Source organism: Mesoplodon densirostris, chromosome 2, assembly GCF_025265405.1.
Source record: "Mesoplodon densirostris isolate mMesDen1 chromosome 2, mMesDen1 primary haplotype, whole genome shotgun sequence".
Taxonomy (NCBI): Eukaryota; Metazoa; Chordata; class Mammalia; order Artiodactyla; family Ziphiidae; genus Mesoplodon; species Mesoplodon densirostris.
In genome coordinates, this window is record NC_082662.1 from 63,358,943 (window position 1) to 64,512,375 (window position 1,153,433).

The window sequence follows — 1,153,433 nt, forward strand, 5'->3', positions numbered from 1 at the left end:
ACTGGGGACAGACACCAAAAACAACGGGAACTACGAACCTGCAGCCTGCAAAAAGGAGACCCCAAACACAGTAACATAAGCAAAATGAGAAGACAGAAAAACACACAGCAGGAGAAGGAGCAAGATAAAAACCCACCAGACCTAACAAATGAAGAGGTAATAGGCAGTCTACCTGAAAAAGAATTCAGAATAATGATGGTAAAGATGATCCAAAATCTTGGAAATAGAATACACAAAATGCAAGAAACAGTTAACAAGGACCTAGAAGAACTAAAGACGAATCAAGCATCGATTAAAAACACAATAAATGAAATAAAAAATACTCTAGATGGGATCAATAGCAGAATAACTGAGGCAGAAGAACGGATAAGTGAGGTGGAAGATAAAATAGTGGAAATAACTGCTGCACAGCAAAATAAAGAAAAAAGAATGAAAAGAACAGAGGACAGTCTCAGAGACCTCTGGGACAACATTAAACGCACCAACATTCGAATTATAGGGGTTCCAGAAGAAGAAGAGAAAAAGAAAGGGACTGAGAAAATATTTGAAGAGATTATAGTTGAAAACTTCCCTAATATGGGAAAGGAAATAGTTAATCAAGTCCAGGAGGCACAGAGAGTCCCATACAGAATAAATCCAAGGAGAAATACACCAAGACACATATTAATCAAACTGTCAAAAATTAAACACAAAGAAATCATATTAAAAGCAGCAAGGCAAAAACAACAAATAACACACAAGGGAATCCCCATCAGGATAACAGCTGATCTCTCAGCAGAAACTCTACAAGCCAGAAGGGAGTGGCAGGACATAATTAAAGTGATGAAGGAGAAAAACCTGCAACCAAGATTACTCTACCCAGCAAGGATCTCATTCAGATTTGATGGAGAAATTAAAACGTTTACAGACAAGCAAAAGCTGAGAGAGTTCAGCACCACCAAACCAGCTTTACAACAAATGCTAAAGGAACTTCTCTAGGCAAGAAACACAACAGAAGGAAAAGAACTACAATAACGAACCCAAAACAATTAAGAAAATGGGAATAGGAACATACATATCAATAATTACCTTAAATGTAAATGGACTAAATGCTCCCACCAAAAGACACAGACTGGCTGAATGGATACAAAAACAAGACCCATATATATGCTGTCTACAAGAGACCCACTTCAGACCTAGAGACACATACAGACTGAAGGTAAGGGGATGGAAAAAGATATTCCATGCAAATGGAAATCAAAAGAAAGCTGGAGTAGCAATTCTCATATCAGACAAAATAGACTTTAAAATAAAGACTACTAGAAGAGACAAAGAAGGACACTACATAATGATCAAGGGATCAATCCAAGAAGAAGATATAACAATTGTAAATATTTATGCACCAAACATAGGAACACCTCAATACATAAGGGAAATATTAACAGCCATAAAAGGAGAAATCGACAGTAACACAATCATAGTAGGGTACTTTAACACCCCACTTTCACCAATGGACAGGTCATCCAAAATGAAAATAAATGAGGAAACACAAGCTTTAAATGATACATTAAACAAGATGGACTTAATTGATATTTATAGGACATTCCATCCAAAAACAACAGAATACACATTTTTCTCAAGTGCTCATGGAACATTCTCCAGGATAGATCATATCTAGGGTCACAAATCAAGCCTTGGTAAATTTAAGAAAATTGAAATTGTATCAAGTATCTTTTCCGACCACAATGCTATGAGACTAGATATCAATTACAGGAAAAGAGCTGTAAAACATACAAACACATGGAGGCTAAACAATACACTACTTAATAACGAAGTGATCACTGAAGAAATCAAAGAGGAAATTAAAAAATACCTAGAAACAAATGACAATGGAGACACGACGACCCAAAACCTATGGGACGCAGCAAAAGCAGTTCTAAGAGGGAAGTTTATGGCAATACAATCCCACCTTAAGAAACAGGAAATATCTCGAATAAACAACCTAACCTTGCACCTAAAGCAATTAGAGAAAGAAGAACAAAAACATCCCAAAGTTAGCAGAAGGAAAGAAATCATAAAAATCAGATCAGAAATAAATGAAAAAGAAATGAAGGAAACGATAGCAAAGATCAATAAAAGTAAAAGCTGGTTCTTTGAGAAGATAAACAAAATTGATAAACCATTAGCCAGACTCATCAAGAAAAAAAGGGAGAAGACTCAAATCAATAGAATTAGAAATGGAAAAGGAGAAGTAACAACTGACACTGCAGAAATACAAAAGATCATGAGAGATTACTATAAGCAACTCTATGCCAATAAAATGGACAACCTGGAAGAAATGGACAAATTCTTAGAAATGCACAACCTGCCAAGACTGAATCAGGAAGAAATAGAAAATATGAACAGACCAATCACAAGCACTGAAATTGAAACTGTGATAAAAAATCTTCCGACAAACAAAAGCCCAGGACCAGATGGCTTCACAGGCGAATTCTATCAAGCATTTAGAGAAGAGCTAACACCTATCCTTCTGAAACTCTTCCACAATATAGCAGAGGGAGGAACACTCCCAAACTCATTCTATGAGGCCACCATCACCTTGATACCAAAACCAGACAAGGATGTCACAAAGAAAGAAAACTACAGGCCATTATCACTGATGAACATAGATGCAAAAATCCTCAACAAAATACTAGCAAACAGAATCCAACAGCACATTAAAAGGATCATACACCATGACCAAGTGGGGTTTATTCCAGGAATGCAAGGATTCTTCAATATACGCAAATCAATCAATGTGATACACCATATTAACAAACTGAAGGAGAAAAACCATATGATCATCTCAATAGATGCAGAGAAAGCTTTTGACAAAATTCAACACCCATTTATGATAAAAACCCTGCAGAAAGTAGGCATAGAGGGAACTTTCCTCAACATAATAAAGGCCATATATGACAAACCCACAGCCAGCATCGTCCTCAATGGTGAAAAACTGAAACCATTTCCACTAAGATCAGGAACAAGACAAGGTTGCCCACTCTCACCACTCTTATTCAACCTAGTTTTGGTAGTTTTAGCCACAGCAATCAGAGAAGAAAAGGAAATAAAAGGAATCCAAATGGGAAAAGAAGAAGTAAAGCTGTCACTGTTTGCAGATGACATGATACTATACATAGAGAATCCTAAAGATGCTACCATAAAACTACTAGAGCTAATCAATGAATTTGGTAAAGTTGCAGGATACAAAATTAATGCACAGAAATCTCCGGCATTCCTATATACTAATGATGAAAAATCTGAAAGTGAAATCAAGGAAACACTCCCATTTACCATTGCAACAAAAAGAATAAAATATCTAGGAATAAACCTACCTAAGGAGACAAAAGACCTGTATGCAGAAAATTATAAGACACTGATGAAAGAAATTAAAGATGATACAAATAGATGGAGAGATGTACCATGTTCTTGGATTGGAAGAATCAACATTGTGAAAATGACTCTACTACCCAAAGCAATCTACAGATTCAATGCAATCCCTATCAAACTACCACTGGCATTTTTCACAGAACTAGAACAAAAAATTTCACAATTTGTATGGAAACACAAAAGACCCCGAATAGCCAAAGCAATCTTGAGAACGAAAAACGGAGCTGGAGGAATCAGGCTCCCTGACTTCAGACTATACTACAAAGCTACAGTAATCAAGACAGTATGGTACTGGCAGAAAAACAGAAAGATAGATCAATGGAACAGGATAGAAAGCCCAGAGATAAACCCACGGACATATGGTCACCTTATCTTTGATAAAGGAGGCAGGAATGTACAGTGGAGAAAGGACAGTCTCTTCAATAAGTGGTTCTGGGAAAACTGGACAGGGACATGTAAAAGTATGAGATTAGATCACTCCCTAACACCATACACAAAAATAAGCTCAAAATGGATTAAAGACCTAAATGTAAGGCCAGACACTATCAAACTCCTAGAGGAAAACATAGGCAGAACACTCTATGACATAAATCACAGCAAGATCCTTTTTGACGCACCTCCTAGAGAAATGGAAATAAAGACAAAAATAAACACATGGGACCTAATGAAACTTCAAAGCTTTTGCACAGCAAAGGAAACCATAAACAAGACGAAAAGACAACCCTCAGAATGGGAGAAAATATTTGCAAATGAAGCAACTGACAAAGGATTAATCTCCAAAATTTATAAGCAGCTCATGCAGCTCAATAGCAAAAAAACAAACAACCCAATCCAAAAATGGGCAGAAGACCTAAATAGACATTTCTCCACAGAAGATATACAGACTGCCAACAAACACATGAAAGGATGCTCAACATATTTACTCATTAGAGAAATGCAAATCAAAACTACAATGAGATATCATCTCACACCAGTCAGAATGGCCATCATCAAAAAATCTAGAAACAATAAATGCTGGAGAGGGTGTGGAAAAAAGGGAACACTCTTGCACTGCTGGTGGGAATGTGAATTGGTACAGCCACTATGGAGAACGGTATGGAGGTTCCTTAAAAAACTACAAATAGAACTACCATATGACCCAGCAATCCCACTACTGGGCATATACCCTGAGAAAACCATATTTCAAAAAGAGACATGTACCAAAATGTTCATAGCAGCCCTATTTACAATAGCCCGGAGATGGAAACAACCTAAGTGTCCATCATCGGATGAATGGATAAAGAAGATGTGGCACATATATACAATGGTATATTACTCAGCCATAAAAAGAAGTGAAATTGAGCTATTTGTAATGAGGTGGATGGACCTAGAGTCTGTCATACAGAGTGAAGTAAGTCAGAAAGAGAAAGACAAATACTGTATGCTGACACATATATATGGAATTTAAGAAAAAAATGTCATCAAGAACTTAGGGGTAAGACAGGAATAAAGACACAGACCTACTAGAGCATGGACTTGAGGATATGGGGAGGGGGAAGGGTAAGCTGTGACAAAGTGAAAGAGTGGCATGGACATATATACACTACCAAACGTAAGATAGATAGCTAGTGGGAAGCAGCCGCATAGCACAGGGAGATCAGCTCGGTTCTTTGTGACCGCCTGGAGGGGTGGGATAGGGAGGGTGGGAGGGAGAAGCAAAAGGGAGGGGATATGGGAACATATGTATATGTATAACTGATTAAATTTGTAAAATAAAAAAAATAAATAAATAAAAAAAAAATAAATAAAAAAAAAAAAAAATGAGGACTATAGCCCAGGAAACAGCATCTCAGATACCTCTGAGGTACTGACTCCAAAGAGGTAGGGGAGAGGTCAGTGTTACATATGATATTCGTGAAGGGGGCATACATGCAGTCAAGCGCACATGTTGCCAGAGACTTGCTGCTAGTCACAAGGAGCAGATGACACCATCAATGATTTTAGTGCTTTTCTAGATATGAGGAGATGCAAGAATTTGGGCTCATAAAATCTTCTCCTGAAAATATTTAACTCTCTGAAGCTCTGTTCTGCCAGATTTTCCCAGAGCACAGAGTGCCTCATTCCCAATATCCACCCTGAACTCCTTTCAGGGGGTGTTGAAAGTCCACTAACCACTGCAGTGGTTAGTGACTTAATCCTTATAGAGGCAGATGGCAAGTGCCAATTTTTAGCTGGCAGTTCCTTCCTTCATTTAATTTTTGGTCCGATTGCACTTAATATTTTATTTAAGCTTATCAATGCATTTAGGCTAATTTAAGATATTTGGTTGTTTACAGTGGAATCATCAGTCACTATGTTTAGTTTACTTTTCATTTTCGTATGCATTATTATTATTTGCTGTTCTCATAAACAACAAGAAGACGTTCTAAATGAATTAGGTTTTTAAAACCCTGGCTTTGTTAATTTGGGCTTTCTTTTTGTTTAGAAGCTATTTCTTAGGAGGGAAAATATATGGTTCTAAGTGTTTGGGAAAATGATTCTTACAAAATGCACACGTGGTAATTGGTTTTGTTATTTTGTATTTATCTTTAAATTTATTTATTTATTTATTTATTTATTTAGGCTGCGTCAGGTCTTAGTTGCGGCGCGCGGGATCTTGTAGTTGTGGCATGCGGACTTCTTAGTTGCGGCACGAGAACTCTTAGTCACAGCATGCGAACTCTTAGTTGTGGCATACATGCAAGATCTAGTTCCCCGACCAGGGATTGAACCCAGGCCTTCTGCATTGGGAGCACAGAGTCCTATCCACTGGGCCACAAGGGACATCTCTGATTTTATTATTTTTTAAAATCCACTTTAACAGTTGATTTTAGACATACTCTCCTGGATTTTATTAAAAAGTGACAATTGTTTTTTAAAAATGAAGTCCTCTTCACCTGCATTATTTCTTATTTACAGAATTGTTTTTGTTTGATATGTAAGTGGATAACAGGATTTTTTCTTCTTATCACAGAGTGATGCAGTAAAATGGAAATTTAATCTCATAGACTATGTGCATGTAAAAAGATATCTCATGTATGGAGGCTATTATGTTGAGAAAAAGCAATAAATATGCCACCTCCCTCTCACATTTATGTCTTTTGTAATGCCCTCACACAATGATTCTGGGCTTGGTCATATCAAAGTTTTGGTCAATGAGACATTTGCCAAAGTGATGCAAGCAGAGATTTGATGTGTACATGTACTTCCACATTGAGGCTTACCCTCTCAGAATTCTCCCTCTTGGAACTCAGGAGCCATTTTATAAGTTAGTCCTAGCTCTCCTGCTAGAGAGAGGTCTTGTGGAGAGCCCCTGGAGGATGCAACATCACATGAAGAGCTGACAACAATGAGAATAACTGAGTTGACTGAAGCAGTCAACTCCAAGGACGAATTAAATAATAAGAGAAACATTCTTGGACCTTCCAGCCCAGTCTGTGTAGTTGAACACAACCTCAGAGTGACCCCAGTGGACCCATATGGAGCAGAAAAAGAGCCTAGTCAACTTTAGAAATATGAAAGTAATACATCCCTGTTGTTTTAAGCCACTAAGTTTTGAAATGGTTTATTATTCCAGCAACAATAGATAAGAAACAACATGTAAGATGTTAATTCAGACCTGGATACTGGGAAATTTTGCTTTCTCATGTAAAAGTATTACACTAAAAGTCAAAATCAATATGCATTTCCTTCATTCTATATTATGGTCTTCATTTCCAAAGTACTTTGAAATCTTTACTAAAGTACAAATATGAGACATTTTTCATGCCATCACTCTTTCACCAAAATATCTTATTTGGAATGAAATCCTTTGGCAGAACTCAAATAATTCTATTATTATTTTGATCTATCTTAAGTGAAATGTTATGCAAATGTTTGCTTTAACTGCTAAGAGCTGCTGTTACAGGATTTATAGTCTATATTGATTAATAATTCCAGGCAGTGTTTCATGCCTCTTAATGAAATTTTGACCTTATTTGCTCTTAAAAATCTTTCTGCTCTCAAAAGCTGTAATTCTGTTGAATGGTTTCTCAAATGCTTGGGGAGTCATACTGGGTAATATTTCTTATACTTCACAGTGTGCGACATTATATTGTATGTGTGTTTTACTATTGAGTGATTTTATTTTGTAGTCTTGCTAGTACCATCATATAATTAAATTGTAAACTCATGTGGTGTAAAGGTCAGACATATTAAATGTACAAAAGCAAATGCTATGTGTATTTAAGGTTCTACTCTTTGCACACTGAAATCAGTATAAGGAATGAAAAAATCATGTATGTTGCAATTGAAATTTCTAGTCTTTGAAATAAGGTTTTGCAGCATCCTGTTGTAAAAAATCTTACAGAAATTCTTCTAAACTATGCCTCCATTTTCTTGGAATACTCAACACACATTTGACAACACACATTCCTGTTAGATATTTGCAACATAGTTATGAATAAGTCTGATCAGTCTAGTTCTTGGCTGCTTTTTTTCTTAACAATTTCTCCTGTAAATACATCTTGACTTTTGCTTTGTGTTTACTTTCACAGTAGAAATATACTACAACTTTCTTTCTGATGACCAGAAATTTGGAAGATTATACCTGACCTATTCTTTGTATTTTAGTTTTTTATTAAGTGGACATGATAATTTTAGAATTATTTCTTAAAGTGTTTCTTTAACCTTCAAGGGAACACGTTTGCATATACTAACTATATTTATTCCATTTTACCCTTTGCTATGGAGATTCAAGAGAAATCAAGGCTTATTCCATCTTGGGTAGTACTATTGATATTATTTGATAGACCACCAGGATATTAATATAAATAATTCTTAGTAAAAAAATGTTTCAGTTATTCTTTGAGAACATTCTGAATTGTATTTAAATAGGGCAGGTGCTAATATGATAAGATAATTAAATCATTCATATATTACCTTTCAACCATATAGAAAAGCATTTAGAGGTTATTTACCCATTTATTTAGAATGTGAGAATTACCTTAGATATGTATCTTAAAGCTTCATTTCTTCACCTGATAATTGATTCTATTATTGATAAATAATTCTACCATAGGTCTTTCTAACTGATGAGTCCATGAAGAGGCTTCCTGATGTTAAATTACATGTATATATCCATATGTGTATTCATTTGTGAAGAATGTCCAAAGCTTTTATCAGATTCTCAGAGCTTCATAATTGCAAAAATGTTATGAACTTGATTATCCCTCTCAGGCTTTCCAACCTAGATGTGGGTACTTTCTCTGATGAAGAAATGTGATTCTTTAAATTCTCAGAGTAAGCTTAAATATATTTCTGTATTGTTTTATTTCACCATTCCTAGTTTTAGCCCTTAGTGTCAATGAGAAAAAATCAAATTATAACATTCTAGTCCTTCAAATAATTGAAAATAACTATTTTGATTATTCTCATTTTAGAGAATTTTAGTTTTTGTAATTTGTAAATGATAAAAACAGAGTTGCACAAAGTTGTTCATAATATTTCTTTATGTATTTCAAACTAGACTACAAAGTTCTGGTAATCAAAGCCGTATGACATTGGCACAAAAACAGACACATAGATCAATGGAACAGAATAGAGAGCTCAGAAATGAACCCATACTTATATGGTCTATGACATCTGTGACAAAGGAAGCAAGCATATACAATGGGAAAAAGATAGCCCCTTCAATAAATGGTGTTGGGAAAACTGGACAGCTATGTGTAAAAGAAACAAACCAGTCTACTTTCTCACACCATATGCAAAAATAAACTCAAAATGGATTAAAAACTTAAATGTAAGACCTGAAACCATAAGAATCCTACAAGAAAACATAGGCTGTACGCCCTTTGACATCGGTCTTAGCAATATTTATCAGGATATGTGTCCTCAGGCAAAGAAAGCAAAAGCAAAAATAAACAAATGGGGCTACATCAAACTAAAAAGGTTTTGCACAGCAAAGGAAGCTATCAAAAAATGAAAAGGCCACCTACTGAATGGGGGAAGGTGTTTGCAAACAATATATTTGATAAGGGGTTAATATTCAAAATGTACAAAGAACTCAGACAGCTCAATATGAAAAAAACCCAAACACCCTGATTAAAAAATGGGTAGAGGACTTGAATAGGCATTTTTCCAAAGAAGACATACACTGGCCAACAGACACATGAAAAGATGCTCAATATTACTAATTATCAGGGAAATGCAAATGAAAACCACAATGACATATCACCTCACACCTGTCAGGATGGCTATTATCAAAAATATAACAAGTGTTAGCTAGGATGTGGCGAAAAGGGAATCCTGGTGCACTGTTGGTGGGAATGTAAATTAGTGCAGCCACCATGTAAAACAGTATGGAGATTCCTCAAAAATTAAAAATAGAACTACCATATGGTCCAGCGATTCTTCTGGGTATTTTTCCAAAGGAAACAAAAACACTAATTTGAAAAGATACACACACTCCTATCTTCATAGCAGCATTATTTATAATAGCCAAGATATGAAAGCAATCTAAGTGTCCATTGGTAGATGACTAGATAAAGAAGACATGTTATTTACATATGTATACACATGTATGTATATATATACACATACATATACATACAGTGAAATATTACTCAGCCATAAAATATGAAATCTTGATATTTGGGACAACATGGATGGACATAAAGGGTATTATGCTAAATGAAGTAAGTCAGACAGAGAAGGACCAGTACTGTTGACTTCATTTATATGTGGAATCTACAAAACAAAACAAAAGAACAGACAACAAAAGAAAAGCAGATTCATAGATGCAAACAACAAACAAGTGGTTGCCAGAAGGAAGGGGGTAAAGGGATGAGTGAAATAGGTGAGGGAGATTACCCAATTAAAAAATAAATAGGTCGCAAGATGAAATGTACAGCATGGGGAATATAGTAAATAATACTGTTATAACTTTGTATGGTGACAGATGATAACTGGACTTATCATGGTGATCATTTTGTAATGTGTAGAAATATTGAATCATGTTGTATACCTGGAACTAAATAGTGTTGTGGGTCAATTATACTTCAATTTTTAAAAATTTCTTTATTTTTTTTATGTTTGTAAGATTTGTAGTGATGGTCTTTCTTTGTTTTAGTTGGTTACTTATGCCTTTTATTTCTCTAATTATTTTCATTAAGGTTTTATCAATTTTATTAGACTTTTCAACAAATCAACATTTTCCTTTATTGATCTTTTCTATTTTCTATTAATATTCTATTCTATTAATTTCTGATATCTTTAATATTTTATTTTTCTATTATCTTTGTGCTTAATTTGCTCTTATTTTTAAACTTTTTGAGCTAGACTTAGATCATTGATTGATATTTTCATCTTTTAAAAATGAATTTTAAGACTACAAATTTTCCTGTAAGAATAGTTTAAGCTACATACTACATCACAAGGGCAGGAGGGAAGTGGCCAGCACTGAGGCAATGGGGGTCACAAGTTTGATTGAACAACTCTGAGCATGTTCTTCAGGGGAAAGGAAAAATATGATCAGCAGCTTGGAGCAGAGGACCCCGTGCAGAAACAGCACTTTTATTATTTGCTCTTAAGACTTTGTTGTGATCCATCCAAATGTATTTTTATCTTTTATGGAAAATTTTATGATGTAATATGTAATATATACAAAAAGGGATTTAAATATGCATATACTCACCTTCCACTTTAAAAACATAAAACATTACCAACCAGTGTTTCTCTCCCTCCTGCCCTCTCACCCTAGGTAACCACTATAACCTGAGCTTCAGAGTTATCACTGCCCGTAATTTTCATACATTTTTACATGTGTTTGTACCCCTAAATAAAATATGTATAATTTTCACATGCTTTCAACCTTCACATAAATAGCAGCATAATATATGTATTCTACAATTTGCCTTTTTTCACCCCACATTTTGATTGTGAAATTGATCCATAATGAGTGATGCTTTATATTAGTCAGTTTCAGCACTGTGTAATATTCCATTATTTGGATACACCAAAATTTCCATTTCTAGTCTCCTGTTGCTGGACAGTTAGCTGGTTTACAATTTTTGCTTTACCAAAAGTTGCTGCTGTGAACAACCTTAGACATATCTCTTAGTATACATTTCAGCACATTTCTCTAGGGTTTATGCTGGAGTGGAATTACAAGCTCAAAGAGTGTGTACAACTTCAACTGTAATTCTACAAAGTGATTGTACTAATTTATATTCCCACAAGCATCAATAAATATATTTTTTACAGTTAAACAAAACAAAACAAAACACATAGATTCAACCCAATGTTGTATTTTATACAAACACACACACACACACACAAGATGACTGAAACAATGCCATTATCTTGAGTGATAGGATAATGAGTAATATATATATTTCTGCTTTTCCAAATTTTGTATAATAAATATATACAACTTGCATAATCAGTAAAAATGTATTAAAATAAGTGATATTCTGTTTGTTTTCAATTTCTTTCACTGCTATATAGAGTAATTTGCTCAAGTTATTTAAGAATTTGGTGTAGTTTGCAAATTTTGAACATATTTCATCATCTTAGTGAGTCCACAAGTACCATTTACTTGATGAAAATGAGTAACATTCAGGTAAAGAGGTTGGGACATGTGATTAGAAAATTATGTGAACATGTATGTAATATGAGATGTTATTTTTTGTTAACCCACTCTTTTTCAGGTAGTTTATGAATCCACTGGATAACCTAGAATATATCAATATCTATAACAATAGAGGGATAATTATTATTCCAAACAAGTATGCATTCCTTTTTATGTAGTCCTTTCTGTATTTCTCACTATATACAGTTATTTCATTAAAAAATTATTTTGGAATTAAATATTTTATTAAATTCTAATGCTTATTTCTCAAGTAAGATCTAAAATTAACAGTGTTAACCCCCTCAACTGGTAGAGATGAGTATTTAATTGAATTCAAGAACACATATTATAATTTTGATTTCACAAAATCAATCAGGACTCTTCTCTGTCTTGTTCTTAGTTGCACTCCAGTGCCTGAAATAGCATCAATCACATAGTAAGTATTCAGTCAATATTTGTGAAATTAACATATTAGTGAAAATCATTGTCTACAATGAACCAGGTACTGAACATACAAAGTGGAACAAGTCAGGGCCCAAGCCTTCAGGAACTTAGACTCTGGGGGAGAATAAAACCAGAATAAATAATTAAACAACTTAAAATATGGTCCAAACTTCCATGAAAACAGAGTGTTAAAAAAAGTTTTAAAATTATGTATATAAGGCAATAATTATAAGCATTACATTTTTAATCATTTATAAAAATTGAAAAATTTTAGTGTACTGAAATGTTATTTAATTAAACTTGAAAGTTCCTTTTACTATTGCTTTATTATCAGTACATTTTATTGAATTATAACATTATTACTATTGTAATTAAGTATATTAAATTATTGATCTGGATTAAACAGAATTTTTGGATAAATTGGGGGGGATAAGTTCATATACACATAAAAGCATGAAAGAAAATGTTACCCAGGGGCTAAAGCTCTGAGAGTTAAAATAAAGAATACTTTAGGACATCCAAATATATATTTATAAGTCTTGAAACTTCAATGGCATAAAATGATTTTTTTGTTCTTCCACATTTCTTTGTGGAAAATGACTTTTACCTTTTAAGTGAAGAAGCCACTAATGGTAAAAGAAATTGTCTCAAGTATTGTGCAGATGATAGACGTGTGTGTGTACATGTAGGAAACTATTTGGCTTTCTGTGTTGAACTACACAGGGCAAAGAGGTTATTTTTCTTTTAAATTCCATTCTCTCTTTTTCTATAAGAAAGCTGTTTCTGTCATTGCATAATCACTGAACATCTTACAAAAATAGATGAAGAGTGAAGTCAGCTAAGACAGAGTTTTCCCCACCAAAGTTCTCTATAGCTTGACAGGAAGAAGCAGATAGAGGCCTCATTCTCTTGTCTACAAACAATATAGACACAGTTGGCACAAAATAATAAAGTCGGTATCTCTGAAAAACACGTATATTATTTTAAGAGAACTTAATTTTAAGAGCACTCTTGAATACACACTTTTGTGTTAATTTATATATAGAATATCAAAATTAGCATACCTGTCAGCACCACAAATTTATAGTTAAGCATGTTTAAGAATTTGCTGACTAACAATATTAAATGCCTCGAAACATCTTAATGTTAAATATTTGAAAAACATTACCTTCTATCAACTCTTGAGTAACTGTAAGCTTTTCATCTCAATAAAACTTTTTTTTTTTTTTTGGCTGTACGCGGGCCTCTCACTGTTGTGGCCTCTCCCGTCGCGGAGCACAGGCTCTGGACGCGCAGGCTCAGCGGCCATGGCTCACGGGCCCAGCCGCTCCGCGGCATGTGGGATCTTCCCAGACTGGGGCACGAACCTGTGTCCCCTGCATCGGCAGGCGGACTCTCAACCACTGCGCCACCAGGGAAGCCCTCATCTCAATAAAACTTTAAGGAATTTCTTTAATTTACTCATATCAGCCAATAGAAAATTAGCAGCATATCAGGTTTCTGACCTTCTCTTTCATTTGCTGCTGTTTACTGGTTGCAGGAATTTGACCGATGCCAGAGAGGAAAATTATGTTCTTTGGCTAAGAGCTCTATTCAACAAGTGTAATGTACTGCTGATATTTACAAAGATACTATAAAAATCTCTATACACAGCTCCTTACACAGCCCTGTTAGTCATGCAAATGAAATAGAAGCCAAATACATTAAACTTTGAAATAATAAACAGAATAAAAGCATTGAAAGTAAAAAAAAAAAGCTACATAGTACAAGCTTTGATATTACATATTTTTATTACTATCAGTTATCATACTGTGTGCTTCAGTATAAATGAAGTTCAAAAACAGGCATGAGTAATTGGTGTTATAGAAGTCAGAATGATTGCTTACCTTTGGGATGGATGGCATGGTAGAGGTGGAGAGTGATCTGTGTGGCACTCCTGGGGTTCTGGTACCTTCTATTTCTTGATCTGACTCATCGTTCTATGGGCATATACACTTTGTAACAATTTCTTGAGCTGCGTGCTTATGATTTGCTTATTTTAAAAAATCTCTGTATTCATAAAAATGTTTTTTTAATATTAAAAATAAAATAAATACCATAAATAAAAATTTCATGTTGATAAGAATTTAAAATGCAGTTTGAAAATATCATTAACTTTCATTACAGAAGGAGCTGCTGTGTAAATACACAATTTTAAAAGAGTTAAATTCAACACAAATAAAAATTAAAGTTCCCCAATTTCAATAAATATCTAATTAAAAAGATCAAAACAAATTCAACTTTTACTTTCCGTTAATGCTTATACATGTAGTTTAGTTATTTTTCCACTCAAAGGATATATCAATTTTTCCATTTACAATGGTTTCATGTAGTTAATATCCAGATTAAGAAATACTAGAGGGCTTCCCTGGTGGCGCAGTGGTTGAGAGTCCGCCTGCCGATGCTGGGGATACGGGTTCGTGCCCTGGTCCGGGAAGATCCCACATGCCGCGGAGCGACTGGGCCCGTGAGACGTGGACGCTGAGCCTGCGCGTCCGGAGCCTGTTGCTCGGCAACAGGAGAGGCCACAACAGTGAGAGGCCCGTGTACCACAAAAAAAAAAAAAAAAAAATACTAGAAAGTTAAGTAATTAAGTTTTAAGTAAAGCAAAATTGATAATTAAATATCCTTGAAATTGTCATGATTGTAATTATTCTGGCATTATTCAGATTATTAGTAAAAAAGAGATTGTTAGTTACAGAAGTATATCAATACCACATTATCATTGGTCCACTGCATTTTTCCTCTTAGAGTTAGGGCTTAGAAATACATGGTTGTACTTGATCTTTCAAGTTGTCATGTTTCATTGAATATATGATTTAATGGACGATTTTATGCACAAAGTCTAATAAAAGAGGTTTTGTTTGTTTTGTAAATGACAGAAGATCATTTTAACATGTTTCCTGACATATTTTCTCCACTATTAATTATAATCTCCAGCTTTTATTTATGCTCTCCACTTCTTCCCCCAACAATGTTCTACTTATCTTCTAGCCTTTTCCCTGAAGTCTCACTTCTTCAGGTAAACCCCACCTCTATGCTACAGATTACATCAATCTGCCATGTGTACACTTCCCTAGCAACCTTCACCCTCACTTTATAATATGCATCTCACCTCTCTTTATTCATTCAGTGTGAACTCTCTTCCTAGACTTTAAACTTCCCAAGGACCAAGACCATCGCTGTGCTGTGCACCAATGCATATTTCAGTGTCTAGTAGAGTGTGTGGCTCATAGTAAATTTCAATAAAATTTTTGTCGAATGGACAGATTAAATGTGGATGTTCTGAATAAAATAGGATTATCATGGATACTTTGTTTTCTGATTCTTGAAAGTCTGTCAAATTTTGGTTCTTCTGGAGAATCTGAGAGAATTCAGAATAGACGTTAATGTTTTTTGTTTTGTTTTGTTTTTTCATATTGAAGAGGCTTGATGCAGCTGCCTCAGAGTTCAACACTTTTGGACACATGAGAATACACAAGTGTTCTTACCACCTTTTTAATTCCTCTACGATATTCATAGTTGGGGGAAAAAAATCTACCTTCTACAGCCTTGACCCATAGGGGGCTAGGAGAGGAAAGGAAAAAGGAAAAGAAAACCGACAGCAAAGATATTTGTTCATGTTGAGAGGAAAATCTCAGGGAGAGAGTCTCAAGCCCTTCCATGGAGCCCAACATCTCCCTCCTATAAGATTAAGGTCATTATTTGATTGGAGATATTTGGAACCTTACTTAACACACTCATCCCCTCTACACAATTTTCTTTTGAGCTGCAAATGTAAATTCAATAGCTTGTTTACAATACGAGCAAGGGGGATGCAGACAGATGCTAAACATTATTCAGAAAATTCAAACCTATATTATTTAAAAACTGTATGAAACCAATATTAGGATAGTATATACACTCATTATTCTTGTCATTCTAAGAAATGTGAAACTAGAATTATTCTTGTTTTGATGTATCTTCTTGGACATCAGTGTCCCCTAATTAGGATTACTAATGGAAATATATTTATGAACTGTGAATTAGATGGCTTGGAACCAAGGCTTTTTATTTTTCAGTGTAGCATGCTTTATGTCAAAATCCAACACCAGTTTTAACATTTAATGATAAGAATATTCTACAAAATACTTTATTTTTCTAAATAGTCATTTACTAAATGATTATTTAAAATGATATTTATAGGATTATTTGTGGGTGATAGGTAATACAAGGAGGTATTTTAGAGTTAACCCACAAATAATTTATATTAACAAGACCTTTATTTTATGCAATAATGAAGGAAAATTTTGACAGAGATGTTACAAAAGAGAAGTTATAAAATTGTAATATGTTTGATCTTAGAATAGACATAGTACTTACTTTTGAATATTGATTTCCATTATAATCTTTCAAAAAAATAATTGCTATAGACTGTATCTCAGGAAATATCTGAATGATCACCAGTATATGAACAAAATTTACAGAAAATTAAATTTTAAAAATATTTACCTAGAAATGTTGGAAGTGAAGAGACATAATCTGCAAAAACTTGATTTATATGTTTTGACATTGTAAGTCTTTCTCATTAAATGCCTTTGCTTTTGTTATTGATTTTTTGTTTTGCTTTTATAGATAGATATTTTAAATGTCTCTTGTATCTAAGCTGGGTGTACAGAGAGCACAGGAATGTCTTTTCCACTCTAGGTCAGCATTCTAAGTATATGTCAGGAACGGGAAGGAAAAGATGAAAATATCAACTGAAGATTGTATAGGATGTGCTCCAAGAGTTGACGGAAAATCTTGTCATATAAGGGCTATATTTCCTATAAAATTGAAATTGAGACCTGTACATAGATATAATTATTTCAAAATTCTTTATCCAATGCTTTATAATTTAGCACCTGATTGGAAAAGAGTTATATCCAGTTCCTGTATTATTGAAATAATAAGTATTTATGAAACACAAACTCTTACCTTTTGTATTTTATTTTTTTATGGAATTTTGTGGAACAGATATTTTCATTCTGTATCTGGCTAAGTACAAAGAGCTTTGTTATATTATGAACACTAATTTTTATAGAAAGAAAAAATTACTTTGATAATTTGCCGTGATAATGCAGTATAATAGGACATGCCAAATTTGACTTCAGAAAGGGTATATTTAGAGAAGTATAAAAATATTGAGTATGGGACTTCCCTGGTGGCACAGTAGTTAAGAATCCGCCTACCAATGCAGGGGACACGGGTTCAAGCCCTGGTCCAGGAAGATCCCACATGCCGGGGAGCAACTAGGCCCATGTGCCACAACTACTAAGCCTGCACTCTAGAGCCCGTGAGCCACAACTACTGAGCCCACGTGCCACAACTACTGAAGCCCATGCGTCAAGAGCCCATACTCTGCAACAGGAGAGGCCCACGCATCACAACGAAGAGAGTAGCCCCCGCTCGCCACAACTAGAGAAAGCCCGTGTGCAGCAAAGACCCAACACAGGCAAAAATAAATAAATGAATAAATGTATTTTAAAAAAGTGAGTATAATGACGTCCATCTTCTGATAATAGTCTTTATTTCAACCATCTAACATCAACAGAATGCTACCCTAGAACTAGAATATTTCCTGTATGAGAAGACAGTACCATTCACAATTACCAAAGTGTGGCTTTCTCATTTTCAAAATGCATGCTCTTAAGCTTAAAGACTTTCAACATCTTTTATTCTTCTTGTGAATCTGGAAGACAGCTTTACCTTTACCTTTAAGCAAATTTCTGAATAATGCCAGAAAATGTTACTTTATGTACTTGCCATTACTTGACTCTAAATTTTTATTTACATACCAAAAATTGTATCCAAAACTGCTTTAGAAGCTATAGTTTAAAATGAAATAAAAAAACCCCAACATGGTGAAATATTATTTTCATGAGCCATTCAGAAAATTAGCTTTTAAATAGAATAAGCCTCCACATACTCATCACGCAGCTCTAATAATTTTGCCAATTTTTGTTTTATTCCCTCACTTTCTTTTTAAACTGAAATATTTTAAAGAAAATCTTAAAAGACATTACTTTACCGGTAAATAGTTCAATATGCATCTTAAATTGATAAGGAATTTTAATTTTTAACATAGCTCTCTTTCAATTTTCATGCTTTACACAATTAAAGAATAATTATTTTCCCAATGTTTAGAAGCTGAAAAAATATCAAATCTTCTGATAAAAAATTGTAAGAATAGTACAGTGAACACCTGCATGTCCTCCTTTCACTAAGATTTAGCAGTTGTTAAAATGTGGCCATATTTGTTTGTTTGTTTTTTTTTTTACATCTTTATTGGAGTATAATTGCTTTACAATGGTGTGTTAGTTTCTGCTTTATAACAAAGTGAATCAGTTATACATATACATATGTTCCCATACCTCTTCCTTCTTGTGTCTCCCTCCCTCCCACCCTCCCTATCCCACCCCTCTAGGTGGTCACAAAGCACTGAGCTGATCTCCCTGTGCTATGTGGCTGCTTCCCACTAGCTATCTATTTTACGTTTGGTAGTGTATATATGTCCATGCCATCTTTTTCTCTCTTGCTCAAGAGTGCTTGCACACTCTCTCTCACTTGCTTACTTTATCTTTTGAAAACATTTGAGAATTAGTTGCAGAAATCACAATACTTCATCTCTGAATAATTCAGCATGTATCTCCTAAGAACCAGGTATTTTCCCACACAACCACAATGCAATGGCCACAAGCAGAAAAGTTAACATTAATATAATACAGTTGGCTAATATAAAGTTTATACTCAGTATCTCTCAATTGTATAAAAACTCTCCATTATAGCTGTTTATTTTATTGTCAATCTAAGAGCCAATCAAGGCTCATACTTTGCACTTAGCCTCCTTTAATCTAGAACATTTCCCAAGTCTGCTTCCCACCCATACCCCCCCCCCCTTTTTTGTCTTTCTTGATCCAGAAGTTTTAAAATAGTTCAGGCCAACTGTTTTGCAAAATGGCCCTCAATTTGCATTTGTCCAAGTGTTGCCCCATGGTTAGATTTCAGTTAGTATCTAATTTTTTCAGCAGAAATATTACATGGATGCAACACATCAAGAGACACATGATGTAAATTTGTTCCACTATTGATGATGTTACATTTGCTCATTTGGTTAAGGTTGTGTCCAGCAGATTTCTCTACTGCAATTAATAAGCAATATGTGGAGTGAAACTTCAAGAATTTGTGAATATCCTGTTCCTCAACAAATTTTCACTCAATAATAGCTATCATTTATTATATTATTTTATACCCAATCTTTATTCAAAACTTCTCATTTGCCCATAAATTGTTGAGTTGTTTTGTTTGAATCATTATGCAGATAAGATTTACATATTTTAATTCATTTTTATGTCTCTTAAATTTCTTTTATTCTCTAACAACCCCACTTCCCACTTTCCTCACACTTACTCTCTTTTCATGTCCTTCACTGCTTTGCTAGATAAATTGGGTCAGTTGCACTGTAAAGTGATCATTTCCTTGTGTTATATTCAACTTGATCTTCTGTTTCCCATATAAACTGATAAACTGTAAACTGGTATTGAGGTCTAGTGACTTGATTAAATTCCATTTCATATTTTTAAAGGCATGTATTTCATAAGTGATGTTAACAACTTTCTATGTATGTTTTCAAGGAAGAATCTTAATTGGTTTTATTTTGCAGTGGTCTGGCCAAAAACAACACAATTCTATCCAGTGACTATGGGTTCACAGCTTGTGTAGAAAATGTCATCACTTTTAGGCTTAATTCACTGTGTAAGGAATGGGACAAGTTTTTAAATCAACATTTTCTTACTCATAAGCATCTTACCAGAGCCTATGACCATAAAATAAAGAGGAACTGACAGAAAATGCAACTATGTTTGCAAGTTCAAGATCAAAAATTGGACATTCTGAGCAACAACTACTTTTGGCCTATAAAACTCATATTTCTTCTGTCCTCATGACACCCAAAAGAGGGAGAGGACCCTAAGAGCAGGACAAGAGGAATTTTTCAGTTGAACAGCTGTTTAACAACTAAAGTACTACTTTTATGTACATCGATATAATACAATGGTTTTTTAATAGAATCATAAATTTTCAGGACTAAGGAGACAAATGCTATTGGCCCCCTAGCTTTGGCCTGAATATCTCCAATGAAAGCATGCACATTTCTTTCTGAAAAAGACATTTCTATTGTCAAATAGTTCTAGTTCAAATGATACAATTTGTTCTTATGTTTTCTTCAAACCTGTCTCCCTCTAAACTCCACACTGAGGTTCTACTTACACTTTCTGTGACAATCTGTAAATGATTGAAAAGCATTGAAAAGCCATAGCTCCTCCTATCTTTTTGATCACATATAACCAGAGACTCACCCAGGGACATGTCATGACACAAACTCACACCACTATAGTGGCCAGGCTATTGGCATGGATGTGTGCAGTTGGCTAGGCAAGAAGAATTCATCCCTTATCTAAGAAGTGTAGGCAGCAGATCTCCTGCTTTCGTCAGTTGTCACCAAAGGGAAAATATGAGCCTTGTGCTGCCAGATCTTTTAATTTTCAAGAAAAAATAGAAATCTGGTTTGTATGAGAAATCTCTTGCTTTGTAAATATTAGCACGTATTCTAAACTTCAAAGCACTGTGTAATTCAGCACTGTGCAAGCCAAATAAAACACATTTGAATGGTTCGATTCTGCTTGTCAACTACCCGTTGTGAATTCTGTTTTAATCTTTCTAAAGCTGACAGACATCCAGGCTCCTGGGCATCTTCCTTTGGAGGAGGTACTATAATTCAGCTTCATGGAGTTGAAACCAGTCATGTTATGGTGCAAAGATCATAAGACTGCCTCTTCTACTAATTCAGCCTAGATATTAGTCTCTCTCTTTTTCAAATCATTGTCTCATTTCAGTGTGGTCTACTAGATATCCAGATCTTTTTCACATAACCTGCTGTTATGCCATGTAGTGTGTCTGCAATTGATTTTCTTCACATTAGTCTAACACTGTATCTGTTTTAAAATTTACCTAGTAAAGCAATTATACTCCAATAAAGATGTTAAAAAAATAAGAATAAAGAAAATTGAACAATTTAAAAAATAAATAAATAAAATTTACCTGTTCTTCGTTATTCTTAAACTTTTGCATGGCAGTTCCATGTCTTTTTCTGTAACTAAATATGTTTAACTTTGAAGAAATAAAAGTTTGTAATGTAATAGTTAAAATCTAAACTATTTAATTTTTCTGTATGTAACAAGGAAAAAAGGTTGGGTGGATCACAACAATATGACAAAGATAATTGTTACATAGACATATCATTGGGAAGAAGCAGTGCTTTTCTTTTTTTTTTTTAAAGGACAATGATTTTTATTATTATTATTATATTATTATTATTATTTTTTGGCTGCGTTGGGTCTTCATTGATGCACACGGGCTTTCTCTAGTTGTGGCGAGCGGGAGCTTCTCTTTGTTGCGGGGAATGGGCTTCTCATTGTGGTGGCTTCTCTTGTTGCGGAGCACGGGCTCCATAGTTGTGGTGCACGAGCTTAATTGCTCCACAGCATATGGGATCTTCCCAGACCAGGGATCGAACCCATGGCCCCTGCATTGGCAGGCGGATTCTTAACTACTGTGGCACCAGGGAAGCCTGCTTTTTTTCTAAGCTCTGTAAGGAAGTGAAATAAATATTTATGTAAGATAGAAAGATGTTGTTTAATTTTATATTTGTCAGGATAGGCTGAATCTCAGTCTGATTATTTGATATAAGCTACTGTAATATCTGTTAAAAAATCACTCTGTTAATGGCAAGAAATGTGCAAATGTTACTTTTTTTTTTTTTACAAATGATGGAATACTACTATAATAGTTGTTATTATCTCATTAGCTAAGATGTCAAGCAGTTTTTGTTTTGCATTTAAAAAATCTGTTTCTAATTTAAGATCACTATCCCCTGGATGCTGGTGGAAATTCTGAAAAGTGAGTCCTTTTATTTTCTATATGGTAACACTTTGTTTAAGATCTTAAATACAATTTTTATTTTAAGATGGAATTAAAGAAAAATAATATACATTTAAAGATCAAAGCATGGTTGACATCAACACTAATTTCTAATAGATTTTTCAGTACTAATTTCTAATTTCAGTACTAATTTCTAATAGATTTTTCATTACTCTTAAGTAACAAGTATATTGAAAAGAAGAAAGAAAAAAGAAGGTAGAGTCTTAACGTTTCTATATCATGTTGCAAAGTTCAGTTTTATTTCAGATTTTTATTGCTACATATTTGGTCAGATATATTATTGCACGTTTAAAAAAGTAAAATTATAATATTATTTCATATTCTTCCTCTTCTCCCATCTACTCTTAAAGTTCATTAATGTTTGATATTGGAACTTTGGAGGTTGAAAATCTGATTATCTGGAATAATGAAATGCCTGATAATGAAACTGGAAGATTGAACTTCTATTTAAGCTCTGAAATTTAAAATTTCCTTCCATTTGTTGATATATTCCCTACATATCTAGAAACAAGAATGAAAGGAAAAGTACATTTCTCAGAAAGCAACGTAATCATCAGCTCTAACAACATTCACTCAAAAAGAAAAAGTCACATAAAAGTTGACTTCTATTTTACTTTTATCTTTCTAAGCATTCTACATTCTTCATGAAAATAATACCATGATTATGAAGGCATTTTTATGCAGATCTAAATTTTATGTCAAGTTTATAAAAGAAGACTGTGGGCTTAAAATTATGTATATAATGTTATAATTGATGTGGTATTTATTCATATGTTAGGGTTTTTTTTTTGAGTGCTAACGGAAAGGTGCTCTCCAAAGTGCACTTTGCTAGCATACAACCAGAATGGGGTCTGCGTGTGTGCAGACGTGAAGCATATATTACCTTCCCACACAGCATTTACTGTCAGTATTTTCACCCAAATATGTTCATGTACCTTATTGATAGTTAAAAGTGAAGCCGTTAAAAGCATAATGAGGCCAAATGCCAACTCCAAAGTACCAAGAATATAAGACTTTTTTTTCTTTTTTTTAAATTGAAATATAGTTGATTTACAATATTGTGTTAGTTTCAGGTGTACAGCAAAGTGATTAAGTTATATTTATATATTTTTTCAGATGATTTTCCATTATAGGCTATTACAAGATATTGAATATAGTTCCCTGTGTAGTACAGTAAATCATTGTTGCTTATCTATTTTATGTACAGTAGTTTGTATCTGTTAATCCCATACTCCTAATTTATCAGTCACCCCCTCCTTTTCTCATTTGGTAACCATAAGATTGTTTTCTATGTCTGCGAGTCTGTTTCTGTTTTCTATATAGATTCTTTTGTATTATTTTTTAGATTCCACATATAAGTGATATCATATAATATTTGTCTTTGTCTGACTTACTTCACTTAGTATGATATTCTCTAGGTCCATCCATGTTTGCTGCAAATGACAATATTTCATTCTTTTTATGGCTGAGTAATATTCCATTGTATATATATATATATACCACATTTTCTTAAACCAGTTGTCTGTTGATGGGCACTTGTGTTGTTTCCATGTCTTGGCTATTGTAATGTTGTAATTGTAATTTCTAAAGATCAATTTTAAGACAAATATTATTCAACGGTTTCATTTATAATTAAAAACATAGTGAGTAGATTGTCTACTGCTCAAATCAATCAAATAAAAATTTCCTGAAGAATAGTTTAATGGCTTCCTGGCGGGGGAGGGGTGATGCAAAAAGCAGAGTATATTGGCCATGCCAACACATTGGGCTGTGTTATTATAAAATAACTAAAAAGTTCAAAATGTTTCCATTTGCTTTTAATCAGCAGTGTTTGTGCAAATTGATATATTCTTGTATGTTTCCAAGCATAATGACCCAGAACTTACGAAGCTCTGAAATTTTGGGCACTGGCTGAGGTTGCCTCTAGAGAGAGGAGAAACAAATAAATGATAGGGCTTCCACCAAGTTCTCCAGTTCAGTGTTACTACTGTGTGGTCTATGGACCAGTCCACAATAAGGTAGGACAGAAGTTAAGTGTGGGCGTTTAGAAGGTTTTACAGCACATTGACATTTCTGCTATTTCTAAGCATATAATCAGTGGGTTCACTTGTTAAATCTAATCATAAATTGAACTTTTCTGTGTATCTTACTTCCTACTTTCACTTAATTTTTGTAATTTATTTTTATTGCATTTCACAAAGTAGTGGTGTACAATGGATTAAAAATTAAAACAAGCAAAACAAAATATTCTTCACCACAGACAATTTGACAAGCATTGATCTAACCACCTGGGCCTTGAGTAGTTTGTTACCCTCTATTTAGAATCCACCCTGGAAGTGTCAGGGTTGTCCTTCTCTGAACTACTGGATGCCTGGCTTCACAAATGCCAGCACTATGTAAAAATGCTAGTTATTAACTTTAAATTCATGGTTTCTTCCCAGTTTAATTAAGGTGGATTAATTTAGGGATGATGATGGAAATTGCCAAGTGGAATTTGGAACAAAATTGATACAAGTTCAATCTGGTCACCATCACTTGTTACTTAGGCTCAGTTTTCTTATCTTTGTAATGTTAATATTATCCCTTGCAGGGTTGATGTGAGGATCAAGGGAAGAAAGTCATGCAGAGTACCTGACACAGAGTAGGCGTTCACCAAGAGTATATAGGATGACATTTTACCTTCCTTTCTCCTCTGAATGCAACATATAAAGCTTAAGATTTTTTTTAAATGAATGACTGAAACTGCATCAAATAATCCTGATGAACAATTTTTACAAATGCATGTTTATTTCTTTATAACATCTTTTGGGGGAAGTCCTGTAGTTTCTTGCTTTTATAAAACTTTTTATGAGTGCAGACTGCTCTGAATATACAACCAAAGGAAAGATATAAATCTGTTAGTTTTTTTTTTTTTTTCTCTACCTGCTGAGCCCTATAAGAAAGCTGTGACAATGGACAAGGGGATAATATCATAAGCCATTATTATTATCTCTATCAATGAAATGATTTATAATGATCACAGGGCAAGCTGTGTGCTAATAATGAGGTCATTCTGTACAATTTGTAAAAGCCACATATGGTGATAAACCACTTCCTACTGTTTTATGTCTATTTATAACTCAATCATCTGGTGTTACTGTTAAGGGTGTTGTTTTGAGATTGAACAGTAACTGAGCTGTAAAAATCTGTAAAAATGCTTTTAGCTTATTCTGTTACATCTCTCTCTTCAACTCAGTGCCCTGACTCTCTGATTTGAACAAATAGTTTGTGTTTGGTTTATAGATTAAGTATAGTATTTCTTTTAATTTTCTACTTGTATGTAGAAAAGTTTTTTATATCTGGTGCCATTAGTGACATGATTGCATTGTTAGATCCAGTTAAGGAATAAATTAGGCTCATTTGAGAAGAACATTTTTTATCTGCTGCTAAGATACGATTTCTGAAATTATCATTACGGTGGGTAATGACCACAAAAGTGTTAATACCCTCAGCAATGTACCACACTTACTTCCTCAATGACTCATTGGGAATCTAGGTAGCCATATTTGCAGCTTCTTTTCCTTGCATTCCTTTTAGTTTGGGCACTATAATATACACTAGTTTTCCTTTAATCTACTGAGTGTGTGTGTGTGTGCACGCATGTGTGCATGTGTGTTATGTAATTAAGTTGCATACTTCTTAACAGCATTTAATGATAGTGATTTTGAGAGTTAGAGAATTGATTTTATTTTTTTAATTTGCCTTTGTTTATAGGTATTTGATATCCTACCAGATTATATGGCTCTGAAGCAAAACAATTAACAGTACTGTGTTTGAATGGCTTAGGAATGCACTGGATAAATATTTCTTCAAAGAACACTGGCAGGGCCTCCCTGGTGGCGCAAGTGGTTAAGAGTCCGCCTGCCGATGCAGGGGATACGGGTTCGTGCCCCGGTCTGGGAGGATCCCATATGCCGCGGAGCGGCTGGGCCCGTGAGCCATGGCCGCTGGGCCTGCGCGTCCGGAGCCTGTGCTCCGCAACGGAAGAGGCCACAACAGTGAGAGGCCCACATACCGCAAAAAGAAAAAAAAAAAAAAAAAAAAAAAGAACACTGGCAGACTGAAAATGAATCAAACCAATCATTGGTGTCCTACATTTAGAGGACTGTTAGGAAATTACTCGTGTTGTAATACATTGTGTTGCTTTGGCTTTCATGCTAGTTGATTTGAGAGATTTAAACCAACTTTGTTATAAAAGGACACATCATTGAAGATACTACTCTATAATCAGACAAGTGCCTTAGTGGGACATTATGGTATTAATAATACCAGCTAAATAATGACAAAATTACTATTTTTTAAAATAGAATACATCTAATACTTATGCACTGTGGGAGTGTTTAATATATTAAGTAAATGAGATCACTCTCAAAGTTTATGTAGGATCCCCCAAGAAATAAGGGTGTTTAACAAGGGACAATGTCAATGACCTGCATCCATTATTAAAATGAATAAATATACAAATTAGTTTAATTTGGTAAGGTATTTTAAAAATATAAGTTATTTATTTAAGCCATGTCCTGCCACAAGCAAAGGAATGGTCATAATTTGATAAAAATAAAGGACACTTAAGGTCCTGTACACTTTTCTGGTTCAATGTGCAGAGTAATGGTCCAAACCAGTGCTATATATAGCCTGCGGTGCCTTGGTCATAGTACAATTTGCTTTAGTCATCTTCATAGCCAGTTCGAAGCTAATTCACATGAGGGTTATGGAATAGAAAGAATACCATCTCCCCAGGGAAAGGGCTCGGGCTTGATGTGGAGATGGGAGTAGGCAGTGAGCTTGGATCTCTCATGCTCTACTTGGTGCTGCTTTGTTTAGCATTCTCACTCCCACCAGGGGAAGCTTGACCAAGTAGGGGAGAACCTCCCACCTACAAGCTGAGCCCACCTCATCCTGGACCAATCAACATAGACTGGCTCAGTGGTGGCTGGGACCAAGCTAGTCCAGAAACTCAGGCCTGCTGCTGCCATTTTTGACCTGGACGGTCATATCACTGCTTAAGGCATTTTTTAAATTAATAAATGTTATTTTTCAGAGTAGTTTTAGATTCACAGCAAAACTGATCAGAAAGTACAGAGAGTTGCTATAAACCCCATCTTCCCCGACCCCCTACAACTGCTCTTATTATTGACATTTTGCACCACAGTGGTACATTTATTACAGTAAATGAACCGACATTGACACATCATTATCAGCCAATGTCCATAGGTTACAGTCAGGTTCACTTTTTGTGTTGGACATTCTATGGACTTGGACAAATATATAATGACATTTATCCACCATGTAGTATCATATAGGATAGTTTCACTGCCTTAAAGATTCTCTGTGCTCTGACAATTCGTCTGTCCCTCTCCCCTAACCCTTGGTAACAACTGATCCTCTTACTGTCTTTATAGAGTTGCCTTTTCCAGAATGTCATATAGTTGGAATCATAGTATGTAGCCTTTTCAGCTTAGCTTCTTTCACTTAGTAATATGCATTTAAGTTTCCTCCATATCTTTTCATGGTATGATAGCTTATTACTTTTCAATGATGAATAATATTCCACCGTTTGGATGTACCACAGTTTATTTATCCATTCACCTACTGAGGAACATCTTGGTTGCTTCCAAGTTTTGGCAATGATGAATAAAGTTGCTATAACATCTATGTGCAGGGTTTTATATGAACATAAGTTTTCAATTCCTTTGAGTAAACACCAAGGAGCACAGTGCTGTATGGTATGTTAAAAATATGTTTAATTTTGTATGAAACTTCCAAATAGTCTTCCAAAGTGGGTGAGTGAGAGTTTCTGTTTTTCCACATTCTTGCCAGTATTTGGTGTTGTCAGTGTTTTGGATTTTGGCCATTCTAAAAGTCACGTAGAGGTATCTCATTGTTTTAATGCTTAAGGCAGTTTTAAAGGTTATTAATCTTTGCAAAATTTAAGGCTCCTGTAAGAGAATGAGTATCTGCCAAAAGATTCCCATATCTAGAAAAGAAAGTTTTTTTATTACTGTAAGATTTAATTATTTTAAAAGAAATTGCTCTAACTATAGAGTGGTTGGAAAAATTACTAGAAGAAAAGGAGATTGAAAATTCTCAAGACATTATTATCAACCTAACTCCTTTCCAAATGTTCCATTCTAGAAAAAAAAAAGGCACTTTTGGGTTTCATTTATCTGGTTGTAACCATTTGTTATCTAAATGTATTTTCCAGAAAACGCAACATAGACAACAACTATTCAGAGAGTAAACCCATAGAAGATTAAGACTAAAGTTTATGGCAGTATTTCTAGTATATATGAGATGCTTGTTATTTTTTTCTTAAGATGATTGAAACCTTATTGAAATTATAACTTAGCAATGGAAATTCACAAGTGCATTTTTCATAGAACTAGAACAAAAACTTTTTAAATTTGTAGGGAAACACAGAAGACCCCAAATGGCCAAAGCAATCTTGTGAAAGAAAAATGGAGCTGGAGAAATCAGGTTCCCTGACTTCAGAATATACTACAAAGCTACAGTAATCAAAACACTATGGTACTGGCACAAAAACAGAAATATAGATCAATGGAACAGGCTAGGCAGTCCAGAAACAGACCCATGCACTATGGTCAATTAATCTAAGACATAGGAGGCAAGAACATACAATGGTGAAAAGACAGTCTCCTCAAAAAATGGTGCTGGGAAAACTAGACAGCTACATGTTAAAAGAATGAAATTAGAACATTCTCTAACACCATACACAAAAATAAACTCAAAATGGATTAAAGACCTAAATTTAAGACCGGATGCTATAAAACTCCTAGGGGAAATCATTGGCAGAACACTCTTTGACATAAATTGCAATAATATCTTTTTAGATCCATCTCCTAGAGTAATGGAAATAAAAGCAAAAATAAACAAATGGAACCTAATTAAACTTAAACCCTTTTGCACAGCAAAGGAAACCATAAACAAAATGAAAAGACAACCTACAGAATGGGAGAAAATATTGGCAAACAATGCAACCGACAAGGGATTAGTCTGCAAAATACATAAACAGCTTATACAGCTCAATATCAAAAAAATCAAACAACCCAATCAAAAAATGGGCAGAAGATCACAAATGTAATGAGCTAACTGGACTACTTATGAATATGGCATGCATGAAAGTTACTATATAATTTCCATAGGTCTTATTTCAAAAGCACTACACCTGAAGACCCAACTATGCAACTTGTACTAACATTGTCATTTTATACCTCATATTCTTATTAAACAAACAAACTTACCATGTGGAATCAAAATATCATTACTGTTTTAAGGTACCTGATATAAATTGAAATTCAGTTCAGGAATAAAAGAATAAGAAAGCTTATTAATTAGGCAACACATAATTATTAATTGGCAAGTCCTTTGGCCAGAAGCAAAATAAGGAAACTAGCATTTTGGACTTATTTTTTCATTTGAGGAAAAGGTTCGTATTGGGTAAACAAAATGCAATTACATTTTATAGCTACAGAATTATTTTAACAGGACCATTAATTGTCCTCATGATATAACAAGTAAAGTTTACTGCTAGCAACAGTTTATTTTATAATCATCACATGGGAGCATTTTTCTTAAACTCTAATTTTAATAGATATTGGTTTAGTTTATCAGAATTCCCCATTATTGTATTTTTAGGTAAAGCATTAAGTTATTACTCAAACACAATGGTATCTGAGTTCCTATGTATTACAGACTGAGTGAGCAGACAGAAACAAAATTATATCTCATTCTAGTGAAAATGACAGGAACATTTTTTCTCTAATAGCATCCTGCAGGAGGACCAAACTGATTTGCACTTTGCTCTCTATTTGTATAGTTAATTAATCCAAAAGAAGCCTTTATTAACTTGAACTTCTAAAGCCTGTTTAATTTTAATTTTTTCAAGCCCCCTCTTAAGATTGCATATTATTTAGCAGACAAAAGCAAAAGAAGTTGAGGTAGGAACCTAAAATATAATTAATAAGGACATGAATTAACATATTCCCTACTACGAAAACCCATAGTTCCACAGTTTCTCTCTCTCTCTCCTCTTCTCTTTCTCTTTCTTCTCTTTATATGTAGGTATATAAGCAGGAAGACGGCAGAAAGGGAATGAGACTGGATGTTGTATTAGTTTCCTATTGTGGATGTAATCAAATTACCACAGTTATAATCGCATAAAACAATGCAAATTTGTTTTTTTACAGTTCTGGGTGTCAAAAGTCCAAAATAGGTCTCACTGGGCTAAAATCAAGGTATTGGCAGGGCTGCCTTCCTTTCTGGTGGCTCTAGGGGAAAAGCCATTTTCTTGACTTTTTAAAAAGCACTAAAATGAGACTACAAAAAGGAATGAACCACTTGAATGATATTTTAATGCAACATCTTGCCTTAAAATTATACTTTTACCAAAAGTCATGATTAGACAAGAGTTTATGAGATTAAGAGGTTGGACATTTGTACCATAGTTTCAAATTTAGAATCTTTTTAGATTTGATCCCTCAATAGAAGCTTAAAATACAAGTTATCCCATCTCAAGTTATTAATACTAGAACAGAAACTCAATGACCCTACTAAATCATATTCTTCCTGCAACCTGAAATCTTGTGAAAGTTCCTTGTTGCTTGTATTCTCTGTAGATGTTGACCTGAAAAGTCACACATAATGAGAGCATTGCTGAAGTAGTAACCCTATCATTTTTATAAAGTTTCAGCCATAGTTTCCTGATATCAGCAATAGATTCAACAGATAGAACAAGTGACTTTCCTAAAATCCTATGACCTCAATAGAGTGTGAAAGTAATGAATGCATTCCTCAAGAGAAATGGTGTGATAGAAGCAGCAGATATTTACAATTTGTCTGATAACTCTCAATAATAGGAAGTCCACAAATTCAATACCTAAATGAAATTAATTGTTGTCTGTCAAATATGGTATTAATAAATATAAGGAATTATGTGTAAGTGACAATTCTTACATAGATTTGACACAGATGGTTCATGTTCTGATATTTTAGCAAAGCATATCAGTCACTATGTCCTAGAATTTTTAAGATTTGTAAACATGTCATTTTAAAAATAAAATGCAGAATGGTAGTATAGAGTGATGGTTATAAGAACTGACTCTGGAATCAGATCACCTTGTTTTAAACGTAGTTCAACCCATCACTCATGGATAAGTTATTTCACCTGTTTGTGCCTCAGATTCTCCTTCTGCAAAATGGGCAAAATAATAGTCCTTAATATGCCACAGGGTTACTGTGTGGAATATATGAGAATTAAGTGTGCAATATGTAGCAAATAATCTGCACTTGATAAATGTCCCAAAATATTAACTACTATTACTCTATATAAGTTGAACTCATTGTAGATGTTTTCATCTAGAGTTATATGATAATCAAATTCATGCTCGAAAAAAATCATACATTTTTATTGCAGTTAAAAAATGATAGTAGATTTGTATGTCCTTGTTAAGCCAACATCGACTTTTAGACTTAAAGCTTCAAGAAAAAAATAGTCATGATTTTGTTAATTGGAAATCTTATGTAAAAATACTCAAAGAAGTCAGAAAACAGACATAAGATGTTCTAAAATTTTATTAACAAAATATGTGCATTATAAACTTTGAAATTTTCATTTTATTAAACTTTGACTTTAATGTAGAATTTAACTTCATTTTTTATGGAAAAAAACTGTAAAAAGATATTTGCTTATATAAATTGACTTTAAGTAGTACTGTCAGTATATTCCTCCTGATGCCAGGTATAAATGTTTTTAACACCTAACACTGCATTCAAGTAGGAAGTAAGGTTCACTGAGACTAGCTTCTAGTGTGAAAACTTTTTCAAGTGCATGTCCTTTGCCACTTCATCACACTAGGAAGTCAATGAAAGGGCAACATTTGTTGGTAGGGATTAGAAACCAATATCTGGGCACTTCAGCAGAATGTACTGACCATTTGATGTGGGGGAGATGGTCATTTTAGTGTGAATTATTCTTAGCTATTATCCAGGTAACTCAGGAATAAATTACCTGGATATTATTTTTGTGCCTTACACATCCTTTCCATGTCTTTTGTTAGGCTATAAATCTCACTCTCTCATTTACTGTGAATATTGATTTTCTTTTATTGTTTTGTCAGTTTATGTTTTTATCAGTTTTTTCTTCATAATATGATAATTCTATGAAGGCAAGTATGATTAATTCCATTGTTGTTAATAATGATCTTCTTAAAACATAGAGTAAATTAGCAGTCAGAAGAGGATAAAGTCATAGAACTAATGGTATGTAGTTTGTACTGGAGCTCTGGTTTTTAGTCCTCTTGGTATATGATGACCTTGAATTTTACTGGGTTCCTCAGACATGATATGTAGCAATGTTGTTTCAATGAAGCCTGTTGTTTCAATGAAGCCTGTTGTTTCAATGAAGGAAAAAAATAAAAGAATGTGGAAGTGAAGCTATGACAGAATTTTCTTTTTTTAACAGTAAACCACTTTACAGAGAGTTGTACTTGTCTGAACACCAGAGAAGAAGGGTAAATTATGGAGTTATCATGATACTTCATGGGGTTGCCCATGAGTTTTTACTATATGTTCCAAGACCACATAGCATGCTTTTCCTTAAAGCATGACTATTATTTCTTGTCTTCATGGGGTACAAAGTGTTAATTTTATCTGCTACGGTATATTTTAACCTTTGAGCTGGAAGGAGAAAATATGTTCTTTGAATTGTGCATCCTCCTGATGCAATTGTGGCTGTCAACCTAAAGTTTATGTTGTCACTTTTGGTCATTTTGAGTGACAAATGAAAACCTTTCTATGGAAAATTCAGGAGTGCTTTGAGTCTAACCAGCAAATGTGTTTGCAGAATACTGAGATTGGAAGAAATATCTTGTACATTATGTTGATTATTGTAAAAATCTAAGTTGTATTAATTATGCAGTCTTGAGATGAAAATACTCTTGATGTGTGAGACTTCCAAAATGGCTTGCTTTCTGTTACTTATCTGTTATGTATTTAGTACTCCAGTTTTTAACTCATGAAAAAAAATTTTAGGCAAAATTTTGGTTTCCTTTTAACTTACCATGTTAAAATTTACCTTATCTATAATGATCTTTTCAGATATTAAACAGGACTGCTTGACCTGTGTCAGAACATGGTATTTCATAAATAATATTCTATCAACATAAAAATAAAGGCTGGCTCAGTTTATGTTTCATTTCTCCTTGTTCTTCTGAATATCCCTTCAGCTCATCTCAGACAAACCTAATTATTATCTGTGGTATGCAGTATTCTCAAACTGTGGGTCCTTTCTTTAGCTGCTGAATACTTTCATTTATTTACTCAGTTATGCTTTCAAGTGTACACTATATGAGTCAGATAACAAATAGCACTTATTTTCAATAATGCTAATTTACTGATATTTATAGATAAATTTTTTAATGCATTTCTGCTGTAAAGCTGGGTATCTTGCATGCTTTGTTGGTTTTTTGTTTGGATACATTTTCACCATAGCTAGGGTGACCATATAATTTATTGTCCATAACAGAACACTTTGAGGTTGAAAGGGGAACCAATTAATAATTAGGTCAGGCCAATAGATGCAAAGTGAGCCTGTCCTGGGAAAACTATGTTGTCCCATGGACCAAATCTTGTTCCATGGACCAAATCCAGGCCGCCACCTGTTTTTGAACAGCCCACAGATTAAGAATGATTTTTACATTTTTTAATGGTTAGAAAAAATCAAGAGAATAATATCTTATGAAGTGAAATTATACAGAGTAATTTGTGTACATAAATAAAGTTTTATTGAAACAGGGTCACATCCAATAATTTATCTATGGTCTATGGCTGCTTTCATGCTACAATGGCAGAGTTGAATAGTTGCAACACACTGTATTGCCTAGAATATTTACTGTTTGATTCTTCAGAGAAAAAGTATACTGACCCTTGATGTAGAGTAATACTAATCATAGCCCAATTTAGACCATTTGTTTCAATAGGACAGAATCCTTATTTTCTTATAGTGCCCATGAAATGGTATATCTACAAATAATACTTATATGTATTATTATCTGTATTATAATACTGATGTTGATGATGATGTTTCTGGTGATGTTTTTATCTACTCTGTAGTTTCCTATTGACTAGAGACTCTTCTAGGTCACATTTTTGGCTCCATCATAGTCTTCCAGGAGATCTTTTAGTCCTTCAACTATATACTTTTGCATGTAGTTATTCAAGTTGTTACTTTTGATAGGAAGTAAATATAGTTTTTTCTTCAAGAACCAAATTGCTGCCATTTTCCGTGACATAAAATTATTAGGTGACTTTCAAACAGTTTGGGGTTTTTGTCTGAATGCTTTTAAAAGTGTGGGGGTAGAGCAGTGTTTTAAAGTAACCTCATTCTGTCTCTTTAGTATTGAATCAAATGAGTTACAGGAATTCTACCTTATTGTCCAGTGGGCCAGATAAATTTTTCCCTTAAAGTGAGTCATTTATTTGTTGGCTAACTAACAAGCTATATGCTCTAATAGAAGTTGGTACAATTGGCCCATTTGCAACATTACTGTCTATTAAGTTTACCTGAACGGTGTGGTTATTGACTCTTCACCATGTTTCAGATTAGATTGGATCTGCCAGTAGGTACATGTAGAATATTTTAAAGAACAATTTAAAAATCATGTAGATCTAGAAATTAAATTAATTATAAGTTAAATTACCAGCACAGTAACAACAGATATATTGTCCTTGTACCTTTTATTTATGGATTAAATATCCAAATGTTGACTTTTATGAGATATGGAACAATTAGCAAATGGCAGCCAGTGTGAGCTTGAAGCCTGTTAGGAATGAGGTCTGAATTAATATTCTCCTGGCACCAAAAATGTGCCATTCATACCTTTTCATTTGTAACACTAATTGCATATAATAATTCTAGGTTTTAGTTTTAAAAAAGAACCCCTCATATATAGGGTACTGTAGAACTATTCAGTTCATATGTCAACCCTAATTAAAACTTATCTCAGAATTCATTAAAATCTGGCTCAACTGTTTAATATCTCTTGCAGCAGTGTACCTTTAGATGAAATACACTGCACCTTCAATTTTTTCCCTTTTCAGTTTTTGTTGTCTAATTAATAGAAACCATTAATTTGAAGGGATGAATTAAAAATGGAATGAATAGTATAGGCTTTGTGTAATTCTCTAAAGGTTTTATATGCCATAATCATGGTGAAAAAAATGCTTATTACAGATGTCCTGAGCTGACAGACTGTATATTTAGAATCATTAAGTCTGTGGTAACTAGTGAAAATAAAATGTATAATGAGGATAAAATTAAATGGATGATAGAATTCAAGCTTTAATGAGTCAACAACAACAAAAAATCCTGTCTCCAGTTCCTAAGTCCATGCTAGTCAAAGGAAATAAAACTCTTTGCTTATTTTTTACATTTGGCAAGAAAAATTACTGAATTAAGTTGCTTTAAAATTTTACCCAATTTGTAATGTGGTGATGGAAATTTGTTGAAGAAGTGGTTCTAGTAGACATTATAAATATATATGTTAAAGAATAGTGAGTCTTTTGCTATTCAGAGAAAAATAGAGAGAAAATATGATTTGCTGAGTAACTGAGAAAGAAAATATATGCTTTTCATGAGGGCAGAAGCATGAGAAGTACTGTGTCTTCACATCAGTACCAAAGTGGTTTTCCTTGCATTCCAGAAGAAAACTTTGAGAAGACATCCACAGACAAAAGCCTCACTCATATGGATGTCTATAGTAATATATTGGGTGTCTTATACAAAAATCATTTATTTCTCACAGTTCTGGAGACTGAAAAGTTTCATATCAAGGTGCTGACATATTTGGTATCTGGTGAGAGCTGCTTCCTGGTTCATAGACAGTAGATTTCCTGCTATTTCCTCACTTGTCAGAAGGAGCAAGAGAGTTCTCTGTGGTCTCTTTTGTAGGGCACTTATCTCCTTTATGAGGGTTACACTCCCGTGATCTAATCACCTCTCAAAGGCCTCACATCATACCATCATATTGAGGATTACGATTTCAACATATGAATTTTGGGGAGACACACACTTTCAGTCCATAACAGGGCATTAATAACCTTGAAGCTGAATCACAATGAGACTAATACCTTAGCTTTGCACAGGTTATCTATCAGAGATTAAAACTAATAATGAAGGAGTTAAAATGATAGAGGTGAAAACTAGAGGTAATTGTTTGTTATTCTTTTAAAGAGACATAGACAAATTTTACCATTTGTTGATTTGTTCTGAAAACCTCCATCAAGGAATTTTAGAGATATTTAGGCTGGTCATACTTTACTTCCTTCTCCTGGTTCTACCTTTAGCCATAAGGAATGAACTACTTGTATGTGGAGTCTCCCAGTAAGCTCACATTTTTATTCCTGTCATGAATTATCCCTTCAGTTGAACTACTACTAGAAGCTGGAATCTGAGTGCTTTAGTGGAAAACCTATCTTGGAAATTAATGCAGTGGATAACAACACCCTGAAGACTCTGTTCTCACTCTAAGATTGCTCCTGGGATTTCTGCATGAAAAAAAAAATTCCACACACTAGTCATTCATACATAAATTAGAAAGATAATTTGACTCGATGCTTTGGTACTTTCACCAAAGAATAATTCATATTGTCATAGCAAACATGTTTCTTCTAATGCTTAAACATTTCATTAAGGACACATAGTTGATCACAGTGATATTAGGATTTATTGGTTGATTTCTTAAAAAATCATAAGAATGCATTGATATCCTCTTCCACTCCCCTGAGTCTTGAACACTTCCCAAGATTGATATGGGTATATAACAATGAAAACTGCCTTTCACGAGCTAAGAGTGTAGTGGGGAAGACAGACAAGAAGCGTGTTCAAAGCACATGATTCTAAAACCAAGCCAAAGAAAGATAAGGCAGAATGAGTCTTTTATTTCTTCAAAACTATGCTATTTGTGTCCCTTTTTTCAGTTTTTGAAATCAAGCTATCCTTATTAGAGCAAGAGTTCCCAGAAAATGAAATCCTCATGAGCATTATATATTTCACACAATTCTAAGACTTTCTTGTCATCATTGTCTTTTATATCATGAAATCTTAAGACAAAACAAAACAAATCTGCTCTCCAAATTGTAACAATCCTTTAAACTGAATAGTTATTGCTGAAATTGGCTGGCTGCTTACCAGACTGGTTTTCCTTTCTGTTAAGTCCTCAACTGGACATCATTTCTAAGCCTTTCCTGAAGTTGGGTAAGGCCTCATGACTGATGTCTGGCTCACTGGCCCATGGATTGTGAATGGAAATGAAATATCCTACTTCCAGGCCTGGATCAAGAAATCAAAGAAAATGAAGAAAGTATAGAAATTTGGGAGTAGAAAAGGATGGGAAAATGGCTGCCATTACACTTCTAAAAATAGGAAATAAAATTGAAATAGCTTTGGAGGGTCCAGTGGCCTACGTCAAGTATCAGATTAAGGATGTGGCCTTCTAACTAAAGTAGGAATCAGACTTCCAAATTCTCTACAGCCCCAAAGGAAGGCCTGATCTCTCATGCCAACTTCAGGTGTGGTGATGAGGATCAAGGAAGAAGTTTTCAAAGGATGGAGGAAGGGACCAGGGAGAAAAATGGGTAAAGGAGATGTTCCCAGAAATTAAACTCAGAGCCTAATCAGAAATTTGCGCCTCCTCGTGTGTAGGGGCCCTTTAAACGGTCAGCTCTGCAGGGCTTCATAAATCCTTGCCACGGCCCTTTTTCCCTTTCTGAATGGAAGATTTTATGGTGGTTACTTTATTTTTTAAACTACCTTCGTAAAGTACGTATGTGTAGAGGATGGAAATATGTTGTTTTATGTTCATAAAAGCCACATTTGAACTTAATGGAGAGTTTTTGTATCACTAGACGATACTAAACTTAACGCTGAATGCAATGACTGGATAGGACTTTAGGAGAGTGGAAGAATTAGTGCTGTATGTGGCAGCAAAAGGAAAAATGGATATTTAGTGACTAAAAAAGAAGACTGCAGCAGAGACTGGCTAAATTTTTAAAAAAATCTATTTCTTCTTTGTCTTTGGTACACATTTTCCAGACTTTCTTGTCATAGGTTGGAGCTGGAAGTCTGAGTGCTGGCTGACAGAATGTAGATATGAGTTATGCCATGCCTAAGCCTGGCCCATAAAAACTTCCTGCATGCTCCTCTACTCTTTCTCTTCCTTTTCCTGGCAGTTGGATATTGAATGCTTGAGTTGACTGGAAGCCATGTTTTGAAGATGGCAGAGGCTTCATCAGCCTGGTCCTTGAATACCTCCATGAAGGAAAGTACCCCTCACCTCAACCGTTCAGCTCTGTATTTGGCTTTGGCATAAATGAAAAATAAACTTAAATTGAGATAAGCCACAGAGATCTCAACTTTTATCTGTTATATAAGTTAGGGCATGTAAAAAAAATTCCACTCAAAATAGATAGTTTTTAAAAATCCCACTGAAAATAGTAATTTTGAAGATTAAGAAATCTAGCATAGCTTATTACTGATTTTAATTGAGATTGTTTAAAATTGTAAAATTTTGGATGATCATCTCAACAACTAAACAACTATTTTGTTTTCAATAACATTGCTGTAATTGTCATGGAAAGTCAATAGAGTTAATTTTTTATATTCCAATGGAAATATTTTGTATGAATTTCTGAAAGGAAATAGAACATGAGATGGCAAAAATCACAATATTACACACAAGGTTGACTATATATATTTAGCAAATCCTTCAGTGGAGTGAATAATCCCAATTAGAAACATCAAAACAAATAAAATGAGTCTTTGGCCAGGGTTAAAACTGGGTAAGCTTTTAGGGAAAGTAGAAGAAAAACTGGGAAACACATTCTTTCATGGAAAGAATGACAACATTTGTTAAAGTTCAGCTTCAGAACTGTCACCACCTCAAATTTCAGCTGGAATTCTGGCCTGGGAAGAAATCAGTGTAGACTTTGGGACAGGGATTCATGCCTTGATGTATTCTCCCTTCCTTCTTCCAGTTGAAAGAGTCTCTGATTTGGCAAGGAATATAAATATTCACACTTCTTTTTTAGTAACTTCCTCAGAGCACAGAGGAATAAATACTCAGTACTGATACTGATTTCTATAATCCTGAATCCCTACATTGTATAGCACATATTTATTTAATAAACATTTATTGGGCATCTATTATTTGTCAGGCACTGCTTCTAAATATTAGAGATATAGTAGTGAACAGAACATACAAAAGTCTCTGCCATAATAAAGCATACTCTGATGGGAAAGACAGAGAATAAAAAAGATAAATGGTTAAACTACATAGTTTTAGTTAAAGTGCTAAAGAGAAAAATAAAACAAAGAAGAGGGATACAAATAATTGGGATGGAAATTACAATCTTAGAAAGAGTAAGATTTCACTGAAAAGGTGAAGTTGAGGAAAGACCTAAAGGAAGGTATGGATCTATCCGTGTTGATCTGCAAGGAAGTTCATTCCAGGTGGAAGGAAGAGCAAGTGTGAATACCTGAAGTGGGAGCATGCTTGGCATGTGTGAGAAACAGTATGCAGGTAAGTGAGACTGGAGTCAAATGAATATGGGGAAGAGTTATAGGGAATTATAGAGAATTATAGAATTATAATTATAGAGAATTATAGAGACATAGAGAAAATGAGATATTGGATCACGTAGGACTTTGTGATTCATAGCAAAAATTTTGGTTGAACTCAGTGACATGGAGAAATATGAGAGGGTTTTTAGCAGATCTGACAGGATTGCTATGACTCCAATGTTGAAATAGAGTGTAGAAGCCTAGACTAGAATCGGTGACCAGTTAGAAGGTTATTATGAAAATCCAGGCAAGAGATGATGTGGCTCAGACCAGGGCAGTGAAGGTAATGAGAAGTCATCATGTTCTAGAAGTATTTTGAAACTAGAGTTGACAGGACTTAATGATGGACCCAATGTGGAGTCTGAGAGAAAAATGAGTCAAAGATGACTCAAAATTTTAGGGCTTGAACAACTGAACGGATGGTATTCCATTTCCTGAGATGGGGATGACAGCAGGAGGAGCTAGTTTAGAGGGAAATATGTGGAGATCAGATTTAACATCTTTCAGTGTGGGATGTTTTCTTGACATTACAAGTGGAGTTACTGAGAGTGTGGGTGGGTACATCAGCCTTGAGTTTGGTGCTGACTTTTCAGCTAGAGATACAGATATGGAGCAGCATATAGAGGCCACTTAAAGCTGAGAGATTGAATAATATTTCTTAGGGATTGAGTATAGCAGGAAAAGAGAAGCAAGGGAATGCACTCTCACATTTAGGTATTTGGAAGAAAAGGAGGAATCGTCAAAAGAATCTGAAAGGGAAATGGCAGAAAGGAGAAAAATATGCAAATGTGGTTTTATGGAAGCCAAGTATTGAAAATACTTTTTAAGAAGGAGAAAGCAATCCGTTAACCAAGTCAAGTAAGACAAGGACTGAGAAATTACATTTGGATTTAGCAACGTGGAGGTCATTTATGACAGAGTTTTACCTAAGTGTGGGAACAGAAACCTGACTACAGTGAATTCAACAGGGATGGGAAGGAAAAGATAGTTGGAGGCAGTGAGTATCAACTTTGCATTTGATGTATGTAAGTGATAATGTTTTGGCTATAAATTAAAAAGAGTTTTACTGTTTTGACATGAGGACTTAAGCTCATATTTATCAAAATTTTACTTCAGTTTACAGTCAGCACAAAACTGTCATATTGCAAGATCAAACTTCAGTGTCTCCTTTTCTGTGAAGTCTTTTCTGCCTCCCTCATACAGCTAATTGCTCTGTCTCCTGTGCTCCCCAAACACTTCATAAATACATTTGCAGTGTTTGTGTTTAATGCTGTATTGCAAAATTTGTGTTCTAATCATTTATGTATCCGTCTCTCCCATTACATTTTGATGCCTCATCCTTGTATAACAACTCAGTGTTTTGGTAAAAGTATGCACTCAATAAATGTGTGGTGAATAAATGAATATCACATTTTAAGTCAGTCTAAATGATGTAGGGCAATGCAAAAAGGAAATTTATTGAGTATTAAGGATTACAGTTGGATACAGGGTCCTTATTGACTTTTCCAAAGATTTAAAGCCCATTACTTTAGGAAAATAATGGCACCTATTTCTCTGAATGTAGCCACTCATTGTCCCTTTTATTATGAAATAAAGGACCTATAAAATAATTAGCCATGAATGTGCCATTCAACGAATTATTATGCTTTTATTTTTTTTTGTTTTTTTCAGATTAATAATTTTTTGACTCTTTCTCATTATAACATCATTCAAATTATTAATTTAGGAACTTCATAGATAACAGAATTTAGGTAAAGTATTTTCTCTAGGACAGAAATCTGGAATTCAGTTCACAGAGTTTTTGAAAATCTCCATATCATCAGAGCTTATCAGTGCTTAAACTAACATTACTATGATTTCAATTTAAAAGAGAGACAGTTGATCTGATTTGGAATACTGGGCTGTTCTGTGAAGCTACTTTCCCAAGGGTGATTAGTTTCAATATTAATTTTTAATATGACCTTTTTACAACCTGCTTACACACATGATCCTGTTTGATGCATTGAATTAAGAATACAAGAAAATGCCTATTAAACTAAAATATTAAGGGTGGGGAGGATGGAGAGATTGGGAGTTTGGGGTTGACATGTACACACTGCTATATTTAAAATAGGTAACCAACAAGGACCTACTGTACAGCACAGGGAACTCTTGTTCAATACTCTGTAATAACCTAAATGGAAAAAGAATTTGAAAAAGAATAGGTATATGTGTATGTTTAACTGAATCACTTTGCTGTATATCTGAAACTAACACAACATTGTTAATCAACTCCAATATAATATAAATTTTTTTAAAAAACTAAAATGTTAAATGTGACATAAAATATTTTATACTTGTCTACATTTAAAACAAATAATTGACATGGAAACCAGACTACTCCTAAGAAAACCCTTACTTGAACTATGCACTGAAAGAAGTATATAGATTCAGGATAATATGCTAACTCTACTCTAAATATTAGACAGATATTTTGAGTGAGGGAGACTTTTTGTTTGGTTTGATTGTTGTTTTTAAAAAGGAAACTTTAAGCAAAGAAATGGCTTTCAAATTTTTCCCCTACTAGGAAACATTCATGTTGAGAGAAGTTGTATCTATCTATGTATCTATGTATCTATCAATCTATCTAAATATATCTCCCCAAATTGAACTTTTAGTACTTATGAAATATTAACTTTAGAATTTGTATCAACTCCACTATACTTTTCAAGACTACATCAAATAAAATATAAAATTCTGATAAATTGTTCAATATATTTATTTCAAGGAGCAGCCAAAGAACTTTGTGTAGAAAACCCTAACTATGCAGGCATAATTAAACCATTTTCTCAGATAATAGTTAAAATGGAGAATATCCACTAAATTAAGTTGACAGCAAATGTATAATGGCTTTCCATGTACAACTTTTTACACTCACCTGCTTAGAGGCACGTGCAATGGGAAATTTTCATATTTTGACTAGATAGAATCTGAACACCCTATCACTTTGGAAATAGCTCCTATGAATGGATCTTAGTGAAAGAAAGAGCCCCACCTCCTGCTTCTAAAACTCAAGTGAGGTAGACTTTTCCTGCATCTGACAGCTTAGTTCTTGAATGTAGAAACGTAGGCTTGGTCAACTGCTCAGGACTTTGGATCTTAGGGAAGTAAAGCAGATATGGGAACAGTTAGATATTACTCAGGGTAGCAGTAGTAGAGCTGAGATTCCAATGGAGATGACAGATGTCCATGAAGGTGGTATCCTTACCTGTAGCATGACCTTAGCTGTGTACTTGGCTGCCTATTGGCTGCACTTTTGGTTGCATTTCCTGTCTTGATGTCATCCTGTTCTCCAGATTTTCCATCATTCTGAGAGCTAACCAAGATTCTTCCAATGAATTCCTTTTCTGCTCAAATTAGCCAGTTTGTTTCTGTTGTTTGCAACCAAGACTGATAGACTATGACATGTGAATATACTGGTATCACAGATTTATAAAACATTGAGACCCCTTAAAGTAAAGTTTTACTTTATTTACTTTTGAAAAATATTTTTCAGTTTTTCTGAAAGCCTGAAATTAAGAGTTAAATTCTCAGGACTTAAGAGATTTTTTTCAAACATCACTAAAACTTCCTGACAGTTATAGAAGATCTGACTCTTTATTTTACGTGCCTATTTATAAAGTGGTAAACTATTCAAATTCAGCTTTTATTTTCTTACTAAGAAATTTCTTAGGAGAATTCACTATTAACTGTCCAAGTCACAGAGCAATAGATGTTTTATCACTTTCATTATAATATGTGATGAAATATTGTCATATTTTCTTGAGAAAACAGTATGATATGCTAACTCAAATATAATTTAAGATGAAGAGTAATTAAACTTTTAAAGAAACAAGAGGAATGACAACTTGGAAAATATAGAATAGCAACCTTTATTCACCTCACTGTATTTACTGATTATAAATGTGGAAACTGAAGTCATATTGTGAAGAAAAGACATTGTTGTTCATTATATAATAGATCTGGGCAGCAGTAAGTACACACACCAACACACACACACAGGAAGTCTTTCTTTGGCAACATTTTCCTATTATTTTTTGGAACAGAAAATACATTAATTTCTCTCTCTGTCTCTCTCTCTCTCTCTGTCTCTCTCCCCCTCCCTCCTCCTTTTCTCCTCCCTCCCTCCCTCCCTCTCCTCCTCCCCTTTTCCCTCTTTTTTCCCTTCTCCTTCTTTCTCTTTTCAGATTTAAGGTGAGGTTGGCTTCCTAGAGAAAGGATTAGAGAAACAGAGAACTTTTGCTCCAGTTTAGTGACTGTCTTCTAAACATCCAGATTAACTCTATGAGATAATTCCTTTTAAAATTCTCTTTGAAAGTTACAAATCACACTTTCCTGTAGGATAAGTGCATGAAAGGATGGAGGTCATGTGAACATTTTGAGTTATCTGACAAAAGTTAAGGTAAATGTCTTTTTATTCTAAACTAAGTTTATTTTTAACATATCCAAAATCAACAGATGACAGATTCTTCTTGAAATGATACTAGCCTGAGGATGTACCCAAACATAAAAATGAAGCTCATTGTATAATTTCTTGTGTTACTTTGTAAAAGATATTCATTCCTCCTATATTAAACTATGAAAGTTTTGTTAATATATTGTTACAACTGAATTATGAGAGAATAGAAATTTCTGGACACACATACTAGTTGTCTATCTATAAATTGGAAATATACATTTCCAGCAAAAAAAAAAATTCCAAATTAAAAAAAAAAACAATCTTTCTCCTTGTCAAATAATTTAAAATTATTAGACAGTAAGACTTTCAAAAGCATAAACTAGTTACATATCTATCAACGGGAAAAATGTATTTCCAGAAATAAATTTTATTCCAAAAAAATCTGTTTTTCTCCACATCAGCATTTAAAGCAGGTGCCATCTTCTGAATAATTAAATCACAATATGTTACTTATGTGAAAATCTTAGCAAATGAAACAAACAGAAACTGCTGGCTGCACTGTTGTCATGTCTTCTTTCTTTTTTTGAATTCTCCAGAACACCACATGGCTGGCTTGGAAGCTTATTTTCCAGATCACTGATAGCAATGTGATTTTGTGTTTGTATGTGTGAGTATGTGCTTTGTTTTGAAAGACATCAGCTTGAAGCAGTTTCAAATCTCTGGCAACAATTTCTTAAGGAGTATGTCATAAATGAGCTGTTGACCACATTTTTGCCAGGTCACTTGTCAAATGTGCTGTAGGGAGATATCAAGTTTCAGGGCAACCACAACCCACATTTATGAAACTACTTAGAAAACTATGTAAGAGTTCTGTGGATTCTATTAGGTGCTTTAGAATATCCAAGAAAACTGTGTTTTTTTATTAGCATATTATAGTCTCCAAAGAATATTGTATAAGTTCTTTTTCTAAAATAAGGTCCTCAAATTTTCTCAGGAAATTCCATGCTCTTGGAGTATTTGCTTAAGCACAATTCAAACCTGCAGGAGGTAGAAGTCTGCTGCATTTAGTGTAAAGTTAACTTTTTTGAATGCAAAAAGGTCAAAATTAATGAAGAAACTAGCAAATTCAAAGTTCCACTGAGGAACATCCCAATGAATTTAGCAATTCACTTGAAATGAAGGAGGAAAACCATCCTCTTTAACATTTTGAAGGTTTGAAAGCCTAATGAACCATGCTACCTCCTGTAGTTTTACCAAACCAAAATTTGCAAGGACTGGGCTCATTAGCATTAAGTGGAAGCAGACCATTCAGCTCAGCAGTAGTCTTACAATGTTTTCACCATTACCGTTGATTTTGGTTGAAGAGATATTGCCATCTCAACTGCTACTTCATTTTCCTTATTGCTGTTCATATAAAATTCCTGTTATCCCCTGAATTGAATGCCCCTCCCTCCAAATGACAAAAAACCTTTTCTTTTAACAAGTGTCCAAAATATATTCATTTTTCAACAAGGTAGATTCTTTTTTTTTTTTTTTTTTTTTTTTGCGTTACGCGGGCCTCTCACTGTTGTGGCCTCTCCAGTTGCGGAGCACAGGCTCCGGACGCGCAGGCTCAGCGGCCATGGCTCACGGGCGTAGCCGCTCTGCGGCATGTGGGATCCTCCCGGACCAGAGCACGAACCCGTGTCGCCTGCATCGCGAGGTGGGCTCTCAACCACTATGCCACCAGGGAAGCCCCAAGGTAGATTCTTGAAGCAAGGTCATCCTTGTTATGTTTTGTTTATTTCTCCTTCTATATGTTCCAAACTATTGGGTAATGGTTTGTGGATTAAGGAAGAAAATGAGTAACTAGAATATAGAGAATGTAGAATATTAGATATATAGATAACTAGGGTTTTTTTTTTTTCTGAGTCATTGCAAGAGGTATTATCGAACCTTAAAATATTGGCAATTCATTAAATTCAACTGCTTTTAAGATTTTTGCATCTCATCATTTTAGGGGAAATTTTGGATTGCAATGAAAAACCCATGCATTATTTAGCACACACCCATCCAGGTTACCTGGTTCTGATTCTATGGGGACTCCACCTTTCATTGGATTTGAACTATTTTACAAGTTGTAGATAAATGATAGCAAGGCAAAGTATTTCTTGTTAGTCAACACATAAATAAATTCTGTTGGTTAAAGTTTCAATTGAATTCTTTATTCTGGAAGAAGCCAGTTTTACCTCTATTAGCATATTAATTTCAATATTCTTGATCTATAAATGTGCCTGTTCTTTGGATTATCCTTTTATCTGGTTGTAACATCTTAGTCCTTCATTAATGAATTAATGTGTTCATTTTACATGTGTGTGAAAATTATACTTTTCATTTTTTTCAAACTAGAGTGATATTCACAGGATTCACGTTATATTTCTATTTTGACAACAAAATACAAATGTATTCCTTAGGTTGTATATAGTTTAATTTCTAAAATTAGAATCTTTCTCTTGTTCTACTGCCCCAGCACAAACAGATGTGCATATAATTAGTATTTTGATATAAATTGGCTCAAACAACATTGCTCAAGATTAAAATCAGTATTCTATTGTGAATTTTAAAAAAATGTGTATATATTCTGCTCTCCATTTCCCTAAGAATTCTGTTGATTGCAGATGCCTAGGAAATAGTCTTAGTGGATTATTCAAAACTTAGCAGGTTTTTGCAAAATGCTATATTAAAAAATACATGTGATTTTGACAAGATCCTCCATTTGGTGTGATGGGCCTAATATTATCAAGGGCTGTGTGTCCAAAGGCAGTTGCATCCCAAAAGTTTTAGATGAGATGTATAATGTGATTTGTCTTTAAACCACATACTCTCTGGAGGCATTGGAAAATAAAAGGATGGCATTAAAGGAAAAAAAATTATCTACATATAAACAGTTACTTATATATAAATATAAATGTACATATAGTTGTTCGTGAAGCTAGTAATGTGATCACATCCTTTTTCTATTTCTAAGAAGGCTCATGGAAACTGAAACAAATTGGGAGTATTTTTGCATTGCACATTTGGCTCAAATCTGCCACTTAGTGGAAGTATAATCTTTAGCAAGTGACTTAAAATTTCTGAATATCATGTTCATCATCAATGAGACAATAGTAACATTTTAAAGTACATTTAAAGTCATAGTAGTAATGTCTGCTGAAGTACTTTGCCATCGTAAAATTCAAGGAAGAGATAGCTGTGACCCTTCAGGAGTAATTCTAACTGCCACATCTGTCTCTGAGGTGGAGCACGTTTCTTAGATTGAAGACCTTAGGGGAGTCATGGTAGTCTTAAGAGGACTGTGGGAGGAGCTTTTAGGGAGACGACTGAAAACTATTCCTTCTTTCTTCTTCTCCAGGAAGATTGGAAAGTATTTATTTGATTCATTTGCCAATTTTTTCTTTTTCTACTAAACATGTCAATTCCTAAATATTTTCAGTAAGTTTGGGATTATGAATGTGAGGGTATATGCTTCTTCAAAAGTTCGGGGGAGTACACTGACACTCTGGTGTTTGGATCAAATTACATTATCTTGAATGAATTATTCTTGGAAAATTTTCTCTTAAAATTCTTAAATTTCTGCCTGCCAGGCAAAAGCAAGTAATTATTTTCCAAATACCTAGATGTCATTTTGAAGTATCTCTATTTTGACCTATTATGTTCAGAGAGACAATAGCTCTGCTTCATATACTAGCTTTCAGGGTCTGAGACTTGATGCTTCTGTTTCCATGTGATTATTTGCAGAATAGAATTTACAAAGGGAGAAATAATGAGCCAGTGGGAAAAATCAGATGTTTATTAGTGTGTGTTTTCATTTTTTGAGGGGGTAGGGATTCGATAGATATGGTTTTCCCAGAATATCAATGATACTCATATTTCAAAATAGCCTGTTATACCAAGTACAGATAGTCTATTGTCTTGTTTATCTACCATATTGTTGCCTTTTATTTGGTTGATGAGCATAAATGGACAGATTTTGAAAAGATGGCTTAAATCATTCATTTGGGGTGGCTCTCATTTGCATATTATAACCATCACAAAAAATGGGCTTTCAGCCAAATCACATTTTGTTTGGAAAGCAAGGTGTTTTTTTACTGAAATTGTATCTGAATGCCTTGAAGTGGAGTATATACTCCCTGTTTTATACCCAGCTGTCTTATGAAATTGTACTATCTGCCTGGATGTTTAGCCTGAAAAACCAACAGGATTTCATCATCAGTCTCTGTTACTAACTTTGATGCATTTCAGCAGGTAAAAATTCTAAATAATTGATAATAAAATCTTTCCAGAAAATTTCTTCTTTAGGCTAGATGTAGTTCAGCTTGTTAGACTGAACTTTGGGAATCAGCAATAGAGAGAAAGGCTACAAAATGGATCCTTTTAAAACTGTTGCATCTAACATTTTCACCTGGTATTGCATTGGAGTATCTGAAAGATGTGAATGTGGTACAGTGGATGCAGCAGAAAATGAAGAAGGGAATAGCAGAAATATGTTTACTATTTCTTCATTTTTCCCTTAAACTAATAGAGTTTTCAAATGAGTCAAATACATATTTTAATTGATAAACTGACTTTATATTCACCTATTGGAAACAGTACAACATATTTTTACATCAGATTATGAAATACGGATGTTTTACTAAAAGACAGGAAGAGCTTGTTCCAGTCTTTAAAGTAAATACATATTCAAAGGATCTTAAGGCATACCATTTATTCATATTCATATCTATTGAAATACTGTACATCCACATACTTCAATAAATAGTTAAAAACCTGACCTCTTTTTAAATCATTTCTGAGTTTCAAAAAACAATTTTTATTGAAAAGATTAAATAGATAACTTTTGGCTGTGTCACAAAGCTAAGCACAATGGATAAATTAACAATTATTCAGTAAATTTGATCAATATAGATAATAGGCTTTGATAAATTTCTCAGAGTTTTCTGAGTTCACACACTGGGGTATATATATATATATATATATATATATATATATATATATATATATATATTCCTGAATTATCTGGTAATTTTCTCAGTTCTCCAGTCTACTTTCTAGATATAGCTTAAATGTTATGATGATGCATTAATTTTTCAGTAAAGTCTAAACTCCCCCAAAGTGGCTTTAAGTTTGACATTCTCTCTTTCAAATCTTTTAGTGTCACCCCATAACACAATACTGTAATTTGGGCAGTACTTTTTGTTATATAATTCCTGCATAATAGGAACTTAATGGTGTAACAGGACTTATGTTTCAAATGGGATCATTGTAAAACATAATTACACCAGTTGCAGTTAAAAGAATGTAAATGTATTAAGTCGGCTACCCTAATATTCTGGTCCCTCCCTCCCTCCCTTCCTTTCTTCCTTCTTTCTTGTTTTTTGCTTCTCCCCTTACCTCTTTCCCTTTTCAGTCTTTTTCTTTTCTTTCTACTCTCCTTTCTCAACTGCTCTTTATTTTTCTTGTTTTGTTCTGTGAAAAAAATTCAGGGGCAACAAAAAGAGTCCCACAAATGAAACCAGTGGAAATATAATGCTGAAATGAATAGCTAGAAAAATTGTTATAGATCAAAAGATAAATCAGTTTCATAAAACTGCTATTTTGAAATTGCAACAATCTTGTACAATCAGGACTGATAAAATGGAGTAATCAGACGTTTCATATGTCCATAAATGTAAAATCATCTACTTGAACATTATATGCAATACATTCACACAAAAAAGCAAATACTATAGCCTTATTTGAACAATATTGAACTCATAAATACTCATGATTTCACTCTGTCCAGGGGCCTAACAACTAGGAATGCTGCTTGATACAGAAAAACATAGTGAATACCTCCTCTATTTAAAAAGTCACTCAAGAAATTCTCTTCTAACATAAAGGCAAATACATATAGCTACTGAGCTATGACTGTACTTCTGTCACATCCTATGGGAAAAACACCAGACTCCACAAATTCGGAATCATGACAACACTTTCAACTAATTATTTGGTTCATCCATAGTTTATACCTCAATTTACCTCACATTTACCCTACAAACCTTACAAAGAGGAGGTATTTTTAACTCTAGGAAAGCGATCACTGTATAATATGCATTCTTGATCTGTTTCTTTCTCCCAAACAATGGTACTGATGGTTAACACTTTTGTGGTAGCACCACTATTTCTAGTAAGTAGATTATTATGGAGTGTGCCACTTTAAAGCTGCAATACACACAAAAAATATTTTGTAGTTTACTCCAATTGCACAAAGAATAGTTTTAAAATGCAAATCAATAATAATCAAAGTTAAAATGCCACATGTGTTTAAGAAAAACTCTTATATCAGTCAAAATAATGTAATAAATTATTACAGTGGGTAAATTTAATAGCATTATGCCACATTATTGCCATTTTGTGGAAATATTGTACATTTATGCCTCCTCATTTAGGATTCACATTTCTAATTAAAACAGATTTATGGTGTACTTTGGGACTAAATTTTACTTACATTTTACTTATATACATTTCTTTCAGGACAAAATACTAGATATCTTAAATGTATACAACCCCTGTGAAATATCTTGTTTCTAACTATATTAGTAGGTGTTTTGTAGTTATTATGACTCGCAAAAGGGAACTATTTGCAGAAATTTCTCTAGGTATAGTGAAATTGGTAACTTTATTAAACCTGTAAAATGGCTTTCAAGGCTATGGTCTTTCTTTAGTAAAGAGTAACACCAACAAACTATTCTTGTAATATAATACTTCTTAGAGTAACAGAATTTTCTTTCAAAAATGTAGTTTTCATACTTTATGATAGAAATAACTTAATATCCATGATAAGTTAATAATTAGTAGATTTTAAGATATTCTTCATCACCGGTGGCTGGTCTCCATTTGAATACATCTTACATATATCATATAAGAAGAAATAAAGCATGGAAATTCTTTTTTTCTTTCTGGCCTTGTTTGTTTGAGCTGACTGGCTATAGAGAAAGATTTAACTGCAGAATTTGTTATTTCAGGGATTGATCTGCTGCATACCAGCATGGAATATTTGTTATAATATATTTTGGAGCTTTCTAAATACAATATGCATACCAAACTATCAACTAAGTGATGTTTTCAGATGGAAAATAGGCAAAATACACCTATCTACAGGAACACTATATCTAGCATACCAACTTACCTGCCACAGAACCAAAAATTTTGAGTGCTTACCAACTCATGTAATATTAGGTAATTGGACTTTGTGTCCTTTCTGACAAACCATCTTAAAAATTTTGGCCTGGAACAGTGAAAGGAAAAGATGCTGTATTGCTAGGCAATCCTTTGGATGGACTGTACTATCATTTTAAAGGGAATTATATCCCAGAGTAGATTTAACATTTAGCTACAACTAAAGAAATCATATGGTAGATTTACCTGTACTATGTTAGTTAAATTGTTTTTCATCACAAAACTGAGTCATCGTGGGGCAAAATTCTCAAAATGCTACTGGTAATGAGGGAAGAGATTTTTACAGCTTGATAACTCCTTTGTTCTTTAGAGACAGGATATAGTTTAACTTTATCATTGTGGTTTACTTTTGCTTTCAAATTGTAGAATTTGGCAAAAACACTTTTATTAGTTGGAGATGAAGAGAAAATTATTATTTCATGAAGGCACACCCATGCTGAACTTACAGGAAAGAGAAGCAGAGCTGCACAGCCAGTTATATTACAAGGCTCATTCCTGAAACCTGAATATCATGCGAGCAGAAAAATCTAGATATGTTATATTTTGAAGAAATGATCTGAAGGCAGTATTATTTGCTTTTTTATCAAAAAAGAAAAAAATGCATCTTTGTAAATGTGGATTGACTCTTATTGAAACAGGGAAATGAATGCTTGTATTGCAGCCTTAAAGAATCACATATTCACTGCAATATTCGTTTTTTTGTAAACTACAGCCTGCAACCTAGCAGACCATGACTGAATGCTTTTGAAAAGTTGTAGATTACAAACATGAAATCACAATTAATATCCTCTAAAAGTAATTTCAGAGCTTTCACATTTTAAAAAAAGGACAATGTGTACTGCTTCACAAGGTAATGTAGCTAATCAAAAAAAGAGTAGAATTAAAGTATTTACATAATGAGCAATTCTACAGAAGGCGATCATCCCCATGTAAGCACTGCTGATTATATCCCACGCTGCTTTTAACAAACTGTACCAGATTGGATCCAGCCATCAGCACTTTCAGAGAATCCTTAAAAGCCTTTTATGGGTCTTTAAATTTATTGTAGAATGGCATTCTTCAGGTAGAATATGCTGGTGAAAGAGGACAGTGTCAACACAAGGTACCAGCAGGAGAAAAGAACGTCAGCGCTCCCGGTAATTCCATACTGGGCTGTACTTGGAGCTGGAAAGAAATGGAAAAGAATAAATCAAAATCTAATTTGTGTCTTTCAAGATCTTAACAATAATCAAAAGGCAGCCGGGTGTACTGGGGAGAACACTGGCATTGGAGTCAGACAGACTTAGGTTCACATCTGGTTCTGCTGTATGACAGTGTGTGGCCTATTCGACTAACCTCTCTGAGCTTCATTTTTCTCAAGGGCAAAATAGAAATAATATAATCCACCTGGCAGGGCTGTGGTGAGAATTGGAGATGAAGCACATGTAGCACATTGCACTGGGCTGGACGCACACTAAGTATTCAACAAATATCAGCTAACATTATTATTCCTCTTACATTTATTGTAAATATTTGCATTAGTGGACAATATTCATTTAGTATATATTTTAAATTTTTATTGAGATATAATTGACTTGTAACATTGTTTTAGTCTAAGGTGTACAACAGTGTTGATTTGATACATTTATATATTGCAATGTGATTACTACCATAACGGTAGCTAATACCTCTATCATGTCACATAATTATCATTTCTTTTCTGGGTGGGAACAATTAAGATCTAGTCTTTTAGCAACTTTGAAGGTTATAATACAGTATTGTTGTCTATAAACGCTATGCTGTGCATTAGCTTTCTAGAACTTATTTATCTACTGATTGTTAGTTTGTACACTTAAACAACAATCTCCCTAGTTTCCCCAGCTCCCAGCCTGTGTTAACCACTATTCTACTCTCTGTTTTTACAAGTTCTACTTTTTTTAGATTCCACATTTAAGTAATATCATACATATATACATGCATATATTTTTGGATTTTTTTTATTGGCCAAATACTATACAAAATGCTGGAAAAGCAAAGACTTTCTCTTCTAATATCTTTTCCAATCCTAGGAACATTAGAATTGCATGTGCAAACTGCAGTGACACAGAAAACTGTGTATTTAAATCTGCCTGGGTAAGGGAAGGATGTTTTAACAGAGAGTCTTACCAAAGGGGACCATCATTTGGGTAGGGAAAACAATATATTCAAAGGCATGAGGAAAGGAGAGAGCACGGCATGTATTCTAGGATCTAAAAGTAGGTTAGTCTTGCTGGACTGTGAAGTTTGAGGCCTGGAGTGGAGAGAATTTAAATGGAACTGTAGGCAGATAGAATGACCTTGACTGTAATGAAAAAATGTTTAGCTTTTTAGACTGAAGGATATTTTGAAGAATTTGGAGCTGTTGAATTGTATGATTACATTCATACATTGGAAAGGTCACAGTTTTATACATAGAGAAGCTCCTGTGGGTACTTGGCTAACAGTCACGTTGAATTTTCACTGAGAGGTTTCACCTAGAGATTCACCAAGCTTGGGATACTGTGGGAGTCTACTGAATGGATTCCACTTCATTTCACAGAGGACAGTTGCCTCTTTGAATGTGAATTATATTGTGTTACAGAAACTGTCACAGGCATGCTCAGCTTTGCTTGAGACTGATTCTCATTTACCATAAGAATAAGAATAGTAATAATAAAAAACTCCACCAACATACTTTTAACTACCTCTTCTTAATGAAACTTGGATATCATGTGCTGTTTCCTACTAGGAAATGAATAATGCAATTAAAAAAATACTGTTTCACCCCCAAATTCATAAATCCAGAAGCTGTTTTAGTCACACTAAGTTTGAATTACCAACAGCTAGTTTTTAATGGAACTTTCACCAATGACTATATTTTCATGTTACAAGAAGAATAAATTGTGTTGTTTATAACTCTAAGAAACTAAAGGAGATGAAAGATGCATTGGCCCCTGCCAGTGGGGAGTTTTCTTGACAGTACAATTGTTGATTCTATGTGAGTGAGATTCAAGGGCTGAGACTACTACTACTCTTTAGTAAACATGGAGCAAAATCAACTATTTTATGTTTTTATTTTCATCACAAATGAGTTTTAAACAAGGAGAAGATGATGAAGAAAATAAGTCTATTGTTGAACAGATAGCTTTTCAAGTTTTGATATGTAAGAAGTCTAATGTAAAACCACAAAACTCCTTAAATTATTTTCTCTTGTTCAAGACTTAAACGATGTTTTTTTTTTTTAATATAAACAAATATTTAATTGGTCTGTTACCTTCTCAGTGACAGCTATTTCAGAGTTATTTTTGCTGTATTTTTAAGAATCTTGAGTGCAATAAAACTGAGATAATAATACAGGACTAATAATAAGCAAAGCACATAAAATGATTTCATAAATAAGAAATAGATCTTAAAAGCCAAGCACACAAAGCAAAGATAACATTTTTATATCATGACAAATTAAACAGTACATTAAGTGGATAGAGTATAAAAGACTCTCAAAACTCCTTACTCATCCTTTAAAATGCATTTTTGGGGCAATATTTCCTAAATCCCCTCTCTTTCTCCAACAAGCTGAGCAGATTACCCTATTGTGTCATTAGGTCACAATATATATTCCTTTTTATACAACTATCATACTGCATTGCAAATATTTGTGTACATATCTATTTCTCTCACCAGACTGTAAATTCTCCTAGGTCATGTTTTATTTATCTTAGTGTTTCCAGACACAATGTCTGGCAAGTTCTGGTACACAGTGGATATTCAAGAAATATCTGTTGAATGAACAATTCAATTAAATAAATAAATAGGTCAGAGTTAAAAGGAGTATGTCTCTCCTACAAAACAGAATCTCTTCTGAAGCAAGCCACTTGTCTATAAGCTAGAGAATCTACCATATGCTTTCTTTCATTCATTCAACAAATATTTATTAAACTAGTACCAAGGACTGTACTAAGTACTGGAAATACAATATATAATAAGGTGGGCATGATCCTTTTGTTACTCAATTTCATATATCTCCATATATATTCCTTTTTATCATATACCTTAAATGCCATCTTTTTCTCCAATGTACCTTTGTCTTCAACTCAGGCTCCTATTGTTTTAGACATGACAAATCTATATCATGTTTAAAAATTAAATATTACTTTGTAATTAACAGTATATATTTTTTTCATAGATGTCTCAAATGGATGTATTTTTTAGTTGTTTGTGAATGAAATACTTCCATTAGTCCTAAAATAAAGTAGGAGCCTTTTGCAGCACTGTTACTTGCAATTATTGAATATTATCGAAAATGTACTGTGAAGTAGCTATTGACAATTAGTAGGCCCCAAAATAAAGAGCAAAGTTAGTTAAGGGAATGTGAGGTCAGATATCTAATGTCAAGTCATATATCATGTATCATCTTTAAGTATACATCGAGCATCGTTTTTTGGTCCCGGGAATTGAACACAAGCAAAGATAAATAAAACTCAATCTCCTCTCAGGAAAGTTTCATTCTAGTTGGAGATATAAATAAAAAGGCAAATATTGAACATTAGGATTTATATAATTACTATAAGGATAATGAATGAACATGGAAGGGCTCCCCAAGGACTCATAGCAGGTAAGTAGTCCAGGCAGCAGACAGAGTAACAATTATTTTTTACAAAATGCAGTGATATACACATGTTAGTACATATATATATCTCACTTTAAAAAACTACAGCATAGTAGCCCATTGACTTAGGTATCATTATTATGTAATGTTTATCTCATTGACTGATATTTATTATGTGTTTTGGGAGGACTTGTAAACTGAGTGATTTAGGGTACAAGGCTAATGGTACTAAAGTTAGGGGTCTTAGTACTATTTGGGCCACTTAGATTTGCTTGGCATGTTAAATCCCAATCAGCTATTTAATAAATTATAGAAAATGTTAAGAAATTAAAGAAAATAACTGTTAGCTATTAGAAATTAGCTTTAAGACTCAATTCAAATATCATCTTTAAAAAGTGAAATGTCTTTATAAAACCATATGACAAATTAATTTGGCATTATATTTAATATCATATTTACATATCTATCTTTCCCCATTAGACCAAGAGTGTCTTCAAGACAAGATTTATTATATGTATATTTTATCACTAGTACAGAACACAGTTTAGCACTTAGTAAGTGTTCAATTAAGTATTTGTTGAATGATGATAAAGTTCACATCCATTTCCAATATTATCACCATAAACACATAAGGGGACACAATATCTTGACTTCTTTTTTCAGAAGAATACTTTCATGACCCATATTTTATTCTTTCTTCTCTCTCTACTTTTAGACTCATTCTTACCTTCTAAGACCTGTACAGAGTCAGAATACCTTCCTTCAGCATTACAGCAGGACCAGGAAGAAAGATCATGAGGCAGATTATAGGGGAAGAGCATGTATCAAACTTTGTAGCATCATCCTCTTGCAGCAAAAGACAGGGAGTGTAGAGGAACCTGGGCCCCCATATATGGTCCTGAATTTGGAGACATCCAGCTATGTCTCTGGGATGGTCAGATCTGTTGTATGTTCCCTGCCATGTTTTTAGTTGCCTATGAATATCATACTGCTACTCATTCTAAGTAGTATTAGAAGGGAAAGGGCATGTGATCACAGGTGTAGTTGGGCTATAGTGAGGGTTTGGTTTCCTTCTGAGTGATATGAGAAGCCAGAAGACAGTTTCATGCAGAGGAGGCTAGCTGACATTTTAAAATATACTCTTGACTACTCTGGACAGTAGATTGTACTAGTGTAGGCAAGAGTAGAAGCCTACATTAGCCCCAACCTTCAGGGGTTTCAATTGCCTGTGGAGGGAAGCCAAAGTTGTGTGGCTCAGCATTCAGGGACATCTATTATCTGGTTCTAGTCAACTTATCCAGACTCATACACACTGTTAACTCCAGTCACATGAGCCATTTTCTAAACACATAGAGTGTTTTCATTATTCCCTGTCATTTGCACATGCTATTTCCTTAAGCCTAAAAGACGTTACTTCCTATTCTCCTTCTCCACCTATCAAAGTCCTATTCCTCCTTAAAGATCTAAAATACCACCTCCTCCATAAGGCCCCCCCAATCTCTCTAATAAGAATTGTTAGTCTCCTGCTTATACCCGATTTCATAAATATATCCTTTTTTACTTATAATAAATTATATATATGTATAATATATATGTAGAAAGATATTTATATCTTTCTCTTCCACTGGACTATAAGCATGTTGAAATTATGGAACATTCCTCCTTGTCATATGTGCATTTGTATCTTATATCAAATGTGTTTAACAGATGTATTTTGAATTGAATGTGGGAAAATATTCCTAAATATGATTTGTGTAATCCATGACCACTTTGATAAAATACCCTATTTCAACAGTTGTTCCTATGACTTCTTACTCTTAAGGCAAAGTGTGGAAGGAGGAAACTTCTGTTTCTTTCTTATTACCTATTTAATTGTCTTTGGTTTCGAGGAAAAGAATGAAGAAAGGAGAAGAATGGGAGAAGAATTTAAATTGAGAAAGAAAGGAGAAAGAAAAGGGAAGGGAAAGGAGGAAGAAAACAAAAGGGTGAAGATTTAAAACTAAGAGAGAGAGAATGAGAACACCCAGCCCTTGAGCAATGTGTTAGATGCTTTCAAGTTTGCCATTTTATTTAAGAAAAAGAAAGAGAAAGAAGGAATGAAATGGGGTATGTCAGGGAGGTTACTTTGGTGTGGTTTACAGATCAGAATTTAAAACAAAGACCAGAAAAGGCTGGTTGTTATTCTTCCCACTTTCCTAGTAAAGCTAAAGGCACTCTAGTTTTAAAATATGATGTGCATAATACATGGATGGCAGATCAAGATTTGGTTCAAAGTCCATCTCCACGTCTTTCTAAATAGACTAACCTAGGCACGTTTCTTAGCTGTGCTTAGTTCAGCATCCTCATCTGCAAATGAGGGTTGGTAGTATCTCAAAAGTGATCATGAAGATTAAATGTGCTGATACATTTAAAGTACCCAGTACAATATTTAACACAAGATAAACACTCCCTCAAGTATTATCTAAATGCTATTCATTTGCTCATTTATTTAACAAATTTAGTGTGTTTTATGTGGGAGGCATTCTCTGAATCACTGAGCCAAATAGAAATGCCTCCTGTCCCCATAGAGCTTTCTCTTTAGCTTGAGATGTTTTCCATGGAACAAGCCTATTTTACTTCATTCTTGATCTATACTTGGATAAATCAATGTTTCTTTGGTCTTACAAAGCTGTCCTCCATTTTATCTTACAAAAATATTTATTATCTTCATTACCTTGGCTTCTTTCAGAGGACTTTAATTTAATGCCAATTACTGCTAGATAACTGGCCAGTTTCTTCTGGTTTGCAGGCTCCTTGAAAGCAGGGAGTATGACCTCTTCCGTTTCTTATTTTCCTCTATCTCTTCCCAAGAGGAACAGTATGGTGCATGGCCTTGGGTGTGGTTTCAGGGCTGATCTAATGCCAAGTTTGGTTTCAGAGGGGCTCTAAGGCATGAAGCAGAAGTGTGTGGGCTATGTGGGGTCCAGGCCTTTGGGATTTCTCCCCGTTGCCAACAGGAAGATCCAATCTGGGCTTTAATACATATCTTACATCTTGTCTAATTATGATTATCACTTCCAATTACTTACAGCTGCTGCATATTATTTTCAGTCTTGGCAGTTTTCCCTTGTATTGCTCCAGTTTTTATTTTTAGGCAAAAGCAAATGTAACTGTGAAATATTTAGTTTGGTATAATACCAATTACTTGCCTAGGCAATTTCCTTAAATTACTGAAGCTTTAACTAAACTAGCTTTGAGTCATATTTTTAAGATTCTTGTTGCAATCTTAGGTAGTTATTTAGCTACATTAACTTTGCTTCCATAAGAAAAACCTGTCCTCAACTTACATTTTACTAAGGAAGCTTATACCTTAATGGGAAGTGAACTATTTACACCTAAATTAGATTTCAAATAAAAGAAAGTGATTAACGTGAATTCAAAATAGAGTGTATATTAGTCTACTGAGAAATTATGCACCATGGATTCAATCCAAAACACAGTGCAACTCTGTTTCATTACATACTGTGGGAGGAGCTTGCTTGAAAGATAGTTTAATCCTCTGTTTAGCAACGTCCACCCCTTAACACCATCAGCTGGTGTCAGGGATAACACATCAGAGGCTCAGATCACACCCAGATTTTTTGCATCATTTAATTCTGCCTAAATACTGGGTGGAGATTAGGGGAGGAGAGGAACACCAGGATGGGATATGCTTTACAACTCCATGTACAACTTTTGATTATGGTGTCTGGATGAATCATGCAAGCCTTAGCACAAGCAACATCATCTTATTGTTCCTTTCTGTGCTATTTCTTGTGCAATAAAATGGTCCACACCCTAAGATGGGATGTACTGCATTAAAGACACAGCACAAACCATGTCTTCTCAGGAACCATCCCACACCTATGGAACAGTGATTTCTGGGGGGAGGGTTTTGTTTGTGTCATTACTGCATGTTCCTATACTATAGACCCGCCAAGATCTTCTTCCTCCCCTAGGCTTGGAATTGAGGAATGCCTGAGTAGCATAGCTGCCATGTGGTAGGGCTACCAATGTATAGATTTTCAGTTGTTTTTACTCAATACACCTTTATTGTGCCATACACTGTTTCCTGAAATACAGAGAAATAAACATAGTATAGTCCACTTTTCAAGCAGCTCTCAGTCCTTCAGAGTAAGGCTTAATTTGTGAGCCTCTACCACAGCTAACTCCACTCATATTTAGGGAAAGACTTGGATAGCTGGCTTCGAATTCCTGCCAGTCAGTCTTCTTTTTTATCTTCTTTAGAAGGAATCAGGCTAAGAAGTACACATTTGTGCACTTTTTGCAAATTAGAGGCCTAAGTTTATAGAAAATCTGTATTTAGATACTTATCCTAACATTTTAGATTTTCACCTTTTCATTTGGTCAGAAACTGAATGCCGATCTTCAGAAAGTTATGACATTTTTTACAAACTGATCCTTCACAAGCATAAAAATGTACAATAATTTTCACAAAAAGTACCTCCATTTTATGTTATAAACAATGAGCAGAATGGTTACAGAAATCACACCATTCCTTTCTCTTTCTGACTCATGGAATTTCCCTGCCAGCTTGTTCTTAGTAACTACTAAGGTATTTCTCTGGCAAACTACCATCCTTGAATCCTTTTCTACTTGCTAAATAGCCATTTTGCCAAAGTTCACAGTATACAATCCTATTTACTCAGCATAAACTACATTAGGAATTTTAAACATATGTTTGCCTCTATTATTACCTATATTCAGAAATCTGCCTATTTGTAGATAAATACTTTTTTCTGCAAATAACCAGATGAAACTCTCCAAGACTATTACCTCTAATCTGAGTGAAAGAGAATAAGTAAACAATCACCCAAATGGAGAGAAATTCTGCTGCCTTTTTTTCTGTCCTTCATAATCATTGAAAAAAAATTTCAGTCTGTATTATTCATCAGTATCTTCTAAATGTGTTAGATATTTTTATTTTTTGCAAGTCAGAAGTGATGTACGTGAATCTATAGTAGCTCTGTTTTGAAGTGTGTTGGCAACAGAGGTTATTTTGTATAACCCAAAATGGTTCTTTGAACTTGGGCAAAGTCCAGTTTTTCATTCCAGGTTGGTTTGCAAATGGGTTCTTTATAAGTGTCATTACATATTTTGTGTGTATGTGTGTGTATATGTGTTTTAAAAGCTGCCTTTGTTGTGTGAAATATATACACAAACATATAATACAAATTGCCTTGACTATATAGATTTTAGTTTGGCCCTTTAAGGCATCATCTAGCTGAAGAAAGAAGGTTTTACAGAAATAAAAATAGAAACCCAGCTGTGTTCTTAAGGTCACTAATAGTCACTGCCATTAGCTGTATCATCACTGTGACATTGCTAGTGTGGTAAAAATGGGTGAAATTGCAAACTGGTAAACATTTTTGCAAGTTGAAGGAGTTTGTAAGATTATATGTGTGTGGCTATGTGGGTGTGAAATTATTTAAGTTTTTATATAAGTGTTTAAACTTGAAGCTTTAATGATCAAATTATCTTGTTTACTAAATTTTATTCTTTTTATCTTTTGCGTTAGGAAGGTTACCCCAAACCAGCTTCTTTTCTATTATTCTGTAACATTGTTCTCTCAGCATTAAGGATAAAGAATTTCATAGGGTTAGATTATTTTTTTCCATTTTTTGGAATATTCCATTTACCTTCCAATTTTTTTCTTAGCTTTTCAAATGCAATAAAGACCAGTGATTACCTGGCTCTGTAGTTCTGATTTACTTAAACTGTTCCACTTGTTATGTTCCAGATTCATTCTCAGTTATTCTCAATGATTCTCTAATCATTGCCATTATATTCTGGCTATTTAAAACACCTTAATAAAATACAGATGCCTTTGTATGGAATTCAAAACCCTCTTTAAACTTTCCCAAAGTTACCTTTCCAGTCCTATTGCTGGCTGCTCTCTGACACAGCAGGCACACTAGGCAGGAAGGCTCTCCATTCTCAGGGCACACCCAGGCCTTTGCTGTATTTGCAGATTTGCTCACACTCTGCCTTCATCTGGGATGGGCTTCTGCATCACTACATGTTGGAATAGTACCCATCTTTCAATGCTCATCTCAGATGCAACCTGCTCACAAAGTTAGAACCTGTCAGAACTCTAAGGAATACTGGGGATCATTTAGTGCAAACCTTCACTTTGTAGATGAGGAGATGAGGCTGGTAGAGATTGAATGATGTGCTTAAGTCAGAGGCAAAAGTAAGACTAGAACTCAAGTATGCTGAATCTCTATGCTTCTACTCCTATGTGGTATTATTGAATTACTGAATTACCACCTAACTCTAGTTGGAATTCATCTGCCAGTTTCTCTTTTGTCCCATAGCCATTTACTTTTACTTATACTTTATCACTCTGGTGTTCATCTCCTTCAATAGAGTCTAAGTTTCTTGAAAACAATGGTAATATTTAATTTACTTCTGTATCACTCACAGGATTTAATCAAGTGATTGGCACTGTCAAAATATTTATTATAGAGAACTATAAATGAATTATTTTAACTTCTGCAGTTTAACGAGGTTTTACTATAAATCTCAAGAAAAAGAAAGGAGCACTAGGGAAGGTAATATCATCAATCAATAATTCAGGATTTGGAAATATTGACTACCATTGCAAAGGAAGGTCGGTTCTAGTTTAGAGAAAAGAAGAAACTTGTATTCTTTGATGTCTTTGAAGACATCGTACCATAAACATACAGAGTTAAACACACACACACACACACACACACACACACACACACACACACCCTCCAAGAGAACTGTTAAAGAATCCCTCTTGTCTGTGATTTCTACTTGAATTTGTTAGTTATGGATGGAGACTATATTTATAACAATCAAGCACACCATGTACTAGCTTAGCCCCTCTGTGCCTCAGTTTTCTCCAGCTGAACAAAGGGGATAAAAGTATCTTCCTCATAGTGTTGTTGTGATAGGTAAATGAACCAACTAGGTAAAGTGCTGAATACAGTGCTAATTTAAGTGTTCATTAAATGGTAGCTTTTAAGATACATTAGTATTTATACAAGACATACCAATGGAAGCCCCTACCTTGGTCCAAGAAGAAATATCCAAGTTGTTGGAATAAAGTCTTGTGTGCCTCAAAGTCCTATACATTTGAAACAGTAACAACCACACCAACAATATGCTCCATTTAAAGCACAGCTCTAAAGGTACAGATCAGAAAATTCACTCATTAAACAAATAATACTTGATTACCTATTAATACTTATTGAGCACTTCTATGCCCATTGTACTGTTCTGTGTGCTGGGGTACAGTCTTCGTATATTGGTATAATTCCTCACAGTCCTCTAAGTAGATCACAATACTCTGAACAAACTCTACCCTTTACTCCCCTGGGCTGCAATCCTTGTTTCTTCTACTTGGCACCACCCTCTTCCACTTCCTCCCAATTTTCCAGCCTCTGTATGAAATAATTTTCATTCTCCTTAAGAACCTAGTTCCAAGGTTACCTCTGTGATAACTTCCTTGACCCTTTAACCACTACTTCTTCCTCCCTTGAGACTCCTTTGCATTTCAAACTCCTCTCTCCTGACCTTGCTCACAGACTTGCCACCTCACCTAGACTGGGTTCCTAAAGGGCAAGGATCGTGTTTTGTTCATCTTTCTTTGCTTCTCTTTTTCTCTTCCCCAGAGGCTAACACAGTGACTGCTCCTAATAAGGGCTTCATAAATAACTGTTCTTTTTATCTTCATGAGATAAATTCACAAAGTATGTTTCACTCACCTTTTTTGTCTTGCCTTACATCGTCTCATTACCTTTTTGTTTTAGCTGGTGCTATGACCACCAGCTGTGTGCAGGGCAAACGATTCTGAGACATGTTCCACCTGGCTCCTCAGAGGATCCCCAGTGGGATGGAGCCCAATGACCCACAGCAGGGACCAGCTCAGTAACACATTCTTGGACTGGCTTTCCCTCCTTCCCTGTTTAACTTCTTCCAATCTCCCACCACTCTTTCTTGAAATTCCTTTCCACAGTAATCACTTATAAGTAAGCTGCTCATTTTGGCAGGACCCAGACAAAGATAACACTCTTCTATGAAGAAGAGAAGAGTAGCAGGTTATTAATACTGTGCAATTTCACATTCCCCCACAGAGCATGGTGCTTTGCACATAATAGGTGTGCAATAAATTAATTTTGGATAAATAAGTCAATTGAAAGTCCACAATTATCCTGTCTCTTTGCTTCCAGTTTTCTTGGCTCATGGTAATTCAGTTGCATCACTTTTTTGAGGTTGGCATTAATTATCTTATTAGGCACATACCCTTAATAATGAAAAACGGGCCTTAAAATCTTAATTAAATCTGATATTTTTTTCCTCATAGATTTTATCCCAGGATTTTGTCCACTGTTTTATGCTATCATCATTTTGGTTTCTGTTACAACAACAACATTGCCTAATGAAAGTTTTGTCTCCTATTGTATTTCTTAAATATTTTAAAGCACTCATGGTCCTTATATTTTTATTATGATTTCAGCTATAAAATACTCCTCTCCCTACAACATCAAAATGCTCTTTTCTTGAGCCTCCAGCTTGCCTTACATTTTCTACCTAAAGTGATCCAACTTCTAAAATGGGAAAATGGTATATACAACTGCTATGAAAGGAACCTGGGGACATGCACACAAAAATCACATGATAGGGAATTCTAGTTCAAAGGACAGTCCAGCAAAGGATGAAGAGAAAAAAGATGACTGCATTTGCATAGTGATTCTAGCAATGAACATATTCTGCAATCTGGATTCATGTTTATTTTAAAGTATGATTAGTAATTTTCTTTATGGAAAATAAAGACAATATGCTGCTTATAACTTTTCTGGACTCTAATCAAGATATTTAAAAAAGAAGTGTGGGAATTTTTTCAACTATTACATCAGAACACCTCACCTCTACCTCACTTTTATAGATATTGCAAATTTGGCCACTTACGTTACTGTTTGAAAGAGTTTTTGACTGAAACTTAAATAAGTCTTCCTGGGACTACATTGACAAGTTAGTCTATCAGCTGATAAGTTTATACCCACAGTTCCTTTGATCACAAAACACTAGGAGAAGCCTTGTCATTTCTTAAGACAAGACTTTACTTTATTGAGATTCCTCTACTTTAGCAGTATTTTCAATTATCCTTAACCTAAATATATGCACTTGAACCTCAAACTGGAAAATTAATCTTAGATAAGTCAGAAAATGAATAACTTAGGAATAACTGACTTTTATAACAGTAATCACATTATTTATTCAACAAATGCCTACTGAGCACCTTCTTTGTGACAATCATTGTGCTCAAGGTTGAATACACAAGGATAAACAGGACCTAATCTGGGCTTTGAGGAACTTACAGTCAAGTAGAAACAAAACATTCTACTCTAGAAGAAAAGGGATGATTTTCACCAAATCAAATATTATTAGAATTCTAGGGTTAAAGGAACTTTGAGACTCTATTAGCCTTTGTCAAACTATAATCAAATCAGAAATCTAGTTAGAGAAAGACATTTTAGGGTTATGCCATTTTAAAGCCAGAAGAATCTGAGGCATAGAGAGGAAAGAGCTACATAGAGAATTAATGCAAGTCTCTAGACTTTGAGTTTGGTGTCCTTTCCAGAACACTGCACTGCCCACATTAATTTATTTAGTATCTTGTTTCAGGTTTTTATAGCTCTCACTTGCTTATTAATATTGAATGTATCAAATACAACCTTAAAATGTTTCTAAATAGAAAGTGATAAAAATAATTTTATAGTCTAGTAAACTATACAACAGTGACACACCACTTTAGTCATGTCAATCAGTAAGATACAGAATGAGTTTTTTCTATATACACTCTAACCGTGATACAATTATTTTGAAATATCAAATGTTTGAAATAATTTCTAAGATCTGTAGTCAATGTGTGTTTTATTTGCATCTCTCATTATGTGTTCAACTTGGACTTTTTTCTTCCATCCAGCATATGAACCACATAATATTTCTTTTCTTTATTCTTTTGCCTTGAATTAACACATTTTATTGGCAAAAACGAATCACTTGACCACACATAACTTCAAAGTGGGTGGAGAAGTGCAATCCTCCCAAGCTCTCAGAAGAAGGATAATCAAAATATTTGTTTGATAGTCCTAATGATTACAACAATGCACCCTTATGGTCAGCAAATATTTGGTTCACTCTTCTTGTCACATGCAAATCATTCTTGCTCTTCCTGTGAGCAGTTATTAGTCAAAAGAGATAGTTGCTCCATGCATCTTCTTCCCCCCCGCCCCGGTTTTATTGAGAAATAATTGATGTACATCACTGTATATGTTTAAGGTGTACAGCATGATGGTTTGATTTACATATATTGTAAAATTATTATCACGATAAATTCAGCTAATATCCATCTTCTCATATAGATACAATTAAAAGAAAAGCAGGAAGAAAAGAATAAAAACCCTTCTCCTTGTAAGGAGAATTCTTAGGATTGCCTCTTTCAGCAACTTTCACATATATCACACAGCAGTGTTAGCTATAGTCATCATGTTGTACATTACATACCTAGTACTTATTTATCTTATAACTAACCACCTTTCTCCAGTTCCTCTTCTACCCACCCTCTGCCTCTGATAACCATAAGAGTCTGATCTCTTTTTCTATGAGTTTAGTTTTTTTCTTTCATTTTATTTCCTTTTCTTTTCTTCTTCTTCTTTTTTTTTTTTGTAGATTCCATATATAAGTGAGATCATACAGTATTTGTCTTCCTCTGACTTATTTCACTTAGCATAACACTTTCCAGGTCCATCTATGTTGTCACAAATGACAAGATTTACTCGGTTTTAAAGTTTGAATAAGTTCCATTGTATGTATATATACCACAACTTCTTTATTTGTTCCTCCATTGATGGACACTTAGGTTGTTTCCATGTCTTGGCTATTGTAAATGATGCTGCTGTGAACATGGGGATGTAGATATCTTTCTGAGTTAGTGTTCTCATTATCTTTGAATATATTCTCAGAAGTGGAATTGGTGGGTCATAAGGTCATTTTTTTTTAATATTTTGAGGATCCTCCAAAGTATTTTCCATAGTGACTGTACCAATTTACAATCCCACTAACAGTGTACAAGGGTTCCCTTTTCACCACATCCATGCCAGCATTTATCTCTTATCTTTTTGATGATGGTCTAACAGGTGTAAGGTGATTATCACTGTGGTTTAAAATTGCATTTCCCTAATGACTGGTGATGTTGAGCATCTTTTTCATGTATCTTTTGGCCTTTCAAATATCTTCTTTGGAGAAGTGTCTATTCAGGTCCTTTGTCCATTTTTAAAGTGGGTTACATATTTATTTATAACTTTTAAACTAGAGTTGTGAGGTATGTACCACTCTTACCATATTGCAGAATCTAACTATGACTATATATTTACCATTACCAGTGAGATTTATGCTACCTTTTTGTGTTTTTATGGTGTTAATTAACATTCTTTTACTTCCACTCAGGGAACTCCCTTTAACATTTCTTGTAAAGCAAGTCCAGGGGTAATAAACTCCCTCACTTTTGTTTGTTTGGAAAAGTCTCTATCCCTCCTTCATTTCTGAAGGACAGCTTCACCAGGTATAGAATTCTTGGTTGACAGTTATTTTCTTTCAATATTTTGAATATGTCATCCCATTATCTCCTGGTCTGAAAGGTTTCTGTTGAGATATCTGCCAATAATCTTATGGAGATTCCCTTGTATATAATTTCTCTCTTTTCTCTTACTGCTCTTAAAAGTCTTTCATTGTCTTTGACTTATGAAAATTTAATTATAATATATCTCAGTGTAGCTCTATTTGGCTTCAATCTATTTGGGATCTTTTGGGCCTCACTGATCTGGAGAGCCTGATGGATCTGGGTCCATTTCTCTTTCCAGATTTTGGAAGTTTTCAGCCATTATTGCTTTACACTTTCTGTCCCTTTTTCAATTTCCCATAATGTGAATATTGTTTCTTTTCATTGTGTCTCATAATTCCTGTAGGCTTCCTTCACTATTTTTTTTTATTCTTTTTTCTTTCTGCTCTTTTGGTTAATTTCCAATGTCCTGTCCTCCATTGCTGATTCTTTCCTGTGCATGGTTGTGTCTACTTTTGAAACTCTCTATTGAATTCTTCAGTTCAGCTATTGTATTTTTCAACTCTAAGATACCTGTTTTTGTTTGTTTGTTTTGATGGCTGCTATTTCCTTGTCAAACTTCTCATTTTGTTCCTGTATTGTTTTCCTAATTTTGTTTTGTTTTCTGTCTGTGTTTTCTTATAGTTCACTAAACTTCCTTAAGAGGATTATTCTGAATTCTTTGACAGTTCATAGATCTCCATTTACCTAGGGTAAGTTATTGGAGCTTTATTAGCTTCCTTTGGTGTTGTCATACTTACCAGATTTTCCATGATCCTTGATTCCTTACATTAGTATCTGTGCATTTGAGTAACGGGGTTACTCTTCATACTTTACAGGTTTGCTTTGGCAGAGACAGTTTTTCACCAGTCAGCTCCGTTTGGGTTTATGGGTGTGTTTGCTGGTAAATGTCTTTGAGCAGGTGGGTTCTGCTATTTGGGTCTATTTTGGGTGAGACACCCTTTGAGCTTTGAGGATTGGGATTGGGGAGAATGCCACTGGCTGAGAACAAATGGATAGGACTGCTGGTTTGATCTCCTACCCAAGAGAGGCTATAGGATGGGCTCTGAAGTTGCCTGAATTCTCTGGTCAAGCTTACTAGATGGTCAGGACTGGATACTGTATTTAGTAATAGATGGGATGAATTAGCTTTCCTGTCCTGGCCTATACAACTTGTTGTTTGGGGGCCTGAATCAGGCCTGAGTATGCACTGAATTCCCTGGGCAGATAAGACCACCTGTTTTGCTCTACACATAGGGGAAGCCATGGGCTGTGCTCTCTGTTCAAGTGCCACTGTGCATAAGACTACTGGATGGGCTCTGCAGCTTTCTGTATGCTCTGTTTAGTTTCCCTGGTAAGGCAGGTTAAAAGCTGTCTTCAGTGATGAGCAGGGTTATAAATTAGATGTCCTGCCCAGGCTCAGCAGGAAAAGCAGTTCTAAAAACCTGTAAGCTCTTTGTTGTCTTAGCTCAAACTGACCCACACCCCAAGTTCCCCGGCTGGACAGGGCCACTGGCTTTGCTCTGCAAACTATAGGCTCTGCCTGCCATTCTCTTGGCTTGAACACTGCTGTTCCACACAGCTTTCAGGTGTTTTCATCAACCCTTCTGGTCAGACACGGCCGAAGACACAGTGAGTGGGGCTATGGCTAGATTATGTCTTGATTCATCAGATTCTCAAAGGTACACATAAAATCAGAAAATTATTTAGAACATCTCTGCATAAAATGCAAGGTTTTGGTTTTTTTCTTCAAGTGAAGGACAAGCTTCAGTTTCTTATTCGTGCTTGCGGTCAGGACATGAAAACTTGAAAAATGGAGATGGGGTTAAAGGAACCATAGATTATTAGAGAGCAAAGCTTAATTTAAAGACAATTAATGTGTTCGTTTGGTTTTATTGCAATAACATTTCTCCACCTTCCTAGTATACCGATAGCTAAGAGTAATTGCTAAAGAAATCAGAAAGCCACTTAAAAAATACGTGTTCTAATATACATTTTCCACTTCACACTAAATTTAATTATGATCACAATTAATAAGAAAATTTAACATCATCCTGGTGGTCAAAATGATTTCTAAATTTCCATGTAAGTTTATGTGTAGGATTTAAGGAAAGCAACCATAATGTAATTTCCTTTCCTGTGTATACTTAGAAACATGTCTTATTATAATAAGGTTTAGGCTACATAATTGCACTTGGGTGTACTTTTATTAATCTTAAAATAAGAAAAGACAGATGATTATTTTCTCCTTTCACCAAAAGGGAAAAGATATTAAATGTTAATATCTCATTGTTACACTTTTTTTCCCTGAAGATAAAGGGAAATAAAAAGAATGCAATAAGCACTGTGCATGTTCCTAGTAATCGTACCAGAATCTCCTCCTATATTAAACTATTCTTGTCTATCCTATTTAAACTATTCTTCTGATATTCTTCGCATATGACCAAGATGATCCTTTGCTAAGTTTAAGCATTATGGCAGATACCAGCTTAGGAAGAGTAATAGAGCAGCTTTTTCCCACATGTGTGAATCAGAAGCAAGAAACTCACCAATAATATAAATAGAGTTTTTCATTAAGCAGCATGTCTGTTTATTACAGAGCAACAATAATAAATTTTTTGGATTTCAATTTAACATTGAAAACAAATCCCAATTCCCCCATCTCTTTGATGCAGCTGGCTACACTGTGCATAATGTCTGGTATACAATGGCAGTGTCTATTGTTACAGAACTGGCTTATTTGTGCATTGAAAGCTTCATCCAAATCTGTATGGTGCAGAATGTTCAATGAAATACACAGATTGACTAGTTCAATATTTCTCAATTTGTCATAGTGGTTTTTATGTGAGTGTTTTCCTTATTTATGACAACCATAATGCCATTTTTATTTCATAGGGAACAAGGTGACAAGTCCTGTGAAATCTCACGGTCTAGTGCGAAAGGCAGGGCCCTAGGTCAAGCTCAAAGTCACTTTTAGGACCATGAAAACCACCTCAGACTAGATCTGGGCTTAGCAGCTATAGAAAAATAACCCATGGAAAGCCTTATTTTATTGTTTGCCGACAATGAAATGAAATATAATAAGGACATATTATAAAAAGGATTTTGTAAGTGAAAGGGAGTGATTGAGAAGATGCCAGGTGAGTGTTGGAAAAGATACTGAAACTTAAACAATGTTGGGGGGAAGGAGTCATTCATCCAGGGAGACCCCACGATTGAAAACATCAGCAGAAGCACAAACATACTCAGTTTGAAGCCCTGCAAATACATGTCTTCACATTGGACATTTTGAGTCATTTTCTATTCCTAGGTATGTTTACTAAATTACATGAATCTAGTACTTCCAATTATCCTTTGAATATCCATCCTAAAAGACATTTTACACCATTGAATTGCATTTGGTTTTGTTTTTAAGTTACAGAAAAGAAATCTTGAATCAGTAAATATGGTTTGATCTCCAGGTCACTGAATCATGAAAGAAATAGATTCAAAAAGCTATTTTAAAATAAGGGAAAATGATAAAACCCTGGAAGAAAAAGTTGAACCTCACTATTTCTTAGGTGCTAATTAGAGACATGCTTAATTTCATGTTGTTCGTTTGAAGATATTACCTCTTCATCACTTCACTGGTAGGTAGAGATCATTGGTCCTTTTCCAGCTGGTTACACATGATTCTGGGAAAACTAGATTCTTCTACTTGACATAGATAACTTACTATTTTAATTCTTGAGGTGACGTATTTCCAGTGTTAAATACAGACCAGAATAACAATTGCATTATAATTATCAAACATTTGAACAAGGCAAGTAAAGGACTGCCCAGAGTACTCTTTCTTTTTTTTCTTTTTTCTTTGCGTTACGCTGGCCTCTCACTATTGTGGCCTCTCCCGTTGCGGAGCACAGGCTCCGGACGTGCAGGCTCAGCGGCCATGGCTCACGGGCCCAGCCGCTCCGCGGCATGTGGGATCTTCCCGGACTGGGGCACGAACCCGCGTCCCCTGCATCGTCAGGCGGACTCTCAACCACTGCGCCACCAGGGAAGCCCTCTTTCTTTTTTAAAAAAACATTTTTTCACTTCATTTTGTTCTGTGATTACATAACTATTACCCCTCCTTTTCTTTTGCAAAGTAAATTGCTTTTAGAAAATTTTTAGTATAAATAATTAAGACCTTCAACAAAATACTGTGAAGTACTGTGAACCTCAATTTTCTGTCTGTAGGATGGGGTTATTAATACCCATGGGTCATTATGAGTGTTAGAGGAGAGAACTACTTGTCGTGTATAAATCAGTTTATAAAGGCAATTTTGTTCCAAGGCATAATTCTCAGATTCTGATAATTGGATCTTTAAAGAAAAAAAAAAATCCCTCTTAAATTGGTTGTCATTTGTTAAACAAAGAATGGTATGTCTTCAGGTGACCAGTCACCTCAATCATGGCTGTAAGGTGAACTGTAATGGCCCCAAACTAATTTATTCAGGTAAAATAAAACTCCACTCACTTGGAGGCTCAGTTTTATCTATTAGTAATTGGCTTGGTAAGATATCTGACTTCTAAAAGTGTCTTTTATCATTCATTCATGCAGGCATTTATGGATCCATATAAGAAATATTTATTTAGTATCCACATGGCACAGAATTGGCTGGGTGTCACAAGTACCCCCCTTCCCCATCTCCCAAGATTTCTATTCCCTGGTTGATCAAGCAACACTAATCTTGGTACTACTGTGAAAGGATTTTGCAGATGTAATTAAAGTCTCAAGTTAGTTGGCCTTAAAATATGGAGATGGTCTGGGTGGGCCTAACCTAGTCTCATGAGTCCCATTAAAAATAGGAACTTTCTGCACTGGTGGCGGAAGAGGAATTCAGAGACTAAAACCTTGAGGGGGATTTGACTTGATGTTGCTGGCTTGAGGATGGAGGGGCCCACGCGTTTAGAAATACAAGTGATCTTTAGAAGCAGAGAGTAGCCTTTGTCCAACCGTCAACAAGGAAATGAGACCTCAGTCCCATAATCACAAGGAACTGGATCCTGACAACAACCTGAATAAACCTGAAAGTGAATTCTTCCCTGGAGCCTTATAGACACCTTGATTTCAGCCTGGTGAGATCATACATAGAGAACCCAGTTGAGCCATGTTGCACTTCAGGAGTACAGAACAGAACTGTGAGCTAATAAATTTGTGTTGCTTTTTTTAAAACCACTATGTTCATGGAAATTGTTTCATAGCAACAGGAAAAGAAAGCAATCATTGATCTCCTTTCATACTGTGACACATCACATAAACTACTGAAAACAATGCAAGGGTTCAAGAGGCAAAAGATAGAAATGGAAAACCAAAAGACATGTCAAGGTGAAATGACTGAGCGTTAAATAAGCAGCACATATAATAAGTGCTCTTAGTTCCAAAAAGGTGTTTCACAGTGGGCTGGACTGTTTTGAGTTCTTCTTGGAGTAGGGGGGGCACAAAAATCATGGGAAGGTTTGGCAGGGCAGAATTTCTCTTATAGTTTCAAATAAATCTCTCTTTCATCCTATTTGTCTATCTTTAATTCAAGTTTTTGTTTAGATGACTTTCTATAATCCTGTGCTATGTCTGTTCTCCATGTTTCTTACACAGCTCTCCTCACCTTTGCACACAATAAAAACAAAGCCTCCAATCAGAGACTCCAGGGGTCAGTACTATTGTTCCATTGAGTTGAAAGGAAATAATCCTAAACCACTTATAAATCCAAGATTACTCCAATTCCATGCAGAGCCCTGAATGAGATAATATGTGCATATATGTAATCTCTATCCAGAGTACAAGAAAGCTTGACCAGGAGCCTGGCGTGTACTCCCCTACACTTTTTAAATATAAAATGCCTTAATCTGAACACTTATCAATGAATAACTAATCCTAGTAAGCACATCACCATGCTCATTTTCTAACTCCTTTGTGGTCAAATAATGAATACAGATGATACAGAAAATAGGCACCATGGCAAATTTGGACAAATAGAATTTAGAGGCAGTGACAGAAAGCTTAGTCAATCATAATGGGCACAAAACAAAAAATAAAAATCAGGACAAAAACCATAAAACATTCCCCAGAGGCTCAGAGGCTCATGATTTCATAAGAGAGTCTGCCTCTAGAATCCTTTGGCTTAGTGTGACCTCCTCCTTTTCGAGCAATCACACTCTTACAGCTAAAATATGTTTGGACTATAACACTCACTATTTACAGTAGCTATTGATGCTGCTAGAATACATACATACATACATAAATCAATAAATCAGTAAATAAATATGTAGAAGATAAAGAGTAAAGCTCTGGGTTCATCTTACTTCCCCAAGGTTGCAATCTAATTGTGTTTCCAATGGGGAAATAGGCACACACACAGTCTCATAAAAAACATTTTTTTAACATACAAAAAGTAAAGCCAATGTACATTTTTTCTTGTACCATCTCTCTATTTAAACTGCTATTTTCTACTTATGCATGAATAGAAGAATGGATGGAATGAACAAAGCATGGATTTTTGTTATTCCTGTCATGTAAAGTTACAGCAAATAAATTGCACAGAGGAAAGAATAAATGTAGAAATAACCTAAACCTTTTTATGTAGATGAAGTGAAAAAGTGGCCTCCTTTAGAATTGCTTCTTTAGATTATAATAGCAATTTATGTTAAAAGTCACTATGACAAATCAGCCCATAATTTATTTTAAGAAGTCAAACTAGCAAGATCAAGTGTACTGGAGGTGGTATTTCCTCTTATCATATTAAAACAGTCTTCCCAAATGTAAAAGATAATCTCAACTGCTGTGTTCTGTAAGCAAGCAGAAAATTATGTAAATCTGATTTCCTTACTATGCATTTGCTATCTCTTTAAAGCTTACTAAATCATATCCAGATTTGTAAACACAAAAGCACTGGATCCAGGATACATTTGCTTTTCAAACACTCAGAATGAAAAAAGGTATTTTGCAAGGTGTAATTGAAAAATTCCTATGTGTTTTCAAAAGCTAACAAATCAACGGTTGTGTGAGATTAAAAAAAAAAATACAAAACATCACCTCTTAACTTGTTATGGGCTTAATTGCTTCCTCATAATGGACTGTGACAATGTGATTGCAATAAGAATAACACCTGCCTTGAAAATCACATATCAAAGAGATGCCAGTGAGGAGCAGGAAACCCACACAGCAGCCATGTTGAAGTTCTTCATCTACCCCTTAGTTTGCTCCACTTCTTACCCATCTCCTTTAAGCCTATTTAGACTCATTGCCTGAATAACTGGTGTTTATTCTGTTAGCTCACTTAAAAATGTCTGCACCTGTATGAGACAGGACTTCTAAGTCTGAGACTTCTAAGACATAGAGGCACATGCAAGTAGTTGGGTATTTATCTGAGCCCAAACTCAGAGATTGTCTTCCTTACAGACACAGAAGCCCCCTGCATGGTCAATCTGCTCTCCTGTGTGAGAGAAGACAAAGCCTGTGAGCCAGATTGCACAAACATCTCGAGTCAATAACCATGCCAAAAGGGTGGAGTATCCTCATTCTTCCTTTGATATGAAGAAGAAAATTCTTTGATATTAAGGTTAATTGGTTAAGTTCATTTCTATTATGGATTTGCATTTGTTTGCATTAACGTAGCTTAATCTTTATATATATATATATACATCTAATGCTATGTATTCTTTCACCAATAATTTATTTTGTATTTCGAGCAAGAAAGGAAATCCTTTACTTTTTCTATGAAGAGTTGAGCAAGGACAAGATATCTATAGGTTAAAAGATATTTAACTTACTACTAGCTATGTTTCAGTTATAGAAATGTATAGTATTTCATGCACCTTTTAAAAATGAGAATAATAAAAACATACTCTGTTTCCAGTTCCTGGCATACAGGAGATAGTTAAATGTTTGTTAAGCAAATGAGTAAGCAATAAATTCAGTAAGCAAACAAACATAAATTTTGGTTCTGTGTTAATGAATCGTGTCAACTGTAATAAGTTAATACTCCATTCTAACTCTAATATCCTAGAATTTTAGGTGATAGATTGATTCAATGACATAAAGAGAGTAAAGAGTGTTCTGCACTTAGATATGGTATGAGCCATACAAAGAGAATGCCAACAAAGACAGTAGGAGAAATAATAATGAGAGATGTGCTTAAAGGAAATTATGCAGCCATACATAACACATAGAGAAACTGACAACACCTCCCCGCCCCACCCCCAAACCCCTCATACGTACCAACGATTCAGAGACACACATAGACACTTACTGAAAGGGCAAAGGGAGACTGAGAAATATTATTATGGGTAGAGAGGAAGACAGCCCCAGCATTTGTTTATAGGATAATGCTCCAAAAAAATTGCAAGTTCCCTCTTGTATCTTCACAGCTGAAGATATGAATAGCAACATCAGCATTTGGTGCTTGCCCTTCTGGCTAGATGACATTAAGCTAGGTGCATGTTTAGCCTGTGGGCTGAAGGTTTTCACACCTGCTGTAAAGGCAGTCTGTGTTCAGTCCCATCGTAAATAGCACACATGCAGTAACAGTGTTCAAACCAAAGCTTCACAAAAATAAGACTTACCTTTATCCATAAAACTGCTGTAATGGTAAGGCACTGAGTACAAGCTCTAATAATTTCAAATGCTGAGGACATATCAGTGCACTGCCAGTGAAATACACAGCTAAAGAGAAGGAATAATTTGCATATTTGGGTATCTCTGGGACAGAGCAAAATAATAAGTAGACCTACTGTGTTTAAATATTGTTCTGAAAACTTTACATATATAAAAGTATTTAATCCTCACAACAGTCTATATTACTGTCCCCATTTTATATATAGGGAAGACTGATACACATAAGCATTGGAAATCTGTTTTAACCCAGTCTGTGTGACTTTAAGATCTTTGCTCTTCACCATTTTACTATGCTGCCCCTCAAAGATATAAGCACAAAATATAAAGGTTAAAACAATTTAGAATAAGATCTGCCATTAAAAACAAACAAACAAAACAACCTTTGGGACTTCCGGGTAAGATGGCGGAAGAGTAAGACGCGGAGATCACCTTCCTCCCCACAGATACACCAGAAATACAGCTACACGTGGAACAACTCCTACAGAACACCTACTGAACGCTGGCAGAAGACCCCAGACCTCCCAAAAGGCAAGAAACTCCCCGCATACCTGGGTAGGGCAAAGCGGAGAGATTCCCGCACAGAGGAGCGGTACCGAGCGGCACTCACCAGCCCGAGAGGCTTGTCTGCTCCCCCGCTGGGGCGGGCGGCGCTGGAGCTGAGGCTCGGGCTTCGGTCAGAGCGCAGCGAGAGGACTGGGGCTGGCGGCGAGAACTCAGCCTGAAGGGGGCTAATGTGCCACAGCTAGCCGGGAGGGAGTCCGGGAAAACTCTGGAGCTGCTGAAGAGGCAGGAGACTTTTTCTTCCCTCTTGGTTTCCTGGTGCGCGAGGAGAGGGGATTAAGAGCGCCGCGTAAAGGAGCTCCAGAGACGGGCGCGAGTCGCGGCTGAAAGCGCGGAGCCCAGAGACGGGCGTGGGACGCTGGGGCTGCTGCTGCCGCCGCCAAGAGGCCTGTGTGCGAGCGCAGGTCACTGTCCACACCGCCCTTCCGGGAGCCTGTGCAGCCTGCCACTGCCGGGGTCCCGGGATCCAGGGGCGGCTTCCCTGAGAGAACGCACGGCGCGCCTCGGGCTGGTGCAACGTCACGCCGACCTCTGCCGCTGCAGGCTCGCCCCGCACTCCATGCCCCTCCCTCCCGCCTGGCCTGAGTGAGCCAGAGCCCCCGAAGAGGCTGCTCCTTTAACCCTGTCCTGTCTGAGCGAAGAACAGACGCCCTCCGGCGACCTACACGCAGAGGCGGGGCCCAATCCAAAGCTGAGACCCAGGAGCTGTGAGAACAAAGAAGAGAAAGGGAAACCTCTCCCAGCAGCCTCAGAAGCAGCGGATTAAAGCTCCACAATCAACTTGATGTACCCTGCATCTGTGGAATACGTGAATAGACAACAATTCATCCCAAATTGAGGAGCCAGGAGTCAGTGCTGTGCCTCTGAGGTGGGAGAGCCAACTTCAGGACACTGGTCCACAAGAGACCTCCCAGCTCCACATAATATCAAACGGCGAAAATCTTCCAGAGATCTCCATCTCAACACCAGCACCCAGCTTCACTCAACGACCAGCAAGCTACAGTGCTGGACACCCTATGCCAAACAACTAGCAAGACAGGAACACAACGCCACCCATTAGCAGAGAGGTGGCCTAAAATCATAAAAAGTCCGCAGACACCCCAAAACACACCACCAGACGTGGACCTGCCCACCAGAAAGACAAGATCCAGCCTCATCCACCAGAACACAGGCAGTAGTCCCCTCCACCAAGAAGCCTACACAACCCACTAAACCAACCTTAGCCACTGGGGACAGACACCAAAAACAACAGGAACTACGAACCTGCAGCCTGCAAAAAGGAGACCCCAAACACAGTAACATAAGCAAAATGAGAAGACAGAAAAACACACAGCAGGAGAAGGAGCAAGATAAAAACCCACCAGACCTAACAAATGAAGAGGTAATAGGCAGTCTACCTGAAAAAGAATTCAGAATAATGATGGTAAAGATGATCCAAAATCTTGGAAATAGAATAGACAAAATGCAAGAAACAGTTAACAAGGACCTAGAAGAACTAAAGATGAATCAAGCATTGATTAAAAACACAATAAATGAAATAAAAAATACTCTAGATGGGATCAATAGCAGAATAACTGAGGCAGAAGAACGGATAAGTGAGGTGGAAGATAAAATAGTGGAAATAACTGCTGCAGAGCAAAATAAAGAAAAAAGAATGAAAAGAACAGAGGACAGTCTCAGAGACCTCTGGGACAACATTAAACGCACCAACATTCGAATTATAGGGGTTCCAGAAGAAGAAGAGAAAAAGAAAGGGACTGAGAAAATATTTGAAGAGATTATAGTTGAAAACTTCCCTAATATGGGAAAGGAAATAGTTAATCAAGTCCAGGAGGCACAGAGAGTCCCATACAGAATAAATCCAAGGAGAAATACACCAAGACACATATTAATCAAACTGTCAAAAATTAAACACAAAGAAATCATATTAAAAGCAGCAAGGCAAAAACAACAAATAACACACAAGGGAATCCCCATCAGGATAACAGCTGATCTCTCAGCAGAAACTCTACAAGCCAGAAGGGAGTGGCAGGACATAATTAAAGTGATGAAGGAGAAAAACCTGCAACCAAGATTACTCTACCCAGCAAGGATCTCATTCAGATTTGATGGAGAAATTAAAACGTTTACAGACAAGCAAAAGCTGAGAGAGTTCAGCACCACCAAACCAGCTTTACAACAAATGCTAAAGGAACTTCTCTAGGCAAGAAACACAACAGAAGGAAAAGAACTACAATAACGAACCCAAAACAATTAAGAAAATGGGAATAGGAACATACATATCAATAATTACCTTAAATGTAAATGGACTAAATGCTCCCACCAAAAGACACAGACTGGCTGAATGGATACAAAAACAAGACCCATATATATGCTGTCTACAAGAGACCCACTTCAGACCTAGAGACACATACAGACTGAAAGTAAGGGGATGGAAAAAGATATTCCATGCAAATGGAAACCAAAAGAAAGCTGGAGTAGCAATTCTCATATCAGACAAAATAGACTTTAAAATAAAGACTACTAGAAGAGACAAAGAAGGACACTACATAATGATCAAGGGATCGATCCAAAAGAAGATACAACAATTGTAAATATTTATGCACCAAACATAGGAACACCTCAATACATAAGGGAAATATTAAGAGCCATAAAAGGAGAAATCGACAGTAACACAATCATAGTAGGGGACTTTAACACCCCACTTTCACCAATGGACAGGTCATCCAAAATGAAAATAAATAAGGAAATACAAGCTTTAAATGATACATTAAACAAGATGGACTTAATTGATATTTATAGGACATTCCATCCAAAAACAACAGAATACACATTTTTCTCAAGTGCTCATGGAACATTCTCCAGGATAGATCATATCTAGGGTCACAAATCAAGCCTTGGTAAATTTAAGAAAATTGAAATTGTATCAAGTATCTTTTCCGACCACAATGCTATGAGACTAGATATCAATTACAGGAAAAGAGCTGTAAAACATACAAACACATGGAGGCTAAACAATACACTACTTAATAACGAAGTGATCACTGAAGAAATCAAAGAGGAAATTAAAAAATACCTAGAAACAAATGACAATGGAGACACGACGACCCAAAACCTATGGGATGCAGCAAAAGCAGTTCTAAGAGGGAAGTTTATGGCAATATAATCCCACCTTAAGAAACAGGAAACATCTCGAATAAACAACCTAACCTTGCACCTAAAGCAATTAGAGAAAGAAGAACAAAAACATCCCAAAGTTAGCAGAAGGAAAGAAATCATAAAAATCAGATCAGAAATAAATGAAAAAGAAATGAAGGAAACGATAGCAAAGATCAATAAAAGTAAAAGCTGGTTCTTTGAGAAGATAAATAAAATTGATAAACCATTAGCCAGACTCATCAAGAAAAAAAGGGAGAAGACTCAAATCAATAGAATTAGAAATGAAAAAGGAGAAGTAACAACTGACACTGCAGAAATACAAAAGATCATGAGAGATTACTATAAGCAACTCTATGCCAATAAAATGGACAACCTGGAAGAAATGGACAAATTCTTAGAAATGCACAACCTGCCAAGACTGAATCAGGAAGAAATAGAAAATATGAACAGACCAATCACAAGCACTGAAATTGAAACTGTGATAAAAAATCTTCCGACAAACAAAAGCCCAGGACCAGATGGCTTCACAGGCGAATTCTATCAAGCATTTAGAGAAGAGCTAACACCTATCCTTCTGAAACTCTTCCAAAATATAGCAGAGGGAGGAACACTCCCAAACTCATTCTATGAGGCCACCATCACCTTGATACCAAAACCAGACAAGGATGTCACAAAGAAAGAAAACTACAGGCCAATATCACTGATGAACATAGATGCAAAAATGCTCAACAAAATACTAGCAAACAGAATCCAACAGCACATTAAAAGGATCATACACCATGATCAAGTGGGGTTTATTCCAGGAATGCAAGGATTCTTCAATATACGCAAATCAATCAACGTGATACACCATATTAACAAACTGAAGGAGAAAAACCATATGATCATCTCAATAGATGCAGAGAAAGCTTTTGACAAAATTCAACATCCATTTATGATAAAAACCCTGCAGAAAGTAGGCATAGAGGGAACTTTCCTCAACATAATAAAGGCCATATATGACAAACCCACAGCCAGCATCGTCCTCAATGGTGAAAAACTGAAACCATTTCCACTAAGATCAGGAACAAGACAAGGTTGCCCACTCTCACCACTCTTATTCAACCTAGTTTTGGTAGTTTTAGCCACAGCAATCAGAGAAGAAAAGGAAATAAAAGGAATCCAAATGGGAAAAGAAGAAGTAAAGCTGTCACTGTTTGCAGATGACATGATACTATACATAGAGAATCCTAAAGATGCTACCAGAAAACTACTAGAGCTAATCAATGAATTTGGTAAAGTTGCAGGATACAAAATTAATGCACAGAAATCTCTGGCATTCCTATATACTAATGATGAAAAATCTGAAAGTGAAATCAAGGAAACACTCCCATTTACCATTGCAACAAAAAGAATAAAATATCTAGGAATAAACCTACCTAAGGAGACAAAAGACCTGTATGCAGAAAATTATAAGACACTGATGAAAGAAATTAAAGATGATACAAATAGATGGAGAGATGTACCATGTTCTTGGATTGGAAGAATCAACATTGTGAAAATGACTCTACTACCCAAAGCAATCTACAGATTCAATGCAATCCCTATCAAACTACCACTGGCATTTTTCACAGAACTAGAACAAAAAATTTCACAATTTGTATGGAAACACAAAAGACCCCGAATAGCCAAAGCAATCTTGAGAACGAAAAATGGAGCTGGAGGAATCAGGCTCCCTGACTTCAGACTATACTACAAAGCTACAGTAATCAAGACAGTATGGTACTGGCAGAAAAACAGAAAGATAGATCAATGGAACAGGATAGAAAGCCCAGAGATAAACCCACGGACATATGGTCACCTTATCTTTGATAAAGGAGGCAGGAATGTACAGTGGAGAAAGGACAGTCTCTTCAATAAGTGGTGCTGGGAAAACTGGACAGGGACATGTAAAAGTATGAGATTAGATCACTCCCTAACACCATACACAAAAATAAGCTCAAAATGGATTAAAGACCTAAATGTAAGGCCAGACACTATCAAACTCTTAGAGGAAAACATAGGCAGAACACTCTATGACATAAATCACAGCAAGATCTTTTTTGACCCACCTCCTAGAGAAATGGAAATAAAGACAAAAATAAACACATGGGACCTAATGAAACTTCAAAGCTTTTGCACAGCAAAGGAAACCATAAACAAGACCAAAAGACAACCCTCAGAATGGGAGAAAATATTTGCAAATGAAGCAACTGACAAAGGATTAACCTCCAAAATTTATAAGCAGCTCATGCAGCTCAATAGCAAAAAAACAAACAACCCAATCCAAAAATGGGCAGAAGACCTAAATAGACATTTCTCCACAGAAGATATACAAACTGCCAACAAACACATGAAAGGATGCTCAACATCTTTACTCATTAGAGAAATGCAAATCAAAACTACAATGAGATATCATCTCACACCAGTCAGAATGGACATCATCAAAAAATCTAGAAACAATAAATGCTGGAGAGGGTGTGGAAAAAAGGGAACACTCTTGCACTGCTGGTGGGAATGTGAATTGGTACAGCCACTATGGAGAACGGTATGGAGGTTCCTTAAAAAACTACAAATAGAACTACCATATGACCCAGCAATCCCACTACTGGGCATATACCCTGAGAAAACCATATTTCAAAAAGAGACATGTACCAAAATGTTCATAGCAGCCCTATTTACAATAGCCCGGAGATGGAAACAACCTAAGTGTCCATCATCAGATGAATGGATAAAGAAGATATGGCACATATATACAATGGAATATTACTCAGCCATAAAAAGAAATGAAATTGAGCTATTTGTAATGAGGTGGATGGACCTAGAGTGTGTCATACAGAGTGAAGTAAGTCAGAAAGAGAAAGACAAATACTGTATGCTGACACATATATATGGAATTTAAGAAAAAAAATGTCATGAAGAACATAGGGGTAAGACAGGAATAAAGACACAGACCTACTAGAGCATGGACTTGAGGATGTGGAGAGGGGGAAGGGTAAGCTGTGACAAAGTGAAAGAGTGGCATGGACATATATACACTACCAAACGTAAGATAGATAGCTAGTGGGAAGCAGCCGCATAGCACAGGGAGATCAGCTTGGTTCTTTGTGACCGCCTGGAGGGGTGGGATAGGGAGGGTGGGAGGGAGACGCAAAAGGGAGGGGATATGGGAACATATGTATATGTATAACTGATTAAATTTGTAAAATAAAATAAAAAAAGATCTAAAAAAAAAAAAAAAAACAACCTTTGGAGTTTCTCTAAGAAAGAAAAGGATACTTTAAGAATCGTTATCACCTACAGGTAATAAAGCCTTTTTAAAACTTCTCTTTTACAAACCATTATGAAGTAAGGAGAAACCTTGGCATGATCAACATATAACTTTTTGGTTCTATTATTCAGAGGTAACATCTGGGTAATTTTAGAATTTTTTTCATAAACCACTTTGACTAGAACTGCTGATACTGGCAAACATAGCCATGTTATTGTCAATGAACTTAGATTCAGTGAACAATCTATTTCTGAAGAAGGAAAAAACTACCACCTAATATTTAAATAAATTATTTTACAAGTCAGGAATATACATCACTATGTACCATAGCAGTTTTTATTATTTTAAAGGTAAAATTAAGACCAAAAAAAGGGCTAAAAGACATGTAAAGTCTAACTTGCATTTCATTTTTAATTCAAATGCTCGGTGGATTGCACAATGAAATCCTTATCAGTGAAAGATGGGCTGAGTAAAATTTCTTCTTGTTAGTAGCTTGAGCCAAATCACCTAGAGCCCACGGCCTCTGAGGCAATCTGTCTAGAAAGCCATCCATCAGAGACTTTCTCCATCTGTTAGGTCCCCTGTACAGTGCATACCATTTTGCTCTTGCCCTGAGAGCTCTCTAGCCATTCCTAGACCCATCCATACCCCATTATCCTGCAGTCAGACAAACGACAGCAATTATAACATCTTGGTAGGGATTACATACTATGGCATGGTTGAGAAGGCCCTTCCATTTTAAAAAAAACACTGTTTTGTAGCACTTAAAATTTTCCAAAAATATTCTTCACATGGAAACTTTGTGTTTTCTTTCAGCTCAAAGTGAATCTGTAAGAGAAATATTTAAGAGACCTGTTTTGTTTTAAAGTGAAAAGATCCTTGTGGGTTACCCTTACTTATTTATGAAGGATTCACTGGGAGGGTAATTTACACTTATTATTCAACAAAGTGTGTTGTGGTCTATAAGGTTCAAGGCCCTTTGCCAGCCTCAGTCTTGGTCTCTCTTCTCGGAATACTAATTTCCTGGAAGGACAGGTAAAGCAAAGGCACAAGTAAATGTTACAGAAGTGCCAAGTCCCACCTCTCCTAAGACTGCAGGGCCACCATTCATGACCAGTACTGCAGTATCAAAAGGAGACAATGTCCTTCTGTTCCACTTGGGCAACTCATTTCTGAACAATGAAATTGTTCTAACAGTCTTTGGCCACTGTGGCTTCTGATTCCTGTTTGAAGACACTTTTCCTCTCTGCTTTGACTCTTTGGTCTCATTTGGATCTCAGCTCCTTTCCTAACTTGGCTCCTTCTCTTGGGTTTGCCCTAATGTATACTTCTTCTGCAGCTCTCTGCTCTTTTATTTTGGGGCTCAACTGGGTGACTGGGAGATGTATTGTGCCTTTTTTCTTGTTTTTATTTAAAATGAAATTTCATGTTTTAGATTCTTTCCAATGGAATTGAAATTTCTTATACTTAAAGTAGTCATACCATATTTTCACTCTAAAACTTTTAGATTATCCATATGTGCCAAAGTTTACAGCACAGAGTTGCTTATAAAACATCCAAATTTTAGCTTGATAATACAGAAAGCATATAATTCACACATTTCAACTAAATTTTCATAAGTGGTGTGTCATAGCTTTTTACAGCTGTGTCTTCATATAAGAATAAAAATAGGATCAATTATTTTTTTGTAATCAGGCAATAGGTACATATTCCCTGGCATTGTTTAGATGTACTCGAAACCCCCCCAAACTGATTTTAAAGCAAATAAAAATGTGTCTGAAAATATGATGCAGCTATAAATCATGAATCCAGTTTATATAATGTTAAAATACACAAAAATACAGTTTGAATAAAGTAAAAAATGGTTGTAAGCTTCCAATTTTTCTAGTGAAACATGAACTAATGGAAGAAGAGGAGATGAAAAATGACTATCCAAGATCCTACTACAGAACGCTGGTGATCAAGCCTCCTCATTGCTTCCAATATTTCATCCACTGACTATAAAATGCCAGCTCTAAAACCAGGTTTGTAGTTAGCTTGTCTGATTAGAAAACTCTCTTTTAAATCTTTCAAAGTTTTCTTCAAGTTGAAATCAAATCAAGCATTCTTTTTACCTAAATGGACTCATATTATAACATATCAGAAATAATTTTAGAGCTAAAGGCTAATTTGTAGCCCTAAAAACAGTTAATCATTTTGAATTGTACTCAAAAAAAATAATAAAACAGCCTATATAAATTCCAAACTTCTATTTTGGAGGTATTTTATCGAAGGGAAGAGGATCGATATTCCTTCTCTTTCATTCATTCACTCATTTGTCCAATTAATAACTCATTCATTCATTCATTCATCCATTCATTCAACATTTATTAAATACCTACTATTACTCCAGTACTACTTAAGCACTAGGGATCCAGCAGTAAACAAACAAGTTTCTTGCTAACAGGGAACTTACATATGGACAGGGAAAGGGAGAACAGTCAAATTTCAAGTGGTGGTGATGAGTGTTAAGAATAGGATAAGGTAATAGAAAGTGAATGGGAGGGAAGGGTGCTATTTTTTGTATGATCAGGAATTTGGAGATTTTTGACTAGAAATTTGAATAAAGTAACAACATGAGCCATAAAAAGATTTGAGGGAAAACTGTATTAAACAGAGGGACCCATTAGCACTAATGCCCTAAGGCAGGAGCATGCTTGGTATGTTTAAAAAACAGCAATAAATCAGAATGGCTGGAGTATAATAGGAGAGGCCAGTGAGAGAGCGTTTGTAAGAGATAAGGGTATAGAACTGGGGACAATATTATACAGACCACAGTGGGAACTTTGAATTTTATTTTTAGTGAGACAGGAAGCTATTGGACGGTTTTGAGCAGAGGAGGACAAGTTTTAAATATATCACTCAGGCTGTTTGTGGTAGAGAGTAGATTAAGATGAGGAAATGTGGGAAGTAGGCAGATGAATTAGGAGTCCATAGCAATAGTCCAAGTGAGACATGTTTTAGCAGTTGCTTTTAAAAAATCTTCGAAGTGGACACCAATCACTGTGCTTCACATTGCCTTAAAACTTCCCTGTGTAATAAAGAAGTATGACTCCTGAAGCCCAGTGTGCATCTGAGACAGAGAGATTGTCTTTCTCTGCAAGCTTAAAGGTTTGTTATTACTGGTAATAAGCATGGCAGGTATCTATATTCCAAAACAACTTCATAAGCAGATGGAAATAATTGAAAATATATTTTAGTAAAAAAAATATTTTTTAGTGAAATATATTTTTAAAAAATTGAAGTCATATTGAGGTTGTTGAATCAGTAATGAGACAATAAATTAGAAATAAGTGCTGTTTCAATGGCTGGTCAAAGTGTATTTATATATATTCTGAACTATATGTTCATTAATAAAGCTTTAAACACAAACTGTAATAGCAGTCCTACAAACATTGTAGGTATATGATGTTGTAAATATATGGCTTGGAGAAACAAAATAATTTTTTAAGAATATGAAATCTATTTACTTGTATAAAGTTAATCAGTAAAAATAATGATAAAATCCTAACATTTCATTTCCATGAAATGCTTAGAGTAGGCAAATATAGAGAGACAGAAAGATGAGTGATTGCTTAGGGCCGAGAGGGATGGGAGGTATGTATGGGGAGGATAGCTAGAGGCTACAGGATTTCTCTTTCATGAGTGCTAAAAGTGTTCTAAAATTGATTGTGGTGATGGGTGCACAGCTCTGTGAATACATATACAGTTGATCCTTGTCCAACACGGGTTTGAATTGCACGAGTCCACTATACACAGATTTTTTTCAGTCAGTACTGTAGCACTACATGATATGCAGTTGGTTGAATCTGTGGATGTGGAACCAGGGATTCAAAGGGCCAACTATAAAGTTATATACGAATTCTCAGTTGGGCAGGGGGTTGGCCACCCTAAATCCTGCATTGTTCAAGGGCCAACTGTATTAAAAACAATAAAATGGTACACTTTCAATAGGTTAATTGTATGGTGTGAATTATATCTTAATAAAGTTGTTACCCAAAAGATAGTGATAAAACTGATGGATGAAGTCTCCCCTATATAAAACAATGGTCACATAATTCACATTTTACATAATTCATGTTAATTGTGAAAAACTAACATATCAGTGAGCCAAGAAATTAGTGATTCTGTGCTAAGTTTCTTGAGAATGTTTACAAACTTTCTGTGCACTTTGCATTTGTAAATGGGTATGTTCATCTATGTATTTTATATTATCTCTGGGAAAATTGGGGAGAAGCGGAGGTCAGATTGAACATGAATTCTTTGGAAAGAAAAAAGTATCACTAATCATTAGTTGACTATCATCTATAGTTAATTAAATGCCCCAAGAAAATTAAGTGTCTGAGTTTGTGTTTGTCTTAGATATGTCTAGAAGAGTTATTTGAAGTATCCTTAGGGCTCATGGTAAAGTTCTGGCAAAGAGTGCTCTCCAAGACAGGCATTGAGAAAGAATGACTTTCTTTAAGTTAAGAAAGGCGATCTATAATGAACACATACTTTCTGAAGCAACACTGCCTTTCAGAGGCTTCTTAAGAATTCTCATTATTAGTAATAAACTTTTATCTGGAGATACTTTCCCACAGGGGCTGCATGCTCTGATGGACATGGTTCTTATATCTACTTCTATTACCAATAGCTGTCAATCCATGGTTCAAACCAGCTACCTACCAAATTACAGTATTTGTTGAGAGTTTTAATAGTAATAAGATCCATCCATGTAGGTTGTCTGGATAGATTTGAGGATGCACAAATATTATTTATGAGCCCTTAGTCAAAGACTGCTGAGCTTGGTGGTGTACAAATGACAAAATAACAGGTGTTCTGATATCTGGGGTTATGCTTACATTTTGCACCAAGAATTAATGGATCTTATGCAGAGGTACTTAGAACTGCTTCTTATGAAAAGTACATCTGTACTTACATCCAGACTCCTAGAATATTTCCCTATCATGAAGCATTTCTATCAGATTAAAATGATACTTCAAATGTGATGAATCCTAGCACTTTTTTTCTTTGTGGTGCTGAAAAACTACCCTGCATAATAAACTCTCTAAACAAACATAATTCCTTTCTCATCCCACTGATATGAAGGATAAGAACTACTTTCAGGGAAATAAATTAAAGGTTTGTTGTTGTTGTTTTGTTTTGTTTTAGGTTGAAAGAGTACCCAGGCACAATAGTATTTTGTACTGGTTTGGAGCACCAGACAAAAAAAAAAAAAAAAAAAAAAAAAAAAAAAAAAAAAACGGCCCTGGATTAGGTCTGTGATGAACTGGTCTCAATCCAAGCTCATAATTCAATGAGGTTGTCAGTGAAGACTAGACATCTCCTACAGACTGTCACAAGTGGAATGGGGCCAGGCACTCTTGAGAGGGCACCTAGTCCCACTGGATGCTATTATGGCTGGAACCTGAATATCCTGATGTGGAAGATGGGCACGTGTCCCTGGCCAGTGATGATGCAGTGGAAACCTGGCCTGTTCTTGGTACGTGCACAGGAAGAGCAGGCTGTAGAGGCAGGAACACATGTGGACAGGTGCTTACTTACGTGTCTGCCTAAAGGATGTTTCTTTTTGTCCTGCCCTGATCAGCAAATAGCTAACTGTTCACTATCCTTAGCCTCAAATTCACACTAAAATTAAAGTTCCCCTACAGACTTTTCTGAGTGAACAAATCCCCAAATTCCATTTTCCAAAATCTCTACTCCTGATTTCATTTTCTGTCACTGTTTTTATTCTTCTCCAAACTACTTTAATTTTTTTAAAATTTTTCTTTATTTTTATTTTTTAACATCTTTATTGGAGTATAATTGCTTTATAATGGTGTATTAGTTTATGCTTTATAACAAAGTGAATCAGCTATACATATACACAAACTACTTCAATTAATGATGTCTTTAAAGCACTATATAGGGCTGTAATCGATTCTGAGAAGGGCTCTGTGTTTTAGAAGATGAACTCATTTTATGGAAGCAAAAATTGACAAAGGTGAGTGGGAAAAGTAACTCTGGAGGAAGGAGCAAAAGTGTAAAGTATGACTACAATTTATTGGTTGAGTTTCTAGGCCTTGAATGGAATTTCACCATGTTACCTTTTCTCTCAATAAATTTTAAAATATACTGAAATACTTCCACCTAACATTGATGCCATATGTTTCCCTTACCATGCTTTATTAAAGGTCCTAAACAGGATGCTGGCTGAGAGATTCTTATTTTTTCTTGTATAGTCTTCCTTAGCACGTCTCTTCATTTCTTAGGAAAATTAGTGCTTCCTACATTGTTTTATTATTAGTATCCATTTCTGTTCCCTGGTTTGTAAGCTTATTGAGAATAGGTGTCATGTGTCATCTACCACTGTTTCACTTACAATACCTATCATCATGTCATGTCCCAGTAGGTACTAATTTTTTTTTTTTTTTGTAGTACGAGGGCCTCTCACTGTTGTGACCTCTCCCATTGCGGAGCACAGGCTCCGGACGCGCAGGCTCAGCAGCCATGGCTCACGGGCCTAGCCGCTCCGTGGCATGTGGGATCTTCCTGGACTGGGGCACGAACCCGTGTCCTCTGCATCGGCAGGCGGACTCTCAACCACTGTGCCACCAGGGAAGCCCTATACTAAATATTTTTGAGTGACTAAAATAAGTGCCAAAATATATTGCACATTATTCTACAAGTAAATTAGTACATTTTGTTAGTTAATAAACACAACTGATGATTTATTATTAAGTGAGAAATACTGAATTATCAGTAAATTCTCAGGAGCATTACTTGTCCAGGTGTAATTCTGCATTAATTGTTAACAAACAGAATGTGTGATAAAGCAGTAGTTGCTATTTGATGATATGATTTTATTTTGGTTAGAGATCTATCTCCAAAATATAATTTCTATTTATTTTCATCACATAAAAGTATAGCTGGTCTCTGATATATGAAAAAAAAACTACAATAATTTACATGTTGAGGTCACTTCTCATTACTTTTTTAAAATGAAGTCGTTAGAAGACTCATGGATAAAGATTTCATTCAGAAAAGGATACTAATAAATCCTTTAGATTATTGCCATTTCAGTGTGGTTTGGGTACCAATAGTAATCAACATGACCTGGAGTTTGCTATAAAGGTAGATCAGGCCTCACCCCAGACTACTGGATCAGAATGTGCATTTTAACAAGATTCCTGGGTGATTCAAAAGCACATTAAAGTTTGAGAGGCACTACCTTAGGTCTTTATTTTTGTCATTGGAATTAGAAATTTCATATTTGTAGACCTGAAAGAATCAAATCTTGTTGTGTCTGAATTTGATTGGCCCTATAACCTCAATCAGCTTAGCTGATGCAGGTGAGCGGCTTAGTAAGGTTTTGAATATTAATACTTCCATATGATCAGAATCATGGAAACATATTGGTCAGCTATATTTTGAAATGGGATAAAGCAGTCAGTTAAAAGGTAGCATTTATAGGGTGCTCGCTGTGTGCAGAAATTTAGGTGAGGGTCTACAGGTGATCACAAATGAGTATGTTTCTTGGAAGACATGCTTCCAAGTAACTACAGTTGAATATAGGACACATAGGTCCAAAATCATTATCATACAAGTGAGGCCAGAATATACTTTTCCAAGGCAAAATGTATGGTCCTGTCTGGGACTGTGGCCAACCACATGACCATTGTGCTGTGTGATTAACAATTACTCAGAAGTAAAGTGAGGATATCAACTATTTTGAAATTAGTGTGGCAGAGTACAGAAAAGAGTCAGGAATCAGAAGAACACAAAATCATATAAATTTGCACATATCCTGGTGTGGTAGATTGTATTTTTAGCCCCAGTGCTTTAGTCCTCTCTGTATCTGTGCCCTTTGCCATGTAATTTTCAGGGCCTCCTACTGTGGGTAGCATGTACTTCCCTGCCTCATGACTTTGGTTCAGCTATGAGACTTGCTTTAGTCAGTGACATGAGATAGAAATGACAATGTGTCAGTTCTGACCCTCGGCATCAAAAGAACTTAGTGAACTATGATGAGCACAAGTGCATGAACTGAGGCTGGGGAGATGAGCAGAGGTCAGAGCATTAGTAATAGAATTGGATTTTACTTTTAGTGATCATGGGTTTTTAAGGATTCCCATTCTGCTAGTAGCATAGCTGTCTGAATGCATGTTATCATCTATATTAGATTTTTAGCTCCTTGAAGATGGGAATCTATATTATCTACCATTGAATACTTCCATGGAAGCCCATGGTGGGTATTTGGTAAATATGCCAAGAGGTAACTGAAATGGTTACATGTGTTAATATGCTATCAAGAACATAAATATGGACAAGCATTTACAAAAAAAAGAAAGTCCAATCAGAGGGGCAAAACCCTGCAAAATTACAAAAGACTATTTTATCCTGCCCATATCTTTTGTACTTTCTGATCCTCGAAGATGGGAATCTAAATTACCCAACAATGAATATTCTCCATAATTAGCACAATGTTGATATTTGGTAAATACGTCAGATGGTAACCAAAATGGGTACATGTAATTTATAAGTCAATGTTTTTTAAAATTGCTGATTATTACATCCTATAAAAGAAACTGAGGGGCTTCCCTGGTGGTGCAGTGGTTGAGAGTCCGCCTGCCGATGCAGGGGACCCGGGTTCGTGTCCCGGACTGGGAAGATCCCACATGCCGTGGAGCAACTAGGCCCGTGAGCCATGGCTGCTGAGCCTGCACGTCCGGAGCCTGTGCTCCACAATGGGAGAGGCCACAACAGTGAGAGGCCCGTGTACCGCAAAAAAAAAAAAAAAAAAAGAAAAAAGAAACTGAATCATTAAAAGTATAGGTGTTCATTTACCATGTTAGAAAACATATTTCCATGACTTACCTTGAAAAAAACCCACTTCTACATAGATGCATTAGCAAATAGTAATTCCACTAGTTACATGAACATCCCAATATGAAGCATTTGAAAATACTTTAAATGTTTAAAATAACTTTTTTAAAAAACTGGATATTATATGCTTCTTTTTTTATCTTCTATAAACAACACAGAAAATATTTGCTGTTATTAAGTAATTAGACCTTATAACCTCACATGGCACTATCCTAGCAACCTTTTAAAATTGCAGTGGCAGTAAGCCAGGGTAATGGAAATTAGTCATGGTTAGAAAAGCTTAAGCCAAAAAGGTGAGACATTCGGAGACAACACCAGGAATCCCTCTACTGGTCATTGTTTTGGTAGAAGGTTATGGCTGACTCCCACCTTTTGTCAGAAGCAGTTGAGGGTTACTGTGAACAGTCATCTTCCTACATGTTAAAGAGTCTGAGGTCTCAGGAAAAATCCTATGTTCCTTTTCTCCCTCTGTTCAGGACCCTACTGCATTCAGGTTAATCCGTGATCTCTACACTCTAAGGCTCAGCCCTCAGTGGAAGATGGGTGGAAAGAGGGCAGAACTGATGACTCCCACCACTGAGTGGATATTTGTTTTCCTTGAACTTCCTGGTGGATCTAGGGGCAGGTGGATCTAGGCTGCCAATTTTACCTACTTGTGTCCTTTCTTTTCAGCTATATAAATTCTTAGTTATTTATTTATTCATCCAATATTTACTGGAGGTTTATTTACCCTTGAAATTCCTTTGTGAGCCTCTTCTCTACCAGGAAGCCTGCAATGACCACTCTAGATCCCAATGATCCATTCCTCCCCACAACTGTTCCAGCCTTTATTTCCTATATTAATTATTTGACACTTAAAAAAGCATTGCCTTTGAATGCATTCTGTTTTAAGTTAATATTAACACCTTTCATGAGATCTACTTTTATTAATTATATATTACCTCCCCAATTAAAATGTTGCTGAGGGGCAGAGACCGTTTCTCATCTATCTTTGTGTGCCCACAGCACTTAGTGCAAAATAGTCATCAAAGCATTTTTGTTGATCAACTGCACGAATGAATGAATGACTGGCTTTGTGAGGATCATTCATTAATTCTTTCATTAAATTATATAGTGCTTGTTCTTGTGAAGCTCATATTATAATTGGAAAAAGCAAACATCCTTGTATTTCTATCACTTGGCAATATTTCATCTAATTCAAACAGTTTTTTTAATAATTTGTGAGAAACATACATTAGCTTACTTTTTTTCTAAAGGAATTAGTAACATTCATTTGATGTTTACAGTTTATAGAAGATGGTAATCTAAGGCCAACAGTTGATTAACTGATGTAGAGTGTTTCTAGATTTTTCATTTGCACCTTCAACTGTGTCAGAGGATAAAAATGAGTAGTTAATTTCAATTTCTGTTGTAAAGAATTGTTGTTGTACAATACACAACTTCATAACAAACTAATCACTGAAGAAATCAAAGAGGAAATAAAAAACACCTAGAAACAAATGACAATGGAGACACAATGACCCAAAACCTATGGGATGCAGCAAAAGCAGTTCTAAGAGGGAACTTTATAGAAATACAATCCTACCGTAAGAAACAGGAAACTTCTCAAATAAAAAACCTAATCTTGCACCTAAAGCAATTAGAGAAAGAAGAACAAAAAAACCCCAAAGTTAGCAGAAGGAAAGAAATCATAAAGATCAGATCAGAAATAAATGAAAAAGGAATGAGGGAAACAACAGCAAAGATCAATAAAACTAAAAGCTGGTTCTTTGAGAAGATAAATAAAATTGATAAACCATTAGCCAGACTCATCAAGAAAAAAAGGGAGAAGACTTAAATCAATAGAATTAGAAATGAAAAAGGAGAAGTAACAACTGACACTGCAGAAATACAAAGGATCATGAGAGATTACTACAAGCAACTCTATGCCAATAAAATAGACAACCTGGAAGAAATGGACAAATTCTTAGAAATGCACAACCTGCCGAGACTGAACCAGGAAGAAATTGAAAATAGGAACAGACCAATTATAAGCACTGAAATTGAAACTGTGATTAAATATCTTCCAACAAACAAAAGCCCAGGACCAAATAGCTTCACAAGAGAATTCTATCAAACATTTAGAGAAAAGCTAACACCTATCTTTCTCAAACTCTTCCAAAATATAGCAGAGGAAGGAACACTCCCAAATTCATTCTACGAAGCCAGCATCACCCTGATACCAAAAGCAGACAAAGATGTCACAAAGAAAGAAAACTACAGGCCAATATCACTGATGAACATAGATGCAAAAATGCTCAACAAAATACTAGCAAACAGAATCCACCAACACATTAAAAGGATCATACACCATGATCAAGTGGGGTTTATTCCAGGAATGCAAGGATTCTTCAATATACGCAAATCAATCAATGTGATACACCATATTAACAAACTGAAGGAGAAAAACCATATGATCATCTCAATAGATGCAGAGACAGCTTTCAACAAAATTCAACACCCATTTATGATAAAAACCCTGCAGAAAGTAGGCATAGAGGGAACTTTCCTCAACATAATAAAGGCCATATATGACAAACCCACAGCCAACATCGTCATCCATGGTGAAAAACTGAAACAATTTCCACTAAGATCAGGAAGAAGGCAAGGTTGCCCACTCTCACCACTCTTATTCAACATAGTTTTGGAAGTTTAAACCACAGCAATCAGAGAAGAAAAAGAAATAAAATGAATCCAATTTGGAAAAGAAGAAGTAAAGCTGTCACTGGTTGCAGATGACATGATACTATACATAGAGAATCCTAAAGATGCTACCAGAAAACTACTAGAGCTAATCAAAGAATTTGGTAAAGTAGCAGGATACAAAATTAATGCACAGAAATCTCTGGCATTCTTATACACTGATGATGAAAAATCTGAAACTGAAATTAAGAAAACACTCCCATTTACCATTGCAACAAAAAGAATAAAATATCTAGGAATAAACCTACCTACGGAGACAAAAGACCTGTATGCAGAAAATTATAAGACACTGATGAAAGAAATTAAAGATGATACAAATAGATGGAGAGATGTACCATGTTCTTGGATTGGAAGAATCAACATTGTGAAAATGACTCTAATACCCAAAGTAATCTAAAGATTCAATGTAATCCCTATCAAACCACCACTGGCATTTTTCACAGAACTAGAACAAAAAATGTCACAATTTGTATGGAAACACAAAAGACCCCGAATAGCGAAAGCAATATTGAGAACGAAAAATGGAGCTGGAGGAATCAGGCTCCCTGACTTTAGACTTTACTACAAAGCTGCAGTAATCAAGACAGTATGGTACTGGCACAAAAACAGAAAGATAGATCAATGGAACAGGATAGAAAGCCCAGAGATAAACCCACGCACATATGGTCACCTTATCTTTGATAAAGGAGGCCAGAATATACAGTTGAGAAAAGACAGCCTCTTCAATAAGTGGTGCTGGGAAAACTGGCACATGTAAAAGTATGAAATTAGAACACTCCCTAACACCATACACAAAAATAAGATCAAAATGGATTAAAGACCTAAATGTAAGGCCAGACAGTATAAAAGTCTTAGAGGAAAACATAGGCAGAACGCTCTATGACATAAATCACAGCAAGATCTCTTTTGACCCACTTCCTAGAGAAATGGAAATAAAAAATAAACAAATGAGACCTAATGAAAGTTCAAAGCTTTTGCACAACAAAGGAAACCATAAACAAGACCAAAAGACAACCCTCAGAATGGGAGAAATTATTTGCAAATGAAGCAACTGACAAAGGATTAATCTCCAAAATTTACAAGCAGCTCATGCAGCTCAATAACAGAAAAACAAACAACCCAATCCAAAAATGGGCAGAAGACCTAAATAGGCATTTCTCCAAAGAAGATATACAGACTGCCAACAAACACATGAAAGAATGCTCAACATCATTAATCATTAGAGAAATGCAAATCAAACTACAATGAGCTATCATCTCACACCGGTCAGAATGGCCATCATCAAAAAATCTACAAACAATAAATGCTGGAGAGGGTGTGGAGAAAAGGGAACCCTCTTGCACTGCTGGTGGGGATGTAAATTGATACAGCCACTATGGAGAACAGTATGGAAGTTCCTTAAAATACTACAAATAGAACTACCATATGACCCAGCAATCCCACTACTGGGCATATCCCCTGAGAAAACCATAATTCAAAAAGAGTCATGTACCAATATGTTCATTGCAGCTCTATTTACAATAGCCAAGACATGGAAGCAACCTAAGTGTCCATCAACAGATGAATGGATAAAGAAGATGTGGCACATTTATAGAATGGAATATTACTCAGCCATAAAAAGAAATGAAATTGAGTTATTTGTAGTGAGGTGGATGGACCTACAGTCTGTCATACAGAGTGAAGTACGTCAGAAAGAGAAACACAAATACCATATGCTAACACATATATATGGAATCTAAGGGAAAAAAAAAAAGGTCATGAAGTACCTAGGGGTAAGACGGGAATAAAGACACAGTCCTACTAGAGCATGGACTTGAGTATATGGGGAGGGGGAAGGGTAAGCTGTGACAAAGTGAGAGAGTGGCATGGACATATATACACTACCAAACATAAAATAGATAGCTAGTGGGAAGCAGCCACATAGGACAGGGAGATCAGCTCAGTGGTTTGTGACCACCTAGATGGGTGGGATAGGGAGAGTGGAGGGAGGGAGGGAGATGCAAGAGGGAAGAGATATGGGAACATATGTATATGTATAAGTGATTCACTTTGTTATAAAGCAGAAACACCATTGTAAAGCAATTATACTCCAATAAAGATGTTAAAAAAAGAATTGTTGTTTTAAAGTTGATAGATGAGAAGCCTAGCCCTATTGATTTATGGGACTCTTGAACATCACCTGTGAACTTCATTTATGCATTTGATTCTTGAATCAATAAGTATCAGTAACTTGAGAATTGTGTACTATATTTACAGATTCTCACCAGCAGTTTTGGAATACCATCTTACTCTTTCTCTTGTATCGTTACTATGTTGAATTATAGGAACCCCAGCTCCCAAAATCTAAAGTTTTGAACTTTTTACATGTTTTCAGGATATGGAGATTGCTGTAATCAGAGAATGTGAGGACAAATTCCCTATCATTTCCAGCCTTAGTTTTCAAAGATTCTGCTATACAATTTATTTAATAGTTGCAACTACTCAACTTTGCCACTAGAACACAAATGCATTCATAGACAATATGAAAATCATTGGGCATGCCTATGTTCCACTAAAACGTTATTTCCTAGCACTGAAATTTTAACTTATGTAACTTTCAAGTGTCATGGGACTTTTGATTTTTAAAAACCATTAAAAAATCTAAAAACCATTTTTGGCTCAAGGGGCATGCAAAAACAGGCCATGGGTAGCCTGGCTGCCTGTTTATTCCTTTACACGTTGTCTGTAGCTACTTTTGTGCTGCTACTGCAGCAGAATTAAGTCCTTGTAAGAGAGACCATAAGAACCACAAGCCAAAACTATTCACTATCTGGCCCTCCAAAGAAAGTTTGCCAATTCCTCATTTAGACAGCCATATATTTCCATCAAAAAGCAGTGAGCATTCAAATGATATGCTGTACATATACAACAAATAAAGTACAATATAAAACACAGTTTTTGCCCAAAAGGCAGCAAACATCCTAACACAATAATATTTATTCACTCAAATAATATGTTTTGAGCAGCTACTACATGCTGAACACTATTCTAAGCATCAGAGATACTACAACCCAGGTAGGTAAATGGCGGAATCTCTGCCTTCATGGAATTTACATTTTTGGATGAGAACCACATAACACATAAACATGTACACATACAATGCATAAATGTAATGTACAGTCAAAAATGATTTTCACAAACACTTCTGGCTTCTGAGAAAATTTGGAAATGATAGAAGGAGTACCAGCAATCCCCTTTTAGGGTTATCCAGGCTCGATGCTACCAGCCTGCCCATTTAAACTCTAATTGGGATTAATGACTTATCATGAGGACGAGCTTAAACCTTGTCTTCTCAGAAACACAATAAATCAAGGAGAAAATACAAACTTAAGTTTAAGACACAGCCTTAAGGCAATTTTTTTAAACTGGCTTAAGCTATCAAAACTGTCTTAAAGCAAAGATTGTAGATTATGGGATGATATGATTAGAGAAATTTGGAATTCTTTATGGAACCCTAGAAATAAAATTCTCTAAATATTGTTGCACCTGAAGTTAGTTGAGGATTTATGTCCTGAGAGGAGAAGGTTGATGTACTATAAAAAACTGAGTTAGAAATGATGACTGGACATAAGGTAAGTGATCTGCTTGTAGTCTGACACACTGACTCCTGAGTGCTCTGACTCTAGAAAAGTTCTCAAAGCAGGAAACTTCAATCTAAACTGAGGAGATATGAGAGGAATTCAATTTATGATACTGGGAAAAGAAGACCTAGGAAATTTATATGGCTTTAAATAAAAATAGAAAACCCCAATATGCTTATTCTTATGTTTCAGCAAGTAGTTGACTTCTTGATGGGAACCTGTGTGAGAGAAGTCCAATGGGCAAGTCCAACGTTGCAGTCATGGTTATGTGACCTACTGGACATTCCCAAGGACATTTAGCAAAAGCTTTATCTGATGTGATTCTGTGGTGCAAAATCTGACACTGAATTTCCTAGCTTTCTGTTATAAGAATTGAAAAGGAATTAAAAAAGGAAAAGAGACTATATCGTATCTTTATTTTCAAATAGTCCGTCATATTTTTACATTACTCATTAGATTACCCTTTGTAAAGAATTGTCAAAATAGCACTAAAATAAACACTACTGTTGTTTTAAAATAGTTAAGACAACTCAGAATATAAAGTTTGAATCATGTTACTATAAAGAGTTATAAGTATAGACGACTTCATGTGGCCTTTAACGCATCTATGACCACATTAGAAGATATTTTTCTCTTTACTAGAAGCCATGCTGAATCATTTGAGATGAACTCATTGGAAATCATTTTACAGAAAACTGTGAGGAAGAGGAAACAGGAGGCATTTCGAATCAGTTGCGTATCAAATGGATTTCTATTTAGTTTGTTCTGAGACAGCCATCCCAGGAAAACGGAGCTGGGGAGGTTTTGTGTTGTTTTAGAAGGAAAAAGCTATATTTTCTTAACTGTCATCAAATAGTGAACTGTTTCACAGAATCAGGAGACAAGCCTCTACAATGTGCTCATTATTTTGCGAAAGTAAAATGAATTATTTTTGACAAAATTGACTTTTAAGAATTGCAAACAATATTATTGAGAAGGGGAAGTAATTCAAAACTGACATGTTTTACATGGATTATGTCGCTATGACCAATTTAAGTGACTACAAATTTAGTTGTAGTTGGCATACTTAGATTTTAATTAAAGATGACAATATTAGGCTGTTGTATGTTCATAATAGAATCTAGTTACTCGTATTCCTTTATGCTCTTAATGTAAACTTATAATTGAAATAGATCAGAAATGTGCATAAATTGTAACTACATAGCATGATAAGTTTTCACAAAGGAAATATAGCCATACAACAGCATCCAGATCAAGAAGCACTCCCAAAGCCACCCTTTTCCCCTTCTAGTAACTAAGCAAATTCCTAAGAGTAATCACTATGTTGACTTCTAACTGTGGCAATGTTTTAACTTTAAATAAATGGAATCAAACAATATATACTCTTTTGTGTCTGACATTTTAATTCAATATTATGTTTGTAACATTCATTCATGATGTTGTGTGTAGCTGTAGTTCATTCATTCTCATTGCTGTATAAGATTCCATTGTATAAATATATCACAACTTGTTTATCTATTCTTCTGATGGACATTTGTGTTGTTTCTAGATTTGGGCTATTATGAATAATACAACTCTGCACATTCTTGTATATAAGTTTTGGTGAACATAAGTCTTCATTTCTGTACATATCCCTAGAAGTGGAATTGCTAGGTCATAGGGTAGGAATATGTTCAGCTTGGTTGATATTGTCTAACAGTTTTCCCAAATGGCTGTGCCAAATTACATTCTCATCCAAGTGTCTGAAAATGCAATTTGATCCTAGCCAACCATTGTACTTTTTTGTCTTTTTCATTTTTGCCATTTTGTTGGGTCTGGAGAGGTTTCAAATTGTGATTTTAATATGCATTTGCCTGATGACTAATGCCATGGAGTGTCTTTTCATACATTTATTGACTATATGGATATGCTCTTTTGTGCCTATTCACATTTTTTTACCCATTTTCCTATCGCATGATCTGCCTTAATCTTATTGTTTATAGGAATTTTTGATATGTTCAAGATACAAGTCCTTTCTTGGATATGTGTATTACAAATGCATTCTACAAAACTGTAGTTTGCCTTTTTACTTTTTCTGATTGTCTTGTGTCATATTATTGAATAGAGACATTGTCACTTTTTAACGTTATCTTCAGTTATTATTTTTCTTTTACTCCCTCACTACAGTAAAACACACTGTCTGAGTTTTATGAAGTCTTATGAAGCCCCAAATAAGAAGATGTGTTTAATCAACATCCTCAAACTTGGTCTATATTCCAAAATTCCATTTAGGAATTTTGTCCCAAAGGTATGGCTTAGAAAAGCAAGCTGTATAATATGTGTTTACCTTTTTAATCATCAAATTCATTTCATCCTAGTGTTTTACTTTGAAATTAATTCATACTAAAGTTAATATTTAAAATAGGATCTTTTTCTATTTTAAATATAAAGAAATGCTCAAAAGACTTGAAGATCGTTGAAAATAAAAATTATGACATTTTATTGGCTTTCTGACTATGGATGTCTCATACTCAGTATTTCTATGCCAGTATTTCTATGCCAAAACTTCTTCATCTACTATATGTGACATGACTCCTTGGAGCCTGTTATATTTTGCATTGTCCTCCTGACTAATATCCCTGTAGTGCCTGCTCCACCTCTATGGAATCTACCCTCTTCCCTGTTATCAGAAATATCTTTATAAATGTACATTGACATAAAACACTTCTCGGGTCAAAACATTGGGATAAAATTCAAGCCCCTTGGTCCAGCACATGAGACTGTAAATAATATGGTTGCCTCTTCTCCAGTCACTTGACTTTATTTGCAGTTCCTTGAAGAGTCAGGAGGTAGCACCCTTCTGCACTTAGAATGACTTTATCCCCATTTTTTCTGCCTACCAGACTTTGACTCCTTTAAATCTCAGTTCCTATACATCTGAAAAGCCTTCCCTGACCTTCCTAAACACAGTGAATTCCACTATCTGTGCTCCTCAAATATTCTCACATAACCCATATTTATCTCCCTGCTTATACATTTTTCTCTCTAAGAAACTATGACACTTCAGGCAGAGACAAATATCTTATTCATTTTTGTGTTCACAATGCCTAGAATGGGCCTAACAAAGTATCCTGTATAGGTTTATTGAGCAAGTAAATGAATTTACCATTCTTTCCTGTAAGGTTTTTTTTCTTTCCAAAATACTTCAAGAATATCAATAAAATTTTATCACAGAAATTATATCTCCCACGATAAGTAATAATTAAAAGATAAAGAATAAAGGTATATATTTGCTATGGGGACTGGAAGAAGAAACTCCTGAATAAACTTGCAGTTTTTGATACTTTCACAAGGCTGAACGATAACCCTATGGTAAAGAACAAAATGACCCAAGAGGAGAACAGTATAAACAACTTTTTCGTTTTGTCCACTTAGCCAAGAGAAGCCTTGTTTATGGGTTGTCAAAAGGTTATTTAGAGGGCCTCCCTGGTGGCGCAGTGGTTGAGAGTCCGCCTGCCGATGCAGGGGATACGGGTTCGTGCCCCGGTCTGGGAGGATCCCATATGCCGCGGAGCGGCTGGGCCCGTGAGCCATGGCCGCTGGGCCTGCGCATCCGGAGCCTGTGCTCCGCAACGGGAGAGGTCACAACAGTGAGAGGCCCGCATACAGCAAAAAGAAAAAAAAAAAAAAAAAAAAAAAGGTTATTTAGAAATTTTTGTATTTAGTGCCTTTGGTCAGTGTTGAAAGACAAGTGCTAGAAGGATAAAAGTGAGGCTTAACAGAGCTTAGAAGAAAGAGATGGCTTGCAGTGCCTGCTGAGAAAAAAAAATAAAAAGCCATTATTCCTTGTGCCCTGTCAGATAAGGGAAGTTCTTGGTAAGAAGTGGCTGAGAGAGATTAGAGAAGATGGTGTAACATTCCAGAAGCAGAAAACTCTGAAAGCAGGTGGTAGGGCAAAGTCTCCCAATGGATGCAGGGCAGGCTTACAACAAATACAGTCTGACAAAAACACAAAGAAGGTTATGGTGCTCCCCAACTTAGATGTTATTTATACAATTGGCTCCAACTGTACCGTAGTAAACATTCTGTTACATCATGAAGAGCTTTCTGGAATCTTTTTTTTTTTTTTTTTTTTTTTTGAGAATTTATTTATTTATTTTTTGAATTTAATTTAATTTTTTTACACAGCAGGTTCTTATTAGTTAACTATTTTATACATATTAGTGTATATATGTCAATCCCAATCTCCCAGTTCATCCCATCACCACCGCACCCGCTTGCCCCCCTTAGAATCTTTGATTACAGTGACAACTGCACAATACAAGGGCGTAGGATAAAAATCTCTTCTCATTATTTTCTCCATTAAAGAGGCTTATAATATGGTTTGATGGTATGTCTTTGTCAAATTTATTTGAGTTGTGTAAGATTAATGTTAGATTGTCACAGAGATAGTCTGAAAGTATAATGCTCTCCTACTTAGTCTGTGTATGATTCACATGCAGGTGTCATGTTATAATCCATACACCCAGGCGATATAGCTGTTAGATACTTCATACAGTCAGCAGCTCTTCTCAACTCTACAAACTCTAACCTGACACAGCGGAATTCATATTCACTATTGCAGTATCAAGGCTGGGAGAGGTATGAGAAAGAGTTAATGCAAAAATTCAGTTGTCCATGTGGACATTTTATTGTTTCACAATATAAGCTAACCTGATTAGGAGTTGCTAACGTCAATTAGTTTGACACTATTTACATTGACTAAAACTATATTCAGTGGTACTACATTTAAAGTTTTAAACAATCATTATTATGGAAAAATAAAACAAAACTGCATTCAAGGCTGTTATTTGGATAGAAAGGTCACCTGACTGATGTTCAAATCTGAGCGTCGAAACCACATCTGAATCTCTTTAACTTGGAAAAATACATGTTTTTTTGTTTGTTTTTAATAACATCTTTATTGGAGTATAATTGCTTTACAATGTTGTGTTAGTTTCTGCTGTATAACAAAGTGAATCAGCTATACGTATACATATATCCCCATATCCCCTCCCTCTTGTGTCTTCCTCCCACCCTCCCTATCCCACCCCTCTAGATGGTCACAAAGCACTGAGCTGATCTCCCTATGCTATGCAGCTGCTTCCCACTAGCTATCTATTTTACATTTGGTAGTGTATATATGTCCATGCCACTCTCTCACTTCGTCCCAGCTTACCCTTCCCCCTCCCTGTGTCCTCAAGTCCATTCTAGACACCTGCGTCTTTATTCCTGTCCTGCCCCTAGGTTCTTCAGAATAATTTTTTTTTTTAGATTCCATATATATGTGTTAGCATACGGCATTTGTTTTTCTCTGACTTACTTCACACTGTATGACAGACTCTGCGTCCATCCACCTCACTACAAATAACTCAGTTTCGTTTCCGTTTATGGCTAATATTCCATTGTATATATGTGCCACATCTTCTTTATCCATTCATCTGTTGATGGGCACTTAGGTTGCTTCCATGTCCTGGCTATTGTAAATAGAGCTGCAATGAACACTGTGGTACATGACTCTTTTTTTTTTTTTTTTGTGGTACGTGGGTCTTTCACTCTTGTGGCCTCTCCCATTGCGGAGCACAGGCTCCGGACGTGCAGGCTCAGCGGCCATGGCTCACGGGCCCAGCCACTCTGCGTCATGTGGGATCTTCCCGGACCGAGGCACGAACATGTGTCCCCTGCATCGGCAGGCGGACTCTCAACCACTGCGCCACCAGGGAAGCCCACATGACTCTTTTTGAATTTTGTTTTTTTTCAGGGTATATGCCCAGTAGTGGGATTGCTGGGTCGTATGGTATTTCTAAAAAATACATGTTTTAAAAGAAAGTGTGTGGCTTCTTCACAGTCTTTGATGTGTTTTAAATCTAACCTCCAGTGTATTGGACTTCAGAGAAAAGTCCAATTCTTATCTTCTTTTCACCAGACCAGGAATTAACCTTTCATTTCTTAGTCAATTACACCAGTTGGGCACTTAGAAGATGCCCCTTCAACCCCAAGTACTTCAGAGCTCCCTCAGGTAAGTTAGATCTGCTTCTTCAAGATAGGACCTTTCATAGCAGAAGTTCTTAAATTGTTCTAGGACTGTTTTAACAAAAATCTGAGTTTCTTTTCTTTAGCCAAGTCTACAGGGGAAAAAATGATCCCTGGAGAGAACCAGCAGATCCAAGAGGTGCCCAGTATGTACCACAGATTTCACAGTAGGTGAAATTCTATAGCCTGACTACTACTCATTCTATAGCCTGACTACTTACTGATCTTGAGGCCAATACTATGCATATAGAATAGCCAGAGTTCTGTTGTTGTCCTTGAGGAGACTGTGTGAAAACTATGCTAATAGGTTTATAAAAGCAAATATATAAAGTTCCTTTGAAAAGGGATATTTTAAATCTGATTATGCCCATTAAAAATATTCAACAATCTCGGGCTTCCCTGGTGGCGCAGTGGTTGGGAATCTGCCTGCCAATGCAGGGGACATAGGTTTGAGCCCTGGTCTGGGAAGTTCCCACGTGCCGCGGAGCAACTAAGCCCATGAGCCATGGCCACTGAGCCTGTGCGTCCGGAGCCTGTGCTCCACAATAGGAGTGGCTGCAACAGTGAGAGGCCCACACACTGCTATGAAGAGTGTCCCCCGCTTGCCACAACTAGAGAAAGCCCTCGCACAGAAATGAAGACCCAACACAGCAAAAATAAATAAATAATTTTAAAAAAATTCAACAATCTTATTCTATATTCTAGCACTTAATCTTGAAAAAAAATGAGTCCCAAGTGTGATTTTATTTTTGAACATGTAATCTTCACTAGACTGTGAATTCTTTCAGGGCAGGGTCCATATCTTACATACATTTACACCCACATCCTATCCCCCAGCATCAGTAGGGGCTCAAAATTATCAGCTGAATTGGATGAATAAATTGCATTCAAACATCATAAGGGAGTCTTCCATGATACACTGAAAATAGTTGTAATTTTACTATGGGAAAAAATACTAGTTCTAATGCCTGACAAATTGTGCCAATTTATAGACCAACCCAATACACACACACACATTCACACACATAGACTCACGATTAGCATGAACCTTTTTTTTTTTGTCCTTTTAAGTATCTGTTTGGATGGCTAATACACCGTTAGATTTTCCTAGTGCAGAGATGCAAAGATAATCCTTAATGATGTCACTACACATGAAACTCTACAAAATGTAGTTTTTCTTTTTTTTACTTTAACAAGATTTTTGGTTAAAGTAGCCATCTACATTGCTACAAGATTTGAAAATAATTTGTCTTATAACTAAACTGTTGAAGTTTCTCATTTAATGGTCCAGATACAGCAGGGGTTTCCACGGGGGCACGATCAAAAAATTGTCCCTAGACATACTCAGAGTAGGAGAAAATACTTCGTGAAGACATGATTCATTGGGGAAAACATGGACTAGAATAGGCATTAAATCCATGCCCCTGTCTCAAAGTTAAATAGGGTTCATACTGTCCTTTCAGTAGTGATTCTGAATCCCATTTTGACTGACACACCCCCATGCCGTTTTCCTGGCCATCAGATCACATTAAGCCTGCCTGCCATTTATCAAATTATGAAGTTTCAGAGAAATGAAGGTAGTTATCAATGAGAAAAATTGGCATCCAATCATTTAAAACAACTAAGAAAAGTGCATAAAAGGTAATTGCAGGGAATATACAACAGATAATAGTGCTAGCTCCAACAGTGTCACTTGTACTAACAACCTTTATAAAAATACCTATAGTAGATTTATTTCACTAGCATAAACACTGAAGAGTCCTTTGACTTCCAGGAAGATGAAATAATACGTAAGTCATGAATACATAAGTTTTATTTCTATAACCAAAAATATTTCACCACTTCAAGAAGCATTTATGAGACAGATTACTGGAATAGTACAGAATTAAATTTGGTTTTATATGGCATCTTTCATACATCAATTATCTCAATAGCTTTTTGACAGTACAGAAATTCAGTGACAATTGGAAGCTGAAGAAGCTGGTATACATTTAAGGGCAGATGATACAGGCTTGGATTCAGAGAGGTGCTTTACGGATTCAGGGAACAGGATATTCTCCTACTCATCGTTTACAAGTTCTGTGTCATCTTTATGTTTTACCTGAGCTGCAATCAAGGACATGCAGTGGGGCTTTAGTGCAATAGCTCTCTTAATCATACAGTAAACTGTCCCTGAGTTGTGGGGACAGGTTGCATCTAATGCAATATTAGATAGCTTTGGTTATAAGATTTGAATTCCTCAAATCTCTGGCCCTGTAACGAGTAAGTCATGATAGTTGGCATAGAATATTCAGTGTAAAATGCCATTCAATATCCAGGATATAAATAAACTTACATTTAATTTCATGGGAAGACAGTAGTGACTAGACCAAGTTTTTATGCCAAGATGGTCAAGAAACAGAAAAATTTGAGACAAATTGACTTTTCATGTGGTGGAATTACAACTTTTACCAGGCTGGAGAAAGATCTGAAATAACACCAGCAGCTTTTTCAATAATACATGGGGAAAAGTAATATAAACAAGTGCTATTGCACTTCATGATATTTTGTGCAGCAGAACTGTTTGTAACTGGAAAGTATTGTTCACGTCAGAGAGAAATTCCCAGGGAAATGAAGAGCTAATAAGTATCAGCATGAAATCTGGAATGGTTCTGAGCAGATTGTTCACTGATGGGGAGAATTACTAAATGGGAAAAGCCCTACACTCAGCAGTGGAAAGGTTAGAAATCAGAATTGTACACAAAAGAAATAACCTCTGCACTTTCCCTTTACTCTAAAATAAGCCTCAATTATGCTGCAAATGTTAGTTTCACATTTATCCACAAAAACTGGTTACTTTCACATTTATCCACAAAGACTGCCCCACTATTTTACTTTTTTTTCTTCTCTTAAGCCTTAATTCATGAGCTTGCTTTCTTATTTTTGAACTTAAATCTTATTCCATAGACTTGATTTCTCCATTTCTCAAGAACATTTATAGTCTTAAATTATTCTTGACCACTCTTAAGCAACTCTTTCTCCATCAGTATCAAATGACAGTTTAAATTACACATAATTTTCACTAACTTTAAGCATTCCTGTGCATTTTTGTGTTTAAGAAATTCTTACTAAAGAGGATTTCCTGCTTTCCTTTTCTTTAGAGCTTATGATGCTACGGCTATTGTCATTAATTCTGGATCGAACTTTTTTTTTCTATTTGATCCAACTTCTAGTCCCATTATTTTATGGGAAGTCTTTGACATCTATAATATCTTCCACATAGATAATTTCAAGGCATTATTTCTACTCTCTGACATTTTCTCATCTTCTGACATTCAATCACATCCCTTCTTTGAAACATTTTTAATTTTTTTTTTGACATGGGTCCTTTACCATTTACCCAAATATCCAGCTTTCCCTGTGAAGTTTCTTTTATTTACCTTCCACTCCTACAATATGGATCCTAAAACTCTGAGTTGGGTAGAAATTACTCAAGAGGAGCATGGGAAGAAAAGAGCATTAACATTTGTGACCAGAAGACCTAGCTTCAGGTTTTGGCTCTGCCACTTACAGTGTAAGCTTGGATAAATCACTCTTCTCTATTGTCTTGTCTAGAAAATGAAGGTATTCATACCATCTGCCCTTCCTATACCACAGAGTGAAGTGGGGGATCAAATGTGGTAACAAATGCAAAGAGGCTTTGTAAATTAGTGCAGTGGACACTGGATGTGTCATCTTGCTCAGAATCCTTTTTTAAGACACCGTCCCTTCCCTTTTGAAACTTGTGGTTTGGGTGGGGATGGCTCTAGCCTCCTTCAGCCCTACCCTGGGGAGAGGCATGCTTCCAGGTTTGGCCAATCAGATCTATGTCAATTGCTTTAGAGATAGGCACAGCTTCAAGTGAGGCAGTAAGACTGTCTGCCAGAAACTTAAATATCAAATAATAGTTGGGAGTGATTTATTAAGTGAACCCAATGATGGCATTCTGAAGAAGCTATCCATTATTTTCTATGATGTAGATTCCCAGAACTGATTTCCATCCTATTGCAAAGACAAGTTTTTCAATATTTCTGACAAGTCTAAGAGGAACCCAGTATTCAACCCAAAGAATCAACAGTGCTGAGGTTGAGAAACCTTGCCCTAGAGCCTAGTATATAGTGCTTGATACATAATACATTCATTCTTTCACTCCTGACTCTCTCAGTATTAATTAAACAACTGAATGACTGAATCAATGAATGTAGGTGATCAGACAGAAATATAATGTAATTGACAGCTTTTTCAAGTTCATGCAGTTAGCTTTTAGCAAAGATGGTACGTGAGTTAAGATCTTCTATCAGGCTGGTGCTTTTATTTACACTTTTGTGGTTACCTTTTCACATCTCTAAATTACAGTTCCTAACTTATAATTCATCACTGTCAAATCATACATTTATTTTCTTATCTTCTTTCCATTTTCTGTGGCTCATAAGCCCAAAGACATCAAACCCCAGGTTACAGTATATGTATGCTTCTCTGATAGATAATGAAGTATTTTGTGTTGCTCCACGGAAATTCCAGTTGGTTCAAAATTTCAAAATACAGATTTTCCTCGGCTTACAATGGGATTATGTCCTGGTAAACCCATCATAATCTGAAAACATTATAAATTGAAAATGCATCCAATACACCTAAACTACAGAGAACATCATAGCTTAGCCTAACCTATTTTAAACATGCTCAGAACACTTACATTAGTCTACAGTTGGGCAGAATCATCTAACACAAAGCCCATTTTGTAGTGAAATGTTGAATATCTCACGTAGTTTGTTGAATACAGTACCAAAAGTGAAAAACAGAATGGTTGTATGGCTACAGAATGGTTGTAAGTGTATTGGTGGTTTACCTTTGTGATTGTGTGGCTGACTGGGAGCTGTGGCTTTTGGTGCTGCTGCCCAACATCATGAGAGTGTGTGTACCCAGGAAAAAATCATAATTCAAAATTTGAAGTATGGTTTCTACTGAGTGTGTATCCCTTTTGCACCATTGTAAAGTCAAAAAAAATTAAATCCAACCATTGTATAAATTGAGAATTGAATGTATGGAAAAAGTTCCCTTAGTTATAACAACCACTTTTTCAACAAAGACATGTACCTTTGTAATTCTCAGAAGATGGATTAAAAAATAATCATGTAGGGCTTCCCTGGTTGCACAGTGGTTGAGAGTCCCCCTGCTGATGCAGGGGACACGGGTTCGTGCCCCGGTCCGGGAAGATCCCACATGCTGTGGAGCGGCTGGGCCCGTGAACCATGGCCATGGGTGAGCCTGCGCGTCCGGAGCCTGTGCTCCGCAACGGGAGAGACCACAACAGTGAGAGGCCCGCGTACCGCAAAAAATAAATAAATAAATAAATAATCATGTAAAGCAATATCACGAAAATTCAAAACTGGAGTCAAATTAGAAGACTTCTAAGATCTCTTTAAGGTTTAGAAATATAGTTAAATACTTGCTCAAGTACACATAGAAAGATATATCTTGAGCGATTCTAAGAAAAGCACTGAAAAATCTGAGCCCAAAAGGGAATCATGGCTAGGTTTCAGTAAGGGTAATTTTAGTAGAGTGGAGGTTTGACTGCCGGGTCCCTCTTTGTTCAGAGTGCAAGTAGAGAGCGTGTTGTCCAATGTAATGAGGCACACACAGATCTGCTCAGATGATGATGGCCTTGACTATTTTGGAAGGTGGTAAATGTGTCTTAATCATTTATTCTTCCCCACAATGGCTGGCTCATGGCAAGTCTTCCTTACATATTTGTAGGATGGTTCCTAGGCCACTATTGCACAAAACTGGAAAGTTGAAAGGAATGAGACTTATCTATACAGAGGTAAAAATGGTGGTGACATGATCACTGGTGCTGCTTATAGTTGTGTGTCAATATAAGAAATCTGTGGGATTTTGAGAGTTTCCTTTGCCTCTGAAACTCTTCTGTTCTGGGAAGCTCCTCTTATCTAGGTAAACCAGGATCTTTGGTCACTCTATCTTGCTTCCCTGATTGGTTTCTATTGGAAGCACTAATACCTTCCTCTGGTTTCTAAGAGTTCATGCACCTTTTACTTCCTTCTATCTCTCTTCATTTAGTCACTAGGTCCTGGGATTCTTCATTCGCAAGGCCTCACGTCTACCTTTTCCCCTCCTTCCACTCTCTTGATCCAATTCCTCCGCCCTTCTCCTCACTACCTGGTTGCCAGAACAATATTTATAATATACCACTACATCACATCACTCCTTTGCTTAAGGGCTTTCAGTGATGCTTCACTGCCCAAAAGATAAAGCTAAGAACCAAAGAACAGGAGCAGCCTCAGATTTCAATTTCCAATATTTGGTCTCAGTTTTTTCTGATGTGAACTTTGCCACAGAAATAGGTCCACTCATGACCCCCAAATCCATTTTTAATATTTTCAGTTATTCATCACGTGATTATAGTCTTATAAGCTCCAGAAACTAGGGAAAAGAGGAAACAAGAGAGACAGGAACTCTGTCCTTACATAGATTGTTGTCTAGCAGGTTTTTCTTATTGCAGACTTAGTGAGGGAATTTGCATTTTATACATGCATACTTGGACCTGACTTTATATATATTGTTTCCTTTAGTTCTCATAAAAACTATGTGAAATAGGACCTCTTATTATTTTTCCTATTTAACAAGAAAGGTAACTAAGGCTTAAAGAAGCTACATCGCTACCAAAAACCACACATCACACACATACATATGTGTTTTATCTTAGATCTCTGCCTGCACGCTCATGTCTTTTTCCTTGTACCAAATCACTACTCTGAGGAGCTCATTTATTCAATCCTAAATGACGTGAGACTCTTGGCAAATCCGATTGGTCCATTAAGGTGCAGCTTAAGATCTGGCTGCTCTATAATGTCTTCCCTTAGAGTCATATGGTCTCTAAACTCCCATAAACTCTTATTATCTGTACCAGTCCTTTGTCATTAGATTAAACATTGTCTTGCTTTAACCTCTTATGTATTTGTGTCTCCCAAACCCAGACAGATTATGGGCTCTTGAAGACTGGGATTGAGTTGTTTATTTTACAATGGCCTCTGTAATATCCACCGTGGTAGTGCTCATATGTCATAGCAGGTTTTTATTAAATATATATATATATATATATATATATATATATATATATATATATATATATTTTGATGATATGCGGGCCTCTCACTGTTATGGCCTCTCCCATTGTGGAGCACAGGCTCTGGGCGCACAGGCTCAGCGGCCACGGCTCATGGGCCCAGCCGCTCCGCGGCATGTGGAATCTTCCTGGACCGGGGCACAAACCCGTGTCCCCTGCATCGGCAGGCGGACTCTCAACCACTGCGCCACCAGGGAAGCCCTAAATATATATTTTTGATTGTCAAATTGCATTGTTCTGTTCCACATAATTTCACTGAGATTGTCACTTTGCTGCCCAATTTTGATAAGGTTTTAACCATACCAGTAAGCTGTAAGTATCTTGGAAGTTGGGACTATATTAACTTTTGTGAGCCCAGTGGCCTATCACGGGGTCTGGCACACCTGACACACAATACACAATCCTTAAATGGATGAATGACTGAATTAGTGGCTCTGACTTCCCCATGGTAACACGGGATACATTTTCTAGGTCCTTCTCCAAATGTTAATCAAATATGACTTTGACATGGACTTATATTGGATCCAGGACGTCATCATTTTTTACCTAAATTACTTTAACTTTTTCTTTAAAGGTTCTCATGCCTCAGTATCTCCCAGTTTCCATCAGTCTCATATGTCTCTGACAAAATTATCTCCCCTCTGCCTCTTTGATCATGTCATCTCATTTCTCAAAGCTCTTCCCTGACACACAAAACAAAACCAAGTTACGTACTGCAAGCTTCAAGTTCTTTATCAGTCCTGGCTATTTTTTTCTTGTCTTGTTTATCTCTTTTCATTGCTTTAAGCATCTTCTTTCTTTAAGTAAAAATTAAATTCACCCCCTTCCATCTTTTAGTTGATATTTGGATACTATTCCAACTTGGGGACACCTTTTCTTCGAATTACAGCCATTCTTAATTTTAAAAGATCAGCTCTGAGATTTTCTCTTCCATGAAGTCTTTTCTGACCCTCCTCTAAGAAAAAAGAAAAAGAAGTCCCTCTTTAGATAACAAGTTAATTTCTCAAATGGTTCACTGAGATTAGAGTGATCACATACCTCAGTTTTCTTTTTTACTCTAATATAAAGCTGCACGATGAAATTTTATAGCTCTAATTATGTCACTTTCCCACTCCATATCCTTCAAAACCTTTCTGCTGCCCATCAGATTGGGCTGGCATTTAAAGCCCCTGATGGGCTAGTCCTAATTTACTCTATATCGTACCTGCCATGCCACTATCCTGGCACAGCTTTCTTACCTCTGTTTCTTTGCTCTTAATAAATCCTTCTCCCAGGAATTCTCCCCTTGCTCCATGTCTGCATGTCCGAATCCTGCCAATCCGACAACATACAGGCTAAATGCCAACCCTTCAATGGGGCTTACCCTAACTACCTCCAGCTAGAACCCCTACCTGAGCACTCAGACTGATTCCTTTGCACAATTTATCACATTCTGTATTATATATGAATTACTTATGCATGTGTCTTTCCCTACATGCTCCCATGCCTAGTATTTCCATACTGTTCTCTTCATGTAATAAGTTCCTCATCCTTTGGATATTTTAATCATCACTTGCTCAGAATCCTAAGAATAATCTGAACAGGACAAATATCAGTATTATTGTCATTCATAGCACTGTGTACTTGTTCATGGCACTTGTCACAGTTACAATTTACTTTCATTTGTATGATTATTTCATTAATGTCTGTTTCTCCCTCTAGACCGTAAAAGCAAGTCACCATGTCTCTTTTGCCCCGTCAATGTATATATTTCAAACTAGGCACAGTATTTTGATTGTAGCAGTTATTTAATTAACATTAGTTGAATAAATGAATGAGTGATACATCTTTTATTTCAGGCTGAGGATGATGTTTCCTAGAAAGAATAATATATTAAAGTGATTTGTCAATTGAGCAATACCAACAATATTTTGGAGTTGTGCAGTGTCATTGAATGGACCAAGCACAAGCTCTGGAGCTAGACTGCTTTTAAATGCTATTTGTGTGACCATGGGCTGCAAGGCCCAGGCTAAGGTAAGCCCAGGGTTAGAGCACAGAATTTATGTAGGTTCTTACTCACAGCTCAGAGAGTAAATACCACCCTAAATTTTGCTTCCTAGGTGCCTTATTTCCTTTAGCCCAGTCTCCTAGCCCTGAGGGGCAATTTCCTTAGCCTCTGTCAGCCCTGGTTTTCTCAATTATAAAATGAAGATTAAAAAAAATGCATCTAGCCTATAAGGTTGTTTTGAATATTATATGAGATGGTAAGATAGTGTACCTGGTGTATAGGGCTTCTCAATAGATACTAGCTTTATTACCCATTGATGCCAAGCCTTTAGTAGACTTGAGGCAAAGGGCTTAGGGTAGGTTTAGATGGCATGACAAAGTAGGGAAAATGTTGAAGTTATCTGGAGGAAGAAGTCAGAAAGCACTTTAGAGAGTTGGAAGAAATATATAGACACCAGGCATAAGAGAAAGAGGGGTAGAAAAATGCCAGAAACAGATTCATTTGCTTGCTGTGCAATTTGCCTAGGCCTGAACAATTTATACTAACAGTAAAAACAAGTATTGGTGTTTTGGTTTTTAGCTTAATGCCAGTTGTATAATTTTTCAAAACTTATCCCACATCATTGCCATATAATTTTTTATCTTTTTGAGGCTGACTGGTATCTGAACCTTGAGTAAACCTATTTTGCCTTTCTCATGGATGATGAAATTTCCACTCAGGCCTCATTTGTCTTTATGATAGAAAAACTGCTGCTTTATTTTCAATCAATTGGTGTTTACCCAATGTTATCTATTTACAATATAAAGGATAAAACATCTTAATATAGGGCTTCCCTGGTGGCGCAGTGGTTGAGAGTCCGCCTGCCAATGCAGCGGACACAGGTTCGTGCCCCGGTCTGGGAGGATCCCACATGCTGCGGAGTGGCTGGGCTCGTGAGCCATGGCCGCTGACCCTGCGCGTGCGGAGCCTGTGCTCCACAACGGGAGAGGCCACAACAGTGAGAGGCCTGTGTACATTGCTGTTCCAAGTCTTCGGCTAAATTAACAAAAATATCATACATTTTTTTTGCCAAACTATCATGTCACAAAGTTTTCTTTTTTCCGCAAAATCATATGTTAGCCTAATGCATACTTTTTAAAAGTAAGGGAGAGCACTTCTAAATGACTGTCCTTAAGATTTGCATAATTAGCTAAGCTAAATTAACATCCTAAACTTGGTCATGACTACCAAATTTGAAGGTCTTCCATTTTTGTTGAAGAAGTTTGAATTAATTATTCCCTTATAAAACTTGAATGCATAATCAGTTTCTAATTTGAATAAGCAAACTGGCCCACAAAATTTTGCAAATTACTCTAATAAGTTCTCTTGGCATTTCCCACAGAATGCTGAACAAATGTTGACAGAGGGACACACTGTTTGCTTATGTCTAATCTTCCTATCTGACTTATATAAATGTCACAAATGAATCCCAGACACATAGCCAATGTCAAATATCCATAAGATGGCTCAGGAAAGAGGCAATCTACATTTAGGACTGATTAGAGAAGATGGATTTTTAGCTTGAAAGAAACAGATTATTGGAGTACAGAGGGTGGGAGAGCATAAAAGTGCGAAGGGAGCTTTGAAGGAGGGTATGGATTCAGAAAGACATAAAGATACTGTGGAGAAAGTAGAGCCCATGCCATTTTCTCTCTAATGCCCTGTGATAGGCATTGTTATAAAGGCTATATGTAACTTTTCTCATTTAATCTTCATAGGCCCCTTAGCCTGAGAGAAATGGGATCTTAAAGAGGTCAAATAACAGCCTCAGTTGCCACAGTGGCAGAACAAATGGCAGAATGGGATTTGAACCCTTATTTGTCTCATTCCTGACTTTATGATTTTAAGCACCAAATCATACAGAAACTATTAACCTGCATCTTTTTTAACCCTGGTGTTGTAAAACAGTTGGCCTTATTAGAGTAGTAGATAACTGCATATAAAACCTTTAAATAAAATCCACTTATAAGTAAAATCAATGATGTAAGCTAATGTACTGGGGTAGGGGGGGATACTTAGAAGTATTAGACTGAAACCCATTAACTGTTTCTTAGGTAAGAATGGCCTAAATTTGTTGTTAGGAATTCCTTTTATCCTTCTTTCAGGATAGGACAACCCTTTTAAGATCAAGTAAAGATTTAATAGCTGGTATTTGGGATATTCAACAGACCCTTCAGAAGAAGAGGCTTTCATGAAGTGTAAGTGTGACAGTTAGAGAGCAATGGAGATGCACAGAGGAAAATCAAGCACTAATCGGTGCTCTTAAGATAGTTCCCTTTTGTAGTGCAATGCAGGCCTTAGAAAACAGGGCCTTGCCCAGCAGGATGACTCCCTACCTGTCTGGTGACTGGGAACATCAGACCAATCATAGAAGAAACTTCAAATGATTTTCTGTGGGAGTGTAGTGAGAGAGGCTTTTGTATCAAAAGCCAGAGATTACACTCGAATTACAGTTAGAGGAGACATTCAGCCATGATGCAAACAATAACCCAACAATTCTTTCATCAGAGAATTTGAGGAGCATTTTTCATCTTTTGGGTGCAGCTTATTTAAAAACAATCAATTAATTGATCAACAAAAGTTTTGGTACACAATTTCATTTATCATTGTGAGTCTCAAAAAGAATAGTTCATTCATGATGGCAAAATTGAGAAGATTTACAAAGATATGTGTACATGTATCTGTTGTGTGTATGCACACATATGTGTGTGTGTTTACAGTAACATTAGATAAAATGTAAGTAGTATATGAGGAAATCTGAGGGGGAAGCCATGTTAAGAAAATAAGGTGAAGCTGGGTGTATGCATGCTGTGAGGATTTGTGTAGTTCATTCATCCTTTTACTTAATACATAGTTATTGAGTGCCTCTTATGTACCTGACAGTCTTCTAGTCACTGGGAAATTTGCAGTGAACAAAGAAGATAAAAATTTCTGCCCTCATGTAAATTACAGTGCAGGTTGGATGAGAGTTGGAAGGACGGATAAACATGATACCTCTGCAAATTATACACATTGTACATAAAAAGATGACAAAAGCCATGGAACAAAATTAAGCAGTGAAAAGGAGACTGGGAAATGCTGGGAGAGGGGCATACAATTTTAAACAGAGTTCTATTTTAGTGTTTAGGGAGATATACTATATCCTGTTCATCTCCTTCCAGGAACATGATAGGACTGCACTTCCCCACCCTGTTGAATTTTGACTGATCATGTCACCCACTTTGTCCAATAAAATGTGAACAGAAATTGTGCACCATATTTGAACAAAAATCTTTTTAAAAAGTTCATGATTCTCCAGGTTTTCTTCCTCCTACTCTGTCAATCACTGACTAGTTGGTACAGGTTCCTGAGTCCAGGGGTAAGAAGACAGGAAGCAGTGCCCTCTGTTAATGCTGATGGTCATGCTATGTGAGCAAGAAACAAACAGACAGACTTGATGGTTATTTGTTATGGCACTATTCCTACCCATGTGAGAAGCATAGGTGGTCAGAGTCCATTTTAAATAGTTGCTAGAACCAGGCTGCCAAGTTGTTTCTCAGGCTACCAGCAGGCAATGTTAAGGGAGGGTAGGAGGGAGATGCAAGAGGGAGAGGATATGGGGATATATGTATACATATAGCTGATTCACTTTGTTATACAGCAGAAACTAACACACCACTGTAAAGCAATTATACTCCAATAAAGACGTTAAAAAAAATAAAGATGGGGTTTAGCAGGGGTCCATAAACTACAGACTAAATCTGATCTGCCACCTGTTTTGTAGGACCTTTGAGTTAAGAGTAATTTTGACATATTAAGTAGTTTAAAAAAATCAAAAGATACATCCTATTGTGTGAACCATAAAAATTATATAGAATTTGAATTTTAGTGCGGATAAATAAAATTTTATTGGAATGTAGCCACACCCTTTTAATGTATTGTTTATGGCTGCTTTCCTGCTACAACAGCAGAGTTGAGTAGTTGTGATAGGGTTGAGTAGTTGAGTTGAGATTGAAAATCCTAAACATTACTGGGCCCTTTACAGAAAGTATTTGCCACGCCCTGTTTTAGAGCAGTCACATGGCTCACATTATTGCTCAGAAAATGTAGACTAATTGTTCCTGGGCATGAGACCTCTAATGTATGAAACTTTTTCTAAAGATTCTCTTATGGAAGAATTTGGGAAACAGAGTTAACAAATTCACTAGGAGAGTTTCTTATCTACACCTCTTATTGTGGCAAAGTAAACTCATAGTTCATTAAAAACAATTCTACATTGGGATGAAACGATGTAACTACATATTTTGTACAGGTTCTGTGCTAGACTCTTGCCTTAACCCTGAAGGAATTTATAATCTAATTAGAGAGAAAAGACCCAAAAGAATACTGAAGATAAATAGATGGAGGTACACTGGACGAATTGTAAAGCCAGGAATCCAAGGGAGAATTGATCACTCAGAAGTGGGGCATGTCTTTATGGAGAAGGTCAGAGTTAGACGCATTTCCTTCCTGGGCTGCTGTTGTTTTTAAACCCCGGTTGGATTTCGAGACATCTGCAAAGGCTCTATGTAGTTAATAAAAGTAGATCAGAGTCAAGTTTTCATCCCCTATAAACAGCTTGCTTATCTAGTCTCTGCATTAAAGAAATAAAACAAAACAAAACAAAATAAAACAGAATCTCAGGTCAAATTTGACCCAGTATTGTATCATCAACTCAGGTTGCAAAACTACCATATATTACTATTACTAGGCTATATATGACTAGTACCACATATTATTCTGATTGTGTTTAAGTATGCCTCACAATGATTCAGAAGTATGGCAAATCTGTTGGATTAGGAAAGATTGTAATGGCTTTTTGTTGTCACTGGCAACATGGTAAGTTTAAAAGGGGAAGCAAAATAAACTAAAAATAAAGATAACTAAAGAGCATGCACCAAAGGAAAGGATTAAGAAAAAGATAAGGAGCAATGAATGATACCTAATCAAATTATAGCTTTATCCTCATTAGTTCCATCCTATTTTGATTTAACTTTGTCAAGTTAACTAAACCAAAATATTTTTTAAAATCTGCCAGAAATGGAAAATGAAAAATAGAGGTTTTATTACAGAGTACAATAGCGTCCTAAGGATGCAGTTGTGTCGCAGCCTCAAGTCCATATGTAGACGTATAGAAATAAAAGAACTTTCTCGGCCTTCCCTGGTGATACAGTGGTTAAGAATCCACCTGCCAATGCAGGGGGCACGGGTTTGATCCCTGGTCCGGAAAGATCCCACATGCCGTGGAGCAACTAAGCCCATGTGCCTCAACTACTGAGCCTACACTCTAGAGCGTGCATGCTGCAACAAAAGAAGCCACTGCAATGAGAACCCCATGCACCACAACGAAGAGCAGCCCCTGCTCGCCACAACTAGAGAACACCTGCGTGCAGCAATGAAGACCCAACGCAACCAAAAATAAATAAATTAATTTTAAAAAAAGAGCTTTCTACACAGTAGAGTGCAGAAAATGAAGAGCACCTGTAAACCGATTAATCTGGGAAAATACGCTTATCATAATTAAATAAAAACATGCTGGCTCAATCTTGTGTATACTGTTAACTAGACAGAGCAATTCACACTGCCAACTGCAGGGTCTTGGTGTTGAGGAAAGTCTACACGATGGAGTCTAATATAATAACAAACCAAAACCTGGTCTCTAATGGTTGAAACACCAACAAAGGCAGAGGTATACCGTTCTGCAGGGGAGAATGGAGCTTGGTCATTTATTCACTCTTAAGAAAATCCATGTCAGTTATCATCAGATGACAATTAGGGATTCAAGACAAAGCACTTCAGATCCTTCTTGCATTTGGAAAGGACCATTTTGAGACAGTTTGTATGCCATTTCAGGCTTTAGAATTTTTACCATTTATTTCATTAAAGATCTTAAATTCCTGCATCTCTTGCAATGTTACTGTAAATGTTGTACATATAATGAAAAAAAAGAGCTAAAAATTAAAGTTTTGATGAGAAGAATAGCAATAAAAACAATAAAGTATTTATTGATTTTTACTCTGTGCTAGTCACTGCAATAGATACTGAAGAAATAGCAATGGATAGGACAGTCTCTGACTTCATGGGACTTCCTGGTTGGCTACTAACACCATCTGAAAGTTATCTACCTAATTATTTCTGAGCAGAATGCAGCAGAAAACTGGTCCCCTGTCTTTCTGCTCAACATTGAAGCAGTTAGGATCTTGGTACTGTATCTACCCCTAGTCTTCTACAACTCATTCTAACAACAAGTACACATGCTGATTTACAGAAAAGGAGAGATAATCTTTTTGACAACAGTGATGGTACTAGGGTTACAACTTTTTTAAAACTTGATATTCATAAAGCCATTGAGTTATATACAGGACTCAGCTGTGTAGACTGCTCATACTCATTTCATTTCTAGTTTCTTCAAGTCCAGCTTTCTGACTCTGTGGGAATTGGGGAGGGAAAGCTGCATCAGTGGATAAGTAAACTGGGGTCATACAATAAAGAGAATATGTGCTTAATGGAGACACATTGGAGGCCTCTGATCAGATTAATGGCATGATTACAGCTGTACTTTAGGCCAATTAAACGAGCACAGGGAACAGAATGGATTGGAGTAGAAAGAGAGGAATATAAGGAAATTATTCTTAGTTCAAGTGACAAATAATAGGTCCTTGAGTAAAAGTGTATATATAAAGGATATTAAGAAAATAACTATTATCATGACCCACTTTTATCAAATTGATGTTAGAGATGAGCATTTTATGTGTTGTCTAATGGTTAACAGTAAAATCTCTGGAGATGGACAGACCCATGTTCTACTCCCACCTCCTCCATTTCCTAGCTGTGTGACCACTTAAATTCTTTGAATCCCAACCTCTTCATGGTAAAATGATGATAATAATATGTAAGTAACAGGGGCACTGAACAGAAACATGATGATTTGCGTGAAACAGTTAATGGTGCCTGGCATATCGTATAAAGGCCTTAGTGAAAGAAGTAGAAGTTGTAGGAATAGTACTACTAAAATGCTTATCCCTGCATGTAATCAATGTTCAGGACTTAAAGCATATATTTACTGTTTTCAGTTCATTCATTCAACAGATATTTCTTGACCACTGACTTTCTGCCAGGTCTCCCCCACTCTGGGCCCTAGGGATGCATTTAGTTAACAAAACAGCTCCAAATTCCTTTCTCTCGGAGCTTACATTCCAGTGGGAGCAGATAGATTATAAAACATAAGTAGTACACATAATTAAATTATACATAGAATATGATATGTGTACTATGAAAAATATAGAGCATGATAAGTGACATGGCGAGTTCTGGAAAGTGTAGCCAGTCTACATGCTTGGTCAGAGGTGACCTCAGTGAGACGGTGATAATTAAAGAAAGATCTGAAGGGAAAGCGGGAGAGTCATGTGACATCTGGGGGGAGAATGTTGCAAGCAGAGGGAATATAAGCTTGTCTGGTGTGTAACAAGGACGGCAAGGAAGCCAATGTACATGGAGCAGAGCAAGCAAAGGGAATGGGGTGAGAGAGCAGCTATGGAGATAACCATGTGGTAGGAACACACAGCAGCCCAGGGAACACGTTTCCACCAATGCTTACTGAGGCTGGAGGAGACGAGAGTCTAAATCCAGTCTGTGGAGTAAAGATTCAGACAACCTGTCACCCAAGATTGTCCAGCCTGCAGAGTAAACTGTGGGTTGCCCTTGAGCCAGCTCTTGCACAAACCTGAAAACCTCTTTCTTATAACTTTAACAGATTTTTGTTTTATAGGTCATAGCCAGATTTAGTCCTTGTCCATTGCCAACATTTATGTGGTAATGCTACAAAACATGTATTCATACAATATTACTTATAAAATTAATAAATAAAAGGAAAATAAGGTAAAATTGACCTATGTCTTCTCAGGTCATACATTTTGGCACAAAGCTTGAGACTGGATTGTTTCATTAGGTTAGTCAGTCAGTTAAATTTAGAACTAAAATTATATGAATGAATCCTGAGGCTGTGTTGGCATTTAAGAGAAGTATACCTGAGGTCTGTTAGTTTGCTAAAGTATGCATCATGGTGTAAAAATGGAAAACAAGGTATAAATGAATGCCCAGAGCATAATCTGCATTGCACTTGTTATTTGTCATTTGTGCTTATATTTTAGAGTCAAATTTCAATAATGCTTCGGTAATAGTATGCTAAAGGACTGCTTCATTTTTCACTGTCATATTTTAGAAAGTAAGAGGTTTTTAATATGAAAGGAAATTTTAACTAGTGAACTAATTATTTTAATTTGATAGAATTTTTCTCATTTTCAATTTTGACAATTATTTATGACGACTATAGATAATTAGGGGTTGTATATTTTTCAGAATACTGTAAACAGCATTATAGACATTAGCTGAACCATTAATTTCAACAGAGTATGAAACACTTTCTACTTTTGACCTTTTATAAAATATTTCCTTGAAAAAAATTGCTTGTCATAATTATAGTTATCTGTCCAATTGATATCTGCCATTGTAAACAAGCTCTCGACTTACATATAGCATATTTAAATCTAAGTATTTGGTAACCATTGATAATTGTCCTCATAAATCAAACTTCACTGGCTTTGTATATTTGAAATGGAGTCATATAGCACATTGTAAATAATAAATTGTCATTACCTTTCAGTGAAAATCCTGTGCTTTTAGGCATATTTAATTATCACTCCTCTTAGCATATCTAAGGGTGAAAGACTCAAGTTTCTTGTTCCACAGACAAGAAAACAAAATAGAGTCCATATATACATATATAACATTAATAACTTAAGATTATCCAGCAGTATCATTTGCCTTTTTCTTTATAATCAAATTAAATGATTTGGGGGAAGAAAATAGTATGTGTGTGTGTGTGTGTGTGTGTGTGTATATATATATATATATATATATATATATATATATGATGATTATTTTGATGTTTCATTGATTATTTCTATTTATTATGTTAGCTTAGACTATGGACTATGTCTAACCCTTATTATTAATGCATTTCCTTATCCATAGATAAGTCTTACACATCTGATGAATCCATTAATGTTAAAAGTCTTACTATCAAAATTAAGCAAACACATTCCCTAAGACCTTCCTTATCAACCTTGGAATGGAACAAATGAGCAAAAAGCTGAGTTGAATTGATAAAAGGTATACCAAGTCATTAACTACTAATGATGGAGCTTGTAAAGTACAGCATCTCTGGAGAAAGGAATTGACTTGACTTATATGCATCATATTTTTATCTGCATTTCAATACTGCTTAAATATGTACTTCATTAAGGGGCACAACTGAAATAGAAGGGCACCTGCTAAGTCAGAGCCATAAAACAGATCTACAGCCTGCTGGCATGTGAAATTTCTCTAATTTATATTTTTTATGAAACTACCCTCACACTATGTGGTTGGCAGCAAAAATAATAAAGCATGTTACTTAAGCAATTTTACATTTACTGTATTAGTAAGTAAATGCAATAGCCACCCTTATTCTCAAACAATAAAAACTATCCAGCCTTTTCATAAAAGATGATTCCAATTTCCATTGGCCTGTATATGAAATAAAAAACCATAACTCATCAAAATTTTAGCTATTTTCTCTTAAGATAGAAGAGCATTTTGCTTGAACATTGAATGTGATATTAAATATTCATGAAATGAATACAGTTTAAATACTAAGTAAAGCTCAAATTCTTTTCAACTAGATTGAAATTCTTTTTGAGCCAGGTAAAAACTTCCACTAGCCTGAAGAGCTGTTCAAAAACACCATAAAGAGATTATATAATATGTTCAAGGTGTTATAGTTATTTGGGATTGATTTTTCTGAAAAGCCTGTTCCTCCTCTGAAATTGATTCATGATAACAGCCTCCATTTGGGTCAAACGGTATTTAACCACTTGTAAATTTTAATTAAATGATTTGTCACTTTGAACACATAGTTTGTCATGTTGCAACTAAACGATGTGTCTTTATCAGAAAATGACTCAGGGGGAAGACATTCATCTAATTTGTCACTTGGATACCCATTAAGATAATTTGGTTGTTGCATAGGGATAAAGTTGAAGATTTGTAAAATAGACTGCATCATTTTTAGTAAGCAGGATCACATTGTAAGCTATTAAAAAAACATAATTTCCTCTGTAATTAAATTCTAATAAGTACTTTATTTCTGGTCATTTTTCATCAGCCAATGTTTAACTTTCTGAGAAGAGAAAATCCTCCAGTTTAATCTAGTATCCACAGGAAAATATGGGCTGCACATGAAAAGCAATAAGCTGAATTAGAATTATCTGGGGAGAAAAGCACTTTCATCAGAAGCATTTACATCACTGTAGACCCAGCTGAGACCTTGTCTAAAGCTTGGATAATATGATCAGAGACAGCCTGGGACAGAGTGAAAGGGACAACTGAGGAATTATTGAGGAAATAGCAGAGGTCTTGAAACATTTTGCTAAAGAGGGCTATATCTGGTAGAAAGGAAAGTATTAAAATATATTAATTTAGTGTCCAAAAGTTATTAAAAAGTTAGTGTGTGTATATTTGAGTGCTCAAGTTGAGCAGGCTAGAGTCACTAATCACTGCATATTACAGTGCCCTTGGTCCTTTTCTGCACTGATACAGTGATGACTATATGTTGTTAATATTACCAAATGAGGAACAGATGTGTCAGTCAAAATTACAAAGTATGTTCATACATAAATTTATTTTGAAACTGAAAAGTCCAGTCTTTTTAGACCTTGTAAGATTCTCAGAAATTCCTGAAGGGCATGACAATATCACACGCTTGTATGAAATAAAGGGAAATGGACCTTACCTGGAATATCTTTTTCCAACTAAAGTCTAAGTTCCTTGAAGTCAAAGACCAAGCAAGCATTAGATGTCAATATTCCCTGTCAGGATCTATATGCTCACAGTGTATCAAAATCATCTGGGAGCTTTTAAAAAATTATGATGCCTAGATCCTATGAATGCATTTTCCATAAATGCAGTTTCATTTGTTCTGGAGTATGGGCCAAAGCATTGGTATTTTTATATTCTAATTTGTAGCCAGGGTTAAGAAGCACTGGGCTGATATAGGCAGTGCTGAAGTAATATGTAATGAATGGGACTATCCTCATAAAATATGTGAGAAATGGGCTTCCCTGGTGGCTCAGTGGTTGAGAGTCAGCCTGCCGATGCAGAGGATACGGGTTCGTGCCCCGGTCCGGGAAGATCCCACATGCCGCGGAGTGGCTGGGCCCATGAGCCATGGCCGCTGAGCCTGCACGTCCGGAGCCTGTGCTCCGCAATGGAAGAGGCCACAGCAGTGAGAGGCCCGGGTACCACACACAAAAAACATAAATAAAAAGATGTGAGAAAGGTCTGTTTCTGTTAGTAGAATTAGTGATCTCATAGTCATGCAGATTTAAAATTTAACACTATCTTGAATTTCTCTCTCTTCCTAACATCCTTTAATCTTCCCTCATCCCACTACTACCAACCTACCCAACTGTTTATTCTTCTTCTTTGATATCTTTTTTTCTCCCTCTTCATTTTATTTCAAATATTCAGGAACATTTACTAATTGCTATTGCAAAATAATTTCTCAGCTGATGCTATTCCCTGATACCAAAATCCTCCCTCAGGTTAGTTTTCACTAGAACTTTTGTGGGAAACTTATAATATAGTTAAACAATTAGGATTAGATGATCTCTATGTTTGCTTTGACTTCTTTGACTTTAAGATCTATCCTTGAGTCTGTACCACCAGTGACATAAGGAGTGAAAGATAGAAGGAGCATTGGCTATAAGAATGGAATGACTTTGGTTAATGATAATAAGTATGTCTATGACAAAAATTACCTAACAACTTACTATTTTTTTCCTAATTTAAAGATATTTACAAACTTGAGCTTTCACTTTACCTTCTCCCACTGTTTGCTGGCAAGTCTGCCTAAATATAGCCTTAGTGAAATATCAGTATACAAACTTTTTGATTCTTCATCCTCAAGGATCCCGATTGTGGTGTGAACGATGGAATCCAACTGACCAAGTGAGATGTGTGCCTCATAAAGATGTATTGATTCTTTCTTAGTATTTCAGGATTTTTTCAGAACTTGAAAATTGAAAGCAACTGGATTTATCTGCAGCTCTATTACCTCCCTAGCTGTAGAACCTAGTTGAAAGATCTGTAGACGTCAGATCTTGGTCTCTATTTATTTAGAAAGTGTAGGGCATTGGAAACCTTTCCTTATACTGTATGGAAGTTGGTGGTAGAAAATGGCAATTTTTGTTCCACTCTGATTCTTGGAAAAAGAGTAAATTTATATTTTCTAAGTGAGAATTCAGACCCAGGGGTCACTTAAACATCCATTCAAAAAAAGAAGAAATTATAAAACAAAAAAAAAGGTAGAAATGAAATAAAAGTATAAATATGGAAAATATTTTAAAGTTCTGAAAGTGAAGAATTAAAACAAAGACTAAAGATGTGGTGATCTTTACTTTGGGACAGTGGGAACAGAGAAAATGTGAGCCAGAAGAGAAATTCATAGCCAGAGTGATAAACTGATTTGAAAATGTCTGTGTTCGTGAATATTTGTGTAGTTAAGAAAAACAGAAGGTAGATTGAAGGGCTCCAACAATTGTCTGAAATGAATTTCTGCAGAAGAAAACAGAGAACAATAGGAAAGCAATACTTGATAAAAAAAGATGAGATTTTTCCAGAATTAAATAAACATATGAGTACTAAGGCTGAAAGTACTCGTTAAGCACCAGTTAAGATAAATGAAATTAAATACATGCTCAGACACAGTATAACATTATAATGAACCTGCAAAGGACACTAATAAGGAGACTATCTTAAAAGCTAACAGAAATAGAAGACAGATTACCTACAAAGGAGCAACAATTAGACTGACAGCAAATTTCTCATTAGCAGCTAGTGGACGTCAGGAGATTATGAACGACAGCTTCAAAGAACTGAGGGTAAAAACAAAATTAAACACAAAAAACCTGTCAACCCAGAATTAGACATCCCATAAAACAACTGGGAGGAAAAGGGTTAACACCAATCTGCAACTCACTCATGCTCTACTGGAAACCTGGTTGAGAGTGGAAGGTTGGGAGTGAATGACCTTCAACTTCCTTCCTTCCTTATGAACATGCTAATACCTTGAATAGACCTCTTTGCAGGATGATAATGATGTTTACTACAGATAGGGAGTCTTTATTTAGAGAATGCTTTTTGTAGGATGATCTTGGTATAACTAGCTTGCTTATTTTAAATGAACCTGGGTTTTATGGATTTATGGGGCATAGCTTGCTAGAGAATGGGAGTAGTCATCTAAGCATTCTCTCTATCTCTGTAATTATCAGAGTATAAAACAAAGAGCTCCAAATCCCTCAAGGCTTCTTTTGAGAACAATTTAGCATATATGCTCATCACTATTCTATTTATCTGAAATGAAAACACATCCTAAAGTAGGGAAAGGGACGTTTTTGGAAGCTGAATAAGTTGGTTTTGAGTTCTTGCAGGAAATGAATGTTTTGCCTGAGCCTACTGCTTGCCCATATCCTTTGAATCATTAATAAAGTATGGTGCTGGGTAAGATCTATAATGTGCACGAATGTTCTTTGACAATTCAACCCTTGGGTTAACACAGCTATCATTCAAAAATCCTGAACAAATTTTCAAGCATACCTAAGGTAAGAAAGCTTGCCACCCACAGACTCACACCGATAGAACAAAAAAAATGTACTTTAATGAAAAGACAAGTTAACTGAGAGGGACAGATGATGTGAAAGAAACAATGGTGAACACAGAAAGTGGTATATTTTAGCAAAGTTAATTAACTGTTGAAAAAGAAAACATAATAAAACTAGTATGTGTCCAGCATGTGTGTGTGTGTGTGTTTGTGTGATTAAATAGCAAAATAAAAATTGAAAACAGCACTAAGAAGACAGTGTGTGTATGCTGGGATGAGAGATGAGGCTGTTCAGTGACAAAGTAAACCATACTGTTTCTTGTCTTGCTTGGGAAAAGATTATTGAATAAATTTGAGCAAATTAGAAAAATCTGTAGTTAACTCAGCATATTACAATGTAAGAGAAACCACTAAAAGAATGGAAATGGAAATACAAATGTATAACTTTCAACTCAACAGAGAAAAAATGTAAGAAAAGAAACAGAGTCGGGTAAGGAGAAAGAAAGAACATGTAAAATTTAGAAACACAATTTCCCGAAATATATTTTTTTATGGGTGCATAAAAATACGGTTGGTAAAAATACATCCCAAACTCAGGATCGGGGGAGTACAGGAGAATAGGACAAAGGGAACTTCAACTCTACCACAAAAAGAGATCTGAAGCAAATAATAGTAAACGTTAGCTTTTGTTAAGCCTGATTGGTGTGCACATGGATTTTATATTAATCCCTACTTTTCTGGATAATTGAATGAAAGTATTACTTTCCAACAATGGCTATTAAGTATTTCATAAATGTGATTTGAAACCCATGGAGTAGATAGGCCATTCTTCAAAGTAGTTACAAGTAAGTTTGAAAAATATTCTGAGTTTATGTTATCAAACAAAGCTTTTCCAAATAGAAAGGAAATACAGAGAATTGGTTATATCAATCAGATTTTTGTGACAATAATAGAATATACTTGACATATTTGTATGCTAACAATGTGTAATTTTGTGTAATTTTTGGGGGGTATGTAATAAATGTTCTGAATGATATTTCCCCATGTACACTATTGCTCAAAATTATAGAAGTTAAAACAATGACAACAAAAGCTAGCATTATTCTAGCATGTCTGAGTATAATTTTAAAATTTAGAAGTAGCATAAGAGATTTCATATTTATTTGCTTAAGCAGGAGTAAAACATTCTTAACAACATCTTATTTTAAAAATATTATTATTCTTAATTGGGTTTGAAAAATAAATCCTGGCCTAAATTTTAAAACACAAGATGTTATCACCAAGCTCAATTAACCATTTACATTCTCCCTTCCTTTCTGATAAAAATTTGACATTATCTAATTTATTCAGTTTATATTCTAATAATTTAGTGTTACATTTTATTCCCATACTGTTTTTCTCTAGAGACTATAATATCTTCAATTATTCTTTATTTCATTCATGTTCACTTGTTCAAGTATTTAGGCTTTAATTTATGAGACTTCATTTAAAGTCTCATAGTAATATTCATCTGGTGTTTATAAAACCTGATTTCTCCTTTGAGAGTTTTGCCTGGAGGTTGTAGTAAGATGGATCTTCTATTTTTTTCCAGGCCTCTTTAAAATATATTTTTCTTTAAAGAATATTTAAACATCTTTGATATGTCATGTTTTATATAATCTCTTATAAAATTTTTCTTATATCAACCTGGTCTACCTAGAGAAAATATAAATTACTTGATTTGTTTATAATTGAATGGCAGGAAAAAAAAAAGAAAGACCATACTGATCTTTAATAGCTTTAATAGGTTGTGGAGTCCACCCTTGATTCATATCTCTCTTTTCTAGCATTGAACTATCATTTATGACAAGACAAATCAAAATGTAAAAATTATATATAATCACTCATATTTTATTAGGTGTGTGGCTAAGGAATTTAACCCAGTGACAGATCTGACCTTTGCTCCTGGCTTCTGAGAAGAACCTCTAAGTCCTTGGAATGCCATGCTTGATAAGAAGGTCTTTGTTTGTCTGGGGGTCTTGTGTCAGCCAGATAGTAACAAAGTGGCATGAAGGCTTTGAACCACATCAACAATGTGACTTAGGGCAGAAGCTTTCGTTCACAAGGTATCAGCTCCATCTTCTGAAGGGCTGGAAACCGAGATCCATCATGTGGGCAGTCACTTGTGTCTACATGATGGAGTCCTATAAAAGGCTTTGGCCACCAAGGTCTGGGTGAGTTTCCCTGGTTGGCAATACACAGTGCATGTTGTCACATATCAACACCAGGAAAGTAACTTGGTCTTGACTCTATGAGGGGAGGACAATAGAAGCTCCATGTTCGGAACTTTTCTTGGACTCTGCCCCATGTTCTTCCCTTGGCTGATTTTCCTGTGTATCTGTTAGCTGTAATGAACAGTAATCATGAGTACAACAGCTTTCAGTGAGTTTTGTGAGTCCTTCTGGTGAATTATTAAAATTAAGGGTTGAATCCACTGAACTAGTAATAGGTAAAATATTAATGCATGTTCTTGCATGTAATTATAAGTTTATTTCTTTCACCATAGTATGTCAATAATGAGCAAGTATTGTTAAGTATCAGCTTGATATGTACACTGAGAAGACTGTCTTCTATGAATCAGTTTTAACACTAACAAAGGCTATTGGTGAGCATTCCTTATATTAATAAATTGCTTAATCTGTGCAGTTTTAAAGTGTTTTTTTTTTTTAAAGCCTGCCTTGCTTAGTATTGATAATACGAGGTAACTGGCAGATATTTCAAAGATTGCTGTTGTGTGTGTTTTAGCAGCAAATTTTGTTGACTTTCACTGGAAACCAATCTTTAGGACAGAAAATTTGGCAGATGCTTTTGTTCAGCAGTTTTCTTGACAACCGTAAATGGAAAGCTATTTTTGCCTTTCACAGGGATTGGTCAAAGGCTGAGGTTTGCTTTTGGTGACATTATGTTAATTGTCTCCCTTGAGGCTGCCAGAATGCTGAAGGCAAGTTAACGTTTCCTGACTCTTGTCTCCTCTGAGGCCACACTTCTTGCCTTTTAACAGTACTGTTTATGCCTGCAGCATGGCTGTCTGCCACCCTCCCTGCTTTGCTGGGATTTCCTCTTTCACCTTTTACTTATGCCTCTCTACTGAATTTATGGGAGAAAGTGTGCAGTTCCTTTAGTCTAGTTAGCTGCAGTCAATGCTCTACGGTCAGGGCAGTGGTTTTAGGGAGAAGCAGTGTTAGTAGAAGGTGAAGCCCTTGCTTGAAACTCCATGACCTTACTGCTTGAAGCATTTTGTTTCCTTTAGGAGATTATGGTGCTTCGTTATACTTATTTTCAGTATACATTTTGGGTTTTGATCTCATTTGTCTCACAGAGAGACTGAAGAGATATCCCCCAAGTCAGACAACGGTATTTCATGCTGGAAAGTGATTTTAATTTTTACATACAAGGTTAAAGATCAAAACCTTGAAGCCATGAGAATTTTTTTTAAAAAATCACAATGATGTTGTACTTTTCTTGTATCATTTTATCAGTGTTTTCAAATAAGCTGAGGATCGTCTCTGTTGAATTGGGGTGTTTGGGGTGTTTTTTCATAGGTTCCTCACAAGACAAACATATACCTTTATTCTTTGTCCCACTCTACTTTATTCTCTAGGAGTTGACCTCTCTCATACTATTGATTTCTTTTGCTATTAAAAAACACTCACTGTAGCAAACTCAAGATGTGTGTGTGTGTGTGTGTTTTTGGACATGTGCACAAGTGTATGTGGTATAAAAATATCTGATCCTTCTAATGAAGGTAAAGGCTGAACATGTTATTTTCCCGATTTAAGTCCTTCAAAATCCCCATTAGCAAGGGAAAAAGTCTCAAATTCCTTGGCATGGCATTTAAAGTATTTCGTGAACTGGCCTCATGAAAAATAGTTCACAATTACAAAGATTATTTGTGAATACACTGACACTGCTCACTCTCATATAAAACATTTTTATTGGTAAATAGGTTGAGCCCTTAAAAAGGATTTAATTGCCTTCCCAGTGTCTGTCTCTTTCTCCTTTGTGCAGAGTAAGTAGATGTTTATCTGCAAATGGTACTCTTCTTCATCTCATTTTGGGTAGGATTAATTTCTCTTGACTTAATACATCAGCATATTCTATTTTTCTGGACATAGTAAATGGTTAATGAACCACTTTGGGCCACAGAGTGAAAGCAGGTCCCAGAATATATGATGTAGGAACAACCAGAAGAAATCACTTTTTTGCACCCCTGGATGGTATTATATGAGAATGAGAAGTCTGTAAATTGTATATCATTTTGCTACTGCAGAGAGAGAATTACGTTGTTGGATGTTAGTGTAGATGCCTGAGGATGAAGCTGATACCATGCATGATAGAGAGACAAAGGGGAAAAATAATTTCTCAGTGACACTTAATGAGCAGCTAGATCAAATCTTACCTGAAGTCTATACTCTTACATTTTTTCCAGCTTTATTGTGATACAATTGACATATAATGTTGTGTGAGTTTAAGGTGTACAGCACATTAATTTGATATACTTATATGTTGTAAAATGACTACCACCATAGATCAAACCTTATCTGAAGCCAGTCTCATTTATCATTTCAGTTACATGAATCAATATATTCCTTTTATTAAGCCATTTTATGTTTTAGTCTGACATTTTAAAATACAGCAATACAGTCCTACAGACCAATGCTTAAAACATATAAAATGTGTAATCTAATTATAAAAATTTCTTTATTAATAAAATATTTTTCCATATAAACTAGGTAGAAATGATCATTTCACTTAACTATTATAAAATAATATAGATCAAGGAACCTGACTGAGCTTCTTGAGTTTCCAAATCTTAACACTGCTTATCCTAGGGGCTGATTAGCTGTGCTGGTGGTTGCATCTGCTCTAATGATTTTCATTGTGCTTCATTAGTTGTCCTGGATTAGCTTCCTACTATCTTATTTTTGTCTGCTTTTCTTTTCACCTGCTGCATCTCTCTTACCTATGCACTACAGTAATACCCTGACATGGGATAGAAAAACCAATCAGAAAACCAGCATCCCATTTTAGCTGGTTGGATGTAATCCAGATAAATTCACTATACATTAGAATCAATCAGTAGAAAAAAGTCGTTATAAAAGGATGTCTCACTTGTTTTCTCTTCCAGACAAGCTAAATATTTAATAGAAATCCAGGTGTTATTTATTCACTGTTATTAGGTCCTTCTGACACCCAGTCATACCTTGTGATGGGCAATTAAGGTAAATATTTGCTTGAGGGAGAAAACTTTGCTTCTGGGAAATTATTTTCACACCAATCCCAGTCAAAATGATATATGGCTTAAATATCCATTGTTTAAAATCTTTAGTTATAGGTAGTAGATATATTTTAAACTATTTGAATGCTCTTGTCATGAGATAATCAGAAACTCTGACTGGTAGGGGATCTTTCTTCCCTGCCAATATGCAATTAATATTGTCATTGATTTTGTTATCTACAGTGGTGTTGTTGCTTATTAAAGTTTCCTAGTAGCTCTGTGATTGCTTCCATGTAAATAAACTACAACTACACAATTGTTTAGGATGCTTTGAATATCTGTGCTTCCTTTACATGGTTTATCTAAATTATACTTGGCTATGAAATTTTCAAGGACAGCTCACTTTACATTTTCAGGCTTTTGAAACAGTGAAAATTAGATAATTAGAATAGCTTGAAATCAGTGAAGTTGGTAGACTACATTTTAGTCAACCGATATAATTACAGTGGACATATTTCCCTAACTCCTAATAATAATAATAATAATAATAGTAGTAGTAGTAGTAGTAGTAATATTACTAACCAATACCTACTAAGTTTACTGTGAGTTTACTATGAGCTAGGCATTGTTCCAAGTTCTATACAGGGAATAATTCATTTAAGCATCAAAGCAATTTTATTATTGGCAATACTATTTTGGCAATATTACTGTCCCATTTTGCAGATGAAGAAACTGAGGCCACAGAGGTTAAGTAACTTGCATAAGGTTTTAGGATAATAAGTAACTATCAAGTAAAATTACAAATCCTCACCCCTTTTACTTTGTACTGTTCACTACTCTTCCTCCCTTCCTCTCCCCTTTTTCCCCCTCTCTCTTTTCCTTTTTCCCTCTCTCTCTCTATCTCTCTTTCTTAAATAGCACTTATCACCTTCTAATATACTATATAATTTACTTATTTATTATGTTTATTTTTTCTCTTCCTCTACTAGAAGGGGAGCTCCATAAGGGCATGGAATCTGTTTGTTTACTGCTGTACCCCAGACTATACCAGGAACTACACTTAACATCTTACAACTCTAATCTCTAATTCTCTCAAAGAACCCTTAAAAGTAAGAATACTTATTCTTAGTTTAGAATTAATGAAACAGGGTCTCAGAGCAGTCAAATAACTTACCTAAAAGTAATATGACTAATAAAGATTGGAGCCTGAGTCTAATTTGCTTTTTTTCAGTTCTAAATCTTAGGCTCCTTCTATTAAACTCTAATTCCTTTATTTTATATAATAACAATAACTAATGCTTATTAAGAGATAAACATTATTACAACTGTTTTGCATGCTTATTTCATGTAATAAATTTCATTTTATAACTCCATGAGGTAGACTATATTATTAAACCTTCATCAGGTAAGGAAATGGATGTAGCACTTGCATGAGTTCACAAGCTGGTGAGTTAGAAAAGCATTTCAGAAAGCCCAAACCCAGGCCACCCTCTCTTTCCACTAGAAGTTGCTCCCAGAACCTGGCACAGTGGGTACACAGTCAGTGCTCAGCCACTTGAAAAACATGGGACAAAATATGTGATGAATTTAGCATCTATAGACAACTACTTTTAAAAACTGTAATCCTTTCTCTTTACTATAACCATCCTTCATGCAATGTCTTTTTGAGACCTAAATCCTTTGGATAATTGTAATTCTTTTTCTTGGTTTTGTCCACGTATATTCAGTACATGTAGATGTCACTTTGCTTCCTTGGGTTTCACTTTCCAAAATGGCAAAAAAAAAGTAAAAATGAACTGTATCTATCAAATATCAAAATAAAACAAACCTTTTGAGTTGATTGGTGTTCTTTGGAGCATGGTCTCATATGAATAGTCTTTAGATATTTAGATATTTCTACCAGTGAACATTCTAGTAACTACCACCTTTCCCCTTTGGTAACTATAAGTTTGTTTTCTATGTCTGAGAGTCTGCATCTGACTTCAGACTGTACTACAAAGCTACAGTAGTCAAAACAGTATGGTAATGGCAAAAAAAAAAAAAAAAAACACCCAAAACCAAAACAGAAACATAGATCAATGGAAAAGAATAGAAAACCCAGAAATAAACCCACACACCCGTGGTCAATTAATCCATGACAAAAGAGGCAAGACTATACAATGAAGGAAAGACAGTCTCTTCAATAAGTGGTGCTGGGAAAATGGGACAGCTAAATTAGAACATTCTCTAACAGCAAACAAAAAAATAAACTCAAAATAGACTAAAGACCTAAATGTAAGACTGGATACTATAAAACTCTTAGAAGAAAACATAGGCAGGACACTCTTTGATACGTATCAAAGCAAGTTCTTTTTGGATCTGTCTCTTAGAGTAATGGAAATAAAAACAAAAATAGATAATGGGACTTAATTAAACTTAGAAGCTTTTGCACAGCAAAGGAAACCATAAACAAAATGAAAAGATAACCTACAGAATGGGAGAAAATATCTGGAAATGATGAAACTAACTAGGGATGAATCTCCAAAATACACAAACAGCTCATACAGCTCAATATAAACAAACAAACAAAAAAACCAACCCAATCAACAAATGGGCAGAAGATTTAAATAAACATTTCTCCAAAGAAGACATACAGATAGCCAAAAGGCACATGAAAAGATACTCAACATTACTAATTATTAGAGAAATGAAAATCAAAACTACAGTGAGGTATCACCTCACACCAGTCAGAATGGCCATCATCAAAAAAGTCTACAAATAATGAATGCTGGAGAGGGTGTGGAGAAAAGGGAACCCTCCTACACTGTTGGTGGGAATGTAAATTGGTACAACCACTATGGAGAACAGTATGGAGTTTCCTTAAAAAACTAAAAATAGAGCTACCATATGATCCTGCAATCCCACTACTGGGCATATATCTGGAGAAAACCATAATTTGAAAAGATACATGCACCTCAATGTTCATAGCAGCACTATTTACAATAGCCAAGACATGGAAGCAACCTAAATGTCCAATGACAGATGAATGGATAAAGAAGGTGTGGTAAATATATACAAAGGAATATTACTCAGCCATAAAAAGAATGAAATAATGCCATTTGCAGCAACATGCATGGACCTAGAGATTGGACTAAATGAAGTAGGTCAGACAGAGAAAGACAAATATCATATGATATCACTTATATGTGGAATCTAAAAATATGATACAAATGAACATATTCATTGTATGTTCTTTTAAAATAAAACCTCTTTGTAAACTTTATTGGTAAGAGATGATATAGAATCTTAGACACTGATTTGCTTGATCCTCCCCTCCTCATTTTTTTCCTTTCAAGTATTTATTTGAGAGACTGCTTTTATAAATATAACTTTTTATTTAAACTGTTTGCCTCTTTTATTTCATTTGCTTGCCTGGTGATGAATTGTTTTTAGTGATTTTGTAGGTAAAAGTTTTGTAGGTAAAAGTTTTTTATTTTAAACTTAAAATTTATTGATTTGCCTTTTGCTCCTCTCCTTTTTATTTCTGGGCTTTATTTTTCTCACTCTTCTTGTACCCTTATTTTCTAGACACTTGCCTAATCCTGAAGACCAGAAGCCTAATTTCTGTAGCAAATTATAAACCACTGAGCATCAGAACTAATGTACCATCTCATTTCCAGCACTAGGTCTTTTGATATTGATGAAACACTGGATCAAGAGCAATGAAGACTAACCCCCTGCTTATTTTCTAAAGTGCCATTAACTCTTCATACAGATACCTCTATACACTAAATAGCCAAAAGACAGAAATAAAACCCACACCACAAATAGTTGTCAGCTTTGTTGTTACCAAAGTGGAAACACATAAATATTAAACAACTAGTTTAGGAAACAGTAGGAAAAAGGTATTTTGGGCTGAGTCACTGAGAAACATCTTACATACATAGAATTTTTTTTAATATGAGAGAACTCATTTTTTCTAAACAAAATGAAACAAACTGTTAGGTGGTGGGAAACAGTGAAGAAAAATATTTACCTAATTCACAGTCTCTTATGATTAAAAAATCTTTATACTTGTCAAGAAAGGAATTACTATTTTAAACAAACTGCACTATCAAATGTTATGACAGAAATTTCTATGTTCTGTCTTTCCATTTAAAATTTTCATTTCTTTAGTTTTTCATAGGAATTTGTGCTGTTAGAGGATTTTGAGATACTCATCATGAAATAAAAATGTTTTTATAGATATTATTTTTAAGCCACAAATTACAAGTCTCCAAGCTGGACACAAGTAGAAGCTGTGTTTATCAAGATTTTCTCACTACCTATTTCACATCTGTATTTCCCTGAGTCATTGTGGGCATAACATTAATTCACTGAGTCATGTAATCATTAATTCAACAGATAATTAACAGCTAACTATATATCATCTGCACTAGATGCTGGGGATAAGCTTGTGAAAAAAAGCACTGCAGTGTTATAATTTACATTCTAGTTGAGGAGGGAGAAGGCAATTACATAATGCAAAAATTATTTAGTATAAGTGAGATAAAGAAATAAATTAATCAGGGAAGGGAAATTAAGAGTGGTAGGGTGGGATGCAATTAGAAAGAGGGTGGTCAGTGTAGGGCACACCAAGAGGGTGAGCAAAGACTTGAAGTCAATGAGAGGCCATGTGGATATCTGGAAGAAGTGTATTCCATGTAGAGGAATAGCCAGTGTAAAGCTCATGAGATAGAGTCTGTCTGGCATGGCATGTTCTAGCATTAGCACAGAGGCCAGTCTGGTTGAAACACATTGACCAAAGGTGGAAGAGTTAGGAAATGAAGTCAGAGTAATGGAAGAGTGCCAGATCATGCAGGGTTATAAGGTTTTGGGCTTTTACTCCAAGTGAAAGGGACACCTATGGAGAATTTTGAGGAAAGGAATGAGATGATATGACTTATGTTTTAAAAGTTGCAAATAGACTGGGCGGGGGTGGGGGACAGAAGTCACATGGGACCCATTTAGGAGGTTTTGAAGTAATCCATGATATCAGCATTATATCTTATTCTCTAGAGATTATTGGACTCTAATGAACCGTTTGTTTGTATATATACATACGTAGATCTATGCATATGAATGTATCAAACCTTTAAGGCAGGTATAGCTCATAGACTTTATCATCAGCACCAACTCTCATCTACTGGTAGTGGCTGCCAGCTGTGCTGTGATGAGAACGAGTCTAAGGCCATATTCAGGCTAAAAGGGAAAGTGTCCCATTGTGAGAGGATGCAGGGCAACATGATGTCAGGTATGTTCCACCTCTGTTGAAAGGCAACTGTCATTAGTGGATTTTAAATAGCCAAGACTTTCTTTCTTTTGGCTTAAAACATGTAAAATAAATGAAAGTGCTCAGCATTTAACAGTAATTTCCACAATAGCAGTATCCAAAAGGGTTTTTTAAATGGCACTTTCACTATGAATTTCCTTCACCTAGATTTCTATTCCTTAGGACTAAAGAGCAAAAGTGTATAGGTCGTTTTCTATGCTCTGGAAAATAACTGGTATGCTCTTGGGGTAAACTTGAAAACCATATAGGTTTTTAAGATAAACTGATCAACTATTTTCATATTCTTCTTAATAGGACTTGAACTTTGAGCCTTGACTGAGAACTAGCTTTGCTGACATCAGCCCTCCATTCTGTCTCAGCTTTTTAAGTAGGCTTTATGTTCACTGATTATCATGGCATTTTGAGTAATCTTAAAGTACTCCATTTGGGGACATGGATAAAATACCAACTAGATGTTGCCCTCTAGTATTAGGATACTTTTCCCTTTCACATAATGTTCTATTTTTCATCCTCAGGGTCAGCTAACTTTATTTATTGCTACTGCCTATAACCCTTAAATATATAAGAATCTCCATATACATCTGTATAAAATAAAGCTTCGAAATTATTTCTTCAAAATAGCAATCATTTGCATTTAGCAGGCAGTGCAAATTTATCTTTCTGTATAATGCTGCTACATCTTAAAAAGCCAATATCATAAATGAGATTATCCCTTCAGAAAGCAATCCCAGACTAAACTAAATCAAGATATGGAAACCTTAGAAATGGCCTTTAATATATTGGAGATTACCAGAAAGTGTGTGCAACTCAAATGTTCTAAGACAACAATTTATTGCTGAATTCTCAATGTAGGTTTTTCTTTTAAAAATATATTATCAGCCTCTATCCAATAGTATTAATAATCTCTCATTTTTTCATAGCCTGGAAAATGGGGACAGCATTATACAAGTTGAAGTCTCCATCCTCTTTATAAGGATGGGGAAATTGAGGCCCAGAGAAGATGACTGATACTCCAAAATGACACAGTTAATGAACAACAACGACAGGAAACTACTCCTAACTCACGAAGAACTCTTTTCATGATACTACACTTATCTGATCCAAACTTTTCTTATATAAAACTCTCTCCAGCTTTCATGAGAAATCAAACATAACACAATAAACTTTTAATATTTGGAAGTGATAACTGAACTATACTAGTTTTTCAACTAATGGAAAGATTCTACAGTGTTTTCTAACAGCAGACATGAAAAGTACTAATTAAATAACTCTCCAAGATTAAGGTTATTCCAGTGAGATGTGGGACAGGATTCTGACCTTGGTAATTTTAGTCTTTGTTTAGTTAGTAGATAACAGTGGGAATAGATGGAGGGGAGAGAGGAGAAAAGGCAGAGCCGGAGGTGTGTGTGGGAGGAGATGGAGAAAGGAGGAAAGGCAAGTTCACTGCATCTCTTATCCTCCTCCATTCTGGCCATGTCTGTTACCCTGTGATTTTCATGGTGAAAGAGAAGAAGGCAAAATTGAACCTATCTCTTTAAGCCTAAGATGAATATGAAAGGATTGGGGGAGACCTTTCCTAATGACCCAGTTGATGCTTCAGTTATCTTTAGCATATCCCCAAACTAGGTGATATTCAGACTCAAACATAGCCTACTAAGCACAAAACAGGTCTTGCCCTTTTAGTCTCTGGAACCGTTCTATTGCTAATTCAGCTTCTACTGTTAGAAAGTTGGCTTTTAATGGAATATCTTTCTGAGGGTATGTTATGTGAGTCCCACACAGACATTTCAGGGTTCGGGGTCTTTTTTTTTTCCTAAATGCAAACCAAGTAAGAGCTAGAACTAAAAACATGTATGCTGATATTTGTAAATATTTAACACAGTTCCTGGTAACAGTAACAAGTCAATAAATGGCATTAATAATAATAATATTAACAATACTTTAAATTATAATTAACAATGTTATTATTCCTCTTTTTATTATGTAAAATCGTACCATCTCTAACATCTTTAGATGTATTTTCGCCATGATGCACTCTATACAACAGTCGAGATATTGGTCAGACAAAAGACTGATTTGATTTGATTTTCCAAAACAGCAAGGTGATTTAGCAGTTAGAAAGGTGTTGACCACTTCGACTCCATATAGAAGCAGAAACATGAAGAAGGAAACAGAATACAGAGAAATTTTTTGCACCTCTTAAGTGGTTGAAAAATGAAAGAAGATATATCTTAAAAACATCCAGACTTTCCTTTATAAGACCACATCACATTTCCAGGGAGTGATCCCAATAATCATTTTGAGAGCCCAGCAGAGCAATATCAGGAATGTTCTTGATGAAATAGTCCTACATAGTATTGCTTTGTCTAATGCCACAATAACATTTGAAAATTCACACTCCTCTTCACCTACTAAGGGACTACTTTCTTTTCTCTTTTCCTCACTGCCGTCTCCCAGGCAGATGATTTTAGTATAATTTCTGTAACTACTCAAGAGCTCTCTCCTCGTGTATATTTTATTCTCTGAAACCGTTTAGGTTGTAGCCCTTCTGATTATTTTTGGTCCCAGAGTTTCATGCCTTTTCCACATTGTTATTCTAAATTCTACAAGTCACTTACTTGTTCATAATCCAGGTCTTTCAAACTCTTTTGAGTTTGCACACACTTTTCCACACTATTTGCCCCCACTTTTGTAACACTAGCCAAATTGAATATAAAAGCTGCCCAGGATGGTTCAAAATGAAAATAATGAGCTAGGTGAGGAGTAAATAATACTGATTTACAAATGACAAAGTTTTGCTCAAAAACTTTGCTTATGGTGTAAATAGCTTGTTCTGATGCCTACATACTCTAGCATCCAGTAAAGCAAGCAAATAAAAATACAATATTTTGGTAAAAATGGGCAAAAGTTTCCTTTTGTAAGCAAATGCACTTTTCCTTGAAATTTAAGAAGTCATATTTGCATATTAATTTTCTTTACAATGTAATAAATTTGCAGCAACCAAATTCTATTTGAAATCCACATTTTCTAAAACATGCTAATGATGTGGTAAATAGAACAGATTAGCTTACTTGGCATTTTTTTCCAACAACTGTCTGACGTGTTTTCTTGTACTGCAGAGGCTGGAAAGCTAAAAGTGATATTCTCTGACTCCTTTGGAATTAGGTTTCAAGACATGATTTATATTCCAAAAATCAAATGTATATGCTCAAGACTGAAATTCAGAACTTAATTTAACAGATAGGGAGGAAGTGGGATGTGAATCCCTTTTTCTCCTAAGAAACTCAGTAGGAATGATGTGGTTCTGGAGTTCACAGTGTCAGCTACTCCCAGCTGATCTCAAGATTCCAATTAAGGCAGGATTTTTCCAGAAGCAATAGTTTTGTGATGGACTTCCTGAATTCTGCAGCTTCCTGATCTTTGCTAGAATAGCAGTTTCCTTGGTGGAAAGGTATACAGGGTTCTGGCAGCCAATCCTGGAGGCCAGCTTAGATCCTGTTACTGTAGCCTTTTCAAACAATCTTTCAGCCTAATTCCCTGTAAAAAGTCACTTTCTGCTTATGAGTCTAGAGCAGTTTTTTCAATAGAACTCTCACTGATTCAAGTCTGAGGCCTTGAAATTGGGATTTGAAGTACTGAATGTTCTTGAATCATCTCCAAATTTACCATTTCATTCCTCCAGAACCTACTCTTTCCCCAAACACTGCCACAACTTTTTATCTACGTTGTCATTCAGTAACTCACAGAAACAGATTCTTCATCAATTATTGGCTAAATTAACCAAATATTTTTATTTTTTGCCACTATGTACCATGAACTACTTGCATCCCTTCTTCTATTATGAACAGATTTCCTCTGACTTTAAACATAAACCATTCAGATAATGTATCCCAGATTCCTATCTTTGAGTGTTGCCTGCAACCAGAAAGATTATATCTTTGATAATTCAATAAAATTAGAGAGTTTTTTTTCCTCACAAAGATCATGTTGTATAATAAAAAGACTGTAAACTTTGGAAACAAATGGATCTAGACGTGAAAACTGGCTCCACCATTTTACTTATTATTGGTGCGACTTTGGAATAATTATTTAACCTTTTTTTAAATAATTAAATTAAAATAAATAAATTTTAAAAACTTAAAAAAAACCCTTGCCAATACTACCTACCATTTTTATTTGAAGAGTGCATTACAAAAAGAAAAGGTGCCTAAAAGCAAAGTAGGTGGTCAATTATTGAGAATGTTATTGTTGCTTTAGACCAGTACCAGCCAGTGGAACTCTTTGTGATGGAAGTGTTGTGCTGTCCCATACAGTAACCACTAACTGTGTGACTGAAGAAGTCAATTTTTAACAGTATTTGATTTTAATTAATTTAAATTTAAGTAGCCACATGTGGCTTGTAGCTACCATACTGGACAGCTCACAAGACTATTAAGATTAAAAGAACCATGGAATTTGCTCAATTGCACTTCCAGATAATGTCATGAATTAACTCATCCTAAATCATCAAGAAACAATTAATTAGTGGTTAAGAGCACAGGCACTGAGGCCAGATACCGGGGTTCACATCTGACATCTGTATAGTTGGTCTAGAGCAAGTTAGTTACCAATCTCTCTGTAATTTAATTTCCTCCTTTATATGATGGAGTTAAAGAATAGTGCCTACCCCTTAGGGTGTTTATGACAAATGATTTAGTATGTTCAGTGTGCTTAGAACATTGTATTCTGCCATTAGTAGTACTAATAATAATGCTTAGGCATTCTGTACTGAAAGAAGATAACCTATTCTGGAAGGAAAATTGTAAGAGTTAGAGTTTCCTTCAGGGTAGCTATAAATATGTTATCCATCACAACCAGGGTGGCATCACTTGTATCTCTAGAGATCTTCTTTTTTGTTGAATCTTTGAATTTTATTTTATTTATTTTTTATACAGCAGGTTCTTATTAGTTATCCATTTTATACATATTAGTGTATACATGTCAATCCCAATCTCCCAATTCATCCCACCACCACACCCCAATCCCCGCCACTTTCCCCCGTTGGTGTCCATAAATTTGTTCTCTACATCTGTGTCTCTAATTTCTGCCCTGCAAACCAGTTAATCTGTACCATTTTTCTAGGTTCCACATATATGCGTTAATATATGATATTTGTTTTTCTTTGACTTACTTCACTCTGTATGACAGTCTCTAGATCCATCCACGTCGCTACAAGTGACCCAATTTTGTTCCTATTTATGGCTGAGTAATATTCCATTGTGTATATGTACCACATCTTCTTTATCCATTCGTATGTCAATGGGCATTTAGGTTGCTTCCATGTCCTGGCTATTGGAAATAGTGCTGCAATGAACACTGGGGTACATGTGTCTTTTTGAATTATGGTTTTCTCTGGGTATATGCCCAATAGTGGGATTGCTGGGTCATATGGTAATTCTATTTTTCATTTTTTAAGGAACCTCCATACTGTTCTCCATAGTGGCTGCATCAATTTACATTCCCACCAACAGTGCAAGAGCATTCCCTTTTCTCCTCACCGTCTCCAGCATTTGTTGTTTGTAGATTTTCTGATGATGCCCATTCTAACTGGTGTGAGGTGATACCGCATTGTAGTTTTGATTTGTATTTCTCCAATAATTAGTGATGTTGAGCAGCTTTCCATGTGCTTCTTGACCATCTCTATGTCTTCTTTGGAGAAATGTCTATTTAAGTCTTCTGCCCATTTTTGTATTGGATTGTTTGTTTTTCTAATATTAAGCTACATGAACTATTCATATATTTTGGAGATTAATCCGTTGTCTGTTGATTCATTTGGAAATATTTTCTCCTGTTCTGAGGGTTGTCTTTTCATCTTGTTTGTAGTTTCCTTTGCTGTGCAAAAGATTTTAAGTTTCCTTAGGTCCCATTTGTTTATTTTTGTTTTTATTTCCATTACTCTAGGAGGTGGATCAAAAAAGATCTTGCCGTGATTTATGTCAAAGAGTGTTTTTCCTATGTTTTCCTTGAAGAGTTTTATAGTGTCTGGTCTTACATTTAGATCTCTAATCCATTTTGAGTTAATTTTTGTGTATGGTGTTAGTGAGTGTTCTAATATCATTCTTTTACATGTAGCTGTCCAGTTTTCCCAGCACCACTTATTGAAGAGACTGTCTTTTCTCCATAGTATATCCTTGCCTCCTTTGTCATAGATTAGTTGACCATAGGTGCGTGGGTTTATCCCTGGGCTTTCTATCCTGTTCCATTGATCTATATTTCTGTTTTTGTGCCAGAACCATATTGTCTTGATTACCGAAGCTTTGTAGTATAGTCCAAAGTCAGGGAGTCAGATTCCTCCCACTCCGTTTTTTTCCCCTCAAGACCACTTTGTCTATTCAGGTTGTTTTGTGTCTCCATACAAATTTTAAGATTTTTTTGTTCTAGTTCTGTAAAAATGCCATTGGTAATTTGATAGGGATTACAATGAATCTGTAGATTGCTTTGGGTGGTATAGTCATTTTCACAATATTGATTCTTCCAATCCAAGAACATGGTATATCTCTCCATCTGTTGGTAACATCTTTAATTTCTTTCATCAGTGTCTTACAGTTTTCTGCATATAGATCTTGTGTCTCCCTAGGTAGGTTTATTCCTAGGTATTTTATTCTTTTTGTTGCAATGGTAAATGGGAGTGTTTCCTTAATTTCTCTTTCAGATTTTTCGTCATTAGTGTATAGGAATGCAAGAGATTCCTGTGCATTAATTTTGTATCCTGCTACTTTACCAAATTCATTGATTAGTTCTTGTAATTTTCTGGTGGCATCTTTAGGATTCTCTGTGTATAGTATCATGTCATCTGCAAACAGTGACAGTTTTACTTCTTCTTTTCCAATTTGGATTCCTTTTATTTCTTTTTCTTCTCTGATTGCCATGGCTAGGACTTCCAAAACTGTTGAATAATATTGGGGAGAGTGGATATCCTTGTATTTTCCTGATCTTAGAGGAAATGCTTTCAGGTTTTCACCATTGAGAATGATGTTTGCTCCGGGTTTGTCTTATATGGCCTTTATTATGTTGAGGTAGGTTCTCTCTATGCCCACTTTCTGGAGAGTTTTTATCATAAATGTGTGTTCAATTTTGTCAAAAGCTTTTTCTGCATCTATTGAGATGATCATATGGTTTTTCTTCTTCAATTTGTCAATATGACGTATCACATTGATTGATTTGCATATATTGAAGAATCCTTGCATCCCTGGGATAAATCCTACTTGATCATGTGTATGATCCTTTTAATATGTTGTTGGATTGTGTTTGCTAGTATTCTGTTGAGTATATTTTCCTCTATATTCATCAGTAGAATTGGTCTGTAATTTTCTTTTTTTGTAGTATCTTTGTCTGGTTTTGGTATCAGGATGATGGTGGCCTCATAGATTGAATTTGGGAGTATTCTTTCCCCTGCAATTTTTTGGAAGAGTTTGAGAAGGATGGATTTTAGCTCTTCTCTAAATGTTTTATAGAATTCACCTGTGAAGCCATCTGGTGCTGGACTTTTGTTTGTTGGAAGATGTTTAATCACAGTTTTAATTTCATTACTCATGATTTGTCTGTTCATATTTTCTATTTCTTCCTTGTTCAGTTTTGGAAGGTTATATCTTTCTACAAATTTGTCCATTTCTTCCAGGTTGTCCATTTTATTGGCATAGAGTTAATTGTAGTAGTCTCTTAGGATGCTTTGTATTTCTGCAGTGTCTGTTGTAACTTTTCCTTTTTCATTTCTAATTTTATTGACTTAAATCCTCTCCCTCTTTTTCTTGATGAGTCTGGCTAATGGTTTATCAATTTTGTTTATCTTCTCAAAGAACCAGCTGTTAGTTTTATTGAACTTTGTTATTGTTTTCTTTGTTTCTATTTCCTTTATTTCTGCTCTGATTTTTATGATTTCTTTCCTTCTACTAACTTTGGGTTTTGTTTGTTCTTCTTTCTCTAGTTCCTTTAGGTGTAAGGTTAGATTGTTTATTTGAGATATTTGTTGTTTCTTGAGGTAGGATTGTCTTGATATAAAATTCCCTCTTAGAACTGCTTTTGCTGCATCCCATAGGTTTTGGATCATTGTGTTTTCATTGTCATTTGTCTCTAGATATTTTTTTGATTTCCTCTTTGATTTTTTCAGTGATCACTTGGTTATTTACTAACATAGTGTTTAACCTCCATGTGTTTGTGTTTTTTTGTTTTTTCCACTGTAATTGATTTCTAATCTCATAGCATTGTGGTCAGAAAAGATGCTTGATATGATTTGAATTTTCTTAAATTTACTGAGGCTTGATTTGCGACCCAAGAGGTGATCTATTCTGGAGAATGTTCTATGCACACTTGAGAAGAAAGTGTAATCTGCTGTTTTGGGGTGGAATGTTCTATAAATATCAATTAAATCTATCTAGTCTATTGTGTCATTTAAAGCTTGTTTTTCCTTATTAATTTTCTGTTTGGATGATCTGTCCATTGGTGTAAGTGAGGTGTTAAAGTCCCCCACTATTATTGTGTTACTGTCGATTTCCTCTTTTATAGCTGTTAGCAGTTTCCTTATGTATTGAGGTGCTCCTATGTTGAGTGCATATATATTTATAAATGTTGTATCTTCTTCTTGGGTTGATCCCTTGATCATTATGTAGTGTCCTTCCTTGTCTCTTGTAACATTCTTTATTTTAAAGTCTACTTTATCTGATATGAGTATTGCTACTCCAGGTTTTTTATGATTTCCATTTGCATGGGTTATCTTTTTCTATCCCCTCACTTTCAGTCTGTATGTGTCCCTAGGTCTGAAATGGGTCTCTTGTAGATAGCATATATATGGGTCTTGTTTTTGTATCCATTCAGCAAGCCTGTGTCTTTTGGTTGGAGCATTTAATCCATTCACGTTTTAGGTAATTATCGATATGTATGTTCCTATGACCATTTTCTTAATTGTTTTCGGTTTGTTTTTGTAGGTCTTTTCCTTCTCTTGTGTTTCCAACCTAGTGAAGTTCCTTTAGCATTTGTTGTAGAGCTGGTTTGGTGGTGTTGAATTCTTTTACCTTTTGCTTGTCTGTAAAGCTTTTTATTTCTCCATCAAATCTGAATGAGATCCTTGTCAAGTAGAGTAATCTTGGTTCTAGGTTCTTCCCTTTCATTATGTGAAATATGTCATGCCACTCCCTTCTGGTTTGTAGAGTTTCTGCTGAAAAATCAGCTGTTAACCTTATGGGAGTTCCCTTGTATGTTATTTGTCATTTTTCCCTTGCTGCTTTCAATAATTCTTCTTTGTCTTTAATTTTTGCCTATTTGATTACTATGTGTCTCCATGTGTTTCTCCTTGGGTTTATCCTGTATGGGACTCGCTGCACTTCCTGAACTTGAGTGGCGATTTTCTTTCCCATGTTAGGGAATTTTTCAACTATAATCTCTTCAAATATTTTCTCTGGTCCTTTCTCTCTCTCTTCTCCTTCTGGGACCCCTATAATATGAATGTTGTTGTATTTGATGTTGTCCCAGAGGTCTCTTAAGCTGTCTTCATTTCTTTTCATTCTTTTTTCTTTATTCTGTTGTGTAGCAGTGAATTCCACCATTCTGTCTTACAGGTCACTTATCCGTTCTTCTGCCTCAGTTATTCTGCTATTGATTCCTTCTAGTGTATTTTTCATTTCAGTTATTGTATTGTTCATCTCTGTTTGTTCTTTAATTCTTCTAGGTCTTTGTCAATATTTCTTGCATCTTTTCGATCTTTGCCTTCATTCTTTTTCCGAGGTCCTGGATCATCTTCACTATCATTATTCTGAATTCTTTTTCTGGAAGGTTGCCTAGCTCCACTTCATTTAGTTGTTTTTCTGGTGTTTTATCTTGTTCCTTCATCTGGTACATAGCTCTCTGCCTTTTCATTTTGTCTATCTTTCTGTGAATGTGGTTTTTTTCCCACTGGCTGCAGGATGGTAGTTATTCTTGCTTCTGCTGTCTGCCCTCTGGTGGATGAGACTATCTAAGAGGCTTTTTGCAAGTTTGCTGATGGGAGGGACTGGTGGTGGGTAGAGCTGGCTATTGCTCTGGTGGGCAGAACTCAGTAAAACTTTAATCTGCTTTTCTGCTGATGGGTGGGGCTGGGTTCCCTCCCTGTTGTTTGTTTGGCCTGAGGTGACCCAACACTGGAGCCTACCCAGGCTCTTTGTTGGGCTTAATGGCAGACTCTGGGAGGGCTCACACCTAGGAGTACTTCCCAGAACTTCTGCTGCCAATGTCCTTGTCCTCACAGTGAAACACAGCCACCCCCACCTCTGCAGGAGACCCTCCAACACTAGCAGGTAGGTTTGGTTCAGTCTCCTGTGGGGCCTCTGCTCCTTCCCCTGGGTCCCTATGCACACACTACTTTGTGTGTGCCCTCCAAGAGTGGATTCTCCATTTCTCCCAGTCCTGTCGAAGTCCTGCAATCAAATCCCTCTAGCCTTCAAAGTCTGATTCTCTAGGAATTCCTCCTCCCATTGCCGGACCCCCAGGTCAGGAAGCCTGACATGTGCTCAGAACCTTCACTCCAGTGGCTGGACTTCTGTGGTATAAGTGTTCTCCAGTTTGTGAGTCACCCACCAAGCAGTTATGGGATTTGATTTTATTGTGATTGCACCCCTCCTACTGTCTCATTGTGGTTTCTCCTTTGTCTTTGGATTATCTTTTTTGGTGAGTTCCAGTGTCTTCGTTTCCATGATTGTTCAGCAGTTAGTTGTGATTCCAGTGCTCTCGCAAGAGGAAGTGAGAACATGTCCTTCTACTCCTCCATCTTGAACCAATCTCCTATTTAACATTTTTGAGTCTATTTCCCGAAATTCAGATGCTTCACAGAGTCCTTGTGATGATTAAATGAGAAATACATGCACATGAACATAGCACATGTTTTTCCTATTGGAGAATGAATACTTCTCCTTTGTATGTAGCTTTGTTTACAGAAGTATTAAAGATAAACATGTTCTACAATATAAGCCAAAGGAGGTAAATACTTCCTTTGTCTGTCTCAGGCTACATAAGGAACGTGTCCAGTGACTAAGTTCAATGAATCAGAAGCTCTTTCATGAGATTTGAAATACCCCAGGGTGATTGGAGGTTATTCATTAAAGAGACCAAGGTAGTATAAGTGCAGTACTGCCCAGACAGTTTCATGCTGAGTTTCCAGTTTCCTAATTTTTGGCTCTCAGGCATTTCCTGCTCCTGTTCTATTCTCAGGCCTGGTTCCCCAGTCTCTTACTGATGTCATTAGCTCCTAAAATATCTTTTCAATAAATAACTTCTTATTTAAGTTCTTCATAGTTTGCTTCTGTTGTTTCCTATAAAGAATACTGATTGATAGAGTACTACTTTTCTATTCCATAAAAGATGAAACTAAGCCACAGAAAGATTGTGTTACTATTCCAAAGTCACAAAGCTAGTAAGTAGTGAAGCCATGATTAAAACTGGGTCTTTCAGAATGCAAAACCCTAGTAAAAGCTGTTTTTTCTCCTTAAACAGAGCTGTCTCACTAAGCCAAAATTTGCCTAACTGGCTTTATTTCCCTGGAGTATACCCAGGATGCTCCCATTAAAGCCAATTTGAGCTACTTTAAAATAGGAAGGGCAGAAAACACAAGCCCATACAGTTGTAAAGGAGAAGGATTTCCTGTATTGCTTTCAATTCATCATATCTTGGCACCAAAATCAGATAAAGCTGAAATGATTGCACTTTCTGGAGAGAAAAAACAGCCCTTCACCTTCAAATAAAGCAATAACCTTATGTTAACCCATGATTTAAACTGAATCACATTATTACTTAAGTACTAATCTATATAACCCACTTAAAATTTAAATGTATGACTCAGAGTTTGAACAGATGAATGCTATGTATTGTTCTTTATATTATAAAGTAATCTTGGAAATGTCAAGGTGATGTCTATTGCAGATACTGATAAATTTTTTTCTTAAACAATGATATATTATTTTCTAAATGATTCTTTTGTATGACTGCGTTCTTTTTTTTAATACCAAGATTGTATGATATCCAGCCAAAGGTGACCATGAGCATTATATATTTGTTTCGATTTTTAAATACAAATTTAGAATATTTGTTACCAACCTAACTGAAACTGAAATTGCATTACTCATTACACGTTCCTTAATTACTCTTCAAATAATGTTCATAACAATAGGATACAATGTGCATGGCCAGTGACATTCTTCAAGAAAAATGTGAGATGCACAGTGTGACCTAAATGAGCATTGTTTCTCCAACTTTTCATTGAACTGTTTTATCTTCTAGAACAACATTTATAGATATATAATGTAACCCCCATTAGCCTCAACCAGTCTAGGTAATGTAGTTCCACTTGTGTGTGATAGGTTTAAAAAGGGACTTGTGACAGTTTTGGCAATGAATGAGTCAAATCTTAGCAATGACTGAGTCACATCTTAGTAATGACATGTGAAAGGAAAGCAACCATGGAATTTGGGGAAATGTTTCCTCAAGATGAAAAGAAACACAGAGAAGAAATGGCTCCTTTCTTCCTTTGGACATGGATGTGTCTACATGGAAAGCCAGGAACTGCAGCAGTCAACCTGTGATGATAAGGACCATTAGCCCAACACAGAGCAGAATTAATGGAGAGAGCATAATCTTTGAGTCACTGAATTAACTAACTCTGGAGCTGCTTTCTTGTTATGTGAAATAATAATGTTTCCTTATTGTTTAAGGAACTTTGACTTGGCATTTTTCTTTTACATGCAGCCCAAAGCACCCTAGCTTATACATGGAGCAAGTATTTCACAGAAGATCTCAGTACATTGACTGGCTCAAAGCAAGTGTTCAAGTAGTATTTATTAAATAAACAATGAATGCAAGGAAGTTAACATTATCTGGGACTTACAGATTGAGGAAACATTAAGAAATCCATATTTATTTGGGCTAAGGATGATAATAATAGAGAGTGACTACAAGGAAATAATGGATATAAAGTAAGTGGTATGATTGGGGTAAAAGACAGGAAAAGGTACATTTTAGAACCTCTAGTGACCACATCAGGGCTTGACCCTTTTTTCTTGAAGTGAAAACATGAATTTACAGCAGAGTGTTTTTCTCACCCTCCATCCTAGTGTGGATGGCATTCAATCCTTTCATAGCAAAGGTCAGCCCCTCCATGTTTCTAGCACCATACTAGCAAACTTTCTCTCATTCCCAAAGGGCTACAGTTTCAAAATAGAAAAATAGGACAACCACCAAATGCATAAAATATAAACAAAACAAAAACAAAACAGAAGAATGTGCTTATTGGCTTTTCCTTCTATCAGCATTCTAAGAGAGAGACACTTGTCTTTTGCAGGCTCATTTAGTTGGGCATGGAGAAAATACAAACTGAAATGCAAAGAAGAGTTTCAGATGAGGGAGGAAGGTACAGACAGCACTGAAGAGAGAACCTATCTGCCTCTAAGTGTCCCTGAGGCACACTGTACATTTTCCTTCTAATGAAAACTTCTAAACCATTTACAATAGTGTCAGTATCTCTTGAAAATTATCCATTAAGCCTTTACTGAAAAAACACAAAAGCCTTTTCTCCATCCTCATTATCAAGACCTCATAATCAGCCGGGCCTTTGGTCTTGAAACTCTCACTTTCAAGTATCTATAACAATGCACTACCCTGATCTTTCTCCTGTTTCTCCAACTCCTAGACTCCTAATTCAGAAAATTTCTCCTCTCTTCTCCAAGCAGTCAGCCCTCTGTAGCTATTTTTTTCTCCATATGCACTTACAGTTTTTTATATTTAAGTAATTATTACCAGAATATTTACTGGAAATGTGCTACACACAAAACTGGTTTGGTAAAATAAAAGAATATATGAAACTTTGACCTCATTCTTAAGAATCTCAAAACCAAGTTTAGGAGACAGATACTTAAGTAGTTCTAATATAAGACATATTGTGATAAATGCCATAACAAAAGTCTTTAAGGGCTTCCCTGGTGGCACAGTGGTTGAGAGTCTGCCTGCCAACGCAGGGGACATGGGTTCGTACCCCGGTCCGGGAAGATCCCACATGCCGCAGAGTGGCTGGGCCCGTGAGCCATGGTCACTGAGCCTGCACATCTGGAGCCTGTGCTCTGCAATGGGAGAGACCACAACAGTGAGAGGCCCACAACAGTGAGAGTCCTGCGTACCACAAAAAAAAAAAAAAAAAAAAAAAAAAGTCTTTAAGCAATGAAAATAGAAGTCACTGGCCTCCCACTGGAGTCTAAATGTTAAATGTCTCACCATGTTTAAGAAGAATTCACTATCTTTCCTCCAAAAATTGTTCTCCATTGTGATGACTGTTTCCACTAGCAGTTCCACAGTTAGCCTCGTCACTCATGCTTGAAAGATTGGTATTCTTTGCATTTTTCTCAGATTCATGCTCCCCATCTAGCCATTCACCACACTCTGTTCATTTCTCTTTTGAAATGTCTCCTTTATCCTTCTGTTGTATGGTCATTGCCACCTCCCTAGTCCAAAATTGGATCACTTTATACCTATATTCCTAGCAGTATATATTCCTATATACTTGCAATTTCCTAGCAGATGTTTATGGACCCAGGCCTTCCCTCTCCAAAATTATCCTGTCTATTTCAAGGAACCACAGAATTCTAAAATAGGAAGAGACATTGCCCTCTAACGTAAAAATCTCTACAAATTAATTTGGAAATGTAAGTAAGTAACCATCCACTACCTGAATACTTATTGATGGAAAAATAATTTCTCAAAACATTTATCATTTAATTTATACATTATTTTAATTGACAGAAAAATGTTCTTTATATTGCCAGGTCTATACCTTTTTTGCTTTATTTTTTCTCCCTTTAGTCCTAATTTTGCTTATCTGAAATATGAAATTCCATCAGGCCTTTGAAGAAAGCTATTTTGTCTCTTTAAGTTCTGTTTCTGAAAAATTTATAAATATACACTGTTCCCATAATTGGGCCTGATATAAATTTTAGGCCTCACCATTTTGATTGCTCTCCTGTTCGTACTTTATAATTGCCAGCATTATTTAAAATGCGGGGTCTAGAAATAAAGAGAATACTCTGAAATTGCTTTATGTAAAGTTTTCGTCATTCTACTTATCCCACAAATTCAAGAATGTTAAATATTTCCAATTGTTATTGCTTCAAAACACAACTCCTCAGCTCTACTTGACTTTTAAGGCCATTCAGAATCTGTGTCCTTTGTTCTAGCCCAAATCATTCATCTTCAGCTTTCTATAAAGCATCTCCTTCTTTAGCTAAACTGGGATTCTCATGTTGGCATTCCCTTTCATTATTTCACTTACACTTCCAAACCTGTCCTTACAGTTATCCTTTTGCTTGGAATGACTTACCTCCTCTCTAGCTATGTTAATCTTCTCTTTCCTTTAAAACTCAGTTCCAGACTGTGTAGTATAGAATCTGAACTCAGCCAAAGAGAGGTTTGGACTCTGCCCTTGGTTCCTGGGTGGAGATCTCTAGGCCTCCAGAATGTCCTGCCTGATAGAAGTGTCTTTGTTTGCCTGGGGTCTTTGGCCACCACCAGACAGTCTAATAATGTGATGTAGGACAGTGGCTTTGAGACCACACTGTATCAGTTCTGACCTCTGGAAGAACTGATGACTAAAGGTAGCCTGACCTTTGTGAGGGGCAGGAGACTGAAAGGTAGTCACATGGGTAGGATGTCATTAAACCTTAATAAAAACTCTGGACACCAAGTGCTCAAATGAGTTTCTCTGGTTGGCAATATTCTGTGTGTATCCTCACACATTGTGGCCAGAGGAGGTAACACCATCCGTGATTCCACAGGGAGAGGATGGCCAGAAGCTGTGCATTGGGACCCTCCCAGAATCTGCCCTATGCATTTCTTCCTTTGGCTGATTTTCTATATCTTGTATGAACCATGAGCATAATAGCTTTCAATGAGTGCTTGAGTCCCTCCAGTGGATTATCAAACTCAAGGATGATTATGGGGATCCTTGAGTTCATAGCCAGCTGATTTGAAGTGATGGTGGTCTTGGGGACCCACAAACTTGTGGTTTATGTCTGAAGTAAGGTCAGTCTTATAGGGACTGTTTCTTCAAACTGTACACTTGGTTAAACACATTGCACAGACCCACTTCCTTCTCGAAGCATGCTTCAAGTACGGTCTCCCTCACTGATATCCTCTTCCTCTAACTAACTATAGTATATATATTAGTATCACAAAATCTGTCACTAACATATATCATTGCAGGTAGGTAATAAACAGACATTCTAAGCAAAGGTTTGGATTTTGGTAACCAAAGAAATTTAGTAAATCTGGTAACTTCTGAAATGAGGGGGAAGTAAAAGAAGGGAAGAAATGACTATCTGTATAATGCTATACACAAGTGTCAGAAAAAGAAGAGGGCAGTGATACCGGCCAGATGATATTAGTATCTTCCTAAGGAACCACTGCATTAAAGAGATAGTTCAACAGTTCTACCAACATTTATTGAGCACATGGTAGACATCGAAAATGTGCCACCAACTCTCCAGGGATGAATACCTAATGAAGGTAACTGATAATTGTTCCAACATTTTGTTTTTTGACAGAAAATTATTCCTTTCTCTCACTAGTAGCTTACTTCTTAGAATTTTTCTCATTTCCTTTTCCCATGTAAGATGCCAATGGTCAATGTGGGGCTTCTGCCCAGTTTAACAGAAAGGGGTAATTCTATGTGATGTATTATATTACAAAATATACAGAAAGAGTAGTCATGAGCAACACATAAGTAGAGCAAACTGGAAATAGGGCACAAGAAACCAGAAGGAATAGAGGAATTAAATGGCCAGAAGTGGGCTCCATTGGCATCTGCAACTAATTTGGGGAATACAGCCATGGACACTTAGAAAAGTCCTGAGATCAGAAATGGTGATGAACTGATTCCTGGTTTGAGCACAGCAGCAGGTGGTGAAAGGGGATGGAAAGAATGAGGTCCTTATTGGCTAGAAGTTTGATATCCTTTCCTTGTATATTACATCTTGCTTTCCTAGTTTTATTTTTACTTCTCTGAGAACTGTAAGGGGATCAGGATTCACATTTCCTTGGGCTGGGATTATGACAAACTACATTCTTTTTTTTTTTTTTATACCAAGATAATGCATTTCAGAAAGAAAAACATCTCAAATAGGCATCCTGGAGGGTCCTGAAGGACCCTAAATTGGGACAATTTTGTAAAAACAGAATGTTTCATTATCTTCCTGTTCTCTCAAATAACACTCCAGATCCTGGCTGAGTAAGGGAGATGTGCAGTAGATCAGTAATAAGGCAAGAATTCATTATTTACCTGCTAGAGTCCTATGATAACCTATCATTGGAATAAATGTGTAAATCCCTACTTTATAAGCAGTCATCACATTCTACTAGACCCCTTCATAGATAGTTAAACCACCGGCAACTTTACTCACATCCACCCTCAATACTGGAAAATTGATCAATCAAAATAAAGCATTCGACTTTGATGTGCTTAATCTTGTTTCTGTTTGAAGCATTAGCTTTTATGAATTAGATAAGGAGAACATAGTGTGTCCCGTTTCATAACGTTATCTGACTCCAACATACTAGAAAGAATTGGGAGAAAAGCTTATTAATGTTGAAATTTCTTATAAGAAATGAATGTTTAGTTGAAGTCATAGCTAGTACTTTACATACTGGGCTGATAAGTACCAATCAACTGGCAGATGGTGCTGTTCTTGGGTAAAGAGAAACTATTCTTTCTGGTTTAAAGAGATGCATTTACTCAGCAAACAAAATATATATTTATGAGATTCTATATTCAAAAGTTTTCTGAAATAATACCATATGTTATTATAAATATATGTGGAAATATCAGGACTAACCCTGCAAATTGTTTGAAATACATATTTCTATTTTCAGCAGAAAATTTAATTTCATAGTTTAAAATTTTTTTCCAAATGTGCTTTTCTTAAGACAATTTGAGAACCTTTTTGAAGCTGAGGGGTTTTCATCTCTTTTATGACATAAGATGAAGAAATTACTTTCAAGTAATCAAGGTAGCTGATTCCCCAGAGTAGAACTGATGTGTTGTTTCTCTAAATTTTGGTGGTTTAAGAACTCATATTTTGTTTTGTTTTAAATGTATAATCACTACTTATTTAAGAAGCTAAATAGAAAAGATGAAGAAAAAATATATAATTGTAAACTATACAGATGTAAATACATTCATCTTAGGGAAAGAGGAACATAGATCAAACAAAATATCTCAGGTAAAATAAAAGAGTAAAGTTTTCTATGAATAAAATCTCCTTTTCCATTTGTTAATATCTGTTTCATTCAGAATAGAATGTTAAATTATATAATTTTTATGTTTCATTCAGAATAAGATGCTAAATGAGATGAGAATTCATATCTTTTTACATTACAGTAACAAATGTATGCTGAATTAAAACTTATGAGCTAATAACCCCCATGGTCCCTAACACAGTACTAAAAACTCACATGAGTTTATTAATAATTATTGAAACGAATATTGTTTCTGGAAGTCTGAGCTTAAGCCTGTCTAATAAAATGTACAAACAGAAAAACAGGGACTGCTCTCACAGCTGAGAGGTAGTGGTCATTTAATATCACATTTTCTTGGAATGGTTTGGCAATTCTCAGCATGTGTTATGATGAAGTTTGTTGCATTCAAAATCACAACACTGAACACATGCCTTTATCTCTCTCAAACCCTTCCTTCTGGGTTAGGAAATATCCTGCAGTAAGACAGCGTGATGGACTAGTTGACTTCCCAAGGTCTATTAATCTATGAAGTGAAAATTAATATCCTTTCATCAGACGAGGCTGGTATCCAATTATCAGTAGAGCAGATGTTGTGCTTTTCTGTTGGATATAAAGAAAAGGAATGTGTATATCATGCTTCAAGAGGTGTACCAATATAAGTAGGACATTCACACTCTGCCTTGCTACTATCCTGAAGGTAAATTGCTCGAGTGTGCAGCAACCTCCTGCAGTCACTCTAAATATCAGAAATGAAAAGCACAGCTATGAAAGGTCCAGGTTTGGCTCTCTTCATCAGTAAATTATGGGAATGTAACTCATACAGCTGCTATGGGTACCTGCTGTCTGCCAGATTCCCTTGCTTCCATTTCTTCTGCTCACTGGGTATAGCCAGTCATTTCCAAAAGGTAATTTGCAGTTGATTATGCAGTCTGCCAAACCCAATCAATGTGTGTACTCATGACCACTCATAAGATTGTTTGCCTTAATCACAGGAGACCTCCAGGTGGTTACACCACCACAGGGAGTATATTCAGTGGAGATAGTTGTGGGGGGTGCCCACTACCCAGCTGCCTACTGGGTCTCTTGGCTTCCATTATTTTCATCTTTTGGATGCAGCCTGTTCTATCCAAAGCCGCTTCAAAGGCAAATCCATTCGCTGTCACTGAGAAGCCCTCTGCTGACTACTGACTTCTGAGGCAGCAGGATAAATACAAAGACCTTGAGGACACTTCAGGATTCAGGCCTCTTTTGTTTTATCTCTTTTTTTAAAAAAAAAATTAATATTAGTTTTCAGCAAGAGTTCATTCTCTTCTGTGTAGCAAAATAAACTTTCCTTAGGCGTCTAAAAGAATGATCTTCTAAAAATCAGACCTTTTGTTGGAATTTATTGGGTTTGTGATACCTCTCCATATGTATAAATCACTATTTGATTTTTTTTTGTATTCATAAAATTCTTTTTAAAAAATGAACTGGATCATCATATTTCAACATATGCACAGGGATTGTGACTTATAGACCTTGGAAGTAGACAACCACTTAGTGCAGAAAAGGCAAAGATGTACCATGTGTGTTGCTATTCTCCTTTCTCTCTTCACACATCATATATATATATATATATATATATATATATATATATATATGAAGAAAAATACATAATTGTAAAATATACAGATGTAAATACATTCATCATAGGGAAAGAGGAACAATAGATCAAACAAAATACCTCAGGTAAAATAAAAGAGTACTGTTTTATTATATGAGTAATATTTTACTCATATTAAAAATATCATATTAAAAATATTACTCAAAGCATAATATTTTATTATATATATTTATTTTATTATATAATAAAACATTATGTTTTATTAATGTTATATATATATATATATATATATATATATATATATATATATATATGGCACTATGATAGGCACTAAGGATGCAACAGAAAACAAAAAAGACAATGTTCCTGCCCTCATTGTACTTACAGTCTAGTGGGGATAGAAACACTGGTACCCTTATCAGAGCATCATTTCTTCTTGAGCCCTGACAGAGCCTTCCCAACCTCTGCTTCAGATAGTTACTACCAATCAAAGAGCGTGTGCATGCAGAATGAGATCTATCAGTCATCTCTGATCTAGAGCAGTCTATCAGTGATAGAGAAGAAGCTCAGCCACAAAACAAAGGTCATACTGCATTATACTGAAACACCCAAATCAAAATATTTAAGCCATAATAAATGCCAGATCAATGTATGGACCATTGACTGTTTAACCAAAACCTCTTCTCAACACTTAGTATTATTGAACCGCCAAATAATGTGATTCTGTTTATTGACTTAAACTTCAATTTTACAAATATAACTGAAAATGTGTATTTGTTAACAAATAACAGAGAAATGTTCATGAACCAAAAAATCAAACATAATACCCAAAAAAATCAGTTGTATATTTTCTTCTGTACATACAAATATATTTCAGGAAAATGCTCTGTGATTAAATTTTAACTCAACATGTCATAGATTAATATGGCTACAGTTGTATTATATACATTATTGTCAATGACATCTTAGTTTTTTTAAATTTAATATTTATTTAATATTGGGGTATAGTTGGTTTACAATGTTGTGTTAGTTCCAGGTGTACAGCAAAGTGGTTCAGTTACACATATACATATATTCATTCTTTTTCAGATTCTTTTCCCATATAAGTTATTACAGAATATTGAGTAGGGTTCCCTGTGCTATATAGTAGGTCCTTAGTGATTATTTATTTTATATATAGTAGTATGCATATGTTAATCCCAAACTCCTAATTTATCCCTGATAACTCAATGAATAAAATAAACTTTAACTTACAATGAAGTAAATATTTTCAACAAGATAATGTAATTTGAGGTCTAAATGACCCCACTGTCTGGAATATTGTTGAAGGTCTCAACCATCAGTTTTCTGGATGGTCAAATAGATTTGCCCTGAATAGAGAAACATTAAACCAAGAATTTATCACCTGACTCTGCTTCTAATATCTGTATGACTCCAGACAAGTTATTCAGTCTTGAAAAAACTTAGTTTATCTATCTATAAAATGGAAACTAGGTGGTCTCTCTGGGCCCTTTACAAATAAAAAAAAACAATGCTTCTGTGTTAATACAAATATGTCTACTCCTTGGTAATATGTCAAAGAATGCCAAAATATATAACATGAGAGTGAAAAAACAACATTCATAGAAATATAAATAGAAAGAAATTTCATGAAGCATAAGTACAGATGAGAAGGAGGAAAAAATACAGGGACCATTTACATATCTGCTCTCAATAGAATTAATAACGGCTACTGTAAATCACACAAAAACCCTTTGTTAGAATAAAACATATTAATTACTTATTTATATGCTAAAGTTAAATATTGATCCGCATCTTACCACGTGTACAAAGTTCTCTTTACTTCTTTGTCCCATAAGGCAAAATACATTGAAATAATCAACAATGAAGTAAAAGGGATTCTATTTAAACTTCAGGTTTTTTGTAAATTTGAATATATAGTTAGATATGACCTATGGTTATTTGGTCAGAAGCCAAATCTTTTGGAACAGAAAGCTACGCCCCGAACTGAAGGTTGTAACATCGAGTGTACACATAATTCTCTCAGGCCTTGACATGTCTCCTAAGACATAATTTAGTCAGTAAAACTCTTGCGATCTGAAATAATGTTAAATTGCCCCCCAAGTCTAGGGCTGACTCCTGGGATTGGCTTGATGACTTTGCAGATCCAGGCTACAAAGAACTTTTGGAGCATGACTTGAGAAGAGGGAGTAATATGAAGAAAAGCATTTTGACTGCTTTTTAGGCACCTTAACTGCAATCCACAGCACATTCAGCCTAATATGCTATGTGAAGCTAGGTGTTGGTTAATACAAAAGGAAGAGTAGCATTCCATGCTTAAGTGAGGTTAGGAAATGCTAAATTAAACAATGTACCAGGTTAGCTTATTGCGGGGTTTTTTTCAGCCTCTCTAGTGTGTTTAATGTATTACTTGAATCTTTGAGACAATGATCTAGTACTCAGAGTCTCCAAATCTATTTGGCCAATAGAAACATTTTGTCTTAAAATACGCTGGAAGACTAGTATTTGTGGTCAAGTATATAAATTTCCCTCTATCTTCAAAAGCCTTCTTTTCACTATTATACATTGCATGTATTACATTTAATTGTTCATCAGAGGCACAACTAAACAAAGTGGAAAGCATTTAGTTTTCAAGAGCCCTGAGACTTCCACAGAAGTTCCACAGAGTTAAAACATTATTTTTACTTATTGAATCTATGTAGATGTCTGCCAGGATGTTGTAAAATAAATCATCTGATAGGGAATGCTTCCCTGGTTGTGTTGAGATAAGCTGAATAAAAGAGAGATATGTCCTGGGCTTCCCTGGTGGCGCAGTGGTTGAGAGTCCGCCTGCCGATGCAGGGGACACGGGTTCGTGCCCCGGTCCGGGAAGATCCCACATGCCGCGGAGCGGCTGGGCCCGTGAGCCATGGCCGCTGAGCCTGCGCGTCCGGAGCCTGTGCTCCACAACGGGAGAGGCCACAACAGTGAGAGGCCCACGTACCGCAAAAAAAAAAAAAAAAAGAAAGAAAAGAAAAAGAAAACCAATAGAAAAGTATTTAACATAATGCTTTATTAAACAAAAGTAAAAACATATTATTTGTGATAACTGGACTATATTTAAGGAAAAATAATCTCTACTATTTAATGTCTATTTTTCCACTGTTTTAAATGGTATGGTGTTTAGTTTGAGTACAGTATATGCAAGGACTGAACATCAGTGACACAAAATTTGTATATTATCTGTTCAGAGAAAAACTATATACAACATTTTTAAGCTAAGTAATACTTGGAAACAAATACTAACAAAAAATTTTAAATTGTGTAGGTAAAATATGTTATAGGAATAAAACACAAAAGGAACTAAAGTCATTAAAAAACTAACAGTTTTGTTGTATATATAACATGGACAAGAAATACCACATGTACATAGTAAACTAATAAATATGACAGATTAATTTCTCCTGATAGAAGAGTTGTAGATACAACTATACATATGATTTTGAAAGACTTAATTCAGAAGAATCTTGTAGTAGTCAGTTGTAATACCTTATAAGTAGATTTTATATAATAACTCAAAAAGTTAAAGTCTGGGATTTTTTTGTGTGTGTAAGCTGGGCATATTTAGTTCACTAGTTTGTTAAATATATTTTCCTACCTATTTTCTGCCTGACTGATACAGAAATCTGTCCGCATCTCTACTTCCCAAAAAAGTGAGCTTATAAGAAAAGCATCCTGAGTGGTTTTTATCTTGGCAAATCAGCCATTACTTACGGTCTGGGTCTTAGTATTTTGAGATCAGAAACCTATTTTTTCTATATTCTTTAATTGTCAGAATTGAGTGAGGGAACTTTGCTACATAAATTTAGAAGACACTAAAAAAGATATGCCATTTTCTAAATGTATATTAAAAACTGAGGTTGATCAGCATCTTTCTCCTGAAAACAAATGAACATTAACACTGATATTTACCTTTATTAAGTACATTAGAGTTTATATATATTTTATTAAGATATCTCAAAGCCCTAATAGGTATACATTTTTACCTTAATTTTATAGAAGAAACGGAGGCTCAGGGAAGTTAAGTAGCCTGTTTAAGATCACATAGCTAGTAAATCACAAAGTCAAATTCAAACTGAGGTCTTAGCTTATTTTTATACAGTGTTTCCTGAGATATGTATGAATTCTTTTTAAAGCAATAATATGATCCTGTAGACCTGAGACTACACGCATGGACCTGGAATTTTTAAAACTTGCTCATTATTGACTGTAAAGAGAATATATATTTTTTCTTTTGTATCTGGTAAAATTATACTTTAAAGATTATCATAAAAAAAGGAAAAGACAAATTTCAAACTTCTCATAGAATTTGTGAGCCCTTAACAGTATGGGTGAGAATCTCAGCTGAGAAACTGGTTTATTTTTAAGATCACAGGATTTTGAGTCAGATAAAGCCTGACCGCAATGGCTTGCTCACTCATTAGCTCTTGCAGCTTCAGTTTCTTCTGTAAATTGGGAGGAAAATATCCACTGTTAGGGTTGTCATGAAGGTTAACTGAGATAATATGTTTAAAATTATTTACTACAGTGTCTGCCACAGTGTAATTGCTTAATAAATGGTAATGACTGTGATCTGGATTTTCACCTCAGTGCTGTCCGCTAAGGCATGCTGGTTATCATAATGCTGCTCGTTAAGCATGGAATCAGATTCAGCCCCAAGAGTCCATTGTTCTCTGCGATGCAATCCGAGGTACAATTATCTGCTGAAAAAACTCTCCTGGACAGGCCTTAGAGGGGTAATAAATGGTTTTGTCTCAATGATTCCCTTGGAAGGCTACCAATTCACACCCTACATTCTTTAACTGGATATTTTAAACTCTACAAACTGTTTACAAGACAGTCACAGGCTTACAACTCTTCTTTGTTTGTTTGGTCAAGGTAATATTTAAGCCTTAGCTCTTTACTCTTGGAAGGTGGACATATTTCCAAGTTCCTGAAGTAGCACTTAATTTTGTCTCATGTGCACTACTTACTATGAAAAATATCTGGGTGAAAAATATGTAAAATCAGCTAATCCATAGCCCCTCTCTGGTGTTACAGGCATGAATGAGGCAGGGAAAGGCAAGAGGGGAGAGCAGAAGGAGAAAATGAGAAAGTGATGTCAAGTCCACCTTAAGAAGGTAAAATGTACCCTGCTTTTATTTGCCCAGAGGAGCTTTCTGTCACTCCATCCCAATCTAGCAGACTTTGAAAGGGGTCATTGATCTGTGGTTAGATGAGCCCACTGGAAATTTTTACATTTGCATAAGACCCATGGTCTTTGCAATTTGCCAGAGTGATGGACAAGTTAGATGGACTTGCCAGTCTTGGGGATTTTAATTAGTAGCCTAATGGTATGAGAATTTATAGAATTGTTTTCTCTCACTTGAGCTTAGTTTCAGGGTCTCTGACTTGGGCCAGAGATTTATGTCTGAGTTGAATCTTCCTCATTCTAAATTCCTGGATTCAGTGCAGATATTTCAGAATAAACTATATTCAGAAAAGTGCTATGTACCCATCTGACTGGGAAATAGTCAATTTAACTAAGTTCATAAGGAACACTAAGGCAATTTCACAGCTGATTTAGACCTATACACCTTTCATACCCTTTTTACTGGAAAGTCATAGAATTTAAGAGTTGGAAGCAAACTTTAAGATCATCTGGCCCAATCACTCCATTTTATAGTCTATATTCCCAGGAGAATGGGAGTTCCTTGATGACAGAAACCACAACTTATTCATCAATATTTTGAATGAGTTGAGACATGCCTGAAACCCTAAACTAGTAAAGAACTTGATTTCAGGTGTTTTTGGATAACTAACAATGTCCTAATCACTGTACCATATTGCCTAAGTAGATCATCCTATTTCACTCAGTGCCAAACAAATGAAATATTAAATGCAAATAGATGGTGTGGCATAGTGTGCTTCAGTGCTTCAGTAACCAGGCAATAAGACAGTATTTTTCATTTTTCAATTGGCAGTGGGTATGGACAATTTCAATATGTTGCTATTAAGTCTATAGAAGCAACCTTTGTTCAAGGGGTTAGTGCATATCACACTCTGATGAATATTACTGTAGGAGGGAAGAAAATAACACAAAATGTCAACACAAATCATTAGTACATGGAAAGGACACCCGCGAGTCTTCAGTAGAGAATATAGCACAGAGGTGTCACCTAGTGACTGCATTCTTCTGGCTCTAAAAAGCACACATTTGTTAGTATGGAGAGTGAGATTTGTATATATTTCAGGTCATCTTTAAATGCATTATAGCACAAAATATCTATTCATAATTTGCTCTGCTCTGCCAAATTCAGAAGATAAAGAGAGTAATGCTCTGCAAGCCTTTAAAAGCCACAAAAGCAAAAAAAAAAAAAAAATACAGTGTAAGATGTTTATGGGTGCACATATCCTCACTTCTAAATAAATCCCATACACAGAATTTCTAACATATAATATAATGAAAAGGATAGAAGACATTCCTGTCTCCACTATTATATTTTAGTATGATCACCTAAGATTTTTTTTAAAATTTATCACAGTGTGTAGCACATGGCAGATACTTGATAAAGGACTTTGAATGAGTGAATGCATTAATGAATGGATAACTGCATGAATCTCGAACTTAAGGAATTTCAATAGAGATGACATTACCTTGAAAAGTGTACAGGCAAGATTTGTCCTCACTATCTACATGACCAGCAGTAAGACAGCCATCTAGGTATCTGGGTATAATCTCATTTTGAAATCTGAGACAAATCTGGAAATCAAAGAACTTTAGTGATTCAAGTTGAGGAGAGTGGCAGAAGAAGAGGTAAAATCAGAAACAGGCCATAAAAAGGGCTATAAATGAAATATGAGGATTGGTGAGATGTACCACCATTTCTTTCTCCTTGGCAGCAGAAATAACATCTAATAAAATATGCTTATTCATAGTGTGACCTAGTCAAGTTACCATTGTAAAACAGGTATACAAGATGCCCCCATCTCTCTCTCTCTCTGTCTCTTCTCTGTCTCTTCTCTCCCTCTCTTACACACACACACACACACACACACACACACACAAACTTTTTTAAAGTCAAGCCATTAGTAAAGGCACAGGCTCTTATGCTCACATGTGTGGTTGCCTAACAACTGTAATGCCCTGCTGAATTGATTGGTGCTACTCTGATACAATTAAAAAGCACTAAGTAAATGTGATGGGCAGTTCATGAATTGGAAAGATTTTGATTGCCTAGCTGCATGATCAGAGGCAGACAGTCCTATAGACAGTCCAGACAGACCCATGAACCAATTAATGGATTTTTGAAAACCACTAACATCTTCTCTCTTCCAAACCGGTAAGACACAAGATGTGATATTAAAGAACGGCATTTATTTTGTTTGTCTGTTTGTTTCTTTAGATGAGCAAAAGATAGTTTGCAAACTTCAGGAAGAAAACTCGTTGGTGTATTATTAGAAAAAAAATGCCCAAATGGGCTTCTCAATCTGTAACAGCTCAGATTTGTGATCATTATCAAGGAGCCAATCAACCGATGTATCTGGGTTGCTAGATTGTTGTGACAATGGGATGAGAAGGTACGTAAAACCCTAAACGTTACGCAGGAAAACTCCTTACAAAAAAATATTTGCTGAGTTTGTAGGTCTTTGGGTAAATTATTTAACCTCCCTAAATTTCAAACTCCTTACCTTTAAAATGTTGATATAAACAATTCATATACCACAAGATTATTTTGAGAAGTAGATGTTTGTTGAAAATATGTTTTAAAGCTGTAATTCACTTTGAAATATGAGTAATGTTTATCACCATCTTCAAACAAGCACAAAAGAGCCTTGTCTATTTGCAAAGTCTTTATTTAGGCTACTTAAGGTAAATAATGGGAAACGTGCAACATCAGATACTACAGCTGATCAGGTGATCAGGCAGAGGCCTGGGACCTGGATCCTTCGATTATTGATTTATGTGCCAATAGCAAGGCTCTTCTGCCTAATAATATTCCTTCACTGTTCACAGTTAACTTTGACATTTGCACCATTAGAAATAAATTATTTAGGGTTAAATAGGCAGCTCCTCTTAAAACACAGATACCCCTAGGATGGTGCATACTGAGGTTCTCATTAAGACAGACACACCTGCATGCACTGGTTTAATAACAGATATACTAATAATAACTGGCTGAAATTTGTTCACTTCAGGCTACAGGCATTGTCCTGGATTCTCAGTACTGTGAGACACTCTGGGCTGCAAGGCCCGACTGAGGATGTGGGCGTTTTAGAGGAGGCAAGGGGCAGTAAAGGGAACACTGTTTCTCCAAAGGTGGTCAAGAAAAGCAGAAATTAGAGAGCTTACCTTCTAAGCAATTTTACCCTATTCTCATAAATGCAAAATCTCCGTTAAAACATGTTTTTTTCCTTTCAGTTTGTTTTTAGTATTTTAGAATTAAAGTCAACTTAAAATATATGCATTCCTACTTAGAAGAACTACAGACAAACATTCGCTTGTTGGCTTTTACAGAATTTTGTGGCCAAGAACAAAGGAACTGTTTCCTACATGTATTACTGAGAGACAAATCACTTATTACACCAAAAGTCATTAAATCCAATTGTTTTAAGATTTACTAGTATTTCTGATTCTTTCCTATATAGATTCTTTCTCTAACTGACCAGAGAGCCAGTTGGGATTTATCTCACATTAAGATATTTCAGTCTTCTTTTTATGTGGTGCGTGCATGTGTGCAATATCAGCTCATTTGTTTTATAAAATATTGTAATGATGTTGGCAATAATGTAGCCTGACAAATATAATCTTCTTAATAGATATTTTACCTCCTCTACAAAGAAATAGGTTATTACAAACATTTAATATAAAATTAATGTTCAAATAATTGTTAAAAAATTCAATATTCCAGGGGTTTCCCTGGTGGCGCAGTGGTTGAGAGTCCGCCTGCTGATGGAGGGGACAGGTGTTCGTGCCCTGGTCCAGGAAGATCCCACATGCCGTGGAGTGGCTATGCCCCTGAGCCATGGCCGCTGAGCCTGTGCGTCCCGAGCCTGTGCTCCGCAACAGGGGAGGCCATGGCAGTGAGAGGCCCGCGTACGGCAAAAAAAAAAAAAAAATTCAATATTCCAAAAAATTCTCAAAAACTCATTACCTGAATATTGGAAAAATCCAAGGAGACTTGGTAGTTTCTAAGGGAAAATATTAGATGCAGAGAAAAGGAGTTATTTCATCACCTGATGTGTCAGGCAGAATAATGACCTCCCAATGATGACTACATCTTAATTCCTGGAACCTACAAAGTTATTACATTACATGGCAAAGGGGAATTAAGATGGCAGATGGAATTATGGTTGCTAATCAACTGACCTTAAAATAAGGAGATTATTCTGGATTATCTGGGTGGGTTTGATGTAATCACAGGGGTCCTTAACTGTCAACGACTGAGGCAGAAGAGTCAGTGTCATAGTCATGTAATATGAGAACTACTTGAATGGCCATTGCTGGCTTTGAAGATAGAAGGACATAAATAATGGAACTTGGTCTCTAGAAGCTGGAAAAAGACAAGAGAACAATTCTCCCATAAAGCGTCCAGAAAAGACTACAGTCCTGCTGATACCTTGATTTTAGCCAGTGAGCTTTATTTCAAATTTCTGACCTCCAGAATTATAATATATTTGTGTTGTTTTAAGCCATTATGTTTGTCATAATTTGTTAAAGCAGCAATAGGAAACTAATATGCCTTGGAAATCATTCATTCATCCATCCATTTGTCCATTCAATAATCCTAATTGTAATTGTAATCCTAATTGTAAGACACTGACACATTCATGTAACTAGGGTTCAGCCAGTAGTGCTGCCTTTTGTTGACTTGTTTTCTTTCTTTCCACTGGTAAGCCAGGAATGATTAAATGAGGAATAGATCTTCCCTTTTTCATAGGGATTTTGGGAGGAAATTCTACTTTCCATCAGTGTTTTGTTCTCTCCATTTTTGAGTATATATTATGGGAACTCTCTCCTAATATAAATCTGGGCTCTAGGGCTTCTCTGGTGGCGCAGTCATTGAGAGTCCGCCTGCCGATGCAGGGGACGCGGGTTCATGCCCCGGTCCGAGAGGATCCCACGTGCCACAGAGCGGCTGGGCCCATGAGCCATGGCCGCTGAGCCTGTGCTCCGCAACGGGAGAGGCCACAACACTGAGTGGCCCGCGTACCCCCCCCCAAAAAAAAATCTGGGCTCTACATTGGACTTGGTAAAATGCATGCTTATTCCTTTTGCAATATAAAATATAAAGATATGACTTTCAATTCTTCTAACTTTACATCCTGCTAAAATCTTCCTTACAGTAACTCACTGACTGATGTATGCATTCATTCAATAAGTTTTAATGTTCCAGTCACTCAGACACTGCAATATAAAGATTAAAAGACAAACAAACTGGTTTCCTTCTGTAAAGGATCTTGTAAGCCAGAGGTGTGATAGACACATATCTACAAATATAATGCAAGTCATTAAGTGCTTTTATGATTGTGATATAACCCTATAATTTTTATACAGTACAATGTACTAATATGTACTTGGTAAATACTTATTAGGAACTCATATTCATAAGTCTATGTTATGTTATTTTATGTGTATAAAGTAGGATAAGTGGTCATTATTAGTAATCTTAATACTTCTGCTATATATCCATTTTTTTATTTAAAAGCTTGTTATTAGTACATGAGGTGTTTGACTATGAGGCATTGGTTGGTACATTTGGTGGTGCTTTAATCTGAGCCCAGAGTAAGTCAAAGGACCAATAGCCTAAAATGATATTTGGAGACAGAGCTGAAGATATATCAAGGAAGAAAGGGTTGAATAAATAGTGAGAGCAGAGAGTGGAGAACACCCCACTTTTTTCATCTTTAAAAAGAAGAGCATCATATTCTAAATTGCATCATAGATTTTCTGCTACAGTTTTATCTGGAAATTAATCAACTAATTATGGATAATTATAATTAATATCTGAATTCATTATGTTCAGGCATATTAATTAGAATTTGAAATTTATTCTGAGCTGTCTTAAATACCTTACACTCTAACAATCAGAGAATAATGGAAGCTTGATTGTTTCAAATTAGAGAAACCACAAACCTTAAAATAAATTTTCAAATAATAGCACAAGTTTGAGAGTTATTTTGTAGGAACTCATCACCAGCTTGTAGAGAGATGTTTGTACTTGGCCATTTTCCTAAGAGATGGCACCAAACTTGTAACTAGGGACTGTGCTTTCACAGACTTTGCTTGATGCCTCCTTACCTCCATTCTTCCTTTCCTACTTTCACAGAATTATATTTGCAAAACATCCAGTAATAGTATTTCCCTGTTTAAAACATTGAATCCTTTTCCAAACAACAAGATAAAGTCCAAACCATTTGGTATGATATTTGGATTATTTTTGCTACCTTGGCTGGTGTCCCCACCATCTACAGAGACAGGTAGAAGCCATCCTTGCTTGACCATCTCTTTGCCCTCCAAATCTAAACAATAACCAAACCTTGATAAATTTTCCTTCAAAGTAATTTTTGACTAGATTGCATTCTCTCCCTGCTATAACAACTGTCCTATATCAGGCTCTCATCATCTCTCCCCTGATATTATACCTTTCCTGATGCCAGTCTTGCTCATATCAATAAATCCTTCAACCTGACCCTCAGAGTTACATAGGAAGTCTAATAATCAGCCTCACATCTCAGGTCAAATAGATCAAGCTTCCAAGCGATGTGTATAACGTCCTTCAGGTCTTGCCCTGTCCACCTCCCTAGTCCCATTATACTCTCTGCTGCTCATTCTGCACTCCAGAAATTACCTGGAATTTCTCTCAAACACATTGTGCTGTTTTATGCCTCTTTTCCTTTGCCCATGCTGAGCTCTCTGTCTAGAATGGTTTTTGACTTTACCTCTATGTTTAAACTACCAGAAAGCTTTTTTTCTGACATTCCTCAGGTGGGACCAGAGTTCCCAGAGTCCTTTACACATATCTCTATTACAGTACATATTGCATTATGTTAATTTCTTCTGCTTCCATGTCTGTCTCATTATTTGGAAGGTGAGATTCTTGACAGACAAGCAGTGGGACAATCCCTTTTTCATCTCTAATACATGGTAAAGTGTCTGACACATTCAGGTGCTCTATAAGCATCCTGCAGTTCTTGGAAATTGACGGAAGCTTTGCAAGCCGACTTACTTTTTCAACTTCTGCCAGTATCCTCACTTTTCTTATGCTCTAGCCCTATGGACCATGTAAGTTTGTTATACAAACTTATATAAGCCCTACATAAGTTTGTTATCCATCCATCTATCCATGGGTAGTCAGGTATATGCCTTTGACCTAGGCATTGAGATTTTTGAATTTTCTATTTAGTAAACAAATGGATAAATTACCCAGCCTTTTCTTGCTCTCATACAATTACTTGATTTTTGATTATTTTCACCCCTCTCTATTCCTGAATGAATTTTACTGAAGCACATTACTATTACTTCTGATATTCTGTAATCATGTGGGCTACATACAGATTTCTAACATTCATTCCTTCATTCATTTCCTGAGGAAGGATAAGCCGTTGACAAGAGGACATTTTTATTTTCTAGAGTAGAACTTGATGATACAATTAAAAAAACTGGTTTAATATCCTTTCTCAATTACCATAGGAAGTGCTACCATAAAAAGTATTTTTTTTAGGAACTTTTAATATCTATAGACTGAGGCAAGAGAGTGAGTTTGGGTAGTAAATATCAACTGCATTAAAATTTTTGTTTTTATTTTATTATCTACTTTTTAGATGAGATAAAAAATGGTAAAAGTTACTTATGACAATGTAAACCAAAAGGTGTTATGTAGTTAGTTGTCAGAAAATCTCCTAACTTTTGTATTTAATTTTTGGTTCAACTGTTTTGTTAAGTGGGTTGGTTCAGTATTTTCATTGAAACCATCTGGCATACATGGAAAACCTGTTAAGTACCAGGCACAGTAGTAGATAATAAAGATACAGAAATCAAATGAGATTTTACCCTCAGTTTTCTACACTTTCTACTTCTTTACTATTCTAGCAATTCCTTTGCTGGTGATGGTACCCCTATTCTTTGCCAACTATGCCTAATCTATGAAGACCTTGTTCATATATATGATGACTTCCTCCAGGCAAAATTGTCTGCTTGCTTCTCTAGACAGAAATTATGGAATATGTTATTTAAGATAATAATTAGTTACACATATGCCTGTCTCTTTAATAGATTCAAGTCCCTTTAAGATAATAACCTTATGCTCCTAGCACTCAATGTATGATACAGTTGTTACTCAATATATATTTGGTAAATGATGAACAGTATCCTTCAGAGGAAGACAGGAAACGGGCTTCCTTGGGTAAGTTGAATAAAAAGCATTTTTCTTTAAAAAAAAAAAACAGTCATCCAACAAAGTGAACAATTATTTGCAAAGTAGAAGAATCAGGAATTATTCAATTTAAAGTGGAATTTCTTTACATAATGTGGTATCTTCTGGTGAATTTAACTGATTCTGTTTACAAACTCTACATTCTGTTTTTTAAAAAATGATTTCTGTTGTTTAAAGTGAGATACACATACTTGATAATCAAGTATTGGGCATTTTAACTTTGATTTTGGCATGTACTTGCTGAGTGACCTTGGGTAAAACAATCATTTTGTCTCTAAAATGGAACTAGGCTTGTTGCATGGACTTAAAAATGATCTTAAAACACTGATAAATACAATGGGCTTCACAATAGCCATTATTAAATAGTGAAGTTTTCCAAGGGCAACTGAAGTGTCTGCCTTGACTTTTTTGCTTGTTTCTAGATATGGAAAAATCGTATTTTTAAAGTACTTCCATTTGTCTAAAGATCTATAAATAAAGCGATTTTTGCTATGAATATCAATGGAATAAACTTAAAAATTAATTTAACAAATAATTTTAATTGATGGTTTCTAAAGATTATGCCTAGGACAAAGTAAGGGTAAATGGTAGGTGGGACATCTTGTAATACATTAACAAACCCCAGATAGACTAAAAAAAGTTGGCAGAATTAACTTTGTGTGTGTGTCTACATGAAGCCAAGCGAATGCTGGTTTGGTTGGACTTTTCACTTTTTGAATAATCACTTTGATGCTCTGTAGATAGTTAAAACCTAAGAATATAAAACCAGAAGTAGAGCATAACTGTGAATTTGATTCTAGACCAGGAATTCCAGCCTTGATTTGTTGGACTCAAGGTTACAGTAGAGCATACTTGTGTAATGCTCTCAGGCTGCACTAGCAAACCAATAGAAAGTTTTAAGTATATTATTTTATATTATTCAAGGTAGACAGACTTCAACCTTAATCTCCTTTCCATCCTTTAAGAAACAAAAGCCAAATATCAGTATCAAAGTATACTTCAAAAGTGATCACAAAATGTAATTTAAAAAAATTGCATGGAAATGGTTAAGTTGCTTTAATAGGACTCAGTTGTTATTGGCCTAATGGTAGGCATTTTTAAACTTGAAGACCATTACCTAGAATAGCATAGGGTCTAGCATGGCAATCACAATAAAAGTAGTCTAAGTTTTCAAATTCACTGCATATCTCATTCATCACGAAAAATGTCCCTTACCTTTCAAACTTTGAGACCCTGAGACTGATCAAAGAAGGGTTTTCTTTTGCTCTTATTACTTACTATATTTCATGGCCTTTTCTTGAATAATGATGTTAATAATTAAATTTTCATTCCCTTCAACTGAAACAGATTCTGACTTGTCAAGAATATACAAAAATATAAGTTATGACTTCAAGACCTTAATTTCTTTAGAACTTATGTCTATAAATGATATAAATCCACTTTCAATATATTTTCAATGTGTCTAATATTTTCATAACTATATCCACTTTATCTTTGCTTTAACGTTCTGTCAGTAATATTACAAAATATGAAATCTGTCTGGAGTTATTTATTTATTTATTTATTTATTGCAGTACATGGGCCTCTCACTGTTGTGGCCTCCCCTGTTGTAGAGCACAGGCTCCAGACGTGCAGGCTCAGCGGCCATGGCTCACGGGCCCAGACGCTCTGCGGCATGTGGGATCTTCCCGGAGCAGGGCACAAACCCGTGTCCCCTGCATCGGCAGGCGGACTCCCAACCACTGCGCCACCAGGGAAGCCCTGGAGTTATTTTATATTCTGTTTTTCCACTTATGTAGAAGCTGGGACTTTTAACAGTTTGGCACTATTCATAGGGTAAATTATTTTCCCATCTACCCTTAATGATCTTTTGCTTAGAGTTATATATTGCCAAATTTTTCTTTTTTTGTATCTTGAATGGAAGACTGCACATACTTTTAAAAGCTTTTGTTTATAATTTATACCACTCTTTAAATCCTGCTATAACCACACATCCAAATCCCTGACTAACCAAACTGTTCTCTGAGGTCTTTAACAAATTCACAATTAATGATGAGTTCCATTGAAAGCTGTGTTTGTTCTTCTACCCTTCAATTCAATTCAACATATATTTATTAATCTTTCCACAATAATCCTTTTTAAAAAAGCTTACATTATCTCCTTCAAAGGTCGCAGTGCTAAGGAATTCAATTTTAAACTATTTTTCGTGTGTCTGTAGTTTTGAAACATTGAATCCTAGCAATGAATCGACCAATTTGGGGTCAATGGCTGTTTGATCATTTGAATGGCTGTTGCTTTAGGCATTCTATAGGCAGTGGCAATAAGTATAAGGTCTCAGAGTATTTGAGAGACTATATAGTCTAATATATCAATATGTATATATGTTATATATGTATATTTTATATACACATATGCTATATATATATATATATATGAATATTTTCCTCAAAATTACTCAATTTTCATAATAGCTCTATGTAGTGGGTACTATTATTACCCTACTCCCACCCCATTTTACAAATGAAGAATCTGAGGCAGAGAGAGGTTAAGTAACTTGGTTCTCATTTACGCAGCTAAAAGGTAGCTGAGCTAGGATTCAAACCTAGGCAGTTTGTTCCAAAGTCTTGTTCTTAACCCTTATGCTGCACATTGTTTGAAGAAATATGAATCTTTGTAGAGGTAAGAATAACTTCTTTGTTTGCTTTATGACATGCGAATTTTTTGTAAGAGTTCCTACCATTGAAAGGAACTTACAGTGAACTTTTGATACAGATGGGCTACTGAAAAAGAGTATTTTTATACTTCAATAAAACTTTCTCCAAAACACAAAGTTTGCCACCAGACACCAATTCTTAAACTATTTTACATTTCACTCTTGTTTATTTGAATAGATAAGAAAGGTAATCTATCCTTTTAATTTATGAGGACTTTATTCAATAATTTGGGCAATACCTAGGAAGGAAAGTAAGTACTTATCTAATCTTCACTTCAGTCATCTAGTTGACACAGTGATATGGAAATAATTTAATATCCTCTTTAAAACTGATGGAGAAAAAGAGATCAAAAAGTTTATGAACAAGATTAATAACTCTAAGTTCTCATATAAACCTGAGAATATATAACTCTGTGGAGACCATAAGTATTCATTGCAATCAGACTTAATGAGTTTTCTTATCAGTTAAGAGAAAAATCATATTCAAATGACTGAGCATTCTAATTATATTATCATGACCCTCAAACTTGGGAGGCTGTTAACCCTATCTGTAAAGTGGAAAACTCCTATTAATCCTATTACTTAAACCTTGTATGTATCAACTATAAAATAATTTAAAGTAGACTACTCAAATATGCTTCAGTTTGAGAGGTTATAAAAACATATTTTATAATTTGACCATAAAGTGTTATATTATGAGATTCTTTAAATACATAATCATCGACTTGCTCAAAATTGTTTCATTTGGGGGGTGGGGGTAATTCATAATCATCTAAAGTAATTTTAAGCATTTTTTGATTGATTACAATTTGAGATGGAATTTTTTTTTAATTTCTAAAACACTCAGTTTCTCAGATCAGCAAATCCTGTTTTAGACTAAAATTTGAGCCATTTCTGGAAAAAGAAGGGAAACAACTATTTAACCAACTTATACCTCCTTATGGATCGACAGCATCAACAAATCCTTTAACTCAGCAGTTATGAGAAATCCCTATGAACTTTTCAAAGCTAAATAACTTTAGCAACTCCACTTTCTTCTTTAAACAGCCAGCAGCCCACATTCAAAGTGAACTGCTAAATTCCTATATAACAAGATTAGATTTGTTTCTAATACCAATAGCTTTTATCTCAATTTCATGTCACCCAGAAATGTTCACAGTTGAAAACAACGTTTAAAAACACACTAATAGCAATGGCTTATCTTTTCAGACTGAGTATTTATGGTTGAATTAGGAACTATCTGAAAATAAAAGACAATAACTGAAATAAGTCCATGGACTTGACAGTTTCAAGAGACCAAATCTTCCACTATAATATTCCAAGAGTGAAAGTATAGGTTTTCCCCCAGCTATTGTTCCCTTCAGAAGCACTAAACACTGTTGTTTCATAATGATTTTATAATAATGAAATACCAAACCATTAGTTTTTTAATAGATACTCAGAAAACCTTGTAAACTCTCTACAGCTCTGTTTGCAAAGATATCGCAGAAGTTAATCACCTTGCAACTATTCCACAATGTGACACAGATTTACTGCACAAGCCTTAAAGAATAAAGTAAAAGATGTTAGCCTCAACTCAGGGTTAGATCACAAAATCCAAAGGGAGGACAAATCACAAATAGACGAGGACAAGTAACAGACATTAGAGCAGTGCCGCAAGCATGCGGCCCACATTCAACTCGGTTTATTTCTATGACAATGCGGAGGTCTTGTTTAATGGAGAAAGTACCCAGACATACTTTGTGAATGTATGTGGATACTGACCTGGACTTGTGACAGGACTAGAGGTAGTAGGCTCAATAATTTCTACAAAAAGGGAAAAGGAAAGAAAAGAAAAACATTTTGTGTGTTATTTACAAAGAAGACAAACACTCATGACACAATCAACAGTCATGCAACATATACACAGGTGGTCTTTTACTTGAAGGCTTCCCTGACCATGGAAACCACTGAACAAAATCCAGTCTCTCAGGGGTACACAGCACATAATCACTGTCTTTGACATTGAGTCATCTTTCATTCCGAGCAAACACTTAGGAGTCATTTTCACATTCTAGTCTATAGCATCAAGTTATGCTGTGCTAAGGTTAAGGGCCTGCCCTCAGAGTTCTCAAGCAACAGTTTTCAAGCCTTCCTTCTAGAAAAATACAAGGAGAATGCCTTCTTCTGAGAGAGCTGATGCCAGCTCCTATAAATCATTCAGTCATGTGTTGCTTCTTAATATGTACTAAAAATTAAATTATGGGTAAAATTCAGATGTTCTCAAAATGTCTTTGTGAAGTAAATCTCATATTTTACGAGCATATCTATAGAATTTAGCCACTTGGAAGACCAGTTATGTCTGCCTTTATGTCTCTGTGTAAAAAAGGAAACACATACACACATACCACATACATATAAACAAACATGTACATGTTTTGAATGACCTAAAATATATTTGCATGTCTATAAGACATTGTTGGCTATAATTTAGGCATAATTAAAGGGAAACTTTGTCACTGGTGTATAAATATAACTTTCCAGCAGGTATTTAACAAATAATAAACACCATGGAATATATATTTATGGCATATTTTTAAATCATGTATTTATTTTTATTTTTTTGGCCATGCCACGCTGCTTGTGGAATCTTAGTTCCCTGACTAGGGATTGAACCCAGGCCCTCAGCAATGAGAGTGCGGATTCCTAACCACTGGACCATGAGGGAATTTCCTAAATCAGGTATGTATTTTTATTTAAGGTTTCCATTTTAACTTATCTTTTAATAGGATTCTTTTTCAAGTGTTAAATGATGGTGATCATTAAAAATACAGTAGTTTAAAAATTACACATCATAACTGGCAATCCTAAAGGACATGAACAATTTTTAATGAGGGAGAATGAAAATATTAGGAAAACATGACATTTTTGAGGAACTCTAATAATGTAGCAGCCTGAGAGAATTATTTCAGTATTAACTTCACATAAGTAACGTACTCCTCTTTCACCTAGTTAATTAGCAAGCTCTGTGATAGTGAAAAACTAATCTGGATTCTTAGAAACAAACACAATGAGTATGGCTATAAGAGGTAAAGGCAGACACCCTCATGCAAAATTTTGTCTCTGGGTATAAGAGATGCTGCAGAGCCCAAAAAAAAAAGTGTTTTGTTTTTTTTATTTGTCAACGTCTTTGGGGCTTGCTTTTGCTGTCTTTCATTGCTTCGTCCACTGATAATGCTATGGCAATTACCAATTCCACTGGTAATGGGAGAATGTGAACTCACACTCCTCTTATCTATTAGTCTAGTTCAGCTACTGCTTTGAATAATAAAACTCTAGCAAGCATTATGAAATGAGCTTCCAAAAACATTTTTGGGTGTCAATTATTTGGGGGACTAAAGTCTGTGTCCTAGTCTACAGGGTTGATTCTCTGAAAGAGACATTCTCAAGTGGCTAAATAATTAGTCAGATAACAAGCTGCAATTAAAAATTCACAAGTCTAGCCATCCATCTGGCTGTGTGATTTGGCATTGCTGAGAAGTGGAAACTTAATAAGGCAGCTCTGCATTAGCTTACTTAAAAATGTAAAAGTTTTTCTACTTTCCTTTTTCAAGGAAAGCGATTAATATTCCAATTCCTTCTATGTGTTAAGCAATATTCTAGGTGCTGGTATTACAGTGGCTAATTAAACAGTTAAAACTGCCTGGTCTCATAGAGCCTATGGGTTGTATAATGCAGGGCTTTGAAATATTAAAGTATTCAATCTTTATGTCAAAATTCCATTAATTATAGAAAATTAAAATTTGAAATACAAAATCATAGAGAAATGTTGCTCTCTTTTAGAAACTATTCTTTTGTTAGGCTGGCATAAACCCTCAAATATTTTTATGCTATTGTACTTCTAAATTTTTTTTAAAAAGCTCTTTCAAAAATAATAAAAATTTATGGTAAACTTAGTTTAATGCTGTATAGTAATCTCATTAATATACACTAAGGCTGTGTATGTAAGTGAAAGGATTTTATAATCAAAAGAGAAATGAAAGCACCAAATGGCTTGAAAGGTAAAAGCTTAATCAGAATGTTTATTCACGGGAAAACTAAATTCAGTAGGACAGTGAACAGCGTTTTCTATGTTCAGTAATTTAGACATTTGAACTTCAATTTCTTCAACTGTTTGGCTTCCATTGTTTTGAATTTCTAATGCTGATTTGAGAGTTCATTGAAAAAGATGGCGTAGCATAAAACTACAACTTCCTCTCAATACAAGGATGGTAGAAAAAATAGCTATCCCATTGAACCAAGCTCTTCATTGTGCTTGCTTATGTAGAGCAAAATTGCTTATGTAAAGCCACATGGTCTCACAGAAGGGGCTTTTTTTTTTTTTTTTTTTTGTGGTACGTGGGCCTCTCACTGCTGTGGCCTCTCCCATTGCGGAGCACAGGCTCCGGACGCACAGGCTCAGCAGCCATGGCCCACGGGTCCAACCCTTCCACGGCATGTGGGATCTTTCCAGACCGGTGCACGAACCCGTGTCCCCTGCATCGGCAGGTGGACTCTCAACCACTGCGCCACCAGGGAAGCTCCCAGAAGGGGCTTTTTAAAAGAATACAGGAATTTAGTGCATGAAAATTTACGTTGCACTCAGGACCCACTTCATAATTTTAGTTTCACAGTCAAAGCAAGCTATATTTTCCCTACACAGGCCGGGATATAGTAGAATCCCTAGTAAGGTAATTTTATATAAAACAAGGATTGGGACTAGAGAAGTTGGTTGAGTTGGAGATTCAGATTATAAAAAGCTAGAGGTCACACACAGGGCATGAAGCAGAGAAACCAGAGTGAGGTCAAAGCACCCAGACTGGGAAAAGCTGTGGCTGAGGGTTGTGGACAATGCATGAGAGTCAACTAGAATCCTTGACCTTGATACAGTTTGGTTAGTTAAAAAGGACCAGGTAAAGCTGGGATCAGAACTCAAACCTGCTATTTTTCAGCTGCATGATGGTGAGCAAGTTAATGAACCTCTCCAATCCCCCAGTGTCCTCATTTATTGAACTTAGCTCCTACTTTGTAGGGATACTGGTAGGATTAAAGACACTTTATATAAACAACCATGTGAGAGTGAGTAGCAGTAGTAGTCTTTATTACTTATAGAAGTGAATGGAAAAATTAGTATCTAAATCAATGAAGAGAAAATTATGTACAGTGTTGGGATTTGGGAAGAGTTTAACTTTACCAAGAAGAAGCAAAGATGGGAGAGCATCATGAATAACTGAAACTATATAGATAACAACATTCCACCAAGAATGTGGGCACTAATTTTTCCAATTAAAAGGTTAATATACTATGCTTTGGGGTAATTATTTAGGAGTCACATAGACTCTTGGAAGATAACTATAGAATCCAAAGCATTTTTAAAAGTTCTGATTTAGGTAGGAGTAGAAATTTACAGATCAAGATCTTAAATTTTTGTAAAAGACAAATGTGCTTCAATTTTTAAATGGGATTTTTGTGCCAAATTGTAGACATATATTATTAACATAAACAGACATACTTAAATTTTAAAATTTCCCCCTTGTAACTCCAAACAAATAAGAATGATAATATTTTATTATTTAGAAAATATAGTCTGGGTAATATTTGAAGCTGACTAGATCGAAATCTGCTATAGATTATCTTATACTCTAAATATTAATTCATTTTTTTATAAACTACTTTTTTTAACAGTTCTTATAACAATAGAAATTATTATTATATTAGTTACAATTGATGACGTATATTGAACTCTTATTATATGCCAGGCACAGTCACCTATTTGAACTCATTTCCTTCTCCCAAAAACTCTGTGAGGTACATATTATTATTAATTCCCTTTTTTGCAGATGAGATAATGGAGCACAGAGAGGTTAACTATATTGCTCATAGTCACAGCCAATAAGGAGTAGTGATGGGGGAGAGTCAGTGCTAGGCTATCTTAACATTTCATTTTCTCACCTTCCAGAATAAATACTGTCCTCAGTCTTATTATATCTATAATTACTCAAATGGGATATTCTATGCAAGGGATCTTACAACTTTTCACTAATACTAGCTTTCTCAACAATATAGTCTTTCTATTTTAGGTGCCTAATAAATGAGTGACTTCTGTCACCAAAATAGAAAAGAGGCAAATTTAATGTCAATTTCTGGAGGCTTCTATAATAGAGGACTCTGCATAGAGAAAAGGGTTTATAACACATGATTTTCCAATCTTGTTCTCATATTCCAAGCCCACACCAAATATAGTTGTTTGCTTCTGTATAAGCCTTGATGCCATAGAAGGACAATTCTCCAAATAGCTCAGAGGATGTTATCATAACTGGATTACACAATCAAATAAGAATCTTGAACTTGTAAACTCCTACTCTGTCGGCACAGTAGTTTGATCAGAGATTGCTTAGCTTTCAGGAACTTTGGTTGTTTTTACAAGGATCAGATTTGAGCTGTTGTTCCATCGAGTTAATAATCAATGTAAGCAGTGAAATATTCTTCAGGAGGAACCAAGTGGGCTCTCCTGATGAACAACAGTAAAGGTTCTCAGTGTGACTTTCTTATGTGTCTCGTTATGTGGAGAATCAGAGTGAGTGCTCCAGGGTTAATGGCAGAATATATCATCGTGGGCAATTGCATTTACTGTAGGGAATGGTCTCAGCAAAGAGATGATTTTAATTGTACATAAAACAGAGGTGAAGAGAAGTTCACCAAGACAGGCATTTTCAACACTTATGTGGAAAAATGAGGTGTCATGTAAAACAAGATTTTACTTCGTTAGTAAATGTGATTTTCGCCGTGACAAGAGGAAATGCTATTATATTCAAACAAGGTATTGAGGACATAGAGTGGTGTTATACGAAGGAGCCATTTGTAATGACCATTTCTATAGACCTCATTAATTATTGTTTTATAATTCTGCATGCACAACATATTAGAATTGTCCAGTATCAAACCCCTTCATTTCTATGTATTTTGGAAGGTCATATTTGGTTTTTGGGTTGTTATTTTATCTGGTTGCTATTACACAGCCCTGACGTGTGTGAGTTATCTTTCAGACTGTTGAGAGATAACATGATTGTGTGTTAAGGCAAGGCAGAAATTAATCCTTTTGGTTGCCATGGTTTCATCAGAAAGCTCTGACTCCTAATCATTGTGGAGTGGAGGTAATGTCATTTTCACAGTAGAATGAGGAGGATGTTGCCCTGGACCAAAGTTAGTGCTGATGGAAGCCACAGAAGACAGACTGTGAGAAAGTTGGACACCAAAGGCAGAAAAGGTGACCCATCCTTTTTACCTTTACAGAGAAGCCCATAAAGGGTATGCCAGTCCTATGAGGACATTGGAATACCAGAGACTTTGTGCAGATAAGTCAATTTAGGCATTACACTTTTGCCTCCAGGAAAGAAACGCATGATCTGTGAGCATATATGAGTTGTAGTTGACATCAGAGACCACATGGTATTACTGTCTAATATAGACAGCACTGTCCTGGTTGTCAGAATACTTAGGTTCCATTCCATCTGCCAACCTTAGGTGTATGATTCTAACCCAAGGTCTGTTTTTTTACTTTTCTGATATATAATTAAGAAGTTATATTAGTTGGTCCATATACTTCCCTGGGTTATTTTGGTTCCCATCACATGGTTGTTGTTTAAAAGGTGGTTTAGCACAGTGGTTGATAATAGAGATTCTGGAGGAAAACAACTTAGGACCAAATCTTGGGTCCAATACTTAGAGGCTATGCCCCCTCTGTAAGTTTGCACATTTAATAAAATGGAGATAACAATAACGTCTACCATTCAGTATTGTAGTGAGGGTAAATGAGATAATTATACAAATCACTTCACACACTGACTGCCTGGAAAACAACTAATCATGGATCTATAAAAGTTAACTTATTTTTTAAATGAAATTATGGTAAATGACCTTTAAAGCCATTAGTGCACTATCAACACTTTGTTATTATAAGTAACTATCATATAATTTAACCTTAAAAGTAAATATTTTTTCCCTCAAGAAAATCATTTCTATTAATGAAAAAAACTATAAAAAATATTTCCAAATGTTTACCAGGGAAAGCCTACATGTTAACATTATCTGCACTCAACCACCAAAAATTCACTGTAACTTTACAAATGCACAAGATTATTCAGCTTTTTTTTTTTTTTTTTGAGAAGAAGTTTTGCACCTAGTGAAAAGAATATGCTACATGCAGCTATTGTTTGCCAATGCTGGAGTGTGTATGTGTATGTGACATGGTAATAGAGGATTCACAGAGGTGTAAGAATTAAAGGGTTGCATTAAGTATCTCTGTATGTGTGTATAGCTCCAGGATCCATTTGAAAACAAAGCCCTATGTGAAAACTAAAAAAAAACATGTCTGTTAATCATCCTGGTAAATATCCTGAGGCAGCAGAAATGTTGCTATACTTAATCTTGGTCAAAACTACTTCTCTGAATATAAAAATATCCTCTCAGTCAACCTAAAGCCAGTTCTGAGTGAGGAAAATGTTTTCTTTAGTAACACAGGGGCATTAATAAAAATGGTACATTCATATACTTAAAAATATTAATATAATAACTTTCTAGACATGTTCACAGTTACTCCAACATATTTCTCTACCGGATGAGATTTTGAGAGGACAATTTTGGAAAAATTTTGACCCATGCTTTTAATTCCTGTGGTGAAATGTTTGTTCCAGACTTCTTTTAATAAACTACCAGCTTTTGGTAATTGTAACATTGACTCAAAAGGCCATTGAAGAACTTTGGGTTTTAGTGAATATTTCATATGGCACTCCGATGCCAAAGACTGTGTAATTTTTATCATTATACAGATAATCTTTAAAAAGAACCTGATGAGAGTGTGGTGTTATTTCTGAAACATGCCTCTCAGTATCACAGAAGAATAAAAGTCTCAACTTTCAGCAAACACACTTGGTTTTCTCTCTAACACAAATCAGAATAAAAATGAAAGTAAAGGGAATGTAGTTAAGGATACAACAAGGATGCAAAAGAGGAGTAGTAACCACTGATATTATAAAAATCCATTATATTGATGTCGTGCAAAGGAATGCAGGGCCTAGACACCTGGTAATTAAAACTTGGACTGTTTGTTGTCTTAAACCTATAAAATCCAAATTATCAATACCTTCAAGGGCTGAATTGCAACCTGTGTGCTCTTTCCAGTTCTTCCCCATGTATGACTGGGCAGAGGAATGGCTTTTAGTGGCCACCTTTGGATTTTTGTTGGCATAGGGCTCCCCAAGGAGTTGGCAAATGACCGATGCCCATTTCACTGTATTAGCACACTACTCCTCAGTTTGACATCTTGGCTCTAAAAGGTGGTTTGAATCAACACTATTACTAAGACTTAGCCAAGTGAAGTATGCCTTTCATATGGTTGTAGTCATAGAGAAATGGATTCAAATCATTGCCACATACTTGCTATGAGATCTTTTACAAGTTAGCAATCATAGGCAAGATCAGTTTTTCATGATGAATCACCAAGATAAGACACCTAACATAGTAACTCACATATAGTAGGATGATACCGAGTTTTGTATCCTTCCTCTCTGATTGACATAAAAAAATTCTGATATCATAGAAGTAAGATCTTAATCTCTAGCTATTCTTAGACCCTATTTGGGCAATATGTTTGTGAACAAGTGAGTAATAAAGAAAAAAACTGAAAAGTAGTAATAAAAAGGCAGCTTGAGGATGGCGACAAATGTCCTTCAAGTATTGGCTCCACTGAAAATATGTTAAATGAGTCCACCTGTTGGCCAGTGTGAAATGGCCTACAATGACAAACTGACAAAGAAGGATACTATGGGATATCTCTTTCAGGCAGTAAAGTGGGTTGCACTCACATCCAGCTTCTGTGAGCCAGGTGAGTTGAAGGACAGGTTAACCTGGAACAGCAAGAACAGAATAAGCTGGCAGAATACAAGTTACTATGGTCCTCCCGACATTCTGTTTGAAGCCATGTGGCAATGGTACAGCTTTCTCGGATACTAATGCTAGCAGAAAACCAGGCCTGCCAAGGATCAGCTATGCTATTGGCTCAGCTAAGGAAAAAACACAAAAGGCAGAGCTTTGAGAAGTAACCACAGAGGCTTTCCTAGAGAAGAGCTGCTTGATATTGCCACACTGACAGATCAGGTTATTATGAAGTTATTAATTCCTTTTCAACACAAATTTTGAGAATATTCTATTGAATATTTTCCTGACATTATGCTAGGTGTGTTGATACAATGGTGAATAAGACAAATTCCCTTCTCTGGAAAATATATTGTAAGTAAGACTGGCAATAAATAAAAACAACAAAATAGTTACATAATTTACACTGTGGTAAAACTATGGAAAATAAATATGGGGTACTTTAGGAGCATGTAGCAGGGGAATCTATCATGTAACTATGATACCTGCTTAGGGAAAACCTCTCTGAGGTCCAAAACACTAAACTTTAGTGTCCATATTTGAATTATGTACTTTGTTCAGGCTGGTGACAGACAACAGAAGGGGATGTCACATGGGTTGATTGCTGGTGCGAGCCTGCTAACAACAATTTTAGCTAAAGCATAGTCTGCACTGGGCAATGCTCTTGAGAATATGAGATGTTGAGAGGGCATGACATGCCGTGCTCTCTGAGTAGCAAAGTACTGAGTAAATGATCCCAGTTAGAAGCAAAGGATGCTACGGCCTGAAGACATTTTAGAGGCTATTCTGATCCCACCTGTTCATCTAATAGATGAGGAAAATGAGCCCCAGACAGATATAGTGATGTGCCCAATCATACATCCAGTATACCACAGAGATGGAATTAGAGGCCCAGTCTTTTTACTCCCAATCCAGTGATAATGAGGAAGAGAGAAACCTTGCAGTTCTCTACTCAGCAACATTAGTCGAAAAATGAAGAATCAAAAGGAACCAAGTCTCTTTAGTAATGTGCCAGGGTAGGTGTATCATAATTTCATTCACGTCATAAAATTTGGTCCTGATAATTCCATAAGGCAAGGAGAGTACGCAACTAAAGATCAAGGGCCCCGCAGCAATTTTACTTGGTGTCAAAGTCTGACCTAACCAATGCTGGAGCACATTTAACTTTGGAAAACTTTTCCTTTTTGTCTTAAACTGACTTGAAAAAGGGCAATTGTGTACAGATCTTCTCCGACTCATAATGGAGTTTTGTCCCAATAAATCCTTCGTAAGGATTAACATATCATAAATAAAAAATGCATTTTTAAAATTACATTTAACCTACTGAAAAACATCAAAGCTTAGCCTCGCCTACCTTAAATGTGCTCAGAACACTTACATTAGCTTATAGTTGGCCAAAATCATCTAACACAAAGCCTATTTTATCATAAAATATATGTATGTAATTTATCAAATACTGTACTGAAAGTGAAAAGCGGATGGTTGTATGGGTACAGAATTGGTGTAAGGGTATCAGTTGTTTACCCATGTTGTCATATGACTGACTGGGAGCTTCGGCTCATTGCCGCTGCCCAACATTATAAGACACTATTTACCACATGTCACTATAGAGTGGAAAATATCAAAATGTAAAATTCAAAGTACAGTTTCTACCAAATATGTTTCACTTTTGCACATTGGTAAAGTCAAAAAATTAGGCTGAACCATTGTAAGTTGGGGACTGTCTGTGTGTGTATATATAATAGAGTATATGGTGATATATGTGTGTGTATATATGTATGTATATACAGTACACATACACGTTTGCACACACTTACACATAAATACATATATGATGTTCACACACACATGCACATACATGCATGTACACCCACAGGCATATGTGTGTGTGAATACATGCATGTGTGCATATATGCACATACACACAAGCACATGTATATACACATGTGTGTATACACACATGCACATATGTATTATATAAGTACACATAAAGGTATGCACGTTGTATGATATGAATATATATGACCTGATAAACATTTTAAAATATTTATTTCTTGCCTTTCTCACTGGAAAATAAGAATCACAAAGGCAGGAACTTTACCTGTCTTGTTATTGTATTCTCAATGCCTAGAACACTGCCTGGCACATAGTAGATACACAATAGAATATTTACTAAGTGATTGAAAGAACATGTGTATAATTGCATATATATATAGGGTGCATCTGCTCATGTGTGAATGTTCTGATGTGGACATTTGTACACACATACATGTCATGCTCATGTGATAATCCTACAAAATCTGCTGGAACAGGAGGATTAGTGGACAGTAGTGACTCAGACGCCAACCAACCATCTTAAGGTTACAATTTAAATGGGTTCCCAAGATGAGAGGACTTCTATTACTGAGTCCAAATGGAAGTTTCAGCTTTGTTTGCACATAAAAGCTTTTTCAGAAAATGGATTTTCTTTTTAAGTAGGCAGAATTGAAGCAGTTACTATTATGCAACTTGAAATAGTAAAGTCTGACCAAGGTACTTGCTGCCCTGACCATATGATAATTTTTCTATATTTTATTCTCCTGTCATTTAATTACAAGATGTTTCAGTATCACAAAGAAAGAAAAGATATATAATGCAGGAGGGCATAATTAGTTGGACATAAATGTGTTCTAATTGCACAATCTACTGTACGTACATAAAAAAGACATACAATTTCATTTAAGTTTGGTTTTAGAGAGCAAACTGGCTTCAGGTTCAGAGCATGTATGTTTTTCCTGGTCTGTATCTTCTCGTAGATGTTATTAACACTGAGACCTTTTATAAACTCAGAAACAATTTAAGTTTAATTTAAGTTTAAAAATTTGAGCAGAATATTAATGACTGATTTTTACCCCAAATTACATATTTCAATGAAGCAAGTTATTCTCAGGCACACAAAATTAAACCCTTGGGAAATGAATCCAGGGTAGAGTACCAGTTGGTTAAGTTGGATAGAGCATTTAGCTATTAAAGTTTTATTAGGTTTTCAGCCTTATATAAAGTCAAAGCAGTTGTTTGAGCATTTTTTGTTTGTTTGACTTCCTTTGCTCACCACAGCTGTACTTGAGGAAGATGCAGTCATAGAAGCAACTTTCAGAAAACAACCTTATCTATACGTTGCCTGACCAAATTCAGTAACCTTTCAACCTTCCTCGAACTTGTAGGCTCTTCTTTCCCTTCCTGCTCACTAAATGTTCCTACTATTTGCTGAAATAGTACATGTATAGTAAGATGCATATTTTTTAACTGACCATTTGTCTCATGTTCATTTATCTAAATTATTCGAATAGTACTGTATTTTTGCCAAATAAACACTGGTTTTGCATCAAAAGTGCCCAGAGGAATGGATAAGAAGAAAAGATAATCTATGTTGGCAGTCAGGAAACTTGAGTTCAGGTAGTGTCCTATACTAGTTCAGTAATTTTGGAAAAGTCAAATTCTTTGAGCTTCACTTTGTCACCTAGAAAATTGGGGTAAGTATCTCATAGTGGTAACACTGAATAAATTAATTAACTTCTTTATGCCTCAGTTTACCCAGCTATAGAATGGGGAAAATAATCACTTGCCTTATAAGATGATTGTGAAAATTAAGTAATTTCTGTAAAGATTTTAGCATAGTGCCTGCTACATAATAGACACTGAAAAAAGTTAGTAATTATTATTAACATAATGTAAATAAGTTTCATAATTATTATTATATTCTATCTAATGACAGACCAGGATGGAATATTGTTGGGGAGGTGGGTAGGAAGCAGTCTGAATAGTTGTGGCTTGTATCAGTAAGTAAGTTTATAATTCCATTGAGATTCAAGTTATTTTATAGGAACACAGCAAAGTACAGTGGAAAGAAGGTAGATTTGGGAATGTATCCTGGTTCTGTGATGAACGCTTCAGCCCTGGGCAACTTATCCAACTTCTCTAGGACTGTTTCCTCAACCAAAAATTGGAGCAGACAGCCGAGAGAGAGAGAGGGAGAGGGAGAGGGAGAGGGAGAGAGAGAGAGAGGGAGAAAATTTCAGTTGTCACAACGCTGGTTAGGATCAAAATGAGATCAGCATTCAGATTTTCTGACTGCCAGGTCAGCTCTCCTGCTTTAGCAGCTGATTGGCTGCTGGCTCCACTTGTTAATTCATGTTCAAAGATGATTAATTATTATATGTCAAGTGCAATGTTAGATGCCAGAAATATAACAGTGTGCAGCAAGAGACAGTATGTCACCCTGGTAAAGCCCAGGCTAGTAGGTTTGGGGGGGTGGGGTTCCATGCTGGATTTAGAGAACTTGGGCTGAGCTCAAAACCACAAATCAGGATCTGCTTGTCTGCCTTTGACCTGTCCACAGAAGGAACAAGGTGTACTTTGTACTTAGCAGGAAGAAGCATACTACATGTGTTCCCTCACCTTTCAGGAGTTTCGCTTTGAGCTTTGCTGACTTCCATGGCATCTGCCAAAAAGGTTTTGTGGAAAAGAAAATCTCTCCTGAACTATCCCAGCTTGGAGGTGATTAGACTGCTTTGAAAGCCAATGCCCTTTGCTGATTTCAGGCTTTCATATATCCCTTCTAAATCCCAAGTTGGTGGATAGTCCACCGCCTCCTCTATCTTCTTTCCCTCTTTCTGTTTCTCTGTCTCTGTCTCTCTCTCTCTCCACACTCTTGCCTTAACTTTTTTGCTTTTGTCTTTTAGCTGTGTGTGGGCTGTGGCACTTTCATAGACATGATTTATCTTGTGACAAATCTCCCCAAATTTCCATTTCCTATAGATTTGATGAGCAACATGAAGCAGGCAGCCCTGGCAGCTGCCTCTATAGGAAGAATCAGACTTGTTGGGAGAAACGCAGGCTACGTGTAGAGAAGTGAGGCATAACTTGAGGGTTGACAAGGATGGAATCTCTCTCTACAACTTCTCTCATGTACATGTTTCTATATTTTGGATCCTAATTAACTCTGTGATTTTGGCATCATTTGCTTCATTCCTCCCGGTAAAATTAGCAATCTGAATATATGGTATCCATGATAGAATCCAATTCAAATATATTATGATTTTATGGATCAAATTGTTTTATCTGTGAAGAGGAATCTTGGTCTTATAAGCATATGAGATACACTACCAAAAGCAAAAGTAATCCTTTATTTCTTTGGTCATTAGTGTCTCTACCAAGTTATTTAACCGGGGTTTGGTTGTAGTTAGTGTAAAGATGAATTGACCAGACTTTTCTTTAATCCAAATAAATAAGGAAAGCCCGTGGCACACACAGTTTTTCAGAAATGCTCATTCATTACATAGAGGGTAAAATAATTTGACAATGAAGAATAAAATCACTTGATTTATTTGTTAATTAATTCATCTATTTATTCAAAAGTCGACTAAGTACCTACTATGCGCCAAGTATTATACTACGCACTGAGGGTACAAAGATAAATAAGACAGCACTCACTTTCAATTGGGGAAAAATAATTAAAGCAAAAATTGATATAACATAAGCATAAAATATAAACTGCTACCAAATAAAGACGGCAAATATGTTTTTAAAGGTGTTGATTTTAGTGGCATATATGTATTGAGTACCTGCCAGGCAACGTTCTAAATGCTTTAAACACATTAACCCTTCTACTAATCACAACAATCCAGGGAAGTGGTTACCATTATAATCCCCATTACTAAAGAGAAGAAAGAACTATGCATAAATAAACTGAGTCACCTGTCCAACGTGACACAGAAAGTAAGTGGCCTAGCCAGAATTCAAATCCAGAGTGTCTGGACTCACTAGAGCCTGTGCACTTCACAATTAACCCTTAGTAGGTATTACAGTTCATAGATGCTATTGATTAAGGGGTATTCCTCTGGACTTAAGGAACACGTGTAATATGAGTGAAGATCTGCATCACCAACTATCAGTTTTCTATATAAAGAAGTGCCCTATTGGTTGGTGCATCTTATGTAAATCATTTCCAGCTACTAGCTAATAAGGCCACACATTTAGATGGATCAGAATGAAGTGAAAAACTAGAGGGAGGCTGGCAAATTGGTTTGACACACAAATCCCTGTTGAAGTTGTTTGTATTTTATTTTTAAAACAAATTTTCTATTATGGCAAATAACTGTGTCTTCCGACTTTCTTTTCTTCCAGAATGTTTTGATGTTTTGGATGTTTTCGTATAGCTAAAGAGGTGGAAAATCCTTTATGAATAGCTCTCCTATTCTTCTAAGTTTCTTTGTTTGAATCTTCACTTCACTGCCAATTCAAAGCAATAGTCCATTTCCTTGTTGTCTGATACTGTCCATCTAATTTGTTCATTTGTCAAGAGACAGAGACAAGAGACTGGGAAGTATTTGTTTGCGGATAATTAATTGGAAATGAGAGCACATGTATTTTGCAATTTAGCAAAATCACTGGAGTGGCAAGGGGATAGACTGTTTTTGCCACTCATAGTCTATTCTTGTGTCTTTCCTATTTGGGAAGAGGCATTCTAAAAACTGGACTCTTAGCTCTGCAGCTTTTAAAAACTGGACTCCTAGCTCTGCAGCTTTAATATGTCTTGCAGAAGAATCAAAACAAGAATGGTCCACCACAGAAAGAGAAGATAAAGTGAAAGATACTTAGAGATGTACAAAAATTTTAAAAGTAAAAACAAGAGATTAATAAATAGGATATTCTTCCATATCAGTGTGATCCAAACAGAAGTGTGGACTGTATGCACATCTTAGACAACTGACCCAGCAGAAGAAAAAAAGAGCAGCAAAGAGCACTGCTTTGCCAGTTCTGCTACAGCCATGGTCTTGATGGTGGCCAGCCTTCAAGCTGGCTTCTAATGATCCTGACCTTGGTATTCACATCATTGTACCAGAGCTGCTGTGTTTGGACCAATAGGCTGTGGCAGAAGTGACAGTATGTCACTTTGCTCTAGATTAAAAAAGCCAACACAGCTTCTGTCTTAAGGGCTTCACCCACTGCCCACCCCTCTGACAAGTAGCTTGGGAAAAGGCATGCTATGAGCAGCTCTATAAAAAAAACCCACGTGGAAGTGACTGAGGTCTCCTGCCAACAACACTCTGAGTGCCCTTGTAAGCAAATGCTCTAGACTCATCAAACCTCAGCTGACTACAGCCTCAGCGGTCACCTCGATTGCTGCTTCATGAGAGACCCTAAGCTAGAACCACCTAGTTTAACCACTCCTGGAATCCTGACCCAGAGACATGAGATAATAAATGTTTGTTGTTTTAAGCCAATAAGCTTGAGGTAGTTTATTATGCAGCAAAATATCACCAGAAGAGTCCCACCACCTCTCGTCTTGACATGGGGATGGTTCTGCCATCATGATGAGACTTTCCATAGCTGGTGCTTTTCTGAGCAGCAACATTCCTGCTGCTTAGGGTATAACACTTCTCTGAGACAGCTTTACCCTAAACGAGGTCACTCCATGCTGCCGTCCAATGCAAGGGATTGTCAAGATGGATTTCATAGGGGTTCAGCCCACAAGGTCAAAACTGTGCCCTACACATTTCTCAGCTTTCAGAAAAAAGAACACAAAATTCTTTCAGGCATTGGGCTCCAATCTGGATTTGACTTCAGCTTCTTGTAGCTGTTGCAAAGACATCTTACATTCTTGGATATTCTTGACGTTTGAATCATGTGTCAAGATGTTGTTGATTCTAGTGATGGCAAAGTTTCATCTCATATGCATAGCAGATTGTTAAAACATGCCGAGGCTGTGGTGCTCCTTTCCATTCTGCTGTTCCCAATTTTATTGTCACTTCAGAAATAAACTACAACATATAAAGGAGCACTGAGAAGGCGGCTTTAAGAGCCCTGGGGTAGAGCTAAAAGCAGCTCCCTTGATTTTATGTTTGAGCCATCTGGTGCTTACATCAGCTACCACTTGTTTTCAAATATATATTATTTGCGACTTTGTGGAGCTGAATAACATGAGCCCCTTTGGTACAGCAAATATTGTCAACGTACAGTGATTTAAATAAAAGAAGGAGCTAGTCATTTCATATGAGTCTGTGCGGAGAGAAGTTGATAGCTTCCTTGTACTGAGAATAAGAGAGTTCTTATACTGAGAGAAACGTCTAAAACTTCAACTTCCTGGACACCAGGAAAATAAACTAAGCATTTTCAGAGAAACCATTGTACTAAATACTTTTTTTAAATCCAGAATAAATTAGGCAATGCTGCAGTAATAAGCGATCTTAAAATCTCAAGGAATTAGAATAACAAATATTTATTGCCTTGCTACATGCATATTTATATATCCCTCAGAGATTAGGTTAATTGTCATGTTACTGTACCATTTGGAAAGAACAAATGTTCTCCTTGGTCAACTTGAGAGGGAAAGAGAATGCTATGCATTGGTTCTTCTACACTTTGATATGGAAGCCTCACATATGATTGCTCAAAATCTCATTGTTTGAAACAAGTCACATGATCTTGCCTAAAATGTTGCCATATTCCTGGAAGGAAAAGAGAATCAGATCTAGTTTCTTCTGCTAGAAGTCTCTAAAATACATTCTTTTAACAGACATTTTATATGTGCAGAAACAAGGACACAGAGAGGTAAAGTGATTTTTCAAGGCCTTTTACTTCATAAGTGGTGGAACTGGATAAATTTAAACCTGGGTCTGTTAAAACCCAAAGCTCATGCTCTTGAGCATTACCTATGGAGGAGAGAATTCCTGGCCTATAGCAACACTAATTGAAGGGAGGTGGACGGTCATAAGGTGTCTCTTCTGCCTACATAATATTCTTTCATGGATTTTTTCAAATATTTATTCTGTATCCCCTGAATGAATGAGGGCAGGGACCGTGTCAGCATTTGACCACCGTTGAAAGCTCAAGTTCCTAGTGTACTGTTAGGCACATAGCAAGTGTTCAGTAAATTTTGGTTGAAATCTATCAAATGGATTCTAAATTTGTGACATGAATTACACAGTGTTATATATACCAGAGTCCAGTAAGTACACTTGGTGCTGCTTTAGGAATAATAAGAAAGTTCCCAATGATCTATACCTCTGTCCTCATTTATATAGTGATATAGTAAAATTAAAGTATATTATGAATTGTCCACTCCTCCAAATATGTAGCAGTATTGTAGGACAATCACTTCTACTGTCAAAGGCCAAATGGTCGAATGGTCATTTAGTCTTTGAGTTTTTTTTGACTTCTCCATCCTTCACCACCAACCATGTGTTGTGTGAAGCTCCCAAGTTCAACACATATTAACTTCTCTACTTATGATCATTTTCATTCTCCTTCTCATTGCCATATTACCTTTCAAGCCCTTCACAGATTTTTTTTTCCTCACTCATGCTAATCTATAAATGGCATAACATTTTAAAGTTGAAACTGTCTGGACCTTGCTGTGCTACGTCCTTAAGAGCTTCTTCCTCTACTAGGTTCTGGAGTTGCCATTTCCTAGAAACACCATTGCTTCAAGAGACCTTTCCACGTTCTAACTCAGACCTGCTCCACAGGATCCTAAAGCTGATTTTTTGTCTCTAACCCAATTTGTCTCTATCTACTGCTGTGGACATGACTTTTCTTGAATCCCTTCATGCAGGCACCATGTGACCACAGATATGAAACATTCACACTCTCATCCAAACCTGAGATGCATGGTTCTCAAATTCTTACTTCCTTCTGCAAAATGTTCTGTATCCATAGTCAGCCGCTGCTCTAGCTCCTAAGACCACGGCCTAGACTAGTGTGCGAGGGATACCCCCTACCATCTACTTTCAGCTCCTTATCCAAATCAATGGGTAGGAGAGATTGGTCCATACTTTTCCATGGTACAGGAAAATCTACTTGAATTATTTAGAGCAACAATCAGCTTGTGGGATAGGATTTAAGGAATTCTGTTCCCTTTCTGGGGCCCTGAAATATACAACCTGGGCAAAATATGAAGTCAGTCCTACCTACATAATCACCACTTTAAGTGTATAATACATCTCTTTAAATATAACTTAGAACACCTACATCATGGGCATTATGCTGTTGCGGAGACCAGCATTATAAAAGAAATTTACTATACCATAGTGTGGATTGGAACTCTATATTTTATGCCCTTAAGAAGAGTTTTTATAGAAATTATTTATAAGTACTTAACTAAATAATATTGCAAACTCCCTTAGGATTGCCAATGGAATTTCTCCTACCTTAACACAAAAGTGTAAGCATTACTCTTTAACAATATGCAAACATTACACTTTCACAATGATCTTTACTTCTTCAACAAGTGTAAACATTGAAAGTATCCAAAAATAAATCAGATTCCATTACAGACAAGCATGAAGGAAAAATCAATCGTAATTTTATTTAATTGAGGGAATTTTAATTGTCTGTTCTCCTATTTTCAAATAACTGAGAAAGAGGAATTGAGAGATGCATTGCCTGATAGGCCACTTGTATAGCTGAGTGTTTCAAAGGTATATTCAGACAACTATATGCACATGTACACACATAGATGTTTATAGCATATGAATACGTACACAAAGAATAAATTCAGATATATTATTCAGTATAATATTAAAAAAAAAGGACTACAAATCAAGAGTCCTGTGGTCTTGTCTTTTCCTGCACTTACTCATGTTTAAGATCCTGGGCAAATTACTTTGTTTAGCGATCTATAGAATGAAAAATTTAAATCAGGGCAAAGAACGTGTATGTTAGTTTCCTCTCTCCCACACATTGTAGTCACTGCTTAGCGATCAGGGCATTCATTTCCACTGGCCAGGATGGCAGTCTCAAAACCCTTTCCAGTACTAGGCTCCAGGCTACTCCTTCGGCTGACTTGATTTTACACCTGATAGAAAGTTCATTGGTCAGCCGGGGCAGATGACCCAAAGCTTCCTCTTGTAGCTAATTTTTAGAAGTATATTTTCTTTCCTACTGAAAGGATTTGGAGCCTGAAAATAACTCATTTACACTCACATGAATAATATTAGCAAAACAAGTGCTATTAGCAAAAAAAGTGTGAAAACTTCTATACCTTTAATCACAGATATACTTTCTTCTCTTCCATCTCTTCCTCCTCATCCTTTTTCTCATTTCTTCCTCTTCTTCTCCATTCCCTTCTTTTTCTCCTCTTCCCCCTCTTCCTCCTCCTTCTTCTTAGAATACATTGTTTATAAATAGGCAAAATAGGTTTTATTTTACACCATATTCTCCAGAGAATTTTATAATTGAAACTCCCCAATTCCTCCACAACATAGAAAACTGGCATTGTCAGGAAAAGATGTTTCTTTGCATTTGACCTAAACATAGTGACATACACTATATTTCTATTCTTAACTTTTTATAACATAGATTTTATTTATTTACAGTCCATATCCTTCCACAAAAGAATAAAGTAACCTTGTAAAATTTACATGTACTGATGATGTAATTTCCTGCTTTTTTCTTTTTCCCCCATTATTAAAAATTCTACTGAGTATATACTTTCTAGAAATGATATTACAGTTTGAACTACATTCCTTCCCATAGGATACCTTTCTTAACAGCATATACCATTGTATCTTATATTTTATACTTATCCTCTTTTTAAGTGACCAGTCTTATCTGTAAATTTACCTATGTCTATAAATAATGAGGCTATTTCCAGCATTTCAAAATGAGTAATTAATTGCCTAGCCTGGAATTGTCTGATATCAAAATATTAATGCCTGAATTATTTTTCAACTTATAACTGTTTTCATTTACACCTACTTCCTTGGTAGTTATTTAAGGCAATTTCATCTTCCCCATCTGTGGCTTATATTTTAATGTACTTAATTTTAATGAACCCACTTCAAGTTGTTGAAGTAGGCCAGACACTATCAGAATATGTCATAAGAGAAATCTCACTCATAGATAAGCCTTTCAGATGAAAAGGTTTAAAAGGAATGGTACAATGGAGATATTTTTAAGTCATAGCTGAGTCATAAGTCATCTGAAATATATTTCTATAATGGGTTCTATCCTTTTCTAGGAATACAGACAAGGATTCACAACTGTTTGTGCATAGTTTTTAAAGTTTTTACCTGAGACTGTGGTTGTACACACAACCCAATATGCAAAAACAATAATAATAATAAAGTTTAATAGCTGATGGCTTTCAAAAAATCTTGTTATGTGATTGAACTCAAATTTGAATGTGTAAATACAGCCCAGTGTCTTTATATTATTAGCATACTCCTAATAATTACATTTAATTATGTACAAAATTCCTGTCCTTATTTATTTCCTTTTGTTAATATCAAAAATCTTCATCATAGAACATTTTAAAAGTAGGATTTAATAGTAAATTTTGCTTGCATGAAAGGACTTTTATTGCAATAACCAAATCAGCATCCTAAATGAAGATTCATTGCTTTAATTAATACTTTTGAGAATTAATAAAAATAATTTTTTTGTTTGGCTTTCATCTTTATGCCTTTCAGACATATTAGATGCTAGAGTAGGCAAATAAAAATGGTTTATCATTACATAAATAACTTAACTTTTTAGCCCTAAAAACATTTCATTTTTAGAATATTGGTTTTTCTATTACTGAAAAACCGGGCATTAATGAAGTATAAATGAGACAGGTGTCAGTCAAGTGCTAACTGCATGTTGTATTATTTTGCTGATTAGACAATATTAAGTTTCTAATTAGAGACCATATTTTTAAAGGATGGAATACTAATATAAAAATCAAACAATCTTATTATTATCTTACTACTTCAGCTAGCAGAGGCAACTTAATTATCAGAGGGTGTTCTTTAGTTTCCAAGATAGAGAATTTCTGTATTTAGGAAGAATGAGTCACTTAATTGTTTAAAAGGTTAAGAGTTCACAGCCAGAAAATCATTCATTATATTGGGGTTTCTCACCCTCTGCATCCTATTATTGTCCTCAAGTTCCAAGAAGTACAACATAGGGTATTAAATCTCCATTCTGGGATAGGACTTCTTCACAGAGCCTTGCTTTCTTCCTTTTTCCTGGTAAGAAGATTTGGACAACCTAGAAGAAAAACTTGAGGCCTAATTGATTATTTCTCTTAATTAGAGAATCATTTGGAGCATCAAGCTCCTGGATTTTTTCTCCTCTGGATTTCATCAATTAGGTTACCAGAACCAAAGATGCCCTGAATGTAGAGCCTGCTAGAAGGTTGAAATGAGAGCAGTTCAAGCATTTAAAGTGGAAGCTTCAGAGATTCTAAAGTCCCAGGAAATCGAGAGCCTTAAACTCAAGATCTTTTCAGTATTTCCAATTAAAAACACCAAGAAGTACCCCAAAAGTACTCAACAGTTTTGCTTTTCTCGATCCCTCCTGAAAGTGCAACTCTTTCAAAGGAATCCATTTTTCCTCCAATAGATGGGGAGCAGCCACTTGGAATTCAATTTGAGAAAGCATTACTAGCCTTGTAAGTAATGAATTGAGAAGCCCTAGCTGGATATTGCTGTTCTGTACCCCCCTCAGTCCCATTACAGATCACATATATTTTATATCATATCCCAGTTTAAACAGCTGATCATTTTCAAATATCTCTAAGCAAATAGATATTTCTTACATGCCTACTATGACTGATTGGTAGTGGTTATCTGGAGGCTGCAATTTGCTAAGTAGCAAAAAGGACCAAGGCTGATTAGCAATGTCTTCCAGGGGAGAGAAGAGGAAAGATGTCTGTGTGTCATGTTACCCTCCCCACCTTAGAGACAGAGAAAATTTCCTTTCTGAATCTTGGTTCATAATATTACCTCCTATATAAGGATGGACATCTTTAGAATATTTACTACTTGCAAAATATATATAGGTAAAGATGACAGATATGTGTCCTCTGCCCATAAGGAAGGAGAAAATGAACCTTCTACTCTAAATAGTTACCAGGAGTGAAAATTTCATGAGTCCAGCTAAGTATATACAGAACATAGGAATAGCCAGTCAATGTTCAAAGTTTAATATTTTGCCAAATTCTATTCCTTTCACAGGTAATTTAAGAAAATGAAGTCAGCAAAGATCCATTAAAAGAAAATAAATATTCTTTGGTAAGGCTGTACTCTATCTTTGAATGAATGAGAATCACTTCTGGTGCTCCTTTGTTGCCCTCTGTAGCCCTAGGGATTGAGAGTATCTTCAAGTGTCCTTCACCCTCACTGGGGTATTAGTAATACATAAGTTTGAGGAAAAGATCCTTGAGAAATTCTTTCAGGTTTTTGTTAGGTTTCTATCTGATAATGTTCTTAAATATCAGCCTGTACATTTAGTAAATGGTATTGTCTATGATGTTATGTAATCTAAGAAAATATGAATATAGGTCATCTCATACTTGACATAACTAGATCATAAAAGAGGGTACAAAGCACTGAACTTGACATAGCTATTTAGAGAATATTATTTAATGTACTATATCATTTACTAAACCTCTTCTCTTTAGATGAAAATAACATAGTTTTTAGATGAATTCTAAGAGCCCAGATTCATCAAACTTTAATGCACAATAGCAGTCTCTACATTGCACTGAAACCTGGAGTTTTCCTGCTGGATTTTAGCATTTGAAGCACAGAACTCACATTTCCATGTAATATGTCTGAAAATCTTTTGCCTTACATGTCTAAGACGATCTTCTCATTATCCAGTCAAGAGATAGGCCAGACAGAAAGTGGGAAGTATTTGCTGAATAGAGAGGTGCACATAGCTCTATTAGTGAATGGAAAAGAATTTCCTTACTGTCTGAAGAATTAATACAATGTGGCCATTATGTCAAATTAAATGTCTTGGTTTTCTTAGCAATTCCAGAAACATTTATTAAGATAATGTATGAATCCTGATGCACACATTATCTTGGATATACGTAAAATTCTATGAAAAATCATCAATGTGCCACAATTCACTGTTCTGTCCTCTCATTGACAATGTTTTGAAATGAATTTTGATCTATTTCCTAATTACACACGCAAGTCAATGGACACACACACTCACACAACCACACTCAGGGAAAATGAAACATAAAAGAAGAGAGAGGGAGAGTTATATTCCCAAAGTGCAAACATGGAGGGGAGGAATATATATTCTGTTCTGAAGGTACATATAAATGTTTAATTAACCTATTTCTCATGTCTTTTTTTATGACTACATATGGTGACAAATTTTTCTAATAAGAAGGGTCACAGAACAACAGATGTGTAAAATAGCAAACTGAAAACACCTCAACAGATGTATAATTTTTATTTTGCATGAAATGAATAGGAATGTGGAAAACACATTTGGCAAAGCATGAAAAGCCCTTTAATTAAGAAGGCTATGAGTTGGAATGGTTTTAGAGATATTCTATGGATTGATTTGAAGAATTCAGGAAAGACCTTCCCTACTGCAGACAGCCACATACTGTAAAGCCTGATAGCTTGTAGTTAAAGAATTAATTCCATAAGGTAGGTATAGTTCCTCTCCCACATTTCTTTTTGGAAAATGCAAATGCCTTTCCAAAGGGCACATCTGAGAAACAACCTCCTTGAGAATTGCACAAAATAACTGGGAGAGATCCTGGAGAGATAGGAAAGTAGCAGAGTCTTAAATCCTGAGTTGGTATATGAGAGCTTGGAATTGCTGATATTTGAGTATGGTAAAGCATGGGGAAGTTGACTCTGTTCCAGATAAGTGCTGGCTGGAGGTTGCATTTAGTTCTCATGTCTCTTTAGTCTCCTCCAGTCTGTGATAGGTATTTGGTGTCTTTCATCACCTTGACACTGAAACTTACTGATTGGTATTTTGCAGAATATTCTTCAATTTGGATTTATATATTTGCGGGAAGAATACCACAGAGCTGATATGCCCTTCTCATCATATCAGGGGTACATTATATCAATATGTCTTATTACTGGTGATATTAACTATAATTGTTTAGTGTGATAGTTTCTGTGATGTTTTTCCACTGTAAAGTTACTATTTTTCCTCTTTATACTCCATTCATTAGCTGTGAGTCACTAAGTCCAGTCCATAGCAAAGGGGAGAGGAATTAAACTCCACCTCTGGAGGATGGAGTATCAAAGAATTTGTGGACAAATTTTAGAATCAGTACAGTAATGTATACATATTTGGGGGAGATATTTTAAGGATATGCAAATAAATTGTTTCTATTTTAAAAATTTCCACGTATTTTAATATATATCAGTAGACCATACCTGCAGCAATTACTATTTATGCTATGGTGTCCTGAGAGTGGTTTTAAATTTCTCATTCTTAAATTTTTAATTGGTATTCTTCTGTAAGGAAGGATTGCTCCTCCCCCTTTTGTCTATGTATTAAATCATTTATTATATCAATATGGACTCGTGGATATTAATTTTATTCTTTGAGTTATAATCCAGTACTATCAATATTTATTTTGTAGGTCAAATTGTTCCAGTTTTTGTCATTTGAAGCTCTTTTGGGAAGTTCCTGTGTTTTTCTGACATGCCCCTCATCTTTTTTTTTTTTTTAAATCACTTCCTTACATCTTGGTACCTCAAAATATTCTAGGCTCACCTTGCATTTTACCTGCCCAGTCCTAGAATCAGCCTTTAATACAAGGATGACTGGTTTTGTTTATTGGAGAGTGGTATCAGGAACCAACATCTGGGTGCTATATGTGCTCATCGCTAATGGGGTATCATGCTTGTAGGCTTCTCAGCAGGCAGTGTCAGGGAATGTATGGATTTGTATTAATGCATGTATACACACATCTATATTTATTTCTGTATTTATTTGCATATATATTAAAATCAACATAAAATTCCATATTGATATCTCAAACTCCAATAAAGTGCCACATGATTAATTCTGGAATTTTGTCTTTGCTTATTTGAAATTCCTTTCTTAGACAATGGGAAAGCTGACTCTCATTATCTAATACATTTACTTACTTGCTCAACCTTAGTATATATGTAAGATTAGTTTCAGAATTGCTAACCATAATCTCATGAGAAATAAATTTACTGGTTTGAGTACAGTTCATTTTTATCTTTAGCCTTACAGTATCAAATCAAAAGACAATTTTACAAAGTTCCTCAGATCAGCTCCTTTCCTCCTCACCTGTTCCATTGTGGGTATGTGATTCATTTGTTACACAGTTAGATTCATGTGTCACAGTCTGCATTCTATCTTGGGTTTTCTCAACATCCTATTTAATTTTTCAGATTTGCATACAATAAGTTCACTTTTTATGGTGTATATTTTTATGGGCTTTGACAAAGACATAAGGTATCCACTACCCCAGTACCATGCAGAATAGTTCCATCATCACAAAAGTTCCTAGCAAAGTATTTTGAAACCAACCAACAAACAAAACAATAATACTTCAAGATTTTATCAAATTCCTAAGACATGTATTTGAAGTGCCTGCCAGGGTTAACTGTTATTGGCTCTGGGTGGATCCTACTATTTGCAGGGAATCTACTACTCAGAAAAACACGGTCAAATGTATATTCTTTTACGTGCTAAAATCTCTTATGCCAATATAGTTCAGATTACCATTCTGGCAAAAAATCGTCAGGGATTTCAAATGCTAGGCATATTTTTTGGTCTCAAAAGACTCCCAAGTTCTGTTTGGACCTGCTTTTTCAGGTCCTTAGATTCTACCGTTCCCCCTTTGCCTATTATATTCTACTCAGTGGTTCTCAAAGTGTTGTTTGAAGACAAACTGCATAACTTTCACTTGAAGTCCATTGTCTATGGTTAACAACTACATGGATAATGTCTTAGTCACAAAGAAACTGTGGTGATGATGGAGATGATAATGGTAGTAACTATATTTGGAATCATTATTTATAAAGAACTTTTATATGCGTATTTGCAAAGAACTTTTACATACACTTTTATAAAGAACTTTTACAAAGAACTTTCATATGCAACTTACAGTGATCCTGAGAAATATTAAGAGCACCGATTTTTACACTATCCATGTAAAGGGGAGGAAATTGAGTCTCAGAGATTATCTCTAGGCTAAAAAGCTGATAAACAGCAGAGCTGGGACTTAAACCCAGATCTTCTTTTTCAAATTGCTTTCCCTTCCCATTATCTATGTTGAAACCCTTCAATGCTATCAGGGAGGAGAAGTAATAAAATCAACATTCCCTACATATGATTTTTTTTTTTTTTTTTTTTTTTTTTTTGCTGTACGCGGGCCTCTCACTGTCGTGGCCTCTCCCGTTGCGGAGCACAGGCTCCAGACGTGCAGGCTCACGGGCCCAGCCGTTCTGCGGCATGTGGGATCTTCCCGGACTGGGACATGGACCCGTGTCCCTTGCATCGGCAGGCAGACTCTCAACCACTGTGCCACCAGGGAAGCCCCCTACATATGATTTTAATATGTTCCAGGCATTGTATAATTTTCCATCATATATCTAATCCAATTTACTGTCATTCTTTCAATTCTGTAAGGCAAATACTACCAGATGAGGACACTAGGACTTTGAGAGGCAGAAGAAATTTCCCAAAATCACCCACCAGATTTCAATCCCAAGTTGTTTGAGCACAAATTCCATCTTTCTTCCACTAGATCACACTGGATTTTTGTTGAGGTGATTAGAATTACCTTTAGCTCTCAAACCCAACATTTTGTGTCTCATGAAGGACCAGCCAAGATTCTAATAGCTGTTATCTGAGGACAGATTTAATACTATATAAAAGGGTGAGCTAGATATCCGTTCTCTTCTCTGAAGTAGGAGAAAAGTCTCCTGACTTTTGCATCCTAGCCTGATGAAGCCTGGACCTAAGGGAAAAATTCTCAATAGCTTTAAAAAAGAGTGCAGCTTTTGCTAGCTAGATAGAACTGAGCTTGAATCAGGCTCCACTTTGCACTAGCTATATGGAGTTGGACAAGTTATTTACTATCTCTGAAACTCAATTTTATGTTTTGTAAAATAAAGAAACTATGCCATAATGCTGTAGTAAGGAATAAATAACACGTTGTCCATAAAGTCCTTAGCACATCCTGTCCGTCATCAATGCCATCAGGTCTCAGGGTTTAATCTCACTAATCCATTTTCACAGCCCCACCTTCCTCTTAGCCAGTAAAGTGACTGAGTGAGTTTAAGAAGTTTCCCATGAACACAATTAAAGCAAGACTCTAACACAGATCAATGGTCCTATTAATTTTGAGTCAGCATTTATATTGCAGTTGTTCCCATAGCCAGTGTGACTATATGTCCTTGTTTGCCTGGGACAATCATTATACAATTTTTAATAGAGCCTTCTTTTACTCTCAAAAGTTTCCCAATTTGGATGATAAAGTATATGGTCGCACTACTTAAAAGGTTTTCTGTTTGTTTGTTTGTTTGTTTTTGTTTCTAATTCTGTACTCACTAGTTCCAATGTCTTTTACTTCCTAAGGATAAACAGAAGGGACTTTCTTAACTGGAAAATATTATGTGCTCGCTTGAATTGATAAAATTCCAACCTTAAGCCAAATTTGAGTGATAACTCTAAACATTTTTTATACTGAAAATAAAGCATCTATTAAAAATAAACAGTCATTTGATAAAGAAATGTTTAGGGTCCCAAGTTTTGATATCATTATTTCTCCATACACTTTGGTTGTCCAAATAGCTAAAGGCAACTATGAATCCTGAAAGCACAGAACATCAAAATCCTGTGTGGCCAATCACATTGAGTTCTAGAGTTTTCAGAAGAACATATGGCTTAGGTGTCATTTTAGTATCTGTTCTGCCTACATCAAAAAAAGAAAGAAGTGACAAAGTATTCTTTTTATGTTATGTCTTTCTTTCATGAATATGCATAAATATAGAATTCATGAATCACTAAGACGTAGGAGACTGTTAAATTGCATTTTTGCTAGAGTTTAAAAAAACATATGATTAACCATACTTTTCACTCTGAGTAATTACAGTTCCTTATTTAGAGGTCATTTTCTGAATCTGTTCCACTACTGGCTTGTGGGCTGAAGTGAAATGACGGCATAAAGATACACTAATGATGAATTATTAAAGATCTTTTTAATTCCTCTATGGCTAAAAAGCTTTCTAGTTACAATGTAGGTGCCAAAGGTTTGATTCAGATTATCATGAATAAATCACATAACCTGGGAAAATAATATTAATAAAATATAATAATTTTTAAATAATTATAAGTAATAATCATAACAAACTTTCTTATCAGATCTTACTCTGCTTTGTTACCTTTTCTGTTGTTATCTTGACAACCATTAGAAAGCATAAATGTTCCCTAGAATCCAGAGAAGTTGTATTTCCTTTTAAAATGCTGCATATAAATCTTCAGGTTTACCTTGTTTATTTACCTTGTTAGCAAATGTATTGCAGTGCTTACAATTACTCCCATCACATACATGAGAATATTAATTTATTTTTTTTCCCATACACACCTCACTGTCACTTTCCTCCCAAGCATTCAAGACAGGTACTTCCAAGTAGGTAGCACTACAGCCCAGATGAAATCTGTATACCTTCTGTAGGAACAGATTTCCTAAGGCACAAGGCAGGATGTGAACTTTGAGTTCTCACTAACCTTTAAAAATTGCTGTAGACAATTATGTGACTACTTAGCTCATTTTTTATTCTATAATTGAGGGGTTTCACTCTTCTTTCCTTTAAATCACTTGTATAGGTGTAATGGCACTGATCTGGCCATCTTTTTCTAGATTATGCTGTGGTCTTAAAATCTCAGTGATGGGCTTCCCTGGTGGCACAGTGGTTGAGAATCTGCTTGTTAATGCAGGAGACACGGGTTCGAGCCCTGGTGTGGGAAGATACCACATGCCGCGGAGCAACTAGGCCCGTGAGCCACAACTACTGAGCCTGCACGTCTGGAGCTTGTGCTCCGCAACAAGGGTGGCCGCGATAGTGAAAGACCCGCACACCGTGATGAAGAGTGACCCCCGCTTGCCACAACTAGAGAAAGCCCTCACACAGAAATGAAGACCCAACACAGCCAAAAATAAATAAATAAATAAATAAAAAGCCAAGCATTTGAAGCCCTTAAAAAAAAAAAATCTCAGTGACTCTGACAACAAAATTTATTTCTTGCCCACACGGCTTGTTGACTGTAAGTCAGTGGCAACTCTGCTTCTTCTCCATGTGTCTTCTCTGTTTTAGGGCCAGGTTCAAGGAATATCTCTTACCTGGCTCATGACCTTCTCATGACAGAGGGGGCCTGAGGCAGAACAATTAATAGTATTGGGGCTTCTGTTCATATGTGGGGTACACATATTCTGCTATTTCATTGGCCAAAGCAAGTCACATAATCACTGATATCAATGGAAGGGAGGCCTTGCACATCATTTAGAAATTGGTAGTGATGTATAATCCTCTTTCAGGGAGGGAAGATAATATTTGTGAAAAATCATAGAATCTCCCACAGGCATGTATTTCTTTGTTTGCTGTTTGTTTTTTAGAGAGTTATTGCTCCATCAACATATTGGGATAGGAAGAGATAGGACTACCTGCTATTTAAGTGCAGGAAGAGAAGATTCCAAGTTTCCTACTGACTCTGGGAGACACTGTCTCCTGGAAAGACATATCTATGGCTTTTGCCTAGGAGCTGGTACATAAATTGGCTAGTGCAGGAACCCAAGATATGGTTGATTTTTCCCTCAGTGTTTTTATGCTGCTTTGCATCTGGACTCTATGAGCTAGATCAGAGAAAGCCCACAGAGCACAGAATAATGTCCTAAATGCCCACGTATTTTAATTACAGACCCAGCTTAAATGGATAATTTAAAATATGCTCCAGTCATACAGAGGGAGAGTAAATTATCTTATATTATTTACTGTAAGAACTAGAAAGACAAGTAAGTGGTTGCTAGGCCTTTTGCTATCACTTGGAGAAATAGAAAAGTATAAAAATGGTAAAACCATGAGCCTGGAGGAACGTGAGATTTTTTGTTGTTGTTGTTACATTTTCTTAACGAAGGAAGTTTGAAAAGCAAAGACAAGCAAAGACAAAGAATTTTACTGAGAATACTTGTCTTTCTAGTGTAAAGGAGAGTGATCACTTTAATCAATACTTTTTAGCATTTGAGAGCTGGCAGCAGTGGCTGAAAGAAAGAAAGAATCACAGAACTGAGTGAAAGTTTGGGGAACTTGTCCCAGCAAGTTGACATACGATGACTTGAAAATGATACACTGTTGGTGTCCTTTGCCTGACTACAGGTGATAGATGACTTTGATACAAAGCAGGCATACTGATCAGAAAAAACCCCAAACCCCAAAAAACCAAAACCAATCTTCCAATCTATCATTTCAAAGTAAATAAGTACTTATTTTTGAAGGGGAAAAGATGAAGGACAAAGGCACTCTGTGTTTATTAAAAATCTGTACCCCTGCTACTCAAAGCTTTGGTATTATCTGGGAGCTTTTTGAAATGCAGATTCTTAGGCCCCAGCTTAAACCTACTGAATCAGAATCTACATTTTATCAAGATTCCCAGGTGATCTGCATGAACTTGAAAGTTTAAGAAGCACTGCTCTAGGATGATGGCTCCTCGCTGGGGAACGTCTGTACATCACCTAACACAATCATCACCACACAGTCATAACACTTGTTTCCAAAATTTAAGAATTAGTGAACTTGATATCAGCTTTCATAAATTCTACAAAATCATATACATGATAACTAATGAATCCCCTAGTTTTTATTTCCCCCACTCTGTCATCTTCTTTTGCTTTTATTTTTTTTTTGCTCCAGAAACAGAGAAAAATAAAAGCTCTGCTTCTTTAGCACCTCAGTTTTCTACAATTCAAAACCCAGTGCCCCCTCTACTCATATTTTATCTAGCTTCCTCTCCTCCCTTAGTGCTCACAGGTACACAGATGTACTCTAGACAGGAAAAAAAAAACCTCAAAATTTGATCAAATTTCTCTTTTGTGATTTAAAGAAATAAGGAAAATTTTATGAATAACTATGTTTTATCAATACCAATAATTTTCATAAAACTGCCAAGGCAACAAATTATGTATGCATATGATAGACTGTTTAAAACTGTCCCACAAGGGTAAAACTGGAACTTGCAGATCATATAGTCATTGACTCAGAGCTAGAACGGGATTTAGAGATAATCTTATCCCACACCTTGAGACTTTAAGGTGACCTCCCAAGCTCTCCTAATGCAGAGCTGTGGTTAGACTCCAGGTCTTCTGATTCTCACTGTGGGGTTCATCCATTTCTACTATATTTCACACTACCTCTAAGGATAAGCTAAGAGCACCTGTCAATTAGAAGTCACTGGGGAATCATATAAATTTTGCATGGCATTTTCAGTTGAAGACCCAGTGCTGAGATCCTCTCCTCATACCAGTCAATAGCCCATTTATTGAGAGGTAATCAGGTAGAATAAAATGGTAGTAAAGAAAACACTCCCTGATGGTTCCTGGGAGGAAGCCATACTTCCACTGCTTTCAGCCTTTGTATGAATTCTATCCAGAAATAGGGCTAGATCAGATTCCCACTGAGATACTACTTGACTTAATCCTTGGCTTGGGGTTGCTAGAGAAGGCACATTCAAAAGAAAAGGAAAAAAAATTAAACAGCTGGAGTTTGTGTGCTTAGGCATGCTTCTGTGTATACATACACAATAGGTTAAGCCTGACTAAGACTTTTATGATTCATGTCATTTCCTATATACAGACTTCATCTCAGCTCTTAGCGGTTTTTGGTAATAAGCTATGTGCTTAGCAGGGAAAATAAGTGTTTCTCACTATGATTGCCAACATTGTATTGGTCTCTGTGCAGAGCATATTTCCTCATCAAGAACTCAGGCCCTCTAAATAGGACAGAGCAACAAGTATTGGCATGCAGACAGGAACATGCCGAGAGCACCAGCTGACTGTTCAGTTTCTTCACCAGGTACATAGAGAGACAGAAAAAAGAAACAGCACGTAAGCTTGAGGAAAGCTTATGATGGAAAATGAATATGATGGATGAAGTGGAAGTTGAAGATATTGAAAAAGAGATATTACTATTGGGTTTAGCGAGGGAGCAGATTAGCTGGAGAAGATGGGTTCTTGGAAACACTTTGGGTGTTGTCAAAGAATGGTTATGGGGGTGGAGACAAAGTGGTTTAGGAAATGTCAGGAGAGTGGACCCTCAAGAGACAACAGTAAGTACAAGATTAGAGGGACCAGGAGCTAATCGGGAGCTGTCTTCTTGCCAGTGGAGAGCCCTGCCTTCAAAATACCTGCAACCCAGGCATAAGCCAGGTGATCTCCAGTTCTGCCTGCAGGAGGGAACTCCACATTGTCTTTCCTAACACTCATCAGTTGACTGTACAACACGACTGATCCCAGATGGAGCAAGAGATGTCTATGTTCCTTCTTGACTCTTTTTACCCCATGTAGGTACCACATCACCATATTGACAGGCCATCTGGTAAGATCATAGGAGGCCATGGACTCAGCCTTCTATATTTGATGTTATGGGGGTAGAATTCCTCATGATATCCCTGAGCTGAGGAAATGTTTAGTGATGCCCCCTTGTTAATGTCTTAAAGCTGTGGCTTAGCCTTCATCTCTCTCTTTTAAATCAGATTTACAATTTTAAATGTAAAATAATCAATCTACTATCATGTAAAACTTTTTAATGGACACTGATGCAGAAGTAGAGAATACAGTAAAGTATGCAATCAATGGCTTAAGCACTAGGGGTCTAGAAAAATTTTCTAATTCCTAATTTCTAATTACTAATATCTAATTCTAATTTCTGAAAGGACAATTTGAGACTAAAATAAAGAAAGGAAAATGTCTCACTTTTGTTTAGAGAAATGCAGACCAACCAACATTATTTTCTTTGTTTTTTGTTGTGTTTTTCCCCCCTTTTGTCCCTATTTCCATTACATTTCCAAACTAACCCCTTGAGATAAAATGTATTAGGTATTGCAGAGTTCGGTGCAGTTTCAAAAGTATATTTCTTATTTAGATTCTGCTATGAATGTAGTAGCTGAGTATTAGAAAAATGACTTGGGGGAAGATTGTTCTAAAAATAATATTTCCCAGAAAAAACAGAAATGATACAGGAATTGATAAGCATTTGCTATTACCTATACTTTAATCTAATCATCTGTAATTTTTTTGAACAGTTATGTTTTCTAGTAATGATTGTTTATATACAGCTACTTTTCTGCTTTCTTGATACTCAGAATAAAATTTAGGTAAACTGTGCAATTACTCCACTATCATTTGATTTTCACATAATGGAGAAATATAGAAATTCACAGTTTTATGTGCTATCCATTCTAGGTTTCATATTGTAATTGATTTTTGTCATTGTTCACTCACAATAAAGTATATCAGCATATGCAATGTATGTAAGTTCAAAGATTCATAAAGTGATAACATTTCCATCCCACCCATTCAATCACACTATGTATCAAGAAAAAAGGCACTTTTTACTTATTGTCAATTAGAGTACTATTTCCTTGATTGCTTTAGGGAAGTCATTTTATTAACCTGTTTATGAAATGAGCAGATTAGAGGCCTCTTCAAACTTCCTTGACAGTGAATATGCATTCTACAGCTGAGTCCTCCACAGCATGATGAGCTCTAGTGAAGAATCATTTCTGCTAAACGTTTAGCCTTTGCACCACTGATTCTATTCTTTTACCCGTGAGTGATTGTCTAGAGATCCAAGGAGAAAACCTGGGAGAACAGGAACAAGGCTAGGTTTTCAGGAGTCCCCGAGGAGCTTAGAGGTCATTCATACATTCCAGATGAGCAAACTCAGAAAATAAGTAATTTGTTTATTTTTAGTCAGTCAAATACTTATTGAAGTTACTGTGTGATGAGTCCTGTGCTGGGAATTCGTTTTCCAATGGTAAATTAAAAACATATAAGTGGGGATATGAATGAACACCCCAAAATAAAAGTATAAAAATCTGTTTTTTATATATATATAGTATATGTGTATATATATATATTTTTTATGTGTTACATGTCTATATATGTGCATGCATCTGTATTTGTGTACACGTAGTATATTTAAGAATGATATATAATTCGTATGTGTATATGTATGTGTTTGTGCACATATATGTGCATTTTATATATATATATACACACACACGCATACTGTTTCTCAGGGGCAAGTTTCCTTTGTTATCTCTTGTTAAAGGTATTGTATAAACTTTAGAATTTTAGATAAATAAATGAATCACTTCACGTACGAAAGGAACTGAGAAAGAAATTAATAATCTGGTGATGAATGGAGGTGGTGACAAAAAGGGAAGGAGGGAGAAAGAACGTGAGCCAGCACAGCTTGGAAGAGACAGAAGAAAACAATATTTGAGCAGTTAACATGAGGTTTAGTGCGTTTCAGAGAGAAATAAAAAGGTTTATTATTATTGCTGTTGGAATGAATAATTTGGTGACTTTCCCACATTCTTAAGAAGATTTTCAGTAATGATCTAGATGACCATTTCAAGTTTTCTAAAGTCACATTTGCTTATTTACTTAATTTTAAAACAACATAACACAGTTTTATTGGGGTTACACGTGGTTCTTGCCTTCACTGAGTGTAGACTTGAGATAATAAATATCTGGTGCTTGGACTTTATTTGGGTTACTTCGAGAGAGAGTGGCAGTGTGTCTCCTTGGTGAAAGGAGACAGAACACATCCTTCCATGTGAAGTCACTGAGGGATTTTCTTCCCAGTTGAGCTATAAACTGGTGACTTCAACCATATTTCAAGTGACCCTAAAAACAGTTCAGACACACGTGTTGCTTGCCAATGGGGTCACTCCATCTTCCCCGTTCCTGCTTAAGCACTGTCTATTTCTTTTCCAGTGGTGGTGGTTATAGTGTAACAGGTACTAATTTTTACAAAACAAAGTTCTGGCTTCATAAATGCCACTAATTATTTCTGTGACTTTGGACTACTTACTTAATCCCTTCATGCCTCAGTTTTCTGAAAAACTGGATAAAAGAAGTTCCTATGCAAGATAATTTTGAGAACCAGATAAAGTGTTTTTAGAGTGTTTTTAGGCACTTACTATAATTTGGACAATGCTATCTACTGTTGTTTTTCATAATCTGTTGACACACATAGCAGTTTTCTAATGGCAGCCATGTTTTAAAGAGATTCTAGGAGAGAACAGCTTAGTAGTTTTTATGTCTTTTAAAATAAGAAGATGTTTCTAATTTGTTATTATTATAGGCTTGGATTTTTTTTATGCATGGTCTTTTCTTTGACAAGTGGCACATAGCTACATTTGTACCTCAATGCCACTGACACTCTCACAGAACTTTATATTTGTCCTCCCTACCTAAGAATATACATGGCTCATTGGGGGTCTGAATATACGTTTTTTTCCACTAGTTCTGATACATTAGCCTGAGTAATATACTGGGTGTGCAGGGCTTTACAAGTAATAAAAGTACCTACATTTATCAATTGGAAAGTGACATATAACTGCTGCCCTGTAGTTACATGTACCTTTCAGGTAAAAGATACCATATGCAATCTTTGTATTGTAAATACTTTTCTTACTTGTACATGCATACTTCCAGTGGTCAAATTATTTTATGCTGCACAGTAAAACTTTTCCTTAATAGGACTTATAAACTTTGTTTATACTGGGTACTTATTATTAATTTTTAAAGAAATATGTTCTGAAATATGACTGTATTTCATACACCTCTTTCTGTTTAATGCATAAAGGCATAATGATTAAATTTTATAGAACAAATCATCATAGTCCCCAGAGGAAAACTAGCCAACATGTTCATAAGCTTTAACCACATTGAAAGGCTAGAGTTAATAAAGCATTTCCTTTGTAGCAGCTGGCTTAGTCCAAAGCTTTTGTAATTTTTGTGGTGGTGATTGTTATGCTTGTGTGGTTTTTGTTTATCTGTTTCACATTCATGGAAAAAGACAGTTTCCTGATGTCTATCTTTGATTCTAGGGATGTTATCTAATTGCCAAGTTAAACTGATGATGTGTCAAGAAGTAAAAGAAGTTTTCATTTTGAACCTTGAATTAAACAAACTAATACATTACTGGATGAAGAGCTTATATATCATGTGACAGTCATATTAGAAAGTGGGACATATTTTAGCCAAAAATAGCATATTACTATTACTTCCTTCTTAGTCATGAATACATTTCGGGCAGACTATTATCTAAAGTTTTCTGAAAGTCAAGATGGAGGAGCTGCCATGTGTTTAGTTACCTCACAAAGCATATTTAGGAAAGTTGTCATCACATTATTTAATCAATACAGGACTATTCTCATAATTTTCCCTGAAGCGCAAATACATCTATTGTTAATCATAGTCTGAGTCAGCATCATGAATTTACCATTTTTAAAAATAAATAGCTGTTTTCCATATGATTGACAAAATTGATTTTGTCATGATCCAGGTCAAACACAATAATTGGCAGAAACATGCAAAACTCACAGAAACAAAAACAATAAAAACATGTTAAAGTCTGAAATGTAAGATGCTTATACACAAAGCTGATGTCTTCAGAGTACACTTTTCAGAACATACATTTTTCAGAAGTCAAGGGAGTGAAACTGTTACAGACTAATATGCCTTGCCTACATCAGAGCTAATTTTCATTTGATCACCAGTATAAGTCTGGAGTGGGGCAGAGATGACAGACAATTCTTTGTACTATAAATTCGTACCATGTTTAGGCCATATTTTGGAGCTTTAATTTTTCACATTAACTCTGGGCATCGGCTTTTGTCTCTATATTAGAACACTGATGGTTTCTGGGTTTATATAGGCTTTGTTTAGCTCTTGCAAGTTGATCTTTAGAGTTTACAGCTCTAACAAGCCATCTAAGCATTTGTGACCTCACTGATCTCCATTCCATACTCTTAATCACAACTACTGAAAGTGCCCATAAGGTGTGTGACATACAGCAAGTCTAAACAAAGGCAGAAAGCAGGCTGTTGAGGTTCTGGGAAACTCTAATTGCTCCTAGGGAAGAGGACAAGTAAACAACAACAATGCAAGGCTCTGTTCAGACCAAGACCACTTCATCATTATTTCTCTTTCAAAGGGCTTCTTTGTCTGAGGTGAGCACAAGCTCATAACACATACTTCTTTTCAGGATTCCGAACAGGAGATACTATGCTCAGTACCAGTACCCTGCACATTAACTCCTTTCTCACTATTGAGAAAAGCAAAGCATCTGGTGCTGCAAATTGCAGGGCATTTTATACCACAGCAAAGTCTTGCTTAAACAGTGATTTCCAATATAGGCACCAGACATGTACACTTGTCAGTAGGTAGAGCTTCTGGGAAAGTACCTCAAAAGATAGCAGATTCAGTGATTCTATTCCCTTCCCTTCTTATCTGGAACATGGTTGTGATTTTGGAGTGCCGTCTGCCCTCTTGTGCAAATGAGACAACAAGAATATGCTAGGTAGGTAGGAGGGATTATTGTTTGGTTCCTGTTTACACTGTGGTGCTAAGATCATGGACTAGTTTACTTATCTCTAGACTTTCAGTCACACAAAGAAAACAAAATCAAGACACTATTTATCAGGCACCTTTTACTTGCTATGGAAGTTAATCCCTAATTGATATCTATAAAGATATATAAACATACATGTGCTCACATAAGAACATGCTAATTAAAGTCTCTGAGTCTAATGCATAATACTACAAATGTATGTTATCTTAAATCAGAACTCTGAATACTATTGTACAAATTATGCCTAACAGAGTAGGTATATTCCATTGTATAATTGCTTCTATCCTTGAAGCAATGTTTGTAGGGAGAATCAGGTGATGTGGCTTCTGGTCTGGGCTCTACCACTAACTCTCAGGGAAATGTTGGACTAGTTACTGGGTGTCAATTTCCCCAACCAAAATATTAGGAGTTAGTTAAGATGACCTTTTTAGGACTCTTACAGCCTTTACACCTAGGATTCAACAACTAAATCTTTTCCCTTTGCCTTGTCTTAATCAATCTGTGATTACACTTTAAGTGAGTCTAAACAAAGACTTAAATTATGGGTTAGACTTTCGTGAACCTGCCTGGGAAATAGTCTTTCTTACCTCGGGAATTTATACATACTGTTTCACCTGAAGTCTTCTAGCCTCTCCTTTTTGCCTCATTCTTCAGACTACATATCAATTTCTTCAGAAAGTCATGCTGACCCTTAAGTATCATACTTGTCTGATAACATGTTTATATCGACCACAGATGATACATTTCTTGAAGATTGGGGCTGTGTCTGCCTTACTGCCATTGTATTACAGCAATTAATGCACATCTGGCACAGACTTCATATTTAATAATGAAAAGATGAATAAATACATGAGGGAACATTGTTTCTATAGAGAAAGGATATTCTAATTTTCAAATAGTGGGCTAATAAAATAATTTCCAATGAAACATGGTTTATTTGTGTGTAGAGATAGTTTGGCTGTAGTTTTTATGATGTACATATGTATAAGATTGAAGCCTTTTCATAGTATTAGGTTTTAGATAAATTTGCTAAGTACATACAGGTTCTGGATGGATTAGTCATAGAAATTTTATAGGAATATTGAATAATATTTGATATGGTTGAACTGAGGTAGGATAACTCATGTGTGTGGCCTTCAATGGCAGCTTTCCAAAAAGCTCATTTACAATTTTTTATTTGCGAGTATTTGTTTATTCTTACAGTGTCCCCAAATAATCTGTTGAGGAAATAATCTGTTGAGGCAAAAAAACAATTGGCTGGACTTTGACTGAATTGCCTTTTGGATGGGCTATGCCTCCACCTCACCTGCAGAATTGAAAATGAGGGAAATCACCTGGCCCTCTGAGAGTTAAATTATGAAAGTAACAGATCAAAATAGGTATATGCAAAATTACCCTTTAAAGACAAAAAAGATTCTGCAGTAAACAGAACTTGAAAGAAACCTGAATATATTAACACATCTAAACAAAGAATGTATTACCTTAAAGGGAAGGAAGAGGAGACCTAGGATTTGGTCAGCTGCATGCACAGACAAAGGAAAGTCACAGAGGTAAATTGAGATTGGGGGTTAGGGGAAGGATTTGGAGATGGATGGGATGTGTGTACCACTCAGAGAAAAGGGAGCCAGAATTATTGAACTTAATGCAAATTTGGTCCCACTGGTAAAATTGCCATTTTTTTGTGAGATGAATGAAGCAATGCTGATTTTAGATTAATGCCATTTACTGTTTGATTTATTTATCTCCCTTTGTTCTGATTCTATGTTCACCAAACAATCTGCTGCTGATGATTTGGTGTCCTATGCAGGTCTGCTGATCTTACAGACTTTAAGTATTTTGTGTCCTTAGACAGTGATTTCTCTTGAAAAATTAATAAAATAACTTCTGATTATGATGTGGCTTCTAATGTAACTTCATTTTAGGAACAAAATGAGCTGCTCATGCCAATGTGAACATTATAATCCAAGTCAATCTCGTTTTGTAAATTGATAAATCAGTATCCAGGGGTCTACTCAGAATATATGTTGTGGTCTCCTATATTTTTTTAGCGAGTCCCTCACAGTCTGTTAAGTCCTAGGCAGTGGACTAGAAAGACTTTCTATGGCTTCAAAATAGAAGTCCAGAATCTAGATTATGGCTGCCTAAATAAGCCATTCTCAGATCCAACCAGACGTCCCCTGGAGTTTGGTATTTAATGATGTGTGGTTCCCGGACTCGCAGCATTAGCATCCCTGGGAACTTGAAGAAACTCAGAACCTCAGTCTCTTCTCCAGAATCACTGAATCAGTCTGCATTTTACCAAGGTCCTCAGTATATCTGTGTGCATAATACAATTTAAGAAGTGCTGCTTTGAGGATAAGTCCACCTTTTCTTTTCTTTTCTTTTTTTTTGCGGTACGCGGGCCTCTCACTGTTGTGGCCTCTCCTGTTGCGGAGCACAGGCTCAGGATGCACAGGCTCAGCGGCCGTGGCTCACGGGCCCAGCCGCTCCGCGGCATGTGGGATCTTCCCGGACCGGGACACGAACCCGTGTCCCCTGCATCGGCAGGCGGACTCTCAACCACTGCGCCACCAGGGAAGCCCATAAGTCCAACTTTTTATCTCTCTATCTCTACAGGTTATTGGGAGACATTCCTTCAGGTGTATTTCCCACTACCACTTGTTTTGCTGAGAATGGCAAGACTGTGAGATCACAGTAAAGAATAAAGAGTAAATGCTCTTTATTCAGGCCACTTCTTGTGGGATGAGGTAATGCCTCCTTCTTAGCAAGCTTGCTTACTGGCTGCCATAAAACACTGGGTTCCTGAGCTTAGTATTCTTGTCTTTTAACAGGAACTACGGCATGTGCTAGCATCCATGCAGGTCATCCATGTTGCTCCTGTGGGAATCTGAGGCTCAGGGAACAAATGCAAACATGCTGACTCTCTGGCTATTGTTTTTGCTGCAAGGAATACTGTCTGACCCAGGAGTCTTGTGTTTTCCGCCAGCATCCATGGTACTGGGGCAAGCTAACATTAGCCTGTAAGCAGAGTAAAATCTCAGACACTTCACAGTTGTTGACACAGACTTCTTCGGCCTTTTTAGCACTGTTACAAAAGCAAAGTGCTAAGAGAACTGAGTTCTTATCCAAGTTCTACCATTAGCTAGTTACGGTTACTAGTTATGCCACTGAATAGCTATTACCTCTCCTCTCTGGAATGATTTCTTCATGAATAAAATAAGGGGAGGGGGGAGAGAGATAAAGTAGTTAATGAGAGTTTATAGATCATTAGTTCCTCAGCACAGGGTCCACGTCATAAGAATTCTTCGTGATCAATCTTCCTAGTAAGAATCAGCCCATTTCTTTGAATGTGGTGATATCAATAAATGCCCGCTCTGTTTTGGACACAAAGACTTGAGAAAGGGCTTTTTCTTAGAAAACCCTATTAAGTTATTTTCCTTACCCACTCTAATTCTACATTAAGGTATGTGCCTATGTTCTATGTATGCATGGTGCCTTATTTGGTGAAGATAATTATTTTTCGTTGAACTCAAAATACATGAATTGTTTTGATCATCTGTGATTCAGCTGAATGTTGATAATTTTCTGGTCCTTATTCATTTAGAGGTATTCTGGAATGAGGACCTCTTTTGAAAAACAACTATTTGTTCAACATATAATATGAAATTCTTCTGAGACTAAACCCACAGATACGGTGATCTTCAAGGAATAGACAGCAATAGGAGACTTTAGAAGGCTAATGTGTGTTGCCTGCATTATGCCACTTTCAGAATCCTGTATTCAGCATAGTGCTAGCTGATCTACAGAGTTGGAGGGGAATGAACCTCTGCTAAAGGGGGAAGCTAGCTGTACCCTACAATCTAAATTGATGGAGAGTCTGGTAACTTATATCTTGCAACACTGCAAAAGCCAATTGCTTCTATTTCCAATTAAAACTGTAAAGAAGTAGCTGCAAAGCATCAGCCTTAACATGAAAGAAGACTAGTGCTCTGTCATGGGAAGTCCGTGAGCCTTGAGAAGACAGACAAGACAAAGGGTATTGCCTTTCCAACCAAACCCACCATTTCAGATCTCCTTAATGTATCTGCTGTTAGACTGAGAGAGAACAAAGGTCATAGTAAGTAAAAGATTGAAGTCATCAGCATTCAAAACTCTTTCTATGAGAAACATTCTTCTAAGGTTGCTAACTGATAAAATTAACTAGGCTGGAAGCCTACTCATTTTTTGAGCTTATTGTTTTGTCAAAGAAACCACAAACCTGGTCTACTATTGTTGTTGTTAACCATTAAAGAGACTTCTCTATTCCCAATCTATATCAGCACAAAGTAGGCCACACAGGCTATTCAGCCCCTAATGCTTTCTTCAGGTGTAGTCATGGACCCTAGTGTCCAAGAAAGAATTTCCAAAAGGAAAGAGACAAGGGCCACAGAGAACAAGGGACTTGGGAGTTCTTCCCAGAACAAGAATGAGTAGCTGCCCAGTAATCTATCTGAGGAACATACAATACTGCTAGAAAAAGGAGTCTGGATTCTTCAAACTGGCAGGATCTTATCATTGCCATCGATAAGTGGCTACTGTGGGTTTCCCTTTCTCCCCATCTCAGAATGGGAGTGCTATTACAGAGTTCTGGTTTATATGCCACCATAGTATATTGGGCTTGTGTGTAGCAGAAAACATTTGTTTTAATCTCAAGGTGAGCTGACCAGGCCACACCACATTCAGGCTGACAGAGGAGACTGCATCACCCAGATACCCTGGACCTCAGCTAGAGTCAACATATGATGGAAGACTATGGTCTTCTACCTTTGACAGGAGTGGATATATTCTATATGTAGGAAGAAGGGATTGCCTGGATATTTGGTTCACAAAGAGATCAATTGTGGTAAAGACTGCTAGTTGTCCTTCAATATCCATGGTATCCTTTAACTATAAGAAAATAACCATAATTTTTGGCAGAGCATTCAGCTGTCACTAACAAGAATAGTATGCTAAGTGAAATAAGCAGTTAGAAAGAAAAAAAATGTATGATCTCACCTATATGTGGAATTCTAAAAAGTCAAATACACAGAAGCAGAGATCAGAATGGTGGTTACCAGGAGTGGGGAGGTGGGGGAAATAGGGAGATGCTGGTCAAAGGGTACAAAGTTGCAGCTATGTAGGGTGAATGTCTAGAGATCTACTGTACAGCATGATTACTGTAGTTAATAATCTCATTTTGAATACTGGAAATTTGCTATGACAGTAGATTTCAGGTTCTCTCCTCCCACACCCAAAAAATGGTAACTATGTGAGAAAAAGGTATAATAATTAGATTGACTGTAGGAATCATTTAACTATATATACAAAATCATCATGTTGTATACCTTAAATATATATTTTTTATTAAAAGTGTAAAAATATAAACTCTTTTACATGCAAAAAAAGTGTAAGTAGTGTGTACAGATTTGTGAAAGTTTTGTAAAAGAAAAGAGGGAGCCCTTCTTCTTTCCTTTATTTTTCCTACAGCCTGAAGTACAGACATGATGCTGTGAACTGGAGGGGACACCTCCGACCACCGAGTAACTTGGGCATGGGTGTTATGAAGTGGAACAAAATCACACAAGGAGACTATGTCCTGGATATTATGATGCCATTCTAGTCTTGGATTGTCTATTACAGGCTTCCATGTGAAAGAGAAAGAAAACCATTTGTTTTAAGTCATTATTTTGGATTTTATCACTTACAACTGTTCTTAATCTTAACTAGCACAGATGCTTTAGAAAAATTATCTAGCAAGTTACTTACAGATTTAAAAATTTTGTGTTTGCTCTTTACAAGTCTCACAGGATTTTAATAGTAATGAATGAAAAATGATAAGTTAGTTTTTGGAATACTGCCTTTCTGATGGAAGGTCTCTAAGCACTTTGGTTCAACAGAATTTTAGGGTAAAGTAGAATGTAGATAAAATAATTTGCTTTTGTTTCTAGACCTTTGTTTTAGACATTTCATTTTCAAAGGTCATTTTAAATAACAAGTGTCAGAATTTTATTGCTTTAAAGGATCACCTATGAAGAAGCCTATGGCATGGCTGCAACCATCGCTAAGCTATCAACAATGCTGGAGGAACAACCAAGCTCCTTTAAAGTGACAAACATAAACAAGTACTTAAATGACTGTGTGCCTGTTGGTCTTTTAGAATGGGTAGGTTATAAACAATACACATACTGCTGGTCATGAAGAAATGAAATCAATAATAGGTGATTTTTAGTATAGCTTTATACACACACACAAACACACATGCATTGTTAAAAGAATCATTTCCATACATTTAAATAAGTTCCAAAAATTTTTTGCTTTCCATCTAGGCGGTAATTAGCCCAATTTCCAGCCTGAAATTGTTCTCTGTCTAAGCTTTTCACTTTGCTGCACTTTCGTCTATCAATAACAACAGTAACAACAACAATATAATGTAGCACTTTTAAAATTGTTAAAAGTTGGGCCCATCTCACACTGAATTCAGCTATTGTAAATCTCAAAAGATAATAAAGTTGCCCTTTGTATTTGAAGATAATGATTCTGAATCACCATCAGCAGAATACTTGTTTGGAGCTTTTTTTTTTTTTTTCCAGTGCTTTGATACTCACCCTCTCAAAGCCATGATTATCTTATCTAGATATAGCTCTGCATTACATTTTGCCTTTCCTCATTCTCTAAGGGAGCCTAGATACTAAGTCTGATCTCACACCAGCCACATTGAACAGAAGAATGCTATACTTCTGTCCTAACACTTCTCTTTCTCCATACCTTTACCCTCCAGCCATTAAGAGAGTGTGGTATACATAGGCATTTATATTTACTTGCTGATTAATAGTGAGGCTGGATTTATGCTAAATTATCTCAACTCTCACCTGGTTCCTACCATAACTAATTACAAGATGGTAAACTGGGACTAGAGATATAGTTTATTAAAAACTAAAACAAAACAAACAAAACACATAAAAAAACAAAGGCAGATTCTCCTAGAGAGCATAACTCTTCTTTGTTGTGGGACTGGGGAAAGTACAGACTATGCCAGATATTTCACTGGATAGAACAGACTGTCACTTAATTGCTAAAACTATCTTTATGGGCTGTAAAATAACTTCTAGTGTTTACCTATCAGCTGTTACCATGATATTACTAGTCAAGTGATTCTATAATGAGAAGATAAGGTGTTATAAACATATATAGGCAAGTTCTCTGTGGGTTACTTCAGGGCTGAGAGTATTTAACTTTAATGCATTATTCAGTGATAAAGATTTTGCTCCAAAGTATCTTTGGAGAGCTTTTTTTGCAACATCCTGTATAATTGGAAGGAAAAAGAGATTAGACTGAACAATTATAGTATGCATTATTGAACAGATTAACTGTGCTAGAAAAAAAAGTTAGGGAAGGATATATTAGAAGAAGTTTAAACACCTCATTAAATGGTTAAGTACTAATTATTTTACTATTTGATCAGCATAATAGATCAATGGAGTGAAGTAATTGCTCTTCCTTTAAGTAAAATTGGCACAAATATATATGATTTTCTAGAAATATATGAGGAGGTGCTAAATAAGTAGTGTATGTATCTGAAGAGTGCCAATAGTGGCAGAGGGATTAATGGTCAGACCAAAAGTTGTCTTTATCTTAGCAACTGAGGTTGTTTCACATACATTGTGAGACATCTTAAGAACCAAAATATCACTATAATCCGGTAATAAGTATTTGTCTTTTTTGCCACTCACATTTTAAAGGTTATCAGTAGTATATGAAAAAAAAGTTTTTGGCCAATGACACTTCTATGACATGCTAAAGAAGGTAGCATTTGCTTACAAGGCCATTCATAAGCTAGCATCTGCCTTTCTTTCCATCCTCATGTCTGTCTACTTTTCCTTTAATTGTCCTCTGTGCTCCAGCCATATGGGATTTCTTTTATTCATTCATTTTTATCATTCTCTCACTTACCTCTAGAAATTGACCGCATTCTGTGGTAGCTACTTGTGTCCCCAGCTTCCCCTTCAAAAATAGCAGTCTTCAAAAAGTTAGAAATCAATAGGAGTCTTATTAGCTCACCTCTGTATCCCCAACACAGCATGGGACTAGGCATTTAGATGGTCAATAGATTGATAAGTGAATAAATACTAAAGTTTTAAAATTATGGCATTACTGGTTAATCTTATGTCCCAAAGTAAGCAGCCTACAAACTACAGTCTTCTTGCTTTAAACAGGTAACAATGAGAAAACAAAACAATTTTAAGACTTTTTGGGGGTGGGGTGTGCTGATATGGAAGGGAACTGATTCCATCCACTTCAAAGCAATTTAAAATATATATTCCTCCTCCCCTGACTCTGGCCAGGTTGGAGGAGAAATAAGGAGAGAGAACTTTGGATCTGGAACCTACTGTGATGTTAATACAAGACACTGAAAACTTTTTATGACTAGGTACTATATTTTTCTCTCTGGCTTCAGACAATTAAAAGTTTACAAGATAAGCATTTCCCGAGAACTCACAACTTTAGATTAAAACGTTGCTTAAAAACTAGTGTGGGGTGAGAATGAGGCATAGTAACAGAGTCAGTTTTAAGAGGAAATGCATTATGTTGCAGCAATTGTAAATGAGAAATGCTACATGTGTGGATACAGATACACATGAGTTTATCATAGAAACAGAATAAAATCCCATTGTATCAGGGTCATTATATGGATTTGGAGATACGAATCAAATCATCCCTACGAGACAATAAAGTTAAGGAAATTATAGATATAATGAGGGTGATTGAAGTTATATAAGAGGGAAAGGAAAGACAACTAATGTATGAATCCCTACCATAGACCAAGTGCTTTACATATATCTTGTTTAACATAAGATACAGTTGTCCCTTGATATCTGTGGGGTATTGGATCCAGGACTCCCCACGATACCAAAATCCACAGATGCTCTAGTCCCTTATATAAAATAGTGCAGTGCTTGCATATAACCTACACATGTATACTTTAAATCATCTCTAGATTACTTATAATACCAAATACAATGTAAATGCTATGTAAATTATTACTGGTCACATGACAAATTCAAGGTTTGCTCTTTTGGAATTTTCTGGAATTTAAAAAACAACATGAATTTTTGATTCATGGTTGGTTGAATCTGTGGATATAGAACCCATAGATATAGATGGCTGATAGTAATTCCACCTTCACGTGAGCAAGGTATTACTGACTTCATTTTACAAGGATAAATTGAAGATAAGCGAGCTTATGTAATTTGCCTAGATTCATGCCATTTGCACATGAAGAAGCCAAATTTTCCTTTATATTTACTCAGGTATAGTGGCATGCTGAAACTGGCTTGTACCAGGTCATGAGAGCCAATTGTTAAATTTGAAGGAATTTTGCAAGCAGTTTTTTAAACATGGCCATTGTTAAAATTAAATTATATTAAAAACGGATGTAATAACTACTCAAAACTCATTATTTCAAAAGTATGTTACTACATTTTTATTATTATCTATGATCTTCAGTTTTTTTTCCATTATGTCTCTATTGTAAAAATATTATATAATGGTGTCATACTGTGCATATTTTCCCAACTCTCTGTTCAGTAACATCACTTGGTAGCTTAAAATCTTCCATAATGAGAATATTGACACCATGGAAATTGGCAAGTGCTCCAAATTAGGGGTTGATTTATTTTTTGTTGTTGTTTTTGATTGTCTAGACTTAATAAAATGATGGAGAAATGTTAATGGAGATTAAACATAAAAATATATTGTGTCTAGCCATTACATTGTGGATAGTGCAAAAAATTAAGAGAATTTTCTTTCACGAGTCCAAAACTATTATCTGTTTCAGCAAAAATTTACTTTCATCTTACTCTTTATCATAAATATAAATACCAACCCATCTTCATGTCAGAATAATACTTAGAGTAGGGATACAACTCCATTTGTCAAATCATGGTTAAATTGCAACCATAGGTCGGCTACAGTTACAAGATTTTGGCAAAAATCAATGACAGCATTCTATGAGAAGAAATTGGTTATATGGAATTTATGATAAAGTGTATTCTATATTTTATTATTATTTGTAAATTTTGTGATATTCTTTTCTGTTACCAACACACCACTAAATACATAAATAGTGAAGCCACCAAAGTATTATTTAATAAGCCTAAATAGAAATATGGCGAAGTTTTTGCAAGGTGAAAAATTGAATCTATTGCATAATTATAAATATGTAAAATAAATACATAAAGACAGTAAGGTTTATGTGAAACTAAAATGAGTTTTGTGCATAGGGGAGATAATATATGATTAGTATACAGTACAAGGAGGTAAACATGAGAAATAAAAATGCATAACAAAAGTCCATTATGCCTTAGAAGAGTATCTGTAATGTTTCTTAATTCCAATCTTATAAAATATTTCAGAAAGGAAAGGGGGAGGTGTTGTCACAGCATACAATCTTATGAAGAAGGTTCATTTGCTTCCATCACAGTAAACATGTTTGTTTTTTAATTTTTACTTCTAAAATTGTAAAACATAATAGCAGAATATTATATTGCCTTATTTTTCCTCATTAATTTTCATTTCCCTTAAATTTTAGTACACATACTGATGAGTTTAGTACACAAACTCATCTTTTTAAAGTTAGTAGAGATTCTCTGGGAGTAGCAAAGTTTTCTCAAATCAAAACCATCATAAAAACAAATAAAATATCCTTTGAGCAGCCCATTCTGTAACTAAGAATATATTTTTTAAAGTATGCCTGCCTTTTCCCAGGAACATATGAGAAAATCTTCCTGCAAATTTCAAGCACAACCAAGTTGCCTCCCAAATTGGCCATTTGCACTCCAGGGCTAGAGCTGAAAGTGTAGAGAATTGCCTAATTCGATTGCAGGCAAAATCGATGCAATGTGAGTGCTGCCCTGGTCAAAGGTTGACCCTTAGGCTGAAACTTAAATCAATTGGGGGTAAGCTAAGTTTGATTACATTTTCAGTGATGAAGCTTTCAAAAGCAATTTTGAGCTTGTCTATTCAGAGGCTGTTTGGTTCTATCTCGAGCCTATATTCCTGGTTAGAGAAGTATCTATCTACCTATCTGTTTTGGAGATGATTAAGTCCCAGAGTTGAGGAACAATGAGAGAAAAAAAGAGAAAAAAAAAAACAAAACAAAACAACAACAACAAAAAAAGAGGGAATGATCCAGAAAGCAAAAAATAAACAACAGATGAGGCCTATCACTAATAATATGTGTCATTATTTTATTTTATTTTATCTTTTTAAAAATTTATATAAGACTAAGAGGGAGAAAGAATCAGGGAGCATGCTAACAAGAAAAAAATAATATATGGAATATTATTATGATAATGATAGGTGGCAGTCTAAGAATACTCCAGCTTATGAGATTCATTCTTTCAGGTGCTGCTGGCAGGAGGCATGTGGGGGAAATACAGTGGTTTGAAGTATGAAGCAAAATGGGTGTAAGAAAGGATGGCAAATATGGACTCCAACAGGCAATGTGCTAGCGTGAGAGAAATGAACCCTTTCAAATTTATCTTTTTCCAGTAGAGTCACGCCTGCAGGGTTGTTGTGCATCCACGGCTTATGCAAGTCTTCCTAAAAATGTGTTTCCTCAGTTAAATAGTTTGATTATAGATCTTATCTACGTTTGGGTAAGCATGTTATTATACCATAAACTACAGTGCTCCCAAGAAGTTATGATTTTTTTTAAGAGAGTATAAATTTCCCCGCAGGTATGCAGGTATGACCGCTCATTCTTAAAACATAGGCTATTATCCTGCCAGTTTTAGGAAAATATGTTGCTACATCGTGCTTACGAAGTATTTTAGAAAACTTGTGATTCCTTCTAAGTGGACTGAGTGGTGACTCTAATAGTTCTTTGACAAGAATTATGATCTGCCTCACTAATAAGGCTGCTCCACATATGCACTAACTAGATTGATTTAAAAAAAATCAAAGAAAGGGAATTGAAGAGCATGCAATTATCTAGTACCACACTTTAGAGCTGGGTAACTCAAGTTACATCTTTGCCTTAAAACTATCGAAAGAGAAAGCTTTTCTATTTTTTTTTAAAGGATAAAGTTGGGAAAATCCTACCTATTGAAAATGTCTGCCCATGCCATAGATGATATAACATTTACATACCAGAAAGTCTTGCTTGCTTTATTCAAATCTTACTTAAATATATACTGGGCAGACACCTAATTTTTGTCTCTGAAGAGAAATCCCAATTGAATTATATTTATAAGGAAGGAAATCTAGCCCATGCTGGATAGACACATTCAATGAGGACATGTGATTTTCAGTCCCTTTCAAAGCAGTTTTATAGCTATTAGAACAGAATTTACAGTGCTTTAGAGAAAGGGTGGTCCACTGAAATATCATTGCTTTCACAATTAATTCTTCCCCTTTTTTCTGTTATCTGGAACACCAAAACAGAAAAAAAAAAAAAAAAGCTAATTTCACTTTTCTTTTTGGTGATGTACTCTATTAATTATGCTTCACATTGCCTGAGGAGAAATGGTAAGTTTAATAATAATAGCACTAGGCACTTCATAATTATCATTTTTTTCACACATAACCCTGTATCTTATATTAGGGGTCACATTTAAATTTTTCAGAAAAAGAAACCACAGTGCAGAAGTGGAAGTGGGAGAGCAGCTCAGACAGCTACCATGTAATGTGCTCAAACCATTAGATCAGGCTTTAAATCTAGGCACAGCTTCAGGGAAAACAGTGCATGCTGGGTAAATATTCTCTAGGATACTTCTTAGGAGTAATAGGAGGGGAATCTCTCACAGGACCTCCAGTACACTCTGTCAGAGAAAAGACTAGGGAAGTAGCTGCAGAAGGTAGAGGCTGCTAATATGTTTTCTTTAGGCTGGAAATGTTGGAATGTTCTCATTTTTACAAAGTCTTAATAGCAACAACTCCCATATATACAGCATCACATTTTGGCCTAAGTTGTTATAGTGTTAAGAGCTTTGTGAAATAAAATAGCAAACAAGGAGGTCTATTCTAGTGTCTTTTCACAGGTTATTGGCCAACAGAATTGAAACTGTGAACATAAAGGAAATTTCCCTGGAGAGTAAAATTATTTGTAGAGATGACAAAATGATTAGGTCAACAGTGGAAACTCACCAAAGAGAAAAACACATTAAAATACAATTTTTTCTGTCAATAAAAAAATAATTACGAGTTCAATGACAAAAAATGTACAGAAGGGAAAAATATTGTCAGTATTTCTACTTTGTTAAGAAGTATGTGTAACTGTTTTTTTTTTTTTTTTTTTTCTTTTTGCGGTATGCGGGCCTCTCACTGTTGTGGCCTCTCCCGTTGCGGAGCACAGGCTCCGGATGCGCAGGCCCAGTGGCCATGGCTCACGGGCCCAGCCGCTCCGCGGCATATGGGATCCTCCCAGACTGGGGCACGAACCCGTATCCCCTGCATCGGCAGGCGGACTCTTAACCACTGCGCCACCAGGGAGGCCCATGTGTAACTGTTTTTAATAACAATCCATACATAAATACTACTTTTAAAAAATATATATAGATTTCTTAGAATCTTAAAGCATTACAGATGAAAGAAAACTTGGAGATTAGATATTCTATTCTCCTAGTTTTATAAATGAGGAAACTGAGTCCAGTGAGTTAAGTGCTTTGCTTAAGAACCCTTCCAAGTAAGGGCTAGAAACTAAATTGTCTGACTCTTAGGCTAGAGCTCCTAATAAAATTTTATGGTTAAATTTGAAACATCTTTTGATCTTTTTGGTACCAAATTTCCACAAGCCTGATACATTTCAAGTCTGATCACTGACAAAAGCAAATACCAAATCTCCCTTCTCCCTTTGGCATTTACTGACCCTTGTCAGCTGTATGAATGTATATGCCATCTCAGTAGATTGAGGATGCAGCTGTCAAATTGCCTCTTAACCTGAGAGAAACACATCAGTAGAGTAATTAATTTTGTACAACCCTCTCTATCAACCTGACTACTTTTTTTTCATCATTACAAGTGAATGCTTATGTGCATGGCTGACTTAATTAATAATTCTAATAAGAAAAGACAATATCACAGCAATATACATAAGTGCATTAATGAAGGAATCAAGAACTAGTCTGTTCTCTGATACCTAGTGAGATCAAGTTACAGAGTTATTGAGGTTATATAGCTCCAATCCTCTTTTGGTTTACTCATCAACATTTGGATTACATGTAACAGAGAGGACAGAAAAGCAAACTAACATTTAATGGGCACTTTCTCTGGATTAGGTGATTTATACAACATTTTACATATCCTATCCCAATTAATCATCACAGCAACTCTATAAGAATAAGTTATTTTTCCCTATTTTATAGGTGAGACAACTGAGGTTTTAAGATTGGGTTTGAGAGAACTGTCTAACATCTTGCATGCAGGATTGTGGTTTCAACTCAGATCTGTTTGATTCCAAAGCTTTTTGTGGTTGGCCTAGAGAGTGGAAAGAACACTGGAATAAGAGCAGGAAAACTAAGTTCTAGCTCTAGATCTGCTGTGGCAACGTACAACTTTGGGTTCTCAATCACCTTCTTTGGGCCTCAGTCCCCCTCACCTACAAAGTAAAAGGATTGATTTAGACTGGAAGTTTTCAAACTTAATTTTCTGGACAGGCCTCCAGATCACTATGCATTGTGATATAAAGGAAAAAGATCGGATTTTCCAGATTTACCTCCAAATCAACCAAATGAACTCCGATTTTATCTTTGTTGTATATTAAGGGTTTGCATAAGGTTTTATTTGTGGAAAGAAAAGAACGCATTGCTTTAAAAAGTTTGAAAACATTTGACTAGGTAATATCTGAGACCTAATCTAGCTCCAGAGTTTTGCCATTTGACACGGATAACTAAAGCTCTGTCAGCATCTGTTTCTGGTTCTCACTAGCAGCCATTTGATGAACTGGAATACCACAGGTTTTAAAGGTTATTCTAACTGCTTCAACTGTTTAGCAGATTTTGATCTTGTCCAAAATGTCCATGAGACATTGGTACATGCCAAAAGGTCTTTGATATTTAGTCCTATCCAATAACATTTGGAAAGGACCAAATACACTTATAGACATTTTGAATAGGACCAAATTTTAAGGACCTTTTAGTGTAGACCAATTTTTTTGTGGATGTTTTGTACAGGACCAAATATCCTATAAGGCTTCAAACTGTTGGATATCATCTCTTGAGTATGGCAATGAATGACCATTTTGTGTCTAGCTTCTTGAGAATACACATAGGATCTAGGTATGAGGTCAGGGAGCAAAAAATCTCCTCTGGCTGTACTCATAACTTCATTTCAGCAAATTTGTATACATCCATTATTTGTATGATGATTATGACTGTGCATGTATATTTCAGTTTAGTAGAGTGCCATCTGATAGGCCGATTTAGCTATATCAAAATCTACCTGTATCTGTAAACCTAATTTTTGTCAAATATTTACTGCTAGAGCATCCAGGAGAGGGTTTCCATTAACATCATAAAGCTGTGAGGATAAAGCAAGTTGGCTCACAAAGCATGCTGTCTTTAATAATCATCGAGTCTAAATTTATTGCTGCCTCTTTCAACCAAAATGAAAACCCTATCTCTTTTAAGTTGCAGGAGGGGAGATCCATTTCAATCTAAAATATGAATCATTCAAATTCATGGTATCACCTTTCACATGAAATCAGGGTTCATTATAATAGGCAAAAGTAACAGAGAGCTCATGCAGTTGCTTAGTGGCATGTGGGGACATTTGAAGCAAGCAGAGAGCTGAAATATTACTTGCAAGGGCACAGCTGGTTCCATATTCAACAAATCAGTCAAAAAATAAAGTTTGCCTGCATCAGTCAGATCTAAACAGGGAAAAACTGTTATGCTACACACATTCTTTCTCCCATAGTCCTTCTCATTTTCCCTTTGGATAAGAGCTACTGACTTTTTTTTTTTTTTTAATCTCAAAGAGGAGGTGTCCATCAAATTAAATAGACTGGGAAGAAATATTCTCTAAAATGAGAGGAGATTTTCCAGAAAGTTAAATAGCCCTTGATTGTATAAGGCATTTAGAAGTGGAACTTCATTATTGTCTCCACAGCATTACTAATGGAGGGAAAAGACAAAGTTTTGGTGAGTCCTTTGAATATTTTATGTGTAATATTTCTGAGGTAAATAAATACTTTGTTATTTGAATAAATGCAGATGCATGCATATGTGTGCACACACACACCCCACGCTCACAAGAAAAGAAGTCCCTGTAGCATCATTAGGACCTATGTTCTAGCAAAATATTTGACACCACCTTTAGGAAACATATTAAAGATTGGTTTGGCAACCATTCGTTGTAGCAATATTATTGTTACCTATTTGAGACTGTAAGAAAGGATTTTGTTAATATTAAAGCTTGAGTTGTTCCAAATACTTTCACATATTAGGTCTTGTGAGAAGATTGTATTAAACTAAAGCTATATAAATGTTAAGTATATTATTTATATAGAGTTCTAAGATTTCTTTCTTCTTAAGTAATGATCTTTCCTTATTTCCCTTTAGATTGAGCCTTATAATATGTGTCCTATAATGAGAAAGTAGGAAACAAAGCATATACATGTTTTACTTATGAAAATGACTTTTACTGGTTACTAAATTACTGATCAAATGATGATGTACATTTGATGAACTGGACCCATAGATGGCAGGATGGGACTATTCAGTTCACATTCTTTAAGGAGAAGACTTAGAGGAATCATCTCTTTCAGTTGCTCATGTTCAGGAAGCAAAAAACACGATTGAAAAATAATAATAAAATCCCCAATAATTCTGAATCCCAAATTTTTTACTTAATAAGGAATTTTGCTATGAATAGTTGACACGCTGTCATCCATTATTAAGTTTGTTAAAGCATTGTTCCCTGAGGCTGATCTACAGTGATCTGCAAAATATTTTCTCTTTCTCTCTCCCTCTCGCTCTCTGTCTCTACCTCTCTCTCACAAAGAGACTTTTTATAGTGCAGACATACTTCAGAAATTTCTGGACACATAATCTAGAGGATGAGGGATTCATTGTATACTAGCTCTCCTATAGTTTTTTTCCCATAAATTTTGCTTTCCCCTTACTTGAAAAGGTATATACTCTCTACCTGAAGTAATTCTATTGATGAAATTACTGACATCTCTGCTTAGAATTACAGCTCCTCTTACAATTCCAGTCTAAAGCCTATAGGCCAAAGAAGGCAAAAGAATTTAAGGTGACTTCGTATTAAATCAAAGCTATTTCTTGCTTCTCTGGGACCTGAGAAAGACATGAGAAAGGAGGCTAAGAAACTAGAATGAGGGAGGCTTGCAAAAAAGCAAAAGCATGTGAAGTATTGTTCACCAAAGACTACGGTGCTGCATCTTTGCAGGTCAGGGAGTTGTTGATATGCACCTGACCATTAGGCCTATTCATCAGAAAAGAAGCCCACATCAGGCCAGCTGATGAGGCATCAAGGCAGATCATGAGTCTCTGTTCTTCCTTTCAGAGCCTAGACTATAGAAAGAGTATTTAATACACATGTCTCTATTTCTTCATCAACCTGTTAAATTGAATCTACTTATTTAAATTTAATCTGGCTTCTACTCTCAGCTTTCTATAGAAACTGTTTTGGCAAAGATCACCAGTAGCTGCCAATTGTCAGAGACAGTGGCTGATTTTCAGACTTTCTCTGGCCTGATGTAGCATTGGACACTGCTGACCCTCTCTCTTGCGGACAGGTCTACTCCCATGGCTTCCATGGCACTGATCCTCCTCTGGCATCTCCATCCACCCCGAATCCACATGCTTCTACAGGATGCTTCTCTTTCTCTCCTCACTCCTCAATGCTGATTTTACTTGGATTTCAGTCTTTGCTCATCTTTTCACTCCACGTGGCCCTCATGAGAAATCTTATTTACTCTCAGAGTGGAAACTACCACATCCATGCTGAGAGCTTCCAGATCATATCTCCATTCTGGACTTTATAATGTACAGCTACCTATTGGACATTGCCTCCAACTGAGTATGTCTAAAGTTAAAAACATTTCTCTTTTTCAATCTCCACCTTCTCCCCAAATATAAAATGGCTAATCCTCCTGTTATGTTCTAGCTTGGTTAATGTCACCCAAACTGAACTTTTGGAGTTATCTAAATTCCCACAATTTCCTTCCTATTCTCTTCAGATTTGGTCATTAACTCCTCTGTCCTAGTTGTCTCCCTCATCTCTGTTACTCTTTTTGTGCAGTTATCTTCTTATAAGTCTAATACCTGGGTTTAGCCCTCCACATTTCCTAAGAAAGTGTTTCAGAAACTAAATCAGTTTATGTCCTTCCTTTATTAAAATGCTTCAGTGGCTCTCCAAAACCAGAAGGATAAAGTCCAAACTCATCTGCAGTCCTTTCTGCCCTAAGTCCACCAACTTGTCCAGCCTCATCTGTTAACATTCTCTTCTCCCACCTTTTACTCTAACAATATTAAAATACTACCATGTCTTCAAATGTATCAGATTGCTTCATACTGCCATGTCTTTACATGAGTTGTTCCATACAGGAGTATTTTTCTCTCTCCCATTCCCACACCCAGGCTCAACCCAATCACATCCTTATTTCAAGGGTCTCATCTATAGCTTGCCCTGAGTCATTAAGACTGAGTATATCATTCTTTCATCTGTGCCACTACATTGTGCTCATGATTGTTGTTGAATGTACTCTGCAAAGTTCTGCCTTTGAAAATAAGACAATGATGGATAAAATAATATTTTGAGTTGTAGCTTAGTTATAATTCATATGGTGATATACCTACTCTAGATGACAGTCATTTCATGGCCCTCAAACTGGATTAAGAGGCTCTTCTCTGCCCTTGTATGCTACTGTTGACTATACTGAATTACAGTTATCTGTTTTTTGTACCTCTCAGCTCATTCACTTGGGAACTCTTTGAGGAAGTTCCCTTTCTATGAATACTTTTCTTTCCAACATCTAGCACAGTGCTTTGTACATTGTAGGCAGTCAATATATATATTAGATGAATGAATATTGCTATTGAATAAATGATCAGAGCCTCATAGCGCAATCATTTTACTTCTGCCTTTACTCTTTAAATCTCCTAGGTGTCTGAACCTCTATGCTGTGAACATCATATTTAACCTGGAATTAGTGCCATAAAGTCTGGTTCATGCACTGAGCAAGGGATGAGGTTAAGTTATGAGCTAGAGTTGGGACATTATATCAAATTTGCATGCTTTCTCCCTGGCTTGCCAATGACAACTTACTTTCTAAACCCTCAGTAAAGTATTGGACAGTCGGTCATCAAATAAGTTCAGCCATCTATATATAGTTTTTGAAAACAACTGAACTGAGTGTTCTTTGGGGATGTGATATAATAACAATGACTAACATTTATTCAATGCTTACTTTGATCCAGGCTAAGTGTTAAGTGCTTTACATGCATCATTCCATTTAATTTTTATCCTGTAGGTGGGAGCTATTATTGCCCTGATTTTATAAGTGAAGTAACTGAAGCTTTGGCATTTAGGTAACTTACTCAAAATCTCACAACTATATGTGGTAGAACTATGTTTCACATTATGACCTGCTTGTCTCCCTTTATGTGAAACACACACACACATTTATACACCAAAAAGTGCTACATTCCTTTTTGGATGGTCTTAGTTATGGCAGGACTCTAAACTACAACTTCTTGCCTTTTACTTTCTTGTTGATCTGGAAAATGTAGGTTATTACAAATCAGGAGTAGATTGTAACAGAGTCAGGATTTATCCTAAATAGTTATGCATGGGGACCTGATTCTCAGTGGATAACACTCAATAGAGTGTTCGCTATGTATAAGCACTATACTAGGAAACTCACATTTATGATTACCTTCTCTTTGAGCATATTAACTATTCATGGATACAAATCATGAAAATATGATTTTTTTTTTTTTTTACTCATGGCATGTTCCACATATAATCATGGACACATGTGGCAGACTCTTTGGAGCCTAACTCTTTTCTCCCAGATAAGAAGATGGGCGAGTTAGTTTTACACACTCCCTTGACTATAGGAAGGGCTGATAGTCAATAACAGATTTTAAAAAAATTCTTTAGCAGGTCATAGGCTAATATTAGATCAGCTTAGGATTGGCCACTAGTTTTGGATCAGTTTAGAGGTTGAAGACCTTCCCATCCACAGACCTTGTGAATATACGACAGGAATTCTTATTAAGGGACACATTGCTCTCTCCAACTAGTTTCATAAGAACTTTAAGAAAGCTGAAGATTTCAATGAAGACTTACAATGCCTGTGTTGGATAACTGTACCATTCCAAGGAGTTTTAAAATTCCATAAAAATGTGTGTTTAAATGTCTCTGAGTCTAATTTTTAATAATTTTTCAGTCAAACATTAATCCCATTCATCTTTCATATTACTTAAATTTTATATCTGGTGTATGTTGTTTATTTCTAAGCATTTATTAAAAAAGCGTTTTTATCTATTGAAGAATAGCACCCTAAATTATTTAAGTTCATAAAAACCCTAAGAAGGGCAAACATGTTACATGTAGGGGTATATCTTTCCAAAATATGTTGCAAATGATAAAATTTATCTCCATTGATGGTTTTATGTTTATCATAGTGAGAGACAGTGAAACATAGAAATTAAAAGCTGAGGCTCTGAACATAGACTGTCAGGATTCAGATTTTTGCTTTGTCACTTATTAACCATTTGACTTTGGTCAAGCTTTTAACTCTCTTCATCTTATTTTCCTCATCTGTAAGAAGGGAATTACAGAATTTACCTTTTTGGATTGTGTGAGTATTAAAGGAACAAATCCATATGAAGAGATTAGAATAGGATCTATTCTATAGTAAGCTCACAATAAGTGTTGTCATCACTGTGATATTGCCTTGTATAGCTAGAGATTATAATACACATTCTACAGCTAAAACTCAGTTCATTCATTCATTTATTCATGATACATTCCATCACTTATTCAATGTTTAACTAATTCACTTATTCACTAAAGATTTGCTAATTGTCTATTAAATAGCATACACTGTGCATAGCGATATAGGAGATAAAATGATTAATCAGATATTGATACTGTCTTCTCAACAAATATAATTTCGTGGAGAGATAAAAACTATACAAAAGTAATTAGTGTAAAAAATAGAAATGCTTAGTGCAATAAGAGTTTTAGGTGAGGTCATACAAGAGTTTTGAATATACAGATATTTCTTCAAAGTTCAGGGCTGTGTTCAAAATTACAGACAAGATTTGCATGTCTTCCTTAATGAATTAATCAAAGTGCGCTAGTAATTCTTAGCACTTCTACCTACAGAAAGCCAGTGGCAAAGGAAGACAATTAGAGTCCATTCTGAAGATACCACATTTAGGAGCCTTTTCAGCAGTGCATTATATCCAGAGGACTGCACTAAGGTTGCCACGGTAAAGCAAACAGATCAGTGATAATTGTTCCTAATTCGTCACAGTCATTAATGCTTCGGTTTTGAAAATCAGAGTGTGATTTAGAAATTTAAATAGCAAAAGTTAATGTGTTATTAAGCCTTAAATTTTTCTTTATTTTGTTTAATTAATTTACTCCTTCAGGTTCTTGAATATTTAAAACATTTAAAATATTAATAACATACCAAAAGAAGTATCAGTATTCACATTAAATTGGAATTCATACTGCTCTATAATATTTTCAATGATATTATTCATAATTACACAAAATAAATAATCCTCATGGAAGAAACTTAAGCAAGTATATTATACTTTGGTTATTGCACAGCAAGAAGTGCTTTTCTTTCAGAGTGAGGGATACCAAGAAATACTTCATAATATTAAGCTGGAATAATAAATGATGTGATGTTTTAAAAGTACATATAGCACAAATCATTTTCAAATGAATATTTTCTATTAACAACCAACTGATATATTTTATTTAATAACAGAGTTTCTTAAATCATGGTAATTCAAAGTTCATAAATCATGAAACTTCTTATTATAGTATGTTTTTAAACAGTAGGGATATTACATATCCCATTCCCCATTTCTGCAAAATAGAAATGATCATGTCTCTGATGAACTCACAGTATTTGCATTTTTCAGAGACAGCTTACTAACACAGGATGATAACATAAATATACATATGTCAGGTTACTATAAAAATATAAATTATCAAAGATCAATATGGTTCAGATAACTTTGTGGAACTAAAAAGACAGTGTATTCTCTATAGTTTTCTGTGAACATTTTGAGAAACACTCCACTTCAAAATCAGGAATATTTTATGGTTATAACAATTTGTTGGTTACTCAGCTTCTGAAAAGCACTAAAACTAATTGTAGGAGAAAACATTAACATATATTTCTTTCCCTTCCACTAATCCTTGTGTTTGCTCTTCTTTTTTCATTTCTAGTCCTTCGGAACTAAGACGCATTAGAAATAAAGTACCTATTTTAGTAAAACCTTAAGTTGTATTTCAAAATATACTTTTGAGTAAAAACATTAACTATATGGATAAAATATTTTGTCCATGATCATTTACTTACTATTTTAGTTTGTTTATGGCATGTGAAATTCTCACTATCTCAATATAAATATCTAGAGAAAGCCAACCAAGAGTAAATTCAATCTAAATTAATCTATGCTGAAATATAACACATTTTAAAAAACAAAACAAAACAAAAAATAAATTCCACCAAACCAACTGTCTTCAGTCAGAAGACATTTTTAGTGGATCCTATTATTTATGTAATTTTTCCTTTTTCTCAGATCTAAGATATTTTTCTAAGCACATATGGAATTCTATAGGGATTATAAAATTCTCCAATACCCTGATTATTTTGGGGCCAAATTTCCTGTGCAAGGAAATTGCATAAGGAACATGTCACATCACGTTGAGCTCTATAGATAGGAGCCAAAAGGCCCTGGGAGCATTTTGGCAACCCTGTGTTACTTACGGTTGAGAGGCAGGCTCGCATTGGTTGTGCCTAGCTTGTTGACAGCCACACAAGTATAGTTGCCGAAGTGCTCCTGTGTCACATTGGTAACAGTGAGAATGGATCTTGTGCTAAAATTCTGAATAATAATTCCTTGTTGGCCACTGAAGAGCCTAAAGGACAAAAATAAACTCTAGGTAAATACGTGTTGTGAATACCATTTTTGTCTTAGATGGGGTTGTCATGGCAACACATAGACAGTTTTGACCATGCTGCTGTTAGCATATAACATGATAATAGTGCAATTATATTTCCTTACAGTAGTAGATATTGGGGAAGAGAGGTTGTATGACAGCAGTAGACTGTTCCCATGGGATTATTTGTGCTATATAACAAACCAAACTTAGATAGTCACATGTCCTATTCATACATTGACTTGTATTTTAGAAAATTAAACACACTACAGCAATGGTATCTCAACTGTTAAAGTCAAGAAAAAGAAAGGGAATTAAATATAACAATTCCATTAAAAACACAAAATCATGATTTCTAAAAAGTTGGCTAGAATATGTCTAGGCCATTTCAGATGATATTAATAGGTAACTTTCATGAAAGTTAATCCTACAACTGTGGTGGGATGGTTCTGAGTCCAGGGTCAACACTTACTGCTACTTTGTAGATATAACCCAGACAGATGACTTGCTGTTAAACCTAGAAAAAGCCCGCAGTATAATACTGAGGATCGTATTTAAAGTTGAGTCTTATCTTTGCCACACTTTACTAATGTCCTTTGGAAAGTCCTTTAACCTTTCTGGGCCTCCATATAGGATTCAGTTTTACCTGATTCCACCCTGACTACACAACATTCTCTCTCCAGACTTACCAGAAGAGGCCCTTACTCTCAGATAGGCTGGCATAGCTCTACTGTTTTCAATGCTTGACATTCTCGCTTTTGCTTCACACTTTTCCTGAATCTTCCCCCACTGGCCACCATTCCCTTTTATCTCTGAGAACCAGATCCTTCCCTCCTCATTTAAGTCTTACCTATGTCCTATCTCTCCTACTCTACTGCTCCTTAAATGACTCTCCTCTCTCTCTGTCTCTGCCTCTTGCTCTACATGTTGCTCTCCAAATTGTTGTAGAATTTATAAAACCAAAACCATATTCTTGCATTGTTCTCTCTAGCAGCTTCCATATGTATGAGACTACCTAAATAAACTGAATCATTTTAAATTTCTCAAAAGGCAAGGCCATATGGACATACTTCATTTTATACTTGAGTTCTACATAGCACTTTAATAGTGGTATCTTGGGTATATAATACATAGTTCATAGGTCAATGGAGCTTGGGTGACATCCCCACAACACAGGGATTGTTAAGTCCCCTTTAGTGGCCCTGTCAAAAAATTCTCTTCTAAATATGAATTCTGCTATAATGAGATGCCAACCAAATAATAACTTCTCCCTAACTAATCCCAAAGTTTATTGTGAAAGAAATGTGCTGATCACAATATGGGATATCTAAGCTCATAGCTCAAATGGCAGTTAGCTTTTCTTCTCTAATGTGTTCAAGTCTTAGTACTAAATATTTCTTTAATCATGAAGATGCTAATAAATGGCGTTCCCCTGAGAGTTTAGGTTGAACTCCTTTGTATTATGTTATATGACTTGCATCTGAATTCAGATAAAATATACTGTAGTTAAATGCAGATTAAAATAAGCAACCATGCTTGATCATCTGGGAATTATTTATATTTCATGTAATAGCTGAATTTGGCTTATCCAAAACTCAAACTTTAATCAGATTAATAAAATGTTGAGTTGAATAAATATTAAAAGACTTTAACTTGAGCAATAAACCTAATGACCTCCAACTCTGACACAAGAAAACAGGTTATCAAATATCAAGGATATGACAGATTTTAGTCATCTGTCTCATATTGCAAATCTATCAATATTTATGCTAAAATCCCATAATGGTTATTGCCTATTTTTCTGCATCACATCAATACATTTATTTTTAACCAATTAGTATATGTTACATATAAAAATTCACAGTTTCATTGTCCTGCAAGCATCAGCATTATGGCTTAAATCAATTTGCCCATGTCTCTGCTATGACTACATTCTCCAGAGGACTCAGCAACTCCCTAGACTATTAAATCCCTTTTGTGTCCCATCTCCCAAAACCAAGATTCATTTTGCTACTAAAGAATTGAGAAAAGATTAGTTAGGGTCTTCATTTGGCTAGACTCTGGGGAGGAAATATCAAGGGAGTATAATCAGTTACTTCACGGCATTGTTTGCTTATGTTCCTTATGGCTGTCGTTCTGAGTTGGGTTCTAATTCTCTGCCCTTTAACGTGTCTGAAGGCAAGCCCCAGATGGTGCTAAATCATGCAGTGTATCCATACTCTGTGCGTGCAGGCCCATTTCTGGTCCGTGTCCAGCAGTGTTATGTGAATTCTTACCAGAGTGGCACATCAGTCACACTTTAGCAGCAGCAACTCCTGTTGCTGTGATCAGCCTGGCAGGTGATTATGGTCAATAAAAAAAGGAAAGCATCTTCTCTGGGGGAATGTTCTTCTTCTAGAGGACGGTATCTCTCTGAGATGACTGGAAAAGTCCAAAGCTTCCTTTCTTCCATAGTTGGGAGTTTTAGAAGTACTGACTCATCAAGCACCATTTAAGAACCTGTCTTCACCTGGTAGATGACTGGGGCAGCCTTTCCAAAGCTGACATTGAGGGAGAGAGACTTCTGAGATGATGTATATCTCCGGAGAGTGTATTTCTGTGATTTTCCTACAGGGATCCTGGGGGTAGTGGTAGATGGAAGGTTTCTCAGCTATTTAAACCAATTCTGAAAATAGTCATTACTTACTACAAAGATGAGTTCTATACTAGGTGATTAGGGGTTAAGTTGGACAACACATAATCTTTGAAGATCTTTCAAGAAGAATCAGATATATAAACAGGTGTTTACAACAGTGGGTAGTTTAGTCACTGTGGGGACCCTTTTAAGATGAATACGTCTACCCTTAGGTATTAGATACAAAAAAATTGAACTATGCCTAGAAGTCCCATCATGTATGACCCTAATGTAATTTCACTCCTTGACTAAAAACAAATAAGAAAAGAGCTCTTTAACTGATGATGCTTTTTTAATGAAACAGACTTATCCTAATATGTTTGGATATAATTATATTTTCTGAAAAGAAAATCATTCTTTTTTTATCAAACATGTATTTGACAAATTGAATTGTTATTCTGTGTTAAAGAAAATCCTCGACAGGTTTCAGGCATGTGCACATGAGCCTATTCACAGGATGACCCTCATCCCACTGGATTTTTCATATTTATCCCAGAGTTGCTTGAAACCAGACTTCCTTGCATCAGTGATGTGAAATCTGAGAGTGACAACTCAAGCAATAGTTCACAACAAACCTTGCAATGAAACCAGGGAACTAAATGCAGAATATTGCCTTTTTAGGAGTTCATTCTCTCTTTTCCTAAATACTTAACTCTTTCAAGTTATAAAAGAATGGTTCTTATACTGATGTAGATTATAGAATGAGAGATGTTTTCTTATAGTCCCTACCCTCAAAAAGAGGGAAACAAATTCTAATAAGCTAGGAATGAAATATGGCATTCCTTTCCTGAGCAGGAGATCATCAACATATAGTGGTTGCTTAGAAATGCCTGGTCATTTTTATTTTTTGCATTTTTACCATTCAGTGGACCCCATGTATATAAGATTCTTCTATTACTGTGGACTCTGCTGTCCTCTACCCTCTGCCTCCAATAGGAGTTTGTTCCAAACCACTATGATCTGACTGTGTCCTCCCAAAATTCATACATTAAAATCCTAAGTCCCAAAGACAATGGAGTTAGTAGGTGGGGTCTTTGTGAGGTGTTTAAAAGTCATGAAGGTGAAACCTTCATGGTTGAGATTAGAACTTTATAAAAGGGGCTCCAGAGAGATCCCTAGCTTCTTCTACCATATGAGGATACAATGAAAAGTCTGGGACCCAAAAGAGGACCCTCACTGGACCATGCTGGCACCCTGATCTTGGACTTTCAGCCTTCAGAACTGAGATAAATTTCTTTTGTTTATAAGCTACTCAGTCTGTGGTATTTTGTTATAGTAGCTCAAATGGACTAGGACACATAATGAATACCATTGCCCTCCCTGTTCTTTCTTCTGTCTTTTGCTAATGTCTCATAAATCTGTGCACTGCAAGCTATTTGCTTTGCCAGCAGATGCAGCCAACTCATAAGTGACATAGCCTGACCAACGAACTAGTTCTGAATTAGAATAGTTCTTTATATTTTTTAGTGTCAGTCAGAAGCACCACATGGAAAACATACTAATAATGACGGTACTTCTATTTCTGACACATGAAATGTTAACAAGCTTCACAATCATAACCTCTCTTAGGCAGTAGCTATCGAGGATGGCCACAACATAACAACAGCAAAACTGACCACATAGCCATTGGCACTGATTGTTGAGGGTGCAAAAATAAATGGAGCAGCTAAACCTGACCTCATTAATTTTCTATATAAATCCAGCCTCACTACACATTTTGGGACTATTGTTTATTATCTGCTTTCCCAGATCAGGAGTAACAATAGATATTTCTAGATAAACAAACTTTCAGGTGCAAATAGTCACAGAAAAACTTCATTGTTGGTATAGGAAACATGTGTGTGCCAGACAACAACACTTAAAATATTAAAATAACTTGAAATCAGAGTGGGATTGCAGATTAGAATTGCAAAAGAATATGATAATAATATATCATGTTGTACAACTGGATAAGATGAATACAGTCTTATTAATTGATCTTTGGGTGGTAGCATAGGAAAGACAGAAGACAGTAGGGGAAGGTAAGTAGTTCTGGAGTCATAAGAGTTATATTTACAAAGAAAAGGAATGTTACTTCCAGCAATAGATTTCAGGCTTGTGGGAGTTCCAAGAAGTAGTATGAACTAAAGATGTAACTCAAAAAAAGAGCTTTAGAAAAAGTCATGGGTGATAGTAAGAACTCTAGTATGGTCTTAATGGAAATGAATTTTAATTTAGTCATCAAATGATGATTAAACGCCTCTTATACTTGATTAGGAACCAAGGGAAAAAAAGACAAATATGACACAGTTACTATCTAAAGGGCCTTAGCTATATCTGAAAATCTGAAGATGACACTGAGGTGGCATATAGGTCCTTGCACAACACACCTTACAATGCCTCTCTCAGTGATAAAGTTCCAGCTTAGGTATATATTTGGCTTTGAATTCATGACTGTATTTCTAGTCTTTTCAGTGTGAGCAGGAATGCTTTATGTATGTGGAAAATGTTATCTATTCTCAACACATTTATGACTGAAGTAATCTAACATAAAAATTTCAACATTGTACAAAAGAAGGTTAGTGTTAAGAGTGTGGGAAACTGACATTTAAGCATTTTCAAATGTATATCAACTAATCTTCATAGCAATCCTAAGAGGTAATGCTTAATAAGCAATGAGGTAAGTCCCATTTTATAGATGAGAAAAAAAAGAAATTTAGAAAAATTAAGTAAATTTATTTTCTACCATCTGATAAGTGGTAGAACTAAAATTCAAATCCAGGTCTTCTGACTACTGGTATCCTCCTAAAGTAGCAATTGATATATTCAGATCACCAAGTAGAAACCAGGATATTGTATTTGAGTTTGGAGAGACAAGTCAGAAATCATGGGTGGTTGAAGGAAATCAAGTTAAACAAGGGAATAAAACCAGTGGAGCTAAATAACCAAGTGCTATGTGGCATTCATGCCAGGAAAGCCAGGTTCAATCCCTAATGTGAAACTAATGGGGTAGAAAGTCAAACAAAAATGTAGGGTCCAGTTCAGCCAGCTGTCGGGAGATTTCCCTAGACTCGAGGCCTTTTAACTATCTATTATGGGCTTAACTCTGCTCATCAGTGCAGCATCTTACAGCAGATGTCTTTAGCCTCCGATGGAGTCAGCCTTTCAGGCTACTCACAGTCCCAAGATGAGAAGCATGAAGTGGGCTTTCACCTCCCTCCTCAAGTTACCTTCCTTGACACACACATACACACACACACACACACACACACACACCTTCAACATCAATTCTTGTTTGTTTTTCTTCCCCTAAGTTCACTAAATATTTGGGTGGTAGTAAATCTCTCCCCACAGTGTATATGCATGCTATATCGAGAATGACAGAAAAAAATAAAACCTAGAAGAGTGTCAAGAATGCAACATTTTTAAGTCCAGAATTGTCTCTAAAGTCCAAATTCTAGTGACGCTATGGAGTTACTGTGTCCTCTCTGACTTGGTCAAACCATCATTATAACATCAAATACGTCTCTTTGTAACACCATTTCAGTTGTAAGTTTTCATATATTTGTGTGACTTTTGATTATGTTCTATATTCCCCATTAGAGTGTAACTCCATTCAATCAAGGATCCTGGTTGGTTTTGTTATTCATTGTACTCTAAATATGTAGTAGAGCGCTGGGCACTTAATAGTTACACAGTAAGTAATTATTGCGTGTTCTACTGAATGAATTATGTTTTACATTTTTTTAATGCTTAGTTTTTTCATCTGTGAAATAGGAAAAATGAAGCCAAACTCAAAGTGCTGATGTAAGAATGTTTTTTAAATGTATAAAATGTAATATCTATGCATATATATATATATATATATTTTATATATATATATACACACACACATATAAATCAAATGCAGTAGGTACTAGATATATGATAGGTGTTATTATTGTTCAATGATAGGGTCTGTTTCTTAGAACAGATACATTCCCTCTCAGAGGGCAGGGAAATATTAAAATATTGAGCTCACAGGAAATTATTTTTAAAGAAAAGATCTAGGAGAGTGACTGAAAGGATCATGGCATCATGATTTCAAGATGTGCCAAACTCAGTATCAGTTACATGCACATTATCAACCTCATCTAGGCTTTTCACAGACATGCAAGGTAAATTTAAAAAAAAAAGTAAAAAGAGGGAGGAGTAGGAACTGCTAGAAACCAGTGAGAAATGAAAATTTATGTGAACATGCTGCTATAACAACCTATTGGTTTACTGTATTGCTTGGCACTTAAGGCTCAAAAACAATGTATCATTTATTCCCAGGAACAGACTGAAGAATATCACGCATCGCTGTCTTAGCCCCAAGGAGTATCTATCTTTAGTTGTACATTTGAATAAATTAATGTTATTATAATATGTTAGGACATTTTAATGATTTTAGACTTTATTAGCCTATTTAAAATGTATGTCTTATTTATTTTATGAATTTTAGTGAAATTAATAATTTTAGATTAGAGACCTTTGGGCTGCCTTACTTGTGACAGATTGATTTGCACAGGGAGGATATTGCCTTTTAACCCTACATCAAATAAACAAAGGCTACAGTGCAGGTGTCAATCTCCCTGACTGCAGTGAGTCCTGTATCCCTGACAACCTGGCCTTTGACTAGATTCCTCCTCTCTGCTTGAACTGCTTTTCTAATATCAATGTGCCCATGATTTTAGTGTCAAATTTCATCCCACAATATACCAACACAACCACTTTGCAGAGACCACGTTCACAAAGAAGAAATCCTGGGAAGTCAGAATTGAGCAACAGATACCAGCTTCTCTTCTGTAATCACACATTGGGTTTACAGTGTTCCTCAGTCTAAGGGGATGATGCAATTCTACTAATATTCTCTTATCAATTTGAAAGTGAATCAAAATAAGAATGGCTCTGCTTTATCAATATGAAAAGGCCACAACATTTTCTTGCAACAGAGTGTGTTCCAAACACCATGTTAGACGCTGTGAACATGAGGGTTAACACAGCATCTTTGTGCTTTGACAGAGGTGAGCAAATAGGAGTACATCTGGAGAGTTTCCTCTTCTAGGAGAAAAGGCTCAGGGTATTTTCTGAGAGAAGGTGACATCTGAATTGAGACTAAAGGCCTAGTGGAAGGCAGCCAGTCAAAGGTAGCCAGGGTTGGGTATGTGGAAGGGGCTTATAAACAAAGCAGCCAACATATGAAGAGGCTTGAAAGACAGAGATCATGTCACACTTTGGGAATTAAATATTTCAGGATGGCTAAACCCCTATTGTGAGACAGCAGAATGGCAAGATTCATAGACAGAGAGGTCAACAGGTGCTAGAAAACAAAGGCCTCCTTTGCCATGCTGTGCTGTTAGGACTTGATTCTAGGGACAATCAGAAACCACTGAAAGATTCAAGGACCAAGTGATAAGATCAAATATTTATTTTGGAAATATCGCTATGAATTTTAAGAACACAACCAAAATCCTGTTTGCTGGTGGACTGTGTATCCTGTATTAACACCCGATTTCAGAATGTTCCAAACCAAACTCAGTACTCAGATCTCTTCCAAATCTCTTTTCCTGTGTTCTCAGCCTCAGCTAATAACTTCACTATTCAACCTTGTTATTGAGATAGAAAACTTGGAATTACCTTCAAATTGTCCTTTCCTTGTATTTAATCAGACACTGAAACATACAAATACTACCTTTTCTCTCTCTTGCTTTTAAACTGCACAACCAATATCTTAGTTTAAGCCATATTTTATATCTTTCCCATCCATTCCTCCCAACTGCTTCCAGAAACATTTTGTGAAAATGGGGAGTAGATCATTTTACTATTCTGGTAAAGCCCTCTGATGGCTTCCTAATGTCTATGGAATCCAGCCCAAATGTCTTATAATGACATTTAAGATCCCTCAAGTCTTGCCCTAAGAGACCTTTCTAAACCTACCTTCTATTACACCATATTTCACATCCTGTACCCCAGAGTATAAAAAACTCTCCACACAATGCTCAGATGAATTGACCGCATTCTTTTCTTGCTAATGATTATTCTTCATCCTTTGCAATATTTGGAAATACTATTCATTCTTTGGTGTCCAGCACAAAAGCCACCTTTTCCCTGAAGCATTTGTTAATGCTCTGATTTGAGTTGAATGGACCCTGGCTGTGTACTTTCAAGGACTTAGGATTCCCTTAGGGTTTTCTTAGTACTTATTTCATTTTGGTGATTTTTGTAAGTTGTAAATTCTAAGTCAGGAGATGCAAACTGGAATTGGTCCACTTTCAACTTTGTCTGACTAGCCCAAAGTTTTCAATATAATAATAGAGAAGACGCGGAGATCACCTTCCTCCCCACAGATACACCAGAAATACAGCTACACGTGGAACAACTCCTACAGAACACCTACTGAACGCTGGCAGAAGACCCCAGACCTCCCAAAAGGCAAGAAACTCCCCACATACCTGGGTAGGGCAAAGCAGAGAGATTCCCGCACAGAGGAGCGGTGCCAAGCGGCACTCACCAGCCCGAGAGGCTTGTCTGCTCCCCCGCCGGGGCGGGCGGCGCTGGAGCTGAGGCTCGGGCTTCGGTCAGAGCGCAGGGAGAGGACTGGGGCTGGCGGCGAGAACTCAGCCTGAAGGGGGCTAATGTGCCACAGCTAGCCGGGAGGGAGTCCGGGAAAACTCTGGAGCTGCCGAAGAGGCAGGAGACTTTTTCTTCCCTCTTGGTTTCCTGGTGCGCGAGGAGAGGGGATTAAGAGCGCCGCGTAAAGGAGCTCCAGAGACGGGCGCGAGTCGCGGCTGAAAGCGCGGAGCCCAGAGACGGGCGTGGGACGCTGGGGCTGCTGCTGCCGCCGCCGAGAAGCCTGTGTGTGAGCGCAGGTCACTGTCCACACCGCCCTTCCGGGAACCTGTGCAGCCTGCCACTGCCGGGGTCCCGGGACCCAGGGGCGGCTTCCCTGGGAGAACGCACGGCGCGCCTCGGGCTGGTGCAACGTCACGCCGACCTCTGCCGCTGCAGGCTCGCCCCGTACTCCGTGCCCCTCCCTCCCGCCCGGCCTGAGTGAGCCAGAGTCCCCGAAGAGGCTGCTCCTTTAACCCTGTACTGTCTGAGCGAAGAACAGACGCCCTCCGGCGACCTACACGCAGAGGCGGGGCCAAATCCAAAGCTGAGACCCAGGAGCTGTGAGAACAAAGAAGAGAAAGCGAAACCTCTCCCAGCAGCCTCAGAAGCAGCGGATTAAAGCTCCACAATCAACTTCATGTACCCTGCATCTGTGGAATACATGAATAGACAACAAATCATCCCAAATTGAGGAGCCAGGAGTCAGTGCTGTGCCTCTGAGGTGGGAGAGCGAACTTCAGGACACTGGGCCACAAGAGACCTCCCAGCTCCACATAATATCAAACGGCGAAAATCTTCCAGAGATCTCCATCTCAACACCAGCACCCAGCTTCACTCAACGACCAGCAAGCTACAGTGCTGGACACCCTATGCCAAACAACTAGCAAGACAGGAACACAACGCCACCCATTAGCAGAGAGGCTGCCTCAATTCATAAAAAGTCCGCAAACACCCCAAAACACACCACCAGACGTGGACCTGCCCACCAGAAAGACAAGATCCAGCCTCATCCACCAGAACACAGGCAGTAGTCCCCTCCACCAAGAAGCCTACACAACCCACTAAACCAACCTTAGCCACTAGGGACACACACCAAAAACAACGGGAACTACGAACCTGCAGCCTGCAAAAAGGAGACCCCAAACACAGTAACATAAGCAAAATGAGAAGACAGAAAAACACACAGCAGGAGAAGGAGCAAGATAAAAACCCACCAGACCTAACAAATGAAGAGGTAATAGGCAGTCTATCTGAAAAAGAATTCAGAATAATGATGGTAAAGATGATCCAAAATCTTGGAAATAGAATAGACAAAATGCAAGAAACAGTTAACAAGGACCTAGAAGAACTAAAGACGAATCAAGCATCGATTAAAAACACAATAAATGAAATAAAAAATACTCTAGATGGGATCAATAGCAGAATAACTGAGGCAGAAGAACGGATAAGTGAGGTGGAAGATAAAATAGTGGAAATAACTGCTGCACAGCAAAATAAAGAAAAAAGAATGAAAAGAACAGAGGACAGTCTCAGAGACCTCTGGGACAACATTAAACGCACCAACATTCGAATTATAGGGGTTCCAGAAGAAGAAGAGAAAAAGAAAGGGACTGAGAAAATATTTGAAGAGATTATAGTTGAAAACTTCCCTAATATGGGAAAGGAAATAGTTAATCAAGTCCAGGAGGCACAGAGAGTCCCATACAGAATAAATCCAAGGAGAAATACACCAAGACACATATTAATCAAACTGTCAAAAATTAAACACAAAGAAATCATATTAAAAGCAGCAAGGCAAAAACAACAAATAACACACAAGGGAATCCCCATCAGGATAACAGCTGATCTCTCAGCAGAAACTCTACAAGCCAGAAGGGAGTGGCAGGACATAATTAAAGTGATGAGGGAGAAAAACCTGCAACCAAGATTACTCTACCCAGCAAGGATCTCATTCAGATGTGATGGAGAAATTAAAACCTTTACAGACAAGCAAAAGCTGAGAGAGTTCAGCACCACCAAACCAGCTTTACAACAAATGCTAAAGGAACTTCTCTAGGCAAGAAACACAACAGAAGGAAAAGAACTACAATAACGAACCCAAAACAATTAAGAAAATGGGAATAGGAACATACATATCAATAATTACCTTAAATGTAAATGGACTAAATGCTCCCACCAAAAGACACAGACTGGCTGAATGGATACAAAAACAAGACCCATATATATGCTGTCTACAAGAGACCCACTTCAGACCTAGAGACACATACAGACTGAAAGTAAGGGGATGGAAAAAGATATTCCATGCAAATGGAAACCAAAAGAAAGCTGGAGTAGCAATTCTCATATCAGACAAAATAGACTTTAAAATAAAGACTACTAGAAGAGACAAAGAAGGACACTACATAATGATCAAGGGATCAATCCAAGAAGAAGATATAACAATTGTAAATATTTATGCACCCAACATAGGAGCACCTCAATACCTAAGGGAAATATTAACAGCCATAAAAGGAGAAATCGACAGTAACACAATCATAGTAGGGGACTTTAACACCCCACTTTCACCAATGGACAGGTCATCCAAAATGAAAATAAATAAGGAAACACAAGCTTTAAATGATACATTAAACAAGATGGACTTAATTGATATTTATAGGACATTCCATCCAAAAACAACAGAATACACATTTTTCTCAAGTGCTCATGGAACATTCTCCAGGATAGATCATATCTTGGGTCACAAATCAAGCCTTGGTAAATTTAAGAAAATTGAAATTGTATCAAGTATCTTTTCCGACCACAATGCTATGAGACTAGATATCAATTACAGGAAAAGAGCTGTAAAACATACAAACACATGGAGGCTAAACAATACACTACTTAATAACGAAGTGATCACTGAAGAAATCAAAGAGGAAATTAAAAAATACCTAGAAACAAATGACAATGGAGACACGACGACCCAAAACCTATGGGATGCAGCAAAAGCAGTTCTAAGAGGGAAGTTTATGGCAATACAATCCCACCTTAAGAAACAGGAAATATCTCGAATAAACAACCTAACCTTGCACCTAAAGCAATTAGAGAAAGAAGAACAAAAACATCCCAAAGTTAGCAGAAGGAAAGAAATCATAAAAATCAGATCAGAAATAAATGAAAAAGAAATGAAGGAAACGATAGCAAAGATCAATAAAAGTAAAAGCTGGTTCTTTGAGAAGATAAACAAAATTGATAAACCATTAGCCAGACTCATCAAGAAAAAAAGGGAGAAGACTCAAATCAATAGAATTAGAAATGAAAAAGGAGAAGTAACAACTGACACTGCAGAAATACAAAAGATCATGAGAGATTACTATAAGCAACTCTATGCCAATAAAATGGACAACCTGGAAGAAATGGACCAATTCTTAGAAATGCACAACCTGCCAAGACTGAATCAGGAAGAAATAGAAAATATGAACAGACCAATCACAAGCACTGAAATTGAAACTGTGATTAAAAATCTTCCAACAAACAAAAGCCCAGGACCAGATGGCTTCACAGGCGAATTCTATCAAGCATTTAGAGAAGAGCTAACACCTATCCTTCTCAAACTCTTCCAAAATATAGCAGAGGGAGGAACACTCCCAAACTCATTCTACGAGGCCACCATCACCTTGATACCAAAACCAGACAAGGATGTCACAAAGAAAGAAAACTACAGGCCAATATCACTGATGAACATAGATGCAAAAATCCTCAACAAAATACTAGCAAACAGAATCCAACAGCACATTAAAAGGATCATACACCATGATCAAGTGGGGTTTATTCCAGGAATGCAAGGATTCTTCAATATACGCAAATCAATCAATGTGATACACCATATTAACAAACTGAAGGAGAAAAACCATATGATCATCTCAATAGATGCAGAGAAAGCTTTTGACAAAATTCAACACCCATTTATGATAAAAACCCTGCAGAAAGTAGGCATAGAGCGAACTTTCCTCAACATAATAAAGGCCATATATGACAAACCCACAGCCAGCATTGTCCTCAATGGTGAAAAACTGAAACCATTTCCACTAAGATCAGGAACAAGACAAGATTGCCCACTCTCACCACTCTTATTCAACATAGTTTTGGAAGTTTTAGCCACAGCAATCAGAGAAGAAAAGGAAATAAAAGGAATCCAAATGGGAAAAGAAGAAGTAAAGCTGTCACTGTTTGCAGATGACATGATACTATACATAGAGAATCCTAAAGATGCTACCAGAAAACTACTAGAGCTAATCAATGAATTTGGTAAAGTTGCAGGATACAAAATTAATGCACAGAAATCTCTGGCATTCCTATATACTAATGATGAAAAATCTGAAAGTGAAATCAAGGAAACACTCCCATTTACCATTGCAACAAAAAGAATAAAATATCTAGGAATAAACCTACCTAAGGAGACAAAAGACCTGTATGCAGAAAATTATAAGACACTGCTGAAAGAAATTAAAGATGATACAAATAGATGGAGAGATGTACCATGTTCTTGGATTGGAAGAATCAACATTGTGAAAATGACTCTACTACCCAAAGCAATCTACAGATTCAATGCAATACCTATCAAACTACCAATGGCATTTTTCACAGAACTAGAACAAAAAATTTCACAATTTGTATGGAAACACAAAAGACCCCGAATAGCCAAAGCAATCTTGAGAACGAAAAACGGAGCTGGAGGAATCAGGCTCCCTGACTTCAGACTATACTACAAAGCTACAGTAATCAAGACAGTATGGTACTGGCACAAAAACAGAAAGATAGATCAATGGAACAGGATAGAAAGCCCAGAGATAAACCCACGGACATATGGTCACCTTATCTTTGATAAAGGAGGCAGGAATGTACAGTGGAGAAAGGACAGTCTCTTCAATAAGTGGTGCTGGGAAAACTGGACAGGGACATGTAAAAGTATGAGATTAGATCATTCCCTAACACCATACACAAAAATTAGCTCAAAATGGATTAAAGACCTAAATGTAAGGCCAGACACTATCAAACTCCTAGAGGAAAACATAGGCAGAACACTCTATGACATAAATCACAGCAAGATCCTTTTTGACCCACCCCCTAGAGAAATGGAAATAAAGACAAAAATAAACACATGGGACCTAATGAAACTTCAAAGCTTTTGCACAGCAAAGGAAACCATAAACAAGACGAAAAGACAACCCTCAGAATGGGAGAAAATATTTGCAAATGAAGCAACTGACAAAGGATTAATCTCCAAAATTTATAAGCAGCTCATGCAGCTCAATAGCAAAAAAACAAACAACCCAATCCAAAAATGGGCAGAAGACCTAAATAGACATTTCTCCACAGAAGATATACAGACAGCCAACAAACACATGAAAGGATGCTCAACATCTTTACTCATTAGAGAAATGCAAATCAAAACTACAATGAGATATCATCTCACACCAGTCAGAATGGCCATCATCAAAAAATCTAGAAACAATAAATGCTGGAGAGGGTGTGGAAAAAAGGGAACACTCTTGCACTGCTGGTGGGAATGTGAATTGGTACAGCCACTATGGAGAACAGTATGGAGGTTCCTTAAAAAACTACAAATAGAACTACCATATGACCCAGCAATCCCACTACTGGGCATATACCCTGAGAAAACCATAATTCAAAAAGAGACATGTACCAAAATGTTCATAGCAGCCCTATTTACAATAGCCCGGAGATGGAAACAACATAAGTGTCCATCATCGGATGAATGGATAAAGAAGATGTGGCACATATATACAATGGAATATTACTCAGCCATAAAAAGAAATGAAATTGAGCTATTTGTAATGAGGTGGATGGACCTAGAGTCTGTCATACAGAGTGAAGTAAGTCAGAAAGAGAAAGACAAATACTGTATGCTGACACATATATATGGAATTTAAGAAAAAAATGTCATCAAGAACATAGGGGTAAGACAGGAATAAAGACACAGACCTACTAGAGCATGGACTTGAGGATATGGGGAGGGGGAAGGGTAAGCTGTGACAAAGTGAAAGAGCGGCATGGACATATATACACTACCAAATGTAAGGTAGATAGCTAGTGGGAAGCAGCCGCATAGCACAGGGAGATCAGCTCGGTTCTTTGTGCCCTCCTGGAGGGGTGGGATAGGGAGGGTGGGAGGGAGACGCAAAAGGGAGGGGATATGGGAACATATGTATATGTATAACTGATTAAATTTGTAAAATAAAAAAAGAAAAAAAAAAAAAGAAAAAAAAAATAATAGATATTTATGTCTTACATGTACATGTGCTCTCTAGTTCCCAGTAATTGAGATGCTCCCATTTGTTTCAGATATTTACCCTTTATCATCTTGGCCTCGGATGACCAAGTCATCACAGAGGTGATGGAATTGTATTGATAAGACTTTGGTTGTAAAAAGGAGTGAAATATCATCAGGATGAAATTGATAAACTAATAAACAAACAAGCAAATACATAATAATGAGATAACATTAGAAATGCAAGTTCTGTCAACACAGGAACTTATTTCCTTTTCAAATTTTGCAAATTATCTCACAGATAAGTGCCCAATGAGAAGAAGTAAAATCTCAGGTCATCAGGGAAGGTCATTTTTAACATGGGGTGGCAATGAGGTTATTTCTAGTACCATTCTAAATCAAAATATGTAACTGCTACTTTTATAATAATGGCCTTGCAAATGAGAGGATGAAAAGGGGTGATAGGCAGGGGTTGTGTGCATGTGTGTGTGCATGTGTGTGTGTGTGTGTGTGTGTGTGTGTGTAGAGAATTATAATTCTAGTCTCTTTCTAATAATTAAAATTGTGGTATAAAATCTAGAAGAGGGATATCTTGACATGAGTCAGAAAATTAGGGTTTTTTAAAATTATTATTTGAATTTTTGTATTGTATTTTATTTATTTTTTATACAGTTATCCATTTTGTACATATGTTAGGGTTTTTATTATTTTTTAAATCACTTTATTGAGGTATAATTGATGTATATGAAGTTGTACATATTTTATATATACAACTCAGTGAGTTTGGGAATTAGTATACAACTGTGAAACCATCAATATCAAGACCATAAACATATTCATCACCTCCCAAGTTTTTCTTGAAATTAGATTTTACTTCCCATTCTGTACTTCCCTTCAACAAGTTATTTTACCTTTATGAGATAGCATTTTTCTCAGGCATAATCTAGTTAGAATTTTGCAAGGAATGGGCAAATTAGTACATTAAGTTACATAATATGCGTTGTAAGACTGCAAAGTCAGCACATAGGGTAAAAGTTCCATGTCATTAAAACTGCCCTTGACAATTCCCTAAACTTCCTTACTTTAAACTAACGTACTTTACAAGAGTCTCCAAAATGGAGGGCAAGTACTTCAAGGTGGGTACAAAGTGGTCTGTTGGAATATGAGAAAAAAATAATAAAATATCCATTTATGTTGCATTTTAATCTCATCTTTTATATTTTATCTGTTGTCGGTCATTTAATGTAAGCAATATACCAGTTCAGAAATGCATATACATAATTTACAAATAAGTATGCATATATTGCTAATTTTGCTAAGTTTCAAATTTTACTCATAGGGATATATGTTCCAAAAATGTTGTGGACCACTGCTTTACATCATTCTCCATGGTTGGGCACTGGATGAAATAGTTGCTTTTTGTTTTAGAACCATGTTATATTAGATACCCATTTTCCACCTGAGAATCTCACTTAGAATGGAGAAATACGCTATCAGAGGCAAATGGGAATGAAGCATGATTGAAGTTGTAGCAAGGAATATGTCTCCTATTGTACATCTTTAGAGTAGCAAGTCCATGTCATTTAACTTGTTACTATTATATATTTATCTCTTTCTCTTTTTCTCTCTTTTGTAGCACCTAAAGCTTGAAGAGTTGACTCTATTGTAAGTGAAATGTAAAAATGCACACATTTTGTTAAACTACCATATATAAAAATCCTTTGAAAATCATAACCGGGGCTTCCCTGGTGGCGCAGTGGTTGACAGTCCGCCTGCCGATGCAGGGGACACGGGTTTGTGCCCTGGTCCGGGAAGATCCCACATGCCATGGAGCGGCTGGGCCCGTGAGCCATGGCCGCTGAGCCTGCACGTCCGGAGCCTGTGCTCCGCAACGGGAGAGGCCACAGCAGTGAGAGGTCCGTGTACCACAAAAAAGAAAAAAGAGAAAATCATAACGGGTTATACAAATGTGATGTATTCATAACTTTGACACACATAAATTAAATGAAAAAACAGCAAAGAAAAAGGATCTTTGAAGATACAGAAAAATATTTTAACTCATTTTTCTGGTCCCCTTGAAAATAAAAGAAGGAAAGAAGACCCTCCTTCTTACATTCATTCATCAAAGTGAATAACTCAGATGAAATTTATGGCCCATCTAGATGATCCAGTAGTAAATAATCTAGAATAGGAAAAAGGAGCGGAAAGGTCACTCCACTTCATTATGATTTCTCAAGTTCACCTTACCTCTGTAAAACCAACAGTAAAAAATCATCATTCCCTAAAATGAAAACCTAACCTGATTGAAAAAGATCATTATACTTCTGTGTAATGTGAACCTGGCATACTCTACCTGGTTGATTTTGGCATTTTTCTGTCCATTCGGTGGTGCCTGTATACATTTTGTGACATGTGCATGCATGTTTTATGCACATAGATAATAAATCCTTTACAACAGGCAATAAGGTAATGCTCATCATATTTCCTCTGAAGCAGTGGTGTAGACTGAACCATTAACAGGATTCTGAAGTGAGAGGTGTGCTGACATGTTATTTGTTGTAAAGAATGACAAAAATTCATAGACTAAATTTGAAATTCATTGCTTAAAAAGTCAAAATATTAAGTTCCCATCATAAAATATAAAATATTCACTTTTTAGATACATGTTTGTTTTTTAACTGATATATTGATCATTTTAATGTTTTACAACATATTTGTTTTTCACTTATGGATGAAATTTGTATTTACCTATTTGTAACATTTGTATCCCTATCTTAAATTATAACAGAGAATTAAGAAAGAAACCCTGTTGTGATTAAAGAATTCTAAAAAGACATTGGTACAATTGTCCATTTGCCTAAAAATAGGCAAAGTGAATAAAGTATGTAGTATTTTATAAGACTGGAGCAGTTAAACTCATCATAAAAAATAAGAAGGCATGTCTTTCTAGGTTGCAGGCTTGGATTTGAGGAAAGCTAAAAAAAATAGGAGGGAATTCAACTAAGTAAGCAAATAATAAAATTCTGATCTAAGACAAGATGGTAATACCATCTCCACAAAGTGATACAAAACCTATGTTTTTGCAATACCAATTTAAACGTTAGTCCTCTAAAATTAAGTTTATGTTTTTGGTCTTAATCCTAAGTGAATGTACTGTTCTCAAGCTATAGATGAACTTATCTCATGTTATCAAAGACATTATTTACTTAGCCTATTCTGAAGTGTCCTTTCACTGCATATAAGGAGTGTATTTCTTTTTATCAATCTTCTCTGTTATTAAGAAAAAAAGTTTAAATTTTTGGTTCTCTGTGTAATTGAACTCTGAACTTTAGTTTTCCCAATACTTAAAATGTTTTTATATAGAGAGTAAAATTTAGCCTATTAGAATTGTCCCTGCCAGGTATGCTGAAAGAGACTATAGTGTTAAAAAATGACCATTTTATACAAAGGAATATCTTAATAACAAGTATATAACTTTAGTCTTTCTCATGATGCTTACTCAAACAGTGCAATAGACTAAAGGTCAAATGGCTAATATTTCTAATATATAAACAATTACATCATCCATGTGGGAGACAATGTGACAGCCATCTTTGAAGATGGCATCTGATGATTCTCACCTCTCGATATTTATGTTCCCCTATTACCTCTCCCTTTTTGAATAGGGTCACCTTTTACAACAAATAATATATTGCAGAAAAGATAGAGATTTCTGAGACTAGATCATGAACAGCTTCTATGGTTTCTCTTGAATCACTAGCTCTGGGGAAAGTCAACTGTCTTGTCATGAAGACATCTAGCAGCCCTATTTATAGGTCTGTATGGTGATTAACAAAGGCCTTCAATCAAAAACAGGCACCCACATGTAGGACATGTGAGCGAGCTACCTCAGAAGCTGATCCTCCCGCCCTAGTCAAGCCTTCAGAGGATCAGCGCCAGGTGACATTTGACAGGACCTAAGTCAAAGACCCTTAGCCATATCCCACTAACTGCTCCTGGATTCCTGACCCACAGACACTGAGATAACAAAAGCTTACTGTTTTAAGCTGCTAAATTTGGGGGTGATTTATACTTCACAATAGATAACTAATAATGGCAATGTATACAAGGAAAGAACATGGGCTGAGAGGTTGACAAATCTAAAGTGTGTCCCGACAGCATCTTTTAAGTGAGTGCTCTTAGACAGGTTAAGTCTCTTATGTTTCAGTTTTGTCATCAGTAAATTGAGGATAATAAATCATACCTCACAGAGGTCTGAAGAATAAATGAGATAGAATTTAAAGGTCCTGGAAGAATAAATGAGATAGAATTTAAAGGTCCTGGAAAGTGATTTATCCTCAATAACGTTTCCTTCTTTTCTTTAAATTGTGCTTCATTTTGCAGGATTTGTTTTTTAAAAGGCTTTCAATCATATTATTCCCAGCACACAGAAACGGATTTACAGGATGTGGAAGAACTATAGGCAGAGATAAGATTAGAGATGATCAGGCACTTCCTCCTGTTTATTTGTTTGTGTTTATTTGTTTATATTTATTTGAATGAAGATCTGGCTTTGAAGATCTTGATTTAAGCGAGATGAGTTTTTATAAACATCCTCTTAAGTATAAGTGAAGAGAGTAAGTTATTTCTGAATATTTTTTGTAAATCTCAAGTATAAAAGATCTCTAGGAAATAAAACTCAAGATCTTGTAAAAACTATGCTCTGCTCCAACAGTCTCTGCCAGCCTCATGCTCCTGGTAATGACCTTGAGGTCAAGAAAACAACTTGAAAACATGCTGTATCTGTTTCTTTTCTGTCTGGTTACCTTGACTCCATTATTTCTGTGTCTTTGATGAAACCAATTGGGAAAGTATAAGTGAGTGTTCCTACGTGCAGTCTTTTATTTTGCTATCTTGTAAATTACCTGCAATGCCTTTACCCTGGCATTTAACATTGATATTTCAAATTATTTTTGATAGACTCTGAGGTCCCATGAACAATACTGGGTGCCATAGTATAAGGGTTAAATCCACAGACTCTGCATGAATATTTGCAAGACTTCCTGGGCTCAAATCCCAGCTCTGTCACTAATTATAGACTTGTGCAAATTAGTTAAAAACACTGTGCTTTGGTTTCTCTTCAGCAAAAGGTGAGTAGCATCTATCTTATAAGTTTGTTGTGAAAATAAAATGAGTTAATGTTAAATAGCAGGTGCTCATTACATAGATTTTCTTTTTTTTTTTTTGCGGTACGCGGGCCTCTCACTGTTGTGGCCTCTCCCGTTGTGGAGCACAGGCTCCTGACGCGCAGGCTCAGCGGCCATGGCTCACGGGCCCAGCCGCTCTGCGGCATGTGGGATCCTCCCGGACCGGAGCACGAACCCGTATCCCCTGCATCGGCAGGCGGACTCCCAACCACACATAGTTTTTCATTTTGATTAAATAAATATTTGAAATGGCCTGGGTCCTGAAGATAGCATGGTAGATGCTCTTAGTGAGTGTAACAACAATCATTCAGCAAGCAGAATTTTTCTCTCTCTTACTCCCTGAATATACTCCAATTTGCTTTTCTATAATTTTAAGAGGAATTTATATATTCTTTGAGAATTTTAATATTCCCTCAAATATAACTCTAACAAATGATAAATGTATACTTCATTCTGAAGTGAAAATATGTTTGCCTTTGATAAGTGCATTTGATTTTCATAGCGGCTAGATTTTCTCGTGTGTGAGTGTATTGGGGAGGGGCACTGATGGGGGGAATCTATCTACCTTTTTTAGCAGTGGTTCTAAACTCCTTTGAAAATCTAATAAAAGCTATAGTCCATCTCCCCACTTGGAAAAAAAAAATCACTGAAGCTATGACTGTGGACACCAATTGGCTCTTTGCTATCTTTGCTATAGGCCAAGAAAGTGGGCTGAGGGTTGTTGTAGCCTGTTTTGACAATGGTCACTGAATTTAGGAATGGGGAAGAGAGAGATATAGCAAAAAAAAAATTATTAGAAACAAAATGGACTTTAGTAAAGGAGTTCTCACTTGTGCTGCTAACAATAATTCTGCTTGTAGCCTTTAAGAAAGGTATGACACAGTTTCAAAAGTGACTTTGAAAGATATGTAAAATAATTTAAGTCATTTTTTAAAACTGTGCTTTGTGGAGAACCAGAGATGGGGAGGAGGGGCTGCAAGGACAGCCTAATGGAAGGGAGGGCTCTGAGCACATGGAACTGAGGCTCCATTCACCCTTACTTTCACAGATATTACTTATTGGGCTTCCAAAAAAGATTGCATTTGAACAAAGGTTTTCATAATTTTCAAAGGACTGAGAACCACTCTCCCATATGTTTATCTCTAAAGATCATCACAAACTGAAGACTTCCCAGCCTGGATTATCAGAATCTGAGGAAGGTTATATTGCCAGATATGTAATCCTGTAGCATGGGACAAGGGTGACCACAGACTGGTTTATCTAATTCTAGGTATATAAAAGTATAGGGGCTTCCAGGAAGACACAAAGATTTAGAATTAGCAAAAGCATTAATGAATTAGTAAAAAGAAGTAGTAATTGAGCAGCCCAAATTGTAGAAGAAGTTGCATAAAAAACAACTGTGAAAAATTTTAGGTAAAACAACTGTCAGTTATCCAAAACAAATGAGATAGCTATGGGGATATCTTTTATTGTTAAGGCTGATGTTGAAAGAGAATATCTTCCATAAATCCACTTTTGATTACAGTTTAAGAAAAAAATACCTGCTTATGTCACACCCATGCTCATTCATTGTGGCAACATCTAAGTTCTTATATGATTTCACCTGTTTTCTGTTTAGACGTTTAGCCGTAATTAGTTATGAGCCATGACACTAATAAATAAACCCCATACGTATATGTTGAATAGTATGAGATTGCCAACATTTAGCCTTTTTGACTGAAAAATGGAAAGTTCATATGGTCCAAGCTAACATTTTCTTGAATACATCCTTTCCCTAGTTTTGAAGCAAAAATATATATATATATTATAGATAATACCCTCCCCTCTGCATTACATCTGTCATTTCACCCGGGGGGGGGGGTCTTCTTCTTTGATGGCTTGATAAGAGCAGGTAAAGAGATCTGAATGAGCCCACTTGTTGAAAGTAAAGAGGAAGTCATCAAGTCCTGTCTTCTCTTGTTCAACAGCTCTTGCTAAGGTTTTCTGAAGCTCCCCAAGCTCCTCTGAAGTTAGAGTAGTCCTCAAATCCCCTTGGTTAGTCCTTCAACCATGTATTTTATCCCTCTACAGTCCCTTTAGTGATAGACTACTTAAATGCCACATTCTATAAAACAAAATGTTAAAATGACTTGTGGGAGAGGGAAGCAGGTGAAAGGGTTGAGGATTATCAAGGAAGCCAGGCAGAGTCCGCAGCTCCGATTGCTTTTGGAGTGCTCTCATGGAAACTGTGCCCAAGTCCTTTAAGAGCTGGTTTATTTCCCAAGTAAACATGATTGCCAGCAAGAGCAATGGCGTGCTGGCTCAGAGGGCGGGAAAGAAATGAAATGCACCAGTGATGGGGGATTTGAAGGCATTTCTGAGATCATATAAACCAAAGTGGACATTTCTTCTGGATGCTGTTAGCTACTCATCCTCCCATGTGGGCCTCTTCAGTTTGCCTGCCCAAGAAAAGGCTGCTGAGAATCATTCAAGACAGTTAAAGAAACTGCTTAAAGTAAATATCTGAAACACAAACACATTAGCTCAAAGTGCTTGAAACAGAGTAATAATCACAAGGTCCTTACTTCTTCTCTCCTTTGTACCATTCAAAGGCCGGAGGCGGCACACCTGAACCTTCGCATCTTATCAATCCGCTGCGTCCCGGGGCCACAGTGCCAGATTTAATTTCCTGAATCGTAGGAGCAACTGAAAAAGAAACAAAGAAAGAAAGAAACTGCGGGTAAGTTAAAATAATCTTCACCTGAAATATAGAGCACACATATTTTTACTCCTTCTATATTCAAAGTAATCTTATGCCTGATAGGCCAATACATCACATTTTCAGTGTTTTATGCTTCTCTTATGAAACTAGTCATTTTCAGCTGCATTTTTCAAGTTGGACAATAGATGAATGTTCCCAGGGAGTGCAGAGTAAATGCAATACATTTTGGCCTTGCTTCCTATTGGAAAATGGCATTGTTGAGGGGAACATTTCATCTGTACCTCAGTCAAACTACACTCCAATAATAGCTCTTATTCACTGAGTGATGGCTGGGAGCAAGTCACGGGGTTTGGTGCTTTATGTTCATGATTTCCTCACAGAATACTCTAGGCGAGATGGCATTATCCCAATTTTACAAATGTGAGAACTGAAACTCAGAGAGGTTAAATAATTTGTCTAAGGTCACACAGCTACTTAGCTTCAGAGTTTGGATTTGACGTCAGACATGTTGACTCAAAGTCTGAGTTCTTTCCATATTCTGTGTTTTTCCCTACTCCCTATGCTTTAGCACATTAGCGATTTTTTAAATGTGGTTCCTTCTACCTAGAATGCTATTCTTCACCATTTCCACAGATCCAAGACCCAAATTTAGGGTTCATCATCTCTATACTCTTCCCTGTTGCTCTGGCTGGAAATACCTTTCCCTTTTGAGTAGTTTATCTAAATCTCTCATATGACACACTTTCTATCTTGTATTGTAATTATTTATGGGTATGCCAGGTGTCTTTGTCGCTGCCTAAAGGCAGGGTAAATATCTGATTCATCTCTGCATATTCAGAGGTCAAAGCACAGTGCCTGGCACAAAATGATGCTTAAAAAGCTTCATTATAGCATAGCCATTTCTTTTATTCATCAAATAGTTATTGAGCCATTGATACATACCAGGTCTTTCTCAAGGCACAAGCAGTTAAACTCCCTGACATGATAAAGCTTACATTCTAGATGGGGGGGGGGGGAACAGAGTATCAGCAGTAAATAAAATAAATAAGTAATTTAAATAAAATATTAGAAGAAATATCATTTAAAAAAGCATTAGAGGGCTTCCTTCGTGGCGCAGTGGTTGAGAGTCCGCCTGCCTATGCAGGGAACGCGGGTTCGTACCCCGGTCCGGAAGGATCCCACATGCCGTGGAGTGGCTGGGCCAGTGAGCCGTTGCTGCTGGGCCTGCACGTCTGGAGCCTGTGCTCCACAACGGGAGAGGCCACATTAGTGAGGGGCCCGTGTACCGCAAAAAAAAAAAAAGCATTAGAGCAAGGTAAGAGGAATTAGAGCAAGGAATGGGTTACAATTTTATAAAAGCTAATCTGAGTAGGACTCATTGACAAGGAAAGATTTAAGCAAAGATGATGTAGATGAGTGAGTCTGCTATGTGAGTATCTGGAGAAAGAGCCTTACTGATAGAGGGAACAGCTTGCAGTAAGGCCCTGAGGCTGAAGCAAGCCTGGTTCAGTTGAGAAATAGCAAGGAGATCAGTGTGACTGAAACAAAGAGAAAGAAGGGGCAGTAGCAGGAGACGGAGTGTGATGGTTCATTTTGCATCAACTTGACTGGGTCACAGAGCATCCAGATATTTGATAAACATTATTTCTGGGTGTGACTGTGAGGGTATTTCTAATGTGATTAGAATTTGAATCAGTGAATTCGGCAGCATATTGCCCTTCCCATGTTGGGTGCACATGATACAGTCAATTGAAGGCCTGAATAGAAAAGGCAGAGGAAAGGAGACTGTCCCTTCTCTACCTGACTGCTTGAGCTAAGGTATCAGTCTTCTGCTCTCAAACTGAGATTTACACAACTGGCTCCCCTGGTTCTCAGTCCTTTGGACTTGGACGGAACTACACCACTGACTTTCCTGGGTCTCTAGCTTGCAGACAGTAGTTTGTGGGACTTCTCAGCCAGTTAAGAAGTGAACCATTTCCTCATAATATAATCTCTCTCTCTGTCTCTGTCTCTCTCTGTCTTTGTCTCTCTCTATATATATACATCATATATATATCACATATGTATGTATGTATATGTGTGTATAGGTGTGTGTGTATATAGATACACACATATATTATGGGTTTTGTTTGTCTGCAGAACCCTGAATAATATATGGAGCCAAAGGAGGAAAGATCAGATAGGACCTTGAGAGCCATTTTAAGGACTTGGCTTCTACTCTGAGTGAAATGGTGAACCACTGCAGAGGAGGGATATAATCAGACTTTTGTTTTAAAACTATCACATCACTCAGGCTGCCATGTTGAGAAGCGACCACTGCGAGTCCAGGATGAAAGCTGTTGCACTAAGAAGACAAGTGATGTTGGGAGCTCATACCGGGGTGGTAGCACCTGAGGCGGTGGAAAGTGACCAGCTTTGGGGTCTATTGTGAAGTTGGAGCCAATATGATTTCTGGACAGACTTTTTTTTAAAAAAAGAGCGTGATTTCACTTGACTTAAATAGAAAGTTAGAAATACCAATTGACTGAGATGGGTTAGACTGTAGGTAGATGAGTTTTGGAGGGAAACATTAGGAGTTGTATGCATGTGTCATTTTTTTTAATAGACTATTTTTTTTTTTTTTTTTTTTTTTTTTTTTTTGCGGTATGCGGGCCTCTCACTGTTGTGGCCTCCCCCGTTGTGGAGCGCAGGCTCCGGACGCGCAGGCTCCGGACGCGCAGGCTCAGCGGCCACGGCTCACGGGCCCAGCCGCTCCGCGGCATATGGGATCCTCCCAGACCGGGGCACGAACCCGTATCCCCTGCATCGGCAGGCGGACTCCCAACCACTTGCGCCACCAGGGAGGCCCTAATAGACTATTTTTAAAGCAGTTTTAAGTTCACACAAAATTGAGTGGAAGATGCAAAGATTTCCCATATACTCCTTGCCCTAACACATGGATAGCCTCTCCATTGTCAATATCTCCTACCAGAGTGGTACATTTGTTACAAGTGGTGAACCTGCACTGACACATTATTATGACTTGAAGTCATAGTTTACATTAGGGTTCACTCTTGCTACTGTAGATTCTATGGGTTTGAACAAAAGCATAATGACACGTATCTATCATCACGATAGCATATGAAGTATTTTCATTGCCCTTAAAATCCTCCTATTCCTAAATTTTCCTATACCTGCCTATTCATTTTTTACTACCTCACCACCCTCAGCAACCACTGATTTTTTAAGTTTCTCCATAGTTTTGCTTTTTCCAGAATGTTAAGTAGTTGGGGTCATATAGCATGTAGCCTTTTCAGCTTGGCTTCTTCACTTAGTAATATGCATTTAAGGTTCCTCTACGTCTTTCCATGGCTTGATAGCTTGTTTCTTTTTAGCACTGAGTAATATTCCATTGTCTGTATGTACCACAGTTTATCCATACACCTGCTGAAGAACTTCTTGGTTGCTTCCAAGCATTGGCAATCTTATGTAAAGCCACTCTGAACATCTATTTTTTTGTGTGGAACTAAGTTTTCAACTCTTTTGGGTAAATACCAAGAGGTACAATTGCTGGATTGTATGGTAAGAGTATGTTTAGTTTTGTAAGAAACTGACAAACTATCTTCCCGCCAGCAATGTATGGGAGTTCCTGTTGCTCCATGTCCTCACTAGCATTTGGAATTGCCAGTGTCCCAGATTTTGGTCATTCTAATAGGTATGTAGTGGTATCTCATTGTTTTAATTTGCATTTCACTGATGATATGATGTGAAGTGTCTTTTCATATGCTTATTTACCATCTATATATCTTTGGTGAGGTCTTTGGTCCATTTTTAATTGGGTTGTTTGTATTATTTTTATTGTGTTTTAAGGGTTCTTTGTATATATTAGATAACAGTCCTTTATCAGATGTGTATTTTGCAAATATTTTCTCTCAGTCTGTGGCTTGTCTTTTTATTTTCTTGATATTGTGTTTCACAGAGTCAAAACTAATTTTAACAGGGTCCAACTTATCAACTATTTCTTCCATGAATTGTGCCTTTGGTATTGTATCTAAAAAGTCATCACCAATCCCAAGGTCATCTAGATTTTCTCCTATGCTATCTCTAGTTTTTTTTTTTTTTTTTTTTTTTTTTTTTTTTCTTTTTGCGGTATGTGGGCCTCTCACTGTTGTGGCCTCTCCCGTTGCGGAGCACAGGCTCCGGATGCGCAGGCCCAGCGGCCATGGCTCACGGGCCCAGCCGCTCCGTGGCATATGGGATCCTCCCAGACCGGGGCACGAACCCGTATCCCCTGCATCGGCAGGCGGACTCTCAACCACTGCGCCACCAGGGAGGCCCTATCTCTAGTTTTATATGCACATCATTTTCCATAAATATTTTCTTTCCTACCAATTTACATTTAACATAGTACATATTTCAAATAACACTATGGGAAACAGTTCAATACAACAGGAACCTAGAAGGTGCAAATACTAATTCATTCAGACAAAAGATCTGAGTAAATGTGCACTTTGGATTTATTTTAAGTTTCTTTAGAAAGCAATAAAAAAATACAGTTTACTGATTTTTCAATATGCAGTGAAAGTGAAAACTGTAAACACTCTTACAACAGAATATTGCCTTTCATTTAAAAAATACCTGAGCAGACTAATCATTTTCTGTTAAGGGTTATACTTCACTTTGAAATTATAGCACCTCTATTTCTCTCTGAGATTTTTATTCTTAATAGTAAAGGTTCAATTGGAAAAAAAACTTGCAAAGAAATATTTTTATAAAAGTGCTTGCTAGGGCTTCCCTGGTGGCGCAGTGGTTGAGAGTCCGCCTGCCAATTCAGGGGACACGGGTTCGTGCCCCGGTCCCGGAAGATCCCACATGCCACGGAGTGGCTGGGCCCGTGAGCCATGGCCGCTGAGCCTGCACGTCCGGAGCCTGTGCTCCGCAACGGGAGAGGCCACAACAGTGAGAGGCCCGTGTACCACAAAAAATAAATAAAATAAAATAAAATAAAATAAAATAAAATAAATAAAAGTACTTGCTAATAACTTGGTGAAAAATAATAAAAAATGATTACCAGAGAAGTTTGAATAAGAAAATGTTATGAGATAATACACATACACACATTTATAAATACACAAATACAAACACATGCACATTCTCTAACTCAACATAAGGAACCATTTGATAAATTTTAACTTTCTTTGTTAAGCAAAGATTCACATCCCCCCTTATAAGGCAATAAAATTACAAAAGATATTTATAAATGAAAACCCACTTATTGTCAATTACTATGATACTGTTTTGCTTGTGAGAAGTATAAGTAAGATTGTATTTTTACTCTTTTTCTCACAGGCTTTCATCTCTTTCTCTCTGTCTGTCACACTAAGAGGCCATAATCTTGTATGATTTCCAACTATTATTGAAGATGAAATAACATATGCAACAAGAGATCCATCACAAGCTTCTATTGATAACCTGGTTAGTTTAATTACTCCTTGTTTGTCAAGGGGGGCATGACTCATTACAAACAAAACCATGAAATCCAGAACATTGCCTGAAAACCCAGGCATAATGAACCAAAATAAAAATCTAATTTGTCATTAAAAGGCTATTATGCAGTACAGTGTGCATATGGCTCAGCACTAGGTAACCATACAAGTTAAAGGGGCATGATCATATTGTCTTGGGGCTTCACAGGCTGCTGTGAAGGACACTGAAAATGGAGAGATACTAAAATGACATATGGAAGACTAGATAAAGAATGAAACAGGAATTAACACTTGTGAATAAGAAAAAGGCCTAAGAGCATTTTATGTGTTATAGAGAATTAAAGGGCTATGGGGTGTAACTAATAAATATGGAGAGGGGAGTCTTAAGTAGATTTCATTTTGAGGCTAAAATTATAAACTTGAACTTGAAAGCTGCACTGATTTTTCTTGGGGTCATGAATGAACCCTTATGCTATTATTCTGCCTCTTTTGAAAGTGACTATTCAAGAGAAAGAGGATTCATCCACTTATTTATTCTTCATTCCTTCATCAATTCAACAAGTATTTTTACTGGGGACTACATTAATGAAAAAGTAACATTCCTGGCCTCACAGGGCTAATATTCTTGACGTTGTATGTGTGTGTGCATGTACATGAATATGCAAACAGTAAATACATAAATACACAGTACAAGAGCCATATGAACTAAGATGGAAACTGAGCAGGGTAAAAGAAAAAGGAATGTAAAGTGGGTTATTTTATATGGTGCAGTTACAGGGCTTCTTATTGATAAGGCAATATTTGAGCAGAGAATTAAATGATATGAGGAAAGGAATCATGTGATTATTTGTAGGAAACTATTAAAATAAGAGGAAACAGAAAAGTCAAAGACCCTGAGTTGAGACCACTGAGGTAGAAACATGCTCAACAAGTTTGAGGAGCAGCAAAATGGTCAACATGACTTGAGCACGTGAGAGGAAGAATCCAGAAGAGAAGGTTGGATGGGTAGCTGGAACTCAGATTCAGAAGGTCTGGTAGCCTATGAATTTTATTGTAGGAAGATGAGGTTTTGGAGATTTTGAGCAGAGGTGGGACATGGTTTGATTAACATTTTATGCAGATTTCTTGGCCAATGTGTGGAACATTTTCTGCATAGAGGCAGAAGAGGAAACAGGCAGAACAGCTAGGAAGCTGTTGTAGTAATCTTTAGGATGATAAGAAAAGCATTGGCCAATCCACAGAAAAGGCAGGAATTGAGAGAAAATTTAATTAAATAGATCATTGGTCACATTGGACCTGAGTCAACTCATTTTAGTTAACTGGCAGTGATAAGACATTTTTAGTGAAATTCCAAGTTTACACCATTCTGAACCATATTACTTTGTATAAATAAAAGAGTTCTATGGCCACTGAAATGTCTAATTAAACCCAATAGGTTTCTTTTCTAGAGCACATCCTAGAGACTGCGATGTCCATATATGCCTTATGAATCTCTTATAGTATGGAGCTTTTCCAAATTTATGAGACCACAAAATTACAGAAAATTTTATATTGGAGTTCCTGTGGGCCTAATAATTCTTGAGATATATTCTAGATATGCTGGATGGTTGGAAAAGTAGATGTCTAATGTCTATTCCACATCTTATGTTATGTGATACATGACTTTTTGAGTCAACAGTCATCACTGGTTCAACAGACTTCTGTGTGCTTATGAGCTATAATCGACTAATGAGTTTTACGTGATGAAATTATTTGCATCAGAAGGATAGGGTCACTTGTTTGCTAGAAATATATACCTCATAACAATTATGACTAATTAAATCTCCAACTAGAGCTGTAACAGTGAATTTTATGTATGCTTGGTTAAGTTGTACCAAACACTCATTTTCCACTGGAATGTTCCATGTTTTAGGAAATTATATTGGGCCCTTCCTAGAAAAGACAATCAAATCGTAAAACCTGAGTGGTTGCTCGCAGGGCTTCTTTCTTTCACCTTCACCATCACCCTCCATTTCTCTGTGAATTTTGGTCCTGGCCCAGAAGTGAGAGTAGGATTGTAAATATACGCATATATAGGCATTTTTATTTCTGGAACTGTTTTTCCTTCCATGGAGATAGTTTTTTGGTTCTACTCATATATAACTTCTTTTAATTACACCAAAGCAGCAAAGAAGGTGATTACTTGGGCCCTTCAAATTCATAAGTACAAAGGTGTCCTTTGGAATAGACTGATTTATGTGCAATGCTGAAATTTAGGCATCCCGCCCTTGTGTCAAATTGTATATGGTTGTGAGCTGAAACAACTGCACAGTGAAAAAAAATCAATTTCAGATGAATGTTATTGGACAGATGTGGGGAACGTCAAAGGACAGATGTTGGGGAAGGTCAACAGTGAAAGGGTCAAGAAAGGATATTTAACACCTGTGTGATTCAATGCTCATAAAAAAAATGTGTCTTCCCTTTTCCTTTACTCAGTGGGATTATTTCCTTTTATTGTTTAGCCAGTCATTTCAGGATGAAGATAATTAAAGGTTCTTCATTCAAAACTCCAGGCTCTGCAGGTGCAAGCAACAGAACCTCTGCACTTGACACCCAACAAGCCTAATCCAGATTCAATTTTCTTAGTTACATGACAATAGCCACAAAGACCTCCTTCTTCTCTTGCCATCCTCAGTGGGAGCTTTGGTTTTGTACAAAGTCTTATTATCAAAAAAATGAGTGAATCGGAGAATTGCTTTAATAGCTTTAGTGAAGTGAAGTAGCTTCGGCGAAACTTTAGAATTTCAAAGACAAAAGAATTTGATCACCACCCTGCCACCTCAAAATAATGGACAATGATAAAGGTGCCATGTTAAATAATTACAACAATAAAGAAGAGTGAGGAATAATAATGAGAAGTGAAACATGAAGAAATCCATCCTAGAGAAGCTACATAGGAGAACACTGTGGTAAATAAGCATGTTGACCTTGGTCTAGATTCTGAAACTTGTGAGCTACATTAAGGCAGCCTTGGTCAAATGCAGTTTTTGAAAAAAAAAAAAATTAAGGTTTCCAGTACCTACCAGAGAACACATCATGTAAGACGTGCCTGCTCAACACACTACTGTTATGGGTGAGGATGACGATAGTTGAAAAATTTCTTCCTTGAAGATAGGTTGCAACTCAGGGTGGGAAATATATGAAAATCTGTCCAAGATTGTCATAGATCTCACAGAAATGGATCACACGGTCAATAAAACCTTTCTATGAAGCACATATGTCCTTATCGTATGGACTAATGTGATTTTAAAGAAACCTAAGAACTCCATACTCTTGCTAAGAGAAAATTTTAAAAAAATTATCTAGTTAGTTTTTTTTTTAATTATTTAATCAAACTACTGTAGTATAGTTAAATCATAGCCTTCATGACATAAAGGACTTTCACATTGATTACACCTCTGGTCAGCTTTCACAGGGAGTGAAAATAATCCAGCTTGTAAGGTACTTCCTGCTTCCCCAAGACCTTAAACATTTACACAGTGGCAAAACAGTGTAGTAAAAAGGCCCCGCTTTGCAGTCAAGAAAAAGTGGTTCGAACATTTATCATCTGAGTTACTTAATGCTTTTAAACTCCAGTTTTTGCGTCTGTAAAGTAAATAGTGCCTACTTCATAAGATTGCTGTGCAGACAACGTAAAACACTTCTTTTAAAGTGCTTACCCTGGTGTTTTGCACTGAGCAGTCAATAAAATCTTTGGCTATTATTAAACAGAATTATTACAAGTGAATAGGGTATCATAGCTATGTTCCCTTTAAGAGCAAAGAATCATGATAAGATACAGATAGAAAAGGAAACTAAGGTTTTTTTTGTTTTGTTTTGTTTTGTTTTTTTGAATCATTATCTTCATGCTGCAAACACGTGATTAATTTATTTCAAAGTTAGACTAGTATATCACTTTTTACTCTCCCAGAATTCCATCATTATCCTGCTTTTTTACTGTAGTTAACCAAGAAAAATTTACTTTGTAATGCATTTGTGGCAGACCTTGTCTTATGTCTCATTGACCAAGAAGTAAGAGGCTTGGGTTCAACAATGTGATAGAACATCAAAAGTGTATGGAACACATAGGTGTCCCTTCTAGAAAGATGTCTAATTGTGGAGGTATGTCATGTGTTAGGGCATATACAAAATCAATGTACTAATTCAGTTAAGCATACGATGAGGTCATTTTTTCTTTCAAAAGAATGACAATGATAAGAATTTTGCATGTAAACTAAACTTCAATATTCAATATTCATTATGACAGTGTACTAAACTGTGATCTCTAATTCCCTTATGTTTACACAGGTGTGTAAAAAGTAAAATATTTTGTAAAAAAAAATTCAGAGCTAAGATCTATAACTGCATAGTAAGTCCAATTTTAGGGGCATTGGTGAAAGTCCTAGCACTGGTCCCCTAAACCCTCAAAGAAAAATCTGTGCATTGTTTAATATTACAACATAAGGGATTCTTTTCCTAAACTCATGGTTTAATGCTATTATAATATTTAATCCTTTCAAGGGAGTTGAATATACCTAAGCTTTTATTAGTCAAAAATATTGTGGTGTGAATGATCTTATATTGTGTAATGAGTGTACATCTGTGAGAAGCCGTTTAAGGATGGATAGTTATGTTATTTGTGACTCATGAAGAAGTAGATAAAAGAACAGGAGAGAAACGGTTATATAATGAAATGCATTTTTTTTTTTTTTTTTTGCAGTACACGGGCCTCTCACTGTTGTGGCCTCTCCTGTTGCAGAGCACAGGCTCCGGACGCGCAGCCTCAGCGGCCATGGCTCTCGGGCCCAGCCGCTCTGCGGCATGTGGGATCTTCCGGGACCGGGGCACGAACCCGTGTCCCATGCATCAGCAGGCAGACTCTCAACCACTGTGCCACCAGGGAAGCCCAAGGGTTATATAATGAGAAGTTTGTTCGTGATTAGGCAAAATTAATTCATATCATGCTTTTGGCAATGGTCGGCACTACTGAAATCACAGCCTGAAGTAGCTGTCCCCTTGTAGTCAGCAATGCTCACTCCAGTGATGCATCCACTGTAAAATATGTCTGAGATTTATTGGGCCACCAGCTGTATCAATAGGAATTAAATGGTTCACTGTTTTCCTAGCTGTTCACCAGACTTTCTTTCTTTAGACTTCATTCATGATTTGCTCTCTTCTCTGTTGTCAGTCATGCTGAATTATAGCTGTATGTGATTGATTTGGATACACTGAACAAGTTTGCAAGAACTGTGAAGTTGGGATTCTCCAAAGGCATTTTTTTTTCCCAGCACATATGATCCTGTAACAAAAGTTGTCCATTGTACAAACCTACAAATTCTTAAATATTTGAATGCATTCTTCTCATATTGAAGCTGTTATAAATTTCCTGATATAAAAATTATTTTTAAGTGAATCCTCCCCCCCCCCCAAAAAAAAACACAGATTAGAAGAATGAAAATATCCTTGAGACTATTTTTCTCACGGGGAAAATTTTCTAGTTGTATTAATTAGTTAAGATATGCTGTTTAAGCCTCTGTTATGTTTATTGTAATGCTTTAAGTCATGGTACCTTTTTAAAGCTTAATATTGATCTCTCAGAATGTGAATAAACTAGACTTATATATAAATTTAAGATTTTTGCAGTTAATCATTGTAAAATAAATGATAGCAATAAAGATTTAATCTGTAATAGATGGGGATAGCATTGGTAGAATCTTTCCTTAGGCTAATTTTTAATCTGTTCATGTTTCTCTCTGGTCTCAGGGCCAGCTTCCTCCAAGGACCTACTGGTAAATCTGAAGGCACCAAGGACTCTTGGGATGGTATAACTTCTGACCTCTGCAGAATAATCACTGGATCAGATTTCTTAGTTGACTGAATGGTTTATTATTTCTCTGTGTTTCTGTGGCCTTCAATAATCTTAAAATAGCACATTTTAAAAGTTGATTAAAATTCAGTTATTAAAATTGTTTAATTCTGAGAAATGAATAATTCATATTGCTAATATATTCTAAAGAATTACTTTCCAAACACACTGTCTTGGAGGGAAAGAAAAGAAAGCCTTTGAGTAGCTAGAAAAAAAAAAGGGCAGAAATTAAAGAAAAAATAAGATTTATATTACAGAAATCTAATTGTAAGCTACCCATTTCTCCCTGCCCACTGCCCTCAAATGTATGAAGGAGAATGTTGGAAATCTAGCAAGACTATAGGAAATATGTTAAGTGAATGACATTTTCCAAGAATATAGGCACAGATTCTCTAGTAAGAAGATGAACAATAAACTGAACCACTTTTACCTCTCCATTTATTTCAAGTTGTCAATCAGCTGTGTGTTCAGACCTGCAACCTGGAGGTTTTCCTGTTATATTACTTCTACATGGTTCAAAGAGTAAAGCCACAGAGGTCATGACTGTGAAACAGATGTGCTTTATCCATAGACTTTCCATGGACTTATGAACAAGGAGAAAAACAACCTAGCAGGAAGTGATACTAGTTGTAGAATTGAGAGGTAGTTTTTCTTCCTATTTGAAAAACACAGTCTTGGACACTTTTATTTATGGAGAATGAAAGCTAAATCAGAGCAAACACAGTAAGTAGTAACTAAGACCAAAAGAATAAGAAGACAAAGTGGGAGAGACATTTTGCCTACAAATAGTGTATCTTAAAGAAATTTAAAGATGTGGGAAGGAGGGGTGGTAGAAAAAATGTAATTTTCAGAAACAATAGTATGGGTTTATTTGGGACTAAGAACGTTTTACAAGGGAAAAAAAATGTCATCCTTCTTGAAATGATTAAATAAAACGTGGTTTGAGAAAACTCTGCCTAACAGCAAAAGCAATTTGACAACTGATGCGTTTGTCAAGAAAGGAGAAGTCTGACTAACAAATAAGAAATTCCATTTCAGCAACAGCAGCACATGAATAAATTATTACCAAAAAATGTTTAGGCTCTTTCCTCTTCTGCTCAGAAATAAAAAAATATATGTATATGCAGCTGATACCCTCCTTATAATCTCAATTTTATTTAGTGCCCTTTAAATCGAAATCACTAGATTCCTCTCTATTTACTGCTCTCATCCTGCAAAGCTTATCTCTGCATTTGATAAACATTTGGTATTACCAGTTTATCAGTGTCATTACAAAATATTTCAAAGTCTTGAGGGACTCAATAATATTGTAGGTTCTACCTTTAAAATGCATCTTATCACTCCTCACCACCCCATAACTCTCATGTTGGTGCAAGATAACACTACTTCTTGCTTAGAATATTGCAAGTCTCCTAACTGGCCCCCTTGCTCTCTCCACAGGCTATTCTCAATATAGCTTATGTTTTTTCATTCCTTTATACTTAGTTAGATGAATATATGTATAGATAATGCATAATATATATTAATAATAAATAATAAATACATGTTGAATATATTTATTATATATAAATATATTATATTTATTTATATCTGTAATTAAATTTAATATATTCCTTATTTAGATATGGTTTGGAACAAAGCATCTGAAATTAAATAGTTAACTTTAGCATTTCATTTGTATGTATTATGTAATATCACATGTAGTACTATATAACTCAGCATTAAAATACTATGTACCTGGGAAGCAGAGTTCTAGAAAAAATGCAAGCAACATTTGTCTATGGCTTCCACCAATATATGGTGCCTCAGAAAGCAATCACAGATAACCTTTAGGCTTATGCCATGTTTCAGTCAGCTATTGCCACAATAATACTGTGTAACAAATCACCACCTCATTTTGGTGACATATAACAACCAACATCTATTTCTCATTTAGGTGTCTACTCTGTCTTAACACCCATTAGTCAAAGCAATCACATGGTCAAGCCCATCACCAATGGGGCTAGAAAACAGTATTCCATCTACATTTAGAGGGGGTTGGGAGTCAACGTTGTCAGGGAACAATCTAGACTCTTACTTGTAAGTAGAATTTTCTTTTCTTTTCTTTTCTTTTTTGGCCATGCCACAAGCCATGTGGCATCTTAGTTCCCCAACCAGGGATCAAACCTAGGCCCTCAGCAGTGAAAGCATGAAGTCTTAACCACTGGACTGCCAGGGAATCCCCAAGAGTTTTCCAAAGCCATTTGGGCTCAAAGTCTCTTCCATACTTAAGCCAAATAGAGTTTTATATGTCTGCCTTGAAAAGGAAAGTTTTTTATCTTCTGCTAAGGAAATGGAGTATCTGAAATGAATTATGGATTTCAGAGTAAGCTAATGTGAGGAATATCTGACTGAAGATATACCATAGAGAACAGAGCTGCCATGGAAACCAAAAGAATAGCAAGTGCTATGCAAACCAAGTACTGTGGAAAGCTAGCATGTCAGGAAGATGTTGTTAGAGCACCCCAGAAAGGCTGATGAGGACTCACCTTAGGAAGACTCCCCGCTTCTTCAGCCACTACAAATGAAATGCATTTGAAAATTGGGAGGTTTTTCCATGTTCCTGTATCATCTACTGACATTTTTTCTTGAGTTATTGTCTGTTCTCTTAATCATTTATTTACTCAGTGCTATTGGTCAAGAATAGATTAAAACAACTCTTGCCTTAGAGAAGCTCAGGGCTCTAGTGGAATTAAAAACTGGCCAATGATGTGTCATAATCTTCTGTGTTTCTCTAACACCTACCCCAGTATGAGGGACATAGTGAACACTTAACAAATGTTCATTGAATAAATGAATGTGATAATTTCTATAAAAATTATAATTCTATGACTTGCTATAATTAATCCTCCAGGTTTTTCAGCTCAATACAGTTAATTCTAATGAGTTAGTTCAATATTGTGTTTATTATGTTCATGTAATATATAATTGATACTTAAGTACATCTGTATTGTATTGGTAAATATTGACATCATTGCCATTTGTAAGTAATGTATATTTCTTAAAGAATTTTTAATAAAGAAATTTTATTGAGCAGCATATGGAAATAACAAAATTTGGGGCATATTTCACCTCAAATGTAATCTAAAGCTAAAAATTTCTTTGAAAAAGTTATATGTTCTAGAAATAAAGGGCTGTATGTTGGTCAAATAAATGGATTTGCTTGCTAAGGAAATGAGTATTTATTTTGACTAGAAATCCTTGTTGTTAGTTGATCTGAAATATAATTATGAGTCCAAACAATTTATTTACTTTGTGTATGAATTGCAGGATATGATTATAAACTAGAAAGGTGATCTGTATATGCTGGGCATATTAGAAGCAGTTTATCTGTTTGTGTATAAAAGAAGGAGGATGAATGGTTCCAGAACAATGTTAGAAGCAATGTGTCCTGCTTCTGTTATCATTTTGGTTAAATGCTCAGTTTAGGATTTCTGCCTGAATCTGATTTCACCATTTTTTTTTTAAAGTGGAAATTCATAGTAAGAGGTGAGTATGAACATAATGTAAAAAGTGTAAAGACTGGTCAAGACAATGCTCCCTGTTGGGTCTATTATCTTCAGGCTCTTTCCAGTGTGTTCCATTGTGTGTCCCATGAAATAATGGTCCATTATGGTTTTATGTTCCTCTTACTGAAGTAATCCTATGAGGTGGTCTAATAGCATCAAATAACTATTGCAATGTGGTTTTGTGCATGTGTGTGCATGTGTGTATTAGCTCTGTTCCTTCCAAATGGAAATAAGCCTGTATTTGGTAACTAAACCAAATGTTTCCAGGGCATTTTAAATGCATAATTCATAAAAACCAAAAATGGTAAAACAATGTACAGACTCTACTGGCATTCATTTAGCTATAGAAAATATGCAAAACACTAGGTAGAACAGGTTTTGTGTTTTACATTTTAATGAGCTTTGGGATTTTCATGCATATTAGTTATGTTGCCCTAATTACTCATTATAATTCTAATGTGCATTTTATATTTAATTACAATGCTTATAAAGGTTTGGTATGGACAGTAAATTATTATAACTAGCATGTGCATAATGATTATGAACTGAATTTATTAACTTTTATACCAGGATTCTGTGTTAGTAACTTTCAGTTTCACCTTGGTGATTAACCACATTGTCTGATTAAACAAATATTTGTGTGGAATTAATTGTAAATGTCAAAACCAGTGTCAACTTTTTTGTTTTTTGCCAATTTTCATCAAATTTTATTTTTAGTTTCCTTAGCTTATTTAATTACTAGACAAGCTCATTTCAAAATATTAAAGTATTATTAATTTTCTTAATTATTTAAAAGACTGTAAACTTGTTAACACATTTCAACAGGGAGCCCAATGTCAGATGACTAGAAGTTTTCTGCTAGAGTAGGTAAAGCTAAATGGTTTTCCAAGATATCAGCTAATTTATATCCTAAACACAAAGGTATGCAATTTAAAAAAATTCTCATATCTTATTAACATTAAGAATTTGGCTTCTATCAGCAAGAATTTCTCTTCCCATTTGGCACAGTGCATTTCCACAAATCTTAAATGTTAAGTTTTTGCCAAATAATTGACAATTAGAATGATAAAATTTTTTTCTTGTAAAATTCACATTCATTTATGGAGGAAAAAGAGTAACCAGAACTTGAATGTGAAATAAACAATAACTTTGTCAGATGAGGTCTATATTTTTTCACTCCAGATAGGGTTATTTCTGACCCAGGTAATATTTATCTTCAGTGAAAAAAAGGAGGGTATAAAAGACAAAGATTATATAAGATTTAGCAAGGAGGTTTTTATCTGAGAATTTCCTAATATAAACATCTATATAGTATAGCATTAAGGATTCAATTCAGATTTTAGCTTATAGATAGTTAGTAGTTATGGGATGGAAGGCAAATATGGTAACATTTAAAATTTTAATTCCTGCCTATGTAATACAGGGATGATACAATCTACCTCAACAAGCCTTTTTTGTGGCAATTCAATGAGATGTTGTATATAAAGAATGAGTATGTCTTCTTTGGAGAAATGTCTATTTAGGTCTTCAGCCCATTTTTGGATTGGGTTGTTTCTTTGATATTGAGCTGTATGAGCTGCTTGTATATTTTGGAAATTAATCCTTTGTCAGCTGCTTCATTTGCAAATGTTTTCTCCCATTCTGAGGGTTGTCTTGTTTATTGTTTCCTTTGCTGTGCAAAAGCTTTTAAGTTTCATTAGGTCCCACTTGTTTATTTTTGTTTCTATTTCTATTATTCTGGCAGGTGGGTCAAAAAGGATTTTGCTGTGATTCATGTCATAGAGTGTTCTGCCTATGTTTTACTCTAAGAGTTTTATAGTGCCTGGCCTTACACTTAGGTCTTTAATCCATTTTGAGTTTATTTTTGTGTATGGTGTTAGGAAGTGTTCAAATTTCATTCTTTTACATGTAGTTGTCCAGTTTTACAAGCACCACTTATTGAAGAGGTTCTCTTTTCTCCATTGTAGGCTCTTGCCTCCTTTGTCATAAATTAGGTGACCATATGTGCGTGGGTTTATCTCTGGGCTTTCTATCCTGTACTATTGAGCTATATTTCTGTTTTTGTGCTAGTGCCATACTGTCTTGATGACTGTAGCTTTGTAGTATAGTCTGAAGTCAGGGAGCCTGATTCCTCCAGCTCTGTTTATCTTTCTCAAGATTGTTTTGCCTATTCAGGGTCTTTTGTGTTTCCATACAAATTGTAAAATTTTTTGTTCTAATTCTGTGAAGAATGCCATTGGTAATTTGATAGGGATTGCATTGAATCTGTAGATTGCTTTGGGTAGTATGGTCATTTTCACAATATTGCCAATAAACAGATGAAAAGATGCTCAGCATCAGTAATCATTAGAGAAATGCAAATCAAAACCACCATTAGGTATCACCTTACACCAGTCAGAATGGCCATCATCAAAAAATCTACAAACAATAAATGCTGGAGAGGGTGTGGAGAAAAGGGAAACCTCCTACACTGTTGGTGGGAATGTAAATTGATACAGCCACTATGGAGAACAATATGGAGGTTCCTTAAAAAACTAAAAATAGAACTACCATATGATCCAGCAATCCCACTACTGGGCATATACCCTGAGAAAAGCATAATTCAAAAATAATCATGTACCACAATGTTCATTGCAGCATTATTTACAATAGCCAGGACATGGAAGCAACCTAAATGTCCATCGACAGATGAATGGATGAAGAAGATGTGGCACATATATACAATGGCATATTATTCAGCCATAAAAAGGAATGAAATTGAGTCATTTGTAGTGAGGTGAATGGACCTAGAGTCTGTCATAGAGTGAAGTAAGTCAGAAAGAGAAAGACAAGTACCATATGCTAACACATATATATGGAATCTAGAAAAATGGTACTGATGAATCTAGTGGCAGGGCAGGAATAGAGATGCAGATGTAGAGAATGGATTTGAGGACACGGGGGAAGGGGAGGCTGGGACAAAGTGAGAGAGTAGCATTGACATATATACACTATCAAATGTAAAATAGATAGGTAGTGGGAAGCTGCTACACAGCACAGGGAGATCAGCTCGGTGCTTTGTGACAACCTAGAGTGGTGGGATAGGGAAGGTTGGAGGGAGGCTCAAGAAGGAGGGGATATGAGGTTATATGTATATATATAGCTGATTCACTTTGTTGTGCAGTGGAAACTAACACAACATTGTAAAGCAATTATACCCCAATAAAGATGTAAAAAAAAAAAAAAAAAGAACGAGTATAAGGAAAGCCTGGCATATAATGAACATTTGAAAATGTGAGGTGCTTTCACACAAACACTATTGCCACCATGATTCAAAGTGATTATTTTTCAGAGCAATGTACGCAGCTAACATTCATCTTCCTCAAATCCTCCAGTATGATCTATCCATTGATGAATGTGGTATGTGTATATGTACACATATAATTACGTATGCATATATGTATTACATACTCATTTGTAGGTTATAGGTACATAATATATATGTATATATTTGCATAAATGTTTTATTAAAAACCACTAACTTTCCTTTACTTGACCACTTAGGATATAGATATAAAATCTCATATACCGTTCCATTGTTTACCATGTACTTGAATTCCTAGTTCAACTTTTGCATTACTCTTATGAAAACCATCATCTATAGATGATACATATTTATGTATCATATTTTATGATACATATTTTTATGATACATACTTATGTATGCTATTAAATGATACTGTTGAATTTCTATATCAGTATCATAACTTTAATAGTAAAGCCATTATATATAACTATTATATTACTATGTGCAAATTATATTATATAATTAGGTATAGAAAATACATATAGTTGTATAGTAATATAGCATATTATTTTTATAGCATCACTATCAATAATAATTCTATTATCTAATAATGCTATATTATGTATCATAACTGCATAAGTCTTTTCTTTCTTTCTTTCTTTTTTTTTTTTGCTGTATGCAGGCCTCTCACTGTTGTGGCCTCTCCCGTTGCAGAGCACAGGCTCCAGACGCGCAGGCTTAGCGGCCATGGCTCACCGGCCCAGCTGCTCTGCGGCATATGGGATCTTCCCAGACCAGGGCACGAACCTGCGTCCCCTGCATCGGCAGGCGGACTCTCAACCACTGCGCCACCAGGGAAGCCCCGCATAAGTCTTTTAAAGTATTTCTAACAAGATTAAATTCTAAAAATTTACTTTGAAATTACCACTGTGCCAAATTGTATATTGTTTGTGGTAATCTATGCACAGCAATACAAGAGTAAATTAAAATGTTTTTTGTTTGTTTACCCATTTCTTTGTCATCCATGCATTTGATCCAACATGCCCAATCTTACTACTCTCATAACTGAACAGTCTGTACTTTTTCCATACTTGGAGCTCCCTGCTACCAGCAGATGCCCAGAAATTCTTTGTCATCTCTTCAGTAATTAGCTATTACTGTCTCTTGGCAGTCACAGATCTAATGTTTACACTTCTTAACTTTCACTGAGTTATTTCGAAGGCCTGTGACTTGTATTGTTGGTCATTTTTCTGTGGTGCGAAATTGAATCTTGTGTGATTATATTATGGGTAGGGTGGACTGGAGAGGGTTGAATCTAAAAATGTGAAATTGGCTCAGCTCACTTCAGCAGTCAAGGGCTGAACTATGGAAGTTTCAACAAGAATGGACAGTCCTGGGGGAAGAAATTAACTGAAGGTGGGAGCTGGGCAGAAGTGTTCATCTTCACGGAGAGTCGAGGATATAGGAGGGATTTTAATTTAATATATTTTGCTTCTCTCTATCCCTTTGTTCACCCCCAACCAAAGAAGGAATGACTGATGTTTGCAAGTGTAGGCGAGGAATAGCTGTGTATAGATCGACCACCTCTCTCTTTTTGGTCTGTGGTCACCAGCTCTCAGCAGGACATAAACATTCTGCTCAGTGACTCCATGGAGGAGTTTTACAAAAGCAGGCAGCCCACGTTGACAGCTTGTGGTTTGCTATTTTGTCTGTAATTGGAAGATAAGTTCACTTCTCATGAGTATTATCACCTGGTGCACTGGACAAGCATCCTCAGGGAATAGGCAAGGAGAGGGGTTTAAGGAGCAAAATAAGCATTCAGAGGTAGAGGTTTTTAGAGGGCCCAGGTTGTTTTGGACTTGGAGTTACAGGCACTCTGTGGGTAATTTTCATAGCCCTGTGGATTTCTTTGAACTGCTCTGACCAGAATGCAGCTTTAAGTCTTAGGTGTGAGCTATATGGAATTTTCACACTAGCTTGTGGGTCTTTGTCCTGGATCTTTGTCCTGGGAGAATGACTTTTATGATATAAGTGAGCAGAAAAACTGTATAGAAACAGAGACATTTTTAACTGGAGTGGACTGAAGCAAGCAGGAAGGCCACGCCTGACCTTAAGCAAAGAACAGGTGGGCCCAGTGGGTGGCCCTAGCAAAACACTAGAACAATAAGCCAGGCCAACTATGGCAAAGACAAGCAGCACAAGAAGGCCTTGACAGGCCCCAGCCAAGCTGGCTTTAATGTGTAGGCTGCTGAAGCTTAACTTGGAACTCTCCTGGCACATGTAGCCTGGTAATGTAGATGCGGTGGGAATCTTCCACATTTCTATTATATTTTTTAGTCAGGTCTGTAGGATGAAAGCCCAGAACCTTTTAATAGCAATGATCCTGAGTTCCCAAATAGGTAGAAACTGCTAGTTCAGCTGCAGTTTGGTTTTTCTTTTATGATTTGAGTTTGTATCAGGACTCAAAGAGAAGATTCTGAAGGGACTAACCTTGGAAACATGAGGCTTGTCCACAGCTCTGAAGAGTCATTTCCCACTACTGTGAGGCCAAGTTGAGTCTGGACTTATTAATGACACAGACTCAGGAAACAGCTTCTGATTGCTGAGATACAAACTGTGGCTTTATTCACAGAAGAGCCTTAGATTTTATTAATAAATAGAAAGGATTAAGAACCCTTATTATAAGGAGACTATTCCATCTTCTTGGATGGAGGTAGAGAAGCAATTCAATACTATTGCTGCCGATTCAAGCAAAAAAAGAGGTAGTTTTTAAACCGCCTGGGCAGAAATAAGTAATCAGGTTTGTTCAGAAAGTTAAGGAAGAAATGGAAAGATACAAAACGTTTGTTTCAGTCATAACTGAGGAGCAGTGGATAATTCAAAACCGCAAAAAGGAATCCAGACTAATTAAATGGTATAAGGAGGAGAAGGTATCAGCAAACAGTTGAAATCTTAGAAGCAAGTCCAGATAGATATGAAGGAGAACATGACATATGAAAAACCTGAAGATGGTGATATATAAGAAAAAGGAATACTCAGTTTCAATTGCTCTCCATCAGGGTATCAGGAAAAGGACATATGCTAGTTATTTACTAGCTCAAAACAAAACAAGCAACCCCATTCCCCATCAAAAAACAAACAAACAAACAAAAAAAACAAAACGAGAATAAAACAAGCTATCACTGGCTACAGGGTGAATCTAATATTGGAGGAGAGACAGAGGGGTTGAGAGAGAAGAGTCAGGAACACATTGTAGCAATTAATAATGTTGAGGTACAGAAGCTGAGTTACAGTGGTAAAGACAGAAGATAATGAAAGATTTGGGAGAATTATGTAAGAGGCAAAATGGATAGGACTGGTTATAGATTGGATATGAGGAGAGAGGAAGATGGGAATGTTAAAAATTACTCCCAGGTTTTGGCTAGCACAACTGGATGGATGATCATGACAGTGGAAAATAATATAAGTAGTTGATGATAGAAGGTACCCGCAAATCCTAAATTCAATCTGGGAATATACTGAGTTTGAGATACTCTTAAGACAGCCAAGAGTCAATATCAAATGAAGAGATGGATAGAAATGTCTCGAGTCCAGAGGAGAAACTGGCCCAGGTTATGAATGAGTCATCTGTGCAAATCTATTAATTGCTGTCCTAAGTAGGCATAAGACTGAGGATTTAGAGAGAGATTTTAAAATATGGTGTCTCCTATTTTGTTACTATGCACTGTAAGATTCCTTCACATTGTCTAAGTCATGTTACTTATATGGTATCTTGATTACCAATAAATATATTAAGTTCTTGCCCTGGAAGAAATAACATTGTACAAAAGCAGAGAATCTAAAAAAAAAAAAAAAAACCAAGCAAACACTCAAAGACAAACTAATTCAAAGATAGAAGTAACTGGTATCTCAGAAGTGCTCTTAATCTTTCTCAGGTACATGCAATGATCTGTATTACACAAATATAGATGAATTTTTCACACCCTTTAAATATTTTCTGAATAGAAATCCTTAGAGTGGTAGTGTGAGGGGAGACCTAGAAATAACTAAATATTTTGTTTAAAAATATGTTACAGTAAGTTCTGAGAAAGAACAGTGTTGGCCTTGTCAAAAGGTAAAGTAAATAATAGAAGGAATAAAAATTTCAAGAGATGTGAAAAAATAATTTATATTTCTAATTGGTTTTGGGGAAATTAATCATCTGAAAATTTTCTACATACATTTCATACCTTCCTAGTCTTCATTAAATCATTTCATTTTTATGTCTTTTATCTTTTTTTAATCAAAACTGTAGAAATATTTTTTGAAAGGCAAAGGTAAATAGACATCCATGTGATGAGTAAAACAAACTGTAAAAGATTAGAATTACTATCAGGGCAAGATATATCATGGAATGGTAGATTGAGAAGAATTAGCACTGAATCATTACCATCGAAAGGCAAGCTTCTTCATACTGAGAGAAGATTTCATAAGATTCTATCAGATTCTAATGCTTTCTAAGAGACATTTTCAAACAATATTTTCCAGATATACATGGTATATTTGTATTTACTTTTACAGAATGGCTTACTATTTTGACTTGACTACTATATTGTTTGGCATTTAAAAAAAAATTGTGAAACGCTTTACATAACTGAATGTTATCCAGTGGAGACTTTAGTAACAACCATAAAATATGTGCATTCCATTTAGCAAAAGCAGATGATATTTGTAAATGTGCTTGGAGCTCTTTAGAGAAATCTTTCCCCATCAGCCCGAGGTCCTATTTCTATAAGAGTAGCCCAGTTCTTTGAAGTCAGGGAAAGGACTGGAGTAAATGCAGATCCTTACAAGTACTTATGTGGGAAATAGGAGTAGGGTGAATAAGGAAAAATGTATAAAATGTATAGTGTGAAGAGTACCAACAGATTTGTTCTATGTCTCCCTTTTCAATCAGAGATGAAAAAATCAGCTTTAACCATGCTTCCCACAGTCATGAGGTTCTAGTAATATAATGTATGATTCTCTACACGTCCTGTTGATGTGAACGGCTTTGATAAGCCTCCCTTCATATGCATATGTATAAACAAACCAAATATGCCAGGGTGTTATTATATATTGTCAAGCTCTGAGTTTTTTTTAGAAACAAATATTCATTAAGTAACTTATATGTCCTAGAACTTCAGGGCATTTACATATGAATAAAAAAATTCCTCTCATTTCAAAGATTTACACGTTCCCCATATTATTGTTTGAATATTTACTCAATTATATATGCTCACACAAAAGTAAAATATCCTAATATAAAATTAAAGGAGTGCTTAGTTTAACTGAGAGGAGCTTTATAGTGATTATTATCTTTAGGTATATAACTTGGTATTAAGAAATCCGATTTCTATAGGTAGCAAGGTAGTGACAGTAGAAGTCTAAATGTTCACTGCTTATAGAAATTATATAAAAACCTATATAAAACTTTTTAGATGCTATGTAATTATAATCACAGTGAAGGTAGAATAGGAAAGTAGTCCCATTGATATTACTATAGTTAATCAAAATTTACTAAGTATATCTTTCTCTAGGAGAACTAGGAGAATAAAAGGAGAAGAAAGGGAAGAAGGCGAAAAGGATGATGGGAAAGAGGGAGAAAAAGAAAATCATCTGAGTAATAGGGTTGGTAGAGATTTACAGTGGTCACTTAACCCATGTTACTGTCTCAAGGCATCGTAAACCCAATCTCTCCTCATTCACAGCATCCCTAGCCAAATAGTAATCATGATAATTAATATAAACTAAGCGTATATTATATGTCAGAAACAGCAAAATTCCTTAAAGGCACTCTCTTATTTAAGAACCACATGTGTCTGGTGCTATTTTATTTTTATCTTAAAGATGAAAAGGCTGAAGTAGAGAGGAAGTTACCTTCCCAAGTTCACTTAGCTGACAAATAAGATTCAAGTCCAGATCTGTCTCACTTAGAAATTCTCATTATAGAGATAGGTTATTCCACAAGCAGTTTGGCCTGTTCAATTAATTTCATCATGAGAGAATATTCTTTTCATTCTCAATTAACATACCACCTCTTCTTTGCAGCCCAACTAAATCCTTCCAGAAAGACATCCTCCCTCCCTCCAGTGTGTTCTCCTCTAATGGATCACTTGGGACCTGTTAGCATGGCAGCACAGTACAGATCTGAAATGGATTTAAATTTTGTATGAGTCTTTGAGCATGTTCTCTAACTTCCATAATACTGTTTACTCATTAGTTAAATGGGAATGACATCTTCCTTGTAGAATGTTGTAAAAATCGGAACATGAAGATAAAGCATTTAGCAAGTGTCTGGTTCAAAAGAGGAGCTCAAAAACAAGAATTTCCTTTTGATGCTTGATTCTCCAAGTAGGACATGAGCTACACAGTGATAAGAACACAGTCATTCTTTATATCCTCAAACTTAACCAGAGAACTCAGTACATATAAGTACAGAAAATTAAAATTTGGCCAATTATATCCCGTCCCAATGAAGACAAGGTACGTGACAAAAGCTATCATAGACTGAACATTTATTCTATGCCAGGAACAATTTTAAGCACTTTTCATGTGCTAACTTATTTAACTTTCACAAAGATTCTGTAAGTATTGTTATGATTTACATTTCACAACTGAGGCAAAGCATGTATAGGTATCTGGGATCAAATACTTAAGCACTATTGTCATGGATCATAAACCTTTGCGTTTAATAACCCTTCATATTCTCAGAGAGAGCCATTATTAGTATACTGTGGCATTTCCCATGTTTCACATGTGGATGTAATACTAGCCATTAATATTTTCTGGATCCTTTAAGAATCCCTTTGTTCCCCACATTCAGAATTTTTCACTGAATGATACCAAAGTGTCTAAATACTGAGGGAAAATTGACTTAGCTTTTAATAGCTATACTCATATTCATTTCATCTGGTACAAGGGGAGGAATGAAATAAAGACACAATGAGTGAGAATAAACCTATACCCCAAATTCACACCCTCACACAAGTGCTGAAGCCTCTTGTGGGCAGGCACCACAGTGTCAAAGAAAATGCACATTCATTTTCTCTGCCACATGTGCCACTGCTTAGAGTACTATGGGAGTAAACAGACAAATAGACTATCTTTGCAGGGAATGCTTCTGTGTATTTGACAATGAATATATGTGCAGGGGAAAAGAGGGTACAAAGCACAGTCCCTATGCCCAATAACAGGCTTTGTCAACTAGGTGAGTTTATGCTTTATGATTTTCATCAGCAAAAAAAAGTTGCAATTACTGAGTATTTTCATAATTCTTCAAGGTTCAGCTACAAAGAACTGGCTCAGCAAAGCTCCTTTTCATAGCAAAGGTTCATGCCATTTCTTTTGTTGTTGCTCTTGCTGAAGACATTTTGTCAATATCTGCTCAGTTTCTATGTTTCTGGTGGTATGTGGGTTAGTGTGTATGATAGTCTGGCAGTGTGGTAGAAGAATATGTGTGTGTGTGTGTGTGTGTGTGTGTGTGTGTGTGTGTGAGTAGGAAGTTGGATGGTGGGACATAGTCCTTGGACATTACTGTATTAAAAGCTTTTCTCAGAGCAAACACTGCACTGCTGGTGAAGGGGGAAATCAGAGTCACCAACCATTACTCACTTGCTGCAGGCATTTGTGATCTGCCAAGTAATGTCATGTGGGCCCAACAAGTATGCGTCCTTAACACACCTGAGTACCAGAGGCAGCATGGATGCAAACATACATTTCAACTGCAGTGTCTTCATGATGTATTAGTCGACCAGTGGAGGAATGGGATGGAAGAACACAAAACCAATCAGGACTTTCCAGGGAGAAAAATCAGGTCACTTATCTGTTTTTGTTTTTTTCTTTTTTTTTTTTTTTTGTGGTACGCGGGTCTCTCACTGCTGTGGCCTCTCCCGTTGCGGAGCACAGGCTCCGGACGCACAGGCTCAGTGGCCATGGCTCACGGGCCCAGCCGCTCTGCGGCATGTGGGATCTTCCCGGACCGGGGCACGAACCCGCGTCCCCCGGATCGGCAGGTGGACCCTCAACCACTGTGCCACCAGGGAAGCCCAGTTCACTCATCTTACTACACATTTCCTCACCTCAGTCCTAAATTTGCTACTCTTTTTGCAAACAAACATCCATGGATCAAGGCAGAACTGCTCTGCTTCTTTTCTGGAATAGTCAATTCCAGACATATATTACCTTCCCTCACAAGTCATACTTTCAGTTACCACAAGTATGGACCTACTGTGTGGTCTCTAATATTATTCCCTAAGAGCAAGTAACGTTTGTAACAGGAATGAAATTCTGTTCAGTCAAAAGTTTCCAGTGCAGGAACAGATCATGTGTTAAATGCAGTTCAGTGTGAGATTCTCTCTTGGCTGACTTGTGGCCACACTGCTGTCACAATGAGAGTGAAAACCGTGGCTACAGAGAGAGTTGTGTGGTATGCAAAACTTGGCTCTGTAGCGACTAAGCTTCCTGGAACATGGAGCTCCCTTGAAACTGAAATAATGATCTTGGTTTCAAAAGACACATTGCAGAGGAGAAGATGTCTCTAGATTGTCAAAGTGAATTACTCCCCTTTACACCCCTCCCCAGTCTCCTCTAGTGATTCAAGCCAGGGAAACAACAGAAATGGAGTATCCTGGCTCCTGTTATTGGCAGGAAGTTCTTTTCTTAACAAAAGTGATGGAGCATTATAAGTAGTTACTAAATTTTCAGGCTTTGGAATTGAATATTCACACCAATCTACATTTCTCCCAAGGAAACAGTCACTTGAAAAATAAACTTCTTGATTAAGAATTCAGTATCGACTAGAGGGAATTATTTCCAGAACTGACTACATAAGAGCTGAAATATTCAATCTCAGCTTGGAAAATTAAGAAGTCATTTATTATTTACAAAAAAATTGAGAGAGCTTCTGACTACAGCACAATATCTAGAAACTCTAGCTTGGAGTGAGCAGATATCTGCTTTATTAATAAATTGGAACAAGTGGGTGAAAACAGACATTATTCTTCTTTCTTTTCATATTCCCAATACTTGAGTGCTGGACACATATTTAAAAACTGAATGGATACTTATGGGATGGATGGTGGGTGACTCCTCACCACTGGACAATTAATCAAAACTTCTGAAACAAAGAAACTCCTCCAAAATCTTTGTAGAAAACCAGCTGCTAATTCTGCTGGTGTTGATTTTGCAGAACCCATACAACAAAGTATGTAAATCCACTAACTCAGATTGTGTTTCTGAGGACACCGCTCATTATGACTGTATAATAAATGGGAGTGCACAAGTCACCATTAGCACAGAACAGATTGTTTGGGTAGCAAAGACAGCAGCTGTCACAGCTTGACAGCTTTCTTGTTAGTGAATCAGCTTTACTGACAGCCTGTTTGATTGAAAACCACTGTTCACTGAGAGTGTGTTATAGCTGATATACATATGTATCTCATGAAAAATGAGACAGTTCCTAAATACCCATGAAAGGTTGAGAAGCTACAGCTCTATGAACTACATTAAAAAGTAATGAATTTCTTATAAAGCAGGTCTATTAGTGTATAAAAACATTTTGCTTACAGAAAAGCACACACCAACAAAAGTGCATGTGAAAGCATGACAGGTGACCCAGCAGAAGGTTTCCAGTGCATTATTTAAATTAGTCTTCCTGTCATAGAAATTTTATTTGCAACCAAATGAGGCCAATGTGAAAACAGAACCTTTGGGAGACATACACTCATTCCACTTCTTAAGTCTCATGACTGTCATAGAACGAATGTCGGGGTTGGGGGAGGTCCCTTCTCAGGCTTGAACCTAGGGTAGAAGAACCATGAGCAGAGTGAGGATGACACATCAGTAAGCAGACCCAGTCATGTATAATGCAGGCAAGTGTGGTATATGCTACCTGGCACAGACTTGACAATGTACTTCAATGCTGAGAAGTTTCTGTTTCAGCAGTGCAGAGCCTCTGCATGAGTAGAGATGTGGGGATAAGAATAGTTCAGATATTCTGGAGTTACCTGAAAAGTGACAAGAATGACATCTTCCTGCAACAGGAAGCACCAGATTCACTCATTTGGACTTTTCTGCAAGGTTCACTAATTTATATTCCCCAAGGTCTTCCTGAGAATGATCCATATGCTTAGGGCCTTAGGAAGTATGGTGAGTTAATGCATTTACCTTAGAGCTTTGTCCAAGCTCCCATTTGTCATCATCACATAATTTGGCAGTTTCTGGTTTCTATACAAATGAGAGACAGGATCAGGATAACCAACATGCCTGCAGGTCAGGGAGGCAGAGTAGCTACACTCAGACATTGATTGGGGTAGGCTGGCAGGGCTGCGTCTCTCACTACTGGCAAAGCCAACTATTCTTGGTGCAGGTGTTGCTAATAAAGAGTGCAAACATGGCTGAAAAACAAGTGCTTGAACCAATGGTGAAATGTTTAAACTGTGGAATAAAGATAAATTATAAAACTGATTGTGTTAAAAAAAGTATATAGTGAGGTGTAATTTGGTGAATGTGAGAAAGAAAGAGGGAGAAAGAGAAAGTGGGAGAAAAAACAGAGAGAGAAAGACAAAATAAGAACAAAAGAGATCATCTGTGTATAAATAAAATACTTTTTAAATGGTAATGAGTCAGAAATCAATTAGGGAATCAGGGTTTTTTTGTTGTTTTGTTTAATTTGTTTATTCATTTGTTCATTCCCCAGATTCATTAGAGCTAATAAAGTACACTGTTCTTGCTTCAGTATGTAGTATGTGGTAGGAAATCTATAAATGTTTATTATAGCCTAAAGTAGGCAATTTATAAATATCTGTTCTATAAAAGATGACTGTTTCTCCCTCATCTCTTGATATTTCTTTTTCCGAGAGCCTGTGGCAGCAAGAGTCCTAGGCAGATAGATAGTCACTGTTTTATCTAGGACTGAGCTTGTGAGTATCACTGGGATTTTAAGGCAGGGCTAAATATATTCAGAAATGAATAAGGAAAGTTAAAAATAAAGAGGGAAAGTAAAAGAGACCAGATAAAGGAGTAAAACTATTAACTTGGTATTGCAAATCTCTTCAAATGGAAATAGTTGCTATTCTGATTTGGGCAACCAGGTCAGCCGAATAAAGAACAGAGCCTCTTCTTTAGTGTACGATAAGGTGATATGAAACCACAAATACTTCCAAATATTTGCCTTTGCCTTCCCCCAACCTGAACTGAAGTTTCCCTATTTCTCTCCATGTTAGAATTTTCAACAAGTCTATAGAATACAATCACTAAAGTACATTAATGAAACTTTGGGGGCAGAAGAGACCTTATGTTTCGGGTAACATGTCTTTTGAGTGAGGGTGTTGGTGTTGGTGATATAGTGATTGGAGGAGCATCTTAGGCTAGAAAAAAATGGGCCATTGGAAAACTGGTGGTTAAATTTGGGACTTTATTGCAACGACAAGCAGCAAAAGTTACTCCGGATACATATTTCATTGACTTTTCAATTGTATGGGGCTAAACCTTCCTGAAAAAAATACCTCATCCTGTTATGTTGTCTCTAAGTTCTTAAGACCCTGCTCTTAGGAAGGAGGAGAGGTAGAGAAGAAAATCAGCATTTCAAAAAGAGAAGAGAGAATACTGTTATTCTGAAACTGTCACTATTCCAATCATGATCCAAGCACAAATGTACATGCATGTGGGTGGTTGCTGCAATGTGTAAACTCCAAGCTTCTTCAAATTCTGGCTCAGAAATATTGTAATTTTCCTAAATCCAATCCAGACTCATTTAGTGGTAAATAGAATGCCTTCAGGACTGGTATTTGATATGATTTGGAATCATAAACAGTCAATAGAAATCATTAATTAGCTTTCTTCACGGATTTTGCAAAAACTGAATCAAATTTAAATGAACAATAAACAATTGATGGCAGTTTTTATTACTTACAGAAAATATGATACGTTTCCTGTGGAAAAGCTATTCATCTGCCTCACGGAAGCGAACACAAAGTAATGAAGCATTCTTCTATTGCCCGGTTTAGGCTGACAATAGCAGAGATCCTAGCAGCCTGACTGAGCTCCAATTTACCACTGGGAGCAAAAGCCAAAACCACTACAATGGCCCTCACCATCACATACATTCACCCTTGTGACTCCGACTGCATCTTCTATTCTTTGACTGATTTCATTCCTCTCCAGATGCAGTGGCCTCACCTCCAGCCCTCTAGATTTTCCCTGGGGCTGGAATGCTCTTCTCTCCATAGCCACCTGGCCCACTTCCTTCAAGTCCCTGCTCAAATGTCACCTTCTCAAGGAGACCTACGTGGAAAGCTCCATCAAAAACATAATTCCCAACCTCCAATATCTCTTTACCTTTTCTACTTTAAAATTATTTTTCATAGTGCTATTATTTTCTAATATATAATTTACTTTTGTTGTTCTGTTTTTAATGTCAATTGCTTGTTGTCTGTCTTTTGCTAAAGTGGAGGTTTCATGAAACCAGGTTCTATTTTATCTATTCTTGTATCCCAAGACTCTAAGATGGTGTCTGACATGTAATAAGTACTCGATAAATAGTTGTTGAATGAATATAATAGGTGTGAGTTCTTGAGAAAGGTACTTGAAATATATGCCTCAATTTCTACATCTTTTAAATGGAAATACTGTCTATTGTGGTGAGGATTACATTCGAGAGGTATCAAAGTGCTAATCATCAAGCTTGGTAGAACATGTGCAAAATGTAACATCCTTATTATTAACATTAAAAGTAGCTTCAACATCCTCTTGTGTTATTTCCAGTACTGAGTGATCTTATTCCAGGGGCTTATTCTGACAACTTTTCCATTCTGGTGTCTGTTCAGATATTGTAAAAGAAGGATTTTGCAGTGTGCTAGAAAGAACTAATTTTTCCCCTGTATGCAACTTCCTTCTTTAGTAATTTTCTTACTGGCTTTTCCAACCAGCTGCTCTCATACCATTTATACATTTGTACAACTCTTTATCATGCAATTTTGCTACCTTGACAAGTTATATTAAGACATTTTCTTATGCACCTTACTACTCGAACACAAATTAGGGTTCCAACCAACCCATGAAGTAAGTCAGGTTTGCATCATGCCCTTTCAGCTTTGCTTTTTTCAATTCTAGCAGAAATCTTAGATTATGTTCCCGTTTGGATTATTTTTAGAGAAACCACACATTTTCTGACTTTTGAAAAATGCAAGCACTTTTAGAGTGCTTTGCACACAGTATGCATGGAATACACATTTGTTGAACATTAGGTAAATCAAACTCTGTTGTATATTTTGAGCATAACAACTCAATATTCTAAATATCCAAGACAGCGGTATTTCCTCAAAAACTTTAATCCTTGAATGCAGAAAATATATAAGCATTTAATAATAGTGTTACTTATCACATACTGAGTTTTATTGATATAACTTAGTTTTAGGAATATAACATATTTCTGAAATAGGTGTTTTTTTTCTCATTCCCAAAGCAGCAAATAATAGTAGTCCCTTAATAAGTATTTTTATAGTTAAGTGACAAATGAGTGAAATAAATCTTTACCTTAGGACTTTTTATGCTTTTTAAATATTCAGTACAACCATTTTTGAAGCCCATGTTAAGATTTAATTTCTTTTAGAGGAAATGACTAAGCCTGAAGTGTCTGGATGTTTGAAGAATAGACCGGAAGTAAGAGGCTAACATTCATCTCCACATTGTCTGTAGCTCTTTGTCAGATTAGATAGAACAGGAAAAATGGGTATTAAATTTCAATCAGGGTTAATCAGCAGACACACCTTGGGCTGGTGAGAAGTTGAGTAATGATTGGGAAGTTCCATATTTAATGATTGGCTGGCTGCTTTGCCCTGCATAAGTCATGCACACTTGGCAGGTATTTTTGGATTATAACATTCTTTGGAAAAAAAATTGCTTCTCAGAAGGTTATCCTATTCCTCTACTACTGATCCCCTTACCTTAGAGAAGTGTAAATAGTATTGGCACTTTGCCTCAAAATGTAAAATTTACGAATATAGTATCTTGGTCTTTGAAAACTATATATATAGTGTTCAAAAGTATACATATGTATATGTATATGTGTGTATATACACACACACACACACACACGAATGATATAAACTAATTTTTAAGTGGCATTTCATTTTCTTTTCTGTGGTCTCCTAAGGGTTTAGTGGATCCAAATTGGTGAATCACCCTGAACTAGCATAATATCTCTTCTGGAAAAGGAGCATATCCTAGGAATTTAACTCTAATATAACTCACCTGAACTCTCATTACTTAGGAAAATCTGCCAGAAATACCCAGAAATTAACTGATTTTTTTTTCCTGAGAACTATAGAACATGACAATTACGAGAAGATTAATCTTATGTCAGACCTAAAACATTGGGTCATCCTGGCTTTCCCAAGTTAGAACGTGTACCAGAGAGCAAAGCAATCTGTTTGTATACGAGAGTATAGTTAATGAGCAATACGCATTTGAAAAATGGCTTCTCTCTGAATGTTTAGAAATAAATATATTATTTCAAAGTAAGGCATAACTAAGTCCGTTTCTCTTTGACCAGAGGTAACATCTAAGTCTCAGAGAGAAAACCAATCTGTGTCTTGCAGCATTTCTGAGAGGGATCTTCTGGGACTTTCCAACAGAAATATTGAAAGGGTGTGAATGAAACCAAAAGAGAACAACTTGTATACTACTGAATTAATGTTTCTAACTTAAAATATTGTCCCTCCATATATTAATTTTTCTACTCATTATTATTATGTATACAAACCATGAGTGAATATGTTAAGAAACTGTTAGCTATGGATACAGTATTTCACTTTAAGGAAAAATAGTCTTCATGTTTAGAATGTGTTGACTCTAGTTATGTCATATTACTTTATTTAAAAAGATATGCCAAAGGAATAAGCTTCTTTCTCCAGTAGAAGAAAAACCAACAGTTCTCTATATTGTACCAAATGTGTTCAGGACTTTTTTGATTCAAGCTCAGTTATTCTGCATATGCTATATCCAGTCCCAAGTCTAAGTCACAGGAAAGTTTCTTTTCCCACCATTTTCTGTCTTTGGGAACCAACTGGGTCCCCTGAGTCATTTGGTGGGGTTTCTAAATGCTTCCCTACAGTAATCATTCCTTTCTATCCCAGGGATCCATTAACCCAGCCTTACAAGAAACTTTCAGATTTTTTTTTTTTTTTTTTTTTTTGTGGTATGCGGACCTCTCACTGTTATGGCTTCTCCCGTTGTGGAGCAAAGGCTCCGGACGCACAGCCTCAGTGGCCATGGCTCACGGGCCCAGCCGCTCCATGGCATGTGGGATCTTCCTGGACCGGGGCACGAACCCATGTCCCCTGCATCAGCAGGTGGACTCTCAACCACTGTGCCACCAGGCAAGCCCTGAACTTTCAGAAATTTGATCAGCAAAAATTTCACTGCATCTACATATTTTCCATTGACCTCATCCCTAGTATGGAAGGAGAGCCATACATTTTCCCAATATTCTTAACTACATCACTACTGGTGAAGCGATAGTCATTTACTCACAATAAACATTTGAGAACACATATAAGTACTTTGGTTCTGTGCTAGTAGATGAACTACCTTTAAGCCATGTTTCTTTTTACTTCCTCCTCCCTCCTAACAAGCTCCACTGACCGTTCAATGATTCATGTGTGAGCTTTTGTTCATTTGTTAGTTTCCCTCCAGTAGTGATAGATTTATACTACATCCTCTACACCTTCTTCTTTATTCACATTTACAACTAAGTTACTACGTGCAGCTATGGGAGAAGGAGAACCAAAGAATATGAAATGAATGTATGATCTTAGCCTTGTTAGCACCATACACTGATCTATGGCTGTCACTTCCAACCAACAAAGGCCAAACAGGTAGCTTCTGATAGTGTCTGCAATTAACACACTATGCACGTGAACATGCTTCCATGAAAATCAAATTATGTCATGGCTACTTCAAATACCATCCATAAAAGCATAAGGAGCAAGAAAAATAGGTAAAATATATATATAGGGGAAAGCAAGGCAGGACACCTTCAATTATAATGAAAAATAATATTTAATATATCCTACTAGTTTTTCATGAGCCAGAAAACTATGTAGTCAACTAGCACTGTCCCCATTCACAGTTGTTTATAACTTTCTTAAAATAATGCTTTGAGGGCTAAAATATCTCATAAATCATCTTGGCCAAGAAACAATTTTGTTCAGAAAATTCAATTTAAAACAAAAAACAGAGCAGTTTCTGAATTACCTGACCACAGGGAAGAAGAAAGCAGTTCAACTATCTAAAAGTGTATATGCAGGGAAAAACTTTTTTTTTTTTTTTTTTTAAGATTAGCATGGCCCAGAAAACAAAGAACTTGAGTGTCAGATATAAGCAGGTAAAATTCAATAATTTTGACAAAAGCTAAGAGCGTTCATGTTCATTTGGTCCTGTCTTCTCATTTTAAAGATGAGGAAACTGAGTTTCAGAGAAGTTAAATAATTCACTTAAGGGACAAACATAACATTACAACTCTCTTTGTTGAAGATGTTTTAGTCCTGTAAAATTGCTCAGAAACCATTCAGCTAAGAATGAGGAGGACTGAATTCTATTTCTGGCTCTTTAAACAAGATGACACCCTAGGCAAAGCACTTAACTGCTCAGTTCCCTCATGTGGAAACTGCACAGTTGAACTAGAACATCTCCAGAAGTCCCTTCCAACTCTGAAGAGTCATGATTCAATCACAGAAATTGCTAGATTGTTTCTCTTTCTTTTAGTTTGTTTTTCCATGAGCCTTTAAGAGTATCCTGACCACAACTCTTCCTGTCAATTACTCACAGGACTGGGAGCAGAAAATTTTACTTGTCTTTTCTAAACACTATATGTGTTTTCTGATCATCTCAGCGGAAATTGTTTATTCTTTTCCTTGTCCACAGTTTCTTAATTTTACCACTTTCTATTTAGTTATTTAGATATATGTAGAAATGTCCAAGAAGCATGTGAAAAGTCTTCAATTTTACTTTTAATCAATGAAAATTAAAATTGGATGCTACATTTTACCTATCAAACATGAAATTATTAGGAAACGATAATATTCAATGTTAGCTGTATGTGCAGGAAAACAAAATTTTCATATTCTGAGAGTATAATTGTAAACTGATATGGCCTTTTCAGAAGGATATTTGGCAACACATATCAGAAGGCTAAAATGAGTATCTCATGACCCAAGAAATCCAATTAAAAGAATTTATCTTAAAGACATAAACAAAAATGTACAAAAGAGCAGTGTACATCATAGTATTATTAAATAAGCAACTTAGAAACAACCTATCAAACAATAAAACACTGCTTTAAGTTGTGGTACACCTATATAAGATACCATTCCACCATTAAAAAGCATGTTCATAAAGACAGATTAGGAAAAGGATAAAATGGGAAGGACACAAAACTGTATGTACAAATTGTATGAAAACAAAATCTAGAATTTTAACAGTGATTGCTTTCGGATGAATAATCTTCTCTTTATTCTCTGATTTGTAAAATCTTTGATGAACCTGTATTACATAATAATGAGAAGTCAGATATGCTATGTTTTCTCTGGCAGGGTTTCCAAGCCTAGTCAGTTTGAACACAGAAGTGAACACTAGTTGGGAACTCAGAGGTCTATGGCTTCTCTCTTATGTCTCCTATGAGTGAGCTGAAGGCAGGTCAGACAACCTTCCTGACCTTCAGTCTCCACATTTCTGAAATGATGTGATTGGGAAAGGGCAATATTTTTTATATTCCCAATATCTATTTATTCTGTAAATCCATTAAATACTCAATTTATGAAAGAGAAAAGGAGTGTTATACTCTTGTAAACAAATCATGAAACAAAAATGAGTACACATGAAAAGATACAATGAGGGGTTGGTGATAATAGAGAATATTTTATTCTTAAATCTGACACTTCAGATTTTTAAATATTCCAAATAAAAATAAATGAATGGATGGATAGCAGAAAAAAACCTTATTTCTTCCTGATTCATTTATTAGTAGAAAAGTTCTAAACAATTAAATCAGCCCATATGGGAATGTTGTGATGTTAAACAGAACTTCCAGTGACCCTTGCAGAACAGGAGCCCTGATTGCCAGTTCCTTTCTGGTTTGAACTGGAAGTTACAGCTCACACTATTTATGGTGTAATGACGCCATACAGATGGGGAAATCAGATCAAGTGGAATTAGAAATTTGGGTTCTAATTAGATCCAGCTGTTCCATGGAAACTGAATCTTTATCTCTAGGCCTTAAAACTAGTAAGCACAAGTTTCACATTTTACAGAGCATTTTGAACCTGTGAAGATATAAATGCAGAAATAACAAATTTTGAAATCTTGATTATGTCTGTCTTATAAACAGGTTCTCTGTTTTTACTGCTGTTACTGAGAAAAGGTCATTAGCTTTCTGTCTACTGTTTGCTTATGAGAGTATGTGCTACTTTTCTTTTCGGCCTTGAATATTTCAAGAAAACTTTCTACCAATGAAGCTTTAATTTTTTAGATGTATTTTTCTAAGTTTTGATTAAAATAAATATAATGTAATTACCACATTCACTAAAACAGAGCTGTGATTTTTAGTGTAAAAAGAAAAAAATCAAATTTAAAAGTAAATATCAGCTAATACCAACCATATGGAGATCTCATCTTATTTTCTAATAACTTTGAGACATCAGTTTTTTAATATCTTTATTTTGGAGAATAGATTGATAATTAGATAACAAATGACTTTGTATTTTTCTCTGAGAGAAACAGTAACAGTGTTTTAATAATACATGCTTACCTGAATCTTAAAAAAAAATTTTTAAGAGTAAAAAACAAATAAACCAAAGCTCATAACTGTGTGGCAGAAATATTTATCTGTTTTCTTTACTGATGTATGCCACCCCCTAGAATATTCATTGCACATGGTAGGAATTCAAAAATATTCTGTGCATGAATAACAAAATTAAATTCAAATATATAATTATCTTTGATTAATGAATGAAATGTGAGATATAAAAATATTTACTGCATCAAAGAGTAAAAGCTGACCTACATGTGGTTGTTAAGCTTCTACTAAGCTCCACCTGCTTTCAGAGAGTTTGTATAATGGAGCGGTAATAACACTGACTTTGGAAAATGATCTGAGTTCAATTCCAGGATGAGCACTTTACTTGTATGACCTTGGAAAGTCATCAAATCTTTTGAATCCAGATTGCTTTTCTACAAAGTATGTATAATAATATCCAGCACACAGGTTACTTTGAGGTCTGAATAAGAAATGAGTAGATTCAATAAACAGTATCATATTAGTTACTACTCACTGTACATAACTATCAAATCCCTGCTTCCTTTCTTTGCTCTTATCCTTTGTTTTACCTTTAACACATTTCAGCGACTCTAACTGAAATACAATTCATTCTACCTAGACAGCTCAAATGTCATTTCTCTATGAATCCTTTTCTGATTCCCCCAATCAGATGTGACTTCTGTACCCTTGTCACATTATTTGTCGCATTCTCTCCTGCACATTTTAAACTCATGGATGAATGTATATAACTTGTGCATTACTCTGTTTAATAATAATAACAACAACAGTAACAGCAGCAGCTAATATCAATTGAACATTTACTAGGTGCCAAGCACTGTGCTGAGTGTTTAAGTGTTTTTTTAATATATTACTTCCATTTAATCTTCACAATCTTACATAAAGTACTATTATTACCTTTTTTTCAACTTTCTGTGTTGAAGTTTAAGTTACCCAACAAGTAAAGAATGACGTGTAAATTCCCTGAGTGCACCTACTGCATTCCAGGAATTATATCAAGTGCTTTACACAAGATCTTTTGCTTAAAGAATATAGCTATTTTATGATGTAGGATTTATCCATATTTTACAAATAGGACAATTAAGGCTCAAAAAAGTTAAGTAACATTCCCAAGATCATATGACCCATAAACTAACAGTTACGATTAAAAATTATGTCCAATTTCAATTTTAAAACCGCCATTTTTCTTTTGCCTAACATATAGCAGTGTCTTCTTTCTACCAAATGCTCAATAAATACTTCTTTTAAAAAACCGTATTTTCTCTCACACATGTGATCTTTCATTATTTGCACTATGTTGTATTATGAAACTGTATCTTTATCCAATGTGGGAATATTTGGCTAAAAACAGTTTGGTTATTTATCTTAGTTTGTAATCTGAATAAAATGTTTTCAGGTTAATTGAACATTTTTCTCATTTTCTATCCCAGAAGTCAGCAAACTGTGGTCAAATCCAGCCATCTGATTATATTCATAAATAAAGTTTTATTGAAACATAGCATACCCATCTGTTTACATATTATCTGTGGCTACTTGTGCATTATAATATCAGAGTTGAGTAGCTGCAATAGAGACCATAGGACACACAAAGCCTAAAATATTTACTATTTGGCCCTTTGCAGAAAAAGTTTGCCAGTCCCTGTCTTAAATAAACATGGGTTCCATCTTGTGGTCTTATATTTAGTAAATTAACTCCTTCTCTTTGAACTCAGTATTTTAAACAATCTTGGCAGAAGTAAAAGTTCATTGGCTCATGACTCACTCCCCACCACTTCAGAATAGATTCCAGGTCTTGAGGAGAGGTTTTGGAATTCAAAGTTCTGTCTCAGGGAGGCTTGTCTGCTCGCCCCGGCGGCGCTGGAAGCTGAGGCTTGGGCTTCGGTCAGAGCGCAGGGAGAGGACTGGGGCTGGCGGCGAGAACTCAGCCGGAAGGGGGCTAATGAGCCACAGCTAGGCGGCAGGGAGTCCGGGAAAACTCTGGAGCTGCCGAAGAGGCAAGAGACTTTTTCTTCCCTCTTGGTTTCCTGGTGCGTGAGGAGAGGGGATTAAGAACGCTGCTTAAAGGGGCTCCACAGACGGGCGCGAGTCACGACTGAAAGCGCGGAGCCCAGTGACGGGCGTGGGACACTGGGGCTGCTGCTGCCGCTGCCAAGAAGCCTGTGTGCGAGCGCAGGTCACTGCCCACACCGCCCTTCCGGGAGCCTGTGCAGCCCGCCACTGCCGGGGTCCCAGGATCCAGGGGCAGCTTCCCTGGGAGAACATACGGTGCGCCTTGGGCTGGTGCAACGTCACGCCGACTTCTGCCACTGCAGGCTCGCCCCGCACTCCATGCCCCTCCCTCCCGCCCAGCCTGAGTGAGCCAGAGTCCCCGAAGAGGCTGCTTCTTTAACCCTGTCCTGTCTGAGCGAAGAACAGATGCCCTCCGGCGACCTACACGCAGAGGCGGGGCCAAATCCAAAGCTGAGACCCAGGAGCTGTGAGAACAAAGAAGAGAAAGGGAAACCTCTCCCAGCAGCCTCAGAAGCAGCGGATTAAAGCTCCACAATCAACTTGATGTACCCTGCATCTGTGGAATACAAGAATAGACAACAAATCATCCCAAATTGAGGAGCCAGGAGTCAGTGCTGTGCCTCTGAGGTGGGAGAGCCAACTTCAGGACACTGGTCCACAAGAGACCTCCCAGCTCCACATAATATCAAACGGCGAAAATCTTCCAGAGATCTCCATCTCAACACCAGCACCCAGCTTCACTCAACGACCAGCAAGCTACAGTGCTGGACACCCTATGCCAAACAACTAGCAAGACAGGAACACAACGCCACCCATTAGCAGAGAGGCTGCCTAAAATCATAAAAAGTCCGCAGAAACCCCAAAACACACCACCAGACGTGGACCTGCCCACCAGAAAGACAAGATCCAGCCTCACCTACCAGAACACAGGCACTAGTCCCCTCCACCAGGAAGCCTACACAACCCACTAAACCAACCTTAGCCACTGGGGACAGACACTAAAAACAACGGGAACTACGAACCTGCAGCCTGCAAAAAGGAGACCCCAAACACAGTAACATAAGCAAAATGAGAAGACAGAAAAACACACAGCAGGAGAAGGAGCAAGATAAAAACCCACCAGACCTAACAAATGAAGAGGTAATAGGCAGTCTACCTGAAAAAGAATTCAGAATAATGATGGTAAAGATGATCCAAAATCTTGGAAATAGAATAGACAAAATGCAAGAAACAGTTAACAAGGACCTAGAAGAACTAAAGATGAATCAAGCATCGATTAAAAACACAATAAATGAAATAAAAATTACTCTAGATGGGATCAATAGCAGAATAACTGAGGCAGAAGAACGGATAAGTGAGGTGGAAGATAAAATAGTGGAAATAACTGCTGCACAGCAAAATAAAGAAAAAAGAATGAAAAGAACAGAGGACAGTCTCAGAGACCTCTGGGACAACATTAAATGCACCAACATTCGAATTATAGGGGTTCCAGAAGAAGAAGAGAAAAAGAAAGGGACTGAGAAAATATTTGAAGAGATTATAGCTGAAAACTTCCATAATATGGGAAAGGAAATAGTTAATCAAGTCCAGGAGGCACAGAGAGTCCCATACAGAATAAATCCAAGGAGAAATACCCCAAGACACATATTAATCAAACTGTCAAAAATTAAACACAAAGAAATCATATTAAAAGCAGCAAGGCAAAAACAACAAATAACACACAAGGGAATCCCCATCAGGATAACAGCTGATCTCTCAGCAGAAACTCTACAAGCCAGAAGGGAGTGGCAGGACATAATTAAAGTGATGAAGGAGAGAAACCTGCAGCCAAGATTACTCTACCCAGCAAGGATCTCATTCAGATTTGATGGAGAAATTAAAACCTTTACAGACAAGAAAAAGCTGAGAGAGTTCAGCACCACCAAACCAGCTTTACAACAAATGCTAAAGGAACTTCTCTAGGCAAGAAACACAACAGAAGGAATATACCTACAATAACGAACCCAAAACAATTAAGAAAATGGGAATAGGAACATACATATCAATAATTACCTTAAATGTAAATGGAATAAATGCTCCCACCAAAAGACACAGACTGGCTGAATGGATACAAAAACAAGACCCATATATATGCTGTCTACAAGAGACCCACTTCAGACCTAGAGACACATACAGACTGAAAGTAAGGGGATGGAAAAAGATATGCCATGCAAATGGAAACCAAAAGAAAGCTGGAGTAGCAGTTCTCATATCAGACAAAATAGACTTTAAAATAAAGACTATTAGAAGAGACAAACAAGGACACTACATAATGATCAAGGGATTGATCCAGGAAGAAGATATAACAATTGTAAATATTTATGCACCAAACATAGGAGCACCTCAATACATAAGGGAAATATTAACAGCCATAAAAGGAGAAATCGACAGTAACACAATCATAGTAGGGGACTTTAACACCCCACTTTCACCAATGGACAGGTCATCCAAAATGAAAATAAAAAAGGAAACACAAGCTTTAAATGATACATTAAACAAGATGGACTTAATTGATATTTATAGGACATTCCATCCAAAAACAACAGAATACACATTTTTCTCAAGTGCTCATGGAACATTCTCCAGGATAGATCATATCTTGGGTCACAAATCAAGCCTTGGTAAATTTAAGAAAATTGAAATTGTATCAAGTATCTTTTCCGACCACAATGCTATGAGACTAGATATCAATTACAGGAAAAGAGCTGTAAAACATACAAACACATGGAGGCTAAACAATACACTACTTAATAATGAAGTGATCACTGAAGAAATCAAAGAGGAAATTTAAAAATACCTAGAAACAAATGACAATGGAGACACGACGACCCAAAACCTATGGGATGCAGCAAAAGCAGTTCTAAGAGGGAAGTTTATGGCAATACAATCCCACCTTAAAAACAGGAAACATCTCGAATAAACAACCTAACCTTGCACCTAAAGCAATTAGAGAAAGAAGAACAAAAACATCCCAAAGTTAGCAGAAGGAAAGAAATCATAAAAATCAGATCAGAAATAAATGAAAAAGAAATGAAGGAAACGATAGCAAAGATCAATAAAACTAAAAGCTGGTTCTTTGAGAAGATAAACAAAATTGATAAACCATTAGCCAGACTCATCAAGAAAAAAAGGGAGAAGACTCAAATCAATAGAATTAGAAATGAAAAAGGAGAAGTAACAACTGACACTGCAGAAATACAAAAGATCATGAGAGATTACTACAAGCAACTCTATGCCAATAAAATGGACAACCTGGAAGAAATGGACCAATTCTTAGAAATGCACAACCTGCCAAGACTGAATCAGGAAGAAATAGAAAATATGAACAGACCAATCACAAGCACTGAAATTGAAACTGTGATAAAAAATCTTCCAACAAACAAAAGCCCAGGACCAGATGGCTTCACAGGTGAATTCTATCAAGCATTTAGAGAAGAGCTAACACCTATCCTTCTCAAACTGTTCCAAAATATAGCAGAGGGAGGAACACTCCCAAACTCATTCTACGAGGCCACCATCACCTTGATACCAAACCCAGGCAAGGATGTCACAAAGAAAGAAAACTACAGGCCAATATCACTGATGAACATAGATGCAAAAATCCTCAACAAAATACTAGCAAACAGAATCCAACAGCACATTAAAAGGATCATACACCATGATCAAGTGGGGTTTATTCCAGGAATGCAAGGATTCTTCAATATATGCAAATCAATCAAAATGATACACCATATTAACAAATTGAAGGAGAAAACTCATATGATCATCTCAATAGATTCAGAGAAAGCTTTCGACAAAATTCAACACCCATTTATGATAAAAACCCTGCAGAAAGTAGGCATAGAGGGAACTTTCCTCAACATAATAAAGGCCATATATGACAAACCCACAGCCAACATCGTCCTCAATGGTGAAAAACTGAAACCATTTCCACTAAGATCAGGAACAAGACAAGGTTGCCCACTCTCACCACTCTTATTCAACATAGTTTTGGAAGTTTTAGCCACAGCAATCAGAGAAGAAAAGGAAATAAAAGGAATCCAAATGGGAAAAGAAGAAGTAAAGCTGTCACTGTTTGCAGATGACATGATACTATACATAGAGAATCCTAAAGATGCTACCAGAAAACTAATAGAGCTAATCAATGAATTTGGCAAAGTTGCAGGATACAAAATTAATGCACAGAAATCTCTGGCATTCCTATATATTAATGATGAAAAATCTGAAAGTGAAATCAAGAAAACACTCCCATTTACCATTGCAACAAAAAGAATAAAATATCTAGGAATAAACCTACCTAAGGAGACAAAAGACCTGTATACGGAAAATTATAAGACACTGATGAAAGAAATTAAAGATGATACAAATAGATGGAGAGATGTACCATGTTCTTGGATTGGAAGAATCAACATTGTGAAAATGACTCTACTACCCAAAGCAATCTACAGATTCAATGCAATCCCTATCAAACTACCACTGGCATTTTTCACAGAACTAGAACAAAAAATTTCACAATTTGTATGGAAACACAAAAGACCCCGAATAGCCAAAGCAATCTTGAGAACGAAAAATGGAGCTGGAGGAATCAGGCTCCCTGACTTCAGACAATACTACAAAGCTACAGTAATCAAGACAGTATGGTACTGGCAGAAAAACAGAAAGATAGATCAATGGAACAGGATAGAAAGCCCAGAGATAAACCCAGGGACATATGGTCACCTTATCTTTGATAAAGGAGGCAGGAATGTACAGTGGAGAAAGGACAGTCTCTTCAATAAGTGGTGCTGGGAAAACTGGATAGGGACATGTAAAAGTATGAGATTAGATCACTCCCTAACACCATACACAAAAAAATAAGCTCACAATGGATTAAAGACCTAAATGTAAGGCCAGACACTATCAAACTCCTAGAGGAAAACATAGGCAGAACACTCTATGACATAAATCACAGCAAGATCCTTTTTGACCCACCTCCTAGAGAAATGGAAATAAAGACAAAAATAAACACATGGGACCTAATGAAACTTCAAAGCTTTTGCACAGCAAAGGAAACCATAAACAAGACCAAAAGACAACCCTCAGAATGGGAGAAAATATTTGTAAATGAAACAACTGACAAAGGATTAATCTCCAAAATTTATAAGCAGCTCATGCAGCTCAATAACAAAAAAACAAACAACCCAATCCAAAAATGGGCAGACGACCTAAATAGACATTTCTCCACAGAAGATATACAGACTGCCAACAAACACATGAAAGGATGCTCAACATCTTTGCTCATTAGAGAAATGCAAATCAAAACTACAATGAGATATCATCTCACACCAGTCAGAATGGCCATCATCAAAAAATCTAGAAACAATAAATGCTGGAGAGGGTGTGGAAAAAAAGGAACACTCTTGCACTGCTGGTCGGAATGTGAATTGGTACAGCCACTATGGTGAACGGTATGGAGGTTCCTTAAAAAACTACAAATAGAACTATCATATGACCCAGCAATCCCACTACTGGGCATATACCCTGAGAAAACCATAATTCAAAAAGAGACATGTACCAAAATGTTCATAGCAGCCCTATTTACAATAGCCTGGAGATGGAAACAACCTAAGTGTCCATCATCAGATGAATGGGTAAAGAAGATGTGGCACATATATAGAATGGAATATTACTCAGCCATAAAAAGAAATGAAATTGAGCTATTTGTAATGAGGTGGATGGACCTAGAGTGTGTCATACAGAGTGAAGTAAGTCATAAAGAGAAAGACAAATACTGTATGCTGACACATATATAAGGAATTTAAGAAAAAAAATGTCATGAAGAACATAAGGGTAAGACAGGAATAAAGACACAGACCTACTAGAGAATGGACTTGAGGATATGGGGAGGGGGAAGGGTAAGCTGTGACAAAGTGAAAGAGCGGCATGGACATATATACACTACCAAACGTAAGGTAGATAGCTAGTGGGAAGCAGCTGCATAGCACAGGGAGATCAGCTCGGTGCTTTGTGCCCTCCTGGAGGGGTGGGATAGGGAGGGTGGGAGGGAGACGCAAAAGGGAGGGGATATGGGAACATATGTATATGTATAACTGATTAAATTTGTTATAAAGCAAAAAAAAAAATGTTCTGTCTCAGGTACTTCAAATACAGTGTATAACCAATAACAATGCTAAAAATAATTTTATTTTTCAATTTTTCTGTTTTTAAAATATCAAAAATTTTTAGGCTAATAAATTATTATAATCTTAATAAAAGGCTGAAGAATAAAGAGTGACAAAGGTGGCTGCCCATAAACATAGACAGTCTATGAATCTGCAACTCTTGTCCTTTTAATCTATAGTCTTTGATTCAACTATAACATTTCTTTGGAGTATTTATGAAGACACATTATATACATATACTTAGTAAATATGAAGTAACTTTAAAATATTTCAGAATAGACTAATATTCATATACAATAATTTTTCTTTCCTGAAACTAAACAACTACATTGACACTTTAAAAGCTTTCCATTTCAGAAATTCCTATCCAATTAGAGGTATTAAATAGGAACTCTTTTCCCACCTCACACCCTTTACTCTGTATGCATATTATTTTGTATTAGATTGAAGCCCTTTTTTTTTCATTTATTATATATATACTTTTTCATTTGACTGTATAGCCTTATCTGATTGTTATTCATTATTGTACATTAGTATCTGTGTTTATAAAATAAGTGATGATCACAGCTGCTTCATCTGTTGTTGCTGGCATGACCAAGTGCTATGCTATGACTTTACATGTTACTTATTATCATGACAATTTCAAGGTAGATATTAATATTTTAATTTGAAAGATGGCAAGCTGCAGCTCTGAGATATTTGTAAACTGTCCAAGCTCACAGCTAAAACATAGCAAAGCTACTTTTAAAACCCATGGCTAAAGGCTCCAAAGTCTTACTTTTTCCACTACATGACACCTCAAATAACACCATTTGTTCCTGGAAAACAGCCATTATATAAATATGGCTATGTATTATTTAGCACTTAAATGAGATGAGCTATCAAGACTTGAAAAGACATGGAGCAAACTTAAACACATACTGCTAAGTTAAAGAAGCCAGTCTGCAAAGATTATATATGGTATGATTTTGACTATAAGACATTCTGGAAAAAGCAAAATTATGGAGACAGAAAAAAGATCAGTAGTTTCCAAGGGTTCAAGGGAAGGGGAAAAGGGATGAATAAATAGAACATAGGGCATTTTTAAGGCAATGAAACTACTCTGTGTTATACTGTAAAAGTAGATACTGACATTATATATTTGTCAAAACCACAGTATGTACAATATCAAACTATAGACCCTAATGTAAACTATAGACTTAGTAAATATTAACATATCAATATTGGTTCATCAATTGTAACAAACATACCACACTAATGCAAGATGTTAATAATAGAGCAAACTGGTGGTGGGAGAGGTAGAGGTGATATAGGGAACTCTCTATACTTTCTGCTTTTCTCAAATGTAACACAGGTTCTAAAAAATAAATTCTAGGACTCCCAGTCTCCAGCTCTGCATATAAGGAGCTTAGAAGTCTCTAGTCAGTCCTAAAAGTGAGTAAAAAGCTGAACAAAATGAAAAACCAAAACCTATTCTTGTATCTTAAGAAAGGGGAGGACACAGTGCAAACCACTGCACCCAAGATTGGAGAGACAGGTGAATACAGGGAATCATGGCTTACATGAGCAGAAACTGATCAAAGATACAGTGTTGTAACTGGTGAATTTCTGAAAACTTAGTGAGGAAACCTCTGAGGGTTAAAAATTCTGGGAGGACTTAAAGGGGCCTCCATAGTATTATAAGATTTACCTCTAGGAGGTTAACCAGATTCCCACAGTAAATATTTGAGAAAAATCCCCTCAGGCTTCCAGCAGGGGAAGGGGAAGATGAGCCATTTTGAACTAGATAATATACCAATAGAATCTTTGGAATCTGAAAAGTAAAGAGAAAAAAGACTGAACAAAACAGAACAGAGCATTCAAGGACTGTGGAACAACTATAAAGGAGTAACATATGCATAAAGGGAATATCAGAAGGAGAAGAAAGAAAGAAAGAAAGGAACAGAGGAAATATTTGAAACAGTAATAACCGAATTTTCTCAGATTAATATCAGGCACCAAACCACACATCCAGGGAGCTCAGAGAACAGCAAGTATGATAAATACAAAAACAAAACAAAACAAAAACCCATATAAGCATATAATTTTCAAATTACAGAAAATCAAACATAAGTAAAAAATCCTGAAAGAATCCAGAGGGAAAATAACACCTTACCTACAGAGGAACAAAAACAAGAATTACATCTGACTTCTCCTAAGAAACCACGTAAGCAGGAAGAGAGCAGAGTGAAATATTTAAACTGTTAAGAGGGGAAAAAAAAAAACCAAAAAAACTAAAATTCTGTACTCTGTAAAATTATCCTTCAAAAGTAAAGGAGAAATAAAGACTTTCTCAGACAAACAAAAATTGAGGGAATTTGTTGCCAGTAGACCTGCCTTGCAAGAACTGTTAAAAGAAGTTCTACAGAGAAAAGGAAATTACACAGGTCAGAAACTCAGATCTACATAAAGAAAGGAAGAGCACCAAAGAATAAAAAAGTGAAAGTAAAATAAAAACTTTTATTTTTCTTATTCATAAGTGAGCTAAGAGATAACAGTTTGTTCAAAATAATAACAACAATGTACTTAATTATTTAAGCTTATGTATTATATATATGTGTGTATGTGTGTGTGTGCTTTATATATAAACAAAGTAAATGACAGTGATGATACAATGGATAGGAAAAAGGAATTAGAATTACTTTGTTATTATAAGGCACTCATACTACCTGTGAGGTGATATGATGTTCTTTGAAAATGGACTTGAATTAGCTGAAAATGTATGTTGTAAACTATAAGACAACCATTTAAAAAAAAAGTATAACTGAGATGCTAAGAAAGAAAATAAAAATGGAATCACATGAAATGCTCAATTAAAACCATAAAAAGCAGAAGAAGAGTAGAAGACAAAAATAGGAACAACAGTCTGGGAAAAGGATGGCAGAGTAGAAGAATGTGCTCTCACTCCCTGTTGCGATAATATCAGAATCACAAATAGCTGCTGGACAATCATGGACAGGAGGACACTGGAACTCACCAAAAAAGATACCCCACATCCAAACACAAAGAAGAAGCCACAATGAGACGGTAGGAGGGGCGCAATCACAGTAAAATCAAATCCCATAACTGCTGGGTGAGTGATTCACAGACTGGAGAACAATTATACCACAGAAGTCCACCCACTGGAGTGAACGTTCTGAGCCCCATGTCAGGCTTCCCAACCTGGGGGTCCAGTAATGGGAAGGGGAATTCCTAGAGAATCAGACTTTGAAGGTTAGTGGGATTTGATTGCAGGACTTTGACAGGACAGGGGGAAACAGAAACTCCACTCTTGGAGGGCACACACAAAGTAGTGTGTGCATCGGGACCCAGGGGAAGGAGCAGTGACCCCAGGGGAGACTGAACTATACCTACCTGCCCGTGTTGGAGGGTCTCCTGCAGAAGTGGGGGGTGGCTGTGTCTCACTGTGAGGACAAGGACACTGGCAGCAGAAGTTCCGGGAAGTACTCCTTGGCATGAGCCCTCTCAGAGTCCGCCATTAGCCCCACAAAAGAGCCCAGACAGGATCCAGTGTTGGGTTGCCTCGGGCAAAACAACCAACAGGGAAGGAACTCAGCCCCACCCATGAGCAGTCAAGTGGAATAAAGTTTTACTGAGCTCTGCCCACCAGAGCAACAGTCAGCTCTACCCACCACCAGTCCCTCCCATCAGGAAATGTGCACAAGCCTCTTAGATAGCCACATCCAACAGAGGGCAGACAGCAGAAGCAAGAAGAACTACAATCCTGCAGCCTGTGGAACAAAAACCACCTTCACAGAAATATAGACAAGATGAAAAGACAGAGGGCTATGTACCAGATGAAGGAACAAGATAAAACCCCAGAAAAACAATTAAATGAAGTGAAGATAGGCAGCCTTCCAGAAAAAGAATTCAGAATAATGATAGGGAAGATGATCCAGGACCTCGGAAAAAGAATGGAGGCAAAGATGGAGAAGATGCAAGAAATGTTTAACAAAGGCCTAGAAGAATTAAAGAACAAACAAACAGAGATGAACAATACAATAACTGAAATGAAAAATACACTAGAAGGAATCAATAGCAGAATAACTGAGGCAGAAGAACGGATAAGTGACCTGGAAGACAGAATGGTGGAACTCACTGCTGTGCAACAGAATAAAGAAAAAAGAATGAAAAGAAATGAAGACAGCCTAAGAGACCTCTGGAACAACTTTAAACACAACAACATTCACATTATAGGGGTCCCAGAAGGAGAAGAGAGAGAGAAAGGACCAGAGAAAATATTTGAAGAGATTATAGGTGAAAACTTCCCTAACATGGGAAAGGAAATAGCCACCCAAGTCCAGGAAGCACAGCGAGTCAGATACAGGATAAACCCAAGGAGAAACACACCAAGACACATAATAATCAAATTGGCAAAAATTAAAGACATAGAAGAATTATTGAAAGCAGCAAGCAAAAAGTGACAAATAATATACAAAGGAACTCACATAAGTTTAACAGCTGATTTCTCAGCAGAAACTCTACAAGCCACAAGCGAGTGGCATGATATACTTAAAGTGATGAAAGGGAAGAACCTACAACCAAGATTACTCTACCTGGCAAGGATCTCATTCAGATTCGATGGAGAAATCAAAAGCTTTACAGACAAGCAAAAGCTAAGAGAATTCAGCACCACCAAACCATCTCTACAACAAATGCTAAAGGAACTTCTCTAAGTGGGAAATGCAAGAGAAGAAAAGGAGCTACAAAAATGAACTGAAAACAATTAAGAAAATGGTCATAGGAACATACATATCGATAATTACCTTAAACATGAATGGATTAAATGCTCCAACCAAAAGACACAGGCTTGCTGAATGGATACAAAAACAATACCCATATATATATATATATATATATATATATATATATATATATATATATATATATATATATATATATATATATATATATATATGCTGTGTACAAGAGACCCACTTCAGATCTAGGGACACATACAGACTGAAAGTGAGGGGATGGAAAAAGATATTCCATGCAAATGGAAATCAAAAGAAAGCTGGAGTAACAATACTCATATCAGATAAAATAGACTTTAAAATAAAGAATGTTACAAGAGACAAGGAAGGACACTACATAATGATCAAGGGATCAATCCAAGGAGAAGATACAATAATTATAAATATATACGCACCCAACATAGGAGCACCTGTGTGCTCCTATATAAGGCAACTGCTAACAGCTATAAAAGAGGGAATCCACAGTCATACAATAATAGTGGGGAACTTTAACACCTCACTTACACCAATGGACAGATCATCCAAAATGAAAATAAATAAGGAAACAGAAGCTTTAAATGACACAATAAACCAGAGAGATTTAATTGATATTTATAGGACATTCCAACCAAAAACGGCAGATTACACTTTCTTCTCAAGTGCACATGGAACATTCTCCAGGATAGATCACATCTTGGGTCACAAATCAAGCCTCTGTAAACATAAGAAAATTGAAATATCAAGCATCTTTTCTGACCACAATGCTATGAGATAAGAAATCAATTACAGGGAAAAAAAACATAAAAATAAACAAACACATGGAGGCTAAACAAGACATTACTAAATAACCAAGAGATCACTGAAGAAATCAAAGAGGAAATCAAAAAATACCTAAAGACAAATGACAATGAAAACACGATAATCCAAAACCTATGGGATGCAGAAAAAGCAGTTCTAAGAGGGAAGTTTATAGCTATAGAAGCCTACCTCAAGCAACAAGAAAAATCTCAAATAAACAATCTAACCTTACACCTGAAGAAACTAGAGAAAGAAGAACAAACAAAACCCAAAGTTAGCAGAAGGAGAGAAATCATAAAGATCAGAGCAGAAATAAATGAAACAGAAATAAAGAAAAAAATAGCAAAGCTCAATAAAACTAAAAACTGGTTCTTTGAGATGGTAAACAAAATTGATAAATCATTAGCCAGACTCATCAAGAAAAAGAGGGAGAAGACTCAAATGAATAAAATTAGAAATGAAAAAGGAGAAGTTAAAACAGACACTGCAGAAATACAAAGCATCCTAATAGACTACTACAAGCAACTCTATGCCAATAAAATGGACAACCTGGAAGAAATGGACAAATTCTTAGAAAGGTATAACCTTCCAAGACTGAACCAGGAAGAAATAGAAAACATGAACAGACCAATCACAAGTAATGAAATTGAAATTGTGATTAAAAATCTTCCAACAAACAAAAGTCCAGGACCAGGTGGCTTCATAGTTGAATTCTACCAAACATTCAGAGAAGAGCTAACATCCATCTTTCTCAAACTCTTCCAAAAAATTGCAGAGGAAGGAACACTCCCAAACTCATTTGATGAGGCCACCATCAACCTGATACCAAAACCAGAAAAAGATAATACAAAAAAAAAAGAAAATTACAGACCAATATCACTGATGAATATAGATGAAAAAAACCTCAACAAAATACTAGCAAATAGAGTCCAACAACACATTAAAAGGATCATACACCACGATCAAGTGGGATTTATCCCTGGGATGCAAGAATTCCTCAATATATGCAAATCAATCAATGTGATACACAATATTAACAAATTGAAGAAGAAAAACAATATGATCATCTCAATAGATGCAGAAAAAGCTTTTGACAAAATTCAACACCCATTTATGATAAAAACTCTCCAGAAAATGTTCATAGAGGGAACCAGCTCAACATAATTAAGGCCACATTGACAAACCCTCAGCAAACATCATTCTTTTTTTTTTTTTTTTGGTACACAGGCCTCTCACTGCTGTGGCCTCTCCCACTGCGGAGAACAGGTTCCAGACATGCAGGCCCCGCAGCCATGGCTCACGGGCCCAGCCACTCCATGGCATGCGGGATCCTCCCGGACCAGGGCACGAACCTGCGTCCCCTGCATTGGCAGGCAGACTCTCAACCACTGTGCCACCAGGGAAGCCCAAACATCATTCTTAATGGTGAAAAACTGAAAGCATTTCCTCTAAGATCAGGAAGACGACAAGGGTGTGCACTCTCACCGCTATTATTCAATATAGTTTTGGAAGTCTTAGCAATAGCAATCAGAGAAGAAAAAGAAATAAAAGGAATACAAATAGGAAAAGAAGAAGTAAAACTGTCACTGTTTGCAGATGACATGATAATATACAAAGAGAATCCTAAAATGCCACCAGAAAAATACTAGATCTAATCAATGAATTTGGTAAAGTTTCAGGATACAAAATTAATGCACAGAACTCTCTTGCATTCCTATACACTAATGATGAAAAATCTGAAAGAGAAATTAAGGAAATCCTCCCATTTACCACTGCAACAACAAAAAAAGTAAAATATCTAGGAATAAATCTACCTAGGGAGACAAAAGACCTATATGCATAAAACTATAAGACACTGATGAAAGAAATTAAATATGATACCAACAGATGGAGAGATATACCATGTTCTTTGATTGGAAGAATCAATATTGTGAAAATGACTATATTACTCAAAGCAATCTACATATTCAATGCAATCCTTATCAAATTACCAATGGCATTTTCTAAGGAACTAGAACAAAAAAATTTAAAATTTGTATGGAGACACAAAAGACCCCGAATAGTCAAAGCAGTCTTGAGGGAAAGAAACACGGAGCTGGAGGAGTCAGACTCCCTGACTTCAGACTATACTACAAAGCTGCAGGAATCAAGACAATATGGTACTGGCACAAAAACAGAAACATAGATCAGTGGAACAAGATAGAAAGCCCAGAGATAAACCCACACACCTATGGTCAACTGATCTATGACAAAGGAGGCAAGGATATACAATGGAGAAAAAACAGTCTCTTCAATAAGTTGTGCTGGGAAAACTGTACAGCTACATGTAAAAGAATGAAATTAGAACACTCTCTAACACCATATACAAAAATAAACTCAAAATGGATTAGAGACCTAAATGTAAGACTGGACACTATAAAACTCTTCGAGGAAAACATAGGAAGAACACTCTTTGACATAAATCACAGCAAGATCTTTTTTGATCCACCTCTTAGAGTAATGGATATAAAAACAAAATTAAACAAATGGGACTTAATGAAACTTAAAAGCTTTTGCACAGCAAAGGAAACCATAAACAAGACGAAAAGACAAACCTCAGAATGGGAGAAAATATTTGCAAACAAATCAATGGACAAAGGATTAATCTCCAAAATATATAAACAGCTCATTCAACTCAATATTAAAAAAAACAAACAACCCAATCCAAAAATGGCCAGAAGACCTAAATAGACATTTCTCCAAAGAAGACATAGAGATGACCAAGAAACACATGAAAAGCTGCTCAACATCACTAATTATTAGAGAAATGCAAATCAAAACTATAATGAGGTACCACCTCACACCAGTTAGAATGGGCTTCATCAGAAAATCTACAAACAACAAATGCTGGAGAGGGTGAGGAGAAAAGGGAACCCTCTTGCACTGTTGGTGGGAACGTAAATTGATATAGCCACTATGGAGAATGGTATCGAGGTTCCTTAAAAAACTAAAAATACAATTACTATATGATCCAGCAATCCCACTACTGGGCACATATGCAGAGAAAACCATAATTCAGAAAGACACATGCACCTCAGTGTTCATTGCAGCAGCTATTTACTATAGGCAGGTCATGGAAGCAACCTAAATATCCATTGACAGATGAATGGATAAAGAATATGTGGTACATACATACAGTGGAATATTAGCCATATAAAGGAACGAATCTGGGTCTTTTGTTGAGATGGGGATGGATCTAGAGCCTGTCATACAGAGTGAAGTAAGTCAGTAAGAGAAAAAAAAATCAGATATTAATGCGTATATGTGGAACCTAGAAAAATGGTATGGATGAACCATTTTGCAAGGCAGAAATTGAGACAGAGATTTAGAGGACAAACATATGGACACCAAGAGGGGAAAGTGGCGGGGGTTGTGTGTGTGTGTGTGATGAATTGGGCGATTGGGTTTGACATTTATACACTGATGTGTATAAAATTGATAACTAATAAGAACCTGCTGTATAAAAAAATTAAATTAAATTAAAAATATTTTTTAAAAAAGAAATAAAAACATATGTCCATACAAAAAAAAAAAAAAAAAGGACTCTGTAACCCAGACAGTGTAGTATTGACAGAAGAAGAGACAAAGAGATAAACAGAACAGAACAGAGAGCCCAGAAATACACCCACATAAATATAGTCAAGTGATCTTTGACAAAGGAGCAAAGAAGAACAATGGAGCAAAGACATTCTTTTCAACAATGGTACTGGGACAACTGATGTCCACATGCAAAAAAATGAATCTAGACTCAGACAATATATCCTTCACAAAAACTCACTGAAAATGGATCACAGGCTTAAACATAAAATGCAAAGCTATAAAACTCATAGAAGGTAATATAGGAGAATATCTACATGACCTTGGGTATGGCAATGACCTTTTTTGTTTTTTGTTTTTTGAGGTTGGGTCAGCCAATCTAGAGTGTTTGATCTATTGATTATTTTCTATATACCAGACAGATCATCCAAGGATCCTATAATGTAGAAAAGTGAGACTTAGAGTAAGTGAACATCCAAAGCCTCAGTGCTGTGGAGAGGGGAGATAAGACTGAAGCCCAAGACTGTCTGGTCTCAGAGCTCATATCTTCCCACCGTGCCCGGGGGACTCTAGGTTACCACTTTATTATGCAAGGACATAACTTGGGAACAGCCAGGTGGAAGAGATGCATAGGGCAAGCTATGTGGGAAGCGATGAAGAGCTTCTATACCCTCTCCAGGTGCAACACTGTCCTAGAATCTCTATGTGTTCACCAACCTGGAAGCTTGGCGATGACCTTTTTTTTTTTTTTTTTTTTTTTTTGCAGTACATGGGCCTCTCACTGCTGTGGCCTCCCCACCGCGGAGCACAGGCTCCGGACGCGCAGGCCCAGAGGCCATGGCTCACGGGCCCAGCTGCTCCGTGGCACATGGGATCCCCCCGGACCGGGGCATGAACCCGCATCCCCTGCAGCGGCAGGCAGACTCCCAACCACTGCGACAACAGGGAAACCCCGGCGATTACTTTTTTATTTTTTATTTTTTTATTATTTATTTATTTATTTTATTTTATTTTATTTTATTTTATTTATTTATTTTTTTTGTGGTACGCGGGCCTCTCACTGCTGTGGCCTCTCCCGTTGCAGAGCACAGGCTCCGGACGCGCAGGCTCAGCTGCCATGGCTCACGGGCCCAGCCGCTCCGCGGCATGTGGGATCTTACCGGACCGGGGCACTAACCCGTGTCCCCTGCATTGGCAGGTGGACTCTCAACCACTGCACCACCAGGGAAGCCCAATTACTTTTTTACATACAACACCAAAGGCACATAATCCATGAAATAAATAACTGATAAACGGAACTTTCATTAAAATAAAAATCTTCTGCACTGTGAAAGACAATGTCAAGAGAGAGAGAAAACAAGCCACAGACTGGGAGAAAAGACTTGCAAAAGACACAGCTAATAAAAGACTGTCATCCAAATTATATGAAGAACTCTCAAAACTGAATAAGAAAACAAACAATCTGTTTAAAAAAGTGGGCCACAGACCTTAACACACACCTCACCAAAGAGGATACAGAAATGACAAATAAGCATATGAAAAGATGTTCCATACCCTCCACATCATATGTTACCAGGGAAATGTAAATTAAAACAATGAGACAACACTACCCACCGACATGAATGGCCAAAATCCCAAACACTGACAACCCAAAATGCTGATGAGTACATGGAGCAACAGGAACTCTCATTCACTTCTGGTGGGAATACAAAATGGTGCAGCCACTTTGGAAGACAGTTTGGTAGTTCCTTACAAAGCTAAACATGCTCTTATCACATATGATTTAGCTATTGTACTCTTTGGTATTCACCCAAATAAGTTGAAATCTTATGTTCACACAAAACCCTGCACATGGATATTTATAGCAGGTTTTTTCATAATTGTCAAAACTTAGAAGCAACCAAGATGTCCTTCAATAGGTGAATGGATCAATAAAATGTGGTATGTCTTTATTCAACACAAAAGGAAGTGAGTTATCAAGCCATGAAAAGACATGAAGGAACTTTAAATGCATGTTACTAAGTGAAAGAGGTCAATCTGAAAAGGCTACATACTGTATGATTCCAACAATATGACATTTTTGAAAAGGCAAAACTGTGGAAACAATAAAAAGATCAGTAGTTGGCAGGGGTTGGGGGGCAGGGATGAACAGGCAGAGAACAGAGGATTTTTAGAGCAGTGAAAATACTCTGTATGATACCAAAATAATGAATATATGTCATTATACATTCGTCCAAAGCCATGGAATGTATAACACCAAGAGTGAACCATAATATGAGCTATGGACTTTGGGTGATTATGATGTGTCACTGTAGGTTCATCAGTTGTAACATATGTATCCTCTGGTGGGAAATGTTGATAATGGGGGAGGACATGCATGTGTATGGGCAGAGGGTATATGCAAATTTCTGTGCCTTCCCCTCAATTTTGCTGTGAACCTTAAACTGCTCTAAAAAAAAGTCTTAATTAAAAAATGAAAAAAAAAGGAACAACAAACAAGGGCAATAAATAGAAAACAGTAATGTAAATGATAGATATTAATCCAACTATATCAATAATCACTTTGAATGTCAGTGGTCTGAATGCACCAATTAAAAGACAGATATCATCAAAGTGGATCACAAAACATGACTCTCTTTCTACTATGAGAAACCCACATTAAATATAAAGGCACATATAAATTAAATGTAAATGAAGGTAGACAAATATATCATGGCAACACTAATCAAAAGAAAGCAGAAGTAGGTATATTAATTTAGGGCCAACTCTGAAGTAAGGAAATTTATCAGGTATAAAGAAGGACATTACACAATGATAAAGGAGTCGATTACCCAAGAAGACATACTAACCTTTATGTGTATGTGTCTAAAAACAGAGCATTACATGAGGCAAAGACAGAATTGTAAGGAGAAATAGATGAATCCACTAGTGTAGTTGAAGACTTCAATACTTCTCTCTCAGAACTGGACAGATACAGTAGACAAAAACCATCAGTGCCACGGTTGAACTCAACAATACCATCAATCAACTTCATATAAGTGACATCTATAGAATACTTCATCCAATGACAGCAGAATTCACATTTTCCTCAAATTCACATGGAACATTCACCAGGATATAATGCATTCTGAGCCATAAAATACACCCTAACAAATTCAAGATAATAGAAATTATATAATGTCTATTCTTAGAAATCAATAGCAGAAGATTAAACAACACACTTCTAAATAACATGTGTCTAAAAAATTTCAAGAGAAATTTTAAAATAATTTGAAGAGAAAAAAACCCACAACTTATCAAAATCTGTGGGATGCAGCAAAATCAGTGCTTAAAGGGAAATTTACAGCATTGAATGCATCTATTAGAAACGAAGATCTAAAACCAATAGCCTAGTGTCCATACTAGGAAACTAGAAAAAGAAGAGCAAATTGAATCTATAGTTATCAGAATAAAGAAAGAAAAAGAATTTTAGCAGAAATCAATGAAATTACAGATAGGAAATCAGTAGAGACAAATTAATGAAACCAAAAGCTGGGTCTTTGAAGAGATCAATAAAACTGATAAGCCTCTAGCCAGTCTAAGAAAAAAGAGAGAACACATAAATTACTAATATCAGAAATGAAAGAGGGGATATCACTCTTTCCCCATAGAAATTAAAAGAATAATAAAGGAATATGATAAACAACTCTATGCCTATAAATTTGATAACCTAGAAGAAATAGACCAATTCCTTGACAGGCAAAATCTGAGAAAACTCACACAAAAAGAAGTAGACAATCTGAATAGGCCTATATTTATTAAATCAATTGAATCTATAATTAATTACATTCCAAAAGAGAAAGCAACAGGCCCAAATGGGTTTACTGGTGAATTCTATCAAACATTTAAGGAATAAATTATACCAATTCTCTACAATCTCTTTCAAAAGATAGAAGCAAAAATAATACTTCCTAATTTATTTTTTGTGGCCCTAATACCCAAACCAGATGAAAACATTTCAAGAAAAACTTTACAGACTAATAACTCTCATGAATGTTGGTGGAAAAATCCTCAAAAAAATTAGCAATTTCAAATGTACACAAAGAATTATACACCACAATCAAGTTGGTTTTATCCTAGGTAGGCAAGGCTGGTTCAACATTCAAAAATCAATTAATGTAGTCCATGACATCAACAGACTAAAAAAGAAAAATCATACGATGGTATCAATGATACAAAAAAAAAATCATTTGACAAAATGTGAAACTCATTCATGATAAAAACTGTCAGTAAACTAGGAATAGAAGGGAACTTCTTCAACTTGATAAATACTATCAATAAAAATCCTACAGCAACATCATACTTAATGGTGAGGAACTTGCAGCTTTTACTCTAAGATCAGGTCCAAGGCAAGAATGTTCTCTCACAACACTCCTTTCAACATCATACTAGAAGTCCTTCCCAATGCAATAATGCAAGTTAAGGAAATAAAATGTACACAGATTGGGGAGAAAGATATAAACTTGTCTTTATTCACCGATGATGATTATCTATGTATAAAATCAAAAGAATAAATTTAAAAAAAACTCCTGAAACTAATAATTGATTACAGCAAGGTTGCTGGATACAAGGTAAATATAGAAAAGTCAATTATTTGCCTATATACCAACAATGAACAAATAGAATTTGAAATTACAAATACAATATCATTTACATTAGCATCTCCCAAAATGAAATACTTAGATATAAATCTAATAAAATATGTACAGATCTATATGAGGAAAACTACAAAAATCTGATGAATAAACTCAAAGAACTAACTAAATGGAGAGCTATTACATATTCAGGGGTAGAAGGACTCAATAGTATAAAGATGTCAGGTTTTCCCAACTTTATCTATGGGTTCAATGCAATACAATCAAAAGCCTAACATGTTATTTTATGGATATCAACAACAGAATTCTAAAATTTATATGGATAGGCAAAAGACTCAGAAAAGCCAGTGCAATATTGAAGGACAAGAACAAAGTTGGAGGACTGATACTATTGACTTCAAGACATAAGATGACAGTAGTCAAGATAGTATGGTATTAGCAAAATAATAAACAAATAGATCAATGGAACAGATAGAGAGCCAATAATTAGACCCCATAAATATAGTCAACTGATTTTTGACAAAAGATCAAAAGCAAAACAATGAAACAAAGGTTGTCTTTTCAACAAAATAGTGCTAGAACTGGACATCAAAATGTAGAAAAATGACATAGAACTTACACCCATCAAAAATTAACTCAAAATGAATCCATGACCTAAATGTAAAACATAAAACTATAAAACTCTTAGAAAATAATATAGTAGAAAATCTTGAAGAACTTGTATATGGTGATGTCTTTTTAGATATAATAACAAAGACACAATCAATGCAAGAAAAAATTGCTAAGCTGACCTTGATTAAAGTTTTTTAAAAAAATGGCTCTGTGAAAGACAATGTCAACAGAAAAAAGACCAGCTATAGACTGGGAGAAAATATTTTGCAAAAGTTATGTCTGGAAAGGACTGTTATCCAAATGCCAAAAAAGCCCAAAACACAAAAAACAAAAACCTTTAAAATTCAATACTAAGAAGACAAACAACCCCCTTAAAAAATGGGCCAAAGATCTTAACAGACACCACACCAAAGAAGGTACACAGATGGCAAAAAAGCATATGAAAAGATGTTCCACATTATACGACATCATGGGAATGTAAATTAAAACAACGATAAGATATCATTATACTCCTATTAGAATGGCTAAAATCCAGAACACTGACCACACCAAATGCTGGTGAAGATGTGGAGCAACAGGAACTCTTATACATTGCTGGTGTGAATGCATAATTGTACAGCCACTTTGGAAGGTTTCTTACAAAACTAAACTTACTTTCACCAAAAGATCCAGCAATCATGCACCTTGGTACTTCCCAAAGGAACTGAAAACTTATGTCCACACAAAATCCTGCAGGCAGATGTTTATAACATCTTTATTCATAATTGCCAAAACTTGAAGGCAATGAAGATATCCTTCAGTAGGTGAGTGAATAAATAAGCTGTGGTACATTCAGACAATGGAATATAATTTAGTGCTAAAAAGAAATGAGTTAACAAGCCATGCAAAGATATGGGGGAACTTTAAATGCATATTGCTAAGTTAAAGAAGCCAATCCGAAAAGGCTTCATACTGTATGAGTCCGACAATATGTCATTCTAGGAAAGGAAAAACTGTGGAGACAATAAAAAAGATCAGTGATTTCCAGGGGTGTAAACAGAAATGAACATGCATAACACAGAGGATTTTTAGGACAGTGAAAATACTTTGTATGATATTATAATGATGGATGTGTCATTAAACTTTTGTCCAAACCCATAGAATGTACAGCACCAAGAGTGAACCCTAAGGTAAATTATGGAGTATGGGTGATTATGATGTGTCAACGTTAAGGTTCATCCTTGGTAAAAAATGTACTCTTCTGGTGAGTGATGTCGATAATGGGGAAGATATGCATGTGTTTGGGGCAGGAGTATATGAGAAATCTCTGTACCTTCTTCTCAATTTTGTTGTAAACCTAAAACTTCTCTAAAATATAAAGTCCTTGGAAAAATAGTCTACTAAGAATAAAATAAATAAATAATAAATATGGTTATGACTTCACTCACAATTAACTCCATTCCTCTGCTCATTATCTGATTTTGAAAGTGCATATTCTGTACCCTGAACGTATTCAGTGGGGTGTGGAAAGTCAGTGCCAGCTATGAGATAGGATGCAAGATTTACTGTAGGTTAATATCAAATAAGTCAAATGATAGATAATTTCTGAACTCATTCTGAAAGAAATGACTAGTGATACTTTTAACACAAGTAGATACATTCTAAGCATAAATAAAGTTTTGACATCATGGGGTGCTGGTTTTCAATGAATACATAAATTTGGGAGGGGACTTTCTAACCCATGAGTCCGATGATGGAATACTAAGTATTTTTCCCACTGACAAAAAAAAAAAAAATCAGTAGATAAATGGTGATGGAGAAATACAGCACATTTTATACTTACTGTAAGATTCAGTGTTGAAGTTACAGGAAAACTGCCCATCACAGCCGGTCTGTATACATTTGAATTTGCATGTTTGTCAAATTGAATTTTTAGTTCTGTTTTTGGTTGTGTTCAACTGAAACTCCTCCTATGGAGTCAAAACTACATACCTTTACTTCCATTCAGAGGAGGATTTATTGTGCTTGTATTCATTTATACAAGAAGCATTTATTAAGTATCTTCATTTCAGCAGAGTCCAGAACTAATTGCTGAAGTGGGAGGTTAAAAAGAAATTATAGTGATGTTCTAATCCATTAAGAGGCTTGCAAAAAGTTGAAGAGCTATCTCAAGCAAAGGAAATGATAGTGTTATGGCCCTGTGTATTGACATATCTGGTGTAGAGAAGTGATCAGACCAAATGTACGAAACAGACAGGGATTCCTATGAAAATAACACCATCTATAGCCTAAAGCCTTAAGATAGACTAAAAAGAATAGATTACTTGAATGAAAATTGTATAGAAACATTTACACAAATATGTTTGCATCCAAATTTAGAGAATTCAGGATTCCCCTTTTCCTACAGTGAATGATTCTTTAGTATTGGTAATCTCCTAGCATTTATGTATACAAACATAAAACATAAATTTTGCACAGGTAAAAAGCAGAATAGCTGTATCACAAAGCAGCCTTGCCACCCTAAAGGACAGGAGTATCTGGTAAAGTGTGGATTTTTGCTTTTCAAGGTGCTTGAGAAGGTCCCACACTAAACTGATTCAAATTTCTCTCTTCTATTTGCCTTGGGAGGACATAGCTTTGCAGTTATGACCCATGGCACAGACTTCTGAAGACCCACTTCTCTCCATCATCCTCCTCCATTCCACTCTTCCTCTACTATTTTAGAGTTTGAAAAACAGGATAGTTTAGAAGTTTGGGATTAGCAGATGCAAACTATTATATATAAGATGGATAAACAAGGTCCTACAGGATAGCACACAGAATTATATTCAATATCCTGTAATAAGCCATAAGGGAAAAGAATATGAAAAAGAATATATATGTAATGTATAACTGATCACTTTGCTGTATACGAGAAACTAACACATTATAAATCAAGTATACTTCAATAAGAAATAAATTAAAAATTAAAAAAAATAAACAGAATAGTAATATGTATTATCTGTTTTCCATGCACTTTGCTAGTTACTTGAGGAGTAGAATGGCAAGCAAGACAGACCTATCCTTGTCCTTCTACAGGTATAGAAGGAACTGAGAAAATTATGACATAAATGACTGTTTAATTAAATTTTTGAAATATACCACAAAGAAATAGTAACAACTGCCATAATGGTCTATTACAAAGCACTATGACTTAATTTTTACCCCAGGGTCTCCTGGACAGTGACCCTAACAACTTCAGCTTAGTAACATTAAGTACAATTATTACTGCACACATTAACATTATTACTCTTTTGAGGTATTACATACACTGCCAAATTTTAAGCTAAAAGCACTGTATATATCACTTAACCTTGCACACAACACCATGGAATTTCCTCCTGTTTAGAAGTGAAGAAAGTGAATAAAGCTTACCCAAATTCAGAGTATTTAAGAACCAGAACTGAGTTCTCACTTAGGCCTGATTGGTCCCAAAGTCAATTCCGGTACTTCACACCCCCAATCTGGTGCATTGACTGTTTTAAACATCTACTGCATTGGCATAAAAATGGATTCATTATTATTACACCCTAATGGTGTAGTGAAAAGGTAGAATTTCCCAGTAGAAGGCAGAGCAGTTTTGCTGGCCCCTCTGTCCCATCTTCTGTAGGAAAGAATCTCTTAACCTTTCTGAACCTTGGTTTATCTACAAAATGAGAGATTAGGCCAGATATTTCTTAGGCTTTTTCTATCATTGAATTATGAAAGCTTTTATTAATTAGCTTCTACAGACCTGACATAAGGGGAATGCTCCGCATAAAGGAGAGAATTTGGTGATTTATCTCTATTGATAATTTAAGTAAAACCTTCTGAAACTCAATTATCTGGATGTATCTGGTTATGTTCTTTGGGAAGGTTTTGACCCGGATTTTCCAAATAACTGCAACATGTCTCTCTAACTCATTTATTAACACATGAAATGGGTGTCCCCAAATTGGCCCCAAGGTCATGATATTGCAACATGGACATCTAATAATATTGTTCACTTCAAAAATAATAGCTAGGGTTTGTCACACAGAATACAGAAAGATGCAAGAGTATTGAGCAAGGAACCCCATGGGTCACTGCAGTTTGATAAAGGAGATCTGAAACAGCAGTCCACAAAGAATATCTTGAAATATCTTTATACTCAGACAGTGAAGCACAATAGTATAAAGAACTAGTGAATTCTTTAAAAGGCAAACAAAACCTCATGTTTCTTCACAGGAACCATCTCTGGGAATGGGCTCTAACAATGGTTCAAAGGGATATTATCTCGACCTTTACAAACACTGTAATAAGTGTTGGAAAAAAGTCTAACGATCAAGAATAAAATACAATTCTCTGCCAAACATCTGTCCTTTGGCGAATCAAGTACACACATTAGCTGAAAACATTACACTAATAAGAAACATTAACATGTACACTGATTTATTTATTGTTTTAAATTACTATAAAGCCAAAACACGAGTCACAAAAGATGCCTGAAGTTTTGTTACTATATTTAGAAAGAAACACTCAATTTTATTCTCATGAGAAATGCCTAATATGAAGAAACAAATTTAGAAACAAAAAGATCTTTCAGGAAAGAGGATTTTAATAATGGCAAAGATAAAAAGGGAAGGTAGCATTAGGGTCTGGCAAGAGAAGGGAGCAGATGCCAACAAGTACGAACACAAGCTTACAAAGAGCAGGCTGGGGACACTGGGTGTGAACTTTATACATGCCAGCTTTGATGGTGTGATGTCCCCTGTGGCTTGCCTCCTTTGGCAATAGATAATAAGGAGGAAGTTTGTTACAACAAACTATTTGGAATGCTTAACAAGTGCTTTCACAATAGAGAAAAGGATTATTGTTTTCAAAATCCATAGCTAGATTTAGAACTGAATTAATAACTACAACAGCACAGCTGAAAACCTTATACTCACTTGTGTAGTAACATTAATCCAGAAACAGGTTCAATCACTTGTCCAGCATCCCAGAGCTAGGCATTCTTTCTCTATTAAATGTCTAATCTTTTCAGTCACAATTCAAATGTCATTTCCTTCCATGGCCCCTGCATGGCCCTGTCCAAAGCATAATTGCTTCTTGCTTTCTGCATCCATAACATCAGATGCACAGTCCTTTTGTACTGCAAGTTCTCTTTCCATGTTTTACTTTATATTAGAGGGCCAGCTCCTTGGGGGCAGGAAGTGTTCATTTATCATCAGATCCACAATATTCAGCATAGTGCTTGATACATAAATATTACCCTACATTAAGGGTTTCCTTTTTTTAAGGGAAACATGAATATGTGATTAAATTCTTAATTAAATGAGCTACCTTTTGATGCCTACTTGTTTTATGATTTATTCATTAATTATCTTATGTGGACAGGAATAAGCTACATTTTTTTTTTTTTTCTGCACCAAAGAATTCAGAAACCTGCATTTTCAAGTCTCTGTCAAATGCCTTTGTAAATGTGCCAGACTTCTCAGTCACCTAATGCAGGCCAGGTGAAAGAGCTGCTGAATTGTTTATTATGGCAAATGGTGGCTACTGCACCTCTATCTCATACATGTAATTGCTTTTTCTTCTGGTAAGAACAGTTTTAAGGTGAGGACTCTACTTATATGTAGGTCTATTTAACAATTAAGTAAAATACTAATAATATGCAATTTGAAAATAGAAAATTAACAAACGTTTCTACAAGAATATACATTTATTTTACCCATTTTAAAAGAACTCTGGAAAGCTAAAATCTTTAGAGAACTACAGGCTTCTGGATATATTCTACTTTGGTAAGTTTTATACTTGTCAGTTATTGTGAAAGTATTGTAGACCATAAAATTGTTATTCAAACGAATTGTTCAGCAAAACCAAAATGTTAAGAGGTCTACATCTAAAAGGTTAGATGATTATTTTTTGTATCATAACTGCACAGGCTGTAAATCTTCCATTTTCTATAGCAGGCTTGACCCAACCTGATGAATAGAAGGTAGTGACTTCATGGAAAGATCATTGGACTTGGCGTTGGAGGGCCTTTACTGATGTTCAACTTTCTTACTTATGTTAGCATAGGTTCATGTGCCTGACACACAGTGAGGCCAAACCAACCATAACGTCAGAGTTTGGCACAGAGAAATGTTTATTGCAGGGCAATGCAAGGAGACGGGTGGCTCATGCCCTAAAAAACCCCTGAGCTCCCCAAAGGGTTTTGGTAAAGCATTTTTAAAAGCCAGGTAAGGGAGGGGGCTTGTGGGGTATGATTAGCTTGTGCACAAATCTCTGATTGGCTGATGGTTAGGTAACAGGGTGATGTCACAGGGGTTAACATATCAGTCCTTAGGTCCCAGTAGGCCATGGCTATTATTAACCATTTGACCCTATTCAAGTTCTTGACTTCTCTGAGTGCCATTTAAAACAGTCAAAGAAAAGTTTTAATCCTCAGTGTTACTTGAGTGGGGAAACCATAAACAGGTGGTGCAAAGGCACCCAAACAAGTGAACGAATGGGCTCAAGATCCAGTCTGTTTTTCAACAACCAAATCATGAGTCCTGGAGTGGGCTTCATCTGTCAGGAGAAGAGAGGGTATTTTTCTTTCCAAAGTTTCCTTCTGCATACCCAACCTTATACCCTCAGGGCTTCATCTGCCCAGAGAAGGTGCTTTTTTATAGTTCACTCAAAGTTGCCATATAGGCTAGCTGAAACCCAGGTTATAAAAAAACAAAAACCATAGCTATTGAATTCTACACATATAGAAAATATTATTAATTTTAAACATTTTTTGTATTTTTATGTGGTCTTTTATAATGCATGTTACGGCAACCAGATCACAAAATCATAGACCAAGTAATTATGCTTTAAATTTATATCATATAATGTAAATAAAGTTTAGTATTTTATGGCTAGTGCAAACTTTTTTTCATTCTGTAAATCACTGAATGATTTCTAGTAGAGATATTTATCCAAAGGATGGATAAGTGAAAATATAATAGAAATTGTTACCATTTATTGGCCATCTACCACATCACATATATTATGTATATAGTCTCTAATCCTCATGACAGTTCTGATATATAATTAGTATTATGCCCATTTCAGAAGAGAACTGAACTCAGAAGAAAGAAAGAAATGTTCAAAGTCAGACGGCCAGCATGTGACAAATTGAGAATTAGAACACATCTATCTGATGTTAAATTCTATGTCCTTTCTTTCCATCCTAACATCTTACCTATATTAATAGAGTTAAAATAGTTTTCTATTCTCTTTATTACTAGCTGTATGGCTTTAGGCTAATGGCTAAGAAGAAATGTAGCATGGAGTCTAAGATTTTAGGCTCAGGAATCAAAGACCTGGATTGAAAATCCAAATGGCAACTAAATGGCACAGAACTGTGGGACACTGAAAAAAATTTTAACCTTTCTTTGTAGAACAAGGGTAATAGTAGTACCTACATCTTAGAGTTGTAAAAATTAAATGAAATAATATATGTAGAGTCGTTAGCACCATTCTTGGCACATCATGAGTGGTCACTAAATTTTTTATGGGAAGCAGTGTAGTCTAGTGCTTAAGTGATCAAATTTTGGAGTCTGAAAGAATTTGTAGTTTAAATATAAATCCTACCATTGACTAGGTGCCAGAACCTGAACAAGTTATTTAAGGCTTAAAACTCTAAGCCTCAGTTTTTCTCATCAGTAAATGGGACTAATATCAGTACCTATCTCATTGTGATTGAGAAAGAATCAAATAATCAAATGTAATTAAAACAGTGCCAAGTGCTAAAGTCTACTGGAATTCCATTTATTATTTTTGCATATTCTTTGCTTCTGCCAGTTCATTTAGTTGTCACTTTTTAATTTAGCTCATGTCATCTTCTTTCTTACAGCCTTTTAAAATTTTACTGGAGTACCTTATTGAGAAATTGAGCTAAACTCTGTGTCTTTGCCTATTTGAAAATGTCTTTATTTTGCCTTTACACACGATTGATAATTTGGCTTGTATGGAATTCTAGGACCCATAGTATTGCTTCTCTGTTGTATATACACATTATTAAAGGGCTATGTTTACATGCCTGGTTAGCAGTCATGTGTTTTCTCTGAAGGTGTGTAAGTTGTCTATTTCTCTATTAGACCTCTCTGTTGAAAAATTAACTACCTCTTTTGAGAGATAATTATGGGGTCTATAAAAGTGGATATACTGACTGTATACTGACTGGCCACTTCCATTTCATAATGCCTGAAAGTAAAGCTGTCACACATGCTGAGACCTTTTATTGTCAAAATAAGAGTCCATTTTAATTCAGCAATGGAGAACTCCAATGCATTTCCAAGTACAGTTGACCACTTTTTTATTTTTTTAACTTGTGTTCTCCATGTCTCCTGTTAACATTTAGCATCCTTCTCTTTCTTAGATCCCCCATCCATGTCATAAGTTTATTCTATGCAGAAAATTGTCTTCCTAGAATACAGTACTTGGATATTATCTGTACGTTGAGTGAAAGCAAGTGGGATGAAAAAATGGAGTCCTGCTATCCTAGCTGTTCTAGAAGTAGTTCTTTCATTAATTATCTCCCTAACTGCCAGAAAACTCACTTCTGAAATTGGCATATAATGTTTCTGAACTTGGAAAAGACAGCTCCTATCCTTGTATTTTCTATTTCATTGTTTTCTATTTCAATCTTATTTTGTTTAATATTTTATCTTCTAAGTTTTCCTCATAATTTCCAGTTTGCTACTGCTTCCCTTTTCTCACCAAGACTACTATGATTTTCTCAAGTTCTTCATATATATATATATATATATATATATATATATATATATATGGGGAGTTTAGAGGAGGAGATAGTTGTGTGTCAAGTTTATTAATTTTTGCTAAAAGAAATAATATTAAATCAATTAAATTTGCTATTTATTGAACATAATTTACAATGAAATTGTATGAGAATTCATCAACTTTCTTTTTCTCACTATCAATCCAAACCTTGCCTTGTGTTATTTGGCCTCTTAGGGGGAAAAAAAAAGATCATATCTCCCTGGCAAGGTTAGGGTATATTGTACAAAGTATCTCTTTGTGTTTCTGACACTCTTTTTACCTTGACTTGTTTAAGTTGATCCTATTATTGCAGCAGAATAGCAACAGAGCAGTAGCCTGCCATTTGGACTTACTTTATGTAGAAAAATGTAAGTTTCTAGGATAGATAACCTTTAATAAGAAGGCATAAACACACATATTCTATAAATCTTTCTTTGGAATGACTATCCAAATGTGGAAATGACTTAAATCCAATAAGATCAGGCCAAAGTAAAATAACTGTCAAAAGGTTAGGTCAGCAAAAGAAAATTTAATAACAACATATCAAATATTTACCAAAGCTATTTGCAAAGTTAAATCATTCATGAAAATATATTAAACACTTTAAAATAGGCTAGCTTTCATGTGACAAATGAGGGATACTTAAGAAGAAAGAGTACCATCTTCTGTAATAATAAAACTAATTTTTCTAAAACTATAGTTTCCTTTATAAACACTTTTCATTCATCTTGGTTGTCTGGGGACAAAAATACATATGACTTTAGTTCAATTCTTAAGTTCAATGTACTTACTGACTTTAAGTTATAGGGAACTAGTGGGGCTTCTGCAAACAAAACAGATGTATAGGTTAAACAGGGAGAAGTGAGCAAGGCTACATGCCTGAAAGATTTCTACTGAGTCTGTGCTATATTCATTCCATAAAAATGTGTTGAATATTTCCATGTGATAAACATGCTTATAGATACAAGGGATACAACAAGAGTTTTGGCTTTCAGGGACTCATACCAAACTTTTCTTAAACACTTGCAGTGATGTAACATCCACTCACAGTACTCAGTTTGTTCCAATGTTGCACAGCTCTGAATTAAAAAAAAAAAAATGTTTTCCTTTCAATTGAGCTCCATTGTTTTTCATTAAATTCTTATCCACTGGTTCTGATTCTTTTTCTTGGAACTACACAGATGTTTATTCCTCTTTTCACTGTGTAGAACTTCATACATTTGGAGACTAATTATAACTTCCTAAATCTTTGTTTTTCTGAACAGAATATTCCCAGTTATTTCAATTGTAGCTTATAGATCATGTGTTCCAGACCTCATAACACCCTAGTTATCTTCCTCTAAGGTATGCATTTTATTTTCTTTTGAAGCTCTATGGGCTATCTGATGCCTACAAGATAGAGTCCATATTCTAATACAGGGCTCATTCATGCCTTAAAATATTAAATGTTATTTGTCAGATTCTGTGCTGTACATTTCGAATACAGTGGTAAACTACAGATAGCCCCTGCCTTCAGGAAGTTATCAGTTCAGTCATCAGTTTCATTTCATCTACTCTTTGTTCACATTAAACACTAACACTGCTCCTCAATGTCAATGCAAAGATAAATCTAAAGGCTTCAGAGCATGGCTCTCAAACCCATGGTTTCCTTATGGTAGCCACACACTAAGAAAGCCCTCGAAGGGGGTTTTGTTTGTCTACTTTTGATTTCAAAGTGTGGAAAAGAAAACCCACCATGGAAATAGAAGAGTTAGTTCTTTTAGAAGCCAAAGCATAGGCAGGCAATCAGAGTTAAAAAAAATGAAACTTACGAACATCCACTATGGATCTGTTACTGCAGATCTTTTATTTTGATTGGGGCACAGAATAGGCAGTGTTTATCTTTGGAAATGCCATTCAAGCCTTTCACAGGCATAAGCACTGCTCCCATTGTGAAATATTTCAAGCCCAAACTGCAAATATGTTGGGATTTACTACAAATCCCCCATCTAGCAATATACCTACTCAGCAGTAAAAGCTCACTCTCCTTTTGTTCTGTAAATTTATGCCAAAGTATAGTTCTTGTTATTACTTCAGAGGTTGAACATACCAGAAGAAGCTCTGCAGACAGGGCTGAATAACTCTGCATTCCATCATCCTTTAAAGTGTAATTTTGAATCATTTTTAAGTTGCATTGTAAACCACATTCTAATCCAAGATTTATTTTGCTGCTGAAGCCATTCTATTATTTCCCAACTATAAGAGCCTACAGAAAATTGTCTCATGACCTCATATTTAACAAACCAATTTCTAGTATTCCGAAGGTACCTGTTGATAGTCTTTGACAAATATTTGGTAAGGTATCAACATTTTGAATATTATTATAGCATACCTTTCTATAGAGAAATATTAATTATTATGTCTGGTCATAAATTGAAGTCTATAAGTCAAAAGAAACCAGAGCATGCTGTACAGAGAAGACAGTGTGCTTCAGCAATATTAAGTGTTCCCTAACAGAAAAGATGAAAAACATATACTGAGGAAACAGAATCTTACCAAATGCCAAAATTAAATAATTTATTCCTTGGTAGGTTTAAGGCTAGAATTACAAAGGTTTAGTTTTCAATGTGACTGTTGTTAAGTCAGTTGAAAAGTAAATTCAGAATGTTTTGAGTGAGCCAATGCAAACTGTCACAGTGACAGTAAAAGCTGGTTTCCAAAACGTGATAATGAATTAAGCTCTTATGTGTAACTATGCAATAAAACCGAAGTCTGCGAAATACACATAAGTGAGAATGTGAATAATAATTGCAGAAATATGGTGCCAGATAGAGAAATCAGTGTTGCAATCTGGTGACATGGTGGACAGAGGCCTGATGGGGTCAGGAGATCTGGATTCTAACTCTAATTCTATGCCTTGGTGTTTGGTGGAGAGAGCTGTCAAAATGGGAGAAATGTAGTACAGAAGAATTACTGGAATGATCCTAAAGAAAATCTGTTATTTCTTTTTTTTTTTTTTTTTTTTTTTTTTTTTTTTGCGGTACGCAGGCCTCTCACTGCTGTGGCCTCTACCGTTGCGGAACACAGGCTCCGGACGCGCAGGCTCAGTGGCCATGGCTCATGGGCCTAGCCGCTCCGTGGCATGTGGGAACTTCCCGGACTGGGGCACGAACCTGCATCCCCTGCATCGGCAGGCGGACTCTCAACCACTGCACCACCTGGGAAGCCCTGTTATTTCATAATTTTGAGAGGAAGCCAGAATAAGGTGTCTCAACAGTATATTGCTAGATGGAAGTTTTACTAAAACTCGTCCTTTACCTTTGAATCTGTTATAGCAAAATGATTAAAGGGACTGCTTCCCAAACCAAACTATCTGGGTTCAAATACCTCTTTATAGTCACTAACTTTGTGACTCTGGGCAAGCTACTTAATCTCTCCTATAATTAATTTTCACACCTATAAAATAAGCATCATAGTAGGTTGCAAAGAATTAATAATTGTTCAGTGCTTAGAACAATGTTTGACCTGGTTTAGGCACTATATAAGTTTTAGCTATTATTTTATTATCATTACAGATATCATTAATCTATAGGAAGGTATCAATAGATTTTATGTAATCCATCAGTTTACTCCTTGTTTTCCTTTTTTGCTGAAGTACCCAACATTTTTCCTTTTATTTATTTATTTTTAATACATGCTAGGAATTAACAGTTAAAAATCATTATTTTAGTTGGTTTTAGCCAACTATTTCTTCCTAATAAGAAAATCTTTTTTCTTTTAAATTGAAGTATAGTCGATGTATAATATTATATGTTACAAGTGTACAAAGTACTGATTTATAATTTTTGAAGGTTATACTCTATTTATAGTTATAATAAAACATTGGCTATATTCACTGTGTTATACAATATATCCTTGTAACTTATTTTATACATAATAGATTGGACCTCTTAAACCCCTACACCTGTACTGCCCCTCCCCCCCCTTCCCTCAAGAAAATCATTTTTTTGTGTTTCATCTGGACATGTTTGAACAGCTATCAGAGAATTTCATTCAGCTGGTGAATTGCCCATTACTCTTGCTCCTCTTTCTCATGGGAGAAGAATGAATCCTCATTTGATCAGAAAAAACTGAAACTCTTTTACTCTCCTTTTATTAGAGAAAGACCTGGGTAATTAAAGCCTGTGCCATTCCCAGAGTAGCAGTGGAAGCAGCCATTGAGAACTAGCATGTCATTTTTTGTGACTCTCAGCTAACAGAGAAGGAAAGAGCTCAGTGCTTTTTAGCACAATGAAGAGGGTATAGGATTACTAAAACCTAGAGTTAGGGCTCATTCTTGGATAACTATTCTTTCTTCAATTGATAGAATGTTTGTCTTTGAGAGTTAAATGTCATTAAAGAGTTCACTAGCACTGGAAATAGTTCCACATTCTCACTAATGAAGAACAGAACTTGACTGAGAGGTCTTATATTCATTTTTTTTCTTGGGGCCTAGGATCCATCCTTTACCTAGATCCTGGAAAAATCAGAGTCATCTGGAAGACACCTGGAATTTCCTGGAGACTTAGGAAAGGACCAAAAATGAGACTGCCTTGTTTAAAATAGTTGGTGTTTTCTCAAGGAAGGCGGTGGGGGTGGGTGGGGGGGAGTTCCAGAGAGGGATTCCTGTGATTATAGGTGTGAATATGCAGATGGAGAGCCAAGCCAGGAATGAAGGGAATGTTTCTGAGAGTAGCCTGCTTTGTGTCACATATGTTGTCTGTGTTGTTATCACCTAATACAGGGTTACTGATTTTGGATTTGCTTGTTCTACCAGTTATTTATTGAGAGAAGTTGAAGTCCCCCATATAATTGTGGATTTGCCTATATCTCTTTTGAATTGCATTATTTTTTTTCTTTATATATTTTGATGTTGTGTTATTGAGTACATGCAGTTATAAAATTTTGATGTAGTTCTAGTAGTAAATCTCTTTACCATTATGAAATATTCTTTTTCCATAATAAAGCTTCTTATTTTAAAATCTAATTTGTTTTATAGCAGTAAAGTTACACAAACTCTTGTTTTAGTTCATGTTTCTTGGTTTACCTTTCTATCTTTTTGTATTCAGTGCTAAAATCCTTATATTTAAGGTAAGTCTAAACAACCGTAGTCTTTTTTGTGTGTGTGTGGTACGCGGGCCTCTCACTGCTGTGGCCTCTCCCATTGCGGAGCACAGGCTCCAGATGCGCAGGCTCAGCGGCCATGGCTCATGGGCCTAGCCGCTCCGCGTCATGTGGGATCTTCCCAGACCGGGGCACGAACCCGCATCCCCTGCATCGGCAGGCAGACTCTCAACCACTGCGCCACCAGGGAATCCCACAACTTTAGTCTTTTAATCAGAGCATACATTCCATTTACATTTAATATATTTAAGGAAATATTTGAGTATATATCTACCATCTTATTATTTGTTTTCTTTAACCTACTTATTTTAAGTTCCATCTAATCTTCTTTCTTACTTCCCTTAGAATACTTAAGTATTCTTATTGTTTTATTTTTCTTCTATCACTTTTTTAGTTTAGGATATTTTACTATCCTTTGGTAGTTTTTCTAGATATTAAAGCATGCAGCCTTGATTTACTGCAGTCTAATTTAATTATTTTTACCATTTTACCTATAAAACTAGGACCTTAAACACTTTAGTTTTATTAATCTCCTCTCACCTTTAGTGTTGTTGCCATAATATGTTTTAATTTTAGGTAAGATTTTAATATTCTAAGACATTATTAATGTTTTGTACCATCAATATTCATCTCTATGTACTGTATATTTACTTTCTATTGCTTTTCATCTCTTCCTATATTTTTGTATTACCCTCTGTAATCACTTTTCTTCTGCCTAAAGAACTGTTTTTTTTAGATTTTCTTTTTTAATGCTCATCTGCCAGTGATGAATTCTCTTAGCTTTGGTTTATCTGAAAGCATTTTTATTTACCTTTATTTCTGAATAGTATTTTTTTGGTATACATTTCTAGTTTGGTGTTATTTTTGTTCAGCATTTACAGTTATTTGCCCATGATCTTTTAGTTCTCATTTTTTTTATTGAAAAATTATGTTAGTCTTATTGATACCCTTTTGAAATTATTAACTATTTTTTTCTAGCTGCTTTTAAGATATTCCTCACTGGTTTCGGTTTTCAGAAGTTGGCCTATGATGTACTTAGCATAGATCTCTTTGTATTTTCCTCCATGTGGTTTATACATTTTTTGAATTGTGATTTCACGTTTTTCATCAGTTTTGGATGAAAAAATCATAGCCACTATTTTTTCAAATATTTTTTCTGGTCCGTTATTTCTCTCTTCTCTTCAAATTCCAATTATCCATATATAATTAGTGCTGTGTCTACTATGACTCATATTCTTTTCTATACTTTCTGTCTTGTTTTTCTCTCTGGGTTTACTTTGGATATTTGCTATTGACTTATCTTCCAATTCATTAATATTCTCTTCTGCTATGTTTGGCATGTTATTTAACCCATCTGTTGATTTCTTAATTTCAGTTGTCTTATTTTTATTTTTTAGCATTTCCACTTGATTCTTTTCCACTGATATGAATAAGCTGATAAAATTCTCCACCATTTCATCTGTTGACTTAAACAATATATCCACAGCGAGAGAGTTGCGAGCTAAGTTTTGTTTGGGGCAAGATGAGGACTGCAGCCCGGGAGACAGCATTTCAGATAGCTCTGAGAAACTGCTCTGAGGAGGAGAGGGGAGAAGCCAGGATATACAGGAGTTTTGCAACAAAGGACAGGTAGTCAGGAACATCAAATGTTATTGTTAATTAAAGAAAAACAGACATCTCAAGTTAAGGAATTTTGCGTTTTTCTATGTATGGGCAGATGCAAAAGTCTGGGGTCATTGAAATCATTCCTTTGATATGCACCTCAGCTATCTGAAGCCAGTATCCTGACACATCCTGGGTTTCCTCAGGGCTCACCACAGGCAGTGGCTGCAGTCTGATGGCTGCTAGATGGCAGGTATTATTTTCAGCCCTGAGTTTCCTGGCTCACTGGCTCACGTTGGAAGGCTGCAATCGTTGATGACTGTGACATCTTCTGTTTATTGGTATGGCAGGAAATATTCCATTTCTCAGATCTATTGCTTTGAAACTATCCATCATAATTACCTTATAATCATTGTCTGTTACTTCAGCTTCTGGGTTATGTGTGGGTCTATATCTATTATCTGTTTTTAATCTCTTGGGTTTTGCCATTTGTACCTGTCTTTGGTATGATATTTTTCACTTGAATATTTGCATATTAAAAATTATAGAGACTTTAGATCATGTTATCTTCCTCCAAAAAAAAAAATCACCTTTCTTCTAGAAAAAATAGGATGGGGAACTGGTTGTTTTAATCAAATGTTCTGATCTCAATTAGGTCTGGATTGAGATTTTTTTAGAGTCTCCATATATCTCTGGCTGGCCCCCATTCACGGGCATAGCCTTCTGTGAGTACAAAATAAAAGCTTGGGTGCTTACCAGGGTCCTTCTTCTTAGTAGTTCTGGAATACCAAATCTTTTCTCCTTAGTATAGAAAGAATTGTGAAAATTCCACTGTCTTTTAAAAAATTAATTAATTTATTTATTATTTTATTTATTTATTTTTTTGAGCCTTCCTGTTTAGTTTCTTAAATTTCTGTCCTGTTCACCTTAAGAACTGGTATGTATTTTGAGGGTAATTGGCTGTGTGTCAGGCTTAATTCTTTAATACTGGTTTCTAAAGTTAGTAACCTTGCTGCTGGGAAAATCTGGGTTAATAAACCACAGTCATAATATTATCATTTGTTTAAATTAAGAATGCTTCAGGTGGAGCCAAAATAAAATTAATGAAAATTATTATATTCATTAAAAAATTAACCAAGTCACATCTTTGTAACTTTTAGATAAAGATAAAAGATACCCTGGAGTAACACTTTTAAAAAAATGTATTTCAAAGGATATTTTTTCCTTGCTGTAGTGTAAATTCTATTAAGGCAGAGAGCATGTCAATATTGTTCACCACTATGTATCCAGATCTTTTCATAGTGGTAGTATAGGTGCTTAAAAATATTTGTTATATCCATAAATAAATGCAAGAGAAATACTGATGTCAATAATGCCAATCAGTGTTCTATTCTTCACAATCTTTCAGAGCCTTTCATTGGAAAGTTCTCTGTGATTACCTAATATAGGGATAGAATATTCAATGTTTCCCAAACGTAGCTTTCAAAATAGCATGCTGTGGTAAGTACTTTCACAGAGGCTTATTATTATCATTTTTATTTTTAACACAGGCTTATTCCTCGAGACAATGCTCAATTGACACCAGAAAAAAATGTTGGTATCAATCAATTAATATGAAATAATAAAACTATAGGTCATTCATGAGCTAGAATAGGGGATGTTAAATAGGAATTTTTATTGCTCATCACACCACAATTAACTGTATGGCAGGACACTGTGGGGGTTGAACCCAACAAATGTCACTTAGTAACTGTATCCATATGCTATGTCTAAGACATCAACTTATTAGCACACTAATGAGTAACTTTGTAAAAAGTCAACCAGGCATTGAGATGTAGACAAGACAGCCCAAATATATAATCCTTCATTCACCTTTGAACATTCAATATGCTTAGTGCCTTCATCGTGTCAGGTACTGAGGACACAAATACAACTTGGTTCCTGCCTTTATGGAGCTTATGATCTATTATGGAAGACAGCTATAAAAACAAATACTCTAATAAAGTATTATAAGGTCTAGGATGGTTTGTTCATGCATATCAGTCCTCTAAAAATTAGATATGTTATTTTCCTTAAGAGAGAACATTATTTCCTGTAAACATTGAAGGTGAGCTATATGAAAAAAGTGGAAAGCCTCAGTGCATTTTAGACACAAATAGACTGTTTTATAAAGTATAAAACAGGTTTCACTTGACTTCTGACAATATGTGAAACAGCCAAATCAGTGCTGATCATAATCCTACAAAGCCGATATCCACATACATATATTTCCATAACAATATTCTTTTTTTCCCATTCAATAAATATTTGTCAAGAAACTACTATTCTCTAAATACAGTTCTATGAAGTTTAGTCTTTATGGAGAACATAGTCATGCAAATAATTAACAGGGAAATTTAGGGGGGACACTAAGTGTTAGGAACACACTTTTTGTACATTACTTTTTAAAATTCATACAATTAAATATTAGTATTAATGTTATATTAGTCCAAGAATGCCTTTGTTGGTACTTAATGTGGAAAAATGATCTCTCAATATTTTCTTTCTTAACACCAAAAAAAGAATCTTTGGAAAATGTATTTATTTCTCAAAAAACATTTGCCTATAAGGAATAGCATCATTTGTTTCTTCTATTTTAAGAGCAAATAGAGATCTAGACATACACAGCCTTCTCATGTTATTAACAAAGAATGTTTCCAGGAATTATCTAGAAGTCTAACTTCTTTTCACCTTTTGGAAGCATCAATATAAAATCTACACTACTATTTTAAATAGGTCAAAATAATGAAGTTACCACATTCTCTAATTTTTCACTTTCACAAAGATCTTGAAAACTACAACATGAACATTAGATCACTAAATCAGATGCATGGTATAATCCCAAAGTAGGATATGTCAGCACTTCCTATGCATTTATTATTGAATTCAGTTGAAGGTATTTTTCCAGCTACTCCACTCAACCCTTCTTTAATTATAAAAGATGGTTAAGTAGTTTTCTGCCTATACTGTGTATATTTTACATTGCGTTGCATGTCTAAAGCTTCTATGCTGTGAATCTTTCCATAATCCCATTGGCCCAGTTGATCCACAGATTCTGGAAGTTTTTATAGGGAGGGCACATGTACACACACACATGCACACTCGGTGCTGTAATTTAAAATGTGTAATGTCAGGCTAGCCTTATCAATGAGTTCAAGAGTAGGAATTATAATAACCATGCACTGAAAACTAACACTGTATATATAAGATTGCCTTAAACGAACTGGATATACACATGGTTCTTTCCATTACATGCCTCGATGGAATTCAAATGTAAACTTACCAGAAGGCCTTCTCTGATCATGCTACTTAGAATTTCTCTGTCACTTTCTATCTAATTTTTACCTTTTGTTCCTTCATAGCACTAATCATGATCTGCCATATTATATATTTGTTCATTGCATGTTTTCATTTAACAGAATGTAAGGACCTTAAAACTTATCTGTTTTGTATCCTTAGTGACACCAGCAGTACTTGTAACGTTCTAACACTAAGTCCCAGTTGAAAAACTGAATATGTGCCAGATATTTTATATATATCTTATACAGAATTCTGAGAAGCAATATTCAAAGTATGCCCAGTTAACAAATAGGAAAGTTGAACTCAGTTAAGTAACTCTTTAGGTACAGAGTTAGGTATCTTTTAACTCAAGTCTGGAGTGACACCAGACCTAACACCTACTCTGCATATGAGTCTTCTGGATTCCACAGGTACCCAGGAGTCCTTGCACAGAAAAATCCATGACATCCTGAGCTATTCTGTGGGAACAGTAAAGAGAAAAGAATTTCCCATTCACCACTAGGCCAGCAAGGAGAGAGAGAAAGGTATTTTATTTTAGGGGGTGCAGAAAGAACTGTTCTAGGCATCTGGGTTACGAGCTTGAACTTAGGTTGGAGTTTCAAAACGAATACCGAGAAATTACTATTTAATACTAGGAATAGAGTTTAGATGCAATTAATTAGGTTCTGTGGTCCAGCTGGGAACCAAACATATATATGGTGTATAATAGAAGGAGCTAACTAGATCTTGTACAAAAATACATTTCAGTCTCAATACTGATACTAAACAGTGGTTTCACTTTCAGCATGTTACTGCATTTTTATAGAAATCAGTTATTCAATCTGCAAGCTAGGAAACAACATAGAATAGTTGTGAGAGTTAAAATGAGATAATGTATATGAAAGTGTTTTATAAAGTCTAAATTTTAAAAAATCGTATTTTCTTGTTTGAGAAAAGTGTTCCAAGGAACTAAAGACATTTCTGGGTGAGCATATTGTAAATTGGAGCTGTCATTATTCTAAAAGTTACTGTCGAGAATGATTTTCTTCTGCTGTGACTCCAAGGTTTTGTGGTTTAATAACGAAAATAAGGGAGTCACTGTCTTCTAAATTTTATCTCTCAACTAAATATTATTAGCAGCTGGTAAGAAAATAATATCACGAGACCCCCTTATGACATTTTCTCTAAGCCCCAAGCTCCAATGAGCTACAATCAATGCAAATATAGTGGCTGCACAATGAAATGATTGCTGTAAGACAAGGGAAAACAAAAACAAGGAAGGGAAAGTGACCCCCATGAAGTAGGATATTTCTTTTCTATCAGCACTTTCTTCAATCCTCATTGGGTGCCTTGCTTGGTACAAATCTCCCAGCCAGTGGTCTCCTCTGCCCTGCTAACCACAATTTTGTTTTAATGTAACCCAAAGGGTACATCGCAGGACCTTTATTATTGTTCTTTTCTTGTAAGATACAGCTATCTGATGAAATAGATGAAAAAGTAAATAATTCTACTCGCTAAGTCTCCCTTGTAAATCATGAAAGGAAGAAAGGGAGAAGAGAGACAAAAGAATTCTGAGGGAAAGAGGATATTCCTAAAAAACAGCTGTTAGAAAGTAAATTATAAATGTCATGGCTGGCAAGCACCAAGCACATTAAGACTACATAGCTTACTTTGCAGATTTTCACTGGAGAGAGTGTAAATAGCAATACAAAGCTTGGACTTTCCAATCAGAAAGATCACACTCCCCATTATGCAGTGTATGACCATGTGTGGGTCTTAAACTCTCAGAACATCATTTCCTTCATCTGTAAAATGGAGATAATAATAGACTCCCTTGGATTGTTGTAAAGATTATGTGAGATAATGTAAGTAAGTGTTTAGCTCGGGGCTGGTACATTGTTAGTCTTCTATAATGGCAGTCATTATTCTGCCCCACATGTTCGCAGGGCAACCCTCTGTTTCAATTTCCATCCTCCATGATGCATTGATTGTGACAGGAGCCATTTGTTCCCACAATCTGGTCCCTGGATAGGATAAAATCACAACTTACCACCATCCAGGCATCATTGTCTTTACTGCACACTTTTTAATGATTAACAATCAATTACAATATCATCCTTTAAATCCAGTCTATAGCACTGTCAAATGATTATGCACTATGATTAAATTAATGATATTGAACTTTAATTTTAGTTGCATGGCTGCTTTTATTTGATGTCTACTGTACTCTCATTGAGTGAACATTGGGTTCTGGTGTGAAGTTATCATATTTATTTTACAGCCACAAAAGAGCAAATTCTTTAATTTAAAACAATAACCACAAATAGAAATATTTCCACATAAGCCCATTTAGAGGTACACATTTGCTATTCATTAATTTAGGATTTGACAATTTAATATAAGTTAAAATAAAAGCCTGTTTCACGGAGCATGTGTCTCATTCTTCACTATCTCAGCATGACCACACTGATTCTCATGTTTAGTAATGTCCTTAAACATAATTTACAAATGAGGAAGTTAGTGGGGCTGGAATAATGAATATATAACTTGCAGCATAGCTTCCTATGACATTAAAATCTTGTTAATCTGTGAAGGAAGAATCAAAATTTTCAAGCATAAACCAGCATTTGCCATATAAAATGTAATCGAAAAATGCTAATAAGATTTATAGGTAATAAGAAATAGGATTATAACTTCTATTTTAAGTCAATTTGAAAGTTGGCCTCAAAATTTGTGTCCTGATATAGACTGAGCCTCAGATTCTATTACATTATTTTTTCATGAAGCACATTCAGAAACACAGTGATAGATTTATAAAATACAGTAATAAAAGGAAAAGAATGCACACACCTCTCAAACAATTTATGCAAACAAGTAATATAAAATGTATGCATTATTAAATTTATACTATGAGGAAAGATAAGGAACTGGTCGTTTATGTCTATTTAGAGGTAATCAAAAGGGGATAAAGATAATTTAAACCACATACTTTTCTTATGTGTATTTGGAACAGTGAGCAGATATGATATATGGTAAAATGAATATTCATATTAAAAGCTTTTCTCTTTACTATATTACATTGAAGCTTAGCATCTATTTCATCAGTCAGTTACATGGTGTGGTAAGAATATGATTTAATTCATAACAAAATTGGTATAATGCAGGAACTAATGAAGTGTTTATTCAAAATTTATCTAAAATGCTTAACTCTGAACAGATTCTGAGTGACTGCTCATTGACAAATTTAGTAATATCTCCTTACAAACTGCTTGTCAGGTCCGCCCAGAGCAAGTTTAGTATAATGGCCACAACAAAGAATCCAATTGCATATGCATATAAGACCCATGTGTGGAAATTTCCTTCCATTGTGAACAGGCTTTTTAGTAGGAGGGCAGAAAAGGAAGTCTTCAAGATGGTATGTTCAAACACTCAGAGCCAGGAAACCATTGGGAATTCAGGAAACTTTAAGTACCTCTGAATGGGTGGGACATCATACAAAGAAGAATAAGGAACAGGGAGTCTGAAAGGACACTGAGTAAACAGGCAGAGAACAGATCAAGAAGAGAATGGCATGGCACATCAAGAGATTGACACAGAAAGGGAAGCCACAGAAGATTTTAAAGAGGACAGTGACAGTATCTGATTTGTATTTTGTAAAGAGAACTCTGGAAGTTACATGGAGGAGCTTGAAAATCAAATAGACATGGATTTGAATTTCAACTGTAATGTTTGCCTATTACTTTGTTTCTGGTCTCTCTATTCTATTTAGTGCTCTATTTATCTTTCCTTCCATCCATACAACAGTGTCTAAATTATAATGATGTTATACCCCCCAATTTTTTATTCTTTAGGACTGTCTTAAGTCTTCTTGATTTCTTGCTCCTCCATGTCAATTCTACAATCAGTTTTTCAAGTTTGACAAAAGTATCTATTGTGATCATGATTAGAATTGTATTTAATTTATAGATCAATCTGGAAACAACATGTTCACTACATTTACAATATTGAGTTTTCAGATCCAAAAATATAACATATTTCTCTATTCATTTCAAATCTCTTAAATTCATTTTAATAAAGTGTGTAATTTTTTTCCATAAAGGGTTTACATATTTTCTCTAATATATATTTATATATATTTACAATTGTAAATTAATTTTTAAAAAATAACTACAGTTTCTGATTGTTTATGGATTATACAGCATCACTGCTAAAATCTCATTAATTTTAATAATTTTAATATAGATTACTTTGATTTACAATATAAAACATGCTATCATCCACAAATAAAAATAATTTGATAAGGGTTTTTTTTCCTTTTAAGTTTTTACATCTTTTATTTCTTTGTCTTTTTGTACTGCAAGTGTAAGAACCTGTACTAAAATGTTGAATAGGGGTGTTAATTGTCGTCTTTTTCCTGATCTGAAATGGAAAGTGTATAATTTTTCAATATTAAGTAAGGTGCTTGATGTAGAAATTTTGTACATGCCTTTCATCAGGCGAAGTTCCCTTCTCTTCATAGTTTACTAAGAGTTTGTAAAGTAAATATATGTTGAATTTTATAATTTTTTTCTTGAATATACTAAATTACCTTATGATTTTACCATATATTTCAATAATATTGAAAATATTCTGAGCCATTTTTTTCTGTATTGTCTTTTGCTCACTTCCCCAATTCTGTGTAACATGTCCTTATGGAATTATATTTTATGTCTTTTAGACATTTATACAATATTCTTCATATCACTTTCTTAAATTCTATCTTTTGGTATCTCTGAATAATATTCCATATAATTTCTCCAGATCATTTTTTGAATTCACTAATTCTCTCTTTAGCTATAGCTAACCCATTTTTCTGGTTGTGATGTTCTTCATTTCATTTATTCTAATTTTCATATCTGTAAGTTCTGTAAGATTTTTGTTCACAATTGCTTATTCTTTACAGATATTCAAACTTCATTCTTATGTAAATTTATATTTCTGAAATTCAGAATCTGAAGTATTTAGGTTTACTTTTCTTGTCTATTGCTCTTGCTGATTTTCATTCATGTCTCATTATTTCATTGTAAGTTACATGATTTTTGGCTCTGAGATTTTCATTTTACTTGGCACTTTGCCTAGAGAAATTTTTAAGTAGAATGAAGTCACACTTCTCCTGAGAAGATTTTTGTTTTTGTGTTTAGTTTTAGTTTTACTTTTCCATTTTTTGTTTTTTGAGAGTTTCCTGTGGACTTCACCTATTTTGGACAAGCGTAAATTCAATTAACACCTTTACATTTTAAAAATAAAACTGACTATGTGGCTGCAAATAAGTTGAGGTTATAGATTCTCAGAGGATAATTTTCTTCCATGAAATTAGGACAAGGTTTGTGATAGGAAAAATTCCTTGAATCTCCTTTTGAGACATGGAGTGTATTTCTCATTCATCCTTATAGTATTATAGATCTAGACTTTCGGGGGTCTTACCTTTAGTGAGTATTGAACTTAATCTCCTAATCCTAATAAAAAGCTATTAAAATTATAAAGTTACTCCTGAATATAGTTTTCCTTGAATCAGGTCTTTTTTGCTATATGGTATACTTGCTCCTGCTGTTTCTTAAATAGGCACCAAAAAAAGATATTTAAGAAGTTAATTTTTTATTTTCAGAAGTTTGGGATCTTGTCATTGTAGTTTGGGGATTTAAACATTTATTATTAAAGTTGGATCAGAAAATATGACTCATCCAATTTCTGCTTTGTGAGATCTATTGAGATTTTTTTTTATTTTGTGTCTTGGTAGATAAACACTATTTATAAAAATTCTGTGGCTGCCATTAAACATAGTTAATACTTTGAGGGTGCAAAATCCAATGTGCATATTAATTTAACATCACTAATATTATTATTAAAATTCTTTATCTTCTTATTTATTTCTACTTGATCCAGCAAAAGATGAGGACTTTTAAGTAAAACTTTCTCCAACCACTTGTGAATTTGTAAATATTTCCTATATTTCTTTCTAAAAAGACTTGATATATATATATATATATATATATATATATATATATATATATATATGTATCCATATATATACACACATATATATACACATATGTACACATGCATACATATATATTTATATACATACAACCACACATATATTAATATATGTATTTTATATTACTTGACTAATAAGGTTCTTTATTGGTATGGATTATTAGGGAAGGCACTTCCATTTTCCTGACCTCATAATTCTATGTGGAGCATTTTTCCCCAGAGTAATACTTCTGGCCTGTCTCACCATTCCCATGGGAGGAAGTTAACTGAATGTTGAATTGGAAGAAGGAATTATTCATGTTCTGTTTGGTACCTTCCATGTTTAGAACCATCCTTCCTAAAGAACTCATGTTTTGATTCTTGTCCATGTTCTAGTAACAGAAGCAGGCTTTCCATTTTGTCAAGATCCTGAATCTCTCTCTCATTTGGTTCCAAACTCATGAGGGAAATATTAATTAGACTATTAGTGTGCTCCCTTGAAATGAATATTTTAAAATTATTTTTACTCCTCTTTTAATTTTCCTTGAATTGCTTTAACAAATATTTATCCATTCTTTAAGTTAAATTTTTTATGTTACTTTGCTTTAGATTTGTCTTATATAGCAATATACCATTGATTATTATTGGAATGACCAAAAAGTGCCTTTGGTTTTTAAGTAAAAATAAAAGACATTTTACATTTTAACCAAGAACTTTATTGAACAAGGTATTCACCCTTTTGTTCTACTACCTTCTGCCATTTTTCAGGCAAATTCATAATCCCATTTTCCCCAAATTTTTATCTTTTTGAGCAAAGAACTGTTCCAGAAGCATTTTACAGTCTTCCAGGGAATCGAAATTTTTTCCATTAAGAGAATTTTGCAAAGATGGAAATAAATGGAAATCCGAAGGTGCAATGTCTGGTGAATACAGAGGACGAATCAGAACTTCCCAGCGAAGCTGTAACAGTTTTTGTCTGGTCATCAAATAAATATGCGGTCTTGCATTATCCTGATGGAAGACTATGTGCTTTCTGTTGACTAATTCTGGACGCTTTTTGTCAAGTGCTGCTTTCAGTTGGTTTAACTGGGAGCAGTACTTGTCAAAATTAATCGTTTGGTTTTCCAGAAGGAGTTCATAATGGAAGACTCCTTTCCAATCCCACCAAATACACATCACCTTCTTTGGATGAAGACTGGACTTTGGTGTGGTTGGTGGTGTTTCATTTTGATTGCCCCATTATCTCTTCTGTTCCACATTATTGTACAGAGTCCACTTTTCATTGCCCATCACAATTTGTTTTAAAAATGTTACGTTTAAGTAGAGATTCGACTATACATAGAGAATCCTAAAGATGCTATCAGAAAACTAATAGAGCTAATCAATGAATTTGGTAAAGTAGCAGGATACAAAATTAATGCACATAAATCTCTGACATTCCTGTACACCAATGATGAAAAATCTGAAAGTGAAATCAAGAAAACACTCCCATTTACCATTGCAACAAAAAGAATAAAATATCTAGGAATAAACCTACCTAAGGAGACAAAAGACCTGTATACGGAAAATTATAAGACACTGATGAAAGAAATTAAAGATGATACAAATAGATGGAGAGATGTACCATGTTCTTGGATTGGAAGAATCAACATTGTGAAAATGACTCTACTACCCAAAGCAATCTACAGATTCAATGCAATCCCTATCAAACTACCAATGGCATTTTTCACAGAACTAGAACAAAAAATTTCAAAATTTGTATGGAAACACAAAAGACCCCGAATAGCGAAAGCAATCTTGAGAACGAAAAATGGAGCTGGAGGAATCAGGCTCCCTGACTTCAGACTATACTACAAAGCTACAGTAATCAAGACAGTATGGTACTAGCACACAAACAGAAAGATAGATCAATGGAACAGGATAGAAAGTCCAGAGATAAACCCAAGCACATATGGTCACCTTATCTTTGATAAAGGAGGCAGGAATATACAGTGGAGAAAGAAGAGCCTGTTCAATAAGTGGTGCTGGGAAAACTGGACAGGGACATGTAAAAGTATGAGATTAGATCACTCCCTAACACTGTACACAAAAATAAGATCAAAATGGATTAAAGAACTAAGTGTAAGGCCAGAAAGTATCAAATTCTTAGAGGAAAACATAGGCAGAACACTCTATGACATAAATCACAGCAAAATCCTTTTTGACCCACTTCCTAGAGAAATGGAAATAAAAACAAAAATAAACAAATGGGACCTAATGAAACTTCAAAGCTTTTGCACAGCAAAGGAAACCATAAACAAGACCAAAAGACAACCCTCAGAATGGGAGAAAATATTTACAAATGAAGCAACTGACAAAGGATTAATCTCCAAAATTTATAAGCAGCTCATGCAGCTCAATAGCAGAAAAACAAACAATCCAACCCAAAAAATGGGCAGAAGACCTAAATAGACATTTCTCCAAAGAAGAAATATAGACTGCCAACAAACACATGAAAAAATGCTCAATATCATTAATCATTAGAGAAATGCATATCGAAACTACAATGAGATATCATCTCACACCAGTCAGAATGGCCATCATCAAGAAATCTAGAAACAATAAATGCTGGAGAGGGTGTGGAGAAAAGGGAACACTCTTGCACTGCTGGTGGGAATGTGAATTGGTACAGCCACTATGGAGAACAGTATGGAGGTTCCTTAAAAATCTACAAATAGAACTACCATATGACCCAGCAATCCCACTACTGGGCACATACCCTGAGAAAACCATAATTCAAAAAGAGACATGTACCAAAATGTGCATTGCAGCTCTATTTACAATAGCCCAGAAATGGAAACAACCTAAGTGTCCATCATTGGATGAATGGATAAAGAAGATGTGGCACATATATACAATGGAATATTACTCAGTCATAAAAAGAAACGAAATTGAGCTATTTGTAATGAGGTGGATAGACATAGAATCTGTCATACAGAGTGAAGTAAGTCAGAAAGAGAAAGACAAATACCATATGCTAACACATATATATGGAATTTAAGAAAAAAAAATATCATGAAGGACCTAGGGATAAAACAGGAATAAAGACACAGACCTACTTGAGGATATGGGGAGGGGGAAGGGTAAGCTGTGAAAAAGCGAGAGAGAGGCATGGACATATATACACTACCAAACGTAAGGTAGATGGCTAGTGGGAAGCAGCCATATAGCACAGGGAGATCAGCTTGGTGCTTTGTGACGGCCTGGAGGGGTGGGATAGGGAGGGTGGGAGGGAGGGAGACCAAGAGGTTAGGGATATGGGAACAGATGTATATGTATAAATGATTCACTTTGTTATAAAGCAGAAACTAATAAAAAATTATTGTAATATAAAGAGGTGAATAAATAGTATGTAGGCTAAAACATGGGGAAAGTACTTTCAAGGTGTGTCAGATGTTAATTAAATAAAATGTGCTGTTTACCTGGAAAAAAAAAAACGTAGAGAATCACATGCAGAAATGTGGTCAAGAAGTTTTTTTTCGCTTAACTTATGTGGAACCCAAATGTCAAAGTGATTAACATAACCAAGCTGGTGCAAATGACTTTCAACACTTGATTTGGATATTTTGAGTATGTCAGCTATCTCCTGTGTGGTATAACATTCACTTTTCTCAATTAATGTCTCGATTTGATCGCTATCCACTTCAACTGGTCTACCCGGCCATGGAGCACTGTCTAGCGAGAAATCTCTATCACGGAAGTTCACAAACCACTTTTGACACGTTTGATCAGTCACAGCACCTTCTTCATACACTGCACAAATGGTTTTTTTTTTTTTTTGCATTTTGGTTCTGTTTTTACCTTTCTTGAAATAATAAAGCATAATATGCCAAAAATCTTGCTTTTTTTCTTCCACCTTCAATATTAAAATGGCTACAGAAAAATTCACCAATTTTGATGTCTTTTTTTATATGCATGCTGATATGATGGCTGTCACATACAATCTAACAAAATTGTTTCAAATGAAGTTAAAGACAACTAAGTGCTACTGAAGCCATCTTATGGAAAAAAATGAACGAACCTTTTGGCCAACCCAATATATTAGCACATAATAAACAGTAGTGTTTTAAAATACAAACTCACTATTATTTTCCTTTTAAGAGCACCATTAATCATATTAGTTATTTTAACTTATGTTCTCAATTGGTTTTCTCTTTTTTGTGTGTGAGTTCAAGTGTTCATGCTTCGTGGTTTTCCCTTCTCATTTTACTATACATGGAAGAGATTTGCATTCATGCTTCCTGCATATATTTTTATTGGGGTTTACTTTTCATCTTTAACTATATTACTTATGTTTCTTGGATTATCAAAATTCAATAATTAAATTATTTTATTTTCTTTGATATATGAAAGATAACATTTAGAATGCTCTCTCTGTGTGTCCTCCTGCCTCCCCAATCATTCTGCTCTCCATTCTTCCATTCACCTCAATGTCTCTGTCAATGCTTCATTTAAAGAGTATAATCTGAGCTTTCATACCCCGACCTTTTGTATTCAATTTATTTACATTATATAGATTTAAATGCAAAACGTTTTTGAAGGAATTTATGAAGTCTTGTTTATACCAATTGTTTGGAATTACATCTGAATTTAGCTAGTTTCAAAGACTATTGTCAGTACTTTGATTCTATTGTTTTTCTATTATTTAAACTACTAATGTTAATCTGGCAATTGTAAACTAGAGAGGCCTGTGGAGGGCATATTTGCTGAGTTCTTGCATAGCAATAATCCCTTCCTGCTGTTATCAGACATTCATGATTGGTTCTTACATCACAACATACCTCCCCCCAAATTCTATAAGCATTGTTCTATTACCAGTTGTTATTTAGTACTGTAGAGGAGAAATCTGAGGAGAGTTTAATTTTTTTTTTAACTTCTCTTAGGAAGAATTTTTTAAGACCAAATTATTTTATATTTCATATGATTGAAAAAGACTTTTAACAGGATATATCTAGGTTTGTGGGCTATATAGATATGTATTCTCAGTGCTTCTTAAAACTTTTCTTCAATTATTTCTTTGAATATTGCTTCTTTAGATGTTCTTGTTTCTTCTTAGAAACACATATAATTAACTTAAATAGAAGTTCAGAGTCCTCCAAATCATTCATCTTTCCTTTCATAGTTTTCAATTCTTTGTCATTTTCATCTGTATTCCAGAAAACATTCTTTTTTAGTTTACCACTGATGCAGCCATTCCTAAACAATATATTGTTTAGATTATTTTTGAACTTTATATCAACAATCTCATGTTACATGTATTTTCTGCCTATTTTTTAACTTAATATTATATTTTTGAGATACATTTAGACTGATTCCTGTAGATATAATATATTTATTTTTACTTCTGTATAGATGTTTATTATATACCCTATTTAGTGTTGATGAACATTTGGGTTGTTTTCAGTTTTGTTGTTACTATAAAGAATCCTCTACAAGCATTCTTGTACATATTTTCTAGTTCATTTGTACACATATGCAGGGAACATACCTCAGAGAGAAACTGCCAGGCTGCAGGGTATGCACATGCTCAACATTACCAGGTGATATAAAATTGCTTCCCAAAATTATTATTTCAATTTACATTTTCCTCAAGAATACCTGAGAGTTCTTTTAGCACTACACTGTCACAAAACATGATATTTTAAGATTTACATTGCTGCTAATATGTTTATGTGAAATGATAAATTGATTATGATTTTAATTTGTATTATTTCCATTTTAACAAAAATGAGCTTGGACATCTTTTTATGTCTTTATGATCCACTAGACTTTCTTCTGCTGTGAAATGTCTATTGTGTCTTTTCATATTATGAGATTTCTTGGTTCTTTTTAAATAGATGTTCTTTATATTTTCTGTATATTTAATCTTTGTTGGCTTTATGTATTTCAAAACCTTCCTCAGTTTGTGGCCTTTCTTCTTGCTGCCTTTCATTAAAAAAGTGTTAATTTTAATGTGATATAATATATGTCATTGTCTTTATAGTTTTCCTTTTCCGACTTAGTTTAAGGACACTATCCCTACCAAGGGTCAGAAAAATAGTCTCTTATGTTGTCTTTTAGAGGTTTTTAATGATTTAGCTTTCACAATTACATCCTCAATTTATCTGGAATTGATTTTATGTTGTGAGGTAGAGTTTCATTTCCTTTTGTTTTTTACTTATGAAAACTAATTGTTCCCAAACCATTTATTAATGGTTTATTTTTTCCCAACTGATCTACAATATCTTCTCTTTGATATATCAGAGTCCTATATATTCATGGATCTGTTTAGGGGCTCCCTGTTCTGCCATAGTTATATATTTATCTATTGTGGCATTAATATCTCAATTTAAATTTATCATATAGTTATAATACATTTTTGACATCTGGTAGGGTATATTGTCCATCTGATTTTTTTTTCCTTAGATCTTTCTTATAGTATCAATATAAATTTTAGAAATAGCTTGTCAAATTTCATGAAAACAATGAGTTTAATTTTTATTTGAATTCTAATGAGTCTGTATTTTGTTTTGAGAGTAACAACATCTCTAAATATCCCTGGGTATGCTATATCTCTCCATTTAATTAGGTCTTCTTTAATGTATTTAAATAATACATTGTATATATATATATATATATATATATACACACACACACACATATATATATATATATGTGTTTGTGTATATATATTTATGTCCTCAATACATTTATATTTTGTTGATATTCTAAACATTATTTTTCTTAATTGGATTTACATTTTGGTGATTTATAGTAATACAATTTAATTTGGTATATTGATTTTACATCTATTAATCATGACAAACTCTTATTTATTCTATTTATCTGTAAATTCTTCTGGGTTTTGTACATAGACAATCACATTATCTTGGAATAATGGCAGTTTTAGTTCTTTTTTTCAAATAATTTTACCTCCAATTTTTTCTTGATCTTGTTGTCTTGGCTTGGCTAGGAAAAGTAATGAAAGGAGTCATCCTTGTCTTAGTTGATTTTAAAGGGAATGTATTTACATTTCTTCCATGTGTATGATACTTGCTGTAGCTTTTTATTGAAGTCTTTTGTTAGCTAAATATATTTCTAGTTTGCTAAGAGATTATTTTTTTTAAATTATTCAATTTGGGTAGCATCACATTCTTTTATCATACTTTAATTCTCTTTTTATTTATTTGAAGCATATTAATATTTTGTTCATATTCTATTTGGAGTATTTCTAATATTTGTATTACTTACGTCTTATATATATTTTTTTTCTGCTGGTGGCTTGCTTTCTCATTTGTGCACTGTATTTTTTATTGAGAACTCATTTTACTTAAACACTCCTTATGGAAAATTTTTGAGGTCTGTGTTTAAAATGTGTTCTACAGAGGACATTAGTTTCTCTTCTGTCAGACACGTAAGGGGCCAGTCACCCTAGAACCACTTTAAACTAAAATTTCTACTTAACATGTCTTAAACTTTACAGGGAATGTGAATCCAGTCTTAACTCTATCAATAGATGAGTGAACATTGTGATTGGGAATTCTCGGAGAATAATTTTCTTTCCTATAACTCCTGTCCCTTGCCCCATGCCCTGTATCAAGATGGGCACAGGCATAGCACAGTGAGCTTTTCTGTTTGTTTGTGTTCTGTTTCACCCTTGAGTGTGTTACCCTTTCATTGCCTCACATTTATGGAAGGGGGGTCATCATTAATGTGAGTTTCTGTGCCAAAAAAGACCCAGCTTTTGTGTCAAGTCTCTTAAGATTGGCAAGTTAAAACCAGATTCCACACCTGCAGGGAACAGCTGGTCAGGGCTCCTTGCCTGATGGAATAGCATTTTGTGATAATTTTCAGCCTTCCAATTTGTGTTTCTTATATTGACACAAGTTTTGCCATGCTGAAAAAGACAAATTTTCATGTTCTATATAGTTTCTAGCAATTTCAGATGTTCAGTACTGGGAGGGGTTTTTCTCACATCTAGTATAGTTGATGGTAGGAAATAACAGGTCACCAGCTTTCTCTGCGTCACAATTGGTCATTTTTATAATGCACCTTATTGGTTTTTTCCTTCTCCTTTCATCTCAGCCTATTTCCTATGCTTTGTGATATCATTTTTGTGGAGGAAATGCCTTCTTGTTTCATATAAAGTATGCTTAATAAGTTTTCAAACATTTTCTCCCTTTTGCTATAGCCAATCATTTAAATAACATATTCATCTTCAAGCTTTTTAAAATGTACTCTTTTTTTTTTCTTATTCCAGTGCATATTTGTATATTTACTTAAGTTCCCCACCACACTGCATTTCTTACTGTGTGGAGTTCTGATTTGAACTGATGCTTCCCAGCACACAGGTATGTAGTTTGTAAATACCCTATTCACTGTCTCCCTGGTTGGATTCATTTTTTAAGCCAAAGTGTAGAGCATGACCATGGTCACAGCTATTCTCCCCCGTCCTGTGTCTAGCAGGATGAATCAAATACAATTTACAGGATCAACTTGAGTTCCTCTCCTATCTCTTGTTCCTGATATTATAATACTTGGAACCAATGGAAAGCTACAATCCCCAACATGGTCTGGTTTTAGTACTCTTCTCTCCTTTCTCTTCCTGCACACAAAGTTTTAAATTCTGAAAACATACCCCATAAAATGCAATGAACCAGTGGATAAAGGAAGGTAGGGTGGGAGCAAGGGAATAATATTCTGACTGCCTTCATAACTGCAACCATATACAAGGAGGAGGCTGTCCAGTTTTGTCTTTGGTACAAGTCTGGAAGTTTCTAAGCCAGGAAACAGAAGCTCAGGGAGAAAAATTAAGTTCTCTGTTTTCTTTCAGGAAGGCTGGGCTGTTTCTTCCATGAGGTTAAGCGACGTATAGCATTGTTTTTTGTTTGTTTGTTTTTTTGTGTTCTAACTCCATGAGCTTTTTACTTTGTAGAAATGCCTTCTGAATACTGACTTTGGGTTAGTATTAAGTTTTGGAGATTTTCCAACTGTTGTTCCATTTTCTATGTCTCCAAGTCACATTTTGTCAGGAAAGTTCATATCAGAGGTTGATGGCCAGATGCTATTTTGAATCCAGTTGTACGTTTTTAGCAAAATCATATGAAGCCTCAAAGGCATGATATTCATAGATTTTGTTTTTTACCATGACTAACAAAATTTGCAAATATAAATTCAGTAGGTTATGCTTCATCTTGGAGGAAGAAGAAATCCATTATCTCCTTACTCTTCTCAGGAGTCTTTTAATCATTGCTTCTGGCTAGATTTTATAAGAAAGATATGAGACAAGAATGTCTAATCTATACAGATTTGAGCCCATATCTTTGATTATACTAGTCAGAAGAAGCTCAGCTATGGTAACAAATAGACCCAAATATGCAATGAGTTGATGAAAAGGAAGGTTATTTCTCATTCACCTAATAGTTCATAATGTTTCAGATCAATGAAAGGTTAGGAGTGAAGTGAGGTAATGAGGTAGGAGTATTCTTTGGCATAAAATCACTCAGTGGCTCAAGATAATGATAGCTTTGTTTTCTTCAACCTGTAGCTTTCCAGATCACCATGGGGGGTTACTATTCCAACTAGCCAGGAAGAGTAACAAGCATGGAACTGAGCATGGGAAGCTTTAGAGGCCAAGCCTGGAAATGGCCCATGTCATTTCTGCTCACATTTCATTCACTGGAACTCAGTCACAGGGCCAAAAGTAACCCTTAAACAGGTTAGTCACTGTAGTCCAAGTAGGGAGAGATGGGGGCTGGGAGTGGGGTGGAGTGTTCTAGAAGGAGATAAAAATAGGTTTTGATAAACAACTTGAAATTTCTACCACATTAGATTATCTAGAAAATTCTATCAGGACACTAGATTCTTAGAGTTATGCAACTTGACTCCTAAAAATCCATAGATTATCAGATTCATCTTTTTCCTGTTGGGTTGTGCAGAACAGCTCATGCCACACTTTAGCAAAGACTGCATCTGCATGCGAGTTTCACTGAGCTTCAAAGTCCTTTAGACACTCACAGAGAAAAACAGAACGGTTTGCAAAACCAATATGCTCACAAATGTGAAACAGCATTAACAAATGTAGCATTTGTGAACTTCAGCTAATTGCTGATACACCTCCTCCATCCTGACATGTCAATGTACACTAGTTGGTTGAAACAAATGTGGAAACACTCTCAACATCTGTTCTAGGCTACAGAATGCTGATATGTTTGGACTAGGTCAAAGTATGATTTATTGAAGAAAAAAATTAGTATGAATTAAGCTAATATGTCTCACTATATTATTTAAAAACCTAGAAATATTATGCGAATCCCTAACTCTAACTCTGAAACAACTGGGGAGTGGGCATAAGATAAAAATTACCACCAAACTACTTTTAAGTTTTTGATAAACTGAATGAAGTATAACCTCATTAAGCCTGGAATATACAGAGAGTTCTCTAAATAGGACTTTATCATCTTTCATTTTACCTATGAAAACTGTAACTGTTTAATGCTCCCAGCACAGTGGGCATTTTTTGGGGGAGTTGTTTTTATTTTGGGGGGGTTTTACATTGCTGTTACCTTTACTGTGTAGAGCAAGCAGGTAGGTTGCTGAGAATTCATTACATTCACTACTGAACAAAATCTCTTATTTCAGACAATGTATGAATAAACCTATTTTGAGTGCAGTATCATTCCCAAGGATTATTTACTGTGATTGTTTTATCTATTCACTGGAATCCTAATTCTCTCGGTTCTTCACTTTATTTCAGTGACAGCCATTCTGACAGGTAGCACCTGTGTATATTCTCATTATTCAAACCTTTTCCTCATTACCCACAGTGATACTGTCTCCTTACCCTTCAGACTAGGCTATCTTTCTCAAAGACTCCGAAATTTACAGAGTTTACTGAAAATAATTAAATCGTATTTTGATTTACATGGAGGCAGGCTGGTATAATGAAATAGCCTCAGACCTAGAATCAGGATTTCAGGATTCCATTTTGAGTGTTTCTGTGAACTCTGTGATCTGATTTCAAAAGCTATCTAAGCATATATCCATAACACGAAGGACCTTGGGTGATCTTACAATACTATCAACTTTCAAATTCCATGCGTGCTTATATTATATTTATTTATTTATTCAACCTATAGACATGTATCACCAGGCAATATGTTAGGTACTGAAATTAAAATAAAATGTCCTGAGCTTCCCTGGTGGCGTAGTGGTTAAGAAACAGCCTGCCAATGCAGGGGACATGGGTTCGAGCCCTGGTCTGGGAAGACCCCACATGCCACGGAGCAGTTAAGCCCGTGCGCCACAACTACTGAACCTGCTCTCTAGAGCCTGCAAGCTACAACTACTGAGCCCGTGTGCCACAACTACTGAAGCCCGCACGCCTAGAGCCTGTGCTGTAAAACAGCCACCGCAATGAGAAACCTGCACACCACAATGAAGAGTAGCCCCCACTTGCCACAACCAGAGAAAAGCCTGCACGCAACAACGAAGACTCAACACAGCCAAAAAAAGAAAAACATAATAATATGAATATGCACTAAACCTTCTTTATGCCTTAACTTAGTTAAATGCTCAGTCCCCACTTAATAGTTGAAGAAACTGACACACACAAAGCTTAATAATTTGAGCAAGCTTGCACAGTAGTAAGTGGCAGAGCTAGAATTCAAAGCCAAGGTGACCAGCTGCAGAGCCTGTCCTCAAAACTATGTGCATACTGCCTCAAGCACAAAAGTGAATAAGAATTGTCCCCTTCTTCAGAGAGCTCACAGGCCACAAAGGAAGGTTGACATGTAAACAAAAAGGGCAGTGTGATGCATGTTATATATCAATACTATTACTTACAATGTAGGTTGTTTGCTTTGTGCTAGTCGCACTGTTGTTTTACATATATTATGACACAATTCTCAGAAGAAATCTTCAAGGTAGGTATAATTATCTCCAGTTTTTGCTGTTCTTTTTTTTTTTTTATGTAAGAAAACTGAGCCTGTGAGAGGTTAAATAATTTTCCCAGTACTCCATAGTTAACAAGTGACTGAGCTGGGGTTAGAAATCATGTTTGTCTGATTTCAAATCCTGTTTCTGTTACCCTCTGTCACATTCCACTGCATAAACAGCAACCTTACTTTGAAATTCTCTGAAATTTATTTCTCCATTGTTGTACTTACTCTTTCCATGAAATTACAATTTTAAAGTTAAAAATATAGTTTGCCCAAATTTGCCAACAGTGCATGAGAGAACAAAATTACCATCCTTAATAACTTCTCAAAGAATTCACAAACCAAAAGAATAAGACTATTTAGAATCATTTGACACTAAAGCCAAACAGTTGCTTTAAACCTCTGCTTCCTGTCTGCCTGCAGTTGAATCCACACTGTCCCTAAAAAACTTAGATAGTTGTATCAGAGGAGCACATCAGAATCTCAGAATGAGGGAACACCATAGACATGATTACCTCATTTTACAAATGAGGCAATTAATACTAAGAAGTTTAACTTCTTTGTCCAATATTGTATAATAGGTTAAGTAACTGAATTAAAAATAGAGTTCAGGGGCTTCCCTGGTGATGCAGTGGTTAAGAATCCGCCCACCAATGCGAGGGGCACAGGTTCAAGCCCTGGTCCGGGAAGATCCCACATGCCGCAAAGCAACTAAGCCTGTGCACCACACCTACTGAGCCTGCACTCTAGAGCCCGCGAGCCACAACTACCAAAGCTCGCATGCCTAGACCCTGTACTCTGCAACAAGAGAAGCCACCGCAATGAGAAGCCCGCACACTGCAATGAAGAGTAGCCCCCATTTGATGCAACTAGAGAAAGCTCATGTGCAGCAATGAAAACCCAGCGCAGCCAAAAATAAATAAATAAAATAAATTTTAAAAAAATAATAAAATTCAGATCTTCAGCCTTTCTGTCTTACACTCATTATGCTGTAGTCTCTAAACATACATGTTTACTATAATCACCTAGTAAATTTTCAAATATTTATTCATTTATAAGTAAATATAATAAAGACTGAATAATTCAGTATATTTGGGGTGTGGTTATTCAGGAATCTGTATATTTTAAATATTTCCAAGATGGCAAGAAAATTCATTGCTAATTCCCATTATATAAATGTTTTTTAAAATTTTGGTTTAGTATTTTTATACATTTGGGTAGAAATAAGAGGAAATGAAAGGGAAGAAACAAACAGAGAAAAAGATAACGAGAAAAATGCAGCAATGGGCTACTGATGGTGAGAAAGAAAGAGAAAATGCATACAAAAATGAAGGAAGGAAAGAGGGGAGATGGGGGAAGCAAGCTCTAAAGTACAAAGGAAGTTTCCCAACAGTTTGACCCCTTTTTCCAAATTTACCTACCCTAAGTCTTCTACATATTGCCTTTATTTATACTATTTCTACCATATATTTCCCCTAATCTTCACTCCCTTCAAACACACACATACACTTACACAAAACACACACATATGTGCAAGAGCAGACATGAGAATACTTGACAATTCTTGTGAAGTTCAATCATGATGATGTGGAAAAGACCCAAGAAGATTAATTCTGTGCTGCTCTCAAGTGTTCCATTAAAAAAAGAATTTAATTCTATAAATTATCTTGCTTGATATACATGCTCACTGAGGAAATTTGCTAATAAAGTTGGACTTAAATAAATACGGGTTTATAAGCTGTATGTTTGTTTCAAGATCAGTTTGAAGAATATATTCAGAAGGAGGCACCTTGAAGTTTTCAGAGTTTGACCCTTGGGCAGCTTACTAGAGCATGGAGCTAGATGAGAACACCATCACAGAAGCAAAAGCACACACAAAAGTGTGTGACAAATATATTTGTTATTTCTTTCCTGACTTTATCACTTTTCTTCAGTTTGGTGTGGATTCATTTTCAACCTAAAACATTTTCACTCTGTTAGAAATCACTTTCTTAATGCTAATTGATGGTCAATCTCTGTTATATCTATTACTTGACAAATATCTTTTTCTTTTGAAGCAATAAGTGCCAACCTAGGAAGAACAAGACAAACAAAACAAACACAGACTGTCATCTAGCAAAAAGTCTTGCTCATGTACTAAAGCAAGAAAATTGTTTCATCTTTCACCGTTAGAAAAAAATAGGAAGAATAAAAATATGCACATTTGGTTACTGCAGATACATTTTGACTTTCTATGAACAAAAGAGTCAAAGATCACTCATAGACCCTTAACACTAAAACTCCTCTCAAAACCTTGATAAAAGTATGAGAGAATACATTTAAGTTAAATTGGGTAACAGACTCATTAAGTAAAAATAGCTTTGGCCCCCTAGTCATTAACTGAAGCGTAAGTCTTAGATTTAAAACAAAGGACCAATTATGTTTCCCTCAATAGAAGAAATCATGTATTCCTTAACTGCATGTTTAATAACATAGTTTAGCTTCAACTAAGGAATTATATAAACCATAGAATTAAATTTGAACTTTTTATACCATGAAAGTCCTAAGGTGAAAAGAAAAGGTTTAATTTGTAGATATTTATGTTGTTCTATTGAGTAGAAATGTTTTATTTAAAAATGTTTTCTGGGTGATTATCCATACGTTTCTAATATTCAGTGCTCAATATCTATAAGGATTTTTCCTCAAATTTCTTATTTCCTCATGTCTCTCTTAGCTGTAGTTGTTTTCAATAGTGTCATTTTAATTTTTTCCTTTACCCTTGCAATGACAAAACAGAAAGCTTCCAAGTACAATCCATGGATGTAGGAAATAAAAATATTTAAATACATTTCTTTAATATTCAGATGTGTCTCTGAATAGTTTTATCAACTCAAAGTTATTCTTCTTTGATTGTGAAGCACTGTATCTATGCCTCCCTATGAAAATTCATGAACTCCCATTGAATCTGGCCCTGCCTTCCTCTACACTACCCATCCTCCTTTCTGTTTCCCTTTTTGGTCTCCTCCAGCTCACCGCAGCCTGACAGATCCAGCAGTGCCTTGTCCCCCAATTCCTATGGGGTTAAGCAAATGCTGTTGCTATTGCCACGGAGGCCTCACTCCTTTATTTCCTTTTTTAAAAAATTTTTTTTTTTAGTATCTATCAAATTCAATTTTATCCTTCAGACACTATCAGGGCCAAGGCCTCTTAGAAGCTTTCACTGATACCCCAGGGTGTCTTTATGATAGCATTGCATAGCACCTTATTATTGGTTTGTCAAATTACTTGCCACACTTTACTACAACTTCATGGTTCTTTCTTTTTTTTTTTTTGAATTTTTGAATTTTATTTTATTTATTTATTTTTATGCAGCAGGTTCTTATCAGTCATCAATTTTATACACATCAGTGTACACATGCCAATCCCAATCACCCAATTCATCACACAACCATCCCCAGCCCCCCACAGCTTTCCCCCCTTGGTGTCTATACGTTTGTTCTCCTACATCTGTGTCTCAACTTCAGCCCTGTAAACTGATTCATCTGTACCATTTTTCTAGGTTCCACATACATGCGTTAATATATATTTGTTTTTCTCTTTCTGACTTACTTCACTCTGTATGACAGTCTCTAGATCCATCCACGTCTCAACAAATGACTCAATTTTGTTCCTTTTTATGGCTGAGTAATATTCCATTATATATATGTACTACATTTCTCTATCCATTCATCTCTCGATGGGCATTTAGGTTGCTTCCATGACCTGGCTATTGTAAATAGCACTGTAATGAACATTGGGGTGCATGTGTCTTTTTGAATTATGGTTTCCTCTGGGTATACGCCCAGTAGTGGGATTGCTGGATCATATGGTAATTCTATTTTCAGTTTTTTAAGGAATTTCCATACTGTTCTCCATAGAGGCTGTATTAATTTACATTCCCACCAACAGTGCAAGAGGGTTCTCCACACCCTCTACAGCATTTGTTGTTTGTAGATTTTCTGATGATGTCTATTCTAACTGGTGTGAGGTGATACCTCATTATAGTTTTGATTTACATTTCTCTAATAATTAGTGATGTTGAGCAGCTTTTCATGTGCTTCTTGGCCATCTGTATGTCTTCTTTGGAGAAATGTCCATTTAGATCTTCTGCCCATTTTTGGATTGGGTTGTTTGTTTCTTTAATATTGAGCTGCATGAGCTGTTTATATATTTTGGAGATTAATCCTTTGTCCATTGATTCGTTTGCAAATATTTTCTCCCATCCTGAGGGTTGTTTTTTCATCTTGTTTATGGTTTCCTTAGCTGTGCAAAAGCTTTGAAGTTTCATTAGGTACCATTTGTTTATTTTTGTTTTTATTTCCATTACTCTAGGAGGTGGGTCTAAAAGGATCTTGCTGTGATTTATGTCATAGAGTGTTCTGCCTATGTTTTCCTCTTTTGTCTTTCTCTTCTCTTAGATGTTGAACTACTTGAAGACTGATATCCCTGGCCTTAAGACCTTGATAGTATCATAGTAAGCAATAAGTAAATAGGTAAATAAATACATATATAAATGTAGATTTACTGAAGTAAATCTTCTTTTTTTTTTTTTTTTTTTTTTTTTTTTTTTTTTTTTTTTTTGCTGTACGTGGGCCTCTCACTGCTGTGGCCTCTCCCGTTGCGGAGCACAGGCTCCGGACACACAGGCTCCGCCGCCATGGCTCGCGGGCCCAGCCGCTCCGCGGCATGTGGGATCTTCCGGGATAGGGGCACGAACCCGTGTCCCCTGCATCGGCAGGCGGACTCTCAACCACTGCGCCACCATGGAAGCCCAATCTTCATTATTATATATGAACTAGTACTTCATTTAGAAGAAAACAAAATATGTGGTTTTTAATGTCCTGAGTTGTTCCAGGTAAGTGTTAATTAGCTTATCAAGAAATTTAAAAACAGGAGAGTAGCTTATATTATAAGCAGTATAAAAAGATGAGGAAAATGGAAAATAAAGGTAGGGGCACAAAATGGAACCAGAAGTGAAAACTTAGGTGATAATTGTGAATTCAAATAACTTTCATTTTTCTTCTGGTCCTATGGTAGTATCTTTGTCCAATTCCAATTCCGAATGCTGAGCTTTTCTCTTTATTTAAGGTGATATTTATTTGTCATCTGCAATTTCTTCTAGTCTTAAGTCTGATGTGTCTGCTTAACTTGCCCAACGTTTTGGAGAAAACTTTATGAATAGCCTAAGAAAACTGATCTCTTCCCTAGAATCTTCTTCCTCCTCTTACCTCTCCCTGTTGGCCCCTCATTTCAGGCTTTGATACAATTGTAATAAGTTATACTAATTGGTACATTCTATTCCACATGTCTGGAGCTAGTTATATTGGAAGATAAAGTGTACATTTGCATAAATGAATATGTATCAGATACAAAATAATGTACAAATATGTGCCTGTGATTTACTGGATAAAATCTTAGCTCACAGTGCACTCAAAACTATCTTTACTGTTTGACCATAGGAAGAAGTACTCAATTCTATTTTACTGGAAACTGTGTGTGCAAAATAATTTCTGATACCAAATACAATGAATGATCTTACTGACATGAGCGAAAACTGAAATAATATCTAGACCTCTTTTTACCTTAATCTAGTTGACTCTATATTTTTTCTGGTTAATTAATACTTTCCTTTATTCATGTCTTTTCGCCCTTGAAAATCAGGGGTGTTATGAAGTATTTTAATCTCATTGAACTTCAATTTTCTTATCTGTAAAAAAAAAATGGAATTAATGCTTTCTCCTTCTGGGTGAAAGCACTATATAAATGGCAGGTTATCTTTATTGAATCCACCTGAAAATTTTGGTTAAAAAAATGGTATCAGAAATAAATTAGTCAACATACCATTTACTTATTGTTCTGGGAGAAAAAAATATATAATTGTGGAACAAACCTAATTATCTCTTTCCTGTTTTGCCTAGTAGAGTAACGCACTTGGTGAATGCTAATGTTTTAAATAATTCATCTGATAAATATTTTTTGAGTTCCTCCTATAAACCTGGTCCTGCTCTGTGTGACAGGAACACATCATTGTACAAAGGAAAGGAAAACCCCTTAAGACATAGAGCTTACATTCTAGAGTAAATATGTCAGAGAGAGATGTATATTTTTTCAATTGCCAACGGTGGGCCAGTCACTGTGATAGGTGCTATATGTATATCATCTCATTTAATCCTTACCCAAACCCTGAAAATTATCTATTATTGCCCCAAATTTACAGAATTGGAAATTGAGGCTCATAGAGGTAAAGTGGTTTCCCAAGGTTTCAAAGTCCAGTAAATTATAGAACAAGAGTTCAAATAAGTTACACCTGACTATAAGGCCCGCATTTCTAAAAGAGTTACTCTTAACTGGAAAAGTACATATAAATAGAGTGGAGAAAATACAACCTGTCACAAGATCAGAGAATCCTGCCCCTTTTACCAGCAACATTCATTTTGAAGCGTGAGGTCTTGCAGGCTTTCCTGATTTCTAAATCTGGAATTCTGCTTCCCTATAGAGATCTTTGTTATTTGATTAGTCTATGATACCATCTACATTTTCCAGATTCTAGATTTGGTTTCCATGAATCAACTTTACTGATTTTTTAGACCCTGGTCTCTCTTTTCCTATTTTTCCCAGTTTAATTGAACCCATGGACTTTCTGGACATTCATTTTTCCACTTTTTAATTAACAATAAAAATTATGGGACTAATATCCTCTAGGCTGCTTCCAGGGATGGAATACAAATGCAAATAAGACAGAGAATCTATCCAACTCCAATCCACTAGCCCTCTCTTGCTTAGCTAACCAACTGGTTCAAAGTTTTCTCTCTCGTGTTATGTGTGTGTATGTGTATTAATTTCTCAAAGTCTGTTTATGATAACTGTCATGATTCCTTTTCATTTTTTAGTTTGTTTTTCAATTTGATAAGAAATATATATGCATACTTACATATGTAATATATATGTAAGTATATATATACATACATATGTAAAAATGTGTAATATATATGTAAGTAGGTAATATATTTCTTTTTTTTTTTTCTTTTTTTTTTTTTTTTTTGCTGTACGCGGGCCTCTCACTGCTGTGGCCACTCCCGTTGCGGAGCACAGGCTCCGGACACACAGGCTCCGCGGCCATGGCTCGCGGGCCCAGCCGCTCCGCGGCATGTGGGATCCTCCGGGATCGGGGCACGAACCCGTGTCCCCTGCATCGGCAGGCGGACTCTCAACCACTGCGCCACCAGGGAGGCCCGGTAATATATTTCTTGTCCAATTGTGTGTAGGTGTGTGTCTATACATATATATTCAAATATATAAAGAAATGTACATATTCATGTTTATTATAACTATATTATATCATAAATTCATGAATATATTATATTCATATACAAATGAATAAGAGAAAATACAGAGAAAAACAAGGGGAATAATCACCTACAAAATCTCCCTACTCAGAAACAAGCTTTTGTATAAAATCTTACTATCTATAGTAAGGCTTTCTGTAAATAACTCAAAATGAACTTATTTATTCAATCAACCTAGTCCAATCTATACAAAATAAGTCAAATATGCCAATCATTTCACTAAAGTGCTGTTTAATTAAATTAAATAGAAATCCACATGAAAGTGCTATAAGTACAAAGTGTGTGGCAAAATATGATATTTATTATATGTATGAGATATATACATGTGTCTATATATATATATATATATATATATATATATATATATATATATATATAGTGAATGTGGCAAAGGTATTAGATGAATACTAAAACATTAAACATTTCTAACTTGCGGGGAACCTAAATCTCTTCCTCAAATTGACTTACCAAATAACTGAGTCAACCAGAGCTTATGAAAATTTATTACTTTTCATCTTGAACCCCATTTGGGAACAGGGACAAAGTTTCTCTTCAAATTATAACTCACAAAGCTACTGCAATTTTACATGCACCATCAATATTGATTAATAACCATGAAAAGAAGGGCTGTCTTGAACTGACATAATTTTATCTTCAGGGAATCTTCAGGTTATCATGGGACATGAAGTTCCGTGTTTGTTATAGAGCACTGTGCTCAACTTTGGGCTTTGACAAACTAAAGTTTGTTCAGTAGGTTTTGGCTAATTTCCTTTGGGAAATCAGTTCAGTAAAATCCATGGATAGTGCTTCTAAAGGGGTAAATTCACAAAATTAATACTTTCCAAATTTCCTCATAACCAGGAACATACACACTTACACTCACACACCTACACTACTTAGCTATCACTGGTATACGTGTGATAAAATTATTCCAAACTAAGGCAAATTTTAGGTCTTGACCAGAAGTCTAAACAAACTTACATAAAATATTGATTCAAGAGATGTAAATTTAATTGATCAATAATTATTCAATACAATTCTTCATGGCACATTTAAGAAAATGTGAGCTATCAAAGGTATAATTTGAGAAACAGCAGGAAACAACATTGAATGTTTTAAACCATTTTAAAAATCCTGTTGAGTCCATTTTCTTAATATTTTTAATACTGTGTTGTCACCAATATTTCCACTTATGACTGTACTTTAACTGAAATTAGTTCTTGAAAAACATAGTCTGTATTATGACTATAATAAACACATTCTTAACCTTTTTTTTTTTTTTTTACTTTCCCCTTTTTCCTTCTGGTTTTCCTTCTTAAGTTAAAGTTGGTTAACAACGTTTTCTTTTCTACTGATTTTTAGGTGTCTAAAACCCTGCAAAAGCCACTGAAGCACCCTTTTCAACTGATGGAATGTTTCTAGGCTCTGCTTCAAACTTTCCTGCTTCCATTTTGTGTTGGAAGACAATTCTCCGTGGGTCTCTTGTGTTTCTGCACATCTTGTGAGCAGAGGCACTGACAGCTTTTGTTCCTGACAATCTTTTCAAGGAAGTTTGTATAGAGAACAGTCTTGGAAGATAGAAGAGGTAGTTCTCTCCGTGGAGCAAAGGGCAGGTTTGTTTACAGTCCAGTATAATAAAGATAATTTCTCCCTCTGTGGCAAAGGTCAGGTTTGCTTGCTGCCATTATACAAAAAAAAATCGAGTTTCTAAGCTCAGGGAGCCTCAGCTATGACACAAACCCACTGTGTGTATAGGCATCACCTAGCCCTCATCATACCACCCTGTAGTAATTAGGGTTTGGGGAACAGATGTAAGACAATACTCTGGCTACTGCTATCGCTATGAGTAATAAACTGCCCTTTGTCTCTGTCTTCTGCCAGCAACCATGAAATTGTGGCAGATCCTTCATAGTTCTTGACATCTGTTTCCTTAATTTCTGTCCTTCTGCTTTATATATGGATTCTTTTCTCCACACAAATCCTTTAGATGATGACTCATTCGTTGGTGATTTCTCTCCAAATTTCTGCATCCTTACTTGACCTCTATCAGTCTAAAGTACCCACTTGTCCAGGAAAAAAAAAAAAGAGAATCAGATTACATAATAAGTGACAATGAACTAAAGTCAGAGAGATAAAAAGGATAGAAAAGAAAGTGTGAATGCATAAAAAAAGTGCCGATTATACATGGAGGATAGGCCCATGAAAATCCATATGGCAGCTTGTGTTCAATTGTATCCCCATTGGAGACATGAGTTTAGAAATATGTTGTTTCTGGTGGCTTGAAAGTAGGCTGAATTTCCAGGGTGGGTGCCTTGCTTGTTTGACAGATTGACTCTACCTTTTCTTTTCTTAGTGCTCACTGCTAAAAATATTATTTCCCTTGTACTCCTATTTTTCACCTCTTTTCCCAACCTTCCAACAATAAAATCTGTAGACTTATATTCAGATAAGCATGGTTAGTTATAAAATAATCAGAGATTTTTATTTGCTTATTAACTCTAATTTCAGAGAGTTCCAGAGGGAAGAGCAGTAACCCTCTGCAAAAGGAGTCCTAAGATTCAATGGGAACTTATCATAAATTCATAATTCCAGGCCATATACCTCAAGGATTTTGATTCAGTAGGGCTGGTGGGACACAGAAAATTTCCATTTCTAGTAAGCTTCTTGGGTGCTCTATGGAAGTTTGTCTCAGAATATTATATGAGAAACTCTGCTCCAGAAACTGCCTCCTTCTGGCATTATGCACATTTGCTCAGAGTCAACCCCAAATGTAAAGCTTAGTCACTGACAAATGTTAGTTGGTTGCAATGATTTGCCCTGGCAGACACTCAACTGCCTAGAGTGTTTTGATAGTCATTTTTTGACCCATGAAACTGAGATTCATATTAATATGAAAAAAACTGTTTAGTTTTAGCATTTGGGGATATATTTGGAAAATTTTCCTTCTGATCTATGGTACAATACAATGTACTCATTATTAGCAATGGCCATATATAGAAAGATGTATAAGTGGGAGGAAAACACATTGGAAGCTATAGTTTGAAAACACTTTTGGTAAAATACTATTATCCCCAAAATATTCTATTTGAATAAGTTAAACAATGTGAAAATTTTTGAAAGAAAGACTAAAAGGGATTGTTTTTGAAAATTAAAGACTATGGGCTTCCCTGGTGGTGCAGTGATTAGGAATCTGCCTGCCAATGCAGGGCACACGGGTTCCAGCCCTTGTCTGGGAGGATCCCACATGCCACGGAGCAACTAAGCCCGTGCACCACAGCTTCTGAGCCTGTGCTCTAGAGCCAACAAGCCAAAACTACTGAGCCCATGTGCCACAGCTGCTGAAACCTGAGCACCTAGAGCCCGTGCTCCACAGCAGGAGAGGCCACCACAATGAGAAGCCCACACACCGAAACAAAGAGTAGCCCCCGCTCGCCACAACTGGAGAAAGCCCACACTCAGCACAAGACCCAATGCAACCAAAAATAAATAATAAATAAATATTTTTTAAAAAGTAAAGACTATCACAGTCATTGCTGTTGAAATCATAAGATATGAAATAAGATAAATGAAAAAATGACTTTCATCACTGTTTTGAAATATATTTAGAGAAAATGTATAACATAATGACACTGATGGTTCTGCAGGTACCTCCTAATATTCTAATTTCCTACTAATGACGTTCATGGAAAATTACTTCTTCATTTTCTCAATGTTGTCCAAACTAAATAGAATTAAATACCCACATAATAGGAGTATCACAGTAACAGATTTTCTCTTTAAGTACAGAATAGCACACTTCATGTCCATCAAATTTGATTGGAAATTCCACACTTAAATGTAGTCAGAATACACTCCAGGTGAAACCCATGAGAATGAAGATAACACCATGAGTATAGGATGCTTTAGAGATAAGGATACCACAGTTTAGAATGCCAGGGACTAGGATGATAATGGGAACACTGCCATCTAAACATTAAACTGAATTATTGTGGAATTACTTGGGGCAATTGATGTTACATAAAACAATTTGATCAATATTCTAACATGTATACATTTTCACTGCCAATAGGCAGTGTTTATCTATAGACCACCTCTTTAAAAATAGCAACATATGTTTCAGACAGTATTTCTCAGGTATTTTATCTTTTCTTTGAAATTATATTGATAAAAGATTATGGGACTTACAGTTTACGACAATTTTCACTTTTCTCACATCTGGAAATGACACATCATTTTCTGCACTGCATTCATATTCTCCAGCCTGGTCCCGTGTAATTCCATAAATGTCCAAATATTGTCCATTTTCAAATGGTTTTGCTACGTGAAAAAAAAGGTACAGCATGTTTAATTGTAGCTGCTTGAGGCTTCATTCAAGTAAAACAGCGATGGTGTGTCTTCCTATTAGATATTGCTGACAAAATAATTCCAAATGTAACTGGGGAATTATTAAACCTTTTGTTCTCTTATATTCAGAGGTAAAGTCAGAGAAAAAAGCAGAAACTGAACAAGGGATACTATAACAGCTGTTTCCCCAGAACAGGATATACATGTGTTCTTTTTAATTGATTGTGGTCTCCTAACCTCCTCACACATCAAATCAAGCTCTGCACATTTTTGTAATTGAGTTCAACAACCTGCTAGCAGTGTAGATGAAATTCACTAATATGACTTGTTACATATTGATTTTTATACAGTGTAAGCTAGCAACTTGACACTTAACTAAATGCTACTTTTCTTTTGGGGAAATCTCACACTCATTCTCAAAGTTTCAAGCTAGATGGCTTGATAAAAATATGGAGATATATTAAACCATTGCTATATTTCAGTTTCCATACTTATTAAGGTTTCCAGGGGAGGTATACTATATACACTATACATAACACACCTAGTAAACCTCAGGAAAAAACTTTATGATTCTCAAACTAAGAGTTAAGTGGCTGTAAAAACAAACTAAATTACTTTTATTTTTTAATATTCCAGAGAAAATATTCTATTTGACTAAAAGTGACAGATTAAAAATACAGGGACATAATCATGGATAAAAGAATATTCCCAAGTGAATGGGATTTGAAAAGAAGACTGCTTTCTGAAATAACAGAATTTTTGTTTATTTGAAAGTAGAGAATCATTAGGCAGGAGGTTCCTAATTATTAGAGATACTGCAGAGGAAGAATGGGCCTATGTGAATTTTAGGAGGAGGGATTTCATATATAATATCTATGTTAAAATTTTTTTATCCTTTGGGTTCCCTTGTCTGGGTATATCAGTTGCTGCATTGTTGCCCTCCAGGTAACTATGACTTTGCTAACTGAAATCTGCAGTGTTTAGAATATAGATGATTAAGTCATTTCTCTGGCTGATCACAATTTGTAGATAGAGGAGAGTTATACTTCTGAGATGATAGTTGGCTGATATGTTATTGTAGGTATACAGAGGTAAGCTCACAAAAGCAGCAGTTGTCTTCAAATTCATGTTCTTAAAATCTGATTTTATAATCATTTTCTTTGCTCAACTTGGTGTCTTTATCTGACTCCAAACACTAATATAATATTACATTTCAATGTTCCCTTCTATTTCTCTTATTTTTCATTCTTACAATGAAGATAATCTAGGCCTAAATGTGTCCATAAAAAACTACTGAAATATAGGGAGGACAAAATCTTTATTCATATCTAAGAATTTTTAAAATATAACTTGAATTATAAAGGGGGATATTAAACAGAAATTAAAGTATGGGGAAAACTGATCTACTATATCAGAATTAAATAATCTCATTGGGCAGTATAAAATGAAGCCAATCACAAGTGAAAAGGTATAATATTGTAAAAATTTGTAAAAACAAAATTTATAAGGGTTTAACTTATTTTCAATATTAAAATATTACATGTAAATTCCCATTTTTGTGAAATGACATAATTTTAAGAAGTGCTACCCCCAAAACGCATGTTTTTGATAGATAAATCATTAAATATGGTGTGTATTAGTGTATGTCATTGTTTAAAGAAAGAAACATTAGATTTGAAATAATAGATTTCAGAAATATAAAAAGAAGCAAGCATGTTTTCTCCCTTAAATGGTTAAATGGCAGACTTTGTAAGACTGACAACAACTACAAGAAGCTGTGTGACAAAACATCACAAATATCAAAACACTACCTCATTCAACTCGAGAGCACCACTTACATCTATTGAATGTTTGTTCCTAGAGTTCACCGCACAATCTATGCACCCAGATTCAGGGATCCTTCTCCAACCCCACCAGAGAACAATGTCTTTATTTGCATACCAGAATTATCAATAGATGTCTATGCATTGCACAAATCAATACCTATAGAGCCAGTGAATAAATGGGTGATATTGCCAACACTAGCTATTGATAATAAGACACTAATATAAAGAAGCATAAATGCATGGTCAACATCTTAATATTCCCCACTGGATTCCTGATACTTTAAGCCATTCCCTTAATTCCATTCACCATGTATCAGCTCTTCCCAAAGGTGTGCTCTAAGTATTCTCTTGTTTTCACACAACTGCAGTTCTGTTTCCATCCTGAATGCACCTTGCTCTTTTCTCAGTCTAATCTTACCACGCTTGAATTTCAGATTTGAAACTTGGAGTTGCTCTGCCTAGAATTTATACCCTGGAGTGTCCTGGCTGTCTATGATTTTCTTGGTTGCCTCTTTGGCTTTTGTTATCCTCAGTTTTCCTGAGTAGTAATTCTTTATCTTAGTTTTAGACTCAAGGAAACCAATCTTGTCCTTGGACACTTGTCAGGGTCTCTCTCTATTTCCATCACTCCCCTAGTAAGGGAAGAGGATTTGTGCATAGTACATTGAAATGCAAAGGGTAACATTTTAGTTCATGCAATCTAACTCAACTTACCCCCAGAAGCCAGAGGGAAAGACCAAGGCTAAAGGGATATAGGGAGCTAGTGACTTGGCATCATCACCACTGCCAAGACTTCACAGTGTTTATGAGGGTTATGTACTATCCTAGGGTACTCCTTATAAATCTAGAAGATGTATAAAAATTGTGTAATATTTCATAAGGTACCAATTATAAATGTTGGTGAAACAAAGCCATTGTGACTTGGCAACCTTCTTCTGGTCACAGGTTTTACCATTCTCCATGCGCACAACAACAATTTCTGTTTCATTTATCTGCATCCCTAGTTCTACCACAGTACTTGAAACAGTATATACTTGGTAAATGTTATTGAATAAATAAAAAATACATTGATTAAGGAATTAATAAAGTCCCGTTAGGATAGTGCACGAAGACTCTAAACACTTATATTTGTAGAAGTTGCCACTTCTCTTTCAGAGTCGAGAGGAAGGGAAAGAACTTTAAAGAATTGTCATCCTTGCTGACATCTTGTAGTGATAAGTGATGGCAGTGGTTAGAACAGACTCTGGTACAGCTATCACAGATCCTCTTTATGATTATAAAGACTAACAAAAACTTCAAATACAATTTTGAAGAAAAAGCGATAAGTACTTCCTGTAATCTAAACAAGTTTTCTTTTGTGCTTAGGCTCTTCCAGACATGGATAGACTCGTCTCAAAAAAAATGGAGAGGGCAGAACCAGGGGAGGGGGGAAGATGGCAGAAGAGTAAGATGCAGAGATCACCTTCCTCCCCACAGATACATCAGGAATTCATCTACACGTGGAACAACTCCTACAGAACACCTACTGAACGCTGACAGAAGACCTCAGACCCCTCAAAAGGCAAGAAACTCCCCACATACCTGGGTAGGGCAAAAAAAAAAAGAATAAACAGAGACAAAAGAATAGGGATGGGACCTGCAGTGGGAGGGAGCCATGAAGGAGGAAAGGTTTCCACACACTAGAAGCCCCTTTGGGGGCGGAGACTGTGGGAGGTGGAGGCGGGGAGCTTCGGAGCCGCGGAGGAGAACGCAGCAACAGGAGGGCAAAGCGGAGAGATTCCCGAACAGAGGATCAGTGCCGACCAGCACTCACCAGCTCGAGAGGCTTGTCTGCTCACCCGCCGGGGAGGGCGGGGCTGGGAGCTGAGGCTTGGGCTTCAGTCGGAGCGCAGGGAGAGGACTGGCCGCATGAACACAGCCTGAAGGGGGTTAGTGCACCACGGCTAACCGGGAGGGAGTCCAGGAAAAAGTCTGGACCTTCCGAAGAGACAAGAGACTTTTTCTTCCCTCTTTGTTTCCTGGTGCGCAAGGAGAGGGGATTCAGAGCGCTGCTTAAAGGAGCTCCAGAGACGGGCGCGAGCCGCAGCTAAAAGCGCGGACCCCAAAGACGGGCGTGGGACGCTGGGGCTGCTGCTGCCACCGCCAAGAGGCCTGTGTGCGAGCACAGGTCATTGTCCACACCTCCCTTGCAGGGTGCCTGTGCAGCCTGCCACTGCCACGGTCCCGGGATCCAGGAACAACTTCCCCGGGAGAATGCACTGCGTGCCTCAGGCTGGTGCAACGTCACGCCGGCCTCTGCCACCGCAAGCTCGTCCCGCACTCCATGCCCCTCCCTCCCCCCCGGGCCTGAGTGAGCCAGAGCCTCCGAATCAGCGGCTCCTTTAACCCTGTCCTGTCTGAGCGAAAAACAGACGCCCTCCGGCGACCTACATGCAGAGGCGGGGCCACATCCAAAGCTGAAACCCGGGAGTTGTGCGAACAAAGAAGAGAAAGGGAAATCTCTCCCAGCAGCCACAGAAGCAGTGGATTAAACCTCCACAAACAACTTGATGTACCCTGCATCTGTGGAATACCTGAATAGAGAACGAATCATCCCAAATTGAGAAGGTGGACTTTGAGAGCAAGATTTATTATTTTTCCCCTTTCCCTCTTTTTGTGAGTGTGTATGCTTCTGTGTGAAATTTTGTCTGCATAGCTTTGCTTTCACCATTTGTCCTAGGGTTCTATTCGTCCGTATTTTGTTGTTGTTGTTGTTGTTGTTGTTTTACTTAAAACAATTTTTTAAATAATTTTTTTTATTTTAATAACCTTTTATAATTTTACATTACTTTATTTTATTTTATTTTATCCTCTTTCTTTCTTTCTTTCTACTTTTTCTCCCTTTTATTCTGAGCCCTGTGGATGAAAGGCTCTTGGTGCTGCAGCCAGGAGTCAGTGCTGTGCCTCTGAGGTGGGAGGGCCAACTTCAGGACACTGGTCCAAAAGAGACCTCCCAGCTCAACGTAAAATCAAATGGGGAAAATCTCACAGAGATCTCCATCACAACACCAGCACCCAGCTTCACTCAACGACCAGCAAGCTACAGTGCTGGACACCATATGCCAAACAACTAGCAAGACAGGAACACAGCCTCACCCATTAGCAGAGAGGCTGCCTAAAATCATAATAAGGCCACGGACACCCTAAAACACACCACCAGACATGGACCTGCCCACCAGAAAGTCAAGATCCAGCCTCATGCACCAGAACACAGGCACTAGTCCCCTCCACCAGGAAGCCTACACAACCCACTGAACAAACTTTAGCCACTGGAGACAGACACCAAAAACAACAGGAACTATGAACCTGCAGCCTGCAAAAAGGAGACCCCAAACACAGTAAGTTAAGCAAAATGAGAAGACAGAAAAACACACAGCAGATGAAAGAGACGAAGATAAAAACCCACCACACCTAACAAATGAAGAGGAAATAGGCAGTCTACCTGAAAAATAATTCAGAATAATGATAGTGAAAATGATCCAACATCTAGGAAATAGAATAGAGAAAATGCAAGAAACATTTAACAAGGACCTAAAGAACTAAAGATGAAACAAGCAATGATGAACAACAGAATAAATGAAATTAAAAACATTCTAAAAGGGATCAATAGCAGAATAACTGAGGCAGAAGAATGGATATGTGACCTGGAAAATAAAATAGTGGAAATAACTATGCAGAACAGAATAAATAAAAAAGAATGAAAAGAACTGAGTACAGTCACAGAGACCTCTGGGACAACATTAAGCGCACCAACATTCGAATTATAGGGGTTCCAGAAGAAGAAAAGAAAAAATTTGAAGAGATTGTAGATGAAAACTTCCCTAATATGGGAAAGGAAATAGTTAATCAAGTCCAGAAAGCACAGAGAGTCCCATAAAGGATAAATCCAAGGAGAAACACACCAAGACACATACTAATCAAACTGTCGAAAATTAAATACAAAGAAAACATATTAAAAAAGCAGCAAGGAAGAAACAACAAATAACACACAAGGGAATCCCCATAAGGTTAACAGCTGATCTTTCAGAAGAAACTCTGCAAGCCAGAAGGGACTGGCAGGACATATTTAAAGTGATGAAGGAGACAAACCTACAACCAAGATTACTCTGCTCAGCAAGGAACTCATTCAGATCTGATGGAGAAATTAAAACGTTTACAGACAAGCAAAAGCTGAGAAAGTACAGCACCACCAAACCAGCTTTACAATAAATGCTAAAGGATCTTCTCTAGGCAAGAAACACAACAGAAGGAAAAGACCTACAATAACCCAAAACAATTAAGAAAATGGGAATAGGAACATACATATCGATAAGTACCTTAAATGTAAATGGATTGAATGCTCCCACCAAAAGACACAGACTGGCTGAATGGATACAAAAACAAAACCCATATATATGCTGTCTACAAGAGACCCACTTCAGACCTAGAGACACATACTGACTGAAACTGAGGGGATGGAAAAAGATATTCCATGCAAATGGAAAACAAAACAAAACAAAGCTGGAGTAACAATTCTCATATCAGACAAAATAGACTTTAAAATAAAGACTATTAGAAGAGACAAACAAGGACACTACATAATGATCAAGGGATTGATCCAAGAAGAAGATATAACAATTGTAAATATTTATGCACCCAACATAGGAGCACCTCAATACATAAGGCAAATACTAACAGCCATAAAAGGGGAAATTGACAGTAACACATTCATAGTAGGGAACTTTAACAGTCCACTTTCAACAATGGACAGATCATCCAAAATGAAAATAAATAAGGAAACACAAGCTTTAAATAATACATTACAAAAGATGGACTTAGGGTTTCCCTGGTGGCGCAGTGGTTGAGAGGCCACCTGCCGATGCAGGGGACATGGGTTCGTGCCCTGGTCCGGGAGGATCCCACATGCCGTGGAGCGGCTGGGCCCATGAGCCATGGCCGCTGAGCCTGCGCGTCCGGAGCCTCTGCTCCACAACGGGAGAAGCCACAACAGTGAGAGGCCCGCGTACAGCAAAAAAAAAAAAAAAAAAAAAAAAAAAAAGATGGACTTAATTGATATTTATAGGACATTCCATCCAAAAACAACTGAATACACATTTTTCTCAAGTGCTCATGGAACAGTCTCCAGGATAGATCATATCTTGGGTCACAAATCAAGCCTTGGTAAATTTAAGAAAATTGAAGTTGTACCAAGTATCTTTTCTGACCACAACGCTTTGAGACTAGATATCAATTACAGGAAAAGATTTGTAAAAAATGCAAACACATGGTGGCTAAACATTACACCACGTAATAACGAAGTGATCACTGAAGAAATCAAAGAGGAAATCAAAAATACCTCGAAGCAAATCACAATGGAGACACGATGACCCAAAACCTATGGGATGCAGCAAAAGCAGTTCTAAGAGGGTAGTTTATAGGAATACAATCCTACCTTAAGAAACAGGAAACATCTCAAATAAACAACCTAACCTTGCACCTAAAGCAATTAGAGAAAGAAGAACAAAAAATACCCAAAGTTAACAGAAAGAAAGAAATCCTAAAGATCAGATCAAAAATAAATGAAAAAGAAATGAAGGAAATGATAGCAAAGATCAATAAAACTAAAAGCTGGTACTTTAAGAAGATAAACAAAATTGATAAACCATTAGCCAGACACATCAAGAAAAAAGGGAGAAGACTCAAATCAATACAATTAGAAATGAGAAAGGAGAAGTAACAAGTGACACTGCAGAAATACAAAAGATCATGAGAGATTACTACAAGCAACTCTATGCCAATAAAATGGACAACCTGGAAGAAATCGACAAATTCTTAGAAATGCACAACCTGCCAAGACTGAGTCAGGAAGAAATAGAAAATATGAATAGACCAATCACAAGCGCTGAAATTGAAACTGTGATTAAAAATCTTCCAATAAACAAAAGCCCAGGACCAGATGGCTTCACTGGCGAATTCTTCAAACATTTAGAGAAGAGCTAACACCTATCCTTCTCAAACTCTTCAAAATATAGCAGAGGGAGGAACACCCCCATACTCAGTCTACAAGGCCACCATCACCCCAATACCAAAACCAGACAAGGATGTCACAAAGAAAGAAAACTACAGGCCAATATCACTGATGAACATAGATGCAAAAATCCTCAACAAAATACTAGCAAACAGAATCCAACAGCACATTAAAACGATCATACACCATGATCAAGTGGGGTTTATTCAAGGAATGAAAGGATTCTTCAATATACGCAAATAAATCAATGTGATACACCATATTAACAAATTGAAGGAGAAAAACCATATGGTCATCTCAATAGATGCAGAGAAAGCTTTCAAGAAAATTCAACACCCATTTATGATAAAAACCCTGCAGAAAGTAGGCATAGAGGGAACTTTCCTCAACTTAATACAGGCAATATATTACAAACCCACAGCCAACATCGTCCTCAATGGTGAAAAACTGAAACCATTTCCACTAAGATCAGGAACAAGACAAGGTTGCCCACTTTCACCACTCTTATTCAACATAGTTTTGGAAGTTTTAGCCACAGCAATCAGAGAAGGAAAGGAAACAAAAGGGATCCAAACTGGAAAAGAAGAAGTAAAGATGTCACTGTTTGCAGATGCCATGGTACTATACATAGAGAATCCTAAAGATGCTATCAGAAAACCACTAGAGCTAATCAATGAATTTGGTAAAGTAGCAGGATACAAAATTAATGCACAGAAATCTCTTGCATTCCTATACAGAAAGGATGAAAAATCTGAAAGTGAAATCAAGAAAACACTCCCATTTACCATTGCAACAAAAATAATAAAATATCTAGGAAGAAACCTACCTAAGGAGACAAAAGACCTCTATGAAGAAAATTATAAGACACTGATGAAAGAAATTAAAGATGATACAAATAGATCGAGAGTTATACCATGTTCTTGGGTTGGAAGAATCAACATTGTGAAAATGACTCTACTACCCAAAGCAATCAACAGATTCAATGCAATCCCTATCAAACTACCACTGGCATTTTTCACAGAACTAGAACAAAAAATTTCAAAATTTGTATGGAAACACAAAAGAAAAGGAATATCCAAAGCAATCTTGAGAACAAAAAATGGAGCTGGAGGAATCAGGCTCCGTGATTTCAGACTATACAACAAAGCTACAGTAATCAAGATAGTATGGTACTGGCACAAAAACAGAAAGATAGATCAGTGGAACAGGATAGAAAGCCCAGAGAGAAACCCACACACATATGGTCACCTTATCTTTGATAAAGGAGGCAGGAATGTACAGTGGAGAAAGAACAGCGTCTTCAATAAGTGGTGCTGGGAAAACTGGACAGGGACATGTAAAAGTATGAGATTAGATCACTCCCTAACACTGTACACAAAAATAAGATCAAAATGGATTAAAGAACTAAGTGTAAGGCCAGAAAGTACCAAATTCTTAGAGGAAAACATAGGCAGAACACTCTATGACATAAATCACAGCAAGATCCTTTTGGACCCACCTCCTAGAGGAAAGGAAATAAAAATAACAGTAAACAAATGGGACCTAATGAAACTTCAAAGCTTTTGTACAACAAAGGAAACCATAAACAAGACCAACAGATAACCCTGAGAATGGGAGAAAATATTTACAAGTGAAACAACTGACAACAGATTAATCTCCAAAATTTACTAGCACCTCATGCAGCTCAATAACAAAAAAAAAACAAACAACCCAATCCAAAAATGGGCAGAAGACCTAAATAGACATTTCTCCAAAGAAGATATACAGACTGCCAACAAACACATGAAAGAATTCTCAACATCATTAATCATTAGAGAAATGCAAATCAAAACTACAATGAGGTATCATCTCACACCAGTCAGAATGGCCATCATCAAGAAATCTAGAAACAATAAATGCTGGAGAGGGTGTGGAGAAAAGGGAACACTCTTGCACTGCTGGTGGGAATGTGAATTGGTACAGCCAGTTTGGAGAACAGTATGGAGATTCCTTAAAAAACTAAAAATAGAACTACCATATGATCCAGCAATCCCACTACTGGGCATATATCCTAAGAAAACCATAATTCAAAGAGTCATGTAACAAAATGTTCATTGCAGTTCTATTTACAATAGCCAGGAGATGGAAACAACCTATGTGTCCATCATTGGATGAATGGATAAAGAAGATGTGGCACATATAAACAATGGAATATTACTCAGCCATAAAACGAAACGGAATTGAGCTATTTGTAATGATGTGGATGGACCTAGAGTCTGTCATACAGAGTGAAGTAAGTCATAAAGAGAAAGACAAATACCGTACGCTAACACATATATATGGAAATTAAGAAAAAATGTGTCATGAAGAACCTAGGGGTAAGACAGGAATAAAGACACAGAACTAGTTGAGAATAGACTTAAGCATAAGGGGAGGGGGAAGGGTAAGCTGTGACAAAGTGAGAGAGAGGCATGGACATATATACACTACCAAACGTAAGGTAGATAGCTAGTGGGACCAGCCGCATAGCAAAGGGAGATTAGCTCGATGCTTTTTGACCACCTAGAGGGGTGGGATGGGGAGGGTGGGAAGGAGAGAGACGTAAGAGGGAAGAAATATGGGAACATATGTATATGTATAACTGATTCACTTTGTTATAAAGCAGAAACTAACACACCATTGTAAAGCATTTATACTCCAATAAAGATGTAAAAAAACAATGGATAACTGGAGAAATTCCAAAGGCTTTCAATGATGCCACTGTTATCAACATCTTCAAAAGAAAGGCTGAAAAACAGGATACAGCTATGCTTTATAATATCTCTCTTATACTAATTTCTGATAGGCATCTGGCAGGAAAGAGTTCTGTACTAGCCACTAAATAATATCTAGATTTAGCTATATGGTGTCATAAATCATGTGAAAATTTTAGTAACAACATTATATTTCTACAAAGTGCTAATATGTTTGAGGAAAACTTTTGACAAAATAAAGCTCTCTTCCCTTAATTTCTAGTACACTATCCTTCCCTAATTTTCCTCTCATGTCTCTGGCTATTTTTTTTTTTCACTTTTTCAAAACCCTTCACATCTCCCAAATATTGCTTCTGTCCTATGACCTCTTTTTTCCTCATTCAGTTCACTTTTCATGAATCGAGGGAATTTTTCATTCATTTTCATTTCACTATTATCTATATATTGATAAGCATCTGATTGATGTATTTATCTTTTATCTATATCCTGAATCTTGGAGACATTTATTTAGCTGAACATCTCCACTTGGATGTCTCACAGGCATCTCAGAATCAAAACACCAAACCAAACTTACTTGTCCCGCTATACCTGAAACTCCTGCCGAGTTCCAATCTCACTGAGTGCTCTGATTATCACCTCTGCTGAACACCAGTTTTTTCTTTGTATCTATGAGCCTGTTTCTGTTTTGTTTTGTTTGTTCATTTTTGATTTTTAGATTCCACAAATAAGTAAAATAATATACTTGTCTTTCTCTGCCTGACTTATTTCACTTACCGTAATACCCTCTAGATTTATCCATGTTGTCATGAATGGAAAGATTTCACTCTTTTTTATAGATAGTAATATTTCATTGTATATAAACCATATCTTCTTTATCCATTCATTTGTCAAACATTCCTCTATTAATGGAGATGTAGGTTGCTTCTAACCCTTTATTTTTGGTAAATAATGCTGCAATGGACACTAGAATGTAAGTATCTTTTTGAATTAAAGTTTTTGTTTTCCTCATATTAATATCCAGAAGTGGAACTGCTGGATGATATGGTAGTTCTAGTTTTAATTTTTTGAGGAACCTCTGTGCTGTTTTTCATAGTGGCTGTACCAATTTACATTCCCACAACAGTGCACGAGGGTTCCCTTTTCTCTTCATCTTCACCAACACTTGTTGTTTCTCGTCTTTTTGATAATAGCATTTCTGGCAGGTGTGAGGTACTATTTCAAACAGAAACCTTACATGTGTTTCCTTGTCTTTACCGAGGACTCGGCTGTACATACATAGCAAGAAATCTCAAAAAGTTTCAGAAAGAACAACTCAGGAGTTTGTAAGCTGAACAATTCCTAGAGCTCAAACAATGTGAGGAGTCACTTCATCTCTGACCATCAAGAATGAAAGCGTTTGACAAAATTCAACACCCATTTATGATAAAAACCCTGCAGAAAGTAGGCATAGAGGGAACTTTCCTCAACATAATAAAGGCCATATATGACAAACCCACAGCCAACATAGTCCTCAATGGTGAAAAACTGAAACCATTTCCACTAAGATCAGGAACAAGACAAGGCTGCCCACTTTCACCACTCTTATTCAACATAGTTTTGGAAGTTTTAGCCACAGCAATCAGAGAAGAAAAGGAAATAAAAGGAATCCAAATGGGAAAAGAAGAAGTAAAGCTGTCACTGTTTGAAGATGCCATGATACTATACATAGAGAATCCTAAAGATGCTATCAGAAAACTACTAGAGCTAATCAATGAATTTGGTAAAGTAGCAGGATACAAACTTAATGCACAGAAATCTCTGGCATTCCTGTACACCAATGATGAAAAATCTGAAAGTGAAATCAAGAAAACACTCCCATTTACCACTGCAGCAAAAAGAATAAAATATCTATGAATAAACCTATCTAAGGAGACAAAAGACCTCTATGAAGAAAATTATAAGACACTGATGAAAGAAATTAAAGATGATACAAAAAGATGGAGAGATATACCATGCTCCTGGATTGGAAGAATCAATATTGTGAAAATGACTCTACTACCCAAAGCAATCTACAGATTCAATGCAATCCCTATCAAACTACCACTGGCATTTTTCACAGAACTAGAACAAAAAATTTCAAAATTTGTATGGAAAAACAAAAGACCCCGAATAGCCAAAGCAATCTTGAGAACGAAAAATGGAGCTGGAGGAATCAGGCTCCCTGACTTCAGACTATACTACAAAGCTACAGTAATCAAGACAGTGTGGTACTGGCACAAAAACAGAAAGATAGATCAATGGAACAGGATAGAAAACCCAGAGATAAACCCACGCACATATGGTCAACTTATCTTTGATAAAGGAGGCAGGAATGTACAGTGGAGAAAGGACAGCCTCTTCAATAAGTGGTGCTGGGAAAACTGGACAGGGACATGTAAAAGTATGAGATTAGATCATTCCCTAATACCATACACAAAAATAAGCTCAAAATGGATTAAAGATCTAAATGTAAGGCCAGAAACTATCAAACTCTTAGAGGAAAACATAGGCAGAACACTCTATGACATAAATCACAGCAAGATCCTTTTGGACCCACCTCCTAGAGAAATGGAAATAAAAACAAAGATAAACAAATGGGACCTAATGAAACTTCAAAGCTTTTGCACAGCAAAGGAAACCATAAACAAGACCAAAAAACAACCCTCAAAATATTTGCAAATGAAGCAACTGACAAAGGATTAATTTCCAAAATTTATAAACAGCTCATACAGCTCAATAGCAAAAAAACAAACAACCCAATCCAAAAATGGGCAGAAGACTTAAATAGGCATTTCTCCAAAGAAGATATACAGACTGCCAACAAACACATGAAAGAATTCTCAACATCATTAATCATTAGAGAAATGCAACTCAAAACTACAATGAGATATCATCTCACACCAGTCAGAATGGCCATCATCAAGAAATCTAGAAACAATAAATGCTGGAGAGGGTGTGGAGAAAAGGGAACACTCTTGCACTGCTGGTGGGAATGTGAATTGGTACAGCCACTATGGAGAACAGTATGGAGGTTCCTTAAAAAACTACAAATAGAACTACCATATGACCCAGCAATCCCACTACTAGGCATATACCCTGAGAAAACCATAATTCAAAAAGAGACATGTACCAAAATGTTCATTGCAGCTCTATTCACAATAGCCCGGAGATGGAAACAACCTAAGTGTCCATCATCGGATGAATGGATAAAGAAGATGTGGCACATATATACAATGGAATATTACTCAGCCATATAAAGAAACAAAACTGAGCTATTTGTAATGAGGTGGATAGACCTAGAGTCTGTCATACAGAGTGAAGTAAGTCAGAAAGAGAAAGACAAATACCGTATGCTAACACATATATATGGAATTTAAGAAAAAAAATGTCATGAATAACCTAGGGGTAAAACAGGAATAAAGACACAGACCTACTTGAGAATGGACTTGAGGATATGGGAAGGGGGAAGGGTAAGCTGTGACAAAGCGAAAGAGAGGCATGGACATATATACAGTACCAAACCTAAGGTAGATAGATAGTGGGAAGCAGCCGCATAGCACAGGGAGATCAGCTCGGTGCTTTGTGACCGCCTGGAGGGGTTGGATACAGAGGGTGGGAGGGAGGGAGACACAAGAGGGAAGGGATGTGGGAACAGATGTATATGTATGACTGATTCACTTTGTTATAAAGCAGAAACTAAAAAAAAAAAAAAAAAAAAGAATGAAAAGGCCTCTGTAATTATCAGAGAAGTTAGTGCAGACTTAAGAGGCTTATGTCTTCATAGAAAGGTTAAAGAAAAGCTAGAATAGAGATTCTTCTAGATCTGTTCCTTTAAAGCTTAAAAGTAGGATTCCAGGACCAAAATTATCTATACGTAATATAGCTTCCTGTCAGAAAAAAGCCCAACAGTTTTTAAGGGAACAAAATGAAATCTAGACATTCAACAATGTAACAAACAAAATGTCCAGTTTCCCATGAAAAAAATCACTATATATTCAAAGAAGCAGGAAGCTGTGAACAGTAACTAAGAGAAAAATGAGTCAACAGAAATAGATCTACAAATGAGAGAGATGATAGAACCATCAGGCAAATATTTTAAAATAGCCAGCTATTATAACTATAAGTATTTAAGGAAAAAAATAGTGAATATAATTATGAGAGGAATAGAAAATAGAAAAAATTACCAAAATTCTTGACATAGGAACACAAAATATCTCAAATGAAATATTAATTGGCTGAAATTAATTGGCAGACTAGATACTGAAGACAAACTTTATTAAACTTGAAAGTATTTATTCAAGCATTTTAGTATTTATCTAAACTGAAGCAGGAGAAAAGAATACAAATAACCAAACAAGTAAATAAACAAACAGAGCCTCAGTGATATATGGAAAATATAAATTTCTCTCATATATGGATATTGGAGTTCCCTAAAGGGGATAGAAAAAATATTTGAAGAAAGAAAGGAGGATTTTTTCCAAATTTGATGCATACAATAAAATGTCAAATATAATAAGTTGATAATCTCTAATCAGGGTAAACACAAATAAAAATCACTCAAAAGCACATTATAATCAAGTTGCTGAAAACCAGAAAGAGAAAATTTAAATAGCATCCAAAGACAAAACAAACATTACATGCCAAGAAACAGAAACAAATATTTTCCAGACTTCTTGTCTGAAACTACATAAGCCAGAAGACAGTGGAACACCACTAAAAAAATTAAAGGTCTAAAATCAATCCTCTGAACTTCAACCTTAAGAAGCTAGGAAATGAAGAACAAATGAAACCTAAATAAAAAAGAATTATGAAAGTAATTATAAGTAGAAATCAGTAAAATTATAAATGGACAATCAATAGAGAAAATCAATGCAACCAAAGCTAGTCTTTTAAAAGATCACTGAAATGGATAAAGCTTAGCCAGGCTGATAAAAATTAGAAAGATAACACAAATTACCAATATCAGAGGTGAAATAGAGGTTATAATAACTATAGTCATAAGAAAAATTGAATAGCTACTAAACAAATACTAAGAAAAACTCTCTCACATTTAACTCAAGAATTTAGATTAAATGGGCAAATTCATTGAAACACACAAATCTCAAAACCAACCTAGAAGAAATAGAAAATCTGAATATTCATTATATTTTCAATTATAAGAAATTAAATTTATAACTTAAAATTTCCCACATGGAAAACTGCAGGATCGTGTTTATTAAGATTTTAAGGAAGAAATAATGCCAGACTTATACAAAGTCTTTCTGAAAATGGAGAAGGAAAATTCCCCAAAGCATTTTATGAGGCTAACATTACCTCAATATCAAAACTAACAACAACAAAAGAAAAAAACCATGAACATAGACACAAAAATCTTTTAACAAAATTTTAGTAAACAAATCCAGTAATATATAGAAATGATAATACACCATGGCCAAGTGTGGTTTATCCCAGAATTGAAAGACTGGTGATACAACTGAAAAATCAAACAATATAATTCACTATATTAAGAACAACAACCATAATCTACAAGTATCCTTAGATGCAGGTAAATCATTCAATATTCATTCAAGATAATATGTTTCAGAAAACTGAGAATTGAAGGGAACTTTCTCAACTTGACAAAAACTTTTGCAAAAACCATACACCTAACCTCATACTTAATGATTTAAGAGTAAATCCTTTCCCCCTAAGATGAGGGTCAAGGCAACGTTGTCTACTCTGACCCATATCTCACTTCTTATACATAAATTAACTCAATAATCATAATTGACCTAAATGTGAATCATAAAACTATAAATATTCTAGAAGAAAACAAGGGAAAAAAAATCTTGGTTTTGGGCTAAGAGTTCTTGGATATGATACTAAAAGCATAAGACATACAAGAAGATATGGATAAACTGGATTTCATCAAAATTAAACAAAACTTTGTCTTACAAAAGACACTATTAATAAAATAGAAAGGCAAGCCATATAATGGGTGAAAACTTTCTAAATCAAATTGGACAAAGGTTCTGTATCAAGCATATATAAGGAACTCTCAAAACTCAATAAAAACATACAATCAAATAAAGAAATGAACAAAATATTTAAATAGATGTTTTTGAACAAAAATACTCAAGTAGTAAACAGATATGTCAAAAGGTGATAGACATAATTAGTCATTAAGAAAGTTAGGAAAAGCAAAACCAAAATGAGATTCCACTGTACATGTATTAGAATGGCAAACAAACAAACAAAAAACTCACACACAAAACACATACACGAAAAAAACACTGATTAGTGCTGGTAGAAAGCAGAACACCTGGAGTTCTCCTATATTGCTGGTGGAATGTGAAATGGCACTGTCCCTTTGAAAAACAGTTTGTCAGTTTCACATAAAGTTAAACATGCATTTACCATGTTACCAAACAATTTTACTCCCAGAAAAATAGAAATCTGCATTTGCATGAAAACCTGAATACAACGTTTATATTGGCTTTATTGGCAATTACTAAAAATGAAACAACCCAGATGTCCTTTAAATAGTGAATGAATAAACAAATTGTGGTACATCCATACAATGCAATACCATTTGGCAATAAAATTATTCATATTATATAACATGGATGAATCTCAAATACATTTTACTAAATGAAAGAAACTAGACCCAAAAGGCTACATGTATGAGTTAATTTATATAACATTCTAGAAATAGTGAAACTATAGATGTGAAGAATAGATCAGTTTTTGCCAGGGTTGGGGAAGGGAAGGCTGGTTGACTACAGAAGGGCATCATGAAGGAGTTTCTTCAAATGCTTAAACTGTTTTGTATCTTGATTGTGGTGGTGAATACATGTGGATGTGTTTGTTAAAACCCATAGAATTTTTTGCTACAAAGAGTGGTTATTTACTTTATGTAAATTTAAAGACAAAGCATATTGATATGTAGCATACCACTACATACTCAATAAAATGACCAAAATTAAAAAGACAATACCAAATATTGATGAGGAAGTGGAGCATATAACACAGCTCTCTCCTAAGAACAAACCTGAAAATCCTTCTTTCCCAATCCTTTCAGTCCTACAGGGAAGGAGATAGTTTTAGGAGTATTCTAGTTGGCTGATGGTGAATCATATTTTAGAAGTTCTGCAGAGGTAATGTGAATTACAACTCACTCTGCTATCTGTTGCCTTAGGATTTCAGCTGAAGGTTCCATTTTAACATACTATTATATTAGCTTTGTGACCCAAGGCCCTCTGTGAATAATACACTCTGTATTCCAGGGTCTGGCCAGAGAAGAGAACTTTGATTTCTATTATCACAAGTTCACATAGAGAAATAGCATTCCTAAGGGATTACATGAAGGAAATTCATTCATTTCTTCAGCTATTTAAGTTATTTTTCTTTTCAGAATAAGCCAGTATATTAGAAGACTGTCCCCTTTCATTACTTTATTATAGTTCCTATTACAATTTCCTTTACGAAACTTTGCTTTAGTGTTATCATACCAGTCATCATTGCGGGACATTATAAGAATGGCCATATGAAATTTCCCATTGCATTTTTATTGGAAAAGTTACTGAGGCCTTACTGCTATAATCAATGTGTCCACTTACTGCAGACCCGCGGGAGAAATTCATTGTGCATCCTAGTACCAGGAAAAGCTCTACTTCTGACATCCTAATTTGTTTTGATATTATGATACATGATTTTATAAACTGTTTGTTACCCCCTTTGTTCTTTTATCTAGGCCAGGATACAGGAAAATATATTTTTGATATCTCTATATCTAATATATTTTGAGTATCATTAAGTAATATGTGGACATCTTAAGAAGGAATATAAAGCAAAAGATATTTGGAAAATGGTTATATTACATATAATGGAGCAGAACTGTGTTAAAATAAGTAGATTAGGTAATTTTCTATTGGCTATTACCATAGAGCCTTTGAATATACTTTGTTTTTTAAAATATTTATTTATTGATTGATTTGGTTGCATGGGGTCTTAGTTGTGGCAGGCGGGCTCCTTAGTTGCAGCACGTAAGTTCCTTAGTTGTGGCAGGTGGGCTCCTTAGTTGCAGCACTCCTTAGTTGCACCTCCAGGGCTTCTTAGTTGGGGCCCACCAGCTCCTTAGTGTGGCACGTGGGTTCCTTAGTTGTGGTTCACAGCCTCCTTAGTTGTAGCACATGGGCTCCTTAGATGTGGCATATGAACTCTTAGTTGTGGCATGCACGTGGGGTCTAGTTCCCTGACCAGGGATCGAATGCAGGCCCCCTGCATTGGGAGTGCAGAGTCTTATCCACTGCACCACCAAGAAAGTCCCCTGGATCTACCTTGTTTACAAGCAGAAATATTTGCTGAGCATACAGAAAGCAAAGTAGCATGGTGCCTAATAGAAATGTTACAATAATTATGACATTACCTTGAGATCATCAAATAACATTCAACTAATTATGTTGAGGCCTCTAAAAGTCATTTAGCATCTTGAGGAAATAGACACATACCAACAGTTAATTCTAAATGTGTTCACATCAATACTACAAAGCTACAGTAATCAAAACTATGTGGTATTGGCACAAAAACAGACATATGAATCAATGGAACAGAATAGAGAGCCAGAAATAAACCCACATATCTCTGGTCAATTAATCTTTGACAAAGGAGGCATGAATATACAATGGAGAAAAGACAGCCTCTTCAGCAAGTGGTGTTAGGAAAGCTGGACATCCACATGTAAATCAATCAAGCTAGAACACACCCTCACACCATATACAAATATAAATTAACTCCAAAGGGCTTAAAGACTTAAATATAAGACATGACACCATAAAACTCCTAGAAGAGAACATAGGCAAAACATTCTCTGACATAAATTGTACCAATGTTTTCTTCGGTTAGAAGAACAGAAATTAAAGCAAAAATAAACAAAAGGGGGCTTCCCTGATGGCGCAGTGGTTGAGAGTCCACCTGCCGATGCAGGGAACGTGGGTTCGTGCCCTGTTCTGGGAGGATCCCACGTACTGTGGAGCGGCTGGGCCCGTGAGCCATGGCCGCTGAGCCTGTGTGTCCAGTGCCTGTGCTCTACAACGGGAGAGGCCACAACAGTGAGAGGCCCACGTACCGCAAAAAATAAATAAATAAATAAAACAAATAAATAAATAAATAAACAAAAGGGACCTAATCAAACTTATAAGCTTTTGTACAGCAAAGGAAGCCATAAACAAAATAAAAAGACAACTTACAGAATGGGAGAAAATATTTGCAAATGAAGCAAGCAACAAGGGCTTGATTTCCAAAATATACAAACAACTCATACAACTCAACAACAACAAAAAACAAACAACCTGATTGAAAAATGGGCAGAAGACCTAAATAGACATTTCTTCAAAGAAGAAACACTGATGGCCAATAGGCACATGAAAAGATGCTCAACATCTCTAATTATTAGAGAAATGCTAATCAAAACTACAATGAGGTACTACCTTGCACAGGTCCAGAATGGCCATCATTAAAATGTCTACAAGTAACAAATGCTGGAGAGGATGTGGAGAAAAGGGAACCCTCCTATTCTGTTCGTGGGAATGTAAGTTGGTGCAGCCACTGTGGAAAACAGTATGGAGGTTCCTCAAAAAACTAAAAATAGAGTTGTCATATGATCCAGCAATCCCACTCCTGGGCATATATACAGAGAAAACCCTAATTTGAAAAGACATATGCACCCCAATGTTCGTAGCAGCACTACTTACAATAGCCAAGACATGGAAACAATCTAAATGTCCATTGATGAATGGATAAAGAAGGTGTTGTACATATGCATAATGGAATACTACCCAGCCATAAAAAAGAATGAAATAATGCCATGTGCAGCAAGAGATGGAGCTAGAGATGATCATACAAAGTGAAGTAGGTCAGACAAATACAAATATTATATGATATCACTTCTATGTGGAATCTAAAATATGACACAAATTAACTTATTTATGAAACAGAAACAGACTCACAGATATAGAAAACAAACTTATCGTTACCAAAATGGAAAGGGGGTGTGGAAGGGACAAAATAGGAGTTTGGGATTAGCAGATACACACTACTATATATAAAATAGATAAACAAGGTACCAATATACAGCACAAGGAACTATATTCAATATCCTGTAACAAACCACAATGGAAAAGAATATGAAAAAGAATATGTAAAATATATGTATAACTGAATCATTTTGCTGTACACCAGAAACTAACACAACACTGTAAATAAACTATACTTAGATAATAATAACAGGAAAAAATAAATAAATATGTTCATATGGATGCCTTTGTCAGGAAAAAAAAGAGATTTTGTAATAATAATAGATTAAAAAAGTAATTGAGAATGTGGACTTCAGAGTAGATGCACTGGGTTTCGTGTAATATTTCGGGGTAATATTTTTAACCTCTCTTGGGGTCACTTTCCTCATATGAACAAAGAAAACAATACCTACCTCATAGAACCATTATAAGCATTAGATGTGAGAATATGTATAAAGTCCTGTGCAAAATTCCAATAAAATTAAAATGAAAATTTTTATTGATAAAAGTATCAATATTAATGAAATTGAAATTATGACATGTTGTTTAGTTCCTATAGTGTTTGTATTTAAGAGGTAGCAATTGTGTTGTGTGATCTCATTACTTAATTTAATTTTGATTTTACCCAAAGCCTACAGAGCCAAAAAAGTAGTTTAAAGTGGAAGAAAAAACACTTATGCCTATTCCTGTCATGTAGGGATCAAATTCATTCAATAAAGCCTTAGCAGAGCCATAGCCTTTCTAACTGCCACCTTACATTTGGATTTTGTGACTATCTTTCTGGCCTCTCTACATTTGGTGGCCTGAGACTCATTTTCCCCAGAAAGTAAGAGATTCGATTGAAATGGCAAGTTTAGACATTGTTTTTCCTTTCAAATTTTAAATTGCAAAAAGAGAAGTGAAATAACATATTGTACATCATTCTGGGGAAGAATTGCCCGTCCTCCTCCCCTGCCCTCCCTGCCTCTAACACACATACCTTCTTCAAGAGGGATAAATTATGGAAAGAAAGTACCTGAAAAGGAACCGGCTGTTACTGTTTATGTGGTGGTTTGCAGCTAGGTTCTGTTCTGACCAGGTTGAATCTATTACTAGCAATGCATTATTTACTGTCTTTTTGAATGGAGCCATATGTTATTGGTCTGTATCATGTGAAGTCTCTATTATGTTCCATTTGAAAGTATTATAGCTTACCTGAATGCACGAGTCTACATATGCTGTAGCCTAATAAAACTGTCTTCTCCAAGTAACAATAGTCGAAGTTATAGAAGGTTCAACTGGGTATCGGAAAATATTGTTTACACTTCCACTATGCCTATAACTCACTCAGTGGCTTTATGTGTCTCTTAGCATATTTGTTCCTTATTTCTGCATCTGCAAGATAGGAATTGCTTTGTTCCTAGTATTACTTTTGCTGAATAAACCCCAGTCTTATCTCCTCTGTCATGTAAAACAGCCCAGTGCCTATATAGATCTGCAGAGCTAATCCTAATTTTGTGCCATATCTCTCCTCTGTGTCTGTATATTTTTTTCATAATTTTCATCAAGGTCAAAGACTTAATCTACCAGTAATTTTTTAAGCTGCACTTAATATCTAAAGTGTTTTGGTTCCAGAAAGAAATCTAATACTTCAATAGATGCTTTTTGACTAACATTGCTGAATGCTATGGGCTGAACTGTGTAACCCCCAAAATTCATATATTGAAGGACTAACCCCATCCCCTGCCCAGTGCTTCAGAATGGGACCATATTTTTAGACTGGGTTTTAAAAGAAAGTCTTCAATTAAGTTAAAATGAGGTCATTAGGGTGGACCTTAAACCAATATGACTGGTGTCTTTATAAAAAGAGGAGAGGACATTTGAACACAGACATGTGCAGAGGGATAATTAGAAGACATATAGAAAAGATGACTATCTTTAAGCCAAGGTGAGAGGCTTGAAACAGACCTTCCTCATGGCCCTCAGAAGGAATCAACCTCGCCGACACCCTGATCTTGAATTTTTACCTTCTAGAACTGTGAGAATATAAATTTCTGTTAAGCCACCCAGTCTGGTATTTTGTTATGGCAGCTTTAGTAAATTAATAAAGATGCCATATATGAAGTAGTAAATGTCGTATCTTGTCTCTTAGAATACATTACTCATATTTAAAATGTTAGAAATTTGACATATTGCCTTTTATTCTATTTTAATTTTTTATCAAATTCCAAATATTTTTTCTAGTATTTATCCCCAAACAGCATGTAAGGTATCACAAGATATATATAAAAGCCAGTCATTTTTTGTAATGCATTCAGTTTTTCTGTTTACACAACATTTGCAACATGTAAAAGAAATCAAAGCAGTGATCTTTTCATTACTACTTTTTTGTCTCCTTTATATTTTCCTCTGACTCTATTCTTATACTCAATTTTCTTCCCAGTAAATGAGGTATCCCTTTCTGTATGCTTAAGAGTCTGCCTATGTGTACCAATCCCTTGATCCCTCTTACAGAACTTCAGCCAAATTGAAAGAAAAAAATCCACAAGGTTTTCTGTAAAAAGTACTGCTTCCCTCATAGTTGAAGCTAGTGCTATGAAAAGGGATAAACTAAGAGTTTAAGTTATAAGGTGTTATGAAAAGAGTCTGAGGAAACAAAATTGTGCCACTCTCTGGGGAAATAATTTTTTTTAAAAATCCTTCATGTTTTTTCCCCTAACACATTAAGCCTTTGGTTTCTGCAAAAGCCTTTAGGTTAGTCCTTTTTGAACATGAACCAGCATGATGATATATGAGGCTTAATGAAAAAGTTCTATTCTTAACTCTCTACTCTCTCTACAGCCAGTAACTTAGAAACTTCGGTAACTCAAAAGCTCTGGCTTATGAATACATATAAAACATTCATTACATTTGTTACATTAAAGAATGAAAGATAATTGATTGAAAGAGAAATAGAATGAAGCAAGAATAAAAGTATGAAGTAATGAACTGCCTGGCCTTTCTAGAGTTTGACCACCAATACAATTTCCCCCATACCATATATCCAATATATTATACCCTCTTCTTGGAGGATCTGAAATTAACATCTAAAAATGAAGGCAAAACAATTGTTACCATCATCTTCTGGTGACCTCATGCTAGCAGTGATGGAGAAACCTTCCATCACCATTGCATTCCCATATCTTTCAAATGTTTCTGGACAGATTAGATAAGCCCCCACTATTTCTGAAGAGTCAAGACCAAAGTGATAAAGGAAGATAACTGAGAGTACTTAGAATTAAAAAATATTCTAGTTCTATAAAATATAATTTCATAAACCCATAAAGGAGCATGTGCTCAACATGATGGCTAAATCTCACACAGCGTCCATTCACTAAGAAAAAAGAAAGCTCAACTGAAAAGGCAGTTGCAATGAAGGTATATAGTGGAATATAATCATTTTGATTATTTGATATTACTATATGATTAGAAAAGGAAATAAGAAGAAAATGACAACTATATTGAATAAGAAAATAGAATGCAGAAATAACATTCAATAAAAAAGTTTTTAAACAAATAATTCAACTGTTTCTATTGTACAATACTGTGACAGTGTATGGAGAAATATATTGTGATATAAAATAGGGGGCTCCCCTGGTGGTGCAGTGGTTGAGAGTGCACCTGCCGATGCAGGGGACACGGGTTCGTGTCCCAGTCCGGGAAGATCCCACATGTCACAGAGCAGCTAGGCCCGTGAGCTATGGTCGCTGAGCCTGCGCGTCCGGAGCCTGTGCTCCACAGCGGGAGAGGCCACAACAGTGAGAGGCCCGCATACCACAATAAATAAATAAATAAATAAATAAATAAATAAATAAATAGGTGATGAAATATACTGGTTCAATAAAAATGATACAATCTACTGATACTATGAATGCCACCTCTATGCAACGGGAAGAAAAAGAAACTCCTTTGAATCCTTAAGTGCCTGTATCTAGCTAAGCTAAATCAGAGAGCAGTGTACAAATAATTCATACATATGCGTGGCTGATATGATATAACGGGCATCAAAAGCTTTGCCAACTATCAAATATAGCCACTGCTGGTTTTCCTTGTGCCCCAAATTCCTGCCATTATTAATTATTCTTTTAATTGAAGTCATTTTTTTCCCCTAGAAACACTTGTTTAAAATGTAAACGCATTAACTAAGAAGTAACATATATAAACCTATTGGTACCTGTTTCTTTAACAGACTTAAAGTCAAGTCTTGGCTCCACCACTCTGTGAGCCTAAGCAAATTACTTGACCTCATTTCAACAGCCATGATTTTTGTCTTTGATAACTATGTTATACCAAAGTAACTATTCAGGAGAGAAGAAAATAATGGACAAAATAAAGTAGAACCAGGTTTTTTCATGGGTGCCTGTCAACAGATGCTTTGTTAACTCCCAAATTTCCACTTTCGTCATAATCTGCCTAATGTGAGCACCATTATTCACAATCCTTGTTTCCTCTGGATTTTTTTCCCTGCAGAAAATCAACTGTTAAAGATATTACTTTTACTTGAAATAATAAGGTCAGTAGTCATTCCTCCAGGGAAAACATCAGCTAGCATTGCATTATCCTTTCATATATAACAGGTGGAAACAAGTCAGATTAGATAAAATGTTAATTTATTTATAGCATGGCAGAGGGAAAAATCAGAGGTGCAACAAGTTTGCACATTTAAGCACAAATCATTGACCCTGCCAGAGATCTGGGAAAGCAGATTTACTTCACAAGCTATGAAAAACATTTTACTCAAAAATCATGTGTGCTTGGCAATTTTCCTTCCCTGAAGATTTCTAGTATTCATGCCATTTTTCTTTTTTAAAACTCACAAAAAGTTGACTCCTCTCTCCTTTAGTCTAAAATAGTGCTCTGGGGAAAACATGTCTTCAGTTGATGATGGAGGTCACGTGCGGAAATACTCGACTAGTCCTATACAATGTTTTAAAAGGAAAATGTGAGTGGCATTCAGTTATTCAGTTAACACTTATCAACAAAACATCCTGTGCCAGTCATTACTTTAAGAGCTGGGAAAACAAGAGGAAACAACAGAGCTAACTTTCCTGTTCCCATTGGAGTTTTAGTCTACCAAGGTAGGAAAAATGAAAGAAAAAAGTAAATGCAGAAGAAAATATCAGATAATTATACGTGATGGGCAGGGAACTAAAATAGAGCAAGTTTTCTGAAATTTGACGCTACTGATATTTTGGCCTATGTAATTCTTTGTGTGGGAGGCTGCTGTCCTTTACACTGTGGGATGTTTAGAACATCCTTGGCCTCTACTTACTAGATTCCAGTACAGTTACATACCTATATTAAAAAACTTCCCCACCCATTTCCTAATGTCCCTTGAGGAGATATATTTTTTCCCCAGTTGAGAATCAGTGAAATAAAGTAATATGATGGAGAGTGATTGCTTCGTCACTGAATGAATAGCATTTGATGGTCGCAAAAGGCCATTTAAGGGCTGTCATGGAGGAGTCACCCATGTAAAGATGTGAGGGAGAATGACTGAGGCAAAGGGAGTAATTAGTGCAATGGCTCCCAGGCAGGAACAAGAATAGCAGGTTTGAGGGACAGAAAGAAGGCCAGTAAAAGGTACAGAAGCATGAGATGAGAGCAGAGACTAGAAGTCAGTTCACATATGTTTTTTTGACAGATAAGGAGGTTTTTTTTATTTTAGTCTAAGTATAATGATATGCCATTGGAGGAATTTTTCACGAAAGAAGTTATATTATCTGGCTTATGTTTTAAAACAGTCACTCGAGCTTCTGTCTAGAGAATGAATTGAGGAGACATGAGTAGAAGATGGAAGAGTAATTAGGAGGCAATAACTGTAGAAAGAGTGAGATGATGATGGTCTCAATTATCTGCAAATATAAATTCTCCCTCAGCAAGCATGATCAGCATTTACACATTTGATGTATTTGTTTTCTTCCCATATCCTTCTCTTGTACATAGGCCACTCTTCTCTTTCCTATCCTCAGAAATACAATAATTTTTCCTATTGTCATAAATATAATAAACCATTAATTTGTTTCCTCTATTCATTTATTTATACAACTTTTTAAAGTTAATTCACTTATTTATTGAATAAAATTGAGCTGAATTAAGGGATTTAAGAAATGCAGTATTATCCCTGTCATTAGTTAAGTTTTCACAGAGTATAATGTTTCACATGACAACACATTATGTCCATAATTTTTGTTTCCTACAATCAGAAAGATCTTTTAGAATCTGCTCATATTGTCTTCATGACAGAAAGGAATAATGGAATAAATGATCATTAAAGTAGATAGATGTGGGGATTTTTTAGCTAGCCATGGGCAAGTCTTTTTAACATTGCTTGATTTGTTAAATTATCTATAAAATACTGGAAATTTATATTTTGCCTCATGTTGTATGAAATAGAAGAAAAAATGGCCATGTAATGCATTTTTTATTTTTAACTGCTTTATTCAGATATAACAGTCATACAATAAACTGCACTCACTGAGATATAATTTTATAAATTTTAAGATATGAATATACCCATTAAACCATCACCACAATCATGATAATGAGTATATCCATCACCTTCGAAAGTTGCCTCATATATCTTTGTAATACCTCCCTCCTGCTCCCCCATGTATGCCCACTTCCCAGCAACACTGCTTCTCCTGTACACTAGCTTATACTTCCTAGTATTTTATATAAACAGAATCATACTCTTTCCTGCATAGTTCTTAAAAAAAAATGCTGTCTTTCTTATCTTTGTTTCTTTATTTTACTGTCCATTTCCCTGAATGCTATTAAGATTTTTCTGTCTTTCACTGTTTTTAGCAATTTGTTTATTATGTACATTGTTGTAGGTTTGTTTGTTTTTTTTTTCCACCTTCTTTGGGTTTGAATTTCACTGAACACTTTTGGTCTCTGAGTGTGGCATAATAGAAGGATATCTGGTCTTCATCCCCAGTTCCTGGAAAAGAGCTCCCCAAACCCTTGGAATTTCCTGATTGATAGAGGTGATAAGAATGTCTTGGTTCTAATGAAGTGACTCTTGGTAGACCCCTTAGGTTTCTTCAGGATGGGACCTCATCACCAGAAAGACCAAACAATAGTTAGAAGATTGGAACTTTCAGCCTCATCCATCAACCCCCAGAAAGGGAATAGGGGCTGGAGATTGAACTAATCAACAATTGCCAATGATTTAATCAGTCACACCTACTTAAGGAAACTTCCATGAAATATCCTAAATGATGGGGTTCAGACAGTTTCCATGTTGGTGAACACATCCATGTGCCAGAAGGATAGTATACCTCAACTCCATGGGGTCAAATGCTCCTGTGCTCAGCACCCTTCTGGATACCTCTTCATTTGGCTGTTCATTTGTATCTTCTATAATAAACTGTAAACATAAGTAAAGTTCCCTTCTGAGTTTTGTAAGCTGTTCTAGCAAATTATTGGTTCTGAGGAGGAGGGGTTGTAGGAAGTCCCAATTTATAGCCAGTCATTCAGAAGCACTGGTTACCTGGGACTTGTGATTGGTGTCTGAAGTGGAGGGAAATCTTGTGGGACTGAGCTCTTAACTTGTGGAATCTGATGCTAACTTCAGGTAGGTAGCCTCAGGATTGATTGCTAACGGTTAATGTCAGAGAATATGTGGTGTTGGAAAAGACCACACTTATTTGGTGTCAGGAGGAAAAAGAAAAAAAAATTCCACTGGGTTTATAGTTTTCACCAAGTTTGGAAAATTTTCCATCATAAAGTCCTCAGTTTCTTAACACTTATCCCTCTTTCTTAACACTCATCCTTCTCTCCTTTCCTTTGGGGACTCCAGTTACATAAAGATTAGGCTGTTAGCAGTTGTTCCGCAGCTTACTGATCCTATGTACATTTATAAAATCCTTTGTTTGAGGGGACCTTCAAGATAGTGGAGGAGTAAGACGTGGAGATCACCTTCCTCCCCACAAATACATCAGAAATACAACTATATGTGGAACAACTCCTACAGAACACCTACTGAATGATGGCAAAAAACCTTAGACTTCCCAAAAGGAAAGAAACTCCCCACATACCTGGGTAGGGCAAAAGAAAAAAATTAAAAACAGAGACAAAAGAATAGGAATGGGACCTGCCCCTCACAGAGGGAGCTGTGAAGGAGGAAAAGTTTCCACACACTAGGAAGTCCCTTCACTGGCGGAGATGGTCGAGGCAACTTTGGAGCCATGGAGGAGAGCGCAGCAACAGGGGTGCAGAGGGCAAAGTGGAGAGATTTCTGCACAGAGGATTGGTGCTGACCAGCACTCACCAGCCTGAGAGGCTTGTCTGCTCACCCACCAGGACGGGTGGGGGCTGAGAGCTGAGGCTCGAGCTTCGGAGGTCAGAACCCAGGGAGAGGACTAGGATTGGCAGTGTAAACATAGCCTGTAGGGGGCCAGTGTGGCACAGCTAGCCGGGAGGGAGTCCAGGAAAAAGTCTGGACCTGACTAAGAGGGAAGAGATGATTGTTTTCGGGTGCGTGAGGTGAGGGGATTCAGAGTACCATCTAAACGAGATCCAGAGATGGGTGCAAGTGGTGGCTATCAGGGAGAGCCCAGAGACGAGCATGAGACACTAAGGCTGCTGCTGCAGCCACCAAGAAGCCTGTGTGCATGCACAGGTCACTATCCATACCTCCCCTCCGGGAAGCCTGTGCAGTCTGCCACTGCCAGGGTCCCGTGATCCAGTGAAAACTTCCCCGGGAGAACACACGGCACACCTCAGGCTGCTGCAACATCATGCCAGCCTCTGCTGCTGCAACGTTGCTCCACCTTCTGTACCCCTCCCTGCCCCTGTTGTAAATGACCCAGAGTCCCCTAATCAGCTGCTCCTTTAACCACATCCTGTCTGTAAAAACAATTAAGAAAATGGTAATATGACCATACATATCGATAATTACCTTAAATGTGAATGGATTAAATGCTCCAACCAAAAGACAAAGACTGGATGAATGGATATAAAACAAGACCCATATATATGCTGTCTACAAGAGACCCACTTCAGACCTAGGGACACATACACTCTCACCACTGTTGTTCACTGAAAGTGAGGGGATGGAAAAAGATATTCCATGCAAATGGAAATCAAAAGAAAGGTGGAGTAGCAATTCTCATATCAGACAAAATAGACTTTAAAATAAAGACTATTACAAGAGACAAAGAAGGACACTACATAATGATCAAAGGATCAATCCAAGAAGAAGATATAACAATTGTAAATATTTATGCACCCAACATAGGAGCACCTCAATACATAAGGCAAATACTAACAGCCATAAAAGGGGAAATCGACAGTAACACATTCATAGTAGGGGACTTTAACACCCCACTTTCACCAGTGGACAGATCATCCAAAATGAAAATAAAAAAGGAAACATAAGCTTTAAATGATACATTAAACAAGATGGACTTCACTGATATTTAAAGGACATTCCATCCAAAAACAAGAAAATACAATTTCTTCTCAAGTGTTCATGGAACATTCTGCAGCATAGATCATATCTTGGGTCACAAATCAAGCCTTGGGGAATTTAAGAAAATTGAAATCATATCAAGTATCTTTTCCGACCACAATGCTATGAGACTAGATATCAATTACAGGAAAAAATCTGTAAAAAAATACAAGCACCTGGAGGCTAAACAATACATTATTGGATAACCAAGAGATCACTGAAGAAAAGAAGAGGAAATCAAAAAATACATAGAAATAAATGACAATGAAAACACAATGACCCAAAACCTATGGGATGCAGCAAAAGCAGTTCTAAGGGAGAAGTTTACAGCAATAAAATGTTACCTCAAGAAACAAGAAACATCTCAAATAAACAACCAAAACTTACACCTAAAGCAATTAGAGAAAGAAGAACAAAAAGCCCCAAAGTTAGCAGAAGGAAAGAAATCATAAAGATCAGAAATAAATGAAAAAGATAGGAAGGAAACAACAGCAAAGGTCAGTAAAACTAAAAGCTGGTTTTGGAAAAGATAAAAAAAATTGATAAAATATTAGCCAGTCTCATCAAGAAAAAAAGGGAGAAGACTCAAATCAATAGAATTAGAAAAGAAAAAGGAGAAGTAACAACTGACACTGCAGAAATACAAAGGATCATGAGAGATCACTACAAGCAATTATATGCCAATAAAATGGATAATGTGGAAGAAGTAGACAAATTCTTAGAAAAGCAAAATCTTCCAAGACTGAACCAGGAAGAAATAGAAAATATAAACAGAACAATCACAAGCACTGAAATTGAGACTGTGATTAAAAATCTTCCAACAAACAAAAGCCCAGGACCAGATGGCTTCACAGGTGAATTCTATCTAACATTTAGAGAAGAGCTAACACCTATCATTCTCAAACTCTTCCAACATAGAGCAGAGGGATGAACACTCCCAAACTCATTCTTTGAGACCACCATCACCCTGATACCAAAACCAGACAAAGATGTCACAAAGAAAGAAAACTACAGGCCAATATCACTGATGAACACAGATTCAAAAATCCTTAACAAAATGCTAGCAAACAGAATCCAACAGCACATTAAAAGGATCATACACCATGATCAAGTGAGGTTTACACCAGGCATGCAAGGATTCTTCAATATATGGAAATCAATCAATGTGATACACCATATTAACAAATTGAAGGAGAAAAACCATATGATTATCTCAATAGATGCAGAAAAAACTTTTGACAAAATTCAACACTGATTTATGATAAAAATCCTCCAGAAAGTAGGCATAGAGGGAACTTACCTCAACATAATAAAGGCCATATATGACAAACCCACAGAGCCAACATCGTTCTCAATGGTGAAAAAGTGAAACCATGTTCACTAAGATCAGGAACAAGGCAAAGTTGCCCAATCTCACTACCACTGTTCAATACAGTTTTAGAAGTTTTAGCTACAGCAATCAGAGAAAAAAAAGAAATAAAAGGAGTCCAAATTGGAAAAGAAGAACTAAATCTGTCACTGTTTTCATATGACATGATACTATACATAGAGAATCCTAAAGTCGTTACCAGAAAACTACTAGAGCTAATCAGTGAATTTGGTAAAGTAACAGGATACAAAATTAATGCACAGAAATCTCTGGCATTCCTATACACACTGATGATGAAAAATCTTAAAATGAAATTAAGGAAACACTCCCACTTACCATTGCAACAAAAAGAATGAAGTACCTAGGAATAATCCTACCTAAGGAGACAAAAGACTTGTATGCAACAAACTATAAGACACTGATGAAAGAAATTAAAGAGGATACAAACAGATGGAGTGATATACCATGTTTTTGGATTGGGAGAATCAATATTGTGAAAATGACTATATTACCCAAAGCAATCTACAGATTCAATGCAATCCCTATCAAACTACCAATGGCATTTTCCACAGAAGTAGAACAAAAAATTTCACAATTTGTATGGAAACAAAAAAAGACCCCGAATAGCAAAGCAATCTTGAGAAAGAAAAATGGATCTGGAGGAATCAGACTCTGTGACTTCAAACTATACTACAAAGCTACAGTAATCAAGACAGTATGGTACTGGCACAAATCAGAAACATAGATCAATGGAACAGGATAGAAAGACCAGAGATAAACCCACGCATATGTGGTCACCTTATTTTTGATAAAGGAAGCAAGAATATACAATGGATAAAAGACAGCCTGTTTAAAAAGTGGTGCTGGGAAAACCAGACAGCTACATGTAAAAGAATGAAATTAGAATACTCCCTAGCACCATACACAAAAATAAGCTCAAAATTGATTAAAGACCTAAATATAAGGCCAGACACAATAAAAGTTTTAGAGGAAAACATAGGCAGAACACTCTATGACATAAATCACAGCAAGATCCTTTTAGACCCACCTCCTAGAGAAATGGAAATAAAAACAAAAATAAACAAATGGGACCTAATGAAACTTAAAAGCTTTTGCAGAGCAAAGGAAACCGTAAACAAGAGGAAAAGACTACACTCAGAATGGGAGAAAATATTTTCAAATGAATCAACTGACAAAAAGCTGTAAATTTTAATCTCCAAAATTTACAAGCAGCTCATGCAGCTCAATATCAATAAAACAAACAGCCCAATCCAAAAATGGGCAGAAGACCTAAGTAGACATTTGTCCAAAGAAGATATACAGATTACCAACAAACATGAAAGAATGCTCAACATCACTAATCATTAGAGCAATGTAAATCAAAACTACATTTAGGTATCACCTCAAACCAGTCAGAATGGCCATCATCAAAAAATCTACAAACAATAAATGCTGGAGAGGGTGTGGAGAAAAGAGGACCCTCTTGCACTGTTGGTGGGAATGTAAATTGATACAGCCACTTTGGAGAACAGTATAGAGGTTCCTTAAAAAACTAAAAATAGAGCTACCATATGACCCAGTAATCCCACTACTGGACATATACCCTGAGAAAACCACAATTCAAAAAGAGACATGTACCACAATGTTCATTGCAGCTCTATTCACAATAGCCAGGACATGGAAACAACTTAAGTGTCCATTGACAGATGAATGGATAAAGAAGGTGTGACACATATATACAATGGAATATTACTCAGCCATAAAAAGAAACAAAATTAAATTATTTGTAGTGAGGTGGATGGACCCAGAGTCTGTCATACAGAGTGAAGTAAGTCAGAAAGAAAAAAACAAATACCGTATGCTAACACATATATATGGAATCTAAGAAAAAAAAAATGGTTCTGAAGAACCTAGGTGCAGGACAGGAATAAAGACACAGATCTACTAGATAATGGACTTGAGGACTTGAGGAGGGGGAAGGGTAAGCTGGGACGAAGTGAGGGAATGGCAGGGACTTATATACACTACCAAATGTAAAATAGATAGCTAGTGGTAAGCAGCCACATAGCACAGGGAGGTCAGCTGGGTGCTTTGTAAGCACCTAGAGGGGTGGGTTAGGGTGGGTGGGAGGGAGATGCCAGAGGGAGGAGATATGGGGATATATGTATATGTATAGCTGATTCACTTTGTTATAAAGCAGAAACTGGCACACCATTGTAAAACAATTACACTCTGAGAGAGATGTTTTTTAAAAAAAAATCCTTTGTTTCATTTCAGATAGTATGTATGGCTCTATAATAAAGTCTAATAATATTTTCTTGTGGCATCTAATTTACCTTTAATTGCATCCAGTACATTTTTCACACTATACATTGTAGTTTTCACCTTTAAAAGTTCATTATTGGTCTTTAAAAAATATAGATACATACATACATAGGGATAGCAATATATTCCATGTCTCTACTTATCTTTTCATACATACGGAATACAGGTGTAAAAACTGTTGAATGCTTTAACTGGTACATATATGTCAATTCTGGATCAGTTTTAATTAATTGATTTATCTCCTTATTATGGGTCATATTTTTCTGCTTTTTTGCATTCCTGGCAATTTTATTATTGGATAGCATTCATTGTTAATTTTACTTGACTGATGGGTGGATACTTTTGCATTCCTATAAATATTCTTGAGCCCTGAACTTGGATGTATTTAAGCTACTTGAAAACATTTTGATTTTTTTTTTTTTTTGAGTCTTGCTTTTATGATCTTGTAGATGGGGCCAGCACAGTGCTTGGTCTGGGGCTAATTATTCCCCACTTCACCATGATATAGTTGCCTTTCATCCTTTTTGGTGATTCTTTCCAGTCTCAGGTAGTTTTCCTCCTATATATGTGCTAAATGTGCTAATACTGAAGAAAGATCCTCTGAAGGTCTCCAACGTGTTCTTCCTTTCTTTCCCTCTCTTTCTCCCTCCCCCTCCCTTTCCAGCTCTCTGTGGTGATCTGTCCTGTGGAGTCAGCCACCTTGCTCGCCCTGGACTCTCAGCTTCAATTTTGCCCCTCAGTGAGTCATCCAGGCTCTGCTTGGGTTTCACTTCCCTGAACTGATCTTGGAGAGTCAGCAGCAATAAGTGGTGGTTTGAAGTGAGATCTTAGTTCCCTGCCCAGGAATTGGACCTGGGTAGCCTGGAGGAAAGCCAGGAATCCTACCCGCTAGTCTAGCAGGGGTTAGAAGCTAGAAGCAAAATTCCCCTGGCCCTTGCCCCCATTGAAAAATGCATTTCTCAAGGAGATAAAAACTATAAAAACGAGTCCAAAATTTATTATTAGAGACACAGCACAACAAGTGGGAGAGCACACAGAGAAACGTTTGTTCAGTTAAGATAGAAGCAAGGCAGAGATACACACCTAGAGAGAATGGGTGTGGGCATGCTCCCTAATGAGGAGGAGTGCAGTAAAGAGGCGGTTAAGTCATTTATATAGGGTAGTTCTTCCAGGTCTTTGTCTACCTTTGGCCAATTATCTGGTTTCTTTTTCCACACCTGACCTGCCCTAGGACCCTCCCCAACATGCATGTGCAACTTTTTTCTAAGATGGATTCCAGCCCAGAGGCCTAAGGGGGGCCTCGGCATCACATATTATGGGGTGTTGTTCCCTCCTTTTTGACCCCCAAAGAGCCTTTCTGTGCATGTGCAGTATCTCCCTTGACCCAAGGATAGGAACTATGTGACCTCTTGATCTTTTATTAAAACAGGGTTTAGCTGCTCTCTCCCTGCCATAACTGTTATCTTAAAGTGTCCACAGAGGCACAGTCCTGCTATTTACTCTGTTCTTGTTGTTATTTCCATCTCAAAGTGCAAACAGGAGGCTGGTTGTAAATAACTAGCCTAGAGCCCACCTGCCTCCTTCTTCAGGAAATGTGAACAGGAGGCCAGTTGCAAATGCTTATCCTGGAGCCCATCTATCTCCTGCTTCAGTGCCACAGCCTAGTTCCTCTCTCAAAGCAGTAACTAGCTGGGCAACTCTAGGGCCTTCCTTCTGTATTTTCTCTCTGAGAGGTCATCGTTCTTCATTGCCTAATGTCCAATGTCTTCCAAACCTTTGTTTCATATATTTTGTCAATTTTTTTGTGGTGTGTCATCAGGAAAGGAAATCTGGTCTCTATTACCCTTGGCTAGAAAGGGAAGTCACAATGTTTTCAAAACATCCTCAAATGGCCCACAGAAGATACTAACAAATAATAATAGCTAAATTATTATTATTTGTTAATATGTGTCAGACTTTTATACTTGGTCTTCCAGGTATACAAGTACCTATACTAGGTCCTTTATGTACATGGTATTTTCTTGGGATGACCCTCTCCCCCCTACTAATATCATCCATTTCTATTTTATGGGAAGTTTTATGGTTACAGACTCCTCACTTTGATATCTCTTTGAGTATAACTTGGGGATTTAAATTCCATCCAAACTGATGAAGGTTAAAGGAATAGGTTAACTGCAACATTAGTCATTAGTTAATTCTAAGTCTCTTTTAGTTTTTTACTTAATCTTTGTTTACGAGCATGTAGTTGCATCACGAGTGAAAGAAATACACTGAATTTTAATATTAATCATTTTCTCTTTTAAGTAACTATACCTTCAAATTAAAAACAAACAAACAAACAGACTGTTCAAAACACAATATTAGTTTTCTCAGGATCTCTGGAGAATTCATTACCAGAGTCCACTATTAGGAAATCTCTATAGACTGGGCTTTTGTTGTTATCATTATTATTATTTTTGAGAATACTCTGAGGAATCTAAACTTGCCATCCTTTTCTTCTTTTTCTCGATATACTTCTTAATCCATCTTGATTATGGCACAGTTTCTAGTATTTATTTTGAAGCTTGAATAGGATAATATGCTATGCCAAATGAGGTCAGTATCGCTGCTGCTCTTCAGTGACAAATGAATTGACCTTATATGCTCAGCATCTCTCTGTCTCCCTGTCTCTGTCTCTCTATCTCGGTCTCTTCTCTCTGTCTCTGTCTTCCTCCTCTCTCTCTCCCCGTATATATATACACACACACACATAATTTGTTCTTGTGTCTGTCAGCAGTCTGGTTGAAAAAGAAATTAACAAAAATGCTCTCTTCAGCAAGTGGACATGTGCAGAAGAATTGATCAAACATAGTTTCTCAGTACTGATGTTTGGAAAGGACGTCGAATGACAAATTACAGCTGTTGAGTTACTGGAGTTAGTATTTAGAAAACTTTGAGAATACTTACATGATTTTTATTGAAGTATAGCTGTTACTGTCAAGTATTAGCTATAATCTTTTTGTCTGTGAAATCCAGACTCTGAGTGTTTATATATATATATATATATATATATATATATATACCTTTTGCAAGTAATCATAAAGTATGGATTTTTTTCCCTATACAGTTCTGGCATGAGTGGGAGAAAGGAATTAGAGATTTTTCTGATCTTGCTCTGTTCACCCCACTAATACAATGAATTTTTGTTCTGTAGGGTACCATGTGTAAAATTGTATTAGCCATGATTTTTTCTTTCAAAGAGACAGATATTCAGTTTAAACTAGTTAAACAAAAACAAAACAAAACAAAGCAAAAAAGAAAATTTCACTGTTTTAGGTAATTGAAAAGTCCAAAGTTAAAGGCTAGTAGCAAGAACTCAGACATTTGACATCAGAAGTCACAAGGTCTACATTTCTTCATAATGCTTTCTTTTATGTTGCTTTTACTTCCAGGCAGGTTTTTCTATGTGGTAGTAAAGATAGTCCCCATATCCCCAAGTTTATATTGTCTTTAATGCCCTGAATCTCAGAAGTTTGAAACCCTTTATTTCCAGTATCCAATCAATTTGTCCCCAAAAGCTTTGATAAGCTCTGATGGCATCATATATCCATCTCTAGAGCAATCAGTAAAGCAAAGGGAACGAGGTAATATGATCATTGAAGCTTCCATCCCATGTTCATTCTGTACAAGACATAGTGAAGTCAGCATATTATGGCCACCTAAGAGAGTTCCTCCCAAGAGTTGACTTCTATTACCAAAGGAGAAAGCAGAAATGCTGGGCATAAAAATGTAGCAAATATCTACGTAAGATATGACACTATAAAACTCCTAGAAGAGAGCATAGACAAAACATTCTCTGACATAAATCATACCAATGTTTTCTTAGGTCAGTCTCCCAAGGCAATAGAAATAAAAACAAAAATAAACAAATGGGACTTAATCAAACGTACAAGCTTTTTTACAGCAAAAGAAACCATAAGAAAAAGAAAAGACAACCTATGCAATGGGAGAAAATATTTGCAAATAATGCGACACACCAGGGCTTAAACTCCAAAATATACAAACAGCTCATACAACTCAACAACACCAAAAAACAAACAACCCAATCAAAAAAAAAAAAAAATGGGCAGAAGACCTTAATAGACGTTTCTCAAAAAAAAAAAAAAAAGACATACAGATGGCCAAGAAGCACATGAAAAGATGCTCAACATCAAATATTATTAGAGAAATGCAAATCAAAACTACAATGAGGTACCACCACACACTGGTCAGAATGGCTATCATTACAAAGTCTACAAATAACAAATGCTGGAGCGGGTGTGGAGAAAATGGAACCTTCCTACACTGCTGGTGGGAATGTAAATTGGTGCAGCCACTATGGAAAAGTGTAGAGAAAACTAAAAATAGCGTTACTATATGATCCAGCAATCCCACTCCTGGGAATATACCCAGACAAAACTATCATTCAAAAAGATACATGCACCCCTATATTCATAGTAGCCCTATTCACAATAGCCAAAACATGGAAACAACCTAAATGCCCATCGACAGATGAATGGATAAAAAAGATGTGGTACATATATACAATGGAACACTACTCAGACATAAAACAAAAATGACATAATGCCATTTGCAGCAACATGGATGCAGCTAGAGATTATCACACTAAGTGAAGTAAGTCAGACAGAGAAAGAAAATACTATATAATATCACTTATATGTGGAATCTAAAATATGGCACAAATAAATCTATCTACAAAACAGAAACAGGCTCACAGACATAGAGAACAGATTTGTGGTTGCCAGGGGGGGAGGATGGGGGAAGGAAAGAGTGGGAGTTTGGGATTAGCAGATGCAAACTCTGAGAGCTGCTGGTGGAGTATGAAGATTTATCAGTATGAAAAGTTAGGAAGAAACTGTACAAGCCATGATTAAAGTTAGAAAGAGGCACACTGCTGTGCTTAAAATAGGTAACCAATAAGGACCTACTGCATAGCACAGGGAACTCTGCTCAATACTCTGTAATAACCTAAATGGGGAAAGAATTTTAAAAAGAATAGATATATGTATATGTATAACTGAATCACTTTGCTGTACACCTGAAAGTAACACAACATTGTTAATCGACTATACTCCAATGTGAAATAAAAATTTTAAAAAAGAGGCACCAAAGTTGGTCACAGTACAGCTAAGTGGAAAGCCATGACCCTGAACAATTCAGTATGATGAGCTGTGTTTGAAAACCATGCATCAAGTCAGCACTTAGGCTCATGTTTGAATCTCAAAGAGCATAGGAAATGTTCTTGTCTTAGCAGGAAGACCATGACTTGAAGTGTCTAGTGAGAAAGGAGGGCACTGACTGAAGTGGGCTGCTTATGTAGGCAAAGATCCAAGGAGCAAGTGAAGGGTGGAATGTTGGTTCATTTCAATTCAATTCAGCAAATATATAACCAGATTCTGGAAGTAAGAGACTTGTGAAAAGATCTGGAGACGTAGAGGGATAAAACAACAGGTTGGGGTCCTGGCAGAATGAGTCAGAAGATGAGGAAACAAAAAGCAGGACTGGCTTTGCTGCTGAGAAAACTACTGCTGAGCTGATGTGTCTTATTTATTCCCCTCTTAAGACTAGAACTGAATCTTGGATGTGAATAAGATGGAGACCTCAGACCTAACACATTAGACAGTTTTATATTCTGATTTTCTATTTTTCTTACATACTCTTAACATATCTTTTATTAATACTCTTGTAAAAAAAAAATCTTTCACCAGAATTAACACTGCTTCTTTATCCTCTTGATTTTAAAGTAGGCTTTACTGGCTGTGTGATTTTAGGCAACTTAACCTCTTCAGAGAGGTTCAGAGTACTTTATTCTACTCTTCTGTTAAAATGAAAACAATCATGTTTGCTTTTTAATGTTTTGAAGATTAAATGATATAAAATATATCCTAGTAAACAACACAAAGTTTCACAAAGCACTTGCTCTTTCATGCAAGTTTTCTTCAGTTCTTCACTAGTTCCTTTCTTTTTCTTTTTTCTTTTTTTTCACTCCATGAACTGAAAGATGTAGTTGCTAAGGAAAGCAATGAGCTGAAAAATCAAGTTATTCTTTTCATAGTGATATCTTATCCTGAGAAAAATCTGCAAGGAGAAGAAGAATCATGGAGCTGGGAACCAAGGATTTTCTGTGACACTGATGTAATAGTCAGTGGAGAACCACTGTCCAACTCTGCCAGGAGAACGGGGTAAAAGAAGAAATGAAAAATCTTCACCATGGCCCAAAAGCTTCTAGTGATCTGGCCTGCTCTGTGTTCTCTCAGATTTGATTTCCTCACTTCCCTCCTTTGTTCCCTCTCCTCCAGTCACAGTGGCCTCCTCACCTCTCCCTAAACATGAGGCTCTTCTGCATCAGGGATGTTGCACTGACTGCTGCCCCTGCTGAGCATGCTCTTCTACCTATGTCTTTGAGGATAAGGTCCTGTCCATCTTTACATCTTTGTTCAAATGTCACCTTCTCAGTGAGGCTACCCTGACACCCATATTTAATTTGCAAAATCATCCTTCCTGCTTCAGCATTCCCAATCCACTCTACTGGGCTTTATTTTTTTCCCCATCTAATCTAATCATCTTCTAACATACTATGTGATTTATTATTTATTATTTATGGTCCATCTTCCTTACTGAAATGAAAGCTCTACAAAGACAGAAGTTTTTGTCTGTTTTGTTCAATACTCTATTCCAAGTTGTGGCACATGTTAAGCTCTCTTGTTGAATTAATAAAGGTATTTTTTAAGATAAATATGAGAGATTTACATTAGTAACTTAATATAACTTATTAAGAGATCTGGCTAAATAGTTTTAATGAGAAAATAATTACAGTTTTTTTTTAACATCTTTATTGGAGTGTAACTGCTTTACAGTGTTATGTTAGTTTCTGCTGTAAAACAAAGTGAATCAGCTATATGCATACGTATATCCCCATATCCCCTCTCTCTTGCTTCTCCCTCCCACCCTCCCTACCACCCCTCTAGGTGGTCACAAAGCACAGAGCTGATCTCCCTGTGCCACGCAGCTGCTTCCCACTAGCTATCTATTTTACATTTGGTAGTGTATATATGTCAGTGCTACTCTCTCACTTCATCCCAGCTTACCCTTCCCCCTCCCCTTGTCCTCAAGTTTTTTGATTGGAAGACAATACTTATGAGAGAGTCCAAAAGTAACTTTGAAATGCAATCAGATAAAAGTCAATTAAAGTAATTTCAAATGAGAAAATCTCTGCTAAATCTTTTAATTAAAATGGGGAACAGGAAGATGAATTTGGTGACAGATACAAATTCTTAATGCAAAGGGACACTGGAGGCCTCTAAAAAATGTTGTTTATAATAAGGAGACACAAACAATCCAAAGTAATTGATTATAAAAATAACTAGCAGGTGTACAGGATACTAGGAATAAATATTATTTCATCCAGTAAGGGGATGGTGACAATCAGGACATCAGAGGGAGGGGCTGAAGTGCTTATTTTTGACTCTGAACAAAGAAAGATTTGATAACAATAGTGCAGAATCAGGATACGATTTGGAAAAAAGAGATAAAATTCAGAAAATCTACAAATAGGTCTACATGTCTAACCTGCAATTCATGCTGAGATGAGAGTAGTGATGACGGTGATAAAACACACACCCGCCCCCCCCCCCCCACAAAACGGTTATGGTAAAACTTATAGGCCTTCTTGTTTGAACTAAGTTTTGTGAAAGACAAGTTTTCAAGTCATATGTATAAATTATATATATACAATTTATATATATATATATATATATATATATATATATATAAATCTTATCTGGAAAGTTAATCTGACTTTCCAAACTCTGCAAACACATTTTTGAAAAGCATTTTAAATTCACTGCCACATTTTCCAAAACATTATCAAATAGATCATTAACAGCTATAATTATTATGAAAAGCCACAAAATGTAAATAAGAATTCTTTCCAATATTCACAAACATCTGTTTTGATTTAGCTTTAGTAGCCAAGTTGTTTGGTATTTAAATATGAGTCTTAATCCATTCCTCCCAATATAGGGATGTGTGTGTGTGTGTGTGTGTGTGTGTGTGTTTGCTTTTATAAAGAAATGAGCATGGAAAATAAAGTGAAAGATCAAGAGCAAGTAAGAGGTGGTTTAATTTTGTCATTATTAGGCTTTTTACTTTTTTTCCTTCTAATAAGTATTGAGGCTCAGAAATCAAGAAAAGAAAGTTGTGGGATTTTGTTCTCACATGGATTAGTGACTTCAGCAATTTAATGAAGGTAAGCCCCAGGAAAACATTCTTATTAACAAGACAATATAAGTCAGGAAGGTCAATTTTACATGATGAATTTTCTGTGGTATGTATCCTACAGCCTCTCTCCTCATTTTTTAAAGCAAATTATGACATATTTTGTAGAATAAAATACAGAGAACTCAACTCTGAGCACTGCCCTTCAAGGAGCTCCCTCTACTCAAGAGTGGTACTTTTGCCAACTGGTTATCGCTGCATGATTATGTGATGGTGGAATCTGGCTCTCCTGATTAGCACTTAGGGTGAGGAGCACTCACTCTGATATCTCAAATCACACTTTCCCAACCCATGTGGGATCCCTTTTTTTAAAAAAAGCAGAGAGAATGTACTGAGGTGTATTTTAAAAGAAAGTTAACAGAAGTATCGCTAACTAGAGGTAATTCTTTTGGTAAAAGCAATGCAAGCGGAAAGGGACAATTTCTTCAGTATGGACTATAGAAACAAGGGTTCCCTTTTTCTTCGTACAAATTTCATTGAAAAAGCGTATCGTTTCTCTCTTGGCTCCCTACCAGTGGAGCAGGCAAAATTAGACTTGCCTAAAATAATGGGTACCGTTATATTCTGCTGCAGGAAAAGATACAAGACTGACATATTATTTTCATCTATGGCATCTCCTGAAGACCAGTAATTTACTAGCACATAACCATTACACAAAACTGGTGTAAAACTGTTGGGATTTAACTTTAAGGTGGTTTAAAGTTTTGGAGCAGTACTTCTGTGAAAACTGTTCCCATTCACAGATGAACAAAGGGAAAAGGGGTGAATCAATAAGCTTGATCACTCATTAGAATTTTATTTACACTTTTATTGGGAAGATATTAATTGATTTAAATTGAAGCCTCCAGTTTTCATGAGAATTTATCACCAATGATAAAGTATTCACATTTCACAAGCATGTATGGATTAAAGATATCTGGATTTTATATCAGGGACCTAGGCTCTGCCAATGTGTTTAATTTTATACTCATCAATTACTGCCTTTAATTCATTAGTGCCAAATTACTGAGTGCCTTTTTTTTTTTTTTTGCCAGCTTCCATGTTATACACTGGAAATATAAAGCATAATAAAACGGCTTACCTAATTAATATGCTGTTGTTTTTCTATAAATGCATATATTGTTTTGTTTTTAGCCTAATACTTGTTAATTTTGGAGAGGCATGAGAAGGGGACATGTAATGCAACATTCTTCCATCAAAAAGTAAAAATGTAAGTATCAATTGCATAAGACTGCATTTCATAGTTCATATTAAAGGTACTGTCATTGGCACTGGTAAAACGCAGTGTCTGCTGCTAGTTTGCTTCAAAGCTCTATGAAGACACTGTACCTTTAGAAGAAATCGTTTACTTTTCTGGCGCTTTGGAAAGATCTGTCAATTTTCTATTACTAAAATATGAATTTATATGATGAATACATAAACACTCAAGAATGATGAATTTTCTCTTTATCCCTATTGCACCAGAAAGCACAGGGCAAATCAGAGACTGCAGCATTGCACAAAATGTGTTTTGGATGGGGTGGGTAGGAGATCACAAAACAACTGCCATCAATGAAAATTCATCTTATAAGATATTTTCTTAATAGGACTATATAAAAAATATTTTTCATTTTTTGATAAGCTTGGAAAATACTGGATTAAACAGAAGGAACATATTTCTATATTCCTGGATTTCTTAGAGCCTTTTATATGCTAACATGTATTGTGAAGATAGGTGGGCTCAGCTTTTCTCAAGTCAATTTGGTCACAGGACAGCGCTTTTTTTTTCCCCCTACAGATCATCTACTGGAATTATTCTTCCAAAGAAAACACTTTGGGAAAGCTGCACAGTGTGCTGATTAGCTTCAGCGATTAGACTGAGATTTAAAGGGCAAGTGTATCTTCATTTTAATACTCAAACTTCTGATATATCGGCTGCTGTTTGGAAGGAAAAACACTGTCTCTGTAGAAAATGATAAGAATCAGTGAGGGTTCTGAGGATGGTGTTGCTCAGGTTGTATTTGCGGGAACAGTTTGCATATATGCATTTTAGCATCTGAGAGGCAATGTTCCTCCAGTAAACTTGAATTATATATATTAACCAAATGAAAAGGAACACTTCCTTAGGAATTTTGGTCTATTTTCTAACTGCAGTTTACCCTGTTCCAAATATTCTCTCATTCACCACAATGCCTCCAGTTTGTTAAAATTGTAAATGTCACTTGCCCAGATTGAGTGGAAGTTAGTAAAGTAGATGTGATGTATTATTTATATTCCAGCTTCACATCACCCTTTTGGCTGAAGAACTCAAGGCTCTAAGAACTTTTCAATAAAGCAAAAATAAAAGAAGTTAGCATGAGAGTGGAGAATTTAGGATAAAGAGAGTACAAATAAGGGACCTAGGAAAAGTTAAATACTGACAAATTATTCAGAGCTCATTTATTAAAATGGTAGAGTATGAAAACAATAGTAATGTAATAACATACCAAAATAAAGTGGCATAGAATTAGATGTCTTCTTTTTTTCTCCGGATGCGCAGGCTCAGTGGCCATGGCTCACGGGCCCAGCCACTCTGCGGCATGTGGGATCTTCCTGGACCGGGGCACGAACCCGTGTCCCCTGCATCGGCAGGCGGACTCTCAACAACTGCGCCACCAGGGAAGCCCTAGATATCTTTTCTAATTGTATGTATAGTATCTATTTCAAAAGAAGAGGACATGTCAATGCAGCCTCTTACAAACAAGAAACTTGAGGTGTGATCTTCTCCCTACCCTCAAGAGCCCCCATCATGGACAACTTATTTATTCATTTCCAACCACTGTGTTGAAACTCCCCAAATTAGAAAATATTAAATCTCTCAACATTACTAATATCCAGACAATCTGGTTAATTTTAATGCTTTCCATATTTTTATGAGATTCTCATAAATGATCCTAGGCTTTCTCACATTATTGAGGCAATCAATTCACTACTGCAGTCTGGGAAGAGGACAGCGATGAATTCCAAACATTATTTAGGACACTAAGGATGGGACAGAGTACAGAATAAACAGGGGGAAGCATTTGATTTTCTTTTCAAGTTCAAAATTTTGTTAAAAACAAAACAAAACAGAACACAACTGACAATTAGTAGCTAAAAAAGTAAGAGACACAAAATGGTTTATTTATAGAATTGGAGCTCTGATTCCAGATGACCTCCATTCCAGGTATTTCTCTATCTTTTCCTAGCAGGGTGACTTTGGGCAAGTTATATTTAACCACTTAACCAAACTTCAATGTCCTTATCTGTAAAAAGGATATAAATATTATCATCTACCTCACAGAATTAGAATATTCTAACTTATTTTACATAAAATGTTGGAAATACTGCCTAGCATACAGCAATAGCTCAATAAATAATTATCATTATTTTGCTTTTATAAGCAACTTTTCTCCTGCTCTCTTGCCATCATTATCTTTGATAAGTTTAAATACCTCCTCTTCATGGAAACCTCTTTGGTCACCTAAAGTGGTTCTTCCCTCCATTTGGGAATTATAGTCATTTTCCCAAGCCTCTATCCTCAGCATCTTTAAGTTCAATCTACATTCTTTCTTCGTGACAATCTTTTTTACTCCTTTAGTTATATCTTGCTAACTCCCAAATTTGCTTCACTATATGTGGCCTATTTCTTGATTTTCAGTTACCAGTTACCTTGACAGTTTCAGGTGGATGCCACATCAGCATCTCTAACTGAGCATGAATTTTCCCATTTCTTGATTCTCTGATTCATCCATTACAATGATGCCAGATTTAGTATTCATCTTCCAATACAGACTTCAATTAGAACCTCATTTACAAAGCCTTCTAAGTGCTCCAGTTAAATTTTATCAGTACTCAACTCTTCATTTGTGTCTCATTCTTATTTGTGGTTATTTTACCTTTATATCAGTTTTTAACCCACTACTAACTGTAAGCTGTTGAAGGTTCAAAAATATCACTATAATTTTCAAAGTACTTAAAAAATGACAGGGTGAACAAAAAGTCTGATATCTAATGAACGGTTGCTAAATTGGTTGGTTAATGTAAAGGGAATCATTACCTCTTAAAATGGGAAATGAGATGGAGTGATTACATGATTGGTACAAAACCATATAGGAACATTGTACAATTACAGACATTGGAGTAAAAAACAAGATTCTAATGACTATGATAACAGACAAAATGAATATTTATATATATATATTTTAATATATAATGTATATACATATAATTAAATATATAAAATGTTAACCTACAAGATTAATTATGTAAATACATAATTTAAAATGTATAATATATAAAATATATTTTTGCTTGGTATTTCAGATATGCCATTACATGTGCTATTTTTGTGATGATAGTATTAGAGGGCAACAACTGAAAATGATTCACCCTAGAAAAATATTATGCGCTCAAGGGCATTTGAGAAAAATTATCTTTAAATTGTTGCATATGAATCAAAGGGCTAGGAAGGACTTAGAAAGTCATCTACTTTATACCCCTGCCTCAGGGTTTAAAGTTTTTACATTCTATTGAAATGATCAATTAATATTCAGAGAAAGAGAATATCCATAGAATTCCTGACCACGTGCTTCATGATCTCCTACATTAATATTGTTTCAATATTTTCATCATTCTCAATGTAAAAGATCAGAATTATCAGGTACATTTACCAAAGCCAATTAGATTAAATATCTCATTAAAAAAAACTACCTTCTGTTTGAAATTATATTAAAAAATTCTTATTAGCTATTTTCTATTATTACATATAATATTATGTATTATAATATTAGATTTTTTCTACTTTTTATATATTTGTTGAAAACATTTTGATGAATTTTAAGTCCAAAACAGGATCTGGGTTTTGAGATTTCAAGACCTTGTCAAACTATGTGTATATAATATATATTTAGAAAAATCATTTTTCTTCTTTTGTATAATTTAATTCAGAGATTATGAAGATGCAAGCAATAAATTTGGCTTTAAATATCGATTCACATTAAATTACCATTCAAAATGCACTTTTTCTTTCTCACATTCAGCAGCAACATTGGAGAAAATCTTTTTTTTTTTTTTTTTTTTTTTCTTTTTGCGGTATGCGGGCCTCTCACTGTTGTGGCCTCTCCCGTTGCGGAGCACAGGCTCCGGATGCGCAGGCCCAGCGGCCATGGCTCACGGGCCCAGCCGCTCCGCGGCATATGGGATCCTCCCAGATCGGGGCACGAACCCGTATCCCCTGCATCGGCAGGCGGACTCTCAACCACTGCGCCACCAGGGAGGCCCCTGGAGAAAATCTTAATGTCTTCAATAATCAGTAATTGGCAAATGGCTTTGTAATTGGAACAGAGTACAGTTTCTAGAAAAGGTACACTTCCTGCCTGAGCCTCTCAGAATTGTTCAAGTTGTGAAGTCATCTACGGTTGCCTCTAGGACATAGTTTGAACGGAATCAGGAAAGTCCTCCTAGACTATAGTTTCCACAGGAGATTAATTTACAACAAGCAATCTCCATTGTAATCAGTCCTTTGGGTTAATGCCTTCTAGTATCTGGAATAAGAGGAGAACTAAATATTTACTGAAGAATCTAATGCATTTTTAGACATGCAGAAGGAGAAAAAAATGTGGATATCTACATGTCTCTTTCACAATTTAGAAATGCACAATTCTGCAATTCTATCCCAACCAAACTAAAACTGCCAAGCGGTATTTAACATTATGAATGCACATTTTGGATGGGCTCTGTAAGAGAAGTCAGAGAGGAAAACTTGAGGATACAATGCAGCAAAGTTGGATGCTTCCTAAAATTGTTCTCTAATATCTGGATGAGAAGAAATCAGAAACTATTCATGCATGTTTCAAGCAAAAAAAAAAAAAAAAGTGAAAAACCCAATCTTTCAGCTATAATAAACTCCAAGCAAAAGTAGAAATGTAACCTGAATTTAAAATAAATCCTTTTGATTTTTCAACTTATGAAAAAGGAAATGAAACAGGCTCAACCATAGTATATCCCAAAATGTCTGCTAAAATGTGACCTTTTACTCAACTAGTTTTTCAATACTTCTAGAATTACAAATTCTGGTCTTGATTTTTCTATATATTTCATATTCAAACACTTCTGGGATGGAGATAAGAGAATAATCTTTGTTTTTGGAGAGGAATGTTAGTGCTGGCTAAAGGCCTAGACCTCAGTTTGTTCCATACCTTAAGATGTTGATAAAGGTGTAGAAATATTATTGTTACAGCAACAAATAAAGAAAGGAAGAAAGTAATTAAGTAGATAGGGGAACCCTCACACTATGCAAGTTGGTCATTTATCTTGCCATTGGTTTTAAGATTTTTCAGTATAAACATGACAAACAAAATGGAGAGTAAAACATATACTTTTTCACTATTTCTTCCTTCAGACAAAGAAAGGCAAAAAAGGGAGCTAATTTTTTAAGTGCTATTTATTAAGAAGGTAAAAGTTAGATTCAGTAGCTGACTCTTCCTCCATAAGCAATACCCTCTCCTTCTTTCTTTATGGGATCTCTCTGACTCAGGTTTACAGGCTACATGGCTGGCAAGGTTTATAGTTCCTTTAGGCAACCATACTCTGCCCAGAGTCAGCGCTTGCTACTTACATCCATCTGAATAGCTACAGAGGGAGCAGGTCATGCTGGAATAATAAAGTTTTATCATCCACCTTCCCGTTCCTTTCTTGGTTACTATTATCTCATCTCTTTGTCCCTGATGTGGACCTCTAAAACACCTGCTGACTTCACTTGCCCTCTATACAAAGCCTTTTATGAATCTCAGGGTTTTTGGGGTTTTTTTTCAGTTACTGAGATTACACAGAATTACATGAAATGAGCTCCCTGCTTTCTTTCTTTAATTTAAATTATTACCTCTCTATTTATTATTAGGGACTAAAGAAAGCCCGGAGACAACTTAAAAAAACAATAGTACAAAAGCAAAAATGAAAACAAAAACAAAACCCTCTTAAATCATTCTCACTCTTTTCAAATAGCTGGCTATTTCCCTCATATTCTACCTTTGTGCAATTGCACTTTTGTTCCAATGAATTGTAGGAGTATCTCAAATAAAAGTTTACTTTTCTTTCATAACCTTCACAAAATCAGGAAATTGATTCATTCATTCAATAAAAAATTTACTAGGCACATATTAAGACCTAGGTGACAGAAGTATAATAGTGAACCAAAAGGATAAAGACCATTGCCTTCATATAGTCAACAGATTTTTGTCTTTCTGCTTCCATATCCCTATAGACTACATCATCATAGAGCACAAGTCAACTTATGTTGTTTCATTGTTCAAAAATATTTAATGGCTTTCAATTTTTACCAAATAAAAAATGAAGTCTAAGATCCCTACCATTTGCCACAAGTATCCTCATGCTGTTCTCCAAACAATCCTTTTGTATTACCATTTCATGACATTCCACTCCAGACATTTCCTCCTCTCCCATGATCTCTACTATGGGGAGACTATTACCAACTTCAGATACTTCATGATGCCAGATTAAATTTGTCCCTTCTAGATATGGTTTATTTCATCTATAATTTCCCTTGAATTTGATTCATTATTTCTCTTAGGGAATTTACATCATTCATTTCTATAATATAGCTATTTATATCCTTATCTTCCTAATACATAAACTTTCAAAGACAGTCAATATAGTTTGTTCAGTTTTTCCAACTATTCTTTGCATTTGGGCCTCTAATAGAGCATGAAATATAGTTCTTAATAAATTGTGAATGACTTACTCCATCTTTGCTATGTAATATGTGTATTATTCTTTAGATTTGCTTCTCTATGTTATATATGGATTTTAGATATAGAGATTAATGTAAGTATGATTTAAGAGAATAATATATAAAAGTAATGGAATTACAAAACTAGTCCACATAAAAAATGTGAAACCTAATTTCCTTTGTGAATAACCCACATCCCAGGAACAAGGTTGGGACCTAAGGAAACAAAATGAGCTTATTCATGCAACAAAGATGTTTTCTGGGACCATAATGGAGAGCTTGTCTGCTGTACAGAGGAAAATAAAATAAATGCTTGAGAGTCTGACACTTAAGATTTAGTAAAGATTTAATTTATAAGATATATCATTCAACATTATCCCCAGCAAATCTCAGGGGACCACATCTTTGGTTTCTTTTGGAACCAGGAGACAGGTACATTTTATTATTATCCTTCATTACCTTCATAAAAGTGATGGGTATATTTTAAATAATAAGTCTGCAGTTAAGTTAAGCTATCGGACATTTCAGAGCTGACAAATGAAATTTTATTTTCAGGAATTATTTTGTAAGATGACTGTTTTACTTCAACATGACTCAGTGTACTGATTTACTATGTCTCAGTTAGGCATTGAACCACATGATTTCATTTTTTACTAAATGTCAGTATATTCATTACTTCTCTAAGGAGAAGACGCCAGAAATCTTGGGTTGATCTGTTAGTTCTCCATGTGGGTCCCTTTTGGGCTGGAGGTTCAGCAATTATAATTGCAGAACATGGTACAAAATTACACTGACATGAGGGCTCAAAAAAAATTTAAAACCTTTCTAACAATATGGTGCTCTGTGCATCTATAAGCATTGCAAAAATAATAACAATGACAGTGAATATCATCACATTTGTGTTCACCATCTTTTGCTACTACTCATCAGTCTGTTTTTAAGTCATGTGACAGTTACTTCTTCATATCACCCAAACTCTCCCATTCCTTCCTATTTCAAAAGTAAATAACCTGGGCTTTAGTTCTTCCAGGTTTATCTTCCTGGGAAAACTCCTTCCTCTCTCCAAATATTGATTCATTCTTCCTATAAGTATTTGCCTAATACCTACCATATACATTGCTTCTTAAGTTAGGAACTATGGAGGATCAAAAATATGTAATGCAGAATTATATTTCTTCAGGAGAGTAAGATGTAGTTGAATGTACTTACAAAATAACTTTTACAGAGATTCAGATAATACATGTAAATTGGGCAATTGCAGTTACCTGCTTTAATCACTAAGATTTTGATTTGGATAGTTTATAATTCAGCTTTCATTGATTTCTTAGGCTTGAGAACAATTTCAACTAAAATTTTCATAACCAGATCAGCCGTTTAGTTAACAAAGAATCTCAATTTTACCTAATGCTTAATATGTTGAATATGAAAATGTCTTTCAGTATAGTATTATTAAAAAATAATGTCACCTATTTTCAAAATGAAACCTTATTTATAGACTCCCTTTAAACGGTACTCTACTATTCTCTCAGGCACTCTATTCAGGCCCTAACGACCTGCAGTATCATCTTCAATGGGTCAGATCTTCCGCAGGTGTGGGTGTCCTTGCAGATCAGCCTGCAGCTGCGGAGCTCTGTTGCCTTTCTGAGCATCTTTCTTCCCTAATGCTGGGTATAATGCTTGAGTTTCTCATTTAGCTAATTGGCACTTAGGTCTTATGAATTGAATTGTCCTCCCTCAGTCAGATAATTGAAGCAGTAGGCTCCACACAGCTCTTCTTCACTCAAGCATCATCTCTACACTGAAAATTGCTTATAAAATAACTCTATCTTTTCTGTCAAGAATTGGAAATATGATCTGCCTTGCAATTATTTAGCCCTCCCCTCTGGTTAATTCTGCTATCTTTTTCCACTGGTGGCTTAGATGACTTTAGAGTTAATTATCAAAAAAGTGATGCTGATGTAGTTCTATATCTGGGGAGACAAAGTTGTCAACCAAGCCTGGGCAGATGACATTTGGATGTTATTATTATTAGTTTAAGCCTCAGATATTAACATAAAGAATAAGAGCATGGATTGTATAGTTATAAACCTTAGGTTCCAAGTCCTAACTCTGTTCTTCAGACTTGATTTACCCTTTATAAATTAGGGATGATGATAGAATGTTTATGATAGTTAAATGAGATAAGGATATAAAGTGTTTGGCAAGTGTACTATATAGTAAGTGCTCCATAAATATTAGCAATAATGGGCCATGTAGGTTTAAAACATATAAGTCAACTTCAACACCATATATTCCTATCCATGACATACAGTTTTAGTTAGTGCAATATCTGCTCATCTTTCACCTCCATTTTTAAAAACAGGAATCAGAAAACTTTTTCTATAAAGAACCATAGAGTAATTATTTTACATTTCATGGGACACACTGTCTCTGTTGTGTTATTATAGTCAATCAATTGTGTTGTTATAGTCATAAACACTATGTCCCAATGAAACTTTATTTACAAAAAGAGTCAGTATGTTGGATCTAGCCAACAAGCTAAGCTGTATGCAATTTGTGGATCGCTATGACTGAATGTTTGTATCCCACAGAAATTCAAATGTTAAAGCTTAATCCCCAATGTGGTGGTATTTGCAAGTACGGCCTTTGGGTGATGAAAGTGGAGCTCTCATAAATGGGATTACTGCCTTCACAAAAGAGATACCATACAAAACCAAAAACACAACCCATGATACAAATAACTGATAAGCTAGACTTCATTAAAATTAAAAATGTCGGTGCCGTGGAGCAGCTAGGCCCATTAGGCATGACCTCTGAGCCTGCATGTCTGGAGCCTGTACTCTGCAACGGGAGAGGCGACAACAGTGAGAGGCCCGCGTACCGCCAAAAAAAAAAAAATAAAAAAAATAAATAATAAAATAAAAAGTGTCGGGCTTCCCTGGTGGCGCAGTGGTTGAGAATCTGCCTGCCGTTGCAGGGGACACAAGTGCGAGCCCTGGTCTGGGAGGATCCCACATGCCATGGAGCAACTAGGCCCGTGAGCCACAACTACTGAACCTGCGCGTCTGGAGCTTGTGCTCCGCAACAAGAGAGGCTGCGACAGTGAGAGGCCCTTGCACCGTGATGAAGAGTGGCTCCTGCTCGCCACAACTAGAGAAAGCCGTCGCACAGAAACGAAGACCCAACACAGACCAAAATAAATAAATAAATAAATAAATTAATTAATTTAAAAAAAAATTAAAAAGGTCTGCTTTACAAAAGACAATGTCATGAGAATCAGAACACAAGTCACAAGTTGGGAGAAAATATTTGCAAAAGAAAAACCTAATAAAGGGCTGTTTTTGAAAATATATAAAGAACTCTTAAAATTCAATAATAAAAAGAAAACAAACAACCCAACTAAAAAATAGGCCAAACACCTGCACAGACATTTCACCAAAGAAGATATACAGATGGCAAATAAGCATAGGAAAAGATGTCCCACATATACTATAAAGAAAATACAAGTTAAAACAGCAATGAAATACTACTATACATCTACTAGAATGTCCAATATCTGGAATATTGACACCACCAAATGCTGGAAATAGAGCAACAGGAACTCTCATACATTATTGATGGAAATGCAAAACTGTACAACCACATTGGAAAACAGTTTGGCACTTTCTTACAAAACTAAAACTGCTCTTACCATATGATCCAGCAATTGTGCCCCTTGGCATTTACCCAAAGGAGATGAAAACTTATGTCTACAGAAAAACCTGCATATGGATGTTTATAGCAGCTTTATTCATAATTGCCAAAACTTAGAAGCAACCAAGATGTTCCTCACTAGGAGAATAAATAAATAAACTGTGATATACCAAACAATGAAATATTATTCAGTGCTAAGAAGAAATGAGCTATCAAGTCATGAAAAGACATGGAAGAATCTTAAATACATATTGCTATGTGAAGAAGCCAATCTGGAAAGGCTACATAGTATGATTTCAACTACAAGAAATGCTGGAAAAGGCAAAACTATGGAGACAGTGATTGCCAGGGATGGAGGGAGGGTGGATGAATGAATTCATAGAACACAGAGAATTTTCAGAGCAGTGAAATACATTGGTATTACATTGATAACTATATATCATTATGCATTTGTCTAATTCCATAGAATGTACAACACCAAGACTGAACCTTAAGGTAAACTATGGAGTTTGCGTGGTTATGATGTCAATGTAGGTTTACCCTTGGTAACAAATGTACCACTCTGGCGGATGATGAGGTATATGGATAAATCTCTGTATCTTCCTCTCAGTTTGGCTGTGAAACTAATACTGCTTTAAAAAAATAATTCTTAAAAAAAGAGACCCCCAGAGAGCTCTTTCACTCTCTTTCCTGCCATGTAGGGACATAGCAAAAAGACAACAGTCATGAACCACTGGCTCTCAACTAGATACAGAATCTGTCTGTGCCTTGATCTGGGACTCCCTACCCTCCCAAACTATAAGAAGTAAGGACCCAGTCTATGGTATTTTTATTACAGCAAATGGGGTGGACTAAGACACTGACCCTCTTCTAAATCATTGGAAGATTTTCAAAAAAGTCTCCAATCCACATATCTCCAAAATAATGTTCCTAGATCCAACTAGTAAAATGACAAATGCTTGTCCACGATAAAGTTTTATTAGAGAAATGAGAACATATAATATACTTTTTCAAAAGATAAGATTAAGTTAAACAGATTTAATTTATTCTGACTGTCCTTTTTTGCGTTAAAACATTTAACTGAGGAATTGATGGTAATAGATGATGTAAGTTATTTTTAAATAAATTTGTTTAATAACATAAAAAGATGACTCTATCTACCAACACCACCACTATTGGCCAAACAACAGAAGTTGCATGGACAACAAAAATAGTGCACAATTATTTTAATTTCTAAAGGAAGAAACACTTCATTATTAGATTGTAGAATTACATTACTAAATTTTCTAGGAATTTTAAGGATTTTCAGTACAACCCTTAACCTATGTATGGATTGCCACTCTAGCATACCTCATATATTCCAAATAAGTGAGATGTCCTCTTTGAACACTTCTAATCTCACTACCTCAACGAAGGCTTGGTTTGTTTTTCCAGCTATTAATAGAGAACACTCTCTTTTACATAAAAATAACTTCTAGAATATAGACAGCCTTTTGTCCACCCTCCAGGATCACACATAATCAAATGAAAGTCTTATCCATATAATATCCTTTTGATATTTGAAAACTGCTCTTATCCACAAAATAGAGAAAAAAAAAAAAAAACCCTGCCTTCCACTTACTAAGATAAATTTTTTCCCAGTTCCTTTTTTTCTTTCGTTCTCCAACACCTATTTCTTATCCTCACTCTTAGCTGATGATTTTCCTTTGTAATTTTATTGATAAAATACAAGGAATCATAAAAGAAATATCACAGGCTCTGATCATAACATATACATACTTATCAGCATCTGTATCTCTATAATCATTACACTGAAAATTTTAACATTTCAGTAAAGATGATAAATTAAGATTGCTATTAAAGAAGAAATATATAATGTTCATGGATAGCTGAGTTAATCTTGAAAACATGCCAATTCTCTCTATTTAATCCACAAATTCCTGTGTTTTCGTTGCTGTTGTTTTTGTTTGAAGAACTTTTCAAAACGTTCACATATACTTACATGAACAAATAAAAGTCAAAAAGGAACTAAGTCATCTTGAAAAAAATACAGGGGGTAATTGCCATACTATAGTCAGGAGTGCTATAATGCCATTTTGATAAAAAGTATGGCTAAAGTACAAGGACAGACAATTATACTTTTCTGAAAGTGCATCATCTTCTCAGAATAAAGTATCACCCCAGAGATCAATAGAGAAAGAATAAATTGTTACTTGATGCCAGGGAAGCTATCTCACCATATAGAGAAAATTATTGTTGGGTACCTCATGTTATGCTATGTACAAACGTTGTAATGGATTAAATGCCTTAATATGACATATAAAAATGTGATGCTTAAAAGGTATAGATAAGTATATTTACGACCTAAGAACAACAGTAACAACAAAAACTATAAGGTAAGAAATTAATAGTTTAGCCATATCAAAATTAAGGACTTCTGTTCAACAAAAGAAAATTTAAGCAAAATTAAGATACACATGACAGACTGGGAGGATTATTTAAAATGTCTATGATAAACAAGGAATTTTCAACAAAAGAAAGTTTAAGCAAAATTAATCGAGACTGGGAAAATTATTTAAAATATCTAAGACAAAAAAAGGAATCAATATCAATAATATACAAAGAATATTATTAGCTCATCAATTAAAATCACTAAAATTTAAAAGAGGGAAATAGTCAAATGTATCGAAAGAAAATCCTCAAAATAGGAAATCTGAATAATTAATGTTATGTATAAATAGATGCTAAAATTCACCCATAACTAGATAAATTGAAATAAAATAAAGGAGATACCATCTTATATCTGTGAAACTGGCAAAAATCACAAAGTTGTTTAACGTGAAGTTTTGGCAAGGATGTTTGGGAATGGATATTTTTAAGCATTGACATTTATATAAATTTAAAACCCCCAAATAATTCTATACACTTTATAAGGATATATTCACATTCATTAATCTATAGTAAACATATTAGAATGAGAAGGATAAGGCAGGAGAGGGAAAGGGAATGAGAATAAAGGCTACAAAATAAAAATAAAATAAAGGAGGCTTCGTGTGGACCAATGACAGTATGCTGTGAACTGAAGAACAATATTATCTCAGTGTTGTGTACTAGGGTTTTAAAAATTAAATAATTAAATAGCAGAATGGAATTCAAGTATATTTAAATTAAACTTTAAATATTCCAAGAATATTCAATTATAAAATGGGAAATTAAGTTTTTAAAAAGAAAGCATGTGCCAACAATCTACATGAAAATAAGTCTGAATTATTCTTAACCAGTAAGAAACAGATTTATTTTGAATTCTAGAAAAACATTTTATAGGACAAATGTATTCCATTAAAACCTAATATCAAGAGTAGCTTGAGAAAAAAAGAACTGTACTTTAAATATATTTTAGTTTCTGAATTGACTCAGTCACCTGTGAGCTCAACCCTAGTCATTTGAAAGTAAATATTGCTAATAGAGTACTTGCAAGAGATATTGTGGTACATCCAAACTCAGATGAATCCTTAATTTCAAGCAGTGAATGATTTTAGAGACCAGGGAGGGGATGGAACAGAGAATTAATGAAGAAGCTGGGCATGGGGAGGATATGAAAATATTTGAGTTGAATAAAAGAGGCAATAAAATGAACAAGGAGGCTGGCTTCTAGGATTCAAGATTTATAATAATTAAGAAAAAATGATGCCTATGAGGCAAGAAACTGTGCACTAAAAATAGTTTTACCTTGGCTTACAGAGTTGAAGTTCAAACCGAGGAAAACAGGAACACAACAAGGAAACAGTTGTACCATGATTGCTGTTAGTCATGTATTTGCCTGAAATTTAGCATAGTACCTTTGTGGCAGGCTTTACAAAAATATTTAGTTAATGAATACAGAAAGTAATTAAATTCATTGTTTAGGACTACAGGAGTAAAGAGTTAAAGCTTACCTGGAGGAAGTAGTGAAATTTCTAACAGAAGATAGCAAACCTGAGCAGACTGCTTCAGTAAATCTGAAATACTCTTTTGTCCAAGATTATCTGGTTATACCTGAAAGCTATTAAGATATATTAAATATCTTATAATTTATATTTTTTATGCAAAGAAGTGCCGATTATCTTTAACTGCTCATTATCTAAATCCTGAAATGATGACCATATGAGAAAAAAAATTTCCTGTTAATTCTCCTGGGAAGTTAACTTCCAAATTCACAGATAAATCAATTTTCTCTGTTCTACCAATTCTGTCACAACATGCACACAATATCACTTTACCTGAAATGTAAATATCTATCTCTCTATATATTTACATATACTTATGTATTTGTGTATTTCTTAAATCTCCAAAATGAAATACATGGATATTTTCTGCAGTCCCATTCCCCTTTTAATTGTATGGCAGATTCCCTCTCTAAAATGTCTTTGAATCTGCCTGGGCATTAGCCATTAAAAATGGAATATTGGTTGGCTCGATTATGTAAAAACTTATCTGATTCTAAGGGTCAATAAAGTTTCCAACCCTCTTCTGAAATAAAGGATATAGCTAGTGTAAATGATTTGGCTGCATTACTGGCTTTCAAATGACAATTAAATTGAGTGTAGGAGGGAGGCTATCTTCCTTAAGACTATTTCCTCTAGTGAGTAGTAAAATACATCAGCTTTTTACCATATAAAGGGGCAACTGACTTAGTGACAAATAGACACACTTGAAGAGAGCTATTCTGATGTCAGGCATATAAACCTCATTTATTAAAAAAAAGAAAAAAAAAAAAGTGAAGTATTTTCTCTATAGATATTTACCAGAAGGGTTCAGACATCTTAGATAGGCAGATCAGTCAGTCAATCTTCTTCCATTAAATCCAGCTCAGTATAGTGCATAGAATCAATATTAAAAAATATACAGGGCTTCCCTGGTGGCGCAGTGGTTGAGAGTCCGCCTGCCGATGCAGGGGACGCGGGTTCGTGCCCCGGTCCGGGAGGGTCCCACGTGCCTCGGAGCAGCTGGGCCCATGGGCCATGGCCACTGAGCCTGCGCGTCTGGAGCCTGTGCTCCGCAACGAGAGAGGCCACAACAGTGAGAGGCCCGCCTTCCGCAAACAAGCAAACAAAAAACACATATAAATATGTGTTGAAATTACTTAGTGTCATTACTGAGTGAAAACAGAGGCCCGGGGAAAATTTCTTTCATTGTCTTTATGTAATAATTGAAACCATTTAATACAAGAGGTGGGATGAATTGATTTCTTACTTTTACAATGTTATTTTTAATTCTTTTCCATTCACATCCACCCTTCACCCTGAATTTTTACATTAAAGTGTTATTAAGAAAATCTAGGTTACAAAGTTTTAGGGAAAAAATAGAGAGAGTTGGGGAAATTAAAACTAATTCCTAGCATTCAAGTCCTTTCAAATACAATTTTATGGGAAGCAATAAGTCTGCCAATATCTTACTTATATCCATTTAAGACTTCTGATTTTAGAAATGTTTTCATGTTGATTATTTCATGTTGTCATTGAAAAAATCCAGTTGGGCAAATTTAACTTTCCTATTCTGATATAAGAAGATTAAATTCTAAAGAGGTTAAGCAGCTTACTAAATGAGCAAGGCACAATAGCAGAGCTTTGAGAGAAAACAATTCTATTGACTCCCAGTCCAGTGCTCTTTCTGTTTTTCTTACCTCACCTTACAGAATTTCTGACAGTATATAATTAACTTTTTAAGGAGAGTGCTTCTCTCCAATGTTAGTGTTAAAGTTTCTTGATAATTGTTTATATTGGTTTACAATATAGTTCCCTATGGGTAAATGTGAAGCTCATTCTTGATGAAAAATGCAAGTAGGTCAGCACTAAATCATTGAGGAAATATATGTATCATTATTCTTTTTTTTTTTTTTTTTTTTTTTTTTTTTTGCGGTACGCAGGCCTCTCACTGTTGTGGCCTCTCCCATTGCAGAGCACAGGCTCCAGACGTGCAGGCTCAGCGGCCATGGCTCACGGATCCTAGGCCCTCCGCGGCGTGTGGGATCTTCCTGGACTGGGGCACGAACCCGTGTCCCCTGCATCGGCAGGCGGACTCTCAACCACTGCGCCACCAGGGAAGCCCTACTCTTACTCTTTTAATTAAAAGTTAGACTGCTACCTTTTGGTATATTTTAAAAAAACTGTCAGTCTCCATATAAAGGGAGAAATGTGATATATTGAGACCTTATCAATGATGTATGATATCTGTATCCTGGAAAAAAGAGATGGAAAGTTCAAAGGCTATGCCCTTTGATTTTTTGTGTTTATTTATTTGAATGGATTTATTAGTTTTTAGTTGACTAATCCCAATTAAATGACTTTCCTGCTTTTATAAAATTTTATTATCATTTTCAGAAAATAATAACCAGGGACTATTTGGTTCTTACATGATGGTATAATTTAAACCAAATGAAATGAAAAAAATACAATTTCACTCTGGTATGAAAAATCGACAGTGTCTCTGAAGCTCTAACACATGGAGGGACTGAGTTCTATAAAGGACTATAATATGCTTCTTATGATTCACAAAAGAGGAGGAAAAAAATGTAGAGACTGATCAAAGAAAATTATTTGAAGAAAAATAGAACCAAAATATTGCACAAGGAGAACAGAGCCAAACTAGAAAGAAGGTTCACCAGAAATATTATGACAAGCTCATACTACTATTGTTTTTCTGAAAACCAATAACATTTTAACTTAAAAGGATGCTTTTACTATGTGCTATCAAAATACTCTTATATGACCAATAAGTAACCAAAAACCTTGTTTATAATAACATCTGGAATGAAGTACTCTGATGCAGTTTGGATGGGCATTTTAATTAAGAAAATAGTTCTCTTGCTAATCACTGTTATGATGATATCACAATTATTCACTGAATCCCATTTAGCTAATTTCACTTTGAACAAAATATTGAATATGATATTATCTCAAGGAAAAATACTCATAATTTATATGGCAAATTATATAGCAATGATGCCTCAACTTAGTATTTCATTTCACTTTTCTAAACCTCAGTTTGTCTATGAGTAATATAGACATGATAACACAGCTTTTTTTGTGCTGTTACAAGAACATATAATATAGCATGCCTAAAGCATTTAGCAAAGTATCAGTCATGATGTATATACAAGGAATAAATAGATGAAAGAAGGGAAGAGTAATTATTTATACTTTCAAGCTCTTGTCTCTAACACCTTATCTTTGTTACCTGGGGCCTTAAACTTTCTTTCATATTTCCTGATCTTAGATGAGGCCGGCATCTACATCTTGATGCAGTTACTCTGTTCTTTCTTGGGAAGAAACTTTCTGCCTCAGATCTGTCTCCATTTCATAGAATCTGATCAGATAATTCCAACCTCACTTTTAAAGTTTCTGAAGAGCAAATCCTATTCAAAATTTAGAAAAGACAACTGGTTGTGTTGGCAAATTTTCTCCTCCAGCATTTAAATGCCGTGTCTCTTTATTAAGTTAGACCACTGTAAAGTAACACACTATATGACTCTCTTTCCCAAATGGTTGCTCACCTTTAACATTCACCAAACATTAATATAGAAACCATCATTAGAGCCCTGTTGATTGTTTAGTGTCCTATATTGACAGACAATACTGACACATGTAAAAGTTACTCTCAAACCTCACAAAAAAATCAATCTCACCTGACAAAATGTTTTGCTCCCATCTTTTGGACAACAAGCTTTGTATGAGCCATTGTGTTACTCTCTTTGCCCTGTGTGCTAATAAGCTCAGATTTTAGTTTTTTACCAAGCTGATATTTGTCTTCCCAGAAAGCATATCTATTACTTGATTTCTTTCTTTCACATTTTGTTAAGATGCTTTGGTTTGACTGTACCTCAAAGTTTTCTTTAGTCAGATCATGATTCTGTGTACTTGTATGCACATGTATGTGAATTTCACGTATCTGTATTTTAGGACAATGTAACGAGACAGAATTTGTATGCCCTATCTATGGAACTTAGCTTGTAACTAGATTCACAGAATTAAAGGAGTTTGGAGCAGGAAATACCTTAGAGAGTATCTATTACCTCCATTTTAGGGATGAGAAAGTTGTGTTCTTAAGAAGTTAAGGGGCTTGCCCAAGATCCCATAGTAAGGTGACAGGGCTTAAATTTATGACTTTTTCTTTTTTTCATTAACCATACTATCTTGCTCTAAAAAAGATATCTTATCAAATCAGAATATTGTACAATGTTTAGTGTAAATCTGCCATTCTTTGTTGTTTTCATTTTCTCATTTAGACACATCCCCCAACACAGAGTAATATCCAATGTGATTGAGAAATTCAGTGAGCTCAGGTTTTATCTCCACTTCAGTAAGAGATGAACTCTTAGCAAAGGTCAGTAACGAGCATCCCAAGATCTGTTATTTTAATCTGCCATTTCAAATTTATTTACACAGTTTATTTATTTCACCTCTAAAGGATAGAAATATTACTTATTATAGCTTAGATTGCAGTATACTTTGAACACATCAAGAAATGTATTTGACTCCTGGAACAGTGACTGATCAACATTTAACACAACGAATCTCCATTTAGGGCAGAAGAGCCTCTGCTGAGGATGTCTCTGAAGATCAATACTCTTAAATCACACATTTTCCCATTGTTTGGCTTCCCAAATCCCAGACAGGCCTTACTGATTTTACTTGACAACTTTTTCCCTTACTGTTTATTTCTTGTGCTTTCTCTACCCATTGGATGTTGATCAAACAGCAACTTTTATCTTACTATGAGGGAGCTATTCAGCCTAGAGATGCTTCTATGGCTGTTATTCAGTGAAGTCCCACAGGCCTCCTGGGCAAATGTGGCAGCTCCCAGCTCTCTCTCCAAGAAAAAAATCTAGACTCACTCAAAAGTGGCCACATACATTGGCTCAGAACTGCATTCTTCCTGGATAAAAGTCCAGAGATGCAATTTTTTTCCTATTAATAGAACAATGCAGTCAGAGATATAGTCCTTTCAAATTCTGTAATAAAAATGATCTTGGCATAGATGTGGAGGAAATTGTCTGAAAGTAACATATAAGAACATGATAATGTGAAATTTTGAACTCAAAGAATTTGAAGGGAATTTAGTGGTCAACTGGTTCACTGGTTGATTGAAACTTGGCAAAATAAAAGAAAAAATGCATACATTTGAAGAATTAGTTGAAGAAGAAATGGAGAAATAGAATTCTATTGGAATTATATAATACCTAGGAAGCACTAACCATGAAATCAAATATTGGCCTTCTAAAGATGCAGCAGCAGCTGTCTATATTCAGTGTAATATTGAGAAGAAAACCTGTACTAAAAATAGCAGATGGAATCCTTTTATAATCTACAGCAGGGGTCAGTAAACTTTTCCTGTAAATGGTCAGATAGTAAATATTTTCAGATGCCGACCTAAGGGTCTCTGTTGCAACAACTCAGCTCTGCTGTTACAACATGAAAGAAGCCATAGATGATATGGCTATGTTTCGATAAAACTTCATTTGCAGAAACAGGCAGCAGAAGAAATTTGCCCCACAGGCTGTAGTGTGTTGACTCAATCTACAGAAAATATATTTTAGGTTTGTTGACATGATAGATAGACAAACAGATAAAGAAGAGTATCTAATGTGAGATTATCAACTATCCATTTTTACACAAGGCAGTCTTTTATACTAACAGTTTGTCTTGTCTTCTTTATCAACATTAACATCTCATTTTTTAATGAAATAATGGTGACATCAAATGTGTGTATATATCATATATGTATACATTATATATATCAAATATATATCATATACAAACATTAAATACATTTTATCACTTAGAATCACCATTACTTCATTAAAAATGTGTGTTTATATATATATTAAGCAAAATTTTATTTTAATATATATAAGATATATAATTTATATATGTGTGTGTATATATACACACACATATTAAACAAACTTATGCCATTTGGTCTCACTTTTATTACATAAAAATAAGGAGGACATACATTTAGAATAAAAGAAAAAGTGCTATGTAAAAGTAGATAGTTAAAAAAAGTGTGTGTATATATATATGTGAATATATATATATTCTATTAGTTCTGTTTCTCTGGAGAACCCTGACTAATACACTGCTCTTTAAATAAAATACTATGATAACAATTGTTAGTGAATCCTTTCACTTTCATAAATGCGAGAGTTCACTTAGGCAGCATTCCTGATAAGAAATTATGCAGTCTTTAGTACTATTCCAGTAATAGGGAGCTTACTACCTAATAGTGTTTCAATTCAATTTTACGATAGCTCTCATTGGTGGAAATTGTTCCAGAAAACCTTGGCCATTTTGAGATGAACATCTTTCTAAAATAAGAAGCCCAATAGCCAGAAATTCTAATTCTACTATTAGCACCTCCATGTAGCCAGTACTTCACATCCTATACCCTCCTTTTAGTGATGGTTAATAGCTTGGGCTTTAAAGTCTATCAAAATTTAGTGTGAATTCTAACTGAAACATAATAGCTGTGTTCTTGGGAAAATTACTGAATGTTGAGTTCTAGTTTCTCTAGCACAAAAAATACAAATCACACCACCTACAATATAGGGACTCTTTTTGTGGTTTAATTAAGTAAATGAATATAAATTGCCTGGTAGATAATAAGTGTTCACAAAGGACATTTTTGGTATCATTATTTTTGCCAGTGGTAAAAGAAGAAGAAATCCAATCATTATCTGAAGTCATCAGAAGTATGTTTCAGGTTTTATCATTCATTCAAAAATATTTTTAGGCACCTACCATACGTCAAGCACAATGAAAAATCAGATAGAAGTGGATTCAGCTCTTGTGGATTTTATTATACCCTAGCAGAGATAAAAGATGGTGTTGTTTGTATGAACATGAATCTTCAAAAGTGAGCCAAGTCAGTGTGTTTGCTCATCTCAGGAGGAGTATGTCTGAATGAACATGTCTTTTGCCTATGTCTGAATCCTTCCAAAATGATAATACACATCCCTATCAGCAATCACAGAGCTACAAATAGTCCTTTCAACATTCACAATTGGGAATCACTGATTCCAATACTGTCTTCAGCCTGTGGATTGTTCACAAGATTTCTCCTCTGATTCTCTAGTGATTGTATGGATACACTTACTTGTATTCTGAGAATGGGCTGCTCCTATATCTTTAGTAGGTCAATATCACCTTTCCTGAGCAGACTTCAAATTTGTGAATGTTTGAGAGATATAAATGAATGAATTATATTAAAATAATGAAATTGAAAGGCAGTGTATAAGAATACTGATGTTGAAAGACAATCTGAATCACATATCTTAATCTAGGCATGTTTGATGTTTAGTCTAGACATCATGATTAAAGATGATTATGTCAGGGCCTTAACGAGCTTAACATGTGTCCTTCTTCTCTTTGGTGGGGTTTGGAGAAATCACATTCTGTTCAACCCCCTTACATTTGATTACCCCATCATCTCACAATCTTTAGGCAGAAATCCTAGAGAGGATACACTTGCATATTGAAGGCAAGTAAAGGTTGACATCCAATTCCATTACCAAACTACCTGAGTTGGAATTTTAATTCCACCTCAACCCTTTTACATTACAGTCTTAGAATATGCATGGACTCTATGTACCACAGAAGCAGCATTTGAGAGATTTAACACAAATTTAACAATTACACCAAACATATCATATAAAAGTTTCATTTTTGTATTATAGGCTCACATTATTTGAGTATTTGTCTTATTCAGAGTGAGCTAGTATACCTATTACTATACAACTCAGATTCAACAAGTATGTAGACAAAAGCACTTTTTTTCTATCTGGAAACTACATCAAATCACTTTCTTCCTTCTTCTTGATTGAACTCTGTGGATCCAACATATGCTCTGCAACATTTCAGAATTTTGATAGGAGCAGTTGGCAATATGTGATGGCTGCAGAGCAAGAGAACACCTGGGAAGAGAAAGGCTGACTTTTTTGAAGACTGCACCTCCTGTTACAGACCAAAAGGGAAAAAATAAGCATGGTGATTCCTTTGAGCAATAAACTTCCAGGTGATATTTCCAGGCTGATGCCAATCAGGGCAGCAGATGTCTGGGTGATTAATTGAGCATAAAGCACACACAATTTCAGGGCAAAGCAATGGAACAGAACTAAGAGACATAGCATGCTATAAAAAGAGTAGAATAGAAGCCTTCCTGAAAGAGCTGGAACTGAGGAGCTTTGTGTTCCTTGTAAGTGACAGGAATGTTCCAGTGAGAGAGCCGAGGAGAGAGAGCTTGGGAGCAGCATACAATGCACACCTGAGAGTTTTCAGCTCCTTATGCACTCTGCACTGGTCCATCAGAAGTCTCTATATCATGGGTTTAAGAACAAAACATAAAAGAGAAGAGGATATCACTTTTATAGCTGGTACTATTTGTTTTATGATTCATTGGGGCTTAAATGTTCTGCAATTACTACTGCTTATGGTACCTTTAAAATGAATATTTTTGTTAAAAAAGAAAAATCCTCCTGTAAGCTGTAGGAGACAGCTCGAATGAACAAAATCAGCCATGTACTGATAATTGCTGAAGCCATATGATATATAGGATAGGTTCTTTGGGTTTGTTATACTATCCTCTTTAAAAAAAAAAAAAAAAAAAAAAAAAAAAAGCATCCCTACGCTGAACCTTACACAACAGTCCAGCAAACATCCCATTTCTCTTCTCCTGATCACCACAAAATTTCTTGCAAGAGACAAGCTTTCTCCACTTTTTCACCAACACCCACATGCATTCCCTGTTTAACCCACGCCATCTGGCTCCTGTTCCCACAATGTCACTGAAATGGCTTTTATCACAGTCAAACATGATCTCCATATTACCAACACAATAGCTACTTTTCTACCTCTTGCTACATTTCAATTCATTAAATCTCTTTCTAATTACTAAAACAATTTCCTCTCTGAGTTTTATTCTCCTAGGTCTTCATCTCTCACGCTAGCAACTCTTTCTAAGTTTCTTTTGCTCTCTTGTTGTCCAAATCCTCAGACATTGGTCATGGACCTTCTTCTGTCTGTCTACTTTGCCTCCTTAGGATAAACTTATACTCATGACTTCAAGTCTCATTCTTGTCCTGGCCTCGTCCTTGAGATCAGGCCTCATCTATCCAATAATTCACTGACATTTCCATTTGAATGTCTAATATGTCTTATAATTTAACATGGCCAAAATAGAAATCTTGATTTTTCTCCAAATATTGATATATTTGTCTCCTGGTTTTGAGACAAGAGGGAAAGGAGCATGAAGCAATTGCTAGATAAACAAAGAAGGGGTGCAGCTGTTAGGATGTGATAAAAACTGGCTAGAACTGCCTGAAACCAAGGTGGTTTTTTGAATGATCCGGTCACTGACCTTGAGCTCATTATACCTTCATTACAGTACTAAAAATCATTGCCCCTTACGTCATGTCAGTTCCAAAGAAAATCACAAAAGGCCAAAAAGAGGGCAGTGGCCTATTCCCTGGCAATATCCAAACTTCCCCATAATAGCAAAAATATTCTTCCCACTCGTTAGCATATGAAACTACTCAGCCCATAAAAACCAACAACCCCGTGCCCTGGGACCCCTCTCACTTTCTGAGAAGGTCCACATGGAGAAGGCCTGTGGAGTCTGTATCTCTCTGAATGAACTCACTTTCTCTTTTCTTTGGCTCGCTCTTGAATTCTTTCCTACAAGAAGCCAAAGACCCTCACTTGGTGGCCCTCCCAGGGACTTATGCAGGTCCCAGGATGTGACTTTTCCTTCTCCTGTAACAGTTTGTCTCATTTCAGTCAACAACAAACCCATTCTTGAAGTTGATGAAGTCAGAAGACTAAAGGCAATCCCCATCTCCCATCTCTCAGTCTTTAGGTTTTACCTGTATAATCTGGGATTCACCTACTTCTCTTCTTCTCCATGGCCATCACCCTTGTTAAAGTCAGCATGGTCTCTCATCCCATATACAAGGGTGGTTTCCTAAATTGTCTCCCTGCTATGCTATGCTTCAGACTCCAAGCAACTCATTCTCTAAACAGAACCAAAAGCATCTTCTAAACATTAAAATCAAATCGTGTCACTCTTGTGATCAAAAAATTCTCATGGGTTTCTTTTTCATTCAGGGGAAAAAAAAGTCTAATCTCACCATGGCCTACAATCCCTAGTTGATCTGATCACCTGACTCAGCTAATCTTCTCCAACCTCACATTAAGCCCTCTTTCTCTTCCCCTTTTCTCAGCTTGTTCCAGGCCCACAAATTTCAGTTTTACAACACACCCAATTCTTTCCTGCCTCCAAGCCTTTACAAATGCTGTTGTCTCCACTTAGAATGCACAATACTGCCTCACACAGCAGCCTCCCTTCCTTTAACTTCAAGGCTTGGTTTAAAAGATAACTTCTCAAAGATGCCTTATTATTGTATTTGTAGTATTTTAGTTAATGAGTAATTGTTTCCCTCTTCACATATATCTATTCCAAGACTGTAAACTCCTTGAAGGTAGTAGCTGTATTTTTTCTCTTTCAACTTTATATTCAACGTTCAGCAAACTGTCTGACACATAAGTGCTCAACAGGTGATTTTTGAAGAAAATAGATGTAAAATAATTATTTATAACATAACCTTTAAATAAGGAGTTAGGGATTTTTTACTTTAGAAGCCTAGTTTTGCAAAACATGTACAACAGACCAAATGCTTCTGACTGTCAATGTATTTGTACTATGATGAAATTAAGAGTCTCTCTTTTTTTTTAACACATGAGAGATATCCAAGAAAAATTTGCCCTAGTAATAAGACTTATTGATCACTACAGACAGCCTAATCTAGCAGAAATAGTCAGGAGCTGGCTAAGAAGAGCTGTTAGTTTTCTCATTTGTTACCTGTTAATCACTTTTCAGTCAGCTACTGTCTGTGTTTATATATGTTTGAAAAATTTAAAAGTGCCAACTAAGACTTTATTTGAAAGGTAAACATTCCTTTATACTTATCACATTTTAAGAAATCAATCTGTAGATTTACTGTATACTTTAGGTTTATATATTAAATGAATATCAATACTTATATGACTTTCCACAAAATCAATTAAATGTTTCCAAAAAACCATCCAGCTTCTACTGGATCAAACACAGGGTTGAGAAGCCATTTTCTCTTTACAGATGTGTTTTCAAAATCTGTAATTATCCCTTGTCATCTCACAAAAGGAAAAATAGAATATACTTCCATGAAATACTAGGTTATAATCAACTCTACTGAGAGTCTTGCTTTGAGAGTTCTCTCCTTCTTTTTAGCTGCTTCTTTTGTCCTGTAATTGAATTGAATTTTCTCCTCGCCCCATTCCTTCTAGACAGCTTCTCATTTGAGGGCTTTGAAGATGTATTACACTAATATATCGTCAGAATGACAATGCTATGGTGATGCATGGGTATAATACATCTTCAGAGCTTCAGCACTGTCCAGAAACAATACAGCTGGATTAAATTCAAACCTAATGTAAAAGGAAACATAAAAAAAAAAAACTGGTTAACAAGGAAGGTGAAAAAAGAAAAACCCTAAATAAAAAGTTATTTTAATGAATTCCATACTTCTGTATATTTTGACGGAAAGTTTTCAAGATTTTAGTACAGCCTATTATTAATTTGTAAATTTATGCAAGAGTATGCTCTATAAATGTCTTAGTATTATAATGAAACATAGCCTCAGATAAAAAATATACAATAAATCTAGTTTTTTAAGTCTCAGACTCTCAGGCAAAGTTTACAAAGTTTATATGCAGTAAGTGTTGCATTTTGCCTTTTTTGTAAGTCTGGAAAATTAGTTCCTCAACATTTCATGAGACATTTACATTATGCGTTACACTAGGAGACATTTCAGGAATACTGAACATCTTCCCTTAGGACAAAATTCCCTTTGTAACATTTTCATATAAGGTGAACGTACTGTTTCTGATAGAAAATATTCCATAAAGTTTTGGAAACATCAGTAGGCTGAAATTGGGTTGCAGAGTAAACTAGAATTAGAGAATTTATAGATGATGATGATGATAATAATAATAATAATAATAAAAACAGAAATACAGGGCACCATTATTCATGGTCTCCTGGTCACAGTACCCTTTACCTCCTTTACCTTGGCTTTGGTAGGTCAGTAATCACACAGAAGTCTCAGAAAGACTTGCTCTTTTACTGTGAAGGCAACCCCTTAGGAATCTACAGCCATGTGAATGACTCTTTACTTTTGTTCTTTATTTTTATAGATTTTTTTTCTACAGCACAGAATGCAACTCAAGAAAACAAATATACCCCTCCTCCAATACACTGTGTTTCTTGTCTTCCTCTCTTGTCACGCACTATTTATTAGAATCTGAATAATTCAAACTTCTGTTTCTCAAAGTCATTCTGGTAGTTTCTCAGTAAACAATCCCTCTTCTACTTTCTATGTAGAAAAAACTAAATACAAAATAACGTCTCACTAGTTTAGGTATGCAATCATTACAATGCATTTATCTGATTTTTATCACAGTATTTATCATTTCCATCTTTTATTAATTGTCCTCAAGCAACTTTTATGTAAAGATGAATGGTAAAATAAATTTTAATAGTAATAGCTAAGAATTTGGAGCTCTTAATTTTGCCTGAGTATTCTCTTAAACTCTTTATCTGTAATATCTCTTTTATATAAGAGTCCTGTGTATTATTATCAACATCATCATCATCACCATCATCTCTGTTTTGCAGATGAAGAAACTGAGACACAGAGAGCTTAAAAAATTTGCCCAGGTTATAACACACACAGTGGGTGGCAGAGTAAATAGGGACTTGAAACCAAGTAGTCCAAGTACTAACCATGTCCTTTTAAGCACTCTGCTATATTGCCTTGTTTAATAGGAGTTTGATAATTATAAAAAAGCTATTAGCTTTTTCTATAACTTCTTTGAGGAATGATCTATTCACAAAGATTATAAATGAAAATAATTATTAGTCAAATTAATTTTAAAACATTAATCAGTTAATATGTTTATTAATCATTAAAAGACTTTATAGTATTCTAAAATATTATGTCATTAACAGATATTTATTGAGGGACTCCTATGTAGCCATATTTGCCTGAATCACGGATCTTAAAGAGAGAGTGCACAAAAAGTGAAAGGAATAAAAAGTGTTTACCATAGTTTTATTGATCTATTATCCAAGATTACTAAGATGATTCTAATTTTCCACTAATGATGATTACTCCCAATTACAGTCAAACTAATTAAATATTATAATTTTATTTTATTTTATTTTATTTTTGCGTTATGTGAGCCTGTCACTGTTGTGGCCTCTCCCGTTGCGGAGCACAGGTTCCGGACGCGCAGGCCCAGTGGCCATGGCTCACGGGCCCAGCCGCTCCACAGCATGTGGGATCTTCCCAGACCAGGGCACGAACCAGTGTCCCCTGCATCGGCAGGCGGACTCTCAACCACTGCGCCACCAGGGAAGCCCTAAATAATATAATTTTAAAACAAGCTGGAGTTTAATTAAAATTCAATAGTGATATATTAATTTTGAGTTAAGAAAAATGGATATAATGTTATTTTACAATAGAGGTCATTACTCCTTTATTATATATATATATATATGTATATATATATATATATATATATATATATATATATTTTTTTTTTTTTTTTGTGGTACGCGGGCTTCTCACTGTTGTGGCCTCTCCCGTTGTGGAGCACAGGCTCCAGACGTGCAGGCTCAGCAGCCATGGCTCACGGGCCCAGCCGCTCCGTGGCATGTGGGGTCTTCCCGAACCGGGGTATGAACCCATGTCCCCTGCATCGGCAGGTGGACTCTCAACCACTGAGCCACCAGGGAAGCCCCTCCTTTATAATAATTTATTTCAAGCCAACAGTATGCTCATCTATAATAGTCAAGGACACATTAGGACTTGATTTAAAAAAAAATCATTATTAACATATTTTCCTTATATATATTTTAATAGTAATCTAGGAACAGCACTAAAATTCTAGTAGGCGTTGTTTGTATAAAAATGTAGTCTTGAGAATATGATGTTACATTTATGAGGAAGTAAAACCAAGTTGTATCCTCACTGACTGCCAGGGTTCAAATGATCATTAAAACCTGGGTTCAAATGAAAATTATGCTCCTTTCCTCATGAATGTGGAACATGAAGTTATAATATTATTTTTTTAATTATTTATTTATTTATTTATTATTTTTTTAAATTTTTATTTATTTATTTTTGGCTGTGTTGGGTCTTCATTGCTGTGCAAGGGCTTTCTCTAGTTGCAGTGAGCAGGGGCTCCTCTTTGTTTGATGCGCACGTTTCTTATTGCGGTGGCTTCTCTTGTTGTGGAGGTCAGGCTCTAGGTGCACGGGCTTCAGTAGTTGTGGCTCAGGGGCTTAGTTACTCCATGGTATGTGGGATCTTCCCAGACCAGGGCATTAACCTGTGTCCCCTGCATTGGCAGGCGGATTCTTAACCACTGCACCACCAGGGAAGACCTGTAATACTATTTCACATTAAACCAGTTAACATATGTTAACCTATGTTAGAACTGTGCCTGGGACATACTAAGTGCTCAATAAATAAATATTAGTTAGGCTCATTTTATAATTTCACAGTACCTACTATGCTCTTTCTAAATCTTTATAGGATCTACTTCAGTATTATTAATGCAATTTTTTGCCCATGGAGTCCCACTTCTGAATGAAATAGCATGAAACTCACACCCAAAGTAAAAGCTTCATTTTCTGAGATGATAACCTTCAAAGGAGCCCTAACTTGCTTAGACATAACCATTCTTGTAATACCTTCCTGTAACACATGTAATGTGACATTGAAATCACTTGGGGAAAAGACTAGAAAATCTAATTCCCAAAATATAAACTGTCTAATGCCAGCAATTATCCCTAAATTCAGTCCACTAAGGGGAGACATAATCTAATGTGGTATTATTATTTATTTTTTTTCTAATGCTCCTGCTCTCTCAGAAAATCAAGTTTCATTTAAAAAGATAAAAGATCTTTTATGAAATGCTTTGAAATGCTTGGTAGGTTCCTGTTTTCTGTTTTATATGGGTAAGCACTTTCCTCTGAGAATAATGGATTATTTTTTATATTGGTTCATCATATCATCAGGCTCATTGTTTAGCCTTATATTTGTCTTAAAATACTGAAACTTTTCTTGCTTTCTATATTCAAAGATCAGGCATTAACAGTTCTGAATACAAACAATTCCGAATAACCCACTAATAACTGGGTAGAAGTAGAGGGGCTTTGGATACAGACAAATGAAAGTTAAAATTATAAAGAAAACTCTCAGAACAAAGAGGCAATTTTAACTGTATATATAAATTATTGGTGTACAATCTTATGGTAAAAGTTTAACTTGCCATCGTTATGTAGATTCATTCATTATATAATTATCCATTATGCAAAGCCATTATGTAAATTCACAAAAGCTCCACAAAAAGTGCAACTCAACTATACAAGGAAGGTAGAACCATAGTTTGTAATCTGAAGGTCTGGTATTGTTGAAATGTCATCAGCATAAATTGCTGGTTTTACTGAATTTTTTCTTCCTAACATTAAAGAGCAAAGTGCAGTGTCAGGATTGTAAACCTGAAAAAAGACTCCTAAAGAACTATAGTGTTTGGGGGACAGGTTGCCAGCTTGCAAGGAGCACACACACAGCCTCTTCATCCTATCACCCTTGGTATTGGCCCAGCACTCAAGCATTTCAAAGAACACCTTCTTTCATGAAAGGGGAATGATAATGGAATCAAGAGCACTAATAGAAAGTAATATTTTCTAGTTAGTACCTGTGATGACTTAAACTATTTTTAGAATTATTTTAAACAATAGATTTCAGTAGTGTTCATGGTTTTTAGATAATCATTTTCTTTTTTTTAGTCTATTTTTTCTGATAATTAGTAATTAGGATTTTCTATCTTATGGTTATATTTAATTATCTTTAAAGATTATGAGAGGTTTAATGTGCTAATAAACCTGTATATTATGCAGCTGGGAACCTGCTTTAAAACATCTAATGCAAGGGTCAGCAATTCTTTTCTCAAAGGACCAGAGAGTAAATGGTTTAGGTTTCGTGGGCCATGTGATTTCTATTGCAACTACTTAGCTCTACCATAGCAGTAAGAAAGTAGCGATGGAGAATGTGTAAGGTTGTGAGTGTGGCTGTGTTCCAACAATGACAACAAACACTTCATTTACAAAAATAGACAGTAGGCCAGTTTGGTTCACAGGTCTTAGGTTGTTGAAAAATGGTCTAATGAATCCTTGACTATTTACTCTGTTTATCCTGAAACTGCTGTCATTTAAAAATCTTAAAGTTCTTAAAATCTCTTAGTTTGGAAAAGTGTGTTTTATTCTTGATTAACAGTTTATATTATTTAACTTATAGCTGAGGTAAACTCATAGCAATATTTATGGAAAGCATGGAAAATACTATTTACTTTTTATTTAAAAGTTTCTGTACTTTGATACACGTGATTTCCAAATATTGCCTTATGGGCATTTTAAGGCTACTCGAATGTTAAATAATGCCTGACACATTTTATTAAACACAATATTCTATTCCAAGCAAAAATATTCTTCCAGAATGAAGACAAAACCAAGACATTCTCAGATGAAGACTACTAAGAGAATTTGTCTCCAGTGGACCTACCACAAAAAAAAAAAAAGTTTAAAGGAAGTTTTCTAGATAGTAATGAAGGAAACAGAACATCAGGAAGGAAGGAAGAACAATGGCAGAAGTAAAAAGATAGATAAATGCAAAACACTTTTCTTCTCTTGAGTTTCCTAATACATATTTGACAAGTGAAACAAAAACTGTACCATTGTCTGATACAGTTCTCATGGTGTAGAGAAAATATTTAAGAGAAGTACATTAGAAAAGTGGGAGAGTAAATGGAGGTAAGGTTTCTATACTTCACTGGAAGTAGTAAGATATGAATACCCTCAGACTATGATAATTTATGTATATATGATATAATTCATAGAGAAAGTACTAAAAAATTTATACCAAGAGGCATGCGCTAAAACACGGTGGATAAAACAATGTGGAATTCTAAAAAGTGCACAAGTAACACACAGAAAGGCATGATAAGGAAAACAGAAACAAAAAAAAAAGGGGGGGGGAAGAACAAACAGAAAACAAAAGAAAAAGATGTCAGACATAAGCCTTAATGAATCAATAATTAAATTAATTTTAATTGGTCTAAATACACCAATCAAAAATATGGAGATTGTCAGAGTGGATAAAAAACATAACTCATCAATATGCTATCTACAAAAGACTTATTTAAAATATAATAACATATGTGGGTTGGAAAAAAAATCAAGATTTTTCAAAGCAGCTTTATTTGTTATAGCCAAAAACTGGAAACAGCCAAAATATTCTGTAACACATTTATGGCTAAACAAATTGTGGTACATTAATATCACAAACTATTACTCAGCAATAAAAAGGAACAAACTATTGAGGTGTATGATACAACTTAGATAATAAATCTCCAGAGTGAAAGGGCCAATTTCAAAAAGTCACACACTGAATTATTTCATTTACATAACATTCTATAAATGATAAATTAAAGAGATGGGAAACAGATTAGTGTTTGTTGGGACTAGAGATGATGGATGGTGAAGGAGTAGATGTGATGCTAAAAGGATAGCATAAAGTAAATCATTGTGCTGAGGGAATAGCTCTGTATCTTGATTGTGATGATGGCTCCACAAATCAACTCATATGATAGAATGATGTAGAACTACATGCACACATTGCACTAATATCCATTCCAAGTTTTGGTGTCATACTACAGTTACATCTAATGTAACATGGGAGAAACTGGGTGAAGGGTATGTGGAAGTTCTCTGCACTAACTTCACAACTTCCTGTGAGCCTATAATTATTTCAAAGTAAAAGATGGAAAAAAAGAACCTCATATTCATTTGGGGCAATTTATTTAAACAATCTGTGTGCCATGTTCATCTGTACAATGAGGATGACAATACCCTCTGACAGTTCAGTTTTGAGGCTTATATGAAACAAGTACACACAAGTACCTCCCAATTTTCCTAGACTACATAAAGTAATGAATACATGTTAGTTGAACCATATTAACTAAAATTTCTTTGGTGCAAGCTGCTCTTTACATTAATGGAGTTAAAGTGCTGAACTTAATTCCAACATGTTGATGGGGGGTTTCCCACACCACCAAGCAATTATGCAATACCAGCTGGGTGTTCTACAATTCAACTCAATTCTGTAACTACCCAGAGAGAGCATGAGATTCCACGGAATAAGGGCTCAGTACTACAAGACTGCCCTGCTCCCCCCCCCCCCACACCAACAAACGTCAGTAGCAATTCCATGTTATCACCTATGCTTGAAGCTGAAAGGATCTTGTGGGGCCCTCACTGGTACAAAAGCCCCTCTGTGTACTGCACTTCTTATTTGTAGAAAAAGGCTTTGGTCTCCTAGGCCTTCTCTGAGTTCCAAAGAGCAGATTCATACAGTTACTAATTAGGTTAGTGAGGGAATGCAGAAACCAAGGAAAAGCAGTCAAGAAACAATAGTCGGGTGATAAAACAAAATCCTAGTTCCTCTTCAACAAACATACATAACAATCTAAGTATATCTTTGAGTTGTTATGCAGAAACTAAGATCCACCATGCCCAGGAGGAAGAGGATGACTACATGGTGACCATAAGCACATAGACCCCAGACTGGCTGGAACCAGAAGATTGATGATTACGTTTCCTGAAACACCACCTTGTTACCTCACCATCAACCAATCAGAAGAAAGTCATGCACCCTGCAGCCTTCACCCAATGTTGTCTTTAAAATCCCTTCCCTGGAAGCCATTGAGGAGTCTGGGATCTTTTAAGCATGAGCTGCCCATTCTCCTTGCTTGGCACCTTCAATAAACACTATACTTTCCTTCACCACACCTGGTGTCAGTTCAGTAACATGCTTCAACCAATGAGCTATAGATTAGAGATTTCAAAGACCCTGTTTTTGGGTGTGACTAATTTGCTAGAGCAGCTCACAAATCTCAGAGAAACATTTGATTTACTAGATCACTGGTTTATTATAAAAGGATATAACTTGGAAATCCCCAGATGAACGGGATGCATAGAGCAAAGTATGAGGAAAAGATGAGGGGAGAAGCTTCCAGGCTCTCTGAGCATACCACTCTTCCTGAATTTCCACATGTATACTGATCTAGGAGCTCTCTAAACTCTGTCCTTTAGCATTTTTTTATGGAAGCTTCATTACATTGGCATGACTGATTAAATCATTGGCCATTGAGAACTGATTCAACTTCTAACCCCTCCCCCCTCCCCAGAAGTCAGTCCAGTGGGACTGAAAATTCCGATCCTCTAATTACATAGTTGATTCTTCTGGCAACCAACCTTAGGTGTGGTCCCAAAGTCACCTCATTAACATAATAAAAACACCTTTATAGCTCACTCCCCTGATGTGAAATTCCAGGTTTTTTAGGAGCTCTGTGCCAGAAATGGCATGAAGGTCAAATATATATATATATATTTCTTATAAATCACAGTACCACAGAAGTAAAACCATATTGAAGGCATAAGGGAAATTAAGGGGTGATTCATATTTAGGAGTATGTTTGAGTACTTATATTAGGGGGATAAAGATAGTGGGGAGATATCAGATAGGAAATACTTGCTTGTGACACTACCATGTTATCTCTTCAAATTTTAATTTCTAGTTCTAAGAAGTCATGTGGGAAGCAAAGACAGAGAGCAGCATCCATTAACTCTGCAGTACTTATGGAGCCCCTATCTTATGCCAGGTCTTGTGCTAAGCCATGAGGTACAAAGGTCAATAAACACTGTTTCTGGACAGAAGGAGTCCCCTGTCCCGTAAGACCATGGACAAACAAAACCAAAGACTACAATTCAGAGAATTAGTCCCACAGGAATAGTGGCACAAGGTACTATGTAACTACGGAGAAAGAAGCACCTGATTTTTCTTGGGATGCTCAGGAATAGCTTCATTAAAAGTTGAAAAAGGGGCCTCCCTGGTGGCGCAAGTGGTTGAGAGTCCGCCTGCCGATGCAGGGGATACGGGTTCGTGCCCCGGTCTGGGAGGATCCCATATGCCGCGGAGCAGCTGGGCCCGTGAGCCATGGCCGCTGAGCCTGCGCGTCCGGAGCCTGCGCGTCCGGAGCCTGTGCTCCGCAACGGGGGAGGCCACAACAGTGAGAGGCCCGCATACCGCAAAAAAAAAAAAAAAAAAAAAAAAAAAAAAGTTGAAAAAGGAGTAAGTTTGACAATTGTAGAGAGGGACAAAAGATATTCCTCACACAAAAAATAATATATGTAAAAGTAGAAAAACAAAATGTTCACCTTGACTAACTGGATTCATAGTTTGCCTCCACATCTAAATTCTTCACTTCTTATTTGCTTTTTATTTCTCCACAGCTGAGTTTCTGGTCCATTATGTCACTGAATTGCTGCAATGATCACCACATTATCTAACCCAAAGGTAACTGGTCTGATCTTATTTAACCTGATTGACATTTTTAACCACTCACTGCTCCGGGAATTTTTTCCTCTTTGGCTTCTTGTAAACATGGCTTTCTGATTCTATTCCTACATCTCTGACCACTTGTTTGTGGTTTCCTTTATAAGTGCTCAATAATTGTTGACTAAACAAAAGTGATGTGTCAAGAGATTGATTTCAGAAAAGAGCAACTTGAGCCTGTTTAAATGTGGACAGGATAAAGTTAATAGAGGGGAAGAGCTTAAAGATGTAGGGAGAAAGAGGATGTTTAATGGAATAAGGACCTGACAAACAGGAAAGAATGGATGGAACATAACAGGATAAAGGGAACTTAAAGGAACATTCTTTATCTTGAGTTAGGTAATAATTTTAACTCCTGTGGATAATTAGAATGAGACTATCCTTTCAAAAGGCACTAAGCATATAGAGATTAGAGGAAAAAGAGTTTGAGATACACAGCCCAGTGTTCATGCTCAAATTTTGGCTTTGGAGCCAAAAGAATATCTTTGCTATCTTATAAACACCAGCAGGGTAAAGTAAGAACATCTCTGGAGATTCCAGATATCAAAGAATAGGAATGAACTAGGAAACAGAGATTAAGATAAACAGCAATGAATAATAAGTAGAAATTTGACAGAGACTTTCAAAATGCCTCCATATTTGTCATATATAATCTATGATTTTAAAATTTACTTTTTTAAGTTTTCCTATTTTTTCTGACTGGATCTAGATTTATTAATAAATGATGTATGATTAAGAATTTTATTTTGTCTTTCTATTCAAAATCAAATGCCTGGTGTAAACTTGTCAATGTTCTCCAGACGTTTTAAGTGAGTTTTAGCTTCATGATATCACAGCATTTGAGAGCAGCTATGTGAATTGCATTCAAGAGATGTAAATAGGTCCCTCAATTTCAGAAACAGGGTTGGATATCCTGTGCCTCTGGATATCATTCCCTGAGAAGTTACAGCTTCACTTATGTAATCCCAAATGGGCATAACTAGACTCTAATCATGAGGAAACATGAGTCAAACTCAGAATGAGAAATATTCTATTTTTTAAAAAAGTAGAAAAATGTCAAGGAAGACTAAGAAAGACTAAGGAATAGTCTCCAGACTAAAGAGGACTAAAGTGATATGACAACTAAATACAATACTAAAGGGAAAAGAATTCTCTAAAGGACACTATTCAATCAGTTGACAAAATTGGAACATGGATAGTAATGGGATAAAAGTATAATGCCAATGTTAAATGTACAAAAGTAAAAAACTGCACTGTGATTACAGAAGAGGATATCTTTCTTCAGAAATGCACAGTGAAAATAACTAGGGAGAAAAGGGCTTGCTCTATGCAAGCTGTTCTCAAATAATTCAATGAAAAAAAATTTCTGCATACTCTACACACAGAAAATGTTGAAGCAAATGGGAAAAATGATGGATGAAACTGAGTAAAGGACATAGGGTGTACTTTGCATTATTTCTGTAACACTTTTTTTTCTTACTGGGAGTATTTTTATTATTTTTTTAATTTTATTGATGTATAGTTGATTTACAATGTTGTGTTTAATTTCTGCTGTACAGCAAAATGTCAGTTACACACACACACACACACACACACACACACATATATATATATATATATTCTTTTTCATGTTCTTTTCCATTATGGTTTATCACAGGATATTGAATATAGTTCTCTGTGGTATACAGTAGGACCTTTTTGTTCATCCATCCTATATATAATAGTTTACATCTGCTAATCCCAAACTTTTTTTTTTTTTTTTTTTTTTTTGTGGTACACGGACCCCTCACTGCTGTGGCCTCTCCTGTTGTGGAGCACAGACTCTGGACACGCAGGCTCAGCGGCCATGGCTCACGGGCCCAGCCGCTCCGCAGCATGTGGGATATTTCTGGACCGGGACACGAACCCGTGTCCCCTGCATCGGCAGGCGGAGGCTCAACCACTGCACCACCAGGGAAGCCCCCAAACTTTTAAAATTTAAATTTGAAATAATTTCTACATATAGAATAGAAAATATAGAAAGGAAGAAATCATCACTATAAGTAATTCTAAGGAAACTCATATACTCAGAAACTTCTCAAGAAAGATATTTTTGGGAAAGTATGTTAAGTTGTTTGACCTAACAAGTGGAATGGCAACTTCAGTTGGTTCAGGCAATGTCTGTGATATGGTTGAACTCACAACCTAACTTTTCCGTCGATAAGGGAGAAGCTCTGTGGAGCTACCTTCCTGTGACGAGCCATTTATAAAAATATCAGCTATGTCTAGCTATTCATTAGATAATAGTTAATATTTATGCTAATTTTACTCATTTGCTCTGTATGGTAGGATCAGCAAAACAAATCTATGCACAGTTTAACTTATAAATCCAATCCTTCTTCTTTCAGCTTCATGATGCTATCCATTATCGTCATTCTAATAACTTCACTGACCAACATTCATGGTATTTAATTAAACTAAAATGTATCCAAGCACTTACAAAAAGAATATGCATAATAACAAGCACTGCAAAGAAGGAGAGTTAAATCCAAAATATTAATCTTAAATTGTATGAAGATGGAGATTATGTGCTTCATTCTTACAAAAATTATATTTTCATATCAGATTTAAATCCCCGGAAAGATGATTAAGAATCAACCCTACATTTGCATATCACCTTATACTTTTTAATGCACATTTATGCTTGTTATCTTTTTTGAGTCTCACAATAGCCAGGGATTTTTATCATTCGATTTTTGGAAAGTAGGAAACTAGCTGAGGGTAACTGAGGCTAAAAGATTTGCACTAGGATTTGCTGAACTGATGAATAAGGAAGTTGAGATTGCAGCACATGTATTCTAACTGCTAGTCCTGCGTTTGCCTCACTTACACCCCATGGAGAGTCTTGCCACTAATTCAGTGCTCACATATAAGTTTTATGATTCTGTAGCCACTCTAGAGAGTGAAATGTTGGCAGTCAAAAGCACACTCATGGTTCAGAAATATTACAGGGACCATAATGCATATTATGTAAGGGTGTATTGCTGTTCTATTGATTTCTTTCTCACATTAATAGTAATACTAAGAGTACGATGTGAGGAAGTCTCATTAGACCTACTGCATAAATGAGGAAACCAAAAGGCACTTAAGGATAAGTGATGTTAAAGAAAGCATTAGCAGATAAAATAGATGTTCTAATTGTAATCTTTCTACGCCTATACAAAATATGCCTTTTTGATTCCTTTAAAAGAGATTTCCTCACCCTAGCCTTGTTCAAGTTATTTCTACCCAAAATATAAACCAAATATTTTTTATCTGAAATGTGGTGGGATCTTATTCATTAAGAGTACCACTCTTACTTCATGGTACATTTAAAGCTATGTAGTTCAAATATTTAGATTTTACACAAATTGATGACTCGGTTAGAGTTGTGGCTGTGAAAATAGACCTGTCTTGATGATGATTATCCCCAGCTTCCTAAAGTTGACAGTCTCTTTAGGAGGATGTGCCCTGTACCAGAAGCACCAGACACCCATAAACGTGTTATATCCCTTAATTTCACCTAGCTATGTGATCTTGTAGAAGTTACTTAAACTCTTGGGTTTTTAGATCCCTCATCAGTTAAAATTTAATTCTAACTGCCAAATCCTTGATTCTGAACTGCAGTTTGAAATTAGACCCAGCAAACTCATAATTTGTATAATTTTATTCTCCCCTGATTACGTCAGCAGTTCATACTGGCCTATTAACATGTGAATGCCTATGGAATAAAAGCCTTACACATTTAAATGAAGATATTTCTCTTGTGATATTTCCATTTGAGCCTTTTGTCTATTGATTTGTGATTATCCAGTATACTACAGGGAAAATAACCTTTCCTAAGAATCAAGAAACATAAGTTCTACTCTGGGCTCTGACAGAAAATGTTCAATTAACTTTTGTGAACTACATGTATTTAGGTATAAAGAATAAGTATAAAAATATGCATCCTGACTACCTCATGAAAAGGATATAAAAAATTATTTGACTCTTACATTCTGAACAAGTGAGGTTACAGGAGGATATTGAACAGCACGAGCAACACTGATACTTTTCTGCTTTACCTGATGGGGAGATGTGCCTCCAGGAAATGGAAGGCTCTGGTTTCCCAGTGGCCAAACAAGTCAGGGTGACATTGGTTCCTTCATTGATGGTCATATCACTTGAGATGTCATATATCTTCGGAGGAACTGAAATGGTAAAACATGCAGTGGTCAGAATAAAATGTATAAAAGTCTGTTGAACTATATATGATTAACTCCATGATATCATGCAATCAGACTATGCTGGTGAAATGTACTTATGGCCCATGATCATCACCTAAAAGATAGATTCTCTAGATCCTCAGCATTACCCTAGAGTTTTTTTTTGTTTTTTGATTGGTTTTAATTTTCTCTAATATTTGGCTATGAAATATTTTAGGACAAATTAAATATTTAATAACAAAAAGCTTAAATAGTGCTTAAATGATCAATAAATATTGTTGTGAATACTTTGTATTATGTAAACTAGAATATAGCCATCTGTCTGTTCCATCCATGTATCTTCACTATAATGATGGTTTTCCTGGTGAAATGATCAAAGAAAAATGGAAATCTGGAAGAAACTTAAACTAGCAGAACAGTTATGCCTACATGGTGATTTAAGAGCTAAGTGAGGTAAAACATGTACGGAATTGGGATGTAAGATTTCAGGGTCACAAAGCCAATTTAGGTCTCAATTTTCTAATCTGCCAAATAGTAGGGCTGGAATTTCTGAGCATTTATGTTCTAAGGAACACAAATTCTAAGGGCTGTGAAAGATATGTTCAACATGAGTTTTCTTGTCAGTAATGGATGGAAATTTGTGAAACAGGTCTCTTTATTTTGAGATTTCTTAGAACCTTTGTTATGAACTTTGCTCTGTAAATCTACAAGAGTGAAAGGGGAAATATTGTGATGTGTATTTTTTTTTCTGATGTATTAGATATGGAAACTTTTATAACAGAGCATTTGATGGAAGTAGTGAGCCTGGAATAAACTTTGGGAATGTTGAATAAGAAAATACCTAAATTAACTTCCAGGATAAAAATGTCTGTATTCTCTCAAATACCAAATGATTTCATTTAATCCTTATGCAGCATGGATATAAGTCCTGTGTCCTCTACAGGCTAGCTGTGTTACCTCAGCCTCAGGTCTTCATCTGCAAGCTGGAGATAATAATAGTACAAACCCCATATAGCTACTGTGAAGATCAATAAGTCAACATATGTTAAAGGGTTTAGAAAAGTTCCTGGCATCATTGTTAGCTATCTATATTATTATTAGATGCCTTAAAACACATATTTGGTGTTTGACTTTAATTTCACTACTGCTCTTTTCCCATGCCTTAAAATTGCTCTCAGAAGTTCACCACTTCGATAGTATACACGATGGGCCTGTGCCATAAGTTTTGGTTTCCTATATAAAAATTATAGTATGTTGAAGTTTCAGGTCAAAGCTAAATAAATAGCAATTAGATACATTATAACTATTGTAAAAACATGCTTTTTAAGTGGACTTTTTCTCATTGTTCCATTCTTAAGGTTTCTTTCGGCAAGAGATATGTTTTCACAGTTATTTTAAAAACCAGTAACTAAAATCTGTCATAAGGATAAATTAAATTACTCATACTCTGAATATCATCTTTGATTTTTTAATGGAACCAAAACTCTGCTACAAGAAAATCTGGGATGATTTGATTACAGATATAAAGTATTTGATTATAAATAACTGGTGATATGATTGAGGAAAAGGCTTATTCCTAAGTGATATACTATTGTATCTGTTTCTAAATGATATACATTAATTGACATTTAAGACATATTATCATTAAACTCTTCATTGAGCTCTTCTCAGGCAATTAATAAAAAAATTAAAACTATTCCAAATAGAAGACTCTTTTTAGCTTAACTGAAACAGAACAGAAATAAAAACTTTAAAATACCCTAGGAAGAAAGTAGAGAAAAATGTGCAAGACTTACTGGTAAATTGAAGATTTAATAAAGATAAACTTATAACATTAAAAATATATATATCCTTTGGATATATGAATGTAGGTATTGGTTTGATATAGTAAACCATGAAATACATGTGTATATACAAACACATGTGTGTATATTTATGAGTGTGTGTATATATATATATATAAATATACAGATACATATATACCAATGTCTACTATTAAAAAAAAAGTTATATGTTACTTTCCTTCTTTATGTAGAAGATAGTACACAGAGATCAGTCTAGTCTGGTTAGTTTCATTTTAAACTTATAACTGATTCAACTTTGGGCAGAGGTGTATATATTTAAGAGAAATGATGGAGTGCCATAAGACCATGCATTCTAGCCTCTAAATTAAATTATTTTGTCAATTTTATCTAACTTTAAAATAGTTTAGTTTCATCTTTACACATCTACTTATATTTAAAGTGGTAAACTAATATTAAGCACAATATTTGATTTCACAGAGAAATAGCCAAGTCCCTTAGCAATAAACAGATTTAACATTTAACTATGGGAAATCCTGTGGTGGGGGAAGACTGTTGAATTCCAGGTGTGACATGTCAGTTCAGTGATTGCAACCACCTCCCAGGGCCTCATAATTCACGATCTGCTACAGGGAAGAAACATCTGGAAAGAGGATGTTAGCAAGGGAAATCCCTCTGGCAAGGTACTTCTCCCCAGAATGCATCACCTGTTGGCAACAGATGTTGTGTGTAGAGAGGACCAATGAAGTCCTTCACATGCAATGTATGTAGCTTGTGGAGGCAAAAACAGGTGTTGCTTTGCTGAATTGCATATCCAGTTCAAGACTTCAAAGTTTTACTGATTATTATGGAGGGAATAATTCTGGACTCACAGGAAATGCAAAAAATTCAAAACATAATCCTTGACATCAAGGAACTTAAAATTAAAAAAGGGAGGCAGATTGGTAAGTAACTAAGAGAAGACAAATATTTTCCACATTTCCCTTTCTCATTTTACATGAGTAACACATATCTACTAGGTATGCCTTCTGGGTTCAAATCATCAGAGATTAATTTTGTGCTTGTTTCTTTTAGAGCAAACCATGAAGGATAGTTTATCCATAAAGTTATTCATTGCGGTGCTATTTATAATAGAGAAGAACTATCAGTAACCTTGATGTAAGAAAACAGAAATGGAGATATTGTTAGCTCTGCTTCCAGAATAAGGTATGGTTCTGAGGAAGGGTTTGGGATGAATCTGGGGAACATTAGGCTAAGATATAAAGGAAAAGAAAAGTGATACTTCTACCGTGGGTGGCAGGAGCTTGGAGAATGGTAATGTCTTGAGTGTCTTAAGACCCTCCCGTTCTGGATTACAGTTTGTGGATAAATGGTGCATGTGCACAGATGGGAAGAATGCCACTGAACTTTCTAAATGACAAAGCATTTCTTATGGTATGTCCAATATTCTATGCTCTTGCACAGAAAAAAGAAAAATGAGGAGAGTTAAAATAACTTACTATTCTAGACATTTGTTTCTTTCCTATATACCTTATATCAAACTCCTTCAACCTTTTTATTTATAAATTTAACTTAAAAATCAATTGTTTAAAAACAAGTATGTTCAATCAATTCAATAATTTTTTTTTTTTTTTTTTTTTGTGGTACGCGGGCCTCTCACTGCTGTGGCCTCTCCCGTTGTGGAGCACAGGCTCCGGACGCACAGGCCCAGCGGCCATGGCTTACAGGCCCAGCCACTCCACGGCATGTGGGATCCTCCCTGACCTGGGCACGAACCAGTGTCCTCTGCATCGGCAGGCGGACTCTCAACCACTGTGCCACCAGGGAAGCCCCAATTCAATAATTTTTAAGTCACTAAATAACTCTATATTTTAACGAGTATTTTAGGTTGCTGTGCATATTATTTAAGTATTTATGACCTAGAGCAGAGTAATAAAGGAATAAGTTATTACCTAAATATACACTTGTTTAATTTTCAGGAAATAACTATTATAACATTAAAATTGTCATCATCATCATGACACCATAAATAAAAACACTGAAAGGTAGAAGTTCCAGATTTCTCACTAAATCACAGAATATCTTTTTCCTAATAGAACCCTAATTGGGGATACACAACTTTACATCTGTGTTAATAATGAACTGTTGCTTATCACAAGTTAGAGACATTGAAGAACATTGGAAACTTTCTAAGCAATAGGGTTGAGAGTGGATTTAAAGTTTGTGTTGGAGGGAAATTTTTTTTTTTAATTCCCACATACATTTAAAGGAATCACTCTTGTACCTTCAAATTCATAACCTACTTTGCCTTTAATCAACTATTCACAGGACTCAATTTCAACTACTGTTTACCACCCTGTTCTCAACTCCTATTCAGTTGATGCCATGGTGGGGGGCAGGAAATGATGCATATTTAGATGCATTTATAGATTTAGATTCATTTAAGGTAATTCAAATCTCTTGCTGGTTTCACTTTCATCAAAAATTATGCAATCTGACATGCCCCAACTGCCTTCTCTTTTTGGAACCATCTATCACAGTGTCTTCAGGCAGGATGGAGCATTCTTAGTAAGAAAAATCTTAGAATACATATCCAAACTAAATATTAATGATTTCCACACAACCAGCCATTTGGGATTATTCCCTACCATTTGCACTATGATGGGCAGTTGAGTATGTGAGTGTCCTCATGGTTACTCTTTTTTTTTTTTTTTACTTGTACATAATTTCTGAACTGTATAAATAAAATAAGATTTTGTTTGTTTAATGAGCAGCCTTCACAGATTTAACTTAAATTTCTTCCAACAACTCATCCTGTAGTGTGGAACATGACCATTAAAAATTTGAGAAGTCAACATAAGGGTGACAAATATGTACAACACAGGAAACATATGAGCACACTCTTTTATTTTATATCAAAAGTCTGTTCAGGGACTGTGGCCAGGATGCTGGTGTGAGGAAGTCAGAGACAAGGAGCCTGACGTCCTTGGATTCATAGCGGGGTGGCAGCTGGTGGAAAATATTTTTTTAAAAAGTCTGTATAGGGGGCTTCCCTTGTGGCGCGGTGGTTGAGAGTCCGCCTGCCGATGCAGGGGACACGGGTTTGTGCCCCGGTCCAGGAGGATCCCACATGCCACAGAGCAGCTGGGCCCGTGAGCCATGGCCGCTGGGTCTGCCTGTCCGGAGGCTGTGCTTCACAACGGGAGAGGCCACGGCAGTGAGAGGCCCGTGTACAGCAAAAAAAAAAAAAAAAAAAAAAAAGTCTGTGTAGATGATAATAAATAAAATAGACTTCACACATATATGAAGTTGCATGAGACGTGAGGTGGTGCCACACGTCACAATGAAAATCTTTAGAGGATATATTTGATGGCTATCTTAACTGTAAATAGATGCAAGACATGGACTATGGATCTGGGCAGTTTCATTGGTTTACTAGAATCAATTAAATGCCCCATCAAGTTCTTAAGTTGTAAGGGTCTGTGAAAGACCACAGTACATACAAATCCATTTGGAGGGCTTCTTTAGGCTGCAAGAGCTAAAAGGTGGATGGATTATGTATTTAAGCTGGTCCACAAATACTCACAGATTGTTAAAAAACATCAGTTGAGTACTTATTATAACCACAATATTCTGGGCACAAAAATCACCTGCTTCCATAGCCAGGGTATAAAAATCACAGCAGTGATTTACAAGCAGGTGTACTACGTGTCTCCCCATTCAGTCTCTGAAGCCATAGGCTCATTACTAAAAACCTTTAAAGGTTTTAATATATGTAATTGAATTATGCATACACTGGGTCATATGCATAATTCACTGGGTGAAACAAAAAATAAAAATAAAAGCGATTCCATCTCTTTGTGTCCTGCTTGACTCACCTCTCCCATAGTGACTTTCTCCACCTCAAAAGCTTACCACAAAGAAGGAACATTGAAATGTGAATTTCTGAGGGAATGTTAAAGGGTTAAATTTCATCTGAAAGCATTGTGTCACTGATGACTTTGAACATCTTCAAGCAAGATAGATTTTTCTGGGTGTGTGTCTTGTTGAAATAACCATTCACAGCCCACAACACGCTGTTCCTTCTCACTCCCCCTCCTCTGGTATCGATCGTTTCTTCTTTATAGTATTCTTTGCAATCAGTCATTTGTATTTATTTCTTTAATTGTTTATTGCCTGTCTTCTCTTCATGCAACATAAGTAAAGGTCTTGGGTCGGAAACTTGTTTACCTTATTCAACAGCCTATTATAAGTACCTAGAAAAGAACCTGACACATATATGATATTCAACAATATTTGTTTTATTGTTTTTTTATGTGCTGAGCTAATATTTCTTTGGCTTCATAATGATGATTTCCCATAGAATTTCATACCACCGCAAGGATGATATAATATAAATTCTGAGAATATAGTGAAAATGTAGTTATAGTGCCAAGTGTCCTATGTGACTTTTTCAAGTAGTCTCCAAGATTGGGGATTCACTATTTCTCTTAACTTATTTAAAAGCATGACATTTCCATACTGCATTGCCTACTATAGTTTTTGCCATGCAAACCCAGATAAATAATTGAACAATAATCATAAATTTATTTTCAACAGAATGAGCTGTCACATCCTAGGCAGGACTGTGTATTTTAGTTAGAGTTTTTTTTTTTTTTTTTTACTTGAGAAGCTATGTAAATTAAGGGTCAAAATTATTTGACTCGAATAGTGTGTACATAATATTTCTGCTTTTTTTTCTCCCTCTCCATAGACTTGGAGTCTGGGTTAGTTCGAATAGCCTATATCTCTGAAGATTTTCCAAACTGCTTGAGTCAACAAGCTAAACATAACTATAAATCTTAGGAGAATTAGCTTTTTTTGAACTCCCATATCTTGTAATGGCTGGCAATATCAAAAGAACAGTCTTTCCTTAGGCTGGCACTTCCCTTTTCAGTCTTGGCCAGCCCCCAGAAAGTGAAAGCAAATCTTCGTTACATAACAAATCTCCTGGAAAAGGTGCTGTTCTCAAACTGAGAGAAGAAATTGTTTCATGATTTTTTTTCCTAAACTGGATTGCTGGTGGGTGCTTGATAGCTTCCTGGCCTGCATCTAACTAACAACATTGTTTTCTCCAGCTCAGAGATTATAAACAGACTTTTTATAGTTATGACATTTCAGAGATTTCTATGGTTTCTCCCCTCATCCCATCACTGATAGGAGGAAAAAATAGCTAAGTGTGACTTGTAAATGCAAACTTGCCAGATCTGTGAATTACCTACTGATGGAATATGTCAGAACTGCTTTGGGGGGCAGAGAAAGTGTTTGAAAAAAAAAAGTATCTTTCAGACTTCAGTTCAAACTTTGAATTATGTTGCTTAACTTAGTGCTTTTCCTTTTTTATAAGACCTATGTATAAATTGTTATCAGTCTACTATGTCCTTTGGGGGTCAGCTATATACACTGGTAGAACAAACAGTGACCTATTTTAATCCATCCATCCTTCCATCCATCCATCCATCCATCCATTCATTCATTCAACAAATATTTACTGAGAGAGCAACTTGATTTAGGGAGACCAACCTTAAGGAGTCCATGTCTAAAGAGTTAGAAAAACCTAACACTATTAATTATGATATGGAGTCATAAATCCTACAAAGTAGATTCTGTACATCAAGGTGTTTTGGGAATACAGAATAATAAATCTAACTCTGCCTATGGAGTCAGAATTGGGAGGATACTGATCTTAGATAAGGCTTTATGAAACAGATGACATTTGAGTGGAATTTGATGGTTAACAACAGTAGTTTCCTATACCCAGATAATCATCAGGATGATCTGGTAAGTTTCTTTAGAATCCTGGGGTAGAGAGGACACAACTTAGAGGATCCTAGACCAATAAGTTTGGAGTGAGCTCCAAAATCTACAGATTTTGGTAACATTTACAGGACACCAGAAAGACTTCTCCATAAACTTCCCTCTCCTATTTACTTAAAAACTCCACTCTAGATAGAGAGCCCTCTTTCAAAGCCTCAGAGCAGTTATTTGCTGGCAAGGGCCTAATATTAAAGTGTAACTATCCCTAGAAGAGATGACACCTTAATAGCTTGCACTCAGTAGAAAGGTGCTATGAGCAACTTTTCCCCACTGTGTTATTTTCCCTTGGGAAAATCTAGAATTGGTTCATGTAGCAGGGGTCAAGACAATCAGTGATGGAGAGAAGAAAGTGAGCATCTGAGAGTGATAAACCCCACAGGATACAGAGTTATGGAAAAAATAAAAGTTGGAAATGACTTCCTTCTCTCTTTCCTTTCTCTCCATCTTTGCTTGACTGCCTAATACATGGATTATACATCAAATAGGATGAAAGAAAGCAAGTAATCCCTACATTTTAAGACAGATTTTCTTACTGAGGAAAGGCCTAGGTGTTCACTAGGTAGATTTTCAGTGTCAAATATATATAAATATATATATACACACACACATATGTAAATACACATGTATGTACATATGTTATATTAAGAAGGCTTACCATACATGATAATTAAATGTAACAAAAGAATAAAGAAAGGTCAATGGTTTAGAAAGGATACATTTTGGAGGCTTAATATTTATTTAATTATTTAAAAATTTTTGGTTGAAGGCAAGTTCCTCACCTGCTGAATAAACATTTTTAAAGCAGAAATACAGCATTGTTATACAAGAGTTTCAATATTTTAGACTGTAAAGAGTTTTATTTTTGCTTCATTTTTGCTGGAGGATCAAGAGCTGGCCTCTACACATGAATGTTTACACACCAGAGTTCAAAACCCTGCTGTACCTCAGGCTAGCTTCAGCTTCACTTACTTGGATGGTTCAAAGATATAAAATACTGCTTAAAATCAGGACCATAATAACAGTTACCCCTCAGGCAGCAGCAGCAGCAGGAAGGCTAGAACACACCTACAGCAGTGTTGTATATCACAGGGAATCTACAATGCCTTTGTAACTCATCATTCTCCCCAGCAGAAAATAGTTGCAAAATACATAGGAAGAACACCACAACTGAAATGCCTTAGAGCGCACAAATCTAGGTATCCATACCTAGTGAGGCAGATTTCTTAAGAAACCAACTCTATTATCTTTAAAACCTTCAATGATGATAACATTTTATTAGGAATTAATAATGAGCTTTTTCCTGGAAACAATTCAGCAGTATACTTTAAGAACTTTAAAAAAATCCAACCCAGTGAGCCAATGATTTCCCTTCCAGGAATTTATCTTAAGGAAAGCAGGTACCTCCTTCCAGTATAGTCACTATTCCCACAAACCTGGTGGCCAGCTCCACTGTTCTGTTTGAAAATGTGCCAGCAAATGCCCTCTGGAATGGCTCGGGTGAACTTTTCTTGCTTCATCTTTGGCAGTGAACTATTCTCTACATAAATCAGAGGAAACAGCCCAGCTGTGTCATGCTAGAACCCGGCTGCCTTCTTTGCAAATATTCCCCAGAGCTAAAAGCTTGCTTTAGCATTTTTTGAAACACAAGAGAGTCCAATGTCTACCTTTGGACTCATAGAGTTATATTGAAACAACTGGCTCCAGATTTCTTTCTTTCTTTTTTTTTTTCCCATGGGCTCTACGTGCACAGGCTTCAGTAGTTGTGGCTCATGGGCTCTAGAGCGCAGGCTTAGTAGTTGTGGCGCCCGGGCCCAGTTGCTCAGCAGCACGTGGGATCCTCCCAGACAAGGGCTCGAACCCATGTCCCCTGCACTGGCAGGCAGATTCTCAACCACTGCACCACCAGGGAAGCCCCAGCTTTCTTGAGGTAAGCCTCTTCCGGTTCAGAAGGAGTTCTCTTTGTGAGGCTCAGGTTTCCATAAATGTGTTTTAGTACATTTTTATATCTAAAGCCTGATATGCTGCTTTCTGCATTTGCAGAGAAGATGTGTCATGTCAGTGCAATCAGAAAAAATAATGGTTTCTCTGAAGTACTCTGGTTTCTTTGTTATTTGTACATAATATGTATTTTCCTAATTATAAAGGCAGTACACATGTATTTCAAAGAATGTGGAAAATATATAAAGAATGAGGAAGACAAACCCCAAATGACCCATTAGGTTGAAATACCTAAAGTCTCCTTTTGGTAGGTCAAAACAAATGTGCATGTGTACACTGGAGAGCACCAGTCTAAAGAGTGACAATTTCCATTTAGAAATGAAAGTTCAGGTTTGCCAGATTTTTAGATATTCTATTATTTTGTACCATGCAAATTCATCAAAATATCTGTGGATTTACCTTAGCACCAACTCAAATTGCACCATTCTGGGATTTAGAAAAAATTGCAGCGTACTGAAGACACTGGATCATCATAGCTGGAAAATTGTCATAATGTAGAAATCTACATAGTCTATGAAAATAAACAATGCCTGTAGGTTTATGTGTGTGCAAAATCCTCACCATCCACTGCAAGCCCTTTGTAGTCTGAATGCAATCATGGAGTCACAACTTGCTATCTATGCCCTGCACTATGGCAAGACCTCAGCCTGTTCATTTGCCTTGAAAGACCCATTTTTACATTACATTGCTTGGTTTCTCATAAAAGCTGTGCATTATCACACTAATGTGTGGTTGCTCACCTGTCATGGAATAACCATGATGACATCTCCAGAGGGATCAGAGTTCTGCCTTAGGAAATATTCTGAGAACAGGTCTTATTCAGAAATTTAAATAATAATATTATGATTCACATTAATATTTTGCTCCCCCACAAATTCTGCATTTTTAAATCGTTGTGTTTCTTTATCTGCTTTTCTCAAAGAGAATGCTTTATTTATGCTTAAAATGTAACAATCAAATATTATTGTGCAATTATATGCCCAGATATCTCAGTGCAGTCCTATGGTTACATGCATAGATTCTCTCTAAAATTGGGTTAAAAGGTAATTTGCCATTTGCTGGCCCCTAGATCATTAGTCATAGTGGCCAAAGTGCATTCTCTTATAATTCAATATCAAAGAAATTGCTTTTATGGCATTAACTATATTATATTCAAAATTGTATAAATTATTGAAATACTATGCCTACTGCCAAGATATAAGACAGTTCACATGGAAAAAGTTCCATTTTAAATTATTCATTGGAAAAATGTCAGTCTCTTGCCAGAAATTGTTTTATACTGGGGCTAGCTTTTGGGACTTACATTTAAATATGAATCACAAGAACTCTGGAAATTTCAGATACTCATAATTCTCTTGGCTTTGAATAATTTGTTCATTTAACTTGTTCATTTCCATCAAGTGGATTAAATATTATAAATTGTCTTGTATCTAGGTGCTATTCTAATGATCATTTTCATTAGTAGGCAAAGTCTTCATAGGTAACTCCTTGTAAGTCATGAAAAAATAATTTCAAAAATCCATATAAAAGTACTGAAATTTGATGACTTACATCAGTATTTTTGAATAGAATATAGAAACTGTATAACCAGTGAGTTATATATGTTATATATACATATGCACATATATAAATTACATGTATGTGTACATACATGTGTATATACATGTATGTATATTTGTCATATAGTTGATATGTATTATATTAGATTGTGTGTATTTTGTAACATAATTATGTGTCACTGCTAATAATAGAATGCGGTAGTAATGGGGAAATGTAATTATAAGATATTTAATTATGTTACAAAATACACATACACAAACATATGGACACATATCCAATCTATGTATATTTTTCCTGCACATTTCTGGAGAACTCATATGAATCAATGAACTATTTTATATAGATCTCTGAGTATTTTACAAGATCATACTTAGTACATAGTAAGTGCTCAGAAGGTGTTGAATAAGGATGTTTTTTATCAGTTCTAAATGTTCCTTATTTGAAGAGTTAGTTTTTAACACCCTCATTAAAAAGTCATTCTCCCTCATATAAATTACAACATTCTGAGGAACAAAGATATTTAACTACTTTCCCCTTTTGAATTAAAAAACATTATGGGTAAACAACTCCCTGGAGTATTAAGTAAGAAATGTTGATTTATTTTAGTTTCTCCAAGGTATTAGCTGTGTAACATATCTGCACATCGCAGTTGAAGGTATTGTGTATTTTTATTTTTATTTTCTAGATAATATCATATTATATTGTTAAGAACTTGAAAATGTGGCTAAGACTGAAAAGTGTATTATCCTGGGCATGCGTGTTCTGTAACTACCTCTTCTATCTGTTAGTCTTTCTTGTTTTGAACACTCCAGTCTCATCACTTGGCAAAAAATAAGCCAAATCCTCTCATTTTTCTGCTAGTTGGAAAACTCAATCTACCCACTAAGCATTAGCTCTATTATTCTATATTTTGGCCTATACCTTTCATAACTATTTATTATTTTTTCACAGCTACTACTATAATGGAAGGGCAGAAAGCATATCTAAATTTTTGGCTTGAGGATTGAGATAAATGAAGGGCAAGGTTTAGCCATATCAAAATGACCAAATTAACCTTTCTGGTATGTTAACTAGCTTAATTGATAAAGGGAATTCTATGAACATATTGAGTGTACATAGATCTCAAGAGTCATTTGACAGTTGTTAATGATAGTTTAAGCAATAGAATGGAGAAATGTGGACAAGGAGCCCACGCAGCAGGAAGAATACTGTTTGCCCCTGCAACCAGTGTTGGTGGGTAGATTCATGTAAGTATGAAGGGAGAATATTAGAGGAATGCCATGAGGATCTGGGTCTGGTTCTGTCCTTTCCTCAATTTTAAATGTCTTGGATGAAGCTCTTGGAGACATGCTTATTGATAAAATCATATCAGGGGTCATGTTTTCAGTTACAGTCACTACAATTTAAGAGTGATACACTGTTATGTTATTTTACAATGAGAGGTCAGTCAGAATAGTAAAGTGTCCAGACACAATAACATGTAAAGACACAGCTGAAGGAGCTAGGTATGTTTACATAAAGGTAAGGAATGGAAAGAAGGAAGATTTTTGAATAGACTTGTGGATTTATTCTAATTTGTTCTTGTGGACAGAATAATGGTAGATTTCAGGTCATTATAGTGAAATATCCTAAACAAGAATGTCCTTACAATGAAATAGATTATTTATGAGAATATAAACTCCCTGTCATCAAAAGATTCTTAGGGAAATATGGAAGACCAGTAGGATTAGAAAAGAGATTACTATCAATATATTTGGGTGAGTGCTTTGGTCAAATACGCTCATAGGGGTTTTCAACTGTTATGTTCTTTGACTCTTTGTCACAAATCCAAGTAAAATACCATGAATATATTAAAGTCCCTGGGAAAATGGTTATTTATGTTTCCTCTGAGTGCTTAAAACATAATAAGACAAAATAAGTTCTTGCTGAATTCTAGGAATGCAAAGAATAGTTGAATAATATCTTTGTAGGAAAAAAAAAGAGATTATTCTCTGATATCTGAAAACTCTGTTGGCCAATTTTATATTTGCCTTTCCACCATAATATGAATAGAACATCACGTGGTTTTTACCTAAGCAAATTTTTTGTGAGTTTGTGCGCATTATAGCAGTCACAGTGTATGCATCCAGATCAGTGTGTTAGTATAAACAGATGGAAATATGTTTTTCAGTTGATGAGTAACGTAAGAGCCCTTCTCATCCTGTTTCACCAAACACCTGAACCCACACACTTTCTGCACTGGTTTCTCTTTTTTTTCCATATTTATCTCTGAATTGTTTTTAATTTCCAGAAATGGGATGACCACCTGCCTTTCAAACATACTACAAAAACAGCAGTGATTATGGTTGATTTTTGCTAGTCAGTTATTTTATAGAAGAAAACATGTATCAAATGACAGCAGAGTCACCAGATGATGAGAAGATTTATTATGTGTATAACATTGTGCTTTTGATAGGAGTCAGCAGAATTGTGTTATGACTGTAATACCAAACTGTTTCTATCAGGCTGAGAGCTGTAACATTCAAATGGTACCTTAAGGAACCGAGCTGTGTGCTTACTACTGAACAGTACTTTTTCAAAAAGGAGGATTAAACAAAATTTATAAGAGAAAAAGCAAACTTTTGTAGTTAAGATATATAATCTGTTCCTTTCTGGGGGTAGAAATGTTGCTACTTGATCAACAAACATTGGCACACGACTTCTTCTTGGCACACGACTACATTCTGTTTCCCAGAATCCTCTGTAGTTGCTTATAACTAAATTTTAAGCAGTGGAATGTGAGCAGCCATCATGTGTGCTATTTCTAGGCTTGGTCCCCCCAAAATTCCCATAGGTTATCCTCCATGTAATTTCCCCCTACACAGCTTGATGCACGTAGCCTTGGAAATTGGAAATCACATACTGAAGATGACAGAAATACAGTATAGAGGAGAATGAGTTTTTAGAGAATGTAGTCTGCTTATAAGGAACAATTTATTTGGTGGTCATATTAGTAACAGATAAAAAATATGCCCAGACAGTTTTATAGAAGAGATTGACCAATATCTAAGGAACTCTAATCTCTATGTTTTATAACATACTGAAAAGAAGATTAAAGAAACAAAATGTATGGAAATAATTGTTTTCTTATAAGCCTATTCCTGAAAATAAAAGGAAGAAAACACCACCAATTTATTTTATGAAACTGATATAATGTGATATTAAATATGGACACAAACTATACAAGAAATGTAATTTCACTTATGAACACAGAATATTTTAAATTATAATAATGAATCCACCAAGCAAATCCAGAAATGTATATATAAAAAAAGCATGCCTTATTCTAAGACTGAGGATACTGTTCAAAAATTTATTAATTTAATACTCCACAGAGACAGACTGAAAGAGAAATATATATGATTATGTCAATTGGGATAGAGAACAAATTATATAAGAAAAAAACTATAATTTATAACAAAAAAAAGTTACAAACTAGGAATAGAAACTTTCTTGTACAATGCGACTAAAAGGATCTACCAAAAATTCACAATTATCATTATCTTTAATTGTGAAGTGTTATAGACATGTTTCATTAAAAGTGAAATATGGTAAAGAAGCCCACTTTTACTGCTTCTAATTTACATTACACTGGAGTTCCTACCCAGTTCAGTAAGATTAGGAATTAAGTTAGAAGTGTAGGTATTGGAAACAAAGGTCCAAAAGAGTCATGACCATACATAATGTAATTGTCTTTGTAGAATATTCAAAAGAAGTTACATACTATTTAAATTGATGAAATTGATAAGAATTCAGCTAGATTACAAAAAAAGATGTTAATTCTTCTAATAATAAATCTACAAATTTGATACAATTATATGAGAACTTCTACTTTTATTCACAGAATTCAATAAGATTAATCTAGTATTAATATTGAAGGGTAAAGGACAAAAAGTAGCCAAGGCAACCTTGATTAAGAAAAATAAAGAAAGAAACTTATTCTATCATACTCTCAAGACAAATTATAAAACTCTGGCAGAAAGATACCAACCATAATGAAACTAATAGAAACAAAACATACAACATGCACAGAACACACACAGAAGTTTTGGATATGATGATGGAATATTACAAACCAGGGGAAAATAACATACCATACAATCAATGGTGCTAGGACAATGGCTACATTCGAAAAAAGATAACGTAGATTTTGACCTCACATTATGCACAGAAGTAAGATGGACATATATTAAAAGCCTAAATATTAAAATATAAATATTTAAATGTTTAAAAATATAGATATTGAAGTTGGAAATGAGTAAGACATAAAAACATATATATTTATGCATATGTGAGACACCATAAAAATTTTAAAAGAAGCCACAGATCTGTAGGAGGTATTTATAATGAATGTAAACAAGCAAAAAATATTGGTATCCTGAATATATAAAAATGTTCAACAGTTCAATAAGTAAAAAAGAAATAAAAACAAAGAACAGGTTAATAAAAATGGATACAGGATATAAATAGGAAATTCATAAAAGAGTAAACTTGAATGTTCAATTATTTGACAAGAAGTAGAAATTCATTAATAGTTAGGAAAATTTAAATTAAAACAACACACATTCAAATCCATAATATTGGTAAAGCTTTAAAAGTTAGAAAATACCAAGGTGATGAGGATGCCAGAAAATTAAATATCATACAATGATGAAATCACTATAAATCTGCAAATAATTTGAAAACAGCTAGTAAAACTAAAGATGCACATATATCTCTACAATTTCATTTCTAAGTATTTATATACCTAGAGCCTAGTTTCTGTAAAGTGTGGTCCTCCATCACCTGGGAGCTTGCTACAAATGCAAAATCTCAGGTGCATCCACATCAACTAATCAAAAGCTGCAATTTAATGAGATCTCCAGGTAATTTATATGTATATTAAAATTTGAGAAGCACTGCCCCAGACAAGAGTACTGGTTCTCAAAATTGGATGCATATTAGGATCACCTGGGATGTTCTTAAAATATTCCAATGCATGGACCCTACTGCAGAAAACTAAATATATTCAAAAGCTTCCCAGATGATTTCATTGTGTATCCAAGGTTGAGAACCTGTGTGTTAAAGAAAATCTCACATATGCCCAGGGAAGTTTATCAAAGATTATATAGTTTGAAAAGGCAAAAACCTGGGTAATTCCATGGATTTATCAACTGTTAGGTTATACAACAGTATCCTCAACTGTAGACAAAATGTTTTAATGGGATCTTATATGTATCAATATTGACTACTTTAAAAAATAATATGTTGAGGACAAAAAGACAATTGGTGGAGAAAGAACAGGCAAATAGATTAACTGAACAGAATAAAGAGCTCAGAAATAGACCCACATAAATATAGTCAACTGATCTTTGACAAACAAGCAAAGGCTTCTTTGTGTTAATGGAGCAAAGACAGTCTTTTCAAAAAATCATGCTGGAATACCTGGACAACAACATGCAAAAAAAAAAAAAAGAATCTAAAAAAGACCTTATGCTTTTCACAAAAATTAACTCAAAGTGTTTATGAACCTAAATGCAAAACTATAAAACTCCTAGAAGATAACATATGAGAAGACCTAGATGACCTTGGGTATAGTAATGACTCTTTAGATACAACACCAAAGGCACAATCCAAGAAAGAAACAATTGGTAAGCTGGATTTCATTAAAATTACAAGCTTCTGCTCTGCAGAAGACAATGTCAGGAGAATCAGAACACATGCCTCAGACTGGAAGAAAATATTTGCAAAAGACACATCTGATAAAAGACTGTTATCCAAGATGTACAAAGAATTCTTAAAACAACAATAAAGTAAACAAGCCAATTAAAAAAAATGGGCTAAAGACTTTAACAGACACCTCACCGAAGAATATTTATCAATGGCAAATAAGCATAAGAAAAGATGCTCCACATTATATGTCATGAGGGAAATGCAAATTAAAACAACAATAAAATACTAAATATTACACACCTATTAGAATGGTCAAAATCGGGAACACTGACAACATCAAATACTGGAGGGGATACGGAGCAATAGGAACTCTCATACACTGCTGGTGGGAATGTAAAATGGTACAGCCACTTTGGAAGGCAGTTGGTAGATTTTTTACCAAACTAAACATACTCTTACCATATGATTCATCAATCATGCTCCTTGATTTACCCAAAGGAGTGGAAGAATATGTCCACAAAAAAACCTGCACCTGAATGTTTATAGTAGCTTTATTCATAATCACCAAAACCTGGAAATGATCAAAATGCTCTTTAGTAGGTGAATGGATGAATAAACTATGGTACTTCCAGATAAGGGAATATTATTTAGTGCTTAAAAGAAATGAGCTATCAAGCCATGAAAAGACTTGGAGGAAACTTAAATGCATATTACCAGTGAAAGGAGCAAATCTGAAAAGGCTACATACTGTGTGAGTTCACCAAAATGCTACTCTAGAAAAGTCAGAAATAAGGGGACATTAAAGAGATAAAAGGTTGCCAGGGGTTAAGAGGGTGAGAGGAGGGCTGACTAGACAGAGAATATAGGATTTGGGGCCAGTGACAATACTTTGTATAACATTATAATGATGGGTATAGATCATTATACATTTTTCAAAACTCACAGACCAAACAGCACTAAGAGTGAACCATAATGTACATGGACTTTGAGTGATTATGATGTGTGAATGTAGGTCATCAATTGTAACAAATGTACCTCTCTGTTGGGGGATGTTGATAATGCAGGAGGCTGCACATATGTAGAGGCAGATATATGGGAAATCTCTCTACCTTCCTTTCAATTTCACTGTGACTCTAAAACTGCTCTAAGAAACAAAGCCTTAATATAAAAATTATATGTATTGATCTCACACATATTCTGTAAATTATTATGGTTAAGTATATACAATAAAAATGTGAAAAACACATGTAGGAAGGATACACACTAAGAGTAGATACAAAAAGGAATTCTGGAAGGGCAATAGGAGTAAATATTTAGTTTTATATATTATTTCCATTTTATAAATGAAGTGAATCAATATTATCAAATGGTTAAATTAGTGTATTGGTATATTGATGCTGATATATTTTAAGCTATCTGTATTTTTCAAATCACACACAAAAAATAAACATTTTAAGCAAATATAGATTAAAAGTGTTCTCATTTCCTGAGGTTGTTGTGCACCTGTAAATGAGATCTGATGCTGGAATGAAATAATCGCTTTGGAAAGTGAGTGCTACATAGGTATTAGCTGTCATTACTAATAAATGTTCTAATGACAAATGAAATAAAAATCACAATTATTAACTGCTGTTACTAATAAAAATGAAATCCACATAAAATGAACCAAAAGCATTCATCATTTTCCAGCCTCAAACACAGTCTTCTCTCAATGGTTCCTTTTTCCTTTATGCTTTTCCATTTTTCTGTACGTGTTCAACCTAATCTTCCTTCCTTTCCTTACTTTACCCTTCCTTTCTGCTTTTTGTTTTCTTTCTTTTATAATTTCTTGCTTATTACTTTTCCATATGATTTATTCATTTCCGATTTCTCTTTCCTTTTACATTTTTCCTTTTTCTCAACTAATTATGACTGTGACATGCAGTAATTACACAAGAAAATTATCATATAGTTTTCTTTTTATAAATTTTATTTATTTATTTATTTATTTTTGGCTGCATCGAGTTTTTGTTGCTACGGGCGGGCTTTCTCTAGTGGCGGCGAGCGGGGGCTATTCTTGGTTGTGGTGCACAGGCTTCTCATTGCAATGGCTTCTCTTGTTGCAGAGCACGGGCTCTAGGTGCATGGGCTTCAGTAGTTGTAGCATGCAGGCTCAGTAGCTGTGGCTCACAGGTTCCAGAGCGCAGGCTCAGCAGCTGTGGCACACAGGCCCAGCTGTTCCGCAGCATGTGGGATCTTCCTGGACCAGGGCTTGAATCCACGTCTCCTGCATTGGCAGGTGGATTCTCAACCACTGCACCACCAGGGAAGCCCTATCATATAGTTTTAATAAGTAATTTCTAGATATCAAACATTAAATGTATTTGACCCAATGGAATCACTAGTTATGATAAAATTGAAAATTTTTAAACCAAACAATTAATATAAACAAATATGTATATTATACACATAATCTATCTATCTATCTATCTATATACATAAACACAAATAACATCAATGAAAAAACATTAATTAATTTTTTTGGCTGCATTTCCAGTAAATTCTATGGTGTGTGTGACCAAACATCAGGCCAATGGATTGAAGTAGAAGGAGAATTAAAAAGATATAATTTCCCCAAACTATTGGGAAACTGGAAGTCCACATATTTCAGGAAGGAAGCAGTGTTCCATTTAATGGTGTACTGTGAAAGAACAGCTATAATTTAAACCAGACCACCTTTGGGAATCATTTCAAAAGTCTCAGTCCCAGAGAATTGGTGCATTTCTATAGGTACACATAGGCCTTGGATAAGCCAACTTTTTTTTTTTTTTTTCGGTACGCGGGCCTCTCACTGTTGTGGCCTCTCCCGTTGCGGAGCACAGGCTCCGGATGCGCAGGCTCAGTGGCCATGGCTCACGGGCCCAGCCGCTCTACGGCATGTGGGATCTTCCCAGACCGGGGCATGAACCCGTGTCCCCTGCATCGGCAGGCAGACTCCCAACCAGTGCGCCACCAGGGAAACCCAAGCCAACTTTGATCATGAAAATCTAGCCTTTGCAGTAATGCTGATGCTAACCTTGCTCTCCTGACTGCATATTAATACAGTTCTAAATTCTAGCTGCATTCAGCCAGCCTGAATTCCCATCCATTCTCCTGAGCCCCCGCCACCACACACTCTCATACAATTTTCTAGCCATGTAAATAGATGTCTTCTGTGAGCTACCCACCCCTGTCTCAGGAGGCATTACGGAGCCTGGGCTGTGTTTCAGCTGGTGCTGAATGAGTTCTATTATTTACACCTCTCCTTGGGAGGTGTGGAGGGTACTTTGGAGAAGGTGCTTTGTCAATGTACAGCATTCTCATCAACCATCTTTATTTTACTCCTTAACTTTGGAGGTAATGATAAAGTTACTGCTCTTTTTCAACCCATCCAAAAACAATTTTGATTTTGTATTTTTCATCATGTTTAAGTAATCTAGAAAGTGGGTGAGATTAAAGACCAGAAGAGAGGTCTGAGCAACCTGGATGCAGCATAACCTGGGGTAATCAAGTTGTTTGTTTTAACACAATGAAGATTAGTCAGAAGAATTTTTCAAAATGAATTCCAGGGTAAAAAATACTTGGTTGATTTTATCCATCGGAAAGTTGGTAAATATCGATCACGTACAAGGTACTGTACTCTTTTAAACAAGGCAGATGTCACACTCCCCTATCACCTCCCAGTGAGCCAGGGGCCATGAAAGTACAAAAAGACATCACAAAGGGAGGAAGTAAATTGCTCCATACTAAATGATAAGATACCAGTTAAGGTCTGGAAGAGTTGAGGAACACTTTGCTTAGGTTGCTAGGGAAGACTTTTTAAAGGTCATAGGTTTTATATAGGGGCCTGATATAGATTATTAGGGGCCAAAGGGTAGAGACCATGGGCTAGTAATTTTTACAATAGGCACTTATATCACTGGAATTCATTAAATATTTTCCACATGGTGGAAGAAAGGCTTTGTATCACTAACGAGAAGGGACTTCAGACAAGCCAGCATTGTTTGCAGAAAGACTTATGGGAATACTAAAGGGAATACTAAAGGAGAGAAGGAAATATTTCTTGAATATTTAATGAGTGAAACATTGTGCTAGGTACTTCTTATCCAGTACCTCATTTATTTCTTACAGTCATTTTATGGATTAGGAATTATTAACATAATTATTAATTATTAAAATCTGAGAATAATTATTAATTATAAATCTCAGAACACACATATAATAAAGCGACAAGACTGCATCTCCTTTACTGTTTGATATACCAAAACATGCTGCCTGCTACATAAGGATTGAAGCCAGTGAGTCATGCTAATAAGATTCAAATTTAAAATGTCCCATATGTAGTTTAAGGTCATGGACTCTAGAGTTATGCTGCCTTGAAACTCTGTTGCTCACTATCTGTTTGACATTGCACCAACAATATAAATTCTAAGACCCTTGGTTTCTTCTTGTAAAATCAGAATAATTATAGAAACTACATAATAATGTGTTTTTTGTGTGTAAGAATACATGAGATAATATATGTACAGAATCAGAACATTCCCTGGCATAAATTATATATTTGATAAATGTTGGCTCTGTAGAACTTAAATTCTTGCATTGGATAGCTTCATGAGTCATGTTCTGGTTAATTTTTTTTTAATTTCAAAATGATTCTGAATAATGTTTACATTTCTCTCAATGTATTTGTTTTTATTTCCTTCTAATAACACTCTCTGGCCACTAACTCCTCATCTATGATTAGATAGCCTGCACCATAAATTTTGTCATACATTTTCTATTTGTGTTGATCATCTTTATGGAGTATCTTTAGAAAAAATAACAGGGCTTATTTTGTTTGACCTGAATTTCTGTAGTATCTTGTTATAGAATGTGTTCATATATAAAATCTGTATGCTTTCTTTCATTACATATCATTGTCATTAAAAGGAAATGTGTCTTTAATATTGGTCAATTGATGGCCAATGTTAAAGGACACAAAGAGCCAAACATTCTCACTTTCCAGACACAGGAGCTCTCTCTCCATATAAAGCACAGCTGGGTGGGAGTGAGAGCTGTAGAGAAGCCAGCCCCCTGAAGCTATGACAGGCTTTTGGATATTGCCCCTTACTCCAGCCCATTTAGAGGGTAGAATCAGACTTGGAGAAGCAGAGAGTGCACACAGCCCAAAGATAAACAGAAATTGAAAAAAAAATACAAAGATAGTTATTGTTAAAGAGAAAATTCATGGTGAGGAATCATCTTAAATAAGAAATAAAAGATGCAAAAGAATTAAATTTACAAAAAAATGAATTCTTACTAAAGAGTAAGAAAAATAAGATTATAAAAAAGAAAGATTATAGGGCTTCCCTGGTGGCGCAGGGGTTGAGAGTCCACCTGCCGATGCAGGGGACACAGGTTCGTGCCCTGGTCCGGGGGGTATCCCATGTGCCACGGAGTGGCTGGGCTCGTGAGCCATGGCCACTGAGCCCGCGCGTCCGGAGCCTGTGCTCTGCAACGGGAGAGGCCACAACAGTGAGAGGCCCGTGTACCACAAAAAAAAAAAAAAAAAAAAAAAAAAAAAAAGATCATAAAGAAAGCTAAGACACTGAGTGGAAAATACAAAATAAAATAACATGTAATAAAAGAATAGGATATATGGTAACTAATATTGATTGCATATTCTCTATGTGCCAGACACTCTTCTAAACATTTCTACATATTAAAGAATTTCACTCTCTCAATATTTATGAGACATTATTATTTTCATTTTGCTGATGGGGAGAAGAGGCAAGTTCATTAACTTGCTCAGATCACTTAGCAGTTAACTGGGAATCTAGGATTCAAACTGAGCTGATCCGACTCAAACACAATTGCTGTCTCCAAGGCTATACAGGCAGAAAAAGGAAACAAAAGAGATTTATAAAACAAACCCTGAAGAGAAGAGAAGCATAATGCATAGAGAAACCTCAGCAGCTTACAGAGCAATGGAAAAGTCTAGGTACCCTGTCCTTATAATCCTTTCCAACCTATTTCATGAGTATAGCCATGAATGCATTCATGACAGGGATATAGGCACAGCTGCAGCTACTATATGCAGACATTTACATTTACCACTATGCATTATTAAATCTATAGCCTCACGTATAGACTGTGTGCCTTTTGAGGGTAGAGAGAAAGGTCTTGCATTGATCTGTGTTCTTAATCATAGGCAAAATGTGATATATATATATATATTTTCTGTACACGGGCCTCTCACTGTTGTGGCCTCTCCCGTTGCAGAGCCCAGGCTCCGGACGCGCAGGCTCAACGGCCATGGCCTGCGGGCCCAGCCGCTCCACGGCATGTGGGATCTTCCCGGACCGGGGCACAAACCCGTGTCCCCTGCATCGGCAGGCGGACTCTCAACCACTGCGCCACCAGGGAAGCCCGTGTGATATTTTGTAGGTGCTCAAAAATCCTAGTTTACTCCTCTCCCCACCCCGTTTCTTTATCCCCATAACACACCATTCATATTCTCATATTACACTTATAGTCAAAATTATTTGCTTTCGGGCTTCCCTGGTGGTGCAGTGGTTGAGAGTCTGACTGCCAATGCAGGCGACACGGGTTCGTGCCCCGGTCCGGGAAGATCCCACATGCCGTGGAGCGGCTGGGCCCGTGAGCCATGGCTGCTAAGCCTGCGTGTCCGGAGCCTGTGCTCCGCAACAGGAGAGGCCACAACAGTGAGAAGCCCGTGTACTGCAAAAAAAAAAAAAAAAAAAAAATTTGCTTTCTTCCCACATTTAATTCTCTGTGCCCTTATGCTCTGCCTTCTTCCTTGTTATCAGAGGTGTCCCTCTGTTCCTGTGTAGGCCCAGCCCTCCACTGAGCACTAAGCCCATTCTTCTCACCTACTCAAGGGATTCATTACATTAATTCTCCTGTCCTCTCCTACGTCGCCTTGTATCTCACCTTTATTGGATCATTTCCATAACGTGTGTTGAGATTTATGCAATTAAAAAAAAAAAAAACTAGAAGAACAACAAAAAACCTCTTGAGCCCTCTTTCTCTTCCAAATAGGCATCATTTCTACAGTAAACCTCCTCAAAATTGTGTCTATACTCATGGTCTCAGTTGTCCTAATATCCTTCTCTCTTGATTTCACTCTAATTAGACTTCCAGCACCACCACTCCTCTGCATTACCTTCTCTCTCATTACTCCACAACTACCCATATGTTGCTTAATCCTGTGGTCAGTTCTCAGTCTTCATTTTACTTGATCTATTACCCAACCTTTGACATAGTCACTCATTTTCCTCCTCTTGAAACACTTTCTTCACTTTGCTTCCAGCATATCATGTTCTCTTGGTTTTCTCCCTCACTGGCCTCTCTCCCATTCAGCTCTGCTGGTCCTTCCTACCTTACTGGCCTCCTCATGTTAGAGCACCTCAGGGATGGATCCTGGAATCTCTTCTTTACCTACATTACTTCTTTAGTGATCCCATGAAATTTCATGGTTTTAGTTACCCCAGAAAAAGCAGACACCCTTCCCTAAATTATGGACACAGATCTCTCCCAGAGCTGAGTTGTAGGCACAGACATAACTGCGGGCTCATCATCTCCACGGGGTGGGTAATGTACTCTCATCCTTAAAGTGTCTAATGAGAACTCTTGTTATCCTCACTCATGCATTCCATGCTATCAGCCTTCCTTATCTCAATTAATGATAACTGGTGCTTCCAATTTGCTCAAACCAAAATCCTTGAAGTCACCTTAGGTTCTCTTTCTCTCACACTCCACATCCAGTATCAGTAAATCTCTGATTTTGCCTTAGGAGCTTTCTGACTGCCCTTCCTGTTGCCATTCTTGTCTCCTGCAATCAATTCTCAATGTAGACGCCACAGTAATCCTAATAAAATAAATCAGATTGCATGGCTTTCTGCTCAAAACATTCCAGGGTTTTTCTATCTGTTGTGGACTGAATTGTGTTAGTGTTCGAAGTATGGATGCTAAAGGTGATTCTGATGAGAGATCAGAAAGAAAAGAGGGGAGCTATACAGAAAGCTTCTACCATCTCAGAGAATACGTTGGTCATCATGAACAGGATGCTACCAGAAATGTGAACAGTAAGGTTGCTTCTGGTAAGGGTTCAGATGGAAATGAAGAACATGTTATTGGAAACTGGAGGAGAGGCTATCCTTGTCATACAGTGGCAAAGAACATGGCTGAATTGTCATCTATTGCTTTGTGGAAGGTAGGATATGTAAGTTATTAATTGGATATTTAGCAGAGGAGGTTTCTAAGCAAAGTGTTGAGGGTGCAGTTAGGTTCTCCGTAGTACTTATAGTAAAATGCGAGAAGTGAGAAAGGAACTACAAAGGAACTCCTCAACAAAAAGAAACTAGAAATTAAAGATTTGGAAAACTTTCAGCCTATCTATCTTGAAAAAACTGAGAATATCTGTTCTGGAAGGAACACCAAGGATGTCGCCCAGAGCATACAGGCCCAGAGGGCAGGGCTCTTCATTTTTTTTCAGAGCATGAGGCCACATCTTCACAGGGTCAGCCAGGTCACTGGGTCATCTCAAAGAACCAAGAGGATAAGGCAGAAGCCTAGGGCTTGGGTGTGCCACTGGGGTGGCAGTGGGACCAGAGGGCAGAGGATACAGAGGATTATTCTCAAGGCTTAAAATATAATAGAATTTGCCCTAGCTAAATTTCACATATGCTTGGGACCTGTCACCCCTTTCTTCTGTCTGATTTCTTCCTTTTGGAAAGGGAGTACCTATGCCTGTCTCACCACGGTACTTTGAGCACACACTACTTATCTGATTTCACAAGTTCACAGACGGAGAGGAATTTTGGTTCAGGATGAACCATATCTAGAGTCTCATCTATACCTGATTTAGATAATATTTAGATGAGACTTTGGACTTAGAATTGATGCTAAAATGGGTTAAGACATTTGGGCAGTTGGGATAGGATGAATGTATTTCACATGTAAGATGGATTTGAATTTGGGGGAGGAATGAAGGGCAGGATGTTATGCACTGAATTCTGTCCCCATAAAATTCATATATTGAAGCCCTAACCCCCAATGTAACTATATTTGGAGATAAGGAGATAAGGTTATATGAGATCATAAGGGTGGGGCTATAATCTGACAGAACCTGTGTCCTTATAAGAAGAGGAAAAGGCACTGGAGCTCCCTCTAGAAAGAGGTACAGAAGTACATGTGCACAGAGGAAAGGCCGTGTGAGGATGCAGCAAGAAGGCAGGTGTCTGCAAGTCAGGAAAAGGGCTCTCACCAGAAACTGACCCTAATGACACCTTGATCTTGGACTTCCACTCTCCAGAAGTGTGAGAAAACCAGTGCATGTTTTTTTTTAAATCATTCAATCTGTGGTATCTCACTATGGTAACCCTAACAAACCATCACACTCAGAGAAAAAGTTAAAGTCCTTTCAATGGCCAACAATGGTCTTCCCTCCTCATCCTATTACTTTTCTAATATCATATATTACTCTTTTTCCAGCCTGCTCCAGCCTCACTAGCTCCTTGCTTTAAGGCATTCACCTGCCTCAGGGGCTATATCTTGCCTTTCCATATATCTGGAGTCTTCCTTCAGATATATGCATAATTTTCTCTTGTGCCTCTTAAATCTTTGGTCAAATGTCACTGTGTAATATTTTTTTCCCTGATCATTCTATTCACAAGTTTAAGCTTTTTACCTTTCCTGATAAAAGTTCCTCCGTAGAACTTATACGTTCTAACATACTATATGAATTACTTACGCATTTTGTTTGTTGTCTTCTGCCACTAAAACAAAAGTTCCATGTTAACAGAGATTTTTATCAATCTTTTTCTCTGTTCAATCCTCAGATTCTGTCACATAGTAGGTGCTCAATAAACAATTCTTAAATTAATTCAAATGTATTTAGATTTCCTTCTCTGATAGAGAATAATTGCCTTCATCTTTATTCCTAATGCCTATAGGGTGAATATAAAATATTAAATTTTATATTTTATTAAATATAAAATAAAATTAAAATAAAGTAATAAACCAAGCATCAGTCTTAAATAAAAGAGTAAATGCTTGATGAGTTTAGGCAAAGGAAACAGGAATCTAAAATCATATTCCTGCCATTTCCATCAATTCTGATATTTATATAAACATTTCTATATAATATTTGAAAATAATTACTAAGAATATGACACTTACTTTACACTGTTTATTTATTCATGTGTTATAAACATGATACCAAACAGCAATTACATGCCTTATTGCCAATCTTCCCAACCATTGTGAATGTTGCAAGGTGAATTAATTAATAAGAACATGTGTAATGTATTTCTAAGAGACCTGCTGGTATGGTCCAGTGCTATGGACTCATAGCACAGTGTGAAAAAGTACATATTCATCTGTAGACACCAACAAATTTAGGTTCATATGTGAATCATAGAGATGGCTTTATTACTTTCAATGATAATCACTTTCAATGATAATAACACACTAGCACAGTTTTAGAGATAATTGGAATGTTGTGCTTGCTAGAGATTTCATTGCAAGCTCATCATAGTTTGCAAACAATATTTACAATTTCTCATGTTTCCTTTTGTAAAATGCTTAAATACTTGTCTGCTGTAATACATAATAAGAAGAGAATTGAAATCCATGTGCACCTGGTTTATTTAAATGACACATTTTTATTCATGTTCTCAGTAATAAACTTCAAAAGCAAACAGAAATTAAGTGGTTAATGAAAATATAATGACTATAGAAAATTTGATTTTGCAAACCTCTCATTATCAACAGAAAAAATATTGAAAATAATCTCAAAACAATATAAGGGTTTCAATCAATTACCATTTTTTTTTGCAGTAACTTTGTATGTAAAATATCTACCACCCATTTACTCAGAAATTCACATTATTATTTCTAAAATTAAGAAATATCCAATTTAATAATCTAAATTTGGGGATGGACAATAAATAAGGATATGTCATGAAAATTCACATCACTTAAACAAGGTCTTTGCTATCCCCATTCAAAGAGTGTTAGTTCCTGGCCTAAGCTTTTTAATCAGTTGCTCTTTCAATCTGGCCAAGGAGACACAGCAAAGATGATATTGAGATTTTTAAGAAAATACATTATAAAATATTCACAAATTTAACTCTGAAGCCAAGTACCATTTGAATTAAAAAAATCTTAAATTTCTGTTTCATACTAAATTTGGAATCTCCATGATTCAGAGCTTAAAATGGTCAAAGAGTAGAGCTCTATGGAAATAAAGATTTTTAACACTGTAATATAAGAAGTATCAAATGAATGTGCTGATCCATGCAATGTAAGAAATAATTACAACTCAAAATCCTATTGGGAATACTCTTCCCCTGATTCCCCCCCCCCACACACACACAAAATCCAGCAGATATTTTTCTCACAGCAGCCATAGCTTCCTCGTGTCAGAACCAGAAACCGGCTGTAATATAAACTGCTGTAACATAAACAATAATTCATATTGATGAAGAATTTATTTTTTTTCCCAGAACTGTGGTAAGGGATTTGTATACGTTATCTCATTCAGTCTTCACCATGGCCCCATAAGTTGATATTCTTATTATCCCTACTTAATAGATTTAAAAAAAAAAATGAGTAGTTGAGTAATCTGCCAAAGTTATAAGACAAGTAAATGTCAGAGCTGGGCTCAGATTTAGATGTCTTTTGGCACTAAAATCCTTGTTCATAATCACCTTTTTTTAATGCTAGTGTACCATGCAACTTTAAGTACCACACAGATATATCTATCTGTTTTTGAAATCAATACTCTATGAAATGTTTTGAAGAATTACTAGAAAGCATATAACACTAAATTTTGTGTAATTTTGCACCAAAATATGGCTAATAAAGGCCTTTGATGTAAAATGAAAACTTTGAACATTTATGGACACAGAGACTAAACATTTTCTGTATTAGGTAAGAAAATATAACTCAATTGAACAAATGACAATAACAACAAAATGTCTAGAAAAAAGACTGTCTAGTAGTAGATATAAGTAGAAGTAACAATGCATGAAAATAGAAATAATAAGATGATATTACATTGCATAGCTAATGATTTAATTAATTCCTTATGAAGAGGAACCAAAGTTAATAGAAATCTTTCATGTTTAACTGCATACAATGCTTTATGTGATTCTTAATCTACGGTACAGATTTAATTCAAGTTTTTTTTTCTTACATTTACAAAGTCTGAGATAACAAACTATTTCAAAACTTTTAAAATCAATATTTCAACTGAGGACACCCAACTGAGCACTGTATATACAATTTGAAATTAGAGGGGGTAATCAGGTAAGCAGTTTCTCTTAATAAGGCCTATTCCTACTTCCCACCTGAGCAACTTTCACACTATAGAACCTCGTCTGCAACTAAGAGAAAATCAGTGGGTGCTATCAGGGACCCCTGAGATTTCTGAGGAGGTCTTTCTTTTTAGAGATGAGATTGGTCATATATAATAATTTGTTATGCTCTACTCCAAAATATCTTACACTCAGTTTCACACATATATATTATTCTTTAAAATATTTTTAAAAACATCATTTATCTGTACTAAACAGAAAATATCTGAGGTAGATGACTATAAGAAAAGATTTTGGAGTTTAATGTACAAAATTGCAAATGACATCATATAACTTTTTACCAGGAAGAGTAAAACACACCAACCCCTCCCTCATAAACACCATCACCAAACAACAAAAAGTTAAAACTTGGAAAAGGGAAAAACACTCTGAAATAATCTAAAATGAGGACTTAAAGCCAATCAAAGGAGAAGAAATACATGTGCCAAGATTTTTCAAACTATAAACTTTGTTACTTTAAATTCTTTGTTATCTACTGTAGATTTTTCTGGTTTCATTTTGAAGACTCTTCTAGCCCTCCTATCATCAGTTAGGTATGATGGAGATGAAAACAAATATTTTTTATAAGAGCACCAATTAGGTGATTTAAATATATCATTTTACTTCCCATAATCATTGTGCCAGGTAAATACTTTTCCTATTTTATAGGGGAAGAAACTAAGCCCGAGAAGAACAGTTAGGAAGGCTGACGGTCACAACTGGCTCAGGCCTGCAGGTATATTCTACACATATGCATCAAGACTCTATCATGCTTTCTATTATAGCTGCATGATTTTCCTACGAACAAGAGAATGTACTTTCGTCTGCTCTGAATCCAATGTAATACCAGTTCTTCACTTCTAAAAGCATTAAAGTGAAAATGAATAGGATCTTTTGCATAATTACTTCCCCCAACTCCTTGTTACATATTGTTGTTTCAGAAAAAGAGAACAATAGGGGAAAATGAGAGATTTTTCACAGAGCGGTAGACACCTATAAAGGATGTGTGATTTTTTTCCCCCCAAGGGTAAATTATTTAAAACTTTTAAATCAATGCATATTAAATTGGCTCAAAGAAAATAACAACAATACCTGTCTCTCTGTAGCTTGTTTTCTATATATGGCAATTCGTCACTGGTTAGCAAAACCTAACAAGAGAGCGTTAGATATGTTTTTTTTGCCATTTACATGATTAGATCCTTAACAGCATTGTGATTGAAGAGCATCCCTTTAAAGATCTCCACCTATTGTTTATTAAACATACATCTCCATGTGTGTGAAAGCAACAGCAGCAGGGGGACTGACAAGATAAGTAATGGCTGCACAGTAAAGAAAAATGGCTATGCCTCCATTCGTTGTTTATTTCCAATTTATTGGTGTTGCAGAAGCCTGTGGGCCCTCATGGAAAGTCGTGCTGTTCTGAGGTTTTGATTAACCTGTATCATCATACTTCTCCCATCATCATTACACAAGGCAGTTAAGTAAACAGATATAATAGGCCTTGCTCTCATCGTTAGAAATTTACTGTCATGGAAATTCAACTAGCTATCTCATTTATCTTACTTTTTCAAAGAGTGATTTAAGTGCCACCCACATGGTGCAACAACAGTAAACTAAGTTGCCATAATCATTCATTCATTCATTCACAAATATTTCTTGTGCATCAACTATTTCTCAGGCTCTGTCCTAGGCATTAATGCTATGAAGATAAATGAATTATGCCCCCCAAGTCCTTGCAATGTAATGAATCTAGATGATTAAAAAATACTAATTAAATGTCTAAAATCTAAAAATTATTCCCTTTATCCAAGGTATGAATACAGATAAATAAAAATTTCTCTATTAACTATTCCTTGAGTTTCTAGTGACATCATTGTTATAGATGACATATAACTTTCTGCTAAAAGGAAGCTGGCATGTCCATTTAGGTATTGAGAAGTGTGTATGTGTGTGTGCATGTGTGTGTGTGTGTGTGTATATATAGATGCTCAACACTCTAAAGGACTTCAGTGTGGCTTGGGTTACAGATACAAAAGCATAACATATGCCTTCTTAAAGTTGTTTACTATCTTGTGATCCTAAAACAAGAGAGTAAACAGTAGTTTGTAATTTGGGGAAAATTGCTTTAAGCAAGTCAAGGGAAAATATAAAATAAAGAAGAAAAGTATTGCTTTGTATGGAAGAAAACTAACACTATCTCCGACAAATTGTAATTGTCTATAAAAAGAATTTCCAAAGGGTTTTATTGCCAGTGAACTGTGATGGTTTATCCAAATGAAGTTGATTATGAGCCACGAGCTGCTTTATGTTAGAGGAAATAATACATTTTAATTTATTCAACCTAAGAATCTGCACTATTGACAGTTATTAAAACTCTGGCTTAATTGGTAATGGCAGACAGAGGAACAGTTTGGGGGGAAAAAGAGGGCTCCTGCCCTGAAGTTGAGCTCCTTCGTGTTTTAGGACCTAATGGCAGCTTTTCTACTCATTTTAAATTAAAAAAAAATCATATCCAGTGATACTGTAATGATATTTTTAAATCATAGTTTTTGCTCTACACAGAGAATGGAATTAACAGCATGGTATGCCTCCCCTCCATGACCTCTAGTCTACATTTAAGCCGCTCACCTTACAGTTAATTTTGCAATTTTCCAGTCAGGTAATCTAATCACCACCATGGATAGAACTGAAACAGTATTAAATCCATATCAAAAATACAGTATTGAAATGCATTGAAAGCTTTTTAATGAGGTTACTGAAATTATTCTACAAGCAATATTATACAAGACATCAAATTTGTTAACCCTTGTTTTTTAAGGTATGTATTTGTCAAATTTACTTTTCTATAAAAGAGACATTCCTAGGCCAAGATATCAACAACAACTTCCAATGGTATTCTGGTTGTTTTTTAACAACAGGTACATTAGCAAAAATGTCTGCTGTAGGCTCTTTGAAACACCTTACTAGGAACTCTGGGAATGAACTGAAAGAGTCAGTACAAAGGGTAGATCATATTTATCCCTTAAATCTTTCAGAGAACTGTATCATCTCTGTGAAGAAATACTAAAGGCAACTACCATTTTAATGATTACTTACTATCTCCTAGGCACAGTGCTATATGTTGAAAGCAACCTCTAAGGGATTATTATCACCATTAATTAATGAAGGAATTAAAGGTCAGAAAATTCAGTTCCTTATCTCCAGTGACAAAGCTAGCTGCTTTCCCCTCTGACTGAAATATTTCTTTTGTATAGGTGGTTCCTTCTTGTCATTTAGATCCAAGCACTAATATCACCTCCTTGGAGAGGACTTCCTTGACCACATTATTAAAGAGTAGGTGCACAGTCTCAGCCCAAGTCAGGGGCTCTCTCATTACTTCATTTTGTTTTCTTTATAGAACTTATAATTTGAAATTACATCATTAATTTTTTTTTTAAAGAAGATGTTGGGGGTAGGAGTTTATTAATTAATTAATTAATTTTTGCTGTGTTGGGTCTTCATTTCTGTGTGAGGGCTTTCTCTAGTTGTGGCAAGCGGGGGTCACTCTTCATTGCGGTGCACTGGCCTCTCACTATCGCGGTCTCTCTTTTTGCGGAGCACAGGCTCCAGATGCACAGGCTCAGTAGTTGTGGCTCACGGGCCTAGCCACTCTGTGGCATGTGGGATCCTCCCAGACCAGGGCTCGAATCCGTGTCCCCTGCATTGGCAGGCAGATTCTCAACCACTGTGCCACCAGGGAAGCCCCCATCATTTATTCTTTACCTTTCTTTTTTCTTCCCTCCCTCCCTTCCTTCCTTCGTTCCTTCCCTCATTGTACGATCTTTCTCCCTTCTCCACCCTGTCACTAGAATGTAATCCTGTGAAAAGAGAACTCGATGTATTTATTGTTGTTTTTGCAGCCTTTTAAAAAGTGTATAGTACTTAGTAGTCACTAATATCTGTTGAATAAATGCGTGCATGTATGAATGAATGAATGAAAATGATAGAGTCAGGATGCAAATCCAGGTCTTTTGATTCAATATCCAACATTCCTGTCACTATATCACACTGCCTACAGATACTTAATTTGAAGATTCCAATCAGTGTCTCTGTTCCTTGTATGTACATTGGAAACAATTCTCCAGTCTAATGTGGTATTGGTAAAATCAGTCATCAATGCTCTCCCTTCCCCTCTTTTTCTACCTATCAATTTCTCTTTGCATTTAAGTCAGCCAGTGATTGCTGATAAACTGAATCATACTTAGAGGTTGAAAAAGGTTTACTATATTCTTTCCTGAATTTTGCAACTTTTCCACTATCAATCAACATCCCCCTTATGTCTTTAATTTGCTTTTTACTCAAATTGGATTTCAAAGTACATCAGTGAGATCAATTCCTTTCAAACATTCTTAATGCCCTCACCCTGATTATCTTTTATCACATTCATCTAGGAAACTCATAACACCCAGTAAGATCCAAATATTTGCCAGCTACTTGCCGTCTGGTCTGAATTCAGATTCATTTCCACAAAACTCAAATGAGAATTTAAAAATATGTGTCATTCGACTTCACTTCCTTAACATGATGGCTTTCCTATGTTCAACAGTTTCTCACCTTCTATTTCCACAAAATTCCTGTATTATTCTTTTTCCTTTCCACCTCTCCTCCGACCACCCAAGTTTCACCACTTTAGTGGAAAACTTGTTTCATATACTTAAGTAGGAAATCTCTCCTTTTCTCACTCCCAACTCTATCAATTAATCTGCATCTACACTCACACAATATGCCTTCTTGACTATTACCATGGACAAAATATCCCTGATTCTGTCAAAGCCCAGCCCTGCAAATTGTGCCTCTATTACATCCTTTATGGCTTCACAGAACTTTTTTCTTCAAATTATCTTATTTTTTATTAATAGTAACATTTCCTAATCTCTAGAGGATCATCATTTGGTTTCTCTTATTTTTTTTTAAAGATAAAATCCATCTTGACCCCTCCATCTCTCCCCCATTCCCTTGTTTGACCTCAGAGTAAATCATCTTGCCAAGTTTTTTATAGTTGCATTCACTCCTTAACCCACTCCAATTAGATTTTTGCTTCCACCAAGTTAGCAGAGACTCTACATCCGAAGATGACCAGTGGCCTCTGTTTAGTGTGCTTCCCCCATTCCTCTTCAAGAAAGGATTTGCTGTGCAGCTGCTGGTGGGGTGGGGGGTGCGGATGGTGAGCAGACGGCATCCAGCTGTCAGCTTCTTCATAGCTGGCATTAGCTGCAGAGACATGCCTGTTCCAAACAGCTGAGATTCAATGCCTGAGCAAGGTAGGAGTATAATGTCCCAGCCATTTCACTGACATGGGATAATTCTGGTGGCTATTTTAGCTCTCGAATTTCCCCACCAGGTTAGCCAAAGCTTTTAGCAGTCATCGCAGTTTGACATATTCCTCTGTCAAGTCCTGCTTCCTTGATCTTTCCTTTCACAGGTGTTTTTCTCTAATAAACATCTTACATTCCAAAGCCAGCATCTGCTTCCAGAGAATTGAACTTGTGACAGTCACTACCATGAGCATAATTGGAGATGGCAGGCTGGAAGGTGGGGTTTGGTGTTTGGAACTGGATGACATGCCACCTGGCATCACTAGTACAAGGGACACACAGATGGCACCTGGGACGAAGTGGCCATCCAATTGAAACTTTCACCTCTGGTAATTTGGTGAAGCATGAGGATATATGGATAGAAGGGCATACACTAGCAAGCTGATGTTGCTACTGTTGTTGAAATGTATGGGAAAAATAATAGATGCAAAAATAACAGGGTTTGATAGCTATTGCTAAGTGTCACAGTTGCTCTATAGCCATGCTGCCCAATACAATAAGCCACCAACATGTATAGTTATTGTGAACTTGAAATTTGGCTGGACCAAACTGAGATGTGCTATATATATGTATAAAAACCACATCAGATTATAAAAACTCACTACAAAGAAAATGTAAAATATCTCATTAATTTTTTATGCTGATTACATGTTGAAATGATAATATTTTGGATTTATTGTAAATTAATTTCATCTTTTTGTTTTACTTTTTCAAATGTGACTACTAAAAATATTTGAAAATTTTTATGTGGCTCACATTATATTTCTATTGTACAATACTGTTCTATAGAAAAAAAAAAAGTTTAGATTCAGTTGAAAGCTAGATGTGAAGCCAGTGGCCCTCTTTGGTTTTATACAAAGAAGCTAGTATCTGCTCTAGTGGAAGGCTGGAGAAAGCTGAGGGCCCAGTTCTGGATTTAATAGTTAGAATGTACGAACATGAAAAAAGTTTAAACACCAACTAATGCCAAGGCCAGGACGGAGACACCTGGGTACATGCCCTTAAAAATTGTGACTGCCTAGGCTCTTTGAGTTTTTGGAGCCCGTGATATGGCCTACCCACCCTATTGAGAGGTTGTACCTGCTGCCAGCCATGCTGGAAGAGAGTGCTAAGTCTTCTTCCACCCAAGACAATATGTACCCACCTCAGGACCTGCCCTCCCCTCCCCTCCTGGTACTGGGCCTGAATCTGTGATAAAGCCATAGCATAGCTCAAGTGAAATGAGGTTGTCTGTGCCCCAAAGGAGCTGCCAGATGCAGTTAACCTGTATTAACTGTGTTGGGGTGAGTGCATGTGGGACTGGATTTTGAGGGTGGTTATTCAAGGGGGCTAGTTTATAAACTTCAATAGAAAAAGGTTTATTGACTTGGGTGTGTCCTCAAAGATATAGGATTTAACTAGCAAGGATCCTCCTCAGAAAATCTTGTGAGCTCCCTATAAGGATGACTCCCAGAAACATGGAAAAAGTGGTGGCACATACTGAGCAAAGTTGAAATGCCAGAATTTTCACAGCAAGCTCTGAAGGAAGTGGGGAGAAGGCTTAGGGAAATGCTGGAATGGATGTTCAGTGTACAGCTGGAAGACCTAGAAAATCATGCTCCACATGAAGGCTGGAGGCACATACCATTTACTAAGACCATGAAGAATGTGTTAAAGGCATGGTACCAGTATCAGGAAAGGTTCAGTGGTGGCTCTCTGGACAGGACTGGAAGGAGGAGGGGCTATTACAGATCTTTGCCCACTGATATTAGTATGGATGATAGGACCCCAAAACAATAGAGACTAAGTGGCAGTGTTTAACCAACAGAATCCAAGGGGGGTTACATTTTAGGGGTAATATATGCAATAGCAGAGTGGAAGCCAAGGAAACCTGACCCACAGAGGTTACAGAGCTGTTGTTAATAGAACACAGCAACTTTAAGGGCATGATAGACAGGCTGCCAACAAGAGTACTACTCAGCTTGTACCAGCAAGAAAACTCAAGGTTAGATGGCCAGGAGGATTAGGGCAGCCACACCAATAAAAAATCATGATCCCTTGACCAATTTGCAGACCTGAGATAGTTTTCAGACAGAGGACCCATTCACTAAGGATGTGGTAAGGTCTCCAAGTGGAAGGACTTCAAAATTGTATGGTAAGTGTACATGGTAATGATGCCTCCAGTTCTTTCCCAAAGGGATGGTGGCCATTTACTTGGGGAAAGCAAATACTGAGATATTTTGATGGCTGTTGGACATAGGGCTTAAGTTAACATTGATATCCGGAGACCATCATCATGGTCTCTCTGTTAGAGTGAGGACAAATAAGGGTCAGATGATAAATGAATAAGTGGAGTCTTGGTCAATGTCTACCCTATGGTATATCCATTAATGGTCATTTCTCTTATCCTTGAATATATAATCAGTAATGACACTTAGAAATTGGCAAAACACTTCTATTGGATCTTTGGTCACTGGGTAACAGCTATAATACTGGGTAAGGCCAAATGAAAGACCCTGGCTCTGTTCTCTCCACCTCCAATCAATAGGAAGTCAAAAACATGATTAAATCCTGAGAGGGGGATAAGGGGTGGGAGATTTGTGCCACCTTTATGGATTTAAAGGATACAGGGCTATTTGTTCTCATAACATCACTATTTAATTCACCTGTCTGAACCCTAGAGAATCAAGATGAATCCTGGAAGATAACTGCAAAACTAACCCAGTGATAGGCCTTTTGCAGCTGCCATACCATATGTGGTATATTTGCTAGAGCAGATTAATATGGCCTCCAGAACTTTGTATGAAGCCATTATCCTGGAACACACGTTCTTTTCTATATCAATCAGAAAGACCATCAGAAACAGTTCACATTCACATGAATTGACCAACGGTATTAATTTATGGTTTTGCCCCAGACCTATATTCACTCTTCCACTTTCTCTCATAATATAGTCTGAAGAGAACTTGACCATCTAGATAACCCATAGTACTTCATATTAATCCATTTCACTTGTGATATTATATTGATATGCCAGATGAGCAAGAGGTAATTGGCATTCTCGAGGCCTTGGTAGGACATATGCATTCCAGAGAGCGGAAGATAGAACGTGTGAAGATAAAGGGGTCTGCCATGTCCAAAACAATCTGAAGGATCCTAAGTAAAGGATACATTATTGCATCTTGCACCTTATAACACAAAGAAGGAAGTTCAATGTCCTAGTGGGTCTTTTAAAGTTCTAAAATGGAACATATTCATAAAATATTCATTCCATACCTAGAAATGTATTGGTTGACACAAATCTGAGTGAAGCCCAGAACAGAAAAGGGCTCAGTGTCAGGTCCAGGATAAGGTACAACAGCTCTACCATTTGGGCTATAGAATCTGGTATACCCTATAATGTTGGAGCTATCAGTGGCGGGACAGGATAGCGCATGGAATTTGGTATCCTTTGATACCACAAAGGTCCCACGCCCTAGGGGCCTGTGTTTTGATTTTGCCCAGTGGGAGAATCACAATATAGGCTCCTAGGGTGCTGAAGGAATGTCATGCCATTTGTAGTGGCAAAATTATATACCTTTTGAAAACATCTTCTGGTGTGTTACTGGGTCCTAAGAGAAACAGAGTACCTGATCATGGGATGCCATGTGGTCACTATCAGAAATTACATGATCATGAGCTTGGTTCTTTCAGATCCACCAAGTCCTAAGGATTGTTGCTGGACCTCTCCCTTCAACCATCACAAGATGGAAGTGGTACACTTAGGATGGAGCTTCAGCCGGACAAGAAGACACGAACAATATGCAGGAGCAGATAGTTCAGAACCCCATGGTACCCAGCACTGTTATAAGAGCACCCCTTCCTCAGACCACATCTAGGCCACAAGGAGATGGGGTGTGACCACTTGACAGAGGGGGAAGTAGTCCCAGTTTGGAATATAGAAAGGTTGTCTTTGTATATGAGTCAAAAACAAAGTGACTACACTATAGACTTAGGATACTCAGGGTGCCCTTAAAAGACAGTCTGAGGGAAAATTCTCTCAATTAGTGGAGGTTTCACGTAGTGCTATGGGTCATCTACTTTGTGTGGAAAGAGAAGTGGCCCAAAAAGGGGTTAAGAGGTGGCCTACGCAAATGGACTGGAAATAAAGGACTGGAATATTATAGACAAGGAGGGATGAGGCAGAGGCACATAGACAGACGTATGGGAATGGGCACAAAGTGAGATCTTTGTATCACATGTTAATATCCAGTAGAGAACATTTACAATGGAAGAGACACTAAACAACCAACTAGATAAAATGGTCTGGCTAAGCAGATTAAATGAACCATGTGCCATTGGCCACACATGAGCTGGCACAATGGGCACATAAAGTGGCCCTGATGGCAAATATGAATATTACACCTGGGTCCAAGAGCATCAGCTCTCATTTATCAAAGCTGATCTAGCTACTATTGCTGATGTGTCCAACTGCCCACAATGGAGACCAATGTTAAGCCCTGGACTGGCACCATTTCTTGAGGGGACTTGCCACTTAATGGCAAGTTGACTGTGTTTTTTCCCTTGCATCCTGGAAAGACTAGTGGTTTGTTACCATGGCAATAGGCATCCATTCTCCATATAGGTTTGCCTTTTCTGCTCTTAGGGCCTTAGCCAGCCCCATTATTCAAAGGCTCATAGTATGTTTGAGCCACTGACATGGAATCCCACTGAGTAGGGGTACCCTTTTACAGTAAAGAAGGTACATGACTAGACTGATGCACTGTAGCCACTGGTTGAATCCCATAATTCACCCAGACTGCTGACCTTATGATGTATTAGAATAGCCTTCTGAAGGCACAGCTAAAGGGCCAAGTTGCAGGCACTATTCTGAGAGGAGTGGGTACCATCCTCTAGGAGCCAGAACATGCATTGAATCAAAGCCCTTTATAATTGTGCTCTGTCACTGAATGCAAGAATACACAGGTCCAGAAATCAAGGAGTGGAATAACTTGATCCTACTCTAACTCTGTGTAGGCATGACAACTCCCCTTGAGCACTGAAACACATGCCTCAGATTCAGGCTCAAATATCCCAGGTTTAACAAGTAATGGAGATGCTTTCCAACAGAGTCTGTACTTCTGAGTCATTGCTTTCTCCAGGATTAAACACTTCTTTACAGGATGATGGATAGTGAGTACACCCATTCTCTTCTGAAGTAAACCAAATCCCCACTAAACAGGGTACAGTTGTGCTCCAAATCTAAACAAGATAATTACAAAACTGTTCCTTAATCGAGGATGGTTTTATCCTCCATATTCATAGTAGCCTTGCTATATTCTTTCTCTCATTCTGGTTAGAAGCAATTGTGATAGGAAATAGAAGTTGAGAGGTAGAGAAACTTTAAATGTTTGGGGAATGTTTATTTTTCTATGTAAAGAAGAAAACAAACTTTGCATTTTCAGGGTGATCCTTGCTGCCAAAACTTACAGGAAATGAACTTGAGGCCTTTTATATATTTTATTCATCATTTTCTGTACACTTTTATTTTTATTTTTTTACTTCCCAGTATCTCAGGCCTGAACTTATAAGCTATAGTAAGGACAGGTTTCCTAAATCTTAAGAAACGTAACAGCCTTGAGTCAGAGTTTCTAGTCAGTGTTTGGTTTCTTCTTCCATATTTCCAGAATTTTTATTTTCTTAGGAAAAACCGGTACACATAAAGTGTTGAGAAAACAGTAGCAATGATAGCAGATTTACCACTTGCCTATTTACTGCCTGCAGATTTATGGCCAATGGAGCCTATTTTGCCATCTGGGTCAAAGTCATATTTTCACTGGAAATATTTTGGTAATTTATTGCTGGCAGTTTTCACATGCAGGTGGTGATCACACAGGTTTTATGGCACTTTCATAACTGCACATCTGACTGAAGTGCACAGAAGCTGATCTTTTGTGAATGTCTACAGAAGCGATTTGATGAAATGGAATGCATTTTACTTATTACATTTACCAGCGCAGGAGGGATTCCTTTAACATAAAATGTAATCTGAGAAAGGTGCCAAGTCATCTTCCCTGGTTGTTTCCAGAGGTATGGATTTTGGTATTTAGAAAAAAAAACAGTTGGCTACTCTTGGACATTGAGGCTAGTGTCACCTGTACAAAGAGAATTTCAGAGTTGCTGGTAGGTATCTAATTTTGATGCATTAGCCTTTGCACTTTTCTCTTTTAACACTTCTATCATTGGAAAAAATGTTGCAATCTGGTGTTTTGTTTTTTGTGGGTTTTTTGTTTGTTTGTTTTTTGTTAATTTCATAGACACATTGTAAAGGAGAGACATGATTATATGAGAGCTATTGGAGAATGAAAAAAAATGACTCAAAATAAGGAGACCATTAGAACTTACTTCTAATGTATATTCTATAACCTGAGAGTATTATAGTCTCACCTAACTGCCCTGAGCCTCAGTTTTCTCTTTTGTAAATGTAGGAAGGCGGTGATAATAGAAAGTACATTTTTTTAAATTTAAATATAATTTACATGCACAGATCTCAAGTGTTAGACACAGTGAATTTTGGCATGTGTACAATTCTGTGTAACCATCATCCAAAACAAGATATAGAACATTTCCATCACCCCAGAAAATTTAATCATGCCCCTTTCTAATATACCCCTGGCCCTGTCCACACACATAAGAAACAATCACTTTCTGATTTCTGTTATCGTAGATCAGTTTTGCATATTCTTTTACTTCATATAAATAGAATCATTTAGTTTCTTTTGCTCAGCATAGTGCCTGTAAAATTTGTCCATGCTGCATGCATCATTCATTTGTTCTTTACTATTGCTGAGTAGTATTCCAATCATGAATATACAACAACTTGTTTATCCATTCTCTTGTATATGGATATTTGGGTTATTTTCAATTTTTGACTTTTATGAGATAGGTTGTTATGAACATTCATGTATAAGTCTTTTGTGAACATACATTTTCATTTCTCCTGAGTACATGTCTAGGTGTGGAATTTCTGCAAAAGGAGATTTATGTGTGTTTAACTTGATAAGAAACTACCAAAACAGTTCTCCAAAATGGTGCTACCATTTTATACTCTCAGCAGCAGTTCTACTGACTCTACATCGAAACCTACACTTGGTATTATGAGTCTTTTTTTAGTCATTCTAGGGGGTATGAAATTGTATCTCATTATTGCTTTGATTTGCATTTTCTAGATGACAGATGAGGCTGAGCTTCTTTTCACTGTAAACCACATAGAACTTAGACATGGCTTAAATCTCCTTCAGAAAACAGTCTAATTTATAATCTCTTCCTTGTTTTCCCATGGTATTTTATAACTCGCCTATGTAACTTTTAAAAACTGCACATGCTTTAGTCCTACTTGCAAACATTTTAATTCAGAAGATCTGGCATAAGGTCTAGGAATATGATTCTGATTCACAAATGAACCACTGGATTATGCTCCAGGTGTATATAGTTTTTTTTTAATACTACTAATCTATTTATTAGATCATAAAAAAGGCAATATAGAATGATAGTTAAGAACATAGACGTTAGAATAAAGAAGACTAGATATTGGATCCTAGTTCCCACTTACTGTCTATGGATTTTGGTCAAATTACATAACCACTCTAAATCTCAGTTTCTTCATCTACAAATTGAAGGTAATTACAAGTTTAACCCATAAGGTTGTGAAGAGGATCAAATGTGATAACAAATGTAAAATGGTTACCATTGTGCCAAACTCATAATAAACACTCAATCCTCATTAGAAGGAAGGAGAAAAATGTGAGAACATTGTGAAGAAGAAGTTAAAGAAATCTGAACACCTAATGTGAGTATCTGGATACTATCTCCTTTACTAATACTCTTTAACCTAATCATTTACTTCAGATAATCTTCCAAAAAGTTTTCTTACTTTGTTTCACCTTCCTTTCACCTATGGAATTTTTGTGGATTGAAACGTTGCACCAGGTGTTGGCATTCCCCATTTTCATGAACCTGGTGTGTGATGGTGTAGTAGGTGTGTTTCTGCCAAGCTGTTCACCTTACCCCAGTGCAAGTTCATGACCGCTGGTTTCCTCCTCAGTTCCCTGTTCCTGTCTAACGCTCCAGTCTAAAATTGGCTGGTCCTTATTTCTGGATTCTCATCTCTGTTTTCCTTTCCCTTCATACGTTAAATGAAAATATACAATCAAGCGTGCTCCCTCCTTCTTTCTTTCTCTATTTTTTCCATCTAGATATCTATATATCGTCACTCCATTAGCACTCCCATGATGATATTTTTAATTATCAGCATAAAGTTTACCTTTCTTACCACAACAACCATGGTTCTACCTACTAATCACTGCATTCACTAAATCTATTCTCTCCTTTTTAATGAAAACATCTGTTTTACACAATTCAGATTCTGCTTCTGTTTTTTTGTTTGTTTTGCTTTGTTTTCTTTGGTTTTGCAAATCAGTAGTAGTTTCCTACTTAAATGGGCCTTTCTTACTTTATCTGAGCAATTAGTAATCAACATGACATACACTCTCTAAAATGAAGTATAAGAAGATTTTCATTTCCTTAAGATTATATGTGAGCCAATGTAAAAGTAAAGAAGAAAGATTTTCCCCTTTTCCCTGTGAAGAGGAGTGTGCTAACAATGTCTTGGTTTCAACCTCACAATAGAGTTGTCTGTTATTTATTCGTATTAAAAGTACATAGCCCCACAAAAAATATTTTTGAATTATTAAAATTTTTGCTTATGAGGAGGGCAGATTTAGCTACTTACCTACATAACTGTAGTTCTAAAATATCAAGATAGAATGGCTCTCTTAATGGAATGCTTTTGAATGCAGACCTAAGAATATTGACAGAGGTAAAAAGAAGTCTACATTAAAGTAAATGTAGATTTGTCTATTAATAACATTTTATTAATAATATCAGTCAGCATCCATTTAGTGAAGAAAGATGAAAATAACTAACTTTTATTAATAGGGCCTTTAGCAAGCTACTGCTTTTAAGCTTATACTTTTGCTCAGATCAGTTTCCACTATTAGTTTTTCTCCTTTTCTCCTTTACTCCTTTGACATACAGGACACTCATGGTGAAATCCAGTTGGGTATTACTGCTCAGTACATATCCCATAATTATTAGAAGAGTAAGGAAGCTTTTATTTTTGTTTTCTATTTTATGTATTCAAGAAATGGAGCAGAGAAGAAAATGAAATGATTTTCCTTGAGAAATACATAAAGCTTTTTAGTACTAAAAGATAGAAACAATCCCAACTCTACCTGTGATGGGTAAAGTTTCACAGGCTGCTGAAAATCCTCACAAAAATGACTAGCTTTCCATTTTCCAAGTAAATTAAAGGGTCTACATCCCTTAACAACAGTTATTTTGTCATGCAACTCTGTTCAATCAATGAAAAGGCTGAAAGACTCTGTGGATAATCATTCTTCAATTTCTGATGCCACAGATTTTTCCCTACAGTTTGTGACTCAGTGTTTTCCTGGTAAATGCCAACAGAGAGAAAGATGACTAGCACCAATACTTGCCGAATCATCTTCATCAGTCTCATATATATTTTTTGTTCTTTTTCTCAATTTATCACCCAGAAAACACAGAAGTTAAGAACAAACAAATGACAACACAGAACTCTTCTCTAAAAAATCTGTCTCCAGAGTTAAACTATCCAAAGACAAAAACGAGCAACACAGAATTTTCACTTTTTTGTTTTTTCAAAGCTATGTCTTGGAAGGATCTTCAAAGCTGATCTTCCTTGGATCAGAATTGTTAAGTGTGCCAAGAGATCAGCACGCATTAAACCAACCAACAAACAAACAAAAACAGCATAAGATCTTCAAGATTTTCTCTTTATCTAAACTGACTCAGATAAAAATACAAATTCCATGTCAACTATAAATATGTAAAAAAGAAAAAGTGTGAAACCAAAAGTAAAATCAAGTCAAAACTTCAGCAAATAAATACTCCATTTCTGACAGTTTCTGGAAGAATTTAACAATTCCTTTCTAACACATATAAAATCTCAGAATCCAATAAAGGACAAAATTACTTTTAAAGCTAGAGGGATATTCAAATTATGCAGTTATACAATTATAATACCATGTAATAAGTACTATCATAAAGATATGAACTAAATATTTTGGGATAATTGGAATGGAATAAATAATTGGTCATTATTACTCTCTATTATAATTATTTACCTCTCTTACTCTCCAACTCTGTAAATTTCAGAGCAAGACTGTGTGTGTGTTTGTGTGTGCATTAATGTGTTTAATTCACTTTTCCACTTATTGTTAGTACTCAATAAATGCTTTAAAAATTTTAGTACTAAATTAGTTCTATTTTACACTCCTTTATATGGAAGGAAAGGGTAGGAATAGAAGACAAAGAAAAAGGACATAATAAAGAGAAAAGAACAGTTGTATTTTGGGGCTCCAAGAGAACAATGGAGAAAGACACCCTGTTGTTGTTACATAGGCTCTTGACCTTTTCTTTTTCTCTTACTACAAAAGATAGTTTTTCTTTCCTTTCCTCTCCTTTATTTCTTTTATTTTTTCAAATGTTCACCTATACAGTCCACACAGCTCCCCACAATTCCACTCTGTCTTTTCACTCTTCTAATGAGTATGTTGGTCATGGCTGTGGGATACAAGTCCACATTGCTTCATATTTCCCAGTACCCTGTGTCTATTACCACCAGAGACCAAATTCTTGAGATTCTAACTTTCTAGCAAAGTACACCTGCTGTCCTGCACTCCACAGGAGCTGCTGTTTGTTTTGATTCTGTATCATTATTTATTGCCTTCAGTGTGAGCTGTGCTCCTTCAAGGAAAAAAGGTTTGGCTTATGTTTTCCTCCCAGTCAATGCACGATGAATACTACCGATGGCTGAGTAATGAGATGTGGCTGAGTTCTGAAAGGCAAGGTCCTGTGTGTTTCAGGGCAGGTTCCACTCACAGAGAGGGAGGAGGGAAACATGAACACATTTGGAAATTGTATAACATAGTGTAGTTTAGCCCTCCTTTCTCATCTCACAGTCTATTGCTATTTTCTGTAGTCTGAATCCAAATTAACTTGGAAAGAAGACTTCAACGTACTTTGTGATTGAAAAAAAATGATTTCTGAGTTTGGAGGATATAGAAGTTTGTCTAGATCTGGCTGTTATGTAAAATTAAACTGAAATCAATTAGAATTAAATCCCCAGAGGTGTTTTGTCATACCATAAGTTCCTTTTAGTTTCTTTTCAATGAAAAATTAAACTGAAATCTTCATTTCTTCTGAGGTTGAACAAATACTAGATCCAGCATATCTCTGGCATCACCAAGGAGTAAGTAAGACTCTGTTACATTTCCAGCAATACTCCAAATCTCAATGCAATAAGCTCCTATCAATTTGATGAGGCAGACAGCTACTCTTTTTCAGAGATACCACACTTCAATTATTTCTGGCAAGGGGTTCTGATATATAATCAGAGAAACTGCCTACAGCTCTGCAATACCTCAACTCTAGATTCTGAATTTCAAAACAACCTTTTGTTCTCTTGACCTCTGGTTTGCACCATAATTGGGTGTGCATTTCCATCAAAATACTAACAACCAAAGTGTTATGGCTCAAATGTTTGTGTTCCCCCAAAATTCATATATTGGAATCCTAACCTCCAGTGTGATGGTATTAGGAGTTGCTGCCTCTACAACATAATTAGGTCATAAAAATGGATCACTCATGAGTGGAATTAGTGCCCTTACAGCAAGAGACAGGAGAAAGTTTGCTTCTTCTCTCTCTCTCTGCTTTGTTTATGGCAGGATACAGCAAGAAAGACGGCCATCTACAAACCAGGAAGAGAGCTCTCACTAGAACCTGACTGTGTTGGCACCATGATCTCAGATTTCCAGCCCCCAGAACTATTAGAAATAAATTTCTGTAGTTTATAAACCACTTAGTCTATGGTATTTTATTATAGCAGCCTAAGCTAAGAAACATAGCCAGCAGGGGAAATTCTCTGCTTCCTTTAACATGCTCTTTCCAAGAAGTGGGATTTCACAGTCTAATTTTGGGGTCCACAGTGAAATGCACAGTTCCATTCTTGATATTGCAGCAAAATCCTTCCCAAGGCAGTGGGATCAAAGAAATGTCAGTCACAGTCCTCTATTACCCAGATCTCTACTTTCCCTAATAGTTCCACTTATAGCCTGCTCAGCTTTAGGGGACTTTTCTTTCAGGGAACTTAATTATATTTTCCTCTAGTCTAATCTTCTTTAAAGACATTAGACCAACAAAAAATGTTTATACAAATCAACCTCAACTGTGGGCTAAATTCAAATTCCCTTCTACAGTAACATGGACCCTCTATAGATCAAAGAATATGACTGGATATCTATGCCAGTGTCTCCGAACATTTCAAGACACACAAGGGACCCTTGAAGGCATGGTGGAGTATTATCTAACTAACTTTTATCTCTGACTCATTTATTTATTATTTCATTCATTCATACAAAAGACATTTATTGCATATCTATTGGGTGTCAGGTATTGCTCTAGACTAAGAGTTGAAAATTTTTTTTTCTGTAAAGGGCTTGATAGTAAATATTTTTGGCTTTGTGGGCCATAAAGTATGTTGCAACTATTCCATTTTGCTTATTGTAGCACAAGAACAGCCATAGACAATACATAAACTAATGGCAGTAGCTATGTTCAAAAGAACATAAAGGGGTTTAGGGAATGTTTATATGGGAAGGTTTGAAATGTCATTCCATTAGGATACTTCTCTACTTCATTCCACACTGATATTGCCCTCTACACCACTACTAAGTTAGCTCTTAGTCGTTATAATTTGGTCATTGACTCTGCACAATGTGTAGAATTACCACGTGTTATGGCAAAACGATTGTATAAGTCAAATTTCTGGCTTTAAAAGGATCACACCATAGTTGCAGGTAAAGACTGTGTACCATTAGCATCATTTGAATCTAAGTGTTCTGGAGATATTTTAACTTGTTAAGTTAGGAAACGTTTCTGAAGACTGACTCCACACTTTTCAAAGCAGCTTTAACCATGAGCCCATTACATGCACCAATGAAAATAAAACATACAGTAGTCTTCTTTGATTTGCTAGGCCCATATATAAAGAAATAAAGAGAGAAACTGTATTCTATTTTTTAGGACAGTGTTTTAGCTCAGCCAATAGTTGCTGTGATAAGACACTGGAATCATGTGTTCTAGAAGCCTAAACATTCAAATCACCAGATTCTCAGTTACCAGCCCTGTCATGGGATCAAAGACACTATCAAAGGATCAACGGGCTAGTAAGGTATGATTTCTGCCTCTAAGGAGCTTTGGTGGGTGGGTAGGGGGGAACAGTTAAAAATAAAACATTGTTCATGAATATTCTTTTATGCTGGGGCCTTGCATGCTAGTCGTTGCCTTGTGCATCTTCAGATACCTGGCCTATTGCTAAACTTCTCTTCTGGTTTAGAGTTAAGCATTTAGAGAAGGGAGAGATTTATTAAATATGTTAACAAGTTTTCACTGAGAACTTACTAAGAGTCAAATTCTTTTGGGCACGTGGGGCTACAAGGTTGCACAAGACAGATTGTTTTCTGTCATCAGAAGGCTCATGATTGAGTGTGAGACACAATCATGTGAGTAGATAGTTATAGCACACTGTGATAGGTACTGTGACAGAGTACTAATGGGTGCTACAGGAGCACAGAGGATGTGAGTGGGGGCTGAAGCCACTTTTCTAACCACTCCGGTTAGAGAAGACCAGAGAAATAGAACTTGTGTTGGTCCCTACCTTACTAGGAGTTCTACAAGAGAGGGATTACCAAGGAAATTTGGAGTTGGAAGAAAAGAATAAAAAAAGGCAATTAGACAGGAATGAACATGCTATTTATAAGTGTGGCATCCACGGAGTTCTCTGGGAAGAGTGGGAGTCCTGGTTTGAAGGGAGTAAGACATGCCAGTTAGAAGATGTTTTATAAGATGGTTAAGAGGGAACAACTCTATGTTATTGAACAAGAAATAACAGAAGGAACATAGGGCTTTAGGAAACTGGACTGGAATAAATATGCAAGATGGATTAGAGATGGTAGAGACTAGTGTGAGAAGAATCAACTGAGCACCCTTGCAATTATCACTAGCCTGGATTGGTGTGGTAGTAATGGGAAAGGAGAGCAGGAAGAAGCTGAAAGACGATTCAAAGGAAGAAATGACAGGATGCAATGACAGATGGAACACTAGGTTCAAATGAGAGGGAAGAGTAAAAGATAGTCTGGAAAAATGGTGATACCAGTGACAGAATCAACATAGCACTGCGAACTGAAAACCAGACGATCAAAGTGACAATACCACTTGTGCCATATGTCTGAAAGCTCTTCATCAGAGACACAAAGCTGAAAGGAAAGTTGTCTCTAGATTTTTCTTGCTCAGGAGTCTATGGGTAAATTACTAACTTTACAAAAAGAAGTCCTCTAAGGCACTAGCTGATGTGACCTCGTGTGTCAAACCAAATTAAAGACCCACAGAGTGAGGGTCAGCTCTGATGTCTATACAATTTAGAACTGCAAATAGACATCACATTCTCCTTGTGAAGTTTCATACAGGTCACCTATAAACCATAATAAAACATCAAATAACAATGCTTGGTAGGCCTTTAATAAAGATTTGTTGAACTGGACTGAGGATAAGGGGGTTAACAACAAGTCAGTGGGGATGAGGTCTAACTCTTTAACACTGCACACCGTGAGAGCAGAGTGGAGAAAGAACAGCTTTAATAAATCACAAGCCCAATTCCCACTTGGGCAAAACGGGATGGCATCTTCTGAAACTCAGGTGTTAAGTGCATTGTAATGACTCCATGGAGAATTTCAATCAGGAAAGCCCATCAGATCTGGAATTTGTTTCCTGTTTTTACTCTATTTACACGGTTGGATTTGAGTAAGTGGTCTTGACTACAAACAGCACATTAAGAACATGTAGTGTTATTATATAACTGGGCATCTATGTATTTGTGAACTCAAAGTGGAAAGAACCAGTTATTCCTTGGGCTCTGAGGTCATGCTGATACATGGGGATAAAAGCATCATGTAAAACAGATCTGAGACATGATACAGAGGGACTTCATTTTCTCTTCAACCAGTAAAGAGAATTTTTTTGTTTTCCTTGACATAGGCTACTATTCTTGAGATCATCAGCAAATAGAATTCTTATTGTTCACTCTGCATTTATTCACAGTAATATAAGTCAGATACTGTAGAAACTTTTTTTTTTTTTTTTTTTTTTACCTGAGAAAAGTACTCCTTGTGCCTGGCAGTGACAAGGTGTTGGGACTTTTCTTTGTAATAGGAAAATAAATTAGATATTGTAAAATTCTGAGTCAGACACTTTTGTTTTCTGAGGACAAATACCATTAACTCCTATCAATGGTTCCTTCTCAGGAGTTAGAAAGAGAAAATTATACACTGTGAGAGAAAAGAAAATTTATTTCTCCATGTTTGGTCAAGCCTAGAATTCTCTACAGAGAGAATCTTTCTAGAAGAAGCTAGTGTTTTCATGAGCAAGAAAGCAGAGCTGCATACCAAACAAACGGCAAATGCCGTTTTGAGCTGGTGGCTCTAGCCTGCTGGTACTTGGTGTGATTCCCGGTTCTGCCTATGGTGATATATAAAGCTAGGTCGATCTTTCAGTGTTTGACTTGGGCTTACCGCTGTACTATACCTGGTGTTATAAAACAGTTGCAACAAATTTCTACTGCCTTCTCTACAGAGTAGGTTGAAAAAATTTGGTTTCAAGTGCCACTCTTAGTATGCTTAATTATTTTGACAAATTGTTTTAGAACTTTATGTGCATTTCCCTTCAGATCCATTGCATTCTCACTGCAGTGTAAGTGTAGCATTTAAACTAGGACATTTGTAATTAGTCTGCATCCTTATGAATAACTTGCCTTATTCTGCCTAAATTGTTCAGCTTAGAGTTGTTTCTGAAATCTTAGATTCTTTTTAAAGTAATTGCATAACAGTGCCAAGCACATGGCCTAGCATATGGCAGGCACTTAATAAATGTTTGTTGAATAAATAAATTAGTTTTGCTTCAGTCTTGGATTTTGGCCTATCTTTTGATAATGTTGACCAAATAAACTGGCTTGTGTTGGAATGTGAAGCCACCTCCATGGCTGTTGAATCAAGGCAAGTTCATAAAACTTGCCCTCATTCATGATTTAAAGATTCATGATTTAAAGATTCTCCTTATTGAAAATAAGGAGAAATTTTTTTTCTAGATCTTCATTAACTGACAATTGCTTAACTTGTTCCCTTCTTAGAGGAGCAAGACCTGGTCATAAAGTCAAAACTGCAGAGTAAATACTGGCTCTCACTATCACTGTGTTGCTAAAAAAGAGCTTTGTTATCTCTGAAATGTTAATAATACCTACCAAACAGCATTAAGATTTTAGGAGATAACACATAGGGAACACTTATCCATTGCTGCATAAAATACACTCAAAACTTAGCAGCTTATTTATTTTTGCTCACAAGTTTATGAAACATCTGGGCAGTTCTGCTGATTAAGGCCAGGCTTGGCTGGTTTCAACAAGGCTTTCTCAGGGTCTTTGCTTGGCAGTTGGCTAGCTGCCAGGGAGGGTAATGAGGGTAATGGGGCTATGCATTTCCATCAACCTTTTCTCATGGTGCGGTAGAGGTTTTGAGACAGAGAACAAATAAATGCCCTGGGTCCTCTTGAAATCAAAACTCAGAAATGGCATAATGTTGCTTCTGCCACATTCTATTGGTCAAGGCAAGTAACAAGGGCAGCGAAGATGCAAGGATTGGGAAAATAGATTCTATCTCTTCATGCAAAAAACTACAAAATCACACTGCAAAGGGGTAAGGACAGTAGAGATCTGTGGCCATTTTTGCAATCTACCACAACATAAATAATTGTTACCATAGGATCTGTATATGTGTGTTTAATAAATGGCATTTATTACTATTATTAACCTACAACCTATGCTTCCTTGTTAGCCTTTTTCTTGCACTCTCACCTCATCCTTTTATGCATTCAATTCCATGATTGTAACAAAAGAGGTCAGTTGATTAAGAAAACCACTCTGGGGACTTTCCTGATGGTGCAGTTGTTAAGAATCTGTCTGCCAATGCAGGGGACACAGGTTTGAGCCCTGGTCTGGGAAGATCCCACATGCCACAGAGCAACTAAGCCCGTGCGCCACAACTACTGAGCCTGTGCTCTAGAGCCGGCAAGCCACCATTACTGACCCCACGTGCCACAACTACTGAAGTCTACGTGCCTAGAGTCCATGCTCCACAACAAGAGAAGCCACCGCAATGAGAAGTCTGTGCACTGCAATGAAGAGTAGCCCCCACTCGCCTCAACTAGAGAAAGCCCGTGTGCAGCAATAAAGACCCAACGCAGACAAAAATTAAAAAAAAAAAAGAAAACCACTCTGGTTAGGCCCTCTGTTGTACCCCCAACCTCATCACTTCAAAAAGCAATTACAAGACAACCTATACCCACAAGGGATGACTCCTGTAACTTTCTTTAATCCTTCAGTTTCTGAATCTTCCAATTCACTGTTGAAGCCAAGGGAGGCATAATGGTATAATGGTTAAACAATAGCCTCTAGATTTAGACGACTTTGGTTTGAATCATGACTGCCAATTTACAGCGATGTGACCTTGAGCTAGTTAGCTTATCACTTTGTATTTAAGTTTGCTTAACTCTGAAATGGAGTTACTGAGTTACTGAGAAGTTTAAATGAGATTTTATACATATATCTGTGCCTGATACATAGTAAGCCTGGTGTGTGTGTGTGTGTCTGTGTGTGTTACATTTAACTATTTATTTCAGTGAGGAATAAAATTATGAGTTAGGCCTCTCAGATAATTAGCAGACAACAAGGCAAAGTTTGTGTTGGGTGGCTGACTAGGCTCACTTATTTTCTTTTTTCTTTTTTTCCTTTACATTTATTTATTTATTTATGGCTTTGTTGGGTCTTCATTGCTGTGTGCGGGCTTTCTCTAGTTGTGGAGAGCAGAGGCTACTCTTTGTTGCGGTGCACAGGCTTCTCTTTGTGGTGGCTTCTCTTGTTATGGAGCATGGGTTCTAGGGATACGGGCTTCAGTAGTTATGGCATGTGGGCTCAGGAGTTGTGGCCCATGGGCTCTAGAGTGCAGGCTCAGTAGTTGTGGGGCACGGGCTTAGTTGCCCCGTGGCATGTGGGATCTTCCCAGACCAGGGCACGAACCCATGTCCCCTGTATTGGCAGGTCGATTCTTAACCACTGCACCACCATAGAAGTCCTAGGACAAGAAGTTCTAGTCCTATTTTCTCACACTGTCTCTACCTCCTGGTTTCTGACTATATACCATGTTATTGAATTTTGAGTTAAACTCAATTAGACAAAATCTGTGAATGTTAAATCTACATATGCTATCTTGAGGGACTTCTAAGCAGGTAATGAGAGTTTTATTTTTCTTCATCTTGTACTATGCTATTTTATTAGGTTTTATCATTCACAAAGTCCTATTTTCTATTTCACTGTCTTATAAATCCCTTTACTCTAGTGAGGCTATAGAAAAGGATTAACTGTATAATTAGATAGCTGTTTTATACATATGTGTGTGTGTGTGTGTGTATCTGCCCTGATAACACAAGGAACTTTGAGAAATTATTCTTCCTCAAGAGTAGTGAAATACAACATTAACCAAAATTATTTTAAGTCAATACTCAGCATAGGCACAGTTTGGGAAAATAGTGCAAGCTGATGAAACATTATTTCTTCTAGTGTATATCAAGACTACCTAAGAAAAAATTAGGACTACAGAGATCCAATTTTTAAAAAAGAAAGAAAAGAAAATTCCTACTTGAAAAAGCTTATTACTCTAATCTAAACAGTATTACACTTATATTTTTGCCAACAGTTTAATATACATTAATATACAGCATTTTAATATATAGTACTCCTTGCTGTTGTCAAACCAAGAGCAAGAAACACAATCTAACCAATGCCTGACTCCCTCTGTGTCATGCATTATTACCCTCCACTGAGAGGGTAATCTGAGAAAAAGATTATCACAAAATCAGACATGATGATTAAATTCCCTGCAGAGGAACACATCTGTATTTAGCAACATTTCTAAGAAGGAAAGGAAGAAAGGGAGGAAAAGAAGGAGGGAGAAAAACAGAAATAAATGTTGTACCTCACTGTATTCAGCAAAATATGAATTCTACCAAACTCATCCATGTGTGAGTATACTGAATAAAGAGCTGCCTGATCTAGTGTCTTCTGTGGTTAAGCAGCCCCATCCTCTAGATTTCTATCCTCTACCAATACTAACCTACTCACAGGCAACTCTATGATTAGCAATTCCAAGCGGCCTCTATAAGCCTGCTTTGGAATTGCTATGATGAGTATCTGATAAAAAATAGTAGAAATGATATTAACTTCATTTATAAAAGGACTTCTATATATGTCTGACACCACTACTCTAGGTATGTTACTTATATTATCCTTGTTCTTAACAGTAGTCTAGTAAAGTATATATTATTCCAATATTACATATAGGAAAGAGTCACGGTTGACCAGCTGGTAAGAGTAGGACCTAGATTCAAATACAGGTTTCTCTCAGTCCAGACCTTATGCTCTTATTATAAAAATTCTTGAAAACTGACATTATATTTCTCTTCAGCTTCCTTTTTGCTTGAAATACATTCATTTTTATCTTTTTCAGAACATTCACTTATGTTTGTTTTCCTCTTGTTAACACTCTCACAGTTTCTGTACCTCTGTTTAATAAGAGGCCCCTGATTAAACACAACACTCTACTAATCCTATATTAAGTAAAGAGTAGATAGCCTTATGTTTCCTTCATGAAATGTTCTTTTAATATTCCTGAATATACAATTGCAATGCCCTCCCCGCTCCCGCCACTGGCACAACCCTAATTAACATCCATTTAAAACAATAAAGCAAGGTCCATGGAATAGATATTGAGTTATTGTTAATCACTCACAATTGGATGCTCATCTAATTAGAAAAATACTGAAATATATAATCTAGTTCTCTCGTTTCTTTTCTGGATAAATCAATAAGAAGAACATTTTAAAAGTAAGATGAGTTTGGATTCTCCTTGATGTTCTAAACATATTAATGTCAGAAAAGGCCATTAACTAAGACTGACAGGATTTATTTTTCTAAAAGTTTTATAATCCCTGGATAGTATCCCCTTCATTCACATTATTTGACATGCATTTGTGAGAAAATATGATCTTATTTTTCCAGTTTCTATGATCTAGTCTTTCTTTTTTCATCCAAAATAGTATATATTTAATATATGTATTTTTAAGGGGCTTCCCTGGTGGCGCAGTGGTTGAGAAGTCCGCCTGCCGATGCAGGGGATACGGGTTCGTGCCCCGGTCTGGGAAGATCCCACATGCCGCGGAGAGGCTGGGCCCGTGAGCCATGGCCGCTGGGCCTGTGCGTCCGGAGCCTGTGCCCCGCAATGGGGGAGGCCACAACAGTGAGAGGCCCGCGTACAGCAAAAAAAAAAAAAAAAAAAAAAAAATATATATATATATATATATATATATATATGTATTTTTAAAAAGTTATCTTTACAAAAATCATAAGTATATGCTTTTGAGAAAAACACTTGCTTTAAAAGAAAATGAATTTGGGTAATATACATAACCCAGAGGTTAGACACTAAGGGGAAAATAGTAATGTTCTAACATGTAAGTAAAATGCAACATAAATTATTTTCTAAATATAACCTTATAAGAAAGCACATGATTTTATATATTTTGGGAGTTATGTATGCTTTTGAGAATAAGTTGTAACACTATGAATGAACCCTTTCTATAAAAAATGCATTTATGCATATATACAAAACCATTAGGAGAAAATCATTATTCATGCCAAATAAAGAACTCCTAGTTTTGATGAAGGTAAAATCATTGATATGTTAGGATCCTGAGAATCCCATTGGGAAGTATTTAGGTCATAATAGAAGGTTATATCTAGCTTACTGATGAGCTAAACGGCAAATATAAAGGCATATTGTGAGTCTTTGGCAGTGAGTGTGAAGTGTTTTGTTTCATTCAGAGTAGTCTTGAACTCTACTCTGTTAAACATCTTCATAAATGATCTTCAGTTGGTTGGTAATGACATTAATTAAATTCTCAGATGAGAGAGGATATCAAGCAATGAGACATCATACAATAGTACAAAAAGCCTAGAAAAAAAATGGCCTGAAATTAATCAAATGAGATTTAATCTTGAATTGCAAAGGCCAGTATTTGATTAAAAAATAGATCCAAAAAAAGTTAAAGTAAAATTAAAAATCAGTTTCAATAAAGAGATATTTCCAATAGTTAATATAAAGTTGATTTGATATTCTGTAATGGGCTTTGAGAAAATGCAAGCTGTTTTAAAAATAGAAATGAATATGAAATTTTCATAGTAATCATCACCTAAAAAATTCCAGTGGCTGTCTGATCACACTGAGAAAACTGAAATGTTGTGGACAATTTGTGCTGTAACAGAACCTTTATGACCACCTGACACCTATCCAACAGAAAGAATAAGAGGTCCCACGAAGAATCCATGGTGAAGTAGATTGAGAGAGAAGTATATAGGTGGATGAAAAGACACCGGATTTGTTGTGACAATTTTCTACAAACTCTACAAAATAACCAAACTTTTCTAAACAAGTGATAAAAATTTAAATCATGGAAAACAGAATCAAAATAGACAAAAAGGTATGGCTTTTAGTGAGATAACAGTCTTGATTCTGACAAATAGGCTGCTTCCTCATTAGCAGAACTGGTCATATCATTTGCAAATATTCCAGAGGATTTGATTTTAACCAGGGCATTTACACTCTTCTCTGTGATAGAACTTTCACCCTTGTTTCTGCAAAGATTCAAGTATGTTTTTGGAGAAAACATATTCACAAAGGATTCTTCAAAGTGTTTCTTTTGCAATAGTCTCAGAGCCTTCATACTGTTATGCCTTGAAAAAGATACTGAAACTCGAGTTACATAATTACAGCTTAACAAAATATGTCCTCTATTTTGAGGTTCTTAGTGGTGATTTTTTTCTTACTAGTATTAGAATAATGGTGACAGAACATAGCTGCAGGTGATGATGTAAAATAGATACCAAACAAGAATATAATAATGCTTTTCCATTTTTAGCAAATATGATTATATGCATTATCTCCAGAGCAGATTTCTCTTTTTCTGTAAATATAATTCTTGGAAGAGCTTGCTTTATGGAAGGACCATAGAAGTGGGCTCAGTTTGAGTTTCTCTTTCATACCTGATTTAAGTGAATCAGGAAATATTATACATCAACATCTGTAAGATTATGCATAGTGAGTAAAATATAGTTCAACTGCTGCAAACATGTTTGGAGTTTTGCTACCATACATACTCTAAAATGTTCATAATCACCATGTCATTAGATTATGTTAAAAACCAGTATTTTGCATATATTCCAAAATAATTCTTTATCTGATCTCCAGAATTCTAAAAAAAAAAAAAAATAGTAAAAAGATTTCTAATAACTAGATTCACTCTGCTATTGGGATCCATTCAAGAGACTGAGTCCCTTTTTAATGACATTAATATATGTCTGTGGCATTTCAGATATGAAAACAAAAACTTTATTTTCTTTCTCCATTTTTATATTGAAAAATAAATGATCTTGCATGCCTAGTTTAATTTTTACTTTAAAAATGTAGACATCACTCTATTAAATAAAGGTTCTGATAGTCACAGTAATCATAACCTATAAAATTCCAGTGGCTGAATAACCACATTGGGACATTTGGAATACTATTGATAGGTGTGTGCCACAACAAAATTTAGCACTTAAATTGGTAGACTTTGACTAAAACAGATTGCTCTCCATAATGTGGGTGGGCCTCGTTCAATCAGTTGAAGGCCTGGATAGAACAAAACACTGACCTCCCTCAGCAAGAGGGAATTCTACAAGCAGATGGCTTATAAATCTGAACTTCAACAGAAACTTTTCCTTGAATCTCCAGTTTGCTGGCTTACCCTACACATTTGGAGTTTGCCAAGCTCCATAATCATATGAGCTAGTTCCTTAAAAGAAATCTCTTTGTATATATACATCCTATTAGTTCTGTTTCTCTGGAGAACCCTGAGTAAGACAACATGTATGACCATCAGGTACCCACTTCAGTAGAAGGAACAAAGGGATACAAGAGAAATTTTTGGCAAAGGGGATTGCATAAAATATAAATGTCTCCTCCATTTCTGTATAAAAATATAAACTTCAAATATAGATTTATTTTATAAATTTATTTTCAAAAGAAATGGGATTTCCTATGGGAAAAGGAGGTGACTATTTTCTATAATTTCAGTGTCCAAGAACTGACTCATTAAAGAGTATAACCAAAAATTAGATTGAGTTTACTAGTTCATTACACACCATGGTGTCAAATCCCAAATTTGAAAGACTGAGACAGAGAAGCACTTATCTGTGTCTAGCAACAATGATTCCCTCAGTTACTTTTATAGACATGTTTGTACATATCTTTGCCCTTGGTGACAGTAAATTATCATGCCACTCAGTATAATGTGGTGGTTAGGAGTACCCATTCTGTTGTAAGGCCACAATGTTTTAAGGTTAGGTAAACTCTCAAAACTTTAGGTTCAACAGTACCTACTCCACAGGGCCAGTATGAGGATAATGTAAATAATACTCTTAACATAGAGCATGTTTTGCTTTTGGCCTCCTTACAGGCCAAGAATGGTGTCTGATATACATTCCTAACCACTGCACAGATCACCCGACTCAGTGCTTTTCATCTGGTCAACTAGTCAACAACTAAAGATAATTGCTACCAATTATTGTGTGCTTATGATATATCAGAATGATTTTTTTAGAAGTCTCACAAAATTCCTTCAAAGCAGGTGCTATTATCCCTATTTTTGGATGGGGAAATTGAGACTCCGAGAGCAGTAGTTTTGAAGATCATACAGAGCTACTTAACAGTAGACTCAGCATTTAACTCAGGTCTAACTCAAAGCTGTGCTCACTTTGTATTGCAACTTACTGCCACTACGTATTAGATGATTGGTAACAGGCATTTGTTAGTTTAAAAATCACATGGGAAGTTGCCATTGATCATAATATTTTTCCCTTTTATTTCCTTTTTATGCTGCTTGATGATCTGGCTCTGTCACACTTTGGAAGCTGGAAGTCTGGCTGTTATGGCTTGTTAGACAGTACAACAGAGTAAAAGGGAAGGTTATAAAAGTGTGTTCCCTGGTGATTATTTTGAAGGGAAAATACACTATCTACTGAGCTTAAGTTTTAGATTTATCATGCTTGGACAAGATACAAACTCATCATAGACAGCATCTATCTTTCCAGGAGGCTGAAGATAAACAGTGTATGTTCTAAGGATTCTTCCAGACCCCCAGGTTTGTGATCTTAACAAAATAAGAAACTATTAAGAAATTTCTCTAAAATTTTTGAAAATGCTTTCCATTATAGCTAATGAATATTATATTGTTATATTCTGGAGAGATGTTCCCATCTATACTGTTAAACGTTTCTTTCAACTTTTCACGGAACACTTTCCTGCATGCATTTTAAGTTATAGTAGTATTGAAGATTTTATGTAAAAGAAACCTTGAAAATATTAATCCGGTTCTAAATATTAGTTGTAGTGTAGAGCGATTTCCTCCATTATCAAAAATATTTCAAATTCAAGAGAGTAAAGCATTTGATTATTAAGATGTGCCCAACAATGTTATCATTAAATAAGTATCATCCTGTATCTTAACTCAGGAGACTCTGTTATAGCCTATAGACTAGTTTTTTTGTAACCAATAGATCTGTTATTTTCAAATACAGGATTTACCAAGTTAAGACTAGTTTTTTTGTAACCAATAGATCTGTTATTTTCAAATACAGGATTTACCAAGTTAAATATAAAATCACACTATTATAATTTGTGAGATAGATGATTACAGCACTTCCCCAAAACCATGATAATACTGCTATTTTTTAAACTGAACTTCTTTAGGCAATATTTCTGCCTTTTTGATTTTGTAAAATTATTCTACATTTTTAAGGGAAAGTAATCATGGCATTGTCTGAAGTGTCACGTCAGGTACATCCAAATGGCAAATGATTGTCATTATAGTGCCTGTTAGGGAACTCACTTTGATTAAAGAGGACATCCATGCCCAAGGACAGCTGCTGAAGCAACACCCTGTTTGTGGCAAGGGACAGGGAAGGGCTTGTATTATTGCTTAGAAACCTGGGCTCTCTAATCTTTGGAGGGAAATAGATATGGAAATAGAGCATTAAATGGAAAAGCAAACCAATAAAAACAACAAAAGAACTTGCAATTTGTTTGGGGAAATTTAAAATAATTCCATTTCCCATTAGGCCATGAGAGGACAGAAATTGGAAGTACTGACTCCTGTGCACAGAAATGGAAGCAAACACGGTGATTTTAGTAGTTACATACTGACTCAGACAAGCCTACTAGGCAAGGGTTTGTCAAAAGCCAGTTATATATCCTTTTTCTGTTCCTAGTGTTAGAAGGGCTTTATCTCAGAACAAATAGATTCTGAAACTAAAGTCACATCCTGTTATTGTAACAGACAGTCGATAACCATCAGGGCTAGAAAAACAATTGTAATAATCCTAAAGACCAAAAGAGAAGAGAGTAGTCTCGTTAGTGAGACCCAAAGCCAACTCTGAAACAAAGACTTTTGAACATAAGTTTTAGTTCAGCATTTGAAAAATTTGAAATTGGCCTATTTTTACACCTCATTGTTTTTCTAATTGAAAAGACAAGCAAGGCTCATGAGATGCATTATCTATTCAGAACAGAATCACTCCATTAATTCAATATTCTAGTGAAACCTGAACACTTCTAATTGACAGGAAATGTAAAGTTTAAAATTTGTGGGTGCGATAGCCTGCATTTACTGTGTTGGGATATTTAACAGCTCTCTCCCTACCTTCGCTTCAGTTTCCCCAGAAAGCACGGCTATCATTCTTTTAACTGAACTAGACAGGGAGGGAAAGAACGGATGTCAGCCCACTCCCACTGATGAGTGTCACATCCAATTGCCACCCTTACCAAAAGGAATGAAACTAGGTTAAGGGGACAGGTTCTGTATTTTAAAAAAATTACCTGCCATGTATTTTTTCCCCAAATGTCAGGTGGTGGCCTCTATTAGAGGGAGATCATTAATCAAACTAATGAGAATGATGGATGTAACCAACCTTAACAAAGACATAATGCCTCAATGGGAAAGGAGTAGAATGGCAGACTTTTATGAAGTAGGCCTTTCCTCATGAACACTTGGGTTTGAGTCACACCACATGTGCAAATCAGGGCCTCCTGATCCTTATAACAGCTAAAGAAGAATATAGTATTACTGAATCAAAATGTATTATTTATGGTGAAGAAAAAATAATCACACTTGCTTTGCAACAATAAGGTATTACATAAAACTAGCCTTAATGATCTAAACCTTACTAGTGATCATTCAAGTTTTGAAGAAGCTGCTAAGGACAGAGGAAGTATTTTTAGGAAAATAGGATCTTGTAATTAGTGTTAACATGGGGGCTGTTCTTGATCTTTTTGCCCATCTCTAAACCACTCTGAATAATTCTTCCCTAATGCTAAGTCTAGACCAGAAGAAATGGTATGCAAATCAGGATGTTATGCTTTCAGCACTCAAAAGAAATAAGAAATTCCTCATCAGACATTTCCAACAGTTTATGGCGAGCCTAATGGAAGAAAATAGCAGAGTTGGGAGACAAGAGAAAGGATGAAAGTCAGAACATTAACAGACAGTAATTGACCTTGGCCAAGCCATGGACAGAGACTCCTTTGACCATCTGGATGCCCTGATGAATATCCTTGAACATGCAGAGGAGAAGACCCATGATATACCCAAGAAATGGCATTTCTGAAAAAGTTCACATTTGCAGACAGAAATGATTTTTCAGTTTTTGAGGTTTTGGAAATGCCTATTAAAAATGTTTATTTAAACTTAAACCTTTACTTAAACTAAAGTTATCTCATGTCAATCTGAGGACAAGCTAAATAGAGGTTTCTATTAAAGTTAGGAATAATACACGATGGTTCTTTTTTTCAAACTAATCAGTGAAATCACTCAATTTTTGTAGAAATTAATCTTTATAAATAACGATTTACATCATTTTAATTGCAGAGTATGAAGTTATAACATATTTCCTGTGTTAATTTCTACATAACTATATGGTCAGAGAAAGTAGCTTAATATGTGTCAATTTTTTGATGATTAATTATAGATTTTTATGTCTGGAAAAATCAGATTGCATGGTATAGAAAATCACATTGTACAAAATAAATAGGCAGAAATAATAATCAGTTTAATAAATAGTTAAAATGAAAACTTCTCATTATATTTAGAGAAGCAGAATGAAGGGTAGGGGAAAGTGAGAGAAAAGATAAAGTCCCAATTAATGGACTCCATGAAGACTGTTCTCTAACTTAGGGAAAACAAAGACCTCATTTTTTTCACAGGTACACTAAAACTAAGTAATAATACTAAACTAAGTATTAATGAAAAATACTATCTATTGAGCACCTACTCCATGTCATACCCCATTCTAAAAACTTACTCAATGCAATTTTCACAACAATCCTATAAATAGATAATATTATTATCCCCATTTTTTTTTTTTTGTGGTATGCGGGTCTCTCACTGTTGTGGCCTCTCCCGTTGGGGAACACAGGCTCCGGATGCGCAGGCTCAGCGGCCATGGCTCATGGGCTCAGCCGCTCCGCGGCATGTAGGATCTTCCCGGACCGCGGCACGAACCCGTGTTCCCTGCATCGGCAGGCGGACTCTCAACCACTGCGCCACCAGGGAGTCCCTATCCCCATTTTTAAACAAAGGAGAAAACTGAGGCAGAAAGAGATTAAGTTAACCCAATTCACACAGTAAAAAAAAAAAAGAAAACAGTAGAGCCAGATTCAAACCACGTAGACTGACCCTGGGCCTGTGATCTTATTCTCTCTGCCACGGATCTGGGAGCCAGAAATGTTGTTTCCCTCTTCTCTGCTCTAGGGATGTCCTTAGAAGTTGGGTGAATGAAAGGCAAGTGTCCACTCTCAGCTAATCAAAATTCTTCTCATAGTGAAGTGTTTAAATCAGATTGCTTTTCTAACAAGTACCATGGAGTACTGTTAGTCACATCCACCTAAAAGAATAAGAGCTCTTAACTGCCTGTACATGATTATCTCTGTTGGTCCTCAGAACTTCAAACACACACACACACACACACACACACACACAGTTATGGAAGTTAAAAGATTGCTGACATGTTTTTCTGGAGTATGTTTTCTGGACAAGAAAAATAAGCAAAGATTAAAGTTAGTCATTGTCCACTTTATACTTTCTTTTATGTCTCTCTTATCTTTGGGTGTCATTGCACCCCATAACACTATGGAACAATTCTAAACATATTGCTTTCTAGCAGTCCACTCTTTCTTTACCACCACCTACATTCAAAGTTCTTATCCATTGTTTTATTTTTAGACTGTACCTTCCTTTCGAAAATGAACTCCTCTTCCTTTTTGCATATTACTATTCCTCTTCACCAGTTTGGCCAAGCAAAACCTCTCATCCCTCAGTGTGGACTTCCAAATAAGTAACACCAAGGTTAAGAACATTTTACTACAGTGGGAAATAAGGCCTCATTATGTCTCCTTTGGTGTTGAGATTGACTGTTTGGACTGTTACTGAGAATTTGCTAATTGTAGTGCAAAACAAAGTCCTACACAGCCCTATTAGGAACATCCTCTGCCATACAAATCAGAATTCCTGCTAAGTGAATCTGTATATATTAGCGTCTATATGTCATTTATTTATCTTATTTATTTTGGGGTAGAACGATGGGGAATTATTTCTAATGCTTATGCTTTTGATTCTATAATGCTTTTTTTCATGTTAACATAGCAAAGAGAGCACTGAAGTGGGAAAAATTGGGCATGATGTCATTCATTCGAATGCTCTAAGTAAAGTGTAGGACATATACAGAATATAATCTAGTTTACTATCTTGGAGTTCTATAGTTGTCTATAAAGATTCCAACCTTTTTCTTATAAAATTTCCTCAGTAGAGTACACTAAAAAATAACCCCAATCCTAGAGCATTCAAGCCTGAGATTTCTCTGACTGCTAAGGATACAAAGTCACTTCTGATTCAGAGTTTAAGAGAGGGTAGTCTCTTGGACTGTATGACATCAGGCTACCTATACTTCACCTGACCATCCCTGATGGTTTCAAGATGAATATCTGTTTCTTGTGGGCATTTGAAAGTGCTGACTTGGGCTGTTTGAGCAGAGAGGGAATTTTTCCTAACAGATAGCTTTGGATATCTACATGAGAGAAAAGGAACATTTTGGCAGGAAGCTACATAAGACAGCAGGATACCCTGGTTTGAACAAAATGTTTTTATGCAATGTCTTACAGGGGAATTGATTTGCATGTTGACACTACTGCCCACATATAAGCCCCAATTTATTTCTTGACCAAATGAGTTTTTTCTTCTTATTGTCTTACAAATACATAGTATGTCTATTTTCTAAACAATCTAATAAACAGTTTTCATGGCTTATATGGAACCAAGGTTTTTAAGCATTGCCAGCAAGAGGTATGCTGAGAAATACAGATGTTTTTAAAAGATCACTTTATTTTTAATTATTATTGTATTACATTTAGACAGACATGCTTCTTGTATCAGAAAATAGCTAAAACCCCTTAATTTGTATATTTCTAAGTTAATTCAACACAATTTTGTCAGGCTCCAACTATGAGCAAGGGGCTGTGCATCATCACAGCAGGTTGATCTTGTTTAGTAAAAGAGGATAAATGTAGGCACATTTAAACACAAGGTAGATGAGAGAAATATAAGTAAAGTAATATGGTAGCTCAGTGGAAAAAGAGATTACTTCCAGTGAAGAGGAACAAGGAAACCATTATAGGAAAAGTGGCATTTGAGCTGGCTTTAAAAAGAAGCTTTCTTTACTTATTTGTTTATTCATTTTTCTATTTATTTAGTATGGTATAAAGTTTAACAAGAAAGGAGACTCTAGATTTAAGCTGTGTAGATTCATTTTATGGCCCTACCGCTTAACAGTTTTGTGACTTTAGTCAATTCATATAATAGACTTCCCTTACTTGTAAAATGAGGATAAAATTAGTTCCTTTCCAACAGGTTTCTGGAAGAATACGTATTATTAGTAGGCATGTATCTGAAAAACAGCAAAGTGTAAGGTGCATATGCTTTGGAATTAGACAATGCTGTATTTGAATCAACTACCAACCACTATTACTAAACTTTTCAACCTCTTGGTAACATAAATTTTTCATCTTTTAAATGGATATAATAATCCTACTTCATTAATTGTTGTAGAGAGCAAGTACCAGGTATAGTTTCCATAAAACATAGGCACAGTATCAATGTTAGATAGTAATAACAACAAGAGATGACATTGAAAAGAGACAGTGGGGCTAGATTTTGCAGGGCCTCAGAATCCAGGCAACATTACCTGGTCTAACGTTATAGACCAGAATTCACAACCATCAGTCTGCCTTCCATATCTAGCAAGAGGTGTGTATTAGAGCTACAGGCACACACACACACACACACACACACACATATATATATATATATAATTTCGTACACACAGTGTCTTAAAAATTAGAACATTTTATCAAATAAAACAAACAACCCAGTCGAAAAATGGGTGGAAGACCTAAATAGACATTTCTCCAAAGAAGACATATAGATGGCCAAGAAGCACATGAAAAGCTGCTCAACATCACTAATTAGAGAAATGCAAATCAAAACTCCAAAGAGGTATCACCTCACGCCATTTAGAATGGGCATCATCAGAAAATCTACAAACAGTAACTGCTGGAGAGGGTGTGGAGAAAAGAGGACCCTCTTGCACTGTTGGTGGGAACATAAATTGATATAGCCACTATGGAGAACAGGATGGAGGTTCCTCAAAAACCTAAAAATAGAATTAACATATGACCCAGCAATCCCACTACTGGGCATATGCTCAGAGAAAACCATAATTCAAAAAAATACATGCACCCCAATATTAATTGCAGCACTATTTACAATAGCCAGGCCATGGAAGCAACCTAAATGTCCATCGACAGATGAATGGATAAAGAAGATGTGGTAAATATATACAATAGAATATTAGCCATAAAAAAGAAAGAAACTGGGTCATTTGTAGAGACATGGATTGACCCAGAGACTGTTGTACAGAGTGAAGTAAGTCAGAAGGAGAAAAACAAATATCGTATATTAACGCATATATGTGGAATCTAGAAAAATGGTACAGATGAACCGATTTGTAAGGCAGAAATAGAGACACAGATGTAGAGAACAAACTTGTGGACACCAAGGGGGGAAAAGGGGTGGTGGGATGAATTGGGAGACTGGGATTGACATATATATACTAATATGTATAAAATAGATAACTAATGAGAACCTGCAGTATAGCACAGGGAACTCCACTTCGCTGTACAGTAGAAGCTAACACAACATTGTAAAACAACTATACCTCAAACTTAAAAAAAATTAGAATATTTTATATAATTTTTTTCTGGAAAAATTTTCAAAAATAACCCTGAATTCCAACAGAAAAACAATCAGCTGGAGCTAAGTTCTGTCTGTGTCTTATCTGGGGCCTAGGAATGCCAGGGTCTCTACTACTCCCTAATGTCTTAATTCTCCCCACTTCACTCATTTTGTTACCTACCTGCCTGCCCTTTTAGGCATTTCAGTTTGGGACTTTTCTGGACAATGGGCCACTACTGATTGTATTTTAACTGAGGGTGGTTTGTTCAGATATTTTCAGGATTATTATATCTCTGCAATTTACACATTTGATTTGGGGAAAGAGAAGACTGGAGGTAAGTAAACAGAAGGGTTTCAGTGGTATAGATGAGAAGCAAATAGGTGTCAAGTTAATGCAGAAATGTCCAGAAATGAGCTGCTGTGAAAGTTTTTCCAAAAATATAATCAAGAGGACTTTGATAACTGATTATCAAAGGACAACAAAAGACTAGTGTTACTATATGATAGCTGGTGTATTTAATAGAAATGGAATGAGCCAGACTATGACTAGAGATGACAGAGATTTCATTTTTGGGCATACTGCTGAATTTAGATATTTAAATTTAAGGAAAATTTTAATTATCATGAGTCATAGTAAAAATCTATGCTGACCCTCAGAAATGTTTGCAGATCCTTAATCAATGACAATAAACCGTGAACCTTAAGGCCAAGGGTGGAACTGTACCTATTCATGAAATCCCAGAGCTTGGCAAAGAGTATGCCCTCAGTAAATGTTTATTGAATTAAATTATAGGGAATATGAATAAGTTTTTATCAATCTTTAGAACGGTGGCATATTTTCACAGATCCTGCTCACAATTTTTCTACAGTTAAAAGATAATAATTTGCCATTTTCAAATCTATAGCATAGTGACTTTTCAGATACACATGTATACTTGTTAATTATTTCATGTGAAGTGATGGCAAATAGGAATTTAATGTGACTTTGCTGAGTGATAATTATAAGAATTGGAATTTTTATGTATTTTAATGGACTTCTATGTTTAGAAGTCCATTAAAAGATGTACGTTGGGGCTTCCCTGGTGACGCAGTGGTTGAGAGTCTGCCTGCCAATACAGGGGACATGGGTTCGTGCCCCGGTCCAGGAAGATCCCATATGCCGCGGAGCGGCTGAGCCTGTGAACCATGGCCGCTGAGCCTGCGCGTCTGGAGCCTGTGCTCCGCAATGGGAGAGGCCACAATGGTGAGAGGCCCATGTACCGTAAAAAATAAATAAATAAATAAAAAGACGCACGTTGGTGTTAAAATTTTCACAGATACAATTTTTTTTTGTTTAAAATGGAGAATTCCAGCAAACTGTGTCTTTGTCTTGAGAGTTTCATGAGCTATGTAGTACACTAGGGATTTAATTCATTCAGAGTAGCTGAAAAGAGGCAGAAATGAGGAACTCTCACTAGAGAAAATTGAGGGATAACAGGACATATCTTAATTCTCTTTGGTTCATTCCTCTGTGCCTCTGAATTTACAGGCTTTCTGTTCACAACAGCCAGATCCAGAAAAGGGTCAAGAAACAGGAAGAAAGGAGACAAAGGAAGAAAGGAGCTTCCTGTTATCACAAACCAAAATTTCTCTATAATAAGTATGAAAAATTGTCTGTTCTGTCATTGGGAGAGGATTACATTTATGACATTGTACCCACTTTGGTTGTTAGTGTTTCTGGGTGTCTGTTTCAGTATGAATGTGTTTAGTTCACAGCAAAATGGAATAATCATGAGATGTGCAAAAATTAATTACTAGACTTGTGATAAGACTGGTGGTTTTTAGCCCTCAGTGCAAAGGGCAGACTGATCTCCAGCTGATGCTATTGATTCTGTATGTGGGTCTGTTAGGAATTTGATTTTTACTGAAAATGCTTTCTCTGAAAACTTAATCTAATATTATATCTCTTCACCTTTATATATTCTGTTCATTCTGCTTTACCCTATATTTTGTCAACCTGGAAAAACTCCTATTCACTCATTAAAACCCATCTCAGACCCTACATCCTCTTTGAAACTTTCCTTAATTCCTTCCTTCAAAATTAACTTGGTACCTTTCATATACTTCTATTTCCACATTTAGCATTCTGACCAGATATTACTTCCTCTGTGAGCTCTAGAATTACTTCCTCTAACTATGAGCTCTCATAGTCCAGGCCCAAACTATATTAATCTCTGTATTCCCAGACTCTAGTACAGGGTCTAGAATACAGTAGGTTCTCAATAAATGTATGCTAAATAAATGAGTGAATGAATAAAAGTGTATTTTCTATACCCCCAACATCTAATATAGTGCCTGATAGAAGAGATTTAATAAAAATAGATTCACCCCAATAGCATAAATCAATTGGTCATTCAGGAAATAATGAGAACTATAATCTAAAGTATCAAAACGCGTTGTAACAGCCAAGGTATCTTGGAACCAAGACCCAAGCACTTGTGGGATATAAGCACAAGGTCAGCTATAAGTCTTTGTGTTTACCCTTTCCTTGACCTATGAGTTTTAATGCTAACATTTAAGCTCTTCCACACTTCTTATTGTTAAATACTCCCCAGTGAGTATCAAGTTTAGGCATGTGGAGGTTCTATAAATCACTTTCATTGCCCAAAAATGTAACTCAGTCGTGTATTTCCCCCTATGCAGTCTGTCAGGTCAAACTGCAACCAGTTTCATTTTCTTTTGATAAAGTCAAATCCCTGACCTGCTAACTTCCTTGTAGGGAATCACGGCAATTAGAAGGCAAAACAACTTTTATTCAATCTATATATATTTGCTGACAAATCACGTTTGTATAATCTCTGGGTTTTCCTGATGGACCTTGAAGAAACATTTTTTTTTTTTTTCCTACTGGTGGGGTTATCTGGAAGACCCTTAATAATATTTTTTTTTCTTTCAAAATGGAATAAATGAATCTGAGGCTCCCTCAGTCCTAGGAGAAAAGCAGTTGATTTATTAAGTGGAAATAACCAACCCAAGTCTGGAGGAAGTTGCCATGGCCATTTTAACCCCTAGAAGAAAAAAATTTTAAGTTTTTTATAAGATATGGGCATTGATATTTGGATGATGTTGAAAAATTAATTGAAAAAATGTTTAATATTGAGACCTAGAATTTACTAAGAACAATAAGCTTATTGTTTTGATTATGTTTAATCATCTTATGGCACAGAAACCATAGCTTTGAATTATGTATTTTTAACAGTCTTAAAATTAATAATGTTCTCTTAAATTTGCATTACATTTTTCTTTAAGGTACTCAAAGCATTTTAGAGGACAAATGTAATATGTAAGCTATCATGAAAAAAAATCACTGTTTTAGTAGACGATTAGGGATGGTTACAAAGTGAAACTAATTCCTTTAGAAAATAGTTGAATTTACAGAAATACATTCCAAGTATGCACAGAAATGAATGTAAATGAATTTACAGAAATGCATTCCACTCATTTTGGAAATGTTATGCTTAAAGATATAATTATGGACCATGATTCCAACAAGCATATATCATTGTGTTCTAGTCTCCAGTCATACCACATGACCCCTCCACCTAACCCCAAAGATGTCTTTTTACAATTCTGTGTCTTGGCAAGCTGCATTTGCTACACATCTTTACTTCTTACTCCCACCTTTATAAGTCCTTCTAGCTAACAGTAGGGACAGGGTAGAAAAAGACAGATATTTACACAGTGTCTATGTTCAAAATACTGAAGTCAAAATAATGAGTAAAAAATAGTGCTATTTTCAAGGAGTGCTTGGTCTAGTGAAAAGTTATCTACCCAATTGAGTGCTCTACCAGGAAGTATATATATCTAAAAGATACAAGTTCATAAAGATTCATCCATATAGTATTGTGGGATCACAAGGGAAATACTCTGCTTGGGGAGGTGGCACGAGGGAAAACTTCGTGAAAGAGGAGTTCTCCTATGAGGAAGCATGTGATCCCAGATAGAACTGTTGAACCATTTATTTCTTTATCCTTTTATTTCATCCATTTCATCTATTTATTCATTCATTTAACAAACATATATCCTCTAAGATATGCCAGATATGGTGAATAGTAAGATTTTGATCCTTGTCCAAAGGAACTCAGTATAATAAGCCTCACATTACGGAAGCAGAGAGGATATGCTGTTAACAGTTCTGGGCTTAGAGAGGGGAATATAAAGAAAGGTTTCAAAGAGGAAGTGAAGCAGTAATGAGATAAACAGAATTCCAGACTTGTTACAAATATCATCCATCTATCCATCCATTTACTCTTTTGTCCATTTAATTGTTTTTTAAAAATACTCTACACGTCCCTAAGTCCTAGCTCAAATGTTAGCTCCTCTATGAGAAATTCAGAATCTAGGGGAAACCCTTAGTGCAGTGTAAATTACTTTATTTTTATCAGCATTGGTGTCACTGGGATCTGCTGGCACATGGTTCACATCATCATGAGTTTCTTAAGGTAGAATAATTAGTGCACAGTTTTTTATGGTGTAATGGAAGAAGCAGGAGTTTTGGAGTCAGAAGTGCTGGATTTCCACCCCCCCACCCCACCCCCACCCCCGTACTGAGCTTAGGCAGCTATCTCAGACAGTTTCCTCATCTGGAAAATGGAAAGAACAAAGGAGACAGTACAGTGATGACTTGTAAGCAAGGAAGTATAGTAAAAATGGAGGTGGTTAGTGATTCTTTCCCTCTAACTTTTTTTTTTTTTTTTTTTTTTTTTTTTGCAGTGTGTGGGCCTCTCACTGTTGTGGCCTCTCCCGTTGTGGAGCACAGGCTCCAGACGTGCAGGCTCAGCAGCCATGGCCCACGGGCCCAGCTGCTCCGCGGCATGTGGGATCCTCCCGGACCGGGGGCACGAACCCGTGTCCCCTGCATCGGCAGGCGGACTCAACCACTGCGCCAACAGGGAAGCCCTCCCTCTAACTTTTGAGTGTAAAAGTCCAGTATTGCATTTGAATACTATATAGAATCCAGTGATGTAAAAAAGAACACAGATATTGAAAAATGTCCTATGTTCTAGTTCAAAGGAATTGGGTTGTGATCCTGGTTCCAAAACTTCACTTAATTTTCCTGAACCAGTTTTCTTACCGGAAAACTATTCTGACCCTTAGTTTGACCCTTGGTTTTGCGAGACAGCATATATAAAAATGATTTATAAATTATAAAATCTGTAGAAATATATGGTACTGTTATTTATCTCTTGGCGATGATAAATTAATTCTATTCAGCTTGGTTTCAACAAAAGTTACATTTTCCCTCTATATCAAATATTCTATAAATTCTATGCTGCCCTATAATTTCTAGAGAATCTAATTCATGAGATGATCTTTCAGAAAGGCTTGCTGTAGAAAGTCTTTCTTATTTCCTTCCTTGAAAAGCTAAAGAATCTTGCAAGACTTGTTTTCCCTCAGAATGTTCTCTAGGGCGTTGGATTTGGCAGCCTTCGTTTTTCCCTTCAACTCTTTAACACCATGTGTTATAATTTGGCTTTCACTCTCTTCTATCCTAATTTCCATTTTTCTAAACATATTTTCCCTAGTGTTCGGCTGAAGTGGCGGTCATCAATGGTCACCCTCTGCAGCAGCACAAACACATATTTGACTAGTTGATCCTTCAGATCAATAGCCTAGAGAAGTACTATTGAGATGTCCTTCTCACACACTTATCCAAAGCTCACAATGGAATATGCTCTTCTTATTTTTATTCTTCCCTTTTAATATTCCTTTCTAAAGCTCAGAACTCTATTGCTCAGACTGCAGTTTCCCTCTATTCTTGCAAGTAAGTTTTAAAAGGCATGATGGCTTTTACATTAGATTAAACAGACTGCCTGCAGAGCAATGCATTTGTGTAGCCATCTCTGAACTCATCTTGTAAAACCTGTACTTCATGGATTTTAATGGGAAATTATTACAGTGGAACCTTGCTAATTTATGCTAGTGATGGAGATTCCTATTTTAAATTGCTGAACTTCTCAGTGATAATTGAAGAAAAGTAAAGGAAAGAGAATGTAAAGGAATTTAACCATTATTTCCCCCCTTTTTCAGACTGCCTGCATGTTCACAATGGGACATTCAAATCACAGCCACCTTATGGAAAACAAATGAACTAAGAAAAACACTTTTAAATCCTAATTAGTAAATACCTTATGACTAGCCTGGCAGATGTTTATGAAGCAAAAGTTATGTAGCACAAATATACTTGCATAAATATAAGAAATAATATTTTATTTTTAAGTGATATAATTTTATTGCCCTGAATTAAATGAAAGTGGTATTTAATTGGAAATCAGGTCTCTATTGTTATCATTGTTATTTTTTTACCACCTGCACTCATCTTTCTAGCCGCCTCTTCTCATGCTTGGTTCCTGATAACATTTACTAGGAGCTCTCCTACCTCTGGCCTTGTTCCCCACCAGTGTGCTCTCAACTAAGCAACCAGAGAAAACCCTTTTAAAATTTTAATCACTTGGTCAAAACCCTCCAAAATCTTCCCAACTCACTCAGAATACAAGCCAAAGGACTTATGAGGGCTTAAAAGGCCCTACATGATTATTTGATACCTTCTGCCCATTAGTTGATCTCCTACCTCTTTCTCCCTTACTCATTCTGCTCTAGCACATTGGCCTCTCTGCTGCTGTTAGAACATTCCAAGCATCCTCCTATCTCAAAGCCTATGAACATTCTGTCCTCTCTGCCTAGTATGCTCTTTCCTTAAAAGCTGCATGACTTGCTCTCTCATCTCCTTAGTGCTTTACACAAATATTACCTTCTTAGTGACTTGTCCTCTGATCACTCTATCTAAAAAATATGCTGTTCTACTTTCCCTTCCTGGATTTAATTTTCCTTCTTTCTTTCCTTCCTTCCTTTCTTTTCTTTCTTTCTTTCTTTCTTTTTTTTTTGAATAGAAGGACTTTACTGAAACCCTCCCTAGTTATGCATTTACAGAGATGCATCTGTTTTTGTCTTGCTCTCACAGAATGTGAATCTCTGATTTCTACACATGTGGCTTATCTGGGTAGTCTGGGACATGAATGCACCAGCATGACTGTGCATTTCTTTTTTTTTTTTAACATCTTTATTGGAGTATAATTGCTTTACAATAGTGTGTTAGTTTCTGCTGTGTAACAAAGTGAATCAGCTATATGTATACATATATCCCCATGGATTTATTTTTATTCATACTACTTCCTAGTAACTAATCCAGAGGTCAACAGACATTTCTGTAAAAGTACAGATGCAGGCCATTGAGTCTTTGTTGCAAACACTCTGCACTGGCATTGTGACACAAAAGCAGCCATAGACAATAGGGGAATGGAAGAGCATGACTATGTTCTGATAAAACTTTACTTACAAAAACAGAACGTAGAGCACTTTTGGCTCACAGGCCCCAATTTGCTGACCCTCAATCTAACACAATTTGTATTTTACTTGTTTTACCTATCATCTGTTTCTTGCCACATTTTGGATGGAAACTCCATGAGGGCAAAGGTTTGCCTCCCTGCTCTATCACCAGACTACAATAGTAGTAGAAACTAGGTGACAGTAAGTTAATTGTCCAATAAAAACTTTTTATTTATCCATCTAAATATCAAGGTAATGGCTCACTTTCTCGAATGAGGACAGTAGAAGAGGAAGACCTCTCTCCACACCCCTGTTCCCACTTCTCTCGGAAAATAACTTAAGGACCATCTGCCATACTCACAATGATTAATAAGGGAGACTGAGATGCCAACAGTCTGTTTCCAGATTCCTACTGCTCTGCAAATTCTTGAAATATGCCTGAGCATTCCCTTCCCAATTCTGCCCATCCAGGGCATATATGACCCTGTTATCCTTCTGGGTGCACCAAGAAGCTCATAGCACTATGGTACATGTACTCTTGTGTGGCTGTGGGGGAGTGATAGAAATACTCATGGACTATCCAGGAAGGGGGAGTTTGTGAAGGGCAACATACTCTTGCTTTCTTTCCCTCTTGCACTTACTTCTGAGAATGTGACTTCACAAATCTCTTAAGAGTTAGGAGCGATCATTGCACAACACAACCATTCTTTACATGACTGTCTCTGTATAGTGCTTTCTTCAAGGGTCTTTTCACAATCTTTGCCCAGTAGATCTTGTGGACCAGCTGATACTGTCCAAGCATGGTGGCAGGTCATTTTTAGAGCACTTTATGTTTCAGGAACGTATGATTCAAGTTTACTATGTGGCTATATTACAGTAACTCTTTAACCCCAGTGTCTAATTAAAATACTTTTTAAAATCACTATATTACAATTTAGATTATTACAGAATACAATGAGAGACAGTAAGACTTGGAATTTACTATGTGCAAAGCAAAGAACTAGATTTCTAGGATGAGTAAGTACAAAAAGCAAAGCTATATGAAGTTTCAATTCCACTCATGAAACTACAGAGGGGTAACATGTTAGAGTTGAAAGTCTTTAGAGATTTAAATTATACCTCTGTTGTTTACATACAGATTAAGAAACTATGTCCCAAGTTTATCCCAAGATAAACAATCTCCCAAGTCACGGAACATCACTTTTGGGAGTGGGGAACATACAGGCATGAAAAAATTGACTATTTTTATAGAATAGCATATCTATATAATCAAATTAAAATAGTATAATTGGGCATCCAATGAAACCAAAAGTGGAAAGAGGCCATAGAGAGGACCATTACTAGTTTGTTAACTAGTAAAATCTAAGAAGTTACATTCTTTCGACTATGGTTTATTTTCATCTTACACCAGGAAAATGGATGATTACATGTGAATTGTAAAATGTTTTGCGGAATCTGCATATTGAGAAACAACATAGCTTAATGTTGTAGATCACAGATTCTGGAGCCAGCAGCCTTGACTTTGAAGCACAGCTTCAACACAAAATAGCTGTATGATCTAGAGCAAGTTCCCTAGTCTTTTTGTGACTCAGTTTCTCCACCTATAAAATGAGGATAATAGTAGCATCTACTTCCTAGAGTCATTGTGAGAATTAAATGTAAAATGCTTAGATGAGTCCCTGGCATACAATAAGCTTTATACACTATTATTACAATCTAAGAGGGTGGTCTGAACAGTTCATTGGCAGGGTTTGGATTGCTTACAAAGTTTTGCCATGGTGGGGGCACTTTTTGGCCCCCTCCATTGGAGGTGCTGGAAGACACTGAAGTGCCTACGTGCATTGCAAACAACTGAGACTGGAATCAGATTTCCAGGCCCCTAATCCAGTTGTCCAAAGACTTACTCTTGTCCCATGCTCTCCTTCAACACCAATGAGAGCAGAAGAAATAGATCTGTCTTCATCTTTAAACATTAGCACAATCCAGTAAGTAATGAGAAAGGAATAACTTTCCTAAGAAAGATGGCTAAACTTTATAAATAAACATTATTTGCAAGCATAAAATTAAATTAATTTTGCATTATTAAAGGGGAGACATGAGTAAACTGAAGTTATCAGGGCAAAATGCACTCACATTAATTCAAGTTAGTGAGTAACTATCACTGCTTCCATTTTTCTTTTTAACCATTTAAGAGGTCTGACTCAATAGAGTTGAACTGAATGAACCAGATTTCATGACATGAAAGGAGAAACCGCTGGCTTCCCTGGTGGCACAGTGGTTGAGAGTCTGCCTGCCGATGCATGGGACATGGGTTCGTGCCCCGGTCAGCGAAGATCCCACATGCCGCAGAGCGGCTGGGCCCGTTAGCCATGGCCGCTGAGCCTGCGCGTCCGGAGCCCGTGCTCCGCAACGGGAGAGGCCACAACAGTGAGAGGCCCGCGTACCGCAAAGAAAAAAAAAAAAAAAAAAGGAGAAACCATGTATTTATATAAAGTAGACTCTACCAGGAGATCATTTATAAAAATCATACCAGCAATTATAGGACATTATGTCAATTTTACACACACAGAGGCGATAATCTGAAGAAATAATTTAGTTATTTAAGACAAAAGACAGAATATATCTTAATATTTTAATTTGTGTGTGTGTTCCCGATTTATGTGTAATTCATAATATTGGCTTAATTTTCTCAATATGAATAACCATCAGATTTTTTGAATGTTTATTATATGCAGGTGCTTCTGTAATTATTTCAAAAATCACTTTCTTAAATCTTTACATTGTCCCCTCCAAATTTACTAGGTAAGGAAACTTGAACAAAAAGAGACTAAGGATACATCTACAAAAGGGCAAAAGAGGGACTCAAACCTAGATGTGTTGACTTTATACCTCACACTCCTAATTCTTTATATTACAAAGCTATGCTTAAGTTCCCCTTCCATTCTTGTTTCTAATATGCTATTATTCACCCACTTTAAAAAATTAACATGAGATAACCTCTCACTTTCCCTCACTCTCTTTTCCTAGATGTCTCTTATCCAAAACTGTTCTGGCCTAGTGATTGTACAAACACATCTCAGCCTGCTTCCTGTGTTAGATCTTGACACTGCTTGTAGTTCCTCTACTCTGGACTTCTATTAAGGGTTGGTGGCTTTCCACTCTATTCCTCTATTCTGTGTAATTTGCCTTACATTTTAGATTATATTGCACTGAAATCAATCAGTTGACATATCTGTGTGCTTCTCAAAGGAGGGGCGTACCTTTATTCATCTTCAGAGAAACATCAACAGCTAGCACGATGCTGAACCCATAATATACCCTCAAAAAATGTATTTGAATACATAGGTGAGTGAAAGAGTATGCCTCTTTCTTTTCAATTAGAGTTCCTACACATGATTATTAAGTTCCCAGAGCAGGTGGGTCCTCCTCAATCAGGAATACTCCCTAAGGTAGGATAACTTTGACTAGTCTGGCAGCCACCCAAAGTGATGATTATATGTAATGAACAGGGATATTGTCCATTATTAATAGGGCATTAAAATACCAATTCTTAACATTTATTATATGCTAATTACTTTACATATGTTACCTTATTCAATCCTCCCCACAATATTTTAAGGTGGTATTTTTTTTTTCATGTTTCTATAGATGAGAAAACTGAGTCAGTCATGTAAATAAATTGCCCAAAGTCACACAGCAGAGCTCAGATACTACCTCACATCTCTCTGACAAGAAACTGTGTTCATATGACACTAAATTATATTCTGTCCCTGGTTTCTCCCTCAGTTATGGTGGGCATCAGGCACTGACAGAATGACCACATGGTTGCCAGAATGCTATAGTAGCAAAAGGCTACCTTGGTCCACAGTTCCATGGTATCTCCTATTGACATTACTCAGGCCAAGTGAGTTGCAGTTATTAAGACCGTGCAGCTTATTCCCCTTGTAGGCCATAGGCATGCAGTTCTTGGTCACAGATGTACCCTGAAAGGGAGGTTTTGTTCTGTTTCCTGCTTTATCCCCAGGGCCTAAAGCCTCTAGCATTGGTTAGAGTTTAAACTTAAGAATAATGTGTATAATTTACTGGCTTTCACTACAATTTGATTACATCTAAAAATTAGAAGGTCATCAGGGGAAAACAAGAAAATAAATTTTCCTGTGAGGGAATTGTGACTAAAGTAATTTTTCCTGATACATTGATGAATGTTGTATAGTAGGTAAAAAAGTGGCAGATGCCTTTTTTTTATATCCTTAATTTATTGACACAAGTGCCCTCCAGCCTCCAAAGCACCTTCATCTGACAGAAATTAAACAAAATTTCAAAGAAAAGGGCAACACAAGACAGGAGCTATTTCCAGTGCTAAAATAGAACAGGAACCACAACAATAAACAGAAAAATCCTTCCAACAAAGCACACAATAAATAAAACATCAAAAGCACAAACAGAAGAACTCAATTAAAGTAGAAAAGTTTTCAGTTTTCCCCTGAAGGACATAAATACTATTATTTATTATTTATATAATGCTCTAGGTGCACACAGTTTATATACCAGGTTGAATATCATACAAGCAACAAAAAACAGTGTCTTGTAGGGCTTCTGATTTAGGGACACATTGAGAACAGGAGGACTGTATAGACTATTTCATACGAAGAAAAACAATGTACTGAAAACAGTTCAGTGAGTCACTTTTTAGAGAGGACAGTTTCTAATAAATTTTTCAGTGAAGAGAAGTTCAAAGTCAGATCTGATTTGGATGTTTGCATTACTTTAACAACTAATAACAAGGTGAATAAAAGATGAAAAACAGCAGGAGGGATAAAATAATCAGAACTTTCCAGTGGTAGTTTCTTGATTCCCCATCTTCCTTATTTTCAGCATCAGTTCCCCAGTAGATCAGTTCTGAAATATTTTTCTAGCCATGCCTGTAGGCTTAATATAGCTTCTCCAACAAGTCTGTAAGCATCTAATCCCCTGTATCCCTTTGGGTTTAAAATATCTTTAGTGGTTTCTGTTTCTGGTGAAAAGACATATACATCTTAAAACATGTCTTATGAATAATACTATTATACTCTATTGTTCTTCTTCTGTGTTGAAAGTGTTATTTTTAAAATGTCAACATTTAAAATATACCACAATTTTTCTAACCCGGGTTTGACATAACTTCGTTTTCTTGCATATGAGCATTCACAAAAAAGGCTGCAAAAAAGAAGCCTTTCCTCTTAAAGGAAAGGATGAGGAGGAGGCAAAAGAGGCAAGTTAAATGCCAATAGTAGTCTCTTTTGGGTCAAAAATATATATATATGAATAATTTAAAAATCTCTAATTGAATACTTTAAAAAATATGAGAAGAATAGTAAAATATCCCCTAACTCCATTAGCAATTATTAGAAAAAAGAATTTTGGCTTCAGAGGCAGAGTTGGAATTGTTTTTGACATGATCTTCCACAGCATATCATATACATCCATTATAATGTCAGGAAGAATAGGCTAATCAAATAATAATGAAGAGCAGACACTTTCCCAACCATTTAATTCTTTTAATATTTCAGTAGTCAAAAAGTGATAAAAGGCCATATCTATTGTGAATAATGTAAGCTGTACTTTAAATAATGACACAAATAACTGACCCTACTGAGTTTCATACATTTTAATTAAAATGATGGAGATATTAAATTGTTTCTTAATAAATTTCCTCCAATATTTCCTCCAATATTCCTCCTTTAAATATTCTGTACTATGTAGTAACTCACCAGTGTTGCTGACAGTTTGTAGATTCATCCTGAGAGACAAGATTACTTTTATGTTTAGCTTGTGGCTGATTTTATGGTCAGTAAATAATACTTATAAGAGAAAATCTAGTATTTTTAATAACTGTTATATATTTTATAAATAAATGTGTTGAAGAGTGATAGGATAATGGGATGCTCTCTGGATTCAATGTCAGAAGATAAGTCAAGGTTCTATACCTACAATTATGAATTTGGTAAATCATTTAACCTTTCTGAACTGTAGTTTCCACCTCTGAAAAATGGGAATATACTCCCTTTTTATTGTTATCATTAAATGAGACAGAGTAAATGAAAGTTATTTGTGAGGCATAAAGGTCATACAAATGACAAATGTCAGTATTATTGTGCTTTAGAAAGGGGAAATACTGAAAGAGAGGTACATTATCCTTACCCCAAAGGAGATTTAAATCTACTGGAACAGATAAAATTAACCAAAAATTGTAAACTATTATGTCATGTAAAAAATGGGGAAGGAATTGGGGTTGTTTAAATTAGAGAAACAATATAGAGGTACTTTATGCTATTTTAAAATATTTGAAAGTTGGTCAAATAGGAATAGGAGTAGCCCTCTCCTTTGGTGTTGAGAGGACTGATGTGTTAAAGACTCTCATGATCAGAATGGCCATACTGTAAAATAGAATAACTTTCTATCCATGAAAACAGTCTAGCAGTGAATTGAAAACTGCCATGCATGCTAAAATCAGAAAGGACTGTCTTATTGGATATGGACATATAAGTCCTCTTCCAACTTTAAAAGTGTATGATCTTTTCAAATACGGACAAACAATATCAAAATATCAATATTTGTTCATTTTTTCACAATAGGTCTCTACATTTCAATGTCAATTAGTCATTTTACATTCAAGCAAATAAAGGAAAGCACATAGATTGATTTGAAGAAAGCTTATTTAGGGAGGTTCCATTTTTCTTTAAACATTAAAACAACCAAACAAATAAACCAAACCCTCTACCCCTTTCTAAGAAGATATGGTTTTAAAAATCCAAATCATTAGTAAAGGATTAGTAAAATTCAGAATCAATTAGGGTTGGCCTATTGGATAAAGAAAGGAAGTGATGATAAGATTTCTTATAGAAAGATGATTTCTATTTGATACTCAGAGTCAAGGACAAAGATACAACTATAAAAATATTGAGAAATATTATTAAAAAAATAATTTAGAAGGATGGGGAAGGGATGAGAAGAGAATGTAAAAACAATTAAAGTGCTTAACTTCCTTTGAAAAGAAATGATGATGAAGTTCAATCTGAAATAGAATTTTAAGCAAAGAGAAAGTAAGTTTAAGAAGCAGTGGTGAGGAAAGCAAATTTTTGAGCTATAGAAAGAATTTTTCTTGATTTGGAGAATCCAAACTTATGTTCATGAGTTTATCATTGTCAATAAATAATTTATCAAAGTACATGCATGCCACCATAATCCTATAATGAGAAACTGTAGAAGTAAGTGCTCAAATTAGTAGCACTAAGGACTAATACCATAGACATTCAGTAAGGAGAGAACAATGAGGCTGAGACACCAGGGAAGAATTAATGGGTTTGGTGAATTAACCAGGTCTTTAAATAATAAGAGCTACCAACTTCTGAGCACAACTGTGTGCCAGGCAGGGGAAGATCCAATCTTTTGAGGGGCTTTATGCAATTTTGGGGCCCTTATGTAAGAAAAAGGAAATACAACTAGAAGAACAAAATTCAAACAAATTAAACATTTATAAAACTTGAACAAAATCAGAAATATCCCAAATCCAGAAGAATTATAATATTTTTATTAGTTAACTGATTCACCTCCATAATATTTTTCTTCTACACAGTTAAATAGATATGTTTTACCTCTTACATGACAGTTACTTTGTAATATCATTTCCTAGAGAGAGAAGAGAAGATTATTCCCAATTTTCCCTAAGCAACATTCTTCAGATTTTATTTTATTATTATTAGTTTAGGATAATATCTGTCAGCAAACAAACTCAGTATTGGTTTTTTTACTGAAAATAGTTTAGGATTATTATCAAATTTGGAAAAAGCTATATCAATTTTCTATCAGATACAGTCTGCTTGATATCAACTCTTTACTCTTTGAATTGAGGACATCATTAAACAATTTGTGATCTATGTCTTCTTTCTAGTTGTACATGTGAGTTTTACATTATCTTTGTCAATGTCATTATTTCATGTCTAATCAGCAAGAAATTTAAATCTATTTCTAATGAACTTTTAAAGTCCAGTCCTCCTCATTACTTAGTAGGAGTATTTTTGGAAGATGTTTTCATGTAAATAACTACTAAACACAGAAGTAACTGTGAACCACATAAAAATATCCCATAATACTTCAATCAAGTGAATCCTCAACTCACTTTCCATTTAGGTGACCACTCCAATGTCTTCTGACACAAAGGAAAGTGTAGAAAGACACAGTGATCTTAATCAATTGAGGTAAAATACCTTACCTTCATAAGTTAAGTTGTAGATATATAAATACATTGCTATAGTCCCTCCCAGGGCCGTGGAAACCACTGGTACAAAAGAGGGCCTCTAAACCTTAACTTTCATTAGCTTCACAGAAAATCCACTTTTGTTGCCAAGCAATGTTTTAGGTACTTTCTATTATGATCTTAGCAGTATCAAACTGTTCCTAGTCCACTGAGAGCAACATCCTATTTCTTTCTTTTTTTTTTTTTTTTTTTTGCAGTACGTGGGCCTCTCACTGTTGTGGCCTCTTCCGTTGCGGAGCACAGGCTCAGCGGCCATGGCTCACAGGCCCAGCCACTCTGCGGCATGTGGGATCTTCCCGGACCGGGGCATGAACCCGTGTCCCCTGCATCGGCAGGCGGACTCTCAACCACTGCGCCACCAGGGAAGCCCAACATCCTATTTCTGAAATGCACTTTATTCCTTCTTCCCATCCCTGCCCTTACTTGGCACTCCTCCTACCCTCTTCCCTACCCTAACATAAACATACATAGTGTCTCTCTGTTTCTCTCATTCACACATACACAGGATGGAGGCCTTTTTATCTAGTTCACTCCTCCTTAGCCTTAATGTTTTAGCATAGACATCAATTTCTCTTAGGAATATCCCTCATCTCCAAAATCCTAGTTAGGAACCTCCTGAGTGCTCTGCATCCTTCACCAGTTTCTATGAAAGTAGGATCCTTCCATGCCCTGTTCATAGATTAATACTATTCAGTATCAAGTAGAGTTCCTGGATTAAAATACTTATTATGTAAATACCTGCTGAATGAGTAAATATATAAGAGGAAGGATTCTAGGAGAAATTAGGTAAACTAGTTATTTAAGTCAATTGATACAGGTCCTCAAAATCTTAATTATATATATAGAGAAACTGATAAATATAGGTATGTATAGTGAGCCCATAAATTAAATCTATACTAATATGGGTAAAATAAATGAATAATTGTAAAATAGAGGGGAAAAGTCCTAGAATATAGCCCCATGGATTAAAATAAATCTTAGTGGAAAATGTAACAGACAAAAGTGATTACCTTACTAAAATTCTGGAAGACAGACAGATAGTCCATAAGGGAAAGGCAATTAGTCTCACATTTATTTGATGTGATGGATACTGATTGCTAGGTAACACTGACAGTGCTATATAAATCTTTTAATGTATCATGGAAAAACTCCAATGGACTTTTTGGCCAATCCAATATTTTTCATGTAGTAGTTGGAAATTTGCCCAGATGATATATTTGTGTAGATAAAGATTAAAATATGATAGAAAAACATATGGAATATATATTCAGGTTATAAGAAAATAATTGCTGTAAAGAATAATTATTTTGATTTATTTTTCCCCCTTTTCACTTAATAATGAAGGAAATATTATCATTTTTCTGACAATCTGTGATATGTAACAGTAGTCTTAATATATTAATTGATTTCCCAAACTTGTTTGGATAGTTTTTGTGACGTATTTGTTAGAAATTGAACATTCTGAATGCATTGGCACTGCAAAACATACCACCTGCTTTAAACATTTTCAGACACAGGAATGCAATATTGACAAAGACCTGGTACAAAAGTTTAAAATTTTCTTTCATTCTTTAACTCTAAAAAAGTGTTCTTTATTATTTTTACATAACAATGTTGGACACATCAGACTTAAAACAATTTTCTAACACCTAATTGTCCACCTATCTTAATCCAGGTCTCCAGAAATGGCCCCTAAGAACAATATACACATAAAAGTAATTGATTAAGAAAGTAGCCAGGAAAGATAACTTCTCAATCAGATAAAGAACATCCATGGACAAAATTATACTAAATGTTAAATATTATAATTTATCTCAAAGATTGGGAACAAAAGAAGGATGTCTACTCTAACCACTTCTTTTTTTTTAATTTAAAATTTGTATTGAAGTATAGTTGATTTACAATATTTCAGGTATACAGACAAGTGAGATATATATATATATATATATGTATGTATGTATACAATTCCCTCTTTAGAACTGCTCTTGCTGCATTCCATAGGTTTAGGATTGTAGTTTTTCATTTTCATTTGTCTCCAAGTATTTTTTTTTTATTTCCTCTTTGACTTCTTCAGTGATCCATTGGTTGTTTAATAGCATATTGTTTAGCCTCCACATGTTTGTGTTTGTTGCAGTTTTTTCTCTTAGTTCATTTCTAGTCCCATAGCATTGTGGTTGGAAAAGATGTTTGATATGATTTCAATTTTCTTAATTTACTGAAGCTTGTTTTGTGGCCTAGTATGTGATCTATCCTGGAGAATGTTCAGTGCGCACTTGAAAAGAATGTGTATTCTGCTTCTTTTGAGTGGAATGCTCTATAAATATCAATTAAGTCCATTTGGTCTAATGTGTTATTTAAGGCCTGTGTTTCCTTATTGATTTCTGTCTGGATAATCTGCCCATTGATGTAAGTGGGGTGTTGAAGTTCCCTACTATTATGTTTCTGTCAATTTCTCCTTTTATGTCTGTTAATATTTGCTTTATATATTGAAGTGCTCCTTTCCATATATATTTACAATTGTTATATCTTCTTGGCTTGATCCCTTGATCATTATGTAGTGGCCCACTTTGTCTCTTGTAGGGGTCCTTTTTTTAAAGTCTATATTATCTGATGTAAATATTGCTACTTTGGCTTTCCTTTGATTTCCATTTGTGTGGAATACCTTTTTCCATCTCCTCACTTTCAGTCTATATATGTATCTAGATCTGAAGTGAGTCTCTTTTAGAGATGGGTCTTGCTTCTGTAACCATCCAGCCAGTCTGTGTCTTTTGGTTGGAGTGTTTAGTCCATTTAGTCCATTTACATTTAAGGTAACTATCAATATGCATGTTCTTACTGCCATTTTGTTAATTGTTTGGGATTTGAGTTTGTAGGTCTTTTTTCCTCCTTCTTTTGTTCTCTTCTCTTGTAATTTGATGACTATATTTAATGTTATGTTTGGATTCCTTTTTCTTTTTGTGTGTGTGTATCTATTATAAATTTTTGGTTTGCAGTTACTTTGAATTTTTTGTATAGCAGTCTAAATATACATATATATATATATGATTGTTTTAAGTTGCTGATCGCTTAATTTCAAACATATATTAAATACCCAGCATTTGTACTCTCCTCACCTAATGATTACTGTTACTGATATATTTTACATGTGATTGTTTTGTGTATCCCTTAACTGCTTTTTTCTTTTAACTTCCCTACTAGCTTTGTGTGTGGATGATTTCCTACCTTTACTGTATGTTTGCCTTTACCAGTTAGATTTTTCATTCCATAATTTTCTTGTTTCTAGTTGTGGCCTTTTCTTTTTCACCTAGAGAATTTCCTTTAACATTTGTTGTAAAGCTGGTTTGGTGGTGTTGCCATTTTTTAGTTTTTGATTGTCTGTAAAGCCTCTGATTTCTCCAACAAATCTGAATGAGAGCCTTGCTGGGTAGAGTATTCTTGGTCGAAGGTTTTTTCCCATTCATCACTTTAAATATATCTTGTCACTCCCTTCTGGCCTGCAGAATTTCTGCTGAGAAATCAGCTGGTAAGCTTATGGGAGTTCTCTTGTATGTTATTTGTTGCTTTTCCCTTGCTGCTTTTAGTATTCTCTACCTTTAATTTTTGTCATTTTGATTATAATGTCTGGGTGTATTCCTCTTTGAGTTAATCTTGTATGGGACTCTCTGTGCTTCCTGAACTTGGGTGACTATTTCCTTTCCCAAGTTAAGGAGGTTTTCAAATAACAGCTATCATCAAATATTTTATTGTGCCCTTTCTCTATCTCTTCTTCTGGGATCCCTATAGTGCAATTAGTGTGGTGGATGCTGTCCCAGAGGTCTCTTAAACTGTACTCATTTCTTTTCTTTTCTTTTTTTTTTTTAAATTCTGTTCAGTGGCAGTGAGTTTCATTACCCTGTCTTCCAGCTCACTGATCTGTTCTTAATTATTTAGTCTGCTACTGATTCCTTCTAGTGTATTTTTCATTTTGGTTATTATATTCTTGATCTCTATTTGCTTGTTCTTTATATTTTCTATCTCTTTGTTAAAAACTTCTAACTTTTCACTCTGTGCATCCATTCTCCTCCTGAGTACTTTGATCATCTTTATGACCATTACTCTGAACTCTTTCTTGCTTATCACCACTTCATTTAATTCTTTTCCTGGGGTTTTATCTTGTTCCTTTGCCTGGAACATATTTCTCTGCTGCCTCATTTTGTCTAAGTTGTTATTTGTATTTTTATGTATGTGGTAAGTTAGTTAAGTTTTTCGACTTTGGATAAGTGGCCCTCTGTAGGAGGTGTCCTATGCATAGCAGCAGTACACTCCCCTCTTGTCACCCAAGCAATATGCTCTAGGGGTTCACCCTAAGAGGGCTGAGTTGGTCCTTCTGTTGTGGCAGGCTAATTTTGTGGGTGGTCTCCCGGGCCTTGTGTGGATGCTGCTAGCTATTGTTTAGCAGGGCCTGGTCAAGGCATGCCTGGTTGTAGAATCCTAGGCTGTCCCAGGGATAACGCTGGCTCACTGGTGGGCAGAGTCAGGGTCCCAAAGTCTCTGGGACTGTTGCCCATCCAGTGGCAGGTGAAGCCAGATTCTGGAGTTAGTGCAGGTTTACTGGCAGGCAGAGGGGGTTCCTGAAGTCTGTCTGCAAGGCCTAGGGATCCCAGAGCTCATGTCAGATCATTGGTGTGGAAGGACAGGTGGTTTCTGACACAGTTGGGTATGGGGTTTGGGATGTCCTGAAGGTTGTGTTTGCCTGCTAGTGGGCCAGGCCAGGGCCCAGCTGATCCCATGGTAGGATCTGACCTGTGTTGTGGGATTGTAGTTTTCTTGCTTCGGGTGTCTGCCCCCTGGTGGATGTGGCTGGTCTAGAGGCTTGGTCAGGCTTCTTGGTGGGAGTGGTCTGTGCCTCGCCACTGGTGCATGGTCTCAGCCCCCTGGTAGGCTGGGCCATGTCTAGGGGCAAGCCCAGAGGTGACTATGTGCTCTTTAGCCAGCCTGTCTGCTGGTGGGTGGGGCTGTGTCCCTACCCAGTTAGTTGTTTGGCCAGAGGCTTCCCAGCCTGCAGGCTGTTGCCTGCAGGCTGTTGTGTGGGGCAGGTTTTGGTGCCAGTGAACCAATATGTCAGACACCAATATCAATGGTGTTCATGTTGGCGAATGTTCCCTAGTATGTCTGCCATTAGTGTCTATCTCCCCAGGGTGAGCTGCAGCCAACCCCTGGCAACTCCAGGAGATTCTCCAAGACTAACAGGTAGGTCTGGCCCAGGCTCCCATCAAATTACTTCTTTTACCCTGTGTACCAGTGTTCATGAGGTCTTGTGTGTGCTATTAAAGAGTGAAGTCCCTATTTCCCCCAGTAAGGCTCCTAAAATTAAGACCTGCTAGCCTTCAATGCCAAATACTCTGGGGGCTCATCTTCCCAGTGCCAGACCTCTGAGCTGGGAAGTCTGTTGTGGGGTTCAAAACTCTCACTCCTGTGTAAGAACCTCTGCAATGTAATTATTCTTCCAGGGGGTATGGGATTTGATTATATTGAGAGTCTGCCCTCCTACCTGCCTCACAGTGATTCTTTCTTTATATCTTTAGCCGTAGAAGATGTTTTCTGGTAGGTTCCAGTCTTTTTCATGGATGGTTGTTCTGCAGATAGTTGCGATTTTGGTATGCTCAACTCAGGAAAAACCAGATGGAAGATGCAGAGGGCAAGGTATGTGGAAAGGGGTCAGAGCTTCCATGCACTTTATAGGCATGCCATTCTCCCCATATCTCCATGTGTTCACCCCAAAAGTTTACAAATTTAAAAGATTAAACATAAGTCATTAAATAATCCATGCATAATTATATTAGGGGATTATGTAATTAATAGTTAAAGGACATTCAATAGGTTTAAAAAGACAAGTAGTTAATTCAACAGAATGTACTGTATCAAAATCATCTCAGAAAATCTACCACTTAAGTGCACCTAGAGCGAAACATCATTGTCCTTCTGTATATCACACCTCTTCAAAGCAAGTTTTAGGCAATATTTAATAATATAATTAGCATAAGATTAATTCAGAAATTCTTTAACAGTTGAATATACTATAGTGTGTCACTAGTTTTATGACATCTCCTATGGTTGCCACCATATATTTTTATTTCCACTAAATTATTTGGTAGACCAGAGTGCTGAAATTTATAGACCACATAGACTAAAAGTCCAAGGTTTGTGCTGTGGAAAGTGTATGATCCTATGTAAGCAATGTTAAGAGAGTATGTTGTGACTAACACTTCACACAATTCTTTTCAGAAAGAATAAATTGATATTTCTTTTATTCTCAAATAGAAATAGGTCATTTGAGCTCAACTTAATGTAAAACACTTCATGAATGAAACCTAATAGAAACAAGAACCCTCTGTAGCAGAGAAAATAAGTTTATTATAAAACAAATAAATGAAACATACATCTGAATATGAATAAAAACTATTTTGTTGGCAGTAAATAAGGTAATGAGACTTAAAGCCTTCATTACTACTCTCAAGGTTTCAAAGTCTGTTAGGTTCTTATTTATCTAGAGTTTAACTCATCATGCTTTGGCATGCCAATATAAAACATGTTGTTTCATGACTGGTAACAAATGTACAACTGACAGGGTTGCTTAATATGTATTTTGGGCTTGGAATGAACATTAAGCAACCACAATAACCAACACACCACGTGAAAAAGTGTGTGGTCCTAAGTCAATCCACTCACATTTTGACTTTTCTTATGGCACTTAAAATGGGGTCATCATAAGTGCCCTGACAAGGCAAAATTATCCCAAAGCATGGTAGTTCACACACAAACTCTACCTGAAATACCGTTTTATCAAGCTACAGTGTAAAAAACTACTGGAATTTTAGAGACCTAAGATTTAGATAAGCCCTTCCAAAATGACTACGTCACACTTCTGAGACCATTCCTAGGGCTACATCTTTTCATGTCTCAGCTTACCAGGTCACCTAAATTTGTAAACCTACTTAAGTAGCACTTTATAAGATATACTCTGCACTCCCAGTCACTGAAAAATTGAAGATAAATAGTAGAGTGCTTGTTATTCTTTTCTTAATTTTTTAATAATTTTCTTTTGTTTTTCTAAATTTATTTTATTTATTTTTTTATACACCAGGTTCTTATTAGTTATCCATTTTATACATCTTAGTGTATATATGTCAATCCCAATCTCCTAGTTCATGCCACCACCCCCACCACCCCCATCACTTTCCCTGCTTGGTGTCCATACATTCGTTCTGTACATCTGTGTCTCAATTTCTGCCCTGCAAACTGGTTCACCTGTACCATTTTTCTAGGTTCCACATATATGCATTAATATACAATATTTGTTTTTCTCTTTCTGACTTACTTCACTCTGTATGACAGTCTCTAGATCCATCCATGTCTCTACAAAAGACTCAATTTTGTTCCTTTTAATGGCTGAGTAATATTCCATTGTATATATGTGCCACAACTTCTTTATCCATTCATTTGTTGATGGGAATTTAGTTTGCTTCCATGTTCTGGCTATTGTAAATTGTGTTGCAACGAATACTGGGGTGCATGTGTCTTTTTGAATTATGGTTTTCTCTGGGTATATGCCCAGTAGCAGGATTGCTGAGTCATATGGTAATTCTATTTTTAGTTTTTAAAGGAACCTCCATACTGTTCTCCATAGTAGCTGTATCAATTTACATTTCCACCAACAGTGCAAAAGGGTTCCCTTTTCTCCATACCCTCTCCAGCATTTGTTGTTTGTAGATTTTCTGATGATGCCCATTCTAACTGGTGTGAGGTGATACCTCATTGTAGTTTTGATTTGCATTTCTCTAATAATTAGTGATGTTGAGCAGCTTTTCATGTGTTCCTTGGCCATCTGTATGTCTTCTTTGGAGAAATGTCTATTTAGGTCTTCTGCCCATTTATTGATTGGGTTGTTTGTTTGCTTTAATATTGAGCTAATGAGCTGTTTATATATTTTGGAGATTAATCCTTTGTCCATTGATTCATTTGCAAGTATTTTCTCCCATTCTGAGGGTTGTCTTTTTCTCTTGTTTGTAGTTTGCTTTGCAAAAGCTTTTAAGTTTCATTAGGTCCCATGTTTATTTTTGTTTCTATTTCCATTACTCTAGGAGGTGGATCAAAAAAGATCTTGCTGTGATTTATGTCAAAGAGTGTGCTTCCTATGTTTTCCTCTAAGAGTTTTATAGTATCCAGTCTTACATTTAGGTCTCTAATCCATTTTGAGTTTATTTTTGTGTATGGTGCTAGGGAGTGTTCTAATTTCATTCTTTTACATGTAGCTGTCCAGTTTTCCTAGCACCACTTATTGAAGAGACTGTCTTTTCTCCACTGTATATCCTTGCCTCCTTTGTCATAGATTAGTTGACCATAGGTGCATGGGTTTATCTCTGAGATTTCTACCCTGTTCCATTGATCTATATTTCTGTTTTTGTGCTAGTACCATATTGTCTTGATTACTGTAGCTTTGTAGTACAGTCTGAAGTCAGGGAGTCTGATTCCTCCAGCTCCATTTTTTCCCTCAAGACTGCTTTGGCTATTCAGGGTCTTTTTTGTCTCCATACAAATTTTAAGATTTTTATTCTAGTTCTGTAAAAATGCCATTGGTAATTTGATAGGGATTGCATTGAATATGTAGATTGCTTTGGGTGGTATAGTCATTTTCACAATATTGATTTTTCCAATCCAAGAACATAGTATATCTCTCCATCTGTTGGTATCATCTTTAATTTCTTTCAGCAGTGTCTTATACTTTTCTGCATACAGGTCTTTTGTCTCCCTAGGTAGGTTTATTCCTAGGTATTCTATTCTTTTTGTTGCAGTGGTAAATGAGAGTGTTTTCTTAATTTCTCTTTCAGATTTTTCATCATTAGTGTATAGGAATGCAAGAGATTTCTGTGCATTAATTTTGTATCCTGCAACTTTACCAAATTCATTGATTAGCTCTAGTATTTTTGTGGTGGCATCTTTAGGATTCTCTGTGTATAGTATCATGTCATCTGCAAACAGTGACAGTTTTACTTCTTCTTGTCCAATTTGTATTCCTTTTATTTCTTTTTCTTCTCTGATTGCCATGAATAGGACTTCCAAAACTATGTTGACTAATAGTGGTGAGAGTGGACATCCTTGTCTTGTTCCTGATCTTAGTGGAAATGCTTTCAGTATTTCACCATGGAGAATGATATTTGCTGTGGGTTTGTCATATATGGCCTTTATTATGTTGAGGTAGGTTCCCTCTGTGCCTACTTTCAGGAGAGTTTTTTATCATAAATTGGTGTTAAATTTTGTCACAAACTTTTTCTGCATCTATTGATATGATCATATGGTTTTTCTTCTTCAGTTTGTCAATATGGTGTATCACATTGATTTACTTGCATATATTGAAAAATCCTTGCATCCCTGGGATAAACCCCAGTAGATCATGGTGTATGATCCTTTTAATGTGCTGTTGGATTTTGTTTGCTAGTATTTGTTGAAGATTTTTGCATCTATATTCATCAGTGAAATTGGTCTGTATTTTTCTTTTTTTTTGTAGTATCTTTTTCTGGTTTTGATATCAGGTTGATGGTGGCCTCATAGAATGAGTTTGGGAATATTCCTTCCCCTGTAATATTTTGGAAGAGTTTGAGAAGGATGGATGTTAGGTCTTCTCTAAATGTTTTATAGAATTCACCTGTGAAGCTATCTGGTCCTGGACTTTGGTTTGTTTGGAAGATTTTTAATCACAGTTTCAATTACATTATTTGTGATTGGTCTGTTCATATTTTCTATTTCTTCCTGGTTCAGTCTTGGAAGGTTATACCTTTCTAAGAACTTGTCCATTTCTTCCAAGTTGTCCATTTTATTGGCATAGTGTTGCTTGTAGTAGTCTCTTAGGATGATTTGTATTTCTGCAGTGTCTGTTCTAACTTCTCCTCTTTCATATCTAATTTTATTCATTTAAGTCCTCTACCTCTTTTTCTTGATGAGTCTGGCTAATGGTATATCAATTTTGTTTATCTTCTCAAAGAACCAGCTTTTAGTTTTATTGATCTTTGCTATTGTCTTCTTTGTTTCTATTTCATTTATTTCTGCTCTGATCTTTATAATTTCTTTCCTTCTACTAACTTTGGGTTTTGGTTGTTCTTCTTTCTCTAGTTCCTTTAGGTGTAAGGTAGGTTGTTTATTTGAGATGTTTGTTGTTTTTTGAGGTAGGATTGTATTGCTATAAACTGTCCTCTTAGAACTGCTTTTGCTGCATCCCATAGGTTTTGGCATCATCATGTTCATTGTCATTTTTATCTAGGTATTTTTTGATTTCCTCTTTGATTCCTTTAGTGATCTCTTGGTTATTTAGTAGTGTATTGTTTAGCCTCCATGTGTTTGTGTTTTTTACATTTATTTTCCCTGTAATTGATTTCTAATCTCATAGTGTTGTGGTCAGAAAAGATGCTTGATATGATTTCAATTTTCTTAAATTTACTGAGGCTTGATTTGTGACCCAAGATATGATCTATCCTGGAGAATGCTCCGTGCGCACTCGAGAAGAAAGTGTAATCTACAGTTTTTGGATGGAATGTCCTATAAATATCAATGAAATCTATCTGGTCTGTTGTGTCATTTAAAGCTTGTATTTCCTTATTAATTTTTTGTTTGTATGATCTGCCCTTTGGTTTAAGTGAGGTGTTAAAGTCCCCCACTATTATTTTGTTACTGTCAATTTTCTCTTTTATAGCTGTTAGCAGTTGCCTTATGCATTGAGGTGTTCCTATGTTGGGTGCATATATATTTATAGTTGTTATATCTTCTTCTTGGATTGATCCCTTGATCATTATGTAGTGTAATTCCTTGTCTCTTGTTACATTCTTTATTTTAAAGTCTAATTTATCTGATATGAGTATTGCTACTCCAGTTTTCTTTTGATTTCCATTTGCATGGAATATCTTTTTCCATCCAATCACTTTCAGTCTGTATGCATCCTTAGGTCTGAAATGGGTCTCTTGTAGACAGCATATATATGGGTCTTGTTTTTGTATCCATTCAGTGAGCCTGTGTCTTTTGGTTGGAGCATTTAATCCATTCACGTTTAAGGTAATTACTGATATGTATGCATCTATTACCATTTCCTTAATTGTTTTGGGTTTGTTTTTGTAGGTCCTTTTCTTCTCTAGTGTTTCCCACTTAGAGAAGCTCCTTTAGCATTTGTTGTAGAGCTGGTTTCATGGTGCTGATTTCTCTTGGGTTTTGCTTGTCTGTAAAGGTTTTGATTTATCTGTTGAACTGAATGTGATCCTTGCGGGTAGCGTAATCTTGGTTGTGGGTAATTCCCTTTCATCACTTTAAATATGTCATGCCACTCCCTTCTGGCTTGTAGTTTCTGCTGAGAAATCAGCTGTTAACCTTATGGAAGTTCCCTTGTATGTTATTTGTCATTTTTCCCTTGCTGCTTTCAATAATTTTTGTTTGTCTTTAATTTTTGCGAGTTTGATTACTATGTGTCTCAGCGTGTTTCTCCTTGGGTTTATCCTGTATGGGACTCTCTGTGCTTCCTGGACTTGGGTGGCTATTTCCTTTCCGATGTTAGGGAAGTGTTAGACTATAATCTCTTTAAATATTTTCTCAGGTCCTTTCTCTCTCTCTTCTCCTTCTGGAACCCATATAATGTGAATGTTGCTGCATTTAATGTTGTCCCTGAGGTCTCTTAGGCTGTCTTAATTTGTTTTCATTCTTTTTTCTTTATTCTGTTGCACAGCAGTGAATTCCACCATTCTGTCTTCCAGGTCACTTATCCATTCTTCTGCCTCAATTATTCTGCTATTGATTCCTTCTAGTGTATTTTTCATTTCAGTTATTGTATTGTTCATCTCTGTTTGTTTGTTCTTTAATTCTTCTAGGTGTTTGTTAAACATTTCTTGCATCTTCTCAATCTTTGCCTCCATTCTTTTTCCGAGGTCCTGGATCATCTTCACTATCATTATTTTTAATTCTTTTTCTGGAAGGTTGCCTATCTTTACTTCATTTGGTTGTTTTTCTGGGTTTTTACCTTGTTCCTTCATCTGGTACATAGCCCTCTGCCTTTTCGTCTTGTCTATATTTCTGTGAATGTGGTTTTTGTTCCACAGGCTGCAGGATTGTAGTTCTTCTTGCTTCTACTGTCTGCCCTCTGGTGGATTAAGCTATGTAAGAGGCTTGTGCAAGTTTCCTCATGGGAGGGACTGGCAGTGGGTAAAGCTGGCTGTTGCTCTGGTGGGCAGAGCTCAGTAAAACTTTAATCTGCTTGTCTGCTGATGGGTGAGGCTGGGTTCCCTCCCTTTTGGTTGTTTGGCCTGAGGCGACCCAACACTGGAGCCTACCCAGGCTCTTTGGTGGGGTTAATGCTGGTCTTTGGGAGGGCTCACACCAAGGAGTACTTCCCAGAACTTCTGCTGCCAGTGTCCTGGTCCTCACAGTGAGACACAGCCACGCCACACCTCTGCAGGAGACCCTCCAACACTAGCAGATATGTCTGGTTCAGTCTCCTTTGGGTTCACTGCTCCTTCCCCTGGGTCCCAGTTTGCACACTACTTTGTGTGTGTCCTCCAAGAGTGGAGTCTCTGTTTCCCTTAGTCCTGTTGAAGTCCTGCAATCAAATCCCTCTAGCCTTCAAAGTCTGATTCTCTATTAATTCCTCCTCCCATCGCCAGACTCCCAGGTTAGGAAGCCTGATGTGGGGCTTAGAACCTGCACTCCAGTGGGTGGACTTCTGTGGTATTAGTGTTCTCCAGTTTATGAGTCACCCAACCAGCAGTTATGGGATTTGTTTTTATTGTGATTGTGCCCCTCGTACTGTCTCACTGTGGCTTCTCCTTTTTCTTTGGATATGGGATATCTTTTTTTGGTGAGTTCCAATGTCTTCCTGTCGATGATTGTTCAGTAGCTAGTTGTGATTCCGGTGCTCTCGCAAGAGAGAGTAAGAGCACGTCCTTCTACTCTGCCTTTTTCTCTCATTCAGTACTTGTTATTCTTGACACAGTTTGGAGAAGAAGCTCTAAGATGGAGGAGAACTTTTGTACAGCTCTTCTACTTAATGCAATCTCGCAATAGAGTTTAACTTCTGTTAGACTTGCTTCTCACAGCTCTCTTATCCCCAGGTGTTTTTATGAAAGCTGAGATTCTTACAAACAATAAATTCTAGACTTCAGGGTGAATTTTCAAAGCTCTGCTTAGGTGAGGCACATACTAAATGTGTTAGTATATTGCATTTTGTGTGCAAGTTGCTTCTGCATTGTTTTGAACATTCACCCTTTCAGGTTAGCACAATCATTAAAAAATATCTCATGAGTGTGATATGAACTCAAATTTGAGCACACAGATTTGAATGAATAAAAAGGCACTTACAGACCCAGATAATCATCACATTCATAGGTTTGTGACTTTTCAACCTAGCTCTAGGCCAGCATAATTTCACACAGTGGAACAGAATGAATAGTAAAATTATTACCTCATCCTTAAGATGGTACAGTATCAAATTCTGGAATTAAAAATATGAGACAGCTATATTTAATTATTTCCTCCCCTGATAAAGCTTTAATCATAATGTAAATAGAGTATGAATTTAATTTAGGCCATTTTTTAAAATCTTTAACCTATTTCTGAATTTTAAGATGTTTTTCTCTGATCATTAGCAATTATTTTAGACTAATAAATATCTGCTCCTTCACCACAGTTCAAAGAAGAAACTATTGAATGTCCTTTAACTATTAATTACATAGTCCCTTAATATAATTATGTATGAATTATTTTAATTACTTATGTTTAATCTTTTAAAATTGTAAACTTCTGGGGTGAACACACAGAGTTCAAGTAAGGTGTTTTGAGGGTTTTATTTGGTTGGTTTTAGTTCAAGAGTCAATTTACCTACTTTTAAAGAATAACATTTATGTTTGTAAAGCAATTTAAGTCTCAGATTTGAAAAAAAATTAAAAAATAAATATATTAAATATATAAAGCCCATGGCAATATATTACCTTTAATGTTTGCTTTGCAGTGTGTAGCTAAAATATCTGTTGAGAAGAAAAAAATAATTTTTTTTTAGAAATTTTTAAACTTTAAAAATTTTAAATTTCTAAAATTTTTAGAATTTTAGAATTTAGAATTCTAAAATTTCTAGAATTTTTAAAAGGAGAAATTTTATTGTATCAAGGGTTAGTAGAAAGGTTTTGGTATAAAAAAATTAGGTTAAGTCCCTGATGTGCAGCTGTCTCACTATATGACCCTTCACCAGTTAATTCGTATATATGGTTTATTATATTCCTCTATTTTCCTTCAGAATAATGACATCTACCTTTACTAATTCAGAGTAGTTATATTCAATTAAGATAACGTACATAAAGACACTGTGTATATTCCAAATAATCTACCTATACACATGAAAATATTACCATACTTTATTGTTGTTTTGTTAATAACATTTTATAGTTTCCCCCTCAATCTTCTCATACCCCTGAGCCCAACCAATGGAAAAATACAAATAGAATAGGATGGGTAATGCCACTAGTGAGTCAAACTACAGTGGGTGTTTCTGTAATAATTCATATTCATCATTGCTTTGGTTGAAAATGTGCATTTAGTTGTGGTTGAATAGTTCACATCAAAACAAAATCTCATCTGTATGACAGAAACTCTGTTGTGTTGGGCTTTGAACATAATCCAAGACACTCAAGACAGTAGCAAAATTAGGCAATTGGAAAAATCAGAGTAAGAAAGGCATTTTTTCATGCTTATTTGTTTCAAAGGATGCTCTGATTTTGTTAATTGCCTTAAAGAGTGCTTCGATTTGCTATTTTCTGCAAACAGTATTCTAATCTAGTTTATCCTCTGAGTTGCAGCTGTGTTCAAGTATCTTAATAGATTTGGTGCATGCTGAACTATTCTTCTTCAGTTAATTCACTTGGTTCTTCACGTGAATGATTTACACCTATTTAGAACTAAATTGGAAACCATTCCAATATTGCTTAGGAAGTCATTAAGACAGCTTTTAGTTGACGTTAATTTGCACTTAGTACCATTCATCTAAGGATCTCAAAGCACTCTATGAAAGTACATTATTTAATGGAGGAAAATGGAAAAATTCAATACTGTATTCAGGAATGATGTGCAAAGTAGAATGTAAAATTTTAAAAAAATCCTTATGTTTGAGTGTAAAATAGTTATGGTGCTCATTAACTTTATGCTCTACAACCACCAATTTCTCATTTTCTCTCCCTGTCTAGCTAGGTTTGTGGGTCTCCATCTCTTTAACGGCATTCCTGGTGGCCAGCCTCATACTTACAAGCCAACATTGTCTGATTCTTCTACCTTATGGTACGTCTTCTCCATTATTAATTCCTGCCTTTTAATATGCCAACCTAATATTATAATTAGCCTGTTCTGAAAAGTATTGAAAGGATGCGTATTTGATTTCAATAAATTGGGTTGAAGCTGCCAGGTCTGCTTTTTATGTGTGTTAGCTTCCTAGAGGTCCAAGTGTCTTCAATTAAAAAATGGTCAACACTAGAAAATGTGCGTTTTCATTCAGCAGCAAAGCAGTATCATAGCAATATGCCAAGGAAATGTCCTGAAGATACTGATTGCCAGGGAAACATTTGGTGTCCACAGCAAATTTTTCTTTTCCATATAAAATATGTTTTCACTAAATCATAAAAACAAATATGAATAAATTGATATGCTTTTACAAGGACAATCTAGTAGACACCATTTTATAAAGAGTTTTGAGAAAAATAAATCCTAGCCCCACCCAATTGTCATCCTCTTTATTGTTTATTTGTTTTAATTGTACTAAAGCAGGTCTATGATTAATAAAAAAAAAAAACTTCTTAAACTAAAACTCATAACTTAGTTGCAGAATAATCCTGCTTCTCTCTTGAAAAGCAGATTCTTGGTTATTCTGTGTCTTTGGAATTTAACCAGTTCATGCTATCAATAGCAGCAGTAGCAGTTGATTATGCCAATTGATTTCAACAGGGAGGCTGCAAATCAGTAAGGAGTTCCATATAAAACTGAAAAGGTGCAGCCCAATGTTAGGGATTACGGTTTGGTGAGATATGGGATGAATGAAGTCCCTACCTAGCTCTTTCAGCCAGGAATCTATAAGCAGTTGCATATTGAACAGTTGAACAATCTGAACAGTTCCATGTTGCAGTCCTGGTTTAGATCCTAGAGACTTGGAAACATCTGTATATCAGAGCACACAGTTTAACTACTAGACACAGTAAGTACCAAGGTATAATGAAGAACCTACCCAAATACCTGCACTAAATAGGACCCTCCTCCAGAAAATAACTTTCTCTATATATTGTCCCTAGATCTCTTCTTATTCCAAGCCACAACACAAAGATGGAAAGATTCAGTGAAATTAGACCATTCTGTATCAACCTCATGAACTTGTCTTGACCCAGAAGTAGTGCCTACCAAGTAAAGAAAGTTATACTGTCAGATAGACTATTTCCTTATTTAGTCTTAATCTTTCCTCTACTTGGCTTCTATACTCTGCTTCTCCCTTGAAGTTGGTACTATGTTCTCAATTTTTTAAGCTAATGAAGATTACAAGAAATTCTGGCTTCTTTGGTGGAGGGGCATCCATAAGCATTTTAAAAAACATACTGGCCCTAAAATATATGCAGTTCTTGAATATAATAGAGTTTTTCTTTCTAGTCTAATACAGTTCTATACTATGATAATTCTGTGACTCTAAGCTAACAATATGAGAAACAAATCAGTTCATTATACACTGTTATATGAATGATAAAGTTAACATTATTTCAGAAGATGGAGCATGTGCAACAATTGTTAAGGAAGTTCTTAGGAGAAAGTGGGGTTTGAGTTAGACCTCGAAGGGGATTTCTGTGTAGTTTTATCTTCTATTCTCTGTAGAGATAACAATTCATTCACTCATAGCTAGCAACCTGAGGATCTTAGATGTGTCTGATAATTACTTGGGAAGACAATAGGAGTCAGAAGTGTATTCCGGTAAGAAGGGAAAGCTCTTTGGATTGCCTGAGCATAAGTAGTATGTGGGGGAATGAAAGAAAGTGAAGTTGTTTTCTACAGGTCATGGTTCCAATATTAGGGCATTTGGGGTTCATCATGTAATCAATGGGGAATAAAGCATGGTTTTTAAACTGAACACACTCTAAAATAGGAGGGTGAGTGATTTAATGAGATAAATCAGACCTCTGCTTTAGAACACTCATGCTACCCACATATCTGGGGCTAGGCTGGAGTAAGAAGAGACCTAGAGAAAGTGTACCTTATAGAAAGATTCTTACAATAGTTCAGAAAGGGGATGATGATCTATGGCAGTAACAATGAGGACGAAGGGAGCTCCCTGCTGGCATAGTGGTTAGGATTCTGGGCTTTCACTGTCATGGCCTGGGTTCAAACCCCGGTCAGGGAACTATGAATCTGCAAGCCGTGTGGTGCAGCCCCTGCTCCCTCCCCCCAATAAAACCCCCCAAAACAAAACAACAAACAAAAACAAAACAAAAAACAAACAAACAAAAACACCAACCCAGTGAGGATGAAAGATGAAAGTAACATATGAAACTCTAGCAACAATGACTATGTGGTTAAGGGGTACAGTGTGAGGGTGGTGAATGATAAAAGAATCAAAACGCTTTCAAAGCCATGGCAGTATAACAGAAAGAGCCAAAGGAAAAAAAAAAAAGTTCATGAGAGTAAGCAATAGCAGTAGCAGCAGCTCCATCTGGAGAAAACTCCAGCAGGGAACCAGAAGTAGCCATTTATGGCCTTAGAAGAAGAAGGAGTAACTACAATAATCACTAGTCACTGTACTAGTTTAATAGGGTTGTCATAACCAAGAACCACAATCTGGGTGGCTAAAACAACAGAAAGTAACTTTCTCTCAGTTCTGGAGGGTAGAATTCAGAGATCAAGTTGTCAGAAGGTTTGATTTTTTCTGAGGGCTCCCTCCTTGGCCTGTAGATGCCTGTCTTCTATCTCTGTCTTCACATGGTTTTTCCCCTGTGCTTGTGCCTGTCCTAATCATCTTATCTTATAAAGATATCAGTCATATGGGATTAGATTCTGCCCTCAAAATTTCACTTAAGCTTAATCACCTCTTTAAAGACCTATCTCCAAACACAGTCACATTCTGAAGTACTGTGATTGGGACTTCAACATATAAATTATTTTGGGGCAGGGAATTCACCGTTAATGACCAAGAAAGTACAAGAGAAAATAGAGTAGAATTATCTGTGGTTTTAGTTTAATATTTATACATTTTACAATAATACACATTACTTTTACAAAACAAGAACAATAAAAAATTATTTGGGGATTATTTTGCCACAGCAGACAGTCCATATCCAATGTAAACATTCTGTTGAGCCTTGACAGAAGTGGCTTTATAAGTCTTATATTTATAGGAAAATATACCATGGTCTGTCATGGACTGAATTTCATTTAAACTTTATGTAGTGATCTCAGGGCAATAATTTACTGCTTTTGGTCTTCTTAACTCAAATTAGAAATAACTTCAAAATCATCCTCTCCAGATAATTTCAAACATTCGAAAAAGTCTGGCCTCACTATTATATTTTCATTTGGTGGGTGGAAGGTAAAGAAATCATCGAGTAATTTTTAAATCAATAAATGATTTCAAATCACTTCTAACAATATCAGTAGTTAATGTATTCTTTAACTTAAAAAAACTATTAGGACATATAAGTTTAAATATGCTTCCCTCATAAAGTTGTTTAACAAAGATTATTCATCTCCGGATAAACTGCTTTCAATTATCCTTCCCATCAGTGGTTCTTACACTTTGGCATAAATTAGAAATCACATGGAGAGCTTGTTATATCACAAGCTGCTGGACCACACCCTGAGTTTCTTATTCATAGTCTGGGGTCAAGCCTGAAAATTTTCATTTTTAACAAGTTTTCAGTTATATTGATACTGCTGGTCCAGGGACTACTCTGTGAAAATCTTTGTTCTATGGTAATGTTTGTAACCATAAAATCAAATTATCTCATTTTACTTTAAAAAAGTATTTTCCATTATGAAAACATGTCATTTTAATTAAATAAACTCATCAAAGTTATCATTGTGAATGATGAAAAATTGTTGGAAATAATCATGAAATGCATGACATCTTAGAAGATATAAAATTAATTGAAGTTAGAACCCAGAACCAATTCAAGGGATTAATAACTCTAAGAAGTCAGTGTATATTTAAAATATTTATTGCTTGACCATATGTCACCTTCGTCTTAGCCACAATAGTGTGAGGACAATAAAAAGGAGTATAGGATCAATATCATATCTATCAGCAAGTTTCTCTAAAAAGAGATATGCCTGAGTCAATGAAATAAATGGCTCTATCACCTGATAGCAATGTATGAGATTTACAACACAATCCTGAAGGTTTGAAAACAGCAACAAGTATAACATATGCACATCCTATTAGCCATCAAATAAATTATAAAAATGTGTAAAGAATGATGAGTGGTGAGAGTTATCTCTTTTTCTAGTTACCCTGGGATAAAGACTAAGGACCAAAGTGAGGATAAAAGATGGTCTCCCCACCCCCATTCTTTAATATAAAAAGAAGACTGAAAGGAAATAGGTTGACAGCCCTTAAGGAGTTTGGTATCTAAGAAAAGAGAATTGTTTTTAAAGACTTAGGGTTTCTTCAATAAGACAAGACCTACCGTCAGGTCAGCTCAAGCCCAGCTATTTTTAGTGAGGCCAAGCAACCAGATGAGACATTTTCAGAAATGGGGACTTTCCTGATGACCCTTACACTGACACTATAGGTGGAGAGATAATTAAATGCATCATGATAATTATACAACAAACCCCCTTGTTCAAGAGTTTAAGATCCCTAAACATGAAAAAGTTCTAGTATATCAAAAGTTATAAAGAATTTCTTTTTTCTCTATGACAAATATTGGGTTGGCCAAAAAGTTCGCTTGGGTTTTTCTGTAACATCTTATGGAAAAACACGAACAAATTTTTTTGCCAACCCAATATCTTAACATAATTTTCTTGTTCTTTTCCAAAACATTCCACAAAAATCTTAGACATATCAAGTTTTTAACATGGCATTCACAACATTTTTTTGGGCTATATATATTTTTTTTCCTCTATCTTCAGATGGAATACTGAATTAAACTTCAGATTTTTTCCCCTGAAAATCATCTTTTTAAAGACAAAGTGTAAGAAGACTCAAATTCTCTTTTATTTTCAGATGACCCAATTTAGAAACATTAAATAGACTAATGTAAATCTCAATATGAAGTTATTTCTAAAACTTGCTTCAGAAATTGAAGCTTTCATATGAGTTCTATATGAAGATAAACCTTTTCATAACAGCCAAATATGTTAATTTTACTATGTCTTGTCTTGAAATATTTCAAGATTACCAAGGTAGCTAATAATATAAAATCAATTTCCTTTCCAGTTATTACAGTTTAGAAGTAGGTAATACTTTTAAACTTTAGGATTTCATAATAGAGGCATATTTAAGGTCATATTTCAAAACCCTCCCCAGATATCAAGGTGGAAAGCTTTGAGGATATGTTTTCGTAATAAAAAATAACAACTTTTATATACAAAGATCTTATAATCTTTCATCTTTTAATTGATAGCTTTCTTAATAAAATGTACTTTTGTTCATATTTCAAAAAAGAATGACTTCATTTTGAAGTACATTTTATACCATCCTCATAGGGTTAACAAAATTATCACTTTAATCCATTTAAAAGTATATGTCTAGAGATAAAAATGATAATGTTCCCAATTACCCAAATGAATCCTTTAACAATATACCCAAGCTAGTATTGGAAGAACAAATATTCTTTGCTGATTTTTTTCTTTTGTTGTTCTCTGTTCAAATTTGACAACCTTTGGTTCTAGGGAAATTTTTTTGCAAATATTTATTTATTTGTTTATTTTTAAACTCCTTTGAAATGAGCTTCAAGCACTTTGATACAGATAAAAAACCTCATAGTTTCAATGAAGATTTTCAAAGTACTCTTTACCATCTAGTAAAATATTATTTTGCAGCATTCTACCAAGATAACCTACTGCCTTCAATTCTGGCTGTATGCATAAATATTTTTTTCTTTTTCCTACTCATAAATGCATCATCTCGAAAAAGGGTAAGAGTTTTGGACAAAGGCTCTATGCTTATGGCTGCTAGCATTTTCCTTAAGACCTCACATCTTCTTGCCACAATAAAGAATAAATAGTGGGTGGGGGGCAATTATTAGATTAGATTTCCAGCCTGAAATTAAACTTCTGGAGTTTCATGAGAATGATAGACAACATACAGTAAATATAATAACAACAGAAAATACTCATAATGGCAAAAGACGGGTGGTAATCTTATAAGAAATTTATTTTATGGACTCATCTTGCCTTTGTATCACACACTTTTTACCTATAAAGGATTCTCAAAAGAGTTCTCTTCAATTAGAATCCTTCTTACAGTGTAACATGATTCAAGCTTTAAGAAAATGTTTCTTCTAAAAAGTATATAGATAACAGGATCCCCAAATTTGCAGATATTTTATGAGAGGCTTTTGTTTGTGACGATAAGGGTTGGATGCAGAAAGGAATCAGGAAAAAAAAAAGAGAGAATGATTAGAAGGATGGATAAGAAGGAGGATAATTAGAAGAGGAAACTATCTGCTTCACAGCAAATTTAGCTTTTAATAAGAATACTAGAATAATAAGAACTATAGATAGTTTCTTCTATAATTATATGCTGATGATATCACCAAAAATTCAGACTTTTGCATGCAAGTTCCCTACAGAATCTTAAATCTCATGCTAAAATAAATTGTAATTGCTAATTGTTCGGTAAGGTTCACCTTAATTAGGCCTTTGCACAGATTTCTACATTTACATTTCCCTAATTTGTTATTATGCCTGTGTATTTGAAAACATATGGAATCTTTAAGTATAAACCCCAAATAAACCATTTTAAACAAAGATTTTGCAAGGTGCATTTGCTTGCTCAATTTATTTGATTATCGACTTAAATTTGAAGAGGTACGTTTTTGCTATAAAAATGTATGTGGGAAAGAAAATTGCTGTAAACATTTCTTGAATATAACGAGTATCATGTGACTTTCCTCTATTGAAGTAATGTGGCAGATCGCAAGTAAGTTCCTTACTGAATTATTTTAGTACTAACATATTTTTTTGAAAATCTTTCCCCTTCACCCAACTGCTTTTTGCTTGTGGTTTTGAGGGTTTTCACTTAATCTTGCTATTTCAGCTATATCTGTGTACTGTAGAAAGCAGCTTCTTAGAATGGCTGATAAACTAGTTGACCTCTGTAATCTACATTTTAGAGAAATACATTTCAGCTGCAGCTGTTTCCAAAGGTAGAAAATCAGTGAAGAAAATTAATTTGTAACCTACAGATGTTTTCATATTAGCACAGCTTGGGAATATTCTCTTCCAAACATTTTGCCTTCCTGTGGAATTCAAGAGTGCTGTTATCTCACTTCCTAAGCTCTTGGACCCTAAAGCATGGCACCAAGATGGACTGTCATCTAAATAAACAGATGTAAACCTTGCTTTGTAGTTAGAGGGTGCAATTTAAATCTGTTGACTTTCACATTTGCTCTTTTCCATTTAATTCAGTTATTTGAGTAACTGCTGATAAAATTTTCCTAAGTCCTGTGGAAGGCACAGTGAGTTGCTTATATCAAAACTCAGAGTCAGTACAAATCTTGGCAGAATATTTCATCCTATTTGGGCATTTTATAGCATTTTAGGGAATTATTTTTCCCCTAAGGGCTTTATTATTAATGGGAACTGCCCACATGCTTTGAGGGAAGAATGCGCTTCCTCAATTAGAAGACCTTTCAAGAGGGTTAACAGAGAATTTATTTTTTCATTTAGGGAAGAGAATGTTTCCCATAAGAACACTGAATCTTTCATGGCTGACTTTTCTTGCAAACTCAATGTGTAAAATGTTTAGTTCCTTAAAAATTAAACAGACACTGTGAAATTTCATAAGGCTTAGAAGGGACTATTTTTAGTACCCCTGTTTTCTCACCACCCTCCCCAAGATAACAGGTTATCTACTCCACATACCAAAAATAACTTCTTCAGAAAAACAAAACAAAACAAAACATGTTGAGCTCTTCCCAAGGAGTCAGTTTCAGTGGTTCTCAATCTAGATCTAAAGGAAGACACAGGAATAATTTTTGCTAACATTTACTATGTGATTATGGATATTTCCTTTGCCTTCAGCAGCTCTGTTACTTCATCTGAAAGCCATATTACCTACTTCGCCAGGTTATAAAGATTGGAGAAAATTTATGTAAAATACCTAGCATATGGTAGATACTTAAATAGAGGCTTTGTAACCATTTGTTAAATGCCACAATATTTACTCCTGTTTAACTCAATTCAATATATGTGAACTTAAAAATTATAATTTCAGCTTTGTTGTTGCTTGGCCTTGGAACGTCCATCTTTCTGGGCCTCAGTTTCTTCTATGTATAAAACATTACTTCAACAAATGTAAACCACACACATTAATTCATATCATCAATACCACTACGGTAGGATTTATTCATTACAAAAATGTTTTTCCTCAATTACATTCCATTCAGAACATAAAACTGCCACCTTGACTTTATGTTATACGTTAGATGCAATAATAAAATGATTTCCATAACTTTGTCTAGATTGAAATACCTGATTTACTATTTAATTGTTACAAACATTAAACTTCTACTGTTGTTTGATAAGCTGTCACATTGGCTAATTTTGGAATTTTTGTTAAATAAATAGAAAAGTAAAAGGGCTGATCTTTTTGTTCAACAAGCAGTTGTATCACAGAGAGATAATTCAAAACAGAATCACCATTTGATAAACTCCCCAGAATATATCATTTGTCTAGCATAGTGATAATTACAGGTTATTTCATTAAAATATAATTTTCAGTGAAACAAAGGAGATATTTCCCCTGAAGTAAAAATTGACTCAACTTGATAACCACACAGAACACAAACTGTTTGCTATTATTGTTAGAAACAACAACAAATATTCAAATAAGATAAAGTTTTGAAATGAATAAACAGAAGGGTTAACAACAGCTTAATTAAAGTGATTTTCTTTACTCTCCTGGATATTGTTACTCTTTTGTGTCCTTAACCATAAAACCATTCTGTCTTTATGCTTTAGTCAAATCAGTGAAATCAAATGACTCAGTTTCTCCATGGGGCCCCTTAAAGGCTACTGAAAGTAATTCCATTCATTACGTCCTTACTGTATATCTATCCTAACACTGTCTTTAATTGGCTATTGTTTCCTCCACCTTGGCTTATGAGCAGCTAATACCTTCCTTTTCACTCTGTTGGTTCCTTTGTTTCAAGAGTTATATTTTGTTTCATTTCTTGGGTGACAGGAGTATGAAAATTGTTCAAAGGATTCCTATTGCTCTGCAAGTTATCTTTTATTCATCATAATTGGACTACCCCTACACCCACACATATGGACTCACCCACAGTCTAAATCCATACCCTAATTGATCACTGCACATGTGAATAGATCAAATATTAATGCATTTGATCAGTTTATAAAACACTTATTTTCGATTTGAAAACTGGATTATTGATAAGTGAATCAACAAAAACAAATCAAATTATTGAAATCACAGAATTGAAAACTGAAAGATGTATAAAAATTCATCTAGCTCAAACTCAAATTTCATGCCTCCTTCCCCAATAAGAGGACTGAATTTCTTATTCTATATCTATGGTATGCAAAAACCAGTACTTGGCAAGTGAGGAATTGAGAACTAGATGACACACTTACCACTTTCATGAAACAAGTACACCAAGGAAAAGTTACATTTAGAAAAGTATTTAAAAAAAAGATATCCAAACTTGAAAAAAAAGTAATTATTGTTCATAATGAGACTGGAAGACCTATCGATAAGCAATCATATCCAATGAATCAAAGCAGTTTTCTGGTTATTGATTTAAATTCACATGGGGAAGGGCTGGGCTTGTCCTTGATCTTATTTCTTCTTACAGACATTTTTCTATGTATTTGAGCTAGAGATGCAAAAGAATCTGAAATAATTTACTGAAGGTCCCGTTTTAAAGCTAAGACCAGTGTCAAGTGCTTCCTTAATGTTGTTCACAAAATTCAGAATGGCTTTTGAATCCCTCTGCCTAGGCCAAAATGTAGTTAAACTGTGGAAGGGTGAGTTTGTCTTAGCACAGATACTGGCAATTTTAGTCTTAGCACAGATACTGGCAATTTTAGTCTCACATCTCCCCACCTGGGTGATTCTAAGATGTCACAGAATAATGAGCACAGTAAACAATTAGCAGCATCCAAGAAACGTCCCTCAAATAGTCTGTGGCATCTGTTTGTCCCTAGCTCTAAAGCTAATAAGAGCCAGGACTCTCCAAGGTACCTTCCTTTTCAGTTTCAAGTCTAATTACACTTCCTGCATTTGAAACCAGTGAGGTAGTTATGGCTAGGGAGAATACTCACATTATTTTTATAGTAGAAGAAATTAAGAAACCCTGCATAAGTGGGCAGAATGCCAACTTTCAATCCTCCCAGAACACCTGACTCACACAACAAAGTTTTTGCAGATTTCTACTTGCTTTGATTTTTTAAAGATTTTTTTTATTATAAGGAAAAATGTTCACATTAGCACTTTAAACTTCTGTAGTAAAACACAGAATTAGCAATGCAACTATAAGTAAGAAGATCTGGATGAATAAAAAGACATGAAGTTTATACATAAAAGCTGAAATATGCAATAAAATCTACAAACTTTCTAGAAAATTGTTCACAAGCCATTAATTAATCACACTGAACGTTATTTTTTAATATGCACAGAAACACTAGAGAATAGGGAAGTACTCAATATTGTAGGGAATTATTTTTCCTTGATTATACACATTAGCATTATTATGATTTATCCAAATATCTGGTAAAATATTATATGCTTATCTTTAAACTTTGATCTAGGTTTATTTTACCTGGATATTTTTCATAACAAAATATATGGGTATTTACATTCAACATGAAAACATGTAAAATATGTTTTTCACAGAAATATCTTTATACTATAAAATAAGATATAGGAATGCTTTTAACAAGCAAGTAGAAGACTTATTTGAAAAGATTTATGCTTAAAATGCTAATTAAATCTTGTGATGAAGTTTCTATATCAAAAGACGACAGCTTTTTCACTTATGCACTTCTGAGAAATGACTATCAACCATTAATGACAAGCCTGAACTCTAATGTTTGCAAGCTTTCAAAGGCATTGCTAATTATACACAAAGGAACAAAAGGGGTTGAAAACTTTAACAAAAAGGCTTAGACTAGTCCAGGGAAGTTTTCTGAAGCTAAAACCAAGCAAACATGTTCTCCTTTGAGAATTATGATTATTGTTTATACCTAATAAGAAGTAAATGAAAATGTTAGTGTTTACTTTAACAGTAATAATCTAAGAACACAAGACTTAGAGTTTATATTGCATTTTTCTTCCATGGAATTAACTGGGGTATTCTGTGAGAAAGTTACTATGTATATATTGGCTGTCTTTGTGGCCTTAGATTATACTGCAATAGCCTGTATAGAGTATGTACTTAGTCAAGGCTTATGGAAAAAATGACAGAAGGAAGAGAGGGATGGAAGCAGGAATTGAGTGTAGGACAGGTAAATTAGTTCTAAGTTCTTCACATCTAATCAGGTGAGTAATTTACAGACTCACCCTCACTCTTTAACATCAGTCAGCTTCTGAAATGACACCAGAGGTGGTACGAGGCACACTATACATTCAACACCACACACCCACTTCCAAACATGCCTTAACAGAGAGAAATAGCTTCAATGATGATAAATCAAATAAACTATTTGAGAGGTATTTATTACATTTATATTTGTACACTCACTATACTTAATAGGATTCTGAAATAGGGAAGAGAGAGATGCAAACAAATGAGGTTGGGAGCAGTGAGTAGAGGCTGTGTCTACTCCTCTTGTCACTTGGTTATTTTGTATGGACTAGTGCTAAGAGTAAGATTCCATTTGAGGTCCAAAATATTGACTTAGTTATCTAAAAACTTAATATATTTTTAAAAATCCAAGTTGAGATAGAAGCATATATCTAGTCCTATTTCTTGTACTATGAATTTTTTTAAATGGCTTTTTTTTTAAACTACTTTGTTTCTTGCTTCCCAATACTGTGTTCTACATCTTCTCTTTGTTACCTAAGATAAGAGATATATATTCTCTTGGAAAGTCAGGTGGAAATAAACCTTCTAATATGGAATTTCTACAGTCTAACTGCTCCCACCCTGCTGGGTGTCCCGTTCACATGTCCAATGGTCCATTGCACCAAGATTGCACATGTTGCTGCAATCTTGGTGCAATGGACAGTACTAAAGCAAGCCAGGGGGGCTCAAACTTTTGAAAGGCCACATGTTTACATGTCTTCAGAATGACAAGCACACGTCTGAATAGCCAGGTAGTTCTAGTCTTCATTTTGCCACTCTCCCAGAGTAGAAGTTAGCCAACTTGCTCTATCATTTTTAATTCTTAATGATCTCTGAAGAGAAAAGGAACTAAATTGGAATACAGAAAGTCCAGTACACAAGATCTTTTGGTATTAAGAAGTTCTACAATTAGTTCCAAAACAAAACATCCTTAATAGTTCAAGAGTAAGAGAACCTACATCCAAACAGGAATAGGGTCCCTTTGAAAAATACTTCTTCTAGAATTAATAACAATTAATAATGACAATATTTCCATTTATTGAGCAGTTACCATGCAACAAGCACTACACTAATGCTTTGAATGCATGATATCACTTCCCCTTAAAACAACAGTGAGTCATATGGATTATTATCCTCAGTTTACAGATACGGAACATAAGACCAAAGAAGTTAAGTAAATATTGGGACACTGTTTGACACTGCCAGGGGTCAAGGATCCTGATTACCAAAGTTAGCTAACTTTTTAAGGACAAATATCTTTCCTTGATAAAACATGAAGTCCTTTAATGAATCTTAATGAAAGAAAGAAAGAAAGAAAGAGAGAGAGAAAGAAAGGAAAGAGAAAGAAAGAAAGAAAGAAAGAAAGAAAGAAAGAAAGAAAGAAAGAAAGAAAGAAAGAAGGAAGGAATTAAGGAAGGAAGGAAGGACCTATACCAGGAAACAGACCATACACGGTTTACTGAAACATATAAGGAATATCTATAAACAGTCTTCTCCAGGCATACAGATGGCCTGATTCTGGTATTAACTATCATTGGGTCCTCAATAGGACATTTTGGAAGCCCTTGGATAGGAGTGACTAAGGTAATAGGTAGATTTAAGTTTTAGTTTAGATCCTAATGTGTTTCCTATTTATGTGCCTCAGTTGGTCCAAGTTTTTGCCATTATTGTCATCAACATTAATGAGCGCTTGCTTACTACTTAGTAGGTACAGTGCTTCATACTTCCCTTTTTCATATATCATCTCATTTTATTCTCACAACAACCCTTTTAAGTAGATCATTTTTCATTTTTATTGAGATATAATTTAAATACCATAAAAGTCAACCTTCTATGTGTACAATTGAATGGTTTTTGAGAGTATTCACAGAATTTTGCAATCATCACCATAGTTTCATAATTACAAAAAGAAACACATTACCCCTTAGCATTAACTCCCTATTTCCCCTCACTCTGGCAACTACTAATCTATTTGCCAACTTTAGGGATTTGCATATTCTAAACATTTTATATAAATGAAATCCTGAATTATGTTGTTTTGGTGTCTGGCTTCTTACACAGTGCTTCAAGATTCAACCATATTGTAGCATATCAGTCTATTTTTCCTTGCTTTGGCCAAACAATGTTCCATTCTGTGCATGTATCACATTTGTTTATCTCTTCATCAATTAATGGACCTTTGGGTTGTTTTCACATTTTGGCTATTATCAATGATGATGCTAAGAACATTCACGTACACATTTTTATGTAAACCTATGGTTTTAGTTCTATTGGATATAAGAACTAGGAGTAGAATTTCTAGGTCATGTGGTAACTCTGTTTAAGTATTTGAGGAATGGTCACCACCCTATATTTCACAACAGATACACCATTTTACATTCCCACTAGCAATGTATGAGAGTTCCAGTTTCTCTACATCCTTCCTTGCCAGTATTTGTTATTGTTCATCATTTTTGTTACAGCCATCTTAGTCTGTGTTACGTGGCATCTTGTGGTTTTGATTTGCATTTACTTATTGATTAATGATACTAAAAAATGTGTATGTGCTTATTGGCCATTTGTATATTTTCTCTGGAGAACTATCTAGTCAAATTCTTTGACCATTTTCTAATCAGGTTTACATATCATTGTTGAGTTGTAAGATTTCTTTATATATTTTGGATACCTATCTGATACATGATTTGCAAATATTTTCTCCCTTTCTGTGGTTGTTTCACTTTATTGATGGGATCCTTTGAAGCGTAAACATTTTTTTTTATTTTGATTAAGTATAATTTATCTATTTTTTTCCTTTGATGCTTGTGCCCTTGGTGCCACACCTTAGAAACCATTACCTAACCTACCGTCCTGAAGAGTTACTACTATGTTTTCTTGTTGGAGTTTTATAGTTGTAGCTCTTACCTTCATGTTTTTAATCTATTTTGAGTAAATTTTTTTGATATATAATCTGTGGTAGGTGTCCCACTTCATTCTTTTACATGTGGATATCCAGTTGTTCCAGTACCATTTGTTGGAAAGGCTACTGTTTCCCTATTGAATTGTATTGTCATCCTTCTCAAAATCAATTGACCATAAGTATAAGGGTTTATTTCTGTACTCTCAGATTATTATCTCCATTTTAGAAATGAAAAAATTGAGGCATATAAAGATTGAGTAACTAGTCAAAGTTAAGAATTTAGTAAGCTGGGATTCAAAGTTAGTTGACTTTGAATGCTATGGCTCCAAAAACTGTGTCCTTAAGCACTGAGTCTGATGCCATTTTACAGGTATTGTCTGCACTGATCCCCTACTGGACTGATTCTCTTTTTTAACCGCATAGTTGATAAAATAATTACTGAGTTAATCTCTGTTTATATTTCAAGCATAGAAATCTTTCTATATTTTATAACTCAACGTGTTTTCCACTTTGCAAACATTTGTAAATGGAAAAACATCAGATTTCCCCCCACCTGCCTGACATGAATACCTAGTAAGGATTAAACCCAATATAACACAAAGGTCAAATAAGCCACGGCAAGAAGATAATGTTCTACACTGGATTTAAAATCACAAGAATAGGGCTTCCCTGGTGGTGCAGTGGTTGAGAGTCCGCCTGCCGATGCAGGGGACACGGGTTCGTGCCCCGGTCCGCGAAGATGCCACATGCCGCAGAGCGGCTAGGCCCGTGAGCCATGGCCGCTGAGCCTGCGCGTCCGGAGCCTGTGCTCCGCAACTGGAGAGGCCACAATAGTGAGAGGCCTGCGTACCGCAAAACAAACAAACAAACAAACAAAAAATCACAAGAATAGCTCTCAGATCCCAGCTGTGAAGCTAGTTAGTTACTCATCCCTTGATAAATCCCTCAACTGCTTTGTCGTAACCTTTTCCACCTGCAAAAGGCAAAGTCTTAAATACTAGTCTAAAATATCTCAGCTCTTCTATATTTATAACCCTAGTTTGAGAGGTGTTTTTTAGAACTGGTAACAAATGAGGCCTGTAACTTTATATTTGATATTCATACAAAAGGAAGAGAAACATATGAATCCTACAATCTTAAAGGTATTAACTCATACTTTAAAACAGGCGTCCCCAACCCTGGGGCCGCGGACCGCAACCGGTCCACGGCCTGTTAGGAACTGGGCCGCACTGCAGGAGGTGGCGGAGGTGAAGCGAGGGAAGCTTCATCTGCTGCTTTCTGTCTTTCTGCATTGCTCGCATTACCGCCTGAAGCTTCCCCCCACCCCACCCCCATGCGTGGAGAAACTGTCTTCCACGAAACCAGTCCCTGGTGCTAAAAAGGCAGGGGACTGCTGCGCTTAAAATACAGAGTGAAAAAAATATAGAGAGAGTAGACTTATTGCCTAGTGTGAAAGCTTGCTAGTGATATAAAAAAAAAAGTAATTCTACAATACAAATATAAAAAGTATATAAAAACTTTAGGGTTTAAAACGCTTTCTACCCCAAATTTGATCAAACTCTTTGGTATTAGATCCCTTAAAAAAATTGAAGAATTTTAATCTACACTAATAGGTTTAACTATTTGTACATCTAGTAGTTTTGATTAAAACAGTTTTTTTTTTCTTTTTTTGCTGTACGCAGGCCTCTCACTGCTGTGGCCCCTCACATTGCGGAGCACAGGCTCCAGACATGCAGGCTCAGCGGCCATGCCTCACGGGCCTAGCCGCTTTGCAGCATGTGGGATATTTGCGGACTGGGGCACGAACCCGTGTCCCCTGCATCGGCAGGCGGACTCTCAACCACTGCGCCACCAGGGAAGTCCAAAAACTGAATTTTAAAGAAAGATGAGACATAGCATATTCATGAACTCAGAGAAGAAAAATATTTCTAATTTAGAAATTTTAAGATAATCATTTTTACTCCTTTAGAAAGTCAATAGAGGGTTTGGCTTAGGCATAGTATTTTTTTGAAGGAACTGATTCATTTTAAGTCTCATATGTCACAGTTACTAGTGTGTCATGGCTAATAATGAAGACTCATTTACTAGTAATGAATATGAGTCTGTAAATAGTACCTAATTTATTTTTCTTCTCAAATTTGGCTAAAGGTGCTCAATGACATTTTGAAGTCAGTCTGATTGTTGTTTATAATATCAGTCATTAGGGAGGCTAATATGGCCTTTCTCAGTGGTATAGCTATGACTTTTTATTTTCTCTCCTTAATATATTTCTATGCTATCTATCTGCAAAGGATTTATCCTATAAAATGTTTACAGACATCAAAATAATAGGGTTATTTTTTTAATGAGAAAACTCCCATGCAGTTTATGTGTATTTTTTCCATTTAAAATTTAAATAAACTTTTGTAAGTTTAAAACATATCTTGCAATAATTGAGATCTAAAATTTAGATTCTGCTTGGGCAAAAAATAGAGCAAGCTTTTACATATATGTCTAGGACTACCATGGAAAAGATGTCTGCAAAGGTAAAATTCCACAGGGAAGAAGTCCATTTTGTTATCAATTTCAGAAAACTGAGAAATCAAATCTTTGTCTCCTACACTGATGCCTGCTACACAGTTGAACAAAGGTATTTGTCATTGGTTTCTGAACTACCTACATAGATATACAAAAATTCAGAATGTAGACCTTAGACTGAAAACTTGGAAAGGGGTGGACTCAGAGTTAGGACATTACTGATATTTGAATTTCAGAGTAAGGAGGATGATCCAAGAAAGAGTGAAAAGGAATACAGGGCAAGCAAGGCAGACTATATGGGCTGGCCTAAAGGTGGGATCAATAAATAGTAGACAGATGTTCTTGGATACCAGACCAGGGCAAGGAGGTGGGGAAAAGAAGATAGGGATTTGAACCTGCGAGATTCCTTGAGCTGGGGTATGGTCACAATGTAAAGGAAGAAATACTGAGGAAGAAACTATTGAGAGAACAAATATACTAAAAGTTCTAACTTCTTGAGATGGTTAAACATTACACATCTGTATTTCAGTTTTTATAGTATCTGCATATAGCCCCATTTACTGAAATTAAAACTAATATTTCTAAGGGAGGAAAGCAGCGGGGGCTGGGGGTGGTGGTGTGATGAACTGGGAGACTGGGATTAACATGTATACACTGATGTGTATAAAATGGATGACTAATAAGAGCCTGCTGTATAAAAAAAATAAATTAAATTAAAATTTTAAAAACACTAATATTTATTATTCTAATTAAATATAATATAATTTCATTTGTAGAAATATTTTTGATTAGTGTTGGAATGTCTTTAATGCAAGGCCATGTTATTCATAGTAGGAACTACTTTATTCTGATCAGCTGCCATTTTATTTCTTCTAATAACGAGTTTCTAGGAAATTTTCCATATTTGCCTTTTAGTCTCATCCAGACCTCATCAAACATGAACTATCATTTTCTTCATCAAGTGTCCAGAAGGTCAGTGTCATTGTTCAATGGCCTACTGTCACTGGTGCTAATTCTTCTCTGGCCCTTCAGCTCTCCCTATGTCCTTCCAATAGGATAGCCATTGGAGTACTTGAGGTCTTTCCAAAGGGCTACAGAGAAAACATGGCTAGTGAAGGAAAACATTTCAGCTATATACAACCAATAAAAAACCTTGCTGATGCACTGACTGCTTAATTAGTTTTCCATTTCTCTACTTCCAAACGAACTATACAGTATGCCACTGAGTGAAATCCTGTGGAAATCCTATGCTTTCTTTGATGTGATATATGGGAATTTCCTCACACAGTAAATAGGAGGGGATTAAGAACTCTTATACGGGATGCTACAGTAGAGTTTAATCACAGTAAAGTGTCATAACCTATGAACTAGAAGTTTAGAAGTATAATAATCTATGTTTTCCCCATTAGTCTCTGTTTAGTATTCATACAATGCATCCTTTATCCCAATCATGCAAATAAGCACATTGCTTATTGTTATGAAGTAAAATTATTATTGCATTCACTTTATTATATTGAATTGTCCAATTATTTTTGAGGCAATTTAACAATGTAAACATCCCTAAGCATATTTATTTAGTTTTTTGAAACAGAAATAGTTCATTTTCATTTAATAATATTCAAATTATCTTAATTGCCTTCACTGATACATGTAATGTTTTGAATCTTAATAACTAGAGTTATTTAACTTGCAGGGTAGCCAAGTATGTACTGGGAAATGAGGGCAGGGCTCCAATTAATGTGGGAAAAGAATGTTTGCATGTTTTAATAACTTTTAAGAAGAAACATAAGATCTAAGCTGTAACAACAATTATAGAAGTTAGAGATGGAAAGCACATTTATTTGCTTAACTCATCTCTCAATATAAACAGAATTATTACACACAAAATGTAGGTGTTTTATTTAATTAATATTAATTTGTTCTGGAAAAGATACATTGAAGGGAAAATATTCAAACTGAGAAACAAGATCTATTAGTAGGCTGTAGTTGTATATTAAGGCATAAAAGAGAGAACAGTGAAAGAAAATATATAATCACCATCACCATCATCATTATTATAGCTAAGTAGTGTTAAAGTGTTTTAAAATGTTTCCTATTTAATCTTCATATAATATATAAGTAAATGATTTTAACACAGCTCCATCTGACCTTAAAGCTCATGTTTTCTACAGTAAAATCATCTGATGATCACATCTGTGTATTTGTTGAGGTATCAATGAAGCAGCCATATGGAATTATCCAAAGCATATTATCAATGCACAATTAAAGTTTGAAAATGAAGTTTGAATTTCATGCAATAAGTGGAAACAAAATGATCCAAAAATAAGGAATAGCCTTGATATTTATTTCCTTAAGAGCCTATCACCATTCCAAGTCCTCTGCCTTCTCCTCTTCCTGCTGATAATAGCATGTACTATTTATTAATTACTTAAGACAGATTGACACTATTCTTTTTATTATTTTTACTTATTATGCATCTCATTTCACTAGAATGTAAGCTCTGTGAGAGCAGCCTCCTGAGGCTATCTCTATAATGCTGAATCCCTAGCTCTTATACTATATATGGTACAAACTAAGTGCTGAAAACACTATTATTGAATGAACAATTAATTTCTTTGATTTCTAGTATAGGCACTTGGTTATAGAAGATGAAACGACTATCATGACGGGATCCCGGGGTTAAAGTTGTCTCCTAGCCACAACAGACATTGTAGTACTCAATGAGTGTCTTTTCAAAGACCTTTTTCCTAAAAATGAGATATAAACTTCTTATATTTGATTTTTAACTATAACATAACAAAAATGGGAAAATAGAATTATAGTGTTTATTTTCTTTAAAAATTATAAATATTTATATTGTTAATTGCATGCCAAGGGAAATTAAGGACGAAAAGGTCTTCTTACTCCTATTTCACAGACTTAGATTTGAAAGAGGCAAGCATAGAGACACACACAAGTTTAAGGATCCAATAGTAATGGCAAGACTGGACATCATCATTCCAGAGCCCACTGTCCCAGCACTTATTTCCAGATGATAAAATATGGTGCAGTATGTGATCAGTGTGATTTTAAATTTAACAAATTCTGAAGAATCCAAGACATGCATTTATTCATCTTTTCCCATAAGAATTACTTCTTAAATATAGTTGAAGTACATTTTAATTCACAAAATATTCAGAATCATTCATTCTTACAAGAAACCAAAATCTATTATAGCTACTGTAATTTTAGCATCTGTACTCTATGTGATGATTTGCTTGGTCAGATACTGTCAATTTTTTCTACTTGGAAATGCAGTATCATTTAGGATCCACCCAGTTTTTGAATTCACATTTGAACTAAGCACCTTATAAACTGTTATTTTACCTCAAAGAGAAATCCATCACATCAGAACTTAACACATTTTTCCTTTTCATGCTTTAACCCAGTATTTGTAAGGTCATGACCACAATTGTAATAATTTTTAAAAATATTCATTGCTAACTATTCTACTAGAAAACATAAAATTTATAAATTATTTTAACAAACTTCTTTGGTATATAAGTACAATATGGGCATAAGAAGTTATTGCTAATTCTAAAATACATTTTCAAATATATATTAAATTGTAAAAAAAGTTATTACCTTTTCTAGGTGAGCATTATTCGTAGATTATATTTTTATGTGCGCTTGTGATAATAACTTATTAACAATGTATTGGAACAGGAAAAACTATTCGAGGCTAAGATATACCAATGAATTATTGAAATGCTATGATTAATCCTCTTTTATTAATTTTTCATTTTTAGACTTATCTATCTATGAAATTTAGTTCCATTAAGCATAGGGATTCTTTTTTAATCAAATAAAAATGAAGAAACTTGATCTAAAATATGTAAGCCTCCAGTAACCCAGTTAAAAGATCAGAAAACTAAGTTAAGTCTTCACATTACTACTATTCAAGCCCACATTTGCCTTTGAACACCAGCACAAGAATCTTTGACTTTTGATGCCACTGTGACGGTATATGACCATTTTCTAAAAGTATGCTTATATCCTTAGTATGTTTACTAAAATAAGAAATACATGTTATTTAGCTTAAAGTTGTTCTGTTCTCCAGAAAAATGAAAGCATAAATTTTATTTTCAAAACTATTTTCTATGCACTTCACTCTATAAAATATTAACTAAACTTGACAAAAGATTTTTATATGATGGTAGCATTTCAGCTAAGATATTTAATATGTCAGATATTATTAGTTTTAAATCAGTCCAGAGCACCATTGTGACCTCAATCTTTCATTTAAAGATGTCCCGGAAGTTCCATGACTAAGGTGATGTATTTAACCATGTGACAAGAATAATCATCTATGGATTTTGGTATATATCTAAATACATTTACATTATATGCTTTTTCTCTTTTTTTAAAGGATACTATATATATGTTTATAATAAATATTTTTATATCTAAACATATATATGTTTATAATAATTATAATTATTTTCCTTTTCATTAACTAGGCTGATATATGCATGCTAATATTTATTTATTTTAATGTTAGTGTGCAGAAATGGATTTCTGGACTTATAATTTGTATGTCTTATTCTTTCATTTAATAACAATTGATTTATTACTTTGTTCCCCTATTTATATGGTACAAGAACTTATAGTGATGACTCCATGTTATCACTCTGTTATGTATTATATTAAAATTCTTTAGTCTATCTTTTATCTAACCAAAATGAAATCCAGTAAGAAGCAGTGCCTCAGGGAACAAAAGCAATTGTGATGCCATTGCTAAGGAGAGCAACTGTATTTATCAGCAATACACGAAGGGAAAAAGAGGCAGCTTGGGCATGTTTATTAATAACGTGATTTCAAATAGACACTACTAAATAAAATTAATTTATATTACTGACAAAGAAATGTATTGTACATTATCAAATAGGATGATTAGTAACTTTTACATTCTAATTCTACATAACTGGACAGAATTGTTTGATATTTGTGGTATGATAGCCAAAAAATAATCAAATTTGCTTTATGGCACTACACAACACTCTCATTCTTAAATGAAAGATAATACAATTGCCATGGTAGAGACACAAAGTCTGATAAAGTAATATAAACTTAATGTAGTAGCAATGTTCCTTAAACTTTTGAACAGTCATTCAGGATTTATCTCTATGTCTCTTCCAATATAGGACTTGGCAAGACTAGCAGTCTCTTAAGAAAATAAGTAATGTCTGTCTCCATAAAGGTGGCTGGGAACAAATTTAGAGTTTTTATAAGCCTATCCTTATACAAGTGCCTGCTTCTTCAATCAAACTCACTAAGGAATGGTCACAATTATTAGAGTTTCTACTCACTCAGTATCTACCCACTCAATCTGGTGTCCCGAAAGAATTCACAATCCAGATGACAGTGGCATCTGGCAATTTTACTATTGATAAAAACATTTATACAGAAGAACAAGGTTGTGTGATCCCACAGTCAGCAGTGTGGATTCTATTATATATCATACCCAAGTTGGCAGCTTGCATGGGAATCCTTGTTACATACAAAGTTCCTGATACAGATATCATAAGTCAATCTCTCTAATACAGCCTTTGAGAGAATGCTAAAGCAGCCATCTTAATTATTTGCATAATTAGAATGCCCTTAAAGGATTGTGAAGAGTTTTTCTTCTTTAATCAGGGCATTTTTGTATAATCGAATTTTTTTTCTCACTTTGTAACTCTGTCTTAAGAAGAAAGATATTTGATCAAATATTTTGGTTGAGATATTTGGAAAAGACTCAAAGTATCAATTATATTATTCTTTGATTCTGTTTCTCAATTCAGTTTTTAATGCTTACTTGTATGCAAACACAAAAAAGTTAACACTTTCTTTCTTTAAAAGTTATGTTTGCAGACTTCCCTGGTTGCACAGTGGTTAAGAATCTGCCTGCCAATTCAGGGCACACAGGTTCGATCCCTGGTCTGGGAAGATCCCACATGCCACGGAGCAATTAAGCCCATGCACTGCAACTACTGAGCCTGTGTTCTAGAGCCCGCAAGCTACAACTACTGAAGCCCATGCACCTAGAGCCTGTGCTCCACAATAAGAGAAGCCCCTGCAATGAGAAGCACTCATACCACAACGAAGAGTAGCCCCTGCTCACTGCAACTAGAGAAAGCCCACACGTAGCAACGAAGGCTCAATGCAGCCAATAAATAAATAAATAAATAAATAAAATTTATTTTAAAAAGTTATGTTTAGATATGGTTCATTTATTTTAAAATCATAATATTTTGATTAACAACTTTTGAATGAATTAAATATAAATTATCTTCATACATTTTAAGATAAATGTTTTTATTTACATTTATATATTATCCATACCAAGGAAATTCACTCTGTATTTGGAATTTTCCTCTTACCATAATCTAATCCTTGGATCAATGTAAATGTAATCAATAAAACTCAAAATCATGGAGATTATTTATTAAAGTTAATAAATAGTTAAACAGTATGAAACCCACTAATTAGTCCTTCAGTCTTGGGATGGGGCAAACAAAGTAAAATTTAGCTACCGAATTTAATAATAGCTTGGGATAGTCACTCTGACCAAGAAAGGGTAAGAAAGCTAACAAAAAGAGAATATGTTTAAAACAGGATCCACTGATAATTGCTCTCCACAGAAATGAAGCCACATATGATAAGAGGTTTAACACATGATCTTCATAGGACAGGAACATTAAAATACACTTTTAAAAATTAAAGTATAATTGATTTACAATTCTGTGTTAGTTTCAGTTGTACAGCAAAATACACTTACAATTTAATAAAATAACATTTTGGAGGCTCACTAGAAATATATGGCCTATTAAATTTTTCACTCTGCCAAAATAAAAAGAAACAACAAAACAACAAAATACAGTATAAGGTGAAGCATATTCTTTGGATCCTGTTAACTTGGATTTCAGGTGTTTCTAGTGCTAAACTTAGCCCCTATCTCTTAGCTATACCTAACTCTTATCTAGCCTTGAGAAGAAATTAGTAAAGAGTCTTCAGGAAGTCAGTTGGAAATCGGGAAGACTCTCGCTTTATTTTCACCTCTAAGAATTTCTTGCTTTAATTGTTACTGCCATCAGCCCACTAGTCAGCTCCATTTGGCTCTAGGAAAAAACATTACAGATCAATTATTTTGTCTTTGCTCTGTCACAGTCAGTCCTTTAACTATCTGTATTTAACTTTATTTAAAAAAAGTTTAAACTGAAAGGGATGATTGATATTTACAACAGAATTTACTATTTCTAATATAGTGCAGATTAAGCAAATGGTCAAAAGAGAGCACTTTCATAAAGATTTAAAAGTAATTTCTAGGTCTGGTCTCTGTTTGCATTATTACACCTACATAGTAATTGTCTAGAAACTACATGGCACTTATTGACACCAATTTAAAGTGTTAATATAATTGGCCAAAACATTGACTGTAACTGTTGTTAGAAACATCAAATAATTGATTTGTAACAGATGGAAAATTATCAGAGAGAGAATCTGAAAAACACATCAGTTTAAGTTCCTATGAAACAGTCACTGGGTCTCTTCTATACAACATGACTAAGAATCTCTGCCAGCATAGCTTTCATCCTAATTTAAAGCAAACATTTCCAAAAGTTTAACCACAATTATAAGCCTGAATTTTGACAATATTTAATTGAAACACTGAACCGATTCTATCAAATGTGTTATAGTTGAAGGAACTCCAGACAAAAAGTAAAGCAGAAACGGAAAGGAATTAATGAGATGAACACTTCACCTTTGACAGGAACCCAGCCTGATGCTTAAATGTCTTAAGGGCTGAACATCAGAAGGTAGACAACTCACCTCAAAAGGCTGAAGAAAGGAGGCTCTGAGAAGTCCTCCAACTAGGAAAGAAACAGATTTTAAACACATGTCTACGTGACTCCCTCCGTTACTATCTCTATGAGCTTCTGAAACCATTCAACTCCAGTGGGTCTCAGTGCCCTTATCTGTAAATTGAGACAGTTGATTTCTAAAACCTCTTCCATGTACAACATCTATTCTTTTAAATCTGTGTAATCAATTGTCACAGTTATTAATCCCTCAGAGCAGCGTCTAAATCATTACTTCTCTTGATTCCAAACTAATGCATGTGTTATTCATTGTTACCAAAGTAGACCCTAAAGAATTTTGGGACTATTTCTATTTCTTTTCTTTTCTTAACTCTAAGGAAATAAGCTGACTTGTCTTCCCTTATTTCTTAAATACACATATGTTCTTAAAATAGTGTAAAGTTTAACAATGTTGACAAAGGGCAAATCGTTTGAAAGCACTCAGGTTTTTAAACATGGAACTCCCAATAGTATTAATTGAAGTTTAAGGACTCTTGCTGCTGAGGTACTTGGAGAATTCCCTTTGGATTGCTTGTGAAGCTTTCAAAACAATTAAGTCTTTGCAACAGTGCTCTTTGGGCACAATCCTAAAGATGAAAGATGCACTGATCAATTTACAGAGAGTACACTTTAGAGACGGCATTGCTTCATGCTGCCATATAGCAGGGCATATCTGCAGGAGTCTATTTGAAATGGCTGGTGGTTTTTCTTTCATAAAATATTGCACAAATCAGACAAAATAGGACTGGAAATAAAAGAGTGTGGAGAAAATGGGCATGATTCTGAAAATTCAATTATACATTATACATTTCTTCAAAGATATACCCTGGAATAAAACATGGCTTTTTAATGTTCCTTGTGTTTGTTGACTCTTATTGCTTTGTTATGGTTTGGTTAATCTCACCAAACCACTTCTAAATTCAAGAGAAATTTCTTCCATCTTGCTTTCTTTATTCTGAGCTAGGACAAGATGATAACAGTGGTTGGCACTAGTGAGTTAATTTTATAACTGAAACTGACATCCCACTCAAGTATCCACGATGTAAGAGTAATGAATTGTCAGTTTTAAGTGAAAAGGGGTTTTTATGTTATTTTAGAAGTCTTTTGAATATTTATTTTGTCCCACTTTACACAAATCTGTATAAGATTTATCTTGTTAGTTCCAAATGTTAAGTCTCTCTAGGCCAGATTGGGAAAATAAATTAGGCTTCACAAACACTATGAATACTGAATCAATATATTAATATTGAGGAGGTGTTTGAAAGATTTATTTACCACAAAAAGACAGTAAATATTACATCAGAAATATTAAGCATGTTTAATCAAAGTCATCATTGTGGTTATGCATAGACTCTATAAAAATATAGATATTTACTTAAATGTTAGATTCAATTCATGATTAGTTGCTTACAGAAAAAGAAGGAAAAAATTAAAACAAAAATCAACAGATGGAATAGGACAGTGCATCTTGTATCTTTCAAAAAAGTTTCTCTTCTCATCACTGATTTTTAAAAGTAACTACACAAAAGTAGACATTATAAGTCAGCCAAGTAATATTCAGTGAAGATTCTCATGTATTCAATAAATATTTAACAAGCGCCTATTGGAGGACAGACCACATGCTAGATGCTGATGATAAACTTTAAATAAGACATCATCTCAACTTTTAAGACACTTAGAATCCAGTGGATAAATAGGCAAACAGCTAAAATTGAAGTATGAACATTTAAATACTAGAAAACTTTGGAAAGGCTCTTAGTCCAAACCTGTTTTAGAGGTATATGGGTAATGAGATGAAATGCTTAGATACCTATTAGGTGCTGAGAATGCTCAAAGAACACTGATTATACTAATTTTACAGATGATTAAACTGACCCTGATTGATTATATAACTTGAAATTGTCTACTAAAAGTTACAATGCTAATCAGGGTAGAGTGGAAATTGAAGTCCAGGTAATTTGACTTGGAAATCCATTCTATTTCTGTTTTACAGCTCTGCCTACTATTCTAGTCAATTAATAAATACAATTACATTCAAAGCTACTTTCAATTTATCTGACAAAATCATATGCTTCTAGAGGAGGTTAAGTGACCATATCTAAGGCTATTCTAGAGCCTTGACTTTTAGCCAGAATTTCCTGTAGTGCTTTATAAAAAAAAAAAAAATCCAAGTTTAGCATCACCCTAGTAAAAGAAATATCATTCTGTTGGTAATCTTTTATTGAACTCCTTCTCCAGATGTAAGCACATCAAACATGTTACAAAAGAAAACTAAGAAAGTACGTTAGTCAATTACATTTCTTTAATGTTTTTGATTAGAGTATACACTGATGACTGGCAATATATTACTTTTATCAGTGCTTAGGTTGGTATAGAAAATAAAACATTTTGTAAGAATTTTGGATTGCAATGTTTTTATATGTGTAAAACGGGAATAATGATACCTATTTATTGATCCTCAGGGAATTGTTGTAAGTAATGCAGTAAGTAGATGGACGCAAAACACTTTTACTGTAGGCATGAATAAAGCTAAATAATGGATTCAAAACCCCAGGACAGCAGGCACTGTTCTGGGGACATGAATACCTGAAGGAATTGAGGCCAAGAAATCCAAGATTACTTAACCAAGTTTATATGGGTATTTAGTAGCAAAGCTGGAATTAGGATCTTTTAGTCTTAAGGGTCCTCTCTTTCTACTGTACTAGGGTTTCCGAAAATAAACAGCTACACTTGGAGAGAAATGAAAAGGTTTAGGGTCAAGCAAGTTTGGTAAAAACTGAATTGAATAATAATAACTTTAAAGCATAAATTTTGTAGTCAGTCTTTAATTTGAGCCTCAGCTCTTATAATTCCTATTTGTGTTATTTTGCATAATTTGCCCAACCTACATTAGTTCCTCCCCAATTTCCTTGTTCATAAAATAGCGATAATTGTAACATTTTATTGCCTTTTGGATTGATTAAATATAATATAATGGATATTAAGCATTTAGCATGGTGTCTGGCATATAGTAATCACTCAAACAGCCATAGCTAGTATTTTAGTTGCCTATGGCTACTGAAACAAGTTACCAGAAACATTATGGCTTGAAACAACACAAATTTATTATCTTACATTTTTGTAGGTCAGAATTCTAACAGTGGGCTTAGGGGCTAAAATCAAAGTGTAGGCATGGTTGCATTCTAGCACTAGCAGTGAATGCATTTTCTTGTTTTTGGAAACTTCTAGAATCTCCTCCTATTCGTTGTCTCATGGCTTCTTCCTTTAAATTCAAAGCCAGGTCAGTCTTTCTCACATGAAGTCTTTCTGACCTCATTTTCTATTTTTCTCTTCCAGTTTTATGGGTCCTTGTGATTACACTGAACTTACTCAGATAATCCCTAGAGTAATCTCTCTATTTTAAATTCAGGTGATAATAACTTTAATTCTGTCCACAACCTTAACTCTCCTTTCCCATGAAAGGTAACATATTCACAGGTTCCAGGGATTAAGACATAGACAATTTTGGATGCATTATTTTAACTACCACAGATGCTACAATAAAAAAACTTGCTCTGGGATTCCCTGGTGGTGCAGTGGTTGAGAATCTGCCTGCCAATGCAGGGGACACGGGTTCGAGCCCTGGTCTGGGAAGATCCCACATGCCGTGGAGCAACTAGGCCCGTGAGCCACAACTACTGAGCCTGCATGTCTGGAGCTTGTGCTAAACAAGAGAGGCCGTGACAGTGAGAGGTCCGTGCACCGCGATGAAGAGTGGACCCCGCTTGCTGCAACTAGAAGAAAGCCCATGCACAGAAACGAAGACCCAACACAGCCAAAAATAAATAAGTTAAAAAAAAAAAAATTGCTCTTAGAGAATTCTATGTACTTTTTACTATGAGTATGTTTTAGAGGGGAGTACAGTATTTAAACTTACTCAAATCCCTTTTACTATGGAAAAAGGTTTAGAACCATTGCTCCAAATAATACATTTTAGGAAATGATCTGGTCTACCATATTCCCTCCAATATATTCGTTATGCATACATATATGCAGGTATATTTATAGACATGTAGTTACTATTAGATTGAATATTTTCATATATATTGTAATAATTTCCACTTTTATTCTTTAAAATAATTTTCTCTTTCTCTGATGTATCTTGAGCAGTAATTATAATTGTTTGATACATGTGATTCAGTACAAGTCTCTGGAGGGAATCCTCATATAAGTTTGAATAATATTAAAGGTATACTGTATACTCTAAATTCAAATATTTCTAGCCTCTCTTATATTTAGTAAAATATAGAAGCAATCCTTTTCTACATTACATTTTCTACTCTTGTTTACAATGGACAAGAAGAGAGGTCTGCATGATATCATTTCTAAACCCATATTTTTTTGCATGATATGCCCGTTTTGTTCTTATTTTTGGATTTCTCAATCTTAGAGGTTAGATTTTAAAGGAATGAGACAATATGTTAAAACTGAAAGAAGTTCCAATGCCAAATGACATGCCTTCATCAACTGATAAGAATTTTTTCTATTCATTTTATCCTGATTTCATTTCCAATTATTTTCTTTCTAGTTATCCAGCACTTTCTAATCTTTTATAACAAAGGAATGGATGGCACATACACACAAAAGAAAAAAATAGAGCTGCCATTCCTGAATTTCATTATTTTACAGTCATTAACACATGGTTGCAAACCCTAGTAACACAAAGTATTTTTTCTGAAGAAAAGAAGAAAAAAAAAAAAAACACTGAGAAATAAGTATACCCCTTGGTGTATGCAATACAAAGGATATTTTTCCCAACATGTCTCTAATCCCTCAGTGGTATAACTTTCTCTTTGAAGAGTTGATCACAATACCAACATCCTCTCCATTAACATAACAAATGCTAAATTTAAAACAAAGACATTCTAATTTCAACAATATGAGAAGATAGTGAGATATTTCTGGCTTTTGAGACCAGAGTTTATGATCAAACTAGGATATGATTCTGAGATACCAAACCTGAGTGAGAATTAACTCTTTCAGATCCAGCTCACATTACTATCTGTATCCTATCAGAACATACTGGCAGAGCACCCATGAAGACAGGACCCTGAAACTAACACAACATTGTAAATCAACTACACTTCAAAAAAAAAAAAAGAAAAAAAGACAGGACCCTGGGGCCAGTCTCACCATAGATATACTTCATCCATCCTTTACTTAAACAATCAAAATTTAGGTGATTTTTACATTAATGCACGATCAACTTAATCCTTTTTGTTTTTCTTTCCCCCATTTTTTCTCCCACCTGTATTTCACAGAAGAGGTAAGTGAGGCATAACCTTGTTGCTGTGAATGGATAAATTAACTGTAAATACCACTTGCTCCTGAATTTCCAAAGTATGCCAACAAAGTCATAACATCTCCGTAGGCTGCCTCTCAGGAGACATGAGTATATAAAAATAATATTCATACGGAAATTTGATGACTTAACAAAAAAGGAAACTAAACCAAGCAAATAGAAACAGGTACATAGTTTCTCCCCATTAATCGGAACTTTTGGAAATTCATGAAAAAAATGAATCTATAGAGGTTCAGGATCTTTATATATTAAGTAAACATGTGTTTGTAATACACTATACTATGTTTTTTATCCCCTTTTCACCTATAACTTCTCAAGAGTCTGGGACATCTGCTGATGAGATGGTGTAGGTATAGGCAATGAAAACCAGATGCTCTAAATTACTGCCATTCATCTGATCATCCCACTTTTCAAATGATTTTAAGTTTGGTGCTGTCACTTGGTACTTTTACTCTCATTTATCATTAATGTAAGCCTCTCTGTCTTTCCTATGGAAACTTATGGGTGTTAATTTATTCTTCCCATGATTTTATACAAGCATCCAAGCACTACAGCACTACAATATTTGGTCCTATGGAAAGACAGAGTGCTTCCTTCGCATGGCCTCCTGATGGAGGGTAGGAGTTGGGAACTACCACAGTCAATGTAGTCTCTATCTCTTTCCCTTTCACTATCACTGTCTCTCTTTCTCCTTGTTTCTTACTTATGTTATGAGGAAGAAATAACTGTGAAATAATTGTGCCTCCCTTTTGAGTAGTTCCACATAGAAACACATGCTGACATAATTTTACTAGGAAATCAGTGCCTATTATCACCTATTTTAATTGATGGATTTATTTGCTCTTGTGTTCTTATTTTGGCTATTGGTAATGTTTACCATTTTGTACATAAAAGACTTTTTGGCTGCTCTCAAGTCTTCTTTTGTTTCCTTTAGTTGACAACAAAATTTTTCCAACAACATGGTCTACAATTAGTCTGTCGTTATGAAAGTTAGAGGCCAAACAATGAACTATATTTTTCTAATTGTTTTGTTTGTCAGGCTGGGAGATGACTGGTCTAAAATAAAAAGGTTGGCAAGTATCTCATTAGTTCTAATAAGCAACATGGCTGGGTGTCATTTTAACACATTTAGGTCTGACAAGAAGCCTTTTTGTCATTACAAATTTGAAAAATGGCTGGCTTGGTGTATGCAATTTTCTGTGTTGTGCTGTCATCCCCCTCCAACATAAAAGAAATAGAAAAACAATAAATTAGAGGAACAGGAAGCTAATGACTATTATAATGAAATTCAATACATCTGTTAAGTAAGAAGTTAGGGGACAAAAACGAGGAGACACTGAGGAGTTTAAATGAATCACTGATCTTTTCAACTAACTATAAATGCACATATAAATCTTTTAAAAGAATTTCATTACAAATAGTAATAATAGTGATTTATAACAGTTTATTGAGTGCTGCCTCTGTGTCCAGTATACAACACATTTCATCTTTTAATTCTTAAAGTAAATCTAGGGATTAAGTATCTCAGTCCTGAGTTCACACAGATACTAAGATGCAGAGCCAAGACCCAGGTTCAGGTCCACCTGTCTAACATTTTACCCCTTTCCACTGTGTATGTGCATGGAACGGCACCAAAATGCTGGAGAAGCCATTTTCTCTACAATGCATGGTTCTATTAGCTGATTCATATCAGTTATTGTTAAGGCAGGCATGTAGCTAGGTATGAGCAGAGCAATGGGGGCAGGGGCCAGGTGACAGGGAATCACGCATCCTGTGAACAGCAGCGTCCATGGGCAAAGAAAAGCAGGAACATCCAGACTGACAGGAAACCACACATTTTGGGTGATAAGTGAGAGGCAGACAAAGAAAGGTGAGGAAAGGTGAGAATCTCCTGCATCAGAATGTAACCTATTGCTCATTATGCTCTCATTATAATAAAATTAGCCTTGCAGATAAGAAGTACCCATTATGCAAGGACACCATGACACTTGGGATCTAAGCTCAATAAGAACAAAAATCCCTCCTCCCCTCTGGAGGATGGAGCTGGGAAAATCAGGGAATACGATCCCCAAACTTCTCCTTCCCCAGTGAATATTCGGCCCCTTCATTTACGTGCCCCTCATAACACGCTTGCCAAAGAAACCCAGAGCAGCAGCTACTCGCCTGTCTGCCCTCTCTCCCTCTGAGAACATATTCTTGCTTAAATAACTTCTCACTTTATTTTCTTAACCTCCCTGTCTTGTCTCCGAATTCTTTCTGCAAAGATGCAAGAACCTTAAGTTCACCAGGAATATCTTGACAGCATACATTAATTCATTATGAACATATTCATTGAGAACTATAGATAAAACACATTGCCTATCCTCATGTGGTTTACATTTTAGCCAGAAACACAGATATATTTACCAATAATGGGCTATGACAGAAGAGTGGAAAGGGTCAAAGAGGACTCAGAGAAGGGGTGATTAATTCTGCTTAGAGGGCTCAAGAGAGAACAAAAATGCAAAGGTGTAAAACACCAAGGTTCTTTAAGGGCACAGCAAGATAGTCAGTACTCCCATAGGGTAAGAGTGGACAAAGATGAGAAGGGGACAGAAGGGACTGTTGCATTGGTGGAAGCAGGCAGTGAGGGGTTTGCTTGACATTCTGGCCATACTGCTTCTTAGAGAGAGAGCTTCAAACTCCAATCATTTATTTAAAAGCTTTTTTATACTATTTGATGTTCTCATAAGTCCTTGTTAATTTTGTAATTTGTAAAATCAAATAAAGTATAAGGTGAAAAGCATAATGAGTCTTATTAGAAACAAAGTGTTTTATATTCTTCTTACTAACCATCAGGATAATAAGCAACAACCAATTTGGTGGCAAATTTCAAGGTGGTATGGAGATCCTTAAAAAGTACTCATTCATCATGAAACACTGAAAATGTGAAGACTACGTGTAGAATCATCAGGTCAAAATACCAAAACCTGGAAATGCTTCAATCCCCAATACACAGTTCTTTTCATTAGACAGACTCTTCTAAATGATAGGCTTAGGGTTTTATTCAGTCACATGTAATGTTTTCACTGGGCTCAGGCAAAAAGGATGTATGTGATGGGCAATTTTTGATTATTTGATTGACAATAGCAGTCCAGGAAACAGAGAAAGTTGGAAGTCGGTGTAACATTTTCTTCTCAGTGTTTCATGTATATGCATATGCCCGCTATAGCTCTTGCTGTGCCAATGTTGTTGGTTTTATGTAGTAGTCAGAGAGGACCGTGGCCACTCTTGGCAAAGTGCACAGCACCTGGGCCCTATGGCTACTCATAAATATCACTTTATGGTGATGATATGGAATATTAAGTATTGCAGTCAGACAAGGACAGAACTGAAAAATTATGAAGCACATTAAATCAAACTGGTATAGTTTTCTTTGAATGGTAATATAACATTTTAATAATAAGTATCACAAATAACTCTTGTTCTTTCAGAAGGTGATGGACCAGAAGCCTAACCCCTTCACTTATCTTGAAGGGACAAAATAAGAGATAATTTTGCTTCTGAAATATATAGGTCTTCCCATTTGATTAACTCCATATTTTAAGCCTTAAGTACGTTCCAAAAACTTTCTGTGAATTCAAAGGTCCAGGGATTCATACATTCCCTCCTTTTAATCTTGATAAGGCCACACCAATTTTTCAACTACATGCAAATGCAAAAAGTAAGTCATATCATATTTTGGCAGCAGCCAACATGGATAACAAACCACACTTCAGGAAGCACAGATTCAGTTAGTTTGCCTTTAAGAGAGACATCACTGCTGTGTAGTGCGGAGTTAAAAGAGGAACATATCATACTGTCAAAGACAAGTGGGCTGTGTGAACTGCAAGCTCAAAAGCCTAGCAGTAATCCCAACTACATGCCAAGTCTCAGAAAGTGGGGCAGTGTCTTCTTTGGAGATGGGAAAAACACTCCAAGGTATGCAAAGCTGACAACTCTCCACGAGAGACGGATGAGCTGTGGAATGTTTTCTGCCTTCAAATAATTGTTCAAATTCTCTGCAAGGTGTCTTCATCAGCTAAATAAATACCTTTGAGGGCAATTTTTATTCGTTCAGAGCAGACTTAGAGTAACTATTTCCAGGACTCTTTAGGAGGTCAGGCATTTCAAGGGTAGATTTATGTTACTTTGAAAACTACACATAGCTGTTCTGTTAAAATGCTCTTTTTATAAAAGAGAGTATGGTATGCTGGACCTAAAAAATTGCATTTTCTCCTTTGTGTTGTTATTCTGACATTTCATTCTTGGTCACTCAAACCCCAATTCACTAATACACTCAAAGCCTGACTCACTTCACTTCATTTGTTTGTTCAGAACAGATTGTATAACAGGCAAAGATTGAAGGTCAAGTTTATCGATTAAAACCCACAGCAATGAAGTATCTATTAAAGCCAGGGTAACTGACTACCATGTGGCTCAATCCACATGGAATTTTTCTAAATGGAGTGATTTTGACAGAAATCAATAGCACTATAAGATTGTAACAAAACAAAAATATTATTAGATATATTAAAATTTAGAAATCAAAGTGGTCACACTTACAAGGTAAATATCTCTGCCTCCATACCCTTCTTCCATTTCCATGGTATCCACACTAGTTCTCAGAGGCTCATTCAGGTGTGGACCATCATAATAGTTTTCCAACTGGATTTTCTTTCTCAGGTCCTTATACCAGAATTTTGTTCCATCCAAATAAAAAATTTAAAATCTTTTATTCTGCCTCTATTTCCCCCATTTTACTGAGCCTTTTTGGCTCAGCCTATATACTAAGCCAAAAAGATGAAATCTAATCACTAATGCACCTAATGTGGTATATTATCCCACACATTTCAAGAGGGAATTCTCATAGTAATGCTAGATACTGTTCAACATGATGATTGCATAAATTCATCAGCTAAACAATAGTGTCTTTTGTGGTTAAGTTGTTGACAGATGTTACCAAGTTCCCCATTGGCAGACCTTTTCTGTCTTCTTAATGAAAAAAAAAATCTTAACCTATTTTAGTGTCAGAAACTTTGAGAACAGGATAAAAATGATAGTCACTCTTCCCAGGGGAAAAATATCAAAAAATACCAAATTTCACACATAGTATTAGGGGTCCTAAGGCTAAAGAATCCCTCAATTTACAATTGTATCACCTTGTTTTGGTCAGTATAATAGCTACTCTCTAGGGTAAAAATGTTCCTCAATAAACAAACAAACGAAAACAAAAACTCCTACCATGTCAGCCAAGGAAGCCTGTGGCAGAGTTTGAAGAAACTTGTTATTTAAAAATCTCAAAACTATTTTGTCAATCTTGTCAATCTTTCATCATTTCTTTATATATGTAAGACTGTGTTTCCACCATTGCCAACTGCCAAGATGGTGGAGCTGGATGGATAACCCTAAAGTTCCCTATGATGACACTCATAACTGCTGCTTCCTGTGGCAGCTTCTTAATCTGAGGAAGTTCCCAGCCGTGGCTCCCCAGGGCTCCCTGCTGAAATTCGTGACAGCTGCTCCTCTTGGCAATGAATAGCTCTAGTCAGCAGTTAAGCCCAGCAATTACAGCCTCCTACAGCTGCTCCCCAAGACTCCCGTTGCTTCTCACATGCTCAAACAACCTCCAGCAGTATCTTGATCTCTCGGGAGCTGCACATTTGAGCATTACTTTATCAGCAGCACTTCTAAAGAATGTCTTATGGCAATGCTCTAATGGAGCCATTCTCCTAATCTGAAGAGCTGGTTCTTGTTTTCAAACCACCTATTCCCCCAACCCTCACTTCACTTTATGGAACAAGACAACGTGGCATCCTACTTCTAACTGCTTCTTCAGCACTTCTTGGGTCTTGAAGTAGCATCTCATTTAGCTCTGAATGATTTATTATGCATACTAAGAGTAACTTCCAAGTAGTTTCCTATAGCTAACCATTATTTCCTGCCTTGTAATCAAACCTCAAGCCCCTCTCCCCACCAACCGTTTCACTTCAAAAGTTAGCTGTGCCCCTCCACAAAAAGAGGACTACTTCTTTCATATGTACCCTACGTATACATCTGTTCCACCTCCTATCTAACTTTAGGGCACTCATTTACCTCATGTCAGTATCACCCCACTGGTTTGTAAGTTCCTTGAAGGGAAAAGCTAATTCTTATTTGTAGAACTTTGTTTTATTTTCCTAACTCCTAGAACAATGCTTGGCCAAAGGCAAAAACTTAAAGAATATGCCTTGGTTGCATTAGACTTAGTGTCCAAAGTCAGGTAACTGGTTTACTGGGAAAGACTCCCAAATTGCTTTTCATTAGTTTTCCCACAAGGCACAGATGCAGCTGTAAAGATCAAGTCCCGGAATATTGCTGGACAGCTCATAGCTCCCAGGGTAAATATACAACCACAGCTCTACAGCCTCTCCTTAAGTTATTTTTCTTAAAGTTGCAGTCTGTGTGGATAATAAAAGACTGCCAGTTACCACTCGTGTCACTCTGTATTTGTAGTTCTAATATTAATTAAAGATGTAACTGAAATGTTAATGATAATTGCACCCGAAAAGCTAATAAAGAGAAGCCCAAAGCTCACATAAATGCCAGCATTTAATAATTATGCATACTTTTATCTTTTCTCTCTAATTTATCTTACTTTTGATAATTAGTTTAGTAACTATGAGATCCCAATATATGTGTAATTAATTTTACAATTTGTTTTTAAATTTGCTTTTTATACTCAGGAATTATATATAGATATATATTTTTCCAGAATGTAAAGAGGTAATTATCATTATATAAAATGGTTACCTATATAGATGGTAGAGCTTAAAGCATACTTCTTAAGAGTACTTACAAGTAGGAAACACTTGACATTACTGGAAAAAATCTGTATCAGTCAGGATCCAGTCAGGAAAACAGGAACAAATCTAAATATTTCAAATAAAGGGGGTTTAATACAGGGAACTGTTTACACAGGTAATGAAGGGCTAAGACAACAAAGGATATGAAGATGAGGCAATTCAGAGATCTGTAACAAGAAGCCACTAATACTCCTACAGGCAGGTATCATTACCAGATACCAGAGGTGGGGACTGCTCATCAGGAGCTAGATCTACAGAAGGGGACTCCCTGGTATGAGCTGTGCCAGTGGGAGGATGGGCTGTCCAAGGGAAGCTGGAGCCAAGGAGGAGAAAGGCCTGGGGCAATGAGAGAGCAAAATAGCCTGACTTCTCCCTTTGGTCCCAGCTCTTGCCAGTGTCTGTCACTGGGTGAATGCTGCTAGAAAACACAGAAGCCTGAACCGTGGGGTTCAGCCAACCCCATGATACAAAACATAGCAAAAGAGTTGCAAAGAATGGCTCTGAGATCAAATAGGCAAAATGATTGCCACCATATCTTTTCTTTCATATTAGGTAGTAGTTCTTTTTTATCCATAATGTAGAATATTTTTCCAATTACTGTAGCTCAAAACCCTGACATTGGTATAAATTTATTATATCTTTTCACATGGATTTTCTCCACAGGAAAGAAGAGTAATTAATTTTACCAATATTTTACAGATCAACTTCATTGTCTAATTCTTAAATAAAAATCACTTGAAATCAATGAGAACAATCTCAATTACATCCCTATTCAAAGGAAAAAAGAGGAAAGAATCTATCTGTACATTAATAGTTCACTGAAAAAAGAAGGTAAAATCTTTTGAATACCTACTCTGAATCAGACACTTTGAGAAATGTCTTTTATATCTATTATTTTTTTTTAAATTTTCATAGTCATCCAGAAATTTGGGTATTATTTTTCACTTCTCAGTAAGTGAAATTGAGTCTTAAAGAGATGGTGTCACTTAGAACCAACTTCATATATTTTATAAATGTAAGAGCTGGATATCACCTGAGGTCAATCCAACGCCTATGCCACACTAGACTACTTAGGAGAATATTGGTTTTAACTAATTTCGAAGGGAGATATAACCCAAATAATTACGGAATAAGAAAAAAATTTCAGAAGAATTTTGTCTGGTTATTGGCTGGCTTGTATTCTTAAAGGGCTTCACTCATTCATTATATCATTGATTAAATATTTATTTTAGCCCCAATTACATGACAGCCCTTATTGTATTCACTAAGGGTAGGGCTTTCAGAGATAAGATCCGTACTTTCATGGAACTTGTTACAACCTGCCACACAGTGGAGAATTAAAGCTTGTGTCTATCTTTTCTACTAGTCCAGTGGTTCTCAACCTGGGGTGATTTTTACCCCAGCAGATGTTTGTTAATATCTAGAGATACTTTGGAGGGTCACAACTAGAGAATGCTACTCTTGTCTTAGGTGCTGAGGCCAATGTAGTAAGTCTGGGCTGCCATCAGAAAATATCATAAACTGGGTGGCTTACAAACAGCAAATATTCATTTCTCACAGTTCTGTAGGCTGGGAAGTCCAAAATCATGACACTGGCAGATTTAGTGTCTGATGAGAGCTCACTTCTTAGATGGCTGTCTCTTCACTGTAACCTCACGTGGTAGAAAGGGGGAGGAATCTCTTTGGGATCTCTCTTATATGAACACTAATTCCCTTTTTGAGGGCTCCATCCTTGTAACCTAAGCACTTCCCCAAGGCCCCATGTCCTAATATCATAACTTTGGGCATTAGGTTTCAATATATGAATTTTGGTGGGGTCACAAATATTCAAAATATAGTAGCTGGGGATGCTCTTAAATATTTCACAAGATACAGAAATTTTCTTTCCGTCAACCACATACATACACACACACACACAAACACACACACACACTCATATGATCCAAAATGTCAATAGTGCCAAGGTTGGGAAACCCTGTTCTAGATAGGTATGAAAGTATTTTATATTTTTGAGAGAGAGAGAGAGAGAGAGAGAGAGAGAGAGAGAGAGAGTGTGTGTGTATGTTTCCTATTTGCTGCCATAATAAATTACCACAAAGAGTGGCTTAAAACAACACAAATTTATCTTATAATTCTATAGGTTAGATGTTCAAAATAAGTGTCTCAGTGAAAATTGAGGTGTTGGCAGAGCTGTGTTTTCTTCTGGAGTCTCTAGTGGATAATCCACTTCCTTAACTTTTCCAGCTTCTAGAGGGTCCCCATATTCCCTTGCTCATGATCCCCTTCCTCTATCTTTAAAGCCAGTGGTGGCGGCTTGAGTACTTCTCACATTCCATCACTGTGATCCACTTCCACAGTCATGTCTCCCTTTGATTCTTTTCTCCTGCCTCACTCTTTCACTTTTAAGCACTTTCATGATTTCATTGGACCCATCTGGTTAATCCAAAATAATGTCCTTATTTTAAGGTCAGCTTATTTGCAATCTTAATTCCCCTTTGAGACATGGTCATCTTTGGGGACCATTATTTTGCTTACCACAAGGAAGAATACATGTGCAAATTTTAGCAAAGATATTTGTACATAGTAGGTATTAAATTAAAGTGGGGTATTGAATTAAAATGGGACTACACAAGCATTTTTAAAAAAATTAAACTGAGTTAATCCTAGATGTCTTTTTAAAACAGACTACCTTTTACAAGGTAGGGTCCTAAGTAGATGAAAACAATATACACGTGTTAACTTTGCACAGACAAATAGCTCTGAAATCTCTCCTTCCTCAAGTCTTCAACATACCATTTTAAAACACATCCTCACACCCACTTGCTCAAATCAATATCTGAAAGAATAAGTGGAATAACTGAGAGGAAATCCTAATTGTGTTATTCTTGGCCCTTTTAAAATGTTAGCCCCTTACCTGGGTTTGGCATTAGGAACCCTTGCCTATAATCTTTGTAGTAACTCTGTCCCATATAAAGTATATTTTTATTCTCAAAATAACATTGCTAGGCGAAAATATATATATATTTTTGTAAAATGCTGGTATCCCATTTATTATTTTTTCACTACAACATGCAATCACTATTCTGCATTTGTGAAAACATGGGGATTAGCAGAGGATAAGGGTGTTATGACCTGCAATAAAAATAAGCAACTTAAGCTATGAATGCCTAACTAATCCTTTTAATTTAAAATTTTTCCTGTTATGTCAGCATTCTTGGTGTTATGCCCTAAAGATAGCATCAGTACATTAAGTCACAGCTTAAGCAAAGTGATTGGCATGAAGCCAGGGAGAAAGAAGTACATACACATGTACAACCAATAAGTCTCTACTGAGTCCTTAATATTTGTCAGTCACTGTCTTAGATGTTTGGGAGTCAAAAGGGATTAAGACCCAGTCCTCACCCTCAAGGAGTAAACTGAGGTTCTAATTAGAGTCCATGGATAAATTTAAGGGGTCCATGAGCATTCTGCTCACATAAAGAAGTTTGTAAAATGTAGATGGTATGTATACTTTCTATAGACCAGATCTGCAGGTTTCATCAGATTTTCAAATAGGATAATGAACACAAAATATTTAAGAACCATTGGTCTAGATTCAAATCTACTAATGTGGGTTAGCAAGCTCTGACAGCTTAGTGCAGGTGCACGATCCACCTTTCCTGTGTCTCTCTACTGCTTTTACTAGATCACTAAAGGAATGCTGAAGGAATGGGAGGGAAGTGGTATGGGGCACAGAGGTGTCTGGACATAGAGTGACTCTGATTCTGCAAACTGAACTTTGTCACCAGTCTTAATTGTGCCCATTTTCCTCTTGGCACTAAACATAATTAATTCTTATTGTTCTGCTACAAATCGTAAGATAAACAATATCATTAGCAGATTCAAATTTTCTCTTCTGCTAAATTTTATCTTTATCCTACATAAAGGTTACAAGGGGTATGTCATTCAGAATTTAGTTAATGAAAATGGCAAAATCCTAATTGTCTTGGTAGTAATTGTACACATAATTTGGAGAAGAAAACGGTAAAATTATTTCATAGATCAAATCCTATTGTAATGACTTCCTAGGAGAAGACAAATTATTTCACCAGACTTTGATTTTATTTGCAGGGTTTCTCAAAATAAGTGGACCAGCTAAAGCTTGGTAATCTTTTATTTATAGAGAGATTTTCATACTGATGGTGTACATTGCACTGGGATTTGACAGGTATTACTTACACAGTTGTTTTCTTTGGTTATTTTTTAAGAAAAAATAAAGATACTCTAAGATAGGCAACAAATGTAACTGTTCTGAAATACAACACACAAATCCAAAACAGAATTACCAAGAAAATAAAAATATGATCAGTCTGAGCCTTGAGATACTTATCAAACTATGTGCTTCAAGAACCAGAATGAATACACATCAATCATTGAAAGGACTTTTAAAGGGCAGCAAATCTTGCTTAAAGGGTTAAATATTTTAAAATACTTTCAAATTGCATTTTTAACTCTATGTTACCCAAACCAGAAATATTGATTTACTCAGTTTCAAAATGAGCAATAAATATTGTTCCTCTTCTTATACACCCCTTTCTCAGGTATCCTTTTACTTAATACTTGCCAACGTGATTCAAAACTTAAACCTTTATGAGGACAAAGGAAAGCAGAATTGCTCCTCAGCAACACTGACTACAAACTGTAAAACTTTTTGAGATTTCCTTGTCCCTCTTCTGCCACCCCTCAAAAAATGATTCAAGTCATGTGTAGAACAGATGTACTGAAGTACAACCTTCCTTGCTGGCACAATTCACTAGTAAAAAAAAAATACTTATTTAAATTTTAACACTGTTTCTCTTGTTGTTACCAATTCACAAAGTTCAGCAGTAGTTTTCACGAAATTCCTTCTATAGGAAAAATGGGTGGTTCAGATAGAATTCAAGAGTATGCAATATCTATAAATATTATTTTTTCTTGCACTCCCCCATCTCTCTCTAATTCACAAAGGGCAGCATATTGAAAGTTTATAAGAAAATATCACCAACTTATTAATCCCCTCTGGGTACAGTAAGCAGTATTTTGGATTTTGAACAGTTTTGATCTACAATACTGTTCTAAATACATCTCTTGTATTAAACAATATATATATATATAACTTCATATACTAAGTTTTGGTTAGGAATATATGATCACTACACTTAACAGAGAAAATCTTTTTCAAAGAGGAATACTATTTAATGAAATCTACCTTCTCTTTCTGCTAATGCTTTTATCTCAATTGCACAAAAGTAATGGCCAATAATCTTTTCTAAAGACTATAAAAGAAAAAAAAAGAATATTTAGAAGAGAAGAAAATGTTCATTCTGTAAGAAGTACCAATATTCAAAAGAGAAGTTCACTAAAAGTTAGTTCAATTAACTTTATTTCTTATGAACCCTAATAGCTACACCAATAACCTAATCAATGTCAATATAGGCACAAATAATAGTGAGGTAATGCTTTCCAAGAAGCTGGCCTGATATGCAGTGCCATGTAACTATAACATTCTAGTCAGACTGGAATGTCTGAAATGAAAAATGAAATAGTCCACCTGAAAAATACATTAATATTAAAGGTTTAGGCATTATTTTACTGCCTAAAAAGGCTTAACTCATATTAAGTTCAGATGAGTGGACCTGAGTTTTTCTGTGAAGGTATGTTTGAGTGAATAATTTTGCTGAAGTCTAGATCACAAATGACACCTGAAGGATTTATTTTTTCCAAATTTCAAAAATTAGGCATAATTTTTCTAAACTGTTTAGATACCAAACCATTATCTTTCTGGACATAAATACTATTACCTCATATATATTAACAGATTAAATGTTTCCACTGGATAAACTATCTGGGGAATACAATGACAGTCCTATTAACTAATGAGGGATATGCTCCAAAAAGCTTATAAATTATTTTCTTCCAAAATTACAAATGTACAAGTCTGTATATTTCAGACCAACATAAATAGAAAAATGGCAGGGAGGGTTAGGTAAGGTTCCACTCTTACTAGTACATCACTGTGGGAAGAATCTGCAAGAACGAATACAACCTTATTTATATCATTTCTCCTACTTAACTGGTCTTTGAACCAGTGATTGGTATATTCAGGTACTGATTAGTCTGCACAGACTCAGTGAATATTGCCATCCACAGGATCTTTTCCATAATGTGAATTGGGGTAAGCAAAAAATGATTTATGATAGAATAGGTAGGAATTCCCTGAAGAGGGAATGACAAAGAGTATGTACACCCCTACCCATGTAACTTTGATCTCAATGATTTGATATCACTTGTTACCTACTTGTAGAGAGTAAAGGATTAATATTTTCTTATAAGCAGATAATATATATTTAATCATCATATATAAGGTGATCTTAGAAATTTATCTCTGTTATCAAGTTAATGAAATAGACAGATGGATCCTGTACAAAAACTAAGTTCATTTTTGGTGATATTTTTTCCCCTAAAAACAATGACAAAAGTGAGCTCATAAATTCAGAGAACAGATTGGTGGCTGGGGGAGAAGAAAGGTAAAATAGGTGAAGGGGATTAAAAAGTATAGACTTCTGGGTTTCCCTGGTGGCGCAGTGGTTGAGAGTCCGCCTGCCGATGCAGGGGACGCCAGTTCGTGCCCTGGTCCGGGAAGATCCCACATACCACAGAGCGGCTGGGCCCGTGAGCCATGGCCGCTGAGCCTGCGCATCCGGAGCCTGTGCTCCGCAACGGGAGAGGCCACAACAGTGAGAGACCCGCGTACCACAAAAAAAAAAAAAAAAAAAAAAAAAAAAGTATAAACTTCCAGCTTAAAGGAAATAAGTCATGAGGATATAATGGACCACATGGTGACTGCTGGAGAAGGTCATGGAAAGGACATGACAGCAGGTTGACCCTTCGGCTGGACTCAGGCAATCTGAGGCTCCTCTCCCCCTCCCCCCGTCCTGTATGGTCTGCCCACAGTTTCCACTCTAGGAGCCGTTTCAACGATGCAGCCTTGAGAGAGCAATGTGTTGTTAGGACCACCTGAACTGAATACATGACTGAAACCTGTTAAGGCCTCTATATAAACTTTTAAGATTCTGGCAGGTCAGTTTGGAGGTCTACTCTTCTTGCGATCACTCAAGACAAGCCTAATATATAAGCTTCCTTGTTTCTTAAAGCTGCCACTTACCAATCTGAAATGGCCTGCCTCCTTCTTAGGTCTCTCCTCGCCCTCTTTGTATGGTGACACAGTTTGGGATTTCACCAGAGGAACTCCCAAGGTTGCAAATCAACAGTGATTACAGTTAATAATACTGGATTGCATATTTGAAAGTTGCCAAGAGAGTAGATCTTAAAGTTCTTCTCACAAGGAAAAAGAAAATTTGTAACTATGTATGGTGACCGATGCTAACTAGGTTATTGTGGTGATCATTTACAATATATACAAATATGGAATCATTATGTTGCATTCCTGAAACTAATATAATGTTATATGTCAATTATATGTCAATTAAAATAATAATTTTTAATGTAATATGTTTTACAACTATTGATAATTATACTATGAAGTTACAACCCTTAAAGCTAAAGGTTCTTTGGCTGGGATAATGAAACATAATTATGTTAAGGAACCATTTTTATTTTGAGTGGTTTATTATTTGTTTCCCAACTAAAAATATTAAGAATATATGCTTTGGGTCATTATCACTTCTTTGTGTTTTAAAGTAGGTCCAAAATTGGGGTTCCTATATAAAATCTTAATCTCCCCAACAGGTATAAATAGAGATTGAATAAAACAGAGTGGAAGCCAGTCTGAGGGCTTTGTCCTAAACCATTATTGCATTCAGACATTGCCTATTTTGACATCTATGGGCTCTGTTAAACTTTTCTTAGTGTTAATATTTTTCTTTGGTTTCCTTTTGTAGCTTTTTGAAAAGTTTGAAGTATTTACTGTTGCAGAACAATGACTTGAGTTTTCTAATGGATGTGGTATTTTACCATACTTTTTTGACCATTATAGCTTTTCTCCCCTTTGGGTCTTTTGAGGAAGGCGGGCCCATGTCCTGTGATGCTGCGTTATTGCCAGCCAGCTCAACTTGAAGCGGAAGAGTGGTGTCTTTCTCTGCCAGTGTGCTCCTTGTGTGGGTTTTAATATTCATAAAAAGGATGTTAACATTTGATTAAGATATGCTGGTCTTTAAAGAATATGGCTCTAAACTTGTGGCCACATAGAATAATTGCTCTCCAGATACTCATTAGTAAGTATAATTTTGAACTATCTGTACCTGAATTCCTATTCAAAGACCCACTGAGAGAAATAATATTTGTGAAGGTTTGACTCAGGAAGGATAAGCTCTAAAATTTACTCATAGATTAAGCAATAATCAAAAAGCAATCTCACTGTTATTGAATTAGCATCTTGTTAAATTTATTTTTAGATTAAATTTTTTTTTATACTTCCCTACACTTTGGGTTATGTTGAGAGTTGTTATAAAGTACAATCCTATGAATGAGTTCTGTGCATGCCATACAGTTACTGTTGAAATATTCCTTACAGTTCACAATGATATTCTGAGATGACTCACGGTCAAATTATTTCCCTAAGTAACAGGACCAGAGCATTAAGAAACAGAAGTTTTAACCTTCAGGGCCATGGAATGAATAACTGATTTTGTTTCTCTTTCTGTGTTGGATGCTAGAAATCTTAGAACTAAAATTTTTACCAAGCTCTAAAAATATATAGAAATCATGGCAACAATTTTATAATCTATTACATCTGACTGCATCCTATTCTTCTTACCTTATCTTTTGCTTCTGATTTCTCTTAACTGCCTTGGTGTACTAAATACTTTGGTATAAGCCACTTTAAATTCCCAACCAATGTAAAACAATGTTAATAATGAATGGTATTTGAATGTGTTGTCTTTCCACTTTACAAAGATTTTCTCTAAACAATGACTAAGCCAGAGGCAAGGATCTAACATGGTCATAGTTAGGGATCTTTGAGTTGAAAGGAGATGGAATTTAAAATTAGGATATTTATTAGGGAATAGTCTTGTGATAAATAGTTGGAGAAGGAAAAAGAAGAAGGTAGGATTGAACAGAGCAAGAAGTTGAGCTGTAGTGGATGCTGTTCAATAGCTTCAGCTGCTCTCAAGCCAAAATAACCCATCAGAGTTATCCTCCTCGGGCTGGAAGGGAGAGGCTTTTATACTCATGGCTTTAATCAGTCATCAGACATTGTTGCTCTAGGCAGAACTAGGCTTTGCCTCTCTACAGCTGAGGCTAACTTTGAAAGGGCTGACCACTATATGCTGTTTGCTGATGTCACTCCCAGCAGCTAGGAAAACAAACCCATCCTTGAAAAGGGAAGCATAGCACCCCGTCTACCACAAATATTTTAGGTAAGTAAAATACCCTGAGGAAATTAGAACACACTCAGCAAGTTAAACATCCTTGAGAAATTATTTTGCTCATAGGCTTATGTGCTAGTCATACCTCCTTCTATCCCGTCTAGAGAAAACCTAGAGTATGTCTCCCTGGAAGGGCACGAGTTGAATGATAAACGTTCCATATATTATGTGTGTGTGAATTTGTTTGTGTATGTATGTGTGTGTGTGTGTGTGTGTATCTTAAAACAATATACATTTATTATTTCAGTTTCTGTCCTGGCACATCTTAACTACTCATAGTCTCACGAGGCTGCAGTTGAGGTGTTGGCTGGGGCTGTTGTATGTATATTCAGTTATTATACAATATTTTGGGGTGTCTATTTTGTGCTGTATACAACTTAGACTCTAGACATGGACTTAAAGTAGAAATCGTTGTGTTATATTTTTGAATGGAAAGCATTTACATTTTATGTTTCGTTTCAAAACAGTATTGTAATAGGGATCTCCCTTCATAACAAGTATTCAAGCTGCATACATTTTTATACTCATGAGCAAGAAAGATACTCTTAGTAAATGCTACACCACATGATTTGAAACACTGGAAAATTAGGTAACTTGATTTAACAGCATTATATACAGGTGATGAAAAATTTATTTTCTTACTAAATCTATCAGCCAGTTTCCACCCCCTTGAACCAAAACTCCAGTTCACCACATTCTTCAAATTTGTGAGTACCTACATTGTTCAGTTCAGTTGGTGAAAGAAAAACATGGAGATAAATAAAGTGCACTTGCAGAATAATTACTAGAAGGTGCTACTATGTAAAAATTAGTTTGCATGGTTCTCAATACAAGTGTTATACAAGTGTTATGAAATTTCTTTTCATTTTTTAACTTAAAAAACTTTTTCCCTTTCAAATCAAAAGCAAACAGTCACAGTGGATTTTTTTTCCCTGTCATTTGTCTTTTTGCTTTTGACTAGAACAGACCTTAAGATTTTCTGATCTGAATCCTCTTCCTTCAAATGAGAAAACTAAAGTTTAGAGAGGCTTGAGAATTACCCATTTCGTGAGGGAAAATTCAGGATTGGAATCCAGGTTTTCCAACTCCTACTCCTACTTTTCTCCCCCATTATTCCATTTATTGATATTAACAGCTCTGAGAAATCAATAACATAAATAAATTTCCCATGCACAAAGTCTGTGTGGGCAAGATATCCTTTTGATTATCTCCTTTCTAAAATGACTTTTTAAAAATAGCTCCCTTGGGTACATAGTTTCAACAATTAAAGATGGGCTTTGTTTTTACCAGCCAATGTGTGTTTGACATTAGTAAGTAATAAATAGCTTTCTCTCACTTGCTAAATTTCTTTATCTTGTTGAATCAAAGCTTGACAAATTATTAGGTAACGAACATATACTTCAAAACTATCCATATACTCCTGAGTATCAGACAACCTAACAAATTTAGAGACAGAAGAAACGTGCACATCAGTTTATTTTTGTTCATTGAGAGGAAATGTAGCTTAAGTAGGGTTTGACTTTTTAAGACATTTATTTAGTTCTTGAATTGACTGACAAGCCTATTAATTTGTTCCCTGAACTTTATTAATGTAATTGGAAAAATGTCCACATGTCAATCAACTTCTAATAAGTAATTATGTTAATAAGTACTGTAAAATTATTAGATTTAATTTGACCCAACCACACACATCAAAACAGTAACACAAATTATATTTTTCTAGAGGAACAAATTATTATACTGATAAAAATTTCAATAAGTGCATTTGTAAAATGTACTTCCTAAAATGGTGCCCAAACATTTATACTGGCCAGCAAAAGAGTGCCATGTAACAGTTTTAAAACTGTGTACAGTATTAAACAACCTATGTAATATAAAGTTATGAAGAAATTCTATGGAAATTAACATTTTCATTAACAGGGCATATATATATATGCATATATATATGTCTTTGGGGTCTGGTTAAAAAATATGGGCCTAACAGGGAATAAGAGAGAATGGAAAAAAGGAAAGAGGGATATTTTTAGTGTTCAGAAGTATATTGCGTAAACATATAAGAAGCAAAATGTCTTTATCTCAAGTGACTCAAATATATTACCATCAAAGTGTACTTTTCCTCATGTAATAAAATTTTTTGTAGTGTTTGAAATAGAAACTCAAGTCAAAAGGCATTGAACGAAACAAGAGAACAGAATTAGGCTTGGATAACTGAAGAAATGTGTTTGTGTCTTGTAATCTCATGTCATTTTTTGAAGCTGGATAAACTGCCCTCTGGAACCTCTAGATAATCTTTGAATGAAGATGGACTTTGATGAAAACTTTATTATTTTCTTATATGCTTTTATATAAGGAAAATCACCAAAGTCTTCAGTGATTTGTAATTAGGAAAACCACTGAGGAAATTCACTGCCTTACTCTTCAATTTATACCTTCCTTCTTAAAGTTAATTGTTTAATAAGTTTAATCATTATCACAAAGTTAAAATGTTTACTAATAATTGAAGATTTGTTTGAATTCAATTTTACCTTTATATGAGGAAATAAAGCTCAATTAATAAAGTAGAATAACAATATTTTCTGAATGCAAACCATGTACCTAAATTCATATTTACTGTTGATTTTTGAAGGGTAAACTCAGAAATAATACAACTAACTTGAAAATTCAGTTTTACTGATAGGAATAAAACATGCATTCACTGGCACTACATTATCATATAATTTGTTATTAGTTTTACTTAGAAATGCTGCAATGTCATTTTGAGTTCCACAGTATACTATTTCTATGCAACCAACACATGGTTTATCTCTAAAGCATGAGGATATAATGCAAAAGGGCAAAAACACACGTTTTCTATTCTACTAGCATTATAATTATATTTTCCTTGAAAAGAATTTGTGTTAAGGATAAATATGCTTTTACATTTTAGTATGCAAGAAAAGTAAAATAATTGGATGATTCTGTTTATATTTGGAGATTATAAGTTAGCTAGCATGATTTATGATCTACTGAAAGTAAATCAAAGTATAAAGCATTGTGAACCATATTTTTTCAATTATTCTATATTTAAATAAAGTAATTCTAGAAGGCTGCTTCTTTTCATTGTGACTTGAATCAAAGTAAATAGAAGCTGAATTGAGACAGAGTGTTGGAAAGCTTGAGGATTACTTTTAAAGAGTTATTAATCATATTTCAAAAAGTACTAATATTTTAATGTAGCCATCATAGGCTATCAAAAATTTATTTTAATGTACCAATCATGGGTTCTCAAAGATTTATTGAAGTGGTGACTCGTAGGAAGATACAAAATGAATGATATAAAAAATAATCATAATGTGATGTTAATGGACAATTTTTGATCTCAGTAAGTGGGGATTTGTATGCCTATAAAAGCCATTATACTTAATGGAATCTAGAAACATAAATCCCTGAAGACAATGACAACATATCTTTCAACATTGTCAGCTACCTCTCAGTCATTTTGATATCTAAATATTGAACATTTCTAAGCATAGTAGACATGGAAATGCATACCTTGCACAATTAGATGCACCTGCATTGTTCTCGGTGTATGTTGAGTCTGAACAGAACATGTGTATGGGCCATCATCTGTCACATCTACATTCTGTATCTGGAGGCTGTAGTCCCTTTTATTCAATGTTGAAATTGAAACTCGAGGATCCACTGACCACTTATCACCTCCCGCAAATATAATACTTGACCGGTTCAGCCAGGCACCCTTTGAAGCTCCATCTTCCAAATAACACCTACAAATTACCAGAGACAGAACATTATTAATCAAAATGAAAATGAGAAACAATATTATCTTTGTTCTGAGTGTATTTCCATATGCTGAATTACGGCACTGCCTCAAATGCAAACATTAGCTATAAACACAGGAGACATGAACACACTGGTACATTTTTCATTCCCAAAGCAAATATGAAACAATACCTTCCTACAATTTGGTTTAGTTTTGTTTTTTAAGTGTGTGTGTGTGTGTATGTGTATTTTAATTCAAAGCCAGTCAAAATCCTTTTTTATTCTGTCTGGATGACAAGTAAATTTAAATAAGTTTAGATTAGTTCAAATAACAATTTCAACATTAAAACACATCTCTTTCTTTGAAATTATAAGAAGTAGAATATGTTCATGAGCTAGCCTGGTTTAACCTAATCCAATTCTGAATATAATGTGCCAGATACATAAAGCACAGAATGGCACCATATACATGTTTATTCTTAAAATTACCTGCATTTGCAGAGCGGTAGACCTGTACACTGAAACTATGAACTGCATTTCACTGTTAATATTGCTGTTGTAATTAAATGTAACGAGGCTAATATAATACTTTTAGTAGCAAATTCTTGCTGTCTTTTCAATAAACTGACCAATAGTTTTTCCAGAAAGCATTCATTTATCCAACAAAAACACGTATGGAACATCTACTATTCATGGATTCAAAGGATATTGCCTTTGCTCTCCAAAACTTTTTTTTTCTTTTTTTTGCGGTACGCAGGTCTCTCACTGTTGTGGCCTCTCCCGTTGCGGAGCACAGGCTCCGGAAGCGCAGGATCAGCGGCCATGGCTCACGGGCCCAGCCGCTCCGCGGCATGTGGGATCTTCCCAGACTGGGGCACGGACCCGTGTCCCCTGCATCGGCAGGCGGACTCTCAACCACTGTGGCACCAGCGAAGCCCCTCTGCAAAACTTCTAATCTAATAAGGAGGACAATCTAATTAAGCCAGCCAATTAATACTATACAGAAAGTAGAATATTTTTATGAAATCAGGCACAAGGTACATGAGAGAAAAACGAGGGTTACTTGACTTAGAAACGTTGTTGTGAGTACAGAAAAAGACTTTCTAGAATAGAAAAATGCCTGAGATAAAGAGATGAGGAGTGGAAGATGTGGTGTTCTAGACAAAGGTGCTATATGTGGATAACTCCCGGGAGAGGTGAGAGAAAACAACCAGGCATTTTAAGGAAGTACAGAGAAACATGGGATATAAGGTAGGAGGGATGAGAGACAAAATTGGAAAGGTAAACTAGAGCTAGATGATACTAGCAAGCATGATGACTACTATTAGATTTTAAGGCCAAATTTGAAGCCATTTATTCAGAGTTGTATTCTATAACAAAATTTAAAAATATAGCTTTGTATCTAATAGGAGTCAGTCACGTCAAGATTTAGAACAGAAGGCTGTGGTCATATATCAGTGATTTTGCTGAGGAATGGAATTCTAAGTTTCAACTTGAAAACGTTCTGATACAAATTAAAGACTGGTTTTCTTAAATGAGTACAAAGCACAGATACAGAATGAAAATACACATAATCGAAATAGTTTGACAACATTTCTACAGAACACCTTGGGGGACTGAACACAGTGTTTTGAGATTGCTACAAAATTGCAAGCTGAAAGCAACAGGGTAGGCTGCTGCCAACTGTATCAAACTAATCAGTGGGTAAAAAAATAAGGAACAAGGTACATTGCAGAATCTAATTTGCAGTCAGCTTCAGCATCTACAGAATACAAACTAGTAGAAGTCATAAAGGTCATTGTTAATTGAAAAGCTTTTCCTGATGTATTTAATGAAGAAAATAAAACCCACTTTAATGACATAATTAAACAATTATAGTATATTGTCATTCTTAATAACATGCAGAAAGAAGATACAGAGGACATAGTTCCCATTTCACAAGATCACATGTGTACTGGTATAGCATAGAACACTGAAGTACCACTACTAGGATTATGATAATTCTGCTGTCTGTATTTAAAATCTGGGTTCATCAAATGTTTATTGTGTGACCTCTGCATTTGTGGCCTTCGCACTTTGTCCTATCTGGTGCTCATAACAGCCTTGTGAGGTATAGATTGCTATGCTCAATTCATCATTAGAATATAAATTGAATTTTGTGGTTAAATGACTTGCCCAAGCCACACTGTTAGTGGGTGGCAAAGTTGAATTCATAATCAAGCCTTTTACTTTCACATTCAGTGTCCTTTTCACCATAATGCAGATCAAAGACTTTTTTTTTTTTTCGGTATGTGGGCCTCTCACTGTTGTGGCCTCTCCTGTTGCGGCGCACAGCCTCCAGATGCGCAGGCTCAACGGCCATGGCTCACGGGCCCAGCCACTCCGCGGCATGTGGGATCTTCCCAGACAGGGGCACGAACCCGTGTCCCCTGCATCGGCAGGCGGACTCTCAACCACTGCGCCACCAGGGAAGCCCTCAAAGACTTTTAAAATAGTTTTCAGAATTGGGAAGATGATTAGAATGTCGCAGACATTACTGCAAGTAATTTCTTATTTACTGAATGTGACCAACTGCTTAACCTGTCCTATTCTAAAGGAAGCAGAAAATTAATCATTAATGGATATTTTACCATGAAAGTCTGATTTAGAACACTCTGCCTGACATTTCCCTTTCCCTAGAGACAGCAGCAGTTTTACCTTTATTTGAGGGGCATCAGGAAGACCACAGAGAGTAACTAGTATTTAGATACTAGAGCCTTCATAGACCTGATCTGGGTTCTAACTCGTAATCTTAGCATAAGCATTATTCCTTTGTTCTGGCATGTCAGGGACCTTCACAGAAGAAGAGCTTCTAACTTCTTTACTAAGAAAAATGAAAAAAAAAAAAAAAGGGTGGGTGGCTCTTTGTATCTCCTCATCTTGGATAACTATCTTCCATAATTATTATTGGTCCCAACCCAATGCTTTTCAAGACATACATTAGGAAGACCCTTGAATGAGACTCAGGGAAAAAAAGAAAATTGGGGTATTATTTCCTTGGACTTCTGTAGAGCAATTCTCAGATTACACTACTTAAGTCGAACCTAAATAACTCAAATTACCATATATGGAATTTTACAAATTGGGAATAGCAAGGCCTAGGGATGCCTTTCTATTTTGATAAAAACATAAGATACTTATACATGCTATATGTAGTTTTAAGCTCAACTATAAGATGATTATGTAAAATATATGAAATAGGCATATACACATACGATTCCTTGAGAATAAGGACTATGTCTCCTATCTATCTACCTCCTCTTTGTTCTCCACTTCCCCCCTAGTTTGTTTTTGTTTTTGTTTTTTTCATGTACACAAAGAGATACTGCTAGATATGTGTATGCTGTATTAAGAAGAAATTCTGGAAAGAAGGAAAGTATTTAGGGTATGATAGAGGGGAGCGGGAGGGTGGAAAAAGGACAGAAGTGGTGAGAATTTCATCTTGTACTCTTTGGGCATGAAAAACTTTTTTTTTTTTAGTTGAAGAACACTAATGTGTAAACATATAATCTGTTGGAATCCTTGCCCACACAGAATTTATAATTTAGCAAATATGATAAATTATATTCATGACTAGCCAGCATAAAGAACAGGAAGTAAAAATATAGTAATTAAATTGTTGTTATAATGGATTATTATAATTGTCTGAGGGTCTCTAGCTTCTGCCCTTGACCCCGTTCTTCCCACAATAAACAGAATGAACTTTAGAGTTTAAATCAGATCATCGACAACTCTAAGCCTTCCTATTTCACTCATAAGAAAAACTCTTAATCCCTATAGTGACCAATCGTCCTATGTAATCTGGCCCTTCGATGCTTCTCTGACCTTGTCAGTTCCCACTCTTTCCCATTTACTCTGCTCTAGACTCTGGGCCTCCAGCTTTGCTTCCAACAAATCACACTTGCTCTTGCCCCAGGAAGTTGGCATTTCTTACTGCTTCTTCTGCCTGGAACTCTCCTCCCCCAGAGGTCTGCATAATGTATTACACAGTAGCAAAGTTACACAGTAGCAAAGGTGAGAGGTTCTCCTGTTTAGGATGGAGAAATTAATATGTGAGAGAGAGGTTGGTAAAGCAAAGATGATCAGATCACTGATGAGGGTAGGATGAAGCAATAGTTCTTGGGTCAAAAACTTGGATCATTTTTCATCTCTGGACTTTCAAATAGAACGTTTTAACAGCTAGTTATCTTAGGATCCCTTTGAAGTCTAGATAATGAAATAATCTGAATAAAATGTTTAATAATGACTATATCCTTTAATTGAGTATGGAACAGCTTTTTTTGAAAGGAGTTTTCCCCCCCACTTAAAAAAATCTTCTAGACTACCTACTTTATAGGGAGATGACTGAAGCAGTTCCAAAAATACACTCCTCAACATAAGGTGTGCTAACACCAAGACAAATATCATGAAAAACACTTAAATTGTCAATCATCTGGATGTTGTGTAACATAGTTCCAAACATCTGGTTGTTGGAAAATGTATAGAAAATAGCTTTAATAGTTCACTTTATTCAAGATTGTTATTTATTTAAACCCAGGCTTAAGATAGTTAATGCTTTTCTAATAAGACTGGCACTGCTGTTTCTGAAATCTTTTAAGGAGCTCCTTTATAAATGACATTTGTACATATCAGGCAGGTCCTTATTTTGAGGGTATAAAGTCCCACTTGGTGAGGTGCTAGTTGAAAAAAAATGATGTTGGAGTAATTCTAACAGACTCTGTCTGTGACACTATCTCCTGTGGTGATTAAATCTGAAAGGTGGACATCAGAGAGCTTAGTAGAAATTAGCATATTTGGCTATTTATTATTTTTTAAACTCGATTAAGAAATTAAGTCTGTGGCTGCTGAAGAATGATTTTTTCCTTTCATATCTCTAAATTCCCTGTAACATATTCCAAAAACATAAGCCTTAGCACCTTTACCATTACCCCACACAGCAGGATTTATTCCACTCGATGGAAAAAGACCAGCTTGATTAATGAAAGCCCCTATTAAAGGTACTAATTAATAAGAGAAGAAAAGTACAATTTCTCTTGGATTCAAAGCTAAACCATGTGAAAATGATCTACCTATGAAGGGGTTGGCCAGCTACCTTCACAGCTGTCTTTTCACTGTATCACAAAGTTCTAAATTTGACAGAAGAACTTTCAAAAGCACACAGAAAAAATTTAAAAAATTCAGAACATCATACAACCTCCATGCTAATTCTGCATACAAAGAGAGCTTTGATATCCTGGTTTCAAGGCCAATATGAGGTAAGAAAAGTAAAGTAGAGATTAAATAAAACAGAACAAACTCTATCTCCTCACCCACTTGCTTTTGTTTTTAAGGTGTTCTCTTCTTAATGTCTTTCATCCCAGTTATTCCTTGGGTAATATAATAGATATTGTTATGGGTATAGATATGAATATGGAAATGGATACAGAAAATTATACACATACATGTATACATGTATATATAAGTGATATTACATAACATGTAATAATTACTAGACAATAATATCTTTATATATAATATTATGGGTGAAATGTTCCCTAATATCTTTCTATTTTGGCAAGTGTAGGGAGTGCATGACTTTGTCAAGGGAAATCCATAATTTGGATTTCAAATTGTGGATTTTCAAAGAATCATCAATTTGTCTAATGAACTTCTTTAATGAAGCACTCACCCTTATAGATGGTGAAAATTATATTTTAAAATATATTTAAAGAGATTTCTAAGTGAGAAATGCACTTCTGCAGGTAACAGTTCAACACTGTTGTGTAGATAATAATATATATATACTAACATTACTATCTGCCAGATACTGTTCTAAGCACATGATATCTATTTCTCATTCAATCTTCACAACAACCCTTTGTGATAGGTACCGTTAAGTTAACATTTTGCCCATTTTACAGCAAAGGAAGTGAGGTACAGAGAGGTTATGTAACTTATGACTTGCTTATTGAAATTTGTAATGCATCATAATAACTTTATTATGACATAATTTAATTAAACCTCTAGGCATAAGTATGTAGGTAATATTAATGACATGTACATTTATTTTTAGAATGGGAAATATGCCATGTTGGGTGCATTTTACTTTTTACATGGTAGCACACACACACACACACACCAAAAAAAAAACATACCAAATAACATTGATTTCTTATTTTGTAAGAGAAAGAAATTGATTTCCTATACATTTACTCTAGTACATCTTTGTAATAATAAAGCTATATTAAAAATGTCTTGGAGGGCTTCCCTGGTGGCACAGTGGTTGCGAATCCACCTGCCGATGCAGGGGACGCAGGTTCGTGCCCCAATCAGGGAAGATACCACATGCCGCAGAGCAGCTGGGCCCATGAGCCATGGCCGCTGAGTCTGTGCATCCGGAGCCTGTGCTCCGTAATGGGAGAGGCCACAAAAAACAAAACAAAAAAACAACAAAAAGACAAACAAAAAACCAAAGTTGGACAAGAGATTGAAAGTTATGAGCTACTATGTAATTATAACAGCAAATTCTCAAACATATGTACTTTTGATATTGTAAATCAGAGAAAAGAACAATGAAAATAATAAAGCTTTTTAAAAATATTTTATAGCTTTTTCATACATTCTACACCTAATTAATAAAAGAAGTGAACTTTAATGTGATCAGGCAATGGTATTAATTCATACCTTTATGTCTTATTTTAATACAAAGTTTATAGTAAGTCTGTATTTTTTAAAACATATATATACAATATGTATATATATACATATATACATGTATGTGTATATATATGTATATAAAACCCAACATTTTAAATGCCTAAGAAATAATCAAAATTTGGTTTAGAATTAATCTCTAAATTCCAGACATTGAAATCACTCATTTTAACTGATAATCAAATCATGCTTTTCTATAATACTACAAATTGCTTTATCTTTTTCTTTTCATTGTCTCATTTAAGTCAAGCTTCCATTTTAGCCTGTCTGACCATGTTTACAAGAGGCAATGCCAAAGAATTTTTACTTTTAGGGTGTTTCAATACATTATTTGTAAATCATTCAACATATGAATTAACATTTATTAAGTAAAATAAGCATGGATAGAGTGAAAGAAAGCTTATATATTGACTAAAGAAAGTAGGAAAGTCTTTGTGCAACGTACTGACATTTTTGGCCTATTACTAAAGTCTAATTATGATTGTCTTGTCTTGATAATAATAAGAAATTCCATTTGCTGAATGCTGACTATGGGTTAAGTGGTATGGAAAATACGTTCATATATGATCTCATTTAACACTCACAAAAGCATTTTGAGAGGTAGATAGGTCTTATTATCTCTACATTAAAAATGGTGCATGTATGAATTCCGGATGGATAAATGAGGCAGAGAATGTAAAAAGGAAGAGGAGTTACATATTTGAAAAGTGAGTTTAAGACTAGCTCTGTTCAAATGGCTTTACTCAGGAATCAAACTGGAAATTTCTTTGTCATTTCTACTTTTTAAATTGAACTAAACCACTTGCTTTCTCCCACATGGACTTAAATGTGAGATATTTGGATCTGGAAGGGCTTCAAGACTTTTGTTAACTGGCAGGGCCTCTGAACTGCTGTGGGGAGAATTCTGTCTGCAGTGCTGTCTCCCTGGCAGATGCTTCCTGGAGAAGTTGGACTTTCACCTCAGGAGCTATAAAGGGAATGGACACTACATTCAGAATGCATGCAGGAGGTGTTTAAAATAACAATATCAGAGAAGGAGAATGCAGCCAGGTCCAGAGAAGTGAAGAGATAATGCTCTAGGCTCCAGGCAAGCCTCTCTATCCCATCTTCTTAGGGATGGAGCTGGATACAGACACCTCACTCTTAAAACAAGGGGAAAAAACACATGGAATTCTGTACCAAAAACAATATCAGCAATTCTACTCCCTTCCATCAAACACCTACTTCCTTCCAGTAAACATCTTTGTGTTTTAATCATTTGGAAAGTATTCTATTTGCATATAAATACAGATGATAAAATAAGAGACAGCAAATGGGTATATAGAAATGTTCTAAACTCAACTGTTTTGTCAAATTAAGTATATGCCACTTTACAGCATCAGTAAATACAGATATTTAAAAAAACAAAAATAATTATTTCCTCTTTCTCTCTCTGCTTAATGTTGACCTTTAAACTTTCTACTGGTCACCGATGGATTTTTCTTCTGGCCTTTTTTCTAATAAAAGGTATTCTGAGCACAAATTTTACTTTATGAATAAAGAATGGTGACATAACACAATTAATTAAAACTAGCCTTGTGATCATTAACTAAAGTAGCCATTAATCCATATTTACCTGTCCTCTCTTGAGAAAACTAAGCCATATTTCAATATGAGATATGCCTTAAAATACATATTAGGGAACGTATCCCAGAGGGAAAAAAAAATGTAGTTTTTTTTCTTCATCTGCTTCCTGAAAACAAATTTAAACTGATTATATTTTCTCAAAATATGCTAAAAGTTAAAAATAGTATCATATTTAAGTTTTTGATAGATCACAGGGACAAATTATTTGTCCTCGAGAAGCAGCATAATGTAATGATCAATTATAGTTAATATTGGAGTTCAAATATTACCTTTCTTGTGTACTAGCAGTGGAACCTAGGGCAAATTAATTTACCTTAGTTTTCTCACCTGTAAAATGGGATTAGTAATATTATTTATTTGATAAGATTGTAATGAGGATTTGTTTGTTAAATGTGTTCAGGATGGAGCCTGATACACGGTAAGTACGTAATTAAGGATAATTATTTTCAATCCACCTTCCTATGGTTAACTTGATGTTTAAAACAAAACAAACTACCACCATCATCAATGACCAATATCCCTTTGTGCTATAAAATATAATTTGAAGGACGGAAAAAAAAGTCATTCATAGAGCCTGGCTTGATAGAGCAAAGTGTTATTATCTACATTGCCATAGCCCAGGGCTTGTTCACAAGAAATAATTTTGCAGATAAATGAATGTCATAACTTAAAGTACTTCTCCTATTTTACCTTCCTTGAACTTCCAGAAAAGCTTTTTTTTTTTTTATTGTACTTCCTCCTCTTATAGGCAGAGCATGTTAAGAAAAAGAGTTTCAGTGTTACTGTCTTTTTTTTAAGTTATATTGACACTCAAAACTTATGTTTAGATACCAAGTCACTGGTCTACTAGCAATTGTTTTGGGCAAGTAACTGGACTCAATTAAAGTAACTCTATTAAAACCTTACTCACGTATTTGCAAAATGGAGATAGCACCACTTGTACTAATTCCTATTTTGGTATAAGATTAAATGAGACTCTGCATGGCAGATAGATTTATAAAGTTATAAGGAAAAATATACATGAAAATACTTTGTAATTATTTTAAGGTTTTATGAATCAATTTTCCTCATAACTCTAGGACATGGTTATGAATCTCTATTTGCAGATTGCATGAGCACAGTGATCTTCCCAAACTCAGTGAGATGAAGTAAAGTTGAGCAATTGTTTTCTTTTTGCTTTTATGGTCTATAAAATGATTTTCTATATAAACTATATAGAAACTAATAGGTTCTATGTAAACTATTGCATGTTTTTAAATTGTCACCTAAAATTTTTATTGTAAGCTAAGGTCTTTGCAAAAATTATAATTTCTGATTACTATAAACATGGATATTTAAAAAAAACTGTTAATCCTCACTTTTAAATGTGTTAATTCTCACTTTTAAATGCATCCAAGAAAATCTAAATAACATAGTGATTTGATATTCACTATCAGTCATTTTTTTTAAAAGACGAACAAGATCTGTTTTTTAAAAAATGCTACATTGTTGCTCTTTCTCCTCAAACTCATATTTTCATTCCACTTGCGCTATATAATTTGATAGTAATCTAAATTTTAAAAAATTAAAATCTTTTGATACCTTATCTTCTCTGGAGTAAAATTAAATACGTAAATTGAGTATAAAAATTCTTATGACTGGAAGGATCTAAGTATAAAAAATATTATGGAGGAATTTATTTTTACAATCATTAATAGTATACAATTGATTAAATCATATATATCATACATTTTGATAAATGTTGAACGTTTTTATTGCTTTACATAGATAATAATGGATGTCTTAATGAGGTGGCTTTAGACACATGCAAAAACCTTCTTGTGCAAATAAGGATGCTATTGGCTCACGTGAAATAGAGTTTAGAATCAATTCTATGGAACCTTGTTTTCTTAAATCAAACTATGATAGAAAGAATCCTGTTTTAGCAGCACCACTCAACTTTTTAACTCCATCAGAATGATATGATTACAGTAATCTATCATCAAAAACATTCCCAATATCTTTTATAACTCTATTATATCTTCATGTAGATGTTCATGTAGATGTGTTGAAAGAAAATTTGAAACTGCCTAAATTGCAATAGAATTTAGCAGACTCTAGAATTATTTGTTATATTAAATCAACACCAATATTTTATTTTATTTTTTTTAAGTTAATCTTTATTTTATATTGGAGTATAGTTGATTTACAATGTTGTGTTAGTTTCAGGTGTACAGCAAAGTGATTCAGTTACACATATATCCATTCTTTTTTAGATTCTCTTCCCATATATGATATTACAGAATATTGAGTAGAGTTCCCTGGGCTATACAGTAGGTCCTTGTTGACCATATATCACATATATAGTAGTGTGTATAGGTCAGTCCCAAACTCCTAATTCATTCCCCCCACACACACCTTCTCACTTTGGTAACCGTAAGTTTGTTTTCAAAGTCTGAGTCTGTTTCTGCTTTGTAAACATGTTCATCAGTATCATCTTCTTAGATTCCACATATAAGTGATATCATACGATATTTGTCTTTCTCTGTCTGACTTAATTCACTTAGTATGACAATCTCTAGGTCTATCCATATTGCTGTAAATGGCATTATTCCATTCTTTTTTTTTTATGGCCAAAGAGTAATATTCCATCATATATATGTACCACATCTTCTTTATCCATTCTACTGTGGATGGACATTTAGCTTGCTTCCATATCTTAGTTATTGTAAATACTGCTGCAATGAGCATTGGGGTGTATGTATCTTTTTGAATTATGGTTTTATCCAGATATATGCCCAGGAGTGGAATTGCTGGATCATATGGTAACTCTAGTTTTATTTTTTTAAGGAACCTCCATACTGTTCTTCATAGTTGCTGTACCAATTTACATTCCCATCAACAGTGTAAGAAGCTTCCCTTTCCTCCACACGCTCTCCAGCATTTATTGTTTGTAGATTTTTTGATGATGGCCTTTCTGACCTCTGGTGTGAGGTGATACCTCATTGTACTTTTGACTTCCATTTCTCTAATAATTAGTGATGTTGAGCATCTTTTCATGTGTTTGTTGGCCATCTGTATGTCTTCTTTGGAGAAATGTCTATTTAGGTTTTCTGCCCATTTTTTGTCTGGGTTGTTTTTTGATATTGAGCTGCATGAGCCATTTGTATATTTTGGAGATTAATCCATTGTCAGTTGCATCACTTGCAAATATATTCTCCCAATCTGTAGGTTGTCTTTTCATTTTGTTTATGGTTTCCTTTGCTGTGCAGAAGCTTTTAAGTTTCATTAGGTCCCATTTGTTTATTTTTGTTTTTATTTTCATTACTCTAGGAGGTGTATCCAAAAAGATATTGCTAAGATTTATGTCAAAGAGTGTTCTGCCTATGTTTTCCTCTAAGAGTTTTATATTATCCAGTCTTACATTTAGGTCTTTAATATATTTCAATTTTATTTTTTGTGTATGGTGTTAGAGAAACTTCTAATTTCATTCTTTCACACATAGCTTTCCAGTTTTCCCAGCACCACTTATTGAAGAGACTGTCTTTCCTCTATTGTATATTCTTGCCTCCTTTGTTGTAGATTAATTGACCATAAATGTGTGAGTTTATCTCTGTACTTTCTATCCTACTCCATTAATATATAAGTCTGGCTTTGTGCCAGTACCATACTGTTTTGATTACTTTAGCTTTGTAGTGGTGTCTGAAGTCAGGGAGTCTGATTCTTCTAGCTCTATTCTTCTCTCTCAAGATAAAAAAAAAATTCAGGGATCAGATCATGTAAGGCTTTATGGACCATATATAAGAATTTGCGGGCTTCCCTGGTGGCACAGTGGTTGAGAGTCCACCTGCCGATGCAGGGGACACGGGTTCGTGCCCCGGTCTGGGAAGATCCTACATGCCACAGAGCGGCTGGGCTTGTGAGCCATGGCCGCTGAGCCTGCGCGTCTGGAGACTGTGCTCTGCAGCGGAAGAGGCCACAGAAGTGAGAGGCCTGCGTACCGCAAAAGAAAAAAAAAAGAATTTGCATTTTGTTCCAAGGACAATGAGATATCTTATGGCCAAGGAGAGAGTGAATGGTTCCTAGAGCTAGGATATTTCTGGGTTAGGGGTGGCCTTACAATTAATATCCATGTGGAACCCTCCTACACTGTGGGAATGTAAGTCGGTGCATCCACTATGGAGAACAGTATGGAGGTTCCTCGTAAAACAAAAAACAGAGTTACTTAATCATCCAGCAATCCCTCTCCTGGGCATATATCTGGAGAAAACTCTAATTCGAAAAGATACATGCACTCCAATGTTCACTTCAGCATTATTTACGATTATTTACCAAGACATGGAAGCAACCTAAATGTCCATTGACAGTGGAATGGGTAGAGAAGTGGTACATGCATATATACAATGGAATATTACTCAGCCATAAAAAGAATGAAATAATGCCATTTGCAGCAACTTGGATGGGCCTAGAGAACACCAACATTTTATATACTCTCTTTGTTTCATTTCCTGTGGGTTTTACACTTTGGACTATGCTCCATTATATGATTCTGTATGTTTGAGAGATTTAGTGAAAGATGAATGCAAAAGTAAGAGGTAAGAACTGGAAGCAATTCAACCACAGACCTACACTCTCAGGCAGGTCAATTTTAGGAAATAAAACATATGAAAATTTAAGTCAAGAAATTTTTAAAAAATTATCTGTTCCTGCACAGGCCTTTGAAAGTCATCATATATCTTTAGGGCATTTATACCACATTTAGAAAATTTTTGATACCTGAAATGCAGTATTTTGTATCTTTTTCTACTGTTAAGCTATTTAACTCCTTATTTAAAGCTATCAGCATTATTCACCTCTATTTTTTCTCCTTTTCAACCTTCAGCTTCTATCTACCTAGGGGTAGGGAATATAGACAACTGAATCTATGTGATAATTATTAGAATATTAGTTTTCAGATTGCCTGTACTGTCCCAAAGACATTCTTCATGAACAACATGGGCTTGTTGAATAATTGCTTAAAAAGTCTGAATTCCTTCTATTTCAAGTGTATGTTTAAAGTGTATGTTAATGTTGCTGGAAATCTGAGCCAAGCTGCATGATAATCATCTATTCATCAGTAAATTAAAAATATTTAGCTAGTCTTTTAAAACTGCTGATAATAATATCTTAATTTTGCTAAAAGTCCAGAGCTTAATTATTCTTTTTTTGTTTTCTCAATATTAAAATACACTTGAAAATTTTTAGCTAATACCTGTGTATTTTAAATATATGTGTTGGTAGTCTTTTGGGTTTCTTTTCTTTTTCAGAAATCTAAAATATACTTTTCTTTGTGATCAATTCATTCATTATTGTTAAACCTTTGTTGCTTCAAGAGGTATGTGTGTGCTTCAAGAGTTGTGTGTGTGTGTTGTGCAAGAAGGGAGGAGAGACACATTCAGTGTAAAAATGCACAAGAAGTAAAAATGAATACTTATAATTACAAGAATAGCAAACAATGGCAAAATCTGAATATGTAACCAACATATAATTTATATTAATTTCATCTGAGCTCTTTCTTACAGAAAGTACCAGAATCTCTCTAAATATTAATGCTTCTCTTGCTAGAGGATCCATCCAGTAGTAGCATCTAGTGGACAGCTGGACCTGTCATATCTCAGTGCCTGGCTGACTCAGGAAAGCAAATGCCTCCAAAGGACATAAAATTCCACTGTGATTTAGGAAAAGCTGAAATTTCAGCCATGACTTTCTGACTGGATCTCTCCTTACTAGACTGCTGCATATTTTCCTATCTCCGTGACTGAATCATCTCCCAAGGTCAGAATTCTGTGATATTTGTCACTACTTCCTTGAGTCACTATAAAAAGCAAACCTGAAGAGTAAAAAAGAAAACCATCACTATAATGTTCTCTAAAAACAGATGAATTGAAATCTGGGAAACATACTGATATAGTTTCTCCAAGATAGTTTTACCTTGAATTCAGAACAACATGGAGTTGAATCACAATTCTTACTGACACTAACTAGCCCTAGGAATTTGGGCACTACTTAATTTTTCTAAGCCTTCACATTTGATTCTTTAAAATGAGGATAGTAATATGTAGTTGAAGAAGCTATTTTGTGAAGATTAACTGAAATGTTCCAGGTGACAAGACCTAAATACCTCACCTTAGATGTCATTTATTTGGAAAGCCCTCTGTGACATCTCTGCTCCAAGCCCCTAGACAACTTTAATGTACCTTTCTAAAGCTTGCATTTCCCCCAGCATGTTAACTACATTGCTTTATTACCCTGCACTGCAAAATTCCTTGCTTAATGGTATCACCCCTGCTAAACTGTAAAGGACCCTGGTTGACTTATTCACTATGATGACCAGTAATGAGCAAAATGTCTGTTACATAGTTGGTGCTTTAAAAAAATGTATTTTGGGGCCTCCCTGGTGGCGCAAGTGGTTGAGAGTCCGCCTGCCGATGCAGGGGATACGGGTTCGTGCCCCGGTCTGGGAGGATCCCATATGCCGCGGAGCGGCTGGGCCCGTGGGCCATGTCCGCTGAGCCTGCGAGTCCGGAGCCTGCGCGTCCGGAGCCTGTGCTCCGCAACGGGGGAGACCACAACAGTGAGAGGCCCGCATACCGCAAAAAAAAAAAAAAAAAAAAAAAAAAAAAAAAAAAATGTATTTTGAATAATATGGGGACTTGAAATAAGATACTGTACAAATGTTTTATAAAAGGGAAGAAATCGAATCCTTCTGGACACAGAAAAGGGTGGGACTAAGTCAGAGCAGGTTTAGTAGAAGAGGTAACACTGGCATTCACCCTACTCCCACTGTATTTTAGAGCTTTTGTTCCTCATTATTCTAAATTAAAACATACACATGAATCTCTGGATTTCCTCTATGGTTCCAAAATGGAATATATCATTTAGAACAAACAGGAATGCCCACCATCTACAGAGTTTGTTTTTACCTGCTGTTCATTTAACTATAAAAATTACATAGGCCAAATTCTAGGTCTGATGCACTGAAAGTAGAACAAACTCCTATTTATCTCAGAAAAAACAAATGGAAACCACTCACATCATGGTATTTTCTTTCCTAAATTTCTGGAACATGTGAAAAAAGCTCAAGGGCTGGGTTAAGTAGATAAATAGTGAGTAAGGAGGAGGCATAAAGAAAACTCAATAAATGAACAAATATTTTGTTAAACATGAGAAACTTACTTATTTGGTCTTAATTTGATTGGAGCAATATAATATTTTTAATTGTTATCCTTACACATACAAAGATAGGTTTTTAAATTTTTATTTGATGATCTACAAACATGTCCTTGGCTAAATATTATCATTGTTTATGTCATTTACTTTGGACTTCCAACTTTAGGTTCCTCCTACAGTAATTCTTTCATTTCTCAGCAAAAGATAAAATTTTCACCCACTGTCCTTAAATGTATCTGCATTTTCTTGCTGAACACACTAGCAATTGCTTTTAGTATAGCTTCTAGTTAGCATATTACATATTTGTGGAATGTAATTAAACATGATAAACATGTGGTCATAATGAATTAGAGACAGAAAAGAAGAATGGAAATTGAGTGCTTTTTAAATTAGAAATGTAAAGTGCAGTGCTCCCAGTAATTTTAAGGATTGCTATATTTTTAAAAAATATGTATTTATTTATTTGGCTGTGTCAGGTCTTAGTTGTGGTATGCGGGATCTTTCATTGTGGCAGGCGGGCTCAGTACTTTCAGTGCCCGGGCTCTCTAGTTGTGGTGCATGGGCTCTAGAGTGCATAGGGTTAGTTGCCCTGGCATGTGGGATCTTAGTTCTCTGACCAGGGATCGAACCCACGTCCCCTGCATTGGAAGGTGGATTCTTAACCACTGGACCACCAGGGAAGTCCCAGTGTTGCTACATTTGAAATTCGTTTTTTACTTGAAATATTTTCACCCTCGAAGACCCTGTTTTATTCTTGAAATGGTTTCCTATGTAAGAAACTCCTTAGCATTTACTCTACAATTCTCTACCTTAGCCATTAATCTCCCACATAAAGCTGTCAAAATCTTTTATGAAAATCGAAGTGTACAATATTCACTTTTCTTATCTTTCACAATGCATTATTTTCAAGCATCCCAGCAAGTTAGTTAAGCACAAACTGCCTTGTAAAAATCATGTTAGAAATATAGCCACACTTTCTTCAGCTTTTCTTCTGTTACTAACATTTCACAGTTGTCTTTGCAATCAATACTGAACACACAGGACTGTTGTTTCCTGGCTTGCTTGTCTACTGAGCTCCTTAGTTCATGACTCAGTTCTTATTCAAAAGGACTTCATGGATGTCATACTATGTACACACATGCATCTTTTTTCTCTCTCTCTCTCTAATCGGACTTTCTAATTATTAGCCTTTGAAAGAAGCTATCATATCTTTCTTTTTGTTTTCTCTAAAGTACTAGTTTATCATGTGTATGTTTCCGGGATTTCAAATCAACACTGCACAATTCTTTAATGGCTCACATTATTTTTTATGTACTTAGTACAAAAGAAAAAAAGATGGGTTATAAAATAAATATAGGACTTTATGGAGAGCTAATAGATTTTAAAGTGACATTTTACCGAGTTACAAGCAAGTGAATGGATTAAATTTCCTTTGAAGCACACACCAGTGCAATAATTAAAGGAAACCATTTCTGGCAAAGTATACGTTTTATTTTTGCCAAACTCCAAATTGTCTTATAAATAATGAGGAACATTTGTCTTTCATCTTTAGCAATGGCTGAAAGTCATCATTATCTAACAGATGCTCAGTGACCCTTGTGAAATAAGTTTGTCATTCAAATCAGCTATTAATGGGCAGGCAGCTATAGCAGGCAAATCACTAATATTAAAACTAATTAAATTCCACTTTGTATTTAAACAAAAAACAAGGTGAAACTGAGACATACCTGTCTAATCTTACTGAGAAATAACCAAACTTCAAAATGAATTCAAGATTTTTATTTTGAGATAGAGTCTGAGTCAATTCCCATTTCAATTCCCTCAATAAATTAAAAGACAAAAACTATTTCCTTGTTTTAGATAAGCTTACAATCAACAATGGAGGATATGCAAAATATTTACACCATGACAGATGTGATAGAAGTGTTATAAGCTACTTAATGGTTTATAGAACTTCAAGAAAGTAGCAATCATAACTCACCACAGTAGAAGAATTAGGAAAACTACCTAGAGAAACAGAGATGTGAGACGGCTCTTTATAGACAGGAATTATTTAGAGAGTTAGATAGGGGGATGAATAAGAGCTGTCAACAGAACAGTTCACAGCAAGAGAGAAGAAGAGAAGCACAGGTAAAGAGGTACAGAATATGGAATGATGTTGTAGTGTAGCATGTAATCTGATATGATTAAATAGGAGTGTAGGAGAGAAGTGGGGAATACGGTTCCAAAATTCATCTGGAGGTGAATGATAAATGATTTCAGATGCTGACCTGTGAATTTTGGAACAATTTCAGTAGGCAATAAAGACGTTTTAGAGTAGATAAGAGATATTTTTGAAGGAGTTAGGGAGGAGGGTTTTTTTTTTTTTAGCATACCCTATGAACTGGATAGTAAGCTAAGTGATTTCATATATACTGTGTAATATAATTTTCATAATAACTGTCTGAAATATGTGTTATTATTCCTTTTATATACTGAAAAAAGAGGCTCCAGAGGTATTAATAATTTCCCCAAGGCAGTAGAATCAGAAAACAACAGTACTTTAAAAGTTCCTTTCATTCATCCAGGCATTATTTTCCACAAGAAGCTATTAAGCTCCCTACTTGTTTTCAGCACTGCCCTATTGGCTAGGGATACTGAGTTGGAAATATATGGTCCCAGAAATTCCAGAAATTCTCAGAATAGTAAGGAGACACAGGGGTAAATAGAACAAAATGATATACTGTGATAGGTAGCATAATGCACATAGGTAAAAAGTCTAAATAGAGGATAAAAGAAGGAAAGCATAAATCCTCCTTGTGTAGTCTGAATTGAAATGTGGATTCTTAAAACAGGCAGAATATTTAGGTAGAAGCTATGATCTTAGCCTTGACTTGATTGGCTTGTCAACAAAGAAAACTTAAAGGAAAAAATAGTTGGGAAAGTCATAGTCAAGGTGGAATTTTTAGTCTTGAAAGAGATGAGGGATCTAGTAAAAAAGCAAGACCAAACAGATGACATTGTTTCTAATTGTTTGCACTTAGATATCTCAAAAAATACAAGTACTGTTTAAGTCTAGGGAAATTAGAAAAATGACTTAGCTTAAGGGCAGAGATAATAATTACTTTCTTTTAACATATTGCATTTGAGGCACTGATGGAATTGCCAAGAGGAGATGGTCAATAAATGATTATAAATGCAGTCATTAGGAAAAAGACATATTTGGAATTTTTTAATAATTTATGTGGGTTTGATAATGCTATGGGACTTATATGAATAAAGAGGAGATTAAAGGACAGAAACTTAAGAGATCTTGCATATTTCGGTATTGAGAATAGTAGGAAAAAACATATTTGAACATGAATGTTCTTTATTTTCTAACACTATGAAGTCAAAGAGGAATTGATAAATACATCATTACCTTGAAGATCATTTCTCAGTGACATTACTGAGAGCAGTTTCAGTAGAGTAGTGATGATGTAAGGATGTAAGTCTTTTAAGAGGTTTTATTGGAGAGGAGGATAAACAATAATCTATAGTTTCAGCAGTGTTCAATCATATTCTTTTTATAAGAACTAGATTTATGTAAAATGGGAACTTCTAATAGCTTTCCGAATATTCCTCCTTTTCAATCTCACTGCATTTTAATGTCTCTAAATATTCATCCTTTACTACTTATATACAGTAGGCTTTAATTAGAGATAAAACTGACCAAATAGTTGATCTTATGCATCCTCAAGCCTTTGAAACTATAAAACACAAACTCCCTATTTGGTCATTGTTGAGCTAGCAAGCATCATTTAATTGCCAACAATTTTATTTTAAAAATTTTATTCAAAGTCTGCCTTCAGTCAACTAACATTTTTACATTCAAGTTTCTTTAGCATCTAATCAATATGTCTCTCCTTAAAGTAATATAATTGCTGGATCCTTTATTTCCATCTTATTTAACTTATTTGGATAATTTTAAATGTATGGGTGTAGGACCAAATTACGACACTGTTTCTTACTCATTCAGCACCTTAAAAAATAAAAATACTTAGATTGTTTATTTCCTCCTCATAATTACATTTTCAATTAGTATTGTGGAGGGGTATTTTTAACCCTTAAACTTTTATATTCCTCCCTGCTTCTTGCTTGTTGAAATCAAAAATGGTTATTTTATAGCCAGCTCTACTGGGTATATTTGGAGAACAAAGACAAACCAAGGAAAGAAGAAATTACTTTCTTTAAGAAAAAGGGCTTTCACATAAATTGATTTACTGTATACTGATTATCATGAATCCAAATTCTCTATCTTCCTGAGACACCATGCACTACAGTTCATAAATTTAGGCTTTGAAAAATTGAATGAGGTTATTTTAAAGTTGGTTGGATATAAGCCTAAATAAAATGGAAGACTTAAAAAATCTCACTGACCTAAGCAATTACTGGGATAGTTCACATAGATAATAACCTCAAAATTAATGAACACTAAATTGAAGATGAGGAAAGTGCTGGAATAGTCATCATTTTCAACGACCTATGCTTTTCTTACTTCTAAAAAGGAAATTGGAAGAACAAAGATATTAAAAACAAAAATCCATATAAGAACATTGCTGAAAATACACAGTGCAATAATACGATCCTAATAAAAAGTATTGCAATCTTGTAGTTGTCAATCATAGATAGTAAATGATCAAATAAAGATTACAATCTTTTCATCATTTGTGATATTCTAAACACTAATCATACATTCAAAAGTACTTTATAAAGTTGCTGCTGTTGCTATATTTTACAGAAGAATAAGATGAGTCTTAAGGAAATTAATAGTCTTAAATTACAAACTAGAAATAGTAACAGCAGGGATTTGAATTGAAGGTCCAACTGAATCCAAATTCCTTGCCCTTTCTACCATACTCTCCAGACTATTACAAAACTCTAATTTTCTAAAGTATCTCTCAATTTACCCATATGTCACTGAGCACCCTTTCTTATCCTAGTATGTTACAGAAAAATGTCTAAATGAGAGCAGGAAATAAAAAAAAAAATTTTTTTTTTTTTGTTAGGCTATGGTCAGATCTTGCCTGGGCCCAAGAGCACAGTAACAGAACAGGAGGAAAAAATATATTGTACTGAAAGTAATTCCCTTATATTCCCTTATATAGTAGTGGATAAATTCTTGAATATTAATATTGTTCCTTTCCTAGCCTACAGATATAAATGGCAGTGAACTCAGGGCTCTGGAATCATCTGACACAACAGATTGCAAATTCCCTGAAGGCAGCCTTGACCACCAAAGGTTAAGCAGGCCTCCCTACAGAACAAAAGAAGAAACTGCGAAAGGCTGTATTCACTTATACACCTGAATTTTACATAACCTTCCAAATTGCTTGTTTGCTCACTTGTTGTTACTCCAGGGACCATGAATAGAGACCAAGTCTTTACTCTCCCAAAAGAAGCAGTATCAGCCATTTGTGAGTTGCTCCAGATCAGTTTTCTGCTTTAGCATTAAATGAAGAAAGTTTATTAGTTTCCTGATTTATACATCTGCATTGACTTTTCCCAAAACAGTTTAGAACTGGAAGTTATGAGAATAATGTTTGTTAAACTATCCAAACCTGAGCTGTAGGCCAGCAATGGCACGGATCATGATACACATCTTTCATGTGAGTCCCTTTTGTTTTTCTGTGGTTGAGAGCTTGAAACTTCTGCAGAAATTTCAGCTTCAGTTCAGTTAACTATGCTGTTGCCAAGGAAAGAAAGGGCTTATAAACAAATCATAGTTCTGTGTGGAGGCTTATGTTCACATCTGTCTATAAGGATATTTGCTCTGTTTTAATAATGAAGATGTGCTGAAGACAGCATTAAAGTGGATAAACTCAATTTCTTTTCACTTGAGTTTACCAGTAAACCAACTATATCTTAAGAATATAGGTAAATATTTTAAGAAGGCAGAGCTAATATGTAGTAGTTTGGGTTACCAAATGATATGTCAACAAGTTGATTTTTTTTCTGATTTATTTCAATACTAAATACAGCTTCAACATGTAAACTTGATTGCCAACTCCTTGAGGACAAGAGTTTTCTTGCTGTCAATATATTAATAGAGCCTAGCACAGTGTCTGACATCTACCAAGTGCTCAACAATTATTGGACAGATTACTAATTGAATAAGTCTTCTTTCAGCATGATTATTAATGACATGTATTACTTATATATCACATCAAAGTTTATTAAAGTGTATTAAAAACACATCATCGGGCTTCCCTGGTGGCACAGTGGTTGAGAGTCCGCCTGCCGATTCAGGGGACACGGGTTCGTGCCCCGGTCCGGGAAGATCCCACATGCCACAGAACAGCTGGGCCCTTGAGCTATGGCCACTGGGCCTGCGCGTCTGGAGCCTGTGCCCCGCAACGGGAGAGGCCACAACAGTGAGAGGCCCGTGTATCGCAAAAAAACAACAGCAAAAAATAAACCTAAAGAAATAATGGTGAAGTAGCATCCTCTTACAAAATTAAATTCTCACCTTTCAATTTTCTCCTTTAAGTATATTTATTGATAAAGCTGCAGGTACTCTGGGGTAGGTGAAGAACTCTTTCTATATATCATAACAATAATAAGAAATAAGTAACTTGATTAGTAAAAATTTATTACTAAAGTCAATGTGAGAAACAAATAACAATGTTTTTAATGCTGATACGTTAAAAGCCATAAAATGTTTGTGAAATTCTCTGTCAATACACGTCAGTCACATCAGTAGGAAATATTCCTATGTTACCTTCTGTTCATCTTAATGGTCATGTAAGTTCACTTGGTCTAAATTCTAACTGCAGAGATTCGTAGTAACACAGCCTAGTAAAAAGGGCTTGAAAATAAAATCTGAAGAACTGGACTGTAGTTTTCATTTTGCTACCAACTAACTGTTAATCAGGATTTAGTCTCTGAATATCTAGTTTGCCTTATCTATGAAGTAAAATCAGCATTTTCCAAAATGAGTTGCATGGAGCTATTTCCTTGGGATGTTAAAAAAATATCTATTCAAAATGTAGTTCTGTGAGCATAAAAATTAATTAAAATAATCAGGTTTCCTTACTGCAGAAACTCTCAGAGCATTTAGTATATTAATGTCCATGAGAACTCTGCCATAGAGGTAATACATAGGTATTCCCAAAATGATTCATCTCTGAATATGGTGTTCAAAATTAATCTTACAGAATTAATGTTCCACAGAGGGCACAAAGGATGCCAAACTGAAAGCCATGCCCATATCCTAGTGCATACTTCAGTGAGTTTTGCTTTGTCCACTCTGGCTCATTTAGAGGCTTAGTCCAAAGTGCAGAAAACTAAATGCCAGTAGCCATAGCACTAGTATTAAATTCAAGGGTAAGCATGATACCATCAGGTATTTGCTCTACTTGGGTACTCCAAGTCTCTAAAATCTAGTTTTATAAGCACTAAAATTACATGAAACAAATTCTGGGTGGAGAATTTCACACTATATAAAAATGAACTGAAACAAATAGATATAAAATTGGTATTTTTGTCAATAAATACCAATCAATACAGTGATTCATGATCAGTGAAAATAAAACTGTTGAAGATGTATAGCAGGAGAATGCTTATATTTTTTTCAGTTGGAGGAATAAAGCATATTCTAATTAAGCTCTTTGTAAAACAGTGTCTTTTATGTGACCAAAATATTTCTCAATAATCAAACAATAACTATATTTAAGTGTCAGTTGGGTTTTGGAACCAATTCAACACATCTACCCACCTCATTGGTACTGTAAAATTGTTTAACATAGACCAAATGTCCATATGAATAAAAACTTATTGCTGGCAAATCAATAAGGCCCCTTGCCATCAGAGAACTTACAGAGTAACCTTACTACCTTACCACCATTCTAGGAACTTTTATTTGATTAATTATTCTCGAATTCTACTTTGATTATGTAATTTTCTGCTTAATATCATCAAATAACTCTTCGTTGTCCTTAGAATCAAGTCCAAAAGCATTATTATGGAATTAAAGATATTTTATAACGTGACCTCTATCTACTTTCCAGACATTTCATCTATAACATTCCAATATGACTGCTCTGTAACAGGCAACTTGTTTTTTTTTTTCCCTTTTCACAAATAATTTTATTAAACTGAGCTGTTAATGATAAATTTGTCTAAAATATCCTCATTTTATTACCACATTTTAGAACTTCATCCATCCTTTAATGTCCATTATAAATTCCCTCTTTCAAATTCTCCTTTCTTATCATCCCAAATGAATAAGGTTTTCACTAAACTGCATGCAATTAGTATAGGTCATGAAGGACCTTTTTAACATTTTCTATTTGCCCACATCTTCTGAGTATAAATGTAGCATTTTCATGACAAAAATGTGAGATGAAATTTGATGCCTCTAGCCTTCTCTTTCTACTATTTTCCTACTTAGGGACATCCCTTCCCTTAGCACCTACATTCTAATTTTCTAACCTCTTTCCCCAAAGTGGAAGAGAATGGATTTCAAAATGTATATTTATTCACATCTGTATATTAACTTAATCAGACATTTTCACATATAACTTTTAACTGGAAAATGAAGAAACTTTTGTCTCTCCATAAACAAATCCAGAAAAAAAGCTATGAAATAATGGAGATAAAGGAACAACTAAAAGGAGACTTTCTCACAGACCAGGGAATTACATTGCTCCCAAGACTGACTCTGAATATAACAACGATTTATCATTTTCAAAATTTTGATGAGTAGAGTACTTAGTCTCAGAAATTTCAGGGGCATCAACGCACATAATATTTATCTACCTTTAGTCCTATGCTAGCACTACAAGATGTAATTAATCTTTTAGGACCAAGCCTTTTGGTCATAATGTTACCATCTATATGAAATTTTCCTTAACTCCTCCCAGACAGATTAAATTAATCCTTTATTGATACTATTTCAGTATGTTTTTTGTTTATATCATTAAAATCTCATTCATTATGTTAATGCAAAGGACAAACGACCACTGATTTTCCTCCTCTGAGTGATCTAATGCACTTGCATTCTTCTGTATTCAGTTTTATAACATGATGATTCCCAAATCTATACATGTAGCCAACATCTCTCCCTTGAATTCCAGAACTTTGGAGCCAAGCATCCACATCTCCAACAGAATATTTTAAAAAACGGAACTAATCATTATTCCAAATCCTATATCTCTTCTTATTTTCACTATTTTGCAAACTGGTACCACTATTCACCACGTTGAACAATACTTTTTTTTTTTTTCCTGGTCCACACCAAAATAAATTTTAAACTTCGATCAATCTAAACTTTCAAAACATCTCCCCTTCCCAACATATCTTTTTTCCACAATGTCCCTTAATGTTTAAAGATATGTGTTAGGTAAGTTATTTTATAAACATGTATGGCAAAGTATTTTAAATACAATGTTACATATGGGCATGCTAGATACAGTTTTCTGTGTCTCTGGAGACTAATCTATTTTTGGTCTAAACAAACTTAATTGAATATTTAATTTTGTCATCCTCTTCCTAACATACATACTTCCTAATGGTTTAATTGCCAATGATTTATTTTTCAGGTTGGCACAAAGTTTCTAAAGTTCATACCTATTTCTTCATATCTAATGTTTTCTTTCTAATTCTTATTTTAATTCTTTTCATGGCAAGAGCTCATTAAGTTATCTAAGACATTACTTTTGACAGATACTTTGTGAAATTAAAACCTTTACACATAGGAAAACATTTTTTTTCCAGTAGATTCCACTGACAATTTGCGTAAACAAATAAGAACCCCAAACAAGGTATTATCAAGAGATGAAAATTCATTTCAGATTATACTATATATTTTCTTTACCAGCTATGTCAAAAATCACACATCATAGAAATGACATCAAGGTACATTCACATAAACATTCCTTGATGCCCCAAATCTCAAATTAAGAGCTTTCATAGGTAGGCTCTAAGGTAAATATGTACTCATTCTGAAAGGCACCAACAGATGGCATTAGCATTAGTGTTTGGTACCCTTTGAGGTAAACAAGATTGACTTAAAATATTAAAAAATAATCTATAGAGTATTTTCTAGGTTTATATAAATGTTGAAATCTCACACATCTCTTTCAATCAAATTAAATCAGTGACATTTACTGCCTACCTCCTTTGTAAAAGACACTGGGGCTTGCCTATGAAACTACTTTTGTAGTTGGTTCTTGAATAAAAACGTTCTTCTAATTGTCCTACTATAAAAAAAGTTACTAGTTTCTTTGTGCTTTGTTTTATATTCTATGATCAAAGTTACAAGAAGACATTTGTTAATAAAGTTGATCATCCTTAAATAGTTATTGCCACACAAATTCGTATTGGATAAAAAGCAGCTACATATAATTTTACAAGGGTTTTACACTGTCTAGAAAATTATCATAGCATAAAATGGAAATGTAATTTTCCTTTATTTCTTATTAAAGTTGAATTTTTAATGGCCAGAACAGATTCTCAAATTAATTATTTTACTGTTATTAGGTTTTTATTTCTTGTCTCCAACCTAAATTCTGTCCAGCATTCCCATGAATATTACTGGCTCATTAGGAGGCTCAGAGTTAATTTGCTGGGCTAAACATTTGTTCTATCATTAAGGCCTACTTTTTCCAGACTTAGAAATACACAGGAATCTAACTTTGGTTAATTTTATTACCGAGGTCATAGTAGTAAATTCAACTCAGTCTGGAAACAGTTCTTAGAAAATTACCTTTTATTAAAATGTACTATATATTTTGTAGAAATGCAAAAAAAAAAATTAAGACAAGATTCCTTGAATGCCAGAATACAAAATAAAATCATGCTCATTTTCTTCAGGTATCATTTAGCATAATATTAACTCCATGGCTTGTATAATGTGATGACTCAACTTTTGCATAAACAAATTATGATAATGCTCATATATCATACTTTTATCAAACATGCACAGAGGAGGATTTCATCATATTCTCACAGTGCCTAAGCAATTTCTTGGCAATATTTTAGGCTCACTGAGAAGCACCATTCACTTATTGCTATACACTGAAAGTTTATGTTTTCCCCAAATTCATATGTTGAAATCTCATTCCGATGTGAAAGTATTAGAAGGTAGGGGCTTTGGGAGGTGGGATTAGAGTCCTGATAAAAGAGGTCCCAGAGAGCTGACTCACCCCTTCTGCCTTGGGAGGACACAACAAAAAGATGGCTGTCTAGGAACCAGCAAGCAGAACCTCATCTGACACCAAATCTGGCAGCACCTTGATCTTGGATTTCCCAATCTCCACCACTGTGAGTAATGAATTTTTGATTTTTGTAAACAACCCAATCTATGGTATTTTTGTTATAGAAGTCCAAACAGACTAAGATCCTCATGAAGTCCATCAATTTGAACTGAACTTTAGTTATGAGTGAGCAGAAGATTATGCTCAAATCCAGTAAGTGCTTATTATTTTGCACTTTTATCTCCAAAGTTTGTGTCTGATTCTAAATCAAGAATTTCCTCTTCCTATCTCTTGAGGTAGAAGGCTTGAATCAACTCTGATACATGTTTTATTGAACACTATTTGTGCCTGGCTTGAAAGCAGAGTTCCAAAGTGAAATTCTACATTTATAGACAACATTAATTTTGTCCACTGTGTAAAATGTCAAGAGGATTTAAATAAGAGGCGTTCTTGTGAGAAGTGATTTTGGAGTCAGTAGATATGAGATCCAGCCCCTGGCACTGCCACTTATAATTTCTAGTCACTTAACCTATTGGACATGTTGTATGACTGAATGAGATGTTTATAAAACTGTTTGATAAACTATAAAGAACTTTGCAAAGATAATATCCTTATAAGTAAAAGGTGTATAAGAGCAGAGATCTGGAGTCAAATAGATTTAGGCTTGAATCCCATTTTGCCACTTACTAGTTCTGTGAGTTGGGAAAAAAAAATCACTTAATGTCTCTGAGCTCCAATATTTTTCACTTGTAAAACTGGGTTAATAAATCTGACAGCAGTTTTTATAAGAATTAATAAAATAACCTTAAATTTGGGGGCAATATCTAAACATGCTATTTTTTATTAATATTCTTACTCATCTTAAGAATTTCTTGGGAATGGAGGAAAATGACAGAGAAACTCAACTGTTGGCAAGTATAAAGTAAGGCTTTCATGAAAAAAAATCCAATATAATCTTAAAACTAGATGAATGCCAAAATGTCAGAGAAGACAGACGGAAAAGGATCTATTATTACAACCTATTTCCTGAAGACAAGTCCAGTGTGCACTTGTCAACACTAAAGGTCAATAAATTGTGGGCATCACTTAAGAGGTTATAGGAAGCAAATCAGAAAACATGATTTCTTTTTGATTTTACAGATATGTCGGGGGATGATGGTAAAGGGAAGTGTATAATTATTGTGACAAAATTCCACAGCATTGGCTTTTACATATTCTCCCTTTAAAAATGATTTCTTTCTTTATTAAACTACCGTTTTTCTTGCTGTCATGTAAGATGAACAGGAATGAACATTTACAAAGGAAATTAAACTCTCTTGATCTAGCGTGGTCAGTGGTCAGACTGTATAAGTGGGGAATTAGCCTGCAATCATTGGTATAATGATATCACTTTGTAATGAAAATCTGCCCTAGTTGGCTCTATTCAATATACTTAAAAATCCTTTAGAAATTAAGATGCACCTATCTCTTAGTTAATTATATGTTAAAGCATATCTCATTATTGCATTTACAAATGCTAATTTAGAAGAATAAAAAATGTCTCCCATTGATTTTCCTCAAAGAATACACTGTTAAAAAATCTTGGACTTTTACTCTGCTCCTTCTAAATTTTTCAAGTATTTTTCTTTAAGTACATTTTTCATTTTTCTTACTCTCACCTAAAAAAATGAATTACATTAATGACGGTTGTTCTCAAGCCTGGATGGGCATCAGAATCACTTTTGTAGCATTTTAAACACCACCAACAAAAAATATACTAGTAATTTAAAAAAATAAAAAATAAAATAAATATTTTTAAATGAATGCCCATGATTAAAAAAAAAAAAAAAAACATACAGAAATAGTCACTCCTGCTCTAAAAGCTCCAGTTTCACCCCTCCAAGAAATTGTTAACTATTTCTTACATTTCTTTTCAGAAAGTATAGAAACAAGAATATTTTATACTTATATTTATTTAAGATTTTTTGTTAACATAAATAAGATCATCCTATACATAATATACTATAAATTGCTTGCTTACCTTTACAATATACCTAAGATATCTTTCCATAATGCATGCATGTAGATATATCCTCCTTCTTTTAAGTGCTTGAAGAGTCATCCAGGAACTATTTACGGGAAAAGCCCTAGATTATTCATCAACCAAAATGAGGGGTGTATTAAAGAGAAAGCAGCCTACTTGCTCTGAGAAGTCGTCGTAAGCACTCAATCTGTTTTACAGAGGGAATGCAGAGCACTGTTAACCTTCATGTCTTTTAGGTGGAAGTTGGTTACTTATCTCCCAGTAAATAGATGTTTTGCTAATCCAGTGCTGCAATGAAAAATGTTTGTGCTAAGAATGTAAATATAGCTAAAGCATAAATTCATAGAAGTGGAATTGCTGGGTCAAAGGTTATGTGCACCTTCATTTTGCCACATCACCTTCTCAAATGTTGTGTTAGTTAATACTCCACAATCCCTATGTTGGTGGGAATATTTTATATATATTTTATGATTGTTTATATTGAACATATATTCATTTTTTAAAAGCTACCAAAGATAATCCTATTGATTAAACATATTTAGAATCACTTCTTCTTTTGAACAATAATAGATTTGTTACAAACATTACTTGTGGAAATTTATAACCAGAATTTGTGATGCAGTAAATATGAATTGAGATCCAAAAACAATATATTGTGAATCTCTCTGGTGATTTATACAGCCATGTTGTTCAGGAATTATGGTTCTACATTACATCTGACTCTATTCTACAAGAAGAATATTGAAAATCAACATTATGAGGGGTAGTGCTCCCTTCTCTCCTCAAAATATATCTTGAGTTGAAAGTTCAAGTTATACAAAGATTGTACCTGAAAATTTTTAAGATCATTCATAGTGCCATTACCAGTTCCATCTCAATTCCCATCACCTTCATCTTATACTTGTGGCTGATGGTATTTTCTAAAGATGGCAGAAACAATATCTTGTATGCCCTATGCTCTTCTGCATTAAGACCTTGCCATTCCCTGATCAAACTGTGCAGTTAAAAGTTCCCTTCTCTTTAAATCTTGGTTAGCCTTAGTGATTAGATTCTTTCCAATAGAATGTGGTAGAAATGATGAAACAAGAAACCTAAGCCTAGGTCAGAGAAAGCCATATGGACTCAACTTTTTTTTTTGTAATGCTCACTCTCCAGATTATTCTTCTTAGAATGTTTTTTGTTTTTTGGGTTTTTTTTTTTTTTCCTCAGAATTCAGTTACTGGGAAAAGGCCACGTATAGATGACCTGCTCAACAGTCCTAGCTGAGGCCAGCCTTTGACCCCTACCAACAGAGGTGCCAGACATATGAATGAAGAGGCCTCCAGATAATTCCAGTTTCCAGTCATTCAAATCACCCCCAGATATACAATTCTTCCCAGCTGAGGTCTCAGCCATTTCTGAGAAGACACAAGCCAACTCCATTGTTCCCTGCATGAATTCATGATCCACAGAAACTATGGGCAAAATAAATGGTTACTATTTTATATCATTATGTTTGGGGTGGTTTGTTATGCAGTAATGGATAGCTACATCACTGAAAGACTGTTTTATATATGAAGAAAGTAAAAAAAAAGAATATTTACTTATTTCTTTTACATATAATCACATGAAAACAAAAGAAAATATTCTCCAAAGTGTGTTTCGTGATTGAGAGTTTGTAAAAGAGGGTCCCATGTTCACCCTGAGGAAATACTGGTTGCAGTGGACACTATTAGTTGTCTATCCATTAGCCCTAGATGATGATCAACAATTGGTCTTAATCAAACATGGTGATTCTGTTCCTTTTGCTAGTTGTTGGTTTAGCAGTGGGCTTGTACCCTTTAACTTGAATCCAAGTTCTGGCCAATAAAACCAGATTCAGACCCAGTGGAGAAATTATTCAGACAAATGATTTCCTTCCCTGAGAAAATTATCAAAGGTCTCACACAGAATTATTTCCCAATGTTCTGGCCATCACTGCCTTTGTGTTTTTAAATTTTGCCATAGGAAGACTTGAGATTTAATGCTAGAAGCAGGAGTGGCCATCTCGTGACTATAAAGCCAGGGCAAAGGGAACTATAGAAATTCTGAACCAAATCAAATGTATGACAGTATTGATCCACTAAACAAAACCTAAAATCATGTACAGTCAGCCCTCCTTATCTCTGGATCCCACAGACAGAGGGCCAACTTTACTATGTCATTTTAAAGGAACTTGACGGCCAGCAGGTTTTGTTATCCCAGGGAAGTCTGGGAACAAATCCCCTGCGGATACCAAGGAACTTCTCTATCGTCCATCTTAAGCAAGATAATGTATGCCTGTATGATTCAATTAGATTTAGTGAGGTTTTGTTGCCTGCAGCTGAATGTATTATAAATGCAATACTGGGTTTAGACAAAGTTACCCTCCACAGATGGCTACTTAGGCAATTCTTCATAATCTGTGATGTGAACAATATACTGGATTTGTGTGAAGCAGTGTCTTTGTCAATATGCATTCTAAATCTTCCATGTGGGTGTCAAAAACTAATTTAATTGTAGAACTGCCTCAACCCCCAACATTTTTCTTTGGAGAGACATTTTTCTCTGAAAGATATCTTTTGGGAAAGTGCTTTGGAGTCTCTTTCTTAACTTCTAAAGGGTGTGATTTTCCTTAAGCTTTTCCTGACTGATTATACATCCTGGACCTAGGATCTCTGCTTTGAATGGAAGTTTGTGAGGATCAGGGTGATGTGCTTTATTTATTCACTGAAAAGGGCTAAGGAAAACCTAGGTTGTCTGTCTAGCCATCCTTTCTTATAATTTGGCATTTTACATACCATTTCCTATGTTAGAATGTAACGGTTCATTTTTTATTAAGAAAATGTTAACCTTCCCAATAGAACCCAATATAATAAATTAGCATTTTGAAAGTTACATTTGGGAACTGAATATTGAACTCAGATCTCAATCACCTGGAAAATGTTTGAGAGGTTACTCTTTCTCCCTTCCTTAAACAACAGCTTCATTTGATCCTGGTAATAATAGTAATAATAATAACAATAACAATAATAATAATAATTAAAGTAAATATTCATCTAGCACATTTAGAGAGTAAGAGGTTATAAATGAATCAATGTTTTTCTGGGCTTGTGTAGTATGCCATGTGATAAAAATGGCCAATCTAGGAATAATTACATCTCTTGATTCATTCATTAATTCAGTAACCATGTGCAAAATATTGATGTAGAATGCTAATATTTATGCCATCAAACATTCAATAATTCCCCTCATTCATTCAACTAATATTTGCTATTTGTAGAATCCTGAAATAATTTATAGGCTTAAAATTTAAAAATATATCTCTGGGGTTATTTTTTCTTAAGTTTAAGAATAACTACACTTCATGATTCTTAGCATTTCATCAAATTTAGATACCTCTTATTTCATTATAGCACAGCTACTTCTTCAAATGACAACTAGTTAATCTGACAAACTTTATTCAGTTTAAGGTTTTAACTATTAACTAATTAACACAGGTCCTTTGTCCAACTCAGCAATTTTCTTTTAATATGTGCAAGGATCAAAACAAGGTATTAAGTGTTGAAATTTCACATACTATGACAAAAATAGAATATGACCTAGTGTTCCTTCAACTGAACTGAATAAACAGCTGTTTATGCCTCCCATATATATTTGAGCTATATTCTCCCTTTCATATATCTACTGATAGTTGCTGTCTGCTAAATTCCTCAAAAGGAGGTTTTAAAATATGTCTTATACTTGGGTTTCCAAGTGTTTTTGCAAGTGATAAACTTCTAATTTATTACTAACTCACAAAAAATAATCAAATGGCCTTTTAAAGAGTTAAAGTGCACACAAGAACTCACATACTGAGTTCTCAGAGAAACAAAAGCATTATTTGTAGTGTGCTGAAAATCAACCATGCCTCAATCACATCAGCAGGCAAGTCAACAATTCCTGCAGGTGATGACAGCCAATGCAGATGGTAACTTCTCCCCTCTGATTTCTTGCTCTGTGGCATAGGAACAGATATTAAAGGAGTTAAAAAGCAACATACGGTTTGAGACCATAGAAAAGTGGTTGATCGTGCCTAAAGGACAATAAGCAGCTTTTAATAAATATAAAAATAAAAAAAATAAGCAACTTTTAAAATTCTTCATAATATTTAACATGCTCACAACTTGGAAGAAGGGTGCAAGTCTATTTTATTATAATTTTATATTCAGTAGGCTAAAGCTGGGCTCCACCAGCTGGGTTGTTAATACAGGTCAAGGAATAATTAGCTGCATTTGTTTCAGTTTTAGAAAACCTAAATGAGCTCTGAGTATGTTCAAGGCCTAGAAAGAAACAAAGATTTCCTCACTGATGTAATAGGTCCTGACAAAAACATGAGAACAGAGAACAGAGGATTATTACAGTAAGATGCACTTATGAAAAAATAATGAATGGAGAACTGATATTATATTTGGAAAATTCAAATAAATGCCACAACTCTGAAATAAATGGATTATGATGGTGGGAAAAGTCCATGCTGGGTGTTCCTACTCAGAGTAAGCAGGCAGGGAAAGAAAATAGAGCAAGTTAACCCAACCATTATCCGAAGGCACCAGTAGTTTTCTTCTATGGTGCTCCTAGACAATGGTGAATATAAATTTTATGTCACCATAGGCGTTTGTGGGGAAGGAAAAACTGTAAGCTTGAATTTTTAAAGAAATATGATCCTATCTTACCTGGAAATCTTTTAACAATATATGGACAAGTTGAATAACTAGAAATCACACATTATTATAATTTTTAAATTTATAAATCAATTATAAATTATAAAACAATCAAAGAAAATTCATCTGATATTATAATTATACATAAAATAAATAAAAAGCATTTCCATACTATCAACAACTCTGGCTTGGTAAATTCCAAAAGAGATAAAATAAAATGAAATAAATAAAATAAAATAAAATAATATAAAATATAAAATAAAATAAAATAAAACAATGTATCTAGGGGATAGTACTAGCCATTATTTCTCCTTCATTTACATGTTTTACTTCAAATGCAAATAATCTATTAGTACTACATTCCTTCATAAAGTGGATGAAGAAAATACCTGGTGGTACATTATATACTTTTCTTAAAAACCATATGACTGGAGAAGTGGTTGCAAAGGCTTATGGCAAATGCTTATAGTCAATGTTCTCTAAGTTATATCGTAACTTTGTTTTCATGTTCTGAAATGGGAAACCATTTTGTAATAACGTATGGTGATTAGTCACATAGAACACTTGGAAAATAACCAGACCACATCGTTGTAACTATGGAGAATGGCATTGAGGAAGCCAAGCAATTTTCTCAGATTGTCATGTTTCAAACAAATATGCCTTAAAGGATATCACTTTCCCTCTTCAGCCTGCTATCATATCACTTCAACTATCTGCTCTCTGTAACAACTCTGAAACTTTAACAACTTTCCCTTTAGAAATCATATTTGTATAATTATAAGACAATGTACAAGTTGCACTGGGAAGAGGAAACAGGAAAGTGTCACTTAGATTTCCATTCCAATCCTTCACTGTAGCAAAAACTTCTGAAGGGACTCACTTCCTCCATCGATGTGAGACACAATACCCCAATTATATACCTAATGATGGGTTTAAATGGTAAAAAATAGATTTTGAAGGTGACATGAAAAATGAAGAATTTAAAAAACTTCCCTGCTGTGGTCAGTGCATGAGTTAAAGCCAAAGCACATTTCTTTTATATATGTGTATTTTTAAAATATTTATTGAGTATCTACTATGACTGGTTTTAGACATGAGGGTGTACATCAGTGAAGAGAACACCTATAAATCTTCTGGAACAATCAATTCACAAATTCCCAATTTTCATTAGAGGGGGAATAATCCTTAATGAACTTAACAATGCTATTAGGAAGAGAGATTTACCAAACTTTGCATAGAAAAACTTTTACAAAGTATACTGCTAAATAAAGACTGAATGTTCTAAAGGTATTCTTTTTTCCAGCAAAGTAGGTTACCCCTCTATAAATGTGATCTGTTATTTTCTAATTGGAAACAATTAGGTTGCATTATGTACCTTAGATCTAGAGACAGTCTACACAATGACAAACTGTTTTTGGCTGGGTGGGGGGCAAGAAATAAATTGATCAGAGGCCCTGTTTGTAGGTGGTAATGTTTTTCTCAGGGAAAACTGCTTTCTGAACTACATATATCATGTTGTTTCAAAATGGTATACTCTACCATAGGGGAAGGTTGCTTCCTGGTAAAAATGTTTTGCATGAATTCTAAATGAGTGCTACCATGCTGGGCGAGTGGAGGTCACATGTCACACATAGAATACTGCAGGTAGTATATGTACATCATCATGTTCTAACAATTGAGATTCCTCAGTTGAAACTGTCAAATAGCACTTCCCTGCCTCATCATCATATAGTGCTTCCCTTCCTATTCATTATGTGATTTGGTGATCTCTGAAGGAAGCATATGGTTGAGTTTGGGTTTTGTGAAACCCCAGAATGCAGACAGTGCCATGACCAAGCAACAAACTCAATCACCTTCTCAGTCATGACTGTCCTATCATGCAAATTATTCCTTGTTGTCATACATTTCTCACTGTATTTCAACACTTACTATTGAAGTGGGGACAAATGGAGTAAGAAATGTGACTATTCCATGTGAATTCTTAAAGGATGATTAGGAAGTTCTAGACACATGAAGAAAGAGCAGGAGTAAATGACACTAAGGATACATAGATAAGTCACCTGCCTCCTGGAAGCCCAGATGCGTTTCCTTCTTGAGGAACAAGGCACCAAAAAGTCAGAATAAGCTTCTTTGAAACAAGATGAAGATACTGTGTTGTGAATTGGTAGGCAGTTTTCTACCTCTGCTTTATCCCATGCATAAAGATATCATGCCTTCCATTTTTAATTCTCTGCATTCATTTATTCTTTCCACATACGTTTGAGTGTCAGTCACTCTACTTAGGTACTGAAAACGCAGCAGAGAATATACAGTTGTGGTGCTTGCTCTCACAAACTGACAGACCATCAAATAAGCAATCATAGCAAGGCACAATGGGTTAAGGTAGGTGCAGCTTAGATTGCTATGGGAGCCCACAGCAGATTCATGGAGGCTACTTTAGGTTGTCAGAAGAGACAACACAGCAGAAGTGGCAAAGTGAGATGGGCAGAGTAGGCAGAAGAAAAATGTTGTCAGGAAGTGCTGTAGGCAGAGGGAATAATATGAGAGAAAACTTAGAGGCCAGGGTGGGTAGGACATAGAGAGTAGTGGGAGGGGAGAGGAAGACATGAGTTGAAGAAGAAGGCAGAGACCAGATGCTGGTGGACCCTAAAAATTACCTCAAGGAATTTGATTTTTATTCTAAAGAGAGTAGGAATGTATATATATAAAAAAAACTTTTAAGCAGGATAATGGCATATTTTAGGTTTTAGAGAAATTGCTCCAAATTGAAATGATGCTGATCTGTGACACATGACCCTGGGCATTCTAACATGTAAAAGAGAGAAAACATGTACCCAGAGGATTAGAATGGATATTAAATGAAATATGTTCTGAGCACAGTCTGTGGCACAAACATACATATTTAAGGGAACAGACTCTAGAGTATGTTTGCATTTGAATAGAGCCTCCAGCTCCATCATTATAGCTGGATGAAAAGCATTCTCCCAAAATTCAATTTCATTCAGAACCTCAGACTGTGATCTTATTTGGAAATAGAGTCTTTGCAGATGTAATTAGTTAAGGATCTTGAGATGAATCCTCCAGGACTTGGTGGAGGAGAGGTGGGCACCTAAATCCAATAACTGGTGTTCTTATAAGGAGAGGAGAGAACACAGAAAGACACACAAGGAAGGACCTATGAAGGACGGGGCAGAGATTGGAGCTGTGCTGCCACAAGCCGAGGAATGCCTGGGGCCACCAAACCTGGAAGAGGCAAGAAAAGATTCTTTCCTCGAGCCTTCAGAGGTAGATTGGCACCGTCAGCACTTAGATTTTGTACTTCTAACCTCCAGAACTCTGATAGAATAATAAATTTCTGCTTTTCTCAAGAAACTCAGTTTGTGGTATTTTGTTATGACAGCCCTAGGAAATGAATACAACCATGCAATCTTGGTGTGCTCTTGGGTAAGCTATGCAACTTTTCTGTGTCTCATTTCCTTCTTTGTACAATTGAGATATTAATACCTAACTCACAGGGTTGCTATGTGAATTATATGAAATTACACCTGTGAAATATTTAGAGCAGAACTTTGTTAGACACAGAGTAAATAATTAATGTTAGTTCTTATAACTACTGTGAAAATATTACTAGGTAGATATTGTTAAAAAGGTTCAAAACATTTTGATTTGTGAAAGACCATATCCAAATTGCTAATTACTTTTTAAATTTTTTCTCAGTATCCATATCATACTCCATGATCTCTAATATTAAAATATTTACTTTTACTGTCAAGTTACTAAATAAATCTGTCAGTCTTTAATCAAGATGTGCTCATGCTAAAGAAATATTCAAACTCTGTCCTTAAAGTTGCTCTTTCATTTTTATCAGAATATTTTCAAATACATTTGTTAATACTACGTCTGCTTCCTTCTCTGAATGCAGTTTCCCCCTCTTCATGTAGGAACAACATTGACCCAATAATCTTCCTTTAAGAAGGTGCTCCCATTTCAATATAAATCTCTTGAGACTGTTTTAAGGAAAATAGAGTAAATGACAGAAATGAACTATCCACTGCAGTACAATTTGTCATGGAGTGTTGCATACCACTCTCTGGAAAACATTCAGTGTAGTAATCACTTGGAATAGTGATAACACATAATTGTATGCTAGTCATAAATTATAGGTGAATGGCAGTTTCAGCTAATGAGTGCCAAATAGCAGTGCAGGCACTGTAGTGATTAGAGAAGATGTGGTTATGAATGCATTTATTATGAGTGTATTACAAAGCTTTTCAGATTATAAATGGCAGGTATATAAATAGACACCTAGACACCATGCTGGAATTTTATATCTATAAAGTAAGATATAGACATAAAAGGAAAGAAAGAGATGAGTGAAAGGCAGAAGAAATTAAGAAGAAAAAAATCTTCTACTTATACACCCTTTCTATCACATTAAAGTCATTCTCTATTACTTTAGGAAGAACTTGGGCATACCTAACTTCAGCTATATTTTTCTCTCCTTTTACAATTTATATGTTATTTGTGTTGCTTTTCTGATATGTGTAAAAGGTCACTCTCCATTGGCTGGTAGTATTAGTCTCTCTAAGAGAAGATTTAAAAATCTTAAAAAACAACTACAATTGTATTCCCTGCCCCATAGATAGCATATATTCAACCAGTCCCTATTTATATTATACATGGGATGCTATGAAATTTCTATTTATTTTGATATAGGAGAATCAAAGTTAATTTATGAGGTAAGACTGAATACATATGATTTCAGTAGTAATACTCCTTCCCAAATTGACTCTTCACTTTAAGATACACTGTACACTTTAGTTTATTGTTGCTTTTTGGTTGGAAAATGGAAATACAGTAAACACATTTTTAAATTGTAAGACTAAATAGTACTGTTTCCCTCTAAGTTTCATCTTAAGATTTATGATAAGATTCATTTGCAGAAGTGAGTGAAGAGATAAATACATATTGAACAGTATAGGAAAGGGTAAGGTTTTAAAATATAAATTATGTAATTTTCCCTCAAATTATAATAACATGAGAACACACACAAAGTTAAAATTTTAATTATTCTTACAATTATTCTTGCCTGATTTTGTGCTATAGTCCTTACATTGTTTCTCATAAACTGCTTTACTATTGGATTTCTCTGAGTAGGTTTGGTTATTATTTGGACAAAAATAAATAGCCATGTGACAAAGTGAAAATTTGGCTTTTGCTGGGAAAGCTTTTATTTCTGAAACTTAACTTTAAAACTTCTTTTCAAGAAATCAATTGTTCACACAAAAGCTATCATATTTTAAAGATTTTTCCCAAATGTGTGTTTGCAATCCTTACTTTTTTTTTTTTTTTTTTTTTTTGCATTATGCGGGCCTCTCACTGTTGTGGCCTCTCCCATTGCAGAGCACAGGCTCTGGACGCGCAGGCTCAGCGACCATGGCTCATGGGCCTAGCCGCTCCATGGCATGTGGGATCTTCCCGGACCGGGGCATGAACCCGTGTTCCCTGCATTGGCAGGTGGGCTCTCAACCACTGCGCCACCAGGGAAGCCCATGCAATCCTTATTTTTAATCAAAATAAAATTCAAGTGTATTCTCTTTTGGTGTAAATATTTCCCTGCTCAAAAAATATTTAAAAAATTATAATAGAACTTCAGGTCTCCAGTCCTACACGTAAGGAGCTGGGAAGTCACCAGTCCATCAAAACAATGAGTAACAAGCTGAAAAGACTGAAAAATCAACTATTCTTCCTGGATTGGAATAAAGGTTAAGGATACAGAGCAAACTGCTACCCCCAAGATTAGAGAGACAGATGAGCAAATATTGGGAGTCCCAGCTTACCAGAGCTGATACTCACAAGTGGAAACTACTGCCATGGTTTGAAAACCTGAACTATAATTGATGATTTGCTATAGGCTTAGTGCAGAAAAGACTGAGGTTAAAAATTTCATGAGTACCCAGTCAGAGAAAGGCCCCCATGCTTTTGTGAGTTTTATCTGCAGGAGCCTGGCCAGATTCTCATAATATTGGAGAAAAGAAACAAAACTGTTTCAACAAAACAAAACACCAAATTCTACGACCCTTAAGCTTTCTCAAAAGAGAAGGGAAATACCCAGTTCCAGCCCACTCTAGCCTTCTATGTTGGAGAGGGTAAATATTCAACTCTTGCTACTCCAGATATTCTGTCCTACATAATTGGAGAGGTGGAGGTGGGGAAGGGGGACACTGAGAAGCACTGGTGAAGTTCAAAGTCCAGAGTCATAGACTCTCTAAAAGACTGATATTAATTGTTGGACTAAAAAACACTTCCCTGCCACCCACACAAACACACACACATACACACATACCTCACCACTACATTAGTAAAAGCCAATTTAGAGCATTTCCTTTACATCATGTCTGGCTGCCAAGAAAAAATGATAAGAAATGATAAAAGGCAAAAAAAAAAAACCCACACAAACACAATTTATGTTGGATTCAATTTGAAAACACAAAGCAAGCTTCAGACTCATATATTGGCAGGGATGCTGAAATTATCAGACAGGGAATTTAAAACAATAATGACTAATATGCTCAGGGCTTTAATGGATAAAGTAGACAACGTGCAATAACAGACGTGCAACATTAGTGAAGAGATGGAAATGCTAAGAAAAAACCAAAAAGAAATGCCAGAAAAACAACCCCAAAACAACAACAGCAACAAAAAACACCACTGTGACAGAAATAAAGAATGCTTTGATGGACTCATTAGTAGATTAGTAGACTGGAATGGTGAAGGAAAGAACGTCTGGGCTTCAAGATATATCAATAGAAACACCCCAAACTGAAAAGCAAAAAGAATAAAAACTGATAAAACCAGAACAGAATAAGTTGCTGTGGGACAACTACAAAGGTTTAACATATTTATAATGAGAATACCAAAAGGAGAAAAAGAGAGAAAGAAACTATCTGAAACAATAATGACTGAGAATTTCTCCAAATTAATGTAAGACACTAAACCACAGATCTAGGAAGTTCAGAGAACACCAGGCAGGATAATGCCAAAAACAACACCTTGGCATATCATTTTAAAACTATAGAAAATCAAAGGTTAAGGAAAAATCCTGAAAGAAGCCTGTGGGGGTGGGGAAAGCAAACTTTAAACTGAAGAAAATTATCAGGGCTAAAGAGGGGCATCACATAATGATAAAGGGGTCAACTGTCCAAAAAGACATAATTCTTAATGTGTATGGGCCTAATAACAGAGTGACAAACTACACAAAGCAAAAACTGATAGAACTTCAAGGAGAAATAGATGGATCCACTATTGTAGCTGTAGACTTCAACACCCTCTCTCAGAAATGGAAAGATATAGAAGGCAGAAAATCATTAAGGACATAGTTGAAATCAGCAGTACCATAAATCAACTGGATATAATTTACATCTATAGACTACTTCTCCAACAAGAGTCAATGCACATTCTTCGCAAGCTCACATGGAACACTTACCAAGATACACCACATTCTGGACCATAAAATACACCTTAACACATTTAAAAGAATGGAAATCATACAGAGCAAAATGGCATTAAACTAGACATTAATAACAGAAAGATAACTGGAAAATCCCCAAATATATGGAAATTTAAAAAAGCACTTTTAAATAACATGAGTCAATGAAGAAATCTCAAGAGAATTCTAAAAATATTTTGAACTAAATGAAAATGAAAACACAATTTATCAAAATCTATGGGATGCAGTAAAAGTAGTATACTTACAGGGAAATTTATATAATTGAGTGCATGTATTAGAAAAAAAGAAAGATCTAAAATCAGTAATTACATTTGCACCTTAGGAAACTAGAAAAAGAAGAGCAAATTAAACCCAAAGCAAGCAGAAGAAATGAAATAATACAAATTAGAGAAAAAATAAATGAAAGTCAAAAATAGGAAATTGATAGGGAAAATCAATAAAACCAAAAGCTGGTTCTTTGAAAAGACCTATAAATTTCATAAGCCTTTATCTAAGCTAACTAATAAAAAAAGAGAGAGAGAAACCAAATTACTAATATGAGAAATAAAAGAGGCCTATCCCTAAAGGTCTCATCAACATAATAGGATAATAAAGGAATTATATTGCATGGAATTGAAAAATGCTATGCTCACAAATTTGATAACATAAAGAAAATGGACCAATTGCTCAAAAGACACAATCTACAGAAATGTCCAAAGGAAGAAACAGACAAGTCCTGTATGTATCTGTACTTGAACAGAATTGTATCTATTAAAGAAGATGAATCAATAATTAAAATCTTCCAAAACCAAAAGCATCTGGCCCAGATGGAATCACTGATAAATTCTATGAAACCTTTAATGAATAAGTTATAGCAATTTTCTACAATCTCTTTCAGAAGATAGGAGTAGAGACAATACTTCCTAATTCATTCTATGAGTTATCCTAGTACCAGCATTACACTGATACCAAAACCAGACAAAGACACTGAAAGAAAAGAGAGTCACCCAACAGTATCTCTCATGAACATAGATGCAAAAATCCTCAAAAAAAAATGTTAGCAAATTGAATCCAGCAATGTATAAAAAGAACTATTAAACCATGACCAAGTGGGGTTTATCCCTGGTATGAAAGGCTGGTTAACAGTCAGTGATCAATTAATATAATCCACCACATCAATAGGCTAACAAAGAAAAGTCATATGATCATATCAATAGATGTAGAAAAGATATTGGACAAAATCCCTCACACATTCATGATAAAAACTCTTAGTAAAATAGGAATAGAGGAGAATGTCCTCAACTAAAGCATAACTACAAAAAAACACTCTGGACAACATCACATTAAATGTGAGAAACTCAAACATTTCCCACTACAAAATCAGGAACAAGACAAGGCTGTTCCCTCTCACCACTGCTTCTTCAACATTGTACTGAAAGTCATAACTAATGCAATAAGACAAGAAAATGAAATATAAGATATATAGATTGGGAAAGAATAAATAAATTTGCCTTTGTTTGTAGATGACATGATCATCTAAGTAGAAAATTGGAAGAACTGATAAAGGAACTCCTGGAACTAATAAATGATTATAGCAAGTTTTCAGGATACAAGGTTAATATAAAAAGTCATTTATTTTCCTATATACCAGCAATGAACAAGTGGAATTTGAAATTAAAATCATAATACCAATTATATTAATGTCTCAAAAAATGAAATACCTAGATGTAAGTCTAATATAGTATGTATAAGTTCTATGAGGAAAACTATAAAACTCTTATGAAAAAAATCAAATAAGAATCAAACTAATGGAAATATGTTTCATTTTCATGGATAGGGAAACTTAACATGGTCAAGATGTCAGTTCTTCAAAACTTGATCTATAGATTCAATGTAATCTCAATCAAAATCTCAGCAAATTATATAGTGTATATCAGAAAAAATTAATTCCATAGTTTATATAGAGAGGCAAAAGACCCAGAATAGTCAACACAATATTGAAGAAGCCCAAAATTGAAGGGCTGACATTACCTGACTTCAGGACTTACTGTAAAGCTATGGTAATCAGGACAATGTGGTACTGGTGAAATAATAGAAAAATAATAGATCAATGAAATATTGCACAGAAATGGACACATAAATACAGTTCATTGATCTTTGACAAAGGAGCAAAGTCAATACAATGGAGGAAAGACAGTCTTGAAAAATGATATTTTACTGACCAATTTTAGTGTCTAGACATAGATCCAAGAGCTTTATATTATCTTATTTAATTTTCACCATAATTACATGAGATAGGAACTGGAACCAGGCTAGCCACAGATCCATTCTCAGGTAGATGACTTCTAGGAAAGAATACATATGAAAATTTAAGACCAAGAAATTGCTAAGTGCCTACATAGTCCTTAGAACGTTATGATGGACCTTAATGGTATTTGTACCATATATGGAGCCTTTGGATTATTGTCATGGTGCCTGGAATACTATATTTTATATCTTTTTCTATTATTGAAATTATTTACCTAATGCCACATAGCAATTGAGTGATAGATTCTGTAATTCAAACCTAGGCCCATATGACTCTGAAACTGATCTTTTTAGCACTTTTGTTCTACTGCTTGCTACAGTTATAGTGAATACTTCTCATTGGACTGCATACAGAAGGAAATATTTTTAAATGACCAAAAGATGTGTGTGTATCTTAATTCCTGGAATCTGGTAATGTTACCTTATTTGGAAAAAAAAAAAAAGTTCTTTGCAGATATAGTTAGGTTAGAGACTTTGAGGTATAGAGATCATTCTGGGTTATCCAGGTGGGCCCTAAATCCAATGATGAGTGTTAGGATGAGAGACACACACGAGGTATTTGACATACAGAAGAGGAGGAGGCAAGATGACAGTGGAGGTAGAGATTAAAGTGCTGTTTCCATAAACCAGGGAATTCCTGGAACACCCAAGAGCTGGAAGAGGCAAGGGACAGAAGAATCTCTCTTTGAGCCTTGGGAGGAAGCACAGCCCTACTTACATTGATTTTGGACTTTTGGCTTCCAGGCTGCAAGAGAATAAATTTGTGTTGTTTTAAGACACCAAGTTTGGAAACTAATACAGATTTTAATTTTAATTCAGAAAACACTGGGATTTTTAATCTACCATGCAAAACAGAAAGGACAAAGATTTATTTTAAAACATTTTTAAGCAATGTTTGAAAATTACTTGTGAAAATAAAACGAGTGATCATTATATTTTCCCCCATTACTAGCAAAATTAATGTCACAGGAGACGATAAAAACAAATGCCAAATGTGCCAAAATATGAATGAAAAAACAATTTAAATTTTTATTTGGAAGAATATGCACAGAACATAAGAATAGGGCATTAGAAAACTAAAAGGATGCCACGAAGAGACTGCATGGACTCTGTGCCTGCACTGTTAACAGGATGATTTTCTTTTCTCTCCTTTCTTCCTTTCCTTTTCTTTCCTCCCTCCCTCTCTCTCTTCCTTTTTTCCTTCTTTATTTCTTGCTTAACTTTTTTGGAGCAGCCTGGGAGCCCATTCTCACTTTCATGTTGTATTTCCAATTGATTCATTCATCACGCAAAAGAAATTTTACCACAGGAATTTAGTCTTTTACAGAATTCAGTCAAGGAAGCAGAATACTTAGCAAAGCCATCATCTCTACTCACCTAGAGGTCTTTATCTTCTCACTGCAGGTACTCACACCATTGCCTCAGTAATCCAATCTAAAGAATATGGCCCATGAACATTAACCACATTACCTCAGGATATTGATTCTGAAATACCGATTTTTCTCTATAAAACAGCTCACTATCTGTTTTGACATAAAGGAGGTCTGAGGTTTTCCTATATTAATAATAGTTCAGCCAAATTAGGCCCTGATTAATAACATTTTTTCTTGTCTGAGTAAATAAAATGAATAAAATAAAAATCATACTTCTATACTTTGAGGATATTAAATGAATTTCTATACATTTTTTAAGCTGTATTGTCAAACAGGTTTTCTTCCTTTGAGCTTTTTATAGAACATTAAATTAAACTATTTTAATAGACTTGCTCAAGATAAAATTATTCCACAAATTGATCATGTATAAAATTTTAATTAAACACCTCACTTATTAGTTTTGCATAGAGCACTAATGAAATAACCATTAAAATTTAATGAAAGTAACAGTCATATGTCCAATCTGCTAGCAATATTTAAAAATTATTTAAAGGCGAGATATTTCTGAACTTTATATAATTAACAATTATTTTCATTTTAAAATTAGAGTGTTTTATATCCAATGATGTATTAATTATTTTTGCAAATGCCCACATATAAATTAATTTAATCAACATCAGAGATGAGCATCTCTTGCTTTTTCCATAAATATGACAGAATAATACAGGTGATCTATTAAAAGATGTATATCTTCATCATGATGTCTCACCTTTTTTTATTCAAATTCCCACTGAAATTAATGGAAGCTTTAAGTAGCGCAAGAATAACAAAAGACTGAGAATGAATGTTTTCCTCTTTATGCCAATGTTTCCTTCACTAATTACTTAAATATTCAGTTTGGTGCTCACAGAAAAGACTTCATGCTAATAGGAGTGTAGTGGAAAAACTTAACCTTGGGAGAAGACATATCAACTATCTTCTTCAGTCACTGTTCTCACTTCCAGAAAGAGTTACCTCTACTATATACATGCCAAATCACTGCCTGAACAAACATTACAAATGTCAGAGAGGAATTCAGACTTTTCCTAAGAAGGATTCCAAACGTATTCCTATGGCAAGGCAGAACACAGCATCATTTCAGAAGCAGAAAAGCAATGTAAGTATTTTTCTGGAGGTACGGGGGACTTGATAGTGTCTATGTTCTTTCTGGCCTTTTCTTCTCATTTCTTTTGCCTTCTTATATTTATTTTTGCATTGTTCACAGTCCTCTGAAAGTGTGTCTAATATACGGAGGCTATCTTAAGACCTTAAAAATACTGCAACTTAAAGAGGTACAGATAAATAGAATGAGAAGGATGTGATACTGTGGAATAGAAGCAGTATTATGGAATCAACCTGAATCTCTGTCACTTCTATCAACTACTCTTTTGTCCCATTTCTCATGCAAAATTTGGAAATCAGCCACATTTTTTAAAGTGAGGTCTGACACCATTTGCAGGAGCTCCTAGATCTTCACAATCGAATCAACACAGGCACAACCTAATGTTAGATAAGTGTCCATAATCTTCCTTAAAACTCATCCTGTGCAGAAGAAAATGGGCCTGACCTCTGAACCTGTTATATTTTTCACTGTACTGGACAGAGTCCTAATCGCAGGTCCCTATCAGCCATGTGACTGAAGGCAAGTCCCTTCAGTTCTCTGGCTTAGTTTCTTTTCTATAAAACAAAGGTTTTAGTTAGAATAGATCACCTCCAATACTCCATCCAGTTCAAAACTTTTAATTATTAGATTTGTTTTACCATGCAAATTCACCTATCATTTTGGGAAGAGAGTATCAATAAATTTAATCACTCAATATTTGGAAAGAGAAAACTACGGATTTCCAGTGTTTCCCAAGGGCAGAGCCTTTGACTCTCCTGTGTGGTCATCATCCAGCACAGTGCTTGGCATGCAATAGGTCCTCAGTAGATACGTTCTTAACAAATTGAGTCCCCATTAATGTTCCAGTATTGGGCTCTATAATCACATTTCTTCATTTTGAAAATGGAACAGCTTAGATATATGACTAATGCATAGACATACAATCTAGAATGAATTAATCTAAAACTCCCAAAAGGGAAGTTTATGTTTCCATGGGGTTTTCTGTTTTTGTTTCTTCTTCACTTCAAGAACTCACATCCCTACATCAGTAACCTTGAAACCACAGTTGTGAGATTCCACCCAAATGTAGGTCATCAATACAATGTAGATCCTATCAGCTTATGTAATATGTACATGAACCAAGAGACAGAAGAGCAATGAGGTGGGTGCCTTTGACAATACTCTGAAATTTCAGTGCTATTATTTTATTTTATGATTTACTGAAAGAGTTCCTGTGTATATGTATACTTGGAATACATCGGATCCAGCCAGAGAGATTCCATTCCATTTATTTTTAACACCTGATAAGTGAATCTGGTTGAGGGAGACTGGGTGGTGGCTATAAGAGCTGGAACAATTTTTTTGAGTGATCTCAGCTATAGACAATTATCTATATTTAAGGATCTGGAATTTGGTATAGTTTTTTTTGTTTGTTTGTTTGTTTAACATCTTTATTGGAGTATAATTGCTTTACAATGGTGTGTTAGTTTCTGCTTTATAACAAAGTGAATCAGTTATACATATACATATGTCCCCGTATCTCTTCCCTCTTGCGTCTCCCTCCCTCCCACCCTCCCTATCCCACCCCTCTAGGTGGTCACAAAGCAACGAGCTGATCTCCCTGTGCTATGTGGCTGCTTCCCACTAGTTATCTATTTTACGTTTGGTAGTATATATATGTCCATGCCACTCTCTCACTTTGTCACAGCTTACCCATCTCCCTCCTCATATCCTCAAGTCCATTCTCTAGTAGATCTTTGTATTTATTCCCATCTTGCCTAGGTTCTTCATGACTTTTTTTTTTAGATTCCATATATATGTGTTAACATATGGTATTTGTTTTTCTCTTTCTGACTTAACTTCACTCTGCATGACAGACTGTAGGTCCATCCACCTCACTACAAATAACTCAATTTCGTTTCTTTTTATGGCTGAGTAATATTCCATTGTATATATGTGCCACATATTCTTTATCCTTTCATCTGTTGATGGACACTTAGGTTGCTTCCATGTCCTGGCTATTGTAAATAGAGCTGCAATGAACATTTTGGTACATGACTCTTTTTGAATTATGGTTTTCTCAGGGTATATGCCCAGTAGTGGGATTGCTGGGTTGTATGGTAGTTCTATGTGTAGTTTTTTAAGGAACCTCCATAATGTTCTTCATAGTTGCTGTACCAATTTACATTCCCACCAACAGTGTAAGAAGCTTCCCTTTCCTCCACACCCTCTCCAGCATTTATTGTTTGTAGATTTTTTGATGATGACCTTTCTGACCTCTGGTGTGAGGTGATACCTCATTGTACTTTTGATTTGCATTTCTCTAATAATTAGTGATGTTGAGCATCTTTTCATGTGTTTGTTGGCCATCTGTATATCTTCTTTGGAGAAATGTCTATTTAGGTCTTCTGTCCATTTTTTGATTGGGTTGTTTGTTTTTTGATATTGAGCTGCATGAGCCATTTGTATATTTTGGAGATTAATCCATTGTCAGTTGCATCACTTGCAAATATATTCTCCCAATCTGTAGGTTGTCTTTTCATCTTGTTTATGGTTTCCTTTGCTGTGCAGAAGCTTTTAAGTTTCATTAGGTCCCATTTGTTTATTTTTGTTTTTATTTCCATTTCTCTAGGAGGTGGGTAGACCTCTCTTGGTATTCCATAGGTCTTTGGTGACCATATATTTCATATATATTAGTCTATGTCTGTCAACCCCATGTCCTTATTTATCCATTCATCACGTCTTTCCATTTGGTTAAATATAATTTTGTTTTCTTAATCCATGAGTGTCCTTCTCTTGGAAATAAGTTCATGGGTATTAGTTTTTAGGTAACACCTATATGTGATATCATAGGATATCTGTCTTTTAGTTTCTTTCTTACTTCAAGTTTTGTGATTATCTCTAGGCCCTTCTATGATGGTGCAAACAACACTGTTTCATTCTTTTCCTTGACTAATATTCCACTGTGTACATGAACCACTACTTTCTGCATTCATCTGTTGATGGACATTTTGGTTGCTTCCAAGTCTTGGCTATGGTAAATATTGCTGCAGTGCAGGATTGCCAGACTGGGTCTTTTTGATTCCGGTCTTCTCAGGTGATAGGCCCAGCAGTGGGCCTACCAGATCATATGGTAGCTCAATTTTTACCTTTAAACACTCCTCCATTCTGTTCTCACTAGTGGCTGTTTCCAGTTTACATCCCAGCAGCAGCTAGAGGGTACACAGTTCTCTAAAACCCTTCAGCGTTTACTGTTTGTAGATTTTTAGCTGATGATCATTCTCACTGTTGCCAGGTGAACGTTTTTTGTAGATTGGATTTGCATGTCTTTATTAATTCCTAATGTTGAGCATTTTTCCATGCCCTCTCCATTCTCTGATCAAAATATAAAGTTTTCCTTTGCTTCTGAACCAAACTCAGTCTCATGCTGTTGGCTCCAATGATGCTGGGCAGAGGGACACTTGTTGGGGTCCACCCTATTCTGCTTAATGAAGTCATATCTCTCACAGCACCCCATCATCACCAACACAACCAGAAAGTTCAAACAAAAATGACAGGTATTATCAAGTTTGACAAGAATGTGTATAATCCTTGAATCTCATTCACTGCTGCTGAGGATGTAAATTCATACAAATGTTTTCAAAATATTTAGAATTATGTGGCTGTAGGTAGGAGGCCTCAGTTCCTTGCCACATGGATCCCTTCTTAGGGCTACTGAGTGTCCTCATGACATGGCAGCTGGCTTACCCCAGGATGAGTGATCTGGCCCACGGTCCCCAGGACTGTCACGGCTTCGGCTGCTGGGGCCCCTCCAGAGCCAGCAGCCTCAGTGAGGCCTCCCTCCCCTTGGGCTCCAGGTCAGTTCAGTGATGGTGGAGGAAAGAGACCCTGAGCCAGGAGTTCCTGCTCTGCGGAAACACGGTCTCCATTCTGGGCGCAGGGGGTGGGACCACTTGGTATAGTTTTTTAAAAAGTTACATTTAAAACAAAATGCTTTCAGAGTTTGTAAGTAAAACAAACAGATATTTTACTGTGCAAATTTACTTTTACAACTTGTTTTTGTCTTTGCCGTAGGACTTTCTGAGTAGAAATCTTTCTTTCCAAATACTTTATCTTGCTGCCTCTAAAAGTAACAAATATGTTTTGAATGAAATGTCAGCAGGAAAGAAAATATATTTTCAGTATATCCTTCAATGGATTTAATTGCAGACCTTGCTCACATAAACCATTTAAAAACAGAGACAACTTTAAATTTAGAAAGTTTTGTGCCTCATTGTCTATTTATTCACCCACTGGAGATATTTTTTAAAGGCAATTTAAATCTGGAAAATTTATATAATGGTTATAGAATGCTATGCAGTATAGAGTATAAAACTAGAAAAACCTTGTTTGTTCCTGGATTTCAAAGATTGTAAAACATAAAAGATGTTATATGTTATTGTTGAGATGCATTCACTGCCTGAAGGAAATCTAGGAACCTTCAAAATGGTCAAAGAGTATATCTCAAAATTTATTTTTCTAGCTGACCATTTTAAAGACTCCATAAGACCTGAATCTAGACAACTCTCATTTTTAAAGCTACCTCTATTTAATTTAACATATATAATGCAGGGCACATATTAAATTTCATGCTTTTACTGTATTGTCACTACTGAAAATTTCACAAGAATATTTTCCTTTCTAAAAATCATAATGGACAAAGTACTAGGGAAAATAGTGACCAGATAGAACTCAAAAGAGGAATCTCAAGGAACAGAACAAAGAGAAAAACAAAACAAAAAACAGAAGAAGACAATAGCATCTTTAAAAGGTAAAATTCAATATCTAATTTCACTATCAACCAGAATAAATTTCTTTGCAAGTAGTGTTTCCTCAGTTGCTGCTGCTGTTGTTTTTAGGTAAGATGGGACACGTATGAGGGATGAGTTACCAATAGCACAGTGCAGGCAAGCTGCCTATGCTAATCTTATTGGTGGTGAGCATCTCTGAAATTGCTAATCCAACATTTTCAAAGGTGTGTTTAACACAGGATGAGATCTTCTTAGAGTCTTTTATATGAGCTCTATCATTTAAGAAAATAGGAGCCTTTGTTTCATAATCAAAGGTTTCTTCATAATGGTGAGAGAGATGCAGGTTATACTAAACCCTGTCACACAAGTGCTTCCTGAAAAACATGTGAGATTCAGCAACAACCATCACTTAGTTTAAATATGAAGAGTGTTCTGTCCTCTTTGAGTAAGCAAGAGTTGTATGTAAAAATTCAGTAATGTGGACTGTTCTCCTGATATGTAAAATACCATTTATTTGTGTCACAATGCTAAAGTTTATTTCCCCATTTCCTATATTTATTTCTGAGGTTCTAATAACGTGACATGTTTTCTGTTGATTTCCTATAAGGAACACTAAAGATAAAACCAGACTATGGATCTAAAATTGCCACATAACAACTACCAAACTCAACTCAAGAAGCTGTTTCCACAAATTATAAAACAGAGATAATACCTACACAAACTGTAAAGTATTCCAGATGTCAAATCAGATGATCAAACGAAAAGGATCTTGAAATTTTCAAATGAGTGGTTAAGATTCTAGATTGAAAGCATTTATATCTACAATTACTCCCACAATCACAGTAAAACATCAATAAAGAATAACCCATGAGGACAATGAGAATAAGAATAGATATGACAATAGATGAGAAGAAACTTTTTAGATGATGGAAAGCTCATGGATGACTGGTCATGAACTTAGTAGAGAAGGTTGAAACCTAAGTTCCTTCTGAGGTTATGACCAAAAAGAAGCAAGCCAATCTGAGCCACAGAACCTTAGAAGGGCTAGAAAATCAGAGGCACCAGCTCATTTACAAAGTGTGAGTGAGAGGTGGAGCTGAATACTTGGTTTAAATTTGACATAACTTAGACACTTTTCCACCTTATGCTGTCAGGGAAATTATACCAGAGACTCTAAATTCAGTGACACCTAGTCCAACAGTGGATAAGACTTCATAGTGAACACAGAGATAAAATCTGGAAGTTTGCTTTTTAAACAATGAAATGCACAGCTCCTTCAACCATGCATCTACCAGAAAGCTGACAGACAGGCTCTCAACCCACCCACCCCCACCCACCCAGGGAGAAGATAGGACACTTTTTCTTTGAAGAAAACTTTGGGTCATAGCCCAAAGACATGACTAGGAGATACTGATATTTGGGGGTTCCCAGAGAAACAATTTGATTATATACACTGAATTCTTCAACAGTGAAGCCAAATAGTCCTACACACTGCTCTACCAGTCATTTACCTAGAGTCTTTTTCTTAATATAATTAAGCAGAAAGGGTCCTCAAGCCTTTGAGAAAGCAAATGAACCTAACAAAATAAACACCCAGAAAAGAAGTAGATGCAAAGAAGCAGAACATCATTTAGGAAACAGAAAAAAGGGAAAAAAAAAAAAAAAAGCATGTATCACTAATGGCTTCAGAAAAGTGAAAGAAGATACTGCAGCCATGGAAAACAAAAGATAAGAAAGAGCTACTGGATAAAAATAATACAAGTACACAAGAAAAATAAGCAGAACATCTAAAATGTTGTTAGAAAACCTTCAGACAACTTAAATATAGTTATAAAATATTATGCATGTAAAAAATAAGGACATTTATTAAACATAGTGTTTTTAAAAAGCTGTAAATGAAAGAAAATGTAATTATGGTATAGTATGTAGTTCAGGTGTAAATAATCAGCATAGTAATGATATTCTGGTTAATGATTATTCATTTAATTTCAAAATGTGAAACAGTTATAAGAGGGAGATAGGGAAAGGAGTGGGAAAACACATACAAGTGGGGAGGGGGCAATTCAGCTAAGTTTTCACCTTCCAAATTTATAACACATTAGAAATGCCTCAAATTGAAAAATCCTCAAATAACAGAATATACATGTTATTCAGAAAAATGGAAATACATGCTGGAAGCAACAGCTGCAAGAGTTGTAAGAGGTTGCTTCTGAGGAGACAGATGTAGTAGTGGGAAGCCCTGTATTAGTCTTTGACTTTTAAACTATGAATACATAGTATTTTGATTTAAAAAAATTCAATTAAAAAACACAAGAAAAATTCAAATGTAAACCTTTACTAAATGATGACACAGTATCAACAAAGGACTCTTTCTCTCAGGCACAGCATTGTTGTTCATTCAACAAGGATTATTGTAAATTTTTCATGTGCTAGGATTTATTCCAGCCAATAGGGGAAAATAACAATATCTAAGTACTATTCCACAGGATGTTATACCTACGTTATCTCATTTAACTCTTTCAACAATAAGCCAAATAATAATCCACACAATTTAAAGATGAAGAACCCTCCCTCCACACATATACATACATACTAGCACTCAGCATGTGGCAAAGCTGCAATATAGACAGCACATGTCTGCTTTCAAAGCCCCTATATCATAACCAATCTACACCTTAAACCTTTCAGTGGCTTCTTTTCATTTACAAAATGTTCAAGTCCAAGCTCTTTAGCATATATATATATATATTAATATCCAAAGCTCAATTCCAATATCACAAACACATAACATTGTGATCATAAATCAACTCAAGGCTCAAACTCTCTAAGTTGTTTGCCACTTCCTTCCCTATGTACTCAGCTCTGTCAATCAGTCTTTACTAGAACATCATGACTCAAGGCTCCTGTGTTCTCTCATTATCCCTCTGCCTAAAATGTTCTCCACCCTACTTTATTTGGCTTCTCCTTTTTCATTCTTTATATATAATCCAGTCTATCTATGTGTGATCCCCTCCTAGAAGTTTTCCCAAACTTTAAGGCTGAGTTACCTGTCCCTCTCCCATACTTCTATAACAACAGTATCCTCATCTATCTCACCTCTTACACATCAGATGCCTAATAGTTTGTGAGAGACTTTGTCATATTCATCATTGTACCTTGAGAGCTACTGGGAAAAAATGACAATGCTCTCTACCATAAACAACTTAGAATCTAACAGTAGAGACAGAAAAATTACACGGAAAGCTATAATTCTGGACAGACTTTGAGAGATTCTATGAGAAATGGGTAACATTTTTGAGGGTTTGGAGGAAGAAGATATCTCAGAGGGTTTGTTGCATGAGGAAAGCTTGGTTAGGCTGATAACATAATCAAAACAGAGGATGAAATGTCCAGTGAAGGATACAAGAAGGTCTTAAGCAATGCCAGCAGAAAACATCAGTCTCCTTCCAAGGAAGAACAGTTTAGTTTCATACATGTGCAGGGTGGAAGGTTTAGTTCCAGAGTTTAGAGGAACAGGACTTGGTATTTGAAGAAGTGTTTGACATGTGTGTAGTTGATGGAAATGGAGTTACTGGTGGAAATGAAACTGTTGAAAAAAGTATTTGTGAAAGTATCATGACATACAAGCAAAGAGGAACAAAGAAGGACTATGGAATACCTATTAGGTGATAGGCTCTACAAGGTTTAGTGGGAACTATAACGTGAGTAAGATGGAGATGTCACTATGGATCCAAGATTTTGAATCTCAGTTTCTGGAGAATACAGGACTATAAAGAGTATAGGGCTTATGTCTGGTTTCCCCAACATTACCAGTCAGTAGAAAGTGAGATCATCCACTGAGATGTGGGGAGGCTTACAGAGGTTAGAGGCTTCATGGATCACAGGAAAAAAAAAAAAAAAGAAACTTGCTCTGCAGTTTATATTTATGATGTGAACTATTTAAGGACTTCAGCTACACACCTAGACTAGAACCACTCCACTCTCATTGGGAATAATGAATCATATACATCAGCACTGTATACATTGTAGAGATACCAATAATATTTAATGACCTTTGGTTTTATGCATTTAATGAGCAATATCCCATAGACAAGTAATTTGTAACATTGCAACTATCTGATTCTTTCGATTTATAGAAGAAATAAGAGTTTCAAGATATATGATTTAAAAAATATGATGGGAAATTAAAATCTGATTGTTAAAAAATAAATCTTTCAGGCTTCCCTGGTGGCGCAGTGGTTGAGAATCTGCCTGCCAATGTAGGGGACACGGGTTCGAGCCCTGGTCTGGGAAGATCTCACATGCCGCGGAGCAACTAGGCCCGTGAGCCACAACTATGGATCCTGTGCTCCACAACAAGAGAGGCCACGATAGTGAGAGGCCCGTGCACCGTGATGAAGAGTGACCCCCCGCTTACTGCAACTAGAGAAAGCCCTCGCACAGAAACGAAGACCCAACACAGCCAAAATTAATTAATTAATTAATTAATTAATTAATTTTAAAAAAAAGAAAGAAAGTCATTCTCCTACATACCACAATACCATTATCACACCCAACACAATTAAAAAAAATTAAATTTCTTTAGGCCTTACAAAATTTAAACTAAGTCCCAGCTATAAATATGGGCTTGTTTGAACCTGTAAACATCCGAGTTCAATTTTAACCCCCTGTGCATTTACATGATTCTTTGTCTTCAAAGCAACTTTCAGCACATCACAAAGAATCTCTCATTAATCCCCACCAATTCCTGGCTCAAAAGGGTCAGGTTCCTTTTCCCTAACTGTTATCTGTCACAGCACAGAAAACACAGCACCCTGATGGCTCAGTACTGCTAGCCTAGAATCCTAACTTCTTTAATTTTAGTTCATTCCTCTCTTCACAAAAGAAATGACAAATTTATTCATTTCGAAATTTCTGTTTCCTGTTTTCTAGTTGCTTTCCCAGTTGCATAAAGTTAGCAACTATACCGATTATTTCCTTCAAACAATTCCATAATACTTATTGCATTCCACTGCATACAGCAGGGGTTCAATAAATGTTAACTGATTAACTTGAAGTAGGCTGCACAGTGTTCAGATACATTTAAAACTCCAAGTGGATTCAGACACCCAGACAGAGGGACAAACAAAGCAAAATTATTTAACTGAATTTGGTTCAATTAGAGATTGCCTGCCACCAAGATTAATTAAGTAGGATATGAACAAGTACAAATGAAGTATAATTCACAAAAATCTATTCCTAAGGGGAGAAATCCTTGAAGGGCTAAACATCCAAGATTAAGAAAATGCTGAGCTTCCTTATAACAGCACAGATGGAAAGATAAGTGCATTAGACTTCACATATGCACAATTCACTGGGAATATTTCTCTTCCAGTAACTCTCTTTGGTGTTTATGTGACTTTGCATCATTGTAGTTCTTATTAATCCTATACATAAGACAAAACCCCTAAATATGCTAGATGGATTTGATAATTTTAAAATAATAATATACTTTTAAAATTATGTTAATAGTTTAGCCATAGAGAAAACAACATGAATCATAATCATTTGTTAATCTTTAAGATCACTTTGTAATTGAAATTATTTCACCTCTTGTAGGCAATATGTGTAACACCTTAGAAAAAATACTGATTCAAAGTTAAACTTCAAATAATTAAAACTATTAATCATTATAAAACTTAATAAATAAGTTAAACATAGCAATTTCACTTACATACACTGATAAAGATATAAATATTTGTACACAGTGATATCTGGAAAATGAAATAATAGAACACATTTATTTCCCCAAGAGAAAAATCAGATTAAGAAGTTATTTTTTTAATCTAGTGGCAGAGACAAATAAAATGGGATTTTTAACTGACACACTTTACTCCTTTGGACCATGTATTGGAGGTTTTGCATTTGTAGAGCAGAGTGTAATTCACCACCTTCCAAAAATTTTTGTACCCTGCACAGGAGCTGGACTTGAGTTAGTTTTACTTTCAGCAAATAGAATCAAATTGGATACACTTTACTCTCTCCAACTGTTCTTGCCAAGCCTTCAAAAGTTCAGACAGCTTCGAGGTCAAGTAAAGCCTCAGAAAGAAAAGATGTACAAAGAATAACTGACTGTGAATCTCACAACTGGAGCCTGGACAAAGGGATACGTATGCGTGCAAGTGGTGCACATGTGTTCACAAACATGGAATCAATTGAGTCGAATAGTAAGTATGACTACAGATGAGGCACACTGGAGTAAACTCCACTTTCATTATAACTGATCAGTTTAATTTTTCTATCCATAACTTGAAAACATACTCAGCACATTTTTTATCAGCTCTCCTTTTTCAAATGATTGTGATTTAAAACATTTGTGAAAGTCTTCTATAAGTCATAGAATCACAACATCAAAGGAATGGCAATGCTTTCATTATTCCAAGGATGATAAAATGTGTCTCTTTGAAACATTTTGTGCATTACATTCTATGATATGGACATAAATCTAGCCCTGTGTAATAAAAGCTCTGAGAAGTTAGTTTGCCACTTCAGTTATCTCCTTGTGCCTTTTGGTTCTCTTCCTCCTCTCTCCTTTCTTCCTCTTTAATGCCTCCTGCCCACCCATAGCCACCTGAACCTAACTTTTGCCCGTTCTGCAACTTAGTCATCACAAACAATTCTCTCAGGTTCTATTACTTGACTAAATAATTATTCTGTTGAAATAACTTTTAATGTCAATTTTACCACTTTTAAAACTAACATATGTCCATTATGAGAAATTTGGAAACTACAGAAAAATTATAATATTTAAATTTGCATAATGTTATGCAGGCTCTGGAATTAGGCTACTTTTGTAGGAATTCTGGTGGCCTTGGTCAAATAATATAACCTCTCAGTCTCAGTTGGATCATCTATTAAAGTGGCATAAGGCTTATCTCATACAGTTGTGGTAGGAATAATTGAAAGAATCCATGTAAAGTGCATATAAGAATTCCTGGCATATAGTAAGAGCCCAGTAAATGTCCTATTAATATTTTTCAGAGAAACTCTGATATTCTAATAGCAACTTAAATATTTTTAATCACAAGGCCAGAATTCTAGGTCTGTTTACTGCTTTCCAACTGTGTAAACTTAAGCATGTTTTTAATAGCATTAATGATACAAAAATGACAGTTAACCCACAAAGAGTATTTACTATGAGCCAAGCATTTTTGTAAGCCCTTTACATATATTATAACTAAATTAATTCTTATAACAACCATAGGTGATAAGTACTATTATTATCCCCATTTTACAGATGAGGAACCTGAGGCACAGAGAGGTTAATCACTCAATATCAGCTAGCTTGTAAGTGGCAATGAAATGCCAGAATTTGAACCAGGCAGTCTGTCTCTAGGATCTGGGTTCTGAACCTCAGCATCACATTGCATTAATGTCTGTGAGCTTCAGATTCTTCTTTATATGATAAGAATAATAATCTCTCCCTCACAGGAGAAATCATAATCATAAATATAAAGCAGCATAAATCATGATAACATGTTAAGTATCACATACATTAAAGTGTTTGTAATACTGAAAACATATGAAGATCTGCTGCATTTCCCTTGAACCTTCTCCCTTTATCATACCTTTCAAGTTGTGAAAATATTACCCTGCAATTCTATATAATAAAAATATTCAAAGCACTGTGGTAAACACTTTGTGTGTTAAAGTTCATTTAGTCTGCATAGGGTTGTTGTATATGAAGAAACTGGAGTGTAGAGAGAGGTTAAATTATTTGCCCAAGATTCAACCATAGGTAAATCTCAGAATTGAGATTTGGAGGTGGGCAGGCAAACACTGGAGTCCACATAGCTGTATGTTGTGTTTTACACAGTTTCTATAGGAAATGGGGAGAGTATATTCATGTCCTAGGTTTTTCATGTAATAGCTTTGAAAATGTATGGATAAATATATTAAATTACACAAATATACAGTTTTATGGTTTCTAGAAATAGTAACCATATAGTAATGCATAGAAAAGAAGCAAAAGTACTTTATCTCTTTGAATCCATTAAGAATTCCATTTATTTCACATCAGTGGCTCCCCAGACTATCTAGGATACTAGGGTATTTGGTAGACTTGTTTATTCACTCTCTAATTGGTAGACAACTCACATTGCTCCACCATACTTGGAAGTGCATTATACTTGATGAAATAATTTTCTTCAACCACCAGGGTTTCTCATGTTTGAAATGAGGATAACTTTGCTCGTGACAAAGAGATTGGAAAATAGACCATTTGAAATATGTTAGCAGAGAAAGTATATAAGGAAATATTGTAAAAGGGAAGGGCAAAATCTTTAGTACACATGAAACTGAAAAATATATTTATATTTATTTGTTCTCCAATCTCATCTAGAAAGACATAGCTAATTAAATTTGGTTTCAGTGTGAGAATTCTATGTGTGGTAGAGTAATTGTTTTTATCATTTCATAAAATATATCTTAGCTACTAAAAACATTTAAACCTCTAAATCCAAGATATTTATCACTAGCTTAAAACTGGGCTCCAGGCCTTCACCACAGCTGGTCATTAATCTACCAGATACATTCCACACAATAGTGCATTATGAGACTTTAAAAGAAACGTTTGTCTTGGCTGAGCAAATGTTTCAAAGTTTTCTTCTCCAGTATTTTGGACCCTACACCTCGGTAACTCTAAGATGTCCTGCCACATCTGGCCTGGCCCTATGGACCAGCCTTCTTCCCTATACCCATTTGCACTTTCCTGCTGACCTACCTGGTCCTGCTCATACCACTCCACACACCTTCAATGTTCTCCTCCAAGAATACATGTCATGAAGGGATTGCAAAGTCCAGATACATGCAGAGAGGCTCATGAGTTGATCCATGGTATAAAGGTAGTATAGGTAGAAGACTGATGTTTCAAACTAATTTCTAAGTGCCTGGTCTCCCTGTGACATCTGTAATATGACAGACCTTCCCTTGACATCCTGACCTACCATACATTGCTTCATTGGACTGTATCAGACCTGTTGATTTTCAGAGTCCACTCGCACAGTGTCTCTGAAGTGCTGCTTTCTAGTAATTCCCCTGCCAGAGATTTCTCAGAGTCCTTCTGTACTTTGACTCTGCCTTAGTGCAAAGTTCCTGACAGCAAAAAGGGAATGATAAATTTGCAGCAGGGAATTGCAGAAACTAGAGATCATTATAATGACCTATAAAAGTAAAAATTTGCAATGTCTACCTTGATACTGATATTCTGAGGCAGAAACATTTAATTCAAGGCCTCAGTGCTTTAAAGGCAGGATTTTGAGTGTTTTGTGAGCAAGAGATTTCCAGGAAGCAGCATTTCCTTGCTGTCTCTAGAATCAAGCTGCTTGAAAAATAACTACCTTGCTTTTTCAACAAGATGGGCTAGTCAGCCACACTAGAATTCCTAAACAGTTAATGTCCAGTTGTCTCCCAGACCTACTTAATCCTGTATGTTCTATAACCTTCACTTACTGAATCTAGATAAAAGAAACAAGATGTAGGAATAGCAAGTGGTAAAAGAACTACTCGAGGGTTTCAATCAAGGCCTGGTGTCAGCTTCATGTCTGGCAAACAAAAAAGAGATAAAGAGACAGGCAGGAGAAAGAGTGGAAAGCAACAGCTACCAGGGAGAAATACAAACCACTCACATGGTAGTGATCTATGGAAAGGGTAGGCAAAGGGGGAGACAGTACAGAAATAATACTAAATAATGTCAACCAAATAGTATACTGCTGAGCAAAGAAAGAAAGGGGCAGAAACAGAATGCAGGGCATTGACCCTCTCACTCACTACTACTGGAACATGAATGCACCTAGTGGTGTTCAATGGTCCAATTTATTTGACTGCACAGGTATAGAGAACATTGGAGAAGATACCATGAAAGCACATCCACCACAGCATTTCAGCTACCATTAGCAGTAGGAAAATAAAAAACCCATTTGTGATACAATAGGACAATTACATCCGTTCATGGCCAGGGGAAAATCTCTGGAAGAGTATGATGAATTGAAGAAATCAGGGGATTTTTATAAAATCTGCTCTTTCAAAGCCGTTTATTTTCTGTGTTTCTTCTTAGTTCCTTTTCTATACAATTAACTCATTGAAAGGATGCGGATGTGTGTAAAATAATCAGTTTTACCACGCGGAAATTGAAAGAGTAGCCTTTCATAAAGGATGCTTTGGGGGCTGTTTTAAACATCATTTGGAGATTCTTCTCCAGCTCTGAATGTCTCATGAAGAGAGATACTGTGTCTTGTGTCCAAGACCACTCCAAGGCTACAGATAAACATGCAGGAAAGAGGCCTAAGACTCTTGTGGCTACTGCCCTATTCACACCAAGAGGAGTTCTCCATGCTGCTGACACACCGTGGCACGTGTCAGTTGTCATGCACGTGCCAGCTGTCTTTTTGGCTACTTTGAATTCTTTTTGAATTCCCTAAGGGAGATGAGTCATCCCCTTCAAATACACAAACACACACAAAAAGGATAGAGGCCAGAGACATAGAATAAAGGAGGAAGAAAAAAATACAGTGTCCTGTGGATGATCTGAACAGGAAGAGGGGAGAAAATAAGAGGGGAAATAGAATTATAAATATTTCAGTTGAGGAAAATATAAGATGGAAGGAAGTATAAAAAGTGAGGAGGCTAAAATGAAAAGGGGAGCAAAGTACTGAGTTGAATATGTGTATGGATTTTACAACTGCCCACATAAAAGGAAAGTCTATTATAAAGAATCACATGGCCAGAGAAATCACAGATAATAAAATGGCTCTGATAATGTAGCTTAACATACATGATTTGGAATGCAAGAAAATCCACATATCCATGTCTTAATCCCTTATTACCAATGATCTCTGAAATGACATCAGTCATTTCTTTGTGTTAAGCCCTGCCTGCCCTCTTCAGAGGTCTTGGTTTGATTGTCTCAGAGTCTTGTAACATATATCAAGGAACTAAGCCTGGTGTAAATTAATTTGGGAGATTGAAACAGAATATTGGGGATTGGAAGGGAAATGGGATAGAGTTGACTGGCATAGCAGAGGGAAACACTGTGTAAGGGAGGTGAAGTCCCTAAATGCACAGAACTGTCATCCTGTGCCCTGTGACTCTGATGGGGGAGGGACTGAACACGTGGAATGCAAATTCATGATGTCAAGACATTGAGCTTTATCATGGTGGGTGGGAAAAGGCTTTTTTGTGCACTGACAAAAAGATTGGGGAGAAAAACAAGACTAAGAAGGGAAAAGAGTATTATTACAAAGTTTTTTCATCTCAAGCATTCAAATTACTTTGTTTCTCTGGGAATACCAAGTGGCAGGAACAGAAAAAAACTAAATGCTTGGGTGTAGGTGTTGAAAGAGAGGGGAGAAGTGGAATGAAAACATGTAAAATGCTGAAGAGCTGTTTTGCCATCTAAACAAATTTGCCTAAGACGATTCTGCAGGAATGTACACAGAGGTGCTATGAGTCCCAAAGTACATGTAAATGTAAACACATGTTTACTAGCTTTCCTCTCCCACAGATGTTCAATGAGAACAAAATTAATTAGATCAACATTTTAGAAATGCATCCAGTACCTATGTGCCCAGGGAAAGAAGACAAGTGGCTATTTCAAAAGCTGACGTACCAGGTCAGAAGACTCAATATATGATAAAAATTAATGAGCCAGTAAGTGATCCAGCTGCAGATCTGATCAATCCAGCAACTGCATTTTGTGTTGCCTGAGTAGAACAAATGAATAATGACATTTTATGGCATGTGCTTACATAACTGCAAATGTTGTTAATGATTTTAATCCATCTTTAAAAATGACCCAAGTCTATTAAAAAAAAAAAAAACCACCACCATGCTTGTTCTGTACATTTTGGGAAGCTAAAGCCCATAGCTGACCATAAATTGCACCATTAAGTACATTATTGAAATCACAACTAATTATTTCTATCAAATCGTGTTGGTCAGTATATTTCTAACAAAGTTAACAACCAAAAGGCTCCACTTTTCTTTTTAATATATAACTTTTATAGGAATAATGGAGACTTTGGATTCATTTCCTATAATAGCTTTCACATTTGTGACTTGCTCAACCAAAACTCCTTGTCTAAGATTTTCTCATTTATATACCTTTGCAAATGTTGTTTTCCAGTAGATCAGATGTAAATCCTAATGTAGTTCTATCTTGGCTGTTTTCTCTGAACCTTTTTGATCTCTGATATATATCTTAAAATGAAATAATCTAACTTGGACCATGTACAATAAGGATGCATCATTCGATATGGAGTCATTATGTTATTTTACTATTAAAGATTTTCCTTTTCTTTGTGCACAAAGCACTTTTGTTATTCACTATTGAAGTACAGCAGGAAATCGTCTTCAGGATTTAAGTGCTGCTTTCCTCACAGAATCCAAATTGTTGAAATAGAAAAGTTTCAATAGTTTTATCTATAAAGAACAGGTTGGATTTATAAAATATGTTGACCTTACATAGAGAAGTTGAATTCCATCTATCACAGCTGATTCCCCAGAATGCTTCAACTGTGTTGAATCATCTCAGTAGTTTGGGATTCTTCAATAACATCATTATTTAATATTGGTAAACAAAAACACTACTCTCTATGGTATATATACTGTTTTTATTCAGATTTTTGTAAATGATAGTTAGAATTGAGAGTTATATATTTTGATACCCTTTCCATGATTCCAATCTGTCTTCTCAGTCAGCTTTAAGAGACATCTTAATACCTGATGTTAATATCAGTTATGATTTGCTGGGGAAATTGTGGGTCATAGTCATAAAATACATGCCCATAAATATATTTTTATATTTGATTTACATAATTTTGAATAATAGTATGGGCTCCCATCATTTATCACTGGTATCATGATGATAATTTAGTGAAATTACAAAACATCTCTCTTTTAGAACAGTCCTGGGCTACCAAAGCCACAGATTAGTAATTTTGAAAAATGCATAATATGAATTCTCTCTGGATACATCTCTAATATCTCCTAATTTTCAACAAAAGACTTAACTAGTCCCTGGGCCTCTGTTCTTGTCACTCTGCATTTTGTTTCTGAGAGAGCTCAACCCACAAACACATTAATGGAACTATTTTTTAAATAATGACTCTCCCAGTCTGTATCTCCAGGCCCATATATATAATTAATGACTAGATGGTCACAGAAACCTCAAATTCAATGTGTTCAAAATGAATAATTTTCCCTGTACCAATTCTGCTTGTTTCCTTGTATTCTCTATCTTTGAAAATGATATCTTGTAATCCAAGACAGAAATCTAAGTGCTATCCTAGATGTCTATATTTTATTTATTCCCTGCCCTGTCTCTTATGGAATGCAAATTCATTAGCTGAGGTGGTCATAGACTCTTGCCTAGACTACTGCAATAACCTCCTAACTGACTCCCTCTTCTCCCTTTGAAATCTACCTTCAAGTCTTCCATCACAGTTAGCTCACAAAGAGCAAATTTCCCTTCCGTAATACTCCTTATATTATATAATAGATCTTCTACTTTTAGAGTCACATATTTTAGCATCATCTGTCACAATCTCAGCTCTTGCCACTATTTCCTTCCCTTTCAGCCCCTATTCCCTCTCACCAGTAACAAATTCTCCCTTTGTGTAAGCCATAGAGAATACATTTATTTCCTAAATAGGTCACATTTCATGCCTCAGTGCCTTGGCTAATGCTGTACCTGGACTCTTACCTTTTCTCACCTGATGAACTTTAATTGGTCCACAGAGCTTCTACAACTTAGCTTCAATTCATCTGAGAATTCATCTCTGCACTCTCATAACAACTTATGTTTACTTCTATCAAAATGCATTTCTTTACAGTCTTATTAATATTTACCTGTCTATTTCATCTACTATATTGTGAGGTATTTGAGAAGAACTAAGTATTACCTAACTTTATATCCCAAATGTAACATATTATAAGCCTTGTTAGAATGTCAGTGAATGAACAAATGAGTATATGGCACTATTAAATATATAACATTATGATCTATCTATTACCTATATAGATGGCATAAGTGTCATTTTTTGAAGAATGATAATATCATGATCAATATTATTTATAGTTTATATATATTATTTTTGCTATAGAAATTGAATTACTGGAAATATTTTAGGAATATATAAAAATAAATATAAAAATAATTTATTAGACTTGAAATAAAAATTACTATGACTCCAAATCTTGCACCAATAAAAATTTCTTAAATATTTGAAAGAATCACGAATGCATGCTATTCCTTAAATTATCCATAATTGCATGCCTAAAAGAGCAATGCCCAATAGAAATATAATGTGAACCACATATGTAATCTAAAATTATCTAGTAGCCACTTTTAAAAAAGTTAAAAAAGGTGAAATTAATTTTAATATGTTTTATTTAGTTCAATATATCAAAAATATTATCATTTCAGCATGTAATCAATGTAAAATCATGAGTGAGATATTATACAAACATTTTTTATATTAACTCTTCAAATTCTGGTGTGAGTTTTACAGTCACAACACACTTAAATTCAGAAGAACTACACTTTAATGTTTAGTGACCACATGTTGCTAGTGGCTACTATATTGGGATATTCACCAAGACTGTTAGGTTAAAATCCACTCCATGACAAATCAGTTAAACTACAGCTCTTAGTGAAATCTGAATTACAGCTAGGGAATTTCATTTTTGTTTGTTTGTTTTTTGAGTAATAACTATGACCAAAGTAAAGTTAAAGTTATTTTAAAAGAATTAACCTAGGGCCTCCCTGGTGGCGCAGTGGTTGAGAGTCCGCCTGCCGATGCAGAGGATACGGGTTCGTGCCCCGGTCTGGGAGGATCCCATATGCCGCGGAGCGGCTGGGCCCGTGAGCCATGGCCGCTGGGCCTGCGCATCCGGAGCCGGTGCTCCGCAACGGGAGAGGCCACAACAGTGAGAGGCCCACATAACGCAAAAAGGAAAAAAAAAAAAAAGAATTAAACTGGAGGGATATCTTCCATAGAAAATAATGCCTCACAACGTCGTAGATGGGGTTTCCCTGTCACATTATCATAAGTTACACCGAAGAAACAAAGCATACTGATTGCAGATTTGAAGGCAAATTAAGATGGACCAGCTTTCTCTGCTAGAGATTTCCTGAGGCAGTTTTTAATATAGTACATGGTTTATTCTACGAAGAAAACTGCTCAGCATGTTACTTCAAGGCCCAACTTGGTGTGGCTTACTTTGGTAGTTCATACTCTTCTCAATCAGGAACTCGGTCTCCACGTGCTCCTTAGTCATGGACCTAAGTAACTTCCAAATTATTAGTATATTACGTATTTCCTTAACAGCTTTCTTAGAATGTCTAAAAGGACTTTGCAGTTAGCAAAGTAATTCTTCTAAGCCAGTGTGCATGATATAACGGACACAGAACAGAGAGGGGAGTTAAGAGGGCCAATTTCTGGCTGGAGTGGACAATAGACTGGCAGTGTAGGTCAGCAATTTACCTTCTCTGTACCTCACTCTAAACATGACTAAACTTGGGAAGAGAATGCTTCATTTATTTACTTGACAAAAATTTACTTGTAAAAATAATATAATCTGTAAGACTCAAATCTCTGAAAAGCCAAATGTTATATCAAATTAGATTTTATAGATAAAAAATAAAACTAGATTATTTTACCAAGATAAGTATGGATATTAGCTCTGCTTATAAGAAAATGGAAGCTGGATAACATTTAAGAAATAATAACAATAATAGTGATAATGATAACAGCTATGTGTCGTGTTTTCTTTCACAAAATGTGTTAAATGCATTATCTGACTTAATCTTCAGAGCTACACTATAAAGCAGGAATTATTATTATTTTCATTATACAGATAAGTAAACTAAGATAAGGGAGCATTTCCTCCATGTCATGCAGTTATCAAGTGGCAGATCCAGTATTTAACTAACTCCAATGTCATGATCTTAATCATAGATACTATCTAAGAAAGTCTCCCATAGAGACTTAGAGCATTTTCCAAATCTACATTTCTTAGTGGTTCTTCTTTTCTATCTGGGCATGTCCAATTTAGCCACTAAGACTAGCTATTATAATTTCTCCATTCTAAAATTTCTACCACCTAAAATGTGAAAAAATCTGTAAGTAGTAGGGAGCTTGCCTTTATATCCTCAATAGCTAACAGAATGTTCAGCATGATTCTGTAATTAAAAGAATGTATGAACAAATGAATGAATGAGGCCCCCATTGAGAGTATCATCAATTAACTCCAAAAATGGCAACCTTCAGTTTGCTATTGTAGAAATATCAAATAAATGAGACAGTACCCATTTCTTTTAGAGTCATGTGCCTAAATGCCATAAGACATTAAATATGATGTATAAAACTCATTAAAAAACTCAAATGTCTACATGTCTTATTTGTTAAAATCTACCATTTTTTCACTTGTTCAGAGCCAAGAAGTTGAGCAGCAAAAGATTATTAATATTATTATAAAACTTTGGGGGTCACTGTTTATTGACTTCCACCTAGAACACTTGGAGGGAAGAAAGAAGACAATAAATTCCCCACATGACACAAACTTAGCTGAGTGCTTATTTCAATGTTTATACCTAGAATCATGGTATTGCTCTGTGAATTTCCTTTTATGACAGTGTCAAGGTCCCTCAGAAGCAGAAGGTATCATGATTCATTTCTTTCACCCTTACCTTGAATTCTATAGCAGCATCAGCAGCTAACACTTAACCCTTCCTGACAGACATCACTATGCCAGGAGTTACAGCAGAAGAATATAGGATTTAGGGAGTTCTTAAATCCCCCAAATTATAAGAAGAAACAGCTTTCCTACTTAAGGAATCCTCCAAAAATAGCTATCATTTTCTAAAAGAAGACTACCTAAAGTCAAATCTAATTCATGAGCTCAATGTATAAGAAACAGATCCCAGGAATGCCTTTACCTGCAGAGAAAACCTTCAAAGGTAGTAACTGAGTCACATCAGATTTAAAAACTGGCATTCGTTTGTGGTTGGAAAGGGTAAGTGTAGATGTCAGAAGCTTCAACTGGTGGTACAGTTCAAATCTATTTAGTGGAGATTAGTGGAGAAACTGATGTCTTAAATCCTTTGTACAGTGCCCTTAAGGAAGAGCCTATGAAGGATACCTGGAAACACAATCCCATGCCTTTTGATTAAACAATGAATAACACTGTTATTTTACACATGCCTAGGGAGCCACGGTCAGAGAAAAACCTTTTGGAAAAATTCAGGATATAGGCAAATATATTAGAGAAATAGTAACAGGCTAAATAAACATGGATCTGAAGAATAGTGGAAATTCTCACATGTTTAATCTTTTCCCATTACATTTTCACTGTACTTAAGGACCAACTGGAATTAGTTTATTTAGAGTGTATCACTATAGACCTTAAATGCATTTTGATTCCTTTCCTTTGTCCTACTTTATCATTCAGGCCTGAAACATTTTCAAGGAAATGCTGAAAAGATACTACCTATGCTTTCTATGTATGCATAATTATGGTAAAAAACCTAAACTCATTTTTTAATGCTACAGGCAATCGACATTTTATTTCTTTGATCACTTCATCAGTCACTGATTGTAACTCAGATGTGATATTCTAGAACAATTTTCCATATAAAATTAATTGAACTTTTGTTTTTAATAGCACTCATGAAATTCTAAAAAAATCTCCTTTGCTTTTTCTAGTAGCTGGCTTTGTTAAAGATGTTAAATGATTTGACATTATTTTAGAGAATAAATTTCCTCAGAATTGGGGATATCTATGTATGTACATCTGTTAACTCTGCAATTGCAAGAAGAGTTAGGGATAGCAATTAACTTGATGGAAAAAAAATAATACATTGGAAATTTCCTGGAGAAAGCTATTTTCTATATAGGCCCTTGTAGATATTTTCTACCTTTGGGTGTATAATAAAAATGGAGTGACAATGACAACATTATAAAACTATGGGTGTATTTAAAAATCAAGCCAACATGCTCACATTTTATAAAACAAAATATAATTTACTTATGTTATATATATACATATACAGCCCACTTGCTGCCAAATATAAATGTAAGAAGTCACAAAATTATCTTCATTGAAACAGGTTAGGATCATGCTATCCTACTAAAATAGACTGTCACTATTTTTCCTGCTTATTCATCTGTGCCTATCTATTATTTCCTCAGTCATTTTCAACTCTTTCCTAAACCCCCAAATCTAATCAATTCCATCATTTTTAATTGATGACTACTCTTTCTACACCATGGAAAATAAATCAAAGTCACTGAGGTGGACACTTTTACAATTCATCTTTCTAACCACCTCAAAAATATTTCTGATTTTTTTGCTCAATTTTTCTTTCAGGGAAACTATCCTTAAAGACTACTTTCTCAACATATGATCTTGATTTCATTCCTTCTCCCGTTCTTTCATCAATCCTCACCTCTGAGGAATCTTTAATCTTTCATTCTTACCAAGTTCCAGGAACTATGAAAGGATCAAAAGACGATGATGATCTTTGCTTTCAAAGAGCTCGCTTGCATTGTCATAAGCACCTCTTACTTTTGACCCTTATACTCTGAATAAAATGTTTTCTAAACATACTAAAGATCTCTGAAATGACTTCTTCCCAGGTTTTGTTTGTTTGTCCTTGATCTTCTTTTAAGCATGTTGCTTCTTTTATTTCTATAAAACTGTATTTTCAAAAATTCCTTTCTTTCTAACCTCCATCTGCTTACTACAGTCCACCAAAGGGAAGTGTGCTCCATTTCTTTTTTTTTTTCCAATCTGTTTCTAGACAATACAACTGCATCATATTAATGTCACTTGTATTTGATATCTCTTAACACTAAATATCCAGCCCTCATCTCTAGCCTCAGCTTCAGTTTTGTAACACAAACTACCTGTTGAATAACCTGCCATTATGTATAATTTGACATGGCTAAAATTGATGTTCTCATTTTACCCCTAAAATTATTTGTTTCTGAAGGGGAGCAGAATTTGTCAACCCAAAATACACATGAGGATTATTTTAGGCTCATTATTTTTAAGAAACACCAGACAAAGGAGAAGCTCCATAAACCTAGTAGAGGTTACCCTTTTGTAAGCAACATTTACAATCAGTGCTTTCTATGTATTTTTAGTTTCTTGTCTGTTTTGCTTTGTTTTTGCACCATTTTGCTGTCTGTTTTTTTTTTTTTTTTTTTTTTTTTTTTTTTTTTCCTGTACGCGGGCCTCTCACTGCTGTGGCCTCTCCCGTTGCGGAGCACAGGCTCCAGACACACAGGCTCCACGGCCATGGCTCGCGGGCCCAGCCGCTCCGCGGCATGTGGGATCTTCCGGGATCGGGGCACGAACCCGTGTCCCCTGCATCGGCAGGCGAACTCTCAACCACTGCGCCACCAGGGAAGCCCTGTCTGTTTATTTCAAGTTTACAGAGAAACTTGAACATCTGTGGAAAAACACCAAAGGTTTACTTCCCTTTTACAAATCTCCATTTGTAAGGGTGTCTTCCCCTCTGTAACAGAAAGAATGGCTAAATTTCTAGAACTTTATCAATGGAGAAGGTTCCTACCTAAATCTGCATAACAACCTTACACTTGTTCACTGTGTTTTTCCCCATAGTTGCCCCAAACTGGCTCCCTTTCCTCAATATCTTTTGCCTTTAGCTAAAGATGGTATTTAAGGTGGTGTTTGGGGCCATTTTGGATAATTACTGAGTATTCCTGGGTACTTCCCATGAATACAGGAGACACACATGCTGTTAAATTCCTGTTTGTCTTTCTCCCATTAACCTATCTTTTAACCTAACTACAGGGAGGTCTCAGCTAAGAACCTGGAAGGGTAGAAGGGAAATTATATTTCCTCCTCTATAGTTCTATGTCTCTAAATGTAAAAAAAAAAAAAAAAAAAAAGAAAAGAAAAAAAATTATCCTACTCACCCAGCCTCCAAACTCCGAAGTCATCCTGATTCCTTCCCACAAACCAGTTAGATAACAAATTTCATTGTTTTATTCTCCCATTTATCTCTTGTACTTCAGGATCTCATCACTTCATGCCTAGCTTAATGGAAAATTCTTCCTTTTTTTTTTTTACCTCTAATATCTTCTCTCATATTATGAATCCTCTACCTACTGACAGATTAATAGTCATAAGCCATCTATCAGGTGACTCCAAGTTCAAAGACCTTCTACAGATCCATGGAGGCAAAATATTTAATGGAATAAAATCCAAACTCCTTAGGAGGTTATTTCAGGCTCTGCGTGATCAAACTTCAATTTGCCTTTCCAAGTCTAAATCCCATAATACCTCCTCATTATTCTTCCTAAACTGTAGACCACAATCGACCACTTTCTGCTTTCCAAACTGTAAACATTTTAATCAAAGTCATGCCTCCAATCACAGTGCAATGCCCTTCCCCCAACTGTCCAAGAACAAATCTTATCCATCATTTAAACTCATGTCCTTTCCCCATGAAGTATAATATATCTACTGTAATACTGCTTTAAATTCTTCAGTAGTGCTTATAATTTTATACCCTATAGTATAGATCTTTGGAATAGGTCCAATGTTCTTGTCTCCTGTGAACTTCCTGAGGACAGAAACCACATGATTTTTGTTTCTCCCTGAGAATCTATTATAGTTAGTACCTTGCATACATTAAGATCCAAAAAATGTTCATTTAATGTATTTCATAAAAATAGCATGGCACCAGAATTCACATATTAATAATCTATATTTATGTCTCTTACATTTTCTTTTTACATGTATAAGTTATCTATTTGGTAGCATTCAATAATTTCTTCCTATCTATTAAATTAGGTATTTTGTCTCAATAATCTCTAACATTTTTCCAATAATAAGTTTCAAGGTTTACATAAGGTTTGACACTGTACCACCCCCTACCTGTAGTCATACCAGGTAGAATTAACTTTTTTAAGATTTTGCATTAACATTTCTTAACGTTAATAGATTTATCTTTTGTTCATAAAAATTCATAATTTTGAAATGAGTTCTTAATTTTCCCTAACCAAGAAGAAACTTTCCAGGAGTTGTAATTGTGAATGGTTAGGCTAAGAGGCTTGACATAAGGGATAAATACTAGGACTTTTAAATCAACAATCTGTGTTTGCAATTTACTTAAATTCCCTAAATTTCTCTGTACTCATCTGTTAGATGGGGCTAATATTACTACTATCTCAAAGGTTTTTTGAAGGTTAAACCAAATAATGCATATAAAGTGTTTCCATGATTCTTGACATGCAATTCAATAATTGATGTGTATCTTTATTCATTAATTTTATCTTACTCCCCATCTTCTAGACAGGAGGCTGTTTCAATGAAAATAATTTTATCATATACCTGTATAATAGGCCAGGTCATAAAAATTAAAATTCAAAGAATACCCTGAAATTTTTTCATAGCAATTTCTTCTGTCTTTGTCATTTAAGTAAAGCCCCCATTTATATAGTGCAACATTACATTAATAGTATATAAGAAGTAAAATAAGCTAAAGCTATCGGAGTAACTGCTAGGTCTCCTGTAACTTTCTGAATTCTTATAATTAACAAAGGTCCATTTTTAAAAAGGAAGAGATATCTATGAAAATTTATGAGATCTTCAGTGACTGAGTTCTCAGTTTCCAATTCCTATTGCCACTCCCCTAGTACAGACTCCTATCTCCAACCTGGACTGTTGAGAAAACTTTCTAAATACTTCACTCCTACCTTTTCCCATTGTTGTCATATTTATCTTTCTAACACAAATTCTTGATCACGACTCTCTACTGCTCAGGAAGTTCACATAGCCACCTACTGCTCACAAAATAAAATCCAAAATCAATGGAATAGAATTCAATACCTCCCATAATAGAATTTTAATCTACCATTCCAGCCTTATAATGTTATTGTTTATCTCACACACAGCACACTAAAACCAAATAAAAGTTTTTTTTTTTCTTCTGCACTTTTAAGATAAGACTCATGTTTTTTTCTTTTCCCTACAATGCCCTCCCTGGCTCCTACTCCTTTCCCTATATAGATTCTTGCTCATACATATTATATATTATGTCTTTATAATATGTTTTAAATATACATATACAATAATGTATATATTTACAAATAAGTTTATATATATTATAATCTCAAGTGTGTATATATATATATATATATTATATATAAATAAATTTTTATATAGCACACACACTAGCATTATAATAATTCAGGTACATAACTTTCTATTCCATTAGGGCATAAGCTATGTGAGATATATATCTTAGCACAGAACCTGGAACATATTAAATGATCAATACAGTTTTCTTAAATTTGTGAACATGTGATTGAATTAGTTACCTTCTATTTTATCATCTATGACACACACAAATGCCAGGCTTTAGTGATTCTCAGTATTGTCTCACTGATATATATCAATTTTTAAGATGTACTTTCTGAGTCTCATTATTTCCACATTACAAAATTATAGGACTGAAAAGGAGAACAACAATGCCCACCCCAGAATTCAGTGAGGCCATCATTACTTAGAAAAACATCTTCTATTTTAAAATAGCTCAACTTTGAATAGGATTTTATAACTTGCTCCTTTCACTCAATGCTTTCATGTTTAATAATGTCAACTATTAGTTCCTGCAAACAGTCTTGAGATTATTTTTCAAGGTAATGGAAGAATTATTGGGGGCATTTTCCTCCTTTTTTTCCCCTCTCTGGGAAGATGACATAACACCAGAAGACTTTAAGAAAGTTAAATGTATCAGAATATGCTAGGACTATGACAGATGGGTCTTGGCTTCAGAACTGAAGCTCCTCATCTATTTACAAGCATCTATTTTCATTCAGGTTTATTGATTTTTTTCTTTTGAAATATTCAAAGATACACCCTTTCTCATTCCCAAGTTTCCAGTGTATTTGCATTTTGGCCAACATAACTTTCTTTTCCCTTCAATCTCTCGGCCTTGGCTTTCCCTCACTCACTTTTAATCACTGAATATATGTAGAACTTTCACTTCATTTACAGAATATTAATGATGCTTATTGACCTTTGAAGGCATCACTCTTAAGACTTACCCCTAGATAGGTGTAGTATTTTGATTATTTTGTCGCCAATTAATCTGCTTTAATTTTCCCTGTGTTCAAGTTGTCCTTTTTTTTCTCTCAAGAGACTTGGAATACAAAGATAGTATCCATAATCAAGCTTCTAAATTGTTTTGGTCACCGTACTGTGAGCTAAACATACATCATCTTGTTTAGTTCTTAAAGTAAAACTAAGATTGATGCTAAAACCAAGGCTCATGAAAGCTAAGCAACATAATCAAGGTTCTAGGTGTACACTCAAATCTGACTTCAAAGCCTACATTTTAAAATCCCTACCTTATTCTGAAAACTGGAATATCATGGTGATGACTGTTCTAGAAAAGTCATCATTTATGATGATATTTCATGTTTTCTTATTTCTTTTTAATTTTGAACACTGGGGAAAGGTAATAACTATGCTTATAATTAAAATGAATACTATTTATTGAATACACACTATGTGCTAAGCATATTAGTCATATAATCACATTTTATGTTCACAATAATACTGTCTACATTTTACAGATGAGAAAATAAAGTTGGAGGGAAATGTCCAAAAAAACCTGGTTTAGTCTAAGCTTTAATAACTTTGGGATTATAAATACTACACCCTTTACAAAAAACATAATTTGAAAGTTTTTTTTAAATGTCTTTTAAATACTTAGTTTTATAAATTTAATAATAATACATTAATTGTTATTTGTTTTAGTCAATATTTATCATCTTATATTCTTTTCATCATGTGTCATTTTTTTTGTTTTTTTTCTTAACCTTTTATTTTATATTGAAGTATAGCCAATTAACAAATTTGTGATAGTTTCAGGTGTAATGTGTCATGTTCTGAAAAGCAGCTTATTAATTTTTTTCTACAATCTTATGTCACAGATCCTCTTTCTTTGAAATAGTATCTAACAATGAGCCAATGAACAATTTCCCAAGCTATCCTAAGGTGAGGGTGCTTTGTAGCACCTGTTGTTTATTTTATTGTATCATTTCTACCATTTATTCTCTATTTTTAGAGCCTAACTACTCAAAATTTGCATCACCTGGGACCTTATTGAAATGCAGAATCTCAGGCTTTACACTAGACTCATCAAACCAGAATCTGTATTTTAGCAAGTTCAGCAGGTGATTAGTATACATATTAATATTGAGAAGCACCCATTTAGGCATCAAATTTGATCTATAATTACAAGAGCATGGCAAGTTAATGTACTGGACTTGCCACAGAGAAAAAAAAAGTGCTGAATGTTAAAATATAAACGTTAACATCAGACGCTATCCAAAAAGGGCAGAAGGAAACAAAATGAATGATAGGTAGGCAACTAGGGATTAGTCAAGTCCTTTGAAATTAAGAGGGCACTATAAATATTGTTGGCAATCCTATGCATAGTAGTTACAACAAACTAGCCCAGTGGTGGGTTAGAACTTCAGAGGGTTGAAGAGAATGGAAGAATAACTGGCAAAAAAACATACCAGGGAAAGTGGGCATAGAGGGAACCTACCTCAATATAATAAAGGTCATATATGACAAGCCATAGCAAATATCATTCTCAATGGTGAAAAATTGAAAGCATTTCCTCCAAGATCAGGAACAAGACAAGGGTATCCACTGTTACCACTATTATTCAACATAGCTCTGGAAGTCCTAGCCACAACAATCAGAGAGGAAAAAGAAATAAAAGGAATACAAATTAGAAAAGAAGAAGTAAAACTGTCACTGTTTGCAGATGGCATGATACTATACATAGAAAATCCTAAAAATGCCACCAGAAAACTACTAATCAATGAATTTAGTAAAATTGCAGGATACAAAATTAATACACAGAAATCTCTTGCATTCCAATACACTAACAACAAATGATGAGGAAGAGAAATTAAGGAAACAATCCCATTTGCTACAGCAACAAAAAGAGTAAAATACCTAGGAATAAACCTACCTAAGGAAGCAAGAGACTTGTAAGCAGAAAACTATAAGACACTGATGAAAGAAATCAAAGATGACACAGATGGAGAAATATACCATGCTCTTGGATTGACTGGAAGAATCAGCACTTATGAAAAGTACTATACTACACAAAGCAATCTATAGATTCAATGAAATCCCTATGAAATTACCAATAGCATTATTCACAGAATACCAACAAAAAATGTTTTACAATTTGTATGGAAACACAAAAGATCCCAAATAGCAAAAGCAATCTTGAGAAAGAAAAATGGAGCTGGAGGAATCAGGCTCCCTGACTTCAGACTATACCACAAAGCTACAGTCATCAAGGCAGTATGGTACTGGCAATAAAACAGAACTATAGATCAGTGGAGCAGGATAGAAAGTCTATAGATAAACCCACACACATATGGTCACCTTATCTTTGATAAAGGCAGCAAGAATATATAATGGAGAAAAGACAGCCTCTTCAATAAGTGGTGCTGGAAAAACTGGACAGCTACATGTAAAAGAATGGAATTTGAACAATCCCTAACACCATACAAAAAAATAAACTCAAAATGGCTTAAAGACCTAAATGTAAAGCCTGACACTATAAAACTCTTAGAGGAAAACATAGGCAAAACACTATTTGACATAAATCACAGCAAGATCTTTTTTGACCCACCTCCTAGAGTAATAAAAATAAAAACAAAAATAGACAAATGGGACCTAATGAAATTTAAAAGCTTTTGCACAGCAAAGGACATCATAAACAAGACAAAAAGACAACCCTCAGAATGGGAGAAAATATTTGCAAACAAAGCAACTGACAAAGGATTAATCTCCAAAATTTTCAAGCAGCTCATGCAGCTCAATATCAAAAAAAACAAAAACAAACAACCCAATCCAAAAATGAACAGAAGACCTAAATAAACATTTCTCCAAAGAAGATATACAGATGGCCAACAAACACATGAAAAGAGGCTCAACATCACTAACTATTAGAGAAGTGCAAGTCAAAACTACAATGAGGTATCACCACACACCAGTCAGAATGGCCATGATAAAAAATCTACAAAGAGTAAATGCTGAAGAAGGTGTAGAGAAAAGGGAAGCCTCTTATACTGTGGTGGGAATGTAAGTTGATACAGCCACTATGGAGAACAGTGCAGAGTTTCCTTAAAAAAAACTAAAAATAGAACTACCATATGACCCAGCAATCCCACTACTGGGCATATACCCATAGAAAACCATAATTCAAAAAGATACATATACCCCAATGTTAATTGCAGCACTATTTACAATAGCCAGGACATTGAAGCAATCTAAGTGTCCATTGACAGATGAATGGATAAAGAAGATGTGGCACATATATACAATGGAATGTTACTCAGTCATAGAAAGGAATGAAATTATGTCATTTGCAGAGACATGGATGGGCCTAGAGACTGTCATACAGAGTGAAGTAAATCAGAAAGTGAAAAACAAGTATCGTATATTAACGCATATATGTGGAATCTAGAAAAATGGTATAGATGATCTTATTTGCAAAGCAGAAGTAGAGACACAGACATAGAGAACAAATATATGGATACCAAGGGGGAAAGAGGGATGGGATGAATTAGGAGAGTGGGATTGACATATGTACACTACTATGTATAAAATAGGTAACTAATGAGAACCTACTGTATAGCACAGGGAACTCTACTCAGTGCTCTGTGGTGACCTAAATGGGAAGGAAATCCAAGAAAGAGGGGATATATGTATACGTATGGCTGATTCACTTTGCTATACAGCAGAAACTGACATAGAAGTGTAAAGCAACTATACTTCAACAACAACAACAATTAAAAAATACCAGGAATGCATCTCCATAGAAGCTACCTTAAAATGAATATACTCTTGATTCACTTACAAGTCATATTCCAAGGAAACTATCCCCTTGTGCTAAATAGAATATGGAATTCGAATTACTTGATAATTCATTTTAGATTTTTCCCAGGGGGTGGCATAAATTTTCAGTTTTTAAAATCAAATATATATATATAATTTGTTACTATATATATGTATATACATTTTTTAAAGTGGGGTATGAATCAAATTCTAATTTACTGCTGTTTTTTTTTTTTTGACACTGCTTCTCAAAGTTTAATGTAAGCACTTCTTTGATCATATGTGAAATTTCTTAACTGCTTTGTAAGAAAATTAGTTTCACCCTGGACTTACACTCATTTATTTCCTTCCTTTAAATTGTGCTATGATGCAGCACAAGGGGAAAACAAGTTGGGAGTCTGGTAATGTAGTCACTTATTTTTTATTATTATTCTTGTTTTAATAATGTTTCATATAAAGGTGTAGGGAATTTGTTATAAAATCAGAAAAAAATATAAAATAGAAAATTTAAAAGTACAGCAAGATGATAACTATTGACCTTTTTCCAATGCATACTTTTTAGTTCCCCCCATTGAATTCCTAATAGTCCCCTGACTATAGAGAATGAGTAAAGCCCAACTCGACAGTGCTACCTGGGAAAATAAAAAGATGATTCTAATGTCAACTTATTAATAAGAGCTGCTCAACACCTGGGCCAGGATAACAATGTGATAGAATCTCAAGGAGCCCATGGTCCAGTGAAGTGATAGATGTGATCATTAGAGAGCAAGAAAGGAAAGCATACAGTTGTTTGATAGAATTTTATTATATAGCCTATAGACTAAATGTTCCATAAAAGTTTAAAGAATTTGGTGGAAGAGTGTTAGAATAATGAAACCATATTACATGAGGAAATTATATTTCAAAATTTAGTATTCATATTGATAATCAATAATGTCATTTGGATTGTCCACTCTTAAATGTAAATCAATAGTAACTTTCAAAAATGCAATTCAGCAATTCATTAATTATTCTTTACAAATTGCACCAAAGAGTTGACCACAGAACTTTCACAGTTTCCTTAAATCAATGTAAAGGACACATCAAATGTAAAATGCTCCATACTCCTAAACTTACTAAAAATAATTGCTGTTAATGGGCTACAATTTAAATAGCATATGAATAAAAACATTTTGAGAGGTAACACCTGTTATTAACCTGTAAAGTTACTTGAAAGTAGCACGTAAAACTAAGTAACATTCAGATGGACACTTTCAAGGTTAGCAAATCACAACAGAAAAACAGAGATTTACAGAAAAGCTCGAAAGAAATTCAATTCTGTGCTTAGATAGCTGCTCTTTTTAGAAACTTCCTGATTCAGGAATAACCTAAAATACTTATTCAAATGATTAAGGTATCCTTTTAGCCTCGATGTCTTTAAACCTACCTGAAATGTTGAACCTGCAAGTTAGTCTTTACAACCCTGCTGCTATTTTGCCCTCCCTGGTACAATACTGACTTGTATAGGATGCTCTGTGAATATCAACATTTTGTACCTAAACTCAAACTAAAGCAGCACAGCAAAATGCAGCCTGCCAGCAAACATTCAGTGTTACTCTAAAGGGATCTTGGCAGAATTTAATGAGAAAGTTAAATAAGCAAAGAGGAAATACTGGTGGGAGGATAACACAAGAAAGAAGAGAAGGATGGCAGTGCAAAACTAAAGACATTAAAAAAAATAAAAAAGTTAATATTTGGGTACCTTTAAGCAGGTAGGAAAATTGGGAACTTGCAAACAAAAAAAAAGCCAAGAAGGAAGGCATGAAGTTATTGGACTATAGGATTAAATTTTGTTTTTAGATCATATTAACTGAACTTGGTTACACTAGTAGACGTTCCTTATTGTGTTGGGTTTATGTAAACAAGCATGATACAAAAAATGATATAAAATCTTACATAGGAACATCAAATTGAAGGAATATACACTGCATTATTTTTTCCAGAACTAACTCAATATAGGCAAAACCTTGAAGATTGGAATGAACATAACTAAACTGTTTTATTCCACTTCATAATACTATAAAGTTTATAATTTACCTTTGTTATAGTACTGTTTACTCAACTTAGTAAACAGACATAGTTGATTTACAGGAGCCATTTCTCATGTAGTAAGGGAGAAATTAATAGATAAATGATTGAGAAATTAATGGGTAGAAAACTAAAGGTACAATTTCCTCCCAAGTCTTTTATTTTGTATGAGCAGCATCTCTTGTTAGTTGAGGAGGAAAAAAAGTTTAGAGAAAATAGATGACTTAGTGCTCTTGCTAAAACAAATGCCATAGATGGGGTGGCTTAAACAATAGAAATTTATTTCTCATAATTTTGGAGGTTAGAAAGCCTGAGATCAGGATGCCAACATAGTCGGGTTCTGATGAGAGCTCTCTTCCTGGTTTGCAGACAGCAGTTTTGCTGTGTTCTCACATGGTGGAGAGAAAAAGGAAGCATGCTCTCTCCTGCTCTTCTTATAAAGACACTAATCCCATCATAATGGCTCCACTTCCACAACTTAATTATCTCCCAAAGGTCCCATTTTCACATACCATCATACTAGGGATTAGTGTTTTAGTGTTTCAACATATGAATTTTGGGGAGACCCAAACATTCAGTCCATAGCAACAGAGGTACATGAACTTCCCTTAACCAACAACCGGTTTAAGCCACAATTTGATTAGTTCTTTTTCTTTTCCCTTCGCCCAATTTACTATGCATGTATATAACAAAATCAAGAATTCAATTACTAAGATATATACATGCTTCTAAGCCAAATACAAATCCTAATTTATGAGATACTTATTTGATATTAGAAGCAACTTTCACCTATATAATCTCTTATAATTATAATTATTAAAGGATACAGTAAAGCATCAAAAGTGTTAATGGGGGGCTTCCCTGGTGGTGCAGTGGTTGAGAATCTGCTTGCTAATGCAGGGGACACGGGTTCGAGCCCTGGTCTGGGAGGATCCCACATGCCACGGAGCAACTAGGCCCGTGAGCCACAACTGCTGAGCTTGCGCGTCTGGAGCCTGTGCTCTGCAACAAGAGAGGCCGCCATAGTGAGAGGCCTGCGCATCGTGATGAAGAGTGGCCCCCACTTGCCACAACTGGAGAAAGCCCTCGCACAGAAACGAAGACACAACACAGCAAAAATAAATAAAAATTAATTAATAAACTCCTACCCCCAACATCTTCTTAAAAAAAAAAAAGTGTTAATGATTTTTTTAAAGTAAGCATTCATGTTTTATAATTAAACATATCTAGATTTGTATGTATTTGAAATTTATAAAAAACTTATTCTTAAAACTTGGATCCAAATTGCTTTAAAGAGTTTATTTGAGTTATAATAAATACATGGTATAATAATATGTTTGTTTTTTATAAATACTGCTTTCATATTTATTTTATTTAAGTAGTAAGTTTATCATCTGTAAAAGGTTTACAGTAACTTCAATATTTGAAAACATTCAGCAGCAGACTATCATGGAGAGATTCAGGAAAAAATATTTATTTAAAAAAAGGAACTCCTAAGGAAAACCAACTGTATAATTTTATCTATATTTTCATTCAATTTATATTTTAATTCTCCAAAAGTATTAGTAATACACATAGCAATTCTCAAATATACCTTTCAGTGGCCAACCTTTTCCAATAACATTTCACTTACTATTACAGGACAGATACCTTTTTTACCAAAAAAGTAACAAGGACTTAAATTCCTATGAAAAGAAAAATTTATAATAGGCTATGAGGTATGCCATTGCTATGTCTGTCATTTAATTGTGGTGTTTATTTAATTTCAAAGCTTCTTCAGTGTAACTCACATATATTTGAAATAAAATATGTAAATAAATTCAGTCTCTGGAGAGGGTAAATTCAACCGTGAAGCAGAATAGATTTCCATTTTCCTAATGCACTTTGGCACTTGTGTGTGTCCACTTACATTAGCCTATGAAAGTATTCCGGCTCTGTCAGCCCCCAAGAATGTGTTAAAATGACATGGTAAATTTAGGGTTCTGAGAGTAAATAAGCCTTGTGTAAAAAAAAGGCCTTTCAGACCACGTAGGTAAAGAGGAAACAGTCCATGCATTTTAAATGCCTATAATCATAATTCTCCAACACAAAATGTAATATATGTTCTATCAGAATAATTATTTCCCCCTATAAATATCCGTGGCACTAAACCTACTGTCTTGTTCACATTCTCTCCTGGTCAGTACACAGCCTAATGCTGGCAAGAGGGCTCCATTCAGGTATATTATGTGTTTGGACAATAAGCACCCAGTGATTAGCCAAGTACCTAAGTGTACAATGTGCTGAGGGAGAATTAATACAGAAGAAAAGTGTTTCCAAAAAGACCCACTAAAAATAATAACATTAGCAACTAAACTAACGTGGAGGTAAATCCATTTCTAAAGTTTTGTCATGACTTACCATGGTAAAAACTATGCAAAAATAAAGTGGTTTTTAAAGGCAAGTTTAGACGGCCTTTAACAGGATTCTTTGACCCAGTGTCAAATTATCTCTGCAGCATCCTTACATTCCTTACAGAGCACAGTGGGGATAGGTACATTGTTAACTGTTTTTTGATGAAAGTGTAAAATGAGAGACCAAGGTCAAAGTTAATGGTGCAAATCTTTTTTGGTTTGTTTTTGTATGTTTTAATAAGCCCATATTTCTCCGCATATGTCTTTATGTTAGTGAGGTCTAATTTTTTTTCCTTTTAAAGGCCCAAAATCTCCATCTAAAATAATTGCTTCCTTTTCACGAGAAAGGAGAGTAAACAGTAACACTGGGGCAATTAAAAGAAAAAGCAGAGAGTGTATCATTTAGATACCTGGGTTTATCCTAGCTAAAAGGAAATTCACTTGCGATCATAAATGTCTTTGGGCTCTTTTTTTTTTTTTTTTGCCGTACGCGGGCCTCTTACTGTTGTGGCCTCTGCCATTGCGGAGCACAGGCTCCAGACGCGCAGGCTCAGCAGCCATGGCCCCACGGGCCCAATCGCTACGCGCCACGTGGGATCCTCCCGGACCTGGCACGAACCCGCGCCCCCTGCATCAGCAGGCAGACTCCCAACCACTGCGCCACCAGGGAAGCTCTGGGCTCATTTTTAAGATTCACTATTTCTGTCATAACTTCTCATACATTTCTCACAGTTTAGAGTTTTGTTTTGTTTTAATTAGTATCCCAGAGTGAATTCAGGCATTAAATCCTTCTAAAACTTTTTCTCTAAATAAAAAGGGTAAAAAAAAAAAAAAAAAAAAAAGAAGAAGAAGAAATTTTCTTCTTTCCTATCTAACCTAACCAATTTTCTGGGTCAGGCTCACTGGGAACTGAGTTGATTGGCGGAAGTGGAAGCCAGGGTGCTACTGAAGAAGGTCATTTCTCTCCACCAGCTCTGACATTTTTTCTGCCACTGTTATGCTTTTAGCCATTGTCCTATGGCCAAGATTTGAATAAATGGATATAAGAACTCAAGTACTACAGACAGTACAAAAAGAAAAGTAGAGAACCAAAAGTATAGCTTCCTATATAAAACTGAACAAGTTAAAAACAACATTTATTATCATTTTCTTCTGTTCAAAATCTACATGTTTTAAGTTTGGAAACTTAAAGAAAACCTAATTTCACTTTTCAAAATACACTGTGAGGATAAAGGTGATCTATCATTTACTAATTTTAGCTATTTCATTAAGTATATTAATATTTTGCTGAAGACCTGACTCTTACATTTTCTTTGTTTCTCAAAGAAAACATGTCAAGTGAGCCAGCTTAATCTAATATTTGGGTAATAATGAGTCACAGGAGGACAGAGGGACTGGTTTTGGACTTTGAAGAAGAATTAGAAGAGATAAAATGAATTTTTTAATTTTTAAAAGGTAAGTCTATGTGTCAGTATTACCTGTTGCTTGAATAAATACTGAGGGATTTTTTTTCCTCTGCAATATTACTTAAAAAACACAAACATCACTTTTGTAAAGATGAAGAAATATTGATGGTATGGATATAGAAGTTCATTGGTGGTTTTTATAGTATCAGCGTCAATCATTATTATCCACATTTTCATAGAATAGGAAATTGAGTTTATTAATGATGTGCCCAAGGTCACATAGTTGATAAATTAATCAAAGCAGGGTTAAAAATTTCCTTCCAGGAGTAGATCTAGACATCTACTCCTATAGGGCCTCTTTTAGTTGTTACAAAGAGACATTTTTTAACTCTAATAAAATGTATGCACTTTGTGATCTACTAGTATGCATCATTACATTTTTCTAGTCTACATTTAGAGTTTCCCATATATAAGTCTAGAATACAGGGCAAATTGCTTCACTGTACCAAGCTCATACTTCTCATCTGCAAATGGGAATAGAAATAGTACCTACTTCACTGGGATGTTTCAAGAATTAAGAGATAGTCTATATAAAGCACTACTTACTATAGGGTCTGACACACAGTAAATGCTCATATATTTTAAATATTATTACTCTGAATTTCCATAACCATCTCTGATAGTAAACTCACAGAAAGTCAAGCCTTGGCCTATATAATTCTCTTTGTACAACACTTTGTACAGTCTCATGATTAAGGCAGTGCTTTGATGTACCTCGTACAGAATGGTAGGTGATGATATTACAAAAGATAAATCAAAACACATAAGTGCAGTGTTTCACCTTGATATCATCTTCATTAGACTTACCTATACTGTCTGTTAAATGCACAATCCTGGGTTATACTACTGATGTTTTAGAAAACCTTTTTGGATATTACTCTAGTGAAACGATTGAAGTCAAACATATCTGCATTAAAATCCAGTCCTAGCATATACCAGCATTAAGAACCATTAAGCCTATTTGAACCATCTCTCATCTGAAACAAACAAACAAACAAAAATCCAAACCCAAAGAGGGTAGTATAAATAATATCAACCTCACAGAACTGTAATATGGATTAAATGATTAATATGGATCACATATTTTGTTTGATGATATCATTAGGTAACAGATGACAAGCAAGTCTAATCTTTCCTAAAACCTTCTCTTTATCTTCTATAACAGAAGTAATCAAAATTCAAACATAAGGAGATTCCTTTATTGTCAACCACAGAATCCAGCCTGGAAATCCCCAAAACTATCCAATTACCCTCTACATTTCAGGGACAGTTCCTCTTCTAAGTTCTCCCAAATTTTGTGAAGGTTAGCATATGGATCCTTATATAATAATGTTCTAATTTTAATTTCATTTAAATCCAAAATTAGCATAGTTTTCCCCAACATATTTTTTCTTTCTTCTTTTTTTTAATCATTCTCTTTTTAAAATACAGGGTTTTTTGTTTGTTGATAAAAAGCACAATCTCGTGATAAAAATATTCCTTTGGACAAAGTAGCCCTCAAAGACCCTACTACAATCTACAAACATACAAGTAGCATCCTAATGCTTAGGGCAGGGACTATTTCATGATAGTTTCCATGTAACCTAAGGGGTTATCCATTCAGGACTTCCAGGTTTGTCTCCACACATCGCTACACACAACATATTCACCTGTGTTGTATCTAACTGTCCATTACAGTCTGAGCTATTCAGTAACAGGAACCATGTGTTATTCGTACCATTGGTCCCAACACCCGGTAGCAGTGACATATTATAGACACTTACATTGTCAAAGAATGAATAAAATCCAGGGTAGATATTTGTAACTTTGGGGACATAGCTCAATATGGAGGTCAGACAGTTATTTTAAGCTAGTTGAATCTGGGAATTGAAAAAAAAAATCTTAGCTATTAAAAGCACAGATTGGCATGTACAAAAAAAAACAATTCCAGCTGTCAAAAGCATACATGGAGGAAATGACAGGTAGAGAATACATTGGCAAAAAAGACACAAAAATAATTTGACTGAAAAGTAAGTCGCCTCTGCCACTGTCCAGCCAGCTTGTCAGCTTAATTTGCAATTGAAGAAAAGGGAGATGAGTCAAAACAGGTGTTTGTTTTTTCCTCTTTTTAATGGGAGAAAATCAAGTGAAAGCACGCTCTGCCAGCTGTGAAAAGCTGAAGACACCTGTGGTTGCCACATCCCATGCTTGTGACATGGGTCAGAAGCAGTTAAAGACACCTGATAAAATGAGGTGAGGATACAGGTAGGTGAAGCAAGTCAGAAGAAAAGTGGTGCTGGATAAAAACAGAATAAAAAGAAAAAACAAATGGTGCCCATAAAATGTCCAATTTCAAAATGTCCATTTTCATCTTTGTATTCTAATTAGTACAAAAGTCATACTCTTTCTATTTCCTCCTTCTGTTCACTAAAGAAGATGTGAGAAAATGGATAAAATAAAAGTCTTGGCTTATGTTCAGTATACAACTCTATATACCTGCCAGGCTCAACTAAAGCATTACAATATTCTATCCTGGTTATTTATATTTCTTTTTTTTCCCTTCATTTTCCCACCCTCCCACCCACACCAACACAGTAAAAATAAAGGATTTATTCTCTGTAAGCAGAAATGTGTGGAACTCAAAGGAATCTTGACTTTGGCTACAACTCTGAGGGGTCATGTCGGCACAAGTGTAGGAGGACATGAGCATTTACTAGCTGCTGGAAATCTGGGAGAGAACTGGGTGGATGGGAGTGGTTTGGGGAGCATAGAAGCTCATAATTTGTCATGATGAAGTTAGATTTTAAAGGTAATTTCAAATAGTTACACATGGCAACTCATGATAATATGTGCTCTGGCCTTCATCAGTATCTTCATCCTGTGATATCTTGTTCTAAAAGAGGCCTTAGACATAGCACTTCAGTGCAACTGACAATGGAAAATAGAAAAGTGATACCATGAGAATGACTGATTTAAGCTAAAGAATAAAGGAAGATGAGAAAAATTAAGTATTTATTTAAAACTAATATTCCTTTCAAATTCTTGCTTTTTAATTATCTAATATAGTACCCTGTGCATGATTTTGGTCATGTCGATGAAGACCAATTTGGGCACCATGGGGGTGGATGAACACTCTGAGACTCTACCCAGAAAGAGGGCTGAGGGAGAACATAAGAATTTAAAGGATATTACTGGGCCCACCACCTCTAAGTTCATTACCAGCAAGTGCCTGAATAAGATGCAGTTGATATTAGAATAATTCAGAAAATCAGTGGGTGAGCTGATATCTTTGGGAAAGGGAAGTTTAGGGTTTGAAAGGACAATCTTTCAATGTTATACAATAGCATGCACATAGGAATAATGACTTAGTAGATCAAACACTTGCCAGATACTAGATGGAAAATTTGGAGGGTTCACACATTTTTAAAGTTAACATGCTTAATGGAAATATTTCCTAATACACAGTGAGGTAGATCACAACTAACAACTGTAGACTGAGCAAGATACCAATGAGATGCTAGGAATTAATAGGCCACAATATTTGCCCTCAAAAAACTGATATTCTTAGGAACAAAAAGGCACTCAAACAATTTATTAAAATACAGCATGGTCACTGCAAATAATAGAAATAGTAGTGTGAAATGGGAACATAATTGAATGGTGTTAAATCCAGTTTTTGACTCAGGGGTTAGAGAAGGCTTCCAGAACTGGTGGTATCTTAGTGGAATTTTAAACAATGAGTTACCTGCCAATAAGAACAATATGCACAAAGGCACAGAGGCAAACAAACACAAAAATACATAAAGTATGCAGGGACCTATAAAAATCTAAGCGGTGAGAGAGCATAAAGTGCTGAAGTACATAACAGGACTTGTGGTGATGGGGATGGAGAGTGGGCAGGTGCAAGGCTGTGGAGAATCTTGTGCTGTGTCAAAGAGCTAGGAGTTACCTTGAAAGCAAAAAATAGTCAACTCTTTGTTAAAGTGCATCCTTCTGGTGCAATGTGGACAGTGTACTTTCCAAACTGTAGACAGGGAGACCAATTACAATAAATATAATACAAAGTGAATACAGTATTTGAGATTCTAAAAATTAAATTTCAAGTTTGTATACAACTAATAAACCTTTTGAACAGCCTGGTTTTATTATTGACTATATTAATAATCCATGAATTTTTTGGAGGGAAAGATAATACTTATCTGACTATTTCTTAGTTTTTATAATTATTTCTCTACAAAAATGTAAACTGTTGGAATATAAATATAATTGTACACAGTAAATAATCTCAAGCACTATAATGTAATACTTTTGCTAACATAAAGTAACTATAAATAAATAGTTTATTAATAAATAATTATTAATAATAGAAGGCATTGATGGACTATTATGCTCTGGTGATTATGGGCACTTCTAGAATGGAAAGACTAATTTTGGTACCACTGAAAACTTCATTTCTAAAAATCTGGTTATCAGACTGTCATGTTCATGAAAAAGTTTTTAAACATTCACTATTCTGACATATGACATTTAGTATTTAATTTTTTAAAAATTCAAGCCATTGAAAACCTAACCAGCATTAATTTTACATGAATTATGATTAATAGGTAGGTTTTTACCTAAGAAGTCATTTAAGAAAGTGTGTGGGAAGAATACTAGTCCCAAGAGAAGCTCTGTTAAAAAAAAAAAAAAAAGTAAAGAAAAAGCAGCTCCAAAGTTAATTAAACTTGGGAACTGTAGAATTTTAAGGGATTCACAATGTATATTAGCATCTTAAAAGCTCTGAGGAGCACTAAAGGGAAAAAAAGCTGTTCGTCTTTTTTGCATGCAGTGTTTCCAAAATTTCTTTAGCCATATACTTTATTTTATTTATTTATTTATTTATTTATTTATTTATTTATTTTTGTGGTATGCGGGCCTCTCACTGTTGTGGCCTCTCCCCTTGCGGAGCACAGGCTCCGGACGCGCAGGCTCAGCGGCCATGGCTCACGGGCGCAGCCGCTCCATGGCATGCGGGATCCGGGATCCTCACAGACCGGGGCATGAACCCGTGTCCCCTGCATCGGCAAGTGGACTCTCAACCACTGCGCCACCAGTGAAGCCCACTTTCTTTTATTTTAAAGTGATACTTATTAACATTATCATCATAGTCCTATTACTTATTGACTGCTCCCTTTTTTAAATTTTTATTTATTTTATTTTTCTTTGTGGTACGCAGGCCTCTCACTGTTGTGGCCTCTCCCATTGCGGAGCACAGGCTCCGGACGCTCAGGCCCAGCGGCCACGGTTCACGGGCCCAGCTGCTCCACAGCACGTGGGATCCTCCCGGACCGGGGCATGAACCCGTGTCCCCTGCATCGGCAGGTGGACTCTCAACCACTGCGCCACCAGGGAAGCCCGACTGCTCCCTTTTTGCTAAGAATTTTGCAGTACGAACATTATCTTGGTTAAAAGTCTTGTTATTTATGGGTTATTATACATCTGCTCAAATGAGGAACCCAAGGCTCATACAAGGAACTGTCTTGAAGTCCCACAAGTGGTAACTGGGAGGACAGGGATTAAACCTAGGACTGTTGAGTTCCATGAACTATATACTTAAGCATGTAATACTACTTTACTTACAAAGAAGTTTTGTTCCTTAACTCACTTGAAAAATGCTTTCTGAGATAGCTTATGTAACATTTCCCAGTTACATTATTATTATTATTTTACTACTAACCTCACTTTAAAATTCAGATGATTTCATGCTTTTCTAAGTTATATTAGTCAACATATATTCCTGTACATAGCATAATATATATAAGTTATTACATATTTATGAAAACTTTAAAAGAGTGAACTTTCATTAGATATATTAAAAATATTTATATAGCAAGGTTTAGTTTAACAATATATTCAAATAATTATTTTCAGCGTATAAATGCAATATCAACATATTACATTCTCATTAAACCAGTGTGGATATTGGGCTTTTAAAGGTAGTTCTTCACTTAATTATGATGCATCCATCAAGCCATTAATACTTACTTATATATTCTTTGCAACAGATTTCATAACAATTATTCACAGCTCTTGGAGTGATCAGAAATGCAATAGTTAAGAGGTCTCTGAAATATGCCAAATGAAGATATTCTTTCATAAAGTAATGCACCAAAAGTTCAGGTACTTGGTTGTCATTAAAACTGTATTACAGGGTATTTTCCACACTGTTATTTTCTAAGGATCTATTTTAAGAAACTCAAGTAAATAAGACTGTATTCCATATAATACCATAGTTAACACCTTATTTGTTCCAATTATTGTCAACATGCAGGAAACATATTTTAGAAAGACACACTAATATAAGTTAAACTATAAAATAGAATTTAAGAAAGAAAATTCAATACTTTAAAAACTCATTGAATTTGTCATATAAACATATTTAGAAGAAACATACTGAATGAAAGGACATCACTGTTGTGATGCTTTTAAAAGCGTAAATGAAATTCGTTACTTGGTCTTGCCTTGTATATATTTTTTTAATCTGAAGTATTTACTGTGACATTTTTTCTTCTCTAAAACAAATACATTGATATAATAAAATTCTACAGTCACAAAAAATGCACATTTTATTGTCTCATGGTCTTGTGTATATATCTACACTATTCTACTAAAGCTGTTATGTATCTAAATCCTGTAAGTCATTTACAACCTTCTCCTTTAGATTTTTTACCATGGAAAAAAATGACCATTAATATTTTTTTTAGCTAATTTGCTCGTAACGCCAGTGTCCATGACCAAAACAATCTCAAAGAATATCAGAGTGAAAACAGGCCTCCAAAGTTATCTAGTTAGTTCTAAACATGAATAAGGTACTAGGCTGACATTTTCTTTGGTCCAAAGAGAAATGAGAACAAGAATAGTGCAGTGACTTTTATATAAAGCTAAATTTTCTCAATTTAAGATATTGTCCTTCATTCTGAGTGCATGTCATCTTATATTTTTGCGTTTCAGTGCCCTTTATTTATTAAATAAAGTTCTTGTTGTGTCACTGATAAGTATGAATCCAATCTTTGAGGAACAATAACCCAGACTATCCCAAATGAGAACAGGAGATTAAACTCAAAGTAACTGATGTAATATGCAAATAATAATAATAATAATAAGGTGTAAGAAGAAATTAACATTTGTTATCTACCATCCTTTATAAAAAATGAATAATGCAATCATTTGGAAAAACCTGTGATATAAAGATTGTGTTCCTATTTTACAAACAGAGAAACTGAGATTTAGAGAAGTTCATTCTTCCAAGGTGGAAAAATCATGAATGACAGAACCAGATTGGAAATTCAGGCCTGTGTGCCTCTGGAGCCGATGCTCCATCTTCTACACTTCTCTGCTCCCCCAAATGAAAAGGATGAGAAAACCATCCAAGATTTGATAGGACAGGCAGTAAGTTGGGAAACTTATAAAGTTCCTGGAACTTCCCCCAAATACTTCCATGATGAAGGTAGAAGGACTGAGCCCAAAATACTTTCCTCTTTCAATGTTGAGATTTTGCTTTCAGGCACAGGGAAAATACTAACCGGTAAGCCTGGAGGAAGGTATACAGCAATTTATAAAAGCCCACTTTCCAAGAGCTCTGTTGCTTAGATTCACTCTGTCCTTATCTTAGAGGTGAGGCACATAGTTTACCAAACTATGTTTAATATAATGCTGCAAAGATTTTAATCTCTTCGGAGATTCTGGCTTTGTACCCAGTTAATTACAACCTAAGGTTCTTTTTGTCTTGTACCTGAGCACAGTTATTTATTTGCATATATTTAGTTTCTTTGGAAGCCTTTCAGGATGATATGCATTTGGATTTACTGAAATTTATTCTAGATTTTTATAATTATAACTCATAGTCATTTAAATTTATTCTATATAATTTGATAAAACATGTGTATTGAGTGAATATGGAATACAATGAAATATAAATATGTTTATATATAAGTATAATATAAATGTAATACACATATGCATAAGCTAAAAAGAGTTAAAGGATAGTAATATGAGTAGATAAACAACTATAATAAAAGTAGACTATGTCAGTTGACACAAAACAAGCTGAATGTTATAAAACATCAAAAGAGGGAGAGATTTTTGTGAGCTTGTTAAGGGCAAGGGCTAAGTTCAGTTCTATATGCTTCTTTGCAATGTGCAATATTTATTTTATCTTTGACATGATATTTGCTATTATTTCTTTACAAAATTAATATGATAAAATGAGCTTTTTAAGAGCAGAGAACACATATTATAATATAACCTTCTGACCTGGCAAAAAGCCTAGAAATGTTTACAACCTGGGGATGTTTGTTGAATAAATGGATGAAAAAAAAATGAATGGTCAGTTTGTGCAAAACTCAAATGCACTTTTAAATGATTCCAACACTTTTGCCATTGGGATATCCCAGAGCTATCATTCTAGCTGGCTTTATTCTGCAGACTATGAGCTTTTCTTAACACAGATGTAGTGGATCTTATAAATCTGTTATGATCTAATTATTTTCTTTTTCATAAAATTGGTTTTCTTTTAATTAGTCATAGTTTAAGAAAGAAAGAATCTTCTGAAATTACTTTGGAAAGTTTTTTTTTTTTTTTTTAAACAAAAGCATGAAAATAACAGTTCCAATTACATTGAATTAAAGGAGAAAGATTCTTTAAAATAGTTTTAGGACTAGTCCCAAAGAGGTTAAATGGCTTTTCAACGTAACACACTGGATAATGAAAAATTATTTAAAACAACTTAAGTTTTCTTATTCCTAAAACTACAATTATCTACAAAATGTACCACCAAGATAAGAATGTAAGCTCTGCAAGGGCAAAGATATTTATTTATTTTACTATTGATTTCTGAGAGCCTATAATATTATCTGATTCCTTAACTGCACTAAATAAATATTTCTTAAATGAGTGAAAAAACTGAATGAAGGAATGAGAGGGGTAGAGCTTGTTGAATTATATGGAGCCAATGATGCATATTTGTTTATATATTCTAGATGAAAAGAACTATTTTTTTATATTATGAACAAATATTTATGAAAAGTTTGCTATGTACCAGGTACTATTCTGAGAGCTAGGAATAGAGCAGTGAACAAAATAGATAATGTTTAGTTTTATTGAACTTCTAGTCTATTGAGAGGAGGAAAAAAAACAAAAATAAATATACATTGGTTCTCAACTCTGGCTACAGAGTTTTTAAATTACCAATGCCTAAGCTGTCTCCCTTCCCCTACCCCACGAAAAGATTCATATATATAAAATGTCTCAGGTAATTCTGGTATATGTGATAAGTCTTGATTTTTGATAAGTTCTCAGGTAATTTTGATGGGCAGCTAGGGTAAAGAACATCTACAATCAATAAACAGAAAATATAATGTCAGTTAATAAGTGTTGTGAAGCAAAATAACACAGGCTAAGGGAAAAGAAACTGGCCAGGGCTGCTAGAGAGCCCTCAGCTTATCAGAGGAGAAAAATTCAGGAACACAAGAAGGCGAGTAAAGCTGGAATGAAGCAGAAAGAAGTATGGTGCATGTTTTTTTTCAAAGGAATAGTCAGGGACCACTACAAGGATTTTGTACTTTCATTTAGGTGTAATGGGAGGACACTGGAAGAACCTTAGTGAAAAATAACATTATCTAACATAGATTTCAAAGACATCTGTCAGAGTGCTCTGCAGAGAATATGCTATAGAAGAGCAAGAGTAGAAACAGCAAGACAAGGCAGGAAATGCAAGAGATGACGGTGGCTTTGGGGAGGATGGTGGCACTAGAAATAATGAAATATGATTAAATATGTATTTTGATGTTAGAAATGAGAGTATATCTCCATGGATGTGGTGTAAGGGAAAAGGAGAGTAGTCAAATATGATTCCAGGTTTTTTAGCTCAAGCAATGAAGTAGCTGGCAGTATTGTGTTCATAACTCTTAGAGTTCACTCATATATTTCCATCTAACTGAAGAAATAAAGATGGGTCTTAGTGTCTTAAAGCAGGAGGGTAAAACAATCTATTCAAGATTCTCTTTCACATGTATATATAGTCCTAATCATATGGACACAGCATACAAGAATATTTGCATTAAGTACATACACAGCTGTAAAACACTCTAAGTCTAAAGAGCTTTTTCTTGTTCAACACTAGAAAATAGTGACAGAAAAAAAAAAGGTAGAAGACAGTATTGTGTTATAATGCAGTTTTACCATATCCTGGTTCCATCAGTATGAATCTGAAAATTCTTTCAGAGTAATAAAAGCTAGGAAGAACAAATAAAATGAAAGTATCAAAGATGGACATGAATTCTTGATAAGATCAATGAATAAATTTCAACCCAATAGAAGCTTTGAGACAGTAAAGGCATGTTTAAATTGGCTGTGTATTAATTTTGAAGTTGCCACTTCTTTTTTGATAAAAGCTGAATAATGGTTGAGCTCCATTACTGTGCCTAATTTGCCATACAATATCACATTTCCTTATTTTGTTTCATGTATCACTGTAACTTTGAAGCTATACATTTTAACCTAAAATCATTCATAGTGTCATTAACCGTTTATATTTCATCACATCTAGTTCTCCTTTAAAGGCATTCCTCACTTAAATATTATTTTTAACATAATAGTATTCATGACTATTAATAATATTATTTACCATTTATTTAGTATGTGGCTATTGATGAGCCAAGGGTTTCACATATTCTAATTATAATAAAAAGAACTAATGTTGCAAAACAGGTATGAAAATTCCTATTATTTAGATGAAGAAACTAAGGGCCTAAATAAATTAAAACATTGACTAGGACACTTCAAAAGTTTCCTTTGGAGTCTAAGATTTTGAGTCCATATATATATATACTTTTTTTTAAAGTAACCCTTTTGTTTCTGGCAATAAAGCTTAACAGATTTTGAGAAAACTTGTCCTGATATAGATCACCTAAAAATAATATATGTGTGGTTGAGATGGCAGAAAATTCAGGGAAAGAAAATCTTCAGGGGCCAAAATTATAAGAATGCCTGAAGAAAAATAAGTAAATCCTAAAAATTTTCTTTTAAGTAGCATAGTTTGGATATCTCAAGCCACTCTCAAAGGCAACAGACAAAACCTGGAACCCAGAAAAGGTAGCAGGTTGAGAGAATTAGTTCCCATAATACCAGACTTCTGAAAAGCAATACTCTTGGTAAGTAAGACAGGAAAAACACTCCCAGAAAAAAAATATAGTAGGCATACTTGCTAAACTGGGCCTTATAAGTAGACCAAACAAAGACTGTTAGACTAGATAAATGTAAACACAGCCCAGCTTTATGCCATTTACAAGAAAATACCTAAAACATAAATAAGTACACTGGATGTTAAAAGGTGAAGGACAGAAAAAGATATGTCAGGCAAATTCTAAACAAACAAAAGAAATCTGATATAGTTATATAAATATCAAAGTAAATCATGAGACAAAATAGTAAAACAAATAACAAGAAAAAAAACACTAGAGATAATAAGAGTCACTATAAATTGATTTAAGGTTCAATTCAGCACAAAGATAAAGACTGCTTAATTTTAGATGGACTGGTGAAACAGCTACAAAATATTTAAACAAAAAATTTACACAGTTACTAGAATAAAATGATAAATATATCATTATAGTGGAAGATGTTTAACAACTCTTCTGGTAATTGTTAGATGATGCAGCCTTAAAGAAAAAAAATAGGAAAGTACACAGAAGATGTGAACAAATTAAGAAATGAGACTGACATGACAGTCATAAATGAACTGTACCCCCAAGAACACAGATTTCCAAGAACTCTTGAAATGTTTACAAATATTAAATGCATACTAAAAAGCCCCATCAAATTTTATAATGACTGTACTCTGATTACAATAAAATTTTGAAATGAAAAATAGAAAATTTCATTTTTAAAAACCTCACTTGTTGGAAATTTAATAACATACTTCTAAGTAACTTATGAGTCAAAGAAAAATAATAATGACTGGTTAAAAAAAAAAGAACAATACCAACAACTAAATATACTATGTTACCAAAACTTGAGGAATATACACTACATACACAGCACATAGAGAAAAAAACTATAGACTCAAATTATTATATTTTGACAGAAGACTGAAAATTAACAAACTAAGCATTTAAATTTATGTCAGAAAAAGAAAAGGGGAACAAATTCAAAGAAAGTAAAAAATAATAAATTAATTTTAAAAAGAGCAGAAGTAACACAATAGAAAATCAAATACAACAGAGAGGATCATAAATTCCAAAGAATTAAATGATAATTCAAGAACATTAATAAAAATAAAAAAATATCTAACAAATTTAATACAGAAAAAAAGAGAACTCATAAAAACCATGTTACAAATGAAAAAAGGAACATAATTATAAGTGTGATAGAAACTGACTAACAATAAAATAATATTTTGAAAAACTTATGCCAATACATTTAAGAACATAGGCAAAATGCTAACAGTCCTGGAAAAATTTTCTTAAAAGCTCAAAAATTAAAAGAACTTTTATAATATTCATCTAGTTATTAAAGGAATAAACTGTGCCCTAAAGACCATCAAGCTCAGTTTTTACTGAAAAATTCTTTCATTTATTTGAAGAACTGATAATCCAAAGTTTTACTCTTTCAAAGAATAGAAATGAGGGAAAGACTGTATACTCATTTGTTGAGATAATTACACATTGGATACCAAAACCAGACAATGAAATTATGAAACTGGGAAATTATAACCAAATTTCATTCATAAATACAAATGTAAATATTCTAAAGCAAACTGAATCTAGGAGTTTATAAAAAGAATAATGCCACTTGACCATGTTGTGTTTTCTTATTTAAGGATCTATTTACTTTAATAATGATTTTTTAAGTATAAGATTATCCCAATGGATGCTAACCAAACATTCAATAAAATTTATATCTATTTTTACAAAAATGCTTAGCAAACTGAAAAAAAACATAAAGCTTAAATGCACTAAAGGACATATACCAAAGACTAATAGTACTGTCAGTAATGCAAAAGTAAATTATTTCCTTTAGAACTTGACACAGTATTTGCTACCATCACTTCTTTTTAAAATCTAACAAAAATTTGAGCCAGTACAATGTGACATGACAAAGAAATAAGAGTTATAGCTTGTTAAAGAAGTATCCAAATGGTCATTATTCAGATAATATGATTATCTACATGGAGGCACCAAAATAATTTTAAAATTCATAATTATATTCAATAATTATTTGGCAAAGTTGCTGTTTGTAAAATCAACATAACAGAAAAAAATTGCATTTTTACACACTAGTAGTAATTTTTGAATTATTTAATTTTAAAAAGATACACAAAAACAAAATTGCAGGGTATCTAAGAATAAATTAGGCAAGACAACATTTAAAAGTTAATGTGTTAACAAGAGAAGGAAAAGACCTACAGTAACAAACCCCAAACAATTAAGAAAATGGTAATAGGAATATACATATCAATAATTACCTTAAATGTAAATGGATTAAATGCTCACACCAAAAGACACAAACTGGCTGAATGGATAGAAAAACAAGACCTGTATATATGCTGTCCAAAAGAGACCCACATCAGACCTTGGGACACATATAGACTGAAAGTGAGGGGATGGAAAAATATATTCCATGAAAATGGAAATCAAAGAAAACTGGAGTAGCAATTCTAATAACAAACAAATTAGACTTTAAAATAAAGACTACTAAAAGAGACAAAGAAGGACACTACATAATGATCAAGGAATCAATCCAAAAAGCAGATATAACAATTGTAAATATTTATGCACTAACTTAGGAGCACCTCAATACATAAGGCAAATGTTAACAGCCATAAAAGGGGAAATCAACAGTAACACAATCATAGTAGGGGAATTTAACACCCCACCTTCACCACAGACAGGCCAACCAAAATGAAAATAAATAAAGAAACACAAGCTTTAAATGATACATTAAACAAGGTTAACTTAATCGACATTTATAGGACACTCCATCCAAAAAAAATAGAATACACTTTTTTCTAAAGTGCTCATGGAGCATTCTCCAGGATAGATCCTATCTTGGGTCACAAATTCAGCCTTGGTAAAATTAAGCAAATTGAAATCATATCAAGTATCTTTTCTGACCACAATGTTATGATACTAGACATCAACAACAGGAAAAAATCTGTAAAATATATGAACACATGGAGGCTAAACCATACACTACTTAATAACCAAGAGGTCACTGAAGAAATCAAAATAAATCAAAAAATACCTAGAAACAAATGACAATGAAAACACGATGACCCAAAACCTATGTGATGCAGCAAAAGCAGTTCTAAGAGGGAATTTTATAGCAATACAATCCTACCTCAAGAAACAAGAAACATCTCAAATAAACAACCTAAACTTACATTTAAATCAATTAGAGAAAGAAGAACCAAAAAGCCCCAAAGTTAGCAGAAGGCAAGAAATCATAAAGATCAGATCAGAAATAAATGAAAAAGAAATGAAGGAAACAATATCAAAGATCAATAAAACTAAAAGCTGGTTCTTTGAGAAGATAAACAAAATGGATAAACAATTAGCCACACCCATCAAGGAAAAAAGGGAGAAGACTCAAATCAATAGAATAAGAAATGAAAAGGAGAAGTAACAACTGACAGTGCAGAAATACAAATGATCATGAGAGATTACTACAAGCAACTCTATGCCAATAAAAATGGACAACCTGGAAGAAATGGACAAATCCTTAGAAAAGCACAACCTTACAAGACTGAACCAGGAAGAAAGAGAAAATATAAACAGACCAATCACAAGCACTGACATTGAAACTGTGATTAAAAATCTTCCAACAAACAAAAGCCCAGGACCAGATGGCTTCACAGGTGAATTCTATCAAGCATTTAGAAAACAGCTATCACGTATCCTTCACAAACTCTTCCAAAATAGAGCAGAGGGAGGAACACTCCCAAACACATTCTACAAGGCCACCATCACCCTGATACCAAAACCAGACAAGGACGTCACAAAGAAAGAAAACTACAGGCCAATAACTCTGAAGAACATAGATGCAAAAACCCTCAACAAAATACTAGCAAACAGAATCCAGCAGCACATTAAAAGGATCATACACCATTATCAAGTGGGGTTTATCCCAGGAATGCAAAGATTCTTCAATATATGCAAATCAATTAATGTGATACACCATACTAACAAACTGAAGGAGAAAAAACATATGATTTTCTCAATAGATGCACAGAAAGCTTTTGACAAACTTCAACACCCATTTATGATAAAAACCCTCCAGAAGGTAGGCATAGAGGGAATGTGCCTCAACATAATAAAGGTCATATATGACAAACCTACATCCAACATCATTCCCAATGGTGAAAAACTGAAACCATTTCCTCTAAGACCAGGAACAAGACACAGTTGTCCACTCTTATGACTATTATTCAACATAGTTTTGGAAGTTTAAGCCATAGCCATCAGAGAAGAAAAAGAAATAAAAGAATCCAAATCGGAAAAGAAGTAAAGCTGTCACTGTTTTCAGGTGAGATGATACTATACATAGAGAATCCTATAGATGCTACCAGAAAACTTCTAGACCTAAGCAATGAACTGGTAAAGTAGCAGGATACAAAATTAATGCACAGAAATCTCTTGCATTCCTATACACTAATGATGAAAAATCTGAAGGAGAAATTAAGGAAACACCCCCATTTACCATTGCAACAAAAGTAAAAGATACCTAGGAATAACGCTACCTAAGGAGATGAAAGACTTGTATGCAGAAAACTATGACACTGATGAAAGAAATTAAAGATGATACAAACAGATGGAGAGAGAGACCATGTTTTTGGATTGGAAGAATCCACATTGTGTAAATGACTATACAACCCAAAGCAATCTACAGATTCAATGCAATCCCTATCAAACTACCACTGGCATTTTTCACAGAACTAGAACAATAAATTTCACAATTTGCATGGAAACACAAAAGACCCCAAATAGCCAAAGCAATCTTGAGAAAGAAAAATGGAGCTGGAGGAATCAGGCTCCCTGACTTCAGACTATATTACAAAGCTACAGTAATGAAGACAGTATTGTACTGGCACAAAAACAGAAATATAGATCAATGGAACAGGATAGAAAGACCAGAGATAAACTCATGCACATATGGTCACATTATTTTTGGTAAAGGAAGCAAGAATATACAATGGAGAACAGACAGCCTCTTCAATAAGTGGTGCTGGGAAAACTGGACAGGGACATGTAAAAGAATGAAATTAGACACTCCCTAACACTACACACAAAAATAAACTCAAAATGGATTAAATACCTAAATGTAAAGCTAGACACTATCAAACTCTTAGAGAAAACCATAGGCAGACCACTCTATGACATAAATCATAGCAAGATCTTTTTTGACCCACCTCCTAGAGAAATGGAAATAAAAACAAAAATAAACAAATGGGACCTAATGAAACTTAAAAGCTTTTGCACAGCAAAGGAAACCATAAACAAGACCAAAAGACAATCCTCAGAATGGGAGAAAATATTTGCAAATGAAGCAACTGACAAAGGATTAATCTCCAAAATTTACAAGCAGCTCATGCAGCTCAATATGAGAAAAACAAACAACCCATTCCAAAAATGGGCAGAAGACCTAAATAGACATTTCTCCAAAGATATACAGATTGCCAACAAACACATGAAAGGATGCTTAACATGACTAATCACTAGAGAAATGCAAATCAAAACTACAATGAGGTATCACCTCACACCAGTCAGAATGGTCATCATCAAAAATTCTACAAGCAATAAATGCTGGAGAGGGTGTGAAGAAAAGGGAACCTTCTTGCACTGTTTGTCGGAATGTAAATTGATACAGCCACTCTGGAGAACGGTATGGAGGTTGCTTAAAAGAAGTAAATATAGAACTACCATATGACCCAGCAATCCCACTACTGGGTATGTACCCTGAGAAAACCATAATTCAAAAAGAGTCATGTACCAAAATGTTCATTGCAGCTCTATGTACAATAGCCAGGATATGGAAGTAACCTAAGTGTCCATTGACAGATGAATAGATAAAGAAGATATGGCACATAATATATATATTGGAATATTACTCAGCCATAAAAAGGAACGAAACTGAGTTATTTGTAGTGAGGTGGATGGACCTAGAGACTGTCATACATAGTGAAGTAAATAAATACCGTATGCTAACACATATATATGGAATCTAAAAAAAAAAAAAAAAAAGGTTTTGAGAAACCTAGAGCAGGATAGGAATAAAGACACAGACGTAGAGAATGGACTTGAGGACATCGGGAGGGGGAAGGCTAAGATGGGAGGAAGTGAAAGAGTGGCATTGACATATATACACTACCAAATATAAAATAGATATCTAGTGCGAAGCAGCCGCATAGCACAGGGAGATCAGCTAGGTGCTTTTGAACACCTAGAAGGGTGGGATAGGGAGGTTGGGAGGAAGATGCAAGAGGGAGGAGATATGAGGATATTTGTATATGTATAGCTGATTCACTTTGTTATAAAGCAGAAACTAACACAACAATATAAAGCAATTATTCTCCAATAAAGGTATAAAAAAAGTTAATTGTCAAATATTTTGAATAAAGCAAAGATAAGAAGTTCATTGAATTTGAAATGTTCTTAAGAAGAAATGACAATTTTAAGGTCTTTTAATTTTATTGTATTTTTTTAAAGGACTTGTGATATAAAAGAGTGGAAACAGGAAGCATTAAGAATAAAATCTTTACATATCCTACTCCTTTCTTAAATGTTATTTTATTGCCATAAGTCATTGCATTTCATTTCAATGAAATGCCCTGAATTAATACAAATATCAGAAGAAGTAAGAATAAAATATGTACATATCCAACTCCTTTTAATTGAAGAGTGTTTCATTCCCTCAATTCATTGCATTTCAGCGTCATATTCATTGTCATTTTTGTGACAAAAATTTTTGGAAAGAATCTGACATAACTCCTAACTCCTTCTCTGCCTTTGTCCATGAGGAGGTTATTGGGTTTTTATTGTAGTGTGGTGGCAGTGGCAGTGGTGGCATTGGAAACTGAGCAGAGCCCTTGACACTTTTCTGATTCAAATTAAACCCAAACCCTTTACGCAAATAAAATTACCCCATTTTAATTGCTTATGTATCTGTAACCACTTAGCTAAGTGTTTACAGTTTCTCCCCACACCTATTTGCTGGATGAATCCTGAAAGCTAATTTATCAAGGGGATATTAAAAAGGCTTAGTGCTTTAAAATGCAGATGCAAATTCCCTCACATAGAGAGGTCAATAGGGCTGTTTCTGTGTAAATATGAGAGTTATGCTGCTAAATCCCCCATAATGAGATTAAAAAATATCTTATAAATTAAAGCAAGGGATTTTTAAAATTAATATAATGCTTCCCTGCTAGATTACATTCCATGCTTAAAACATTTTAGTGAAAAAAAAATCTTAACAAAAAACAAAGGAATAATAATTACTAAAATAACAAATTAAAGAGGTGAGCTACATAAAGGCTTTCATATTCTCTGGGGATCAATAAAAATTATAGTGAAAGAGAAAACCCTTTAATGAACTAACAAAATAACATCGTGGGGGTATTAGGGACTAGTAAATGTCATTATATTTTATTACATTCTATCAAATTATGTCACACTGCTGTCTTGATACACTGTACTGTTTAAACAAAAGGGTAATCATAGTCATGGACAATGGCAGTGAACTCAACCAGTTGCTTGCAACTAGGGTACATATCACTTACTTCATCATATAAAAAAAAAACAAACCTTTAAAAGCACCATATAAACTGTCATATTTCCAAAGAAAATCACCTTTTATAACCCAGCTCTTATATAAAAGTTATTAATTCTCTCTTAAGTCATGGAATCAGCCCTGCTAAAATTTAGAATAAAATGTTTGACTTGCACAGGCAATTTCTCATATACGGCCATCTGGCTACATGACTTATTACTGAAGATCATACTAGAAATTATTGGAGAAAAAATCCACGTACTAAAGATTTTAACCATCACATCATTCACTTTTTTCTCCATTTAAAACAAAAAGTGAAAAGTCTGTAGTGTATAGTATATATTTTCTCATGCTTCTGTTCCAGTTGAAGGAAGAGATGCAGGCTTTACTTTTGTTTACTCAATTTTAAAGGAAATTCTTCCTGTTAAAACTTATGATGAGCTATAAAGTAAACTAAATAAAAATCCTTGGTAAATGGTGTCACAAAAGCACTGCAACATTTTTGAGCATAAATTACATGCTCCAGGAAAAATTGTGTATCCACTGGTCCATTTATTAGGCAATGCAAACAAAATGCTTTTCTGCAAGGCTCTTAATGAGCAAATTCCCAAATAATTTTCCTCAGATTGTTATGAACTTTACATAAAGATGCAAAAAGCCTTTCCCAGAATGTTTCCACAGCCATGTTATACTTAATCAAGGTTATCTCTACATTCAGTCTGTATGTACTGTCAAAGGAAAGATTCAGTCATTATCATGAAAGACAAGTATGCTTCAAGCTCCCTAAACTTGACAAAAGCTAATCTTTAAAACCTTTCTTTACACAACACTTGACATCTATAAGCTCACCTCTTGAAAAAGACAATACATTGATGTATTTGAATGGTAAATTCCGATTTCTGAGCAAAATATGCACATTAGCATAATATAATTGGTTTTGCCTTTAGAGTAGCCTATCAGATTGTGCAAATGCACCTATTCATAGAGCTCTTGAAATAATTTGGCACTTGGGAGTTATAGTGAAACAATCCAATTTAACTTTTCTACAAATGATTTATGATGGAAAAATCAAGAAAGTCTATTAAACTCTTAAGGAACACTTCAGTCTAGACACCAAAACATAACTCATAAAACATATTGCTAAGTTTTTATGTCTCATATAGTATAACCTTCACATTGACCCCACCAAAAAAAAGCCAGACACTGCTTAAATTCCAGGTATTTACAACATTTTAAAAATAGAGAGGTCTATATAGTTACTGAACTTCTCACTGAACCCAAATTATCTCAGAATATTCTTACCATATTGGAGACCAGGTATTTCCAAAATGCCCAATTGGCCTCACAAAACTTATTCACAAAATGGTTTTTAACTAGCTTAATACTACTGTATCATGGTTTTTAAAGCCCTTATTGAGGAATATGTTAATTTATTGGTTGAGTCAGTAAATGTCTAGAGAACATCTTCCAAGTTTCCAGACATTATGCTAATCCCTGGAAATCAAAAGTTAACAAGATATTATCCAAACTCTGAGTTCACAATCAATCTCAAACCAGTCAGTAGCACAAAGACAGAAAAAATAACCAAGGAAGGAACAAACCTAGAGTTAAATTCAGTAAATAAAGCAAAGTTTTAATGTCTGTGATACACCTGGAATCATGTACTGAATTATGATTTTCACTTAGCAGCATTTAATAATATTACTGATGCAAAGCAGGGTAATTTTTATCTTTCTTTGTACTTTCTGCCCAAATCTAAATTCTGGAGAAGGTAGCCTCACTTTCCAGAAGTGATATAATTAATGCAGAGGGTTCACTGGATCAAATAAAGTATTATCCCTGTTCCACCAGTGAAGTCATTCTCATTTCAACTGATTTACTATTAAGAATTAAAAGATGGGAAAGAAATGGGAATACAGCATTTGGTCTGGTTGCTTTTAGCAGTTATATTCCAGTTCTAGTAAATGGATTATTAACGGCAGACTGAAGTTAAAACCTTTGTTTCTACTTCCAATCTATTGAAATCCTAAGGTATTGATTGGAGTCTCCCACACCAAGAAGGAGTAAAAACTAGTTGTCTGCCATACTGAAATGAAAATGCAACTTTAAAAATGAGATTTTTATGAACTATTCCTCTCTCTTTTATACTGTTCACAGTGAAATTCCTTAAACCAACTGTTTTCCCTTCATTCCTTCTAATTTCTCACCTCCCAATTCAATCTTCAAGTCACAGATATCTGGCTTCTTCTGACCTTCCTCCTCTGCTGAAATTGACTGGAAATAGCCACCAACTGCATAAGTGCAAAAATTCCTAGGACAATGATTATTGTCTGCCACCATTCTTACTGCCATTGACTGCGAGTTACAATATTTTTGACCACTTCCTCCCAGAAGCCCTCTTTTCTTTTGCTTGCAATAACTTGATGAATTCCTGCCTTTATTTATTCTCCATTTGCTTAGCTGGCTTTTCCTTCTCTACTCACCTTTCAAACAGGTTTGCTCCACAGGGAGCAGCCTTATTTTTCTTCTCATTGTTTATACCCTTCCTTGATTAAAGTACTATAGGTCTGAATGTTCGAGTTCCCTCAATTGCCAATTTGTTTTTATCATATTTTTAAAATTATTTTATTGAAATATAGTTGATTTACAATGCTGTGTTAATTTCTGCTGTACAGCTATATATATATATATACATATATATATATACTATATATATATATATACTATATATATATACATATATATTATTTTTCCTATCTTTTCCATTATGGTTTATTACAGGATATTGAATATAGTTCCCTGTGCTATACAGTAGGACCCTATTGTTTTTATCATATTTTAAGAAAAGTTTCACTGATTGGTTTAAGAATGAGATCTTTCTCATTGAAGAAGGGTTTGGCCTTTACTGGTGCCATATTATCAATCCATTAGTTCATCAGAGTCCATGTAAAATATGTTTATATAAGTTTCTTCCTAAATAAACTGCAAATATGAGCTTCTCTGGTTGATAGGCTAAATGAACAAAAGGCAGAACTGAATAAAAAAATACACTTTAAACAAAATCTTAAGTCTGTCAAAAATAGCATAATTTGGTTATCCATTTTATTTTTGTTTTATTTTATTTTTTGGTTATCCATTTTAAATATAGCAATGTGTACATGTCAATCCCAAACTCCCTATTTAAAATGGATAACCAACAAGGACCTATTGTACAGTACAGGGAACTCTGCTCAGTGTTATATGGCAGCCTGGATGGGAGGGGAGTTTGGGGTAGAATGGATACACATATACATATGGCTGAGTCACTCTGTTGTGCACCTGAAACTATCACAACATTGTTAATTGGTGATACTGCAATATAAAATAAAAAGTTTAAAAAAAATTTAAAAAGAGTGAAGTCAGACAGAGAAATACAAATACCATATGCTAACACACATATATGGAATCTAAAAAAAAATTGTACTGATGAACCTAGTGGCAGGGCAGGAATAAAGATGCAGACATAGAGAACGGACTACAGGACACGGTGGGGCGGGGTGAAGGGGAAGCTGGGACGAAGTGAGAGAGTGGCATTGACATATATACACTACCAAATGTAAAATGGATGGCTAGTGGGAAGCTGCTGCATAGCACAGGGAGATCAGATTGATGTTCTGTGAAGACCTAGAGGGGTTGGATAGGGAGGTGGGAGGGAGTGTCAAGAGGGAGGGAATATGGGGATATATGTATATGTATAGCTGATTCACTTTGTTGTACAGCAGATTCTAAAACAACATTGTAAAGCAATTATACTCCAATAAAGATATTTAAAAAATGCTGTTAAATGAAAAATGCATGATATGGAACCATGTGAAAAGTATGCTTTTTGAGTAATAAAGAAAGGAAATTGAGAATATTAAAAATAATAAAATAAAATAAAATAACACTAATCACAACTGTAAAAAAAAGAATAGCATAATTGGCAATTTTTATTAATCTCTCAAATTTTGGCTTTACATTAAAGATTTTTTAAATTGTTAGTCTGCATCAATAATCACTAGCCTGGTTTCAGCTGCACCAATATGCTGAGAACCTGTGAATTTACATGTCCAGCTTATATCTCTTTGTTGAGTATTAAATCCAACTATCTCTTAGATCCTTGTTATGCAAAGTATGGTCCATGCACAGACAGCATGGCCATCTCCCAAGTACTTGTCAGACTGTAGAATCTCAGGCCCCAACCCAGACTTACTGATGCAGAAACTGTATGTGAAGAGGACTCCCTGCTCATCTATATGTACATTAAACTTTGAGAAGCTTTATACTAGATTTTACCACCTGCATTTTCCATCAACACTGCACATTCATAAAACACTACCTCCAATATATTTCACGTCCCCTCCCTGCCCTATCTCCAACTAACTCTTTCTCCTGAAATTTCTATCCTAATAATTGGCTCCACCAATCCCCTCAGCTATCCAAACCAGTTATCTCAGTGACTTCCTCACCCTACACATCCAATCATTTAATCCTATTTAATCAACAGCTTAAATAGTCCTCAAAATCTTTCTTCCTCTCTTTACCACAGCATAGCAGTAATCCAGCCTCCAGCCTTCATCATCTCTTAACTTGGCTATCTCACCAGCTTTCAAGTTGATTCCGTCATCCTTGTTCTAATATCTTTCACATTATATTGAAATTGTTTTTCAAAAGCATAAATCTTATTTACACTCCCTTAATTAAAGGCTTTCAAACAAAAAATATCTATTTTCACATAGGAATAAATAAAATCCCCGTGAAAATATATGCTATTGAGCAGGAGATCTGATAAATGAATTTAAATCAATTTATGCACTTATTTCTCTCTGCCCATCAGATAAAAATCAAACAACCCTCTTTCTCCTGGTAGGTACCTATCTCTCCAACCACTTCACCCACAAATCACAGTTTCCTGAGTCTGAAGCATTAAGTCATTGTAAACACTGATACTTTACTAGAATGCCTTCTCCCACCCTTTTAAATTGGAAATATGCTACTCAATCTTCAAGAGTCTGCTCAAATATTTCTGCCGTTGCCAATTATTTGACCTTCTCCAGATAAACTTTATCACTTTCTGCTTTTTATACTGTATGTTACTCTTCTCTTTATTATAGCACTTTGAAAACTGCAAGAGTTTCAAAGTTTATTTCTCTTATTAAACCATGAACTCTTTGAAAGCAAGAACCATGTCTTATATCCCTAACTTACAGTCTGATGCTCAACAAAATGTTTAATAAATGAACTAAATAACATGAAAGGTGCAAAAGAATTGAGCAATCATAAAAATAAAAAGTTTAGAATATTAAATAGTATAAACACCTCTAAAATGTTCAGGGGCAAAGAAAATTGAATCAAATGACTGGTTAAAGAAGATATCAGATCAATCAATTATTTAGATATGCATATCAATTATTTTGATATGCAAAGATTGAATCTTAAAGTCCACAAACACAATGTGAAAATACAGAATAGACTAGTGTGAAGGAGAAAGGGAACAAAATGAGAAAGACATCTATTTAGAGGTGGAAAGAAGAAAAGAGAAAGGAACAGAAGCAACTTCAGTACTGCTTTGTATGCTGATCAAGATATAAGAAAAAGCAAGCAAGGGGCATGGCTAGTTAGCAACTGGAATGGCTGTGTGAGTAGGAAGCTCTGGATCATTATATCTGTGGCACTCATAGAATGGATCATTAACACTCTATCAAGTATTGTGTGTCTATAACAGAGTCATTGTGATGAATTTTTTGACAAGTAATTCTATCTCTTATAGAACATAAGCATATTTCACTGGAAAATATGGGTTTTTAAATAGAAAACAATGTGCCAAGTTAAAAAGAAAATCACATTTTATACTCTGTGCTTCAAAAGTTATACGCCACCAAATGGAAGAGAAAGAAGTATTTGAATAGTATGGAATAATTCTAAGGCTCAAAGCATATTCCAAGAAATCCTCCATAATGTGCAGAAACTTATGCTTATGGATGATCTAATTAAGGGAATAATATCTTAAGGAGAAATAAGTCAGAAGGTCAAAATACAGTAACCCTATTCAGTCTTTATGCCCTGTGTAATTTGGAAATTGAAGTACGTTTATGAATAAAAAGTATGTGAATAAAATATAATTATAATCATATTACAAAATATAAACCAGCTATAAAAATTGTTACTGATTTCCTTCTCCCTTCTAAAATTTCTAAATGCTAAGAAATGTTAAAAAGGAGATGAAATGCAGAGAAATGCTTATGATGATTTTGCAAACAGGTGGTAAAAGAATATGAAACCAGTCCACATATAGCTGCAAAATATGTCAACTCAGCATTCTCTATTGTTCACTTGGCACAAGTGAAAATCTGGATTTTAAAATTCTCACATGTAAGGTCACTACTAGGGATACTACTGAACTACTATCATCTGTTTAAGGTTTAAGAAACATAGACAAGTCTATGGGGAGACATTTTTAAACAGAATACCATACCCTAATACTTGATATATGAGTCTCATTAGAAGAAACATACTTTTATAATTTAAAAATCATAATAGTATATGATGTGTGGTTATATTTACTCATAGAGTAACAGAGTAATCCTATCAATTATATAAGTAAGATAAAACAACCAGGGCTCTTCCTAAATGTAATCATTATATTGTACTGACAAAAACTAAAGATAAATTTTGTTCAAAGAAGAAAACTGAAACCACATGAGAACACTAACTAAAGCAAATGTAGTTAGAGTCATTGAAATTGTCAAGTAATTGGGGTTAACACCCATACCCTAGGAAAGGATGACAAATATTTTAATGTTCAAAAGAATCATACAAAAATGATTGAAAATTCTACACACTTTCCTGGGAAAGACGACATTGACCTCAGACACAGGAAGAAAACCAACAGAAGGAAAGAGGCTCTTCACATAGTGCTCTTAAAACAACCATATTTTGTACATTGTCTCTTAAAATTGCCTTAAACTTTTCTTTCCCATGTTTGTTTTCTCTGTTGTTTACATGGAGCTTTTACCACCCTAAAAGGTTTTCCTATTAATGACTAGGATAATCATTTCTTTGAGAAGTAGGAGAGAGGAAAATAGTAGCCTGAGGCTGCTTTGAAATTAGACCTTTCCTGGGCTTTAAGCCCCTGAGCAGAACAGGTAGTTTACTTTAGTTTACCACAGTTATTGAAAGACCCACCATGAGAACCGTCCCTCGACTTAAAGCAGTGGTTTTTAAATTATGTTTCATAAAATTCAAACTCTCAGTGGAGTTACTTTAAGAGCCACTGGTTATAGGGAAGATGTGGCAGTGGGATAAATCTGAGACCGAGAAAGCAAGAAGGCCAAGCAGAGAGGTGTCCTCTGTATTTAACCCTACTTTATTCAGGAGCTATTCCACTTGTAATTGTAATGGATATTGAAACTCAGCTTAACATTTTGCTTAAAAATGAAACGTATTTCTGCCTTAAACATTGTCATCAGAATTACCTCCTTAAAATTGACCCCCGCCCCAAAATGACAAGTTAAGGGGCAGGAAAATATATTCACATTGTCACTAGTTTCACAGTTACTGAGCAGCAAACTGGGAAAGACTTAAATATGAGAGTGTCACAAAGTATTGCCGAATTTTATAGATAGAAAGGGCTGAAAAATGTCTCCTATGAAATCCTTTCATTCAGGTGAGAAACACTGAGGTCCAGAGAGGTTCTGGGATTTATACCAAGTTACATGAGTCAGAGATCCTGCAGGATATGGAATTAACCAGGAAAGGGCAGACAAGATCTGAATATAGAAGGGCTGAGCCTAATACAAGGACATTCAATGGAATGAACTGCCTCATAATGTCATATGTTTTCCACCACTGGAATGTTCAATTAGAGAAAGGGAAACATTGTTCATGAAGTCTCCACCATGAGGTAAGCACTTTACATGCACTTAAAAAAGAAAAAAAAAAATCAACCCCCTTGCTCAATGAGGAAGATACTATTTTCTCCAATTTTACATATAAGAAAACAGACAAATTGATAAAGTAACTTACCCAAACTCACAGAGCTAAAACCATAGCAAAGCTGGAAAACAAACTCAGGTTTGTCTGACTACAAAACACTTGTGTGTCTACATTAACAAGAAGTGTCCTGCGAGCAAAAGACTATTATTACTTAAATATGTTTTTATAACTGATTCAATTATTTTAAGATAGCTGGGTTTGATAACTCTAAAACCGTTAACATCTAGATTCTGTGGGTATGGGCTAATCTGGGGCAAGCCGGCATAAGAATTCTAAATAACTGAGATGCAAATGAAGAAGACTAGAAGCTTAGGAACAGAGAGAGCAGGAACCACAGAGAACTTAGTGCACAGACTAGAGTGGGAAACTGAAAGGTGGAAAAAGTGGGAAAACTCTGCCAATTTTGAAATTATACTTGATCTGTCCTTGTTTATAGTTTCTCTGACCTTGCAATGGCAGAGAGAAAGCTAGCAATAAAGCACTTCAGGTAATTCTTCAGCTTTTCTGTACTCCCCTTAGCATTAATGAGTCATTTCTAGACTATAAGGTAAATGTTGTAAAATAGGACACCAGGACTCAAGTTCATAGTTGACTTTCATCAGTTTTCTTCAGTTTCATTCACACTTAGAATGGAGAGGCCATTTCACACACATAAAATGTTTTCACAAAATGTCATTATTCACATAGTAATATTTAACATCTGTATATTTTCTTTTAAAAAACATATTGATTATTTCATATTCATCTTCATTAAATAAATTTTAGCAAAAGCAGAAACTATGAAATCTGACCACATGGACTAGAGTCTTGGCTTAAACATTTCCCAACTGTGTGGCCTTGAATAGTGCACCTAAACAATCTCAGACCCAATTTTATCATTTATAAAATGGGACTAGTAATAGAACCTTCCTTATAGGTTTGTGACAAGTATTAATAGCGTTAATAACTTAAAGTATTTAGAACAGAGCCTGATATAGAAATTACTATATAAATGTTAGCTATTATTATTATTATTTAAAAAGATATTCTTAAGATATATTTGTTTCCAGAACTAAAAATATAATATAAAGTTTCAACAGTTAAATTTTTAGCCACAGAATCACATTTCTTTTGCAATGCACTAGATAAGTTCAAATAATAATGGGAAGAACATTTCTAAAAACCCAAAATTAAACTTCAGGCTTTGCCATTATTATCAATTAATATATTTACTTAACTTAAGCGACTATGATATCTGTTAATATATGTATGGAATATGCCTGACATAATAAAAGGGACTGCACTATTTCAGTTATCACATATTTTATTGAAGAGCCTTTGGGCTATTTTAATATTCAAATCAGTTGAATATTTAGCAGTAATAATGTAAGATTAATATTTGTACAGGCACTTGCTCCTTTAACAGCAGACATTACAGTTAAGCTATTACCCTACAATAAAGGAAAGATTTTTTAAAGCACTGTCAAAAGGGAGACTTTTGCAGGTTAGAATTTTATTCTGATACTATGTATTACCATAAATGATGCCATTTCTTAAAGTATGAAACGTTAATCATCAACTTTCACACTATTGCACTTTCAAATAAATTCATACACCTTGAATTTTAAACAGAGACAATCATCTTATGCTCATTTGTCTAGTTTTAATCATTTAATTGATTTTAGGAAATTCATCAAATTTTTGAGACATCAACATTATAAGACATCCAACTGGGTTTATGAACAAGACTGTTTTTGCCTTCCTTTTAATACTCTATTCATCTTTTGCCATGTGTATATCGCCTAGTAAAAGCACAGATTTACACGATTTCCTTTTTAAATAAATAAATTATATTTCATAATATTAATATAATACTCCAGTCAGTGCTTTTCAGAGGGATTATTACATGTCCCTGAAAAGGATAAAACCACTTGGACTCAGACTTTAAAATACCTCCTAAGGTGTGCTACAATCACACAGTAACACTGGTCTGCCATGATCTATTGCTTAATTTTCATAGTTTTACTTTAAACAAGATAAGCAACAAAACAATCTCCTTTTGTTGAAGAATGTAAATCCCAATTACTGCTTGTGTTTCAGGAAGGTGGGAAAAAAACTGAAAAATATTATTTTCTTTCTTCCTTTCATATAATGAAAATAGCACAGCAGCCATGCAACAGAGGTAGCCTTGAATACAGACAGAGTGAAATAACAGTTTTTAAAAAAAATTGTTTTTGGTTTTTATATACAATTAGCTTCAGAATGTTCTTATTTGCAAACATTTGGCCAGTTACAATATATGGTAGTCCTAGACAAAAGCACTCAGGTGCATTACTTCCTTGTATTACTGTTTTATTTTTTTTGGCCCTTGGAAAACACCAGAAGGGGTTCTATTGTGCATGTAGGTTTGATCACCTACTGTGGAGTATAAATTGTATCTCCTTTTAGATGAGCAGGAAAGGAAAGGGAAGAGTGTTTTTGAGTATTTACTTCCTGGCTTGTCACTAATTAACACAGTGGTCCATTTTGGGAAAATCAAAACCTCTACATATCTCTGTTTCTCTCTTCTGGTAAACATATTCCATTTCCTTCTCATCCACAAAACCTTACTTTGTGATATGTTATTGACCAGAATCAAATAAAGGAGGTAAGAAGTGTTTCTTGTCCATAAGGAACTGGAATATTAGTGGACAATTGCTGCTACCTCCCTGAGTCCAAGGCCTATTAATAGGCTTTTTCTGGACCATACTGGGAATGACAGTAAGAAATCATAGAGAATTGATGATAGTCTGTAAATGATCTTCACATTACCAGGACTGAGAATTACATCTTCCCCGTGATCTCACTGGATTAAGCAGCAATTCCCCTTGTTCATAGATAGAGAGAAGGCTCAAGAAGCTTGACTGTGCGTCTAATACATCATGGAGTACAGACACAAAAGCCTATTTTTTAGAACTTATGTCTAGAGTTATTTCTGAACACCATGACTTAGAAGTGAGAATGGCTGGGGGTGGGGTAAAGAAGCCAGTGGCACCATTGGGAATGGGTACTCAGAAAGAAAATATTTAAAAGGTCGACATATTCTATAAAAATGAAAATCACTGCCATAATTGAGAAGGTCTATGAACCAGATCCTGTGCTTGACACGTTATTATTTCATTAATCTTCACAAAAAGTCCATATAAGCTTAGGTCTTTTTACAACCTCTTATTTACTTATGAGGAAACAGAGACCAGAAAGTTAAAATAATTTGTGAAAGCTCATGTGGCCCTTGCTTGGTAGAATTAGGATAGTTTTACCTTTCTCCTGTCTCTCAGGAGAGTTCTTATGGCTCCATTCACTTTTTTACAATAGTTTCACAAATCACACATAGACAGATTTAGGAGTAACTTTATATATAAGGAACTGCATCATAGTTGAAAATTTTTAAGGTAAATGATTCAAAAGTTGTTCTCTCAGATACTATAAATGTTTAATTCTTTCAAATACCATGAAAACAATTCACAATTTCTAAAACTGTCCCCCTCCCCCATTCTAAAATGTACTTGTACTGACTTAGTGAGTCCTGATGGAATACTGTTAAAAGAGAAATGTTTACAGCAATTTGTCTTCCTAGTCTGACTACTTAGATATTCCATATAAATTATTTATTTATATAGAAATGAATTTTGTCTTAAAATGCAAAACCTCTACAAAAAAGTATGAAGCATCCCAGAAAGCATTTAACATTTCTGAATGTCACAAATATTCATATGGCTCTGTGTCCTCCAAGACTATGGTAGCAAAAAATATGCACATCTACTGAGTCACAATTAAAGACTATATTAAATTTTACAGATGGAAAATTAAATATATACATTTATTTAAAAATTGTGTCCTATTATGCTATTATATTAGGATGTTCAAAACAAACAAACAAAAAATATATATATTTCTAAACTCTTTCTCTCAGCTTTAAAACTAGTTATAAGAAGATAAAAATTAAGGATATTGTAAATAAGGCCAAATAATTGCAAATAGCTAACACAGTAATTCTCTTTTCTGCTTATTAAAAAGTCAGAGTTGGGCTTCCCTGGTGGCGCAGTGGTTGAGAGTCCACCTCCCTATGCAGGGGACACGGGTTCGTGTCCCGGTCCAGGAAGATCCCATATGCCGCGGAGCGGCTAGGCCAGTGATCCGTGGCCACTGAGCCTGCGTGTCTGGAGCCTGTGCTCTGCAACAGGAGAGGCCACAACAGTGAGTACAAAGCCAGCGTACCACAAAGAAACAAACAAAAAAAGGCAGAGTATCACAAAGTACATATTAATTTAAAGCTTATAGCACCAAAGTAGAGGAAAACACAGTAAAACCAGAGCTTTTTAAAATGGACGACGTAAACATTGTATTTTTTTACTTACCAGGGAAATCACTACTTTTTCAGACACACATCAGATCCACTTAATGGAACAAAGCTGATGGTGACCCTTGGACTTTGTGTTCTTGCCTATGACAGTGTCTTGCCACTCCAACATGAATTTGTATCTGGATATTTATTTTAAATCTATAGATTTTTTAAAATTTATTTTATTTATTTAGTTTGAGCTGTTTTGGGTCTTCCTTGCTGCTTGCGTGCTTTGTGTAGTTGTAGTGAGCAGGGGCTACTCTTCCTTGCGGTGTGCGGGTTTCTCATTGTGTTGGCTTCTTTTGTTGCGGAGCACGGGCCCTAGGCACGTGGGCTTCCGTAGTTGTGGCTCACGGGCTCTAGAGCACAGGCTCAGTAGTTGTGGCGCACGGGCTTTGTTGCTCCGTGGCATGTGGGAACTTCCCGGACCAGGGCTTGAACCCTTGTCCTCTGCATTGGCAGGCAGATTCTTAACCACTGCACCACCAGGGAAGCCCCGAATCTATAGATTTTTTTAATCACCTCTGATAAGCATAAAATCCAGGAAACAAACAATGAGACTGACTCGAGTACAAAAGATTTGAATGAAATATAGGGATAGATATTTAATAGAAATTCAAAATATAGTTTGAGACCACCTGAACGTATTTTCATCATGTGTGGCACACATATTACTTAATTTTTATATAATACTATGCAATATGTAATGATGTAACACAAAGTGTAATTCCAGTTTGTAATATTTACCAGGTCACTTATTTTCATTTGCCCCCTGAACCATCTATAATTAACAAAGCGATGGTTTTGGTGTTTGATTACCACTCAAAGTTGTTGCCACGTGCTGGTGGTATTCCCTTATTATAAAAGAGCTAAGGTGTCTTTTGCTAAGCATATTTTCTAGCATAGTAATTCTTTGTCATTTTCTAAATACTAGGTTTTCCCACATCAGACCTTAGCAAAGGTGCCAAATAACTGGTAAGTAGTATATCAAGGTTTAAAAGGTTTAAAGTATGAATCTAACTGAAGCTGTAAATCACAGTGGCTTCCCTCTTAGAAAAACCTTTAAATGAGTCTGTTACATCCATACCATCAAACGTTCTGCGGTGGCAAATAAGGATAAGCTAGTTCTACACACACAAGGATCAATGACCATGATGCAGCATTAAGATTTTAAAAAAGCAGTTTGCAAAACATTATATACATAAATAATATGATTATATTTATTTAAAGAGCAAATTATAGATTAATATGCTTAAGCTGAGATTGGAGCTGGGTCTATTCCCATGGGAAATTCATATACCTTCCACTAAACCATGATGCTTCAACAAAAAGTAGTTTTCAAGGTCAAGGGAACTAACTATTCAGTATGTTAGGAGACTCAGCTATGACATTGTGTTCTGCCTTCTGCCAGTGAATGTACAAGCTCAGTCAATTTTTAAAAAATCTCTCTTATATAATATCTCCATCTGAAAATGATTTCTGCTCAAAACACATTGGGGTACGAAGATTAAAGAGATCATCTCTGTATTCAAAAGCTTGTAATCTTATAAAATAATCACTTCATTAGTGAGCACTGATGATAATTAAAGTAAAGCTTACAAATATCTTTGTGTTCCAGGAAACATTAGAAAACTACAGGAAAGATGTTATTATAGATATTCCATGAGTCAACATATTTTAATAAAATAAAGAGATTCCAATGTAACACCAAATAGATGGCACTGAATACCAGACACTGCTAGATTCTTGAGGGATGCAACATTCAGGTCCTTGAGTGGAGGATAAGGAGCACACTCACATCTAACTATCATGTGAGTCAGAATATGACACATTCTTTAATATGACTATAAACAAAATAAATCGGGAGTACATGAAAGGGAAATTTTCCCTAAGAATGAAGGCAGTAGAATCTGACCTAGACTTTGAAAAATTATTAGGATCTTATCAGGTAACAATGTAGGGAATGGCCATCCCAGGCAAACAGAACATAATGAGTCAAGGCATGAAGGTGGAATAGATTGTGAAAAGTTCAGAAAACATCAAATTATGCAATGTGATTATAGTTTAGTATGTGTTAAGGTACTAAACTAAGATACGTCTAGTATATGTAGATGATAACAGTGATTGATGTTGAAGGAACGTGAATATTATGCTAAGGAGGATAACTTCTTTCCTGTAAATATGGAGAAGTCATTCAGGCTTCTGATCAGGGAAGGGACATGGACCTTCTTCATTTCAGAGAGAACAACATGTAAGCAAGATAAAGGATGGATTAATGGATGTGGAATGGCTATTGTAGATATCCAGACACAACTTCATGCTAGCAATAATGGGAAAATAAGCAAGAGAAACTAAGAGATTTATAAAACTCTAAAATGAAGAATTACATTTCTTCAGGCATCTAATTTTCCAACATTAATCTATTTTTCATTTAACAGAAAGAACCCCGTGAATGTTGAGGGAAAAAAAAAAGAAGAATCCTTTGTCTTCCTGGATACCAGCTCAATATTGTGATCAAGAGGACAAAGAGGATTTTGGATTTTCTACTATGCAGAACAGAATCCCTGAAGGATATAAAGCATAATAGAGAAACTCTCAGCAACTTGATAAAAGGAATGAATATGATATCAGGGAATAAATACTCAAGTACTATCTTTCTCTATTAAGTACAAAATACCAAGAGCATGTCAAGAATGTGGAGAGGAGATCTTCAGATTCACAGAAATATGGAATTCTTTTACGATCAGAGGAATCTAAAGACTTATTCAGTTTTTACTTATACTAATAATTTTGGTAATTCTGGAAAAATATTTAAGAAGAGAATCTGATGAAATAAAATGCTGGTTGTAAGCATTTAACTCAGAAACATATTTCCTATATATCCTGAGGTAAAAAAAAAAAAGTATAAAATACACAGAGCTGTGAAACGTAATTGCTAGACATATAAGCAGCTAAGGAATAAGATATTAAGACGTATACACAATCTTCAATAATTTCATTTCCTGAAAAATTAACTACTTATACCACATATTTTTACACTTAACAATTTATCTGTAGATTCTCTATTACATGTTATAACTGTCAATCCCAAAATATATTTGGAACTCCTTGATGACAAAGGCTTTGTCAAAGTCTTCCCCTGAATCCTGCATAGTGGCTCATAAAGTGCTAGAGGATAATAATGCAAGCCAGATAAACACTTTGTGCATTAGAGAGAAGAAAATTCTCAGGCGAATCTGCAATATACAAGAACATTACAGTAGCCTAGAATCACATAGAATGAACCATTCTACAGAATCATTCCTTAGGAGGACTGCATTCACAGAGCACAGAGCCAGCACTTAAGCATCACTTACATAAAAACACCTTCTTGAATGAATTGGCAACAATAGACCTTGAGTATAAAATGGAACTGGAATAGATGATTATGATGAATCTGTTAGCCTGCTAACCCTCCGCAGTTAAACTGGTAAGTGCAGTAAGAGCACTGACAAAAAAATCAGAGAACAAGTCCGTCAACTCTGAGCCTTCTTAAAAGGGAAGAAATTGTGTGTGTGTGTGTGTGTGTGTGTGAGAGAGAGTGAGAGAGAGAGAGAGAGAGAGAGTGTGTGCATGCATACGCATGCAAGAAAGAAGACTAATGACTATTACAAGACTCTTGTAATGAAGTATGTGACTAAGTACATGAAGATTATGATGAATATAAAAGAAAACTCCAATTGAAGTTATGAAAACAGCACTTTAAATTTGGTTAAAAACTGAATCCAACTCAAATAACATCTTGTAACTATTTCCAGGACATCATTTTCAGAATCTTCAACATTCCTTAAGGTAAACCCAATCAAAGCAGTCTTATCCCCTTTCTGGTTACTAGCTTAATAATCTGGTTTCTGCTTAGGTTCTTCCACATGTCAATGTGTTTCAAGCAGTCCATGGCACTTCAGAGTTCTAACTGAAATTTGTTTCAAAAGGGGCATTTGCCTGAGAATACCAATTTCCTTACAGACAAAGTAGCTACTCTTTTAATCAAAAAGTTAAATTAAGCATAAAATAATTGAAAATAAACTATATGTATATCAGTTTAGTTTTGGCCATCAATTCTTTTTTCTACTTGTTTGTAATAGACTGGCAAGCAAGAACTTCTACCACTTGCTTGCAATATGTTGAATTCCAATCCTATAATCACAATCATTTGTCCTTTATTTACTTTTTATATCCCTTTAGATACTCTTCCAGCATGTTTTGCAGGGATTTAGATTGCTTCTTCATGTGTTTAATACTCAGTTAATATGTACCTGTTGCATTTTGTTGTCAATTACAAATATTAAGGATTTTATGCTTTCTTCCTTTTATGTGATTTCTAACCCATGTCTTCTATTTCTTCTGCAGTTCTCTTTTTGTCTTACAAAGTTGTACATTCTATTAAAACAGGATGTTTTTCTTCTTTAATTATTTGCATTTTCAAAGACTAAGGATTAAAACATGGAGAGCAAGGCACCCTGATGTTCCAAATTGAGATGCTAAATCACCTATGTGCTGTTGCTTCCAAGAGAATAATCAAATAATGGTTGATGTTAAAGAGACTGGGAGAGGGGATTTTTTTTTTTTTTTTTTTTGAGAAATGCTCTCAGGTCTATGGGGTATATCTTTTCACCTCATGTCAGGTAAAAGGACCTTCAACACTCATAGTGCATGGGGTCTTTGAGGAAAGATATTACATCTACCATGTTCCTCAAACAGCAGGAGGTGGTGAGTTACCCAGGTAAGGTATTTCTAACACTTCCTGAGGTTGTCAGAGCAAAGGGGCATGAGTATTTCACTTAGACCATTACTAGATCATGATGGAGAGAAAGCCAGCCTGGGATGACTTAGAGGCATTCTACCTCAAGAAACTGTTTCTGGGGTTATTGTGAACCAATAGCAACTATAGAATGAGGGGTAAAGTCAAAAGAATTCAGCCAGAGATTGCACATCCTGCATAAAAGTGAGTGTACCTGGATAATCTCAGTGCAGATATGTCCAAGGAAAATATTCAGGAAAGTATTAGTTTTGGACATCTGACAAGCACAGAAAACACTGATATCAGAACACAATAGCACAAATCAAAAAGCAATTTCTTTGCTTCATATCTCTTCTCAGCCCATCCTTGCCCTCATCAACTCCAGAATGTTCAGAAACCACATAAGCACAAGATTAGGAAATAGTGAAATCAAAGTCACCTGACAATCTTCACACTCTCCTTCCTACAACAGACTATAAGTTTAAGACATGCCAAAGCAGAGGGAATAAGATTTGGAATTTTGTCTATTACACTTGCCTAGAAGTAGTAGACACATGAACTCCTAACATACATATGACTTCCGATTAAATGTGACCAGGACACTTTTTTCTTTAAATCATCTTGGGAATTCAAAGGATCTAGCCTAAGTATCACCCAACATGCCTGCTCCGTATAGTAGATTCAAACATGAGAAACACAGATGGAGATAAAACTGCTTTTAAAAGCTGCACTCGGGGCTTCCCTGGTGGCACAGTGGTTGAGAGTCCAACTGCCAATGCAGGGGACACGGATTTGAGCCCTGGTCTGGGAGGATCCCACATGCCGCAGAGCAGTTGGGCCCATGTGCCACAATTACTGAGGCCCAGGAACCTAGAGCCCATGCTCCGCAACAAGAGAGACCATCACAGTGGGAAGCTCGCGCACAGCAACAAAGAGTGACCCCTGCTCTCTGCAGCTAGAGAAAGCCCGGTGCAGCAACGAAGACCCAAAGCAGCCAAAAATAAATAAATAAAATAAATTTAAAAGCTGCTCTGCAGAGTTTCAATTTTCAAAGCATACCCAGTCATGTACACATGGATCTGCACTCGTTTCTCTTTTGGGAAATCTACCAGACCATACATCCTTTACGACAAGTATCAACTGTCTAGTCCACTCTGTTACCTAATGTTATTTAGCCCGCAAAGGCTCCTAGTCTGCAGTCTGCAGGTGAGCACAGCTGCTCCGAATTCACTCCTGAACTCTCTTTACAACTTTTTTTTTCTGTAATTAGTAATCTCTGGATTATCTCATATTCCCCTTTTTCTTCTTCTGGCCTTTCCAATATATTTGTATATCATTTCTTTTATCAAATCTTCTCTGTTTGAAATAACTAGCATTGCTTTAAGCTTGCCTGACTGGGCCCTGACTGATATACTCACCAACTCTGGCTTACATATCATATTTGAATATATTAATATAAATATAAATGTTGGAGGATAAAGTTGAAATAAAAGTACAAAGTGTTCTTATATAGTATTCATAAATAATTTTAAATGACCAGAATTAATGTCAAAGATCAATTTAACTCATGTAAAAAAAAAGGTAAAAGTCAAGTTGAACACAGAATTCCCCCAAATAAATTTGTATTCTATAGCAAAAAGTTAGCATAATTGTGTTGACATTGCTAAGAACCATACTGTTAGGTATTTGCAATTACCTGATACTTGAGGATTTTCACCTTTTCAATGTTATTCTGACCTCATTCAGCAAAAGATAACTTGCATTAGACTTCTGCAACTTTAAAATCTCCTACTCTTTTCATAATTGATGCAAAAAATTCTTCCAAGTCTCAAGGGGTCTAAAGTAAGATATATTAATGACCACATGAATGTACATCCTAGTAGCAGAAAGATGAAAATATTATATGAGAAAATCTTTAACATTACATCAAATAATCTATTTAAAACTAGAAAACAAACAAGTTTGATAAGTCAGTGTCTATCTTCATATTTACTTGGAGGGCATCCAAATACACCACATTTTGTAAGTTTCTCTCTTACCAATGACGGGTCAAATTCAATAGCCAGTATGGGAGATCTTGAAGATAATAGTGTAGGAGAGATTAGAAGGAAATATATGTAATTTTTATATACATAACTATATGACACAGTATCTTATAATGACAACATGAGTCCAGATGTGTTTTGAAGGCGTAAGAGGAAATATGACTTTATCAGCTGTTGTGAGTTCCTTTGGTAAATGAATGAAACTTGTTCAAATCTAAAAGAAGATGCATGAGAAGAAAGAAAAGCATCAATGGAAAATATAATAATCTAATAGGGCAAAGAGATTCAAAGCGTCTTAAAAGAGGAAGATTAATGAAAAAAAAACCTGTATTTCTGATTGTCAAACAAGTCATCCACCAGAAAGTTCATTCCCACATATGTAATTACTAGACCTAGACCTAAGGAATATAAATGTCCTATAATGAACAAAGGGTAAAGTTTGAGAGTGAGTAAATATTGAAACTGTAGGAAAAGTAATTTGACACTTAAAGAATAAAATAATGAAAATTAAATATTTTGAAGATGCATCAAGAAGAATAAAGCCAAGAGAACAAAGAAAGAACTGAGAAAAGTAAGTGTATAAGTTTATAATTTTAAGATAGTTTTCTTAAGGAAAAATATATAAGGAACAAGAAACTGACTTTAGAAAGAGATAATTCTTCAATTCAGAGACATTGAATTTAGGTCACTGCAATCCTTCAAAATAATAAATAAATTATAGGTTCTAGATTATAGCCATATAAATAACCTGAAGCAACAGGAATCTACTTTAGAATAGATTAAATCAGGTAAATGATTCAATTTAGTTATCAGTAAATGAAATAATCTTTAGTTGTTTAAAACTTGAGCATTAAGGGAAAAAAATCAAAGGAGAATAAGATATAATCATTTTTCCAATGCTAAATAAAAGTACTTTTATACAACTTTTATGGAGTTCTATGTATATTATGCTTTATTTCACCATCATAAACATAGTTAAATATAATAAACATTAGAAAAAGGACATAATTCAAAATAAGGAAATTTCCCAGAAAGAAACGTGAGGTATAAAAAATGAATCCTAATGAAACGCTCAGAAGGTGTACAATGAGAAACAAAGAAAAATATTGCAGGCAAAAATATTGGAATGTTATGTTACAGACTAGCTGGGATGTGGTCTATAACCTATAAACATCTAACCCCTTCTGATATCTATCATTTTTAAATAGGCAGAATGGTACACAGATTGTATAAAAAGATTAAATGCTCTTCCACACTTACCAACAAAAAAAGCTCAGATTACTTTAATCTGACTATTCTTGTATTCCTGGCCTCTGCCCAAGTTCATTTAAAAATATAGTTTGGTTGTTTTCTATTTTTTTTTCCATACCAGTACTCTGTTCTTTGCCTTTCAAATACCTACCAATCATTTTAGCAAGCATTTCAAACATACAGAGGAAGAATAAGATTTAATATTAATGAGATACCCAAAGTTAAATCCCTAGAAAACAATTTCAATATTTATCTCTAAGTATCTCTTGTAACTAAATCAAAAAGAGGAGCAGAAATAGAGTCAAAATCTAAGGAAAGGTCATTCAGTTCTAATAAGTAATTATGCTAAGTGATCCTATTTGCTAAAATTGTACCTAATCCATGATTTTTAAATAGCATATAGATAAATAATTAAAGAAATATAAACATTTTAATATAAAACAATGATAGCTTGATATCCTGCACAATACAGATACCAGTAAATATAAATTTCATAAATGATCAGTAATACACTAAAGGTCAAAAAAAAAAAAAAAAAGCTTTTAGGCTTTTCCCCAACTGCAGTGGTAATCCTACATCTTCAAAGTAAAAGTATATTCAGAAGGTTAGTTCTTTTGCCTTTACCATATTCTTGATCCATTCTAAAAAATTAAATCAAACAACTAAACAACCTTAAATATATAAAAAAGAACATCAGAATAACCATTCTCCCAGTATAATCCTTATACCACCTGCCCCAAATCATATAGGCTGCTTTTTCATTATAATAATGTAGCCAGAAAAGTATTTAGAAATAAGCAAGAAAATGGTAGGTTGTGCAATTTTATTGATGAAATATATAGGATGATGATATAGAAAATAACTTGAGGGCCCACTTTAAATAGAGTGGTTAAGATTTATCTGACATTTAAACTGAAAATGGGATATGAAAGTGGACCAGACTCAGGATGCACCTGAAGACGTTTATTCAAGGCTGAGGAAATATGGCTTGGCCAAAAAGTTTGTTCGGGTGTTTCTGTAAGGTGTTATGGAAAGATCTGAACAAACTTTTTGGCCAATCCATAGTTAATGCAAAACTATTTTTACATGACCACAGGTGGTAGCATAGATTATTGATCAGAAACTGAATTTTTCCATGATTTAAAATGAAATGAACCAACTACGTAAAGTTGTAGAATAGAAAGTTGTCTGCATACAGTTTTGATCTGGATGTGGGGCACCACAGCACAGAGCAGGTAGCCTCAAGCTCATTCCTCTCTGTTCCCACGGTCATTGTGCACATGGCTAACATGTATCACCTTAACCAGGGAGCAGGCTAAACAGGGACTTGTCAGTTTCCTACTAAAAGAGGAACTTTTTGGTGTAAGAACCATCTCTTAATCATCTCTGTATTCCAATTCTTAGCATATTGCAGGGCATTAATAAAAACTGAAATGTTGTTGCATTACACCTTATTGCACTCCATAAATTAAGCTAAAGTCCAGAATGGTTGAACCTTTCATAAGAGCAAGTCTGAATTGCTAAAGAAATATATATATATATCAGCCTTTGGCTAATGTGGAGGAAAGTGCTTACATTTTTTGCTTCTATATTTGGTAGAAAGACTTTTTGTTGATTTACAGATAATTGAGCATTTTTGCATTGCTGTAGAAAAAAATGGCTGCCAATCTATGATAAAAATAAATTTCATTTACATTATAATATTTGATTCTGTTTTTAGGACACTTCTTTTTAGGACAAAGTAGTATTTTTCTATTTTAAAAAGGGAAAGGTCAAAAAATTTAAGAAAATCATAAATGTTTACCAAATTAATTAACATATTATGTAAAGTTAAATTTAGTTATAATAATGTTAAAATTATATTGGGAAAATAAATTTAAATCTTTAGTAAACTAAATGCTTTATAAGTGAATTAGTTGATATGAATAATGCACTCATTGATATTGAAAGGTATTTCTACAGTAAAAATCAATAATAAGCTTAAATTAAATTGCTTTTAAATCTCAAGTTGGGAACAATAATTGTCACAAAATTGTGTGGCCCATACCATTTCAAATAAAGGTGTGAATATTATTTTTGGTCTGACTGAAAATTTCACTGAAAGTAAGTTGCTGGATCTATTAGCTGACTTACTCCAATCCCTTAAAGAACTAGATTACTCTCTAAAATGTTTTGTCCACTTCAGTTCTAAGTGACTTGGAAAAAAAAATAATTTTTTGATTTTTATCCATGGGTAACTATTCCAGATATTCCACTTGTGCGATGACAGCAATTGTGTATTATCAGATGAGGTATTCTGCCTCTAAAAGAACTCTCAATAATCTGCATCTTGGTATTCATGTCCTTGTAGAGCTCCTACCCTCACTGAATAAAGCTGTGTTACCAACTGTCTATTAGAGAAAGAACTACATGTAACTTTGGTGGCTGGGTCACAAAAGACATTCTGGCTTCTATATTGTGTTCTCCAGAATTCTTTACTCTGGGGGAAGCTAATGTAATGAGGGAACTCCAGGAGCAGTATGAAAAGACTCATATAGTGAAGAACAGAAGTCTCTACCAGTTCACGACCCATCTAAGTAAGCCATCTTGGAATCAGATCCTTCAGTCAAATCAAGCCTTCAGAGCTCACTTTAAATAATTATAACCTATGATATTTAAAATTTGTTCAAATTGAAACAACAGACTGTCTTCATTTGATGTGAAACTATTTTTCCTAGTTAAAAAAGGAAATAGAAAAAATCTACTTTTCTTTTTTGATAGTTGGCTCATAGACCTGAGGAGCTTGCTCACTGATTCTCATCTCATTTTTTGGAGTTGGTCTCTCCCTAATCCCTGAATAGGCTAAGCTTCTACCCTATTAAACTATCCACTGTCCTTAAAATCTCACAGGCACTTTCCACTTTTTGCCTTTGTGTGTGACATTCCCTATGCATTTCTTTTTAAATTATTAATTTATTTTTATTTTTGGCTGTGTTGGGTCTTTTTTGCTGTGCATAGGCTTTCTCTAGTTGTGGCGAGCGGGGGCTACTCTTCATTGCGGTGCGCAGGCTTCTCATTGCGGTGGCTTCTCTTGTTGCAGAGCATAGGCTTCAGTAGCTGTAGCACACAGGCACAGTGCAGGCTCAGTAGTTGTGGCGCACAGGCTTAGTTGCTCTGTGGCATGTGGGATCTTCCCAGACCAGGGCTCGAACCCATGTCTCCTGCATTGGCAGATAGATTCTTAACCATTGTGCCACCAGGGAAGCCCCCCTATGCATTTTAAGTCCAACCCTTATCTGAATGGCTAATGGTGACTCATTCATCATTGAATTTTATAGAACACATAATTAACGTTTAATGTATAGCAAGAATAGTGAAAAGAAGTCTGATGTCACTAATTTTGAAGAAGCATCTTACATTTGTCCATCATGAAAATACACAGTACAATCAAAATTCCTGTCATGAGAGGACAACTTGATATGAAAGGGATACATTTGTACTTAATCTAGATTTTTCCAATATAAAAACTTTTGTTTTAAGCATTACATTTCAAGCAAAGTAAGAAATACTTCTTTTGGACTGAACATGATAATGCTATGAACCCTGGAAACAATCTAGCTCATTTGTGGTTTGGAACAAAATAAAATATTGTCAGTGACTGTATCCACAAAATTATTGACATTTCTATCATGATGCATTATTTTTTATAGCACTGAAGAACACTGCCTATTTTCTAGGTCCCCTTTGAAAATAACAAGGGCCAGTGACATGCTTGAAATGTGAAAAGTTTCTTTCCAAAGAAAACTTAGCTTGGAAGAAAAGTCTTCGTAATTCAGAGCACAGAAGGAACACCTGTGAGACTTGGCAATATCCATGGTTTTGCTGCCTTGGTGAAGAAAGGAGCCCCACACCACAGTGGGGCTCACTGCTTTCGAAGTTGGCATATACTGACAGTAAAAATACTGCCAGCAAGCCTGAGAGGATTTTTATCTACTGTCCTAAAAGTTGTCAACTTTATCAGAGCCAGGGGCTTGAATCACTGCCTTTTTAAGAAATCTGCCAAGAAGATGAAAAGAGAATACAAAGTTCATTTCCACTACATTGAAATTTGCCAACTTTTCAGAACACATGTTCCAAAGCCCTTGTTTGAACTTTGAGTAAAAAGTTCAAGAGAAAGCAAGCTCGCCCTCAGAACAATTTTATAGAGCTTCTTTGTGGCTTGACTTACTTGGCAGGTATTTCTGGTTGTAAGAATGAATAAACTTTTTCCTGTATGGGCCTGTGATGCCATTCTTGATAGTAATGATAAACTACAAATTATTTTGTTCAACTTCCTAATTTGGAGAGAAATTTGGAGGTTGACAGCTACATGAACCAAATGCTATAAAAAGCATTTCTTCAGGGTTGATAGTGACAAAACGTTGCCAAATTCTTCCAGGAAAATATCTTTAGACCCCTGGAATCACAACAGAACTCTTATCAGTTCTGCTGAAATGGCTTTAAAATTAAGCACAGATTGAATTAATTCTGATATTGACTTAAAAAACATTAAAGAAGCAGTCCTGGGGCTTCCCTGGTGGCGCAGTGGTTGAGAGTCTGCCTGCTGACGCAGGGGACACGGGTTCGAGCCCTGGTCCGGGAAGATCCCACATGCCACGGAGCGGCTAGGCCCATGAGCCACGGCCGCTGAGCCTGTGCGTCCGGAGCCTATGCTCTGCAACGGGAGAGGCCACAACAGTGAGAGGCCTGCGTACCGAAAAAGAAAAAAAAAGAAGCAGTCCTGGTCAAATCTGACCCCCAAAACTTGTGCATATGAATTCAAATGAAGGATTTTGGAAAACTCTGGTGTTATAGAAAATAGCTAACCCCTCATGAACGGAGCTGAATACGGGGACCCTGTTTCTTTTTGGTATCATTGGCGAGATTTGCAACATTTCCAATCAAAAGGAGGACAACCTCAATTAATGTCAAAGATAATGTGTACATAACTGTGTTTCATACACACACACAAAATTTACAAAGTCAAATTCTTATTCAAGCGGCTGTCTTATCAAGAAAACTGATTTTGAACAGAGTTAAAAATTTATTTAATTTGCATGAGTTCTATTTCTTGTTCTTTCTTATTTATAGAACTGACCCATTAACTTTTGCATAAAAATAATAACATATTTTGTGAATAGCTTAACTTGGTATATGAATAAGATACATGCTAATGCACAACATAAATTTTATGAACAATTTTGCATTTATGTTATGTCTGCATTTTTCCAGTATGGGGCCTCCATAGATTTCATCAGATTCTCAATGGATTTGGTAACCGCACTAATTAAGAACCATGCATTTCACCTCTTAGGCAGACCTTGCTTTGACTTTCCTAGACTGAGTCAACATTGCCACCCTCTGTATTCCCACTACACTCTGTTCCTACTTTGTGCTGATCATGTTTTATTGTAGTTTTTGTTTTATTTCATTTCACTAGATTGTGATATTATTCAGGACAGGAATTATATATTCAGTACACACATTAATTAGTATGGCCTTACAAATGATAGGTGCTGACAAAATGTTTCATGAGTGAATAAATGCAAATAAACACACTCTTTCTTTTCTTTTATTTATTTGATTTCCGCCCCCACCCACCCCCCCCCCCGCCGGGAGACTGTGTTTATAGGATGAATGGTTATATGTAGGCAAATAGGTCCTTCTTCTTCATAGTTAGTAAAGGGAATTGACCTGTAACTGGTGAAGGCCAATCATACATGAACAAATTAGATGTGATAGTTTAGGATTTTTTCCCTAATACCAAGTAAGCTGTCAACTGTTAATTATAAAAATATATACTTTACAGTATATTAAAATAAGAATCAATAGCTTATACATAGGAAAACATAGTAAGCTCATTTCAATTAAATTAAAAACCTATATAGCATGGAGATTTAAAAATATCACCTTTCAATTTTTCGTATCACATAAATTGTGCTTGGTTCTAGATATAATTCACCTGATCCCTTCTTTAAGAGTAATTGTCAGGAACCATAGTAAGGTAATTAACATTAAACTCAAAGGCCACATATCACCAGCCAAATTCTCTCTCTAATTAGCTAAATTATACAACTTAAAGAAAAATGAGAAATGTTGAATTATTTAGATTACTGCACTTGTTTCTAATCTCTTTTTGCCCTTTAGAGACATCATACATATCTAATAACGTACTAGTTTCATTATTATATTTATAATAGAACTTCAGTATCAGAAGATTTCAATTATCTCTAAAATTTAACATGAACTTTTTTCTATTTTAGTTTTATTTAAGGTTTCTTATACGGTATGCATATTAGAACCTCAACTAAATGTTTGTTGAACCTAATTTAATACTCCAAATATTCAGAATGAAAGCATCTCTTCTGACAGAAAGCATTGTTCAAGCAATTAGAAGAGTATAAAAGCCATAAGGTAAGATGATAAGATCTAAACCTGCTGAAGTTAATTAGCTCTGAGGAATAATTTTTTAAATAATAGGAACATTAGCTAAAGAACATTACAGCAAAATATCTCCTGCATAAAAAATAGGACATGTGGCAAAAATAAAATTGTAAAGAAAATGTCTTTTCTAACCTAGTGCAAAGTAAATCATCAGAGTTTTTTCATATTAAACTAGAAAATCTCCAGTGTGCAGGGAAGCTATTTAGGAAGTTCTCTGCAGCTGAGCAAATGAATGATGCATTTGACTCTGAATATTCACATCTATAGCTATTTCATGGCATTTTCCATCTGTTTGTGTTTTCTTTCTTTCTTTTATTTTGGCTTTTTTGAACCTTTTCTGAACTTTCAGTCTTAGGCCACAGATTCTTTGGAACAGTTTATTATTCAGCTAGCCTGGCTCAGTTCTACAAGCTAAGGTGAATGATTTCAAGCAACTAATTTTTTTTTTAACATCTTTATTGGAGTATAATTGCTTTACAGTGTTGTGTTAGTTTCTGCTGTAAAGCAACTAATTTTTGAAAATGAATTTTATTTTTGAAAATTACTCCAAACACATCTAATTTATATCTACAAATATCATGGTACCTTATTTAGCAGTAAATACCTATTTAACTGTTTTGATAATAGATTTATTTTGTAAAGTTAGTCTTCTAGTATTTGCCATGTCAAGCTAGTATTCACCATAAACACACAATATTTCATTGTTAATTTGCTGTGGGTTTTACCCAATGTTTGACTTTCCATCTATGCCACCTATACAATTAAAATACCACCTTTGAATACATCATCTTTCCTTATTTGTACATCAAATAAAAACTTTCTTCTTAATATCCATATTTAAAAAGAGTTCTTTCTCTGCATTAGTAGGTTGGAATTCTAATGTAAGCTTTGAGAAGTTATGATTTTCAATGTTAGAAGAGGGCAGAAACCACTAATTACTCCTAGATATCAAAGAAATGGTACTTCATTTTCAAATACATTCAATTTATGAAGGCTATAGTACTCAAGTAATAATATTAACACATACGGTTTTCTCATCTTCAAAGTCTTTTTCTGAATATTAAGTAATTAGCGAGATTACACATTGAATAGGTGACATGTGAACCACATACTTTTTTTTCTTTTTTTAAAAAAAATATGATGTGTTTGTGGTAAACTGTGTACATATTCATTGCAGATACATAATACCACGACTTTTTATCTCTACTAGTCATTGTAAATATCTGCTCAAGTTCACTAATACAAGAATAGTAAATGAAGGTTAAAGATGAAGTTTACGTTATCTTTGTCCTTAATGATGTACAGGCCCTTTGAACAAGGCATTTACAGTTAGTTTCTATTAACACAGCTAAATCTTTACCCTGTACTGGCATCTCTGTCTTCTCCACTGTGATTCTCAGTTGACCCTGTTTAAATTCTCTGCTGTTTAAATGTCTTTCCTTTGATTCTTTGGAGATAAAAATGTAATTTTTTAAAACTTTACTAACAAAATAGTGGAAAATGAAATATGCTTGAATATTCAGATACACAGATTATGTCTTGATTTCAACATTTAGAAATATCAAACGCTATTTGTTGACAATTTTATGTGAAAAAAGTGTGCTATTCTATTCCCAAGTATAGTAAATACTTATAGCAAATAATGTTAACAGTTTTAAAAAACCAATAAAGATGTTTTGGGAAAATATAAAATATCATTTGTTCAAAATTTTTTTGTAAAATAAAATACATATTATACATGCTATATGTACAACCCAATTATTTAACCCTTTGGAAAGCATAAGAAACAAAAAGTTCCATAACTAGAAATATGGCTTCTAATACCAGTTCTGAAAATAACTAGCTGTGTTATCATGATTAAATTAATTTTCCTGGTTTCCAGTTTCATCATTACTAAAATTCTGGAGTTAATCCCATGATTTTATGATTTGAATGTGTATTTTTTTCTTCTCAATTTATTTCCTATTTATTATTCTTACCACAATGGTAAGTCAGTAAGCTCTTTGAGCGATATGAGTATGTATTATGTGGGATTTGAGTTCCAAAAGGAGAAATTATGTATAATGGGTCAATAATACTTCTTGATGTTCTGATTTTAGCTAATGATCTACTCTTCTTAAGGAGTTAATCAAATCTTTCTTTTTTTTTCTTTGTGAGGGTCTTGCTTGGTTCAGGGTAGAGGCTGAGTGAAGAGAGAGAGGCCTTAATTTTGCACATACCCGAGACAGAATGAGAAATTTATTTACTATTCATTTATTTATTTATTGGATTTTTTTTCTGGCAGTTCAAGGAGCGTTACTTTGTTAATGACCACAAAGAAGATCAAAGGGAGATTCTTGGCTGGGTCTGGATAAGAATATGAGAACAGTTTTTTTCTTCAAAACCTCTTGGTGTTAGCATTGTCAGTGTTTTTCCAGATTCTGTGGTGGAAATTGAAATTAGAATAATCTATCTAGTAAGTGAAGTCCTCGCTGGAATTAGAGTCCTTGCTGGAAATATAACTTTAGAAGTTTATCAAAGTGATAAGAATATCATTAGCTTCTCACTGTTATTAAGAAACAAATAATATTATTTTCACTGATCTATGCTCTTTGATTACATTTAAAATGTAGAACAGTATCTACTAATTCATTTTTATTGAATTAGTTCCTTTTCATTACACATAACAGTGCTTTAAATAAGAATTAATAGGATGTAAAAGTTAACTTTTGAAGTCTCTTTGAACCCTATTTTCTCTACTTGCTCGCTAATATGTTGAATTAGTCACCAATATCTATTTACTCTGCTTCTGAACTGTTGTTCTGATTCCACACAGGTAAATTACACGAGTCCTCCCATGTCCATTCAGTTACATACTTTGTCAAGACTCCCTGTTCTTGAGACAGAGCCAGTCCTCTCTGCTTCCTGCTCACATAGCTCTTGATACACTGTTTCTACCTCAGCAGTATTCACCCTCTTTAAAGTCACCAACCTCCCACACACACCTCCACTGCTGAAAGTTCCTGAAAGGGGCGTCACTGCCTTATTAGTATTCTAAGTATCTGGTATTATTGCTGGTATATAAAATTATTTTGGAGATGAAGGATGAATAGATGGATAATATAATGAATTGCAAAAGTTGCTTACCATAGTCTAAATTTTAGCAAAAAGGAATTCCTTGTTAAATTCATGGCTATAAAATTCAGATTGTGCCTTATTGGGATACAACTAAATTCAACTTTAATTTTTTTAAGCATTTTAAATAAATGTTTTCTACACCTTAGACTGGCATGGATAGCACTCTGTACTAGTCCAGGTAACTGGATTCTACAGAAACATTCAAATGCTCATATCTATCATAGTTTCACACTTTCCTCAGGCCATAGTTTCAAGTAACAGCTTCACAATTCACTTAGCTTAGAATCTGGCCGAAGATAAAAGAAAGATTTTTCCATTCTTCACTCCCTAGCCACTAGGTATGATTGAAAGCCTGCTGGACCTAAGAAACATGAGCTATCTTCCTCAGCTCTGCACAGCTCAAGAGAAGACACCCTCCAAACACTGCCCAAACACTCCAAACATTCACTGTATCAGTCAGCTTGGTGTGCCGGTAACAATACCAAAAAATAAACTAGGTGGCTTAAACAACAGAAATTTATCTCCTCACAGTTCTGGAGACCGGAAGTCCAAGATCAAGGTGCCAGTTGGGTCAGCATCTAGTAAGGGCTCTCTCCTTGGGTCACAGACAGTTGCTTTGTTACAGTGTCCTCACACGACAGAGACAAAGAGAGAGCTCTAGTATCTCTTCCTCTTCTTAAAAGGGCACCAGCCCTATCGAATTAGGGCCTCTCTCTTACGACCTCATTTAACCTCAATTATCTCCTAAAGGTCCAATCATCCAAATGCAGTCACACTGGGGATATTTGGGTTGGGGGTTGGGGTTTGGGGCTTCAACATAAAATTGGGGGGACACGGTTCAGTCATAACACACACACACACCCTTTGATTTTCTCCTACATTTCTTTTTCTGATATTTCTTGACTTAATTGGAAACACCTAAACACAATGTACCTAACAAGACACACATTTAAGTTTCACAGGATACATTCACCTTTGGGGTTCCAGATCTGGGCATTCCCTTCACACGCCATTTCGCCATCCCCAATATAAGATGAATCTTTGCATGTAATATGACTCAGTCTGGTAATTTGCAAAGAAATGACAGAACCATCATAAAGGCAAAAGTTTGTGAGTTTCAAAAGAAGAAGAACTTGGCAAAGACTACCATGGGAAAGACTTCCTTTATAATCTCTAACATTAGAACTCAAAGCATGCTTCGATTAGATTCTATGATGTCTGGCATGCTATCTGGTTATCAGCAACTTGAAGTGTTCCGGGCTGCTGATTCTGTCAAAGGTTTCTGGGAATTCAAGTGGTCTCTAAATAAGCATAGCAGTAAAGTTTGTAATATAATAAGGAGTTAGAAGGAAAATTTAAATAGTAGTTTTGTGGATGTGTAGAAGGAAAATTTAAATAGTAGTTTTGTGGATGTCTAGTTTGTTCCATGTGTTGCTTTTAAATAACAAATACTATGCTTCATGTTATTATTACAATATTATCTTGGTGAGCTAGGCATCTGCTACAGCTGTCCTTTTTTTTTTTTTTTTTTTGTGGTACACGGGCCTCTCACTGTTGTGGCCTCTCCCGTTGCGGGGCACAGGCTCTGGACGCACAGGCTCAGCGGCCATGGCTCACGGGCCCAGCTGCTCTGCGGCATGTGGGACCTTCCCAGACCGGGGCATGAACCCGTGTCCCCTGAATTGGCAGGCGGACTCTCAACCCCTGCGCCACCAGGGAAGCCCTGCAGCTGTCCTCTTAAGTTTTGTGTTGTTAGGTAGGCAAATATTTCACTTATGCAAGGTAAGCTTTACACTGTAGTGACATTGCCTATCTATTGCCCTGGAAAAGTCTATATGTATTTTAAATTACACATATAACTGTTTTGTGTTTTGGTGCCTAATTCCTCTCCTTGAAATGCATGAAAAGAATTAAAATGTTCAAATTGTTTCCTTTAATTCCTTTAATACACTTTTGTGGGGGGAATTAACCTGCATGCTCTAAAATGATTGTATGTGGAATATTAAAAATGGAACATCTCATTTCCTTTTTACTTCTGTTGTGGGGATTGTAAACACCACAGGTATCTAATGAACACCTTACTTTTACAACATCACAAAATGAAAAAGGCACGTTGGAAATACAACTAGAAGCTTGTCTTTCAGATTGGTCCCCAGACCTACTGAACACATTGATTTTTTTCCCCCATTTTTTCTTGTTGCTTTTCTCTTACTTCAAACTTCTAGTGAATTTAATGTGACAAGGTGTCAACAAAGCAACTGCGGAGAGGCTAGCATCTAGATACAATAATATCTGCTTTATTAGAGTCCTTGATTTTCTAGTTTTAAGCCTGGGGGTAAGGATTCTGTTCATCTAAAGTCACTAAATTCTATCTATAATGTAAGTCCACAAAAAATGGTCTAATCACCACTAACACTGAAGACCCTCCATCTTTTTTTAGACCCCTTCTCCTGTAGACTCACAGGCCATTCATTCTTTGGGAGGCAGGGGGGTAAAATTTTTTTCGCCTCAACCGGCCCAGTTGTTGCTTATCAGATCCAGACACTCTTTCAAATGAAATCTGATTTACTCATTCCACTTTAGAAATAATAGCTGTTTTAAGTTTAAAATTATTCCTTTTTTAGTATTGTTGACTTTATCCAATATATAGTTAAAAACACATGGACAATTTTGCCAAAATTTTTTCTGATAGTCATACACAATTTTTAATATATAGTTTGAGTAATAACATATACAAGCAACAAAGTGGAACAGAGTAATTTACTCCCTTTTAAATTTCCAGCTTTAGTCTATTGCAGATTGAACTATCCATGAATATTCATTCAACAAACGTGTTTTAATAATTATGAAATCAAGTACTTCCAATAAATTTGTATGCATGCATCTTAAATCTTAATCATATTTTTACTAATGGATATTTTACAAACATAAAACAAATAGCAAAAATCACATCTAGAAAACAAAGAAAACATTCCTGCTTGACTTTCAATCTTTGTTTCACACATAACCCCAGTGTCCCTTCCATGACAGGGCCTGAAGCATTTCAGGCTTCAACGTGATTTAGACAGAAACTCAAGCTTTAAATAATCCATCTTGCAGTCCTCTGACAAAGTAATTTGTTGGAAAAATTATAATAAAATTTTCATAAAGTTCATATTCATGAAGGGACAAAAATTGCTTTTAGGAAATTACAATATTAATAATTTACACTCATGTCAATAGCATTTCCAAAATAACTCAAGCTCTCTACCTTGAAAATTATGAATCTACTTTGATTTTTCTCTCACACACAGACAAATATGCGGAGACACACTGAGATCTAGACACAGATTATTCATTTAAGAAGATAGCTCCTTGTTTAATTATAGATTTACCATTTTAACTAGCTGTACTATTGCTCTGAAATAGTTTTCTAGGGTTTGCAGAATTAAAGATGGTAAAAATTGATGAACCTTAACTGTATTTCCCCCCGAAGGGTACAAACGTTTATTATATTTCAGATGCAAAACACAATTAGCCTCTAACCTAACCATGTTAATCTCTTTGAGTTAAGCTTATGTGTTTCTGCTTGTCTAGAAACTTTTAATGAAAGATCTATGTCTTTTACAGCCGATTTTAATAACCTCTTTATTTGCATCTCTGCCCTTGTTTAGAAGAGAAGTTAATACAATAAACTCCCAGATTGCAGAACACTCTTTTAAAATTGAGGATAAATAAAATTCTGCAACGGCTCAATTGGAGCAGCACTCAGCAGGAGATGGACATCAACAATAAACATAATACAAGTTCCAAAAGTTTTCATGTAATTAACTAAGATGGATACATTAGTGTCATCCATTAGGTTCCATTCTGTAAACTCCAGACTCCTGGCCATTAAGCAGGGCCATTTTGACAAGACTGAATTTGAAAAATTGATTTACTTTATGGATAAATAGTCCTTTAAAGGTGATTTTTTTCTTTTCAGCAACAAAACTGTTGCAACTTACCCTAACATTTTCTGTAGCACATTCTCAAATGCTATATTTTCTGCCGAGCAAAAGTTTTGGTTGGGTAAATTTACCCTGCCTCGAAAGGGAAATAAATGGTCACTTGTGGATTTCCTCACTCTGGGCTAGAATCTATGACATAGCTACTCCATACCTCCAATGAAATGTTTGATAACTATTGTGGGCACTCTAGTTTTATCTTGTCAGAAATATTTATGTCAGATAAAAAAGAAGAAAGAAAGAAAAGGAAAAGAAAATCAACATCCTCCATTTCCACACTGAACTAAAGAGGTAAAAGTTGTTTTCTGTGGTCCACAATTATCTAAAATATACAAATACAGTAACCTGATTAATCTCTCACTGTATTGTTGGTCTAGCACAATGTCACCTGTTTCATTACCAGCAGTGTGCAATTACTTCCTCAAAATATAATGGAGAAATTGTGCCCTGAAATTACATTTACAAAGGATTTATTTTGTATATTTAATGCAAATTTTTCCAGAAATACCACACATAGAATTTTGAAATGTAGAATAATTATAATATCTTCTGACAAATAGCATCATTTTTTTTTCAGTTACTTCACAGGGAGATACCCATAGACAGAGGTTGTGCCTAATTCAGTACCCTACACTTAGCATGGTATCTAACACATGAAAATGAAGACAATCCATAAAGATTTATTGAATGAAGACTGAATACATGATTGATGAGCAGACTTTTACTCACTCACTAATATATGCTTAGAACAAGATGGAAGAATAACTCTTACAAACATAGTTTTCATAAAAAGTTCAGAGAAATTTCAGCCTCATCCAAGTAACTTATCTAAAATCATTTCTATTATTGGTCTAAATTTTCTTACCTCATGCAGATTCTTAATGTTCTACAGTCAATAAAATCACATTCTATAAGGAAGAGCTACATGACTCTGCCACTGAATTGTGACAATGCCTATCCTATTGTGTTCCTTTCTCAGATTATTTCACTATTCTTACAATGGATCCCTTGCCTGCAGTCTACTCTTAGTTCAATCCCTAACCTCAAGCTATTTTCCACATTGCTACTGGAGCTAATTTTCTGCAACAAGATTTCATCCTTGCCTTTCCCTAATGACAGTTTTCAAACAGCTAGCATACCATTGCTTCAGGAATAAAGTCTGAGCTACACAGCATGTCATTCAAGATCTTTCCTGAGTGGGTCCCAACTTTAACTTCTTGAACCACAACTCTAAACCAAATATACTTACTGTTTGCATATAAGCGTATTCTTAAGAATTACAAATTTACCTTTCTCTCAGCCTTAGTTTATTTTGTTTCCTCTGCCTACAAAATATTTCTCAATTTCCAATTTGCTGTATTCAATTGTCAAGCCAAGCTCCAATATTACCCATTATTTGAAGACTTCCAGAATCCTTCAGGGAGAATTAATCACTCCCTATTCTGTGATACCATACTATTTAATATGCATTTCTGTGACGGCACTGACCACGTTCAATATTAGTATTTATTAGGTGCTTTAACTTGTCCTACATGCATTTATGTTTCTCCCTCTTCTGAGAGGAAAAAAACTCTCCTCATTCATCTTTAAATGCCTAGCTTCTAGAATAGTGTGAAGATGAAGAATAGTTCAGTAAATATAAACAGAGCATGAAATAAAGTGGTTACAAAGGACTTTGGGGACACACACATTTTGCCCAGTGACTAGACTGATGAACACTCTGCAGACATGTGCAGCGTCTTATAGTCTTTCGTTGTCATTGTCAGAGAAGGAGAGCTCTGCACATGTCTCAGTGCTGACAAATAGCTTTCTTTTTGTTTTGTTTTGTTCTGTTTTTTCAAAAAACCGTTTTATTGCCATAATTGTTATTTTACTTATCATTTTATCTGAAAGAACAAGCAGGCAACATAGACAAGAAAATTCACAAAGGGTAATAACAAAATTGTATTCTTGACAGATTTTCAATCTATTTGTAGACAAAACAAAGTGACAGTGATGTTGCCTTAAAAACTTAGAAAGACAGAGAAAGCTCCTGAAAGGACTTGAGTCCAGCAACAGGTGAGTCCCATGGTGCTGGGACTATGTGGTCCTGTACCCTCAGCCTTGCACAGTGCCTGGTGTCTACACCAAGCCTCTGGGTTTGGGGGAGGCCTGTGGTGTCTCTGCCGTAATGCCTTGTTGGCTCTGCCCTCGGGGTTGTGCCCTGACCCCCTGACTGGAGCCAATCCCTACGGTAGAGTTGGTTCCCTAAACTCACACCTGGTGTCCTAGATTTTATTTTGTATTTTTTGTATTTAAGTTCAGAAGCCTGAGCTATCATTTAATTTTTTTTTCATTGTGGCAAATAGCTTTCTTATGTAGAGTAAATGAGGACTAAGTGCTCCTCTAAATACCTGGGGCAGGAGCCAATTTGTCAACTGAGCTGACTGTGGCGGTCTCTGCCTATCAAACCTCAAGTGGGTATGTTTTCCCAAGATAGCTGGCATTGAAGAGGAAACCAGGGTCTGCCCAGCAGTCTTATTAACCAATTTTAAAAGGGTGGCCATTTTCAGAGAGAATTTATCTCCAACTCTATTCTTTCTTTATTCAGAAGGACAGACATTAGTACATAAGCTGAGTGAAACAATATCCATCAATGGCACTAAAAAGTGAGAAGAAAGGCATAGAATGAAGCTCTTCCTATATGCTGCAGTTTTGAAGATACATTTATTTTGGAAATCTTTAGTAGATCAGGATGCAGTATTTATTCTGAAACAAATAAGCTCTATTGAGTTCCAAATTATTCATTAATCTGAATCATTAAAAAAACATTTTATATGATAAATTTATAAGTTTTGAAGCTAAATATTCTCCCTGAGTGATCTATTATTTCCTTGTCTCACAGGCACTGTGTTTCATATATATATATATTGACTTGTCTTAGGTCATATTTGGTAAATGACAGAGACTGAATCCAAACCTGAGTCTCACATATTCTAAAACTACTTTTATTTATAGCAGACTATGAATCTAGGGTGTGGTTTCTATTATAAATGTAACTATGTAGACTTAAAAATACAGATGAAATATTTCAGCAGCTCATAAAACCATATGACATGCCATCCTAAAATTAGCATCCAGGGGGTAGCCCACCATGTACATATGTGCACATCTGAAATGTGACTGTGAGCCCTCAATGCAGTAACCAGTTACAAAGCCAAGATTTCAGTGTTGATTACACTTGGCCACGTGCTTCTCCTAAGACTTATAACCACAGAATCTCCGTCCAAGATTCATTCTGCCATGTGTTAGGTTTAATGTAGTTTTTGACAGCTACCATCATGTAAAATAATGCCCAGTGATAAGATGACTTTACAGCCTGAATTTCAGCTTAAAGAACAATTCAAAAGGTGCATTTATAAATTTTCCTATATTGGAGCAAAAAGACATATCTAAAAGTAAAAAGAAAAAAAATCCTTCTTTCTTGCATTTGTTTCACTCAAAATTGTGCTATCCAGGAGGACAAGGCTTTAAGTCGGCCACAGAGAAATGATGGGTAATTAAGTCTGTGTCATTTATTTTGAAGAAAGAAGAGGCCTTTATCACAACTTGTATTGCCTTTCCAGTCTCTCAGAAAGAACATTTTCACTTTGCCTTTTTCTCTTCAGTTATTAAAAATAAGCCCTCCAAATACAGAAACCAGACACAGTTACCTAAAGAAAAGAAACCCTCTAATCCTCTCTCCAGTCACGTAGAGGAGCTGAGGCTCCTTTACCTCTGCAGCTTTGTTAGTGCCCCAATAACTGAAGCAAGATAAACTCTGACTGAACAAGCAATATGTTGATAGTGCCTGTGCAAAAGCTCCTGTGGCTCAGCCACCTGGGATCAAACCAGAGCACAGTGTCCCTGAGCACCACGGTTTCCATTATGCTGGCCTCATTCTTTCATTAGCAGTGCCCAAATACAGTCATTCCTGTCAATTTATGATGCATGTAATTTAAATTTCTGCCTTGAATGGGATTTTAATGGGAACTGTGTTTCTAAAGAATATGCTTTACAAAAAAAGCAAAATGTACACTGTATTCCTTAATCATCTGGGATGAGAATCATCATTATTACTTTTATTATTGTCACTAACCCTAATTGTTCTTTTGACCCTGCAAGATATTTTTATATTTTCATCCTGTATTATTCCTACAATAATCTTACAAGATAGAGAAGGTCTGTTTTCTTGTTTCCTTTCAATAAATGAGCAAACTAAGAAACAGAAAGTGCACATCACTCAGTCTAGGGTCATGACATTTACTTGCATCATCTGAATTTTACATTATCATTAACTTCAGGTCCTATTTATCATTATTATGGTTATTATTATTAGACTGTGCATATAACTGTAGATCAAATATCAAACATCCTGAGGAAAAGAAACTCTAAGCATCCTAAGATATAGGTGTACATATATACATATGTATTATACATTTTTTTCACATCCTCACGGTGAAAACAAGCATATAAATAAGTATAATCATACAAGGCTGCCAACTATTTTTTCACTTATTTTACGGGACTTCATACTTACATTTTGTGCACTTGTCCTATTACTTTCTAAGGATAAATTATAAGATGTGTAACTTCTGGGTCAAAGAGAGGGCAAAGTTGTAAGGACTCTACTAAGTCTGTCGACCCAGTTAAATCACCCAGTTCCTCCTTAAAATTTTATATTTTTTTGGAGATCATTCCTCGACCGCACCCATAATTTAGTGAGTGGCCATAAATCGGGTGACTTGGATTTGTTTCATCAGAATAAGGTGGCTTACCTAACCATTTCTTTCCCACAGATTTTGACATGACACACTGGCACTGCTCATCATGTACCCAAAATTCAGACAAACAAAATCAATCTGCAGAGGCTGCTTTGGGAGTCTCCTCCATTTTCCTGCTCAGAACTGTCCCCAAAAGTAGAAGAAAAACCTTGAATTGCAGTAATGGCAGTTAGGAAGAATCTGATTACGGTTCAGGATTGGCTGAATTAAAAAATAAAACAGAGGGCTTCCCTGGTGGCGCAATGGTTGAGAGTCCGCCTGCCAATTCAGGGGACACGGGTTCGTGACCCGGTCCAGGAAGACCCCATATACCGCGGAGCGGCTAGGCCCGTGAGCCATGGCCGCTGAGCCTGTGCGTCGGGAGCCTGTGCTCCACAACTGGAAAGGCCACAACAGTGAGAGGCCCGCATACGGCAAATAAATAAATAAATAAATAATAAATAATAAAAATAAAACACAGCATGAAGCACACTTTTAGTAAACAGTTAAATCAAGGGATGTTCATCTTAATATTTATATAAGTGAAAAATCATGAGAAATAATTCTCATTTTGTGCCTGGCAATGCTCTGTTTTATCTAAATTACTGCATGTAATATTCACAGCACCCCCATGAAGTGCTATTTCTGTCATTTTGCCCATAAGCAAAATTAGGCTTAGAGAGGTTAAGCGACTTCCCAAATGACACCAAGCTGAAAAGTGGTAGAACCAGGATACAAACCAAGGCAGCCTGACGCCAGAGTCTATACATTTCACTAACTTGCAATTGAACACATTTTTTAAAAAAACTCTTCTTAACTTAAAAGTATTCCTTTAAGTGTTAGAATATGTAGAAAAATATCCTTAATAATAAACATAGCCAATGTTTATAAAGCATTTAGTATTTGCCACAAGTTTTACAATACTTTGTGAATTGCTTTCAAAGCTTTACTTATACCAACTTCACAAATAAGAAGACTTAGGTACAGGGAGTAACATTTCTCAAGGCCTCTCAGACCATGAGTGGTAGGGATGGGATCCAAATCCAGGCAGCCTGGCCTAGATCCAAGGGATTAACTACTAAACTCAATTACTAAACTGCTTCTCATTAACATTCATTTCAATTTAAACATTTTCCACTAGCAAAATAATTGTGGAAAATGAGGTCTAAATATACGGAATTGGTCCAATACCCATAGAGGCTTGAAAATGAGATCAAATCTTAAGTTTTAGTGTAACAAGAGAAAGAACAAATAATGATTGAATGTATGGATCAAATTTTCTCACTTCAGAATTCGTATGTTGAAATCCTAATCCCCAATGTGACCATATTTGGAGACAGGGCCTTTAAGTAGGTAATTAAGGTTAAATGAGATTACATAAGTGGGGACCCTAATCCAATAGGACTGGTGGCCTTATAAGAAGAGAGAGAGAGACAGAGACATCAGGGATGTGCATACACAAAAGAAAGGCACGTGAGGACACAGTGAGATGATGTCTCTTTGTAAGCTGAGAAGAGGCTTCAGGAGAAACGATTCCTGCTGGCACCTTGATCTTGGACTTCCAGTCCCCAGAACTGGGAGAAAATATGTTTCCGTCATTTAAATACCCAGTCTTTGTTATGGGAGCCCTAGCTGACTAAGACATTCACCAGACTCTAGTAAAAATTTGGTAACTAAAGAACAGTGTGGGAGAGAAGGTCTGAAAAAGAATTTTAAATCAAGATAGAATGCTAGTGAAACATTTCCAGAGCAGGAGAGAATACATTTTAGGCCCTCGACACCCATAGAAAATTTTTCCATAAAGTCCCTATATGATCACACATGCATTCATTTACCCTACATTTATTTCATGCTAGATGTACTGCACCTGGTTAAAGCAGTGAAGAACTATCTTTCTAGTTGTAGCAACATTTGGTGACAAATTAGCAAGTTCTGCAAACATGGGAAAGATCAACTCGATTTGTAAACCAGATTATATACCTTTTAATTTTAAGATCCCAACTTAACTCATGAATCTTTCATGCTTGGTAATATCCTGTACATTAGAGGTTTAAATTTGTTGTGCTCTAACAGTGTCTGTATATGTTCAATTTTCATTACTCTTAATGACTGTTCTGTGCAAACTGGTTTGTAAAAAGTTCACTGTGTGAAATGCACTTTGATTTTATGTAAAGATGAGATTCATCATCATACCTCAAGCTCCAAACAGAAGATAAAATGAATATTTTAACACCATAACCATTTCTTACTAGAGGAAAAAACTGACTAGATGTCTACTCTAATTTTAAGAAGTACAACTTATTCAATTTATAAAATTTTGAAGATAAGGTACTATAATTTACAGACAATTTACTTGCTCCAAATCCTGCTTGAACTGTAGTTTTACACTGAGTGATTTTCCTAATCTATGCTCTAGTTTGTCAATTTCATTGCCCACTCCAACAAGAAACACAGTCAGTGATGCATAATAATATCAGTTTTGTGGATTTGAATAGACATGACATTCTGGGAAAGAAAAAACCCAACTGATCTTAGAATACAGTATTTGAATTAAGGTGTCTAACAGATTTATCCTACTTAACACATAGGAATAAATGGCTGATATCTATTTTTAAATTTGGTTGAACTGGGTATAATGTCCATTGTTACTGAAGATTGTATTCATTATAAAATATTTGATGGACACTTTCCAGCTGTAAGGTAACAAAGTATTGTTCCTTTATATCTTATGCGTAGGCTTTAGCATTAAGCTGTGAAATGTTTATGGACAAGTTTTTCTTTAGCACCATACTGAACAGTAAAACTACTACAAGAGAGCATCATCTCTTTTTAATAATCTCACAAAATACAATTAGTCCTTCATTGACTATTGTTCAGTACACTGTATCATGTCGATGGATACATGGATGGGTAAGAGAATGAAGAAATGGATAGTTCATGAATTTTAGCATGTGCACTTCTACTTTAATGCTTTAAAAAGGTTGCATAAGACACCACAACTTCCTGATGTAAATGCCACTTTATATAGTCAGAAGCTATTTTAATAGAAAAGTACCTGTGTAAGTAGACTGAAAATATTTTATTTGAGTTAATAACTATTGATAACTATCACTAGCAATTACACAATAATTTTATTAAATGATTCCTGCCTCCAAACACCAGCTTGGTATTATCTTTGAGGAATCTGTTAGATACAAGCATATATTGGTATCAAAATACATAATTAAATTTAACATAACATGTTTATTGTCAATACTATATAAACTTAATAGGAAGAAAATCTAAAGATATATTAAATTAGTAATATATTAATTAGTCAACTAAAACCTAGAAAAATTACTCTTTTCCTTAGATAAACCATCATGTTTTATGATTAATATCTTGTTTAATAGAGGAATCTTTGGATTTTAACAACTAAATAAATATGCTAAAATAATTTCCTTTTTTATATATCTTTTGAATCAATGTAAATGTCTAAACTATTCATGTTTGTTATAAGAAAGTATCTTAAGATAATTTATAACATATTGTGTATCCATGTCAGAAGTCTACTTCTATTACCTGCCAGATGAATACCCTCCTTTCTCCACCTCTACCCCGCCACACACACTATCTTTCTGTCTTCTTTTCCTTTCTCTCTTTATTCAATACTCCTTCCAAGTACCTCCTACTGAGATAACACTCTTTAGTACAAAAAGAATGGTATCCCTTTAAATGAATTTGTTTTGTATCTATAATTGAGTTCTACTGTGTGAACACTGAAACTGCTCTAGAAAGGACATTTGAATACTCCACTGATCCTACTTACTAGAATACCTTGGCACACCAATGATATAGTCCTTTCAGAACTGCATGATATATTACTTGGCAGTCTCTCAATGTAATTCTCTTTCTTTATGGCATATCAAAACTCAGAAGATAATATCAAATATATCTTTATTTTTTTGTTCTATTAAAATAGATTGTATTGATTTTTCACATGGCTACATATGACTCTTGTTAGTATTGTGATGATTTATTTATATCATAATCTATAGCCCAGGATAATTTTAAGATTATTTTAATTCCATGGAATATTAAAATTTATTTAGCTTTTAAACTATATGTTGCAAAATTCCATAAACTTTGAAAAGCTGATTCTCAGATTACTAACTTTTTTTATAGTGTACAAAGAAAAGTAGATAGGTTGCATTAATTAAATTTTCTTCAAGTTTTCCAGAGGTCACCAATAACTTTTTAAATTACAGCTTAATGCTTCTTTCTTGTACTTGCAAAATTGAAATTTCTCTCCTAATGGCTGTTTCTATTATTTGTTCTCTCTTTTCCCAAAAAAGACATAAGATTCTCATTTGAAGTTATGTCAATATTAGATATCAGTGGTAACTTGTTCAAGAAAGTTTTCATGTTTAATATTGTAATTTCCTATGTTTCAATTTTATTGCTTTGTTTATTGGAAGTTTTGGACATAATAAAAAAAGAGTTGCATTTATGAAGTAATAAAAACATCTAAATATTTAGAGAAAAATAATAAAATATGAGTATTTTATATTAAGTTCTACAGCAGTACAACATAAAAGCTCAGACTAATGCTATGTATGTGAACACTGGTATTAGTAACCCCTGACCTCACTATAAAATCAAGGATCCATCCAACTAAACTTTTAATTTCTTAACTTTATTATTTGCTATGTACTAAGGATATTAAGCAATCTTAAAAATTAAGATCTCTCATAAAACAAGTTATATTTCCTTACAATGAAGATCTACAGTGTAAAAGTTTATGACAACTCCAACTTGCTTCCTTTCATTTTATATAAACTTGTACACCCAGGCAACTTCTAAGAACCAGAACCTCAAAACCCAACTAATTACTGTTTTACATTTCATTTATGTAACCTCACAACAGTAAGTAAAACATTGTTTTTGTTAACAACTAGAGAGACCCAGAACTTTAAAGTTCTTTGAATAACAGAGAAAGAGTACTCCCTTACGATGCTACAACTTTTCTTCTAAAGTTTCTATCAAAAATAAATACACCTGTCCTCGTATATGTATTCCAATCCAACAACATAGTAGTTTTAATGTCAATACCACTGGAAACAACTAGTCCAAATTAACTCAGTACATAATATACTTTCCTTTCAGCAATCTTATTTTAGCTGTCAATAATCTAAGACTATAAATGAATGTAGTCCAGGCCAAATAAAATAAAATAAAATAAAATAACTGCATTAGCTGTTGTTTTGGCTTACTTCTCCACATCTCCATTAAAGAACGTTGTACACGCATGCTTCCTGATTCCTGATAAAGTATTCTTCTTCTTCCTCAACTCAAGACAAAACCTTACTGCCCTCTTGATTCTCCTCTCTCTCTCATACCACTTTTGTACTATGTCTGATTAGTCTCCTATTCCTTTTGAATCTACCACTGAAATATCTTTCCAAAAGTTTTTTTTCCTATTTTCACAATCACTTCCCTAGTTAGAAACTCTAATCTTCTCTCTACAGCCAGTGTTTTAAACGTTCTCCTTGGGCTTCCCTGGTGGCGCAGTGGTTGGGAGTCTGCCTGCTGATGCAGGGGATGTGGGTTCGTGCCCTGGTCCGGGGGGATCCCATATGCTGCAGGGCGGCTGGACCCATGAGCCGTGGCCGCTGAGCCTGTGCTCTGCAGCGGGAGAGGCCGCAGCAGAGAGAGGCCCGCGTACCACAAAAAAAAAAAAAAAAAAAAAGGTTCCCCTTGACATCAATGTCTTCACTCCTTAAGTTACTCTCCTAATCCTCCTCTGTGCTATTCTGAAATAAATTTAAACATCATGCTTTCTTGTTTACAAAACTTTTGATGGCTCTTGTGTAGTTTAGAATAAAGTCCAAACTCCTCAGCCTGTCTTATATTCTTGCCAGTTCCTTCCAAGAACATTTAGAGAAAACCCCTTTATATGAATATATTCTGCTTTCATTAACCTCAGTTACTTAGCATTGAAATAGACTTCCTTCTTCCTTATACAGCAAATTTCTATTTCTTTCCTAGAATCCAGCTCTAATACAATCCCCTTATATTGTAAGACACCCCAACATGCCAGTCTGAGTTTATTATATCTTTTGGAATCACACTGTATTTTTTTTATATCCCTCAAATATACCTTTAACATATTGCATTGTAAGTAGAATAAATTGTCTCCACACCAGGATATTTGGGAACCAGAGCAGTCTTAATCATATTTAATCTCCAATACTTAGAAGAGTGGCCAAAACATGGAAGATTAAATAAGAAACAGTTTCTCATGCCAGCATACAGCTCTTAAAATATTTACGCTAATAAAATAGTGTTTAAAAATGATACAATATGCAATTTACAAATAAAGTTTATTTGCATACAGACCAGCATCAATCACTTGGGAAAACAATTTCACAAACAAAATGCTAGAGAAATAAAACCAAATTTATTTTGCATACAATCCTTCGCACAGAATAAAAACTAAGAAAAAATAATGGGTTTAATCTAGTCTCTAAAGGCCCTCTGGGTCCGAGAGTCTTCACTTGGTGTTTTCCATTTCACACACCTTTATCCATCTTGTTCTCAAATGCATGGATCTGTCCCCTAGTTTATGGAAAAGATAATTCCCTTTCATCATTGCTAATTAATAGCAATATTGTTATTGCTAACAGCATGACTCGCCAGTGCACTCTCATTCAAATATTGTTAAATAATTAGTGGAAGAATATGCCTATATTCTTCCTCCACATACAGACAATAATCAAAATATGTCCACCTTGTATTTTGTAGCCCTTGATGAAGAGAAAACATTTATGTACTTCATTTGTAAATTTTGGTCAGCTTGCTGTACAGGCTAGGTTTCCCAAGGACCAGACTTCTAGATGGAGACTTGAAAGCAGGACATTTATTAGGGGATGATTCTAGAATTAAACACCTAGGAGTAGGAGGCAGGACTGAGCAGAGGGAGAATCTGAGCAGTGATACAGTCCAAAAAAAGACTTCAACCAACTCTATGGGGTACTCTGAAGATATGACAGGCCTTCATAGTTATTCCCATTTGGGTCAAGGGCACCAGGTCTTTATATGCCCTGTGATGATCAGTCACTGGATGCAGACTTCCTTAGAAAGATATATGATTTTGAGCAAGGGAGGGTTTTTTTTTTGTTGTTGTTGTTGTTGTTTTATTTTGTTTTGTTTTTCTTTTCACAGAATTTCCAGGAGTTAGAGGAGTAACTTTCATTCCTGAAAATGATCTGGGTGGTACATCAACCACAGTTACTAAATATTTATTTGTTTTCATTCTGTACCTCTTTTTCCATGATCTATGTATCTATCTTAACGTATTAAGGTGAGATAAGAAAAAGTGTAAGGCTAAAAAATTAGCAATATTATAAGGACTTTGTAATTATAATTATATCAAGGGAGATACAATGTGATACATTAATTTAAAATAATATTTAAATCTTTAACCAAACAGCACACTCATATCATGTCCAATGCCACATACATAACTTCATCATTAAACTACTACAAAATAAATTGGTTCGTAGCCAAAGTTTTTTAAAAAATGGGTGAAAAAAACTGAAGTTTTTCTATGTAATAACTCAGAAAGAGATGTCCTTACTTTTCATTAAAGGGCCACTGCAATAAAATAAAATATTTTCTTTTTCATTTTACAAAATAAGAAGTGACATGAAAAAGCAAAATGGAACACCATAGGCTATCTTTAGATTTTATATGATACTGAACCACAAAAGAGACAAACTAATATCACAACAAAATGACAAATTTGATAATGGAATATAGAACTTTAAAATGATGAGGCTGAAATGTGGAAGATTAGACACAAGAGGAAGCATATTAAGAAAATGTCACATTTCTTCAATTCTAAGATGTGTTTTTTCACATTTTATTACCCCTGAAATCAGGATTGAGTTTAGAATTAATAGAGGGTCATTTAATTGGATTTTTTTTCTTTCATAGGGAAACATAAAATAATATGTCTCATAATAGAGGACATCTTAGATTTGATGAAATATGGTATGAGTTCCAAAATTGATAAAGGTGAAAATAATAGACTGAATAGGTCTGATAAATTTATGAATGACTACGCTTTACATCCCTAAAGTTTATTTGTTAGTTAGCTGATTGTAACTCAGGGTATAGTTTACCATCTAAGAATTGCTATGAAATAATTGTTAGGTTTTCAGGATGCCTTAGATAAATTTACATAGTTTAACTATACTACTATTAATATTATTATTTACCATCATTTTTATGTGCAAATGTATCACATATATTGTCAGGAAAGGAAAAAAGTATATCTCCAACCACTACTGCTCCAGTTCTAGAAGGCATTCTCTGTCATTCTTCCCACTGGGTCTTGACAGTGAAAAGGAATGTCTCCTACTCTCTTACCCCCATGGTACTGAAAGAGCACCAGCTTTTATTTTTTGAGAATGATATGGTGAACTCCAATAATACCTATTCTAAATTGTGAATAAGAATAGATGTTATATATTTTTATTTAATTCTATATTTTCAAACAAGTCTTTGTTATTGCATGGTATTTACAAAAGATACATTATCATTCTTATATTGTACAACTCAAAAAATAATGCATTCTCCATTTCTGGCCTTTTTATATTTTATTAAGAATTGATTTTATGACTTCAAACAAGTCTCTTTTCATCTGCTTTTTTTTTTCCTAAATTCTCACTCCCACACCCCTATATTACCCCTCCCCACCCACACTGGTAACCACTAGTTTGTTCTCTATATCTGTGAGTCTGCTTCTTTTTTGTTATATTCACTAGTTTGTTGTATATTTTAGATTCAGCGTAAAAGTGATATCTTACAGTATTTGTCTTTCTCTGACTTATTTCACTTAGCATAATGCCCTCCAAGTCCATCTATGTTTCTGCAAATGCAAAATTTTGCTCTTGTTTTATGACTGATGAGTATTCCATTGCATATATGTATTCCACAGCTTCTTTATCCATTCATCTATTGATGGACACTTAGGTTGCTTCCATATGCTGACAACTGTAAATGATGCTGCTATGAACACTGGGGTGCATGTATCTTTTCCAATTAGTGTTTTTGTTTTTGGATATATATACCCAGGAGTGGAATTGCTGGGTCATATGGTAGTTCTACTTTTAGTTTTTTGAGAAAACTCCATACTGTTTTCCACAATGGCTGCACCAATTTACATTCTCACCAACAGTGCAAGAGGGTTCCCTTTTCTTCACATCCTTGCCAACATTTGTTATTTGTGTTCTTTTTGATGATAGCCATTCTGACAGGTGTGAGGTGATATCTCATTGTGGTTTTGATTTCCATTTTCCTGATGATTAGCAATTTTGAGCATCTTTTCACATGCCTGTTGACCATCTGCATTTCCTCTTTGGAAAAATGTTTATGCAGTTCTTCTGCCCATTTTTAAATCAGGTTGTTTGTCTTTTTGATGTTGAGTTGTAAGAGCTGTTTAAATATGTTGGATATTAATCCCTTATCAGTCATATCGTTTGCAAATACTTTCTCCCATTCAGTGAGCTGTCTTTTCATTTTGTCAATGGTTTCCTTTGCTGTGCAAAAGCTTTTAAGTTTAATCAGGTCTCATTTGTTTATTTTTGCTTTTATTTCCTTTACTTTAGGAGACAGATCCAAAAAAATGTTGCTGCAATTTATGTTGAAGAGTGTTCTGCCTATGTTTTCTTCTAGGAGTTTTATAGTATCTGACCTTACATTTAGGTCTTTAATCCATTTTTAGTTTATTTTTGTATATGGTCTTAGAGAATGTTCTAATTTTATTATTTTACATTCTTTTTTTTTCTTCTTAATGTTTCTAATTTAAATAGGTGGGGATTATTTTCAGAATCAGACACATATAGTACATATTTTACCTGACATGTTTTTTTAATAAATTTATTTTATTTATTTACTTTTGGCTGTGTTGTGTCTTCATCGCTGCACGCAGGCTTTCTCTAGTTGCGGTGAGTGGGGGTTACTCTTCATTGCAGTGCACGGGCTTCTCATTGTGGTGGCTTCTCTTGCTGCAGAGCACTGGCTTTAGGCACGTGGGATTCAGTAGTTGCAGCACGTGGGCTCAGTAGTTGTGGCTTGCAGGCTCAGTAGCTGTGGCACACAGGCTTATTTGCCCCGCAGATGTTGGATCTTCCCAGACCAGGGCACGAACCCATGTCCCCTGCATTGGCAGGCAGATTCTTAACCACTGTGCCACCAGGGAAGCCTTTACCTGACATTTCTAAATTCAAATTTAAGAACATAAATATGGATAATGATTGAACTTAAAATATTGCAGCTTTAATTAATTTTATTCAAAACAAATGTGACATTTGAACCATGGAATGAAATGAGTTAACATTTTTCTCTGCAAATTACTTTTAAACAATTTTAGATATTTTTGAAACATTACAATAGTTCAAGCTACCAAGTATATATAGAGAGAAGCTTAGCAAATATTTTATTCATACAAATTAGAATCCCATCATATTATAATTAAAATTGAAAAATTAGATAGCAAAGTAGTGGTATAGCTTTGATGAATTTTTCAAGGAAGTTTGCTTTTTCTGTGTTATATCGAAAAGCATGCTTACCTATAGTGTTACAGAAAATACACAGGCCAGTTTGATGAGAGAGACTACTTTTACTCTATATTCCAATTTACAAAAAAAGCTTAAGACAATTGTCCTCTAAACATTACACAATGTGATGATTAGGGTTACAGAAGATTATATACTGGAATTAAAACAATTAATATGTAAACAGTGGCTTCTCTCTTTGTTTCAAAATAAGAAAGACTCTGAGTTTTCAACCACTGTAAAAAAAAAATCATTTCAGCAGTGTCAAGCTGTGAAGCATCTACAGCTCATCTGCATATCCTAATCTTCACCCAAATTTTTATGGTGCTGACCATCTGGATGAATGAATGCTACAGATGACTGTCCAGGTCCTTTCAACAGAAGCTAAAGTTATGCTTACTGCTATGGAAAAATATATTTTGGTTGATCCTTAGGAAGCCTATTTGTCAACATACTGGAAAATGGAAATGTACCTGGGTATGTTCTGTACAGAATTTCTCTTCTACATATTAACTTATGTTTCTATAAACTTTATAAACAAGATTGTCAGTTCCTGATTACTGGTAATGAGGTTAAAAAACTGATTGGAGTCTGAGTATAGTACTTGGGTTTGAGTCAGGATTTAACACTTTTCCTGTTTTTTGTTTGTGTGTGTGTGTGTGTGTGTGTGTGTGTGTGTGTCTGTAAACTCCAACTCTTTGATCTCCAGGGTGTTCATCTTTCATAGAGACACTAACACATAGTTACCAAATTGTTATAAAAACTGAATCAAAGAACATAAGGAAAACAAAGCAAAAGTTGTTTCTTTATAACGACTAATAACAAGGAAAAATATTTGTAAGACTGATCAAGGAAACAGAGAAGGCTGACCTGAAACCATAAAGTCTTAGAAGAAAACATAGGAGAAAAGGTCCTTGACATTGGTTTTGGCAAAGTTGGGTTTTTTTTGATATGACACAAAAGCACAAGCAACAACAGCAAAAATCAACAAGTGAAATTACATCACAGGAAAAACTACAATAGAAAGAAAGGATCGGCAAAATGAAGTGGCAACCTACAGAACAGGAGAAAATACTTGCAAACTGTAAATCAGATAAGGGGTTAATATCCAAAATATATAAAGAACTCAAACAACTCAATAGCAAACAAAACAAAACAAAACAGAACAGGCAGAGGACCTGAATAGACATGATTCTGAAGAAGACATAGAGATGGCCAACAGGTACATAAAAAGATGCTCAGCTTCGCTAACATTCTGGAAAATGTAAATCCAAACCAAACTGAGGTATCCCCTCACGAAGCTGTTAGAATGGCTAATATCATAAAGACAAGAGATAACATGTGTTGGAGAGAATGTGGAGAAAAGGGAGTCCTTGCGCACTGTTGGTACAGCCACTACGGAAAACAATATGGATGTTCCTTGAGAAGTTAAAAATAGAAATACCACATGATCCAACAATCTTACTTCTGGGTATATATCTAAAGGAAATTAAATTACTCTCTCAAAGAGATATATTTACCCCCATGTTCACTGCAACATTCCTTACAATAGCCAAGACATGGAAACAACTTAAGTATCCACTGATGGATGAATAAATTAATAAAATGTAGCATACATACACACAGACACACACAAGGGAATATTATTCAGCCATAAAAGGAAGGAAATCCTGCCGTTTGCAACAATATGGATGGGAACTAAGGCCATTATGCTAAGTGAAATAAATTAAAGAAAGACTATCTGTATGATCTCACTCACACGTGGAATGGAAAAAAAGCCAAACTCATAGAAACAGAGTAGAATTGCAGTTGCCAGGGTCTGGGGGTGGAGGAAATTCAGAGATATTGTTCAAGGGTACAAACTTCCAGTTAGAAGATTAATATGTTCTGAGGATCTAGTACTCAGCGTGGCAACTATAGTTGACAATACTTTACAGTTGACCCTTGAACAACTCAGGGGTTAGGGACACAAACTCCCCACTCAGTAGAATATCTGATTATCTCTTTATAGTAGGTCCTCCATGTCTGAGGTTCTGCATCTTTGATTCAACTAACTGGGGACCGTGTAGTACTAGTACATATTTATTGAAAAATAATCCATATATGCGTGGACTTGCACAGTTCAAACCTGTGTTGTTGAAGGGTCAACTGTATTATATACCTGAAAGTTACTAAGAGATTAGAGCTTAAATATTCTCACCAAAATAAAGAAAAAAAAAATGTAATTATGTGAAGTGATGGATGTGCTAATGAACATAATTGTGGTAATCATTTTACAATATATATGTGTGTGTATCAAATCATCACTTTGTATACTTTAAACTTACATAAAATCATATGTTACTTGTACCTCAATAAAGCTGGAGGAAAAGAGAAAATAGAGAAGGCCAAATAAATGTCCAGTGAAAGGAAGAATATAAATGCATAAAATAAACTGTACTTAAAATAATAAACAACTGTTGGAACTAACTTATGCAAATAAATATAAAAATTTAGATTAATTAGACAACATTCTAGACAAAATAAGTTATCAAAATTGACTTATGAAAAAGAAAACTTGACTAGCCCTATAACTGTCAAATAATATAAATATGATGAAGAAACCCAAACCGACTTCTGAAAAACTACAGAATTTTAGTGGTAATCAGGAAAATACAAATTAAAAAGTTATTACTCCACAGATATTAATATCTTATAATTTCAAATAATAATAAGGACTTGAGGTGATGGAAACACTGAAAATGGTAAGAGTGTAAGTTTGTGCAACCAATTTGGAGAAGAAATTCCATTAATACTTAGTAACATGAAACATATACATATTATCCAAGGCAGCAATTTTACTTGTAGATAACTTCCCTAGAGGAAATTCTTGCACATGAGTACAAGGGGACATGAGCCAGAATGTCTTATTGCAGTATTGTAAATAAGAGTAAAATGCTACAACCCTAATATTCTTTCAGTCAGAGAATAGACAGTTAACCTGTTGTTTATTCATTCAATGTAACACTGTACAGCAAAATACATTTTCATATTAACATGGGCAAATCTCAAAAATAGCAAGTTGACTAAAAAAGTAAGTTGAGAAAATATGCATACCTCATCATGCTGTTTCTCTACATTTTAAATATCAAACACATCCACACATACTGTTTTATATATGATTCACATCAACTTCTAGATAGTTACTTTTGTATTTATCTTTATCTATAGGATATAAAGCAAATAAGACAAATACTAACATTTGTTAAATCTTGGACTACGTGTCTGGCATATTATGACAACTATTTTGTTTGTTCAAATGGTTATGTAATTTAAAAGAAAATCAATCTGTATAAGAAAAATATAAGAATAGCCATAAGAATCATTCATTCATGAATACTTAATATGAACTAGGAGAAAGTAAGTCATAAGATGAAGCCTACCACTAGTATACAGTTGTAGTCTCTAAAGTTAATTTCCTTCTAGAAAGAACTAAGATTCCTTTGATGAATGGCTTATTCCGAGGTCTAGGTCAAAAAACGTACAAGGTAATCCTACCATGTCACTTTGTATGAGAAAGCAGGGTAACTACAACAGAGTATAGGGACCATGTGATACAAAGGCAGGACCCTTCTAGTTATATTATATACAAGAGTAAGTTAGATGGTGAACAACAGCCATTGGTACACATTTTTTTAAAATTATGTGTATCTTATTTATTAAAGTTTCTGAGAACAGCTGGCTTCATTTCTTACTCTTCTTCCATCCAAATCCCTGAATAATGTTCCAAACATGTAAGGAATTAACAAACCTAATTTGCCTCACGCTAAATTATGTCTTTCAATCTAGATCATGTTAGTAATTTTGAACTCCATTTACCTTGTTTTTTTGTTTCATTTTTCATTTGGTTAAAAACATATTTATTGGGCCCAGGCATATACTACTCTGTTTTTGCTAAGACTCCATGAATAAAAAAATATCATTCTCAAGAAAGGCAGCTGACTCTTCACCTGTAACCCATCACATGAACAATAAAGACAAAGCAGAAGTATCGTTCAGTTCAGAAGAGAAGCTTCACATCATGGCCTAAATTCTTTCCAAACTATTACAATTGCCACCATGGTAGCCTCTATTACACCAGTGAAAGCATAAATGTGAAAAATGATTTATATATTTTAAAAGCTTTACCAGGTTTGGAAGTAACCAAAAAAAAAAAAAAATATATATATATATATATATATATATATATATATATATGTATGTATGTATATACATGGAGAAAGCAATATGTCACTGGATGATTCAGTTTCAAAATAAGCTCATTCAAGCACACTTGGCCTAAATCCCCACCTGTCTTCATAGTCAGAAACTATCTTTAAATTTTACTGAAGGTTAAAGTCTAAACTGAATGTCCAGACTCAAAAGAGTGGGTCAAAAGAGAGAAAGCAGTTTCCACTTATTCCCGAGTTCTGCCTTTGAAAATCTAGTTTATCTGAGTTTCAGCCTCTCATCTTCATGAGTAAAAATTCATCCCCCTTCAGGGTACAATCCATACCAGTGTACCCGGTAAGCACTGACTGAAACAGTGTCTTCAGTAGGATGGGTTTAACTAACATATTCACAGTTACTGTACATTGTCATTGTGACTATCCAACCTATTCTAAGTCAATAAACTTAGAATTTAGAGCTACCTTTACTCTCATTCCAGTGACAATGTGGATTTTACCCAAGCCTATAATCCTGGTAAACAGGGAAGGAGAGAGGAATCCCTCCACCCTTTTGTGTTTTGGAAAAGGGCTTACGTAAAGAAACATCCTTCCCTACATGGCTTAGATAAGGCTCATGGCTGTTCCCTTGTTACCTATGGCAAGGCCAGGCAGACCTCAAACTCTCATTCTTTGTCTCATAAATGATGAGCTGAACTGTTTTGTCTCCACTGATCAATCAGAATAAAATGCTTGAAAACCAAACTCTCCCCCAGACTGTTGGACTTTGGCCTGCCCTCAACCCTAATCAGCATAAAACTCCAGAGAACAGGCTGACCCCAGGGTAAAACATTCACTGATCTGCTGTCCAGTCACAACATTCTCCTTCATCCCACTTCCCTACACCTGCTTCTTTCTAGCTTTGTTGATTCCTCCCTAATAAAGAAAAGCTCTTTTGTGATTAATTTTTGAGATGCCTGCAGAGCTCATGGTTGGAGCGTATAAAAAAGTCCCCATCCCCCTATTGCAATAATGCCTTTCACTCTTCTTGCAATAGTCCTGAGTAAAGTCTCTCCTTGCCTAAGTCTCAATTTGATTTTTATTTGACCCTGTGGAAGAAACTGCTTGTTCCCCCATAGTGTTCAGTCTCCTCCTTTTCTATAAAGAACTTGGAATTCTTAACTTTGAAATATAATCTACATTTCCTAGGATCCCTTGCAACCTCTTAAGGTAGTCATAACAAAGCATGTCCAATGGTAAGTAAGCAGAACTGGTATTCAACTTTCAGAAACTTCCAAAAACTATGAATAAAGGGAAGTGTGTGCTTTTTTAATACCTTTTTCACCTTTCTGTTACGGAAACATCAATATGATGTCTGCAATTGGAGCAGCCACATCGACAATGAGATACTAGTAGTGTGTTGAGGAAGGTGGACCAACATAGAATGAGCCACTGTTTGGGGGGGTGGCAGGGGCGGGGGAGCAAGTTTTATCACTTGCAGCCAAACCTAATGTTACTTAAAGCACAACACTTAAACTCTCCTTTTCTCCAAATAAAACCTCTACTAAAAATGTTAGAAGAAAATATTCAAACCCTTGCCACCTCAGGGTAAATCTCCCTTAATGAATAATTATTTTTAGGACTGTTCTTTTTCAAATCAAGCACAAAGAAGTGGAAATAAAATTACTAGAAACGAACAATGGAGAGTCCCTAGAAATTAGAATAAATCATCTATTGATTTAAGTCTGTTTCTGCCGACTTTCTGTATTACAGTGTGGTAAATAATTAGAAATAATCAGTGGATATGTGGAACAACTAATGACTACTCTGCTGAAAAGATGCATATTCCTTCTTTATTAGCTTGGAACTAACAATGTCTTGGTTCAAAAGAGTATAATTCTGACATCCCTGTCCATTAGACAGCCTGTCTTTTCATCCATGATCAACTATGAGTACTAATTTATTACTCCTTAATTTAACCCAAAGAGTTATCCAAGTCACAGCAAAAGTCAGATGCAGCAGAGATGTTGAAGGTAGTTTATTGGTTTGCAAACATCAAAACCAGAAAAGGTATCTGTAGCATTGCAACATCTCAGTGAGTTCACTTTGCCATAAGGCCACAAAATGACTGAAAGTAACCTGAACATCACTGATTTCTTTCAACCTTTTACCTTTGAGCTAAAAGTCCCATTAAAATTTATACGTGGTTCTTTAGAAAGCACATGCACACAAAAATACACACGCACACACATATAAAAACATAACCTTGAAAACTAGATATTCTACTGATCTATTTTGCCTTTGGATATGTGTTCACAAGTTCCACTGATATCAGTTGAAAGAATATGTACTTATTTTAGTTGTGAAAATTCACCAACTGTCACTATCAATTGAAATAAAAAGTATATAGTTATCTATATAATTTATTATCACATGTACTCAAGTACTTAACTAATAATACTAATTTTATTTTATTTCCGTTTCAAGACAGAACTCTTGTTTTTGAATAAACCATTAATTCAAACCATAAATAAGGCTATGGTAATGCATAAAAAATTAGAATAAGTAAATGATACTAATTATTTAGATCACAAACATATGAGCATATTTAATAGATATATGTCAAAGGTTCCCTTTAACCATATATATATATATATATATCCCCAAATTAAATTAGTGTCATATGTAATATTTACATGTCTATGACTAAAACAATATAAATTCAAGTTAAAAATGACAAGTAATTTCAGCATTTCTAATACTCATTAAGTTAATTTAAGAATGTATCTCCTAAGTGATTTTTGAGTGATGTAGTTGCTTGATAATCAGATTTTACTTTTTTTACTTTCATAAGCAACTCTACAGCATCACATCAATTCAAATTTACGGTATATCTCACCTAATTAGTACACCAGTGGGAAAAGAAATATACCTATTAAGTCATTGTCCCAGTTATCAAAAGCCATAGGAAAATATTACCCTAATTGGTAATCATTTTTTTCTTGCATTTTTAAAATAAAAAGCAGTATCAGATTTAGGGATAAATCAGTCCTACTTATAAACCTTAGTACAAGAGCAAAGAAAGTATTAACTACAGAGAAGTCTGTATTTTTTCTTAAGAATTGCATAACTAAAATAATGCCAGCCATTATAATACATATGTGTTTTCACACATTTCATATTCAGTATTCAGTCAACACAAATATAGGTAAGATGGGCAATGTGTGAATTATTTCAAAATAATCAAAATTCGGGCCAATTAATTTACTTTTGAATTTAGAGCAATTAAGGAACAAAATAAATATCTAAATAAACCTCTACAATCTTCCATCTATATAAAAGAGAATCACAAACTCTGTTTTGAATATCCATGTATTAAAAAGTGATCTATGATGTTTCAAAATGAAGTTGTTTTATTCATTTTAATTATATCCCTCTCTATATCTATTCATATATCTGTATCCATCTACCTATCTAAATCTTTGAGCTAATAAATAATTGGAGATTATTCAATGAGAAACTTAGGTTTTTGAATTCAATTTCACATCTTAGTTGTCTTAATACTATACAAGATTGTATTTGCCTATTTGAAGAAATATCTCCCAACAATTACTATGGCTTCTTTCTCCAAATAGAGAAGTTAGTTCGCTTGAGTCAATAACCCTCCAACTATTTATTTAGCAGTCTATTATTAAGAGTGCTTCTTTTCTGATAATGTATACAATCTATAACATTCATATGTTGGTGCTGTTATTACTGGTCTTGTGTAACTGAGATTCGATGTTATAAACACATCCCTTTGATACCCTTCTAGAGTTTACATTAGGTGTATTTTTTAATTTAAATAAAATATTTAATATCATGATACACTGAAAGTAACCTATTTCTATAACATTTTAGTATTTTGAATGTATTAACCATTTATGTACAAACATCTAGATAGTTTCTTATTGAGATACTCATTCTAGAAGTATGCCTTCAGAAGTTATTGCATTGAATAAACATTTTTTCAGACTCTTAGATACCACACAGGATTCATGAATTTATGTATTTATAAAACATACTGTTCTAGGTACTGTGGATAATTAAAAAAAACTTAATATGTGGCCTGCTGACAACAATTTCATTTTTAAATATGGAGGCTACATATATAAATGTTTTTAAAGTACAATGAATTAAGCGTTAAGCACTACTCTGAGATAATAAATCAAGTGTTATGAAAATGAAGAAGGACCATGTGATGGTTAAGAGTTGAGATTCGAGAGTTGTACCCCTAAGAGTTATTTTCTGATCTGACCATGTACCATTTATGGGTTGTAATTTCCTCATTTGTGAAATGAGAATACCAATAAGAGAAACCATCTCAGAGTGTTGTTGCATGTTTTAGATTATTGTAAGGTTTCAGTGAAATGAAAGAATGAAGAATGCTTAGCCCAGCTCATACAAGAAAGCACTCAATACATGATATTTATAATCTTATAATCAAATTTCCCTAGAAGAATCAAGGAAGGTTTCCTGGAAGTTTTAGTAACTAATCTGGGCTCTAGAACTGAGCACTATGCCTGAAATGAATGAATGAATGAATGAATGAATCTCTGAGAGAGGTAGTATTTCAGTATTTTAACTAAGGGACTAGTTAAATCAAAAAGGACAGAAATATAAAAGAGCAGGTTCAAAGAAACAATTAGTAGTTTCATGAGGCAATGATATCATATAAATGAAAAGATGCAATGCACTGTGAATAGGTTCTAGCTATTCAAATACTTCCAGTAGTACTGTTCAGAAAAACAATTCTTGGGCTCAGTTTAGAAGTGACCTGGAGGTCTCTCCTAAAAGTCATAAAAAGAGAGCAGAGTCTTAAATTCAGGACATGCTAGAAAAAAACAAATAAAACAATACTGTAACATGCCTTCCTCAAGCCTTGCCCTTCCTGAAGGCAGAAAATAAGGTTGTCTTTATAATAGAATAAGAGGAACTTGATGAGGTTTCCCACCTCTACACAACATTCAAGTATCTCATCCATTGAATCCAAGATTCTATTATTACTCTATAAAATTTTAAATCTGAAAGGTGCTTTAGAAGCTATATAGTCCCGAACCGCACAAAACTTTGTTACAGCTCTCTGTAACTTCTCTTCATTGCACTTACCCCATTTTAAAGTTATGTATCTGTATAATTACCTGATTAATCTGTCTCTCCCTACTAGAATATGAGCATCATGAGAGTAAGTATTGCATTCTTTTTTTCTCACCATTGTTTCCAAGAAACAAATACAGTGCAAGGCACACGGGAGGTGGATACTAAATGAATGATTGAATAAATGAATGAGTGTATTTCAAGTCAGAAAACTGAGCCCAAGGGAGTTTCGGTACTTTGCCCTAGTTAACACAGACAGAATTTGGATCTAGAAGCAGCTCTCTTATTCTCCTGCTTTCTCCTACTCTCAGTACATTGCCACCAGTTAATCATATCCTATCCCTGACACATCTTTAGCAATGACAAGTACTTCCTCAAGAGACCGTATTACATGCCTCTGAAACCTTAAAGTGAATGAGTGTATCAACCTGTTTTGTCTGTTTTTAAACAGACTCAGAGAAGTTTAGAATTTGGAGATTTTAGCAAAGGGTATAGTAGTGTAAATTGTGAAAAACAGTATTAAACACCAGCTTGGTCCATCTTACAATTTTGCTTAGAACTACATTCAGGCTATCACCTTGTTATGATGGAAATAAAATATGTGAGACCATTTTCCAACTAAATGTTAAAGAATGAGATTCCACATGTGTTCTCCATTCTTCCAGGGCAAGAGTTTTTAAGCAACAAGGACTAGAATAGAAATGAAGAGGAGGGAGCAGGAAAAGGGAAGGGAAAGAGATCCTTCCCCCTGGAAACTGACAGCTATTGACATGAACAGTGTTCAGTAACTATTTGATGATTCTTAAGAAGATGACAATAAAGAATTATATTAAAATGAGAAGGGATAATAATGTTATTGTAACTCAAAGATCATTTTTATGAATATGTTAACTTATTATGTTAACAAGAAGTTACTTATGATTTCTGTGCCCACAGAAGAACCCACGTTCCATCTAAAGATATTTGTTATTCTCTTCAACCACAATTCTGTCTTGCACACAGAAACCACTGCATTATCTGAGGACACACAAAAATAAAAAAATGTCAAAAAAGAAAATCTTCAGTTTGTTATCCTAGTGTTTCTAACACAACACAGAAGCAGGTATTTTGTTTTCTCAAAAATACTTCTTCCTGGGTTATTCACTGAAAGAAAAGAACAGTAATAATGTACATAACAAGATTTTATGCTTACAAAACAACAACAAAAACAAAATGAAAAACTAATGGATCATATCAGAGTATTTTAATCTTCTTTAGATCCTTCTTGCTACATTGTCATATAAAATATCTCTTAATTAAATATTTTCTTAACCAATTTTTGCATCCATTTCAAGGCTAATTTCCTTCATTCAAAGCCAATAGAAATGGTATCCAAAAATCAAGCTATAATCTAAAGATTTAACTGTACATCTCAATATTAGAATATGGAATTATGGACTGTATGTATAACTATTTGTGTATAAATGGTCATTTGCTTCATTATAGCAATTGATTTTTCCAAAACACAAAGAAATACTCTGAATTTCTTTTTAACAAGTGAATTAAAATCAATTAAATTATCAGTAGGCCATGACTTTAAAATCTTAAATCAATATTTCTGTATTATAGAGACAAGTTGAATATGTTAATTCTCCTAATGATATCTACTTATAATTAAAATATTTAGTATGAATTTATAAGAAAGGAAGAAAAGTTTATAAAGTGATAGAGTCTATGCTTGTCTTTAAAAACTAAATTAAAAAAAATAGATATCCAGGACTTCCCTGGTGGTCCAGTGGTTAAGACTCTACGCTTCCAATGCAAGGGGCATGGATTCAATCCCTGGTCGGGGAACTAAGATCCAATGTGCCACTCTAAAAAAAAAAAAAAAAAAAGAAAAAATAGATATCCAAAGGAACTATCAGAGTCAGATTAGGTAAAGAAAAATATTCTCTGATTTTATTTTAGTAACAATGGGCATTTGTTATTTGTCTGCCAGCAAATGTTCCTTCCCTTCTCATTAGCATTATAGTTAAGGTGGGGGGAATCTTTTAATGGTTTACATATTTTTTAAGTAGACTTTATTTTCTAGAGCAGTTTTAGGTTCACAGAAAAATTGAGTGGAAAATATGGAGTTCCCTAACAGTCTGTCCCTACACATGCATAGCCCAAAGTCCATAATTTACATTGAGGTTCACTCGTGGTGTTATACATTCTAAGGGTCTTGACACATGTATAAAGACATATATCTACCATTTTAGTATCATGCAGAATAGTTTCCCTAAAAATGCTCTGTGTTCTGTCTATTCATCCCTCTCTCCTCCCAGTCCCTGGAAACCACTGATCTTTTTACCATCTCCATAGTTTTGCCTTTTCCAGAATGTAATATAGCTGGAATCATAATCTATGTAGACTTTTCAGCATTATTTTAACTGTCCATTCAGAAATTCACACATCCTAGTTTTCAGCTTGGGGTGTAGAAAGAAATGACTTCTACCTTCATCCCAAAAGATGGCTCCTGAGGTTTTAAGCCAACTGAGTCTATCACATGCGCCAGCCACAGATTCACAGGTATTCACATTTCTACTTATCAACATGGCTCCCTCCTCAGGGCTTCACTTAAATCTTATCTTATTATTGAGACTCTCTCTGGACATTCCATCTAAAACTGTAAAAACCACTCTTCATAACCCTTTGGCTCTTTTTTTAAAGCATTTTCCATTGTAATTATCATGAATTAAGATAATATATGTCTTACATGTATATTAAGTTTTTGTCTATTTTCCTATACTAGAAAGTAAGTACTATGAGGGCTAAGATTTTTGTCTAGTTTAGTCATACCTATATCCAATATTATTGCCTGGAATATTTTGCTTAATAATGATGTATTCATTAAAGGAATAAAATATTTACAAAAAAAGTTTAAAGCAAATATAATACTTTTGAAGGCATCACACAATCTAAAAACATGTTCTAAATTAATGACCAATTAATTATGCATATCTTGAAAGAAATTTATATTGAATTGTTTGAATAGGAAAAGAAAAAAAACTGATCATGTGTTAGCTAAAATATCTGTTAAAACTTCACATATTGCTAGGATCATAAAGTGAAAATACAGCCACGTTAAGAACGATGGGATGGGGATATATGTATAGGTGAATCACTTTGTTATAAAGCAGAAACTAACATACCATTGTAAAGCACTTATACTCCAATAAAGATGTTAAAAAATAAATAAATAGGGCTTCCCTGGTGGCACAGTGGTTGAGAGTCCACCTGCCGATGCAGGTGACATGGGTTCGTGCCCTGGTCCGGGAAGATCCCAAATGCCATGGAAGGGCTAGGCCTGTGAGCCATGGCTGCAGAGCCTGTGCATCCAGAGCCTGTGCTCCACAATGGGAGAGGCCACAAAAGTAAGAGGCCCATGTACCGCAAAAATAAATAAACAAATATAAATAAATAAATAAATAATAAAATGTTATACTGGGATGAAGTGAGAGAGTACTGTTGACATATATATATATACTACCAAACGTAAAATAGATAGCTAGTGGGAAACTGTTGCATAGCACAAGGAGATCAGCTCGGTGCTTTGTGATGACCTAGAGGGGTAGGATAGGGATGGTGGGAGGGAGGCTCAAGAAGGAAGGGATATGAGGATATATGTATACATATAACTGAATCACTTTATTGTACAGCAGAAACTAATACAACATTGTAAAGCAACTATACCCCAATAAATATGTATTAAAAAAATAGAATGATGGGAAACAATTATAAAAGTAAGCATTAAATTTAGTGAAAGCAACACAAATGGTTTAGGGTGAAGACCTTTGGTGGAGTTTTCAGACAGATTTACAGGCAAAATGAAAAAGTAAATACTACCCAAAGCAATCTACAGATTCAATGCAATCCCTATCAAATTACCAATGACATTTTTCACAGAAGTAGAAAAAAATTTGCCATTTGTATGGAAACACAAAAGACCCCAAATAGCCAAAGCAATCTTGAGAAAGAAAAACGGAGCTGGAGGAATCAGGCTCCCTGACTTCAGACTATACTACAAAGCTACATTAATCAAGATTTTATGGTACTGGCACAAAAACAAAAATATAGATCAATGGAACAGGATAGAAAGCCCAGAGATAAACCCACGCACCTATGGTCACCTAATCTATGAAAAAGGAGGCAAAAAATATACAATGGAGAAAAGATAGCCTCTTTAAGAAGTGGTGCTGGGAAAAACTGGACCACTACATGTAAAAGAATGGAATTAGAACACTCCTTAACACCATACAAAATAATAAACTCAAAATGGATTAAAGAGCTAAATGTAAGACTGGACACTATAAAACTCAGAGGAAAACATAGGCAGAGCACTCTCTGACATAAATCATAGCAATATCTTTTTTGACCCACCTCCTATAGTAATGAAAATTAGAAGAAACATAAATAAATGGGACCTAATTAAACTTAAAAGCTTTTTTTTCTTTTTTCTTTTTTTTTTTTTTTTGGTGGTACGTGGGCTTCCCACTGTTGTGGCCTCTCCCGTTGTGGGGCACAGGCTCTGGACGCACAGGCTCAGCAGCCATGGCCCACAGGCCCAGCTGCTCCATGGCATGTGGGATCTTCCTGGACCAGGGCATGAACCCGTGTCCCCTGCATCGGCAGGCGGACTCCCAACCACTGCACCACCAGGGAAGCCCTAAACTTAAAAGCTTTTGCACAGCAAAGGAAACCATAAACAAGATGAAAAGACAACTCCCAGAATGGGAGAAAATATCTGCAAATGAAGCAACTGACAAAGGATTAATCTCCAAAATATACAAGCAGCACATACAGCTCAATATCAAAAAAACAAAGAACCCAATCCAAAAATGGGCAGAAGACCTAAACAGACATTTCTCCAAAGAAGACATTCAGATGGCCAACAAACACATGAAAAGATACTCAACATCACTAATTATTAGAGAAATGCAAATCACAACAACAATGAGGTATCACCTCACACTGATCAGAATGGCCATTATCAAAAAATCTAGGAACAATAAACGCTGGAGAGGGTGTGGAGAAAAGGGAACCTTCATGCACTATCGGTGGGATGTAAATTGATACAGCCACTATGGAAAACAGTATGGAGGTTCCTTACAAAACTAAAACTAGAACTACCATATGACCTAGCAATCTCACTATTGGGAATATACCCAGAGAAAACCATAATTCAAAACAACACATGCACCCCAATGTTCATAGCAGCACTATTTACAGTAGCCAGGACATGCAAGCAACCTAAATGTCCACCACACAAGAATGGATAAAGAAAATGTGGTACATATATACAATGGAATATTACTCAGCCTTAAAAAGGAATGAAATCGGGTCATTTGTAGAAACGTGGATGGACCTAGACAGTGTCATACAGAGTGAAGTCAGAAAGAGGAAAACAAATATTGTATACTAATGTATATATGTGGAATCTAGAAAAACAGTATAGATTATCTTATTTGCAAAGCAGAAATAGAGACACAGATGTAGAGAACAAATGTATGGATACCAAGGGGGAAAGGGGTGGGGTGGGAGGAGTTTGGAGACTGGGATTGACATATATACATTATTGATAGAATGTATAAAATAGACAGCAGATGGGAACATATCGTATAGCATAGGGAGCTCTACTTAATGCACTGTGGTAACCTAAATTAGAGGGAAGTCCAAAAAGGAGGGGATATCTCTATGTGTATGGCTGATTCATTTTGTTGTGCAGTAGAGGCTAACACAACATTGTAAAGCAACCATACTCCAGTAAAAATTAGTACTAATTAATTAATTAATTAATTAATTAAATAGGCAGTGACATTAAAATTAATACCAATCTCTCCCCTCCAAAAAAAAGTAAGACACCTGTGGGTTGAGCAGATTTTCAGAGTTCAAGTTTTCATAGATAAAGCTGGGTTTAGGAAGATGGTTGTCCCAAGAGGTAAAAAGAACAAGAGATTATGTTAGATTATTTTATATTAGCAAGACTGCTTTAATAAAGATGATACATTTCATTAAATAAAATGAATTTGATGCATAATTATAAATATCTGCATATATCTTTATATATAGACAGTAGACAATTAAAATGATTAGCATTTGTTATAATATTTTCAGGGAAGGTTTAATCTTATATAAAAAGTCTGCATTATTTGTAGTTTCAGCCCTGGGAGTCTTTTAAGCAATTTTCCTGAGTATTAACTTTGGTCTAGGTATGTGCTAGAATATTTCTTATCATAACCAGTTATTAAAAGACTGCTTACTTTGTAGTTTCAGTTTTGAAAAAGTTTTAAATGATTTTCTTTTATTACCCTCAGTTGCTGTTGTCAGACCAGGTATTATGCTGCACATTTCTTTGATCTCTTAACCAATTACTTTCTGAGCTATACCACCTTTTGCTTTCTTTTGTATTTCCTATTATCTAACACTACTGAATGCTTTACAAATAATACAATCAGGAACTAAAAGAAACTACAAATACTAATATTTCTCCTTCAAATTTTATATTTCCCAACAAATTAGATTCCTACAAATAAGAATTCAGACCAGGGCCCTGCACCTCCAACACTGAATGCTTACAAGAGTAACAGCAGTCATTTCTCATAAACCACCTAGTAAAATAGTGTGCAATTCTCATCTATATGACATTTATGGTCATTTTAATATTAAAATAAAAATAGTTGAGTGACCAGTTGCGAGTTATGTCACTGAATCATACACAATTATTGCCAACACTACCTATTAACATGCTCTCTCCAAGAGGTAGATGATATGATTTCTTTGGATGAATACAAGACAGCCTATACTAGACTAGCCTCTCCTGGATTTATAAGGGCATAAATGGCATTCCATTTGCTTTTTACAATATTTGTTGTTTAGCTATCGCTTTGTTTTCTGAAGATTTCTATTAAATATCCTTAAGGTACTTTACAAGACTAAAAATGAGAGAGAAAAAGAGACCGCAATTCTTTCCTAGATTATACTTGTTGTGTAGAGCACTGAACGTCCAACTTTATTCATAACTTGAACAAACATTTTGTTTACCACCTGAACTCAGATAACCTGTCAGACTTGCTGCTATCACTCCTTGTGCTGCAAAAATATTTTACTGAGCAGGTAGTACTGTAACTTCAGACTAATTGGTTTCCTTTATAATTAGTGTTGTTCAGGCCAATTTGATAATTTCTTGAATGTTGAATTTGTTGACAGGCCTATTTCAAGTTATGTGAGCCATTTTTGGTATAAGATATTATATTTATTTATTTATTTATTTATTTATTAGGTATATGATACATTTTGAGTTAATTTTTTTTAACATCTTCATTAGAGTATAATTGTTTCACAATGGTGTGTTAGTTTTTGCTTTATAACAAAGTGAATCAGCTATACATATACATATATCCAATATCTCTTCCATCCTGCATCTCCCTCCCTCCCACCCTCCCTATCCTACCACTCTAGGTGGTCACAAAGCACGGAGCTGATCTCCCTGTGCTATGTGGCTGCTTCCCACTAGCTATCGGTTTTACATTTGGTAGTGTATATATGTCCATACCACTCTCTCACTTCATCCTAGCTTACCCTTCCCCCTCCCCGTGTCCTCAAGTCCATTCTCTAGTAGGTCTGTCTTTATTCCCATCCTGCCCCTAGGTTCTTCATGATCATTTTTTTTTTTAGCTTCAATATATGTGCTAGCATACGGTATTTGTTTTTCTCTTTCTGACTTACTTCACTCTGTATGACAGACTCTAGGTCCATCCACCTCACTACAAATAACTCAATTTCATTTCTTTTAATGGCTAATATTCCATTGTATATATGTGCCACATCTTCTTTATCCATTTATCGGTCAATGGACACTTAGGTTGCTTGATATTATATTTATTATGAACACTTTTTTTTTTCCTTTTTTCTAATCTTTATCAGTCATCCTGTTGTCTGGCTGGCTTGCCAAAATTATTACAGAACACAAGTTCATGCACTACGGAGAATGCATGTCTTGTGCACAAAAATCCTGAGATCTCCAATGTTTTGGGGGGGAAGTTTTTACAGGCAAAATTTGGGGTGAGGGCTGAATGTGTGTGACTTTCTTCTGACTGGTTGGTGATGAGGTAAGTGTGTTCCAGGAATCTTGTGTTCAGCCTGAAGTTACCATCTTCCACCTGGGTGGGGGCCTTAGTTGCTGTAGAAAAACTCAAAGACACATTCCTTTAGCAGGAGCCAGGACCCTGCCCCATTGCTGCACTATTGTTTCTTGACTGCTCCTTTTTGTTTCTTCATTCCCTTACTTCCCTAATTAGAAAGTGTTTGAATCTGCCCTTTGGAACTCGGAGAAGGTCTAGAAGGCTTGAAGCCTTTTTCCTACAAACAAGAAACTGGGGACATAAAAAGGCTTTTGTACGGAGGAGGACCCCACAGGGTCTTACTCTGTTTCAATCCAACCTAAAATTACATTGTAACTTTTACTCTGATGCATGTTTAACACCTTTTAAAGATAGTTTAGAAAATTTCGTGACAACACAAACAAGATGTCATTTAGTACAGTAAATTACAGTGTGATAAAAAACACATGGTTAGGATTTAGGAAATATGGGTTGTAATTGTTTCATTATATTTCAATTATATGACTAGCTCTGTGGTTGTTTATAAGACTCACTAGATTGCATTCATCTGTGAAATGAATGGCCAGGATAGATGCTAAGTGTCTCAAAATACTGTGACTCTACAGATAAAATATTTTGCCTTCACCTTAGTATATCAAAAGTCATATGCCCATTACAGGTGTTATATTCAAAAAATTTAATAAGAATTAGAATGTTGTTAAGAAATGACACTAGAATGTTGTTAATACATCAGAACCACATTTTCAGAAACAACCATTACAAACCTGCAAGAGCATTTTTGGTTAATATGGAAGTGAGGCCTGCTATGGAAGAATAAACAAAATGACTGACTGAAGAGAAATAGTGAATATCTATATTCAAAATACTAGGTGTCCCTCAAGTTCCTAAGAAGTTTGTGTCAAGTGGGTTATAAGTCCAACCAGTTTGGAAAAATCATTTCACTGACTTTGTAGACTCAGCTTTCTCCTGTAGAATGAGATTAGTGTAGCCTGAGACCTTCCTTAATGGCTAATTAAATTAATTTGGGAAATACAGTTGGTAATCAACATAGATGAAATCAGGGAGCAGGAAAATGACTTGTTAGTGTGGTCCATAGACCATCAGCAAGAACATCACCTGTGAACTTGTTAGAAGCACAAATTCTCAGATCTTACCCCAGACCTACTGAAATCAGAAACTCTGGGGGAGTGAAGTGACAATCCCCAAGACCTACAGTGGTCCTAATACATGCTAAACTTTAAGAATTACTGGTTTAGGCTATCAGTGAGCTAACATTATGAATGATGAAGAAGGCAGCTACTTAGATGGTGTATTTCAGGTACATTGGACCTGATTAATCTCAATTTTATAGATTGGAAAACAAAGTTTAGGTAATTTATGGTCAATTAGCAGGCAAGAAGTGAACCACGTGAATCCAGATCTGCCTTAAACAGGAGTTCAGTTGTGTTACTGCCATTCCACCCATTAAAAAATAAGAACAAGAATATTAGAATAATACATTGTTGGTTCAACACCCTAAATCTTAGCTTAGAGTTTAACTCCAGTTTTAAATATGCTGACCTCAAGGAAATTTAAAGTTCCTTTTTAAAAAAACCGAAACATACAATTATCATTTAAGAATATAAAACAATATATAATGTAGCTCTAAAAGTGTTTTGTGAAGAGGCAGTATTTACAGTCATGCTTGTCAAACTTTAATGAATCCCCTGAAAACCTTTTAATATGTAAATGTTGAATCATTAGGCCTGGGGTGAGGCCTAGACTCTGCATTTCTAACAAGTTCCTAGAGGATGCCTGTGCTTGTGCAGGAAGCGTATGGAAATGCAGATGCAGGCCTACTCTGGAGTCAGATTGGAACTACCAGCTGCCATTTATAACAATGTGGTTTAAGCAAGTTAGAAAAAATTTCTGGGCCCCATCTATAAAATACAGATAGGAATATCCCCTATCTTTTAAGTAAAACGATGTTTATCTTTTAATATATATAAAATACTTAGTCTGACACAATAAGCTAATAATAATTTTTAGCTTTTAATATTTAGATCAAGATGTTACCTGTCACTACAAAATGTACGTCATTTTCAAGTATGACTTCATGTGATTAATTCACATAAGTAACATATAAATATTGCATTTGAAGCAGCAAATCCAACAGAAAAAAGAATGACTAATTATTAAGTTTGTAGAATAATAAAGTTTTATTCCTTATGAAATACTGTTTTGAGTCCTTAGCTCAAATTACATATTTTTAGTTCTTGTATCCATCTCCATCAATGATATCTGAATAACTTCTACATAAGCCTTCCCCCCCCCACACCCGATAGTCTTTTCTTTCTTTTCTTTAATTCCATCTCATTAGTTATAGCCTATGTCCACTTGGGGCACTTTAAATAATTTCTTGCCCTGAAGACAGAAGATTAAATTATGGACTATTAAATATATGTATCTAATTAGTCCAGTGATTAATTTCAAATTTAGTTGAGGTAAGAAATCCTAATACCTAACTTCAGGGATTTGTGGTTGAAGAGTCTCCTAATTTCTTAAATAGAAAATGTTTACTAATATATTTTATAAGCCTTTTAACCATGTAAGTGGTCAAACTGGAAATTAAAGTCAGAAGTTAGGGATTTGCCAGATAACCAACAGTTTACCATTAGATTTTTAACCTCTATCAAAAATTGGATAAAACTCTAAAATCATTCCTGACTATTCCAAATAACTAACTCACATTTTCATATTAAGAGAATAGAAGTGTATTTCTTTCTTTAAATATATGTACAATCAGGAATCCCTTCAGATTTACTCACTCCCTCAGGATGTTGCCATTTAGAGTCCCTTAGGTATGTAATCACCATTATATAAATGGAATAACTTAAGGCAAAAAGTTTATCAAAGAGTAATTATATACCTGGGTGTCTGGAGCCAGAGAGGATCAAAAGAGGAAGAGATCTAAAATATTCCAACTTCAGAGAAGTATTTTTTTTTCCTTTTAAAAAATAAGAGCTTCTACCATAGATATAAAGGATAACATAGTAAGGGTTTATTTTGTAATTAATATGCATGGGAATTTACACAGTTAATTTACATTCACATTTACAGGAATTACCTCTAACCTACATATTGACAGAAGAAACTCTAATTTTATGAGTCCAAAAAACCTAAGTGCCTAATTTTTTTCTCCATTGCCTTTAATTAAAATACCTCCAGAATCATCTACCTGATAATGTGGATAATTTTTTTTTAACAGGAAGAAGTTTGCTCACTGAACACATTTGCTAAGCTTGCCTAATGACAACTTTAGATTCATGAAAATTAAATGAGCACATTCTCAGTGGGCAATAGGTCCACTCACTTGCTTGCCTTCTCCCTGGGTAAGCCAAGAGAGCTGTGGGACTTTGGGTAAGTCATCTGAGACCCCAGCCCTAGTTTTCTCATCTAAAACATAAGGTACTGAGCTAATCTCTAAGGTACATCAAGATCATATTCCATGAAATGCTATAGTATCCTTGAAAACATTTTAGGGATTCTCTTGCAGATAATTTTAATAGCTTTCAGTGTCCAAAAAGATACAATTCCCAACTGTGAAGCTTTCTGGAAAAACATATATCATCACCTGCCTGTGATACATGAAAATATTTAATATTTATTGGACAATCCTTCTTCCCCAAAAATTGTAAAAATGGTTTCAAACAATTTTTTCCTTCTAGAAATCTAGAGAACTTTCACTTAGGGACAGGAACAAAGCTACATACAGACTGCCTCAGTAAGAGAATATGCCACACTTGTATGTTTAAAATTATATTCTCTCAGATATACTAAGACATCTATTGTCATGCATATAACACACCTATGATGATGGTGAGGATAATTATGATACCACAGATTTCCTACTTACCAGGTTCTGGTTTCCTTTTTCCTTCCTCATCTGTCCTTTCCTCCCTCCCTCTCTTTTCTCCCTCTTTCTTCCTTCCTTCCTTCCTTCCTTCCTTCCTTCCTTCCTTCCTTCCTTCATGCAAGACTCTGAATTTGATACCTTCAAGGACATACAACCCCACAGGAAAAATAGAAATTAATAAATAATTATAGTAATGGACAATACATGTGGATATTACAGTTGTATGCAAGTCTCATGGGAGTACAAAGTAGGGAGTAATGGATTTTGCTTGGGTAGAATGTAGGGAGGACTCCAGAGGCTTTATCACAGTTTAACTATCTTAGTTCTAAAGAAAAAGCAGACTGATTATATTAGTTGGCTGGGGCTGCCATAACAAAATACCAGAGACTGGATAGACTAAACAGCAGTAATTTAATTTCTCACAGTTCTAGAGGCTGGGACATCCAAAATCACTGTGCTGTCAAGGTAGGTTTTATGCTGAGGCCTCTTCTCTTGGCTTCTAAGTGGCTGCTCTTGTCCTGTGCTCCTGTGACCTTTTGTGTGCCAGGGGAGAGAGAGGGAGGCAGAGGTGGGGGGGTTCTCTCCTGTCTCTTATTATAAGGATACTAATCCTATTGGATCAGGGCCCCACCTTTATGACCTCATTTAACCTTAATTACCTCCTTATAGGCCCCATATTCAAATATAGTCACATTGGAGATTATGGCCTCAACATATGCATTTTGGGAGGCCATACACATTCAATCCATAACACCAATGAAGAAGGTGAATTTTGTATCATTCTAAGTGAGTGATGGAGGTTGAGGGTTCTATGTCCTAGGCAATACAAACAGTTCACTACAACTAGGGTACAGGTCTGGAAGTGTCACAAAAAAGACAGGAAGGGTCGAGACTAGCCTGAAATACCCTCCTCAGCAGGTTAGAGGGCATCCTGAACATAAGTGGAGCATGAAACAGCTTTTATGATCCTTGGATGGCTACAAGCAAATTTCAGCTTGTCCATATTCTCTCTCTATCATTCAGCAAAAAGATTTCTGACTTGTGCTCCACTTCTTGTTAACAACACACTGTGAGGTGCAGATTCAAATGGGGAAGATTTTTAGCTGAACCAGAAATATATCTACTTATTGTATATTGAGGGTTTTTTTCTGAAAGAAACATGCCTAAATCTATGTTGTCATATAACTTTAATTTACATAGAAGAGTTTTAGTTAATACAAAGGATACAATCAACAAGTGAAATGCAGTTATGCTTTTTCTCATTCCCAATCCATAATGAACACATTAGAGATGAGCTCTTCCTCTGTGTTGTACTATACAATATACAGTTTCCACAAATTCTTATTACTGGTGAACCTTTAATTTTTCTTTGCATATTTTGAAAACCTTGTACCTACTACAAAAGTTCCTTTAAAATGAGAGGCTCAAATGTTAAATCAAAAAGTAAAACATTTTAGGGATATGAGTGTAAAAATTTCACATTATATATTTTCTTCCCTTAGTAAACTTTTGCAACTGGCTTCTGACGCTTTAGAGATTTGGGGAAGAAAGTATGTGCAAGTCATATTAACACTCACTAGTTGCTTACAAGTGTGTAAAGACAAGTTTTTCTGTGGCCATTATGTATTTGTGATGTCAGGGATTTATTTTTCCAAATGCAAACTATATTTACATATCAAAACCTAATGAGATATGAGAACATTCTAACACTGCACTATTCCGTAATGTGTTTTTCTACCTAAAAAGATGTTTGTAAAATAGTGAGGCTCATTAAAGGCCATTACTTATAAATTAGCATTTTACTAAAACCACAGCTTGGTTAGATCAAATTTATAAATCTTGTCAGTAAATATTCTCAGTTTGGTGTTCTGATTTCCTAATGAGCTCTTTGCAATAGAAAAGGTTAGACAATTAGCATGCTGGTGTTCAACCAGCATACATTTTAACTTTTCTGTGAAGATGAACATCTAGCTTCAAAACAGAAATGAAATCATAGAAGTGATTAATTCATCTCATAAAGAATTGAACAATTTAACAAATTTTGTAGAATTTTGTTGCTTACAAGTCACTAACAAAGTATCAATGTATAAAAGTTTTTACTTATTTCTTCCCTTTTTCTTACAATTTAATGATTAATTGTGTCACTTATCACTCAAATAAGAGAGCACAGTCTCATATAATTTAAAATAGTATATCTGATATGCTGCTACTTAAACAAAGGAAAAACTGACTTAAAAAATCTCAAAAATGAATCCATTACAAATTATGGAAAGGGTTATGAAGGAACGTATCAGAGAATTATAAGAGAAAATAATGACAGAAAACTAATTTATGTTTGGTAGGAGATTGTGCAGAAAAAGTCTAAGATTCCAGTGACTAACAGGCATTAATCAGAGAAAGAGTGAAGAAGAATATGCCAGGCAGAGGGAATAGCTTGTGCAAAGGCCCCAAGCTAAGTCAGAAATGAGGTTCCTGCTCTTTCTACCTCAGTGAAATATTCAATGAGCACAGAGGCTTTATATAGCTTTCATAATGTGAATTGGCAGTGACTGGACTGATTAATTATGGAGCTTGATTTTCATTATGAAAATACATTGTGACCCTCACCTACAACAACTGAAAGCCCCAGACAAAATTTATTAGGCTGGCATCACAATTATTTTGTCTGAGTAGTTGATTTGTTGTTTGTTTATCGGTAATATGAATTTTAAGAAAAGAGGGGTTGATATGATGCTGCTTCGGTGGTGAGAAGGAGAGAAAGGCCATGATACTTTACCAAAAGCCAAATATAATCAAAGCTTGGACTCTCTCAGTGATAATTAAATTGTCTAGCTATGGAATACCTTTATTTCAGAGATTCCTCCAGAAAAAATAGTTTGCCATTCAAACTCTGAAAGTCATTAGCTGTTTTCTAATTCCATTTCCCCCATTAAAACATTGCTGTGTAGAATAATTTTTAATAAACCAAGTTTTCTTTTTTTAAATACAAATATATTTATTTAGTTTTGACACTCAATAGTGGAGCTACTCCGTCTGACACAGGTAACTCAGCAGTCTAGTATAGAAAACAAGACTCCTCCCAAAACAACCTCAATGTTTCCTCCTAGCTGTATCCTCACCTTTCTTGTAAAATATCTATCTATGCTATGAGCATTTGATTGTCTGGTTTTAGTTAAGTGCCTAGCATGCACTCCAGACACTTAATCATTTGCTAATTTTAGCATCTGTTTCTTGGATGGCTATCTGCACCTCTCTTTCCCTCTTTTTCTTGTCTTAACAAAACCAAAAAAGGTTTTCCCTCACCTTCATACACATATAACACACATATCTACTAGTTGAGTTTAAGCTATTGCACTAAATAATTAACTCCGGGAACTATTCTTCTTAATACTCACAGAATTTTCCCCCACTTTCACCACAAATCTGTTTCCTTGAATGGCTCAACAGTCATTCAAATTCACTTTATTCAGGTTCTCAGGAATTTTACATTTTTACAAACTACAATGGGCTACTAAAAAGAATTTGGAATTTCTCTTATTTTCTGAGTATGCCTTAACAATTAAAAATTAATGGAACCAAACAAATCATAAAGCCCAATTACTCAATAATAATGTCTTCATAAAAATCCCTATCTCATCAAAAGTAACTTTGAAAGGTACCAATGTTTTAAGAAAGCTAATGTTAGGAAAGATATTAATGTTAGCAGAAAATATAAATGTTTATAATCAGAGTGGACAAAAAAATAAGTGAATTGATAAAACTAGCAAAATATTGGATTTATATGTCTTAAAATATCATAATTCACAAACGTAAACAGCTAGTGCATCATAACTCTCCAAATGTTATGTATGAATGTCATATAGCTTCATCTGGTGAGTTCCCTTTTTAATATAGCAAGTTGCAATATTCCCCAAACCACCAGAATATACAAAAAAGAAAAGATTATTCTACCTGTGGTGACGTCTGAAAACTAAAATGTACAAATTAAAAATAATAAAGTTGTGTTATCCAAACATGAACATGAAATAACACATCTAATTTTTCTAGCTTGCCTTTTTATATTATCTGTATAAATCTCCATTAAAATTCACATTTTAGGATACATACACAGATTAATGGGGACTTGGATTAAAATACTACATTTCAGGGCTTCCCTGGTGGTGCAGTGGTTGAGAGTCCGCCTGCCAATGCAGGGGATGCGGGTTCATGTCCCGGTCCAGGAAGATTCCATGTGCTGTGGAGCGGCTGGGCCCGTGAGCCATGGCCACTGAGCCTGCACGTCCGGATCCTGTACTCCGCAAGGGAGAGGCCACAACAGTGAGAGACCCACATACCACACACACACAAAAAAAATTCAAATACTTCAATAATAATTAACATGTTTATTTTGCACTCAAACACGAATATTATTTTGAAAATCTAAAAGAAAAACTTTTATCCACTCCTAAGAGAATAAAGTCATATTTTTCTTACTTTATCACTGATTTCCTGCTTGGTATTTTTTTTGAGCAAAATTATACAACTTGCAAGATTGTATATCTTTTACTGTAGGAATCAAGTGAAGATTTAGGAACACTTCTGCTAATTGATTCGTGTTTATATTAACTAATGAATCTCTTGTCCCCTACTTACCCCTTGAAATAAAAATCCCTGTTTAGATCAAGTTCTGTTCTTTTGTGAATGCCAGTTTAGCATACTGATTATGTTTCTCAAAGTCAGGACATCTCTCCTTCCCAGTGTGTCTTACATTATGTTTTTGTTTTTTATTAGAACTTACAAAGAAACTTAGATATTTTATGCAATTAATATTTCAATTTTTTCTTAAAAAAGTACTTAATAGTTTGTAAAACTTTGGAATCCACAAACTCCAGAACTGCTGCCATTTTGGTAGCAAGCCATAACCCCAGCCAATTTCAGGCTATGAATGCCTATTAAGGTTTATTTGTAAGGAAAACAGACTGCTCTTTTTTCTTTCCAAGCTAGGCATGAAAGTATGTCTTTTCAATTCTTCCTTCTACCTCTTATCTCTGCCTCTTCCACTCCCACATTTAATTTTAATAACCAAAATAATAGATTAGAAATGTCTTTTTCTTTAAGCTTTGATCCAAAGTATATGATTCTTAAAGTATGACTAAGCATCTTACTAAGACTTTCACAAGTCTTCAAACCCAGTTTGTAGGACTTTTCTTTTCTCTGTAAATCACATTTCTTTACACATCAAATACAAGTTTTAAATGATCAGTTTTCCAATTAAGGTTGAAAAAACACCAAATAATTAGAAATTATGTTTGATTTTTCAAGGTGAACCTGAACTTCATTTTATTTTAAATGTTCCTAAAAAGACAAATGTTTCAATTAGTGCATTTTTTTTTGTTTTATGAAGACCCCAGACCTTGAGAAAACAGACATGTGAGCAGATAAGATAATAAAGCAAAGATAATAAAGCAAATACTTATTTTCATTGTATAAAACACCTCAACATAGAATTTTGCTATATGAATAACTGGTTGATTAACTGGACAATTCAGTGAAATTTAGTTAGACTCATTTAAAAGTTGGCTGTCAAGCTTTGTCCAAATGCGTTTTATTTTCATATTAAATGAAGTCAAAACAAATGTATCCTGATATAAAATTCCATATTAAAACACAGTTTTTTGTATAGATCAGAAACTCATAAACACAGTCACTGAAAAGCCTATTAATTACTTTTTCTGATATTTTCACAGTTTAATTCATTTAGAAAAATAATACATTCATGTGTAAAAAGAACATTCAGATTTTCTTTTAAGTATATCACCAAGAAGTCCATAACACTGAGTAAACATTTTAAGGACGTTTTTATTTTAAATTTTCAGGAAAAATAAAATTTTATAAAGTCTTGCAAAGATTGTCTGGTTTTAATTTTTATTTCCTTTTAAAGTCCTACTGACTTTTGACAGGTGGTTATTTTATTCTATTTTATTCTACCTTTATTGAGGTATAATTGACATATAAAATTGTAATAAATTTAAAGTGTACAATGTGATGGTTTGAAATATGTATACATTGTGAAAGGAATCCTACAAGTGAGTTAATTAAAGCATCCATTACCTGAGAAGTGGTGTTTCATAATGGTTAAAAGTGGACTTCAAAGGCTGGCTTTGAAATCATCACCACCACTGCCACCTACTAGCTAAGAGATATTTGGAAGTAATTTAACCTCACTCTGTCTCAGTAAGGTGGGTATTACAACAGTTCCTATCTTTTAGGGTTATTGTGAAGATTAACTGAGTAATATATAAGAAACAGTTTATATGTCTGATGCCCACACAAAATATAAGTGTTAATTATTATTATCAGACTGTCCAGATTACTTGATAATATAGATTGTTAAAGGAAAAATCACCAGGCTTTTTCTACCCTGATTCTTTATCTTCTTCGATGGCACAGGTCTCTGGGGCTTCCAGAGTCCAGTTTCACTCATCAGTTTCCCCTTTTAGACAAAAAGATCTTAAACGGTTTAACAGAAAAAGAAAGTCAACTGGGCCTTGATTTGAGTTCAAAATTTTTACCACTGAAGGGAAATTTTGAAGTTTTCTTTGGACCCCGAGCCTTCCCATGTCATGCCTTACAAAAGGTCTAGAAAGTGGGAAGAATCTTACATGCTCCAGTTCAGAGAATACCAGGAGAATCAGACAATTTCACAAAGATCCAAGAATGCCTTGCCTGAAAGGTTTATGAAATTGAACAAGCTACTTTGCATATAATATTGGCTTTATGAGCTGACTTATTCTTAGGGGATGAATATCATACTCCCATGCTTGCAGAGAGATCTCTGAGATCATTAAGATGATCTTGAAAATGATCAAAGGAATTAAGAATGTAAGTAATTTGCTTAATACCCTCATATCTCTTTCTGTGTGCTCTTGGTGTTAGAAATGGGATCTGTTCTCTTAGTTTCATTTGGAGTAAAATTTGGCTCCTGGATTAAAAACTCTAATTATAGTCCTTCTCTTGGTTTTTGTCTGTATTGCAGGGTCAAATGTGACCTCCCAAGTTTTAAATGCTGCTGCACACCCACCATCCTGCAAAATGGTAGAATAATTGATCTTTTAACAAGAACAGGAATGGAGAACATCTACCCTCAGAAAACCTATGACCATGACAAATCAAACAACTATGTAGACCTGGACTGCTCATGTCTCCAGACCATAATGGTTCATCTTCCAGTTTAGGCTGAAGAATGACCAAAATGAGGGACAGAGAACTGAAACAACACAACTCCCTGTGCCTGTAGGAAACACTACTAGAACAAGCCATCCTCTCCTGGCCTGATGTTAAACAATACAGGAACCAGGCCCACTTTTCTGTCCCTCTGTTAAATACTGTGACCAGTTTTAAAAAAATATAAAAGTGCTGGCTCTAGAAACACCTATTCCTTGGATATGAAACAGTTTGTTCACCAAGGATTACTTCAAGACCCTTACAATTCTGTGTCCACCAATCCAAAGCTACTAATGATGCAGTTCTACCCAATTCCAATCAATTATTCACTTTGCAAGACCTGTATTAAAATCACCAAGCCTAAAACCTTTAAATACCCTTTCTGATTTTCCTATTTGGGGTATCTATTAAGAATCTACTTACTAAACTAAACCTAATGACCTTAACTTCGTTTGATCAGCAAGTCTTTCTAGTAGCTTTTGGGAAATCTACAATAAATAATATCCAATAATACCAGGTAAATTGCAAGTAAACAGAGTTACATCATAAGTACTATTCAGAATGTGGCTCATTATGACAAAAGATATTTCAAGTCACAGGATAATTTAGTTATCTTTTCTCTGCCAATCTAACATGTAACCTTCTTTTAGGGCTACAAATTTTTTTTTTTTTTTAGCTTTTTACATTTTTATTTATTTATTTATTTATTTTTGGCTGTGTTGGGTCTTCGTTTCTGTGCGAGGGCTTTCTCCAGTTGTGGTGAGCGGGGGCCACTTTTCATTGTGGTGCACGGGACTCTCACTGTCGCCGCCCCTCTTGTTGCTGAGCACAAGCTCCAGACACACAGGCTCAGCAGTTGTGGCTCACGGGCTTAGTTGCTCCGCGGTATGTGAGATCTTCCCAGACCAGGGCACGAACCCGTGTCCCTGCATTGGCAGGCAGATTCTCAACTACTGCACCACCAGGGAAGCTTAGGGCTACAAATTTGTTACAGAACTTTACATTTGTGTTAAAATTCAGCTTCTGTGGGTGAAATGGCCTTTTCCCTTAAAAGTATGCAACTAAACAAAATTAAAAAAATGAATAAAACTAAGTAAAATAAAAACTTTTAAATTTGATGAAACTTACTAATATTTCATTTTGAAATTAGCAGTAATGTAAAATTTGGAATTTTATATTTATTTCTTTTTGGCTGTGTTGGGTCTTCATTGCTGCATGTGGGCTTTCTCTAGTTGTGGAGAGCAGGGGCTACTCTTTGTTGTGGTGCTCAGGCTTCTCATTGCTGTGGCTTCTCTTGCTGTGGAGCACAGGCTCTAGGCACATGGGCATCAGTAGTTGCAGCACATGGGCTCAGTACTTGTGGCTCACAGGTTGTAGAGCACAGGTTCAGTAGTTGTGGTGCATGGGCTTAGTTGCTCCATGGCAGGTGGGATCTTCCCAGACAAGGGCTGGAAACTGTGTCCCTTGCACTGGCAGGCAGATTCTCAACCACTGCGCCACCAGGGAAGCCCAGATTTTGAATTTTAAATCTTATAATTATTCTCAGTTCTTTCAAATACTTGTTAGTCATTTCAGTAAAGTTTATAGGATAATTTTTAGGAATTTGGGGCTATTTTGAATAATGAATTTAATACTATTTTTCTGTTCCTTATCATTTCTCACTCTGACAGATATTAAAATTCCTTGGTAAGTGAAGATGATTTTGTGTCAAAAAAAATTTTTTTCCTAACCTTATACAAATTAGTTGTATACTTTATTGTATTTTATTACTTAAATATGGGTGAGATGTTGAAAGAATATGTCCTGTTCACTAATTAAGAATTGTAAAAATTTTTGTGACTGATTTTTTCTTCTTAAATAGAAAATGGAAAAATGGAAATTGTTTCAAGGAAATAAATAAGCATATTTGTAAACAGATAGTATCCTTAGGCCTGCTGAATTCCTAGCTGGATGATATAAAAACATCATAAAATAAATAAAACTCTTTTACACTCATGAATTTTATTTTTTAGCAATACACAGTATATGACTTACTCATTCACACTGGGCCTTGTAAGTAAACTTCATGAAAACGTTTCTCCTCACAGGTCTAATATATTACTTATTTTGCACAGTGATTTATTTGACCCTTCATACACATTGTAACTTTGATTTTCTCACCAGTTTAATTCTTGCTAATGTAGCTATTAGCATCTAAACTATTTTATATCTGATAGAATAAAACTTAGATGTTACTTTTAAATATTATACATACAAATTTATTTTTGTCTTGTACAAGAAGAATATAAAATATTTTCAACTGATAAACTTTAAGTGAAAATTCAAATATCTTTCTCTAGGTATAACACTTTATAGAATTAGATCTGAAGTGGCAAATGCTATTACATTTAATACTATATGACCACTGAAATATGGATAAAGCAGCAGTAGTGTTCTTGGCATTGCTATCACAGAAGAAAATCAAATTATTTTGTTTTTGGCATTATAGTATTTAAATTTCAGTCTTCTAAGGACTAAAATAACTCTTTAAAATGTACTTATATGTTCTCTCTGATTGATTCTCTATTTCTGAGGAATAAAGAGAAGACCTTGGAAGTGTGGTTGTCACCAAGAGCCCGAGAGTGTAACTAGAATCCAAAGCAATACTTAATTTTAAAACAGTCACGGGAAAGTTTTAGAAATATAACATAAATATTCCATACTAGTCCCTGCAGAGAAAACCACATACATGGATGTCCTTGTTTTATTGTATATTATCATAATCATCCCAAACCATTAACTCATTATATATCTACTCATAAGAAGGAGCAGCACAAGATACAGTTAACCATGTATTCATTCAGTATACTGCAGAGTTCAAAGTTTTGGCTCTTTCTTTGTATATATTTAAACTTGACTGTAACCACATTCATTTTAAGTGTAATTTATTGATATGTTCCAGTTGTGGGAGTATGCCCTGGTTTCCATCATATACCCATATAAAGAGTTCTAAATTATTTATTATTTAGAAATTATTTTGTGAGTCTTTCATGATATTAAACTTCATCTACTGAGGACAAAATGAGGTAAGACTTAAAGGACAAATATCTGCAGTTATATTCATACTGTATGCTTTTATTAGTCAGCTCAGGCTGCCATAACAACAGAGTAGGTGGCTCCAACAACAGAATTTTATTTTCTCAGTTCTAGTGTCCATGATCAAGGTGCCAGCAAATTCAGTTTCTGATGAGAACTCTCTTCTTGGCCACCTTCTTGAGGTACCCTCATATGTCCTTTCCTTTATGTACCTGCAGAGAGAGCTCTGGCATCTCTCACTTTTAAATAAGGACAACAACATCATCAGACCAGGGCTCCACTCTCAGAAGATCTCACAAGATCTCATAATCTCATCCAATCCTAACTGTCTCTCAAAGTTCTCATCTCAACATACGGATCTGGGCTGGACACAGTACATTCCATCACAATGCTCAAGCACAACTTATGCAGTTGAATCTGCCTTTCTCTCTTCTCTCTTATAAAACATCCTAAAGAATAACAATCAGTAGAAGGCATCTGTGTAGTTGAGCTTCAACAAAAACAGTAAACAAAATAAAAACCTAAGATTCATAAAAATGAAAACTTATTGCATAATAAAATATATACTGAAGAATTCCTCATCAGGAAAAAATTTATCCAACTGTAAAAGTTCTCTCAACATTTACCAGAAAAACTTAACAAGAAGAAAACAAACACTTTTTAACTAATTGCTGAGAGATAAATTTTGAATGTAATAACTGTATCAAATTAAGTTTAGCTCTTTAAAAATCTAAATTACTAATTCTCTACTCCTACATTAGGGTGAAGATTTGAACTAAATAAAATAAACTTAGGGAGATTGAATTTGCCAAGATTTCAGGACAGTTTTGAGAATTTTTCATTTTCAGGAACTAATTAGAAAAGGAAAATATAGAATTTTTCTTTTAAAGTTCAAAGAGAAAGTGAGATGCTTAATCCAGAGTGATGAACCACATTGAGAGCTTTGTTTAAGATTCTTCCAGAAACAGCAAAAATGTTCCTTCAAACACATCAAAGAACTGGCACTGCTGACTACGGCACTTTTAAGTAAGGAGTTTGAAGGCATTCCTAATATAGACACATTAAAATAAATGCCTAAAGTCAAATTAGAAATGGCTACAATTTTTATGGTTGGTTTTCATTCTGTTTTTGCATTAATTGACTTATTGAGGTTTAACATAATGTTGATATTTTAAATATGTTACATCTTCACATATGTTTCAATATCCATCTATCCATCTATCCATCCATTCCTTAATCTCTTATCTAATCCTAAATTGCTGTTCTGACTTTGTGTCTCTAATGGCAGAATTTGATCATTAGATGACAGCAGTCAGGAGAAATGTGTTACTCTAGAGAAAAATAAAGACACACTTAGGTTTCTCAACAACTCTCAGTGAAGTGCTCCTTACAAAGAACCAAATAGCCGATTTAGGAAAGAAGCATACTTATAAAAAGTTTTATTAGTATGATGAAAAATATGTGTGTTAAGTAATATGATGAGTTAAATGACATAGCTGGTATTTCAATCTGTCTCTTATCCAGACAATTCAATTATGCTCTAAAAAATTCAGAAGCCTTATGGTAAGAGGTCTCCATGGTCTTTATGAGTGTGACCTTCAAAATTAAAATGCTAAATTGAAAAAAGTGTCAATTTGCATAAATATTGCAGCCTTGCTATTTTACAAGCAACTCAGCTATAGTCAATATCCTATGCTATAACTGTGACTTTGCACCCAGTAAATGGGAGAAAAGAGCATTTAAGTTCAATGAACTACTCCACATTTGGAAGATACTAAAAACAGCCTAGGTCTGTAAACATGGTAGCTATATAACTCTCTGCTAATGAGGTTATAACTGAAAAGCTTTTAAAGTGAGGCTTTTGCTAGCTTAATCCTTACTGAAGCAAACTGAAGTGTCATATCTCATTATAGAACAAAGAAATAAAATATTATGTACGAACATACATACATATATATATATGTACACATATTTTACATCTAAAATTTTAATAGTATTAATATATTTATGTTTACTTACATAGTAATTTTACCTAATTATTGCTCATTTTATTGTTGAAGGAATAACAGAAAGTCGAGTGAATTCACATCTCAATAAATACCAGATATATTTAAGAGGCAAGCCACTTCAGCAGCAGACTTACTATATGAAATCATTTTTAAAAGAATTTTTTTCTATGTTTGTTAAATGGCAATTGCTTTCAATCAAAACAAAGTGAATAGATAAGGGGAAAAAAAGTGCATAACATAAGCAACAACCCTTTAACTCTTTCTTGTTCTTATTGTGCAATGTACACCACTACCTGCAACTATGTTTTTATTTTAATATATACTATTTTGTCTTCCTATTAAAAGTGCTTTTCTTTAAATGTACAACATCACACCATGTTTTTTTTATTTGCTACAAAGTGAAATGAAGTTGTCTAAAATAGCACTGTTGATCATGGACACTTGGCCATTAAAGTGTTAAAACTCCATGAGCATGTTTCGCATTCTGCACTATGCCCCATTGAATCTATCTGAGTAAAGACATGAATGAAGAAAATTAGAAATATATAGCCTTCATTTCTCCTCGGGCCCAACCCTCCTTTCCTATTACAGTATGTTGACACAGCATATTTAATTACTTAAAAAAATCATTAGTTAATTAATATACAGTTTTATATTGTTTCCCTTATGCTTTCTTTATGGTGAAATCTTGCCCTGCTCATGGATGATATATCAGCATGCTTCATGACTTTCCTGCTCATTCATAGATAACAGGCAGTCATTGGGTCACCATCTCAATTTGCTAAGAATGTCAAGTCCAAAATATTACTCAAGACTCTCAACTTGATTTAGTGTTAAGTCACCGCTTCCCTTGACTCAGACTTGCTTCGAGCTGGAATTTCTGCAGTGACACAGGAGAGAGTGGTTAGTTTCTCCCTATTTTTCAGGTTTATAGTCTTCCTCTGCTCTCCCTGCCACCCCTTGAGAACCTTTGTCTGACCCAGCCCTCGTAGGGAGGCAGGGTGTGGAAAGGAGTGATAATGAAACAGGAAAACTTGAAGGAGAATATTTTTAGTTCGTTTACCCTCTCTAGATCTAGCAGATGATTACAAGTCAACAGGGAATGGTGCTATAAAGATGAAATTGTAAGTTAACTTTGTTAAAAGTTAGATCAGGAATCTTTAAAAAGTGATACATTTGGGTTTTTTTTTTCCTTTTTTTAATATTTGAATTTTATTTTATTTTTTTATACAGCAAGTTTTTATTAGTTAGATACATTTGATTTTAGGTTACAAACATATGTGTGTTTTCATAGAGGGCTAAGGACTTTGAGACTCCTAACTGTGTTCCAAGAATTGGCATTTGGGTCCCACCCTTCTCCCTTGCTTCCTTTCTATAAACCACATCCATATGCCTCTCTTTTGGGTTTTCTGGATTTGGTTCTTTCCAGGGAGAACATAAACTTCTGAATACAGAGTCATTATAAATTTTGTTTTTATTCCCATGGTAGGCTGAATAATGGCTCCCTCAAAGATGCCTGTGTCCTAAACTCAAGAACGCGAGAATATGTTACCTCACGTGGCAAAGGTGACTTTGCAGGTTTGATTAAGTTAAGAATCTTGGGATCGGGAGATTATCTTGTATTATATGATTGGTCCCAATGCAATTAAAAGGGTCCTTATAAGAAGGAGGCAGGAAGGTCAGAGTCAAAGAAGGAGATGTAACCATGGAAGCAGAGGCCAGAGTGATACCACTAATGGCTTTGAAGATGGAAGAGGACCACAGCCCAAGGTGTAAGGGTAAACAGTAGAAGGTGGAAAAGGCAAATGCTAGTAGACCCTACCTTTGAGCCTCCTGAAGGAACACAGCCTTGCAGACAACTTCATTTTAGCTCCCTGAGTCTTATTATGGACTTCTGACTCCTAAAACTGTAAAATAATAAATTCGTGTTGTTTCGAGCTACTACTTTTGTGGTAATATGGTACAGCAATAGAAGGATATATATATATATATATATATATATATTTTTTTTTTTTTTTTTTTTGCAGTACGCGGGCCTCCCACCACTGCAGCACCTCCCGCCGTAGAGCACAGGCTCCGGACGCGCAGGCCCAGCAGCCATGGCCCACGGGCCCAGCTGCCCCACGGCACGCGGGATCCTCCCGGACCGGGGCACGAACCCATATCCCCTGCATCGGCAGGCGGACTCCCAACCACTGCACCACCAGGGAAGCCCCAGAAGGATATTAATAATCTCTTTCTTCCAATCTCTTTGTGCAATTTTCGCGTATGCAACTCACTTGATATAATCTTTTAGGAGCCTTGAATTTCTGTTTCTTAAATCATTCCATTTAATTTTATAAAAATGAAAACACTTTTTCTTTTTTGCCCTTGTATCTAAATTGCTTAACAGAGTATTAAATTTTCTAATTACAAAAACAAATTGTCATTGGTAAAAAAACACAACTCTTTGTAACTATATAACTCAATAAGTGGAAAGAAAAAAATTCTAGACTTATTACAGAAAGTAGCCTATTAGCCTGGGGTTTTTTTCAGCCTTGAACTCAGTATGTTTTTTTTAAAAAGAAATGAAGACAAACTCCCATTTGTACAAAGAATAGTTTAAATGGAGTTTTTTTTATAAGACTTTTTAGTATAAATGAATAATAATAAGGGACAAAATTGTATCTCTCTCCCTCTCTCTCTCTCTCTCTATATATATATATACATATACATATATATATATATGTATATATATATATATATATATATGTATATATATATATATATATGGCAGCATTCAGCCCCTGTGTTCTCTGTGTACCTTCAGTGCTCATTCTGTTATGCCACAGGTGTCCCTTGCACAAGGGAAGGAGATCTTGGAGGAGCAGACACTTGAGCTGAATCTTGTGTGTTGAATCAGAACTGTTACCAAGTGTAAGACTTATACTCATCCTCTACCCATCATTAACTTCACAGTATCCCTGAACTTCTCCCCCATGTTCAAGGGGACAGTGAATTCTTGAGGTTCGAAATTACATTTTGTTCACATTTTTCCTCAGGCCTATCCAAGTGTCTACCACTCAATATTCTTCAAGAAATACATGAATGTGAATATGTTAGAGGGGTCTAACCTAAATATTTAACAAATTTCATTAAAATATGTTAACCTGTAAGTAATAAATATACATGGTAGGCAGGTTTATTGATGAAAATCAACATTACAGCTGCTTATATTTTAAAATTATACAGCTTCTCTATAGTAGTATATTTGATTTTAATCATTTTACCTCTTGTTTCCAGACAAGGAAAAATTATTTTTTTTAATAAATTTATTTATTTATTGGCTGCATTGGGTCTTGGTTGCTGCACGCAGGCTTTCTCTCGTTGTGGCGAGTGGGGCTACTCTTCGTTGAAGTGTGCTGGCTTCTCATTGTGATGGCTTCTCTTGTTGCGGAGCATGGGCTCTAGGCACATGGGCTTCCATAGGTGTGGCACACGGGCTCAGTAGTTGTGGCTTATGGGCTCTAGAATGCAGGTTCAGTAGTTGTGGCACACGGGCTTAGTTCCTCCATGGCATGTGGCATCTTCCCGGACCAGGACTCGAACCCATGTTCCCTGCATTGGCAGGTGGATTCTTAACCACTGAGCCACCAGAGAAGTCCAGGAAAATATATTTTTTAAACTTATAACATTTATTTATCCCTGAATCAGTATTTACTTATTTTATTACCCATAAAAAGCATGTTTATTATATAACTGTAGTTACACAGAACTTAATACAGACTACTGAACAAGTTTTCAAAATTAGGTGTAGTAGTTTATTTGACTAAAAGATATTTACTTTTCAAAATATGTTGTGCACTCAAGGGAGACAAATACCATAGCCAAGACATTCCCAATCTCATAAGGAAAACTGATGGAGAACTCTTTCTGTCCAGAGGTGATTTACTTCACCTTATGGCATAATTAGCCAAACTCAAAGCACTTAGGACATAATGTACTGAATTGTTAAAAAGTAAAGACTCAAACAAAAAAGATCTATCCTGATATTTGAGAGCTCTTATGTGTACATTCCCTGTTCCTGAGATAAATATATTGACTATGTGAACTAGTAAATAGTTCTTCCACAATGTAAATTTAACTTTGGAACCCTGAAATATTTTTTATCAATTTGAATTCCCATTATAGTCTTATGAGTTAATATTGTCAGCTATGCCTTTCTTAGTGTTTGTTTTGTTTTACTTTTTGTTTGCTGGTTTCTTTGTTTGATTTATGGTTGATGTATAACCAAGGAACTCTACTAAGGATTGAATGGATTGATACAAAAAAAAATACGTTTTATGTTCCCTCATAGTCAGTCAAGCAATTAACTTAAAAATATATACCCTAGGTGTAGAGGATGAGCAGAATATTCACTCATGTCACTTTATAACATAAAAACGCCAAAACTTAACTTTTTACAGATAGCTTAAAATTGAGCTTTCCCATTCAAAGCCAGGCAACTCAGAACTCTATATGTAATTCAAAACAATTGCAATGGCAATATTTTGTAGGACAAAAAGGTGTCAGGAGAGATTTTTAAGTAATGATTTCAGAGTTGGGGTTATTTCAGTAGTTCAGCAGAGTAGTAATAAGGTCTTGAATTATGTTGGGGGCAGTAGAAATGCAAAAAAAAAAGAAAAAGAAAAGAAAAGAAAAAAGAGTAAATTAGACATTTATTGAAGAAAAATATTTTAAAAAAACAAGAAAAAAGTGAAATTCAAGTATCCCTTTGTATTTAAATAATGGTGTCTAGGATAATAGTTCTTCCATTAGTCACAATTTACTGATGATGAGGACAGTTATAAACATCCAGCTGATAAATGATAAAGTTGAAAACAATTTTGGAGAGAGAGGTAAAGTTGGATATACAGATATGAATAAGAGTCAGTGGGATAACCTTGGAGAACGCCTACATTTAAGGAGTAGTTAAAGGAAGAGTAACCACACTGCAAGATACTGAGCATGACTGGTGCAGCAGAGACAGGGGAACTCTCTTAATATTCCATCTGTCTCCCCAGACTTCTCAGTCTCCTGTAGATAGACAGGGTCACATGACTAGTTCTCGTCAATGGGCTGTGGAAGAAGTGACAGGTAATTTTCCTGGTTTGTAGCATTAAGAATCTAGTAGTCTTTTCCCCTGAAGCATCTCTTCAGTGTCCAGTGAAGTGTCTCTTCCCCTGAACTAAAAACTGAGACTGTCTTGTGTTCCGGGTGGTATAGCTATATAATTATGAAGTTTCCATCAGCCTGGATAGCTTAGTGACTGTGGATAGCGTGGATAGCAGAGTCTTGCCAATCTGAGTATAGAGTGAATAAAAATATAAACATTTATTTTGTCAAACTAATGGGATTTTGTGGTATCTATTACTGTATCTAGCTTGTCCTAAAGTGTGTGGTATTAAAAGAGTCACAGAAGTAAATGATGAAGACAGTTTTTAACAGGAGAAAGTGATAGTCAGTGTTGAATATTTTGGAGATGATGGTTTGGAAGAAGACAACATATGTGGTGATTCTGAAGTCACCATTGATACTTAGGAGAACAATTTTAAAAAGACAGGAATCTGACTACAAGGAATGAGTGATGAGAAAACTTTGGCAGAATATATAGATTATTTTATCAAGAATGTTTTGAAGTGAAGGAAAAATCAACAGAAAACTAAAAATTAATAATTAAAACTTAGGGATCAGCAAGGTTTCCTGAAGTCTTCCCTAGGATGGGGGAAACTTGAAGTATTTTTAAGCACAGAGAAATGGATATATAATTGCACAGATAATGATAGCAGAAGAGGACTAGGGGATGGATAAAGGGTATGGATAGGAAAAAGAAGGATGGAAGATGGAGGTACATGTTTCACAGCCAAGAAAGGGAAACAGTTGAGCAAGTTCATATTAAAAATCTTTAACTACCTTAGTAGAAAAAGTTACTTTCATAAATGAGAAGAAAGGGCAGTGTTAAGTTTACTAAGAGCAGAAGATTTTTGGAAACGTTTAATAGAAAACAAAATGGAAGATTTATGAGATACCAGATGACAGTGAAAACCTAGATAAAACCAAGATAAATATGAATTTACCCTCAAAAAAGTAGAATCTAAATTTAATCTTTTGAGCAGGAAAAAATACTAGATCATAACATTTCTAAAGCTACTGCATTCAGTTGAAGAAAATGTAAAGAACAGTAAAGATAAATACTAACTGATACATTGACTTTAAGCTATAAGAAAACAGCAGTGGGAAAGTTAAAGAACATTTAAGAAAGGTAACAATAGCATAGAGTCAATGTTATTGTTACTGTTTGTAAACAATATCAAAGTTACTAAACAAAGGAACAAGTTTGATCTCCGCGGTAGATTTGAAATTTAACAGTTAACTTTTCCTGCTATTCTATTCTGTAGCATGGAAATCTGAGATGCCTTGAACACTCAAATTCAATTTGAGGAAGCAGTGACCTAGGAACATAAAATGTGAAAATTTCACCGTTGACTTCCCCAAAGTTCTTTGTTCACAGGCATGCCTCATTACGTTGGAAAAGTTCAGTTGATATTGCTAACTATGTTAGTTTAAGTTACTTATATTAAATTTCAGATATCTGTTCTCAATCCTGACAACGAAATGGGGAAGCTAGGAGAGGAAAATAAATGGACTTGAATAATAAGGTTTTGATTTCTAGGATGACTGGATTTAGGCTCTAAAATGAGAGGTTATAAATTTATTCCCATTGCCTTGAGTGGAAAACTAAAATAAAAATATGACTAAGGAAGACAGCAATGCATTTAGAATAAGAAACTCATCAAACTTTTTGACAAAGAAGAATTGAATGACCCAGAGCAATAGTAGTTTAGAGATTAATTTACTACTTTGAGATTCTAAATTCTGGATAAATCTTTAGACACAATTGTGAATGAAGTATCATTAGGATTCAGTATGTTCAGTGTTCCCTCTCTATCAAAATCAAAAGTGTCATTAAAGTATAGATAAATACAGATTTAGATATATGAAATTTTCCTCTTTCCTGTCATAGCATCAGTAAGAGATATTCAGCTGCTTTGTAACAATCCAAGAAAATTCAAATTACAAAAGGTTCAAGGTTGATTTTTACAGCTTCTTCAAGAAACCATTTATTCAGATAAGAAAATTTCTCTTCTTATTAAGTCTATATACAATGATTTGAATGAAATATCATTAACGTGGGAAATAATCACACTTCTTATAAATAGGTTACAATGAATCACCTGATTACAGAACTGCTTTGCAATAATAATATAGGAAGAAAATTAACTTACATTAAGAATATTATTAATTTTGTTATGTGAAATTACCACACTAAAGATTTTGTAAAACCATACTTATAAATATAATAATCTATTCCAGAAAATTCATAAGTCCTACATATATTTCAGCATATCTAACTGCTAAAGAACAAGGCTGTACTTTGGGGGAAAAAATGTATTGAACAATGTGAAAAAAATATAGTCTGGGAAAAGTATGATAGATGCATAGACGTAATTTTTCAGAAAATTTTTACATTAAATTTTAAAATATGCTAAACACTTTTACCTACTTAAACCCAAGTTTCATGCTTCCTTTGGCTGGGTTTCTAGTCTCATTTCAAAGAAAAGCTAAATTTAGCAGTTTTTAGGCAAAAAGATATCATATTCATTGTGCTTTGGACTTAAAAAATGTCTTCTTATTCCTAGCATCACTAAAATTAGTCTTTATTCTCTAAAGCTATTTTGCTTTATTTATTAAAACACATAATTGTATCAATAAAATCTTCAATCACTCACACACAGACACACGCACACACACACACACACACACACACACATATATATATATATATATATATATATATATATATATATTCATTTTGGTACATCTAATAAGTCTATTTCATTCTACATGTGCCATTTTTCTTTAAATCTAGACTACATTGGGCTGAGCCCTTTTCCTATTTCACTTCTTTTATGACATCTATGGTTCAGTCTGCTAAACATGTCTAATATTAAAGTCTAAAAATTTTTTAGTATACAGCAGAGATTTCTAGAAAAAAGGACAATTTCCAGTAAAGGTCAAGATTTTGAGGAATAATATACAATTTACAGTCAAACAATTTTTAAGACTTCTTAATGAGTAGGCAAAATAACTGAATATTCTTTAAAGTGATCTTGCATTTCCTGCTCATGCACTCATGCAACCATAAAATCAGATACTTGTGACAAAGATTCAGAAAGATTTTTCTCAATTTTACAATTAATCATTGTGTTCATTCTTTAAGTGAACATTTCAATACCTTGAACTGTTAACATTCTCTCCTAAGTTCATTAGAGGCCGCCTCAGTGAGACCTTCCTCCCTTTTGTTATTTTTCACATTTTATCATAGAGTCGATTGAGTACTTTCAGAAGTATACCATTACACTGACAAATACAACATATATGCAATATGATTAATCATTCTGGGCCTCCCTGGTGGCGCAGTGGTTAAGAGTCCGCCTGCCGATGCAGGGGATACGGGTTCGTGCCCCGGTCTGGGAGGATCCCATATGCCGCGGAGCGGCTGGGCCCGTGAGCCATGGCCGCTGGGCCTGCGCATCCGGAGCCTGTGCTCCGCAACGGGAGAGGCCACAACAGTGAGAGGCCCGCATACCGCAAAAAGAAAAAAAAAAAAAAAAAATCATTCTGGGACTAGATAAATAATACACTATTTGTATTTTAGAACATAAGGTTAGAGTCTGAGGATATATCAAAACAACTTAATATGATTCATTTCTATGTATAAAAGTTTTGCAAAAGGAATATTTCATACCCTTTCAATGATGAGGCTAGTTTATAAAAAGAAATACATGATAATTTAGAGAAAATGTTTTACGTGATTCAAGAATATATGAAGAGTTATTTGCCAAGGAAAGCATAATTATGACGAATTAGAGCTAGAATAAACTTTAGAATATTTCAACCTCCTTAGGAATTCAGAGAGATGTCCAAAGCCCTAAAGGTAGTACTAAAACTGACACGATAAACTCAGTCTCCTAATTCTTAGTGAACTGCTCTTTCCTAAACCATCTTCGGGCCTGCTATGTTAAGTATTTACTTCAATCTGATGCATGCAATAGTTAAGCAGCCAGTTCTACCTTTTTTAGGCCTTGTTTTTCTCCTCCCACTCAAAAACACAACTCTACTTAACAGATTGTAAAAGCACAGGCTTCTTCTCCTCGTTGCAGAGAACCAATAACTTCTCAGGTAAGCAACTGACATTATTAGACAAGGTTATCATGTCTAGAAAACAGGTGGCATTCTATTTCTTTAGTCTCATCTTCACATAAGCACATATTCAACAAAGTACAAAATAATTTAATAACCTGATTGGAACAATTTCTTAATATCACAGCAGCAAGCTTAGAATAACAAGCTTATAGAAAATCAGTAATGATATGAAATATTTGAAATTGTTTTAGATATTAAAAAACAATTCCAAGAAGATAAAGAAAATAACTCACAATCTATGCTATTATGTCACTGTGTTTTATCTCAATGTTTCCTTTTATTCCAGTGAAGATTGAGGTTAATGGTTCAGAGGAATGATTCTTTTAATTACAGATGTAGAGTCACAAAAATGAATGAGCTTGATAAACTGACAGGTCTAAAGTACAAACAAAATAATAAAGGGATGAAAAAGTAAGAAATAAATCTTTCTCAAAACTGTTTATCCTTTATTTATTATAGTACCCATGGTAATTAACTGATCTCTATGGGAGGAAGTGATTTTCCAGCATTAGCCACTTTTTGATGCTGAACTATTTTTAAAATTCAGTTTATGCACAATTTAAAAATACTGTAAGCCAAAAACAGCTTTTTTCTCCAATCAAAAGCTAGATAACCAACATTTAATTACTTCAAAGAAAATTCTATTAATTTCAAAACTTAAGGGTACTGTTAAACCTATAATAAACATACTTAGAAATAGGATGTGCTTACAAAATGTAAAGATCTCTGAATACCTGTTTTTCACAACTTCCCACCCTGTTTTCACTTTATATTGCAAATATTATTTCCATGATTTTTCAATACGTATGTTAATTCCAATAATTTATTATTTATAGATAAAAAGCTATTTTTATAATCAATATACAGTTAGTAATAACAGGTATTATCTTTGGAAAATAAATAGAAACAGAATATATGAATTAACTATTCTATCCTATTGTATACATAATTGGGTTCTCTGGATTTCGTTTTTACTAATTGAATAGGAGCCAATGGTAGTGACACAAATCTGATAATTTTATAGAGCAACATGTGGATTTCTCAGGCTCCAATGTATACTGAACATGAGTTGCATGATCCTGGGCTCTTATTTTACTTTTCTAAGCTTTAGTTTTCTCATCTGTACAATGAGGGTAACAATAATGTCTACATCACTGAGTTGTGAGGATTAAGTCAGGTAACCCTTGAAAAACAGATAGCACAGTGTCTAGCATGTAGCTGGAACTAAAGAATATTAGCTGTTATAATTATAATCATTAGGTTAATTTTGGCTTCTCATACAAGGTTTTGTAAAAACTATTTGGCTTCATTTCTTTTCTGTTTTCTTAAAACACAGAATATAAATTTAGTATCATAAGAAAAATGATTCATTTATATAATTAAACCAACATGCATAAAGTATCATTATTGTCAATGTGTCAAATTTAGTGAGTATTAGGCACAGCTTCAGACATAGTATGGTACGAAAAGATGAATAAGATATATATAACATGGGTATACAAAGACACTGGAGTCTAACGGTAACTGACAGGTTAAGAACAAACAGATAAAGGACATAACAAATGAATAATGATAAATATAAAAAAAACCTCGTTTTCTTCTGTAATCCAAATTGTGGAAGTTTTTATAACTTGAAGTCATGAAAACTTTTTGTTTCATAAAAACCCCTTATTGATATGAGTAAGAGAATTAGTGATTTTACAAGGGAACTTAGAGTCATGCAAAAAAGAATTGCAGAGAATGATAAGGATTATTGTCCAATATCCTGAAACGTTTGTGTCAGGAATATTCACATACATACATCCTTGTGTTTCCTAAAAGAGATAAGTAATAAGAACGTAATCTATTTTTCCTGAGCACCTACCATGTGCTAGGTTGTTTTCACTTTGGTGATGATCAAGTCACAGTAATTCTGCAAAGAGAAATTATTTTACAGACAATGAAATGGGATTCAGAGTTGTTAATATGATGAAGGCCACAGAATGGCTAAGTAGCAGTGTGAGATTTTTAATTCATTTCTGATTTATTGTAAATTCCATGGTATATCCATAACACATGGCAGTTTATTTCATTTCTCCATTTTCATTTTCCAACTTGAGCATTTGTGAAATAGAACTAATTTTTCACGTTTTATTTATGTTTGGAATATTGCTGGATATGAGTCATATTATCTTTTTCTTATCTACCTCTTTAGCTTATTTTTCTCATATAATTATCTGAAAATTCAAAGTGCTAATCAGAGTCCTATCTTCAGTATATCTTCATAATAGCTTTTATCTTCAATATATTTTCCATAATTCACCAATATTTTTCCATAAGATATTCACTGCTTTCATGTTTTATTTTCTAATACCCTATTTTTTTTCTTCCAAATTCCTACCAAGTTTTCTAATCATCAACTGATTCTGAGTTGACATATTATTTGCATGGCTTGGCTAATATGACACATTAATAACTATTTGGTTTCTTTCCCCCTGTATTAAGGCAAATAGATAAGTCTATGCCTATTGAGTCAAAGGAACATGGGTCTTGGTCATAAACATTAAGAGAGATAATTTTTCCTTACTGGAAAATAATTTACCCCAAATTTCCAGCTGTACGATTAATAAATTCTGGGGCTTTAATATACAGCATAGTGACTATAATTAACAATATCGTATTATATATTTGAAAGTTGTCAAGAGAGATCTTAAATGTTATCACCACCCAAAAAAAAAAAAAGTAATTATGTGAGGGGATGGAAATTTTACTAACCTTATTGTGGTAATCATTTAGCAATATATATACATATCAAGTCATTGCATTATACACCTAAAACTTACATACATTATATGTAAATAATATCTCAATAAACCTGAAGAAAAAGACATGGTTTTAATCTATTTAAAAAAAGACACTATTGCATTAAGTAATTTAAAACGTGAACTAGGGTGATGGCAAAGGAGATGGAAAAACAATGGTGTAGATATAAAAGACAGTAACAACATATCTGTACGTGAATATCGAATAACAAGGGCTCTACCACCTTGGTTATACTGGTGGGAATCAAATATTGTCCTTCTTATAAGCAATGTCTAATCTTGTCATTTAAATGAGCAAAGGGTGTTGAAGAGAGAATAGCATCCAGAAAACACTGGTTTTGTAAAGTCTAATCTATATATAGACAGAGGTGATTTTTGAGGACTGCTTAGTTAGTAATTCAGTAAGAATGACCCCCATACATGAAGTGACATAGATAAAGTGACATGTTGAGTGATGAAAAACACAAGAAAAAAAAAACAAAAAGAATTTCCCTAGACTGGAGGTGGGTGGAGAGAAGATAAAGAGAGAGTAATGTTTAGATTACTAAAGAAAATGGATCTACTCCCTCCTCCCAGGAGCAAAAAATGGCAGTGTGCAATGTCCCAAACGTGAAAGAATATATCTCACTCTCCATTTGCTGCTGATTACACAGCCTTCCTTTCATCCTCCACTCCCATGTTTTTTCTGTTCTCTACCTGAAAAAGCCCTTCAACTAGGGGTGGTTATTGGAAATGATGCAAAGGTTTTGGATCTCAGCTTTTGGGAGTACTTCTAGTGGATATAGGTAATATAGTTATACTCTTGGTTTCTCTTTTTAAGCCTTTAATGTGGACCCCACTGAAAATCATTTTATCACCCCACCACCACCACTCACCACCACCTTTGGCAAAGTTATAGTTTGTCATCTTCTTGGCTCACCTCTTAAACAGGTTTCTGATGAGGAATTTGGAGTTTCTCCAAAATTTCTCTCTCCCTACTTTTTCTGGTGTTGCCTTTTTAGTTTTCCTTCTCTTCAAGTTCCTTCTTTTAGCATCAACTCCGTGGCCACCTACCAAAATTTTATTTGGTCCTTCCTTCATTTTGGCACGAAGCTATCTGAGGCAATATCTGACTCAAAATTAGTCTCTGAACTACTTCATTAGTGTTTTGGAACCTGGAAAGTCAGTATTGCATACTCAGCCTTGCCACATGGTGCATCTAGGAAAACTGTACCCCAGGGAGGCAAAGTCAACCTGGCATAGAGAGGTACAGAGAGCAGCTAGACTCAAGAGTTTCATAATGACCAGGATAAGGATTTATTATTACTAGCAAACAGTGTGGACTAATGGCCTAAGTCATGGTGCTACATGAGACTCTGAAACTGTGACTCAGCTTTGGAATTGAGGAAAGACAGAAGAAAAACTGGGTTTATAGCAAACACAATTGAGTGTTATGTCAAAGTCAGAAATTCAAATAAAGTGGAGAAAGTAAACAAAGTTTATTTGTTGCACAGCTGAGTTGGTGGAGTAAGATTTATAGCTTCTATCCCTGGTGAGTGGAGTTATGAATGGCAAAGGCTTTTATAGGAAAAATATGTTTGTGTGTGTGTGTGTGTGTGTGTGTGTGTGTATTTAGAAAATGAAGAGTATGAGAAGCAATGTCGGAGAAGAAGAAAATAGAAAGTAAGTAAGTAGACAAGTAGGTAGAATTTGTCCTCTCAAAGTTAGGTGGCTTTCATTTTCTTCAAATATTGTCAGGCTGTCAGTTTCTGAGCCAAGACAACCTCACACAATACTTAAAACTGAAGTTAACTCTTATATATGATAGCACCACACAATCTGACTTATCAGTCAGGGCACTACTGCTATTGTATTGTGCATATACATTTACCATATAGCCCTGTGAGCTATTCCCATTATTTTTTTAACGTACAAACATTTATGTAATATCATATTATCATCTACTAATCATAAAACAATGTAAGTTGTAATTTTATGCAGAAAATTTCAGAATTAACTTATTGAAGGTGATGGTTAATTTTAGGTATCAATTTGGCTGGGCCACAGGGCCCATATATTTGGTCAAATAATATTCTAGAATTTTCTGTGAAGAATTTTTTTTAGATAAGATTAACATTTAAATCAATGTACATTGAGTAAAGCAGATTACCCTCCCTAGTGTGGGTGGGCTTCATCCAACCACCTGAAGGCCTTAATAGGACAAAGAACAAGAAGAATGCTACCAGCAAACTGCCTCTGAATTCAAACTGCAACTCTTCCCTGGGTATATCCTATGGATCTGGGACTTGTCAGGCCTTTTTATTTGCAACATGGCACAGTTCCCATTACTTCAAACAGTATAGGAGTAGAAAAGAGAAATGTAGTCCATATCAGAGCTCTATGCCTCTCAATACATCAAGCCATTCTCCCTCAGAGACCCATGCCCATAGCCAAACTGAACACCTAAACAGGCAAACCCAGGATGAAGTCAACCCTAGACTTCAGCATGCTTCCCCTTACCCCACAGTCCTTCAAGCTTAACTGCAATGTTCTACCCTCTATACCTCCAGTCAGGCCAGAAGATATATTTATATATCCATATCCATATTTATATCTATCTATATATCTATATCTATATCTATATCTATATCTATATACCTATAGCTATGCTTCCTATTAGTTTTATTTACTTTGATAACCCTGACTAATACACTGAACATTGAAAAGACTCTGAAGAATGAATATATATATATATTATATATATATATATATATACATACAAAACTGAATTACTTTTCTGTACACTGAAATTTAATGCAACATTGTAAATTAACTATATTTCAATTTTAAAAAGAAATGATTAAATAAACAAAAATAGATTTTTCTTTGGAAGGAAGTATTTCACTTCCTTGTAACATTTGAGATTTCAAGAAAGCATTCTAGAAAACACTGTTCTTTTGATTTTAAAGATAGAAAACAAGAAAATCTTGAAAACATCCTTTATTCTATTTCCCACCATCCTCAGGTACAGAAGCATATATTCCTTTGGAGCACACTGATCACACAGAAGAGTCACACTTTTAGTTCACTGAACGTGCATTTTATTTGTAAAAAGAAGTTAATGTACTCATGAAAAGTTTCAGTTCTTTACCAAGTTGAGCCTTGTAAGAAGATGTAGTATCATATATGTCACTATCATTTTTGATGCCAAAATTGGATCAGTAGAATCTTGAAAAAGCTGGTTTTCCAGACCAGGAAGCTCTTTTTGTTTTGTGAAAGATAGAGACCTGAACATACTTTTGGTTCAGATTTTTGCTTTGTTAAACTTTCTGGAATGAATCTTTTAGTTATATCAGTGAAAAGCAAAAGGACATCCTCAGGAATGTAAGTCCTTGAGAAGCTGTGATCAATGCATTGATTTTAGTCTTTTATATTTTTATGTGATTTCTCCATTAAGCATATAGAATAATGTCACACAGCCCTGGGCTGAGATGAATATCTCCCTGAAAAGAATAAGAATTCCCACCATAATTCACAGATCAAAAGTTAGACATGGAGATATCCTGAATGGACCCAAGAAAATGTGGCTGTTATTAGGTTTCATAGTGATATCTAATAGCAAGTTTTAAATTTATTCATATTATAGCTCTCTTCTATTCCTCCACTTGTATGGAAAGTTTTGTTCAAAGTTTCAGCCTGGCCTCAACAATGTGGGTCTCTAATCTTGTTAAGGACAGTGGGACAGTAGCACATGGAACACAGGGGATATTATTTGTGTCACAAAATCTAGTACTAGCAATGGCTTCTGGACAGAGCAGACATGATCAGATTGCAGTCTGACAAAGGAAGTTAAGTACCTGGGTCTCAAATGGGAGCAATACCTGAAAAGTATACATGTGGTGGGTAGGGAAGGGTGGTAGTTTTGACTAACTTAGCTGAGAAGGCTGGAGGCATTTAATGGGTGTGTTAGGGATGGTATCATTCTTGCCATATACCTGAAGTAGTCCAGGTGACAATACATTGACTAACCCAAAATCAAGTATGGGGTACCCACTAAAGGGAAGGAAACTTCAAGTATGGATTATGAGTGTTGAGAGTGCAGGTCTTACCTCTTGCCTCTTCTGCCATGCCATCCTAATGGTGAGATGGGTGCTAAGGAAGTTCTGATAACACAAATGTAGAACCATGAAATCAAGAGAGCAAGTAGGGTTCAACTAGTAATAGAACTTCACTTAAGAAAATCTGGATTACATTTAAACTTTAGATATTTGTTATGCTAAAAATATTTTATTTTAATATATAGCCTAAATTTAAGATTAAGCAAAATTTGATCAGCTTCTTAAATACAGAAGGAGCCTATTAAGTCAGCAAAGAAACAATCCTGGTTAGTATTATAATATGGTTCTCAGTTTGAAGATTCAGTAGAGGGATAATAGATATTTCTAATCTCAAAACAGATACAGTTATGAAAGGCCCATTCTGGGGAGTGCAATGGAGGGGGGTGCTGGTGTTAGAATTTTATTTTTTATATAACATTCTGCACTTTAAAATCTTTTTTCACTTTGTGCACATTAAACATTATTTAGAAGGAAAGTAAAGCCATCAACTTTGAGTTAAAATGTATCTATCTATCCATCAAATCTCTTTGAAAAGTAACTATGATCTATAAAGCAGCAGATGAATTAGTCATGGCATTTTAAAAGAATTGCTTTGCAAAGCATAGATCCCTTTGAATTGTGAATGATAACATCCAATTTACAATTTCAGATTTAGCAATTTGGAATTTCTTAAAGTTATATGCAGCCTAAATGATTTAGCTAGATAATCGTTATCACATTGTTGTACATATAGAAGATAATCAATAGATATTTGTTGAATAAAAATAGCCAGAAGTAATTTTAATTACAGTTAATTTTATCCCTACCTCATGAAAATATATATCCCAACATGATTCTACCCTTGCACCATACATGAACAGACACACACAGACATACCCACAAATACACTTATTTAGTAATGAAGTGCATTAACCATAAGATGTTATTTTAATTAGTTTGCTTTAAGTAGAGTATTGATTCTGACTTTCAAATAACAGCTTAACACTTAAAAACACATTTAAATTATATAAATGGAAAGAGATTAACATTTAAATCTTGACATGATTAGTTTGTGAAAATGTTTATTTTAGTTATTTATTTCCACTTATTTCTTTAGGAACAATCAGCTAACACTAAAATATCCTACAATATCCACAACTATAGGAAATTTTAATAAAGCTTTTCCACTGATCTTGATAATAAAAATATTAATTGAAATGTTTTAATAAGTGGCATAGTAAAATAGTTCACTCAGAGCCATATATCTATTTAAATACAGATATACACATGTTAGTGCCATATACATCTGAGAATGCATTTTACCTGAGATTATTACCACTTTCTTGAAAACTCAAGTGAATGCTTATGTAGTTTTCTGTATACTTGGACTCAAAACACAAGTGATGGTATTTTAAACCATGCTGAATTTAATTTATTTCTCCCCTCTATCTTCTTAACTTTATCTCTACTTGATGAGTTTTACTAACAGATATTAAAAATACAGTGGAACAATGAATTCCCATTCTTTCTATTTTCCTGGAACATTTTACTTATGGTTTTTAAAGTTATGTCTAATTAGATCAGTTATTTTTATTAGATCTAGAGATATTTATGCCTGGCTACTTTTTTGTCCTCAATGATCTCCAAAAGAAAAAGGCTAGGGTTTATTTTTGTCACTCTATTATTCATATTAGCAGTGTGAGAACATAAACAAGAATTTAGCAAGACTGACATTGATTTCTGTGCTTTAATCTGCCAGCATTCTAGGCACAAAGAAAACATTTATAAAGATCTGTCTAACCATGTCCTCTGTAAGCAGAAAAAAAAAAAAAAGAAAAAGAAAATACCCTGGTGCCTGGGCAGATCCCATCTCTGCAGTATGACAGTGGAATTTGGGACAGCCTCTCCACTTGCACACGCTATGTTGCTTACAGTGCTAATATTTCAGGAACATTTCTCTGTTCCTCAATCCCTCAAAGACTGAAATATATTCCCCAGTAGAAAATAAATATCTCTTTTTGGTTTGTGGGCAGACTACTTCGGGGGGTGGACACCTGCTAGTTTAACATTCTTTATATAGGCCAGATTGTAAGCAGAGGGATGTTCACTTGCCTCAAGGTATTTTTGATTTTCAAGTGCCACCTGCTGTAGAAACTGCAGCCAAGTGTTATCTAAGAGAAGTGGCATAAAGTATGGCAAAGATATCCTGTGACGATACAGGACTATCTAAACACTGAAACTACTAATTCTAGACATTCACCTGCATCACTTTGCTGGAGATGGAAGGAAAGGAAGACATGGAGCATGGCTGAGAATTCTCTTCAGTCAACAAACCACTTCCCCCTTCTAATTCTCAAACTAGATACAATTTTTGAGGGCACAGACTTATTGGTCTCTGTGCCCCAAGACTTGTGTCCCTACAGCACTAAGCTCAGTGCCTTGTGCTGAAAAGCATATGGACTTCAATAAGGAGAATATAGCAGAGTTTTGTAAACCCACTTTGTAAGTTGAGCTATAAAACTCTAGCCTTGGAATCACTCTATTTGTGGACAAATCCTGACTCTACCACTTATAACCTGTAATGAATACAGTTGGTTTCTTCAGTCTTTCTTCTAATCTTTTTGTACCATTTTGTAGGGCAAAGAAGGTAGAGTTCAAAACATTTCCTATACTTCCTTGCAGCTGAGACTCCAACAGGGACTTAGGTTCTGTCACTCAGAATTAGGAAGTGGAAAGGGAGGTGGTGGGTCATACTGTGTTCATTTTGATAGTAAGGATCCAGCAGGTATTTTGTGGCTCAAGTGACAACAATTCTGGTAGTAGCTAGAGTAGTGTGTTCCTGGAGTTCCCTACTTCCTAATTGTGGTAAAACAGCAGTCCTGCAATGTTTCTCTAGCAGTCATCACTGGAAGCATAACCTAGAGCTTGATTCTCCAGGCTTTCTGGCAATTTTAAGCTCCCAGTTTCCTAAATTAAATCTCTTTTTGTTTAAAAATGACTACAGTGGTTTCTGTTACCTTAGCTAAACCCTGACAGAAATATATATATATATATATATATTTATTAACATATATTTAAATCATAATTTGCATAAATAACATATAATATATTACATGTTGTACATATTGTATATATATACACACATAAACGTTTATACATCTATATTTCTATTTTGAGAGCTATTCTAAGCAAATTTTAAATAAACATAGTTGTGATTATTAAACATTTTATTTCTTAAGCAACTTTCATAAAATTCAAGCCTATGTAATATATATAAAAATCTTGAATTTTTCTGGATCTTGGTGAAAATGTTTAGTTCAGAGATTATATCTTAGGACCTTTTAAATTATTATATTTCATCTATTTAGATTTTCAACCAATCTTAAAGTAAAAAAAAAGAAATGAAAGTTTATTTTATTTTCATCTAATGATCCTTTCCATCAGGTTTCATACTTCAACTATGACATTGAAATTTCTTACAGGACTGCTGCGTTGAGTATTAAGCTAGATATTTGTAGTTTGACAATATTTAATCCTCAGTTGGGAAAGTAAATATTAATTTATATTAACAGAAATATAATTAATAAGTTGATTAGGATTTACTTCATTCTAGAATATATGTTACAGTAAACTAATAGTAAGCAATAAATTACAATGTGATGTAGTAAATGCAATTATAAATGTTTGAACAAATTGTTCTAGGAGCATAGGTGAGGAGGATTTTTTTCCCATTAAATGGGTTGTGGAAGCCTTCATCAGAATGAGTAAAAATTGGGTCTTGAAGGATGAATAGGAGTTTAACACATGAAGAAAGAAGTCATGAGTATAAATGTCAATTAAAGCGAATGACATTGTAACTATAACTTCACTGTACAATGAAGACAAAATAAATGGAAACAGATAAATATCAAATAAATATAATGCTCTCAGTAAGTCTTAGGTACCCTGAAATAAAACTATAATAATCATTATTTTTTTTGTTTTGGTAAGGATAAAACTGGTCTCAATTTGTTAAATAGGTGAAAAATGACAAAGGCTTATTAGTAAAAGTATTTAGATTAAAATTTATGAGTATTTTTTAAGATTGTCTTTTAAGAAATGATGAAGTCATACCTTTACCCCCAAAACATAATATATGGAAAGATCAACATATATGGAAAGATCAAATATATATATGGAAAGATCAATAAGACTTGAATACCTTGGTTTAAAAAAAAACAGGGTGGAGTGTTTATGGTTATGAGGATAAAAAGCAATCTAAGGTAGAAGAAAACCATGTTACTTGTGTGATACAAAAACTGCTCGGGTTATCATATTGGGATAAATAGGTCAAAAGTAGTATTTGAATAGTATTTGTATTGTGTATTTGTATTGTGAATATCAAAATATCTCAGTGATTTTCAATGAGAGATTATTTTATCCTCCCTACCACCCCCAACCCCTCATAAAGGACATTTGGAAATGTCTGGAGATATTCTGGATTGTCACAACAGGGAATTGGTCTTGGTATGTAATGGGTACAGGACTTGGGTACTGCTAAATATCCTACAATGCCCAGGACAGTCCCCCCCAACAAAACTGGCATTTTTGGTATCCAGCCCAAAATGTTAATAGGGCCAAATTTGAGAAACATTGAGATATCTTCAAACAGTGCTTTTCATAGTGAATTTGCAGACCACAATCTCAGTTGGTCATCATCTAAAATGGTTGGATACACTGGAGGGGAATAGCTAACTTATTTGGGTGTCATGGTGAATTTAAAATAATCATGTATAAATGATTATTTATAAAATAATCATGATATATGATTTTGTATATATAATGTATATATGATTGGCATATACACTCATCATATATAATCTCAATCATATATAATGTATATGATTTTGTATATATAAATAATCATGTATAAATGATTATTAATATAAATGATTATTATGTATGTATGATTTTGTATATATAAAATAATCATGTAAAAATGACTATTCTAAATGTATCATGTATAAATGATATCATGTATAAAGAAGAATGACAAATGAATATGAAATCTTGAGCCATAACCTGAAAAAATTAGAAACTTTTAGGATATATGTAGTTTTAATCAAATAGACCTTTAGCTTATCTCATAGTTAACCTACTTCCAGCGTAGTGCTAATGACAAACACACAGAGTCTAATTTGGCAACTTTTTTGAAAATATGAAACTTTGAAAATATTGAGAATGTATTATATATTTGAAAGTTATTAATAAAGAAAATCTTAGAAGTTATCAATGCCAGAAAAAAAAAATCATTGTAACTGTGAGCTGATGGATGTTAACTAAACTTATTGTGGCAATCATTTTGTAATACATATATAGGACTAAATAAAATTATTATGTTGTACACCTTAAACTAATATATTGCCATATATCAGCCATATCTCAATAAAGCTATTGACAAAAACAAAACCCAAAAAGCTACAGCTGAGATATTTAATAGTGAAATATTGAATACTCTCCCTCTGAGGTACCAGTGCAAAGCTGTGGAAGAAACTATGGTTTATTTTCAACAAATGAGGCTAGAAATTTTGTATATCTATATGGGGGGGAACCCCACAAACTTGACTCCTACCTTACACCATATATAAAAATTAATGAAAGATGACTCATTAGTGTCAAATTAAGATAATCAAGCTTCTAGAATACAACATAGAATACAACATGTCTTCATGAACTTGAAGTAAGCAAAGGTTTCCTAAACAGGGTACAAAAGACAAAAACCATAACAAAATAAAAACATAATTGGACTTCATTGAGATTAAGAACTTTTCTTTATTAAAAATATCAGTAGGAGAGTGAACAGGCAATAGGATAATATTTTCATTATCTATCTATCTATCTATCTAAGGGGTTATATCTAGGATGTATAAAGAACTCACACAAATCAAATAAGACCAAAAATAAATAAATAAAGCATAGTCAAAAGGCTTGAACAAGTAGTACATCAAAGAGAATGACCAGATGGCCAATAAGCATCGAAAAGATGGTCAATATAATTATTCATCAAGGAAATGCAACTTAAAATCACAATATACTATTACACATTTACCAGAAAGTCTAAAATTTAAAAGACTGAAAATAGCAAGCATTGGGAAGGATGTGGAATAACTGGAACTCTCCTATGATTACTGTTGGAAGTATGACTTTGGAAAACTATTAAAACTGTAGCCGTTAAAGCTAAACATATACCTACGCTATGATTCAGCAATTGTACTGCAGGTATATGGCCAAGAGAGATGAGTATATATGCCAAACGAAGCACATAAATAAGAATATTCATACCAAATTTATTCATTATAGTAGAAAACCAGAAGCAACTCAAATGGCCATCATCAGGAGAATGGAGTACTAATCTATTGTGTATTCCTATAACGGAAAACAAAACAATTTAAAAACAATGAACAACTGATAAACACAACAACAGGATGAATCCCACAGATATTATGTTCCAAGCAAAATGAACTGGTGTTGATAGAAGTCAGAAGAGTGATTACCCCTGGTGGGTGGCTGAAGTAGCAAGAAAGAACTTTCTGAGGTAATGGAAATGTTTTATATCTTGATCAAGATCGTGGTTACTCAAAGGTATTCATATGTGAAAAATCATTGAGGTGTACACTTCAGATTTGTACACTTTCCTATCTCATCATACCTATTTTGGACAAAATTTAAAAGATGTTAAACCTTAAAAAAAGAAAATAATGTGCATAAATATACTGTTGTAAAAATAATATTTGAAAGGAGGGTTAAACATGTTTTCTTTACATCCAAAAAGTATTTTGACTGCACTGCAAAAAGGAAAAGGTCAATCTGCAAAATATATTTCATGAACAGAAAGAGTGATTTGCTGATGAAATTGAATCTTTTAGGAAAGATGTGTAAGTAACTCAAGAGTATAACTGAAAAGATAGGAAGCTAGAATGATACCATGTATCCTGTAAATAAACTCAGTAATTAAGGACAAAATTGGCTAACCAGTACAAATATCCTATTAATGTTTTATATATATGTGCATAATTTAACACTTCTTAAGATGCTCATTTAACAAAAGCTATTTTTTAAAGATGAAATTAAAGTCTACTAGAAATTCATTCCATTTTTTCCTTACCCTTTGCAGTTTGCAGTGAACCATGTATCATTCTGAAGCTGTATAATTTAAAATATTTTTGCAGTTCACTTTAATGCACAATGTTGTCATATAAAATCTTGTTTTAAAAAATGATCAGTGATGAATATAACTACACTTGATGAAACATAAATCACTGGGGAAGAATAGAACAAATTTTTGCATATCTGTATATAGCATGATTATATGTAAACTTTAAATTTGGGAATATTCAAACAAGTAATTTTTCTTTCATATTTCACTTAGCCATTTTCTTACATTTCTGTTATGTACTTTTAACATAAACAACTTTCATTATAAGCTGCTACAATTTATGATGTCAACTCTTTGTCCCACTTAAAACTGCAAAAATTTAGGCTTGTTGATATATCCAAAATTCTACTATTACATCATGATACATCTTTTACATTGACATTTTTAAACACACATACACACACTTACCCACAACACACCCACACCTACACCCATACACATCAAAAAGCAAAAGTCAACTTTATCAAATAACAAAACTTCCTCTACTATTTTTAAAAATTGCTGAAATTTTTCAAAAATTAATTGCGTAGAATTCTTAAGAAGTGAAAGTATACATTAGGATTATGAAATAGGCAAAAATGTAAGGGTAAGAAAGCAAAATATGTTGGCAGGTGAAGTAAAGTAGACATTATTTTATCCTCCCTCTTTTTTTTTCCAGAAAAATAATTATTATCCAGATATCTGTTCCAAGTCCACTAAAATAAATAAGTAGGAATAAGGAGAGTTTACCAATTGATCTATGATCATTAAAAAAATCATTACTATACTATACTAATGATCAAAAACTTACTACTACTTTAACCTCCTTTTGTGGGGCAATGCAGAGGATTTTTAAGGTTTATATGAAAAATAACTTTCTAGTACTTTTCTGTAAATATTGTTTACCTAGACAAAAAACTGAATACCAATTGTTTTCCTAAAAGGAGGTTTACTTTAAAGCATGCATAATTTTTTCTTTAGGAAGAATTTGTAATTATCAATGATACCACCACAAACATATTTCCTATGCTTGTTTAAAAATAACCCCAAAGCCAAAAAACCTCCCTCAATAAGCTCCTAATTGGATTTGCTACAAATACATCAGAACATGTTCTCTTCATCTATTTCCAGAAAACATTAAAACACAGCCCTCAACAAGCTATTCTCATTTATAATACAATGCATTTGTAGTGCTGGCAAATGGGAAATCCCAGAGTGGGTGAATAAACAGGAAGCTGCATCTAGAGTTAACAATCCCCCAGGACACTGTTTGTAAAGAAATGCCCTTTGTAACAACATGCGCAAACGTGCAGTGTCATACTTGGCAGAAAACTTGTGAATTTTATTCCCAATCCATTTAGTAACTTTATGCTTTTTCACATACAAAAGCATACACAAACTTGTGACTTTGGGCATGTTTATAAAGACCATATATATATACATATATATATGTATGGTGACATATATATGTACACATAGATCAGATTATGTATATATATGATTGTGTATATATGATTATATATAATTATATATCATTATGTATGCATACATACTCTATGTACATATGTATCATATATATGGTTTAATAGCAGTTCTTAGGGCTTGTGCAATGAGCTCTTTAATTACACAAAATATGAGCATGACATGAAATGGAATGAAACTATACTGGATAGGGTGGCACCACCACTGAAGCAATTTTTAGGTGACATTATATTTAAAAATCCTTATGAACATCAGAAAGTATTTACAGTAGCAAATGTCACTAGCCCTTAACATGTTGGAGTGCAGTCCTTCTCTGCAATTCTATAACCACCTGAAGAGAAAGCAGTGAGGTCTAGTAGCAGTTAAACTGTGATTAGACTAAAACACATTATTTCCAAAATACAAAATAAAACAATTCTATATTTAATAATGAAAACTAGTAGTTTGTAGACATATTCTGAGTATGTCTAAATAATGTGAGACAAACTTTGAGAACATGTAATACCTCCTAGAATACTCTCCTAAAGATTTGTTAACTGTTGTACATGATATGAAATGTTTCACGGCAGAAGTTTATTTGGGAGCACTATTCAACCTCCTTGCAAAGTTTCTTAAACTGATATGCCATCTCTTTAATCGTAATCATTGACCCAAAGATCTTTTTAATTGCTTCTATCTTTTACTATTAATTTCCTTGCATCTTCAGCTATAATAAAATAATGTTTTATTTTAAAAGTCAAGTTTGGTCATATAAGCAAAACATTTGGTCACATAAGGAAAAAACTCATGAATAAAATCATTCTGATAGCATTTTAAGTTTATATTATATAATCCTGAGATGATGTTAGTATAACTCATGTAGGTATATATAACAAGTAGAAAGATAAAACTCCCCTAGAAGCATGTGAGCAGGTCCAGAAATATCTTTTGCTTAATATCACAAAATGTAAAGTGCTTTAAAAATGCTCTAGGATCACAGCAATCATAAATTCTACCTATAGGTGGTCATTCATGTGGAGATAAAGGCAAATGCTCTGGGCATGGATGAAGAATTCAGCAGTAGACAATACATTAAATTTCTAAAAGTTTATGAAAAAAGATAAAATTTAGAAAATACAAAGAGCTTCTCACAGCTTTCAAGCAATAGAAATCCTTCAGAGGGACATGATGTAGGCAACTGTATCCCTTTTTTTATTCTCAGCCTAATAAATTAGTCTTAAATGTGAAAAAATCATTACCTAAAAGGAGGAGGTAACATATTCTTTCATGTAATTGATTTAAAAGATAGAAGTTTTAAAATTCCTTATTATAATGATGAGATTTATGGTTGTGAGCATTTGAACACCAATAAGAGCAGAAGGGGAAGATGGATTTATTTGGTATTATCCACACATGTAAAATTACAGAGGTTAAAGACAACCATTGGCCCAGGGGGATGATTTAGCATCAGTTAGTAGTAGTACTATTTCAGCCACTGTAAGAAATAGATGTTCTTTTAAAGTTATGTATAAATCATCTTTTTTTGAAACTATAAATTTATCATTTATATAGTTTATATAATCTGAGATGTAATGTTTGAGGAATTGGAAAAGGAATAAAAACATATTTCTCCCTTCAACTGCAGAGGCTGCTGGCTTGCAAATCTCTTGCCTTGAAGTTTGTTGATGATTAACAGTAAAAAAGTAAGAAAATAGAGAATTTCTGAGCCATAATCAAGGAGGTTTTTTTTGCTCTCCTATAATCTCTGTGACCCTCTTCAGTCCTAAATAAATAAATTAAGTAAAATTTATTTTAAGTAAAATTAAGTAAAAACAGTGTTCCTTCCATGCTAACTGCAAGTTCAAGTTCTCTAGTTGTCTCTTTTTGCTATGGCCATTCTAATTTCCCTGCTTGCTCCCCAGAGAACTCTGGGGAGTCCAGTTAAAGAGAACTAAAAAAAAAAAAAAAAAAAGGTAGCTTAGAGGAAAATCTATGCCTTTAGGATTGGGGTATAAAAAACAGACAAACAAAACAAAATAGCAAAACAACAACAAAATTTTGAGCAATATGGCAGATAAATTAACCAGAAACCCAGTAATACATTTAAGCAGAAAGTAAAGAGCAAATGGCTCACAGATTTGGGATTAATTTAACTAAAATGAATTTGATTGCCTGTAGGGACATAAAAGCTTACAAGAAACCTAATTCTATTGTCTCTACTATGTTATATTAATAACTGCCTCTATGGAAGCCTGTGATAGTAATGATAGGTCTTAGCTCATTCTTCACACTGAATACATTTCACTTGTAGAATTAGATTGGACTTCACAACAGAATCACTGATAAATACATGAGGTAGGATGCGGAATTAATTTCGAGCTAACATTTTCACTGATCAAAATATTGGTACAGGGCTTCCCTGGTGGCACAGTGGTTGAGAGTCCACCTGCCGATGCAGGGAACACGGGTTCATGCCCTTGTCTGGGAAGATCCCACATGCCATGGAGCGGCTGGGCCCATGAGCCATGGCCACTGAGCCTGCACGTCCAGAGCCTGTGCTCCACAACAGGAGAGGCCACAACAGTGAGAGGCCCACATACCGCAAAAAAAAAAAAAAAAAAAAAAAAAAAATGGTACAAATAATTTGATTGGGAAATACAAAATCACCTGATTAAGGAATTAAAATTTCCTTATTATATCACATGTAAGTCACATTTTAGAATAAGTACTAATTTTTCATTTAACAAAAATATTTACCAAAGATGATAAAATGTTTAAGATTTATAATAAAGTCAGAAGTTATGAAAAAATGGGAAGAGGACCTTCAAGGTGGCAGAGGAGTAAAACATGGAGATAACCTTCCTCCCCACAAATACATCAAAAATACATCCACATGTGGAACAACTCCTATAGAACACCTAGTGAACACTGGCAGAAGACCTCAGACTTCCCAAAAGGCAAGAAACTCCCCAAATACCTGTACCTGGGTAGGGCAAAAGAAAAAAAGGAAAAACAGAGACAAAAGAATATGGATGGGACCTGCACCTCTGGAAGGGAGCTGTGAAGGAGGAAAAGTTTCCACACAGAAGGAAGCCCCTTAACTGGTGGAGACAGGGGATGGGTGGTGGGGAAGCTTTGGAGCCACAGAGGAGAGCGCAGCAACAGGGGTGCAAAGGGCAATGAGGAGAGATTCCCGCACAGAGGATTGGTGCCGACCATCACTCACCAGCCTGAGAGGCTTGTTTGCTCACCCACCAGGGCGGGTGGGGGCTGGGAGCAGAGACGCTGGTTTCAGAGATCAGATCCCAGGGAGAGAACTGGGGTTGGCCACATGAACACAGTCTGAAGGGTGCTAGTGGGCCACAGCTAGCTGGGAGTGAGTCCGGGAAAAAGTCTGGACCTGCATAAGAGGCAAGAGACCATTGTTTCAGGGTGCACAAGGAGAGGGGATTCAGAGCATCGCCTAAACGAGCTCCAGAGACAGGGGCGAGACATGGCTATCAGCGTGGACACCAGAGACGGGCATGAAATGCTAACGTTGCTGCCGCTGCTACCAAGAATCCTGGGTATGACCACAGGTCACTATCCACACCTCCCCTCCCGGGAAACTGTGCAGCCCACCACTGCCATGGCCCTGTGATCCAGGGACAACTTCCCTGGGAGAACACATGGCGCGCCTCAGGTCATTGCAATGTCACACCAGCCTCGGTCGCCACAGGCTCGCCCCACATTCCATACCCCTCCCATCCCCTGGCCTGAATGAGCCAGACCCCCTAATCAGCCACTCCTTTACACCCTCCTGTCTGGGCGGGATGTCAGAGTGTGACCTACATGCAGAGGTGGGGCCAAATCTAAAGCTGAACCCCAGGAGCTGTGCGAACAAAGAAGAGAAAGGGAAATCTCTCTGTGAAGCCTCAGGAGCAGCAGATTAAATCTCCACAAACACCTCGATGTACCCTGCATGTGTGGAATACCTGAATAGAAAACGAATCATCCCAAAATTGAGGCAGTGGACGTTGGGAGCAAATGTAGACTTGAGGTTTGCTTTCTGCATCTAATTTGTTTCTAGTTTTATGTTTACCTTAGCTTAGTATTTAGAGCTTATTATCATTGGGAGATTTCTTTATTGATTTGGTGGCTCTCTTCTTTTATTTTAATAGACGTATATTATTTTTCTTTTCCATTTTCTCTTTTTGTCAGTGTGTCTGTGTATGCTTCTTTGTGTGATTTTTTCTGTATAGGTTTCCTTTTATCATTTGTCCTAGGGTTCTATCTGTCCGTTTTTTTAGCATAGTATTTAGTGCTTGTTAATATTGGAGGACTTCTTTATTGTTTTGGTTGCTTTCTTCTTCTTTTTTTTTAATTATAAATTTTATTTTAATGATAATTCTTTTATGTTTTATTTTAATAATTTTATTTATTCATTTATTTTTTTTCTTTCTTTTATTTCTTCCTTTTCTTCTGAGCTGTGTGGTTGACAAGGTCTTAGTGCTCCGGCCATTGTAAGGCCTGAGCCTCTGAGGTGGGAGAGCCAAATTCAGGACAGTGGTTGGCCAAGGACTTCCCAGCCCCATGTAATATCATTTGGTGAGAGCTCACCCAGAGATCTCCGGCACAATACTAAGACCCAGCTCCACTCAATGACCAGCAAGCTCCAATGCTGGACACCACATGCCAAACAACTAGCAAGGCAGGAACACAATGCCACCCACTAGCACACAGGGTGCCAAATATTATAATAGGTTGACAGACACCGCAAAACACACCACCGGACGTGGTCTTGCCCACTAGAAAGACAACATCCAGCCTCATGCACCAGAACACAGGCACCTGTTCCCTCCAAAACGAAGCCTACACAACCCATTGAACCAACCTTACCCACTGGGGTCAGACCCCAAAAACAACTGGAACTATGAACCTGCAGCCTGCAAAAAGAAGAGCCCAAACACAGTAAGTTAAGCAAAATGAGAAGACACAAGCAAATGCCGGAGGAAGTTAAAAACCCACCAGGCCAAACAAATGAAGAGGAAATAGGCAGTCTACTGGAAAAATAATTCAGACTAAGGATAGAAATGATGATCCAAATCTTGGAAATAGAATGGAGAAAATACAAGACATGTTTAACAAGGACACAGAAGAACTAAGGAGCAAACAAACAATAATGAACAACACAATAAAATAAATTAAAAATTCTCTAGAAGGAATCAGTAGCAGAATAACTGAGGCAGAAGAACAGATAGGTGACCTGGAAGATAAAATAGTGGAAATTACTACCAGAGAGCACAATAAAGAAAAGAGAAAGAAAAGAATTGAAGACAGTCTCAGAGACCTCTAGGACAACATTAAACACACCAACATTGGAATTATAGGGGTCCCAGAAGAAGAAGAGAAAAAGAAAGGGACTGAGAAAATATTTGAAGAGATTATAGTTGAAAACTTCCCAAATATGGGAAAGGAAATAGTCAATCAAGTCCAGGAAGTGCAGAGAGTCCCATATAGGATAAATCCAAGGAGAAACACACCAAGACACATGTTAATAAAACTATTAAAAATTAAATACAAAGAAAAATATTAAAAGCAGCAAGGGAAAAGCAACAAGTAACATACAAAGGAATCCCCATAAGTTTAACAGCTGATCTTTCAGCAGAAACTCTGCAAGCCAGATGGCTGTGGTAGGACATATTTAAGTGATGAAAGGGAAAATCCTACAACCAAAATGACTCTACCAAGCAAGGATCTCATTCAGATTTGACAGAGAAATTAAAACATTTACAGACAAGCACAAACTAAGCGAATTCAACACTACCAAACCAGCTTTACAACAAATGTGAAAGGAAATTCTGTAGGCAGGAAACACAAGGCAAGGAAAAGATCTACAATAACAAACCCAAAACAGTTAAGAAAACGGTCATAGGAACATACATATCAATAACAACCTTAAATGTAAATGGATTAAATGCTCCAACCAGAAGACACAGACTGGCTGAGTGGATATAATAACAAGACCCATATATATGCTGTCTACAAGAGACCCATTTCAGACCTAGGGACACATACAGACTGAAAGTGAGGGGATGGAAAAAGATATTCCATGCAAATGGAAATCAAAAGAAAGCTGGAGTAGTAATTCTCATATCAGGATAAATAGAGCTTAAAATAAAGACTATTACAAGAGACAAAGAAGGACATGACATAAAAATCAAGGGATCAATCCAAGAAGAAGATATAACAATTGTAAATATTTATGCACCCAACATAGGAGCACCTCAATACATAAGGCAAATACTAACAGCCATAAAAGGGGAAATCAACAGTAACACAATCATAGCAGGCGACTTTAACACCCCACTTTCACCAATGTACAGATCATCCAAAATGAAAATAAAAAAGGAAACAAAAGCTTTAAAACACACATTAAAAATGGTGAATTTAATTGATATTTATAGGATATTCCATCCAAAAACAACAGAATACACTTGTCAAGTTCTCATGGAGCATTCTCCAGGATAGATCATATTTAGGGTCACAAACCAAGCCTTGGTAAATTAAAGGAAATTGAAATCGTATCAAGTATCTTTTCTGAACACAACGCTAAAAGACTACATACAAATTACAGGAAAAAAAACTGTAAAAAACACAAATATTTGGAGGTTAAACAATACACTAATAAATAACCAAAAGATCACTGAAGAAATCAAAGAGGAAATCAAAAAATACCTAGAAACAAATGACAATGAAAACATGGTGACCCAAAACCAAAGGAATGCAGCAAAACCAGTTCTAAGAGGGAAGTTTATAGCAATACAATCCTAACTCAAGAAATAAGAAACATCTCAGATAAACAGCCAAAACTTATGGCTAAAGCAATTAGAGAAAGAAGAACAAAAAACCCCAAAGTTAGCAGAAGGAAGGAAATCATAAAGATCAGATCAGAAATAAATAAATGAAAAAGAAATGAAGGAAATGATAGCAAAGATCAATAAAACTAAAAGCTGGTTCTTTGAGAGATAAACAAATTGATAAACCATTATCCAGACTCATCAAGAAAAAAATGGAGAAGACTCAAATCAATAGAATTAGAAATGAAGAAGTAACAACTGACACTGCAGAAAAGGATCATGAGTGATTACTACAAGCAGCTAAATGTCAATAAAATGGACAACCTAAAAGAAATGAACAAATTCTTAGAAAAGCACAATCTTCTGAGACTGAACCAGGAAGAAATAGAAAATATAAACAGACCAATCACAAGCACTGAAATTGAAACTGTGATTAAAAATCTTCGAACAAACAAAAGCCCATGACCCGATGTCTTCACAGACTAATTCTATCAAGCATTTAGAAAAGAGCTAACACCTAGCCTTCTCAAACTATTCCAAAATAGAGCGGAGGGAGGAACACTCCCAAACTCATCTACGAGCCCACCATCACCCTGATAACAAAACCAGACAAAACTGTCACAGAAAAAGAAAACTACAGGCCAATATCACTGATTAACATAGATGCAATATATCCTCAACAAAATACTAGGAAACAGAATCCAACAGCTCATTAAAAGGATCATACACCATGATCAAGTGGGGCTTATCCCAGGAATGCAAGGATTATTTAATATACACAAATCAATCAATGTGATACACCATATTAACAAATTGAATGAGAAAAGCCATATGCTCATCTCAATAGATGCAGAAAAAGATTTCAACAAAATTCAACACCCATTTATGATAAAAACTCTCCAGAAAGTGGGAATAGAGGGAACTTACCTCAACATAATAAAGGCCATATGTGAAAAACCCACAGCCAATACTGTTGTCAATGGTGAAAAACTGAAACCATTTCCACTAAGATCAGGAAGAAAACAAGGATGCCCACTCTCACCACTATCATTCAACATAGTTTTGAAAGTTTTAGCCACAGCAATTAGAGAAGAAAAAGAAATAAAATGAGTCCAAATCAGAAAAGAAGTAAAGCTGTCACTTTTTGCAGATCACATGATACTATACATAGAGAATCCTTATGATACCACCAGAAAACTACTAGAGCTAATAAAAGAATTTGGTAAAGTAACAGGATACAAATTAATGCACAGAAATCTCTTGCATTATTCCTATACACTAATTCCTATACACTAATGATGAAAAATCTGAAAGAGAAATTAAGGAAACACTCCCATTTACCTACCACTGAAACAAAAAGAATAAAATACCTAGGAATAAACCTACCTAAGGAGACAAAAGACCTGTATGCAAAAAACTACAAGACACTGATGAAGAAATTACAGATGATATAAACAGATGGAGAGATATACTATGTTCTTGAACTGGAAGAATCCACATTGTGAAAATGACTATACTACCCAAAGCAACCTACAGATTCAATGCAATCCCTATCAAACTACCAATGGCATTTTTCACAGAAGAAGAATAAAAATTTTCACAATTTGTATGGAAACACAAAATACCCCAAATAGCCAAAACAATCTTGAGAAAGAAAAATGGAGCTGGAGGTATCAGGCTCCCAGACTTCAGACTATACTACAAAGCTACAGTAATCAAGACAGTATGGTACTACCACAAAAACAGAAATATAGATCAGTGGAACAGGATAGGAAGCCCAGAGACAAACCCATGCACATATTGTCACCTTATGTCTGATAAAGGAGGCAAGAATATACAATGGAGAAAAGACAGCCTCTTCAATATGTGGTGCTGTGAAAACTGGACAGCTACATGTAAAAGAGTGAAATTAGAACACTGCCTAACACCATACACAAAAATAAACTCAAAATGGATTAAAGACCTAAATGTAAGGCCAGATACTATCAAACTCTTAGAGGAAAACATAGGCAGAACACTCTATGACATAAATCACAGCAAGATCCTTTTGGACCCACCTCCTAGAGAAATGGAAATAAAAACAAAGATAAACAAATGAGACCTACTGAAACTTAAAAGCTTTTGCACAGCAAAGGAAACCATAAACAAGACGAAAAGACAACCCTCAGAATGGGAGAAAACATTTGCAAATGAAGCAACTGATAAAGGATTAATCTCCAATATTTACAAGAAGCTCATGCAGCTCAATATCAAAAAATAAATAACCCTATCCACAAATGGGCAGAAGACCTAAATAGACATTTCTCCAAAGAAGATATACAGATTGCCAACAAACACATGAAAGGATGCTCAACATCATTAATCATTAGAGAAATGCAAATCAAAACTACAATGAGGTATCACCTCACACCAGTCAGAGTGGGCATCACCAAAAATTCTGCAAACAATAAATGCTAAAGAGGGTGTGGAGAAAAGGGAACCTTCTTGCACTGTTGGTGGGAATGTAACTTAATACAGCCATTATGGAGAACAGTATGGAGGTTCCTTAAAAAACTAAAAATAGAACTATCATATGACCTAGCAATCCCACCACTGGGTATGAAACCCTGAGAAAACCATAATTCAAAAAGAGTTATGTACCACGATGTTCACTGCAGCTCTATTTACAATAGCTAGGACATGGAAGTAATCTAAGTGTCCATTGACAGATGAATGGATAAAAATGTACCACATATATACAATGGAATATTACCCACCCATAAAAAGAAAGGAAATTGAGTTAGTTGTAGTGAGGTCGGTTTACCTGGAGTCTGTCATACAGAGTGAAGTAAGTCAGAAAGAGAAAAACAAATACCATATGCTAACACATATGTATGGAATCTAAAAAAAACCCTGTTTCTGAAGAACCTTATGGGCAGGACCCGAATAAAGATGCAGACGTAGAGAATGTACTTGAGGACACAGGGAGGGGGAAGGGTAAGCTGGGACTAAGTGAGAGAGTGGTGTGGACATATATACACTACCAGATGTAAAATAGATAGCTAGTGGGAAGCAGCCACATAGCACAGGGAGATCAGCTAGGTGCTTTGTAACCACCTAGAGGGGTGGGATAGGGAGGGTGGGAGGGAGATACTAGAGGGTGGGGATATTGGTATATATGTATACATATAGCTGATTCACTTTGTTATACAGCAGAAACTAACACAGCATTGTAAAGCAATTATACCCCAATAAAGATGTTAAAAAAAAAAGAAAAATATATACCTCTATGTAACTGAGACTTTCCAAAAGGAACTTGAAAACCTATTGTATCTTCTACATTGAGCTCACATATACTACACATTTCGTGTTTCTTAAACATCTTTATTGGAATAATTAACATTAAAATTAAAATAAATCATTGCTCTATAGTAGTATACATGACAAAAATATAGATGGTAAATGTAAGCAACGAATTTTTAAATAATCCTGGTTCCTAATATAACAAGTCCAGTTTTTCTTCTATTCATGCAACAAAGGAAATAAATAGGAAGTGGGAAAAAGAAGAGTCAGAAGTTACTCTAACTTACTGATTAGTTCTTATATTTCACTCAATAACATGTTACTCAGTAACAACCTTAGTAAACAAACTGTTAGGATGAAAGAAGTGACATCTGTATAAAACTGCTATTGCTAAATATACTCCTGGGATAGTATCTCATTAAAATTTCCTGTTATATTGACCTAACAAAAACACAGAGAAATATTGTTGTGCAAGCTATGTAAAAAGCCTTCATTCTTATAATGAACAACTGAATGCCCCAAATAAAAGTCTACATGAGCCCATAAGCAGGGGCATGTGTATTTTAATTACCTTCACTTTTTTTAAGGTTAATTTTTATTTTATTTTAAAGTTTGTTCATGGTCTCTAAAATAGCAATAATAGTAAGAATAACACAATTTTCATAGCACTGTCATTACTATAGGTTGCCAAGAGATACACTAAGCTATAGAGAACAATATAAAATGTCCTTTATTTTATATGTAATTAACAAATTTAAATTCAGTCCACAAACTACATATTATAGGTATATGAATTACATATACCTACTATCTATGTTATTTGTAAATCAGATAATTATGAAATTTCAGTTTTAAAATTAAAAATTCATTTATTTTATGAAAATAGCAAAGAAATATTATTGCTATTATGGATATAAGTAGAGCACAGATAGTGTATTAAATAGACCAAATATGGCAGCTAATGCTTACTGTATTCAAAGTATGTATGAAGTAATGTACTGCAATAATGAGACCTATGTTACTTTTGAAAGTTTTATATTTCTCACCCCAAATCAACAAACTTCAACTGCTAGAACTGGATGGATCCTTTAAAATTACTGAAAGTAATCAATATGTTTTTTCCCCCAGCACAAAAATGTAAGAAGCAGCAAAGTTAAGTGATATGACAATGGTTATACAGCTAGTGACACAGGTGAGAGTAGAGTATGGTGTTCACTATTGATTCGGAATTTTTATTACATTTTGGTGTTCCTCACAGACAGCTTTCTCAACACTGAAATAATTTTGGCTTATGATAGTAAGAATACTAAATCCTTAACAAAAACTAGTAGAACTATTAGTGATAGTCTACTAGGTGATGTGATTTCCTCCTGAAAGTCATCAGAAAATGCATTTGTGTGTGTATTTATTAGAGAAAGAGAGAGAGAGAGAGAGAAGAATTTGGGGAGAAAAAAGGTACTGGTGGAAATGAGAGTTTTGTGTTACACTCTCCATATTATTTATTTCTTGATCTTTATAAATTCTAGGAACATAATTTTTAAAAGCAAACTATAATTTTAAAACTAAAGCTACAAAAATCCAAAACAATAATTACAATATTTTTAAAGTGTTCCTTCTATGTTAGCTCTATTGAAGATATAACTGAATCTTAATGAATACATATTGTTTTATTAATGACTGATTAAGTCTTCACTACTAAAATTAACTGCCAGAAAGAGTCCTGACTGTTTAGTTTCAGTCACTTTCCATGATATCTAAATTTAACATTGTGGGCTAAAAGCCTACCCCTCTAGAAGCAACATCATGTAATGGCATAAGCCTAGAATTAGAGATCAGGTTCTACTTTTGTCATCTGTCATTAATGACTTCCAGGGACTAGGGCTAATTTTTTACCTTGCCTGAGCCTGTTATTTCTTCTACAAAATGATGGTAATGTCAAGAACTGTCAAAGGTCAGAGATTTTATCCTACTTGAAAGTTAATATGTCAGCCTTCCACACTTAAGACTGACAGTAGACATGAGACTCTTGGATCAAAGACAAAGAACTTTATTACTCATTTCATAAGCTTCAGATTGTCATCAATTCCCTTCCACCCCAAGAACCAAGGAAGGGATGCTGAATGACCAAGGTGGATGCTACAAAGTAGGCTTATGTCACAGTGGAGGATTCCTGAATTTAAAAACACCACAATTCTATAAGACGGCTTCAACAAGCCTATTCAACATTTGCCCCAGGGGGAGATCTATCTTGATTATAGTGGACTCAAATAAATCTGCCTTTTGCCCTGGAGGGAGATACTATCTCTTTCTTCCTAGTCTGCTTCAGAAATATCCTTGAAAAGATAGTCAAGGACAAAAGTTGTCACAAGATGTGTAGAAACACCATGGAGAATTGGCTCCCAACAGATAATAACACCATCTTGGAGAACGAATATATGTGAATAATGGCCCTTAAAAATATAAAAATTGAAATTTGTTATATGATATTAGTTATCACCACCAGAAATTTTCTAAAAACACGTTAGTTTTTGTATAATGAAATGCTGAAAATTAAAAGCTTCTTAAGTTGGCATAATAGTCTAATGTGTTAAGTAATTCTCAATAAAGCCTGACACTTTACACATACGTATTTTATATGCAAAAAAATAGGTTAACAATGTAGCAACCAACTGCCTTTAGTGTCCCTAAGTCACTGATAAAACAGCCTCTGGAAGACACATAGCTCATCACAATCAAGGAATAACTGACTCACAGTGTTTCTATTTCTAAAAGTAAAGCTAAATAACTTGAAATACAGACAAATATTTACAATACTATACCATCCTTTCCAAAGTCTAAATGAGAAAATGGAAGTAAACAATATTGTCTCTAACTGGTTAAAGGAAAACAAAACAAAAAACAAAATCACTGATAAACAATAATTAGAAAAGTATTTTAAGAAGAAAGTAAATGGTATGAGAACATATATTTCTATCAGTCAAATGAATATCAATAACTTCCTTTAAAAATAGTGACCTTACACAAGCTTAGAGAATCTTAAAGAACTATTAAATCTAAACTTTAAATTATCTGGATAAAAATCTTATGTTCCTTTGATGGCCACACTAAGTAAAGCATGAAATATTTCTCATTAGCTACAGGATATAGATTGTTAAAAGTTCAAAGAGTGTAAAAACATAAGCTAAGATTGCATTAAACAATATAATCACATTGGATCATGATAAAGCATTAGATTAAGGGTTTGCAATGGTGTTAAATCCCTTTAAGAGTAACACGTATTCACAAGAACAGGTGTGGAACATTTGGGCAATCAAGACAGAAAATATTAAAGTGCACCAATAAATCATGAAATTTGTGTATCTAAAAAATGAATTGCTGGGCCTCCCTGGTGGCGCAAGTGGTTGAGAGTCCGCCTGCCGATGCAGGGGATACGGGTTCGTGCCCCGGTCTGGGAGGATCCCATATGCCGCGGAGCGGCTGGGCCCGTGAGCCATGGCCGCTGAGCCTGCGCGTCCGGAGCCTGCGCGTCCGGAGCCTGTGCTCCGCGACGGGGGAGGCCACAACAGTGAGAGGCCCGCATACCGCAAAAGGAAAAAAAAAAAAAAAAAAAAAAAATGAATTGCTTCCTTGAGTGTGAAGTATAAAAACAGAGGTGCCACAAAATACACATAACTAATAGTAATGATTTGAAGTTGAAACAATTATAAAAAATATTCATAAATTGTGTGAAACAAGATTTTGAGAGATATGAATACATATGGCAGTCACTTAAAAGTGACCATTCACACTAAATCTGAAATAGTTTTGGAAATTCTACATATTTTTAAATAAAATTATTTTACAAAATGTGATAAATATTTTCTATTAATTGGCTGATTTCAGTATGCTCAATCCTTTTAAATGATATTGTTAAATTTCTTGAATAAGGCTAAGAATTTCTGAAGGCATATTTATATTGTTTGATCGATATGTAATTTAGTCTTTTGACCAAAATGTATTTGCTTTTCTATATTTAACCATGCTAACGGCAATACATCCTAGAGCAAAAAAGAATAAATCACATTCAGTTAATATCTAAGTTATAATATCCTTGCTTATTAATAGGTACATAGCTTTGTTAATCACTTTTTGTATACCAAAATCAGTGAAAGTGAATCACAAATAGTGACTGAGAAAGAAATGCAGAGCAAAGACTTTTGGCCGAGCAAAAATAATAAGTGATCTGGAAGTTAATGGGGAAAAGAGTTTCCTAAGAGATCAAAGTAATGAAATGCTGCAGGGTAGGCAAGCAGGAAGACATCTGGAGTTCCAATTTATTTTCAGTGTTTGGAGGAGAACCAAATTGCAAAGTTTAAGAGAATGAATGAAATGAATGGAAGTAAATAGTGTTGACAATTCTCTCAGTTAATGACGTCTATTCCACTTATAATTGTTCAAAAGAAATAGCTTAGAGTCATCTTTCATTGCTCCTTTTGCTCTCATACTTCATATAAAATTTATCAGAAAATACTGCTAACTCTGCCTTCAAAATATATTTAGAATATAACCCCTTTCACCATCTGAGCTGTTAGTTCCCTGGACCAATTCACCATTACCTCTTGCCTGGATTACAACACTAGTCTGAAATTTGGTACCTTGCTTTGATAGTTTCACCCCTAGAGTCTCTTCTTAATCCTGTTTCCAGAATGGTCTTGTTAACAATGTAGCTCCGCTATTGAAAGTTCTCCACTCAAACTCTCCAATGCTTCCCAACTCATTTTGAGTAAAAGCCGCATCCTTACAATGGGGGGACATATAACCTGTGCTCCCCCATTCCCATTGCCTCTGAGGTCTCAACTTCTATTAACTTCTTGCTTAACTCAGCCATTCTGACCTCCTCAGTGGTGGCTAAATAACCCCTAAACCCTTCTTCACACCCCAACAGAACAGAAGCTCCATTAGGGCAGGAATACTTATCTAAGCTCCAACTCTAGCACATATAATACTTCCTAACAAGTACATTCTTAATATATATTTGTTGGCTGGCAGGCTAGATGAATGGATGGATGGATGAATGGGGAATAAAAGAAAGGAAAGAAAGACAGAGAAATAGGTAGGGAAATTGCTCCGTAGAGAATCATCTATCTGTAAGGATCAATTTTTTATAAAACTAATTTTCTGCTACACCACATTAGGTCATTTTTATATACATCTAACTGGCAAACACTTTTACATTGTAAAGTCTGTCTCCTGAGTTTCTTAATTAACTTTTTAAAATATCTCCCCTAATTTGATCAAGATCCTTGATAAGATTAACTTTGTATACATTAACATCTAGAAATCACCTGCTGTGTACACTTATCTTTTAATATATCTGATAATACACATTCAACAAATATGCATTATGTATTTATTATGTTGTGTCAGGCACTCTGATGTTAATAGAAATAAATCAAGAAGAAACAAAAAATACTATCCCTGGGATCTTCTAGTATAATTGAGGAGCAAGACATGCACACATGCATGAAGGCAGAATACAAGATAAAGCATAAAAATTAAGATACAGAAGAAATAAATTCCAACTGAGTGGGACTAAGGTTTCTAAGCAAAGATGGCCCTGGGTTTAATATTAGCATAAATATTTTATTCTCAAATAAATTACTTATATATTTGGGGGTAAGTTGAAAGCTAAGAATAATTATAGAAATAGCACAACTTCATTTTTATAAAGTCAGAAAGAGGTATCATGGGAATTTTTAGTAGCCCATTTTTCCCAGATACAACTGTTTAAATCAAAGAGAAAAACACATCTAATAGATTGATATTTAAGACAATCTTTAACATTACAGTATTACATCATCTCCTATATATATATATATATATATATATATATATATATATATATATATAATCTATTATATTATTAATGCCTTTAAGTGATAAACTTAGGAATATATGACACATGCCTTACACTGCTTACATCTACATTAGTGAACCCACTGTATAATAGACTAAGTGACCTTTAGAGCCATTTGACTCCCAGTGTCCATGAACACAAATTAGACACAAATGGAATGGTGAACTAATGAGATCTCTTCACTACTTATGTAATTATGGAGGTAGAAATTCATATTTATTTACTCTCTTTATAGAGAAGTGAATTTGATCTCATAGATTACTTTGCCTGGAATGTCATGAGGTAGCCCAGTAAAGAAGAGAGCAAACCTGAGGACTTAAAAATAGAGAGGAGACAAGGATATTCTATAACATGACAGGAGCCTGAGCCTTGTGGGGGAAAAGCTCGTAAGCTAAGACGATTAAGAATAGGATCTTTATGGAGTTCTTCCAACTAAGCCTACAAACCGCTTGGAGAATAACAATGCTTTGGACAGAGAATTGGGAGGTGAAGATATGTAGTCCATTTTTGAAATGACACTTCTTTAATTAATATGATACCACTATTCATGCACTTTACTATTAACATATGGCAACTTTTAACTCCAGTAAGTGAACAGACGAGAAATCACCTACTCTCAACTGATTTTATAATAAAGAACAAAAATAACATACATTTTATGTTCCAAAAGATAGTTGCCACCTTCTATATAAGTAACTTATGCTGTAAAATTAAAAGATGATTACTTTAAGCTTTAAAATAGAATCTAAAGTGTATAGTGCAAGGGCCCGAGGATTACAAAGATCTATTAGTGAAGTAAAAACTAGCAAAGAGTGGAGCAGAGAGAATCATTTTTCTTTTCTTACCAAACAGTCATGAAGGATTCTTCAAGTTGTTTTTGAGATTTTATTTATTAGAAGAAAATATATCTGTTCAGCTAATTTCTCAGATTTCTTTTCTTGAAAAATTACAAGACTTTTTAATGGCTGTAACAATATGTACACACCATTCCTTTAAAATTCAAAAATTAGTTTGTCATGACTATATTCATTTATGAATAAAGACTCATAACCAGAGTTACTAATCAATCCATACCTTTAAATTATCTGGTTTGCCACTTAGGTAGATATGTAGGAAAAAAAATCCACCATAAATTTGTTTAGCTTTAAATATATGCTCCTACAGCCTAAATTACTGATTCAAAGTAAAATCTTTTGATATGAATTGATAAATACAAAATTCCTTTCATATCTGAAAAAATGTACTTTTTGATGTTAAATTGTACATTTAACAGTGAGAATAATAATGCAATGGGAAATGTTTGTTTTATATAAAAATTCTTCTTTCACAGAGGTAAGCTAATGAGAGAAAACAATGTAAAAATTTTTTGTACTGCATAGTTAAATACTATTTTTTCCAGCTTTATTGAGATATAATTGTCACATAACATGTGTGTAAGTTTAAGGGGTACTCTGTGTTGATTTGATACAGTTATATAAATCAAAATGATCAGCACCATAGAGTTAGCTAACACCTCTATCTCTACCACATCTTATATCTACCATTTCTGTTTTTGTGGTGAGAACATTTAAGATGCCAAAAGGAAAAAAAAAATGAGTAAAAGGGGAATAAGGAACAAATAACACAAATGAAAAACAAAGCAAGATGACAGACCTAAATGTAACTATATCAATAATCACACTAAATAGAAAATGTTCTCAACATCCCAGTTAAAAGGCAGAGATTGTCAAACTGGATAAAAAGCAAGGAACTATTCTATATTGCCAGGAAGAAATACACCATAAATACAAAGACATAAATAGGTTAAAAGTCAAAGGATGGGCAAACATACTCTATACAACACTAATCAAAAGAAAGTTGGAATGATTATATTAATAACAGAAAAAAAATTACTTCAGAGCAAAGAATGTACCACAGATAAAGAAGGTGATTTTATAATTATGAGGTAAATAAATCAAGAGAACATAACCCTAAATTATTTTCACCTAATACCACAGGTTCAAAATACATGGAGCCACACTGCTAAAACTGAAAGAATGAATGACAAATCCACAATTATATTTAGAGATTTAAATACCTATTTCTAAATAATAATAGAATAAGTAGAAAAAATATCATCAAGGATATGAAACACTTAACACTATCAATGAACTTGACGTAATTTTACATTTATAGACTACTCTACCGGACAGCAGCAAAATATACATTCTTTTCAAGTGCACATGAAACATTTATGAAGATAGGCCATATTCTGGGTCATAAAAATGTCTCAATAGATTTTTTTAAAATTCAAGTCATAGAAAGCATTTTCTCTTTCCACAGTGAAATTAAATTATAATTCAGAAAAAGAAAGTTATCTGGAAATTTCCCCAAATTGGAAACTAGATTACATATTTCTAAATAACTCATGACTAAAAACAAAAACAACAACAAAAAAGGAAAATAAATTTATGGCATGTTTTTGAGCAGTATTTAGGGGAATTTTATAGCACTACAGGCCTACATTAGAAGTAAAACAGGTCTCAATCCAGTGACTTCAGCCTTCCCCTTAAGAAACTTAAAAAGAAGAGAAAATAAGACATAACCTTTTACTGTAAATATTATGCAAGGCAATTCAGATTATTCTTAATATGTAATAAAACACAACATTAAAGAAAATAGAAGTATGCTCCCCTGTCTTTATTTTTCAAATTCTTATTTCATTGTAATTGAGTATTTGGGGAATTTTTTAAACAGCTTATTTCTGGTCATAAAGTTTTGATGTTGATTATTTAACAAGTGACCTAAATTTAAAATTTGTTTAAATATGTATTGGCAAAAAAGAATACTCAAAACTTATCATCCTATAAACATACACACCACACACACACACACACACACACACAAACAAACATCCATGCATACATAAATTTTGACATAAACAATTCTTAAGGCTTCAGATGGCACACAGACCATGTCCCTTGCCATAGTAACAAGAATTTTAGTTAGTGATGTGAACGTAATTCTAAGGCTTAAGTATGTGGTGAAGCACATCTGACAACAAAGCAGACTTACTGATGTGGAGTTATTTCATATTACAAAAATATAAAATACTAAATTATATATTTTATAAAGCAACTTCGAAATGTTCATGTTTTTGAAGTTCCAAAAATTAGACACAAATGAGAAAATTATCTGATTCCAGAAACAGAATTAGAGCCATATTTTTTAAACTGAAGTCCAGTTTTCAGGATACATCATATGATTCAATATTTTTATAGATTATACTTCATTTAAAGTTATTACAAAATAATATCTATACTTCCCTGTGCTGTATAATATATCCTGTTACTTATATATTTTATATATAGTAATTTGTATCTCTCATTCCCACACTGCTACCTTGTGAGATTGAGCATGCTTGCCTTGTTCCTGATTTTAGAGGAAAGGGTTTTAGCTTGTCACCACTGAGTATCATGTTAGCTGTGGGTTTGCCATAAATGGCATTTATTATGTTGAGATATGTTCCCTCTACACCCACTTTTAGGAGAGTTATTTTAATCACAAGTTGGATGTTGAATTTTGTCAAATGTTTTTTCTGCATCTATTGAGATATTCATGTGATTGCTTGATTGATTTTTTTTTACTGAAGTATAGCTGATTTACAATATTGTGTTAGTTTCAGGTGTACATAAAAGTGATTCAGTTATACATACATGTATATCTACTTTTTTCAGATTTTTTTCCCTTATCGGTTATTACAAAATATTGAGTATAGTTCCCTGTGCTATATAGTAGGTCCTTGTTGGTTATCTATTTTATGTATAGTAGTATGTATATGTTAATATCAAACTCCTAATTTATCCTTCCCCCACTTTCCCGTTTCGTACCCATAAGTTTGTTTTCTATGTCTGTGGGTCCATTTCTGTTTTATATATAAGTTCATTTGTATCTTTTTTTTTTAAATTCCACATACAAGTGATATCATATATTTGTCTTTGGCTTACTTCACTTAGTATGATCATCTCTAGGTCCATCCATGTTGCTACAAATGACATTATTTCATTCTTTTTTATGGCTGAGTAATATTCCATTGTATAAATATACCACATCTTCTTTATCCATTCATCTGTCAATGGATATTTTCTAATCATATGATTTTTATCCCTCATTTTGTGAATGTGGTGTATCACACTGACTGATCTGTGAATATTGAACCAACTTTGATCATGGTGTGTGATCCTTTCTCTATATTGTTGGATTCAGTCTATTAATATTTTGTGTAGGATTTTTGCATCTATATTCATCAAAGATATTGGCTTGTAATTTTCTTTTTTGTGGTGTTTTTGTCTGGTTTTGGTAACAGGGTAATGATGGCCTCATAAAATGAATTTAGGAGTGTTCTGTCCTCCTCAATTTTTTTGAAATAGTTTGAGAATGATAGGTGTTAGCTCTGCTTTATGTTTGGTAGAATTCCCCTGTGAATTTCTTTGGTTCTAGATTTTCCTTTGCTGGGAGGTTTCTTTTCTTTTCTTTCTTTTTTTTTTTTTTCTTTTCTTTTCAATTACAAATTCAATTTCACTACTAGTGATCAGTCTGTTCAGATTGTCTGTTACTTCCTGATTCAGTCTTAGCAGGTTGTATATTTCTAGAAATTTGTCCATTTCTTCTAGGTTGTCCAATTTGTTAGCATATAACTGTAGTAATATTTTTTTGTATTTCTGTTCTATTAGTTGTTATTTCTCCCTGTTCATTTCTTATTTTGTTTATTTGGGTCCTCTCTTTTCTTCGTGGTGGGGCTGGGTAATTTTGTTTATCTTTTCAAAATAACATCTCTTGGTTTTATTGATATTTTCTATTGTTTATTTGGTCTCTATTTTTAAAATTTCCTCTCTGATGTTTATTATTTCTGTTCTTCTGCTGATTTGGACTTTGTTTGTTCTGTCTCTAATTCCTCTGGACAAGGGGTCCCCAACCCCCAGTCTTCAGCCTGTTAGGAATCAGGCCACACAACAGGAAGTGAACAACAGGCAAGTGAGTGAAGCTTCATTTGCTGCTCCCCATTGCTTGCATTACTGCCTGAACCATCCCACCCCCACCCCCACCCCCACCCCCAATCCATGGAAAAACTGTCTTCCATGAAACCGGTCCCTGTTGCCAAAAAGGTTGGGGACCACTGCTCTAGACAGGTTAGAATTTTTTGAGATTTTTCTTTCTTCAGGAAAGCCTGTATCACTATAAACTTCCCTCATAGACCTGCTTTTCCTGCATCCCATAGATTTTGTTAAGTTGTGTTTTCCATTTTCATTTGTCTTGAGGTATTTTCTGATTCCCCTTTGATTTCTTCATTGCCCCATTGGCTTTTTATTATTATTATTATTATTATTATTATTATTATTTTTTTTTTTTTAGTTTTCACGTGTTTGTGCCTTTTCCATTTTTATTTCTGAAATTGATTTCTAGTTTCATACAGCTGTGGTTGGAAAAAATGCTCGAAATAAGTTCTGTCACCTTAAATTTGTTGACACTTGTTTGGGGGTCAAGCATGTAATCTGTCCTGGAGACTGCTCCATGTGCACCTGCAAAGAATGTGTACTCTGTTGTTTTTGTATGAAATGTCCTGTAGATATCTATTAAATCCAAATGGTCTACTGTGTCATTTAAGACCACTGTTGCCTTACTGATTTTCTGTCTGGATGATCTGTCCATTTATGTAAGTGGGGTGTTAGTATCCCCTACTATTACTATATTATTGTCAATTTCTCCCTTTATGTCTTTATATATTTGCTTTATAAATTTGCTATAAATTTGCTTTATATATTTAGGTGCTCCTTTATTGGGTGCATATATGTAATGAGAGTAATATCCTCTTCTTGTATCGATCCCTTTATCATTATATGATGCTCTTTTTTTTTGTCTTTTTTTATAGCCTTTGTTTTAAAGTCTATTTTGTCTGATATGGGTATTGCTAACCCCATCTTGTTGTTTCCATTTGCATGAAATATCTTTTTCCAACCCCTCACTTTCAGTTTATGTGTCTTTAGTTTTGAAGTAAGTCACTTGTAAGCAGCATATAGATGGGTCTTATTTTTTTGTTTGTTTTATCCAATCAGTCACCCTCTGACTTTTGACTGGAGCATTTAGTACACTGACCCTACTGATAGGTATGTACTTATTGCCATTTTAGTACTTGTTTTCCAGTTATTTTTGTAGTTCTTCTCTGATCATTTCTTCTTCTTTTTGTTTCTTCCCTTCTGGTTTGATGGTTTTCTTTAGTGGTATGCTTCTGTTCCTTTCTTTCTTATTTTTTTGTATCTGTAGGTTTTTGATTTGTAGTTACCATAGGGTTCATATATGTTGACCTATAACTATATCTACTTGCTTAAAATTGGTAGTTTTTTTTTTGTTGTTGTTGTTTTTGTTTTTGTTTTTTTTGTTTTTTTTTTTTTGCGGTATGCGGGCTTCTCACTGTTGTGGCCTCTCCCGTTGCAGAGCACAGGCTCCGGACTCACAGGCTCAGTGGCCATGGCTCATGGGCCCAGCCACTCCACGGCATGTGGGATCTTCCCAGAGCAGGGCACGAACCCGTGTCCCCTGCATTGGCAGGCAGACTCTCAACCACTGCGCCACCAGGGAAGCCCCCCAAAATTGGTAGTCTTTTAAGTTCAAACACATTCTAAAAAATCTACATTTTTATTCCCTCCCCCATATTTTGTATTTTTGATGCCATATTTTACATCTTCACATTATCCTATCACTGTTTATTGTAGTTATAATTTCTCTTTCAACTATAACTACAATAGTTGTCTTTTAATCTTTGTACAAGATTATTTAGGTGATTGATCCTCATCCCTTACTATATATAATATTTTTGCCTTTCCTAATGGGATCTTTCCTTTCCTACAGATTCTTACTTCTTCTTGTAGCCTTTTCTTTTTCACTTAGAGAAGACTCTTCTAACATTTCTTTTACAGTAGGTTTAGTAATTTTAAACTCTTTTAGTTATTGCTTATCTTAGAAGTGCTTTATCTCTCCTTCAATTCTGAATGATAATCTTGCTGGGCACAGTATCCAAGGTTTCAGGTTTTTCCCTTTCAGCACTTTGAATATATCCATGTCACTCTCTTCTAGCCTGCAGTTTCTTCAGAAAAAATCAGCTGATAGCCTTATGGGGATTCCCTTGTATATGATTCTTTGTTTTCCTCCTGCTACCTTTAGAATTCTCTATTTGTCTTTAAGTTTTGACATTTTAATTATGATATGTCTTGGTGTGGGTCTGTTTGGATTCATCTTGTTTGGGACCCACTGTGCTTCCTGTACATGTATATCTGTTTCCTTCTTCTGGTTTGGCAACTTTTCACATAATTTAATTAAATACATGTTTTGACTCTCTTCTCTCTCTCTTCTCTTTCTGGGACCCCTTATAATGCAAATGTTGGTATGCTTGATGTTATCCCTGAGCTCTCCTAAACTGTGCCCATTAAAAATTTTTTTTTTCTTTTTGCTGTTCTGATTGGGTGATTTCCATTATTCTATCTTCCAAATCACTTATGAATTCTTCCATATCACTTAGTCTGCTATTAATTCCTTCTAGTGTGTTTTTAATTTCAATTATTATATTCTTCAGTTGACTTATTCTTTTTTGTATTTTCTAATTCCTTGATAAAATTATCACTGCATTCATTTATTCTCTTCCCAAATTCAGTTATCATTCTTATTACTGTTTTGAATTATTTATCTGGTAAATTGTTTATCTCTGTTTCCTTTTTTTTTTTTCAGAGGTTCTCTCTTTCTCTTTCAACTGAGACCAGTTTCTCCACCTTCTCATTTTGCTTAACTTTCTCTGTCTCTATGAATATAGGTGAAACAGTTACCTATTGCAGTCTTGAAGTGATATCCTTATGTGGGAGTGTCCCTATGCAGTCTGCATGTGCCCAGTGCTTTTGGTGGGAGAGTTGGATTTGATGTGAACACAAGTCAGGTCTTTCTTCATGGTGTGCTGGCAGCTATCACTATGGTGGGAGGTGGGGCTGGAGATGGAGGAGCTAGGGCAGGAGCCAGGTGTGAGGTGGGGCCTCCCCTCTGTTCAGTGTCCTTTACCACCCTATTAGGGGAGGGAAGGTGTGGATCCCAGGATGCTGGAGCAGAAGCCCTGAAGGTTGGTTCTGAGTTAGTTTTGTTCCCTTTACCCTCTCCCATCACCAGCACCTCTGCCCCACAGGGGAGTAGTGCCACAGCAAGAGGAGCCTGTGCAGGCTCTTGGTTTGTGACCAGGCACAGGATATAGTGGGTCTGCCAAAGACAGATGTCTGGGCTGCTTCCAATGTGTCTCCTATGCAACCAGCAATAGCTGCCTTCACCCTGTATAGACACAGCTTTAGGTCTGAGTCCCCTTTGTCCCTTGGAGCTGATCACAACTGACCTGCAGTCTCTGCTGCCCCCACCCTGTTGTGGAGGAGCACAGAAGGGCAAGTGGGGCCCATTTGGGCTCTTGGCTTGTATTGGGTGTGGGTTGTGGCAGTCAGGCCTCTGTCAGAGATTGGGACCACCCGTGATGTGTTGCCTTGGTAAGCACCAGCAGTAGCTGCTCCCACCTGGCTCAGATGCTACCCTGGCACCAAGTCACCTCTCTATCCCACAGCCAAGTTCTCTTTCCACTCACAGCACCCTGCATTCCTGTGCAGACCTGTGATGTGAAATAAGCAGGGATGAAATGTTCACTTGGCTCAGGCTAGGATGTGTGCTGTGGTGGTCAGATCAAACTGGGTATCCACTGGAGTAGTTCTTAATCTGCTCTCTCTTCCCTGCATCAGGAGGAAGCCAGTGCACATGGACTCCTCACAAGCAGAGTCCAGGCTTACCACTGCCCTCCTGTTAGTCCCAGCAGCCCTCCAGCCAGCCAAAGGGGGTTTGTCTTCCCTGTGTCAGACCCCAGGACTGGGGCACTCACTATGTGGCTTGAACTGCTCACACCTCAGGGTAAATCTCTGCCTGTGTAATCTCCTTTTTTCTCCAGGTCCCCTCCCAGGCACATGTCCTAACCTGATCTCTTCTCAACCCTTCCTACCAGATTCTGTGTGGGTCTTGCTTACCCCATTTGTACAGCCTTTCTGCCAGTTTGCATTTAGTTTTCAGTGAGAACTGTTCCACATGTACATGTATTTTTGATATGTTCATGGTGGGAGGTGAGTTTCACGTTCCCCTACTCTCCATCTTGATGTATCTCCCTAGAGTCAAATTTTTAAAATAATGCTTAACTTCAGAGGTTGAGGGAGTATTGGACCCCTGTATAGACTCTAAGGATGGACCACTGCAGTTGTAACTACTATATTGGGATGGAAGAAAGGACTTCAGTTGACAGAGGATGTGAGGCTAGAATGCAGACACCCTAAAATATGATTCCTTTATTGAAGAAAAGCAACAAGGGAAGCTCTTTCCACCTATCCACAGAAGGTCTATGAGTTTCTTACCACTTAGGCTCTGTGTGAAGAAGATTTCACTGTAAACTTCTCTGAAATATATGTCAAAAGTCCATGATGTATGGTCCTCACAAAGAAACAAATAAGCTAATGGAAACAAACAAACAAAAAAAGCACTGGTGGATATTCACGTACAATGTAAAATTACAAATCAGGTGAGGCAATGAATTAGCACAAGGAAGAGACAACAGATACAGCAAATATAATAATTTGCACCTTGAGTCTAAAACAAAGATCAATCTGATAGGAATCATGTTTAAAATAATTAAGTAGATAATGAAGACATCAACCTAGTAATAAACCAAAACCACAAAATCTGTCAAAATAACAGAAAGCAGGCTTCCCTGGTGGTGCAGTGGTTGAGAGTCCACCTGCTGATGCACGGGACAAGGGTTCGTGCCCAGTCTGGGGAGATCCCACATGCCACAGAGTGTCTAGGCCTGTGAGCCATGGCCGCTGAGCCTGCACATCCAGAGCCTGTGCTCCTTAATGGGAGAGGCCACAACAGTGAGAGGCTTGCATACCGCAAAAAAAAATAAATAAATAATAAAATAACAGAAAGCATTGAAAAGAAAAACATAGAAAGGAAAAATGTATTCACTACAGTAAAACTGAATGGAATAGAATAGAATTACCATATGACCCAGCAATCCCGCTACTGGGCATATACCCAGAGAAAACCATAATTCAAAAACATGCATGCACCCCAATGTTTACTGCAGCACTATTTACCATAGCCAAGTCATGGTAGCAACCTAAATGCCCATCAACAGATGAATGGATAAAGAAGATGTGGTACGTATATACAATGGAATATTACTCAGCCATAAAAAGGAACAGAATTGGGTAATTTGTAGAGATGTGAATGGACTTAGAGACTGTCATACAGAGTGAAAGTCAGAAAGAGAAAAACAAATATTGTACATTAACACATATATATGGAACCTAGAAAAATGGTACAGATGAACCTGTTTGCAGAGCATAAATAGAGACACAGATGTAGAGAACAAATGTATGGACACCAAGGGGGGAATGTGGTGGGGATATGGATGGGGGTGGGATGAATTGGGAGATTGGGATTGACATATATACACTAATATGTATAAAATAGATAACTAATAAGAATGTGTTATATAAAAAATAAATAAAATAAGACTCAAAAATTCCCAAAAAAAGTGAATGAAAAGACTGAAAAGTAGATCAATGTTAGTAATCTGGAAGATGAGTAAATGGAAATTATCTGAGATCACCCATGTTACATAAAGCAAATAGATATAAAGAAACAGTGAAAAATAAAGGGAAAGTTAAGAAACATAAAGGATAGGACAAGATGTCTCAATTCATGTATATTACATATTCCAGAATGTGAGGATAGAATAAGGGAAGGTAATATTGAAATGCTAATGGATGTGAATCATCTAAAATTAATAATTAAACCTTCAGATTGAAGAAGTATAGCCAATCAAAATCTATATTTAAAAATATACATGCCAGTATTTTGTTGAGGATTTTTGCCTCTAAGTTCTCCAATAATATTGGTCTGTAAATGTTTTTTTGTATGTGATATCTTTGTCTGGTTTTGGTATCAGGGTGATTGTGGCTTCGTAGAATGAGTTTGCAAGTGTTACACCCTCTGCAATTTTTGGAAGAGTTTGAGGAGGATAGGTGTTAGCTCTTCTCTAAATGCTTGATAGAATTCACCTGTGAAGCCATCTGGTCCTGGACTTTTGTTTGTTAGAAGACTGTTAATCACAGTTTCAATTTCATTACTTATGATTGGTTGGTTCATGCTTTCTATTTCCTCCTGGTTCAGTCTTGGAAAGTTGTACTTTTCTAAGAATTTGTCCATTTCTTCCAGGTTGTCCATTTTATTGGCATATAGTTGCTTGTAGTAGTCTCTTTTGATTCTTTGTATTTCTGTGGTGTCAGTTGTACATTCTCATTTTTTATTTCTAATTTTATAGATTTCAGTCCTCTCCCTTTTTTTCTTGATGACTCTGGCTAAAGGTTTACCAATTTTATTTATCTTCTCAAAGACCTAGCTTTCAGTTTTCTTTGTTTCTATTTCTTTCATTTCTGCTCTGATATTTCTTTCCTTCTACTAACTTTGGGTTTTGTTTGTTCTTCTTTCTCTAGTTACTATAGGTGTAAGGTTAGGTTGTTTATTTGAGATTTTTCTTGTTTCTTGAGGTAGGATTGTATTGCTATGAACTTCCCTCTTAGAACTGCTTTTGCTGCATCCCATAGGTTTTGGGTTGTTGTGTTCCCTCAACAAAATACTAGCAAACCGAATCCAACAACATATTAAAAGGATCATACACTATGACCAAGTGGGATTTATCCCAGGGATGCAAGGAGTTTTCAATATATGCTAATCAATCACTGTGATACACCATATTAAAAAATAGAAGGAGAAAAAACATATGGTCATCTCAATAGATACAGAAAATGCTTATGACAAAATTCAACACCTATTTGTGATTAATAACTCTTCAGAAAATGTGCATAGAGGGAAGCTACCTCAACGTAATAAAGGAAATATATGACAAACCCACAGGAAAGATTATTCTCAATGGTGAAAAACTGACAGCAGATCCTCTAAGATCAGGAACAAAACAAGGCTGTCCACTCTTGCTACTATTATTCAACATGGTTTTGGAAGCCCTAGCCATGGCAATCAGAGAAGAAAAGTAATAAAAGGAATCCAAATTGGAAAAGAAGAAGTAAAACTGTCACTGCTTGCAGATGACATGATATTATACATAGGAAATCCTAAAGATGCTACCAGAAAATTACTAGAGTTAATCAATGAATTTAGTAAAGTTGCAGGATACAAAAGTAATATGCAGAAATCTCTTGCACTCCGATATATTAACAATCAGAGATCAGAAAGAGAAATTAAAGAAACAATCCCATTTAACATTGCAACAAAAAGAATAAAATACCTAGGAATAAACCTACCTAAGGAAGCAAAGATCTGTATGCAGAAAACTATAAGATACTGATGAAAGAAATCAAAGATGACACAAACAGATGGAGAGATATACCATGTTCTTGGATTGGAAGAATCAATACTGTGAAAATGATTACACTACCCAAAGCAATCCACAGATTCAATGCAATCCCTATCAGATTACCAAGGGCATTTTTCACGGAACTAGAACAAAAAAAATTATAATTTGTATGGAAACACAGAAGACCCCAAATAGCCAAAGCAATCTTGAATAAGAAAAAAGGAGCTCAAGGACTCAGGTTCCCTGACTTCAGACTGTACTACAAAGCTACAGTAATCAAGACAGTATGGTACTGGTACAAAAATAAAAATATAGGTCAATGGAACAGGATAGAAAGCCCAGAGATAAACCCACACACCTATGGTCACCTAATCTATGATGAAGGAGGCAAGAATATGCAATGGAGAAAAGACAGACTCCTCAACAAGTGGTGCTGTGAAAACTGTACTGCTACATGTAAAAGAATGGAATTAGAACACTCCTTAACACCCTACACAAAAATAAACTCAAAATGGATTAAAGACCTAAATGTAAGGCTAAATACTATAAAACTCTTAGATGAAAACATAGGCAGAACACTCTTTGACATAAATCACAGCAAGATCTTTTTTGACCCACCTCCTAGAGTAATGAAAATAAAAACAAAAATAGAAAAATGGGACCTAATTAAATTGAATTTTTTTGCACAGCAAAGGAAACCATAAACAAGATGAAAAGACAACCCTCAGAATGGGAGAAAATATGTGCAAATGAAGCAATTTACAAAGGATTAATATCCAAAATACACAAGCAGCTCATGCAGCTCAATATCTAAAAAACAAACAGCCCTCTCCAAAAATGGGTTGACGACTTAAATAGATATTTCTCCAAAGAAGATATACAGATTGCCAACAAACACATGAAAGGATGCTCACCATCACTAATCATTAGAGAAATGCAAATCAAAACTACAATGAGGTATCACCTCACACCAGTCAGAATGGCCATCTTCAAAAAATTTGCAAACAATAAATGCTGGAGATGGTGTGGAGAAAATGGAGCCCTCTTGCACTGTTGGTGGGAATGTAAATTGATACAGTCACTATGGAGAACAGTATATAGGTTCCTTAAAAATCTAAAAATAGAACTACCATATGATCCAGCAATCCCACTACTGGGTATATACCCTGAGAAAACCATAATTAAAAAAGAGTCATGTACCATGATGTTCATTGTAGTGCTCTTTAAAATACTGAGGACATGGATGCAACCTAAATGTCCATCAAAAGATGAATGGATAAAGAAGATTTGGTACAGATATACAATGGAATATTACTCAGCCATTAAAAGGAATGAATCTGGGTCATTTGTAGAGATGTGTGGACCTAGAAATGTCATACAGAGTGAAGTAAGTCAGAAAGAGAAAAACAAACATCCTGCACTAACACATATACGTAGAATCTAGAAAAATGGTAAATATGATATTATTTGTAAAGCAGAAATAGAGACACAGAAATAGAGAACAAATGTACAGATACCAAGGAGGAAAGGAGGGGTGGGTGGAATTGGGAGCTTGGGATTGACCATATACACGTTGATACTATGTATAAAATAGACAACTAATGAGAACATACTGTATAGCACAGGGACCTCTACTTAATGTACTGTGGTGGCCTAAATGGGAAGGAAATCCAAAAAAGAGGGGATATATGTATATGTATAGGTGATTCATTTTGCTGTACAGTAGAAATACAACATTGTAAAGCAACTATACTCCGATAAAAACTATTTTTTAAAAATCCATTCCTATACAGTATCTACTCCAAAAATAGCAGAATACCAAAGACAGAGAAAATCAGAATACGTACAGAGGAACAACAATTAGATTAGCAGGTGACTTTTAACCAACAACATTAATAAACAATATAATATGATTCAATTTGCAAGTTGCTTAAGGAAAATATCTATGACCTTTGAATTCTAGACCCATCTGAACTATCCCTGAAGAGTCAAGGCAAAATGAAGACGTTTTCTGATAAAATAGAATGTTCTTTGTATAGTCTTGCTGAATGTACAAAGGATGGAAAAGGAAGGAATAAACATAATTCAGGAGAAGGTAGTAGTGTGAAAAAACCAACAGTAAGCATAGAAATTAATACGTTATTGGTAAATCTCAATATGCACAGCAATAATTTCCATAGTGGATTAAAACTACATAGAATTAAGACAAAGTAGAATAACATCAAAGGTTTCATGTGAGGCAAATCAGTATTCAAGCATTCTGAATTCTGTTATGTTTAGGTGGAGGGTAAAGCTACTAAAAACTTTTGTGTATTGTCAAGTTGAAAATATTTGTTAAAATAAGACCAGAAATATGCACAATATAAAAGTGGTATCATGGGAAAAGACATCATTAGACCGAAGGCATAACAACAACAAAAATTCTAAAAAAGGAAGGAAGAAATGAAGGGAGGGAGAAAGGAAGGAATAATGAAAAATATCCTGGAAAATATATTCATACAATACTATAGAGCAGATAACATGAAAGAACTAGAGCATTATTTTAAACATGAATAAGTCACCAAAACGGCATGTTAGTGGAAAAAAAGCAAATGACCAAAATACAGCTAGTGTATGGTACAATTTATGTATTTTTTAAAAGTACATTAAACAGTTATTATTATATATAATATAAAAACATAGGAGGAACAGATGCATGCCAACTTCAGGTTGCTTATGAAATAACTCAAGGTTAGGAGAAAAGGATGGAGGGAAAAATTCCTAGTTTTATTTATAATATTTTATTATTTATAATTTTCTTGCTGTAATAATATGTTATTCCTATAAAAACAAAGGATACAAAATAAGTATTGCAAAGTGTCAGCAGTTGTTAAATCTATTTGGTGGGTACAGTGTGACATTATTCTTTATACTTCTCTTTATTCTTCATTAATTTTTAATCATAAAAATATTTTAATCTGAGGCAGTAGAGCTTAAAGGTTACAAAAGTTTCAAAAGTAATCATAGAAGAAGTTATAAAACAGGAGTATTTATTTCCTTAGACCATATCTCTGTTATATATTGCAAGTAATTTCAATTAAATTATTTCTTCTCTGTTTCCCATAACTCTTTTGACAATAACTAGGTTTGGAATAAAATTTTCACTAACCTCTTTTGGATGTTTAGTGCTGGTAACTACAGCTAATCTTACATTTTCCTTTGTTCTTGGAGTGCAGCCAATAGCTAAGTTTACCACCTCATTGTTGCTTGTTTTTCTCTAGAAGCATCACATTATTAAACTGTATCCAATAATCAAAGATTAAATGGTCAAATAATTTTGATAGAGACATCTAGTTGTGAAAAACTGAACCACATAGAGAAACTGGTTATGAAGGAAGGATTTGATTTCTGAATCCATGTCATCCTATCAATTCTCCAGCCTCGGTTTCTTCTTTTGGCTGTACTCTGAGCTTCAAATGACTTAAGACAACTGAATATTTATAGAAAAAAAAAGAGTGAATCATTGAGAAACACATTTATTGTCTTTATTGAGATACTAAAAATTTTTCATTTACTGAAAATGTTCCCGTATTTTATTTATTTATTTATTTATTTATTTAAATATATTTATTTATTTGGTGTGCTGGGCCTTAGTTGTGGCATGTGGGATTTTTGTTGCCACATGTGAACTCTTAGTTGTGGCATGTGAGATCTAGTTTCCTGACCAGGGATTGAACCTGGGCTCCCTGCACTGGGAGCACAGAGTCTTAGCCAATGGACCACCAGGGAAGTCCCCCCATATTTTATTTTAAAAGTATATCTTTACTAAGAAAATAATAAATTTCCTCTTGTTTAAGTGATAGATGGTTGGAATTGTTAATTTTGTTTTCATGAAATTCACATCTAATCTAGTAAAAAGAATGTGTTCAATAGTAAGATAATACTAGAAATGAGTTGGAATTGGGCAAAGACTTACGTTTTGAGGCAAAGCTCTACCTTGCTTCCAAAAGGACATTTATATTTTTAGTAATTTATTTTTAGAGACAGTCTATAATACATGTATATATACTACAGGGAATTTAGTTTTATACCAAGTAATATGAACAATATAAAAACTGCTTTTCCTTAGATAGTTGTTTTCCATATAAATTATAAATTTTCTTTCATGTAAACTAAAATAAATTCTGTTAAATTTTTGTAAAGAAATAATGCAGTCAGTTCTCTGTATGCAATGCAATAAATACAATATAATAACCAATTAATTCTGGGGCATCTTCAATTAGACATGACACATTATTAATGTCTAATATAGTTAGAATAGGAAGACAATTTTCACCTTGTCATTCTTTCAGTATAATTTTATAAGGGAGATATATTTATATTTGAATGGGAGTTACAATTGTTAATTTTTTTCAGTAAAGTTATCTTGAACACCTAACATGTGCCAGATAATTTTCTGTTTTATATGGATATAAAGATTAAAGATGTAGACCCAACAATTATATACAGCAAAATTATATGAATGCAATGTAATGTAATAAGTCCTAACAGAAATATGCACAAAGTGCTTGGGAGCATATTAAGTTAAGAATAGTATGTTAGAAAGGGTAAGGAGAGAGACACTTCAAGGAAAAAGACTCGTGTGTAATTCATATGTGATGCATATGGCGGATTCAGGAAACTAGTTCAGTAGCATAGAAACACATGACATGAGTACCAAAGATAGAACTGGAAACACATGGACCAATCCAAGGAGATGGCTTATTTAGGAAATAAACAAGTTTCTGTAAATGACATTTCCAAGGAATTATAAAAAATATAAATGATACATTTTATCCAGATTTTCTAGTATTGACATGACATGAATTTACACCAGGGCTCTAGATTAAAAGATATAAAAAAATCATACATTCAATAAATAGAATTATCCATTCATCCTTACTGTATGTATTTTCTTGAACTTATTTGGAAGTTGGTTACTAAAATTTGAATAATTTATTCTTATTAAAATACTTTTCAATCAATGAAATTGCTACTAAATTTATTGGGAGCCTTTATTAAACTTTATTTTAACAAATCAATGACAATATTGGGCAAAGGGTAACAGCTTAATTAAAACAAGATATTTTTCTAGGATTTGATTAGTGGAACTCTGTTTAAATGATGGTAACTACACCTCTTTGACAAAATCTACAGGCTCTCAATAAACAGTTTTTTAAAAATAAACCTGGAAATACACACAATCCCTTGGGCTGAATTGCCACAAAAGAAGGGTTTTTCTTAAATGCACTGTGTCCCTTGGTTTATGGCTGTCTAGCATGGTACGGGTTTAGCAAAAGTAAATCTCCATAACAGCTAGTCAAATAATGACACTTAATAGAAGTTTTACTCAGTGCTATCAAAGTAACAATTAACAATTTATAGCAAAAAGAAAAAGCTTGATAATAAAAAAGTCAGAAGCTAATAAAGAAAAGGAATGAAGTAACTGCATGAACACTGTACCCATGTAATCATCATAATTAAATTGATAGTGTAACCATCCCTTTAACAAAGCAACTCTGTATCAGAGAATCAAACAGCAGAAACCGCAAAGGAACCATAGTTCATCATTCATTCTACTTCACCAAACTCCAACTCCATGCCCTCCTGACCACGGTGGTAATTGATACTTAGATTTTATAATTTAATGCTTTGTTAGGGAGGTTCCCCTCTGTCAAAGTGTGATTTTTAAAAACAATTTCCTACTAAGCAAAAGGTAATTCTGAATCATTATCAGAGATGTGTGGAAATAGATATTCATGGATATGAAAAATGTAAGACTGATCTTCAACATAAGTAACCCAATTTTCATCTATTGAATATAATTTTAGGACACAATGAAGTTCATGCTACCAAACATTTGTCCCACAGTATGCTATGATGTGGATGATTCAACATAAAAGACAGAGTTTCCCACTACCAGAGCCACTTTAGTCGGGCAATAAGATAGGGCAATTACTAATCACAATAATCTGATTAATTGATTGATAGAGATAGATTGGGGAGCTAGAGAGAGAGAAATGGAGAGAATATATATCACTTTATGGTTTTAAAATACTTTCATATATTTTGTCTCATTTAAAAAAATAATCAGGGCTTCCTTGGTAGCACAGTGGTTGAGAGTCCGCCTGCCGATGCAGGGGACACGGATTCGTGCCCCAGTCCGGGAAGATCCCACATGCCACGGAGCGGTTGGGCCCGTGAGCCATGGCCACTGAGCCTGCGTGTCCAGAGCCTGTGCTCCGCAACGGGAGAGGCCACAACAGTGAGAGGCCTGTGTACCACACACACACACACACACACACACACACACACACAAAAATCAATTTGTTGAATATCTATTATTTTCCAGGGAACCTTAAATACACAGTCTCATTTAATTCTAACTGTGAGAGTGATTCAAATACTAAATCTGGCTTAAATGTGTTTTTATTTTTTTTAGTTCCTGGTCCAATCATCTTTATGTGAAACCATATCGCTTTAGCTAAAATGCATGATACGTAGAAAGAAGGAGAAGATCCAAGATCTCCTTTTAGAACATTTCTCACTAGCACATTTCAATTAATTGCATTATCTGATGAGTGATTCATAATCTTTGAATGTGCGTGCATGTGTGAGTGTGTGTGTGGCAACTGTGTCTGTGTTGCAAGCAAGCAGAAATAGTAACTGAGGGATGTCAGAGAGCACTGGCAAGTGGAGAATGAATGGCTGACAAGGGATGGAGATGGCTGGTGGAGTTAGGCTCAGTGGAGACAGGGATTATGTTTGTCACTTGTTGTGTTGCTTTATTTCTGCATCTGGTACAGTGACTGGAGAGTGAGTGCTTCATAAATATGTTTCATGATTGATAGATAATCATAATGAAGGTCACCACATTAAACAAATTTCACAAATTTTGCTCTTCCCGCACCATATGGAATGAGGCTTCACATATGACACTGTGTTTTGTTTTGATTTTGTTTAGCCTTTAATAGTAAATAAGTAACTAATTCTCTTTATGTACCTTAGCTCTTCCTCACTCTTCAGGTAATCAAACTCAGGAAACTAACACATAGGAGGTAGTTAGTGAATGAGATAGTAAAAAGTACATGAACAAACACAATCTGAATAACATGCATGAGGAAATATTAAAATACCTCTCATTATTTGGAAATAAATAGTTCCTCATCATCTATTAGGTAATGGCAGAGAGAACCACAAATTTAGAAGTAAAATGATGGAAGTCATCATTCACCCATGATCATGACCATTTATTTATAAAAGTCTTTTCAGAGAGGCAGTATTCCAATTGGTTAAGATCACAGACTCCAGAGCCACGTTGTGTGGATTCATAACCCAGCTCCAAAACTTGTTGGGTAATGTGTGAAAATTTATTAATTTCTATGTGCCTACCTTTCTCTAGTGTACAATGGGATTATAATAGTGTTGATCTTATAGGATATAGTGAGGATTAAATTATTATTATGCAGAATTTATGTTCAGTGAAATAAATAAATGCTTAGTCACACTACATAAAAGATAAGGTAACATATATCCAAAAAGTTCAAAGTATATGGAGTTCCACTTGTGAAGCTATTAATCTTCAAGTGGCAAGCAATAAGCTTTAAACAATTGAAATTAATTAACAAAAAATATAAAGCTCATTATGGATCAACATTGCTGTGAATCTTACTACATTCTTCTGATTTTTGGAAATTTTTAGTAACATGTAGATTTTAGCCTAAACAGTCCCCACACTCAAATTCAGCTCATTCCTTTCCCAAGAGAATGTTTGGACAGGACTTTCCCTCCAGTCCCCTTCCAGCTCTCTTCATTTTTTGGGTTTTCTCTGATCTGAACCAGCAGGAGCTGTTAGCCAGAGGTCCTCACCGTTCCTCCTGTGCACTTGCTGTTTTCCTTATTTCATGGGTACGGTGTTTTCCCCAAGGTGCTCCTCTCTTAAGCCCAGTGGAAACCATGGTCAAGTTTCCTGGAGGCCACATGCCCTCATGCACTTCCCAATAGACACCCTGGATATTTCCCATGCTCAAAATCAGTAAAACACAAATATCAAGATAGAAGATAACATAGTATTTAATAATTTTGAAACAAAAGTGAAAATGAAAAAAAGAAAAAAAACAGCTACAGCAGCTTCTATTGTCTTTACTCTTAGGTTTATTAACGAAATGAATTATCTTCATCTCATATGTAAATGTCCATAAAACTTCATAGTTTTAAAAATGTGTTTAAGTTTACTCATTCATTAATTCAGTAGATATGTATAGAAAGCTTATCATATGCCTGTAATACAGAAAACATTCGTTGAGGATTTGTTGAATATTCTTTGCAAGACTTTCTATCAGCTCTGCTAGACAATAATACCATGAGAATATATGTTGTCATGCCATTACTCTTTATAATAAAGGGGTAGTGGCTTGGTGATGTGTAAAATCAAGAAGTAAATAAAGGTAAACTACATTTAACTATACTAATCTAGTGGTGAGCATTCAGAAATCTAGATGGAATATATATACATTTTTTCCCCTTGAAACCAAAGAAGGAACTTTTATAAAAGTTTGATGGAAATGTGAAAAGCTGTACAAATCCCATCAAAGTCAATCTTCTAAATATTGGGGGCAAAAATGTTCTGATTAAAATACTGAAATAAAAGCTTCCTTCTCTCTGTTTTTTTTTTTTTTAATATTAACACCTACTTCCCAAGAAGGAAGTCCAAAATCAGATGGTATAACTGGTGAACTATATCAAACACATAAAGAATTAACACTAATACTCAAAATCTCCCTCCAAAATGGAAAAGTAGGGAACACTTCATGACTTATTTTACAAAGCCAGAATTACCCTGACACCAAAGCCAGACAAAGAAAACAAGGACACCACAAAAGAAGAAATCTACAGGCCCAAATCTCTGATGAACATAAATGTAAAAATTCTCAGCAAAATACTAGCAAGACATACAAAGAGCTCATACAACTCAATACCAAAAAAACAAACAATCTAATCGAGAAATAGGCAGATCTAAATAGACATTTTTCCAAGAAGCCATACAGATGGCCAACAGGTACAAGAAAAGATGCTCTGCATCTTTAATTGTTAGAGAAATGCAAATTGAAATAAAAATGAGGTATCACCTCACACCAGTCAGAATGGCCATCAGCAGTGGATTCAACCAACTGCTAATGTATAGCATGGTGGTATTACTATGGAAAAAAATCCACATATAGGTGAATCTGCACAGTTCAAACCTGTGTAGTTTAAGGGGCAACTCTAGTTTATTGTTTTTCTGATTAACTTTTTGTAGGATTTCCATCTCATGATTAAATAGCTACTTTTTCTGATTTACAAAAGAATATCCTTTAAGGCAGTCATTTTTCTACCCAATAGTGAAAATATTTAAAATAATTATGAAAAGCAATAGAAAAATCTTGTTCTAGGTATACATTTTATTTAATATTGACAGTGTTTTAGTATTCAATTATATTGTGAATTGAAGTCACTCTGGTTTTATTTCAAGAAAATGTACTGACAACAAGGAAATGGTTTTAAATGTACATATTCATTAATTTAGTACTTTTCATTGGGGAAGGACCTGTCAGAATGACTTGGGACTTTCTCGATGCCATTTTCTCTTTTGATGGAGAAGTGTTGTATCCCTCAGGTTTTGGCATATAATTTTTTTAAAGGAAAATCACTGCTTAAAGTGAATAGGATTCAGAAAAAATAAGTGCATAATCAATCCTGAGTTGAATGTTCCAAACATACATGAACTTCCTACTCACTCTAAATTATGCAAACCTTATATGACTTGCATGCAATCCAAATTCTATCTCATTCATTCATTCATTCATTTTTCATAAAATATATATGATTGAATAGCTAGTAATGTGCTAGGCTATGGGGCTCCATATGGGGATACAATGGTGAGTGAAAGGACGTAATTAGTTAATATTATCTTATATTTTTAATATTATTTGCATTTGACATATTTAGTACTAATGTAGAGAGAATATAATCACAAAACTATAAGAAAGTTTTTTAAAAATAGGTGAGTAATGAATCATATATATGCATATAAACTATCATTACTATGGTATAGGAATTGGAAATTCAGCACACAGAATTTATATGTACATGGAGCATAAACCTTTTTTTGTGTGTGTGTGTGTGTGTGGTATGTGAGCCTCTCACTGCTGTGGCCTCTCCCGTCGTGGAGCACAGGCTCCGGACATGCAGGCTCAGCGGCCATGGCCCACGGGCCCAGCCGCTCCACGGCACGTGGGATCCTCCTGGACCGGGGCATGAACCCGTGTCCCCTGCATCGGCAGGCAGACTCCCAACCACTGCGCCACCAGGGAAGCCCGAGCATACACTTTTATAATCAGATATCCACATATTTCACATGTGAAAGAAGCAAAGCAAAAACATTTTAGAGTCTAAACAAAGTTGATACTACTTAATAGTCCACTATTTATAAACGAACTGCATAAACTTGAACACCTTTCCACAGACAGTTTCTCAAATCTGATAATATACACATTTCAGAGTTGAGAAGATCATTGAAGAGGGGTTTGCTGATCTCTACACTTTAGAAGGGATGCATCTGCCTTTTTTTGAAATATCTTCTGTTTCTCTGACTTCTCCCCTATACCCCTCAGAACCAATAACATCTGATTTCTTTATAATTTTCATTACCTTAGAAAATTCCAGGGCAAGACTTAATCCTGGTCCTTCATTCAAATCTAGATATGCAGCTCAACACCCTTGCTTTGACTGTCCTAGTAAAATTTGTATATATTATTTATATGCTTTTAAAATGAACTCTTGATAAAAGCATGTCAGAGTCATGCAGTTGTCAGTTTTACCAAAAAATACTATATGGAAGACATTGTAATTCACAATAGTGAATCTGGAGTTTTATAAAGAGTAAAAAATGTCTGTTTATGTGGGATAAGATAATACTAATATTTCTCAAGTGTTCTGAAGAGTAAGTAGAAAGACATACTCAAAAAAAGGCATCCTCAGAGTCAACTTCTTAAAATTTATATTGTGTGTGTTCCTCTGACTTCATTAAGGTACCCCTATGTAGTTTTATTTTTATTCCAGGTACAGTAATCATTGAGAGTTCATTTAAAGTGAATCGAGTTGTTGAACAGCATTTTTGTTAGCTGTGAACACTAAACATAATATTAGAAGATAGAATTTTCAAGGTGCTGTGAAACAGAGAAAAAAACAGTTTTTTTTTCTGGTCACTGAAGCAGCTATGTGCAAACCTGAAGTTGACAGGTGAGCATACATACATCATGCTTTTCTAAAATATATGTTGTTTTGGTGTGCTCTATGAAGTAGGGTATTTTGGTATTAAGTTTTGCTGGGCTAGGCTGATAAAAATTGCTTTTTTCCCACTCCATACTTAAGTGGGCATTTGGTGGTGGTACAAGGCCCATCTCACAAGACATCAATATCCTAGAATAATTTTGTTTTAACTTTGTGTTTTCCTGTGTGATCCCCTTCTGATATTTATCCTCCCCTTCATTATTTTCCGTTTTTTCCCTTATTCAATTTTATCATAAAACAACACTCCTAAATATCACTCTCTTTCTTCTCTTAAAGTAGTTTTTCCTTGGTAATTGTCACTCCGATTGGGCCTTCTTTTTACTAATTCCACCCACTTTTCATACCTAATTTTATTTTCTACTCATATATGAAGAGTTTTATCTGCTATGGCTTGTATTATCATTCTGGAATGGAATTACTTTCATCTTTCTTTGAAAATTGAAGGGCATTATTCAGAATTCTCAGATTTTCTATTTTTTTCTAGATGCTGTGTGATTTTATCATTTCTTTTTTCTGTTTCCTGTGGTGGTAGGAAGTGGGGAGAGATGTCTTTACAAAACTACATTTTAATTCATGGCAGAGCAAATTCTTGCACTGTGTCAATAACAATGCTATACTGTAAAGCTGTTTTAATTTACCATTTTAACACTAGTGGGTAGGTAGCATAAGTGAACATAGCAGATGTCATTTGTGTGCATTCACAGAATTCAGAGACTGCATTTATAAGTAGACTATATTGCGGATTTGAGGAAAGAGGGATTTTCTACTATATGATGGTGTGTAATTTCTATCAAATCCACAGGGACTCATTATACTCTCTTCATTGACCTATACTTCTAATTAATTCATTTTGGTTATGGCTGGCTTAGCTAATCTTACTTACTATTAGGAACAGCACAATGTGTGTGTGTGTGTGTTTTATGTATATGTTTGTTTTTGTATGCATAATGCACAATTTTATTTTATTTTAAAATTGCATAGTTAGAAATATAAAAGTGCATGAAAAAGAATCTTCATTGATATAATATTTCCTAAATTATTTAAGAAATTTTCTAAAACAAATACAGAAAATTCCTAAAATCTTCAGGAGTTCTATATCATATGCTATTTATATATTAAATTTAAAATAAACATTGAGAAATAATATGCCTTAACATATAACCTTGTTCAGAAAAAGTGAAACACGTACCAATTAACCTTACCTAAAAAGTTAGTATTTTAAAGCTACCAATTACTAATATCCTTATATAATACCTATAAGACCAGCTTATGACTTGAATATCAGACTTGCATCCAAAAAGCCTGTCACACATATCTTTGTGTTGTTCTCTTCATGTATCACTACTCTGGATCCTCTCATAATTTGCCTAGTAGCAATTCATTTTTATGGACATTAAAGTCCCCAAACTGAGTGTCTTAGAGAAGATTCTGCAGAATTTTTCTACCTCTCATTTATTATTCTTTATTATTAATTTGAATCATCACCAGTCTTGACAGTTGTCATGAAGCACACGTCTTTCAAGCTACAAAGGTACTATGAATTTGTAACTGACACACATTGATTTGAGAAAAAAAGCCACTCATTGCTTCTTTTAAAAAAGAATGTATAATAAAGGAGACAAACTGGCTTAATTTCCTCTTAAGAGTGTGAAGTTTAGGAGACTGTGATAGGAATTTTTGCTTCTACAATGAGTAAATGTAACTATTACAAAAATGAACTGAAATACATTTGAAAAGGTTAATATTTCTAATAACTATTTGATGATTTCCAAACAAAACTAAATGAGTTTACCTAGCACCTTAGCAAATGTCAAAGACAATATATCAAAATTTATTATGTCTATTTCAAATCTTAAATTTTGGAACTGAGGTATTTTTGTGGTATTTGGCTAGCAGTCACTTTGTAAAATGAATGGTTTTATAACATGGCTGATTAGAGTTTGTGGAAAAGCCTGGACTTCTGCAGCCCTAACTGGCCAGAAACTGTAACAAGTTAAGATTTTTTGATGATTTTTAGGTTTTTAAAATATGCACATTAACATTAATGCTTGCACTATAAAATGAGACTCTAAAAGTTGTGCAAACCCAAAATGGTAATTTTAATTATTTTCACATAATTTTCACAATGCCACTCTGCAACTTGAACAACAAAAACATAATAATAACACAAAGCTTACATAATCACGATCTTCCTGACTCACTTGCTTTTTTGTTGCTTGGTTTATATCTTGGTCCATCAATAACACTTATGACTCTCTGGCAAGGATTATTTTAAAAAGAGAAAAATAAAACAAAAACAAAAACAACAAAAACCAGCCAACTAAACAAACTCCTCTTTCAGAAAATACTATTTTAACAAATTCAGAGAAATAATTTGTTGAAATGAAAACAAAAACAACTCCCAAAATAATGATCAAAGGTTTGTACAATGATTCTCCCATTATCTTTTATTTAGTGCATAAATACTTGCTTCTGATGGTATATATTTCTTCATTTACTCATTTATTTAATGAATACTCAATTAATATGTATCATATATTAGGTATTATGCTAGCCAGTGAATTTATAATGGTTTAAAAAAAAAGGATATTCCCATGAAGGAATTTACAGCTCAAAAGGTTGCTGGACAGATAAATAAGAAATGACAATACAATAGTATATAAAATTATATGTACTCATACACATACATACATACTCGCATATGCATAATCCTTGATGGTAAAATATTAAAAACATTCCATAGAGTTAAACACCTTAAAAGAGTGAGGACACTTACTATCATTATTACTATGCACAGTGTACTTAAATCACAGTCAATACCATAAGACAAGAGAAACAAAGGGAAGATATAATAATTATTTTAAAAATTAACAGTGTTGCCAACATCTCAGACAATATAGAAAATATTTCTATGACCTCAAAGAAAGAGTTGATTTAAAAAATCAGGCAAATCATAATTTTATGAATATTACTACTGCACAAGAGTGACATTATATAATGATAAAAAGGTCAATCCATTCAGAAGATATAATAATTCCCACAGTGCATATACCTAATAAAAAAAAGCAAAAATTTTATACACAAGAATTGATAGTACCAGAAGAAAATTTATATAGTAATTATCAAAACAGGAGATATCAATGTGTTTCAATCAATATTGATAGGTTGTGTTGGAAAAATATATAGAATAGATATAAATTATTTAAAGAACACAATCAATAACATATATTTAATGGACATATATGGGGTATATAAAGAATACTCATCCTTCTCAAGCTTATATAAGGCAATTACAAAAATGTCCACATACTAGTACTTAAGTATAGAACTGATCTAAAGAAATGGCAAAGAATTATGTTCTGTGACCACAATCCAGTTAACTTTTTAAAAATAAATAACAAAAAATATTAAAATTATACATTAATTAAAATACACATAAACAATGTATTATCAAAGCATAAATCATAATGGAATTTTTCAAGACTTAGAATCAAATGATAACAAAAATACTACATCTCAATTGTTGAGGAATGCAGTGAAAAATGTACCTAAAGGGACATTCACAGGTTTAAATAAATAGAAAAGAAGAAAGGCAGACATAAATAAGCTAGTATCCAACTTAATAAGTGAGAAAACAGAATTGTCTACATAGGGAAAATAGAAGGATGGGCAAAGTGAAGCTGTGAAGCAAAAAATAATGAAATTGGGAACAAATACACAATAGAGCAGATCAATGATGCCACAGGATGATCTGGAAAAGTGTAAATAGCTTCCCAGATGTGTGGAAAGAGGTAATGTAGCACCTGGGATAGATTTGGGATGAGGGAAGATTGGTGTGTAAATTTGGTTGTTTTCAAATTTTGGCAAGAGGTGAGCATGTATATACACCAACAAGTATGAAGAAATAAAAAGGGGAAGGTTTAAGACACAGGAGTGAACATTTTAAGGGATGAGGTGTAGTCCCTGGGAATCCAGGAATTTGTTTCAACCAAATTCACTGACACTCAAATCAGGACCCAAATAATTTTTCCTGACCTCGAGTCCACGATTGGCTCATTGTTGTTAAAGCCAGTCCTTCCAGACCTCTTACAGAATTCATTTCTGTCATCAAGGTAACTCAGAAAGCTCTGTTTCCTTAAGGTCACGATGGGATTATTTAAATTTTAAGAGCAGAAGCATAACAAATACCCTCCTACTGGGAAAGATCCCAGGAAGGTCCAAATGAAGTAAACACTCACAAAATCTGAAAATTTTTGAGTTGCTTCAAACATCAACAAAATGTTAGAGATTGTGAACATCATGAAAAAGTTTACTTCACTCAGAATATGAGTGTGCCATAATGACAGTTTAGAGTCACATCCTAAGTGGTACATAACTTTAGGTTAATATTTCTTCCATATGACTCACAGGGCAAATCTGAGCCCTACTGTTTTAGCAGTTATTATATGTCTACAGGTCACTGGGTACATTAATACATTAATAAATTATCCTTCAGAATGGATGTCAGCATGCCATATTTTAACAGCATAGATGAAAGATGGGACTATTATTAAAGGAATGGCTATAAATAACTCTATTGTTTGGATATAATAATAAATGAAACATAATATATACAATGGTAAATATTAGAGAATAATTCTGCAAATGTGTCCCCTAGGGGGAAAAAAAAATACATGATAGAAAAAACAATACTTAAATGAAGTTTGTGATTTAAATTAATTTGTTCTTTTATTATTTTAATTCTACTTTTTCTCCAATCGTTTAAAATTGTTTCATAATGTACCAGAAATTCATACATCTCATTTATGCCATGAGTACTTTCTAATTGTTCTAACCTTTTCATCACTGCTAAAACCACTATGACTCTTATCCCAATAATGGTTCCCAGAGCATCTCTCTTTAGTAATAAAAATGTTCACTTCAAATGTTAGCAGTTAAGGGACACTGAAAAATTAACTATCAACTTCCATGAAAGAAGCCCATCCTTCATAACATTTCCAAATCACAATTTAAGGGAAGAAATGTCATGAACGGACAAATCACGTAACCTAGTGACGTAGTCAATTATCCTAAGAACAATTAGATTTCCATTTTGAAATATTTAACATTTTATGTAGGATAGTATCTCTTTATAGCTTGCCATTTTATCATAATTCAAATTTTTCAAAAATCACATATTAACCCCATTGTGATTCATAAAATATTTGGATATTTTTACCTACTAAGATTATAAATTGAAAATAAAATATTTGTCTTCATTGTCCTTTTATATAAAATACTTTTGAATATATTTGCTAAGCCAGGAATAATCTATTCTACTATTCGCAGAGCCAGTTTAGGCTTTCAAGCTCTTTACAGGCATCATGATGTGTTGAAGTAAGAGTACAGAACTTGGACAGACTCTTTATTTAATCTAAGCCTCAGGTTTCTCATCTGCAAAATGGGAATATTAACAAGTACTTCATAGACACTATATGAGATCACTAAAGTAATGTAACATTGGTGCCTGATACACAGAAAATGTTCAATAGTGAATCAGCTATTAACAGGAAACATCAAACATTAAATTGACAGACAAGATGTAGAAAAAGTGAGGAAGCAGATATGAATGAAGTGTCACATTTGATTTACCCAAGAAATAGGGAGGCTTGCAGCAAAATTTGGAAATACGCTTTTGATACTTCTCCATTTCACATTTCGGGTCTCCTAGCTATGCCTGGTCATTCTGACATACCTAGGACACTTAACTAAAAAGTGTTCATAGGGACAAAAAAAACAAAACAAAATTGAATGGGGATACAGGCACTAACACTCATTTACAAATATATTGCAAATACCTGCTTCGTGCCAAGCCTGCAGTGCTAATTGTCATTGACACATACACAGTCCTTTCCTCTATGGATCTTATAACTTTTGTTATATTTTATTCCTGCAAGGTCATTTTTGCATCCTCCCATAAATAAACCAAGATAACCAAATCAAGCCAAGCCAAACTAAGCAAATCAAAGTAAAGCAAAAGAAACAAACAAAAGGCCTTTGCAGGATGCTCTCTAGGTCTAGGCATAAGGGTGGTCCTGTTTATAAAGGAGTTTCACATATAAGAAAATTATCTGAACTATAACACCTGAAAATAACTGCTACCCCTTTAAGAAGTTAACATGAATCTCCTGGGAGGAGGATATTCTATAATAAACGGATGTATTAATATAGGAGTAAAGATTTTAGAAACTTTCACAGATGTATTCCAAGTCCACTTGTTTCAATCATATTTTATTATGCTTTATACATTACATTCTGATAATATAATATCAGAATAATATAATAATACAATATTATATAATATAATAATATTTATTATATAACAATATAATATCAGATCCTCTTGCAAATCTTCTATTTATATAAAAATCACTCTTTAGCACTTAACACTATTTTGGGGTTTAAGAGTCAAGAAGGGTATCTAGTACCTTTTTCTTAAGGTTTTAAAGGAATTACTCAACATAGGTCTTGAACAAAAAGTAAAACCATATTTTTGAAAGCAGTAGAAAAAAATCACCATCTATTGTAAATAAATTGTTTTATCTTTTAAATGTACTTTGCTAATAAGCAAAATATTCTTGCTTTTCAAAGTGAGAAATTGACTTTTTTTGATAACATTGTAGCGTGTCTATGGCAGATTCCACACACAGGGACTATTTCTTTAATCAATGAAAAAGTTATTTATTTATTTATTATTTTTTTTTGCGGTACGCGGGCCTCTCACTGCTGTGGCCTCTCCCATTGCGGAGCACAGGCTCCAGACGCACAGGCTCAGTGGCCATGGCTCATGGGCCCAGCCACTCCGCGGCATGTGGGATCTTCCCGGACCAGGGCACGAACCCGTGTCCCCTGTGTCGGCAGGCCGACTCTCAACCACTGCGCCACCAGGGAAGCCCCAAAGTTAAATTTTTCTTGCTGTTTTTTTGTCAGCGCTGCTATTACTGTAGTCTTTTATTTATTTATTTATTTATTTTAACCAAGGCACTACAGGGTTTCTGGGATGGTCCTCCTTCCATTTCATAAATTCTGTCCAGTATAAACCAGTTAGCAGCATTACTAGACTAGAACAAATGGAAGAGAATAAAGTTTCACACAAATGAATAAACACAAATAAACAATGACAAATATTTTCTTTTTCTTATTCTGAACATAAATTTTTTTTTATATTGTCTGCTTTTTCAATTTTTTGATAACAAAGAAATTACCTGTACTATATTTGATGTAAAATTTCCTACTCTTTCAGATTACTTGTTCTACTCCAAATAATACAGAGCTCACATTGTTTCTTTCTTTTTTTTAATGTTATATTGGTGATTAGGAAAAATGCTTCACACTTCCAAAATATAAAGACATTTTCATTGATACATCAGTGATAAACATTATGATAAAGATATTTAATATAAATTCAATCCCTAATTTTAGCATTTTGAACACTTACTTTTATAAAGGTGAGGTAGAGATTCTGCATGTTGTGACCCTTAGTATATTTCTTATACACAGATACATATGTAAGTTTAACTGGGGAGCTGTTTACACTTACAACTGGGTGCACAACTGTAAAAGCAGTGTGCTTATTATGAAGATGGTATTTGTTAAATTTGAGAAAGGCTAGGTTAAACATTCTATGTAATGTGAAATGTCAGCTGAGCTACCATAATGAAGACACTGACAAAACGAACTTAGTGGGGTCCTATCATAGCCACTGCTTGCTATGAATCCAAGGCCACACCACCTCATCATGTGGGACTAAGTACGAAGACGGCCATTCATCAATACTGATGCACATGCTATTTGATGCCCTTTGAAGACTTTTCCATTCCCCATACAGGCCAAGAACAGAAGCCAACCTGATAGACAAAGTGATCAGTGCTGCATACCTACTTAAGAACAGAGCTACACACGATACCCTGTCCAAGAGTACAGAAAATAGCTGTTGTCAGAATGAACATCTGGCAGTATTTGCTTGAGCAAATCTCCTGCGTTTTCACTATATGATCCATGAAAGTCCTGGAAAATAAAGTAAAGACCCCCAAACCAGAGTATAGGCCTATACAGAAAAAAGCATGTGGAGATTAGCCATGGAAGGGATTAGAAATTCGGAATGGCCCTTTGGTAGCACATACGAAAAGCTCTACGCTAAAGCCATGCGTTCTTTGCCACCTGAGAGAGTGTATACTGTCATCTGTGAAATATGGGCACTTAAAGTCTCTGAAGTGTTGGCTCAAGGTCAAAAGACATCCTGAGGAAATATTCTATGAATATAATATTCTGTAGTATTGGCAGGATGTAAAATGTCTTAGATGATGTACTACAGGAAACAGGATATTCTGTGGAAATTGTACCCTTTAGTGGAGCTCTCAAGTGCTGGTGTAGTACTTGCCCAGCTGCTCTATGGGCAGGCCAGGTAGCAGGCCCACTTTCCTACTGGTGTAGAAAGGGCTAGTGCCTGAGGGTACTTTACTACCTTTTATACAGCACGGTGGCTCCACTCCCTCACCAGCTTCTGTATAGCACACTCAACGATCCTCGCTTCTTCTCTTCCCCCTTTCTCTCTTTGCCCCTGCATGATGCATTCACTTCTAAAATTTTGGATTCAATTTTAAATCAGATAGAACTGAAATAGAGCTGTCTCTATGGAAATAAAAATGAAGACTTTTTTCTAGGTCACCACATTCCAGATTGGAAGGCCATTTGTGCAGTAAACTGAGCTATCATATGACAATGAATAATAAAAACTGTAATCTACAGTATATAGTAGTTGATCAAGTTTCCCATAATCATTACTTTGGTTGAGCTTAAAAATATAATGACCAGAATTGAAATGAAGATATTGCTCTGTGTGTGTGTGTGTGTGTTTGTGTGTGTGTTTTTATCATAAATACGCTGTGGCATGAACTGTCTAAGGATTCAGTTGATAATGAGGATAGCTAAGAGGATCTAATTTGACATGTTAAACCGAACCTGAAATGAAATCAAACACAGGTGTAAGGTCCTTATGTGGCTGAATAATACATCTGCTGAGGTTGCAGGTGGTGAGTACTTTGGCTAGATAGTGTGAAATTAGTATAGTAGATCCTAAAGATCTTCTAAAGCTTAGACATGAGCATTTTCCTCTGTGCTTGTAGATGTCTATTGCCATTCCAATTTTTATACTTTGGTTTCAAAATCCACTTAGGTTATATTCTCAGCTGTAAACTTTTATTTCCAGCAGAGAATCAGAGTATTTAAGATTAGGAGGAGTCTTTCCAATAATCTCACTTTTCTGTAACCTCTATCCTTCATAAGTGAGAGAAGAAACTCTTATCTCTAAGAAAACGATAGGCCAAAACATATATGTCTTGGTTGATTAAACACAACACCTTGAATATCACTCAGAGGTAAAACGGGCACTGCAGAGCACAGGTGCGATATTGGGTTCACATTCGTAAAGTAAATGGGTCACTGAATCCTGCACAACACAAAACCTCTCCATGGTCTTCAAGGACAGCTCCAAGTTTAAAGTATTACAGGACTTCAGTAAGGAGGACAATCGCTGGCTAACTTCAAACATTAAATACTGCAGGCAGTGTCACATACTCATTCTCCACAAATGAAATTCTTCAGTCTCAATGAATTTAAAGAACACAAAGGAATGCAGAGTTTTGCTTAGGCATTATGCATTTCAGTATCCCTTGTGTCTGATGCCACACATTTTACTTGAATATAATAATATGTTACTAGATGTTATGATTATTTTCTAAGCACTTTTGAATATTTTGAGGAGACATTATGATTCATATTTAAATGGATACTGTTAGAAAGACTGTCAGAAAGACACAAATGGGCACATGCACAAATCTTATGGATAGAAGAATATTTTAGGCTTTACATTTTATATATTTAAATTAATTTAGCTTTTGAATAAAAACATAAATTCACAAACTATGCATATTATAAATGAACCTAAAATTAAGACGTATTGTAACTTCCAAAAGCATTCCCTGCCTCTTTGACACTATGATAATATGTAATCTTGGTTAAATTGAATAGATTTTATACAATTTGTTCATTACATATATATTTTTGAAAGTGTATCTTCATATGTTTATAACTATTCATTTTTGAATGAATAACCAAAGTTTCTGCAAGCAATGTCTCACTTTCTTTCAAAAGATAAGTTGGATTTACAGAAGCTGGCTGAGCTCATTATACAGCAGTACTGAGTGTGAAAGTATCAAGGTTTCATTCCTTTTTCCAACTCAAACAGCTGCTACCATCTTGGAAGAAGCAGGTGTTGATACGTGAACAATATTAGCACTAAAAAGAACAGATCATTTGGTGATGACTTTTCTCACTGGAATATTATATCAAAATACTTTTAAATTCCCCCAAGTGCCCAGGTGAAAAGGCAAATTAAACTTTAGATAGTCTAAAAATATCTGAATAGTTTCATTAGTTCTCCTTACCAATCCAATATGTACTTATACAAATTATAACTTTAAAAAGGAAATTATATTTCAGGAATTTTATAGTTTATATGACTCTATATGGAGATATTTTTAAATAAAAAAGTATATTTCAATAGTAGAGATACCAGAGAAGCAGCTGAAATAAGTCAAATAGTCCAAACATTAAAATCCAAATTTGGAACTTTAAAATAAACTCAGTTTCCAATAATATATACATAGATTCTATCATGACAATGTCATGTCACTGAAAATACTAACAAAAGAGGTTTCCCTTGTGTTGTTTTTCCAGAAAGGTCATTAGAAAGCCTTTTATATAAATGGAGCATTCTCAGAATATTAAAAAAGTGTCATTTTATTAACAAAACATTCTTTTTGAGGCTAGAATTTAAGACTCTCTGAAGGTAGAACAATGCTATATAAAAATGTGAAGTAAGGCTAAGAGTTGGATTTTTATATTTGTTGTCAGTCCTTTTGTACCTAGGGAAATACAGATAAAAACACCACACTGAAACTATTATTTAAGTATCTCCACAGCAAGAATCTATCCATGTTTCATGGCAGATTGAATTCTGTGAATTAAGCAGAGAATTGCTGTGCTTAGCTCTGTTCAGTTATGTGGATACTTTTTATTATGTACTTATTGAGTCATAAGCTGCTACTTTGTGCAGTTGTTTCAGGAACTCCAGAGTTTGGATGAAAAGAATTTACTGCTAAAGGGACGTGAAGCCCTGAGAGTTTTTTCTCCATAATCTGGGACAGATTTTGAAAAGAGATGGACTTGCAGGGCACAAGGATCCATGCTTTGGGAAGAGGCCATTTCTGGGGCAGCAAAGAAGATACCAGGTGGTGGCCCTTAGACTGGTTTGAGAAAGAACCTCTAACAACCATTGTGGAAGTTTGGGTGTGAATTCTTAGGTATGTGATGGCTTGAAGTATTTCTAGGGATAGAAGTAAGCTTGTCCTTATCCCCAAATTAATGGATGTCAATCAAGAGTTTTGCTCCCCAGAGGCATTTAGCAATGTCTGGAGACATTTGTGATTGCTATGGCTGGGAAGGATGCTACTGGCATCTAGGTGATGGAAGCTACCAAATGTCCTAAAAGGCATAGGGCAGCTACCTATTAAAATAATATCTAGTCAAAAATGTCCATATTACAGCTGTTGTGAAAGCCAGCCCTACAGGAAGGCCAAGAATGATGTTTCTCTGTGTTTTATACTTTTCCTGTATGTCCTTAATTATTCATTCAACTAGTGTTAAAGTTACAGTTCAGGCTTAGTTGTGCTGTCAGGAACTATGGAAAAGGTAATAGCCACAGTCAGCTTTAGATTATTTAATTCAGTTAAATTAAACTATATATTATTTGAGTATACAGGAAAAGACAGAAAAACAAAGGAAAGACATTGCCCCACTGCCCCTAGTCAAGAGTGACCACCATCAATGAAAACTACTGTGCCCAGCAACGACATCTTATGTAACATGGGAAGCAAACATAGCAGTATATTCAAGACAATGGGAGACCAGAGTAGAACATAAGATTTGTTCTTAGAAGCACATCTCCAGGACACGCCAGAAATCACCAGGAGGCAGGTTGAAACAAGAGCCTAAATACTAATAATTTGGGCATTAAGAGTCATCATGATCTCATTATGTGACCTCATATAGGCAGCAAAAGCTAGAATGATTTAAGTGATACTTCTTAAAAAATCTACATCTATAATATAATAAACACTGCCTGAGCCCTAGGAATACAGTGTAAAAAAGAAAAACGACTGCTCTCTTAATGGCAACATTAAAAAGCAATTGCAATAATGTACACCTAAGTATATCATAATTAATTAAAATATCATTAGTGATAATTTCACATTTTTGAGAAAGATACAGTTTTCTGATAAGATAGGAATGCTATGTCTTAGACAATTTTTCCAGTAATGTTACAGATTGCTGTTGTTTAGAAAATACAGATTTATATTATCTCTCATTTATTTTGCATTCCTGAAATAAAACCATACAATAGAATTTTATAAAAGCCAGTTTTTCTTGAGAAAAAGATTAGCAAAATATTGTGAGTCACCAAAAATGTTGTAATGCACTAATTCATCAGCATTCTAAAATGGTGTCATCCCAAATTTAAGCATGTTACTAGTTTTCTGGATTATATTTATTTTACAGTAAGTATATGAAGATGATTACACATATTGAGCAATCATTAAATTGTCAGTTAATCCTTGTAACAGATACCAACATTGTTCCTGCTTTCTATATAAGGAAACAGCATATATGAACCTCCCTAAGGTCATCTTTTTGTTAAGCAATGAGGCCCAGATCTTAACCTTGCCTCCAGAGCCTATACTGCTAACCTGTGACAGGAAGTTAAGCATTTGCAGTAAAGCCTTTGGTTAATAACCATATGTTTTAAAAGCATTCTTGCTATTATTTTATGCTTACTTTTCTTTTATTTGCTTTCTTTCTACCATGCCCTAGACCATAAACACACAAATGTGATTAGAAAGCATTAGCTACTGAAAATAGTCAAGCTGGGAATTTGAACAACATATAAACCAAATGGAGTTTTATGAGAATGTTGTATTAGAACAAATTAGTTGCTAAGCTAGGCTTGGAGTAGAGTTGAGCCACTTATCTGATTTATTAAGCTATCTGAAGGTGTCACTTTACAAAAGCCAATTCGAAGCTTTGAAACATGAATTTTGTCCTTCTCTGAAACAATGTCAAGGTAAATGATACACTATTCTCCTTGGACCATATATGCACATATACTTTTTTTTTCCTTTCTTTTTTTTTCAATTTTTAACATAAGAAAGTAGAAATAAAGTGTGTTATTTGATTATTGCATCATGGGTCATGTTTTCGACTAGGAAATGGAAAATGAACAATTGCAAAAACAGAATAAGAGCAGCATCATAGGCAGTGAGCATTTTCTTGTAAGTACAGGTTCATGTATGGCATTTAGAGATACCACAGGAGTAAATACCCCCAGGATACAAGGACTATAAAACAATTATAACTTACATAAATCTTCAGACAAGCATATATATATATATATTTAGTTTTAAGTAAAGATAATAACATTTAAAATTTTTAAATATCATAGGGTGAATGTGAAGCTAGACTTCCATCAAGTTCAGCAAGTGTTCAGGCCACTGAATTAAGTGTCCCTTGAGCCTGGCATGGAGCCTATTATTTCCTTTAAGCTACAGCTTATCTTGTGTTGAACTGCTGCCCTGACAGCCTAAATGACCCTTTAGAGGACCTAATGCATTTCTAAAAGAAAGTAGCTTACATTCAGAATGTAACTCGTTGACTTGAAAACTGTTTTCTTTTTGCGTGTGTGACAAAAGCAGAAATATCCTTGAGTGGTCTAAGCCCAGGTATGGCTGCCATTTATCATCCCTACTCATTGCCTCTACCTGCTGTCTTCACTCTAAAGACCAACTTTCTCAAGGGCTGTCTCACAAGCATCTGAAACCAGCTCTGATATTTCCCCAATATTCCACTTTGTACTTTGTGAGCCCACTTCAAATGACATCCAATCCTTTTTCAGCTTCCAAATGTTTATCATTTTACTCATACAAATACTTTAAGATCCAACTGAAAATCTCATGAAATATCTGTGCTATTTAAATATTTTCCTTGCTTTTAGAATTTACACTTTTTCTGTAGAGTACCTAATGCTTATAATTGTCTAGATCATCAGGGTCTCGAATATTTACATTTACAGCCCTCTATTCTTGTTTTGCTAACTCCCCCATTTTTTCTCACTTCTTTTACCATAACAGAAAGATAATCAAGGTAGGAGGAACCAAATTAAGTGCACCGATTTGGGATTTTTAAACTAATGCAATAGTTAGACTAATAGGTATAACACTGAAGATCTGATAGACAAGAGGAAGATTTTTAAATTAAAATATCATTTGCTTAGAGTACGGATTACTGTAAATAACTCCCCAAAGGTAAATAAAATGTTTTTCTTCTCTATTTTTACAAACACCCTTTAAAATCTGACATTCTAATTTTTTCTCATGTTAATTAATATAACCATTTGCTCTTTTGTGGAATTGTTAGAGCAGTTGGCATGAGTTTTGACATAGTTCATGATATTAGATTTATCATTATTGGTATTATATTAAACAATTATGATTTATAAGAACAATACCTGCTGGGAAATTACCATTAACAACTAAAAGTACTGAAAAAAGGAATAGCAAAACATCAAAAACAGTTGTCTCCGACTGTTACATGGAATGTAGCATTAGAAATTTTAATTAGCAAGGTTGCTCTTGTAGAGAAAAGAGTTTTGTGGTGAAGCATATTTTGATATACGGAAGATATATTGTTTATGTAGAGGAAAACAGTGGGTCAAACAAAATATTAAATATATTAATTAATAAAATATGAATTCATGAAAACAAGTGAGAAAGTGAGAATATCTGTATATACAGATTTCCATCAGCAATTTTAGAACCAATGATCCTACTGTAGCTACAACACCAGGTTTCCCAGGTTATTAATCCAACAGCACACCCAGGGAATTCTGGAGAGGATGGAGCATTGCAAATTTCCTTTAGGTGCCATCTTTCATGTACCTGCAACAGGACAAGAAGAGCTTCCTACTCTGTCTTCTTTCACTGCCATACTCTTCTCCAGGCAACTCTCCTTCCTTCTACCTCTTTCATATTTTTTAAGCAATTGCCTCCTCTTTACCAAGTCTGACTTCTTGAAAGCTTGAAATAGATTTTGTAGCAAGGCATGATGTCCATCTTCAGCATCTAAATATTTATAAAATTGGCAATAGTACTATGTTTGTTGAATAAAATATATCCCTTGATTTTGGAAGTATCCTCCCCACTATTTGCAGTCTTTAGGTGCTGCTACCTTGGGAGATAGGTAGCAAGAGGGAAAGGAAGACTATGGATAATTTCTAAATGTGTGTCTCACTGATATCAACTAGCACATCAGCTTTTGATTAGATATGAATGAATAAGTGATATTTTTGCTTGGCTAACTGTCTTATTAATTTCCAGTATCAGGAATACAAATTGAAGTACTTTAGAAAGAAAGAGTTGTTATAATTAGGAAAGGAAATGGTACACAGTTGACTAAATTAGAGACCAGGTGCTTTCTCTCTACCTTCTCTCCTTTTCATTGTATGCCTTGTTCTCTTCAACAAGAAAGCTCAAAATAGTGATATTTCTTCAAATTTGGAGCCAGTGAAGCTTTGGGCTCTCATCTTTCATTTTATCACTAAAAAGTAAAGGGACTTTTACTGCCAAGAATCAGGTTGAAAAGATAAAATCTCAGATTAAAAAAAAAAAGTTTTGTTCAAATGACTGTCTCCTGAATTAATTTTCATAGTCAAAAATGATCAAGTGCTATGATTGACCAACCTTAGCTTAGACACTAATGTCTTAGAAACCCCCTGGGGATACAGGGATGAGATTTATGAACTCATGGTCGTTACCACTCAGACAATATTGCTAGTTTGAGGTGGGAAGCAATTCCTCAAAACAAGGAGATGCTATCCCAACAATGAGAAAGGAGTTCTGTCTGGCCAAACTACAACGTCCTACCACATTAGCTGTATCACAAACAAAGCCTCCTAGTCTTTTCTTTGACTACGTTTCCCTTAGGCTTCACGCTTTAAAGTATAAAGTGATATGAAAATATCATAAAATAAAGAGAAATTTTAAAAAAATCACAGCTATTTTAAAATACAGAGAAGTTAAAGAAAAAAATCAGGAAATATAATTTTTAATTTATTGAATTGTGGGTAAATAAGTACTTGAGAATTGAATAATTTCACACAATATTACAGTATTTTCAAAGTAAATAATAATTTTTAGTAAACCAAATAAAATAAATAATTGTTAAATGCAACATAGAGTGGTATACAATATGAGAATTTGTACAAATTAAAATGATCAAATCAATATATCTAAAGCAAAAGGGGAAAATGTAAGTGATATTTCTCTTTCTAGTGCTTCTTATTGGCACCGTAAAACTACCCTCTAATTTCAGGTTTCTTGCATCTTTTCAACAAAATCTTTTGTTTGCTCAAGACAGTTTATTTTAATTGAGCTCTGTCTATAAAGTGAAATTTAAATTAACCTTGAAAGAGTTTCACTTAATATCCTTCTATGAAATTTTAAGAATTACATAGTATTCTCACTTTAGAATCAAGTGCTTTCCTTCAAACGAATGCAACACTCTGTATTGATTGGTTTATATAAATTCATCACATTAATTATTCCAAATTTACAACTGAGGCTTTTCACAAATTTTGCAGTAACTCGTATTCCAGGAAGAGAAAATCATGGCCATTATTTAGAAGGTATTTACGTTAAATCTTGGAGAGAATTCATGAAGTGAAAGAAAAATCAGTCTCTTCTTTTCTTTCTTGCCCGCTTTCTCTTTTCCTTTTCTCTCTGTCTAAATACACACACAAGTATACAAACATGAACTATTTTGAAGAGAAGAAAATGAAAATATTTTCTTTTGACCCTGAATAGCGTGGCTGGGAAAAAGAAAGTAACACGGATTTAGGTAGAATTAGTGGGATTCTCTTTTCAGGAAAGCATCCTGCTCTACTAGGGAGTAGCCATGGGGGTGACCTCAGTCTTCAGAAACTGTGAGGTAGGGAAAGTGACTACATATTTGGTGGGTTTGGAAACTTTATCTAATGCATATTAGCTGAGATAATTAGGGTGAAACTGATAATAATGGAAGATGCAAAAGAGAAAGAAGAGGATATAACAATGGTTTTTGAATTTTTAAAATATCTGGGGTAAGAAAAATACATTAAACTTATTTTCCACAATAATATATCAGGGTAATTAGTAGGAAGTTTAAAGGAGTCAGATATTTATACATATTCAGCAGTTGTTATGAAGAAAATTTATTAAGTGTTGTTGAACAAAATTCTTATAATGCCTATATTAGGAAAGTGTTAAATGTAAGTTAGACCTTTAAAAATAATACTCATATTTTTGAATCAGCTTTAAACAACTTTTTCCCTGAACATCAGCAAGGTGCAACTTTCAGGACATTCTATTAAATATTGTCCTACTGGACTTTAAAATGACTTCAACTGTCCTTGATAAACAATTTATTATTTTATATATTAATTTCATAATAGATATATTGCTGTATAGCAGTTTAATTCCTATTTTTAACTAAATAATCTATTCTAAGATATTTTGCCTCAGGCCTGAACTGAGTGTGTAATCTTATAAATTAGGAATTAAGTATATTACCTCTACTGAGTTCTTCTTTATGGTTTTAAATATTATTTCTGCTTCTGACCTTTTACAAGATTCAACAGGTTAATGAAGTATAAACTTCCAATGGTTATCTTTATGCAAATAGTTCTTTATTTATGCAAGTTTTTTTTATGTGATGCAAAATTTATGCCAAGCTCTCCATTAAATGGATCTATACCAATGAGGTTTTACTTCTGACCCTTTGTTTTTAACACAGAATTATTTCTGACACTTCTTAATCCTTGAGAATCTTTTCCAAATTTAGTGAACTTTAATAAATGTCAGTTAAAGGTTCACTGACAAATTAGAGGTGAATAGAAAGACAAATTAAATATTTAACACAAAAATGTTCAATAGAAGAGGAATAAGAGGTATCTCTTGAGACCACTATATTGGAAAATAAAAAAAAAGTGTAGGATCATTAATACTGGTTTCAGAAGTTTATAATTAATCAGAGAATTCCAATCTACATTTCCTTATATTTTCTATAATGTAAATTGTTTTATTTAGACACATACACAATTCCCTCATTTGTACCTCTTTTAAAACTTCTTTTGTGAAATTCTATGTCCTGATAGGATATAAGCCCTCCAGGGATTAGAAATCTTTCTGCTGCCTTAGGTAGTTCTGTGCTACTCCAAAGCATTCAGAGTCTCACACTTCCTAGCACTCAAATATTTTTTGGAATTAAGGAATGAATGTTTCATCTACGTCTTTGCTACTTTTTAAATGACATGAATCTATACTCCAGACCTGTCCTTAAATATAACCTTTTCAAGATTTTTCTTGACCGTGCTATTTGAAATTTCAAACTCATTTTTACCCCGATTTATTTCATAGAACTTATTACATTCTAAAACACTATATGTTTTAACTCATTTATTTCTCTACTGTCTGTCTCCCCACAGCTAGAATATAAGCTCCATGAGGACAAGGTATTGGGCTGTTGTGATCTCTACAGTAACATGAGTGCCTAGCCCATGGTAGGTGTTCAAAATGAAATGTGGAATGAACAGATAAATGCAAATTTTATCACTCTTAAAACTCAAAAACTTTTAGGGGTTGCAGAGCCAGGAAAATACTTAATTTTTTAAATATGCATCTTTACAAGCCTTATGTTTATTTTCAATGAGCAATGGAAAAAATGCATTTGTTTACAATTTTACATCTAAGTACCCAAGTTTGCTAATTTGCCATATTTACTGCTTGACATAGTTGTAGGTATCAGAAGCTAACATTTCCTCTGTGTCTTGGTTTATGTATCCCCTGTGGTCTTTGAGTTTCCACCGAGACTTTTTATTGAATAAAATCTGAGGTACACAGTTCTTTCAGTTCTATTCATCTGTTATATATTGTACAGGAACCCTATTGATGTGGTGGTGAGTTGTGGTGGGTAAGGAAGCATTTTGTATTCCTGTCATTAAGTCTCAGTCTTTTAATGAGACTGTGCCCCTTGGCTGCGACCTAAACAAGTACTTCTAATTCCCCTGTTCCCCCAACCCATGCTTACATGAAATAGGAAGACTACAGGGGACCAGAGTTGGGTATTTCCATTTCTCCAAGTTAGGTAGCCTCTGGTAAAATACTTTCCATTGAGGGAAGACCTTGTTAAGGAGAACAGAGTCTCAAAAATGGCTTCTTTTCCCCCCCTTCCTGTGAGAAGCAGGAGGGGATATTTCTCCAAACTAATTTAATGTAGAAAAATAAATTAAAGAAAAAGTGCCCATTCAAGAGACAGAATCTAATAGTTTTTACATATATTACTTTGTTTACAAGAATTTCAGTATAAAGATATTAGTATGCTCTATTTCTCTAAATCTGGGTGTATATACTGAGGATTAAAAATCCTCATGTGGTTCATGGGTACAAGAACACACAAAAGTATCCCTTTGTCCTTACTGGTATCTATTGGAGATTCTATCAAAGAAACACTGAATAAGGTCAAGTTCAGAAGCTGCTGACAAGTAAAATTAGCATTGTTAGTTAAATGTTTACCTACGAGAAACAGACTGTGATTCTTAAACTTAAGTTTCTGAAGTTTAATGAAGTCAGTTTTTGCTGCCAATTCTTTATCTGCTGTTATTTTAAATAATTTCTGATTCCTCTCCAAGGACTGTTTTTTGTTTTTTGGGTTTTTTGCCATAGATATTGTTGTAATTTACTCTTGACAAGTACTACTGATATCCTACTTATACAGGATAAAAGTACGTTATTTATGAAAACATCGATACTTGAATGTTGGCAAACTGTTGTGCTTTTTAAATTTATTTTTTAAAAATTTATTTTATTTTTGGCTGCGTTGTGTCTTTGCTGCTGCACATGGGCTTTCTCTAGTTGCGGCTAGCAGGGCTACTCTTTGTTGCAGTGCACGGGCTTCTCATTGCAGCGGCTTCTCTTGTTGCGGAACGTGGGCTCTAGGCATGCCGGCTTCATTAGTTGTGGTGCGTGGGCCTAGTGGCTCTGCAACATGTGGGATCTTCCTGGACCAGGGCTCGAACCACCGTCCCTGCATTGGCAGGTAGATTCTTAACCACTGTGCCACCAGGGAAGCCCTGTGGGCAAACTTTTATTTAGAATCAACTTCAGAACTCCAAATTAAAAAAGAGACAAATCAATAAATTTCCAAGAACTGTTATAGGAATATTAATATGTTTTCTGAAGTTTTATAGGAAAATATCAAAAATTATGTGAAATGCATATTAAAATATCAAACTTTTCTTTCAACAACTAAATATCAGTCATTCAGAGTTGATCTGCTTGTAAACCCAGTATTTTTTATAGTTAAACTTTTGTAATGTCAAAATGTCCTTCTAGAAAGATGACTGGAGACCAAGTTGTCAAGTCATTAATTTTAAAGTAAAGTTGTCTTAACAGGAAACTGAAGGGAAAAACTGGTGGACTGAAACAAAGAATTTTGATATTGTGAAATGCTCATTGGTACTGGATGGCAGAATGGAGAAGTCACCAGGATTACAGAAAGTCAATGATTTAGGTGGTATCTTTGATGAAACTGATGAGCCTATACTGACCCATCATTATCACCCAAAGTATATAATTTACATTAGGGTTCAATCTAGAAGTTGTACATTCTATGAGTTTTGACAAATATATAATGGCCTACAATGACCGTTATAGTATTATACAGAGTAGTTTCACTGCTCTAAAAACCCTCTGTGCTCTGCCTATTCATCCCTCCATCTCTGCTTACCCCTGACACCCTCTGATCTTTTTACTGTCTCCATAGTTTTGCTACACTAGGCTTTTTTTAGAATCCTACATTACAGGTGAGTTACTGAGACCTGAGAGGTTCACTGCTATTCCTCAAACCACCTAGCTAGTCAAGTGTCTGTATCTCAATTAATACAAAGATATTTTGATCCTACTAATTTAAGTGCCTTTATTTTTATTTATTTATTTATTTATTGTTATTATTATTTTTGCGGTATGCGGGCCTCTCACTGTTGTGGCCTCTCCCATTGCGGAGCACAGGCTCTGGACATGCAGGCTCAGCGGCCATGGCTCATGGGCCTAGCTGCTCCACGGCAGGTGTGATCTTCCTGGACCGGGGCACGAACCCGTGACCCCTGCATCGGCAGGTGGATTCTCAACCACTGCGCCACCAGGGAAGCCCAATGCCTTTATTTTAAACCACGTTACTCTTTCCATATGATGTTATAAGTTTGCATCCAAATATTTATGTATCAAAAGGCCAGGATGTTATTTTACGTAAAACTTTAAAAAATGAAAAGGAAAATCTTTACACAACTTTAACCCTCTATTTTATTGCACTACTATGATGCAAGGAATGCAGTGTGGGGTATTGGGAAAAAAAGCACAGAATTAGAAGGCAAGAGTTCACTAAGCTTTTGCAGATTCTTCCAACTTTCTGAGACTCGATCTGCAATGTGTGGGAAATATTTCTATCACTAAGTACTGTGTAGATTAGGTCTAGACGTGGTACATCTGAAATCACGTTGTAAATTATAAAGTTCTTTTAAGTATAATGGATCACTATAATTATTAGATGTGCTTATGCAACTACCCATCAATAAAGAATGAATACAGTCTGAGTTGATTCAGGCAATGCTTATAAGTTCAATGATCACAAAAAAAAATGATCAGAAGCTAGTCACTGTCCAAAATTAACCAATAGAAAAGAGAAATAGTATCTAGAAGATACCACTGGTCTCCTGTTTCTAATCAATGTTCTGTCCCATCCTGCTCTTTCCTCTATTTATGACAATAAGTTTAATAGTCTAATTGAGCTTTCAGATGTGGTTTCTAAAAGCCACCTAAAAGGCAAAATGTTCACTTTCCCTCTTTGTAACTGTCTAAAATTGCTACTAATGTGATAGCATCGTGATTGATTGGAGTTCTCTAGGAAATAGTCCATTACTCAAAAGTGCTGAGATAAAATATATTGGAGATTAAAACTATGAGTTAGTTTCAAATAAGTGTTTAAACTGGGGGTAAACTTAAGAGTCATATGTGAATACAAGTGCTGATATTCTCTATTTATAAGAAAATTATTGATTACATTTTTTAGAAATATTACAGAAGCAAATATTATAGAAATATTACAGAATCAAATTTGAGATTATAGCTATTTTTCTCCAAAATGTATTTTTTATTCTTTTTAAATTGAGATTCCATACACTTCACATCTTACACTAACCTTGCATTGAGGCACTGCACTGTGAATACAACTATTGTATGCCATTGCTTTGAATGTATCTACGTAGCCCTTATGTATATAACAGCAAAGAAGAGAAGATTTATGAAAACTGTAAGATATTTTGTAGGCCTTTAGAAGATAGTTAAAAATCAGGACATGACTAAATCTTTTTGAAGATTTTCTAAGAAAGATACATACATTGCATTAGTACTGAAATATATTAAATAATTTGTCTTAGAAATTAATTGGAAAATTATTATAAAGATATTCATAAATCAACAATTTTTCACCTCTGATTTTTTACACAGTTCTAACAATGGAACGTAGAATGCTACATAGAATTTCATTCCTTGCTTTCTTTCTCCTCATAAGACGTCACAAACATTTCCTACAACTATATAAATTTTCATAACTATCTTTACAATATTCATAACAATTATATCCAATCAACATTCATTTGTTCAAAGCATTTCTAGAAAAGCTACTATGCTCTAAGCACTGTGCCAGGCACAAGGGACACATAATCCTAAGAATTTAATATCACTGTACTCAAACTCTACTGAGAAGAAGGACACCAGATAATTAAAATACAAAGTAGTAGATGTGATGATAGTGCTACACAGAATCATGAGAATCCAGAGAAGGGACACCTAACTAAGCCAAGCTCCAGGAGGATGTCAAACTCATAGAGCTAACTGTTGGTGGGTGAGTAGAAGTTAATCCGTCAATGTTAAGTGTGGATGAGTATTCCCAGGCAAAGGAGACATAGATAAATGCATTTGGCTTAAGGAAAACAGCCTGGCATTCTATGAAAGAAAGGATAAACACTTTAGGATGGCTCGAGCATGAAATAGGATACAGAGTGGTGAGAAATGGCTTAAGGTTGTAAGCAGGGACAATCGTGAGAAGACTACATGTCCTGACATGTAAGTCAGGGAGTATTGCCAAGAAGTTTAAAGCAGGAAAATAAAATGGCCAAACATAGATAGTTCATATACTGGCTACAAAATAGGAGCTAGATTTAAGTGGACAAAAAGTCAAAGTCTGGAAACAGTCAAAAGTCAGTTTCAAGATGAATTCAATGAACTTTCTGCATATAAAGTGGAATGACTATAGAAATGATTACACCATCATCTTCATAATAGTGAAAAGTAATATTTCATTGAGAAACTATCATCTGTCAGACACTGACTGAAGTGCTGTAGCTATAAGATCTTGTTTAACCTAATGATTTGGGTACTACTGTTATTCTTATTTCACAAATGAAGAAACTGAGTCATGGAGAAGGTATGGCTCTTTACTTATGGTGCATCGTTAGCAATTGGCAGAGTCAAGATTCAAAACCAGGCACATGTGATGTGATGTGATGAGTAAGAAAACAGGCCAAGGATAATACCTAGTTTTTAGTTAAATTTACTAGAATGCAGTGCCTCCAACTGAGGTTAAGAGATAATGAGAGAAACTCATTTTAGTGTATATCACAGTTTAACCATTTTTCTATTATTGGGCATTTATTTATTTCCAATATTTTATTATAAGTAATATTGCATTGGATAACAGTATACATATATAATTCCATGTTTTGAATTATTTTCTTCTTATAGAAATCAATGCTTGTATTTTTTTTTTTTTTTTTTTTCCGGTATGTGGGCCTCTCACTGTTGTGGCCTCTCCCGTTGCGGAGCACAGGCTCCGGATGCGCAGGCCCAGCGGCCATGGCTCACGGGCCCAGCTGCTCCGCGGCATATGGGATCCTCCCAGACCGGGGCACGAACCCGTATCCCCTGCATCGGCAGGCGGACTCTCAACCACTGCGCCACCAGGGAGGCCCTCAATGCTTGTATTTTTAATCTTTATACCAACAGTTTATGAAAGTAATAATTTCTTCAAAAAGCTTACTCATATTGGATATTTTTTTCTTCCTAAAGCATTAATAGTCTGACCTTCTGGATAAAAAACAACCCCTCTTCCCAACACAACAACAACACTATTTAAATGTGGAAAACAGCCTTATTTTTCTTTTATTTCTCCAAGCCTCCTAAAAATGTCAGTACATTCACAGACTATTTTTACAATCACTAGAGGACAACATATACAGTGCAAGGAGGGCCAATAAGGTCTATTGTTGAGAAGTGCATGATGACAATGAGAAGAAGTTTAGCTTGCTGCTTTTTAGATTCTAACTATGGCCTTTGAAAAAGGCACACTTTTCTAGAAGTTCAGGATCTTAAAAATTAAAAAGAACAGTATTAACCAATTTCTCAGAAGTCTATAAAAGGAGAGTTTTTTCAAAGACATACACAGAAGTTATTTAATACAGTGCAACTGGAAGTCAAGGATATTGCACAAATATTTTCTTTTTTCTATTTTGCTTTTGTTCATTTTTTAGTGGGAGGGGTTTAGACTCAAGGAAACAAGTTGTCAAGTTTAATCAAAATAATGACCACTTTTTTCTCTACTCTTTTATCCTCTGTCATTAATTTTATTAAAAAATCACAGATGTTGAATGTGTGATCAATAGCCAATTGTATTTCATGGATTTTATGGTCAGTCCCTAAAGACAGTCTATTCCATTTTCTCTTCCACTCCTCTGAACCTCACATATCCATTGGCTTGGAGAATCTCAATTAGTTCTCTTCTCAGTGGCACCTAGTCACAGCACTTCCCTTGCCCTCTACTGATTTTGCTTGACAGCTGGCATGAACAAGTAGGCTAAATCAGGACACCGATGACTCACAGAGGCTTGAGGTCCCATACAGCTCTTCTTCCTTACACTGTGTCTAGCAATGTTGTAACACTTCTTTTTCTCCCATGTGTTAGAATCCCTAGCTCTAACAATTATCCCCTCATTAGATGTGTTAGTTACATTTTTTTATCATCCTGCCAGGTACATGACATATTGAGATTCTGCATAGAATTTACTCAGCCACCTGATGAAATAGACCAAAGAATGTTGTCAAAATGCATTAGATATAGACTGGAATGCTCTAGCATTGTATTATTATTATTATCATTATCAACTGCTTGCTGACCCTATTCTCCATGCTGGTAACCACTGTGCTACCTTTATTCACTTCTAAACTTTTCAATGATCTATTTTATTTCCATTTCTATCCTCTCCAGCTACTCATTCTTTTCTTTCAAGTCAAACATCTAGAATTTATTGGAAACAGCACCCTTTTAGGTCAAAAATACCCTTAAAAAATCAAACCCAATAATTTTTTGTAGATGTGTTTGTAGTATTGGAGGCAATTACACATTTTAATATTTTACCTGCTCTTAGTGTCTGCTCCCTATACATCCTGCTTCTGCTGTCCTGATAATGACATTTCCACTAATTTTAGGATCACCCCTTTCATTGTTCTCATTCTCCAAATACAGGATTTGTTTCATTCCTGATCCTCAGCTCTTTCCTACATATCAATCCTCCAATATTTATCTCATAGCTTTAACTCAAACCCCACAGTAAATGATGCTTAAACCTTCCATCCTTCTCTCTTTATGAACTCTAGCTCCTAATTTCTAATTCTCTGATATAACTCTATTATTAACTAAAACTCAACATATCCAAAACCAAAATCAGCATCTTTATCCTAGGAACCCAGACCCCTTTCTTAGTATTCCCGTTTCAACACATAGTTTTCTTATGTGCAAGCTCAAACCCTTGGTTAACCCGTGGTTAAATTCATTTATTACCAGGAATTTTCTCCAGTATGGGATATGTCAACAAGTCTATTTTTCATTCCCAATGTGTCCCTACAACAGTTGTTTCGTTACTTATACCACCTAAGTTGGGCTTTTTAATATTATATCAATGCAAAACAATAATCATCCAGCTGGTTTCTCAACATTACGTACAGCCCACAACAGTCAATTATCTCCAAGTGGTCAGACTTATCACTAATCCCGGTTTCTACATCCAGATACCCTGTCTTTTTTTGAACATTACGTCGGTTCTGGTCTACCCATTGTCCCCCAAACATATGGCCATATCTGATTGTATTCCTTTATTTTCTTATGTAAAATGCTATTTTTCCTTCTATCTGATTATTTAAATTCTAGCCATATTTCACAGTCTACTTCAAGTTCCTCATCCTACAATATTGACTATTTTTCTATGCTTCCATAGCAATTATTGAAAATTCTATTATTTTCCTAAATCATATACTACTTGCATGCTCTGTTTATGTTAAAGTTATATCTTTGTCATATTTTCAACAAGACATAAGCCTCCTGAAAGTTGGGGAAGGTTTTTAACTTTTTTTGGATGGCTTATGTTCCTCATCTATAAAATGAGAATGAGAAAAAATTACTTGCCTTTTAGTGTATGTATTATATTGCATTATTGGTCTCAATAACTCATCTCTCCCTACAGTCATACACTTTGCCATGGAACTTTGTAGGACATTTCTACTGTGGACATGCCTTACTTCTTTGTGTCTTGACTACTTGGGCTTGTGTTAACCAATAAAATGAGGTTGACAGTGGGCTAGTTCTAGACTTCAAAATGCCTTCAGTGTTTTTATTTACTCAGTAGCACTTTTGACATAACAACAACAACAAAAAAGAGATCACGTCTGGGCTACTCTCCTGGTCCCAGAGTAAGGTGAGAGGAACGTGAATCAGAGGCATCACATAGAAAACCACAATTCTGTGAAAGAGCCAAACAAACTAGAACAAAGGTTCTGAATAGATCAATGAACTCCTCGGTCACAAATTAAAAACTGTTCTGTAGATTTGTAGCCTCAATATATACTTATTCTTGAATACGACTGAGTTCCTGTATTTATTTTCTACACTGTATTTTTTAATGACAATAACTAACCAATACAGGATAGTTAGAAGTGAAATGCTCAGAACAGTGCTATTATGTGCTCAATAACTATTAAAGCATTATTTAGTTATTTGTATTGGTTTTTCCAGAATACCAAGAACAGTGTTTACAAGGAAACTGCAATAAATTTTATAAAAGTAAATTGATAAAAAATTCTGAAAATTAGTTTAGCATAAAGGGCTAGATACTTTATTCTATTTTCCAGTCAAAGGTAAGGATGTAATTTCTATTTCCATTTTGAATGTTCTAATGAAGAATGCACCCCTAATGAAGCAACTTGTCAAGGAAGAATATATACCCAACTGTGCAAATGCACAAACATTCCTTAAAACTAAAATCTGGTTCCGTGAGGTCTGAACTGGAATGATTTTGAAAATACAAATTGTACATTATTATGAATATATATATATATAGTTAATTAACCATATATAGTTAAAAAAGGGAAAGGGCCAACAGGAAGGCTTGTTTTGCAGCCTGGAAGAATAGTCCTGCTTGTGGCACTTTATATTTCTCTTAAAATGGAAACAAAGCATTTTAAATAATATTATATAGAAGAAAACTCAAGCACACAAAGGATAGTGACATGCAGAATTCATACTACTACGTATTAAAAGCAAGACCAAAATCTAGGTCTCCTCCTCCTAATTTGGTATTACTGGCATAATGATTTTAAAGGAAACTGCTCCCTCCGCCAATACATTAAGTTAGTGAGAATGCAAAGAGGAATATTATATTAATACTGCATGGTAGTGGAGAGATGGGCACCTCAAAACTTCCTTTAAGAGATTCCGCTTCAGAGAGTATGCTTGATTGACAATTCCCAGCTATGCACCTTCACATCCACCATGGTATTTATGCCAAGGCCAAGCTTTCTGAGCTTCTTCCAGTTAATGACAAAGCACAGGGATACTAGAACTAAGTCATTTCTCACTGTTGGGGGTCTCCTCTGACATTTGCTTAGGGACTTAACACCAGTAAGGCCAAGAACTCTCAGAACTGCACTGCATTCTAAGACTCTACTTCCTCAATCCTTCTTCCATCCATCTCCCCTTCCACAGGTGTCAGGCCCGTGTCGGTGTCAGAAGGCTCTCTCTATCTACTTCTACCTTATCCCCTTTACCCTTCTCAAGTGTTCCCTCTTATAGGTACTGCACTTCCAATCCTGGGTTGATGACTGCTTCTCAGAGGACCTAAAGTGATACACTATAAATAAAGAAATCAAACACCTGCTGATCACCAACTCTGTCTGTCTAATACCAGATGCTGAATATCAGGTCAATAAGTAAGAAAAACTGTCTTAACTTACGGGTCTTAAAGTTTAGTATCAGTGGCAGTTATTTGTATCACCTTCAGTACAATTTGCTAAATCCTGTAACCCAAAGGTCTACAAAATGCATAAAAACTTGAGGAGATGTTATTTCTTCTGCCAGAAGAGAAGATATAAAAGATTTCATAAATGAGCTGACATTTGAGACTGACCTTTAAGTATGAATAATATTATTTCTTAAATGGAAAATAGTGATGGGGAAAGAAGTTGGAAGATGGTATTCCAAGTAGCAAGATAAGCATGAATATAAATAAAGCCATGTGAAAGTACATGACATGTTTAAAGGGATATCCAACAACTTTAACTTTTAGTTTAGCTATAATGAAAAACCATGTATAAGGTGTTTCCAAGGGCAAATTTTTATTGATTTACTTTCTTTTAACTTTTTTTTCTTAGTTGTCTTAGCAGACAAATGTTCCTTCTCTCTATCGAACTGGTTAAGAAAAGAACTTCAGAAAAGAACTTCAGGCTTTATGCAGAGGGCAGTTTTTGTGCCAATATTGGAAGGAGCTTTGAGGGAAAGTCAGAGTTTCACATGCTGTGAGCAAGAATGAAAGAAGCTATAAGAGAGTGCATTCAGTATGAAGATTTATCTCTGTGCTTAGTTGGGTCAGTAGCAGCAACAGCAACACCACTGGCAACAGACAGGCTGTTTAGACTGCAGGACACAGAAGATATCTGCAAGAAGTCAGCAAAACGACATTTAGCAAAGAACATACCAAGTAAGAGAGCTGGAGAGAAAGCTGGCCCAATCAAAGAGACAATGTTCAAGAGAACTGAGGAAAGAGTACAGGAAAAAAGATTTAAAGAAAGGATAAATTTTATGAACTGAAAGAGAGAGCATGACAAATCAAAGCTTTGGAAAGGAAATCACACATGAGAGAAAGAACAATGGTTGGGTCCTGAATAATTGAGGAGTAAGTGATCCTCATGCAATGCACTAAAAATGACAGAAGGAGAAGATGGAAAGAACATTAGAGATACCAGATAAGAGGCTTGGACCAGCAGCACTGTATTTCCTGGCTAAGAGTTTTGATTTTCTCTTCATGTGATTTAAGCTAAATCCTCATATTAGCTGTACAAAATTCACTCATATTAATTATATCATACTTTTATAAACTTGTATCAAACAAACTCCAGCAAGGATCCTCAATGTCTGATTAATCTTTCTGAACCACATGGTCCTTGTACTAGTTACTATGCTCTGAATCCCTGCTAAGCAATTCTACTTAGTTTGTCAATTCAGTCAATTATTTGACTTCTCTAGTTTCTTCACCTGTACAAGTGGATAAAAACAATACTTACTTCACAGGGCTATTCTGAGAATTAAATGAGGTAACACATGAAAAAGGGCTTAGCTCAGTCATAATATATAGGATATTCTCAACAAAAGCTTTTATTACTAGTTTAATTGCCTTTGACAAGTCACTTAACTTTTCTGAACCTCAAATACCTTATTTTTAAAGTGAGGATAACAACACCAGTTTTTAATGTTGTAAGGATTAAAGACAACAAGTACAAAGCAATTCCCATGGTTCCTGGCACATGGCAGGCTTTTAATTCATACTTCTCTTGCCTCCTTTTGCTTCTCTTTTAATCTTCATTCTCTCCCTCAACTATCACTAATATTTTCGTTCTTATTTTGCCACTGATTAGATAAACCTGGATACCTATCCAATTATTAAAGGAAATGATAATTTGAATGTTCAGAATAAAAACAATTACATTATGCAGTTTTGCAGTTGTATTTCACTTTGTCTTAAAGAACTATGAGCACAGGAAGACTGAATAATAGTTCAACAAAATATGGTATAAGCCAAGAGCTGAACTTTCCAAAGTAATCAATCAAATATGAATATACCTTTTGTGACTGACTAATAAACTTAGCAATTTCTTGAGCAGGGTCTGCGAATTTAGAAACAATAAGAGCTGCCTCTTCCCAGGAGAGCTGTAGGATGGCTGAGAGATAAGTAGGAGAAAGACTACGCAAATGGAAATGAAATTCATTGAGATGTTTCCATGTGTTAAAGAGGGCTTTCCAACATTACCATGGTGTTTCCTACATGAGGTCACCAACAGGAGGGGAGACTAGATGAAAAAAAAATTAAAATCTTACCTAATATTTTATTAGGTCAAACCTGAAATGAAAAGCAGTATCTGGTGGGAATCATTCTTAAATTACTATTTGGATGTTTCTTAATATATTGCACTCAGCTGTATAATAAATGCAGACGTGCTAAAGACCCATATTTATAATAAATCCTCCTGCACCCAAAGCAATGGAGATGATTCATAAAACCCTTCTATCACTGGTTAACTTAAATGCTACACACACATGAACTATATTCACCCAAATAGGGGAAAAATAAATGCTCTATATTGGCACTGTTATGTTTTCATTCTTTAGATCTGATGTAATGTGAAATACAAAAGATCATATAGAGTGAGGCTTTAGATTTAAAAGTTTACTAAACATTAGTTGCAACCTTCAGGATCATCAGAAGTGATTAACTATTACCCATTCTGTAACTTGTCAACCCAGAAATCTGTCTTAGGAGACAGAACAGATCTATATCCACCCAGTGAAAAAACATCTCTCTGGTAGGAGCTGCTCTTTCCACTTCTAACTTGGAGCACCTCATCTAACAAAGTTTAGATCATTCTGCTACCTTTGAGTTGCCCCAAGCAAGCTAAAGTTCAACATGCCGTTTTGCCATCTTCCTACATGATTTTCAAAAAGTTAACTAAAATCAAGTTCTATCACAAATTTTTCCCTATTCATAGAAATGTGTGTGTTAGGTGCTTCTCACAAAAACATGTAATTCCTGAATATCCATCATCTGTTTTCCACTCATTGTGTTCTCCTCCTTACTCAAGCTAAGTAGCTTTTATTGGGCAGTTTGTATCATTAAGAATGGTTCATCTTATGATCTTATTTGCAAAGCAGAAATAGAGATGTCAACACAGAGAACAAACATGGATACCAAGGGGAAAGGGAGTTGTGGGATGAACTGGGAGATTGGGATTGACATATATACACTACTGATACTATGTATAAAATAGATAACTAATGAGAACCTACCATATAGCACAGGGAACTCTACTCAGTGTTCTGTGGTGACCTAAATGGGAAGGAAATCCAAAAAAGAGGGGATATACGTATACACATAGCTGATTCATTTTGCTGTACAGTAGAAACTAACACATTTTAAAGCAACTATACTCCAATAAATAAATAAATAAATAAATATAAATTAATAAAACACACACACACACACACAAGAATGGTTCATCTTGGATATCACATTAATTCCTGACTAAGGTAACATATATCCTAAACCATTCCAGAGAGACAGCAACACGATAAAAAGGGACTGGGCCAGATGATACTCTTCCAATGCTAAAGTCTCAGTTTAGCTACTTATTAGACAGAACTGACACAAGCTGAGATAATGTTATCATTATAATGGGCTTTAAGGTACTACTGAGGCTATTCCACTTCATTTATATAAGCTCAAGAAACTCAAAAAGCTAATTAATGTGAAAAAAATGGTCTTAATTTGAGGCTTCCCAACTCTCCATATATTACTCTTAGAATTGCACTCTATTCTGTCTTAAGAACCTGCTTCCTCATCTTTAGAGATAAAACCTCATAGGATCTTTTGAGAACTCAATGAGATAAAACATTTAGAAACCCTTTGAAAATGTTTATAAAATAAATGTTCTGCAAAAGACTGTCATCAGTCTTCTGATAGCCTACTCCTTGGTATACTTTATGGGATCTTCACTCGCCACTAGAGGGAAGTGATACCCATATCAGTTATTGTTGTTATTGTTTTTGTTGTTTCTTTCTTTCTCTCTCTCAAGTAAAATGCTTGCCAATTTTCCTCGTAAACAGGAAAAAAAATCTGGGTCAATTTTCTCTTCTTTTGCTGCTTCAAAGTTAACCACTGTTGTGGTCTAATGCTCTGGGCTTAGGATGCTGTCATTTTAGGTGGCCAATTTCAATGCACTGAAAATATATTTTCTGCTTTTACTAGAGAGATGGTATTCTTGTTCCCATTGTCATTCTTTTTAGCTAGGTAGGGATTTCTTTATTTGAGGTTTATCCTCACCCATCGCAATTTTCCAGTTGAGAGTTCTATAGAACTCAGCTTTTAAAAATAACATTTCTTAACCTTCAAAAGTTTATCAGCAAGCTCTACCATTTTTGGTCACCTGAGGGACACATATATGTTTAATTTGTATTAGACAATTTTTCTAGAAAATACTTATTGAAATAACATAGATGAGATCCTAAAACAGTATTCAGTCCTGTCAAGTATTCAATGATCATTTGCTGAATCTTAATTCCCAACTTATTTGATTTGATCAGTTAAATGAAAGAGTTAGCTTTAGGAATTTCTTAAATGCTGCACACAACAGCTTACAACTGATAATACAACCTAGTCTGGGTTTTGCTATGTTTTCCTGGGTTCAGGCTGTAACATTTTGAGCTTCTTTTACTTTTTATTCGTATTAAATGCCCAGGAGAAAAAAAATTACAAATTTATAAACATGCTATGTAAGACCCAATCAAAGTTAGTATATTTTAAAGGAGTGTAATAATAGCAACAAATATTTACTGAACCACAGGCCAGGTAGAGTGGTAAGAGCTTTCCACATGCATGATCTTATTTAATCTTCACCAAAATCCTGTTGGGTTAGGTACTTTTTTAACTCCTATTTTGAAGAATAGGTAACTGAGACAAAGAAATTGAGTGGTAGTAGAGCCACTATTCAAATTCAGGCATGTATGGCTGTAGTAAAAAAGTCTGAATTACTATGATACACTTCCTTACATAAATGCTTCATGCAATGTTCCTTCTGACCACTCTACTCCTACTGTAAAGAACAGGTAACTGAGACTTAAAGAAATTGAGTGGCGGTAGAGCCACTATTCAAATTTAAGCATATATGGCTGTAGTAAAAAAGTCTTAATTACTATGATACACTTCCTTACTTACATAAATGCTTCATGCAATGTTCCTTCTGACCACTCCACTCTGGTCAATTTAATCAATGCATAAGGGAGAGTTTAATACTATCAAGAATATTTAAATCATTCTAAGCCTTAGGACAGTTTTGGTTCCTTGAGCCAAAAAAATGTTAAATTGAAGTTAAATACTGATCTCTTTACTCTCATGAGATGAATATGAAGAGACTCACACTAGCTACCCTATGCCATTCTCTAGCTGTGTCTTTGCTTGAAAATGGCATAATTAAGTTTCAAAGCCAAGCGATTTCAGAAAGATGAACCTTTCAAAAGGTTCAGTTTTATCAGTAAATTATGAACTTATAGAGATCAGGAAGGTTGGGATTTTTCTCAATAACTATGGGCATAAATTTATCTTTCAGTGTGACCACCAATGTCACATCTCCTTTTAAATCTTCACATGCTCTATATTTAATACTTTAGTTGCCTGCAGGTTACACCTCCTATAGAATTGACATTGTTTAATTCTTGGCAAGTTTGTTAATTGGAGGAAAATGAATCATATTCTTCCTTTTAGTGCCTATACTTCTAAAAACTGAGTTTCTTTAGTGACTTTTATTTAAAGTCAATGGTGCCTATTTCTCCTGAATATCTGAGATACTGTCCATAGCCTTCTGTGTCCTGTATGTTATTACTACTTATCATGGGAAATGTTTGCAAAATTTACATTATTTGCATGATTCACAAAAATCTCAAAGAATTGTTTTCATATGAAACTTAGCTATCACCCTTCTGATTCAGAGTGATATTAAATTTGGATATTTTCTGAGCTCTACATTTCTACTATTCTAATAAGAATTAAATGATTATTTTGATTTTACTTAAACAATAGTCAGGCCATCAAGTCGGAATTGGCATTTAATTTTTGAATGGTTTAGTGCCAGCTCTGGACAGCAGTTAAAAGCAAAACAATAAACGAGTTTATTCTTAACATATATTCTGTCTTCAATATCTGTTCCTAGGGCTTCCCTGGTGGTGCAGTTGTTGAGAGTCCGCCTGCCAATGCAGGGGATATGGGTTCGTGCCCCGGTCCGCGAAGATCCCACATGCCGCGGAGTGGCTGGGCCCATGAGCCATGGCCGCTGAGCCTGCACATCCGGAGCCTGTGCTCCACCATGGGAGAGGACACAGCAGGGAGAGGCCCGTGTACCACACACACACACACACACACACAAATATATATATATATATATATATATATATATATATATATATATATATATATATATATATATATCTGTTCCTAGATCCATAAATATATGTTCATTAGCCATTGAGTCTTTTCCTCAAACTCTAACATGAAAACATGATATTTTATAAATATAATATAAATATAACATACTTTCGAGTTCATTTTCAATAGTTTGCCAACAGCCAGCTTGAGGCACACTCTCTCATTTTTTTTTTTTTTTTAGCTCCAGGTAAACAGTGTCTTTATTCAAATGATAAATTGTACTTTTTGTCACATTATAAAAATCTATTACTGTATCTTCTCTTTAAACATATAATTATGTTTTTGAGCTATGTACTAATTCTCAGAAAGTTCTCCCCCAAAAGCAGTAGAATGTAGCAATTCCCCTTACCTTTCTCTTACACTTCATTTTCTATAAAATACAACTGATGTGCTTGAAATTTCAGACTATTTCTCACCTCCTCAGGTTTACTCATACTAATCTTATACTCCTTCCCCCAGCATCCAGAAAATTCCAATTTATCTTTTAAAACTCAGCTCAAGGATATGATTTTTTAAAGTCTTCTTAAGTTCCTCATGCTATGGTATGTACCTCTGTTCTGGGCTCTCAGAATTATGTTGTTTTATATTTCCCCTCACTCTATATACGTCTTTCACTCTTGCAATGAGCTCTTAAGTGCTTGAATGCATTTTATTCAACTCTATATCCAGAGCAACTAGTATTATGGAGGTCCAAAGCTCTGATGAAATGGTGTTTGTTCAACGATTGGATTAGTGAAGCCATAAATTATAACCTGCCTAAGAAGGTAAAGGTTACACTGTTTGAAAGATATTTATTTCCATGTTTTACACATTTTCTTTTTACAAAGGAGATAAATATAGTAATGGGACTCATATAATAAGAACAATTGACATTATGTTGCTCATGATACAAGTTTGTATTCCTCACGTCATTTGCAGAAGAACATAAGTTTTAAGAGGTAGAGAAAGGGTTCAAAGGCAGGACTATCTGATCTAACCATCTTATCTTGGTCTTTCGTGTGAGATGGTGAAGTGTAAAATGCATGTCTGTTCATTTCTTCTCTCCTTTTCCTCTCTTCTTTCCCCAATCCTCATTTATTTATTTCTTTAATACATAGCATTAAGAAGTCACTGCCTTAGAATTTTTGTCTCAGTATAATAAAATGTTTAAATATATTATTAATAAAGAGAAATATTAGTACACTAGCCAATATAAATTACACATGAATGGAAATTTTGAATCCCATTGGTCAATTACAGCTATATTAAATATTATTAATGAGAAGTAGAGTCGGAATAAATGGATACATGTTGTAACTACACGAAATACCACGTATATTTTCTTGGGAATATTAACTTAAACCCTCTAATCCTCAGCTATGTGTGTGTGTGTGTGTGTGTGTGTGTGTATTTCTAAAGAAAATAGTTAATGTAACAACTTTATACAGGTTTTGTGAAAGTATAGGATACAATTTACATGAAATGACTTGATACATGCTAAAGATATGAAAAATGCTTGCTGATAATTACTAATCTGAGAGACATAAATAGAAATATAGCTTTGAATATTTATTCAAATATTATTTTTCCATTGAAATTGTAAAAATAGATTTTTAATCCATAACTCAGAGATATAATCACATATTTTGACTTCTTACCAACAAAAAATGGTGTCCCTAAACATTAATTTCAGATTGTGTTCTATTATGTCAATATAACAAAAATCAAGTGTTACCTCTATAAAATTAACATTTTGGTTAAACTTTTCATCAAAGCAAGAAAGTATACATCTGTTAATATAACTGAATAATTAATAATGATGCATGATAAAAACAGAGTCACTAAATGGTTCTTTGGAAATAAATTACCTGCAATCCCATTAGATGGAATATAACTACTTAATCATTTTTAAAATTTTATAAGAATTCATTTCAAATATTGATATATGATAATACATATGATAGACAATGATTAAAGCATTTCTCCATTAAATTAGTCTGCATTTACCATTTAGTTTTTGTTATGCAGATTCTGCTACCTATTTTGTTGTCTTTTTGCTGAATTTTGATACTGTCAACTATGTATAAATAGTGGCTCAATTAATTTTATATTTTTCCATGTTAGTAAAAGGTTTATTTAGAGTAAAATTTTACATGATGACTCGGTAACTATCAATCCCTATACAAACAGATCATTTGATCTGTTTTAGTGAATTGATAATTTATCAATTCCCTAAAACTTCAAACATACACACAGGGTTCTATATCCATAAGTTTCTACTAACATTCTCCTAATAATAATAATCTGTCCCTCCAACTGATTTACAGAACATTGGTAAATGTGTACATATATGATGATGAGAGTGTGAACTGATCCTCTCTTTAAAATGATAGCTTCATTTTGATCCTGTCATTGTTTCTATATGGTCAAAAGTCCCATGAATAATTTCTAAAGTGAAATTAATTTTTATGATTATGAGGCATTATCTGATTGATTATGTTAACATAAAACCAGAAATACACACACACACATACACACACACAGAAGAAAAACTTGTAGCATCAAGGCTTATTTCAATTGGTTTCTTTGAATAAGCACATAAAAATCTAACATGCATGCTTAGCCTTCAGGACATATATTTCTTACAGCAAAAACCATCCATTTAGCATATGTGTACATCACAATAAGTTTTTACACATTCTTGAATCCCTTTTTCTCTTATTTACCCTTACCAAACTCACACACATATTATCATTTTATTCAAAGTACATATCAAAGACCACCTTTAAAATATGATTGAAAATGTGGCAGCATGTAGCCTAAGTAGAGGACTGCAGGAAAGGAGAACTTTTTGCTAGGCCATTCATCTCAACTGTATTTCCATTGCTTTGACCATGGGGCATAGGGAAGCAGAGTGGGCCAGTCCAGCACTTACAATGACTTGCAGCACCAGCTGGCAGTGCCACTTTCCTCTTCCACAAATCAATATTCAGAAACAAATGCCTAGTCCCTTAAGTAACACAGGTAATCCTCCCTGGAGATCTTTCTGTTTATCACTGAATATAGTTATTGTTTTACCTCATTTGAAATTATAGTGTTTGCTTATTTTATTTTAAGAAGATTCATTTATAAAATAGTTTTGGAACATTACAAACATTTTATTTAAATGGGTGACTCAAGCATGTTGGTTTAAATTAAACCACATGCTTGGGATATTCATGGAGCTATGTAAGGACTATATTTTATGAAAATGCAGGGTGCTGAGCAGCAAAATTTAATCTGGAGGGCACTTGTCCTCACTCATGTGAGACAAGATGTATTAGCCATGAATGGATTGCAGCAGTGCTACTTGAGTTTCTTTAATTTTCTAAACCAAAATTGTAAAAAGAATCAGTGGTATTGAATCCCACTGGCTACGGTAAAAAGGCACTGCTCAGAGATAAAGAACAATTTTTCTTCTGCTGTAAAAGAGAACAGTTTTGGCAGATAGTAAAATGCATCACAGTATAATATACTCTAGGAAGAACATTAGAAAATATGGATTTTTTCTTAAAATTTTAACAGTACTGATTCAGTATACTTTCCTAAATAAAAGACAAATGATAGTGTTAATTGCAAATTATAAATGTTAAAAATGTAAATTACAGTCTAGGAGGGCATATGCATATGTCTTTATGAGACATTCTTAGCAATGATTCAGTAAGAAGAATAATATTTCACTTATGCAACTAAAATACTAATTAAGTTTCAAATATTCTATGTATTACCACTATTAAATCAAATTAGACAATGCCAAATTAGAATGGTGGGGTTTTTTTTAGCTATTACTTTGACTCACCAGGTTATAGTTTATGAATTATAGGGTTTATCACAACCATATTTATTATAAATGTTGGGGATTCCATCATTGGATGGTAGGATAGTTTCCCCTCAGTTTAAATTCCTGATATTTAGGTTTTTTTTCCATGTATAAGGTTATTGATGACTTGATTATGTCTCTCTTGTTTATTATTTCTTTTACAGTACATGAGTAATATTTAACACATTTTTAAAGTAAAAAAACATTAATTTCAAGGTTATGGTTTTTAAACTCGATGAAGAAGGAGACAAATACTTTATCTAAAGTAATAGAACTAGTATGTGATGGAACCACTCACTAAGTATATATTTAACCTCTCTGTGCCTAAGATAAAAGGAGCAAATGCCTCCATCAGACAACAGAACTTTCATTTTTGTCTGATTTTTCAGTAATTGAATACGTATAGTTTTTGTTTTGTCTGTGTCACCAAGGTAACACTAGTATTAGGATGCTTTATAATTAAAAAACAGAAGGCATTTTGTCTACCTTTGTAATAATTTCATACAGAATAATCAAGAAAATTCCAGTACATAAAAAAAATCTGATAATCAATCCAAACATAATGTAATAGAAAATATCAGTCAAACAGGTACACACTCTTTAATATCACTTTAGTGTTGGTATCTTTGTGACTCAAAATGGAAAATCTAGGAACTACATTATCTTGTTACTCCTTCTAAACACTCATATTGCTGAGATTATTGGCATGAAAGAATTGCACACACAGAATCCTTAAAAAGTAAAAATATATTTTAAGGCCAGAGATGTCATTTAATTATCTTTCTAACAGTATCAGGGACATGCTTTTTTCATACCCTTTATTACTAGATTGTATGATATTCTTTATTATAGGAACTTATATGCATATTTTGTTAAAACAGTTCATTTTTAATCACCTATAGATGTATCTCATGTCAAATTATAACCCTGAAAACATATCTACAATATACCATTTTAATTCTTTGGGACTAAGTTCTATACATCAACTCCAAGGGTTTACCATCATAATATAAAGTCCTTCTTAGGGAATACAAAATCTAGGGATGATATAAAATGTACTGATGATATTGATCAAAGGTATTATTTCATTACTTTAATTCAGTGAGAAGCAACATAAAGAAAATAATACATAAGGTAAATAATTTAATACTACTATGAAAATTTGAAAAGAGTATAAGACTGGAAAATCCATTAAAATCACCAGGAAATTCAATCCATCACTTGAAATTACAGAATAAAATATTTGAACACAATAAATGGCATTGATATCTGTCCAAATGTTTATCTCTCTCACAACTTTCCTGTATGTATGAAAACTGGGGCCTATTTCTTTCCTAGAAGATAAATGTTACAGGGCCACAATGTCTTGCTCTCCTTTATATATACATAAATCAGAATGATAAAGGGAAGAGAACTAATATTTTCATACGTTTATTTTGTATAAAGTACTAAACTACAGGATGAAACAAATGAGAAGTTTTTATTCTTTGTGGTAGCATGCTGTTATAAATAAATATCTTATGTGACATCTAAGTTTGAGACTCAAAAGTAAGGAAATTTTTATCAGGAAGTAATCCCTGTTAGAGTCAAAGTACAGAGCAAACATATTCTGGGAAGTTGCCAAGATTCCCAAGCTGGTTCTCTCAAAAACATGAAAATCAATTATATGACTTTGAACTAGTCTGCAAGCAGACTTATACATTTGGCTTTCCAAAGGGATAGTAAACAGGGAAATTAACCATGAATCTCCACCACCTCACAGTAAAGACTGTTTTCTTCTGCACACAGGAGGGTTCTGGTATCATGAAAGCTTCCTATAAACATGAAGATCTGGTCAGGATTTGGGGAAGCTCACTGTGTCTTTCATACAGGGAATTTTTAAATTTCTCTTGTTTCTCCCTGTTTTTCTGAAGATCCTGGTATTGTGACTACATGTCATATGAATGTCAAAAAAGAGGTTCTCAAAGTTTCTAATTTGATCTTCATGTTTTACAGATGTTGTAATTGGTCCCAGCTCCTTCCCATGTCCTGGAAGGCCAGGCAGATGGGTCCCAAATAAGGAAAATGCTTGCTACATGATCTGTTATATGGCTTGATTTCCATAGGCACACTATGCACACACAGTACATTGTATCTTGAAAATTAGAAGGACTCCTCTCTCATACACATGTCTGTTGGCATCTTTCCATCAATCATATCACAGTCCCATCATGACAATGAGACACAGAGATATATCAAGGATAGTCACATAGCACTTTATTCAATACCCACACTTACCCACTGCAATAGGCTAACGGCCTAATTGAAGGAGTCTCATGATCATGACATAATTACAGAAACACCACCAAAGTACTTTAGAAAAGTGAGTACATCGTTTTGAGGGTGAAGAGTTATGGCTCCTGGTGTTTACTCAATATTTCCTAATAACTAAAAATTTTACTACTGTAATTCTAGTGACCCATTCCTAATTTCCAGTACAGAGTTCAGATAAATTATTTTCCTAGAGGGTGGTAGATCTAAACTGCTTCTACATTTATAGTTGCCAAGCATAAATTCTTTTAAACACCTATGTTAATTTTAACCAAAATTATTCTTCTACAATGTAATAACTTAGATTTTTTTTGTTATGCAATGAAATATGTTAATTTTAAAACTAGCAACCTGACCCCCCCCCAAAAAAAAAGCAAGATTTAAATCTTGGAGATAAAAATGAGGTATTTTTATAAAAACATGAAAATAAATCCAAATATTTCATTGTATATTTCTGAAAAGCCCTACAAGATATAGTCAGTGTACATTTTTTTTTGTTTTTTTTGGTGGGGCGAGACATTTTCACACTGTATCATGATACTCAGGGATCATATCCAATGTGAAATTCCTAGAAATACAAAGAGAATTAGGAATGACTAAAGCCTTTCATCTACAGATTGAGAAACAATGCATATCTTATGTGGGTAATAATTATAAGGTGGTATGCACTGTGTCCTAAAAATCAAAACCAAGGGTAATTTTTCTTATTGTTGTTGTGATGGTGGCAATTCAGGTTGGAGGAAAACCGAGAGCAGTTATGCCGACATAACCCAAAGGTATTTCCAGTATCAGCTTTCAGGAAATTAGTGTCTTCTTCCTCCCTCAGGTTCACCCACTCCCTGCCTTCTCCTCCCTCCAAATGAGTTAAGCCAGGTATTACTAGGAGCAATATACAATCTAAAAAATTTGTGTCATGCCAGTGAAGGAAGCATTTGGGGAAGGGTTTAAGAGTACCACAGGAAATTCTTAATAATGTTTTATTTGTTTCAATTTGAACTTTATTTTCACATTTATTTATTTTTGCCTTAATACATGCTGAAATACTAACTACAATATGCACCTATGTGAAAATTACAGGGAAGATACAATTTTATACTTGCAAAATAATCACTGAAGGAGAGAAAATGACATACATTTAACTATAATAAAAGGATTTCTAGCAAATTGAGATAATAAGGTATAGTCTCACAAGAAGTCATTTTAATAATTGAGATTAAAATTTAAAATTTAATAACTTTTTCTCCTTTCCCTGTGTTCCATGTAACAGTGGCAAGTAGATTTGAGACAACTTAATGTGTAATTTGGGATAATTAATTAGAGAATATAGCATCAAACTTCCATCTCAGTAGAATATTACAAGACATTTCTTAGACTATGTAGTTAAAATTATCTGAATATTTTAATGATATTACCTGGGTCACAGAAACTGAGGGAAGTGCAAAAAGCTGTATAATACAGGTCTTTTATGTTCTACCAACAGTCAATGTTTTATTGCTCCTTCTCTCAAAATATGGTGGCAAGATAAAAGGCAATAAGTGCTCAAATTAATTTTAGTCATTATAGTACTAAAAATATTAGCCAAAGATTAGAAAATCTTATTTTTTAGTATTAAAAAAACAAGAGCAGAAGATTGTATAAAACACCTTAATTTATTCAGTCTTGTTTTGCATAGTGGCATGGTTGAAAATAAAGCCTTAATCAACAGAAGTTCTACTTTCACCATTTTACTTTTAGGCTTCCAAACAGTATATTTTACATATTGAACTTTACAAAAATAACTACTTTAATCAATCACTTAACTCAGCCATCTCTTTGACAAAAGAAGTAGATTCTTATAGACTGAAGATTATATATTTTAAAATGAGCTTTTTAAAACAATTATTCATATACTGATTAACAATATATAGTTATAAATCTGCCACTTAATTCACTAGCACAGTGTCAGCCCACACCCCAACACTTGGCAACGTAAGCTTCTAAATGCTGAAACTTTTTCTACTTTCATCTATAAGAAAAATCATCTTCTACATGATATTCCAACAAGGAAAAGCATTTAAATTCCCAACTTACAGATCTAAGAATACAAGACCACAGCAAAGGAGTAAATTAAAATGTTTTGCTTAACAGTGGAAAAAGACACTTCTACATTTGGTAAGAGTTTATGATCTAAAAACAAAATAAGACTTTTCCATTGCTACAGATTAAGGGTCAATTTAGATGATTCATATCCAAAGCAGATTTTTTTTTTTTTTTTTTTTTTTTTTGCGGTATGCGGGCCTCTCACTGTTGTGGCCTCCCCCGTTGTGGAGCACAGGCTCCGGACGCGCAGGCTCCGGACGCGCAGGCCCAGCGGCCATGGCTCACGGGCCCAGCCGCTCCGCGGCATATGGGATCCTCCCAGACCGGGGCACGAACCCGTATCCCCTGCATCGCAGGCGGACTCTCAACCACTTGCGCCACCAGGGAGGCCCTCCAAAGCAGATTTTGATGAAACTAGTTAAAATTCAGCTCAGTATTTAGATTTGCAATTTTTGTTTTAAAGTGTCAGGACCACTGTATTGCACAGCTCCGTGAGGACCATTCATATGATATTCAATTTGAATGGTAATCCTGGAACTGTTCAAAAAAGTGGTAACTTAAGTACCAAGCACAGAATTATTAATGAATAAATATTTATTAAATGAAATGAGCATTAAGACACTTAAGGAATAACATAAGCCCTGATGGCAAATTAATATTATATTTATCTCAAACATTTTAAGCAAAATAAGACAAAAATTCTGCTCTTGATGGAAACCATAATGTTGCATTGCTCTCTTGGTTGCCAAAAGATCTCCTATGATTGGCGGGAAGATGAGCTAGAGGCTTTCCCAATCAGTTCTCTACTTCTTAAGCTGAAAAAGCACCTCTACTTTTTAGTTGGCTACCCATAATAAAGATCACATTTCTCAGCCTTCTGCACAGGCAGGGGCACACATGTGACTAAGTTCTGGCCTAAGCATTGGAGGTGGAGGAAAGGGAAAACACAATTTGTCTGGCAAAATGGGAGAATGTATGGCTTTCTCCTTTCCTGTCCTCTTTCCTGGTGGTTGTAATGATACTGTGATATTGGCACTGGAGAGACTGAAAGCCATGAGGTCACTTTGGGGATAAAGAAGATGTAAACCCTAACAACGTGGAAGGAGCCTGGTTCTGTGACAGTCAGGAATACCACACTAGCCCTGAACCACCTACCTCTGAAAATTAATATGTGACAGAAATCAGTTTCTATCTTGTTTTAACAACTGTCATTTAATGTTTTCTATCACTTGTAGCCAAACCTACTCCTGATATAGAAGTGAATACTCAATATGTTTTTTCTTAAAAATATTGTTTTCTGGTTTATCATTTTCTTTTATTTTTTTCTACTTTATGCTGTCTTTGACTAGAAGAACAATTAGAAAAGTTTAAGTAGATCATACCAGCTTAGAAAACAATTTGATAAATTTGGAGAAATTGCTGGCCAGGAAATGTAGAAAAGGTGATGAATGACATTGTTACCTTATACTTAAATAGGAATGCAATATATACAAAATTAAAAAGCACCCCAAATATTTGGACTTTAAGGCAACTGAGGATTTTTACCATAATGTAAGATAGATTATTTGGAGTTATAATCTTTCAACTTAATTTTTCAATAAAGAATTCATTTAGATAGAGTGTATTTTATTTTAGCCTTTGCCTATTCCAGTAATTCTTAGTTTCCTGTAATTGCAACATGGACCCTGCCTTTATGTACTACCAGTGATGAAAATTCTCCCTACATGCTATTATAAAATGACTTAACAAGTTATACTTGATATACGAATGGTTAATATCAGCTCTATAAACTGATTTTTTTTCATTTAGTCCAAAGGATCTGCCAATGTCTACTGCCTCCATTAATTTGTGTGGAAATGTCATACAATTATATTACAAATATTTCAGTAACAATGACACATCTTCAATTAATTGTATCTTCCTTTGTTAGATCTTATAAAGTACTTGCTTATAGCTTTAAAAGTATATTAATTTCTCTAATATTGAATATTTCTTCCACTAATATCAAATTTATACCTTTTTGTTCTTTTTAAATGTCTTCTGGGAACAGAATACTCATAAATTTACTTTAACATCATTAGTGCAATATTTGAAAACATTTTAAATGGTAACTAAACTTCACGCTTGTACTCTTAACAATGAACATAACTCGAATGAAGTGACAAAAATAAGCATAGCTTGGATGAAGTTTGTACATGCACATGCAAGGACTACTGCCTGACTGACCACAAGCATAAGATTCATGGATCTTAAGACATATCATTATTTTAAAGATGTTAAAATGTGGGATGGGTGGGGGGAGTATCTAAAAATCAGTTAAATGCAGTGTATGTATTTTCTAAGTAGTTATTTTATGCTTAAAAGTTGAGTAAATTCAACTTAATGAAACATCAAATTTTAATAGAAAAGTATGAGAAATTAAAACCGGAATGGTCATGATCACCAAATCCCCCAACCTTAATATGACTGGCTTAATTTTACCAAAGAGCCACACAGTAAAATGTCAGGACAAGAATAAAATGCTGGAAGGCTAAAACTGCATATAACAAAGTTATACGGTGATGACTTTATGACAACTTGAATTATGTAAATGACTGCAAAATGTTTTTCTCGACTATAATCACAAAGATCATTCAGTAGGTTCCTTGTAAAGGTCTTTAGATTTTCTAAACTCTCCATTTAATGAGAAAAAAATTCATCATTTCCTCCTTCCTCACCATTTTCTTTTTTTTTTCATCTTCAGTACGCAGCTCCAAATATGAAAATTGATTTTAAGAATAAAAGAATCTTTAGAGAGATAAACCATAAGCCAATAAATGCTAACCAATCCAGCCATTTCAGTCAATAGTCATCATATCAGTAGAACCTTTGCGTTTTTCAGTTCCTTAAGCAGTGATGTGTGAAAAGTCAAGAATGTTGAGATTTTAAGGGGAAAAAACTGTTGATTCTTGCTATCTTTTACAGCACTGTGGCTCACTCACAGTTCACAGCATGTGAAACAGTACAATCTGTTTTTCATATATCCAGACTAATTACATGCTGACTTCTTTCCAGTATTGTTCCAGTTTGTGTTAAAAAGACAAAAAAAAATCTGTGTAAAAATAATCAAAGTAGTGTAAATGAGCCATATGATGTACATATATATACACATTGATTCTCACTCTACCCCAAAGCTATTATACATAACAATTAAGAGTCTTACATTCACTTTAAAAATGAGAATAAAATGTTATGGAACTAAAGATGTTACTAGGTTATAGCCATCAACTCTGATTTATGAGAAACACTCAAAATATTTTCAGTCTCCCTTTTACAACCTGTCATGGCAGATTTAAATCAAGTTGTCAGAACTGCTGGGACATATAACAATGTTTAAAAATAAAATTATATGCCCTCGTAGAATACAATATAAAACAATAAGCAAATATGAAACTGTATTGATGACAGTCAAAGTTAAGTGCTTGAAGTATGAATTACTTTATTATATTGCAAATGCAGAATTTTTCTGACACAGGATCAGAATTGGAAAGACAACAAACATAAACAATTTTCTTTAGGAAAACAAAGTCACAAAATTTCACTGCTAATATGTAATTTGAAAGTGATTTTTCGTTAAAATACTGAGGCTCAATTTGCAGTGACCAGGTTCTTCTAATTTTCCATGTCTTCTTCATTCTCTCCCAATGCACATATTGATATTGGAAGGTCTCCTCGCTCTAAGTCACTACATACTTGAATTTCCAGGTATCAGAAAACCCGATTGGGTTGACACAGCAAGACTCTAAGAGCCAGAAGCATGAGGGACTGACTTTCTGACCTTCATCTACTTAAAGGTTGCCTTGAAGATAACACTGGACAAATATTAGAAGTGCAGGTTCAAGCCTAGTTATATTTCTATTAAACTGATATCAGAACTTGAATTTTGTTAATCTTCTAATCTTCTGTACACTTACAATCCTTTGTTATTTTTTAAACAAAATTTCATCCTCAGGAGTGATATGCAACAGGTGACTTTTGTTAATTTAAAAAAAAATAGTTCCATTCATTTACTGGATTGCTTTTCAAAAAAAAAATGCAGGTACTATCCTACTGAATGTCTACTATGTGCTAGACATGATGTCAGAGCTGGTGGAGATACAGAGACAAATGAGATATCTCTATTCTCATGGGCACATGGTTTAATGGGAAAAACAAAGAGACATACAGCTAACTCTAATGCAATGTGATGTGAGAAATGTTAGACCAGAAGTATGATTAAATACAATGTGAGCACAGATGGCATGATTAATTCTGTGGAGGAGGAAGGTCAGGCAATTTTGTGAGTGTGTATGGGAAATGCTATTTTTAAAAACATCAGATACACATTGTTACCAGATGATTATACTTGAGTTTTGGCACAAACCTATTTCTGAAAAATGTGGCATAATGTAAGAAGAAAACACAAATAATTTCAACATTTATGAAATGTTGGTTTCTATTTGAACCAATAGGAACACTGACTATTCAAGAAATAGCAGTGTCCTAAACTTCATTGCACACAAGTATCCCATGATACTAATTTTGTATGGGGTGTTAAAGTGCCTCATAATTTGATGCTGCTATTTATATTACTTGCTATCTTTCTACATTTACAATCTTGACCTTATTTAATGACCATGTCTTCCAATGAACTAACCTTAACATTTTATTTTGTTCTCACTCTACAAGTTGATTTTTTTTTTTTTTTTTTTTTTTTTTTAATAAACGGATATGAGCAATGAGTTAGAGACCAAAGAGGCTGGATCCTCGCAGTTGAGACTATCATTAAAAAGAAGAGGAGAATCACTCATGTTACATTTTATAACATTATATCTCATTTTCATTTTCATTCACAAGGGCATAATAATATAGCTGGTGTTTTAAAGTGACTTATCTTCAAATTATCTTTAACTTATCTTTATTTTGTTGTCAGTGCAAAGAATTTTAAAAAATGGTTCTGAGTTTGTCCGCATTTAATTGCTTCAAGATCTCAAAAAGATGTATCTTATTAGCCCTTTTTCCTGATTATGTATGATGCTCTCAGCCATTTCAAAGTACTTAAGGAGATACGAATTGGATAGGTGGGAAAATGGACGTATACTGTGCCTATGAACTATTTGGAATGAGATCATTCAAAAAAAGTGTGGGCTAGGACAGAGATAGAACATATAGTAAAGAGGCTGAGGGTATTGTATGTGCTGTCACAGGGAGACTTTGATCTTCTAATTAAAACAAAAATTGAAGTCTTTTTTTTTTTTTTTTTTTTTTTTTTTTTTTGCAGTATGCGGGCCTCTCACTGTTGTAGCCTCTCCCGTTGTGGAGCACAGGCTCCGGACATGCAGGCTCAGCAGCCATGGCTCACGGGCCCAGCGGCTCCGCGGCATGTGGGATCTTCCCAGACCGGGGCACGAACCCGTGTCCCCTGCATCGGCAGGCGAATTCTCAACCACTGTGCCACCAGGGAAGCCCTGAAGTCATTTTGTGAGACAGAAAATATTGAAAACAGATAAGCTGGTGATTTAAGATTTAGAAGAACTTTTGTGGATAAAACAATCAGAAACAGTAAACACATTTTCATAAAACCAAATTATTGGTAAACTATGCTTATTAAGAATTCATTTATATTAAACTGATATATTATGTATAACACTTTAACAATATTTTCCAAATATTTGGAGTCCAAGTTCAACAAAATATTAATTTTATACTTTGGGAAAGTTGATTGTTCAGAAAATGTTGATATATAACGGATTGGATATTCTGTCCTGCTCAGTGTCTGTCTATGGGTATCTCTTAAAAAATATTTATTGAATGACTGTCAATTAAATCTCTTGGATTAAAAAAATAATTTATTGGAAAACATAGCTAATAACTTTTTAACCAATAATTTACATATGCATATATTTCAGAAAAATATTTATCCTAATGATTTAATATACTTAAGGGAGCAAATTGAACAATCCCCCTTATAAAAATACTTTTCAATAATTTTATTGATACTGTTGAATAAATGTGGAGATTCAATACAGTCAAAAAAGAGAACTATAAGGAACTGGACATAATTCCATTTGATTGTAAGACTAATTTTGCATGATCTGGGGAAAAGTTTATATCTCTACTGTTTTTCATCTGTAAAGTAGAGATCCTGTCACCTGGGAATATATTCTACACTAAAGAATGTAATATATTTAGCAGTAGTAGAATGGAATGGAGATAATTATATACACAGAGAACTTGGCAAACTATGAAATACTGATATAAATGTCAAATATTAGTTCATGTAATTTTAGATGTAAAAATACAGATAAACCAGAACAAGTATACCTTTAGGGTTTTTGTTTTGTTTTGTTTATTTTTGGCTGCCTTGTGTCTCCGTTGCTCTGCGCAGGCTTTCTTTAGTTGCGGGGGCTACTCTACCACCGCTTCTCATTGCGGTGGCTTCTCTTGTTGAAGAGCATGGGCTCTAGGTGTGCGGGCTCAGTAGTTGTGGCTCACGGGCTCTACAGCACAGGCACAGTTGTTGTGGCACAGGGGCTTAGCTGCTCTGAGGCATGTGGGATCTTCCCAGACCAGAGCTCAAACCATTGTCTCCTGCATTGGCAGGCAGATTCTTAATCACTGCGCCACCAGGGAAGTCCCTACCTTTAGTTTTATGTCAACATATTTCTGTTACATTGTGATAAGTTTTTGTTATTAACTCTGAATACAAATGGAATTTTGTTTTATTTAACATTAAATTTATTCACTCAAATAATGAACTAGAGTTACATGTTTTCAGCTCTCCACAGAAATCTGCAGATATTTTTTTCATCCTATATAATTTTTATGTAGAAGGACTTGAATATCTAGAACAGAATTCCTAATAAGGCTCTTTTAGAAAGATACTATTGGTATCTTTTCAATGATAGGAATATTACAATAAAGTAGATTATAATTAGTTAAAGAGCATCACCTATAAAAGCATGGCTTAATTAAGTAATGAGAAAACATTTTTTCATTACAGTCTATACCAGTCTCCTCAGGCAACCTAGTTTCAAAGAGAAATGTATCACTATTTTATTTTGTCAATTATGGAATGATTTAAAGTGTTTCTTTAGTTAGGCTATTTTAAATGTTTATATGTTCTAACAAAGTGCTAGCTATTTTATATTCAATGCCACTAGAAAATAATTTGATATGTATGATTACAAGACACAAAATTAAGCAGTCAAGTTCTGTCTTACTTTGGTAAAGTATATTGCCAGAATTTTAAAAACAATGGGTAATTCACCAATTAAAAATATCCATTAGCAAAAAGAACCCCCCCCCAAAAAAATAGTTAAGTGCTTATCACCTCTTCCTCCACAACACAGTTATTGATACAGTCATTTCTAAAGTTTTTGAAAACTTTGCCTTTCCATTTATTTTGTGAAGATGTAAAATCAAATGGGGAAAAAAAAAGATGCTTTTATTCCAGAGTAACTGGGCATTTTTATTTTCTGGCTAGTTTGAAGAGATATACCTCTTCAATATCAACAGAGATTTAGGAATCTTTTTCTTCTTATTTGACTCCTTTTTTCCTATCACTTTTCTAAGTAAATATTGAAAGTATAGATTGAAGTTAAAGGCAAAGTCTTAATCTTTTGTCTCAGTTTCCTTATCTATAAAAGAAGGACAATGGTAGTACTGACTTGATAGATTATTGTTAGGAATCAATGTACTTTATAGTACCAAGATCTATGTGTCAGACACATAATGTGTACTCAGTAAATGGTAGTTATGCATATAATAATAACAATTATTATGTTAGCACATTTCCTTGTACTAATCAAACCATGGAAATATAATACTCACTGAATTGCATTTGATCTCTTAGGCCCATGACTCACTTTTATATAATAAAGTTTAGGTGATGAAGGAATGAACTAGACTGTGGAATACATTCCAACAGTAACAGAAAAGTTTAATTTTTATTCTTTAGTGCAGCAGTTCTCAGACTGTAGTCTACAGATGCCTGGGAGTCCCCAAGTCTCAATTATTCCATCAGTAAAAAGTAGTTTCATAATAATAATGAGACATCGTTTGCCTTTTTCACTATGTTGACATTTGCAAATATATTGCAAAAGCAATAGTGGGTAAAACCCCTGCAATTTTTTAATAATCAACTCAGAGGCATGGTATGTGCCACTGGGTTGAAAAGTATACTAAAACCTTAAGTAAACGTTTTTAATATTCTAGAAGATGAAATGGGAGGTATGCATAAAATATTATACTTTTGTTGAATTTCAAATTACATTGATTGTCTCAAAAATAAGTACTTGGGTGATTGTTTGAGAATCAAGCTGAATTAGTCACATTTTTCATGAAGCATCATTTTTACTTAAAGGAATAACTGATGGACAAATCATGGTTATACAGAGTTAGGTTTTTGGCAGGCATTCGGTTGGAGATAAAGCACTGTCTTTTACAACAGTTTTTGTTATAAAGATGAAAACCAGCAAAAATTAAAATTTCTGACATCTTGATTCTGCAATCATAATCTTGAGAGCTTTCTAGTTCATATAGTATTGTTCAGATGATATTAGTGGCAATAGTCACAAATATAATTCTTTTTCTGATATTTTCTAATGTAATTGTGGAATAAGTGCATAACTCAGTGAACCAATATTTTCTAATTGACCAATACATGACCTTACAAATTCAAGCAAGGGTAAAGATATATTCAAAGTGCAGGATAAACCAATGAATTTTCATGTAATAGAGCAGAAAAAGTTCATTGATATGGTTTGAGATTTCATATTGTAATTAATCATTTCAAAAATACCACTTGTTGAGTTTTGATGGAATATAAAAGAAGAATATCAAAATTTTCTGAAAACACTATTAATGTACTCACTCTTTTTAAACTCATATTTGATCAGGCAAGATTTTCTTTCTATATTCAACCAAATATAATATTGTTACAGACTAAATGCAGAATCAAAATGAGAATCCAGCTGTCTTCTACTAAGGCAGACATTAAAGAGTTATTAAAAGCATTAAAAGTGTAAGAAAGAGCCATTCATCTCATTAAAACAATATATATGTATATATGTATATAACATTATAATAATATGTTTTTATACAGTATTAATATGTAGTGGGTTTGGCTTTCATTTATAAATTAATTCATGATAATATTTTTAAATGTATCAATTTTAATTGCTAATATGATAAACTTAAACAGACATAGCCCAAATAAACATAATCTCTTTGGTGTCCTAAGTACTTTTTTATGAAAGTGATTTCATTTTATCTTAGATTTAATAAAAGTCATGTTATAATGAAAACTCCAAAACTAGCTTTTAGAATAAACAGTTAATTTTCTGAAAAAAAACTGTATATGACAAACAATAACTTCATGTTTGACTTTTTCAGCAGGGTCACAGAATATTTTTTTTTCAAAAAATATTTTTAACTTTATTAAATTAACATTTTTTTGCCCAAATAATTCCTAAGCCATATTCGCCTTTTGTCATGTTGTGCTTTGAAATAATCTTCTTCTCAGTACTTATACCCAGGATGGCAGATGGCTCATAGGTTAGGTGCCTAAAATGGACAAGACCAAATTAACACATTTGGCTGGAACTTATCTCAGGAAGCCAAGCTTAGTGGTGGGCAGCTGGACACCAAATTTATCAAAAATCTAACAACAATTGAAGCCAAGATTAAGCTCTAAAGATACAAATGTTCAATTTCTGAAGAGATTCTTATAATCCAGATCACTACTTAACATTCAGCTTTCATTATCACTTAAAGTATGAGCATTTAATTGTTCATAAACTTTTCTATCTAAGCAAATAGAAAAAAAAAGAAGGTGATAATCAAAATAGTCAGTGTTCACATGAAAACTGTATGGAAAGTGATAAATATAAAATTAGGCAAGATCAAATAAGAATTTTAAAATCTTTCCATTCACACAACAAATCAATGAATATAAGATAGAGAAAGATGACTGGCCATGACTGAAATAAAAAGAAACATAAAATATCCCCACTCCCTGAAACTTAAAACATTTTAATATAACACTTATGAAGTCACCATTAAAAAAAAAAGTACAAAGGAAAGAGCCTTTAAAAGAGAGGCCATGCTATATGTCAAGTGTATGATGGAGACTAAGTACTATCATAGAACAGACAGAGAAGACTATATAAGACAAGCTAATTGAGGTAGTCAATCAGGAAGGCAGTGGAGTGGTGAGTAGAAGGAAGAGTGGGAGGGAATTCCAGGTGAATAGGCATAGCCTAAGGCATGGAAATAAGAATAATTCTGATGGAGAGGAATAAACCTTGCATCTTTCTGATCACACTGGAAAAAGTCAATGATGTATAAAAATTCTAAAGCTATTAATTGCAGTCAGATGTTCAGATTCTTTTCTGGTAATTTAATTGGGGAGCAGAAGACAGGGTGTGCATATTGTAGAACCAAGGTGTAATTCACAAGAATGAATGAAGACAAATTCAGTATTTATGGAGCCAGATATATTTTTGTCCTGTTGATTTTTATAAAACGTTTGCAAAACTGACTCATTCTTTCCATATGATTAGATCATTTGTTGTTGTTTTTGTTCTTCCAACAAAAAATACACATGAATGCAACATGGTGATAAATTAGGCAGTGTACAAAAGTCTTTAACAAAAAGTTTTATGTTAGGAATTATGAAGACGCTCATGGACTTAATTCACAAAATAATACTTCTACTCATAATCACATCTCTAGTTAGTATGAACTATTAAATCACTTTCATATGAGAAAGAATCTAGGTATATTATATTACAGGGAGCAAGGGTAGATTGAAAATGAAACATTCCAAACACCAATAAATGTGGTTAATTCAGAAATTAAGTATATTGCTCATATAATGGCATAATTTGGTGACATTTTTTAAAATATGTTTTAATCTTATATTATGAATCTTTTCAATAGATAATTATTTGCTAATAATACATAATTGCAAATAACTTTTAGTTCCACAAATCTACCACATAAAGAAACTATGCCTGTCATTACAGAGAAGGAATCCAGTCATAACGACCACCTGAATTCACAAATGCACATAAACACAAATGTCAGGACTGGAGATGACACTCTCTCTTCAGCAAGGCCTTGTCTTCTCCACACATGAGGTCCTCCTTCCTCATACTTACACAGCACTCCTGCTTACCTCTAATACAGCACTCATCACACTGGAATGAAGTTGCCCAACTATGTATTTTATCATACTATGAGGATGGCATTCAGATCTGCACTTGGCAGTAGGTTTTCAACAACTTTTCATTGAATGGATGAGTAAACACTGTTGCCAGGGCCATAAAATAATTACAAAAATCTCCAAGCAAACAGAATTTGTACAGCTTGGACTTCTTGACATAGATAATAAACATATGGGCATGTTTTTAATATTTTCTATGCTCTTAAAAATAGATATTAATTATAATTGCCACATTATACAATGTTTTATATCTAATTTCTCATTTATAACAATAGTGTTATATACTGAATTTACTTATAATACCAGGACAATCTTGGCCTTTTGTAAATACTTTTTTTATAAATTGAAATTAATTTAAGCAATCATATTCTGAGTTATATATGGATTCTCTGGGAAGAAAATACTAGTTGATACTTTATATTCAGGTAAATTTAACTATTTAGAAACTTATGAGCAGAAGCAAAAAGAACTACAGTCCTGCAGCCTGTGGGACAAAATCCACATTCACAAAAAGACAGACAAGATGGAAAGGCAGAGGGCTATGTACCAGATGAAGGAACAAGACAAAACTCCAGAAAAACAGCTAAATGAAGTGGAGATAGGTAACCTTCCAGAAAAAGAATTCAGAATAATGATAGTGAAGATGATCCAGGACCTGGTAAAAGAATGGAGGCAAAGATCAAGAAGATGTAAGAAATGTTTAACAAAGACCTAGAAATCTTAAAGAAAAAACTAACAGAAATGAACAATACAATAACTGAAATGAAAACTACACTAGAAGGAATCAATAGCAGAAGAACGGATAAGTGACCTGGAAGACAATATGGTGGAATTCACTGCTGTGGAAGAGAATAAAGAAAAAAGAATGAAAAGAAATGAAGACAGCCTAAGAGACCTCTGGGACAACATTAAAGGCAACAACATTCGCATTATAGGGGTCCCAGAAGGAGAAGAGAGAGAGAAAGGACCAGAGAAAATATTTGAAGAGATTATAGTTGAAAACCTCCCTAACATGGGAAAGAAAATAGCCACCTAACTCCAAGAAGTGCAGCAAGTCCCATACAGGATAAACCCAAGGAGGAACATGCCGTGACAAATAGAAATCAAATTGGCAAAAATTAAAGACAAAGAAAAATTATTGAAAGCAGCAAGGGAAAAATGACAAATAACATACAAGGGAACTCCCATAAGGTAAACAGCTGATTTCTCAGCAGACACTCTACAAGCTAGAAGGGAGTGGCATGATATACTTAAAGTGATGAAAGGGAAGAACCTACAACCAAGCTACTCTACCGGCAAGGATCTCATTCAGATTTGATGGAGAAATCAAAAGGTTTACAGACAAGCAAAAGCTAAGAAAATTGAGCACCACCAAACCAGCTCTACAACAAATGCTAAAGGAACTTCTCTAAGTGGGAAACACAAGAGAAGAAAAGGACCTACAAAAACAAACACAAAACAATTAATAAAATGGTCACAGCAACATACATATCGAAAATTACCTTAAACGTGAATGGATTAAATGCTCCAACCAAAAGACACAGACTTGCTGAATGGATTAAAAAAACAAGACACATATATATGTTGTCTAAAAGAGACCCACTTCAGACCTAGGGACACGTACAGATGGAAAGTTAGGGGATGGAAAGAGATATTCCATGCAAATGGAAATCAAAAGAAAGCTGGAGTAGCTATACTCATATGAGATAAAATAGACTTTAAAATAAAGAATGTTACAAGAGACAAGGAAGGACACTACATAATGGTCAAGGGATCAATCCAAGAAGAAGATATAACAATTATAATTATATATTCACCCAACATGGAGCACCTCAATACATAAGGCAACTGCTAACAGCTATAAAAGATGAAATTGACAATAACACAATAACAGCGGGTGACTTTAACACCTCACTTACACCAATGGACAGATAGTCCAAGATGAAAATAAATAAGGAAACAGAAGCTTTAAATGACACAACAGACCAGATAGATTTAATTGATATTTATAGGACATTCCATCTCAAAACAGCAGATTACATTTTCTTCTCAAGCACCCAAGGAACATTCTCCAGGATAGATCACATCTTGGGTCACAAATCAAGCTTCAGTAAATTTAAGAAAATTGAAATCATATCAAACATCTTTTCTGACCACAACACTATGAGATTAGAAATGAATTACAGGGAAAAAATGTAAAAAACACAAACACATGGAGGTTAACCAATACGTTACTAAATAACCAAGACATCACTGAAGAAATCAAAGAGGAAATCAAAAAATACCTAGAGACAAATGACAATGAAAACACGATGATCCAAAACCTATGGGATGCAGCAAAAGCAGTTCTGAGAGGGAAGTTTATAGCTATAGAAGCCTAACTCAAGAAACAAGAAAAATCTCAAATAAACAATCTAACCTTACACCTAAAGGAACTAGAGAAAGAAGAACAAACAAAACCCAAAGTTAGCAGAAGGAAAGAAACCATAAAGATAAGAGCAGAAATAAATGAAATAGAAACAAAGAAAACAATAGCAGAGATCAATAAAATTAAAAGCCAGTTCTTTGAGAAGATAAACAAAATTGATAAACCATTAGCCAGACTCATCAAGAAAAGAGGGAGAGGACTCAAATCAATAAAACTAGAAATGAAAAAGGAGAAGTTACAGCAGACACTGCAGAAATACAAAGCATCCTAAGAGACTACTCCAAGCAACTCTATGTCAATAAAATGGACAACCTGGAAGAAATGGACAAATTCTTATAAAGGTATAGGCTTCCAAGACTGAACCAGGAAGAAACAGAAAATATGAACAGACCAATCACAGGTAATGAAATTGCAACTGTGATTAAAAATCTTCCAACAAACAAAAGTCCAGGACCAGATGGTTTCACAGGTGAATTCTATCAAACATTTAGAGAAGAGCTAACATCCATCCTTCTCAAACTCTTCCAAAAAATTGCAGAGGAAGGAACACTCCCAAATTCATTCTATGAGGTCATCATCACACTGATACCAAAACCAGAAAAAGGTACTACAAAAAAAGAAAATTACAGACCAATATCACTGATGAATATAGATGCAAAAATCCTCAGCAAAATACTAGCAAACAGAATCCAACAAGACATTGCAGATGACATGATACTATACACAGAGAATCCTAATGATGTTACCAGAAAACTACTAGAGCTAAGCAATGAATTTGGTAAAGTAGCAGGAAACAAAATTAATGCACAGAAATATCTGGCATTCTTATTCACTAATGATGAAAAATCTGAAAGTGAAATTAAAAAAACACTCCCATTTACAATTGCAACAAAAAGAATAAAATATCTAGGAATAAACCTACCTAAGGTGTCTAAAGACCTGTACTCAGAAAACTATAAGACACTGTTGAAAGAAATTAAAGATGATACAAATAGATGGAGAGATATACTATTTTCTTGGACTGGAAGAATCAAAACTGTGAAAATGACTCTACTACCCAAAGCAATCTACAGATTCAGTGCAATCCCTCTCAAAGTACCCATGGCATTTTTCACAGAACTAGAACCAAAAATTTCACAATCTGTATGGAAACACAAAAGACCCTGAATAGCCAAAGCAATCTTGAGAATGAAAAATGGAGCTGGAGGACGCAGGCTCCTTGACTTCAGACTATACTACAAAGCAACAATAATCAAGACAGTATGGTACTGGCACAGAAATAGTAATATAGATCAATGGAACAGGATAGAAAGCCCAGAGATAAACCCACACACATAAGGTCACCTTATCTTTGATAAAGGAGGCAAGAATATACAGTGGAGAAAAGACAGCCTCTTCAATAAGTGGTGCTGGGAAAACTGGGCAGGTACATTTAAAAGTATGAAATTAGAACACTCCATAACAACATACACAAAAATAAACTCAAAATGGATTAAAGACCTAAATGTAAGGCCAAACACTATCAAAGTCTTAGAGGAAAACATAGGCAGAACACTCTATGACATAAATCACAGCAAGATACTCTTTGACCCACCTCCTAGGGAAATGAAAATAAAAACAAACAAACAAACAGAAAACAAATGGGACCTACTGAAGCTTAAAAGCTTTTGCACAGCAAAGGAAACCATAAAAAAGACCAAAAGACGACCCTCAGAATGGGAGAAAATATTTGCAAATGAAGCAACAGACAAAGGATTAATCTCCAAAATTTACAAGCGGCTCATGCAGCTCAATATCAAAAAAACAAACAACCCTATCCAAAAATGGGCAGAAGACCTAAATAGACATTTCTCCAAAGAAGATATACAGATTGCCAACAAACACATGAAAGAATGCTCAACATCACTAACTATTAGAGAAATGCAAATCAAATCTACAATGAGGTATCACCTTACTCCAGTTAGAATGGGAATCATCAGAAAATCTACAAACCAGAAATGCTGGAGAGGGTGTGGAGAAAAGGGCACCCTCTTGCACTGTTGGTGGGGATGTAAATTGATACAGCCACTATGGAGAACAGTATGGACGTTCCTTAAGAAACTAGAAATAGAATTACCATATGATCCAGCAATCCCACTGCTGGGCATATTCCCAGAGAAAACCATAATTCAAAAAGAGTCATTTACCGAAATGTCCATTGCAGCTCTATTTACAATAGCCAGGACATGGAAGCAACCTAAGTGTCCATCAACAGATGAATGGATAAAGAAGATGTGGCACATATATACAATGGTATATTACTCCCCCATAAAGAGGAATGAAATTGAGTCATTTGTTGAGACGTGGATGGATCTAAAGACTGTCATACAGAATGAAGTATGTCAGAAAGAGTAAAACCAATATCGTATATTAATGCATGTATGTGGAACGTAGAAAAATGGTACAGATGAACCGGTTTGCAGGGCAGAAATTGAGACACAGATGTAGAGAACAAACATATGGACACCAAGGGGGGAAAGCTGCGGGGGGGTGGGGGGGTGGTGTGCTGAATTGGGCAATTGGGATTGACATGTATACACTGATGAGTATAAAATTTATGACTAATAAGAAAATGTAGTATAAACAAACAAACAATCAACAAAAAAACAACTAATACTATACTTTCTTTGGTTTATTTGTATGGAAATATGTTAAAATAAATGCTTCAGACATTACATGAAATTTCTAAAACTCTTATATGTTCTTTTATAATATTATAAGTCATAGTTCTAATTATTACTTTATAATGCATATCTCAGAAATAACTAAATTTCCTTGTCAATTGCATTATTATGAACTTTCATCAAATGTTTAACCATGGTCATTTTTAAGTCTGTCATTTACAGACAGTTCTGGGTGTAGTTTGATGCTTTTGCAAAAATGTTCCTATAAAAGGTTTCATCTTCAAGGATTTCATGGAAAAGACTCTGACAAGTACAGGTTTCTGGTAACTGACTATACTGCTGAACTGAATGAATAAGCATTTTCAGAACTCTAATGGAAAACTGATAAATTCATAAAAGTGCTAATAAAAGATCAAGATGAAAAAAATTAGATGGGACTGAGTGAACTGATGAGGATGATTATAATTTTTGTGACTTTCTGTTTAAATAAAAAAAAAATCCCAGAAGGACTCAGAGGTAAAAGATATACAAATCAATTTTCACTGCAAGGTAAAGGAGCTGTTACAGTGGAGGATTACTGGACTGAATGTCAATATTATGACATAGTATGAGTGTGTTTTGTGTTTGGTAATTGCAATCATTCTTGCTTTTGTTGTGGTCATCCATTTACAATGCTTGGTGTCAGTTTATCTCTTGTAAATATAAAATACAATGTGTGTGTGTGTGTGAAAAAAAAGAAAGTTATCTGTTTATATCTAATACATGACTTATTACATGTCACTCTTACCTCTGGACAACATAGTTATATAAGAATAGACATGTTTATATGAAAAGGATCTTGCATATGCCTATGATACTATCAACCCCAAACTTGACTTTGTTATAATTATAGTAATGCTGACAAATAGTGCATGAACCTAACAAATGATCTTCAATTTTAAAGTTTAAAAACTAGCGGAACAATCATTTTTGTGATAGTGAAGAGTTCATCATCAGTCTATCGTGTCTTTAATTTGTAGCAAATTATTTCTTTTGGTTGTACAAATAGAAATGACATTGATGATAGTTACCTACATTCCCTTGCTCTAAAGACAAACTGCTTTTATGATTTCTTCATGCAATATCCACTTACCTATTGCTTTAAGCCTAAAATTCCTTTGACTATATTCTTACTGAAGCCATTCTGTCTACATAGCTTTATATTTAGTACAGTTCCCATGTTAATATTGTCATTTTAACTGTCTACAGTGTGATTTTACTAATAAACTCACAGTTTTAAAACATGTAACAGCTCTCAATAGTTACTTGTAATTCCCTATTCGATCTCAGAAAAAAAAATGAATAAAATAATTTTACTTTTGGCAAAAATAATTTTCTTAAGAAAAGAAGAAATTCACTACTCTATCCAGTCTAATAAAATAGGATTCAAATAACAAAAGTTTATGCACAAGATAAGCTTTTTCAGGAAATAAGGGTAATATAATAAAATCATAGGATTTAAAAAATTGAAGAAAACTCAGCCCAGAATTTTCCAGATTTTCCTTTGTAGAACTTTGTCACCAGATGTGAATAAATACTGATTTACTAAAATACGCTTTGAGCTTCCCTGGTGGTGCAATGGTTTAGAATCCGTCTGCCAATGCAGGGGACACAAGTTTGAGCCCTAGTCTGGGAAGATCTCACATCCCCGTGGAGTAACTAAGACCGTGCGCCACAACTACTGAGCCCGCACCCTAGAGCCCACAAGCCGCAACTACTGAAGCCTGCACACCTAGAGCCCTTGCTCCACAACGAGAGGCCACCGCAATGAGAAGCCTGTGCACCGCAATGAAGAGTAGCCCCTGCTCGTCACAACTCACAACTAGAGAAAGCTTGAGTGAAGCAATGAAGACCCAACGCAGCCAAAAATAAAATAAATTTATATTAAAAAATATATGCCTTGATAAAATACAGCTGGTAACCACAGTATACAATGCCATCTTAGAAATTAACCTTGAACACTAGCACACTAAATACCATAAAAATCCTGTGTTGAATTTTGTTTAAATGAAGTCTTCTTTATTTGATCACTGAGACCTTTCCCATCATGTCTATAAATATCTAGTTTTCCAAAGCACCATTTGTGATGCAAAGATTTAGTCTGTGGTGGTTCTAGACCATGACCTCAGAGTATCTGACACATCTCCCATTTAGAAGACTTCCCATACCTTGAGTCTAGTGGCTTGTTACTGGTGGGCTTATTATTTGTCCAGTAAAGTAAGGCATGATGACCTATGTGACTTATGATGTTAAGTCACAAAAGGCCATGCAGCTTCAGTCTGGTACAAATGCATGCACTTGAGATGCTCCCTCTCAGATCTCAGCTTCCATGCTCTAAGAATCCTAAATAGAAAATTTGCATCTCTACACTTTAGTCAATAATCTCAGTTGTTCCCAACCTTTGAGTCATCCCAGGCTACATGTTAGACATATGAGTGAAGATGCTTCTACATTAATCCTGTACAAGAGAACATTCTGTGATGATGGAAATGTTTTATATGTATGCACTGGCCAACAGGGTCATCACTAGCCACATGTGGCTATTGAACATTTGAAATATGGCTAGTGTGACTGAAGCACTAAATTATTAATTATACTTAGTTAATGTAAATTTAAATACAAATAGTGGCTACTCTATTGGACAGTGAGCAGATAATTCTAGCCCCCAGGCATTTGCAATCACCCTCTTCTGACTCCCCAGAGATCATGGAGCAAAGACAAGCCATCCTGCTTTATCTTTTCCAAACTCATGACCTACATATCCTATAAGCATTTCTATCCTCTCCACAAAGTTTGGAGTAATTTGTCATGAGCAATAGATAACTGAAACCTCTTAAGTATTACAGATAAACAAACTGAGGTCCAAAAATTGTGCTTTGCACAAAGTTCTGTGACTGGTTTCCTGAAAAACTTAGAATATAATTCAGGAAAGAGAGTTCTGAAAATTCTACCAGCAATGGACTCTTTTAATAATAAGTTATCAAACTTGGAAGGATTACAATAAGTGATAGTTCTCTTCTACATAATTTATTCCTGAAACATGGTGTATGAGTGTCCATATGAATGACTATAATTCTGTTAGTCAAACACATGTCCTGCCTATTTTATGATATTATCTTCCCTTAAAATGCAAATAATTGAAATAAAACTACTTCCAAAGAAATTATAACACTAAGTAGCAAGTGATGCTTATTTGCTAAACATTAACAAAAAAAATTACAATAATTCTGACACTCCTCTACCAGTCCTCAAATAATGTTGAGATTAGTTTACCAATTAAGGCTTCAATACAGTTTAGTAAGTGAAATATCTTTTTTCATTTCTTATATATTCAGTGTATTAGTTAAAAGTACCAGAGAGTAAATTAGCAACACAAATCAGCAAACATCCCCATCTATCAGCAGCTTGACAGCCTTGTTATGGTTTAAATTCCCCAAGGAATAGCTCAGCACCAAGATATTGATTTGCACTTCTGCACTTTTCTGACTAATTATTATCAGTGCAGACCCTCTAGTTAATCAGTTCATTCTCACAGTAAGAGTGGCTTTCAGTTTAAATTCATTATGCTGATAAATGACAATATTATGGCATGACAATTGCTTTAATTAAAAATATTTTTTACAAAGATTAGAGGACCATTGCATGCTTAAGTATACCAAATTGACTACTGAAGTTTCTGTTCCCAGGAACTGAGGGTTTCACTGATGTATGCATTCAACATTTCTGTCTAAGTTTTGAAAAGGAGGTTCCTCTTTAATAACATTTATCTTGAGAACTATGTCAGTAGGAATGACCCTGTAAAGAAAATTGGTTAGGAAAGATGTCAAATTCATTGACCTCTTTTCCTAATGTATAGCCAGGTTATTTGAGAGGTAATGAATGTAGGCTGGAAAGTGGAGGATGCTATTTAAAATGGGATTAAGAAAATTCTCTCTGATAAAGTGCCTTGAGTATCTGCAAGAAGAGTTCCACGCAGGGGATACAGAAAAACAAATACATTGAATTATGTGCTCTTTAGATGTAATATTTTATAGAATTCTCATAACTTCCCCACGAGGTAGGTCCTATTAAGATTATTCTTATTCCTGTATGAATAAATCCAAGCTTACACAACTAAATAACTTGCAACCTCACTGAGGTTATATAGTGTATTACAATCTTAAGTAAAAGGTGTTTCTTTTTACAGAGCTCATTCTATCAACTGCAAAATGATGCTTCCTCTAATACTTGAAAGAGGCAGAGAAAGAGACAGAGACAGAGATACAGAGAAATACAGAGAGAGAGATAAAAACTAGAGTACATCTGAAATATACTCGTTAATTAATTTTCATCTAAAGACAGTTTATTTCTAGGTTTAACATAATATATCCAAGATGAGTTAAGTAAACAACATTATGCAAAGGCACTAATGATTATTATAACTATTAATTATAATTAACACCATGATTTATATTACATACTATAATTTTCCCAATGGATTTAAAAACTATGCATTTCAATTTATTTTGGAATATTTTCCAGTAGTTTTCCTAATAGTTTTCTATAAGGGAGTGAATGAAGACATCTGAACATCAAGGAAAGACCTGATTACAAAGCTGAATCTTATCACCCTGTGTTTCTCCAACAGACAGCAGAAATCTAAAAAATGTGCATTGAGTAAGTGAATGTCCATGCTTTTAAACACATGCTGAGTGTATTAGCTGAGGCTTTCAGACTAGAATCTATATCATATAGTCAAAAAAAAAAGCACTGCTTATAATTTAAACAAAAAGGGCATTATCCATTCTTTTTAAGAATTCTCTATTCTGTTACTGCATATGAGCACAAAAAATAAGAATCAATATTCTTGGTAATGATTCTGTCAAGAAAAAGTTTTAACATTTTAACATATTTTGCTTACCAAGTAAACAAATTGGTAATACATGTTAGAAAGTATTCATAAAAATGATTTAAGGGCTTCCCTGGTGGCGCAGTGGTTGAGAGTCCGCCTGCCGATGCAGGGGACGCGGGTTCGTGCCCCGGTCTGGGAGGATCCCACATACCGCCGAGCGGCTGGGCCCGTGAGCCATGGCCGCTGAGCCTGCGCGTCCGGAGCCTGTGCTCCGCAACGGGAGAGGCCACAACAGTGAGAGGCCCGCGTACCACAAAAAAAAAAAAAAAAAAAAAATGATTTAAAAAGAAAATATCTGGGCTTTGATTAAGACAATCTTAAAATATCTTTAAAAATTATGTTAAAATTACAAATTCAGTATTATTATAATTGCCATGTGCCATGTATATACTTCCTCATATAATTCCCACAATGGCCTTGTGAAAATATCTATTATTATTTACAGATAAGTGAACTGAGGAACAGAGAAGTAACTTAATAAAGATCTCCTCAGGAGTAAATGACAGAACCTTATGTGAATTCAGGACTGCCTGATGCAAGTGACTATAAATCGTAATTCACATCACATTGTCCATGTCTCATCAGAGCTGGATTAAATAATTTCATAGTGTATTTTTCATAATAAAGTTAGCTTATGATGTCACATCTAAAATGTAAATCAAACTATTTTATTTAAATATGAGTTTTTCACTAGTACTATATTTGGAGTATCTTGTTAGTATTTATATTTTAAAAAATAAAAATCAATTCTAATATATTTAAAATTACTTCTCATCCTATGAAATATTGACTTTATAAAAGAAATCATTCACCAAAATTCCCCTAGCATCATATCCTGTGCTTTGCAGATTATTTCTCTGAACAGAAACAGAAGGCTAAAAAATAAGGAAAATATATAGTTAAGAAATTAAGACTATTCCTAAATATTTGCCATTTATAAATTTACATATTAGGTATATGTTCAATATCATTAATAGGCATCTAGTATTTTCTTTTTTCTTTTTTCTTTTTTTTTACTAAGGGGCTCTATCTAAATTTTAATAGTCTATCTTGATTAGTAATTTTTATTTCTTTAGAACGGGTCATTTCATGTAGTTATTTATTGTAAGACAGAAGAAAATCAGATCTTGGGCAGGACAGTTACTCTTCCCAATAGCTAGTATCAAATTTAACCCAGATAACTCCCAATTTTGACTTAAAATGATTGGTGTTTGATAATTTTGAAAGAGAGTATGTTTTTGAGGATTTATAGAATTACATTAAGATGAACTCAATTAGAAAGGAACTGACTTAGCAAGGAAAATATATTGTAGAATAAAAGACCTAGGAAGACAAAGTCTAGGAATAAAAAATAATTTATGGATTAAAGGCGTTGTAAATTAAATAGCCATAAATATTGTTAGAGTGGAAGACAAGAATAACAAATATTTAGAATATCTACTGGCTTAAACAGGATCTAAACTTTTATGGAAATGGGTATCTCTGTTAATGTATCACTAAAATATAACTACAAATTATGGATTTTTTAATTATTCAAAAGGGAACCTTATTGTTATATAGAAAATTATAGACATATTACAAACGTTATTTTACTATCATGAATCTTTTTTAAAAAATAAGAACATCAGGAATAAATGCCTATAAAAATGAGAGATCAAGCAAAATGTAAGTATCGAAAAATTACATTTTACAAATGACACATGTGCCCTCTTTGTGTTCAAAATCAATACTTCACAGTGGACATATACCTGGCTTCTGAATCATCAGTATCACAGGCACAGACTTTATTGACTATCTAGAGAATAATGATTTTCTCAATGGCAAATATTACAACCTTCAATTCCTAATTATCTAGGGAGAGTTTACATTTGACTCCAACCATAAGTTCATATATCCAGAAATTCTCGAGTTACATTAGATTGATTTGACCTTTGGTCACAACCAACTATATTTATCACTTACATATAGCTATTAAAAATAAATATTTATGTTCACAATATATTGTTCCAATGTTTATTTCTTAGTAAAATGATGATATTCCCATTCATAATGTCTTTTGAAATTCAGAAAAGGAAGTGATTCAGAAACTAAATTATCTTTTTCATTTATATTTATTTTTATATTTCTGAGCTCTATATTTCTAACAAAACAAAACAAAGCATCCTTTCTGTTACACTTCTATAACTTTAAAAATGGTACTAAGTACTATAAGGGCTCAATTATAATTATAATTTAGCAGGCAAATTGGCCATCCATTCCATTTTCAAAGAACAGCTACCAAGTTGATCTCCTTCAGAAAAAAAGAGGACCTGTATGCATGCAAAACATTTGATTACAAAATACTATGGTTGAATAACAAATTAAAAAAATAATCATGACCTAAATGAGAAGACACTTTTGGAAAGTGTCTGAACTTTGGAATCAGAGCTGGGACATGAACTATTGCACTTGATTTCTTTGAAACCTTGGAAAAGTGAATTAATCTTCTTGGAACTTAATTTCCATCTCTAAAATAAGAATGATAAAAGCCTACCTCGTGGGAAAAATAGGAGAGTGAGAAGCAATATTATAAAACACAGTGCCTCATAAATAATGAGCCCCTAATAAGTGGTAGAGAAAGTTGTTTAAACTGAATCATCCTGATTGCTATTCCCAGAGTTCTCTAAAGGTGTGAAGTGCTTGCTGGGAAAATACCACCAAGTTAGATAGATTGAGGTAGAAGATGCCATCTGATGGTGAGGCAACAACAGAGTCTATGAAGGAAAAAGCTTGGGAAGAGAGTGATTTGCATGAGACAAGAAGGATCATTTTGCTCCCAAGAGGGAAGGATCAAGAAAACCAGGATTGATAATACAAAGCTGGAGACTGTAGAGGGAAACAGGCACTGGACATTGTCTTGGAGTGAAGGAGCTAAAAAAAAAAATTCTGAGAATGTGAGTGTTTATGTTACATTTGTAGTGTTTGGCTTTGTTAAGTTTAGACTCTTCCTTTACCATAACAAATATTTTGTTATAAACAGGGTCTTTTCCCTTATGGAAATCAAGTAAGAGACACTGGTTGATGTGGTATGGATAAGCAATTGCATATTTGCAAATGAGCAGAAGTGAGCATTAAAAATAATTACTGTGAATTCACGAAGTATTGGAGAAAGCTCTGATTTCATAGGATGCGTACCCATAATTTTGGCCAGAGAGCACAGTGAGTAAGATTCCAGACAAAGGAGTCATACTTTCCAACTTAGAATACTGGCTTCTCCTACTACTGTATGTCCTTGGGCAAGTTACTTAATCTCTCTGTGTCTCATTTTCTTCATTGTAATTCTAACAGTACCTGACTGATAATAATGTAGGCGTTACAAGAGTTAATACATGTAATGTTTTTAAAACAATGCCTGACACATACAAAGAACTTTAAATATAGACTTATTGCTATTATTGGGAAAAATCCAGCTGACCTTCTATCAGTAGGTATTATTGTGATGTAAAATATAGTGAGTGGCATAAAAATCTTAAAGGTCTCAAAAAGGAAGTCTTGAGACTGAACACCGAAGGTGTTCAGAGACATTTGAATAGTAAAGTTCCCATGTCTTCATTTAGCTGTATTTCTTTGAAGAAAATGAAACTCAAATAGTCTAATCCTGTGGCATTTCAATAAAGTTTTGCTTCTCACTATTTAGCTTCTTAAGATGGAGGTTATAATTAGGGGGACAGAAAACAGAAAAAGGGAATTTTCACCAAAATTCACATTGCTGACTATACTGTTGTCACCATATTGTTTAAATGTCTATTCCAAAAAAAAGAAAAAAATCAAAGAAGGATCTGAGTAGTATTCAGTTTTAATCTATCCTGTTCCACCTCTCTCTTCTCAAAGAATAAATGTTGAGGTTTACACTTCCATATATGAAGGTCATTAAATCATCAATTTTATATTTTTTAAAACCATTACCAAAATTGTTTTCTCAACTCCACTAGTAGAAAAGCCCATAGAGTCTTGACATGAACAGTATCACCCATGCTACAGTAATGTTTAAGCAAGGTGATCCTGGAATCTATAGTATTAGCTTTCATTGATATTTTTATAGTCCGATAACTACACAGAGAGATATGAACATATATGAATCAATATCTTGATTGTAAATGACAGTTTAGTTATCATGAGTCAACTCTATCACCTAATATTTTTAAATAGGCCAGAATTATTTAACAAATTTCATATTTTTCCAAAATAAATGATCTAAATTTCCACAAAGGTAACATTTATCTATTGAGAGTTTGTAATCTTTATTACAAAAGCAGTGCTCAAGTCTGAGACAAGTAAAATTACGATCTGGAAGATATACTTAAACTAATTGTTAAGTCCTTTAGTGTTACATTCATGTTAATCAATATACTGTTTTATTCCTTTCTTTTCAGTTGATTTTTAAAGAGACGTAATGATCACAGTTTTTAATGTATTCTAAAATGCCTGTAAATGAAAATTTGTTTAGAGAATTAGATTCAGCCTCTGATTTCAAAGATGTTTTCCCAAATAAGAAAATCTGTTCCAAAATGTAATCCAAATTACATTTCTAAATTCCACAATCTTCTAAGACATTCTGTTTTTATCAAAAAGCAGATTTTATACAATGAATTGTACACTATGTAATTTTTCTACTCATTCCCTTTAAGAAGTAAGTAAAATGAACAATCAATCCACATGATCTTTACACATTTGCTCAGTACATTAGAATATATCATACTGATAATCACTAGTTCAGTGGGAGTTCTTTGATTGCAGAGGACTTAACTATATAAGTAACCACATTGGGTAGGATACGTTGCAGATTTCACTGCTGGAAATATCACATGAATCATTTGATAGCATATGAAGCAAACTAATTCTAGCAAAGCAAGAAGTCCAAAGTTCAAAATAAGTTAAAATCTGCTCTTTAAGAATGGAATTACCTATATCTCTCACAAATTCTCTTTAGCATAATGATATAATTGATTTCAAAAATTATTTATACCTAATACCTAACTTTAAGAAAAAAAATGTAGTGCTGATTGCTACAAATGGCACTTATGAAGTTATCTGTATAACTTTATTTCTAGAAACTGACTTGCTGATATAAGGTAATCCCAGACACATTTCAAATGTATTTCACAAGTCATCAAATAGATAATCAAATTATGCTATTCTTCATTACAAACAAAAATATAAACCTGTTGAATTAATATAAACAAAGCAAAAATGGCCTTTAGCTAGTCCTTGAATCTCAGATTTCTTTCTAAAATATTTCTCTTAGCTAGTTACTCTCCATATTTTTATTTATTTTATAAATCCAAACTACTGAATTGGTCCTATTCATTATTTCTTTAACTTGTCAAAATCATTTGAATTCTAATCTCATAGTATCCAAGATTCCATCAACTGTATTCAACTTCCTGTCATCCAAAACGTAATAAGCAGACTCTTGTTTTAGCCTCCCAAATAGTGAATTTTATGAAATAATACTGATCCTGGGACTACATCCTGCCATCTAAGATTCAATATAGCCTTTTGGGCCAACATTAAGTTGTTCACAAATATACATTATTAAACTATCCTAATAAGATGTTCACTTTGCTAATAATCATTAATATTTCTAAAAGTTTTTGTTGTAATCTCTAACATTCATGGTAGAATTCCAAAGGTGTCCAGGAGGGTCTACATCAGTGATTCATACCTTGTTCAGAATAACAAAGTGAGTTCGGGCTTCCCTGGTGATGCAGTGGTTAAGAATCCGCCTGCCAATGGAGGGGACAAGGGTTCAAGCCCTGGTCCAAGAAGATCCCACATGCCGCGGAGCAACTAAGCCCGTGCGCCACAGTTACTGACCCTGTGCTCTAGAGCCCACAAGCCACAACTACTGAGCCCATGCACCACCATCACTGAAGCACCCGTGCTCTAGAGCCCGTGCTCCACAGCAAGAGAAGCCACCAGAATGAGAAGCCCGTGCACCACAATGAAGACCCAACACAGCCAAAAATAATAAATTAATTAAAATAAATAAATTTAAAAAACAAACACAAAAAACCCGAAGTGAGCTCATGACGAACAAATGCATGCAACTTGTTGGTTAGAGAACCAAGAAAGGAGAGCAGGGACAAAAGAGATAGGCTGTCACTGTATTTATATCCATTCCTTCAGACAAATTCTTAAAGACTGCCCTGCCAACAATTTCCATAGCTTCTTTTCACATTTCCCTTTCTTTCTTTTCTTTTTGTGAAATGATTTTTCCTTCCCTTTACTATCTGCTAAAATAGTGCCTCCTTTGTAAATACTTTTTGATTAAGAGAACAAGTTCTGAATCAAGATTGCTTGGATAAGGGTCCTTGCTCCCCTATTCAAGACTGAGATCTGCAACAAGTAAATGACCTCATTTTGTATCTCATTCCTCACATTTAACATGGGGATAATGGTAGTACCTATCTCAGGATTGTTCTGAAGATTAAATGAGTTATTATATAAAAAGAACTTACAACTATAGTACTACTTGAGTGTTTGCTATTATTATTCTTTTTATAATATTGATATTATGTGAGAGCTTTTTCACCATGAATTTATTACTTTATCATGTTTCTTCCAAATGACTTTGTACCTATCTATTCCAGAACATATGACTTTGTAATAATTTTGATTTTTTAATTTGTATGGTTCCTGTATACTGTGAACAACTAGACAGCAGGAGCCATGTTACATTAATCACATGATCTTCTGAACATAGATGGTCCTTATTTAATTAAATTTACTTTTAGGAAGAATGGGAAATAAAAGTAATGAAGGAATAAATAGAGATTTGTGAAGGAAGTAAGGTTTTGGTCTTGCTTTGTAGCATAAATTTGGCAAGGTCCTCAGATGATTTACTAATACACAATCTCCCTCATACAGATGCAGAAGGAATCTAGTACTTAATGCTGGTTCATAAATTGCCTGCATCTGGATCATACGGCAGATGGGTATTTTAAAAACTACAAACAGGACATGCTCACAGGCTCTCTTAGAGTGGCCTTAGAGTCTATATTTTAACAAGCTTTCAAGGTAATTCTAATGCACAGTCAAGCTCATAAACCATATCTATGCTACATTTTAATCCACTCAGGTAAGGACATTCAGCTTCCTTTGAGAGTAGGTGAGACAGAAAAATCTTCTTAGGTAACTGAATGAGCTGTGTTACCAACCATTACCATGGTCATAACTGTGTTATAGCCTGGCCTTGAAAAACAATGTCTATAAAACCGTGCACTGGGATATATTTTTAAGTAATACTTTCCCTTAGCATAATAGAAAATAGTTTCAATTGTGTCATAAGGCCCTGTTTTTCTGCTTTTTTCCTTTTCTCTTTTTTGGTGGTGGTGTTTTAACTTGTATCAAATTTTTTGTGTATATCTCTAAGGATAAATAATATACACTCCACTCTGTAGAGCTGGACAGGACAGAAGCAAGGGAAAAATAGATGACTAAAACACTATAGAGCATTACTCATGCTTATATTTCCACTAATTTCATCCTGTTACCACACAAGTATGAAGTTACCTAACCTGTTCAGCGCCTCTTTTTTCTGCCCTCTAACGAAAACAACAGACAGACATGAGACATCTGAAAGGCAGGAAAATGTAAATGAATTAAAACACAGGAAGTTGTGTTTCTTTCTGGCCTAGAAAATGCACTGAATATGAAGAGAATAGGGAGAAGATAAAAGGAGAAAGATATCATTGTACATTTCAGCAGAAAACTGTGAGCTAAGGCACAGAAATGGGAAAGCATAACCGTTCTTGGAGTATATCAACATATAGTGTGGTAGAATATGAATGTCTGTGAAAGCTGGTCTATCTTGAAAGAAAGAATGGGCGGGTAGCAAGAAGATACAAAAATACAATCATATTTGTAAAAGCAGTTTTTAAAATTATGAAATAGAAAGCCTGAGTAAAATAGAATTATTATTTTTCAGGAAGAAGGAACAGAAAATGAGTAAGGCCTGGAGGCAGGAAGTATGGTACCTTAAATAGTAAAGAGAATTACTTATTGAGCATAGCAAATAAACAATAATGAGAGAGGTGAATAAGGTGAGTTCTGAGGAGTCCCCTACTAATTTCATTGGTAAGAGGAAGCCACTCTAGGTCCTGTGCACAAAGTTACATGATTAATTATGTGTTGAGACAACTAAGAACCGGGAATAATTTTAAGCAAAACATATTTATGAAGGTGAACCTTTTAAAGCGAGATCATAGAGATTTAAAAACCAAATGTGAAGGCTTTGAACAAACACAATTTTAACATACCTATGCTAATATCTAGTCCCAAACTGGAAATAATCAATAATTGGTTCTCTTTTGTGTATTGGGTCATACATATAAATTATGATTTTATCATTTCAATATTAACTTTGATTATGGGCTATTTCTCTATGAAAAGGTGCTCTCTATGCTATAACAGAGGACTGAGAAGAAAAAAGGGTATTAACAAGTTTATCTTTGGGTTCTCTTTCCACTGAGATCCTTGAAAGTCTGAACAAGTCACTTTCTGTTTGCCTAGGCCCTTTCTAATGTGATAAGATTCAATTTTCTAATATTTCAGAGTACAATTTTTGTTTAGATGTACAAAATAATCTACAGAGATTTCTGTTATGAAGAAAGAGCTATTAAGATTCAAGTGATAGTGTGTGCTATGCAGCTGAGGATTCTAATCCAAGGTTAAATTCTATTGTTCTAATTCTAGTTTCTGTTTGCTCAGTACAGTAAAAAAAAATGTTTTCTATACTATACCGATTTTCCTAATAAAACATACATTTCTGGCTTTAATTTAAAAATGTAAAATTCCAACCTTTACTCTTCACATTTTATTTCTTATTTAATGTATCACCTTACATGAATTTTTCTAAGTGTTTTCACAAATTATGAAGGTTAATATTGGCAATGGTCATATCAACATATAGATCTTTCTGAGTCCTACTCCACACTAGTAGCGTTAAGTATTTTTGAATGTGAGACATACGTGAATGTTTTTAAAAAGTTATAACATACATCTTAATTTTCCAAAGATTAAGACTTGCATATGAAAAACCAAAGTAAATTCCAGAATTACAAATCGTTAAAAGCAAGCGTGATTCTATAGTTTACTATGGGATTCAAGCTTCCTCTAAATAGGGAGCTACTCTATTACATGAGAAGGTTTGTTTACAGGTTAGCAGTGACCTGATGAGGATTCTTAAACCAGAGAATTTAAAATCAATGCCAATTAGATATAAATCAGACTAAAATTTTTGATTTGTACATATTCAGAATATTATAAAATGAGAGGCATTGTTACTCAGTTTCCAATTATTAAAAGTGTGAAAGAGAAATGTCTGCAACTTTCTTATACTAAACCCCTTCTTTCCAGAGTACTTTATTAGGGAAACGTGGTGTAGAGAAATTTGGAAGGCCTAGAGATGTGTGTTCTCTTTTTGGTTTTGATGTATACTAGTCACATGGCCGTAGGCAAGTTGCATACAAATAATACATATGTGCGGAGGAGTTAATAACTTCCTTATGTGGGGTTGCTGTAAGCATTAAATGAGATAAAGTTCCAATACACAGTAGGTGCTCAATAATTGTTTTCCTTATTTCCTTCTCTTTCCCACCTTGAAGACCATATTTCATTTTTGTTTCCCACCTAAAATTAGTTATTATTTGTGATTTAAATGTCTAAAACTCTACAGCTGGTTAATTTCCATCAATTGCTCTCACAGATGTCAAATTATCACTTTTATACAACCCATTCAGTAAGGGCCCTATAAGGAATCCCTCATAACTTCCTCTTTCCTCCTTCATCATACAACAGCCATTTCCTTGGCACTGTGGTAAATGTTAACAACACTAAGAAGGATAGCATATGGTCCCTGCCCTTAAGAACCTCAGCCTCTAGTAAAAGAGACAGACATGCAAACAAACAATTAAAATATAATTGAATAAATGATCATTTAAATACACGCAAAGTTTAAACCATCCCTCAGTTTTACAGTGTACTCTATAAGCCATGTAAAATATCCATATCAAATTGATAAATCAAATATTTACTTATTACCTTGCTATGTGCTAGGCTGATGAAATTTTTTAAAAAAGAAAAGAAAAAAATACAGTCTCTACAAGGACATGAAGCTTCAGGGACCATAATGAAAGTCGAGAAGTACATGACTCAGTTATGTCAGTACAGTGATCCTGAGACACTGATGTCACCTTCCATCTGTCTCTGGAGATGTAGCAGTGTGATTTAGGATAGAGACTTTTGTATCCTACAGTCCTCACTTCTTTGATGATGCAATCCTACTGCATTTCATCTGTAATAATCATTCATGGGCTTCAGTGTTCCTTCCTTCCCCTCTTCATAAAGAGCCTCATGCTGGTACAAACCAGCAAGGTACCTGTCTTCCCCAAACTTACGCAAAATGTAAAGAGTGAATAAGAGGAATATAAAGTACTGAAATTGGACAGAATAAAACCTGTGGAGCAGAAGAACTATTCAGTGTACTTCATATCACAGAGCCTAGTAAGCACTTCACATTGAGTTGTAGAAAAAAAAAGACACTTCGCAGTAAGATACTTTTCCTAAAAGGTTTGCACTGCATTCTCCTTCCAAATATTGTTCATGAGCCTCACTTCCACATTATAGTCTTCCAAACCACTAGGAGAAATCTTATTTTCTCAACTAAGAAAAAAGGCAAAGAACAAATTGAAAGATGGCAACGTCAGCCAAGCATTCTTCGGTATGGAAACTTAATTCTGACATAAGGAGAATATACTCCTAGTCTTTGTTCCTTTTCCAGGATCAAAAAAAGTTTTATCCCAAAATATATCAAACTGCAAATGAAAGCAGTCAACTCTCTGCATTCAGGAAAATAAGACAGAATATTTTTATGTGCTTATTTTGTTTGTACTTTTGGTTTTTTGTTTGAATTTAGAAAAAGCTTTAGAGATAAACCTTTTAAGTATTTCAACACAGTGATTTATTGATTATTTTCTTTTTATGCTACTTAATTTTGTTGTTCACATAAATTTCTATTGTTTTGAGCAGCCAAATACTATTCTGAAGTTAAAATCTGAAAAGGCAATCTGAACTGAAGCTATAAAATTTCATCCAACAGAACTGCAAAGTTCCTCAAATATAATAACAAAAATATATTAAAGGAGGAAATATTAAAATTAGTAATAGAATGTACCTAAAAATACTCCTACAGTCCTCCATCATTTTGTGCAAGAAGGGATTATCTAAACAATAATAATAAAAAAATAGTTAGAACTGACTTTAAACTGACTGACTTTTTCTTACTGTATTCAGTAAAAAAAAAAAAATCTAATGAGAAAAGTCTGACTCCTTCCCTCCATAATCTACATAAATGCCACATGGAAAGAATGGAAATGGAAACAGAATCATGGTAATTTTATTAAAAAAAATTTGCTTTTTTAGTACAAAAAAAATTCTAAAACATGGTATTTTGATTTGGAAATTAAATAGTATTTGTTGCTATACTTGTAGAATCATCCTGAACTATATCATCATATCATGATGAACATATCATCATATAACTCTAGAAATGAGGACTTCCCTTGTTTGTTTTAACAGAAGAAAATACTGAGTCCTAGAGATTAAGTGAATTACTTAAATTCAAGTCACAAATAGGCCCAGAACCCAGGTCACCAGATACCCATTTTCCCTCTCCACCACAGTTATGAGTAGGCTAATTCAGCATTAATTAATTAATTCTATGTGAGAACTTTAGAATAAATATAGTTTTTTTTCTTTCCAACTCTGAGAATGTGGAACAACTTCTCGTCTTCTACAAAATTCATGAAACAGAGCCCACAAATGCTTTTCCTCTTGCACACTAACTCTGACCAGTGTTTAGAGGCTGCCAAGATGCGTTAAGAGTCTGAAGTTGTGCCTTAGTTATAATCAGTAGGCAGTATCTGCACAATCACATGCATTAGAGTGATATTATGTGTTCTAGATAGTTTAAATCCTTGAACTATTTTTTTCTTGAGCTGTTACTTTACCCAGAAACCATTCAAACTAAAAATCGCCTTCATCATAAAATGAAATTTATAAAATGACAGCACAGATCTAATTTTACTATAGATTTTACTTTAATACTTGTATAGAGCTATTGAACAACTAATGACTAATAAGTATAATAAGCCTTAAACTTGAAAGATAAATCCATCTAATGCATATTATTAAACATATTTAAAATGGGTCTTTACCATATTTACAGTTGGAAATATGTTGTCATTACGTGTTAATTACGTGTTACTCTTCTACATATTTTTAGGCCTTTAAATAAAATAATTAAAAAGATAACAAAGGAGAGTTAAATCCAAACTTAGTGAATCCTAATATCCTCTACATTCAGACTAACCAAAATAAAACAACTCCATTATAGAGACAGTGTGGCATAGAGGTGGTAACAATACAAATTCTGGAGCTAGATTTGAGTTCTACCTCTATCACCAGATTGTGAATGAGGACACATTACTTAGCTTCATTTTATTTCCATTTCTTTATCCGTTAATGTGTGTGATTATAATACCTACTTAAGAGAGTTATTGTGAGGATTTAAGATGATATGATATCTGGAAAACCCTAAAAACAACACTCAGGATATACTAAGCATTAGTGTTGATACATTAATTATTACTTAAAGAAGAAAACATTTTTGTCTGCAGTGAGTTCTTGTAGTTATGGCTTCTTTTTATTTTTATTATTTTTATTTTTTACTTCCTTCAAAAAGTTAAAGGTGGATGGGAGGGATAATGATGTGGTTTATAATGTATACAATGTATAATGTTTATAATGTATATGAGAAATAAAATAATGGTCAACTTATGTTGTCATCATTGTGGAATATACTTGATTCTATATAAGTTATTATTCTTGATATGTCACACATTTATTATTCAAAGTAAATTACAAATTGAATAATTATCCTCTTGATATCATTTATTTAAAAATAAGCAATTTCTACATTTCTAGTTGCAATAAAATGAATTAAGGTGCTAAAAATATAATTTGTGACGGAAAAATATTAAGCTGCAAAGCACTGGTAAATAGTCATACACCAAAAATGTAATATATTATATATAAATATATACACATACGTATATATTTCATTTTATTTTCACTATTAGATTTTAAATACCATGATGTCAAAGATCAGATCTGTCTTGTTCTTTATGTTATCTCCAGGGCTCAGTGGCACACAGTTATTCAATAAATATCTCTCAACTTATTTTAGGTCCGTATGATTAGTAAGAGCTTTCATTCATTCATTCAGTAGCTCTTTATTGGATCTCTGATGGGTTCACTAATCTCTAATACCTTGAGTTAGTAATTTACTCATGATATTTTATATAAAACATGCTTATGGTAATAATAATTGCTAACACTTACCAGGAACATATATGCTGGACTGTTTTACTAGATCAAACATATTCTTTAATTTAATCCCTACCACAAAGCTATGAAATACTTTATTTCCATTTGTCTGATGAGAAAAATCAAAGCACAAATAAGTTAATTGTATTGCCCAAAGTTACTATACAACTAAGATTCAAACTACCATTCCGGGTCTGCCTTACACAACTGCAAAGAGTTAGAGCTACAGAGAAAGAGGGCACTAGCTCTGCTTGGAGGCAAATTAAAATCTTTAACTGTAAATATTCCTATAGCATATTGTTATTAAGTCCCCAGGGTATAAAGTTATGCTTCTAAAAAGTAAGATAATATATTTATAGAAAGACAAAAGTTTGGTTTGTATTAATATGGTATTTGAAAACCATAATGTAATATGCTTAGTGAAACTAATGTTAATTATACTCATATTCATCATGCTATTATAACAGATAAATGTATTGAACTATAAACTAAGATTAAAAATGAATAATAAATAAAATGTGCCCTTATTTTTTCATTACTTATGTATCTTAAAGTAATTTTCAATAACATGTGCTATATCTCTTTAAGTATGACTCATAATATTTAGAATGACATAGAGTTATTTAGTTGCTTTAATGAAGATAGGTCATACAAATTGTATCAAATTATTTGCACACCATAAAGGTATAATTCTTGCCTCAATTAAATCTACTGAACATGTCCTTACAAACACTAAACTTACAAGGGTTACTACGATTCTTTAAAGGAATAAGTCTGAGAGAAGTGGATGAATAGTTTTAATTTACTGGGGGAAAAATAGTATTTATCTCATATTGTTATTTTGAGGGTTAAATATGAAATAATCTGGAATTTTAAGAATGGTTTATGTGTCTGTTTTCACTATCAGACTTTGGGACAGTCTGTCATAGTCACATTTCTGTCTTACTATCCAAGCACTTTTGATGATGTTACTAAATTTATTTATTTATTTATTTATTTTTTTGGTGGTATGCGGGCCTCTCACTGCTGCAGCCTCTCCTGTTGTGGAGCACAGGCTCCAGATGCGCAGGCCCAGAGGCCATGGCTCATGGGCCCAGCCACTCCACGGCACGTGGGATCCTCCCGGACCGGGGCACAAACCCGTGTCGCCTTCATCGGCAAGCGGACTCTCAACCACTGCACCATCAGGGAAACTCAATGCTACTACTAATTTATTTTTCCAATAAATAATACCAAAACAAAAGCATAACAACAATTATAACAGTGTAGAAAAATGGAATCTGTTATGTGTATAAATTTACTGGATTATACCTAATATAATTTTTTTAACATCTTTATCGGAGTATAATTGCTTTACAATGGTGTGTTAGTTTCTGCTGTATAACAAAGTGAATCAGCTATACATATACATATATCCCCATATCCCCTCCCTATTGCATCTCCCACTCAACCTCCCTATACCACCCCTCTAGGTGGTCAAAAAGCACCTAGCTGATCTCCCTGTGCTATGTGGCTGCTTCCCGGTTGCTATCTATTTTACATTTGGTAGTGGATATGTGTCAATGCCACTCTCTCACTTCGTCCCAGCTTACCCTTCCCCCTCCCCGTGTCCTCAAGTCCATTCTCTATGTCTGCATCTTTATTCCTGTCCAGCCCCTAGATTCTTGAGAACAATTTTTTTTTTGATTCCATATATATGTGTTAGCATACGGTATTTGTTTTACTCTTTCTGACTTACTTCACTCTGTATGACAGACTCTAGGTTCATCCACCTCACTACAAATAACTCAATTTCCTTTCTTTTTATGGCTAATATTTCAGTGCATATATGTGCCACATCTTCTTTATCCATTCATCTGACAATGGACACTTAGGTTGCTTCCACGTCCTGGCTGTTGTAAATAGTGCTGCAATGAACATTGTGGTATATGACTCTTTTTTGAATTATGGTTTTCTCAGGGTATATGCCCAGTAGTGGGACTACTGAGTCATACAGTAATTCTAGTTTTAGTTTTTTAAGGAACATCTATACTGTTCTCCATAGTGACTGTATCAATTTACATTACCACCAACAGTGCAAGAGGGTTCCCTTTTCTCCACACCCTCTCCAGCATTTATTGTTTGTAGATTTTTTGATGATGGCCATTCTGATCAGTGTGAGGTGATATCGCACTGTAATTTTGATTTGCATTTCTCTAATGATTAGTGATGTTGAGCATCTTTTCATGTGTTTGTTGGCAACCTGTATATCTTCTTTGGAGAAATGTCTATTTAGTTCTTTGCCCAGTTTTGGATTGGGTTGTTTGTTTTTTTGATATTGAGCTGCATGAGCTGCTTCTATATTTTGGAGATTAATCCTTTGTCAGTTGCATCATTTGCAAATATTTTCTCTAACTCTGAGGGTTGTCTTTTCGTCTTGTTTATGGTTTCCTTTTCTATGCGAAAGCTTTTAAGTTTCATGAGGTCCCATTTTTTCATTTTTGTTTTTATTTCCATTTCTCTAGGATGTGGGTCAAAAAGGATCTTGCTGTGATTTATGTCATAGAGTGGTCTTCTGCCTATGTTTTCCACTAAGAGTTTTAGAGTGTCTGGCCTTACATTTAGGTCTTTAATCCATTTTGAGTTTATTTTTGTGTATGCTGTTAGGGAGTGTTCTAATTTCATTCCATCACATATAGCTGTCTAGTTTTCCCAGCACCATTTATAGAAGAGGCCATCTTTTCTCCATTGTATATTCTTTTTTTTTTTTTTTTTTTTTTTTTTTTTTTTTTTTTTTTTTGCGGAACACAGGCTCTGGAAGCACAGGCTCAGTGGCCTGGCTCACGGGCCCAGCCACTCCATGGCATGTGCGATCTTCCCAGACTGGGGCAGGAACCCATGTCCCCTGCATCGGCAGGCGGACTCTCAACCACTGCGCCACCAGGGAAGCTCTCCATTGTATATTCTTGCCTCCTTTATCAAAGATAAGGTGACCATATGTGTGTGGATATATCTCTGGGGTTTCTACCCTGTTCCATTGATCTATATTTCTGTTTTTGTGTAAGCACCATACTGTCTTGATTACTGTAGCTTTGCAGTTAAGTCTGAAGTCAGGGAGCCTGATTCCTCCAGCTCCATTTTTCTTTCTCAAGATTGCTTTGGCTATTCGGGGTCTTTTGTGTTTCCATACATATTGTGAAATTTTTTGTTCTAGTTCTGTGGAAAATGCCAGTGGTAGTTTGAGAGGGATTGCACTGAATCTGTAGATTGCATTGGGTAGTATAGTTATTTTCACAATGTTGATTCTTCCAATCCAAGAACATAGTATATCTCTCCATCTGTTTGTATCATCTTTAATTTCTTTCATCAGTGTCTTATAATTTTCTGCATACAGGTCTTTTGTCTTCTTAGGTAGGTTTATTACTAGGTATTGTATTCTTTTTGTTGCAATGGTAAATGGGAGTGTTTCCTTAATTTCTCTTTCAGATTTTTCATCAATAGTAATATAGGAATGCAAGAGATTTCTGTGCATTAATTTTGTATCCTGCTACTTTACCAAATTCATTGATTAACTCTAGTAGTTTTCTGGTAGCATCTTTAGGATTCTCTGTGTATAGTATCATGTCATCTGCAAACAGTGAGAGTTTTACTTGTTCTTTTCTGATTTGGATTCCTTTTATTTCTTTTTTGTCTCTGATTTCTGTGGCTAAAACTTCCAAACCCATGTTGAATAACAGTGGTGAGAGTCAGCAACCTTGTCTTGTTCCTGTTCTGAGTGGAAATGGTTTCAGTTTTTCACCACTGAGAAGGATGTTGGCTGTGGGTTTGTCATATATGGCCTTTATTATGTTGAGATAATTTCCCTCTAGGCCTACATTCTGGAGAGTTTTTATCATAAATGGGTGTTGAATTTTGTCGAAAGGTTTTTCTGCATCTATTGAGATAATCATATGTTTTTTTTTGGACATATATACACTACCAAACGTAGAGTGGATAGCTGGTGAGAAGCATCTGCATGGTACAGGGAGATCAGCTAGGTGGTTTGAGACCACTTAGAGAGGTGTGATAGTGAGGGTGGGAGGGAAGGAGATGCAAGAGGGATGAGTTATGGGAACATATGTATACGTATAACTGATTCATTTTGATGTAAAGCAGAAACTAATGCACCATTGTAAAGCAGCTGTACTCCAGTAAAGATGTTAAAAAAATAATAATATGGTTTTTATCCTTCAATTTGTTAATATGGTGTATCACATTGATTGATTTGCATATATTAAGGAATCCTTGCATTCTTGGGATAAACCCCACTTGATCATGTTGTATGATCCTTTTAATGTGCTGTCGGACTCTGTCTGCTAGGATTTTGTTGAGGATTTTTGCATCTATGTTCATCACTGATATTGGCCTGTAGTTTTCTTTTTTTGTCACAGCTTTGTCTGGTTTTGGTATCAGGGTGATGGTGGCCTCGTAGAATGAGTTTGGGAGTGTACCTCCCTCTGCTATATTTTGGAAGAGTTTGAGAAGGATAGGTGTTAGCTCTTCTCTAAATGTTTGATAGAATTCACCTGTGAAGCCACCTGGTCCTGGGTTTTTGTTTTTTGGAAGATTTTAATCACAGTTTCAATTTCAGTGCTTGTGATTGGTCTATTTATATTTTCTACTTCTTCCTGGTTCAGTCTTGGAAGGTTGTGCTTTTCTAAGAATTTGTCCATTTCTTTCAGGTTGTCCATTTTATTGGCATACAGTTGCTTGTAGTAACCTCTAATGTTCCTTTGTACTTCTGAAGTGTCAGTTGTTACTTCTCCTTTTTCATTTCTAATTCTGTTTATTTGATTCTTCTCCCTTTTTTTCTTGATGAGTCTTGCTAACGGTTTATCATTTTTTTTTATCTTCTCAAAGAACTAGCTTTTAGTTTCATTGATCTTTGTTATTATTTCTTTCATTTCTTTTTCATTTATTTCTGATCTGATTTTTATGATTTCTTTCCTTCTGCTAACTTTGGGTTTTTTTGTCCTTCTTACTCCAATTGCTTTAGGTGTAAGGCTAGGTTGTTTATCTGAGATGTTTTTTGTTTCTTGAGGTAGGATGTTATTGCTGTAAACTTCCCTCTTAGCACTGCTTTTGGTGCCTCCCATAGGTTTTGGGTCCTCGTGTTTTCATTGTCATTTGTTTCTAGGTATTTTTGATTTCCTCTTTGACTACTTCAGTGTTCTCCTGGTTTTTTACTAGCATATAGTTTAGCTCCAATGTGTTTGTATTTTTTACAGTTTTGTTCCTGTAACTGATGTCTAGTCTCATAGCATTGTGGTTGGAAAAGATACCTGATACGATTTCAATTTTCTTAAATTTACCAAGGCTTGATTTGTGATCCAAAATATGATCTATACTGGACAATATTCCATATGAGCACTTGAGAAGAAAGTGTATTCTGTTGTTTTTGTTCCATAAATATCAATTAAGTCCATCTCATTGAATGTGTCATTTAAAGCTTGTGTTTCCTTATTTATTTTCATTTTGGATGATCTGTCTATTGGTGATAGTCTGGTGTTAAAGTCGCCTACTATTACTGTGTTACTGTCGATTTCCCCTTATATGGCAGTTAGCATTTTCCTTATGTATTGAGGTGCTCCTATGTTGGGTGCATAAATATTTACAATTGTTATGTCTTCTTCTTGGATTGAGTCCTTGATCATTATGTAGTGTCCTTCTTTGTCTCTTGTAATAGTCTTTATTTTAAAGTATATTTTGTCTGATATGAGAATTGGTACTCCAGCTTTCTTTTGATTTCCATTTGCATGAAATATCTTTCTCCATCTCCTCACTTTCAGTCTGTATGTGTTCCTAGGTCTGAAGTGGGTCTCTTGTAGACAGCATATATACAGGTCTTGTTTTTGTATCCATTCAGCCAGTCTATGTCTTTTGGTTGGAGCATTTAATCCATTTACATTTAAGGTAGTTATCGATATGTATGTTCTTATTACCATTTTCTTAATTGTTTTGGGTTTGTTATTGTAGGTCTTTTCCTTCTCTTGTGATTCCTGCCTAGAGAAGTTCCTTTAGCATTTGTTGTAAAGCTGGTTTGGAGGTGCTGAATTCTCTTACCTTTTGTTTATCTATAAATGTTTTAATTTCTCTGTTGAATCTGAATGAGATCCTTGCTGGGTAGAGTAATCTTAATTGTAGGTTTCTCTCTTTCATCACTTTAAATATGTCCTTCCACTCCCTTCTGGCTTGCAGAGGTTCTGCTGAAAGATCAGCTGTTAACCTTATGGGGATTCCCTTGTATGTTATTTGCTGCTTTTCCCTTGCTGCTTTCAATATTTTTTCTTTGTATTTAATTTTTGAAAGTTTTATTAATATGTCTTTGTGTGTTTCTTCTTGGATGTATCCTGTATGGGACTCTCTGAACTTCCTGGACTTTTTTCCTTTCCCATATTAGGGAAGTTTTCAACTATAATCTCTTTAAATATTTTCTCAGTCCCTTTCTTTTTCTCTTCCTCTTCTGGGACCCCTATAATTCCAATGTTGGTGCATTTAATGTTGTCCCAGAGGTCTCTGAGACTGTCCTCACTTCTTTTCATTCTTTTTTTTTATTATTATTCTGCTCTATGGTAGTTATTTCCACTATTTTATCTTCCAGGTCACTTATCCATTCTTCTGCCTCAGTTATTCTGCTATTGATTCCCTCTAGAGAATTTTAATTTCATTTATTGTGTTGTTCATCATTGTTTCTTTGCTCTTTAGTTCTTCTAGGTCCTTGTTAAACGTGTTTTTTATTTTCGCCAATCTATTTCCAAGATTTTGGATCAACTTTACTGTCATTTCTCTGAATTATTTTTTCTGGTAGACTGCCTATTTCCTCTTCATTTGTTTGGTCTGGTGGGTTTTTCCTTTTCTCCTTCATCTGCTGTGTATTTCTCTGTCTTCTCATTTTGCTTAACTTACTGTGTTTGGGGCCTCCTTTTTGCAGGCTGCATGTTCATAGTTCCGGTTGTTTTTGGTGTCTGCTCCCAGTGGGCAATGTTAGTTCAGTGGGTTGTGTAGGCTTCCTGGTGGAAGGGACTGGTGCCTGTGTTCTGGTGGATGAGGCTGGATCTTGTCTTTCTGGTGGGCAGGACCATGTCCAGTGGTATGTTTTGGGGTTTCTGTGAAGTTATTATGATTTTAGAAGCCTATCTGCTAATGGGTGGGGTTGTGTTCCTGTCTTGCTAGTTGTTTGGCATGGGGTATCTAGCACTGGAGCTTGCTGGTCATTGAGTGGAGCTGTGTCTCAGTGTTGAGATGGAGATCTCTGGGAGAGCTCTTGCTGATTGATATTACATGGAATTAGGAGGTCTCTGCTGGTCCAATGTCCTGAACTTGGCTCTCCCACCTCAGAGGCTCAGGCCTGACACCAGGCCAGAGCACCAAGACCCTTTTGGAAAGTCTGAGGTCTTCTGCCAGTCTTCAATAAGTGTTCTGTTGGAGTTGTTCCACATGTAGATTTTTTTTGATGTATTTGTGGGGAGGAAGGTGATCTCCACATCTTACTCCTCCACCATCTTGAAGGTCCTCTCTATACCTACTATAATTATTAATTCTCCTTATCTAATTATATGTATTTAAAATCTCAAATATTACATCACTTATAGTACTACTTTATGCCACTTCACATTATTTCTAAAAGTGAAGTATGTTAATTTTTGTATTATGTGATACCTGGTTAAATACAGTTTTGTTATTAGTATATACTTGATCAAGGTTTTTAATTTAAATTTGAATTGGACATTAAATTATCTTTGTTTTAGGCTAATAGGAGATTTATAGGGAAAGCTAGATTTATCCTTTCAGATTTACCTAAGTATAGCATCTTAATCTGATTTAGCAGTACACCACATTTAGTCCCTGATCCCAAGTTAAATCTCTGTGTCTCATTAATAATTTATTTTATTCAGTATTCTTGTTTTGTTTTGTTTCGGTAACAAACATGGTAGAAAAAACTTTTTCCATGTACATGTGAGTTCCTTATTGTTCATATTCAAAATATATATTCCAGGATACAAGAAGGGATTACTGCATCTAGGCTACTACAAATGCCTTAGCTTTTCAGTTATTAATTTTGAGATGTATACCTTTTTATAACTTTCAATCTCTGACATCATCTATCTTACTTTAAGATAAGAGAGTAAGAAATTTTAGATCTGTTAGGTTTTGTGAACCTGTTTTTTCTACTTTACATAGGATGATATACTATATATTATTCAGGAATTTTCTACCCCACAGTATGAATTCATACGCATTTTCAACTTTGCTTAATATATTATGTATGAAAGCAAAACATCTCTTATGTGTCTTCTACCTCACACAGCCAAAGTTACTAGCTGGAAATTGTAAACACAGTTAATTATCATTATTCATGGTGGTTTATGTTTTATTAAGTTGCTGCAACCAATGAGTTAGCAAATAGTGAACCACTGCTCGAGGGGGAAATAAAAAGTTAGGGTCCTGGGGGCCTCTGGTCCCAATATTTTCATCACCCAATCAACATATAACGTTTGTGTGTCAGTTTTTGTCTAAAGAACCCTTAAGATTTTAAGGCATTAAAACTCACAGCCTTAACATGAGTTGAGGCCTCATTAACTCATTGATCTCATGGTGAACAGCACTATAATTCGTGCCTGAATGAAACTTACCTAAGACACGTATTTTCTGCATAAGATACATCACAGCGTTTTGCACTGAGGAACTCTTTACAGCACTTCAGCACTATGCTTGGGGGCATTTTAAACAGTGAGATCATGAACAAAAATGATGAAAAAAATGAGACTGTAAACAGACTGCAAAAAGGACACTTGTTTACAGTATGAGAGCTGAAATAAGACAGAGAATCACCTTGTTTGACCTCACCTAGGAACGTGCACATTGACTGACTCAAAGTTTCACTGCTCTGCATTTGTCTACAAATGACTGTTAAGTGCCCTGAGTATTGATTTGGGGGATACAAATAAAGAGAATTTTCAAATATGGGATACTATTTGTAGATAAAATAATAAGGATCAACTGTATAGTGTCTGAATTTCCATGCTGGTCATTCAGCCCAATAAAGCTTTCTAATTGGTTGAGAAGTGATGAGAATAGATTTTAAATAATGCATTTAGTAAATGACCTAAAATTTGTTAAAGAAAAGTATAGGAGTAAAAGGCTTATGATGCTATTTCTACTGGAACAGTATGAGCTACAGCAGAAAAGAAGATTCTTCCACATCACAAGTTCTACTAAGCTTTTGAGTTAATGGTATGGTCAGGCCACAACTAATAATTCCTAAAAGATGGCAGCACATTTTAATGCAATGTGGCATCAATTTATGTTTTAATAAATTAGATTGTGCAAATACAGTATTCAAATATGCATCAACAACTAAATCATATTATTTCAAAGTAATGTAGAAGAATTCTATTGGCTATAAGAAAATACAATTGCTATTCATTTAGAAGATCCAAACATTAATTTTAAGTATAGGAGAAATATATTTAGATGAGAGAAATATTTTATTTTGGCCAACAATTTTTTTCATATCCAGTGATGAAATATGATAGTAACATTTCATTTTAACAAAATTTCTAAGTAAATATTCCATTAATCAAAAGAAACTCTAAATTCTAGACTTCTAATATGTTTCTAGACTAAGTTTTATAACCCAACACTCTCTAAACTATGTTTCAACAAGTTATTGACAAAAAACTATACATTATAAAAAACAAAATCACAGATAAAAGTAAATTAATAGGTTATGCAAATGAAATATAAGTTTTAAAGTAAGAAATCAAAACATTGATTATTTTCTACCCTACTAAAATTCTTCTCAGTATTTGTCATAAAGTGCTTGTGTCCATAACATATTTAAATTCCATTTTTACAATGAGATGAATTACAGTTATCATAGAAAGCATTTTACCCCATTCAACAAAAAAAAATTGATTTTGTCTGCCCATTGACTGTTTGCAATAACTTAAACTAACAATCCAACTTCCAGTCTTTTGCTGTTTCTTTCCATCAGTTACTCTTCTAAAATATAATCCTAACCAGATCATTCTGATGCTTGGAACAATTCACAGATAGCAAATTAAAACCCAAATAATCACCAGTCTTAAAGATCCCTCTATGATAGTGTCCTTGTGTAGTTTTCAAGCCTCACTTCTTGCCATGCCTCCTCCACACATTACACCTTAATAATAATATAATAACTTCGACCCCAAATAATGCTATTGTTTTGTATCTCCATTCCTTACATCTCTATCTTAGAATATCTTTCCCTTTAGCCTGTGTAAAGAACTCTTACTTATTTAAAAATCAGCTCCATCATTGCCTTCTCCATGAAGCTTTGCCTGTTTGCTTTGAGAAACAGGTTGATCATTTTTCACTTTAGAACTTTTTATATCCATTTTTTGTTGCCTTTATCAAATAGGAGTAACCTTCCAAAAGACTTAGAGTGTCATTATTTATTAATATTCTTTATTTTGTGTTATTTATTTTGTAACCCAAACATTAGCACAGTGTTCATCACAATGTAGGTGATCAGTAAATGTGTACTGAATGACAAAATGAAATTAAAAAGACCCTTTGTCCACTCCACATTCACTGTCAATTTGTTTTAATACAAAACACAACAGTAGTGTGATAATTCTCCACTCAATATTCATCAGTAATAACAGAATATTGGGAAATATTTTCATTATACATATTAGCAAAAGCCACATTAAAAGGATTAAAAATATTAAGCACTTGATGGGAAGTTCATAAATATCACTAAATGACCTTAGCTTTATTTTTGCCTCAGATTTAAATACCATCTACTTTCAAAATCCTTGAAGTATTGTGTAAGAGTAGAAATTAAAAGCAAGAAAATATAGGGCACATAACAGCTAACAAAGAATGCTTTTATCAGCTGGGCACTCTTCTAAGTACTTTAGTTATATTGATTCATTTAATCTTCATGACACGAAGTTATATAGGTGCTAGTTTCTCTATCCTCACTACAGACAAATTAAAATGAAGACAGATAAGTTAAAAATAAATAAAACAAAACACTTGCCCCAAATTACACAGCCAGTGTGTGCAACAGCCAGAATCAAATTCAGTACTTCCACTCCAGAGCTCATGCTCTTAATCCATACCTGATACTCTCTCTGGTTCAGGTGAAAGAAAGATGCAGTAGATGTCACTAGACCCTTGCTATAAAAGGACAGTTAGACTTGGCCATTAAATTACAGTCTACAATTTCTTTGAATCATTGCAAATACAAATAATTTTTGATTATTGAGATCTTATTCTGAACCAAATACTTTACATATTATTCTATAAAACAATTCTGTAAAACAGTATTTTAGTACACAGACACGTAGTATTATTTTAATCAATACTATTTGTTGACTAAATGAATAAAAGAGAGGGTTTTAACATAGTTTTAGTATTTTATTTTTGAGAAAAGAGAGCAAATTTAGGTAATTTGCTCATTGTTAAACAGTAAACGATTTTGCCGGGGTGGAAATTTAGATGCTTCCAAGACATGATGACTTATTGAGTATAAAATTTACACATTAAACTGAGTTTCAGTAAGTATTTTTATTTCTGTAGGTAATTAAGCTAAAATTATCCTAATTCTTTAGTTCTGATGATATAACTTACTGTGAGGAATAAGTTTAACGTATCTAGAGCTATGAATAGAGAGCATATCTATTAAACCTTCTCTCAAATATCCATTCATTCATTCAACAAATGTTTACTGCACACTTCGTATCAGATGCTTTTTTAACTGCCAGGGATACAGCAGCAAACAAATCAAACAAAATCCCTCCCCTTATGAGCTTATATACTACATCCAAAAGTAAACAAATAAATATATACAAATATAATATGTCAAGTGGTGATAAGCACTGGTCAGAAAAGTGTAATTTGACAAAGTGACCCTTGATTAGAAACCAGAAGGAAGGAAGGAAGCCATGGAGATGATTAGGGAAACAATGTTTCAAGAGTAACATGTGAAAAGATCTTGAGGCAAGAGCATGGTTAGCTAGGATGGCAAAAATCAGAGGCAGTGCAGTAGGAGATGAAATCAAATAAATTGCCAGAAGATTAAACAGGGCCTTCTTAGGCATTTTAAGGTCTTTGGATCTTACATCTGATGAGAGGGAAAGTAATTAGAAGAGTCTGAGCAGAGGATTGACATTTTCTGACTTACGCATTAAGAAAGGATTGTTCAACATTTTGCTACTGTGTTGAGAAATGATTGTTGGAGGGTCCGGGTAGAAAAGCTTACCAGGGAGAGCAGTTAGGTAGCAGATATTGCAGGTTTTAGGCAAATGTAGACAACTGCTGAAAGCTTTTGTCACATACATTCTACACAAAAATAGCAATAAATGCTTTTCTCTTGTTCTGTTTAATTAACAAGCATAAGTCTTTTGTTGCTCTTCCAAATAAGGCATATATTCAGAATACTTTGCCCTATGATAAAGGATAAAACTTTCCATCCCATGTATTTATTTATTAATAAAATATTGGGCTATGGACTGACAAAAAGAGAGTCAGCAACACATGGTGCAAAAAATTATAAACTCTGCAGTCAAACATGCAGAAAACCAATCTCTTCCAATTCCTAGTTCTATGATGTCAATAAATTAATGTACTCCTCTTGTCTTTGCTCTCTAAAACTATAAAACATGTATAATCCATTCTTAAATTTAATTAAAATAAATTTAATTGAAAGCTTATTATATGCTAGGCCCTGTGATAGGTGTTGAGTGGATATGGGTAGAAGTCTAATGAGTGACACTGGCATTAGATAAATATTCACACAAATAACTGTATAATTTAAAATTTAATAAATATAATTGAAAACACACAGAATGTCTTTTGAGAAGAAAACAAGGAAATACAATTAATGATAATATAAGTAACACACACGGAATACTTTACAGAGTACTAGTCTATAACTTTAGTGTTTCATGGATGGAATGAAGTATTTTAAATAATGATCAAAGAAGATCAAAGAGCTTGCTATAACTGGAGATGTTCTATCATTCTGAATCTGTTCTAACACACACACACAAAAACTGAATAAATAAAAGTTCCTGATAAGTATCTCAGAAATGTTCATCTCCCCAAGGAAAACATATGTTTGTTTATATAGCAATATGAAAATTTAGTGACTTTAAATAATTTTTAAGGTATCTATGCATTCATAAAACATTTAATGAGCTTTTCTAAAAATATTCCTGATAATTTCTGTTAAAACTTTTAAGGACAAAAAATAAATATCTGTTACATAAATTAATGATTGGTCTAGTATTTAAACTCATAGAGTAATAAAAATTCATAGATTAGTGAATTTGATAGAATAGAATCATATTTTAAACACATATACTTACCAAACATATAACAACTCCCTTAATGTGTTGTAATTTTATTCTTTTGGCCATTTATTGAAGGGATAAATGTATGAACATGGCAAATAATCTCACAGGAAGGAATTCTTATTTTTCTCTTTAAAGAATATGCTGGGGTTTTTTTTTTATAAGGTAACAATCTGAAAGTTGTTGCAAAGTATTTGATTTATTTATTTATTTTGGCTGTGTTGGGTCTTCGTTTCTGTGTGAGGGCTTTCTCTAGTTGTGGCAAGCGGGGTCCACTCTTCATCACGGTGCACGGGCCTCTCACTATCGTGGCCTCTCTTGCTGTGGAGCACAGGCTCCAGATGCGCAGGCTCAGTAGTTGTGGCTCACGGGCCTAGTTGCTCCGCAGCATGTGGGATCCTCCCAGACCAGGGCTCGAACCCATGTCCCCTGCATTAGCAGGCAGATTCTCAACCAGTGCACCACCAGGGAAGCCCCAAAAATATGCTAATTTTTGTCTTAACAAATAAATAATGTTAGGACAAAAAGAACCACAATGTAATTTCTATTTAGTATATATTTAATGCATTTTTGTGTTAACATATTAATTTTATAGATTACTAAATAGTTACCTTTGAACATTATTGAGAGATGAATGTGAAGATGGAATAGTAAATAATACTTAATATTTATACTGAAGCTTAAATTGGATTGAGTTTAAATAGGGAAAAAGATAGAGGAGAAATGTAGGTCAGGAAAAGAAGCATAGGTTAAAAAAAAAGAAGGGAAAAAAAAGAAAAAGAAAGAAATAATACATCATGTTTCCTAGAAAAAAGTTAGATTCCTTTTGATATCTGATTCTTTTTCTTACAAATGCCCCAAATATTCCATTCAATACTTGGGAGATGTGTATTGATATAAGATATGACAAAACCTGCTTTTTACTACTTGAGTCTGTTAATCTTATGTGTCAACTTGGCTGGGCTATGGCACCCAGTTGTTTGGTCAAAGCCAGTCTAGATTTTACTGTGAAAGTACTTTTCAAGTGTAATTAACATTTAAAAGAGTAGACTGAGTAAAGCAGATTACACTCTATAAAGTGGGTGGGCCTCATCCAATCAGTTGAAAGCATTCAGAACAAAGTCTGAGGTTTCCCAAATAAAGAATTCTCCTTCAAGACTGCAACATTGGTGGGTAGATAGATCAATAGATAAATAAAAAGATACATTCACACAGAATATACACACATATACAGGATATATACATATATCCCATTGATTCCATTTCTCCAGAGAACTCAGACTAATACACTATCCTTGAATTGTAACTAATTACTTTTCTCTCTAATTAGTAAGAAGAAAATGATTTTAAGCCTTAACATATACATGCATATTTTGACATTCAGAAAAAGAGAAATGATAGTTGTTAAAATAAATAATTGTTTGGTAATTTAACTGTTATTTTGTTTAATTTGGGACAATGAAATACAAATCCCTACTTTCAGGTAATAAATAATATGCAAAACAAGCCAATGAAGACTATCTACTTTCTTATTTGCCATTATGCCTAAAGACACAGCATATACAGCATAAAATATTATTTAATAATCTTGGAATCCTGTAATACCTTCATACATTCGAGAGCTTTAATAAGAGAGTGATACATTTAACTGTGAAATTCCTTTCTTTTGTCCATTTTTATTAGAGCTTTTATAGTGATTATATGTACTCTTTTTGACATAATTAAAGTCTCAGCCACTGAAATACATTTAAGGTAATATGGAAACCAAGAAGAATGTGATTTTTCTCTGTCAGCAGCAATCCCAAATAGGGCCGTATCTATACAGACTAAACTGGTCACTCCCACTGGGAAATAGCAACCTCCCCATTATGGAGATGGCATTATTTTTCAAGATGATCTGTTCCATGTACTGCTACCCAGCATGCTATCCATAAATCTCCAGATAAATTTAAGGGACTGAAAGGCTGATGAACTCATGAATTATTTTCTTGTAGGGAACCCCAGCAGAATTCACCAGATAATTTCTTATGCCTATGTGAAGACCCTTTAGCAAAACACAAAAAGTGTGGAAAGAGTAATGAGACATTAAAGTCGACTCCTATTTACTAGAAATTCTCTTGTGAATGTATACAAGAAAGAGTAGCCTAGGACTATATTATACCTTGCAAGGTCATACTGTATCTTAAAAGGGGCATATTATGTATTGCTGACCACTATATCTTTTGTTTATTGGTTTCATATTGATTTTTTAAGCAAGGGATTATCTTAAACAAAAGAGACTTTATGCATTATTCAGATTTTATTCTTCCTATGAATTACATGTCATAAAAATTAGATTAGCAATCTGTTAATAGATAATAATTGCAAAATACTTACTTTACAAAAATATATTTTCAAAAACAACACAAAATTAAAGACAAACAAAAACACACACTATTTTGTTTGAGTGATTTAATTATAGTCTTACAATGAAATATTTTTCTAATAATATTTCTTCAAAACAATTTTCCTTTGTGCTAAAGGATACAGTCCAGGCAAACTTAGTAAATTTCTTCGTCAAAAAGATGATTGATCAGAAAAGAGAGTTTTGTTTAGAAAAATTTTATACATTATTTTGTATTTTTGCAGATATCATGATATTTTGGCTACAAACATTTGACTACATAAAAGCACATTCTCACATTAGCCATATTTTATTTGAATCTTCCCATAGCGTCCATTTCTGAATTTTTACATAAAAATGCATACAATCTAACCTCTTAGGGGTTTGCCAGTGAATTTATTAAAAAATTCTGTTACCACTGTGGTCTTATGTCAAAGTCGTCTCAGGGCTCAAACACCACTTCCAACATTAGTGTACCAAGCCCTATCACCATGACTTGGATTTGATAAACTCCTCTCTCACTTAGCAATTCTAGAATGCCTATGCCTGTAACACATTTGTTGATTTCTTTTCTTCCATAACTAAGTTCTGTTACTTTACAATTCCTATGTAGAGTGGTAGAGTGTAGAGTGGACTCTATAGTTTATACATTAATTTATCTTTAAAAATTTTTTTCAGAGAGGAGGCATGTTTGTGTGTGTGTGTGTGTGAGAGAGAGAGAGAGAGAGAGACAGAGAGAGAGAGAGAGACAGAGAGAGAGGGACAGTATTAATACAGTGTTTCTTTAGGTGCTCCAAATTAATCAGGATGAGTGCTCATTTGAGGGTCTACAGATACAGCTCCCCAAAAGTAGTATATGATCTATACTATACAGTATACAGATTTATAGATCTAACAGTATATGCTATAACCTCACACCATCCAGTTCAGACCTCTGATTATAAATCATCATATTTAAGGCAAGGTGGCATTTTCTAAGATTAGAATGTAATTAAACTGCTAAGGGACAATGCATTGGTGATGCCTACTGAAGAGGGATACACATTTGCAGGTTGTTTTATTGTCATTGTTGTGTTTGTTTGTTTTAATTAAAGAATGCTTTTTACCTCAAGCAATAGTTTGACAAGTATAAATATTTACTATAGAGATTTTATGTAGTTGGGTGCATTGGCTCATATAGGTCCAAAGATGTGAAGATTTTTCAAATTATCTGATGATGTAGTTGCCTGAATTCATTGGACAGTGTTTTTTGTTTATGATATGGGGCTATAATTCATCCATCATCTCTTATTGTTGACAAAGCATCTCTAATAGTAACATGTCATTCTCTCTCTTTTGAAAATTCTTGAAGAATTGAAAAGTTCATGTTAGGATGCTTAGGGTACTCTCTAGGAAATGCTTCCATCTCATTAGGCTAGGTGCCCAGAAGTTTAAGCATGAAGTAATACAATGAATTTCAGATCAAGTCACAGAATCAGAATACTTTTATGGACTGACAATAAGCCAGAAGAGGGATTAAATAATAAATCAACACTCATCTTCACTTCCATACATAATTCTTTCTGCCATATCTTGGGACACAGCCAAGTATGAATCATGTCCAATCAACTACTTTTCTCTTCAACTAAGAAGAGAGCATGGAGATATAGAAAAATGCCAGGAATAGGTGTATATAGGAAGTGCTCATACAGGAATAAGTAAGTGTTCATATAGGAGGAGATAAATACTAGAACACTGTGTTGCCAGTAATGAAAATGAGGAATCATAACAGATTTCAAAGTCATTCCCAATTAAATAGAGATAAGGAAAAGGTACAGGAAAAGTTTAAGCCAATACATACGTCTTTAATTGAAATCTATAGAAATATTATTTGGATATCAGGATATTGTCAACAGAGTCAATAATAATCCCTAAAAAAGCATAATGAATGTGTACCAAGTCCATGATATTGAAATGGAAATTTCACGAAATTAGGACTTGTCTTGAATATGTGGTTGGAAGAAACAGTAATCAGCAAAGAGAAACTTAGCTGAAGCTGAAATGTAAGATTAATTCAACATGAAAACCTTGAAACATAGAATTTTTAAAATTCCATCATTTTAAAGATGAAAAATTGAAACCTGAAGTCATTATAAATGCTTTTCCCTAGGCCAAATAAATGAATTTCCCAAGGCAAAGTTAGATAACATTATCTAACAGAACCAAGACTAATCTATATTCTGTCCTTACCCAAATTCTACACATACCCCAGGATCCACCTCAAATTTTACTTTGCTTCTAAGTTTCTATATCACATGTACTCCCTCTCCTCTCAATGTAAGTATCTGTATTGTCTTTATTATGCACTTGATATGTACTGCACTGATAACTCTTCCATGGGTGTATTTCTTACTGCTACAAATCAGATACTATTCTACTGGACAACATCTTTACAACTTTCGCTCAATACCTAGTAGAATTGTATGTATTTAGGGGGCACTCAAAGAATGCTTGCAGCCTGGATGAAATGAACGAAGGAGGAACACTGCTGCCTTTCAAGCCATCAAGTTAAAGTCCTGACAGCTTCTGTGTTTTCAAAAATGATATTTCGAAAAAAAATGATACTTCGGCCTCCACTCAGGTATACACCAAGAAACAGCATTTTATGCAACATACGGTTAAACATGTTACAATAGCCAGTAAAATGCTGATACGTATGATATACTTTATCTTTTTCTTTATATTAAACTATATTTTCTCTTTCTTTAAAAACTTAACTCTCTCATTTTACTTCTAGTGAATTTTCCCAGAAACTTCATAGCCATTCCTATTTTTTCAGATAATCCCTTAGAAGACTTATATATCTAAGTCTGTAAGTGTAGTTCAAATGCATATATTTCTTCCTATTTACATTTTAATATATTTTTATGTTTTTCACGTTTTTCCCCCTCATTATCTACTTTAGGTTTTTGGTTTTCTCAAATGCTCAGGCAAACTTTCATTATGGCAGTCTGTCAATTCTACTTACAGTTCATCACAGTTAGTATGCCCTGAAATGAAGCTGAAGACTTATGAAAAATAAACCTATGATCAGGTCCATTTTTTTACTAGATAAGTTAAATACTCCCCTTGTGTACAAGTTTAACATGCACACCATTATTAATATAATTTCATTTACTCTTGGAGTAACTGATTTCACTTACATGATTTGAATAAAATAATAGATAGCATGAGTGTAATTCAGATAAAATAAATGAAAACCAATTATTTTATTCATTTGCAGCAAAATGAAATGATAAACAGCTGGCATATATTAGATGTTGAAGAAACATTTATTTATTGAATGAATAAATAAATGAACAGATGTCCAGAATACAATTAAAAAATCAGGACACTAACTTAGCTTACTCTGGGTATTAGTGTACTCTATTTTACATAAGGTGCTTAAAATTTGCTCGTTTAAGAATGTCTACTCTATCAAAAATACACATTAATTTTAAAACATTAAACTTTCATGGAAATCTAGTGACTTATTTTTTTTTGAAAATTAAATAATAGCTTAAAATTATATGGAGAGCAATCTGGAACTCTGTATGTTGAATTTTATATGGTAATTGCACAATAACATAAACTGCAATAAACAGAGTTAAACTATTTGACCCACTCTTAAACAAATAATAGAAATTGGAATGCTATCACTGGGAAACATAAATTTTATAAAACAATGTACAGCATCTGTCTTATTTACACCTAAACTATCACCAAAACAGTAAGGCTTAGTAGCTTGTAGTTTAGGTTAACAATTGAGCATGCATTGCACATAATGTATAGATTTTCACCTTTCCCACTGAAGAGTGTTCACCAGATGATAATTAGTACCTGCTAAGGGCTCTTCAGACTAACATGATATCATCAAGAAATATCAGAAAAGTGTTGACACAATGCTCATCCCGCTGAAGATTACAAACACATCTGTTTTTACTGCCGTTTACTGTAAATTTTAACTCTGCACCAGCTGGCCAGACCCTTTTCCTTTACCCCACCCTCTACAGTGGAGAACAAGAATGTGCCTTTTGTTTATTTATGTAATGTGTCTAGTTTAAATGGATGAGGAGATAGAAAGTGCACATTTAAAGCTAAAACTGAATTATGAATTATAATTTCTCTAATGATGTAACTTCAATACTTCATACATATCAAACATAATTTGTTTCCTAACATCCATTTCATTATTGCAGTTCACAGAAAGAAAAGAAATTCAGTGAGCTAAAATGCATGTAAAAACTAGAATATATATTCTCTGTGTAAACAAAAGTTTTAGTTTTATTTACTGTTTTAATCAAATTTTATTTATTTGATTAGAGAAATAATACAGCTTAACTATGAAATTTGAATCTATATTAAAGGATAAATTAAACAAAACTGGAACATGCATAAAAAATCTATGTGATGAAGCAGTTAACTAAATACATTCTAGAGTTATTTTTCTCACCAGGGACATTTGACAGTATGTGGGGACCTTTTTGGTTGTTATAACTCAGGGGGTTGGGTGCTACTGGTATCAAGTGGATAGAGGTCTAGGATACTGCTAAACATCTTCAACATGCAGTACAGCTCCCACTACAAAGAAGTAACCAGCCCAAAACATCAACAGTGCTAAGACTGCACAATTCAAGTGGGCTTTCAGAGGTATATGATGGCCATGTGGGTATGTTTGAACATTTGCTGACCCCCACCCCAGGACCTTTGTTTTCATGAAGATTATCAGGAAGAAGTATAGTCCCAAAAGAAAAAAGAGATTAATTATACATAAATAAGATGTAGGCATTTATGAAATAAAATTACTTATTACCCTGAAGCCCACAAGGTATTATGACAAAATTAATATATGTACTATAAGTTTGTAATGAATGTGATACAAATATATAGAATGTAAGTACTTAGTTATTTTGGAACTCTACCTTAAGAAAAAAAAATAGAGAATAATGAGTACTGAGAAAATAGCCTATAACTGGAAAATAATCTAACATATTAAATTCTAAAAGTACCAACATATTTTTGTGCATTAAAATAAACCCTTCACCTTTTTAGTTTAATAAAAACAATAGATTAGGAGACAGGATATCTCCATTATAGGTTGTTTACTTTATAGCTACATGACCTTGGTTATTTTATTTCTTTTACAATTCTCCCCACATACAGCCTTTCTGAAGATCACAAGAAAGAATAAATTATGCAAGTTCTTTAAAAAGTGTATCTCAATATAAAATATGAAAATGTTTTTCTGCTGATTTCCAAGCTCTTTACTGTTATACTTTTTAAAATTGTTTGTGTTTTCCTGTTTTAACTCATGTGATCCAAACCATGACAAGACCACATATGTAAATGGTTTATGACTAGGCCTAAGCAAGCCAAAGTTTGCAGTGTAGGATATGTCAACATTTACCAAGTATGTAAGATCAGCATTGGAAAATTATATTAAAGACAAAAAGCAATGGATAGTAATCAGTTCAATTCAATTTAATTCAATGCGGTAAACTTAATTAAGGCATTGTGCTAGGTGCTGAGAATACAGTAGGGAAACAGCCAGCTTCCTGAAGAGATCGTTAACAGCTGAGAATAAAGTAGGTATGAGTTTAGATGCACCTAAGAGTTCTCTCCATACTACTATTTTCTCTCCTCTTTTTTTTTTTTGTACATTGACATATATTTATTATTAGTTCCTCAAATCCATTTTTCCCTTTACACACTGAGTCAAATTGTGACCGCTTGTGTAACTGAAGATATGCTTTATGGCTCAACAAGGAATCAACTAAATCATGGTAGAGGATTCTAGCACTTAAAGGCTATTTCTCAAAGCCAGAGGGAGAGTTTTATCTCATCTGTAATGAGAGTTGAAATTTTTACTATTTTATAATATTCCACAGCAACACAGAACAGTTTTCCAACACACAAACTTAGTATAGAAAGGAAGGTTATACATAGAAAGAATATATCTCATTACATTCTTCTAAAGGGTAAGTATTGTGTCTATTTAATGAACCCTTACAAGAGCATGAACATAGGTAAGCCTAATAAATGTTCACTGACAATAATAAGATACAAATAAAATTATTCTTGAATGTAGTTCCACCCTAGGCAAAATTGCAAAGCAGGTAACGTTTATGTTTTCTCAGAGCTCATCTCTTTCACTGTTCTTACTCTTCAGTTCTTCATAGTAATTCTTTGGATTTTTACCTTGTGTCTTTTGTGTTTTTAGATTTGTTTCAGTTTTCATTTAAGACTATTTTCTGAAATAATTAGCTAACTGTAAAGTTAAAACAATAATAATAATAGCAATAGTAACAAAAACTTATCAATGGCTTACTATCCTTCACTGTCATGAAGTGCTTTATGTAAATTCCCTCTTTTATCCTCATAGAAATTCTGTGAAATATAGATTAATCCCCACTTTATAGATAACATGGCTTTGAAATGTTAAGTGAACTGCCTGAATACACCACAACTAGGACGTAAATAAATGGCTATGGAAACATGTAACATTTTTACTACCATTTTACAATTTGTTGTCAGTTCATAACCAGTGTGGAGACTAGTTTTGTGATTTGGGCACCTAACATGATGTGTTAAAGATATTCTAAGTCTGATCACTTTTTATAATAAAATTTAATAGGCAAACCTTCTAATGTATGTGTAAGTTACACAAAACACTGATTTGAAGGTACTTCTTAGAAAAAAGGAATCCAAGAAAAAATGGTTTTTATAAAGCTACATATATGGTAAAATGAATATTTAATATCATCATGTTAAATATTGAGAAGTCCTGCAATTAAAAAAAGTCTCCTAAAAATTAATTTTTCTGTCAACAAAACAGCAAATATCACTTCTAATTAAAGTTCCACACAGTCTTTCTTATACCCCACAGTACTCAAATTAAGATGATCAGACTTTCAGTTTCTTGTTCTTCAAAGTGGAATGAAAATTTAAAGACATTTGTGAAGCATTCTAAATGCAGAATGCATCTAGATTTTAATTATTTTACTACAAATATGTTAGTTACTCCACCTACATCTATTCAAACATAATTATTTTTAACAATACTCTTTATTAAGTATTGTCAAAAACTATTTCATATTTTAACTGACTCTGCTAACCTCAGAATTCAGCTCACAAGAAGATACTTCCATGTACATATTAAAGAGAAGTTTACTGCCTGCTGAGGGCACCAGTTAGAAGAAATAGTGTTGATTTCAGGTCACCTGAAAAAGCTTATTTTGTAGTAATATTGTATAGATTAGCTTTCCCCATAACATCATTGGAGGAAGTGCTGATAAAGAGTAATCAAAGTTCTTTATTTTATTATTGGAAATTACCTATACAAATTGGATGTTTTATTTCTCCAAAAGGAATGTTTCATTTTTTTTAATGTTTAAGTAGTTTGTTTTTGATTTTTTAACTAATAAGGTAAGGAAAATCTGTTGTTAAAGTTAAATATATGCTTAATAAAAGCCACCTTAAATAATATATATTTTTAAACTTGTGATGAATGTAAAATATCTAGTCAAAACAAAACAAAATAAAAAGGTGAAAAACAGATCCTGTAGAATTTAAAGTTCTCTTTGCTTGAATAGTCTGTTCTCTCTCTCTCAAACTACTGCTATGTAGGCACTACTTTCTGTAAAGAATTTTCTCCCTCTGACCTCCGAACCCCAAATTAAGTGAGGTGGTTAAGATTATTTCTCCATTGTGCAACTGGCTAAAGAACCAGCATTTAGAATTATTCATCATCTCCAGGTACTTTCTTCTTTTGGGGTACAGAGTGAAGGGAAGAAGGCATCAAAAAAGAAAAAAAATGACAATGACAAAAGAAAATGGCAATAGTGTAATAGGAGGAAAAGATTGTCATGTTCACTTCATTATTTTTCCCTAATTTTCTTTTCTTCATGTGATTTCATTTCTTCTTAGAAGTTTCCATTATTTACTCAATATGTATTTTTTCAGTGGGATTGGGTAAAATGTGATGGAGAATAGATCAAAATAGGAAAAAGTGGTCCCTGGAAGTTAGAGATATCACTTAGTTATGACAGGTATATTCAATATGGAGGCCAAAATGAAATGTTCTAGAGTCCCTTTAAATTAAACTCTATACCACTGAATAGACTGTCTATATAATCAGTAATATGAAGAAAGTATATTAAACAAGAATTCAGACTGAGTTCCTGTCCAAGCTTTAATATTATCAAGACATAATTATTATTCATAACCAATAAGAAGTCTTTAAGCATCTAAGCCTGAGTTTATTCATTTGTAAAATTGAAATTTTAAAACTTGTCCTGCTTCCCTCATAAGTATGTTATGATATTTAAATAAGAAAACATATAAGCAACATTTTAATACACAATTATTATTTTGCAAGTATGAAATAAATATGTTTAAATCTTAATTCAAAATTTATAATATATACTTATAATCATATTTGATTTCTACTTTAATGGAATTATTTAGTTTATTTTTAAATAACTAGAGACTCTAAATTGAAGGCTTTTGAATGTAGAGAAACTAATACTAAGAATAATTAAATACATTTTAACAATAATGACATTTTTGTTTTTAGAAATCCATTATCTTAGAATGTCTTTTCTTTTACTATTTATTATTCAAATTAAATAATATACAGATACTAAATAATTTTATAGTAATATTTAAAATTCCTCAAACTTTAAGTTTTTTATAATATAAATTATATTTTATATTTAAATTGAGAAATTATTTTTAATAACAGAAAATATAGCCCCTACTGAGACCCATAAAATGTTTAATAATATATAGATTTTTTGTTATTGGAAAAATTCATCATTCAAAATGCCACTATTTTATTTCTTCTTAGAAAACTCTCTTCTTGAACATTAAAAAAAAAATTGAAAAACTGTACCAAGGTCTAGTTTTTTCTATATATGTAAAACATTAGCAAGAATTTATTTTATATATTTCTTTTAAGAATATTTACATTAAATTAATACATTTATAGTTCATTATAAAAACTACTATGCCAAGTAAATTTTAAGTATTCAATTTTCATTTCTTCATAGAATAGTTCAATAACTCTACATAATATACTATTCTATTTTTAATCAAATTTGTATAACTATGCCATTAGTACTAATTTATGTATACATTATATGTCAGATTTTTTTTCTCTATGCTACATTAACTCTAAACTCCTGGACAAAATTTTGCTTTAATTATGCATGACTAATGACAACTGTCTGCCTTTCTGACTACCAACCTATCTGCTAACACTAAATGAAAATAATTTAAAATAGATAATAAATTGACTTCTACTGAGAAGATAGTTTTTGTTAGTCTTTAATTTTATTAGCTTTGTGGTTCTAAAGTCAATTAATTTCAATATTTCCATTTAATCTTAGAGTATATCAAACCTCCTCTTTTGAATTTTCTCTAAGAAAAATAACTGAGATGCAAATGCCATAATTTAATTAAACTATTAAGAATTAATTTTTAAATTAAAGTATTCCTAATTTACTAGGAATAACAAGTCAGTGTTTAAGAGTAGTTCAAAGAAATGTAAAACACTCAATTGATAAACTATTTATTGAATGTTTCACTAAGTGTTTGGTAACACTTAATTACTAAATGAAAAAGGCATCAAAAACCAAAAGTACTTTACCTTTAAAACCAAACTAAGGGATTGGGGGTGGAGTCAAGATGGCAGTGTGGGACAACAGCGAGTTAGTGTCTCCCCACAACTAGGGCACCTGTTGGCAGCTGGTGGGGAACCCTGATGCCCAAAGAGACAGGAGGAACCCCCAAGTGAACCAGTAGGACATGGGGGGACTGAGGGTGGGAGTAGAAGTGGAGGCCAGACAGGATCAGCACCCCAGAGGCCAGTAAGATCAGGAGAGACAGGCGGGAGGGGCTCCCCAGAACCAGAGGAGCAGGAGAGGAGAGGAGGGTGTTTGCCCTGCCCATTTGAGCCCAGGAAGCCTGCTGGGCTACCAGGTGAGGTCCCCCGTCCTCTGAGACCAGGGGTCGGGGGCATGCCAGGGCCCCTTCTGTTCCATTGAGCCTAAGCCCCACCCCACACAGCCCCCAGGACCTTTGCCAGCTGTCTGGGTCCTAAGCATAGGCCTCACTCACCACTCAAACCTCGTGCTTGCTTAGGCCTTGCCCTCCACAACTAAGACCTTCCCCGCCTTTTTTTCTTTTCTTTTCTTTTCTTTTTTTCCTTCCTCCTCTTTTTTACTATCATGGTACCGTTGTACCTTCCAGTGGTTGTTGATTCATCTATATTTTAATTTTTATATTCTTTCTAACATATCTATTATTTTCCTAGTCTAATTTTATTTTTTACTTTGTTATTGTTCTCCCCTTTTCTTTTTTGCCACTCCACATGGCTTGTGGGATCCTGGTTCACAAGCCTGGGGTTGGGCCAAAGCTCCTGTGGTGGGAGCTCTGAGTCCAAACCACTGGACTAACAAAGAACATCAGACCCCAAGGAATATTCATCTGAGTGAGGTCTCAGAGAGGTACTCATCTCAGCACCAATACCCAGCTCTACCCAACAGCCTACAAACTCCAGTGTTGGAAGCTTCAGGCCAAACAACCAGTAAGACAGGAACACAATCCCACTCATTTAAAAGAAAAAAAAAAAAGAGAGTGCAAAAATATATGTCACAGATGAAGGAGCAAGGTAAAAACCTACAAGACAATATAAATGAACAGGAAATAGGCAAACTACCTGAAAAAGAATTCAGAGTAATGATAGTAAAGATGATCCAAAATCTCAGAAAAAGAAAACAGGCATGGATTAAGAAGATATAAGAAATGTTTAACAAAGATCTAGGAGAACTAAAGAACAAACAAACAGAGATGAACAACACAATAACTTAAATGAAAAATACACTAGAAGAAATCAATAACAGAATAACTGAGGCAGAAGAACGGATAAGTAAGCTGGAAGAAAAAATGGTGGAAATAACTGCTGAGGAGCAGAATAAAGAAAAAAGAATGAAAAGAATTGAAGACAATTTCAGTGACCTCTGGGACAACATTAAATGCACCAACATTTGAATTATAGGGGTCCCAGTAGAAGAAGAGAAAAAGAAAGGGTCTGAGAAAATATTTGAAGAGATTATAGTCAAAAACTTCCCTAACATGGGAAAGGAAATAGTCATCCAAGTCCTGGAAGCACAGAGAGTCCCATACCAGATAAACCCTAGGAAAAACACACCAAGACAAACATTAATCAAACTAACAAAAATTAAATCCAAAGAAAAAATATTAAAAGCAGAAAGAGAGGAAAAAAAAAAAAAACATACAAAGGAATCCCCATAAGGTTATCAGCTGATTTTTCAGCAGAAACTCTTCAGGCCAGAAGAGAGTGGCAGGATATATCTAAAGTGATGAAAGGGAAAAACCTACAACCAAGATTACTCTGCCCAGCAAGAATCTCATTCAGATTTGACAGAAAAATTAAAACCTTTAGAGACAAGCAAAAGCTAAGAGAATTCAGCACCACCAAATCAGCTTTACAACAAATGCTAAAGAAACTTCTCAAGGTGGGAAACACAAGAGAAGAAAAAGACCCACAAAAACAAACCCAAAACAGTAAAGAAAATGGTAATAGAACATACATATAGATAATAACCTTGAATGTAAATGGATTAAATGCTCCAACCAAAAGGCACAGACTGGCTGAATGGATACAAAAACAATACTCACTTATATGCTGTCTAGAAGAGACCTACTTCAGACCTAGGGACACATACAGACTGAAAATGAAGGGGTGGAAAAAGATATTCCATGCAAATGGAAATTAAAAGAAAGCTGCAGTGGCAATACTTGTATCAGATAAAATAGACTTTAAAATAAACACTGTTATAAGAGATAAGGAAGGACACTACATAATGTTCAAGGTATCAATCCAAGAAAAAGATATAACAATTATAATTGTTCATGCACCCAACATAGGAGCACCTCAATACATAAGGCAAATGCTAACAACCATGAAAGAAGAAATTGACAGTAACACAATAAAAGTAGAGGACTTTAACACCCCACTTACACCAAAGGACAGATCATCCAAATGGAAAGTAAATAAGGAAACACAAGCTTTAAACAACACAATAAACCAGATAGATTTAATTGATATTTATAGAACATTCCACTCAGAAGTGGCAGAATACACTTTCTTCTCAAGTGCACATGGAACATTCTCCAGGAGAGATAACATCATGGGTCACAAATCAAGCCTTGGAAAATTTAAGAAAATTGAAATCATATCAAGTAACTTTTCTGACCACAATGCTATAAGATTGGAAAGCAATTATGGGGAAAAAAACTGTAAAAAACACAAATACATGGAGGCTAAACAGTGCACTACTAAATAACCAAGAGATCATTGAAGAAATCAAAAAATACATAGAAACAAATGACAACAAAAACAGGACGAACGAAAACCTATGGGACACAGCAAAAGCAGTTCTAAGAGGGAAGTTTATAGCAATTCAATCTCACCTCAAGAAACAAGAAAAATCTCAAATAAATAATCTAACCCTACACTTAAAACAACTAGAGAAAGAAGAATAAAGAATACCCAAAGTCAGTAGAAGGAAAGAAATCATAAAAATCAGAGCAGAAATAAATGAAATAGAAATTAAGAAAACAACAGCAAAGATCAATAAAACTAAATGCTGGTTCTTTGAGAAGATAAACACAATTGATAAATGCTTAGCTAGACTCATCAAAAAAGGGGGGGAGAGGACATAAATCAATAAAATTAGAAATGAAAAAGGAGAAACCACAACTGACACCACAGAAATACAAAGGATTATAAGAGACTACTACAAACAACTATATGCCAATAAAATGGACAACCACGTAGAAATAAACAAATCCTTAGCCATGGCAATCAGAGAAGAAAAATAAATAAAAGGAATACAAATTGGAAAAGTAGAAGTAAAGCTGTCACTGTTTGCAGATGACATGATACTATACATAGAAAGTCCTAAAGATGCCATCTGAAAACCACTAGAACAAATCAATGAATTTGGTGAGGTTGCAGGATACAAAATTAATGCATAGAAATGTCTGACAATCCTATACATCAACAACGAAAAATCAGAAAGAGGAATTAAGGAAACAATCCCATTTACCATCGCAAAAAAAAAGAATAAAATACCTAGGAATAAACCTGCCTAAGGAAGCAAAAGACTTGTACTCAGAAAACTATAAAATACTGATGAAAGAAATCAAAGATGACATAAACAGATGGAGAAATATACCATGTTATTGGATTGAAAGAATCAATATTGTGAAAATGACTATACTACCCAAAGCAATCTACAGATTCAATGCAATCCCTTTCAAACTATGGCATTCTTCACAGAATTAGAAGAAAAAAACTTACAGTTCGTATGGAAACACAAAAGACCCCAAATAGCCAAAGCAATCTTGAGAAAGAAAAATGGAGTTGGAAGAATCAGGCTCCCTGACTTTAAACTATCCCACAAACCTACAGTAATCAAGGCAGTATGGTAGTGGCACAAAAACAGAAATATAGATCAATGGTACAGGATAGAATGCCCAGAGGTAAACCTAAGCACCTATGGTCCCCTAATTTACAACAAAGGAGGCAAGAACATACAATGGAGAAAAGACAGCCTCTTCAATAAGTGGTGCTGGAAAAACTGGACAGCTACACGTGAAAGAATAAAATTAAAACACTCCCTAACACCATACACAAAAATAAACTCAAAATGGATTAAAGACCTAAATGTAAGGCCAGACACTATAAAACTCTTAGAGGAAAAATTAGGCATAACACTCTTGGACATAAATCACACAAAGATCTTTGTTGACCTGTTTCTTAGGGTAATGAAAATAATAAAAAAAAATAAACAAATGGGACCTAATTAAACTTAAAACCTTTAACACAGCAAAGGAAAACATAAACAAGACAAAAAGACAACCCTCAGAATGGGATAAAATATCTGCAAATGAAACAACAGACAAATGATTAACCTCCAAAATATACAAAGAGCTAATGGAACTCAATATCAAAAAAAAAAAATCCAGTTAAAAAATGGGCAGAAGACCTAAATAGACATTTCACCAATGAAAATATACAGATGGCCAAGAGGCACATGAAAAGATGCTCAACATCATTAATTATTAGAGAAATGCAAGTCAAAACTACAATGAGGTATCACCTCACACAGGTCAGAATGGCCATCCTCAAAAAATCTAGAAAGAGCAAATGCTGGAAAGGGTGTGGTGAAAAGGGAACCCTCCTGCACTGTTGGTGGGAATGTAAACTGATACAACCACTATGGAAAACAGTATGGAGGCTCCTTAAAAAACTAAAATAGAACTACCATATGACCCAGCAATCCCAATACTGGGCATATACCCTGAGAAAACCATAATTCAAAAACAGACATGTACCACAATGTTCACTGCAGCACTATTTACAATTGCCAGGACATGGAACCAACCTAAATGTCAATCAACAGATGAATGGATAAAGAAGATGTGGCACATATATATAATGGAATATTACTCAGCCATAAAAGGAAACAAAATTGAGTTATTTGTATTGAGGTGGATGGACCTAGAGTCTGTCGTACAGAGTGAAGTAAGTCAGAAAGAGAAAAACAAATACCATGTGTTAACACATATACATGGAATAAAAAAAAATTGTACTGATGAACCCAGTTGCAGGGCAGTAATAAAGATGTAGACATAGAGAATGGACCCGAGGACGTGGGGTGGGAGGGAGAAACTGGGGCACTGTAAGAGTAGCATCAACATTTATACTCCACCGAATGTAAAATATTTAGCTAGTGGGAAGCAGCAGCATAGCACAGGGAGATCTGCTTGGCACTTTGGGATGACCTAGAGAGATGGGAGACGGAGGATGGGAGGGAGGCTCAAGAGGGAGGGGATATGGGGACTTATGTATGCATATGGCTGATTCACTTTGATGTACAACAGAAACTAATGTGGTACTGTGAAGCAATTATACTCCAATAAAGATTAAAAAGAAAAAAAAAAACTAAGGGCTCTATTTCTCAAATCCCTAAGGAATGAAATATTAAGTATACCTATTAGGAACTTATTAGACATTTGAAAAGCATCCAATGAGCTGCCCGACTAATTTTATGAATTTAAAAATTATTTTCTTATTAGGCTACAGAAATCATAGATATTATCTTCATTATCATAACACAATATTCATCACATTGCTACCACTCTGAAATGTATTTGACTGGCCCCTTTAAGTTGTAACTTAATTCTTCCTCCTAACTTGTGATATCCTATTTATCATCCTCTACTCAAAAAATTAGGGGGAAAAACACTACAGCACCATTCACTCTAAAATTCAAGTGATTCTGTTTAACCAAATACCAAAAATTCTTATTTTTAAGTAGTGTTACTTATAAAAATAATAACAACACACTGATTAATTCCTGAAATGATCTTTGGTGTGACTATTTCCCATCCATGTTAATGTATCATTATAATGTTATTGATATTAATATTTTCGGGAGTATGACAGTAATATTTACAAGGCAAACATGCCCCCCTGTCTCATAAAATTTCTGGCAAGTGATCTGTATAACACTAAAATGAACACTAAGGAATAGAGATGTGGATACATATTCACCTCAACCTCTACTCCAAGAGGGACTTGTGTATAAAATGTTAATTAACAGCAAACTATAATAAATTCACAAATTAAAAATATATCTGTATCTCATAAATAGATACTTCACAATGTAAAAGACTCTATTGTGAGAAACTAGTCTTTTGTAGATTCATTTACTTATTTCCACAAATATTTTTCTAATCACCAAGACGTTAAAGGTCCCAGGGGATACAAGGGCAATTAAGGTAACAATTCTTCCTTCTCAAGGCCTAGAGTCGGGTAGAGATATCTTATAAAACATGTATATAAATAACTAAACTACAAGGAAGGAGCTGCTTATGTTCACCAAACATATTTTGTTCAGTCCAGCAATAATGCAAGGTAATTATTTGGGCTTACAGAAGTGTGAAATAAATAAATTTTTAAATATGTACATGTATGTATATATTTGTGTATATAAATTTGGGGATATATATACCCCCATGTGTTTAAATTTTTCGTTCACCTCTTAAATTCTGAGCAATTAATAAAGAGTCCATGAAAAAAATTATCATTGAGCTACATTTAGAAAATGAATAGAACTTGGAAATTACTGAAAAGCCATTTTGGAAAATCACCTGTTGAGTAGAAGAAAGTCCCACAAAAGATGGGGCAATATCAAGAAGACCTATCTGAAATAAAGAATAATTAATGAAATAAGTCACTAAAGTATCCTACAGTGTATAGAAGTAAACATATTACCGGAGGATCTTGATTTTGGCTGCTGTCAGCTAATCCCCTAAATTATTAATGACGGTCTACTGTTAATGATATTTATAAAAATCATTATAGCTAAAATTTATTGTTTATTTTATACCATATGCAAACCTTATCTCATTTAATTCTCATAACCTATAGGTTGGATACTATCATTAACCCACTTTATAGAGAGGTAACTAATCTTAATCAGTTTTCTGATCCAAATTTTTTTAATGATTCAAAGAAATATGATGCTTTCTTAAAAAGGGCCCAACCTAAAAGCCTATGTATAGGTAGCTGGAAGTAGAAAAATGATGAAGATATTGAAAGATTTAGAAGGAATTTGAAAAAGCACAGTATTCTTGTATAGGAGAAGAGAGGTGAATAGAGATTTTAATGTAAATGAAGAAAATTAACAATAATTTACATTTCAGTGATTTCCCCATATAAAACCATGCAAATTGTATGCTACTTGAAGCTAGGTGATATAGAAAAGTTTAAATATTGTCTGCCAGAAATCAAGGATTATACATGTCAAATATGATGAGATTTTTTTAGAATGCCCAGGAAGTCAGAAAATCAGCTCATCAATTATTGAAATTAGAGAGAAGTGTTATACTTTCTATTGGGAGTAGAAGGTCAAATTAATTCATAAAATGAAGTGACTAAAGCATGGAAGTACTATTTCAATGAAGGATTATTGGCAGAATAATTTCAAATATTGTTTGCTCTGTTGATCAAATAGAGGAACAGGTGATAATTACAAACTGTTCCTTATAAATTACCCTTCCAACCAAGAAAAATGATAATGTAAGTACATTGAGAAAAGTGTGGGATTTTAGAAGAAACATATAATGATGACAAGAAGGTTTAGATGCAAACAGAAGCAACTATCAGGAAGAAAATATATTCTTCATGGAAATTCAGAATACATCAAAAACTAACAATAAATTTAGGGGAAAATCCATGTACAAAAGTAGAAAAGAGAGGACAGTACAAAGGCAAAGCAACTCAGATGAAGAAAAAAATGATTCCAAGAAATAGAAATAAGATGAATGATGTCATCATATGTTCAGATTAACTCTACTTTTTCAAGGTACCACAGAGCTGCCTTGAACTAAAAGTAAGTGAGCCTTAGATGATATTAGGTAACAAACAGAAACACAGGAAGCACAATATAACATGTAACAATTCCTTTAACTACATAGTCCTGGCTGTAAATTACATCTATAATATTAAAGCAAGGGTGGGAAAGAGAGAAAGAAAAGACACTGACATTGAGCACGAACTATGTGCTGAAATACTGAATACTGTGAATACATTCACATGCATTATTAGTAGGATTTAGAAAAGTATAGGAATAGCTATAAGTATTTCTATTTTACAGACAAGAAAACTGAGTCTCATAAAACCCACATAACTTGCCTGTGACCACCGAGCTAATAGCTGGTGAAATAAAAAGTCAAATATAAGTTTTCTACACAACACTGTTTAAAGACACAGGTTGAACTAGAACATAAATTCAATAGATGAGACCTTATCTCTTATATCACTGTATCTCAAACTCATAGAAAGTGTCTAGTATATGACAGACACTCAATAAACATATGTTGGGTTTCCCTGGTGGCTCAGTGGTTAAGAATCTGCCTGCCAACACAGGGGACATGGGTTTAAGCCCTGGTCTGGGGAGATCCCACGTGCTGCTGAGCAACTAAGCCTGTGCAACACAACTACTGAGCCCATGCTCTAGAGCCCGTGAGCCACAATTACTGAACCCTGTGTGCCTAGAGCCCATGCTCTGCAACAAAAGCCACAGCAATAAGCCCATGCACCACAACGAAGAATAGCCTCCACTCTAGAGAAAAGCTACAGCTAGAGAAAAGCCTGCGTGCAGCAACGAAGACCCAATGCAGCCAAAAATAAATAAAATTAAATAAATTTTAAAATAAATAAATAAGTACATGTTGAAAAATTGGTGAATGAATGCCTGGAAGAACATGTTTCTACAGAAAAAAACTACAAAATGAATACGAAAAATACAAAACAAATTCCTGAAAGACGAAAGGAAAATAAAAAATCAATTCAAGTATCTCACAATTTAGTAAACATATTCTATACAAATAGCAAAATACAAAGTTCTTGAAGAATTTGCAACAATAGAAGTGAGTGACTATTATATAAGACAATGGCTGTTACAGTCTTTTGCAAAGTCAAAATAGATAACAATATACTGTAATGTGAAATTGATAAAATAAACAAAATAAAATGGAAAGGTGTAGGAATTCAGAGAGGGAAGAGTTAGAATTGGGTTATAGAGGGCTGAAAATGTTCTTGAATGATATGAGACAAAAACACGACTTTATATTGGGAAAGTCTTGGGTAACCAAATGACAAGTCGTCATGAAGTATACTCTCCTCTTGGGTGCACACATAAAATCTACAGAAAGTGGATATGTAACACATTTAAGAAAATTCTTAAATTATACAGGATCAGATAAAAACAAGTTTTCATTCAATTATGCTCTAAAATCTGCATACTGCTACCAGCTATCAGAAAAAGGAAAATTGTCTAATTCTAATGTTTCATTTTATTGATTAACTGAAATTAAACATAAGACTCAACATATTACTGCCATGTTTAATGAAATTGGAATAAAAGCATCTTTTATAGGTCCCTGATTTTTTTTTTTTGATCTTCCCATATATTTTGGGAAATAACAGTGTTCAACACTCTAGGTTGCCTAACCCTTTTCAAAGGGTGGTTCTAATTCAACTTGATTCAGCTGTTCAGTTACACCAGAATTAGCATTCAAAAGATTAACTTGGGGACTTGGAATACAATAGCAAGTAATGGCTTCTTTTCCTTTCTGTTAAGGACTACAGTATACAAAAAGCTCCAAGAAATATTATGGCTTAAAAAAAAAAATGAACAAGGGCTTTGGAGACTCATAGGCCTAGAATCAACCCCTGGTTATGCCATTAACAAGCTGTATTAAGGCTCAGAAAGATATTCATCTTCATCTTCTATGAGTTTGTTTCTCCGCTTACAAAGGAGAAAAACTGTAGGTTGTTTCAAGGTTTCGAGGAAGTAACCAATGTATAATGCCTAACTATAAAGGACATTCAAAAGCTGTTCATTTTCTTTTCTCGTATTATCAGTAGCTTGTAATCATTAGGGATAAAATCATTTTGAGATGAGAGGGTTTCTTTTTTTTCTAGAATATTTATAGTTTTAAGAATTCATTATTTTCCAACTAGTAAATACTTATGACTATGTAATGTATTCTAAGTACTTACTCTCATTTAAAATAATTTCACATTTTTCATCAAATCCATGACATGTTTTCTTGACTTTTTTAATCATTATCAACTTAGTAACTAAAATGCAGCTTGTGCTTAATAATGTTTAATAGTGTAGTAAGCAATAAATTTATCAATTATTTTGATCTTTTCTTAGGGAGAAATGCAAGATAATAAAGTCACAGAGCTTGGAGTAAAAGTACCTAGATTTGAATTTTAGCTCAGCCACTACCTATTCCACATGGGGCAAGTTACATTACTTTTTCAAGCTTGAATTTACTTGACTATAAAACTGGAAAAGCAATACCTCATTGCATATTGTTGTGAAAGTATGTCATATATAGTCAGTACTTAATATGTGTTAGTTGAATCTGAATCATGATGTTGATGGCTCTGTCATGATTATAAACTTAAATCATTCTGCTGTGCATTTGGCAAATGTTCAGTATTAGAGCAAGCATTCATATTTTCTGATATTCTATTGAATATATTGTCTGTAGATAAAAATAGCAATATAGACAGAAAGTTCTTGCCCATACAGACTACTTCTGAACTGCACTACCTTCAGCATAACATATAGATGCCTTAAGAAACCATAAGGGCATCTCTAACCCTGAATAATTATTTGCTACCTTATCCAGAATATATAGCCGTTTTTTAAAATTTTAACCCTCTTATCAACAAGTCCAATGTCGTCACCAGTTATCACCTCTGCCATTCTAAACTCTGTCACAAATGTTAATCTATCTCCTCCACTGCCATCTCATTGTACTTTCTAATCTCTCTTATTTCTTCTCTTCTGTCTCTTTTCATTTTTTTCTTCTGTCTTTGATGTTTCATGTGAACATCCAATTACAATGATCTCTTACTTCTGGTAAGTGAATCAAATCACCATCAGTTTGTTAAGAATAAAATTTGAGGTTTCACTGCTACTGAGTTCTCTGGGTCTGCGCCCTATTAGATAAAACCCCTTTTGGTGTGTTTCTACTTCCAGATTTGGAGTCCTCTCACTTGCTTGTTGGGCTCAACAACAACAACAAATACAAGTATGCCCATTAAATAGAATCTTTAAAATATAAAATATAAAATGTCAAAATTTAGCTAAACTACTCTATTCTATTCCTTCCTGGGCATCCACTTTGTGTGACCAAGTTGGCACCAAGTGGGCCAAAGGGACCTTGAACTGACACTAGTCCCTCCGATCAGTGCATGTCCTAGATAAGGTGAGAAGACTAACAAGCAAATGTAAGCTCCCAACATCATTTCCCCAGCAGCCCCTGTGAGGAACATTCTCCTCTGTCTACCACGTGTGCCTTCCCCTTGTGCATCCCTTAGATCCCTACACTTTTTGGTTTGAATGGACCAGTCTGACCTTAGCCAGGGCACCCAAAAGCACCCCACCCAGGAACACTAATAAAGTCATGTGCCCCAGGTCCTGCCACTCTCTCTGCAGGCATCCTGCCTTGACCTCTCCGTGCAGCCCCTGGAGGTATGCCGTGTACTTCTTCCAAGCCCTGTGAGAAACTCAATTTTCCCTGCAGTCTTCCATTGAACCAAGGCTCAGCTCACCATTTGATATCACAAGGTTTTACTTAGTGTTATTTTAACAACATCACAACAAAAATATATGTTCAATGAATATTATACAGTGGTTTCACAAATGATTGGTAAAATGATTTACATGGGGAGAAATATAAATATATCAGTAAGTAATGAATTTCAGACTGAGACTAGCAGAAGAGAAGCAGATAAAATTATTAGCTACTATAAATGTAGTGCTTACTAAATGGCAGATGATATGTTAGCACTTTACATGCATTATCTCACATAATCCATGTCATTCTGCCAGGGAGGTACGAAGTGAAGAAGGTAAGGCATTCGTTCAAGGACACATAGCCAGTAAGTAGAGCAGTAGATATTCAAACTCTCTTCACTCCCATCCTAGCCACCTCAAAGCATCATAGGTTTCAGTGCAACTAAACAATTACAATAGAAGATAAACTCTGTGCATAAGCAAAAGTAACTCTTTATACCTATTATTTCATATAAGTGGTGTGTGAGCAGAAAAATGATCAATAATATATGCTCAAGAAGACAGGGGAGCAGTTACACAAAGACTTATATATAATTTCTTTTTGTGAACATATTCCCCCAAATTCGCCCCTGATCCAACTACAGGCCAAGGTAAAATGCTACTATCTATCTTTTAAAATAAACACAAATGGACTAGTAACATGGAAGGAAGACATATACTTGAGTGTAAAATACATTTTCAGAACTTCAGTGTGTACGATGTATATCACTTCCTCGTGGGAAGGATGTAGGCTTAAGATTATTCCAATTATTTAATGAATTATATGAAATAAGATTTATTCCTTTTTATTATAATTATTCCATGTAGTACAATATGGGCTGAATTTTATGTATCCCAGTGATCCAAAGTTTTAGATTTTGATTAGAAGTCACTCACATATTGCAACATACTTTCTTCCCGCCCTTTCTTCCTCTCTCCTTTCCTCTCTCTTTCCTTCAATTCCTTCATTCAACATTCAGATTTTTTAACAGTTTTATTGGAGTATAAATGCTTTACAATGGTGTGTTAGTTTCTGCTTTATAACAAAGTGAATCAGCTATACATATACATATATCCCCTAGGGGTAGGACAGGAATAAAAACAGATTTTGAGCACTAACAATGTGCCAGCAATATGTTAAGTAGTAGAGATACCATATTTAGCTGATCAAGTACCAAGACATTAATTTGAAAATAGGTTATTTACAAATCAGATATATCTAAGTATGATCTTCTATAAGAAATATTATATCTATAACATTAGGGAAACTTTATGATCCCTTTGATTTATTCATTTAATATTCTGATACAAGAGTATGTGATGTTATTGGAGAGAATATACAAACAATACTCTCTGCCTTCTGATTATAGCTCTTATGTTCATAATATCTCTTAAATCCTTTTAATATCTCTAAATTTACTTTAGTTGCATGAGAGTAAAGTGGTTTCTGAAGACAGCAGAACACATTTTTTCCCATTGCCCTTTAAATCGTCCAAAATCTTTCAATACTTTATGGCAGTAGTTATAGTTTTAAATCAGCCCTATCTTATAGCTTCAGCACGGGTACTGGACCTGTGTCCAAACAACTTAGTGAAATTCAGTGAAGAGCAATTTACTTCTGGACCAAAAAGCATTATAAACATCTTCCTTAAATTGAACAAATTACCAGCTATCTGGAAAGTATAATGTATTGGCTTCTGTTCAAAAGAGCAACACTTAATGCTGGCAACACTGCCGAATTCCTCCTTTCCTATATTCCCCTTTTCCTAAAGAAAGTGATTAAAGGACCAAATTCCATGCCAGCTGGGTGCTTAAGAGCATCAAAGGTCCTCTGTCAGGATTCAGAACTTGATATGGCTTAGAAACTGCAATGCTAATAGATAACCTCCTCAACATTATAAATCAAAGCCACATGACCACTTTAAAATTCTATCAGCTAGCATCAATACCCTGTGGTTTATAAAGTAATGTTGACCTACCTCTGAGAGACAGAATGATACAAAAGGTATGCTCTAGCTTGGGGAGTGTAACTACTTTTCACAATTGAGAGTTATTCATTCAAAGCAAATAGCCAATTCTCTCTACCTCTGTATCTTTATTGATTTTATTTAATTGAAGCCTTAGAAGAAAGGAAGAGGAGGCTCCATGAGTTGAGGTAGAAACAGAAAAAATATCAGAAAGTTACAACAGACATTTTTGCAATTTCGAACTATTCCTGTTATCTGTCGATTATAATTGCAAAGAGCAAAAGCCTACCTATATAAATTTAAAATCTTAGATCTTCTTAAAACTATAAGTACATCTCAATAATCTTACAACTGTATCATTGCATTCCAAACATTTTCTGCTGAAACCCACAGTAATATATATATATATATATATATATATATATATATATAAAATCTTGACACAGTACACACACAGAAACACACAAAATAAAAGTTTAATTAAATGATACTTACCTTTATTATGTAAAATGTTTTCTACCCTATTTTAGTATATTTTATTTAAAAAAAAATAGCTTTAGTATCCAGTACATTTTCTTCAAGACCCACTAGTAGATTGTGTCCTGAATTTAAAGACACTGAATGATTCCAATGTGTGTGTCTCAACCCACTAGGACTTCTGCAGGAATTACTTAAGGCAGAGACCACTGATAAATGGATTCGATAAAAAATACTTAATCACTATAAAAACACAGATCTATCATAGTATTAAAGATATTACAATATTATTAAATTTGAAACAATTAATAAACCAAGGAACAAATACATTTAATCCTTTGCTTATCCTTCTAAAAAATTCATTAATTTAAAATATAGTGGATGTTGACCTGATATATGCAAGGTTCAACATTAAAGCCCTAGAAATAGATGAACAACAGTCACAGAACTTTAACAGAAAGTACTTTAACAAAACGTCAAAAAACTTCTTACTACTATTAAATTTCTCCAACATCTGTAAATCGTCATACTTTTAGATACAGTGGACTAATTAAAATCCAATTTGATAATGATTATGCCCGCGTAGAAAAATCGTAGATTTTACTCTCTAGTAGTTTGGGAAGTTTGTTTCCATTGGTGAACTTGCAACGCGTAAAATGCCTGACAAAATAGCCTGTGGTCCAATTTAAAGTTTCCTCTACAAAAGCCAGAAGGCAGGTAATATGATGTTCCAAGGAAAAACGGAGCAATACATTTTATTTTCTCTTATACACAGAAAATGTCCATGATAATCTATAATGGATCAGCAAAACTTTGAGAAGAATCAGTTAAGTATGACTTCCTTCCCAACTCAGGAATCCTCTCTTGAGCATTCTTTAGAGATGGTCATTGCATTAATTATGGTTTTAAATTACCATCTTTCCTGCAAAAATGTGGAGAAAGTCACCAAAAATAGGACTTTATGGTGACTGTTTGTTTATATTGGAGCCAGACATCTACAAAATATCTTTTAGAAAGTATTTTGAAGAATGTAAGGGGAAGGTCACCACATCATCTAATACTCAGTTAAGCGGGAGAGTAAAAACAAACAATACCGACTAATAAAGCTTCCCTGAGCTCTTCCATGTTAGTGATGTGATGTCTATAATGTCTTTTTTTTTTTTTTTTTTTTTTTTTTTGCGGTACGCGGGCCTCTCACCGTTGTGGCCTCTCCCGTTGCAGAGCACAGGCTCCAGACACGCAGGCCCAGCGGCCACGGCTCACGGGCCCAGCCACTCCGTGGCACGTGGGATCTTCCCGGGCCGGGGCACAAACCCGCGTCCCCTGCATCGGCAGGCGGACTCTCAACCACTGCGCCACCAGGGAAGCCCTATAATGTCTTAGTGTATGACATTTTGAATAGGATATGGTAGAAAAGTGATCTGATTTCTAATAAAAAGTTTCAAATGGCTTGAGAGACTAATTTCTACAGTGGTTATGTGTACTGTTATGATCATATACTTCATAAGAAACTGGAAACTTTGATTTGTTCTTCAGGTATTAAGCTACATAAAAGAAAGGCCTTTAATTCCTATTGATTTCAATAGTCAACACTGTAGGAATTAGTTCAGCATTTTGACCACATATCCACAAACAGAGTTTAGCCCTGGTTCTCTTTTGCTCAGTGGGGGAGAAAAAAAAAAAAAAAAAAAACGGTATTATTGATTCTTGCCACATTATATTCTTCAACTACTTTATTTTCCCATGCATAGCATCTTTATATTTTTTCTTCTGAAATTAATTATTCAATCATATATTTAATTAAATATTTATACAATTGGTTTATTGTGCTCACCATAGTCTGGGTGTGGACAATACCCCAAATATCTATTTTTCTTCTTTGTAATATGCCCCAGTGTTGTTATGGTTCTATGCCTACCTCCTTAAACAACTACTATATCCAGTTCTAGGAAGCAACATTTATGTTACCATGAGCAAAACAATAATTCAACCCAATATATTTAAAATCACTGAAACTATTACTTTTCACCATGTATCAATCAGGGTTCTACCAGCAAAATGTAAACCATTTGGAATATTTAAAACAGAGGGAATTTAATGCAGGGAATTGATTGCAGAGAGGATGGAAAAGTTGAGAAGAAGAACACATGATGATAAGACAGCCCGAAAGTTAGAACAGCAGGAAGCCACTGCTACTCTTAGGATGGAAGAACAAATGGGTGAGGCAGTATACAGAAGCCCAAGAGCCGCTTATTCAGTGGGAGATGAAGACACTGCTGAACACTGCCCAAAGCAGTGAAGGAGGGGAGAAACACCTTGGCCTCTCACTCATCATATCCTCCCTTCTCCTAAAACTACCTTCCATTGGACAACCGCAGCCTGAAGACAGCTGATGTGGACAACTGGGAAATGCAGCCTGGGGATTAGCTTCATCATCTATCTCCAATAGCACAGCATAGGAGAAGGATGAAGGTTGGATCTGGTTAATCAGGCCCAGAACTGTCACATACAGGATGTGAACATTTCTCCAAACATTCCAAAAGTCAGGTATTTCAGAATTAACTTATCTCATGGAGCCATTTAATTATAAATCCAATCTATTTAAAATAAGTAGTTCATTAACATGCTTGTGCTCAAAGACATACAACCACATGGGCTTATCAGATCTTCTAAACTAAAAAATTGGACAAAAATAAATTTATCTAGAAAATTTAAAAATACTATGTTGTTCTTTAATATAATGAATGATTGTGTATTAATGTATCATGTAATGCGTCATGCTAATAGAAGAGCTCTGCAAATCACTACAGGTAACACTGTAGCATTTTATTCAATATTTTTGAGTGCATTTTTCCAAAATGACTCAGCATGACCATCTATTACCACTTCTCCTTTAAAGAAGAAAAAAAAAACCTCAGAATTTTAAAAATATTTGTTCAATGACACTATTTAATAAGGATGTAGGTATTTAAATAGTGCCTTAATGTTCTAAACTGAAAATGTCTATATAGTTGAACAGTACATTTGGAATATGTGATGCATCAATGTGTAGGGATGACTTAACAGATGAGTTTGAAGAGACTCACTGAAGAGACTCTTCAATGATATTCCAAAAGTACAGTATAATCGACTCTATTGTTATTGGTAATTCTGCATTCTCATACATAAATCATTTACTTTCTTATATCCAATAGCATACATTTTAAACCAAAACTAATTAACATAATCAAAAGGCAAATGTATTGGACAAATAGGCTGAGAAGTAATAAATGCTTGTCATATCCATTTATAAATCTACTTGTAAAAGTTTTGTGATTTCCAATGGAAATATCTTCTGCATAAATGTGCTCTATGCTCTATGCTTGAAGCAAAAGTCTTTGGTCTTATTACAATATTATTATTAGGATCTCATATAACTTCCATTCAAATCTATTGCATTAAAATGACAAAGTTGTGTTCAACCTTGCTAAAGAAGATATCACATTTAAGAAAAGAATCCTCCTTCCTTCCTTTGATTAAAGCATGACAAGCAGAGAATAGGATATTTTGAATTCATATCAGGATGGCAGCTTAAAATGTACAAAATTCGTAGATGAGTTGAAGTAGAAACAGATGAAAGAACTAGCTTTAAAATGACATGTCTTTTTAAAAACTGGGATGATATAAATGAGGCTATTCCTTGTATTATCTCCAAAGAATATTAAACGTTTTTGGACATGTTAACATAACTGTATTTGTTAATAAGGTAAGAATAAAGTGGCTGATTCACATTACAGTAGCTGCAAAACTACAAAAAAAAAAAAGTCATCCAAAATTAATGTATTGAGCCAGAGCAGAATTATGTTCCCCTTGATTTTCTAGGTCTAGAAACACTGTGTCCTGAAGCATGACCAATGTGGTTCTAGTATATCTTCTGTTCTTTGCTATGTCACCGCATGAAGCATTAACTCAGATCTTCCATGTACTTTAAAATGCAATTTGAAGACTAGAGAAGAAATTAATTTCTCCATACACAAATTAACAAGTTCTGTTAAGCATAAAATAGCAATAAGTATTAAATGTGGTAGCAATCTAATATCTAGTATCTCATTAAGTTAATGAAAATATTAATTTGTATTGGTAGCAAATTACAATGTACTCTAGACATCCATGCATTCATTTAAAGTTTAGGTAAGGGAAGTACCAAAGTTATTGTATTGAATAGATGCATCATTAACACTTTATCAAGAATGTCCAAATACCTTAAGTGAATCCTTCAGAGATTTATAAGTGAATATCATTATTAGAAATAATGGATATTTTGACATTTAATATATTGCTTCACTAACCTTAAGAGGCAAAGTTAAAATGATAAGAATGTTGAAATAAATGGAACTTCATTATATGGAATGGAAATAAATGGAACTTCATTATAAGTCCTCTATTTAAGCCAAATAGAGAAGGTGATTTACAAAATGATAGATAGATACAGTTTGTGGATCACAGAATGAATTCCCTTTTGTATGATAACACCACTTAAGGGAAGTTTTGCTTTTCTTGATTCTTTTCTCTAAAACAGACATACTGGCATTTAGGAGATAAAAATGTATGATTTGACCTTTAAACTTCTGTTTCATTAACGTAACCACAAGCAACAGAGTCACTGACTGACACGTTTGCACTTTCAGGCCTTTAGCACTTAGTTATTTGATAACTTTTATGCCACTATTTGCTTTTTATTAGAGATACTTTGAGGAATGTGTTACATTAAAAATAGAGTATATTGTGTAAAGCTTAATAAATGATCTCATGTGATTCAGTAAAGTGTTCTCTTGAGTACTAGCTTTCTGTGCTTTGACGTGAGGGTGTGTATGTATTAGGGAAGATTTTGTTTTGTTTGTTTTGTTTTCTAATGAATTAGATAATTAGATCAAAGACAATTCCAAGTATCCAAAGTGAAAACATAAACTATAACTCTGTGTCATTACTTTTGATGAAAAGTATGTCACCTGACTTACACTCAATTAGTCCTTAAGCTCTTCTGTACTGGTCTATGAACAGAGTAAATACCAGTTGCAGATGAGTCAAGAAAAATAACTGACACAATTTAACATTTTTTTAAGATAAATAGGATTTCTTATAAATATACATGTTAAAAATGTTTAAAACCTGTGGGCAATATAAAAAGATAAAAAATAGGATACTCCCTAGAGAATTCTAGAATTACTGTAAGCAAATTACTCTGAGTAAAAAGTAATGCAGATTGGATTTGTTTCATATGACAAAAAAAAAAAGATTCTGTTTATTTTTTAAAAACATTGTAATTGGTTAGAAACATTATTCAGAAGAGACAGAGGTTGTATTCTCTTTTAAAAGTTTAAAAGTCAAAAGTTCCCTAAACTAAGATATGACAAAACTCAGGATATGGTATATAAATGGATGAGGTACAGTGCACACAAGTAAACAAGGACTGCACCAAACCAACAAACCAGGAAGGATATTGGTGTCACTAGTCAGAGAAGCTTCACTATTGGAAGCAATGAGTGCTCCTAGAGGCAGAACATGGGTTCAGTTATTTTAATAGAAACAAAACACCTAATATATACCATTAAAAGACAAGCAGTCTATCAAATCCTTTAGATTGAAAGTGTTAATGCTCATTATAAATAAGCAATATGCTACTACAAACGTATAGATTGCTGCTCCAATGATAAGTGTTTGTAACCTCTAAAGATAGCACTTCAACCTTACTGTTGTTTAAACTTCCAAAACAAACTTAATATAAAGAACATAAACAAAGGTTTAATTTATATCCTGTGTATGACCAAAAGTTCATCTCTTTTGCCAACAATGAAAGGTATTTTACTAAGTTATAACAAAACATTTGTTACTTTTGTATACATCCAGTGGCATTTTGCGTTTACAGTAGAGATAGCATTATTTATATTATAAAAGCACGTTATTAATGTATATTAGAAACTACAAGAGTATTCCAGATGAATTTGGACTCATAAGCATGTTTTAGAAGGTGTAAATCATTTACCACACCCAGATCCCAGATCATTAAATTTAAAATATATTGCATGACTCAAATAAAACATAGCCCACTGTTTCACCTTAGACATGCCACATATACTGATTTTGTGCAATCTGAACTTACAAGCCAACTACCACACAGTGGAGAGAAAGAAGATCTTTCAGGGAGATTTGAGATATATGTCAGGTGGAGGTGTCATGGGGAGGGCGATGGGAAATGAAGGAATAAGGGCATTTAGCCTTGTTTAGATCTAGATTATCAATTTATATTTTCACAGGAGAAAAAATGTTTCTAGAAGCTTATCTGCAGTGTTGTTTAGAGATAAAATTAGCCTATGGATGTTCATTAATGACAAAACATTTCGATGCTCAAGCTTGGGGAAAAGAAGGGAAGAAGGGAGAGTGAGCAAAAGCAAAACTTAAAATGGGAAAAGGGAGGAAAAGGGAAAGATGAGGGGATAGAGAGAGGAAAGAGAGAGACTGTGTGTACACATGTGTGAGTGACAGTGTGTGGAACAGTGAAGTAGCGTGTGCCTTTTAGACAGTAGAAGAGAATCTGAATGTGAAAGTGGTTGTTAGGGGGAGTATGGAAGTGCCAGAATGTGTGAGAATGTGAAGCAGAGTATGTGAGGGAGTGTGGTTAAGAAAGAGAGATTTGTGAGGGTGAGAAAATGGTACTGGAAAGGGTTAGAGGGAACATACGTGTGTCTGACAGGGATGGGAACCGATATGGGGAAAGAGATGGGGAATGTGAGTCAAAGAGAGAGAGAGAGAGAGAGAGAGAGAAAGAGAGAGGGAGAGAGAGAGAGAGAGAGAGAGAGGTCACAGAACAGGGATATTAATGAAGAAGAAAAATGAGGAATGGAGAAAGGTAAAGAGTGGAGAAAAGTGGGTTAAATAAGAGGTGAGAAATTAGAGTGGTGGAGATAAAAAAGAAAATATGAGGAGAAAAAAGGGAGGAAAAATACAAAAGGAATGAAAAGAGGCAAAGGAAGAAGGGGGGAAATGGAAAAAAGAAAAGAAAACGAAGGGAGGAAAAGAAAAGGGAGAAAGCGGTAAGAGAAAAGAAAGAAAACTGAAAAGGGAGAAATTGAGCCTAAGTGTCCAAGTGAGAGGGAAAATACATAGGAGCAGGGAGCCAGCCATCAGTTTGAAAAAGTCGCTTAGGCTGCAGTAAAATAGAAACAACCTGATAAACTTGTCAGACTCTCCAAGAGTACCCCATGACAATAAAACACAGACCTTGTGAATTTAGTTTCCAAGTGGCACCTGCCCCTCTTAAACCTCACACTTCACTCATCCCCGGGTTACCTGTCGTTCCGGCAAAGTGCTTTAGAATCACCAGTCTGGCTTGCTACCTGCCCCGGGGTAAAGGGGCCATGGCTCCAGGCAGAATCAGCAACTGAATTTCCTGAGATGTAGTCTTTTGATAATGATCACCACCAGCATCATTACTTGGTTTAAAAAGAAGGCAAGAAAGGTGGAAAGACAGAAAGACAGACTGAGACAAGTACGAAAAAGCACGACGTTCTTCCTACCTAAGCACCGCCGTGTCCCCCTTTCTGACCATCATGTTGTCCACAGCAGCCCAGGGGAAGTCCACACTCTGTCCAGCCGGGAGGCAGGAGGGTAGCAGGCAGCACAAGCTGAGGAGCACCGCCGCCAGCCACTGGTTCGAGCAACAAGCACCCTGCACCAACAGCATCATGTCCATCCCTGCTAGGGCTGCTCACTCTCCAGCAGCTTTCAGCTCGCACTCCCCCACCCCCTGGTGCTGGCTAGTCTTCCCGGGAACCAGGCAGCGCGCCACAGGATTTTTTTTTTCTTTCTATTTTTTTTTTTTAATTTGGTGGATGGGTGGGTTTCTTTTCTTTCTTCCCCCCCACCCCCCTCTAGTTGTTGGGTGTTGTTTCTCTCTTTTTTGCCTCCCCTCCTCCTCGTCTTTGCTTTCCCTCCCTCCCTCCCCTCCCACCCCCTGGCACCACACTACACCTCCTCTCGGTTGCTTTTGGCCGAGTCCGGAGTGTGGCTAAATCTCGGGCAGCTCGCGCACTATCTAGCGAGAAGGCGAGCGCGCCGGCGAGTGAGGGAGGAGGAGCGGCGGCGGCGGAGGCTGGGCGAGCGGCGGCGGCAGCGGCGGCTGCTGTAATCGCGGCTGCACCCTCAGCAGAAGCAGCGCGGGGCGCAGCGGCGGCCGGCGGCCCCGGGCTCGCGCGCGTTGCCAAGCGGCCGTTTCCTTAGCAACCCCGCCCGGGGACTGGGGATGCAGCAGGGAGGGGGGAAACGAATTGGGGCGGGGGGGGGGTGCGGGAAGAAAAGAAAGAAAACGAAAAAAAAATCAGGAAGAGGTATATCACAATTATGCAAACTGAGAGGAAAAAAGAGATGCATCGGAGACAGAATGCTTCCCTTCCTGTCATACGCACTAGAGTGATGCTTTGCTAGAAAAGTCTCCTTGTCGGGGCTGAGGTGAACAGAGAAGAGGGGCGCTTTGCTTTCCCTCTTCGGTGCATTTTACCTCTTGAGGCACCGTAACTTTTAAGTCCTCCAAGTTGTGGTAGGCGCCATCATGACGCCGGGGACTGTGAGGTGTTGTTTCTTTTCTTTCCAATCTCGCCCGGGCGGCCGCGCTACAGTTGACAAGCGACCAACTAGTTCACTCTTTTCCTCTTTTCGGATATAGGTAGGGACGGTGACGGGGGGGAGGGGCTGCTTTTTGAGGGGACAAGAGGTGGGTGCTTGCAAGGCCTGGCGGTAGAGCAGCTGGCGCGTCTAATGGGTCAGCCGCTAAGGATTGGACGGCGGTCCCCCTACACCCCGCACCTCGTGCATGTTGACACTAAATTGTTTGTGTGTGTGAGAGAAGTATAGTCAAAGTGGAGCGCGCGTGGACGTGTTTGTGAGTGTGTAGTAAGCGCGCGCCCGTGTATGCGCGCGAGTTGAGCTCGCGGGGCCTGTACGCGCGCGGCACGCAGGCGCGCTGGGAGGGGCAGGGCGGGTCGTGAAGGGATGGAGTCGGGAAGAGACTGCAATCAAGCGTTTTAATTGTGTGCAGCCAGGCAGTCCTGTTATGTAAGAGGCAGTTTAACCCGTTTGAGCCTATCAGGCGGAATGATCAGCGCGTTCGAATCTAGGCAGGGCAAAGTTACCGTGTTTAACGAGTCACAGGTTTATATTTTTTAACAGCCTCCAAACCCGTTTGGATAGGCTTCCCACTCCGCGGCGCAGAGCGGCTACCCTCTCTTCTTACGCCGCCGCATCCACGTAGCAGTTCGCCCCGCCGCTCCGAGCGGCTGTCCTGGCCCAACCAAGGCAGAGTGAGGTGCTGGGCATGGGGCCGCCGCCTACCCTTTTTTACTTCTTCCCTTCTTGAACTCCTTTCCAGATTCAGGATCCTTTAGCTATTCCGGTCCATTCGCAGATCAATGCGAGAACCGAGGCTAGAGTCGATAGCAGTTACGCCGATCAATCTTGTTTAGTGAGGAGTTTGGGAAGCAGAGCGGGGAGGTGAAGGAGAGAAACAAGTAATTAAAAAATATGCTCACCCCTCCCCTTCCTCCAACCCTATCCCCCTTAAGCAGTCTTGGAAGATTTTCTTCGGCTGACCCCAGTCCTTCATCCCTTGGAGGAAATAAATACAGCAAAACCTCGCACATCCCTAACTCGTTTTCCATAATGCTAGCAGGGTCCTTTGGCAAAGCGCACAGAAGCAATAATCTCTGCAGGGGTCAGCATCCGGCTGCCTCCCCAGACTGAGCTCCTTACGAGGCAGGCAGGGAGTCGTTTTGCTTGGCGGTAGCGGTGCTCAGAGTGATTTTTATCGCAGTGCATGAGGATATATGGGGAAAGGGAAAGGTTCCTATCACCTGTGACCACCCAGACTGACTGATCGAAGAGCCCCTAACCAGCATTACCTCCCTGATGAAGTGACAAGTGACACTCCAAGGCCCGAGCCGTTTGCAGCAGGAGTTACTGATGTTACTAGTATTCAAGCTTAACTCTCAAATCCGGCTCGGAAATTGAGAGTGCAACAGTATTCAACCGCGTTTTGAAACATCAATAAAATGTTAGTCATTTGTGGATGAATGAAAACATTTTCTTTACCGTCTGGTATGCTAGGGAAATAATTGTCAAATGACAGACTCTTGCTAATACTGAAGCCAGATACCTAGGTAACACTGTTGTCTTGTTAACTGCGTTTTTCTCTCTTGCGTGGTACACTAATGGATAAAGCTTAAAATTATCTAGGGCAAACGGGGGATTAGAAGAATCGACATGTCGTATACATAGGCAAAACTTCGCAGTATTATTCAGTATTTTCACTAGAAATTATCTAGATTACATTGAAGAGAAGCAGAAGACACAGCTTCCAGCATTGTGACTCAGTTTAGTGCTATTTTATGCAGGGATGGGGTGCCAGCATTTTCTAGTACAAGCTGTGAAAAGCATCCTTTTGTAACCGCTGTTTCTCAGAGATCTGACATCTTCAGTGGGGGGGGGGGGAAGGATGGGGGAATCTGTGACCAGGGATGGAGCTCTGCAGTAGTTTTAATATGTACAACAACCCTTCAGGCTTGTGAAAGGAAACTGGGACCACTTCTCTTTAAAGGCAAAGAGTTTATTTTCTTTATTTCTAGTTTTTATCTCAACTTCCATTCACTGATCACAAAACACTTAAATCTCACAAAACCCATCCAGAGGAAGCAATAATTGAACCTAGTTTATAGATGCATGGACAATTGGAAAGCTTATTTACATGTGCATCACTATTATTTAAAGTGAGTGCAAGAATGCTGAGTGGGGTAGCCTTATTACTGCATGTACTGTCCTTCTGACTGGGAAGGGAAATGATTTTCAAAGCTTTTATTACTTTCTTTTCTCCTCAACCTTTCTATGGACATATATCTGAGAGGATTTTACAGGGTTTCTAGTATTTGCTTTTGAGGTCCTAGATTTCTTTCAAGCAGAGACTTAAATCCTATAAGTCTTGGCTCCTGAGAGAAAACCAGAACAAAAACAAAGAACGATGAAATGAAAGAAAGAACACCTCCCAGCTCAGATAGCACATTGTTCCTTAGTAGAATTTTTGTTTGTTTGTCTGTTTTTTAATAAGTATTGAGAATAGGCAACAGCATTGTTGGAACATTTTAGATAATGAGGGTTGGAGTGGTTGTAGTATGATACTCTCTTGGTCAGAGTTTTTAGGAATTGACATTGGAATGAATTACTACTACTACTACTTCCTCTTGAATCATGTGCTCTTACTTTGTTTTCAAAGCTCAACTTCAAATATTTGAAGAAATGTGGTGACCAATATTGAAGGAGAAAGGTGGAGCCTGACTTTAATAATTGATTATGCCTTTAACTAGACTAGTTTACACCCCTGTTTTTCATGTCCTCTGACCTCAGGGGGGTTGGAAGTGTAATGTTTAAGGAAGATGCTTATGCTTCTTTTGTTTAATAAACTTGATTTTTAATTGACAGTGTAAATGAGATTGTTATTTTGGAAAAATTTTGAATGTAAATTCACGTTTATTTTCTGATAGCAAGTAAACCCAGATATATCTTTCATTCTATTACTGTGTAGGCATGAGAAATTTTAGGCAAGACAGGTCCCAGGACCTAATCAGAACTAATGAGAGTACTTTGTAATCCCTGAAAGAGTCCATGGAAGCCCTTTTAAACAGAACATATGAATAATAGCTCTTTAACTTGGGCCATAATTGAGTCTCTATTTGAATTAAGCTGGTTTAGGCTTGGAGAACCCTGCCAACTTAAACTGGCCTATAGTGGTAATTTGCAGGTTGGTATGAGAACCACAAAGCTTGGGATATTTGTTGGGGGGGGATATTTATAGAAAGGTTTCTCAACCTAGGCACTTTTTTATGGAATTATAGTTGATTTACATTATTGTATTAAATATCAGGTGTGCAACAAAGTGATTCATATATATATATATATATATATATATATATATATATATGTGTGTGTGTGTATATATATATATATATATATATATATATATATACACATATTCAACCACCTAGAACACATTCCACAGGCAGAATGTGGGCCATCTCAGAAGTCAGGAGACCCCAGGGTACAGGGTGGTTAGTTTTTATGGGCTGGGTAATTTCTGTTTTTTTTTTTTTTTTTACTTCCTAAATTTTATTTATTTATTTATTTATTTATTTATTTATTATACAGCAGGTTCTTATTAGTTGTCTATTTTATACATATTAGTGTATACATGTCAATCCCAATCTCCCAGTTCACCCACACACACACTTTCCTCCCTTGGTGTCCATACATTTGTTCTCTACATCTGTGTCTCTATTTCTGCCTTGCAAACTGGTTCACATATACCATTTTTCTAGATTCCACATATATGCATTAATATATAATATTTGTTTTTCTCTTTCTGACTTACTTCACTCTGTATGACAGTCCCTAGATCCATCCACTTCTCTACAAATTACCCAATTTCATTCATCTTTATGGCTGAGTAATATTCCATTGTATATATGTACCACATCTTCTTTACCCATTCATCTCTTGATGGGTATTTAGGTTGCTTCCATGACCTGGCTATTGTAAATAGTGCTGCAGTGAACACTGGGGGTGCGTGTGTCTTTTTGAATCATGGTTTTCTCAGGGTATATGCCCAGTGGTGGGATTGCTGGATCATATGGTAGTTCTACTTTTAGTTTTTTAGGGAACATCCATACTGTTCTCCATAGTGGCTGTATCAATTTACATTCCCACCAACAGTGCAAGAGGGTTCCCTTTTCTCTATACCCTCTCCAGCATTTGTTGTTTGTAGATTTTCTGATGATGCCCATTCTAACCAGAGTGAGGTGATACCTCATTGTAGTTTTGATTTGCATTTTGTCTAATAATTAGTGACATTGAGCAGCTTTTCATGTGCCTCTTTGTCATCTGTATGTCTTCTTTAACCTAGGCATTTTTAATAATTTGGGCCAGGTAATTCTTTGTTGTGGAGACTGCCCTGTGCATAGGAAAATGTTTAGCAGTATCCCAGGTCTCTAGTTACTAGATGCCAGTAGCACCAGTAGACGCCAGTAGCTGTGATAACCAAAATTTCTTCAGACATTGCTAAATGCTGTGTGGACCAGTGTAGAGGGGTGGCAAAAATTACCCTAGGTTGAGAAACCCTCCATTATAGGTTAAATTTTTTAAAATATCTACCATCTTGTGCTTTTCAAACAAAATAATAAAGCAGATTGTGGTCAAAACAAAAGTATTTTATTTGAATTCTATAGCTGCAAAGTAGCTCCTCCTCCTTGTCTATTCGGTATCTGCATTTACCTACTATGTAATTGAGTAGCCCAGCTTAGTGGGGGTGTAATTAATTGAATGGCTGAACATAAATATCTTTTCATGATGTTCCCATTGGAGCTCTTTTATTTAAGTCAGAGCTGAATGTATATTTCTCATTTTTAAAAGAAATTGTCATTTTGTGGTGGTTTAAATAAGAGTATGAGTCAATGGTGAGCTTCTTTTGGGCAAGAGCTAACTTAAATCTTTGTATTCTTTACATAGTGACAGCTACAGGGTATGTAGTCAGGAAATGACTATTGAATAAAGGAGAGGAAAAACAAAGTAATTTCCCTTTTGAATAACTCTATGCAAAAATCATATATTCACCCATTTACCATTTTTATTATCTTATCTATTAAAATACCAGCCTTGATGATAAGTAAAGAGGTAAGAACTGTGGGCTGGAGGGATGTTTCAAGGATACTTTCAAAGCTCTTCAAACTATTCCCATAGTCTGGCCGTGAAAATTTCACCTAAGTGCTTAAACCAGAATGAGAAGTCTTAGGATAAGTGTGGATGGAAATTATTTTTAGAGTACTGAGTGTTTTTTTTTTCTTTTCACTTGTAAGGTAGTGAGTACATATCAACTACATACCCTTATATATTTGCATGGGTTCTGGGGAAACTAATAAATACCTCTATCCTTATTCATTTAAGATTTATTTAAGAGTTTTACTACCAAAAGGACTTTAGGAACCTCAAGTGCATGTATGTAAAAGTAAATGTCAAATTTAATATTTTCTATTTGACTATCAGAAATGTAAAATATTACACTCTGAAACTAGTATTCATTTTTTTATTTTTTATGTTATTTCATTTTATTTCCTAAAAGTTTCTGATTCTGATTGCAGAGATTTTTACCTTGTATACATTTGACCCTTCAACAACACGGGTTGGAACTGTGTGGATCCACATGTATGCAGATTTTTTTCAATAACTGCTATAGTACCACACTATAGTGTAGTGGCTGAGTTCTTGGATGTGGAACCTCAGAAACAGAGGACTGACTATAAAGCTGTAAATGGATTTTCCACAACGCAGGGGTCAGTGCCCTTTACCCACCACATTATTCAAGGGCAAACTGTGTATATTTTTAAAGACTTTACTTTTTTTAGAGCAGTTGTAGGATTACAACAAAATTTAGATGAGGATATAAAGATTTCCCATATATACCCTGTCCTAACATGTATAGCCTCCCCCAGTAACTACATCACTAACCAGAATGACACATTTTTTTTTTTCAGCAAGGATAAACCTACATTGGCACATCATAATCACCCCAAGTCCATAGTTTTCCTTATGGCTCACTCTTGGTGTTGTACATTTTATGAGTTTAGACAAATATATAATGACATGTAGCTATCATTTTATCGTATGGTAAAAATCCTCTGTGCTCTGACTATTCAGTTCTCCCCTGGCAAACTCTATTTTTTTTTTATTGTCTCCGTAGTTTTGCATTTCCCAGAATGTCATATGCTTGGAATAATACAGAATGTAGCCTTTTTTCAGATTGGCTTCTTTTACCTAGTAACACATTTAAGATTCCTTCATGCCTTGTCATGACTTGATTGCTCATTTCTTTTCAGTGCTGAATAATATTCCATTGTTTGTTTATACACAGTCTATTTATTCTCCCAACTGGGGGACATCTTGGTTGTTTCCAAGTTTTGGCATTATAAATAAAGCTGCTATAAATATCCATATGCAGGTTTTTGTGTGAACATAAGTTTTCAGCTCTTTAGGTGAATACCAAGGAGCATGCTTGCTGCACCATATGGTAAGAGTATGTTTGGTTTGTAAGAAACCCCCCATATTTCCTCCAAAGTGACTGTACCATTGTGTATACATTCCCACCAGTAAATGAACAAGAGGTCTTGTTGCCACATAACCTCACAAGCATTTGGTATTGCCAGAGTTCTAGATTTTGGCCACTCTTGTAGGTGTGTGAGAGTGTCTCATTACTGCTTTAATTTGCATTTCCCTGATATTATATGATGTGCTGTATCTTTTCATATGCTTATTTTCCATCTGTATTTCTTCTTTGATGAAGTGTCTGTTAAGGTCTTTCGATCATTTTTAATCAGTTTTCTTTTTTATTGTTGAGTTCTTTGTATGTTTTGGGTAATGGTGCTTTATCAGGTGTGTCTTTTTTTTTTTTTTTTTTTTTATGGTACGCGGGCCTCTCACTGTTGTGGCCTCTCCCGTTGAGGAGCACAGGCTCCGGATGCGCAGGCTCAGCGGCCATGGCTCACGGGCCTAGCCGCTCAGCAGCATGTGGGATCTTCCCGGACCGGGGCACGAACCCGTGTCCCCTGCATTGGCCGGCGGACTCTCAACCACTGCGCCACCAGGGAAGCCCTATCAGGTGTGTCTTTTGCAAATATTTTCTCCCAGTTTGTGGCTTGTCTTCTCATTGTCTTGACATTGTCTTTTGCAGAGTTGAAGTTTTTAATTTTAATGAAGTACAGCTTATCAATTATTTCTTTCATGGATTGTTTTTTGTGTTGTGTCTAAAAAGACATCACAATACCCAAGTTCATCTAGGTTTTCTCCTGTGTTATCTTTGAGGAGTTTTATAGTGTAACACTTGGGTCTATGACCTTTTTTTGAGTTAATGGTTGTAAATTGTATAGTTATCTGATGTGTTTTGAAACTCTATAAGACTTGTGAAATTTACCCTTTTATCATATTTTCCTATAATTGATAACGTGTAGATATTATCTGTCCTATAATATAAAAATAGCAGGGGAGGTACCTCATTGTATTAATTTATGAAGCCATCATTATTTTTTTATTTTTTTATATTTTTTTATTAGTTTCTGCTTTATAACAAAGTGAATCAGTCATACATATACACCTGTTCCCACATCCCTTCCCTCATGCATCTCCCTCCCTCCCACCCTCCCCATCCCACCCCTCCAGGCGGTCACAAAGCACCGAGCTGATCTCCCTGTGCTCTGCGGCTGCTTCCCACTATCTATCTACCTTACGTTTGGTAGTGTATATATGTCTATGCCTCTCTTTCACTTTGTCACAGCTTACACTTCCCACTCCCCATATCCTCAAGTCCATTCTCAAATAGGTCTGTGTCTTTATTCCCGTTTTACCCCTAGTTTCTTCATGACATTTTTTTAAATTCCATATATATGTGTTAGCATACGGTATTTGTCTTTCTCTTTCTGACTTACTTCACTCTGTATGACAGACTCTAGGTCTATCCACCTCATTACAACTAGCTCAGTTTCGTTTCTTTTTATGGCTGAGTAATATTCCATTGTATATATGTGCCACATCTTCTTTATCCATTCATCCAATGATGGACACTTAGGTTGTTTCCAGCTCCGGGCTATTGTGAATAGAGCTGCAATGAATATTTTGGTACATGTCTCTTTTTGAATTATGGTTTTCTCAGGGTATATGCCTAGTAGTGGGATTGCTGGGTCATATGGTAGTTCTATTTTTAGTTTTTTAAGGAACCTCCATACTGTTCTCCATAGTGGCTATACCAATTCACATTCCCACCAGCAGTGCAAGAGTGTTCCCTTTTCTCCACACCCTCTCCAGCATTTATTGTTTCTAGATTTCTTGATGATAGCCATTCTGACTGGTGTGAGATGATATCTCATTGTAGTTTTGATTTGCATTTCTCTAATGATTAATGATGTTGAGCATTCTTTCATGTGTTTGTTGGCAGTCTGTATATCTTCTTTGGAGATATGCCTATTTAAGTCTTCTGCCCATTTTTGGATTGGGTTGTTTGTTTTTTTGCTATTGAGCTGCATGAGCTGTTTATAAATTTTGGAGATTAATCCTTTGTCAATTGCTTCATTTGCAAATATTTTCTCCCATTCTGAGGGTTGTCTTTTGGTCTTGTTTATGGTTTCCTTTGCTGTGCAAAAGCTTTGAAGTTTCATTAGGTCCCATTTGTTTATCTTTGTTTTTATTTCCATTTCTCTAGGAGGTGGGTCCAAAAGGATCTATCTGTGACTTATGTCATAGAGTGTTCTGCCTATGTTTTCCTCTAAGAGTTTGATAGTTTCTGGCCTTACATTTAGGTCTTTAATCCATTTTGAGCTTATTTTTGTGTATGGTGTTAGGGAGTAACCTAATCTCATACTTTTACATGTCCCTGTCCAGTTTTCCCAGCACCACTTATTGAAGAGGGTGTCCTTTCTCCACTATATATTCCTGCCTCCTTTATCAAAGATAAGGTGACCATATGTGCATGGGTTTATCTCTGGACTTTCTATCCTGTTCCATTGATCTATCTTGCTGTTTCTGTGCCAGTACCACACTGTCTTGATTACTGTAGCTTTGTAGAATAGTCTGAAGTCAGGGAGCCTGATTCCTCCAGCTCCGTTTTTCGTTCTCAAGATTGCTTTGGCTATGTCGGGTCTTTTGTTTTTCCAAACAAATTTTGAAATTTTTTGTTCTAGTTCTGTGAAAAATGCCACTGGTAGTTTGATAGGGATTGCATTGAATCTGTAGATTGCTTTGGGTAGTAGAGTCATTTTCACAATGTTGATTCTTCCAAACCAGGAACATGGTATATCTCTCCATCTATTTGTATCATCTTTAATTTCTTTCATCAGTGTCTTATAATTTTCTGCATACAGGTCTTTTGTGTCCTTAGGTAGGTTTATTCCTAGATATCTTATTCTTTTTGTTGCAATGGTAAATGGGAGTGTTTTCTTGATTTCATTTTCAGATTTTTCATCATTAGTGTACAGGAATGCCAGAGATTTCTGTGCATTAATTTTGTATCCTGCTACTTTACCAAATTCATTGATTAGCTCTAGTAGTTTTCTGGTAGCATCTTTAGGATTCTCTATGTATAGTATCATGTCATCTGCAAACAGTGACAGCTTTACTTCTTCTTTTCCAATTTGGATTCCTTTTATTTCCTTTTCTTCTCTGATTGCTGTGGCTAAAACTTCCAAAACTAGGTTGAATAGGAGTGGTGAGAATGGGCAGCCTTGTCTTGTTCCTGATCTTAGTGGAAATGGTTTCAGTTTTTCACCATTGAGGACAATGTTGGCTGTGGGTTTATCATATATAGTCTTTATTATGTTGAGGAAAGTTCCCTCTATGCCTACTTTCTGCAGGGTTTTTATCATAAATGGGTGTTGAATTTTGTCAAAAGCTTTCTCTGCATCTATTGAGATGATCATATGGTTTTTCTCCTTCAACTTGTTAATATGGTGTATCACATTGATTGATTTGCGTATATTGAAGAATCCTTGCATTCCTGGAATAAACCCCACTTGATCATGGTGTATGATCCTTTTCATGTGCTGTTGGATTCTGTTTGCTAGTATTTTGTTGAGGATTTTTGCATCTATGTTCATCAGTGATATTGGCCTGTAGTTTTCTTTCTTTGTGACATCCTTGTCTGGTTTTGGTATCAAGGTGATGGTGGCCTCGTAGAATGAGTTTGGGAGTGTTCCTTTCTCTGATATTGTTTGGAAGAGTTTGAGAAGGATGGGTGTTAGCTCTTCTCTAAATGTTTGATAGAATTCGCCTGTGAAGCCATCTGGTCCTGGGCTTTTGTTTTTTGGAAGATTTTTAATCACAGTTTCAATTTCAGTGCTTGTGATTGGTCTGTTCATATTTTCTATTTCTTCCTGATTCAGTCTTTTCAGGTTGTGCATTTCTAAGAATTTGTCCATTTCTTCCAGGTTGTCCATTTTATTGGCATAGAGTTGCTTGTATAAAATTTCATGATCTTTTGTATTTCTGCAGTGTCAGTTGTTACTTCTCCTTTTTCATTTCTAATTCTATTTATTTGAGTCTTCTCCCTTTTTTTCTTGATGAGTCTGGCTAATGGTTTATCAATTTTGTTTATCTTCTCAAAGAACCAGGTTTTAGTTTGATTGATCTTTGCTATCATTTCCTTCATTTCTTTTTCATTTATTTCTGATCTGATCTTTATGATTTCTTTCCTTCTACTAACTTTGGGGGTTTTTTGTTCTTCTTTCTCTAATTGCTTTAGGTGCAGGGTCAGGTTGTTTACTCGAGATGTTTCCTGTTTCTTAAGGTAGGATTGTATTGCTATAAACTTCCCCCTTAGAACTGCTTTTGCTGCGTCCCATAGATTTTGGGTCATCGTGTCTCCATTGTCATTTGTTTCTAGGTATTTTTTTATTTCCTCTTTGATTTCTTCAGTGATCACTTCGTTATTGAGTAGTGTATTGTTTAGCCTCCATGTGTTTGTATTTTTTACAGATTTTTTCCTGTAATTGATGTCTAGTCTCATAGCATTGTGGTCGGAAAAGATACTTGATACAATTTCAATTTTCTTAAATTTACCAAGGCTTGATTTGTGACCCAAGATATGATCTATCCTGGAGAATGTTCCATGAGCACATGAGAAAAATGTGTATTCTGTTGTTTTCGGATGGAATGTCCTATAAATATCAACTAAGTCCATCTTGTTTAATGTATCATTTAAAGGTTGTGTTTCCTTATTCATTTTCATTTTGGATGATCTGTCCATTGGTGAAAGTGGGGTGTTAAAGTCCCCTACTATGATTGTGTTACTGTCAATTTCCCCTTTTATGGCTGTTAGTATTTGCCTTTTGTATTGAGGTGCTCCTATGTTGGGTGCATAAATATTTACAATTGTTATATCTTCTTGGATCGATCCCTTTATCATTATGTAGTGTCCTTCTTTGTCTCTTCTAATAGTCTTTATTTTAAAGTCTATTTTGTCTGATATAAGAATTGCTACTCCAGCTTTCTTTTGATTTCCATTTGCATGGAATATCTTTTTCCATCCCCTTACCTTCAATCTGTATGTGTCTCTAGGTCTGAAGTGGGTCTCTTGTAGACAGCATATATATGGTTCTTGTTTTTGTATCCATTCAGCCAATCTGTGTCTTTTGGTGGGAGCATTTAGTCCATTTACATTTAAGGTAATTATTGATATGTATGTTCCTATTCCCATTTCCTTAATTGCTTTGGGTTCGTTATTGTAGGTATATTCCTTCTGTTGTGTTTCTTGCCTAGAGAAGTTCCTTTAGCATTTGTTGTAAAGCTGGTTTGGTGGTGCTGAACTCTCTCAGCTTTTGCTTGTCTGTAATAGTTTTAATTTCTCCATCAAATCTGAATGAGATCCTTGCTGGGTAGAGTAATCTTGGTTGCAGGTTTCTCTCCTTCATCACTTTAATTATGTCCTGCCACTCCCTTCTGGCTTGTAGAGTTTCTGCTGAGAGATCAGCTGTTAACCTGATGGGGATTCCCTTGTGTGTTATTTGTTGTTTTTCTCTTGCTGCTTTTAATATGATTTCTTTGTGTTTAATTTTTGACAGTTTGATTAATATGTGTCTTGGCATATTTCTCCTTGGATTTATTCTGTATGGGACTCTCTGTGCCTTCTGGACTTGATTAACTATTTCCTTTCCCATATTAGGGAAGTTTTCAACTATAATCTCTTCAAATATTTTCTCAGTCCCTTTCTTTTTCTCTTCTTCTTCTGGAACCCCTATAATTCGAATGTTGGTACGTTTAATGTTGTCCCAGAGGTCTCTGAGACTGTCCTCTGTTCTTTTCATTCTTTTTTCTTTATTTTGCTCTGCATCAGTTATTTCCACTATTTTATCTTCCACCTCACTTATCCGTTCTTCTGCCTCAGTTATTCTGCTATTGATCCCATCTAGAGTATTTTTCATTTCATTTATTGTGCTTTTAATTAATGCTTGATTCATCTTTAGCTCTTCTAGGTCCTTGTTAACTGTTTCTTGCATTTTGTCTATTCTATTTCCAAGATTTTGGATCTTGGAAATAGAATCTTGGATCGTCTTTACTATCATTATTCTGAATTCTTTTTCAGGTAGACTGCCTATTACCTCTTCATTTGTTAGGTCTGGTAGGTTTTTATCTTGCTCCTTCTCCTGCTGTGTGTTTTTCTGTCTTCTCATTTTGCTTATGTTACTGTGTTTGGGGTCTCCTTTTTGCAGGCTGCAGATTTGTAGTTCCCGTTGTTTTTGGTGTCTGTCCCCAGTGGCTAAGGTTGTTTCAGTAGGTTGTGTAGGCTTCCTGGTGGGGGGGACTAATGCCTGTGTTCTGGTGGTTGAGGCTCGATCTTGTCTTTCTGGTTGACAGGTCCACATCTTGTGGTGTGTTTTGGGGTGCCTGTGGCCTTATTATGTTTTTAGGCAGCCTCTCTGCTAATGGGTGGGGTTGTGTTCCTGCCTTGCTAGTTGCTTCGCATAGGGTGACCAGCACTGTAGCTTGCTGATCGTTCACTGAAGCTGGGTGCTGGTGTTGAGATGGAGATCTCTGGGAGATTTCCACTGCTTGATATTATGTGGAGCTGGGAGGTCTCTTGTGGACCCGTGTCCTGAAGTTGGCTCTCCCACTTCAGAGGCACAGCACTGACTCCTGGCTGCAGCACCAAGAGCCTTTCATCTACCCAGCTCAGAATAAAAGGGAGAAAAAGTAGAAAGAATTAGTAGAAGAAAGAAAGAGAGAGAGAAAGAAAGGAAGAAGGGAAGAAAGGAAGGAAGGAAGAAAGAAAGAAAGGAGGGAGGGAGGGAGGAAGGATGGAAAGAAAGAAAGGAGGGAGGGAGGGAGGGAGGAATGAAAGAAAAAGGAAGAGTGAATTGAAGAAGGGAGGGAGAGAGGGAGGAAGGAAAGAAAGAAAGAAAGAAAGACAGGAGGGAGGGAAGGAGGAAGGAAAGAAAAAGAAAGAGTGACAGGAAGAAGGGTGGGAGGGAGGGAGGAAGGAAAGAAAGACAGACAGGAGGGACGGAGGGGGAGGGAGGAAAGAAAAAGTGAAAGAAAGAAGGGAGGGAGGGAGGGAGGAAGGAAAGAAAGAGCAAACGAAGGAAAGGAGGAGCGGAGGGAGGGAGGGAGGAAGGGAAGATAGGAAAAAAAAGAGCAGGTAAAGTAAAATAGAATAAAGTATGAAATATAGTAGCGTTATTAAAATTAAAAAGTAATTATTGAAAAAAAACGGACAGATAGAACCCTGGGACATATGGTGGAAGCAAAGCTATACAGAGAGAATCTTACACAGAAGATTACACATACACATTCACAAAAAGAGAGCAGGGGGAAAAATCAAAAATCTTGCTCTCCAAGTCCACCTCCTCAATTTGGGATAATTCGTTGTAAAAAGAGGAAAAGGGCGAGAAGTCTGAAATCTTGCTCTCTAAGTCCACCTCCTTAATTTGGGATAATTCGTTGTAAAAAGAGGAAAAGGGGGGAAAGTCTTAAATCTTGTCCTCAAAGTCCACTTCCTCAATTTGGGATGATTCGCTGTCCATTCATGCACTCCACACACGCAGGGCACATCAAATGGACCCTGGAGCTTTAATCCGCTGCCTCCGAGGCTGCACAGAGAGATTTCCCTGTCTCTTCTCTGCTCTCACAGCTCCCGGGTCTCAGCCTTGGACCTGGCCCCGCCTCTGCGCGTAGGTCGCCGGAGGGCGTCCATTCTTCGCTCAGACAGGACGGGTTTAAAGGAGCCGCTGATTCGGGGGCTCTGGCTCACTCAGGCAGAGGGGAGGGAGGGGCGCGCAGTGTGGGGCGGGCCTGAGGCGGCAGAGGCCGGCGTGACGTTGCACCAGACCGAGGCGCTCCGTGCGCTTTCCCGGGAAAGCCGTCCCCGGGTCCCGGGACCCTGGCAGTGGCGGGGTGCACAGGCCCCCTGGAAGGCGGGGCGGATAGTGACCCGCGCTCACACACAGGCCCCGCGGCGGCAGCAGAAGAAGCAGCCCCAGCGTCCCACGCCCGTCTCCGGGGTCCGCGCCTTTAGCCGCGGCTCGCGCCTGTCTCCGGCCCTTCCCCAAGCAGCCCTCTTAATGCCCTCTCCTCTCGCACCAGGAAACAAAAGGGAAGAAAAAGCCTCTTGCCTCTTCGGCAGCTCCAGACCCTTTCCCCGGACTCCCTCCGGGCTAGCCGTGGTGCACTAACCCCTTCAGGCTCTCTTCCTGCCGCCAGCCCCAGTCCTCTCCCTGCGCTCCAACTGAAACCCGATACCCGAGCCTCAGCTCCCAGCCCCGCCCGCCACGGCGGCGGAGCAGACAAGCCTCTCGGGCTGGTGTGTGCCTGAGGGCACCGATCCTCTGTGCCGGAATCTCTCCGCTTTGCCCTCCACACCCCTGTTGCTGTGCTCTCCTCCGCTACTCCGAAGCTTTCCCCCTCCGCCACCTGCAGTCTCCGCCCGCGAAGGGGCTTGTAGTGTGTGGAAACCTTTCCTCCTTCACGGCTCCCTCCCACTGGTGCAGGTCCCGTCCCTATCCTTTTGTCTCTGTTTATTCTTTTTTCTTTTGCCCTACCCAGGTATGTGGGGAGTTTCTCGCCTTTTGGGGGGTCTGATGTCTTCTGTCAGAGTTCAGTAGGTGTTCCGTAGGAGTTGTTCCACGTGTAGATGAATTTCTGATGTATCTGTGGGGAGGAAGGTGATCTCCGCGTCTTACTCTTCCGCCATCTTCCTCCTGGGTCTATGAAGCCATCTTTACTGGAATTTGTATTTTTGTATTTTGATGAATTTGTACTACTAATATACTTTTCATAACAAAAAGAATACATATATATATATATATATATATGTGTATATAACTGAATCACTTTGCTGTACAGCAGAAATTAACACATTTTAAATCAACTATACTTCAATTAAAAAAAAAATCTTGTCCTAAGCAGAAAGAAATTAGCTATTGTCATTTCATTCCATGACCACTTCTAGCAACTACTGGGATTTTTATTTCTCTTGTAGTAAATTATGATATTCATAGTGAAGTAAATCATTGTTTTTTTCTAGTATTAGAGAAAACTAGACAGGTTTAAAGTGGAATAACTTTAAAGGACTATACGAAATACCTTTCCAATTTTATAAAAGCCACATGTATTCAGAATATTTTTTATTTTTGTTCTGAAAAACAGTGCACTTTTCACAATAAACCTTCAGAAAGTGCATAAAATATGAAAGTAGAGCTTAGACAATTACTAAAGTTATCATCTACTTGATTCCACACAGATTAAGAAACAGAAAATTGCCAGTATCCCAGAGGCCTCCTGGAAGCCCTTTCTCAATGACAACCCCAATTTTCTCCCCCAAAAGTAGCCACTATGAGGTCCTCCTTTCCTCATTTTCTTTAGATTTTTACTACTTAGTTTTGCATTCTTTTGAAACAATGACTTGATTTTCTACATTCTCATACAAAGTCATATCAATCATACAATATGTAATTATACAGTATATCCTTTTTTGTATCTGAACTCTTTTGCTGAATATCATATTTTAAGATTCCTCTGTGCTGTTGTGCAACTCTTTGCCCTTCATTTTTGTATCTATGTAGCTTTGTATAGTATAAATATACAATTATATATTCATTCATTATATTGTTAACAGACATTATGTTTTACATTACTTGTCTATTATAGACAATGATGGCATGAACATTTTTGGACATCAGTGCTGAAAACTTCCCCCGGATTGTATAAAACTGGCCTGCAAGGTTGTTGGGAACCAGAGAAAGAGAGAGACAGAGACAGAGACAGAGACACTTATTTTAAGGAATTGACTTATTGTGAAACTGGCAAGTTCAAAATCTGCAGGCTAGGCAGGCAGGCTGGAGACCCAGGGAAGGTTTGATGTTGCAGCTTGCATCTGTAGACAGTGTAAAGACAGAATTCCCTCTGCTTCAAGGAACCTCAGCCTGTTTGGCTTAAGGCCTTCAGTTGAATGAGTCCAACCCACATTATGGAGGGTTATCTGCTTTACTCAAAGTCCACTGATTTAAATGTTAATCTCATTGAAAGAATAACTTCACAATGACATCCAGAGTGGTATTTTACCAAGTATCTGGGTCCTATAGCCTTTTCAATTTGACCCATAAAATCAACCATCACACTGGTTTACTTCCAGTTAACTGCTATATTGGTGGGTTAACTGCTTCCTCATCTCAGCGTAAAGTAAGAGGTTTTATTAAGATACCAACCCTTAGCTGTCCCATACTCTTTTTTCTCACCCCAATCTTTTGAAACTGACAAATTTTCAAGTGAGTCTTAACTATAAATTATCTTGGTGCTTAGAATCAAATATATGAGATTAAGAAAACTTCCTTTTCCTTAAACTGTATTAAATTCAGGATATCAGAAAAAAACTTATTTTGTTGTTGTTGTTGATAATGTTATCTGTATTTATTTTAATCAATCACAGACCTTTAAAAACTTTGCTGTTTGACACTGTATCAAAATTGTAATAGCAGGCAAACCAACTTAGAAAGGAAAAATTCAGAATGCCGAAGCATCACTACTTTGAACTAATACAACCACTTCTGTTAGGGCCAATCAAATCCTATGAATTGAGTGTAATACTCATGCATTGTTCTGAAAGACTGTATTTCCAAATAGAGCATTCTCTTGCCCAGCAAGTTTACTAAGATCAGCTTTATCTTTCAGTCGGCCTTATTATCTTATCAACACTAGTCTCTCAGTCACCTCTAGAATTTGAACCACCACTAATTTGTTCTCCATTGCTATTATTTTGTCAATTTGAGAATGTTATATAAATGTAATCATACAGGATGTGTCCTTTTGAAGATGACTTTTATTTATGCAGCTTAAGGCCCTTGAGATGGATCCAAATTATTTCTGTATCAATAGTTTCTTCCATTTAGTGTTGAGTGGTCATGGAATGTGTGTACCACAATTTGTTTAACCATTCACCTATTTTAGGACATTTCAGTTATTGCCAACTTGCGACTATTACAAATAAAGCCACTATGAATAATCATGTCCAGGCTTTTGTGGGGACTTATTTTCATTTCTACGGAATAAATAATCAGAAATGTGATTGTGAGGTCATGTGGTAAATGTCTGTTTAGTTTTGTTTTTTTGTTGAAAAAACTTCAAACTGTATTGCAGAGTGGCTCTACTATTTTACATTCCAACAGCAGTGTGTGAGAGATCCACTTTCTCCACATCCTCACAGCATTGTTTTTTTTTTCATCTTTATTGGAGTATAATTGCTTTACAATAGTGTGTTAGTTTCTGCTTTATAACAAAGTGAATCAGTTATACATATACATGTGTTCCCATATCTCTTCCCTCTTGCATCTCCCTCCCTCCCACCCTCCCTATCACACCCCTCCAGGCAGTCACAAAGCACCTATCTGATCTCCCTGTGCTATGCAGCTGCTTCCCACTAGCTATCTACCTTATGTTTGGTAGTGTATATATGTCCATGCCTCTCTCTTGCTTTGTCACAGCTTACCCTTCCCACTCCCCATATCCTCAAGTCCATTCTCTAGCAGGTCTGTGTCTTTATTCCTATCTTACCCCTAGGTTCTTCATGGCATTTTTTTTCTTAAATTCCATATATATGTGTTAGCATACGGTATTTGTCTTTCTCTTTCTGACTTACTTCACTCTGTCTGACAGACTCTAGGTCTATCCACCGCATTATAAATAGCTCAATTTTGTTTCTTTTTATGGCTGAGTAATATTCCATTATATATATCTGCCACATCTTCTTTATCCATTCCTCCGATGATGGACATTCAGGTTGTTTCCATCTCTGGGCTATTGTAAATAGAGTTGCAGTGAACATTTTGGTACATGACTCTTTTTGAATTATGGTTTTCTCAGGGTATATGCCCAGTAGTGGGATTGCTGGGTCATATAGTAGTTCTATTTTTAGTTTTTTAAGGAACCTCCATACTGTTCTCCATAGTGGCTGTACCAATTCACATTCCCACCAGCAGTGCAAGAGTGTTCCTTTTCTCCACACCCTCTCCAGCATTTCTAGATTTTTTGATGATGGCCATTCTGACTGGTGTGAGATGATATCTCATTGTAGTTTTGATTTGCATTTCTCTAATGATTAATGATGTTGTGCATTCTTTCATGTGTTTGTTGGCAGTCTGTATATCTTCTTTGGAGAAATGTCTATTTAGGTCTTCTGCCCATTTTTGGATTGGGTTGTTTGTTTTTTTGATGTTGAGCTGCATGAGCTGCTTATAAATTTTAGAGATTAATCCTTTGTCAGTTGCTTCATTAGCAAATATTTTCTCCCATTCTGAGGGTTGTCTTTTGGTCTTGTTTATGGTTTCCTTTGCTGTGCAAAAGCTTTGAAGTTTCATTAGGTCCCATTTGTTTATTTTTCTTTTTATTTCCATTTCTCTAGGAGGTGGGTCCAAAAGGGTCTTGCTGTGATTTATGTCATAGAGTGTTCTGTCTATGTTTTACTCTATGAGTTTGATAGTTTCTGCCCTTACATTCAACATAGATTTGGAAGTTTTTGCCACAGCAATCAGAGGAGAAAAGGAAATCAAAGGAATCCAAATTGGAAAAGAAGAAGTAAAGCTGTTACTGCTTGCAGGTGACATGATACTATACATGGAGAATCCTAAAGATGCTACCAGAAAACTACTAGAGCTAATCAATGAATTTGGTAAAGTAGCAGGATACAAAATTAATGCACAGAACTCTCTTGCATTCCTATACACTAATGATGAAAAATCTGAAAGTGAAATCAAGAAAACACTCCCATTTATCATTGCAAAAAAAAGAATAAAATATCTAGGAATAAACCTACATAAGGAGACAAAAGACCTGTATGCAGAAAATATAAGACACAGATGAAAGAAATTAAAGATGATACAGATAGGTGGAGAGGTATACCATGTTCTTGGATTGGAAGAATCAACATTGTGAAAATGGCTCTACTACCCAAAGCAATCTACAGATTCAATGCAATCCCTATCAAACTACCACTGGCATTTTTCACAGAACTAGAACAAAAAATTTCAAAATTTGTATGGAAACACAAAAGACCCCAAATAGCCAAAACAATCTTGAGAACGAAAAACGGAGCTGGAGGAATCAGGATCCCTGACTTCAGAGTATACTACAAAGCTACAATAATCAAGACAGTATGGTACTGGCACAAAAACAGAAAGATATATCAATGGAACAGGATAGAAAGCCCAGAGAGAAACCCACACACATATGGTCACCTTATCTTTGATAAAGGAGGCAGGAATGTACAGTGGAGAAAGGACACCCTCTTCAGTAAGTGGTGCTGGGAAAACTGGGCAGGTACATGTAAAAGTATGAAATTAGAACACTCCCTAACACCATACACAAAAATAAGCTCAAAATGGATTAGAGACCTAAATTTAAGTCCTCAGAGCATTTTGTGTTTCACTATTTTACCTCTTCTAATCGGCTTATAGTGAGATTTAATTCATTGTGATTTTCATTTCATATTTCATTTCTTGTGATTTTCATTTCACATTTCATTCATTGTGGTTTTGATTTGCATTTTCCTAATGACTAATAATGTTCAATATCTTTTCATGTACTTATGTACCATCCTTGTAATCTCTTCATTGAAATGAATCTTCATCTCTTTTGCCCATTTTCTAATTGAATTGTTTGTTTTTCTTACTGTTAAGATTGAACTTTTTAAAATATATTCTGGATATGAGTCCTTTATCAGATATGTGGTTTGCAAATATTTTCTCCCAGAATCTGCTTTTCTTTCTTTTTGTTCCTGTTTTTTTTTAAAAAAATGTTTATAACATTATATATTTTATGTATATAATATTATGACTTCTGTGTACACTACAGTGTGCCCAGAATCAAATGTTTAGTTTCCATCCATCACCATACAGTTGACCCCAGTGATGCATTTTGCTCTACCGCCACATCCCTTCCCTTCTGGTAACCACTACTGTGTTCTCTGTATCAATGTGTTTGTTTTTATTTTGTTCGGTTTGTTTATTTTATTTTATTTTATTCGTTTATATTCTACATATGACTGAAACCATGTTGTGTTTGTCTTTCTCTGTCTGACCTATTTCACTTAGCATAGCACCCTCTAGGTCCATCCATGTTGTTGCAAATGGCAACATTTCATCTATGTTATGACTGTATGTCTGAGTAGAATTTCATTATATATATATATCTCACATCATTTATATATCTATATCTATATCTATATCTATCTCACATCATTTTTATCCATTCATTTGTAGATGGGCACTTAATGTTTCCATATCTTGGCTATTGTAAATCATACTGCTGTGGATATAGAGATGCATGTATCTTTTTGAGTTAGTTTTTTTTTGTTTGTTTTTTTATTTTCTTTGGATAAATACAAAGAAGTGAAATAACTGGGTAATAAGTTTTTGAAGAATCTCCATACTGTTTTCCATAGTGACTACACTAATTCACATTCCCACCAACAGTATATGAGGGTTCCCTTTTCTCCACATCTTCTCCAACATTTGTTGTGTGAGGTGATATCTCATGGTTTTGATTTGCATTTCTCTAATAATTAGTGGTGTTGAACATCTTTGCATGTGCCTGTTTGCCATCTGTATGTCCTCTTTGTAGAAATTTGTATTCAGCTTCTCCTCCCATTTTTTAATCACGTTGTTTTTTGTTGTTTAGTTGTGTGAGTTCTTTACATATTTTGGATATTAACCTCTATCAAATATATGATTTGCAAATATCTTCTCCCATTCAGTAGGTTGTCTTTTTGTTTTGTTAATTGTTTCCTTTGTTTTATAGAAGGATTTTAGTTTGATGTAGTCTCACTTGTTTATTTTTGCTTTTCTTTCCCTTGATTGAGGAGAAACATCCAGAAAGATACTTCTAAGACTGAGGTAAGAGAGTATACTGCCTATGTTTTCTTCTAGGAATTTTCTGGTTTCAGGTTTTAAATCAAGTTTTTAACCAATTTTGAGTTGATATTTGTGTATGGTGTGAGATAGTGGTCTAGTTTCTTTTCTTTTTTTTTTTTTTTTGCATGTGGTTATCCAGTTTTCCCAACACCATTTATCGAAGGACTATTCTCTCTCCCTTGTATTTTTTTTTGTTCCTTTATCATAAATTAATTGGCCATATATGTGTGGGTTTATTTCTGGGCTCTCAGTCCTGTTTCATTGATCTCTGTGTCTGTTTTTCTGCCAATAAAATGTTGTTTTAATTACTGTAGATTTGTCATATATTTTGAAATCAGTGTGTGTGATACCTCCAGCTTTGTGCTTTATTCTCAGGAATGCTTTGGCTATTCAGGGTTTTTTGTGGTTCCATATAAATTACAGGATTTTTGGGGGGGTTCTATTTCTATGAAAATTGTTATTGGGATTTTGATAGCGATTGTATTGAATCTGTATTTTACTTTAGGTAATATGGACATTTTAACAATATTAATTCTTCCAATCCATAAGCACAGGATATCTTTCCATTTCTTTGTGTCTTCTTCAGTTTCTTTCAACAATGTTTTATAGTTTTCAGTGTATACATCTTTCACCTCCTTGATGAAATTTATTCCCAGATATTTTATTCTTTTTGTTATGATTGTAAATGAGATTGTTTTCTTAATTTCTTTTTCTGCTTGTTCATTGTGAGTGTATAGAAATACAGTGAATTTTTATGTGTTGATTTTGTACCCTGCAACTTTATTTGTTTACTATATTTCTCATAGTTTTTTGGTAGAGAGTTTAGAGTTTTCTATATATAAAGTCATGTCATCCACTAACAGTGAAAGTTTTACTTCCATCTTTCTAATCTGAGTACATTTTATTTCTTTTTCTTGTGTAATTATTCTGGCTAGGACTTCCAATACAATGTTGAATAAGGTTGGTAAGAGTGGGCATCCTTGTCTTAATGCTGATATTAAAGGGATATCTTTCACTTTTTCACCATTGAGTATGGTATTAACTGTGGTTTTATCATATCTGACCTTTATTATATTGAGTTATGTTCCTTCTATACCCATTTTATTCAGAGATTTTATTTTAAATGGGTGTTGAATCTTATCAAATGCATTTTCTGCATCTATTGAGATAATTATATGACTTCTGTCCTTCATTTTGTTAGTGTGGTGTATCATGTTGATTGACTTGCAGGTGTTGAACCATCCTTGCATCCCTGGAATAAATCCCACCTGTTCATAGTGTATGATCTTTTTAATATATTGTTGTTTTTAGTTTGCTAATATTTTGCTGAGGTTTTTTGCATCTGCATTCATCAGAAATATTGGCCTATAATTTTCTTTTTTTTTTTTTCAGTTGTCTTTGTCTGGTTTTGGTACCAGGGTAATGTTGGCCTCATAAAATGAGTTAGGAAGTGTTCCTTCCTCTTCAACTTTTGATTTCTCCTTTGACTTTTTCATTGATCCAATAGTTTTCAGTAGCATGCTATTCAGTATACACATATTTGTGATTTTCCAGCTTTCTTATTGTAACTGATATCTAGTTTCATACCACTGTGATCTGAAAACATCTTTGAAATGATTTCAATCTTAAATTTATTGAGACTTGTTTGTGTCCCAGCATATAATCTATCCTTGAGAATGTTCCATGTGCTCTTGAGTAGAATGTGTTTCTCCTTCATATCTAAATGATATCTTCACTCTATAAAGTAATTTTGTCTGACAGTTGTTATCTTTCAATATATTGAGTATGTCAATTCACTCTCTTCTGGTCTGTAGAGTTTCTGCTGAGAAATCTGCTGATAGCCTAATAGGCGTTGCTTTGTAGGTTACCATACTTTTTTCTCTGGCTGCCTTTAAAATTCTTTCTTTGTAATTAATGTTTGACATTTTTAACATAATGTATCTTGGAGCAATTATTTTTTCACTGAGATAATTAGGAGTTCTCTTAGCTTCATGAACTTGTGTATTCTGTTCCTTCTCCGGGTTTGGGAAGTTCTCAGCTATTATCTCTCTAAATAAACTCTCTGCTTCTTTCTCCCTCTGTTCTCCTTCTGGAAGCTCAATGCCCTAATGTTGCCCTTCCTAATAGAGTCAGTTTTTTCTCATAGAATTTCATCATTTTTAAATTTTTTTAAAGTTTTCAAAGATTATACTCTATTTATAGTTATTATAAATTATTGGCTCTATTCCCTGTGTTGTACAATATAGCTTTGTAACTTATTTTATACATAATATTTTGTACATCTTCCTTTTTTTATTTTTATTTTTTGTGGTATGTGGGTCTCTCACCACTGTGGCCCCTCCCACCGTGGAGCACAGACTCCGTACGCACAGGCCCAACAGCCACGGCTCACAGACCCAGCCGCTCCACAGCACGTGGGATCCTCCTAGACCGGGGCATGAACCCACGTCCCCCGCATTGGCAGGCAGACTCTCAACCACTGCGCCACCAGGGAAGCCCGTCTTCCTATTTTTTAGATATTAATTCTCTCTCACCTAGCTGTACCATTTCTAGATTTCTGTATTCGAGCTCACTAATTCTCTCTTCCACATGGTCTGCCCTATTTTCAGTGCTTTCTAATTCATTCTTTATTTTGTTTATTGAGTTCTTCAGCTACAGAATTTCTTCTTTGTTCTTTTTATAGTTTTTATCTCTCTGATAAAGTATTCCTTTTGTTTATTCATTTTATTCCTAAGTTCATTGATCTTTCTGTTTTTTTGTAGCTCATTGAGTTTCTTCATTACAGCTATTTGAATTCTCTATCAGTAGATCACAATATTCAATGACTTGAAATTCAGTTTCTGGAGATTTACAGTTTTCTTTTGTGGTGCTGTGCTACTGTGCTTCTTCATGGTGCTTGATGAGATGTTTCTTTGCTAGTGCATTTGAAAGAGTGAGCACCTTTCTTCTTAAAGCAAAGTTTTTCTTTTCTTTTCTATCTTTCTTATTTTTTTAATTTTTAATTTTTTAACTTGATTTTAAAGATTTAACAGGTTAGTAATTAGAGGCCTTTCTTCTTTTTCCAGTAGGTGCCGCTATAGCACAAGCTTTTAGTTTCCTCTACCTGAGCTTTCTCAGGTTATATTTGAAAGGAGGAACTTTCCACCTCCATGCATTTGTCAGAGGTGTCACCTGATGCCCTTGTTGTCATTGCTTGTGCCTTTGGAATTATTGGTACCTTGGTGTTGTTGGCACAACTGACAACATCTTCTGGGGACTGGGATGATGGGTGCCTCCACTGTGTCTGGGGTCTCCTGGATGGCAGGCTCCACTGCCACAGGGGAGAGGGGAGAGTGAAGCTGGGGTTGCAAGTATGTCTTCTGTGACCAGGGTTGTCTAGTTTTTGGGTGCCACCACTGTGGGTGGTGGGGGAAGAGCCACAGGCACCTCCACAACTGGAGGGACAGGGTCATAGGCCCCAATGCCACTGCTATCTGATTCCCTGTGGTCAGGAGGCCAGTGACATGTGCACTGTCTCCCCTGATGCTACTAGGTTCTCTGGGACTGTGGGCTCAACCTCTGTGGCAGAGGGTCTCACAGACACCACCTCCATTGTTCCCATATGTTCCCCTCCATTATATGTTACAATCCACCCACCCTTACATGTTCAGTTGTGTGCAATTCTCTGGTGTCTTGTTGTTTGGTGCAGAGGTACTTTTGTTGAGTTATGGATGCTTTACTGGTTGTAGATTGAAGGGGATAGACAAAGGGAGCATCTCAAGCCAACATGAGACTTCTATCTCTCTGTACTTTTCATCTTTTTAATAAAGATTTTCATAAAGCAAAAGTTTTTTTATTTTAATTAAGTTTAGTTTATTATTATTTTTGTAATTGTATGGATCCTACTTATGGTATTATATCTAAGAATTCTTACCAAGCACTAGATCCTAAAGATTTTCTACTATGTTTCCTTCTGAACGTTTTTTGGTTTTCAGTCTAAATCTATGATTTGAGTCCATTTTTATGCAAGGTGTGAGGTTTAAGTTGAGTAAGGCTCTTTTTTAAAAAATCTGCTTATTGATAATAAATTACTGCAACACCATTTGTTAAAAACGCTATAATTCCGGCATTGCATTCTTTTTGTACCTTTCAAAAAAATCAGTTCTGTGGGTCTATTTCTGGGTTCTCTATTCTGTTCAATCGATCTATGTATCTATCCCTCCACCATTATTATTATAGCTGTTTAAGTCTTCAAATGAAGCACAGTGATTTCTCTCACTTTATTCCTTTTTATCAAAATTATTTTAACTGTTCTAATTCCTTTGCCTTCTTATGTACATTTTAGAAAAATCTTGCATATATGTACAAAAAATTTTTAGTATTTTGATAAGAATTTTGTTAAAACTATATATCGATTTGGGGGGAATTGATCTTTTTACTGTACAGAAACTTCCAATCCATGAACATGGCATATCTCTCCATTTTCTTAGACCTTCTTTGAGTTCTTGCAACAACATTGGCTAGTTTTCAGCACACAGCTTCTTTGTTTAATTAGATTTATATCCAAGTATTTTACTTTTATTTTAAACAATTTAACGTGACATTGCATATTTAATTTCAGTTTCCACATATCCATTGTTAGTATATGGAAATACAATTGTTTTTTTTTTTAATTTTAACCTTGTAAGCTGTGACTGAACTCACTTATTCTAAGAAGTTTATTTTTTACATTTCTTGGGATTGCCTATATAGACCATTATTTTATCTACAAATAGGGACGATTTTCAGCTTTATTTATTTCTATCCAATCTGTATATCTTTCGTTTATTTATTTTGATGACTAGGACTTTCAGTACTATTATAAATTGCAGTAGTGAGTGTGGACATCCTTCCCTTGTTCCCAATCTTTGGGTGAAATCATTCAGTCTTTCACCATTAAGTATGATATTAGCTGTAGGATCTTTTTGGTAAATATTCTGTATCAAGTTGAGGAAGTTCTACTCTATTCTTAGTTTTGTGAAATATCACAAACTGCTGTTCAATTTTGTTGAATGCTTTTTCTGCATCAATTGATGTATTGAGATTTTTTTGTAGTCTATTTATATGGAGGATTACATTGACTGATTTTTGAATATTGACCAAGCCATTTTTCTATTGTTCTATAAAATGTTAGATGGATGTTATGGTTTCCAACTATAATTTTAGATTTGTGTATTTCTCCTTCTAGTTCTATCAGTTTTTGGTTAATACATTTTAGAACTCTGTTGTTGGAATTGCTGTATTTTTTTAATGGATTGGCACTTTTCTCCTTAAGTAATGTTTCTCTCTGCCTCTCTGTCCTTGGTGATTTTCTTTGCTCTGATGTCTACTTTATTTGATGTGAATATAACCCCTTCTGCTTTTGTCTGATTCATGTTTGTATCACATATTTTTTCTCTTTCTTTTACATTCAACCAACCTATTTTATTACATTCAAAGTGACTTTTTTACAGAAAATATATAGTTGGTTCATTTTTTTTAATCCACACTATTGATCTACATTGTTTATTGATGCATTTAGACCATTTACATTTAATTTACTTATTTACGAGTCAGGATAAATTCTTCTACGTTATTTTTTTTGTTGTTTTGTTTTCTGTTTGATTCCTCTGTTGTTTTTTTTTTTGTTTCTGTTTACTTTTGCCTGCCTTCCTGTGGGTTATTTTTCACTTTCTAGAATACCATTTTGATTTAGTATAATATTTTTTAGTTTATTTCTTTGTATACCATTTTAGTGGTTATTCGAGGTATTATATTTATATACCAAATTTGTCACAGTCTACTAATCTCAACATCTTACCATTATAAGCTAAGTGTAGAAAACTTACCCTCTCTTTAAATATATTCAGCTTCCCCATTTATAGTATAACTGCCTTAAGTATTTTTTCTACATACATTGAGATCAACATCAGATGATATTATGTTTTGCTTCAACCATCAAAATAGTTTAGACAACACAAGGTGAGAAAGAAAGTTTATTATTTTTACCCATGTATTTGTTCTTTGTGTTGTTCTTTGTTCCTTCCTGATGGCAATAAGTTATCTTTTTTTTTTCTTTTTTCATCTGAGAATGTCTTGATTTTCTCTTTATTCCTGAAGTATATTTTTGCTGGTAATAGAATTCTAAGTTGACAGTTCTCTACTTTCAGCACTTGAAAAATGTGCCACTTCTTTCTGAATTCCATGGTTTCTGATGAGAGATCCACTTTCAGTCAAATTGCTTTTCTCCTATGGGCAAAGTGTTATGTTTCATGTGCTATTTTAAAAATAATTTATTTTGTTTTAGTTTTCAAAAGTTCTACTGTGATTTGTTTTCTATGAATTTTGTGGGGCTTGACCCTTTTGGGGTTTGCTAAGTCTCTTGAACCTGTAGATTTATGTCTTATACCAAATTTGGGACATTATAGGTCATTATTTCTTCAAATTTTTTTTAGTACCACTGTCTTTATCCTGTGTTTCTGAGACCCCCAATGATATAAATGTTAGATCTTTTGTTAAAATCCCACAAGTCCTTAAGGATATGTTTTATATTTCCAGTGTATTTTCTCTCAGTTGAACAGACTAGGTAATTTATATTCTACATTTGAGTTTATTGATTCTTTACTCTGTCCTCTCCATTCTTCTGTTGAGCCCATTCTTTGAGTTTTCCATTTAGGTTATTGCATTTTTTTGTTCTAAAATTTCATTTTAGGGAATTCCCTGGCAGTACAGTGGTTAGGACTCCACATGTTCCATGATGAGGATGTGGGCTCAATCCCAGATCAAGGAACTAAGATTCCGCAAGCTGCACACACAGCATGGCCAAAAAAGAGAAAAAAAAAATTTTTAATTAAAAATAAAATTTTTGTTCTTCTTTGTATCTTCTATTTCTTTGCTGAGACTCTGTTTCTTTGTTGAGACTTTTTGTTTTCATGTATTTCCAGCATGTTATTCATTGTTCAGTGGAGCATTTTTATGATAACTGCTGTAAAATCCTTTTCAGATAATTCTGACATCTGTGTCATCTTGGTGCTGATATCTGTTGATTTCTTTTTCTCATTCAAGTTGAAGTTTTTCTGGTTTATGGTATGTATGATGAATGATGTTTTTTAATTGAAAATTGATTATTTCAGTATTATGAGACTCTGGAAATTATTTAAATCATGTTTTAGTCATCTTCTTCTGTCACCTTTCCACTGGGGAAAGGGATACCACCTCTTTAGTGCCAGATGAGGGTAGAAGTCTTTGTTCCCACCCAGAAAGGAGGTCTGGTATGAAATTTCAGGTCTCCACAAGGCCTCACTGATTACACTGGCTGGGAGGGGAGCAGTACCTTGTTACTTCTCCCCACATGGCTTCCATAGACACCACAGTGTGGGGAGTGGTAGTGAAATTTTGACCACCCATTAGGCCTCCTCTGACGCCACCATAGCAGGGAGGGACAGGATATGTCACTACTGCCCGGTGAGGATGAGAATCCTGGCTCCTCAACTCAACTTTTTTAAATATCACCACTTTCCCCTCCCCACCCAGGCAAGGAAGGAGGCTTCAGAAGCTTTGTTGCAGCCTGGTGAGATTAGAAGTTTAGTCTCCTCATGGGCCTGTGCTGGCAAAAGTGGGATGGGGTGGTGATTATTGTATTTTGGTAGTATTGGGCCAGATTAGAACAATTATTTTCTGAAAGCTTTCTTCTTGCCAGGCTGCCCCTTTTCTGGTACTTTGGCTAGAGAGAGCAGACTTTTGTTTGGCCTTTGTATTTCTCTTTGCTTATTGGCATTTCTGAGTTGCCAGCTTCTCTTGCACCCAGTTTGGCATGATACATGAAGCAAAAGGAAAACCCAGGGAATAACAGCCATGTGGCTCCTCAGGTCCTCAGCTTCACAACCATTCTGCCTTCTTTCCCCCACCTTGCAGAATTATCTTGTTTGTTTTATATATAATGTCAGTGCATTTAGTGTGCTTAGTGGGAAGAATAGGGAAAAGTACATCGAATCCATCTTTTCTGATGCATAACCCCATTAACTTTTTTTTCATTATAAATTTATTTTTTCTAGTAATCTCAGCTTAGGTTTTGTCTCTTCTGTCTCAGAATGTTACTTGAACTGAGTTTACTCATTACCACCATAAAATGTAATCTAATCTAAGTAATGTCAACAAGGGAAGAAAAAAAAAACTTAAGGAAGAAAACTTTAGTGTGTAATGAACTTTCTTAATCACAGAACTTCTCTGACCCACTAAATATTTCAAAACACCCATGCGTGGTTTATATGATACCCATGAAATAGCTGTGTTTCTTTCAATCTATATTTTTGTGTTTCTGTCACTATTGTTGATTGTCCATGAAACTTCATGGCAATATAAGTAAAATAGAAAATGGCTACATATAGTGGAAAAACCTCATGGTTAGAAATGAAGAAAAAATCAAATTTGTCCTGGATGTAGTTAATTTTACATCAGTATTTTTAAGTTAAATGATCATTATAACTTGGATGAAAACTGAAAGAGAGGATAGAAGACCTCAATTCTTATCAAGTTTTTGCCACTAAATGGTGAAGGACCAAAGACAGATCTCTTTCCCTGGACTCCATTCCAGCTCTTGCACGGTAGGGGGACTGGAATAATATGTCATCTTTAAGGTTTCTTTCAGAATAACCTGATGGGGAATTTCCTGGCAGTCCAGTGGTTAGGATTCTGCATTTCCACTTAAGAGGGCACAGGTTTGATCCCAGTCAGGGAACTAAGATCACACAAGCCACAGGGCATGGCCAAAAAAATGCAGAATAATCAGATGAACTATGTATGCTTACTGATTAAATAGTGTAGGTTAATGCTACTTGATTACAAGTCATCTCAGTTCTTCTTGTGCCCTCAGTGCTTACTCTCCATCTCTCAATCTCTCTGGATATGATGACTGGACATGAGTTGTCCAGGCAATTATTTTCTGTTTTATTATTATTATTTAAATGTTATAGTTAGAAAGAATACATCATTCAATCTAAGTGACATGTAAGGTCAATTTTTTTTTTCTTGGAGTATAAGGGAGAAATTTATTTGGACTATGACATGGGGATTTGTACACATGGATAGATTATGAGTAATAGACAGTCAAAGCTGGATTTACAGGATTTAAAGAATTATAATTTCTACAGACATGTAATTTTAGTAGGCAAACAAATGTTTTCCTTTTATCCTGGTACCTATTCTTTCCTGGCATGCACATGCAAATGCATGGGTACCCACACACCGACATTATTAACAATGCAAGATATGTAAGAGACTGACATTGGTTTAAAGAGGAGTTTAATGGAATTCATGCAAATATTTTTATAACTGAGACAAGTTTGCAGTCTAAATGATATTTGCCCACCCCCCACAATCTCTACATGAGGCATGCAAATGATCAGGTCTTAGAACAAATAAAATTATGCTCTATTTCCATAATTATAATCCAGGGGCTACTCTTACACTTACAACAGTCAGTTTTAACTGGATGCATCTGTTGTCACTTATAGATAATCAAATTTTCCATTACCCAAAATGCAAATCCTGATGCTATCAGGAACTCTTAATGATATTTAGTCCTGACTCCTCTAAGAAAGGAAAGAAGGGTTGTGGACAGACAATAGCAAAATTTCTTATAGTATGATTAGCTCATCTTTTTCCAGATGCTTTTTCTGTTGGCCATATTACCATTCAGAATCTTATTTTGGCATTCTCAAATGACTCATTTATCTGGATTATTCATATATAATGAGTGTGTTATTTTTTGGTGCAGGATCATAAGGCTTGTGGAGACTGAAACAAGCTTTATTTCATTATGACTGATGCTCTAATGTTCCACACAATTTTTATTGCAGAATGGAGGTGGCAGCAAGGAGGTGGTGATGGATTAATATCTATTATAATTATTTCTCAAATAATTGCTATTTATTTGTCTTGATCCCACCTCACAAATGTATTTATTTCAAAAACATTTGTGTTCTAGGTGATTAGTGATTTCTCCAAATTATCCTGTGACCTGGGACACTATTATCATGCTCAACTTTAAGAAAAGACTAAAGGGACTACATACAGTGGCCAAGTCAAGAAGATTTAAGGCAAAACAGATAAATATATGAAAAAACATAATTTAACACCCACCAGGAACATTCACTGAGGATTTATGTGCCAAATATGGTTAAGTCTTTTTTTTATTAACTCATTTTATGTATTATTATTGGCTATATTTGTATATTACGTATATTTTACTTTGGAAAACAAACTACATGTTAAAAACAGAAGTAACTTACATTTATTTTAAAATATGTGTTAATCATAGATATAATGTAAAGCATTAAGTTATAAAACAATTTAATCAACAAAATTTTCTTTGTTTCAACATCATTCTGAAACCTATTATTCTTTTTATTTTAGTTAAGTATAATAAATTTGTCATTATTGGATTTTCATCATTAAGACCTTTATAATATCTCAGAATTAATATTCTAAGTCTAAATATTGTTCAAAATTATGTCAGTTAAGTCTAAATCAAACCCTAATTTAAAAATAAAAGAATAAATACTTAGAGTTTTATCTGCTGTTTGCCATTTACCAACAAAAAATGATTGAAAAATCTTCATCTCTGTTCCACATAAAATGATGATTCTCTCTTGCCTTAATAATCTAACTGGTCTCTAACATTACTTTTTGCTTACCTACAATCTAATATTTTAGAGTATTTCTCATTGAACACAAATATTATCATGTTACCTCTTTTCTTAAACTTTTCTATGGCTTCACGTTTTATTGGGAGAAATACCAAATCCGTATCACAATCTGCAGGCTACAGGATATGATTCCTCTCTTCTTCACCAACTTCTCCATCATGGTCTATTAGTTGTTAGGACTGTCGTAACAAAATAGCACAGATTGGCTTAAACAACAGAAGTTTATTTTCTCAGTTATGGAGGCTGGAAATCCAAGATCACGGTGCCAGTAAGGCTGATTTCTCCTGAGGCCTCAGTCTTTGGCATTCTGTCTCTTGTCTTTTAGATGGATGGATGCCTTCTTACGGTGTCCTCTCACAACCCTTTCCTCTTTGTGCATGCATCCCTGCTATCTCTTCTGTTTCTTATAATGACACCAGTCATATTGGATTAGGGCCCCACCCTTATGACCTCATTTTACCTTAATTACCTTAAAAGCCCTGTCTCCATCCCAAACACAATCATATTAGAGGCTAGGGCTTCAGCATATGAATGGAGGAAGGCACAATTCGGTCCTTAACAGTCTATGCTCCATTAGGTCTCTGTCTTACTCTTGTATCCCCAGAGTCTATCATAATATCTTACATGTAGAAGAGGCTCAAGAAATATTGGTTGAAAGAATTAGAGAATGAGTGCACTTAAATATTCAACGTGCAATATGCCTAAGCACTCTACATGTCTCTAGAAATAAGATGAAAACCTATTTTCACAGAGCTCAAACACACACACACACACACACACACACACACACACCCCTACATAAAGTAACATGTAAACAAGTTTTAGTTGTTAGTTGCTAGGCACAGATTTTTCCACTTGTAAAATGGGCATATTTTCACTTCCAGAGGAAGAGCCCCAGACATACAAAGAAGAACTAGACATAAATAATCATTGCCCTTGAGAATGACTCTGGCTGGACCAAGTTCCCACTCCAGTTCCTGTTCAGTGTGCCTTTGGTAGCTGTCACCGTTTTGACCTAGGCTGATGTATGGGAGTCCAGTAGTTCTCTTTATGGGAATTTACTGCATTGGCATACACTTTCTTATGTGGATCAAAGTTCTCTCAGAACACATATATATATACCATTACCATTACCATTCAGAAATCAAAGGAAACTTTGGATGTACTGAGCCATCTTTCTTGGAAGTATAGGGAAATTATAAATATTTTCATTTATCATTTATCATCCTCATCATTATCATCATCTATCTATTCATATCATGTGCTTCTCTCTGAGCTTCTCCCTGAGCAAGCAACCCAAGAGACCAAGATGGGATGCCTTTATGAATTAGCACAATAATTCTGTCATGCATAAATGGCTATACAGTCTATCTGTGATTCAGTGTGGGAGGGAACTCCTTGAATATCAGGAGGCAAGATCACTCTGAGAGCCATCCTGGAGGCTGGCAACTACATATGTTTATTTGAATTTATAAAATTAAGATCATTTTATAAATATTTTAATATATTAAAATATTTTAATTTATTCAACTTTCAAAGTCATTAATATACTTTTAAATGTTATGTTTAATTCTAGAATAATAGTTCATTGTGTAGCTGTGGGCAATTGTGTAGTTATAATTATTTAACATATCTCCTATTATTGGAACATTCAGGATGTTTAATTGTTTGCCATTTTAAAACAACCAATGAGAAAATAGTGCTAAATCTTTACACAGAAATAAATTAAAATTTATTCTCAAAATGCATTATTAGAATTAGAGTCTCTGGGTCCAGTGACACAAACCTGAATAAGTTTTGGATAATTGGAAAATTATTCTCAAAAAATTTGTTTTTATTTATTTTCCTATTACCAGAGAATTGTGGGTTATCTGTATTTTTTCTGATTTAATAATCAATGAATAGTCTTAATTTTAAATTAATATTTCTTTGATTACTAATTCTGCTGAAATTTATTCATAAGCTCATTGGTGATTCATATTTTTGGAAATGCATATATATATACATTTATATGCAAATATGCATAGATATACATATATATAGATTATTCTAAAGTTTTCTGTTTCACTCTTTTTAATGAATTCTTAGAATCATTAAAAGTATAAATCTTGTTTTTTAGTAAACTTTTTGTTAGAACAATTTTAGATTTACAGAAAAATTGAGAAGATATAGTTTTTCTTATATTAACACCTTACATTAGTAGGATACATTTGTTACAATTAATGAGCCACTGTTGATGGATTATCATTAGTTAAAGTCCAGGTTTCCTTAGTTTTTACCTAACATCCTTTTTCTGCTACAGGATCCCATTTAGGATACCACATTACCTTTATTTTTCACGTCTCCTAAGCTTCCTCTTTGCTGTGACAATTTCTCAGATTTTCATTGTTTTTGATTACCTGGCCGGCTTTAAGGAGTACTGATTGGGTATCTTGTAGAATACTCTTCCATTGGAATTTGTCTGATGTCTTTTTTCATGGTTAGACTACAGTTATAGGTTTTTAATAAAAAGACTTCAGAGGCAAAGTGCCATTTTCATCACACCATGTCAAGGGTACATATTATCAAAAACATTTATCACTGTTGATGTTGACCTTGGTTACTTGGCATAAGTGATGTTTGTCAGATTTCTCCACTATAAAGATTCTATTTTTATTTATTTATTTTTTTACTTTGCATATTTCACACGAAAAGAATGAGAAATTATGCTCCTTTCATTGAGGGTAGAATATCTACATAAAACATTTCTAATTCTTCTGCATGGGAGATCTGATTCATCTAATTTATTTATTTACTTACTCATTCAATCATCAATATATATATTATTATGGACACATAGATATTTGTTTTATACTTTAGATTATTACTTTATTTATTGCTCAAATTATTTGAGCTTTGGCTATTGGGAGCTCTTTCAGTGTATCCTTTGATTTACTTCTGTCAATCTAGGTGTTTTGTTTTTGTGTTTTCTGAAATTTTTTTTTTTACACTTTGACACTATTAGAGGTTCCAGACCTCTAGGTTCATCTTGTATATTTCCTGCATCAATACAAGAGGCAGGAGTTCTCCATAGAAACTCTTTTTTGGTTTGTTTAGTTGTTTTTTTTTTTTTCTTTTGTAGTTGAAGAATGGTATGAGAAACCAAGATATGGGTACTAGGTATCCTCATTTCTACCAGGGTTTTGTTTCTAAGCCCAATCAGCTGATGGAGCAAATAAATGTGTGTGTCTATGATAGTTTATTTACCATATGTATAAATATTTCTATTTGTAATTGTATATATATGTATATATATATATATATATTTTTAACTAAACATGAGTTCCTACTGATATCTCCAACTCTATTTCATTAACATATGGATCATTTTAACCTTTTCCTCTTAATTATCTAGTAATTCCCACTCCAAATAGTGAGAAACCTAACTCCTACTGTCTGCCATTCAGTTACTTAACTGTTCAATCTCTGTATATATGTATAAAAATATCAGAATTGTTAGTCCATTCATCCATGGGAAACTGCTTTATTAACTAGAATGCAGGGCTTATGTGCACTTCTCTTGACTTCAGTTTTATAGTTCCATTCATTTCCAAAGTTACTTAGGGCAACACCTTTTCCTCCTACACTCTTCAGTGAGGTTGTTTCATACCTTTGAAATAGCAAATTGTTTTGCCTTTTGTCCTTTTCCATCCTGGGATCCCTGGACTTCTTAAATGAGGTTTTTTTAAATTTGCATACATTAACTTTCACATTTTGTGCTATAAAGTTCTATAGGTTTTGGCCAATGTGTAGTATCATATATCCACCATTGCATTATCATACAAAATACTTTTACTGTCCTCAAAATTCCTTTGTATTTCAACTATTTAATCCACTTCCAAACCTCTGGCAATCACTGATCTGTTTACTGTCTCTATGTTTTCCAATTTCCAAAATGTTATGTAACTGGAATCATATAGTATGGAGCCTACTGACATTGCTTCTTTCATGTAGCAGTGTACTTTGATGGTTCATATGTGTCTTATTGTGGCTAAATAGCTCATTTCTTTATATGGATGCACCATAGTTTGCTTATCCATTCACCTATTTAAGGACATCTTAGTTACTTCTAAGTGATTTTGAATAAAACTGTTATAAACATTTGTGTGCAGGTTTTTATGTGGACATAAAGTTTCAATTCATTTGGATAAATACCTAGGAGCATGACTGCTGGTTTTTAGTGTAAGACTATGTGCAGATTTATAAGAAACTGCTGAACTGTCTTCTGAAGTTTGTGTACCATTTTGCATTTCTACCAGCAAGAAATTAGTTATTTTGGTTCTGCATCCTTGCCAGCATACAGTATTATTAAGATTTTGGGGTTTTAGCCATCTAATAGGTATGAAGTGCTATCTCGTTGCTATTTAAATTTCCAATTCCCTAATTACAAATGGTGTTGAGCATATTTTCATGTCTTTATTTATTATGTGTTTATCCTCTTTGGTGGGCTGTCTGTTCAGACAATTTTGCCCATTTTGATTTAGTTTGTTTGTTTTATTACTGTTGAGTGTTAAGTGATTTTTGTTTTATTTGGATACAACACCTTTATCATGCATGTGTTTCACAAATATCTTCTCCCATTTTGTGGCTTGTATTTTCATTCTCTTTACAGTGTATTTTTCAGAACAGAAAATGGATCATCTTTTGGTGTTGTATCTGAAAACTCATCACCAAACCCATGGCCACCCATTTTCTATGTTCTCTATTAGAATTTTTATATTTTTCTGTTTTATATTTAGGCCTATGATCCATTTTGAATTCATTTATATGACAGATATAAGGTTTCTTTCCTTATTTCTTTCTTTCTTTCTTTCTTCTTTCCTTCCTTCCTTCCTTCCTTCCTTCTATACATATGAGGTCTGGTTGTTCAGCAACATTTATGGAAAATATTTTCTTTCTTCATTGAATTGTCTTTGCCCAGTTGTCAAAGATCGGTTGACTGTATTTGTGTGGGCTTATTTCTGGAATCTCTATTCTGTTTCATTTATCTATGTGTCCTTGTTTTTCACCAGTACCACCTTGTCTTGTTAACTGCAGCTTTATAGTAAGTCATGAAGTCAGGTAGTGTGAGTCCTCTAGATTTGTTCTATTTCTTCAGTATTGCATTGACTTTTCTGTGTCTTTATTTCCCATATAAACTTGAAAATAAGTTTGGAAATATGTATAAAATAGCTTGTCGAGATTTGGTTGCAATTTCATTGAATATATAGGTTAATTTTGATAGAGCTGTCATCTTAACAATAATGCCTCCTCCACTCCATGAATACTGAGTATAAAAATAATGCCTTTGTTTGTCTGTCTTTGGTTCATGCAGTGATGTATTACTAGTAATTTATGTTATAGTTTATATTTATATGGTTTGATTTTGGAACTGTTAATATTTAAATTTATGAAGGGTTTTTGTGGTATATGAGTTAATGAAGCAATTAATTCTTTTGTTTTTGCTTCATACTCCGATCTGTAAATTCCTATTTATCAAGTGCTAATTTTTATACCCCAGAGGTGTCTGTGTCTTCCTTTTTAACATTGTTTTAATAGTATGGTTTACATATATATATATATATATATATATATTTTTTTTTTTTGGTGGCACATGGGCCTCTCACCACTGCAGCCTCTCCCATTGCAGAGCACAGGCTCCAAACACGCAGGCTCAGTGGCCACAGCTCATGGGCCCAGCCACTCTGCAGCATGTGGGATCCTCCCGCACCGGGGCAGAAACCCATGTCCCCTGCATTGGCAGGTGGACTCTCAACCATTGTGCCACCAGGGAAACCCTATAATGGTTTTTATAGTTATGTCTTTGTTAAACTTTCTGATGGTTAGCGGGGCTGATACTCCATTGTTATTCTTTCATATCTAAAACATGCTTGCCTAATTTTATGAAATCCAGTTAGAATGTTAGAATCCTACGGTGTTATTTTTTATGGGAGTCCAAAAAATACTCTCTTTCTCCCCATTAGAATCCCTGCCTCCTCCAATCAATCACAAATTCTATAACCATTATAAGATAGTAATCTCTAGGCTCAAGGGGAGGGGCGGGTAGGAGGGAGGATGAGAGAAGACTGAGTAGAAACTTATGAATTACAAATCATATATTCTGATTATAGTCTCCCAAGTTAGAGGTTGGATTTTGAAGTGATATTCACAGATAGAATAATATTATAGAAATGCTTTACAGGAAATGTAATTTTATTGTACATTGTGAGCTCAGAAAATAAGCATTGAGATGCTTTGGTACATCAGAGTGACATTAGGTGAATGCCAGGTAGAAATTGGAATTGGATTGGTAGTTGTCCTTAAATATCAACATTTGATCTGTAAATCTAAGGAGACGATAGCAGCAGTTCTAAACTTGGAAGCTTAATGAAAGAACATGAATTTAAACAAACAAATAAACAACAACAAAACTGCTACTGGATCCAAAAGAAAAAAAATTTAATATTTTATGTTCTCCTCAATAAAATGGGAGAAATCCATACTTATATAAAATAGAATCCAAATTCTCTAAGGAAAGAATCCAATAAAAAGGAATCCAATGAGATGAAAATAAAGAAAACAAGCAAAGCAGAACTAGATGAAAAGGGAGATGAAAGAGAATTACCCTGAAGGATTGCAGGGAAATAAAAAAGAAAGTAGTAAAATTTGAATTTAAATTTAAAACATTGTAGGTTGAAACTGATAAAGCCTAAATGAATCAGTGACATGGAGAACAAATTGGAAATACTCTTCCAGAACACAGAATAAAATGATGTAGTTATAAAAATATTAACTGAATTGTGTTTTTTGTGAGTACAAACAACTAAGAAACTATTTTCATTAATTTATTTCAACACATATGTCACATATGCACATAAATACATAGATATTCATATGTTTACTGTATTCTCTCCAACATATCAAGGATAGCAAAGGCTGCAGACAAATATATGATGTTCTGCAATGATAAAAATATTTTTAAAATCTATGTTGCTGTAATGGCTGTCTATTAGCCACAAGTGATCACTGAACCCTTAAAATGTGTCTAGAGCAACTGGAAAACTAAACTTTTACTTTCCTATAATTTTAGCTAAAGTTAAATTTAAATAGCTACACATAGCTAGTAGCTACATTTTAGACAGCACAGAATAGAAATTAGTTAGGGGTATTGTAATCTTATTGATTAAATCATTTGATTTTCAAAAGATCATCTATCCAGGCTTTCTCTAATTACCTGCCTCCTATCAATTCTCTAATTTTTTGAGGAAAATCTTACATATAGCATATGCACAAATCTAAAGTGTACAGCTAAATAAATTTTTACATATGTCAAAGTCCATATAAACACTATCCAGATCAAGATTTAGAATACTTTCATCATTTCAGAAGGTTTCCTTGTCCCCCTTTTTAGATAGTATCCTCTTTGAAGAGTAATCACTATCCTGACATTTAGCATTATATTTTGGCTTGTTTTGAAGTAATATAGTTAAAGCAAAAATTTGTATTTTTTTGTATCTAGCTTCTCTCTCTCACTGTGGTTGAGATGCATGCATTCTGTATATAACAGTAGTATGGTGTTTTCTATTACTATGTTGTGTTGAACTTTATAAATAGTCATATACAATATTTTTTTTACCATCTAGGGTGGGGACATTTGTTATGCTTATAGTATTAGACTATTATGAATAAAGCTGCGAGTACATTCTTCTACATGTTTTACGTGTTCTGATAGATAGATCAATCTCCAAAACAAAAACTTTATTTGAATGTTAAAAGAGCTATAAGAGAGTTTCCAAAGGGGTTTGTGCCAATGTACATTACTACTAAAAATGTAAAAAAAAAAAACACATATTTTAAATATCGAGTAACTGAGTTATAGAAAATTAAGTAATTTGGCCAACATCATAGCCAGTAAATGCCAGAGCTGGGATTTAAACGAGGAAATGTAAAACTAGAGACTGTCCTCTTAACCACCAAATTATTCCACAAACTACTAAACAGACAAAAAATTACCAAACTGACACAAAAAGAAGCAGAAAATCTGACATCCTAATAGCAATAAAATAATTGAAGCAATATTTTTAAAAAAACATGCAAATGAAATTCTATTATTAGATTTCTTCTTTGGTTGGTGCTACAAATAATTAAGGGAATAGATATTTCTAATTTTATTCAAGTTTTTCTAGATAATTGGAAGAAAGAATACTCTTCAATCTGTATTGTTAGCCCAGTATAATTTTGATACATAATCCAAAAGGATATTATTTCAAGGACAATGGAGCCCAATCACACTCATGAATATACAAATATATTATTCAATATATTAGAAACTGAAATCCCCAAATAAGAAAAATTATATCTCATGACCACATTTTATTTATATCAGGGATGCAAGATTCTTTAGACATTAGATAATTAAGTAATTCACCATATTAACTATTAAAAATATAAAGCTATATACTCATTTATAATCATCTCTATAGAGGTAGCAAAGGTATTTATAAAATGCAATATCCGTTAGTGATTTTAAAAAGGCTTAAAAAGCAAGCAAACAGAAGGTAGTTTACATAACCTGATAATAATTACAAAAATTCCACAGTGAATATCTCACTTAATTGTCAAATATTGATATAATTCCCACTGAATTCAAGAATAAAGTAAGAATATTGTCTATTACAATTTCTATTTAACATTTTACTCAAGCTTCTAGCCAAAATAGTAAGACAAGAAAAAAATAAAGTTAAAAATATTATAGCTGAGGGCTTCCCCCGTGGCACACTGGTTGGGAATCCGCCTGCCGATGCAGGGGACACGGGTTCGTGCCCCGGTCAGGGAGGATCCCATATGCCGCAGAGTGGCTGGGCCCGTGAGCCATGGCCGCTGAACCTGCGCGTCTGGAGCCTGTGCTCCACAACGGGAGAGGCCACAACAGTGAGAGGCCCGTGTACCACACAAAAAATAATAATTAATTAATTAATTTAAAAAAATACTATAGCTGAATTACACTAATTTTTAATGATATATATAATCTAAAAGGATTTAAGGATAAAAATTTAAATTAATAAAAGAGTCACAAACTTGCTGGAAACAAAAAAATATATGCATATACTTATGTATATAATATACATCTTATTTCTATCAACTAGATACAAACAAAAATTAAATTAAAAGCACTATTTATAATAGCATCAAAATATGATATACCTATGAATAATTTTTATAATTATGCAAGTCTTCCATATAGAAAATTATAGAAGTTCCAACTCAATAGCAGCCCAATAACTCTAGAAGGATAACAAAAAGCTGTATCAGCCACAACATATATAGAGACTTAATAAAATATAATAATTAACATAATGTGATAATGCTTTGAAGTAGAAAAATTTTATTAAAAGACATGATAGTGCTAAAAATAAATGAGCTACTAAGCTATGAAAAAACGTGGAGGATCCTTTAATGCATATTACTAAGCAATAGAAGCCAATCTGAAGAGGCTACATAATATATAGAAGTGTATGATTCCAACTATATGACATTCTGGCAAAGCTATGGAGACAATAAAAAGATCAGTGTTTGCCAGAGATGGAGGAAGGGAAGATAAATAGACAAAGCACAGAGGATTTTTAGGGCAGTAAAAATAATCTGTATGTTATTATAATGACAACTGTATGTCGTTATACATTTGTGCAAACCCATAGAATATACAGCACTAAGAGTGAACCTTAAGATAAACTATGGACTTTGAGTGATTAGGATGTGTAAATGTAGGTTCATTCTTGGTAACAAATGTACCACTCTGGTAATTTATATTGATAATGGGGAAGGCTATGCCCGTGTGTAGGCAGAGAGTGTAAGGGAAATCTCTTTACCTTCCTCTCAATTTTGCTTTGAACCTAAAACTGTTCTAAAAAAAGTGAAATCTTTAAAAAATTAAATGTAAGAATTAAAAAATAATGTTATCTTGTAATATACAACAAACATCTTTAAAAACGAAATTGTCCTAAAAATTAAAGAGTATTTTTTTACAAAAACACAATAATAATAGTCAAGATAGTGTGGTAATGCTTTGGAGTAGATAAATAAAACAATAAGAAGACAAAAGTGATCCAGAAAGATAAGCAAATATATATGGATGCTTGATATATGGCAGAGACATACATTTGCAAGTAATTAAAGAAAGGACTGACTTTTCAACAAATGTTGCTGACTATTGGATGACAATTCTCTCTAGGTCTCTCATGTTTTTCTGCATGTCTTTTGAGCAGAGGCACCAACTGCCTTTGGTTTAGACTCTCTTTTCAAGGATTTTTGTATAGCAAACAGGCTTGAAAGTTAGCGATACTATCTCCACCACACCCTTACCCCCCAACAAAGGGCAACTTTCTTTACTGTCCCGTATATTAAATGTAATGTCTTCTGGGGCTAAACTGAAGAATAATTGCTGCCCATTATAACAAAGATATGTTCTTTAAGCTCAGAGTCCTCTCCTGTAATGTACCCCACTGCATGTGTGGGTGTTATCTGGCCCTCTTCAAATTTCCTTTTGGGAAAGAGGAATTGGAAAACTCGTACACATGCTAATTCTCTGGCTACTGCTAATGCTGTGGTTAGACAACTATACTTCGTCTCTGACACAGAAGCCGTTCCTTTTGCTAACATCCATGAAACTGTGTTACACTAACTTGTTGGCTTGCAATTAAGAGAAAATTTCAGTTTATTTTCCATTTTTGTCACTGTCCTTATCACAAATCCATAAGGAAATTAAAATATTGGGAAAAATCAAGGAAGTGGCTAGCACAAAACTCAAGATTATAGTTATCTCTGGGAGAGAAAAGCAAGGAAGATTTGATTAGAGAGAGGTACTCAGTGGAGTTTCTGGTATGTGGACAATATTCTTCTTCCTCACCTGGGTAGTAGTTAAATGGATGTTGAATTTATAATCTTTGTTTAAACTATGCATATGTGCTTTATGCACTTTTCTCTATGTTATAATAAAAATTGTTAAAATAATAAATTAGGTACTCAGTGAGGGTAATATATTTAAGCATTTAGAACTTTGCATACAGTAAATACTACATAAAATTTAAAAATAAAGCAGCATGTGCATATTTTATGTTTATCACAATAATTGTATAAAATGTAAAATAATAACCCTAGAAGAAAATAAAATCAAATGCTAATAATATTTATCTCTGAATCGTATGAATACAGGCTTTCTTTTGTTGCATATCTTTATATTTAATTTTGTAATTTTTACAATAATTAGTATGTAAGCGGGATAGAAACGTTTCTTTAAGTTAACAAAAACAAAACAAATAATCTAAAAATTTTCTCTATCACATGTATTACTTACTCTATGGATAACCTGTAAAAAATATGCTGATATATGGAAACAATTACCCATTTATGAGAGATTAAGATACTAGGAATCATACAAAATTCTTCACACTAAAAACATAAGGCAAGATTCAAGAACTGCAAGAGATAATTCAGTCTAGACGTCTAAATCAGAAACTCAGAAAGGACTAGATCAGATAGAGGGGTTTACCAGGACCCTATGTGAAGCAAAGTGTATGACTAGCATAGAATGCTCACAGCAGTCATTAAAATGTTCTCTCGCTTGATTTAGTAAAAATAATGATATATTAATAAAATAATAATGATTTTAATATGCAACAAATATCAATTTATTGAGTATTTACTTCGAGAGAAGCACTATTCCAGCAATTCACTTGCATCATCTCATTTAATTCTCTTGGCAACTCAGTGAATACAACTCCTAGTCCCACTTTACTTATATGGAATAACTGATATTAGAGGCTTTTAAAGTAACTAGTCTCGTCACACAGCTAGTATGTGAGGAATCATGGCAGAAACTCAGAATGTCTGAGTCTAGAACCAGAACTTATTCTAATATGAAATGAAATATGAAAACATTTTTCATTCATGAAAATATGAAGCCAAGAATACTGACATATTGTTTTAATCATTTAAATGAAAGATATCCAGAATCTTTGGAATAATACACTTTTCTGCCTTACCTGTTCTCAACCTCTGGGGCATGACTTCACTTTTTCTTTTATTTGTTAGTTTAGGAAGACAATAAAAATTAAGACTCTCCTTGGGAAACATTGCATGAAAATATATTGTAATAATAATATCTCCCAACTTTTGACTATTGATATATTGTACTTTCTAAAGTCAGACAGGTACATACAGAATCCTGTTGCTGCCTTAAAATCTTTAGTCGTGTTATAATAGCTCACTGATATTCAACTTCATCAGCAGCAAAATTTTCATAATAAAATTCCTAAAGTGGTTATACTAAAATGGGATAATTTAAATGAAAAAAAAAGCCTAGTTTTATAAATAACTAACTAGTTAGTTTTTTTCTGTTTGGTAGAGAGAAGAGACAGGGTAAGAAAGTGAAGGGAAGAATCCTTCCCTTATGGAGGCCTCCCTACCTCCACAGATTTTCTACCCACAACATTCTCTAATCAATTCACCTCACACTGAAAAACTATGCCAAATTATTGGTGGCGAGGCTAGATTGTTTAATGTGAAAATCATAATGTGCAACAGTTATTTGTTAGTTACTGTACTCCTAGTTACTGTACTCCAACTTGTGTGTTTTTTCCATACCACCAAGTAATCCCGATGACAGCTGGGTATCCTGCAGTTCAACTCATTTATGACGTTGTCTATGTAATACTCTATCATTTGGTCCCACATGTTAAGGGTCCAGTCCTACAAAACTGCCCCCCCACCCTTCAGATATCAATCTCAAGTCTATGTTATCACCTGTGCTTCTGACCACCCTGCTATAGATTGGAGGTCCCTATGACCCCATCCTTGGGCTAGAATGGCTTACAGAACTCAGAGAAACATTTTACTTACTAGATTACCTGTTTATTATAAAAGGATGTAACTCAGAGACAGCCAGATGAAAGAGAGGCATCAGGCAAGTTATGTGGGAAGGGGTAAGGAGCTTCCATGCTCTCTGGGTGTGGCACTCTCCCCAGAACTCCATGTGTTCAAAAACCCAGAGGCTGTCTGAACCCAGTCCTTGGGTTGTTTTTTTCTCTTTTTTTTTTTTGAGCCTTAATTTCATAGGCATGATTGACTTAAACATTGTCTTAGGAGATTCATTAAACTTCCAGTACCCTCTCCTCATTAGGATGGGACTGAAATTCCAACCCTCTAATCAAGTTGTTGGTTCCCTTAGCAGCCAGCAGCTGCCATCGTAAGGTGCAATTCAAAAGTCACCTTATTAACAAATATTTAGGTGTGGTTGAAAGGAGCTTGTTGTGAATATCAAGACACCTTTATAGCAGTTACCACTTAGGAAATACCAAGAGTTTTAGGAGCTCTGTGCCAGAAAAGCAACACAGATCAAATATATATTTCTTATTATAAATTACATCACATATACATACCCATATATGCATGTAGATTGTGTGTGTGTATGTGTGTGTATTCTTTTTTTAAATTGGAGTATAGTTGATTTAAAATGTTGTGTTACTTTCAGCTCTACAGCGAAGTGAATCAGTTATACATATATCCACTCTCCTTTTTTTAGATTATTTTCTTATATAGGTTATTACAGAGTATTGAGAAGAGTTCCCTGTGCTATTAGTTACCTATTTTTATATATTTTAGTGTGTATATGTCAATCCCAATCTCCCAGTTTATCCCTACACCTTACCCCCTGGTAACCATAAGTTTGTTTTCTATATCTGTGACTCTATTTCTGTTTTGTAAATAAGTTCATTTGTACCATTTTTTTAGATTCCACATATAAGCGATATCATGTCATATTTGTCTTTCTCTGCCTGACTTACTTCACTCAGTATGACAATCTCTAGTTCCATCCATGTTACTGCAGATGACATTATTTTGTTCATTTTTTATGGCTGAGTAATATTCCATTGTATATATGTACTGCATCTTCTTTATCCATTTGTCTGTCGATGAACATTTAGGTTGCTTCCATGTCCTGGTTATTGTAAATAGTGCTGCAGTGAACATTGAGGTGCATGTATTTTTTGAATTATGGTTTTCTATGGATATATGCCCAGGAGTGGGATTACAGGGTCATATGGTAGCTCTAATTTTAGTTTTTTAAGGAACCTCTATACTGTTCTCCAGAATGGTTGTACCTATTAATATCCCCACCAACAGTGTAGGAGGGTTCCCTTTTCTCCACATCCTCTCCAGCATTTATTGTTTGTAGATTTTTTGATGATGGCCATTCTGACTGTTTTGAGGTGATACCTCATTGTAGTTTTGATATGCATTTCTCTAATAATTAGTGATGTTGAGCATCTTTGTATTTCTCATCACTTATGTAAACTCTATGAGATTATTATGGAGAAAAATGTTAGCTCAAAATGTTAAGTTTAGGTGGCTGAAGACATGTTCCAAGAAAAAAAAAGTCTGCAATGCTGAACAACAACAACAAAATCTGTCAAGGCAGTAGATCCAGAGGGTAAAGAGGAATGGTGGAGAGGTGCCCCAAAATATAATGAATGGACAACAGGATCCTCATCCTCGTTGTAGGTTTGTAAACCTGGGATGGATGGAAAATATATCCTCCTGGCATTAACATTATATATGAAAGTAAACCCAAATGAGAATTAAAGATTTTGATCAATGAACTCCCTCGTAGAGCAGCTTTGGGGACAATAGTCATCTCTGAATTTCCCAAAGAATTCACTAACTTGGTTTACTATATACCTGTGAGGCTTATCAGATTGCTCAGGTTTATATAATAATATGCAAGGTACTACACATTTTGTCCATGAAAAAGAATTAAATATTTTATACTTTCTACTTCCTGAGCCATCTTCCATCTTTTTTTTAGTTATTGCCATGTGGATTTTGGTGGTGTTTGTGAAGAGTGTGTGTGTGTATGTGTGTGTGCATGTGTGTGCTGTTTCTGTTTGTGTAAGATATAGGGAGTGATGGTGTTAGTGGGGAAATAAAGAAATTTGAGATGTATTTAACTTTTGTTTTCAGATCGACCCTAAGTAATATTGGGACAAAGCTATCTTTACAAATAAAGTGATTCAGATTCTTAATTTGTCTTTGAAATTCAAATTCAACAAAATAATAAATACAGTTACAATAATTATTATATTTTTATATTGTATTATTAACATATTATTAATAAATAATTCAAAAATTAACTAGTGTTTTTAAAGCACCCCTTTTAATAACAGCTCAAAAACCTTAAACATGCTGAGTTATGTTTACTAAAGAGCTTAATAAACAGCTGCTGAAATCATAGGATATGGTAATGTCTATCATGGTTTAATGAACAGGAAACACCATAAGAGATAGGTTTATAAATACTGATGTGAAGCATAAAATACTGATAAACAAATGACTAAATGAGTTATATTGAAACCATTTTGCAGAATGTTTTGAGATTTTTCATTAGAAGTCAAAGACTGAGTAAAAACAAATGTAGAACACAAAAGTTTTATCATAAAATATCTTGGAATAAATATTGCTGACTTTGTTCATGCACCATTGCTCAGATGGTGAATAGAAACCTGCAGTCCTTGTCTATATTTTACTTTTCTGAAAATTTAAAACACCTGAAAGTAAGTATTTTGAATAAAGAATTGTGTGTTATGAGCACGAGAGATTGTCAAGTAGTAAATAAGGCAACAGAGATTATAGTGGAATGAGGAAAATCCGGCAAAGAAAGAAAAATGCTGCTCAGAAGACTGCACACTACTGATAAATGGAAAATCCTTCAATTTACAGAATTAGAAAATTGACTGTAAGTATGGTAATTGGCATGTAGCTTGTAGGAAATGCTGAAACAACAGAAACTAGCATTAGCAGTTTGTTTCCAGATTTTTAATACCAGGTTCTCTATAGTAAGTGGTAGGAAGGTTGTAAAGATTCAAAAAATGAAGGGGAAAGGGCTTATGATTAATGGGGGAAAACTATCCAGGTTACAATTATCTCAGAAACACTTTTCTTGCTCAAAGTTAGATAGTTATACACAACCTAGGGGGGAAAAACATAACAGTAATAACATTTTTGACTGTTAAGAACTGTGAAGCAACTGACCCTTAATTTTACTGGCTAGCTTACAAGGTATATCACCATTTTTTCATGAATGCTAGGAGAATATATGAGTCAGAGGCAAGAGAAAGTTTTCTGCTTACTGCGTTAGTAATAACCAGAGTACCAATGTTTTATTGTGCCTATTCTCCAAGTCCCAATTCCCACAAGAAAAAAAGGGTTATGTCTCACACAGTGTGTTTACATCACAGCTGAGGAATCCCAAGCTAAGGGGAAACCCAACTTCATAATGAGCTTTCAGCAAATCTGCTAACACTTTGCCCAGAGGGAGACATCTTTATTTTATGGACAGTAAATAAATCTTCCCTTTTATCAAGAGGGAGACACTATCTCAATATTCCAAGGCTGTTCACTCTCAAACATCCTTGAAAAGATAGTCTGGAAGAAAACATTCAGTGCCTCTGCTCATAGGACATGCAGAAACATGAGAGCTTCCTGGAGAATTATCTCCCAATACTAACGCTTCAATATATGTCTAGCACTCTTACAAACATCTTTTTTCCATTATCTGATTTTATCCTCAGAACAGCTCTGTAAGATGGGCGCTCTCATTATCCTCATTTTCTTTTTTTGTTTTCTTTAAAAGATTATTTTTTTTAGTTTCTGCTTTATAATAAAGTGAATCAGTCATACATATACATCTGTTCCCATATCCCTTCCCTCTTGCGTCTCCCTCCCTCACACCCTCCCTATCCCACCCCTCCAGGCGGTCACAAAGCACCGAGCTGATCTCCCTGTGCTATGCAGCGGCCTCCCACTATCTATCTACTTTACATTTGGTACTGTATATATGTCCATGCCTCTCTCTCGCTGTGTCACAGCTTACCCTTCCCCCTCCCCATATGCTCAAGTCCATTCTCAAGGTCTGTGTCTTTATTCCTGTTTTACCCCTAGGTTCTTCATGACATTTGTTTTCTCTTAAATTCCATATATATGTGTTAGCATATGGTATTTGTCCTTCACTTTCTGACTAACTTCACTCTGTATGACAGACTCCAGGTCTATCCACCTCATTACAAATAGCTCAGTTTCGTTTCTTTTTATGGCTGAGTAATATTCCATTGTATATATGTGCCACATCTTCTTTATCCATTCATCCGATGATGGACACTTAGGTTGTTTCCAGCTCCGGGCTATTGTGAATAGAGCTGCAATGAACATTTTGGTACATTTCTCTTTTTGAATAATGGGTTTCTCAGGGTATATACCTAGTAGTGGGATTGCTGGATCATATGGTAGTTCTATTTTTAGTTTTTTAAGGAACCTCCATACTGTTCTCCATAGTGGCTGTACCAATTCACATTCCCACCAGCAGTGCAAGAGTGTTCCCTTTTCTCCACACCCTCTCCAGCATTTATTGTTTCTAGATTTTTGGATGATGACCATTTTGACTGGTGTGAGATGATATCTCATTGTAGTTTTGATTTGCATTTCTCTAATGATTAATGATGTTGAGCATTCTTTCATGTGTTTGTTGGCAGTCTGTATATCTTCTTTGGAGAAATGCCTATTTAAGTCTTCTGCCCATTTTTGGATTGGGTTGTTTGTTTTTTTGCTATTGAGCTGCATGAGCTGCTTATAAATTTCAGAGATTAATCCTTTGTCAGTTGCTTCATTTGCAAATATTTTCTCCCATTCTGAGGGTTGTCTTTTGGTCTTGTTTATGGTTTCCTTTGCTGTGCAAAAGCTTTAAAGTTTCATTAGGTCCCATTTGTTTATCTTTGTTTTTATTTCTATTTCTCTAGGAGGTGGGTCCAAAAGGATCTTGCTGTGATTTATGTCATAGAGTGTTCTGCCTATGTTTTCCTCTAAGAGTTTGATAGTTTCTGGCCTTACATTTAGGTCTTTAATCCATTTTGAGCTTATTTTTGTGTATGGTGTTAGGGAGTAACCTAATCTCATACTTTTACATGTCCCTGTCCAGTTTTCCCAGCACCACTTATTGAAGAGGGTGTCCTTTCTCCACTGTACATTCCTGCCTCCTACATCAAAGATAATTTTACCATATGTGCGTGGGTTTATCTCTGGGCTTTCTATCCTGTTCCATTGATCTATCTTTCTGTTTTTGTGCCAGTACCACACTGTCTTGATTACTGTAGTTTTGTAGAATAGTCTGAAATCAGGGAGCCTGATTCCTCCAGCTCCGTTTTTCGTTCTCAAGATTGCTTTGGCTATGTCGGGTCTTTTGTTTTTCCAAACAAATTTTGAAATTTTTTGTTCTAGTTCTGTGAAAAATGCCACTGGTAGTTTGATAGGGATTGCATTGAATCTGTAGATTGCTTTGGGTAGTAGAGTCATTTTCACAATATTGATTCTTCCAATCCAGGAGCATGGTATATGTCTCCATCTATTTGTATCATCTTTAATTTCTTTCATCAGTGTCTTATAATTTTCTGCATACAGCTCTATTGTCTCCTTACGTAGGTTTATTCCTAGATATTTTATTCTATTTGTTGCAGTGGTAAATGGGAGTGTTTTTTTGTTTTCACTCTCAGTTTTTTCATTATTAGTGTACAGGAATGCCAGAGATTTCTATGCATTAATTTTGTATCCTGCTACTTTACCAAATTCATTGATTAGCTCTAGTAGTTTTCTGGTAGCATCTTTAGGATTCTCTATGTATAGTATGTCATCTGCAAACAATGACAGCTTTACTTCTTCTTTTCCAATTTGGATTCCTTTTATTTCCTTTTCTTCTCTGATTGCTGTGGCTAAAACTTCCATAACTAAGTTGAATAAGAGTGGTGAGAGTGGGCAGCCTTGTCTTGTTCCTGATCTTAGTGGAAATGTTTTCAGTTTTTCACCATTGAGGACAATGTTGGCTGTGGGTTTGTCATATATGGCCTTTATTATGTTGCAGAAAGTTCCCTCTATGCCTACTTTCTGCAGTGTTTTTATCATAAATTGGTGTTGAATTTTGTCGAAAGCTTTCTCTGCATCTATTGAGATGATCATATGGTTTTTCTCCTTCAACTTGTTAATATGGTGTATCACATTGATTGATTTGTGTATACTGAAGAATCCTTGCAGTCCTGGAATAAACCCCACTTGATCATGGTGTATGATCCTTTTAATGTGCTTTTGGATTCTGTTTGCTATTATTTTGTTGAGGATTTTTGCATCTATGTTCATCAGTGATATTGGCCTGTAGTTTTCTTTCTTTGTGACATCCATGCCTGGTTTTGGTATCAAGGTGATGGTAGCCTCATAAAATAAGTTTGGGAGTGCTCCTCCCTCTGCTATATTTTGGAAGAGTTTGAGGATAGGTGTTAGCTCCTCTCTAAATGTTTGATAGAATTTGCCTGTGAAGCCATCTGGTCCTGGGCTTTTGTTTGTTGGAAGATTTTTAATTACAGTTTCAATTTCAGTGCTTGTGGTTGGTCTATTCATATTTTCTATTTCTTCCTGAGTCAGTGTTGGCAGGTTGTGCATTTCTAAGAATTTGTCCATTTCATTGGCAAAGTGTTTCTTGTAGTAATCTCTCATGATCTTTTGTATTTCTGCAGTGTCAGTTGTTACTTCTCCTTTTTCATTTCTAATTCTATGGATTTGAGTCTTCTCCCTTTTTTTCTTGATGAGTCTGGCTAATGGTTTATCAATTTTGTTTATCTTCTCAAAGAACCGGCTTTTAGTTTTATTGATCTTTGCTACTGTTTCCTTCATTTCTTTTTCATTTATTTCTGATCTCATCTTTATGATTTCTTTCCTTCTGCTAACTTTGGGATGTTTTTGTTCTTCTTTCTCTAATTGCTTTAGGTGCAGGGTCAGGTTGTTTACTCGAGATGTTTCCTGTTTCTTAAGGTGGGATTGTATTGCTATAAACTTCCCCCTTAAAACTGCTTTTGCTGTGTCCCATAGGTTTTGGGTCATCGTGTCTCCATTGTCATTTGTTTCTAGGTATTTTTTTATTTCCTCTTTGTTTTCTTCAGTGATCATTTCGTTATTAAGTAGTGTATTGTTTAGCCTCCATATGTTTGTATTTTTTACAGATCTTTTCCTGTAATTGATGTCTAGTCTCATAGCATTGTGGTCGGAAAAAATACTTGATACAGTTTCAATTTTCTTAAATTTACCAAGGCTTGATTTGTGACCCAAGATATGATCTATCCTGGAGAATGTTCCATGAGCACATGAGAAAAATGTGTATTCTATTGTCTTTGGATGGAATGTCCTATAAATATCAATTAAGTCCTTCTTGTTTAATGTATCATTTAAAGCTTGTGTTTCCTTATTTATTTTCATTTTGCATGATGTGTCCATTGGTGAAAGTGGGGTGTTAATGTCCCCTACTATAAGTGTGTTACTGTCAATTTCCCCTTTTATGGCTGTCAGTATTTGCCTTATGTATTGAGGTGCTCCTATGTTGGGTGCATAAATATTTACAATTGTTATATCTTCTTCTTGGATCGATCCCTTTATCATTATTTAGTGTCCTTCTTTGTCTCTTCTAATAGTCTTTATTTTAAAGTCTATTTTGTCTGATATAAGAATTGTTACTCCAGCTTTCTTTTGATTTCCACTTGCATGGAATATCTTTTTCCATCCCCTTACTTTCAATCTGTATGTGTCTCTAGGCCTAAAGTGGGTCTCTTGTAGACAGCATATATATTGGTCTTGTTTTTGTATCCATTCATCCAATCTGTGTTTTTTGGTGGGAGCATTTAGTCCATTTACATTTAAGGCAATTATTGATATATATGTTCCTATTCCCATTTCCTTAATTGTTTTGCATTCATTATTGTAGGCATTTTCCTTCTGTTGTGTTTCTTGCCTAGAGAAGTTCCTTTAGCATTTGTTTTAAAGCTGGTTTGGTGGTGCTGAGCTCTCTCAGCTTTTGCTTGTCTGTAAGGGTTTTAATTTCTCCATCAAATCTGAATGAGATCCTTGCTGGGTAGAGTAATCTTGGTTGCAGGTTTTTCTCCTTCATCACTGTAATTATGTCCTGCCACACCCTTCTGGCTTGTAGAGTTCCTGCTGAGAGATCAGCTGTTAACCTGATGGGGATTCCCTTGTGTGTTATTTGTTGTTTTTCTCTTGCTGCTTTTAATATGATTTCTTTGTGTTTAATTTTTGACAGTTTGATTAATATGTGTCTTGGCGTATTTCTCCTTGGATTTATTCTGTATGGGACTCTCTGTGCCTCCTGGACTTGATTAACTATTTCCTTTCCCATATTAGGGAAGTTTTCAACTATAATCTCTTCAAATATTTTCTCAGTCCCTTTCTTTTTCTCTTCTTCTTCTGGAACCCCTATAATTCGAAAGTTGGTGCATTTAATGTTGTCCCAGAGGTCTCTGAGACTGTCCTCTGTTCTTTACATTCTTTTTTCTTTATTTTGCTCTGCATCATTTATTTCCACTATTTTATCTTCCACCTCACTTATCCGTTCTTCTGCCTCAGTTATTCTGCTATTGATCCCATCTAGGGTATTTTTCATTTCATGTATTGTGTTTTTAATTAATGCTTGATTCATCTTTAGTTCTTCTAGGTCCTTGTTAACTGTTTGTTACATTTTGTCTATTCTATTTCCAAGATTTTGGATCATCTTTACTATCATTATTCTGAATTCTTTTTTAGGTAGACTGCCTATTACCTCTTCAATTGTTAGGTCTGGTAGGTTTTTATCTTGCTCCTTCACTTGCTGTGTGTTTTTCTGTCTTCTCATTTTGCTTATGTTACTATGTTTGTGGTCTGCTTTTTGCAGGGTGCAGATTCGTAGATCCCATTGTTTTTGGTGTGTGTCCCCAGTGGCTAAGGCTGTTTCAGTTGGTTGTGTAGGCTTCCTGGTGGAGGGGACTAGTGCCTGTGTTCTGGTGGATGAGGCTTGATCTTGTCTTTCTGGTGGACAGGTCCACGTCTGGTGGTGTGTTTTGGGGTGCCTGTGGCCTTATTTTGTTTTTAGGCAACCTCTTTGTTAATGGGTGGGTTTGTGTTCCTGTCTTGCTAGTTGCTTGGTATAGGGTGACCAGCACTCTAGCTTGCTGGTCGTTGAGTGAACCTGGGTGCTGGTGTTGAGATGGAGATCTCTGGGAGATTTTTACTGCTTGATATTATGTGGAGCTGGGAGGTCTCTTGTGGACCCGTGTCCTGAAGTTGGCTCTCCCACTTCAGAGGCACAGCACTGACTCCTGGCTGTAGCACCAAGAGCCTTTCATCTACCCGGCTCAGAATAAAAGGGAGAAAAAGTAGAAAGAAAGAATTAGTAGAAGAAAGAAAGAGAGAAAGAAAAACAAAAGAAGGAAAGAAAGGAAGGAAGGAAGAAAGAAAGAAAGAAAGGAGGGAGGGAGGAAAGAAAGAAAAAGAAAGAGAGAAAGGAAGAAAGAAGGGAGGTGGAGGGAGGAAAGAAAGAAAGAAAGAAAGAGAGAAAGAAAGAAAGACAGGAGAGAGGGAGAGAGAGAGGAAGGATAGAAAGAAAGGAAGACAGGAGGGAGGGACGGTGGGAGGGAGGGAGGAAGGAAAGAAAGATAGAAAGAAAGAAAGGAGGGGTGGAGGGAGGGAGCGAGGAAGGGAAGGTAGGAAAAAAAGAAAGAGAGAAGATAAAGTAAAATAGAATAAAGTATGATAAAATATAGTATCATTATTAAAATAAAAAAGTAATCATTAAAAAAATTTTTAAAAAAAAACAGACGAATAGAACCCTGGGACAAATGGTGGAAGCAAAGCTATACAGAGAAAATCTCACACAGAAGCATACACATACACATTCACAAAAAGAGTATAGGGGGAAAAATCATAACTCTTGCTTTCAAAGTCCACCTCCTCAATTTGGGATAATTCGTTGTAAAAAGAGGAAAAGGGGAAAAAGTTTGAAATCTTGCTCTCAAAGTCCACCTCCTCAATTTGGGATAATTTGTTGTAAAAATAGGAAAAGGGTAAAAAATCTTAAATCTTGTCCTCAAAGTCCACCTCCTCAATTTGGGATGATTTGCTGTCCATTCATGCACTCCACAGATGCAGGGAACATCAAGCGGTCCTTGAAGCTTTAATCCACCACCTCAGAGGCTGCACAGAGTGATTTCCCTGTGTCTTCTCTGCTCTCACAGCTCCCGGGTCTCAGCCTTGGACCTGGCCCCGCCTCTGCGCGTAGGTCACCGGAGGGCATCCATTCTTCGCTCAGACAGGACGGGTTTAAAGGAGCTGCTGATTCGGGGGTTCTGGCTCACTCAGGCTGAGGGGAGGGAGGGGCACGCAGTGAGGGGCGAGCCTGCTGCGGCAGAGGCCGGCATGATGTTGCACCAGCCTGAGGCGCTCCGTGCACTTTCCTGGGGAAGCCGTCCCTGGATCCCGGGACCCCTGCAGTGGCGGGCTGCACAGGGTCCCCGGATGGGGTAGTGGACAGTGATCTGCGCTCGCACACAGGCCTCGTGGCGGTGGCAGCAGCAGCCCCAGCATCCCACGCCTGTCTCCGGGGTCTGCGCCTTTAGTCGCAGCTCGCATCCATCTCTGGAGCTCCTTTAAGCAGCGCTCTTAATCCCCTCTCCTTGCACACCAGGAAACAAAGAGGGAAGAAAAAGTCTCTTGCCTCTTCGGCAGCTCCAGACTTTTCCCCGGACTCCCTCTGGGCTAGCCGTGGTGCACTAACCCCTTCAGGCTCTCTTCCCGCCGCCAGCCCCAGTCCTCTCCATGGGCTCTGACCGAAGCCCGAGCCTCAGCTCCCAGCCCTGCCCGCCCCGGCAGCCGAGCAGACAATCCTCTCGGGCTGGTGTGTGCCTGAGGGCACCGATCCTCTGTGCCGGAATCTCTCTGCTTTGCCCTCCACACCCCTGTTTCTGTGCTCTCCTGTGCTACTCCAAAGCTTTCCCCCTCCGCCAACTGCAGTCTCCACCTGCAAAGGGGCTTCTAGTGTGTGGAAACCATTCCTCCTTCACAGCTCCCTCCCATTGGTGCAGGTCCCGTCCCTATCCTTTTGTGTCTGTTTATTCTTTTTTCTTTTGTCCTACCCAGGTATGTGGGGAGTTTCTTGCCTTTTGGGGGGTCTGAGGTCTTCTGCCAGTGTTCAGTAGGTGTTCCGTAGGAGTTGTTCCATGTGTAGATGAATTTCTGATGTATCTGTGGGGAGGAAGGTGATCTCTGCGTCTTACTCTTCCACCATCTTCCCTCAGAACCAATCCTCATTTTCATGAAGAGGAAAATGAAGCACAGAGAGGTAAGTAATTATCAACTGGTATGTGGTTGTCTGGCTCAGAAACCATAACTCAAACCGTTTGCTATCTTGCAGTATGAATGTTTTTGGAAGAACTTTGGGTAAATCCATTCCCATTTGTGTGTGTGTGTGTGTGTGTGTGTGTGTGTGTGTGTGTATTACATGAAGTATTAAGAGAATACACATCATGGGATAGTCACTTTTTCCACATTTTTGGTGTGGCAGATGTACACAACAAGAAAAAGTAAATGAAAACATCAGGATATCCATGTACCCTAAAAAAACTGACCAATTATAAAATGCAGTATTGAAAATAACTAGAAAATATTGGGAATTTGGATTGAAACACAGAAAGAGTCATTTAAATGAATAATATATAACGAGGAAGAAGAAAAGGAAATGGATGGAGACCAATTAAGTTCCCACTGTATGCCAGTTCGTACTAAGGAATTTATAGGAGTTATTATAGAAAGACAATGTAGTATGGCAGTGTTTTTGTTATGATTTAGTCTACATTTATATTCAAATTAAATGTTTAATTAGTTGTACCTCAATATTTATAGAATGTCTTCCATATTCTAAACCAGTTATTTTGCTATATTTTAATTATTTAACAAAAATTCACTTAGTTGCTAGTGCTAGCCAGTGTTCTAGGTGCTGGGGGGGGGGGAAAGTGGTGAATAAGATAAAGTCTTTGCAATTGTTGAGCTTACATTTTAGTGGGGAAGACAGGCAATAAACAGACAATCAGATATGGAATATAAATAATTAAAACACTATGAAGAAAAATACAGCAGGGTAATGGACACAACAATGAGTAACTGGAATTTTAAATAGGGTGTTCACATAAAGCTCATACAAGAAAGTGTTTCTTGGAAACAATCTAGATAAAATGTCTTTCTAAAGTACATAACTAATGAATTACTTTAGTAGAAGTATGCAGAAGTACCTATCTAGGTGGCCCATACAACCACTTCTACAACATGGTGTGTCATCTCTTTTAGAAACAATGACAAGAATAAAGAGTAATCAGTGTGAAAATTACTAGTCAAGATGGGGAACTATGGTTCTAACTAGAAATCATAATTTTTTTTCCAGTTAGCTTGCCTTTTGTGATTGATTAATCTTCAGTTGCCTAGTTTTGTTTTGTTCTAAGCCACAGATCCCACTCATGCGTCTTATGATTTGCCTTGTCTTTACACATAAAATCAACTCTTTATAGCTCTTCCTGTTGTGCATGGTCAGAAATGAATGTCTCTTTATCTATAATGTAGTCTGTGTGCTCTGGGAAATCTTGCTCCCCAACTGCCATACAATTTTCAGGAAACTTCTTAGCCTTTATTAAATGATCCAAAATAATAAATGTGGTGTATGGTGCCCAGGCATATATATATATATATATATATATATATATATATATATATATATATGTATATACACACACACAGATACATATATATTTATGTATTTATCTCCCAGCAGCCGCCTTTGAGAGGGAATTTGAATTCACTTTCAGTTAGGTTCTCAAAATAGTTGAGATGACAGAAAGACATCAGGAGTCCTCAAAGGGCATTGTGGTAATTTTGACAGAGTAGGCCAGATTGATTAAGAGAGCTAAATTTAAGGGGACCAAAACAGGTATGGATTATCCTTGGACACAGCCACTATAGAGAAGTGGTATGATTTATTTTTCAAATAACACCAATCATTCCTTAACATGATTATAGTCTTGTTTGTTTATGTCTATTTATCCCTTAGGTCAAGAACTTTATTTTGTTTTTTACTGTCGTTCCAGTATCTAGCAAAACATGGTACAAAGTAGACATTCAATAAATATTTGCTGAATAAGTGATTTAATTTTGTAAACTTTTGATATTCAAATATTTGAATCAATTTTTAAACATAATATTCTAATTGGTTCTCTAACTTTGCAAATGACCAGACAGAAAGAAAAATTGCAAATGGGGAGGGTGGGAGGGAGGGAGATGCATGAGGGAGGGGATGTGGGAACAGATGTATATGTATGACTGATTCACTTTGTTATAAAGCAGAAACTAATAAAAAAAATAGAAAAAAAAAAGAGGTACAAACTCATATGTATAAAATAAGCTACAATGATACACTGTACAACATTGGGAATATAGCCAATATTTTATAATAGCTATAAATGGAGTATAACCTTTAAAAATTGTGAATCACTATATTATACACACGTAACTTACATAATATTGTACCTCAATGAAAATTAAAAAAAAAAATGCTAGCCCACTTGTAACTATTTTCTTTGCTCAAATGGGCTAGAATTACAAAAGAAAGAAAGAAGTGGGGGAGGAAGGGGAGAAGGGGGAAGGAGTGGAAGAAGGAAAGAAGGAAGGAAGATAGAAAACACAACATAAAACAAAAAGATTAGCTCAGCAACAGAGGCATAAGCTTTAAAAACTAAGAAAAATTAAAAAAAATCAAAATGAAATGATTGCTGTTACAATTTTGAAACTGGAAAATATATCACAAAATGACATTATGCAGTAATACTTGAGAAAAAAGAGAAGATAGATAAACCACATTTTTTTTTTTCCTAATGCTGTTTGGTAGAATTACCTACTTTTCTCTATGACTCTCCTGGGTTCTTGTCAAAATCTGAAAAGTCAGGCACCATTACTTTAATGGACTAGATACAAAGGAGGCTGGTTATAGTATTGACTTTGGAACCAAACAAAGTTAGTTTTGAATCCTGACTCTCACACTTTCTGACCGGTTACCTTGAACAAGAAACTTACCTAAGCCTCAAATTTCATAGTATTAAAATAAGTATAGAAATAGCTAACTCAGAGTGTTGCTATGAATACTAATTGTAATAAATCATATAATGGTTAGCTGATTACTATCTCATTAGTGATCAATAGCTGGTGTTTATTATTGTTATAGGTAATGTTCTAGACAGATACATAAAGAAAATTGATTTTGGAATGAATAAGATTGTTCTTTTTCATTAGTGTTAATAACACTGAAAGACCTCTGGGGCCTATGGGAACAGTAGGTTAGGGAACATGAACACGTGAGTACCTCTGCCACCACTGTCCAGGCTTATTAACTTGACTGTATATTGGCATCAAATCTTGAGTTAAATCTAAGGGTTATCAAATGTGGGTGCAAGGGAAAGGAATTAACATGCTCTGTACACTTACTATGTATTGAGTACCATTCAAGCCACATGACAAGTATATCTCATTTAATTTATTTCTCATACTGATCCATTTGCCCTGTTTTTAATAGGGAAAAGAATATGACTCAGAGCGATAAATTAACTTGTCCAAGATCATGAGTTAATGGAGAATTTGGGGTTTGAAACTAGAGCCATCTAGCTCAAAAATGCATTCTCTTTATACTCTGACATGCTGACTTATCTATGCCTTGGATTCACTGGATTTTGCTCTAATTCTGAAACATCAGTCTCAGGGATGAGAAATCAATTGAATCAAACTGATTGTTTGATACCCAGAAAGCAGCAAAATATGTATGGTAAAATTCAGATTTGGTCCAAATTCCTGAAGTATTTGTCTTTTTACCCCCATAAATTTGTTTATTTTTAATGTTTTATTTTAAGAGCATGTATTTATTTTCATAGTAAAGCATTATAATATTTCCTCTATAGAGGAACTACAAAGAGTCATTGTATTCTGCAAGCTAAGGTGGCTGTCTACCAGCATTGTCTAGTGGACCTGGAATACTATGGTACCCCAAAGCCAGAGAATCATCCTTGCAGGGTTTTAAAAATAGTTATGGACTCAAAACAATGGCCTTTCACACCCACCCTTTCAAAATAATACACATTTTATTACTGTGCATAACTGCAACATCTAGGCAGCTTAAGGATATGATGAATTTCTTAATTATATATTGGAGTATCTCACAGAACTCAAGCACAGGAATGAAACAAGCCCTCAAACAGAGGGACTCAATTAGAATTCGGAAAGTACTCAAGAATCCACTCTCTTTTATCTCTGCTTCTGTGGTATTGTGGAATAAACAGTTTTTGCTGTTTCTCTGTTCACTTTGTGAGATATGGCCATATAATATACATACGTGTATATGTTACATTTTGGAGCGTATAAACCTCTAGCCGCTCACTCACTGTCTCTGAACACTAATTCAAAATTATAGGAAAGGAGAATCTGAATAATCAACTTTAGCCATGGGCCTGGGATAATGTACAAACAAAGCATGTAGACTCATTCTTGTGGGATGAGGAATTCTCTCGTGGAAGGGAGGTGACTTCTATAGAAAACAGCTATCTAAATTCTCTACAACATGTGTGCATATCATATATTTTACTTATAATTTCAGACACCTCACTACCCATTCATAGACTTGGGTTAAAAGATCATAAAAACCTTCTCCCAGTCGTAGCTATTCCCGCCCCCAGTGGATGTGTGCGTATATATGTGTGTGCATATTAATGGTGCAGAAATTGTTTTGCCTCATTTTACAAAAGTGGAGTATGTTGCTTTAAACAGCAGCTGGATCATTTTCTGTATGTAAACATAGAGTCATTTTACTGACATAAAGAAAACTTGGGTTAGACAAGGGAAAGGAAAGGCAAAGAGTATGTCCAGGAAGATATATTGTGTGTAATCACTTGAGCTTTCCTGGCAGATGGAGGCTCAGTAAACAAAAATGCTGTAATAATATTTGCACCCTGTGCAATTCCACACTAGTTCCATCTTGCCTTTGCCTTTGCTGCAGTCAGCACATATCTGCCTTTGCAATGTGAAGTCAGAGGTGCCAGCTGTAGTGAAAGGGAGACAGTGTTATATATGTCTCTCTATTAAGAACCAAGTAATGACATCTACACCTTTATGTATGCTTGCTGACAGGCATTTATGATAATGAATTGCAAGGTTTGCTGACCCTGGTTTGACTTGATCTGTTTATTTCTGATTTATCCATTCCCATTAGAATGCTTGTTTATGGATATAAGTATTATTATTAAAGAGAATGCTAAAATATATCTTTTAAGATAATGTCCTAGCAATTGCTAAATATTGTTGATAAGCTTTTATTTTCCTGTATATGATTCTCTGAGCCTTAAAATCTAGATACTAACTTAGCAAAAAGCAAATATTTTTCATGTGAATAAGCAACACATCACATTTTTTAATAGTATGCCTATCACTGTGGAAAACTAAGTTTATGGGGGGGATGCTCTTAATTTATTCAAGTGATAATTTTACTCATCCATAGATTCATATTTAAAGTTTATGTATATGTAGCTACATATATATAGTTTATAGCTTTATAAACAAAAATGAGATTTCTAATTTCTTTTTCTTAGTTCTAAAGAAATTATATATATATATATATATATATATATATAAAATATATTCAGCAAAAGATTTTAATGAGGATTTATATAATTTATGGTAGGAATTAAGAACAATGTAATGTTAGGGTTTAGGTTTTCATTCTTAGTTATATTTCTTCCTATAAGATGCTTAAATTCTTTTACATCAGTTTCCTGACTAAAATGGCAAATAGAGATTTGTGAAAACCTAAAGTGTTGCCATATAGCTGAACAATAATTAATATATATTTTTTGTAATTACTAGCATTAATAATGATTATAAGGATAATGTAAACTTAAAGATAGTATTAACTAATAACTAGTGATTTTTTAAAAAAAAATTATTGGAGTATAGTTGCTTTACAATGTTGTGTTAGTTTCTACCATACAGCAAAGTGAATCAGCTATACATATAAATATATCCCCTCTTTTTTTGGATTTCTTTCCCATTTAGGTCACCACAGAGCATTGAGTAGAGTTCCCTGTGATATACAGTAGGTTCTCATTACTTATCTATTTTATACATAGTATCAATAATGTATATGTGTCAATCCCCATCTCCCAATATGTGTGTCTGACCCCTGTTCCCCCTTGGTATTCATATGTTTGTTCTCTACATCTGTGTCTCTATTCCTGCTTTGCAGATAAGATCATCTATACCATTTTTCTAGATTTCACATGTATGGGTTAATATATGATATTTGTTTTTCTCTTTCTTACTTACTTCACTCTGTATGACAATCTCTAGGTCCATCCATGTCTCTACAAATGACCCAGTTTCATTCCTTTTTATAGCTGAGTAATATTCCATTGTATATATGTAGCACATCTTCTTTATCCACTCCTCTGTTGATGGACATTAGGTTGCTTTCATGTCTTGGCTATTGTAAACAGTGCTGCAATGAACATTGTGGTGCATGTGTCTCCTTGAATTATAGTTTTCTCAGGATATATGCCTAGTAGTGGGATTGCTGGGTCATATGGTAGTTCAATTTTTAGTTTTTTAAGGAAACTCCATACTGTTCTCCATAGTGGTTGTATCAATTTATATTCCCACAAACAGTGCAAGAGGGTTCCCTTTTCTCCACATCTTCTCCAACATTTATTGTTTGTAGAGTTTTTGATGATGGCCATTCTGACTGTTTTGAGGTGATACCTCATTGTAGTTTTGATTTGCATTTCCCTAATAATTAGTGATGTTGAACACCTTTTCATGTGCCCCTTGGCCATCTGTATGTCTCCTTTGGAGAAATGTCTATTTAGATCTTCTGCCCATTTTTTGATTGGGTTATTTGTTTTTTGTTTTGTTTTGTTTTTTTGTTTTGTTTTTGTTTTTTGCAGTATGTGGGCCTCTCACTGTTGTGGCCTCCCCCGTTGCGGAGCACAGGCTCCAGACGCGCAGGCTCCGGATGTGCAGGCTCAGCGGCCATGGCTCACGGGCCCAGCCGCTCCGCGGCATATGGGATCCTCCCAGACCGGGGCACGAACCCGTATCCCCTGCATCGGCAGGCGGACTCTCAACCACTTGCGCCACCAGGGAGGCCCTTTTTGTTTTTTTAATACTGAGCTGCATGAGCTGTTTATATATTTTGGAGAATAATCCTTTGTCAGTTGCTTCATTTGCAACTTTTTTTTCCTATTCAGAGGGTTGTCTTTTCATCTTGTTTATGGTTTCCTCTGCTGTGCAAAAGCTTTTAAGTTTAATTAGGTCCCATTAGTTTCTTTCTGTTTTTATTTTCATTACTCTAAGGGATGGGTCAGCAAAGATCTTTCTGTGATTTATGTCAAAGAGTGTTATGCCTAATTTTTCCTCTAAGAGTTTTAGAGTGTCTTACCTTACATTTAGGTCTTTAATCCATTTTGAGTTTATTTTTGTGTATGGTGTTAGGGAGTGTTCTAATTTCATTCTTTTACATATAGCTGTCCAGTTTTTGCAGCATCACTTATTGAAGAGGCTGTCTTTTCTCCATTGTATATTCTTGCCTCCTTTGTCATAGATTAAGTGACCATAGGTACGTGAGTTTGTCTCTGGGCTTTCTATCCTGTTCCATCGATCTATATTTCTGTTTTTGTGCCAGTACCATACTGCCTTGATTACTGTAGCTTTGTAGTACAGTCTAAAGTCAGGGAGCCTGATTCCTCCAGCTTGTTTTTTCTTTCTCAAGATTGCTTTCGCTCTTCAGGATCTTTTGTGATTCCATACACATAGTAAAATTTTTGTTCTAGTTCTGTGAAAAATGCCATTGGTAATTTGATAGGGATTGCATTGAATTTGTAGATTGCTTTGGATAGTATATTTAATAACTAGTGATAAGTTAATAGTACTACAGTAATAAACTACACAAGAAAGAGATGATGAATTATAAAAAGAAGGTGATACTATTTCAGTCAATATAGTCATTTCTAAATACATCTCATTGCTCACCTCCCATCACCAAATTAAAATGATTATGCAATCCTAAAATGTCTATGGAACCACAAAAGACATGCAATAGCCAAAGCAGTCTTGAGAAAGAAGAACAAAGCTGGAGACATCACATTTTCTGATTTCAAACTAGATTTAAAAGCTATAGTTATTGGGCTTCCCTGGTGGTGCAGTGGTTGGGAGTCTGCCTGCTGATGCAGGGGACACGAGTTCGTGCCCCAGTCTGGGAGGATCCCACATGCCGTGGAGTGGCTGGGCCTGTGAGTCATGGCCACTGAGCCTGCGCATCCGGAACCTGTGCTCCACAACGGGAGAGGCCACAACAGTAAGAGGCCTGCATACCACAAAAAAACAAAAACAAAAACAAAAAAACTATAGTTATTAAAACAGTATGATATTGACATGAAAACTGGCTCATAGATAAATGGAACAGGATAGAGAGCCCCCAAATAAACCCACATGTATGGTCAATTAATTTATGACAAATGAGCCATGAATGTACAATAGGGAAAGGATAGTCTCTTTAATAAGTGATGTTGGGAAAACTGTAGAGCCACATGCCAAAGAATGAAACTGGACCCATCTCTTACACCATACACAAATATCAACTCAAAATTGATTGAAGACGTGAACTTAAGACTTGAAACCATAAAACTCCTAGAAGAACACAAGGGGAAATTGCATGATTTAAAAAAAAAAAATTGACACCAAAAGCAGAGACAATGAAAGCAAAAATACACAAATGAGACTACATCAAACTAAAATAGGTTTTAAGGACTCTCTTCTTCTGCACTTGTAAAAACTGTAAACCTGGAACTCTGAAATGTGTGTTCATCCACAGCAGAAGATCTTTTGAAAAGGCTCTTAATGTTGAGAACACAGAGTAAAGTGATACACAGACAAGTCCTGAGAACATTGCTTGAATATTCCTTTAGCCAACTATACCCTTCTTATGTGTAAGTTAAATAGACAATAAATTCTCTTTTTTAGCTTAAAGTGGATTGAATTGGACTTGTGTCACTTGCAACTAAGAATGCTAATTGACGTAACTGTTTGCCAGCTCTCTCCTCGTGAGGTTGAATTACAAAGAAACCCCTTTAGGTTTTATTTTCCCCAGTTTTTTCCATCTAGTTTGTTCTAGTAGTGTAGGACTCTAACTTTAATTATTACCCTGTGATTTTTTCTCTCCTTTTTGAAGAGGGATATGATAAGGGAAAAAATTGAGACACTACTTAGGGAAACAATCAGGAAGTGGTCGGTGTAAACCTTTATATCGTCATGACAACAACTTTATTGACTGAGTGTGTACAGTGAACAGAGCATGCTTTTAGATATTTTAAACTCACTATAACTTCATTTAAGCATCATGAAGTATCACTTTGCAAGGTTTGTATTAATAGAATAGTTACTGGCGTTTTACAGAGGAAACATTTGAAACTTACAGAGATTAAATAATATTGACAACTTTGCTTTTCTAGTAGAAGGTCAAGATTCAAACCAGGTCAGTCTGATTCCAAAGGCAATGTTATTCCCATTAGGCTCTACTACTGATGGGGAAGTCATAATATCCTAGAAATGGTGGCATTTTATGAAGAATATTTAACACTGTGCAGATATTAAAAGTTTAGTTCTTTAAAACACTGCATGTCTTTGTAGACAATATTGTGAGATTTAGCCAAGATGGAGAAAAAGGAAGTTTTCCTTTGCTGTTTATATTGAGTATAAAATAGAGACATGGCTATGAATATGTTGTAAAGGCTTTCTCATTAAAGTAGTACTTGCCATATCTACATCTACATAGCAATTCTAGGTGAGCTATTTACCATATGGGGACTAACCTCACATTGTTGAACAGAATAATTTAATACTTGCTGAATAGAATTTTGCCTGTGCTATCATTTTCCAGTGAGCATTCCTGAATTCAACAAAACTAAAATATCTCTATTCTATATTTGTGTTATATTGAGTATGATAAATACAAATAAGAATAAAAATAGATGTTTATATTCTGGGAGTGACTCCTGCAAAGAAGGTATATCAATCACATAAAATTAAGCTGTCACTTCCTAATTTAGAAAGAACTATTCCACACTATACAAGCAAATGTAAATATCAAATAAACAAAGTTTTGGAAAACAAAACAATACAAATGCCCTCTATTGCTATTGTAACTGAAATTAGGGTCAGTGTTCCCTTTACATTTACTTTCCAGGTGTAACAAGTAGATATTTTATTAGCTATAAGAGCTAACATGTTTCAAGCAAACATTTTACACTGAATCTGGGCTGGAATTGTGTACTTACCTGGAAAAAGTTTATGACTTCCCCCTGGTTCAAATATAAAATTGATCTTTGAAGCAAAATTTATAGTTAATCTTAGTCACGTCCTTGAGCTGTCTTCTAGGACACAGGAGTGAACCAGACAAATGAAAGTCATATGTACATGTATAAAATTTGTTATGGTACTTGTTGGACTACTCAGATTTATGGGATAACTTTCATTGGCCTAACCATATTCAGTTTAGAGCTATGAGATAAAGCATTTACTCCTTAAAAGGTTAGTAAGTTGCTTATACACCAATATTTATGTCATCCCCATAAAAAACAACAACTACAGCAAGCAGCTATATTAAATCCTCCCAAGAATATCTGATATAAAGTTGGAGAATGTTGAAAAATTTTTTCAAAGATTTATTTTTATTTAATTACTTTTGGGTGACTTACTGATAAAGAAAGGCAGGCAAGGCAAAATTCATTTTTCTACACAAAGGGAATATTACAATCTTGCCTAGTATGTTGCAATATATAATCTCAAAAGGTACAATATGGGATATATGAAGATATCACTAAAATATTATAATGACTTCTCTACAAAATGAATATATATTCATGGGCACTCTAAAAAAGTGACAGTGTAAAATGTTGAATTTTTGTATTGCATTTGGCTGGTTAGAAAAAGAGAAGGATTAAAGGCAGGTAGAAGGCAATTTACAGAGGGCTGAAGGGTGGCCATTTATTGAGAGCAAAATAGTCAAACCCTGAATGATCTTGATGGAGAAGTGAAGTTTATGTAGGACTGAAAGGACAAAATGGAGAACTTTGTGAGAGGCATAGGAAATCATGATATCTTATTTCTTCTCACAACTGCTTTTCCCATTCAAAGAGAAGGAAATGGTCTGGAGATCCTATAATAAGAGTGATATGATGGAGATTAGGTCAAATTGAATTCTATACAGGACTTTTTAACATTGGAGAAACAGAGGATGGGTATGTCTGGGTGCTGCACACAATTTCATTCAGAATCAATGACACCAAGAGAAGATAATAAGTTCTTAGCTTATCTTCTGTGTGGTATAAAAATATACTGACACTGCAGGGAAGCATGAAAGGAGAAGTGTCATGAATCTAATACTTTCCAATCGGTTTCACCCTGTGAATTTTAATTTTTTCTCTAAATTTTTAAGCCTTGGCCACCAAGACAAAGGCCTCTCCAGTGTATATAAGTTTCATTTCAACTGGCTAATCACAAATAAGATGGGGGAAAAACTATGATCTTTCTCTTTCAATACATCTAGCATTGATTTATTGATGTGTTAGGGAGAAAAGTATCCCATAGTTACTGTGTGACACTTTCTAGGACAACCTTTTTTATGACAAACTTCAAGTGGGAGGCATATAAAAAACATTGATAAGAGAAATCTGTGCATGGCATAAAGATGTAAGTGTCTTCATAAATCTGTGAGAAGTATATGTCTCTTTGAACAGTAGTCAAGGAAGCAATGTACTCCCAAAATGAGCATAGAAATAAGGTCTTGTATTCATACTTCTAAATCTGAATCTGATAATCTTTAGGATGAAGCTGTCTGAGCCTTGAAATATTTTATGGTTATGCCTCCATGAATCCAAACACTCATTTTTATGTTTTATCAAGAAGACACTTTTTGAGCACCAACTATACATAAGGAATTGTGAAAGATTAAAAAGTTATCTTAAACCTTGCTAACAAAAAATTTTAGCAGCACTCAGTGAGAAATAAGATATGTACTCAAAGTCAACAGAGAAAAAGGCATTATCTCTGAAGTATCATAAGATGTTCAAGTGCTATATGTTTATTCTGTGATTCTTAAAGAACAAAGTGTATTGGAATTCAGGAGGTCATGTGTAAAGCCCAGCCATGGTATTTTTAAAAACCTTTCCTTCTCTACTTGGCCTTAAAATATAGACATTCTTCTGAATTTTTAACTGGGTCTCCTTTTCTTCTCACTGGACAAGTAGTATTATATTATACATTCAAAAGTTTTGAGTTGTGAGGAAGGATATATAAATATGTAAAGAGGCAGAATGAAAATAATATGGAGTACTGGGGTTTACGACAAACCAGGTATGTCATTCAAACTCAATTTCAAATGATCACGTTCAGGTTTACAAAAGGCATTCTTTGTTCAAACAAAACAAGCCTGTTGGCCATATTTGTCCCAGAGTTCAACTGTTGTTACTTTATATTATCTTTAAGCATCTAATTCACTCCCCATTGTTCGATTGACATCTATATTTTCTAAATCTTATATAATGCTAATTATTCAACACCCACAGCTATTTGTACCTAATATATATGTATTAGGTTCCATATAAGACCTTGAACATAAGAAAGGTCAAGACTGATATGGTCTTTGCATTTCTGGAGCTTGAGACCTACCTGTGACGGACAATAAAAAAATCAGTAAATAAATAAATGAGGGGCTTCCCTTGTGGCGCAGTGGTTGAGAGTCCGCCTGCCGATGCAGGGGACATGGGTTCATGCCCCAGTCTGGGGCGATCCCACGTGCCACGGAGCGGCTGGGCCCATTAGCCATGGCCGCTGAGCCTGCGCAGCGGGAGAGACCACAGTGGTGAGAGGCCCGCATACCGCAAAAAAAAATAATAATAATAAATAAATAAATAAATGATTACATATTAAAATATGTGTTCTGAAGGGAATGAAGATAATGAAATAATAGAGTATAATTAGACAGCACCTAATTAGAGAATATGGTAAGGAAAAGCTCTTAGACTGAGGTAAAATTTCTGTGAGTGCTTCTTTTGTGTCCCCCTCATATTACCAGGGAATGGAGCATTCCCCACCCCTCCTCATGCAGAAGGGAAGAGAAAAGCCAGGATTTTTTCTACATCACTATTAATTCCTGTTAGCCTCTAGCTTTCTCTTAAATAGACTGAAGTGATGGGATAAATGGGAATATTGGAAAAATCTTACCTCTTAATATCTGGTAAGGACATTTCTAGATGATAACTATAAATTTTTGGATACTTGCCAACTATTGTTCTTAAATTTGGAGATTTTATTTTGAGTTAAGAGTAAATTTATTATTTAAAACCCTATTACAGGTATTTTTACTGAGCGAGTAATATGATCTGATTTATGATTTCTAAAGATCAATCTACTCAGAGAAAAATAGTTTGCAGGAAGAATAGATTGAACCTGCAACACAAGTTAGGTGACTTTGTTGGTAATCTAGGCCTTGCTATTTAATGGGTGATCCATGGAATAGTAGGGGCAATTCACCTGGGAACTTGTAAGAAATGATGAATCTCAGACCCTAATCAACTTACTAAAGCAGAAATATATATTTTAACAAGATCCCAAGGTAATTTGTATGCTCATTAGAATTTGTGAAGGACATGTCTAGATGAGACATGATGGTTGCTTTGGCTAGAGTGATGAGTGTGGAAATGAGAAGAGAACAGATACGATATATATTTTTGAGAGAGAATTTTCCTATGACTTGAATATGATGAGTGAGGAAATTCAGAATGATGACTTGTTTCTAGCTTGAGAAACATAATGGTGGCTTATGATATTTGAGAGAGGAATATACTTGGTGGAAATTAAGGACAAGAGCTCCCATTTTGTCACATCAAGTTAAAATTATCAAGAAAATATCTTAATTGCTATACCCTGACTCATGCCTACTTTCTACTGCTATTAACCCCATTATCTTTCTGTTTCACCCTAACTCCCTGGTGAAAAAGTATGATTAGTCTGGTCAGTAACAATCCTAAGTAGACCATTTCTATGATTTCATTTTTTTTACAATTTTTATTGGAGTATAGTTGATTTACAATATTATGTTAGTTTCAGATGTACAGCAAAGTGAATCAGTTATATATATATACATATATCCACTCCTTTTTTTTTTTTTTTAGATTCTTTTCCCATGTAGGGCATTACAGAGTATTGAGTAGAGTTCCCTGTGCTACACAATAGGTTCTTATTAGTATCTATTTTATGGTTTCACGGTTTTAAAAAATACAAAATTTTCCCAAAAGTGTCATTTAATTTATTTTTTTCCATTACTTGACAATTCTATCCTGGTAATCATAATTTAGTTAATGGTAACTCTTTCCTTTGTTATTGATTCCATCTTCTGTGAGCTAAAATTATTGTCCAAACAAGACAAAACTGTTTCAGATCCCCATTCTAAAGAGTGTTAGAATTTTGAAAGGAAAATAACTAAATGATTATTCAGAAAAAGGAAATAAAAACCAAACAAACACAAAAGAAGTCACTTCTGTGTCTAATATAATCTTCATTTTCTTTTGTACAGCTTTCAAAATCAATGGCAACTATACAAAATCAGTCCTACTTCTGAAAGCCTTAGTAGGTTATTTGTGAATACCCATTGGTAGATGTGGGTAATCATCTCTGATTAGAATATATTAGATTGTACATCTTTTTAATTGCTATGTGTTTTCTGGCTTCCTGGTCAACAAAGAGATACTTATCTATCACCTAAAGAACAATACATCACCATTGGCAGGGCAACATCATTGGGAATAAATCCCAAGGCACAGCATCATAAGGATTTTGTGATTTCCATGGTGGCTAAGGGAAAATTAAAAAGTGATTCTCTAAGGTGGGCTACAAGAAGGCTACAAAATGCTATCAAATACCCCTTTCAATGTGCACTATTTTATTAATAATACTGTGCATTCAATGAGTTTCCCTCTATAGGGGTTTCTTTCCTGTTATATCTTGAGCTGCATTAAGAATAGGGATGGAAAAACTGGTTCAAACAACAAGTTCAGAGCCACTTTTTTAAAATTTATAAACAATTAAAAAGTAAAAAATACATTTTAGGCCTAGTGCTAAATATTGCAATATCTAACATTTACAGGGATACTATTCATATTCTGATTTAGAGTTGAGAGAACAAAGGTACTGAGGGAGTAAATAACTTGCTCCAGCTCATTCTACTAATAAGTACCAGAGCTGGAATTAAAACCCAAGCAATCTGTGTTCTGAACTGTATTCTTAACCTCATGCTAAAAATGCCTCAGCTGGATTATGCAACACATACACACACACACACACACACAAACACACACACACAATTCTGTACACAGAGCAGGTATAGGATCATTTCAGTGATGTCACAAACATTTGTTCTCTATTTTTGAACTGTTCAGAATGATTTGCATGTCACATTAGGTAAATTCCCATGATTATATGTCTATCAGTCTTTCTCTTTAGTAAGAAACATGCAAACACATATAGTTTATGTGCTTTGAAATTATATAAATGAGCATCTTTAATTATGATTTAATGATTGTATATAATACTTATATAGCCATTTCCTTGAAATTTTATCTCTTTATTAGATGCAATAAAAACCTTTGTGAATATTTGCTGAATAATTTCTACTATGGTAATTTGGTGAGGCTGGGATAGAAGTCAGAAGATATAGTAATCTCCAATAGAGTTTACCACCATTTTTTTAAAATTTACATTATGTTTACTACTACTCCCAAGGCACAAAGTACAGGCTGGTTTAGGGTCATATATTTTACAGATACTAAGCAAATCCATTTCCCAAAATATCTACTAAACTTGAGGTAATGGTTTCCTCCTCCAGACCCCTTCTAAGTATACAGTGCTTCTCAGTGGGGTTTCTGTTAGCATATTCTGTGGGAAAATTCTTCATTCTGTATAGCTCTCACAGATATTGTAGGACATTTAGCATATATGTCCCCTGGTTGTTGTAAGCCAGTGATAACTAAAAATGCCCCCACATTTCCGAATCACCTTGATGGAGAACAACCAAAGGAATTAGGGGAAAATGAAAAATAAACATTTCTACCATTTGCCTACCCACTTTCCTCTCCATCTCCATATATAACAGACCAATTTGAGCACTCAATAGGAGGCACTTAACAAAAGGGGAAAGAGGCCTATTATGTATAATTAAGAAAAAATGAAAAGAAGCAAATGATAATACCTCCTCTCAAGAAAGGCATTCATGATCCAGACATTCTCCATCATGATGGACGCAGCTGGTTAGAGACAGCATATTAATGACCACTTTTGCACCATGACTTGCTGGCTATAGCACTGTCTTTTCCAGTAGTTTGCTTTTAAAAGTGAATGCCATAATATTGTCATGGAGCATCATCCAAAAAGTTGTGCACAACAGTATCCTCACTTTTGGCCAAGGCTTCAATCCTACCATAGTACTCTTTGCATGCCTTTCTGCAAAAGGACATTGCTTTTGTCCATCACAGCTGGGTCTGGTGGTCACAGGGTGCTCTCCCCTAGGATTTGGGAGCTTAATTCTTACTAATTGATTTGCTTCATTATAATTATACAGAGCATAGTAGCACTTTGAGATGTAAATGTTTTCAAATGTATTCTGAGAAATATAAAATTATCTCTAATTCAATGTCTGTTTAAAAGCAAAATCTTAAAACATAGTCTATATCTTAATTTAATGTAAATTTAAGCATATTCAGTGTAATTCTCAATTTAACTTTGCTAACATGAAATCATCATGTAAAGAGCACTTAATACAATTATCATCTACATAGGTTACTTTAATCATGGGCTAACATGTCAAATTTTCTTTTGTTATCTTGAATTATTATTGGAAGTTACTTAACTTTTCATTGATTGTAATCTCTAAGTAATCAGGAGCTGTGCTTTATTCTTCTTTGTGTTACCCACAGTTCCTGGCATAAGACCAGGAGAGGGAATGCTCAATATATATATTTTATTTGAAATATTTGTATTTTTGTTCAGCTTTCAACATGATATGCAAGATTATCTTCTGTGAAATCTCTTCACTCTCTTGCACTCATCTAAAGCCAATTGTTAAGACATCCATGTTCTATGTCTATAAGATGTACAGAGTTATGGTTTACCAGTCAACTTCATTACTAGCTTTGGCACTGTCAGTTTTTTAACAAACTGCTAACAGAAAAAGTAATAAGAGTATTAGAAAATACATTGCTGTAGGAGCTGTTGTTATTGAGGGCAAAAGGGAAGGGAGTTTATACATTTCCCAGAAATATTAATAATTAAAAATTCCCTCAAATTTGACTCACCTTGTAGCCAAAGCCACATCTCTGATAAAAAAAGTTTTTGCCATGGCTTCTAATTGAAGCTTTATTATGCAACTTAATCATAGGTGTCATGCCAACTCAATGTGTTTAAAATGCATTTATTGTGATGAGTTGATGCATGGTCATTTTTCAATTATGTTAATTAGTTAAATTACTAATAATGATAATGTGAATAAAACTTCATTTGTTTTTTCCTACATAAATCGCAACCAAATCTGGAACTACTTTAGAAACTGCTTACTCAGACCAGTATCATTAATTTGCATGAGAGGGTATATTTTGGTAACATTGCCCTATTATTTTAATTTTTAAAGAATGAAAGTGATGTCCTGAATATTGAATAAATAAAGAGCAATTTATGTTACTGGCTGTTAGGGCTTGCCTTAAGCAAAATTGTGAACATTCTAGAAAGGCCAAAAAGGCACCAGTTGTTGTTATGAGAACCTATGCATTGGTTTTCAGGTATATCCACCAATAATTCAGGTACATCTTTGCTTGGGCTTGTCTCTGGTTCATATGTCACATTCTCATCTAATTTGCCATATTACTATCAACGTTACTCTGTGTCATATCTGCTTAGAGTCTTTCTCTCTTAAGAAACTAACTAATATAATAAACACTAGCTAATGGTTTCACACATAAACCCATTACCCCATTCTAGGAACCGTATTTATTCTTTGAGAGAAGTTTAGTGGACACCTAATCATTTGCTTTCCCTTTCCTGGTAGATTTCCAGAACAGTGGCTAAGTGCCTGGCACAGTCAATCTTCCTTCTGAAGAACGTGACCAGAAACAGGATACTTTCCACAAGTGGTCAGGTTTTTTATCACCTCACTGGACCACCATGATACAACATATTAGACCAGGAATCTGCTCCCTAGCAAAGACAACTGTTTCTAAGCTGTCTTCGAACTAGAAAGACATGCTGACTAAGTCACTGGTCACTAAGTCTGATATTGGTGCTCCAGAACTGCTACTGCATCCTGAATGGCAAAGGGTACTGACTGAAGTTTCAGGGTGAGACTCTTTCTTGGGTTCCCTTTTTTTCCATGTAGCTTTATAATAATCCCCCTTTATACGAGGTAACCTCTTTATCACTATTCTACTATGCAATTGACCCCTGAACAATCAGGGGGTTTAGGGGCACCCAGCCCTTCCTTGCACACTTGAACATCTATGTATAACTTTATAGTCAGCCCTCCATTCAATGGTTCTGCCACCTCAATTCAACCAGCTGCAGATAGTATAGTACTGCAGCATTTATTGAAAAAAATCTGCCTGTTAGTGGACCTTCAAAGTTGAAACCCATATTGTTCGGTAGTCACCTGTAATCTGTAAAACCTCAGCTAATAAGCTTCCTCTATTAGTCCTTTCACAACTGTACAGTTTTTTGTTTTGTTTTGTTTTGTTTTGTTTATTAGTTTCTGCTTTATAACAAAGTGAATCAGTTATACATATACATCTGTTCCTATATCCCTTCCCTCTTGTGTCTCCCTCCATCCCACCCTCCCTATCCCACCCCTCCAGGCGGTCACAAAGCACCGAGCTGATCTCCCTGTGTTATGCAGCTGCTTCCCACTAGCTATCTACCTTACGTTTGGTACTATATATATGTCCATGCCTCTCTCTCGCTTTGTCACAGCTTACCCTTCCCCCTCCCCATATCCTCAAGTCCATTCTCAAGTAGGTCTGTGTCTTTATTCCTGTTTTACCCCTAGGTTCTTCATGACATTTGTTTTTTCTTAAATTCCATATATATGTGTTAGCATATGGTATTTGTCTTTCTCTTTCTGACTTACTTCACTCTGTATGACAGACTCTAGGTCTATCCACCTCATTACAAATAGCTCAATTTCATTTCTTTTTATGGCTGAGTAATATTCCATTGTATATATGTGCCACATCTTCTTTATCCATTCATCCGATGATGGACACTTAGGTTGTTTCCATTTCCGGGCTATTGTAAATAGAGCTGCAATGAACATTTTGGTACATGTCTCTTTTTGAATTATGGTTTTCTCAGGATATATGCCCAGTAGTGGGATTGCTGGGTCATATGATAGTTCTATTTGTAGTTTTTTAAGGAACCTCCATACTGTTCTCCATAGTGGCTGTACCAATTCACATTCCCACCAGCAGTGCAAGAGTGTTCCCTTTTCTCCACACTCTCTCTAGCATTTATTGTTTCTAGATTTTTTGATGATGGCCATTCTGACTGGTGTGAGATGATATCTCATTGTAGTTTTGATTTGCATTTCTCTAATGATTAATGATGTTGTGCATTCTTTCATGTGTTTGTTGGCAGTCTGTATATCTTCTTTGGAGACAGCTGTACAGTTTTTATAGCATTATATCTGAAAAGGCATGTAATTTCATATTAGCACTCATGAGAGAGCCTAGCTGGATAACTCTGGTTGCCACTACTGATTTCATCTACAGCACAGGTACCCTCTAATTTATAATTCCAAAGTCCTGGTGTTTGGGATTAAGACTAGAGTTTGTTTAACTTGATATTAACTATCATCATGCACAATTACAGAAACATTGCTTCTGTTGCTTTTATCGTTATTTTTTTTTCTGAATCTTTATTTGTATCAGTAACATTTAGTAAGCTCTTAAGGAATACAGAATATGTTTTTTATTGCCTTTGGAAGCAGGCACTGTCCATACCTCACCCATATTCCCTTGACATTCACCGTAACTGTGTACTGGACTGTTTGAGGGCCTCCTCTGACAGCAGGTGTGCACTCTGCCCCTCACATGGAAGATGTGGAAGTACAGGTGACAGACAGAACACACCCTGGAGTTGCTTTCTTCCAATGATGAATGAGAGTTGGCAAATATATACACCAACTTTCTGGCCCCTCTGTTTGGGATCATTTCTAACTCATGTGGGGTATGTTATACATAGTCTGCCAGATGTTCCCAGTGCGACTGAGCCCTAGCTGCTGAAAGTTGTATCTCACTTATTAATATCCTATATTGGCTTTCTTATCTTTCTTCTTTCCCCACTACTCTACTGATACTTTCTGGAATTGCCTCAAATATTTGTCTCAGAGTCTGTTTCTGGGGAACCCAACTGAAAATACTCTGTTCCCTTTCAATGCCATTTTATAGTTGGAACTTAGTCAAAGCTCTCATGTATAAAATGTATGACATTTCCTTATAGTAAGAGTAATATGTAAATCTCCATATAGTCTGAAATGAAGAGATGTTGTTGGAAAATCATAGAATATCGCATGTAAGAAAATACCTTTCATCACTAGTTTTATTAAAGTATAAAAACATGCAAACAAACATCTTAACACTTGCTCTTCTATTCTTTCCAAAAGTTAAACTAGAACATGCAAATTCTAATTTAGATTATCATCTAGAGAAGGGACATGCTTGCAGGATAACTGACTTTGCTGTGCCACTCCTACTGTCTCAGTTACCTTATAGTATATAGTTCCAAAGTCCTAGAACTTTTAAAAAATTATTAATTAATTTATTATTATTAATTATTAATTAATATTATGAATTATTAATTAATTTATTTTTGGCTGTGTTGGGTCTTCATTTCTGTGCGAGGGCTTTCTCTAGTTGTGGCAAGTGGGGGCCACTCTTCATCGCGGTGCGCGGGCCTCTCACTGTCGTGGTGTCTCTTGTTGCGTAGTACAAGCTCCAGACACGCAGGCTCAGTAGTTATGGCTCATGGGCCTACTTGCTCCACAGCATGTGGGATCCTCCCAGACCAGGGCTCGAACCCGTGTCCCCTGCATTGGCAGGCAGATTCTCAACCACTCCGCCACCAGGGAAGCCCGAAGTTCTAGAACTTTTTATAGAGAATATGTAAACTTCAAAATGACAAGTTTCTTTGTCATATATAAATATATATATATATGAAGAACTTATGAATCTGGAGTAGTTTATAATGTTCTCAAAACCATGCTGAAGCTCATGGTTATGTATTTAGTTGAAATAATTTGTAGTAATAAATTTTAACAACTTTATTGAGGAATGTGTCATATATAATAAGTTGCACCTCTTTAAATTATACAATTTGATAAGTTTTGACATTGGTCTATAACCATGAAACCAGGACTACAAGTAAGAAAATGAACATATTTATCACTACCAAATTTCTTTCTGCCCCTGTATCATCTCTCTCTCCTGCTCTCCCATATGCAGGCAAACACTGATCTGCTTTCTGGCACTGGAGTTTATTAAGAATCTTCCAGAATTTTACATAAATAGAACTGCACACTTTATTTCTGGCTTCTTTTACTTGAAATGATTATATATTAAGATCCTTCCATTTTGTAACTTGTAGTTCATTACTTTTTTATTGCTGAGTAGTATAACATCATCTGGATATACCACAGTTTGTTTATTCATTCACTTGTTGGCTTTTAGGTTGTTATCAGTCTTGTCTATGAACATATGCTCTTATTTATATTGGGTAAAAGGTAGATTACATGTTAATTATATGTTTTTCAGGTATATTTATTTAAGAAGCTGCTGTTTTCCAAAGTAATTGTGTCATTTTGTATCCTTAACATGAATATAGAACAATTCTAGCTCTTCTGTATCCTCATTAACATGTTGCCAGGCCAGTCCTTATATATGCATGTATGTATGTACATATACATATATTTATTATTTTAGCATAAGAGGTACATAGTGGTGTCTCACTGTAGTTATAATTTTCATTTAACGAATAACTAATTGTGTTGGTTATCTTTTCCTGAGATCATTTGATGTCTATATGTCATCTAACTATCTGTCTATCTAATCTAGCTGCATTTTTGTTGTTGCTGTTGAAGTGTCTGTACAAATCCTTTACCAATTAAAAAAAATTAGGTTGTTTCTTTCCTGATTATTGAGTTTTGAGGATTTTTTATATAGTCTACATAACAGTCTTTTATTAGCATATATTTCTCCCAGTGGCTCCTCTTTTCATTATTCTGATATTTTCTTTGGAAGAGCAGACATTTTTAATTTGATGAAGCCAAAGTTAAAATATTTTTTCTATTACAGATTATACTTTGTTATCATAGTTTAATATTCTTAGCTAACTCAACATCCCAAATGTTCTCCCATATTAACTCTAAAATTTTTATAGTTCTCAATTTTATATTAAGGTCTGTGAACATTTTAATATATTTGTGTATGGTACCATGTATGTAACTCTTTTATTTTGCGTATCCAGTTGTTTCTGTACCATTTGCTAAAAAGACTGTCATTTCTCCGTTGAATTGCCTTTGCACCTTTGTCAAAAATAAGTTGTTTATATATGCCAAACCTATTCCTGAACCCTTTATACAATTCTCTTAATATAATTGTGTATCTTAATGACAACAGTACACAGTCTTGATTACAATATGTTTATAAAACCTTAAAATAGGTTTATTTTGATTTCCAAAATTGTTTTTCATATTTCCATATGATTTTCTGGAACAGTTTTCAATTTCTACAAAAGAAAGCCTGCTCAATTTTAGACTTTAACTGCATTAAATTTATAGATCTATTTGGAGAGAATTTGCATCTTAATGATATTGGGTCTTCTAACTTATGACTAAGGTATATCTCACCTTAGATACACTTTTCAGCAATATTTTCTAGTAGTTATTGTATAAATATTTTACATTTTTCTTTTATCCCTAGATATTTCATATTTCTGGTGCTATTTTAAATGGCATTATTTTTTAATTTTATTTTCTGATTACTTTTTCTGATGTTTCTAGTAAGTACAAATGTAACTAATTTTTTGTATCGATCTTCTATCTTGGGGCTTCGTAAACTTACTTAGCTGTCATAGTTTACTCTTTTTTTTAAAGATTCCATCAGATTTTCTACAGAGATGATCATGTTATCTTCAAATAAAAAGCTTTACTCCTGTTTCAGTCTTGATATCTTTCTCTCCCTCTCTCTCTTTATTTCTTTCTTTCTATTACCTTATTGCATTGGCTAGGAGCTCTAATACAATGTTGAATAGAAGTACTGCAAATAGATAATTTTGTTACTGATGTTAGGTAGAATGCATTTGGTCTTTCACTATTAGGATGTTACTTGTAGGGTTTTCATATATACTCTTTACTGAGTTGAAGATGTTTCTCTTTGCTGTAGTTTTTGTATAATGTCTGACTACTTTTGGTATCAGGATAACTCTAGCTTAGTAAAAATAGTTAGAAATTCTTATCTCCTTTTCAGTTTTTTGTAAGAGTTCATGCCAAAATGATATTATTTCCTCGTTAAATTTGTAAAATTACCAGTGAACCCATTTGGGCTTGCCTTTTGTTTTGTTGGAAGGTTTTTTATTACAAATGCAATTTCTGTAACAGATAAAAAGATACTTATAGGCTGTTTTTAAATGAGCTTTTGTTTTTGAGGAAGAATTAGTCATTTCATCTAAGCTGTCAAACTTATTAGCATATGTTTTTTCATGATGGGTTCTTATTATCACTTTAATATCTGTAGAATCTCTAGTGAAGTCTCTCTTTTTCATGATCAGTTTGGCTAGGTGTTTATTAATTTAGTGATCTACTGAAAGACACAACTTTGCATTTCACTGGTTTTCTATATTTGTTTTATTTTCATCTATTTCATTTATTTCTGCTCTGACCTTTATACATTTCTATATTCTGTTTACTTTGGGTATTTACAAAATAGCTTCTATGATTCTCCCTAAGATTTTAAACAGATAGGATACAATTATTATAATTCTTATAATGTTTGCTTACTCTAGCACGTGTATTAGTTCTAGGGTGGCTTTTTCTTACTCTTTGCATGCTTGGTAACTGTGCATGTTCTTTGTTGGCTGTTGGATATTTTTGAATTTCTATAAATACTTTTGAGCTTTCTTCAGGGACTCAGAATAACTTGAAATAACTTGAAAATAGTTTTGCTCTTTCAAATTTAGCTTCTAAGAATTTTTAAGAATGCCCAGAGCTGCGCTCAGTTTAAGGCTAATTACTCCTCATCACTGAGTTTACCCTCTTGTATACTCTACCAAATGCCTCATGTATTGTGAAGTTTTCTCTGCAGTAATTTGGAATAAAATGGTTGTTTACTATCTCTCGGGGATCACTAAACTTCATTTTCTGATATCTGGAGTCTTACAAAAAAGTGTTTTTTTTTTTGTTTTGTTTTGTTTTTTTTTTTTTTTGCAGTACGCGGGCCTCTCACTGCTGCAGCCTCTCCCGCTGCGGAGCACAGGCTCCGGATGCGCAGGCCCAGCGGCCATGGCTCACGGGCCCAGCCACTCCATGGCATGTGGGATCCTCCAGGACCGGGGCACGAACCCGTGTCCCCTGCATCGGCAGGCAGACTCTCAACCACTGCGCCACCAGGGAAGCCCCAAAAAAGTGTTTTATATATTCAATCTGATATCGGTTTATTTTAGTATGTAGAGCAAATCTAGTCATTTTTATTCCATCTTGGCCAGAAATGGAAATCTGTTGGCATAATATTTTAAATGTTCAGTTACTCAGAAAATGTGATAACTAAATATTACATTTAACATCCAAGGCTCTTTCAACTTATATATATATATATATATATATATATGTATGTATATATCTATCTCTGTAGGCAAATCTCATTCACACTTCACAATATTGTTTATAAAAAGTCTCTATTTCAAATAACATTTAATATCATTAGTGCTTAAAAGTTTTAAATATGAAGAGTCCCAGAATGCATATAGAAATAAGGTTACATATACTAGCTGAAGGTGTTTGTTCAATAAGCACACACAAAAAAAATCACTAAATTGTCTTATGGTGATTTAAGTAATCAGTTATTTAATTAAATGAATATATGTATAAGTGTATACATATATGTCACAAAGGTACAGGCCAGTGGTTGGGAATCATTGCCCTAAAGGTTTTCTGTAAAGCACAGATGGAGTTAATATAAGCTACTGAGAGAAATAGAGCACTTTTTACTTATTTCCAAACAAAGATGATTTGTTAAACAAACAAAAAGTTTTAAATGAAGTTATATTCTGCATGTAACTAAGGTATTGTTATTCCTTTCTGTCGCTGTAAAAAAATATCTTTAATAGCTCCTATTTTTCTTTTCCTTTTTACTTTGTTTTTTTGGGTTGGAGTTTCAGAGGCATAGCCAACGATTAAGGAAATATAGAAAATAAAAGTGTCTGGAATTGTGAATCATTTTCTATTAATACCAGTATAATCCTATAACAGAAATAGTATTAATGTGTGTTATATATGTATTAAGACATTCATTCACTGACCAAAAAAGATAGAAATTTGCATTTTATAGTTTTTACAATTCATTTGTATTTAGCCCAAGTCTTTGTTAAACTTTCTTTTATAAAAGCAAGGACTGTTTTTTTTTTTGTTTTGTTTTGTTTTCTGATTATTAGCTTTTTAATACGTGCAGAGGAGTGTTACTAGTAAGGGCTTTCTTTCCAACTTTTTCTATTAGAGGTATAGTATGAATACTTTATTAGTTGTCAACGGGTTGGCTTGTAGACATGTGCCATGTTTCCTGTTTAAAACATAATGTCTCCCAGAAATGTATTGCTAGCTAGAGGCAGTTTGACATGTGCACATCTCTTGATGCTGTAGACAGGTAAAATGTGACATCACAAGAGCAGAATATGGGAATGAGCATTCTAAGGCAAATATCACATATCTCTCATTTCTAGTAACAAATAATATCAACAAGAAGCTCAATTATTTTGCTCAAATTGAAAAATACAAAGTGAATAAATACTTTTAAAAAGAGCCTTATTTAGGGAAACAATATTGCCTGTAACTGAAAAACTGAAGACACGTGTCAGATTTTGACAGCATATTTTCCAATACATCTCTTCAAACATAAAATCTAATCATATTCACCCTTTTCCATGCCATTTAATCCCCCTCCTTGATATATCCTGCTTCCCCAAATGCTATAATGAAAACCAGAGTTCATGGTAAAACTCAAGCCTCTCTGAGCTCCCTTATCTCTCATTAGTTGAACCCAGCTTTGTAAAATTTTATTCCTTCAGCACTCTCCTGTGGCCTAAGTGAAATTCAGACATCTATTGATATAAAAAAGTAAAGGGAATAGCAGGGTAATTTCCTCCCAAAGGAAATATAGTGCAGTTTAATAATATATTGGGAACATGTGGCCAGGTCAGCCCATTATTTATCCTTTTGGCTAGGCTATCTTATTTAGAAGTCAGCAGAAATAAAACAAGAGCATTCTATATAGAATGATTCAGTTATCATTTACTAGTTTCTGTGTTAAAAAAAAAAACCGAAGGTCTTCCCTGGTGGCGCAGTGGTTGAGGGTCGGTCTGCCGATGCGGGGGACAAGGGTTCGTGACCCGGTCCAGGAGGATCCCACGTGCTGCGGAGCGGTTGGGCCCATGGACCAAGGCTGCTGGGCCTGCGCATCCAGAGCCTGTGCTCTGTAGCGGGAGAGGCCGCAACGGTGAGAGGTCTGCGTACCGCAAAAAAAAAAAAAAATGAAGAAAATTATTTTCCATTTTTCTGATTTGATTTGCATTTGCTTGAAACTCACCTGATAGAGATTAGGAATAAAATGGAAAATATTTAGAAAACTACCAAAGTCAGTTTCCACATGGAATAATGTAACATAATTTTTAATACTTAAACTTCTCCAGAAAGAGAATAGGCTGCCTAGTAAGTCAGTGAATAAACTGCCAAAAGGAATTTTTAAAACATTGTCCTGAATACTGTAGAAAGAAAGACTTTTGTCTTTGGAAACCTCTGCTGTCTCATAAAACTTTTTCTTCTGGAATCTAACATCACATTCTCTTCTGAATATTATATGGGTATATTTCTTAATTTCTTTACTGAGATATAACAGGAGAGTTGTTTACATAATTTACTCATTCTTTTCATCACAGAGCCTTATTCATACCAGACTCTCAATAAATATATTTAATTTAGTAATAGTAATATTAGTGTATACAATTTATCAGAAAATATCTTGTATACTTAGCACTGATTATTTTGTTGAATATTTATGAAAATCTTAGAAGGCAAGTACTATTATTTTCATCAAAGAAAATAACCATTAGGGATTTTAAGTGACACCATGTATGAATAAATATATAACTTAGTTAGTAAATAAACATATGGATAAATGAATATATGAATATGAAGTTGGACTAGATTATATAGGAAATATATTCTCTGTATGTACATAAGAGCTTTATGGGACCCTGGGAAGATGACAGAAGAGTAAGACGAGGAGATCACCTTCCTCCCCACAGATACATCAGAAATTCATCTACACGTGGAACAACTCCTACAGAACACCTACTGAAAGCTGACAGAACACCTCAGACACCCCCCCAAAAGGCAAGAAACTCCCCACATACCTGGATAGGGCAAAAGGAAAAAGAATAAACAGAGACAAAAGGATAGGGATGGGACCTGCACCAGTGGGAGGGAGCCATGAAGGAGGGAAGGTTTCTACACACTACAAGCCTCTTTGCGGGCGGAGACTGCAGGTGGCAGAGGGGGAAAGCTTTGGAGTAGCGGAGGAGAGCACAGCAACAGGGGTGTGGAGGGCAAAGCGGAGAGATTCCCGCACAGAGGATCGGTGCCCTCAGGCACACACCAGCCCGAGAGGCTTGTCTGCTCCGCCGCCGGGGCGGGCAGGGCTGGGAGCTGAGGCTCGGGTATCGGGTTTCAGTCGGAGTGCAGGGAGAGGACTGGGGCTGGCGGCAGGAAGAGAGCCTGAAGGGGTTAGTGCACCACGGCTAGCCCGGAGGGAGTCCGGGGAAAGGGTCTGGAGCTGCCGAAGAGGCAAGAGGCTTTTTCTTCCCTTTTGTTTCCTGGTGCGTGAGGAGAGGGCATTAAGAGGGCTGCTTTGGGAAGCGCCGGAGACGGGCGCGAGCCGCGGCTAAAGGCGCGGACCACGGAGACGGGCGTGGGACGCTGGGGCTGCTGCTGATGCCGCCGCAGCGGGGCCTGTGTGCGAGCGCAGGTCACTGTCCGCCCCGCCTTCCGGGGAGCCTGTGCACCCCGCCACTGCCGGGGTCCCCGAACCCGGGGACGGCTTTCCCGGGAAAGCACACGGAGCACCTCGGTCTGCTACAACGTCACGCTGGCCTCTGCCGCCGCAGGCCCGCCCCACTCTGCGGGCCCCTCCCTCCCCTCTGCCTGAGTGAGCCAGAGCCCCCGCATCAGCGACTCCTTTAAACCCGTCCTGTCTGAGCAAAGAACGGACGCCCTCCGGCGACCTACGCGCAGAGGCGGGGCCAGGTCCAAGGCTGAGACCCGGGAGCTGTGAGAGCAGAGAAGAGACAGGGAAATCTCTCTGTGCAGCCTCGGAGGCAGCGGATTAAAGCTCCACGGTCGACTTGATGTGCCCTGCGTCTGTGGAGTGCATGAATAGACAGCGAATCATCCCAAATTGAAGAAGTGGACTTTGAGGACAAGATTTAAGACTTTCCCCCCTTTTCCTCTTTTTACAACGAATTATCCCAAATTAAGGAGGTGGACATAGCAAGATTTCAGACTTCTCGCCCTTTTCCTCTTTTTACAACGAATTATCCCAAATTGAGGAGGTGGACTTGGAGAGCAAGATTTTTGATTTTTCCCCCTGCTCTCTTTTTGTGAATGTGTATGTGTAATCTTCTGTGTAAGATTCTCTCTGTATAGCTTTGCTTCCACCATATGTTCCAGGGTTCTATCTGTCCGTTTTTTTTCAATAATTACTTTTTAATTTTAATAACGCTACTATATTTCATACTTTATTCTATTTTACTTTACCTGCTCTTTTTTTTTCCTATCTTCCCTTCCTCCCTCCCTCCCTCCGCTCCTCCTTTCCTTCGTTTGCTCTTTCTTTCCTTCCTCCCTCCCTCCCTCCCTTCTTTCTTTCACTCTTTTTCTTTCCTCCCTCCCCCTCCCTCCCTCCTGTCTGTCTTTCCTTCCTCCCTCCCTCCCACCCTTCTTCCTGTCACTCTTTCTTTTTCTTTCCTTCCTCCTTCCCTCCCTCCTGTCTTTCTTTCTTTCTTTCTTTCCTTCCTCCCTCTCTCCCTCCCTTCTGCCATTCACTCTTCCTTTTTCTTTCATTCCTCCCTCTCTCCCTCCTTTCTTTCTTTCTTTCTTTCCATCCTTCCTCCCTCCCTTGCTCCTTTCTTTCTTTCCTTCTTCCTTTCTTTCTCTCTCTCTTTCTTTCTTCTACTAATTCTTTCTTTCTACTTTTTCTCCCTTTTATTCTGAGCTGGGTAGATGAATGGCTCTTGGTGCTGCAGCCAGGAGTCAGTGCTGTGCCTCTGAAGTGGGAGAGCCAACTTCAGGACACGGGTCCAAAGAGACCTCCCAGCTCCACATAATATCAAGCAGTGGAAATCTCCCAGAGATCTCCATCTCAACACCAGCACCCAGATTTAGTCAACGACCAGCAAACTACAGTGCTGGTCACCCTAAGCCAAGCAACTAGCAAGGCAGGAACACAACCCCACCCATTAGCAGAGAGGCTGCCTAAAAACATAATAAGGCCACAGGCACCTCAAAACACACCACAAGACGTGGACCTGTTGACCAGAAAGACAAGATCGAGCCTCAACCACCAGAACACAGGCTCTAGTCCCCCCCACCAGGAAGCCTAAACAACCTGCTGAAACAACCTTAGCCACTGGGGATACACACGAAAGACAACAGGAACTACGAATCTGCAGCCTACAAAAAGGAGACCCCAAACACAGTAACATAAGCAAAATGAGAAGACAGAAAAACACACAGCAGGTGAAGGAGCAAGATAAAAACCTACCAGACCTAACAAATGAAGAGGTAATAGGCAGTCTACCTGAAAAAGAATTCAGAATAATGGGCTTCCCTGGTGGCGCAGTGGTTGAGAGTCCGCCTGCCGGTGCAGGTGACACGGGTTCGTGCCCCGATCCCGGAAGATCACACATGCCGCGGAGCGGCTGGGCCCGCGAGCCATGGCCGCGGAGCCTGTGTGTCCGGAGCCTGTGCTCCGCAACGGGAGAGGCCACAGCAGTGAGAGGCCCGCGTACAGCAAAAAAAAAAAAAAAAAAAAAAAAAAAAAATTCAGAATAATGATAGTAAAGATGATCCAAGATTCTATTTCCAAGATCCAAAATCTTGGAAATATTTTAGACAAAATGCAAGAAACAGTTAACAAGGACCTAGAAGAACTAAACATGAATCAAACATCGATTAAAAACACAATAAATGAAATGAAAAACACTCTACATGGGATCAATAGCAGAATAACTGATGCAGAAGAACGGATAAGTGAGGTGGAAGATAAAATAGTGGAAATAACTGATGCAGAGCAAAAGAAAGAAAAAAGAATGAAAAGAACAGAGGACAGTCTCAGAGACCTCTGGGACAACATTAAACGCACCAACATTCAAATTATAGGGGTTCCAGAAGAAGAAGAGAAAAAGAAAGGGACTGAGAAAATATTTGAAGAGATTATAGTTGAAAACTTCCCTAATATGGGAAAGGAAATAGTTAATCAAGTCCAGGAGGCACAGAGAGTCCCATACAGAATAAATCCAAGGAGAAATATGCCAAGACACATATTAAACAAACTGTCAAAAATTAAACACAAAGAAATCATATTAAAAGCAGCAAGGCAAAAACAACCAATAACACACAAGGGAATCCCCATCAGGTTAACAGCTGATCTCTCAGCAAGAACTCTACAAGCCAGAAGGGTGTGGCAGGACATAATTAAAGTGATGAAAGAGAAAAACCTGCAACCAAGATTACTCTACCCAGCAAGGATCTCATTCAGATTTGATGGAGAAATTAAAACCCTTACAGACAAGCAAAAGCTGAGAGAGTTCAGCACCACCAAACCAGCTTTACAACAAATGCTAAAGGAACTTCTCTAGGCAAGAAACACAACAGAAGGAATATACCTACAATAACGAACCCAAAGCAATTAAGGAAATGGGAATAGGAACATACATATCAATAATTACCTTAAATGTAAATGGACTAAATGCTCCTACCAAAAGACACAGATTGGCTGAATGGATACAAAAACAAGAACCATATATATGCTGTCTACAAGAGACCCACCTCAGACTTAAAGACACATACAGATTTAAAGTAAGGGGATGGAAAATGATATTCCATGCAAATGGAAATCAAAAGAAAGCTGGAGTAGCAATTCTTATATCAGACAAAAGAGACTTTAAAATAAAGACTATTAGAAGAGACAAAGAAGGACACTACATAATGATCTAGGGGTCAATCCAAGAAGAAGAGAAAACAATTTTAAATATTTATGCACCCAACATAGGAGCACCTCAATACATAAGGCAAATACTAACAGCCATAAAAGGGGAAATCGACAGTAACACACTTATAGTAGGGGACTTTAACACCCCACTTTCACCAATGGACAGATCATCCAAAATGAAAATAAATACGGAAACACAACCTTTAAATGATACATTAAAAAAGATGGACTTAATTGATATTCATAGGATATTCCATCCAAAAACAACAGAATACACATTTTTCTCAAGTGCTCTTGGAACATTCTCCAGGATAGACCATATCTTGGGTCACAAATCAAGCCTTGGTAAATTTAAGAAAATTGAAATTGTATCAAGTATCTTTTCTGACCACGATGCTATGAGACTAGAAATCAATTAGAGGAAAAGATCTGTAAAAAATAAAAACACATGGAGGCTAAACAATACACTACTCAATAACGAAGTGATCACTGAAGAAATCAAAGAGGAAATTAAAAAATACCTAGAAACAAATGACAATGGAGACACGATGACCCAAAACCTATGGGACGCAGCAAAAGCAGTTCTAAGGGGGAAGTTTATGGCAATACAATCCCACCTTAAGAAACAGGAAACATCTCGAGCAAACAACCTGACCCTGCACCTAAAGCAATTAGAAAAAGAAGAACAAAAAAACCCCAAAGCTAGCAGAAGGAAAGAAATCATAAAGATCAGATCAGAAATAAATGAAAAAGAAATGAAGGAAACAATAGCAAGGATCAACCAAAGTAAAAGCTGGTTCTTTGAGAAGATAAACAAAATTGACAGACCATTAGCCAGACTCATCAAGAAAAAAAGGGAGAAGACTCAAATCAATAGAATTAGAAATGAAAAAGGAGAAGTAACAACTGACACTGCAGAAATACAAAAGATCATGAGAGATTAGTACAAGCAACTCTATGCCAATAAAATAGACAACCTGGAAGAAATGGACAAATTCTTAGAAATGCACAACCTGCCAAGACTGAATCAGGAAGAAATAGAAAATATGAATAGACCAATCACAAGCACTGAAAATGAAACTGTGATTGAAAATCTTCCAACAAACAAAATCCCAGGACCAGATGGCTTCACAGGAGAATTCTATCAAACATTTAGAGAAGAGCTAACACCCATCCTTCTCAAACTCTTCCAAACAATTGCAGAGGAAGGAAGACTCCCAAACTCATTCTATGAGGCCACCATAACCTTGATACCAAAACCAGGCAAGGATGTCACAAAGAAAGAAAACTACAGGCAAATATCACTGATGAACATAGATGCAAAAATCCTCAACAAAATACTAGCAAACAGAATCCAACAGCACATTAAAAGGATCATACACCATGATCAAGTGGGGTTTATTCCAGGAATGCAAGGATTATTCAATATATGCAAATCAAACAATGTGATACACCATATTAACAAGTTGAAAGGGAAAAACCATATGAACATCTCAATAGATGCAGAGTAAGCTTTCAACAAAATTCAACACCCATTTATGATAAAAACCCTGCAGATAGTAGGCATAGAGGGAACTTTCCTCAACATAATAAAGGCCATATATGACAAACCCACAGCCAACATTGTCCTCAGTGGTGAAAAACTGAAACCATTTCCACTAAGATCAGGAACAAGACATGGCTGCCCATTCTCACCACTCCTATTCAACCTAGTTTTGGAAGTTTTAGCCACAGCAATCAGAGAAGAAAAGGAAATAAATTGAATCCAAATTGGAAAAGAAGAAGTAAAGCTGTCACTGTTTGCAGATGACATGATACTATACATAGAGAATCCTAAAGATGCTACCAGAAAACTACTAGAGCTAATCAATGAATTTGGTAAAGTAGCAGGATACAAAATTAATGCACAGAAATCTCTGGCATTCCTGTACACTAATGATGAGAAATCTGAAAATGAAATCAAGAAAACACTCCCATTTACCATTGCAACAAAAAGAATAAAATATCTAGGAATAAACCTGCTGAAGGAGACAAAAGACCTGTATGCAGAATATTATAAGACACTGATGAAAGAAATTAAAGGTGATACAAATAAATGGAGAGACATACCATGCTCCTGGATTGGAAGAATCAACATTGTGAAAATGACTCTACTACCCAAAGCAATCTACAGATTCAATGCAATCCCTATCAAACTACCAGTGGCATTTTTCACAGAACTAGAACAAAAAATTTCAAAATTTGTTTGGAAAAACAAAAGACCCGACATAGCCAAAGCAATCTTGAGAACGAAAAACGGAGCTGGAGGAATCAGGCTCCCTGACTTCAGACTATTCTACAAAGCTACAGTAATCAAGACAGTGTGGTACTGGCACAAAAACAGAAAGATAGATCAATGGAACAGGATAGAAAGCCCAGAGATAAACCCACGCACATATGGTCAACTTATCTTTGATAAAGGAGGCAGGAATGTACAGTGGAGAAAGGACAGTCTCTTCAATAAGTGGTGCTGGGAAAACTGGACAGGGACATGTAAAAGTATGAGATTAGATCATTCCCTATCACCATACACAAAAATAAGCTCAAAATGGATTAAAGACCTAAATGTAAGGCCAGAAACTATCAAACTCTTAGAGGAAAACATAGGCAGAACACTCTATGACATAAATCACAGCAAGATCCTTTTGGACCCACCTCCTAGAGAAATGGAAATAAAAACAAAGATAAACAAATGGGACCTAATGAAACTTCAAAGCTTTTGCACAGCAAAGGAAACCATAAACAAGACCAAAAGACAACCCTCAGAATGGGAGAAAATATTTGCAAATGAAGCAAGTGACAAAGGATTAACCTCCAAAATTTATAAACAGCTCATGCAGCTCAATAGCAAAAAAACAAACAACCCAATCCAAAAATGGGCAGAAGACTTAAATAGGCATTTCTCCAAAGAAGATATACAGACTGCCAACAAACACATGAAAGAATGCTCAACATCATTAATCATTAGAGAAATGCAAATCAAAACTACAAGGAGATATCATCTCACATCAGTCAGAATGGCCATCATCAAGAAATCTAGAAACAATAAATGCTGGAGAGGGTGTGGAGAAAAGGGAACACTCTTGCACTGCTGGTGGGAATGTGAATTGGTACAGCCACTATGGAGAACAGTATGGAGGTTCCTTAAAAAACTAAAAATAGAACTACCATATGATCCAGCTATCCCACTACTAGGCATATACCCTGAGAAAACCATAATTCAAAAAGAGACATGTACCACAATGTTCATTGCAGCTCTATTCACAATAGCCCGGAGCTGGAAACAACCTAAGTGTCCATCATCGGATGAATGGATAAAGAAGATGTGGCACATATATACAATGGAATATTACTCAGCCATAAAAAGAAACGAAACTGAGCTATGTTCCTTAAAAAACTAAAAATAGAACTACCATATGATCCAGCTATCCCACCACTAGGCATATACCCTGAGAAAACCATAATTCAAAAAGAGACATGTACCACAATGTTCATTGCAGCTCTATTCACAATAGCCCGGAGCTGGAAACAACCTAAGTGTCCATCATCGGATGAATGGATAAAGAAGATGTGGCACATATATACAATGGAATATTACTCAGCCATAAAAAGAAACGAAACTGAGCTATTTGTAATGAGGTGGATAGACCTGGAGTCTGTCATACAGAGTGAAGTAAGTCAGAAAGAGAAAGACAAATACCGTATGCTAACACATATATATGGAATTTAAAAAAAAATGTCATGAAGAACCTAGGGGTAAAACGGGAATAAAGACACAGATCTACTTGAGAATGGACTTGAGGATATGGGGAGGGTGAAGGGTAAGCTGTGACAAAGCGAAAGAGAGGCATGGACATATATACACTACCAAACGTAAGGTAGATAGATAGTGGGAAGCAGCCGCAGAGCACAGGGAGATCAGCTCTGTGCTTTGTGACCGCCTGGAGGCATGGGATGGGGAGCGTGGGAGGGAGGGAGATGCATGAGGGAAAGGATGTGGGAACAGATGTATATGTATGACTGATTCACTTTGTCATAAAGCAGAAACTAATAAAAAAAATGTAAAATTAAAAAAAAAGAGCTTTATGTTCTATGTCTACTAATATAAGAGCTATATATTAAGGTTTAATGTAATAATTATATATATTATCATCACCACTCCTGTAATTTCTCATTTTAGCATCTTTTGCATTGCTTATCACAGATGTATACATTAATAATTTCATCTTTGTTGCTATAAATATGAAGGAGAGGGGAGATCGCAGAGATAAATTATGTAGAAATTAAGACAACATCTACATATTCACGTTTACCAAGAGACCTTTGTCTTTGCTCCCAATTAAATTCCTTTCAGTAAACATTTAATGGGCCTCTGCAAGGTACTGAATAATACAATGAAACATTACTTAGAGATGTTGGCTGTAGACTCATTGAAACAGTCTCTCTTGGAGTTATATGTGACATCAAATAGCCCTGCTGATTTGTTTTTTATTGGATTACTAGTAGCTGAGTATTATTAAACAGCAAGACAATGATTCTTTACTGAAGACCAGTGTGATACCCTTTGACATAATGGAAAATAATGTAACCTTATAATAATGTTGATCTACCCATAAGGAGGACTTTAGATATTTTTATTTTTCCTGTGTTATTAAGCATGTTATATTATAATTTTATAGTTGGAGGATAAATTATATATGATTTTTGAAGGTTGTATTTTTCATCTTCAAATGTCTTTATTGCTTTTTCCTATCTCAGGAGGAACTAGAAGATTATTTGAAAGAAAATAAAATATTTAGAGACATCAGTTACAATTCAATGGAAGCATGAGCAGGAAGGAGACTGAGTCTTGTCAGAAAATGGATTTTTTATTAAGCAAATAACAATGTATTATCACTAAGATCAAAGAGTGTTGGTTCCGATTATCAGTCAGAGCTGTCACAATCTAAAATGAAGCCATAAATTGAGACCTCTGCCACTTTATAATAAACATTTGTTTTCACTCCCATTGGTATTTTAGAACTATTATACCTTTATACTCTGAATTCACAATTCTGTCCCTTATTTGCTCTGTGAACCTTGTTTTATTTCTTAAACTCACTGAGTCTGTTTTATTAATCTCTAAATTGGCAGGCCTAAGAATCAGATAATAAATGTGAAATTAGCACAGTGCTAGATATGTAGCTGATGTTCATAAATAAGTTTTTATTTTTATTTTTCCATCATTCAAAATTTCACCATTTTCTAATCCAATCTTCCATGAATCTGTTTGTTTATTAGAAGAATCCACAATGATGTTACTGTCTTCTACTCACTTTTAAAGTTTGTGCCATATGTATTTAATTATTATTCTGAGTCCTCTCCATGTATTATTTATAATTCTTTCATGTATACTGAACTTTGTCTCAGAAGCTGTAACTGACAAGATACAGGCCTATCTAACCTCTAAGAACATGAAAGAGATGCAAGCATTTGTAGGGATTTGGGGATCTTAGAGGACATTTATTCCCCACCTGGCACAGTGCTTCCATCTTTTATACTGCATGGTAAAGAAAATTCACATGTCAGACTGTGGATCAGTGCAGCAAGCCACCTCTGAGAAGGCAAAAATACTAGTGAAGCAGATTAAAGCTCTGGGCATCTTCCAAGCAGGACTACCATTTGAGTTAGATGTATCTGTGACTCCAGAAGTTATGCATTGGACACTACAGCAAAGACAACAGAGGAAAGAGTACCACTAGGATTTTGGTCCCAGCTCTAGAAGGAGATAGAAACCCAATATATCTCCATAGAGCAACAGCTTCTAACAGTGTACACAGTGCTTCTCCAAGTGGAGTCTGTCAGGAAGGAACAGCATTTCATGATAAGAACTTCCCTTTCTTATCAAGGGCTGGGTTGAGAAGATCTTCCACTGACATATCTCTGCCATGGCAAGGACTCCCACTTTAACTAGGTGATGTGCTTATTTGCAGCAGAGGAACACCCTGTCCTCCAGCACATCGTCTCTAGAAATACGGATGCTACTAGGCCCTGTAGAGTATGTGGATCCTCCAAATGCTCTTACTCCTATTCCTATGGCAGCCCCTTGGCCTGTAGAGAGGGAATGAGGTAAATTCCCACCAGTGCCTGGTATACAGATGGGTCTAATCTGTGTAACTTGCCCACAGGGACTGCAGTCACTATTTAGCCCGATATTGATACCATCTGGACGGAAACAGGAACAAAGTACAATAACCAGTGGGTAACCACTCATGAGCCCTGACCATTAACACTTTGCACTGACAATTGGGCTGTTCTAAAGGAATTAACCCTATGTCTTGGATAGTGGGAAGCCAAGGAATAGATGATCATGAATAAACCCTTGTGGGATCATGATATGTGGAAAGACATTTGGGTTCACCTGCAAGAGCCTGAGAGAGTCCTCACTGTCTTTCACAGCTCATGAGGAGCTGACAATGCTGGCGATCAGGAAGCTTCATATTCCTTAGCTCAGGTATGAGCCCTAATAACTGACCCTTTAGGAGATATGGCAGATTGAGTACATAGAAAAAGTGAACACCATAGCACCCTAGTAGGATGGCATATTGCCAAAGATGCCAGATTGCTCTTGAAATACAACAACTTTGTTAATGCATCAACAGCATATCCTATATGTTCTAAACAATGTCCAAGACAACTGTCAAAGAAGTCTGGGGCCATTCACCAGAGTTCCCAACCAGTGAGGGATTGATGAAATGATTATATTGGTCCCCTCCACCAAGTAAGCCTTCTAGATATGCTTTCGTTTGTGTGGCCACTGTGTCTGGCATAACCCAAGCTTTCCCCTGTCACCACGCAAAACAGGCTGCCACCCTGAGGGATTTAGGAAGGCTGAGAACCAACTATGGATACCCTCTTGATCACATAGACAGTGACTGTGGGTCACATTTCAAAGGTCATGATGTGCAAGAATGGACAAAAGAACATGACATTGAATGGAGGTTCCATCTGCCCTATAACCCACAAGCAACAGGGTTGGTAGAAAGGAAAAATGAAATATTAAGGCAGCAAATTAAATTACTAATAGGTAAAATCACCTTTGCTGGGTGGACTCAAGTACTGTTCCAGGCTTTAACATGTTTGAATGATTGACCAGTAGGGCCTGTTGCCCCATATGCCAAGACTGAGGACCCCTGCTAAGACATCCACTACTGTAAAGGTATGGAGGTGGCAGGAAACAACCATTGCCCCAATTCTCACCATGGATCAGAGTGCTATGCTGTTGAGAACACCAAGCCCCATCACGTCTGGGAAAGGCGTTATCCCCTGGAATTTGTAATGGAATGTCCCACCCGAATGCATGAGTTACTTCACATCGCTGGGCAAGGGAGAACTACTCAATCTCCATTGGTATCCTATCGTCCTGCTGCAAGTCAGGCCTACTGAAATGTATTATACCTAGAATGGAACATGCTCCATTGAAAGAGGAGAGAGAATGAGGGCTCCTGTTCTGGTATATTCTGCCCCTAGTTCATTTCCTCACACCAGTGCTGCCTTCCGCAGACAACATGTATGGTATACACAAACATGCCAAGTTCCCCAAATTGCCAACTCCCTCTCAAGGCCAGAGGGCACATTCTATTTTCCACTGTACAATCATTTGGCCACCATCTTTGTTCCCTCCATTGGCCTGGAGGACATATTAGCTCACAGAGAAGTCCTTACTGAATGCACCCAGCAAGCCTTAAATAATAGCTGACAAAGTCTGTCTTTCCTGAACACTGAAATGTCTCTAATAAGAAAAGTCCTACAAAATAGGATGGGCTTGGACCATATTACTACCTCATAAGGAGGCCCCTGTGCCTTTATCCAAATGGAATGTTATATGTTCTTACCTAATGAGCCTGCATCTTTATTAAATCACATGAGAATACAAATAACACCTTTGTGATCCAACCTCCAACCTAGTGGATTTAATAAATCAGTGGTTTGTATCACAGGGTTCTTGGTGGGAAAACAATAAACAAAAAACCGTTACTTAGTTTGGGAATCATCTTAATCTGTGTTTTTTTCTTATGTGTGCCTATATTGTCTCTATGGTATCTGCCTTCATTGCAGCTATATAGCTGCCAAATGAACCACCTCCATGCTATGAAACCCTTGCTGACCATTCAGGGTACATTGCTGAAGAGGGGGGCATATACAGTTGTAAGAGCCAGTCATGAGGGAGAATGTTGGAGGGATCATTGAGAGGACGTGACAGATGGTTGACCCGGGGGCTGGACACAGGCAACTGGAGGCTGCTCATCCTCTCCCCTGTCCTTGGAATATACATTCTGCCCACTGTTCCCACAGTGGGAGATATTTTCAAGGATGAAACATTGAGAGAGCAAGGTGTTGTTGAGATCATCTGGACTGAATATGTGACTGAACCCAGTTAAGGCCTCTGTATACACTTTTAAGTTTCTGGCAGGTGAGTTCAGAGATCTACTCATATTGCAGCTGCCAAGACAAGTCTAATATGTAAATTAACTTGCTTATTAACTGCCACCTACCAATCTGGAGTGATGTGCCTCTTTCTTCAGTCTCTCTTTGCCCTCTGCATATGGGAACCAATTTGCAAACCAACAAACTAATAAACTGGCCAGAAATCTGTTGTAGTTCTAAAAGCCATTCTAATGTTAGAATAAGTAGGAATAAAATCAAGATGGAACAGTACTAAAAAGTGCAAAATGGTTTTTTGCACCTAGTTATTTTAATGTAATTCCAAAAGTTTCAAAGATTTTGTTGTTATTTTTGTTGTTCCAAAGACTAGTTTTATTTATTTATTTTTTCACATGTCCATGTTTCTGTATGTGATAGTCCTTTCCTGTTCTAACTTTCACTTTATGTGCCTGTTCAACCCATTTTGTATTTTTGGATCCCTCCAACCCCTTTTAGCTTGGAATCCCTCTCCTGGGTTTGTTCTTAGCATATAATAACTGGAAAACTATTCTAGGCTGGAGTCCCTAGAAGATTCAGTGTGGTGACAGCCTGTGTGCAAATTCCTTATGTGCAAGCACACCCCCAGAAGTGAAAAATAAGGAAAAAGAAGAAAGAGACTGTGAAAAGGGGAGAATGAATAAATGGGAGTGTGTTTCCAAGCTGTCCACAGCTCTGTAAGAAACATAACTGATCATTTGATTTTGAGGGGAGTCTTCTGAGGGTCTGTGTAAACTGTTGTTTTTTTGAACACAACATCTTGGGAGAGCAAGGAATTGTTACTGTGGCTGTGTTAGCCAAATTTCAGAATCAAGACAAGTGCTAGAACCTGAGGTGATATGAAATAGTGAGTATACTGCCCATTCTGGTCTGACCAATGTGGCTTCTGTTTTTTTCACTGCTATGTTGCCTACTTTGATCTCTTAACCACTCCTAAGGTATAAAGTATAATAGTATACTTAATATTGTAATTAGATTTTCTCTTTAGATAGTATATAACAAAGTGTTTATGTGCACAAATTGTAGGTTCTGATAGCAGAAAATATTTCTCATGTTTTATGAGGTGGCATGAAAGTGTCTTTAAACATATAGGATATTAGAAAAATTTGAGAATATTTCATAAAACCACAAAAAATATAAAACCATATGGCAAATAAAAGATCCATTTATCTTAGTGTTTTTAAAGAACTATATTCACGGACATGACAGCAACACTTTCCTAGGAGATGATAATTATATTGTATTCTTTTGCTGCTGATGGCAGAAGTGACTTGATGGAATGTGAAAATGTATTTAGTTAGATAATATTGTTTTTAGTTAGATTATTGTATTAGATTTTTTAAATGATAATTGTAATGTCTCTCACTAGTGATAACTATTGGTTACAAGCAGAGTGAAAATGGCTCCAAAGGAACTTTAACTATATTTTATGTAGCTGTTTAATTTAGTGTCTAAAAGCCTTCTTAGCGCAGTGGGCAGCATGTCAGTTTCATAATTTAGTGCCTAAGCGGTGCTTGGCATGGAGCACACAACACAAATGTTAGAAAATCAAAAGTTTTATTTTATTTTCTGTTTGGCAGTGGTGTAGATAGTGGTTATTTATTGATTTATTGTTTATTAAAATTATTTGGGAACACTCTCTTTCTTCCCATTAAATCACTGTATACTTCTGAGCTGCTGTCTAAGCCCTTAATTATATATAGGGGTATATAACTTTTCCTACCTAAAATTTAGCAGACACTAATGGAATCAGGGAGATGAATTACTTCTCTACCCCTTATAGAGTTATTTTGAGAAACAAAGTTGTGGTGATAGTAATTACAACATAAAATAAACACATAATAAAGTGGGAAAAAAAGAATTGGTCCACAATCAAACTGACAATACTTATTCTCTACTTCTATTTCTGAACATTCTGAATATTCTTATGTGCTGGTCACTCACAAATGTAATCCAGACTCTAATATCTAGGATATTAGTTTTATTTTATCCATTTTCTTATGACATTTTAAGAATATATAATGTGATCCAAAAGAAAACCCTTTCTTATAAATGCACATTCTGATGGAAAAAATAATAAAGGCCCTGAAGAAAACAAAAATCACAAAAGAACTACAAATGGTCTCTAAGCAGATAAAAATATATTCAATTTTACTAGTAACTGACTGACAAATGGAGAAAAAAAGAAAATCCAGTCACAAACGGACAAAAAAAAAAAAATCCTCCTATTTTCCATGTTGGAAGAGTTTTTGATGGCTCGGTGTGGGGAAATGAAAACTCCCAAAAAGTGCTAATGGCAGTGTGAATTACTTTAGTCTTTTTAGAGGGAAATTCACAGTGCATATAAAAAATCTTAAAGTTGTCTTGCTTTTGTTTCTAATAGAAGTTAATCATAAGCAGTAGAGCTTTAACTACTAAGATGTTAGTTTCCTTTTAAAAAAAATAGTAAAATTTTTGAGTAGCTATAGGAAATTAGTAATTAGGGCTATTCCATATAATAAAATACTTTAATATCATTTAAATGATTGTGTACTAGAATATTTAATAAAATGAAAATATATTTATAGCATAATTTTAACAAAAAGAGATTAAAATTCTAAATACTGTCATCCTTGATTTCAAAGTTACATACAAAAATGCCAGTGTTAACTTATTTGACAATTCATTAATTGAGCAAATATTTTTTTTAACCACCTATTATGTGCGAGTTATACACAAGTGATGAAGTTGTGGGTTCCTGTATTTTCTTTTTCCTTATCAGCATTTTAAAAATTCTCTATAATAAACATGTTCTATATTATTTTCATATTACAGAAACAGTAGTTATGAACCAAAAGAATAAAATTAAAATGTTTTTAGTTTATTATTTTAACTATAGTATGTTTTTAGTTATACTAAGTTGAGAGTGTAGCTAGTCTCCAAAAATGGCCTCCCAATGAGACACATGTCCCAATATCCATGTCCGTGTTCATGTATAGTTCCTTATGCTTGAATCTGGATTTTCCCCATAATTTGCTTTTGACCAATAGGATGCTGTGGAAGTGGTGATGTTTAACATCAATGTCATGAGAAGCTTACGGCTTCTACCTGAGTCTTTTAAAACTCTTGTTCTTGGGACTTTCCCTCTTGAGATGATCTTTTTGGAACTCATTTGCCATGCTGTGAGAATCCCAAATCCCAAGGAATGACCAAGTGTAGACATTCTGGTTTATGCCCCCAGTTCAACATTGAGCTAAAAGCCAGCATCAATTGTCAAACATGTGAGTTAAATGTCCAATCCAGCTGAGTCTTCAAAGAACTGTAGCTCCAGCTGACATCTGTCTAAAAGGGCATGAAAGACCCAAACAAAACCTACTCAGCTGAGATCAGTCAACCCACAAAGCCATAAGCGGTGTTAATATATTTTTGCTCTAAATCACTAAGATTTAGTGTGATTTGTTACCCAATAAGCAGAACAGAAAATTTTGACCTAAAATACTTAATAAGACTTTTGTGGGAATTCCCTGGCAGTCCAGTGATTAAGACTCAGCACTCTCACTGCAGTGGGCATTGGTAAAAAAAAAAAAAAAAAAAAACATTTTGTGGCTTAATGTGATCTATCTTCTAATGCTTCTTAAAATAGATCTACAATTGCTTCCCCTCTTCAGATCCACATTGTTAAGTGCTTTCCACGTGTATGGAATGCTTTTTTCATGCCTTCTTCCTCCCTTACTCTCATACAGGGTATCCATAGCTTCTATCGAATATTCTGGAGGACTTGGAAATTTTCTGGACTATTTAAGGACAGCTTATGTAGTAGGGGAGAACAAGATTTTTGAACTCTCCCTGTTCTGAGAATCCCTTTGGCTTTATTTTTGAGTACTCTGTGAAAGAAACCCTTCCTCTCCCTTCTACTTGCCAGACTCCATCTTATCTAGTCTCACAGACTTTTAAAGTTAGAATGTTTCAAGGATCAGTTCTCACAACTCCTCTCCTCTCTTCCTCATCCTCATGGCTTCAAATAACTTCTACATATGGCAAGGAGGTGTCTGAAATGTATACAACGAACTTGAATGTTTCCTCTGAATTTTAGATTCACATTAAACCATCTTTCACACCTCCATTTAAATGTGTATTAAACGAATTGAATTCCTAAATTCCTGATTCTTCCCACCCACCAACCACCATCACAACCAAAGTTGTTCTTCCCACATAATTAGCAATTTTAATAAATAGCAATTCTGTTCTTCCAGTTGTCAGGCCAAAACCTTAGGAGCCATTCTTGACTGCACTTTCATTTTGCCTCACATACAAGCATGCCTCGTTTTATTTTACTTCACATTATTAAGTCCCAAAGATATTGTGTTCTTTACAAACTGAAGGTTTCGGCAGCCCTGCATCGAGAGAGTCTGTGGTGCCATTTTTCCAACAGCATTTGCTCACCTCAAGTCTCTGTGTCACATTTTGGTAATTCTCACAATATTTCAAACTTTTTCCTTATTATTGTATTTGTTATGGTGATCAGTAGTCAGTGATCTTTGACATTACAGTTGCAAAAAGATTACAACTTGCTGAAGGCTCAGATGATGGCTAGCATTTTTTAGCAATAAAGTATTTTTAAATTAAGGTTTGTACATTGTTTTTTTAGACATAATGCTATATTCCACACTTAATAGACTACAGTAGAGTGTAAACATAACTTTTATATGCACTGGAAAAACTTAAAAATTCTGTGACTTGTTTATTGAAATACTCACTTTATTGCGGTGATGTAATATCTCTGTACAGGCATCCTAATTGATTTTTGTCATCCCATATCTGCCTCTGCCCTCACAACTCTCTCCACAAAATACAAGAGCTATCCTAACAAAAATAAGATAATCTCACTCCTTTGCTTAAAACTGTTTGAGATTTCCATTTTCACTTACTAAATACCGAATTCTTTATAGTGGTACTAAGGATCTAGTCAATTGAGATTGCCACTACCTCTTTAATACTCTTCTCTGTGCTACCCCTCATCCACCCCAGTCCAGTACTACTAGTTTATTTCTTGTTCCTTGGCCTCACCTAGCAGGCTCCTGCCTCAATATCTTTGTACACCATTTCCCTCTGTTTGTAATGCTTTTCCCACTGATGTTTGCATAGTTTCCTTCCCCATTTACTTTCAGTGTTTTTTCAAATTCTACCTTTTCAATGATATCTTCACCTACCATCCTAAATAACAGTAATAATGAAGATGATTATGAGATTATGATGACAATAGTATCAACATTTTTGGTGTAATAACACTATGCATTGGGCCCTTTCTAAATATTTCATGAGTTTTAATGTTAAGTAACATTCCTTTGGTTACATCTAGGCATTCTGACTTAAGTCAGCATTCTTAATCATTTTATTACACCACTTCCCAATAAAATAGCAACATTCCTCCCTCCTGTGGCATTCTTTATCCATTTCACCATATTTAACTTTTCTTTAAAGCTCTTAGTACCTAACAGATCATTCACTTAATTTTTATTGTCTCTGGCCCCTTCTTCAAAAGCAATGTAAGTTCTAAGAGTGCTTGGACGTTTGTTTTGTTCACCACTATATCCATATCACCTAGAACAGTATAGTAGGCACTCAATAAATCTTAGTCTAAGCACAAACAAAGTTCTCTAATCCCTTAGTGTGCTTTCTCTTCCCCAGTGACATTACCCTTTGTTCAGTTGTTTAAACATGCTACTCAGTGCTATTTTAAGACCCCTTCAAACAAGTGCTGCTTTCTCTTGCCTGAAATAATATTTTTTCACATTATAATATATATCCCCTGTTTATCTTCAGACCAAGTTCACTCCTATGTACACACTATGCCCTGCCTTTCATCGTGTTTATCATGCTTATAATTATTTGATGGCCCAAGTCCCCACCAGAACATAAGAGTGCTATGTTGTGTCTCTTCACATTCTGACATAAAGCACAATGCCTTTCTAGAGTAGGCACTCATTAAATTTTAAGCAAATGGTTGAATGACTACCAGTGAATGAATAAAATAAGAACAATTATTAGAGAAAGTAATCTTACTGATCTGGATCATTAAAATCAACTAATAATTTGTTACAGTTTTTTTCAAAGAAATGTTTTATGAATCTTGATTTTTTTCTCAAAGGTCCTATTGAATACAGTGCTTATCACTTGAAGACTTTTAAATATTTGTTGAATGAAAAACATAAATGCAATAAAATGCATATACATTCAGGTTTTTTTAATATAATTGTTATATGTGCATTTTGTTTGCAAGTATATGTTTGGTGAATTTCCAGACTTGGTGAATGATGTATGTTTTTTGGATGGATATTCTTCCCATTAGAGATTTTAGTAAAGTAATAGCATATGAATGTATTTTGGAAATATTATGATTTAGTATAAACTCTATTTTAAAAAGTTATATTTGAGGTATTTGATGAAGATATGTTTTTAATTAATTGAGGTAAAATTTCCTTATAACATTATATGTTTCATGCATACATTATATTTTTGTATACTCAACAGTGTGTTCAACAGCAAAAGTTTAGTTTCTATCTGTCACCATACAGTTGACCCACTTTATTCATTTTGCCCTCCCCTTGCCCCATCCCACCTAATAACCACTAATCTGTTCCTCTATATCTATGCCTTAGTTTAATTTGTTCATTTCTTTTTTAATATTCCACATATGAGTGAAATCATACAACATTTGTCATTCTCCATATGCCTTATTTGACTTAGCATAATACCCTCAAGGTCTATCCATGTTGTCACAAATGGCAGTGTTCCATCTTTTTATGGCTGAGTAGTATTCTTTTGTGTGTGTGTGTGTGTGTGTGTGTGTGTGTTTCTGTGTGTGTATCACATCTTCTTATCCATTCATCTGTCAATGGACACATCTATGCTTAGGGACAAACTCTAGATATAAGTGTTGTGATTTTTTTTGGTCAACATAAATATCATGCAGAAATTGATAGTTGATTGGGAGCAAGATTTGAGTATATTTTTCTCTCATCTAAATAGTAGAGCAAATGTTTATTATTGTTTACCTTTCTATGTATTGATCTATATGTGTATTACCGATCTGTATATATACAGTGATAGAGGAATCAATAGCAACCCTATAAAAACTGTATCTATATTTTTCTAATTTCAGAGATAGAGGTTTTGTGAAAAGAGGAAAACTGTGTAACATCCATCTTATTGAAATATCAATGCACTGAGTATTCAGAAAGCTTGGGTTACATGGAAAGAGATTTAATGGAAGAAAGGTCATTGAATGAAAGATTAATTATAAAAGTTTACAAAGGGGTTTTAATTTAAAATATACTGGGCCTATAACAGATTAATGCTTGCAGTTGATAAAAATTTAGAAAATTGTAATTCAAAACTGCAGCTTAATATTTGATTCATAAGGAACTTTAGCTAATGTTTGTTCACCAGCTACTTACTGTTCAGTGAACAGCTGTACAGAGCTTATTAAAATTCAGAATCCAAGACTACTCCCACTATGCATGATATCATGGACAGAAACAATATGGAGGATTCCAAATGAGCCAGTTAATGTGAAGCAGCAAAAACTCACTTAGAAGAAGTGTTTCGATTAACTGCCACATAATTATTATAATCAGATTCTAAATAATTTAACAGTACCTGTGAACCCAGGTATTTTTGGTCAATACAGGAAACAATAAAATAAGTTTAAAGATTTGCTTAGAAAATTCCACCTGATCATAATTTCAAAATCATCATTTCCTAATGTTTCATATTTCTTTGTTTGAATTTAAAGCTGTTTACATACATGCAGAAGCATGACACCAAGTAATATATTTGAATACAGTGCAATGTATAAAATATTTTGTTTGTATTTGTTACTTCTCATTCCAAGATGACAGCAGTAGTCGTATTTTGCAAAGCTTTCTTTCCATATAAACTTTATTTTTTATGTAAGTCCCAAAGATGCTTTTGTGATTGAGGTATCTTTAAAAAAAAATGACCTTAGAAATACTTTGCAAATAAACTCACAAAGCTATTGCAGTGTATTAGACATATCTAAATATCAGTGGCTTAGAGTTCAGAAAACTTTCCTCTATGGGGACATTCAAATTTTTTAAAATGTACATCAAATTTTAAAATGTACATCAAATTCAGCACCCTGATTTTTTTCAAGTAACTCATATTTTTGATAATCAATCAATGAATTGTTTACCACAAAAAATGCATCTTAAATGGTATAAAGTCAGAGAAAGAGTGAGTATAGCTCCAAAAATAGACCTAGAAAAGGAAAAGAATAAAATTTAGAATGTAGAATGCAATCTGAGATTGGGAAAATTATGAGAAATAGTAAGGATCTACCATATAAATATTTTCCCTTTCAAACTTAAAATATATTGCTGTAAAAAACACTGGGATGGTTGGGGTCTGGATCAATATGGCGGAGTAGGAAGATCCTGAACTCACTACCTCCCACAACCCACCAAAATTACAGCTACTTACAGAGCAAATATCTCTGAGAATGTCCTGAATTCTAGCAGAGGAGATTTTCCAAACTATCTTTTCCAAAGATATGAAGAAGGAGCCACAACAAAAACTGTAGGAGGGGTAGAGATAGAGTCTAGTCAGGACACACAGCCCTGGCACAGAGATGCACAAGCAGGAAGAAAATCAAAACCACAGAGATCTTCCCCTAGGAGCAAGAAATCTGATCCCCACATCTGTCTCCCCAGCATGGGAGTCTTGCACTGGGCAGAACCTCCAAAACATCTGGCTTTGAAAACCATCAGAACTTAGATTAGGGAGAACCAGAGAGCATAGGAAACCTAGATTTCTGTCTTAAAGAGGGCATGCAAAAACTCTCACTCCAAGTCCCAGTACAGAGGCAGCAGATTGAGAGGCTTTGAGGGAGATCCACTTGTTGATCTTGGAGAGACTCCAGAAGAGGCAGGAGTCTGCCTGGCAGAGTCAACTCCCAGGGACTAAGACACAGCCATTTTTGTGATCTCATTCTACCGTGTAGATACCAGCACTGGTGAGTGCCATTTTGCAGCCTTCCCTCTAGCCTATTAATGACAGGACCTGCACCACCCAAAAGATACTTGTATCAATTGCATGCCACTGAGCCTCTCAGTAATTTGCACCAAGGGCTTGCCCCATCGACCAGCATGCCCACAGCAATCACACAGTGCAGGGCCATGCAATCAGCTGTGCCAGGGACCTATTCTGCCCTCCAGCATGCCTGTAGGAGTTGTGGAGCCAGCCACAACAGAATGCCCACAGCAGCCATAATGCCCACAGCAACCACACAAGGCAGGGCCTTGTAGCCAGGCAGGCCAGGAGCTGGGCCTGCATACCAATGCCCCTGCAACAGCTGGCTCCATCACAACCAAAAGATGCAAGCAACCCACATACGGAACACATGAAGCATTTGGTTCTGGTAGCCAGAGAGGAGTATACTGCTAGGCTGCATAGGAAATCTCCTACATAAGTCCATTTCTACAAGATTGGGAAACGTAATGAACCTGCTTAGTACAAAGAAATAAACAGAGAATTAGGCAAAATGAGGAAACATTTTTCATTATGTTGAAAAATGAAAGAACAAGACAAAACTACAGAAAAAGAACTAAATGAAATGGAAATAAGCATTCTACCAGATAAAGAGTTCAAGGTAAAATCATAAAGATGCTCATGGAATGTGGGAGAAGAATGGATGAGCACCATGAGAAATTCAACAAAGAGTTAGAATATATAAAAAAAGAATCAATCAGAGTATTACAGTAACTAGTTAAGGGATACACAAATAAAAAGACAAAGTAGACATTAAAACAAAAACTAGCAAGAGACAAAGAAGGGCATTATGTAATGATAAAGGGATCAATCCAACAAGAGGATAAACCCTTGTAGGTATCTATGCACCCAACATAAGAGCAACTAAATACATAAAGCAAATATTAACAGGCATAAAGGGAGAAATAGACAGTAACATAATAGTAGATAATCCAGATAGAAGAAAATCAATAAGGAAACATTGGCTTTAAACACTTTATACCAGATAACCTTAATAGATACGTATAGAACATTTCTTCCAAAAACAGTAGAATACACATTTTTTCAAGTGCATATGGAACATTCTCCAAGATAGATCACATGCTAGGCCACAAAACATATTGCACATTCTAGGTCTGACCACAACTGTTTAAAACTGGTAATAACTATAAGAAGAAAACTGGAAAAAAACAGAAACACAGGGAGGCTAAACAATCAATACGTCAAGAAAGAAATCAAGGAGAAAAAATTTTTTAAATACATTATACAAATGAAAACAGAAATACAACCTACCAAAATCTATGGGATGCAGCAAAAGCAGTTCTAAGAGAGGAGTTCATAGTGATACAGGCCTGTCTCAAGAAAAATCTCAAATAAACAGTCTAACCTTACAAGTAAAAGAACAAACAAAGCCAAAATTTAGAGGGAGAAAAAATAAAGATCAGAATGGTAATAAATGAAATAGAAACTAAAAGAAAAAAAATAGAGAAGATAAATGAAACTAATAGCTGGTTCTTTGAAAAGATATATGAAATTGATAAACCTTTAGCTAGACTCAGCATGAAGAATAGAGAGAAGGCCCAAATATATAAAATTAGAAAGGAAAGAGGAGAAGTTAACTGACACCACAGAAATACAAAGAATCATAAGAGATTACTACAAAAAATTGTACACCAACAAATTGGACAACCTAGAAGAAATGGATAAATTCCTAGAAACATACAATTTTCTAAGACTGAATTGTGAAGAAATAAAAAATCTGAACAGACATAATATTAGTAATGGAATTGAATCAATAATTTCAAAAAAAACTTCCAACTATCAAAAAACCTCCAACTTCCAAGACCAATTGGCTCACCAGTGAATTCTACCAAACATCTAAAGAAGAGTTAATATCTATCCTCCTCATACTATTTTTAAAACTTGAAGAGGAAAGATCACTCCCAAATGTGTTCTATGAGGCCAGCATTAACCCAAAACCAAAACAAAAGACACTACAATAAAAGAAAATTACAGGCCATTATCCCCGAAGAACATAGATACAAAAATCCACAACAAAATATTATGAACTAAATTTAAAATACATTAAAAGGAACAAACATTCAAGTGGGATTTTCCCCAGGGATGCAAGGATGGTTCAGTAACTGCAAATCAGTCAATGTTATATACCACATTTATGACAAAAGATAAAAATGATGTGATCATTTAAATATGAGAAGAAAAAATGTTTGATAAAATTGAACACACATTTATGACAAAACTCCAAACAAAGTGGGTCTGAAGGGAACTTACCCCGACCTAATAAAGCTATATATGGCAAACCCATAGCTAACATCATAATCAATGGAGAAAAAAATATCAGGAACAAGACAAGGATAACCACTCTCACCACTTTTATTCAACATAGTATTGGAAGTCCTAGTTAGAGCAATCAGACAAGAAAAAGAAATAAAAAGCATCCAGATTGGAAAGGAAGAAGTGAAACTGTCACTATTTGCAGATAACATGATAACTATATATAGAAAACCATAAAGACTCCTCCAAAAAAGTATTAGAATTAATAAACGAATTCAGTAAAGTTGCAGGACACAAAATTAATATAAAGAAATCTGTTGCATTTCATACACAAATAAAGACCGTTCAGAAAGAGAAAGCAAGAAAAATTCCACTGACAATTGCACAAAAATGAATAAAATACCTAGGAATAAATTTAACCAAGGAGGTGAAAGACTTGTATACTGAAAACTATAAGACATTAATGAAAGAAATTGAAGATGACACAAATAAATGGAAAGATATACCATGTTAATGGACTGGAAAAATTAATATAGTTTAAAAGTTCATACTACACAATCTAAAGACTCAATGCAATCCCTATTGAAATACCAATTGTATTTTTCAAAGAACTAGAAAAAATAATCCTAAAATTTGTAAGGAAATACAAAAGACCCTGAAAGGCCAAAGCTATCTTAAGAAGAACAAAGCTGGAGGTATCACACTCCCTGATTTCAAACTATAAAAGAATTACAGTAATCAAAACAGTATGGTACTGGCAAAAAAGACATATACATAGGTCAATGCAACAGAATAGAGAGCCCAAAAATAAACCAATTCTTATAAGGTCAATTAATTTATGACAAAGTAGGCAAAAATATAAACTGAGGAAAAAACCTTTTCTTCAATATATATTGAGAACACAGGACAGATAAATGCAAAAGAATGAAACTGGAGCACTTTCTCCCACCGTATTAAAAAAATAAATTAAAAATGGTTTAAAGACTTACATGGAAGAAAGACCTGAAACCATAAAACTCCTATAAGAAAACAGAGGCAGTAAACTCTTTGAGATTAGCCTTAGCAATATCATTTTTGATATCTTCTCTCTTCAGGCAAGACCAACAAGAACAATAATAAACAAGTGGGACAACATCAAAGTAAAAATCTTTTTCACAGCAAAAGAAATCATCAACCAAATGAAAAGGCAGCCTACTGAGTGGGAAAAGATATTTGCAAATAAAATATCCAATATGGGGTTAATATCCAAAATATACAGAGAACTCATACAACTCAATAAAAAAAAAGCAAGAAATCTGACTTTATTTATTTATTTATTTTAAACATCTTTATTGGAGCAAAATTGCTTTACACTGTTGTGTTAGTTTCTGCTGTATAACAAAGTGAATCAGCTATCGGTATACATATATCCCCTCCCTCTTGCATCTCCTTCCTACCCTCCCTATCTCAACACTCTAGGTGGTCACAAAGCACCAAGCTGATCTCCCTGTGCTATGCAGCTGCTTCTTGGTTGCTATCTATTTTACATTTGGTAGTGTATATATGTCAATGCCACTCTCTCACTTCTTCCCAGCTAACCCTTCCCCCTCACCATGTCCTCAAGTCCATTCTCTACATCTGTGTCTTTATTCCTGTCCTGCCCCTAATTTCTTCAGGAGCATTTTTTTTCTTTTAGATTTCATATATATGTGGTAGCATAGTGTATGTATTTTTCTCTTTCTGACTTACTTCACTCTGTATTACAGACACTAGGTCCATCCACCTCACTACAAATAACTCAATTTCATTTCTTTTTATGGCTGAGTAATATTGCATTATATACATGTGTCACATCTTCTTTATCCATTCATCTGTCAATGGACACTTAGGTTGCTTCCATGTCCTGGCTATTGTAAGTAGTGTTGCAGTGAACACTGTGGTACATGACTCTTTTTGAATCATGATTTTCTCAGGGTATATGCCCAGTAGTGGGATTGCTGGGTCATATGGTAGTTCTATTTGTAGTTTTTTTAAGGAAACACCATACTGTTCTCCATAGTGGCTGTATCAATTTACATTCCCACCAATAGTGCAAGAGGGTTCCCTTTTCTCCAAACCCTCTCCAGCATTTATTGTTTGTAGATTTTTTGATAATGGCCATTCTGACTGGTGTGAGGTGATACCTCATTGTAGTTTTGATCTGAATTTCTCTAATGATTAGTGATGTTGAACATCCTTTCATGTGTTTTTTGGCAATCTGTATATCTTTTTTGGAGAAATGTCTATTTAGGTCTTCTGCCCATTTTTGGATTGGGTTGTTTGTTTCGTTGATATTGAGCTGCATGAGCTGCTTGTATATTTGGGAGATTAATCCTTTGTCAGTTGCTTCATTTGCAACTATTTTCTCCCATTCTGAGGGTTGTCTTTTTGTCTTGTTTATGGTTTCCTTTGTTGTGCAAAAGCTTTTAAATTTCATTAGGTCCCATTTGTTTATTTTTGTTTTTATTTCAATTTCTCTAGGAGGTGGATCAAAAAGGATCTTGCTGTGATTTATTTCATAGTGTTCTGCCTGTGTTTTCCTCTAATAGCTTTATAGTGTCTGGCCTTACATTTAGGTATTTAATCTATTTTGAGTTTATTTTTGTATATGGTGTTGAAGAGTGTTCTAATTCCATTCTTTTACATGTAGCTGTCCAGTTTTCCCAGCACCACTTACTGAAGAGGCTGTCTTTTCTCCATTGCATATTCTTACCTCTTAATCAAAGATAATGTGACCATATATGCACAGGTTTATCTCTGGGCTTTCTATCCTGTTCCATTGATCTATATTTCTGTTTTTGTGTCAGTACCATACTGTCTTGATTACTGTAGTTTTGTAGTATAGTCTGAAGTCAGGGAGCCTGATTCCTCTGTCTCTGTTTTTCTTTCTGAAGATGGAGATCTGATTTTTAAAATGGGCAGAGGACATTATTAAACATTTTTCTAAAGATATACAGATGGCCAACCAACACATGAAAAGATACTTAATGTAACTACTTAATTATAAGGGAAATGCAAATCAAAACCCAATGTGATATCACCTCACACTTATTACAATGGCAATCGTCAGAAAGACAACAAATAATTTTTTTGGTGAGTTCTTGGAGAATTAGGAACCCTCATATACTCTTGGTGGGAATATAAACTGGTGTAGCCACTATGGAAAATGGTATTGAGCTTCCTCAAAAAATTAAAAATAGAACTATCAAAATGATCTAGTAATTCCATTCCTGGGTATCTATCTCAAGAAAATGAAAACACTAATTTGAAGACATACATTCACTCCTGTGTTCCTCACAGCATTATTTACAATAGCCAAGATATGGAAGCAACCTAAGTGTTCATCAATAGATGAAAGGATAAAGAAGAAATGGCACACATACACACACACACACACACACACATGCGTGCATGCAATGGAATATTAATCAACCGTAACACAGAATGAAATTTTGCCATTTGTGGCAATGTAGATAGATCTAGAGTGTACTGTGCTAAGCAAAATAAATCAGGCAGAGAAAGACAAATACCATATTATTTCACTTGTTTGTGGAATCTAAAAATACAAAACAAATGAACAATAACAAGAAAAAACAGAAACATTCTCATAGATACAGAGAACAAACTGGTTGTTGCCAGAGGAGACTGGCTGGGGGATGCACATAATATGGAAGGGGATTAAGAGTTACAAACTTCATGAAATATAATAAATAAGGTGTGGTGATATAATGTACAGCATAGGGAAGGAACATAGTCAACAGTATTGTAATAACTTTGTATGGTGACACATGATTAGTAGACTTACACATCATTTTATAATCATTTCATAATATGTATAAATGTTGAACCACTATGTTGTATACCTGAAACTAATACTGTATGTCAACTATACTTCAGTAAAAATAAAGTAACACTAGAACAAAAATCTTATTGGAAACAAATTTCCAAACCTCAGCCACTTGCCTAATTCAAGTAAAGAAGGGAACTCATTTATTATGTAAGACTTTAAAAATCACATTTTCTTCCTTTTTCCATTTACATTTAGGATCTCATTCAAGTACACCTTTTGCATTCCTGTCACTGTGGCCATTATTCATCCAAATGGATCTGTAGAGGGGACAACTTCCTAAATGTATAATTACAGTGGCCATACCTTAGGGACTGTGCTTGAACTGAAAATTAATTTCTAATAAATCAGAGGTGGAAGGTGAAGGGATTTTAAATCTCTTATAATGCGTGGTAACTCCTCCCTTCCTTTCTACCTCCTTTTCCTTCCTCCCTCCCTCCCTCCCTCCCTTTTTTCTTCCTTCTTTCCATCCTTCTATAATTTCTTCTTCCTCTCCATCATCAGTCTGTTTCTCATATACCCCTTCTGCCTTCCTTTTCCACTTTTAAGGATCCCTGTTGAATTGACCCACTCAAATAACCAAGGATAATTTCTCTGTTTTAAGGTCAGCTTAATTCCACTTTGCCATATAATACTGCATTCACAGGTTCTAGACAACTTTGGCAGGGGTGGGGGCATTCTGCCTACCACAATGAACAGCACATTATATATATTTTTCATATGCTACTTCTCCACCAATCCTTATGTGATATAGAGTTGAAAGAAGGCATCTTGTAAAGCTAAAAAAGTGGAATTTTTATTCTTTATTTCATATTTTTATACAATTTTAAAGATTACATTCCATTTACAGTTATTACAAAATATCAGCTATATTCCCCATTTTGTACAGTACATCCTTGAGCCTATCTTACACCCAATAGTTTGTACCTCCCACTCCCCCACTCCTATATTCCCCCTACCCTCTCCCCACTTATAACCACTAGTTTGTTCTCTGTGAGCCTACTTCTTTTTTGTTATATTCAATAGTTTGTTGTACTTTTTAGATTCCATGTATAAGTGATATCATACAGTATTTGTCTTTCTCTGACTAATTTCACTTAGCATAATGCCCTCCAAGCCCATCCATGTTGCTGCAAATGGCAAAATTTCATGTATATATATACCACATCTTCTTAATCCATTCATCTGTTGATGCACACTTAAGTTGCTTTCATATCTTGGCAATTGTAGAGAATGCTGCTATGAACATTGGGATTCATGTATCTTTTTGAGTTAATGTTTTTGATTTTTCGAGTAAAAAGCTTTTAAGTTTAATTTGGTCCCATTTGTTTATTTTTGCTTTTATGTCCTTTAGGAGATAGATCAAAAAATATTGCTGTGATTTATCATTTATTTTAAAACACTTATTTACAAATTAATTAAAATGTATTGACACAGATAGTATTTTCTTGGCTTATAAAATAAATTATTTGTGAGATATAAATCTTCCCTTGATGTGACATTTACCTAGAAAACTTAAATCACCACTAAAATTGACAAGACGCCATGTCTGATAGAAGTCAACTGTTGAATCTGAAGTCACACTTTCCTTAATTGACTGGTTTTCTTTTGATGACAGGTGCATTATATACATTGTTTGGCCAAAGCATGTATCCAGTATATGTTTACTTAATAAATAACTTCTTTTTATTGGAGTTTTATATTAGAAATGTATTTCTACAAAAATTATTATGATTCCTTCTTATAATAATGAATAGTATATTATTGTTCTCCTCGGATTTCTATTAAGATGTTTGAGGAAAAGGTATTATATATCCTTCCCTTAGGCCCTTAATATATTTAGGTTGACTAGATTAACATCCAAATGATAGTCAGATTTTTACCTCATTATTTTTACTGTCTTCTCCAAGGGAGTATTTTTTGTTGTCATATTTACCAAGGATAGGTCAAAATAGTTTAAAGTAAAGGTTAATTGAGAGATATGAAACGTTTCAAGAATATTTTTTCAAATAGTACACAGAGACCATTCTGAATCAGGGCTATCTTAGCATCAGGAAGGTAAAAATTATGCCTCTTACAGAGACTTCAGAAATGCAGTTGCCGTATATGGGAGATAAGTAAATTCTAATTATACCTGTCTATCAGCCAACTGTTTCTGTATACTTAAATTTATCAGATTATCTTGACAACTTCATTGTGTTTAAATGTCTTCTTAAAATCATAAATTGATTTAAAGTTAATGGGTTAATACAAATTCTATTTTTGCAAAATATGCCTACATATTAATATGAAATATTTTTAATGTTAGAACTTATGGAAATAAGGGGAGAAATATGAGAGAAGTCGAGAAAGTTTTGAGTGAACCGAAAGTTAAATTACTTTCTAAGCTCTGCTTGGTAGGCCAAGCTTAATTATTAGGAAGCTACTAATTGTTATTCTGCAAAGAACCCAGTATCTGCCTTCCTTTTGCGTTTGTTACAAGCAGATAATGAGCTAAACTTGCTATGAAGCAAAAAGTTATGACTAATGTCTCATCTAATGATTTTGAATCTAAATTTAGCCCTTTCTTTGATTATGTTTCCTAAGACTGGATTATATAAAAAGGTGATGAGTATATAACCTTAAAATATTTGCAACATTTCTCTGTTCATTTGTTAAAAATGCCCAGAATTCATGATTTTTTTCCTGCTTCTCAAAGTGAAGAGTGTTTTTTTTCACTTTATAAAAGTAATATTAACACTGAAAAGTAGTTCAAATTCTAAAAGGAATTAAAAGGACGATTTTTAAAAATCACTAAAAATTCTATCATCTAAGTACTTTCAGATATTTTATTTTATGTACATAGAAATTATTAAATGACCATATTTTACATGAGGCTTGTAACCTATTAATTTATGAAACAGATTGTAGGTGCATTTCAATGGTGATAACTATGTATCTACATTATGATCTATTGTTCTATGTCAGTTCTTCCATTTTGGCTATGTATGATATGGCCGTTTTAACCAGCCCCCAAATGATGGACATTTAAATAGTTGCCAGTATTTTTAATGATCTAGGATCCTGAGAGATGCACACGACTACAATCATCCAACTATGTAGTTAGCATCAGTACCTAAAAATATAATTAACTGACCAAAAGATATGCCATTCTAAAATTTGGGTATGCATTTGGACTTCTAGTGGTTTATCTATTTCATTACTCCTAAACCACCTAGGTTTGAATGTTGGTTTTACAACTTGCTAACTCTGTGATGCTGGATAGGTTCTTTAATCTTTCTGTGTCTGAATTTCCTCATCTGTAAAATGGGAATAATAAAAGTATTTACCTCTTAGATTTGTGGTAATAGTTAATTATACTGGTCAGTTCTTAGAACAATACCTGACACATAGTAAATAAGTGGATTATATTAGCTATTGTTATTAGTCTTTAATTTGAATAAAGATAACCTGAAAACCCATGTTTTGAGTACTGTTCTAAATATCATCAGTTTTACTTCAAGCTATACTTTTTCATATAACTTTCTAGTTAATTTATAATTTTATTTTGTGTTCCTCATTTATACAAGGATTATTTAGGAGAATATTTTTTAGAAGTTGAAATTTGGGGGTCATACTTTAATAATTCATTTTAATTTTATATATTATGTTCAAAGAATATAACCTATGGATTCTCTACTTAAAACAAAATTAATAAGTTTTTTTGTGGTCAAGTAGGTGATTTAATGTTTGTAATTGTTTCATGGATCTAAGGATTTATTCCATTAATATAATTATTCAATTTGTGAAAATATTTGTTTATTGATAGTGACTGGAACATTCAATTCCATTATAGCTGCTCTATTTTAATAAATAAGATTTGTCAAAACTGAGAAAGAGATGTGTTGAATTCTCCCAATTACAATTATTTTTCAGAAATAAACATTTTACAAATTTGTTTTATCCATTTATCTGTCAATGGATATTTAGGTTATTTCCAATATCTTTAATATTGTGAATAATACTACAATGAATGTGATATAAGCCTACAGTGGAATATTATTCAGGCTTTAAAAAAAGAGGAAGTCTTTTCATATGTGACAACATGGAAAAATCTGAAGGACATTACACTAAGTGAAATAGTCACAGAAGGATAGTCACTCATGATTCCACTTATATGTGGTATCCAAAATAATCAAATTTGTAGAAACAGGAAATAGAATGGTGGTTTCCAGGGACTAGTAAAATGAGGAAATGGGGATCTGGTGTTCAATGGAGCTAAAACTTCAGTTATGCAAGATGAATAAGTTCTAGATATCTTCTGTATGACATTGTGTCTATAGTTAACAATGCTGTATTGTGTGTTTGAAAATTTTTTTTTTTTTTTTTTTTTTTTTTGCGGTACGCGGGCCTCTCACTGTTGTGGCCTCTCCCGTTGTGGAGCACAGGCTCTGTATGCGCCAGGCTCAGCGGCCATGGCTCACAGGCCCAGCTGCTCCGCGGCATGTGGGATCCTCCCAGACCGGGGCACGAACCCGTGTCCCCTGCATCGGCAGGCAGACTCTCAACCACTGCGCCACCAGGGAAGCCCTGTTTGAAAATTTAAGAAAGTAGATTTCATGTTAAGTGTTCTTACCACAATAAAAAAAAAATCTATTCAATGTTCATGTCTAAAAAACTTAGAATATTTTAAATGTTAATATTATTAAAAGAGAAAGTTTATGTATATATTTGCTATCTTGTTCAATATTTGAAGTTTTAAGTCTGTTCTTTGAAAATTTAAACTTTTTATCTTATATATAGTGTTTTTTCGCCTTGTTGAATGCTTTTGTACATAGATTCCAGTGTGCTGGAAATATTGTCAGGTCTTTTTTTCTATTGTTTATTATTGTCTAGGAATTTTTTTGCCCATCTCTTATTTCTAACTTGTTTTTATCACTTTATTTTATTTTAATTTTTTTTTTTTTTTTTTTTTGCGGTATGCGGGCCTCTCACTGTTGTGGCCTCTCCCGTTGCGGAGCACAGGCTCCGGACACGCAGGCTCAGCGGCCATGGCTCACGGGCCCAGCCCCTCCGCGGCATATGGGATCCTCCCAGACCGGGGCACGAACCCGTATCCCCTGCATCGGCAGGCGGACTCTCAACCACTTGCGCCACCAGGGAGGCCCTATTTTAATTTTTTTGTGTGTAAACAACATATGTGTAGATTTTGTTTTTACCCATTCTAATGAGAAATTCAGCATGTTTACATTTAGTGTTATAAATGATATAACTGTTTTTATTACTTGCATTTTATTTTATGTTGGCTATTTATTTTACTTTGTGGTTGTTCTCTTTTTCCTTTTTATTACTTTTCTGACTTTATTATACTTGTATTATTTCCCTTTCTGCCTTGCTAATTATATGCTACTATGCTTTTCAATATGGTTATGCTTATCTTCCCATTCCTAACAATCATAATTTAATGTCTTTTTTTCTTTATCATATTAAATGACAATCCAAGATAAAAGCTTTAGAAAACATTAACTTTCCCACTTCTGTTTTTTGCTTCCTGTATTATTCAGGTTAAACTATGTTAGGCTATATGGGGGATCTCAGAATTTCAGTTACTTCACACATTATAGTTTATTGTCAGTTATGCAAAGTCTGTAGGAGCTTTAGCAGCTCTTAAGGGAAGCTCCCTCTGAATGGAGATTCAGTGATTTAAGGTGTTTTCGTTTTTGCCTCGACCATCTCACCTTGTGGCCCCCTCAACGGCTGTGACTGAGAAAGAGAAAGCTGAAGCTTCAAAGAATGTGTTTACATACTTCAGTTCCACTCATATTTCATCATCCTGAATTACTCACATGGCCCCACTATAACTGCAAGACATTCTGGAAAACATTGTTTTCACTTGTGCTTAAAGGAAATGATGTCAATACATAGTACTGTCTCTGCCTACCTTCCCACCCTTATGAATTGTTTCTTGAAATAATTTAAAACTTTTAGTTTAGGCTAATATTGTTTTTCACATATCTCATATGTACATAACATTTTTGTAAGCAATTAGAAATCAGAAGGAAAAGTTATTTTTCTTAAGGAGGAAAATTTAGGTTTATTTTTTTGGAAATAAGGAAACATTAAGAAAAACAGACCATTACTGGGGAAGATACCACATTGGTTTATAATCTTTCACCCATAAAATTAGGTAGGTCAGGAACATAGAGCTCAACCAAATAGAATGGGAAGTCCAAGTGCAAATCCCATTACCAGTGGCCTGGGTTGCAGGTTCTTCCTCATGTCAATAATGGTTTGTTAAGAGAAGCAAAAAACCACAAGGGACTGTTGGTGTGGTAAATTGGTTGTCTGACTAGCTCCATGTTAGGATAATTCCTATGAGAAATCTGAGAGGGCTTCAGACAAATGATGAAATTATAAGGAAGTGCTTTGAGTTTTAAATAAGAGGAATTTGTTTTTAAACCTGAGAGCTTGAGATCTTCTTGGTTATCAAAGAACTTTCGCATCTCACATAGTATGGTTCAAGTCACTGTAAATGAACAACTGGACTTGTTGCATAAGGGGAGACCCTGGGACTGGGAATAGTAAATTTTGTGATATGACTTGCTTTATTAGCCATGTGTCTGCTTGCTACTTTGAAATCTTCTGCTCCTTACTGTCAACAAGGTGATTGAACTCATGCCAAGGTGATAGGATAATTAAAAGATAGAGTAAAAAAAATTGTTTTTTAAATACTAGTGCCATTCATTTATACGTGTCCATGCACACACACACACACTCATGTAGTTTCATACACATATATACACAGGTCTAGATGATTTTATTTAATTATTTATTTATTTATTTATTTATTATTATTATTATTTTTTGCAGTATGCAGGCCTCTCACTGTTGTGGCCTCTCCCGTTGCGGAGCACAGGCTCCGGATGCACAGGCTCAGCAGCCATGTCTCACGGGCCCAGCCGCTCCATGGCATGTGGGATCCTTCCAGACTGGGGCATGAACCCGTGTCCCCTGCCTTGGCAGGCAGACTCTCAACTACTGCACCACCAGGGAAACCCTTGTTTATTTTTATCTTTTGCATTTTGAGGATCTATGTTCTTATTCAATTTTTACTTAGTTAAAAGAATGCATCAAGTATGCTGATGGTCGCTCTGCAATTTTCATAGTACTATCTTTCTTTCTTTTTGATAGGGGAATGATATCTTGTCTTGGCTATAGAATTCTTGAAAGGCAAATCATTTTCTCTCAGTAGACTGCAGACGTTATTTGATCATCATCTTGTTTTTGTACCTGATATGAAAAATCTGATCATCATTCCCTGATAAGAATCTTGTTCCTTCTGTAGGGAAGTTTGTAAGATTCTCTCCTTATATTTGTTATTCATGAATTTCAAAAACATGTGTCTAGGTCTCATTTACTTGAATCTCAATGAGCCCTTTCAATCTGAAGAAGCCAGTCTCTTTTCTTATAAAGATAAATAATATCTTATTATTTGCTTATTTGTTACTATTTCTGTACCTTACTCATTCTGGAATGTCCACATTCGGATGTTATATCTTCTGAAGCTATTCTTTAGGTTTCTCATCTTTACCTTTATTAGTTCTATATTTTTCTTTAGTTTGATGCATGTTTTGGCATTGTACATGACATTCTAATCCATTAATTCTCAATATTGATCATCCTATATTTTTAGTTTGTTGATTGAATTTTAAATTATAAAGTTATTAAAATATATTAAAAACTATTTTTTTTAATGTTGAGGTGTTTTTTTTTACTGTTTTTAGTTGAAAATCTCACCTTCATCCTTAATCGTCTTTACTTTTTCTAGGGATTTATCTTGTCCTTTCTTCCTCTAGTTCTTTAATGTCTGAAGTTGTTATTTCTCTTTACTTGCTTATGGTTTCGTGTGTCCTCACCTGGCAAATTAGGCCATTAGTGTTTGCTGGCCAGTACGGCAAATTCCATTCTTGTAGACCAGTTGTGGCCCATGTAGACTGAACTCAGATCACCAGTGATCATTCTCCAGGTGTTCACAAGTGATCAAGGACTTCTGTTTCCAGAATCATTTGCAAGCATGGCAGGCAAACAAGCCAGAGTAGGCCTCCTCAATACTATTGACAGTGTTCTGTTGTCTCCAGGAGCTCTCTCAATGAATTCATGCCCAGGGATGTTATCTGTGGTTATGCAGGAGTCACATTGCACAAAAATGACTACTGAGGAGATGAGTAGGGCCAGAAAACCAGCTCATGTCCCTCTTGGCTAAGCCATGTACCCAAGAAGGAAGGAGTGTAGCCAGCTTTTTTTCTAATTTTCAGGAAGATCTCACGTGGAATAATATTGGTTCTGCTTAAAGCTTTGTCCATGGTCTGAAAGCTAGATAAGCTCTCTTTTAGGCTTCAGGACCCTCAGATCCCACCAGGATAAAAGAAGAATGACATATCATTGTCTTTCTCTCCCTGAGGTTGTATGGACCTGTTTAGTAACTCTCCCAGGTTTCTGCTAGTGTGTTTATCCAAGTGATAATCTTACTCCAGAAAGGAGAATAGGCAGTTGGAGGATGAAGAATTCAGAAACATCTACATATGTTGCCATCTTTGTAGGAGCTACATATTTTATTGCTTTTAAATAGCACTTTATTAGACATATAATTCTTTATCTGCTTTATATTTTGCAAGTATATATATCACAATTATCTTCTTACATTTATTCTAGAGGGTTTGGTGTGTCTATGAGTATATTTGAATGTGTGTGTGTATTGCCATATGTAATTTTTTAATTTAAAATGTACCAATAGTTTCCTTTATGATTTCTGAGTTTGATAACAAATGAGATTTTATTATGCCAACTGATTCTTAAGAATCTTCCTGATTCTTATGTGTTTTCATACACCCATAGAGACTTACCTGATTAGTTTTAATGATTGGATAGTATTTCAATATATTATAAATATGATTTAACTGATCCCCTATTGCTCTATATTTTGCTTGTTTCCAACATTTTATTTTTTCAATACTGTTTTAATGGGGCTTTTGTAAATATACCTTTTCACAAGCAGTATGAAAAAGTATTTATTGAATATCTACCAGGGAATGTGTACTTACTCTTCAAGGGTACAAGGATCAGAGAGTGAAATGTCTCTTTATTTAAATTCCTAAAAAGATATTTTTGGATCAAACCCCAGATTACTTAAAAATTTCCAAAATATTACTAAATCCTTCATAAGTTAGTATCTACTTACGTAGTTATTATAATATAAAATATTGTTTGTTTCTCCATACTTTTGCTCATAGTGGATAGTATCCTTTTTTTTTTTTTTTTTTCCTGCGGTACGTGGGCCTCTCACTGTTGTGGCCTCTCCAGTTGTGGAGCACAGGCTCCAGACGTGCAGGCCCAGTGGCCATGGCTCACAGGCCCAGCCGCTCCACGGCATGTGGGATATTCCCAGACCGGGGCATGAACCTGTGTTGCCTGCATTGGCAGGCGGACTCTCAACCACTGTGCCACCAGGGAAGCCCAGTATCCCTCTTTTTCATGTTGCCAATTTAAAAGGTGAAAAATGATAACACATTATCTCTTTAATTTGATTTTTTTTAAAAATTTGAGTGTGATTACAAATCTTCTCATATGCTTAATCCTTATAAATACATGTTCTCAAGTGAATTGCTTCTTTTTAACTGGGGTATTTATCTCTTACTTATGGATTTACGGAAGTTCTTTATACATTAAAAATAGTAACTATCTGTCATGTAAATTAAATATCATTTTTTTTCCAGTATATAACTCAGAACTCAGGGGCAGAAAAGTGTCAACACTAACGGGATAAATGAGAAAGGGATTTCTGTGGCTTACAAAGACCTTACCTTTGTCAGGGCTTAGGAACATCATTGAAGCATGAGCTGAATGAAGGACCCCCAGAGGCATACTAACAAGCTGGACTGCCATGGGTGCTGCTGCTTTTGGATAACCTGATTTGCTGAGTTGGAAAGCAGCCACTCCATACCTCAGTCCAGAACCATGCTCTCTCTGGTACCCCAGGCCCTCTCACCCTGCATTTAACTGAGAGCTGAATTCAGTCCTTATCTAAGTTCAATTGCATAGTACACACCAAACCCACCCAGAGGCCTAGTTTCAAGGAAACAACCAGGCAGATAACAGGCCCTCTGTACAGTAAGACACATGAGAAATTGGTTGTAATGAACACCATGAGTGTAATTTGCTTAATTTCATTTTTAATGTCATTAGCCACACAGGAATTTTAAATATTTAAATCACCAATGTTTTCTTAGTGGAAAAAAATTGTGTACCTTTCTCAGAAAGTGATCGCACATTTTAAGACATATATTTTCTTTCAATATTATTTTTTAAGTATTTTTAAGTATTTGAATTTTTAAATTAATTTTTATTGGAGTATAGTTGCTTTACACTGCTTTGTCAGTTTCTGCTGTACAGCAAAGTGAATCAGCTATATGTATACATATATCCCCTCTTTTTGGGATTTCCTTCCCATTTAGGTCACCACAGAGCACTGAATTGAGTTGTCTGTGCTATACGTAGGTTCTCATTCGTTATGTATTTTATACATGGTAGTGTATATATGTCAAGAAAATTTTTTGAATTTTGCTAGGATTGCAAAAATGTTGTAAAGAATACAATGAATTCTTATGTACTATCTAATTGCTCCATCAATTTACTAATATTTCCTATGAACTATATTAAAAAATGAATCAGCTTTATTGAGGTATAAGTCACATAATATAAAATTCACTTGTTTTCAGTACACAATGTAATATTTTTAGTAAATCCCAGAATTGTTCAACCATCACCACAATCCAATTTTAGAATATTTGCAGTCTTTCCTTATGTCCAATTTGTCATATTTTCTTTTAGCTCTTATTTCATAGTCATATCTAAGAACCATTGCCTAAGAAACTGTATAAGAAAGACAGGGTCACAAATATTTACTTCTATGTTTTCTGCTAAGAGTTTTTTAATTGTGCTCTTATGTTTAAATCTATGATCCATCTTTAATTATTTTTTGTATGGTGTGAGGTAAAGGTCTAAATACATCTTTTTGCATATGAATTTCTGATTTCTCAATTATATTTTATTGAATTCCATGATTATTCTTTGTCAGTACTTCTCTTTCTTCATTATTACCACTCTGTGGTAAGTTTTGACGTTTAGAAGTGTATGTTCTCTGACTTTATTCTTCTATTTAAGAACATATTGGGGGCTTTCCTGGTGGTTCAGTGGTTGAGAGTCCGCCTGCCAATGCAGGGGACACGGGTTCGTGCCCTGGTCTGGGAGGATCCCACATGCCGCGGAGTGGCTGGGCCCGTGACCCATGGCTGCTAAGTCTGCGTATCCGGAGCCTGTGCTCCACAATGCGAGAGGCCACAGCAGTGAGAGGCCCACGTAACACACACACACACACACACACACACACACACACACACACACACACAAAGAACAGATTGGCTACTTTTCATCTCCATACAAATTTTAGGATCAACTTTTCAATTTCTTCAAAGAATTTCTACCAAAAAAGCCAGCTGGGATTTTGATAGAGTTTGTGTTGTATCTGTGGATCAATTTGGGAAGTATTACCATTTTAACAATATTAAGTGTTTCTATTTATGAACATGGGATATCTTTCTATAAATTAAGGTCTTTAATTTTTTAAGGTAATGTTCAATAGTTTTAATAGTGTAAATTTTGACTACTTTGTTAAATTTGTTCCAAAATATTTTATAGGTAACATGTAGAAATCAAACTAATGTATGTTGATCTTATATTCTGTGACTTGGCTGAACTTTTTTATACATTGTAGTATATTTCTTTGTGTATTTCTTTGACTAGGTTCATACAGGATCATATTATGTATGAAGAGGACAGTTTTACTTCTTCCTTTCTAGTCTGGATGCCTTTTATTTCTGTTTCTTCCCTGATTACACTGAAATTTCAGTGCAGTGCTGAATAGTTGTGAGACAGATATACTTTTATTCTTCTCAGTTATGAGGAAAGCATTTAGCTCTCAATATTATGTAGAATACTAATTTTGAGTTTTTATAGATACCCTTTATCAGTTTGAGGAAGTTCTATTCTATTTCTAGGTTCTTGTGCTTTTTTTTAACAAATCATATATAGATGGTGGATATTTTAATTTTTTTTCTGTATCTGTTGAAATGATCATATAGTTCTTACCTCTTAATCTATTAATATGATGTGTTACATTAATTTTCAGCTATTACTCTTACCTTGCATTCCCATGACAACCCCACTTGGTCACGGTATATACTCCCTTTTATGTTTGCTGGATTTGGTTTGTTTATATTTTTGCATCTATATTTATGAAGCATATTGTTTTATAGTTTTCTTGTGATGTCTTTGGTTTGGTATCAGGGTAATACTGATCTCTTAAAATAAGTTGAGACATGTTCACTTCTCCTCAGTTTTCTGAAAAATTTTGGGAAAAGTTTATATTATTTCTTCTTTACAATTTTAGTAGAATTCACCTACAAAGCAATCTAAGCCTGTGTTTTTTCTATAAGAAGATTTTTTATTTACTGATTATTGATTATTAATTTCATTTCTTTATGTGTTGGTCTATTCAAATTTTTCTCTTTCTCCTTTAATCCTATCAACTGGTGTGTTATATATTATATAAATTATCCAACTATGGTAATTGTTGCATGATATTTAGAAGTGTCATATCACCTACTTAAACTGACCTTTCTTTCAGTGTTAAATGCCCCCTTTTAGTTTTCCAAATATTTTGTCTTACCATGTATTTTGCCACATAGCTTTTTCCTTTGTGCTTTTATGGTACATATCTCCACTTTCTTTTTCATTTAACTTTTTGTCTTATAATTAAAATTTTTTCTCCTTTAAACAGCAGATAGTTTTGTTTTGGGTGCTGTTATACATTCTGACTATCTCAATATTTTACCTAGAGTATGTAGTCTAGTAAATTCCATGTGAGTACTATTTAATTTTATTTCTTTTCTCTTTTGTACTAACCAAGTGTTTTCAGTGCTTTATTATTTATTTATTTGTTGTACAGTATTTTACCAGTTATCCTAACCTACAGAGTATAATGTGCATCTTTGGTTTATTACAATCTATTGTAAATTAGTACTGTTATTGCTTTTCCAACAATGTAAGGCCATATAAAGTTTAAATTCATTTACTTCCTATGTGTTTGCTATTTTAAAGATATTTTACTTATGTATTTATGTTATACATTCCCAAAGAAATAGCTACCATGTATACTTTAAATATTCAATATTCTTTTTATATTTACCTTTTCAATGCTCTTCACTCCTTTGACAGGTTCATGCTTCCATCCTGGATTTGTTCCCTGCAGTCTGAAGAATTTCCTCTAGATTACCTTGTAATACAGTTCATTGGAGAGAAATTCTCTTTGCCTTTTTTTTTTTTTTTGGTCTAAATTTATATTTATTTCATCTTTATTTAAGGGTACTTTTCTGGTTACAGAATTCTACTTGGAAGTTGTTGTTTTTTCAGTCATCACTTTAAAGATATTGTTTCATTATTTTCTGGCTTTTATAGACTGTGTGGAAAAGTTACCCACACTCATTGATATTTGAGGGAAACATGTCATATTTCCTCTGACTGCCATTAAGACTTTTTCCTCTTTTTCTTTGAGATTTTTGCATTTTGACTATAAAGTGCCTCAATGTGATTTTCTTTGTATAGAGTTTGTTGAGGTTCTTTAGAAAATTCTCAGTGTTTATATATTCTGATACTGCTTTTTTTGTTTTCTCTCTTTTTTCTGCCATTTCTATTATGTATATTTAGCCCTTGTCTGTGTTCCTCATATCTATTCTGCTATTACCTTATTTTCCTATGTTTTCCTCTTGGTGCTTCAGGTTAAGTATTTTCCTTCACTCTGACTTTAGATTCACTAATTTTTCCACTGAAATGTTCAGTCTGCTCTTAAATCTGTCTAGTGAATAGTTTCTTTCAGTTTTATGTAGATATAATTGCCACACAGCACTGTATAAGTTTAAGCTGTACAGCATAATGATTTGACTTACATACGTCATGAAATGATTACCACAATAAGGTTAGGGGACATCCATCATCTCATGTAGATACAAAATAAAAGTAAAAGCAAAAATAGTTTTTCCTTTTGATGAAAAGTCTCAGGACTTGCTCTCTTAACATTCATATATAATACAGCAGTGTTAATTATATTAACCATGTGTTACATTACATCCTTAGTACTTATTTATCTTATAACTGTAAATTTGTGAAACCGAGGGTAGTTATCAGTTAGCCATAAATAAATTATAAACTGTAGGGCTTCCCTGGTGGCACGGTGGTTAAGAATCCATCTGCCAACGCAGGGGACACGGGTCCGAGCCCTGGTCCAGGAAGATCCCACATGTCACGAAGCAACTAAGCCCAGGCACCACAAATACTGAGCCTGCATTCTAGAGCCCACGAGCCACAACTACTAAAGCCCGTGTGCCACAAGTACTGAAGCCCGCGCCTAGAGCCTGTGCTCTGCAACAAGAGTAACCACCACAGTGAGAAACCCACACACTGCAACAAAGAGTACCCCCCACTCGCTGCAACTAGAGAAAGCCCACGTGAAGCAACGAAGACCCAACTCAGCCAAAAATAAATAAATAAATGAATGAATAAATAAATAAAAGGCAAAAAAAAAAAAAAAAACTGTAACCTGCCTTCACAGAACAAGCTCCTTTTAATTGTTTTAATAAAAACTTGCATGTCCTCCAAGCATCATGTAGCCTAAAAATAAAATGTTTGCCTGAGTTGTTTTTCAGAAACTGAAGATCAGCAGTGCCCAGTCCAAGCTCGATCCAGTTAAGACTAGTTAGGATCATTTACCCTGCAACTGGGCATGTGTGTGTGTCCACTCAGTGGCTCTTTGACCAAAAGGTCAGAGGACCAAAAACTCCACCCTCAGAATATGCTTTCGTGGTCATATCCTGAAAATGCATCCCACGAAGACTGTAGCTTACTTGTGCCTGCACAGAATCACACTGATCTCACTGTTTTCTTATTTCCAGTTGCCTTTCCCATGTTCCTATGCCTCAGCTTTATCTCATAAGTATCCTGAGCTCCTTGTCTTTGGAGAGACAGATTTAAGATTTGTTCTCCTGCCTTCTCGTTTGGCTGCCTTGTGAATAAACCTTTTCTCTGCTGCAAACCTTGGTGTCTCAGTGTTTGGCTTGCTGCTCATTGGGCAAAGAAACTTGGTTCGGTAACATTTATACCTTTTGACCACCTTCATCCAGTTCTCCCTCCTCTCCACCCCCGCCTCTGGTAACCACAAGTCGGATCTATTTTTCTATGAGATTTTTTTGTTTTGTTTTTTGAAGTATAATTGACCTCCAACACAATGTTCGTTCCTGGTGCACAACATAGTGATTTGATATTTCTATATGCTACAAAATGATTGCCACAAAAAGTCTAGTTACCATCTATCAGCATACAAAGATATTACGTTATTATTGACTATCTTCCCCATGCTGTAGTTTCATCCTTGTGACTTATTTATTCTGTAACTGGAAGTTTGTACCTCTTAATTTCCCTTTCCTATTTCACTATTAATTCTTAATTTTAGATATATTACTTTAGACCTGGAATATATATATATATTTGATTATTTTATTAAAAATTTCAATTTTCTATTGAAATTTTTCACCTCTTCATCTATTTTGTTATTTCTTTTAAGTTCTCATAGTCATCATAATTATTAAGCCCATATTTGATACAGTAAATAAGTTAATTGCTGTGAGTTGTATTCCTTTATCTTTTTTTCTTTGTTTTTTTATTTAATAGATACAGTTTTTAGCATGCTTAAATTTTTGTGTAGGTGTTGAATATTCTGGATACTGTTATATTTCCTCCAAATGAGATTAACTTTTCTATTAGCAGCAGATAGAATACTAGTGGATTATCTATTGAATCCTGGTCTTAGAATTTTTTAGAGTTGGTCTTGAGTTTTGCTGTCTTGGTAGGCATACTTAGTGCTTTTAGGTCATGGCCCTTACTTCTTGGATGTAAGCTCCTTTTGGGTTCTTGACTAAAATCCAGGATGTTTTCTTCTACCTTGGTGTGACTTGAATCCAACTCCCCCTTTCGTGGGTCAAGATGTTTCTCTCATCTCCACTCAGTTCCCACCTACAAAGATTTGGATTTCTTAGAACCTGTTCATGTGAATGTCCAGCTTAAGAGTTGAACAATGACATAATTGGAACCTATATTCATATTATTGGGCTTCTTTGTGTTTTTGTTCCCTTTCCAAGACCTTTAGGACCTTACAGGTTTGGTTACCCCAGACCTGAATTTCTAGAATCTCCAGTTCTGTAGGACACTCTCTCTCTACTTGGCACAAATATGTGCTGCACTGCAAGATATAGAAAAAGGCTTTGTTGAATATGCTGAGATGACTGTGGAACTCACTATATGTGCTTCCTTTTTTTTTTATATAGATTCTAACCCTTCAGATTCTTATCTGTGTTGGATGCTCCCAATGACTTTCATAGAGATGTATTTTTAAATATGTATTTTACCTTACCTATTTTCTATGATTTAAATGAGAACCTTAGTGCTATCTACTCTGTTATGGCTGGAATTGGAATTCTACTATCTAAAAGTAATTTTATATTTTTATTTCATATATATCTGTGGTCATATCTCATCTCCCATTCCTAATGGTAGACATTATGGATATTACATATTTTATTTTTTACCCCTAAAAACCTTCACTGTAATTTTGTCTGTATTACTTATTATTGTCACAGAACCCACACTGAGTGTCATTTATATATGCTATTCTTGTTTTACTTTTTATTTAATCAGTTTATGGATTTATATTTATTAGTGTCCTAAGTTAAATTTTACATGGTTATGATTTGTGGTGCTTTTTCTTGTTTATTTTTCTGAATATCCATATTTTATTTTGAAAAAAAAAATTGTACATATGTTTATTTTTATAAAATTTTATTTGCATTTCATAGGTTTAATGTTAAACATACTCATTGTGACATTTAAATTTTTTTTCCATAATTTCATTTTTGTATCTTTGTCCAAATAATAACTTAAGTTTTTTTTTTTTTTTTTTTTTTTTTTTTGCAGTATGCGGGCCTCTCACTGTTGTGGCCTCTCCCATTGCGGAGCACAGGCTCCGGACGCGCAGGCTCAGCGGCCATGGCTCATGGGCCCAGCCGCTCCAGGGCATGTGGGATCTTCCCGGACCAGGGCACGAACCCGTGTCCCCTGCATCGGCAGGCGGACTCTCAACCACTGCGCCACCAGGGAAGCCCTAACTTAAGTTTTAATGGTTATTTATGATCATATCATTTTTATCTATTTTTTGTTATTCATTTCTATAGAGTTTTCACTATGGTCAAAGAATAGGGCATAAACCATTAATACAGTTTTTTAAAATTATTCAGACTTTTAGCCCTTGATCAATCCTAGACAGTGTACAATGGGTAATGGATTGTGGTCCAAATCTTCGATAATGTCATTCATTTTAATTTGTCTCAATCTGCCAAATTCTATGGGAGGTGCATTAAATTGATTATTATAAACAATTTTCATATTTAGTAATTTTTCATAATCAACATTTCTTTGTCTATGAACTCATATATTTGTAGTGAATTTTAACATTTTTTGATTAAGAACATTCAACCTGAGACTACAGTTTTCCCCATATCATGTGTGTGAGATCTCCTTAAGTGTTCTTCCTAGCTACCACAAGAATTTTTCTTGGATTACTTGGTCCAAATTGTATTCTATTTAGTAGATGTGGGACTGTTTTCTAATTACAGTAAAGATACATTTTTATTTAGTTTTGGCTCTTTTTATTTTGTAATTTGAAGACTTTCAGAGACAGAAAATGTAAAATTATGGATATTTTGGAACAATCACTTCTGAAGTTTTGGTTGTATTCTTTTGACATCCTACATTGTTCCTGTTACATGATAAGGGGTCAATGTATATTTATATTGACTAACTTGACTAACATTGTTATCTTGTGATATTGTTTTCCAAAATGTCTTCACATGTTTTAGAGATTATGAATTATTTTACTGGAGTGGTTTTGAAAAGTTATAAGAATAGGACAAGAAATCAAATAACAATAATTACTACTTTTTGCTATATACCTAATATGTACTAGGCACTACTAAACATTTGACTTAATAGTTCTCATTTAAATCTTATAATGTCCTATGAAGTTGTTGCTATTATATTCATTTCTTTTTGTCAACACAAAAACTTAAAATCAGAGAGGCCGACTACCTTACCTAATTTCCACAACATTCAAGTCTTGAATTTAAATTCAGGTTTGTCTGTTTCCAGAGCCCATCCTCTTAGTCATTGTGTTATACAGATGGTTAGAGAGAATTAGTGTTTTTAGCCATGCAGGAATGATCATGTATATTTTGTTTTTTGTTTCTAATATATCTTTTTTTTTAATTTAGTTTTTTTTGGCTGCACCACATAGCATGTAGGATCTTAGTTCCCCAAATAGGGATCGAACCCACACCCCGCCCCCCCACAGTGGAGTGTGGAGTCTTAACCACTGGGACGCCAGGGAAGTCTCCATCATGTATATTTTGAAAATAAATTTACAAAATATTTGTGAACTGGAGAATAATGTATTATGAGAGTTCATGGTTTAGAGAATCAATAGTGGCTGAAAATAATCCTACTTGACATGATTCATTCATTTATTCATTCAACAAATAAACATATCTTGTGTCTCTTGTTCTGAAAAGCAATACTCTAAATGCTGAAAAGAATGGAAAAAAAGAATTATCTTCAAAATTTGCTTTCAGAGGCTTATAGTTTAAGAGAGCTACTATATAGCTTAGTACATCTATACACCTATAATATAGTTTACAGAAGAGGTGGACACTATTTCTTTGATATCACCCAATACCTTTTCTAATAAGTAGTTTAAGTTTTATTCAAATTTTGCTAGAAAGCAGTTTTCAAGATTGGCTGATAATCCCTGACTATAAATTTAGCAGTATCCCATTATGATTTGCATTTTTACTACCATATTGTATCTTCTCATTTCTCATATACATGCCTGCATTAAAATCTTGGAAAAAAAATTATCTTTAAAAAATATTTATAATATGACTTCTGATAATTAAATTCTGCTTTTTTTTTTTTTTTTTTTTTTGCAGTACACGGGCCTTTCACTGCTGTGGCCTCTCCCATTGCAGAGCACAGGCTCCAGACACGCAGGCTCAGCGGCCATGGCTTACTGGCTCAGCCGCTCCACGGCATGTGGGATCCTCCCTGACTGGGCACGAACCCATGTCTCCTGCATCGGCAGGTGGACTCTCAACCACTGCGCCACCAGGGAAGCCCTGCTTTTTAATTAATGGGTTATTATTGGATCTTATCATTTCCTATATTTAGAGCAGACAAATATATATATTTTTCAGTTCGCTGATCTTGATTTATTTGCAAAACCTGGAGGATTCATATTGCTGAGTTATGCCATCTGTGTAATGAGAAAATGGTCTTGTGGACAAATCATAACAACCATTAATGATGAAGATTCTGTTCTATTTCTTTTTCTGGCTTGTGATCGCACCTTCTCTCTTTATGTCACTATATTCTTCTTTAAGTGACAATATTAACCATGCCGCCTTCACTTACTTCAAAGAAATTTTAGAAAGCTTCCTGTGCTCTAACTCTTGTGGTAACAAAAATCACTGATGAGGTCAAGCTGCAAAACATAAACATTAAATATAAATTAATATGCTTCCAAGTTTTCACCCCCTAAATATGAAAATTGGATGCTAAGAATCTTATATTTTTCATATCCAAATTCAGCACCAGGAGAAAGGCATATGATAAAACAACAAATGAGAGATGAATGCCAATTACCACTCAAAGGACGAAACACAAATTTTCAGAAAGAATATAATATACAATCAGGAAACTAGAACAAAATTGTGTTTTCATTGTAGAGAAACAATTTAAATCTTGCCACATTTACACATGTTGATGGCAAAACATGTAGCTGAATGACTGTCAGTACAGATGGATATGTCTATAAATGGATAAATTTTGGAAGGATTTTAATGATCCACTCCATATTCCTTTTAATGAGCTACATCAACTTGTTTACCTCAACATTATAATGAATTCAGAGAATCTTGAACTTGAATCCTTATTTTGGTCTTTTGTGCTTATGTGTAAAATTACATAATTTATATATTTATGGAAAAAGAATATATTTTACTACCATTTTTGTATGAGTATATTGAAATAAGTAAAAACATGGTAAATATCATACAAATAAGTTGCTAACTTTAAATCCATAGTGCTTCTCATGACACTTTAGGTTATTAAAATATCAAGGCCACTACAGTTTAAAGGGTAATCTTACATGTACGAAACTTGCCTTGGGCATTTTTAATTCATATCAGGTATTTATACATTTTGAGATTTTAAAATTCATAATTTTATGTGAGTAATCATTAAAATATTCAGATAATGTTACTGATTAACTATATAAACTATAAAAAGATTTGGGGCATAAAAATCTAGAATGCCTTGGTCAATTCGTGTAAAAATTCCAAGTGTTTTACATTTTAACAGTTTGGATTTCTGATCCACAGTGATTCCTGAATTACTAGATAGTTTTATTTTCTAATGTATTGCTTTTGTCAATTTACTCAGGCACAACTGTACCTGGCAGTATAAACATAGTCTATTAGTGAAAACAGCAAAATTGGATGAAAAGAAGTTTTAGGATTACAAAACTCATATATTTTCTGTGTCTCAGGTGCATGGCTTTGGGTGGTTTTTAATGTCTAATAGGGTCATGCAACTTTATTGGGTATTTTATTTTTGTAGCAGTATGTGAATAGGTGAGGGTTTCAACAATGCCAAGTCATTTACTATAGGTAACAATTATTACTAGTGGTAGTGGTTGAAATTTCAAAATTGAAGTCTGAGTAAAGAGTTTAAAGGAATTTCCTGTCAGAGAATAAGTAAAAAGTAAGCTTACTTCCGGAACCTGCCGGCATGGAAGCATCCCTGTTTGACCCACATATGTAGCAAATATATTATCAAATATGTCTTCAGGGAGTATGAAACAAATGACTTTTATCCTTATCCAAGATAGAGGAAAGGAGTAGGTTATTTTCAACCTTCTCTTAGCTTCAGACTCTTTTACAGTGGCCTAAAAACTGTAAATATATCTCCAATTACGTTTTCATCATAGAGAGATAAGAAAGCAAAAGGACTAGTCAAAGGATTCAAAGTTCTTAGTTGAGGTCTCTGGAAAAGAGATGATTACAATAGTGGAAATGTATTCTCTGCCACCCTAATCCAACAGTCACCAATAATAGTAAAAAATGTGATAATCCAAATCCAAAAGCCTTTTAGAACAGACCCCAAACCTCAAGTTATACCCAGCACCTGATCAACCTTAAATATACAGCTCTGACTTATTCACATTTTCCTTTGGTGAAGAGGCAGACAATATTTTTTCTTCTTTTCTCATTCATCATGTGTGCCTTCATTGCCCAAACCATCAGTTTTAACAGTGGTCTCATATGGCATGCTTTCTGCAAGTCAACAATCCATGAACTGAGCAGATCTATCAGTTAAGAAATTATGCAGGAACTAAAATGGATGATCCAGTTTAATTTGGCAAGCAGCCTCATTGATCTCATCTGACTATGAATCAATTTGTTGCCAAATATGTATTTGTGTGTTTCAGTTACACTACTATTCAGTTACAAATATGTATGTGTGTGTTTCAGTTTTACACTAGTAAAAAATTGATTTTTTTTCAGAGATCTGGTGTTCAACAAACCATTCTAGATGACCTGAAGGGACTCTTCCTAAGAAATTGGTAAGTACATATAGATTTTTTAAATTTGCATATTTGAAATAAAGGCAAGGTTTTCAGCTGTCATTTGTATTGAGAATTTGGAGAGGTAGTATTGCAAGAAGAGTGTTTTTACCATGCTTAATTATAATATGTAGTAGAAGTAATGCAGACAGGCAATGGCATCCAACTACTTTACACCTGTCTATACAAAAGGGACATATCCAATTATTAGAGTTTGTTTCTTTGTGAAAATATTAACATTATAGTCAGTAACTAGTCTTTAGTCTTATAAGTGGAGGATTTTAGTAAATTTTAAAACGGATTTTATAATGATAAAACTAAGTTCTATGGCGACTTCCAGTACAGAAGGGATTCAGTTTTCATTATTGCATTTTTGTCTCCCTTCACAGTTTCTTGTTAATTTTGCATGGGGTTGATCTGTCCTTTTGTTGACCACTAAAAGCATATTTTGTTTCTTGCTTGCAATCTGAAATAAAAAAAAAAAAACTATTCAGTTTATCTCACTATCACTTTCTGCCTTGTATTGCTTTGTTAGAATTACACATGTGCACATCTTATCCCTTCACACCATCTGTTTCTGATAAAAATGAATCATACCACTGGAGAATGTATTAGTTTCTGTTTAATGTTGTAACAAATTACCACAAATTTGGTAGCTTAAAAATACAAATTCATTCACTTATAGTTCTGGATGTCAAAAATTCTCACTGGTTAAAATCAAATTGTCAGCAGAGCTGCCTTCCTTCTGGAGACTCTAGAGGATGATACATTTCTTTGCCTTTTCTGGTTTCTAGAGGCTAGCCACATTCTTTTAATCATCCAAACTCTGCCTCCACTGTCACATCGTTTTTTCTGAATCTGAGTCTTCTGCTTTCTGCTCATAAAGGCCCTTGTGATTGCATTGGGGTCACTCAGATTTTCCAGGGCAATCTCATCACATAATCCTTAAATTTATCATATCTGCAAAGTTCCGATTGTCACTTAATGTAATATATTTACAGGTTCCAGGGTTAGGGTGTGTACATGTTTAGGGGAGCCATTATTTTGTATTAATTTTGCCTAACACAGAGAGGTAGTCACATAGAAAGGGTTCCACATTTTTTAAAATAATTGAATCAAAGGTTTTCAATTTCATGCACATGATATTTCTTATTTTATAAAGTGGGTTTACAATGTGAGTTTTGAATGTTTGGTGTTTTCTGGTTCAATTTCTCATTTCTTTATATTTTTATTTTTTATGTATTTATTTGTTGGCTTTTAAATTTTGTTGATCTTCTCTATATGCTGGCATTTCTTTGTTTAGGGGAGGAAGCAACAGAGTTAGTTAAACTTTTTAATATTATAAGAATAAATTATCCATAAATATTTCACAGATTAACAGTATTTTACTTCAATTAAAGACTCATGTTGCCTCAAAGGAGCCCACATTTTAGTAGGTCCTGTATTACTTGTAGAGAATCTCTATAATATTGTACAAAATAATTTTTTTAACTGTTTTCAGCTCTCCTTTCTCCACAACCACAGTCTCATTCTTGTCAGTTCCCATGACAAATCCTGATCCAAAGCACAAGGACTCAAAGAAATCTATTCTGAACCTGTGAAGCTCATCACAAAGTGCTTCTTGCTACTAGAGTAAATTTTACCTCATCCCTATTTAGGAAATTCAACATCTGCCTTATTTTTTATCTTTGTACCTGAGTCCTTTTATTGATCTGCTTGGCATGTAAGTTCCTGCAGACTAGGAACCGGCTTCAATTCTCCCAGCACCCCAACCCGAGGATAGTAGTTCTGATATGTAATTGCAGCAAGGTGACTGGGACCTGTCTATCTGCTGCCAGAGTTTGATGATGCTAACTTCCTGCTAACTTTCCTTCCTTTTTAAGTAGCATCCACTCCTCTATTTCTTATTGACATCCTCGGGCTAGCTCAGACATATACACCCTACCATGTGTAAAATAGATATCTAGTGGGAACCTGCTGTATAGCACAGGGAGCTCAGCTCAGGGCTCTGTGATGACCTAGATATGCGGTACGGGTTGGGGGGTGGGAGGGAGGTCCAAGAGGGAGGGGATATGTGTATCCATATAGTTCATTCACTTCGTTGTACAGCAGAAAGTAACACAATGTTGTAAATCAGCTATCCTCCAATTAAAAAAAAAAACACGTTTTTTTAAAAAAAGGCATGGTGAGCTTAAAGTAACTTACTATTCAGTCTCCAGAGTCAATTCTTGGCTCCATCATTTTTAGCTGTGTGGCTCTAAGGCAGTTACTAACGTTTTTGGTTCTAGTTTGCTCATCCCTAAATAATAATGATAACAACAATAATAACAACAATAAAAATATTTGGGTTTCTCCGTGTGCCAGGAACATGAGGGAAAAATATTAGAAAATAAATACTCTAAATTACAAAATCAAAAGTTGTGTCAAAAATCTATGAGATTATAAAGAATTAAAAGGCTACAAATTCATGCTTATAATCTTTCTGTTCTTCTGTTGATATTTTATATTGGGGGTGTCATGATATGGGGTGTTGTAACACTGAAATCAGACAGGAGTCAGAGAAGAACTGAGTGAATGCCGGAATCCAAGAGGCATAGATAGGGGGGAAGACCATGGTCAAGTGTGGTTTGATCTAGAAACTTGTCAAAAAAGGGGCCAAGAACAGAAGCTAAGTTGAGATATCTAGGAAAGCAGGTGAGATGACTGGAAACTGCACCTGGGGAAACAATCACTAGAGCCATTTAATTATGAAGATTGACATCTCTTGCCTCAAACCTAGTTTTAATGAGCCTGGAATCTGGGTGGCTGTGACTTCTTTGGCAGCCGTGCTATCAGGTGCCCAACACGTAACAAGGGAAGCAGCATCTATAAAATCCTGGGTCCACTGTAGTGTCAGAAATTCACACAATCACCCACAATTTCCTCATTTTCCTTTCACACCAGAGTACAAACTTTTCATTGTTGGCGTACATTTCATTCTAGAAGTTCCAAATGTTTCAAAGATTCTAATGTTTAATATAGATAAGGGGGAAAATTATCTGTGCAACACCCTTTTATTGAGATATGTACTCTCACCAAATCAAGTTTAATCCCCACATTGATCATCAGAGAGAAGAAAACAAAATTTCTAATATTTTTTCTTGATACAATTAAGAAACAAACATAAGTTGAGGTTACAATTTTGCACAAACCCTGCAGTGGCTTTGGTTCAACTTTAGGTAAACAGAATCTTAGTTAACTGAAGGAAGATGAAAATTTCTATTGTTCCTCAAATGAAGAGGATATAAATTTTAGACAGAGGAAACATGTCTGTCTCTTTTTTTTTCTAGATTTATTTTTTTATTGAGATATAGTTGATGTACAATATTATATGTTATAGGTATATAACAGTGATTCACAATTTTTAAAAGTTTTACTCCATTTTGTCTCTTCTTTTTAGGAAAGAAGATATGGGAGGTGTGAAAGTGTAGGCGTGAGTGTGTGCATGTGTGTGTGTGTGTGTGTGGCAAGGCCAGTGAGAGTAGTATAAGAGACAGTTCTAGAGTCCTTATCAGGAGTAATCAGTAATAAACTACAAATGAACCAACTTTTATGTACCACTCTCACTATTCCTAAAGGCTATTCTGGTTTGTATAATTCAGTGAGCTTCCTTCAAGGCCATAGCCTCATCAAAAAATCAAGGAAAATTTCAGTGCAGTGGCTGGATTGCTGTACATATTAGAAGTGATTAGATGCATTCATTAATCTATAATCACACCTGCAAATGAGGAAGGAATCTATAGAAATAGGAAGCATTTTCAAAGTCATGAATATGCCTGCAGTGTGTATTGCCAGAAATATCATAATAAAAATAGTTTGTAAGTATCCAGGATCCAATAATACTGCTTTTATTTTCCAGATGTCAGAACTCAGCCATTTTGACTAAAATAATAAACCTGATATGGGGATATAAGTATATGTATAGCTGATTCATTTTGTTATACAGCAGAAACTAAGACACCATTGTAAAGCAATTATACTCCAATAAAAATGTTAAAACTTTTTTTTTAAATAAACCTGAAGTTCAAAATTTAGAAGTCACCATTCCTGGGGCTCATTTCAGAAAAGCCAGTTTTATTTGTGTTGAAGAAACATAGCTGATACTGACATGTGGTTTCAAGGATACCAGGAAGGTTCAATGCCCACTCTTCCCACAATAGAATATTTATATGTTGGCTGGTGCCTGGACTTCCTTCATTAAAACTTTACTTTTAGTTTATTAAGGCTTTGTTCATAAATATAATTGGAAAAGATGGAAGAAACCAAACCCACAAATTTAAGTCAAAAAGACACACCATCAGTCTTTTAGCCATAAAATATTTGAGTCACAGATTCTCTCTTAGGGGTATTTTCAACAGAGAGTATTACAGAAACCATGAGGTCATTGAGATGTTGGGGGCTTGGCTAAGTATTTTGTAGTAGTGCGGTTCAGTCCAGTTAAATGTATTATGGATACCTGAACACAAACAGCACTTTCTAATTCTCTAGTCTTTCATTCATAAGACTGCCTTTGCAACTTCATTATTTCGTTATTAATGGTAACTAAGAAATATGAGTGTATGAAAATGCGACTTATTCAGAACAAGCAGGAACACACTTAAGACTTCAGAGACATTAGGAAGTTACTTTTCTTTCCTTCTAATCATATTGTTTTTTTCTTCTCTAGATTTAGAGCTTAAATTACCAACTTCTTTGTGAATCATACATCGATGTTATTGATACTTATTAGTGTTACAAACCTCTGTGGGAAAAGCAGTGACACAGTCCTAGATACATGCAGTTTTATGGAACACTGATTAACCCAATAAATATGTGCCAAAGGGGAGGATCCTTTGGAAATGGCTGTTTCATTAAAATCCATATACTCTACTTTTTTAATTCATTAAATAGTTTGTATTCTAATAGATCACTTTGCTATCTGGAGAAGACATACTAATTAAAACAAGAACTATTTCTTCCCTTTAACAAGTTAGGTGTCTTTCTTTGAAAAATAGATTTTCTGTGGGCAAAACTTCCCCTTATTTTACCTAATTAAATTAGGAGAGAAATTGAGTGATAAATGAAATGTGATCCTAACAATGCAACTACGTACTTAGATATTAGTTCAGTCTTAGAATCATGACATCATACAATATGAGAATGAGAAGCAACTTTAATTAAGTAATTTTTTTAAGATCTATTTTAGGCCAGTTGCTGCCTTAAGTGCTAACTGTTCAATGATGAAAGTGAGGAATCTATGGCCTTTTAGATTCCAGAGTCTACAGAGGGAAACCAACAAATACCCAGTCAGCACACAAGGTAATGTGATATCTAATATTATAAGGAAATGCAAGGTACTATGGTGACATATACTCCAGATACTTAAGTCATTCTTGTGAGCAGAGAGTTGTAAGGGACAATTTCCCAGAGGAAATTACTTTAAATTGAGACCTGTGGAACAAACAGAAAACATTGACAAAAGGAGAGAGAAGGTAAGATCTTCAAAGTAGTGAAATATCTATTATAGGCAAGGCCTGAGTATGTGAGAAATTATATTTAGGGAAACTCAAATGAATTCTCTGGTGAGGATACTTGAGGGCAGAATCAGACTAGAGTCTAAAGGAAAATGTATGGAACATACAATGCAGATCTTCTTAAGCCATATGAAAAGTGTAGACCCCATCTTTAGATCAAAGGGGAACAATTTAGGATTTTAATCCAAAACTACATGTGTTTCCTCACCTACTTTGAGGTCAAAGGTATGACGTCTGTCTACAATTTAGAGTTTAGCAGTCCATATTCAGCAGCAAATAAATTTTTTCTTTTGCTATCTCCCTCTTTTCCTCTTCCTTCCTCATTGTCCCATTCTGTCTTTTGTCTCTCTTTATCATTTGTTCTGTCCCACAGAATTATTGACATTTTCCTAATGGATAAGTTGAAAGAAAAGGTATATGTGATTGTTCACTGATCTAGATCATGATACATGTTACTGAAATGACAAATGCAAATCTCTCAGTGGAACTGGATAACCAAATGAGTAAAAAGTGACTAAGGTATTAAACTTTTCTAACATAGTTTAACATGCAAAAATTTAACTTCATTTGATAATGTCCAGAAGCTAAAATTATCTGTGGCAGAAGTTAATATATCTAACTTTGGATAGAGAAAAAATAATTGATAAATCAAATCTTAATTATGATTTACATAGAGAATAATGAATCCTGATTAAATATATTTTGGTAGAATAAGAAAAAAGAAAAATAGAATTTATTTAATAGTACATAATATGAAATGGGTCAAGCAGTTATATTGGCTCAATGAGTCCACTACTAAATACTCAATAAAATTTATCACTCTCTATAAAATTTCAATTAAAATATTTGCATTTTCTGCCTCTGGACAAGATGGGACTTGGTATATCTTCCTGCCTGAAACAAAAATAAACAAAACATATGAAACAATGGTATTTAAAAAACTGACTACCAGGCAGTGGATGTCAGTGATTACTGAGGGGTGGAAAACAAATTAAGTGAATCCAGTTATTACTGCTATGAGATACTTTCCAGGGTATGGAATAGAAGATAAACCCATGCAGAGAGTTCAGCAGACTCCTTGAGTTGAGGAAATGAGCTGAGAGTCAGGGAAGATCAAGGCAGCTGGAGTTTGCAAAGCAGAGTACCAGAAAAGAAACAGCTGCATAGAAGGAGAACTCAGAAACATAAAGAAAATCCTTCTCAAATAGTCCACTGAGTACTGATATACACATGTATGTAAAGAAACTACCAGAATCCAGGGAAAGAATTACAAAAATGTATTACAGGTAGTAGTATCTGGTACTAATGCAGATTTGGGAATACTGCTTGCTCTACCACATAGAAAATAAAATTTTATGACTATTAAAACATTGGGTAGAGTATATGAATGGGTCTTGCCTAAGTAGCAGGGAATAATTTGGTCTAGATTGAGCAATATTCTATTTCCTAGCAAATCCTAAAAGACAAGCTCCAGAAGAATGAAACCCTTTAATAGAATCTTAACCAAGTTACCTAAAAAGATTTCAAGAATACTTATAAAAAGTACAATTTAAAATGTATTTTTTTTTTTTTTTTTTTTTTTTTGCTGTACGCGGGCCTCTCACTGCTGTGGCCTCTCCCGTTGCGGAGCACAGGCTCCGGACACACAGGCTCCGCGGCCATGGCTCGCGGGCCCAGCCGCTCCGCGGCATGTGGGATCTTCCGGGATCGGGGCACGAACCCGTGTCCCCTGCATCGGCAGGCGGACTCTCAACCACTGCGCCACCAGGGAAGCCCTAATGTATTTTATCCCATAGTACTAGAAAACCCTAAAATCTCCATCAAAAAGCTATTCGAACTAATAAATGAATTCAGTAAAGTTGCAGAATAAATATTAATATACATAAATATGTTGCTTTTCTATACACTAATGATGAACTGTTAGAAAGATAAAGCAAGAAAACAATCCCATTTAAAATCACATTAAAAAATAACTAAATAAACTACCTAGGAGTAAACTTAACCAGGGACAAGAAAGGTGTATAATGTGAAAACTATAAAACAATGATGAAAGAAATTGAAGATGATACAAAGAAATGGAAAGTTATCCCATGTTCATGAATTGGAAGAATTAATATTGTTAAAATGTCCATACTCCCCAAAGCAATCTACAGATTTAGTACAATCCCTATCAAAATACCCATGATATTTTCCACATAACTAAAACAAACAATTCTAAAATTTATATGGAATCACAAAAGGTCCCAAATAGCCAAAGCAAACTTGAGAAAAAGAACAAAGCTGGAATTGTCATGCTCTCTGACTTCAGTCTATACTACAAAGCTACAGTAATTGAAACAGTGTAATACTGGCACAAAAACAAACATATAGATCAATGGAACAGAATAGAGAGCCCGGAAATAAACCCAAACTGTTATGGTAAATTCATCTATGATAAAGGAGGCAAGAATATATGATGGAGAAAAGACAGTGTCTTCAATAAATAATACCAGGAAAACTGGACAGTGACACATAAAAGAATGAAATTAGAACATTTTCCCACATCATATGCAAAAATAAACTCAAAATGGATTAAAGACCTAAATGTAAGACCATAAACCATAAAAATTGTAGGAGAAAATATAGAACACTCTTTGACATAAATTGTAACAATATTTTTGGGGATCTGTCTCCTAAGGCAAAGGAACCAAAAGCAAAAATAAACAAATGGGACCTAATTAAATTTAAAAGCTTTTGCACAGCAAAGGAAACCATTAACAAAATGAAAAGACAACCTATTGAATGGGAGAAAATATTTGCAAATGGTATGACCTATAAGGAATTAATCCCCAATATACATAAACATCTCATACAATTCAACATCAGAAACACAAACAACTCAATTTAAAAAATGAGCAGAAAACCTGAATAGACATCTTTGCAAAGAGACATACAGATGGCCAACAGGCACATGTAAAGATGCTCAACACCAGCAATCATTAAAGAAATGCAAGTCAATGAAAACCTTTCAGAACGGCTATCATCAAAAAGACTAAAAATACATTTTGGCAAGGATGTAGAGAGAAGGGAAAACTAGTACACTGTTGATGGGAATGCAAATTGGTTTAGCCACTATGGAAAACAGTATGGAAGTTCCTCAAAAACCTAAAAATACTACTACCATGTGATCCAGCAATTCCACTCCTAGGTATTTATCCAAAGAAAATGAAAACACTAATTCAAAAATATACATACACCCCAATGTTCATAGCAGCATTATTTACAATAACGAAGATATTGGAACAACCTAAGTGTTCTTCAACAGATTAATGGATAAAGAAAATATGGAGTGATATATATACATATATATATACACACATACATATACATATATGTGTATATACATATATATACAGTGTAATATTACATATATGTGTATATACATATATATATATATAGTGGAATATTACTCAGCCATAAATAAGAAGAGAAATTTTTCCAGTTGCAACAACATGGATGGACCTAGGTTATTATGCTCAGTGAATTAAGTAGGACTGAGAAAGAAAAATATGGTATGTTATCACTTATATGTGGAATCTAAAAAAATGAATGAATATAACAAAAGAGAAACAGATATAGATAGATATAGAGAACAAACCAGTAGTTACTAGTGGAGAGAGGGCAGAGGGGAGGGGCAAGATAGGGGTAGGGGATTAAGAGGTACAAACTACTATGTAGAAAACGAATAAGCTACAAGGAAATATTGTAAAGCACAGGGAATATAGTCAATGCTTTATAATAACTCTAACTAGAGTATAATCTATAAAAATTTTAAATCATGATGTACACTTGAAATTAATATAATATTGAAATCAACTCTATTTTAATAAAAAGTAAAATAATTTAAAAATAAGATGTATTAATTCAATAAAAAATTACCAAACAGGAAAATACTACTCCTAATGTGGAGAAAGTCAAACAATTTAAATTGCTATTGAACTAATACAGACATTACAAGTAGTAGACAAGTACATTAAAACAGTTATTATAACTACAGTTTATATGTTCAGAAAGTTGAGTAGATATATGGAAGATATAAAAGAAACAAAAACAATCTTTCAAAGATGAAAACTAGAAATCAATAATGGAAATATCTCTAAAATATCTCCAAATATTTAGAAACTAAATAACACACTTGTGAATAACCAAAGGTCAAAGAAGAAAATTAAAAGATAAATCAGAAAAATGTTTTAAATATAGTGAAAATGAAAACATGACATATAAAATATGTGATACAGCTAAGGCAGTGCATAGGGGAAATTTTATGTCATTATATACCTACTTTAGAGGGAAAATATATCAAATTAATGACATCAGTTTCATCTTTAAAAGAAAAACTAAAACTAGAAAAAGTAAGCAATCCTAAGGTAAGTAAAAGAAAGAAATAATAAAGATCAGATTGAAATAAATTAAACAGAAATGGAGAAAGACAGACAAATATGAAACCAAAAGCTCATTTGTTAAAATGATCAATGAAGTTGATAAACCTCTGGCTTAAATGGCAAGAAAAAATAAAAGGTAGAAGAAACAAATTACTAATATCAGGAATGAGAGATGTGAAATGGTTATATATTCTACAGATAGTAAATGAATACAAGATAATATTATGAACAAGTTTATTCCTATATATTTGTCAATATAAATAAAATGAATAAACTCATGAAAGATACAACCGACCCAAAGGTTACTCAAGAAGACATAGATAACCTGAATATTTATATATCTCTTAAACAGATTGAAACTGTAGTTTAAAACTTTCTGTAAAGAAAAACATCACTTTCAAATTGCTTCATATATGAATTTAGGAAAGAAATAATATCAATTCTATACCAACTCCGGCAAAAATTTTAAAAGGTGAGGATCCTCTGTAGCATAAGCAGCCATAATTACCCTAATAATCCTACAAAGCCATTACAAGAAAAAGAATAGATCAATATCCCCAGATGAACATAGATGCAAAAATTCTAAATATAAGTTTTGCAAAGTGAATTCCAAATAAGTTTTAGGAAAGGATAAAACATCACAATCATTAATACATTTATCAAAAGAATGTAAGGTTGATTTACCTCTCAAAAGTCAAATGTTGAGAGGTGCACTTTGGAACAGTGGCATGAAGAGTTCCATGGAGACAGTCACAACTGGTGAAAATTATAATAAACAACAATTTAATACCACTTACACTAGTATCAGAAACCAATGTACTTAGGTATAAATCTAACAAAATATGCATAAGATCTATATGAGGGAAACTCCAAAACTCTGATGAAAGGAATCTAAGAATAACTAAATAAATGAAGAAATATCCCATGTTCATGGATAGGAAGATTCAATATTGTTAAGATGTCAGTTCTTCCCAACTTGATCTATAAATTCCATGCAATCCTAATTAAAATTTTAATCCCTAATTAAAATCCCAGCAAATTATTTTGGGACTATAGACAAACTGATTTTGAAGTTTATATGAGAGGCAAAAGACCCAGAAGAGTCAATACAATATTGAAGGAGAAAACAAGGTTGGAGGGCTAACACTACCCAGCTTCAAGATTTATTATAGAGATACAGTAATGAAGACAGGGTGGTATTAACAAAGGAAAACAGAAAAATAGGTAAGACTTGGTAACTAGTGTGTGGGTAATTGTTATGAAGGAATCAAAGATCTTCCAGAATTCTCATTTGGGAAACTGAGCAGGTGTTTTTATACATTAAAGACATTGCTGCTGGGACTCCCCTGATGGTCTAGTGGTTATGAATCCACCTTCCAATTCAGAGGACGTGGGTTCAATTCCTGGTTGGGGAATTAAGATCCCATATGCTGCAGGGCAACTAAGCCCACACACCACAACTACTGAGCCCACGTGCCACAGTAGACAGCCTACATGCCACAACTACTGAGCCCGCATGCTCTGGAGCCCATGCGCCACAACTAGAGAGAAGCCTGTGTGCCACAACTAGAGAGAAGCCCACGAACCACAACTAAGAGCCCACATGCCACAGCTAAGTTCCAACACAGCCAAAAAAAAAAAAAAAAGAAAAAAAATAATTAAAAAAAAAAGACATTGCTGCTTTCATAGAAAAATTTTGTTTCATTTTAGTCAAGGCAATGCAGAGAATTTAGTGACAAATTTGGAGGATCATGTGATGTTGTGTGAGACTATAGAACATATACATCAGTAGGAAGATTGAAACAGATTAGGGTGGATGACCATAGAGAGTCATAGTCTATAATATGAACAAGATAATGGGGATATGAGACATGTAGCATTTTTTCACTATAAGATCTCCCCAACAATCATCCCAGGAATTCCCAATAGTACTGGAGTATGGAGTCAAGGAGTTATTTGTCTAGTCTCTAGGTGCTTTTACATCATGTAATACACATCTTACCAAGTGTAGGCATCTACTCTGTAGAGTAAGTAATTATTATGCTTCTGCTTGAAAATATACATGGACAGGAAGAGCTCTCTGGGAAGAGCAGTTTATCTCAAATAGCTGCTAAAATTATTTAAAGATCCAACTTTATATTAAATTCAAAATATACCCCCTCAATAATTCAATTTGGATATTATTCCAGGTCTATTATATTGAAGTACTACATGAAACACTATGATTAGATAGAGTAAGAAATAAGAAAGAAATTGTACCTATCCTTGACTGGTTCTTAACTTACTGAATTCCTTACTGATCCTTCTTTGTCTATCAAAGTACAAGATTTAAGTTATATTTATTCTGCATATTAGTTCTTTAAGTATTTGAAAACAATGTTCAAATCCATACTAGTTCTACTTAGGTTAACTATTTTAAGTTTCCCAACTTTTCTTGAAAAACCGTATCTTGAGTTGTACCTGATATTTATTATATAGATAATGCATCAGTTTATTAATGTCCTCCTAAAGTGTGCCACAAAAGTCCAATTACCAATTCAAATATGATTTTCAAATATTAATACCCTAACATTGTTTCAGATCATATGTCCAGCAGAATCACTGCTGTGTCCCTCTCAGGCCTAAAACAATTGAACATGCAGTGATGAAAAAACAGCTGCTTAATTATTTAGTGTCCTTACAGTCAATAGAATCCACTCAAATTTAAGCTGAAAAAGCATTATTTAGGGATATATAGATAAGTCACTGAATCATGGGAGGGCTAAAGAGACAAACTCCAGACGGAGCTTCCTGGGGTGACTTTTAGCCCCTCTCACCCCTCTTTTCAATAGAGAAGTGAAAATACTAGCTAATGCAATAAGACAAGAAAAAGAAATGAGAGGTATAGAGTTTGAGAAGAAAGAAATAAAGTAGCCTTTCTTCATGTACCACATGATTGTCTATGTAGAAAATCTGAAAGGACTGATATAAAGACTCCTGGGACTAATAAGTGATTATAGCAAGTTTTTAGGATATAATGTTAATATACAATAGTCACTTGGTATCCTTTATACCAGCAATGAGGAAGTGGGATTTGAAATTACAATAACACCTCATATTACTAAGTGAAAGAGGCTAATTTGAAAAGACTACAATCTGTATGATTCAAATTATACAACATTCTGGAAAAGACAAAACTATGGAGATGGTAAAAAAGATCATGGGTTGTAGGAAGGGATGAATGGGTAGGCAGAGCACAGAGGATTTTTAGAACTGCAAAACTATTCTGTATGATACTATAATTGTGCATGTATTTCATTCTACATTTGTGCAAACCTATAGGATGTAACACACCATGAGTGAACTCTAATGTAGACTATGGACTCTCAGTGATAATTATGTGTCAAGGGAGGATCATTAGCTGCAACTAATGTACCACTCTGGTGGGGAATAGTGATAAAGGGGGAGATGATGCATATGTAGGGGTTGGGGTTTATTAGAAATCTCTGTTGCTTATGCTTAATTTTGAAATGAACCTAAAACTCACCTGAAAAATAAAGTCTACCTAAAAAATAGATGGCTCATTGTGTGCCTCTTTTCCCATAAAACAGCTCTGAGTCATTGTCATGAACATTAGCATATGATTGCCAAAACCCAACTTACTCAAATGCATCCTAGCTGCTATGGTACCAGACAATGTAGTTTGATAGATTCCACTTTGGGAAAATGAGATTTTGCCATTCTTGGAAGAAAGGTCAAAAAGATTTGTGGTAAATTGATGTCCATTATATTCTTTCTCATAAGTGTTTAACATAAGATGCATACATCTTTATATATAAAATTCAGTAACATCAGAACACATTCCTGCCTATCTTGGCCATAAGTAAACCCTGTGAATTGTCTCTCTGACCTTCTCCAGAAAGATCTGTGTTCATTTAACAGTGTGACTTTACACTGGGAAAAGTAGTGCTCAGAATTTCCAGGATATAAAATATATTGATCTTAATCTCTAGAGAACTGAAAAAGCATTGTGTGTTCCACAGGTCATCTTGGGACTTCTGGTGTCAGGAGATCAATAGAATTCTCATTCAGGTCAGCCTTGCAGTAAGTTTAGTGGGATCACAGACCAATCCTATGGCTTTTTCAAAGCCCTAGCATGTAGATTGGCAATAACGGATAAAAAAACCACATGAGTTACCCTACTAGTGTAAGGATGTAGGAAGAGCCTAGTATAGGGCTCTGAAATAACCCTGCCACACTTACCTGCTCCTAAGATTTCAATACTATATGCCTGGAGGAAATTACAGAGATAAGTACCAAAATTAAAGAATTAAAGATGTAGTTGTGATTCCTATCCTATTCCTATTTTCTCTCCATATTTGACCCACGAGTAAGCCCAGTATGTCATGGGGAATAACTGTAGATTATCTAAAATGCAATGAGATGGTGATGCCAATCAAAGCTGCAATTCTTGATGTGGTATCTTTATAGGAACAAATAAACATGGCCCCTAGTATCCATGATCTAGTTACCAACCCAGAAAAAATGTTCTTCTCATCCTTATTACAATAGATAATCAGAAATAATGGTAGGGAAAAAAGTCTTGCCTAAGGCTTTGTCAAAGACCCACCCATCTCTGTCATAATGTAGGCTGGAGAGATGTTGAGCTCCATGATATCTCAAATAACATCATGCTTGTCATTACATTGATAATATTATACTAATAGGATCTAGTGAACAGGAAATAGAAATAACTCCACATGCCTTAGGAGTCTGCCCCATAGGTAAAGTTTCAACTTGTCTAGTTATCTGTTGCTAAGACAATATACTTTAAGGTGTGAAATACATTGCTGTACCTTGCACCCCTGACAGAAATGAAAAAGCAGACTTCGTGTGTCTCATATTTTGCAGATAACATGTACCACATTTGGGAATGCTGCTCTGATTCATTTACTGGTTTACATGAAAGGCTCAGCACTGAATTGATCTCCAAACAAGAAAAGACTCTGCTTCAGTTCTACACTGGCTCAAATTGTCCAGCTACTTGGCCTTTATGACCTAGTAGACCCAATGGTATTGGAAGTATTTGGTAGATGGAGCAGTAGTGTGGAACTTCTGGAAAACCATCATAAAAGTATAACAATTTAGACCTCTAAAGTTTTGGAATAAAACTATGCATTTATCTACAAATAACTATTCTCCATTTGAAATATAGCTCTGCTTTGTTACTGGGAGTTTGTAGGGTGAACACCTGTTCATGGGATACCACAACTATGCAACTTGTATTGCACATCATGAATTGTGTGATCTGGTTCACTGAACCATAAAATTGGATGTGCATGGTAACATTCCATTGTAAAATGAAAATGATATATATTAGACTTGTCCACATATGTCCAGCAAGTCACAAATATGCTGTATAAACAGATGGCTCAGACTGCCATGGTACCTGCTTCTACTGCTTCACTGCCTCTCCCTAAGCTACAGATGTGACCTCATGGGGTGTTTCTCATGACCAGTTAATAGAGGACAAAAAGTTTGAGTCTAGTTTTCTTTTAGATCTCCAAGATATACTGTTACTGGCTGGAAGTAGACTTCCACTGCTTACAGTTGTACTCATTGAAAGCTTTTGAAACTAGTGGTGAAGTAAAAACTTTCTGATGTTTCTCTTCCTTATAGGAGAGATGGCCTAAAATATGCATCTACAATGATTTATGGAAGAGTGGCTAATGAATTGGTTATCCAAGTCCCTGACAGACTTGAAACAAAACAAAACAAAACAAAACAAAAACAAGGTAGGAATACTCTCCAAGGATATCTGGAGAATAAGAATATGGATGGACTTTTTAGAATGGATGTAGTGTGGAGACATACATGTTCTTGCTAAATTCCTACCAGGAAAAAAGTTTAGGTCTTCCCTGGTGGCACAGTGGTTGAGAGTCCACTTGCTAATGCAGGGGACACAGGTTCGTGCCCCGGTCCGGGAGGATACCACATGCCGCGGAGCGGCTGGGCCCTTGATCCATGGCCGCTGAGCCTGAGCATCTGGAGCCTGTGCTCCACAACAGGAGAGGCCACAACAGTGAGAGGCCCGCGTACCACAAAAAAAAAAAAAAAGAAAAAAAAATTACATTGGTGTAAGCTATCAGTAATCTAGTAGACAAGTTGATCCATCATTTGGATAAGTGTATTCTTTTCCCCAAGTCATATTTTTCACCTAATGAGTCCATGAACAATTTGGCCATGGTAGAGATTGTGTATGTTTTTGACAATATAGACTCTCCCTCAAATAAATTAACTCAGAGACTGAGTCCCCAATATTGGATTATTCTCTAGGAATCCAGGCAGGCATCTACCTGGAAATGTTGATTATTTTCAATCATTTCACCATGGCTGAGCAAAACTTTGTACTTTATAAGAATAGCCCAAAACACTTCTATCAACACCAATTTTCATATATTTAGATAATTCCTTACATGTGGCTATTTTATCTCACATACATCGTAACTGATTAAAGAACAAAGTTTATGAGAAAGGCGGTAGGTAAAAATACACATGTCAAGAGTATTCACTAGTCTTACCACATGCAAATATCATTAGTTTGCAAATATCATTAGTCCCATCAAGGCAGTTTTTATTCTGGGCAAAAAATATATTTGTACCACTCTATGTTGCAACTAGTCTGTGAAATACCAGGGATACAGAAATGTGTAGTTCCTACCTTCAAGGAGAACACAGCTTAATGTGTTAACTGTCAACCTGCATGAGTTATATGAGCATACTACTTACTTCATTCAACAAATACTCACTAGACATTGACTATGCAAAGATATTCTGGTAAGTTCCAGGGGTAAACAAAGCTGAAAAGCATTTTAATTATTTACTTACTTAATATCAAGAAATAAATAAGTAGGAAAACTGTAATACAAGGTAGAATATGATAAAAGACCAAGAATAATTCAATGTGAAAATATGGAGTTTATATCAAGCTGTGTCATGATCCAGTTTCTGATTATTCTGGATGTAGTTTGTCTTTTGTGTTAAGAAAGGGCATACTCATTGGATATGTCATGACTATCATTTATAAATGGCAAAACACAAAACTGAAGAAGACTGACATACCATCCTTAAATTTTAACTTGTTGGCATCTGTCAAAGAACTTATAATTTAAACTAGTTTAAATATAGGGTGATTACTTCTTTTTTTCTCTTTTTTTTCTTTTTAAATGGAAACAATAAAAAGAATGATTGATAGGTGTTTTTTCCAAGTAATAGGAAATGGAGGAACTTTAGTACAAATCTTAAATCTTAATACCACCTAACAGTTTAAGTCATTAATATAGCTCAGTTAGGTTTCTTTTTAAGTATTTTGAAAATAAAATTTGACAGAGAAGTTGTCGGAGAGAAAACAGAATTTCCAAGATCTAGAGAGAATTATAAATAATGAGCATACTTAGGCTATTGAGTTATTGTAGGTGGAGTTGTGGAGGTGGAATTGTAAATGAATGGTTTTTTATATAAGTTCTAAATTGTGAAGAATATGTGCAAACATTTATTACCTATAGTTTGACTATTAATACCCTTGAATCAAAATGGAAAACCCAAGCTATCAAAGCAAGTTACTTTGGCTACAGAGTCAAGATCTTAACACTAATATAATCCTACAGAAATATATCAAGATTAATTTTGATTTGCTGATTTTGATGTATACTTCTCCAGTTTTTTTATTATTCTGAGATGGTAAAACTATAACAACTATCTGGTTTAATACTATGAGTCAGTAAGAGTTCAATTCTGTGTATTAAACCATTCGAATCTATTCTGCATATTAAACCAGTCTTATGACACATTATCAAAGACTTTTATGCCTGTATAGTTTCGTATAAAACATCTGACTCATTGGCAATGTCGCTAGTAATAAGTACAATTTTTGAGTATTTTAAGATGTTTAAAAGTAATTTAATATGTAAGAAAATCAGACTTGACTTTTTCATAACTACTTTCCTGAAATAAGCCTCTGTAAAAATAACCTAATAATTTCTGAGAATTTACTTTCTGGACACTATGCTTAACACTTTAGTGGAATACATAGTTTGAGTCTAAGAACAACTTCATTATTATCTGATCCATTTTATGTATTTATTCAGACTCAGAGTGGTTACACTATTATTATGTTGTAGAGCCTATACTTTGCCAAAAGCAGGGGGTTTTATTTCTATGTTTACTGTCGTCTTCTGTATTTCAGCATTTTCTCTTGGCTTTCCTTTTATCTTTATTTATCATTTGGCTAGCCTAGCTTTCTTCCTATTTTCAGATCCCCACCTTCAAATCGTTATTCCTAGAACCCTTGTGTTATCTGTTAAAAATTTCTACTTAGGTATATTATTCATTTTTTAATTTCTAGCACTTAGTACATAAAAATTTGTGAAATAAAATTATAAATATTACACTATTAAAAGATAAATGTTGAATAAATAGATAATAGAAGCAATCCTTTTCCTAAACAGAACTAATTCCAACTTCTCTCATTTTACAATTTACACAAACAGCCAAAATCAAACATTAAGCTTCTAATGTTACTTTATAGTCGAATATCTTAACTTGAATTTATATTCATATCTTCCAGTTACCAATGTTTATATATCATTTATTATATTATATATAATTTATGTATATAATATATAATTTTGATTGCTAGACTCTAGTTTGTAGCCCTTCATTATTTTCAACATTAATTGTATCATGGATATCTTTATTTACCTTTGTGATTCCAGATTCCTTTCCATTTAACCTATTTTTTATATTTATGTCAGATAAATCTTCACCAGGTATTAAAATGCCAAACACCTACTCAAATTGTTTAAATAATTCCTATTCCTTTCTGAGTTAGGCCAAGAAAAGAGCTGGCAAGTCATTTGTAGTAAAAACAGTTTTCATATTTTAATTCAGTAATTAATTACAGTCTTAGAGAGGTTTACATTTAATATTTGATTGAATATGATACTATTCTTAACTTCTCTGTCTTGAGAATTCCCAACTAATGATATTTGCAAACATTTTTATTAATTTTAACTGCATTGGCTGTTAAAAAGAACTTTGTCTTTAAAGGTAATTAAGTACATGCTATTGTATATCAAAGTCAGCATTTTAAAAATGAACAATCTAGGTAGAAACTATGCTAGTTTCATCATTATTGGTGTGAATGCTGTATTTGTTTAACTATGGAAGTTAAATTTAATAATTTATTAATTTACCAGGTAACTCTTACACTGTTTATTTCACTTACAAAAAATATGTTTGACATGAAAAGATACAGACTAAAATAGTTGCTACTATTTTAATTTACCAATGAAATTAATAAAGGAGAGAAGGAAGGAAGAAAATTGACTATAATGCATAATAAGGCTTTAACATTTTGTTAATCAAATATGATAATATTTTTAACTTTTAGAATATGGGGGATACAAAAACTCTTTAAAATAGTTCATTTTAACCAAAGTAACTTATGTGTTGACTTATAATTTCCATTAATATTGGGCACATGGTATTTGTCTTCTCAAAAGAGAGAGATGAAATTTTACAAAACAGGGTGATACTGTTTATGGAGACTTTTTGTAGGCCTATGATACACAAAAGAACTAGTCTCATACTTATAAATGTGTTAAATTATAAAAGTTTGTATGCTTGTTCTTGGAACTAGTCATGCTTTGCATGAAGAAAAGCTATTATATTTCCCCAACTGTATTACGGAAACCAGAGATTTATAATCATCTACAATAAAAGTCCCAACAGTGGCCTGGGCAAATGGGAGGGAAATGGCAAATCTAGTCCAGGAAATGGGATTGGCAAGAACTATCTCATGAAAATAATCTAATTCCCAGGTTCACTCACTGGATTTAGAGTAGCAGGTTTTTTTTTACAACATTTGCTTAGTTTTCCCCTAGAAGAATTTTCAAAAACAATGTACCTCCCCATACGTTTTAATATAGACACATAAAAAATTCAATTAAGATTTTAGCACTGTACTCTCAGTGCTCTGGATAGCACAGGCAAAAATACTGAATGGAAAAGCACCAATTCAAAAGTTATGAACTGAAATTTGACTCAGAAGAGGTGTATTGTAAATGTGAAGATGATTTAGGAATTCTGTAACCAATTGTTTTTGCACATATTTTTCTACACAAGAGTGCAGCATGATAAAAATATATGTATAAATAAGTTTAAAATATCACAGTAGGTATAAACGTCTTGCTGATTAGAATATATTGTATTGTTATTTAATTGGCAGCATGTTTTTCACTTTCTTGGTTCTTCATAATAACATTGTGGTTTACAGTCTGTGGAATTTTACATGTTATTAAATAGGCAGTCCCTCTAGTAGCTGAGCAAGGGATGGATTTGAGGGGATTTGACTGAAACTGAAAACAAATAAACAAAAAGCAGATAGGGAACTCTCAGTGAGAGATGATGGTGAGCCTAAATGAAGGACGATGGGGAGTGGGATGAACAGGACAAGGTCCATCTGAGAGAGCTATGTAGGAAGTAAAATAGAAAAAAAGTTAGTGATAGATTCATGTGTCATGGGTAAGAGACAAGAAAGATTTAAAGATAAGTGCCTGGACTGCTAGTAACTATTAGTATATTTTAGGGATAATATAATTATTTAAAAATGTTAAATATCTTTAAGGGCATAGTACAAGAAGATGTATGTAATTGGAAAATAAACAAAATAGAATACAAAGTAGTATGTGATACTGATTATAGTAATGCTTGTACAAGGGTAAGCATAGGAGGGGTCATAGAGATTAATAAATCAATGTGTTTTGACTAAGGAGTTCTTTGCATTTTTGTTAATCTTTTACTTTGAAGGCAGTTAATTATGTACAAACAAAGCATGTTCACCAAGGGCAATATGGGAATGTCTCTGGGATATGTCAACAAATTATCTAAAAATTAATCTAACTTTATTCATCTGTAGAGTATTACTCTAGTCTCTTTTATTTACAAATAAATAATGAATACTTTTCCAGTCTCCTGTTACATGTTTGAAATAATTTCACAATACCCTACCTGTTTATAAATATGCAAAATGTTGAAATAAGAATCCATTAACAGAAATGTTACAGTCTCTAATCACTTTCTTATAGCCTTGATTTTCTATTTCATATTTTTAATTTTAAATTACTTTAGAATAAAAATGTTTGCTAAATCTTAGTTTAATGCTTAGAGCCTTGTTTTATTGATTGGAGATCTATGCCTCTAGCTAAAAAAGATGTGCATGGTTTGTTTTATTTGAAAGATGCTTTATTCACACATTGTAGTAAGTCATATTGTTCAACTGGCTACTCTTCCAGCTGGGGCATTGACCATTGTTTCCTAATGAGCAGTATAAACTGCCAAGCATCTATTCATTGCTAAGGATTTCCCGGTCCTTTGATGAAAATATAATATGATTTATTCACTGTGCACATCTGGCAAAGAGGTTTGCAGATTTCTTTGGGGCTCAAACTCACTCATCACTGCTTTGTTGGTTTGTGTAATAACAAGAAATTATTTATCTCATAGAGTGTCTTACATTGTAAAGTAGTATACATTGTCCAAATACATTAAGCTTTAAAGGATAAATAATGGATATTAATTTGTGAATTAAGTACAGTTAATTTTCCTAAGAGAGAACATATCCAAGGTAATAGAAAATAGGGACTCAGGTTAGGTACATATTTGTTTCCAATATGTATGAAAACAAGAGAAAGATCTGAATGACCATGAGAATCAAACCATATAACTCTGATGAACTGTTCATTGGTGGTTTCAGTTCAACACTTTACTATCAAATATTTTCTCTGCTCTTGGACCAATCTTTCATATTATTAATACTTTTCAGTGTTCACCTTCCACTTTAACTTTTTCTCTTGGGGAAAACAAAGGAATCTTGTTACTACAAGATTGAGTTTCTGGGATCTTGGGGGAAGATGGTGGAAGAGTAAGACGTGGAGATCACCTTCCTCCCCAGAGATATATCAGAAATTCATCTACACGTGGAACAACTCCTATAGAACACCTACTGAACGCTGACAGAAGACCTCAGACACCGCAAAAGGAAAGAAACTCCCCAAATACCTGGGTAGGGCAAAAGAAAAAAGAATAAACAGAGACAAAAGGATAGGGACGGGACCTGCACCAGTGGGAGGGAGCCGTGAAGGAGGAATGGTTTCCACACACTAGGAAGCCCCTTCACGGGCGGAGACTGCAGGTGGCAGAGGGGGAAAGCTTCGGAGTAGTGGAGGAGAGCGCAGCCACAGGGGTGTGGAGGGCAAAGCGGAGAGATTCCGGCACAGAGGATCGGTGCCCTCAGGCACTCACCAGCCCGAGAGGATTGTCTGCTCGGCCGCGGAGCGGGCGGGGCTGGGAGCTGAGGCTCGGGTATCGGGTTTCAGTTGGAGCGCAGGGAGAGGACTGGGGCTGGCGGCAGGAAGAGAGCCTGAAGGGGTTAGTGCACCACGGCTAGCAGGGAGGGAGTCCAGGAAAAAGTCTGGAGCTGCCGAAGAGGCAAGAGACTTTTTCTTCCCTCTTTGTTTCCTGGTGCGCAAGGAGACAGGATTAAGAGCACTGCTTAAAGGAGCTCCAGAGACGGGCGCGAAATGCAGCTAAAGGCACGGACCCCAGAGACGGGTGTGGGAGGCTGGGGCTGCTGCTGCCGCCACCAAGATGCCTGTGTGCGAGCGAAGGTCACGGTCCACGCCCCCTTTCCGGGGAGGCTGTGCAGCCCGCCACTGCCGGAGACCCGGGATCCAGGGACAGCTTCCCCGGGAAAGCGCACGGAGCGTCTCAGCCTGCTGCAATGTCATGCCAGCTTCTGCTGCCGCAGGCTCGCCCCGCACTCCGTGCCCCTCCCTCCCCTCGGCCTGAGTGAGCCAGAGCCCCCGAATCAGAGGCTCCTTTAAACCCGTCCTGTCTGAGCAAAGAACAGACGCCCTCCAGCGACCTACACAGAGAGGCGGGGCCAAATCCAAAGCTGAGACCCGGGAGCTGTGAGAACAAAGAAGAGAAAGGGAAATCTCTCTGTGCAGCCTCAGAAGCAGTGGATTAAAGCTCCACAATCAACCTGATGTACCCTGCATCTGTGGAATACATGAAGAGACAACGAATCATCGCAAATTGAGGAGGTGGACTTGAGAACAAGATTTAAGACTTTTCCCCTTTTTCCTCTTTTTACAACGAATTATCCCAAATTGAGGAGGTGGACTTTGAGAGCAAGATTTAAGACTTTTCCCCTTTTCCTCTTTTAACAACGAATTATCCCAAATTGAAGAGGTGGACGTTGAGCAAGATTTACGATTTTTCCCCCTTGTTCTCTTTTTGTGAATGTGTATGTGTATGCTTTTGTGTGAGATTTTCTCTGTATAAATTTGCTTCCACCAGTTGTCCCAGGGTTCTATCTGTCCGTTTTATTATTTTTTTTAAATTTTTTTAAATAATTATTTTTCATTTTAATAATGCTACTATATTTTATCATACTTTATTCTATTTTACTTTATCTTCTTTCTCTTTTTCCTACCTTCTCTTCCTCCCTCCCTCCCACCCCCCTCCTTTATTTCTTTCATCCCTTCCTCCTTCCCTCCCTCCCTCCTTCCTGTCTTTCTTTGTTTCTTTCTTTCTTACTTTCTTTCTTTCCTTCCTCCCTCCCTCCCTCCCTTCTTTCTTCCTTTCTCTCCTTCTTTCTTTCTTTCCTCCCTCCCTCCCTCACTCCTTTCTTTCTTTCTTTACTTCCTGCCACCCTCCCTTCTTCCTTTCTTTCCTTCTTTCTGTCTTTCTCTCTTTCTTTTTACTACCAATTCTTTCTTACAACTTTTTCTCCCTTTTATTCTGAGCCGGGTAGAAGAAAGGCACTTGGTGCTGCAGCCAGGAGTCAGTGCTGTGCCTCTGAAGTGGGAGAGCCAACTTCAGGACACGGGTCCACAAGAGACCTCCCAGCTCCACATAATATCAAGCGGCGAAAATCTCCCAGAGAACTCCATCTTAACACCAGCACCCAGCTGCAGTCAACGACCAGCAAGCTACAGTGCTGGTCACCCTATGTGAAGCAACTAGCAAGACAGGAACACAACCCCACCCATTAGCAGCGAGGCTGCTTAAAAACATAAAAAGGCCACAGGCACCACAAAACACACCAAAAGATGTGGAACTGTCCACCAGAAAGATAAAATTGAGACTCATCCACCAGAACACAGGCACTAGTCCCCTCACCAGGAAGCCTACACAACCCACTTAAACAAGCTTAGCCACTGGGGACAGACACCAAAAACAACGGGAACTACCAATCTGCAGCCTGCAAAAAGGAGACACCAAACACAGAAAGATAAGCAAAATGAGAAGACAGAAAAACACACAGCAGGAGAAGGAGCAAGATAAAAACCCACCAGACCTAACAAATGAAGAGGTAATAGGCAGTCTACCTGAAAAAGAGTTCAGAATAATGATAGTAAAGGTGAACCAAAGTCTTGGAAATAGAATAGACAAAATGCAAGAAACAGTTAACAAGGACGTAGAAGAACTAAAGATGAATCAAGCAAAAATTAAAAACACAATAAATGAAATGAAAAATACTCTAGATGGGATCAATAGCAGAATAATTGAGGCAGAAGAACGGATAAGTGAGGTGGAAGATAAAATAGTGGAAATAACTGATGCAGAGCAAAATAAAGAAAAAAGAATGAAAATAACAGAGGACAGTCTCAGAGTCCTCTGGGAAAACATTAAACACACCAACATTCGAATTATAGGGGTTCCAGAAGAAGAAGAGAAAAAGAAAGGGACTGAGAAAATATTTGAAGAGATTATAGTTGAAAACTTCCCCAATATGGGAAAGGGAATAATTAATCAAGTCCAGGAGGCACAGAGAGTCCGATACAGAATAAATCCAAGGAGAAATACGCCAAGACACATATTAATCAAACTGTCAAAAATTAAGCACAAAGAAATCATATTAAAAGGAGCAAGGGAAAAAAAACAAATAACACACAAGGGAATCCCCATCAGGTTAACAGCTGATCTCTCAGCAGAAACTCTACAAGCCAGAAGGGAGTGGCAGGACATAATTAAAGTGATGAAGGAGAAAAACCTGCAATCAAGACTACTCTACCAGCAAGGATCTCAATAAGATTTGATGGAGAAATTAAAATGTTTACAGAAAAGCAAAAGCTGAGAGAGTTCAGCACCACCAAACCACCTTTCAACAAATGCTAAAGGAACTTCTCTAGGTAAGAAACACAACAGAAGGAAAATACCTACAATAAGGAACCCAAGGCACTTAAGGAAATGGGAATAGGAACATACATATCAATAATTACCTTAAATGTAAATGGACTAAATGCTCCCACCAAAAGGCACAGATTGGCTGAATGGATACAAAAACATGACCCATATATATGCTGTCTACAAGAGACCCACTTCAGACCTAGAGACACATACAGATTGAAGGTAAGGGGATGGAAAAAGATATTCCATGCAAATGGAAATCAAAAGAAAGCTGGAGTAGCAATTCTTATATCAGACAAAAGAGACTTTAAAATAAAGACTATTAGAAGAGACAAAGAAGGACACTACATAATGATCAAGGGGTCAATCCAAGATGAAGAAATAACAATTGTAAATATTTATGCACCCAACATAGGAGCACCTCAATACATAAGGCAAATACTAACCGCCATCAAAGGGGAAATCGACAGTAACACATTCATAGTAGGGGACTTCAACACCCCACTTTCACCAATGGACAGATCATCCAAAATGGAAATAAATAAGGAAACACAAGCTTTAAATGATACATTAAACAAGATGGACTTAATTGATATTTATAGGACATTCCATCCAAAAACAACAGAATACACATTCTTCTCAAGTGCTCATGGAACATTCTCCAGGATAGATCATATCTTGGGTCACAAATCAAGCCTTGGTAAATATAAGAAAATTGAAATTGTATCAAGTATGTTTTCCGACCACAATGCTATGAGACTAGACATCAATTACAGGAAAAGATCTGTAAAAAATAAAACACATGAAGGCTAAACAATACACTACTTAATAAAGAAGTGACCACTCAAGAAATCAAACAGGAAATAAAAAAATACCTAGAAACAAATGACAATGGAGACTCAACCACCCAAAACCTATGGGATGCAGCAAAAACAGTTCTAAGGGGGAAGTTTATAGCAATACAATCCTACCTTAAGAAACAGGAAACATCTCGAATAAACAACCTGATGCTGAACCTAAAGCAATTAGAGAAAGAAGAACAAAAAACCCTCAAAGTGAGCAGAAGGAAAGAAATCATAAAGATCAGATCAGAAATAAATAAAAAAGAAATGAAGGAAATGATAGCAAAGATCAATCAAACTAAAAGCTGGTTCTTTGAGAAGATAAACAAAATTGATAAACCATTAGCCAGACTCATCAAGAAAAAAAGGGAGAAGACTCAAATCAATAGAATTAGAAATGAAAAAGGAGAAGTAACAACTGACACTGCAGAAATACAAAAGATCATGAGAGATTACTGCAAGCAACTCTATGCCAATAAAATGGACAACCTGGAAGAAATGGACAAATTCTTAGAAATGCACAACCTGCCAAGACTGACTCAGGAAGAAAGAGAAAATATGAATAGACCAATCTCAAGCACTGAAATTGAAACTGTGATTAAAAATCTTCCAACAAACAAAAGCCCAGGACCAGATGGCTTCACAGGCAAATTCTATCACACATTTAGAGAAGAGCTAACACCCATCCTTCTCAAATTCTTCCAAAATATAGCACAGGGAGGTACACTATCAAACTTATTCTATGAGGCCACCATCACCTTCATACCCAAACTAGGAAAGGATGTCACAAAGAAAGAAAACTACAGGCTAATATCACTGATGAACATAGATGCAAAAATCCTCAACAAAATACTAGCAAACAGAATCCAACAGCACATTAAAAGGATCATACACCATGATCAAGTGGGGTTTATTCCAGGAATGCAAGGATTCTTCAAAATATGCAAATCAATCAATGTGATACACCATTTTACCAAATTGAAAGAGAAAAACTATATGATCATCTCAATAGATGCAGAGAAAGCTGTCAACAAAATTCAACACTGATTTATGATAAAGACCCTGCAGAAAGTAGGCATAGAGGGAAATTTCCTCAACATAATAAAGGCCATATATTACAAACCCACAGCCAACATCATCCTCAATGGTGAAAAACTTAAACCATTTCCACTAAGATCAGGAACAAGACAAGGCTGCCCACTCTCACCATTCTTATTCAACTTAATTTTGGAAGTTTTAGCCACAGCAATCAGAGAAGAAAAGGAAATAAAAGGAATCCAAATTGGAAAAGAAGAAGTAAATCTGTCACTCTGCAGATGACACGATACTATACATAGAGAATCCTAAAGATGCTACCAGAAAACTAATAGAGCTAATCAATGAATTTGGTAAAGTAGCAGGATACAAAATTAATGCACAGAAATCTCTGGCATTCCTGTACACTAATGATGAAAAATCTGTAAGTGAAATCAAGAGAACACTCCCATTTACCATTGTAACAAAAAGAATAAAATATCTAGGAGTAAACTTACGTAAGGAGACAAAAGACCTGTATGCAGAAAATTATAAGACACTGATGAAAGAAATTAAAGATGATACAAATAGATGGAGAGATATACCATGCTCCTGGATTGGAAGAATCCATATTGTGAAAATGACTCTACTACCCAAAGCAATCTACAGATTCAAAGCAATCCCTATCAAACTACCACTGGTACTTTTCACAGAACTAGAACCAAAAGTTTCAAAATTTGTTTGGAAAAACAAAAGACCCTGAATAGCCAAAGCAATCTTGAGAATGAAAAATGGAGCTGGAGGAATCAGGCTCCCTGACTTCAGACTATACTACAAAGCTACAGTAATCAAGACAGTGTGGTACTGGCACAAAAACAGAAAGATAGATCAATGGAACAGGATAGAAAGCCCAGAGATAAACCCACACACATATGGTCAACTTTTCTTTGATAAAGGAGACAGGAATGTACAGTGGAGAAAGGACAGTCTCTTCAATAAGTGGTGCTGGGAAAACTGGACAGGGACATGGAAAAATATGAGATTAGATCACTACCTAACACCATATACAAAAATAAGCTCAAAATGGATTAAAGACCTACATGTAAGGCCAGACACTATCAAACTCTTAGAGGAAAACATAGGCAGAACACTCTATGACATAAATCACAGTAAGATCCTTTTGGACCCACCTCCTAGAGAAATGGAAATAAAAACAAAGATAAACAAATGGGACCTAATGAAACTTCAAAGCTTTTGCACAGCAAAGGAAACCATAAGCAAGACGAAAAGACAACCCTCAGAATGGCAGAAAATATTTGCAAATGAAGCAACTGACAAAGGATTAATCTCCAAAATTTATAAGCAGCTCATGCAGCTCAATAGCAAAAGAACAAACAACCCAATCCAAAAATGGGCAGAAGTCTTAAATAGGAATTTCTCCAAAGAAGATATACAGACTGCCAATAAACACATGAAAGAATGCTCAACATCATTAATCATTAGAGAAATGTAAATCAAAACTACAATGAGATATCATCTCACACCAATCAGAATGGCCATCATCAAGAAATCTAGAAACAATAAATGCTGGAGAGGGTGTGGAGAAAAGGGAACACTCTTGCACTGCTGGTGGGAATGTGAATTGGTACAGCCACTATGGAGAACAGTATGGAGGTTCCTTAAAAAACTAAAAATAGAATTACCATATGACCCAGCAATCCCACTACTAGGCATATACCCTGAGAAAACCATAATTCAAAAAGAGACATGTACCAAAATGTTTATTGCAGCTCTATTTACAATAACCCAGAAATGGAAACAACCTAAGTGTCCATCATCGGATGAATGGATAAAGAAGATGTGGCACATATATACAATGGAATATTACTCAGCCATAAAAAGAAACGAAGCTGAGCTAGTTGTTATGAGGTGGATAGACCTAGAGTGTGTCATACAGAGTGAAGTAAGTCAGAAAGAGAAAGACAAATACCGTATGCTAACACATATATATGGAATTTAAGAAAAAAAAATGTCATGAAGAACCTAGCGTAAAACAGTAATAAAGACATAGACCTACTTGAGAATGGACTTGAGGATATGGGGAGGGGGAGAGGTAAGCTATGACAAAGCGAGAGAGAGGCATGCACATATATACAGTACCAAACGTAAGGTAGATAGATAGTGGGAAGCAGCCGCAGAGCACAGGGAGATCAGCTCTGTGCTTTGTGACCGCCTGGAGGGGTGGTATAGGGAGAGTGGGAGGGAGGGAGATGCAAGAGGGAAGGGATGTGGGTACAGATGTATATGTATGACTGAATCACTTTTTTATAAAACAGAAACTAATAAAAAAAGTTTGAGTTTCTGTAGTGCTTGATTTACAGCAAATTTAAGATAAATTTCCACCTTCACTTTCAAAGCAGATTGATAATTCTTAATCTCCAGCGTGTTTACACTGTCACAAACAGTAAAGTTCTTTCTATAAAGGTGCCATTTTGATAGACTTATTGATAAAAAGCACAACAGGGAAGGACAAAAATTATAATTTTGTTTTGCTTTGTTTTCCTTTTACATACAACATTAATTTCTAAAAACTCCTACTGCTTTCATAAAAGCTGTTAATCATAACAATTTTCTCTAAGCAAGGACCCTAATTTGGATTGGAAAACATTGAGAATTTTGGACATACTACAAGAACCAACTACTTTTATGTAAAATAAAATAAAAATCCAAGAATTAGTGTTTACAAATGGTCATTGGCAATTCCTACGTGAAAGAGGGAATGAAGATGAAGTAAGCCAAATTTGGATGACTATCACACCTCAGTTTCTTTGACAGCGCATTGCCAAGTGTGTAGGAATGTCCACAATACAGTGCAGTAAAAATTGCAAAATTGATTTTCTGTAAGCACACAAACAAGAGAGTCTTTGATCATGATGTAATGTTTCCATATTTTGAAATATTCTGTAATATTGCCTATGATTGATCCATTATTTAGCTATCTTTGAGAATTGTATGTCAAATGTGTTGATACCAAAATTTGAAAGGGTACCAAAATATTTTCCAAAGTGTAAAGGAAATTAGTTTCATTCAATTGTGTTGAAAGTTTAGGAGTGTCTCTAACTGGCAGTCTATATGAATATAACTAATGGGCTTTGACTTCATCAAATCTGTTCACTTCATTGCAATTTGTAATCAAATTGACATGATACAATTATCTTTGCAAAGTGTTACTCTTTTGTTTCCATATAGACCTTTTTGATAAGAAATTTGTTTAGAACATTTTAAGGAAGTGTAATATTTCCGTTATTATATATGATATTGTGAGTGTTCATGGTTGTGGGTATAGAACTAGTGTTGGGCAAGCCTAGACGAGGATGAGTATAATAAATCCATTGATGACACAATGTATAGGAAAATATGACTCAATAAATACAAATGAGAAAGAAAAATAATATATCAAAGAATTTGACAAAAATAAAGAAGTTGAGCTATTGAATAGTGTTGTGAAAATATAATAATTTTCATTTTATACCTGATGAATTAGAGACAGGGATAGCCTATTCAAATGGAAGTATTCTACTCAATCAAAAACACCCATTGGGGCTTCCCTGGTGGTGTAGTTGTTGAGAGTCCGCCTGCCAATGCAGGGGACACGGGTTCATGCCCCGGTCCAGGAAGATCCCACATGCCACAGAGCGGCTGGGCCCGTAAGCCATGGCTGCTGAGCCTGTGCATCCAGGGCCTGTGCTCTGCAACAGGAGAGGCCACAACAGTGAGAGGCCCGCATACAGCAAAAAAAAAAACACAAAAAACAAAAATACACCCATTGAAGGGATATTTAGATTAGCGCTTGAAGAGAAATTGAAGAATTAGAGAATCATAAAAAAAAGACATTCATATAAAAAAGAGTAGAAATGGATACTTAAGGAATGTAAATCATTGGATTGTCTCAGAAAGAAAATGTAAGTACAAATAAAACACCCACCAGTATTAAAAATTATGTTTTGAAAAAAACTACACAGTTTATTAGAGAAGAAATACAGAAACAGTGATAAGTCATTGGAAAGACAGAAAAATAACCCAAATAATGTATTGTTAGAAGTAAAAGAGAACTTAAAGATAACTTATGTATTTTTTTACTATTGTCTTTCATTCTAATTTTTTAAAAGTTTAATTTTTTAATTAGCCTATGAATAAATGAGTAGAGAATTTAGTCTTTAATTCTTTTTCTTCATTTATGTCTCTCTGTCTCTCTCTCAATAATTTTTTCTTTTTTTTTTTTTTTTTTTTTTTTTTTGCGATATGCGGGCCTCTCACTGTTGTGGCCTCCCCCGTTGCGGAGCACAGGCTCCGGACGCGCAGGCTCCGGACGCGCAGGCTCAGCGGCCATGGCTCACGGGCCCAGCCGCTCCGCGGCATATGGGATCCTCCCAGACCGGGGCACGAACCCGTATCCCCTGCATCGGCAGGCGGACTCTCAACCACTTGCACCACCAGGGAGGCCCTCAATAATTTTTTCTTTCTTTCTTTTTGGTAGGATGAGGGCTCTCCTTCCCATCTGTGTCACATTTCTCACAATATCCTAGTACAAACCTGTAACTGCTTAACTGCTTGCAAACTTGGCCAATCTCCTCACAGCACTTCTGAATCTCTGATTTTGGCCAGGTCTTTTCTTTCTATTCATCCAAATATTTTAAGTAATCAATGGCCATCTACCCCATATATCTACTATTCCTAATAACTCCAGACCTAGTGATCTTTTCACTCTTCAACCTCTCATAATAATGGATTTATTTCTAAATTTAGGAATTAAATAGAAACTTACTTGTATGTTATCTAGTCACTTATAGTTTAAAATCAGTTTTGTGTCCATATTTTTTGAGGAACAGTCTAGATAATATCTTTTACCATCCTTCATACAGTATGTAGCAGGATATTGAATACAGAGTTGGTCCCTAGTACATATATATGAAGTTATTTCAGAGTGGCCTTTCCATATTTACCAAATGATATGACTTAAATCAATGGAATGATATTATTTGTGCTTGTACAAATTTACTCCATTAAAATACACAAGACTTGAGAGGCCGGAGGAAGATGGCGGAAGAGTAAGACGCGGAGATCACCTTCCTCCCGACAGATACATCAGAAATTCATCTACACGTGGAACAACTCCTACAGAACACCTACTGAACACTGACAGAGGACCTCAGACCCCCCAAAAGGCAAGAAACTCCCCACATACCTGGGTAGGGCAAAAGAAAAAAAGAATAAACAGAGACAATAGGATAGGGACGGGACCTGCACCAGTGGGAGGGAGCCGTGAAGGAGGGAAGGTTTCTTTCTACACACTACGGGCCCCTTCGCGGGCGGAGACTGCAGGTGGTGGAGGGGGAAAGCTTTGGAGTAGCGGAGGAGAGCACAGCAACAGGGGTGTGGAGGGCAAAGTGGAGAGATTCCGGCACAGAGGATCGGTGCCCTCAGGCACACACCAGCCCGAGAGGCTTGTCTGCTCGGCCGCCGTGGCGGGCGGGGCTGGGAGCTGAGGCTTGGGTATCGGCTTTCAGTCGGAGCGCAGGGAGAGGACTGGGGCTGGCGGCAGGAAGAGAGCCTGAAGGGGTTAGTGCACCACGGCTAGCCCGGAGGGAGTCCGGGGAAAGGGTCTGGAGCTGCTGAAGAGGCAAGAGACTTTTTTCACTTTTGTTTCCTAGTGTGCGAGGAGAGGGCATTAAGAGGGCTGCTTAGGGAAGCGCCGGAGACAGGCGCGAGCTGCGTGTAAGGCATGGACCTCGGAGACGGGCGTGGGCCGCCGCCGCCCACCGCCCGCCGCCGCCCGCCACCGCCGCCCGCCGCCGCTGCGGCCCGCCGCCGCCGCCGCCCCCGCGGCCCGCCACCGCCGCCGCCTGCCGCCTGCCGCCGCCTGCCGCCGCCACAGCCGTGGGGCCTGTGTGCGAGTGCGGGTCACTGTCCGCCCCGCCTTCCGGGGGACCTGTGCACCCCGCCACTGCCGGGGTCCCGAGACCCGGGGACGGCTTTCCCGGGAAAGCGCACGGAGCGCCACAGGCTGCTGCAACGTCACGCCGGCCTCTGCCGCCCAGGCCCGCCCCACACTGCGCGCCCCTCCCTCCCCTCTGCCTGAGTGAGCCAGAGACCCTGAATCAGCGGCTCCTTTAAACCCGTCCTGTCTGAGCGAAGAACGGACACCCTCCGGCGACCTACACACAGAGACGGGGACAGGTCCAAGGCTGAGACCCGGGAGCTGTGAGAGCAGAGTCAGGGAAATCTCTCTGTGCAGCCTCGGAGGTAGAGGATTAAAGCTCCACGGTCCATTTGATGTGCCCTACGTCTGTGGAGTGCATGAATGGACAGCGAATCATCCCAAATTGAGGAAGTGGACTTTGAGGACAAGATTTAAGACTTTCCCCCCTTTTCCGCTTTTTACAACGAATTATCCCAAATTAAGGAGGTGGACTTAGAGAGCAAGATTTCAGACTTCTCGCCCTTTTCCTCTTTTTACAACGAATTATCCCAAATTGAGGAGGTGGACTTGGAGAGCAAGATTTTTGATTTTTCCCCCTGCTCTCTTTTTGTGAATGTGTATGTGTAATCTTCTGTGTAAGATTCTCTCTGTATAGCTTTGCTTCCACCATATGTCCCAGGGTTCTATCGGTCCGTTTTTTTTTTCAATAATTACTTTCTAATTTTAATAACGCTACTATATTTCATACTTTATTCTATTTTACTTTACCTGCTCTTTCTTTTTTTCCTACCTTCCCTTCCTCCCTCCCTCCCTCCGCTCTTCCTTTCCTTCTTTCTTTTTCTTTCCTCCCTCCCTCCCACCCTTCTTCTTTCCACTTTCTTTTTCTTTCCTTCCTCCCTCCCTCCCTCCTGTCTTTCTTTCTTTCTTTCCTTCCTCCCTCCCTCCCTCCCTTCTTCCATTCACTCTTCCTTTTGCTTTCATTGCTCCCTCCCTCCCTCCTTTCTTTCCTTCTTTCTTTCCATCCTTCCTCACTCCATCCCTCCTTTCTTTCTTCCTTCCTTCCTTCCTTTCTTCCCTTCTTCCTTTCTTTCCCTCTCTCTTTCTTTCTTCTACTAATTCTTTCTTTCTGCTTTTTCTCCCTGTTATTCTGAGCCGGGTGGATGAAAGGCTCTTGGTGCTGCAGCCAGGAGCCAGTGCTGTGCCTCTGAAGTGGGAGAGCCAACTTCAGGACACGGGTCCACAAGAGACCTCCCAGCTCCACATAATATCAAGCAGCGAAAATCTCCCAGAGATCTCCATTGCAACACCAGCACCCAGCTTCAGTCAACGACCAGCAAGCTACAGTGCTGGTCACCCTATGCCAAGCAACTAGCAAGGCAGGAACACAACCCCACCCATTAGCAGAGAAGCTACCTAAAAACATAATAAGGCCATAGGCACCCCAAAAGACACCACCAGACGTGGACCTGTCCACCAGAAAGAAAAGATCAAGCCTCAACCACCAGAACACAGGCATTAGTTCCCCCCAACAGGAAGCCTACACAACCTACTGAAACAACCTTAGCCACTGGGCTCAGACACGAAAAACAACGGGAACTACGAATCTGCAGCCTGCAAAAAGGAGCCCCCAAATACAGTAACATAAGCAAAATGAGAAGACAGAAAAACACACAGCAGGTGAAGGAGCAAGATAAAAACCTACCAGACCTAGCAAATGAAGAGGTAATAGGCAGTCTACCTGAAAAAGAATTCAGAATAATGATGGTAAAGATGATCCAAAATCTTGGAAATAGAATAGACAAAATGCAAGAAAGAGTTAACAAGGACCTAGAAGAACTAAAGATGAATCAAGCATCGATTAAAAACACAATAAATGAAATGAAAAATACTCTAGATGGGATCAATAGCAGAATAACTGAGGCAGAAGAACGGATAAGTGAGGTGGAAGATAAAATAGTGGAAATAACTGATGCAGAGCAAAATAAAGAAAAAAGAATGAAAAGAACAGAGGACAGTCTCAGAGACCTCTGGGACAACATTAAACGCACCAACATTCGAATTATAGGGGTTCCAGAAGAAGAAGAGAAAAAGAAAGGGACTGAGAAAATATTTGAAGAGATTATAGTTGAAAACTTCCCCAATATGGGAAAGGAAATAGTTAATCAAGTCCAGGAGGCACAGAGAGTCCCATACAGAATAAATCCAAGGAGAAATACACCAAGACACATATTAATCAAACTGTCAAAAATTAAACACAAAGAAATCATATTAAAAGCAGCAAATAACACACAAGGGAATCCCCATCAGGTTAACAGCTGATCTCTCAGCAGAAACTCTACAAGCCAGAAGGGAGTGGCAGCACATAATTAAAGTGATGAAGGAGAGAAACCTGCAGCCAAGATTACTCTACCCAGCAAGGATCTCATTAAGATTTGATGGAGAAATTAAAACCTTTACAGACAAGCAAAAGCTGAGAGAGTTCAGCACCACCAAACCAGCTTTACAACAAATGCTAAAGGAACTTCTCTAGGCAAGAAACACAACAGAAGGAATATACCTACAATAACGAACCCAAAGCAATTAAGGAAATGGGAATAGGAACATACATATCAATAATTACCTTAAATGTAAATGGACTAAATGCTCCCACCAAAAGACACAGAGTGGCTGAATGGATACAAAAACAAGACCCATATATATGCTGTCTACAAGAGACCCACTTCAGACCTAAAGACACATACAGATTGAAAGTAAGGGGATGGAAAAAGATATTCCATGCAAATGGAAATCAAAAGAAAGCTGGAGTAGCAATTCTTATATCAGACAAAATAGACTTTAAAATAAAGACTATTAGAAGAGACAAAGAAGGACACTACATAATGATCAAGGGATCGATCCAAGAAGAAGATATAACAATTGTAAATATTTATGCACCCAACATAGGAGCACCTCAATACATAAGGCAAATACTAACAGCCATAAAAGGGGAAATCGACAGTAACACACTCATAGTAGGGGACTTTAACACTCCACTTTCACCAATGGACAGATCGTCCAAAATGAAAATAAATAAGGAAACACAAGCTTTAAATGATACATTAAACAAGATGGACTTAATTGATATTTATAGGACATTTCATCCAAAAACAACAGAATACACATTTTTCTCAAGTGCTCATGGAACATTCTCCAGGATAGATCATATCGTGGATCACAAATCAAGCCTTGGTAAATTTAAGAAAATTGAAATAGTATCAAGTATCTTTTCCGACCACAATGCTATGAGACTAGACATCAATTACAGGAAAAGATCTGTAAAAAATACAAACACATGGAGGCTAAACAATAAACTACTCAATAACGAAGTGATCACTGAAGAAATCAAAGAGGAAATTAAAAAATACCTAGAAACAAATGACAGTGGAGACACGACAACCCAAAACCTATGGGATGCAGCAAAAGCAGTTCTAAGGGGGAAGTTTATAGCAATACAATCCCACCTTAAGAAACAGGAAACATTTTGAGTAAACAACGTGACCCTGCACCTAAAGCAATTAGAGAAAGAAGAACAAAAAACCCCCAAAGCTAGCAGAAGGAAAGAAATCATAAAGATCAGATCAGAAATAAATGAAAAAGAAATGAAGGAAACGATAGCAAAGATCAACCAAACTAAAAGCTGGTTCTTTGAGAAGATAAACAAAATTGTCAAACCATTAGCCAGACTCATCAAGAAAAGAAGGGAGAAGACTCAAATCAATAGAATTAGAAATGAAAAAGGAGAAGTAACAACTGACACTGCAGAAATACAAAAGATCATGAAATTTTATACAAGCAACTCTATGCCAATAAAATGGACAACCTGGAAGAAATGGACAAATTCTTAGAAATGCACAACCTGAAAAGACTGAATCAGGAAGAAATAGAAAATATGAACAGACCAATCACAAGCACTGAAATTGAAACTGTGATAAAAAATCTTCCAACAAACAAAAGCCCAGGACCAGATGGCTTCACAGGTGAATTCTATCAAGCATTTAGAGAAGAGCTAACACCCATCCTTCTCAAAATCTTCCAAACAATATCAGAGGAAGGAACACTCCCAAACTCATTCTACGAGGCCACCATCACCTTGATACCAAAACCAGGCAAGGATGTCACAAAGAAAGAAAACTACAGGCCAATATCACTGATGAACATAGATGCAAAAATCCTCAACAAAATACTAGCAAACAGAATCCAACAGCATATTAAAAGGATCATACACCATGGTCAAGTGGGGTTTATTCCAGGAATGCAAGGATTCTTCAATATACGCAAATCAATCAATGTGATACACCATATTAACAAGTTGAAGGAGAAAAACCATATGATCATCTCAGTAGATGCAGAGAAAGCTTTCGACAAAATTCAACACCCATTTATGATAAAAACCCTGCAGAAAGTAGGCATAGAGGGATCTTTCCTCAACATAATAAAGGCCATATATGACAAACCCACAGCCAACATTGTCCTCAATGGTGAAAAACTGAAACCATTTCCACTAGGATCAGAAACAAGACAAGGCTGCCCACTCTCACCACTCTTATTCAACCTAGTTTTGGAAGTTTTAGCCAGAGCAATCAGAGAAGAAAAGGAAATAAAAGGAATCCAAATCGGAAAAGAAGAAGTAAAGCTGTCACTGTTTGCAGATGACATGATACTATACATAGAGAATCCTAAAGGTGCTACCGAAAAACTACTAGAGCTAATCAATGAATTTGGTAAAGTAGTAGGTTACAAAATTAATGTACAGAAATCTCTGGCATTCCTGTACACTAATGATGAATAATCTGAAAATGAAATCAAGAAAACACTCCCATTTACCATTGCAACAAAAAGAATAAAATATCTAGGAATAAACCTACCTAAGGAGACAAAAGACCTGTATGCAGAAAATTATAAGACACTGATGAAAGAAATTAAAGATGATACAACTAGATGGAGAGATATACCATGCTCCTGGATTGGAAAAATCAATATTTTGAAAATGACTCTACTACCCAAAGCAATCTACAGATTCAATGCAATCCCCATCAAACTACCACTGGCATTTTTCACAGAACTAGAACAAAAAATTTCAAAATTTGTTTGGAAAAACAAAAGACCCCGAATAGCCAAAGCAATCTTGAGAACGAAAAAAGGAGCTGGAGGAATCAGGCTCCCTGACTTCAGACTATACTACAAAGCTACAGTAATTAAGACAGTGTGGTACTGGCATAAAAACAGAAAGATAGATCAGTGGATCAGGATAGAAAGCCCAGAGATAAGCCCACGCACATATGGCCAACTTATCTTTGATAAAGGAAGCAGGAATGTACAGTGGAGAAAGGACAGTCTCTTCAATAAGTGGTGCTGGGAAAACTGGACAGGGACATGTAAAAGTATGAGATTAGATCATTCCCTAACACCATACACAAAAATAAGCTCAAAATGGATTAAAGACTTAAATGTAAGGCCAGAAACTATCACACTCTTAGAGGAAAACATAGGTAGAACACTCTATGACATAAATCACAGCAAGATCCTTTTGGACCCACCTCCTAGAGAAACGGAAATAAAAACAAAGATAAACACATGGGACCTAATGAAACTTCAAAGCTTTTGCACAGCAAAGGAAACCATAAACAAGACCAAAAGACAACCCTCAGAATGGGAGAAAATATTTGCGAATGAAGCAAGTGACAAAGGATTAATCTCCAAAATTTACAAGCAGCTCATGCAGCTCAATAGCAAAAAAACAAACAACCCAATCCAAAAATGGGCAGAAGACTTAAATAGGCATTTCTCCAAAGAAGATATACAGACTGCCAACAAACACATGAAAGAATGCTCAACATCATTAATCATTAGAGAAATGCAAATCAAAACTACAATGAGATATCATCTCACACCAGTCAGAATGGCCATCATCAAGAAATCTAGAAACAATAAATGCTGGAGAGGGTGTGGAGAAAAGGGAACACTCTTGCACTGCTGGTGGGAATGTGAATTGGTACAGCCACTATGGAGAACAGTATGGAGGTTCCTTAAAAAACTAAAAATAGAACTACCATATGATCCAGCAATCCCACTACTAGGCATATACCCTGAGAAAACCATAATTCAAAAAGAGACATGTACCAAAATGTTCATTGCAGCTCTATTCACAATAGCCCGGAGCTGGAAACAACCTAAGTGTCCATCATCGGATGAATGGATAAAGAAGATGTGGCACATATATACAATGGAATATTACTCAGCCATAAAAAGAAACGAAATTGAGCTATTTGTAATGAGGTGGATAGACCTAGAGTCTGTCATACAGAGTGAAGTAAGTCAGAAAGAGAAAGACAAATACCGTATGCTAACACATATATATGGAATATAAGAAAAAAAATGTCATGAAGAACCTAGGGGTAAAACGGGAATAAAGACATAGACCTACTTGAGAATGGACTTGAGGATATGGGGAGGGGGAAGGGTAAGCTGTGACAAAGCGAAAGAGAGGCATGGACATATATACACTACCAAACGTAGGGTAGATAGATAGTGGGAAGCAGCCGCAGAGCACAGGGAGATCAGCTCGGTGCTTTGTGACCGCCTGGAGGGTAGGGATGGGGAGGGTGGGAGGGAGGGAGATGCATGAGGGAGGGGATGTGGGAACAGATGTATATGTATGACTGATTCACTTTGTTATAAAGCAGAAACTAATAAAAAAATAGAAAAAAAATAAAAAAAAACAAAAAAACAAAAAACATAAAATACACAAGACTTAATTTTTCTTTTAAAATCTTATCTCCATTGTCTCTTTTAATTCACTGGGTAAAAATGCATTGGTTGGCATTCAGAACTTTCCCTTCAATTTAGGTGCTTGGATACAACTGAAAGGATAGAGACTGAGACAAATTAAAGCAGAATTAGCGTTCTGATAAGCCTTTTCTATTTTATATGATATTTTGATGCACTTCAAAAGGGAGTGAATCTCACACTTTCTCTAATGTGGTTAATTTTAAAGATGGATATCTAAAACCAGCTCTGAAATAGAATTATGGCAATGAAATAATAAGGCAATTATATATTGCCTACGTGCATATGTCTGCATGTTCTTCACAAAAGTGTTCCTTCTAAAAAACAAGCACTTAATGAAATTCTTAGCTCAGTCCACAATAACTTTATTGACAGAGTGAAGCTGTTAGAAAGACTTAAGCCGAGCCATTGTAAGAAGCAGATGATTAATAATAACTTCTTATGAATACATAGTAGCTATTTATTGTGGAGCTAGAAGTTGATTATATACTAAATCCATTGTACAATGCTTCAGTATAAATTAGGCGAATGGTTTTCTTGTTAAGAATTTTTAAAGGGCAGATAACATTGACTATATTTATATAGCTAGAGGCCAATAAAACAAACATTTATTATTATTCAAGCCAAGAGCTAAAGGGATATTTTAAATACACTGCATTTTTATTTTATTTTATTATTTATTTATTTATTTATTTATTTATTTTTTGCGGTATGCGGGCCTCTCACTGCTGTGGCCTCTCCCGTTGCGGAGCACAGGCTCCGGACGCGCAGGCTCAGCGGCCATGGCTCACGGGCCCAGCCGCTCCGCGGCATATGGGATCCTCCCAGACCGGGGCACCAACCCGTATCCCCTGCATCGGCAGGCGGACTCTCAACCACTTGCGCCACCAGGGAGGCCCTACACTGCATTTTTAGATGGGCATATGAATTTTGGGTCAAATCTCTTCATTAAGGTACCAGTCAGGCTTAAATTTTATGACAGACATGTCATAAGCAACATAACCCACAAAATCTCTGGATACATATTTAAAAGGTCAGGGATATGCCATACAAATCTACAAAATGCCTTTCATTTTTTTAAGCTATAGTCAATTCTCATCCTCCAAGGAAAATTCCCTTAATGTAAAGTTATAATACAAATAGAGAGATGTATGTAGCCACAAGCATTGATGTTTCCGTATAAGTATAATAGATGTTTTGCATTTGTTTTGGCAAGCTAAGTGTAGATGCTTCAAAGATACTTTCATAAAGAGAAAAATGAAAAGTTTGGTTTGATTAAAATGTATTTACTCAAGCTAATAACAAGCTATTGTTCATATTTATATGCTCTGCATCCTCTGCATACTATCATTTTGAAGGAGCCAGTGTGCTTTAAAGCTCTCCTAAATAAATCTCCCTAGTGAAAGCTCCACAGGGAGGGAACACACATCCATAGGGTGAGCCCAGGGCAAAATTGTGACATAGACTCAAACAAAAAAGCAAAGAAATAAAATCAACCTTTGATAGCTTCTTATTTACCAAATTAGTTCTCTCATTTATCCTTACACCTTTTACTGAGGAAGATAATTTTTTTTTTTGGTATGTGGGCCTCACTGTTGTGGCCTCTCCCATTGCAGAGCACAGGCTCCGGACACGCAGGCTCAGTGGCCATGGCTCACAGACCCATCCGCTCTGCGGCATGTGGGATCTTCCCATACCAGGGCACGAACCCGTGTCCCCTGTATCGGCAGGCGGACTCCCAATGACTGCACCACCAGGGAAGCCCAAGATAATTTTTAATATCAATTTCCTGTCGTCGGTAAGGCCTGACAACCTCATGGCTCCATTTGCAGCACTTCTACTCAGGTTTCACCTATTTTGAAGCTCTTCAGGCTCTAAACTAATCCCTTCACGTGGGGTCACCCCTCAGGTTCTAGCTTGTGTAGATTGTTCCCTGTATCATGATACCCAGCTAAGGGGTCAGTTATGAGCAGAAGTCCATTCAGCTTCCAGTTGACATGTCAGTGTTGGCCCTGCTGTCATCTTCCCTCTATAGCCTACCTCTGTTTTCTACATAAGATCTACCATAATTTTCTGAAATCTATTTCTTCAAAATACCCTTATGTGGTACAGATGAACCTATTCGGAGGGCAGGAATAGAGACACAGATGTAGAGAATGGACATATGGACACGGGGGTGGGGGGAAGGGGGTTGGGATGAATTGGGAGATTGAGATTGACATATATACACTACCATGTGTAAAACAGATAGCTAGTAGGAACCTGTTGTATAGCACAGGGAGCTCAGCTTGATGCTCTGTGATTACCTCGATGGGTGGGATGGGGGATGTGTGAGAGGGAGGTCCAAGAGGAAGTGGATATATGTATACATATAGCTGATTCACTTCGTTGTACAGCAGAAACTAACACAACATTGTAAAGCAACTCTACGCCAATTTATAAAAGACATAGCTTCAATCTAATGAGTTTTATCTCCTGAAAGTAGCAACATCTTAACAGATGTTCAGAAACTTACTTTCATAATCCCAAGAATCAAACCTGTAAGTAGTGAAATTTATGTACTGAAGTAGGCCAATGTGGCAATTTTTTTTAGGTCTGTGTATACCATAGGGTTACTGGTTATCATTTACTGGTTTATCTATTAAAACATATAAACTGAATTATATTAATTCTTTCATATTTTTGTGTAAGAAAATCAATGAACTCTTTACTTTAGCTTTAAGGTGAACTGGACAAAACCATAAAATCTGAAGTGAATCTGAGTTGTTAAAAGTCTTTCTGGGAAAATGAGTATATCTGTGTTTATAAAGCCTAACCATCCTAAACACTTTCTTACCTAAGGTCTTTTCTTTCCTTTAAACTGATAGGCATTATGTCCAAACACAGGGAGGAGAATATAATTCTTGGGAGAGAGGTCAAACTCCAATACTTTGTAGAAATGATACAGGAATTTTATTGTGTATACAAAACAAACAGAAGATTCATCTACTGCTTAATATTATTCTTGCCAAATTGCGTGGAACCTAATTGCTGTAACAGTAGGTAAGCTGTGTACTTCTTTTCATTCTCACTAATGAACAATATTTAAATTGCTGAAATACTTCCTTTAATTTTCTTATTTCTTTCTAACCTACTTTCCTCTATTCCATTCAGAACAGGTTTTATTTAATTGAGTCTTTATTTCACTACTTGGCTCACCTCTGTCTTGTGAGTTCCTCAGAAGGAGAGATCACTCTATATTTTTTGAACAGGTGCTTCATTATGGGAGGTGAGTAGCTCAGTTACATAGCCATTTCACCTTTTCCCCCTTGTCTGGCAGTCTCTGTGGGCTGTTAGACAGCCTTAACAGAAGATGAGACCAGTCTCTAGCTCTAAGGGCATGAAAACTTTTTTTTTAAATTGGTCTTAGTATCTTCATGGTTCATTAAATACAATGTAGAGTCATTTTATTGCAGCTAGTGGACCCCAGAAGGACCTGACAGTTAAATGAAAGTTGTCAGTCTTCTTTCTGCTGTAGCTAAATTGGGTATTAAAAGGCCAGAACCTGGAAATGAGGACCAGAGCTGAGATCAATGTGCCAAACAAATAAAAGAAATGTAATGAGTTCTTGAGAAATGCAGCATAAGAAGGCATAGTTATTTAAGTGTCCAAACAAATAGAGGCCAGTGGTAATAAATCTATAATGAATGGCTCTAAGAATTACAACTGTGCTTTGCATAATAGATAAGTGGAAAGCTTGTGGTCTAAAATTTACAAAGAGGATTCTGATAAACTGCAATGGAAAAAGAGCCTTTGAGTATAGAATCTACTAAGAAATTATTAACAATTATAGTTCTTTCTTCATCAGAAATATAAAGAATTTGAGATTGTTGATATCTGTCCTTACTCAAAGCAACAGAAGAAATAACGTTCCATTGAACTGACTTTCATTTAAAAAAAATAAAGTTCCAATGACTGATCATGATTATATACATAAAGAAAGAAATGATTCTTCAGTTAGAAAACATTTCCCTGCTTAGCATCATGCAGTATTTCTAAATAAAACATCAGAATTTGTTGAAAATATGACTGCAGAAAAAAATTATAAAGAGTTTAAAGAGTCCACATAGGATTTTCTTTCATGTCTTCTAAAATTTAGGGCAGAATATATGCTATAGTTAAGAAAGAATTCTTAAACTTCCCTCCCCAAATTATAATTAATTAACACAACTTGACCTTTATATTCCTTGTGTCCAAATTTATAATTTACTTTATAAGCCTTGAAGCTCAATGGTGATACTTTCTAATATTTGCATTAGCGGAGCAAGAAAAGAGGTGAGACAGACTGGCATTAAGTTTTCATTCATTAAAATATAAGAACTAGAATTATTAAAAAAAATGATTCATCCTATTTAAATAATTCTAGAAAAACTATCAATAATTATTGATAAACTTATGGCACATAAGTTTAAGTAATGTAAGTGAATATTATATTTGTAATTCTAATTTACTCCTCCCATCATCTTCGATAAAATTGTGAAAAAATTGGTGTCAATATGTGGGCAATTGGTAAGGAAAAACTGAGACACCAAAAAGCAGTTTAATTTAAATTACATGATTTGCTTTTATATTTTTACATTTGAAGCTAAAATCATTTGAAGATACTTTACTTTCTCTATATAGATACACCAAGATAAATTTGAGGAGACTTATTTTATCCTTAAGATTTGAAGCCAAACCATAATTTCAAAGAAAACTGTTGGTACTCATGGTCCCCTTGATGTTTTAGATCAATACTGTCAAACAGAATTTACCACAATGATGGAAATGTTCTATATCTCTACTGTTCAGTAGGATAGCTACTTGTCATATATGGCTATAGATAATTTGAAATGTGGTTAGTGTGACTGATAAATTGAATTTTTTATTTAGTAACTTTTATTAATTTAAATATTAATCTAAAATTAGTGGCTACAGTATTAGTGCAGATTTGAGCTGTCTGTACAAATGTCATCAACATTGTTGGCTGATTCTAAAGTCTTCTTTGTCCAGCTCATCATGAATTTCTCTATTATTGTGATGCATGACAAGTGAAATAACTCAAAAAAGGTGGTCCTCATATTTTAATTTCATTCAGATGGTTGTCAAATGATTTAACTTACCAATTTTGATTCTCCTACATCCAATATTTTCTGTGAAAACAACCTAACCATACTTATCTGGTATATTATCTGGGTTCTCAAAAAAACCAGAATCCATATTTCATATATGTAACCATATATTCCATATATATATAATTGGCTTGTGCAGTTCTTATGGAGGCTGAGAAGTTCTACTATCTGCACTTGGCAAGCTGGAGACCCAGGAGAGAACATCACAATATTACAGTGAGTCTTAATCTGAAGGCAGAAGATCAATGTCCTGGCTCAAACACACTTGGGCAGAGAATAAATTATCCCTTACCCATCCTTTTTTGTTCTATTCAGGCCACCAGTGGATTAGATACGACCCATCCACATAGGGAAGGACAACCTGTTTTACTCAGTTTACTGACAAAAATGTTAATCTTATCCAGAAACACCCTCACAGACATACTCGGAGTAATGTTTAACTGAATATTAAGGCATCCTGTGGCCCAGTAAAGTTGATACATAAAATTAACTATCACAACTGGTATTATGAAGAAATGTCTTTTCTCTTCCTTCACCTCCCATCACCTTCAATAATTAATATTGAAATTAAAAGGGCTTCTTTATCCAGTTAATTTAACTATGACTTCTCTACAACAGTCCTAAACAGTTGAAGAGGTTTTCTAAAGAAAAGGAATAGCCTACTGTGTTGTGAGTTCCCAGACTTTGTCTTATTACATTCTCTGATTTTCAGTTCTTAACACAGTGCTATAAGTATTTCT

The 1,153,433-nt window shown here is 35.2% G+C and overlaps 1 protein-coding gene across 1 annotated transcript; it reads right to left on the reverse strand.

Moving 5' to 3' along the window:
* Positions 1 to 52,846: 52,846 nt before the first annotated feature.
* On the reverse strand, positions 52,847 to 973,523 carry NEGR1 (neuronal growth regulator 1). The gene is made up of 7 exons (XM_060084535.1): positions 973,348 to 973,523; positions 598,408 to 598,640; positions 451,112 to 451,237; positions 368,680 to 368,811; positions 260,532 to 260,652; positions 237,052 to 237,203; positions 52,847 to 53,067 (listed from the first exon to the last, which is right to left on the reverse strand). The coding sequence occupies exons 1-7, from the start codon at positions 973,521 to 973,523 to the stop codon at positions 52,943 to 52,945; spliced, it is 1,065 nt and encodes a 354-aa protein (XP_059940518.1). The 3' UTR covers positions 52,847 to 52,942.
* Positions 973,524 to 1,153,433: the final 179,910 nt, after the last annotated feature.

Bases quoted from the DNA above. Each gene is read 5' to 3' on its own strand.
- NEGR1 (XM_060084535.1), bottom strand. From the start codon at position 973,523: ATGGACATGATGCTGTTGGTGCAGGGTGCTTGTTGCTCGAACCAGTGG. The intron at 260,653-368,679 runs GTAAGTCCCATA...TTTCTTTTTCAG, and splicing joins AGTGAAAATTGTCGTAAACT to TTGCTCCTACGATTCAGGAA. The intron at 237,204-260,531 runs GTAAGGACCTTG...TTTGTCCTTTAG, and splicing joins TGGTACAAAGGAGAGAAGAA to GCTCTTCAGTGGCCAACAAG.